The sequence below is a fragment of the Lissotriton vulgaris genome, chromosome 4_1 (genome assembly GCF_964263255.1).
Source record: "Lissotriton vulgaris chromosome 4_1, aLisVul1.2, whole genome shotgun sequence".
Taxonomy (NCBI): domain Eukaryota; kingdom Metazoa; phylum Chordata; class Amphibia; order Caudata; family Salamandridae; genus Lissotriton; species Lissotriton vulgaris.
The window spans coordinates 412,011,130-413,164,562 of record NC_141691.1 but is presented as its reverse complement, the minus strand read 5'-3'; the positions used below and the strand labels follow the sequence as shown (position 1 = coordinate 413,164,562).

At 46.1% G+C, this 1,153,433-nt stretch overlaps 1 protein-coding gene and 3 pseudogenes across 2 annotated transcripts; 2 read left to right on the top strand and 2 right to left on the bottom strand.

Moving 5' to 3' along the window:
- Window positions 1–334,004: 334,004 nt before the first annotated feature.
- LOC147718818 (protein NDRG1 pseudogene) lies at window positions 334,005–335,309 on the bottom strand (annotated as a pseudogene).
- A 50,386-nt stretch (window positions 335,310–385,695) lies between these two features.
- OCRL (OCRL inositol polyphosphate-5-phosphatase) lies at window positions 385,696–997,047 on the top strand. 2 transcript variants are annotated; one of them, XM_086918813.1, is made up of 24 exons: window positions 385,696–385,913; window positions 387,067–387,147; window positions 392,497–392,576; window positions 454,748–454,786; window positions 513,853–513,966; window positions 542,531–542,635; window positions 557,164–557,290; window positions 557,378–557,518; window positions 568,880–568,981; window positions 576,519–576,633; window positions 596,163–596,279; window positions 596,757–596,944; window positions 670,077–670,188; window positions 696,717–696,826; window positions 746,754–746,889; window positions 747,614–747,724; window positions 762,842–763,007; window positions 775,551–775,786; window positions 782,482–782,505; window positions 849,465–849,584; window positions 896,053–896,137; window positions 958,738–958,865; window positions 963,959–964,070; window positions 995,981–997,047. In XM_086918813.1, the coding sequence occupies exons 1-24, from the start codon at window positions 385,879–385,881 to the stop codon at window positions 996,100–996,102; spliced, it is 2,706 nt and encodes a 901-aa protein (XP_086774939.1). In that variant the 5' UTR covers window positions 385,696–385,878; the 3' UTR covers window positions 996,103–997,047. The 2 variants fall into 2 exon arrangements, with proteins under 2 accessions (XP_086774939.1, XP_086774940.1); XM_086918814.1 differs by lacking the exon at window positions 782,482–782,505 and having other exon boundaries at window positions 385,697–385,913.
- Window positions 547,480–556,886, top strand: LOC147718817 (uncharacterized; annotated as a pseudogene).
- A 135,583-nt stretch (window positions 997,048–1,132,630) lies between the features above and the next one.
- LOC147718815 (uncharacterized) lies at window positions 1,132,631–1,135,319 on the bottom strand (annotated as a pseudogene).
- Between the last annotated feature and the right edge of the window lie 18,114 nt (window positions 1,135,320–1,153,433).

Genomic DNA, 1,153,433 nt, shown 5'->3' with positions numbered 1-1,153,433 from the left:
CTTATTGCAAACAAAGCGGAACCAAAGGTGGTGGTGATGGACGGAGCATCTGAACCAATCAAACACTCACACCCAATCAACAGATCTGGGTTTAATCCATCACTGTTCTTTAGCCCACTCTGCCACACCAAAACAGACTTGGCCATTAGCAAATCAGTCTGGCCCTGTGCCTCATGGGAACAGTCCAGCACGAACTGCAAAGCTATGCCTTCCCTGGACCAGAAACAAGCTTTCGAGGAACGGTTTCTGGCATTTCAGCCATCTTCAGCCCGACCTGCTTGAACCCAGTGGCAAAGTGAGCTAGGGACTCACGTCTGAGCATACCCTGCCAACTTATGGCGAACAAAGCGGTACAAAAGGAGATGGTGATGGACGGAGCATCTGAACCAATCAAGCACTCACACCCAGTCAATAGATCTGGGTTTAATCCATCACCATTCTTTAGCCCACTCTGCTACCCCAGTTCAGACATGGCCATATGCAAATGAGTCTGACCCTGTGCCTCATGAAAATAGTCCAGCCCGAACTGCCAATCCATGCCTTCTCTGGACTGGAAACAAGCCTCCAAAGACCGGTTTCTGGCATTTCAGCCGTCTTCAGCCTGGCTTGCTTGAATCTAGTGGCAAAGTGAGCAAGGGGCTCACGTCTGAGCATACCCTGCCAACTTATGGCGAACAAAGCGGTACAAAAGGGGGTGGTGATGGACGGAGCATCTGAACCAGTCAAACACTCACATCCAGTCAACAGATCTGGGTTTAATCCATCACCGTTCTTTAGCCCACTCTGCCACCCAAGTTCAGACATGGCCATATGCAAATCAGTCTGACCCTGTGCCTCATGGGAACAGTCCAGCCCGAACTGCCAAGCCAGGCCTTCCCTGGACTGGAAACAAGCTTCCGAGGACCGGTTTCTGGCATTTCAGCCGTCTTCAGCCCGGCTTGCTTGAATCCAGTGGCAAAGTAAGCAAGGGACTCACGTCTGAGCATACCCTGCCAACTTATTGCAAACAAAGCGGTAAAAAAGGGGGTGGTGATGGACGGAGCATCTGAACCAATCAAACACTCACACCCAGTCAACACATCTGGGTTTAATCCATCACCGTTCTTTAGCCCACTCTGCCACCCAAGTTCAGACATGGCCATATGTGAATCAGTCTGACCTTGTGCCTCATGGGAACAGTCCAGCCCTAAGTGCCAAGCCATGCCTTCCCTGGACCGGAAACAAGCTTCAGAGGACCGGTTTCTGGCATTTCAGCCGTCTTCAGCCCGGCTTGCTTGAATCCAGTGGCAAAGTGAGCAAGGGACTCACATCTGAGCACCCTGCCAATTTATGGCGACAAAGCGGTACAAAAGGGGGTGGTGATGGACGGAGCATCTGAACCAATCAAACACTCACACCCAGTCAACAGATCTGGGTTTAATCCATCACCGTTCTTTAGCCCACTCTGCCACCCCAGTTCAGACATTGCCATATGCAAATCAGTCCGACCCTGTGCCTCATGGGAACAGTCCAGCCCTAACTGCCAATCCATGCCTTCTCTGGACCGGAAACAAGCCTCCGAGGACCAGTTTCTGGCATTTCAGCCGTCTTCAGCCCGGCTTGCTTGAATCCAGTGGCAAAGTGAGCAAGGGGCTCACGTCTGAGCATACCCTGCCAACTTATGCCAAACAAAGCGGTACAAAAGGGGGTGGTGATGGATGGAGCATCTGAACCAATCAAACACTCACACTCAGTCAACAGATCTGGGTTTAATCCATCACCGTTCTTTAGCCCACTCAGCCTCCCCAGTTCAGACATGGCCATATGCAAATCAGTCTGACCCTGTGCCTCATGGGAACGGTCCACCCCAAACTGCCAAGCCATGCCTTCCCTGGACCGGAAACAAGCTTCCGAGGACCGGTTTCTGGGATTTCAGCCGTCTTCAGCCCGGCTTGCTTGAATCCAGTGGCAAAGTGAGCAAGGGACTCACATCTGAGCACACCCTGCCAATTTATGGCGACAAAGCGGTACAAAAGGGGGTGGTGATGGATGGAGCATCTAAACAAATCAAACACTCACACCCAGTCAACAGATCTGGATTTAATCCATCACTGTTCTTTAGCCCACTCTGCCAGCCCAGTTCAGACATGGCCATATGCATATCAGTCTGACCCTGTGCCACATGGGAACAGTCCAGGCCGAGCTGCCAAGCTATGCCTTCCCTGGACCGGAAACAAGCTTCCGAGGACCGGTTTCTGGCATTTCAGCCGTCTTCAGCCCGGCTTGCTTGAATCCAGTGGCAAAGTGAGCAAGGGACTCACGTCTGAGCATACCCTGCCAACTTATGGCAAACAAAGCGGTACAAAAGGGGGTGGTGATGGACGGAGCATCTGAACCAATCAAACACTCACACCCAGTCAACAGATCTGGGTTTAATCCATCACTGTTATTTAGCTCACTCTGCCACCCCAGTTCAGACATGGCCATATGCAAATCAGTCTGACCATGTGCCTCATGGGAACAGTCCAGCCCGAACTGCCAAGCTATGCCTTCCCTGGACCGGAAACAAGCTTCCGAGGACCGGTTTCTGGCATTTCAGTCGTCTTCAGCCCAGCTTGCTTGAATCCAGTGGCAAAGTGAGCAAGGGACTCACGTCTGAGTATACCCTGCCAACTTATGGCAAACAAAGCGGAACCAAAGGTGGTGGTGATGGACGGAGCATCTGAACCAATCAAACACTCACATCCAGTCAACAGATCTGGGTTTAATCCATCACTGTTCTTTAGCCCACTCTGCCACCCCAAAACAGACTTGGCCATAAGCAAATCAGTCTGGCCCTGTGCCTCATGGGAACAGTCCAGCACGAACTGCCAAGCTATGCCTTCCCTGGACCAGAAACAAGCTTCCGAGGACCGGTTTCTGGCATTTCAGCCATCTTCGGCCCGGCTTGCTTGAACCCAGTGGCAAAGTGAGCAAGGGACTCACGTCTGAGCATACCCTGCCAACTTATGGCGAACAAAGCGGTACAAAAGGAGGTGGTGATGGACGGAGCATCTGAACCAATCAAGCACTCACACCCAGTCAATAGATCTGGGTTTAATCCATCACCATTCTTTAGCCCACTCTGCTACCCCAGTTCAGACATGGCCATATGCAAATGAGTCCGACCCTGTGCCTCATGGGAATAGTCCAGCCCGAACTGCAAATCCATGCCTTCTCTGGACTGGAAACAAGCCTCCAAAGACCGGTTTCTGGCATTTCAGCCATCTTCAGCCCGGCTTGCTTGAATCTAGTGGCAAAGTGAGCAAGGGGCTCACGTCTGAGCATACCCTGCCAACTTATGGCGAACAAAGCGGTACAAAAGGGGGTGGTGATGGACGGAGCATCTGAACCAATCAAACACTCACACCCAGTCAACAGATCTGGGTTTAATCCATCACCGTTCTTTAGCCCACTCTGCCACCCTAGTTCAGACATGGCCATATGCAAATCAGTCTGACCCTGTGCCTCATGGGAACAGTCCAGCCCGAACTGCCAAGCCACGCCTTCCCTGGACTGGAAACAAGCTTCCGAGGACCGGTTTCTGGCATTTCAGCCGTCTTCAGCCCGGCTTGCTTGAATCCAGTGGCAAAGTGAGCAAGGGACTCACATCTGAGCATATCCTGCCAACTTATGGCGAACAAAGCGGTACAAAAGGGGGTGGTGATGGACGGAGCATCTGAACCAATCAAACACTCACACCCAGTCAACAGATGTGGGTTTAATCCATCACCGTTCTTTAGCCCACTCTGCCACCCCAGTTCAGACATGGCCATATGCAAATCAGTCTGACCCTGTGCCTCATGGGAACAGTCCAGCCCGAACTGCCAAGCCATACCTTCCCTGGACCCGAAACAAGCTTCCGAGGACCGATTTCTGGCATTTCAGCCGTCTTCAGCCCGGCTTGCTTGAATCCAGTTGCAAAGTGAGCAAGGGATTCACGTCTGAGCATACCCTGCCAACTTATGACGAAGAAAGCGGTACAAAAGGGGGTGGTGATGGACAAAGCATCTGAACCAAACAAACACTCACACCCAGTCAACAGATCTGGGTTTAATCCATCACCGTTCTTTAGCCCACTCTGCCACCCCAGTTCAGACATGGCCATATGCAAATCAGTCTAACCCTGTGCCTCATGGGAACAGTCCAGCCCGAACTGCCAAGCTATGCCTTCCCTGGACCGGAAAAAAGCCTCAGAGGACCGGTTTCTGGCATTTCAGCCGTCTTCAGCCCAGCTTGCTTGAATCCAGTGGCAAAGTGAGCAAGGGACTCACATCTGAGCATACCCTGCCAACTTATGACGAACAAAGCGGTACAAAAGGGGGTGGTGATGGACGGAGCATCTGAACCAATCAAACACTCACACCCGGTCAACAGATCTGGGTTTAATCCATCACTGTTCTTTAGTCCACTCTGCCACCCCAGTTCAGACATGGCCTTATGCAATTCAGTCTGACCCTGTGCCTCATGGAAACAGTCCAGCCCGAAATGCCAAGTTATGCCTTCCCTGGACCAGAAACAAGCTTCCGAGAACCGGTTTCTGGCATTTCAGCCGTCTTCAGCCCGGCTTGCTTGAATCCAGTGGCAAAGTGAGCAAGGGACTCACGTCTGAGTATAGCCTGCCAACTTATGGCAAACAAGGCGGTACAAAAGGGGGTGGTCATGGACGGAGCATCTGAACCAATCAAACACTCACACCCAGTCTACAGATCTGGGTTTAATCCATCACTGTTCTTTAGCCCACTCTGCCACCCCAGTTCAGACATGGCCATATGCAAATCAGTCTGACCCTGTGCCTCATGGGAACAGTCCAGCCCGAACTGCCAAGCCATGCCTCCCCTGGACGGGAAACAAGCTTCCGAGGACCGGTTTCTGGCATTCAAACCGTCTTCAGCCCAGCTTGCTTGAATCCAGTGGCAAAGGGAGCAAGGGACTCACATCTGAGCATACCCTGCCAACTTATGACGGACAAAGCGGTACAAAAGGGGGTGGTGATGGACGGAGCATCTGAACCAATCAAACACTCACACCCAGTCAACAGATCTGGGTTTAATCCATCACTGTTCTTTAGCCCACTCTGACATCCCAGTTCAGACATGGCCATATGCAAATCAGTCTGACGCTGTGCCTCATGGGAACAGTCCAGCCCGAACTGCCAAGCTATGCCTTCCCTGGACCCGAAGCAAGCTTCCGAGGACTGGTTTCTGGTATTTCAGCCGTCTTCAGCCCGGCTTGCTTGAATCCAGGGGCAAAGTGAGCAAGGGACTCACGTCTGAGAATACCCTGCCAACTTATGGCAAACAAAGCGGTACAAAAGGAGGTGGTGATGGACGGAGCATCTGAACCAATCAAACACTCACACCCAGTCAACAGATCTGGGTTTAATCAATCACTGTTCTTTAGCCCACTCAGACACCCCAAAACAGACATGGCCATATGCAAATCAGTCTGGCCCTGTACCTCATGGGAACAGTCCAGCACGAACTGCCAAGCTATGCCTTCCCTGGACCGGAAACAAGCTTCAGAGGACCGATTTCTGGCATTTCAGCCGTCTTCAGCCCGGCTTGCTTGAACCCAGTGGCAAAGTGAGCAAGGGACTCACGTCTGAGCATACCCTGCCAATTTATGGCGAAGAAAGCGGTACAAAAGGGGGTGGTGATCGACAGAGCATCTGAACCAATCAAACACCTACACCCAGTCAACAGATCTGGGTTTAATCTATCACCGTTCTTCAGCCCTCTCTGCCACCCCAGTTCAGACATGGCCATATGCAAATCAGTCCGACCCTGTGCCTCATTGGAACAATCCAGCCCGAACTGCCAATCCATGCCTTCTCTGGACCGGAAACAAGCCTCCGAGGACCGGTTTCTGGCATTTCAGCCGTCTTCAGCCCGGCTTGCTTGAATCCAGTGGCAAAGTGAGCAAGGGACTCACATCTGAGAACACCCTGCCAACTTATGGCGACAAAGCGGTACAAAAGGGGGTGGTGATGGATGGAGCATCTGAACAAATCAAACACTCACAACCAGTCAACAGATCTGGGTTTAATCCATCACCGTTCTTTAGCCCACTCTGCCACCCCAGTTCAGATATGGCCATATGCAAATCAGTCTGACCGTGTGCCTCATGGGAACAGTCCAGCCCGAACTGCCAAGCTATGCCTTCCTTGGACCGGAAACAAGCTTCCGAGGACCGGTTTCTGGCATTTCAGCCATCTTCAGCCCGGCGTGCTTGAATCCAGTGGCAAAGTGAGCAAGGGACTCATGTCTGAGCATACCATGCCAACTTATGGCGAACAAAGCGGTACAAAAGGGGGTGGTGATGGACAGAGCATCTGAACCAAACAAACACTCACACCCAGTCAACAGATCTGGGTTTAATCCATCACCGTTCTTTAGCCCACTCTGCCACCCCAGTTCAGACATGGCCATATGCAAATCAGTCTAACCCTGTGCCTCATGGGAACAGTCCAGCCCGAACTGCCAAGTTATGCCTTCCCTGGACCAGAAACAAGCTTCCGAGAACCGGTTTCTGGCATTTCAGCCATCTTCAGCCCGGCTTGCTTGAATCCAGTGGCAAAGCGAGCAACGGACTCACATCTGAGTATACCCTGCCAACTTATGGCAAACAAGGCGGTACAAAAGGGGGTGGTGATGGACGGAGCATCTGAACCAACCAAACACTCACACATAGTCAACATATCTGGGTTTAATCCATCACTGTTCTTTAGCCCACTCTGCCACCCCAAAACAGAGATGGCCATATGCAAATCAGTCTGGCCCTGTACCTCATGGGAACAGTCCAGCACGAACTGCCAAGCTATGCCTTCCCTGGACTGGAAACAAGCTTCCGAGGACCGGTTTCCTGCATTTTAGCCGTCTTCAGCCCGGCTTGCTTTAATCCAGTGGCAAAGTGAGCAAGGGACTCACGTCTGAGCATACCCTGCCAACTTATGGCAAACAAAGCATTACAAAAGGGGGTGGTCATGGACGGAGCATCTGAACCAAACAAACACTCACACCCAGTCAACAGATCTGGGTTTAATCCATCACCGTTCTTTAGCCCACTCTGCCACCCCAGTTCAGACATGGCCATATGCAAATCAGTCTAACCCTGTGCCTCATGGGAACAGTCCAGCCCGAACTGCCAAGCTATGCCTTCCCTGGACCGGAAACAAGCCTCAGAGGACCGGTTTCAGGCATTTCAGCCGTCTTCAGCCCGGCTTGCTTGAACCCAGTGGCAAAGTGAGCAAGGGACTCACGTCTGAGCATACCCTGCCAACTTATGGCGAACAAATCGGTACAAAAGGGGGTGGTGATGGACGCAGCATCTGAACCAATGAAACACTCACACCCAGTCATAAGATCTGGGTTTAATCCATCACCGTTCTTTAGCACACTCTGCCACCCCAGTTCAGACAAGGCCATATGCAAATCAGTCGGACCCTGTGCCTCATGGGATCAGTCCAGCCCGAACTGCTAAAGCCTTGCCTTCCCTGGACAGGAAACAAGCTTCCGAGGACCGGTTTTTGGCATTTCAGTCGTCTTCAGCCCGGCTTGCTTGAATCCAGTGGCAAAGTGAGCAAGGGACTCACGTCTGAGCATAACCTGCCAACTTATGGCAAACAAAGCGGTACAAAAGGGGGTGGTGATGGACAGAGCATCTGAACCAATCAAACCCTACACCCATTAAATGGATCTGGGGTTAATCCATCACCGTTCTTTAGCCCACTCTGCCACCCCAGTTCAGACATGGCCATATGTAAATCAGTCTGACCCTGTGCCTCATAGGAACTGTCCAGCCCGAACTGCCAAGCGATGCCTTCCCTGGACCGGAAACAAGCTTCCGAGGACCGGTTTCCTGCATTTTAGCCGTCTTCAGCCCGACTTGCTTTAATCCAGTGGCAAAGTGAGCAATGGACTCACGTCTGAGCATACCCTGCCAACTTATGGCAAACAAAGCAGTACGAAAGGGGGTGGTCATGGACGGAGCATCTGAACCAATCAAACACTCACACCCAGTCAACAGATCTAGGTTTAATCCATCACCGTTCTTTAGCCCACTCTGCCACCCCAGTTCAGACATGGCCATATGCAAATCAGTCTGACCCTGTGCATCATGGGAACAGTTCAGCCCGAACTGCCAAGCCATGCCTTCCCTGAACCGGAAACAAGCTTCCGAGGATCGGTTTCTGGCATTTCAGCCATCTTCAGCCCGGCTTGCTTGAATCCAGTGGCAAAGTGAGCAAGGGACTCACGTCTGAGCATACCCTGCCAACTTATGGCGAACAAAGCGGTACAAAAGGGCGTGGTGATGGACGGAGCATCTGAACCAATCAAACACTCACACCCAGTCAACAGATCTGGGTTTAATCCATCACTGTTCTTTGGCCCACTCTGCCACCCCAGTTCAGATATGGCCATATGCAAATCAGTCTGACCATGTGCCTCATGGGAACAGTCCAGCACGAACTGCCAAGCTATGCCTTCCCTGGACCAGAAACAAGCTTCCGAGGACCGGTTTCTGGCATTTCAGCCATCTTCAGCCCGGCTTGCTTGAACCCAGTGGCAAAGTGAGCAAGGGACTCACGTCTGAGCATACCCTGCCAACTTATGGCGAACAAAGCGGTACAAAAGGGGGTGGTGATGGACGGAGCATCTGAACCAATCAAACACTCACACCCAGTCAATAGATCTGGGTTTAATCCATCACCATTCTTTAGCCCACGCTGCTACCCCAGTTCAGACATGGCCATATGCAAATGAGTCCGACCCTGTGCCTCATGGGAATAGTCCAGCCCGAACTGCCAATCCATGCCTTCTCTGGACTGGAAACAAGCCTCCAAAGACCGGTTTCTGGCATTTCAGCCGTCTTCAGCCCAGCTTGCTTGAATCTAGTGGCAAAGTGAGCAAGGGGCTCACGTCTGAGCATACCCTGCCAACTTATGGCGAACAAAGTGGTACAAAAGGGGGTGGTGATGGACGGAGCATCTGAACCAATCAAACACTCACACCCAGTCAACAGATCTGCGTTTAATCTATCACCGTTCTTTAGCCCACTCGGCCACCCCAGTTCAGACATGGCCATATGCAAATCAGTCTGACCCTGTGCCTCATGGGAACAGTCCAGCCCGAACTGCCAAGCCACGCCTTCCCTGGACTGGAAACAAGCTTCCGAGGACCGGTTTCTGGCATTTCAGCCGTCTTCAGCCCGGCTTGCTTGAATCCAGTGGCAAAGTGAGCAAGGGACTCACGTCTGAGCATACCCTGCCAACTTATTGCAAACAAAGCAGTACAAAAGGGGGTGGTGATGGACGGAGCATCTGAACCAATCGAACACTCACACCCAGTCAACAGATCTGGGTTTAATCCATCACTGTTCTTTAGCCCACTCTGCCACCCCAGTTCAGACATGGCCATATGCAAATCAGTCTGACCATGTGCCTCATGGGAACAGTCCAGCCCGAACTGCCAAGCTATGCCTTCCCTGGACCGGAAACAAGCTTGCGAGGACCGGTTTCTGGCATTTCAGCCGTCTTCAGCCCAGCTTGCTTGAATCCAGTGGCAAAGTGAGCAAGGGACTCACGTCTGAGTATTCCCTGCCAACTTATGGCAAACAAAGCGGAACCAAAGGTGGTGGTGATGGACGGAGCATCTGAACCAATCAAACACTCACACCCAATCAACAGATCTGGGTTTAATCCATCACTGTTCTTTAGCCCACTCTGCCACACCAAAACAGACTTGGCCATTAGCAAATCAGTCTGGCCCTGTGCCTCATGGGAACAGTCCAGCACGAACTGCAAAGCTATGCCTTCCCTGGACCAGAAACAAGCTTTCGAGGAACGGTTTCTGGCATTTCAGCCATCTTCAGCCCGACTTGCTTGAACCCAGTGGCAAAGTGAGCTAGGGACTCACGTCTGAGCATACCCTGCCAACTTATGGCGAACAAAGCGGTACAAAAGGAGATGGTGATGGACGGAGCATCTGAACCAATCAAGCACTCACACCCAGTCAATAGATCTGGGTTTAATCCATCACCATTCTTTAGCCCACTCTGCTACCCCAGTTCAGACATGGCCATATGCAAATGAGTCTGACCCTGTGCCTCATGAAAATAGTCCAGCCCGAACTGCCAATCCATGCCTTCTCTGGACTGGAAACAAGCCTCCAAAGACCGGTTTCTGGCATTTCAGCCGTCTTCAGCCTGGCTTGCTTGAATCTAGTGGCAAAGTGAGCAAGGGGCTCACGTCTGAGCATACCCTGCCAACTTATGGCGAACAAAGCGGTACAAAAGGGGGTGGTGATGGACGGAGCATCTGAACCAGTCAAACACTCACATCCAGTCAACAGATCTGGGTTTAATCCATCACCGTTCTTTAGCCCACTCTGCCACCCCAGTTCAGACATGGCCATATGCAAATCAGTCTGACCCTGTGCCTCATGGGAACAGTCCAGCCCGAACTGCCAAGCCAGGCCTTCCCTGGACTGGAAACAAGCTTCCGAGGACCGGTTTCTGGCATTTCAGCCGTCTTCAGCCCGGCTTGCTTGAATCCAGTGGCAAAGTAAGCAAGGGACTCACGTCTGAGCATACCCTGCCAACTTATTGCAAACAAAGCGGTAAAAAAGGGGGTGGTGATGGACGGAGCATCTGAACCAATCAAACACTCACACCCAGTCAACACATCTGGGTTTAATCCACCACCGTTCTTTAGCCCACTCTGCCACCCAAGTTCAGACATGGCCATATGTGAATCAGTCTGACCTTGTGCCTCATGGGAACAGTCCAGCCCTAAGTGCCAAGCCATGCCTTCCCTGGACCGGAATCAAGCTTCAGAGGACCGGTTTCTGGCATTTCAGCCGTCTTCAGCCCGGCTTGCTTGAATCCAGTGGCAAAGTGAGCAAGGGACTCACATCTGAGCACCCTGCCAATTTATGGCGACAAAGCGGTACAAAAGGGGGTGGTGATGGACGGAGCATCTGAACCAATCAAACACTCACACCCAGTCAACAGATCTGGGTTTAATCCATCACCGTTCTTTAGCCCACTCTGCCACCCCAGTTCAGACATTGCCATATGCAAATCAGTCCGACCCTGTGCCTCATGGGAACAGTCCAGCCCTAACTGCCAATCCATGCCTTCTCTGGACCGGAAACAAGCCTCCGAGGACCAGTTTCTGGCATTTCAGCCGTCTTCAGCCCGGCTTGCTTGAATCCAGTGGCAAAGTGAGCAAGGGGCTCACGTCTGAGCATACCCTGCCAACTTATGCCAAACAAAGCGGTACAAAAGGGGGTGGTGATGGATGGAGCATCTGAACCAATCAAACACTCACACTCAGTCAACAGATCTGGGTTTAATCCATCACCGTTCTTTAGCCCACTCAGCCTCCCCAGTTCAGACATGGCCATATGCAAATCAGTCTGACCCTGTGCCTCATGGGAACGGTCCACCCCAAACTGCCAAGCCATGCCTTCCCTGGACCGGAAAAAAGCTTCCGAGGACCGGTTTCTGGGATTTCAGCCGTCTTCAGCCCGGCTTGCTTGAATCCAGTGGCAAAGTGAGCAAGGGACTCACATCTGAGCACACCCTGCCAATTTATGGCGACAAAGCGGTACAAAAGGGGGTGGTGATGGATGGAGCATCTAAACAAATCAAACACTCACACCCAGTCAACAGATCTGGATTTAATCCATCACTGTTCTTTAGCCCACTCTGCCAGCCCAGTTCAGACATGGCCATATGCATATCAGTCTGACCCTGTGCCACATGGGAACAGTCCAGGCCGAGCTGCCAAGCTATGCCTTCCCTGGACCGGAAACAAGCTTCCGAGGACCGGTTTCTGGCATTTCAGCCGTCTTCAGCCCGGCTTGCTTGAATCCAGTGGCAAAGTGAGCAAGGGACTCACGTCTGAGCATACCCTGCCAACTTATGGCAAACAAAGCGGTACAAAAGGGGGTGGTGATGGACGGAGCATCTGAACCAATCAAACACTCACACCCAGTCAACAGATCTGGGTTTAATCCATCACTGTTATTTAGCTCACTCTGCCACCCCAGTTCAGACATGGCCATATGCAAATCAGTCTGACCATGTGCCTCATGGGAACAGTCCAGCCCGAACTGCCAAGCTATGCCTTCCCTGGACCGGAAACAAGCTTCCGAGGACCGGTTTCTGGCATTTCAGTCGTCTTCAGCCCAGCTTGCTTGAATCCAGTGGCAAAGTGAGCAAGGGACTCACGTCTGAGTATACCCTGCCAACTTATGGCAAACAAAGCGGAACCAAAGGTGGTGGTGATGGACGGAGCATCTGAACCAATCAAACACTCACATCCAGTCAACAGATCTGGGTTTAATCCATCACTGTTCTTTAGCCCACTCTGCCACCCCAAAACAGACTTGGCCATAAGCAAATCAGTCTGGCCCTGTGCCTCATGGGAACAGTCCAGCACGAACTGCCAAGCTATGCCTTCCCTGGACCAGAAACAAGCTTCCGAGGACCGGTTTCTGGCATTTCAGCCATCTTCGGCCCGGCTTGCTTGAACCCAGTGGCAAAGTGAGCAAGGGACTCACGTCTGAGCATACCCTGCCAACTTATGGCGAACAAAGCGGTACAAAAGGAGGTGGTGATGGACGGAGCATCTGAACCAATCAAGCACTCACACCCAGTCAATAGATCTGGGTTTAATCCATCACCATTCTTTAGCCCACTCTGCTACCCCAGTTCAGACATGGCCATATGCAAATGAGTCCGACCATGTGCCTCATGGGAATAGTCCAGCCCGAACTGCCAATCCATGCCTTCTCTGGACTGGAAACAAGCCTCCAAAGACCGGTTTCTGGCATTTCAGCCATCTTCAGCCCGGCTTGCTTGAATCTAGTGGCAAAGTGAGCAAGGGGCTCACGTCTGAGCATACCCTGCCAACTTATGGCGAACAAAGCGGTACAAAAGGGGGTGGTGATGGACGGAGCATCTGAACCAATCAAACACTCACACCCAGTCAACAGATCTGGGTTTAATCCATCACCGTTCTTTAGCCCACTCTGCCACCCTAGTTCAGACATGGCCATATGCAAATCAGTCTGACCCTGTGCCTCATGGGAACAGTCCAGCCCGAACTGCCAAGCCACGCCTTCCCTGGACTGGAAACAAGCTTCCGAGGACCGGTTTCTGGCATTTCAGCCGTCTTCAGCCCGGCTTGCTTGAATCCAGTGGCAAAGTGAGCAAGGGACTCACATCTGAGCATATCCTGCCAACTTATGGCGAACAAAGCGGTACAAAAGGGGGTGGTGATGGACGGAGCATCTGAACCAATCAAACACTCACACCCAGTCAACAGATGTGGGTTTAATCCATCACCGTTCTTTAGCCCACTCTGCCACCCCAGTTCAGACATGGCCATATGCAAATCAGTCTGACCCTGTGCCTCATGGGAACAGTCCAGCCCGAACTGCCAAGCCATACCTTCCCTGGACCCGAAACAAGCTTCCGAGGACCGATTTCTGGCATTTCAGCCGTCTTCAGCCCGGCTTGCTTGAATCCAGTGGCAAAGTGAGCAAGGGATTCACGTCTGAGCATACCCTGCCAACTTATGACGAAGAAAGCGGTACAAAAGGGGGTGGTGATGGACAAAGCATCTGAACCAAACAAACACTCACACCCAGTCAACAGATCTGGGTTTAATCCATCACCGTTCTTTAGCCCACTCTGCCACCCCAGTTCAGACATGGCCATATGCAAATCAGTCTAACCCTGTGCCTCATGGGAACAGTCCAGCCCGAACTGCCAAGCTATGCCTTCCCTGGACCGGAAAAAAGCCTCAGAGGACCGGTTTCTGGCATTTCAGCCGTCTTCAGCCCAGCTTGCTTGAATCCAGTGGCAAAGTGAGCAAGGGACTCACATCTGAGCATACCCTGCCAACTTATGACGAACAAAGCGGTACAAAAGGGGGTGGTGATGGACGGAGCATCTGAACCAATCAAACACTCACACCCGGTCAACAGATCTGGGTTTAATCCATCACTGTTCTTTAGTCCACTCTGCCACCCCAGTTCAGACATGGCCTTATGCAATTCAGTCTGACCCTGTGCCTCATGGAAACAGTCCAGCCCGAAATGCCAAGTTATGCCTTCCCTGGACCAGAAACAAGCTTCCGAGAACCGGTTTCTGGCATTTCAGCCGTCTTCAGCCCGGCTTGCTTGAATCCAGTGGCAAAGTGAGCAAGGGACTCACGTCTGAGTATAGCCTGCCAACTTATGGCAAACAAGGCGGTACAAAAGGGGGTGGTCATGGACGGAGCATCTGAACCAATCAAACACTCACACCCAGTCTACAGATCTGGGTTTAATCCATCACTGTTCTTTAGCCCACTCTGCCACCCCAGTTCAGACATGGCCATATGCAAATCAGTCTGACCCTGTGCCTCATGGGAACAGTCCAGCCCGAACTGCCAAGCCATGCCTCCCCTGGACGGGAAACAAGCTTCCGAGGACCGGTTTCTGGCATTCAAACCGTCTTCAGCCCAGCTTGCTTGAATCCAGTGGCAAAGGGAGCAAGGGACTCACATCTGAGCATACCCTGCCAACTTATGACGGACAAAGCGGTACAAAAGGGGGTGGTGATGGACGGAGCATCTGAACCAATCAAACACTCACACCCAGTCAACAGATCTGGGTTTAATCCATCACTGTTCTTTAGCCCACTCTGACATCCCAGTTCAGACATGGCCATATGCAAATCAGTCTGACGCTGTGCCTCATGGGAACAGTCCAGCCCGAACTGCCAAGCTATGCCTTCCCTGGACCCGAAGCAAGCTTCCGAGGACTGGTTTCTGGTATTTCAGCCGTCTTCAGCCCGGCTTGCTTGAATCCAGGGGCAAAGTGAGCAAGGGACTCACGTCTGAGAATACCCTGCCAACTTATGGCAAACAAAGCGGTACAAAAGGAGGTGGTGATGGACGGAGCATCTGAACCAATCAAACACTCACACCCAGTCAACAGATCTGGGTTTAATCAATCACTGTTCTTTAGCCCACTCAGACACCCCAAAACAGACATGGCCATATGCAAATCAGTCTGGCCCTGTACCTCATGGGAACAGTCCAGCACGAACTGCCAAGCTATGCCTTCCCTGGACCGGAAACAAGCTTCAGAGGACCGGTTTCTGGCATTTCAGCCGTCTTCAGCCCGGCTTGCTTGAACCCAGTGGCAAAGTGAGCAAGGGACTCACGTCTGAGCATACCCTGCCAATTTATGGCGAAGAAAGCGGTACAAAAGGGGGTGGTGATCGACAGAGCATCTGAACCAATCAAACACCTACACCCAGTCAACAGATCTGGGTTTAATCTATCACCGTTCTTCAGCCCTCTCTGCCACCCCAGTTCAGACATGGCCATATGCAAATCAGTCCGACCCTGTGCCTCATTGGAACAATCCAGCCCGAACTGCCAATCCATGCCTTCTCTGGACCGGAAACAAGCCTCCGAGGACCGGTTTCTGGCATTTCAGCCGTCTTCAGCCCGGCTTGCTTGAATCCAGTGGCAAAGTGAGCAAGGGGCTCACGTCTGAGCATACCTTGCCAACTTATCGCGAACAAAGCAGTACAAAAGGGGGTGGTGATGGACGGAGCATCTGAACCAAACAAACACTCACACCCAGTCAAAAGATCTGGGTTTAATCCATCACCGTTCTTTAGCCCACTCTGCCACCCTAGTTCAGATATGGCCATATGCAAATCAGTCTAACCCTGTGCCTCATGGGAACAGTCCAGCCCGAACTGCCAAGCCATGCCTTCCTTGGACCGGACACAAGCTTCCGAGGACCGGTTTCTGGCATTTCAGCCGTCTTCAGCCCGGCTTGCTTGAATCCTGTGGCAAAGTGAGCAAGGGACTCACATCTGAGAACACCCTGCCAACTTATGGCGACAAAGCGGTACAAAAGGGGGTGGTGATGGATGGAGCATCTGAACAAATCAAACACTCACAACCAGTCAACAGATCTGGGTTTAATCCATCACCGTTCTTTAGCCCACTCTGCCACCCCAGTTCAGATATGGCCATATGCAAATCAGTCTGACCGTGTGCCTCATGGGAACAGTCCAGCCCGAACTGCCAAGCTATGCCTTCCTTGGACCGGAAACAAGCTTCCGAGGACCGGTTTCTGCCATTTCAGCCATCTTCAGCCCGGCGTGCTTGAATCCAGTGGCAAAGTGAGCAAGGGACTCATGTCTGAGCATACCATGCCAACTTATGGCGAACAAAGCGGTACAAAAGGGGGTGGTGATGGACAGAGCATCTGAACCAAACAAACACTCACACCCAGTCAACAGATCTGGGTTTAATCCATCACCGTTCTTTAGCCCACTCTGCCACCCCAGTTCAGACATGGCCATATGCAAATCAGTCTAACCCTGTGCCTCATGGGAACAGTCCAGCCCGAACTGCCAAGTTATGCCTTCCCTGGACCAGAAACAAGCTTCCGAGAACCGGTTTCTGGCATTTCAGCCATCTTCAGCCCGGCTTGCTTGAATCCAGTGGCAAAGCGAGCAACGGACTCACATCTGAGTATACCCTGCCAACTTATGGCAAACAAGGCGGTACAAAAGGGGGTGGTGATGGACGGAGCATCTGAACCAACCAAACACTCACACATAGTCAACATATCTGGGTTTAATCCATCACTGTTCTTTAGCCCACTCTGCCACCCCAAAACAGAGATGGCCATATGCAAATCAGTCTGGCCCTGTACCTCATGGGAACAGTCCAGCACGAACTGCCAAGCTATGCCTTCCCTGGACTGGAAACAAGCTTCCGAGGACCGGTTTCCTGCATTTTAGCCGTCTTCAGCCCGGCTTGCTTTAATCCAGTGGCAAAGTGAGCAAGGGACTCACGTCTGAGCATACCCTGCCAACTTATGGCAAACAAAGCAGTACAAAAGGGGGTGGTCATGGACGGAGCATCTGAACCAAACAAACACTCACACCCAGTCAACAGATCTGGGTTTAATCCATCACCGTTCTTTAGCCCACTCTGCCACCCCAGTTCAGACATGGCCATATGCAAATCAGTCTAACCCTGTGCCTCATGGGAACAGTCCAGCCCGAACTGCCAAGCTATGCCTTCCCTGGACCGGAAACAAGCCTCAGAGGACCGGTTTCAGGCATTTCAGCCGTCTTCAGCCCGGCTTGCTTGAACCCAGTGGCAAAGTGAGCAAGGGACTCACGTCTGAGCATACCCTGCCAACTTATGGCGAACAAATCGGTACAAAAGGGGGTGGTGATGGACGCAGCATCTGAACCAATGAAACACTCACACCCAGTCATAAGATCTGGGTTTAATCCATCACCGTTCTTTAGCACACTCTGCCACCCCAGTTCAGACAAGGCCATATGCAAATCAGTCGGACCCTGTGCCTCATGGGATCAGTCCAGCCCGAACTGCTAAAGCCTTGCCTTCCCTGGACAGGAAACAAGCTTCCGAGGACCGGTTTTTGGCATTTCAGTCGTCTTCAGCCCGGCTTGCTTGAATCCAGTGGCAAAGTGAGCAAGGGACTCACGTCTGAGCATAACCTGCCAACTTATGGCAAACAAAGCGGTACAAAAGGGGGTGGTGATGGACAGAGCATCTGAACCAATCAAACCCTACACCCATTAAATGGATCTGGGGTTAATCCATCACTGTTCTTTAGCCCACTCTGCCACCCCAGTTCAGACATGGCCATATGTAAATCAGTCTGACCCTGTGCCTCATGGGAACTGTCCAGCCCGAACTGCCAAGCGATGCCTTCCCTGGACCGGAAACAAGCTTCCGAGGACCGGTTTCCTGCATTTTAGCCGTCTTCAGCCCGACTTGCTTTAATCCAGTGGCAAAGTGAGCAATGGACTCACGTCTGAGCATACCCTGCCAACTTATGGCAAACAAAGCAGTACGAAAGGGGGTGGTCATGGACGGAGCATCTGAACCAATCAAACACTCACACCCAGTCAACAGATCTAGGTTTAATCCATCACCGTTCTTTAGCCCACTCTGCCACCCCAGTTCAGACATGGCCATATGCAAATCAGTCTGACCCTGTGCATCATGGGAACAGTTCAGCCCGAACTGCCAAGCCATGCCTTCCCTGAACCGGAAACAAGCTTCCGAGGATCGGTTTCTGGCATTTCAGCCATCTTCAGCCCGGCTTGCTTGAATCCAGTGGCAAAGTGAGCAAGGGACTCACGTCTGAGCATACCCTGCCAACTTATGGCGAACAAAGCGGTACAAAAGGGCGTGGTGATGGACGGAGCATCTGAACCAATCAAACACTCACACCCAGTCAACAGATCTGGGTTTAATCCATCACTGTTCTTTGGCCCACTCTGCCACCCCAGTTCAGATATGGCCATATGCAAATCAGTCTGACCATGTGCCTCATGGGAACAGCCCAGCCCGAACTGCAAAGCCATGCCTTTCCTGGACCGGAAACAAGCTTCCGAGGATCGGTTTCTGACATTTCAGCCGTCTTCAGCCAGGCTTGCTTGAATCCAGTGGCAAAGTGAGCAAGGGACTCACGTCTGAGCATACCCTGCCAACTTATGACGAACAAAGCCGTACAAAAGGGGTGGTGATGGATGGGGCATCTGAACCAATCAATCACTCACACCCAGTCAACAGATCTGTGCCCAGGCGGGGACATCTCACAGGGAAAGCCAGGAAGGGTTCCACAGTGGTATACAGCGCCAGGATGCCCTGAGATGGGGCGGCAGTGCGCTTTACAAGTATACATATACACACACACAGAGCCACACACACAAACACACACAGAGTGCCACACACACACACAGACATCCCTCAGTCTAGGTCAGCCACACGCCCATCTCTACCCAGTAATGCCCCAGGGAACAGAGGCAAGAAAAAAACGATGACAAGCAGGGAACGAACAGAAGCAGGGAACAGAAGCAGTGAACAAAAGCAGGGAACAGCAGTAGGGAACAGAGGCAAGAAAAAAACTATGACAAGCAGGGAACGATCAGAAGCAGGGAACAGCAGCAGGGAACAGAGGCAAGAAAAAAAACGAACAGCAGCAGGGAACAGAGGCAAAAAAAAAAAAAACAGCACCAGGGAATAGAGGCAAGAAAAAAAACGAACAGCAGCAGGGAAAAAAGGCAAGAAAAACAAGGGTACTGTAGAGGCAGCTCTACTGGAATTATCGGATTCTATAGCCATGGAATTCTAGTGGTTTACTTTCTGGCTCCCTGGGCAGCAGCTTAAACAACCCTCCCCGTGTCCCACCCCTTTTCTAGCACTTAACACTGTGCGGATGAAGGCACAAAGGACAAACCTCTTGTGTACAAGGCCCTCTCTCACCTAAATCTTCCATCTTGGGAGAGTCCCTCTGAGAGACCCTCTGTGGAGGCTTTCACTGGTGGCAGTTAGTATGCCTCTGGCAGAGATCGGACAACAATGTCTTTTTAGGATTACTTACATTTAAATAAACTTTACAGGAATCTACAAAGTACCGTGTTTTGTTGTGCATCACAACAAAGTTCAATCCAGCAACCTACCCCATCATTTTACCCACCGTACAAGCACTTTGGCATTTAATACAAGTCTAATGAAAAGCTCTCATATAATGAACATATGTTGTAAATCACTTTTTTCGTCAAATATTATAAATTAGTTAATTGTAATGCTTCATAGTTATACAGCACCTTAGAGCATGCCCTTTATGGCTAACTGTTATTGTAGATTCGTAAAAGTTGCAGAGAACCCTCATGCATTGTGTATTAAACATGTCTAGCAAAGATTATGCACTTCATGGTAAATTGTGATTCCAAGTCTGCAGCTGATATAGAGAACCCCTCATGGTCAAAGCTTATGTATATGTTAATTTTAACATCACTTCGCTATAATGGACTTTATAACAAACGCTTTACGGTGTGCTGTAATTTTATAAATGTAAACGTTGCAGAGAACCCTCATGCACTGTTAAGGGGGTCCGCAAACGGAGATTAACCGCCGGGAAGAGCGAGCGCTTCCAGCAACTCGCTCCCTGCTCCTGACTTACCAGCCCGTACCGGCAGACTGAACTCGGGATTCCCGCTCCCGCCATTGCCCGAGTTGGATGGCCGCCGGCTTCGTCCCCTGCATGTTTGCGCTGAGGAGAGTCGCTGAAAAGACGGACGGAGACTCCCAAGCGGCGCCCTGCTCCTGACGTACCAGCCCGTACCGACAGACTGAATGCGGGATTCCCGCTCCCGCCATTGCCTGAGTTGGATGGCCGCCGGCTTCGTCCCCTGCATGTTTGCGCTGAGGAGAGTCGATGAAAAGACGGACAGAGACTCCCAAGCGGCGCCCTGCTCCTGACGTACCAGCCCTTACCGGCAGACTGAACACGGGATTCCCGCTCCCACTATTGGCCGAGTTGGATGACCGCCGGCTTCGTCTCCTGGACGTTTGCGCTGATGAGAGTCGCTGAAAAGATGGACGGAGACTCCCAAGCACCGACAGCAGGGTGGAGATTGACGCAGACTTTTCTGGATTCCACCGCTAACCCGGCTCTACCGCTTCGAGGGCAATGCACGAGATACTATGGCTGAAACTGAGTAAGCTGAGAGGCTTGGCTTGGTGAGCATATTACGGTGTGGTGTAGTGGCTGGACAGTTGTGCGGATTTAGACAGCCCTGGCATTCTGTGGACCACTATTGGATAAGCGTGATGTGCATGGAGCAAGCAGTAGCACGAACCTCCCCACTTTTTTGAGCTAAGCAAGAAACTATAAAAGTCTTATAACAAGCAAGCTCCGGCTGATCACCACCATCTTTCTCCGGGGTGAAGCAGAAATGCCTCGTAGAAACCACCGTCATTTTTGGGATTGAGGGGCGTGTTTTTCGTTCTCTCCTCTTCCCATCGGCTGGAATGTAAAATTCCAGCCAATGGGAACAGGAGAGAAAGAACCTAAAGAAACACGCCCCTCAATCCCAAAAACACAGGGCTTAAACGGACAGACGCCCCTCTCCTCCAATGGCTGGTCTCCGTTTAGGAAGCCTGCCAATGGAGAAGAGGGGCGGGTTCAAGCCCCCTACTCATAAGATAAGACATAAGATCTCGCCGGCGAGACTGCGTAAGCGCAGCCTACACAGGCCGAGACCCAAAAAGAGCCAAAACTGAGTCATTGGGGCACCTGAGCTTGAATTATTACTCTTTATCGCACGCCGTTGTTAATACTCCCATCATCCTCTGAGAAACAAAGAAATCCATGAACACCTTTGACTCAGAGCATTTTTGCGCACCTCAAGTCAATGCAGTTGTCATGCGCACCAATTTCCATCGCCCTTTATCTTCTTTTTCTGCAAAATCCTACACATGCTCATAACCGAACACCAGCTTGAGATTACAAGAGCTTTGTTCATCTATAATGGTCTCCCCATGAAAGCTGCTACATTCTGCTGAAAGCCCTGCAAGCAAGACCAGATCAAACCTGCACTGAAAGCACTCCACTAGCTCCCAGATTATGCTAGAATCAAATGTATGGTTCTCTAAACACTCCTAAGAGCATGCCATGGCAGAAATATTCATTCTGCGTCTGTACATTTGATCAATGAACCAACACGAGGATGACAGATACAGCCAATCCTCTGTGGTGCAAAGACCAATATATGCAAAGCCTTCAATCCTAACCTTAGATCTGAAGTAGGCCTGGGTAAACTTGTTATTACGCTGGTTTAATTAGTGTAATTTTGGTCATTTTGTGCAACGCAATTCATTTGGAGTTCCCTAAATTACACCCTTAGGCACATTGCGTAATTTCAGAGAGAAGGTAAAATTGTAACATTAAGGGGTCTAGTCCGATTCGGTGAAATCCCCTACGAATAGCCGTACGGAGCCTTTTTCCCGTACAAATCGTACACCTTCAACGTCCCCATACGTACGATGAAGTACAATCCAAACCCAAAGCAGATCTCCGTACAAATCGTACGAAAGACCATATGACTCAAAAATGTGTACAAATCGTATTCGGAACACGCAGTACACGATGTCCGTACGGATCGAAGCAGCTTTTTCCGACCCAGCAAGGACGATTTGTTACGACAACACTCCGTATGACTCTTTTTCTACGGGAGTATAAAACGTCCATAAAAGCAGATTTCGACTCAAACCGTTTGCGAATCTGACCCCCCCGGGTATGCGAGTACACCCCATGATTGCAGGGGTACGGTGCATCGGGGTACCGTGCATCGGGGTACGGTGCGTAGGTGTACGGTGCGTAGCTGTATGTTGCATAGGTGTACGCTGCGTAGTGGTAAAGAACATAGGGGTACGATGCGTACCCCCATGATTGCAGGGGTACGGTGCGTATGTGAATGTGTGGCTCTCCGTACGAATTGCTCATACGACGTTTTCCGTATGAATCGCGATCTCGGTCCCCGGTCCGGATTGTACTTGTCGGGTCGTACAGCATGTTTACGATTTGTGCAGTTCACCATGAGGGTCCTATGTCGTACAGATTTTCCCTTGCTTTTCGAACGGTTCGCAAAGATTTGAACGTATTTTTTTCCTATGGATCTTACTACGCAATTCGGACGCATTTGTACGATTCGTACGGAAACGGCGACGACTTTGAATCGTCGTAAGGATCAGTTTCCCAAATCGGAATCGACCCCTAAATGTACAGTTTGGCAGAATTTCAGGTTGATTTTTTACTCGAGCAGACCATTCAGGTAACTGTTGCTCAGGTCAGCGTTTGGGTTGACCCTCATGCCCAGCTTTGTACAGACATTATTTTGGACTGTCTCGACCTGTACAGTGGATGCGCGGTACCGTGGCTGAGTTATATATCAAGTTCATTAAAGGCTTTGAGATTATCCTCTCTCTTCTCCTCTCCTTATAATATAAAGAAAGAGGATAAATTGTGGGCTAGGGAATTATTTTAGCAGTTCTGTGAAGACAAGAGACTTGCAGGTGACACCACGGAAGGCACAGTGTTATTTTACTAAAGGCTGTTATCCTTTCACTTGAATTAACGCATTGGGAGAGATCTTTGCTCTTCCGATTTAGATCCAATACTATATGGTGTCTTTTGTGTTGTGCTAGCTCGTATGCCACCACGAGGAGCTCTATTAAACTCTGTCCTTGGGATGGCACTTTGGAACAGTCCTCGTTGCACTATATGGCTTTTTGTACTTATTTCAACCATGCACATAAGCATTTTCTTAAAACCAATGTTAAGACAACAATGTACTAATATTCTCAGCCAGCTGCGGTTAACCAAGCAACTGCATATGTGATTATATTTTACTATAAAAATATAAATAAAATAAAAAAATAAAAACTCTTGGTTACTGTAGATGTAAGAAAGAACTACATCACCTGCAACTGTTGAACACTTAGCATATTTGCTATAGTGAATGCTCCTTTTTAAAAGCTGCTATCAGAGCCAGGAGAACCATGGAGGATGAATATTTTGATCAGGGTTGGATTGGGGCTTTCTTCCTCTATTATTGATACATTATATTTATTTGGTTGTAATCTTTTACTGTCATGTAATTTTGAATTTCTGAGAAATCTTCATGATCACCTGTAAACTTAATGTCTGTACCAATATTATATGCGTCTGTCTCTAGTGGATGTTGTTATCTGCTGATTGAGGCCTTGTTGTCCTGTATGATTGTCTCTGACTTTATTCCAACTGTGGATTATCAAAAACGATGGATTATTGATTTATGACCTTTTCTTACCTTTTATGACCGGATCGGCCCAATAAAGATCTTTTGAATTGAATCAAACTGTAGTGTTATCAATGTAAGCGATTGGAAATCAACTCAAAATGACATTTTTACCCGAAGGCTCTGTCGGGTGATTTCTTAATGTGAAGTGTATTTTGCTTAATTACACATAATTTTGCAGTAGTGTTGAGTTTTTACCAATTAAGCAATTGGAACATACGAGAGTTTCACAAGCCCATTCTGAACCCAATCACATGCAGTTCAGAACATTTTTTAACACAATTTTTTAAAGTGGATTTCATCTGAGCACTGCAATGGGCTGCAACAAGACATTTGACATGAACACCATCGAACTTATCAGACTCCATCGCTCTATACCATTTATTATGTACCTGTTTAACCAACTTGAGCACTGGAAAACTGTCTACTGGCTATTTACAGCGCAGTACAAAATACACAAATAAAGAAATACATCACATAGCAGACAATGAGCCATATGTATAGTTAGGAGACTTCACCATCAGGCTTTTTAAGGCATCACGTGTTAAAGGAGTTTCCTATTTGTGACTGATCAGACACAACTGTAATACAAATCTTGTAACATGTGAAACTTTTATCTTATCCCTTCTGCTATCCAACTGCGGATTGCAGTGCTAAGTAACTTTTCAATTTAACAAGTAACATTCAGGGAGGAGCCAAAGCGGCGACTAAGATGGCCTCCTAAGCGCTCGGCTCCGCCGCTTGCCCTCGCCTTCCCTAACATCCTGACGCCCATCCTGCATTTCAACCACACCCCCACACAGCTAAGATGGTGCAGTGCCTGGCCGTGTAACTCCGGGCTGGCGGCCGCCCCGGATGGCTGAGAAACGTCGTCGCGAAGATCGCGGCCTGAGCCGGTGATAAGCCGGGACCTCGAGTGGTAGCGCGACCGGTGAGGAGGTGATCAACAGCGGCCCCGGCCGGGCAAAGAGGACCGGTGAATCTGGACGAAAATCACAGCTCGCCGATTTGAAGGGCGGACACAGGCTGTGCACGGCGCAATAACACAGATCCTCGCCGTATTCATTCTGCTGACTCCCTCTGAAGTGGCTGTCCCGGGGATCGAAGATAGGCCCTCCGCCCGTAACGGACTTTCTTTGTGGGCTGTCCGGGGGTGACCTGGGCCTCGGAGTGATCGCTCTTCAGCTGTAGCAGACGTCGAGATGTGTTCCTTCTCCTGGACACGGCCCGTAAGGGGTGGGCGTTAAAACACGATTGAAAGCATTTGGTGTGCTCCGCCGTAACCCACCCGTACGCCACTAGCAAACAATAATATCCTGTCTACCTGATGCGATGTGCTCTATCTCGTCCGAGGGGTCCCCAGGGACAATGAGCTCGGCTTACACCGGCAGCGCAGAAACGGAGCTCACACTGAGAGATGTCCTTTTGGCTATCCACGACTTTCACTCCTTCTTGAACCACCGAGGGCTGACTATCCATGAATCATTGGCGGCCATTGCTCCTGAGATGAGAACTGGAGGAGCAGATGAGGACATTCTAGACCTGGCACAAGGCTATGCCCACTCCTTAGACACCGGAGATTCCCAGGGGTGCACAGTATTGGATGATGGGACTAATGAACTCACCGGCTGGATTTGCGCGATTGCTGACTTTTCTACTCTCACGAATATTGTGCCATTTTTCACACAACAATGCCGTATACTTTCGATGATGGAAAGCGTAACCTGAAGTAGAGGAGACGACACTGTGTTGCTGCCTTTGCTGAGCGCCTGGGTGGCTCTCACAAGGCAGATTTGTTCGCCAGGCTTATCTGCTTACGGAACTATCGGGTTGGGGAGTTTGTTTACTTCTGTTTGAACTGGCCAGGGATGAGCGCTGACTGATTATTGTACTATGTGGATGGTCCCGGTGGAGTTGCAGGGCTCGGCTCGCTATTGTGATTTTGGGGTGGTTGAAATGGACGTAAAATGATGCCCGCTTCCCATCTTGGTGGACTTATATATTTTTCTGGGAGTGGGGGGGGGGAGGGGGGTGGGATTAGGGGGCGGCGCGAGGGCCTTCCTCCTTTTCCCATATTCGGGGTTTCTTTGTTGGGGCGACAGGCATGCCTATGGGGGGGGGGGGTAGGCCGTAGCCTTCCGCTGGTATGCAGGGTGGGGGGCTGGGGCTTGGTTTTCGTTTCTTTTTGTTTCTATTGCCCTTTTCTTCTTTTTTCTTTTGTAGCTCTTTCTTTATTCCTTATATATCTTAGATCAGACGGGGGGTCAGGTATTGTTCTTTTTGGGAAGAATTTTGCACTTTGTGCTCATGTTTTTTCGCACTGTTTATCGATTCTATGGATACGGCATCGATGTTAGTACATAACCACTGAATGCTTACATGTCCTGGGGGTTTTTTTTTTTTTACTTCCCAATTATACTTCTATTGAGGGCGAATCTCCTGTTGTATGACCTGTTCCATGTAAGACTTTGCTTTATTGTATGTCACTGGATCCTTCTATTTATATTATAAGACTGAACCCTCTCCAATCCTGCTATATCGTGAACAAGCTTGAATATAAATCCTGAGGTGATATACCGATTGGGCGGGCACTGTCTGGTACGAAATGTAATTCCGCACTTGCGTATCCTGCTTGCAATATCTCACGCCAGTATCCCGATTATTGCCGTTCCACTAGTGGATATCCTGTTGTATGGCTCGCCCTTTCGAATATCTGGTCTGAATGTATGACACTTCATCAAAATTACAAAATGAAACCTAAGTTATCCTTTTCCTGATGTTTGATGCCAATACACCGTAGTGTTGTTATTTCTGGCTTTTTCCGCAGCGCAAGGTGGCCTGGAATTTTGTTGATTATCATAGCGGCCGGCCCGCAGTGGTTGTAGGCAGATGCTGTGTACTGTGCATACGATAAATAAAGGTTTAAAAAAAAAAAAAAAACAAGTAACATTCAAGTCGATTTTATTAAACTCAAGTACAATATGCAATCTAAATAAATAAATTAAGGAGACAAGAGAAATAGGCAATAGTCCCAGCACCTACGGTGGACGCTTTGTGGTGAAGATGCAGAGAAGAGCGAGTGGCGGACCTTTTGCATTTGAATGGGAGGACGGCAACATACTGTTTTGTTTCTGAGTCATTCACTGCAAAATATGCAAATGACTTTGAAGGATGTTCGAATTGTGTTTTTTTACAAGATTCAGGTATCCACAATGTTCATATAGCCTTGCCCCATAGCCTTTCCTTTCCTTCGTTCTTATATTCATTTATTCATTCTGACTTTAAAGATGTGGGAAACATTGTTAATATTGTTGGGAGCACAGTGAACTAGGTTGAGTTTTATACATTTACTGCTGGGATTTAATGAGATGCAGGTGGAATAATAATAAATGGGGAGTCCTGAAATGATGAATGTAAGTGTTGGCATATGTCTGATTTATTTGACTCTTACCTACAGCTGACACATGCTCCAAAAAGAATTATATCAATTAGGTATATTCAGAATGTGACACTTTACATCTAACTAGACACCCAGGTTCAGCTGAACAAGAGATTGTGATGGATTTCTTACGGGCATTGGAACCGTCAAATGAGAGACAAATCAAATGGCTGTCAAATACAATTGAGCAAGGCATGCTTGGCAGGAAATTGATGTGCGTTAAATACACCGAAGAAAGCAGAGGAAAAGGAAGGCCGCGGTATTATTCTGAATATAAACGCTTTTTCACCTGCCCTGAAGACCCTCCCAGCCGGAAGCCTAGGCTGGACCTACGGGAGAAAACGTCACAACCCCACCGGTTGAATCCCTCGGTAATGAACGTGCAGAACTTCCCGTATATTATGTTACTGTTGTACAAGCATAAGCATGCAAATATAGCATGTACGTGTGGGGGCAGGAAAGGATTGCCAGCAAAGCCCCCAAAAAACCCTGATCACTCCGATGACGAGATTATACTCCAATATGTTCTCTTTCCACCCATCATCCCCTTTCTCAGGCCGGAAAGTTAAACAGTGATTGTCCATTTTTGGCCACGTATAAAACACCAGTAAAGATGGTGCGCCCATGACATCAAAACAAGAGACCCCGGGAGAAGAGTGAGTGAGTGAGTGAGCGAGTGAGTGAGTGAGCGAGTGAGAGAGTGAGTCTGTCTGTCAATCAGTCAGTGGCTTTCTGGGCAGACTGGGATACAACTAGTAGAAATGTCTGTAATAGTTTCAGTGCTCCACTCCACCTAGAGCACTGTAGCCAGATGGCATGGCAGCATATGTCATGATAATCCGACCTCTGTCGTAGTTATTTATAAGGATGGGACACACTCTGTCCTGTTAAGCAGTCCTGAATCATAAAGCTTTCAGATCTGGAGCCTTAAGTTGCCCGGGCCCTGTCATTGCTCAGCACCGGCAGCTCTCAGAACCAGGTGCTGAGGTGGGTCCCTATCTGGTTTTCCATTTTTGCCCCCGCCCTCAGCAGGATAAAATGTGTAAACTCAGAGAAGTACCACAAATCCCCAGTCTTTGATGGATCTTCAAAGAGACACCTTCGTGATGTATGTAGCAATGATCAAGCCCTAATCCAAAGATATGATCACCTGAGAGTGATCTGAAGCCCACGTCGCGGAATCTGCAGAGGGTCAGAGGGGTGGATCTAAGGGCTCTAAATGTACCACACAGGCAGTGATTAGCTGCTGAACTTGAAGGCTAATAAAGCTGATGCTGCCCAGTTAGTAGCAGCTTCTAGATATTGCACAAGAAATACAAAGTCAATATTTTCCAACGGGTTGAATTTACATTTACTAATGGAGCATTGCAGTCATTTTCCAAATGGTCAGGTCAAACATACCGGTCTGTCCAGCAAATTGAAGACCGAGGACTCGCTGAATATAGGCACATCCTCAGCTTTTCAGAATAAAAGAATAAACGGAGAATGATCCTTCCGTGAAGACCCTTCTTTCTCTGCCGTTACTGCGTCAGAGCGTTTGCTGCATTTGATGTAAAGTTCTATTGAGTTGATTTTTTTATTTCTAGTTCATGGCAGGCTGCCACAGTGGTAAACTCTTGGCTCTAATGCCCTGCTTTACTGCAACACAGAGCAACAGGACTTTGTCAGTACAAACACATCAACCTTCCTAGATTCTCTCACTCTGCAATCACGAAGTTGCCTTTGCCTCTCTGGCGGCTGTGCACCCTGGGGCGTCATCTCCAATATATGTTAGGCTTTTGGATGCAGAGTTTGAAAATAGGCAACCTGTAGTAACTTGCTCATAAAATGGTATGGTATGGGTTGTGATGGTATGTTAGGTTAATTGGTATGTTGCAACTTACCACCTGTGTGGGTATCCAGGCGCTGGCGCAGGAGCGTAATGCAGGCGGAGCTCCTAGTGGAACAGCCAGGCCTTCAGTTTCTTACAGCAGTTGAGTAGTCAGGGAGCTGTACTGATATGTCAATTGTTTACAACTGCCAGTATTTCCCCTAGAAAAACATCTGTGTCATTCTTACTATTAATAATGGCACTAAAAAATGCTTCTGTATCAATCTTATCTTATCTTATCTTAAGTGAAATTTATAGAGCGCACTGACACCATAAGTTTCCTGGTGCTGAAAGAAAGAGTGCGGAGATTGCGGGGGGGGGGCGGACTAACCAGTTAAGGTGAAAAGCCGAGTTTTCAGAAGTTTCCTAAAGTTCAATAAAGAGCAACTTGACTTGACTGACAAGGGAAAAGGGTTCCTCAGTTTATGGGCCAGGTAAGCAAACCTAGTGTGCTTAAGATTTTGTGAAGGAACTCTCTATGAATTTGTGCACCACAGGATTCTAGTCCCCTCTATTTGGCCACACTGCTCATAGCAGAGGCCATACCCCTTTTAAGGAATCTGAGTTATGTTTGATGGCCATGCCCCTTTTGAAACACACCCACTTAACCATCCCATTTGAAGCGTTGGCTTTGATGCAGCCCGGCTCTTGCGTAAAAATCCACAAGAACATCTCTGTTCTGGCCCACCTTAAGGAGTTGCATTGGCTATATATGTGGGCGAGAGTGAAGTTCAAGAGACTTGTGATAGCACACAGAGCTGTCTATGGCCAAGGTCCCAAATATCTGAGGAGCATATCAGCAAGGAACGGCGATGAATAACACAAAGCGTGCTTAGCACTTTGTTATTCATCGCCGTCTATCCCTGGAATTCATCACCCTGGTAGCGGGTTATCAACAACGCATTGCTCCAGGGCGATAAAAATTCCAGAGATAGTGGGGGAAATCGCAGTTTTTCAGGGAACATCGCTGTTTTTCCAGCGATGTTCCCTGCAAAAGGGAGATGACCTTGCTGATATGACCTGGTGGTCGTAGCAGCATAATCCACCCCCTATGTTAGGGATGGGTAAGTCTTCATTTTAGCAGGCGTTAGTTTATGGAGAAAACAGCAGTTTTCTCCAAAAACTATTGTGTGTTAAAATGCTGGGGCAGCCTAGCAAATATCGCGATGTGCACATCAGCGATATTTGCAAGGCTGTACTGCCCAGTGACGCCCACTTTGCATCTCATTAGAGATGCAAAGGGAGGCGTCAGAAAAAGGATTCTAACATGCGATTATGCATGTTAGCCCCCTCTTGTAAATAGGGCAATAGTTTTATCTCCACTTTTTTGGCTTTTAAAGCCAAAAAAGCAGAGATAAAGCCCTTGCTGATATGCCCCTTTTTAAGAGACTTCCCCACTATCATCCATTCAGAACTTTACATTCTGCTGACGCACTGCTGGCAGTGGTGCTTAAGACGAGATGGGGAGACACCTCTTTCTCTGCATTGGCTGCTGCGGGCTGGAGTACTCTTTCCCTGCACGCGTGTGCCATCAAGGATGCTGGTTCCTTTAAAAGCAGCTTGAAATCTTGCCTATTTACCTATGCCTTTTAGCTTTTGCTCCTCTCTTGTGAGATCAGTGATAAAGAACCTGTAGCGCTGGGACACTCTCTCGAGTAGCAATGCGCTTTATAAGTTTCATTTGATTTGATGCAGCTGGGCACGCCGGCTTTTTAGGTATAGTCTCATCACATCGCTTTGTTTTCCCTTTCAGCCATCCTGCACGCTAACTGTGCTGCTGTACGTTGCTGAAAACATTGACATAGCCAATAGCTCTTGTAGATGAGACCTTCTGTCATAGCCAATGCTTCTCATTAAAGTGCTACACAACAGCGTGCAGCTGCACAACATGGCTCAACATTTACAAAGTCAATAACTCAGTCTCGTAGACAAAACCTATTGGCTTTGACAATGTTTGTTCCTTATAAGGGTATCGGCCAGCCAGCCCCTGTGCCTTTATGTGATTACACAAAATTACACTGTGTGCATTGCACACCTAGGGCCAGATGTAGAAGGCCAAATTGCGATCGCAAACGCAGGAATTCTGCGAATCACAGCTTTGTCAAATGTAGAAAGGCAAATATCTACTCGCAAAATAAGGAATTGCTAAAATTCCTATTCCTTATTTTGCACAAGCAGTTTGCGATTCCCTAAATGCTATGCTAGTAGGCATAGCAAATTGCGATATTGCCTTAAGGAATCGCAAATTACCACCAACTTCAAGTTGTTGGTAATTTGCGATTTCCTTTTAAAAAAATGTGATGTGTTTTAAATTTTTTGCTTTTTTCAAAGTGCCACATGGCACACATTCATACCCTTAGAGCATGTATTTCCACCACATGTGCACACATGCACATTTCAGGGGTGCAACAGGGTGTCCCTCTGGAACCCTTGTACCCTTGAAATTGCGCACACAATTTGCGAGTACCTATTGGGTACTTGCAAATGTCGTGCGCAATTCCCATTCATTCTTAATTGCCTCTAGGCCCATAGGAATGAATGGGAAGGAATTCCTTGATTGCAAATCGCAATTTGCAATTCGCAATTAAGGAATAATAAGAAATCGCAAAAAATATTGCGATTCCTACCTACATGGCATTTTGCAAGTCCTTAATAGCGAGTCCTTAAAAATCGCTATTAAGGACTCGCAAAACTACTTTTACCTACATCTGGCCCCTAGTTCCTTCTTGGCCCTGACAAGCTAAACTGAATGTGACGTCGGCCATCTATATGTGAATGTATGGTTTCTAAACATGACAATGTTTTTTTGCTTTCTTATATTGTAAGTAACTGTGTTAAATTGTAGGCTCCCTCGTCTTGGGAGCAAGGGTTAGTGAGAAGGTGAACAGAAGATGGATAATAATCGGGGGGCGCTAGAGGGCGCACTGCGCAATGGCTGGCTAACTAGACAGCTCCGCCGGACGGCTCCTTTCTTGGCCAAAACAATGTATATACAGTCACCGATTCTGATGCCACAACAGAAATTAAGGTAGCGGAAGGTATCCGGCACACGATGGTCTAATTATTGACTCCATAAAAGCTGCTGTGCGGAAGAATATTGGCTCGTGAGGACTGCTGAGGATCGCGATCGGAGCAGGCAAGATGGCGACTGCCCGGGAACTATAGGTGTAATGGGCGAGCCTCTCTCCCGGACAGCACACTGCAGAGACGCGCCGCTACCTAGACGCAAACCAGTGAGTAAATGCGGCAAAACAATGTGCTGATAGACGCCAAATTAGGAAGAACGGGTTGGGACACGCCGAAAACAATGCTCGCACTTCCGCTATAATTCAATAACAACTTTCAGACGATTTATTGGCGTATGTATAGTATCTGAACGAGCGCACCGACACTCGGGAAAATTACACTGTACAGCAACGTGTGGAACCACAACGATTGATGGGCACTGTTCTGTTGGCGACAATACAGGCGCAGGTTGCTCCTGACTTAACGAGGCAGTGTATATGTAAAGGCGCAAAAAAGGAGCGCTAAGATGGCGGCGCCCAGATCTGTGAAGAACTTTGCTGACACCATCTCGGCGCTCGTGGGATCTGGCTGTGGGCAAGACATGCAAACATGTGCAAACACGCCACAGAAGCCTATCCTAGCCATGCATGTGGTGCTGTGAGATATGTGTGCACGGACTCGCATCGAGGATCACTCGCTTGCCGTGTGTGAATGCTGACTGAGCGCTAAGAGGTGCTGGAACGCCGGACTGCGCATTGACAGTGTTGCTGCCGATTCAGGGTATATCCTGCAAAACCAGAGGTAATATTGGCTTCTCAACCCCTTTCGCCATTGTGACAATACCAGATTATAGAAGCGACGCACAACGCACATCTCGCAATTGCAAGGGAACGCAGGGGTATCCACTGCTTAACACCGCAAACGCAGGAGACGCTCTGCCACATGCGAAACACATAATATGCCTAGAACATTACTGCAGGATGGAAGTGTGAACTAATTAGTGTTATCAGATACCGCCACTATACCACACGGCGCTGTTGTGACTCACACTATGCACGACTAGCAGAGAGTGGCGGCCATTTCGGTGAGTGCGAACCAGGCATGTAGAGGAGGGTATAACACTGCATCGGCGGCTGACACCATATATCGAAAACGCATCTGTCTCAATATAGCAAAGTACGTGGTAGTATTAACCAGCGAGTTGTACACCAAATCATCATCGCGACATATACAGGCTCTACGCGGCGCTGTCTAACGGACACATCTACCCAGTGCCTTCCAGAAATAGGCCGAAGAGATCGGTCACAGCTACAGACACCACAAGCGGTATAGAGGTCGCGGCGCCGACCACTGACCTACGTACCAGTGCAGCACCATAGGACAAGATATTTAAGCCGGATCTGCAATCAGACAGCAATAGTGGTTACCACTGCCACAGTGCTGCAAGAGGGGTAGGCCTCACAACATGGGGAAACCTGACAAGCAACAACCAAAACTTAACTTTGAGCAACGACGACCAACTAGAGGATTGCACCCACATTCGTATACGGAGGCTGAATCAGAGCGCACACCACCGAAGGGCATGGAGGCTATGCTGAAGGCAATACAAGGCAGTCTACAGGATATGCATGGCAAAATGGACCATTTAACGACGCGAATGGACACCATGGCAGCCAAAGTAGATCGACATGGCGAGCGACTGGATGAAGCAGAGACCAGGATATCTGCAGTAGAAGATGAATCGCGCGCCAGCACCTCTAAATGCACGGGTTTCGAGAAGATTCTAGAAGTTATTAAGTCTAAGTCAGAAGATTTGGAAGCGAGGTCACGCCGAAACAGCATACGCATAGGGGGCGTACCGGAATCGACGAACATAGGTAACATGGAAACGTATGTGGAGGAAATGTGCCTTTCCATGTTTGGCAAAGACAAACTATCCCATGTCTTCATTGTGGAACGGGCACATAGGACGCTGGCGCCACGACAACCTCCGGGAACGCCACCGAGACCGATAGTGGCCCGCATACTAAACTACCGTGACAGAGATGCAATCTTACGCATGGCACGGGAGAAGAAGGATCTTCAATACCAGTCCAACAAGCTTGAATTCTACACTGATTGCACGCAAGCAGTCCAGCAAGCTCGTCGGGAATTCAACGGAGCAAAGACAAAATTACGAGAACTTCAAGTGGAATATGCAATGCTCTACCCAGCAAGACTAAAAGTGACCTGGGAGGGTAAATCAACACTTCTCACCTCTCCCAAGGCGGCGAACGACTTCATAAAGCAAATCACAAACCTCCGCAAAGACCGTCAACGTCAACAACAGGAGCAAGATGAAGACCAATGAGAGGTGGTGTGTTCCATTCTACCTCTCGCATCTATTGGGATGAGAAAGACACGACTTGTTAACATAAACACCGCTTCATAATATCAACGAGAAGGCGCAGACACACCACCGATGGGTAAGGCTTAAATGTATCTCATTATCTCAAGTATCTCAAACTTATACCAGAAGAATGGGCAGTCAAACTCAGGGAATCCATCCCCCCTCCCACTCAGAACCCTATAACTGCCGATATTGAATTTAACGCTTGGCTCACCCATTCATTGGATTGCCTTCTACCCCGTTCCAACACCCTCAAACGCACCAAGAGAGTAAACCCTTCCCCTTGGTACACCCCCGAACTGAATGTCCTACGAAAGGAATGCAAGAGAACGGAACGCGCATGGAGGAAAGACAAGTCAGCAGACAAGAAAGACATGTTCCGGTCCTCCTTAAGAACTTACAAACTTGCGCTTCATAAAACCAAGAGCTCATTTTTTGAGGAAAAAATTAAAAACTCATCCTGCTCCGCCCAGGAAACTTTTGCTATCCTAAAAGAACTTCTTCATGTCCCAGACCCCCCAGTAAAACCCATGGACCCGAAATCCGCGGAAAACAAATGCATCAAGCTGGCAACATTCTTCGATGAGAAAATTCAAAAAATTATTGCCTCCCTACCACCTATTGACAGCGGTGGCACAGGCAAAGACTGCCTCAGCCCCCTTCCTTGTCACGGTCTGCCCTCCGACCCCTCGGCACCCTCTCTCGACACCTTCGGTCCAGTCACCACAGAAGAGGTAGCCACGACGTTTGCCACAATCAAAAGTGGCTCTCCCTGCGACCCGGCCCCCCTACGCTTCCTCAAAAAAGTGGCCCCCACTATTATCCCTCCACTCACGGCCCTCATCAATGCCTCTCTACTGCAGGGAGAGGTCCCTCCTAGCTGGAAAGCAGCTGTTGTCAAAGGTCTCCTGAAAAAACCTTCATTGGACCCTCAGGATTTAGCCAACTACAGGCCAATCTCCCTCCTCCCAGGAAACAGCAAAATCACAGAGAAACTTGTGAATAAAAAGCTATCTCTACTCCTAGAAACAAACAACCTGCTCAGGAACTCCCAGACAGGCTTCCGCCCAGGCCAGGGCACCGACACCGCCCTCCTGGCGGCAGTGGAGAAGGCCAGAAGCATTTTAGACTCAGGAGGGTCAGTGGCAGTGATCCTCCTGGACCTCAGTGCGGCCTTCGACACTGTCAATCACCAGGTCTTAATCCAGCGTCTGAGAGACACGGGAGTGAAGGGCACGGCCTTGAAGTGGCTTGCCTCTTTCCTTGACGGCCGTTCCTTCCAAGTCTGGGAGAACGACAGCCACTCCCCTGCGGTCCCCCTCCGTGTGGAGTACCGCAGGGTTCATCACTAAGCCCAACGTTATTCAACGTTTATATGTCCCCGTTGGAGGAGCTGGTCACCCCGTTCGGAGTGACGATTATCAGTTACGCTGATGACACCCAGCTGGTGGTGACCCTCTCCCACCCCAACCAAGAACCCTCCAATCTCCACAGCTGTCTTACGGAAATCCATGGTTGGATGAACACCTCCGCACTCAAGCTCAATGGGTCCAAGACCGAAATCTTGCTGCCTGGACAAAAAGGACCCTCCCTGCCACCTAACATCTGGCCCGCCTGCCTAGGCGATCCCCCCTCTCCCAAAAACGAGGTAAAGAGCCTCGGTGTATGGCTCGAGAAAGATCTGACCTTCAGAATCCAGGCAAAAAAAAAGGCAGGAATATGCTTTGGACTTCTCAGGGCATGCAGGAAGGTGCTCCCCTTGCTACCCCCTACCTCCCGGAAACTGCTGATCCAGGGCCTTATTTTGTCCAGGCTGGATTACAGCAACGCAATCTACTTGGCAGCCCCGGAAGCCACATTCAACACCTTACAGAGAATGCAGAACGCTGCTGCCCGGCTTCTAACTAACACCCCAGCAAGATCCTCAGCAAAACCAGCCTTGAAGCAACTTCACTGGCTTCCAGTCAGAGAGAGGGTGGTTTTCAAGGCCCTCTGCCTGGCCCATAAACTCCTTCATAACAAAGGTCCACCAATTCTCAAAAAATGTTATTATTCCATACACAGATACCAAGTCCCTCCGGTCAAACCAAGAGAACTTCATCACAGTCCATAGAGTGAAAAAAGCCAGGTCAGGTGGCCGGCGCTTCTCGGTAAACACAGCAAAACACTGGAACAGTCTCCCTCGCAAACTAAGAACTGAACCAAACATTCTCCATTTTAGAAAAGCCTTAAAAACACTCCTTTTTCCCTGACTTCCCTTCTCTTCCGCTGCTGTTCCCTCCTGATTCTCTAGGTTCTAGCGCTGGGATGCTCACGGGTTACTACGCGCTCTACAAAAACCTTAAATTAAATTAATTAAATTATTGACTATTGCTGAGTGGACAGACCTCCCCACTGGGTACAATGGGTTGTTTGTACTGCTTTATACATATGTCACAATATGGAGAGAGCACAGGGTAAGATGCAGCTGTAATGTCAGGTCCCTATCAAAGTAAAGTTATGCTGACCACATACTCTAATAAGGACTTATCTGATGTTTGCTGCGGACAATCAATATCCAGAACAAGGATGCTTATCTACATCATAAAGAATTGCTAAGAACTAAGACTTACTACTTACTGATGGGGAGAGGGAGACAAGCGGTGACTGCTTGTGATGCACATCTACAAAAGCTACTAACTGTTTCTAAACCATGTACGCAGGGGGTGGTTCATAGTGCAGTACGGTGTCCTCCTCCCTTTCCTGTAACTGGGATACGGCGGGATGGCCGCCACAACTCTCTACATACTGTAAGAGCACACTCCTCTTATTTCTGCAAATGGGTTTACTTCGCAAAATACATGTTAAACGCACGGTGCGGAAGTAAACGCACCACACTTTATCATTGACTAGGATTTGCTGACCGCACACGGACATACAGGTGGTATTTAAGTTGTGTTTATGCACTTGCCCACACTAGAAAGCGGAATATATACAACTGATCCTATAATAGTTTTAACTTCCCGATGTTGGGCGATCAATATACGCTAATGGTATACACATGGCAGGAATCTAGGGTCTGTATGAGATAATATAACCGTCCACATCCGCTAGTTCGGATGGTGTTGTGCAGTCCGGGCGGACCCCCGATTGGGTGTTCCCCGACACAGTTTAAATGCAAATGGGATGTTCATTGAGGGTATGGCATCAGCAGAATTGGGCTGCTGTTGTGGGGTGGGGGGAGGGTGGGGGGATGGTGGGGGGATTGTTACTGTTATTTATAGATTAGACTACTTGAGATGCATTGCCTACATCCAGCCGAACTACTCCCATCAATATATAAACAGAAATCATCTGCACTGGTATTACAATGTACTGTGGCTCCTCTTCTGTCAGAGTGGGGAGAAAGTTATACCTGCTTACAACACTTGCTATGGCTAGTCCTGTACCTCCAATCAGAGCATTGAATGTCCTGTCATGGAATGTTAGAGGCTATACTAACCCCAAGAAAATTTGTCACATATTTGCTTGTCTAGACAGGTGGCACATTGGCATTGTCATGTTTCAGGAAATGCATGAATCTCCACACTCACATGCACAGGTGGGGAGACGGTGGGCTGAATCGATGTACTGTTCCAAATACTCATCATATGCTAGGGGTGTTTCTATTTTGGTTAAAAAAGGCACAAATTTCAAAGTGAACGCAACAACACTAGACGCCAATGGCAGGTATGTGATAGTGAAAGGCAAAATACGTGGCAGGCAGATAACACTGGTGAACACATACAGTCCAAATACAGATACACCTGAGTTCTTCCGGGAAATTTAGCAACACCTAAGCACTGATGCTGATCAACTACTGTTATGGGGCGGTGATTTTAATATTGCACTAGAGGATACAGTTGACAGATCAGGGAGCATGACAGAACATCACACACGTGCCAGGACCGAATTACTAGACATTATGCTCGACTTGTCCCTGAAAGATATCTGGAGAGTGCGACACCCCGGGATCAGAGAAGCGACACATATGTCTGTGCCCCACGCCAGCTGGTCGAGAATAGATTACTGGTTGGGATCGGACGACATCTTCTTATGGACACAAGCCATAACACACATGCCCAAAACAATATCAGATCACAACCCCGTCAAAATATCGTTAAACATCCCAAATGATATACCTCCGCCGTACAGTTGGCGTTTCAATACCAGCGCACTCACCGACCCCCTATATGTAGACACCATTGGAAAAGCGATCAAAGAGTACTTACAACTTAATGCAGAAACCACAGAAGACACTGGACTTTTATGGGAAGCGTTTAAGGCAACAATACGGGGGGTCTGTATAAGCACGTCCGCTGGTATTTAAGCATGGGCGGAAAATCCGTTCCGCTCGCGGATTTCACGGATTTTCAGTAAATTCGCAATCCACGAGATTCGCAAATTTCCCGCAAAATCCGGCAAGCTGCCAGAGCCATTCTAAAATAGTTACAAAAGTCAGCTTCAACAGGAAGCTCTAATAGATAAAGTAAAGCAGGTGCTGCTCAAATTCAGTTGCACAATCATTAATCACCCCAAACTTGGGGTGATTAATGATTGTGTAACTTAATTTGACCTTCAACTGGAGCACCGGCTTTACTTTATCTATTAGTGCTTCCTGTTGAAGCTATTTCTAGTTATTTTAGAATGGCGCTGGCAGCTTGCCGGCGCCATTCTAAGTGGGGCTGAGGGCAGAAGGGCACAAAAGTGGGACAGAGGGCAGAAGGGGACAAAAACATGAGTGGGGCAGAGGGCAGAAGGGCACAGAAACGAGTGGTAAAGAGGGCAGATGGGCATAAAAAACGAGAGGGTGGCAGTGATTAAGCAGGCAAAACAAAAAACCCGCGAAATTGCAAAGCGCCTCGCGAACACCCGCGAACACGCAAAGCGCCTCGCGAACACCCGCGAACACGCAAAAATAGAAAAATCCGCGAATTCACACGAATTCGCGAATTTTGCGGATTGCCAATTCGCAAATCTGCAAATTCGCGAAGTGCGAATTCGCAAAATTCGCCCATGCTTACTGGCATTCTAAAAGACATCAGAGTACAAATTTCACGTTGCGAAGCTTCACTCCGTGCTCTAGAACGTCAATATGAAATAACCCCAAATCCAAACATACTGGGAGTCATTAGAAATACATTCACAGAACATCAAAAATTTGCCTCAGACGAAATCAAGTATTTAAGCAAAAGAAGTGTGGCTAGATCATACGGGGAAGGCGGTAGACCAGGTAGAGCTCTAGCTACTAAAATATGCACTGGACACAAACAACACATAATCACAAAGACTGTTGGGACTGACGGAATAACACACACTGATCAAGCGGGTATCCTACAGAGCTTCGTGCACACCTACCGGGACTTATATACATCACGCCCAGTGGCCACACAACGTGAAACATTACAATACCTTGATGATATTGCTATAGCTTGGCTGTCTGATAATCAGAGGCAATATCTAGCCCAACCATTGACGAGAGAGGAAATAACCGAAGTCATAACATCACTACCAAACGGAAAAGCACCAGGGCCAGGTGGATTCACGTGTGAATTCTACAAAACATACAGTGACTTATTAGCACCATATCTAGTGGATATGTTCGGAGAGGCACTCGAAGCGCAGATTCTTCCAGCCACGCTGCAAGAGGCAATGATAATAGCATTACTAAAACCAGGTAAAGACCCTGAAGCTTGCAACTCCTACCATCCCCTATCACTGATAAATGTAGATTCAAAAATATTAGCTAAAGTTCTTGCCACCCGATTACAACCACTTATGTCATCACTATTTCTCCCAGATCAATCCGGATTCATCCCATCTAGGAACACCACGCAGAACACCAGAACGCTTTTTGCCACAGCACATTATCTTACACCATCCGCTAAAGCAGCAGCGATTATGTTGGATGCTGCTAAAGCATTTGACTCCATTGAATGGTCATATCTGATAACGATACTACATAGGATGGGCTTTCCTCGGATATTCATTCAATGGGTACAGTTACTTTACACCAAGCCATCGGCTAGGATTAAAATAAATGGCTACGTATCAGAGGCCATTAACATAGAAAGAGGGACGAGACAGGGCTGCCCCCTGCCCCCTCTACTGTTCGCACTGGCGCTGGAACCTCTAGCCTGCATAGTGAGACAGAAGCATCACCACTTGGCACTTCAATTCCCAAATAGACCACTGCACATCTCCCTATATGCAGACGACATGTTATTGTACGTCAAAGACCCAGCTGTTAACCTAGACCCACTCCTATGAGTATACATTAGATTTGGGAGATTTTCGGGCCTGCAAATCAATTGGGATAAATCCTCCATATTTCCAATGACTGACTCCACACAACAACATACGACAGAATACCCGCTGGAGTGGCAGACAGACCCTATAAGATATCTGGGCATATGGTTTCACCGAGATCCTGAGGTGGTTATCAGAACCAATTATGGCAGAGCGATTGACACGCTCGAAGACAAAGTCATACGATGGATCCGGCTCCCACTGTTGCTGGCCGATAGGATGGCGATCGAGAAGATGGTAGTACTCCCTAAACTACTCTACCTTTTCAATAACATTCCGATCCAACCCCCAAAAGAGGTGTTCAAGCGCATTACATCACTGGTACTGAAGCTAAAATGGGCGAGCAAAAAGGCGCGCATAAAACTAGACACGTTAACACTACCAATTCACAAGGGAGGTTGGGGAGTACCAGACTTTTGGTTATATTATCTATGCGCTCAGGCCCAATTCGCCACACACTGGTACCACACAACACCATATCTAACCCATGTAGCGGTAGAGGAAGGTGTTGCAGCTCCAATCCCATTAGATGCAATAATAACACATGCCAGACCTCAACTTTATAATAACAATATAAACACAATCGACACTACGAACGCAGCTTGGAGAACTCTAGGCCAAATGATGCGTAAACTGCCGCTCTATGCTCCAGCACTACCTCTTCATCACCACCCAAATCTATCTGTCACTGGTGAGGAAATGGGCATGAACCTATTAAAACAGGTGGGGCTATGCACCATGGGAGACGTCTATAAAAACTGTACCTTTATTACAGAACAAGACTTAACCTTTATTCAGAACCCGACAATGCTATTTCGTTTCACATTCCACAGACTCAAAGGGGCGTTAAAACAGCAATTTCCGACCTTCCCGAACGAACCACCAACAATGTGATGTTATGTTATTTTTGTTATTTTTACTTATACCGCGCACAGCTGCCCCAGCAAAGGGGCGTCCTGGCGCTCAATGGACACCCTGCAACTGCTGATTACCTCCACGAACACATCACACTTGGTCTCACGACTCTATACTCAAGCGCAGGCGGAATTAGACCGCAGGGCAACCAAGGCACAAGACAAATGGAATGTAATACTAGACACACATCTTACAAAAAAAGAATGGGAAACAACATGCACACTCACGAAAATGCTCACGCCAAATGGCAATTTGCGAATAATCCACTTCAAATACCTACACCAGGTATATTACACTCCAGCCCAACTACATAGATACGGATTACGTGAGGAAGCAAGGTGTAAAAGATGTGGGCATGACCAGGCAGATTTTATACATTTGGCCTGGTACTGTGCGAAGATACAGGCTTATTGGGCAGAAGTAGTGAAAAAGCTGACCGAAATGGTAGGAGTACCGATCGCATGCACGGTTACATGCTGTCTATTGGGATTATTATATAACGTAAAAGCGACGAAACGTAAATTTTGCGTTATAGCCTTATTATTAGCCAAACGCAGACTTTCTATGTGCTGGGACAGCCCGAACACACCCTTGATAAAGCATATTGTCAGGATACTCTTCGAACGTATGAGGAGTCCCTTCCCCCAAGATCTAGACCCAGAGATTACTGGTCATACCTCACGGCATACTTAAACGCACAAGCAGAGGATTAAGGGACACACGGTACAGATAACCTAAACTGACAACTTAGAACTTACTGGACAGAGGTTTCACCTACATCGTAACACTGATTAGTGGGGCTGGAGTTGGAATGCGGTAGTGGTCTGATCTGGTTACGTTATAAGTATGTTATTTAAATAAAACTGTAAAAACGGAGACCAACTGATCTTGTAAACGCGGCCGGCCTACAGTGGTTGTAGGCGACTTGCTGTGTATTTCACCAACTGTTGTTTATAATATTTGATCACTTTTCCTCGATGCAACAGCACGCTGCCGGCCTATACAGGGTTGTGGGCATTAAGCTGTGTATACTATGAGCATACCAACAATAAAGGTCTTGAAACAAAAAAAAAAACACAAAAAAAAAGATGGATAATAATCCAACGTAATTGCAGATGCCAGGCAGCTCGACATTAGGGTCCACCCTTCACTGGTAACATTCTGGCCTGCTCGCCATACTCTGTGCAGCTGCTCTCAGCACGTGTGCCTCGCACTCGACTCTCAGTGGAGGCGGGACACCTTGAACCCACTCCCTGTACAAAGGCCAAAGGCCCAATGCTCCCCCTTCACGGACGCTGAGATGTTCCTTTTCAGCTTCAGAAACAAGGAACATGGTAAAAGACGGTTGAGATAAACACACTAATTAACCTTTAATCTCTTCCTTAAGTCAATGCCTGTGGGTTCCCTCCACCCAGGTGGTCTCAACAGCTAACTGCTGAACATGGATCAAATAAGAGCGCTCATCATCATTTCCTTGACTGTATGTCACATGCCGTCTGTTCAGCTGGGAATTCTCTATATCACCTTTTGTACATCTTTGCAAATGAACACAGGAAAGTAGCATAATTATCCAGGCACAGATATGACTCAGTCTGTAACCAATGGAGTGGCCCATACCAAGGCTGTCCCACAGAGACTGCCAATACGGTGTTCCACCCTGGAGAAGTCAGAAACACATTGAGCTGGGCGAAAGACAAAGAGACCAGAAGAGAAACAAAACATTTCTGTAGTTTAATTGGATTTTCAGAAAAACGAAGAGTACCTGGACTAACCACAGGATGATCACAAGCAGCTAGAGTCTGTCCCAGCATCAGTTATCAGTTTCTCTCTTCTCAACTGTTGCAGCTCTTGAGCATACTATTGTAAGGTTGCTGCAAGAGTCTGTGCAGGATGCATATCAGTATCCTGCTCTAGAAAGTGTTGGTGTCGCAATCTGTCAACACCTGAATGCAATGACTGCACCCTTTTCTCTTGTTGAATCTGCCAGAACGAAGGGTGACTACTTCCTATAGCCACTGCGTCACTTAACACTTGGAAATAACAACAGTTGTCTCGTCGAAGGCGGCAGGTAGACAGGATATTCAAAGAAGAGAATTGCTGGTGAACCTGGCACCTAAATCAAATCAAATCAAATCAAATAAACTTTATTCGATTTTCGGTTTAAAAATTATAAAAAGTCACACATTAAACATTTACAGTCTGAAGTTTAAAAGAGTAATAACCGAAATAGTTACAACTTTATATACCACCGAAGTCGTAAAATCTCATCTTCCGTTAATTATTAAAACAAGTGTTCAATAAATTAGTCAGCCTCATGATGGGTTTCTCATGTAATACTTTTCCTTTTTATCAGTATGGACTTCAGGAGTCCAGTCATAGCTCCCACACAAAAAACATTGTCCAATCTTTGTAGATAAAGGTAGGCAGGGCGGCATTGCCTCCAGCCCCCACCTTCAGCATTGGCAAAATCCACTCTAGAACTTTCCACGCTATAAAATTTGCAAAATAAAATCATATGTATTGTCGTCTGAAGACACATTTCATCACAGGGGCACGTACAAAGCTCACTGGTCCAGTCATTTTGTGTAGGGAAGCTGACTAGTGGATGAAAACTATCAAATCTAGACCTTGTGAGAACAAACCTGTCATAACCTCCTGTACACCATTCCAAATATGGTTGAATAGTAGGGGATACAAGGGTTAGCTGATGTGGGATAACGGTGCTTTTCTGCATTTCTGAGGCCGCTCCTAGGGACTCTAAATGATCTTGCCAAAAAACTTGAAAATCCTTCCTAGATATTGTAGTAAGTGTTCCGTAGTTACTATAAATGTCAGGCATACCCACGTCTATTAAAAATCTTTTAATGTACTTTAACCAAGTAATCTTGTTTGCGTGGGTTAAACTCATGGCATCTCTAATAATATCTCTGTTTAACTCTGTAATATTAGATGTCCAAACTCTATGCCATAACAACAGGAGCTGCATCTTAATCAAATCGGAGACATAAGAAATCCCCAATTCGTTGTGGCAGTTATAAACGGATGTTCTCTGTGGTACTGCTAATAAAAACCGTAAAAACGTATTTTCCCTTTTTTTTGTAGTAGGGCTACATCCTGGTATCCCCAGACACCTGCCTCATACATCGCTACACTCAAGCATTTTGCTTTATAAATTTTAAGGAGTATCCCCGGGAGTCTTTTGCCCAATTTTTTAGAAAAATTCACCAATGCCCCAGTTGACCTCTTAAAAAGAAGAGTTCTACTCTTAACCGCTGGGATCCATGACCCAGAACGATCAAGCATGACACCCAGATAGGAGAATGTGTTGGTCGCATCAATGCTAACCTTCCCTAGGGGCAAACCTTTGAAGTTATTTCTCCCCTTCCCACATGTCATCACATATGTGTTTTTGACATTGAGTTTTATGCCCCGGCCTCTCCATGAAAGTCAATATATGTTTTAAGGGCACTCTGAAGGCCTAGCGGAGTCCTGGCCATAAGCACTGCGCCCTCTGCATAGAGAAGTGATACTATAGGCCTATTGTTGTAGTAAGGAGGGTCTTTTGTCCTGGCGGTTAATTCTTCTTCTAACACGTTGGTACCCCTGCCTTACACCCTTCTCCACCGCGAACGACACAGTGCATCCGCCACCTATTCCATATCTCACTTTTGCTGAAGCCCCAGTATGCAATTGCCTCAAAACCTGGACTAAAATGGGGTCTATTTTTAGGTCCCGCAAAATATCCCAAAGTCTATTATGATTAACGCAGTCGAAAGCGGACGTAAGGTCCACAAACGCTATGTACATTTTCCCTTATTTAGCTTGGGTATATTTCCCTGATATCATTATAAAATTCAACAGTAACTAGACATAATATCGAAAAAATATATAGAATGGATGTAATATCGAAGTAAAAATGTAGAATATACAAAATATCTAATGGATACAATATAGTGGTGAAAAATATCGAATTGAAGGTAAGTAATATAATATTGATTGTCAAAATATAGAAGTCAAAATATCGAGTATATAATATAGGCATTAAAATATATTGAATTTTTAATAAAATCGATTTTTTTTAAAGTGTTATGTGTGTTAGTATATGTGTGAAAAGGGTATATTATTTTTGTAATGTATGTTTAATTTATTTTAAGTAGTACATTTTATGTTGTTTAATTTTTGCGTAATTTAATTCTGTAGCGGGTTGTAGGTTTATAGGGATTAGGGTGGGAAGTAATTTAATTATATTAAATTAAATATTATTTTTAGGAATTATTAATTATTTTTAATTTCATTTTGCTTTTTAGTTCTGTAGCGGGTTGTGAGTTTATAGGGGAATAGAGAGGGAAGTAATTTAATTGTAATTAATTAAATATTTTTATTTATTTATTGGTATTCATTTTGAATTTATTTGTAATTAATTTTTAATTGGTGATTATTTTTATTAATTGGTAATTAATTGTTATTAATTGAATATTTGATAATTATGTTAATTTTATGAATTTATTTTCCATAGCGGCTTCTGGGATTATAAGGGAATAGGGTGGGAAGTAATTTAATTGTAATTAAGTAAATACGTTTTTTTTTATTTATTGGTATTGATTTTTAATTTGTTGTTAATTAATTTTTAAATGGTAATTAATTTTTAATAATTGAGATTACTTTTTATTAATAAATTTTTTGATAATTATGATAATTTTATTAATTTATTTTCTGTTGGGGTTGTGGGTTTATAGGGGAATAGGGTGGGAAGTAATGTAATTGCGTAATTAATTACATAAATTCTTTTTGAGTATTGATAATTAATTTACTGTTAATTATTCATTGGTATTAATTTTTATTATTAATTAGTTTTTGTTAGTGAAAATTAATTCGTTGGTAATTAATTATGAATAGGTAATTATTTTTTATTAACTAATATGTATTCGTATTTCTAATTAATTAATTATTACATAATATTAAATTGGTAATTCATTTTAATTAATGTGTTATTGGTATTTATTTATTTTTATTAATATATTACATCATTACTTTTCCTACTGTTAAACTCACTGGAGTGGGACTAGTAATTTTTACCCTGACGCTATCCAAAGGTCTCGCTACTGTTGCACTCTCTGGAGTGGGAATAGTAATTTTTACCGTCCCGCTATCCAATGCTTGCCCTACTGTTGCACTTTCTGGAGTGGGAATAGTCATTTTTACCCTCCCGCTATCCAACGCTTTCCCTACTGTTGCACTCTCTGGACTGGGAATAGTTATTTTTACCCTCCTGCTATCCAACGCTTTCCCTACTGTTGCACTCTCTGGAGTGGGAATAGTATGTTTTACCCCTATGCTATTGAACGCTTTCCCTGCTGTTGCACTCTCTGGAGTGGGAATAGTAATTCTTACCCCTACGCTATTCAACGGTTTCCCTACTGTTGCACTCTCTGGACTGGGAATAGTTATTTTTACCCTCCTGCTATCCAACGCTTTCCCTACTGTTGCACTCACTGGAGTGGGAATAGTAGTTTTTACCCCAACGCTATCCAACTCTTTCCTTACTGTTGCACTCACTGGAGTGGTAATAGTAAATGTTACCCTCTCGCTATCCTACGGTAAAAATATGGTATATTTTTTGTTAATATTACGTTAATATATATATATATATATATATATATATATATAGATATATCTATATATATATAGATATATCTATATATATATATATATATATATATATATATATATATACACACATATAAATATGTGATCAAGTCCGGGTTACCCGGACGAAACACATCATGCTGCTACCCATCTGTGGAATAAAGGCACCTTAATTCTTCACTATCCCTCATTGTGGTCTGTACCTGTTTCGTGTTTGCCTTTGGTTTATCGTACCTCAGGACTGTGGAGTTCGATATATATATATATATATATGTATTAAAAAATAAAATTGTATGTTTATTTTTTTGTAACTTAAATTAATTGTTTTTTAATTTTAAGGTTTTTTAAGTATGTTTTAGTTAATTATATTTATTATTTCATTATTTTAAATTACTTTTAAGACATTTAAAAAATTGATATTTTGTCTAACTATAATTTTTTACAACAATATTTTTGATTCAATATTTTTGTACTTTCCTGTTTGTAGATAGGAATTCGATATTTTTGCATTCTATATTTTGTCAACGATAGTTTGGTAAGTCTATATTTTGGTATTTTATATTATGTCAGTGATCCAAATTCAACACCTATCTAAAACCATACTGCACTTTACATAAAGGGGTCAATTCCTATCCCGGAAAAAAAACGTTCGTACGATTCGTATCTGGAGCCCTCTCCGTATGAATCATAAACATGCTGTACGACACGACGAGTACGATCCAGACCGGGGTATGAGGACGCGATTTGTAGGGTCCACGTCAGATAGGGGCGATTCGTATGGAAAAGCACACAATCACATACACACCGTACGGTCCGTACACCCCATGATCGCAGGGGTATGGTGCGTACCCCTGCGATCATGGGGTGTATGCACCGTACCCCACGATCGCAGGGTGTAAGCACCGTACACCCAGCGAACATGGGGTACGGTGCGTACACCCCATGATCGCAAGGGTACGCACCGTACCCCTGCGATCATGGTGTGTATGCACCTTACCCGGGGGGGGGGGGGCGTTCCGTACCTGTTTCGAGGCAAACTCTGCTTCTCCGAATGTTTTCAATGAATGTGTGTGGGTGCTGCACACTGTAATCTTAGTTTGATTCGTTTATACGGTATGTGTGCTACCTTTGATTGGTGCCTGCTAACACCTTCAACACTTGAACAATTATTCCATTTTAGGCATTTCAATTTGTATTTCAACCATTGGTATTCAGTTCTTTACATATTCAGCTAGCATATTCATCATAACAAAATCATCAATCAAACAAATTCAATGATGTGGTGACATAAATCAAAACATATTAAATACATTAAATACATCAACCCAATGCATTTCGGGGCTAGGTGGCTCCTTCGTCAGGGGTCTGTTAGTATCCTAGGGTTATTCTTATGTATGGATATTCTCCCTGCGAGCCTGAGCATGTAGCGTCGGTCTCGCTTCTGAAACCAGATCGAAATATGCTTATAAAAAGCGCTTCGGAGCCTTTTTACTCGTCAGCCTCGTGCTGCCTACAGTGCCCTGCGGTCCTATGCTGTGAAGCTTCGGTTCCGCAGTGCTTGTGGGGACTAAAAATATAGACGCGAAACCAAACACCGTAAAGGAACTCTGTTTGACAGGCTGAAACCAGAACACTCATCAGCGGCTAAACACAAGCACTGAGGAACCAAAGCTTCACAGCATAGGACCGCAGGGCACTGTTTTGATTTATGTCACCACATCATTGAATTTGTTTGATTGATGATTTTGTTATGATGAATATGCTAGCTGAATATGTAAAGAACTGAATACCAATGGTTGAAATACAAATTGAAATGCCTAAAATGGAATAATTGTTCATTTTTGAGTAGTGCACTTTTGAGTCCTGGCAGCCAATAGGGGCCAGGCCTTATACATATCACCGAATGTTTTCGGCACCCGTAGAAAAAGCGTTATACGGTGCTTACCCGACACAAATTGTACTTGCTGGGTCGGAGAAACCAGCCGCGACCCGTAAGGATGTCGCGTACAGAGAGTTCCGAGGGAGATTCGTACAGGGATTTGATTCGTACAGTCTCTGTACGATTTGTACGGAGTCCAGTTCCTAGTACGAATTGTACTTCGTCGTAAGTACGGGGGACGTTGCAGGGTATGATTTGTACGGGAAAAATGCTCCGTACGGCTGTGGGCAAAGTTACACCCCCCGGTATCACTCTCTAGTATAATCACACTCGATTTTGGGGGGGGGCTACTTTATCAACACAGTTATGCTCATTACCATTAACTGTTAGTCAATCATTTTCATCCATGAATTGAAGCAGCATAAAACTATTGGAGACCTCTATATTATATGCCTGCTTGCTTATGGTCTGTACGTTGGAATACCTATCCGCATTCCATTTAGAAGAACCTGGTTAATAGAAATAACTCAAAGGTAAAACCTTTATGCCTATTTCCAAGTTACATCTGTTATTACCCGTCCTTCGGAAAATATCCTGGATCAAAGTTGGGCTTCCTAGGGATAGAACTACGCAGTCCCCTTGCGCACATTTTCCAATTGTACCCACCCAGGGGACCCGCCTAACCATTTTAAAGGCTAAGAGCATATCCGTGGTTAGACCTGCTCTAGTTCCCAAGCAATGAATTGTCCTATTCCTTAGTGTGTCCCATGTTTCCTTTTCTCCTTCGAGTAGCGGGGGAACATTTGTCAGCACCAGTGTATAAGGTAGCGCCGCGGGGGTAAGTTTAAGATTTGACGTTTCTCTAACTGCTCAGGTATTTTAGTCTCATCTTTCCCCGTGTTAGGCCCATTTCTCTCTGATATCTATTATCCTGTCGTTTAACCATCCTATCGGTGCTCTTTTCTGTCGATTCACTAATATTTCCCAAACCTCTGGTATGCTCGATATTAGATGATTTTTGGGGGCCGATAGCTATTGTAATGTGGTCCCTTTTTTCCATGTTTCTCTGGAGACACAGTGTTATCTTATGTATTCAGGCGACGTGACTTAAAAGTGTCCCCCTTTTTCTCTACTTCTTTTATATTACCCTTCTTGTCCACTGTAAGGAGCCTATATCGATTCTCTGCCAAGGATGCCAAGCCCAGCTCTATCTTAACTAATCTTGATTCTATGGTGGCAAACAAATATTTAATATATTTACTTGAATCAGCTAGTTCGTCCCCTGCACTATTTGTTTCTGAGTCATGATTCCCTTGCCCCCTTCTTTTGGTTTTCCTGGACGCACCTTTATTTTTAGATTGTATCAAATTATCATTCCCCTATTTGTTCTTCACTGCAGATATCTGCAGGGGGGGCTCAGGTGGAGCGTTATGAATCAAGACCTGTGGGCTTCTAGGCTCTTCTTTTGGTTTCGGCATACAACATCTTTTGGGTGGGAGAACAACGCTGCATCCAGATTGCTGGCGATGATCTCTTCACCAGTAACCTGGATGCAACCATTTATGGGCTCCCCGTTACGGTTTCCTAAAAGCCCCTTATCCCTAACCTCTTCGATCTCCGTCTGTTGTAAAATAATAGTCATATTCGTAATTACTACGTCCTGTGGGTCCCTTTTTAATGACTCCTAGACCGTAGATATTTGCTTGTCTAGTGATCCAACCGCCCCTTTGAGATAGTTCAGAAATGCGCCTGCCCGAGGCCACGCAGTGGCCATTGAGAGGGCGTGCTCCTAGTCTCGGAGGGCTGTCCCGCCCCCAGCAGGATGGTCAGCTTTCCTCCTCACTGGTTGGAGGAGGCGACTGGCGGTGAATCTCGTCCGGGGTGGCGGGGAGGGTCTTCCATGGGTACTTAAGCTCCTGTACCCCGTTGGAAGGCCTCTTTGCCGCTTCGGACGCCGTCGCGAGCTCTTCGGGACACTCTTTTTACGATCGAGGTGAGCGAGGCCTCGGGCCTAATCTCCCCCCCCTTTTCTCCGCCTGCTCCCTCCTCCGGAGTCGTGAGTCTGGCGAGGCGGCCCATTAGCGTGGGCTGCTGTGGGGGGGACGTCTGGTTCCCCAATGTGGTCTCCTTTTCTTTGCCCCCTCCCTCCTCTTCTGTGGGGGGGTTTAGCGGGTCCGGCCTGTAATTCGTCGAGCCCCGCCGCGGCAATCGAACGGCCGTGTCCCCATGCCGCGTTCTATGGATTACTTCTCTGACCTGGGTCCTGGCGGCAATACTCATTCCTCCCTTCGGCTTGGACCACGTGGTGGCGCAGCGGCGGCGCTTGCTTCCTCAAACTCTTGGTGGAGGGGTAGGGGGGACATGTGCCGGTTTCTAAACTTTGGGTCGTTTTCCCTTAGCCCCGGCAGCCGCGAGTAATTCTCATCGCCCCCTCCCCCCCCCCTGCTTTCGGCAGTTACGGCGCCCATCTTAGGCGGGGATAATCGGGCGGCCATTTTAGCAGATATGTGGTTGGTTTAGGCATGTGCGCTCGCGCCTTTCCTTGAAAAGTGAATGTTAAATCACGACCATGGGCTCCGGTAACCGGAGCGTGTATAATTTCATTTTTAGGGAAACGTGGTGCGTGTCGGTGTTCGGTCCATGTGGGCTCGGGACCCGACGAGCGCTTCAGGCTGTGTTTACCTGTTCTGCTGTTGCGCATATTTCTGCTGTTGCCTGTATTTTCCTGTTGCTGTTCATATCGAAGTAATAAGTTGTTACTATAGGCTCTGCTAGTGATTGCGGTGCGCGTTGGGGGAGCTGGCAATTATTGTGTATGCCCGGACTGCAATGTTTGCTAAGCGGTCATCATTGCCATCCAACCCGACTGATCCACCCCCCCCCCCGCCCGCCGCGCGCATTCTCTGTAAACTACAGCGATGTATCTCTGGCTGATCCGCGTGCAGGGTAAGCGGCGGAGGCCATCAGGGCACCCGGCCAGTGTTGAGGGGAAGCGCGGCGCGCGGCGCGAGGTGTCCTGGGGGGGGGGGGCGAGCACGATGCAGGTGGTACGGGCCTGGGGGGGCAGGGGGTCCCAGCTTTCAGGCACCGTGGGTGCGCACATGGGTTTTCCGTGCATTACATAGTGCAACGTCAAAGGTTTGTACCCCTTGGGGCGAGTGGCCTTTATCTCGAGGAGAGACCGCCCCACCTTGGCCACCACCGGGGTTCCTCGCATCCTGCCACCGCCTGCTCCCGCGCAGTGCCAGTGGCGCATGTGTTTATGATGTTTCTTTTACGTTTCGTCTTTTCTTTAGGAGCCGCTCCTGTGTGTTGTTGATCGTCTGTGTAAGGCACTGACTCTACCCATGCCATCGGTAGCTTGGCACATTAAAAGCTCTGCACACCCCAATGACAGTGAGTGGGGTCCATGCGCAGGCTAGACTATAATTTGTTCTCCAGTGTGAGGAGATGTTTTTCTTCCAGGTTGTGCACAGCGCTGCCCTAACGATCGTTCCTCTGTTCTAGGGGCGCACGGCCATTGATGTATAGGGCGCTGGCATCTTTTAACTTTGTCGTACTTTGTTTTGCAGATTCAGTTCGGTCTTTCAATCGCTTACCGCTTCTCGGCCTTTTCAGTGCTCCTGCCATCACCACCACCCCCCCCCCCACTCGCCAGTGCTAGCACAAGGTATGTACGTCAGGGAGAGTGGGGAAAATTGTGGTTTCATTAAGGGGTAATGCCCGCTCCCTGCTTCACACGGGTATGGGCGGGGGGACGCCTTTCGACAAATTTGGCATTGTGTTGGGGGTTTGCTTGCCGGTTACGGCCGGTAGAATGTCGTTTCAGGTGCGGTGGCTTACTCTCCTTTGTTTTACACAGTGCACTCAGTCTCTGGAGCAGCATCGGGGGGCGCCCCTTAGTCAAGGATCTCGTTAGCTTTCTCAGGAATAGTAAAGGAGGTATGTACGAATTAAGAGTGGGCCTGTACTAGAGGGAGGACTGGTCTCGGTCTGACTACCCCCCCATTTGCAGTATCTGTTCTCTTTTTCTCTACAGGTCCTAAGCGTGCATTTCCCCCCCCCTCTCCTTACATGCCTTGGCAGGAGAGTACCTCGTGGGGGTGGTGGAGGGAGTGGGGGGCGGCCAGTCATGTGGGTGGGGCGTGCGTGCTTTCTTGGCAAAGTTGTTGGACATGGTGGCTCATGGTTATCTCTTTTTCAGGATACATACGAAGGCACCATGGAAAGTCAGGGGTCCCCCTCGCTTTTTACGCAGACGTCCCAAGTTGATGATTCGGGTCTAGGACCTTCCCAGGACCCACAGATGAAAGCTTTGTTGGATATGATAAAGGCAAAATGGGTGGCGTGGGCCAGTGAACTGTTGTTGGCCAACCCCCCTAAAGCCCCCGGGCCGGCCCCTGCCCCCCAGGTAACTGAAATAGAAGTGGCAGAGGACCCGGCCACAGTGAGGCCTAAGCGCACTAGGAAGCCGACAGTGTAGGACTTCCCAGCAGAACCCCCCACTAAGACCAGGGCGGCGGACCCGGTCAGGAACGTCATTGTGCACGCCCTGGCATCCCCCCCGGCGGTGATTCGGATGTGCCCTCCCTCGCCCCCTCGCCCGGCAGTGCCTAGTGTGGAATTTGCTATTCGGGAAGATCTGGGTAAGATTACAGACTCGCTGGCTTTGTTCATGTCGGAAATCAGAGCCGGTCTGCGCGCTGCCCCTGTGCAGTCCCCTGATTTAGTGCATTCTCAGACTGTGGCACCGTTAGTAGCGGCGCCACTCCATGCCGCAGGGGAGGTGGACGTGGCTCGAGTGTGGGGGGGATTTTCTGTTCAAGGTGGGGATAATGCTAGTCCCCTGACTGGTGTGGTTGCACTGCCTGTCAGCACGGCTCAAAGTTCTGTTTCCTCAGCGCCTCTTACCCAAGTGTTGTCGTCGGCCCCGAGTAAGTCCCAGGAGGCCCTTTCACCCGCTGCGGCCACAGCTCTGCCACAGGCTGTTACCCCGGCCGCTCCTCCCCCCCTGCCAGCTACCGCTTCAGCGGCCTCCCCCTCTTCTGAGGTGGCCATACCTGCACCCACAGTATTGATGACTATGGCGCCTCTCTTGTCAGGCAAATGTTCCCTAGCCTGGCAGGTCCCGCAGGCAGCGAAGGAGGGCATCTGGCGTAGAGAATTTATAGACATTTTTTCCCTCCTCATGTTGGGGGCAGATGGGGTGGATGTGAGAAGAATGGGTTCCAAGGATGAGGAGAAGAAGGCGCGCTTTCAGTCTTGGCCTGAAAAGACAATAAAAAACTGGCGTCAGGCATTCGCCATCCTGGCAGCGGAAATCACGGAGCGTTTCCCAGATCAGGCGCAAGGTCTATTCCAGTATAACAGTGTCATAATCAATGAAGCTGAAGCCTCAGCCGGGATGGGGTGGTACTTATACGATTGTGAGTTCCGCAAAAAAATGTCTGTCTGTCCAGAATTGGAGTGGGACCAGGTTGAAGTTAGACTGTGGATGGTACACATGGGTAGAGGAAAAGCTGAGAGTGGTGTCAACAGTGTTGTCCAGGTTAAGAAGACAGAAAATGATAAGTGGTTCACTCAGAAGAAAAGTAATTTCAGGCAGTCCTTTCGAGGGGGGCGCGGGGGGCAGTTTCAACAGGCAGTACGCCAAGAAGAATGTCTTTTTCCACTTGCAGGTTGTATAATGCAGGTAATTACACCTGGGGGAAAGCATGTAGATTCTCCCATGCTTGCAACAAATGCGGAGGTTCCCATCCAGAGTCTTCCTGTGAGAAGCGGTCTTCCTCTGCAGGCGCTGCCAATAAGGATAAACAGTGACCCCAAGATCCCACCCCCCCTTTCTCCCCCCCTGCGGCGCCCCCCCCCCCTCCAACTGTGCTTTCTGCTCCTTCTGCCCTAGAGGGGGGTTCATTCCCTGCGCTGCCCTATGCGGACCCCCAACCCCTGAGTTCAAAAGGCCCGTCTCCATTCATCATCCCCAGCCTGTTGTCCCTTCTTCGTGCTTATCCCAATGAAAAAGATAGGGATGTCCTGACCTTAGGTTTCCTGGAAGGTTTCAAGATCCCATATCAGGGTCCTAGGGTCAGCAGGGATGCTGAGAACCAAAAATCTGTCAGGGAGCTCCCTGAGGTGGTTGACAAGAAGATTAGCAAGGAGGTGGCCTTGGGGAGGGTGGCAGGCCCTTTTCCTTCCCCCCCTTCCTGACTTTGTGGTGTCCCCTTTGGGCGTAGTCCCCAAGAAAGAACCTGGGGCTTTCAGGCTGATTCATAACTTGTCTTTCCCAGAGGGGAACTCCGTCAACTCCTGGCTGCCAGAAGCGGCCTGTTCTGTTTCTTACTGTTCCCTAGACATGGCCATCGACTTAGTAAGAGAGCAGGGGAGGGGGCCTGGCTAGCTAAGGCAGACATTGAGGCAGCCTTCCGCTTGTTACCTGTACACCCTGACAGCCAGCATCTGCTGGGCTTCAAGTGGAATGGGGGGTACTACTTTGACAAGTGTATGCCAATGGGTTGTGCTGTCTCGTGTGCCTTCTTCGAGGCTTTCAGCACCTTCTTTCAGTGGGCCCTCACAGAAGAATACAAAGTGGCAGCAGTGTCACATTACCTGCACGACTTCCTCTTTATTGGAAGGGAGGGTACGCAGGAGTGTCAGGAGGGCCTGGACTGTTTCATTGAACTAGCCAGTCGCTTAGGTGTGCCGCTGGCGCCAGGTAGGACTGAGGGCCCTGCTCAGGTGCTGACCTTCCTGGGGATCGAGCTCGACACGCTCCAGGGCGTGTCTCGTCTCCCGGCAGAGAAGGTGGTTGGCTTGAAGAAAGACATTCATGCATTGCTAGGCAGGGATAAGGCACCCCTGGGGGTCATTCAGAGTCTTCTAGGCAAGCTGAACTTTGCTGCTAGGGTCATTCCGGTGGGGAGAGTTTTTGCGAGACGCTTAGCCAGGGCTACTGCCAAGGTCCACAAGCACTATCACTTTGTTAGATTGACCTCTGGACTCAAGAAGGATTTGCAAATGTGGGATGACTTCTTATCTGACTTTAATGGTATAGTGATCTGGAGGTCCCCGTGGGTGGAGAGTCCTGAGTTGAATATGTTCACGGACGCCTCTGGCCGTGAGGGCTTTGGTGCTATTCTGGGAGAGCTGTGGTGCGCGCAGGGATGGCCCAATGCTTGGCGCAAGCGTGGTATTACTGCTAACATTACTGTCCTGGAACTCTTTCCCATTGTGATTTCTCTACACCTTTGGCCTGAGACTCTGTCCAACAGGAAGGTTTTGTTTTGGTCGGACAATATGGCGGTCGTGCAGGCAATCAATGGTCTATCTGCCAGCTGTCCGCTAGTGCTGTCTCTACTCCGGGAATTGGCTAGCAGGTGCCTGCGCTGCAATGTTGAATTTAGAGCTAGACACATTGCAGGGGTCACTAATGTCGCAGCTGACGCTCTTTCTCGTTTGCAGCTGGATCGTTTCCGGGCAGCTTGCCCCCAGGCGAGAGAGGAGATGACCCCCTTTGCACCAGGGCTTTGGCACATCTTGGAGTGGAGCAGCAATTGAGAGAACTAGGAGAGAAATCTTTAGCGCTGGGCACTAGGAAACGCTATGCGAGTCACCGTGCTACTTTCATTAAAGTCATCTCGGACCTGGGCTTGCAGGCTCTGTCCATGGAGAGTAGAGTTCAGGCATTCATTGTGTGGGCTAAGAAGCAGAAAAAGTCCCATTCCTGGGTTTGCGGCCACTTAGCGGCCATTAGCCATGAGGCAAGGTTGTGTGGGGGGACTGATCCTGCCAAATCCTTTGTGATTAGGGCCGCTTTGAAGGGTTGGGCTCGGGAGGATCCCAGGGTCCCAGATGACAGGTCCCCTATTGATTTTCCCTCGCTACAGGCTATGTTACACGTGTTGCGTGCAGTTGTGCACTCGCAGTATGAAGCGGTCCTGTTTTCTGCAGCCTTTATCCTAGCATTCTTTGGGGCCTTCAGGAGTAGTGAGCTGGTGGCCCGCTCTAAGACAGATGTCTCTGGGGATGCGCTGGGACTGGAGGATATCGCTTTTGTGAGTGGGTTGTCCATTACGCTGAGGCGGTCCAAGACAGATCAAGCTGGAAAAGGGTCTGTTATCAGGCTCTCCCCCCTTGGGGATCCTCACGTTTTGTAGCTTTCTCTTCCCCATTATGCTGCCTCTTATAAATATATCGCAAATATACACTTTCCGCTACTCAGCGCACAGTGTCAGTCTATTATTAACAGGATTAATCTAATCTACAGCAGCAGATATTGTTTCCCTTCCGTTTTTGATTACTAAAAGGGGACAAAGACAAACAGAATCAAACAATTAAACATTCATTGTTCTCTCTAGAAATTTCGAGGGCTCGAAAGCGTACACACAGTTCGAGCCAAGGGACCTGGCCCAGCCCAGCCTCCTCCGGACTCTGACGGGCTAAGACGGGCCCATCTTGGCCCGGTCTTCCCCCGTACTGAGCCTGCACGCATCCCGCGTTGCTTGACCTGCTCTGTTTCTAAGTAGCGCCCTCCAGGGAGCGGGCAAAAAGTGCAGGAGTGCGATAAAGTGCTAGGTGCAGTTCATTGCAGAGCGGTCTCCCAAGCTGAGGGGCCGGCTCTGTTCCTATGTAGCGTCCTCCAAGGAGCGGGTCAAAAGTGTAGGAGTGTTTGTGAGGGGTCAGGGACAGCGATAAAGTGCCAGGTGCAGTTCTATGCAGAGAGGTCTCCCAAGTTGAGGGACCGGTTCTGTTCCTATGTAGCATCCTCCACGGAGCGGGCCAAAAGTGCAGGAGTGCTTGTCAGGGGTCAAGGACTGCTATAAAGTGCCAGGTGCAGTTCGTTGCTGAGCGGTCTCCTGCGCTGCGGGATCGGCTCTGTTCCTATGTAGCGCCCTCCAGGGAGCGGGCCAAAAGTGCAGGAGTGCTTGTCTGGGGTCAGGGACTGCAATAAAGTGCCAGGTGCAGTTCGTTGCAGAGCAGTCTCCTGCGCTGCGGGACAGGTTTTGTTCCTATGGAGCGTCCTCCAGGGAGCGGGCCAAAAGTGCAGGAGTGTTTGTCAGGGGTCAGGGACAGCGATAAAATGCCAGGTGCAGTTCATTGCAGAGCATCCTCTCGCACTGGGGGACCGGCTCTGTTCCTAAGTAGCGTCCTCCAGGGAGCGGGCCAAAAGTGCAGGAGTGCTTGTCAGGTGTCAGGGACTGTGATAAAGTGCCAGGTGCAGTTTGTTGCAGAGCGTTCTCCCCGGACCAGAGTAGATGAGGAAAATATAAAGAAAGGATTCTAGGAAATGAAGAAGGATTCAGGGAAATCAGAAGCGAGTAACCAGGAGGGAAATACACCACCACAGTTACTGGGGCGTTTGTAATGCTTGGTACTGAGATTTCCCGCTCCTTTTATGATGTGAAAAAGGAAGTATGTAAAAGAGAAAGCAGGAAGTGACATACAGAAAGTAGTGCCAACATGATAGGTTGGGATGCGACAAAACTACAGAACACAGAGATGACAATGACGGTTTGGGAGGTACCAAACACGTCACTTCTTGACAGACTTGGGCTGAAAAGAAAATTCAGAGAAGATGTTGGACACTGGATATGAGATAAGGGAACAGTGAATGGGTGCGTTCCACTCTAAGAAATGGAAGAAAGTATAGAGAGTGTCAAGAGTGTCTTCTAGATGGAGTGGCGTGCACGTGCTGGGAAATCATAGGAGTCTGCCTTATGTACAGAACCAAGGACAGGGAGACAAAAGCAAAAGGAAGAAAATGATGGAGGGAATGCTGAACAATGAAACATTCACCCCAGTCACAAGGATCTGGATTTAAACCATTGTTCTTCTGCTCAAGACGACACCCCAGTTTGGACCCAGCCATATGAAAATCATCCAGCCCGAACTTCCAACTAAGGACCGTAAACAAGCACCCTAGGACCGGTTTCGGGGAATCACCCCAAATCAGCCAGGCTAGCAATATTTCAGTTGTGCAGTGAGCATGGGACCCACGTCTGGGCATACCCTTCTCACTTAGGGCGACAAAAGCAAAAGGAACAAATGATGGAAAGAATGTTGAACAATGCAAACATTCACCTCAGTCACAAGGATCTGGGTTTAAATTGTTTCTTTGCTCACCACGCCATGCCAGTTTGATCGCAGCCATATGCAAATCAGTCTTGACCCCGTTCCTCATGGGAACAGTTCAGCCTTATCTGCCAAGCCAGGTCCTTCCTGGACCAGAAACAAGCCTCCTGGGACCGGTTTCGGAGCATCCACCCCCAGCAGCCAGGCTAGCATGAATCCACTGGCCTGGCAGTTTGGGCTGGACTGCTCCCATGGGGAGCAGGGCCAAGACTGATTCGCATATGGCTGGGTTTAAACTGGAAGGGCATGGGGAGAAAAAAAAATGATGTATTTAGGCCCAGATCTCAGTAATGGGGTGAATGTTTGACATTGTTCAACATTCTGTCCATCAACTTTGCTTTTTTCATTTGTCACCTGGAGAGGGACGGGTATGCCCAGACATGGATCTCATTCTCTCCATACCACTGGAGTCATGCTAGCATGGATAATGATGGGTGAAACCCTAAAACCGGTTCCAGGATGCTTGTTTCCATTCTAGGGAAGACCTCCCCTGGCAGTTCGGGCTGGACTGTTCCCATGGGGAACAGTCAAGACTGATTTGCATATGGCTGGGATTAAACTTGAATGGCATGGGGAGCAAAACAACTATGGATTCAGACCCATATCTCTGTCCTCTGGTGAATTTTTGACATTGTTCAACATTCTGTCCATCAACTGTGCTTTTTCCATTTGTCACCCCGAGTGGGATGGGTATGCCCAGACGTGGGTCCCACACTTTGGATGCCACTGGATTCAAGCTAGCCTGGCTGATGAGGGGTGAAACCCCAAAACTGGTTCCAGGATGCTTGTTTCATGTCTAGGGAGGACCTGGCCTGGCAGTTCGGGCTGGACTGTTCCCATGGGAAACAGGGTCAAGACTGATTTTCATATGGCTGGGTTTAAACTGGAATGGCATGTTGAGGAAAAAACGATGGATTTAAGCCCAGATCTCTGCACTGGGGGGAATGGTTGACATTGCTTAACATTCTGTCCACCAATTGTGCTTTCTCCAAAGGACAGGGAGACGGCTATCATCTAAAGGCCACAGCCATAGCAATATTTACATTTAGGGTGCGGCGTAACACTGGTTCAGCTTAAGTCTTATTCCTGATACCGAGTTTCCTTTCAAGGCAACCGTGTCATGAGAGGTGTCAGAAAACTGACCCTGTGGCTCCATAAAGACTTTAGGTTTTCTTCAAGATGGGATCCTCTTCGATTGTGTTGCACGATGGTATCCTCTTCGGTTGTGTTGAACCTCTGAGGGCTCAGATGGCTCTGAAAAGGGTTTTCCATTTTCCCACAGGAAGACAGTGCCTTCTATGTAACCAAGCTGTTGAGCTAACTGTCCTTGGTTTCATCTCATCTCCTACCAGGGGCCTCTCTTTAATTGTAAGGACCCCGCAAACCGCTGGGGGAGAGTCCCATTCAGATTCCATATGTGAATATGGTGCTTTTGTCAGTGTCATAATGACCCCTCTGGGAAATAAGGGGGCTTTCCAGGCGGAGAGCAGTGTTCTTGGCTTTTCTTCAGCCTTTCTCTTGTGCCCCCTATTTAGAATATGAATAAGGACATTTTTGTTTGCTAGTCTCTTTCCTTTACCTTCCTCTTTCCAAATTGTTTTGGTGGTACAAAGAAAGTTACCTGTATGAACAATACAACGGCCCAAATGTTCCGCTCCATTTCTGTCACCTGTTTTATTTTCAGGATCCGCAGTATTCCATGAAACAGATTTATCACTGCGTCAGTGTGCGTCCTTTCTTACCCCTTGAGAAAGGCAGAGGGGCAGATTTACAAGCCCCTTGCGCTTCTTTTATGCCGCCATTGCGTCACTTTTGTGACGCAGCGGCAACGCAAAAGATGCTGCATGCTGCGGGGTATTTACAACGTGACGCATCTGGGAGATGCATCACGTTGTAAAGCCCTGTGCCAGAAGTAGGCGTTCCTGTGCAGGGCGGGGCGTTCCAGCGGAGAACCGCCTCCTAAAAGTGGCTGAGTGAAATCTACAAGATTTCACTCAGTTACTTTTGAGCCCATGCTGCGTCAAAACCCTGCGCCTGCTTGAAGCAGGCATAAGGATTGACGTAGCATTGTGAAGATAGGGCCCCCCAGAGCATTGCTGGAGCTGCGTCACGCTTGCGACGCAACTCCAGCAATGTGCCGCCTTCACGGCACAGATGCACCCCGCATCTGTGCCGTTTTTGCCCCATGGTGCGCCGCATTGTAAATGAGGCGCATCCATTGTGGCGGAGCCGTGGCGCACAACAACTGCTGCATCCCTGCTGATATGCAGGAATGCGCCAGTTATTGTAAATCTGCCCCAGAGTATCTCATGGTGGGACAGGTGCTGCATTTAATGCCTTTACCAACTGAGCTATTTCACAGGTATGCTAATAAAAATCTTATCAGTTCCTATTCTAGTACGCAGACTGTATGCCCCCTCCTGCAAGTCATTTGTGCCCTTCCTTCAATGTACAGCTTATGGAGAACCTGAGAGCGAAATGCACGAACACCTCTCACTTTTAGAAAAAAAGATGCTGTCGTATTCTCCAGGTAAGGGTTCCTTAGTTACAAACTTGTAGAACGGTGGCATGATTACAAATGAAACATCACTTCGTTAATGAAACTACATGTTGTCAATTAAATATCTATCTCCCAGTTGTGCAGCTCGGCTAATGCAGCTGAGCATTAACTGCGTTTCCCAGCTCAGGTACAACACATTAGCTTTCCTGTCGTGTAATTTTACAGGAATTGGTACAGGAGAATACAGCGTAACTCATTACCTTGAGCAATCATGACACCTGGTGGTTATTCAGAAAACTTGCTACAGAAATAGAAATCAAACGAGAACAGAAGCAAAAACCCACTGATGACACAGAAACTACACATCTTTACATTACTAAGTTTGGGTTCACAGTACAGTTGCCTGTTATGTTATCTCATGTCATGTCTGTCATGTTATGTTATGTTAATTATAGCTGTTCGACCTGGCATTCTTGACGTGGTTTCCTTCACCTTGTTGCCTCTACCTTCCTGTATTTTTGATGTTACGCTGGGCTTCGTTTTCTCTAGTTCATGTACTCTGGGCACTTTACCACTGCTGATCAGTGATGCACTGCAAGTACTCTTTGTGTAAATTGGGATTCTGATTGGTTCTCCATGACTGGCATATTTAATTTACGGCATATTTAATTTACTGGTAAATCCCTAGTACAGTTGTAACAGCTGCCGTCTTCAGGATCTGCACGACTAGATTGAGGCCCACCTCGAAGCCAGACGTTGGGGGTTTGAAGGGAACTGTGGGGTAGGAGATCTGAAAAGTAAAAATCAGTTAACACACATTAATCAACAATAAGCTTATTAGCCTTCACGATTTGTTTCTGTCTCTTATCTTAAAAATCTCTTGGACATATTCTATGATCTGCTATGATCCTTCTCACACAGAAACAGATAAGATTTCTGCAGTAACATCTTGCAGAACAATAAGAGCCCCAAATGTTCTGCAATGACTACTTGCAGCATGGGGATACACGAGCACTATACATAGCAGGTGTAGTCCAGCACTCTGTTCAATGGTCATAGGCACTGACGAACGTAATAAGACGTGAATCTTGTTGAGCCCCAGACACACACATACATCAAAGCACTCTCCGAGAATATTGCCCTAGGGCGTGCTTGTAATGCAGAAATGAAAGCGTTCCCCACCAGGGAGTCTTGAGGGCGGCCTGCTCCGACTATGGCTACCGGAGCATTGCCGAAAATGGAACTACAGCAAGCCGAGGAACCTCTCAGCTCTCGATGTAGTACACACACCAGTGGAGGACCAAGGGCTGAACAATGACTGGAGCACCGTCAACTAACAACGGGACCTCATCGGAGACGGAATCCAAGATGCGCTCCAGAAATCCACCGGGGGCAGTCCGCCATCACTGGAACCTGAAGGAGGAAGAAACCCAGAGCTCCGGCTCCGCCCAAGTTCGAAGAATAGTGAGCAGCACCCCAACGGCGGTGTAGAGAGCCACTCGGGCTCTCCACTACAATGTTTCTTTTCCCCCACGCACGCACGCACAACCCCGGGGCGGGCTCGCGCCGGGGTATAAATAAACTGGCGGAAGACCGCTCGTGGTCTTTCCGGCTAACTCTCACCTTGTGTCCGTGTGCCCTTATTGTCAGCATTATAGCAGCACGTGGTAGGCCTCACCTACCACATTACACTGGCGACGAGGCGGTCGTTTGCCACGCGTGCCCACCGTCTCCTGCACGTCCTGCTGTGAGTGCTCTGGCTGCGGTGCCCAGCCGCTCCTGCACGCTGTGCCCCGAGACCGAGACCCGCCCACGCGTCACCCGTGAGGGTGCGCCTTCAGCTGGCGGGACTCGCGGTGCCGGAGCTCGACCTTCGCTTCCTACGGGTGAGTGTTCACTCTGCCCCGCCTGCGCGCGCTCACCGCGCCCCCTCATATCGCCGGCCGGCGAGAAGACGAGGCACCAGCAGGACCACGTGACTACGGCCCGGAGCAGGCCCGCCTCTCCTCCGCCCCAGGCAGCCTTCGAGAGACGCCTCTGCTGCGTGTGTGCGCGAGGCTCCGCGCTGCTCTTTCCTCTCGTCCCTCTGGCCCACGCCGCGCACTCAGCGCAAACAAGCATTGGCAGCTGCTATTCGGGCCACGCTCCTGCCCGTGTTATTTATGGTAGTTCAGCGGCCAACAAGCATTGGCTAATGCAATTCGAGCCCCACTCCTACCTATATAGAGTGACACTTGAGAGGCCTGAAGCCCTGTGGACACGGCGAAGTTTGAGGCAAGGGGAACACACAAAAGACAGTCACTGCAACAAGGGGTACCAGCAGGCAACAGACCCCTGGCGCCCTACTTTGAGCACAGCTACGACCCCGGAAAGCACCAATCCTCCTCACACAGTGCCTCATCATGAGTCTCGACGCCGGTGCGGCTCAAGACGGCGTTGTCCAGCCACCGCCACCTGCAGTCCTCCCACAGGCCAACGCCCAGGCAGGAATCCAGGCCCCTGCTGGGCCCACTACTCCTGCACAGCCTGCCCACCTGCATGCCGGCGCAGCGCCCATCCCGCCGTTCAGCGAAACGTTGGATCCAGCAACGGCCGCGCTCCGATGGAGGGCGTGGGTCGGACGCCTCAATCTATACTTCAAGGGAACCAGAGAAACTGATGGAACGGTGAAGAGATCGCTGCTCATCCTCTATGGGGGACAAGAAATCTACGACCTGTTCGAATCGCTCCCAAACACCGGATCCGATGATGACTACGACGCCCTAAACGCCCACTTTGACCCACAGCTAAACAACGACTTCGAGAAATTCAAGTTCAAGCGCGCCTGGCAAACTGAATCTGAATCCGTCGACATGTACTATGCTCGACTCCGTCGACTTGAGAGCACGTGCCCGTTCACAGACCCCAAGGAAGAAATCAGGGATCAAATAATTGTCGGATGCAAGTCGAAGCTGCTAAGAAAGTTAATCCTCAGGTAGCCAGGGATATCGCTCGACGAGATACTCGTCCTGGCCAGATCACATGAACTGTCGGATGCCAGGGCGGAAGAGATGGAGGTGGCGTTGCGCACTCCAGTCATTGCTCCAACGACGGCGCGAACCCCGACCATCAAGGAAGAGCGGGTGGACGCCATTCACAGGCGATTCCCGCCGGTAAGGCAGCGACAAGGCCCTCCACGGACCAACCGCTGTGGGTACTGCGGAGAAGATCACCCGGCTGCCGCCACGTGCAGCGCCAGAGGCAAGACATGCCTCAAGTGTGGGCGCCTCAACCATTTTGCCGCCGTCTGCAGGGGAGGCAAATTCAAATCAGCAGGCCCACGTGCCCGCGCGGTGACGCAGCGGATCCACCAGCTATCACTCGATCAAGAACGACCCCCGCCGGACACTGAAGCACAAGACCGACGGCCCAGGTATGAGGACGATGAAGATGACGAGGTATACATCGTCTCCTATGTCAGCCGAGCATCTACGAAACGACGGCCGCCGCCCATGTGCTCCATCACCGTCGACGGGACGAACGTCACGCGCTGATAGACACCGGAGCATCCGTCAACGTCATGGACTCGGAGCAGTACGACAGCATGTCCCCGAAGCCGATGCTGGCACCGTCCACGGCAAGAATATACACTTATGGAAGTACGGAACCGCTCCCACTCCAGGGGTAATCCAAACCACAGTTGTCAACGGAGACTACTCCACAGAGACCAAGTTCCACATCACAGAAGGCAAGAAAGGCACCCTCCTGAGCTGCCATACCGTGGAAGATCTTGGCCTGGTATTCTTTGCCAACCAGGTGCACCAGGCACATGCGGACTTTATGCTAAAAGACTTCCCCGAGTTGTTCAAAGGCCTCGGCAAACTCAAGGGGCGGAAGTTCAAACTTCACATAGACCCTACCGTGAGGCCCGTCGCACTCAGGCATAGGCGGGTACCTTTCAATCTCCGGCCACAAGTAGAAGAGGAGCTACGGAAGCTCGAGGAGCTGGGGGTAATTGAGAAAGTGTCGGGACCGACGCCCTGGGTCTCCCCGTTGGTCGTCGCCCCCAAACCGAAGCAGCCAGGAGCCATTCGCCTATGTGTGGATATGAGACTCCCAAACACCGCCGTCAAGCGCGAGAGGCATATCACCCCCACCATGGAGGACATCATAGCGGACCTCAACGGGGCAAAGTGGTTTTCGAAGCTGGACCTTAACTCAGGATACCACCAGCTAGAGTTAGAGCCAGCCAGCAGATACATTACCACCTTTTCGACGCACGTAGGGCTGCGTCGCTACACCCGGCTCAGCTTCGGCATGTCATCGGCAGCCGAGGTTTTTCAAAACGCCATTCGTGAGGTGCTGTCAGGACTGACGGGTGTCATCAATCTGAGCGATGACATCCTTGTATATTCTTCAACCCTAGAGGAGCATCACACCAACCTGAGAGCGACCCTACAGAGGCTTGCCGACAGCGGGCTGACCTTGCATCGGGCCAAATGTGCCTTCTACCAGGAAGCAGTGGACTTCTTCGGATACACATTCACCAGGGAAGGCCTCAAAGTGGACCCAAAGAAAGCGGAGGCGATCAAAGCGGCCAGCACACCTCGGAACCCAACGGAAGTGCGCAGTTTCCTGGGCATGGCCACGTACTGCGGCCGGTTCATCCCGAACCTGGCTGCCATCGCGGAACCCCTCCGAGCTCTCACCCGCACAGATCAGAAGTGGGACTGGACCGCGGCCGCAAACAAAGCGTTCCAAAACGTCAAAGCCGGTCTTCTGGATAATACCACCATGGCCTACTTTCAGCCAAGAAGGAGAACCAAACTGATTGTGGATGCCAGTCCCGTGGGACTAGGAGCCGTTCTTTTGCAAGAATATGGTCCACAAGAATGGAGACCAGTCGCCTATGCCAGCAAGGCACTGACAGACACGGAAACCAGATACGCGCAGATAGAGAGGGAGGCCCTGGCAATCAAATGGGCCTGCCAGCATTTTCATCTCTACCTCTGTGGACAAGAATTCACCGTGGTCACGGACCACAAGCCTCTCCTACCCCTCTTCGCTGGAACCTCAAGACTAGCTCCTCCACGGATCGAGCGGTGGGCCGTCCAGCTACAGGGCTATCGCTTCAAAGTGGTGTTCCGGCCTGGCGCTCATAATCCCGCCGACTACCTGTCACGGCACCCGGACGTCGCCTCACAACTGCCACCCACCGAGGACGGAGAGGAAGTGGAGGAGATCGTGCACATGGTCACGCAAGCCGCGTGTCCCGACAACATGACCCTCAAGGAGATTGGGGAAGCCACGGCGGAAGATGAAACCCTCACGAAAGTCCGCCGAGCCCTCGAGGAAAATCAATGGGCCCGCTTCCTCGATGGCGCCGCTAGCCTCCGTCCAGAAGTCAGCCATGTGAGACAGCAGCTCTGGCACATTCGCAGTGAACTCAGTGTGGGAGAAGAAGGAGTGATCCTGCGAGGACACCTCCTCGTCATGCCAGAAAGCCTTCAACAACGCGCGTTAAGCCTAGCACACGTGGGACACCAAGGCATGGCGAAGACGAAGGCGCGTCTACGAAGCAAGGTGTGGTTCCCAGCGATGGACAGCCAGGTGGAGGCAATGATACGGTCCTGCCATGCATGCACGATCACCGGGGGCGAACCCCTTCCAGCACCAGTGATCACGGAAGATGCGCCCCGGGCTCCCTGGACCCAACTCAGTATTGACTTTGGCAGCTTCCCGGACGGAAGGCAGATGTTGGTGCTGGTGGATTCCTTCTCGAAGTTCCCCATCGTGGAAGTCATTGCGTCCACCGCTTTCCCACACGTCAGAAAGGTGCTAAACCGAGTGTTCGCAACCATGGGACTTCCCGAGGAAATTAAGTCAGACAACGGACCTCCCTTTCAAGGGCGAGAGTTCCAATCATACCTGGAGTCTCTCCGAATCAATCATAGAAAGATCACTCCGCTGTGGCCTCAAGCCAACGGAGAAGTGGAGAGGCTGATGCGGACAATAAACAGAGCCCTTCGGATAGCGGTGGACAATGGGGAGGATCTGGAGGTAGCACTGGATCAGTTTCTAGGAGCCTATCGGCAAACGCCGCACTCGACGACAAAGTGCGCCCCGGCTCACGTACTGTTCAAGCGGGCCCCCAGAGACGGCATTCCCACGGTGAGCGCGTGGATGCCAGCAGAGAGAGATGCAGAGGCCACGCAGGCAAGGAGACTGGCCACCAATGCCAAAGCAAGCCTGCATCGCCACGCCAAAGAGCGGGGCATCCAAGAAGGGGACGCAGTGGTCGTCAAGGATCGCTACCCAGGATGGAAGTTTCGAACACCGTTTGAGCCAGAGGTGTGGAGAGTTGAAAGGGTTCAGGGGACAATGATCACGGCCAGGAGAAACGGGCAGACCGTCACACGAAACGTATCATGCTTCAGAAAGGCAACCGAAGCAGCCGTTGGACACCAGCGAGCGGAGGAAGCGGAAGAGGAAGAGCTGGTGCTGGAAGAGGCAAGCTGCCCCAGGTCCCCGAGTCCTCTGCCAGGACCGACACGCGGAGAGAGTCAACCGAGGCCAATGCTACCCGGCCTCGGCGCCGAGCGGAGTCAGCCAAGGGCCTCTGAATCGAGCGAAGATCCGAGGGCAACCCCGGCCGGGGCTGCCGAACCATCAGGGATCCGGAGTCGTCGCTACAGCCTGAGGCCCAATCCGGTGCCCAGCCAACGGCTGAGGGACTTTGCATGGACATCTCCGTGAACTGCCGTTCGAATGTCCGGGGGCAGAAAGAACTAAAACAAAGGAGGGATGTAGAGAGCCACTCGGGCTCTCCACTACAATGTTTCTTTTCCCCCACGCACGCACGCACAACCCCGGGGCGGGCTCGCGCCGGGGTATAAATAAACTGGCGGAAGACCGCTCGTGGTCTTTCCGGCTAACTCTCACCTTGTGTCCGTGTGCCCTTATTGTCAGCATTATAGCAGCACGTGGTAGGCCTCACCTACCACATTACAGGCGGGGCTGCCTTTAGAGATCTGGGCCACGCCCTAGATGACTGCCTTCGGCAGCAGGGAAAACCTCAGCAGGGAAAACCCAGCAGCTGCAGAAGGAAAACAAATTTAAACAACACCTTAAACAAGCAGTGTAACCTGTAACAAAAAGGTTACATTGAAGCAGGACATTCTAACCACCAACGTGCAGAACTGGACAACTCCCTTTTCCCACAGCATACAACTCCCTTACGAGGGCAAGGGGGACCCAAAAAACTGTGTATGCTGTGATCAAAGCGGGCCCTAGAACGTGTGCCGCTGCTGCACTGACAGTACTCCCCCCCCCCCCACCCCCTCCCAAGCGCATTCTAGGCCCAGCTTGGCAGGATGGAGGAGATGAAAGCGCCACACAAGAAGAGCATGTACATGCTGCACCTGAACCCAAAAATTGTTCTCTGGGCCGTACACTTTCGAGGCAATAAAGTACCATAGGCCATTCCTGCATGCTTTGGCATCCTAAACTGCACGCACCTCATGTAGTAGTAGCGTAGTTAATAATTGCGTTCCAATAGGTAGAGTAGGTCCCATAACTTCGAAAAAGGTGTCTTACGTTTTTAAAGTGAAATGCTTTATAGTACATCATAAGATCTGGGCTAGCTATTCCTCCTCGGTTTTTCTTCTGTCGAAGCTTACTCCAAGCTATCCTAACACCTTTAGAGGCCCAAATAAAGGTATTAATTTCACTCTGAGTCTTTTTATGCATGATAAATTAAATTCCAGGGGAATTGCATTAAAGACAAAAGTAAACTTTGGAAGGAGGCTCATTTTTATCACATTAGCTCGCCCCAAAAAAGAGAGAGACACACAGTTCCATGATTTTAATAGTTTTCTCATCTCTTTGATCTTGAGCTCTATATTGACTTGAGCGATATCATCAATATTTTTTAGAACATGGATCCCAAGATATTTGATTCTGTTTCTAGATTCTATCAGTGGCCTATACATATTCCAGTGCATAACCTCGGTTTTTTGATGATTAATTTGATAACCCGAGATTTTCGCAAACTCTGTTAATATATGTGTTATGCAGCTAGAAAACTTATTTAGATTGCTTGTATAAATCATTAAGTCGTCAGCATACAATGCCACTTTTAGATTCCAGCCATTAAAACTAAAAGGGGAAATTTCTCTGGAATACCTGATCATGTTGGCTAGGGGTTCTATGTATAAATTAAAGGACTGGGGAGAAGCGGGCACCCCTGTCTGGTGCCTCTTTTAATAAGAAACCCTTGTGATACGCATCCATTGACAAGTATTTTGGCTATAGGAGTTGAGTATATATTCGCAATAATCCTAGAGAAATTATAGCCTAAATTGTTATGTTGAATGACTTTTTGCAGGTATGCCCAGTTTACGCGGTCGAAACCTTTGGCCGCGTCAAAAGAAAAGACTGCTAGAGGGACCTTTTCATGAGCAGCAATATCTATTGCTCCAATCAGTTGGTGGGTAAGGTCATGTAAGTTTCTCCCCCTTCCTTATAAAGCCCTTCTGATCTTCATGAATCAATTTAACAGAAATTGCATCCAATATTTTTGCCAACAGCTGTGTAGTTCAGTTCAGTTAAGTTCTTTTATTTATTTCGAAGGTTAAAAGCCATCATAAAAATACATAGTATTGTGTAAAAATGTTATACTCTGTATTGAGAAGCAAAATGGGCCTATATGACTCACAGTGTAGGGGATCTTTACCTGGTTTTAAAATCAGGCTAAGTACTGCTTCATTCCAGGATTTAGGAATTGGGGGGTCATCTTGAAAAATGGTATTAAAAAGGTCCACTGAATTAGGGGCCAGGAGTTCCTTTAGAGTTAAGTAAAGCTCATTTGGAAGTGCATCAGGGCCAGCGGCGTTTCCTCTTTTCAAGCCATTAAGTACCTCTAGAACCTCCTTCAAGGTAAAAGCTGAATTTAATACATTACAGGAGTCAGCATCAATCTTGGGGAGTTGAAGATTTTTTAAGAAAGAATTTATGACTATAGGTGAAGGCAAGAGGTCTTCTTCTTATAGTGTTTGGAAAAAATTTACAAAGGCTTCTTCAATGTCCGCTCTTTCTTCAGCTTTTTCTGTACCATTACCCTTATAAATAGCTGAAATTTTGTTTCTGTTACACTCAGTTTTGAGCGTCCAAGCTAAGAGTTTTCCTCTATTTTCACCAAATTCATAATTTGCAAGGGAACTAGCTTTCCACCTCTTCATTACTCTTTCCTCCAAATATAAAGCTAACTCCAATTTTATTTTTAATGTTTCCTCCTTCAAGTTGTTTTGCTCTTCCTCAGAAACTCCAGCTTCTAATCTCTCTTGTTTTTAGTAATATTTCAGCCTCCAACTGCGTTACTTTAATTCTTTTCTCTTTATTTTTGCCTGCGGCTATACCTATTATTGCTCCTCTAAGAATAGCCTTATAGGCATCCCACATGGTCATATTAGTGACTTCTCCCCCAATATTATCTAATAAATAGTTTACTGTTGTTTCTCTTAGTCTGTCAATAACCTGTTGATCCAGCAGAAGGGTGCGATCAACTGTCCATCTTCTATCCCCCAGCACTTGTTTAAGATCTATATCTAATAAAACTGAAGAGTGATCTGAGAGATGAGCAGGCATATGCAGAACTTTTTTAACACTGTTAGTTAGCAGTTTATCAATCAAAAAGTAATCTATTCTTGAGGCGTGACCATATTTATGATTCCTATATGTGAATTTATTCAAGTGGTCTGCTCTTAGCTTCCAAGTATCAATTAGACTCAAATCATCTTTAACTCTATTCAAACACTCTCGCATTCTAGGGAGATTTAAGGCTCGACCAGGAGGGTGCTATCTTTTTTGGGATCTAAAAAGATGTTAATAAATCGCTGCCTAGTATAATAGGAGTGTAAGACATTATTAATTGCTCTTCAAGGAACTGAAGTGGAACAGGGTCATCAACATTGGGGCCATAGTATCCTACCACTGAGAGGGAGAACATGGCGGCCGGCTGACGCTACGGTCGCGAGCTCCGCAATCGTGGGAGAAAATGGCTCAAAAATTTGGATTTAACTTAATGTAATTGTAGCTTGATGGAAATTTAGACTCTCGGAAGGCTTTTTCCACTTACCGGGAGCTTGTTTTTTTTTTTTGCGGCGTGAGCGGTGGCGGTGTGGGAAGAGCAGGCAGTGGCTCAGCACGGAACGGCTGGGCGGCGGCTCTGCTCAGGGCTGCCGAGTAAGTCAGCACGGAGGTGATGTGGAGACAGAACCAGTCGGGCTGCCCCGTGCTAGAAGAGTGCTCTGCTTGGGGGCGGCTATCCAGCGCTTCAAGTCTTCACAAAAAAGACGGCTTTTGGGCTGAGGCAGCAGCACTGTTTCAACACCTCCGAGGAGCTTCAAACAGAGTAAGTTTTAGGATGCCCTTCCCTAAATCTCCATATGTTATCCCGATATCTTTAGGGGGTTTAAGGTTGATTTTTAACCATGTGTAGCCCCCCGGTGGTGAAAGGGAGAATTGTTTAAACCTGACTTTTGGAACAAAATATGATTTTGAATGGGACCACAAGATCAACTCCCAATTTGATGATAATCGAGGAATAAAAAACTGCCTGCATGAATTCAAACAAGAAAAAAGGTCATGGAAAAAAAGGCTCTCTCTATTTCTAATTCAGTCTCTAGAACACAGCGACAAGGGGCTGAATTGTCTCCTTTACAGAATGCCTCGGTCCCAGCCGAGCCGGTGTTCATTCCTGAGGAGGGGTGAAAATCAGAATTGTGAGAAGTTGGCCTGATATATGATGTTTCCAATTCTGGAACAGTATCAGTCCAAACAATCTCTTATGGTGTCTGGTTGTAAGTCAACCTTATTAGACAAGCTATCCTAGGGGTAGCATGGACTAAGCAGCCTTAAAGGCTTAACTTAAGAGGTCGTGTTAAGCGAGCTGTTTTACCAATCACAGTCCTGTAATAGCAAATGAAAGGACACCACACAAGTATATATTATAAAAATATATGTATTTATTTCTAAAATAATCCCCAGTACTCTTTATAAGCAAAGGGGCACAAGCGTTAAATCAAAAGCACAGTATAACATATAAAGTTGCACAGTTATGGATGAGGGCGGGTGGCCACTCAAACCATATATTAAAAAAGTGGTATAAGAGATACCAATCGAACAGTGGTTAGGCCTAGGGCCTAGGGAATCGCTGGGAGCAGTCGGGACAAGCAATGCTGAAGTCGGGAAAAGCCAGCGGGATTCGGGTGCAGCGCGTAAAGCGCGGCTTGCACCAATGCAATGTCAATGGTGCGTAAAAGTTACACAAATAGAGTTTAAGGACACTTCCGCTGAACCTAGAACAACCAAACTTTAAACACAGACCCTAGAGGTGTGTACCAGTGTGGGAACACCGGCGTTGCAATGTTACCTCACCCACAGGTAGCGGGTGCATAGGGTTGAAGTGGCGTTGGGTTTTGACACGCAGGCTCTTGGTGCTTGAAGCTGAAGATGCTGCAGGCAATGTGAAGGAGAAGTGTCCTGTGTGATCCAAGGGTGGATCAGAGTAGAAGAGTACCTGAAAGCAGAGGGGACAGAGTCTGGGTCACTCAGCAGTGACCAGGGTGGAACCAGGACGGAACCAGGCAATGTCGGGCGCAATCAGGTGGTTGTTGAGGAGCTTCTCTCTGCTGTCACGTGGGCTCTGGGGCATCTGCGACATCCAGGAGCAGGTCACGATCTGTCCCACGCAGGCTCTCACCGTCGGCGTAGTCGGCTTCAAGATTGGAGCAAAAAACACTTGGCAAGAGCAATCCACGCAGGACCGGGAGATTGCTTCTCACTCGGACCAGGAGGGTCAGAGCGGGTGCTCCTTTTCAGAGGAGCTGGTGCAAGTCTTGAGCAACCAGAATCGCAAGTCCGTTTTAGGTTTTCGTCGGCACAGGGGCCAGAATCCAGCTGGCAAGTGACCAGGCCAACTCGTCGAGCCAAAGCAGGCAGAAGGGTCCCACGCAGCACTCATCGAGTGTAGAGGGGTGAGCTTCGGTGCAAAAGTGGCTCAGGTTTAAGGCTTCTCAAACCCCGGTGTACAGCTTCGAGGGTCACTCGTGGGCTGCACGGTCAGCGTCTCGTGGTCTTTTCAAGATGGCGTTCCCCACTCTTCCGGTCACCTCCACGGGTCTCAACTCTGCAGGGACTGTGGATCGGGCTGTAAGAAAGCAGGCAAGCTTGATCTCGTTGATCTCTGTTGCTCGAGTTCCAGCGAGAACTGCAATAAATCAGATGTCGAGTTGCTGGATGGTGCCTGTTTGCACAGGGTGGTCACTCCTTGACCACAAGGGAGATTCTTCAGTCTTCTACATTGAGTAGGATGTCGAAGTGTCCAGAGTTTCATTTCAAATGTTTCATCAGGATAATCTGAGTGCGTTGGCACTGCTCCCATTCTTATACCAATCTAGGGGGCTGGATTACCTGCTAGGTCCCCTCCTATGGGTGGGACCCAGGAAGGGGGTGGATACACCCCTTTCCCTTTGATCCAGGCCGCGCTGGGACTGGGGCTGGTGTGCCCCAGAACCGGTTTGGCCGGATTATGCAAGGGGCAGCCTTGTGCTCCTCCGGCAGTGTCTGGTTTCTTTCAAACCTCCCTGCTACAATCCACTATCTCCTGTCTGGGGTGGTGTGACACCTCCCTGTGACAGGAAACCCTTTGTCCAGGCCTCCTTGGATGAGTTTTGGTCAGCTGCAGGAGATCAGACTTGTGTCTGTGGCAGAAGCATCCATTTTGTGGATCTGAGGCTCTTTTAAAATCAACCGCGTTTTAGCAAAGTAACATGTCGTCTCCCTCTAGAGGGGTGGAATGCTACCCCCGTCGCCAGGACTGGCGAGGGGGTAGTATTCCAAATTGTATGACACCTTACACGACATGTTTTGATAAAGCCAAACCAAAGTTACTATATAACCGCGAGGATTATAAGGCACTTAAGAGTATATGGTATGGCATTATCCCGGAACAGCTTAGGGAATTGGTCCCGACAGCTGCAGACAGGCTCAACTCATGCTAGAGCACCATCTCACATAAAACCAATCACTCTGCCTCCAGGATTGTTAAGGCCTGCCATAGGAGTGACTGATAGGTATATATATGTCCAGATAGGTTTAGATATAGGCATACTATATCTAAGCAAGTCGTGATTACACCACCTTGTCCCAGCTGAGTGATCAACCAGTTGTGTCGATTTTAGATAGCCAGCCAGGGGTGGCAAAAGATAGGCTGCAGCCCCTGGTAGGCCTTGGATGCACCTATGCCCTGAGCACCTATAGTGCTCTGTACAGGGGCTGATAAGGTGACCCGAGCCAATCTAGTTATGCACCTAGGGTACATGGAATCCATTTTACAGAGAGAGCAGATAGCCTGGGGCCCTGATTAGCAGGGAACCAGGCCAACTAAATCGAAAACCAGCTAAACACAAGGCAAAAAATCTGGGGTAACCATAGTCAGGTAGCCACCTTCCTACAAGAATTAACAGACATTGATCTTAATGAAAGCGTAAGCACGTTAAAGAGCAATCCCCTTAATCCGGGAAAGAGTCCTCCCCCAGAAAACGTAACCCCATTCTTAGATAAAGCTTCTGATACACAACAGGAACAAGAGGAAGAAATCTACACATCGCAGGATAGCCCAAAGAAACATAACAATAGGGGACAAAGGGTTCAGAAGGGTAAAGAAGCATTGGCTGCGGTGATCTCAACTAGAGCTGCCAAAACAGCAAAAAAAAGAGCAATTGAAGAAGGGATCAAACTTGAAAGTGACCCCATCATTGCACTCTTTTTTTAAAGTACAAGAAAAGTCAATTCCAATATACAGGCCTCTCATACTAGAGAACGGAACCGGACAGGATCAATCAAAAATGGTTTTGTCACCTATGATAACGGAGTCCCCAAATAGATTCCAAGTTCTAATGATAAAAGATGCGGATAATGATGATGGGAATTCTGTTGATGACTCTGATGGCAAGGAGACATCAGAACAAGATGACAATACACCGCAAGCCTTGGAAATCTCCCCGAAGGATATTGGTGACTTGGTGGCCTCTCTCTTGAAGGAGATGAAAATTGGTTTTGCAAAATCTGAGAAAAACCAAGAGAAAATTCAGGCCACCTGTGAAGCTCTAGAAGTCAAGGTTAACACATTAGTGGACAGAGTGGCTGTGGTTGAAACTGCCTTGGAGCAAGTAAGCAAAGAAGGGAGGTCATGTCAGAGCGAAATTGACAAGTTAATACTGCCAGAAAAAGAACTTAGGGATAAAGTTGAGACTTTGGAAAATAATTTTAGAAGAAATTATTTACGACTGCTAAACATACCGGAAGGCCAAGAAGGGCAGAATTTAAGATTTTTTATAGTAAAGCTCTTAAAAGACTTTATCCCCGAAATGGATGAAAATCTTCTGTAAAAGAAACCATTCTGAGCAAGGTGCTCAATTCTGGCACCCTCACGAAGGACCGATATAACTTCAAAATTCGCTCTGACATCTCGAAGGCAACAGCTGACAGGCAATAGGCCTTAGGAAAATTCATACCAGAGCTAAGGGCCGAAAGGGCTACTGTCCAAATGAAATTTCCAGCCCTTTGTCTCTTTTTCTTTTTTGCACTTTAAACATTCTTTTGGGTGGGGAGCATCTGGGAAAAAATAAAAAATATATATTTGTCTGATATGTAGGACTATTAGCAAACAAGGTCATTTTACAATAAAAGGCAAAAAAAACCTAACTGTAATGGGTGAGTTAAAACTTGTGACATGGAATGTGAATGGTTTAAGAACTAGGGGAAGGCGGAGAAAGATTTTTGAATACCTAAAATTAATGAAGTGTGATATAATTATTTTGCAAGAGACTCATCTTCTCAAGAAAGAGTGGCTTGAAGCTATAAAATATGAGAAATGGGTGGGAGAGAGTGTGTGCACTAACCAATCCTGTAACATCAAAGGCGTATCAATAATTATAGAAAAAATCACCTACTCTGACATTAATAGGGGAAGTTATGGACTCTAGAGGGAGATGGGCAATAGCGAACTTAAAAGTGTGGGACATCTCCCACAAAGGGTTGTTATACATTAGGATGAGCTAGGATTGGAGCAGTGGTAAAGGCCTTTTTTATTGTGCAAAAGGCTGCTTCTGCCTCAATTGTCCAGTCAAAGTGTTCTTTTTTGCGTAACAGTCTGGAACCACTGTTTGTGAGAAACTATTGATGAAGCTGCGGTAGAAATTAGCAAAGCTAAGGAAAAACTGCACATCTTTAACCATGGTTGACATAGGTCATTTAAGCACGGCCTTGACTAAACTGCTATTTTTATTCCTAAAGGAGAGAGCATTACTCCCAAGATTTCTACAGTAGTGACGTGGAACTCACATTTGCTGAGTTTACAAAACAGGTCATGTTCATGGAGCACAGCAAAATGGTCTTGACATGTGTTTCATGATCTTTTTCATTATCTGAGTAGATGGGAATATTGTCGATATATAGACAATTACAAACAAGTCCAAAAATTCTCTTAAGAAATCGGTTAGAAAATGCTGAAATGCCACAGGCATATTGCAAAGTCCAAAGGGCATCACTGTGTATTCCAATAATATATAACGGGTCTTAAAGGCGGTCTTCCATTCGTCCCTGTCCCGCATTCAAACCAGATGATATGCCCCATGTAAGTCCAATTTAGTAAAGATGACAGCAGATTTTACCTGATTGAGGAGGACGGGAAATAAAAGTAAAAGATATCTGTTCTTCACTGTGATCTTATTCAGTGCTCTGTAATCTATACAAGTTTCTAGGTCCCCGTTGGCTTTGGGGGACGAAGAAGAGTGGAAATGCGACCGGCGGATGATCCCATTAGCTAGATATTGATAAAGCATAGTTGTGACAGTTGGGACTGGCTGCTCCTGGTAACAAATCAATCTGGCAGTCATAAGGCCGGTGGTGTGGTAGTTCTTCTGCCCCTTTTCCACTGAATACATCTAAAAAGCTGGTATATTGGGATGGTAAAAAGGTTTCTTTTTCCTCGGTAGCTGCGATGTGCAGAGTGGACTGTTGCTTGGAGAGTACAAGTGTGCAGGCAGAAAGAGAAGTACACAGTTCTTTTTTTGCAGTCTTTGAGAGGTTTATGTAAGGCTAACCAGGGTATTCCCAAGATGAATCCATACTGAGGGTCTTTAATAATGTCTAGGGTCAAATGTTCAGTGTGATTTTCATGATTTTTTTACCCTGACCTACAAAAAGGAGTTTTTCCGTTTGTAATGTTAATGGGCCTCCTTCTAATGTTTCGCAAACTACCGCTAAAACCACTTCAGGAGTTGGCTTTTCTACACAGGGAATCTTGAAGCGTTGTGGTATCAGGTCATCAATAAAATTCCCTGTTGCACCTGAATTAATGAGAAACCCCTACTTCATGGATTTCACCAGCAACATGAAAATCCAAAGTAACACAAAAATGCATGCTGTTAACCCACTACTGAGGATCTTTGGCCTGGGAAGGGATGGTGACTACCCCCAAGTGTAACCCTTCACTACTACTTGGGTTTTTTAGTTTTCTCCCGACATCCGTACTTGCTACTGCCTTTTTAGGTGGTGGATTTTTATTTCAGGGGTTTCACTGACCACAGTGTATACATTGACTATTTTTATGGTGCAGTTCCTTTTAATCTTTAGTCAGTGGTTGGCGGATTGTCCCAATTTCCATGGGTTCGACTCTACTCTCAGGAGACCCAGTGGGACATTCGTAATTATCCAAACGCCACACGGTTTTGTCTGGTGTTTTTTCACCTTATCTTTCCACGAGGCCATGGTCTAAGCGTAGGGTAAGATTTATGAGATCCATACATGTAGTAGTCTGAGGATCAGTTTCCGCTAAAATATCTTTTAAATCATCTTTCATGGGGGGTGTGGTCAAGATGGTGGTGAGGTAGGACGCTCGACTTTCGGCTCCTACCTGTCGTCTGCCCGCGACAGCCGAGCACTGCCCTGTTGAGGCCTGTTTAGCCTGGGACCGGACCGGTGTGCTCAAGGGGTGACGTCTGGCCCAATTTGAGCCTACACCGGGAGATCTAGCGGCAGCAGCGGAGGTGGGAAGGAGGAGCTGCCCCGGCGGCCCATGTCTGTGCGGCTCTGACAACGCGGGGGTCTGTAAGCGGATCCCCGAGGCAGGCTTCTTTCCCCTCTGACCACCCCGCTGCCCCCTCTGCCTCCTAATTTTACCAGCGGAGGGACGTCGGCTGGCAACGGTGTCTGCCGGCACTGCGGGGGGCTCCGGACCCACCCGACGCCCCGAGACGGACTCGTTCCCGGGCCCTGGTGACCATGGCGCCGCCGGGGGAACTATAGCAACGGCGGCGGACTGCGCGACCTCCGGGCCTGTAGTGGGGCCTACCGACACTCCAGGTCGCATACCAGCACCGGACTGGGTCTCCATCAGTTTCCTGGGAGCAGCGAGGCACGCACATACACCCAACGCGCTTAACCACCTCACAGCTGCGAAGCGGACTATCAAGGACATGCCTAACAGCCAACTGGACCCGGGGGGCAGCCCCATGGGCCCTTCTCGTGAGCAAGTTGGGCAGCGCTGGTGGCCCAGCTCTCGGGACCGCGTGACTAGACCGCGCCGATTCCCATGGTGAGAGGAGCCACGCTGACCCTACACGACCTTGACGGTGAGGCTTTGCGGCGCACCCCATCTGGTACGGGTAGAGTGCTGCTTGCGACCCGGGCCCCGGTGCCTATAGGCCGGGCCACGCCGATCCCCGGCTAGCGGTGGGGGTTGGACTTGCTGCCCGACTGCCAGTGCAACAACACCTTGGTTGGGGCCCCGGCGGTCCACACCCCCCTCCCCCCCCGAGGTCCGGAACACTAATCCCGCTACCTGCGACGCTACAGCTCTGCACTCAACTGCGGGACCGACTGGGGACTACGGCCTGGCGGGAAGGGAGTGGTGCAGTGCCAACACAGTAGAGGCTTCATCGCCTCAGCTTAGCAGCCTGCTTCATGGAGTGGACCCTGCAGATGATTAACACTGACGCGATTGCCCTCTTCCCTGCATCACCTGGCAACGTGTGGGGCTGCCACTGTCGGCGTTCTGCCCTGGTGACGGGGCATTTCGAAGAGGTATCCTGAGCTGCAATTTAATGCCCACAGGGCTCCATCACAAGATTTTGGCCCGTGAGTCGGCGGAGTGCTCGGGGCACCGGGACGCCAATCGGTTCTGGCTGCTGAGTATTAGCCACTGTGCCCACCGCGCCCGACATCTATACGAACAGGGTGCCTCCAGGACTGGTGCATGCGGGTGGCCAGGGACACCAACTGCGCACCTGGGAAATCTGGCTCTCATAACAACAGGCGCTTGAGGGGCAGAGGAGCATGTCCAAAGTTAGGAACGTCAAGGCGAAACCTCCAAAAGACTTCTTTGGTCGGCCCCAACCTACCCCCACCATGGATACCATGACACCAGTGGCCGAGACCCCTCAGCGGCCCGCGGTGCCCGGGGACGAACCCATCACAAAGGCCTTTTTTGAGTCACTGAGAGCAGATATCCAGTCGGTAAAAACAGAATTCGCCGCGGAACTGAAGGAAGTGCGCCAAGAAGTCGACAGCATCGGGGAGCGTGTGGCCTCCCTTGAAGAGAAGAGCGACACTGCTGCGACGGACCTGACGGCGCTGCAGCAAGAAGTCATCCGGCTACATCTGGAGGATATAGAAAACAGGTCCCGCAGACACAATATCCGAATCCGAATCCGAGGTGTGAGAGTCACTGACAACACTCGGGACCTGTTTGCTTTCACCACGGGCCTCTTCCGGTACATCTTGGGAGACCCTAACACCACAGAAACCGTCTTGGACAGAGCGCACAGGGTGGGGCCCCCTCGCGGACCCAAAGCCCCCCCCCTGCAGACATCTTAGTTTGCGTGCAGGACTTTAAGACCAAAGAAACTATTTTGTCCAAAGCACGGGCTCTTCATCCAATCTCGTGGGTCAGTCCCCCGTTTTGTACCAAGACTTGGCACTGATTACACTCCAAAGACGTAGACAATTTCGCCTGGTCACTTACCATCTACGGCAACGGGAGATCTCGTACTCTTGAGGGCATCCCATCCGTCTTATTTTCCGCTTTAATGGCACGCTACACCAGATTTGCTCTCTCACTGAGGCTTGCCACCTGCTGGGCCTGACCCCACCGAGTGAAAAGGAGGACGATGGTGGCCTGAGCGTGGGTCCTGAGATCTCTCAATTGGGCTGGCAGCGGCAGACAATGAGGAGACGCCCTCGGAGGCCGCCTGCTTCTGAAATTGCCCAGAGTCAGCGGGATGTACTGGCTACAGCCATGGGGGCTCTAGCAGGGGAGGGCACAGAGAGCAAATAGTGGCCTGCACAACTGCTGCACTCCGGATCCCATTAGTCGCCTCTTTGCTGTTTTTGGGTGGGCGGCGGGAGGGGGGTAGTTATTTTCCCGTTGCTAATACCATAGACCCTCTGCATTTGCAAATCCGGTTGTCTTGGGACAACAGACTTCTTTCAGGGACTGTTGTGGTTTGCACTGTCTTAAAGTTAGGGAGGGTTAGGGAGGCTTTCTGGGAGGAGGTTGGGGTTTTTCACTTTGGTATTTCTTTGTTTTAGTTGGTTGGGTGTGTCCCCCTGTCCACATTTTCCTCTCTGGTTAGGGTACAGTGTCCTTGGGACGCTACCTCCATCCCCCACTTGCCCTACATACATGCACACGTGTGAGACTCCCAAGCTAGCTTCCCCATGTCTCTGTCACTAGATGGCGCAACACAGGCTTAAGATCCTGACCCTTAACGTCCGGGGTCTAAATAATCCTATCAAAAGGCGGGCAATCCTGTCCCTTTTGGAGCATTCCGCTGCAGACATTTGCCTCCTACAAGAGACCCATCTGTTATGCAAGGACCACCATAGGATGAAATCCCACGTGTTAGAATTGGGGGTCTCTGGTTGGCACAGGTAGGCACTTGTGACAGGCAGGGACCCTCTCCTCTAGTCAGGGCAAGGGAATTACCCTCTTAAAATAACCCCTGCTCACCCTCTAGGCGGCATGGTGCGAGCAGTTAAGGCTAATTCAGAGTAACCCAGTGACAACACTACAAATGGACACAACACAAGGTTTTATCAATAATAGTGAGTTTTTATATAAAGGCTTAGCACAAGACCAAATACTGACAAGAATTATCCACAATACTGTCAGCAATCAAGAGTTCTTATTAAAAATGGTTAATTTATAGTTCCGTGCGCTTTGCACTCTCTGTCCGGCTCTCCCGGTGATGAAAATGCCCAAAAGAGTCAAACCGGCACAGCGGACGCTCTTGTCTGATGCGTACACAAATGCAGTGCGAGTCGTTCACAGTACCTTGGTTTGAAGTGTCTGGCACAGACAGGGCGATGAAAAAGAAAGTTTTGAATGCGGCGATGTCCTCCTGTCACGGTGCGAGCTACGACTCGTAGACGTCCTCGGTGCAGGTTCGTGAGCTCAAAGTCCCGTTGCTTGAGGGGATGGTGCCTTTGCGGTGTGGTCTATTTACGTTGCAGCGTACGAGCCGTACCTTGGGAGCTGGCACCTTTAAGCGCGGTGTGAGGCTGGGGGTACGATGCGGATGTGCGAAGCGTACCCCAGCCTCTCAATGCGGTTGCAGTTTGACATTAGATGCAAGGTGCACGCTGATCAGTGCGGCTCGAAGGGGCGGTGTGGGGTCCTCCTGTCACGGTGCAAGCTACGGCTCGTTGGGGGCACAGAGATGCGTTGTTTGAGGTGGACGGCTTGACACGGGGCTTCCCAGTGTACGAGTTGATCCTACGAGGTACACACAGCTCCCGGCTTCGGCGCTATGGGGAAAACAGCGTTCCCAGCAGCTCTCTTCAAGGCACGTGAAGTCCACTGGTCCTGGGACTTCGTTCAGGGGGCAAGCTCACTCACAAGCCCTTGGAGATCTTTGGCACAAGTTAAAAGTAAAGTCTTTGAGTCTTTCTCCTCTCCTTCAGCAGCAAGGCAACCACTGCAGGCCAATCCCCCAGGTCAGGGACAGTATTCCTCCTTACAGATAACCAGTTCCGTCTCCTCAGGCAGAGGTTTCTTCTTGGCAATTCTGGATCTAATTTCTTGGGAACAGGGTCCCAATACTTGTACCCCTAAATCCTTTGTTCCTCTGGGGTAGAGGGGCCTGTGCCCAGCCAAAACCAGTTCTTGAGCACTTAGTGGACATGACTCTAACTTTTCATTCAGGGAGCAGGCTAGAGACATCAGACGCTCCACAGGGGGTGGAGCCAGCATTGAGGTGGAAAGGCACAGTCCTATTCAGATCCCAGGTGCACTCCTCCCACCCATCTGGATGTAAATCTCTCCATTCATCACCGGGCTGTCCCAGCTTGTCTCCTGGAATACCCCAGCCCTGTCACTCATAGAAACCAGACAGCAGATACACATCCTAGCAGAGGTGGGCTGAAATGGTTAGGCAAGCAAATACCTACTTTCTAAAAGTGGTATTTGCAAATACACAATATTAAAATAAACTTTACTAAAAGATGTATTTTATTATTCTGAGTTCAGGCATACTAAACTCAAATTTCTACCATGTTCCCTGAGTCTGTTAGGATTATAGAATGTAACAATTCTAACAGCGCATTCTGGCCTATGAGAACAGGTAGCCTTGCAACAGTGAAAAACGAAAATGGCTGTAATTCACTATTAGGACATGCCACACACATCAGGGCTTGTCCTACCTTATACTTACAATGCACCCTGCCCTTGGGCCTACCATAGGTGGAGAAGTGTGGCTCACTGGTTAGAGGAGGCAGACCCTGAAGCAGAGGTCAGCCCGGGACCAGGGTTCAATTCCCGACTTGGCAGGGTCTTGAGTCCATACGTCCATGGACTCGATAATTCTCGCTTCGGTGCCTACTTGAATCACGAGTTCACACTCTGCAACTCTGGGCAATAGCTTGCTTAATCTCCACGACCGCCCCTCGCGGCGGGATGCCTGGCTTTCACCTTGCGGATGCCCTGATGGGGGTTATCTCACAGGGGAATACCAGGACGGGTTCCCTAAGCAAGCGCTGAGATGCCTACGGGTAGTCGTGCGCTATACAAGAGCGTAATCATTTCATTTCATTTCATTTCATAGGGGTGACTAACATGAAGGTAAGGGAAGGTTTAGGGACTGGCAAGTGGGTGAACTTGCCCAGTCAGCATGACAGTACTAGACTGCACACAGGTTCTGCAATGGCAGACGTTAGACACATTTTACTAGGCCGCTTCTGTGGGTGGCACAACCAGTGCTGCAAACCCAATAGCAGCATTTGGAGTTACAAGCCCTGGGCACTCCTGGTGCACTGTACTAGAGTCTGACAGTAAACCAAAGAAGCCAATCATGGAATCCAATCAATACATCAATTTACACAGGGAGCACTTGCACTGTGGCACTGGTTGGCAGTGGCACAGTGCTCTGAGCAGCTAACACCAGCAAAAACATATGAGGGACAGCAACAAAAAGTGGAAGGGAGACCCACACCAAGGTGCCAGGTCTAACACCGCGCCTTCCCTATTCAACTATTCTCCTCGCTCTCTTCTAAGTCAGCAGGGGTTGTGATACCAGTTTCCCGATCATTTCATGGCAGGGTGGCCCAGAGGGAGGCGGAGATCAAGGGCCGCTTACTTACGTATCGATTCCTGGTGGCAGGTCAGTCTCTTATCATAGGCTCAGTGTACGCTCCTAACGAAGGTCATGATAGCTTCTTACACAATGCACTCACTGATGCCACAGCTAACTCGGAGAGACACATACTGTTAGGGGGCGACCTGAACCTTGTCTTTCACAATCTAAATGACCGCTCCTGCCAACGCACAGGTCAGGTTGGGGACCTCTCTAAGTCGGGCCTAGCACACCTTCAAGAGTTAGGTCTAGTTGACCTATGGCGGCATTTCCACCCCCATAGTCGGTCTTATAACTATTAGTCAGGGGCCCACAAGACTTACGCTAGACTAGACTATTTCCTGTGCTCCTCCTCGCTGCTAGCGATAGCTACAGAAGCGGATATCCTCCCTGCGTCTCTATCAGACCACTCTCCGGTCACGATCTCCTTCTTACTTCCACCTACCCTAACGCCACAACGGCACTGGCGCCTGCGAGACTCGCTGTTACACCAGAACATGGTTGTAGACCAAAATCAAGACCTCTATAGCGCACTACGTTGCTCTTAATGCCAATTCCGAAACCTCCCTGGCGACACAGTGGACGGCCCTTAAAGCTGTCCTGCCGGGAGAATTAATCGCCATATCCATTGCCAATAACAGGGAGCAGGCTCAGAAGCGGTCTGTACTCGCACATCGGGTAGCGGAGCTGGAGTAGATGCACCAGCGCACAGGGGCAGAAAGGCCATTGCGTCAACTTTGTACGGAGCGGAAATAGCTGGCCGCGCTAGATCAAGACAAAGCAGAATATGCGGCCCTTTGCCTATGCCATTCTTATTACACGGGGGGCAACAGGTGCAGCTGTCTGTTGGCCCATTACCTTCGTGAACAAATACAGAGACATGGGGTGCAATCCGTTCGTACTCCTGACGGCAACCTAGTGTCCCAGGACGGGCTATAGGGGAAGCCTTTCGAGACTACTATGCTAAGCTTTATGCGGGTGACTCCCTTGATGCGTGACATGGTCAGCAGTACCTGGACAGGGCGTAGCTTTCTCCCTTGAACCCCGCACAAGCTGCGCACTTGGATAGGGATGTTGGGCTAGAGCTAGGGCTAGATCTCTTTAATTCATTTGCCCAACCCGGGGCTATTCCAGAAGAAATGCTGGAGGCCTTGGTCACTGTCCGTACATGTGCGCAACCTGGGGGTCACTATTGACAACAGTCTCACCATGCAGTGTCAAGTAAACAAGGTGGCAGCCACTTGTTTTACCATTTTGCGTTGGTTAAAAAAGATTATAAGGATGCTGCCGCCCGACACTCAAAAATCCGTTGTCAATGCACTGATAACCTCGAGGTTGGATTACGGTAGCGTCCTCTACCTACGGGCCACCAAGGCAGTCATTAGATGCCTGCAACTTGTCCAAAATGCCGCAGCAAGACTACTTTGCAACAGCCACAGATTCGACCACATCACTGGGCACCTACGTGATCTTCACTGGCTGAAAGTAGAGAGCTGGGTTAAGTTCAAAACCCTGAGCTACATGCATAAAATAAAGTGGGGGACGGCTCCCCTTTACCTTCACTCTTTGGTACACCCTTACATCCCTGCACGCTGTCTCCGATCTTCATCTCAAGGACTTTTTCACGTGCCCAAGTACAGACATGCCAGAATGGGCGGAAGGTCCTTTTACTTCTTAGGCCCTAAGCTATGGAACTTCCTCCCTACCAATATTCGTTTGGAGACTAGCTACCTCCGTTTCCGAAGGGCCATCAAGACCTGGCTCTTTAACCAATAAGCCTAGTACAAGGTACTTTTGAGTCATTTGCATACTGTCTTTCAGCGCCGGGAAACCCTTTTTGGGTAGCTGCTGCGCTCTACAAATTGAATAAATAAATAAAATAATAAATAAATTATTCCGAAGCCCTGGAAAGACGTGGCCAGCTGTAGTGCATATAGGCCAATCTCCCTTCTTAATATCGGCATCAAATTGTACACAAGTATTCTGGCGATGCGGTTAGGTCCTTATATGCCGCAGCTGGTGGAGCCGGATCAGGCCGGCTTCATCTCGCAGCGACAAACCAGTGATACCACAGAAAAGGTGCTACACCCTATAGAAGCGGTGTCACGCGTTCGGACAGACTGTATGTTGTGGGCCATAGATGCAGAAAAGGCCTTCGACAGGGTCCATTGGCCTTATTTGGAGCCGAACCTTTAACCTTTAACCTTTAACGGTTCTGCCTGGGGACGGTCTTGTGTACCCGCATTCTTAATTTTTACCGCACGCCATGGTGTGAGTCAACGGACAGACGTCATCTCGCTTCACTATCGGTAGGGGTACCCGACAGGGGTGCCCCTTTCTCCCATCCTATTTGCGCTTTATATGGAGCCACTTGCCCAGAGAATTAGACACCACGCCCTCATTGCTGGGATTAAATTCGGGGGAAATGTCCATAAGATCAGCCTATATGCAGATGATATTTTACTCTCCCTCACTGATCCCATTCGCATCCTTCGGGCCCTCTTCATGGAATTACATAACTTCGCACGGGCCTCCGGGTTTAAGATCAACGAGGGCAAACCAGTCGCCCTAAACATCTCTCTATCTGAATCGACTCTTGCCCACGTTCAGGAGAAGCACACTGTTCAGTGGTCCGACACCACAGTTCCCTATTTGGGAGTGCTTCTGGGCCCTACTATTCCTGCCACTGTTGCCGCAAACTATGCCAACCTTCGCACTCAAATTCACGGGGAATTGTGGAAATGGAGACATCACCCCCTCTCATGGTTGGGCAGAATATCTGGAATTAAAATGACAGTCCTCCCCCAAGTTCTTTACCTGTTCTAGACCTTACACTTGCGCACTCCGGTAGGCTGGATCCAACAGACCCAGTCCGACTGTGCTCACTTCATCTGGCAGGGTCGCAGACCGTGTTTTAAGCAGGCCATTGCAATCCTCCCCTGGAACAGGGTGGAGTTGGAGTGCCGTATCTGCAGCTTTACTTCAACACAGCACAGCTCCACTATTTAGTGGAATGGCACCGCTTGGAGTCTGAAAAGCACTGGCTGTTCCCGGACCAAGCGGTTGCGGGCGTGCCTTTGCAGGGAATCCACTTTCTTTCGAAAGAACACAGACCACCCGATCTGTATGCATCCTACATCATAGGTACCACCCTGGAGGCCTGGGATCGCACTGCCTTTAAGCACGAACTGAGGTCCTTCCCTTCCCCATTGACCCCCCTATTTTCCAGCCCTGATTTCACTCCAGGATTGAATCTCAAAGCGTTCACAAACTGACGCCTCTCCTCTTGTCAGGCCCTGGGGCCCTTTTTTAACCTCAAGGATATCAACCCGTTCCCACAACTTAGAGTGGACTATGGCATTTTGGAGGCGGATAGGATGCCGTACCTACAACTTAGACACTGGGCACTCCAACCCAAGGTTAGTCCTGGAGAACAACGATACCTAACTCCACACAAGAAATGGTTGGTTACCCGATCCTCTGACAAAAAGCTGATCTCCGATCTGTATAAACATCTCCTTGCAACTACCATCCACACCTATAACACAGGCAGGGATCGCTGGGAACGGGAATTGGGGAGAGTTCTCTCTCACAAAGATTGGAGCGGTATATATTATAGGGCCTGGCATTCAGCCTACCATGAGGACTCACAGAGACATTGACCAAAGTTGCTACGTATTGGTACCATACGCCTCCACAGGTTTGATCCTCGCATTAGTGACCGCTGCTGGAGGGAATGCGGGGAACTTCTTATTTCCTTCAATATCATTTGTAGACAGGGGAGGGAGGTTTCTGTTGTTTGACTTATCATGTGCTCTATGTGAGTTGTTCATTGTTGACCAGCTCCTAGCAATTACTTGGTAAGATTACAACCACTGACTTGAGAAGTCTGTATAGCTCTGTCTTGAAGGAGCAGGAGGTCCTGCTTCCCCTTTTGTTATGATTAACATGCTGATAAAGAGATTTAAACCATAAATCATCTATCAAAGCCTTGTTAAACAATTTGGCTCACTTTTCCTCAGGCCAAGACCATTTCTGCCACAATACTATTGAATTGGGTTAAATACGTTACCAGATCCTTACTCCCTTGCCTTAACTCCAACAACTCACGATTGCCAGACAGAATGGCTTCCCGGCGGTCAAACAACTTTTCAAATTCCTTGATGATCCTTTTCCAGATGTATAATTGTGGACTATCTTGTCGTACCATTGGCACAGCCCAAGACGCTGCGTCCCCTGAAAAATGGGAGATCAGAAAGGCTATGCGAGATTGAGGGTCTTGGAAGGCAGACGGCTGACATGTAAAGTGTAATTCCACCTGGGTCTTGAAAATTTGTACTTTGGCTGAATCCCCAGAAAAACGCTCAGTGGCAGTTAGGGGTATTGGAGTTGGATCAGTTAAGGAAATGTTTGTGGGCTGAGAGAGAACCCAGAGTGGTAGATGTTGTGTGCCATGCAGCGGATCCAGTGTCACTACTCCTATCTTGGTCTACAGCTGTGCTACCTTATCCATTGCCATTGTGGCTGTGGCGTTCTTGGATTCCACCAAGTCCCTTTGTAACTGTGTGATCACCTTCAGGAGATCATCAATGGTGGCCATAGTGTCTATCCTTTGTGCACACTGGGGAGAATTGCAATTAGTGTGTTCACTATTCTGTAACAGCTGCTGTCTTCCTCAGGATATGCAAGACAAGATTGTGGCCCACCTCCAGGCAGCTCCAACTCAGTATGCTGTTATAGCACTGAGGCTTAGAGAGGCCAGGGGAAGGTTTTGAGAAGGGAAATGCAGGGAAAGAGATCTGAAAAGTAAAAATCAGCTAACACACATAAATCAACAATAAGCTTAATAGCCTTCAAGAATAATTTATGTCTCTTATCTTAAATATCTCTTGGATATATTCTATGATCACTATGATCCTTCTCATACAGAAACAGGTATGATTTCTGCAATAACATCTACCAAGTGTTCTGCAATGACTACTTGCAGCATGGCAATATACGAGCACTACACATAGCAGGTGTATTCCAGCACTCTGTTCAATGGTGACAGGCACTGACTTATGTAATAAGATGTGAATTTCGAGCCCGAGACACACGCATACATCAAAACACTCTCAGAGAATACTCCCCTGCGGAGATTCAAGAGAGGGTGTGACTGTAATGCAGAAATGAATGCGTTCCCCACCAAGGGGTCTTACCGCTCAGAGCACGGCCTGCTCTGACTATTGTTACCGGAGCATAGCTGAAAATGGAACTGCAGCAAGCTGAGGAACCTCCCAGCTCGCGACGGAAGACACGCACCAGCGCAGGACCCAGGGCTGAACAATGACTGGAGCACTGTCGAGCAACAACGGGAAACAACCTTTACAATGCAGTCATTACATTGAACTACCTTTACAACGCAGTCATTACAACACAACATCCTTTACATCGCATGCCATTACATTGCATGTCACTACAACGCATGTCATTACAACACATGTCACTACAACACATGCCATTACAACGCAATATAAGGTAAGTAATGGGGAATAGTAATTTTTACCCCTACACCAGAGGTCTCCAAACTGGTCCTGGAGGGCCGGATCCGTGCTAGATTTTTAAAATTACTACATGTATCTCAATGGGGATATCCCAAAAATCTGGCATGGATCCGGCCCTCCAGGACCGGTTTGTAGGCCCCTGCCCTACACTATACAACACTTACCCTGCTGTTGCACTCACTAGAGTGGGAATAGTAATTTGTACTCCTACACTATCCAACACTTACCCTACTTTTGCACTCACTGGAGTGAGAATAGTAATTTGTACCCCTACACTATCCAACAATTACCCTACTGTTGCCCTAAAAATAATATGCATTCTAATGGTATGGTTTCACACCGGCAACGGAATCCAAGATGTGCTACAGAAATCCCCCAGGGCTGGCTGCCATCACTGGTACCTGAAGGAGGAAGAAACCCGGAGCCCCTGCTCTGCCCAAGATCAAAGATTAGTGAGCAGTACCCCAAGGGCGGACTGCTTATATAGATCTGGACCACGCCCTAGATGACTGTCTTAAGCAGCAAGGAAAACCCCAGTGGGAAAAACCAGCAGCTGCAGAAGGAAAACAAATTGAAGCAACACCCTAAACAAGCATTTCAACCTGCAACATAAAGGTTACATTAGGCAGGACATTGTAACCACCAACTTGCAGAGTGTGACAGATGCCTTTTCCCACAGCATACCACTCCCTTATGAGGGGTAAGGGGGACTCACAAAACTGTGTGCGCTGTGATCGGGGCGGGCCCTAGAAAGCACACCACTGCTGCACTGACAAAAGTGCGCTGTATGTTCCCCGGGCCTGTAAATCAAATGATACTAGTGGGCCTGCAGCACTGGTTGTGCCACCCACATGAATACTCCTGTAAACTTGTTTCAGGTCTGCCATCTGTGAGTTCAGTTTTAAACAGCCATGTCAACCTATCAAGTTACCTACTTGCCTGGCACTAACCTTCTCTTTTCCTACATATATGGCACCCCTAAGGTAGGCACAAGGTACCCCCAGGGGGCAGGGTGCAGTGTACGTGAAAGGTAGGACATGTATTGGATTTTACATTTCCTGATAGTGAAATAGTACTAATTTTCTTTTTCACTATTGCAAGGACTAGCTCTCCCATAGGTTACCATTGGATCTGCCTTGTAGCATTTTACAAGTAGAATCTTCAATTGGGAACTGATAGAGATTTGGAGTTTGGGCTCTCCAAGCTCAGAATTAAAAAACACATATTTTAGTGAACATTATTTTTAGATTGTGTGTTTGAAAATGCCACTGCCAGCCTGTGAATTCAATGGCTGGTTTATACTGACAGGGGAAAGTTCATCCTTTCACTCTGGACAGTCACACAAAGAGAGTTGAGGTGTGCCCTGCATACCCTGATGTCCCATCACCAGGCTGATGGACCTTCCTGAACTAGATATGTGGGAGAAGTTGGAAGTTGTCACATATACCTGAATAGGGCTGTGCCCGGCCTCTCACAATGCTGCCTTTACCCCCCCCCCTCTGGAGTGTGTCTGGAGCCAAGACCAGGCAGAACAAGAACTTGTGCACTACAAAGATAATCCTTTGAAGAATGCCTACTTCAAAGGCCAAAAGGGGTATAAGTATTGGACCTTAATACCCGACTGTTAGACCACTTCTGGATAAAGAGGAGACTGCCAAGGAAAAGAGTTGTAGTGCTGTAAGGAGGAGTACTGCCACTTTGCTGTGTGTTAGTTTGCTGAGTTGGCCTGCAATTGCTGCTTCCACTTTGGAGAGGAAAAGGACTCGATATTTCTGTGTATCTTGCTTGAAAAGGTTTTCCAAGCGCTTGTGTGTGCTTACCTCCTTCTAAGAAGTCTCGGGCCATCAAAAACTTCACCTGCAGCAACCCTGAACTCCACTGCTGGCAGTTCTGACCTGCCAACTGGTGCCAATCCAGTGCTGAGTCCTTGTAGGTGTTCAACTGCAAAAAGCTACAAAAGACTTGAAAATCGATACTTCGCCTTTCCAGCGCCTGTTTTTCTGACGCAGCACTGCCATGGGGGAAAGGGTTCCGTGCACTGCTGCTGTACAGCCGAAGTAATTGATGCAGTACCTGCCCGTGGGCACATAAACCACCACATCTCGAGTTCAAAGCACCATGTATCTGAAGTCCGAGACTAACGCACTGACTCCAATGCAGGCTCTGCTGTGCAGCTGAATCGACGTATCATTGGCCCATGGCTGAAGAAATCGATGCAGCACCTGTTTACTGCTGCCTCATCGACCTCCTTATGCAAAAGAAACAATTGATTGACAGAATGCTGGACAATGCAAACATTCACCCCCAGTCACAAGGATCTGGGGTTAATCCATCATTCCTTTGCTCACCACACCACTCCAGTTTGGACCCAGCCATATGAAAATCAGTCTTGATCCTGTTCCTTGTGGGAACAGTCCAGCCAGAACTGCCAAACAAGGTTCTCCCTGGAACAGAAACGAGCATTCTGGGACTGGTTTCAGGGCATCACCCTTCATCAGCCAGGCTAGCTTGAATCCAGTGGTGTATTGAGCATGGGACCCACGTCTTGGTATACCCTTCCCACTTAGGGCGACATATGCAAAAGAAACAATTGATGGACGGAATGCTGAACAGTGAAAACATTCACAACCAGTCACAAGGATCTGAGTTACATCCATCATTCTTTTGCTCACCACCCCACCCCAGTTTGGACCCAGCCATATGCAAACCAGTCTTGACCCTGTTTCTTGTGGGAACAGTCCAGCCCGAACTGCAATGCCAAGTGTGTTTGGACCCAAGATAAGACAGGACAAGAACCTGAGCACTAGAAAGCCAATTCTTTGAACAATGCCTTCTTTAAAGGGCGAAAGGGGTATAAGTCTTGGACCTGAAACCCCAGACCGATGGAAAACTTCTTGATCAAGAGGAGACATTGCCAAGGAGAAGAGTTGAAGAGCTGTAAGGAGGAGTACTTCCCCTTTGTTTTGTGGCTTTGCTAGGTTGACTGATTCTGTCTTTGAGAGAAAAAGGACTGGACTTTTCTGTGTATCCTGCTTGAGAAGTTTCTCCAAGAGCTTGTGTTTGCTTGCCTCCTGCTAAGAAATCTCAAGACCATCAAAGACTTCACCAGCTGCATCCCTGAACTCCACTGCTGGGAATTCCAACCTGCCAACTGGCTCTTGGAGGTGGCTCCTTCTGCAAAAAGATTCAAAAGACTTGAAAATCCGCAATTTGACCTTCCAGCATTTGTTTTTCCGATGCGGCACCGCCGTGCTGGAAAAGTTTCAAAGCGCCGCCACCTTGTGGATGAAGAAATCAACGCATCGCCTACTCATTGAAAATCAATGCAGTGCATGTTTGCAGCCGTGGGATTGACCTCCAGCATGTCCGTATTTCCACCCATCACATCTGTGTGCCAATTTTTGCACTGCATCACCCACAGACCAGACCCGTCTTGCATCTCTTCCACTCACAGTGTGTATTCAACGCAACACTTCTCCTGTGTGCAGCAGAACTGACACATCGCCTCCCCAGTAACTCAGGAATTGATGCATTGCTGTGTTTTCCAATGATTCCCTCCTCTGTGGCTGGTTTTCTTTGTAGATTTTGATGCTTCTAAGGTAATTTGTGTAAAATACCGCATCCATAAAGTTGTATGGACAGAATTGCTGGAAACTTTAAAAAGTCATATTTTGAGTTCTGTATTTTGGGCCTTTCTTGTTTTGGTCTTGTTTGGTTTAGATAATACGTTATTAATCTAAACTGTTGTGGTGTGCATTTGTAGTTTTTTCACTGTGTTACTGTGTTACTGTGTGTATTATGTACATATACTTTACATATTGCCTCTGAGATAGGATTGACTACTCATGCTATGCTACCAAGGGGGTGAGCAGGGGTTATCTTGGGTGTGTAACGCCCTGATCCTGATAGAAGGAAGGTTCCCTACTTGAACTGGGTGCATGCCACTGCCAACTAGAGATCCCCATTTATAACAATAGCTTATAGAGTGTTCATTCAACAATGGTTTCTTGGTGCTAGAAAAGATAAACTAAACAACCCAGAAAAGGTTACTCAATGTCATAAACCTGCTTAAATAGCCAGAGGTCAATGGAAGGTCACAAGATCTTTCTCCAGTCTGGTTGTATCGGGGAAAGCATTCCAGGTGGATTGGGGGAATACTGAGAAGCCGCAACCCCATGCCTAGTCGTTGCTTCCGGAATCTTGAAATGACAAACCGATTGACCTTGTTAGATCTCAAATTTCGAGATGGTCTATTTTCCTTAATTCTAGCTGCCAGGAAGCTGTGACCTTTTCCATTCAGGCAACTAAACGACATGCAGCGTACTTTGAAGCGGATATGATCCTGTATTGGGAGTTAGTGAAGCTCTCTCTGGAGGTCAGTGACATGTGAGAGGCGAGCAGAAGAAAAAACAGTCTCGCAGCTTTGTTCTGAATGGTTTTCCGTCTGTGTAGGTCAGTACAAGGGAGCCCTGTATAAACTGAATTAGTATAATTAGTAACCTCTGTAACAATACTTAAATAATAACAAAGGGATGATTTTCCATTGCTTTTTTAGTAGAAAGGATTTTTTTTTAGAAACTTCTGATCCTATCTGAGATTTAAGAGACTGATCACCTTCCATCTCTACCTCAAGACTCTTAGCAGCAGAAGGTGATGGAGTAGGTGTTGGGCAGAGATCATTGGGACAGAAGCTAATGCTCAATTGATTAATCCAATTTTTAAGTAGAACAATTTCAGCTGCCTATTTACAAAACCCATTGCTTATTAGGTCTTGTTTGACTGTGCATCCATCGAAAAGACCCATTGCTTACCAAACACAATAAGTGTGGCGTTGGGTCACCCCTCCTTTAATGATAAGATTGTTTGGATCAGTCTCTATAAACCGTTGGCTTCAGATGTAGCCTATCAGATTTTGGATCAACCCATAGGAGTAGATTTCCCTTTCCCCGTCCTGTTACAATCTCAGTCTAATAAGGATAGTTTGCATATCAATGCATGAAAGACTATCTTAAATCTAAAAATAACATTAAACCTCAGTTTTTTCATCACCTTCAATTATTTAGCTCACACAGGTATTGTTTTGACTGTAGCTGAATTTTTAAAATGTCTGTCATGACTTGTAGGTCAGGTAAATAGCACCAATTACACACTACCAACAACACACCACACATCACTTAGTACCGTTATCACAATAGTAAATATCACTCCACCACCAATGTCAATACCACTAATTCCACACCACCCAAATCATGACATCACTGATGCCATCATCAGCATTAATACCAACACCACCACCAATGTTACTGTTAGAGTGGGTAAGTTTAGATTAAAATATATCTTAACTTGTGAAAATATTAACATGAGAATGCCTAAAGAATGGAACAAATTGAAAATGTGTCTTTTCTTAAATGTGCAAATCGACATGTAGCAATATTTTTTGTATTTTTTTTAGTAAGCACCCATTTCCATCATAATTACACTGTCAGGCTAGATTAGGCCTCATTTATTTATCGATGTTCTGCATTGCCTTTATTTCAACTTTCACAAATAAATAAATGCTTTTAGCAAGATACTGTACGGTGCAGTATTAAATAAATAATTCATGCTCAATTTCATTAGACATGGCAACTTTGTAGAATGTGCTGACTTTGAAAATGTATTTCTTTCTTTCCTAAGCTACATGTTCTCATTGTATTTGGATAGATTATAGCTGCCACATATTCACAATGATGAATACCAATAATATATTAAAACAATAGAGTATGCAGGAAAATATGAAGCTTGTGATTTAATTCTGTGGAAGTTACAACTAAAATGTTTCTGTTATGACAAGTTCATTGTCATGCAGTGGAGTTCTGAATAGCTAATAGTGTGAACTGCAGGGTTCTCATGGGAAGAGTGAATCTAACGCATATGTACATTTGCAACTAAGTAGACTGTTTGCAGGTAATGCTTTGCCGACTTCGTACTTTTAGAGTGGTAATGAAGAAAGTTGTAGCAGATCATTGGACGATCCTTTTTCATTGGACTGAGGTGACCTAACTCCAGTGAGGATAAATGCATGCGTTTTGTGTTTTATATACGTTTTCCTAGCTAAGATTTAAAGAGACCTCTTACACCACCCTTTCCTTTGAGCACGTTCTGAGAGCTTTATTCTTGTGTAGACTGGTCCAAGCTGTTTGTTGTGTGACTGACAGTTTTCCTGGCTTTCTGCCTTTTTCACTGTGAGCTATAGCTTATGGTGATTATTAAATTCCTTTAGGATAGCAACTACTGTTGTGACTAACTTCCGAATCAAGAGAGTAGACTAGGACAAGTTTCCAGAACTACATGAGTAGTTCAACTAAATTCTAAACCTATATTAGTTGGTACCTAAAATCTTTCTTTTCTGAAAAGGACTCTTTATGGGTTCTGGTAGGTCCTAATAAGTGGTGTTTATATTTTGAAGACTGACTTAATGCTCCATGCAAAAACCGTGGCAAAGATCTAATCGACCTGAAGAAGAAATAGGTGTGGAGTTGGAGACCACGTTTGTAAGTCAAGGGTTGAACGGATTTAAAAGGAAGATATTTCCACGCCTCCAGTTTCTGGTAGCAGGGATATGGTTCACACCCTGAAGAGCTATAAAATAATTTCCCAAATCAGAAGTAAGGATTCCTGATTCCCAAATCCAGTGTCCAGAACTTAAAGATCTGACAAAGGGGTACTAGAAGGTGTTTGCGGTTTTGAAGGTGTGAGTATTAATAGGACAATCTGACAAGGCAGTACTAGAAGGCAGTTGCAGCTTTGATGATGTGAGTATTAATAGGGCAATATTTTGTTTATTGTAGTATGTTTTTGGTTTAGAGAGTGGTATTAAAGAGTATGAACAAGTGAGTGAAAAGAAGTAGTGACAAGCTTTTGAAGATAAGTGGTTGAAGAGTTCACGCTCAATTGTACTCGGAAGACCCTGGCATACACATACATTATTCGAATAAGAATTATTTTTTGCTGGAAAATGTGTAGTGTGTGATGTACCAACACCTATACCATTGGCATAGGGAGACTAAGCATTGTTGTGTTTGATTAACATTGATCTGTGTTAGTGGAATCTAATTGCGCAAATGGGGTAGATGCATGGATTTGGGTGATTTCGTGTTGTTTGAGATTTCACTTGCAGTTATGAAAAATATTCTTGAGTGATTGTGATACTGTTATTTCTTTAGTAGATGTAAAAAAAAGATGTTTAGAGTTTTATTGTGGAAGCTGTGTGACTGCGAGGAAAATTGTAAAGGAGGGTGCACTGCTGCAAAGAGTGAGATAGAATGTCATATTGTTTCTTACTGGGATTGGTTGGTTGATGTGCTTTGGTACTGGGATTGTTGGTAATGTCAGAGAGTTGTACTGGAATTTGATTGCTAGTAGTCAATTACGTATTTGGATTTGATAATGAAAATCTGTAAACTATTAGCCTAAATTGGATTCGTTTATTGAGAAATAGATGAATATGGAACAAAACAATAATATTGTGATTGACATTTTTTGTCTCTCTTTGTATTGCAGAAATTAAATGCTTTAAAAAATGTAAGAATTTAGTAAGAAGAGATGTTATAATTCCGGTGTGGAAAGGTGAAAAGGCGCATCCCAAGGGTAAGCCTGCACATTTTATGACAACTGAGCATGGGTTACACACTTGTTCTTGGCTTTGCCTATGAAGCAGAATTACTGAGAAGGAAGGTGCATTGAGCTTTCCTAGACATGGGATATTTAATACTAATATACCTGAAAACTTGAAATTGCATGAGATCAGACCACCTCCTAGACCTACTCAATATAAAGCTTTTAATTCATGGGAGAAGGTTGCGAGGAAAAAGGAGAGGAGAAAAACCCAGTGATGGACATAGTAAGCAGTGTGAAATTATGCAGATGCTCGATGGAATAAAGGACAGTGAAGATGGATAAAGGCTGTGATAGAGGGAACCAGATTATATCCAGCTATTACCTCCAAACCAGCTAAACAGGGAAGCGAAAAGGATCACCACAAAAAAACAGGGATGAATCAGATACATATACTAAGGATGAGATTTTAGAACAGATGTTGGCTTCAAGACATCTACCATGTACAACTCTTGCTGCTCACTGAGGCTCTAGTGCTGATGCAAGTGCCCTAATGGCAAGTGCACCTGTAGATCTGAGTGTAGCCCTGATTGAAAGACCTGAACAGATACTTCAAATTATGCCACCAGCAGTAGTTCAACAACAGGTTGCAGCTCCGACTATGAACAATATGACTGGGACGCATACTACAGCCCACATAACACCAATAGTGCCCAGAGTTGATGCAACTGCTCCTCCAAATGTGGAATTAAGGCCAGAAGCTCCTCAAGCCATTGTGGTATGCCTACTAGAGGGTTTGTTCCGACCTCACAAAATTCTCAGATTGTTGTGTGGAGACCCCTACAGGCAGTACAAGCACTTCACAGCTCCTGTTATCCGATGCAACATAAATGTTTCTGCAGAGGGGAATGTGCCAATATGGAATGAAGAAGCAGTAGGGAGTAGAACATGGACAGCACTGAGGTAGTGGGAAAGCAAGACACAGAAAGGGAAAAACAATTAAATGTAGCCCAGTTGAAGATGGAATTGGGAGAAATAATAGGGGGATGCTTAGAATTCGAACATATTGAGCAATACCGTAGCAAAGAATCAATTTATCTGTGAAAAGAGATCCCACGCAGAACAGCTTTACTGTGTGATGAACTGAGAGAAGTGGCCCAGAAATATAAGATTGATCTTGCGAAGAATTTTCACTTGTGAAGAAGCTATAGAGTTCAATTAGATGGCCTAGGATTAAAAAACATGAGAGTTTCAGGAATGCATTTACACATTTCAGAATTGATCAAATGCATTCGAAATGGAGCGAGACTGAGGAATTAGAAATGAAAGGGCAAAGAAGCACGAAAAGAAAAAAGGGAAGAAGCCCTAATATGGAAACAAGATGAAAAAAGTGGGGGAGAGACAACAGCATTTCCACTCCAAGAAATAGCAGGTGTGATGTATGTACATGTTCACTGGAGTAGAGGTGACTTGGCTGCATTTATGAGCAATTTTCCCAAATTAAGAGACAAACTGATGCAATGAGTTGCACAAGTTGAGTGGTTTATTAAGATTTCGAAGGTGTTGTGAACAGATTTGAATACGTTTTTCGACATACTAGTACATGTTGATTAATTAGATGAATGTAAAATTGCAGTACAGTGGGCAAAGGTAAAACCAGTGAGAGAGACTAGAACAAATGCACTATCTCCTGTAGTGATGGAGAAATATGAGGCTATGATTACTTTCCTGAAAGGCAGAGTGCCACCAAGAGATGGGCTTAAAATTAACAGAACTAATCAAGAGCCGAAAGAGACAGTACATGAATATTAAGAACAGTTGGTACTGGTGTTTCAGCAGCACAGAGGACAAGAGTTTTCCTGAGGAAAAGAATCTGGGGATTTTTCTATTTTAATTTGTTTCAGGACTAAAGCCAGATATTTGTAAGCATGCAGAGGCAGCGCACCCACCAACAGATACAGCACTGCTCCTCCAAGCAGTACAAAGCTCCAGAGAAGCCATAGAAGGCAAGATTGGAGAGGTTTGCTCAGATGTATCGTTGCTTCGATAAGACCTCCGTAAGGTGTATGAGAGAGTAACGAAGGCCGAGACTTGAGTATCAGAAGTGGAGGATGCTGTAAAAGACCTACAAAATGGGATGAGAGACATGCATAGCGCTGCAGCAGACATGTTATGGAGAATAGACGACACGGAAAACCAAGCTCAGAGCAATGCTCCAGACAACCTGGCTGACAGATCTCATCCCGGCAGACCAGTTCTCTCAATGCTTTGTCATACAATACATGCACCGCGCTCTGAGTGCCAAACCTCCCCCAGAGGTAACACCAAGGCTGATATTTGCGAAAGTATGGAATTTTAGGGATAGAGACATGATACTGTGCAAAATGCGTCGCAAGGGGGTAGTCTCCTACGAAAACTCGAAGATCATGACATTCCCAGATTACAGCTGCGAAGTGCAGAAACAACGCCGAACTTTTGACTCAGTCAAAATCAAGTTGAGGGCCCTCCAACTTCAATACATGCTCCTGTTCCTGGCAAAATTGAAGGTCAACTTCCAGGGAAATCCTTCTTCTTCCAAACACCAGAGGAGGCCTGGGCATGGGTGGAGAAAAGACCATGACTTCGCCCCCTAGGAGGATCACAGATGGATAACCAAACAAACCGGAACAGAACTGCTGGTCTGCCGAGGAAAGAAGGCAAAGGAACCCCATATGCCTTACAAAAACTCACACAAGATAAGAGGCGCAAAGAACAGCCAAAAGGCGATCAATCCCAATCTGAAACCAAAACGGCCCAAAGGACTGAATCCCCAAACCTACAGACGTATTCAGATGACAACCATATGTCCTCAGGCCCAGAATCAATGCATCCACTAGTAGAGGCAATCCAGGCTCTAGAGAAAAGTGAAGAGACCGAGAGGCCCACAGAGGGAACTCTACCTGCGGATATCGACCCGAACGAACTGGGTACTGCTACTAGAACATCGGCGGGAAGGTAACGTGAACCATTATTGAGCCGCTTCCGAAGCGTCCAAAGCTTCGAACTAAGAATACTTTGAAAAACTGAGCTACAAACTGTAAGAGTTGGGGTTTTGGGGTATATAGTTGGGAGGGGGGATGACAGACCGACCTACTCTCTCCGCATGAGAGTCACTCCCTGCGATGGGGAGACAGAAGACTAAGGGGGGGTGGAGGGGGATGAGGTTGGGGCGGGGGATAATTGGGAGACTACACAGTTGGGGTTTATTTGTTTGCACATTGGTTCATTGATTGCAGGGTCCGCCACAACGAGAAACTCCTATAGACCAGGGGACACCAAGGAGTACCAATTTCCTCCTCCCCTGAACCCCGTACTACACGCAAACTGCCACCAGCCATAACTTAACAGTTATGACATGGAACATTAATGGGTTAGGGGATGAAATTAAAAAGGGCTAGTGTCACAACTCCTTAAAAGGCTTCACCCAGATATCGCACTGCTCCAAGAAACGCACCTTAAAGGTAGGCAGTGTGTTTTTTTAGGCCGCGGGCCTATAAGGTACTGGCGCATTCAGGATTCACTTCTAGGGCAAGGGATGTGGCCATCTTGATTAAGAACAGCATTCCCTTTCAGACCTCTCGCCTCTGGCAGGACCCCCTAGGTCGGTACGTGGGAGTTTTGGGGCTATGGGGAAGGGGAGAGGTCACATTGATATGCGTTTATGCACCACCTAGACTGCAAGCATCCACTATGAATACGTTTATTGACATCTTGATCGAGACTTCAATGATGTCATGGACCCAGTAATGGACCGCACTGGGGTGAGACAGATCCACACAAACCACCCCCTTGAGACGACTCTCCACAACAATGAGATTAATAGATGCATGGAGAGAGAAACACCCCCAGACTAGGCAGTTCTCTTATCACTCATGGGCTCATGACACGCACTCCAGACTGGACTATATATTTATCCCCAAGGGAGAACTACACAACGTAGGTCATGCAGAATACACAGCTAGAGGTCTCTCTGACCACCCCCAGCTGAGGCGGGCCTGAGGGAACGGGACAGAGACCGCGAATGGAGACTAAACCCATGGGACCTGAGCAACGCCAAAATACCTAGTGGGATTAGGGTGGATACAGAGGTTTACTACTTAGAAAACAAATACTCCGTCATCTCCCGGGTGATGGTGTAGGAAGCATTTAGGACCGTGCTGCAAGATAGAGCCCAAAACTGTATAGCCTGGGAGAAAAGAGAGAAAGACAAGTGCCTAGTTACGTTGGGACACAAGATAACGGAGCTTGACAAACAAGTAGCCCAGGGAAAGGAACCTGAATTGACTCATTGACTGACTACTTGGAAACACACAGAATGCAGGAGATACCCATAAGGGGGCCAGAGAGTGGACTGCCATAGAGAAACTATCTGGTGGCCAATTACCATTGTTCCATAGATCCAAATGGTACTGTGTAACGGACATGTGAAGACACTGGTGGTGAACATAATCCAGCAGGTATTAAAGGAAGGGGGTTGCTATGTTGATGACGACTACGTTTCTTTTTGTATGCGATCAATTATTACAGTTGAACTGTTTAAAGACGTGTACATTGCTATTTGTTCAATCAGAAAATAAAAATACATTTGAAAAAAAAGCATCTGGAACACTGCCCAGAAGCCTGCGCTAGCCACCTGATTCTATACCCCGCAGTTGCCTTCTCTCACTGGGGGTACCATGGGCAAGAAAAAAATAGCATGGCCAGCAGCCTCTCAGATGCGCAGCAACACCATCGGCACCTCATCCAGCAAGATTGCACCGTCTGAGGCGACCTCACCACTATTCTTCAGGCTATTCACTCCTATCAGGCCTCAGCTGAAACCAAACTAGGGGAGGTGCAAGTGGACATGGCAGTGATAGACCTTAGAAACAGCAACTGCTAGGATCACTGAGTCAGAATCATGCATATCCACTGAGGAAGATGACTTCACCAAGATGCAGGTCTTCTGCCTGCTCTCACACACAGCTGTACTCCACCGGCGAGCATAGGATGCTGAAAACGGATTCAGCTGTAATAATCTGCGCGTCATAGGTATCCCAGAAGGAACGAAACCACCCCAGGTAAACACCTTCCTAGAGGACTGGATTTGATCATGGATGCCCTTGGATCAGCTGTCCCCATAGGTTGTAGTAGAGCAGCCCCACCGTGCTTTAGCACCAAAACTACCGCCTGGTGCCACTCAGAAGCCCATGATAGCACAAAGTCTCAACTTTAGGGACTGGGACACCATGCTGCAGGAAGCTCATACTCACCGGATTTATCCTATCAAGGCTACAAGGTTTTAGTGTTCCCGGACTACACAATCGAGGTGCAATCTCAGAGGTGATCGTATGCAGTGGTCAAGCAGAATTTCCCAAATCTGAACTTGTCATATCTACTACTGTTCCCGGCCTGCCTGGACTTGGCCTACTGAGGAAAGGCCTCTACGACCCTTGCACAACTCCCCAGCTCCCAACAGGCAAGCGGCCGGCACGACCAGGAAAGACACAGGCCCCAAACTAAGAAGGCACCATACTCGATCACAGAGAGGGCTCTCGCTGTCACCTTCCTCGACAGCAGACATTCAAGATGTCTCTCCAGCAGCAGCCTCTTTGCCCGATAGCCACCTTGACACAACCTTGGGCCAACATTGCCCTTCACACCCATGTTACTATTCCACCGGCTACTCAGGTGGAAGACACTGACCTCTTCAGGAGCCCTACAATCAGCTGATGTGCAGTATCCTTACAACTGCTGACAAGATGAGACTGTAAACACCAGATTGGTGGTCCATAGTGCTGCTGTACCAAAAGTGATTGTTCATCATGGAGGGGTCCGCCACTCTGTTCCAGAGTTCAGTCTGAGTTCTTGTTCTGTTTTCATTTATGGGGTGACAGATGCTTCAGGGGCTGAAGTATGGGGAGAGAGCCTGGTTTGGTAGGGAGATGGGGCTATGTTTTGTTGAGGATGTTTTTTTCTTGCTTTAGCCACAGGATGAGATCCTTACCAATGCGTTCTTCTCACACACTTATTCCCACACTGGAAGTGCACCACTGCTTTTCTTATATAACACAACGCTCCCACATTGCAGCCCGCCCAGACTGGATCGCTCCCTACAACCTACCCTTATGGCCTCAGGTTCCTATAACCTAGAGCCCGTCCGGGTACCCTCCTGGAACGTCAATAAACTGCTGGACCAAGTAGAGCGCATAGCAGTTCTGAAATACTCCCATCATTTTCTCCCTGCGGTCCTTACGTTGCAGGAGACACATCTGATGTGGAATTACTGTCACTTTTTAGCGAGACAGAGATACAACAGTGTCTTCCATGTGAGCTTCTCATGGGGTCCTCGTGCCTTGGCACTCATTCTGCACCGGTTCTTTCCTCGGTCAGTCACATTGGCCAAGACTATGGAAGGAAGAATACTGAATCTCATTTCATCTTCTGAGCCCTTAGCAGTCGTAGATGCATTCCTTTGTGAACTTTCTGATACAACCTCTACCTTCCAAGGGCCTTACTGTTATTGTCGGTGACTTCAATGCAGAAATGGCTCCTCAACATTATGCCACTGGGACCCCTTGAGCAGGTCGCGACTAGGGTGGCTGACCTCTTTCTGACTAGACCCCCCCTCTCGGTGTATTTGATGTATGAAGAATATGAAATCTGCGGCAATGCCAGTACATCCACATGGCAGCAGCACACCACAGTAAATTCTGCATAGACTACATCTTTATGCTTGCCCAGGACTGCAGAGCAGTCTCCCAAATTCAAATCCTTTCTCGAGGCATCTCGGATCATGCCCCTCTGTTTCTTTGCCTGGGTATCACCACAGGGGCACCACGACCTGTGTGGCATGTAAATGCCTTGTTTCTCCGAAATAAGAATTATAAACAGGTACTGGAGAGAGATCTATGTTTTTTCGCAAACAAAAACAATACAATAGCGAAATATTGACCAGTTTAACTAGACATAACAGACAGTTACAATTACTTGGACTTTCTGTGTACTCCAGCACTAATGCCACCTCATATGTCTTCATCTGGTGCCCCCATTCCACCACTCGCCCCTTCTGCATTTATTCCCGAGACATGAGGAGGACTACAGATGTTCCCTCTAAATGAGTTCCATTTTTCTCAGATCTTTTCCCACTTCTGAGGGCACCCTCTGTTTTAATAGACCTCGACTTCAGCAACCATGCACTAGTCCATGTCTCTATACTGGAGAGAGATCTAGGCACACTTTCAACTTAACAATGGCACAGTTCAATCACCACACATGCTTTGGGCAACAGGTAAAGCCACCATTAATGGTCATGTCAAAGGATACTTCAGGAAGCAGCAACAAACCCAGTATCAGAACCTTTCCCAATTAGAGGCTTAGACCCTCGGCTTGGAGGTGGAACTAGCCTCTCAAAACAGTGAGGGACAGGTATCCCGCCAGCTCAACCTTATACAGGAAGAAATGTGTCACCTATCCCAACAGACAGCAAATCAAATGTGGAGAGCTTCAGCAGCTAGAGTCTATAGGTGGGGGGTACAACAATTGTATACTTCTCTATTGGCTTAGATCCTGGCCCCTTGCCAACCAGATTATTCTGGAGGTCACCAACAACCAGAGGTGCACCCAGCGTACCCTTATTGGTATTGTACCGACTTTTGCAGAATACTATCGCAACCTCTATACAGAAGTTCCATGTGCTAAAACTGAGCTGCTGCCCCACCTCCTACAAGAGATACCTCTTGCACTACTTTTGTCCACGGAAACTCTTCTGCTGGATCAGCTGCTGTCCATTAAAGAGGTGGGTGCAGCCATCTCAGTACTGGTGTCCAGGAAAAGCCTGGGTCCCGACGGGTTTCCTGCAGAGTAATACTCTGCATACCGCGAGGATCTGACACCTCATCTCCAAGCCCTGTACGAAGAGGCAACGCAGAAGGGCTCCTCAGCTACAGATATTGACATGGCCACCTTTGCAGTAATCCCCAAGATGCAAACACCATTGACCTCCTGTTCAGATTTTCGACCTATTTCACTTAATAATACTGACATGAAAATCTACACAACAATACTGGCTGCCCGACTAAGACCTGTGCTTAATACCCTCATCCACCCTGACCAGTGAGGCTTTTTGCCTCATAGAAGCACAAGGCATTGCCTTCGATGTCTCCACGTCGCTCTGGCTCATTGGCACCCCCATTCATTGAGCCTAGCCCTGCTCCTTATCGATTTTGAAAAGGCGTTCAATACTGTGGACTGGAGTACTTGGAGGAGGTGCTGCTGAGGGCGGTAGTGGGCGCAGCGGTTTCATGGACTTGTCTGTGTGCTTTATTCCAATCCCACCGCCCAAGTTCATGTGAACTGTGTCATCGGAGACCCCTTTCCTATTCTTAGGGGAGTGTGTCAAGGCTGCCCCTTGTCTCTGCTCCTCTATGCCTTGGCAATCAAGCCCTTGGTTCATCTGATAAGATGTGATGCCTAGATTAGGGGCTGGCAATGAGTAGATGTCCGGGAAGACCACATCCGGCTATATGCGAACGACGTTCTACTCTTTATGGCAGATCCCAATGTGACGGACCTTCATTGTCTGTGACTACTCCACCTTTTTGTCGAGGCGTCTAGGCTGAGGGTTAACCCGACTAAATCCACTCTGGTCCCCCTGGCCCATTCCCATGACTGCATTGCATGGCAATCCATTATCGCAATTCGCTGTTTCCGGGATCTGGGTGGCACTCCTCCCGGAGCTCACTTGGGCACTGAACCTTACACCAGTGATTAAGAAAGCACAGGATGACCTGTAATATGGAAGAAGTTACCAATAAATCCAATGGGCAGAATAGCAGTATATAAAATGAAGGTCCTTCCCTGATTTCTTCATGTCTTTTAGAATCTCCTGCTCTGTCTGCCGCGTTATTGGTTCTTAGTCCTAGATAGATTAGCTACCTCTTTCCTGTGAAGTGGCTCCAGACATCAACTAACTCTTTTCCATTGCCAATGGGCCCCATATGATGGTGGCCTGGAAATGTCCAATCTTTATTTTTACTACTTAGATACCAAAATATTGGTGATTAATGATTGGTTTTCAGGAGGGTGGTATGACCCAGCGTACCAACTAGAGCTTTCCTTCCTGTGGTTTTCCAAGATCCAGGTGATGCTGTATTGGTCCCCACTGCCAAGTTCCATCCCAGCGGTGACCCAAGTAGTTATCCTGGCGTGGAGACATGCACTTTGGTTGACACACTGGGACACTAAGCTGACAATACAGACCCCTCTCTGGCCTGGTTAAAGGAAGTGGCCATGATGAAAGGTTTCGGAAAATGGGTCCTTATAGGTATTTCACAACTGGAAGATATTTGGTCAGGAGCCCATATTCGCACATTCCAGAAATTGCAGGATACTTATAGGAATCACACTAAACAATTTTACAAATAATTTCAACTTAGACATGCGCTCACTATGCATCTTTTCACTGATACTCCCAACCAGGAATGTAGCCCTTTGGGGGCCAAGATCCTGATGAGGGCACTGGGGAAAGGAGGTGTTCCCAAATATACAGCAAACTTGTTTTGTTTTTAATGAGTCGCTTATGCTAGACTACTTAGGACATGCTGAGAGCATTAGCTGTGCCCCCTAGAGGACGATGACTGGCGGGATGCCTTCAGGGTCCCCCGGGTCCTTACCACCTCTTCCCGACTGAGACTAATCCAGACATATTGTTATGTAGTTCCTACAGATCTATACAGGATCTACGCGTTTAGACCACATAAAATAAGGTATTGGTGTCCAGACTGATTCCAGACACCCCAAAGGATATCTCAGTTTGTAGGCCAGCTAGCCCACAGTGCCACCATAAGCCCCACAACCTTATCACGGAGTGAATTGTTTCTGGCAACTAGCGAACATGGCAAACCTGCCCCCTCAGGGATTGCGGAAACAGTACAGCACTTTTCGCTCAGTCACTCATGCTCATTCAGTCTCAGAGAGATACACAGAATAAACTGTGGGGACATTTTCAATAAGCATTTATTAAACTAGCATCATTCTAGTATAAAATATTTGTGCTGAAACAACCAATAGACAGAAACAGATGTTTATAGTTATAAGCACCGCCAGAGTAAATAGAAGATAGCTATCTACCATGGTGCTAAAACAATAAATATATGCAGTCATATAGATACATGCAGTGATCATGAGTACTCCTAAGATGCAAACCCTAACTAGATGTACCTAAATGTACCTAGCATGTTTATAGCCAAGAATCCCCCTTGGAAAGAGCCGACCCCATTACCTAATGGGAAAGAACGAAGGAACACGTCTTGGTCCCGAGTTTGACACCCCACATGGGATGTCAGACAACTGCGATCTGGATTGTCTGTGGGCAGGGACTTCAGCATCTTGTGTCAGCTTCTCCTCTGGTTTGTCCAGCACAGATATGGGACTTCTATACCTGAAAGGTACCCTCAGGGGTTCTACCTAAATGTGTCATGGTACCGTGGGCCTGTCAGCTAAGGATGACAATAGTGGTGCCTCTTGTACAGAGTTAGTATGCAGAAGATGGTAATCCTTCTGTGGTACTAAGAATACTCATGCATAATAAATGAGGCTAGTTTTCAAAGAAAACCACACATTTATTTGGCACCTAACTAGGTAAAAGGTCAGCACCAGAGCTGTTATGTAGGGCAGGGTAGGACAAATTTAAGTAGAAGGTTGTGCAACTACCTAGGCCTATATTGTGGAACATTGGGGCTCATAACACTCACTCCTCATCCGACTGGACGACAACATTATCTAAAGCTAAAATATGCATGTTTAAAAACATAAAAGACATTACTAAAATATGAGTTTAAAAATTGATGCAAATGTTAAAAATCTCTATAAGTCCTCTAAATAGTCAACAAACAACTGAGCATGCCGAAAGCCATGGTGCTCAGTGAAAGCAAGAGAGAAAAATAAAACAAAAACGATGTTTTTGAATTCCAATTTGGGTTATTTTGGTAAAAGGCTGAATTGTTCCCATCACACAGAAAGCCAAATGCTTATGTGTCCTGTGTGGGAGACGCAACATCAGGTCAATAGAGCAAAGGTGGTCTTCTCCAGTTCTTATTCACAAAAGAGAGTGAGAGAAGCAGATCAGTTGCACTCTCCCAGGTAAAATCACATCACAAAAGGCAACCGCTGGTGTCTGTATATCCGTTATGGATATTCAGGCAGACAAAAAAGAGGACATACGAAGAAGACAGGAGAAAGAAAAGTGCAGAGGGGTCCCACTGAGGTTGAATATTAAGCCTCCGACTATCTTTGGGTGATGGGATATCCAAAGATATTGGAGAAGATGCCTCACCCACTTTTCGTGACATGCTTCATCATATGCGTCTTTCCACACCCAGGTAGAATGGTACTACCTGGGCGGACTCAACCAAAAGATGTTATGGGTGTTCTTATATAAAATGATAACTGGCCAGGCAGGGAACCAGATGAGTGATGTTAAAAATAGCTACAGGTATACCCAAACAATATGTTTATTCATAGGGTACCTGGGGTACTGGATAACAACGTGATACAAAGAAAGGGGGTTTTTGCTATTAATTTAGTTTTACCCATATCAGAATGCCAACATGTTTTGGCCCACAACTTGAGCCCTCACGGGTCTGGGGCCTTCTTCAGGGCTAGAATCTCTACTCCTAGGTGTTCCTGCTCTAAAATCATCACGTATTACATGCAAAAATTAGGCCTAATGCGCTCACCTGTTTTTGTTTTCCCACAGTTTTTCTAAAAGAAAAGGAAACAAGAAAGAATATATATAGTGGGACAAATTGCCTCGGTTCAACTCTGGATAAATTACTTCCACCTTGAAATTGTCTATCTCACGTATTCAATTGAAGTGTTCTAATAATTTACAGTTATGCTCTACTGTGTGATAACATGAGTGACAGTCCCTCAATATCATACCTCTAAAGAAAGGATCTCTATGCATATTTACATATCAAAATGAAATGTTTATCTGACCTCAAACCAGTATCTTGTGGGCTATAGTTATCAGTGTCTAATCACAGACATCTACTCATTGATGTACAGAAACATTGTATTCTATATTGTGGAGACCACCCGGTATCACTATGTCTCTAATGTGATCACATTCATACTGCTGTAACCTTATATTTTCTCTGGAAGCTTACCTACTGGGTATCGCTATTTAGCACCATCTGGGTCAGGAGTTTAGGTTCTGTCTTTTAGTCAAACACTGTGGAAGTGAATGAAACTCATCACATATGGTGTGTCATTACAATGATCTCTCTTGCGTTGGGTCAGAAAACCACTGTTTCCCTATTACAACAAAACCCTTTTTCCCAAAAACCCTTGTTGTTGTTACTTATCCGGAGATATTCAGGTTTTGCAGCCATATCCCCACACTCATTCATTCTCTTGGTTGGTTACACCGTGAACAAGCGAGTGTGATATTTATTCTTGATATTACGTGGAAGGTGCCTTTACACATATGTAGCAAAGGAGGGGTAAAGGAATTGGATCAAATGTTGATCCTAAGGCTCAAATTACCATTCCAGAAAAGTAGAAATGGAAGGTCCAACCTGAGTCAGAGCCCCAAGTAGCAATGACTGACAAAAAGGGGACTCAGTTGTTCCTAAGTGAAGGGTAATGAGGTCAAGGAGGGAAGAAGGTTAATAGGAGGGTAGTGCTCAGTGGAGGGCTACCCTGGGCATCCCATTAGTTGGAATGAATGGCCTCACACACTCTTGCAAGTGTCATGCTTCATCATCGGCCGTTGCTCCTCGTTGGACAGGCGGTGCAATGTCCAACGGGCTCACCTCTAGGAGGGGCTCTTTATTGGAGATCTTTTTTTCCAACTGCCTGTGGGTGAAGTGCAAGTGAGGGGCCAGGTGAGGGGTGGATAGTGTAGGTGGATGAGTTAAAATATAGCACGGGATACCGGAGATCAATTTATTCTGGTGGTTCCCATACTATATGTTAAAACCAGTGGGTAGCCTATGATCGCCAGAAATAAGGTTCCGTATCAAGATCTAGGACTACAAAGCGTTCTGTGAGGTCAACAGAACGCCATTCATTCCAACTAATGGGATGCCCAGGGTAGCCCTCCACTGAGCACTACCCTCCTATTAACCTTCTTCCCTCCTTGACCTCATTACCCTTCACTTAGGAACAACTGAGTCCCCTTTTTGTCAGCCTTTACACATATCACACATCCGCTCAGGATTCAACAGAGTTTATAATGCCTGAGTTTTTCGTTTTTCAAAGAAAAAAAACAAGATTGGCCCAAAACACTTGCATCTTTTGCTGCAATCAGAGCCCGCAACCAAAGCCATCACATGCAGTCTATATCTATATGCTGGTATCGGGTAGTTTGTAAATCCATCCTCAAGGACGTTACGAATCACCATTCGCAACCCAGTCAAACGACTTACTTCATCAAAGTACAGACACTGCCGGAGTACCTATATCTTCCGTCCTGCCTGACGCTGTGTGTTAGTGGCGGTGGAGCGGGACCCAAAGAACACATCAGTGTCTGTAGTTGATGTCACTGCGTACTGCGGGCACCAAAAAGCTGTAATGCCACATGGGATTTGTAGTCCCAGAACGTCCAATCTATGTTGCCACAAAAGGGGTCTTTTCCAGTTCCCACAGCCGATGCTGAAGAAGTACTCGAAACCTGTGAGCATGTGGTAGAGCAGGTGTCTATTCCAACAGGAGCTGAAGCATCCCATGGAGGCTCTAAGAATGTTGATATTAACATTGGAATACGCTGAGGACACTGCAATATGTGGGCCTTTAATCGGTCCAGTAGTGCATCCACGTCCAGGGGCGCAACCGATGGAAGCGTTAGACATCTTTCCAACACGCATTTGTATCCGCAGAATAGGCAGCAGGGCACAGGTAAAACACAGTCAACCCAGACTGATCTGAATGATAGGAACCAATGCTCGCTTACCTCCCGGAGCCAAGGTTTGCCCATATGGAGTACCATGCGTTCATGGCAACGTCACACAAGGAGTGCTATTTCCATCTCTTTGGAAAGTGGGACTTCCATTGCGTAGCAGGAAAATTAAAACCAAGACTCCCACTGGTCCAGCAGAAGCACTCCAAAAACGCTTCCTAATACAGAGTGTATAAATGATGGAATAACTCCGAAGATAATATGAAAAGTGCCAAATAGTCCAGAACCTATTCTCTTAAATAGGTGTACTATCCCACTCAGATCAGACCTGTTAAAGATACGATGTACCATTTCTCCGAAATGGAGCAGGAAGTTAGTTCGGACTAATGCCTGTATCTCAGATGAAGACCTTGCAACCTGGAGATCAAAAGTCGCTCGGGCTGAGATTAAAGCCACATCCTTCTGTAAAAGTATGGCTTTTAGTCTGCTCAGAGAGTCAAACCGTATAAGGCATGGGTACCCACAAACTTTCTCATTGGGGGCCAAATTTACAGTGTGGTTTGTGTCCGAGGGCCGCACCAGTGGGGGCGGGGGCAGGGCTAGAGCAACAAAAAAAACTGTGACCATGAGGTTGAACACAGGTCCCTGCAGCGGACGCCTTCATTCCCTTAGCCACCAGACCCGGCATACGCACATATCTCTCTCTCTCTCTCTCTCCCTCTCTCTCTCTCTCTCTCTCTCTCTCTCCTTCTATCTCCCTCTCTCTCCCTCTCTCAACCTCTATCTCCCTCTCTCCCTCCATCTCTCCCTATTTCTCCCTCTGTCTCACTCAGACTGTCTCACTCCCTCTCGCTCCCTCTCTCTCCCTCTCTCTCCCTGACTCCCTCTGTCTAACTCACTCTGACTGTCTCACTCCCTCTCTCTCTCTCTCTGTCTCACTCTCTCTCTCTCTCTCTGTCTCCCTCTCTCTCTGTCTCCCTCTCTATCTGTCTCCCTCTCTCTCCTTCCCTCTCCCTCTCCCTCACTCTGTCTCCCTCCTCACTCTGTCGCTCTCCTCACTCTGCTGCCCTCCTCCCTCTGTCGTCCCTCCTCCCTCCCTGTCTGTCACCCACCTCCCTCCCTCCTCGCTCCGTCTGTCATCCTCCTCCCTCCCTCCTCCCTCCCTCTGTCTGTCACCCTCCTCCCTCCCTCCGTCTGTCACCCTCCTCCCTTCCTCTGTCTGTCACCCTCCTCCCTCCCTCCTCCCTCTGTCTGTCACCCTCCTCCCTCCCTCTGTCTGTCACCCTCTGGCTCCCTCCCTCTCTCTTTCTCTGTCTCCCTCCTTCTCCTTTCTCTGTCTCCCTCCCTCTCCCTCTCTTTGTCTCCCTCCCTCTCCCTTTTCTGTCTCCCTCCCCCTTTCTCTGTCCCCCTCCCTCTCCCTCTCTTTGTCTCCCTCTGTCTGTCTCCCTCTGTTTCCCTCCCTCTCCCTCTCTTTGTCTCCCTCTGTCTGTCTCCCTCTGTGTCCTCCTTCTCCCTCTCTTTGTCTCCCTCTGTCTGTCTCCCTCTCTTTGTCTCCCTTCCTCTATCTCCCTCCTCCCTCTGTCTCCCTCTTCCCTCTGTCTCCCTTCTCCCTCTGTCTCCCTCCTCCCTCTGCCTCCCTCCTTCCTCTGTCTGTCGCCCTCTCTCTGTCTCCATCTGTCTGTCTCCCTCACTCTGTTTGTCTCCCTCCCTCTGTCTGTGTCCTCCCTCTGTCTCCCTCCCTCCCTCTGTCTGTCTCCCTCCCTGTCTCCCTCTGTCACCCTCCCCCTCCCTCTTTCTGTCTCCCTCCCTCTCTCTGTCACCCTCCCTCTGTCTGTCTCTCTCCCTCTGTCTATCTCCCTCCCTCTGTCTGTCTCCGTCTGTCTCCCTCCCTCTGTCTCCCTCCCTTTCTCTGTCTCCCTTTCCCTCTCTCCCTAGCTCTCCCTGCCTTTCCCTCCCTCCCTCTCTCTCCCTGTCTGCCACCTTTTCCCTCCCTCCTTTCCTTCCCTCCCTCGCTCTCCCTCTGTTTGCCTCCCTTTCCCTCCCTCCTTTCCCTCCATCCCTCGCTCTCCCTCTGTCTGCCTCCCTTTTCCTACCTCCCTCGCTCTTCCTCCCTTTCCCTCCCTCGCTCTCCCTCCCCCTCCCGTCCCCTCCCTCCCTTGCTCTCCCTCTGTCTGCCTCCCTTTCCCTCCCTCCTTTCCTTCCCCCCTCACTCTCCCTCTGTCTGCCTCCCTTCCCTCCTTTCCCTCCTTTCCCTCCCTCCCTCGCTCTCCCTGTCTGCCTCCCTTTCCCTCCATCCCTCGCTCTCCCTCGTTCTCCCTCCTTTCCCTCCCTCGCTCTCCCTCTCCCTCCCTCACGCTCCCTCTGTCTGCCTCCCTTTCCCTCCCTCCATCGCTCTCCCTCTCCTCCCTGTCTCCCTCCCTCCACCTCCCTTCCTCGCTCTCCCTCTGTCTGCCTTCCTTTCCCTTCCTCCCACACTCTCCCTCTGTCTGCCTCCCTTTCCCTCCCTCGCTCTCCCTTTTCCTCCCGCCCTCACTCTCCCTCTGTCTGCCTCCCTTTCCCTCTCTCCCTCGCTCTCCCGCCCTTTCCCTCCCTCCCTCGCTCTCCCTGTGTCTGCCTCCCTTTACCTCCCTCCCTCGCTCTCCCTCCCTTTCCCTCCCTCCCTCACTCTCCTGCCCTTTCCCTCCCCCATTCGCTCTCCCGGTGTCTGCCTCCCTTTCCCTCCCTCCATCGCTCTCCCTTGCTGTCCTTCCCTTTCCCTCCCTCCCTCGCTCTCCCTCCCTCCCTCTGTCTCCCTCCCTTTCCCTCCCTCCCTCTACCTCCCTCTGTCACCGTCTTCATCTCATTCTGCCTGTGTGTGCCGGGGCTGAGACAGCTTCTGGGCACACACGCACACAGCCGCACCCGAGCACTTCACAGGTCTTTAAAATACCATTTGTATGTTAGTGAGGCTTTTGTATTTAACCTCTGAGCACCCCTGCAGCTCCACTCTGACTATCACTGGAGTGCGGGCCCCCACAGAGCAGCAGAGTCTTGGCACGCAGTGTTTGCAGACACTCTTTAATTTTTTTTTTTTTTTAACTCTTGTAAATTGTCTGAAAGGTCCGCGGGCCGCCAAGGAAGGCTTGCCGGGCCGCTGGCGGCCTGTGGGCCTACTATGAGTACCCGTGGTATAAGGGAAACATTTAATAAAGGCCATAGTGGCGCCTCCCTGACTGTGTGGGTCGGTGGAAACAATACTTGAATGTAACAAGTAACCCTGGAACTTACTGTGACAAGATTGGGATGCCTGGTAGCATCCCACAACAACCTTGATCATTCAGCATCAAATAACTCCCAATCGAGAGTAGTTTGAACACCAGATGAATCACGGCCGCTGGTGACCTTTTCAAGTGACATGATAGGTTTGGTTTGCAACTGAAGCATTACAAGTTCCATGAAGCATAATATCCTGACAAATTAGAGACTCACTTAATGAATTCCCATAGTCTGAACCGCTAAGAAAGACTTCAGTGTCCCCATTCCTGCATCTAAATCTGTACAGCAATTCCCAAGATTCATGTATGTATTCCATAACCAACGCTTCATACCTGCCTAACTTCAGCACTCCTAAACTGAGAAAAATCCTAACTTTAAGACTTTCGGTATTCACAGAAGGCATTTAGGAGTCCTAAAGTTAGGAGTCCTAACTTTACTACACCTAAACTGAGAAAAATCCTACCTTTAAGACTTTCGATATTCAAAGAAGGCATTTAGGAGTTCTAAAGTTAGGACTCCTAACTTCTGTGAATACTGAAATGAGTAAGTACCTTCTGTGAATACCAAAATGAGTAAGTGCCTTCTGTGAATATCAAAATGGTAGTAAGTTTAGGATTCCGTCTTAAGTTAGTTCTGTGAATCGGGTCCATTAAGGTTTACAAGCACATGTAAGGAATCATTTAGGTATAAAGTCACAAATCCCATTGTCTCAAGGCCAGCACAACATTATTAGTATCGCCCAGGTCTGGCAGGTTGCAGCCAAGTTAGCATTGGCCCAGTTTACACAGATTGTGAGGCCCGAGGTCATCCCCATACACAGGACCCACTAGTGCCCCCTGAATCACCCAGCACTGACACCTCACCTATGTCTCTGTATTTCTCCTAGGGGACCATATTTGTTTGCCTTTTTTCTTACATCCCCTACTATCATATATAACCTTTTCAGCATGGTAACACCAGTCGAGATTGATCTCCCACTCAGCCACAGTTGGAGGGATGGGTGACCCCCACCTACGCGCTATGTTGCGCTTTGCCACTCCGGCAGCCAAGGTAAGCCAGGTTCTTGTATGTCTACGTTAATATTCCTCTTTCTTAACCATCAGTAGGAGAGCCTTGGCATCCAGAGGTATCTCTTCTCCTGTGACCGCGGACATTATCACCACCACTCCCTGCTAAAAGCGAGCGATCACCTGGCATTCCCATATTATATGGAAAAACGATCCCTCTGTCTGGCAGCCTCCTATGCAATGAGACAATTGTACTTTACCCCAATTGTATAACAGTGTGAGAGGGTAGTTTGATAGATACAGAATTCTAAGTTGTATCAGCCTAAATCTAGACCTAATCGCTATCTCTCTTGGCCCCTGCAGCGTATCGGTCCACTCTTCATCCTCGAGGTTGCCTAAGATTCAAAGACATTTTAAACAAATGTGATATTTTCAAATGTTTAGTGGGACCAAATACATCATATGAAACTCTATCCCAAACTATTCCTTCAGGAGCTGGAACTGCTGTAATGTTCACAAAGGGCAGGTCTCCTTGTTCATGATGAATTGATGAATGTAGTTTCAGGACCAAGTTCACATGTGGTACTGCAGAGCATTCTGGGAGATAGTGTCTGTTTAGGAGCAGGAAAAAGACAGTGACTACACCTATCCAAAGAACTAGGAAAAGTAGACCAATTGCAATCCAGAGCTGTAGCCAGGGAGAAGCAAAATATGTTTTTTTAAGCCAAAGGTAAATATGATATATTTTTTTCTTTGTGGGAAACAGAAGCTGGAGGTGACTCAGGTTTACTTGGATCCAGAAAAAAGCTATCAAAATTTATGAAGTAACCAGATGCAGTTCGATCTATCTTTGGTAGCTCAGCAGGTTTTGTTGAACTGGCAAATGATTTGTTTTGATACATATTCACATAGATGTCGGCATTAGGTCGATTTGAGATCTGTGTTTCATTTGTATTTTTTTGCTGTTCAGTTTCAATAGGCATGAGTTTCATTGCATTGTTGGTAACTCCATTACTTCGTATAGTAGAATCTTCAAAGGTGATTAGTCATTCTGTCTGAACCTCATGTATGGTGGTGAGAGGAGATCGACAGCTACCCAGGAGCCCACACAGCTTGCTATTCAGTATCAGCCACATAGTGTTGTTTGATGAGATCAATGGAGCCAAATCTCTTTTCTTTCTTGTTTACCGGCAGGAGGCAGAAGAGGTACAGTTCTTGTTCCTTCGACAGCCTGGACAGGTACAGTTGTTCTGTAAAATGGCCCAAATTATTTTCAGTCCACCATTATTTCTGATCTTTGGGACCAAGGTAGGTCTTGCCGGAACAGCTTTCACTTACCTAGTGGACATAGCTTTGTAATGCCCGGAAATGTATTGAGTTCCTGTAAAATAGCCAAACGCTCATTGATGTCAATGCTTTTCATCCGCCACTGTGCTGCCACAATTGAGGTGGGCTACCCACTTCTAGTCCCATAACAGGACGTCATATGGAATACGGCCTCTTAGGGAACTTCTTGGCATGTTATTAAGTGCCCTCTGGACCCCATAAAAGTGAGTGAGCCAACTGCCACCTGAACCGAATACTTTCGCTGTTCAGAATTGCTTTAAGTCCAGGGTTTTCCGCTCCGCAATCGAACTTTCCATGGGATGATACAGAGAGGAGTCCCGCAAGACCACACCCAAACTTTCCATAGCTTCTTTGTAAGCCCGAGTGCTAAATGCAGTGCCGCGATCAGAGTGTAATGTGGTAATTGTGTATGTCCCTATAAAGACTCGCAAATCCTATATATATGTTTGAGCATCAGCCAAGCGCTGGGGCCAAACCCACAGGCATCTAGAGCATGAATCCACTGCCACCAAGATGTACTTGTAAGCCCCGACACATTGTAAGGGCCGCACTGGTACAAATAGACATAATAAGTACAACAAAAGGGGAGTGGAGGGAGAAAGTGGATTTAGTCTCCCCAGACACAATTTATTAAACAAGAGAAATCCACAGAAGTGTCGTATAGTGTGGTCCCTACAGTGGTGGGAGCACACAGTGTTCTTTAAATACCCCTCACACACCAAAAGGGCCCTTGGTGCCATGCTTCATCATTGGGGTCTTCGCATCCCTCTATGGAACGCGGCGTGCTACTGACCAATGATTAAGTGGGAGCACTGATTTTAAATCTATGTGTGGTGTGTGAGGGTATTTAATGTTAAGTGAGTGGTGGGGTCAAAAGTGAATAAATGTGTGAATGTTAAAAAATACCTGGCTTGTCAGGTCTAATACATTTTAATGGGCCTCTGTGCTGGTATTGTTAAAAGGGGTGTGGTGGAGGTATTTTGTATTTAATGTACAGTACCTCTCGTATGCGTCGACATGTTTCAAAGCAAAGGCTTCTTCTTCAGGACGGGGTGCACAGATCCCCACCTTACTCACTTCAGGGTGTCGATTGGGTGTTACTTTTCAACAATGTATGTCTAATAAAAGTAAGAATGAGACTAAATGTGCCTACGTGTTTTATTCTTACTCACAAGTACCTACAATGAGGACCTGGAAAAAAGGGGGAAGAAGAACACAGAAAAAAACATACATGTGGTATTTTAGTTGAAATATCCAGCATGATAGTACAGTGACCTAGAAAAAAGTGATACCGGCACTCTCTAGACATAATATGTCATCCTATTTCAGTGTAGTGCCTGTAAAAAGGAAAGGACAAATAAAAGACAGACACACACATAACATAAAACACACGCTCTATTTGGATTTTCACTGGTTGGTGATGTAGTCTGGGATTTATGAGAAAAAGGTTCAATTATTGAGGTGCAAAGGGAGTTAAATAATGCATACTTGCTGCCATTCAGTTGATTGGCATCATGAGCCTTCAAACGGAGGGATCAAGTGCTTAATAGCAACCTGTAAAACGTGGAGTAAAACAATATACCGTCAAGGCTTTGCCCTTCAGTGGTTTACTCACTTGAAATGCCTGTAGTCTTGTTGTCTCATCTCGGCTATGCCGGACTTACGAAAGCAGGAGGTTCCCAGTGCCCCACTATCCCGTCCGCGGCTCCGTGGATTGTGTGTGGAGCGCGGCGGGACAAGGTTAAATACCTCATCTATTTTGGCTTAATTGGTAAAACACGGAGTAGACCGGAAATGCCACCCAAGCCATTTATGGTGATTCCGGTTGAAAGTGTCTAGCGCGATTGCTCCGTTAAGAGACAGTGTCTCGTTTCCCATTCTTGAGTGAACATTGTCCACTGTCAGGACGCGATTGGAGACAGAGCCTGAACTTCCATGCGCAATAGGGTAGTGTTCTATCTACTCTTCGCAGAGTCAAGACTGGGCTTTTACGCGCATGCGTGAGGGGCGACTGGCTCGCGCATGCACGTTGTACTTAAAGCGTGAAACTGACACACGGTGCCTTATTCCGATTGAGGCATAGGGGAACTGGATATTGAAGGATAGTGGCAGTACTCAAAAGCAATATGCCATGGCACATGGTCGTCACGGTTGGCACATGTATGCATATGATAATTAGCAATGACAGGTAGTAAAAAATCGTTTTCAGACACTATATACATGAAGGAAAAAGGTGAAGGGAACTGAGTATTAAACAATGGTGGCAGTACCCAAGCCAATAGGCCATGGCACATGGTCATCACGGCTGACACGCGCATGATAATTAACAATGCCAGGTGGTAAAAAATCATGTATGTCTAAACAGCGATAGTTCTTGCACACCTGTTCTTATCAGTAGACCTCAGTCTTTCATCTAGTTCTATCAACACAAGTGAAGTCAGGACTGGCTTCACTATCCGTAGCGATAGCGTGTGCACATTTGTCTTTCACGAGTATATCATAGTCTCTCCTCGCGTTCCATGATACTAATTACGTCGGGATTAGCCTCATTAGCTGCAGTGGTGGTCGCATAAATACGCGCGAACTGAACCACTCTTTCACTCTATCCCGGGACCACGCCCGAAGCAGACGTTCGCCTCCACGCTACTGCAACTTCAAATTCAAAAGGTATGCTATCCGTGGATAGAGATTGATACGCGTTAAACTATATAGTCGAGCGCGGTAGAAATAGCTATAGAAATTACCTAGCCTTTTATATGTTACCCTGCAGGAATCTGGAACGTTGTATTAATTATATCAACACGCTCGAACTTCATCTCGCCATACTGCGGAGAAGTTACAAGTATACAAGCTAGCAACAAAGGTACGTTCTGTGTACTTGTTAGTTTTACTGTTAGACCACACACCATCAAAGATATATTCCTGTCCAAATCTATCATAGGCATTGTTTTTGTCTTTTAAGGAATCAGACGTGTTTGTATGTATGGCTATTAAATATACAGCAAGCACCAATCGGCCTCTGACCCCCTACCAGTGACGTCAACCATTTGTCAATAAGCTCGGTAAGCATGCAATAGGGCAGTTTAAAGAATACCTGTCGTTTGAAGTAACATGACAGATTTACCGTACTGACTTTCCCGTTATTTAATTGTTTCAGTCATCAGACATCGCTGCCATCTTAGTTTTCCAGACCTAATTAGCATACAATTATAGTGTGGAGGCGACACTATTTAAAGCTCACATCTGGGTAAGAAGAGCAATTAAGTTTATTTATCTTTGGCATAGTCCTTAAAATTATCAGACATAGCCTAAATCATAGAATTTCTTAAAAGATGTATCTCTCATTACCATCTAGGCAGTTTTTATCCAAGCAAAACAGACTGAAATATCTATCCATTAGCAGCAAATCACAAGACCTGACAAGTCTACAAAATAGGTTAGTTGCCCTCTTTACAATTATATTAGCCACTTTCAGACAGGATTTCATCTATGATATTTATGTATACCTGCAATATTAATTGTGTTTTCTATTTTTAGTCATCAACATTACAGAATTAATTTTGAAACACATGTGTTCCGGTTTAGAATATTAGATGAAACCGCTCTAGCGTCAAAATCATCACTTATATGTGAAGTTCATTCTTACCTGTGGTAAGTGCAAATTAGATATATGAACGTAGCGACATCTGTTAGCGATAATCCTATCGTAAATATAAGTAGATTATCTATATAGATATAGACATTCATAAATAGGAAAACTATTCTACGTATCGATCCAATAATAATTAGTGGAAAATACAAAAGCGTCTTAATGAAGAATAAGGAACTATTAGAGTTCGTTTTTTTCCTTTCTTTCTATCTACATTCAATCCTTTATCTGCTCTTTTCTGAATTATATCCTTAGCTTCATTCTTACTATTTAGGATTAATGTTAGCTTTGAGCATCTCTTTTTAAACACTGTGATATAATGCTGACTGTATATTGGACAATGAAACATCATAAGGTAATCAGACCTGTTCTTATTTTAACGATCAGAAATTTAATTACATCTGGTATACTGTGCATTATGTTCTATAATTCATATAGGATTGATTACTGATGTAATTGGTGAACACTCCCCTCATCTGACACGTAGGCCGATGCATTTTCTGTTACAGATTAGTATGTGTCAGAAATGATCTATTGTAAAATAATGTTGATTAAAACCTGAAGAATACTACAATGAGATTACTAACCCACAAGTCATCACATTAAGAGACTGTGGCTACTAACTATACGAAAGAGTAGCAGGCTATAAGAGAGGTCATGATATATGAATTTATGCTTCATTATTTTTATTAATTATCAACTGTGTTATGGATTAACTTAGGACCTGAGTTTTTGAACAGTGTTTCCGTTATTTTTATAAAATATGTAAAGAATAAAATATTATTGTAATAACTAAAATTAATACTATACATTATTTTATTTTCAGAAAGTTGTAAATTTGTCTTGAGAAAGGCGCTGGCCGCCGAAACGCGTCGACACACAACTCACTCTTCTATGTTCAAGAATTTTAATGTTATGATTGAGTGTAAATTCAACTTTTTATGAAATGTATTTTTTAGTTATTGTTAATGTGACTGTAATAAACTTATGTTTTTAATCGGAAGCTGTTCATTCTCAGTGTTGGTCCTTTTCGTATTGTGTGTTTAAATTTAGAATTACTGCCTAGGTAGTTTCCTCCATTGATTTATTCCCTGACCTAGGGGTTGATTGTTTAATTTTTATACAGGGAACCCTTGTTGTCTTCAAAGAGAAAAAATCATTTTAGGCCATTAGATACATGACGGAGGGAACAAGATATTTTATTTATTAGCGTGGTGGCTGTCCCCCCAAAAAATCATTTAGGCCATTATATACATGAAGGAGGGGATAAGAAACTTTCATTTATTGGCGTGGTGGCTGTCCCCAAACCAAGGGGTGTTACCAGGTTCAAGTACGCTGTCCCATACCTAATCGTCATAGTGTAAAGAGCACATGAGTTGGGTGATGGTGTATATGTACACCAAATCTTAGGGGTGTATTATTGTATTATGCAAAAATAGTGTACCGTTTGGAGAAGTGTTTTTTTGGGGGGGGGGGGGGAACAGCCACCTGTCTACATCTGTTGCAGTGAGAGAATTAGCCCACTGTATATATCTACTGGAGTCACAGCGATTATTCGTTTCCCCTGAGCGAGTGCTCTTTCTCTCACTATAGCAGTCTCTACTGCTGTCAGTATTTTTTCAGTTGATGCAAAACGCATTACAGCGTTTGCGTACAAATGAGATTTGTATGCAATTGGTTCTGTTTCGCCTTCATTAAAGGTTCGGTAAGTGTATCCGGATTGTCCAGCGATTACACTGATCACCAAATTTGTAGTGTTTACACATGTGTGTAAGTGTTTTGAAGCTATCATGTCAGCTTGCAAGGATCGGAGTATTTCTTTGTGTTCCTGTGTCCGAAGGTGAACTGAAAAATCAGGTCTGATTAAGTCGTAGAATGGTTTCACTATTTCTGCATAATCCAAAATGCATGTTCCACCAAAATTAGCTTAGGAATCCTAAAATGGATTGGAGGTTGGAGCAGTGCGTACTTTTCTAAAAATGTAGCTGCTAGGCTTTTCCCTTCACTTGAGAGCTCATATCCGAAAAATAGGAAATTGAGGTAGGCATTTTTTTTTAAGGTTACGTTTGTAGCCCTCAGAGGCGAATCCCATAATTGTGTTGTTCACCCTGTTCAAATGATCCAATAATTCATCGTCCGTCAGATAAATATCATCAACATAGGACAATGCCTCCTCATCAAAATGTTGTACTAACTCTGATACTCCTGCTGAAAACAGCCCGGGGCTATTCTTATATCCTTGGGGCAATTTATAGAATTGGGTTGACAACCTAGAGCTGAAAATGCTGTCAAATATATGCTTTCAGGCGCTCTATTTTCGTAAAAGAATCCATTTGAGATGTATAGTGTGTTTTGTATTTTTTCTGCACAATATTATTCATTAAAGCGGCACTGTGTGCATTTGTACTGCAAATATATTTGTTTATGTGTTCAAATGCCTGTAGTTGAAACTATACAGTATGAATCATCTGGTTTATTTATGGGAAACAAAGGATTGTTCATGGAAGAGTTGCAATTCTCAATCACACCTTGATATTCAAGTTGATCTAAGATCTCCCTGACTTGCTTTTTCGCGTCATGTTTTATTGGGTATGGCCTCTGTGGTGTAGGAGTCGTTTTTACTGGGATTTCATAGTGAGGTGACTAAGCATCGCATCCTACATGACTGCGGTATAAAGCAGGAGCTAGTGCTAGTGCCCACTCCTGCGCGTATGAATATTTTAGTGATTCTGGAACAAGGTCGGAAAAAGCAGGTCAAATTACTGTTTTCTGTTTTGGGCAGTCCATGACGAACTCATGCAGCCAATCTTTTTCAGCCAAAAGGATATTGTATCCAAAAGTCAAGTTCTCCCATAAGAGACCTTCCACTTCCCTGGATATGTCCCACTCCATTTGGACTGTTATCTCATATATCTGATGCAGGACACTTACCCTAGTATCAGAGGTTTCCACCGTGATATGCTCATTTAATGCTGCTGTTGCCAGAAATTCCATCAGGTTCTGGCGTGTTACTGTTTCTTCTGCTGCACTGTCTAGCATCGTCAGAGCCAATTCTCCGTTCGCAAGTTGAGTCCTCAGTAGCCTGGGTATTTCTTATTTTAGGGCCAGCTACGTCCTCCTTTTTAAATTGAGGTTTACATTTCTGTTTATCTTCTTTTTTGATAAAGTAGTCTGAAGTGTGATGTATGTCTCTTGGCTTTGCTCGCTCTTCTGATCTGCGTTCTGACCGTCCCTCCCTATCTGAGTTTTTAGATGAACCCTGAAAGGAACGAGAGGAACGTGTATCAGTATCCCGATACCTGTCAGGTTTTTTAATATTATCACGATTTCTCAGGATATATTTCCTGTCAGACAGGGCCAGACTGGTCGTAGCGGGCACTGTGTGTTTCCCCGGTGGGCCGCCAGGGTGGGGGCTGGTTTTGAGACCCCTGGGGGGCCGTTTTGTGACTGGGGGCTGGCAATATCAGCCCCCTGTATCAAAATCAGCCTAACCGGCCCTACCAAACAGCTCAGCTGTACACCTCCTGCCCCCTGGATGGCAGAAAAGCAGTTTGCCAGGGCCAGTTTTGGTTCCCAGTCCGTCCCAGCTGTCAGAGGGCTCCTGTTGAGGAGACCCACCTCGTGATTGTGATGTATTCTGTTTGTTTTTTGATTGTTTATTATCCAATTACTATCAAAATAAATTGGGTGCTTGTTTCGATATATTTCTTTTCTGGATTATCCATCAACTGTGGTTTCACAGGTCTATCTCCCAAATTATCTCTTCTCTTCTCATCGAAGCATAGGTCTCTTCAATAATGTTAGGTAATTTCCACTCCTGTTGTGCAGGAGTGCATTCCCTCCACAGGCGTTGGTGTATAGCCACCGCAGCTGACTCCCCTTTTATGTTTGCTAACATAATTGTCGAATTGCCAATTAATTTAATCCCTAAATCCAGGGCAGGTTCTGCCCCATATTCATTCTGTATTTGTTTTAATACTTCTGGTATGACTGCTATTGATGGGGTACCATGAGCCCTGGTATAGATGGCAGTGAAAACTGTACCCCAAGTGGTACAATCCTATATCTGGGGAGCTATCCCCATAGGCAAACAGATCATCAGTATTCTGTGTTTTTCTTGCGGGCCTGTGTGTCGAAACACTGCTTCAAGCTGTGCCATTTTCTGTGCTATCCTGAATGGCATTTGCTCACGTCTAGTGGACATTCTTCCCATAAATGCGTTTAGCGTTTGTGGGGTGATTTTAGTGAGTTATTCGGCACCTAACTAGATAAAAGGTTGGCACAAGAGCCGTTATGTAGAGCAAGGTAAGAAAAATTAAGGTAAAGGGTTGTGCAACTACCTAGGCCTATATTGGAGTATTATTTGTACTGTGCTTACCTCACACTGGCTAAACTATAACGGGCGGGCCTTTTACCAAGCCCTGACTGTCCCCACTGTGCGATGACCCCTGCAGATTTCTACCACATGGTGTGGCCATGCCCCGCAATAGACAGATGCTGGACCATTATAGCCCCAGAACTTACTGAGGTGCTGGGTTGGAAGGTCCCTTGCACACCTGTGGCCTTTCTCCTCTGGGTTCTGGATAGTGTGCTAGGATCTTAAGCAGATAAAACATTCCTAGGCATTGCCCATATGGTGGCAAAAAGAGATATAGCCACTAAATGGAAACAGACCCTTCCCCACAGTGTCACAGTGGCTCGGAGGCATGGGCTGGTGTGCGATTCAAGAGAAGCAGGTGTTCATAGCATGGGGCTGTCCACAGAACCATGAAAGGGCGTGGGGTAAATGGTTGGGTCAAGAGGAATAGGACAGGAGACCAGATGTCACTAGTGTGTTCAGATGAAGGAGAATGTGCGCTTCTTAGTGTTATTTTGGTTGAGATGATAGGAATAGCACAAGCCACACAGTGGATTGAAAAGTACTTGTATTGTTTGCATTAAAATAAATTACATTGATTATCAAGAAAAAGAACCTCACAGAGCAAGGCATTTAGAAAAATGAAAATGCAAAATGGAGAAGACGTGCAATCATCTGCTGATATAATGCTGGGTCCACGAGTTTAGATCATGCAGATTGCAGCAGGAAATCACTGGCCTCCATGTTCCTGGCACCTGGTGGACACCAGTTAGTGGAGAAAGGTGCTGCTCCATTAGGGTGCTCTGCCAAGGGCCCAGCTTGGGCTGCTGCATGTGGTGGGGCAAAGCTAGGTTTTGGCAGACAGAGAAGGTGCAATATTCTCCTAGTCTTCATTGCACCAGCAGAAGAGGAGGAACCTTAGCAACTCGGGCCTCATACACTGTCATCTTTTTAAGATTAGGTGTTAGTAAGACTAGCCATTACTTAGGAAAGGAAGGGAAGGCTTTTCAGCCTAATACTGGTTTGAGCGCAACACCATTTAGTGAAATGTAGGTAATTGATTTATAGGACAATCGGATGCATACTTTTATGCAGGGCTTTAGATGGGATGAAAAAAGTAACGATCTCTAAAGAGGGTGTGACCTGTATAGTTAGAGGTGTAGCTTAATCTTGTAAACTTGAATTTTGCGATTCTCATCGAGTGCCACCAGACCGGTACTTTGGCTCCTCTGAGCTGTCTCTTATTGCATTCAGATATACAACAGAACAACTGACATACACCTTAAACCTGCCATAACTATTGGCTTTGTCAATGGGTGTTGCCTGGTGAAAATACTATAGTGAGCAGCAACAATAACTTTGTTGTAAATAATACTGAAAATATTTTGATTCTGAAATTGTGAGACTGTGAGGCCTGTGTAGGAAGTATCGGTCTTCGGTGTGTTTCCATCACTCCTGCTATGTTCACTCTGTGTAACACATTAACGTTATTTCTTTCTCCCTTTCTTGCCCGTCTGCTTTTTTTTTCAACCCTATCTCTTTCCTCTTCAGCACCCTCTTATCACTCTCTCCTGAATGGACTTTCGAGCATCTACTTCACTTCACCACCCCCAAACGCACAATGAACCACTCACCTGTAAGCAGTACATTTTACTTTAGCCTTGTCAATATTTTGACTACTCTGTAGTCCTTCACACTTTCATTGAATCACCATTGCAAATGGAATATGCGACCATTGCCTTCTGTGATCTGCAGAGAGACAAAGAGTTCGATGACCATGTATTCTGAGCACCTTTTTGCACAACTGACAGGAACTGTGGGAAACTGGCACAGCCTTCAGCCTGAACTCCAGAGCTCTCAAACATGGCCGAGGCGATTCAGTTCCAGGTATGCAGTATACAAGAGGAATATGCTGTACGAAAAAAATACAGAAACACAACACCCTGGAAACAGCTAACACTTTTAGCAATATGCAAGATTAAATACATCGTAAAAAAATAAACATTAACTAAATAGCTAACACAGGGGCGTTGCGGGGGCCCCCAGGGTCCCCTTGACTCTAAGAGCCAGCAAGCCTAAATGGTGCACAGGGGCCCTCCTCATTTATTAAAATGTGCGCGCACGCCACGGCATCTTCATTAATTAAGGTGCAATGCGCACGCCCAGGCCCCAGCCTCTTAATTAGTCATTGGTGCGCAGGCCTCACCCGGCAGGGTGTCCGGTGTAATTGTTGCTGTTACAATATGTGGGTAGACGGTGTGTGGGTCTTTAAGCTCAGCAACTTTCCCTCTTGTGTCATCAAATTTAATTCCTTGCAATGTAAGGTGCAGAACATTCCTAGCAGCAGGACGGGTCGGTTTGGAATTGGGATATATGTGGGGGAGTCGACTCACTACCCGCCTAATGAAAGTTTACCTTCCATTGGCTGCTATCTGGTGGGATTACAAGCTCAAAATGTAAATGGAGGTAATGATAGTCCTCTCTATATATACACTGTTTTGAAGTCTTTTTTTCTTACCCATATTGCTGTAAAGGACCAAACTCGGACCAGCTGGGTGAACCTCACTCCATTTGTCACCCCCAAGCCACTAATTGCCCTTGTTTGTCTGATGATCAGTCAAGTTACTGAAAGGGCCAGACTGCAGATTCGATTTGTGATCTTAGTGTCAGTCCCCGTTTTTATTACTTATAATTTTTTTAACCATCAGACAAATTGTTTTTAATAACACATCCAGCGTTTGGGTGGTTATTGCATACTAGCCGAAAATAATCGAGTATCACTCTCATCTAACAGTCTGATAGCTTTTTGTCTCTGTCTATACCAGTTGTTAAAAGCCTTTGCCTTCGGCCTGAGTGTATTACACGTGTTCAGGCCTCTTAATAAGGTTGCCTCACCCATACTGGCTATAGTGCTTGAAGGATTTGCACGTTTACAGCTCCTCTGATAGTTCCATAGCGCCAGAGCGTATCTGTTTATTTTTCCTGAACTTGAATTTTGTGATCGTATTACTGAAATATTTTCACTTTTTAAAACTTGTTAACACTGTCAGAGCATTGGTTGTACCTCATTAGTACTAGTAAAACACCCAAATATAGCAATTAGCAACAGAAAGGTGACCAGTCAACCTCTGCAAAGGGCCGCCCAATCCGTTGTAAACAAGTATTGCTGGGTTTTAGTAACTTTTGAACTGTGAGCTAGGAGCACATTTTGTTTGTTAAAATCTGCAGATTATGTGGCAGATGATGGATTGTGTGGCAAATGCAACAAATGTATAAGTATGCAAAAATCGCTGCAGCCGCACGATCACATATTTCCAGTGGCCTTGGCAACTGTTTGTTAATGGCCCTGAACCCGAACTGTAGGTCCGAGCTGTAGGCAGGGGTCTTTAACGACTGGTATTGCCATCTGCAGAAGGGCTATCAGACTATTGGAACATTCCAATGACTGAGGGTAGAATGTTTTAAGTGAAAAAAGGGAGAAACAGAAAGACAAACTATGGAATGTTGAAGCAGAAGGCCTGTACCAGACATTATTGGCCCTAAGAGGCTCTAATGTCTTCTGCGGCGCTCTCAACGTTCCAAAGTTTCGATATAGGTTACAGAACTGGTTAAGTGATTCTGTCGAATGTATGGCTGCAAGATGGTATTTATTGTTTTAGACCAGAAAGTATTTATCACCCATCACAGACCTCAAGTACTATGAGTTTGAGGGCTGTGAGGGCACTTTAGTAATTTAAGGTCCACTGTATTTTATATAGATACCTATCCACTTTCAGACATTTTTCACAGGGTTCCATAGTTTGCAGCAACCCAGCATGAATCCAAGGGTCTTTTGAATAAAAAACCTAGAAGCGGATCCTGAAGATCTAAATAATTTGTCATCTTCATTTCCTTGGGAAAATACTGGAAAGGAACCTCTAGGCTTCACTAAAGGTTTTTGGAACTGAAAATCACTCACGGGTTCTGCAGTCAAGATTTAGGACAGAATTTTAAAAAAGCCAATAATGCACCTTGCGTTATAGACAAAGGTGCTCCTGCCGTACAGAAATGACTCTTCAATGGACAGCCTACATAAAAACGGCAACTCTTCTATAGGGCAAATATTTGACCAAAGATGACTAAAACACAACATAGATACTGCAGAAGACGTAGCCATCTCACTGCTTGCAAACCATAAACAGCAAAGCACCCATCAAGAATAAAATCCTGACTGAAAACAACATGTAGCCATCCTGACAGCACTCATCCTCAAATCAAAGTGCTCGCACACCAATGCCTTCTAAAGTTCCCTACCCTGAATCTCTATCTCCCAATATTAAATGTGACCCCATCCGCAATTGTCTGCTTGCCACGCCCCCTCAGCCCCCTTAACTGTCAATCATGAAATCCCCACTGTGCCCTGGGAGTACCTTCCCTCCGCCTACTTTCCTGGCAGCACTGAAAAATCAGACTCAGCATAATTGCAGTGTAAGCGTCCCTTACTCATTGATCAGGTATTGTGCCAGCATCTTCAGAGCTTTGGAGGCACATGGCAAAACGCTACTGTCCAGGAAGGGAATGACTAGCTTGGCCTGTGATGTGTTTATTTTTTTGTTTAAATCAGTTTTTATTGGTTTCATGTTTCATTTTTACAAATGCAACCATTAACTGATGTAAGAGACGACATTACAAAGTAAAATATGTTGCTTTTTGTTAGACATGCTCTCACTTTTCATGCATCCTCATAACCACCTAAGAACTTTTCAAACATTGTATCCATTTAACTGCTTTAGTGGTGAGGAACAAGCAAGGGGTAGTGTATGGAAGGTTGACTGGTGTAGAGCATGGTGGTGGACAGTGAGGAGAAGTCTCTTGTTGGTAAGTTACCAAGGGCTGCCCATTTGTATTAACAGTAACTTGTCATTCCTACTTAACCCTTTGCATATCTGGGGGCTGGAGGGTAAGGTAATGGGGCAAATTAATAATAACAGAAACAACATAGCCCAACATAGCCCAACAACACTCACCCCCTGACGCCTGTGGAAAGCGGAAAAGCGCTGCTGTTACCTGGCGTAGAACGCTCACTCGCGCCTCGCTCTGCCCGCAGGCCACGCCCCCTTCGAAGGCCACGCCCCCCGCCCTCACTACATAGGGACGCTGAACCACGAGCGCCGCCATTTGTAGTAACACTCCTGAGGCGGAAAGCCGGGAGATAGCTTCTTTTGAAAACTGTTGTGATTATTGTGTATTTTAACTGGCCACTCACCCCCTGACGCCTGTGGAAAGCGGAAAAGCGCTGCTGTTACCTGGCGTAGAACGCTTCACTCGCGCCTCGCTCTGCCCGCAGGCCACGCCCCCTTCAGAGGCCACGCCCCCGCCCTTCCGTTCACACTCCCAGAAATCATGTGTTTCCCTTGGAAGCGCAGCGGACGTGCGCAGCGGGCGCGACGATTGCGCGCCAAAGGTGCGCCTAAGGAAAGCCCGTCTGCGCCCGTCCGCGACCGACCGGGACTAGGGGCACCTCATAATACCCAAACTATTCAGTACTCCAGGGCCGATCTTATTGAGTGTAATACAAACAACGCTCATCTACTTCCATCAAAGGATACATACCATCAGCTTTGTAAGCATGGTATCCTGAGCCAAGGCTGCCACCCTTCCACTCGGGCAGCATGTCTGGCCTCGCCCAATTTATCCCCTAATGAGCTCGCTATCTTGTATCTTAACACTCGTTCCCTTGTCAAGCATCAGATGGACATCTTCCTTTTATTAGACACCGAGAAGCCAGACATCCTCCTGCTGGCAGAAACTTGGCTTACCCCTACTTCAGCACCCAATATTATAGCAGCACTGCCACCTGACTATTACATTATTCAGGCAGACCGCGCCACCGGGAAAGGAGGAGTTGGAGTCGCGGCGATTATCCGTTCCAGCTTGGATGTCACCACTCTTACCAGCTTGACGCTAGCCAACACAGATAACCTTGTTCTAAAAATTGCTACTCCCCACATGACTATAGCATGTGTTATCCTGTATAGACCACCCACTTCAATGCCACTGTTCCCCATGGCTTTTAGTGAGCAAGTAGCTAACCTGGCTTTGGATCACACCAGGGTCATGTTAGTAGGTGATTTTAGCTACTGGTATAAAGACCCAGCAGAGGGCTCTCAATCGGCAGAACTGACTGACCTTCTGTCTAACCTTAACTTCAAGCAACTGGTGCTTTCCCCCACCCACGATAAAGGACACATACTAGACCAAGTGTGGTCTAACACCACATGTGTGTCCTCTCCGCTAACCCTGCCCTGCCTTTGGTCAGATCATCTTATTCTTAAATTTAAGATCTGTGTTAAGCATATCAGAACCACTGTGCCAATCGCTGGCAGATTAGCCAGAAACTGGAACGCAATGGATAAGACTGCTTTCCTACAGTCACTAGCCAATGATGTTCCTCCCTTGGACAACGACATAAACCGGTCAGTTTCCACTCTAACCAACTGGCTACAAGCGGCCAGCAATCGTCATGCCCCTTATAAAAGAATCAAATTAGCACGGCGCACGGACGCCAATGGATGGTTCTCAGCCGACCTGAAGAGTAGGAAATTGGCCCTCCGGCATCTTGAACGCATGTGGCGGCGTGATTATGATACTGAGGGAAAAATCAAATATACTAGGGCGAGGAAGGAATACATGAATGCCATCTCTGCAGCAGAGACAGAGTATTTCTCTTCTTGTATCCTAGATTCAACAAACAAATCTAAAGATATCTTTTCTGTTTTTAATGAACTGACCAACTTGGAGAACGTCCGTCCTAAAGTAATCCCCACTCAGTGCCTGTGTGACTCACTGAACACCTACTTCAGTGACAAAATCACAGATATAAAATCTAGCATTCCCCAACCAAAGATCCCAATCACGACCGGCATGGCAATCAAGACCGGTTCTGCTACTTTTACCTGCTTTCAACCTATAACTCATGGTCAGCTTTCGGAACTACTGATAAGAGTTAAATCCGGCTCCCCACTGGATATTTGCCCCCCCCGCATTTTGAAAGAATGCTTTTCCGCCCACCCTACCCCTGTTCTTGCCCTCCTTAATGACTCCCTCTTGTCAGGCATAGTCCCGTCTGCTTTCAAAGAAGCCACGGTCATACCTCTACTAAAAAAAAACGGGGCTGATCCTGCATGCAAAGCAAACTACAGGCCCATCTCCTTTATTTGGCAAAAATTCTAGAGGCACACGTGGCGAAAACCCTCTCTAACTTTTTGGAGGAGTCCTCCTGCTTTGACCCCCATCAGGCTGGATTTCGGCCTGCGCATTCAACAGAGGCAGTGGTCACTGCAGTGTTGGACACACTCCGAGACTGCGCAGACAGACGGTCTCCTCAGGCCCTGGTGCTCCTGGACTTGTCGGCTGCGTTCGACACGGTCGACCACAACATCTTGGTCGACCGAGTCGAGCAGGCCGGCATACGGGGCACGGCGGCCTGCTGGTTGAGGTCTTTCTTGGAGGACCGCTCTCAAGCGGTGCGCCTGGGGGAACTAACTGGTATTAAACAGCCTATCCCATGCAGAGTGCCACAGGGTTCCTCCTTGTCACCTCATCTCTTTAATATATACATACTCCCCCTTATTCAAACCTTGAGGGACAAACAGGTGAGAGTATTTAATTATGCAGATGATCTGCAGTTACTCTTCACCGTTGACAACTCTGAGAAATCCGTCAGTCACTTCCAGTCAACCATGAGGTTTATTAAATCCTGGATGGATCAAAATCAACTAAAACTAAATCCAGGTAAAACCGAATTGGTACTGACTGGGGATAGCGCTAAGTACTGGGGTCCTCAATACTGGCCCTCAGATCTTGGTCAAGCTCCGCAACCATCACCATCGGCTAAAACGCTTGGAGTCATCGTGGACAGTGACCTTTCATTAAAGGCACAAGTGGGCCAGGTGGTCTCCAAGTGTTTCCACCAGCTAAAAAAAATCAGGAAGGTCCGGCGACTACTAACGCTAGAAGCTATTACACAGGTTGTGATCGCTACTGTTCTGTCCCATCTGGACTACACGAATGCCATCTACTTGGGTCTCCCAAGCTATCTACTCAAGCGTCTCCAGATGGTACAGAACTATGCTGCTAGGATGATCCTGAAGCAACCAAGGTGGCAGCCAGCGACCCCCCTTCTCACTAAACTACACTGGCTTCCGATCACTCAACGCTGTGCCTTCAAAGCAGGCTGTATGATTTTCAAATCATTACATGGCAGAAGCCCTAAATTCATTAATCAATTAATCACCAGATATGTTCCCTCCCGCAACCTTCGCTCACTCCATCTAGGCCTTCTTCAGACCCCCCCTTTCAAACTTAAACGCTCTGGTGGACGTAGGTTTGCAACACTTGCACCCTGCTTATGGAACACTTTTCCTCTGGAAATCCGGTTCTGCCAAGATCTTCTATCTTTTCGGAAAGCACTGAAGACCTGGCTCTTCAGACAAGCTTTTTAATCTACCTTCTTTTTACCTTCGTTGTGTTACTGTCTCAACTTAGCGCCAAGAAACTAATCAGTGTTAGTGCGCTCAAAAAATTATTTAATAACATAACATAACTATACCGGCATCTGCCCACCCAGTCCATGGATGTAAAGGGGTCATGTCTCATGCCCACTGGAAGCCATTTGTATCTTTTGACATGTGGAATGCACAAGGTCCGCATCTGGTTCTGGATGTAACCCATAAGTCATGCGGGTGGGGGCTCTAGAGGGTCTCATCTCCCCGCTTCCAGTACCTCACCTCCCACAGGCCGACTCTCTTGGAAACTCGCTCTGGACTTCATGCATTATAGTGCCCAAGTTAGCTGCAATAAGGATTTTGCAGAGGCTGAGAGTTTCAGCTCTATGTAGGGTAATACTTTCAGCCGTAGCCCACAGCAGTAGTGAGCATCTCCAGGCTAGTGAAGGAGGGGTTCAGGAGACTTCCACCACCTTGTGATTAAGAGTTTAGGCACCAGTAAACCCAAGTCCAGGAAACCTGGTTACCTTCAGTCACTTACTCCTAGGAAAAAGGTGTAATATGCTTCTCTCCCAGGTGTGGGTCATGGTGGTTCCAGTGCCAGGGGCGTAACACAGCCCCCCGCATCCACCTCGGTGTGGGGGGCCCCGAGCTGCAGGGTGCCCACTCAGCACAGTACTCGGGCCTGAGACCTCCGGATTAAATCCGGAGTGGGCCCTGAGGTACTGGGTTTTCTCGGAACCAATACTATTACAATAACCCAGCGGTGTCAGGGCAACACCCAAAGACCCCGGATTCCCCTGTCTTGGCAAACAGAGACACGGGATACTTCTCGATGACGTCAAAGACCAAAGTTTATTGGTTGCAACCAGGGACAGAGGTCTACGAAGTACACACGGGTAGTTCGGCAGAGACTGCACCATTTCAATGAACGAAACTCGGTCTTTTATGCCGAAAATTACGCCTCTGGCAACATCACAATTTACATTCGTGCATACAAACTAACCAATGAACAAGTAGCATTTCAAAAAGTAAAGAATCACGACAGTCAAAGTTAATCCCACTTTCCGTTGTCCAGCCCACCAAAACGATCGCACATATGCAAGTTTCCTGTTCGATCAGGCCGGACAAACCTACCATAAAACCTTCCACCCAGATCGATGAACATATCGTAAAGGAAAGGCAGAAACAGATGGAAAGGAGATAGAGGATTGGGAACGGTGTGCCATAAAGTCAGGGCACGTCCTGCTCTTTGATCTTTATCAGGCCAGCTGCTGAACAAGGAACTGGCTCAGCGGGATTCGCCCCAGGCGAGGAGTCAGTTCGGCCAGGTCAACCAGAAGTCAACTAAGGCGTACGTGTCAAGGACTCGTTCGGCCACGATCATAGGGCCTATTTTAGGGCAACCACACAAGATGGCTGCTACATACAAAATGGAACCCGAGGGTTCAAACTAAATCCTCAAATGCAGAGTGTTCCCCTATATCGATTCATACGAAAACACTCAGACACGTTACACTCGCCTTTTGCGGTCTGTTGACACCAAAATCGTCCATTTCCGACGATCTTTATAAATCGGGTTTCGGAACTATAAAACCCAATTCGGGACCACGGAACCACATCCCCTCCTTTTGCCCTATCATAGGCAATAAACCCAGACCCATTTTAATCTGAATCCGGATCTATATTCATCAAGTCATCGATATGCTGTTGTAGCATCATCTTATTACTATGCATTTCTCTCAGTGCAGGTTTCCGTACGCACAAAGTAGCACAAAGGCCACAAATAGCCGGGGCACACTGTACACAGAGACAAAACATGAACAGAATCGCTAAGACCATACCAATGACCATCAGAATCTTCCAACCCCAAGTGGATATCAATCCCCATAACCATCCCATCAAAGACCAATCCCCTTTGTCCAGATGGACAGAATCGGAGATCTTGTGCAATTTGGAAATGGCCTGGAGGACTGACGGAGCATTGTCAGGAATAAAAACGCAACAGCTCGATTGAATCAATCTACAAACTCCCCCTCGATCTGCCAAAATAACGTCTAGGGCAACTCTATTCAGAAGTGTCATAAGTCTATCCGACTAGAGCTCAGCAGTCAGGTTACCAAGGGCACTGGCGGTCTCCACTATGGTGGACTCAACCACTCTCGTAAGCTGACGAATGTTCCTACTGTTAGCCATAGGTCCCCAGAACGGCAGAAAACCCTTGAAAAAATTACCCAATTCTTGTCCTGCAGTGTCTTCTTGGCTAAAGACACCTCTAGCAATTCTCGTCTTGTGGTAATCTGCCACAGCTGTAAAAGTGGGGGGTAACAGAAAGGAAACAAAACATGTGCCCGAGAAGTCGGCGGGCAACCATGTATACGCTTTGTCATAGCAAACAAAGTAAGTAGCCTTAGCAGCTAAGAACGCCGGAGAAGACTGAGACGGAAACACATAAGTCTCAGCGCAAACGCTCTTCCCTAACTGAGCCTTCGGATTCTTACCGTTGCCCTGCAGACAATAGTAGCCCTTATGGGGCACTATCCAGATTGGTAGAGGACTTTTCGCTCGCTGGTTAATACTCAGACTAACTCCATATCCAGTTAAGTTCCAACCACTATATGGTTGCCTCTCATCTTTTGGAATAATCTCTACTGCATTAGTCCCTTTAATCATGTCGACTATGCCTCTAGCTATAGGACTATTCTTCGGATTATCTCTCGGTGAACGCAAGGGGTCAACACTGTGGGCATATATGAACATGGTTCTATAAGCTCGAATCGAACCATTCAAACTAAAGGGCAAGACCAAATAAGGAATTCCTTTATTTGTTGTATGAGGCATCAAACCACAAATCCAGCAGTTTGTTGTATTGATCACTAACTGATGCTGGTGCAAAAGCTGTATGAAGGAATTATTGGAGAGTTCCTTACGTCTGACTACCTCATATTCGGGCAAAGGGTGGAAAGAATGAGAGGAAACAGTAGGTGAAGGTGTAGATTGCACAGTGGAATTAGACGTCATTTTAAAAACGAATGCTACATAACCAACTATGAAAATTACGAAACTCAGTAGTAAAAGTATGCATGGTATCAAAAAGCATTTCTTCAACATTATTTTGCAAATGCGTTTTCTAAAAGTCAGTGTCTGCACAGGTCTCTCCAACTCAAAGAAATCCATCCTAAACTAAAGTTGCTGCCCGCGGTGGTTGGTTGATTCTGCATGAGAGTGCCTCTGCTGCACCCAGAAAGACTGCCTCGGACCAGCAGAACCCAGGACCTAGTGTCTCAGGCTTACACTCCCAAGACTGGTAGCAACCGCGACCCTAGCAGCAAGAACCGGATGGCAGTTCAGAAAAACAAAAATACGTGGATCCTTGGTGGAGAGTTAACCTGCAAACAGTAAAAAAAAATCAAGTTTATTAATTTTTATTTGTCCTTAGTTCTCGATCTCAAATTATATCTATTTCTTCCAGGTAACTCTTGATCAGCAAACAAAAGATGAGGCTCAGTAGTGTCTAATCGATCTGCAGGAGGTATTGATGCTTGCAAAAGACGATGGCTCTCCAGTTCTGAGCTAGTCCCAATCAAACGAGCATCACTGAACGTTACAAATTTCAGGATTGTCTCAGTTTCAGAATCTGCAAGACAATCCTGAACCCACTTATCATACGGCAAAGGTAAGGGTGCTTTCTTCGTGTGGGAGCCGTGTATCCAGTGGCGTTTCCCACGTACTCGCACCGCAGATCTCGTAGATAACAGGACCTGGTAGGGCCCAGTCCAGCGGGGTTGCTCGTTCTTCGTTCGCTGAAAATTTCTGACAAAGACCCACGAGCCAGGTTCTAAAGCGTGGCCTGGATCTTCTGTAGCTTGTGGAAGAGAGGCATATACCTGTTGGCGTAAAACACTCATTTTAGTTGTCAATTCACGCAAGTAATCAAGCAAAACAGGATATTCGAGGTCACTAAACCTCGTCGGTCTTGGTACGCCCCAAACATTTGCCGGGCGACCAAACACAACTTCATACGGACTCAAACCCATTCGTGAATGCACAGTCATTCGGGTGGACAAAAGTGCTAATGGCAAAGCATCTGCCCATTGTAAACCAGTGCTCTCTTGAATTTTGGCCAACTTAAGTTTCAGAGTGCCATTATAGCACTCAACTAAACCAGCTGATTGGGGATGATTTGCAGCGTGGAATTTCTGCCTAATTCCGAGACCATCACACACTCTCTTCATCACTTGACCCACAAACTCACTTCAGTTATCACTCCAAATGATTCTCAGCAAACCAAACCTCGGAAAAAACTCTTTGATCAAAGCTTTCGCAGTGGACAGAGCAGTGTTGTCCTTAAGGAGGTAAGCTTCTACCCATCTAGAAAAAGAGCAAACAACCACTAACACATACTTTAAGTTGTTGCATCTTTCCATATGAATAAAATCTAGCTGCAAAGCCTCAAACGGATACGTAGGAGGAGCAAAATGACCAGCTGGTGTTGGAGTTCCCTTACCAGAATTATGCATCAAACACACCATACAGTTCTTGACCAAATTCTCTGCACATCTGGGTATTCCCACATTCTGTATCAACAATTAATAACTGTGGGTCTATGTGAAACTAAGGTCTCTGTACGCAATCAGTGTCAGTCTTGTTTTAATAAAGCATAGGGACTAATCACTTTGTGAAATATGTACCCATCAGTTACTCACTCTGAACCGCCCTGTTGTCATCATTTGGGCGATCTCACAAGGTGGTATGTCCACACTGTACACACCACTAGTTGACACACAGTGGTAACTGGAAGCAGTGCTCAAAATAATAAGTGTAAGTGAAAATGTGAAGATAAAACTGGATAGTGGATACACAATTAATTTTAATGAGAAGTAGCCACTTCCAGGATTAAGACAAAATAGGTGCAAAGTATCAGTAGTTTTAACAAATATCTACTGCATGATGTTAAAGGTCAACATGTTTCTGCAGTAAATTGACCCAACCGGGGTCACCTGCTTCCTCAGGACCAAAAGTTTTACTTTGCGACTGCTTCTAAAGTGAAATAAGTGTAACAAAAAGTATTTAAATAAATTGGATATCACCTGAAAAAGTCCTCTCACTGTTCTGTTAAGGTGATGCACAGATGTTGAAGACACATATATAGGAAAACAGAGATAATAGAATAACATATTAATCACAAAGTTATCTCTCCTTAGTTTCAAAATAAAGTCAATTGACTAATACATTTGTGCTATGGGAATAGCACGCTACCCAACCATACATTAATTGGATACTCCTCTCACTCACCTGGAGAATGAGGGACCAGCGCCACTCCTCACCTGGCTACAGCTCAGGGAAAGGGAACACCGCTCTGTTTAGAATCATAGAAATGAAAGTGAGAACACCCCACTGGAAAGCCGCTGTTCCTAATATGAGCAAAGTGATCACTCATATAACAATATTACAACAGGGTCAGGGTCTGGAACCAGCCCGATATTATTCACGCTGAGTCCAAAGCTGTTTTCACGTTTTTAAGGGGCTTGTTAGTAAGTCAAATGCTATTAAGCGTTTTTTAGCGTTTTTTACGGGGCTTATTAGTGAGGGTCTAGAATTGCAGACCCTGTTGAAAAACTAAAGAAAACGTCCCATGCTCGGTGAGTGGACTGTGCATATTATCCACCGTTGTTGTATAGAAGAGAGAGCATGGGTGGGCAGGCTAAAAGGTCGTGAGCCAACAATCCCCAGTTGTTAGTCGGCGGGGATTAGTGTAGTAATTAGCTCAGACCCAGAGCGGAACACCGGTACTATGTTATTTGCCTGACGTGCCACAGAAAGTTAACAAAAGCTTGACCCTTCATTCGTCAGGATTACTAATAAACCCGAAGATTTAAGGCCGCTGTGCTAGGCTACAAGCCTCTGTCACTGCGCTCGCCGGCAATGTGCCGGGAGCTCGTTTGCAGACCCGCCTTACATCCACCAAAGCCGTATAACCCCACCAGATCCCATACTGCTAATATGCGTACCTGTCGGTCGGTGCACCGATCAGGCATCTGCGCTGTTCGGGGAGGCATTTCGTTGTTTTGTTACGAACGGGCCAACAGAGTTACACGTCATAGCCCGGCGTGTCATTCCATTGGTTCTTGCACGCGAGTCATCAAGCTGCGCCCCCAAGGCCATGGGAGTTGTAGTTTCAGTAGTATATTGGATCGTTTTTTTAAAATTAATACCACCGCCACTTATCCAACACGTCTATGACCATCATGTTGGAGTCAAACTAGAGAAACACCGGATCTCTTCTAGAGGAAGGCCTCGTACGTAAGAGCAATCATTTGCATCAAAAGATAGTGTTGGGCACTGAGGATTCTAGTGCCAAATGAGGTAGCGGATTTAAAAGAAAACAAATGTATCCTCTCTAATGGTATCGGCAGGACACAAGATATACCTAAATGGTAGGGGAAACGTAAGACAATCCCAGTGCTACCGGAATATGTTACATGCACTGTATACCAGCGATGGTTTAGGCTTCCTGAATGGAATATAATGTTGTAATTAGTCATACCCCTACTGGCTTAAGTAGTGACATAGTTGCAGCCTGATCGGCGCTCACGTCACTGGGTCATGGTATAGTCCATGTGTACCTTGCAAGTGCAATCCTTTTCATTCTCCTGCTAGATAGTGGCAGACTTAGGAATATCATTAAGGAGCATGTAGTCTCTATAGGCTAGAGGTTTCTATGAAAGCCAACTATTGGGTCGCTGACAAATAACCACTTGTAAGGAAACAAACCCAGAGACAAAAAAAGAGACAAAAAGGGAGACAAGACAATGGACCAAGGATCTTATAGTGCTGTCCAGGGGATATCTTCGTTAAGGCCATTCTTGTCAGTGTTCAAGCGATACACCCATTTCGAATAGATGTTTATTGACGTCGGTAATGTGAGGTGGAATACGTGGTTGCTCAAGGACAGTCCATGTAAAATCAGTTGGCTTGTGTCCTACCTCTAAGAAGTGGTTTGTGAGGCGAGTTGCCTGCTTCTTACATCTGATTGTGCTCTTATGTTCGGAAATTCACACTTTGATCTTCCGCGTAGTCATACCGACATACTGAAGACGGCATGGACATGTGATCAGGTAGATGAGATTAGCACTGTTACAATTAGTAAACTGTTTCTGTTCCCACCGCCTGGACTTTCCAATGTCTAAGTTCGTCGAACGGCTCGTTTGTGGGCAGGCCGCACAGTGTCCGCAAGGATGGTGCCCCACAAAGGGAGGGAGATCCCACAAGGTACCCATTTGATGGATTTTTTGGGGCGCCGGTCGTGTGTGTACCAACCGATCTTTTATACTGGTACCTCTTTTGTACGCAAAGAGTGGTTGCGGGAGGGTGTCTGGGCCAGTGTTAAGGATTTTCCAATGCTGACGCACAATTTTTTGGACGGCGTTTGATCTTATGGTGAAGGTGTTCACAAAGGCTATCCTCTCATTTTTGGATTTTGGAGGTGTAGGTTCTAGTAACGATTCTCGATTGTTGTTGGAGGCTCGTTTCATGGAGTCCTTGACCAGCTTTTTCGGATATTTTTTCTCTCTGAGACAGACCTCTAGTTCCTTCGCATGTTTCTGGAAGTCTTCCTTTCTGGTGCAATTACGTTGAATGTGTAGAAATTGCCCGAAGGGCAAATTATCCCGCAGTGCTTTGGGATGGCAGCTATCGTACTGAAGCAGCGAATTTCGTGCCATTGGCTTCTTGTATAGTTCCGATGTCAGACCTGCGGGAGATGCATTGATTCGTAAGTCTAAAAAGGCCAGTGTGGAGGTTGAATGTTCACATGTAAAGCGCAGAAAAGGGTTTTGTGTATTCAGCCATGAATGAAAGGACTTCAGTTCGTTTACTGATCCACGCCACACAATCAGAATATCATCTATGTACCGTTTCCAAACCCTTATTGATTGTAAATAAGGGTTCATAGATGACAACACACAGTCCTGTTCAAATTTATGAACGTATAGGTTCGCCAGACTGGGGCGAAAACGCTCCCCATGCTGGTACCAGACGTTTGCAGGAACAATGTGTCTTCATAGCGAAAGAAGTTCTCTTTCATTGCGATGGTTGCCAATTCCATGATAAAGGAAACTGGGGTGATAGAGTTGCATTCTTTTTCTCATAAGAGCATCTCGATAGCCGCTAGTGTGTCGTCTTGCGGTATCGAGGTGTAAAGGGACTCTACATCATATGATGCCAGGATATCCAAGGTGTTATCAAATTCAATATCAGGAAGCATTCTCAGAAGGTCTTTCGTATCCTGAATGTATGTATGCATAAGTTTGACCAATGGTCGCAAAAAGGTATCGGCAAAGGTCGATAAGGGCTCCAAAAGTGATCCGATGCCTGAGATGATCAGGCGTCCTGGTGGAGGGCGTTTCTCTTTGTGGACCATCGGGAGCACATAAAAGTATGGCATCACCGGCTTTGAAGTACAGAGAAAAGAAGCCTCATTGGCAGTAATCCATTCTTCTGATAATGCTTCTTCAGTGAGACATTTGATCACAGTGGAAAGTCTCTCAGTTGGATCTATGGATAGTGGAATATAGGAGTTCAAGTCACTTACTTGTCTCAGACATTCTTGTCTGTAAGTATCTGTATCCAAAAGTACTGTAGCACCCCCCTTATCTGCGGGCTTTATAGTGACTGTATCATCCTTAGCTAAGTTGGATAGAGCTTCTTGTTCTTTTTTAGAAAGGTTCATGTATGATTTTACAGTGCCCTTGAAGAGGTGCTGAATGTCATGTCGCACTGCTTCTTCAAAAGTAATCACTTTAGCCGGTACAGTGTGGGGGAGAGGCAAGAAAGTGGAAGGTTTCCTTAATCCTGTGTTATGTTCATCATTGGGAACATTCTCAGATTTCGAAAAGAAAAAGTGCAATCTGATTTTCCTAAAAAATTGAGCTAGTTCGACTTGAGTCTGGGGGGATGGAGCACCATCAGGGTTGATTGTCACCAATGCCCCAAGACTCTTCCTGGATGACAAGGACTTCCTGCGCGACTGGCCACTAATAGCATGGAAATGCACTCGTGACTGGCTTGTTTTAATTATCAAGACTGCAAAAAGGGTTGCTGACAAGATCTTTGTGGAGATACAGATCCTGGAAGGGCAAATTAAGACCACAATCACAGCTAAGTTGTTCACTAAACAACAGGAGGAGAGCAACAAAACCAACAAGGAGTTCAAAGACTCAATCTTGTTTGCCAAACTAGAGAAGTGCAAAAAAGATCTGGACAAATTTGCCAGGGATAAGGTTTATCCTTACACAAGTATCAATTATGTACCCACCCCATATAATAGAAATGGAAGAAAGGGTGGGTCGACATATGGTACCTCTACCTTGGAGGAGGGTTCCAGTGATTCAGACACCAGTAACCGAGACAACTCTGCTAATCAACAGCGAGGAAGAGGAAATAAGAGAACCTGGAGAGGCCAAAATATTGGCGCAAACCAATTCAACCCTTGGTGGTCACCTAACCCTTGGATGTCTGGAGGCCCCTTTCCACCTCAACACGCGGGCCCGTTTGGCCCTATGCCTTTTCTGCAAAATCAAAATATGCAGCCTTTTTTAGGCTTTGGCCAAGGCAGATCACGAGGCAGAAGACGAACCTCAAGAGGCCAGGTCCAGTGGGCAACCCCACTACAACCAATGGGTCTACGGAGCGGGAGACAAGTACAACAGGAACAAGCAGGAACGAGCACAGAGAGAATTTGATCATTAATCTCAGTTCCAAGGCACTGTCTCCCATTGAAACACAGGTATTGAACCGTGGTCTTGGTTTTGTGCAGACCTCTACTGGTGACGCCTTCCAGACTCAAGTCGAACTAGCTCAATTTTTTATGAAAATCAGATTGCACTTTTTCTTTTCGAAATCTGAGAATGTTCCCAATGATGAACAGAACACAGGATTAAGGAAACCTTCCACTTTCTTGCCTCTCCCCCACACTGTACCGGCTAAAGTGATTACTTTCGAAGAAGCAGTGCGACATGGCATTCAGCACCTCTTCAAGGGTACTGTAAAATCATACATGAACGTTTCTAAAAAAGAACAAGAAGCTCTATCCAACTTAGCTAAGGATGATACAGTCACTATAAAGCCCGCAGATAAGGGGGGTGCTACAGTACTTTTGGATACAGATACTTACAGACAAGAATGTCTGAGACAACTAAGTGACTTGAACTCCTATAGTCCACTATCCATAGATCCAACTGAGAGACTTTCCACTGTGATCAAATGTCTCACTGAAGAAGCATTATCAGAAGAATGGATTACTGCCAATGAGGCTTCTTTTCTCTGTACTTCAAAGCCGGTGATGCCATACTTTTATGTGCTCCCGAAGGTTCACAAAGAGAAACGCCCTCCACCAGGACGCCCGATCATCTCAGGCATCGGATCACTTTTGGAGCCCTTATCGACCTTTGTCGATACCTTTTTGCGACCATTGGTCAAACTTATGCCTACTTACATTCAGGATACGAAAGACCTTCTGAGAATGCTTCCTGATATTGAATTTGATAACACCTTGGATATCCTGGCATCATTTGATGTAGAGTCCCTTTACACCTCGATACAGCAAGACGACACACTAGCGACTATCGAGATGCTCTTACGAGAAAAAGAATGGGACTCTATCACCCCGGTTTCCTTTATCATGGAATTGGCAACCATCGCAATGAAAGAGAACTTCTTTCGCTATGAAGATACATTGTTCCTGCAGACGTCTGGTACCAGCATGGGGAGCGTTTTCGCCCCCAGTCTGGCGAACCTATACATTCATAAATTTGAACAGGACTGTGTGTTGTCATCTATGAACCCTTATTTACAATCAATAAGGGTTTGGAAACGCTACATAGATGATATTCTGATTGTGTGGCGTGGATCAGTAAACAAACTGAAGTCCTTTCATTCATGGCTGAATACACAAAACCCTTTTCTGCGCTTTACATGTAAACATTCAACCTCCACACTGGCCTTTTTAGACTTGCGAATCAATGCATCTCCCGCAGGTCTGACATCGGAACTATACAAGAAGCCAATGGCACGAAATTCGCTGCTTCAGTACGATAGCTGCCATCCAAAAGCACTGCGGGATAATTTGCCCTTCGGGCAATTTCTACGCATTCAGCGTAATTGCACCAGAAAGGAAGACTTCCAGAAACATGCGAAGGAACTAGAGGTCTGTCTCAGAGAGAAAATATATCCGAAAAAGCTGTTCAAGGACTCCATGAAACGAGCCTCCAACAACAATCGAGAATCGTTACTAGAACCTACACCTCCAAAATCCAAAAATGAGAGGATAGCCTTTGTGAACACCTTCACCATAAGATCAAACGCCGTCCAAAAAATTTTGCGTCAGCATTGGAAAATCCTTAACACTGGCCCAGACACCCTCCCGCAACCACTCTTTGCGTACAAAAGAGGTACCAGTATAAAAGATCGGTTGGTACACACACGACCGGCGCCCCAAAAAATCCATCAAGTGGGTACCTTGTGGGATCTCCCTCCCATTGTGGGGCACCATCCTTGCGGACACTGTGCGGCCTGCCCACAAACGAGCCGTTCGACGAACTTAGACATTGGAACGTCCAGGCGGTGGGAACAGAAACAGTTTACTAATTGTAACAGTGCTAATCTCTTCTACCTGATCACATGTCCATGCCGTCTTCAGTATGTCGGTATGACTACGCGGAAGATCAAAGTGCGAATTTCCGAACATAAGAGCACAATCAGATGTAAGAAGCAGGCAACTCGCCTCACAAACCACTTCTTAGAGGTAGGACACAAGCCAACTGATTTTACATGGACTGTCCTTGAGCAACCACGTATTCCACCTCACATTACCGACGTCAATAAACATCTATTCAAAATAGAGCAGAAATGGGTGTATCGCTTGAACACTGACAAGAATGGCCTTAACGAAGATATCCCCTGGACAGCACTATAAGATCCTTGGTCCATTGTCTTGTCTCCCTTTTTGTCTCTTTTTTTGTCTCTGGGTTTGTTTCCTTACAAGTGGTTATTTGTCAGAGGCCCAATAGTTGGCTTTCATAGAAACCTCTAGCCTATAGAGACTACATGCTCCTTAATGATATTCCTAAGTCTGCCACTATCTAGCAGGAGAATGAAAAGGATTGCACTTGCAAGGTACACATGGACTATACCATGACCCAGTGACGTGAGCGCCGATCAGGCTGCAACTATGTCACTACTTAAGCCAGTAGGGGTATGACTAATTACAACATTATATTCCATTCAGGAAGCCTAAACCATCGCTGGTATACAGTGCATGGAACATATTCCGGTAGCACTGGGATTGTCTTACGTTTCCCCTACCATTTAGGTATATCTTGTGTCCTGCCGATACCATTAGAGAGGATACATGCGTTTTCTTTTAAATCCGCTACCTCATTTGGCACTAGAATCCTCAGTGCCCAACACTAACTTTTGATGCAAATGATTGCTCTTACGTACGAGGCCTTCCTCTAGAAGAGATCCGGTGCTTCTCTTCTCCCCCGCTCCTCCCCCCTTCCCCAGAAAATGCACTGTGTCTCATCGGATCATATTCATTAATTAAGAAGATCGTATCTCTACAATCAGGATTTGTTCACAACAACTATTTGGGTCAACTGCAATCATTGTAGAATTAAATTTTGACCATCATAGTTTGACTCCATCATGATGGTCATAGACGTGTTGGATAAGTGGCGGTGGTATTAATTTTAAAAAAACGATCCAATATACTACTGAAACTACAACTCCCATGGCCTTGGGGGCGCAGCTTGATGACTCGCGTGCAAGAACCAATGGAATGACACGCCGGGTTATGACGTGTAACTCTGTTGGCCCGTTCGTAACAAAACAACGAAATGCCTGTCCCTCGGTGCCTCCCCGAACAGCGCAGATGCCTGATCGGTGCACCGCCGGACAGGTACGCATATTAGCAGTATGGGATCTGGTGGGGTTATACGGCTTTGGTGGATGTAAGGCGGGTCTGCAAACGAGCTCCCGGCACATTGCCGGCGAGCGCAGTGACAGAGGCTTGTAGCCTAGCACAGCGGCCTTAAATCTTCGGGTTTATTAGTAATCCTGATGAATGAAGGGTCAAGCTTTTGTTAACTTTCTGTGGCACGTCGGGCAAATAACATAGTACCGGTGTTCCGCTCTGGGTCTGAGCTAATTACTACACTAATCCCAGCCGACTAACAACTGGGGATTTTTGGCTCACGACCTTTTAGCCTGATGAATTAGCCTGCCCACCCATGCTCTCTCTTCTATACAACTACGGTGGATAATATGCACAGTCCACACACCGAGCATGGGACGTTTTCTTTAGTTTTTCAACAGGGTCTGCAATTCTAGACCCTCACTAATAAGCCCCGTAAAAAACGCTAAAAAACGCTTAATAGCATTTGACTTACTAACAAGCCCCTTAAAAACGTGAAAACAGCTTTGGACTCAGCGTGAATAATATCGGGCTGGTTCCAGACCCTGACCCTGTTGTAATATTGTTATATGAGTGATCACTTTGCTCATATTAGGAACAGCGGCTTTCCAGTGGGGTGTTCTCACTTTCATTTCTATGATTCTAAACAGAGCGGTGTTCCCTTTCCCTGAGCTGTAGCCAGGTGAGGAGTGGCGCTGGTCCCTCATTCTCCAGGTGAGTGACAGGAGTATCCAATTAATGTATGGTTGGGTAGCGTGCTATTCCCATAGCACAAATGTATTAGTCAATTGACTTTATTTTGAAACTAAGGAGAGATAACTTTGTGATTAATATGTTATTCTATTATCTCTGTTTTCCTATATATGTGTCTTCAACATCTGTGCATCACCTTAACAGAACAGTGAGAGGACTTTTTCAGGTGAAATCCAATTTATTTAAATACTTTTTGTTACACTTATTTCACTTTAGAAGCAGTCGCAAAGTAAAACTTTTGGTCCTGAGGAAGCAGGTGACCCCGGTTGGGTCAATTTACTGCAGAAACATGTCGACCTTTAACATCATGCAGTAGATATTTGTTAAAACTACTGATACTTTGCACCTATTTGGTCTTAATACTGGAAGTGGCTACTTCTCATTAAAATTAATTGTGTATCCACTATCCAGTTTTATCTTCACATTTTCACTTACACTTATTATTTTGAGCACTGCTTCCAGTTACCACTGTGTGTCAACTAGTGGTGTGTACAGTGTGGACATACCACCTTGTGAGATCGCCCAAATGATGACAACAGGGCGGTTCAGAGTGAGTAACTGATGGGTACATATTTCACAAAGTGATTAGTCCCTATGCTTTATTAAAACAAGACTGACACTGATTTCGTACAGAGACCTTAGTTTCACATAGACCCACAGTTATTATTTGTTGATACAGGATGTTATATGGGGTTATAACTGTGTACTTTGGTCTTTAAATATTCCAGTGGACCCTACCCCCTCCGTGTTTGATATTATTCCCACATTCTGCCAAACCGGAGCCAACAACTTGCAAATCCCTTTCACACTAATGTGTGCCAATCCATGTGCCATTGTAACAACTGGAAGCACATACGCGTTTAGCAGCAACCATCTTTGATGTTCCGACAAATCAGTCCAACAACCATTCGAATCCAACCTACCCTTACTCTCTCCCCATTCATCCAACTCATTCTCAGTGGCCTCACTCTGGATAATCTTCACGCTCTCAATAGTGTCTTCGCACATACTCTTCTCTGGAACCCTATGGCCGGGATACCCGTCACCCCCTCCCAACACAACCCCCAAGAATGGGAAGACGGAAACGGTTCTTGAACTTTTGGAAGGCGGGAGGGAGTTACCCTCCCGGCCGTATTTATTAAAATATGAAACAAAATTAAAACATTAAAATAACAGTTTCATATCATGTACAATTTCATTTACACATTACGATGTTTATTGGCTAACCTTAACATATCTCTAATACAAAGGTTCTCCTAGCCGATTCTAAAACATCCTGTAAATGCATTTCTCAAAATTCAAATTGTACATCCTAACGTTACGGGCCAACGGCAAGGTCGTAACCGGTGTCAGATCCCTAATACCAGAACTCCCCCCCTTACTTGTGAGGGGCGGGCGCACAGAGGACTGTACCTCTGTGCCAACTTCCAATTTCCCTTGTCTTAGCGGGGGCCCCATATTTACTCGACGCCATCTTGGTGGCCGTCCAAGGACTCGTGTGAGGTGTCTAGAAGGTAGCGTAGACCCCCCTCCCACCCCACACTGCTTACCACATCCGCCGTCGCGGATGTCCTGGCCCCGGGAAATTCCCAGGAGGGGCCTGTAACCCCTCCTCCCCAGGGAGGGGTCTATGACCGCCTTCCCTTTCGGCGGCCCCATCCTTAGAGGGTACCGCCTCCCCGTGTGAGGGGCCAATGGCCGCCTCCCCCCGGGCGCTCCCATCCATAATGGGTGGCACCCCACCTCTAGGGATCTTCCAATTACTGCTCACCGATCATGACCTTACCGCCCGACCCAAAAATAAATACGAAATTTTTTAACCTAATGAGGACGGAATAAACAGTTATACTGGGCATGTCAAGTATAAACTTCCAACTATGCAATAACACCTCTTTCAACTCGGCTGTGATACTTCGCCTTAGTACATGCTAAAGAAGCAACCATTTTATTGTTACATCAAACACTCCAAACTTTATTAGAAACAACCTGAAAAAGAGATAATATCCTCGTTAATCAACTTTATTGCAATACAAATCGCTGTCATCAGGGGTTGGTGGGTGGGTCAAAATTGGCTCCTTGTTCCGTCTCGGGCTCACGTGCAACGAGGAGGTGCAGCTTCCAAGCACAGGAACAAGAGGATGCTTCCTTGGATTGTTGCTCCTTTTATTCTTCTTCGGGAGGGCGTGGACCCTCCTCCAACCGCCTACGGGGCGTGTCCACCGGTGTAGGTGTCTAGGACAACCCCTCTTGGGCGGGAAAAGGCGCGCCCCGGCTACGCCACTTCGGGCATACCAGCCGAGACACGCCTCCCGCCCAAAATGGTTTCCCGGGGGGATCGGGGCACCCAACCATACGTTCGGGGGGACCGAGTGGTCGCCCCTTTCCATATGGCCGGGATACCCGTCACCCCCTCCCAACACAATCCCCAAGAATGGGAAGACAGAAACGGTTCTTGAACTTTTGGAAGGCGGGAGGGAGTTACCCTCCCGGCCGTATTTATTAAAATATGAAACAAAATTAAAACATTAAAATAACAGTTTCATATCATGTACAATTTCATTTACACATTACGATGTTTATTGGCTAACCTTAACATATCTCCAATACAAAGGTTCTCCTAGCCGATTCTAAAACATCCTGTAAATGCATTTCTCAAAATTAAAATTGTACATCCTAACGTTACGGGCCAACGGCAAGGTCGTAACCGGTGTCAGATCCCTAATACCAGAACTCCCCCCCTTACTTGTGAGGGGCGGGCACACAGAGGACTGTACCTCTGTGCCAACTTCCAATTTCCCTTGTCTTAGCGGGGGCCCCATATTTACTCGACGCCATCTTGGTGGTCGTCCGAGGACTCGTGTGAGGTGTCTAGAAGGTAGCGTAGAAACCCCTCCCACCCCACACTGCTTACCACATCCGCCATCGCGGATGTCCTGGCCCCGGGAAATTCCCAGGAGGGGCCCGTAGCCCCTCCTCCCCAGGGAAGGGCCTATGACCGCCTTCCCTTTCGGCGGCCCCATCCTTAGAGGGTACCGCCTCCCCGTGTGAGGGGCCATGGCCGCCTCCCCCGGGCGCTCCCATCCATAATGGGTGGCGCCCCACCTCTAGGGATCTTCCAATTACTGCTCACCGATCATGACCTTACCGCCACAGGCCGGATAGTTGACCGGCTATCCGGACCCCCCACAAAACTCCTACTAAAGGTCATGGCTACACAAACTCTTTAACCAAGCTATGAAGTCTCCTATGAGTAAGACATTCCCCACCCGGGACAAATGGACCCCATCCTCCAGATACATATGGTCCCCCCGGATACAGCCATGTGGAATACAATGCAATTTTTCTGTACGAGACAACCTACCCAGTTTGTTATTAACCTTCTTTACTGACTGATTCAAAGCTGACACAGAGAGGGCCCCCGCCACACCTTCCGAGGAATCATGTGTGACCATGCAATAGTGCACCCCGGAACCCTTCTCGCCAACCAACTTACTTACTGTGGTTAAAATTGACTCGAGAAGTACTCGTCGACCAATGGTCACCAAATCATTGCCCCCAAGATGCACTATGATTACAGATGGCGGTGACCTCGTCCGCCCTAACAGTCCCTCCATAAAACTTTGAAACTGGTCAATACAGAGCCCGCCCCTTCCGTGGAAGGTCACCCTGTACCCGTATTCCCCAGCCACGTGAATCATGTCACCTGCTTTGAATACGTCTGCGGCACGCCTCACGTATGAGTGGCCAACGACCCACACCACTCTTCCCTCAGCCGGTGATCTTTGACCGCTGGTCCCCAGGTGTCGGGTCAACTGCACAGTCCGCCCCGCAAAGCCTGCTCGCGAAACTGTAAACCAAACAGAAAACAAGAAGCGTGAGTGCATGACATTAGCTTCACAACATGTGCAACCACACATACCTTTTATAACAATTCGAGGACCAACGCCCCAACTGTTTCACCTTTTCAACACTCAGACCCCTGGCTGTAGCCTCTGTAGCAGCCCCTATCCGAAATCGCTCGGGTTCAAGCCCGCTGCCGCGATTGCCATTGTTAACACCCGCTGAAACTGAAACCTAGTCAGTGGGGTGGCGTCGGTGTGCCTCAGCAAGCTTCCCCCCCATGATGCCGCCCTCTGCGCTAAATACTCCTCCACGCATTTTACGGGGCACATGGGAGACCCCGGAAGTCGCTGGACTACCACACTGTCCCCGATCGCTCCCTGATCGGTCTTGGACCTGACTATTGATACTACCATCGTCTCCCCCTTAATTTGAATGTGTTCTCGACACAGACCTCCCCTCGTATCCTGCTTATTCCTCGCCACCAGTTCGCTTACCCGCATAGCCCCATGGAATGCTACTGCAAAAGCCGTCCGGAACAGCACCGTCTCTGCTTGAGATGAACATGTCGCAGGGAGTACAGACATTAACAGGGACAACCTTGCTAGACCTATCGGGTGCCTCTCATCCACTCTACGACCCTCCAGGCGTTGCCACCCACGCAGTGCCTTCTGTACGAGGAAGGACGATGTGGGGTCCTGGATACCATGAGCCCGCGCCATGAAGGAAATGGCGGCCCGGTGTCTATTGGCCGTAGCCACTGATCTGCCTGTCTGATGTAATGATACCAGAAATTTCAGTACATACTCCTCCTGCCCCCAATGCTCCCCACTAGCTGAACCCAAAAATGACAAATAGGAACGGAACGCTCCTTCATATGCCTTCCTCGTCCTGGGTGCTAGACTCTCTCCCACGAGGTTTTGTAATCCGGGGCACCGAGAGACCAGAGAGCTTCGGGAAATGGTGCCGCCACCAAGTCCACTGAGGGCAGAAAACCCCGGAAGGCCTGCATATGGGAACGAGAGAGTGCATCAGCTGCCTGGTTCAGTACCCCCGGCACGTGTCTTGCCCTAAAGTGGACGTTTAGTCTCATACATAGCAGGACAATTTCTTTCAGCAATCTCAAAATCCATTTGCAGCGTGCTGCCTGATTATTGATACATTCAACCACGGTCATATTATCAGACCAAAATACCACAGAGCGATCACAAAACCTCTCGGGCCATGTTTTCAAGGCCACCAGAATGGGGAACAGCTCAAGAAACCCAATGTTACCTGTGAGCCCACCATCGTGCCACCACGCCGGCCATGTTCGTGCCGACCATTGATTACCGAATATGGCGCCAAAACCCACACTCCCTGCCGAGTCGGTCCACAACCCCAGCTCCTCGGAGGAAGCTGGCGGTTTGTTCCACACGACGCGACCGTTGAAATCCGCCAGAAATGCCAGCCATATGCGCATATCCTGGCGGACCTCTGCCGACAGTCTTGTGCGGTGGTGCCCCTCCTTGAGGCCAACCATGGCTTGTGCGATAGAGCGGGAAAAGGGGCGAGCCATCGGTATTTCTCTAAGGGCAAAGTTAAGCTGACCCACAGCTTGTTGCAACTGATGGAGAGTTACTTTTCTCTCGCCGAGGCACATCTCAAGCGAGGCCCTAAATTTCATTACCTTCTCTTTGGGCAAACGGAAGCACCCCTCTACCGAATCGAGCTCAATTCCCAGAAACTCGAGTGAAGTAGATGGTCCCACCGTTTTGCCTGGTGCCAGTGGCACACCAAATCGTTTCATGAGATCACAGAATTCCCTCAAAGCCTGTGCACATTCCGTGTCACCGGCTGCCCCCAGAAACAGAAAATCATCAAGGTAATGCATAACCTGCGTAAAGCCCGTGGCTCTGGTGAATGCCCATTGCAAAAAAGTACTGAACTTCTCAAAATACGCACAAGAAATGGAGCAACCCATCGGCATACATTTATCCATGAAGTAGCGTCCTTGAAACACAAAACCTAAGAGACGCTGATCCTGTGGGTGTACCGGGACCAACCGGAACGCTGACTCGATATCTGATTTAGCCATCAGCGCTCCGGGCCCCAGGCGATTCAACATTGCGACGGCCTCATCAAAGGATGCATATCGCACCGAACAAACTCCCGGGTCAATCGCATCGTTCACCGAAAGACCCCTAGGAGCGGACAAATTATGGATTAACCTAAACTCACCTGGGTCCTTCTTGGGGACAACTCCCAATGGTGAACAAACAAAGTTAACAACAGGTGGGTTTACATATGGTCCTGCCACCCGACCTCGGGCCACCTCCTTTTCAAACTTTGCCTGTACCACCGCCGTATTTTGTTGAACCGATAGTTGGTTTCTACACTGTGCTTCCCCCCGAAAATCCCCCGCCGGGATGTGGAAACCATATGTAAAACCGTCTCTCAACACCCCGGCGGAGACATGATCAGGGTATTCGTTCAGCCAAGGGATCATTGCCATGATGTCAACGGGAGTAGGTAACGGTGCCCCTCGGTCGATATTAGACCTGTTTGGCTCCTCCTCTACCTCCTGTATCACCATTCTTGGCTCTGCATGAACTCTCGGGGTGTGAGGCCTGTCCGCACCCTGCACACTCATGCCTGAACTTGCATGCCCCTTGTGGCCTAGTGCACTTGCCCCTGTTAAAACTCCAACAGACCCCTTTTCGCCCCGAGTTCCCGTTACTCTTTGCGTGTTGATCATTGTTGGTGCCCGCCCGAAAGGGCGCCGCCGAAGAATGGCGGGAAGGCTCCGGCCCGTTCCCGCCAAAAGATGGTGACTTTGCCGTGTTCGTCATAACCTGTTTCTACCAGGAAATGGAGTCGAAACAATCCCACGTCAGGGATGAGTCGTGCTCCTTGGCCTTACGAAATTTGTTATCATAACCCATCCATTGATTGCCTTCATATGATTCATAAAATTCCATAATACGTGTCTGGTAACAAGCTAATTCGGCCAATACTTCAGGCCTACGTTCCCCCATGATTGCCGTGAACATTCCAAATGCCCTGGCCCAATTAGAGATTGTTTCATCAACCCTGAAACCCGCCATTTTTGCACGCCATACACTAGGATGCAACAACTCCTTCTGCTGTTTAACGTGCTCTATCTCATAGTGATCGGTCAATAGAGAAAACATGTTCACATATTTATCAGACCAAATCCTTTCTTTCACATCCATAGGAATATGTTGGACCACCTTTTCCCTCCTTGAGGGTAACAATCCCTCCCCCGCCATTGGCAATGGCTGCTTACCCGAACCAGTAGCTGGGTCCGTTGTCGATGCTGTTCCCACGCTCGACGCCGCTTGTTCCGCGGGAACCTGTGGGGAAACAAGAGGACAAGGTGCCTTCGCAGCAACTCTTGATTGCCGCAACTGCTTCATTATTAACTTGGCCTCCTCGGCCGCGTCTCCCGGTGCCTCCGCACCCTCGTTGTTCCTGCCTAACCATGCCGCCAACTGTGCGGCCAGCTCGGGAGGCATATCCCCCTCGTTAACAGGTGTAACTACCACAGGGATCGGCTGTCCCGCGTTCGGGATCGGAACTGGGGCCTCTACCGGACTGACCGGGCTCGCCGGAGGTGACTCAGGGACTGGAGCCTCCCCTCCTGCCGCCCTATTCCTGGCCCTTTTACCTCTCCCGGCAGGGACTACTCCCGGCAATGCTGGTCCGATGACTTTCTTCGGTCTACCTGCCCCATTCATTGCCGCCATCTGCTTCTTCATGTTCGCCATGTCCTTCACCAGCATGCAAAGCATTTGTTCGGTCCCAACCTTCTTTCCGACTTTCTTGCCAGGCATCGTCACGGATATTCGACTCGAGGTCCTGGATCCAAAGCTTCGGAATCACTGAAAGGAGAAACACAAAAATTACAAGTTCTCAAAATTGGCTCCTTGTTCCGTCTCGGGCTCACGTGCAACGAGGAGGTGCAGCTTCCAAGCACAAGAACAAGAGGATGCTTCCTTGGATTGTTGCTCCTTTTATTCTTCTTCGGGAGGGCGTGGACCCTCCTCCAACCGCCTACGGGGCGTGTCCACCGGTGTAGGTGTCTAGGACAACCCCTCTTGGGCGGGAAAAGGCGCGCCCCGGCTACGCCACTTCGGGCATACCAGCCGAGACACGCCTCCCGCCCAAAATGGTTTCCCGGGGGGATCGGGGCACCCAACCATACGTTCGGGGGGACCGAGTGGTCGCCCCTTTCCAATCTCGCTGGACCCGCAACATACATTCGACTCGTCACATTCCTAGCAGTTTCTTTCGCAACTTCATCCGCAAACGCATTACCACGACCAACATCATCCGTAATCTTTCTCTGGGCACTGTATTTCACAATCGCTATTTGCAAAGGTAACATAAGAGATTCAAGAAGTTCATTCACCAGCTGCCCATGCTGGATCTTCGTCCCATGCGATGTCAAAAATCCACGTTCACGCCACAATCGTCCAAAGCTATGAGTCACTCCAAATGCATACTGACTATCAGTATACACATTCACTCGTTTCCCTTTCGCCAACACACATGCTCTCGTAAGTGCAATTAATTCCGCTGCTTGCGCAGAATTATGTGGGATACGTGCAGCTTCGACAACTCTATGTAAAGTCGTCACGGCATATGCTGCAGTGGTATCGCCATTTGGTAATTTAAAACACGAGCCGTCAACCCACAAAGCATCATTACAATCAGGAAGAGGAGTATCTCTTAAATCTATCCTCCCTTTCGTTTCTTCTTCTGTTCTCAAGAAACAATTGTGTTGCTCTTCGCTATCATCGTCTGTCTCAAGCGAAATCGGCAACAACGTAGCCAGATTTAGGGTATTGCACCTCTTGATGTGCACATGGCTTGCTAACAACGTAAGCTCATACCCTGACAACCGAGCACTAGTCAAGTGCTGTGTCTTCGTCCGATTTAACAAGGTATCCACTGCATGTGGAACCATAACCACTAGCGTATTGTCCATAACTAAACCAGCAGACTGTCGAATCGAAACAGCCGCTGCTGCAGTTGCTCTCAAACAACTCGGCAATGCTCTAGCCACAGGATCTAATGTTGACAAAAAGTATGCACATGGGCGTTGCTTCCCGCCAAATTGTTGAGTCAAAACCGATAATGCACATCCCTCTCTCTCATGGACATACAATGTGAAAGGCTTGCTGTAGTCGGGAGTACCCAACACAGGAGCCGAACACAACGCATTACGAAGTTCAGAGAAACTCTTTTGGCATTCCTCAGTCCAAGGAATCGGATTTGGAGTATCCTTAACCGTAAGAGCTATCAAAGGTTTCGCTAGAAGGGAAAAATTTGGGATCCACTGTCTGCAGTAAGACGTAATACCCAAAAATGCACGTGCTTCTCTCTGTGTCGTAGGGACACTCATTCTCGCAATAGTCTGAATTCTTTCTGGGGTCAGTTTCCTTCCCTCCTTCGATAAGAGGTGACCTAGATAGGTAACTTCTTGGCGACAGAATTGCAATTTCGAGAGAGAAACTTTATGATGGCATTCAGACAAATGAGACAACAAAGACTCGGTGGCATCCTTACATATGTCTTCTGTATCGGCAGCGACCAACAAATCATCAACATACTGGATAAGGGCTGCACCTTCGGGCAAAGCCAACAAGTCAAGATGCGTCTTCAGAGCTTGACTATAGATAGATGGACTCTCGCAATAACCTTGAGGAGCGCGCTTAAAGCGGAAACTTTGTCCTCTTAAAGAGAATCCAAAAATATCTCTACTCTCTATGGCAATCGGGATGCTGAAGAAAGCATTCTTCAAATCAATCACCGAAAACCAGGTAGCAGAAGCTGGAATCAATGTCAATAATGCAGTATTGTCGGGTACAACAGGAAACTGTGGAACAACAATTGTATTCACTTCACGAAGATCGATAACAAACCTACATACAGGAGGCTGTGAAGAATCAGTTCTTTTCAAGACAGGCAAAACCGGACTATTACACACATTACTTCGAGTCTCTTCAATAACACCCTTGTTGATCAGATCATAAATGATCGCCAAAAGCGCTCGTTCACCATCGCTTGAAATACGATATTGCGGAATGCGCGGTAACTGAGCATTCGCCTTCAACGTCACAACATATGAGGGAATATCTAACAGGCCGACATCATTTGGACCCGTAGCCCATAACGAATCCGGTAACGAAGACAACTCAGGTAAAAGACAATCTTTCGAAACATATATCGGAGAGATCACATTCTCACCCAAAGTGAGATGTACTCCTGACGGAGGACAGTACAAAGTTGCATACAATCTCTTCAACAGGTCAAGGCCTAGCAAGTTCTCATTACAACCTGTAGTCAAAAGAAGGGGTGCTTCAAACCTACGGGGACCAAAAGAAAGAGGCAATGGAACGGAAATCGGATTCATAACGGGGGCGCCAGAAAAACCTATAGAAACATTATTAAAGCCAGACAAAGGTGTGCCAGGGAGTTTAGAATGCATAATAGAACTCTTCGTAGCACGAGTGTCTAGCAGAAAAGGCTCTGACACACCTGATGCAATCACTTCCACGTAAGGTCCACTTTGATCTACTGGAACTGAAACAACTCCCTCTCTTTGTCCATGGCTGTCCTAACAATCATTACCTTGCTCCTCATCACCTTCAGCATAGTAATCATCTATGTAGTACTGTGTAGACCTACCAGAAGAATTCTGCTGTTGATCAAAACTGTTCATTGAATTCTGCGGAGGCAAAGGGCGCGCGTTTTGTCCGCGACCTCTACCTCTAGGCGCTTGTTGAGCACCTCTACCTCTAACACCAGGAGCACTATTAGCACGTTGCAACAAAACCGGACAACTGTTCTTATAATGACCCTCTTCTCTACAATACGCACACTGATTAGGCCCATACTGAATACGCTGTTGTTGAGGAGTCTCGTCTCTTTGCGAGTTCCTCGAATACTGTTGAGGCGGCTGATAATCGCGCTGATTATTAACACGGGGTGGATAAGCTTGTTGTAGAAGAACTTTAGTCTTCAATTCTTTAGTCTTCTTATCCGCTCTCTCTAACTCATCCTTACGCCTATTCTCGTAGTATTGAGCCATAGCAAGAATTTGCGCCGACGTAGAAACAGGCCAAGCACTCTCGGAATCCTTCAACTTAGTGCAAAACTCAGGAAGAAGATTGTGCACGAATTTATCAACGAACAATCTCTGGCCACCTTCAGTAGCCATGTCCTGACCACTTTGATCAATGAAAGTTTCCTCGAAACGCGAGAAAAAGTCTGAAACAGGCTTGTCTTTCTTCTGCTTACAGGCTGACAATTTGTCCCAATTAACATGAACTTCGGGCATTAAAGTCTTCATGAAAGTGATAATTCTACCAGGAAGTTCAGCAATAACATCTTCAGGCTTAGCACCTCCAACTTGTCTATCGTTTGCTGCAACAAGATTCACCCACGAATCGCCCAATTCATTATCATGATCTGTATGCCGAATGACATTCCAGATAGACTGTGGGACAACATTCCCAAACAACATATCTATATCCGCCAAATTCATAACGCACGAACTCACAGTTTGCGTAAGTTCTTTATAATATCCTGCCGGATTCTTCCGCGGATCTGGTAAAGTCTGCTTAAGCGCTAAAACTTCTGCACGCTTCCATGGTACATGGACCCACACTCGCTGAAAGTGCGCTAAAACAGGTGGATGAGCAGTAGCATCAGCAGGTCTCCATACCGGAGGAACCTCTCGCATAGGATATTGACGCGCATGTCTCCTAACTGATGGATCTGGCTCAAACAGCCGTTCACTAGGGACATCGCTACGAAGTGACAATAACGTCGATACTGCTTTCTCAACATCGAGCAGACTCACAATCGTTCCTTTAGCGAATTCTGAACGTAATCGAGACAATTCTACAGGAACTCTACCCAATCCGTCCATCCATTGTTCATGGAGGAACGCACACATAAGCTCAAAAACATAGCGCTGCTTTGGTGCTTCCCATTGTCGGAAAACATCCATAATACCTTCTAGATCATACTGGGACTTATACGTCACCCATCTACGTACCATATGGTCCAAAACCACTCGCTCATCTGTATCAGGCAATTGGCTACGCGATTGTCTACGCTCACTCACAGGAGACATACCCATTTGTCCCAACAAAGGAGTTAGAAAATTAGAAAAGGCAGCGGTCACCCGGTGTCTAGGAGAAGGAACAGTCGGAAGGACAAGAGGAGACGAAACAGTAGCAGTAGTAGGATCCATAGTCGGAACAGGCATAGAGGCAGTAGTAGCAGGAAAAGGCAAAGTTGGCAACCCTTGAGAAGGCTGCGCATAAGGAACAACAGCCAACGAAGAAGCTGGCTGTGGAGGAATAACAGGAGGCAAAGCAATAGGTGCTTGCGCGGCTACAACCGGTGGTGGTGCCGTAGCATTCTGCACATAAGGTGGTGGTGAATTTAGCAAATGCGACATCAAAGGGTCTTTCACAAGCTCCTTATCGTCTTTCTGCTCTTTAGCCGGCAAGACTGGGTAGCATCTGTCTACCGCTAACTTCCTCACTCTAAGCATCTGCTCACTGTTTTTCTCTTCTTCGTCATCTCGGTATGCAACGGCAGCTTGCACCATTGACATACCCTTTCTATTCTTCTTTGCTAACTTAATTTCTTTCTGTTTGGCTTCCTTGCGACATATGCCGAAAGAGTCAAACATTGCCGGCCGGGCTTTCTTCTTGAACAACCTCACTTCAAGGTTATCTAAAACTTCTGACTCAAAACTACCATAACGGGGCCACTGTAGGACACCGTCATTCTTCGTATATTTTACCCAAATCTCATTGTAGCTAATAGGACCGACTCCATGTTTCACATACAACTCGTATGTAGGAGTTCCAGGCATCTTGCTCACTAGTCTAGCTTCAAACAACAAAGGTAATCTAAAATCGATAAGCTCGCGAATACACGAATCCCTTGGCTTTGGGGCCTGCAGGTACCAAATCAAAGCTATCCACTAAAGGATACAAAACAAACTAAGAACTAGGAGACGCTCCCTTTATACTTAACTGAATTGTCGATGGCGTCACCAGAAGACCCGATAATCGTCTCGCTCTACAAACGTCTAAGGCTCCAAAACAGGGCGACAGTCAGGGCAGCAGTCCTTCGTAGCCGTCGGGACGCGGGAAACCTCGCAGCAAAGACCTTCGGAACCACGTCGACATACAGGGGTCGCTGAAGTGGCTGGCCAACCTCTGGAATTTTCTCACGAAGTTCCTCACGAACCTCTGGCTTGGACCGGTACCGCTGAAGTCGCCCCCCAGTTGGGCGCCAATTGAGGTACTGGGTTTTCTCAGAACCAATACTATTACAATAACCCAGCGGTGTCAGGGCAACACCCAAAGACCCCGGATTCCCCTGTCTTGGCAAACAGAGACACGGGATACTTCTCGATGACGTCAAAGACCAAAGTTTATTGGTTGTAACCAGGGACAGAGGTCTACGAGGTACACACGGGTAGTTCGGCAGAGACTGCACCATTTCAATGAACGAAACTCGGTCTTTTATGCCGAAAATTACGCCTCTGGCAACATCACAATTTACATTTGGTGCATACAAACAAACCAATGAACAAGTAGCATTTCAAAAAGTAACGAATCACGACAGTCAAAGTTAATCCCACTTTCCGTTGTCCAGCCCACCAAAACGATCGCACATATGCTAAGTTTCCTGTTCGATCAGGCCGGACAAACCTAGCATAAAACCTTCAACCCAGATCGATGAACATGTCGTAAAGGAAAGGCAGAAACAGATGGAAAGGAGATAGAGGAGTGGGAACGGTATGCCATAAAGTCAGGGCACGCCCTGCTCTTTGATCTTTATTAGGCCAGCTGCTGAACAAGGACCTGGCTCAGCGGGATTCGCCCCAGGCGAGGAGTCAGTTCGGCCAGGTCAACCAGAAGTCGACTAAGACGTGTCAAGGACTCGTTCGGCCACGATCATAGGGCCTATGTTAGGGCAACCACACAAGATGGCTGCCACATACAAAATGAAACCCGAGGTTTCAAACTAAATCCTCAAATGCAGAGTGTTCCCCTGTATCGATTCATACGAAAACACTCTGACACGTTACACTCGCCTTTTGCGGTCTGTTGACACCAAAATCGTCCATTTCTGACGATCTTTATGAATCGGGTTTCGGAACTATCGAACCCAATTCGGGACCACGGAACCACAGCCCCCTCCGTGCACCTTGCAGAGGGCCCCATCAACTTTCGTTACACCACTGCGCTAACATGAATCACCTTAATGTTTTTTACATGTATTTGTTCTTTATCTTTCATTGTTTTGCCAGTAGAGTTAAGGAACCGAGTGCCCGACAGGTACCTGTTTCAATCTCTGCTTATAAGACCCGGAGGGACACAAGCCAACTTAAAGCCTTGCTTTTATGACCACCATCAGTACTGTGTCCTTTACAACTTTATTGACAGAAATGCATTTAAGCTAAATGCATCTTAGGCTTTCCTGTCCAGTAACAAACAAACTACTGGTTGTTCCTTGAAAACATGTTCCTGTTTCCTTCAATTGTATTCATCTCATCATATAATCCTTATCAGCCACTTATGACCTTCTCTTTTGCCCAACCATGGTGTGCTTGATTTCCTACTTGCTCTGAATGAAACATCCTGCATATTTAGGACATCCTTGTGATGGTCTGGAGTGGGAAAATGACAGGTAATCGAGTTTAAAACAATTTTCTCGTCTCCAGAGCAATACAAATATTTCTAGAAATTGCAAACAGATGTGAAGGTAAAATTGCTTATTCGTTTGAGAACCTTTTGGACTCTTCGGTGCTGAGGGACACACGCACTTATGACTGGCGAAAATAAGCTTCGTGAATAATCAAATTGGCTTTCGGTTATGTCCTTCCTGCACTAGACAGTTCAGCATTATTTGATAGGATACTCGGCATCAGTGTTAAGACTGTGCTCATCTTGTGCTAATGTAGTCCTGCGTATAAATACACACTAATTGGATAGTACTTATAACACATTTCCTAAATTGCAATTGGAGCCATTTTAATGAGATGTTCATGCTCAAGTGCTTCTATTATGTATTACAAACCACAGTAGAACATGTGCTCTTCCTATATGAAGCATTAGGTCAGAGGTGAATTGTAAATAACAAAAGCGAAGCCAGTGATGGAACTGTGGTTCTACGCAGCTGCCTCTACTCCTGCATGGTGATTCAGCCCCTTTAAGCTCGACGACCGGGTCACTGGCCTACTGAAATCTTCTAGTTAACAGTTTCCCCAAAAACATCAAAAATGGCCACTCAGATCGCACCTCTGTCTGGAAAGACTTCTCCAAACCATGAAACAACTCATTTAAGATTACTTGCCCTCCGTATCTTTGCAATTTTTTTATTGAGAAATTGAGAAACTTTAAACACTTTCACAGTTTTGACAGAATTCCCGAAACCCCTTTTCGCTGACCAGTACCAGAATCTGGAAGGGGACCTTAAAACTGATTTTCTCCTTTTCATTCACACCAATGATTATACCATTTGGAAAAGCTTGAACACCAGCTCAGCAACCAATTCCCCCTCCGGACGTAAGCTTAAGCGCACAGCCTGGGCACACTTTAACAATGGCAAAATCATGTTTTAAACCAATAAAACCCTGCTAGGCTGTTTCATTCTTTGTCTGTGTCCAGTGTCTGCTAATCCATAGTCCCCTTAGGCAGTTCACCACTGCCCAAGCTCCTACAATAGAATGCCATTCATACTTCTCACGGAGCCGTACTCTTCATAAAACGCCCTGCAATGCACAGCAGGCTTATTAGGACCCGCCCTGCAATGCACTGTACTCTTATTAGGCCCCCTTGCCCGCAGACAAGCTAATCGGAAAATATACTTTGACTTGTCATGAGATTTGAGAATGCTCCTCGGAATCGCTCACATCGCTGTCCCGCAGCCGAATCTTGGGGAGCGGGTCACAGCACTGCAGCAGGGGGAGGAGTGATGGGCACTGCTGTTAGTGCGCATGACAGTTTGGCCGCCTGTCTTAGGACGGCCAAACAGTCATGCGCACAGACATCTTTTTTTTATTTCAACATGTTTTATAAAAAAATTTACAAGAACACATTCGCAATTCTGTTACAGGGTTTGCATCAATGAATCCACTCGCTTTTAGACTATGCAATTCTTTGCATGCCCTACCGGTCTTAACAGTGAAGGAGGGAAAGGAAACCTGAAAGGAGCATGAAAGCAAGTGGTGAAAGAAGAGCTAGAGGGTAGTCATCTAAGATTTACATTGCTTCTGAATTACGTCTGACATTGGATAGGACCATTAGGACCCAATTACATTCTGAGTTGCTGGGTGGAGAGAGCAGCAGGCACAGGCTCCTTGCTCCAGATGGAGTACAAGACAAGTCTGCTCTGCCCAATCCTGACACTGCTTTCATGGGTATGAGAGCAGCGTCTGGAATGTACATAGGGGACTCTAGGAGTTTCAGCCAGTGCCCAGAGGAGCAGGAGGAGCCGAAGAGCGGCAAGCAGAGCAGCAACCAGAAGACTGGCAGGTATGTATTTTTTAATTGTTTGTTTTGTAATAGTCCTCTCTCCCCCCGCTGTCCCACCACATTTCCTTGACACCAGCCGCTGCTGCCACTAATACCACTCCTACTCCCCCTAAAACCTTCCCCCATCAAACACCGTCTCACATTGTTACACTTACTAATCGTTTCCTTCCAACCAAGCATACTTCACAACCAGCCCCGTTCCCCTGGGACTATGTGCCGTAATCCTCGTACTCTGGTCCACTCCCACTGACCACAAATACCCATCCATTATTCCTTGCAGCCCTTCCTTCCTGTCACAGATCTGCCTACTTGTGAAAATTATTGATTGTGTGAGGAGGTGGGGCCTTGAAGGGGGGGCATAAGTGCCCAAGGCACTTTTAAATGCACCTCTAACAACGCCGCTCCAGAACTCCCACCCAGTCAAAACGAAAAATAAAGCTTTTGAGGTTGCCGTCAATGTCCAGGGAAGGTTTCACACCTCGTAATAGACATCGGCTGAGCAGAACCTCTGAACAATCAACTGGAAACCTGCTCCCTCTAGCTTTTTCCAGCTAATTGTTTGCTCGCCGTGTGATGTCGGTTCCTCTCCGGGTGACCATGTGATGGGAGCAGATATCATGCAGTACACTGTGGCCCCGCAAGTTTGAAGGTCTGCTGCCATCTCCCCCACCACCCACTACCACTCACAAACTGCCCAAGCGCAGGTGACTCCTCATCATCTCCTCCTGGTCGACCTACATCAAATCTCTCTCTTATTGCTCCCATCTTACGGCCACTCTCTTTGTTTCCTTCATAGACCTGCATTTCTCTCTCCTGCATTTATTAGCCAGTCGTTTCTCTCTCCTACCGACCATTCTCCTACACACACACCCTCCTTTTACTGCCTCTACCCAGCTTTTGAGGAAGGGGGTTGTTAGTTGAGAGGGGTGTGAACCTTTCAAAAACCACAATACTTGTCACAGTGAACCACAAAAGATCACTAAACCCTCTGGTAGCTTGGCACAAAAGCAGTCAGGCTTAACTTAGAGGCAATGTGTAAAATATTTATGCAACACTTAACCAGAAATAATGAAGTATTGGATAAAAAAAGAACAAAAATCAAATCAGACGAACCGGAGTGAGGGAATTAAAAAAAATGATATTGAAAAATAGCACCAAAAAGATCAAAGCGCCAGCCACACAATCTAGTTGAGGAAGATGGGGGAAAAGTCAAAAGTTACATGAAGTGCATTGGGCTTGGAAAACAAATTGCTGAGTAGATAAAGATCAGTTGGGCAAAGCAGCCTGCGCTGTCGGAGGAGGAGGCCTCATAGTTGGGGAGCTACTGGATTAAGTGGCAGTGAAGATTTCTGCGCTTGAACATAGTCTCTTCTTTGGAAGTCAAAAATCTCCATCGGGACAAAGCTGCAGGATAGAGAAAATGAGGGCTCCACGAGGCCTGGTTCTCCTTCCGCGATGAGCCACTGAACAGGCTTTGCTGCTGCGGAGAAGAACGTAGTGAGAGCTACTACGAGTTCAGGTCGACCAACGATGCAGATAGGTCCTAGTTTCCTTTCAGTACTCAGGGCACTTTTTGGCTGAAATTTGAGGGCCAAGACTTACTCAGACTGGGTCCTCATGCGGTTCATGATAGCTGGTGCATTTTCAGCCCCTGAGGCTCTGATCAGGAGTCCAGCCAACTACTTCTTGCTGTCACTCTGGAAGTCCTGGGTTCAAGCTGAACAGCTGGTCTCAAGCAGCAGGGCAGGCCAATGAGGGCATATGGCAGGCTTCAGTGAGCAGGAAAAGTCATCGTCGGGCAGCACAGCAGTCCTCTGAAGTACACAACAGGCCACTGGCAACAGCGTTGTCCTCTAAGAGTCTTCTGCAGGTCCAAAGTGAACTGAATAGTGGGTCTGAGGTCCTATTTTAATACCTGGTGCCAGCTTTGAAGTGAAAGACACTTCTAGATTTTTCCCCCACAGATAGTGTTGGAATTTTCCATCTACCTGCCCAGGGGTCACTCGTGTTGGGGTCACAAAGGCTAGTGTGAAGTTCTTTGTGTTTGTGTGGATGCAGTTGCTTTGAATCATAAGCACAGCTGTGCACAGCTATGCCCCCCAATCTTCCCAGGATGGCCCATCCTGCCCACACCCATTCTGCTATTATGTTGTTGTCTGGGAGGAATTTACAAAGGCCAGCTGACAAACACACATAGTCATATGACCCAGGAAACAGGATGCAGGTGCCTAATGGTTTGGACAAGACAATACCTGATTTCTAAAAGAGACTTTTTCAGAATTGTCTGACTTTACAATTAATGAGAGTTTTATATTACAATTCCTTAGACACCACACATGACATTTCTTCCTGCTACTAAACAAACATTATCACTTATTAAATGTACTAAGGTAACCCAGTTTTATCCTTAGGGAGGAGTAGGCCTCACAACAATGAAAAACAAATTTGTGAGTTTTTCATTACCAGGACATGAAAATCTTAAAAGTACATATTCTCCTTTGTAAATACAATGCACCCTACACTATGGGCTGCTTACGTCCGACCTTAGGGGCAATTTATATTTACTAAAAAGAATATTTTAGGCCTGGCAAAGGGTACTATTCTGGCAAGTCAAATTGGCAATTTAAAACTGCACATTGGCTGCACTGGCAGGCCCGAGATGCTGTAGGGGGCTATTTAAGTGGGTGAAACAATAAGTGCTACAGGCCACAAGTATTATTTAATTTACCGGGCCTAGGTATATGGTATACCACTTTACTAAGGACTTATAAGTAAATGAAATATGCCACTCAGGTGTAAGCCAATTGTACCATGTTTTAGGGAGTGTGTACCAGGAAATGTGTAAAGTGTTTATGCAGCTCTTCAAACAGTAATAAAGTGAAAACAGGTTGGCTATTTGGATTGACGTTAGCCTCCACGCAGCGTCTCGATTTGAAGAAAGATTATGTTCTACTGGTGACTGGAAGATTGCTCTTCTCTCCCCGAAACTGATGCCACTAATTAGGATGGCATTTTTAAACTGTTCACCATCAACTTGAATCGTTCTTGATTTATTGATCAGTGACAATCCGCCATTAATTAAAGCGGATTTGAACACACTTCCACAAAAAGGATTAATCGTGCTGAGAATGACTATAGAAGGGTCCTCTTTCATATGCAATATCTACTGTCCTGAAGATGGTCTGACGGACTGATGCCACAGGGACCCTCGCTCCTTCTTGCTGCCCTTATTGGTGTACCTGAGCACTGATTGCCCTGCTGGGTCTCTGCTGATTCAGTCCAAGGTGAGACTGCAAATGACTCTCACAACCGCCACCACCGCGCCAGCCGAGGACGGGGACTACATCCCCCAGCATCCTCTTGCGTCACAGCATAACGCATCAGAACTCAGCGCCAGGAGGCGCTTAAAAACACCTGAGGCCTCCCGCAGCGTGGGACCCTCGCTCCTTCTTGCTGCCCTTATTGGTGTACCTGAGCACTGGTTGCCCTGCTGGTTCTTTGCTGAGTCAGTCCAAGGTGGGACTGCAACGGACTCTCACGTCCGCCACCACCGCGCCAGCCGAGGACGGGGACTTCATCCCCTAGCATCCTCTTGCGGCGCAGCATAACACGTCAGAACTCAGCGCCAGGAGGAGCTTAAAAACACCTGAGGCCTCCCGCAGCGCGGGACGTGCTTGGGCGTGCCCGGGCACTGCCTGGGCGAAGCCGGGGCCAAGGGCGGGCTCGTCCATGCCCTTCAGAGCCCAGAGGAGGCCAGGCTGGGACACGCTATTGACAATTTCTCACAGAATTGTAAGCATTGCATGACTCTATCCTCTTGGAATATAGCAGGAATTGCATCAAAAACAAAGTCCACGATTGGTCAACATATATAGAGTCAACTGATGTGTGGATATTCCAGGAGGCGTTTTCTGTAGTAGGAGTTTACCATCTAGGCTATCTAAATTTTTTTAAGGCTGCGACTAGGGGACCGAGGGGTAGACCAGTTGGTGGGCCGACTTGTTGGGTGAGACAATTCGAAGGGATAAGGGTGGATGAGTTATCTATTGAGTGCCCGGACATTATGGCCATATGAGTTAGCTCACCAAAAGGTCTAGACATAATAATATATAATGTCTACTCACGGCATCAGCCTGATGGCAGGGGTTCAAATGTCATCACAATTCTGGAAAGTCATTTGGTACAAGAAGTAGACACTAGTAACTTGATTATTGCCGGTGACTTTAATTCTTGCTTGGAACCCCTGGATTTTGAAGATGGTAGGCTTAGTGAAGTTCCACATGCGCTATGGGGCGTCCCTCAATTAGACCTACAACCCATAAGGAAATGGTCTGAGGCCGCCCTACAATTGAAGGGGCTCCTCTTGGAAAGGGGCTTGAGGGCAGTCAATAGAGGACACAGTCAGACAGGCAGGGCGCAAAGAATTTCGATAATGGTAGAACCAGTAGCCGTATAGACTACATTCTTGTTAATGTGGAATTCTGGCCTTCAGTTCTAGATATGGAGGTTCAGAGGAGGCTGGAAAGTGATCACAACCCCCTGGTTTTAAAAATTAATGATAGAAGTTTTTGTAATTTTATACAGAGGGAAGGAGCACCAATCACTGAAACCGTTACTGTTACTAATGATTTAAGAAGGGTTCGGTGGGCAAGGATTGCTAACAATGATAGTGATGTTGCGCAGATGAGGGTCATGGTCTTGGGTTCTTTGTCAAAACTCCTTGATTGCAAGTCCCAAGAGGCGTTAAACGTTATCCTACCAGGTGTTCAGGATGAACTTATCAAGGGAATGAAAACGTTTTTCGTTAAAGAAAGCTTCAGTAAAAAGACTAGACCCCTGAAGCCAAGCTCATGGTACAATAACACTTGTAGGAAGGCTTACAAAGTCCTTGTGGAAGCTATTAGATCAAGGTCACAGGGTATCATCAAACAGCCTAGAGCTAACTAAAAAGCTGTACAGAGACAAGCAAAGAGAGAATGGGATGTAGAAAGATGGAAGGACTTTTTACAGGCATGCAATGGGAGAAACATGACCCAATTTTGGCACCTAGTTAAATGGGGTATCAGCCCTCATTCTCAGATTCCGAGCAATCATGTTGTACCAGAACTATGGGTGATGCATTTTGAAGCACAGTTTAAGGCAACGCATTGCAGTGAGTTCACCCAGCATATTTTATCTAACAAACCACTGAATTTCATTTGCAGAGAGGTTGAGTCTGTTTTAAAAATTGTCCAGAGTGGCAGGGTCCCGGAGCCTGACTTTATTCCTGCAGACCTGCTTAGACAAGATAAAGATCTATGGGTCCCTTACATAAAGGTTTTAGCAAATGCTATAGCAAGCGGAGCCCCACTTCCGGAATCCTGGTCTGGTGCAGAGATCATACCGATCTATAAGAAGGGGGATCGTTCTGTACTAGCAAATTATAGACCTATCACTCTTCTTGACGCTGTACAGAAGATCGTAGCCAGACTAGTGCTTGAGCGGATACAGGGATGGATGACCGAAACCAATATCCTAACTCCTCTACAGGCAGGGTTTCCGTCACACACAGGTACTCTTGATCAGGCCTTCGGGTTTGTATTAATTTATTGGAAGGAGGTGGTTTTAGGTGGGGTTATGCTCTTTGTGGATTTAAAATCCGCATTTGATCTCGTTCCCCAGGGGAAACTGTGCAGGGCAACATTGAAAATGGGGATGCCCCAATGTTTGGTTGCTATCTTTGTCAAATTTCACGAATATACCTATGCGCAGGTTCATTGGGGCAAACCAGGAGAAACCACTGAAAGGTTCATGGTCTGCAAAGGGGTTCAACAAGGGGTGTGTGCTGGCTCCCACCTTGTTTTCTTTATTTATAAATGGGGTAGTCCAGTACTTCACAAATCACCCAACCCATGTGCCAATGTTAGCTGGAATGAAAGTACCACTGCTCATGTTCGGGGATGACACCTTGCTTATATCCAAAACGAGACAGGGGCTACAGTTGGCACTGTTTTGTTTTGAGGTGTTTTGCCGCAAACATGAGCTAGTGGTCAATGTAGGGAAGACAACATTCATGGTGCTCCACAGGACTGAGCCAAATAAAGCAAGTGTCCATATTGATGGTGCTTTATTGGAGCAAACAGACGTGTTTACCTAATTGGGTGTTACATTCAATGATAAACTAAGCTACAAGTCGAAATGCTGGCATTAAAGCACGCTCAGCCGGCCGGTGCCCTGATTAAGGTGCACAGGTTGTCCCAAACCAAACCTGTTGCCCCCATATTAAAGATATATACAACCAAAATCAGCCCAGCCATCTTATATGATGCAGAAATGTGGGTTTTTGTAATTTATCTCCACTCTCTATAGCCCAAAATAAGTTCATGAGATCTATAGTTGGCTTACCGCAATCGTCCCCCCTATTACCCTTGCTCCTTGACCTGGCTGTTATGCTTTCGAAGATGTAGCACGTTATAGACCGTTGGCATTTTGGAGGCATCTCTGGATCACTCCTGAACTCTCCGTGTATGCCAAGGCCTTACTGGAAGTGAGGAGGTTGAGCCGATCGTACAAGATCCCATGGTTGACTACAATTAGGTCCCTGTGGACTGAAATGGGGATGAGTAATCTATGGGAACATCCAGAGGCTGCGGAATTTCCGTCGAAAAAGTCCACACAAGCCAGTCATTGTTGAGGGATTTCCTCGACATTAAGGAAGAACCCTTTTTGGAAGATTACTGGGATCTTATTACCAAGCCTCATGATAGAAAGCTCTATCATCAGTTCAGAATAGGCACACTACCTCTACAATGGTTTACAAGTAAATGGAACCCCGCTAGTAATGATAAGTGTGCATTCTGTCAAGATCATAGTGAGAATATAGATCACTTCCTATTTGTATGCCCTGCTTACCATCAGCCTAGGAGAACCTTGCTTAAACCGGTATGCCTATCCATGAACTCAAGATAGGCGATGGTTGCAAGGAGAATTTTAAAATCAGACACTTCCAACCTCGTTGTAATTGGTGTTTCAAAGTTCTTGAGTTGGGCATGGGCAATACGTAACAAAAAGGGCGGGGGGGCACAGCAGTTGTATAATGAGCAAAGATGCGTCCTATAAAGAAGGTGTTTGAGTTGTGTACTGTAATACCCCATTATGGTTTGGAGATGACTCCCCCCTTCATAAAATAATAGATGTTGAATTAAGTCTGTATGCTGGTTTATATATGTGGAGAAGTGTGGCTCACTGGTTAGAGCAGGCAGACCCTGAAGCAGAGGTCAGACCCGGGACCAGGGTTCAATTCCCGACGCGGCAGGGTCTTGAGCTCAAATGTCCATGGACTTGATAATTCTCGCTTCGGTGCCTGACCTAATCATGGGTTCACACTCTGCAACTCTGGGCAATAAGCTTGCTTAATCTCCACAACGGCCCCCCCGCGGCGGGATACCTGGCTTTCACCTTGGGGATGCCCTGTAGGGGCTATCTCACAGGGAAAAGCCAGGACGGGTTCCCAAGGCAAGCGCGGAGATACCCCTTCGGGGGTCGATTCAGGCGCTATATAAGAAACATAATAATAATAATAATAATAATCCTTTTTTAAGAAACAGTTTTAACATGTGTATGTATATATATTTATGTATTAACTCATGATGATGTGGAATAGTATTAAGATTCATATTTTTGATTGTAATGGTGTATTTTAGTGAAGGAATGTTTGTATTAATTTTAGATATCGTTGTCTTTGATGATGAATAATCGCAAAAAAGACTTAATGAATTGAATTTAATTGAAAACACAAAAGAAGACAAATCCCTCTTCAATTTCGAAAAATAGAGCACAATGTAATAAACTATTTGAGCCTATATATCCATTCAGTAGAACTAGAGACATGTCATTTGAAATATTTAAACGAAAACAATGGCTAGAAGCACAAATACCCAACTGTGATTATATAGTCACACCGGACCAGGACAAAGTCACAAGCTCAGGTTGAACACGATGGAGCGCAGGCCAGATACAGGGACCAGTGAGGCCAGCTGAGCGAAGTACCTTAAATCCTGGTTAAGGAGCATTTCGAGGTTCCATGTCGAAGATGCGCAGCACAGCAGTGGACTTTAGGAGCTGTGTGGCGGCGATGCAGAGTCCTGTGTCGTCATTGAGGTTGCTGTCAATAAGGAGCTTTAGATGCAAAGATCTGTGCTAAGCACCACTTTGGGAAGACTGCGGGTTGCGATGCAAGGTTTGTGTGGGGATGTGTCGCGTAGTGGCTGTTCCGAAGTGGGGGTGAAAGGTGATGCACTGCACTGTGTCGGTTTCGACTACAGTACAACAACCAGGCTGGCAGACTACCTTGAGGCCCACTTCCAGGGATGCAGGACTGAGGTGACATTCAGGCCCACGTCCAGGGGATCAGGACTGGGTTCACACATTTGGGGGAGGTAGGACTCACATCAGACAGAGTCCACGTGCTGGGTTCAGGATGGTAGAAGCCTTTTCTGTCCTTGTGGGTCTGATCAGGGATTAGCCAACGAGCCCTTGGAGTCACTCTGCTAGTCCTGGTTCAAGATGCAGGTCCAGTCCTTTCACTCAGGCAGCAGGGAAGCATTGCAACAGAGAACCTGTCCTTCTTGCAGAGCAGGACAGTTGTGCATCTGAGTCTTCCACAGACGTGACCTGAAGAATCTATGATTTATACCTGCTGCCCATTTTGAAGTAGAAGAAGGTTCTGGAGGTTTCCATGCCCCAGAGGTGCTTGGAATTTCCTTCCTCCCAGCTCTGGTCCCACCTTGTCTATTGTCACAAAAGACTAGTTTCAAACCCTTTGTGAGTGCGCTCAGGGAGTGTCTTTGTAATGTGCGAGTGTGGTAGGTGACAGCTCCTCCCGCTCATCAAGTTAGAGCTGGCCCATCCAGCCAACATCTTGTCTCCTTTGTCTCACTATCTAGGAGCAACTCATAAAGATGAACTGCGAGTTACACCTAGTCATGAGACCCAGGATGCATGCTGAAGTCACCAAATGGTTAGGCAAGAAAATGCCAACTGGCATTTGCAGAGTTGTGGCTTTAACATTAAAGAGAGTTTTAAATTACAATTCTTTTTACACTAAACTCAACATTCCTGCTTGCTCCCTATTGAAATTTAGCACTTATTAAATGTAATAAGGTTAGGCTATAGGAGAGGTAGGCCTTGCAGTAGTGAAAAATACTGTCTGACAAAAGAATTGGTGAAAAAGATTCATTATAAAAATATTGCATCTTTGAAGTTGTTAACAGCTCCAATGCAACAATAATTTTAAAATAATATTTATGTCATAATATTTATATGAATAATATTTTTGTCATCAATTTTCTGACATACACAATTTTGAAAAGTCTTCTACTGCCTCAGTTATTTGTTGGGGCAAAGCTGTTTCGGAATCAGCTGAATATCTGCACAAAGAAATATGCCTTCAGCATCCTGAATACACATCTTATCAGAGAAGTCTGGCTGAATTACATGAGGGGTTAGTCTTTTTAGAGACAGGGAACATAACTGATTGGTTAAGGCAGTGATACTAAAAGTATGGCCCGGGTGCCAATTGTGGCCCTCTTGACCTTTTCCTGCCGCCCCGCTGGTGAACAGCAGCACAAACTGCTGTTTAGTTGGGAAGCACTAATATGCAAATGTTAAATAAACCGGCAAACATTGATCAACCTCGAATGCTTGCCCATGTATTTAATATTTTTTTTAGACCTCCCTACACAATCCCTGACCCACACAGACCCTGACCGCAACCCTGCTGGCATCAGTGAGGCCCTCGGTCACACCACAAACCGTACTTTGTGGCCCCTTGGCAAATGCTTACGAGTACCCATGGGTTAAGGAATCAGCAGAGGGCGGTAGATTTTTTTAAATTATCCAACAGTCTAGTTCAATAGGAAAATCTTTTTCATCTCAGAAATCATGAAGCCAATACATTGCATTGCAGAATTCCATGCATCCATTTCACATAATTGCCCTCTTGCCGGAGGCTTTTATCTATGAAAAATCTTTGCTCATTTGGAAGGCTTTCTGGTCTTCAAATATTCAAATATTCCATGGATGTTTCAGCTCCTGAATATGATTCTGGCTGGGCTTACCTTGGGATTGGGCCGCTGTAAGGTCAGCCTTGCCACATTGCAACTTCCCTCAGACACTGGAGGCATGGGTGCCCCACATTGTAAGGCTTATTGTCTGGCAGGGCAGCAGCAATTGCGGCCTGTTGGTTAGCTGGAGGCAGTTTGACCGAAATATGATTTATGGCAGCACAAGTAGATCAGGGCGAACTACAAAAATGATTCTGCCCTGGAGCGGCTGGAACACCAACTACTTCACTTCGACTACAAGTGACCCTCGCTTATTGGAAACTTGCGGTGAGATACACTGCTCCCATTCTGCCATACCAACAAGCATCCCACTCCGTGGTATCCCGACACTCTCAGGTACCCTGCCGGCAATTTAGTTGAGCACTCTCGAAGAAAATGGAGAGACAACAGTGGGCTAGCTGTTTCAAGATGAAATGCTTATGGCCCACACTGTCTTTACTCATACACATAGCCTTCCTGGAACCCTGTTTCTAACCTATGCCAATTTGACTCACTATGCCCGCCAATATTGATCCCCGATGGGGTGGAACTGACCCCACACAAATTATTACAAGCATTACATCCCATGGGACATGGCAGACATCTGGTGTGCTGGGTTTTCCGCAGAAACAGGGCGGTTCTCAAAGTCTTCCTTACCACCCACACTCCCTTAAATGTATATAGTAATCAGACCCAATTTGTGAATTCTCGGACAAGGATTGGTCCCACATAGTAGAATATCTAAAATAGGTATCCACAATGCAAGATTTAAGCTCCTACAATTCTCCATTTTACTTAGGGCATATTTAACACTCCACAGAATCCACATTGTCTTTCCTGCCACTTCCCCTGAGTTCCAAGATGTAAGGCTTTGGATGCTGATCTCCTCCATATGTTTTAGTCAAGCACTGTCATATAACCATACTAGGTGGGAATAGCCTTTGCCCTGACAGCAGTCTCTGGTCTTTATCAATGAAACACACCTACACAATGTATACTTGGTTTACATCCTAGGCCCAGGGGTTCCCCGATCACAGTCAGGTATGCTATCTTAGCCTTATTGTTGGCTAAACGGGTTATGACACAACAATGGAAATCCCCACTGGCCCCTAGAATCTAACACTGGCCAACAGAAGCGGAGCACTGGGGATTGGAAGAGTGAGGCTACTCATAAAGAAGAATACAGAGGATTACACAGAAAGACCATCTCGCACGAATGGGATATCATGTTGGATGTATTTAAGGTATTATAGACACTCTCCGCTGCAGAAGTATAATATGTAGTCCCCTGTCTCATGAGCCCACTGACATCCCTGTTGCCCCCATCCCTATATTTCCTACCCACTTCCATACTCGCTACACCCGATACCAATACCCACCTAGTAATAAGTGACATAGTTGCTTTGTTGTGGGAGGTTTAGCGGGAACAGGCTTCGCAGTACACAGTGTATAAAAATGGACAATGCGAGAAATTATGTTTCCTTCTACATGCTATGTTTATGTCGATATTCCACTTCATGCTTCGTACTGTCTATTTACTACACTAATATTTGGATGATCTGTCACCATTTACTGAAAATGCAATAAAGTTTGTGTTTAAAAAACCAAAAAACATGGAAGTGATCCTCTATACTGTAATACTGCCTTCTTTAGAACATTTAGTAGCCATTTTTTTTAGCTCTATTGGGAGTTTGTTAGATAACGTAGTTTCCATAACTTGGCTGCAGCTGTCTAAAACACCCAAACACATTTCATTGGTTTTAGGGATACTCAGTAGCTGGGAAAGCATACATGTCACCCTCTGAGTATGACTGGATATTTTACATTTCTTGGTGGAAAAAGCTAGAGAAGCAGAATATATCACCTTGTGTACCAGCAGACGGATTTTAAGGAGACCTGCTCTGCTGCTAGATTTATTACCTATTCATAAAATGGGTATAAAACCTCCTGGTTTGGGGGATGAGCCAGTGACTTTTCCTTCTCCTGTTCATTTGTACAGAGCCTTTCCTTTTCACTTACAGATGCTTTCTATTTGTTTTTGCTGCTTAATAGGACTTACATTATTTCCGATTTCTGACTATGTACTCTGTGCCTGAGCCGTCATGGCCTTTATTGTGCATTTCTATGAACTGTCTATTTTAAGATTTTAGAAATTGGGTTGTTTGTTGACTAGGGTCTGAGCCTAAGTCAGGCTGCAACCACAATCCTAGTCAGGGCAAGAAGCAGGGAAACACTATATTAACCTTTGCTCATCCTCTGGTAGCTTGGTACAGAGCAGTCAGGCTCAACTTAGAGGGAACATGTACATTATTTGTGAAACACTTCAGACAAAAAAAAAACTGTGAAAACACCACACAAAAAGACTCCATACCAGGTTAGCAAAATAGAACTCAATGAAATAAATAAAACAAGACCAAAACAACAAAAATCCAAAAGTAGAACTTGAAATATACATTTTGAAGAAAAAACTATTAAATTGTGCTTATGAGCAATCAGCACTTACTTGGAATATCTGGTTGCGCTGGCCCAGGACAAAGCTGGCCCTGGACTGCTGACATACTCACCCCCTTCTCCCCCCGCCCCATGTACGGAGAGGAGCCTGTGCATGCTGCCTTTCCTCAGACAGTTGTCTTTGCCACAAAAGAAACAAGCGTTGGCATAGCAAATAGGTCTTGCTTTTGGGACCTTATTAGTATTTAGTTATGCAGCACAATATCCTCTGTGCAACAACATTAACTGTTGCATGGCTGAACAGTTATAAGGGCCAAAAGGCGAGACCTATTGGCTATGCCAATGCTTGTTGATGGTGTGCTATTTTTCCTGGTTAAGTACACTGGGTACTGCTGATCAGTTCTAAAGTGCAAGTTCTCCCTTTGTAAATTGTGATTCTGATTGGTTATCCATGATTGACATATTTGATTTACTCGTAAGTCTCCAGTAAAGTGCACTGTGTTTGCCCAGGACCTGTAAATGAAATAATACTTATGGGTCTGCAGCACTGGTTATGCCACCCACATGAGTAACCCTGCAAACTTGTCTCAGGGCTGCCATTGCGGTGCCTGTGAGTGCAATTTTAAACTGCCATGTCGACCTGGCAAGCAAGTCCCACTTGCAAAGCCCTAACCTTCTCTTTTTTGATATGTAAGGGAACACCTAAGGAAAGCCCAAGTCTAGCTTCATGGGCAGGGTGCAGTTTATGTGAAAAGTAGGACATGTACTGGTTCGTTTTACTTGCTGTGGTAGTGAAAGTTTGTTTTTCACTATTGCAAGGCCAGTCTATCCCATCATCGGAACTGCCTTGTAACATTTTACAAGTGTAACGTTCAATTGGGAAAAGATAGAGATTTAAACTTTAAACTTCCTGAACTCAGAATTTAAAAATACATCTTATAGTGAAGTCTTTTTTTGAATTGTGTGTTTGAAAATGACACTTTTAGAAAGTGGACATTTTCTTATTTAACCATCCTGTGCCTCTGTCTGTATGTGGAATCAACATCTGGTATAGGCCGACAGGGCCCTGTTTGTGCATTCACTCTAGACCAGAGGTCTTCAAACTTTTTGATGCCGAGACCCAATTGTAAAACCTTTTTAGGCATAAGGACCCCATTCTGACAAAAGTTTCTAGAAACTGGTACTCCTCACCATCAACTTTTGACAACCATAAATGCGCCTGTTAGACCTCATCACATCCCTCCATCATTCATCCACCCACACTTTCACACATCCATCCATCCACCCTTTCATCCTTCCATCCGTACATCCATCCTTCATCCATCCACCATTTCATCCTTCCATCCATACATCCATCCTTTACCCATCCACCCTTCCTTCCATCCACCCATCATTCATCCACCCACCTTTTCACACATCCATCCATCATTCATCCATGCAACCTTTCATCCATTCATACATCCATCCACCCTTTCATCTTCCCATCCATACACCCATCCTTCATCCATCCACCCTTTCATCCTCCCATCCATATATCCATCCTTCACCTATTCACCCTTTCCTCCATCCTTCCATCCACCCACCCTTTCATCCATCCATCTACCCATCATTCATCCCCCCACCTTTTCACACATTCATCCATCCATCATTCATCCATCCTTTCATCCGTCCACCCTTTCATTCTTCCATCCATACATCTATCCTTCACCAATCTATCCTTCATCCATCCACCCTTTCATCCTTCCATCCTTCCATCCATACATCCATCCTTCATCCATCCACCCTTTCATTCATCCATCCACTCATCATTACCATCTGCAGAGACCTTTTTTTCCCTCCTGAGGCGGAAGCCGGGAGGTCTCGCTCTCTCCTTTCTATTTCAAAATTGTGCGTAGAACGCTCTCTTCTGTCTATTTTAGAATTGTGTGTAGGACATTTTAACGCTGTGTTCAATGCTGGGTGTCTCTGCGCTTGACTAATAAGCGCCAGAGACTTGTAACTTTGAGACTCAGAGACTTCCTAGCGCTCCTTAGCGCTTCGTTGCTCCTTCACCCCTCCCCTACCCCCGGACCGCCCTCGGCCGAGCATCGACGCCGAGGGCTGGGATCTGGCCTTGGGGGCCATATTGGGTGTGGGCCAGGCCGTTCACGCCCACTAGCAGCGCTATAAAAAGGGAATTGAATCCTCGCCCAGAGATTACTATCTGCAGTGACCTTTTTTTCCCTCCTGAGGCGTAAGCCGGGAGGTCTCGCTCTCTCCTTTCTATTTCAAAATTGTGTGCAGAACACTTTCTTCTGTCTATTTTAAAATTGTGTGTAAAGCTTTTTAACGCTGTGTCCAATGCTGGGTGTCTCTGCGCTTGACTAATAAGCTCCAGAGACTTGTAACTTCGAGACTCAGAGACTTCCTAGCGCTCCTTAGCGCTTCGTTGCTCCTTCACCCCTCCCATACCCCCGGACCGCCCTCGGCCGAGCATCGACGCCGAGGGCTGGTATCTGGCTTTGGCGGCCATATTGGGTGTGGGCCAGGCCATTCACGCGCTCTAGCAGCGCTATAAAAAGAACGTACACGTCTCTGCGCAGCGGACGCGTGCAGCGGGCGCGCCGGACCTGCGCCGGAGTCGTGCCAGAGTCCTGCCCGTCTGTGCCCGTCAGCGTCCCGGAAGCGTAGGGAGCGGCGGGCAGGCTCTGCCTTTTCGGGGTATTCTTCTTTTGGCGCTATTACGATGTGCTACTCGTCCCTGGAGCTTCGCTCACTCCAAAAGACCTCCTGCGCCTGTCATATAGTTTTCCCTAGTCGATTTAGGGGCAAGAGGAAATGTCCAGGCTGCGGCTGGTCTCTGGTCAGTGTCCCGCCCTCCACATCAACTAGGGAGGTGGTTAATGTGAAACATCTCTGCCTTCTTCTAAATACTAGATCTGTGCGCAGACATGCCCAGGAGATCTTTGATCTCCTTGTCACCGAAAAACCGGTATGCCTGATGTTGACAGAGACCTGGTTAGGTGAGTCATCCAACCCCGATATTGCTACAGCCATCCCACCAGAATATAACATTTTCAGGCAAGACAGATTGGAAGGGAGAGGTGGGGGCATGGCACTTGTGGTGAACAAAGCCTTTGCATGTTCTATCATCCCTATGGAGGCCATCACGGGTTCGGAATCCCTTGCCTTTTCCATATCACTGACACCCCAACAATCTCTTAAAGGGCTCCTAGTTTATAGGCCCCCAGGCCCGGCAGGGTCCTTCTTTGACGAGCTGCAGTTGATAATTTTGTCGCTGACCCTAAGAACGGAGCACTGCGTACTGGCCAGAGATTTTAATTTTCATACGGATGAGAGTTCTGACTCGGACACAACTAAATTGATTGACATTACGGCACCCTTAGGCCTGACTCCCTACCTCTCCGGACCGACCCTTGACAAGGGCCACACTCTAGCTCAGGTCTTCTCTACGTCCCCTATTGAGGTGACGGCATTGCTGCCGGTGCTCTGGTCAGACCACCGGCTGGCCTATTTTTACATACGGGGCATTAAGAAACCATCAAGCACTGCTATGAGACATCAGGGGTCAGCATCCAGGGCGTATCATCGGGTGACTCCGGAGATGTTGGCCCAGGCCTCTCTGGACCATCCTCTCCCTTTCACGGGTGATCTGGACACAGACCTGGAATCTATTCAGATGTGGCTAACGGACAGGCTGAACGATCTAGCACCTGTGATCCCCCCCCGACCAACATCCAAACGGGTCTCTGCCCCTTGGTTAACCGAAGCGCTGGCGCACTCCCGTAGGCAGTGCAAAGTCGCCGAAAGGGCTTGGCGGTCCCAGTATGATGCTGAGGCGAGGCTTGCCTACAGGTCAATGGTCAAAGCCTATCACCGAGAAATTCTCCAGGAGAAAAAAGGATATTTCGCCAGGAGAATTGAGGCCGCAGACAACTCCTGTAAGGAGATTTTTTAAATCGTGAGAGAATTCACGACCCCGCAATCTAATGCGACCCAGGCCGCCCCTTCTGAGTCCTGGGTCTCCACCCTCGCCAACTTATTCACTACGAAGATAAAGCTGATTCAGGACTCCTTTCCTACAAGGCTGGTTGATGTACATCCCAGCCTCGCAGATGGGCCAGTTCTCTCAACCCCCCCCAGGTCCAATTTTGGCAGCCTTTCCGCCACTTCCGGCACCCTCGTCATTGGCCCTCATGGCTAATCTTAAATCTGGGTCACCTCTTGACCCATGCCCGGCCAAATTTCTGGCGAAAATGGCGGCTATTGTAAATCCTCTGGCTAATCCGCTCATGAATCTCTCCCTGACCCAGGGGGTGGTCCCGCAGGCGTGGAAGCAGGCAATGGTCATCCCCCTCCTTAAGAAGCCGATCCTTGACCCGGAGGCTCCCGCCAATTATAGGCCCATTAGCTAAGATCCTGGAGAAACATGTACATATCGTGCTCTCCAATTTTTTGGAGTCTCACGATCTGTTACATTCCTCCCAATCTGGCTTCCGTCCCAATCTAAGCACAGAGACAGCGCTGTTGGAAGTGTCTGAGGCCATTAAAGAGTCGCTGGATTCAAGAGGCAAAGTGATGCTGTGCTGGTCATGCTTGATTTGTCGGCAGCTTTTGACACCGTCCCCCATGAGGGTCTCCTCACCAGACTTTATGAGATCGGTCTGAGGGGGACGGTGTTCAGCTGGTTTAGATCTTTCTTTGCTGACCATCGACAAACGGTCTGGGCCTCTTCCAGCTCTGCCGAGATGCCCCCATTGGGAGTCGGAGTCCCTCAGGGCTCCGTGTTGAGCCCAAATCTCTTTAACATCTTTAGGACTCCTTTGGCGACATTGGTGGAGTCCTTTGGGGCCCAGATCGTATCCTATGCCGATGATACACAGCTCCTCTTTACCTGCCGTAAGGGTGAAGATTTTGATGGAGAGAGTATCCGAGAGTGCCTTGGGGCTGTTTTCAAATGGTTCCAGCTAAACAGTCTCAAGTGCAACTCAGATAAATCTGAGGTACTCTTCTTCGGCTGCCCTTCTGATCCAGATTGGCATGGATGGTGGCCTGCCGACATGTTCCCTCCAGCGCACTCGTCCCAGCTAGCAAAGAACCTGGGTATCAAGATTGACAATGGCTGACGCTTAGATCCCAGGTCCTGGCTCTCATGGGGACCTGCTTTGGCGTCCTTAGGATGCTCCGGAAGTTCTTCCCTCTGATCTCTGAAGAACATAGGAGGACGACGGTACAGGCTTTATTCCGCTCAAGATTAGATTACTCCAACATACTATATCTTGGCCTGCCGGAGTATCTCCTGCAACGCTTGCAGGTGGTCCAGAACATAGCCGCACGGGCCATCTTTGGCCTCCACAGGCGGGCCAAAGTCTCTAGCCTATTGCAGTCGCTTCATTGGCTGCCGATCCGGAAGCGGATAGTGTTTAAGGCTCTGACACTAGCCCACAAGGTGTTATACGCCTCGGGAGCTCAATATCTCCAAAGGAGGCTCGCCTTCTATCATCCGGCCCGATCTTTGAGATATGAGTCCCTTTTCCTGGCTGTGGTTCCTCGAGTCAAAAAGGCTCGCATTGGAGGCCGCTCCTTTAGGCTGCGAGCTCCGCAACTCTGGAACTCCCTCCCTCTGACTCTCCGCAGTACATCTAATCTACTGACTTTTAGGAAGGGCCTTAAGACTTGGCTTTTTACCCGCTAGGGCACTCTCTGCATTAGTGCTGGACCCCCTTAGTCCTCTGTAAAGCACCTTTTTTAGCTGTGTTGTCTGTCTTTTCTGGTCACTAATAAAAAGCGCCGGGACACTCCTTTGGAGTAGCCGCGCGCTATAGAAGACCATTTTAACATTAACAACATTAACATTCATCCACCCACCTTTTCACACATCCATCCATCCATACATCCATCATCCATCCATCCATCCTTTACCCATCCACCCTTCCTTTCATCCACCCATCATTCATCCACCCACCTTTTCACACATCCATCCATCATTCATCCATGCAACCTTTTATCCATTCATACATCCATTAATCCTTTTATCCTCCCATCCATACATCCATCCTTCATCCATCCACCCTTTCATCCTCCCATCCATACATCCATCCTTCATCCATCCACCCTTTCATCCTCCCATCCATACATCCATCCACCCTTTCATTCATACATCCATCCACCCATCATTCATCCCCCCACCTTTTCACACATCCATCCATGCATCGTTCATCCAGGTAACCTTTTATCCATCCATACATCCTTCCACCCTTTCATCCTCCCATCCATACATACATACATCCTTCATCCATCCACCCTTTCATCCTCCCATCCATACATACATCCATCATCCATCCACCCTTTCATCCTTCCCTCCATACATCCATCATACATCCTTCCACCCTTTCATCCTCCCATCCATACATACATCCATCCTTCATCCATCCACCCTTTCATCCTCCCATCCATACATCCATCCTTCGTCCATCCACCCTTTCATCCTTCCAGCCATACATCCATCATTCATCCATCCACCCTTCCTTCCATCCACCCATCATTCATCCACCCACCTTTTCACACATCCATCCATCATTCATCCATGCAACCTTTCATCCATTCATACATCCACCCACCCTTTCATCTTCCCATCCATACATCCATCCTTCATCCATCCACCCTTTCATCCTCCCATCCATACATCCATCCTTCACCTATCCAGCCTTTCATCCATCCTTCCATCCACCCACCCTTTCATCCATCCATCTACCCATCATTCATCCCCCCACCTTTTCACACATCCATCCATTCATCATTCATCCATCCACCCTTTCATCCATCCATCCTTCATCCGTCCACCCTTTCATTCTTCCATCCATACATCTATCCTTCACCAATCTATCCTTCATCCATCCACCCTTTCATCCTTCCATCCATACATTCATCCTTCATCCATCCACCCTTTCATTCATCCATCCACTCATCATTCATCCACCCACCTTTTCACACATCCATCCATCCGTACATCCATCATCCATCCATCCATCCTTTACCCATCCACCCTTCCTTCCATCCACCCATCATTCATCCACCTACCTTTTCACACATCCATCCATCATTCATCCATGCAACCTTTTATCCATTCATACATCCATCCACCCTGTCATCCTCCCATCCATACATCCATCCTTCATCCATCCACCCTTTCATCCTCCCATCCATACATCCACCCTTCACCTATCCAGCCTTTCATCCATCCATCCATCTACCCATCATTCATCCCCCCACCTTTTCACACATCCATCCATTCATCATTCATCCATCCACCCTTTCATCCGTCCATCCTTCATCCATCCACCCTTTCATCCTCCCATCCATACATCCATCCTTCACCTATCCAGCCTTTCATCCATCCTTCTATCCACCCACCCTTTCATCCATCCATCTACCCATCATTCATCCCCCCACCTTTTCACACATCCATCCATTCATCATTCATCCATCCACCCTTTCATCCATCCATCCTTCATCCGTCCACCCTTTCATTCTTCCATCCATACATCTATCCTTCACCAATCTATCCTTCATCCATCCACCCTTTCATCCTTCCATCCATACATTCATCCTTCATCCATCCACCCTTTCATTCATCCATCCACTCATCATTCATCCACCCACCTTTTCAGACATCCATCCATCCGTACATCCATCATCCATCCATCCATCCTTTACCCATCCACCCTTTCTTCCATCCACCCATCATTCATCCACCTACCTTTTCACACATCCATCCATCATTCATCCATGCAACATTTTATCCATTCATACATCCATCCACCCTTTCATCCTCCCATCCATACATCCATCCTTCATCCATCCACCCTTTCATCCTCCCATCCATACATCCATCTTTCACCTATCCAGCCTTTCATCCATCCTTCTATCCACCCACCATTTCATCCATCCATCTACCCATCATTCATCCCCCCACCTTTTCACACATCCATCCATCCATCATTCATCCATCCACCCTTTCATCCATCCATCCTTCATCCGTACACCCTTTTATTCTTCCATCCATACATCTATCCTTCACCAATCTATCCTTCATCCATCCACCCTTTCATCCTTCCATCCATACATCCATCATTCATCCATCCACCCTTTCATCCATCCATTCACCCTTCATTCATCCACCCATCTTTTTACACATGCATCCATCATTCATCCATCCACCCTTTCATCCATCCATCCTTCCGTCCATCCTTTCATTCTTCCATCCATACATCTATCCTTCACCAATCTATCCTTCATCCATCCACCCTTTCATCCTTCCATCCATACATCCATCATTCATCCATCCACCCTTTCATTCATCCATCCACTCATCATTCATCCACCCACCTTTTCACACATCCATCCATCCTTCAGCCTTTCATCCATCCATCCACCCATCATTCATCCACCCACCTTTTCTGTGCCTCTCTCATGGGGGGGGGGGGGAATCAGTATCTCTCTGCGTCGTCTTCCTTCTTCTTTCCCGCTCATGGGAGGGCATCTCTGTGCCTCCCTGCTGGGGGCGGGGGACGTGTCACGGGACCCACAGCTCCAGGTGCGCAACATCCATTGAACTCAAAGGGCTACACTACAGCCACTCCCCCCCACCTCCCCCCAGCTTCTGTATGTGAGCCCAGCTGTAACAGCTTGAGGGACACACACATAGTCACACCCAAGTACTTGATAGGTCTTTAACCCCTTCGCTGCTAGGCCTTTTCCCCTCCTGTGCTAAGCCCTTTTTTGGCGATTTGGGGTAATGCGCGCTTAGGCCCTTGTAACTTTTTGACCACTTAAGGTATCCACGCCAAATTTGCGTCCTTTTCTTCCAACATCATGTGAATTCTAAAGGCGCCCAGGGTTTGTGGATTCCCTTGGAGGGGTCCCGGAAATTAACCAAAATATAGTGTTTTTTTTGTTTTTTTCAGAAAAATGGGAAAAACGGGCTGCAAATGAAAGCCTCTGAGGTTTTCCCTGAAAAAGTTATCAAAAAAGGGTTTGTGGGGCTGAAATCTCCATTTTCTCAGCTGTTAGGGAATGACAGTCTTTTGTCAGAGAACCGACATTTTTCACACAGTTTTGGCATTTTTCTTGGACATAGATTTTTTTTGCTATTTTTAGAGATTTCAACCTCCTTCCAGTTAATGGTAGAAATGAGTTTGAAAGCAATAATGGATCCTGAAAATCTGTACATTTTCAAAAAGTAGACAAAATTATGAATTCAGAAAGGTGTCATTTGTCTAAATCCATGAAGGTTTCTTTATAGAAACTAACAGTTAAATATTGGAATATTTGAAAAATTTTTGAAAAAAACATCCTTTTATCTCAACATTTTCACCTATAACTTTTTCTAATTTTGACAGCTCTTGGAAAGCAATATACCATTACATCCGATAGACCTTCCTGGTTGTGGGGATATATAGGACTTGTAGTTTCACCAAGAACCTGACGAACCCAGATCCAAAAACTGAGCAGCAACTTGCAATGGTATTTTTTTATTTACTGGGTATAGAGCACTTTGTCTTGGAAAATGTATACATGGAAAAATCTGTATGAAAGACACCTATGTATTTCTGAATTGGGTACAAATTGTAGAGTTCAGAAACAGTATATAATTGCTAATTTTCAAAATTGGGAATACTCATACTAGCATGAGAATTATTGGTCATTTTTCAAAGATATTTTTTTTTACACAATGTCTTTCATTGAAAGGGAGAAATGCATGAAAGCTCAATTGGTAATAACAGTTGATTTACAAATCTGAATTACCCCAAGTCTCCCGATAAAAACGGTGCTTCACTTGTGTGGGTCGGCCTTGTGCCTGCGACAGGAAACGGCGCAAAATGCAACGTGGTCACACCTAAATTTTGCAGTTACAAATTTACCCTTTTTTGGCAAAGTGCCTACCTGTAGTTTTTGCACCCTAGCTCTGCCGGCACCTAGGGAAACCTAGCAAACCTATACATTTTTGAAAAGTAGACACCCAGGGAAATTCAGGATGGGGTGACTCGACTGCCTACCACCAGGTTTTGTTACCCAGAATCCCTTGCAAATCTAAGAATTTGACAAAATAAAACACATTTTCCTCACATTTCTGTGGAGGAAAGTTCTGGAATCTGCGTGGATCAACAAATTTCCACCCACCCAGTGTTCCCCCAGGTCTCCCAAAAACAATGCTACCTGACTTGCGTGGGTAGGCATAGTGGCTGCGACACGAAACAGCGCAAAACGCAATGTGGTCGCGCCTCAATTTCCCAGTGAAATCTTGCCCTCTTTGGACAAAGAGACAACCTTTTGTTTTTGAGCCCTAGCTCTGCCAGCACCTAGGGAAACCTAGCAAACCTATATATTCTTGAAAAGGAGACACCCAGGGAAATTCAGGATGGGGTGACTTGACTGCCTACCACCAGGTTTTGTTACCCAGAATCCCTCGGAAAGCTAAGAATTTGACAAAAAAACCACATTTTCCTCACATTTCTGTGGAGGAAAGTTCTGGAATCTGCGTGGATCAACGAATTTCCACCCACCCAGTGTTCCCCCAGGTCTCCCGAAAAAAATGGTACCTCACTTGCGTGGGTAGGCATAGTGGCTGCGACATGAAACAGCCCAAAACGCAACGTGGACGTACCTCAATTTCCAAGTGAAATATTGTGCGTTTTGGACAAAGAGACTACCTTTTGTTTTTGAGCCCTAGCTCTGCCAGCACCTAGGGAAACCTAGCAAACCTATATATTCTTGAAAAGGAGACACCCAGGGAAATTCAGGATGGGGTGACTCGTCTGCCTACCCCCAGGTTTTGTTACCCAGAATCCCCTGCAAACCTAAAAATTTGACAAGAAAAACACATTTTCCTCACATTTCTGTGTTGGAAAGTTCTGGAATCTGCGTGGATCAACAAATTTCTACCCACCCAGCGTTCCCCCAGGTCTCCCGAAAAAAATGGTACCTCACTTGCATGGGTAGGCATAGTGGCTGGGACATGAAACAGCGCAAAACGCAACGTGGTTGCACCTCAATTTCCCAGTGAAATTTTGCGCTTTTTGGACAAAGAGACTACCTTATGTTTTTACGCCCTAGCTCTGCCAGCACCTAGAGAAACCTAGGAAACCTATACATTTTTGAAAACTAGACACCCAGAGGAATTCAGGATGGGGTGACTCGTCTGCCTACCCCCAGGTTTTGTTACCCAGAATCCCTTGCAAAGCTACGATTTTGACAAAACAAAAACACATTTTCCTCACATTTCTGTGGTGGAAAGTTCTGGAGTCTGCGTGGATCAACAAATTTCCACCCACCCAGTGTTTCCCCAAGTCTCCCGAAAAAAATGGTACCTCACTTGCGTGGGTAGGCATAGTGGCTGCGACATGAAACAGCGCAAAACGCAACATGGTTGCGCCTCAATTTCCCAGTGAAATTTTGCACATTTTAGACAAAAAGACTACCTTTTGTTTTTGCGCCCTAGCTCTGCCAGCACCTAAGTAAACCTAGCAAACCTATACATTTTTGAAAAGTAGACACCAAGGGAAATTCATGATGGGGTGACTCCTCTGCCTACCCTCAGGTTTTGTTACCCAGAATCCCTTGCAAAGCTAAGATTTTGACAAAAAAAAACATTTTCCTGACATTTCTGTGGTGGAAAGTTCTGGAATCTGCGTGGATCAACAAATTTCCACCCACCCAGCATTCCCCCAGGTCTCCCAAAAAAATGGTACCTCACTTGCGTGGGTAGGCATAGTGGCTGCGACATGAAACAGCGCAAAACGCAACATGGTCGCACCACAATTTCCCACTGGAATTTTGCACTTTTTGGACAAAAATACTACCTTTTGTTTTTGCGCCCTAGCTCTGCTAGCACCTAAGGAAACCTAGCAAACCTATACATTTTTGAAAACTAGACACCCAGGGGAATTCAGGATGGGGTGACTCCTCTGCCTACCCTCAGGTTTTGTTACCCAGAATCCCTTGCAAAGCTAAGATTTTGACAAAAAAACACATTTTCCTCACATTTCTGTGGTGGAAAGTTCTGGAATCTGCGTGGATCAACAAATTTCCACCCAACCAGCATTTCTCCAGGTCTCCCAAAAAAAATGGTACCTCACTTGCGTGGGTAGGCATAGTGGCTGCGACATGAAACAGTGCAAAACGCAACATGGTCGCACCACAATTTCCCAGTGAAATTTTGCACTTTTTGGACAAAAAGACTACCTTTTGTTTTTGCGCCCTAGCTCTGCCAGCACCTAAGGAAACCTAGCAAACCTATACATTTTTGAAAACTAGACATCCAGGGGAATTCAGGATGGGGTGACTCCTCTGCCTACCCTCAGGTTTTGTTACCCAGAATCCCTTGCAAAACTAAGATTTTGACAAACAAAACACATTTTCCTCACATTTCTGTGGTGGAAAGTTCTGGAATCTGCGTGGATCAACAAATTTCCACCCACCCAGCGTTCCCCCAGGTCTCTCGAAAAAAATGGTACCTCACTTGCGTGGGTCGGCATAGTGGCTGCGACTGGAAACGGTTCAAATCATACAATGGTGAATTTACAATACCCAACTGCAAAACGACCTTGATTTTGGGGGGGGGGCACCTGAGTTTTTGGCCCGGGGATTGGTGGTATTCTTTGGAAAGTACCAATCCCAAACAGTTCTGAAAAGTAGACACCTGGGGGAGTCTAGGGAGGTATGGCATACGTGGCTCCCCCAATGTTTTCCTACCCAGAACTCCTTGCAAACCTTAAAATTAGGTAAAAATATCACTTTTCCAAACTTTTTTGCGTGGGATCTCCGTGCTGGCAAAAATGTCCTACCACCCAGCGTTCCCCTTGTTCTCCCGAGTAAAAGGATACCTCACTTGTGTGGGTGCCCTAAAGCAGAACAGGCCAAAAATGAATTTTGAAAAAAGTAGTATTTAAGTTTTACAAGTTTTACAAATAAAGCCCCCCTGCCTTAGTCACAGGCCTTTGACCCACCCACACAAGTTAGGTATCATTTTACTCGGGAGAACAAGATCCCACGCAAAAATGTATGGAAAACTGTTTTTTTTACCTAAATTTATGGTTTGCAGGGATTTCTGGGTAGGAAAACATTGGGGGACCCATGCATGCCATACCTCCCTGGACTCCCCCGGGTGTCTAGTTTTCAGAACTGTTTGGGTTTGGTAGTTTCCAAAGATGCCTGCCGAGCCCCGGTCCAAAAACTCAGTCCCACCCCCCAAAAAAAGAAGGTAATGTTGCTATTGGTTATTGTAATTTCTCCACCGTACGATTTGGACCTTTTCCTGTTGCAGCCACTATGCCTACCCACGCAAGTGAGGTACCATTTTTATCGGGAGACCTGGGGGAATGCTGGGTGGGAGGAAATTTGTGGGAGCCAAGTGATGCCACGCTTTCCCACACAAAAAAAGTGTGAAAAAACTGATTTTTTCAGCAAAAATTGAGGAGAAGAGCTGAAGAGCTCTAAGCAGGAGTACTCTCCCTTGCTCTGTGTTTCTTTGCTAGGTTGTCCTGAAGTTGCTGCTTATGCTTTAGAGAGGAAAAGGACCGGACGTTGCTGTGTATCCATCTTGAGAAGTTTCTCCAAGGGCTTGTGTGTGCTTTTCCCCTTTTAAGAAGTATCAGGGCCATCAAAGACTTCCCTTACATCATCCCTGAACTCCACTAATGGGAGTTCTGAGCTGCTAAGAGGTACCAATCCCAGTTCTGGAGGAGGAGGTTCCTACTGTAAAAAGCTACAAAAGACTTGGAAATAAACGCATCGTTCAGCGCACTGTGTCTCTGTAGCCCAAAACCACTGCAGTGACTCCGACGCAGGCCGTGCTGTGCAGCTGAAAGAATCGATGCAACATTGGACCGCGGCTGAAGAAATCAACGCAGCATCTGTTTGCCACCAGTGCATCGTCCTCCGGCATGTCCGGATTTCCATGAATCTCACCTTTGCGCCATAGTTTCCAGCTCATCACCCGCAGAACAGAACCGTCTTTGATTTCAAAGCATTGGTCTCCCTTACAGTCTGGATTCAATGCAACACTCCTCCTGTGTGCAGCAGAACTGACACACCGCCTCCGCAGGGACTCAGGAACTGACACATCACTGTGTTTTCCAATGCTTCCCTCCTCTGCAGCTGTTTTTCCTTGTGGATTTTGAGGCATATAAAGGTACTTTGTGTAAAATCACCGCATCCATAGAGTTCTAAGAAAAGAACTGTTAAAAGCTTCTACAAGGGATATTTTGAGTTGTGTATGTTGGATTTTGGTTTTGTTTGCTTTAGATAAAGACTGTTCATTTTTCTAAACTGGTGTGTCGTCCATTTGTAGTGTTTTCACGGTGTTACTATGTGTGATATGTACACATACTTTACACTTTGCATCTGAGATAGGTCTGACTGCTTGTGCCAAGCTACCAAGAGGTTGAGCAAAAGAAAGGGTCCCTATCTGGACAGGGTGCAGGCCACAGACAACTAGAGACTCCCATTTCTAACACTCTGCTAAACTGCTTTTTGGACTCAGGCTGAGAAGGGTGGTGATTCTTAAATCAAGATCAAAGGGGCAGGAGCTGAGCCATCAAAGGTAAATTTTAGGGTGATCAAAATATTGGGCAGCCGCAACATGTTGGGGCTCGGCTCCCACACTTTCATGACACACCATGAAAGAGATGAATTGTGTTGTAATCTGTTGTGTTACAATGCATCTGCTCCGCAGTTTCCCAGTTCCTTGCTGCTCAGCCAGTGTGTGTGAAGTAATGGAATGTTGATGAGTGCCTGGTTGGAAAGAATTGGAGAGAGTGGCCTGAGCAGTGAGGATGCTGCCTCTGGTGGGGCTATTTAGACTTAACCTGTAACCTGTAACTAAGAGTCTATCTTCAATAAATCTACATCAAACCTGACATCTTATAATTACAACAGATTGTTTCCTAAGTGTCTTTTTCTGAGTGTATGGCTTTTTATCAAATTTATGTTAAACGTGTTTTAAAATGCACCTTTTGTCACCATTTCCATTGACCCAAGGGAACCTGAACCCTTGTGAAGCCAGTAGTGATAGGTCGCTTTGCTCACTTATTCCCTGCAATTTAGGAGAAGTTAAGCTCTCCACTTTGAAAATGCAACCATTTGTAGGAAGACCCAGTTTATTGAGTAGGTAAGAAACAATGTAAATGGTTAATAAAGGAACCACTTTCAACTCCTCATCCTCAAAGATCAGCTCCGACTATAAAGATTACTCTCATTGGGACTGCGCACCTAATAAAAAGGCTAAAACCTCTTCTCGGCTTTATTTATTCTCAAATGTAAAGTCTCACAGGAAAAATATATGAAAACAATTAAATATAACTATTGTCTGGTGGTTTGTTGTGAATACAGGGCCTGCTTCAAACTGGATTTTAGTGTTTGATGTGGAAGGACACGTGTAATCACCACAGAGCACTCCTTTCATACCCACAACCCTTAGAGCTCAAGTTTAGTATGGCCAAAGATCTTTGGCGTCTTGAAGATGCCCTAGCACAAGGCACTTTGGCACTGTTCACAGTAAGGCACACAGGAACTGCTTAATAAGTGGGTAAGATTGACCCGGGGACTTTTATCCCATTGTTTAAGGCGTGTCCCTGGGCACCCCAACCCAGGTACCAAGCATAAATGGGGGCATCTCGATGGAGTCCTACTCAAAACACTTTCTTAACCTCCTGAAGGTCAAAAGAGGACTGGACCCGCTTCCGTGAACTGAGAGGAGGGCTGAAGGACTAGACCTGCTCCCTCTTGTACCCAGGACAAAGTGGTAGACTACGAGGGTCAGTTGGTTGACCACCTGTGGGGCTACAAGGACACAACAATGTGCAAGAGGCCTTTTCCTGGAAGTACCTGGCTGCCCAGTGGCAACTGGACCTGGACTGGACTTAGCTGTGGGCCTCTGTCTGACACTCTGAGAGTCTGTAAATGACTTCTCACAAGTTCCTAGGGGCCTGAGGTCCTGGTTGTTTGGGCACCAGCAGAAAGCTTGGAAACTCTGAAAATCTTTTCCTCCACAGCGCCAGAATTTCCAGGATATCTGTGGGGAAAAAGTACACAAACTGGCTAAAAACCCATTACTACCCTTCAATGCTACCATTACTGAACCCTAAAAAACCCTTACTACCCATAACACTACCCATCCCTGAAAAACCCTTTTACTATCCCTTAATACTACCCTCCTAAGGGTACCCCTAACCCCACTCATCCCTGAATCATAGAAACCCCTTATGAGCACTACTCATCCTTAAATCCTAAAGAGCTTCATCACCCCTTACCTTAAACTCATACAATGAGTTGCAAATGCAACACATTGTAACTTACTATGGTATTGAATAAAAGTACACACGTAACGTTTCAAGCTTAAGTGAGTTTAATTCTCAGAGACATAAGACACTCAACTCTCCCAAAGCCAGGCGCAGCTTACATGATCTGTCGCCTGTTCAAACTGTGGAATGTTCACACCACTGATGGAATGCTCCTAAGTCATAGCAATGATAGCCTAGCTGAGACTGGCGAATCATAATATAAGACGTCTCCTTTCTTTACAATTTGTAAATTACAAAACAATAAGAAGTTTAACATCATAGTAAATAGAAAGAAATTAAGTCAAATTCCCAACCGACTATAAAGACATGTACACAAACAGACACACTCCACATGGAAAGGATGTAGACAAATAGACCATGGAAACAAAGCGCCAACATGCACACAAGCACGAAAACACCAACCCAGACACACACAATGCGTTACCCTGGAATGTCAGATTCAAGAACAACAATTTAGTAATGACACCAAAGCAAGGCAAGATATGCAACTCTACTCATTTCCTGAAAGAGCATAAATAAGATGCACTGATCACAAATATAATCCCCCAAATAAATAGGAGTTCTTTTTGTTCTTACTTCCCTTTCACTTTGCGCTGAGTTCTTTGGTTCGCATTCTCTTCTCTCCCTATTTGAAACCTATGTGTTTAATTCTCAGAGACATGAGACACCCAACTCTCCTACAGCCAGGCGCAGATTACATACACTGTCGCCTGTTCAAACTGTGAAATCTTCACACCATTGAGGGAATGCATCCATGACAGCAGCGATAACCTAGCTGAGACGATCTAATCATAATATAACACTCGCCCATGCAGATGTGCTATAAGAATGCGTTGTGTCATGAGAGGTGGTTGATATGTTGTACAGGTGTATTAACCCCAGAAGAGGTGGCAGAGGAGGTGCTAGAACTGAGCTCGCACAAGCGGTGGATTTGAAACGTGTTTTTTCTGCTATATATAATGTATGAGAAGTGATAGGTTAACCTCATTAGTGCAGTGAATTCCGAGGTCTATGGAAGCCATGTTCAAACATATTTCCTCAATTTAAGAGGCGTGTGTCAGCAAACAGCTTCCATGTTAATTTAGGGCCTTCCTGATAAAGGCAGTTAATATGATCGTACGGATAGATTTCCCACAAATACTCAAGAAGTCCAAATAAAGGGAACAACTAAATCAAGACCAGAAATGAACAGGTTTCTAAAATAGGAGTAACACAAAGGGTTGCAAATACAAAAAGGAAAGGGGGGGAGGGGGAGTTTCAACATATTTGGAAGTATTATACGGGGATGGGGAGAACAATACAGCACAAGAAAAAAGAAAATGCACATCGGATTAAAGCCATGTTATTAATCGATGTAAACACAGAACACTTTGTTACATCCTGAGTTTGAGTAAAAGGGAAGAACTCCTAATGATGCCAGGCATTATTACCTTGTGAAAGAATATTATGCTACAAATGCACACTGAAAGCAGTTGGATGGGATGCTGTTTATGGCTAGCCACACTGGGGAGCTTATGCTGAATAAATCTTACTTTCGTCATTTCAATATTTTAGACCGCAGCATTCTAAAAAGAGATTACAACATTTTTGGCGACAATCTTTGAAACTCCCCAAGAAGAAACCCAGGATTACGAATTCATCGCATGCCATATATTGATTACATAAAGATGAATCTCAAAGTACTGGCCAGGGAGGGGATAGCCACAGGGAACCATTAGCATAACTGTGAGAGGGTGAAGCAAAATCTGGTACTTAGCGAATGTATGCACGTGACCTTTCCAAACCACTGATGCAGACCAGAATCGACTCGTTATCTTTATTCGGTCAAGAAGATATCAGACCATAAAAGCACAATACAACGAATATAAAAAAATAAGACAATACCTTTGAAACAGGGTTCCAAATACATACAGATCATCCCATAATTATAAAACGACAGACCTTTCCATATGCCCATTTAACAGTCAATTAAAAAAGACATGTATAACTTATATCTTTAAAAATATTTATGGTGTACTATCATGGAGCAGCAGGAAGGTAAGAGCCTCAGTAATACTGGGCCGCCATACCTGCCTGTCATGCTTACCTGAAGCAATCACCAATCTGTAAAAATGTCATGTAGATCATCATACAGTTCATCAAACAGACATCCTTGCGTATATTATGCTCCACAGAAAGGATGACATTCTTAGGCAGATATCAATTGGCGAAAGGGACTGCAAAAATAAATAAGCTGGACGACAATGATGAAAATCTTGATGCTTTGGGTAACTTAATATATAATGCCTCCTCCATTTGTTATAAAATTTGCAGAAGAGAACAACGTGCATTGTTGTCTGTGCCGCAACATTGTCGCATGGACACATGGATAAAGTGGAGGACCAATTGTTTACATCTGATGCAGACCCTAAAACACCATACTCAGTGGAAAAGCATGCACCCTCCTTTGTGGGGACTCTCAAGTCACTATTTTAGGGTCAGGAGGGGAGTTTGCGTGACAGTGTCTGCGGGTCTGAGCCCTAGCTCACATTTTTGCACAACCTCATAAGAAGTCCTCAGTGTTGTCCTGGTCACAGCAAAGAAATTTCGTTGTAGGCAAAGTCTCCATGAAATTGAGGGAAGAACACCTTAGCATGTGTACCTGCTACATGATAGGGAGCACAGTAGTTTAACAGAAGGAATGTAGTTGGTCGCCTTCTGAAATACACATCTGTGACTTTTGAAGGGCAAATAGTCCATGAGGACCTTTGCACATGGGACATAGCTTCAAATATCTGAATCCAGGAGTCAAAGGTAAATTCTAGCACCATTTAAGCCAGCAATATTCTCTTCCGAAACCATGATCAACTCTCTGATAGACCTGTCTAGATTATTCCTTTGGGTTTCCCTTCCTCAATGCAGCAAAATTGGGTAATATTAAAACCCATGCATTGCACAATTATGTCTGCACTTATTGTCCCTTCTAATGTTTCCGCACAGCAGTGGGCATAAGTTATGCTACATAATAAAACAATCCTAATCGTAATTACGCCAATAAAGTCTCATTGAGTTGCTGCAAGCAACATGAAAAGAGAACAAGCATTTGCAATGCAATAGGTCTCGCAATAGGTAAGTTTGAGCTATTGGTCTTGTAAAAGAGCAAAACTTTTGTTATGTTTTGGATTTGAAATTAGTTAAAGTAATAATTTTCTCATTTACAATGTTAATAGTTCTACCAATTTCAAGTGTGACACCTATAACCTGTGTTCCGTTGAGTGATGTTGTGGTGTTGGTGAGTGGTGCTGTGGTGGTGTAGAGTGATGCTGTGGTGGTGCTGAGGGGTGCTGTGGTGGTGTAGAGTGATGTTGTGGTGGCGACGAGTGATGCTGTGGTTTTCAGTGATGCTGTGGTAGCGCATAGTGATGTTGTGGTGCCCCTGAGTGATGCTGTGGTGGTGCTGAGTGATGCTGTGGTGATGCGATAGATAGATAGAGTGAGTGTGATAGATAGACAGAGGTTGGGCGATAGATAGAGTGAGGGGGATAGATAGATGGAGTGAGGGTGATAGGGATATAGACAGATAGAAGGGTGATATATAGATACACAGATAGATAAAGTGTATTTATGTTGCATTGAGTAGAGTGTAATTATGAGGTGTGTAATTATATGGCAATGAGTGGTATTATTTTGAGTGTATTTATGTTGCATTGAGAAGACTGTAATTATGTGGCATGTGATAGTCTGGCACTGATTTTTAAAAAGGGCTGTGTATATTGTATTCAGTAGAGTGTAATTTTGTTGCGTGTAATTATGTGACAATGAGTGGAATTTGGAGTGTATGTTGCATTATTTGCAGTGTAAATATGTAGCGTGTAATGATGTTGTACTGAGTGGTAATATGAGAGTGTGTGTTGCACTCAGTATAGTATAATTATGTGGTGTGTAATTATCTGGCACTGAGTGGTATTTGGAGTGTATGTTGCATTGAGTGCAGTAGAATTATGTTGCATATAACTATGTGGCACTGAGTGGTCATTTGGGGAGTTTATGTTGTATTCTTTAGAGTGTAATTGTGTGGTGTGTAATTATGTGGTATTGAGTGGTATTGTTTGGAGTGTATGTTGCATGGAGTGCAGTGTAATTATGTAGCAGATAAATATGTGGCACTGAGTGGTATTGCGTGGAGTGTGTGTTGCATCAAGTAGAGTTTACTTACGTGGTGTGTAATTATGTGGCACTGAGTTGTATTTGTAGTGTATGTTGCATATAAGTATGTGGCACAGAGTTGCATTTGGAGTGTATGTTGCATTGAGTGCATTGTAATTATGTGGCATGTAATTATGTGGCACTGAGTGGTATTTGGAGTGTATGTTGCATTGAGTGCTGTGTAAATATGTGGCGTTTATTTATGTGGCACTGAGCGGTATTTGTAATGTATATTGCATTGTTCGGAGTGTAATTATGTGGCACTGAGTGGTATTTGGAGTGTATGTGGCATTGAGTGCATTGTAATTATGTGGTGTGTAATTTTTTGGCACTGAGTGGTAATTGTAGTGTCTGTTGCATTGAGTGTATTGTAATTATGTGGTGTTTTATTATGTGACACAGAGTGGTATTTGGATTGTATGTTGCATTGAGTGCTGTGTACTTATGTGGCACTGAGTGGTATTTGGAGTGTATGTTGCATTGAGTGCAGTGTAATTCTGTGGTGTTTAATTATGTGGCACTGAGCAGTATTTCTAATGTATGTTGCATTGATTGCATTTTAATTATGTGGCACTGAGTGTTATTTGGAGTGTATGTGGCATTGAGTGCAGTGTAATTATTTTGCATGTAAATATGTGGCACTGAGTTTTATTTTGAGTGTATGTAGCATTGAGTGCTGTGTAATTATGTGGCACTGAGTTGGATTTTGAGTGTATGTTGCATAGAGTGCAGTGTAATTATGTGATATTTAATTATGTGGCACTGAGTGTTATTGTGTGGAGTGTGTGTTGCATTCAATAGAGTGCAATTATGTGGTTTTTAATTATGTGGTGGTGCTGAGTGGTGCTGAGTGATAATGTGGTGGTGCTGAGTGCTAATGTGGTGGTGCTGAGTGATTATGTGGTGGTGCTGAGTGCTGCTGTGGTGGTGCAGAGTGATGCTGTGGTGGTGCTGAGTGATGCTGTTGTTGTGCTGAGTGATGATGTGGTTGCGCTGAGTGATGCTGTGGTTGCGCTGTAGCGATGCTGTATTCTTGTTGAGTGGTATTGTGGTGGTGTTGAGTTGTGTTGTGGTGTTTGAGATTCATGCATTGCTGGTGTCGTATGAGTGTATTGTAGTGTTGCTATTGTTAGTGTGTGATGTGTATATGTGTAGAATTGAAGGTGTGTAAGTGTTTTCTTGTAGTATGAAATAAATGTAATGTCTATGTAGCTTTGTATGCGTATGTGTGTGTGTGTTGTAATATTTAGTGTGTGGTGTGTGTCTAATTGGTGGTTTATGTGCCGTAATAGTGATGTTTTTTTTTTTTAAATGGCGGACGCAATGGGTCTTCTTGACGCTGCTTACGTTAAGTAGGTCAGCGTTTTTTTGTTGTTGTTTTTTTTCCCTTCCGTGTTCAATTTTTGATTGACGTTTGTTTCCAGCCAATCGTAGCGCTACGTTTTTGACGTAGCGTTGCGATTGGCGTGCGTCACCGGGGAATTCCCCAGAAGTTCGAGAATCGTGGGGCGCCGAAGGCATGTTGTTGTTCCTGTCCTGTTGCCGCGTCGTTTGACAGGTAAGAGTGTATTTTTATGTTTTTTTTTAAGTTGATTGAATGTACTATTGATAGTGTGAATAAATTTACTAATGTTTATTACTGAATGTCGATATTTTTTTAGTTTTTCGTTCGCGACTGTCTTAGTAATAGCGTATTTACTTAATTTAAATGTAATTTAATGGTTTGAAATGTGATATAGTATGTATATGTTGCTGAGAACTGTAATTTAAAAAATGTATTGGTTTTATTGGACGAATTCTGTACAAAAAATGTATTTTCCCTTTGAAGGGGTATGTACTTTGAGTTTATTCATGTATTAATTGGATGTGCTATGTTTTAATGAATATTTTCATAGTGTATTACATTATTGTATATATTTGCATTGTATGTAATCTATCTTGTGTCAATTTTTTTTATTGCGCGTATGTAATTAATTTTTTATTGTGCTGTCATTACCTGAAAATGTTCGATTTTTATTCGATGCACATAGTTTATATGAAGGTGCTTAAATGTATATTTTTGTCAAAGTCTTTTATTGTTTTTTTCGTTGTAAATGAAATATGCGAATAATGTTAGTCAACACATTTTAAAACTGCAAATGTGGATGTTCCTTTGAGTTAGCAGTTCCGTTTTATCTAAATGTTCACTTTATTCCCATTTATCCTGCGATGTTCTTTTTAAAACATTTTTTTTATTTTATTTGGTGAGTGATAATTCAAGGTGATATAAATGAACGTATTATTGGTTAGTGTGGTGATTGTTAAAGGAGCACTTGCACCCCAAATATATGAAAGGAAAGTTTACTTTAGCCCTAGCACTAATTTCTGTCTCCTATACATATTTTGTTTGGGAAAACAACTGCATTGTATTTCTGGCATTCAGACGTAATCATGTACTGACGGCTGGTGTTATGTGTGGCTGGTGGGTAACTGCACTAACAATTTGCAGATAAACAAATAACATTTAACCATATATGTAATAGTTTGTAGAGGGTCAGTTGTGTTGTAGCCATTGTTTTTAGAGTTTGTTCACTTGTTAGAGTTTGTTCACTTGTTTGGGAAGGCAAGTTTTGTTTCCTTTAGTCTACATTTGCATTTCACAGAGCATGGCCGCCAACAGATTACAATCTTTACGGCTAAGCTTAAAGGCTTCCAGTATCGTGGTGTGGTTTCGTCCCTAGACGGCTTTCACCCCCCTCCCCCACCCCCCAAAATACATGATCTCCAACACAATTGCAGAGTTTTGGAGAGCGAAGAGCGTGCATGAGATGGAGAGGGGGTTTTGAGGAAAGTGCAGCTGACTGAGAGAGAGGCTGTGGTTTGCGTGTTTGCGCGTTGTAAAGGAAAACAAATGTAAATTAAAGTTATGAAACTGAATTGACTCTTCTGCCATAGTGTGTTGTCCTCCTTTAAGTGCAAATTGTGAGTGTAGCTTCAACTGATGCAGATGTAATGGACAAACGGACAGGCTGGGGTGCAGCTGGAGTACACAGACAGGCTGGGGTGAAGCAGGAGTACACATACAGGCTGGTGTGAAGCAGGAGTACACGTACAGGCTGGTGTGTAGCTGGAGTACACGGACAGCACACGGACAGGCTGGATTAGAAGCGAGGGAAAATGGAGAGGCTGGTTGTGAAGGTAGGCATACGGGCAAGTTGGATGAGGATGTGGTACACACGGACATGCTGGTTGAGAAAGTGAAGCACACGGACAGGTTTTGTGAGGAGTGACACGTGGACATTTAAATGTGTGTCACACGGACAGGCTGGGGTGGAGCTGGAGTAGACGGACTGTAGAAAAAGGTAGGGCTAGGACCTTTCTCAAGATTTGCCCGGCGCTAACCGCCCTTGTACCATTCGAGTTTACCAAGCAATGAGGCAGGCGCCGGAGACCAGAAGGCAGGAAACAGAAGTTTATTCCGACGGAGCAGAACACATCAGATCAGACAACAAGGTATCATGTCGAGGTGCTCTAACAGCCTCTCGGAGGCCTGGCCTCTTATACACTGGTCTATGGCATGTGACCTTCTTTTAATACAATCAGATCTTTGTGAGGCAAGAGAAGACATCCCCGTAATCCTAGTGTCAATCCCACCCCCATATACCTTCACAATAGAGGTTCTCAACCTGCTGATAAGAGGAGGGGACCATCACGCAGCTGAGTGTTCCGTCGAGTCTTAGGATGTGTGCGCCTGATCATATCACAGGGGGTGGGGAGGCCTGGATCAATAGAGGGCCCTTTGAAGGAGAGCGACCTCATACAATAAAGGGCAGTAAATGATATCTCCCGGCTTAGGCAATGGCCTCGGACCTGTGTGGACAGTCGGACACGGGGTGAGGGGCTATCAATGGAGTGGTATTCATGCCGCGTGGACAATCCAGCGCAGGAGGGAGGTTTGTCAACAGAGGGGCATTCATGGGAGGAGAGGAGGTGTTGGTCAGGCGCTAGCGTGACTCCCAAGGACAGGGTCATGCAGAAGGGTCCTGCTCGTAAGGAGGAGGAGGGAGGGGGAGCCAGGGTGCGCGGAGGATGCTTGCTGGGTCAGAGGGACGTGCTGGCGATCGATCGTGGACAGGGAGACCATGATACCTAAAATGGCTGCCATGCACGTAATACATAGGTGACCTAGAATAGCTGCAGTGCATGTAGTACATAGGTGACAAGCTGGCGCAGATGATGTTCAGATCGCAAATCAAAATTCCACAGTCCTCCCTTTTAACATATCTCGCCAACTTGTCAGTTTGAATTTATCCCCATAAGGCCACGTATTTCTACTTCATAGAGGGGACTCATGTGCTCGTTTCGGAAGTCCAAAGTCTTTGGGCACATACAGTTAGAAACAAGGCCGCACAAAGGTGGCAGACATTGGATACCTAAACAACACCCACATAAGATCACAACAGGTATCAACACAAAGGAAAACAACTTCCAACCCCAATTCTTCAAAGTGTCCCAAAACCAGTTCCCAAGCGACCATCCTTCTTGTTCTTGGTGAACCTCGGAGGAAAGTCTGTGGAGGTGTTCAATGGCTTTGTAGACTGAAGGCGAGTTGTCAGGCACGTATGTGCAGCAGCTGGATCCGATGATGCGGCATGCTCCTCCTCGGTCGGCTAGGACCACGTCTAGGACAAGCCTATTTTGGAGGGTCACGAGACGGACCGCCTGAAGTTCCGCAGTGTTGTTGGCGAGGATACCGGCAGTGATGTTGATCGTTGTTTCTACTGCCTGGGTCAGGTGCCGGATAGCACGGCTGTTTGCCATTGGGCCCCACAGAGGAACAAGTCCCTTTGCTGCATCTAGGAACTGTGCTCCGGTGGAGTCGGCTTGTCCAAGGTCGTCTGCACGCCTCTGCCGGTGATGGTTGGCAGGGGCTACATATGTGGGCGGGAGAACAAAGGCAATGTAACAGGTACCCTTCCAACCCTTCGGGAGCCAGGTGTAAGCCTTGGTGCCACACACAAAGTACATGTTTGGAGAAGCAACAAAGGAAGGGGGGTCAGCTGAGTCCAATGTTCTGGTGATCTGGCAAGCGCTGTGACCCACCAGCTGCGTTCCATGGCCTTCGAGACACACGAGACCTGTGACATTGATGACAGACAGAGCCACAGTCAGTGTAGCGGTGGTTTGTTTTTGCAGATGAGAGAAGGTGGTCCTGGCTGGATTGTGGAGCACCTGTACTTCGACTCGTTCTTTGGCTGGAATGTCTTTGATGAAGGTGGCGCCTGCGAGCGCAGGGCACAAAGCAGCAGGAGTCTTTCCGGTTCTGTTCAGCCAGAACCCAGAGTAGAAGTGTGACACTGTCCGGCCAGAGGTGGCGTTATCCTTGTGGCTCTCTTGCATGAGGATCAGCCAGGCGAGGCAAGAGCCGTGAACTGAGAAGGGTGAAGGGATGAAGGGAATAGAGTGTCCAGTGGCATGCGGGAGCAACCCGCAGATCCAACAGTTCGTAGCATTGGCAGCAATGTTGTGTTGGTGCAACAGTTGCACAAAGGAATTGTTCCAGAATTCCCTGCGCCTTTCTCGGAGCTGAGGCGACAGAGAGATTAGGTGATGCTCTTTCAGGGGGGTCGGCTGCACAGTAGGTAGCAATGCCTCATGAGCCGGTGTGCTTTCCTCCAGAATCCAGAAGGAGGTCATGAGGAGGAGGCAGAAGAGGAAGACAATGAAGAGTGCGATTGTCTTTGATTTGTGCAAGTTGTCAGTCTTTGGATTTCTATACTGGGTATTTCCTGTTGCTTCCATCATCTTCTTATCTGGCGCTTGCATCATCTTCTTATCTGGCGCTTCCATCACCTTCAAGGGAGCTCGGTAGCGGGCAGAACCACAGACTTCGTTTAGCTTCTCTCCCGGCAACCTTTGATTGTGTTTAGGTCACCGTTCTGAGATTTAACTTAGTCCGTGGCCTACTTAGCCGAAACTCCCCCCTTTCGACGCAGGAAATACCCTTCTCTGGACGGCACAGTGGGATCGGAGAATTTTGCAAGTTCGAGTGCCCCAGTATCGGGATAACAGTCCAATATCGGTCGGTCTTTGCTCAGGAGCTCTTCTTGGGTGCTGACGTTTTCTGTCGTGGCCAGGTTTGCAGAGACTTTTCGGCAATGATGCGCGTGCAGCCAGTGCCTCTTCCCCTCCACTCGGAGTGCCGTTCGGGTGGTGATCAGCACTTGCCAGGGGCCCGTCCACCGAGGTTCCAGACTCTTGGTTCGCTGGAAATTTCGTATCAGCACGAAATCTCCCGGTTGGATGTCATGGCCGGGGCCCCTGGAAGCATCGGGGATAGCCTGCTGCACCTGTTGATGGATGACAGACAACGTTTTAGTTAACTTGCACAAATAATCAGATAGTAGGACGTCCGGGACGTCATGAATGGAGGTCGGTTTGGGAGCAGTCCAGAGATTCATCGGACGCCCAAACACGACCTCGTAGGGGGTCAAATGGTGCTTGGTGGGAGTGGAGCGCATCGATAACAAGGCCAGTGGGAGGGCATCCGGCCAGTTAAGTCCAGTGGTGGCCACTATTTTTGCCAGTTTCAGCTTCAGGGTGGCATTATGGCGTTCCACTAGACCAGCGGATTGGGGGTGGAAGACCGCATGAAATCGTTGCTTCACCCCCAACCCTTTTAGGATTAATTGGATAACCTCAGCTATGAAATGGGGGCCATTGTCGCTCCATAAAATCCGACAAAGGCCATAGCGAGGGAAGAATTCCTTCAGTAGTACTTTGGCAGTAGTCATGGCAGTGTTGTCACGGGTTGGATAGGCTTCCACCCATTTGCTGAAGGCACACACAATGACTAGTACATACTTCAGGTTTTGGCATCTCTCTAGTTGGATGTAATCCATCTGAAGGACCTCAAAGGGGTGATTGGGGGTCCCGAACCCTCCCCGGGGTACTACAGTCCCTTTCCCGGGGTTGTGTTGCAGACAGATGAGGCACTGCTGAACTAGGCGTCTGGCTGAGTCGGGGATTTTGTCGTTATGCCAGACTTTGGAAATGAGTTCGATCATGGGTGCAGATCCTATGTGTGCGGGGGAGTGAGCCATTGTCAGTGTGGGAATCAGATATGAGTCGGGCAGCAACCATTTGTTTGCATCTTTTGTTCGCCAGCAACCCTCTTCGTCCTTCAAACCCACCCTTGCCCATTTAGTCAATTCGTGAGGGGTGCTGGCCGACTGTATGTCTCTGATCATTTCCCTTGTGTCACTCCATTTTTCTGCTTGCGACCTAGTCACATATATGCGTGTCACTGTCCTATTTTCAGCTGTGGTTCGTGCAGTGATGTCGGCTAATGCATTCCCTTGTCCGACTAAGTCTGTCACTCTTTTGTGTGCCTGACATTTGATCACCGCTAATCGTTTGGGGAGGAGAACTGCCTCAATCAGAGCGGACACTAAATCTCCGTGGAGGATTGGGGTACCGTGGGACGTCAGGAATCCCCTCTCCCTCCACAGGAGCCCAAAATGGTGGACCACTCCGAAGGCATACTGGCTGTCCGTATATACGTTCGCGGTGGTCCCTGCGGCTATGATGCATGCTCGGGTGAGGGCTATCAGCTCTGCTGCCTGGGCAGATCGTTGTGTGATGCAAGCTGTCTCAACTATTGTTCGGGCTGTCGTGACTGCATAGGCAGCTGAAGTGGTGCCATCTGGGAGTTTGATGCATGAGCCGTCTACCCATAGCTCTCCATCGGGGTCAGGAAAAGCAGTGTCTCGGAGGTCAACCCTACTCCTAGTCTGTTCGTCTGTGAGGGTCACACAGTCGTGTATGGGAGGAACGTCGGGGTCGTTTTCAGGCAGGGGTAACAATGTGGCAGGATTCAAAGTCGTGCATCTCTTAAGTGTGATGTGGGGCGCAAGCAGAGTCAACTCGTACCCTGTCAGTCGTGCGCTAGTCAGGTGTTGGGTCTTTGTTTGGTTCAAAAGGGTGTCTACTGCATGGGGCACTAATACAGTGAGGGAGTTGGAAAGTACAATTCCCTCGCTCTGACGGATGGAGACAGCAGCGGCAGCTACCGCTCGGAGGCAGGCAGGTAAGGCTCTGGCTACAGGATCAAGAGTGGCGGAGAAGTAGGCACAAGGGCGCTGCTTAGGGCCAATTGATTGAGTCAGGACAGACAATGCGCATCCCTCCCTTTCGTGGGTGAAGAGGGAGAAGGGTTTGGAGTAATCCGGCGTTCCGAGGACGGGTGCTGAGCAGAGTGCATCCCGTAATTCCTTAAAGGAGGCTTGACACTCAGTGGTCCAAGGAAGCGGGGAGGGGACATCTTTGGTTAGCAGGGCAAGTAATGGTTTCACAATGAGGCTGTAATTAGGCAACCACTGTCTGCAAAAAGAGGTTAGGCCAACCAAAGAGCGGACCTGCTTTTGCGTTTTTGGGATGGGGGTGTCTAGGATAGTTTGGATTCGGTCAGGGGTAAGTTTCCTCCCTTCCTTGGACAGAAGATGGCCTAGGTAAGTTACTTGTGGCTGGCAGAACTGTAGTTTCTTTTTGGAGACTTTATGGCCATTTTCTGCAAGGAAGTGTAGGAGTTGGACGGTGGCTGTCGTTGCAAGCGGGGTGGTGTCGGCCGCCAAAAGGATATCATCGACATATTGGATCAACACCACTCCCTCTGGTAGCTGGAAGGCATCCAGCTGTCTTTTGAGAGCCTGGCTGTAAATGCTGGGACTTTCAGTGTACCCCTGGGGAGCTCTACAAAATCGGTACGAGCGAGATTTTAAAGTGAAGCCGAAAAGATAACGGCTGTCTGGATGGATGGGGATAGAGAAAAATGCGTTTTTAAGGTCGACAACAGAGAAGGTGGTGGCAGTGGACGGGATGAGGGTCAGAATGGTGGTGATATCAGAGACCACAGGATATTGGGGTACAACCACTTTGTTAATCTCTCGTAAGTCGATGATGAAGCGGTACGCTTTCTCATCTCCTTCACCTTGTTTCTTAACAATAGGTAGGATTGGGCTGTTGCAGACGTTGCTAACCACTTCTTCAACCACTCCTGCATCTACCAGAGACTGAATGATCGCTACCAGTGCCTTCTCACCCTCTGGGGATATCCGATATTGCGGGAGTTTCGGGAGCATAGCGTCCTGTCGTACAGTTATGTGAATAGGGTCAATCATCATTCGCCCCACATCAGAGTCATTTTTGGCCCACAAGTACGGAGGCAGGGTGTCAAGCAGGGACAGGTCAGCGTTAGTTATGCAGCACATGTGTCGTGGGGGACGGGATCTGGGCATGTCTGGGTTGTCGTACAGAATGACTCGTATTCCATCTGGGGAACACCTAATGGTAGCTCGAAAATGTTTCAGTAAGTCAATGCCCATAATGGCGTCAGGGGAGTTGGAGGAGAGTAGAAATGTCGCGTCAGCAGTATTGCTTTCTAGGTCAAAGGTAATAGGTACGGACAGGGGGTTAGTGGAGGGCGTCCCATCGAAACCTATCGACGTTATGTGTGAGCCAGACAAGGGTGCCCTTGGAATCAGTCGTTTTGATAACACACTACGTGTCGCCCCAGTGTCTACCAAGAATGGAGACTCTGTACCCAAGACCTTAGCGGTGACATAAGGACCTTGCTGGTCAACACAGAGCTCGACTGGATCCCTCCCTTGCCCCTGGCAGTCCTATGCAAAATCGGGGGCATTTTCACCTTCGGATAGCTGATATTGATTCTGTCGGGGACGGTCAAATGTATTCAGTCTTCCTGATCTGTCATTGTTAGTGTCGTTGGAGTTCCCTTGTCCCTGTACTCTATTCCTCGGACCACCTGCCACATCCCTGGAATCCCTATTTCTATTCATCTCTAGCAAAACCGGACACTGGGTTTTCCAATGGCCGAACCCTTTGCAGAAGGCGCATTGGTCATTGCTAATATCTCTCCGTCCAGTGTGAGATGTCGGGGTGTGATCCTTAGGAGGTAGATCTCTGGGGGCGTTTGATTGGTAGTTCCCCCTTTGATGTTCCCGTCCTAGCGCTATACCCTGTATCTGGGCTATCATTACCCTTTCCTTCAAATCTTTCTTCTTTTTCTCGGACGCCCTATCATTCTCATTCTTTTGGTGCTCGTAATACTGAGCCATCTGAAGGATAGCTGCGGGTTTGGAGGCCCCCCAACTACTCTCACTTGTCTGTAGTTTTTGGGAGACTTCTTGAGTTAGTCCTTTTACATAATTTTGCACAAACAGGTGCTGTCCGGTTGCGGTGGTCATGTCCTGGCCACTGTAGTCGGAGAACACTGTCTCAAATCGGGAGAAGTATTCTGACACATCTTCCTGGGGTTTCTGTCGACAGGCCGTGACTATCGACCAGTCTACTTTTCTTTCCGGGACCAGTGTTTTTAATTTCGGAACTATTTTATCTGGGAGTTCCAGTATGTCCTTCACTGGTTTACTCCCTGGCTCTCGCTGTCTGTCTAGTTTATCGAGTTGGTCCCAGGTATGTCCAAACAGATCCGTGTGGTCAGCCTTCCGGATTTGCTTCCACACGTCAGCTGGCAGACATAGCCCAAAGAACAAGTCAATATCTGCTATAGTCATTATTGTCGAACCCAAGGCTGTACCCAATTCGGTATAAAATGCTGTCGGGTTCTTTCTTAAGTCGGGCAGGGTTTGCTTGAAGGTTAGGATATCTTGTCGGTCCCATGGTTGGTAAACCCAATTGTACACAACCCTTCCTTTTGCATTTTCATTATTAATATCATCGCTCGTTCCCTGGCCCCGTGGCGGGATCCAGTAAGGAGCCGCTTCTCTAATAGGCATCATAGTATTGGCTACTTCTGCCGAGGTTGTTTCAGGGACCGTAACCTTGGCTTCTGGTTTCTGTTCTGTGAGGTGGCGGAAGACCTCAAGCATTTGCATGAAGAGCTCCGTCGCCTCACGTTCAGTCCCATCTCCAACATCAATTTTCCTATACAGCGTTGTTAATTTAGCGGGACCCTTGCTCTGATACCTATCTTCATACGCGTTCAGGGTGTGGTAGCTGAATCGCAAAATAAAATGCCGTCTGTGGCTTTCGGCATGTGAATTATATATGTTCATTGTGTACTCTTCGCTCTCCCTTCGTTCTACCAAGGTCTTTGCTATTTTGTCGATCCCGTCCCGCTCATCTTTGCTTAATCTATTTAATCTGGCCGATGATTGTTTGCTAGACTCGGGGTCGTCTGATGAGGTTGTTAATGTGGCTGGTGCAAAGGCCGTGAGGGCTGGTGCACTAGCGCTGAGATCGCTTTCGCTCACACTCGGAGCGTGGAAGCTTTGTCGGCAGGGGGCATATGGAGGGGGCATGTAGATGGTTGGGGGACCTAGTAGTAGCTCGTCGTTCGCTCGTTGTTTGGAGGGCAATTCAGGGTAGAGCGCAGAGGGGGTCCTAACAGGACATTGGCCTGTCGACCCTGATTCTTGGTTTTGCATAGTTTCCTTTCTTTCTTTTATTTCTTCTTCTAGTTGCTTTGCGGCTAGGTGGGCTGCCTTTCGTAATTCTTTCCCTATTTTTGCTTCTTCTCTTTTCTTTCGTTGTTCCGTTTCTTTGCACCACATGCCGATACTGTCGAGCATAGTGGGCGTGGTCTTATTCTTCTGGAGCGCTATTTCTAATGTTTTTATTTTATTTTCGTCAAAGGAACCTATCAGTGGCCACTGACTTTCAAGGTTCTTTTTCGTATATTTATGCCATAGTTTAGTGTAAGCTATAGCGACTAGTCCATACTTAGTGAACATGTCCTTATTAGGGGTGCCCTCCAGTGGAGCTGGATGGTTCATCTCTAATAAGCGGTCCGGGCTAAACAGGCTACCAACCAGTGGGGAGAAGACAGGCATGACGGATTACAACGGGGACAAAAAGTCTGCACTACCTATCTTATCACGGCGGACAAAGACTAGACAGAATATTTCTATTCTACGTTGTTTGGAGGCCGTGAATACCTCAAAAGAACCAATACCGAATAATCGGCCAATCAAACAATCCAGTGGGGAGAATAAGTGGGCACGAAAAATTATCGTTACCCACTCTTTCTCTACCTGCAAAGAGAGGCCTTGTTCTTCCCTGTTTGCAGACAAAGAATCTCCAGACAATAATCCACGAACGATAGTTCGGGAAACAGTGGGGGAGGAAGATAGGTACGACGGATTACAATGGGGACAAAAGTCTGCGTTACCTATCCTTCACTGCTTGCAAAGAGAGAGCCTGTTTGTTTTTCCCCGTTTGCAGACAGTGAATCTCCAGAGGGTTTCAACAAAGCGTAATACTAGTATTATCCAAACAAAAACAATTTCCTCAATTCGTCGTGTTTACACGACCTTACCCGGACCGCATGGACGGTTTCCTGTCCTCTGGATCCAGCGCCCGATCGTCCTCTCTCCTTCGTGTTGTTCGCGGCACTCCTGATGGTTCCCAGTCAGAACCGTAGATCACTCGAGAGAGGTCTGTTCAGAACTAGTGAAGGTCGGATGATCGGCTGTCAGACGAGGGTCTATCGGACATGAGCTCTTCCCGATCGTTGCAGTCGTTCACTCTGTCATCGGGACCTCTCCCACTGGATCCACGTGTCGCTGATGGGCCCCACGCTTTGGGACGCCAATTTGTAGAAAAAGGTAGGGCTAGGACCTTTCTCAAGATTTGCCCGGCGCTAACCGCCCTTGTACCATTCGAGTTTACCAAGCAATGAGGCAGGCGCCGGAGACCAGAAGGCAGGAAACAGAAGTTTATTCCGACGGAGCAGAACACATCAGATCAGACAACAAGGTATCATGTCGAGGTGCTCTAACAGCCTCTCGGAGGCCTGGCCTCTTATACACTGGTCTATGGCATGTGACCTTCTTTTAATACAATCAGATCTTTGTGAGGCAAGAGAAGACATCCCCGTAATCCTAGTGTCAATCCCACCCCCATATACCTTCACAATAGAGGTTCTCAACCTGCTGATAAGAGGAGGGGACCATCACGCAGCTGAGTGTTCCGTCGAGTCTTAGGATGTGTGCGCCTGATCATATCAAAGGGGGTGGGGAGGCCTGGATCAATAGAGGGCCCTTTGAAGGAGAGCGACCTCATACAATAAAGGGCAGTAAATGATATCTCCCGGCTTAGGCAATGGCCTCGGACCTGTGTGGACAGTCGGACACGGGGTGAGGGGCTATCAATGGAGTGGTATTCATGCCGCGTGGACAATCCAGCGCAGGAGGGAGGTTTGTCAACAGAGGGGCATTCATGGGAGGAGAGGAGGTGTTGGTCAGGCGCTAGCGTGACTCCCAAGGACAGGGTCATGCAGAAGGGTCCTGCTCGTAAGGAGGAGGAGGGAGGGGGAGCCAGGGTGCGCGGAGGATGCTTGCTGGGTCAGAGGGACGTGCTGGCGATCGATCGTGGACAGGGAGACCATGATACCTAAAATGGCTGCCATGCACGTAATACATAGGTGACCTAGAATAGCTGCCGTGCATGTAGTACATAGGTGACAAGCTGGCGCAGATGATGTTCAGATCGCAAATCAAAATTCCACAGGACAGGCTGGGGTGGTGCTGGAGTACACAGACAGGCTAAGGTGGAGCTGGAGTACACGGACAGGCTGAGGTGGAGCTGGCACTGAGGTTGGATGAGGAGCTATATCACACGGACAGGCTGGATTAAAAGCGAGGGCAAATGGACAGGCTTGTTGAGAAGGTGGGGACACGGGCAAGCTGGATGAGGATGTGGGACAAAGGGGCACTGAGGTTGGATGAGGAGCTATAGCACACAGACAGGCTGGTGTGGAGCTGGAGTAGACGGACAAGCTGAGGTGGAGCTGGAGTACACGGACAGGCTAAGTTGGAGCTGGAGTACATGGACAGGCCTGGGGTGGAGCTGGAGTACACAGACAGGCTAAGGTGGAGCTGGAGTACACGGACAGGCTGAGGTGGAGCTGGAGTACACAGACAGGCTGGTGTGGAGCTGGAGTAGACGGACAAGCTGAGGTGGAGCTGGAGTACACGGACAGGCTAAGTTGGAGCTGGAGTACACGGACAGGCCTGGGGTGGAGCTGGAGTACACAGACAGGCTAAGGTGGAGCTGGAGTACACGGACAGGCTGAGGTGGAGCTGGGGTACACGGACAGGCTGAGGTGGAGCAGGAGTATACGGACAGGCTGAGGTGGAGCTGGAGTACACGGACAGGCCTGGGGTGGAGCTGGAGTACACGGACAGGCTAAGGTGGAGCTGGAGTACATGGACAGGCTGAGTTGGAGCTGGAGTAGACGGACAGGCTGAGGTGGAGCTGGAGTATACGGACAGGCTGGGGTGGAGCTGGAGTACAGTGAGAGGCTGGGGTTGAGCTGGAGTACATGGACAGGCTAAGATGGAGCTGGAGTACACGGACAGGCTGAGGTGGAGCAGGAGTAGACGGACAGGCTGAGGTGGAGCAGGAGTAGACGGACAGGCTGAGGTGGAGCTGGAGTACACGGACAGGCTGGGGTGGAGCTGGTGTACACTGAGAGTCTGGGGTGGAGCTGGAATACACGGACAGGCTAAGATGGAGCTGGAGTACACGGACAGGCTGAGGTGGAGCAGGAGTAGACGGACAGGCTGAGTTGGAGCAGGAGTATACGGACAGGCTGGGGTGGAGCTGGAGTTCACGGACAGGCTAAGTTGGAGCTGGAGTACACGGACAGGCCTGGGGTGGAGCTGGAGTACACGGACAGGCTAAGTTGGAGCTGGAGTACACAGACAGGCTAAGTTGGAGCTGGAGCACACAGACAGGCCTGGGTTGGTGCTGGAGTACACAGACAGGCAAAGGTGGAGCTGGAGTACACAGACAGGCTGAGGTGGAGCTGGAGTAGACAGACAGGCTGAGGTGGAGCAGGAGTATACAGACAGGCTGGGGTGGAGCTGGAGTACACAGACAGGCTAAGGTGGAGCTGGAGTACACGGACAGACTGAGGTGGAGCTGGAGTAGACGGACAGGCTAAGATGGAACTGGAGTACACAGACAGGCTGTGGTGGAGCTGGAGTACACGGACAGGCTAAGGTGGAGCTGGAGTACACGGACAGGCTGAGGTGGAGCTGGAGTAGACGGACAGACTGAGGTGGAGCTGGAGTACACGGACAGGCTGGGGTGGAGCTGGAGTACACGGACAGCCTGAGGTGGAGCTGGCACTGAGGTTGGATGAGGAGCTATATCACACGGACAGGCTGGATTAAAAGCGAGGGCAAATGGACAAGCTTGTTGAGAAGGTGGGGACACGGGCAAGCTGGATGAGGATGTGGGACAAAGGGGCACTGTGGTTGGATGAGGAGCTATAGCACACAGACAGGCTGGTGTGGAGCTGGAGTAGACGGACAAGCTGAGGTGGAGCTGGAGTACACGGACAGGCTAAGTTGGAGCTGGAGTACATGGACAGGCCTGGGGTGGAGCTGGAGTACACAGACAGGCTAAGGTGGAGCTGGAGTACACGGACAGGCTGAGGTGGAGCTGGAGTACACAGACAGGCTGGTGTGGAGCTGGAGTAGACGGACAAGCTGAGGTGGAGCTGGAGTACACGGACAGGCTAAGTTGGAGCTGGAGTACACGGACAGGCCTGGGGTGGAGCTGGAGTACACGGACAGGCTAAGGTGGAGCTGGAGTACACGGACAGGCTGAGGTGGAGCTGGGGTACACGGACAGGCTGAGGTGGAGCAGGAGTATACGGACAGGCTGAGGTGGAGCTGGAGTACACGGACAGGCCTGGGGTGGAGCTGGAGTACACGGACAGGCTAAGGTGGAGCTGGAGTACACGGACAGGCTGAGTTGGAGCTGGAGTAGACGGACAGGCTGAGGTGGAGCTGGAGTATACGGACAGGCTGGGGTGGAGCTGGAGTACACTGAGAGGCTGGGGTGGAGCTGGAGTACATGGACAGGCTAAGATGGAGCTGGAGTACACAGACAGGCTGAGGTGGAGCAGGAGTAGACGGACAGGCTGAGGTGGAGCAGGAGTAGACGGACAGGCTGAGGTGGAGCTGGAGTACACGGACAGGCTGGGGTGGAGCTGGTGTACACTGAGAGTCTGGGGTGGAGCTGGAATACACGGACAGGCTAAGATGGAGCTGGAGTACACGGACAGGCTGAGGTGGAGCAGGAGTAGACGGACAGGCTGAGTTGGAGCAGGAGTATACGGACAGGCTGGGGTGGAGCTGGAGTTCACGGACAGGCTAAGTTGGAGCTGGAGTACACGGACAGGCCTGGGGTGGAGCTGGAGTACACGGACAGGCTAAGTTGGAGCTGGAGTACACAGACAGGCTAAGTTGGAGCTGGAGTACACAGACAGGCCTGGGTTGGTGCTGGAGTACACGGACAGGCAAAGGTGGAGCTGGAGTACACAGACAGGCTGAGGTGGAGCTGGAGTAGACAGACAGGCTGAGGTGGAGCAGGAGTATACAGACAGGCTGGGGTGGAGCTGGAGTACACAGACAGGCTAAGGTGGAGCTGGAGTACACGGACAGGCTGAGGTGGAGCTGGAGTAGACGGACAGGCTAAGATGGAACTGGAGTACACAGACAGGCTGTGGTGGAGCTGGAGTACACGGACAGGCTAAGGTGGAGCTGGAGTACACGGACAGGCTGAGGTGGAGCTGGAGTAGACGGACAGACTGAGGTGGAGCTGGAGTACACGGACAGGCTGGGGTGGAGCTGGAGTACACGGACAGCCTGAGGTGGAGCTGGCACTGAGGTTGGATGAAGAGCTATAGCACACGGACAGGCTGGATTAGAAGTGAGGGCAAATGGACAGGCTGGTAGAGAAGGTGTACACACGGGCAAGCAGGGTGAGGAGGTGGGACACATGTACATGCTGGGTGAGAAAGTGGGGCACACGGACAGCTTGTATTATATTAAAATAATAGCACGCAAGTAATGGAATCAGTGTCATGAGTAATGTGTTTTGAGACCAAATAGCGTGCATGAGAGGGAGTGAGGGGGTGGAATGGACGAACGTGCAGCTGAGTGAGAGAGAGGCTGTGCTCTGTGTGTTTGCGCGCACAAAAAGAAAATAAAGACATTTATCCAAAAGCATGCCAAAAGCATGAAACTTGTAGGCTATATTTAGATGCAATGACGGAAACATCTATGACAACTTTTATTATATTAAAAGAATAGCATGCAAGTCGTGACTTATGATGTGACTGGAGATGTGCCTTTGTTTCGTAGTGTCATGAGTAATGTGTTTTGAGACCGAATAGCGTGCATGAGAAGGAGTGGGTGGGGTGGAATGGACGAACGTGCAGCTGAGTGAGAGAGAGGCTGTGCTCTGCGTGTTTACGCGCGCAAAAAGAAAATAAAGACATTTATCCAAAAGCATGCCAAAAGCATGAAACTTGTAGGATATATTTAGATGCAATGACTGAAACATCAATGACAACTTGTATTATATTAAAAGAATAGCATGCAAGTCGTGACTTATGATGTGACTGGAGATGTGCCTTTGTTTCGTCCCCTTAAGGTCAGATTTGCATTTCACAGGGGATGTCTGCCAACAGATAAGAATCTTTATGGCTCAGCTTAAAGCACTCCAGTATCCTGGTGTGCTTTAAGCTGAGTGTGACTGGAGATGTGCCTTTGATTCGTAGTGTCATGGGTAATGTGTTTTGAGACCGAATAGCGTGCATGAGAGGGAGTGGGGGGGGTGGAATGGACAAACGTGCAGCTGAGTGAGAGAGAGGCTGTGCTCTGCGTGTTTGCGCGCACAAAAAGAAAATAAAGACATTTATCCAAAAGCATGCCAAAAGCATGAAACTTGTAGGATATATTTAGATGCAATGACGGAAACATCAATGAGAACTTGTATTATATTAAAAGAATAGCATGCAAGTCGTGACTTATGATGTGACTGGAGATGTGCCTTTGTTTCGTCCCCTTAAGGTCAGATTTGCATTTCACAGTGGATGTCTGCCAACAGATAAGAATCTTTATGGCTCAGCTTAAAGCTCTCCAGTATCCTGGTGTGCTTTAAGCTGAGTGAAGCAATGGTGTCTACATGGGCTGGAGGGAGTAGAAATGCGAGTCACGGCCTGCGGTCGTGAAATCAGAGTCACGGCCTGCGGCCGTGAAAAGTGAAGTGAATAATTAGGGGAGGAGAACTGGCAGAGGCCGGCCGAGTGAAGCAATGGGGTCTACAAGGGCTAGGGGGAGTAGAAATGCGAGTCACGGCCTGTGGCCGTGACATGGGAGTCACGGCCTGCGGCCGTGAAAAGTGAAGTGAATAATTAGGGGAGGAGAACTGGCAGAGGCCGGCCAAGAGCACACTGGGGAAGCCTGTGGGAGGGAGGCTGATGCCTTTCATGTGGGGAAATGCGCGTGCTTGTGGTCACGTGATTCTCGTGAACTGGTGGAATCCGCTTTTTGAGAGCCTTTTGAGAGCCTTGGGTTTAAGTCGTGGTTTAGCGGTGGTTTAGCGGCATTAGAATCGCATATTCATTCCTGCGGAATGGAGTAGGCGAGACCTAAAAATATCCATGAGCTAAGTGTCCTAAAAGGAAGATTCATAAACCAAGTGTACACACAAGGTTACTTTATTCAGGCTTTGTTCCAGGTAGAAGAGTAGAAGAAGATAAGTAGCTAAAGCGTAGTCCCACAAGGAGCAGCCTCCCTGCTGCTCAGCCTGCATTCACCAAATGACGCCCCACACACATAGAGGCACCCAAGCATTCTATGCGGTCATCACACATCCAGCTGAGCAGTATTGAAGAGACAAGAAGTAGTTTGTGGCACTAAGCTTAGCTGAAACCGTCTGTTATCTGAGCGAAGAACAAAACCTCTAGCATTTTCAAAAAAACTGTGGCGTTGATCCTATCCTCAACAAGTTCTTGATGGGAGTTCCACAGTTTTGGACCCTGGACTCTGAAAGCTCTACCACCAGTTTTCTTATGACAGGAGATGTGGATTTTAGCACCAGTCCAATGACAAGCACTGTGGCTTTTGAGTTTTGTCTTCTATAGGCAGGATGGTTATTTCTGAAAATCCAGATAAATAATGTAAGGATATTGAATGTGGATATATATTCCCTCCGAGAATCAACGGTGAGAGAATACAATGAGGCTGATAGATGGTTTTAGGAAATCTGCCTTTTCTTTGTAGTCTTCCCATATTTGTCTTCTTTTGCTGCATCATATACATTTGCTGGTGTGGGACCTCAGTGCCTTATACCCTTGCTTACCAGTAGTAAAGGGCCTGTACTCCAATTTTAACATGGTCAAATTACCACAGTGCCTAATTAGTATATTTATTTACCAATAAGTCTCTAGAATATGGTACAAAGTGTACACAGGACCTGTAAATTGAATGAACCTAGTGGACTGTAGCACTTCTTGTGCCACCCACTACAGTAAGTACATTTTACTCTATTTTTCTAATTCGGTTTGGGAATTATGTTGGGTTGCATTTCCACTTAAATACTCTTTTGCCACTACAAAAATATCTAATACATGACAGTAAGATAACCCTGTCTGCTCTGTGCCATAGCTACCAGGAGGTAGAGCTCATGGTTAATGTAGTGACTTGAGTTCACACTGACAGCGATTGTGTTAGAAATTACCATGTTTTGCGTGGTGTACCCCCAGATTTTTGCCTTGATTGATTTTGCTGCCTGAAGAACTCTGTGTGCTTTACGTCTGCTAACCAGTGTTAAGCGACTTTGCTCCCCCTTTCCATTTGATAAATTTGGCATATTAGCTTACCTATAAGTGCCTATTAGATGGTACAAAGGTGTACCCAGCACCTGCATGTTAAAGTTCACCATTGTACTGCAGCACCCATTGTGCCATCCACTACAGTGACAGTGTAAACCTGACTGAAGGACTGCCATGTGTATCCTGGCTGTGTAGTTATGGACTGAATTCGACCTGTCAAAATAACCCCTTTCAACAGACTTAAACCCTTCCTTTAAATATTAATGTCACCCCTAAGTAAGCTTCACTAATCATAAGGCAGGGTGCATAATATTAGAATATGTAGTAGGACATGTAAAAGTTTAATACTAACCATGTCCTTACAGTGAAAAGGCCCTAAAGGCGATGTTGGTTGTACACAGTTGGAAGTCCAATAGGAAAGCAATGGAAAGCATTGGGATACACTATTAAATGTACTAATGCTATTTCCGAGTAGGAAACAACTAAACATCTAATTTCTGGACTTTCAAAATATATATTACAACCCAAAGCGCTGGTCTAGTTGGATTTATAATACATATTTAGGAAAATGCAGTTTTATACAATTTCCTTTTCAATATGGATGGAGCTTCTTCATACACACCAGGTATCTGAGCCACTGAAGGTATTTCTGGAAGCAGGGCGTGGTCACCAGCTGATATCTAGGAATTGAAGGACAGAGTAAAAATTCCTTTGGGAGTGAAATTGAAATGGGAAGAGGATCTGCTAGGGTCTCTGACAGGGAATGGAAGGCTACCTGAGTACTAGCCCAAACGATAGCTAGTAATGCTAGATTTAAACTATTGCATTTTTACATCCTGCTTTGTACTTACCTGATGCTGCATAGACTCCAAAAAATATTTGCATATAGATGCCTAGACTGCCTAAAATGTGGTAATGTCAATGCCAAATTTCTTCATATGGCCTGGGATTGTAGTCCTATTAGGAATTACCTAAGAGAGTGACATGAATCAATATAGGTTTAGAAGTAAAGCAATGCGTTTTGGGGTTTGTCCCTGAGCTGACAAAATGTAAAATGTTGCAAACATTTGCAACCTTAGGGCTGGTATTGGGAAAACAGCATTCAGCTACAGATTGGTTGATGAGAGTGCTTAGAAGAGTTGGCTGGTTGAAAGACATGGCTGAATGGGCATTAGCAGAGGAGCAACGTCTAAAAGAGGTCAGAACTGATGAGAAAGCGCTTGAAGAAATTGTAGAATGAGCAGATATGATTAACCATCCCAGCTCAGGGCCCAAAATGTCGAGCAATGGTGAGGAGGGGGATTCTGAGGACTCCGGACAAAAGGTTTAGCCAAACGCCAGAGCTTTGCTAACTATAGAAAATGGTTGGTCCTTGGGACGTAAATAATACTTGAGGGACATTTGAGGGATATACCTGTTGCTGTTAATATTAGTGGCTATAATACAACTGTTATGTATGAGGTGGTGTGCTTTAATGTATATTTATTGGACCCCTATTTGAGTATGTATATTGGATGATGTCACTCTCAACCCACTGCTGAAAAGACAATGTCACTTATCAGGTTGTATAGTTTTGGGTTATTTTGTTTCATTAAACAAAAGATACAAAATATGAAAATTAACATTCCTTGCCTAAAGCCCCTGGAGGCTTCTTTGCACGAGCTGCAACTGTTACCTGGAAACTACTTGATGAGGCGTGAACTTGCTCCCTGAGCTGAGACAAAGGCCTTGATTGTGGGCAGGTGTTCTTTTCCTCTGGAAGGATGACTATCTTGGCTTTATTCAGGTACTTAACTAACTTCATAGAGACCTACCCAGTCACAGGCAAATGTTAGATGACAGCTGGACATGGCCCTTCTTTTGTCCCACTGATCATGCAGGTTCCAATCCCAGTTGGAGAATAGCTTTGCCCAGAACTGGTTTAGAGTCACCACAGAAGAGAGGTTGCTCATTTCCCTGGCCGCAACTCTGGGATGGCCACACAGGCTCTGCACAACAAAAGAAGGGGTTCACCATCTAGGATTTATTCAGAGAGGGGCAATGTGGGACTGCATAAAGGAGAGTGCACAGAAAGTGCTCAAAAAATGTGTAAGGATGTTGATGGGAACTTTAACCGTATTGGTTAGGGAGGGCTATGAGTCACCCCCCTTACACAGGCTGGTACCAGGCATAAATGTGGCACCCACAGTACTGTCTTCAGAGCACTTTCTGAACAAGTGAAAGAACAGAAGAGAACTCGACCTGCTGTTGGTGATGTCAGAATATCATAGAAGACTGAACCTGCTCACCCTCTTGTACCCAGGACAAAGACGTGGACTTCAAGGGTCACAAGCATGACCCCCTATGCAAGCTAAAGGGATACAACAAGTGACAAGAAGCCTTTCCTACAAAGTCTCATATGAGCAGTTCCAACTGGACCTGCCCTGGATCCTGTTTTTGGCCTCTTCTGCAGTGAGTGCTGACCTCAAATTGCTGTCCCCAAGGTCCTGAAACTTTGGGCGGTGTCAACATGTACTCCTACGTTTTCTTGAAAAGGTTTGGTTCCAAGAGCAACCTGATGACCACGGTTGGTGCTTAACTCTTTTGGGTGCTATTTTCACATTTAAAATTTTAAAAGTCATAACTCCAGTTTCCCATATTGGATAATTGCCATTTTGGTGTCATTTATTTATGAAGATGTACTCTATTTCTCGAAATTTGTTTGTAACTTTTCTTGTGTTGTTTTCTTTACTTTATTACTGTTATAATACTGCATACATTTTTTATACATAGCAGCCAACATTTGTCTCTGACAAGCAGAAATTGGATACTATAGGGAAGAGAAGGTAAACCTCTGATTTGGGGTAAAGTTTTTCAACTTATAGACAAGGGCAGATATCAAACTGCTGAGAAAGTTGAACGTGTGTTGGCTTGTATTATATTGGCAAATTATGCACACTAAAAATGAGCTGTTTCTTAGAAGAACATTTAAAAGTATACTCTATAGGACTGGAATATGGCTTCAAGAGGAGAAAGACAGTAATTAAAAAAGAACAACGGGCGTGGCCTGGCCAGGAATTGAGTATGACATGCATCACATTGGACCCTATCTGTCAAAGGGCAAAAACCTTTAGCAGGAGCCCTTTTGAGGTCCTTGAACCCCCTACCTGCTTCTGGATGAGAGGGACTAGCGGGACTGGGGTTCCTTCAAGGTGAGGCGTCTAGGGACAGGACCTCTTGGTGTGCTGCAATTTAGCAGGCTTCTTGGCCACGCAGTTCCCAAAGACAGGAAGATACCATTGTACCATCGGCGACCGACTGCTGACTCAGTTTAGCACCGTACCGCGGCCCTTGCTTTCCGTCACACTTTCCCACTATGAGAAGCCGGAGACCCCGGGTGGGGGATCCAACTTGGACACCAGGTTCCGACAGGATGAGCCAGAAGCTGGTCGGGACTCACAGTGATGTGTCCTGATCGATGATCCTACAGGGTGGCTCCCAGGATCCAGGAGCCGCTGGATGGACTTTGATGTTGGCGGTCACCTCAGCAGACACTGCGCTCCAGAAGCAGTGTAGAGTTGAAGGAATGTATCAGCATTGGGCCCTTCAAGGCCAGGCCTCCTGATGGCCAGAGCTTGCGACGTCCTGTGTTTTGGCCTGAAGATTGGGAGTAGCCATCTGGGATTGGGCATTTGCGGCCAACTTGGCCCGACATCACAGAGACACCGTCCACCATGCTGCCATTGCCTACTACACAGTGCAGAAGTCTCTGGGGTGACGTACCAGACTTTTTATCCAGGCTAGGGAGGCTGACTTGGGTGCTTTTCCGGGCAGCAAGTGACTATGGGGTGCCCTGAGCTTTTTACACATCCCAGGCAGATGCCCCCTGGTGAGTTGAAAGTAATTTAAAGGCTATTTCTAGCTAAGAGAATAATGGAAAGGGAAAATAGGGAACATTAAAAACCCACAGTATGACAACACTTAATTTTTAGTTCTGGGATACTAGAACAAACTTACTAGTCATATATTAAAAATGTCATTTGGTAGGGACAAGACAAATAAATGGGCCTCATTGGCGGAATTAATTTTGAATTTGATGTCTGATGGTCTTAGAAAAATATGCCTAGCTTTTTGGAACTCCAGACACACAAATAACCCATGATTAAAATCCTGAACTTGCAGGCGACAACATTTGCTAATTCTGTCATCTTTCGGTGTTTTATCCCAAATGCCGGCATTTTCTCCTGAGGCCAACAAATAGACTCTCAACAAGAGCATCAGCCTTCTAAACCCACAAGATAGGTTCCAAGTAAAATAAGGTTGTGGTTTGTTCCCCAATGCGCTCCCACCAACCACCTCATTGCGCAACTTGGGCTAGCTTAAAGCAATGTCTCTGGCCAAGCTAATGGAGGTCACAGACTTTTTTATAATCAGCTTCAATACAGACTTTTGCATAAAGGAGTTAGTATTCCAGCTAAGCCCAAATAATTCATTTGCTCACTCGAAGGACCTTAAAAGTGTTGATTGTTCTTTCAGCCTAACAAAAATTTCGAATCTTAAGGCGGCCCTAAGTGTACCCTCTTCCCCCCAAACAAGGGCATTGCCCCTCCTCAAAACCGCTGCCAAGAATAAAATATATGAGGAGGGTAAACCAAATTCAAGACATAAGGTATGGGGGGCATCTAGCGAGTTTAGGTTACAGATTTGATGCAGGATTCACCCTTCGACCTTATCAAAAGAAATCCAATGGTTCATATCCAACACTTTAGCAGCATAGGACAGAGAAGGGGGAATTTTAACCCTGAACACTAATAAAACTTAGCCAAAGTGGCATCTCCCACAGATTCTGTAGAATCAGTGCTTAATTTGAGCCAGTGGTTTCCGGTGCTCGGCACCGTCACTTAATCATGTACACTGGTGCGTACAGCATGAACTCGATATAAAGGTATTGGAGCATGGACGCATTCATTTTTGGTAGGCACAGGAGTTCTGTTCTCGGTGGCGCATATTGGAGAAATGGGCTGATGCAATTGGCCTCCTGAGGATAGCCACAGCACTTTTATTTTACAAATTACCCACTATGTTGAATCTATTCAGTGCACTAGGCTGGGAAGCAGCCCTGCTCACACAGAGAATAATATGCTCTATATCTTGCCCGGATTCTTAAAAGACCTTTCCGAGATATGAATAGGAATCAACCCAACATCCAATGGTAACACCTCTTTATTCTGAGCCCTTTCTTACGGAAAACCAAAATCTTACTTTTGGCAATGTTAATTTTCAAGAAATGGCCTCTGCATATTTGGTCAAGGCTTCCAAGTAACGTTGCAGGCCAATAGGCGTTAAATCAAAGAAGGCCAAGTCATCTGCATTTAATAAAGAACCAACAGACATTGTAACAATTCTGGGGGCGTCCCCCCTCGCCAAATATAAGGCGCTGGGAAGATCATATATATATATAAAGAACACAAGAGAGAGGCCAGCAGGCAACCCTGCTTTAGCCCTTTTTGTGCTCTAATCCTACTGGATAATTTCAATGATCCTCCCATCAAAACTTGGCAGCAGGCATCTGAGTGTAATTCCACAATGAGACCAAGAAGATGATGTTGGATACCCAGCCGATGGAGCTTTCGCCAAAGCATTTGGCGGTCCACTTAATCAAACACCGTGGAGGAATCAATAAATGCAGTAAAGACCCGTAAAAAACATATTTTTCTACAATGGTCTAAAGGACCGCAATGTTATCCAGAGTACTATGTTTCTTTCTGAAACTGGCTTGTTCTGAAGGTATAACATTCTGGTCCACAGCCCACAGTTGCAGATGACATAGGATTATTTTAGCAAATAATGTGCCTAAAGTATCCAGCAAAATAATCTGCCTGAAACTGGATGGAGAAGTTATGGGACCCTTTTTGTACAAATGGACTATGACACTACCCTTTCAAGAAAGGGGAATCTTCCCAGTTTGAAAGCAAAAATTAAACAGCGTGGCAAGAAAAGCTCCACAGGCAACAGCCTCCTTTTTAATTAAAGCAATCGGGATACCGTCCAGGTCTTGCATGCTAGATGTTCTAGGGTTCTTTATAAACCCCACTAATTCCTCCCCAGAGGGAGGACAAAATTGCAAAAAAGAGGACGCATCCACTCCAATCATCACAGGAACGACTGGACTGTTGTTCCTATATAATATGGAAATATAGGGAAATACAATCTACCCAATCTTTCTCTGGATTCAAAATAGGCAAAGCCTTCTGCTTTGAGTCGCAATTTTCCACTATCAGGCACCAGTACTTTCTAGAATCTCTGGCCCTTACAGCTTCTCTTAATCCAATCCATTTAAAATTGTGGTCCCTTCTCCTTTCTCTGAGTTTATGACGACTCATATTTCTTGATTTAGTATTTTCAAAGGGAATGTGCCCTGTTTAGAGTAGCGAGGGTCAACAGAGCTAGAGCTGAATTACGAATCTCTTCCATTTGAGTCTCAAAACACTGAATTGTTTTGTTGGGCACACACCGACTGCTCTGCATAAGCCCTCTTAATTATCAAACTGACCTCAGCCATAATTGTTAATGTCCAAAATAAACGCCCATTTACTTTATTAAAAACGGCCATACCCAGACCAGAGTTCCCCGATCCAATGCGGGTAAATCAAAAGGCACTGTCATACCCACCAAACTATGGTCACTCAATGCCGACGGGAGAACAAAGAAATTTTCACAAGCCCCGAACATTTGATAAGAGAGAACAACATAGTCTAAAAGACTCTGGGCCATATTATCAAGATTGGCGATAACATTATCGCCCCTTTAGCGGCAGGAAACTGCAGCTAAGGCGGCGATAAGACGCTTGATAATATGCCCTTGTGAATTCCCATAGAAGCCCAGGTTTGATGTCCTTCACATCAGAACCTGGGCTTCTATGGGAATTCTCAAGGGCATATTATCAAGCCCATTATCACCGCTTTAGCGGCAGTTTCCTGCCACGAAAGCGGAATAATGTTATCGCGGTTCTTGATAATATGGCCCTCTGAGTGTGCGGAGAATGAATGAAACGTAAAAAGAACTGCTTTATCTGCAGGCACTCTCCAATTTAAAATAATCAGATCTATACTTCTGAGGGTCTTGAGTAAGGAGAACTATAATGTATCCTTTTTTATATTTTTCAGTAATAAAATCTCGGCTATATGCCAAGCTTCCTTGTTATCAGAGTTGGCATAGATCTCAGAAGCAGAGTTAGAGACTTTGGCATTTAAATCTTCCATGATTAGGGGACATTCTTCCCTAAGAGCTATATCATGAACGAATATAAAAGTACACTCCGCAAGTGGTCAAATTGTCTTCCAGGAGGGAGGAATATACAAATTTGCCAAGAGGAAGAAAAAAGAACTACCATTATCTCCCAAGGATGCAACTTCAAGCAAATACAAAGATTTCACATTGCCTTATCGTACCATCATGGTACGAGGCAAGTCCCCCAAGAAGAGCTTGGTGGCAGAAATGTGGAACTATTCTATGGTGGGGCAGGATCTAAGAAACAGGGCAACCCTACCTAATGAGCTGATGGGCCTTTTACAACGCCCAGGAACATATATGTCACAACTATTGATACTAATATACCTGAATTCCACTGCATGAATATAAGGAGCTACTGAAGAATATTCACACCTCACTTCACTGAATCTCAGCCTCAATTAACTATGTTAAAGCACAGACACCCATTGGGGAAAGGGAAAGGGATAGAAAGACAGCAGCCAATGATGGAGCCAAGGATCAATATCTAAACGAGTAGATAAACACTCATTACTACTTCTGTATTTCTTCAGTAGCCATACGCACCTAGAATGAAACCCACCTATGAGTAACACACCCTTCATTGGCTGTCTATCTCTCCGTAGAGATGTGGATTTATATATCTAGAAAACAAAAATGCATCAGGAATCAAACTTAGAATATAAGAGTGACATTATTATACCCTTTCAAAGTATATGTACAATAGTTCTTGAGTATGATTATCTGGGGATTAGAATATATTTATTTATGTCAATAACATTTCTTTTATGTCAACAAAAATGGCAGAACTATTACTCCACACTTTGCTAGTATTTTCTTACTTCAAAGAAATAAGACTGAATACTGAATTTTAAGTTAATTGAAATTAGTCCTAGAACAGTTCTGCTTTAGGACACTAGATGGCAATGTTGATCCTCATGAATACAAACAGAATCACTTATGATAACTTGTTTCTGAATTCAATTTTCTTTAAACTGGAGCAATCCTTAAAGACAGTGTTTCCCAAACTGTGGTCCGCGGACCCCCAGGGGTCCGTGACACATTCCCAGGGGGTCCGTAGGCAACAGTTTTAAAAGCACAGAAACATTTCTTGTATAATTAGCAGCTTTCCAGCAACAATAAAAGTGTCAAGAGAATGCCAGTGATTAATGTACCTGCTGGAGAGCGAGGAGAATTTTGTTCAGTGGCAGCTTTGATTTAACTAATGTAGCACAGAGGGTTAATGTGCCTACTGCAAAGAACGTGTAACATGCATCTTAAAAAGCAGCATTTTATGTGCCTAGGTTCGTGGTTACTGATTTTGTCACAGAGATTCCTTTATTACTGTGCACTTCATAAGTGACAATCGTAATCTAGCAGAGGGACCTATAAACTGTCAAAGAGCTGCTTGCAAACTGCATGGTACCAGTTAGTAACGTATATTTTGTCCCAGTTATTCATTATCCTGATGCTGCTAAAAATATATATTTGGGTGGAAATACATTTTTAATGTTAAAGTCAATGCTAGCCACTGTGTTATGCTCGGAATCCTTAGTTTGTGCTTTTCCAGACCAAGCACTCTTTAAACATTTTATATACACAATGATTTACATGTATGATTCAATGTCTCTATATGTGTGTGATGTAAAGAGCTCTGACATCCTACAATGGTATGAGAGATGCTACAAAACAAATGAAATACATGTGACAGAGGGGCTATTACTTCAATATAAAATACTAAGAGCCAGATGTACGATCTGTTTTTATATATGCGCGAACGGGTTCGGGAACCCGTTTGCGCATGCAAAAACCTATTGGGCCATGTACATAGCCTATTTCGCGAGTCGCAATTTGTTTGGGACTCTCTAAATAGGTTTTGCAACTTGCTATTTGGAAGGGGCATTCCCTTCCAAATAGCGAGTCTCAAAACCATGTACAAATGTTTTGCGGTCGCAAAACAGTCACAACTACCACCTACTTCAAGTAGATGGTAATGCATTCACAAATGGGAAGGGGTCCCCAGGGGACCCATTCCCCTTTGCAAATGCATGCACAATTATTTTTTAAGGTCAGGCAGTGGTCCCAGGGACCTCTGCCTGCCCTTAGAAAACGTTTCATTTTCTTTTTTTTTCTTAAATGCTTGGTAAACAGGCCGCATTTTTTTTTTAACTGCTTTATTTAAAAGCAGTCCGAGACATGGTGGCCTGCAGAGGCCAGCAGGCCACCATCGCTGGGAGGGCTGGCATTCCCAATGGGCTAGTAAATTGCGAGAGGCTCATTAATATTAATGAACCTCGCAATTTGCGACCCCATTGGGAATCCCAAACAGTGTTAAACACACTGTTGTACATTTCATTTAGCGACTCGCAATTTGCCACTCGCAATGTGTCGTCAATTGCGAGGCGCTAAATGAAATGGTTGTACATCTGGCAGCAAAATCCTTAGTACTTTGAGTATTTGTTTTGTGTGCACACGTGTGTATTTTTTTCGAATTACTGTTTTAATGTTTGAACTTAACTCCTACAAATTGCTTGGGGGTCCCCGGCTTCCAGTGGTGACTCAATGGGGGTCCTCAGGAGTCAAAAGTTTGGGAATTACTGCTTAAAGAAATTACCAGAAAAACACAATCTGTTTCCTTCCAGATGTCAATCAAGAATCCTTGAAACAGAATATCAGGAAAGGCAGAGATTACAGCTTTCTCCTTATACAGCTGGCACAGCAACAGCAGTTGGGAAGCACAGATTTCTGTTCCTACTCTGTTTAAATTGTGACCACAACGTAGCACATGACTGCAGACTGGGCCACGAGATCACAGATCCAAAGGAACACCCACACACAAAATGTCTGCCATGCATGTGCTGAAGTTCAGTTATACTGAGTCTTTTCTTGTTTCCTGAATGTATAATGCAGGAGGAACTGAATGCTGAGAAACATACGTTAGGGCAACAACCATTTGTGATGTAAGCAGTATCGGCTGGTAGGGAATGGGCGGTGGGGTGGGGGGACAAAATATAAATCTAAAAAAAACACAAGTTCTCAGGGCTGCCGTCTCTCCTCAGCTTTGCTTCCTGATGAGTCCCGGGAGCAGGAAGCACACAGGCTCCCCTAAGCCTATCGCAACGCGGATATGCAGATTTTTGATTGGTCTGAGCGCCTGTATTTGGTGCTCAGACGGGAATAGGCAGCCTGTGCATATTCCCACCCATGCTGTGCATTACAGACTGGTGGGGAAATATGCAAAGTGCGCATAACTGTTAGGCCGGTCCAAGATGGCCGGCCAAACCGCCATGCACACTTAAGTGCATGAACTACTCCTGCCCCTGTGGCCCAGCCCCACCGTCTCCCAGCCCTGTAGCTCTGAAAAATAAAATGAAAATAACGTCATTATCATTTTATTTTTCCTTTTCCTGCTCTGAGAGCAGTGAGGTGACACTTCTCCACCTTAGTGGAGGATCCGTCCCATGAATTAAGCAAGTACGAGTGTATTTCACATACAACCACACATATTACTTCGGTGTCCTGACTTAATGAGACACTTCCTTACTGGCATACGCACAAAACTAGGGCCCATCAAGACAGAATTCAAAATATGTATTCAGGGTCTCCGCATAGACATCTCAGAAATAGGCAACAGGGTAAATAAGCTCGACCGCTTGACAGTAGCTCTCAAGGTGGAACGACATGTTGAACTCCAAACCAAGTAGGAGGCAAAGTGAACTGGGATAAAAGTGAGGCTCTTCCACTTTCTCCCGGTACCACAAAAGCTTCAATAGATTGCTATCCTTTTTGTTGGAAATCATCAAAATTGAAATATCTCGGAGTTCTAGCAAATAGAGGCCTATCCAATATGGTCTCAGACAATCTTAATCCTCTTATAACACAAATGGAAACTGATTTTGCTAAATGGTCTCTTGTAGGCTTCTCTTTGTGGGGAAGGGTACAGGCTGTTAGGATGGTCACCTTACCTCGTTTTACTTACATACTGGGATTCCTGCTGATAGTTATCCCCTTATCTATATTGCGTCAAGTGGATTCTCGTATTCGTCTTTTGTTTGGGGGTTCTATCCATCCATACTTGGCTGCTACTAAATTAATGGCTCGCACCCTTATGGCGGTTTGGGCTTACCATCTCTGGATCATTATTCCTTAGCCCTACACATTTCACAATTACTTTATTTACTCCCAAACTCCACCAACCCTCCAAAATGGGTTCAAATAGAACTTTCATTATGATATTCGACATCCACGTACTTCTTCTCCACATCCGGTGATGCAAGCTACTTATCAAGCATGGCATCGAGCACATAAGCTTGTACAAACTTCTTACCGCTTGCATAATAAAGCTGCACTTTGGAACAATGAAAGTATTCAAATAAATAGTAAATCACTTCAACGGCCTGCTTGGATATTATGTGGCATTCATAAAGATTTTAATCTCCCATCACATCAAATACCACAATACTCACAGCTACAGTACTGTCTAAGATGTTTAGGCTCTCCCCCCTGGATATTAAACCCTTCACCAATTTAAGACGTTATGTCTTTCTTTTAAGATACTGAAGCTCGCTATGCCTAATTTGCTTTGTAATTTGCTGACCCCGTATGTTCCACCTCGCGCTTTGTGTTCTTTAGGGCAGCATTTGGTCATTGTTCCCCGTGTGAAGCACTGTCGAGCAGGAGGACGTTCCTTCCGTTGCTTGGCGGCCAAACTATGGAACTCCTTGCCGGTTCAGATACGTGGTTTGGAGGGTCTGTCGGATATTAGGAAAGCTGTCAAAACCTATCTCTTTCCACTACAACAGCTTTTTGGCCTCTGTTTTATATTGAAGCTTTCCCGCTGTAGTAACCAGGCTCGTTCTCTGTTGTTGGAAGCGCCGGGACGCCCCTTTGCTGGGGCAGCCGTGCGCTATATAAGCTCGGATAACATAACATAACATAACAAACTGGATTATCTCTGTATATGGGGACGCCACAAAGGAGTGATATCAGGCTTGTATGGTGTTTTAACTCTTCACTTATTCTCACAACCATTTGCTAAAACTCTTCAAATGAAATGGCAAGAATGTCTACACAGTCGAATGAAGATAATGTATGGTTGGATATATTGGAAGATCTCGATAAAGGTACTCGAGAAGCTCGCTTGAAATTCTGTCTTTTTAAAATCTTACATGACTGATATTGGACATCTTTGAAATTACAAAAAGCAGGATTGTTGTTGCATTCTAAATGTTGGAGATGCTCTGAAGTTAATTGTGATCTTCCCCATTTACTTCATGATTGGACTTTCATAGGGACTACTCTACAGAAAACTATTTTATCCCTTCGTCTTCCACTTACCCTCTCCATTACTTTATTGCATGATTTTAGAACTCTTCCTTTCATTACGCGTCCGCAACATCACCTTTTACACACTGCACTCTCTACTCCTAAAATATGTATGTTAAGACATTGGCAATCATCTAACCCTCCCTCGAATGAAGAATGGCTTGTGGCGATGGTTCAAACAGCATCTCATTACATTGTATTATATTCCAACTTCAAGACGAACAGGAAATTTTCCAACAAGTATGGAACCCCTTTCTTCAAGATCCCTAAGCACCCTTTTCCTCATTTCATATCTTATCTTTAATCTCTACCTCTTTACATTTGGACAAGGGGTCTATATCTATATGCATACTTGTCTCTATTGTTATAACTGTACATATATATGTATATATTTTTCAGTATAAATGTATGTCTATTTAAATTCTAAGTCTTTGTATACCTATAATTACGTAAATACCCATTTATGTATTCCTCTCTTTCGTTATACTTACTTATTTATTTATTTTTACCCTCATTTTTCCTTTCCTTACTTATCTCTATGTACATATTCCCTTATTCACTTTTTACTCCATTTATTTACATTTCATTCTCTATCAATCTCCCTCATATCTTTCAATTATTCTTTTTCTTTTTTTATCTTCCTCACTTTATTCCTTTTCCATATCTTTCTATTTATAATTATTTCAATAATATTTATAAATTGGAATATGTATATTTATTAACTTATTATATCTTATTCTCTTTCTTGGCATTTTCTTTATACCATATAAGATGTCTACTGTACCTTTTAATTCTTTCTGCCTTCTGTGATGATAATTATATATTATATATTTAAAATGTTAACTGATAATCCTGTATCTTCATGTGTATGTATCCATTATAAATGTTATTAATAAAACATTATGACACAATAAACAAACCAAGTAGGAGGTCCGAGTAAACAGAGAAAGACAGAAAAATACATGTATTCGAGGGTCCCTAATAGTGCAGAAGGAGACAACATCATGCACTTTACAAGGGACCTTCTTCAGGCACTCAGGTGAGATTTAGAAGCTCCTTCAATTCAGCTAAACTGCAGCCACATGACTACTTACGAAACAAATCACTCAGATAACCCACCGGATATCTTAATTCGAGTGCACTTCTTTGCCAACAAAGGGTCTATTATGAAAGTGGTTAGAGACAAAGCAAACCTCATATTCAGAGGTTCCACAGTGCAACTCTTTCAAGACTTGTCACCTACCTCCATGAAAAAGAGTAGAGATTTTCGTCCAATAATGGATGTCCATAGGGAACCTAAGATCAAATACCAATGGGGCTCTCTTGCAGCATATCCTTTTCATGGAACAGAGGGCCCTATATTATCTGGTGGAAGCAAAAACACTACTAGGCCTTACGATGGAATAGGAGAAAGATGTCTCACATTGTGGCTACTGGCCAGACCAGGAAGGGGTGTGTCGGGAATGGTGAACTGCAGGCCATCACCAATACCCCCTAAGGACCTAGATTAATCCTCTAAAGAGGCCTAAACTGACGTAATTCACAATCTCCAAACAATGAAGCAAGAAGCTGCCCAGCAGGATACCAGTCCAACTGAAGATTGGCTGGGGAGATGGACTAGCCTCAGTTGACCTATCAGCACTACAAAAGTTCTCGCTGACCCTGACTTTCCATCCCCCCTGCACCTAATGGACAACTACAGCAGCTGCAAACCATATTATTACATTGTATCCTTATCCTTTGAAGGTCGCACCTCTAGTTTGGACACAAATTTGTGCTCTCCCATCTCCACTGGATGGGGAAATTTGGTCTGGCTCAGTTAGACTATTTATTTGCTTGTTTATTATTTTTATTTCGTGGAGGTGGAGAGTCATTTGGTGGTCAACAATATATGTGAGGAAGACGGGTTTCCGAGAAAGTCTAAGCAATTTACAGAAGCTGCTTGTTGTAAGTGTCATTATGGATAATAGGCTTTTCTTTTCTTTATGATAATGAGGGACAGTAAACTTCATCAAATTATTATCTCTAAATGTAAGGGGACTTAACTCCCCTAATAAGTGCAGGCAGATATGGAAGTATCTCCTATAGCAGAATGCAGATATTATTTTTCTTCAAGAATCCTACTTTCAGAAACCATATCAGTTATGGATTAATTACCATGTAATGTAATGTAATGTAAAAATTACTTATAAAGCGCGGCATTCACCGGACGGTTTCTTGGCGCTGATCACTTGTTTGGTAGAGGCAGAGGGCGGGAGGGGGAAGGCTTATGTGTAGATGCTACGGAAGAGATGAGTTTTTAGGAGAGACCTAAAGTGAAGGTAGGAAGGAGAGAGTCTCAGTTCCAGCGGGAGAGAGTTCCAGAATGAGGGTGCCAGAAAGGAGAATCTGAGGCCTCCGTGTTTTTTGCGTCTAAAACGGGGAGTCTGGAGGAGCGCAAGATGAGAAGAGCGGAGGAGCCTAGAGGGAGCATAAGGATGCAGGAGAGAGGAAATAAAGGAGGGACCAATGCCGGCCAAAGATTTATGAGTCAGGCAGCCCAGTTTGAACTTACAGCGCTCTGAGACTGGAAGCCAGTGTAGGGCTATGAGGAGGGGACGGACGTGGTGGTGTTTAGGTTGGTGATAAATCAGGCGAGCTGCCTGATTCTGTATCAGTTGTAGTCTATTAATTTGATATTGTGGGATGCCAGCGTACAGGGCATTCGCGTAGTCAATCCGAGAGATGACTAATGCCAACAGTGCTAGGGTGAGGGCCTCAGAAGTCAGAAAGTGGGCACCCTTATCAATTATGGGCCACCAAAATGGGGGACTCACCATACTATGCAAAGCAAATTTAGGCCAAGCACAAGTGGGGGTGAATATAGAGCCTGAAGATAGAGACTTACAACTGAAAACACAAAGGGGTAACTCAAAGCTCACAATGTTAAACATTTATGTCCCAAACAAAGTGCAAGATTCGAACATTAGCTCCCTACTTAAGGAGCAAATACGTGACACCCACAGGGATATAATAGGGGAAAGGAGATTTCAATCTCGCATGCGATCCTTCCACGGATATGTAATCAAACTCTTATCAAGGGACAGGCGATATGTCAGCCCTTCTTAAAAAAGAAATTACTGGACTTGGGCAAGTCAATGCATGGCGCAAGTTACACACAGGCATGAAGGATTACTCATATGACTCTTATGTTCATGCCTCATATTCCAGAATTGGCTGTCCATTGCTCACACACTCCCTCTTAGCATCGTTGGCCTCTTCTTATATATCTGGGTTATGCACATATAGAACTGCCTCAGGGGGACAGTACTAGGCAGGCTCATAGGACACCCAAGTGGGCATCAAAACCACAGACTCCTAGGGAGCCAGAAGACAAGATGCAATCAAGGAATATTTCACCCATAATGCACTCCATGATGTACTACGTATCATTCTATGAGACGGGTCCAAAGCCACAATTAAGGGTACCATCATCACTATAGGACTAGAAAGAGAAAAGGAAGCACACCCATTCGGTCAAAACATCATTGCTGAAATTTGGCATCTCGAATAGGTAGATTAGCAAACCCCATCAAAATGCACCCAAAGGAAGCTAACTAAACAGAGGGGGCAAGTAAATATACATAAGGCAAACAAAGCAGAACACTATTTGCTCTCACTAAAAGAACTGACAAATTAAATAAAGTTGGTGTGTAAAATTAGGTTTGTAAAGCAAAATTATCTACAGATTGAGCCCAAACACATGTAAGTGAAAATGAAAAAATATTTTTTTTTCAGGATTTACCAAGTGCTCTATTCAGGGGTGCCGAAAAACAAGCAGATATTCAGGCTTATTCACAAAATGGGCCTTTATTACACCTTCTCAAAAGGAACTGGTTGAAGCTCCAATAGACATTGCTGAATTATGTGGTGCCTTCAGTTCCATGCACTTGGGTAAAGCACAGGGACCAGACAGATTCCTGATCAACTTCTATAAAAATGTTTCCCTCTTCTGCAAGAGGACTTAATAACATTTTCAATTACCGTGCATATGATAGGAGTCTTATGCACACAATGTATGAGAACAAAATAAAATTAATCCCCAAACTTGCAAGGACCCAACACAGAAGCAAAGGTTTACCCCAAAATCTTTACACAATGAACCCTAGTACATAGTTTTGTATCACCAGATAAGGGGGGGTTATTTAATAGCGTCTGAGGGCAGGTAATATCAGATGTATCGGTCACTTAAATGAAAAAGTGCACAAACATAACATACAGGCCTTGATCCAATCCCTAGACACTAAGAACGCCCTCTTGGAGAAAATACAACTTGGTCCTATAATGATAGCTAAGATCAAGTCTGTGATAAAAAAAGACTACAAGTTGTCAAGAACGCAGAAGCCCGGATCCTTTTAAAAATTGCTTATCACCATTCGGCAGCTCTGGCTTTAGCAGCCCTGCACTGGCTGCCTGTACGGAAAATAATCCACTTCAAGGCACTGTGTTTTGTCCATCAGGCTATGCATGGGAGAGGCCCACAGCTCATACAGCAACAACTCAAACTTACATTTCGAATGGGTCTTTGTAGTCTGGGAATCTAAGGTTGCTGACAGTCCCTAGGATAAACCAGGCAAGGAGCGTAGTCGCTCCTTTGTCCACCTAGCTCCAAACTTTGGAACGGCCTCCCTGTTGTCCTTAGAAAGAACCACACATCAAATCACAATAACCCTGCAGAATATCCATGCTAGGGAACCAGAGGCTATGGGGCCTAAAGGATGAGCTGTCCTCAAGACAGAACCTCTTATACATTAAAAAAAAGCCATTCAAGTGATTAATTATATTGTCTAATCTATCACATTATGCAATATATTCATGTTATACAAGGTTGCTGCTAGACATATACAAAAAAGTGTTGGGATGTCCTCTCACACCACCAGTGGTCATTCTTCATCATAGGACTCCCCAAGGTCTTCAGAAACCCTGATTAATCAAGAGATTGATTGATTGATTGATTGAGTGGGCCTACGCCCTGAAATCAGGGAGGCACTTATTACTAAATATGGATCGGTGAGAAATATATAAATGAAAAAACCAATGTGGCAATCCAATCTGACCTTTATACTATATGGAATGCCACTTGGTATTAAAAACTAAACATGGGAATAGAGGAGCTAGTACCTCAGTCCCTCTAAACCGTCAACATGTTTTGCTAAGAGGCTCAACAGAGTCAATGGTATTTGTCAGGACGGACATCGGATCCTCTGGTAGCATATATACACATACCATTTATATGCCAATGTATATGTGATCTAACCCTTGTTGTACCCTCAATCAAGGTCATCTGGACCCCATGGAGGGAGGGCTCAGGAACCCCTAAAGTCCCACATACACCAAGGTGCGTTTCTCATCGGCCACCTATTTGTACGGGCTCCTTCCTCCCAATGATCCGAGGACCAATTGGCAGTCCATAAAGTTTAAAGGTCAGACTGGATTATTATATCGGTTTTTAAATGTATATATTTTTCACGGATCCGTATTGAGTAATACGTGCCTCCCTGATTTCAGGGAGTAGGCCTGCTCTTCATCAAACTGGCTTTTTGAATAGCATGGGGAGTCCTATGATGAAGCATGACACCTGGTGGTGGGTGAGAACATCCTGTCGTATTTGTGTGTATGTCTAGAAGCAGGCTGGTATACATGAATATATTGTATAATGTGATAGATTAGAAAATATAATAAATCACTCGGGTGGCTTTTTTGAGTATAACAACTTAGAATGAACCAGTATGAATCCAGCTTTAGAAAACACCTAAAAACTCATCTATTTTAGACATTGTTACCTACCTTCAATTGCATTTGAGCTATCTTGCAGATGTGTTGGCTACATACTGTGCTCCCACAGCAACTCAATCGGCAAAGCTATAACCCAATCAAACTGGCAATAGGTACCAGGCTGTGATGCCCTCTATCCCCTCTGCTCTTTGCCCTGGTCGTAGAATGCCTAGACAAAAAGATATGACAAAACCCATGAAGTATCAGAAATCCCCTTTGGAGGCAGGTCACACAAAGTCAATTTATTTGTGAATGATTTACTGCTTATGCTCACTAACCAAGCAGAATCATGCACTGTTTAACCACAAATTAGAAGCCTTCAAGTCGGTTTCAGGACTTAAATAAATAAAGAGAAATTGCACATGCTCAATCTGACAATGCCCTCCTGAGACATTTCACACTTACAATCACTAACAAGTCCCTCTTAGATGGGCCTCCAAATCCATCTGACATTTAAATCTCAACATCATCCACCAAAGCAAATTGGTTCGACTACCGCAAAAACATACTTGAACATATTAGCAGAGGCGTCCCCAATATGTCTCCTAGCTAGGATGGGGAAATGAAAATCCCTCCAAGAATCTTCTATCCATTCCAATTTCTTCCCACCTCTATCCCCACAGAAGACATCACTGCCCTCCAGAGTAAATCTTGTGTGTTTATCTAGGGGGTAAGAAGCCCTGTATCTCTTTTTTTATGTTTGAAAAGCTTTATTAGCAGTTAATAACACATAAGCATAACAGCAATATATAGAAAAATTCAATTGCAGAGATATAACATAGGAATTAGCTGATACTTGAAAGAGAAGACTAAAAGCAATTTTGGGGATTTTTAAACAAGGTAAAAGAGGAGAAGGAAGAGAGGGAGAGGGGGAGGAGAGGGAGTATCAATATTTTGATGAATAAGAAATGAAATTTCAAAAAACAGAGAAAAGCATTCTAGATTACATACCGTAAATAAATAAGTATGAGTTGTCGAGCGCATAAATCCAAATATTATAACAACAGGATAAAAAACAAAAAAAAACAAAGAGCAGAAATAATATCATTCAAGGAGGTTTGAATTTATCAGCGGTTAGATGTGAAGTTCTTTGTAAAACAATAAGGTCTAAATAGGAAGTAAGGGGTAACCAGAATAGTTCTCTATTGATTATCGGTTCACATGAGGAGGCGAAAGCAACATCAAATCTATGAAAATGACAGAGGGTATTCCACCAATGTTGAATGGAAAGTTTTGTGAGAATTTTCCAGTTGAAGGAAATGTGTTGAAAGGCTATAGCAAGCATAAGATCATAAAGACCGTGGCTATGTGAGGGAAGATCTAAAGAGTCAAAAAGGCTGCCAGCAAAGAGAAGGGGTATAGAATAAGGAATGGCAATTGTAAACAGATGAGAAATGTATGAGCAGACCGTCTCCCAAAGGTCGGAAACTGTAGGACAAAGAAAGAGAAGATGAAGGAGGTCAGCATTGGAAGAGCCACAAGTCCAACAGTTAGAGACAGCAGAGGAAGAAGAGAAGCGTGCCAAAGAAGCAGGGGAAAGATGGAGTCTGGGGTAAAGGAAGAACATAGATTGGGTAAGAGAGGCAGAACGAGAGATTTTTAAAGATCTGGACCAAAGTTTATCACATAAGGTGGAAGACCAATCGCATCCCAGATCTGATTCTCAAGAAAGTTCTACATTTAGATTTAGCACAATCTGGATTGGGGGCTAAAAAGAATTTGTATATAAGTGAGGCTTTGGGAAGAGTAAGAAGTATTTTGAGAAGAGAATTTTGGGTGTCAGATGAAGGTGAAGGGGAGAGGGAAAAATATATGTCAAGAATAATCGTCATAAGAGTAATACACTTCTGCAACAAGGAACGAGGGCAATGGAATAAGGATTGGAAGTGGGGAAAGGTACAAGGTGAAGCTCCATTGAAAAGGTGTCTAACCCATATAATACCGTTCAATCTCCACTTTTTCCTAAAAATGGGCCTGTTATTGAGAAGGATAAGCGAGTTATGCCAAATAGGGGAATCTAAGAAAGATTCATGGGAAATAGTAGTAGGGTGAAACAAAGGTTTTAGGAGGGAACAGGTATGTCTAAATAAGGGAAGGAAAGTGAGAGAAGTTTTGGCAGAAAAACCTATAACTTCCTTGAAAGAAAAGGGTAATAATAAGATTTGTTCAATGGAGAGCCAAAGAGGAGTAAAGTGGGAGGGATCTGATATGAGCCATTTTGAGGCATGGCGAAGGGAGAAGTACTTATGATAAAGACGAAAGTCCGGAAAGTTCACTCCATCATTAGATTTTGGTTTTCGAAAAGAGGCTAAAGCAATTCTGGATTTTTTATTTTTCCAGAGAAAACTAGAAAGGCACGAATCAATATGTTTAAAATAGATAGCCGGGATATCGAACGGGGAGCATGGAAAGTAAATAAATTAAAATTGGGGCAAATTTTAATTGAATCTAACCGACCCCACCAACAAAGAAAAAGAGGATTCCAAAGAAGAGAGTAATTTCTCAATTCGAGATAAGACTGAGGCACTTATCCAATTTAACAGAAGGGGCGATGGAATTGGAAAACCATATGCCTAGGTATTTAATTTTTTTACTGTTCCAAGCAAAGCCAGTAATAGAGAAGGAATGGGGGAGACAAAATTTTGTGAGAGGAAGAATTTCAGTCTTGTCTGAGTTAATTTTGTAACTGGATACCAGCGAAAAGGATCCGAATTCAAGTAATAATGGAGGAATAGAGGTTTCAGGAGCAGAAATAAATAGAAGAATATCGTCTGCATATGCAGAGAGTTTCTATTGATGATCACCATAAGGAAAACCAGGAATGGAATCATTGTTACGGATAGAAGTCAAAACGGGTTCAAGGGCTAGAACGAAAAGAAGGGGGGATAAAGGACAGCCTTGACTAACGCCACGTTGGAGAGAGAAATAAGAGGAGGCCCAGCCATTAACTCAATCAATCAATCAATCATTGACACTTATAAAGCGCGCTACATACCCGTAGGGTCTCAAGGCGCTGGGGGGGGGGGGGTGCCGCTACTGCTCGAACAGCCAGGTCTTCAGCTTCTTCCTGAAGGAGAGGTGGTCTTGGGTCAGGCGCAGGTCGGTCGGGAGGGAGTTCCAGGTCTTGGCGGCCAGGTAGGAGAAGGACCTTCCTCCTGTAGTCGCTCTTCGGATGCGGGGGACGGCGGCGAGGGCGTGGTTGGCTGATCGGAGGTGGCGTTTGGGAGCGTAGAAGTTGACTCGGCTGTTGAGGTAGCTCGGGCCTTGGTCGTGTAGGGCTTTGTGTGCGTGGGTGAGGAGGCGGAAGGTGATTCTTTTGTTGACGGGGAGCCAGTGAAGGTCTCTCAGATGTTCGGAGATGTGACTGGTTCGTGGGATATCGAGGATGAGTCTGGCTGAGGCGTTCTGGATCCGCTGGAGTCTCTTCTGGAGCTTGGCGGTGGTACCGGCGTAGAGGGCGTTGCCGTAGTCCAGTCTGCTGGTGACGAGGGCCTGGGTGACGGTCTTTCTGGTCTCGGTGGGGATCCACCAGAAGATCTTCCTTAGCATGCGTAGGATGTTGAAGCACGCCGAGGAGACGTTGTTGACCTGCCTGGTCATGGAGAGGGAGGAGTCCAGGATGACGCCCAGGTTTCGTGCATGGTCTGTCGGTTTGGGTGCGGTGCCCAGGGCGGGAGGCCACCAGGAGTCGTCCCAGGCGGAGGGTGAGGAGCCCAGGATGAGGACCTCCGTCTTGTCCGAGTTCAGTTTCAGGCGGCTGGTCGTCATCCACTCGGCTACCTCTTTCATCCCTTCGTGCAGGTTGGCTCTGGCGGCGGCGGGGTCGTTGGTCAGGGAGAGGATCAGCTGGGTGTCGTCGGCGTAGGAGATTATGCTGAGGTTGTGTTTGCGTACGATGGCCGCGAGGGGGCTCATGTAGACGTTGAAGAGGGTGGGGCTCAGAGATGATCCTTGGGGGACGCCGCAGATGACTTCGGAGGCCTCTGACTTGTACGGTGGTAGGCGGACTCTCTGTGTTCTTCCGTTGAGGAAGGAGACGATCCATTCCAGCGCCTTGTCCTGGATGCCGATGTTGCTGAGGCGCCGTACTAGGGTGCGGTGGCAGACCGTGTCGAATGCCGCGGAGAGGTCTAGGAGGATGAGGGCCGCTGTTTCTCCATTGTCCATCAGGGCTCGGATGTCATCGGTGGCGGCGATGAGGGCGGTCTCTGTGCTGTGGTTGGCTCGGAAGCCGGACTGTGAGGGGTCGAGGGATCCGTTCGTCTCGAGGAAGGCGGCCATCTGCTTGTTGACGGTCTTCTCGATGACTTTGGCTGGAAACGGGAGGAGCGAGATGGGGCGGTAATTCTTGAGTTCGGTGGGGTCCGCTGTGGGTTTTTTGAGAAGAGCGCTGAGTTCGGCGTGCTTCCAGCTCTCGGGGAAGGTGGCGGTGTCGAAGGATGTGTTGATGATGTCTCGCAGGTGGGGTGCGATGACAGCGTCGGCCTTGTTGAAGACGTGGTGAGGGCAGGGGTCGGTCGGTGATCCGGAGTGGATGGAGTTCATCGTGCGGATGGTGTCTTCGGTGCTGATCGGGGTCCAGGCGTGGAGGGTGGTGGTGGGGGATGGTTGTTCGGTCATGGTGTGCGTTGGTTGGTTGTTGAAGCTGTTGTGTATGTCCGCGATCTTGTTGTGGAAGTATGAAGCGAGGGAGTCGCAGAGGTCTTGCGATGGGGTGATGTCGTTGTTTCCTGCGCTGGGGTTGGAAAGCTCTTTCACGATGTTGAAGAGTTCCTTGCAGTTGTGTGCGTTGTTGTCCAACCGGTCCTTGAAAGCTGTTTTCTTGGCGGCGCGGATCAGCTGGTGGTGTTTCCGGGTGGCAAGTTTGAAGGAGGTCCTGTTGTCCGGTGTCGGTTCTAAAACTGAAGCTTTAGGAGCCAAGTATAGTAAAGAAATAAGTGATATGAATTTAGGTCCAAAACCATGCCAGGGTAACGATGCAAAAAAAAAAGACCAGTCTACTCTAGCTAAATCTTTCTCTGCATCGACAGATAAGCAGCCAGAGAAATAGAAAGGGAGGGAACTTTATTTAAAACATTGAGAAAAAGACATGAATTATCGGAAGTGAGCCTGCCCTTAACAAAACGACTCTGCTCCTTACCAATAAGATGAGGCATGAGGGGGTCTAAATGTAAAGCAAGCAAATTAGCAAATAAATTATAATCAACATTAACTAGAGAGATCGGTCTATATTTTTACAAAATTGGGGATCACGACCTTCTTTAGGAATGAGGCAGATAGTAGCTTCCGGAAAAGTGCCTTCTGTCTTACCAGTTGAATAAAATGGTTGAAAGAGCTTTAAAAGTTTAGGGAGTAACAAATCAGAGAAATGCAAATAAAATTCCACAGAAAACCCATCTGGGCCAGGTGTTTTCCCTTTAGTAATGGTCCGTAACGCATTGGAAAGTTCATTAAGAGAAATATCATTTTCAAGATTGAGGAAGTAAAGATGAGAAGTAGAGGGAGAAGGAAGTTTATAAAAATAAGCCTGAATGAGAGCAGGGGAGGGAGGAGATTCTGGTGTATAGAGATTTTGATCAATTCATTAAGTATATCCTGATCTGTATGTAGAAGGGAGTTATTGGAAGAGTAAATGGAATCTATAAGAGTCCGCTCTCTGCGTGTTTTTAGGTAATTTGCTAAGAGTTTTTCTGCCTTATTACGACCAACATAGAAACGAGCGCTACTACGAAGGAGCACAGATGACACATTGTCCGTAGTTGCTTTGTTAAACTCAAGCTTAGCTCGTATCAATTCAGGTGAAAGGGAATTTTTGGAGGATATATAAAATTCATGCTTCAAAAGCTTAATATGTGCTAGGGTGGTTTACCGCTTCTGAAGAAAGCGCTTCTTTTTCTTGGAAACATAGTCTATGATGTAATTAGAGCGGGGGAGAATGGGTTTGGATATGTGCAAGGAAGTGATGGCGCTCTGCGTGTTCCTTTGGTTTTGGTAGTTGCTATGACAGTGAAAAGTCAGGTGCATGCAGGTCAGGGAAACAAACCCAACGGAAAACCATCCCCTGCAACGGTAAAGCGATGCCCTTCCTGTACCGAATAACATGAACAAAGTCCTGTGCACACGAAAATTCGAGTTGTCTCCAGGTGGAGACTTCAATTGAGCAGTGTTAACGAAAAGATTAAAACGATTTGTTTGGTAAAAATATAGAATTTAATCGTGGAATGAATGTTCAGTACATCCTAGTAGCAAGTTGGAAACAAAATTAAATGAAGCCGACACGTGTTTCGTCACAGCGTGCAGCGGCTGTGACTCATCAGGGATAGGGGAAGGAGAGACGGTAAGTGTGTTAAAAACTGAAAACCAAAATTAAACATTGAATATAAGATGTGACGATGTGTATCAGTGGTTTAAGAATGAAAACAGGAAACCGGGAACAGTAACAATTGTAGCGCACCTAAAAGTGACATATGTGAAAATTGCGTGGGAACAATCAACACAGGTACACATGAAAAAAAAAATGAGTCAAGAATACAATACACAGGCGGTCATGAAATGCTGACTGAAAAATAGGGGGGAATCAAAGTAACGGAGGGCATTGGTAGTGGACCAGCCACCATTATTACATGGCAAGAGCCACGGCGTGTAAGCATAGGCAAATTACAAATAGTAGCCCACTGATTGTGAAGGGGACTATTTGAGAAAGCGGTATAAGTACAGTATCGATATGGGTCATGGTACTTAGTAGTAAACTGTATCTAAGAGAAGACAAAATTGAAATAAGTGGAAATAGGGAGCCGGTGGTACCCCCGTTGATATCTAAGAGAAGACAAAAGTACATTCATGGTGGGTAACGGAGTGTACTAGTAAAATAATCCAAGAATCTGCCAGGGAGGGTGCAACATAGAAATGAAAATTGAAATAGGAAGAACTATCGGTCCTAACGGTCATTGCATCGCTAACTGTATGTTAAACACATAGAAGTAAAAGATAACACGCTATCAGAAGGACGAATAACAATAAAATACAATCAACTAAAAGGCGATTATTGTGGGTGAGATAAAAAAGTGCATCCCGATCAGAAACAGACAGGTGGTGTCCCAACGTAGCAACATGCTTGAGGTATGAAGTACTTTCGGTCCTAACGGTCTATGTATTGCTAACTGTATGTTAAATACATGAAAGTAAAAAGTCGCGCTAGCTGAAGGACGAATAACATTATAGTACAATAAACTAAAATGCGATTAATGTGGATGAGATAAAAGGTGCATCCGGATCAGAGACAGATAGGAGGTGTCATAACGTAGAAAAAGCGAAGAGATCGAGATAACGTGTGGAAGGTGTCACCGACGTGCTGAATAGTGAAACCTCAAAGCGGGGACTTAACATGCGCGAGCAGTGGGTGCCCGTATGTAGGGAGTGGCGAGGGTCACAAGCAACAGGCCGGCGCACATAAGGAAATAAAAAGGGTGCACTGGAAAACGGAGATCCCAGTTCAAGGTGTAACCGGGGACTGGACCGTGCTGCGTGCAAAAGAGCCCTTTATATGAGTGGAAAAAGGGCGGGGGTTTTGGGAGCTGGCTCTGGTCAGCAGAAGAAAGAAGGGGCGGAAAAAAATAAATAAAATAAAATGACAAAAAAATAAAAATAACACGTACCTGAAATGCAGGGTGTGCGAAAAAAGGGGGTCAGTGGCATGCGTGGTTAGCGCAGGCACCTCGAGGGTCAAAGTAGAGACGGGTAGATCTCCAACTGTAAAGGTTGCGGGAAAAGGTCAATTACATGTATGCCCGGCATGGGAAGAACAGGCAGGTGGGGGGACTAGTAGAGTAAAAGATTGGGCCTCTTACCTTAGAGATATAAACGGATTGCACGGGTCCGGGCAGGCGTTACCATCGGCATCCGGGTTGTGGATGTAGGTACAGGATAAGGGAGTGACTTAAATAGGGGAAACGCGAGCTCCATTGGCCAATATTTTAATTGGGGCATGCATTTTCAGAAAGACTAGACTGGAACAGCCTGTACGAGTGTGAGAAAGCAGAAAGTAACGCATGCGCTTGTTTATGAACCAAAATAGGCGCGCACGCGCATAAGTAACAGGTTGGTATGGGAACAGGGTAGCGTGGAACAAAAGGGGGGCGGACATGTAATCGGTGGAGGGAGCATAGTCACACAGCTAGATAACAGGGAAAGCGTGGGACAAACTGTGCAGGTGACATCCTGAAAAATAGAAATAGAAATAGTGCAAATACGGTACTGTGTGAGGCATAAGAGTAACATGAAAGCGGGTTTGGAGACTCCTCGAAGGGACCTGTAAAACACAGTATGCAAATGACATCTTGACTATCTGGATAAAGTACTCAAGGCTGTACACTGATGTCACAAAGGGCAATATTATGCTCATAAGAGAGAAAATAAGGCAACAAATATTTTTAAAGGCATAAGTGTGACATGGAAAAACGATAAGTGATTGTAGACATGAGTACTTAAGGCAAATCAGTATAAATCTTACGGCACTGGGTCGCTAAGGAGCTCATGTGCCCAGGAAATAATGAAGCTCATGATCAATGTTCAGTCCCTCTTTCACAGCATGCAAGCGCATGATCCAGGTTGCTTCCATTCTTCTTAGATTGAGTTCTCTGTTTCCCCCTCTCGGGCTGGGGTCGGTCACGTTGATTCCAAAGAAAGTGATGTTCTTGTGTAGGGCATGCATGGATCTGGCAAGCGACCGGTGATCTGGCGTCATAGTTCATCATTGCTCTGATGTGTTCCATGATTCGTTCTTTGAGTGCACGTATGGTGCTCCCTACGTAGATCTTCTTGCAGGTGCATTGTAGAATGTACACCGTGTATTTGGTGTTACAGTTTATGTTCCTTTTGATTCTGTAGGTCTGGTTTGTATTGAACTTGAATTCCTTAATGCCGCTGTGTGCCCACTTGCAAGCACCACAACAGCCGCATTTGTGGAAACCATGGGATGGGTTGAACATCCAGTTGGTATTGGGTCGTTTGGTAGGAACAGTCGGGCTCAATCTATTCTTAAGTGTGCGTCCTCTTCTGAACCTCATCTGTGGTCTGGGCGGTAGGATATCTCTCATGATGCTGTCCTTTTGTAGTGTTTTCCAGTGTCTGTTTAGGTTCTGTCGCATTATGGTGCTGATCTCGTTGTATTCTGTTATTAGTCTGGTAACAGGTCTCGTGGTTGTAGGTCTCTTGTTGTTGCTCAAGGTGGTGTTCCTTTCAAGATTCTTAACTCTTGTTGTTGCTTTATCAATGGTGTATGGTCTGTAGCCGCGTCTATGAAATCTGTGTCTCATGTTTTCCAGTTCCTTTTCGAATTAAGGTTGGTCGCTACAGTTGCGCCTGGCCCTAGTGAATTCACCGAAAGGGATGGATTGTATTTGGTGAAGCGGATGAGAGCTTGAGGCGTGGAGAAGGGCGTTGCAGGATGTCACCTTTCTGTAAAGTCTGCTGTGCAGGATATTGTTGCTTAGGTATAATTTAATGTCTAAGAAGGCGATTTTAGAGGTATTTGACAGGCAAGTGAATTGTATTTCCATGTCGTTGGAGTTTAGGTGATTGCAGAAGTCGTCGAGCTGAGTTTGTGTGCCTGACCAGAGGAGGAGACAATCATCTATGTACCTCCCCCAGTAGATGATATATTCTATCCACGGAGAACCTTTGGTACTCCAGATCCATTCCCTCTCCAGGTACCCCATAAACAAGTTGGCAAAGGATGGTGAAAATTTCGAGCCCATGGCTACTACTTTAGTCTGTCTGTACCATCTTTGCTCGTAGGTAAAGCAGTTATTGTTCAAAATTATGTCCATCATTGCCACAAGCATATTAGTATGGGCCCATAGTGTCGCTGGTCTCTCATGAAGGACCTTGGTTACTGTTTGTAATCCTAACACGGGATAGATTGATGTGCATAGGGAGATCACATCTAAGGTTGCCATTATCATGTTGGGCTGCCACTATATGTCGCTCAGGATCCCCAATATATGTTTGGTGTCCTGTATGTGAGATGCTAAGTTTTTTACCATGGGGTTTAGAAACATATCCACATACTCAGCCAGTTTCACCGTTGGCCCGCCGATACCTGAAATGATAGGCCTTACAGGTGGAAAGGGTGCCTGTTTGTGCACCTTAGGGAGTATGTACAGACATGGGTATGTAGGTCTTGTAACTCTCAGGTATAGAGCTTCATCTTCATCCAACAGGCCTTGGGTATGCCAGGTCTGGAGATTGCTGTTAATAAGAATGGTCAGTTTGCCGGTGGGGTTGTTGTCTAGTCTGATGTAGCAAGTAGTGTCCTGTAGCTGTCTCATTACTTCGCTGTCGTAGTCCATTTTGTTCATGATCACTATGTTACCCCCTTTGTCGGCCTCCTTTATAATGATCTCATCCATTTTGCTCAGGGTGTGGAGGGTTAATCTTTCTCCTTTACTCAGATTGTCTTTGATGTGTTGAGCTTTGTCTATAGTTTTAGCTTCATATTTGTTGAGATCCTCTAAAATCAGATTGTGGAAATTGTCAATTTGGTTGCAACTCGCCAGATTAGGTATCCATTTTGATTTAGTCTTCAAACCACTTGAGATAGTGTTGTTAGGATCAATGTCTAGTGCTTGTAGGAGTAGATCCATATTCTGTGGAGGATCGTCTGTGTTAGTTATGGACAGTAGGACATGGGTGGTCAGCTACTATTTGTAATTTGCCTATGCTTACACGCCGTGGCTCTCGCCATGTAATACTGGTGGCTGGTCCACTACCAATGCCCTCTTTTACTTTGATTCCCCCCTTTTTTTTAGTCAGAATTTCATGACCTCCTGTGTATTGTATCCTTGACTCATTTTGTTTTTTCATGTATACCTGTGTTGATTGTTCCCACGCAATTTTCACATATGTCACTTTTAGTTGCGCTACACTTGTTACTGTTCCCGGTTTCCTGTTTTCATTTAGGGTCTCCACTCTTAAACCACTGATACACATCGTCACATCTTATATTCAATGTTTAATTTTGGTTTTCAGTTTTTAACACACTTACCGTCTCTCCTTCCCCTAGCCCTGATGAGTCACAGCCGCTACACGCTGTGACAAAACACGTGTCGGCTTCATTTAATTTTGTTTACAACTTGCTACTTGGATGTACTGAACATTCATTCCACGATTAAATTCTATATTGTTACCAGACGAATCGTTTGAATCTTTTCGTTCACACTGCTCAATTGAAGTCTCCACCTGGAGACAACTCGAATTTTCGTGTGCACAGGACTAGTCTATGATGTAACCCCATGCTGTAGCTTTAAAAGAGTCTCAAATAATATGTGGGGAAGAGCTGGTGTCACAATTGAGTTCAAAGAATTCATTAACAAAAGAGCGAAAGTTAGAGGAAAAAAGAGGATCGGTAAGGAGGGAGTTATTAAAACACCATCGAGAGGATTTTGGATGTGGAGGGAGTAAATCAAGGTCTGTGACAATTAGGGCATGGTCAGAAATAATTATGGGTTCAATAGAAGAGGACAGAAGATTTTGAGATAAAGATTGAGAAAGAAAGATATAGTCTAAACGAGAGAGAGATGCGTGAGGAGGGGAGAAAAAAGAGTAGTTGAGAGTGTCAGGATGAGAGAGTCTCCCAGAGTCAATGAGATGTGTTTGAGAAATAGTGTCAAGGAATTGTTTGTGAGTCTTATGTGGAATAGAACGGACTGTAGACTAGAATGAAGAAATGGGTCAACAATTTGGTTGCAGTCGCCACCTAAAAGAAATAAATCATCTCGAAATTGAATAAATTTTTTGCATAATCAAAAGCCAAAAAGAACAATCAGGTTGTGTAGGACCATAAATATTAAAAACAGTTAAAGGGACATAATTAATTAACAGTTTGGCTAGTATCCATCTACCTTCCGTGTCATTTTCTTGTAATAAAACTTTACATTTCAATTTCTTATGACATAGAATGACAACACCATTATTTTATTAGTAGAAGGAGAGAATAAAACCGTACCCACCCAGCTTCTTTTTACATAAGTGATTCAATTTCCGTAAGATGGGTCTCTTTTAAAATAACTATGTCAGGGTTATATGAGGCCAGGTGGGAAAGGATTATCTGTCTTTTAATAGGATTGATAAAACCTTTTACATTCCAGGAGATAACTCTGAATGTTAAAATATACAAAATGTAAAAGAAATGGGGTCTGGGAGAACCAAATCAAGATTATAAGAGGTAGGGAGATGAAAAATACTCTGTCTTTTAATAGGGCAAATAAAGCCTTCACGTTCCAAAAGATAACTCTGATTGCAAAAACATTGAAGAACCATGGAGAACCAAACACATCATAACAGAATTATAAAAGATAGAACAGGAGGAATAAGGGGGTAAGAAAACAAGAGAAGGAAAGAAGGAAGTTAGAGGAGAGAGAGGAAAGGCAAAGAGAGACAGTACATATCCAAATAGGGCGACTGAAAAAACATACCTGAGAGGAACAACAATGTGAGAACACTAGGGCAATGACAACGAATGAAAAGACGGAATGCTTGAATCTGGGAACCTCACAACACACCGGAAGAAGTAAGAACAAGGAGACGGACTGTACAAATTATAGGAATAGACAAAACCTGTGAGAGATAAGAAGAAGATTTTAGACAAACATCGCAATAAATAGAAGAGAAATTACCTAATATAACTGACAAGCCTAAAAAGGAAAAACTTGAAAAAGCTAAACATTTGGAAAGAACAACAAAGAAGAAGAACTTCAGTTCTCAGGGGTAGAAGGTTAGGCACTGTACGGAATGGCACCCAAAGTTGGACATTGATGGGAGGGAATGGGTACTGCCAGGCCAGGTTGGGGGTGGTCGGCTGTGGGTGGGGGGGGGGCTATGTTGGGGATTGTAATTGTTGTATTGACAGTGGGGTTTTAAACGTAGTGCCAAGCAACGTGTTGCCTGATTTCAAGTGTAAGAGAATGTACGGCATAGTAGTACAGCTGTCTGAACACTATTGTTATCACTGTTGGAGTGACTGATACTAATGATGGAAATGCTTCACTTAATTTACAGGAATTGAAAGTGTTGACATGGAACGTGAGAGGGCTAAATGATTACCGTAAACTTCGGAAGGTACTCAGTTACTTGCACAGACACCATATTGACATCGCTCTCCTCCAGGAGACCCATCTTCCACTCACTAGTAGGATGCTGCTGGCCAGGGGGCTTGGGGGACGCAGTGTGGCTGCGGGGTTCACGACACACTCCAGAGGTGTACTTACTTGGGTTAACCCTAACTCACAGATAAAACTGGTACCACTGATGTCAAACCCGGAGGGTCGGTTTGTTATAACTAGATGTGTGGGCAGGGGGCATGATTTGGTAGTGGTCAATGTGTACGGGCCGAATTTTGATTGTCCTGAATTTTACTCGACACTGGCGGCACACTGCAGAACACACGTTCACTCTAGAATGTTGTGGGGGGGTGATTTCAACTTTGTATTTGACCCTGATCTGGACAGGTCGGCGGGGCCGACCCGGAGGCCAGTGGCCTCGGCTCCGCACATGAAGTCAGAGCTGCTTAAATTGGACCTGGTGGACGTATGGAGAAGTAAGCACCCCACGAAAGGTGGTTTCACTCACTACTCAGCATTCCACAATATCCACACTAGAATAGATTACTGGCTAGCGTCCCAGGCCCTACTAGATAGTATTAGGTGCTGTTTGGTGCTGCCCCACACCTTCTCTGATCACTCCCCTGTTCTGCTGCACCTAGTGGTCCCAAAGAAAACAATTCCCCCCTTTACCTGGAGGTTCCCCCCCTACTCTCTCCTGGATGATGTGTTTCGGGGTGAACTCGCGGATGACATAGATACGTTTTTTGAGACAAACCTGGGGTCTGTGGACAGTTTCCAGACAGTGTGGGACGCTTTTAAGGTTTATATCAGGGGTATGGCAATGTCCAATCACTCGAGTGTGCTTAAAACTATAAGACGCGACTTGAAACAACTTGAATCCCGACTGTCCGATTTGGAGAGACGTCTACAGAGTGGCTCTGATACCAACGCTGAGTCCCAAATCAAACTCCTGCTGACTGAATACCACGATCTGGCAGACAGGGAAGTGCAGCACACGGGCAAATACGCTACCGCGCGAACCTATGGGGAGAGGGAAAGACCGGGTGCACTACTGGCTAGAATGATACGTAGTACCAGGAGACCCCTGGTGGTGGATGAGCTGCTCATGTCGGATGGTGACATCATATCTGACGAGGAGGAGATCCTCCAAACGTTTAGGCAGTACTATGCTGAGCTGTATAAATCCAGATCATTGCGGGTCGAGGAGGAGTTTGACGATTACCTCGATCATATAGCCATGCCATTTTTGCCTGATTCGGACAGGGAATTCTTGATGTCTCCCATACAAGAAGAGGAGATTTTGGAGGCACTGGCGAGCATGCGATCTGGTAGTGCCCCGGGAGCGGACGGATTGACAGTAGGCTTCTATAAGTCATTTAAGGACAAGCTGGTCCCACACCTGATCACCCTATTTGACGACATATGCGAGGAGGGTAGTATGCCCCACTCCATGAGGGAAGCCCTACTCATCACCGTTTTGAAGCCTGGGAAACCCCTGGAGTTTTGCAGCTCCTACAGACCACTTTCCCTGATAAATGTGGACACTAAAATATTCGCTAAAGTGCTGGCCACACGGTTGGCGCTCCTGGTACCGGACCTGGTAGCGCCTGAACAGGCCGGCTTCGTCCCCAATAGGAACCTGACGTATAATATCCGTACTGTGTTGGGGACAATGCAGCACGTGCGTCAGGAAAACACTGCCTTAACAATTTTCCTGGACATGGAAAAGGCCTTTGACTCTGTGGAGTGGCCTTTCATGCTCAGAGTTCTGAGAAAGCTGGGGTTGGGTGAGCCATTTTTGCAGATGCTGGGGGCCTTGTACTACAAGCCCACAGCGAGGCTGAAGATAGGAGACAGAGTCACGGACCCATTTGATATAAGTAAAGGAACTAGACAGGGATGCCCCCTTTCGCCCCTCCTGTATGCGCTGGTGGCGGAACCGTTGGCGTGTGCAATCAGGGAATACCACAGCTTGGAAGGTATTAGTTTTCCAACATATAAAATCGGTATATCAACGTATGCAGACGATACACTCCTCTATGTCCGCGACCCGGAAACAAATCTTTAAGCTGTTCTGAGAGAAGTGGTGCGATTTGGCGCCCTTTCGGGGTTGAAAGTGAACTGGGATAAATCAATTGCTTTCCCACTGACGCCCGCGACGCAGCCCTTTGAGATGGAATAGGTGGAGATGAGTTCAGCCGGTGGCAGTGGCTGACTCGATCCGCTACGCTGGTGTTTAATAGCATGCACTGGGAGCGCTGAATCATTAGCGTTTTTAATTTTGGCGACTACTGCTAATTTTACGTATCAGTGTATTGCTGTATTTTATTTTAAAACTGTGCCTCACCTGTAGGCTGACATTGCTTGTTTTTGGGCACTTTGACTTCGAACTCCCGCCCCGGTCCGCCGCGTCCATCTTGGGCGTTTGTTTGCGGAGGGTGGAGGAGGAGCCCAACACATCCGGGCTCAGGGCTGCTTGCTCAGCACTCTAGTCGCGCTGTACTCTACAGTTAATAAAATCCCTGCTTCAAGCGCACTCGCGTTGTGGAGATGAGTTCAGCCGGTGGCAGTGGCTGACTCGATCCGCTACGCTGGTGTTTAATAGCATGCACTGGGAGCGCTGAATCATTAGCGTTTTTAATTTTGGCGACTACTGCTAATTTTACGTATCAGTGTAATGCTGTATTTTATTTTAAAACTGTGCCTCACCTGTAGGCTGACATTGCTTGTTTTTGGGCACTTTGACTTCGAACTCCCGCCCCGGTCCGCCGCGTCCATCTTGGGCGTTTGTTTGCGGAGGGTGGAGGAGGAGCCCAACACATCCGGGCTCAGGGCTGCTTGCTCAGCGCTCTAGTCGCCCCTACCTCTCCCATAAATGTGCAGAGGACCGCGACCGCGCAGCGGACGCGTGCAGCGGGCGCGCCGGATGCGAGCCGAAGTCGGGCCAAAGTCCAGCCCGTCTGCGCCCGTCCGCGGCCGGACGGGGCACGGGGCTACGACTCTTGGCCATTCAACATCCCACAGAATACGATACGCTAGACAGGAGCTGTTAGATCTCCGTCCCGGAGTCACCCTATCTTGTTTTCATACTATGGAGGCGCTGTCTTTGCATAGCTGCCCCTTATGCTCTTTCACGCCGGACGAGCCATCCACTAGGGCAGGCTCTATAATGCAGACTAAGGCGGGTTTGATTAACTGCCGCTCTCTCGGCAAACATGGTATACAAATACATCAACTATTGGAGGATGATGGCTTTGATATTATGTTTTTTACGGAGACCTGGCTAGGGGAATTTTCAGACCCTGACATCATCGAAGCCATGCCTTCTGGCTACTCCTTGTCCAGACTGGATAGGAAGGATGGCAGGGGAGGAGGAATTGCTATTGCCACTAAAACTCCCATGCAATGTTCCCTATCGCCTCTGATCATCGATCACTGTGAAGCAGGATTTTTTACCATCATGATAAACCCCCAACTCTCCATTTCAGGCATTCTTGTGTACAGACCTCCTGGGAGACTGTATGATTTCACATCTAGCCTGTTAGAAACCACCGCTCACCTAGCTATAAGGAAAAGCAATTTCCTGGTGCTCGGTGATATGAACGCTCATTTTGAAGACCCCCTCGACTCCGGAGCGAAGGACATTAGGTCTGCTCTCCAGTCTCTGCAGCTAGACCTAATAAATCTTGATCCTACTCACAGACTTGGTCACCTCCTTGACCCTATCTTTGGGAACATTTCCAGAGTGCACGCTTCTCCTCCTATTCCGGTACCCTGGTCAGATCACTCAATTGTTCCATTCTACTTGCAGAGATCTGAGTCCGATCCTAAAAATGATACGGACCACCGGTACCAGCGCCGGAAATGGAAAAGCTTCTCTCAGGATACGTTCAACAAATTGATTGTAACAGGAGGCTCTCTTGAAAGCACTGACTGTGAAACAGCATACAGTCAGCTGCAGGATCGAATCTTAAGGGCCCTAGATAAAACTGCTCCCACTCGCAGCATGAAAAATTTCAAAAACGCCAGAAAATCCACTCCCTGGTACACTCCAGAACTCCAGGCAAGCAAATCCGCTTGCAAAAAACTAGAACGCGAATGGCGCATTAACTTCTGCCCAGCCATCAAATTACAATATAAAAAAGCGCAAAAGGAATACAATAAAAAAATCCGTACTTCCAAAGCCATGCACTACAAGACGCGCATTGGGGAGGCAGAGAACTCCTCTAAAGAGCTTTTTAAAATTTTTAAAGAAATTTCAGTGCTCACAAATGATAATGTGCCTTGCAACAACTCAGTGGAAACTTGCAATAAGATTGCACTTTATTTTTCAGAAAAAATCATCAACATCTATGCCAGCTTCTCTGACAACCTGCCATCCGGCCGTGATTTTATGGAAAGTGCAGTTGTTAATTCTACTGAGTCCTGCCTTCAATACTTTTCGGCTCCCCCTCCTGACATACTTATAAACATCTGTAAGAGCGTCAAATCGGGTTCCCCTCGTGACCCTGCCCCCCCGAAAGTACTCAGAGAGAGCTTACAGGTACTAGAACCTTACTTTAGGCACATAATCCAACTATCTTTCTCTTCAGCGTACCTACCGCTAGATTGGAAGAAAGCAATTGTATTGCCAATCAAAAAGAAACCTAATGTAAGTCAGGATATCTTGGAAAACCTGAGACCGATCTCTCTCCTGCCATACCTTGCAAAAGTGACCGAAAAAATTGCCAATAAACAACTCATGGCTCACTTAGAAGTTAATAAATCCCTGCATAGCTCCCAGTCTGGTGTCCGGACTAATTACTCCACTGAGACAGCCCTCCTGAGAGCAACTGAAACTCTACGGGCAGGAGCTGACGAGGGTCATACGATGGCGCTCATAATGCTGGACCTCAGTGCTGCGTTTGACACTGTAGCTCACTCCATCTTGCTACAGTGTCTAAACCAGGCTGGGGTCACCAAGGCGGCATTGGGATGGCTTAAATCTTTCCTCATAGATCGCAGTTTCCAGGTTCAGAGAGGTAATTCCCTCTCAGACAGCATTGCCCTAGAACACTGGGTGCCTCAGGGCTCTGCCCTGAGCCCCACCCTGTTTAACCTTTATATGGCCCCGCTGGCGGAGGTGGTCCAATCGTACAGCATAAAATTAGTATCTTATGCCGACGATACCCAACTCCTCATCTCCCTATCCCAGGCACCCACCTTGGCTGCTGCTAATTTTAAAACTTGCATGCAGGAGCTTGCAGGCTGGATGAACCAACACTGCCTGAAGCTCAATGGCTCTAAAACAGAGGTTCTTGTGATAGGGGGAAACATGGCTAGTTGGACCCTGGACTGGTGGCCTCCTTGTTTAGGCCCTATACCTTCTCCTTGCAAGGAAGCAAAGAACTTGGGTGTATGGGTCGATCCCAGACTCTCCTTTGATAGCCACGTCCAGAAGCTAGCAGGGAAATGCTTTGGTGTACTGAAGACCTTAAACCGTACCCTGGACCTTCTTCCTTTAGAGGCCAGACGCACGATGACCCAAGCTCTAGTCACCTCCCGTATCGATTACGGTAATGTTCTACTCTTAGGGACTACCGAGAAGAACATCAGAAAGCTGCAGGTTCTCCAGAACACGGCAGCCCGGTTGGTCCTCAGGCTACCCAAAAGAGCTGCCTCTAAGCCCGCCCTGGATGCCCTTCACTGGCTCCCTATAAAAAAGAGGATCCTGTTCAAAGCGCTCCTAATATGTTACAGGATAACCTCTCAGGTAGCCCCTGAATACCTGAAGGATCTTGCGATCCCCTATGTGCCCAACAGAGAATTGCGCTCCAAGGGTACCGGTCTTCTGAAAGCCCCCCGGATAAACAAAGCCAGAATGGGAGGGCGCTCCTTTCGTGCGCTGGCGGCCAAAAATTGGAACTCTCTTCCTCTGAACATCAGACTGGCAGAGACAGAGACCTTATTTAGGAAACTTTTAAAAACCCACCTCTTTACCCTATAGGTCTCTCACTTTCTCCTGCTACTCTCTCCACAGCGTGGGGACACGCCGGGATGGCGTCACCAGGCGCTTTATAAAATCCTTTATTATTATTATTATTTAATACCCTCTGAAGTGGACCACTGACACAGTTAGATACCTAGGTATACAACTCCACACTGACCCGGACGTACTAGTCAGAGAAAACTTTGGCGAGGCATACGCAAAACTAGTTGAGGATGTGGACGCATGGTGTAAACTCCCGCTGTCCCTAGTGGGCAGAATAGCTATTATGAAAATGGTGGTACTGCCTAGGTTCCTCTTCCTCTTCAACAATATCCCAGTGGTCCTGTCAAAGGCGTTCTTCAAACAGCTAACACAGGTGCTTATCAGACTAGCTTGGGGGGCAAACAGCCTAGAGTTAAGTGGCAGACCCTACTGCTTCCTTGTGAAATGGGGGGGCTGGGGGCGCATGACATGGAAAGGTACTACCGCATTGCGCAGGCAGCCCACTTACACTCATGGATCCATGGGGACCCACGCATACCACATGTGACTTTGGAGCGCTTGTTTGAGTAGCCTCTCCCCCTACCGGCCACTGTCTGTTTTCCGGTAGACCGAGCTATTGGACAGCTAGACTCTCTCAAATCTACCAATCACGCGTGGCACGCGTTGACCCGAGCGCGAGACTGTAGATTCCTGTATTCGCCACATATGCCGATAGACTGGGCCCTCTGGCTGAGCCCGCTGAGGGAAAAAGGAGTAACAGAGGCGCTGCGTGCGCTGGGACTTGCGAAAATGGAGGACCTTTTTGTCGACGGGGTGTCCAAGACCTGGGAGCAGCTCTCCATCACACAGCTGGAGCCTACGCTTTTACAGCGCTTCCAGTTTCATAGAGTTCGGAGTGCGTTCAAGGAGATACTGGGCCCTGAGATGGATGAACCTCCGGAGGTCCCTGAACTCACTTATGTAATTAACTCCACGTCATCCCGCAAATTAATCTCCAACCTAAACAAACTGGGGGTCGCACACCATCAACTCCAGCACTCCAAGGCCAGGTTAGAATGGCAGAGAGATCTGCAACAGGAAATTGACGACGACATGTGGAAATACTGCTGCACCAGCACGGGAAAAGTCTCCCTTAATGGAAGGCATAGACTGGTGCACTTTAAGTTTCTACAACGGGTATACTATACCCCGGAGAGGTTGCATCGCTACGGGCTTAGGCAGACAGCGGAGTGCGAGAGGTGCCATGCACAGGTTGCTGATTTTATCCACATGGCGTGGTACTGCCCAGGAGTTCAGAAATTTTGGGTGGAGGTTTTCTCAGTGCGATTTTGGGCTCGGAGCTGACTGTTAGTCAGGAATTGGCGCTCCTGGGATACTCTAAGCCACTTTCGTTATCACAGCGACAAATTGTTGATATGGCCCTACTGATGGCCAGAAGAGTGGTTTCCGTGTGTTGGATGAGGGGTCCGCTTCCCACCAACAAGAGATGGGCGGCTGACCTACTTTACTGTTGTACACAGTCGGAACATTACAGCGAGCTACTCCCACCCAGAAGTAGGCCCAAGAATCTCTGGGGTTTATACCAGGCATACATGCATCAGAGTGAGGAGGAGAACCCTGACAAGGACGAGACGCTGGACCCCCCGGAATCCCCAGAGGGACAGGTGGAACGGTAGACGTAGTGTCTCGGGAGACGGAGGGGGGTGGGGCTTGATGTTAGTGCACGTAGCGTTCCCCCCAGCGGGTCTAGCTCTAGGTGTAGGGACTTCAACGTAGTGCTAGAATTCAATGGGGAATGGACTAGCCGGTAGCATACTCACAGGTACATCACTTAGGAACATGGTTGATGGCACACGGGGGGGAGGAGGGTAGTTGGGGTAGCTTGATTCTTTCTTTTGTTTCTTTATATATACTTAAGGCTTTAGACTAATACGAAGATACGACCGCTGATGCGTGACTCACAGACACAGTCAAGTCATGTGTATGTTGGAGGCGCAACTAGAGTGCAAACACCTATGGAGTTATACACACTGATGCTTTGTCATAACTAAGAACTGCTAACTTTACACATATGATGTACTGAACGCCACCGGGCCCCTGGGATGCCGGCTAAATAGCTGTGTCCAACATGCATACACTATGGCGATTAGCAGTGCCGCTTTGACTACTTGTGTAAGAAACTGTGAGATACGTAATGTACACTATGCTTTCTGAAGAATAAAGGTCTTTAATAAAAAAAATTAAAAAAAACTAAGAAGAACTTCTAAAGCGCGAAATAACCAAAAAATGAAAATATGTAGAAGGCAAAAAACATATATCTTAAAAGCATGAATCACACATTAACAAAGTGAAAATACGAGAACAAATGCAAAAGAATAAATGCAGATTAATGTCAACCAACAGAAGGACTGGCAGTGTCCATACTACTTGAGGTGTGAGAGTGGATGAATTTCTTGAGTTCCCCAGGATATTCAAAGGACAAAGTACGATTTTGGTAGGTCACCTTAAGGATGCAGGGATGAAAGAGGCCATAGCGAGCTCCAAGACAACGAAGTGGGGGACGAAGATTGAAAAATTATTTTCGCCTGGCAGCTGTGGCGTTGGAAGTTGTATTGAGATAAGAAGACTTTTTGACCAAGCCATAAAACCTGACACTTAGCTCTAGCTGCAGAAAGAACTGAAAGTAAATCCGTAAACTTCAAAAAAAGGATGATGACTCCTCTGGGTCTGGCCGAAGATGCAGAAATTGAAGGGCGAGGGCCAAGTCTATGAGCTCTCTGAATATTAAGGACCGTAGATGGGGGCATATCCAATAGTTTTGATATGAAAGAGGAGAAAAAGGAAACAGGAGCATCTCCTTCCAAAGCTTCAGGTAGATTATAAATTTGTAGATTATTCCTCCTATTTCTGTTTTCCAAATTCTCAGTATGCTGTTGAAGTCAGCGCACCTCCTTCTCCAAAGAAGAAAGTTTTGAGGGACACCTTGGATAATAGAAAACTGTTGTTCCATCGTAGACACTCTATCCTCCATTGAAAACCATTTGTCATCCAAAAATTGCATCTTACTATTTGTTTCCTCCACAAACGGACGTAAAGCGCAAAGTTCCTCCAGAAGAAGCTCCATGTAGATGGGGGATGACCCTTGTCAGGAGAGGGAGGATCTTGCTTCAGACGCTTTGAGGTCATGGTGGGCGGAGAAGATTCATGGGGTGTAGACTGCAATGAAGGAGTACGAGTGGAAGATGTACCAGCCATGTCTTCAGCGGGGGTGAAGCTGTTGCTGGTAAAGCAGAAGACGCAGATGCAGGTTTATGCCCTTTTGGAACAAATATAAATTGAGGTTTCCGTATTATACCCATAACATGGGCTAAACAAATGAAATAATGGAAAGGGCGTTCGTAATAGTGGTATTTCACAAAAAATAGTACTGGTCAACCTTCAGTGCTTAGTCAATGGAGCCAAGGACATTCACAAGTACGTAGTTTGAAATAAATAACATAGGAATGTCAAAAAAATATAGTAAATTTTATGGCAGGTATAACATTGTGGTGAGGATGAAAGAAAGAGGCATCCATAAACAATGCGTCAGTTGGTGAACCCATTAGTTGAGAAAACACTTAAAATGAAGTCAAAACCATTCATGAAGGTCAGGTTTTTAAAAAAATGAGGAGAATAGAACAAAGGTAGTAATTGAGCTGCCTAGAAGGTCCTTCAGTTAGAAGAAGCGCAATGAAATTGGTCAAGGATGAAGCTCCATTCTTTAGCCATCACAGGGAAATGCAAGTGAGCTAAGATGGCGAGTGTTCTGAGGAGAACGCATTCGCACTCATAACAGAAGAAGCGCGACGTGTTACCTCATACAAACTGGCTCACCATGCTCCAGCGACGTTCTCACCACAGGAATGTGGTTTCCGAATTCCGTGTCCTTAAAAATGCTGGAAACGCATTGAAGAAGAAGAAGCTTTCCCGGTGTTACGGAGCCTCTTGGTCAAGCGGCCATTGTAGGCGGCGCCAAGACCATGCCCCCAGAAGCCCTGTATTTCTAATAAGCTTCTCATAAAATCAAGAGTTAAGGGAGGTTTAGCATGCTCAAACCTGCTGGACTACTATTAGGAGACACATTTGTGATATTTCTCTGGATGGGTAGTCCGCGAAAGTGAGACTCATCGGTTTTACCACAATCATGCTATATCCTGTTGTTCTTTATGGGATTTAGCTAGGCTCCCTTCTTGCCATTTTTCCAAAAGCACCTACAAAGCCACTCCCAGCAGAACAGTGCTAGATATATGGGAAAGGGTGGCAACTAGAAGAAGACTCACTACCTTTCCATCCCTGAAAGTATCCATAGCAAGTAATTCTTGTTTTAACACGGCAGCAGCGCCAGCCTCATTTCTGGAATCGGAGAAGGGTGATTGTAAGATAGTAAGAGATCTCTTTACAAACAGGGGGAATACTTCGTTTGGACATTGCAAAAAAGACTTCCCAAGCCGTTCAACTACAATATTATCAACTCAGACATTAGGCACTCTATCCAGCAAATGCTCATGAGGCTACTTGGCCCCTCCCACACTTTGATAAAATGATCTGTTCAAGGGCACGATTGATTCATTTAAAAATATATCACACTCTACAAGATTCAAGCCAGCCATTTACACAACCATTCCAAACCCATTGGGTGACAGACTTAGACAGAGACCTCTATCTCTTGAAAAGAATGGAAAACATATGGGGCGATATCCTGAAAATATGTAGGAGCATCTCTCATTGAGGATCGGCTTACAAGATCATGTGCCAAAGGTATCTCCCCCCTAAAATATCATGTGTCAATGATATCTTACCCCTAAAAGACTAACCAATATATATCCCAAGGCAGCCTCACGTTGCTGGTGATGTGTTCAGCCACTGGTGATTTTATGTGCATATGGTGCACATGCACAGTTATATAAATATTCTGGAAAGAGATACTAGGTCACATTAAGGGAACCATAGGATACCCTATTCCAGCCTTATGCAGGTATTATGCTCTTGGGGCTGCGATGACAATATGGGAAGGCATAATACGGGCTGACTGGAAGCTGGAGTATCATATGTCTGGGGCAGCTGAGCACTTATTGCCTTTTATTGGATGAAAACAGAGTACGCATCCTCTTCACAGTGGTCTAATCACCCGTGACATACTTTGGCAATGGAACAAATATCACACAAACTTTCTCTAACAGAAAAGAAACTCCTAGCATGTTGGCAACCTCCTATCGATTACATGTCGAGAATATAATTTCTCTGCCTTGTTCCCAACAGATTTAGAGCTTTCCAGCTGTTTGACTGACCCCATGATACCCAAAAACAGTGCAGGGAACTGCTTGGATGAAGATGCTATTTACCTAGCAGAGATAATAACAGTGTAACAAATGCACAGCTCCTGGACCATCCTTCGGAGGGAAACATCTCCACCAGAATACTAGAAAACCTCACCAACCCATTTTCCATGCAGGCACCCTGTAGCTCTTTTCCCTTGGCTAACACCTCCATATGGAGCTAGAACCAGCTTCTCTTCAATAGTCTCCCTTTTTCTGTTACTTTAATGGCATGTTTGTTCGAGTAAGAATAGGAGGCAGGGCTTTGGGAGGATAACAAAAGTGAGTGTCTCTAAAGAGGCTATGGCCTATGTAATTAGGGATGTGTCTAAAACATGTAAACTCGATTTTTCTGATTCTCATTGTGTGCCAAATGAATTTTGGTTCAGCTGAGTTGCCCATTATGGCATTCAGATATATACCACAACAACTGAGATACACTTGAAAGCAGCCAGACTGTTGGCTTTGCCAATGTGTTTTGGCTGTTAAAAATAAAAAGTAAGCAACAAAAATAATTTTATTGTAACTAATACTGCAAATATTTCGATTCTGAAACTGTGAGAATGTGAACTTAACCTTACTGAGGTTCGTGTAAGGTGTAGCAGTCTTCGGTGTGTCTCAATCACTCCTGCTGTTTACTCTACACAGTACACATTAGCCCCATTTTTCTCCATATCTGGCCCATCTGCCTATTTTACACCCCATCTCTTTCCTCTTTAGCACCCTCATATCATTCTCTCCTGACTGCAATTGCGTGCATCTCCTTCACATCACCACCCCAAGCCCACAATGAACCCTATCAGTGTTTTGCCAGTAAAGTTAAGCAATAAAGGGCCTGATAGGCACCCGTTTCAATCTCTACTTTTCATTAATACCATGTCTAAGACCTGAAGGGACCTGGCCCACTTAAAGCCTTGATGGAAGTTTAGGGTGTTATCCGGGTACTGTTACTAAACTTTTTGTTAGCAGTGTTGTTAACCACTGACTAGGTACTCGGAGTCTTGGCTGCAATTACTAAGTGTATGTGGATGCAATATGTGTTTCTTTCTTGTCTAGTGCTTACGTGTATAACAAAGCATACTGTACCCACATGTTTTAATAAAAAAGATTTGAACGTAAAAAAAGAATTAGGGAGAGGATTGAGCCCTGGGGAATACCCTTATGCAAGGGTTTTGAATGTGGCTCCAAAGGACCACGAGCAGCTGACACAGCGCAGAAAGAGAGGAAAGACTACAACCAAATCACTGTTTCATCTCAGATACCAGTCTGACAAGACAGCATAGGACCACTGAGTAGTCAACAGTCTTGCCACCTTATGGATCTTGTAAGGTCAGGGCCCCGATACCACAATTATCCACCCCTATCAGAATGTTTGTTCGCACTGACAGCTATACTTCCAGGGCATCATGTACATCTGCCAGAATTTGCGACTTCCTAATTGCGACTTTTTTCAACTCGCAATTGGGAAGTCGTAAAATTGTATGTACGGTCCCATGTAAGCCCGATTTAGAGACTCGGTAACGAGTCGCATCGCAAAATAGAACATCGCAAATTGCGAGTTCCTATTCCACTTGCGAATGTGATCGCAATTAGCGACTGCAAAGTTTAAAAAAATGCCTTTCTGCTTCCTAGGGCAGGGGAAGTACCCCAAAAACAAGAAGAGTTGCCCAGGAGAAGCCAGTAGAGCAGGCAGAGTGAGGAGAGGAGAACTGCTGCTGCACACCCACAGTGAGATGAGAGCCAAAAAAGCTGTCAAAACACCACCAGAAATGGCCAGCCAATAGGAAGAGCAGGAAAGAGGGCAGAGATGAAGAAAATTAAAGTTCTCAGAAAGAGAACTAGACATTCTGAAAGAAGAGTGCTGCAACAATCATGACCAGCTTTTTGTTTTTGCCTCCATGACTGTGCCAGAGTCACAGAAAACACAAATATGGAAGGACATGCAGCAGAGGATTAAAGCTGTTGGAGTGGCAGATCGCTCATTTGAGGGAACAAAAAACAGTGGTAGGACCTGCAGTCATGTGTTAAGGAAAGAGTGATAAAAACATCTGTGGGACTCTCAGGCAACAAGCGGTGGTCCCTCAAGCGCAACCCCACCCTCAACAGCAAAGGCAATGGTGAAGGCAAACCCTTGAGCCACATCAGTAGCAGTATTTGGGTCCTAGAAATGTCTGCTCCTCAACTATCACCAAGTAAGTGCAATACCTTTACTATGCAACCTTTTCTGCCCTTAAACCTAGCGACTACATGCATGGAACACAACCTTGCACAAACAAGTCTGGATGGTCCATGTACATGTAGAAAAAAACACACATGGTGAATTATGGGAAATGTAGTAATAGACATAAACAGTGTAGTCAGTGTCAGATATTTGCAGAATAATATTGTGTGACCAATGAGATAGTGTGTCACACATAACATTTTATTGATATTTCCATTATCCAATTAGATGCACCTGTTGAGGTACTTGAAGGGTTGGCAGATGAGGGAGCAGACCAGGGCCAGATGCGGAAGACCCAGGTGGAGTGCCTGAGTGTGGCTGCCACATCACATAGCCAGTCCAGCACTGTGTCCATCTCCCCACAACCAGCAGCAGTAGAGGGACAGGATTCAAGACAGCCACCCGCTCCTAGCTGCCATCCAGTCAGCAGGTGTGACAGCAGCGCTTCACTCTACATGGATGTAGGCACCATCAGACAAGGCAGGCATCTGGGTCCCAGGCGGCGTCCAACCAACAGGTAGTGTATGGCGGGCTGGAGGAGGCGATGCTGCAGGTTTATTGCCTACAGCAAAAACAAATGTGGTTGATTAATCGGAAATGGGCACTGGGCTACAACAACTTGACTAGAAACACAAAAGGGGGTCTTACTGGAGCTTTAACACACCCAACAATGTACTGCTCCTATATCAATACTAACATACAATATCTACGTCTAGGGGGTCCGCGGCGTAAAAGAAAAAGTGACCTAAAAGGAGAGCATTTTGCTTTTAGGATGAGAACGCTTACTCACCCAAAGGTGACATGCTTCATCATTGGGTTCCCTCCTCACACTGGGACCACAAGGTAGCCAGTGTGGGCTACAACTCCCCAAAAAGCAAAGGGGAGGAGTGGAGGGGTTTTGTTTTTAGGTCTCGATTGGGCGGATCAGCGAAGCTGCCATGCCCCTGCGAAAGATATTGTTAGAAAAAGGGTACTGTAAGCCCCGCCCCTCCTTTCCATTGGGTAACGTCAGCATTTATGATAAACGCTGGCTTCCCAATGGAAAGGAGTGTTTTTGGGTGCCACCCTGTCCGTTTTTCGGACTGTCCTTCCGAACACCATGGCCTGTTGTCCGGCTTGTCGTGAAGACGTTTTTTATCTACTTGTTTATTTAACAAGCAGATAAAAAAATTCTTCACCACAGCTGTGAAGCAGGCACGGAGAGCGGAGGCGCAGGGGGCACAGGGAGTGCAGCTCTCCCAAGTTAGGGCTCTCCCTCTCAGCATCTGCTGCCAGACACTGTAGCAGGGGAGAGTTATCTTCCCCGCCCCCCCACCTTCATTCTCTTCCTGGTCTTTGCTGCAAAAGCACACTTTTTATTACACTGTAGGAACCTCATCAGAGCCCCCTGTCTGGGCTCCCCGGAGACTCGCATTCCATAGCTGGTTCCCTCATGCCACCGTTTGAGTGGGAGTCTGTCTTTAGTCTAGAGTCTAGACTGACATCACATTTTCCCTCAGAAGCCTGGCCACAGAGGGAGTAGAATATACGTATTTGAAAACATGAATAGGAAAAAGCAATGCAGAAAGAACTTAAAATAGAGTAAAACTATATGCTGCATGAAATAATGCAGAGGACGGAGCCAAAAGCCAGGTTACCCTGACAGACTGCCACACTGGAGAAAGCATTCGAGAACTGACGCTCAGAGTAAGCGTGTAGAATGAGACTCTTGGCCCTTATTCTGCATAGAATCCATCGGAATTGTGTGTTCATTTTTTATTTATTTATTTTAGCCCTAGGCAAGTCTTACTTGAGATATTTTTTGGCGCAGGCGCTCATTTATTACTGTCCCCATGCTGCAAAGCCCTACAGTGCTACATATTAATAGTATATGCGCACCCCCTTCTTGTGCCTACCTTATCCCTACATCTATTTCTCTCTTAAACCCTACATATGCTTCCTCGGCCATGCATCTGCGTTCTAAGTTAACCCCGCATCCATGCCTCTGCTTCCCTGCCAAACCCTGCATCGCTGCACCTGCCTTCTTGCTAAAACCTGCATTCATGCATATGCTTCCTCCTTTAACCCAGCAACTCTACCTCTGTTTATCTCCTTTACCCTGTATGCGTTCACCTTCTCCCCTCCTTAGCCCTGCATCTCTACCTCTGTTTCTCTTCTTTACCCGGTATGCGTTCATCTGCTCCCCTCCTTAGCCCTACATCTCTACCTCTGTTTCTCTACTTTACCCTGTATGCCTTCATCTGCTCCCCTCCTTAGCCATGCATCTCTACCTCTGTTTCTCTCCTTTGCCCTGTATGCGTTCACCTTCTCCCCTCCTTAACCATGCAACTCTACCTCTGTTTCTCTACTTTACCCTGTATTCGTTCACCTTCTCCCGTCCTTAGCCCTACATCTCTACCTCTGTTTCTCTACTTTACCCTGTATGCGTTCATCTGCTCCCCTCCTTAGCCCTACATCTCTACCTCTGTTTCTCTACTTTACCCTGTATGCCTTCATCTGCTCCCCTCCTTAGCCCTGCATCTCTACCTCTGTTTCTCTCCTTTGCCCTGTATGCGTTCATCTTCTCCCCTCCTTTGTCCTGCATCTCTACCTCTATTTTTCTACTTTACCCTGTATGCGTTCATCAGCTCCCCTCCTTAACCTTGCATCTCTTCCTCTGTTTCTCTCCTTTACCCTGTATACATTTCCTGATTGATCTCTCAGTTCTCTGCATAAGCTGGGCTTGTAACCTAAGCCCAGGTTACAAGCTGGGCTTGTAACCTGTGATTAACTTGGGATGGTAGGGGTTCGCCTCCAGGTGTCTTGACAAATTCAGTCTGTGGGCAAGTATTCACGACCGGGCACAGTTGAAATATCTGAAGCTGAGGCCCAAAGGAGCATGGTTTTTCACAGTGGGGCATAAGGTGTCTTATTTGCAGACTACTTGCACATTCAATCCTTGGCCTCTCTGCAGAGCAATGCTCGTAGATGTGCTAGTTTTAATTGTGTGACAGAGGTACACAGCTGTCAAAATCTGGGAGCAGCATAGGAAACGACAATGCAGTGGGGGAGTTGTATGCGTGGGGGCAGGGCTTTAAGTGGGCCCGGGTCTCACCGGTGCTGAGCACTGGCAGTGTAACTTCATCCTTTTAGCATTACAAATACATTATATTTATTTTGCTTAACAAAACTCACATTGACACAAGCCTTTAACATTTACAAAGTCAATAGCTCGCATTCATATAAATGCAATTAATAACTTTTCCATTTACAAATTTTAACACTATTTGCATTTTACATTACAAGCATTTTAATACATTTTTACAAAACATAAACAGTATAAAAAATGTCATTTACAAGGCCATTTACTCAAAACATTGTCACTGCGAGACCTATAAATGCTTGTTTAAGATGAGCAATGTGAATGTACTAAAGTGAGGAGAACAGTGCAAAGTTAGTGAAAAGTGTAGATAAAACTATCTCATAGAGGGCGAAAATTGTTCTTTATCAGCAATACAGGTGAAATGAGTGAGCAGTAATAGCTCTGGAACTCAAACTGCACCCCGTCATGTAAGTGTTGTGTCGGGTGCTGGGGACAGGATCGCCCTAGGGAGATCGATCTGGGACCTGCACTCAGGGGCATCTAATCCTAACTAGGCCTGACACGTGGCCCTAGAATAAACTCAGCCGGACACTGGGAATAAGTTTGCTTGCTCGGTCTGTGCGTCTCTCTCTCTGAACGCCCGCGCACGTGCTAGACCTCTTTTTATTATAGGGAGTCACATGACCAACACGTCCTGCCCTCGGGGCGCCGGGGGCGGACCTTCAGGAACATAACAGTAAGGCAATATTCAGAGTGTATTTTTTAAGTTTGACAGAAGCCTATTCATATGAGTTTATTTGCATAACATTCTTTTATAGCACGAGTACTCAATCCCAGTTTATTAAGTTTGCCGCTTAATTGCATAATTTTATTTGGGGGAATTATTGGATTACTACAAATTCTTGGCCTCGTCTTGGCACATGAAATACGTGACGCTCATTTGCCCTTTACGCTAAATTTGTGTTCCTTTGATGCTCTGTTTACTAATATTGGCCAGTTGATTTGAACTGCTCATTGCACGAGCATAGATGAAACTTGTATTTACTTTTAAAATGTCCTTTATGCTAATTTTCTGTTAGTTTATTATTGCCGCTAGCGTAGTCGAAAATAAGGTATCTTAGATCGTTGAATGATTGAGTACTTATCACGAGATGATTTGATAAAATGTATAATGTCAACTGTAATCTTAAATGTTGGGAGAATATATGTGTTATTGCATGGCTTACATTTGTAAAGCTGAAACAATAATGGAACTGACCTGAAACTGCGTGGACGAAAGGAGAGAATTCTAGCATTGTTTGCTCTTTTTGGGCAGGATGTGGCGATTAAATTTATCCTTACGGTTTAGTTTCATAGTTGCCTTCTTTCATATTTACATCGACCTGTGGATGCTGCATTTGCCCTATTACCCTGTCTAAGGAACAGGAATTCTATTCAGTTAATCGTCAAAAAGGAAGCGGTCCAATTGTTCTGTTTTGAACCTGAAAAATATTTTCTTGTTCTTAATCCTAGTCAGACCTTGCGAATCAATCACCGGTAGATGGCAGTGTTAGTTCATACATCTGAATACTAGTACCATAAGAAAGAACAATTTGCTACTCAGGATGAGTTTGAACAAGCATTGGCAAAGTCAGAAGGTCTGTCCAAAAACATGAAAGTGTTGATGGGGGGTTATTGTGGCCGGATAAATGCACAAATGAGTCACTGAGTGGATGAATAAATGCACACGTGTAAGGTTGCGCGACAGAGTGCATACATGCTGACTGCATAAACCCCACCAAGGTATGAGCCAGACTTACAGACATCTATGCATGCTAAAGTAATGCATCGACTGCCTAAACTGTATCTTACAAACGTTTCAGTATTTTGTTTTCCTTGCGCTAGAAACATTGCTTAAAACTAAACGCAATATTGTAAAGATGCAACAAGAACGGTGGATAATAAGTTAGTCTGCTTTGTTTATATGTAACGATTAATAAAATGTGTCAGGAATAGGATTTGTGGCAAAAGAATGACTACCGGGCTGTCACTAAGTACAATTGCCCATTGCTGTGACACGATCCAGAAAATAAAATGCCTCCTTGAGCTTTAAAGCATTACTTTTATCTAACTCAATGGACTTGTTTTATCAACCTTAAAATGATGAAAGTCTTCGTTACCCTGATCGAATTTGCACTTGTAGGATGCAGATCTCACACACAGGACAGCTCTGCTGCCTGCCCTCAGCCTCCTGAACTGGGGAATCGAGGGGCATATTATCAAGAACTGCGATAAATTTATCGCCGCTTTAGCGGCAGGAAACTGCCGCTAAAAAGGCGATAATGGGCTTGATAATATGCCCTTGTGAATTCCCATAGCAGCCCAGGTTAACACCAGAACCTGGGCTGCTATGGGAATTCACAAGGACATATTATCAAGCTCATTATCGCAGTTTCAGCGGCAGTTTCCTGCCGCTAAAGCGGCGATAATTTTATGGCCGTTCTTGATAATGTGCCCCTGAAACCCTCTCCTGTTCCTTGTGATGCGGGAGAGAAATAAATCAGTGTTTGCCCAGTAAGAGCACGTAACTATACAGAAACGGGCAGCAGAGACAGAGCACTTCTCAGCATCTGAACCAAGACGCCACCACAAAAAACCATGGGGCATATTATCAAGACAGGTGATAAAATTAACTGCCACTAAAACGGCGATAATTGGCTTGATAATATGCTCTATGGAATTCCAATTGAAGCCCATGTTAGATGTCCTTCACATCTAACATGGGTTTCATTTGGAATTCCATAGCGCATATTATCAAGCCAATTATCGCCATTTTAGCTGCAGCTTTCTGCTGCTAAAGCGGCAATAATTTTATCGCCTGTCTTGATAATATGCCCCCATATTCCCAGGACCCCCTGAGTGGAAAGAGAAAGCCTTCATACCCAGACGGTTACATTATGATGCCACACAAAGAGAGAGCACAGGAGGGCAGAAGTGTACTCCTGTTTGTAATGTAATCGTTGCTGGTTGTAAAGTACAGCGTAATAAACTTAGAGGCATATTATCAAGGACGGCGTAAATAAATTACTGCCGCTTTCAATGGGCTTGATAATATGCCCTTGAGAATTCCAATAGAAGTCCATGTTCTGGTGTGAACATGGGGTTCTATTGGAATTCTCCAGGGCATATTATCAAGCCCATTATCGCCGCTATAGCAGCAGTTTTCTGCCGCTAAAGCGGCGATAATTTTAGCGCCGTTCTTGATAATATGCCCCTGAGTTTTTACTGGGTTTGTGTAAGGCAGAGTGTATGAAATTGTTTTTTTTAGTTAAGGGGATAACTATCCATTTTAACTAATAATCACAATCCTTGTCAGGGTGAATCCTTGAAGTTACTAAATTAACCTGAGCTGAACCCACTGTAGCTATGGAACAGAGCAGACAGGTTTAATCTAGAGACAATGAGTTAGGTATCTATTCATTCTAAAGTAATACATTTGAAACGCCAAAATGCAGAACAATAAAAATCACAAAACAAATGAGAAAGTAATGTAATAAACAAAATAACATAAAAGTGACAGATATCCAATATGAGGAACGAGAGAAATAACACCTAGAAGCACAAATAGCTAATGATAGTCGCTGTAGAACATTTGATGCGGATGGGGATAGAGAAACATTCAGATGCACCATTTTTCGTCTAGTTGTTACCTTCTGACTTTAATTATTTAAATCCCAATCCACCGCAGAAGTACACTTCTAAAGCCCCTCAGCAACCCGGGAGACGCACTTAGGGACTCTCAGGGTAGCAGGTTGAGGTCATAAGGAGAGTCCAGTCTAGGTCCAGTAGCCACTGGTCAGCTACAGGAAAAGGCCTGTTATAGCTTGTTATGTCTCTATAGGTTTAGTAGGTCAGCCCTATGACCCCTGAAGTTTTTTTCTTGGCTGCAAGAGCAACAGCAGGTCCAGTCTTCTAGGTTTCATCTCAGGCCAAAGACAGCAGCTTCAGCCCTCTTCTGATCTTCCACAGGTTAAAGAGTGCTCTAAAGTGGGTGCCTGGAGGAGCCAAATGTAAGCCTGGAACAACTTAGTGGGTGGGAATAACTCATGGTGACCCCCCCTAACCAATGGGGTAGAGGCTCCAGGGGTTAACCCTACCAACATAGGGCATTTTCAAGAGGGCTGCAGTCTTCAGCCACACTAAACCTGAGCTTTGAGGGCTGGGTGAGTGTGTGGGTGTGTTTGAAGAACACTATGGTAATCCAACATCTTCCTACATCTAACACCAAAATCCAGTTTGATGCAGGAACCCTACCCATGAAAACCTCAGAGTCAGAAGTGTTATGTTAACTGTTCTTATTGAGCGCTACGTCTCACTTCCAGAGATGTATCCCGGCGATAATGCTACAGTTTCAGAGAATGGCAGATGTTGGATCTTTACTGAAATGGGTGCAGAGAAAACTCCGTACTCTATCGTAGTGCACAGCTAATAGCCCCAAAGGTTTCATCACAATGATTAATCACATAAACATAAGTTCAACAAAAAATCTATAACAAGAGTCATATTAGTAATTGAATTCTTCCTTTATATTTTCAAATAAATCTTAGTCAAAACAAAACAGTACAATACAATACATGACTGACAAATCAAATCAAATTGTACAATTAATCAATATCTTGTCAGTTGCGCAGTTGGATTTCTACTTTCAACCTCTAGTACAATCATGGAGTACGTATGTTAGAGACACGACACATTGAATTGTAAAGTTGGAAAATGTTCGCAAAGAGATCACCAAGGATCCGTTGCTTTGGACCATAGACGTAGTGGTGTTGTATACATCCATCCCCCAGGATGAAGGCATTGAGGCAGTGGAATGGATGCTCCTTAACACCGAACAAGAAGGCACAGACAAAGTTTTTCTATAGGAACTACTGCCATTTTGTTTGTACCACAGTTATTTCACATGGAAAGGAAACTTCTTTTTAGAGAGGACAGGAACATTGATGGGTTTTCCGGGGGCACCCTCGTATACTAATATGTTCATGGCCCATTTCGAACACATGCACATTCTCAACAAAAAAATTGGATGAGACATCTTCTCATTTATATGAGATACATAGATGACATTCTGTTCATCTGGAGCGCAGACCGTCAGACACTAGACAACAACATCCAAACATTAAATCAACAAACCCCACGCATCCAATTCACACTTCAAATCGATCAACATACCATCAACTTCTTGGACATTCTCATCAGCAATACTGACAAGGGCCTACAAACGTCTGTTTACAAAAAACCTACAGACAGAAACAATGCCTTACTCTTCTTGAGTTTCTGCCCTCCATCTTTGAAAAAACATCTACCGGTATCTCAGTTTATTCGCATCAAAAGAATCTCTTTGACTCAACAACAAACTGATCAATTGATTAATGAGCAGTATGAGAGATATATGAAACGCGGATATCCTCAGGAAATATTGGATTTCGCTACACACTGTGTAATTCAGAAAGCCCGTAAAGATTTACTAGCACCAACGCCACGATCCAAAAGCAAAAGAGAGGTTTTTGTGTTAAAGTTTTTTCACCAGCCTGCAAAAATCGAAAAAATCATCACACGTAGATTGGAAGTCTTGGAAGAAGAACCACATTTCAAGACTGTTTTCACTCACAAAACCTTTATTTGCGCATACACAGTCTAAAAACATTAGAGAAATTTTTAAGACAAAAGTTTCTCAGGAATCATGCAGTTGCACTGGCATGAAAAAATGCTGGAATTGTAGTCAATTTGGGAATGTGATACTGGGAACACATTTTTACATTCTTATACAGGCAAGAAAATCGCCCTAAAACATTCCTCTGATTGCAATACAGATGCAGTAATCTACGCAATTAAATGTCAGGGTGGACTCACTTATGTGGGACGCACATCTCGAAGAGTGAGAATTAGGATTACTAAACATAAAAGTCTGATCATAACCAAAAATACCAACTAATGTCTCACAGCACACTGGGTAAACCTGCAACACCCAATCCCACAACTGCGCTTCACAATATTAGAGAAGATCACCTACCAGAAAGGTACAGACATGCACATCCAGCATGGACAGCATGGCACCAGTTAGTGTAATGGACATCACTTTTAGATATATTGGTGTTGGGTTGGTTCAACATTCCTGCGGACAGTGATAAGTAACTTTTGTAATGCGGGGTGAGTACTAAAATATGAGGTATTTAGTTTGTTCTTTTGTGTTCCAGCAGGAGGGCATTGAAGATTTGTTTTGCATTAAATGTCATGGCCCTGAAGAAGGGTGTAACCCGAAATGCATTGGGGTCGCTGAAAATGGCCAACTGACAAGATATTGAATAATTTTCCAATTTGATTTGATAATCATGTATTGTACAGTTTTGTTATTACTAAGATTTATTTGAAAATGTAATGGAAGAATTCAATTACTAATCTGACTCTTGTTATAGATTCTTTGTTGAACCTATGTTTATTTGATTAATCATTGTGATGAAACCTTAGGGGCTATTGGCTGTGCGCTTCGATAGAGAACAGAGTTTTCTCCACACCCATTTCAGTGACTTTTTCTCGAGGGACAGTGGCAGATCCCATACACGAAGCAGCAGACACTGTTTCATTTTTAACTTCAGAGGGATAGAAATAAAAACACATTAGCAAGGTGTGCAAGTTGAGACCATCTATTGCAGATGTTGGATCTTAACATGATCAGGTATTCACCATTTTCTTAAATATTTCAAAATTCTGGCAGGAGCAAATCTAAAGTGGCAGCCTATTCCAATGATGTGGAGCCAGATATGAGAACGAATGACCACCATTTCGAGTGCAATGGATTCGGTGTGGGGTTAACAATGCCTTATCTGAAGACCTCAAGTTTCTGCTTGGGAAATACTTCAAAAGCCTCATAAGGAGTTAGGTCAAAACATTTCCATATAATGCTCTTTGAGCGTGGCAATGGAGATTGACCAAACTGTGCTTTCTGATCGGGTAAGCAATGCAAAGCTCTGAATATAGGTTCAGAAGGAGAGCCCATGGGGGAGTTTACTAACTAGGCGGACTGCAGTGTTTTGTACCACCTGTAGTTTTGAAAGGAGGGTCTCATTAACCACCATCAGGAATGCGTGTATGTGGTCCAGGTGACTTGTTATGAGTGCCTGTACTATCGTTTTCCTAGAGCTAACGGGAAGACACATGAGCACTCTCTTGAGCAGTTGAAGAATACCAGAACGAGTGCCACAGATGGATTAAGTTATTCCCTGATACCTTGTCATCCATCAAAATGTCCAGCTTTTCACCATCTTCTTTTAGCAAGAGGAAGTACCAAGCTCAGGTGGCCACCAATCCTCTGACCAGAATTTCTGTGCCTTATCAAACAAAATAAGGTACGTCTTCCCTCCATTTCACTACAATCAGCTCTGTTTCATCCAAGTAGCCACTTTTCTCATGCAGTTAGTGAACCTAGCCTTGGTGACTTCAGGATCCTGCCCCATTAAAATCACCAACTGAGTGTCATCCGCAAAGGCCAGCATTTAAAAACCCACAGGATTCCATGATCTTAGCTAGCGGGAATACATATAAATTAAAGAGTGTGGGGCTCATTGAAGACCCTTGAAGGATCCAGCAGGTATTAATGACCATCCTGATTTAAATGGATAGATAGAAACAACATGGTTTCTGTCTCCTAGAAAATCCCAGCCCCTAGCTAGTGCCTTCGCATGCACGCTAATATCATACAGTCTCTGAATGAGGCCTGTGTAGGAGACAGTGCTGAAGGCAGCCGAAAAATCTAATACGACCAGCATGGCTGGTTTGTCTTCATCTAACGTCATTCTGATAGAATTAGAGGCAACCATAGGAGCTGTCTCGGTACTGTGCGCTGTTCTGAATCTTGACTGCAAAGGGTTGCTTATGTGATTGTCCTCAAGATATCAGGAGAGTTGTTTATTTATCAACATCTCAAGGACCTTGCCAAGGAAAGGAAGGAGTGAAATAGGCCACAATTTGCATATTGAGATCAGTCTGCGCTGTATTTTTAAAAGTAGGATAGACAAATACTGTCTTCCAGACCTTTGGCACCTTGGAGAAATCCAAAGACAAGTTAAACATTTCCGTCATGTCTAGAATTAATAAAGAAGACAATGACATAAGTATGTGTACGTGGCAAGGATCCTGTGGAGACCATGACGTTCCCTTCATTAGTGTTTCCAATAAGTCTTCCTGAGTAATTGCGTCAAACCCACCTAAACAACCAATGGTGCTTGAAGGTGGCGGATTATATTTTACCATCCTGTCGATCGACTCTAATTGAGGAGGGAATTCTCTATATTTTACAGATCTACACCTCAAAGTAGCTAGCAAGAGACTCACATCGATCTTAAGATATAGGAACTACCAGCCTACAGGCATCTGGCTTAGTAAATTAATTCACAAAAATGACCTGATTGCTCAATTCCTAGAGTGTCAAAGATTCTACGTGCCTCTCTTAGGTGGCCATGGTAACTTATAAGAGCTGTTTTGTAGCTTCCCTGTCCTGTGAGGATTGTGTCCTGCATCATCTCCATTCCAGTCTCCTACAGTTCACTTGTTCCCATCTGAGCTCCTCCTTATACAAGGCGGCTTGCTTTTTGGGGTGGATAATCTTAGGAACTGTAAAAGGGGCCAGCTGATCAAAGTCCTTAATAAGAGAGTCATGATAGCGTGAGATTGCCTCATTAATGTCATCGGTGGGGTATGTGGCCAGCTGAACATGGCGTCCGATATAAGCTGTTGAAGCTCTGTGGCAGTGGCACTCATGGCCAAGATGATCCTTGCGCCCGAGGGGAAATAGTGACAGCCCGACACTGCCACCGGCTCCCAGGTGCGGTTAGGGGTCGTGAATAGGCTAGAATGGCTCTGGTGAGGGCCCCAGAGGAGACAGTAAGGCCGTGAGTGACGAAAGAAGGAGCCAAGGTGGCGCAGGCCCGGTGAAGGCTCGAGCGCAGGCTACAGCAGGACTTACACCTGGATGGGGAAGCCTGTAAGTGGGCCAGTGAGTATCCCCAACAACAGCGGAGGCCCAAAGCGAGGAGGGGAAGAGCCCTCCGCACTGGCAGAGGGTAAATGCCAGAGCAGCCTCGGTGTGCCAACCAGCACTGTAGAGCCGGAAGGTCAGGGAGACTACTACGGGAAACCGAGGGAGGCACAGCAGCACTTTCTCGATAGGAAGCAGCCATTTTGGACACAGGGTGGGGACCAACAGGTGGCTGCTTCACAAGCCGTATGAGTGAGATGTCCCTGAGTCTGCAGGGCGACAGAGTTGTGTGCCATGGACCCCCCCCCCTGCCTTCCATAAATTGTGTCTGCCGTCTGAGTGATGACACTGAAAGGCCAATCTGAAGTCGGGGTCAAAACTGTACTGGTGGTCTGTGTTGCCCCCTGTGGCCTAGACAACAAATGGCAGCCTATGGCACAGGGCTGCCTAATGCATGGGGCGCCCAGGAGATGCTGCTGGAGGAGCTATACCAGGTGGAGTAAGGTCAGAGCTGAGGGACTTGTGCCTACCGGACACCGAGGAGGCCTGAGGTGAACTAGAGGTGCTCGTGCCAGCAGGGGAATGGTGCTGCCTCGTTGGGGCCAGCTTTCGCTGTGGCCCGCTGTTGGAAATGGCCCTTTTTGCAGGGTTATCTCTAAACTTTTTGCTTCTTCCTCCTATTTTTTTCCTGACTTGTTTGTGTTGTTTTTAGGACTCTGGGCCCTTTACCACTGCTAATCAGTGCTAAAGTGCTCATGCTGTCTGTGTAAATTGTGCTATGGATTGGTGGTTCCAAGATTAGATATTTGATTTTCTTGTTAGTTCCTAGTAAAGTGCACTGAGTGTGCCAGGACCTGTGAATCAAATGCTACTCGTAGGCCTGCAGCACGGATTGTGCCACCCACGTGAGTAGCCCGGAAAAGGTACCTCATACCTGCCATTACAGAGTCTGCGGGCAGTTTGTAACTGTCATTTCGACTTGGCCCGTGCACACACTGGCTAGTCCCTAACCTTCCCTTTTCTTACATGTCAGACACCCCTATGGTAGGCCCAAAGTACCCCTGTGAGCAGGGTGCAGTGTATGTGAAAGTAGGACATGCCCTGGTGTGTGTGGCATGTCCTGATAGTGAATTACAGCCCATTTTGTTTTTCACTATTGCAAGGCTACCTGTTCCACATAGAACACAATGGGAAGTTTGTTTATAACATCTTATAAACATAACTGGCCCTGGGAACTAGGTGGGAAAATAAAATTTAGTATGCTTGAACTCAGAATCTAACAATGCATCTTTTAGGAAAGGTGATTTTTACATTCTGTGTTTGAAAATACCACTTTTAGGAAGTAGGTATTTTCTTGCTCAGTCGTCCTGTGTGCCCCTGCTGGAATGTTGATTGCCTGCCTGGGTTTTGGATGACAGATGGCTAGGAAGCAAGGTAGGTCAGGCAAGGGCTGAATAGACCTGTTCTGCGATGGGGGAAGAGGGAGGAGATTTTCTTGCAACTCAAAGGGCCTGCTCTGCCTTTGAGAAGGCAGTCTCCACCCCCTGCCAGGGAATTATACCAGAGAAGGCAGAACTGGTTCTGGCTGGGCACAGACACCCTCTACCTGGAGGATCAAAGGATTTTTGGATACAAATACTGGTGCCCAGACCCCTGAACTTAAGAAAGCTTTTGGATCAAGAAGAAGAGCTGGAGAAGCTGTGAGGAGGGACTACCACTTTGCTGTGTGCTTTGTTGTGTTGACCTGCAGTGGCAGTGAAAGGACTGGACAGAATTTTCTGCAATCTACTTTGTGAGTTTCTCCAAGGGCTTGAGGTAGAGCTTGCCCCCTGTTCAAGAAGTCTCAGGAACAACAAAAACTTCAATCTCTTATGCCCTCAGCACAAGGGACTTTGAGTTTTGTTCTGCAACAGAAGAAAAGCAACCCGACGACGTCTACGACACCACTGCCGACTTCGTGTCCTGAAGGCACCGCAGAGGGCACCGCGACCCTGGTCTCACCGATGACGCCTGCTGACGCCGCCACCGAGGCACTGCTCGCACCGCGACTTGTGGGCACCGCACTCCGCACCACTTCGAGGATGACAACGCCTTGGCACCACAGAGGGTACCGCCGCAACGCCACACCGTGACCCAGGTCTCACCGACAACACCTGTTGATGCCACCACAGAGCCGCTGCTTGCTCCGCGACCTGTGGGCACCGCACTCCGCACCGCCTTGCTTCACGACGACCCCTTGGTATCCCCAACGATACCACTCCATGCCAAAATTGACGCCACTGCTTGCACCGTGGTTTGAGGGCACAGCTCATAAAGTTACATGACACACCGCCCTCATCCCGCAACACAGCCTTGGCCTACTGACGCCGGCGCCATCAACTCCAGTTTATCCGCCAACACTGCTTGCACCGTGACCTGCCAGCACCGTGACGAGCACCGCCTTCATCTTGCACCATGACCCTGGTCTCACCGATGATGCCATCTGACACCGCCACCGAGCCCCTGCTCACATCGTGACCTGAGGGCACCGCAGGCCGCACCGCTGCACTTCGCACCGCAGCATACGACGCCGCCGAAGCCAGCGCTCCTGACTCCATCAGACAAGAGATCGACCTGCAACACGTTTGACTTCGAGGGCCCCGACGACTCCTGCACCAACCTACAGAACCGATGTCTGTGGACGCCGTGTTTTCGGAAGCCCAACCAGAGGTCATCAACACCCTGCATTTCTAAAAGGTACTGTTTGCAGGTCTTCCCGACACCGTAGCTGGCTCGCGACGCCGCAGTCAGCCAGAACTGTTTGGATTTGTTTGCTCATGACCCCGTGATAGCTAGGGAAGGTGCTATTGACCTCAAGGAACTGTTTTCAAAGTGTATTTTGATATCCAGGTAGCCTTGCAATATTTTTTAAGTACTGTATTGTGGATTTTTATTGTTTTTGGTCTTGTCTTAAGTATATAAAAATATTGCATATTTTTCTAAACTGTTGTGGTGTCCTGTTGTAGTGCTTACACTGTATTACCGTTGGTTATGTGCAAATGCTTTACACACTGCCACTAAGATAAGCCTGACTGCTCGTGCCAAGCTACCAAGGGGGTGAGCAGGAGTTATTTTAGGAGTTTAACTCCCTTATCCTGACTAGAGTGGTGGTTTCTGCCTGGCTTTGGCGCATGCACTAGGCTGCCAAAAATCCAACTTCTAACACCCGAGTTCTCTCTTCAGGAGGTCTGAGGATTTGGCTTGCTGGAAGTGGTGAGCCGGGGTAATGGGAGACTGGGCCCAGTGGGGGGCGTCAGCAGACCTTGAGAGTGGCAGCATCTGTGCTCTGGAACGAAGGATGGAGGACACCGAAGGCGCCTGTTTGAATGTCCTCTGACAATATGGTGCCCTCTAAACTGACATGGCTGTCACTGACTGAGACGCAGCAGGGCCAGGGCACTACGCAAAATACTGACCAGCCTACCCCAGTTGCAGGACTGGAGGTGTACACAGCAGAAATACTGGTTGCATTTGGGCAAACCAAGGAGGCGAGAAAGTAAAATAGATTCAGTGGCAGTGGATCTGGGGTTCCTTTGGGCGGATCACAGAAAATTGGGGATCAGAGGGGGCGAGGCCAAATCAGCTGTGGCCTATCTGCAGCCCACTGCTGCAGAACACAAGAAGTAGTAACAGTCTCTGCAACAAACAGTAATGAGACTGCAGGAGAGGGTGGAGGATGCAGAGGGACACTCCAGATGCAACATCGTGAGCTTGGTTGGTGTCCTTGAATGAGTTGGGGGCCCATGAACTTTTATTATGGTGTCCCATTGAATTCTGTTAGCTAGACTGGAGGCATTGGGTCTGGATGATACTGCACTGGGATGGGTTGCATCCTTTTTAAAAGACCATTTGTTTCAGGTCTTTTCAGCCAATGTGTGCTCCAAGCCACAAACCAATTGGCAGACTAAGCTAAGAGTTGCGCACTTACACTTTTTCATGGGTGGAGAAGTGAGGCTCACTGGTTAGAGGAGGCAGACCTGGAAGCAGAGGTCAGCCCGGGACCAGGGTTCAATTCCTGGCTCGGCGGGTCTTGAGTCCGAAAATGTCCACGGACTCGACAATTCTCACTCCGGTGCCTACTGAATTCATGGGTTCACACTCTGCGACTCTGGGCAATAGCTTGCTTAATCTCCACAACGGCCCCTTGCGGTGGGATGCCTGGCTTTCACCTTGTGGATGCCCTGCTGGGGTTATCTCACAGGGGAATACCAGGACGGGTTCCCTAAGCAAGCGCTTAGATACCGGGTCGGAGATTTGCGCTATATAAATACATGTACATTTACATTTACATATGCCTATGATACTCAAATTATTTTCTCTTTATCATCAGCACAGAATCATGACTATTTGTTTTTGAACTTGGGCTTCAGTAAAATTTTGAAATGGATGAATAAGAACTCCTCCAAGCTTAGTGGGGACAAGACAATGTCATGATTGCGGGTAAGAACACCTCTTCGTGGTGTTCCAGGAACTGGGCAGAGTCCCTTGGGACCCTGCCCACCCCGTCTCCTCTGGTGAAATACCTGGATGTGCTCATGAATAATAAACTCTTGATGAAACCACAAGTGGCTAGAGTCACTGCTACTTGTTTTGCATTTCTCAAATGGCTGAAAAAGATTGAACGGTCATTCAGGATTTAATCTTATCTAGACTGGAGTATGGTAAAGTGCTGCACCTAGGTTCAGCACCTTCAGGTTGTGCAATACACTGCTGCTAGGCTGATTTTTCATTTACTGAGCACATTAGGCGCATTGAGTTTAAAGCACTGTGCTTCATGTTTAAAGCGGCACAGGGCTTAAGACCTCGTTACATTCAGGAACTGGTGGTTCCTTACCAGCCGACTCGCACCCTAAGATATTCAAATCATACCCTGTTCTTGTACAAATGTTTCGTTTAACCCTCCTGAAAGGCCCTTCATTTGCATATCTTGGCCCTAAACTGTGGAACTCTCTTCCCTCAGCTTTAAGGAATTGTAATTCACTCCTGACCTTACGCAAGGTTCTGAAACATTGTTATTTTAGCCTACTGGCTGCATCAAACATGTACGCTCACTGTGTCGGGAAACCCTTTGTAGTATCTGTGCTCGTTACAAATTGCATAATAATGATAATAAACTTAACAATTCTTGGAGGACTGGTTACTGAAGGTGGTCATGGAAGGCAAGGCGTCCAAGTTGTACATAGTGGAGAGGGCTGATTGATGGTAAGGTTGTCCGCTGAAGACGGGGGCACCACCCAGAGCAGTGAAAGGAAGACTCCTTAACTTCCAAGACAGGGATGATAGTCTGCAATGTGCCAGCTCACATGGCCTCTGGCAAATAGAGTCAGTGAATATTTATCCTGACTTTACTCAAGCTGTCGCCAGAGGGAAAAGTTTCCGACTGTCAAACAGCAATTGCAGAAGCTAAACTTAAAATATGCACTCCTATTCCCAGCCAGACTCTGAATGGTGGAACAGGATTATTCAAATTTCCTCCACACAACGACCGAGGCATGGTTGGAGGGCAAGGGTTGTACACCCCTGGCCAAATGCCAGAATGGGGAGACTGGCAGAAACCTAGACCGAAAGGCAGGCTGTGATGACAATCGAACGCAGCCCCAACAAAGGATCAGGTTAAAACTGAAGAGACAAAGGTGGTCGTAGAGCTACAGGGAAATTGTTCTCTACCCACCAGTAATCAATGGGCGGATTTGGTGCAGACTTCTGATGGCTCGGAGGCAGACTCAAAACACTCTCTATGGACCGGAGTGGGAGGAGACATCCCGGTGGTGATTTGCATGACGGCTGATATGCCTGGATGATGGTGCGGGCCCCCATGGGGCTGGTTCCAGTGGCTCACTGAAAATACCATGGCATCCCGAGTGCCTATGGAAGTAGAACAATGATACTCAGGACTGCACCGTCCCACCCTCCTCCCCATGACAGAAACCGGCTACTGCCCTTAATCAGAGATGAGTTTTCTACTTAGTTGAAGTTATGATGTTGGGGCTACCGACATCTCCAGCATTAGTCAGGTGGGTAGTTCTACACCTGAGCACAAGGTGGTTGGGCAGAGGGAGTTGGTTGGAGGGAGGGGTGGTTGAAGGCATGTGGGGGATATAGCATGTTACAACGCATGCTAAAACATTGCATATTAATACAACAAGGTTGTTACAACGACCGCATTGTTAGTACGCCATACCTTTACATCGCAAGTCATTACAGCGACTTGCTGTAGGTGGCGCGCTGGACTAAGGAATAGTATTATTTACTATTCCTACTCCAGTATGTACAACAGCAGGGAAGGTGTTGGATTTTATATCCATTACCTTTGCACACCCTACAGCAAGTTGTAATGATGTAAAGGTATTGCGTAGTAACAATGTGGTCGTTATAACAACCGCGTTCTAATAGCATCACATTGTTTTAACAGCTTTATAAATGCTGTTTCCACATGTGGGTTATGGCACAGGATCTGGATGGGGGACTGAAGACCAACAAAGTGTGACATGGCCCAGATGGAGAGTACAACACACTGGGGCTTGACTAGGGCCAGACCCTGAAAATCTTCTCCTGGAACATCAACGGCCTTGGTAATAAGCTCCAAAGGGGAATAGTGAGGAGGTACCTGCTTCGACATGACCCCAACATAGTTCTGCTGTAGGAGACTCTCCTCCTTGCAGTTGTAAATTCCTGGGCGGCGTGGGTATGTGCAGTTGGCACGTGCAGGGTTTTCTGCGGGTTCTAGGGGAGTGGGAATCCTGGCCCATAGATCCCTACCTTTCGAAGTCGCCAATACCTGGTTCAGTGAGACTGGATGCAGACTGCAATACAGGGGCAATGTTATGGTGAAGACCTGGTGGTGGGCTTCTGGTATTTCCATCCGGAGCGCATGGGGTCCTGGGAAACCTGCAGGGGGACCTTGATAGGGTGACGAGGTCAGGAGAGAGGCAAAGGGCAGATACATGACTGTTCGCCTTTCTAGAGGCCATGGGGCTGGCAGAGGGTTGGTGAGAAACCCACCCGGGACAAAGCCAGTACTCCTATGCAGCCAATTGCCTGTGCACTTTGTTCATATTTGCCTATTTCCTGATGCCTAAACACCATACGGGCAGGTTTGCCCACACTGACTTTCTCCCGCGAGGGATATCATACCACTCACCTCTAACCACAGTGGTTCGGATGGATTTATTGGGGCAGAGGGTGACGTGGCAGCTTGATAAATAGGTATTGACAGTCAGAGATACTAAGCAAATGATAGTTATTGCCACTGGCTGGTTTTATGTGGAAAATAGTGGGTCTGTCCAGTCTGAGGTCGACTTCTGGGAAGCGTACAAAGCTACACTTAGAGGAAAGGTCATCACACACTTGGCTGGCAAGAGATGCAGAATGAAGGGAGCTTGAAGACAAGCTACTTTGGTGGGAGATAGACAATGTTGCCTCCCCGAGAGAGAGAGAGAGAGAGAGAGAGAGAGAGAAGTGGCCCATAGAATAGAAGGGATGAGGCAGGAGTATACAGCTTGGTACACAAAGAAGCGAGAGCCCAGTTTTTAACAACCCAGGGTAGATTGTATGAGATTGGTAACAAAGCAGGCAAGCTATTGGCCTGGTGGGCCAAAAAAGAAGAGGGACAGAGGTGGTTAAAACGAGGAAGCCAGGTGTAAGAGAGACCCTCTAGAAATTCTAAAGGTGTTCTTTACCTACATAGAGGACCTCTATAAAGACTGCATAGCGGCTGGACAGGGGGGCCTGGATAACTTTGTCAGAAATCTCCTGACTTGAAATAGACCAGCGGGATCTGCTGGAGAAGGAGATTACTAAGGTGGAGGTGGCTGAGGCTATATCCTAACTACACAGCCCCAATGGATTCCCTGCTTAATTGTTTATGTGTGTGTAGTCCAAACTTGTGGGGCTGTTGCTTAAAATGTTCACCTCTGTTGGATTGCCACCAGATCTCAGCGAGGCAACGATTATTCTGTTACACAAAGAAGCAAAGCCACCAGACCAGTATGCCTCCTATCAGCCAATCTTACTGATATACATGAAAACAAAGGTCCTGGCAAAAATTCTGGTGAATTGCCTGATACAGTAAGTGGACTCCTTAGTGGCACCTGATCAATCTGGTTTTATGCCCTACAGTACCACAAGATACAACCGGAGGCAATTGTTGTGTTGCCGAGTCGAAGTATTGGGCTGGGTGAGCGGGAATCCTCTCTGTTTTAGATGCTGAAAAGGCTTTTGATTTCCTGCAATGGCCATTTATGATGACGGTGCTCGGCAAGATGGACTTTGGTCCATGTTTACCATCCTGGATTGGGTTGTTATACAGAAACCCAGTGGCTAGAGTCCTAGGGGTACTCTTGGGGACATTTGGGTTATCCAGAGGCCCCAGGCACGGGTGTCTGCTGTCACCCCTATTCTTTGCGGTGGCACTGGAGCCACTGGTGGACTGGTTCATTAGGGACACGCTGCTAGGTGGCCTCTGCTGGGACTGGATTGGAAGAATGTCATCTCACTATATGCAGATGGCGTCCACTTATATTTGGTGGACCCTCATCACTCTCTCATGAGACTCCTACACATCCTGGAAATCTTTGGAACCTATGCAGGGATGAGTATTAACTGGCACAAATCGGCGGCATTCCCCATAAGGAAGGGAGGCCTGGATGACAACCCGGGCTCCCCTTCAGGTGGGAGCCTCAGGCCTTTAGATACCTCAGTGTTTTTGGAATGCCTGATTAAGACACATTCCAGGTGCTCGAGGCATATCAAGGTGATGTGGAAAGAGGGAGGAAACTCATGCTCTCCTTGGTGGGTCGCACGGCCCTCTATAAGATTAATTATTTGCCTAAATTCCTGTATGTTTTGCAAAATACCCCCTTCCTAGTCCTTGATATATTCTTTCAAACTGTGGACGAGATCAAAAGGGTAATGTTATAGGAGGGGGGGGTGTCTAAGATTGCCTTGTCCCTCCTGACTAAACATTCAGCAGAGGGGGTTAACTCCCTTCCAAATCTCCGGATTCATTACTGGGCCTCACAGCTGGTGGTTGTAAATGACTGGGCCTTCTTGATGCAGCAGGAACCTTCCCAGAGGGCGGACAGAGCAGCAATGTCCCTGGTGTGCTATCTGCAAAGATTATATGGGGGTACAGTGATGCCCCGCTGCCCTAACCTGCCCGACGGAGGTCGTAGTGAAGGTTCTGGAAGAGAGCGACCCCGAAACTGGGGTGGCGGGGCAGGTTGACGCTGGAGACCCCTCTATGGGACTCGAAACTCCTAAGTGGTCTGCCAGAAGTGGAGGGCTACAGAAAATGGGACCTGCTGGGTATTTCCAAGCTCGGAGATGCTTGGAAGGAGGGGGCGGTGATTTTCTTTTCAGACCTACAGGCGGAATACAAGTTTACAGGAAGCCAATTATTTAGGTATCATCAGATGGGGTTCAATCCTAGGAAAGCATGGCTCACTCCTTGGGGAAATAGAGGAGAAAACCCTGTTAGACGAGTCATGCAGTGTCCCAAATCTACTCCACACTGTTAAATAACAGTCTCACCCCAACTAAATACTTACTGCTATTTTTCTTTCTCCTAGATTCCAGGTCCCCATAACTCTCCGAAGACGTAAGAAGGAAACACAAGAAGGTTAACCAATGAGCAGCTCCTGGAGAAGCCTTTTCCACCTTATTTTATATTTCTACATGCAATAAATGAAAAAAAAGACACCTTTGCTAAACAAACCAAGTCTCCTCGCTTATACACGCGCCCAAGTGTCTTAAAGGCTCCTTCTATGTGTGGAACTGCCGACCACCTATACATTCTTTACTCTAGGTAATGTTTGGCATTAAGCTTTTCCCTGTGCATTATGTTATAACATGGCCTGTACCATGAGTTGAATGCTTGTGTCCTGGCTTGGCGCAGAGGTGTTATTGTCTTACTACTGGTGGCGCCAATAACTCTCTGTTGGGCTTTGTGCGTGCAGAAAGTCCTTTGGTTTGACCTGGTTGTTCTGCTTGGGGTTAGCTTCTCCCTTCATTGCTTGGTTTGCATCTGCCTTCTTGCTATGGCTTTAGCCCACCCTACTTAGGCTTGGAGCCTTGGAGGTGGTCTTTCCTACTCCTCCTCCTTACTTTGTGGCTCATGAGAAGGAGTTTGCTTTTTTACTCCAGACTGGCACCTATGCCTTTTGTTTGGGTTCTTTGTGCTTGTTGGTTTCCAAGGAGTGTGCTTCTCTTCTTTCCCCATGGTTTTCGAGTTTGCTGTTGCAGTCCATTTGTTCCTTAGAAACAACTTCCTACACCTCAGCCTGGGTTTTGTGTGGCTTTTTCAGTGCTGGGGGAGTCAGGGCAGTGTGCCTACTGTTTGGGAAAACTTACCACACAGATACGATGCGTGGAAATCCGGGATGCGTCGGTGATTGATTCAGCAGCGTTGAGCGGCGCTGCGTCGGTTTCGTCAGCCGTGATCCCTTGATGCGTCGGTTTTTGCAGCGGTGAAAGGCGATGCATCGGTTTCAGCAGCGGCATGGCAATGCCTGGAAATTCTTCTCGCACAGCGGTGCTCCGTCAGGAAAACAGCCGCAAGAAAAGCGATGAGTCAAATTTCTTGTAGTTGTATTGCTTTTCAAGCTCCCAACAGCAGAAACATCTCCAGAGGCCCAAGACAGTCACAGGCACCTCCTGGCAGGTCAGAATTCCTAGCAAGGAAGTTCAGCCGAACTGGATGTTAAGTCTTTGTGTCCCCGAGACTTCAACACAGGAGGCAAGTTCTACTCAAGCCCTTAGAGATCTTCTTCAAGCAGAGGACACAGCAACATTCTTCTCCTTTCCTTGGCAGAAACAACTACTGGAGGCGAACCTCAGACGAACAGTAAAGGGGCAGCACTTCTCCTCAGATTCTCCAGCTCTTCTCCTTGGCAAAGGTTCTTCTTGATTCCAGAAGTAGTGTAAAATTCAGGGGTTTTAGGTCTAATACGTATACCCCAAAATGTCTTTGTTCTCTTTGTGCAAGGGTCTCTGAGCACAGTCCAAACCAGTTCTGTCCTTACTGGTGCAGTATGACAACGGGGGTGGAGATAGCATTGGGCAATGGAGACAGGCCCTATTGAGGTGCAAGAAAATCTCCTGCCACCACTCTAAATTCAGCCAAGCCCCATTCAGCTCAGGTCTAAGTCATCCAGGAAAGGCCAGGCACACAGAATGGTTAAACAAAAAAAAGCCTACTTTCTAAAAGTGGCATTTTCAAACATGCAATTTAAAAACCATACTTACTAAATGTGTGTTATTAAATTCTGTGTTCAGAAGGCTTAAACTGTATTTCTCTATCTTGTTCCCATGGGAAGTTATATTTATAAGATGTTATAAATAAAGTCACATTCTGTCCTATGGGGCAAGATAGCCTTTCAATAGTGCAAAACAAAATTGGCAGTATTTCACTATCAGGACAAGTCACACACACCAGTACATATCCTACCTTTCACATACACTGCACCCTGCCCGGGGAGAGGGTGGGGGTACCTTGGACCTACCATAGGGGTGCCTTACATGTAATAAAAGGGAAGGTTAGGGCATAACAAATGGGTGCACTTACCAAGTCGACATGGCACTTAACAACTGCACACAGGCACTGCAGTGGCAGGACTGATTTACCCTTTCAGAGCTACTCTGTGGGTGGCACAATCAGTGCTGCAGGCCCACTAGTAGCATTTGATTTACAGGCCCTGGCATGCTCAGTGCACTTTACTAGGGACTTACCAGTAAATCAAATATGCCAATCAGGGAGGACCAATTGTAACAACAATTTACACAGGGAGCACTTGCACTTTACACTGATCAGCAGTGGCAAAGTACCCAAAGCATCTAAGCCAGCAAAAACAAAATCCAGAACAGCATAAAAAATGCAGGAGGTAGAGGCAAACAGTCAGGGGAAACTACGCCAAAGATGCCAAGTCTAACAGGAATTAATACATATTCATGTAGTGGGATAGTGATTAAGTGTCAAGGCTTTATAACACTCTTTAGTACTAGGTACTCAAATGTTTTCTTTTGGTCACACCATAATCAATATGCAGTTTTGATCAAGTTCAATGATAAGATTTCCTATATAAACCTGCAAATTTGGGAGTGTATCAGAAGACTTTCCCATGCTACTAGAGATTCTATCCGAATTTTTTCTGATTTCGCTGCTCATTTTTAATTTTGCTTATTATACTGTATTTCTCTATTACTGAGAGCCTTCATGGCAATGGTGTTTTATGTATTGCACATTTCTTTATTATACCTTTTGAATTTGTGTAATATATCTTTCTAAGAGATTCCAATTCCACCCTAGAACTCACTTATTGAGACTGTCCTTAATTAACTGCATTTTAATTTTCTGATATACACCCTATCTTGGGACACATTCCCACATGAAATTGAGGTTCAACACTGCTCCTGATTTATCCGCCTGTGGGCGTGTTATTGATGTGTTTTTTGGGGTGTAATAATTTAGTGGTAGCCAGTGCCCACATAAGCCAATACTTTTGTTTGGCGAATGTGATAGCATTTTGGTGGAGTGACTTAATCATCAAGAAGTCATCATGAGCTCTGTTTTTCTTCCAATTTATTTTCTGTTTGTGAATGGATCATTTATTATATGGGAGGTTTTTAGAGTACCAGGATGCTGAAGGCCTTTGAATTGCACTTGCATGGTTTAATTGGGACCAAGATGCTCACATAGAGTTCCAAAAAAGTGATTACGTTTTTCAGAATGGTTATTGAGTCGAAAGTGACGTTGATATGGTGAGAGATAAGTTCAAGCATTGGACTGTGTATTGAGAAGTCTATGAAATAGTTGAAGGGTTGGTCCTGTCATTTGTGTTGAAGGTGGTTTGTTGGTAGGACACTGAGCAGGGAGATAAGGAGGCAAAGTGGTCAGTTCCAGTCCAGGGATGTGGGCGGCTTGCATTGCATTGTTGGTGACGTTGAAAAGACGAGGTTGAAGATGTGGCCTTGGAAAGGCCACATCTCACTATTCCCAGAAAGCAAAAAATAACCCTGGACTGGATGAGCTACTCACCCAAGGTAATGGGAAACTTGAGGGCTCTGACATTGAACGGCAAGGAATTATATCATTTACAAAGAGAAAATATTGTATTGTATTAGCGCTTAACATAAGAAAAACATGTGCAATGCAATGTTCAAATTACCTGGCATTAAAGAGTAGAACGTTTTATGAGGGAGAAAGGTAAAATCAAGATATGTTTGGGGTTAAATAATCAGGAGTCTCCCATCTCAACTGAAAGTGTTGTATGTTTCGAACATATCTTTATCTTAAACACCCTCCTGTATCCACCATGTACGTCACAAGTTGCAATTTCCAATGTGCTTCCACTTGGCAATAGGGTGGCCACCTATCTGTATTTTTCACAGACTCCCCAATGTTCTCGTGTCATGTCTGTAAATGGTTGACTTGTCTATTAAGGATGCCGGGGCATATTAACAAGGGCTTTATCTCCGCTTTTTGGCTTTAAAAGCCAAAAAAGCGGAGATAAAAATATCGTCCTATCAACAACAGGGTACTAACATGCAAAATCGCGACATTTCTCCTATTATCAAGCTTCACCCTAACCCTGTTAGAGACAAAAAAAGCAGCCCTAACCACTGTTAATGCTGCTTTTTTACGTCTGCTAATTTTCAAATTTAGCCATGTAATCCAATGGGAGGTGGATTACATGGCTAAGTCCACCATGGGCTATCAACAAGGATATTCCTATCCTTGTAGTTTTATCGCTGCATTACCATTGATAACCTCCCAAAATACCGCTATCGCTGGATTTTTTATTGCCTGGGCGGTTAGCGTTGTTAATATCGCGATAACCAGGCGATATTATCCAGGTTTAGCGGGCGTTAAAAAAATTAACACTAAGTACCTTTAGCGTTAATTTTCCTGTTCCTTGTTAATATGCCCCGCAGTTCATTAGTGAATATATCCTTTCTTTTACAAGAAAAAGAGGTGTACTCCCCCAAAGATAGATGTGAATACTAGTAGGCCAAATGACAGAGCTGAAATAATAAAGACGTCCTTGTTGAGACCTCTGTTCAAGCACACACTCTGATTATGTTGCTGCACCTTGCAGTGGTGCATGAGGCCCCATTGCTGGAGAAACCCACTCCTCGAACGGTCTTCACTTGACGCTGTCTTTCTTTCTATATTTTCTTTTACCTTTGAGCTTAATGTGGGAACCTCACGTGGACACTTGATGCACACTTATTCCAAGTCATAGGCACTCTCACTGCAGCTCGATGTGCTGTACATTCTATGTGTAATAACTTTGTATAGAAAATAATGGTTTCCAGGTTCATCCTGTTTGATTTTGGTGCACAGTCACTCCGATGTAAATTCTTACGTGTTATATTTTGAGCAGCATGGCTTCACATAATTAGTTTTGCTTAGGGAGCTAATGACTGGGTTTTACATTCAGTTCATGAAAAACTTTTCAGCACATAGTTTAAGTAAAGTTCTTGCTAGAAAAAGCTTATTTTGATACATTATTTACTTGGCAAAGCAGAAATATTCTAGTTGTTCAATGCCTAACTATTCCCAAATTATCTATTTACAAATAGATAATTGTGGCATGGGGCAAAATCTACCTTTGACGACAGCCAGCATAATTTAGCAAAAGAAAACCAACACAGATGTATCAATTTTATATTTATCCATATAACAACATATCTTTCTTTATCAAGGCCATGTGATTACATTAATATATGAATTTGCCTCATGATGCATGAAATTAAGGATTTATGGTATAAACCATCAACTTCAACTGCTGGCCTTCCTGCACTAACAGTCCTGCAGAAGTTGGATAATCCCTTTTATGGTGGACGACGTAATAGCCAGTTCAGGGTTCTTAATTAACAAATCAAAAATTAAATGAATGCACAGAACATGAATAGTTGTGGTGGTGTGGCTGTGCTAATGCTTGTGTAGCAAATGTATGTGAGCATTTAGCTTTAAAATGCACTATTTAATCCCATGTTCTTCACTTCACGTACTCACTGCAACTCGATGCAGTGCAAGCATTGCACCTCACCCCTTTTAAAGATCTTCAGCCGCCACTGCACTAAGGCACCTGCAGGGAGACCAATGTTGTTTGGGGAATTTGGGGAAAGAGAAGGAACACCATTCAAGTCCCATAGAGCATATAACAATGTGTCAAATAAATCACAGAATTAAGTATGCTCTGGATTTTTCAATCAAATGTGTCTGCCTTCTGGGGCGCTTTTCTTTTCCAGCAAATTGCGGATACCAGGGGGTGTGACTAACATTTCTGCCTACAACTGTTGTTAGGCAATGGAGAAAGTGAGAGTGGAGAAAATCATTTGCACAACTAATCACTTAACCTTCACAATTGTCCAAAGAAGCACCTACACATTATGAAATGCTCGTAATTACCAAATATTTCTATCATAAAAGCTACAAAGTCTGTCTTGTGTTAGCAAATATCCATCTTTATATCTTTAATAATATAGTACAGAATGCAAGGAATGCACTGCTGAAGTTCAGTGGCTTCAACTTCAAAATGGATTGAGCATTTCTAGTTAATTTGCCAAAATACTACGCTCAGATGATGCGCTTTCTTGTATCAATTTACACATAGAAAACGAATGTGTCCTCAAACGAACTTCTGTCCGAAAACAACATTGTTTTGCGATAAAATTACCTAAAACCTATGGTGAGAGTCCTTCACAGACTGTCAAGGGGAGCCTTCCCTATAGACTAGAGGAATTCCGAGCCTATATTCAGTTTATAGAATTATTTGAAACCCCCTCCTGCAGGTACATTGTTTTGGCAAGCTGTGTGTCAAAGGTGGATAATTGACTTACCTAGGAACTTTCTCTTTTCAAATAAAAGGTAAATGATTATTAGTTCCGCTCTGAGCACCGCCTTCATCTTGCACCATGACCCTGGTCTCACCGATGATGCCATCTGACACCGCCACCGAGCCCCTGCTCACATCGTGACCTGAGGGCACCGCAGGCCGCACCGCTGCACTTCGCACCGCAGCATACGACGCCGCCGAAGCCAGCGCTCCTGACTCCATCAGACAAGAGATCGACCTGCAACACGTTTGACTTCGAGGGCCCCGACGACTCCTGCACCAACCTACAGAACCGATGTCTGTGGACGCCGTGTTTTCGGAAGCCCAACCAGAGGTCATCAACACCCTGCATTTCTAAAAGGTACTGTTTGCAGGTCTTCCCGACACCGTAGCTGGCTCGCGACGCCGCAGTCAGCCAGAACTGTTTGGATTTGTTTGCCCATGACCCCGTGATAGCTAGGGAAGGTGCTATTGACCTCAAGGAACTGTTTTCAAAGTGTATTTTGATATCCAGGTAGCCTTGCAATATTTTTTAAGTACTGTATTGTGGATTTTTATTGTTTTTGGTCTTGTCTTAAGTATATAAAAATATTGCATATTTTTCTAAACTGTTGTGGTGTCCTGTTGTAGTGCTTACACTGTATTACCGTTGGTTATGTGCAAATGCTTTACACACTGCCACTAAGATAAGCCTGACTGCTCGTGCCAAGCTACCAAGGGGGTGAGCAGGAGTTATTTTAGGAGTTTAACTCCCTTATCCTGACTAGAGTGGTGGTTTCTGCCTGGCTTTGGCGCATGCACTAGGCTGCCAAAAATCCAACTTCTAACACCCGAGTTCTCTCTTCAGGAGGTCTGAGGATTTGGCTTGCTGGAAGTGGTGAGCCGGGGTAATGGGAGACTGGGCCCAGTGGGGGGCGTCAGCAGACCTTGAGAGTGGCAGCATCTGTGCTCTGGAACGAAGGATGGAGGACACCGAAGGCGCCTGTTTGAATGTCCTCTGACAATATGGTGCCCTCTAAACTGACATGGCTGTCACTGACTGAGACGCAGCAGGGCCAGGGCACTACGCAAAATACTGACCAGCCTACCCCAGTTGCAGGACTGGAGGTGTACACAGCAGAAATACTGGTTGCATTTGGGCAAACCAAGGAGGCGAGAAAGTAAAATAGATTCAGTGGCAGTGGATCTGGGGTTCCTTTGGGCGGATCACAGAAAATTGGGGATCAGAGGGGGCGAGGCCAAATCAGCTGTGGCCTATCTGCAGCCCACTGCTGCAGAACACAAGAAGTAGTAACAGTCTCTGCAACAAACAGTAATGAGACTGCAGGAGAGGGTGGAGGATGCAGAGGGACACTCCAGATGCAACATCGTGAGCTTGGTTGGTGTCCTTGAATGAGTTGGGGGCCCATGAACTTTTATTATGGTGTCCCATTGAATTCTGTTAGCTAGACTGGAGGCATTGGGTCTGGATGATACTGCACTGGGATGGGTTGCATCCTTTTTAAAAGACCATTTGTTTCAGGTCTTTTCAGCCAATGTGTGCTCCAAGCCACAAACCAATTGGCAGACTAAGCTAAGAGTTGCGCACTTACACTTTTTCATGGGTGGAGAAGTGAGGCTCACTGGTTAGAGGAGGCAGACCTGGAAGCAGAGGTCAGCCCGGGACCAGGGTTCAATTCCTGGCTCGGCGGGTCTTGAGTCCGAAAATGTCCACGGACTCGACAATTCTCACTCCGGTGCCTACTGAATTCATGGGTTCACACTCTGCGACTCTGGGCAATAGCTTGCTTAATCTCCACAACGGCCCCTTGCGGTGGGATGCCTGGCTTTCACCTTGTGGATGCCCTGCTGGGGTTATCTCACAGGGGAATACCAGGACGGGTTCCCTAAGCAAGCGCTTAGATACCGGGTCGGAGATTTGCGCTATATAAATACATGTACATTTACATTTACATATGCCTATGATACTCAAATTATTTTCTCTTTATCATCAGCACAGAATCATGACTATTTGTTTTTGAACTTGGGCTTCAGTAAAATTTTGAAATGGATGAATAAGAACTCCTCCAAGCTTAGTGGGGACAAGACAATGTCATGATTGCGGGTAAGAACACCTCTTCGTGGTGTTCCAGGAACTGGGCAGAGTCCCTTGGGACCCTGCCCACCCCGTCTCCTCTGGTGAAATACCTGGATGTGCTCATGAATAATAAACTCTTGATGAAACCACAAGTGGCTAGAGTCACTGCTACTTGTTTTGCATTTCTCAAATGGCTGAAAAAGATTGAACGGTCATTCAGGATTTAATCTTATCTAGACTGGAGTATGGTAAAGTGCTGCACCTAGGTTCAGCACCTTCAGGTTGTGCAATACACTGCTGCTAGGCTGATTTTTCATTTACTGAGCACATTAGGCGCATTGAGTTTAAAGCACTGTGCTTCATGTTTAAAGCGGCACAGGGCTTAAGACCTCGTTACATTCAGGAACTGGTGGTTCCTTACCAGCCGACTCGCACCCTAAGATATTCAAATCATACCCTGTTCTTGTACAAATGTTTCGTTTAACCCTCCTGAAAGGCCCTTCATTTGCATATCTTGGCCCTAAACTGTGGAACTCTCTTCCCTCAGCTTTAAGGAATTGTAATTCACTCCTGACCTTACGCAAGGTTCTGAAACATTGTTATTTTAGCCTACTGGCTGCATCAAACATGTACGCTCACTGTGTCGGGAAACCCTTTGTAGTATCTGTGCTCGTTACAAATTGCATAATAATGATAATAAACTTAACAATTCTTGGAGGACTGGTTACTGAAGGTGGTCATGGAAGGCAAGGCGTCCAAGTTGTACATAGTGGAGAGGGCTGATTGATGGTAAGGTTGTCCGCTGAAGACGGGGGCACCACCCAGAGCAGTGAAAGGAAGACTCCTTAACTTCCAAGACAGGGATGATAGTCTGCAATGTGCCAGCTCACATGGCCTCTGGCAAATAGAGTCAGTGAATATTTATCCTGACTTTACTCAAGCTGTCGCCAGAGGGAAAAGTTTCCGACTGTCAAACAGCAATTGCAGAAGCTAAACTTAAAATATGCACTCCTATTCCCAGCCAGACTCTGAATGGTGGAACAGGATTATTCAAATTTCCTCCACACAACGACCGAGGCATGGTTGGAGGGCAAGGGTTGTACACCCCTGGCCAAATGCCAGAATGGGGAGACTGGCAGAAACCTAGACCGAAAGGCAGGCTGTGATGACAATCGAACGCAGCCCCAACAAAGGATCAGGTTAAAACTGAAGAGACAAAGGTGGTCGTAGAGCTACAGGGAAATTGTTCTCTACCCACCAGTAATCAATGGGCGGATTTGGTGCAGACTTCTGATGGCTCGGAGGCAGACTCAAAACACTCTCTATGGACCGGAGTGGGAGGAGACATCCCGGTGGTGATTTGCATGACGGCTGATATGCCTGGATGATGGTGCGGGCCCCCATGGGGCTGGTTCCAGTGGCTCACTGAAAATACCATGGCATCCCGAGTGCCTATGGAAGTAGAACAATGATACTCAGGACTGCACCGTCCCACCCTCCTCCCCATGACAGAAACCGGCTACTGCCCTTAATCAGAGATGAGTTTTCTACTTAGTTGAAGTTATGATGTTGGGGCTACCGACATCTCCAGCATTAGTCAGGTGGGTAGTTCTACACCTGAGCACAAGGTGGTTGGGCAGAGGGAGTTGGTTGGAGGGAGGGGTGGTTGAAGGCATGTGGGGGATATAGCATGTTACAACGCATGCTAAAACATTGCATATTAATACAACAAGGTTGTTACAACGACCGCATTGTTAGTACGCCATACCTTTACATCGCAAGTCATTACAGCGACTTGCTGTAGGTGGCGCGCTGGACTAAGGAATAGTATTATTTACTATTCCTACTCCAGTATGTACAACAGCAGGGAAGGTGTTGGATTTTATATCCATTACCTTTGCACACCCTACAGCAAGTTGTAATGATGTAAAGGTATTGCGTAGTAACAATGTGGTCGTTATAACAACCGCGTTCTAATAGCATCACATTGTTTTAACAGCTTTATAAATGCTGTTTCCACATGTGGGTTATGGCACAGGATCTGGATGGGGGACTGAAGACCAACAAAGTGTGACATGGCCCAGATGGAGAGTACAACACACTGGGGCTTGACTAGGGCCAGACCCTGAAAATCTTCTCCTGGAACATCAACGGCCTTGGTAATAAGCTCCAAAGGGGAATAGTGAGGAGGTACCTGCTTCGACATGACCCCAACATAGTTCTGCTGTAGGAGACTCTCCTCCTTGCAGTTGTAAATTCCTGGGCGGCGTGGGTATGTGCAGTTGGCACGTGCAGGGTTTTCTGCGGGTTCTAGGGGAGTGGGAATCCTGGCCCATAGATCCCTACCTTTCGAAGTCGCCAATACCTGGTTCAGTGAGACTGGATGCAGACTGCAATACAGGGGCAATGTTATGGTGAAGACCTGGTGGTGGGCTTCTGGTATTTCCATCCGGAGCGCATGGGGTCCTGGGAAACCTGCAGGGGGACCTTGATAGGGTGACGAGGTCAGGAGAGAGGCAAAGGGCAGATACATGACTGTTCGCCTTTCTAGAGGCCATGGGGCTGGCAGAGGGTTGGTGAGAAACCCACCCGGGACAAAGCCAGTACTCCTATGCAGCCAATTGCCTGTGCACTTTGTTCATATTTGCCTATTTCCTGATGCCTAAACACCATACGGGCAGGTTTGCCCACACTGACTTTCTCCCGCGAGGGATATCATACCACTCACCTCTAACCACAGTGGTTCGGATGGATTTATTGGGGCAGAGGGTGACGTGGCAGCTTGATAAATAGGTATTGACAGTCAGAGATACTAAGCAAATGATAGTTATTGCCACTGGCTGGTTTTATGTGGAAAATAGTGGGTCTGTCCAGTCTGAGGTCGACTTCTGGGAAGCGTACAAAGCTACACTTAGAGGAAAGGTCATCACACACTTGGCTGGCAAGAGATGCAGAATGAAGGGAGCTTGAAGACAAGCTACTTTGGTGGGAGATAGACAATGTTGCCTCCCCGAGAGAGAGAGAGAGAGAGAGAGAGAGAGAGAAGTGGCCCATAGAATAGAAGGGATGAGGCAGGAGTATACAGCTTGGTACACAAAGAAGCGAGAGCCCAGTTTTTAACAACCCAGGGTAGATTGTATGAGATTGGTAACAAAGCAGGCAAGCTATTGGCCTGGTGGGCCAAAAAAGAAGAGGGACAGAGGTGGTTAAAACGAGGAAGCCAGGTGTAAGAGAGACCCTCTAGAAATTCTAAAGGTGTTCTTTACCTACATAGAGGACCTCTATAAAGACTGCATAGCGGCTGGACAGGGGGGCCTGGATAACTTTGTCAGAAATCTCCTGACTTGAAATAGACCAGCGGGATCTGCTGGAGAAGGAGATTACTAAGGTGGAGGTGGCTGAGGCTATATCCTAACTACACAGCCCCAATGGATTCCCTGCTTAATTGTTTATGTGTGTGTAGTCCAAACTTGTGGGGCTGTTGCTTAAAATGTTCACCTCTGTTGGATTGCCACCAGATCTCAGCGAGGCAACGATTATTCTGTTACACAAAGAAGCAAAGCCACCAGACCAGTATGCCTCCTATCAGCCAATCTTACTGATATACATGAAAACAAAGGTCCTGGCAAAAATTCTGGTGAATTGCCTGATACAGTAAGTGGACTCCTTAGTGGCACCTGATCAATCTGGTTTTATGCCCTACAGTACCACAAGATACAACCGGAGGCAATTGTTGTGTTGCCGAGTCGAAGTATTGGGCTGGGTGAGCGGGAATCCTCTCTGTTTTAGATGCTGAAAAGGCTTTTGATTTCCTGCAATGGCCATTTATGATGACGGTGCTCGGCAAGATGGACTTTGGTCCATGTTTACCATCCTGGATTGGGTTGTTATACAGAAACCCAGTGGCTAGAGTCCTAGGGGTACTCTTGGGGACATTTGGGTTATCCAGAGGCCCCAGGCACGGGTGTCTGCTGTCACCCCTATTCTTTGCGGTGGCACTGGAGCCACTGGTGGACTGGTTCATTAGGGACACGCTGCTAGGTGGCCTCTGCTGGGACTGGATTGGAAGAATGTCATCTCACTATATGCAGATGGCGTCCACTTATATTTGGTGGACCCTCATCACTCTCTCATGAGACTCCTACACATCCTGGAAATCTTTGGAACCTATGCAGGGATGAGTATTAACTGGCACAAATCGGCGGCATTCCCCATAAGGAAGGGAGGCCTGGATGACAACCCGGGCTCCCCTTCAGGTGGGAGCCTCAGGCCTTTAGATACCTCAGTGTTTTTGGAATGCCTGATTAAGACACATTCCAGGTGCTCGAGGCATATCAAGGTGATGTGGAAAGAGGGAGGAAACTCATGCTCTCCTTGGTGGGTCGCACGGCCCTCTATAAGATTAATTATTTGCCTAAATTCCTGTATGTTTTGCAAAATACCCCCTTCCTAGTCCTTGATATATTCTTTCAAACTGTGGACGAGATCAAAAGGGTAATGTTATAGGAGGGGGGGGTGTCTAAGATTGCCTTGTCCCTCCTGACTAAACATTCAGCAGAGGGGGTTAACTCCCTTCCAAATCTCCGGATTCATTACTGGGCCTCACAGCTGGTGGTTGTAAATGACTGGGCCTTCTTGATGCAGCAGGAACCTTCCCAGAGGGCGGACAGAGCAGCAATGTCCCTGGTGTGCTATCTGCAAAGATTATATGGGGGTACAGTGATGCCCCGCTGCCCTAACCTGCCCGACGGAGGTCGTAGTGAAGGTTCTGGAAGAGAGCGACCCCGAAACTGGGGTGGCGGGGCAGGTTGACGCTGGAGACCCCTCTATGGGACTCGAAACTCCTAAGTGGTCTGCCAGAAGTGGAGGGCTACAGAAAATGGGACCTGCTGGGTATTTCCAAGCTCGGAGATGCTTGGAAGGAGGGGGCGGTGATTTTCTTTTCAGACCTACAGGCGGAATACAAGTTTACAGGAAGCCAATTATTTAGGTATCATCAGATGGGGTTCAATCCTAGGAAAGCATGGCTCACTCCTTGGGGAAATAGAGGAGAAAACCCTGTTAGACGAGTCATGCAGTGTCCCAAATCTACTCCACACTGTTAAATAACAGTCTCACCCCATGTAAATACTTACTGCTATTTTTCTTTCTCCTAGATTCCAGGTCCCCATAACTCTCCGAAGACGTAAGAAGGAAACACAAGAAGGTTAACCAATGAGCAGCTCCTGGAGAAGCCTTTTCCACCTTATTTTATATTTCTACATGCAATAAATGAAAAAAAAGACACCTTTGCTAAACAAACCAAGTCTCCTCGCTTATACACGCGCCCAAGTGTCTTAAAGGCTCCTTCTATGTGTGGAACTGCCGACCACCTATACATTCTTTACTCTAGGTAATGTTTGGCATTAAGCTTTTCCCTGTGCATTATGTTATAACATGGCCTGTACCATGAGTTGAATGCTTGTGTCCTGGCTTGGCGCAGAGGTGTTATTGTCTTACTACTGGTGGCGCCAATAACTCTCTGTTGGGCTTTGTGCGTGCAGAAAGTCCTTTGGTTTGACCTGGTTGTTCTGCTTGGGGTTAGCTTCTCCCTTCATTGCTTGGTTTGCATCTGCCTTCTTGCTATGGCTTTAGCCCACCCTACTTAGGCTTGGAGCCTTGGAGGTGGTCTTTCCTACTCCTCCTCCTTACTTTGTGGCTCATGAGAAGGAGTTTGCTTTTTTACTCCAGACTGGCACCTATGCCTTTTGTTTGGGTTCTTTGTGCTTGTTGGTTTCCAAGGAGTGTGCTTCTCTTCTTTCCCCCATGGTTTTCGAGTTTGCTGTTGCAGTCCATTTGTTCCTTAGAAACAACTTCCTACACCTCAGCCTGGGTTTTGTGTGGCTTTTTCAGTGCTGGGGGAGTCAGGGCAGTGTGCCTACTGTTTGGGAAAACTTACCACACAGATACGATGCGTGGAAATCCGGGATGCGTCGGTGATTGATTCAGCAGCGTTGAGCGGCGCTGCGTCGGTTTCGTCAGCCGTGATCCCTTGATGCGTCGGTTTTTGCAGCGGTGAAAGGCGATGCATCGGTTTCAGCAGCGGCATGGCAATGCCTGGAAATTCTTCTCGCACAGCGGTGCTCCGTCAGGAAAACAGCCGCAAGAAAAGCGATGAGTCAAATTTCTTGTAGTTGTATTGCTTTTCAAGCTCCCAACAGCAGAAACATCTCCAGAGGCCCAAGACAGTCACAGGCACCTCCTGGCAGGTCAGAATTCCTAGCAAGGAAGTTCAGCCGAACTGGATGTTAAGTCTTTGTGTCCCCGAGACTTCAACACAGGAGGCAAGTTCTACTCAAGCCCTTAGAGATCTTCTTCAAGCAGAGGACACAGCAACATTCTTCTCCTTTCCTTGGCAGAAACAACTACTGGAGGCGAACCTCAGACGAACAGTAAAGGGGCAGCACTTCTCCTCAGATTCTCCAGCTCTTCTCCTTGGCAAAGGTTCTTCTTGATTCCAGAAGTAGTGTAAAATTCAGGGGTTTTAGGTCTAATACGTATACCCCAAAATGTCTTTGTTCTCTTTGTGCAAGGGTCTCTGAGCACAGTCCAAACCAGTTCTGTCCTCACTGGTGCAGTATGACAACGGGGGTGGAGATAGCATTGGGCAATGGAGACAGGCCCTATTGAGGTGCAAGAAAATCTCCTGCCACCACTCTAAATTCAGCCAAGCCCCATTCAGCTCAGGTCTAAGTCATCCAGGAAAGGCCAGGCACACAGAATGGTTAAACAAAAAAAAGCCTACTTTCTAAAAGTGGCATTTTCAAACATGCAATTTAAAAACCATACTTACTAAATGTGTGTTATTAAATTCTGTGTTCAGAAGGCTTAAACTGTATTTCTCTATCTTGTTCCCATGGGAAGTTATATTTATAAGATGTTATAAATAAAGTCACATTCTGTCCTATGGGGCAAGATAGCCTTTCAATAGTGCAAAACAAAATTGGCAGTATTTCACTATCAGGACAAGTCACACACACCAGTACATATCCTACCTTTCACATACACTGCACCCTGCCCGGGGAGAGGGTGGGGGTACCTTGGACCTACCATAGGGGTGCCTTACATGTAATAAAAGGGAAGGTTAGGGCATAACAAATGGGTGCACTTACCAAGTCGACATGGCACTTAACAACTGCACACAGGCACTGCAGTGGCAGGACTGATTTACCCTTTCAGAGCTACTCTGTGGGTGGCACAATCAGTGCTGCAGGCCCACTAGTAGCATTTGATTTACAGGCCCTGGCATGCTCAGTGCACTTTACTAGGGACTTACCAGTAAATCAAATATGCCAATCAGGGAGGACCAATTGTAACAACAATTTACACAGGGAGCACTTGCACTTTACACTGATCAGCAGTGGCAAAGTACCCAAAGCATCTAAGCCAGCAAAAACAAAATCCAGAACAGCATAAAAAATGCAGGAGGTAGAGGCAAACAGTCAGGGGAAACTACGCCAAAGATGCCAAGTCTAACAGGAATTAATACATATTCATGTAGTGGGATAGTGATTAAGTGTCAAGGCTTTATAACACTCTTTAGTACTAGGTACTCAAATGTTTTCTTTTGGTCACACCATAATCAATATGCAGTTTTGATCAAGTTCAATGATAAGATTTCCTATATAAACCTGCAAATTTGGGAGTGTATCAGAAGACTTTCCCATGCTACTAGAGATTCTATCCGAATTTTTTCTGATTTCGCTGCTCATTTTTAATTTTGCTTATTATACTGTATTTCTCTATTACTGAGAGCCTTCATGGCAATGGTGTTTTATGTATTGCACATTTCTTTATTATACCTTTTGAATTTGTGTAATATATCTTTCTAAGAGATTCCAATTCCACCCTAGAACTCACTTATTGAGACTGTCCTTAATTAACTGCATTTTAATTTTCTGATATACACCCTATCTTGGGACACATTCCCACATGAAATTGAGGTTCAACACTGCTCCTGATTTATCCGCCTGTGGGCGTGTTATTGATGTGTTTTTTGGGGTGTAATAATTTAGTGGTAGCCAGTGCCCACATAAGCCAATACTTTTGTTTGGCGAATGTGATAGCATTTTGGTGGAGTGACTTAATCATCAAGAAGTCATCATGAGCTCTGTTTTTCTTCCAATTTATTTTCTGTTTGTGAATGGATCATTTATTATATGGGAGGTTTTTAGAGTACCAGGATGCTGAAGGCCTTTGAATTGCACTTGCATGGTTTAATTGGGACCAAGATGCTCACATAGAGTTCCAAAAAAGTGATTACGTTTTTCAGAATGGTTATTGAGTCGAAAGTGACGTTGATATGGTGAGAGATAAGTTCAAGCATTGGACTGTGTATTGAGAAGTCTATGAAATAGTTGAAGGGTTGGTCCTGTCATTTGTGTTGAAGGTGGTTTGTTGGTAGGACACTGAGCAGGGAGATAAGGAGGCAAAGTGGTCAGTTCCAGTCCAGGGATGTGGGCGGCTTGCATTGCATTGTTGGTGACGTTGAAAAGACGAGGTTGAAGATGTGGCCTTGGAAAGGCCACATCTCACTATTCCCAGAAAGCAAAAAATAACCCTGGACTGGATGAGCTACTCACCCAAGGTAATGGGAAACTTGAGGGCTCTGACATTGAACGGCAAGGAATTATATCATTTACAAAGAGAAAATATTGTATTGTATTAGCGCTTAACATAAGAAAAACATGTGCAATGCAATGTTCAAATTACCTGGCATTAAAGAGTAGAACGTTTTATGAGGGAGAAAGGTAAAATCAAGATATGTTTGGGGTTAAATAATCAGGAGTCTCCCATCTCAACTGAAAGTGTTGTATGTTTCGAACATATCTTTATCTTAAACACCCTCCTGTATCCACCATGTACGTCACAAGTTGCAATTTCCAATGTGCTTCCACTTGGCAATAGGGTGGCCACCTATCTGTATTTTTCACAGACTCCCCAATGTTCTCGTGTCATGTCTGTAAATGGTTGACTTGTCTATTAAGGATGCCGGGGCATATTAACAAGGGCTTTATCTCCGCTTTTTGGCTTTAAAAGCCAAAAAAGCGGAGATAAAAATATCGTCCTATCAACAACAGGGTACTAACATGCAAAATCGCGACATTTCTCCTATTATCAAGCTTCACCCTAACCCTGTTAGAGACAAAAAAAGCAGCCCTAACCACTGTTAATGCTGCTTTTTTACGTCTGCTAATTTTCAAATTTAGCCATGTAATCCAATGGGAGGTGGATTACATGGCTAAGTCCACCATGGGCTATCAACAAGGATATTCCTATCCTTGTAGTTTTATCGCTGCATTACCATTGATAACCTCCCAAAATACCGCTATCGCTGGATTTTTTATTGCCTGGGCGGTTAGCGTTGTTAATATCGCGATAACCAGGCGATATTATCCAGGTTTAGCGGGCGTTAAAAAAATTAACACTAAGTACCTTTAGCGTTAATTTTCCTGTTCCTTGTTAATATGCCCCGCAGTTCATTAGTGAATATATCCTTTCTTTTACAAGAAAAAGAGGTGTACTCCCCCAAAGATAGATGTGAATACTAGTAGGCCAAATGACAGAGCTGAAATAATAAAGACGTCCTTGTTGAGACCTCTGTTCAAGCACACACTCTGATTATGTTGCTGCACCTTGCAGTGGTGCATGAGGCCCCATTGCTGGAGAAACCCACTCCTCGAACGGTCTTCACTTGACGCTGTCTTTCTTTCTATATTTTCTTTTACCTTTGAGCTTAATGTGGGAACCTCACGTGGACACTTGATGCACACTTATTCCAAGTCATAGGCACTCTCACTGCAGCTCGATGTGCTGTACATTCTATGTGTAATAACTTTGTATAGAAAATAATGGTTTCCAGGTTCATCCTGTTTGATTTTGGTGCACAGTCACTCCGATGTAAATTCTTACGTGTTATATTTTGAGCAGCATGGCTTCACATAATTAGTTTTGCTTAGGGAGCTAATGACTGGGTTTTACATTCAGTTCATGAAAAACTTTTCAGCACATAGTTTAAGTAAAGTTCTTGCTAGAAAAAGCTTATTTTGATACATTATTTACTTGGCAAAGCAGAAATATTCTAGTTGTTCAATGCCTAACTATTCCCAAATTATCTATTTACAAATAGATAATTGTGGCATGGGGCAAAATCTACCTTTGACGACAGCCAGCATAATTTAGCAAAAGAAAACCAACACAGATGTATCAATTTTATATTTATCCATATAACAACATATCTTTCTTTATCAAGGCCATGTGATTACATTAATATATGAATTTGCCTCATGATGCATGAAATTAAGGATTTATGGTATAAACCATCAACTTCAACTGCTGGCCTTCCTGCACTAACAGTCCTGCAGAAGTTGGATAATCCCTTTTATGGTGGACGACGTAATAGCCAGTTCAGGGTTCTTAATTAACAAATCAAAAATTAAATGAATGCACAGAACATGAATAGTTGTGGTGGTGTGGCTGTGCTAATGCTTGTGTAGCAAATGTATGTGAGCATTTAGCTTTAAAATGCACTATTTAATCCCATGTTCTTCACTTCACGTACTCACTGCAACTCGATGCAGTGCAAGCATTGCACCTCACCCCTTTTAAAGATCTTCAGCCGCCACTGCACTAAGGCACCTGCAGGGAGACCAATGTTGTTTGGGGAATTTGGGGAAAGAGAAGGAACACCATTCAAGTCCCATAGAGCATATAACAATGTGTCAAATAAATCACAGAATTAAGTATGCTCTGGATTTTTCAATCAAATGTGTCTGCCTTCTGGGGCGCTTTTCTTTTCCAGCAAATTGCGGATACCAGGGGGTGTGACTAACATTTCTGCCTACAACTGTTGTTAGGCAATGGAGAAAGTGAGAGTGGAGAAAATCATTTGCACAACTAATCACTTAACCTTCACAATTGTCCAAAGAAGCACCTACACATTATGAAATGCTCGTAATTACCAAATATTTCTATCATAAAAGCTACAAAGTCTGTCTTGTGTTAGCAAATATCCATCTTTATATCTTTAATAATATAGTACAGAATGCAAGGAATGCACTGCTGAAGTTCAGTGGCTTCAACTTCAAAATGGATTGAGCATTTCTAGTTAATTTGCCAAAATACTACGCTCAGATGATGCGCTTTCTTGTATCAATTTACACATAGAAAACGAATGTGTCCTCAAACGAACTTCTGTCCGAAAACAACATTGTTTTGCGATAAAATTACCTAAAACCTATGGTGAGAGTCCTTCACAGACTGTCAAGGGGAGCCTTCCCTATAGACTAGAGGAATTCCGAGCCTATATTCAGTTTATAGAATTATTTGAAACCCCCTCCTGCAGGTACATTGTTTTGGCAAGCTGTGTGTCAAAGGTGGATAATTGACTTACCTAGGAACTTTCTCTTTTCAAATAAAAGGTAAATGATTATTAGTTCCGCTCTGAGCCTAATAAGCAAACAGCGATAAAGCCAAGAGGTCTAACTTTTACCATGTACATGGAGAACTTTATTTAAATGCTTAAGGGAGAAGGGAGCAACATATATGGGCTTATGCATGTTGACATTGTTATAGCTGAAGCACTGGGTTCATCTTTAAGTATGATTTTATTGTAACCTGTAATGCGATACCTGTGAAAATGAACAGACATACATATAAACTCAGTAAAAATAAAACATAAATATGTACAAATACGTATGGTGGTGGCAAATGGTGGGCAGCCATTCAGGAACCACACCAGGGCTCGTCTCTAAGATGCCCTCTGAGTGCATTTTACATTAAATCCAACACTGGCATCAGTGTGGGTTTAATATGCTGAGAAATTTACTACCAAACTTTCCAGTTTTTGGTAAAGCCATTATGGAGCTGAGGAGTTCGTAACGACCAACTCCTAGACAAAAATACTCTCTATGGCTTTACAACACTTACAATATCTAAGAATGGGATTAGACACTGTATTAGTACAGGGCGCATGCCACTGTAACCTCACCTTAGGGATAGTGCACCCTGCTAGACGGGTGACTTCCCTGGGCCTCAGGCAGTGGTTTGGAGGCGTGGCACACAGGGATGTGTGTGTAAGTGGCCAAGTCCCTGATGGCAACTTGGACTCAAATGTGCACAGCGTTGTGGGTTAATACAACATATGTAATCTGTTCTCACCCCAATTGATTATGTTCAAGACTGCTTTTAGCTTTATACATCCATCTTGATACTTTCTTCAAGAGCAATAATACAATTTGACATTGAACTTGTATTACAATATACTACATTCCAGACTTAATACAATGTTCAAAAACGTATATTCAAAAGGTTAAAGCATAAGTGAAATGACAAAAAAAGGTAGCACCCAATGCATTTCGGGACTGCCTGTCCCTTGGTCAGGGGCAAACCTGTTGAAAAAACACACTGATGTATCATTCACTTCATAGTACCTTATACACAACATTCTGTCATAGTGATGATAAATATTACATCCGGTGTGCGCATGCTTGTTAAATGTCATGTGTATGCAGATTATGAGCAACTGAGAAAGAAAAAAAACCACTGTGCCGCTATGAAAGATGCAGTACTTCTTGTAGATCCCCTCAACGTGTTCTCATGAAAATACACTTGTGCTGGTGATGGAGTTCCAACAAACATTCTCTATAGTACCACCTCATGCCATAACACGTGCAAAAAAACACGCAGTTACTTGAATAACAAGACTATAGCAAGCGTCTTAACAATGAATTTACCACAGTCGCCAACTTTTGAAAAAAATGAGGCTGAGATTTACAAAACTGGCCACTCAACGGTTGGATTGCTAATTCTCAATGGCATTTCAGCGTACCTGTAACAATGACCTCCAGAGTATTTTCTAAATGAGGCAGCAACTTCACCCGCAATCCCGCAACAATCTATTGAAATAGAAAAAAAACAACGAAATGTCTGAGACTGCGTGTTCCCAGTGATAGTGCTATCAAAGGTTCGCAGGCAAAGTTACGAGTCTCGGCCAAAGTTGATTCACGTCTTTCGTAATCTACATCAATCTCCTCTTACCTCTTCTCTCGACGCAGAACCTCCACCATGGAAGCAACAAATCGCGATCACTGTCTACCCGGCGTTCTCCATATGAATTAATTGAAACTCTTGCGAGATTCGCGGTACCTCCTCAACATGTTTGCCACCTTAGAGTGGGTTCACTCTGAGGATTATTTCAATAAACATGAACTCTCTAATGCCCTAGACCAATGCTCAAAACCGAACAAGTTCCGGCTGTCAACTTATGTATCTTTCCAGAAAAACACAGTTAGTTCCATGGTTCAACGACCGCGGTTCCTGCTATGTGAGCGCCATGTTAGTGAAGGCTCAACAGCCAAATAAACGTACTGCTATGTGTGCTATTCAGAGTACTGATAGACAATGCAGGTTCCAAGGCTCTCACATCTGTATGAATCTCACCAAAGCCTAAAAACTGCTTCCCCCTGCTGGTCTGCCTGACCTGTTCTACATTCCTTATCCCTTTTCTTTCCCCCCCTTACCTTCTATGCCCATATGACATATGGCTTGTTATTCTTTTTATTTTATTTAATATTTTTATTGAAATCTTCTGAGTAGAACATTAGAGCTCAAAGACAACGATCCGTGACAACAGAGTATGTAGCATGATAATCCGAGATACACAGATAACATTGCTTTCAACACATAGCAGACTTCCACTTCAGAGAGTTTCATCACAGGAGCAAATGTACATTCAGTTGAGAAACCTTACAATATACCATATTGCGTACTACGAGACTGAAAAGTCTTCGTAGTCAACTGTAACAGCCAGACTATTTCCAACATGGCCTATTAGAGTTGTACATCTATGGAGCCCCAAGTGCAGCCCCGGGCAACCTCCACAGCTGACGTTAAACAACCAGTCATCTACATGAACATTATGTCGAAGCGGGGGGAGCCCTACTGCCTTCCTCACTGTCTTTCACTGGAGTCAAGTAATCCTGGCTGATGAGGGCTGAAAGCCCGAAACCGGTCCTAGGAGCTTGTTTCCAGTCCAGGGAGGACTTGACCTGGCAGTTCGGGCTGGACTGTTTCCATTGGGCGCAGGGTCAAGACTGATTTGCATATGGTTGGGTCCAAACCGGAATGGCATGGTGAGCAATAAAACAATGGATTTAGGCCCAGATCTCTGTACTGGGGTGAATATATGACATTGTTCTGCATTCTGTCCATCAATTGTTGTTTTTGCATTTGTCACCCTGAGTGGGACGGGTATGCTCAGACGTGAGTCCCGTGCTCTTCATGCCACTGGAGTCAAGCTATCTTATCTGATGAGGGCTGAAATCCTGAAACCGGTCCTAGGATGCTTGTTTCCAGTCCAGGGAGGACCTGACCTGGCAGTTCGGACTGGACTGTTCTCATTGGGCGCAGGTTTAAGACTGATTAGCATATGGTTGGGTCCAAACTGGATTGACGCGGTGAGCAAAAAAACGATGGATTTAGGCCCAGATCTATGTACTGGGGTGAATGTATGACATTGTTCTGCATTCTGTCCATCAATTGTTGTTTTTGCATTCCTCACTGTCTTTAGCAGCCCTATAAATTGTATTGCGTGGTGGTACGAGTTCACTATAATTTTCCGTCTGCATGAATATCACTTACTTTCATGGCTGTCGAGGAGCGCTTATTAATATGCGTTCCCTTCCATGCCATAGCTTATATATTAGTGAGTTTATCATTGCTCACGATCTTGACTTCCTTTTTGCCACTGAAACCTGGGGAGATGCGGGCTCCGGACCGGACTTTTGCCAGGCAACCCCTGATGGTTACAGTGTTGCGAGATATGACAGACACATAGGAAGAGGTGGAGGACTCGCTATTATTTATAAGAATCAGTACCGCACTACGCTTGATCCCATTCAATCCTCCAACTGTGAAGCAGCCACCTTTGCTATCAACATTAATTGTAAACAAACCCTTAAAGGTATTTTGTTATATCGACCTCCTGGACCTCGGAACTCCTTTCTTGCTTCTCTCTCTGAGCTAAATGACCATATTATAGGCTCGATGGATTACATGATACTGGGAGATTTTAACTTCCCTTTGGAGGAACAGGGCAACCACGACACCATTCAACTCACTGCTGATTTCCTAACCCTAGGACTTCAACAATTGGTAAAGGGAATTACTCACCAGGCGGGACACACATTAGATGGTTTGTTCACTAACAACCCACTCATCTCTGTATTAGATATCCTGCCCCTCACGTGGACTGATCACAGGGCCATTATCTTTGGTATACATACTCGGCCGGCTAACCTTCCCCCCTCCAGGCCACCCACTAGGGTAAGAACCCGTGCCTGGAAGAATGCTGATATTCCTCAGATGGTAGATATCTTGACACTATCCTTCCCTATAAGAGGACCCAACCCTGTCCCCTCAGCCTCCGATTTCCAAGATTGGATCAGGAATGCTGCTGATCAGGTAGCCCCGGAGAAGTCTATACGACCTAACAGAAGATCCCCGTCGGCGGTGTGGTACACAGAAGAGCTTAGGCTTCACCGACAACATTGTAGGAACCTAGAAAGGCGTTGGAGGAAATCCTACTGCCCCATAGCTAAGCAATCCTACAAAGATGCCTTGATAATATATAAAAAGGCTATCACTGCTCGAAAAATTACCTTTTTCTCGACCCAAATAGATAATGCCAGGAACTCTGCCAGAGAACTGTTCTCAGTGGTCACCTCCCAGTCCACTCCTTCCTCGGGTCTTGGAGCTGAACCTTCCCAGCCCTTCTGCAATGCTTTGTCCACCTTTTTCATCACTAAGGTGGCAGATATTTACGCATCTTTTGCTGGGGATGTAGGGACAAGATCTAGAGTCAGCAGTAAGGAAGAACCTGTCACTGACCATGATCCCTTCTCTTCGTTTGTCCCCACCACACAAGACCAAATTAGCAGACTTATTTCCACCACCAAGTCTGGCTCCCCCTTGGACCCTTGTCCCCCCTCAATGATGGCCAATTTAAGTGAGGTGATCTCTCGCCCACTTATGGAAATTTGTAACACCGCATTTCAAACTGGCCACTATCCTGCCCCGTGGAAGAAGGCAGTGATTAAACCTCTTTTGAAAAAACCCTCCCTGGATCCCACGGCTCTGGCCAGTTACAGACCCATTCTGTGTCTCCCCTTTCCTGCCAAAATATGCGAAGCACTGATGAATAAACAACTCTCAGAGTTCGTCGATACTCACCAACTTCTAGACGAAACGCAGTTTGGCTTCAGGAAAGGGCATGGAACCGAGACCGCTTTAATAAAAGCCTCAGATGAGATCAGAGCCATTATGGACCAGGGAGGTGTGGCCATTCTGATTCTTCTGGACCTGTCCGCAGCATTTGACACGGTCGACCATGCTATTTTGGTCGACCGTGTCACAGCTCTGGGGATAAACGGCACGGCCAGAGATCTTATTTCATCCTTTCTGGCCGACCGTACCCAGACAGTCAAGTTGGGTAATTTCTACTCTCCCGTCTCTGCACTACCTTGTGGAGTTCCACAGGGCTCCTCGCTAAGTCCTACGCTATTTAACATCTACGTAGCGGACTTAGCGAGGGTAATAAAGGCCCATGGGGTGCGATTGACATCTTATGCAGACGACACCCAACTGGTGCTGGCGATCCACAAGGACGGCCCAGTGGTGGCAGCCAATTTCCAAGGGGCCATGCTCGCTGTCAGTACTTGGATGTCCTCCAATTGTCTGAGGCTTAACTCAGACAAAACCGAGGTTATGACCTTTGGCAAACTCTCCCCAGAATGGTCCTCAATTTGGTGGCCCAACCAGCTGGGCTCTCCACCTGTCCCAGTTGAAAAGGCGAGAAACCTGGGAGTTATTTTCGACAGCAAGCTGACATTCAACCTTCACGTCAACAAGGTTGTGTCATCTGCCTTCTTTATTCTAAAGAAAATTAAGAAATTGCTGCCTTACCTCCCTATCTCAGCTGGGAAGACCCTAGTTACCACCCTAGTGTTTTCCAAAATTGATTACGGAAATGCCCTATTTCTTAACTCTCAGAAACTCGTTCTGTCTAAGCTGCAGTCTATACAGAACGCGGCTGCTAGAATTCTTTTAGACATTCCTCGCCGCCAGCCTACTACTCTCGCCATTCGCCAGCTTCATTGGCTCAGAGTAGAGGGCCGAATTAAATTCAAGGCCCTCTGCATTGCCTATAAGGCAGTGCATGGCGTCGGACCCAAGTTTCTGACTGATGCATTTCAGTTGTACACCCCAAAAAGGCTGCTGAGATCTGCCAACACCTGCCTCATATCGGTACCGCGCACAAGAACAGCAACTTGGGGAGACAGACGTTTTCTGGTTGCTACGCCAAAGCTTTGGAATCTTCCGCCACTTACTATCAAAAACGCCCCCAATTTGATTAGCTTCCGTAGGCTCTTAAAGACATGGTTGTTTAACCAGTGAGTTCTGCTGTTTCGGTCCTGCTAGCCCCCACATGCGCCGAGACACCTTCGGGTATTTGTATGCGCAATAAAAATTCCATAAATAAATAAAATAAATAAATGCAGCAGTACGCCATGTCTCTCGACCAACTGGCCATGGTTTGGAGTCGGGCCATGTGACCAGCATATAGCCACCCTACGCCTTGCCATGAGCAACCCCATATCTGTTAAACGTCAAATTGATTTGGACAGATGTATCCCAGTAGCGCCAGTGCAGGGTCTGGAGAGAGTTGTTCATTTACAATTTCCCTCAAAGTCTTAAATATTGCAGCCCAGAAAACAGCAATCCCCGGGCACAGCCATGCCAAGTGATAGAAATCCACTGTAGTGGCACCATACTGTTCGCAGTCCGCAGACTCCCTCGGTCCATACCTACATAGTCTTTCAGGGGTTTAGTATACCCTGTTCAGGAACTTAAAATGAATTAATCGGTGCCTGACATTTAGCGATATGTGTTTTGTACTTTCGCATCAGTACCTCCACATTTCGTCATCAATACCCCTCCCCAAGTCTGTTTGCCAGGCCATACGAGCTTTAGTATAATGGTCCGCACGGTATTCTTGTGCCGATATTTATAACCTGTTTACAACAAGGGGTGGTGAGGGACAGAGTCTCTGAATTAAACAGAATACTCTCACCCAGTCAAGAGATCAGGGCTAGATCCAACACCGTTTTTTAGCTCACTGCACCATCCCAGTTTCAGAACCTGGCTGTATGCAAATTAGTCTGTTCCTGTCCCAGTGCATGATGGGAACAGGGCAAACCAAACTACAAAAGCCAATTCTTACACTGGGAAGGAAACAAGCTACCGGGGACCGGTTTCTGGCATTTCAGCCTCTTCGGCCCGGCTTGCTTGAATCCTGATGGTGCAATGAGCAAGGGACTCACATCTGAGTATACCCTTCCACGCTTAGGGTGGACAAAAATATTTACAACAAGGGGTGGTGAGGGACAGAGTCTCTGAATTAAACAGAATACTCTCACCCAGTCAAGAGATCAGGGCTAGATCCAACACCGTTTTTTAGCTCACTGCACCATCCCAGTTTCAGAACCTGGCTGTATGCAAATTAGTCTGTTCCTGTCCCAGTGCATGATGGGAACAGGGCAAACCAAACTACAAAAGCCAATTCTTACACTGGGAAGGAAACAAGCTACCGGGGACCGGTTTCTGGCATTTCAGCCTCTTCGGCCCGGCTTGCTTGAATCCTGATGGTGCAATGAGCAAGGGACTCACATCTGAGTATACCCTTCCACGCTTAGGGTGGACAAAAATATTTACAACAAGGGGTGGTGAGGGACAGAGTCTCTGAATTAAACAGAATACTCTCACCCAGTCAAGAGATCAGGGCTAGATCCAACACCGTTTTTTAGCTCACTGCACCATCCCAGTTTCAGAACCTGGCTGTATGCAAATTAGTCTGTTCCTGTCCCAGTGCATGATGGGAACAGGGCAAACCAAACTACAAAAGCCAATTCTTACACTGGGAAGGAAACAAGCTACCGGGGACCGGTTTCTGGCATTTCAGCCTCTTCGGCCCGGCTTGCTTGAATCCTGATGGTGCAATGAGCAAGGGACTCACATCTGAGTATACCCTTCCACGCTTAGGGTGGACAAAAATATTTACAACAAGGGGTGGTGAGGGACAGAGTCTCTGAATTAAACAGAATACTCTCACCCAGTCAAGAGATCAGGGCTAGATCCAACACCGTTTTTTAGCTCACTGCACCATCCCAGTTTCAGAACCTGGCTGTATGCAAATTAGTCTGTTCCTGTCCCAGTGCATGATGGGAACAGGGCAAACCAAACTACAAAAGCCAATTCTTACACTGGGAAGGAAACAAGCTACCGGGGACCGGTTTCTGGCATTTCAGCCTCTTCGGCCCGGCTTGCTTGAATCCTGATGGTGCAATGAGCAAGGGACTCACATCTGAGTATACCCTTCCACGCTTAGGGTGGACAAAACTATTTACAACAAGGGGTGGTGAGGGACAGAGTCTCTGAATTAAACAGAATACTCTCACCCAGTCAAGAGATCAGGGCTAGATCCAACACCGTTTTTTAGCTCACTGCACCATCCCAGTTTCAGAACCTGGCTGTATGCAAATTAGTCTGTTCCTGTCCCAGTGCATGATGGGAACAGGGCAAACCAAACTACAAAAGCCAATTCTTACACTGGGAAGGAAACAAGCTACCGGGGACCGGTTTCTGGCATTTCAGCCTCTTCGGCCCGGCTTGCTTGAATCCTGATGGTGCAATGAGCAAGGGACTCACATCTGAGTATACCCTTCCACGCTTAGGGTGGACAAAAATATTTACAACAAGGGGTGGTGAGGGACAGAGTCTCTGAATTAAACAGAATACTCTCACCCAGTCAAGAGATCAGGGCTAGATCCAACACCGTTTTTAGCTCACTGCACCATCCCAGTTTCAGAACCTGGCTGTATGCAAATTAGTCTGTTCCTGTCCCAGTGCATGATGGGAACAGGGCAAACCAAACTACAAAAGCCAATTCTTACACTGGGAAGGAAACAAGCTACCGGGGACCGGTTTCTGGCATTTCAGCCTCTTCGGCCCGGCTTGCTTGAATCCTGATGGTGCAATGAGCAAGGGACTCACATCTGAGTATACCCTTCCACGCTTAGGGTGGACAAAAATATTTACAACAAGGGGTGGTGAGGGACAGAGTCTCTGAATTAAACAGAATACTCTCACCCAGTCAAGAGATCAGGGCTAGATCCAACACCGTTTTTTAGCTCACTGCACCATCCCAGTTTCAGAACCTGGCTGTATGCAAATTAGTCTGTTCCTGTCCCAGTGCATGATGGGAACAGGGCAAACCAAACTACAAAAGCCAATTCTTACACTGGGAAGGAAACAAGCTACCGGGGACCGGTTTCTGGCATTTCAGCCTCTTCAGCCCGGCTTGCTTGAATCCTGATGGTGCAATGAGCAAGGGACTCACATCTGAGTATACCCTTCCACGCTTAGGGTGGACAAAAATATTTACAACAAGGGGTGGTGAGGGACAGAGTCTCTGAATTAAACAGAATACTCTCACCCAGTCAAGAGATCAGGGCTAGATCCAACACCGTTTTTTAGCTCAGTGCACCATCCCAGTTTCAGAACCTGGCTGTATGCAAATTAGTCTGTTCCTGTCCCAGTGCATGATGGGAACAGGGCAAACCAAACTACAAAAGCCAATTCTTACACTGGGAAGGAAACAAGCTACCGGGGACCGGTTTCTGGCATTTCAGCCTCTTCGGCCCGGCTTGCTTGAATCCTGATGGTGCAATGAGCAAGGGACTCACATCTGAGTATACCCTTCCACGCTTAGGGTGGACAAAAATATTTACAACAAGGGGTGGTGAGGGACAGAGTCTCTGAATTAAACAGAATACTCTCACCCAGTCAAGAGATCAGGGCTAGATCCAACACCGTTTTTTAGCTCACTGCACCATCCCAGTTTCAGAACCTGGCTGTATGCAAATTAGTCTATTCCTGTCCCAGTGCATGATGGGAACAGGGCAAACCAAACTACAAAAGCCAATTCTTACACTGGGAAGGAAACAAGCTACCGGGGACCGGTTTCTGGCATTTCAGCCTCTTCGGCCCGGCTTGCTTGAATCCTGATGGTGCAATGAGCAAGGGACTCACATCTGAGTATACCCTTCCACGCTTAGGGTGGACAAAAATATTTACAACAAGGGGTGGTGAGGGACAGAGTCTCTGAATTAAACAGAATACTCTCACCCAGTCAAGAGATCAGGGCTAGATCCAACACCGTTTTTTAGCTCACTGCACCATCCCAGTTTCAGAACCTGGCTGTATGCAAATTAGTCTGTTCCTGTCCCAGTGCATGATGGGAACAGGGCAAACCAAACTACAAAAGCCAATTCTTACACTGGGAAGGAAACAAGCTACCGGGGACCGGTTTCTGGCATTTCAGCCTCTTCGGCCCGGCTTGCTTGAATCCTGATGGTGCAATGAGCAAGGGACTCACATCTGAGTATACCCTTCCACGCTTAGGGTGGACAAAAATATTTACAACAAGGGGTGGTGAGGGACAGAGTCTCTGAATTAAACAGAATACTCTCACCCAGTCAAGAGATCAGGGCTAGATCCAACACCGTTTTTTAGCTCACTGCACCATCCCAGTTTCAGAACCTGGCTGTATGCAAATTAGTCTGTTCCTGTCCCAGTGCATGATGGGAACAGGGCAAACCAAACTACAAAAGCCAATTCTTACACTGGGAAGGAAACAAGCTACCGGGGACCGGTTTCTGGCATTTCAGCCTCTTCGGCCCGGCTTGCTTGAATCCTGATGGTGCAATGAGCAAGGGACTCACATCTGAGTATACCCTTCCACGCTTAGGGTGGACAAAAATATTTACAACAAGGGGTGGTGAGGGACAGAGTCTCTGAATTAAACAGAATACTCTCACCCAGTCAAGAGATCAGGGCTAGATCCAACACCGTTTTTTAGCTCACTGCACCATCCCAGTTTCAGAACCTGGCTGTATGCAAATTAGTCTGTTCCTGTCCCAGTGCATGATGGGAACAGGGCAAACCAAACTACAAAAGCCAATTCTTACACTGGGAAGGAAACAAGCTACCGGGGACCGGTTTCTGGCATTTCAGCCTCTTCGGCCCGGCTTGCTTGAATCCTGATGGTGCAATGAGCAAGGGACTCACATCTGAGTATACCCTTCCACGCTTAGGGTGGACAAAAATATTTACAACAAGGGGTGGTGAGGGACAGAGTCTCTGAATTAAACAGAATACTCTCACCCAGTCAAGAGATCAGGGCTAGATCCAACACCGTTTTTTAGCTCACTGCACCATCCCAGTTTCAGAACCTGGCTGTATGCAAATTAGTCTGTTCCTGTCCCAGTGCATGATGGGAACAGGGCAAACCAAACTACAAAAGCCAATTCTTACACTGGGAAGGAAACAAGCTACCGAGGACCGGTTTCTGGCATTTCAGCCTCTTCGGCCCGGCTTGCTTGAATCCTGATGGTGCAATGAGCAAGGGACTCACATCTGAGTATACCCTTCCACGCTTAGGGTGGACAAAAATATTTACAACAAGGGGTGGTGAGGGACAGAGTCTCTGAATTAAACAGAATACTCTCACCCAGTCAAGAGATCAGGGCTAGATCCAACACCGTTTTTTAGCTCACTGCACCATCCCAGTTTCAGAACCTGGCTGTATGCAAATTAGTCTGTTCCTGTCCCAGTGCATGATGGGAACAGGGCAAACCAAACTACAAAAGCCAATTCTTACACTGGGAAGGAAACAAGCTACCGGGGACCGGTTTCTGGCATTTCAGCCTCTTCGGCCCGGCTTGCTTGAATCCTGATGGTGCAATGAGCAAGGGACTCACATCTGAGTATACCCTTCCACGCTTAGGGTGGACAAAAATATTTACAACAAGGGGTGGTGAGGGACAGAGTCTCTGAATTAAACAGAATACTCTCACCCAGTCAAGAGATCAGGGCTAGATCCAACACCGTTTTTTAGCTCACTGCACCATCCCAGTTTCAGAACCTGGCTGTATGCAAATTAGTCTGTTCCTGTCCCAGTGCATGATGGGAACAGGGCAAACCAAACTACAAAAGCCAATTCTTACACTGGGAAGGAAACAAGCTACCGGGGACCGGTTTCTGGCATTTCAGCCTTTTCGGCCCGGCTTGCTTGAATCCTGATGGTGCAATGAGCAAGGGACTCACATCTGAGTATACCCTTCCACGCTTAGGGTGGACAAAAATATTTACAACAAGGGGTGGTGAGGGACAGAGTCTCTGAATTAAACAGAATACTCTCACCCAGTCAAGAGATCAGGGCTAGATCCAACACCGTTTTTTAGCTCACTGCACCATCCCAGTTTCAGAACCTGGCTGTATGCAAATTAGTCTGTTCCTGTCCCAGTGCATGATGGGAACAGGGCAAACCAAACTACAAAAGCCAATTCTTACACTGGGAAGGAAACAAGCTACCGGGGACCGGTTTCTGGCATTTCAGCCTCTTCGGCCCGGCTTGCTTGAATCCTGATGGTGCAATGAGCAAGGGACTCACATCTGAGTATACCCTTCCACGCTTAGGGTGGACAAAAATATTTACAACAAGGGGTGGTGAGGGACAGAGTCTCTGAATTAAACAGAATACTCTCACCCAGTCAAGAGATCAGGGCTAGATCCAACACCGTTTTTTAGCTCACTGCACCATCCCAGTTTCAGAACCTGGCTGTATGCAAATTAGTCTGTTCCTGTCCCAGTGCATGATGGGAACAGGGCAAACCAAACTACAAAAGCCAATTCTTACACTGGGAAGGAAACAAGCTACCGGGGACCGGTTTCTGGCATTTCAGCCTCTTCGGCCCGGCTTGCTTGAATCCTGATGGTGCAATGAGCAAGGGACTCACATCTGAGTATACCCTTCCACGCTTAGGGTGGACAAAAATATTTACAACAAGGGGTGGTGAGGGACAGAGTCTCTGAATTAAACAGAATACTCTCACCCAGTCAAGAGATCAGGGCTAGATCCAACACCGTTTTTTAGCTCACTGCACCATCCCAGTTTCAGAACCTGGCTGTATGCAAATTAGTCTGTTCCTGTCCCAGTGCATGATGGGAACAGGGCAAACCAAACTACAAAAACCAATTCTTACACTGGGAAGGAAACAAGCTACCGGGGACCGGTTTCTGGCATTTCAGCCTCTTTGGCCCGGCTTGCTTGAATCCTGATGGTGCAATGAGCAAGGGACTCACATCTGAGTATACCCTTCCACGCTTAGGGTGGACAAAAATATTTACAACAAGGGGTGGTGAGGGACAGAGTCTCTGAATTAAACAGAATACTCTCACCCAGTCAAGAGATCAGGGCTAGATCCAACACCGTTTTTTAGCTCACTGCACCATCCCAGTTTCAGAACCTGGCTGTATGCAAATTAGTCTGTTCCTGTCCCAGTGCATGATGGGAACAGGGCAAACCAAACTACAAAAGCCAATTCTTACACTGGGAAGGAAACAAGCTACCGGGGACCGGTTTCTGGCATTTCAGCCTCTTCGGCCCGGCTTGCTTGAATCCTGATGGTGCAATGAGCAAGGGACTCACATCTGAGTATACCCTTCCACGCTTAGGGTGGACAAAAATATTTACAACAAGGGGTGGTGAGGGACAGAGTCTCTGAATTAAACAGAATACTCTCACCCAGTCAAGAGATCAGGGCTAGATCCAACACCGTTTTTTAGCTCACTGCACCATCCCAGTTTCAGAACCTGGCTGTATGCAAATTAGTCTGTTCCTGTCCCAGTGCATGATGGGAACAGGGCAAACCAAACTACAAAAGCCAATTCTTACACTGGGAAGGAAACAAGCTACCGGGGACCGGTTTCTGGCATTTCAGCCTCTTCGGCCCGGCTTGCTTGAATCCTGATGGTGCAATGAGCAAGGGACTCACATCTGAGTATACCCTTCCACGCTTAGGGTGGACAAAAATATTTACAACAAGGGGTGGTGAGGGCCAGGGACAGACTGATTTGCATATAGCCAGGTTCTGAGCTGGGATGGGGCAGTGAGATAAATAACGGTGATGGATCAAGCCCTGATCTTTGGACTGGGTAAGAGTGGTCTGTTTAACTCAGACACTCTGTTCATCACCACCCCCTTTTCTAAATCGTTTTTGGCCACTATAGGTGTGGCAGGGTATACTCAGACATGAGTCCCTTTCTCACTGCTCCATCAGGATTCAAGCAAGCCGGGCCGAAGAAGGCTGAAATGCCAGAAACCGGTCCCCGGTAGCTTGTCTCCTTTCTGGTGAAGAATTGGCTTGGTAGTTTAGTCTGCCCTGTTCCCATGATGCACTGGGCCAGGGACAGACTGATTTGCATATAGCCAGGTTCTGAGCTGGGATGGGGCAGTGAGATAAATAACGGTGATGGATCAAGCCCTGATCTTTGGACTGGGTAAGAGTGGTCTGTTTAACTCAGACACTCTGTTCATCACCACCCCCTTTTCTAAATCGTTTTTGGCCACTATAGGTGTGGCAGGGTATACTCAGACATGAGTCCCTTTCTCACTGCTCCATCAGGATTCAAGCAAGCCGGGCCGAAGAAGGCTGAAATGCCAGAAACCGGTCCCCGGTAGCTTGTCTCCTTTCTGGTGAAGAATTGGCTTGGTAGTTTAGTCTGCCCTGTTCCCATGATGCACTGGGCCAGGGACAGACTGATTTGCATATAGCCAGGTTCTGAGCTGGGATGGGGCAGTGAGATAAATAACGGTGATGGATCAAGCCCTGATCTTTGGACTGGGTAAGAGTGGTCTGTTTAACTCAGACACTCTGTTCATCACCACCCCCTTTTCTAAATCGTTTTTGGCCACTATAGGTGTGGCAGGGTATACTCAGACATGAGTCCCTTTCTCACTGCTCCATCAGGATTCAAGCAAGCCGGGCCGAAGAAGGCTGAAATGCCAGAAACCGGTCCCCGGTAGCTTGTCTCCTTTCTGGTGAAGAATTGGCTTGGTAGTTTAGTCTGCCCTGTTCCCATGATGCACTGGGCCAGGGACAGACTGATTTTCATATAGCCAGGTTCTGAGCTGGGATGGGGCAGTGAGATAAATAACGGTGATGGATCAAGCCCTGATCTTTGGACTGGGTAAGAGTGGTCTGTTTAACTCAGACACTCTGTTCATCACCACCCCCTTTTCTAAATCGTTTTTGGCCACTATAGGTGTGGCAGGGTATACTCAGACATGAGTCCCTTTCTCACTGCTCCATCAGGATTCAAGCAAGCCGGGCCGAAGAAGGCTGAAATGCCAGAAACCGGTCCCCGGTAGCTTGTCTCCTTTCTGGTGAAGAATTGGCTTGGTAGTTTAGTCTGCCCTGTTCCCATGATGCACTGGGCCAGGGACAGACTGATTTGCATATAGCCAGGTTCTGAGCTGGGATGGGGCAGTGAGATAAATAACGGTGATGGATCAAGCCCTGATCTTTGGACTGGGTAAGAGTGGTCTGTTTAACTCAGACACTCTGTTCATCACCACCCCCTTTTCTAAATCGTTTTTGGCCACTATAGGTGTGGCAGGGTATACTCAGACATGAGTCCCTTTCTCACTGCTCCATCAGGATTCAAGCAAGCCGGGCCGAAGAAGGCTGAAATGCCAGAAACCGGTCCCCGGTAGCTTGTCTCCTTTCTGGTGAAGAATTGGCTTGGTAGTTTAGTCTGCCCTGTTCCCATGATGCACTGGGCCAGGGACAGACTGATTTGCATATAGCCAGGTTCTGAGCTGGGATGGGGCAGTGAGATAAATAACGGTGATGGATCAAGCCCTGATCTTTGGACTGGGTAAGAGTGGTCTGTTTAACTCAGACACTCTGTTCATCACCACCCCCTTTTCTAAATCGTTTTTGGCCACTATAGGTGTGGCAGGGTATACTCAGACATGAGTCCCTTTCTCACTGCTCCATCAGGATTCAAGCAAGCCGGGCCGAAGAAGGCTGAAATGCCAGAAACCGGTCCCCGGTAGCTTGTCTCCTTTCTGGTGAAGAATTGGCTTGGTAGTTTAGTCTGCCCTGTTCCCATGATGCACTGGGCCAGGGACAGACTGATTTGCATATAGCCAGGTTCTGAGCTGGGATGGGGCAGTGAGATAAATAACGGTGATGGATCAAGCCCTGATCTTTGGACTGGGTAAGAGTGGTCTGTTTAACTCAGACACTCTGTTCATCACCACCCCCTTTTCTAAATCGTTTTTGGCCACTATAGGTGTGGCAGGGTATACTCAGACATGAGTCCCTTTCTCACTGCTCCATCAGGATTCAAGCAAGCCGGGCCGAAGAAGGCTGAAATGCCAGAAACCGGTCCCCGGTAGCTTGTCTCCTTTCTGGTGAAGAATTGGCTTGGTAGTTTAGTCTGCCCTGTTCCCATGATGCACTGGGCCAGGGACAGACTGATTTGCATATAGCCAGGTTCTGAGCTGGGATGGGGCAGTGAGATAAATAACGGTGATGGATCAAGCCCTGATCTTTGGACTGGGTAAGAGTGGTCTGTTTAACTCAGACACTCTGTTCATCACCACCCCCTTTTCTAAATCGTTTTTGGCCACTATAGGTGTGGCAGGGTATACTCAGACATGAGTCCCTTTCTCACTGCTCCATCAGGATTCAAGCAAGCCGGGCCGAAGAAGGCTGAAATGCCAGAAACCGGTCCCCGGTAGCTTGTCTCCTTTCTGGTGAAGAATTGGCTTGGTAGTTTAGTCTGCCCTGTTCCCATGATGCACTGGGCCAGGGACAGACTGATTTGCATATAGCCAGGTTCTGAGCTGGGATGGGGCAGTGAGATAAATAACGGTGATGGATCAAGCCCTGATCTTTGGACTGGGTAAGAGTGGTCTGTTTAACTCAGACACTCTGTTCATCACCACCCCCTTTTCTAAATCGTTTTTGGCCACTATAGGTGTGGCAGGGTATACTCAGACATGAGTCCCTTTCTCACTGCTCCATCAGGATTCAAGCAAGCCGGGCCGAAGAAGGCTGAAATGCCAGAAACCGGTCCCCGGTAGCTTGTCTCCTTTCTGGTGAAGAATTGGCTTGGTAGTTTAGTCTGCCCTGTTCCCATGATGCACTGGGCCAGGGACAGACTGATTTGCATATAGCCAGGTTCTGAGCTGGGATGGGGCAGTGAGATAAATAACGGTGATGGATCAAGCCCTGATCTTTGGACTGGGTAAGAGTGGTCTGTTTAACTCAGACACTCTGTTCATCACCACCCCCTTTTCTAAATCGTTTTTGGCCACTATAGGTGTGGCAGGGTATACTCAGACATGAGTCCCTTTCTCACTGCTCCATCAGGATTCAAGCAAGCCGGGCCGAAGAAGGCTGAAATGCCAGAAACCGGTCCCCGGTAGCTTGTCTCCTTTCTGGTGAAGAATTGGCTTGGTAGTTTAGTCTGCCCTGTTCCCATGATGCACTGGGCCAGGGACAGACTGATTTGCATATAGCCAGGTTCTGAGCTGGGATGGGGCAGTGAGATAAATAACGGTGATGGATCAAGCCCTGATCTTTGGACTGGGTAAGAGTGGTCTGTTTAACTCAGACACTCTGTTCATCACCACCCCCTTTTCTAAATCGTTTTTGGCCACTATAGGTGTGGCAGGGTATACTCAGACATGAGTCCCTTTCTCACTGCTCCATCAGGATTCAAGCAAGCCGGGCCGAAGAAGGCTGAAATGCCAGAAACCGGTCCCCGGTAGCTTGTCTCCTTTCTGGTGAAGAATTGGCTTGGTAGTTTAGTCTGCCCTGTTCCCATGATGCACTGGGCCAGGGACAGACTGATTTGCATATAGCCAGGTTCTGAGCTGGGATGGGGCAGTGAGATAAATAACGGTGATGGATCAAGCCCTGATCTTTGGACTGGGTAAGAGTGGTCTGTTTAACTCAGACACTCTGTTCATCACCACCCCCTTTTCTAAATCGTTTTTGGCCACTATAGGTGTGGCAGGGTATACTCAGACATGAGTCCCTTTCTCACTGCTCCATCAGGATTCAAGCAAGCCGGGCCGAAGAAGGCTGAAATGCCAGAAACCGGTCCCCGGTAGCTTGTCTCCTTTCTGGTGAAGAATTGGCTTGGTAGTTTAGTCTGCCCTGTTCCCATGATGCACTGGGCCAGGGACAGACTGATTTTCATATAGCCAGGTTCTGAGCTGGGATGGGGCAGTGAGATAAATAACGGTGATGGATCAAGCCCTGATCTTTGGACTGGGTAAGAGTGGTCTGTTTAACTCAGACACTCTGTTCATCACCACCCCCTTTTCTAAATCGTTTTTGGCCACTATAGGTGTGGCAGGGTATACTCAGACATGAGTCCCTTTCTCACTGCTCCATCAGGATTCAAGCAAGCCGGGCCGAAGAAGGCTGAAATGCCAGAAACCGGTCCCCGGTAGCTTGTCTCCTTTCTGGTGAAGAATTGGCTTGGTAGTTTAGTCTGCCCTGTTCCCATGATGCACTGGGCCAGGGACAGACTGATTTGCATATAGCCAGGTTCTGAGCTGGGATGGGGCAGTGAGATAAATAACGGTGATGGATCAAGCCCTGATCTTTGGACTGGGTAAGAGTGGTCTGTTTAACTCAGACACTCTGTTCATCACCACCCCCTTTTCTAAATCGTTTTTGGCCACTATAGGTGTGGCAGGGTATACTCAGACATGAGTCCCTTTCTCACTGCTCCATCAGGATTCAAGCAAGCCGGGCCGAAGAAGGCTGAAATGCCAGAAACCGGTCCCCGGTAGCTTGCTCCTTTCTGGTGAAGAATTGGCTTGGTAGTTTAGTCTGCCCTGTTCCCATGATGCACTGGGCCAGGGACAGACTGATTTGCATATAGCCAGGTTCTGAGCTGGGATGGGGCAGTGAGATAAATAACGGTGATGGATCAAGCCCTGATCTTTGGACTGGGTAAGGGTGGTCTGTTTAACTCAGACACTCTGTTCATCACCACCCCTTTTCTAAATCGTTTTTGGCCACTATAGGTGTGGCAGGGTATACTCAGACATGAGTCCCTTTCTCACTGCTCCATCAGGATTCAAGCAAGCCGGGCCGAAGAAGGCTGAAATGCCAGAAACCGGTCCCCGGTAGCTTGTCTCCTTTCTGGTGAAGAATTGGCTTGGTAGTTTAGTCTGCCCTGTTCCCATGATGCACTGGGCCAGGGACAGACTGATTTGCATATAGCCAGGTTCTGAGCTGGGATGGGGCAGTGAGATAAATAACGGTGATGGATCAAGCCCTGATCTTTGGACTGGGTAAGAGTGGTCTGTTTAACTCAGACACTCTGTTCATCACCACCCCCTTTTCTAAATCGTTTTTGGCCACTATAGGTGTGGCAGGGTATACTCAGACATGAGTCCCTTTCTCACTGCTCCATCAGGATTCAAGCAAGCCGGGCCGAAGAAGGCTGAAATGCCAGAAACCGGTCCCCGGTAGCTTGTCTCCTTTCTGGTGAAGAATTGGCTTGGTAGTTTAGTCTGCCCTGTTCCCATGATGCACTGGGCCAGGGACAGACTGATTTGCATATAGCCAGGTTCTGAGCTGGGATGGGGCAGTGAGATAAATAACGGTGATGGATCAAGCCCTGATCTTTGGACTGGGTAAGAGTGGTCTGTTTAACTCAGACACTCTGTTCATCACCACCCCCTTTTCTAAATCGTTTTTGGCCACTATAGGTGTGGCAGGGTATACTCAGACATGAGTCCCTTTCTCACTGCTCCATCAGGATTCAAGCAAGCCGGGCCGAAGAAGGCTGAAATGCCAGAAACCGGTCCCCGGTAGCTTGTCTCCTTTCTGGTGAAGAATTGGCTTGGTAGTTTAGTCTGCCCTGTTCCCATGATGCACTGGGCCAGGGACAGACTGATTTGCATATAGCCAGGTTCTGAGCTGGGATGGGGCAGTGAGATAAATAACGGTGATGGATCAAGCCCTGATCTTTGGACTGGGTAAGAGTGGTCTGTTTAACTCAGACACTCTGTTCATCACCACCCCCTTTTCTAAATCGTTTTTGGCCACTATAGGTGTGGCAGGGTATACTCAGACATGAGTCCCTTTCTCACTGCTCCATCAGGATTCAAGCAAGCCGGGCCGAAGAAGGCTGAAATGCCAGAAACCGGTCCCCGGTAGCTTGTCTCCTTTCTGGTGAAGAATTGGCTTGGTAGTTTAGTCTGCCCTGTTCCCATGATGCACTGGGCCAGGGACAGACTGATTTGCATATAGCCAGGTTCTGAGCTGGGATGGGGCAGTGAGATAAATAACGGTGATGGATCAAGCCCTGATCTTTGGACTGGGTAAGAGTGGTCTGTTTAACTCAGACACTCTGTTCATCACCACCCCCTTTTCTAAATCGTTTTTGGCCACTATAGGTGTGGCAGGGTATACTCAGACATGAGTCCCTTTCTCACTGCTCCATCAGGATTCAAGCAAGCCGGGCCGAAGAAGGCTGAAATGCCAGAAACCGGTCCCCGGTAGCTTGTCTCCTTTCTGGTGAAGAATTGGCTTGGTAGTTTAGTCTGCCCTGTTCCCATGATGCACTGGGCCAGGGACAGACTGATTTGCATATAGCCAGGTTCTGAGCTGGGATGGGGCAGTGAGATAAATAACGGTGATGGATCAAGCCCTGATCTTTGGACTGGGTAAGAGTGGTCTGTTTAACTCAGACACTCTGTTCATCACCACCCCCTTTTCTAAATCGTTTTTGGCCACTATAGGTGTGGCAGGGTATACTCAGACATGAGTCCCTTTCTCACTGCTCCATCAGGATTCAAGCAAGCCGGGCCGAAGAAGGCTGAAATGCCAGAAACCGGTCCCCGGTAGCTTGTCTCCTTTCTGGTGAAGAATTGGCTTGGTAGTTTAGTCTGCCCTGTTCCCATGATGCACTGGGCCAGGGACAGACTGATTTGCATATAGCCAGGTTCTGAGCTGGGATGGGGCAGTGAGATAAATAATGGTGATGGATCAAGCCCTGATCTTTGGACTGGGTAAGAGTGGTCTGTTTAACTCAGACACTCTGTTCATCACCACCCCCTTTTCTAAATCGTTTTTGGCCACTATAGGTGTGGCAGGGTATACTCAGACATGAGTCCCTTTCTCACTGCTCCATCAGGATTCAAGCAAGCCGGGCCGAAGAAGGCTGAAATGCCAGAAACCGGTCCCCGGTAGCTTGTCTCCTTTCTGGTGAAGAATTGGCTTGGTAGTTTAGTCTGCCCTGTTCCCATGATGCACTGGGCCAGGGACAGACTGATTTGCATATAGCCAGGTTCTGAGCTGGGATGGGGCAGTGAGATAAATAACGGTGATGGATCAAGCCCTGATCTTTGGACTGGGTAAGAGTGGTCTGTTTAACTCAGACACTCTGTTCATCACCACCCCCTTTTCTAAATCGATATTTATAACCTGGTTACCAGACGCTCTGCAGTTCTGTTTTTATTATGGTAGTGAGTGGAGCAACCTCGGGTGGCTCGGCGAAGTCCTCCCTCAGTATTTCCCGTAGCGAGTGCCTCAATCTATGAAAATTAAACCTGTGCAGTAAAGTAACTTGTTGACCCTGTGTGATCACGTCTTCCCACTTCTTGGCTACACCCTCCCCAAACAAGTCTCCAATCTTCGTGACATTGATGGCATCCAGTGCTCAGGTCACCCCCCTGTCTGTGCATGCCGGAAGCCAGCGACACCACTCCAGAGCAACCAATGGAGAATATAATATGGTTCCAGCCTGTAGCCAGCCTGTAGCTTAAGATGGAAGTGCCAAGCATGCACAGTCGAGTTAATCGAATCGAGAGACCCAGTTCTATGATTTGGGAGCTGGAATAAAAGCGTTGGCATTGGAAGCGGCGCTGCGACAACTTTTTCAATCTGGAGGTAAGGTGCATCTACTGGGCCACGTATCCAAAAATGAGCGTGTGCACACTGAGCAACCCTATAGTATAAATTCCGGTCCAGTGCCCCAAGGCCGCCCATCTGGTAGGGCAACGTTAAGACGTCCCATCGTACCCTGGCCTGATTGCCAGCCCAGGCCAACCGAAGCAGGAGCGCTGTGAGAGTTCGGAAAAAAGACCCAGGGAGGACCATTGGGATGTTAGTAAACAGAAATAAATACCGAGGTAACACCACCATCTTCATAACGGAGATCCTACCCTATATTGAGAGCGGCAGCCTGAGCCAATGCTCCACGTCATCCTCCAACTTACTGATTGCAACTCCATAGTTATCGCAGAACTCAACTTCTGAGTCCGTGTGTACTCGAATTCCCAGGTACCGAACCGGGTCTGTGGTCCACTGCAAAGGGAACTCTGAGGTAAACTGCTCTGTGGAACTGGTGAGTGTGAATATAATAGATTTGGACCAGTTGACCTTAATGCCCAACAATGCACCAAACTGAACCACCTCACGTAGGACGGGAGACAGATTCTGTTTGGGGTCCTGCGCACAGAGCAGTGTATCGTCTGCATATGTCGATATCACTAATTCATACCCCGGGAAGCGGTGACCTTTGTATCTATGGTATTCTCTCATTGCGCAGGCCATCAGTTCTGCAGTCAGCACATAAAGGAGTGGGGAAAGCGGGCATCCCTGCCTTGTCCCCCTAGTTATGTGTATAGTGTATGTGACCATATCTCCTATTTTTATTCTAGCTACCAGGTTTTTATACAATATCCCCAGCATTTGCAGAAATATGCCCCCCAAGCCTATGCGCGTTAAGACTTGTCCCATGAAGGCCCATTCAACGGAGTTGAATGCCTTCTCCATATCCAGGAACACAGCCACTCCTTGCACCTCTGGTTTAATGTGCTGGATTGCCCCAAGTACCGTTTGGAGATTGTATGTCAAATTCCTGCAAGGAACGAAGCCATAACAAACAAGGGAGGGAAGAGGGTCCAAGGGACATACAAATATTTAAAGACCACTCCTGGTGCAGGTCCCCAGCTTACTACCTGATACACAAAGAGAACACAGGAGGTCTAACGCTACACTATGTGTTTTGCTCGATAACCTGGACTCAAGTAAATACTCTAAAGTCGGTGCCCTGATCACCCTAGGTAGCCAAAAAATGGAGTGCAAAACTACAACGGGTCTGAGTGCATGAATTCACGTGCATACAGTGCCAATTTACTCCATCCCGAAAGATCGTAGGTGGATAACCATCAAAGTAAACTTTGTGATTAGTCACATCATATGGCTCACTAATATCACATGAAAGGTCCCTTGATCATCGAGACCATTCAGACACGGAGTTGATCGTGCTGCAAAGATGAGTCCATAAGCACTTATGGACGATCATACAGTGGCTGATCATTGATGGTACTAGAATAAGTGAATATGCAGTGAAAACAAAAAATGTGGTGAATGTAAAATAGAGTGGAATGTCCTAAAAAATCTTTATTAAGCAAAAGACACGCCCCCTAATTAAAAACAGAACAGTGCAGGCGACAGCAAAAACAAATATCTGTCGTTAAACAAGACCAACATGGGCGTAAAATCCGTTTCGCGGGCGAATTTGCGGATTTTCCGCGATTTCGAGATTCGCGAATCTCGCGTAATCACGGTAAAATCCGCGAATCAGCGGGGGCGAATTTTCAGCCAAGCAAGGGTTACAGCAGCAGGTGCAAAAGTTTAACCTAATTTCTTTGTAACCTTTTACAAAAGGGTTACAAACAAATTAACTTCAACTTGGACACCTGCTGCTAATTGCTTCCTGGCGCCTCGTTGCCTACTTGCAACTATTCTCTGACCCTGCTCTGACCCTTGAAGCAGGGTCAGAGAATAGTTACAAGTAGGCAACGAGGCACCTGTCCAAGGAATTAAACCTCATCAGGAAGCACTTACAGATATAAAAAAAACAGGAAGAAGGGAGAGGATGGCAAATACACCCATTTTGAGTTGTCAGGAGGGGTTAAACTAAAAGAGACCTTTACAGCACAATTTTCATATGCATTTTGCTAAAAAATAAAAAACTGTATGTTCTGTAGGGGCAACTCAGGAATCTGGCCCTTCAGAGATCCGGCCTCTCTTTCTTTCTCTTGTTCTCTCTCTCCCTCTCTCTTTCCCTCTATTTCTCTATTTATTTATCTATCTATCTATCTATCTATCTATCTATCTATCTATCTATCTATCTATCTATCTATCTATCTATATATCTATCTATCTCTCTCTCCCTCTCACATAAACGACTGCATGGGTAACTTCGCTATGCAAGCGGCTCGCGAAGACGCAAAAATCCCCGCGAACACGCAAAAAACCCGGCGAACACGCAAAAAAAACCTGCGAACACGCAAAAAACAAAAATCCGCAAATTCGCGAATTTTGCGGATCGCGAATTCGCAAATCCGCAAATTCGCAGATCGCGAATTCGCAAAATTCGCCCATGCTTAGTTTCTACCAAGCGGGGCAAAAAGTCCCCCGGCTTTCATCATGGCCTCTGCTCTTAGTATAATGCTACTGCTTTTAAACGTGCTATAAATCATATCAAACACAATTGTCGTAGGTTGGAACGAATACAACCTGTTGAATAACTAATCCTCCTGATCAATAGATGCAGAAGCAAATCTAGAAAAAGATGCAAAAAACCAAATTAAAATCAGTGTGATAGACATACTGTATGTAAATGCATAACAAGCACCATTACCATTGCGAAATTAAATGCACAGTCATACTGAATTAAAATATTGTTCTCACCCAGCTTGACCGGGGACTGGACCTCACCTCACCTGGACCGTGCTCAGGTATCAAGAGGCCCCACTCTGGTGGACAACAGACAAAGAACCCAGGGTAAACAGCGATAATTGAACTCTCAAATTTATCAAAATACCACTAGGTTACCAAACTAGTCTCTTGTCCACATATAGGTACGTCCAAAATGGCAACTCTCTCTCATCTAAACAAGTTCCAATAGCGCATGTGGGTTACATCATGTTTGAGGGTAAAAGAACACTTCAGATGGGATCAGCACCTTTCAACAATACTGTTCTAACTAATGGAGACCCACTCGCATTTAAAATTATCAGCTAAAATGAATGATTGAACTCAGTTGAGGTAAAGCCTTTCATAATGAAAATTCTCGTATTATTAACACATAAGTACAAACTGCCCACATAAATGTTCAAAAGGCATTCCTAAGCTCAATCAACAATACATCATAGACTATGCCCAGAATGTCTTGTCACTGAAAGGAGTGTTATAAAAGCCAGTAGACAGGAAAGACACTTATATCCCTACGTGTGCTAGTGCAAAACCAATCGTTTCCATAAATGCAATACCCAGCTCTAAACTATACAAAATGGGCAAACGGTGGTGTGCATACTATAGCGCCTTATCTTACCTGTCCGTCGGTGCCTCAAAGCTCACGCCTGAGTCTTTGGGGGAGGCACCGAATGGCAGTTTCAGGCGTTTTTTAAGTGCACAGCCAAGGGCACTCTTTAGTGTTAATGCGCACCGTTCGTCATTCATATTAGAACTAATGTGCACCAGGCACTGCCAAATCGCATACCTGGTGATCGCTGGCCTGGAAAATGATCCCTGATCTGAAAATAGGCTAGTAAATGCTCATTGTTCCACAAATAACTACAGCGGAATGATATTTGAAAAACGATGCCATGTCGAACTACAGGATGACGTCAGCGCGAATTCAGGAAACTGTTCCAGCTCTCATTACCAGACAATGCAGCTAAGATTTAATCTTTTACTAATGGATGCATAAGATATTCCCTATGTAAATTCGTTAGCCAAGGGAGTTTAATATGCGCCAAATAGTCTAAGATCTGCGCATCCATATCACCAGTTCTAGAGGCATACAAGGAGTAGTATTGTCGAAATCTGTCTGCGATGTATAGTGATGTTGTAATGGGTTTCCCCTGTTCATCATTAATTAACGTCACCTCCGCTTTCTCCTTATGCTTTCTAAGCAGTGAGGCCAAAACCGAGCTTAGATGCTTGCTCTCTCCATATGTTTGGGCCGTGGCATATTTGCCTAGGTTTTTGAGTTCTGAGTCTGCGGTATCATGAAACTCACTGAGCAACTCCCGAAGCTCCCCCTGTGCCTGAGCATCAGCGGCCGATTGCTGTCTGCTTTCTAGAACTTAAATTCTTTTTTCCAGGTCCGCAAGCCGGTTTTCCAATGCTTGGAGGACACCAGAATGTTTGGTCATAGCAATGACCCTTATGTACACTTTGAAAGCTTCCCACACAACAGCGCCGGTGTCCATAGTCCCTATATTATGCTCAAAAAAGCTTTCCATCGCCTCCGCCATATCAGCCTTGCAGGCAGAGTCTAGTAGTGAGTAAGGAGGGAATCTCCATGTGAAGGGAGGGATGCGTTTACATGGGCACTCCAAGACCAAGAGCATAGGTGAGTGCGGGGCAGCACCTCTCAGGCCCAGACCCATGCATACAGATCTTCAGAAACCAACCAGTAGTCTATGCGGGTGCGCAAGTTGTGGTATGAAGAATAATGAGTATATCCGCACCCTCCCCAAGATCTCGTTCACCACAAAACCAATAGAGCCAATTGTGCCATTGCCCCTGTATATGCTCGGGCCGTCGAGGTCAAACGTCTCTCCGGGCCTCCTGATCTGTCTAATTGTGGGTTTAATACACAGTTAAAGTCCCCTTCCCACAATTGGTGCGTCCGCTCATACCGTCCCATCTTTCTAGCGATCCCTTAAAAAAAGTCTGGGTTATCGTAGTTCGGCCCGTATATGTTAACCACAATTATGTCTATGCCCTTCCCACTACATCTCGTGATCACATACCTCCCATCAGTGTCCATTTCCAATGGACAAAGTTGCAGCCAAGATTTCGGGTTCAGCCAAGTGATTACTCCTCGAGCATTAGATGTAAACCCCGCTGCATGGATGTTCCCAGGAAGCCCCCTGCAACTCAGCATTTAACTGGTAAGCGGGAGATGGGATTCCTCTAATAATGCTATGTCTATCTTTTGTCTAGTGAGATATGCCATAACTTTCCTCAACCCCCTGTAGTCATTCAGACCTCGAGCATTCCAGGTCATTATATTAAGCATATTGGGTAGTTCCTGCGTCATGTGTTTAGACATTGTGGCTTGGCGGAGAAGAAACGAGAGACTCACATTAAGGTTCTTACTAGTGATTTTATTGACTACAAAGATGCGGGGGCATTAACGTTATGGATACTCCCTCTGTTGTCCATTATGTCCGGTTCAGGACGGCCGTTCAGTACTTTCTCTTTTCTCAGAGAGGATATCCTGCTGGAAGTTCCCTCGATATTTCAGCTCCAGCCCGGTACCTTTGTTTATCTGGGAAGCACTCCAAACAAAACAAAAGGACAAAACAAAAAAAAGGATGTCAGGAGGGATTTTATGTCTCTTTGGTTTAGTCTGGGGTAGGGAGTGAGGGGGAGGTATTACCCACTACCAGCACCCTTGCTTTTCGGGGTCTACACACTTTGATAGTGATTATGTGCGGTTCCACCAAACACAACTCCGTGCTCCTCAGTGCCCCCTGCTGCCCCCACCCGTCATCTCCCTAGAATCTCAAGCCCCTTTTCCCCACAAGGTTCCTAGGCGGCCCCATACTTTGCAAATTCACGTCCCTCCGGGAATGTGGTTGGTGTCTGCGTGATGCTGGGTAGGGTTCGGCTCCCGCTTTTTCTCCAACTCGGTACCAGGTCGTCTCCCGGGATCTGGTTCGTCTTTCACCTTGGCTCGACCACTCACCGCATCTTGGGTCCCAGGTGCAATGAAGAAAGTCTTCACAGCTCCTCTTCTCTCTGGGTCTCCTTCTTCCACCACGGGAGCTTGCGAAGTCTGCCATCAGTGTCCCGCCTCTTCCTCCTTCAAAGACGCGATGATCATGTGATCCGGTCACGTGATCGGTCGGTTGTTCCCCGAGAGAGAGTCTCTTAAAGGGAAAGCTTAGTTCTTCTTCCATGGGGGGGTGTCTGTGAACAAAGGAGAGGACACAGAGAAATGTAAGGGGGGAAGCGGTCTGCAGTAATGTCCTCAGTCTCTGCTGTATGCTGCATCACCCTGTTACAGACATGCAGACCTTCTAACCCATCTCTCTTTTGTCTGTGTGGCTCTCTCCGCCACCATGCTAAGCTGTGCTCTATGCGTGATCCAAGTGTTGTTCTCTGAGTCGCTGCCAACATGTGCCTCATGTCTTTTCGTCCCCACACCCCCTCCCACGACTCGCATACCCCAACTCTGCAATGGCAGAATCCCACTAACCAACCCAATATGTCTAACAATTGTTCTGCATAAACTGTCTGAAACAATGAACAGAAAAGAAAACTGAAAAGTTTAAAGTTGTGATGCACACACTGGGGCAGATGTTGCCTGGGTCCTGCACCTGCACCTGGGCTGCCCACAGTGGTAGTCTCCGGTAAGCCTATGATTTGGATGTTGCTTCTCTCAGAGCGAGCTTCCAAGTCTTCTGCCTTATCTTGAAGGGTGGTCAGCAATTTCCCCATCTGTTTTTGCTCTGTGCTGAGTTCTGTTTGGGCCTCCTCAACTTCCGTGACTCTGCATTCCGTCAAATCCTGGCATTCCGCTTGTTTATCCATACGATCAGTGAGACGGTCCATGCGACGTGCTAGAGAGTCTATCTTACTATCTATTTAGTACAAACTTTTTTGTAGACTTTTTTGCATTGAAGCCAATAAAGCAAGGATGTCCCCCCTCCCCTACAACTGGATCTGTATCTTGTGCCTCCGACCCTCATCAGGATCCTGCTCCCAATGTCTGGATTTCCGTTGAACAAACTTAAACTTAGGCTGGGTTTAGGCCACTTTTCCCATGGCGTCTCCCCTCCAGTGTCGCCGAGGCCTACTGTGTCAGAGCACCGCTCCTCACCCCAATCTTTTGTAGCAAAGCACAGACAAGGTCGGAGCACTACCAGGTGTCCGGCGTTGAAGTAAAGCACCAGCACTTTCCAGAACAAGGGCGCAGGAACTAGGGGGGGAATGCGGAAACACAGCTAGAGGGACTCCTCTTCTGCAGCCGGCCCTTGGGTGTCATCCGCTCTACCAACTCTCCCCGTCTTAACTGCCACTCGCAAGATAGTTTGCGCAAATCAAAACCAGCGCACTCCCCTGCAGCCGTGGGTGGGTTAGCTGTGTTTGTATTATATTGGGTCCACACCTGCAAATAGACTCAACACAGTTCGGGTCTGTTCAACCACAAATCACTGTCACCATCCCTCGCATAAAGGCATGGAGTAGGGCTGCGGCCTTCACCCTATCCGGCCACTTGCAGCAATCCAACAGCCACTGTCCCAGGGCTATCATGTACATTAGTCCAGGAGTGCAGGGGGCTTCCGCCCCACAGCCGCTATGCCGTCTGTCGCTGTGTGAGGCCTTGGGGAGCACCCACCAAAGATCCCAGAAGTGCAGAACGTCGCACTGCATTGTAAATTGGTGCACTCAGTCGGTCCCTGTGCCTGCTCACCAGCCCGGCACCCTCCGATCGCACTGCAGCTCTGCTACCCCAGACCTCCTCACCTTCAGAGTGCGGCCTGGAATGCCGCTCGAGCAGCCAGGCTCTCAGCGCTTAAAATGGCTGCGGCCGGACCTTCCGCAGCAGTGCCTCCCGCGGCGAGAATCACCTCCGCCGCCCAGGGTTGATGCGAGGCGCAAGGATTTAGGAAGGCGGGGAGGGGGGGGGGCAATAATACTAGGACCTCCGGCATGGGCGTAGGAAGTGTGGGGGACGCGGGGGACATATCCCCCCCAGATTTTGTAGTGGGGGGGACGCGGGGGACAAGGGTGGTGGGGACGAGGGGACAAAAGAATTTCCCCTCTCTCTCCTGTCTCTGGCAGAGCCATTGGTATGTCAAAGTGCGAGTGCTTTGACGTGCTAATGGCCCTGTACTTGACCACCTGTGACCTTCCCTTTTGTTACGCAGCAAAAGCTACAGGAATGTTTTCACACCTCTCCCACGCCGCCACCACTGCCTGCCATCTGCACTTCCAGCACAAAGGAAGAGAGGTAGTTTGTTGATTGATGACTGCAGGGCCGGATTTAGAGTTGGTTGCGCCCAGTGCGACCATCTCTGTGGGTGCCCCAAAAAACTTTTTTATTTCGAGTTATGCGGGAAAACAATGCTGGTGTTATTTCTTGAATAAATACAAGTTTCTCATCAACAGCATTTCCCTCACTCCCATTTATATCTGCCGTAAACAAATCTAAAATGATCCTGCTGAATTGGAACTGTCATACTGGAAGTCAGACAGGGCTTGCGTAATCCTAACATTGAAATACTAAGGCTCTCATTATAATGTGAGACAAAGCTCGGTATTTACAGATATATCCAACCCCAGCATTTTAGAAAAATATGGCTTAGTAACAAAAAACAAACAAAAAAAAATTATGGCCATTGCCTAAGAAGTGAGCATTTGCGGTATGTGTAAATAGGTTTCTCTACAAAACGAGCGTTTTAGAATCATCCTATCTGCAGGTTACTGGCTGTCAACTAAAATGTAAACCTTGCATCTAACCATTTAGAAACATACTGGCATGCACAAGTCATACTGTAGTAGTGATAAGTTGCTTAATTTCATCTTTCGCTGTCATGAGATGGAATGCGGCAGAATATATAATCTTATTGGCTATAAACATTCCGCACAATATTAGAAAGAACTGTATGGCGTGCCACCTACTGTAGTAGGAATGATTCGCTAAACATACACATAAGTTCAAATGTTAGTAGTAATGCCATGGAGATCATAGTGCTTTAATACATTTTAAATTCCAGATGGCTAAAAATAAAAACAGATTTAAAGACGTCACCTTATGATACATTCAAATGCATTGGAGCGTTTAGTTTTGCGTTAGGAATTTGCACACTGTGTGCAAAGATTTGATTTTTCAAAAAATAAATCAACGTTAATTATCAATATTATAATAATGTACATATATATATATATATTCAGTATAGAAAATAGGTATACTATTTAATTAGAAAAGGAACAACTTTTTAAACAGTGTAGTATGTGTAATTAATTATGTACATGAGAGTCTGAAACTCAAGGTTTAGGTGTTCCATAACTTAAATAAGTAACCGTCATGCATTGCTGTTCGGGGACAAAAAGCTCACACGAGCAGGCGACTAACTTTAAACAGGAAGACAAGTGAATGGGTCATGCAAAATTGGTTTCCATATCATCTGTACAACATTTGGCAAATGTTTTAAGCTTTGGCATCGGTTACTGAGTGATAAACTCCAGGTATTTACGATGACTTATAACAGTGTTCTGACTAGCTAGCCAAACAATTATTTTACTCGGTCCCTGCAAACCTCTGGCCAGTCACGATCTTCGTAAAAAAAAAAACAATCCGAGATGCAATGCACAGTGGTCAGTCATTTAGTAGTAGAGCTGAAATATTAGTACGCTGAAGACTGACTTAGCAAGAGGCTTCCATGGGTGTAGCGTTACTACCAGAGTTGGGAGTGAGATTGGAGTTTGTGTGACTTCTGTTGCCATCAGAATTTTGAGTTCTGCTTCGGTTGCCTTCGCTGGTGTGAGAACGGCTTCTTGAACCCTCTCCAGTATGGGATCGGCTTCTATTGCCTTCCATTGACGTTACACTGGACCCAGAAGCTGTGCGGGACCTCATAAGCCGGGTCATACTTGCTGAAGGCATGTAACCCATGCCTTGAACGAAGTATTTAAATGCTTCTGCAAGTTTTGCTGGCTGAACAACTTGTGGGAATCCTCCACAGTCTGACATCTTTAAGAGTGTGGTCTATGTAGGATCCAGTTTTGAGGTGCACTCCACCACTGCATCAACAGCAGGGGAATTATCACCAACAACGAGCAACGATGGGCACTTAGGAGTATTATTAGGTCCTCCAGGAAACGGGCGCTCAATTTCTAGATCTCTTCGGCTGTTATAGGACTTGAAAAAAATTTGAATATTGTCTCGGTTTATGCCATTCAAAATATGTTGGCGATAAGTCACGATCAGATCGTGGTTGTTGTGGATTTCCTCCTTTGAAAATAAATGTGATATGACCATATCCGGAAGTGCATGAGTCCACCAGAAATTTTAGCTGCTGCCCAGTCCATCCAACCCTCAGCGTAGGGGTTGATGTTAATAAGAACAAGTCCTTCCACTATTGACGGATGATTGAGAGCAAATCTGGTTAGGACATAGGCGCCTGCTCCAATTCCCATTCCAATAATGCTCTTTAAACCAAGTTGTTGAACAACTCCTGGAAGCATCTCAGCAAGCTGATCCATAGAAGGATAGACATATCCAGCTGGGAAAGATGGCGCACCCTCTTGTTGACCCGGAGCATCCACGTGACAAACTGAAAAATGCTGTGATATTTCCTGCATGTCTTCAAAATTGAAGAGCGGATTGAAACAGGTTTTATGATTGAGTCCTATATCGTGGTAGGTCAAGATGACAGGTCTGTTAACCTTTGGGGTCCCACACATTGTAACATGGAGGATTCCATGTGCTGTTTCAATGCTTTGCTCCTGAATTTCGAGCTCTGGAAAGATAACCGAGATTCCCTCTTCTGTTATCAGAGGTCTAACCTCGGTCACATCCTCAAGTACGATCAAAATTGTGGATCGTGTGATTCTCTCAGACCGCTACTGTGGAAACTGCCCTGTCCGTAGTACACTTTCCCAGGACGACTGTACAAATGCTGGTGTAATGCTAATTAAGGGACTCAGATTTATGGTGCTCTGAGCATATGAGATGTAAACTGTGCCATTTACTTCATTCCTGAACACAAGAAAGGTATTTGAGCTAGAGGCATACAAAGTAAAGGAATAGAAAGAGGTGCCCAGAATGCATTAGGCACACACTGCTGAAAGGCATTGTGCGGCACACACAGTGACAGGTGCAAGTCTACGTGAAGCACAGCTAGTGCATGGTACTTAAATCAATGAGACTTCTAGAATGAAATGCAAAAAATGACATCTGATGCTCTATAATATAAGACACAAAGACAAGGAATTAGCAGGTTAGGCCTGATGTATCAGACCTTCACGAAGCAAAGGAGCACAGATGCCCAGTGGTGAAATGAATGGAGAGTGGTTCTTGAGTGGGAGGATATGTTCGGTTGCTATGATTTCCTAGCAGTAACATTTTGCCTAATAGCCTAACAGTCTGCCTGCTTAGACGATGCTGGGTGGAAGGCCTGGTACTGGTGGCTAGAAAGCCTAGATTGTATGACAGAGGTCCTGGCTTGCGAGGGGAAGTCTGGGCACCCAGACATGTCCCAGGGTGTTCACCCACCATTTTATCCACTTTTGTAGTTTTCATATTGCGCAAACCTGGCCGAAGGGGATCACAGTACTTCATGTGAACACTAGATTATAGTACACAAGTCAAATTCATGTTTTTTCCAGGGATGGGGAAATTAAATGCTTTGCCCAGAGTCCTAGCATAGTGAGCCAACGCCGGGACTTTAACCGGAGTGCTTAGTTGGAAAGTCAGAAGCTCTATGCGTTAGGCCACATCTGGTATCCTGACCACTTGAATTTGTTGCATGGCAGACTGTATATGCATGGAAAGCGGTGTAAAATAAAGTCCATACCAGACTGTACACACCATGACAGAAGCGGAAAACTGGTACCGGGTATACTGTACACACCAGAATAGCAGTCTAAATGAAGACAAGCCACAGCATAATAACTGATGTCGACTCTATACGTTAAAATGGCTGATCGCTCTTTTAAAGCCTGGAGAATCAACTCCGGGCCTGTAGGGGTGTCTTTCTCATGTAGGGGCACCCTCACATTTGGAACCAAGCATTCTGCCTACCATAGGCGTGACATCGTTTTTAAGTGCAGTGACCTCAGACATAAGGAACTTATAGCTGTTGTGAGAGGTGCAAGTACTATCTCACACAAGCTATAAGGGCAGGCCTGTAGTCCAGTTTAAGTGGACTACCACAGGTGATAAAATACATGCTGCAGCCCATCGAGCCTCTGGTGTACCTATGCCCTGGGTACCTTAGTGGCATATACTAGCGACGTATAATGTTACACCAGTAACCAATTGTGGATGTACCAAAGTACTTACCAGAGCCAATTTAGGGCAGAGAGCACAGTTGCTGGCGTCCTGATTAGTAGGATCCCAGCAGACTACAGTCAAAACACACTGACCCCAGGAAAAAAGTGGTGGTAACAATGAAAGCAGATCCTACTTTCCAATACCCCCTGCCCCAAACATAAGGATGAGGCTAATCTTTCCCATTTGAAGCTTCATAGTCCTAGTGGAAATATCTGGAAAGTCCATCTTTGTTGGCATTGTTAGTCCCAAGTCTATGTTCCACTGAAAAGTCCATCCCCTGTAGGGAAATGGACCACCTCAAAAGTTTTAGTTTTTCACCCTTCATCTGTTTCAGCCATATAAGGGGCGTATGGTCTTTCTGAACAATGAAGTGAGTGCCAAACAGGTATAGCCTCAACTTCTTCAAGGTCCAGACCACAACAAAGGCCTCCCTCTCAATAGCTGACCAACGTTTCTCCCTGGTGGTCAACTTTCTGCTTATAAAAGCTGGGGTTGACCCTAGCCCTCTGCATTAAGTAGTGTCAATACTGCACCGATCCCTATCTCAGAAGCATCTATATGGACAATGAATGGTTTGGAGTAGTCTAGACTTTGCAGAATTGAAGCAGAGCACATTTCTTGCTTCAGGTTATCAAATGCCTTCTGACAGCTAAATGCTAGATATGCTGCGCTGTAAGCTTCCAGACATGTTAAGACTTTATTCACCACCAGCCTCTGAAATGTGGTAGGTGCATTTTTGAAACCGAAAGTCATCACAATAAATTGATAATGTCCATTTGGGGTTGAAAATGCTGTTTTAGGTTTGGCATCCTCATTGAGTCTGATTTGCAAATAACCAGCAGTCAGGTCAAATGTACTGAGATATTTGGCAGGGGCCAAAGTATCAATCTGTTCATTTGCCCTTGGAATTGGATAGGCATTCGCCCTAGTGACTGCATTGAGGCCTCTATAGTCATCACAAAAACTCATCTCTTTCTTACCATCCTGCTGTGAGATTTTGGTACAAGGACTACAAGACTAGCCCAAGGGCTATCTGAAGCCTCAATGACTCCCAACTCTGGAATCATTTGGACCTCTGTCCTGATGCAGTCTCTGACATGGTCAGGCTGTCTGTATATTTTACTCTTCACAGGCATGCTGTCACCTGTGTCCACTTCATGGGTACACCAGGTGGTTTGACTGGGAAACAGGGAAAAGAGACCAGAAAACTGAGAACCTGTCTACAATCAGTTTGCTATTGATCAGTGAGGCTGTCTGCCAAGGCTACTCCTTCAACTGATCCGTCAACAGGGTCCTGAGCGAGGAGATTAGGGAGAAGATCACTCTCTTCCTCCTGTTCCTCATCAGTGGCCATGAGCAAGCTCAAGTCAGCCCTGTTAACAAAAGGTTTCAGGCGAATCACATGAAGTACCCTGTGGGGATTTCTTGGAGTACCTAGGTCAACTTGGGGCCAATCCACTTGTCTTAGAGAGCTGCTGGCGCCACAGGCCACAACACCCACACTTTCTGTCCTGGCGGGTAAACAGTAAGTACAGCCTTTTGGTCATGTCAAGCTTTCTGAAGCTCCTGGCTGGCCTCAAATTTTTTTTTGCTGGTCACCTTCATATGCTCAGCCATGTGAGAACGCAGGCCCAGAACATAGTCTACTATGCCCTGTTTAGGAGGCTTGAGAGGTTGCTACCATCCTTCTTTGACCATACATAATGGACCCCTAACTGGATGTCCAAACAGAAGTTCAAATGGGTTGTAGCCCACCCCTTCTGAGGAACCTCTCTGTAGGGAAAGAGAAGGCAGGTAGTAAGACATCCCATTTTCACTTCAGCTTTTCTGGGAGTTCCATGGTCATACCTTTGAGGGTCTTGTTGAACCTTTCAACAACCCCATTGTCCTGTGGATGGTAGGGTGTGGAAAAGGTATAGTTTACACCGCACTCTTTTACTTTTATCTGACAAGACCTCCTTAGGGAACACAACTCTGAAAAAAATTGCCAGGAGAGCCCTGGCCACTGCAGGAGCTGTAGTGGTCCTAAGGGGAATAGCCTCTGAATATCTCGTGGCATGGTCTACCACCACTAAGATAAAACTATCTCCAGGTGCTGTTGGAGGATTTAAGGGACCTGCAATGTCTATCCCTACCCTCTCATAGAGAACCCTAACCACTGGCAGTGGGATTAAGGGGGCCTTTGTAGTGTCACCTGACTTACCACTGGCTTGGCAGGTGACACAGGACTGGCAAAACTCCCTGGTGCCTCAGACATGTGGGGCCAATGAAAGTAAGAGCAAACCTGCACCAAGTCTTGCTTTGCCCAAGATGTTCTGCAAGGGGAAGGTTGTGTGCCAGGGTCAATAAGAACCCCCTGAACGTCATAGGTATGACCAACTTCCTGGTAGCACCAGGCTTGGGGTCTCTACTTACAGAAAACAGGAGCCCTTCTTCCTGATAAGTCCTGTGGGACCTACTGAAATGTCCTGCTTCCTCAACAGCAGCTTGATGTCTGAGATGTTCAAGAGAGGGACAGGCCTTCTGCTCCAGACTGAAGTCTTCCCTTGAAGGACCCCTGACCCTAGTTGCTCTGCCTTGTCAGGCCCAAGCTCCTCTAGTACAGCTCCCTCACAAGTACTGAGAACATCTCCCTGAGGAGGCTGATTATCATTGTAAGTCTGAGAGGAGGATACATCTTTATCCTTCTTGATCCATCTCTTGGGAGCTGGCGGGTCCATTTCTTCAGGATCCAGGGCCCCCACAGTGCCTAACTTCTTGGCCGCAGCCCTAGTGACAGCAAATACACTGGCTGAAATTCCCATAATTTCTACATGAGTCATGAACTCCACTTTAGACCAGGCTGAAGTTTCCAAATGATTGCCCAGTAGACAGTCCACAGGTTGGTCAGTGGATGCCACAACTCTCTTTGGGCCAGTTACCCCTCCCCAGCTGAGATTGACATCTGCCATGGAATGATCTGTTCTGCAAGTTTTTCTGTCACCATAGTGACACTGGCCCAATGTGTCCCTGTATGCCACAGCTTCCTGACCATTGATGAGAGGCTGTTGTCTGTATTTGCCCAAGTTAGTGGAACTTTACAATAAGGGTGGCAAGTTCAGTGCCACCATCACAGACTAAAACAGCCTGAGTGGGTGTACTGACTAGGCCAGAACCCACTTTAGTACACAAGGTTAACCCAGCTAAACTCTTGGGGGCCCTACTACTACCAGTGCTATTGCTAGGGGCACTAGGAGGTTTAGGAGTAGTAGTAGCAGTATTGGTGCTAGACCTAGAGCAATCAGCATCCTATGCCCTTTTACCTTTTTCCTTACACAAATAGCACCAAGGTTTCTTGTTAGAGTAGGAAGAGGAATGGGACCCACCCCCATTGAAAGATTTCGGAGGACCTTCAGAAGACTCTTTTATTTAGATTTCTCCCCACCTTTCTCGTGGGCCTTAGAATAATCTTGCTTCTTCTGGTCAGCACTACCATGAGACATTTGTTGCACTCTGGTACAGACCCACTAGTTTGCCTTCTTTACCAATACTTGGGGGGAGGTAAGACCCGAGCCCACCATGTACTGGTGCAGTTGCTGATTTTGACAGTTGTTAAAGATGTGCTTCCTCACAAGTAAATTGTACAGTACCTCACAATCATGCACATGTCGTAAGAGCATTCAGTTTATTCTTCCTTTTTTGTCCCATCTTTGTTTGGTGTGTGCATGAAGATGTGAGATTCAAAAACATGTTTTTTCACATTTGGTCTAATATGTGAATCGAAGCTTACTTGCAAACTGTGACTACATGCCTGCCTTTATCAATGTTCCACTACAAAACTATGAGATTGCATTCTTTTAACGGAGTATACGGTTCCCAGACAATGGTCGATTTGAATCGGGGCACTGGAAAGTCCAAAAGGTTGTCCCTGTCCCCCCCAGAAATTTAGTGTCTCCTACGCCCCTGACCTCCGGCACCCGCCGGTCACACCCCAGCTGGAAGAGCATCCCTGGGCCAGGCGCACGAATTCCCCGTCGCACCCTCTCTCATCACTGGCTCCGCTCGCAGCCGCATAGGCACTTTGCGCCCCCTCTGATCAGCAGGAGTGGATACAGGCTGCACAAGGCTCACAGCCAGCGAGCTGACCCGTGAACGCAGCCGGACGATGTCCTCCATCTCGGCCGCAGGCTCCGTACGCCAAAGTCAGGGGTCCGTGGCAGACAACAGCAGCATCAGTCGCGGGTCACCAAATCCAACTCCTGGTGGCTTAGGTTTGTGACGGCAATCTCCCACAGCCAGGACAGGTCAAATTCAGGTAAGAAGCGAGCACATTTGATGAGGATAATAGCAAACATTGCAATGGATACTGCCATCTTTCTCCATGCATGCTCTGCCCCCCGTGGCTTGTTATCCTGTGCTCTATTTACTGTGACAATTGTAACATTGTTTTTCATGTTTTGTTGTCATTCTATGGTCTAGTAACACACCTTTACTGTGTAACACTGTTCCCCCCCTATAATTTAACTGATGTAACTGAGTAACTGATGTAATTTATAACTTGTAACTCACTGGTCCTTATGTAAAAACACGACAATCTATTAAATGTTCCGTCAGCTAGACTGTACATCTTTCTCAGTCAGCTTGGTGTTCCCAAACATAAGTGTGTTTATTATGTGATAATGAATATGCATCCCTCGTTGGTTATCTATGCAAAACATAGTCGAGCAATGGAGCTCAATTTATGCTCTTGGATTCCATTGCTGTAATAAGTGTCTGGTTGACACTCTTGGCATGTTTAAAAACATATTACACAGTATACACATCTAATGTTAACATGATCAAATACATGTTCATGACAAGAAAACATTCTGGTATTTTACATAATTTCCAATTAATGACAATATTGGACTCATTGTACCCATGGTGTATCCTATTCATGTATACGTATGTGTTATTGATGTGTTATGAAATATTTTCTAGGAGCACGACATTTCAGGATTGTTTTTAAGTCCTGATGACATGTGTGTTGGAAAACAGTATGATAATAGATGTTTATAAAAAGCATGACATTTCAAATTTGTCATTAAGACCTGATGGCATGAGGGTGTTTATTCGCTTTATACAAAAAGCTTCTCACTGAAATAATAGTTTAGAATTGTCAATTCCTTCATGTGTGGATATCTGTTGAATGATTTGAAATTTCAGTTGTGCGATGGTATGGCGGCTTTCCTTCCAATGAATTGCTAAGCTGGAGTTGGTGTTCTTGTTTTTCCACAAGTCAGATGTGGAAAAAATGGTACATTGTCATCCAGATTTCCCATTGGCAGGGGGGTAAGGCAGGGTCGCATACTTGCAACTACCCTGTTCTGCCTCTATGTCAACGGGGTAATCTTGCACCTGAATGGAGTGCAGAATAACGATGCTCCAAAGCTGGCTGGTAACAGGGTCCCTGCGACTATGTTCGCCGACGACACCCTCTTGTTGTCTAAGTCCCCAAGGGGGATACAGCGTATATTAGACAGCTTTGAGGAATTCTGTAGAGGTCAGGATTTGGAGATAAATTCTCTTAAAACCAAATTCATGATCTTCAACCCCCCTGCAACTACTCGGCCAAATCCCAGTCTAGGTACAACAAGACTGGAAAGGGTATCGACCTTTGATTATCTGGGGGTCACTATTAATGAGAGTTTGACGTGGGGCCCCCAGCAAATCAAGTCAAAACTAAAATTGGCCCAAATCGCAGGCGGAATCCTCAAGCTATCCAATAAGACTACTATTAAACCTACTGGCCCACCGTTGGAGATATATAAAACGCAAGCTAGGGGCGCGATCATGTACGGCGGCGAACTATGGGGATACTCTTGTAGGGCCGAAATCACCAAGATAGAAAATAAATTTCTAAGACAGCTGCTAGCACTACCATCTAGCACTCCACTTTTTCCTCTAAGGCTTGATTTGGGGGTTAGACCCATTGATGAGGAGCTAGCGCTCAAACCTCTCAGGTTCTGGCGCAGGCTCTGGGTTACACCGGAGCTGTTAAATTATAGGCTGGAACTCAAAGAAATACTAACCTTTTCCAGTGCAGGGAAAATTCCTTAGCTTATATTTATAAAGAATGAACGTGTAAGGATAGGAGTACCTACCCTATGGTCTGACACTGAGAAGGGCTGCAAAATGGTTACACCAAGTTACTCACGAGGACGTTTTGTGATAATAAACTTACTGCTGCTCTGTCCAATCCACATGTTGGCACTTTAACTGCTTCTTTTTTAATGACTAAAGATTTTTATCACTTTGAGTATTTCATGGATGACTAATATCCTATTTTAGCAAGGAAACAGTATATACAGTGGAGATATGGTACTCTACCCTTGCGAGCCTTTACTAGTAGATGGTCTTCCGCTGACCCGAAAAATTGTCCTGGGTGTAACTGTGACATGGAAAATGATCTGCACGTTCTCTTCTTTTTTCCAGCATATTGTAAGCCCAGGAGGTACTGGCTCATACCCTTGTGCAAGAACTTGTGTTTCATACAGTGCATGCATGTTTTTAGAGTACTAAAAACAGATATAACCAGGCCCATTTTATTTGCTGTCTCGCAATTCCTGGCAGCTATGTGGCACAAGCGGAGGCATTTAATTGCCAGTACATGATTATGGACTCATGGCTAATTGAAAGATACTGTTTTCTCTTGTAAATCTTGTAATTTTTCTTTTTTACTGTTTTTTACCAAATTATTTATTGTTCTTTCGTCCAAAGTGGTGCATACTAACGGTATTAACTGTAAAACATTTTTTTTTAACTGTTTGTATTTGGAAACTGCTGGGGAATTAATTCTGTCTTGCTATAATTAATTGAATTGTCATCCATGTATATTGTCTTTTTTATCCGTTTTTGCATTCTTTTATGGCATAATGCCGAAATAAAGATTTCTTAAATGAGTTTCTGATTTTGCTTTTGTGTTCTGTTAGACGGGTCTTCGTTTTTCTTTCAGTCTTCCCCACATACAGTAATCCGCAGGGGCATTTTATGGTATAAACCACTTGACCTAAATTACAATCAAAAGCTTGTGTAAGTTTAATGCGTTCCCCAGTTCTGGGATGTAGTAGTTTATGGTTTTTCGGGTTCTGCTCTTCTTCCGTGACAGAATTACTTTTAAATTCCGTGCTCTGGTGAATGCGAACAGTGGCCTCTCTTTAAATAAACCAGTAAAGTCTGATTTTTCCTCTAACAGTTCCCATAGTTTTTGGATTATTTTCCTTATTTCAGTGGATGCTGTGGAATATTTCGAAACAAAGACAGACCTCTAGGAAAAAAAATTGGGTTGCTTTTGTAGTAGATCTTCTCTGGTGCATAACATGGCTCGTTCTTGGTGTGTCTCTAATTGTTTCTCAGGGTATACTCTATCAATGTAATTCACCTTTTGGTTGACATAGTTTCAATGCAGGTACTTGTTTCTGAAGAGATGCAATGGGTTCTCAAAAACTGTGAGTATGTTAAGTTCCTAACCAAGGATGGCTGAGGAAAACTCTGAAATTGGAGCACATTATTCCTACCAGTATTTTTTTGTACATCCGTGTGGTGATCTGAATGGATTTTATTTCAATCCATACATCCAGAAAAGCGATCCTGCTTTTCTAGATTGAGTGTGTGAATTTGTGAGAAAGTGCCATCTTTCTTGCATTGGTATGCCCCCACTTTTTTCTGGACTGCTGATGTGCTTTGACTGAATGTGCCCTGGGTTCCTGCCAACCAGGTACCCAGGGCCTGTGTTCCTTCCCTAAATCTGTGTTGAAACTAAACCCCAATTGGCATCTCTGACCACCTATCAGCCCCTAGTAAATGGTACCCACTAGGTACCCAGGGCATGGTGACCAGAGAAGACCCCTGATGACTGCAGCACTATTGTGCCACCCTCAGGGGCCCTGTACTCTGACACCCTCACGCTGCCTTTGCAGGCTGAGTGTCTAAGTAACAGAACTAAAACAGAGAGTCGACATGGCACATATCCCTGTGTGCCATGCCCACAGAACCCACTGCCCTGACATACTTCAGTCACCCCTCTAGCTGGGTGTCCTATGCCAGAGGTGTGGGCACAGGTGCATGAGCCCTGTGCCCCTACAGTACCCAGGGCCATTCCTGGGCACTGTAAGTACAGTGATGCATTTAAGCGTATATGGTGCTGGGAGGTTGTCCTTACGAACTCCACAGCACCATAATAGCTACACTGAAGACTGACAAGTTTGGTTCCAAACTTCTCAGCCCATTAAACCCGCACTGATGCCAGTGTGGAATTTAATGTAAAGTGCACCAGAGGGCATCTTAAAGATGCCCTCTGAAAACCTAACCTACAATCCACATCTGGACTGAGTGGCTGCAGAGGCTGCCACACAGCAGACATATTACTGGACCCCTGGGTGGAGAGCCCCCCGCTCTCCTGGGTCTGCCACAATGAACATCCTGGGCGAGGAGCTAGGTCTCCTCCCCCAGGATGGCAGGGGAAGCTTCAAAGGCATGCCGGTTCTGTGAGCTTTTCCAGACCATTTGCTGTACCCAGCAACTGGCCCCCACCAGTTCTGACCCCCACTCTGACGGGAAGACTGGCGGGAAAAACTATGTCAGGAAGGGGGGTGTGCCAGCCTGTCCCAACCCCTCCCCTCAGGTGGGGAAGACGAGGTGAAGCACGACCCGGGCTCCGGCCATCTTGAAGATGGGGAGCCCTGCCCAATCCCAGCCAGGCTCCTGCCCCCCTCCCACAGGAGAAGAGCAGACTAGGGGGTGTACCCACCCCAGGACAGGGACATATTGGTCCCTACCCTTGCCCTACCTGTATCGCCTCTAAATTCAGTATTTTGGGGCTCCCTGAACCTTCCTTCCTCACATCCCGATACCACAAGAAGAAAGAAGATCAAGAAGAAGAAAACCTGCCGCGCAGCAGCTAATAACAGGACGACAACAACTGACTTGGCCCCAGCCCTACCGGCCTGTCGATCCTGGGACCTGCTCCTGCCTAAATCTCGGCGATTCCTGCGGAGAGCAACCTTGGGACACCAGGAGAACTTGCCTGTCTTGACCATCTTAAAGACTGGGACTCCCATCAACAGAGGCTCCGCTGCAACAACCTCCCTGGTGCCAGCCAGGAAGCTCCGGACCAGCCCACTCTGCACCTGCCGAGCCCGGCCCATGCCTGAGTGATCCAAGACCACTAGGACGTCCCCCCGGCGACTGGGACCTGAAGTCCAGTGCCCAAAGACCCTCCTTGAGGAACCACACGATGCCTGCAGACTTAGAACCAGGGCCCCCCCAACCGCGATCAGCTGAGGGTAAGCTTTTCCGACACCCAAAGACACCCCTGCACCCGGCGCCCGACAGACCCTGTACCTCCCTTTGGGGTACCTACCCGTGCTCCAAGATCCTAACTTACCTCTCGACGTGCTGGTCGCCCCTGGAGAGTCTCCACCCTCGAGCCTGCAGCCTTTGTTCCCTTTTGACCTTTTTTTATTGAATAACATTGAGTGCACAACGGCTCACAAGCACCCTGCACCCAGTCGCCTGAGCACAGCTGGCTGTGCCACCTTTGTCCTATCCTGCTTCCCCCTTTGCCCTGAGCAAGTGTCCAGGAGCCCAGCTCCCAAAGCTGCGTGGCCTGCTAGCCAGCAGCCACCAACCGGAGGCCCCCCGTCCCCACTGGATAACATTGGGCCTAACTACCTCTGCACCCGGCCGCCCCAGCGCCGCTAAGGGTGAACCAACTGTACCTACCTGACCCTGGGGGACCCCTGAGTTTAAGCCCAGAACCACAACTTCACCAGTCAAGGACTCACCAGGAAACCGGTAACCCACTTACCCTCCATTGAATAACATTGACTGGTTTGACTCGAAAAATCTTCTGTCTACTTTTGAAAACTTGAAATAGTCCTATAAAATCATCCGACTTCCGAATTCCAAAATACTCACCTGTGATCAGGAGAGGAGCCAGTACTGTACCTTATAGCCCAGTGCTGAAATGCAAAAGTAATCCCTAGCGGGTTTACTAGTAACTTGTATTTTCTCCCTAGGAATCCATTGTCTTCTATTCTATGAAATTTCTTCTGTGTCTACTTTTAAAAACTAGAAATATTCTTTAAAATACTGCAGCACGAAATACTGAAACGTAATTACTTACCTGTTTTGAGTTGAGACCCCAGTGCTGGCCCCAGGAGATCAATACTGGATTACAAAAGTAATGAGATCGTACTTTACCTGCAACCTGAATTTTTTATCATTGGATAACATTGACAGATTTCTGTGGAAAAGTTTCTAAGTGACAACTTTTAAAATAGCTTTTTATTCCTGAAAAATCACTACAATACCTAAAACGTTTTTGCTGAACTGGTTTCAGCTTAGACCCCAGGACTGAACCTAGGAGCCAGCACTGGAATTACCAAAGTAATCTACAAAGTAATCAACTGTGTTTATATAAGGAAATCCATTGAGCTCAATGCTAAATTGTGTGTGGAATTGTGTTGCCTACTGCAACCCCTGTACCTATTGTCTTTCCAAAGTTTATTGCCTTTCTCCAAAGTACTCATCTGAGGTCTCTCATATTGAGAGCAGTATATTTTTGATGCCTGTTGGTTCTAGAAATAAAATAACTATATCTTTTGATATAAAAACAATTGGCCTGGAGTTCAGTCTTTGAGTGTGTGAAACCTTTTGCTGACTGAGTGTGTTCAACCAATGCTTTACACTGTCCTAAGGTACTGCCTTACTGTTCAACCAAGCTACCACTTTTAGAGAGTAAGGTCACACCTGACGTTAACCTCTGTTATACCTCTGAGGTTTGTGGACTCTATACACACTGTACCTTATTCTGGTCCAGTATATATAGAGCCACTTTCTCACAGAAATCCTCGGATCTTTTGAATTCAATATTCTTTTTTATTTTTTTGTAAACCTTTATTGAGAAACATGAAGATACAATAGCAATCATACAGCCAGGTCGGCTGGCAACATTTCCAATAATCATATCAGGATGAATAAATACACAGCCCTTCAGCCGACAACCCTAGGGCCCGGCGGCAGTTGGATAATCATGTCGTGTCATACATTACATCGCAGGAGAAATCAGGTTTTTGTTTTGTGTTTTTTAGAAAAACCCAACCAACCAAAAAGTAAGAAAATAACTACAGAGGCTAAACTCAAGGCAGAGACATAAATGATCCTTCTGGGGAGAGAGTACCACATCCACAACCGTTTCATAGTCTATAGGAAGAGCAGACGGGAGGGGGGGGAGGGGGAAAGAGAGATAGCCAGCGATATATAGACAAATCCAAACCAGAAGGAACATCACGCTAGGGGGAGTGCAGCACTTCCGGTGGAGGCACAAATGGGGGGGTACAAATTTCGCCACGATATTGGTTCCACTGATTCCATATCCTCCCCCATTTCTTGGGCCTGCCCCGAGTGATGTAAACTGTTTTCTCACGAAACATGCACCAGTCCATGTTCCTAGACCAGGCCGACAGGCTGGGTGCCCTAGACGATCCCCACAGTTGCGCAATGTCACACATAGCGATCATGTTACCCAAGGAGGCCCACTGCGTCTGTGCCACATTATAATCATTGGACTCCCACACATTCAATAGACACCTTCGGGCCTCAGGCAAAAGCGAAACACCCGTCACCTCAGTCATAACACCATGCACCCGATTCCAAAAGGAAGCTACCGCCGGACATTCCCACAAAATATGAAGGAATGTACCCACCATGCCACACCCACGCTTACACAAATCATCTGAGACATACCCCATACGCAACAAGCGAGGACCCGTCATATACACTCGGTGCAGGATTTTTAACTGCACCAATCTCAGACGGGCCGAGATTGCTACCTCCTTCGGGGAGGATATCGCCGCCTGCCAGTCCTCATCATCAAGTTCCAGTCCATCGCCGGTCCAAGCCGTACGGAGCTGTACAAGAAGGTCCGCTCGGTCGTTTATCAGCTTTTTGTATATAAGAGAGATTGTACTGTCCGGGACGTGTCCATCGAGTACTCTGTCCTCCGGGGGAGAGGATTCTGGAACAGGCGTGCCAGCCGGAAAAACAGAGGAAAGGGCGTGTCGGACCAGTAGGTACCGAAAGTATTCTCGATGACTAAGTTTGAATTCTAGTTGCAACTCTTCAAAATACTTTATCTTGTCTTTCCGCCAAAGGTCCCCCACCCTACTAATTCAAATTAGGTCCCATTTATCAAAACCCTTGGCAGTCCACAAATTGCCGAACCTCTCAGCAGCGTAAAGTGCGGCCATTGCACGCCAACACAACCTCAACATCATCTCCTACGCTGACGACACCCAGCTGATCCTCTCCCTCACCAACGACCCCGCCACCGCCAGAGCCAACCTACACGAAGGGATGAAAGACGTAGCCGAGTGGATGAGGAACAGCCGCCTTAAACTGAACTCGGACAAGATGGAAGTCCTCATCCTGGGATCGTCGCCCTCCGCCTGGGACGGCTCCTGGTGGCCCCCCGCCCTGGGCAGCGCACCCAAACCAACAGACCACGCACGCAACCTGGGCTTCATCCTGGACTCCTCCCTCTCCATGACCAGACAAGTCAACGCCGTCTCCTCGTCATGCTTCAACATCCTGCGCATGCTACGGAAGATCTTCCGGTGGATCCCCACCGAGACCAGGAAGACGGTCACCCAGGCCCTCGTCACCAGCCGACTGGACTACGGCAACTCCCTCTACGCCGGAACCACTGCTAAACTCCAGAAGAGACTCCAGCGGATCCAGAACGCCTCAGCAAGACTCATCCTGGACATCCCTCGACACAGCCACATCTCCGGACACCTGAGAGACCAGCACTGGCTCCCGGTCAACAAGAGAATCACGTTCCGACTCCTCACCCATGCACACAAAGCCCTACACAACCAAGGCCCAAGATACCTCAACGACCGCCTCAACTTCTACACTCCCACACGCCAGCTTCGATCGACCAACCACGCCCTCGCCGCCAACCCCCGCATCCGCAAAGCCACCGCAGGAGGAAAGTGCTTCTCCTTCCTGGCCGCCAAGACATGGAACTCCCTCCCCACCCACCTCCGCCTGACCCAAAACCATCTCGCCTTCAGGAAGCAGCTCAAGGCCTGGCTGTTCGAGCAGTAGCGGACCCCCCCTTCCCAAGCGCCTTGAGACCCGCCGGGTGAGTAGCGGCAATATAAATGCATTGATTGATTGATTGATTGGGTAGCTTGAGTGAGAGTATCCGACCAGCCCATAGCGACATTAGCGTTGTACCAGACCCGCACCGCGACTCTGGTAGGCCCGGTCAAAGTCACATCGGACCGTTTGGAATAAAGCGCCCTGTTATAGTCTCCGCCCGGCAGCAGCTATTTATCCATAGCACAAGCCGGGTTAGGAGCTGGACCATACATCGCATGATTAACCGAGCTCAGTTGTGAGGCCCAGTAATATCGTCGTATATCTGGCAACGCAATACCGCCATCATACCAAGGCAGCGTAAGCTTAGCCAAGGCAATCCGAGGACGTCCGGCCCACAGCAGCTTCCTTTGTAGGCACTCGATCTCATGGAAGTAGGCACTAGATCCAATGTATTCTGAAGTGCATGCAAAAATCTGGGAAGGGACATCATTTTGAATAAGGCTGCTCTGCCCACCAGGGACAGCGGCAGCCTGCTCCAGGCTTTCACGTCTGCTTTTAAGCGAGTAAGCGGGGGGAGTAGGTTGCGCTGATACCTGACAGGCGAATCACGCGAAACATAGATACCTAAATATTTAAACCCGGTGGAAGAAATTTGTATTGGACAGTTGCGTGGTACGAGTGGAGTATCGTCTGTAAGCGAATACACAAAAGATTTGCCCCAATTGATGACCAGTCCAGAGTTCTTCCCAAAGGAATTAAGGACGTCGAACAATACCCCCAGTGACTTCCGTGGGGAGGTAAGGTAAAGAAGAATATCGTCCGCATAAACTGAGATGCGATCTTCAAAACCGGGGGCCCACCTGATACCCTTGAGGGACGGCTCCCATCTCAACCAAGCGGCCAAGGACTCTAGAGCCAAGGCAAAAAGCAACAGGGAGAGAGGGCATCCTTGCCGCGTACCCCTCCCCTGAACAAAGGGAGCTGACACTCGACCGTTAACTACAACCTGGGCCAGGGGCTTCTCATAAAGTAAGCGGACCCACCCGATGAACACCGGTCCGAAGCCAAACTTCGCCAAAGCCGCCCATAGATATGGCCATTACACTGTGTCAAATGCCATAGTGGCATCTAAGGAAACTAAAATGGCCGGTTCACGTAGCATTTCCGCCCTCGCCAGCATGCCATGAAGACGCCGCAAATTCAGCGCGGTATTACGGGCTGGAATAAAGCCAGACTGATCTGGATGCACCAAATCTCCAATCACTTTAATCAGACAGTTAGCCAATATTTTCGCCAAAACTTTAGGTTCCACATTCAGAAGTGAAATAGGCCTATAGGAGGTACAGAATTCACAGGGTTTTCCCTCTTTAGGGATCACCACGATAGTTGCTAAGCGCTGGTCATGGGGAAGCGAACCCCTCTCCCTGGATTCCAAGAACATCGAGTGGAGATATGACACCATTTTGTTCGGACACATCTTGTACAGCTCGATGGGAATGCCGTTTGGGCCTGTGGCTTTTCCAGAGCGAATGGAACAAATAGCGAGCGCTACTTCATCAGTGGAGAAGTCCGCCTCCATTAGGTCTCTATCAGAGTCGGACAGGCAAGGCAAAGCGATATCCCTGAGCAAAAGATTGGAGTCTTCCTCCGGCCGATCTGAGACCGGAGCGTACACCTTACGAAAGTGGCAAGCAAACTCCTCCACAATCTCCAACGGATCAGTCACACGTACACCATCCACTCGCTCAACCACAGGCACCACACGATTCAATCTCTCCCTCTTGTCCAACCAAGCTATCAACTTCCCCGCCTTATCGCCCACATCATAAAAACGGCCCTGTTGTTCACGACTCATAGCTTTTACGGCATTCATAACCAATGCTCTATATTCAGACTGTTTCAGTTGCAAAACATGCACTTTTTCACGCGTTACTTCACACTCAAGATCCTTCTCCAAAGCCACAATATCAGACTCCAGTTGTTCAACCTCCCCATTGTGGGGCGCTTCTTAGAGCTGGCGATCAGCGACAGTGTCTGACCCCGTATCACAGTTTTAAAGGGCCCCCATAGGGACACAGACGAGGACACCGATTCCACATTGTCAGCGAAGTAGTGGTCTATAGCTTTAAGCACCCCAGCCCTAGTCTCAGGAACACGGAGATGCCAGGGATTAATTGGGGCGACCCGGCCTCCTGCGTGTAAATGGAGATCTATATGGATCCATAGCGGGGAGTGATCCGAGATGCCTCTGGGCAAATGTCGGGCCTCTTGCACCGTCGTGGCTTGGGCTGCGGGAGCACAAGAATATAGTCAAGTCTGGCTAAGCTCCCATGGGCCCTGGAGTGGAAAGTATATTGGGCCTGACCTGGTTGAAACAGCCGCCAACAATCCACCATACCAAACGTTTCCAAGAAACCACTTAGGCAGGACTGCGACGGTGTAAGAGCCCTGGGAGGATGTTGATCTTCCAGACCATCAACCACCGAGTTGAAATCCCCTCCAACCACCAGGAGCCCCTCCGGAAGCCTCAGTACCAATTTCCCCAGGTCGACAAACGTAGTGGCCTGCAAGCCCGGGGGGGACATATATCGAGAGGATGGCAACCGTTCTCCCCTCCCACCTACCAACAATAGCCGCATACCTTCCCCTGTCATCCAGTATCGTTTCATCAATCTCCAAGGGAAGGGAACTACGGATCATAACACCAGCCCCTCTAGAGCCCGAAGTGAATCCCGAGTGTGCCACTAGCCGGTAGCCCCTCCGGTTCATTGCATGGAACGTGTTCCCCACCAGATGCGTTTCTTGCAATAGGACAATGTCGGAAGAATGGCGCTTCACATATTGGAGTACAATTCCCCGTTTTATTTTGTCCCCCAAGCCGTTGACATTCCAACTCAAGACTCTCAACCCCCTACCCCCCACCCCAAAAATGAGCAGTCGGGTCCCCCAAACACCACGAAGGAAACACAGAATAAGCCATACAACAATACGTAGCCTCATGAACAGTACAAACAAGGAAAGGAAATCCCCTCCCCCCTCCCCCAGGATACCAAAACAACAACCCCCCACCCTGCACCCCTGCGATGAAACCAAAAAACCACCCCATTCAGCAGTGTGCCTGTCGCTCTTCCCCAGAAAACTAAACTACGAGTAGAAAAGGAAACTCCCCCGGAGGAGGAAAAGTCCCAAACTCCCCGCCACCCCAGGGCTTTTCTTTAAGAAAGTCATCGACCCAAAAAAGGATAATAATCCACCGTAACACAATACGATGGTGGCACACACCGGTGCCCTTACTCCTCCTGGTCCCGTTGACTGCCTTCAGCACCTCTGGATTGGTCCGCATTGTCCCGTGGCATAGATAACGTGTCCAACCTTTCACTGACCACCTCTGGCATGTCAAAGAAGAGCACCCGCTCATTATGTTCGATGCGCAGTCGGGTGGGGAAAAGCATGGCATATTTCATGCCCAGGTCTCTTAATCTCCGCTTCACCCCAGAAAATCGCAGTCTCTGCTTCTGCACCAAAGGGGTAAAATCCGGGTAAAAGTTAATGGACGCATTCTCGAACTTAGTGGGGCCGCTAGTCCTCGAAGCCTGCAAAATGGCATCCCTGTCCCTGAACTTAAAGATCCGCGCAATGATGGGTTGCGGGGCAGTCCCCTGCTTGCGTCTGCCGCCGGGGATTCTGTGGGCACGCTCCACCGCAAATAGGTTACTCAGGCCCTTAGGGGCGAGGTGGTTGATGATCAGATCTTCAACGAGTAAGTCAGTCGATTGATAGGCTGAGGACTCTGGAACACCGACTATGCGGACATTATTGCGTCTAGCGCGACTTTCAAAGTCCTCAAGCCGGCGGGCAAACTGGTCACTCGAGGTCCGAAGAGTCCGGATCTCAGTCTGGAGTTCGGAGACATCTGTGATGAGGCTGGCTGTCTTGACATCCAACGATTTGACTCTTTCGTTGGTCTTGGCCAAGTCCGCCCTGATCAGGCCCACATCCACAACCTCAACATAATCTCCTACGCCGACGACACCCAGCTGATCCTGTCCCTGACCAACGACCCCGCCGCCGCCAGAGCCAATCTGCACGAAGGGATGAAAGATGTAGCCGAGTGGATGACGACCAGCCGCCTGAAACTGAACTCAGACAAGACGGAGGTCCTCATCCTGGGCTCCTCGCCCTCCGCCTGGGACGACTCCTGGTGGCCCCCCGCCCTGGGCACCGCACCCAAACCGACAGACCACGCACGCAACCTGGGCTTCATCCTGGACTCCTCCCTCTCCATGACCAGACAAGTCAACGCCGTCTCCTCGTCGTGCTTCAACATCCTGCGCATGCTACGGAAGATCTTCTGGTGGATCCCCACCGAGACCAGGAAGACCGTCACCCAAGCCCTCGTCACCAGCCGACTGGACTACGGCAACGCCCTCTACGCAGGAACCACCGCCAAGCTCCAGAAGAGACTCCAGCGGATCCAGAACGCCTCAGCCAGACTCATCCTCGACATCCCACGAAACAGCCACATCTCCGGATATCTGAGAGACCTGCACTGGCTCCCCGTCAACAAAAGAATCACCTTCCGTCTCCTCACCCACGCACACAAAGCCCTACACGATCAAGGCCCGAGCTACCTCAACAACCGCATCAACTTCTACGCTCCCAAACGGCATCTCCGATCAGCCAGTCACGCCCTCGCCGCCGTCCCCTGCATCCGAAGAACGACAACAGGAGGAAGGTCCTTCTCCTACCTGGCCGCCAAGACCTGGAACTCCCTCCCTCCCGACCTGCGCCTGACCCAAGACCACCTCTCCTTCAGGAAGAAGCTCAAGACCTGGCTGTTCGAGCAGTAACGGCACAAACCCCCCCCCCCAAGCGCCTTGAGACCCTACGGGTAAGTAGTGCGCTCTATAAATGTCTTTGATTGATTGATTGATCCACCGCCACTGTGTCGATCTTGGCTGCCAAGGTTTCGTACTGTTGGCCCATCGACGATTGTATGCTAGCGATGGCGCCCATCACATCCCGAAGAGTTGGGTCCTCCGACTCGGGGGGCCACCACCCAGGTCCTCCGGGGTTTTCACTTTCAGACTTGGCCGCCATGGTGGGTTGCGCGCCCCTCAGGGGCTTTTGGGACCTGGTGTAAATGGCTCCCCTCAAGGAAGAACCACGAGAGACTGAAATGCAGGGCGTCAAGAAGGATATGTCAAGCGACCGTGTTCACAGGCCAGCTTGGTCACTAGGTAGCCACCTCCAGTCCTCGTAGCCAGAGAAAACAAAACCGAAAGTAGACCCTGGGTAGCCGTCCCCTACCACAGGCCGCTGTTGTTCAATTTTGCTCCAGGATAGACGGTGGAGGCGGCGAGGGTCTCGGGAGCTCACAGCTCACTCGACCATCTTGGATGCGCGCTAAGCTCCTCCTCCTGAATTCAATATTCTGATGTTTTCTAGTAGGTCCGCTTCCGTGTCCTTCCAGATTTAGAAGATATCATCGATGAATAGTCGAAAAAAGTCCATCCATCGAGGCTGCGTTATTCAAACTGTGGTCATGTTCAAATTTATCCATAAACATATTAGCATAGGCTGGGGCTCCTGGAAAGCTCATTGATGTCCCATCGAGCTGTATATAGAATTCCTTATCCCATTCAAAGTAACTATGTTGCAGGCAGAATTCCTAAAGTTCAATCACTAACCAGTTCTGAGTATCTTTGTTTGAATGTGGGAGAGGAGTTGGCCTAACAGCTAGGGCAGCCGACCTTGAATCTGGGGAACTGGGTTCGAGTCTCGGCAATGACGCTGAACATCCTGTGATTCTGGGCAAATCACTTAATCTCCCTGTGCCTAACAAAAATGAATGTGTGTTCTCATGTAACGTAACTGGTGCTATGTAAGGAGCTCTGATACCCGATTCGGGTCAAGTTCACGCTATGTAATACTCTGAAAAAAAAAACCCTGAGTAGGTCCCATTCAACACTGCAGCTTCAATACCATGTGCATCTGGGATCGATGTATACAATGCAACCACGTCGATGGTGTAAAGATACCATTTGTCTCTCACTCGCCCTGGTAGTGATTCAATTCTATGCAAAAAGTCAGTTGTGTCCTTAATGTATGTATCCCAATTTTTGACTATTGGTTGGAGATGATGTGAGAAAGTTCCTACTTTCTGAATGGTATGCCCCCACTTTTTGCTAAATTTGATTGAGTGTGCCCTGGGCTCCTGCAAATCAGGGACCCAGGGCCTATGTTCCTTCCCTAAAATTGCATTGAAGCCTAAACCCAATTGGCATCTCTGGCCACAGGTCAGCCCCTGGTAAATGGTGCCACAGGTACCCAGGGCACTGTGACTAGAGAAGGCCTCTTAAAGCTGCAGCACTTATTGTGTCACCCTTAGAGGCCCTGTACCCTGACCCTCACACACTGCCTTTGCAGGCTGTGTGTCTTGATGCAGAAAAAAGTGAAGAGTCGACATGGCCCACATCCGTGTGTGCCATGCCTACAAACCTCTGCCCTGGCATAGATCAGTCACCCCTCTAGCTGGGTGCACTATGCCAGTGGTGAGGGTACAGGTGCATGAGCCCTTTACCACAACAGTGCCCATGTCCATTCCTGGGCATTGTAAGTGCAGTGCTGCCATTAAGAGTATATGGTTCTGGGAGTTTGTCATTACGAACTCCACAGCACCATAATGGCTCCACTGAAAACTGAGAAGTTTGGTATCAAACTTTTCAGCACATTAAACCCACACTAATGCCAGTGTGGGGTTTAATGTAAAATGCACAACAGAGGGTATCTTAGAGATGCCCCCTGACATTCGACCAACTTCTAGTAACCTGACTGAGTGGCTGCTTAGGCTGCCACCAACAGACATGTTTCTGGACCCCTGGATCGAGATCCTGAAACAATGCACATCCTGGGCCGAGGTGCTAAGCCTCCTCCCCCAGGATGGGCATGGTGCACAAAGTGGAAGCTTCAAAGGCATGCTACCTTTATGAGCCTCCCCAGACCATTTTCTGCTTGTAGCAACTGGTCCCCACTGGTTCTACCCCCACTTTGGGCAGGAGAACTGGTGGGAAAAAACAAGTGATGGAAAAAGGTGTGCCCACCTCTGCCAACTGTACCCCTCAGGTGGGGGAGGCGAGGTGAAGCACAACTCGGAGTACCCGCCATCTTGAGAATGGGGGACCCAACCAACGAGGGACAGGCTCCTTCCCCCCTCCCACTGAAGGGTGGCATGATAGGGGGTCTACCCACCCCAGGGAAGGGACCCATTGGTCCCTGCCCTTACCTACCTGTAACGCCCCTGAATCTAGTATTTAGGGGGCACCCTGAACCTTGCTTCCTCAGGTCCAGAAATGACAAGAAGAAAAGAAGAAGAAGGACCGAACAGCCGTGCAGCCAGCTAACAAGAGGAAGACGCTAACTGACTTGGCCCCAGCCCTACAGGCCTGTCTCCCCTCGAACCTGCTCCCGTAAAATCCCGGTGTGTCCTGAAGCCAGTAACCTCAAACACCACTGAGGACCTGCCTGCCTTCACTTCCAAAGACTGCTTCTCCTGTGAACACCGGATTTGTTCAACTGCAACCTCTGGCAGCAGCCGTAAACTGCGAATCCAGCACACTCTGCACCCGCTGGACTTGGCCCGAGCTCGAGTGGAAAAACACCACAAGGAGGTCACCCTGTGATCCTGAACCGAGACCTGGCGACCCCTGACTTGCCTCAAGCTTCCAGCCGACGCCTGTAGTCTAAATCCAGAAGCCCCCCCCCTAACCGCGACCATGAGCTGGTAAGAAAATCCAACCACAAAAGACACCCCTGCACCCGACTCCCCACAGCCCTGTGTGCTCAAACCAATGGTGCCTAACCAACCCTTAACTTCCCAACTTACCTCTCGAAGTGGTGCTCACACCCAGTAGTCCTTCGTCTCCCTGCCTGCAGTGCTTGTGCAAACCGGAGTTTCTCCATTGAAAACAACGGGGCGCCCGACATCGAAACAGCACTCTACACCCGGCCGCCTCAGTGCCGCGGAAAGTGCACCTTTTGTGCTACTTTGTTTCCCCATTTGCCCTGACCTAAACCATAGGAGCTTTGCTCCCACAACCCAGTGGCATGCTTGCCAGCAGCCACCAACCGGAGGTCCCCTAGCCCCCGTTGGATAACATTGGGCCTCAACACTCTCCACCCGGCTGCCCTAGTGCCGCTGAGGGTGTAACAAGAGTGCATCACTGACCGTGGGAGACCCCTGAGTGTAACCCCAGAACCTTAACTCCTACAGTCGATAACTTACCTGTGAACCGATAACCTGTTTTTCCTAGGATAGTATTGACAATTTTCTTCCAAAAAGTTTTTAAGTTTGGAGTTTTGAAATCAAAAAATATTCTTTAAAAAATCGCACAAATAATCAAAACATATTTACTTACATGTTTGCAGGAAATGTCCCAGTGCTGAATCTAGGTATCCAGCACTGAGTTAGAAAAGTAATGTAAAAAGTAATTTACCTGTAATTTACTGAAAAAGCCTATTCATTTCAACGGACTACATTTGCTAAGTATTGCAACCTACTGCATCCCCTGTAAATCAAACAAAGTACAATTCCTATTGCATTTTCAAACTGCTCTAAAATCAGCAACGTATTACTGTAAAGTATTTAATGCTTACCTGTGCCAGGCTTGCTTGGTTCTAAAAATAAAACAACAGTATATTTTTTATACAAAAACAATTGGTCTAGAGTTCAGCCCTTGAGTGTGTGAATTCATTTGCTGACTGACGGTGTACATCAAATGCTTAACACTGTCCTCTGATACTGCTCGATCACACTATCCACAAATAGAGAGTAAGGTTCAATCTAACTTTAACCTCTGCCTACCTCTGGGGTCACCTGGACTTTATACACACTATACCTCATTTTGGTGTTTTAATATATAGAGCCAGTTTCCTACAGATGAGCATCTATGTAGCGTCCCGGTGATTCAAAAAGTGATCCGCATCCTGATACTATAGGTCTGCAGGGAGGATCTGTCATACTCTTATGTATTTTTGGTACCATTTAAAATTGTGGTCGTCTGGGAAACCGAGTAGTCAGAAATTGTTTGGTGATTTCTTCAATCCGAATGAGTTTACTGCTTTGGTTAAGATTTTGTTCAGGAGATTGGCTATGTCAGTTGCAGGATCCATCTCTAATTTTGCATAGATGTTACTGTTATTGACGTGTATTCACTTTGGTCTCATAGAAGCTGTGGTCCATCATAACAAGATTGAAGAACAATCAAATCATTGTTTTCCAGATTACGTAATGTCCTGAGTTCTGCGCGATGGAAGTTTTTCCAGTTTTACTCACTTTCGCATAATTGATTTTATTTAAATCCTTTTTCACTAGTATTTTGAAGGTATCTAGTGTCTTGTGAGAGATCGGAGTCATGAATGTGCTCTTAGGTTTAAATGGTGTATCCTTGAGTTCTTTGGTAGAAGGTGCTATGTTAGTGAAGAAGTTGGGTAATCTGAGGACACGCATAAATTTAAAGAATGCCACCTCATTCTCAAGAGCCATACTAATATAAGTCGGTGCAAATGACGTGCCTTTGTTTAGGGTCATTTCCTGTGTCTTGGTGAGACTGACTGATGAAATGTTAATTAGGAGGCTTTGTTTTAACTCATTTAAAAAAAAAAAATCTGGGGGACATTAGTACAGGTTTGTCGAAACGCCATTGATAATTAACAATCCAACCGTTGAGTGGCCAGTTTTGTAAATCTCAGCCTAATATTTTTCAGAAGTCGGCGACTGTGGTAAATTCATGGTTGATACGCTTGTTATAGTCTCGTTATTCAAGTAAGTGCGTTGTTTTTTGCACGTGTTATGGCATGACACAAGGTGGTACTTTAGAGAATGTGTTTTGTAACTCCATCACCAGCACACGTGTATTTTCATGAGAACACATTGAGGGGATCTTCAGGAAGTATTGCATCTTTCATAGCGACACAGTGGTTTCTTTTTCTTTCTCAATTGCTTATAATCTGCATACACATGACATTTAATAAGCATGTGTACACAGGATGTAATATTTATTATCACTATGACAGAATGTTGTGAATAAGGTACCATGAACTGCATGATACATCATTGTGTTTTTTAACAGGTTTGCCCCTGACGAAGGGATTGGCAGTCCCGAAATGCATTCGGGGCTACCTTTTTCCGTCATTTTGCTTATGCTTTACCCTTTTGAATATATGTTTTTAACATTGTACTAAGTCTAGAAATGTTGAATATTGTAATACAAGTTCAATGTGGAATTGTATTAATTGCTCTTGAAGAAAGTATAAATATGGATCTATGAAAATAAATACAGTCTTGAACATAATTAATTGGGGTGAGAACAGATTACATATGTTGTAGTAACCCACAACGCTGTGCACGTGTGAGTCCAAGGTGACGTCTGAAACTTTGCCACTCACACATTCAACCACATGTCAGGCAGACATCTGTTATACGTGGCACGTAATTACGTTTGATCAATTTTTTTTTAGAATATAATATATTCTTAGGTATGCACATGGCAGTATATAGGTGTAGGTGTTAAGATACAGGGCTGCTAAGGGTGGCACAATAGGTGCTGCAGCCCTTAGAGGCCTTACCTGGTCACAGTGCCTTTGGTATTCATGGTACCTTTCACAAGGGGCTTACCCGTGGCCACAATTGTGGGTACAAAGGTGCAGTCTTGGGAAAGAACACAGTTCCTGGAAACCTGATTGGCTCGGACCCAGGGCACATCCAGCCAGGATGCATCAGATGTCAGGCAAAAAGTGGGAGGTAACCATGCAAAAAAGACACTTTCCTACAAATGGTGACCAGCACATTGTGTTGGTTACACCGTAATTGCTGTTCCCACAACAGGTAGTAAATTCCAACCATCTTGAAATTGGATATTTAACCTTGTCAAACAGCGAGATTTCGAAACAGTACCAGGCATTCGAGTAGATCAGAGCATAGAATTCTACCCCCATAACAGGAAGTAGATTCCAAACATCATGGTACTCGATGTTTAACTCATGTCAACAGAACGAGAGCCCGTAACCGTACCACATACTCATACGTACATGCTGTATACAACGACAAGATTTAGTGAAATAGTTTGTTCATTTAATCCCATAGTGGTTTCACTGCATATAATATGTTGCAGGCATTTTCCAAAAAAACATTGTTACCGTTCCTTCATATCCACCACTGCAATGTAACAAAACTCTTTTGTGTTTCCCAAATAGTATAATTACTTTTTTTTTAAACTCTTACCAAAGTAGGATTAGCTCGGAAATGGAGTGCCAGTAAAGCAATTGCACACTGCATAGGTTCACCTAGACTTACCGATATACGGCGCCACAGAATCATATCCTGTCACCTGCAATATTGGACGCTCGAAAGGAAAGTTTGCTTTTTCTTATTTTAAATCCGTAAAGCCCCACCTCTAACAACACAAGATCAGTCGTGAAGTGTATTGCTGTCCGTAGGACTGACCCAGATACAGGAAGTATACGCCCAAATGTCTAGTGTCATGCCTTCCCTCTCATCAACACTAGACCACAAACTACCAGAAGTGTGGTTAGATGATGGTTTTGTTCTTTCATGCATCTAAGCACAAGCATAGAAATTGAAGGAAATGATATCTAGCATCATAACTTCCCCCTATCAAACACTGGACCGTATAAACAATGGTGTTGTCATACGCCGCAACTAAGTACGGGCGTAGTAGATGAGAGAAATGATCGAATACGTTCAGTCATGCAACGTATTTCGATAAATAAACTTCAGTGAGGTAAAGACCAATCACAGCCAACCGCATCAAGTTCGAGGTTCTCAAAAAAATATGTATATAATAAAACAGATGGTCTGCATGGATAATATGGAACCAATGGAGGAGCATCTGCAAGATATTAAAAGGTGCAATAGAAGACATAAAACAGGCATCTCTATGTCAGTTGACATCAGTGTATTAAGACATGTTAACTCTTACGAACTGTATACACCATTCCTTAAATGTTGGTCCATATATGTCACTCCTTATTTGGTCACTCCACAGGCAAAAAGTGTTATTACAAAATATAGTGTTATTTATTAACCGAGTTTAAAGCCCTTTGAACCACTCTAAGTCTGCAGATCCATTTAGTTTCACACTGTTGCAATCATAGTTCCCCATCGCCTCCTCGTGGGTTAGAACAGACTGATTCAATACCATGGAAGTGCAAATTAGCTCTATTTGCCCCCAATTCACAATCATGTGATACTTATGAGTAAATCAGATCTTGTTTGATGCACGCTCTATGGTGTTCTTGAATAAATGATCTCAATTGTTATGTTGTGCTCCCTACATAAATTTTAGAAAAACACAGACAGTAACATATACCACAAAGGTTGACTGACAATGGAGATTCTTCAAGTTTCTGAAGAGAAAAATGCGGATTTCATTAAAGACACAGAGGCTAGCATTATGCGTATTAATATTATTGCCACGTCCTTGCAGCATTTCAAAGTATTACATCATTTAAAATCTAAACTCTAGAATTTAGAATGTCCAACAATATATAAACCCCAACACAGCAGCCATCTTCCTCTTTTAAGATGCTCTGGATGCAAACTTCAACACTTCAGCATGAACAAAAACATCTTCAAGACCTCCTTTACTGGACATCTAAAAAATACAAAAACCCAACAATAAACCAAACTTTCCGTTAAATTTCCAAAATGTATATACATTTCTCCAAAAATTCCTAATCACTCCACATCCCCTCCAATAGCCAAAACCGGAGGGTGGGAGGGATAATGCTTGCCTCCGTGTCTTTAATGAAATCCAGATTCTCTCTTCACAAACTTGGAGAATCTACATTTTATGACAAGACCGGAGGCTATCATTATGCATATTCAAAGCTGTGATAAAACCACAGACAAAACATGACCCATAGGTCTTAAATACAATTTAGCAAAAACATCAGCATTTGACCAATCTGCTGCATGCAAAATTTCCTCCAAACGTCCACCAGACAAGAAAACCTTACTTGCCATCGCAGCCCTCACTGAATGTGCACCATGTTCCAAACTCACACCAGCTTCAAGCATACAAATTCTCACCCATCTAGCAATAGTTGCTGTAGATACCAGCCTGAAAGGTCTCACATAAGAAATCAACAACTGGCCATCCCATGCCTCCTGAACTCACTCAACTTACCCTCATACGCTCGTAAGCATCTAACCACACACAACTTAGGATGCTCCTCAAATCTAGGATAACAAATTGAAGATGACATGCATTCAGTCCTTTTGGTAATTGTAAACATCACCCTGTCTGGATTAAAACACCTGTTATTAATATCCAATGCTCTTACATCAGAAACTCTCCTGAAAGAAATAAGACACAAAAGACTCACCAGTTTCCCAGATAACTGTTTTAGAGTCAAATAATTATTTCCTGGTCATTCTTCAAGCAAACTCAAAAGCTTGTTAACATCCCACAAACCACTATATCTTGGCTAAGGGGGTCTCCTAAACTTAATGCCTTTCAACAGCTCTCTACCAATAGAACAATCCCCTACCAAACAATGTCCTGAAGCAACCACAGACCTATAACAATTGATAGTCCTGTAACTCAAACCCTTTTCAAACAAAGAAGATACAAAATTAGCCAACTCTATGGCAGATGCCTCCACAGGATCCAAACTCCTTTCCAAGCACCAAACAACCCATGTCCTCCATGCTCCCAAATATCTTTTCCTTGATCCTGGAGCCCAAGACTCCCTGAGCTACTCCTGAGCCTGCTCCGAAAGACCTCTGAACTGTTCTCCTCTCCTGAAATTCTCCATACAAGAAGGCTCAAAGCCCCTTCTAAAACCAAAGGATGAAAACTTCCTTCCTTCTCTAGAAGCCCGTCCTCCGTATCTGGAATCAAAAATGGCTCCTCTATTGCCATCTCCAAAAGACCTGGAAACCAGGCCTGGCCTGCCCAAAACGGCGTCACCAACACCAGTTGACATCTCTGCATCCTCACCATCAACAACACTCTCCGAATCAATGCACATGGGGGAAAAGCATACCCCAAGCTTTCCTCCAATTTTGCTGGAAAGCATCCACCTTTCTGCCAATGGATCCGGCCTCCAACTGTAATAACGCTTCACCTGGAAAGTCAACCTTGAAGCAAACAGATCCACCTCTAGTGGACCCCAAACTCTCAAAATTTTGAAGTAAAGAACATTCAGTTTCCAATCACTGTACTTCATGAGATACTTTGAATTCCAGTCCACTACAAGATTATTCTGACCTGGCAAATACTCTGCTTGCAATCCAATCTCCTCTTCTAAACAAAAATTCCAAATCTCCTTGACCAACTGAGTCAAATTCTTCGATCTGCTTCCACCCAAGCGGTTTACGTAACGCACCACCGAAACATTGTCCATCTTCAAAAAAACATTGACATTTCCAAAACTCCTCAAGGCAAAAAGACCTGCCCTCATTTCAAACCACTGATATGATCCGACCTCTCCTCCAAGGAACATTTACCACCTGTCTCCTGATTCTCCAAACATGCTCCCCAGCCAAAATGGCTTGCATCTGTCTACAACACATAATCTGAGCATATCCCAAATATTGCCCTTCCATTCCAAGCCACCAGATTCTCCTCACACAAAACCAACTCCTCTCGAGCCTCCGCTGAAATAACGACCTGATCTCCATACCAGAATCCCTTCCTGAGAGCCTTTGCCTTCACTCTCTGCAAAACTCTGGAATGAAGAGGCCCCAGAAACACAGCTTGAATGGATGAGGAAAACAAACCAGTCACTCTTGCCAAAGATCTCAGAATGACCTTTTCCTTTCTCAACAACCCTTTCACTTGCGTTCTTATTTTCTTAACCTTTTTCTCTGGCAAACTCAAAGTTTTCTCCACAATATTTACCACAAAGCCTAAAAACTCCAAACACTGACTTGGAACTAAAACTGACTTCTCTGTTTACTATAAATCCCAAACCTTCTAATATGTTCAAAATCAGATCCAGTTGCTTCTTCAACTCTTCTTGACACTGAGACATCACCAAAAAGTAGTCTAAATACATAATTAGCCACACTCCTCTTTCTCTTAGGAACTTTGCTACAGGCCTCAATGCCTTTGTGAAACACCAAGGTGCAGAAGCCAGACCAAATGGAAGGGACGTAAACTGATACAGCTGTCCCATCCATCTGAACTGAAGAAACCGGTGACTTCCTTCAGCAATCGCAATAGAGAAATATGCATCTTTTAGATCTAACTTCACAAACCAATCTTCTGCTTGTATGATATCCCTTAAAAGATAGATTCCCTCCATCTTGAAATGCCTGTAAACCACATATTGATTTAACCCTATCAAATGTATCACCGGCCTACAAACTTTCCCTTTCATTTCCACCCAAAAAATAGTAGTCACAAAACCCCGATCTTCCTCTGAAACCTTCTATATTGCCCCTTTTTGCAACATCTCCAAAACTTCTAACCCACCTTTTTCCTGTAGCTCTTTCTTGAAAACCAATTGACTTGGCTCATTCAATTGACTTGGCATTTCGCTGGACTCCAAGACATAACCTCTCACAGTGTGAATAACCCAACTGTCTCTTGTTATTTTCTCTCAATTTTCCACAAACCATCTCATTCTTCTCCCTACCTCGCCTGGGGAAGAACCACAAACAGTCTTCATACTTACCCTGGGACCCTTGTGCAAACTGCGCTCAACCCCTCGATTGTTGCATCCTTCCTGCTCTTCCTCTTTGGGGATAAAATTCAGTTGTGGACTGGAAACCCCTGAAGGTGACACGCCCATAAGATTGGTACTGAGCCCTTGTGTGGTACTGTCCAGGGAAACAGGTCCTTGCCCCGGCCCGGTCAAAAATACCTCTTCCAAAGACACTCTTCAATGATATTTGTGCCTTATCCAAGCTGGTGAAAGTAGACACATACTTCCCTACCCCTTTCACCAGTCCTTCTCCGAATAGATATTCTTTTGGGCCCTCTGTTGGTTCCTTTTTCGCAAAGTCCACCAACTTTGAACTAATCCTCATCAGGATAGCATTGCGCCTCTCCAATGACAAAGCCGCGTTTGCATTACCTAGCAAACAAACAGCCCTTTGAGACCAGCCTCTCAAAAGATCATTGTCCACGTGCACACCCTTCATCTTTGCCTCTTCTGCCATATCTAGAATTCTGGCCAAAGGCCCCAAAACATCCAATAACCTATCCTGACACTGTTTGAGTGCTCTGTCTAAACCCTTCCTTGGGTCACTTTCCATTTTAAATAAAAACATATTAAATCTGGGTCAAGATCTGGAGTCATGCAACATTTACCCTCAACTACAGGTCTAGAACATTCTGCTCTCATGACTGCTCTTGCCTCTTTCTCCAAAGGCCTTCTTATCCATAGTTTTAAAAACTCTGCAACGTGTGGCAACGGCCACCGGTCTGTGCTCCTTGGGTGTCTTATCAACTCTGGACTAAACGTGTCCTCACCCTGTGGATCTTCAATCAAACCCTTCTCTTTTCTTTCCTTTTCCAACCTATCCATGTCCATATCCCATTCATCATCATAATAATCCTCTAAAATGAATTCATCATCTTCAATTTCACTTTCTTGGGCCATGAATTCATCTTGTGCACCATCAAGATCTCTTGTGCCGCTTGGGACACCTTCTTTTGTGCCGCGTTTCACACCTTCTCCTTTTGTGGCTCTAGGCTCACCTTTTCCTCTTTTTAAAAATGTAACACCTACTTCTATATTTTTTTACTTTCTCGTTCTCTTTCTATAACCTCTATCTTTATTACTTTCCTCATCCACCATAGACCAATATTCATCATGAGAGCATTCTTCCACTCTCCTATTTCTCTTCAATACACTCTGCAAAAACCTCCTTCATTGAACTCTTTACCTCTTCTTGCACTATTTGCCTTATATTCGCATTCCCTGCGCCTGACGTTTGAGCACCCTCATTCACCTCTATGGTTTCTCTCACCACTACCCACTACTTATTCAAAACAATACTCCAATAAATTCTCTTCCTTTTTCCTTCTCTTTCTCTGCCCTACTAAATACTTCCTCAATTGCCCTTTACACTCGACCGTGTCAACCTCAAACTGCCAGCTGACTCGTTACAGCTGAATCGGCAGTTGAAACTGACACCGCCCGAGCGCTTCATGACCCGGTGTCTGTGAGGAGCTACAGTGCATCAGTTAGCGTTCTGGCCATCCTTCAAGATGGCCACAATGCGTCCGCACGCATGTACGTGTGATGACGCACCTTAGCCTTTCGACTCACTTTTACGGGTACCTTGAAGCCACTCCTGACAACGTGGCTCAGTTAGAACGTTCCAACACACCGTGATCTGTTTAAACAACACGAGTTTGTGGCGCAACGACATACTTATCTTGCAATGAGCAGCAAATAAAAGAGGAAGATGGCTGCTGTGTTGGGTTTATATATTGTTGGACATTCTAAGTTCTTGAGTTTAGATTTTAAGTGATGTAATACTTTGAAGTGCTACAAGGAGGTGGCAATAAAAGTAATATGCATAATGCTAGCCTCCGGTCTTGTCATGAAATTCATAAACTGACGAATGTCATAATTATGACAGCTGTTGTATTTAAACCCTTTTTTCTTGTTCAAATGTACATGTATAAAAACCTATCTGCCGTTTTAGCCAAGTTCCCGGGTCCTGTGTTCCAGGTAGCGTGTAACTCGGACAGAGAAGTTGCCTAATGGTCTTGCTCTTTTTGTATGTTATGGAGGGCTTGTTCTCAATCAAGGCCTCTACACCTGGGACTCCCTTCAAGATTTGCCAGCGTTTGTGTAGGATTTTGAACACGTTATGGTTAATTCTATGTCAGGACGGAGGCGAGGATTATGCAGTCCTTTCTTCTCTTTATTTTGACAGCACATTCAAAGTAGAAACCAAAACAAAACTTCAAACTACATCTCCCATGAACACATGGGGCACAGTGTCCATAGTAACAGCCGGCCAATGGAGATGGTGCTCGCTGTATAACCAGTGCTGACGTCCCTTCCGCTTCCTCTTCTTCTCTGTGAGGAAAACTCCCGGAGACGCTCCTTAATCCTTTTGATCTTGTCCTAAATCAATACAAAACAAACCGTTATCTCGTTCTTCTTCCTTTCCAGGAAGCATCAGGATACGGTGTACAACAATTCCTAGCAAAGAGCAGTGTTGAAAAACATTTTACCAAGAGAAAACTTTGTACTTGTACCAAATCATTCTACAAACTATGAATACCACACAGCAGCAGAAAAAACCCATAAGTAAACATAAGGTGGTACTTACTGGATGTACGTAGATCCGGGTGGGTGAGACCAGCAAGTCTCGGGTGGGAAAATCCTCGCCTCCTTGTCCTTAATAGAATTGAAACTTTCCGTTACGTTAGCTAGGAAATTTTTCATTCTATGTCAGGACGGAGGCGAGGATTATGCATGTTTAAAGCTTATCCACCACCAGTTCTGCTGCGCCATAGATGGGCTTGAAGTAATATTTTTTGAACGTAGACTCCGAGGACCAATCCGCTGCCGCCATGATGTCCTCCAGCCGACCGCCCACCTGCACCGCCTTAGAGGCCATTGCCCCTCTTGTGGAGTGGGCTCCAAATCTGGTCACGTCCACGCCCGCCTCAGTCATGATCCAACGGACCCACCTGGCGATGGTTGGAGAGGAAACCGGTTTAAAAGGTTTCTGCAAGGCAATAAGGAGTTGTCGCTCTCCAGGAGGGCGATATTCCAACGTCATGTCCTCGTAAGTTTTGAGACATCGTACCACGCAGGGCTTGGGCTGGTCCGGAAAAAAGGGATACGACACAGATCTGATATCGGTCTTGGTCCTTCTTGTCACCGTAAACGTGACCCCTTCCGGAGTAAACATTCGAGATGTGATATCCAGCGCCCTCACATCCGAAACACGCTTGCACGAGACCAGACACAAAAGGATCGCCAGTTTGGCTGACAGTTCTTTCCTAGAAAGATACTGATTATCCCCCCAGGAGGAGAGGAAATGCAGAACAATGTTAACGTCCCAGAGACCTTCATACCTGGGTTCCGGGGGCTTAGCAAGTCTAACACCTCTCATCAGTTTGCAGACCCAGGGATGCTCGCCCGCCGGTTTCCCATCGAAGTGGGCATGCCCCGCCGAAATGGCGGATCTGAAAGAGTTAATAGACCGGTAGGCCAAACCCGACCTATGCAATTCAGCCAAGAAATTTAGGATGTGGCTAACGTCCGCCCCCACGGGATCTGCGTGTCTTCCCAGACACCAACGACGCCACCGCTGCCAAGCCGAGCGGTACCTCTTGACAGTTCCTGGAGCCCAGGCTCCAAGGATGAGGTCCTCAGCGTCCGCCGAAAGGCGTCCGTCCTGCCAACGTCCCCTGAAATCCTCCATGCCATGAGATGCAAGGTCTCTCGAATCACCAGGGGGTGAGGCTCCCCCTGAGGGTCCGAGAGCAACGAAGGGAACAAGGGTAGTCGAATCGGACAGTCCCATGACAGTTCCAATAGAGAGGGAAACCACGCCTGGGCTCGCCAGAAGGGAGTCACCAGGACCATGGAAGCCCGTTGTCTGCGGACTTGAGCTGCCACACGTGGAATCATGAGAAAGGGGGGAAATGCATACGCCAGTTCCCGTGTCCAGTCCTGTAAGAAGGCATCGATCGCCAAGGCCTCCGGGTCCCGCCTCCAGCTCACGAACCTCGGGAGCTGTCGATTGAGTCGAGATGCGAACAGGTCTATCGAGCATGGACCCCACCTGGCCATCAACGCCTGGAAGATTGAACGTTCCAGTCGCCAGTCGCTGAAGTCCTGGAAGTTCCTGGAGTGCCAGTCCGCAATCGAATTCTGAGTGCCCGGAAGGTATTCCGCTGACACCGATATCTGTCTCTCTAGGCAATAGTGCCAGAAGTCCTTCGCCAGATTTGCTAGCGCACGCGACCGAGGACCGCCCAGGCGATTGATATACTGCACTGCTGACACATTGTCCATGCGTAACAGAATACAGCACGAAACTCGATGTTGAGTCAGGGATCTCACTGCAAACGAGCCCGCTAGTAGCTCCAAGCAGTTGATGTGGAGTAGCAACTCCTCCTGCGTCCAACGACCCCCCATGGTAACGTCGCCACAGCGTGCGCCCCAACCCGACCTGCTGGCATCCGATTCGATGATCAGGTCCGGGCTGGATCCGAAAATCGCTCTCCCATTCCACGCACTCATGTGCTCGATCTACCACCGAATCTCCGTCCTTGTCTCCTCGGTGAGAGAGATGAGTTCGGAGTACGTCAGCCCCTTCCTGAGGTGCTGTGCTTTCAGCCGCTGGAGGGCTCGGTAGTGCAGGGGACCCGGAAAGATCGCCTGGATCGATGAGGAGAGCAGTCCCACGATGCGGGCCAACTGCCGAAGGGATATCCTGTCCTTCTTCAGAACTTGGGAAAGCTCCTTGCGGATCTTGGACACCTTCTGTTGAGGAAGGCTGAGAGATGCCGTCTCCGAGTCTATCAGGAAACCTAGAAAAGTGATCTGTCTGGTCGGGAGGAATTCCGATTTCTGGGTGTTCAGCACAAAACCCAGGTCTTGCAAGAGAGCAATAGTCATGTTCAAGTTGGACCTGAGCCGGACCGGTGACTGATCCAACAGCAGTATATCGTCCAGATATATGATAAGTCGGACTCCCCGTTCGCGGAGGGTCTCCACCACCGGCCGAAGGAGTTTCGTAAAACACCAAGGGGCCGATGATAGGCCAAAAGGGAGAGCCTGAAACTCGAAGACCTCCCCGTCCCAAAGGAACTGAAGGAATCGTCGGTGTGGTGCAAAGATGGGAACCGTGAGATAAGCGTCCTTCAAATCCAGGCGCGCCATCCAGTCCCCTTGGAGGAGAATATCTCGTAAGAGATGAATCCCCTCCATTTTGAAGTGGCGGTAGACCAGCCACTCGTTGAATTCCCGCAAATTTATCACTGGGCGAAAACCCTTGTCCTTCTTCTGGACCAAGAAGATATTGCTTAGGAATCCTGCAGGATGAAGATGGGATTTGCAGATCGCCCCTTTCCTGAGGAGGTTCGCAACCTCGTCGGAGATCAGAAGGCTTTCCTCCTGTGAGAAAACTAGAGGGCGAGGGCGAAGCCTTTGGTGGGGAAGACCGTAGAACTCGATCTGAAAACCTTGAACTGTTTGTAAGACCCAAGGGTCCAAAGTAATCTTACGCCAGTTGCAAAGGTGCTTCCGAAGCCTCCCCCCCAGAACGTGTGGGAAAAAAAGGGTAACACTCACCGGATGGACCTCCTGGGGCGTTGACGCCCCCTCGGTAGCCTCTGCCGCGCCCCTTGCCTCCACTGGGGTAGAAGTTTCCTTGGCGACCGTCGTTCCAGCCGTTGTTTCGGCGCTGGTTCTTGTTATGGGGGCCTTGCTGGGGCTGATGACCGGAGGAGCGGCCCCGTCCTCGTCCGGCCCCGGCAAAAACCCGCCCCGGGAAAATCTTTTTGACCGTCGTCTGAGCTCTGTCCAGTGCCGAGAAAGTGGTGACAAATTTATTAAGTTCCTTAATGAAAGGTTCGCCAAAAAGCTTGCCTTGTGCAATGATCCCTGCTTCTGAGGTGGCCAAGTCTCCCAACTTGGGATCTATTTTGATGAGGAGGGATCGTCTACGCTCAGCCGCTAACGCACAGTTCGCGTTTCCTAGGAAGCACAGGGCTCGCTGTGCCCAGCCCGCCACGACCTCCGTGGACATCGGAGTTCCCGATTCCTTGGCTCGCTCAGCTAGTTGAATAATTTGCGTCACGGGTCCTACCGCGTCCAGGAGTTTGTCCTGGCAGGCTCGCCAGGAGCGATCTATGCCTTTCTTCGGGTCCCGCATGAACTTTGCGAAGAACGCACAAAGCTTCTCGTCAATATCCGGCGTGGTGGCCACCCTGCCCTCTAATTTCGGGCGAGGACATTCACCTCGCATGCGTGTCCTAACTTCCCTTTCCAGGGGTTGGCGCACTTTGCTTGCAGCGTAAGCCGCCACCTTGGGATCCGGTACCCACTCCGACGACCTAGGGTGGTAAATGCTCGTCGGGTCAAACATGTCCGAGGGAGTGTCTTCTCCCTCTAGGGATCCCGAGGAATGAGGCGTCGGGCGCCAAGGTCTAACCGAGTAACCATCATCCTCATCCGAGGAACCTTCGTCTCCCGAGACACCCTCTCCCTCCAAGGGGAAACCATCCTCCTGGTCCGTGTCTTGTGCGACCTCGTCGCCATCATCTCCGGGCAAAAGCCCCTCCCGGCAGGGTATATGCTTCAGTGTCCGCGCACTTTTGCGGAAAGAGTCTCGCAAACGCTCGAACTCTTCCAAGTGCCCCGCAGGACGCTTAGTTGATTTTTTACCCCCCCCCAGCGAGCTTTTGGACCCACGGTCCGCAGGGCCTGCAGCGCCAAACACCCCGGGAATACTTTGGGCGAGAGCGTCCACTCTATCCCGCAGAGGCGCAAGCACCGAGTCCAGGGCTTGCGACAACGCGTGGCCCACCGCAGGCGGGAAGGGTTGGGCGAGGTGGAATTCCTCTGCCTCTTGGTTGTTATTAGTATCTTGGTCCGAAGACTGCATTATGGAGGGTGTAGGCACCAAACACCTTAATTAATTCCAAAGGTAGCCCCCTCGCCGGTGCCCAGACAGCAATCTGTCAGAAAATTAGAGGTGCAATACCTCAACTCGCCACTAGAGGGTGTTGCACACTAGCGCGTGTGGAATCACCGAGAGCCGGTGTCAGGGCGAGGGTTGGTGAGGGCAGAAGAACCTGCCTCAGTGCGCCGTGTCAAAACGGAGATAGGCCGCCGAGCAGCGTCTCCGTGAGAAGCGGCGCCCCACAGAGCCGGGAAAGAGCGCGAAGCGCTCCTGTCACGGTCCGCGATATGCGTGAGGACGCGCAGGCAGAGCCTGTCGCGTGTCAAATCGGCCGCGCGAAGAAGCGCGCGTACAGAGCAGGGAAAAGCACACGCAAAAGCAGGCTATCAATCAATAAGTCACAGTAACATAAACACGTCAGAAAATAAATGTCACTTATCTGACGAGCAGAGAAGAAAGAGGAAGCGGAAGGGACGTCAGCACTGGTTATACAGCGAGCACCATCTCCATTGGCCGGCTGTTACTATGGACACTGTGCCCCATGTGTTCATGGGAGATGTAGTTTGAAGTTTTGTTTTGGTTTCTACTTTGAATGTGCTGTCAAAATAAAGAGAAGAAAGGACTGCATAATCCTCGCCTCCTTGTCCTTAATAGAATTGAAACTTTCCGTTACGTTAGCTAGGAAATTTTTCATTCTAGAGTAGGTAGTGATGAAGGAAAGGCGGTCCCTTTTCTTTGGTTTAGATTGGACCTTTAGTGTGCTGGCTCTTGCTGTGTTTCTTGCCCTATTTGCTGCTTTCAAGAGATCCCCCCTAATGAATTTGTTTGATATAACTTGTTTAAGTTTTTCAAGAGTTTCTTAGAGTTATTTTAAAGAAAAAGTTCACAATTCTAATAGTTTTAACTGTTGTATGTTGTTCGTGGGGACCACAAACTATTATTACTTGTCTCTTCTTATAAAGAGTTTTTTTAATGCTTTTTAATAACATAATCTAATACATTCTATTGTATGTATTTGTTGACCTCAGTTGAGTTCCGAATCAAATCAAATTATCTTGTCCTGTCTCCTGTAACCCCTTCTCTCTAATCTGTCTATTTTGTGACTCACATGCTGTTCAAACTGATGATCCTCACTGTAATTTCTGCGCATCCTGATAATTTCCCCAACAGGAATTACACATTTAGTGCATGGAGGATGTTCAATGTCATGATGTAGAATACTGTTGACAGCTATATCCTTCCCAAAGAGTGCACTGTGTAGTGTATGCCCTACGTTATAGAATTCTACATCTAGGAACTTAATTCCGTATTTTGACATATTATGGGTGTTAGACCTGACACCATTGGAGTGGTTTTCCCCCATCTTTTTGCCTCTGCCTCCTGTATCTTTTGATACTGTGCTGGATTTCGTTTTTGCTGGTTTAGATGCTTTGGACACTCTGCCACTGCTGATCAGTGCCAGAGTGTAAGTGCTCCCTATGTAAATTGTCATATTGATTGGGTATACCTGATTGGCATATTTGTATCACCATGAAGTCCCTAGTAAAGTGCACTGTGTGTGCCAGGGCTGGTGATGACAGATGCTACTAGTGGACCTGCAGCACTGATTGCGCCACCCACATAAGTAACCCTAAAATGGTGTCTCAGGCCTGCCACCGCAGTGCCTGTGTGCAGTCAGTGGACTGCCATGTCCGCCTGGCCAGTGTCCCCACTGGCTGGGCCTAACCCTTCCCTGTCCGTGCACATCAGTCACCCCTGTGGAAGGCTCAAGGTATCCCCCTGGGCAGGGTGCAGTGTATGGGTAAGGTAGAGCATGTACTAGTGCAGGTAACATGCTCTGGTAGTGAGCAGAAGCCATTTTGTGTGCTCACTGCTGCAAGGTTATCTTGCTCCATAGACTAACATGGGGGAGGCTGGTCCCAATGGATACCAGCCTATCTTCCCATAGGAACAAGATGGGACATAAGTGATTGATATCTCTGAACTCAGAATTTAATAACACATCTTTTAGGAAAGGTTGTTTTTAAATTCTGTGTTTGAGAACAGTACTTTTAGAAAGTGGCTGTTCTCTTGTCTAACCTTTCTGTGTGCCTGGGCCTGCTTGTGGATTGACTGTCTGGTTTGAGGGTGACAGGGGCTGGGGAGCCCCCAGGAGGTTGTCTGAGTCAGCCCGGGGTTGAAAGACTGCATCTGCAACTAGAGTGGTGGGAGGAGATAGCACCTGGGAGTGAACAGGGCTGTGCCTGCCTGCCACAATGCTGGGTCCACCTCCTACTGGGCGACTGCCACCTCTGCCCCTCACACTGAAAAGAAGAAGGAAGCCAGGAAGCCCAAGAGCTCCAGCAACACCCAGAACTGGTTTAAACCGGGCTCAGGGCCCACTTGCACAAAGACTTCAAAGACTTTTAGGGGTATAAGAGAAGGACCCCTGACAACAGAACATTAGATTATACAATCAAGAGGAACCTCTGCTGGAAGAAGGACCACTGAAGAACTGAAGGAAGATTGCCTTGCTGTGTGTTTTAAGGGCTGACCTGTTCTGCTGTTCAACTGAAGCTGAGAAGAAGAGGGGTTTGCTGTGTGCTGTGACCCTGCCTGCTTGACCTACAAAGACTTTGCTGTGTGCTGTGTCTTCTGCCTGAATCTCCAAGGGCCTGAGAGGAGCTGGCCTCCTGTCCTGGAACCCAGGGTTAAAAGGTTCCCAAGCATTGCCAAACTGATGTAAGAGATCGTGTGGTGCCCTGCCTCCAGCGTGTGTTTCTAATAGCTGGCCGTGGGAGAAGATCGCTGTGCTCATCGGCACATATTCAAGGGTGGCAGGAGGCTCGTGGTGCCTCCCTGCGTAGAGAATCACCCCCGACGATCTGGTGGCTTTGTAAGCGGTCCAGCCACGACCTGTGCCCTTAAAGATCGTTTGCCGCCTTTCCACCGCCACTGCCCGGGGCCAGTAACACCCCCCGAAGCTCGCCGTACATTGCCGGCACGACCGCAGCGAAGATCGAGCCCGCTCTCATTAGTTGAGAGAGTCGAGCCCCCTCACTGACGCCTCGCTGCGATTGGCCCCAGCGCCGACGCGTTATCACCAGAACTGCGCATCGATTGGCTGCCGGCTCTCGCGTCTTCAGGGGCCTGTCCCGGGAGCCGCATTGCCGTTGGCTGACTCCCGGGTGAGTGTGGAGGCTCGCCGCAAGGGCCGCGACCGGTTTGGCCCACGTCATCAGAGCCACTGAGAGCCGCGACCAGCGAGGGATCCGAAGCCGAGTCCTCTCCGGGACCCGGTCTCGCCGAGGGAGCCGCGTGTGTGTCCACAGCCCCTGGCCTGTTGTCCCCGAAGAAGAGTGCTGCTCGATCTCCCCGCCGCTCGTTGGATTGCCGAGAGCAGGCGGGACATCACTCGGGACCGGCCGGGGCTGTTCTTGGAGGCTCCGCCCACGCTGAGGCTTCTAGAGTAGCGCAACGGTGAGGGGAACGGGGTAGCAACCCGCTAGAGTCAGCGAAGAGCTGATTTGGGTTGATTATACTGTGGCATTGTTTTTAGTACCAATTTAAAGAGACTTGAGACTATTTTTACTTTAAGAACATCCGGATAATTTAAGCAACCATCAAGGTAACGTGCAACATTTGGTGAAAAGAGCAATCACCTTCTAACTGGTTATTTTTACTGCATAAACTAGATAAAGCTATATTTTTACATATACCTACCTGTGTGGTTTCAGTTTGTGGTGTGTTTTGAGATTACTGTGTGTGTTTAGTGCAAATATCGTATACCTTACCTTGGGGATAAGCCTGTCTGCTCGTGCCAAGCTACCTAGGGGGTGAGCAGGGGTTATCTACCGTGTGGATTCCTTCACCCTATCTAGAAGCAAGGGTCCCTACTTGGTCAAAGGTACTTACCTCTGCCAATTAGAGACCCCCAGATCTAACAATGGGTGAATTTGACATTGAAGGGATTCTCATTTTAGTCAAAATAAGCCCTCATTTGCATCTCAATGCATGTCCAGATTATGATCACATCATCGATGTATCGGCCCAATAGTGCATCTCTTTAGTCCATTCAGCAGCCACATAGGCCCATGCATATGTTTGTTCCACCCAACCCATGAAAAGGTTTGCATAGGATGGTGAACATTTGGAACCCATGGCAGTGCACTGGAGTTGTGGAAACCAGTCATTGTTTTAGAGAAAGAAATTATTTGTTAAGATCAGATCGATCATTTCCAATAGTATTTTGTTATGCTCCAACTAGTTGGACCTTCTAGTGGACAGAAAATGGTCCATAGCCATGTGACTAAAGTAATTTTTTATACAAGTATACAAAGATTCAACATCTAGGGTTACAAACCCCATTGTATCTTCGAATGCAAGGTCTTCAAATGTATTTAGAATGTCCATTGTGTCTCGAATCAATGAAGGAAGGTTCACCACTAGGGGCTTGAGGAAAGAGTCCACAAATTGTAACAGGTGCTCTGCTAAGGAACCAATTCCCAATATTATAGGGTGTCAAGGGGGAAATTGATCTTTTTTATGTACTTTGGGTAATTAGTACAAACAGTGGAATCTTGGATGGGTGATTTTTTTTATCTAATTCAGAATCGGATAGTAACCCAATCTCCCTCCTATGTGTTAACCTCTCTTTTATTGTGGGTATAGCAATTTTTTATGGGTTCCTGTGTAACCTCTTCTAACATGTCGAGTTATATATTTTTCTGTAAACCTCCTACTCATAATCCAATCAATTAATTAAGACAACCCTCTCTCACTTGTCTGCCTCACGAACAGTCATAGATGTGTAATTTCTAAGGCCCATTAGGGCAGCTCTTTCTTCTTTTGATAGATTACCTGGATGATATTTGTCAACATTGGTATTTGTTTTGTCCTCTAGATAAAACAGATCATCTGTGACTTGTTTTCAGAATACATCTATGCTGTTCAGATATTTGGGTAAGAGACCCAGAATATATTTGGTTGTTTCCTTCTTCTTAGCTCACATTGCATTGACAATAGCCTGGGGACCTGTCTAGGTGTTTTTCAAACTCACTGATTCTCTCCAAACATCTTTTAACATTAAAACCACTAAACTGGATTTGGGTGTGTACATGGTCTAATACTGAACTACTTCACAAGTTCCTCTGTCTTATCTATAATCACGATTTTATGCGTTATGGTGTTTTGAAGAAATTGAACTTACACTTGCATATGTTTGAGTTGCTTGTCTCTCAAAAGAGAAACAATGGTATTAGGATGGTATAGAAAGAGATTTTTTAACTCTCTGACTCTTCCAATGATAAAGATTGAGTACTTCTTGTTTATTACTTATGTCTCTTTGGTTTGTGTAAATAGGACACAGCATTTTGGAATGCTGCTCTACTATGCAACTGTAGAGTTGTGTATAGTTAACATGTTTTTTTAATAAAATATCAGCATTTTAACTATTAGCTTGTTTAAATTGTTGACACGCATGCTTCGTATTTGCAGCCCTGATGAAGCCTTTGTAAGGAGAAACATGTTGGCTGCGACTATTTTGGAAATATATAATTTAAATATCTTCATCAAAATTCAAGACTTACTTTCATCTTTCTATTTTATCTGCTGTTGCTGGTGTCTGTCTCTGTCTGTTAGCGTGCCTTTGTTGTAGTATGTACAACTTTGTGATGTGCCCCGTACTAGAGGCGGACAGAAGAGATCAGGAAATGAATCATTTAATTTGCAGTGTTGTGGAGATTATAATATATATCAGTACTGTTTGAGATTATAAATATGATGCATCAGAGTTTGATTGCCAATAATCCCATTAAAGTCAATGGAAGCAACATGCTTCTCAGGTCAGTGAAAATGGTTCCCAGACAGGTGACACCATCTAAGTAATGGGAAGTTGATAGGTATCTAATGAGAATACAGCTGCCTGCTATCTGCTGCACCAATGTGTTAATCTCAGTTTACATGTGACTCTGGCATGTAAACATGAACCTAACTGTGGCATGTGATACTAGCAGGCAAATCCATTCACAACTGTGACAAACAAGATTTAGGCATGGCAATGTAAACACACGTAAAATCTGTAAAACTTACATCAAAATATGTGCCAACTTGGCATAGTCATTTTGGTATAATAATGTGTATCAAAGTGACTTATTGTGATACCGGCACAAAAATGTGTAATCAACAAGGTTATTGTGAAATAAGCATGGAAATGTGTATGTAATTGGACATTTGTGTTACTGACTTGGCAATATGTGCCCAACTAGGGAAAATATGAACCTGGTAGGTTTGATCAACGTAGCTGGTTGAATATGGCTTAAAATGCTACTTTTCTTGCAATTTCCTAGGGGCAGACTGCTAAAACCTCAGTGGGATTATTAATGTATTTTCTAGACAATTCTGAATTATGCTACCTGCCTTATGTGCTTTACAATACACATTCTTTCTTAATGATTGTTGCCACAGAGAAATGATAACACCCCCATTTGATCAGTGTTTCAGAAGCAGTGTGCTCTGAAATAGATCTTTAGCCACAATCTGTAAACAGATTGCTGGTCAAAGCTACATCAGAATGTCCCACTTGCCATAACTGTCCCTTAACATAAGTTAGGTCAAAATGTCCAAACTATAAATCATATAAAGTGTTAGCCAATAGTTCCGGTACAGTGTGTCACATGTTCCAACTAAAATTACTGGGGTAATACGCCAAGTACCCTTGTGTTCATTGTCAGTCATAACACCTTCTGTCATCATCAATCACTTTAGAATTTCTGGAAGTATGCATCTGTGATGTATGTGCACATTGGAATAAGAGTGGTGTATTGGTATTCTTTTACAAATAGCATTTTGTAGTACGTTAAAATAGTACTGTGCTTCTAAGGTTCTACTCACATACTACAAAACGCTATTCACAATGCTACATGCGGAGACGCCTGGCAATCCTACCCAGATGAGCCTGTAAAATAGACCTATTTATTGTCTTGAATTTTTGTACCACATTTTCACTCTTTGCCCTGAATTTTTACAGTGTACAGAATTCTATGGCAGGACAGAGGCGAGGATTATGCATATCTTCCTCCACTTTATTATGCATAGCAGTTTTAAACAACATTTTAAAACACAGTAAAAATACAGTAAAGCACAAAAAAAACTAAACCACCCAAGAACACAGGGGGTAGTCTCTATGATCATCAAAGTCCCAAACAGTCCACAGTATATCACTTGATGACGTCCCTTCCTTTTCCTCTTTCTTCACTGCTCGTCAGTTAAGTGGCTTCATTTCATTACCTCACTTTCTGACGTGTGTTTATTGTTGTTATTGCATAGTGGTTTGCCTAGTATTGAAGGTGTTTATTGCCCTCGTGTCTATTTCGCGCATCAGGCTTTTTCAAGGGCATTGGTCTCCTGCTTCGCGGACCTTGTGGTGTGCGCTGTGCGCGCTCCAGGGTTTCCGTCAGGCGCTCCCTCGCCGCGTGTGGCAGCTTCGTGCTAGCGCTGCCGCGGACTTCGGAACGCAATTGGGAACGCTGGCGCTGAGCTTCTTGCCGGCCCGCTTCCCAACCAATCCCATCCCCGACACTGTTTGACGGTGAGTTTTTCCCTTTATACATGGCAGCAGCGGCACCTGGTGGTGTTTGATGTTTTTCTCCTGTCAAGGGATTTTGACAGCTGGGGATCACCCTTGCTGTGCTGAGCTCTGGAGAGGAGGCTGCCTGATAGATTGTTAAGGCGTTTTTTGTGCTTTCACCCTCTTAAATTAATATGTCTTCAGAAGGACATTTTTATTCCTCTACACAAGAGGCAGAAGTTGAATGGCCACCCCAGAGTCTCCCTCCTGCAGTGGACCAGGCCCTCTCACAGGCCATTTCTAGGGTGCTGGTCTCCCTGCAGGATAGGGTGGATCAGGTAGCCAAGAGTATCCCGGGGGTGTTCAGTGACCCTAGTTTGGCGATGGTTGGTCCCAGTGGCTCTCAAGGGGAAGGCAAAAAGGCCAAGAAGCGTCACGCGGGGCACTTGGAAGGGTCTGACAGACTGCGCGAATCCTTCCTGAAGAGTGCACGAACAGGCACCCTGCCGGGAGGAGGATGAACCCGGAGAATCTGGCCACGCAGTCGCCCCAAATTTGGACCCCGATGGTGGTCTGTCCCTAGATGGAGAGGGTGTGTTAGAGGAAGATGTCTCCACTGACAAGGACAAGGATTCGGTCGTCCTTGGCGCCAGGTTCCCATTCCTCTGAGTCCCAGGATGGGGGCGGGGGACATTCGGACATGTTTGAGCCTACGCAGATCTACCATCCTAGGTCATCCGAGTGGTTTCCTGATACCAAGGTAGCAGATTGCGTGGCATCTAAGATTCTCCAACCTCTGGAGAGGGATGTTAGAACTAGGATGAAGGGAGAATGCCCCCGGCCTTCGCTTAAAGGGAAAGTGGCTCACATCCCAGACATTGATGACCAGCTCTGTATTTTTTTCACAAAATATATGCGAGATCCTAAGAAAGGGATAGATAGATCATGGAAAAATTGTCAGGATAAGGTCCTTGATGTGGTAGGTCCACTGACTCAGATCATTCAGCTGGTGGAACATTCAAAAGAATCTGGCACTCCTTTGTCTACGGACATAGTCGCAGGTTGGGTGCAACATGCGATAAGCCTGCTCGGTAGCCCGAATTGTGCCCTAGCGGTGGAGTGGCTGAGATCCCTCCTTATCAAGGTCGACCCTAAATTGGGGGACTTGGCTACTTCGGAAGCGGGTCCCGTGGGTCAGGGAAAGCTTTTTGGTGAACCGTTTGTTAAGGAACTGATTACATTTGTCATCACCTTTTCTGCCCTGGAGAAGGCTCAGGCCTCTGTAAAAAAGATTTTTCGAGGGCGTGCTTTTGCTAGGGCCGGAAGAGGTAGGGGTTGCTCCCCCAACCGTTCCCAGCAGCAAGGACCTTCTAATAGAGGTCAGCAACGTCGCAACAATGGTCGGAACGACGGTCGCCAAGGAACCTTCTTCCCCAGTCGAGGTTCAGGAAGAGGGAAAGGTGGGAACAACAGAGGAGGCGCGAATGCCCCTGGAGGTCCCTCTGGTAAGGGTTACCCTTTTGTCCCCTCGAGATCTGGGGGCGAGGCTTTCTCTGTTCACAATTGGTGAAGCATAACCTCAGACCCTTGGGTATTGCAGACAGTAAGGGGCTTTCAGATAGAGTTTTACGGCACCCCTGTTCAATCAGTGCGCCCAAGGCCCTTACACTTCTCAGCAGAGGAGGAGAGTTTGATAGAGACCAAGATTTTGGATCTATTACGGAAGGGGACTGTTTGCAGGTCAGTACTTCATCCGAATGGTATTCTCAGCAACCTGTTCCTAGTAGAGAAAAAGGACAATGGCTTCAGACCGGTTATCAACTTAAGGGAGTTCAACAAGTGGCTGGTTTACCGCCACTTCAAAATGGAGGGGATACACTTACTCTGAGATCCCCTCCTTCCGGGGGATTGGATGGTACGGATCGACCTGAAGGATGCGTATCTGACAGTTCCCATATTTCTTCCTCATAGGCAATTTCTCCAGTTCGCTTGGAAGGGACAGATTTTCACATTTTGAGCACTTGCCTTTGGCCTTTCATCCGCATCGTGGTGCTTCACAAAGCTGTTGCGCCCGGTGGTGTAGGTTCTCCGTCAAAGAGGGGTGAGAATGATTATTTACCTGGACGATATCCTAATTATGGATCAATCCCTGGTACATATCACCCGCAATGTGATCATGACTATTGCTTTACTCCAGGACCTGGGTTTTGTAATCAAAGTGCAAAAGTCGGATCTACGTCCAGCGCAGCAGATGGTCTTTCTGGGCTTTCTCATAGACTCGGTCTCAGCGTCCTTGAGTTTACCAGAACCAAAGGTCAACAAGATATGGAAGGAACTCTCTCAGGTTCTACGGAAGGACAGGATCTCGCTGTGCAAGCTTGCCAGAATAGTGGGACTACTCTCATCGTCTATCCAGGCCATTTTTCCCGGCCTGTTGCATTACTGGGCATTTCAGAGATTGAAGGCTCAGCATCTTCGGAGAGGTCTGACTTATTCGGAGACCGTCTCGTTATCAGAGGAGGCCAGGACCGAATTTCAGTGGTGGATGGACCACATGTAGGCCTGGAACGGTCGGGCGATCTTTGGGACGGCCCCAGTTATAGTGATCGAGTCGGATGCCAGCAGATCGGGCAGGGGAGCCCGGTGCGGAGACATCTCAATGGGAGGCTAATGGTCGGAGCAGGAGCTCCGCCTGCACATCAACTGCCTGGAGCTACTGGCGGGCTCCTTTGCGGTGAAGTCGCTGACCAAGGACAGGATCTTTTGTTGCATCCTCTTGAAGATGGACAATGTTTCGGCGGTGCAGTATATCAATCGCCTAGTAGGTCCTCGATCACAGGCCTTATCCAACCTGGCGAAGGATTTCTGGCAGTATTGTCTTCAGAAGCAGATCTTGGTCACGGCAGAGTACCTTCCTAGTCTGTAGAAGTTGGTGGCGGATTGGTACTCCAGAAATTTCTCCGATTCCAGCGATTGGAGGCTTGACCGTGCGGTCTTCCTGGCTTTGATGGCCAGATGGGGCCCTTGCAGTCTGGATCTGTTTGCCTCGCGGTTGAACCATCAACTCCCACGCTTCGTCAGCTGGAGACCGGATCCGGAGGCCATAGCAGTGGATGCTTTTCTTCAGGACTGGCCAACAGAATACCCTTATATGTTTCCTCCCTTCATGATGATACCCGGAGTGGCAGCTCAGGTTTGTCGTCAGGCAGCGTCGGTGGTGTTGGTCACTCCAGTCTGGAGGGCACAGGCATGGTTCTCGACTCTGTTGGAACTGTTGTGGGTTTGCCCAGTTCTTCTGCCTTCCTTCTCTTCTATTCTAAAGGATCCCCAAGGAGGTCTTCATCCTCTGGTGCTTCCGGGCCTTCTGCAACTCATGGCCTGGAAGATTTCAGGGGATGTTGGAAGGAAGATCAACTTTCTTCGGACGCTGCACAACTCATCCAGCAAGCATGGGCATCAGGAACGATCAAGAAGTATCGCTCGGCTTGGTGACGATGGCATCGCTGGTGTCTGGAGAGACACGTGGATCCCATGGGGGCACGAGTTACCCATATTTTAAATTTTTGGGCAGAGCTGTCCCATGAGGGACTGGCCTACGGGATGGTTACCTCCTTCCGCTCAGTCATCTTCGCAGTGCATAGTGAGATTGATGGCAGGCCAGCGGGGGAACATCCCTTGGTCTGTAAACTGATGCGTGGCATTCAGTAGTCCAAATCTCCTGAGCCTAGATACTCGGGCCTCTGGGATGTCAACCGGGTCCGGAGGCTCTTGTTGGATTGGCGGGATAATCAATATCTCTTCCGCAAGGAATTGTCAGCTAAGTTAGCCCTTCTACTCTGTCTCATTTCATGTAAACGAGGGTCGGATGTCAGAACTCTGGACGTTACAGCTCGGGTTTTAACTCCGGAAGGAGTTACATTTACCTTTGCTCGGAGGACAAAACTAATACCAGGTCGGTATCTTATCCTTCTTTTCCGTATCAACCTAAGTTATGTGTGGTGAGGTGCATTAAGGCTTACGAGGAAATGACCTTGGAACTCCGGCCCCCGGGGGAGGGGCAGTTGCTTATTGCCCTTCAGTTACCTTTCAAAACGGTCTCATCCCCTTCCATCACCAGGTGGGTACGATGGGTTATGTCTGAGGCAGGAGTGGATGTGAATAGGTTTGGTGCACATTCCACGAGGGGGGCCATGGCATCTAAGACTATTCAGGTGGGTCGTAGGTTGGAAGACATTATGAATGCAGCAGACTGGTCTTCTGACTCTACCTTCATGAGGTTTTATTTCAAACCTATCTCGGAGGCAGCGTCTCTGGTAGTAAGTAAGCTTTGAACTTGCATAGTCCTCGCCTCCTTCCTGCCATAGAACGAAAAATGTCCTAGCTTACGAGAAGGAAAGTTTCATTTCAATTAAGGACGAGGCGGAGATTATCCCTCCCTGGGATTAATTTCATTATCCTCCCTCCCTGGGGATTGGTCGTTATTAGTAAGTAATGAAAAGAAAATGAGATTGGTGCACAGCCTGATGTTCAATTAAGTTCAAAAAAGTTTTCAAAAAATTATTTTCATGCAGTTACGGGTGCTCCCTGGGTGACGTCTCTTGTCAAGGACGCCTGTCATGTAATGAAAATGAAGTGCTTCCGATGATGACATCAGTCGCATCCCCCGGTGCACACCTTTGTCTCCTTGATGACTAGTCAGGGATTCCTTCCCAAAAAATACAAATACACAATATTCGTGACATAAAGTCTTCAAGAATATTTTGTATTTGTATTTTTTGGGAAGGAATCCTTGACTAGTCATCAAGGAGACAAAAGTGTGCACCGGGGATGCGACTGATGTCATCATCGGAAGCACTTCATTTTCGTTATTAGTAAGTAGTCATTTAAGTTTATGGTTAATCAAAGTATTACATGTGTTGTTATCACTCCGCTGCCTATGTCATTGCATTTGATTCTTTGCCATGTTATTTTGCATTGATTCTGTTGCCAGGCATTTTGATGATGTTTCGGTATGCAAGTGCTGGATAACGAAATTGTTTCTTTATTACAGGGAATGACCAAAGGTTCGAATGACGCAGTAATACCAGCTTAATATACTCCAGTGAAAAAGAGGAAAAGGAAGGGACGTCATCTGGTGATATACTGTGGACTCTTTGGGACTGTGTTGATCATAGAGGCTACCCCCTGTGTTCATGAGTGGTGTAGTTTTTTGTGCTTTACTGTATTCTTACTGTTTTAGGATGTTCTTTAAACTGCTAAGCATAATAAAGTGGAGGAAGATATGCATAATCCTCACCTCCTAGTCATTAACAGAATTGAAAATTTCCTTCTCGTAAGCTAGGACATTTTTCATTTGGCTCCAGGTGGTCGCCCTACTTGGCAGTTAAAGAATAGGTAAATACACAAAGAGCAATGTTATATATATTGTAGACTATCCACCTTTCAAGTTTACCTAGGAATTTTGAGGAATTTGCCACCCCATAACTCAAAAGCACAACAGCTGCTACCGAGTACAGAGGCTACGATGATGTCATAAAGCTCTATCTTCCTCTTTCCGGGTTAGTTTGAGTTTTTGTGACATGTCCGCGTCTTTTGGTGGGCGGGATTTTTTTCGGACTTCTTTTTAAGAGTTACGGTACTGCCTTTTGCTTTAAACTACCAGGCGGCTAGTCCTCCTCCGGCCAGCAGAGGGCAACCTGAGCTGGGTGGCCTTGTGTAAGGGTCCTCTCTCTCCTCTCCGCTCTTCGGCGCTGCCGGAGCCGGACTGGAGAAGAGTCCTCCCTGGGCTGGGTCTGATGCAGGGACTCTGTTGGCGGAGGCAGCACGGGCACGTCTGTCAAACAGGGAAGGACTGAGCAGCAATGCAGGAGCCGAGGCCCAGCAGCGCCGTCTCCATATATCCTAAGCTTGGCGCGTGAATTGCAGGAGAGAGAGGCAGCTCGGTGCTTGGGAAGGGTAGACCCTTTCAGATGCGTTTTATAAAACGTACTGGGGGTGGGACTGGCTGGAAGATCACACTAGAGCAGAGGGAAAGAATGAAGGGCAGTTGTTGACAACCAGAAGAGTGTGTATGTTGACAGCAGCGATAGACTGTGATGCGAGACCGAGTTATGATTGCAGGGGGAGTTTTATGACTCCATGTATAGTGTATCTCTGTGATGAGACTTTCTAACAGCGGATGTGCACTGGGGTGGTGGATTGGTTGTAATGAGAGACTGCAGGGAGGGAAAGGATAGGGACAATGAGTAGAGCGACCACTGGAAAAATTGAATGGCAGAGGCCAGAGGATAGAAAATATGGGGATGGGTTAGTTATGACGTGGTAAGGACAACGGGCTGGGTTGATAAGAGCTGCTCTTGCTTTGAGTAGTAGTAACTTGGGAGGAGTGTGCGAGGTGACTGCAGGGGGACTAGTGCATCGGGCAAAGGGTATGAGGATGCAGTGGATGCTTGGGCTGCACTTGCAGCAAGGAGTGGGCACCGACTGCTGGGATTGGATACTTGCTGTTGTGGATCGCTATACAAGAGTGCTCCTATGCGCAAACAGGGGACCAAAAGCTTGCCAATGTCAGTTTGCCGAAGCATGTCTTTATTGACGGTAAACATTTAAATTATGAATTTGCGTAAAAAAGTCTGAGACTTTAAAATCCCTTTTTTGTAGAAATTTAACATGCTTACTGAATACTGACAGAACAGGAAATCTGTTGGAACTCGTGTGGGGTGCGTACCTGTATCCTTGTAGGCACACGCTTCAGTGACATCACAGCGTGATCTATGTTGGAAACATGAATACATGTTACATGATACAAATAGACTGCATGACTTATTGACAACCAGTGGCCGAAAATCTCTCGGAATACGAGAGTTTTGAGTAAAGAGTCACACACTGGTCTGTATGTGCGCTTTTAGCATAACTACTAGAGTTGGTTGTGATTACGTGGTGCATGTTGACTTACGTGTGTGGACGCCTAAGCCGCTTCCACGCTTTTTAGATACGTTCCCTAATATTCTATGCATAAAAAATGTTAACATTCTTTAACTGGCTGCTACTGCTGTTAAGGGCCTCGAAGTAAAGCTTGGCCACCAAGAGCCATGTTCTCTGTTGCTAGCCAAAGAGAATGGAAAACACGTGTAAGTACTTTAAAAGCATTTCTGCTTTCTTTCATAATTCTTGTTCTGTGGTCTTGAAGGGTGATGTGGTTAGCCTAAATTAGATACGCAGAACTTGATTATTGTATCGCAAATCGTCACCGTTTTTACTACGTGTATGTAAAATGTGCATGGATGTGTTGTGTGTGTATGCACAGCAGAGGCACCCCCCACCTGGTCGCACCGCCCGAATCCCAATAAATTCAGACCACACCAGTTTGTTTTATGGAAGAATTAAGGCCGCAGTTTATTAGGCATTATCACTTACAAGCGATCCTTTACACGCCATTATTTCTGTCTGGCGACTGTGCGTTCTTACACAACCAGCTCTGCACTGTGCCCTACATTCAGTGCGGCTCTCTTTTCCAAAGTGACTTGTCCCCGTCCTTAACCACCAATGCCTCTGCACTGTGCCCTACATTCAGTGCAGCTATCCTTGCCAAGGTAACCCCCTCCCTGGGACACACCTTTTCCTTTCTCTCCGGGCAAGCTTCTGCTTCCGGCCCGACCGGGTAAACTTTTACCTCCGGTTTCCACACACTCCTTGGGTAAGCGTCTGCTTTAACCCAACCGGATGGCCCCTTTTGCATCCGGTGTCCACTCACTCCCGGGTAACCAGCCGGTTCCCACCCGGCCGGGTGACCTTTTCACTTCCGGGGCCCACACATTCCCTTCCGGGTTGGCGTTTGTCCCCGCCCCCGCCCGAGTTGCGCAATTAATTGTTTACTTCCGGTTCACCTGAACACAGGGAGCTCGGGGAGCTTGCCAGTGACCCCCTGGGTCCTGCCTGCCCCATTTGTAGTCTGAGCCCGCTGCGCCACCTGCTTTTTGTATTCTTCTTGGATCGCTTTGTAAGTACCGCCTGTTGTCCCTTCTTCCGAAACCACAGGATCTCTTATAAGCCCCATATGCCTCTGCGACAAATCTCACCCCCTTTGTCTATCCCCCCCTTCAATTCCTGTCCCTCCAAGGGTGGGTGGGCGGGTCTTCTCCTGCCAAAATTCCCCGGAGAAAGAGGGCCTTGTGCCCGGTGCCCACCCTTAAATAGCCCTTATCTCCCTAACAAATTCCTACCTTAAATTTATGGCTGAGCTGGCCCAGCCCCAATGCTTGGTGGGCCCGCTCTTTCTCTTTCCCTGCCTTTGCTCACCTTATCTCCCGCCAATCATTGGGTGCTCGGGCTCTGCCTCCCGGGGGTGGCCTCCACTGAGACCCCCGGTCCAGCCACTGTCCCCCTCCCCCTGGGGAGTGGGGGGGCCGAACCAAGGGGCATATATGTGGATATATATGTGTGTGTGTATATATATGTATATATATAGTTTGAACTGTGCATACATTTTTTTAATTGATTTCCCCCCACCCCCCCTCCCTTTTGCACTATAAGTAAAACGTTGCATCTGCAGCAGAAATGGATGCATACGCTCTAGATCCGTGGTACTCAAAGTATGGCCTGGGGGCCGTATGCGGACCTCCTGATCTTCACATGCGGCCCCCAGCTGAATGACTGCAACGGCCTGCTGTAAACTTCAGAAACCACCAAACATTTCAAATATGTTAAATAAAAGGGAACACATTTATTTACAGGCTTAATAAATGAAAAGCAAGCAAGGTGTCCTGTAAAACTTAATTTAGTAGCATTCATTTTTCAATAAATTTGCAACAAACGTGTAAAAATGTGAAAGTCTCTTCAATGTTCAAATTGAATATTTCATTAATATGCGAAGCGTTACTCCTTAGTACATCAGAATAGATAATTGCATTCATAAGTATTTTATTTAAAACTGATTGTTTATAAAAAAAAATGTGTTGAAACGTTCATGCTTCCACATACCCTGACAACAATGCCAGTTACGAATTAAGAGACAAGTCAGTTGCTGCGTGAAGCACTCTGGGTGGTCAGTATTATTGTACATGGACAACATTATAGTTTATTAAATCAAACGCAAGAGGTTTGCGCAGCATATATGCTGAGCTCATGTATTTCAAGGTCTCTTATTTGTCATAATGATGAATATGGAGGCAAGGTGAAATTAGGCAACTGCCAGCGATCAAATAATTGGTTCAAGGCTGGGATTGATCCTAGGTTGTCTGGTTTCACGTTGTAAAATTCTGTTAAATTTCAATGTATTAATCTAGTGACTTCTTTTTTACACTTGCCTCTCCCCCAAGGTAACAATAGCAAACAGAAAGGCTTACCCCAAGGTGCGATAGAGGTATAGAAATTCAGATGCAGAATAACTCGGTATTGCCAAATCTATCACTCCTCTAGAGACTAGGGGCTAATTTAGAGGGTATTAGTGGTATTAGAAGTGTGGCTCATGGTTAGAGCGGCAGACCCTGATGCAGACGTCTGGCCCGGGACCAGGGTTCAATTCCCCGCCTCGGCGGGTCTTGGGCTCAAAATTCCACGGACCTGATAATTCTCGCCTCGGTGCCTATTCCAATCATGGAGTCCCACTCTGCAACTCTGGGCAATAGCTTGCTTAATCTCCACAACGGCCCCCACAACGCTAAGGATGCCTGGCCTCCACCTTGGGGGTGCCCAGGAGTAGACGCCTCACAGGGAAAGCCAGGATGGGTACCACAGCGGTATTCGTACAAGCGCCTTGAGACCCTTGCGGGTGAGTAGTGCGCTACACAAGTATCAATTTACATTACATATACATTTACATTATGGAAAGAAACCCTTAAAATAACGAAATGACTAGCTGTTGACCCCATGTATGGGATTCACTTCCCCATCTCCCACCTTAACCCCCCCCCCACCTCACTCCCACCATGCTGCTATTAATGTTGCCCTTGGGCACTCTACATACCCTAGTTTGTGGCCCTTGGGAAAATGTTTGCGAGTACCCATGGTCTAGATCTTGATATTTCTGCTGGCGCAGACAGTTTATACTGTGGTGGAAAGTCCACTAATTGTACAGATTTTCCCACAGTCATAAGTGTGCGTTTGGAACCAAATGGGTGTTTGCTTTGTAGAACCTTGGGATGTCACTACCAACTCTGTGGTAATTCCGAAATATTTTTTTCTGAATTTTGTGCTATTCTAAATCTACGCTACTTGTAGTATGCACAATTGTTGCAAAAATAATGGAAGAGTTCAGCGTAAAATTCCTATTTAGGGTATATGAAGAATTTGTTCTCCTGGAATAAAATTTTCAATGTAAAGACACATTTTCAAAACATGTCCAGTGGTACATTTTCAATTTCAATTTTCAATCTTTATTTCGTTGCGTTGCAACATAAAAGATAACATTTAGTTTTGCCTAACAACTGACATTTTTTCAGTGAGAGTAAGCTGCAGTCTGCCTCTCAAATACTTGGGTCTTCAACATCCCTACCTCAACCAGCCTTTTGCAATTTTTTTGTTTTTTTTTTGCGTTTCTCTGTCCTCTGCCAGCCAATGACCTCCAGATTGCAACAGGACCACCTAGAGAGCAACTCCTGTTCACATTCGAATCCTGGCATGATAAAATGGGTTTGGTTGTACATAGTTTCCAAAAAGGCATTTTAATCACATTTGAAAATTATTCAACCATCAGGCTATTCAATTATTAGGCTATTAAATTATTAGGCTAGATTAAATTCTTCAACCATTAGGCTAGATTTAAATTATGATTAGGTGGTTCATAAAACTATATAGAAATTCGCTAGGTTAATTGACTTAATACACATAAAATACACATTCATGGAAACTGGAAGGTAGATCAAATAAATTGGAAGCCATTCGCAGTGGACATAATGCACAGAAAACCACACCGAGACATAATAATCTGTGCCTACACCCCCACCTCTGTGCAGTGGCTTAAGAAAATTTCACTTCGGGGTAATTGATGTCATGAAAACTGCTGGAGAATTGAATTATGGCTCTAATTGGTTGAAAGAAAAACGTTTTTCGATGGTGTCATTTAGAATCTCCTCATACTTCAAGGCAATCCATGACACTCCTTCATTTTGTTTCCACAATATGTAAATACTTTCATGTAGCAGATTCTAAAACAATTTGTATGTGCAGGTTTCTCCGATGAACATATGAAAGTTGATCTCCAGTCATAAATTGACATCCTCATTCCCAAAATCTGGATTTCCAAGCAAATATGTTGTGACTCAATGAGAAAAGCCTGCCTGCTTTCCAGTCTTTTACTTCTTTGAGTATGTGTGAGAAAGAACTGTCAGTCAATCAGTCAAACAAATGTTTATTTGGACTAGTTAGTCCTTAAACATTTCAAATCTCCATAAATACAGACTCTTAATCTCATATCTTGAATAAAATCTGTCAAAAAAATTCATATATTTAGTCTTTCCATCATACCGTTTAAAGTACTATCTGTTAATATTTTAAAACAAGTATTTCAGTTCTATTCATATTTAAGATTTTTTTTTTCTTTTTGGATGACTTCCCCATAGCGCAAGTACTGCTTCTACCCTATTTTTAATACCATACTTTTGGAAAATTGGGCTTAAAAACACTTTCCGTATACCCAACATCTTCTGACACTCCAATAAAATATGTATTATATCGCACATAATTCCCAGAGTGCAAACAATTGCTGTCAATCATTGATTTTTTTTTTTTTTGTTTTTTTTACCATGTGGTTTGCATAGCAAGGGTTAACACCAGTTCTTAACCTTAGCAATTCACTTCTTATCTGCTGACACGGTAGTCTGTCAATACAAGGGAAATGTTTCTAATTTTGCCGCGAGTTGGCCATAAAATGTACAGATTTTTTCCCCTTGAAATAAAATGTAAAAAGTTTTGTAGGGTGCAACAGAAATCTGTCGAGCTCATGATCAATTTTAACTACCAAATGTTGGTGTAAGTAAAATGCCTTAGGTGCAAAAGGAAATGAATCACTGCCAAACGTGTGGATGATTAGATTTAACTACATTGAAAATCCTTAACCTCCTCCCCCCACCCCAACACCCTTGTGAGAAAGGGAGAACTAATGCAGTGCCATCACTGATCGACCGAATCCTAAACAGACGGATTTTCCATAAAGCATAATCCCCATGGCAAAGGTTTAGGGTTTCCACTCATGCTCCTCAAACTCGACAAGAGACCTGTACTTCCTGGACCTCTCTAGTTTCATGATTCACACTAGCATCCTTAATCCCGGGCAAGAATTGACCTATTTGTACTTACTTAAATGTACTATTGTCTTTGTTAATCTGGTATCTGATTGGCAGCTGGTTATCCTGTAGAGTTTCACGATCTCCTCAACGGGGTGTTTGTCTTACTTTTTAAATTCGGGTTGGAGTACAGTCTCACAGAACATACACAGATAGACTCACCGTCTCGGTCTAATTAATATTCGATTTGTTTTGTAGATTGATTATCCGCCCTGATGGAAGGCCCTCCAAAGGCGATGACATCATCCCTATCACCAATAGCTTTCAATGTGTACAAGGTACAGTGCCCTTTTATTTATGGATTCAGTGTTTAGTATTGTTGTGGAATAGGAGAGCACATAGAAGGAACGGAGAACTAGTTGGCATTTGTTTCATCTGAAATTGAAAACTGATGCAGTGGGGAGTAACTAATCTAAGGCTGCTTGCACTGGCTGCTCGCACTTTGATGGTCATGTTATCTTTAGAGAGATTATCTCCCCCCTTCCTCCCCTCCCCCCCCCATGCGTGGGGGATATTGAAACAGTTTCTGGGGTCACAACTGTATCCACAGTGTTTGATCGAAGCAATTGTACATATTTCTATCTAAAAGAAAAAGGAAAACCTGGGTCACAATAACTGTTGGCAGCTCCCCTGTACTGTGCATGAGCTTGAAAGAAGTTTTACTCTTTATATATTTTGCACTGTGAAACCCTATTGAAGGGATTTCTGACAATCTTTGAGTTTTCTACTGTTCTATAGCATGATCCCTGTGGCACATGCTTTCACATTTTAAAGTGATTTTTGCCTGTGTTTTCCAAATGCTGTCTCTAGAATTAATATATCATAGGATAGCAAATGGAGAAACACAACTTTATTTGAAACACAATAGATCTCAGACAAAAGCGGAATCAATGCCTTTTGTATTGAAAGGTATAATTACTTTTTTATTGCTGACTTAAGACTCCTTCAGATTTTGTGCATTGTTTGTGCTAAAGTTGCGTGGTCTTCCAAATAGAAAAGCCATGGCTTGGTCTTACTGTTGTACAGCATTGCTGTTGAACAGTGAATCTGGTAATTTATTTCACAGCTATTACATTTGTCAGCGGAGTAAGCCAGCATAATATTAGTATTGGTATTTCATCTTAGAAAACAATGGAGAGCCAGTACAATGTAAGAGTGGTTACATAAACTAGCAAATATGTGAAAGAGCTGGCACAATGCTATCGTAGTTAAGTTCACTTCTAAAGCTGTGTAATTTCAAATTTCGATTTGTATGCAGAAGTGGTCACCAAATATGCTTCCAAAACTGACAGATAAATTAAGATATTAAGATCCTGGATACCTGCTCAAGAGCTCTATGTAAGAACTGGCAAGCGAAAAAATCATTCCATCGCGATGCAGACTCTTCTTTACAAATGATGGCTGGTGGAGCATTTGTTTATCATTTACACATTGTTTTACAATTATGCACTTAAACATTTCAACAGTTCTTCATTTTGGATTTTGCAAACTTGGGAATAATCATTTAAGAATTCAGATTTTTGTTGCAGAAGGCATGGCGGGGCTTGGATGTAAAGGTGGTTGTTATGGAAAGTATAGGGCTCAGAAGGTGAAATGAAATTAGTCCCTGAAAGTTCAGTTCATTTATTTGCAAGTATTAAAGATTGATAAACCTCTGTAAATAGGGCGTACCACTCCGTTGCTGTTTAGATGATTGATAGTGAAGCAGGTTTAATACCCTTTTCATGCTATTCAGCTGCCTCAAAAGTGTGATAACTTTGTGTTTTGGGCACTTGTTGTGGACCATTGCAAAAGTAAGTAGAGCAGGCTTAATAGGTGGTTTTATTTGTGATGATGGCCTTGGTAGTGTTTGGCCTAAGCCCATTTATGAAGACATTGGAGCGTATGTGTGAGAGATGTTCAATGGTCCGAGAGGAATGGAAACTGCTGTGGCTTTGGCCATAGAAGAGTTTGGTGCTGTGGTTGGCAATAATAGTGCAGTGGGGCTGTTAGACCTCTCTATCACATTTGATACTTAGGACTATTCTGTTCTACTACGCCATTTGTGGGATGTTTAGATTAGTGGCACAGTCCTCCAGTGGTTAGTATCTTTTGGATTGTGAGTAGCACTTCAAGGAAATTCTGTCCCACTTCAAATTTAAAAGCACCCCAATATCTCTTGGGATACTGCAGGGAATCTCACTATATCCTATTTTTTCATTATGTATGTGCATCTGCTGTTCAACATCATAAGATTGTTTGGGGAAAAAGCTCTGCCATGAGGAAACGCGTAAGTCCTTCTTCATTTATATGCTCAATCTACCAGGTCCTCCTCAACCTTCATTATTACATGGTAGCAGTAGGTCAGTGGAGGCGCATAACTCCCTTAAACCATTGGCATGAGAGATCCTCCAACACTACTTTGTAAGGTCAAATCTCTGGCTGTACACAGATGGTCTTTGAACATGCAGGATAATGCTGTATGGAATGACCATCTTTGTTCTGCACATCTTTAGATTAGCCTTGCCCAAAAACGATCAAGGTTTCTGTTGTCTCCTCTTACATATTGTTTAGGCAAGACTATAGAAGAGCATTTATGGGATTCACCTGTCCGCCTCAGCTAAATTACAGTGGCTATATTATACAGTGGTCGCTTCTTTTATCATCTTAAGAGAAATATTTAGTACTGGCTGGCAGTGGATCAGCAAATCCATTTTAAATGTTTATTCCGGATGCTCAAATTCTTCTGCAAGCCTGAATGCTCTCCCATTGTTTGCTGGTGCTGCACCTATTTTCCAGCCACCTCACTTCACTGTGAAAACATGCTTCTGAAGTCCCTAGATGAAGGTAAACGGTTCAAGGCAAGGACAGTAAGACTGTTGAGCCTCAGTCTGTGGAACAACCTGCTGATACAGAAGGTGTTGGTTGCGTCCCACGTGGTCTTTAGGAAGGCCTAATAACTTTATATTTTATTGTATTGTATAGCAGCATTTATATAGCTTTTACTATCCCTATTTGAGGAGCTGAATCGCTTGCCTACATAAGTAGCACGCTACATCTTCTAGTGTGTGGTTGGAAATATCTCTTTGATTTGATCCTATGTTGTAAGTGTTTCCATGTTGTGTGTCTAGACCTCTGAGCTGTGGGTATCGTGTTATGAAACGCTGCATCTGGCAGTGTGTTGGATAATGAATTATGAGAAAGAAACGTACAGTTTTAATTGTGCTGGTAGATTTTAGCAGCTCTGCAAGTGTCTTTATGGTATATTTTATATAAGAAATAGTCTACTTAGCCATCTACTGTACTGGGGTTGTCCAGTCTGAGGGTTTGTGTATAGTTGTAGTTCTGTGTTGGCATGGTTGGAGGGATAACACATCAAATTGTTATATTATGTTGTAGGGTGCACAAAATGGTTTTCAATATTCTTTATATTTCATGTGACACGAGTTTTTGGTACATGTTGATGCGAGAAGTCTATGTACATTGTGTTATGTATGTGCTGTATATGATTTTATGATTATGAGAATTTGATGCATAGATTGAGAAATGCTGTAATTTGAATTTGTTTTTTAAAGAAAAGCTAGAAAATAAAAGGTGATCATATTAATTTGGTTGTGCGATCAGATTAAACCAGATTTTGTCAGTTTTGGCACCTGTGACATTGAGTCTATAGATTTGTGGCCCAGCCTTACTGACCAGGGCCCAACCCCAAGCAGGTTATTGTAACTTTCCTAAAGTGGCATTTTAAAAATTGTGTAATTCAAAACCTAACTTTACCATGCGAGAGGATTTTATGATGTTAGAATTCATAAACTACCAAACATGAGCTGGTTACCTTCTCCCATTTTGAGATTAGTCAGTAAAGAATTACAGAGCAACCTAAATATCCATGTGAACAAGGGTATCCAGTATTGAAATTGGAACATGTGTTCACCTTAAAATGTTGTTTAGGAAAAATGTATGTACGGCAGAAGATAATGGTCTAGAATCAATCTTAAGACACAATTTTAATAAGACAGAAGATACCTATAGCGAATCAATTGCTTTCTAAGGCAAAGAAGCCAGTATAACATTATTGAGTTCAATCCATCCAGCTGAAGATTTCATCAAAGGTTTAAGCAATAACAAAAATGCATGAGCAAATAATATAGGGCCTGATTACAATGGCGGTGAACCCGCCACCGACAGCCTGTCAGTGGCAAGTTCATCGCCGTCCTGAGGCCATTTTCCACCCGCCAGATTGTGATTGTGGGCGGTGTGCTGGCAGGCAGTAAAACCGACCACCACAGGTCTGACAGTAGCAATCATTTAAATTTCCTGTTGGATCGCCTGCATCCCCATAATGGTGGCAGTGCCAAGCAGGCACAGCCCACCTGATAAGGATGCTGGATCCCCACCAGCCTTTCCATGGCGGTTCACCCCCCATGGAAAGGCTGGCAGGGATGGACTTTGGGGGCCCGTAGAGGGCCCTCTTGGGCACTTTGGTTTTCCACTTCCTGCATTTTACTGCACCGCCACATAGTGCAGGAAATGTAATATGTACCATTTTTACGTTGCTGCTGGTGCTGCTGCTAGAGGCACCCACCGCTATGTAAAATATGGGGAGTGCGACCGCAGTGGTGGCGGTCGCATCGTAATTCCCCCTGTGGGACCACAACCTTGTAGGTAGGTGGTTCTATTTCCTGATACGATGGCGGACGGACTGTAATCCGTCCGCCATCGTAAACACCCCCATAGTGTAGTGAGCCATCAAAGCTTTTTAAGAGCAGCTCTAAGTGGAAAACCATAATAGAAGAAATAGATGATTCAAATAGTGAGGATCAATGATACATTGGTATTTACAAGACAGCCCTATTAGCATATAATGTAACGCATCACTGGGCAATTCCCACAGTGTGAGGATTTGGGTGCAAGGCCTGTCTGTGTTGGTTTTGACGGTGTTTCAACCTGCTGCCAGATGGGAGGGTTTCTTCAGGACTGATTATAACATGGGAGACTACTATGAGCAGGATTAGCTACTGTAAGTAGTAATAATCCTAGGTGGATGTGTGTGAACAACTAAAAATACATAATGGCAGTCTTCCTTGAAGAAGCCTGGGTGGTAGATGTAGCTCCAGGACTCCACGAGACCGCAAGTGGCCAACTGATAGATTAGCCTGTGTGGGAATTGTACATGATGCCAGGCTCACTACAGGATTGCATTAGTAATGTGTGTTTTATAAAGGGATGTAGTTGCTTAATTCTAGACCGTTCTCTTCTACCGAATATGCATTTTTCCTAAACATGAGTTTCATGTGAATGCCCATTTGGAAACTAACACTTATTAAATGTTATAATACAACTCCAATTTATCATATTGGAGAGGCATGCCTTGCAGTAGTGAAACACGAATTTGAGAATTTTTCACTACCTGGACTTGTAAAACTTAAAATACATATCCAACTTTTTAAGTACACTACACCCTGCCTTCTGGGCTGTCCAGGGCCTACCATGTGGATGTCTAACATGTATTAACAAGCATTGGCATAGTCAATAGGTCTCGCCTTTGGGACCTTGTAAAAAAAAAAAAACTGAAGTGTAAGACTTCACGTTTACATTTACTGCATCCTAAATACAAAGTAAATGTTGTCGTTTAGTCTTATACTTATACTTAAACTGACCTTATAACTTTTCATTTCACACCCACTTACTCATCTATGATTGGCATTTTCACTTTAAAAAAAAATGCCCTAACTTTGCAGTCAGAGTTAAAAAGTAACCATCAACCTCCAGAATAAAATATTTGTAAGAAGACATGCTGACGTTTGACTTCTGTCATAAAAACAAGATTTAAAAGCATCTTTACGGTTCATTCCCTTTCTGAATGAACAGAACACCTTTTTGCCAGCTCCAAATCTCAGCAGAATGTGTCAGTAGGCTCTAAAATAGCTTGCTCTGATAAAATCTGACTCGACATAGCGAGTGGGTGAGTAGATTTTCGAGGCCTGTTTTCATTGTGTAAAATGCACTCTTAGTGATGTTGTTAGCATGCATTATAGAGTATAGTTTTGAATCCATGGTTACTCTTAGGTTTCAAACTTCTCTTGTTGTTGGGGAGAGTGCTCTTGTTGTTGGGGAGAGTGCCTCAAAGTTCCTTAGGACATATGGCGGTTGGCTGGTAGTTTTGCCATTGTCTGCATCTCATCATAATCTCTGTCCTTGTAGTATTTAGCTTTAGATGGTTTTTCATCATCCTTGTGCTTATTGACATTGAGTTGGGAATTGTAGAGGTCTTCGAGGCTCCCTATTTTCAGAATGATTTGTGTGACATCTACATAGTTGCAAGAGGTGAAGTTGTTTGATTTAATCAGGTTTGGTAAGGGGGGGTTAAGTCGATATTGAATAATTGAGGGAATACGACGGACCCGTGGGAAATACTATTGTGTTGTTTGTGAGGCGGTGATGTGAAAGGGGTTAGATTTACTACATTTGTCTGTCTGGTAGTTAACAAGGGATATATTTTAAAGCGTTTTCATGGATTCCAATGTTGTGATGTCTTTGCGGTAGCGTGTGATGGTGGACAGTGTCAAATTCAGCTGATCAATCTAAAAGTAATAAGGAAGCTACTCCGTGTTTCTCGACTGTATGTTTAGGATCATCCCAGATGGATATGATTGCTGACTCTTTTCCTCTGCCTGATCTGGGCTGTTAGTCTGACAGTAGGGTATAATGTTCAGCAAAGTTAGGAAGTTGAGTAAATACTGCTTTCTCAAACATTTGTCCTAAGAATGGCGCATTTGATATGGGCCTGTTGTTTGCGGGGTCAGTTGTTGTGAGGTTTTTCTTTTTGAGGAGAGGTCTGATACAGGAGGTTTTGAACTCGGATGGGAATAAACCTAGTTTCATAGACTTTCTAAGTAGCCATCTGGCTATCTCCCCTGCATAGGATGGGTTAATGGAGAATAGCTTTAAAAATGTTTGGTGGTGCTGGGTCTGAAAGTGATCCTGCTGGTCTGGCTGCAATAATATTGAGGAAATCTTTTTTTGACAGGGTATTGAAGGTATATTTTCATGGATGATTTTTAGTGTCTTTCTGTGTATTAGGTCATGTTGTGGTGTTGTCTCAATTCTGTATTATATTATTGTCAATCTTTGTAATTTTTTAGATCAAGTTATTGGAGATTGTGTCACATAATTCTTGTGAAAGGGGTGTTTCTGTGTTTAGGCACTCTGGATTGAGAAATTCTGATAGTTTTATGGTGTTCCTTAGAAAGGCAGACTGCCTCATTTACCTGTGTGGAGTAGAGTTGTAATTTTTTCGTTCAGATGGCTCTTTTGTAGACTTTTTTTTTTATAATTCCATAGCGTTCTTTTGTCTGTTTCGTCTCCTGATTTATTTGCATTTGCTGTGTAGTATGTTGAGTTGCGTTTTCATTCTTTTGATCTTGTCATTAAACCATGTGGTGTTAGTTTGATGGTCAACCTTGGATGTGTTTTTTGTTGGCATCCGTTTAACCCCTTCATGCTCAGCTCGTCATGAGGCACAGTGGAGCTGTGCTGATGACGAGCTGAGCTCGTCATGAACAATGGGAGTCATAAAATCACAGCACAGTAGAAAAATCTCCCTAGCAGCCAAGGTGTTATCCAGAGCAGTGGAGAGCCAGTTACAGAAGGTGTGTATGAAAGTTGGCTGTATGTTTATTGGATGTTATTCAAGGTGGGTGTTGAGTTGCTGGATGTCTGTTTTTTCCATTGCCTGTACGAATGTTTGTTTTGTTGTTTTTTGTTGTCTTCAAAGTGTTCTTTAAAAAAATATATAAAAAAAAATAATAATTTTTATTTATATATATATATATATATATATATATATATATATATAATTTTTATTAGTTTCATCATAAAAAACAGAAACCCCCTACAAAACCATACACAGAGACATTGCTTTAACTCCTCCCATGCTCATGACGAGCTCAGCTCATCATCAGCCATGGTGGGCGTGTGCTCATGTTGCGCTGCGCCCATGCAGGATAATTCCCCTGCTGTGCTGGGCGTTCCATTGGAACAGGCCTGTTCATGACCAGCTCAGCTCGTCATAAGCACACGGCCACCGTGGCTCATGACAAGCTGAGCTCGTCATGAGCACTGGGGCGCTGTGGGCGCTCCCTCCCCCCAGCACAGCGGGGGAATTAGCCCCGCAGTTAAGGGGTTAAAGCAGCTTGCTGTGTATCGACAATTATTGTTCGTGAACAGCAATTGAACATTTAGAAAACATCATCTGTATAATAATGCAACCACCCAAGACACAGCCACCGCCGACAAAATACACAACGTAGTCTGCCAGTGTTCCTCAGCAGTTGCTGTTCCTATCCGGTGGCTCTGCCCACGCGGTCGTGTCCACACCCATGGCCTCCCCTGTCCATAATAACACTACTACCTGCCTACATGTTTAAATAGGGGTGTTTGCGAGTCTGAGTTTGTTTCAGCAGCTGTACTTGTTAGGTATGTTTAGTAAGGTCCCCAGTAGTTAAGAGGGTGACGCCTGAGGGATAGTAACTCATTATATGCATCCTCCTGAGTGTTGCAATGTAACATGTCTGCATGCCACTCTTTTACTAACGGAAATGGAACCCCCATCCACCGCAGTGCAACGCAGTTTTGCCAGGAGTAGGCCGATTAGCTATCAATGGTCTCACTGTCTTACTAACTGTGACATCCCATCCCAGGAGAGCCATTTTGGTGTTGGGTTCTCGGTCTGCGCTGATAATTGTTCCCAACTCCTGAAACACCGTATCCCATAATACCCTAATGCCCAGGCATTGCCAGGCTAGGTGGCAAAATCGAGCATCCTCCACCCCACATCTCGCACAGTGTGAGTCATCCGGTAGCCCACACCTGAGCTGACATGCGGGAGTGCAGTACGCTCTATGAAGGAATTTATAATGTATTAGTCTGTGCCTCCCATTAAGGTAGACTGAATGAGTAGGAGAGCAACAGTACTGCCATTCTTTGTCACTCAATAGGGTGCCCTGATTTTGTTGCCGCTCCAATCTAACTCTGAGAACCTCAGGCCCTCGAGTAGCTTGTAGACTAGTATAACATTTAGTGATCAGTTTAAGGGGTTCTTCAGTCTTAATGAGTTTGGTAAACGACTTCATGACTTGCGACTCCTGCAGTCCGATACCCAGAAGAGGCCACCAAGTAAGTCTAGCCCAAAAGTACTGGAACAAAGCAATACCCGTTGGTGTTACCTCCGGCCGCTGTAAGTCCTCCCAGGATGCTAGCGTGCCGTCACGAAAAAAGTCACCCATTTTTGTAATTCCAATGGAATGTAATGCTTACAGTGCTCCCACAGCTGTACTCCGTGAGAACCATAAACCCCATTCAGGTGGCATTTCCGGAGAGTACAGAAAGGGTCCAGCCTGCATATGTAATTATTTCTGCCATGCTTGTACCGTGACTGCTAGCGAGTCAAAGAGGCGCAATCTCCTAGAAGGACGGGTGAGCACCTGAGACAGGGAAAGCGGGTCCACCACGTTCCTTTCCAGTTATAAAAAGGGAGCGTCCCGTGGACCATGAATCCAGTAGTAAGCAAATATATTGTTAGCTGCATTGTAATATTTTTCCAAGTCTGGGGCATCATAAGGACGAGTGAGTGAGTCCCACCATGTACAGGGTTGTTTGCCAGCCCAAGCGAGCCGTATCAATTGTGTACCCCATATTTTTAAAAGCTGCTTGGGTAGGAAAATATGTATATTTTAAAAGAGGAAATGGAACCGGGATAGGACCACCATTTTCATAGTGGCAATTCGTCCCATTAACGAGAGAGGAAGCTTTATCCATTTGTCTACATTTTCTATCAGCCATTGTGTTGCCCTGCCGTAGTTTTCCTGAATCGCCCACATTGGGTCGGCATGGAACTGAATCTCCAAATATCTTACAGCTTTGTCCGTCCAACATAGGGGGAAGTCCATGTAAGGCTCTGTTGTGACAGGGGTGAGGGGAAATATAATGGACTTGGTCCAGTTCACTCCAAGTCCCGAATGCCCACTGAATTGAATGACCACCTGCAGTAAGAGGGACAGATTAGCTTCTGGGTTATGGACATATAGTAATGTGTCATCCACATAAGCGGAAATATTAAGGGTGTACCTGGGAAATCCCAGCCCTCTATGCACATGGTATTCGTGGATGGTGCAAGCCAAGGGTTCTGCAACTATGGCGTACAAGAGAGGGGACAAAGGGCACAACTGTTGCATACCACGCGTTATGTAGAATGACTGAGACTACATCACCAATTCTCACCCGAGCCATGGCGAAGAATACAGCACGGCTACCAGACCCAAGAAAATATTTCTGACCCCTATGTCCTGCAGCACTGCAAACATGAACCCCCACTCGACTGAGTCGAACACCGCTGCAGCTTTGACTTCTGGACTCAGTCTCTGTACCGCTCCAAACAAGGCTCTTAGATTATGTGAAAGATTGCGAGTGGGGACGAATCCCGCCTGCTCAGATCGTATAATGCCCGGTAACAGGAGGGCCAATATGTTGGCGAGGATCTTGGCGTAAATCTTTGCATCTATGTTTAGTAGAGACAGGGGTCTATACGAGGAACAAGTACTCAGTGACTTACCTGGTTTTAACAAAGTAACTATGATGGCCTCGCGCATGGAAGGCGGCATGATGCCTCACTCTGCCATTTCTTCATATAACATTTGAAGTTGAAGGCATAGCATGTCCAAAAATTCTTTATAGAAATACACTGGAAGCCCATTCTCCCCCGGAGCTTTCCCAGACGCCATACCGCTCAATGGCCCCCAGATCTCGTCGCCTGTCAGCAGTGCCATTAAATATTCTCTGTGTTTGGTCACTAACCAGGTAATTTTTATGTATGAGAGGCATTCCTCGAAGGCGGTGCTGTCAGTTGGGATTTGCGAGGTGTATAAATTCTGATAATTCTCCCAAAAGTGTGTTGCAATGTCTTCAGTATTATTAAGTGGTGTTCCACTGTCGTCTAACATGCCCACCATCGTCTCTAACTCCCTCTTAGTAATCCAGCCAGTATGTCACCTGGTCGATCCCTTTCCCCATATCCATGTGCAGTCTCATATTTCCCCATATGTGTAGTTCGTCATTGGCTATTTCCTGGAGCTCCTTTAACTTTAGTTTTAGTTGTGCAGCACTTTGTGCATTCCCGGTCACAGACATGGAACTTTCTAAATGGCGAATGTCTTTTTCCAGGAGATTCAGCCTACCTCGAATAGAGCGTAGCACTCCTCCATGCTTTGAAATCTCAACCCCCCTGAAGTAAACTTTGAATGTTTCCCAGACTAAAGCAAATTACTGGACAGAACCAATATTATTAGAAAAGAATTCTTAGATCGCGGTCGCCAGTTCTTTCCGAAATACTGTGTCCAATAGCGAGTAAGGCGGAAAGCGCCACGTGAATGGCTTGATACGAGGAGCACGGTAGCTAAGTGTTAAATGTGCCGGTGAGTGATCAGAATATGTACGCGGAAAATTGTCACAATGAAGGACTCTGGACTCCAGTCTCCCAGATATTAACTTAAAGTCTATTCGGGTATGAGTGTCGTAAACTAAGGAGTAGTGAGTGTAACCGAACACAGCAGGGAATCTATGTCTCCAAATGTCCAGGAGGCCCTCTGTACTCATGATGCTTTGTAAGGCTATGGCTGCAGCCGCTGAGCATCTAGGCAGACACTTTGACCTATCCATATGTGGGTCTTAAATGCAGTTAAAGTCCCCCCCCCCCCCCCCCCGACTTGTGGGATACCTTTCCATTGCACAGTTAAGCTGCTAAGGAGTCATAAAAGTGGTGGTCCTCATAATTGGGTCATATACTCCCAACAATACAAATCCTAATTCCCCTTTCGTACACAGTGCATCTGCGAATCTACCCTGTGGATCACTCAATAGGACTGTCATCTCAACCCGTGCTTTTCTATCAATCCATAGCAGTACCCCTCTGGCATGAGACATAAATACTGAAGAAAAACAATTCCCCTGTAATTTACATTGTACATTCTGACTGCGTTCTGAGGTAAGATGAGTCTCTTGTACGATTTCAATAGATATTGAATGTCTTCATAGGTAGGTGCCTATTTGTCTATTTAGTCCTCGATCATTCCAGGTGAGGAGCTGAAGAGCACATAGTGCCACACCATCAGCGGTCATGTGTCGGGGTGACAACTGTAGAGAACGGATCTCTCTGTTGAAAGTAGATGCGGCACGAAGATCACAAAACAAAAGAATACCTGTGTGTGTGTGTGTGTGTATATATATATATATATATATATATATATATATATATATATATGTATGTTTGTGTGTATATGTATATATATATCTACCACTCCTGGTGCATAGCCTCACCAAACAACGAGAAACTGACACATTCCATAAAGAATCACTGCAGGATGCAATATTCGTTCAAGGTATTTATTTTCCTTCTATCAGCGCAAAATGACGGGCGAGAAGACTCGTTTCGGCCAGCAGGGTGGCCTTGCTCACATAAATGCGATGTTGGAGTAACAAAATTATATACACCTGAGTGCTGATCACGTGTTAGTGCAAAAACTACTGTTGTAATAAAAAGTGAAAACACACTACTCAATAGAGAACTACTGATATCGTCTAGATATTGTATAGACCCTTAAGCAACGAAAATAATCCTAATGCTAAACACATTTCACACTTATTTAAACAAAAACCAATGTTTGCATCGGGGTTACATGTAATAACAGAGAAAATCTGTAATAATATCTAATGATACATGTGTTGGTCTGTTCCATTTGTGGCAAGTATACAGGAGATATAATCCTTTAAAAATGAATTAAAGCAATATAAATGTTCAAATACTGAAATCTATACAGTGCTTAAACACATCGAGGTACTTATCTGTCTTGCCCATGTTGCAATGTTAAAAGCCAATATGGATGAGGGGTGCCAAATTAAGTGCTTGTTGGGGACTCAGCAATATCAGACGTCCTGCCTGGGAAGTCCCAGATAACCTACATGTGAGGGGGACAGTTTGAGTCTCCTTATCCTAGCGTGTCCGCTTGTCAGTTTATAAAGATTCCCTTCAACGATGGGAGCAGCTGTCTTAGTCTGAACTGTAGATAAGTGGTGAAGACTTCTGTGGCTGAAACTGCCCAGGCAGAGCCCCGGCGCTGCAGCGCTGATTGCTCCCTGCGAGGGGTCACCCAAAAGTCAGCAGGCCCACAGCACCATGTCTTATAGATGGCGCACGCTCTCTGGTACTGGAGGATTGTACTGCGTCCAGTGGCGTCTCTAGTAGGAATCCCGCTCGGTGTGTGGCACTCGCATGCAGGGTCTCGGTACAGCAAGGCGGGCCAGCGGGATCAACCTCACTGGAAAGTCTGTGCCAAGCGTATACAGGCCTACTCAAACGTGCACTAACTCACTCCGACCGCTCCACACCTCCGATCCGGATCGTGCCTACTACACGGCCGTCTATTCTGCGCAGTGCGTCGGGTACCTGCACTTCTTGGGGGGGCAGCAGACCGCGTTGCATGCAGCCGTGACATCTCGTCTCCCTTCTCTCGGGCCGGTCGCTCCGTAGCTCTGCCGGTATAGACACCATGGCCGCTGCGATGGATCACGGAGGTCAGCGCCTGAGTGCGTAGCTTTCGGCAGCTTCCGCAAAATCGTGCTATTTGTCCTCCAGCCGGGATAGTTTTGTAGATCCTGAATGTGATGATGATGTGATCGCTCCAGCTTATGGGCAAGTTATCTGTAACCAAAACTTGTCCTAAGGGTGCAAATATTACATCTCATTTGTGTCCTGTGCAATGAGTTGGGGCTGAAACGATTTGTTGTAGGTTGAAGGCTTCAAGGTTGATTGAGGTAGCTGAGGTTGTGGTTAGATTCTTTGTCAAACCATATGTTGAGTTGACAATGTATACATTTGTGTGGTCCAAATGGGTGCTGTGTACAGTATCAAGTAACACATCTTTAAAATAGGAATGGCTCTGTGTTGGTCTATGTATTAAGAGGAAGGAATAGGTAATAATTGGAGTGAGGTGTCATCTTACCATCAAGGATTCACAGCCGTCCATGGTGAAGTTTTCAATTGTTTTTATTTCTATTGATTATTTAATGAATGACTGCCAGTCTTCCAATTTTCCAATAACATTTTTGTTAATGATGTGAAAACCAGTAGGGATGGTTTTATGGCGTGTGGGTTCAAAATCTTCGCTGAGCCATGTTTCTATAATGGAGAGGTCTGGTGCTTCTGGAAGTAGGTCAAAGATTTTAAAGCAATTTTTGTGTATTAAACTTGCATTGAGTATGCATTTTATGTGGATTTCTTTCTTCATGTCCTGTAGTCAGGGTGGAGGTGGAAGGGCATAGGGTTTTTGGATGTGGCTAGTTTGGGGGTGTATAGAGCTTGTGGATTTTGGTGGAGCTGGAAGGGTAGTTATTTTTGGTTGGAGAAATGAGGCCTTTGAGATGCGTGTGTGGTTTTCTTTGGTGGTAGATTGGTGTAGAGATTCGGAAGTCGTAGTGGGAAGGAAAAATTGGGAAACCTTGTGATTATACTTTCGCATATCCACTTGACATTTTTTTAACAATGTTTTTTTACTTACCTTCTGACAAGTGACGTATTTGTAGGTGGTTCTTGTGCTAGTGTGAGCTAATGCTGCTCCCTCCAGTTTTAAGGTTTTGCTATTAAGCACCAATAAACTTTGTTGGTACTCACTGTGCTCTTAAGTAATTACATTAATCAATGGTCAAGATTTCTAGCACCTGATTGCAGACTGTTTTGAAACTGCAAGTAAATTGTGAAGCATTTGGGTTAATTTCCTATTGCTGAATTCTTATGCAAGTCTCGAAGATAGTTTGCAAATGTCTGTAGAGATGAAAATTTAGTGCAGCTTTGTAAGTAAAAGTAATCCAACACTAACCACAGATTTTAACCTTCCATTCTTAGCACGCAGTTCTTTTTCTAATACAATGAAACATATTCTTCACTGGTTTGCTGTGTTTTGTTTTTTCTTTTTACTGTAAGAACACTAATTCCTTATTGTGCATCAGTGCTATAAAAAATCTGTTAAGTAAATAAAATGAGCTTGGTGAGCCTGTGCAGTATAATTAATTCAGTGCCAGGGAAATATCCAGAAGAAGCAGTAAAGTTAAATCCCATTTGTTCCACAAGTAGCTGCTTAAATTTCCCCACACATTATTTCGACATAGCATTTCGTTGTTTATTTTTCTTCATCCTTTGTCTTACTAAAACTTTTACTCAATACAAGGTTATAGTTTTAGGGTTAAGGTAAATAACAGGTTAAGCTTTAGGGACCATTTTGAAACTAGCGTTAATTTTAATGCATGGAAGAGTCTTTGGGTAATAGTAAAGGCTCAGTTCAGCACTAGAGTATAAGAATACACCTTTAACTGTTGACGCTTAGGTGCTAAGTCTCTTGTTTTCAAATAGCCAACTTGTAGCATTTTTTTATTTTCTTTTTTGGCGGGGGGGGGGGGAACAATGATAAAGAAGTACTGCACAGGAAAGTGTAGTTTTTATTCTTTTGAAAATAACATCAATAAAAGGTTTGCTATATTAACAAAAACTTCTCTCAGCTTGCTGGAGCAGGCAAAGTTTAAAGGAAAGAAACATTCATGTAACACAGTCTTTGCATTTTTCCAAGTGGTTGTCCGTTCATCCTGTTTTTTGTGGTTTTACCTGCTTTTAAGTTTGTTGTGTAAGCAGGTGTGAAGCCCCTGGATGAACCGGGAAGCTATACATTTCTAAAGTACTCAATTTTCAACAAGGGGTCGTTTGTTTAAAATAAACATGGTTTTCCTAAAGAAACTAATTATTAAAACAAGAAATCAAAATAACAAAATTAAGTAGGAAAAAGTAGAAATAGGTGACAACTGTAATTTTCATCGGAATCGGTTTTCATCTGTCATTTGTTTTGCCCCAATAACTGATTTACAAAAGTAATATACCATTGCGTCTGTCCAACCTCTCTGGTTGTAGGACAATCTAGTGTTGGTTTGAGAAATACGTGATACCCTGAGCCAACAGCTGAGCTGCAGCTTATGACGTTTCATTACATACCGATCAGGCATTGATATCAGTGTTAAAATCTAATGATTGGAAAATTAGTATGAATAGTAGAACTATTATTATCACTTTTAATTTCTCTCAGTTGTGACTTTCAAATGTAAGCCAGTGTTCACTGAAGAACACATTTTGCAAAATGGCCTCTGTATAACAAGATAGGTAATCCAAAATTCTCAGTTGTACAAAGAAATACTATCCCTAAACTCAGTATCTGTAGTACATTAAAAAAAAATGCGCAGGTTTCCTTCAGAGTTTATGAATAGTTTTGATGAATGGCAGCGTTTAATTGGGTGTAGTGTGGGAGCCCAGAGTCGTAAGACATTGGTTTGAGGCACCCCAAACACCAGGAAACTAATTGAGAAATAGAATAGGGTGGGGGGCTTACCCATTCTGGTACAGCACTGCATTCCCCCTTCCCCTGAACCATTGGCACCAGACAATCCTTGTACCTCCCAGGGATGCTGGATTGGTGGGTTAACATCATCACTTTTGGCCCATATGTCAAAACTATGCCCAACGGAATCAAAATTTCCTCTCACTTGCCTTGGGGATTGGAATGCTTTAGGTCTCAGGGGGTCAGAATGCCTTATCCTCCTTTAAGCAGTGAATGTGTGCCCTGGTGCCTGGAAAGGGGCTGTCTCCAACCCATTTTTGCAAAAATCTGTTCCTGGCAGCCAGTGGGCTTTCTGCCAAAGCTTACTGGGGGAATATCTCCCAATCTGGCACCCTGGAGGGCCAGAAAGATTCTTGTGGCCTTTGGGTTGATATTCAGCCAGAGGCCCCTCCCCATTATTTATTTGTTTACTTATTTATTTTAATATATCTGGTTTGCGAGTGGCCTTTCTCTCACTCCTGCCCAAAATGGATAACTGGGGTGAATTTTCCAAATGTCCCCCCCCCCTGGGTGCAGAAAGACTGTGGGGGCTGTTGGGCACTTAAGCAGATGGGGGGAGGGTCATCTCAATTCCAGGGTCTTTAAAGACAACCCCCGCCACAAACGGCAGAAAGGCTTATGTTTCTGGGTGCAGAGTAGTGCTTGAGCACTTGCTCATGGCTGCAGAGGGATCTCCTGCTCCCTAATGTCTAAAATGCAACAATTTATGCTGGTGATTGCTAGAGATGAACCGAGTTTGCTCACATCAATAAGTCCACTTCTGCTCTGGTAGGGGGTAGCCTAGATCCCTCACTCATGCTGCCTGGGCCCCCACCCCAACCGCTGGTTGAAGTGATAGAGAAAAATGATGGAGTTGGGAGATCAGACTGGCCCCACTAGTTGATGTTATAACTAATGTAAGTGGGGAAATTCTGCCGGTTAATATGGGGCACTTATGGAGTTTTGTTATCTATGTTGAATGAACCTGTCCATGTAGGACACATCATGCCCTTCTGTTAGAGCTGCAACAGAGTGCAATTGGTTGTCGTGAAAACGATCACCCAATGTATGTAGTCCACATAAGGCCAGGGTTCGCTTGGTGAGTGTTCCTGTGGTCGGAGGCAGCCAAGGATTATCTAGAAGCAGTATGTGCAAGGAGTAGAGGAGGCCAGCGTTCAGATATTGTTCTGATGTACGTTTTTAAAAAGCTTCCTGAAGGGTATCTTGCCGTGCCACGGTACTGGCATTTAATTGAAAATACTCCACTATCGCTTCTCTGACCTCGCTGTGAAACACATATCAAGCACCACATCAGCAGGGAAACACCAGGGTGCATGGAGGGGCGCAATATTGGGAATGCGAAGGGTTAGTAATACTGGTGAGTGGTCCGATATCGTAAGCCTGAAGTGTTCAACTGCAGTAACATCTAGCATAAGCTTGGGAGAAAGATACCAAAGGTCTATGTGCGACCAGGACCTGGGAGGAGCTGAATAAAAAGAATATTCCTGATTGATGGGAATACAGACTCGCTAAGCATCTCCAAGGAGAAAGGTCTGCAAAAGGGAAGTAAGTGCCTGAATGGGGCTTAGTAATCTGTCCAGTACCTGTTTTGTTGAACGATGGATCAAGTCTAAGGTTAAAACCAGCCCTGCTTCCCCCCCCCCCCCCCCCACCCCCACCATTAGTATAGTATCTGCTGATAGCTGAGCTGGGAGAAGTGTGTAGATATGCTAGGGAACAAATTAGGTTAGTCTGCATTTGGGGCATACATATTGACCAGTAGAACTGTTTCATCCCCCATCGCGCCAGCAGCCAAGAGGTAAAAACCATCCTGATCAGTGACCATCTCCCACAACCTCAAAGGAATTAATTTGTGGATCAGGATAAATACCCCTCTAAAGAAGTTACTATAATGTACGAAAAAACAATTGTCACCCCAGTACGATGTAAAGCGATTGGTAGAGTGTGGCACGTAATGGGTTTCCTGTAAACATGCCACTTGGACAGAGTGCCTGGAAAGGTAGGACCAGACCTGTCACCCCATTTGTGCGTTGGAGAGTCCTCTAACATTCCACATAATACATTTCAACAGTAGTGCCCAGGATCCCTCAACTTGGGGCGTCTGCTAAACATCAGATAGATAAGCATACGTGCCGGATGTGTAGGATATGCACATGCAAGGCCAACAGCGTGATCAATGCCCTGTTTAAAATAACCTCAAAATACACAACACAAAATAATCCAAAGACCCAAGGACCCCCTCCCCTCCTCCACATCGAATAACAAACAACCAATATCCGGCGAATCCAATAATTTCCTAAATAACAAAGTGCTGGTTCAAACTGGCAACACCCAATAGAGACCGCCAAAAAGTCCATTACCTTGATGAAATCAAGTCCAGCCAGTAAGAGCGTAGTGCTAGGCGCCTATGTCTAAAGTTACGGCCTGCTGCAGCTGGAGCCCAAGACCAGGTTGATTAAGGTTAGCAGGAATAATGGGCATACAGCTGATTGTCTAAAGGGGATAATAGCCCAAGAAAATCTTCACGAGTCCGCTGAGTCTAATTGAGAGGCTGCGACCGTTCCACCATTCCAATGAGAGTCCGGTACTACTCGATATTGCTTCCAGAAACTGTAGGCCTCAGCTGGCAATTTAAAGGGGTGGGATTTACCTTTCATCTGAATGCAAAGCTGCGCCGGGTATAGCATAGCATATCGTACGTTCCCTTTCTGAAGTGTGCGTTTAATGTCTGTGAATTTACAGTGTGCCTCCTGAACTAGGGGAGTAAAGTCTGGAAAGAATGTAAGAGTCCTCCCTTGATGCTGGACAGTTCCCTTGTCATGGGCAAGTCGAAGAGCCGTGTCTTGGTCATGGTAGTTGAGGCACTTGGCAATTATCAATCGCGGAGGTGTGCCAGGTGCCGGTCTCGGGCCAAGTGTTCTGTGGGCTTGCTCCATCGCGAAAGTCGAAGAAAAAGCCTGTCTGCCAAATAGATCCGCAAGGAGCCGCTTAACATAGGTATTCAAGGGGCCTGTATTGGTAGATTCTACCACAACGGCTATACGAAAATTATTCTGGCATGACCGTGCCTCCGAATCTCCTGCCATGGAGGTAACCGCCATAAGGAGATGTTCAGCACGTTCAAGCATCTTAATGGTTGCAGGCTGGGAATCCTCCAGCTCTGACAGCCGTTGCTCAGCAGCATCAATGTGGGTCTCATGTCGTTCAATAAGGCCTTGCATGCCAACCAAGCGAGCTGTCAGCATGTCGAAACATGCCCCTGCCTGTTGTTTGAGTAGATCCCCATTTGGAGATTGTCCTCATTAAGCAATCCTGAAATATGGAGCCACAATGGAGAAGTAGTGCTGGAAAGGGAATGCTGTCTCCTTTGCAACCTCCCCTGCTTTAATCGGAGCTTGGGGGTGTTGAGATATGGCCCCAGGCACTGATCCGAGTGTAACTTGCCAATACCAAATTGCGCTGAATGAGTTCACTTTCACAATGTGACGTTAGTATACGGATTGTAACAGTGTGTGAAAAAACAAATCTCTGGAAGGGAGGAGAAACTCTTCCCACACATTCCAAAATTATTTTAAAAAGATAAAAGCATATGCAGAAAACTAAATGTTTGCGTCCTCTTAACTGAAGGAGGTAATGCGAAGGGTGTGAACATCTCATTCTGCTCATCCAACAGGTAAATGTTTGGATTTATGGTGAAGAATAGGGTCAGGTAAAGGTTACTATGAAGAGGAATGGAAGAAATGAAGAATACGGTGCTGTTGAGGTAATGCGAACACTTGTTAATGATAGGCAGAATAAGTAGATGCAGTAATTTTGGTTTGATTAACACTGACCAGTAGTGGGTAAGTTAGTGACATTGGTCCCTTCAAGCAATTCTTGTCCCTGACTGATTTGCTGCTGCAAGGTTATCTGAAGTCTAATTGTTATGGGCACCTGAAATTACATGCCAGTTCGTATTTGGAGAGCGATTTTGTGATCTTTTTCCATAATTTTACCATATAAGGTAACTGTAAAGTATAGCATTAAGTTTGTGGTGTACAGGTAGTGAGTGGGCAAGTGACACCAAGATTAGATCATTGATGCTATGATGTAAACTATTGGTTTAGGGATGTAGTAAGGTGCGCTTTCTTTCTTTTTAATGGTTAATGATTCTCTTAGACTACCTTATGGTGTCTTTGGCCTTCTGTGCTTTACGAGTTGTGGTTATGGCATTTAGTGATAAAACGTGCATAAAACACATGGAGAGTACAGGGTGATTGACTTATGGCCTATAATGCGGAAGTCTATACACGATACAGTTTTGAGAGAACAAGCAATATTTTTTATCGTCCTGTACATTGCTGATATACTGAGGAAGGTGGATAAAGAGAAGAAGACTAAAGTTCAGCTGAATTCTGGTCACATGGGAGTGGTCAGGAGGATCAGCTGTTTGTCACTGTATTTCTATAGTGATGCTCTGCTCACCAATACTGGGCAGGTTTGGGCAGTATTGTGAACCAAGAATGAATCCTCGTACAATGACTAACTGGAGTTATTGCTATCTTCATCCAATATCTTTAGAAAGAACTTGTGATTTAAAAAAAATATTTTCATTCTCTGGTAACTACATTTAATTGAAAGACAAGGACGTTGTAAATGAATGCTTCTTTAACTCTGTCCATATTGTGTTCCTGAAGAATATGCATATTTTGCTGTGGTCTAGTTCGAGCATCCTCAGGCTACTAAAAAGTATTATGTTATTCGTTTGAGAGTGCTAATGGAAAGGTCCTAGTCGGAACAAATACAATATCCTAGTCTGAATTTGAATACCTAATGCCGGGGTTTCCAGCCTTTTTTTATGTGGAAGGTCAGGTTAAAATGTATTTGTCTGTATCTGGCTAGTAAGAACATCACAGATAGTTATCCCATCGGGGAGTGACTTTTGCCACCAAGGACATCACACGAAGTGAGAAGACAGGAAGTTTCAGTGAATTAGGTTTTAAAGTCAAAATAATGAAAAGAACGTACAATAGAAATAATAATGTCTAAATGAACACGGATCAATCATGTTGTCATGCCTACAAAGTACTGGATCAGTGTTATTATGCAATGAACATACAAGTTGTCATTTATGAAAGGAATGGAATACTAAATAAATGTGTACGGATAAATGGAGAAAGTGTGTTCTGTTGGTCATGGTGTTTTTCTTGGTACCTAGTGACTGACTTCTGTAGATATATCTTCAGCATTAGTTTAGACAAGCACTGGATAAGCCAATAGGTTTGACATTTTTTTACTGTGAATAGGAGAGGCGGAAGCAAAGAACGTAAGAAGGCAAACTGGAAACACCAGACACCAATGAAGCTTGAAAACTAATTTACTGACAAACCTAAAAAGGATTCCTTATCTCTAATTACAGTTTTGAAATCTTAGGTACTCTATTATCACTTTTAAGGGAAATCTTCAAACTAGTATTTTCATCAAGCACTCACATGTTCTTCTGCCGTATGTGGGGAGACTCTGCATTGCATGCCCATATAGTACCAGCACGCAGATAAATGAGATTCCACCTCAGCTGTCCTCCGTGCTCTTGTGCTGTAAAGGAAATGTTTGAGTTGCCAAAGGAGATGATGCATTCGGATAGAGTCCCTTCTTTTAAACCATATTAATTATATCCATTGGCCTGTCCCAACCATACTACTTATGCTTTCTTTCCCCTAACCATTGATTCTTCGAACCACCTTGAAATTCTGAGATTAAAGTAGTCTTGTAAACGCTATACCAAAAGTTAAAATGATTTTATACTGCAGCTTTTTTGCCATGTATGTCTAACCAATTTAAGTTAAAACAAACCATGCTTAATTTATCAGCTTATGAACGATTGAATCCACCCCTGGTATTAAACCTTTGTTGATAACTTGAGGCATCATAGTTCATACACTTGCATCTCGGATATCTTCTTATTAACTTTGCCCTTGTTTACTCCTAGATTTCGGGAATCCCTAATGCAACAGTGTTAGGAAGAAGGGGCCCTACTTGGACTGTGGCCAGCCACTGCCAACTAGAGACCCCCATTTCTAAGTCAGAGTAAGGAGGCTACACCCTTAGATAACCCCTGCTCAACCCTGTGGTAATGTAGCACGAGCAGCTAGGCTTATCTCATAGGCAGTTTGTAAAGCATTTATGATCATACACAGTAACACAGTGAAGGACACTACAAAGGGACACCACACAAGTACTTATAAAAAAATAAGTATCCTTATACATAGACTTAAAACAAGACCAATAACGGTAAAAAGCCCCAATACTGAAAAAGGGGGGTACTCTTGAAAAGCTGGAAAAAGAGTTCAAGGGGTTCAAATCGGGGTTCAGTTCAAGGCAGGGTCTCTGCGACCCTTTTACTTACAAGGTCCCTGGATTTCGTAGCAAAACAAGCAAAATGTCGCAAACGAGCTGTAGCGATTATTTTCCCCACGCTAGGCCGGCGATGCGTTGAATCCTTGCCGCAAGGGAGGATGATGCGCCGGTCTTCTGGTGCGTGCGGGACAAAGCGACAGACTTCTTCACGCTAGGCCAGCGATGCGTTGAATCATTTACACGAGGGAGGATGACACGCTGATCCTGTTGCAGGTACGATCTTGTTGCGATGAAAGAAAATGGCGCCCCACGAAGGCTCGCGATCCGGGTGCGATGCCAGGAAAATGGCGGATGCACGGCGCCCGCTCTGCGATGATCTCGATTCGATGATTTGGGGTTAGTGAGCCTTCCACGAGCCCGCAAACGTGCGATGCGATGATCTCTGGGGTTAGCGAGCACTTTGTGGCCCGCAAGCGCGCAATGCGATCTTCGGTGTGCGAGTGCTCGGCGGCAGCAGCGCGATGATTTTTCTTACGCTCTTCAGCTGCGGCGGCTCGCAAACGGGGTTTCAGCATTCTCTTCTCTGTAGTAGAACTAGAGGCCCTGGAACTCACAGGAGCCTCACCTGCAGATAGAAATCCCAGCTGGGAGGAATCAGGAGGCTGGTGGGGGAGTCAGATGGGCCTGTGACTCCAGCAGGAGGCTAGCTCTTCTTGCCCTTGGGTGATTTGCTTAGCAAAATAAGTCTCTCAAAAGCCCTTTTCCCTCTTCTTCCAAGTCCAAGGGGAACTACTGCTGGCCAATCCAAGAAACAGCACACAAGCACAAGGACAGTCCTCTCCTGCAGATTCCTTCAGTAACACGGAAAGAGGTTCCTCTAGTCACTGAACCTGGCCAGAACCAGTTCTGCTCAGGCCTGGAGCAAGCACTTTGTTTACCAGACTGCATCCTTCCATTCAGAAAGAGGGGGTCTGCCATCAGACGCACAGTAGGAGGTGGAGCCAGCATTCACCTTGCCAGGCACAGCCCTATTTAGGTCAAGGAGCTACCCCTCCCCAGTACTCCATGCAGATCTCTCTATTCAACCCAGCTCTGACTCAGTCTACCTTGCCTTTCTAAATCCAGACAGCCAGTACACATAACAGCAGAGCACACTGGAAGGCTTAGGTAAGAAAATACCTACTTTCTAAAAGTGGTATTTTCAAACACAGAATGTTAAAACCAACTTCACTAAAAGATGTATTTTATCATTTCGAGTTCAGGCATACTGAACTCGAATTTCTACCATGTTCCCTGAGTCAGATAGCACTATAAGATGTAATAGCCAGTCTGCCCATTCTAGCCTATGGAGAACCGGTAGCCTTGCAGCAGTGAAAAACAAAATGGAGGGCAATTCACTACCAGGACATGCTACACATATCAAGCCATGTCCTACCTTACACACACACAATGCACCTACCATAGGGGTGACTGACCTGATGCTAAGGGAAGGTTCAGGGGCTAGGAAGCGTGGGCATTTCACAGCCAAGATGGCAGTTCTGGACTGCACGCATACACTGCAGTGGCAGGTCTGAGGAATACTTAAGCTGGTTCTGTGGGTGGCGCAAACCAGCGCTGCAGGCCCACCAGCAGCATTTGGGTTACCAGCCCTGGTTACACACAGGCCACACTTCTAGGGACTAACAGGTAAACGAAATAGCCAATCCGGCAGATACCAATTCACAGTCATATTTACACAGGGAGCATTTGCGCTGTGGCACTAAATGGCAGTGGCAAAAACAACAGTTGATGGACAGAATGCAGAACAATGTCTTACATTCACCCCAATACACAGCACCCAGAGCATCCAATACCAGCAAAAACAGAGGAGACAACAGCGAAAAATGGAAGGGAGACCCACGCCAATGGTGCCAGGTCTAACACCATCTCCTAGGGGGTTCTCTTCACTAAGGCGGAATTCTGGACAGACCATCTGCATTGGCGTGTTCTGTGCCAGGGCGGTGTTCCACCGTTAAATCCATACCCTGTAGGGAAATGGACCACCTCAACAACTAGGGATTCTCACCCTTCTTCTGCATCGTCCATCTGAGGGGCCTGTCGTCTGTCTGAACCCGGAAGTGAGATTCAAACAGATATGGTCTCAGCTTCTTCAGTGCCCAGACAACAGCAAATGCCTCACGCTCAATTGCACTCCCCCTCTGTTCCCGGGGAAGTCACCTCCTACTGATGAATGCTACAGGTTGGTCTAGTCCCTCCTCATTGATCTGCGACACAACAGCCCCCACCCATGCTCTGAAGCGTCTGTCTAGACATCAAATTCTTTAGCAAAATTGTGCGCCTGGAGGACGGGTGCTGTACACATGGCAGTCTTGAGGGCATCAAAAGCTTGCTGACAGGTGTCAGTCCAATTCACAATCTTTGGCTGCTTCTTGAAAGTCAGCTCAGTCAAGGGGGCAACAATGTTGCCATAACCCTTGAGAAACCTCCTGTAATAACCTGTGAGACCTAGGAAGGCTCTCACCTGGGTCTGAGTCCTGGGGGGCTCCCATGCCAGGATGGTTTCAATCTTGAGCTGTAGGGGTGCCACCTGGCCACTCCCAACCTGGTGTCCCAAATTCACCACCTTGGTTGTGAGGCCTGCTCCGCGCAGCACCATCAACACTTAGAGGTGGCGCAAGTGGTCCTCCCAGGAGGAACTAAACACTACAATGTCATCCAGGTAGGCGGCACTGAAATCCTCCAGCCCAGCCAACACCTGGTTGACCAACCTCTGAAAGGTGGCGGGGGCATTCTTCATTCCAAAGGGCATCACATGGAACTGGTAGTGCCCATCTGGTGTGGAGAATGCGGACCTTTCTTTGGCCCCATCAGTTAAGGCGATCTGCCAGTACCCAGACGTTAGATCAAACGTGCTGAGATACCGGGCAGCCCCCAACCGATCGATGAGCTCATCAGCTCTGGGGATGGGGTGCGCGTCGGTCTTCGTGACTGAACTGAGGCCTCGGCGTCCACACAGAATCTGAATTCAGGAGTGGCACCAGGTGCTGCAGCTTTTGGTACCAAGACCACAGGGCTGGACCATGGGCTGCTAGAGGACTCAATCACCCCTAGGGCAAACATTTTGGAGGGCAAATCCTAATGTAGGCCCTGACCCAGTCAGTCACTCGGTAAGCCTTGTGCTTGACAGGAGGATTGTCTCCGGTGTCCACATCTTGGACGCACCACTCAGTGACACCAGGCACCAGGGAAAACAAATCCGAAAATTGCCCCAAGAACTGGTGACAATCTCTCTGCTGCTCAGGGGTCAGTGTGGTGGAGAGGACCACACCCTCCACTGACCCATCCTTCTTTCCTGCACTCAGGTCGTCAGGAAGAGGCTCACTCTCCTCCTACATCTCAGCGTCTGTGGCAAGACGCATGCCCACTTCAGACCTCGCAAAGTGGGGCTTCAGGAGATTCACATGCAGGACCCGCAAGGGGTTCCGGGGAGACTGAAAGTCCACCAAGTAGGTAACTGGACTTTTGTGTTCCACCACCTCAAAGGGACCGGTCCACTTATCTTGAAGCACACCAGGCTCCCCTGGGGCCAGTACCCAAACCTTCTGACCAGGTTGAAACTCAACCAGAGTGGTGTTCTGGTCGTGCCAGTGTTTCATTTCCTCCTGGCTGGCTTCCAGATTTGCCGCTGCAATTTTTCTGAAATGCAGAGTCTGGTTCCTGAAGGCCAAGATGTAGTTGCATACATCTTGGGGAGGTTTCCTGGGAGATTGCTCCCAGCCTTCCTTGACCAGACTTAGAGGCCCTCTTACCGGATGACCATAGAGCAGTTCAAAGGGACGAAACCCTAAGGACTTCTGTGGCGCCTCACGGTAGGCAAACAACAAGCATGGCAAGAAGACGTCCCTCTTACGCCTCAGGGGCTCCTCTAGGCCCATAATCATGCCCTGCAAGGTCCAGTTGAACCTTTCAACCAGACCATTTCCTTGGGGGTGGTAAGGAGTGGTGAACTTATAAGTTACTCCACACTCCCTCCACAGAGACTTCATGTACTGGGAGATGAAATTGGGTCCCCTGTCAGACACCACCTCTCTGGGGAACCCCACGCGGGAGAAAATCCCCATCAGTGCACGTCTCACCACGGGGGCCAACACCGTCCTGAGTGGGATGGCTTCAGGGTACCGCGTGGCATGGCCACCAGCACCAGGATAAACCTGTTGCCCATGGCTGTCCTGGGATCTAGAGGCCCCACAATGTTAGTGCCCACTCGCTCGAATGGGTACTTACAACTGGAAAGGGTTGGAGTGGGGCCTTGATCTACCCACACTCTTCCCACTTGCCTAGCAAGTCTCACATGTCCTGCAATGAATGTCTGAACTCTTGCGCATCTGGGGCCAGTGAAACTGGGTGACCAGCCTTTCAAAGGTCTTGGTCTGCCCCAGATGTCCTGCCAATGAAATGTCATGAGCCAACCCCAGTAGGAAGGCTCTAAAGCATGCGGGCACCACCAGAATACAGGCTGACCCCAGCTCAGCCGCCTTAGGCTTGCTATACAGGAGTCCGTTCTCCCAATAAATTAGATGTGAACCAGACTGGTCACCTGCTGCCTGGGCTGCAGCCTGTTGCCGCATGCCCTAAAGAGAAGGGCAAACTCTTTGCTGCTCACAAAACTCCTCCCTGGTGGGTCCTCCTTCCTGCTGAAAATGGGTCAGCTCAGGCAGGTCCCCCACTCTGCTCCCGGTAGGCTCCAGGGCATCCCCCTCGGGTCTGCTCTTCCTGGGCTGTGGGAACCAAGGGGGGACGGCTTCCCGCGCCCCTTGTCCTTTCAATCAATCAATCAGAGTACTTGTAAATCGCGCTACTTACCCGTGAGGGTCTCAAGGCGCTGAGGGGAGGGGGTGCCGCTACTGCTCGAAGAGCCAGGTCTTGAGGAGTCTTCTGAAGGCGAGTAGGTCTTGGGTTTGCTGTAGGTGGGTAGGGAGGGTGTTCCAGGTCTTGGCGGTGAGGTAGAAGGATCTGCCCTTGGAGGTTGTCCGTTGGATGCGGGGAACAGCGGCGAGGGCAAGGTGAGCGGAGCTGGCGGGTGGGGGTGTAGAAGCTGAGTCTGTTGTCCAGGTAGGCTGGTCCGGATTTGTGGAGTGCTTTGTGTGCATGGGTGAGGAGCTTGAAGGTGATCCTCTTGTCGACGGGGAGCCAGTGTAGGACTCTCAGGTGGGGGGTGATGTGGCTGCGGTGGGGGACGTTGACGATGAGTCGGGCGGAGGCGGCTCTTTTCTGGGCGCTTTCCCTGTTGTTGGCTGTGGCGATGGAGATTAACTCTCCCCGTAATACTGCTTTAAGCGCAGCCCATTGCATGGCCATAGTGGTATCAGTGTTGGCATTGTGAGTTAAGAATTGGGTGATGGCGTCCTTAATCGTCTCCACCACTGTAGGGCTTTGGAGCAAGGTATCCCGCAGGGGCCAATGTCTGGGCGGGGCAGGCACACCCGGGAGGAGGAAAGTGGCCATCACCGGGGAGTGATCCGACAGGGAGGTCGGGAGTATATCAACATCTTGCTCTCTGGGCACCAACTGTGAGGAGCAGAGGAAATAGTCAAGCCTAGCATATGATTTATGGGCTGCCGAGTAGTAGGTGTATGCCGTGGAGTGTGGGTGAAAGTGTCTCCACAGGTCGACCAGGCCAAGGTCCGAGAGATGAGCGTGGCCCTCTGTGGAGAGAGATCTCAACTGCCCCGAGCGTTGGCATGAACGATCCGCTGTATTATGGAATACTAAATTGATGTCGCCCCCTAGTAGCAGGTGTGGTTGAGTGTTTGCTGTGGCTGTCTCTAAGGCATATGTTGGAATTTTTCCTGACCCTCATTGGGCGCGTAAATGGTGCCCGCTAAGAGTGTCCGCCCAGCGATCAGAAAGCGATGTATCAGCAACCTGCCCTTGATCTCCGCCTCCCTCTGCAGAACTTGACCCCTAAAGGACTTGGACACCAGAATCGCCACCCCTGCTACCTTCTTAGGTGCGGACGAAAAAAACTGCAGATGTCATAAGTTGGCCAGACATGGTTGAGACACAAAGTAAAATAGTTTAGACATCAGAGACATAAAATTTAATTCTCTGCTTTGTTCATGGGCAGCGAGGTTCACGTTGCGTTTGGGTCTTTTTAAAAAAGAAAAAAATTATTTGGGAAACCAGTCAACCCGTATTATTTTGGACTGTGCAAATTTACCTGTCTACAGTTGGATAAACCAAGTCAAAGTCAGTTACAATAATAACGTTTAGCTGGGATCCAGAAACAAGTGTCAACCCCTGAAGCAAGTTGTTCTTTAGGGAGAAAATATCATAACCAAGTATTTTCAGTAACAGAACATTTCCGTTTCTGGGTGAGAAAGGCGTTCTCGGATTCCAGCTGCTGTCTTGTGACCTCTCAACCAGGCGGCGCGAGGAGCTTGTAAATAAACCCCGGAATCTGTGCACTGTTTTACCACTTGGTTCAAAAGTAGCCACAGGAGTCTAGGTGCTGCTGTGACCTCCCCAGCTCATACCTGCAGTGTCAAAACATTTATCGGTCCAGGCACTGCCACTTTTGAAGAGTTTACCCACTCGGCGCAATGAAAACATTTCTCTTGCGTTTATACCAATAGCTGCTATATTACCCAGCTCGTCTGGCCTCGTTATTCACCATTTGAAGATAAAAAGCAGTATCAGCCAAGTGCTTTGCTGGAATCGAAATCCGACTACAGTGCACAGAAGACCCGTTAGAAGTGGCATCATTCGCTAAATTCCCCCTCCAGAATGCAACTGGCCTTCCTACTACACAGTAGATTGTAACGAGCTCAACACTTTTCTAGTGAATCCCTTCCCCAAACACGGTTTGTGAGCACAGCGGCCCCTCCCCACACCTGTATGGAGGCAGCAGTGGGGTTTTGTTACAAGTGATAGCTGAAAAGGACAAGCATTTGCAATACAATAGGTCTCGCATTTATGCGAGTTTGAGCTATTAGCATTTCTAAATGTCAATGCCTTTAAATTATGTGTTGTTTTTAAATAAATAAGTCATTGTCATTTACAATGCCAATAGCTCACTCGCGTAAATGCAAGACCTATTGCATTGCAAATGCTTGTTTATTTTATTTGAAGTACATGCATTATTCAATGCCTCTGAGCATCTGCTTCAAGACGGTTTTTCTGCTAAACAATAAATTAAGGAGCTGAGCTAAATGTTTGGTTATCACACACAGACTATCCTACTATATGGTGAGCCTTTTTGAAGTTTGATAGCTTATTTATTCTGTGGGCCTGATTTACAAGAAAAGGTGTTATTTATCAGACCTGGTAAATAACAATACCCTGGGGTTCGTTATTTATTGGGGGAGCTAAATAGCACCTATTATGAGTAATTGGGGAATAACCTGCAGATGTTTGTGTTTAATACACTAAAATCCGCAAGGTATGGTAAATTCTATAAACATTTCCCTAGTTAAATTTCGGCAGGTCAAACCTACTGAAATGTAACGAATGTTGGGTAGCTTTTGGGTACGTTGAGTTAAAGCTAACTCGTAATTCAGTGCTGTGCAAAAAACGGGGTTTTATGCACCGGACAGACTTTACCACCCCAACTTTTAATCACGGCCTGAATTGGTATTGAATGCATGCAGTTCACATTTTTTTTGCTGTTTTAATAGCATTGGTTTTCAGCATTGTTATAAAACAAATATACTATTTTTTTTTTCTTTTTTTTGTGTGTATTAAGTTCTTGTTGCTCCCTTTGAGCTTCATGATGCTGCTATTGGCAGCAAATGCATTTAAATTAAAATGATTGGCACTAGCCTTTCTCTGGGGATTCTGGTCTCACTGGTGATTCTGGTTTCACTGGTGAGTGAAAGAATTGGAAAAGCAGGTGACTTGCTTTACCTTGTTGGTTTTTTTCTGGTATATATTTGACTTTAAGAACTGTTCTGATCATGATACCTTTGACTTTTCTTTTCCCAATTAAGCTTGCCATATTGTCTTTGGAGGAAGGGAGATAATCAGCATCTTTCGATTTAAGTTTCTGGCCAGGTTTCATTCCTCACTCCGCTTCAGTCAATGGTAGACCTTACTGAATGGATCTGCTTTGTCTTGAATTAAGACTGGTCCATATTTTTAAGACCGTTGTGCCCCGCCTGCTGTATCCTGTACTCTCTTGCAATAGTGTTATTGGTTATTTCATGTTCTTGTTCAAGGTTTTGAACGTAATTATTGTTTTAACTTTGAAAAAAAATGACTGAAGTACTTTATCCTTAGTCTCGAATCACAATACACCGTCTTATTTTATTTTTATATATTTTATTTAAAAAGTTTTATATAGCTCTGGCTAGACCCAGAGTTATCAAAGCGCTTTACATAAGGTTCCACAGAAATTATAAAATTACTTCAGTTACATGTTACATCAGTTACTAGAAAAACATTTCAAGATTGTAGAAGACGAAATAAATGGAGTTTAGAAGGGTAAGGGGGTGGGGTAAAGTGGTAGGAGTTAGATCGAATGGAGAGACGAAGGAGGGTCTGCCCAAAGTCCGGCTGGGTAGGTGACAACCGATGGAGAAGTCCACAGTCCATCTCTTCTTTAGCTATCAGGTAGCTCCACCGGGCATTAGCCAAACAGCTAGGTTTCAATGGGAGAACAATTGTAGAGCAAAAGCAGCGGCGGGGAAGAAACAAGACAGATGTCAGAAGTCCGACTGGGTAGGTGACGGCAATGGCGGTGTGATGGGAGTCCATCTCCCCTATAGCTGTCGGTGCAGCTCCACTGGGAATCGGCCATGTATGCGTTTCGGGTTCCACCAGAATAGAGAGAGGAACAGGAGGTGATCCGAAGTCCAGATTCGAGAGGGGTAGGGGTAGGGGTAGGGAGGAGGGAAGTAAGGTCAGGAGAGACATCGATCCTGGTGGTACTGGGGAGAGCCTTCCGCAACGTTCTCCAGCTGGCCACTGGGACAAAGATGGTGAGAGGAGAGGAGAGGTGAGGAAGGGACAGACTCTAGGTTCAGAGCTCCTCGTGGTGAAAAGTCTCCCCTGGCGGCCATCTTAAAGTCAGCCAAGGAGGGCAAACCACTGTGGGTCCCCACATCCGGGTCCTTTTCAAGGATTGCAAAGACCCTTCCTGGGGCCCTGCTATTACTGCTTTCCCTCTTCAATGTCTCTGGGGTGCCCCCGCGCCATACCTGAAAATGGGAGGGACGGCTTTCATTTTGGAGTCAGGCGGGTCTCCTTCCCTCTCTCTCTCTCTACCTTCAGATCTTGGGCCCCTCATTGCACCAGTACCATTGCTATCAGGCATCGTATTCACGGTGGACGTGGTGGCCGCCCCAGACACAGAAAACACCTTGGGTACCAGGAGGAAGAAGGCGGGGGCAGCACAGCGCACCTACAGGACTTCACACAGTGGGAGCCGGTCAGAAGAGCAGCAGTGCACCGGGTCCAAACCTGCGCACGGATTTAAATGCAGCCAATGTGCAGGGGCTCTCTTCACCATTGGTGCCCACTGATGCAACCACTGCCGACGGCCGCACCCTTCCCCAGGCAGTCCAGCCACTCCTCCCTTTCCACATGATTCCCAGCTCGCTGCCCTACCAGCACAGTGTCAGGGCGGTTGCTCTTCTGCGCTCTCTAGCTCCCTGCGGCGGCAGCGCTGCCATCAGTCCGCTTCACTCCTCTCGTCTGCTAGTCTTAACAAGGAGGAACTAGTTCTCAGCTTTGTAAAAGTCCCTGGGTGTGTGTATTTACAGAAGCTGCCCACAGAATCGGCACATTTTTTATTTTCAGTTCTGGTTCAGAAGGCTTTATTCACTGCACGGTTGGTGGTGGCTATGGTGCTGCAAAATACTCTTCCACTTTCACCGATATGCCTTCCAGAAAAGTGCACATAACCTCACCCTGATAAAACTGGCCCAAAAAAATGCTCCAATTAATTTGTGAAAGAAATGTAGTCTGTATTGTCAAAAAATGATTACACCCCTTGGCTGGACGGACCACTCTTTGGTTGCCATCTGTACCCCCTTGCCGGGAATGATTACTACTCCCCCTGCTAAGTTGGTCGCGAGGCGGCATTGGAGTAAATTACGGCTAGAGGACTTACATCGTGTCCTCGCCGTGGAGCCTTTAGAACCTTTGGTAGCTGTTGACACAGGCTACGATAGGTTCTGCTCCTGGATCTCCAAGGCGCTTGACGCCCTTATTCCTATCACTGCTCGTAAGATCAGCTCCAGGGACTCAAGTCCGTGGTACGATGGCGCCTTACGTACACTCAAGGGTAGTTGTAGGCGAGCGGAGAGGGCTTGGCGGAAGGCGTACGATAACGGGGAAAAAAGCTATTTATCTCGCCTCCGTCAAAACTTACCATCGGGCTGTTTGCCGAGTGCGGGCAGCTTACTACGCTGCTGAATTCGGTAACCGCTCCAACCCCTCCAAAACCATCTTCAAAGTGATGAAGGATCTTCTAGCAAAGCGAGCCTGTGCCCCGACGACTGGCTCTACCACTCACTGTGAGGCTCTTGCTCTGTTTCTTTGGGAAAAGGTCCAAAACATCTATAAGACGTTCCCCTATACAGGGCCTCCAGCTGAGTCTCCGATTAACATCTATGGAGACACCACTTTGCTCGTGCTGCCCCCATTGACATCTGTGGGGTTTGACCTCTTGGCTCAGCAGGTTAAATCGGGGTCCCCCGCTGATCCGCTCAGACCAACTCTTTTTAGAGATCAGTCGTTCCTGGGCCGGGCCGTGGTACACTCCTTGATTAATATCTCGTTGGAGTCAGGCACGGTACCCGCTAGCTGGAAGCGGGCGGTGGTCTCTCCCATCTTAAAGAAACCTTCTCTGGATCCAGAGAAACCTGAAAACTATCGGCCTATCTCCTTGCTCCCGTGGCCGACCAAAGTGTTGGAGGCCCATGTCAACAAAGTTCTCTCGGCCCACCTCATCCATGCTAACATCTTGGATCCCACCCAGAACGGGTTCCGTGCTGGTCACAGCACGGCGACGGCCCTTCTCTCCATGGCTGAACATCTTCGCACGGTGATGGATGCGGGGCAGACAGCGGCGCTCGTTTTATTAGATCGGAGCGCCGCGTTTGATACTGTCTCGCATCCCATCCTGTTGCATCGCCTGGAGGAGATTGGGCTGAGTGGTCCGGCCCTCCAGTGGTTCCGGTCTTTCCTAGACGATCGTTTCTTTAGCGTTGCCATCCCACCATTCCTGTCCCAATTCCATCCTTTGAAACAGGGGGTGCCGCAAGGCTCCTCGCTGAGTCCCACGTTGTTTAATCTTTACGTGAGACCGCTGGCTGAGGTCGTCAACAATGAGGCATGACCATGGTCTCATATGCCGACGACACTCAGCTAGCGGTTACGATCAGCGGGGATGCGGACCGGGATGCCCCCAGGTTTCAGAGTGGACTTAGGGCGGTGGCGAGCTGGATGAAGAACAACTGTCTCCAGCTCAACGCAAAGAAAACGGAGATCATGATCGTCGGTAGGAGGTCGGAACTATGGGGTGACAGGTGGTGGCCTGCGGAGCTGGGGCCGGCCCCCATTCCGGTCACAGAATTAAAGAACCTAGGAGTATGGATGGATCCCTCCCTCAGTTTTGTGGCCCATACGAAGAGAACCGCGGCCTGTTGCTTTGGTATCCTACGGTCGCTGAGTCCCGTCTTGAAGTTCTTTGACCATCGCACCAGGCAGCTGATAGTCCAGGCTACAGTGTTATCTCGCCTGGACTATGCCAGCTCGCTTCTGGTAGGGACCAATGTGGCGGAGGTTACCCGCCTCCAACGCGTTCAGAATGCCGCGGCGAGAGCCATTGTTGGCTTACCCCGAATATGTTCCGTCTCCGGCACATTGAGATCACTGCATTGGTTGCCTATTAGGGCAAGAATCCAGTTTAAAGTGCTGTGTTTGGCGTTCAAGATTTTGAGGGGTGGGAGTCCTCAAATTCTTGTGGACCATTTGTCCTGGTATGTGCCTACCTGGTCCCTGGTCCCTGAGATCTTTGGGTCAAGCTCTTACGGTGATCCCCCGATACAGGTTGTGTCGGGTCGGTGGCCGTTCTTTCCGGGTCAGAGCGGCTGAGCTCTGGAACTCTCTTCCCGTTGAGATGCGGTTGCTTGACGATCTTTTAGCCTTCCGTAAAGCGTTAAAAACTTTTCTGTTCGAATAATTTGCCTTTGTCTCCTCTTCTGTTATGTTCCCTGTCGGTGTTGCTTATTACCTGCCATGCGCCAGGACGCCCCTTAGCTGGGGCAGCTGTGCGCAATACAAAAGTTCGTAACATAACATAACATAACATACAGTGCTAAATTTGGAGGACACATGAATGTAACATGTTACACCTGTAGACCCCCTCCCACCCCCCCCCCCCCCCCTTCAAAAATCTGGTAATTTTTTTATCATATTGTCACAAACACTTCAAAACACATTTTTAATCAGGGCAGATCTCCGTTCTTCTTCTGTCTTCCCCATACAAAATTGCAAGACATCCATCCACGGGAGTAACCTAATGCTCCTCATTCCTAGAAATAACTTCAGACCCCTTAAATTCAGGAGGCATCTTGGACAGCGTGTCAGCTTTTCTATTCAACTACAGAAATCTGTAATTTGGAGATTCATTGTACTAGACATGCGTAGGACCTGTATGAGCCATGTTCTTCCATCCTGCATATAAGAGGTTTATGGTCTGTGCAAAAATTTAAAATGTGTAACTCACAAATATGCCTAAACGAAGCAAACTTCTCAAATGCCCAGGAACATGCTAATGTCTCCCTGTCAACAGTGTTGTGGGAAATCAGCATCGTTTGGATGATGCCTCTCCAGATTTTTGTCTACTTTACTGGCTTTACAACTCTGTGCCCTTCACCCCTTCTGACCAGAGGTGAAGTGCCTGTGCTCCCCCTTTAAACATTGTTGAATTGGCTTGTTCCTAATTGGCACTTTTATCTTGCATATGCAACTGTTATACACGATTTAGAATGTTCACCCGGTGCCTGTTAGTTAAATGCCACTTGTGGACTGCAATACCTATTGTACCATGCACTACAGTGGCAGGGCGAAAATGACTTTAGGCTCACCTTGTGTAGCCTGACTACTGCAGTTTAAAAACTGCAATGCACCCTATCAAGATTAATATTTCTGACAGGAGAAGGGGGCGTGGCCAGCAGCATGGCCGACTAGACGTGCCACTCCGGAGCTCCGGCCGAGCTGCCCCGTAATCCGCCTGAAATCCGTCCAAACTGAGCTTGAAACGCTGCCAGAGTGAAGGTAGCGCACTCTGGGATCGAGAGCGAGCAGCCTGGGCAGTGTCAGCCTTCCGCAGCGAGTGGTTCGCGTCCGAGGCAGAAGTTGGTGAAGGGACGGCGGCCATGATGGCGGCCGCGAGTGAAAGGGGTCCGCTGGCTGCCTAACAGACGCGACCGGCAGTGCTCTCCGCCCTGCAATCCGGAGTTCTCCAATCAGCCGGGGGAAGCCGCGAGCCTGCGGGGAGCTGAAGAAGGTGAAGAGACCCGGGGGCGCTGGGAGCAAGAGCGAAAGGGCGGAGACGGCTCCCGGGAGGCAGCGGGAATACGACCCACAGGAGAGGGGGCTGACCTGTAACCGGCAACATACGGGCGTAACAAGGGGAGAGACCCAGTGCCTCAGGGACTGTCTGGCGAGGGGGAGGCACAGAGGCAGTGACCCACGCTCCCGCCATCCGGCGGTTCACACACTGGCTGGCGCCCCACTGCGGAAGCAGGAATCCCGGCGTATTCTCTTGGGCGGCTATACGGTGCAGAGATGGGAAAGAAAGACCCGGTGCCCAAACCCCCACGCCAGGGACCCATGGACAATTTCGCGGCGCCACGGCACATGGCAGACCATCCAGGCTCCCACACCGACACGGCCATGCTACTGGAGGCCATCCAAGCGTCCAGAACGGATATCCAGGCATCGCGATCCGCCCTAGAGACCAAGATTGGCGAGGTTGGGGTCGAGGTGACGCTGCTGCGCCAGGACTTTCGGAGCCTGACCGAAAGAGTGACGGCAGCGGAGGACAAATTGAAAGAGGACGGGGAGGCGATCACTACGCTCAAGAAAGACATGGCGGAGCTACAGGTTGCGCACCGTCACCTCCAATGGAAGGTGGACGATGCAGAAAACAGGTCCAGGCGCAACAACCTCCGCTTTGTAGGTTTTAGGGAGGGGATTGAGGAAAAGGACATGGCCGCCTTCCTCCTAACATGGCTGAAATCTGCATTCCCAACGGCGCCATTTTCCACATGCTTTATTATTGAAAGAGCACATAGGGCGCTTCTGGCCAAGCCACCTGAGGGCGCGAGACCAAGGCCGGTTATAGCGCGCTTCCTAAACTTTGCCGATCGGGACCTGATCCTGAGGGAGGCTAGGGCCCTGGGAGAGATCCGCCTGGAGAACACTACAATAATGATCTTCCCGGACTACAGCCAGGAGGTCTCGAAACAGCGCCGCTCCTTTGACACTGTGAAGGCGAAACTGAGATCCCTGAACATTAAATACATGCTCCTCTTCCCGGCCAAGCTGAAGGTGATATATAAAGACAAGTCTATCTTTTTTGCCCACCCGGAAGACGCGTGGCAGTGGTTGGAGGAGCGCCCTATCTTGAACAGTAGGGAGACAGCCAGTCGAGACGCAATGGACAGAACAGTGAGGGAAAGATCGAGCTGGGAGCGGCCGAAGCCGCAGCGACGGAGGCTACGGAAGACCCAACACACAGTCTCGGCGACGCCATATAGGACTCGAGGTTCGGCGAACAACAGGGGAGGCAGATCGGACTCCCCAGGCAAAGACTCAGTGGCGGGCTCGAGGTTCAGCAGTCTGAGGAAAGGGATACGCTCCGAGGGAGATGACGTGGAGGGATCGGAAGGCCCCTCATCCGGTGAGGAAGATATGGACCTTGTGGGCGAATCACTACACCCCTTGGTTAAGGAGATCCGTCAGCTGGAACAAGACTCCTCGGGTCCAGACCCGATCATAGACACTCAGGACTCACATTCTTGAAGGCAGGACCATGCAGCTCGGATGAGATGGCAGCTCGGCATAACGGAGCACGCAAGTTGGCACACCCCCTGCAGTTTGTTTCTTCTGTGTGTTTGACCTGAACACAGTTTAGACTGGGGAGGGATGTGCGGGAGGGTGACTGACCAACTCCCATGGATGGTTTGGTCCCATGTTGGGGCGCAGCTGGAAGGGGAGGGAGGTGGGGAGGGGGATGGTAGGGAATGTTGGTACTGTTTTTGTCCCACGTTGGGGTGTTGGGGAGTTGGGGGGGGGAAAGGAGAAGGTCCCAAAAGATGGTCAGGCGTTACAGATCGATGAGGCGTTAACCTCATTAGATCTGGTTCAACAAGTAAGAGGCCCAACACATGCGAAGGGACACACCCTAGACTTGGTGTGGACGACAGTTCCTGTCCAGGACATGGCTGCGGCTCAGCCATGCGTATGGTCTGACCACCACTTGGTGAGAGGCAAGGTTTTGGCGGACAGACAGAAAACAACAACCAAAGGAGGATGGAAGGCAGTTAGGAAGTGGAATAAGATTGATGGGGACAAAATGATAAATTTACTTCGCACCAACCCCCCTGCCAACAATTGCCCCCTCAACCCAGAGGCCCTCTGTGGGGCACTCATGGACAAACTTCAGAATGCCACAGACAAAGTTGCACCAATCTGTAGGGTGAACCGTACGGATAGGAAACGAGGGGCCCGTGGTATAACGACTTACTCAGAGCTCAGAAACGTGGGCTACGCAAACTGGAAAGAACCTGGCGGAAAAACTACAGTCCTGACTCTCGTAGTAACTATCTACGGGCTCTCGCTGGTTATAAGCAAGCGATTATAGCCAGGAAGTCCGAGTTCTATGAGGAGAGGATTTCTACGGCCACGAACCCTCAGAAAGAAGTCTTCCGAGTCCTTACGGAGCTCAGGAAGAACAAGGAACAGCCCCCGGACTTTAGTCAGGAGGACTGTCAGAAGTTCCAGGATTTCTTCACCAACAAAGTCATTGATTTGGTCACTGAAATTACGGCAACCTCGCAAATTGACTGTCCACCGGTGGATATCCCAGCCATACTGCCAATTACAATCCCGCTCTCTAATCTACCCTTGATTACAAAGGAGAGTTTAGTCTCCCTCACGGGACGGGTCAAGTCCGGCTCTAGGGCGGATCCATGCCCACCTGAAGTCTTCAAACTCGCACTCCCGGGCATTGAGGATGACGTGCTGAGTCTCCTGAACCTCTCTCTACAAACTGGTCAAGTGCCATCTGCCTTCAAGGAAGCCCGTCTGATTCCCTTGCTAAAAAGACCGGGGGCAGACGCAAAATGTCTGAAGAACTTCAGACCAATTTCCCAGTTACCATTCTTGGCGAAGGTCCTGGAGCAGCATGTCCTTATCACCCTTTCAGAACATCTGGAAAGCAACACGCTGCTAGAGCCGAATCAAGCAGGCTTCCGTGCGAATCACAGCACGGAGCTGGTTATGTTGTCAATCGTAGACGAACTTAGGAACAGAGCAGACAAGAAAATCCCGGGGGCCCTGGTGCTGTTGGACCTCTCCGCGGCATTTGATACCGTGTGTCATGAACAACTACTGTCGCGGATGAGGGACTTCGGCATTCAGGGCATAGCACTGGCATGGTTCACATCCTTCCTTCAAGGGAGGACGCAGAAAGTGCAATTAGGTGACATGCTTTCTACCGCAACCTCGATCACTTGCGGAGTCCCACAAGGGTCTGCTCTGTCACCCCTATTGTTCAACATATACCTACAGCCTTTGATTCGAATGCTTAATCAAATGGACTGTCAGGTATATAACTACGCAGACGACACCCAGATCATCATCCAGCTGGAGGATAGCCAGAATGCCTTTACCAGACTGCAAAACATTCTGAGAAGTACAGCTAACTGGATGTCCGGCAACTCCCTAAAAATCAACCCGGACAAAACCGAGGTGTTGCCGATTACCATCGCTGGCAACCCTTGGTGTGACCGTTTCTGGCCTGGGGAGTTGGACACGCCTCCAGAACCGGCTGAGGTGGTTAAGAGCCTGGGCATCCAGGTGGACAGCAAGCTGTCCATGAAAAAGCAAGTCACAGCTGTGGTGGGCTGCTGCGTCGGCCTCCTTCGCCAACTCAGGAAAGTTTCCCTGCTGCTCTCTTTTTCCACCCTAAGGAGCGCGGTTTCTGCAATGATTTTGGCCAGGCTGGACTATGGCAATTCATTGTATATAGGACTCCCACAGGGCCTCTTAAACAGAATGCAGACGGTCATGAACGATGCTGCCAGGCTCATTTTCAAGAAACCAAGGAGTACCCAGGCATCCCCCCTCCTGCGGGAACTCCATTGGTTGCCAGTTAGGCAGAGGCTAATGTTCAAGGGGCTCTGCATTGTACACAAAGCGCTTCATGGCAGAGCACCCACCTATCTGAAATCTCGCCTGTCCCTTTACAAACCAGGGAGGGTGCTTAGATCTGCTGATTCCATATATCTGGTTCAGCCACGCTGTAGACTGACCACTGTGGGTGGGCGTGCTTTCTCACATACTTTGCCAGCTATGTGGAATAAACTACCGCTGAAACTCCGCAATGAAAAGAAACTAATGCCCTTCCGCAAGCAATTAAAAACTGTGCTTTTCCAGCAAGCGTGGGGTGGCCGCTAAATTTAATCTGATGCATCTTTTTATTGTATAGCTGATCCTAACAAAGCGCTTAGAGACCCCTGGGTTATAGTGCGCTATACAAGTCACAAGAAATAAATAAATAAATAAATAAGGGGGGTGGTATCAGTGAGGCAGCAGAGTTCACCCTTGCTACTACCCTGGGCCCAGGGTCCGGTATTCAGTGGTCAGTGTGAAGTGCAATGGCAGGTACACTAACTGAAACAACCCGAGAAGGCGCTGGGGTGAAGGCGCTAACCTGGAATGCGAATGGCTTGGGTTCCAAAATTAAGAGGGGCTTGGTCAATGCCTATATTAAACGCATGGCACCAGACATCATATTCCTCCAGGAAACACATTTGAGGGGGAACCATTGTGCTTTCTTAGCACGTGGGCCTTACATAGTCTTAGCGCACGCTGGATACACTAAGGACTCACGGGGCACAGCCATACTCATTAGGAAAACGACACCCTTCACAGTGACACGCACATGGTTGGACCCGCAGGGCACGTTTGCTGGGGTACAGGGGACATGGAAGAGGCGCAGGTACACGTTACTGTCGGTGTATGCTCCACCCAAACTACAAAACCGGACGATGCAGGAGATTACGAACATACTGCTTGACACGGCAGACACGGTGCAGATTATGGGTGGGGATTTTAACGATGTGATGTGTACGACTAGAGATAGATCTGGGAACTCCCAGGCAGTGGCTGCAGTGACTGCCTTGGCGCGCAGAATGGACACGATTGGCCTCACTGGTGTGTGGCGGTGGCTTCATCCTGTGCAGGAAGCCTACTCCTTCTACTCTGGGGCCCACAAGGTTTTTTCTAGACTGGACTATATATTCACTACACGTCAGGAACTCTCGACGGGGGACTCGGCCGACTATAAGGCGAGGGGTATCTCGGATCATTCCCCGCTGTTTGTACACATAGGACATGGCAGGGGGAGTGGACAGGCACAGTGGCGTATGTCGCCGTGGGACCTACAGACTCCTGGGATTCTAGGGGGCATTAGAGCGGACATCAAAGTCTTTGTGGCCGAAAACGAGGGGTCGGTGCAATCGGGAGTTATGCTATGGGAAGCCATGAAAACTGTGTTGAGGGACCGTTTCAACTCAAGGGTGGGGGAGGCCAGAAGGAAACGCACTGAGGAGGTAGCGCGGGTGGAGGCGAACATCTTGACTCAAGAAGCTGATTACCTCAAAACGAAAAGGGAGGGGCATCTGAGACTTCTGCTGGACACTCAACGGCTATACAGGGAACTAACCACGGACGAAGCGCGCACACAGGCGCTGGCCACCCTCCATCGCCTGTATGATGTAGGCGACAAATCCGGGAAACTCATGGCATGGCTGAGCAGGCGGGAGCAGGCAGCCAGATGGGTTGACGGGATTGGGATACCGGGCCCGGCACGAGCGACGTCAGATGTCGCGATAGCAGAGGCCTTCGCGACCTATTTCGAAGAATTCTATAGGGCCAGGGACCTCGGAGACTGCGGGGTGGTGAAGTCGTTCGTGGGTAGCATGGAAGTGCCGCAGTTAACCCCCGAAGATAGCGAGGCGCTGGAAGCCGACCTGTCCATGGATGAAATCGCGGAGGCAGTGGCTGTCCTGAAACCGGGGAAATCCCCGGGACCTAATGGCTTCCCGGCGGAGTTCTTTAAACGGACGGGGGACCTCCTGGCACGTCACTTGAAATCACTATATGCGGGTGTGTTTGACTCCGGTAGTCTCCCGCCAGACCTGGCCCTAGCCACCATAGTCCCGATCCACAAAGAGGGCAAGCCCAGGGAGGACTGTTCTTCCTACCGCCCAATCTCCCTTCTGAACATTGAGAACAAAATTCTCGCCACCATTCTGGCAAGGCGACTCCGACAGGTCATAACGGACCTAGTACACCCAGACCAGTCCGGGTTCCTGCCGGACAGGGCCACTAAACTTAACCTGCGGCGCACACACAACTGGCTCCAGGAAGTCGGTGACAAAAGTGAGCCACACTGGTTCCTCTCATTGGATGCAGAGAAGGCATTCGATGCGGTCCACTGGCCCTTCCTAATGGGCACTCTCGAACGTTTTGGGTTCGGGCCCAAGTTCCGACATTGGGTGAGTCTTCTATACTCGAGCCCTAGGGCGAGAGTGCGAGTTAATGGGCGACTGTCGAGAGAGTTCGCGAAAGAACGGGGGACCCGCCAGGGGTGCCCGCTGTCCCCACTCCTCTTTACCCTCACGATTGAGATCCTGGCGATCCGCATCCGGCTCAATCAAGAAGTGACTGGCTTTCACTGGGGGGACTCGGCAGCTGACCAGGAGAAGATCTCCCTGTACGCCGATGACGTGCTGCTATATGTGACGAACCCGGCTAGGACAATACCGGCCCTCTTCAGGGAACTAGGCGACTTTGGGGCAGTGGCCGGACACACTATAAATTGGCATAAGTCGATCCTCTACGACCCGCAAGGTGAGCCGCGGGGGGAGTGCCTGCCTGAGTTGCTCATTCATACAACGGAAGGCTTCCGGTATTTGGGGGTCTTTATCACCCGGGACAGGAGGCGCTCCTACGCAGACAATGTACTTAGGGTGTTAGGGGCAGCGAAGACGGAGATGGATAGATGGAGACCGCTACCGCTCACCATGTTAGGCAGAGCCGCCCTGTATAAAATGATCCTGTTACCGAAGTTTTTATACGCCCTGCAAAATGAGTACTATCCCTTACCAGATGCGACACTGCGGACAATCCATGCTGATCTCCGCTCTTTCCTGTGGTTGGGGAAGCAATCCCGGGTGGCACTCACGACCCTGCAACGCCACCAATATAGTGGGGGAATCTCGCTCCCTAATCTGGAGGCCTATTACTGGGCAGAACATCTTGCCCCGATCAATGAGTGGCTACACGCCCCGGCTGACCATCCCACCTATGCTCTAGAGAGATCCAAATGGGGCAATACGGTACTACACTTCTTGTATGGCGGGAAAGGAGGCCGCCAGCTCCTACCTGCGACGAAGATTACCTTGATGGCGTGGCGCAGAGCGACAATTAGGATGGGCTGGCATGAAAGGCTCACTAGACAGACACCCCTATGGTCGTGTAGGTGGTTGACGGAGCTGCACAAACTGAAGGGGTTCCACAGGTGGGACGACATCGGCATCTCCACGGTGGGAGATGTCATAGCAAAGGGGGAACTTAAAACCTTCCAGACGCTGCAACAGGACTTTGGCCTCCATAACACCCAATACTATAAATACTTGCAGTTAAGACACGCGTGGGGAGCACAGCACATATCGCTTACCGACATACCCCAGTTTGCACCACTTGAGGGCCGATTACTCCAGGAGCGGATACAGAGGGGGGCAATATCCATGACATACAAAACACTGACGAATAATATGTTGGGAGACTTGCAGGCACTCAGGGTGAGGTGGGAGGCAGATGTGGGCACGATGGAGGACCTGGATTGGGAACTCGCACTCATGCACCCGAGGAAAGTGGCCAAAAAATCGAGGCTCCGCCTAATACAGTTTAAGGTCCTTCACCGGGCTTACTTTGACAGAGTGAGGCTCTCCAGGATGGGGTGGGTGACCGACACCTCATGCATACGATGCCAGCACCAAACAGGCGACTTCTACCACATCATTTGGGGCTGCGCTGTGATACAGGAATATTGGGGCGAGGTACTTAGGGAATTGAGTATTGTATTGGAGATGGAGATTCCTAGAGATCCAAAACTGGCGCTTCCGGGAATGTCAACGGAGGTGGACATTACAAGGTACCTACTCATTTTCCTGCAGCTGGCTTTGGTAGTAGCAAAAAGAGATATAGCACGAATGTGGGGGGCGCCTGGGAAACCCGACCTGGAGGAATGGAGGAGGGGTCTAGATATGTATATGGCGGCTGAAAGAGTGACCTACAAAGCTAGAGGGTGCCCACGAAAATTTCGAAAAATATGGACTAAGTGGAGGCACTACCATGGACTGGAGTAGGACTGTCCGGAGAGGAAGGTGGGTGGAAGGGAGGATAGCTGGGACACACGCTCGACGCTGACTCCAGCATAGTTGTCTACGGAGGATCCGGGTTGCTGGATTGTATATATTCTATGTCATGACTTAGAGGGAGGCTCGGGGGTCGGGGGGGGTGGCGGGGAAGGATGATATGCTGCAGAGGGGGAGGGGGGGAGAAAGGGAGGGCGGGAAGGGGGGCTTTCGATAGAGGCCTCTCAGTTGATGACGTTTTCAGGAGTTCAGGGGGGCGGGTGGGAGTTTGGGGTGAAAATGAAAAACAAGTTCGTCATGCTGAAAGATATGTAACTGACTATTAAAAAGTTGCAGATTATCGGGAAGAGCGGAATGTTGACGCTCCCCCGAGTTGTTTTGTCTCCTGTACCCATGATCCGCCTGATGCAACAATAAAAACAAATTTAAAAAAAAAATATATATTTCTGACAGGAGAAAACCTTCCTTTTAAATATTAATGTTATCTCTATGTATGTTTGTAGCCTGCAAAGCAGGGTATATGGTACTTAACAGTTGGGTGTGAAGAAATTGAAAGATAAAATGTCCTTATAGTGTTTAGCGCCTAAATGCTATTTTCACTGTAAAATCTTTTGCTAGCCAATAGAAAACAATGTGAAGCAGGATTAAAAAATCATTCTGCTATTCCTGCATTGGGGCCAGCTGGAAATTTGATTATACCACTTAAAATATATATATATATTTATTAAAAACCCAACTTAATGGTGAAATATGATTTTTAATGCATTTTGAGGAAAAATAACTTTTTTAGAAAGTTACCTTTCTCAGCCTGAGGCTCCTGAAGGTTAATCTGCATTAGCTTTCCAGCAGTAGCCCAGTGGCGGATTAGAACTGATGAGTTGTAAAAACTGCTCCCAGAGCACAGTCAACGGTATGGGTGTGAGGTTTTTTTTCCTGTTCCTTTGACAGGAAGACTAGTTTGGTGTAGTCAGAAAAGTGAATTTACTTCAAAGGGGCCTCCCCTGTTACGAGACACAGGGAAAGGTCTTAGCTTTTGTTCTATTAGTCCGATAGGCACCAGACCTAGTTGGAAGAAATGCCCCAGAAGTTGTTTAAACTGATCGCAGATCGCAGAATAGGGGCTGCTCATTTCCCTGGCCAATCCTCTGGGCGGGCTTTTCCTGACATTTCAAGCCGGCCAGTACCAAGTGGATATTATCTGGACCCTGCTGGCAGCCTCTATTGAATTTTTCAACTTCTAAGTTCCTGAGAACTGGAACAAAGCACCTCTGCCTATACAACCAAGGCACAACCTTGCTGGGCTATGACATTTAGTTTCTCCTGTTCTGAGCTTCTCTGCTGCAGTAGATATGATTCATCCGACCCTGGTCTTGTGGAACTCAACATTGGATACATCCGCATTGTTTACCCGCTGAAGGATTCTAATCTCCCTAAAAAAAGAGACTAACTTGGAACTTAAAAATCTTCACTGGGTGACGGCACCAACATTATCTGACAGCACGTTAGCTGACCACTGAGATCTCTCTATTCATTTCTCTATGCTAAGTGTTTTGCATCCAACCTTGCATTTCTACCACACAATAAATTGTCATGCTCTTTGGGTAAATAACAATTATTGACAATTTAGTCCATTAAATATTGATCAATGGAGCTCTGAAAGTCACACGATTCTGCTTATATTCTCGATTTGCCACATATTCTTCAGAAGTCTTCTGTGGACCTTGTTTTCGTAAGTGAAAATTATGATGTTCCACAACTACACTCTGTTCCTCATGAAACTGTGATTCTAGTCTCATAATGGCTTCCTTATATATGTCCACCAAACGTTGTAGGTACTGTTTCAACTTCGGAAAACCTTTCTGCCCCATGGCACCCAATACTTTGAAAAGCTGTCCGATGTTTCCTCATTTTCCTTATAAAGGTGGCCCTTGTCATTATAGTATTGCAGTTTCTCATAATGGTGACCCCTTGATATTGTGTACATTCTTGTGTACAATGCTGGTTATCTCTTGCATAACTATTTGGCCTAATGGTGGCACTGGACTATATTGTTGGACTTCTTGTTATTCTGTATATTTACGTAGCACCATGGTGATCGTCCTACATCATAGTGGTGCTTAGCCTTGAAATAATCCTGGTTATAGCGTAAAGACATTCATCATTGTCTTAAGATGGCTATTGTTGCTTTATGAACATCGTTTCTGAAATATAGTGGACATCCCTGACAAAATGTCCTTTTTTACTCAAAAGGATGAATTTTCACCTTATTTCAATAAAAGTGCTTCATCATAAAATGAGCTATGCTTTTAAGAAAAAAAGACATTCAACAAAAATGGAAAAAATAGTATTTATAAAAATTATATAAAGAAAATGGCAAGCAAAAATTGATAACTTGTGACACAAACAGTACATTTCCAGAATGGGTTTACTTTTGTTTGAATGACCAATTCTGTTTCGTTTGATGCACTTATTTATGATTTACCGTGATGCTGGCGTTGGCATATCATGACTCGCATGGAAGCTTTTCTTAATGTCCATTAGCAGCTATGGCCAGTTGGATTGATTGAACCTAAAGGAAAAGTACGTTGTGTGTAAGGTCTCTAAATAAAACGTTGGGCTGGAATGCTACCCCAAGCCAGTGGTTAGTCTTATTGTAAGCACCCTCCCATCACCTTTTGTTTGTTTGATGTACCACCCTAAGTGGCTAAGGGTATTCCCAGACATGAGTAGCTTGTTCACTGTGTCTCTGGAACCAAGCTAACCCCGCTGAAGAGCCCATTAAGGGTGAAAATGGTTTTCGGTTGCTTGTGTTCCATTTCGGAGAGGACCTGGATCAGCAGTTCTGGCTGGACTGCTTCCATTGGAGCAGAGTTAAGAATGATTTGCATATGGCTGGGTTTAATCTGAGGTGGTATGGTGTTCATAAGATAGAAACATTGGGTGGAATGCTAACCTGTGCAATTGTCAGTGGTTAGACTTATTGCAAGCATCCTCTCATCATCATTTGTGTGTTTAATGTAATGTCTCTGTCACCAGAGTTGCAAATTTAGTGTCTGACCTTATGAGATCTCTCTATTCGGAGATAATGTGATTGTTGTAAACTTTGATTTGCCCATCATGTCCCTTCCTATTACATTTTCACTTCTAATGCACAACTAAAAATCTGATTGGAAGAGTTAGAATGTAAAAATTAAGTGAATGAAAAGGTTATGTACATCTTGAAATCTTGATCGAATACTTGCCAATTTAAGTGAAAATTTTAACTTCTTGCAAAATATGGCTTATCCAATATTTAATTAAATTTTGTGATCCATTCACCATATTTCTGGCTTGTTTTCTTGGCAGGCAGGCCCCTGCTTAACTAATATGAGGGGAATGTCCTGGCATTAGAGTATTGGGATATTTCATGACTGCCCCTTTAGCACCGCTTTTAGCCACTGCGTCCTGTAAAATTGCCTGGTAAATATGCAGGGTCTGGTGGCTTAATGGACTTATGCTTCCGCTGTAGGGACCTGTGTTCGACCTCATTCACAGGTTCAAATCCTGGCTGGTCCACTCTACCTTTCATCCTTCTGAAGTCGATAAAATGAGTGCCGTTGGGTAACAATAAATTCAGCACCAATATACCCTTCTGGGTTAATGTACGCTTTACAAAATACAGATGTTATGTTAAAATTATCTGTCTGTTTGAATTAATTTGATGCATTCTCGCCTGCCCCCCCCCAGCCCCTATTTGTAAAGCTGACTTAGTGTGATTCAAGAATCTTTTTCTGCACCATCACTTTCAAACTTCACCAGCCACCACATATACAGTTAGCTGGATGGAATAAAATCTCCAGTGAGTCAGCAGTGAAGTGCTTTTCCCAGCTTTTTTTGCAGATGTTGCTTCTCTGATACATTTTTCCCACCGTCTCAGCCATTCTTTTAGCAGTGTGGTTACTGGGAACTATTAGTTTTTAGTCCGTCCCTTGTCCACATCAACAACAATTGACTGCAACAATACATTGCATGCAGGTCCTCTTTTATGTAGGGCAAGGACACTCTGACCAGTACGGTGTGGTTATGCTCGGGTATTCAGATGAAATTCAGGCTTAGAGCACTTTAGTAATCCCCACTTTGTTAGTTTCACGGGGAGTGCAAAATAGAAGGTATAGTTGGAAGTGGAGGGGTGTTGCTGGCATCAGATGTCATGGACGGCGTAAGTGTCTGTAATGTCATGCAGGACCCGTAGAGCTTGTGGCCTGTTACTCGCCTGCATGCTAGTGGAGCCCACAGAAGGGTCCTACACTATGTTAATGTCCCCGATCATAATGGTTAGATCATCCTCAGCTCAACCCATAAAGGAATTATTGTAGAATTCGGGGACATCTACGGTCAGAGCATACATATTTATCAGTACAACCAGTTTGTCTGCCTGCACACCTGTTAGTATGACATATCGGCCATTGCAATCTATGAAACTGGTTGTGAGTGCAAAGGGGATAATTTAGTGCAGGAGTATGCACACCACCTGTGAATAGGATCTGTAACAGGAAAAATGTCCCCCTTTCCCCCGAGTATTCCGTCGTATGCTATTTGCAAAGGTCTGCAGCTTTTGCTGGAGTGTCACAGAAGCGAATATTCATGTTAATCTCAACCCACAGCAGAGTAGGATACAAAATGGCTTACTTGAAGCCCAATTTGCAGAGGGAGTTCTTCACATCTGAGTATTTGCTCTGCTCCGCTTGAATAGCCATGATAAAGCCAAGGAATAGAGAGATAGTGGAACCCTGGAATTGTAATTGTACTTTTTTTAGGGGCAGTCTTTCTATCCCTGTAATTAAGCAGGCATGCGATGATTGGGCATAGGGGGGGAGGGGACAGTACCTGCCGGTGGTCTGGGGCCCAGAGATCTGTAGGCTCCCTCCACTACGAAGGTTGATGTAATTCCACGGTGATCAAATAAGAATTCGAGGTACCGCTCAATGAGCACATCTGGGCGCATCATATCCTTGGATTCCACAATTACCTTGATGTGAACATTAGTGCGGCGGGAGCTCGCTTTGAGATCTTCGTTTCTAGCAGCTACAGTCTTGAGTATGCACTCCAGTTTTTGCAAGCATTTTACTTTATTCATCTGTCCCTCTTCCAGCCTGGAGGTATGCTATTTGGCACCGTCCATTATAGTGGCCTAACAGTCGAGGTATTCCACCATACAATCGTGTCGACTGGTAAGGTCTTCAAATTGGGCGTTTGTTAAACTGCACCCAGCACAGAGTTCAGACATAATAGCAACAGCAGCACTTGCAGGCTCAGGACTAACATCCTTGTCTGGGCGTCAACTGTATTGTAATGTGGTCCCTGATGCCGGGTGAGCTTGGATTGCTTGAAGAGTAATTTACTTTGTTTGCGATCACCACGACCCATAATGAGGGCTAAGGACCACTCACTAGGATGCACCTAGGTATGTAGGAAGGCAGCACGTGGGGTGCAGCACCAATCTATAGTGAAGCCAACTGTCTTTCATCCCCTGCCTGGTATGTGGTATGTGATCAGTGATCCAACAAGGGGTAGCACAATAGGCTTTCAGAGGTCCCAACAAGGTAGCTCTGTGTCGTTCCAAATGCAGAGGCTAGCAACGTGCTTTCGAACCCTTCCACCAGTTACTATTAATGGGGTGAGGGGTGGACGGACCAGTAGTGTTCCTCAGCAGAGGGCGTTGGCCTATGTATGTGCTGTGGTTAGTAGATGAAATGTATGAGGCTTATCGTCCCACACTTTGCCATTGAGACAACTGATACAGCTGGTGGAAAAACTACCTGGAACCCAGGAAGGAGGAGTATGCTGCACACGGAGGGACGGCCAATGGAAGCAGTTCGTTATGGCAGTCGAGTTGTGAGAGGTCTAACGTCCCAGGCTGCACCGTGCTTCATGGAGAAGTGGCCGGTGTATGATAATGCGTGAAGCCCAGCAAAGTCATAGTGCTGTTTATGCAGTGTAGTGTGGCAGCCCAGCTGTCACCAGTCAGGGCTCGAAAAATCCCCAAAATGATACTAGTCCTGCAGGACTAGTACCTTAAAAAAATGTCCTCGACCTAACTGCAACCTACTTGACCTCCATCTCTGAAAGCGGAGCAAATGTGACAAGATAACAAGATTTAAAGGCATCTTTATTGCTCATTAACTTTGTGATCAATAAAAATGCCTTTAAATCTTGTTATCTTGTCACATTTGCTCCGTTTTCACAGACAGAGGACAAAAGTTGGTTTGTTTTCCTACTTGCCAGAAATGAGTAGGACCTAAAAACAGCTCGCCCTTGTTAAATTTAGCTCGACTATGCGAGCGGTCGAGTGGAATTTTCGAGACCTGCCAGTGTAGAAATGTAGCCCACTCACTGGAGAAGTAATTAGTGCTGCAGCATGAGCTCGCGTGAAGGCACTGCGTTGTGGCATTTTATTCTTGTAATGCCTAACGGCCTAGGCTGTGCATGCTTTATAGGGGTGCAGCTGGTGCACAATATTGCGTGCTACCCAGCAAGGTTTTTGTGCTGCTTATATGGCATAGCGCGGTAGTCTAGACGTCCCCAGTGTAGAAACGGCAGCCCATGCACTGGAGAATCAAATTGTGCCACATCAGCAAGTCGCAGCAGCAAGGCGTGGCCCCTTGGCCGTGTCGGGCTTTCGTGAGTGGCGTCCATAGTGATTTCCGCTGATCATGGTTGGGGAGGGTTGCAGACTCTGCAAAGGCACACAGTATTCTATTTGCTGTGCAGGGGTAGAGGCGTGCTGCATCATCGAGGCTCGATGGCATCTGGCTCACCTGAGGCCCCTACGGCCACGGAGCCTCCGAGGCAGTGGTAGGCCAGCAGCGACCGCCCCCAAGTTTCCAGTTTAGCATGCCATCCCGGTGCGGTGCAAGGCCACAATCTGCATCGCCCCTTCTTCAGAAATGTAATCTCGCCAGCTGGATTGTGCTGGATTTGTAGAACTGCTGTAAGCCTAGTGATGAAGTGGGCGCAGTTGCCGGAGCTTCACATCCATGTGACCATCTTAGTCGCCGGCATGGCCATGCCCTTAGGTAATTATACTTAGGCATTATAAGGATTTAAAAGAAATAGTGGTGTGTTGATTTTGGTTAACCTATCTGTCAGTACCACATTAACAGATATTTACATGTTAACATTTAAAGGGCAGTTTTTTTTCATGTTAAGCTGTTTTGTACAAGATGTTTCTTTTTCCATTCGGATGCTGTAACTTTCCATATGCCGTCTGTTAGTTAGTGAATAGGCATTTGTTATGTTTTAGACAACTGATAATGAGGTTCTAATTGGGAGGATAGGAGACAACCGGAAGGATGATTCATGGGAAGAACTGTCTGGTCCGCAAAATGTGGATAAAGTATCTTTTCAAGGACTGTGAAGACGTGAGAAACTGTGAAGTTTACCTATTCCCAGGAGTTTATTGAAATCCTATTGGATTCTGTGAGCAGAGAATGTGATACTTGTTTTGATTCATAATTCACTATGTTTATATTATTGTGTGTTCCTACAGCAGGTCGTCTCATTCTGGAGATGCTTAACCGTTTCTTTTTTGACTATGCCTTTCTTTTGAGCCTATTACTTTTACTAGATGTCTGCTGATTTATAGCTGTGATTACTTTCCGACCTAACCGTTTTCTTTTATTTTTAATTTTTTTTTATTTGTAGTGCAAAGGCTTCGTGCTTATGCTTTTATTCTCTCATCAGAACTCTTTATTGGATTTCTGAACTGACACCTTATTCCATATTTAATCTAATTTAGATCAGAGAAATTCCTTTATGTAACCCGTTTGTTACATTATCTCTATTTTGGCTTAAAGCTTTACTAATATTGTGTTTTATCTTGTTTTGAAATATGAACTACTGGATTAGTTAAACATTATAATAACAATGACTGCAGGTTTTTATCTTCTGAATAAAAAAAAAATTACATTATCAGAATTATTAATACAACTCTTTAACTCGAAAAAAACTAATTATTAACTTTACAAATGTCAAAAGAATTGTTGATACGGAAGTATTGATTTAAATGATAGCCCCTTTTAAACTCTGTTCGTTGAAAGAACAAAGATCTATATCACCGTTGGCGGGGCTTATTTCATTTCTACACCCAGAGGCTAAGATATAACATTCCCATCCCCCTTCAAGTGGTAGCAAGAGAAAGGTTTGTGTCACAGGAGAGAAAGGAGCAGATTTAACGTGCCAAAACTTGGAATTCCCCATGTCCCTTACATCCAATGCCCAAACTTGAAGACTGAAGGCGGTAAGTTTTCTTTCACATCACAAATCTGCTGCTTTGCTTTAACTGCAATGTCAGCCTAGTCTTAAAGTTAAGGAAAAGCAAGTTATTTTTTCCTGGTAAATGCCGGTGGCAATCCGGTTTCTGGCTGCTAGTTAAATTGTTCACTGCAGAGCTAAATCCTGTCAATCTTTCAGGAAATTTACAGTGTGTTAGAAATCACCGTACTCCCCCGCAGTGCATTGTAATGTATTTTAAAAAGGCTTTGGTTGTCCCTGCTGTCTGTGATAACCCAATGGGCATTGGGGTCAATAAGAGGGATGTGTTGCTTTCTTCACTTTTCTTCTTGGACTTTGGTTGCCCCTCTTGACTGAAATGAATCCTTAACAAGCATCTAAGTTACCTAGAATGCACTCTCCTCCGCTGAACATCTCTCCAGTCGGAGTGGCAGTGCATTCAGTAAAGGTGAGAAGGCTGGGAATTAACTCTTATTGGTATATGGTGCAGAATCCAGTGGTCAGTTTCCAGCTGTGGTCTCCAACACCACCCTTCCCCCACCTCGTCAGAGAATGTGGTAGGGGTCAGTGAGGTGTACTAACCCCATGCCCCATTCCCTCTTTGTGGCTCCAGTCTTTCATTGGTGCTGCAGTGCTTCAGGCAGAAGCGCCGGGTTTTAGCTCTTTATCAAAAGGTGGATTTGACCCTGGGAGGCTATTATTTTGTTGGGTTGGCGACATTCCAGGCCTCTGGGCTGTGAAATCGCCAGCCTGGAAATTGATGGCTGTAGAGGGAATAGTATGTGAATGCCTATCAGCATATCATTACAAGCTGTGTGCTGTGCTGTGCAAAGACAAAGCAATCATTCCACTTCTTCAGAGTGGCTGAACGTGTAGTCTAAGTTTTGTGCATGTGTATATCTTTTTTAATTCATTCGTTACACTTTAAATTTAAAGCAACGTTTGGGGCAGGAAAGTAAAGCGAGGTGAACCCTGATGCCCACATAGAGGAGCCGCCCTTGGTTTACTTCTCAAAATCTCACATGTATGTATTTGAACTTAAATACCTTGAACGTGAGTAGAAACTAATAGGCTGGGTATGGACAGCAAAACTATCCCACATCCATGCTAAGCTCTATTTAGCTGAGCTATCCGTGCATAGGTGGCTACCTGCGTGATTTTGTGGCGGTCATGAGAAGGCCTTGATGAAATAGCACTTCAGACCTGACTAGTGTGGAAATGGAGATCCCTGAAGAACTCTCTGGGGCAGGGCGAAAGAGAAGGCACTGGAAGACATGGAACTAGCAGCAGAGGGGTTCTGACACCTGAGCTGCACTGTCAGTGAAGAACAGAATCAATGCAAGATTGGCTTAGGGTGGATCCATCTACTATGAAACATAGAAAGAAGAACATGAGGTGTCATGTTTCCTTTTGATCTTGGTCAGGAACAGTTCAACCCAGATGAGAAATAGATGGTCCACAAACATTGTGCTGTAAATACTGTGATGACCATCCACCTAGGTCTTTAGGAAGGGTACAACATCCATTGCACCTGGCCAATAACACTGTAGTATTTGATAGGTTTTAGGTGGAGGGCCTGAAAGCCTGAGTCGCCATACAGAGGTGACTTGCTGCACGATAAACAGTGCGATGGCTTAGCCTAAAAGGTCACAAGACTTTCCCCTTTGTGGAACAGCTCTTTGAGGATCATCCTTACCCTCCTACCTCCTACCCACAACGGTGTGTAGTCCGAAAACCATACCCCTTCATGGAGACCCTCCATTGAAGGAATATTCTACCACAGACTTGATGTAAGCCAAAAGAGCTTTGGACTCCGATAGATTTGACTTAACTCTTAGAGCATTGTAGCTATGCTGAGTACCTGCAGCATGGGTAAAATAGACTTGGTTCTCACCAACCCCACTGGGCATAGGTCAAGAGGTTTGTATAGGTTCGTATAGTATAGAGACTATGTCGCACTTCCCAGGAGCTCTGCATAGTAAATTTACACATGTAGATGGGACATCCCACATCAACCAGCAAGTTCAGCTACAGTTACATTTTACAGGTTTTAATTTAACACCAGCTTGGACCTTAAATGATACAAGACTACTCTCTGAAAACTGTGTAGAATAAAAGCAGGGGCAACTATTAGAAATGTGAATGGATAGTAAATACCTTACATTTTAAGATCTATAAGGGGTTGCATGTGATTTTTGCTCATCAGCTAGTAATGCAAACCATCCAATCCCCTTATAACAGTTCATATGGCCATGATGGTCAGTGAAGCCTTAGTAAAATGGATATTCAGGGGCAGGGCACCCAGGTCGCTAGAATAGTGACCCTAGAATCAGAAATGTCCTCTGATGAACGACGGAAACTCTGGTTTTATACACGGTTTCCCTTTAGAAATGTGTCCGTGAACCTTGTCGCCTCCCCCACACAACATATGTCATGCAAGTACAGTAAATATGATACAAGAAAATTGATGCACGAATTGTATACATGACAAAAGTAAGCATTTACATTATATACAGGCAATAACAGGTTACTGAGACGCTTATATTTTTCTCCTCTATGCAGGCGGTTCAAAAGCTATATGCCCAGTAAAAGTGTACACCCACAGTTCATTTTCATTTGTATACAGCCATTTTATGCTACTTCAAGATAGTTCCGGGCTCACAAGCCATGGATCCTAAATGGTGGCAAATCATGGACGAATGCCGTCTTCTCCGAGTGCCAAGAGGTCAACTAATTATGACATGCTTTGCTAATAAATTTTTTTAAAGTAAATCTTCCATTTTATCAAGAAAAACAGTGCTATTAAAAAAATATAATACCCCATTGGATTCCCTTTGCCAGTAATAATGCCAAAATACCAGGAAATTAGCCACGTATTCAGTTGATTGATTCTGACTTGTGCACACTGGACAACACCCATTATGACTATTCTTGAGATGCTTACCCCATAAGCAGGACATAGTTTAAAGTTTGAGTTGTGATAGCCAGGCATTGCAGAGGAATGGTGCAAGCACATGTATGTTCACATTCTAATTACTTAATGGCTATACTGCCGCTGCTGGTAAGGTCTCCGGTCCAAGTCCAAAAACTATTTTATCAATAGGATAGTATATTTGGTCAAAAAAGAAGGTACTTCTAAAACAAACCACAAGCATGTAATGCATCATCCATGTTAATTGGTCAATTCCAACGCTTCTCTAGTACAGCCTTTTGACCTTCGGAGTGGTATACGGCCAGGTATGAATGCATTTCCAAACAATACTTCAGCAAATGAACTGTCTCGTTGAAAATCAAAATCTCAAAGGGGCAAGTCACTGTACACATGCAAAGTGATTGATTTGATTACAGTAGTGGTCCTGTATTGTGAAGGTAGCATGTCAAGATAAAGACATCAGAAATATTGGGGGCCAATCCTCAAAGGCATTTTGGAGTATGTAAAGTAGTGTTACTGTGGAACTCTATTACATAATCTTACATGCCTTACATTATTAAAAAGATATAATACCCCATTGGAATGCCTTTGCCAGTAATGATGACAAAATAACAGGAAATTAGCCACTGATTCAGTTGATTGATTCTGACTTGTGCACACTGGACAGCACCCATTATGACTATTCTTGAGATGCTAACCCCATAAGCAGGACATAGTTTAAAGTTTGAGTTGTGATAGCCAGGCATTGCAGAGGAATGGTGCAAGCACATGTATGTTCACATTCTAATTACTTAATGGCTATACTGCCGCTGCTGGTAAGGTCTCCGGTCCAAGTCCAAAAACTATTTTATCAATAGGATAGTATATTTGGTCAAAAAAGAAGGTACTTCTAAAACAAACCACAAGCATGTAATGCATCATCCATGATAACTGGTCAATTCCAACCCTTCTCTAGTACAGCCTTTTGACCTTCGGAGTGGTATACAGCCAGGTATGAATGCATTTACAAACAATACTTCAGCAAATGATAATTGGTCAATTCCAAAGCTTCTCTAGTACAGCCTTTTGACCTTCAGAGTGGTATACAGCCAGGTATGAATGCATTTCCAAACCATACTTCAGCAAATGAACTGTCTCGTTGAAAATCAAAATCTCAAAGGGGCAAGTCACTGTACACATGCAAAGTGATTGATTTGATTACAGTAGTGGTCCTGTATTGTGAAGGTAGCATGTCAAGATAAAGACATCAGAAATATTGGGGCCAATTTTCAAAGGCATTTTGGAGTATGTAAAGTAGTGTTACTGTGGAACTCTATTACATAATCTTACATGCCTTTGTACTCTGCAGTACTAGTTCTTGTATAAATAAATTGGTTTTTGAATCGGCTTGCTTGATTAGAAAAATAAACACAAATAAAAAATGAACAAGCATTTACAATGCAATATGTCTCACATTATTAAAGTTTGGGCTATTGGTGTTGCATTCTTTAGCAATGCCAGTAGCTCAGACGTTAATAATGCGAGACCTATTGATTGTAAATGCTTGTCGCAACTTGGTGCGGCTCAGTAGTGTGGCCACAGCAGCACCTTTTGGGAGCATAGGCGTAAACAGCGCTTATCACACGATTACACATTTTAGATGAGTGAGAAAACAGACATTCTGGACAAGTCTACCTCTGTTTTAATAGATCGCCTCTCATTTGGTTATTTGAGCCCCGGATAGCAAGGATTGCAATGTTATTGTAGCAGAAGAGTCACGGACATGAGACACTGAATAGTACAGCAACCCCTCAGGTCTGCCGTTAGCAGAGCTTCGAGGGGGCACGTGCATTGGCAAGGCGCAATAGGTCACGGCCACCCTTCACACACTCTTCTAAGTACCTCGGAGTTCGGGTGGTCTGTGGCTTTTGCTCTTACAAGAACGGGATGTGGTGGTGTGTCGTAAGGAGGTGATTGGGACTGGTCACTGTACAGTTATTTTTACAAGCTTACAATTGCACATGTTTATAGTTGCATTCGCAGGAGGAAAAGTGTTGCGCCCAGGTTCACACAATGTGTCGATCAAGTGCCGGGATGAAAGGCCAAGTCTCCTGTGGGCAGGGTCAAGAGTTTATCCTGTAGTCTTGCTTCAGAGTGCCGGGGTAAAAACACAGGTCCTTATCACTGCCTTGAGTTTCTTGTCTTAGTTGCACCCTCAGGGCAGCAGATGTTTTGCGAATGCTGGGACACACGAAGGTGTGAACATTTCCTCTGTAAATTGGTGCATGGTGGCCCTGGGGTCTTTGGTGGAAAACACTGATATATCTCCGTCTGCAGGCGCTTGGCAGTGCACGCGTTTAGTGGCCTCCGTCAACCCCTAGAGGAGAAGCGGCGCAGTGCAGTGTGTGCGGGCGCTGGAGGCTGGCAGCACAGTACTGCACTCCGCGCCAGTCCAGGTGGTGCTGTCGGAGCCCGGTGTCTCAGCTGCTGCTGCACCCTGGACACAGCGAGGCTGCTAGCGGCATCTGGACCCCCAGGGCACCGCGGAGCAGGTAAGAAACACGGCATTTACACCAGAGCATACTAAGAGGCAGTCAGAGGGAGAACAAAATTTCTAATGTGGCAAAGGGGCAATGTTCTGAAAATCTGGAGCAGAAGTTACAGCAAGCTGTGATTTTAGGGTTCATTGTTACAAAAACTAGTGTTGAGACGATGGCAAGTGAAATATTGCTAGGATAGAGTTTTGCGTTCTTTGCTGCAGCGCCTAGAAGCGGGGGAGTTTGTCACGCCTTGAATGGAAACAGAGAAGATAAAGTGACGTTCCGCATCGGCATAGCGGCATGAGGCGCTTTAAAGCAGGCTCTGTAAGGACAGGTTATGACACCTGAATCACAAATCTACCTGATGGACGTAGTAGATGACAGCGGATGTAAGAACTGTCTGGGAGGCGAACAAGTGTCCTTGACGCGCACTGGTGCTATGATAAGGTGGAGCCTCTGTTTTGGTGTATCCACCTTTGAAGCTTTTCTTTCTTCTTTAAAATGTCCTGGGTGTAACTTTTTTCTCAATTCGTTGTTGTGTAAATAATCACCATTGTAACTGTCAATTGTATTTATATAGCGCTACCTATACCCTGACAAGGCTTTGAAGACTTCGCTTATCTTCAAATCATCTTTCAGTTTAGAAGTATAATCCAAATAAAAAACGTATCAGGAGATGAAATCGAATCACTGAGAGCTGGGCATCAGTGCGCCTTACGGGAAGATTGCACGCTTAAGCGCTTTAGTGTGCAAAAGAGGAGCTTTGCTCGTCTACTTTGGGGAGTTTAAAACAGCCTCTCGAGACCATCAGCTGCACCATTCGGGTGATATCGGTTACATATACGCAGGACAGCAGAGCTGTCTCTCACTGTCCACATGCCACAGACGGTGTGTGGAGAGCGCCTAATGGTAACACACACAAGTGTATATAGCAGCAGGGCGTTCCCTGGCAGCACATAGATGGTGCAGGCTGAAGATTTGCTCATCCGAGAGCCCTTAAAATTCCCACAGATGCCCATACAGCTGAGCAGTCCCTCGCCTGTACATAGATGGTGCCCGCTAGCTCCTTCGGGAGGAAAGTTAGCTTTAAAATTCACCCAGATGGCATCCACTCTTATTATATATTTAACAAGAAAGCTATAAGCTATCCCCTTAAAGTGAAACGTGCGTAGATCGAGCAGGCGGGTGTCTTAGATTGCAGAGCGACCCTAGCCCACCTACCCTCCCCATCAACACCACCTATTTCGCTCACTGACACCCGAGGCAGAAGCACTGTCCTGTACATAGATTGTATATGGTGTTGCTTTAAGACTGCAGAGCTATACCCGGCAGTGGTGTGACCCGTGTGTCATGAACACTAGTGCAAGGAAGAGAATGCCCCCTCCCCCCAGCTGCTATAGTTGAATTGTACAATAGAGCAATAATCTGGCCCGTTGCCACTACTCCTGCCGCACCCGGGGGTACACTCAGTTGCTGCACGCGCCTGCCTCAGACGGCACACCCGGAGCAGGGAACAAGCTCTCGGTTGGTCAGGCTGCACGTGCCGCTGATGACGGTCATGCGTGTGAACGCCGAACGTGCTGCGGAAACCCTCGCCGTGTGTATGAAGTGTGTGCAAGCAGATGCAGTAGCAAAAGTAAACCCTGTATTCAAGCAGGCTGGGGAGGCAGGTGGATTAGAAAACGGAAGTGTAACCCAAACACACGAATTAAACCTGCAGATCAATTGTGAAGCTGGCCGCTACCTCTTTGCACAGATTGTGCTAGCAGCTTGAATCTGGAGAATGCTCAGCTCTCCCCAAGTGTGCAAAGTGGGCCACTTGATGAAGTATGACGTTCAACTCTTGTGCACTTGGTGGTGAAATGTGATGCACAGCCCTTCCCCGGTGTGGAAATTGTCATTGCCTGAGAAGCACAAACCTTCCTAAGTGTGGAGATTGTGTCTGCATGACAAACATGAAGGCGGCGAGGTTCCATATCGGGTATTTTCATTTCACAAGACCGCATCACCATCTAAATACAAGCGGCACTGAAAGCGATCGCTTTCGGGATCGCTATTGTAAAAAAAAACAGGCCCGCGAACGGTGTGAGTGGTGCGCGCGCGCCACTGCGACACACGTGACGGCCTATTGGTGTCTATTACGCGCACCAAGCGCGTTATAGACACCAATAGGACATGGGCGGAGCAATGCGCCCGCCTGTGGCCTATTGCGTGTAGTCTTTCATTAAAAGACGCACGCAAAGGCCAATAGCTGCCCACAGAATGAAAAAGACACGCACAAACGCGTGTGATTTCTAGGGCAGCTTATAAACCCCGTTTTTCGATTACAAAATGCGCTCGTGCTGCGAGGCACTGCTACGCAGTGCAATGCAGGGCGCAAGCCCTAAAAAGGCTATACAAAAATATTTTCACCCAGTGGATCCCACCAATCAAGTCTTTTCCTCAAGTATGCTAGCTTTGGATTTAACAAACAAAACAGGTGATGGACAGAATGTGGATCAATGTCACACATTCACCCCAGTCCAAAAATCTGGGCCTAAATCCATCGTTTTTTTGCACTCCACACCACCCTGGGTTAGACAATGGCGATATGCAAATCAGCTCTGACCCTGAGCCTCATGGGAACAGTCCAGTCCGAACTACAAAAGCCATGTCCTTCCCAGAACGGAATCAAGCATCCGAGGACCGGACCGGTTTTGAGGTAACACCTCTCCAGCCCGGCTAGCTTGACTCCAGTGGTGTGGAGTGCCTGGGACCCACGTCTGAGCATCCCCAGCGCACTTAGGGCGGAATTTGCAAACAAAACAGGTGATGGACAGAATGTGGATCAATGTCACACATTCACCCCAGTCCAAAAATCTGGGCCTAAATCCATCGTTTTTTTGCACTCCACACCACCCTGGGTTAGACAATGGCGATATGCAAATCAGCTCTGACCCTGAGCCTCATGGGAACAGTCCAGTCCGAACTACAAAAGCCATGTCCTTCCCAGAACGGAATCAAGCATCTGAGGCCCGACCGGTTTCGAGATAACACCTCTCATCAGCCCGGCTAGCTTGACTCCAGATTGTAGAAAGTTTGAAAGCAATTATGAAAAGCTGATGCAAAGCCATCTTCTGAACTTAGTTTATACTGGGCATGGCCATCGTAAAAGTTATGCTACATCTTACGGTATGTTATTTGCAGCTTCAATTGGACCGTCACAGGGCTGCAAGATAGAAACTTAGATACTCCATGGGTAAAGTCATTCTGTATCCAGCTCTGATTGAAATTATTTTCTTCTGCATATGCTGTCTATTACATTTATATCCTGCTTTTCCTTGTTAATTTGTTTTGAGGTGCAGTGTTTTATGCAGCATTACTAGTTTCTACGTATTGATTATTTACTTAGGTATGCAGTTAACTTCTCTGTCTGTGGCTTGGTATTCTCTTAATGTTAAAAATGCTGCTGCTGCCATTTAACCTTCAGTAATTTCCACTGAAGATAATTGAGAAACGTTAAATTCGATTTTAAGTGAACATCTACCATATCCAGACTTATTGTGGACTTATTTGTTTCAGTAATACATAGGGAATCATTTAACATAAAAGGTTGTGACACACAGTAGGGCATAACTAGTGTCATTAGAAAGGTGTTGTTTAAAAATGGATTTACTAGCTATTATGTATTTGACTGGTTAAATTACTGTATTGTGAGGTGGCTGTAATTATTAATTTAATATTTAAATAACTTTTCAGTGATCTTTCTCTTTTATGCAAAGTTTCTTACCTGGTTAATCATTTTTTCATTAAATGCAATTTCCTTTAAAACTCACTGAATATGCACTTTAGAGGCACATTTTTTTGAACTTGCACTATTTTGTATGCGTTGATAATTATTTAATAATTCTTTCTTACCAAGGCAAGGCACATTACTTAGAATATACTAATTTGAAGCTTCCTATTTGTTTGTGTGGGAATTAATATTGTGTGATGAAGGAATGGAGTGAAAATTACATTTTTTGAACCTGTGACATTAAACTGAATTGGTAAATTTAGACCTCTCTTGCTCCTTGTTTACAAAGTAAGCAGGGGTTTCTATATAGCCGATGCTGAATATAGAAGATGACTGATGTTTCGTAGTTCACTAGACGGTAGAGTGGTTTGATATAACGTATACCTATCTGCTATTAAACTCACTCTAAATATTTGGGGCTTACAGTAGATGTGAAAGTGTTATTTATATATATTTTTTTATTGCAGAAGCAGAGGAAACCCTTCTTATAGACATATCGACAAACAGTGAGTATGGGCGGTTCTTTTGATTTCTTCTTTGGGTGAACAGTATTTCCATCCTCTTATTCTTTTTGACACATTTCTACCTTAACCCTGCTTATTGCATGCTTTCTTGTTACTGTTTCAAGACAGCAGCTGTTTCCCTTCCTATTAAAAGTCCAAAAGTCTCTGCTCTCGATCTTGTTTCTCTTTTCCCTACTGTTTTTACTTCACCTTCCACCCGCGCCGGCTTGTTCGCCTTCAACAATTTCTCCACCCACGACAGCTTGTTGTAGCTCAGCTCCCTTCTTACAGTATGGTGACTGGGCTTAGTTATTGTTTAAGGAAATTACTTGTTTGCTTACACTGTTTGCTACTGTCATACTGCATTGGTTTAGTGTGCCCTGCATCTTTCCGTTTAGGACTGTTTTGAGATACACAAACAAACACTTTGCAATGGTAGGCATTTGTTTTATAACTGTTTTTATTGATAGCCTTGCACCACATCACATCATGTACATTTGTCATATACCTGTTTACATTGCGGCATCCACATGTCAATGTACCGCTTTCTCCGTTCACATAGTGGGTCACAATATTTTTGCAATGTCCTTAAAAAAAAAAAAAAACATTCTGATCATAAAACATAAACAGATAAAACATGAGAAATATGGAACCTCATCATCCCCACACAGCAATCAGCAGCACTATTTTCTTATATGGGTGTTAAGATCGGCTGGCGTGACGAATTTAAGGTGTGTGTGAGGGTCATTATTATTTGGTGTGGGTGGGTGGCTGTGTTGCTGCACCTTCATCATTGCACTTGATTTTTATCATGGACACTTCTGTTAGCTTTTGTCTCCATTCTATCAAATCACCCTCGGCGTTCTAGTCCACTCTTACTGCCCTAAGGAGACATTCTTCCGCCACACCCCACTCAGGCACGTCATCTTTCCATTTGTCCAACATAGGTTGGGGGGCATGGAAGATCCAATGTATCGCAATCCTCCTTTTTGCTAAAACCAGACCCATCATCAAGAACCTGTGCCGTATCCATGTTTTCTTTTCCGGTGCTGGGAGAATGCCCAGTAAACACTCACTGTTTTATGGAAACTTCTATGTGCACTGATGTTGCAGTGCAGAGCGTCTGTACAACCTGGTTTTAGTGCAATTGAAAGCGTATACAGTTCTAGGTCATATGCAGAAAAGTGTCAGGGTCAATGCTGCAACGTGGGCAGGAGGATACAGCCCCCGGAGTAAACTGCGCTCGAAACAGTGGGGTTACATATGTGCGATGTAAGTAATGGAATTGGATGAGCTTAAACCTAGCGTTACTTGCCGCTTCAGCCACTTGTGCTAGGTCTCTTTTCCACTCCCCATCGGTCAATGGGATAGTTAAGTCCTCATCCCATTTCCTCCTGACAGCAGAAAAGTTGGCAACCCGGTCTTCTTTAGTGCTTTGTGTATGCGCAAAATAAGGCCTCTACTAGAGTCCAGATCCAGCAGCGTCACTAGTGTGTGTGACTCCTGCGGCTCCTCCGGAAATGTGGTCCTTTTCTCCTGGACCGTACGTGAGATCTTTGCATACTGCAGGAAATTCCCTGATGGAACCTAGAACCAGTTTTGTGCCTTCTCAAAGGTCAGGAAGGCTCCATTCTGATACAAATCCCCCGCCATTTCGTACCCTCCCTCATACCACCTTGATGTCCATAGTCGGTTGTATACTCTTAAATCCCTGTAACCACTGGAGAGGCAATGCTCCAGCATACGTTGCCTTGTGAAGGAACAGTGTAACTGCCTGCTCCCGCAATTTGCTGCACTATGTGCGGACAGTTTTTCGGGACCCTCGATCCTGTCATAAGAAACCTCTGCAGTTGTGGCCCCTGATTCCAGTCTCCCAATAACTCTTTGTCCACTGTGCGTTCTTCCATGCACCACTGTGCTGCTTATTGCAGTAAACCTGCTCTGTAGTATAATCTGAGATCGGGCAATCCAAGGCCTCCAGCCTTCATATCAAGGTTGAGCATTTCTAGCTTGACTCTACTCCGACCCCCAGCCCACACCAGCGAAATCAGGAGGCTGTTTAGCACATCAAACGTGGATTTGGGATTCGACAGAAAGAGTTCTGCAAGATATATAGACAGCGGGGCAACTCCACTATTTTTAACGTAGCCACTCTCCCCATTACCGAGAGTGGAAGCTTGTTCCAAAATTGAATTTACGCTTTCAGTCCTATGAGAACCTTACCCATATTGAGGTCGAACTGAGGGGGGAATCGTATTGTTTTCTGGTGATTAATTCAAAGGCCAGAAACTGCACTAAAAAAGTCCAATACCCTCAAACGTGCTGGAATCGCCTCTTCTGGCTGTCTAGTATACATGAGTGCATCATCAGCATACAGGGAGACCATGTGCGTGCAGCTGTCTACTACTATACCCCATGGCGCCATATCCCTCTGCAGTCTCCCCACTAATGGTTCCATTACTAGTGCGAAAAGAAGTGGGGATAGCGGGTATCCCTGATGCGCGCCCCTTTCAATCAGTATAGTCTCCGACACTTTAACCCCTTCGATGCTGATGACGATTTCAGCTCGTCATCAGCCTCGGGTGGCGTGTGCTGATGACGAGCTGAGCTCGTCATGTAACGCGGTAATTAGAAAATAGCCGCACAGCGCAAAAATAACCGCAGCAGCGATGCGGTTAATCCTATTCCGCTCTCGAGCTTTCTGTTGGTGGTAGAGCAATTTAATCCACCCGACGTGTTCCCCGCCAAAGCCTATTCTTTGTAATACGTCCCATAGATATTCCCACTGCAGCCCATCGGAGGCCTTTTCGATGTCCAAGACGACGACCCCTTTGTGGAGCTCGCGGTCAGTCACCGAATGGAGGACATGAGACAGCCACAGTGTTTATATGCGTTCCTCTCCCAGATGTGAATCCGTACTGATTTTCATGGACCAATCAAGTCACTACTTTTCTCAATCTAGTGGTCATAACCGTAGCCATTAATTTGGCATCCACTCCCAACATGGACAAGGTTATGTATGCAACCGGATCCTCCGTATTTCTCCTGGGCTTGGGTGCATTATTATCTGCGACTCCCTCATAGATTGCAGCAAGCATCCAGCCTTTTACTCCTCCTGTAGGGTTTCCAGCAGGCTTGGGAGCAAAATATGCTTTACATATATTTGGTAGAATTCCACTGGGACCCCATCCGGGCCCGGGGATTCGAACCGAGCAATACCCTGTAGTGCCTTCTCCAATTCCCCCAGTTGGAGTGCCGCCTCTAATTTCTCCTTCTTCTGTGAGGCGTGGGAGGGGAAAATTAGAGAGGTACCCCCTCTACTGGGACCTCCGCACCCGGGACCACATAGTATTATTTAATCATCTAACTGAAATTTACCGTGTTAACACCACTCTGTGTGTTGGCCATGACTCCATCAGTGCTATGCAATGGTAATATCAACCGGGATGGGTGTTCTCGCTTTAGCAACCACGCCAATAGCCGTCCAGATCTATCACCCTCACTGTGTATTATTTGTCGCTATCCTCGCTGGACCAGGCAGTCCAATCTGTCACAGACCTCCCCAACCCCACGCTGTGCCTGCAGGAGTGAGTCTTTGGGGCTTGCTGACACCCGCTCTTGATGCCAAATCCTGGCCAACCCATCCTCTGCCTCTGTCAGTTCCAACTCTAGCCGCCTTATGGTGCCTCCCACTCTGGACAAGCAGTCCCCTCTGGTAACCACTTTGAAAGTTTCCCTTTCTGTCCTCCTTGTCGAAGTAGTTGACTAGTTTGTGACGAAGTAACCTGAGACGACCTTTCTAAGTCCTTTTCTAAATACCATGGCGCGTAGTGTTACTGGTTGTAGTTGCCACAGTAGAACCCTTGGTGTAATTCTCTCAGGTCCCCACTCAAACAGTACCAGAGCATAGTCAGACAGAAAACAGCCCTACACTTCAGTCTTCGTTACCACACCACACGTCTCCTGAGAGAGCAGAAAAGGATTGAGTCTACTATATGCCTCGCGGGCAGGAGTGTAACAAGTGTAACCTTGTTTGCCCACATGTGTTGCGCCAAATATCCAGACAGTTGAGCCTGCTCATCACCTCACCCAAGGCATTTGTCATATGCGGTTTAGTGTGTTGTTTTGGCAGGTGCCTATCCAATAGGCCATCAAGCACGCAATTGAAATCGCCTGCTCATGTCAAGGGTGCCCTATATATGGGAGAAGTGGACTGAAAAAATCACCGTCATCTGTGTTAGCGGCATAGATTTATCACCAGGCACACCTCAACACCATCAAGCTCACCATGCATTCTACATCTGCCTCATATTTACGTAGTTTGAACGGGACGTGTGGGCTACCCATATGACCACCCCCTCTGACATAGGTAGAGTAGGTAGATGCGAACAGCGCCCTCTCAATTTTCTTTGGAGTTTGTGTCTCGTGTTAATCGGGTGTGTCTCCTGTAGCGTGGCAACCTGAATGCCATGTCGCCACAGATATGTTTGTACTCTAACGCTCTGTTAGCTTTTGTCTCCATTCTATCAAATCACCCTTGGCGTTCTAGTCCACTCTTACTGCCCTAAGGAGGCATTCTTCCGCCACACCCCACTCACTCACGACATCTTTCCATTTGTCCAACATGGGTTGGGGGGCATGGAGGATCCAATGTATCGCAATCCTCCTTTTTGCTAAAACCAGACCCATCATCAAGAATCTGTGCTGTATCCATGTTTCCTTTTCCGGTGCAGGGAGAATGCCCAGTAAACACTCAACTGTTTTATGGAAACTTCTATGTGCACTGATGTTGCAGAGCGTCTGTACAACCTGGTTCCAGTGCAATTAAAAGCTTATACAGTTCCAGGTCCTATGCAGAAAAGTGTCAGGGTCTGTGCCGCAACGTGGGCAGGAGGATGCAGCCCCAGGAGTAAACTGCGCTCGAAGCAGTGGAGTTACATATGTGCGATGTAAGTAATGGAATTGGATAAGCTTAAACCTAGTGTTACTTGTCTCTTTTTCACTCCCCATCGGTCAATGGGATAGTTAAGTCCTCATCCCATACTGGAACAAAAAAGCAATATAAGAACCAAAAATGTTAGGTCCACTGTTGCAACCCACTTAAACGAGAGATCTCATAACATAGTATAACTCAAGTTTACGATCTTAGAGGTAATAAAGAAAATTGAAGATAAAGACAATAACAAAATCATTCTGCAGAGGGAGAACAGCTGGATATATAAGATGGACTCTGTGAAACCAAAAGGACTTAATGACCGCTTGGAATTTGCCTGCTATTTATAATTCAATATCATTTTACGTTTAAATATGCTTGTTTGAAACCATGCCCCATCATATTGGTACATGTGTAACTCCGTCTGTTTTGTTCATTGTTTAACCACTTAATACAACTATGATGCATCATATATACTGCAGTTGCACAAATCATAGTCATATTACACACGAGTACATTACAAAGACAATGCTCGGGTTATAAACTTTCTGACCAGAAGACACAATTGTGGAAATACTTCATGACTAATATACACCGTAAGCACATTCAAAGATGGCCCAGCGATCTATACACGATCACATGATCTTTTAGTCTGTTTTCTGTGTTAACTCGGCACCAATAATTTACCCGACAAACACGCGATAGCGTTCGAGAAATCCTCTGCAACACTGCTGAAAATACGATTAACTGAGCGTGAGGTAAGCATTAACCGGGAATTAAGCCCGTTAAGAGAGACAAAAAGCTTAGAACAATAACTTTTGAATGTGTGTTGTTAACAATCCGCTCTACGCAATAGTAACCACTAACTAAAGATAATCGCATTGGTTACATCACGTTTAAACTCAGCTGTTAGAATATGGATCAAGAGCATGAAACATTGCGTCTTGACCGTATAGCGTTTTTGTCACAATCCGAAAGACCATCAGGAAATTTTAACCACGGATACAAACTTGGAGATAAGTAGTGTCACCATATTAACATGGACAGACACACTGATTTTTTAATCACATAGGACAGAATTGAGCCAGTTCACGCTTGCTATTTATATACAACCAACATCAACTCAGGATCTTTATTGACATAACAAACATGACGCTCAACACGTTTTCTCCTCACCGCTTTACACATGATTTAAACACACAAGCATACAATTTTGATTACAAATTCATGCACCATTCATTTATTTAACTTGTTTAACAAACAATGATTGATTTGCTTACATATAGTTTTGGTAATGTGAAAAACAACGATATTTTGCATAATAATAATCCCTGAAGAAGTGCACAAAATGCATTGGGAACTTGATCTCAAATCAGTTTGAAATATTTTGGAACATGTTTAAAAAAGCGACGTTGGATAACAATGCAATATGAATGAATTCATGAACCTATGAGTTAAATAAAAGTATAATTCAATGATGAACATTGTCTTACAATACTTGAAGGAATAACGGATCAAATTGTTTTCACAATCGCATATAGCGAATTTAACTGTTGTGCTCAGAGGGTCGATCCCTAAGATAGAGATCGCCTATAGATATTTAATAATTAACACTCTAGAAGTCCGAGTGATACCTCTAAAGCACATGACAAACTATTAAACTTCTACATTTGAGTCAGCTTGTGCGCAGCCAAAACCACTATTTTCCTAATTTTTTATTGACCCATATCCTCCAACCCATGCCTGCCTTATCTAGTTTGCGCATGTGCTGCACAATGGCCCCATCACTGACGGCGAGGCCCTCGAACTGAACAATTCGAACACCCCACCCCCGTATAGATACTGTAATAACAAAACGTGTTACCCCATGTAATCCCCATTCCCAACCCTCCAATCCCTACCCTTAAACATAATCAACAAGTATACATGATCTTTTCTGACGTGGAAACTCCATAGCAAAAGCAACAACACACTTACACTCTATATACACTTCATACCTCTCGATCTACCTACACGCGCTCCTCGTTCAGTCATCTACTATGTATCTTCTTTGATAGCGCACTTCCCAGACTCGCTTTGTCAATCAACAACACCACCCTGACCAAGGACTCCACACACACACACACACACCCACACCCACACCCATTCTTCACGCTATCAATGCTACCAACTCACACCTGCTACTATTCCGAAAAACAGGATATGCTAGTTAAGAAAGAAGACTAGAAAGGAGTAGAAGCCAGCAGACAAAGTGAAAAACAGCATTGTAGAAGGCAATTGAAAATGGGAAGAAGGGGCGGGGGCATTGTTGTCCACCCATCGGATACTGATGCCCATCCGAGTCCATACATCCAACTGTAGGGTGGTGGAGGTTAACACCATTAAACCCAGTTAATTGTTCAGCAAGGGTGCCATCATCTATGGCATGGCTCCTGCAAACCATTTTGTTAAATCTGTTCTTTCATTTCTGCAGCCTCTGCCCACCAATCTCTCAGGAGCCTCCCAACTGTGGAGTGTCCTCGACCATATCTTCTGCGCTCGCCTCTGAGCCTGTGGCCATCACCTCCTTCACCAGCGTCCTGGCGGCCTCTCGTTCCGCCTGTTGTGTCGCATAATTAAGCTGTCCGGTTTTAGGTTTAAACCTACAAAAACTGATAAAATCCCACCGGAAGGGAAATAGCCTTAATAAGTGTGAACATATAAACACTGAAAAAACACCTGCACAACCACTAATTAAATGCCATTCAAAGAAAGGAAAAGGATTGTGAAAGTATTTTTTATTTCTTCTTGAAGGGGCCAATACAATATAACTTTTATATAAGGTAGCAGTAAGAAAGACTGGGCTAATATTATTCTGCTTGAGTTTTGCTTGTGAAGTAGTGTGGCTCACCGGTTAGAGGCGGCAGACCCGAGAGCAGAGGACGGCCTGGGACCAGGGTTCGATTCCCGGCGCGGCAGGTTTCTGGACCAGGGTCATCGGACTCGATAATTCTCTCGCCTCAGTGCCCACTCTGATCAGCGATCACACTCGGCAACTCTGGGCATTAGCTTGCCTCATCTTCACTAACGGCCCCACCAGACCGCCGGGGATGCCTGGTCTCACCCTGGAGATACCCATTAAGGGACCATCTCTCAGGGAAGCCAGGAAGGGTTTCGCAGCGGTCGAAGCGCCTTGGGACCCTCCGGGTAAGTAGTGCGCTATATAAATGCCTATACATTTGTTGTTTAGGGATGTCACTAAAATATTGTTTCTTCCTTTTTTCAGTATTGTAGTTTTTGGTCTAAAGATAGAGGGGTTAGAAGCATGTTTTAGGTGTTGTTTAATTATTTTATAAACTGTAGAGAATTGGGAAATATCAAAATCATCTTTGATTTTTTTTGGCTACATTTAAGTCTTTCACTGATAGGAAAAATGTAGGTTTCATAAGAATCTTTCCCTACATGTACCATCACATTTACTCACACAGAATTGTTAAAAACCATTGATACATCAGCCCCCTTTTCTAGTGAGTCAGTAATGATAGTAGGGGAATTGCCAAACACCCCAGACTTTAAACATACAATGCAAGGAATATTGACAGTTATATTTGAAGAGTGCAGTCACCAATCATCTAGGATAATGGTGAAAACATGACACCAGACATTTGGAAAACATGGAATGCTGATGCAAAACATTCTTACCAAGTTTAACAAAGATTGGAGTGATATTGTTTGTATTTGCAGTGATTCAGCTATGTATATGAAAAAGTTGCGTGATGACCTGTCAAAATCGATACCGGAGCTCAAGTGCTTCCACGTAAGAGATCCTTGCCACTTGTTAGATGGTATGCTGAAAGCATCTTTTCAATCTTCAGAGTTAATGAAGAATGCTATTAACTTTCGAGTCCATTCTGGTGCACTGTTTTGTTATGTGCAGAAACTAAAAGGCAAATATTTCTCCTTTTGTGCTTTGTGTGACATCAAAGAGAGAGTCATCCCAACTGTGTCGTTTACGCTTGTGGTTCTCAGTCCTAGGTGCCATGAATGCTATATCATCCATGTTCAAGTTCAAGTTCGGGCATTTATATAGCGCACTACTCACCCAGAGGGTCTCAAGGTGCTTGGGGAAGGGGTTCATTATTTGTCGAATAGCCAGGTTTTAAGTTCTTTTCTGAAGGAGAGGTGGTTTTGAGTGAGGCGGAGGTGAGTGGGGAGTGAGTTCCAGGTCTTGGCAGCCAGGAAGGAGAAGGATCTGCCACCCATGGTGGATTTTCGGATGCGCGGGACTGCGGCGAGGGCTTGATTGGACGATCTTAGTTGGCGGATGGGTTTGTAGAAGGACAGTCGAGTGTTGAGGCATTCGGGTCCTAGATTGTAGAGGGCCTTGTGTGCGTGGGTGAGAAGACGAAACGTAATTCTTTTGTTGACTGGAAGCCAGTGGAGGTCTTTTAGGTGTCCGGTGATCTTATCTTGGCGAGGGATGTCCAATATGAGTCTCGCTGATGCGTTTTGGATGCGTTGGAGTTTTTTCTGTAATTTTGCTGTGATTCCGGCGTATAGTGTGTTACCATAATCCAGTCGACTCGTGACCAGTGCGTGGGTGACAGTCTTTCTTGTCTCGAGGGGGATCCAGCGGAAGATCTTTTTGAGAATGCGAAGTACTTTGAAGCAGGAGGCTGAGACTGCGTTGACTTGTCTGGACATCGAGAGAGAGAGGAGTCTAGGATGAAGCCAAGGTTACGTGCTTGGTCTGTGGGTGTGGGTGCTGTGCCCAGAGTGGAAGGCCACCAAGAGTCGTCCCAGGCAGAGGAGGAAGATCCTAGGATGAGCACCTCCGTTTTGTCTGAGTTGAGTTTTAGGCGGCTATGTTTCATCCATTCGGCTACTTGTTTCATGCCTTCGTGAAGATTTGTTTTGGCGGTGTTAGTCTTTGGTGAGGGAAAGGATTAATTGGGTGTCGTCGGCGTAAGAGATGATGTTGAGGTTGTGTTGGCGCGCAATGGATGCGAGTGGGCTCATGTAAACGTTGAAGAGGGTTGGACTGAGTGATGATCCTTGTGGTACTCCACAGATGACTTCAGTGGCCTCTGAGTTGAATGGGGGAAGTCGGACTCTTTGAGTTCTCCCGGCGAGGAACGAGATGATCCAACCCAAGGCTTTTCCTTGTATGCCGATGTTGCTGAGGCGTTGTGTAAGGGTGCTGTGGCATACAGTGTCGAAAGCGGCGGAGAGGTCGAGTAGAATGAGGGCCGCTGTTTCTCCGTTATCCAGTAGTGTTCGGATGTCGTCTGTCGCTGCAATGAGGGCGGTTTCGGTGCTGTGTTTGGCTCGAAACCCGGATTGAGATGGATCGAGGGAGTTGTTGGATTCAAGGAAAGGCGGCGAGCTGGCTGTTGACGGCTTTCTCAATGACTTTGGCGGGGAAAGGGAGGAGGGATATGGGTTGGTAGTTTTTAAGTTCAAAGGGGTCTGCTGTGGGTTTCTTCAAGAGGGCGCTGAGTTCGGCGTGTTTCCAGCTTTCTGGGAAGGTGGCAGAGTTGAACTAGCAGTTGATGACATCACGGAGATGGGGTGCGATGATGGAGTCAGCTTTGTTGAAGATGTGGTGGGGGCAGGGGTCGGTTGGCGAGCCAGAGTGGATTGAGTTCATTAGGCGGATGGTGTCTTCAGTGGTGATTGGGTTCCAGGCCCTAAGGTTGTTAGTTGGCGGAGTCGGATCTGGGGGGGGTGGGGAGGGTTGATCGCTGGGAGTATTCTCGAAGCTGTTGTGGATGTCGGCTATTTTGTTGTAGAAGGAGGAGGATTACGCATCGCAGAGGGAGTGATGTCGTTAGATGCTGCGGTGGGGTTGGTGAATTCTTTGACGATGTTGAAAAGTTCCTTGCTGTTGTGGGTGTTGTTGTCAATGTGGCAACCGTTTTAAGAACTTTTGCTGAGTGATGATGCGAAAAGCAAAAAATGTGAGGATCTTTGGTCACATATTGATAGTGATATGAAAAAAGTACACTCTGCTGCATTCTTACAGGAAAGCATGACTGCTGTATTGGACATAATAGAAAAACTAGAGTCTGAAAACTCCCTTGTCTTCCAAGTGTTCAGCATAATTGGTGTAGATGTGAAATATCTCCTTGAGAGTAGGCTGGGCGACACTTTTAGTGACTTTGGTACTGTAACATGTTCCATGTAACAGTGCTTGCCACTTGATGAGCAAAGAAATGTTGAGAAGCAATGCAGGAATTTTTATTTTACAATGTTTGAGAAATAGCCCTTCACCAACCATAGCATTTGAAGTCAATGAACCCTCACTGTGGTACTCTGCACAAGTTATAGATTTCTTCCGTAAAGAGACATTTTCTCCACGGTTTCAAAAGTGCTGCTTTATTTTTGACTGCTTCACTGAGGGCATATGTGCCCAGTTAGCGCATATGTCGCAGAACCGGTCACAGAAAATCACAATCTTCAGGTGCACCAGTATTCGCATGGAAAGCTATGTTAGTGGCCAGAATTAGCAAATTGAGTACTGGCTATTTTGGCATTGCCTGTCTCAAGTCAAATGTTGAGAGGGCCTTTTCACAGATAAAAGTTTACTTGGGAAGGAAGGAGCGAGCATGCATGACCAAAGAATCACTGAAGAAGTATTGTATGGTGTACTACAATAAGTTTGATTTGTAAAAAAGTATTTGGACCTCATATACACTATATGTACACTGCCTATATACCATGCGCTATCAGTGCAAAAAGCAAGCAATAATAAAAGCAAAAAGTCCCATTAACACTGTTTCTGTTGTTGTTTTTAAGGGCGCGAAAATGTGTAACCACTGATAACCGCAGTTTTCTTTTTTTAAGGTATTGAAATCACTTGAAAACACAGAAAAAAACCCCACCAGAATTTACGAGAAATTGAGATTGAAAACAGGAAAGCCTGTGCATGATCTATTCTGGGAGTTCTTCTGCCCTTGCCACCACCATCAGTTTGTTCCAAATCCAGGGATTCATCCCTTCGAACCACCACTTTTTGCGTCGATCTGGAGGTCTACCTGGATTTTCTATGTCGGCTGTTGCTCTTTCCCCTTTTGGAGTTACTTGCAAGTCTCCCTTCCTCTCTCCCCCTAGGCAGTGTCCTTTTACCTCCATTGACCTCCAACCAGTCCCAGACCTCCTTCGGGGTTGTAAAGAAGTGGGCCAGATCATCGGGGAGAACCTTCACCTTTGCTGGGTACAGGAGCATGTATTGGAGGTTCATGGCCCTCAACTTTTGTTTCACCCCAATAAAAGACTCTCTCTGCTTTTGAACCAGGCGAGTGTAATCTGGGAATATGCCGATTTTTTTTTTTTTTTTGGTTCCCAAAAGCAGGGTCTTCATCACGCCTTGCTGCTTTAAGAATACAATCCCGGTGTCTGAAATGTAAGATCTTGGATATTAGTGTCCTGGGTTGAGCACCCGGTGGCGGGGGCGCCACAAGTTCCCTGTGTGCCCGCTACACAGCAAAGATGGAGGAGATTTCTGCTGTGGGGAATACTTTCTTGATTCACCTTTCCAGGAAACGTTCCCGCTCTTTCTCTTTGACTGCCTCTGGAAGTCCTACAAAGTGCTATTTACACCTGCGAGAGCACCCCTCTGCATTCTCTGCACGGCGTTCCGGGACCATCGTCTTGTGTGAGAATTCAGATATTGTTGCCTTTAATGTGATGACAACCTTCTGCAGCTCACCAAGAGTCTGTTCTTTCGCTAGTAAGCGATCCGCGACAGTGCGGAGGTCCGCACTCAACAGCCCAACGTCCAGCAAGACCACATATATCTTTGCCTGGACTGTTACGCTAGAAGACTCGATCGCTGCGAGTATCTGGGCCCCCATAGGTTCCGACAGCGCCGCTCTGCCCTTGCCAAATCCACCTGCGGTGGGTCTGGTTTTGGGGGCTCACCCTTTGCCATGTAGTGATCCATTTTCATCTGTTGTGCTGTTCTTTGAGGTCTGTCGTTGCTCAAGGCACAGCCCTCCACCCGATCATGTGGGCCCCTGATCAATTTCACCCCACTTATTTGCACCGTGGTCAGGAACTCGTGTCGCAACTCCCACAGGGGGACAAGCAGGACCAGGGGTTGCCTCCTCATCACCGCTTTTTCCGCAACCATAGTCTACCATTGCTACTTATTCTAGAATTCCTGGGTGCCTTTCTAGTTGGACACCGAGGGTGTTCATGCTGCCCACATCTGTGAGCCTCCGCACTATGGAGAAGGAGAAAGCGGATCCTTCTATTGTGGCTCGCCCAGTCCTCAAACGCTGCCTCTAATTAATCTTTTTGCTTTTTGCGTCAGCTCCCTGGTCCGCCACAGCTTTGGCTGATTGAGTGGAGGGAGCACTGGCGCAACATTTCTCCCCTACTTCCGGTTGGACATTTATGGGCGCCATCTTGCGAAGGAGACTGTTTAGTCTCTCGCTAGATCGCCCGCACCATTCTATAAATGGAGGTAATGGCGCTGACGCTCACTTCATAACGCTGTTAGCTGTTATTAGAAGACAGCTTTACTGCTCTTATATTTGTTTTATAACCCACCTCCTTTGTTTGCTTTGTGCACTGCACCATATGTTTTAACTGCTTATAGCTCTGCAATCGCTCCACACGCTCAAACTTGCATGCAATTGTATTCGGTAACTTTCAGGAAAGGATGACATAGGGGCATTTTTAACTCTCTCACCTTTGTTTTAAACCTCGTGCTTTTTGCATCTGCTCCCCGGTCCACCACAGCTTTGGCCGATTGAGTGGAGGGAGCGCTGACGCAACATTTCTCCCCTACTTCCGGTTGGACAGTAACAGGCGACATCTTGCGAACGAGACGGTCTAGTGTCTCCCGAGATCACCCGCACCATTCTATAATGGAGGGAATGGCGCTGACGCACAGCGGACGCGAACAGCGGGCGCGCCAAAGGCAAGTTATTCTGCGCCCGTCCGTGGCTGATACGCGGCCAGCGCCAGCATAGCTGCCGGTTCCCAACTAGGAAAAGTATTCACATTGAATCACCTGAGGGATCTGAACACTAATAAGCAGTGTGAACATTACTTGGAGGTTAATATAAATCAGAGGCCCGGTCATGTGTTGGAAATGTCAGGTACAGATGCCTTTTAACGAACCCTTTCAGACAAGGGAGGAAGCTAAAGGAGCTTGCCATCAGGCGACCATTAGAGGGGATTAATTAATGTACGCTCCCTAGTGAGACATGCCTTAGACATCAAAGCGCTAATCATGGATAATGATTTGGACTTCTTATCTATCACTGAAACATGGCTAAAGGAGCACTGTAATCCAGATATTGCAGTCGCCCAGCCCCCTAACTCCACCAGACAGAGAGGATGGCGGGGGGGGGGGTAGACTTTATACACAGAGAAACCTTACAATGGAAGACCTTTATTTACATGGCCTAAAGGGAGCAGAAAATAAGTGCTTTGGCTGTGCCATAAATGACTCTTTCTCCGGGGTTTCAATATTTCGCCCCCCCAGGAAACAGTAATACTTTCCTTGATTCCTTAGGGGACTCTCTCAGCCAAGCGCTGCTCAGATATTCAAATTTCTCACTGCTCGGAGATATCAATTTACATCTAGAATGTAGTAATAGCCTGGGGGTCACTTCCTGTTTAGAAACTGTTACCCCACTGGGCATGAAACAAGTTGTTCAAGGATCTACACATAGAGCAGGGCACACGTTGGCTGCTGTTTGCACCAACCTTACCTCACCTCAGATAGAAGCCTCAATCCCACAGGCCTAGTCTGACCACTGCTTTATTCCTCTAGCTATTCCAATACCCAACATGGACCGTGCAGCCACGAATAGTAACACGGGGCACCAAGGCGGAAATGGTATCTGTTAGCCACCAATCCCTCCTATAATTGCCCAAGACATGGTTCCAAAATTAACTGATGAACCTGGAGAGGATTCTCACTGGTTTCACAGCTGGGTAATATCCATAGGTGAGGAATCGGCTCCCTCAAGGCGCTCTGCCAGAAGGAGCAAAAGAAAAATTCATAATGATCCATGGTTTTCGAAAGAGTTAGAAGGACTTCATTTATACTGTAAACAACTTGAACGTAGATGGAGAATGGGATATGAAGCATCCAACTTGAAGATTTTCAAAACTTTCAGAAAGCAATATCACTCAGCTATTGAATTAGCCAAAAAGGAGAACTTCAACAATAGAATAACTATGGCAAAGCATAACCAAAAAGAAATCTTTGAAATTGTAAAATTCTTCACAGATCCTAAAGCCTTACATTCAGAAATTCCCCCTTCCCAAAAGCTTAGCATTATACTTCGAAGATAAGATTAAGAACATCCAAAAGGATTTTGGGACCCATAGCCCTCTGGAACATACTAGTGAAAATGAGCCAGATTATAGGGAGGGCAGACCTGTCCTTCAAGATTTCCAAACCGCTACGCTATCTCAGACTCAGGAGGCCACACTGGCCTGTAAATCTGGCTCTCCATTGGACGCATGCCACTGATATTATTACATCATATTATTGACATAGTGAATCCTGTGATCAATAATATTGTGAATTCGTCTTTTCCCACCGGCTTACTGCTGGATGAATGGAAATTGGCCATTGTGAAGCTACTCAAGAAAAAACAAAATGTAGACTACAGACCCATATCCCTGTTACCGATCTTATGTAAGATCACAGAGAGAATGGTTTATACAGAACTTTTACAGCTTCTCAGAGTCAGCTCTGATCTTTCACCCCCGCCAATCTGGGTTTTCCCAAAACATTCTACGGAATCTGCTTTATTTGAGATATCGGACACCCTGAAATTTATAACTGACAACAGCAAGAAGGCAGTCCTGATCCTCTTGGATCTGTCTGGCACATTTGATACCATCTCGCACAACATCTTGCTAGCCAAATTGAGATCTTGTGGCATTTCTAATTCTGCCCTGGCATGGATTACATCCTTCCTGTCGAATAGGAAGCAGGTTGTCTCTCTGGGATCCTTTCTCTAGTCTGAACGCACCGTCACCACAGGTGTCCCACAGGGGGCCTCTCTCAGTCCACTCCTCTTTAATATATATATGGCCCCACTTATCTCGCTGATCTTGGCTTTTTGGGATCGAAACTACGTCTTACGCTGATCTTGTCGCTGGAAAAGAACTTTGCGGAAGCCGAAGAAAACTTCAAAGCCTGTCTTATGGCAGTCATAAAATGGATGAAAAATAACCATCTCCGCCGTAATACTGATAAGACGAAAATTTTAGTGATTGGAAAAAATAATCCTTTCCAACCAAAGAATTGGTGTCCAGAGTAGACTGTAGCCTTCCCATCAACGGTGGAGGTTGCAAAAAATCCGGGAGTGTGGTTTGACCCTTCCCTCTCTTTTAAACCCCATGTTTTAAAGGTAACCGGGACATGTTTTGGCCTCATTAAAACTCATAAAAAATTCTTTGACCTGATTCCGCTTGCTGCAAGGAAAACAGTGGCAGTGGCTCTTATACTCTCGCAATTAGCCTTCTGGCAGGGACTAACAAAGCTACCATGAGGAGACTACAGGTAATACATCATGCAGAAGCCAAATTGGTCCTAGGGCTCCCTCGTAGAGCGTCTGCCTCTGCCGCTCTGAAGACCCTCCACTGGCTTCCGGTTCATAAAAGAATTTTGTTTAAACTATTGTTGACAACTTCAGAGCAATTCGCCGGCAGAGCCCTGTATACCTATCGACAAGATTTAAGTCATACACGATAATGAGGGCACTTGGATCCAGCTCTGCAAACCTGCTTAAACGGCCAGGTTTCAAACTGAAAACCAGAGGAGGGAAATCTGCCACGGACTTAGGGGCAAAGGCGTGGAATTGCATGCCAAATGAACTCTGAGCAATGGAACAGGAAGAGCAGTTTAGAAAGGCACTAAAGACATGGATCTTTGGAACATGGGATGCCTTTTGCCTGGCACTTATCTAGGCCCTAGTCTGCTACAGCTGATCTTCGTTATTTGATAGCGCCAGGAGACTCACTTTGGAGTGGCAGCTGCGCTCTATAAGCAACACATTTAATTTCATCTTCTTTATTTTTAAAACTTTTTTTTTTTGTTGTTTGGATTTTTCTGGGCTATTTTCATCACCAACCAGTCGGTTCACGGGGGCCACATCAACAAAAAACCACAGGGTCACCAGGAGGGTGGGAACCTCTATAGCCAATGGGACAGCCGCCACAGTCCTCCCCTCCATATTTTTTGGGGCCACTTGGGTCGTCCTGCTCCGTCAGGGAGTCCGGTGCCGGGTGCTTGCCTGAGTCTCGAACCGCCTGGTTGCGGTCAGGGTGGAGACCCAGCGCTTTGTTCCCAGCTGCTTCTCTTCTGCCCGATCCCACCGCTGCTGCCTGCTGCCACCAGTCCAAACTCGTCACTCCTCACCTAGGGCATCCAGAAGTGGATGGCTAGACCGGGCGCAGTCCTCCATGTAATGGAGCTCCCGCCCCATGCTGCAACTCAGTTATCCGCAGGAGGGGCTGACCTCTTGCACTCTGCACACTCTTGGATCGCAGGGCACTTCGACCCGGCTCCTCAGCCTCCATGCCCGCACAGAGTCCGCGTCGCAGGCACAATCGTAATCTCCCTTAAGGCTCGTCCCTGTGAGGCATCATCACTTAGTCCATAAGATCCAGCCCCTCCTCACCTCTCACCACTAGCAGTCACCAGTAGCCACTGGCTGTCGAAGCGGGCAGGGCGACGCTTTCTGTCAGCTTCCTCTTCTCTTGCGGACCAGGTCAGTCCCTGGCTTCATCCACCAGATCAGGGCTGTTGCAGCAGCGTCCCCGCTCCTCACCAGAGCAGACTCCAGATCGTAGGGTGGCACCACGCAGGTCTCCCAGCCTCTGTTTCTGCAGGTCCTCAACGAGCTGGATGTCGACAGCTGCCTCAGCATCCTGGGAGGCACCCCGGTTATCTCAGGGCCCTCCCTGCTCACTCCGCCATGAGGCAGTGCAGTCCCAGGGCGCGCAATCCGACCTCCGGGCAAAGAGGATGTTAACAGCACCTTGTTTTCTGAACCCCAGCCTCCCCAGCAATGGGGGCTATTAATTCAGTGTCTTAAGTGCTCAGATGGGCAGGATTATTAAGAATAATTGTCAGCACCACACGGAACCCACAAGAGGACGGTGCAGACGGCGAACCTCTCTCTTGGCCGGCTGGTCCATGCTTGGGAGTTGTAGTATCGGCGAGCAGCTTGCACCATTGACCGGTGCCTCCGTGAGACAAAACACAGATGCAGAGCAACCAATCTGAGCACTAAGGGGGAGGATAGCTGCGTGGCATGCCTAGAGGCAAATAGTAAATGTGCAATCCTGCTGACCCAACAGCACCGCTAACTGTCCCTAAATCGTGCTACATGGACCTGAGGCCCAAAAAGTGCACAATGAAATGGGAGCCTAAACCCACCACAAGATAGACTCACTATGCATGGAAATAGGCCTGATGTGTGAAGATCATGAGCATCTGAAAGACAGGGTCGTAAACTCTGAATCCACTCCAGCGGTACTGAGAGCTACAGTAAAGGTGACAGACTAACACCTTAAGTCCTTGCAAAAAGAAGTGAAATACCTTGGGGACCAAGTTGAAGATCCCGCAGAAATAATGTATGCATAGTAGGTCTACCTGAACATACAGAAGGCCACAGTATGGAGCTATCTAAACCTGGTTTGTCGACACAATCCTTCAGGGCAAACAATCTAAATTCTTCTCAGTGGGGAGGGCCCACAGAATGCCTGGCCACCCCCCCCCCCCCCTCCCCCTGCCCAGGAACCACGCCAATGCCCATGGTGGTTAGACTGCTCAACTACTGTGACCGGGATCATATTCTGCAAGTCAATAGAACTAGCGTCCCATTGCCAATCGAAAACGCTATGGTGCTCATATACCCAGACTACACTCTAGCAGTAGAATGACACAGGTCCTCCTTCCTAGAGGTAAAGTAACATCTAAGAGACCACAACGTGCAGTATGCCCGTGCAATTTCCAGCCACCCTGAGGATACAGCACAAAAACACTACCACTTTCTGCACTACACCAGTAGATGCATGGACATGTTGGAGCCGACTGGGCTAGCCCCCAACAGGGGAACCACGACTGAACCTTGGCAGCGATGGCAAACACAAGAGCACTGTGGACTGCGGAACAGAAATTGTTGGCAGGAGACCACTAAAGACCAAGCAGTGAGGTAAAGAGCGCAAGCAGTGCAGAATGCTGTACAATACGCGGTGCACCGCCCCCATCTACATCAGGATCGGAGGCTGAAAATTTGGAGGCAGGTGCCACATCACAGACTGACTCTTAGAATGCAGTGGTGACTAGCGGGCCCCACAGTCACTCCACAAACGTCGCACGACCCCATGTGATGAACATTATAGAGATCTATTGTATAACTTTAAACCTGAGTGAGTACTAGCATGATTTACCATGATTCCCCCTCACAAACCTTAATACATAAGACTAATACGGGCTTTGACACTTAATTCACACACAAGCAGGCATTTTGAGCCCCCCCCCCCCAAACTGCACTCGCTCCCAAATCATTCGGAGTGTTGGATATAGAATAAAAGTACTATAATTTTCTTGCTTAACCAATCCTTTTTTTTTTCTTTCTCTATTAATTTGTATTCTTTGTAGTATTGCAGATAAGTGCTAATAGCTGTCTGCCCGTTGGCATATGGGCTAGGGAATGGGAGTTGGGTTTCTTTGTTTGTTTATATTGGGCTGTCAGTACCACAGAAGAGTAGCTATCACTTGGGACGCACATACTGCACAGCACATTGGGTGGGACGCAGACACTTGGATACAGGCGGGGAACAAGGCCTGGAAAAACTGGGACCGGACCCTCCTGTCCCCTTTGGACAGGTTAGATGGATACACATGAATCTTCAATACTATTATTGACATGGAATGTCTGTGGCTTAGCGGGTTATGCTAAATGACATAGGGTTTACCAGTATCTACCGAGACGCAGGTTTTCGGTCTTCCTTCTCCAAGAAACCCAAATGACCGCACAGACCCTTACCTCAATGCATAAACGATGGTAGGGCCTGATAATAGTTAGCACGTGCTTTGGCAACGCAAGAGAGGCCTTGATATGGGTGGCACTCTGGACTCTATTAGAGGTACTCCACTCTCGCTTTGACCCAGACAGGCTGTAGGCAATATTGGAGGGGGTATTGGATGGCTTGCCAATCTTACTGATCTCTATTTATGTCCCCAATTCTGGCCAATCTCTATTTCTGCAGATGACATCACCAGCATTGCTACACGATCCATTAGCACCGGCCTATTGGCGTGGAGACTACAACTGTACCGCAGACATAGCTATGGACCGCTCACGTTCCCCCCCACTCCCGGTGCTCCATCCATCACCCAGTAACATTTACAGACCTCTCCCACCAATCTACACCTATGGCATGCATGGCGAGGCATGCACCCTACCCACAGCAAGTGCTCTTATTATTCAGGATTACATGGCTTGCACACAAGAATAGACCTAATGTATTGCTCACACAAAGTTCTTCCCAGTGTGTCCCGCACGGAATGCCTTATTTGCACACTATCTGATCACAACCCCTTACAACTGCAATTGACATGGGAATAACCAAATGCAAAATCCCCATTTAGCGTTTGCCCGTATAGGCACTCCACCATGCTCCCTTGCGTGCCTCCCTGTCGCAAACTACTCTAACATAATTCCAAGAAAATGGAGGCACTGCCTCCAGCACAGGGGTGGAATTGGACACATTCAGTGCAGTTTTACGTGGACACACAACAAAAGAAGTGTAGGGGGCCCGAATGTCCCTTACTAGGGAATTGGATGACTTTGATATAGAAATGTAACTTTTCGAGCGCTTGGCGCCCACCGACCCTTACATAGCTCCTAAACTAGCTCAAGCCAGACTGTTTTACAATATGACACTGGTTAGGCTGTGCGCTCTAGATTATATAAAAATACTTAGCCAGAAGACCTGCAGAGTGGGACAAGGCAGGCAAGGCACTAGCACGGCTACTGAAAACCGACTAGTGTCAGACACCCATTACAGCTATTTACAATCAGGAGGGTCATCTTTCTAATACACAGGCCGAGATCAACAAGACCTTTTGCCAATATTACACTTCTCTATACAGCACTCCTCCATCAAATGACACAGCGGATCAGCAGCTCTTCTTAGAACAAATAACACTCCGCCAGATCACACAAAATAATTGTGGCTCTAGTATTCCCCTCCTCGGAAACAGAGATAACAGAAGCCATACAGCAAACGCCAAGAGGAAAAACTCTGGGGTCCAATGGTTCCCAACTTAACTCCTATGCGTCATTCAATACGCAACTGGTCCCAACCTTCACCTGATGTATATGGAAGCCTATGAACGGGGAATGTTACTGTACTCACGCTGCGAGGCTATACTGGTGGTGCTATTATTGCCGGACAAGGACCCGCTTCAAATGGGGTCATTCTGTCCCCTGACCCTCCTAAATACTGACTACAAAATACCTGGTAAGATACTAGCTAACAGAGTACTGGAAATAGCACAACTCCAGATGCACAATGACCAAAACAGCTTCATTTGTGGCGGGAACACCAGCCTCAATCTAAGACTGCTCTTTCTGCAGTTGAACTGGGCACGCACGGCAGATGAACCAACATGTGTCCCTTCCCTACACAAAGAAAAATCGTTTGATACCCTGGGATGAGAATTATTAGACAGCGGCATTAGAGGGCTATGGAATAGGCCCCCAGTTCCGGCAATGGATCATGCTGTTATATAACGTGCCGCAGGTGCTTGTCAAGACTGGCTGTCTTGACGATATCAGACCCCTTCAACAGTGAACGTGGGACGAGACAAGGGTGCCCTTTATCACTGATTTTTTTGTTGTTGCTGGCAATGGCATTCCTGGCCGGCACATTACGTAACTGGATGCTTGACTGGGGCATCAAAGAGCACGACCAATGGCACTGTTGGACTTGGCCCTCTTGGCAGGGTCATCCCTGAACTTTTTGCCTTCCTCCAATATTCTCTCTGGCCTGTTTTTGTTGGTTTAATGACTCTGGGCACTTTACCACTACTGACCAGTGCTAAAGTGCATATGCTCTCCCTGAGCAAAATGTATATGTGATTGATGTCCATGATTAGTGCATTGGATTTGCTGTCAGTCCCCAGTAAAGTACACCAGGAGTGCCAGGGCTTGTGAATGCCAATACTGCTAGTGGGCCTGCAGCGCCACCCACAGAAGCAGCCTTTTAAAATGTGTCTAGATCTGCCATTGCAGAACCTGCGTGCAGTCTGGTACTGTTATGCTGGCTGGGCAAGTGCACACACTTGCCAGCCTCTAAACCTTCCCTTTGCTTCATATCAGTCACCCCTATGGTAAGCCTAGGGCAGGGTGCATTGTAAGTGTAAGTGTAAGTGTAAGGTAGGACATGCCCTGATGTGTGTGGCATGTCCTAATAGTGAATTACAGCCAATTTCGTTTTTCACTATTGTAAGGCTACCTGCTCTCTTAGGCCAAGATGGGCTGATGGAATTATTACACTCTATAATACCAGCAGGCTCAGGGAACATGGTAGAAAATAAAGTTTAGTATGCCTGAACTCAGAATAATAAAAAACGTATTTTAGTGAAGTATAGTTAAGTTAAGTTTATTTTAATATCCTGTGTTTGCAAATGCTACTTTTAGAAAGCATTTGATTGCCTAACCATTTCATCCCGCCTCTGCTAGGATGTGTATCTGACTGTCTGGGTTGTGTGAGTGACTGGGCTGTGGGATGACAGGTGGTGAATGCAAGGATTACACCTTGGTGGGAGGTGGGAGTGCCCCTGGACTCTGAATAGGGCTGTGCTCTGCCACCACAATGCTGGCTCCACCTCCTGTGGAGCGTCTGATGTGCCACCCCTGCTCCCTGAAAGGAGAGACCCAAGTTTCTCCAACACAGTGCTCAAGGACTGAAATAAGTTATACAGAGGCCCCCTTGGCCTGCCAGAACAAAAGAAAAGCTTTATAAATGTAGGAGCCCTGCTCCTAACAAACTAGATCCTGTTTCCAAAATCGAACCTCTGCCCAACTAGAAGGAAGAAGAAGAAGCTGGAAGGACTGGCCTGCTGTCTGTCTTGCTGAGGAAGGAGAGGAAGAGACCTAAAGAGGACTTTGCTGACTTGTGCTGAAACTTTTCCAAGGGCTTGATTGAACTTGCCCCCTGACCTGAACCCCAGGACTAGTGGGTTCTTTGTGCCTTGGCTCGTCTGGAATTGAGCCGTGTGTTCCTCCCGCCGGAGGCAAGCCTGCACCCCCTCGCCCCCCTCCTAGAGATGTGGCACTTTTACCCGTTGAGTGCCTCGCTCTCTTACAGAGTCGCTCTCTGCCCCTCAGGTCAGGCCGCCTGCTCCTCTGCCCCTGTTCATTATTGGAGGTGCTTGGAGTGCTTGTCCGCCCCCTCCCGCCGGAATCCTGGTCTCTTGAGCGCACTCCTGAAGCCTGGACGGCCGCCCGTGCGTTGAGAACGCACCCGGCAGCCCCGCTGTGCCCCCTGACCTGTGGAGAAGCCGCACTGCACAACAGAGGACTTCGCCCCAGCACGGACCGTGCTGGAGGCCCCCGTGCCGCGCCGCGCCTTCAGAACCCTGCCGCTGCTTCCTAGACCCCGAGGTACGTCTGCGCTATGAAGCGCATCAAGAGCCTGACACGTCCCCCTGCGACGAGGGACAATCCTTGATTTACTGTGTCAGCACGCCTAACAACAATCTGCACACCACAGGCTCTGGGCCCGCAACATTTTATTTCCCCGTGATTTTCTGTGCGCCTCCACCTTGCTCCGTACGCCCCTATCTGTGTCCCGTACACCCCTATCTGCCGCCTGGACCGCTGGTAGAGTTCGGCGCGTACCCGGCCTGGAAAGCTCCCCCTTCGCATCGGAGTGCGAGTCGCACCAGCTCAGTGGGACTCGTACCCTTGGTTCGCTTGTAGCGTATGCTTCTCACGCGAGATGCATGAGCATTGGTAGGGCCTGAGGTTTTCTCCCGTGCTGAGCGTAGAAGAGCGCTACGAAGCGCACAAAGGCGCTTGGGAGCGCCGTACCTTCAAGGAACTGGGCAGAAGGCCCCACAAATTACATATCAAGAACTGTGGCATCATCATTTTGTTAAGAGTAACTGGAACTGTTGCAAGATCCTAAAAACCTCAAGAAGAAGTATTTTTTTAAACAATCTCCAAAGAACCCTGGCATATTTAAAGTATTGTGGCCTTGCCTTGTGTTATTGAAGGAACCTTGGTAATTTGAACTGTCACAAAAAGAACATTTGCCTATTTAAAGATCTTGTGGCCACAAACTGTTATAAAGGTCTTGTGATAAGTCAATGCTGCATATACCTATATTTTTACATAAAGGAACCGTATTATTACATAACCTAAGCCTGGTGTCCATTTGTGGGGGGAATCAGTGTGTTTTACTGTGAAAGGTCATAAATGCTTAGCGCCCCGAAGTTTAGCCTTGTCTGCTCGCGCCACGCAACCTAAAGGGTGAGCAGGGGTCATTCTGAGGAGTAGTTCCCTTGCCCTGATTAGAGTGGTGGTTTCTGCCTGGCTTTTGTGCTAACCTCAGCCAGCCAGGAATCCCATTTCTAACAGGCACATAGTCTCGCTCTATGCTGATGATGCGCTGATATATCACTGATGTCGGTAGACCGTGCTACACAAACTCATGAAGCTGCTGGAGTGCTATGGCCGCATTTCTGGCTTGAAAATTAACTGGGGAAAATCCTATTCCCAATTGTTCCCCAGACCCCTACCACAAGCCCCACTCAGCTAGTCTTACGACTCCTTTAAATATTTAGGAGTACAAATATATCCCTCTCAGACTGACTTAATAAACAGAAATTTGGGACGGGTGATCCCGAACGCCTGATCCTCCTCGACGTACTGGGCGGATTTGCCACTCTCCCCATGGGACGTCTAGCTATATCTAAAATGCTACTACTCCCCAGGCTAATCTAATTCTTTGCAACTCTACTCTTCCTACTCCCAGCTAAACTGTTCTGTGACCTAAAATCGCTTTTGATGTCTTTAATCTGGGGTTTGCCCTAACAAAACTATATGCTCCAGTTATGGAGGGCGGCTTGGAAGCCCCTAACCACGAGCACTACTATGCAGCAGCACAGCTACAGTGGCCAATGAGGTGGCTAGCGTGACACAATATTACTGAACTGGGAGGCTGGGCATCTAAACTATGCCAATCTAAGAAGGTAGAGTGGCTAAATGGCTCTTCCATAATGTTCCAGAAGAAGTAAGGAAATATACTAATGTCCATGGCTCGTAGCTGTAGGACCCGCTATCTACGGACAAAGCACTCCTCCCCACCGTATGCTACGAGCTTGCCACTCTGGATACTTCCCAGCTCCAATACATGAATTACACAACCCGAACTGACAATCTGAAATGTGGTTGGACTGATGACAATGGGGAGATCTGTTTGCTGATTCAAACCTCAGCGAACTTGAAAAACTGCTTGATGACTATGGCATTCTCCCAAATGTATTCTTATTATACTCATTGCTTACACAACAGATGTTTAAGACCTGGGGTAACGCGCACAAAACCACAATCTCCAACCATTTCCTAACACTATTAACATACGGAACAGGCAGGAAGGCAATCACCATGATATATAATTCATTTAGGTCAGACACTAAACCCCTACTAGCACCACTTGGGAATACTGGTATACGGTACTGTCAACTTCAGTTACTGATAAACAGTGGGTACAATGCTTAGGATTCCGGAAAGTAAGATCTAAAAATGTCAGGATTAAATATACCCTATTCAATTGTCTTCACTACACATATGTCACACCGAAAAGACTGGCATGAATGTACGCGATGACGTATGCCCACAATGTCATAATCCTCATGCCTCATTTATACACCTTGTATGGACATGCCCACAACTGACAACATACTTGGACGAGGTAGCCACTACTGAGGCCACAGGCACAATGATTATGGCACAGGGCCTTCATTTCTTTGCTGGGCATAACCAAGTGACATGTATGCCGCAAAACTGTCAATAAAGTCACAGATTTAGCACTAGGCCTAGCCAAAGGAAAACTGGTCATGTCCTGAACACCGCACCAACCATAAAGCAAGGATCGTGGACTACTGGTGGCTGAACAGGAGCTGAAACAGGGCAACACTATTAATCATCCCCCTGCTACTGGCCCCCAAGACTGGCAAAGTACCTAACGTTCATGGAAACTAAATTGACCCGTGCTCCTTCTAACCCGAAGACATTGTGAACTTAATTCAATACTCCCCGGCAACCGCTCTTCCTGTGTTGATCACATTCACGTCATCGTCAGATTTCCCTCCTCTCCTTCCCTCAACCGCCTCCCTGCCCACCCAAGATACATATGTGATCCAACAGCGCACAGAAACACACAAAAATAGTTTGGTCACTAATTCCCCCCCCCCCCCCCCCTCCCCTTGTGCGCAAGAATGCTCAACTTGACACCTACCACAATGCTCTATCTATATATATAAAAACGAAAGTATGTCTGTTTGACCTTTATGCATTACTACACCATTCATCCGATGGGCATGAAACTTTGGGAAGTTGTTGAGTACACTCTCGCGAAGGGCCCTCATAATCTTTCCAATACTGAATGTTTACAGTTTCCGGTGCGACTCGCTTTTGCAATGACCATCAACAAAGCACAAGGACAATCGCTGCGAGTGTGTGGTCTAGATTTGGAGAATTCATGCCTCTCCCATGGACAACTGTATGTGGCCAGCTCACTCGTCGGGAAACATGATTTATTCGTGTACGCACCAGACTGAAAAACAAAAAATACTGTGTATCCACAAGCACTTGAATAAATAAACAGAATTAAAACACTTTAAAATGTTTTCCATATTAAAATGAATAAGTTTCAATAAAAATGACACAATGTAAATTAAATGTTATCATAACAAGTTTCCTCAAATTTCCTTTCTTCTGAGATCGCAGCAACGCGCAACGGGGAAGCTAGTTGCCAATATAATTCTATCTAATCTCTATCTGAGCAACTAAGCGCTCTCTCTGATGCACGACAGACAGTTGTATGCCAGAACAACGAGTTCCTTTACAACACCTACCTTAACAACGTGGTCTCTACTACGACCGCGTCTTAACCATGAATTGCTTTACTACCATTCCTTTACAGCTTATTTTTGTGGTAAAGACATGCATAGTAAATAGCTATCTGTGGCTAAGTTTACCACTCCCTCTCTCACCCCCCTGAGCCCCAAATACACTCCCAACTTCTTTAAAACTACTCCGAAACCATGCATCCCCTAAATACTACCCCAACCCCCTAAAAACGACCCCAAACCCGCATTCCCTAATAACTAACCTGAACCCCCTCTCACCCCTTAAAAGCTACCCCTAAAAACGAGCCGAATCCTCCACCCCCAAAAGATACCCCGAACCACTCTTCTGTTTTTTTTTTCACGCCCATCCTGAACACTAGACCGACTTTGCCTTTACCACACACATGGAACAAAGTCGCTGTTCAGGCAAGTCGTTGTTAGGCGAGCGGGCGTCCGGAACTAGTGGCTCTTGCCTCATTGTTCCGGATGTTCCCCACTACAGACACTCAATATGTTATAAGTTATGTTAATAGTGTCATGTAAAACTGCTGGAGACTATTACGACTCTGTTAATAATTATATGGCCTTAACAAATACATCAACTGTTATATTGTATTATTTCTTCATATAACATTATGTATAACTCCATTATTCTTGGGATTGTGTGTATTAAACAGAAAACTAAAACACTATAAAAAAGAAACGTTTAACAAGCTCTGAGATACATGGAGTTATAAATGTGCATCTCTGAATACATGGGTGGCTTACGAATAGAACTTGGAAAACACTTAAATTCATCGAGCCTGGCAATTCAGTAAGCATTTTGTAATGTTTTGTTTCCACCCCTTTATCCAAACTGGCTCTCACAGATTCTCCTTGAGGTTTTTTTTTCAGTTTGTGTATCGCACCAGACCTCCGTCTTTGAAGGCATCAGGTTGTTCTTCTGAGGAGTTATCTGTAGTAGTCTTATAGTTTTGTTTACAAACGTTTTGATGAAGCTGCTGTCCAGCAGAATAGCAGGGCACCTCCCGTGTCCAAATCTGCAACTTGACCTAAGATGTATGCTGGTAGGAATGAGCCTGGTCGGACACAAGTTTGAATGCCTTCATAGAGTGCAGTGTTTAAAGTGACTTTATTGAGTTGAAAGTAAATGTTCCATGCGAGTATTCATATGTGCCATAATGATCCCTGTGCAGGAGAATGGACCTTGCTGCTAAGACCACTCAGTTCTTGATACCAGCTTTTGGTACTCTACCCAGTATTATGAAGCTAGAACCTTCAATCTAATTGATATTGTTTCGTCAACTAAAGCATATTTTGAGGTGCTCGAGAAATGAAGGACTGATAACCACTGACAAGCCTCCTATGCACATATATTAAACTAAAAGCCTCTAACTCCAAATCTTAAACAAGTTACTTACAAATGCTCTGGTGTATGACATTGTCATGTGTTAATGAGCTTTATCTGGATCACCTATAGTAGTGACTTTTGGTCTCGTTGCCGCCAAATGTGTGCCATGGAACTGACTCCACAATATTCCCTCAAACACATATATGGGGTTGTTGAGTATATTAACAGAAGCCTTTTTTATAAATACATATTTATATTATTTACCTGGTACTTACTGTACAAAATAAAAATTCTTATTTAGCAGAAAATAGTGTAGCTACACAAAAAAATAAAATCAGCCTCTATAAATACCACAGAGTCCTGTAGGAGCAGCTTAGAATTCCTGTGGCGTAGCAACAGTGGCAAATCACTTTTGTTTCCCACTGTTGCTACATCATAGACTTTGAATCCGGTATTCACGCTACTGGCTCTCAGTGAGAGCTACACATGTAATTTCCTATTCTTGATAGATACTCTTACAGATTATCATATTCTTCTAGTTGTTTATGAGTGGTAGATCATAGGATATTGTCTATAATGTTTGTCAACCAAGATATCTGTAACCAGTTCATCGTGCTTGGAATGTTTTTCTACTTCCAGTAGTCTGCTTTTTTAATTTTTTCCTCTCGGAATGTGTCGTTGTAACACCCTATTTGCTTTGGATTTAACATTGGGAACTTAAGCACGCTTCTTTCATTGTCCCTTCTTTCCCACACCTCCAGCACTTCCTATCTACATTAAAGTACATCTATTTAATGCAGTGTTGTGTAAGGAACCATTATGGCTTCTGTTTAGTTCCTGCTCATTCTGTCAAGTGTCTTCTTAGCATCAGGCCTCACCTGGGGAGCTGGGACACACTGATTGGGTATGTTTTTTATTCGAAACAGGCTACACATACGGAGTTGTCCTGAGGTTTTCTACTTCTGGTGAATCTCGTATTGTCATGATCTTTCAAGACCAACATGACCTTTTCCATTCTGTTGGACATCACTTTGGTGAATATCTTTATCTGTACAAATTAGGGCTAAAGGTCCGTAGGACGTCCCCCCCCCCCCCCCCCTGCCGAAATTTCGTGTGTGTTTAGCTTTTAGTGAAGAATGTGCTTCCTGCACTGTTTCGCTCCCCATTCTTGTATAAAGGAATATTTTGACTAACAGTCTTAAAATTCGATTTTTAATTGTCCTGTTGAAGAGTGCTGAGCATACATCCGGGTTGTGGTTTTAGTGGGTGGGTTTTAGGGCATTTTCTTTAGCAATTTGACTTAAACAATTTCAATTGGCTTATAAAGTATGTTGCTGTTGATGCAGGCGGTTTCAGTATTTGGATATGTTGGAAGTAGTATTCACTTATTTTTTTTTCAGGCTATTTCCTTGAATAGACTACTCTTCCTCCTAGTTGTCCTTGACAGTGTTACGTGAGCTTTGTGTGGTGCCCTTAACCTTAAGACCAACATTTATGGTAATGAATTCTTAAAGAGCTCTGTTACCTATATGGGTATGCTGGTGCTGAACCATTGTAAGATCTCAAATTATGACAAGAGGCATAATAGAATTTCCTTTTAAGATAGATATACCCTGTGCCATAAAGTGCTCTGTGCCCAAAGCTCAAGGATATAAAGTGAATCCGTTTAATCACTGACAGCAAATGTAAGGAATCCAGAGCTACTAATGAAGAGGCAAAGCGTAGCAAACCCAAAGCAGCATTAAAATCTGCTGGAGTCTTGCCAACACTTCAGTGGGGGCACCCCAGTAAATAACAATATAATGGTTTTGGTAACTCAAAGGGGTCCAGCTTTGGCCCTAGCTTTTGGGCGGGCAGGGGGTATTGTTTTGGTAACTCAGACTAAGACCGCCTGTATCAAAACAAGGCACACCAAACAAGGAAGAAGCAGGAGAATTTTTCTCAACACCCGTATCAAGAAGAACCAGATGGAAGAGAGATGGTTAACTGTTGTAAAGTAAATAGGCAGGATAACAGCAAATCTGTAGAAGTCAGCGTAGAGGTTTATTAGAGCAGATAACAGAAGTAATCCCCTTCTCAGCTGACCCAACTCGTAACTGACACAAGATAGAATGATTGGGAAAGGCAAGAGCATAGAACAACCTAACACTCTGGAACACTAAATGGGAAAGGACACAAAGGAAGGGCTAATAGCAATAAGGGTGAAGTACAGATAAGATAAATTACAACACATCTTATCCCCTTAAGTAACCCAACAAATGAATAACTCAACAAATAAATGAATAAGAATAAAAATTAAAAATAGACAGTAAAGCAAATGAAAATAAAAGGAAGTCAGCTCAACACAAATAATCATTCAAATAAAAAGGAGGTCGACTAGTCCTAGGAACCCTAATAACAGAAGAAACTCCAACAGCTAAATGTTGTAAAGTAAATAGGCAGGATAACAGCAAATATGTAGAAGTCAGCGTAGAGGTTTATTAGAGCAGATAACAGAAGTAATCCTCTTCCCAGCTGACCCAACTCGTAACTGACACAAGATAGAATGATTGGGAAAGGCAAGAGCATAGAACTACCTAACACTCTGGAACACTAAATGGGAAAGGACACAAAGGAAGGGCTAATAGCAAGAAGGGTGAAGTACTGATAAGATAAATTACAACATTAACCCATGTCACAAGACAGATTAGCATCCAAAAGGAATCCACGATCTTTAACTGTTTCAGATGGGCAAGGCAGATTTGAATTGAACAAGAGCCAGAAACCCAGAGGCAATGGACAGGGGGAACAATTGTTCATAAGCCACATATAAATTATATAAGAAGTCCATGTGTGCATTACAAACTTATGGTACTAAATTTGACAAATGTCCAACCAGCCACATTATGTACAAGTACAGTACAGTTACGGTAAACCATAAGCAAAGGCGGATTTATTGGAACTTAACGACACTTAATAAGATAACTACACTAATAGACACTAACCAGCTTCTTCAAACAATGCATTCTACAAACCCAATAATACATTTTGAAATGATTATTAATAAACTAACGCAAAAATTGCAGTAAAAGTTAAAGCACCCGAGATCTACAAAGTCCCGAAATAAAAATCCAAAGCTAATTACCAGTACAAAGCTTCTAAATAAACTGATAAGAGCACAGTTCCTAGAAGGTTCATCGTCTAGACATGTAGAAATTAACAAATTAAAGAACCAACGCAGGAGGGAAAAACAAAAACACAAGAGAATAGTCCAAGATAAAAACTGGGTGGATTTGCAGATAGTAGCAAAGCAGCACAACCAACGTGCCTATTGGTCCATAATCACCAAAGAAATAGGAACAAAAAAAGCACTACAAGATATCTCGGTTCCCCCAAAAGAATGGGAAATCTATATCGCTAATCTATACAAATCAAATACCACCTCAGAAATGGCATACACGATCTCTAGTAATCCAGAAATTAAATCTTTAAATAGTGAAACATCTACCCCCTTTTCTATCGAGATGCACATAAGAAAGGCGAGATCAACAGGAGCTACTGGCCCCGACCAAATTCCAATCAAGGTCCTCCAGTCCGACCCCAAAGGATGGAGTAGGACGCTTCCCCCCTTTTTAACTTAGTCTTAGCACTGGGGAAATCCCGAAGTCTTGGAAGGGGAGCATCATTATACCTATACACAAAAAGGGATCTAGACTTCAACTTGGTAACTATAGACCAATAGCTCTTCTGGATGCCACAGGAAAGATCTTTACGGCAGAGGTCCTGGACCGACTTAAAAACTGGGCCTTTTCGTCTGGACTGATTCCTCTATACCAGGCAGGCTTTAGGCCAAAGCATTCAGTCATGGACAATATCGCGGTGCTGCAAACCATCTTAGACAAATAAGTCAATTAAATATCAGATTGTCTACGCAGCTTTTATCGATTTTTCGACCGCGTTTGATAGAGTGGACAGAGGAATACTTTGGAAAAAACTTAGCAAAATGGGTATCCCTGATCAGCTATTACGAATATTAATCTCTCTGCACACAGACACCAGGTGCCAGGTTCAAATGGGGCGGGATAAGGGCTTAACTAGCCCTATCCCGATCCCTAATGGCCTCAAACAAGGATGCCTTCTCGCCCCCCTATTGTTTTCACTTTATCTTAGTGACATGCCTCAATGTTTCCAGCAAGTACGTAATTTTCCACCAAAGGTAGCCTCCCATAAAATACATACACTGTTATATGCAGATGATATTATCATATTAGATCTCACTCCATTTGGTCTACAAAACAATCTCCAGGCACTGCATAAATACACGGAGGAAAACTATTTAATCCCTAACATCACTAAAACAAAAATAGTCTCGTTCTCGGGGAGGAAAAAGAGTCTAAAGTATTGCTGGACCCTCGGGAGAAGAGGTGGAAGAGGTAAAGGAATATACCTATTTAGGCAGAATTTTTTCTAATACTCTACAAAATAGGCCACAGATTGTGAATTTGACCAGGAAATCCGATGTACATGCGGGAGCTCTCTCAAGGTTATATGCAGCCTCGGGACACAGGCATTTCTCTTCCCTGCTTAAGGTGTACAGCGTCAAAATACCACCAGTACTATCATATGCCCTGGAATATATTCCTAAGGAGCTTCCTAGACCTAAAAGAAGGGAAAATACTACGGAGATTAATGAAGGTGTCTCAAGCTGTTCCAGTACAAGCTCTCCGCCTCGAGTTCTCACTAACCAGTTCTTATTCTCGAGGAATCGCTTATATTATCAGGTGGGCGTACAATCTCCTACACGCGGAGGAAGGAACTCTCCGATCCCTGCTCAAAACAGTGACCTTTGATCGAGACTAGTCTAAACGCGAATTTTTTAGGAACATGTCAATAGCTTTAAAGCTAGCAGAGACTAACATCAATTTGCTGCTAGCTTGGACACCAACCCAGTTGAAGCTCTTTTTTTAAAACATTACACTCCAAGATTTAGTTTTGAACTTGACTCTTTGCATTGCTCTAAACTAACTGTATATAAGAATTTTATTGAATCAATAACATATAAGAAACCTCAGTAGTATATAGCTTTTAACCTAACTCATGGTGTAAGGAGAGCGATTGTTCTGCTCCAGTTCGGCATATTACCTGTCAAAGCTGTAACATCTAAATGGCATTTAAAGGAAAGCTCGATATGTAACTTGTCTAATGGCGGAGAGCAGGACTTAGAGCATTTAATGTTTGTATGCCCAAATCCAAAAGTGGTAATGGCAAGGAAAAAGTTTTTGCAATCTATATACGTCAAATGTAGAATTAACTCAGCAAAGGAACTGATCATTTTATGCAAATTTCCCCCAAATGAATTTGTCATAAATTTTACAAATTTTTAAAACCATTTTTAACTTTGTATTGACATAAGAAATTTTAAATGGTGTAAAAACTGAATTTTATGCTTAAAATATTTGTGGTCCTCTGATGAGTACCAAAGCTAAGAAAAAAATAAAAAAATAATAATAATTAAATAAAATGAATAAAAATAAATAAAAGACAAATTTAATTTTGAGGACTCATTATTGCTCTAAAAAGTTGAATTTCCAGCATATTTGAGCTTGAGTGGAAGTGTTGTCGCTAGAGAAACGCCATATTGAGCCTTCATTTCTAAGCCCAACAATACTTAATCATTTTGAGATTGTGCAGAGTCTTTATCTCTTTCTCTTGGTTTGGAAGTCAGCACAGGGTTGCCCATTGGAAGCAGACTGGGGGCTGCCTTCCTCATGATTCACGCCCTCCCATACTTGTCTAATCTTTGTTCCCTCAGCAACTACCTCTGTTTATGTGCATACCTCCCTAGGGGCAGTTGTCATCCAGGGCTTCTCTTGCCCCATCGAGTTCCTGCAGTGATGCCCTGCTGCCTGGGCCAAGTGAAAGTGTGCGTCTGCATGTTCATCTCTGACGCAATCTGTCAGTTGGACTATCTGGGGTACCAATAGCAGCTAGGAAGATTTACCAGAGATTCATTTTGATCAGCCATTTTTTCCCAGTGCTCCACCACACACCAGCATTGTGACCATTTAATTTAGCTAGGTCTTTACTAATGTTCACTCTGCTGGGCTAGGTTATCAGTTGGTGATTAATCAGAATTTGTTTTTAGCTTACCTAGACAGGCCGTGAATATCTTTTGTCAGCATTTCATAAAGTTTTGCTTTTATCTTTACTTCACTATCCTGTATTATCTGCCAGATATTTACTGATTAATTGTTTTGTACCAACTGGTCGATGTCGCTGCACAAAGTGTTTGTTTGAGGCTGGGACCTGTAAATTAAAGTAAGAGTACCCTGGTCACCTCCTTCAGGTAGCTTCTTTTACACATCCCTTGTATCTTAGCTAAGTGCCTGGGTATATATACTGTGAATGCGTTTCAGTGGGCTAAAGTGCCTACAAGTAAAGTAGTATTTTCATCTATTTATATAATAATCCCACCTAGTGAGAGCTTGCCATGACGATCTCTTTAAGCCCTTGGAAGTAATATATTTTATTATAATGTAATTGTATTGTTTAACGCATACTACCCCTGACGACGTGTTGAAGCGCATTGCAGCTGGCTGCACAGTACTTTAGGGCCCAAGATGAGTGGTTATTTATTCGTTTTTGGAATTAGTCCTTTGCTCCCAAGGAAACAATTGCATGCATGTGTTTCAGTTTTTTTGCAGTAAATTATATTAATAGGAGTTAGGTGTTATCGTTAGTGGGATATATGCGAATGTATGTGTGGTCTGTGGGTTGCTGCGGGCCGGAATAACAGGCGTGGAGGCCGTATATATTGGGCTATGGTAGCTCTTTTATTGTTCTGTCTGACAAAAGTACGTGAGCATATATATATAGAGTTCAGGGGTGAAGCTGTGTTCGGCTCCCAGGTGTATACGGGCCAGTGGATCTTCCAGAGGTCTTCACGTCTTCCAGGCGTTGGGATGACCTCGGAGGGAAAACAGAGAAGCAGGGGTTAGTCCTTTTAGTATAGACTTCTCCGGTACCGGTACCAACACCAAGGCCGTGCGGGACAAGAGAGAACCGTGAGGAGGGGAACGGATAGGGATACAGATGGGGGGGGGACAAAGAGGTGTGGGGAGGGTAGAAGAGAGGTGCTCTCGTGATGGGGTGGGTGTGTAGGGAATATGATACAAGATTTACAAGTGCAGTGTCTCTAAAGTCTATTATATACAGTGCAAAGGTGCTCTAACAGTGTGGTCTAGCTCTATACAAATATTTACAGGTTTCTACAAAGTGGGGACACGGAGACGGTAACACGGTACTCACGTGCCCCGCCGTAACTCTCCCGCGAGTTACGGCCGCTCTCCAGCCACCTCCTGAGGACTCCACCACTCCTCGGTCCAGACGTCCTCCAACTCTCCGCCTTCGATCCTCGCACTCCTTTCGCTCTCCCTCGATGGTTCTCTGCGCGCTGTCTCCTGCCACGAGTCGGCTATCGGGAACGCTCTCCTCTCTTCGTCGTCGTCTTTTGTAGTTCCGGGTCCTAGGATGGGGTTGGGACTTCCGGTTTCCCGGTAGGCTGCTTCCGGTTCGGGACTTCCGGGGTCAGGGTGCTCGTGAGGTTCCGTTCCCGGGACGGGTCTGGGTCCGATCCGCTGGTTGCATGCCTGCAGGGGAAACAAAGGAGAAGGACTCCTGGTCGTCAGAGACGCAGGAGGATTAGAACCCGAGGAACCCTCACTCGGGTGTCTCTCAGTTGAGGTATGTGTCGTTCCCCTTCCACATCCCCTTTCCCTAGCTATCCTTCTTGTGGGGGTGGATGGTGGGGGATATCTGGACAGGTAGTCGGCATTGCCCTGCTCGGCCCCTTTTCTATGCAATGTCTGGAATCTGTAGGGCTGTAAGGATAGAAACCAGCGTAGCACTCTGTCATTATGTCCCCTATTGCGTGCCATCCACTCTAGGGGTGCGTGGTCCGTGTACAGAATGAACTCTCGCCCTTCCAGGTAATAACGCAGGCTCTCAATGGCCCATTTAATGGCTAGGGCTGCTTTCTCGACTACCGCGTAGTTCATCTCCGGGGGGAAGAGTTTCCTACTGAGGTAGAGGATAGGCCTCTCTATGCCTGCCTGGTCTTTTTGGGAGGGGACTGCTCCCAGTCCCTGTTCTGAGGCGTCAGTCTGGAGAATGAAGGGTTGTGTGTAATCAGGACTGATGAGAACTGGCTCAGACAACAGTGCATTTTTCAGATCCTGAAAAGCTGTCAACATCTGAGGGGAGGGTTGTCGTAGTAGGGTTTCTGTTCCAGGGCTTTTCTTTAGGAGATCGGTCAGGGGTACTGCAATCTGAGAAAAGTTTGGGATGAACCTCCGATAACATCCTAAAAGTCCAAGGAAGGCCCGGAGGTCCTTTTTGGTTTGGGGGAAGGGTATTGACTGGATGGCTTTTATTTTGTTATCTTGAGGTCGTATGACCCCCTTCCCGAGGAGGTAACCCAGGTACTTCACTGTTTGTGCCGCAAGAGTGGTTTTACCAGGGTTAATGGTGAACCCATATTCACCCAGAGAGGTGATCACTCGTTCCAGGTGGGACAGGTGTTCAGGCCAGTCATTGCTATAAATGACTATATCGTCAAGGTAAGCTCCTGCGTATTGGGCATGTGGTTGCAGGACAATGTTCATAGCCCGTTGAAAGGTTGCTGGGGCCCCGTGAAGCCCGAAGGGCATAACTCTAAACTGGAATAGTCCGTCCGGCGTAGAGAACGCCGTTTTCTTTTTATCCTCACTCTTCATGGGGATTTGCCAGTATCCCTTACAGAGATCCAGCGTGCTGATCTAGCGAGCCCGTCCAATCATTTCATCTACTCGGGGTAGCGGATACGTGTCAAAACTTGATACCTTATTGACTTCCCGGAAGTCAATACAAAATCTTGTGGAGCCATCGGGTTTAGGAACAAGAACGATGGGTGAGTTCCAGCAACTAACTGATGGCTCGATAATGCCCATTTTCATCATCTCTTGTGTTTCCTCTTGGATGACTTTACGGCGGGCTTCTGGGACGCGATAGGGACGTTGTCTCACGACTTTTCCAGGTTCTGTATGTATCGCATGTTCGATAACTGTGGTGTGTCCCGGAGAAGTGGAAAACACCTTTTGTATGGGTGACAGGATATTCCTGAGGTCTTGCCTTTTGTTTGGCGGTAGCTCCGGGTCAACACAACTTATGAAGAGTGGATCCCCTGGGTTGGGCATGCTGGAGAGCACGGGTTGGGGCCCCTCCCATTTCTTGAGCAAATTTATGTGGTAGATTTGTCTCTGTTTACGGATAGGGTCTAGTTCAATTTCATAGGTAACAGGGGTTACCTGTTTCGTTACCGGATAAGGGCCCTGCCATTGTCCCAGTAGTTTGTGATCGGATGAGGGTAGGAGGAGTAGCACTAGGTCTCCGGGAACGAAGGTTCTGGGTTTGGCTCCCCTGTCGTATTGCCGTTTATGTGTGGCCTGGGCGGTCAATAGGTTCTGCCTCACTATTTCCCTAATCTGGCCCAGATGAGTCTTAAGGTTGGCAACATATTCAGGCAGAGGTCGGGTACGGTCAGGCTCGGCTTCCCAAGCTTCCCGAGCCATATCTAGGAGGGTTCTCGGGGGTCTTCCGTAGAGGAGTTCATAGGGAGAGTACCCTGTGCTGCTCTGGACCTTGCAGCGGATAGCGAAGAGGGCCAAAGGAAGCATTTCCTCCCAGCGACGGCTTTCCAGTCCCAGCAATGTCTTGAGAGTGGTCTTTAGGGTCGCATTGTACCGTTCTACAAGTCCGTCGGTCTGGGGGTGATAGGCAGAGGTTCTTATTTGTCTTATACCCAGTTGCGAACACACCGGACGCATGAGAGACGAAACAAACGGGGTACCCTGGTCCGTTAATATCTCTCGGGGGAAAACCCACTCGGGTAAAGATGGTTACCAGGGCTCTCGCAATGTTCTGAGTGGTGGGATGTTTTAATGGGACGGCCTCCGGAAACCGAGTGGCGTAGTCCACTAGAACGAGAGCATACCGACATCCACTTTTTGAGGGTAACATGGGGCCTATCAGGTCCATCCCCACCCTAGTGAAAGGGACATCAATGAGGGGGAGCGGCTGAAGGGGTACTCTTGGAGGCCGGTATCGACTGTTCTTTTGACAGACCGGACACTCTTTGTAGTATTGGCTCACTTGTTTGTGTACGCCCGGCCAATAGAACTTTTCCAGTATCGTTTGTCCTGTTTTGTCGTCCCCGAAATGCCCTCCTAACAAATGACTATGTGCTAAGAACAGTACTTTCTCGCGAAAGGGACCGGGAACGAGCAGCTGTGGTTCTTGTTGGGGTCCACCTTTCCTATACAATAGACCGTTTCGTTTAAAGAAATAGGGACATACGTGCAAGGGATCCTCATTTTCAAGGGCTCGTCCCCAGGCGTCCTGTAATACTGGGTCTTCGTGTTGCGCTGCACGGAACTCTCGGTCATTTTCCCAAGGATGCGGGTCCACCTGAACAGGATAGGCAGTGGCGTATGTCCTTTTCTCTTTCTTCTTTTGCCCTTTTGTCTTCGGGACCTTGGTTGCGGGCTCTACAGGAGGAGGGTTTCGGGAAAAAGGAGCCTCGGACCACCATTTCTCCAAGGAGTTTGTGGCGTCGTATAACAGTCGGGGTAGTCCGCTGTAATCACTGCCCAAGATTACCTGTTCCGGCAGGTTGGGTACTAGGCCCACATTAAGGGGACTACGTTCTCCAGAGTACTGTTGTACCTGTACCCGGGTGGTGGGATATCTCCGGGTATCACCGTGTACGCATTGGATATCTACGGTGCCAGTCATCGGCCCCACAGGATTGGGCATTTCTTGCGGCCGTAACACGCTTTGCCGACAACCTGAATCAGCTAAAGCCATCATTGGATGTCCGTCGATCCTTACCGGACACCGGAAGGGAGGTGGACTAGCCTCCTGGGTGAGACACACATAGTTCCGAGTTAGGCCGACCTCCATCGGTTCTTCCTTTTGTGGACAGAACCGTGCTATATGTCCATAACCCCCACAATGGTAGCATTGAGGGCCAGGAAGGTTTGGTCTTGGGGTCACCGGAAAGGGAACAAAAGGAATAGGCTCCGGTTTTCGGGGTACTAACGGCCTCGGGGGTCGAGGATGGCTTCCATGGATTGTTCGTGCAGGAGGTTCGTCCTTCTTCTGAAAGTCCTGTGCCCGGCTGAAGGCACTTGCAATCTCAACAGCGGTGTCTAAAGTGAGTCTCGAGTGCTGACGGACCCACTTCTGCGTAGCTGGGTGTAGGGAGGCCAAAAATTGTTCCAGGTAAATTTTGGCAAGTATTTCGTCTTTGGTGGATGTGGCGGGCTTCAGCCAGCGGTTGGTGAGGTCTTGGATGCGGAACGACAAGGCCCTGGGGGTTTCCTGCGGTCCTTCACGTGCCTGCCGCAGTCTTGTCCTGTAGGTCTCATCGTCAATCCCAAGTCGCTCAAGGATGCACGTTTTAATGTCCTGGTACGGGGTCTGCCCTTGAATATTGGCCTGTTGGAACGCCGCCTGGAGTTCGCCCGTCAGAAGTGGCCCAAGGTAGTGGCTCCAGCGGTCAACGGGCCAAGCAGCGGCCTCAGCCAAGCGCTCAAAGTTCATAAAAAAGAAGTCCGGATCCTCTCCTGGAACGTACTTCTGTAATACCACCGAGGGTAATGCAGTCGCGGGTCTCGATTGCCCCATGACGTCAACTAGCTTCCCAAGGGCTCGGTCTTGAGCGGTGCCCTGGTCTTTCAGGACATCGTGCAGCTGGCCTCGATCATCCTCGGCGGTTTTAAGAAACCGCTCCATCATCTTCCCAAGGAGTTCCTGGCTTTCTGCGAGTTGCTTCACGGCGGCCTCCATGCTTCCGGATCCCACTTCTGACACCAGGTGTGGTCTGTGGGTTGCTGCGGGCCGGAATAACAGGCGTGGAGGCCGTATATATTGGGCTATGGTAGCTCTTTTATTGTTCTGTCTGACAAAAGTACGTGAGCATATATATATATATATATAGAGTTCAGGGGTGAAGCTGTGTTCGGCTCCTAGGTGTATACGGGCCAGTGGATCTTCCAGAGGTCTTCACGTCTTCCGGGCGTTGGGATGACCTCGGAGGGAAAACAGAGAAGCAGGGGTTAGTCCTTTTAGTATAGACTTCTCCGGTACCGGTACCAACACCAAGGCCGCGCGGGACAAGAGAGAACCGTGAGGAGGGGAACGGATAGGGATACAGATGGGGGGGGGGACAAAGAGGTGTGGGGAGGGTAGAAGAGAGGTGCTCTCGTGATGGGGTGGGTGTGTAGGGAATATGATACAAGATTTACAAGTGCAGTGTCTCTAAAGTCTATTATATACAGTGCAAAGGTGCTCTAACAGTGTGGTCTAGCTCTATACAAATATTTACAGGTTTCTACAAAGTGGGGACACGGAGACGGTAACACGGTACTCACGTGCCCCGCCGTAACTCTCCCGCGAGTTACGGCCGCTCTCCAGCCACCTCCTGAGGACTCCACTACTCCTCGGTCCAGACGTCCTCCAACTCTCCGCCTTCGATCCTCGCACTCCTTTCGCTCTCCCTCGATGGTTCTCTGCGCGCTGTCTCCTGCCACGAGTCGGCTATCGGGAACGCTCTCCTCTCTTCGTCGTCGTCTTTTGTAGTTCCGGGTCCTAGGATGGGGGTGGGACTTCCGGTTTCCCGGTAGGCTGCTTCCGGTTCGGGACTTCCGGGGTCAGGGTGCTCGTGAGGTTCCGTTCCCGGGACGGGTCTGGGTCCGATCCGCTGGTTGCATGCCTGCAGGGGAAACAAAGGAGAAGGACTCCTGGTCGTCAGAGACGCAGGAGGATTAGAACCCGAGGAACCCTCACTCGGGTGTCTCTCAGTTGAGGTATGTGTCGTTCCCCTTCCACAGTATGCAAACGGTTGGTGTGAACATGATTCCTTGGCAGAGTCTTCTAGCTCTTTTTAGAGCGAGCGAAGTGAAAAGCCCTCTTGCAGGAATTTGAAATCTGGACCTGCAAATTCCTCACATTCCTCAGGCTCGTGCGTGTGAGTGTCCATTTGCGGCCTGCTATTGGCCTTTCAGTGCTTGCTGTTTTGTCAGGTAGAAACCAATAGGCCAGAGGCGGGCGCATAGCTCCGCCCCTAGCCAATTGGTGTCTATTACGCGCATTTCCTGACATATGCTTTCAATTAATTCAAAGCATATGGCAGGAAAGGCGCCCGTGCGCAGCACCACACTCACGAGCTTCTTTTTTTTTTTTATCCATTTATTCAGGCTGTGCTGGTTCGTAAGGCCTGCGCCTTCCCTTGAACCGATCCCCTTCAAGGCCACTCCACGACTCGAAAAGAAGGGTTTAAAACATCTCTGCAGACCCCGTCCCTCCACTCATGTCAAAATGTAAACATATTTTTACCGCTGCGGGGCCTTTGTTACACCGCCTTCTCCTTCTGATAGCACGGCAGTGTGCTCGCAGAAAGCAGCAGAAGCCTTAGCGAGTCTTCAACGTCTTCTCAGGGAGCTGAGAGTTTTACATCACGCAGTCTTTGACCGTCTGAGGTTGGCATTATGACCCCTCTCCCCCCAGGTTCCTTTTCAGTCAGTTACCCGACGCAGTTTAGAATTTTGTATTCCGAGGCGCAGTTTGTTTTAAGTGTATGCATGTTTGGGGAGAATTATCAGCATATGCAGCCCGGCATTTAAGTCCAAGATTATTCATGCTTCAAGAATGCGAGAGCAATTTCTTTCCTTTTATGTTGAGGGTCAGTGTGCCTAACTGCGTGCTAATACCTGGGTGCAGTGGTGCATGCCTGGAAACCAAATGGATGCGCCCTTCAACCGAGCATGGAGATTTAACATTTCATGTAATTTGCTGCCATGTGCCTACTTTTTATTATACTATTGCTCTGATTAGCCAAACCAGAAAGTACCAAACATTGACAAAGGCAGTAGGTCTGGGCTGTATTAGGTCTACTGTTTCTCTTCTGCAATTACTGTACTGGGTGCTGTGTGTTTGCTTCAGTTGTGTGTGTGTGTGTAGCTGAGTTGAGAATTCAGGTTGCAGGGACTTGTGTTTGCCTAGAGTGATGCATGGCAACCCAAGCTTTGCTTGCCATTGACTGCCCAAGGCAAAGGACAGGAAACCAGGCTGTTAGACTGGAGGCTTCAAACTCTAGGCCCCATAGTCTCCATCCCTATCTCATCGAGATGGCACGTTGGCATACAGAGGGTTAAGGAGAGTAACAACATTAAAGGCCATCGGAATAAGGAGCATGCTGTGATCCACCTTTGTGTCACTGTGCCAGGGCTATTGCTCTGTGGATTAGTAATATATTATCAATTTCAGCTTGGCACACACCACAAAGAGCTTTCTGACCCACCTTAACCTACCAGCAAGAGCGGGCCAGGCGACAGAGGCAGCTAGAGCTCACTGATGTCTGAACATGACCCAGACCCGTCAGGGCTTTTGGGGAGCTGGGACACACGTGAGACGGGGCCCCTCTCTGGTAGCATGAGTACCTGTTTGAAATACGACTAATGTCCTGGGGTATACTTGCAGGTAGGCCTAGTGGAGGCTCACACTACCTGCCTCATAATTGATATATCAAACAAGCATTAGACAACAGAGACAAGATGGCTTACCTGAGACCCGCAAACAGCCGCATGCATACCGGGCAAAACACGCCTTGCACGACGCTGCACGGAACGGCCACGGACCGTGGGAGACCTGTAAATGGAACAAAAACAAGCATTAGACAACAAACGGAGACAAGATGGCTTACCTGAGACCTGCAAACAGCTGCATGCATACCGGGCAAAACACGCCTTGCACGACGCTGCACGGAACGGCCACGGGCTGGGGGAGACCTGTAAAAGGAACAAAAAACAAGCATAAGACAACAAACAGAGAAAAGATGGCTTACCTGAGACCCGCAAACAGCCGCATGCATATCGGGCAAAACACTCCTTGCACGACGCTGCACGGAACGGCCACGGGCCGGGGGAGACCTGTAAAAGGAACAAAAACAAGAAAAAAAAAGGCGGCCGCAAACATCCTAAAATTTTCGGATTCGGGGGCGTGTTCTTGGTTTCTGAGTGACGGATGACGTCACAGGTGGAAAGAACGCCAAAAACACGCCCCCGAATCCGAAAGAGACGGGGCTTGATTGGAGTGATGCCCCTCTCCTCCAATGGCTGGCCTCCGTTTAGGAAGCCAGCCAATGGAGGAGAGAGGGGGGTTCAAGCCCCGTACTCAAAAACATTAAATCTCCGACCGGAGACTGCGCAAGCGCAGCCTTTAGGTCCTCGACCTAAAAAGCACAATAGGGGTCCTGAAAGAACAGAGTCTAGAGTTAAAAACTCTGACTGCTCCCCCTAGTGACGGTCCTGAAGCACCAACGGCTACTAAGTATTTCATCACTGTATTCTAACCCGTGGAGGTGAGAAACTGCTTGGCGAGTGCAATTTGATTAAACTGAGAAATACCTGCTGGAACGTTATGATGGAGAGATTGACTCAGTCTTGGAAACATTTGGAAAGTTATACCACATGCTACCGAAATGTGCTGCCATGTCATACTAATAGCAGTTTGTATGCAAAACAAATGCTACTTAGCTGTATTAATTTTGCATTTTATAGAGCATGTTCTATGTAATTACTAGGCAATAAAACCTTTAACTCATTTCATTGACTTTGCAACCTTGAATGTTCGATGTGAGCATGCTGGGCACTGAAACTTTTCAGATTTCAGCACTGCTGAACTTTATTAGAAAATTCATGTAGGTTGTCAGTGCTAAAATCTACAGTAAAGGCATGCAAGGAGCTGTGTTTGGTAGATGCCAAAGGTACAGGCATCAACCGCCAAGGCCAAGGCCCATCGACTTGCATAAACTGAGTGCAAGTGGCTCTTGTAACGGGCTTGTTTGCCACCATGTCTCCGGCACACCCCATCAATGGCAGAGTGGCCTCAGAACGTGGACTTGCTGCTGCTGTTGTGATGTAACCGCTCTGCGCATGAGGAAAAATCAAACTGCTGCTGCCTCTCGGTTAACATACTGTGGACCTCATTACTACATCCCAAGGATGGGGCTGGTAATTCTGGCTCCCGTAGTTACCATTAATGGTCAGTATGGGAAACCCTTGGGCCAAGGGAACAGCACCATTACAAGTTGGACCCTGAGGGTCTACTAAGAAAAGGAGCTAACCAGGGGAAATGGATACATCACTTTTCACCCTCCCTTCCCCTGGTTATTCCCCATTTATGCCAGCATTTTCACCCAGAGTTTTCGGCTGCCTTGAGAAGCCATGATTCCCTGGGGGGGAACTGTGAAGGTTTGTGGGGTTTAGACATTTTTTTTTTTTAACAGATTTTATTGGGTTTTAAAACAGTCATTCAATAATAATAGACTTCTGATTACAAATCTAATGAATCAAAAATTCTTGGGCATAAGAGTCAATTGCTTTCTGTTGTGGAGTGGAAATTTTCCGGGTGCTCTAATGCCATCTCCAGTAACCCCTTACTTATTGGTGAAACCATATAATACTTTAACTCGGTGTGCTCGTGTCGACATTTGGAAATCAGCTGAATTTTAGGGTGTGAGGTTCAATCTGCATTGTCAGGGGCCTCCACTATTAAGCTGTCATCCCTTTCCTCCTCTGGGTGCTTTAGAAGCTCCACCAATGCTACCCATGCCCTGGCTGTTTCCAATGTTCTCACTCCCCGTCCTTTTTTTAGGTCTCGCCTGCCAATGCGCATGCGCATTGCTGTTGAGACATATAGAGGGCCACCAGCAATCCTACCAAGAGGGATTTGGGGTGCGGATTCTCCCCAATGCATGTGAGGCATTAAAGCGCGAAGCTTCGGCAGCACGCGCTTGGACTCACTTCTCGCTCACACCCCATATGCTCGTTGGCTCCCACCCTTTCGACTTCAAAGGAACGCCGCTCACCTGCTCCCCCACCCCACTGCCACGCAATGCAGAGAGCTTGTTAAGCTAATGTTATTTTCCCCCAACACAACATCGGTATGTCATGTTTTATCCTTCTCCCATTGTGATTTTAATTCATTAATTCTTTCAATTTACTGTACGTAACTCAGTGGCGTTGAATTTTTTATTCCATTTGTCGCAACATATTTTGTCTGTCTTCTCCGTCTTTGCTCATCTTATTTATTTTTCTCTTTAATTTTTTTCTTTTTCATTCTCTCATTGATGTTTTTTTCTATATCAACCCACCATTGATAGACTCTGCTGAATTTCTGGCTTCGGACTCCGAGGTTAGGTCACGCAGTTGGTACCTTAGCGTTAACCAATTGCAACAACACCGTAATTGGCGGGTCGTGGGGGTAGCAGTGTGGTATAATTCGGTTCACTGGTGCAGTTGTTAGTATAGTAGAATGTCATTACTCTGCTTTCATGCAGACCGCTGTTTGAAGACTTCACACCAGCTCGGAGTCTGCTCATTCACTACTTTCAGGAGAGGAGTGCCAGTCATTTTGGAGAAAAGGGCTGACTATTTCGTACTAAAATGTGTACAGTTATGTTTTGTAAGCAGCGTTCGTATAGCGCATATCTTCCAGTGCCATCTGTTCAGCTTACTGTCGTGATGTTTCTAGAACTGCTGGTGGGAGCAAATGCAATTATGTGCCCATTCTCATTTTTATGGTAACCACATTGTTCACAATGATTTCTCTAGCAGGTGTATAATGGTAAAAACGGTCTGGGTTGTCAGAGTGCCATGTAGTTAGCTGTACGGCATGTATCAAATTCACAGGACTAATTACATATATTATATCAGAAGGGCCAGTGCAAGAAATTGAAAATTCTCGTGGATGCCATAAATAGGGAGGCAAGGGAATGACGAGAAGCGGAGTCTGCAAGTCTATTGGTACTTTTATATGTTAAATCTGACCCAGAGAAATTGTAAACAAGGAAAAGTATATATGTTCTGGCTTACTATGTTGATCACGAACACCTCAGAGCTTGAAATATCATACGGGGCTCAGGGTCTTCCTTCAGACATAATTGTGTACCCAGCAAAATCCAGTATATCATAGTAGCAACATAAATCTTGTTGATTATGCAGGTGCTGGCGCGCTCTGTGTCCCGTCTAATCACACTTTTTCCCACCATTGAATAACGTAGAGCTTGCACAGCTGCTCTCTTCCACCCCACCTCATTCTTTAACTCCCTGTTCTCTTCTCCTGTGCCGATCATCTTTTCTCTTCCACCGCCTCCTTTTTAACTCCCTGTTCTCTTCTCCCGAGCTGATCTGCTGCTCTCTTCCACCCGCCTTCTTCTCTAGCTCCCTGTTCTCGTCTCTTCTCCCGAGCTGATCTGCTGCTCTCTTCCATGCCGCCTCCAACTCCCTGTTCTCTTTCACCCGCCTCTTTCTCGAACTCCCTGTTCTCTTCTCCCATGCTGATCTGCTGTTCTCTTCCTCCCGCCTCATTCTCTAACTCCCTGTTCTATTCTCCTGTGCTGATCTGCTGTTCTTTCACCCGCCTCCTTCTGTGACTCTGTTCTCTTCTCCTGTGCTGATCTGCTGTTCTCTTCCACCCACCTCCTTCTTTAACTCCCTGTTCTCTTCTCCTGTGCTGAACTACTGCTCTCTTCCACCCCACCTCCTTCTGTTCTCCCGTGCTGATCTGCTGCTCTCTTCTACCCGCCCCCTTCTCTAACTCCCTTTTCTCTTCTCCGGTGCTGATCTGCTGTTCTCTTTTACCCCGCCTCCTTCTCTAACTTCCTGTTCTCTTCTCCTGTACTGATCTGATGTTCTTTTCCACTGCCTCCTTCTGTGACTCCTGGTTCTCTTCTCCTGCGCCGATCTGCTGTTCTCTACCACCCGCCTCCTTCTTTAACTACCTGTTCTCTTCTCTCGTGCTGATCTGCTGTTCTCTTCCACCACACCTCCTTCTCTACTTCCCTGTTCTCTTCTCCCGTGCTGTTCTGCTGCTCTCTTCCACCCCGCCTCCTTCTTTAACTCCCTTTTCTCTTCTGCTCTGCAAATATGCTGCTCTCTTCCACCTCACCTCCTTCTATAACTCCCTGTTAACTTCTGCTGATCTGCTGCTCTCTTCCACCCACCTCCTTCTCTAATTCCCTGTTCTCTTCTCTTCTCCCGTTCTGATCTGCTGTTCTCTTCCACCCCGCCCCCTTCTCCAACTCCCTGTTCACTTCTCTGGTGCTGATCTGCTGTTTCCTTCCGCCGCCTCCTTCTCTAACTCCATGTTTTCTTCTCCCCTGCTGATCTGCTGCTCTCTTCCACCCACCTCTTTCTCTAACTCCCTGTTCTCTTCTCCTGTGCTGATCTGCTGCTCTCTTCCACATACATCCTTCTCTAACCGCACACACACATACAACCACACACCCACACAAACACACACAACCACACCACACCACACGCACAATTGCACACACGACCACACACACAGCCACACCCAACTACACACACACACGACCACACACACAACCACACACACAACCACACACACAACCTCCCACACAACCTCCCACACAACCTCCCACACAACCACACACATAACCACACACATCTATTGCACTCCCTCTATCTGTCGCCCTCACTCTCTATCTATTTACCAATCTATCTATCTGCCTCATTCTATCTATCACCCTCACTTTATCTATCACCCTCACTTTATCTATCACCCTCACTTTATCTATCGCCCTCCATTTATCTATCGCCCTCCATTTATCTATCGCCCTCCATTTATCTATCGCCCTCCATTTATCTATCGCCCTCCATTTATCTATCGCCCTCCATTTATCTATCGCCCTCCATTTATCTATCGCCCTCCATTTATCTATCGCCCTCCATTTATCTATCGCCCTCCATTTATCTATCGCCCTCCATTTATCTATCGCCCTCCATTTATCTATCGCCCTCCATTTATCTATCGCCCTCCATTTATCTATCGCCCTCCATTTATCTATCGCCCTCCATTTATCTATCGCCCTCCATTTATCTATCGCCCTCCATTTATCTATCGCCCTCCATTTATCTATCGCCCTCCATTTATCTATCGCCCTCCATTTATCTATCGCCCTCCATCTATCCATCTATCGCCCTCTATCTATCCATCTATCGCCCTCTATCTATCCATCTATCGCCCTCTATCTATCCATCTATCGCCCTCTATCTATCCATCTATCGCCCTCTATCTATCCATCTATCGCCCTCTATCTATCCATCTATCGCCCTCTATCTATCCATCTATCGCCCTCTATCTATCCATCTATCGCCCTCTATCTATCCATCTATCGCCCTCTATCTATCCATCTATCGCCCTCTATCTATCCATCTATCGCCCTCTCTGTCTCTCTCTGTCTCTCTCTCTGTCTCTCTCTCTGTCTCTCTCTCTGTCTCTCTCTCTGTCTCTCTCTCTGTCTCTCTCTCTGTGTCTCTCTCTCTGTGTCTCTCTCTCTGTGTCTCTCTCTCTGTGTCTCTCTCTCTGTGTCTCTCTCTCTGTGTCTCTCTCTCTGTGTCTCTCTCTCTGTGTCTCTCTCTCTGTGTCTCTCTCTCTGTGTCCCTCTCTCTCTGTGTCCCTCTCTCTCTGTGTCCCTCTCTCTCTGTGTCCCTCTCTCTCTGTGTCCCTCTCTCTCTGTGTCCCTCTCTCTCTGTGTCCCTCTCTCTCTGTGTCCCTCTCTCTCTGTGTCTCTCTCTCTCTGTGTCTCTCTCTCTCTGTGTCTCTCTCTCTCTGTGTCTCTCTCTCTCTGTGTCTCTCTCTCTCTGTGTCTCTCTCTCTCTGTGTCTCTCTCTCTCTCTGTGTCTCTCTCTCTCTGTGTCTCTCTCTCTCTCTGTGTCTCTCTCTCTCTGTGTCTCTCTCTCTCTGTGTCTCTCTCTCTCTCTGTGTCTCTCTCTCTCTCTCTCTCTGTGTCTCTCTCTGTGTCTCTCTCTCTCTGTGTCTCTCTCTCTGTGTCTCTCTCTCTCTGTGTCTCTCTCTCTGTGTCTCTCTCTCTCTGTGTCTCTCTCTCTGTGTCTCTCTCTCTGTGTCTCTCTCTCTGTGTCTCTCTGTCTCCAAACCAAATGACAAGAACAACAATAAAACATTTTTTTTAAAGCAGCATACGGTCAATGCAACAGACAGTGTTTCTGATGCAAGGACTGCACTATAATCCAGGAAGCTAGAGCTTCCTTTACAGCTGTTTTGGGCAGGGCCAAAAGAGATCATGTAATGGCTAGATGCTGACTCCGGATGGCAGGCCAAATGAGAGTGTGACCTTGGCCACACATGCAGAAGGGCCAGCCACCCCAGGGGATTGGACAAAGGAATGTCAATAATTTTGTGCCTCTTGCAGCGGCTTCGTCCACCATATCGATTATGGACCCAGCCCTATCTCCGCAAGTGAAGTTGCTGTTAAAATTTATTGGATCACACTGTGCAAAGTGCTGGGGCTTGTTTAGGTGCCTGGGGACTTGTTTAAAGCTGAGCAGGAGACTTGGTGCCCTTATTTTGCGCTTCTCTTCAATAACAGCATGATTGGGTTCATTATACCACAGACCCGAGTAGGGGCTGAAATTGTCCCAATTTATAAAAAGGGTCCTATGTCTGTCCTGTCAAATTACCCCCCTATTAGCCTTATTGACCGCTCACAGCAGCTCTTTAGCTGCATTCTGTTGAGCAAGTTACACGCTTGAATTGAGGATTGACTCCTCTCCGAGCTTCTTTCAGGGCTGAAACAAGCCTTGACCAAGCACTCCAATTTCAACTAATCTACTGGAAGAATGTCCCGCTGGTGGTGGGCGCCTCTTTGTTGACCTTCGGTCAGCCTTTAATCTAGTTCCCAGGGAGAGCTTGTGGGCATCTTTAACTAACATGGGGGTTACGAAATATCTGATTGATGTGTTCAGGAGGCTCCATCTAGACAACTATGCGTGGGTTAGGTGTGGCCCTGCTGGAGAGTTGACAGACCCCATTCCAGTGTCCTGGGGGTGAGACAGGGGTGTGTCTCTTTCTCCACTTTCTTTCTATTATACATTAATGTCCCGGTAACAACTCTAGAGCAGTACAAGCATAATACCCTGTTTATGGCAAACAGGAAGGTCCAGACACTCCTGTTCGCAGACTACTCCTTACTGGTCTCAAGATCGCCAATGGGTCTCCAAAATGTGTTGAACCAGTTCTGTAGTAGGGGATCTCTGTGTATAGTCATAATCTAGTGAATAGTCCCGCCCATGTGCGTGGACCCCGGCAATCAAAAATAATCTCTTAAGTTGTCAAAATAATGCAGAAACTGCAAAGACACTTAAGAGAGAATTTAAAGACAAATAATGCAGCCTACATCCACAGGCTACACTGTCCAGTACTTCAACTAGAAATTCCACCAAAAAATACCACACATAAAACAGCCTGCAGTTTCTACCATAGAGAAACCTGCCTCCCCCAGTCAAAGACTCTGGAATGATAGAGAGGAAGGTAGGGACAGACAAGCCCCATAGGCTGCCATTATGTGGCTTAAATAGGATACTGTGCCTTTAAGAGAACTTTCCAGAACTTCTCCCAGTATCCCAGAATGCATAGCAGGTCCCTCTACTTTCAGTTCTTTTTTCCGGCTCCTGCTTACAGGACCCTGGCATTGAGCTCTCCCTTTTTCAAGGGTTTATTGGAATTGTTTTTGCACTTTTGATTTCTAAAAGTGTTGCAGTTTACTTCTTGGTGTTCTCTTCTCCTTTTTGTGCTGTTTTAGGCGTTTTGGGGCTCCAAAATGCCTGGCCTTTTTGTTAAGTGCCCAGCATGTGAGAGGAAGAAGGCCAAGAGTGACCCCCATGATGTCTGCATCGTGTGCCTTCCAGAAGATCATGTCCCTGAGGATTGTGTCATCTGCCAGCAGCTTTCTGCTCGGACCCTGAGGGACAGATTGAAGATCAGGCTGGCTGGCCTGGAGGATAGGCGTCTGCGGGCTGCAGGTGGGTCTGGGCAGCCTGGGAAGGTTCCCTCTGCCTCTGCTGAGGCCCCTGGGGGGCTCCCCGGGGGCAGGAAGTCCAGCAAACGGTCCCATTCTCCGTCGACGTCGATGGCATCGACGACGGCGTCGAGAGGGATGACGGCGTGCTCCCCTTCTCCCCGGGGCTCTGGGTCGAGACGCCGTGGCGGCTCGCCGTCAAAGGAGAAGCCGACGTCGAAGCCACCGTCGACGTCATCGTCTTCGTCGACGTCGAGATCTTCCTACCGACGCCGAAGGCAAAGTGACGTGTATCGGCGCTCGCCGTCGAAGCGGCACCGACGCTCGCCGTCGGGGCGACACCGTCGGTCGCCGTCGAGGCGACACCTTCGATCGCCGTCGAGGCGACACAGTCGATCGCCGTCGAGGCGACACCGCCGATCGACGTCGAGGGGCTCAAGACGACGGCGGCGTTCGTCGTCGAAGACGGAACGCCCGACGTCGAGAGGGCGACGTGAGTCGTCGAGGAAGAGGAGGTCAACGTCGAGGAGTCGACGGTCGACGCCGAGGAGAAGAGGGTCGACGCCGAGGAGACGGCGATCGATGCCGGAGTCCAGGAAGCGTCGTTCGACGCCGGAGAAGCGTCGCTCTGCATCCAGCAGACAGCGGTCAGCGTCGAGGAGTCGGTCACCCTCTCCAAAACGGCGCAAAAGGGATTCTAGTCCCAGGAGTCACGCTGCTTCCAGTGGGGGACGCAAGAGGAAGCGGTCGTCTGCTGATGGGGCTGGCTCTCCGCGCCCTTCGCCTAAGGAGTCACCGGGCTCGGTGTACTCGGAAGTGTACACGCCTTCTCGGCCCAGGACTCCGACTCCTCCCCCTGTTCCTAAGGAGGACCCTCCACCCAAACCGCCACTGCCTTCAGGAGATCCTCCTCCACCTCCGGTCCCTCCGCATGGGCCCACCCCGCAGCCGAAGGTTCCTCCTCCGAGGTCCACTTCCCTGCCGTCCCTGCCTGTTCCTCCTAAGGGGACTCCAAAACCGAAACCCCGGGAGGAACCGACGAAACCCCGTGAGGAACCAAGGAAGACCCCTCCACGTAAACCGAAGGAGCGCCCACGAGCTGGCAGGTCTCGCTCTCGCTCTGGGAGGAAGGAGAGATCGCGGCGCAGATCATCCACGAGATCGAGACACCGCCGTAGGAGGCGCGAATCTCGCTCACACACGAGGTCCTCTGGGACCAGGGATTATTCCCCTACCCTATCGGGGTCACCGGACACCAGAGTGTCCCCGATAGATGACCTGGTGGCGTTTCAGGACGTCCTGTTGAGGGGCACTGCGAAGCTAGGCATATCCCTGACGGTGCCTACTCCGAAGACGTCGGTCATTTTCGAGACTCTTCATCAAAAGCACCTGTCTCGTCCTCCCCTGCCTCTGGTGCCGGGCCTGGAAGAACCGGCTATGGCTCTGTTTCTCACCCCGGCGGTGACGAGGGCGGCTCCATCAAGATTACTAAAGAAGTACCGGGCTCCCGACTCGGATCCGGCCTTTTTGAGAACGGAGCCTCCGCCTGACTCTGTCATCGTCACGGCGGCCCGCAAGCAGCATGCCACCACTCCGTCCTCCACGGTTCCCCCGGACAAGGAGTCAAGGTGGATGGATTCGGCGGGGAGAAAAGTCTGTGGAACTTCCGCCACCTCCATGAAAGCGGCGAGTGCCATGGCTCTGTTGGGCCGATACGACCGCGCCCTCTGGGACTCCCTCGAGCGCTTTGCGGAGCATTTACCTCGGGAGCAGCGTGAAGACTTCATGGAAGTCCTGAGTGAGGGGATGCTGGTGGCCAACCAGATAATCAGCGCGGCAGCGGACTCTTCCCTGTTGGCGGCTCACGGATTTTGCCACGGAATCAACCAACGGCGCCACGCATGGCTCCGGCTTACGTCCCTGAAACCGGACGCACAGCAGAGGGTGGCCAATCTGCCGTTCTCCGGTGAGACCCTCTTCGGGAAGCATGCGGATGATGAAATGGCCCGCATGAAGGCGGAGGCCGAAACGCTGACGGCTGTGGGCCTGGAGAAGCCCAAAGAGACCAAGAAGCAGTACCGCCCCTTCCAACGGCGGTTCGGCGGACAAGGCCGAGGGCGAGGACAGGCTTCGGGGCACTCGCAACAGCAACAGCAGTTCCGTAAGCCGTTCCAGAAGCGCCAGAAGGGCAGGGGAGGCCAGCAGTCGGCTCCGGCGCCCAAGGGCCAGGCTGGGTCTAGGCCCTAGGAACTTACTTCCCCCGGATCCGTTACCCACTCCGGTAGGGGGAAGCATCCAATTTTTTCTGGCAGAGTGGAGAAAAATTACTCAGGACAAGTGGGTGGTGAATATTGTTTGCAATGAATACAGTCTTCGGTTCACCAGCCCTCCTCCAGCTATTCCCCCGGTCAGCTCGCAGTTTCAACTGCGCGAGCTTCAGGCGGAAGCGGATGTCCTGTTGAGGAAAAGGGCGATAGAAGACGTACCTCGGGCTCAGAGAGGAAGAGGTCTGTACTCCCGGTTCTTTCTGGTTCGCACGAAGGACAAGAACGAGTTCAGGCCCATTCTGGATTTGCGACAGGCAAACAAATGGATTCGCAGAGAAAAGTTCAGCATGCTGTCGTTGCATCAGATTTACCCTCAGTTGCAACAGGGAGACTGGCTATGCGCTATAGACCTACAGGATGCTTACTTCCATGTGCCCATTGCACACAAACACAGGAAGTTCCTGCGGTTCCAAGTCGGCACCAATCACTATCAATACACAGTACTCCCATTCGGACTGAAGTCTGCGCCGAGAACGTTCTCGGAGTGCATGGCGGTGGTAGCAGCGCACCTGAGGAAGCACAAGGTGTTCGTCTACCTGTACTTGGACGATTGGTTGATCAAGGCATCCTCCTTCTCGGAAGCGCGAGCACACTTCCAGAAGACGTGCGTTCTCTTGAACAAGCTGGGACTGCACATCAACATGGCCAAGTCTGTCCCGACTCCGGTCCAATGCATACAGTACTTGGGAGCCTCCATCAATACGCTGTCAGCAAGCGTGTCTCCTTCGGAAGAGCGACGATTATCACTCCTTCGGAAGGCTCAGGGTCTTATGACGACTCCATCTACGACAGTGAGGACGGTGTCTTCTCTACTGGGATCGATGGCCTCTTGTATCTTCCTGACGCCACACGCACGGCTGCACATGAGACCGCTGCAGGAGTGCTTGGAGGACCAGAGGGATCAGAGGAAAGGATCTTGGGACGACAAGATTCGACTGTCGCTGCATGCTCTTCAGTCTCTGAAGTGGTGGTGTTCGGCGGAGAATCTCCTCAGAGGGGTACCCTTTCACAAGGACATTCCCACACAGACTGTCGTGACGGATGCGTCTCTTCTGGGATGGGGAGCGCACTCCGGGACTCTACAGATTCAAGGCACGTGGTCACCGATGGAGGCCACGTATCACATCAATTTCCTGGAACTCAGGGCTGTTCACTTGGCGCTGAAGGCCTTTCTTCCGTCCTTCCGGACCAACTCTCTGCTTGTACAGACGGACAATACCACCACGATGTATTACCTCAACAAGCAGGGGGGCTCGAGATCGCGCACTCTGTCACAGGAGGCGCAGACGATCTGGCACTGGCTCCTGGCCAGAGGATTGACGATAACGGCCACCCATCTACCAGGTGTGCAGAATGTTCAGGCAGACGCACTGAGCAGACTGCTCCAGGAAAACCACGAATGGGTCATAAACGACTAAGTACTAGGAGAAGTCTTCGCAAGGTGGGGAACTCCAGACGTAGATTTGTTCGCCACCGCCAAAAACAGCAAGTGCAGAGACTTCGCCTCCAGGTACTTCCAGCAAGGGACGCTGGGGAATGCGTTATGGATCAACTGGACGAACAGTTTTCTGTACGCTTTTCCCCCCATTCCCCTGATTCCGGCGGTGCTCATCAAGCTGGCCCGGTCTAGAGCTCGGAGGATTCTCATCGCCCCGGAGTGGCCCAGGCAGTGGTGGTTCACGGACCTACTTCACCGGTCTCTCCTTCCTCACATTCGGTTGCCGTGCAGGCCGGACCTTCTCACGAAGTTCGGGGGACGGATGTTGCACCCCAACCTCTCGTCTTTGAGTTTGGCGGCATGGCTCCTGAGATAGTGCAATATGGCCATCTGAATCTGCCCGATGATTGCATGGACATACTGAAGGAGTCTAAGAGACCTTCCACTCGGACGTCGTATGCCTATAAGTGGAAGAGGTTTTGTATCTGGTGCCAGTCTAAGAACCATGATCCTACGACCTGCAAGGAAGATGTCATCCTTCCTTACCTTTTACATTTGGCGCAGTCTGGCCTTAATGTCCATTCCATTAAGGTGCATCTTGCTGCGTTGACTGCCTACAGGAAATGCCCTTCACAGACTTCCTTTTTCCAGATCCCTGTGATCAAAGATTTTCTGGAAGGTTTGAAGAAAGTATTCCCTCCTGTCAGGCTTCCCTCGCCTTCATGGGAATTGAATGTGGTGCTGTCCAGATTGATGAAGGAGCCTTTTGAACCTATTCATAAGGCTTCGTTGCAGCACCTGTCCTGGAAGGCGGCGTTCCTCGTGGCCATTACATCGGCCCGCAGGGTGAGTGAAATTCAGGCGTTGTGTTGTAATGAACCTTACACTGTATTTCATGCTGCTAAGGTTGTTATGCGTACTCACCCTAAATTTCTTCCCAAGGTTATTTCTGATTTTCATGTCAACCAGACTATAACTTTGCCTACGTTTTTTCAGAACCCTTCATCCCCAGCGGAGAGGTCTCTCCATTCCCTGGATGTGAGGAGGGTGTTGAAATTTTATCTGGATAAAACCAAAGATATTCGTAGGTCTGACCAGTTGTTTATCAATTATGGATCGGTCAGGACGGGTCTTGCGACCTCTTAGCAGTCCATTTCTAGGTGGATTGTGTCCTGCATACAATTGTGTTATCAGAAAGCTAATAAGACCTTAGGAGGTAAGCCTAAGGCTCATTCCACCAGGGGCAAAGCTGCCACGACGGCTCTGCTCCGTAACGTGCCGATTGCTGAAATATGCAAGGCAGCCACTTGGAAGTCGGTTCATACCTTTGCTAAGCATTACTGCCTGGACACGGACGCCAGAGCAGACGCTCAGGTTGGGCAGGCTTCGCTGCGGAATTTGTTCGCACAGTAGTGGCGTTATGTATTATTCTCCACCGCCGCTTTGGTGTGGGGATGGGCTTGCCATTCTATTCACTAGATTATGACTATACACAGAGATCCCCTACTACAGAAGGAGTAGTTTCTGTCCTGTAACTCCAGTTCTGTAGTAGGGGTATCTGTTCTAGTCATAAGCGCCCGCCCTCCTCCCCGGTGGAGATTTTTCATCATGTAAAGAATGCGACAGGTCTGGCGTGCTTTGCCTTCAAAAAGAACTGAAAGTAGAGGGACCTGCTATGCATTCTGGGATACTGGGAGAAGTTCTGGAAAGTTCTCTTAAAGGCACAGTATCCTATTTAAGCCACATAATGGCAGCCTATGGGGCTTGTCTGTCCCTACCTTCCTCTCTATCATTCCAGAGTCTTTGACTGGGGGAGGCAGGTTTCTCTATGGTAGAAACTGCAGGCTGTTTTATGTGTGGTGTTTTTTGGTGGAATTTCTAGTTGAAGTACTGGACAGTGTAGCCTGTGGATGTAGGCTGCATTATTTGTCTTTAAATTCTCTCTTAAGTGTCTTTGCAGTTTCTGCATTATTTTGACAACTTAAGAGATTATTTTTGATTGCCGGGGTCCACGCACATGGGCGGGACAATTCACTAGATTATGACTATAACAGAGATACCCCTACTACAGAACTGGAGTTACAGGACAGAAACTACTCCTTCAGTGTCTTCTGCAGCAGAGAGGGCTGCAAATGAGCCTTAAGGAAACTAAATATATGGTAATTAATCCCTGCCAGATGGCTAGGTCGCACTCAGTCGTTAATTGTTCTTAACTGGAGAGGGTCTGCACATTTGAATACTTGGGCTCACCCTCAGTGAGCATTTTGGATGGAAGCCGCAGATCCAAAACTGTAAACCCAGACGATAATATTATACTGGTGGTATCCTGAGAGACTCTACTGGGTTGAGCTTTCGCCAGAGCTCTTCGGGGGACAGAGAGTTTAAGGGGATTCTCTATACGGTGTGGGACTCTGGGGGCACGACATTGTCAGTAATATGGAACTGCCTGGAAATCGTTTTCACCGACTCCCCACCAATCTTACTGCCAGCACTCCACTAGTGCCACTTAGATTAGACCTTGACATTCGACCTTTGTCCCTCAGACCCCTGCTGTAATAGAGGAGGAACTGGTCCTCCGCAGACTTATTGTCCTTTCAGCTGGGCTTGGAAGAAATTTCAAAACTTCCTGGAGCTATCAGGATCCCATGGCTGAGGCATATTAGGCGCAGTCTTGAAGAGATAGGGTGCAAAAATATGTGGGCCCATTCGGAAACATTGTCTGGCGTTTCCAAGTTCATGCTTAAGGAAACATCCAGATGGTAGATTTCACATGAGTGGGACGGTGGGCAGGTAACCTGACCCCACTTTTATGGAATTTAAAGACACCTATTGTCTGGAAGAGTACAAAGAAACAATTGAGCACCCGGCTGCTAGATCTCTGTATATCCAGTTCCGCTACGGTACCTTGCTGCTTCGATCATTTACTGGGCAGTGACAACGTTCCTAGAACAATGCTGAATCTGACCTGCAGCAGTCCGTTTTGTCCTGAGGCTAAGATAACTGTAGACTATGTCCTGTAGTTTTTGTCTGCAATATCATGTACATTGGAGGAAGTGGATCTTGCTGCTGTCCTGCAAGCTGAGCATTAGTAACCACAAAATTGCACCTAGGATACTTACGGTAGATACTGCTCAACTAATTGTATTTGCTATTTCTCGCTTTCTCACATATATGTGGAGACTGTCAGGAAAGGGTCGTCCTTTTGCTGCTCAATGCCTTTCGTCCAGAACCTGTGTGTTTTATTTTGCAGTTTCCGGTGATTTTACAAATTGTATGCTGTTTTTTAATATTGTCTTCCAGCCCGCTTGTTGCAGTGCAATTATGTCTAGGTGTTCTGAAATAAACTTTGTCTCCTACTTAAAATTGTTGTGACGTTGTCCTGATACGCTGCTAGTTCTTATGTCCCTTTTTTTTAAAACAATTGTATAACTCCAGATTTTAATTTTTTACTGATGTTATTGTTTTAACTTATTATTATATCTGCTTTTATAGCAATTGCCGAAAAAAAGTCAAATAAAGGTTAAAGGAAAATAGTCTATTTTTCCGATTGTTTTATATAAAGAAATATCATTATTGTTGGTTAAAGTCATTTTGAATATAATCCACTGAAAGTTTTTGGGCGTGCATTTTTTTATCAGTGTATTTGAAAATGTAAATGTGTCCAAATATTACGCATAATTTGCCTTAATATAAAAACGACTTAACTTGCAAAGCCTTTTCTGTATTACCCCAGATTTACTCATGACTTTCTCTTGAATTTGCCGGCGTTTGGCCCTCATAGAGTTTAAAACAGGCTTCCTAATCAAAACAAATAAAAGTTGTATAATTTATTGTTCGATATGCTTAATTAAGACTAATATGCCATATAATTTTAGCCACTGTTACAGCATATTTGCAGTTCACATTCTTAAAAGTTAGTTTACTTTAGCTGCAGTGAAGAGTGCCATCCTCATGCTGGTTTTAAACAAAAAAAATGTTTTCAACGCAGGTGTCTGCAAAATCCGGATACAAGCAGATCCCCGGACCATGGAACGTCTATTTGAAATCCCTGATGAGGAGAAGTGCACAGAATTTCTTACAGCTGTCCAGCATGTGCAGAAAGGTAATTGACAGGAGCAGCAGTGGGGTGGGGAGGAGGGATTTAAAAAATAAAAGTTACCAGCCAACGCCTCTCCTCCTTCCTCGCTTCTGGGCAAGCAGTAAGCTCCCAAGCTTCCCATAGCCAATCACAGTGCTGCAATGCAGCATTGTGATTGCTCTGAGCATCATGGTTCGGTGCCTAGCCAGGGACTAGGAACCTATGCCTGTTCTCCACCCAGGCTGCAATGCAGACTGAGCGGAGAACATGCAAAGTGCGCATGACTGTTTGGCTGACCACTGAGGGCTGGTCAAACAGTCATTGCACACCTTACAGAGTGCGCACCACTCCTTCTTTCTACTCTGAGATCAGAGCAGGCCGGCCCGCAAAGCTGCCAAGCAGCAGGAACAAATAAATGATTATAACGACAAGTTATTATCATTTTATTTTTCTTTCTTTGCGTTGCTAAAAGTAGTGGAGCGACGCTCCTCCCCCTAGTGGAGGGCCACTAGTAGCAAGCAATTCCAAATTTTAGTATGTTTATAAATATGTTGAATTCCATCTTTTCTTATTCTCTATGAATATACCAGTTCGAGTTTATTTTTTTAAGTGCACAGTTAATTAAAACTGTTGCACTAGCCAGTGGAATGTGAACAGTAGTTAAAAATAATTATAAACAAAAGTTCAACTTGCGCCGCATAGTAAACACTGTGGGTTGTAAATTACAGCAATACAGTTACTACAGTCTCTAAAAAGGGTGTTTGTGGTTATGTCCGTGAACTCCTGATCAGCAGAGCTCAGTACTGATATTGTAGAGCATGGAGATTCTGTTCAGGGATTGCTGTGGCATCGTTACTTGAAATCCTTTGAGGCGAGTACCCCCGGTTTCCGTTATAAGATGCCTATTTGGTTTAAGGTGTGTGAAGTGACTGTGCTCAACTGTGCAAGAAGATGCACTAAAGTGGCAGTACTTGCTGATCTTGAGCTCAAAGAAAGCAGAATTCCGTGCTTGGCCTGGGTTTGTCATTTTTTTCAGCTGCCAGAGTCCTAAGTTTCTGCTAAACTCTAGCCAAGTATTTCACCAGTCTGCAATTTAGCTGTATATCTGAAGGACTAAAACAGGCTATAACTGCCTGTTTGCAGTGGCGTATCTTCCTGATGTTGAACGTTGCTTTTAGTGTGGCTTTTCGATCCTCCAGGGTAGAAATGTATATGCAGATTTGGTGTACCATGGATTTTGGGCATTGGCTGCATAATCTGCATGCCTCTCTGCTGTTGGTGCGTTGCCAAGGTGGCACGTCTAAGGACGAAGGCAGGTAGACAAGGTGATATTTCAATGAGCTTCTTTTGGTATGAGCCCTGATGCCTGCACCCAAGTATGGTTCAGGTACTAGGGTTTTGTAAGCAGCTATTGTTAGCCAAGTGTGCGTTCATATTGAGAATACCTTCTTATTGGCCAGCAGGAAGGCCCACTTGACTGTTTTATTTCCTACAGTACTCTTAACTTGAGAGTAGCTGCAGGTTGAGTCCCATAGCTGATTCTGGCCGAGGGATGCTAAGGCCGAGAGATGGTTCAGGCTTGCTGCAGGGGGCAAGGGATGTTCCAGCTGACTAGATGTTTCCAGGGCTCTTTCCGATCAACTCTGTTGAATTCTGCTTTATATTATATAAAGCAGGGAAACCGAGAATAGTGATGATTCTTGCATTGGTCAAGCAGTAACAGTAAGGCTAGTATCTTGGATGTTATCATCATGCCCTTTGAAAACCCTGTTTGATTTAAAGGGATTGTATGCCGTTTGGTAGCCCAAGATGTTAAGGCTACGAGGAGACAAGCAAAGTATTTTGACTCCATGCCAAGAAACACTATAAGCTGGTAGTTGATGGGGTCAGAATTCTCTCCACTCTTGTAGATTGGGGAGATAATTGAGCCCTTCCTGGAGGCGGGTATGCACTTCATAGTTACCGTACTGTGAAAGACTGGCTCCAGCTTCTTTGCCCAGTATGCTTTGTCCTCTTTGAAGATGACCATAGGGAAGCTGTTTGGTCCAGGCGCCCCGTCGCAGTGAGCTTTCGAGATTTGGTTTTTGAATGTTGTTGCCCGCAGCTTCAGGAGACTAGATGCCCTTTCGTTTCTTTAACTTTACAGTGCTTCCATTGAGCCTCTTATGGTGCCATATATAAATGTTCTGGGTGGAATCTCTATTGTTGCTAGAGCAAGGCATGCCATCAGATTGTCCGCATTTAGAAATATTCTGAGAAAAGTGTGTTTAGAGTTACTCGTGATCGCGTTCTTCCTGAATATTCATCGTTCAGTTTTTGAGAGTTCATTTAGGTTATTCACCGTTTACCAGAATCTTTCATGTTTTTTGGTTTTCAAGTCGTACAAAAGTCTGGCCTAGAGTTTATTTGCCACTCTTTTTGGGTCACACCCATATTTTCTGTAGGCAGTTCTAGATTTTACCACAGCAGCTTTCAGGAGATGATTGTTTGGTTCCTTTAGAAGAGCTCTTAACGTTTTAGTTTTTATATTGTTTCATAAACAGTCATCCTTATGGTACCACTTTGCTTCTGAGGGCCCTGTGTAAGCGTGGTGTTTTGGACAGCAAATGACTAGTGAATTGGTCACAAACGGGACTCCGCCTCGATTATATGCACCAAAAATGACCTTTTTGCTAATTCAGTATGATTGTAAGCTGTACTGAGTTTGCTTGGTATGAAGGCTGTCGATACGATGAACGAGGGGGACTGATAACACTGTGAAATCTATAAAAGAGCTGCTATGTGGTTGTGAAAAGTTGCAGCAAGTGGATTAACCGCAGGAAAGCGGGCATAGTCTGTCCTCAGGTTGAGAAACTATAATTAGTTGATGAGCTCTCTGCCCTTTTTTTGAAACTTAAAGGAGCGACTTTGAGTCCGAGTTGGAATTGCCCATTGCACATTCTGAGCAGTTGTCATCTTGCTGTGATCCTAACAAATTCATGTTAAAGCCCCTGAAAATATGGCCCTTCCTGCAGTTAACTGATCTCGGTTTTTGGATGTTCAAAAGCTCTTTGTTTGGCCTTTGCTTTTGGTGGTATATAAAAATTCAGAAAAGCCAGTGCGAGCTTGCTGATCTCTCAGCGAAAGATGGTTTGAACACTTTGCATGCATGCCCAAATTATTATCTTTGATTTATAAACTCAGTTTGGTGCAGCTGAGATTTACATTACCAGGTCCCTAATGTGGCGACTGTAAGGCGATTCTTTTGTTTAGGCTTTAAGAAACTAATGTAGCCTTGTAATGTTGGTGGGCCACTTCCCAGGTTTCTTGTAGCAAAATCACCTGAAGCAAAGTAAGGTATGCTAGTGTGTCACAATCATTGAGTTAGTTTTGCAGGCCTTTGATGTCCTGTGAGCAGATCCGGAAATTCCATGTTTGATCTTAAGCTGTTTTGCTGCAGTCGTTGTTGCGATGTAGATTTATTCAATTTACCCGAAGCCCAGCTTCTGTTGTGGACCTTTACCAATAGTCTTTTGTCTTTCTGATCGTATGGTGGAACTGCCACGTAAGTTTTCCTAGGACACTTGCTTAGGGAATTTCTTAGGACTGAATGTGTGCTTTTTGTGGGTTTGAAAGTGACCTCTCCCTTTGTGCCCATTGCCAGGGGTATTAGTAAGCTGGTTCGCTGGGGAGGGTCACCTGTATCCTCAAAAGCTTAAGTGTATTAGCTATTTTTAATACCTTGTTGGCTGCTTCGATTGTTATCCAGGAGACCTCCTAGACAACAATGCGCACAACAGCAAAGAGCTGTTCGACATCGTGAAGGAATTCTCCAACCCCAGCTCCAACACGAACGACGTCCCACCCTCGCAAGACCTGTGCGACTCGCTGGCCACCATTTTCCACCGCAAGATCGCAGACATCCACGACAGCTTCAACGCCCCGACAACCACTGAGACCTCCGCCTCCATGACCACCATCCGCACCAACCGGCTGCTCTCCTGGACCAACATCAATGACGACGACACCATCAAGATCATGAACACCATCCACTACGGATCTCTGTCAGATCCATGCCCACACCACATCTTCAACAAAGCCAGCACAGCCATCGCACCCCATCTCTGGATAGTCATCAACACCTCCTTTGAGACAGCAACCTTGCCGGAGAGCTGGAAGCATGCCGAAATCAACGCCTTACTCAAGAAACCCAAGGCAGACCCCAAGGACCTCAAGAACTTTTGGCCCATCTCCCTGCTCCCCTTCCCTGCAAAGGTCATCAATAAGACAGTCAACGAACAACTGATCCGCTACCTCGAGGAGAACAACATCCTGGACCCTTCCCAGTATGGGTTCCGCAGCAACCACAGCACCAAGACTGCCCTCATCGCCGCCACCGATGACATCATGTTCCTGCTGGACAACGGAGAAACGGCTCTCCTCATCCTCCTGCATCTGTCAGCCGCCTTCGACACGGTCTGCCACCACGCCTCCTCAACGCCGGGATCCAAGAGAAGGCCCTGGACTGGACCCCCTCCTTCCTCTCCGGCAGAACACAGAGCGTCCGCCTCCCCCCCCCCCCCCCCCCCTTCCACTCCGAAGCCACCGAGATCTGCGGTGTACCCCAGGGCTGATCCCTCAGCCCAACTCTGTTTAACATCTACATGGCACCGCTCGCCCATGTCGCCTGTCGGCACAACCTCAACATAATCTCCTACGCCGATGACACCCAGCTGATCCTCTCCCTCACCAAGGACACCCACACCGCCAAAACCAACCTTCATTAAGGAATGAAGGCCGTCGCTGAATGAATGAGGAACAGCCGACTGAAGCTGAACTCGGACAAGACAGAGGTCCTTATCCTCTGATCCACCCCTTCGGCCTGGGATGACTCCTGGTGGCCGACTGCACTGGTAACCGCCCCACCGACCACTCACGCAACCTAGGGGTCATCCTCGACTCCACCCTCACCATGACTAAACAGGTCAACACCGTCTCCTCCTCCTGCTTCAACACCCTCTGCATGCTCCGCAGGATCTACAAGTGGATCCCCACCGAAACTAGAAGAACAGTCAGCCAGGCCCTCGTCAGCAGCAGGTTGGACAACGGAAACGCCCTCTACACAGGAGCCTTGGCCAAACTCCCGAGACTGCTCCAACGCATCCAGAGAGCCTCTGAACGCCTGATCCTCGACATCCCTCGATGCAGCCGCATCACACCCCACCTGAGAGACCTGCATTGGCTCCCGGTCAACAAGAGGATTACCTTCAAGCTCTTCACCCACGCACACAAGGCACTGCACAACACCGGACCAGCATATCTCTACAGACGACTCAGCTTCTACACCCCCACCCGCCAGCTCCGCTTCGTCGACCTCACCCTCTCCACAGTCCCCCGCTTCCGTAGAACGACCTCCGGTGGCAGATCGTTCTCACACCTCGCCGCCAAGACCTGGAACACCCTCCCCATCCACCTAAGGCAGACCCAAGACCTGCTGACCTTCAGAAAACACCTCAAGACCTGGCTTTTCGAGCAGTAGCAGCATTCCCCATACCAGCGCCTTGAGACCCTCGCGGATGAGTAGTGCGCTTTGCAAATGATATGATTGATTAGATGTCAGTATGTCAAAATTTCCTCTTGAATGATAGGCAAGGTACATGAAGGTTACTAGGCAGATGTTTGTTCCCAGAGGTGGTGCCTGGGAAACGAAGCTTGCGTTCTGTACTTCTGTACCAGTGGTGAGTCAGACCTGGCGGTAGAGGAGCAAACGACATACTGTTTATGTGCTATGGCTGAAGTAATTGAAATACAGGATTGTTATCTTCTATTTGAACAAGAAAAGATGACAGATTGTCTAGTAAATGGTAATCCGACATATCCTTTTACAGCACCTTGGTACGGTTGAGCAGAGCTTGATTGACTACCTTGGTATGACTTCCTTATTAGCTGTGATTGCTTATGGATGATATACATTACCAATTGTGGTTTCAGATAAATTGGCCTTGGTCCAGATGGAGTCTTTTGTATCCATTGAATTTGATCAGTGAGGGAAGGGCGCCATTTATATCTGCTGTTGGATCTTTGAGGTAAAGAAACCTAGTTTAAATTTTGGGTTGATGTTTTAACTGCTTTTTGTACGTTGTGAGGAGAGAAATGCCATCCTCACTTAAGTGCATTGACAATTATTGCGATGTTGTCACTGCGATGTCCGATTCTGACCCTAAAGCTGCCAAAATTGCTGGTGGTTTTGCAACAAATTCTGCTGCCCCAGTGTGAGAGAGATGTTCATCTTTCTTTGGTCTCTGGGAGAGGTCCTCTTTTGCAGCTCTCATGTTCCTTGTGCTATGGTTCTAGCTCTTGTATAACTTGGTTTTGGCTTATACAGCCTTGTTCGTTACTCCTTGTTCCCTTACTCCTTAGGTACCTGTGTTTGGGCCTGCTGGGTGTGAACACCGGATTCTTGGGCCAAGGAACACGGCACATAAGGTTGGGTGCGTGAACTTGCTAACCAGTTTTGCCGAGTGGGGTGCAGGAGGTGCTCTGTGTTCCAAAGGTAGCCCGGATTGCAGTAACAGTAGTCCAGGCTGCAGTTAAAGTAGCAGAGTGCTATGTACAATGAGCAGAGGTGGGGCGGGCCAGCTGTCGAGGGCTGCAGGTTTATATAAGCTGTTGCGCTTATGATTGGAGGATCAGTGTGGAGCGGATGAAAATTGTCGGAGACCAGTGAGCGGCCCTCACTACGAGGCATAAGCTGCTCTGCTGGCTGTCTCTGTGCCTATTGCCCTACCTGCTTATCTGCTGACACACTGCACTGATCAGCCGACACCACTGTAATCTCCACCCGAATTGCACTGGAACTCTTTGCTGCACCACACGCAGATTGTGGTCTCCTGTTGACTTCCGCCCGCCATATTTTAAACACCCCAATCTCGAATGGATGGGAGGGAGCTGGGCCAGGGAGGTGCAAAAGATGGAAGTTATTGGAGGGGGAGACCTCTGCAGCAGCCAGCATGGGCCTCGTGACCCTCTTCGCATCTCTTCCTCGCCTCACCACAACACAAACACTTTAGATCCGTTAGAGGAAGAAAATGCTATATTCCTACCATTCCATTCTCTATAGATGTAAGAAATTCTACTTTAAAGTTGGTGCCAAATGGAATTGGTTAAGAACTTTACGGCCTTCTGATGAAAGACTGTCTTTTTAAAGTGAAAATCTGAAGTTGATGCCTAAAATATATTCGATTTATGAAAGTTTACGACTGCTTGAAATGAATCAATTGTTTTTTTTATTGTTGGAAATTAAGAACAATTATAATCTGCAAATAATGTAATTTGTGTTTGTAATCAGCTGCATGAAATTTCAGGCTTTTAGATTTAAAAGCTAGAGTGTACCACAATAGACTACGTAAAAGAGGAAAAAAGGGTGCTCCCCTCCCTAGTTTATTTCAAATGGAAAGGGTTCTCCCAACTTACATACTTGCTTTTCTGGAATGCAAAAGAAGGCTGTTCCCATTGGTCAAATCCTTGTGGATTTACCAAACGATTCTCTTCTGAGTTCTTGTACTTGCTAGGAGATTTCCAGCACAACACAGTAAGAGGAGTTTGGATACTGTCAGAATGGAGACTGTATTTTCAGGACATCTACAAACTCTTTACACCTGGTTCATGTCATGGGTAATGTAAAGGAAGATTTTTGTCTTTTGGCAGATTGTGACATCAACAGCGAAGGACAATGACAGTTTGGGAGGGTAACCACCATGTACTTCTATATAACGCCATTCCACCTGCACACATTCTCTTCCACTAAGCTTATAACATGCTGCATACCATAGGCAAAAGCAGGTACTCCAAATAGGAGAGAGGATGTGCATTCCCATGGGTCGAAAATGGAGAGGAAAAAATACTCCTGGTTGTGCATCAACAAGGATCGTTTCCTCATCGGACAATTCTGCAGTCTGAGCCCCTGTATTCAATGCAGTTTAAGGGACACAGACAGTGAGCCAACCCAGATTCCTCCTGGCCTTAGCTTCGTAACTTTTAAAGATTAATTCTTGTTGTCTATCATTTATCGTTACTTTGCGAAACTAGGTTTTTGACACACATTTCGAGATTGAGTCCTTGAAATTGGCAAAACTATTTATTGCAGCTGCTGTCATGCTGTGTTTAGTTAAGGAGAAAGTTGATCCACTTAAGTAATCCTGACAAACTGTTTGTTTTGGGACTTACACTTTGTTTGGTTTTGCTCTGCACAATTTGAAAGGTTACCTTTCCTTTGCTTGCTGGATCAGCCTGGATCAGCCTTTATTGTGCCAATCAAGGGTTTGACCCATATGCTCTCCCTTCTCTATTTATCATGTCCATTAGGACGTTAATTTGGTTCTCACTTTTTGATAGGTATGACATATGAACCCATGCTGATATGCTTTCCAAGGATGCTTATTCTCAAACTGATCTTTGTTCATGTTGTTCCAACACGCTGGTGTGTTGGGAAGGGGAGCTTTTATTGCTGTTGCCTACGCTCAGCTTGTTGGGAAGCTGCTAGGCCTTTGGTTTCCTTATTCCCACGCTTCATATTTTGCAGATGGTTTGGTGCTCTGGAAAAAAGTTTCCTTTCTTCCTCATGTTTTCCCCCTTTTATGTTGGGCAGTCATTACTCTGTCCGTTTTTTCTCTCCTCTTCACTCTTCAAATGAGGAAAAAGAGGCTGCGTCTCTTGCAGCCCCGCCTGGTTTGGAAATGTTGGACATTTACTTTAACATCTTGAGGATATTGTTTTAAGATTGGTCAGATTCTTTCTCTGCTAAAGATACCAATCTCACCATCATCTGACTTCTTACCCATCTTCCATTCATACGGAAAAACATTGAGAAGGCAGTCTCCACCTAGCTTCAAAGAAACATCTTGTATCAGACTTCTGTTCAGACTTCAGGCAATGCTGCTGGACTTAAACAGTCACCCTCCAAGCCATTTATGCCATCCTTAATAAGAGGTAGCACGTCTCTGGTCTTTCTTAAGCCTTTTGCCCCCCTTCAGCACAGATCACCATCTAGCTGTGATCAATACCCTGTAAATATGCATCTTATTGTTAGGCACAATCTTGAAATGGTTCGCACTCTACCTCATCAACCAGCTCAACTCTACTTTTACAACTAGTCCCACAAGATCACAAAGCTTGCCTGTCCTGTGCGGAGTATACCAGGGCTCATCCTCTCGGAGGATGAGCTTTAACTTCTGCATGGAATCCCTTGCACCTTGTATTGCAGACTGAAACTTCAAGCTCCCACAATGTGTAAAGAATACCCAATTCTTTCTAAAAAATATCCTCAACCTATAGAGATTCAAAATCTGCCTCATCTAATCTTGGATGCCAATACAATTTTGAAACCTAAGCGCACAAAGAATTAATTTCTAGTTTGCTAATGGCACGAAACAACCTTAGTCACGCCTGGCTCTCCATTTAAGCCTACCAGTCTTCACTTCTCAGCTGATGGACTATGCAATATGATGTTTGAGACAGACCTCTCATCACCAGGAAGACCAACCTGTCCTGTGTCAGGTCATTGCCCCTATCATATCCATAGCTCACAGAAGTAACTCATGCAGTGTCTCTGGACTGGGGTGTGACCTAGCACAGGTGGAGCTCTTGGGCCCTTGGTGATAAGTGGAGCAGAGACACCACATAAAACAACTGGAATTGCGCGACATTTAGTTGGTTCAGAAAGCCCTTCTCCCATCCAGCAACGAGAACCTTGTTGAAGTCTTGATGGACAACACGCACATCATATAAAACTGCAGCAAGCGAAGGAGAAGCCACGCTAGCAACCAAGATGGCCGCGTAAGCTCCCGGCTCCGCCGACCTCGACCTCCCGCCGGAATATCCTGCCAATTATCCTGTCTTTGCGCCCGCCACAAGGCGTATGAACCTGCCGGGAGATTAATGGCGCTATCCAGAGATCTCTACTTGCTCGGCTGACGAAGATATGTCGAGTGGTAGTTTGCGGCCTAGATCTGCCCAGAAGCCGGGGTCTCGAGTACTGGCCCATCCGGGTTTCAGTTCAACAACATCGGCTGTGGTGGAGGGATTGGGTCCGGTCTACCGGTGTGGGCAAAGAAATTTTTCTTTCAGTTTTTCAAATTGATGTGACGACGGCGGGCTGCCTCGGTGAAGGTCGGAGGAAGGGTGACAGCCTAACGCTAGCAGTTGTGGACGGGGGCCCTGCCCGGTGACCCGGTAACCGGCCCGCTGGTGTTCGCGGGGTTTGGTTCTCTGCCTGCGGTGGCAGCCCCAGGATACCATCGAAACAATACATAAGTCTCTCTCTGCAGTCGACCGTTTCCTATCCGCCCGTTCCCCTCTGAGAGATCGAGCTGCGGGTGGAAGCGATCATGAGCGACACCGATCAAAGAGTGGCTGAACAGACCGCGAGTGGCCCGTCGTTGCGAACGGTGTTGGCGGCCATTGAGTCACTTCAGGTGTACGTTGATGACCGCATTCAGGCGACAATGGAGCGCCTGGTTGAGATGCTTCGAATTGGACCGGACCCTACCCCACTACAAGACACAGCGACAACCGAGACACCCAATATGGCCACTCTGATGAAGGAAGTAGACCCCCTGTTGTGTGAGGTATCGGAGCCTTTGTCCAGTGTTTTGGAAGACAAAGTTCAATGCCACCAATGGATTGTTAAACCTACGATCGTTGCCGACCATGGAAGGACTAATTGATATTCCCGCTCCAGAAACGTCTGATGAGAACTGTTATCGGAATGACGCTGCGTCACTTCCCCATGTATCGGAGCTGCTAAAATGGCAGACAAATCAACGCTGGGAGTTCGTAACGGGGAATGGAGTCTCTGGACCTGACTATGTTCACGGCACTTTCGTTCTACTACTTTGTTTTGCATTGAGTTCTATTATAGTTTCTTCGCACTCGGACTGTCTTGTGGAAGAGGTGGTCTATCAGGTGGGGACTCATGTGTCTGATCGGAAGGGGCAAGGATGAGATCGAGAGACTGGGTTTGACTTAAGTATCGATGGGCACGGGATCTGCTAAACTAATGCTATATTACGGCTGGGCGGTGTTTGAAGACTCCCTTGTTAAGACACATATTTGCTGTCCGATTGATTTCTTGACTTCAACTTGGGGGTCCTTGGTTCTGGCGGGGGCGGGGACGACCGGGAGCCTGTACGACTATGTCCTCCTCCACTTCTCTTCTCTACTTCGGTAGATTTCTTCTTTTAGTACCTAGTTAGTCGGGGCGACAGGTACACTGCAACTGGGCGTTAGGCGATAGCCGTTTGCAGGGGTGCAGGGTGGGGGGATGGGTTTATTGTTTTCTTTCTGTTATCGCCCATATGGTTTTCTCCTTTTTCAATTTTTTCTCAGTCTTTCCTTTACTCGTAATATTGCCGATATATCCTGATGTTGATCCTTAACTTCTAGTACCTGGTTGCCATGATTTTCCTGCTGTTTCGATTTTATGGGTGGGAAGGTTTTGAGGATTCGCAACTGAACTGTTAACCGGTTATACTGATGCAATTTTATCTTGTGCTTAATCGTGCGAGCCTCTCGAATATTTTTGCTGTTCCACGACTATCCTGTTTTTGTACCAATTCACCCTGTCATTAGTGGATGTATGTATGGCACCAGATATGTCTGTTTATTTTTTTGCTTTAAACAATAAAAAGATTTATAAAAAAAAACTGCAGCAAGCAGAGTAGTCTGGGGTCATATGTCCTGTGCCAGGAAACATTGGTTCTCTTCCAGGGGATCCTCATCAATAGTCATAAGCATTAGAATATTCCCGCCCATGCGCGGGACCCCGGAAACAATATATTATATGTGCCCCACATATACATATACATATATATATATATATATAAAAATAAGCAATTGCAGCCAAATAAAACAGTAGAGCTGAAATATGCTGTGAAGAATTTCCACCATACATTTGTATTAGCATTAGAAACATGAGAAACAACACCAATGCTTGTTTAGAAACTGTTTTAATGCTTAGAAAGCAGTAGAAATTCTTATAACACACTGTAAGCATATACAGCTCCCAGGCTGCATTGCAAATACCCAGTTTAAAAAGACTGAAAAGCTAACCTGTAGCTGCATGTACTAGAACTGACGCTGTGCCTTTAAGGCACCTCTGCCCCTAGCTTCCCATCATGCCTCAGGGGTTACAGTTAGGTCAGTTGTTCTTTCCGGCTCCTTCAGGAAGGACCCTGGATACACAGCTCCACATTTTTTCTGCCTTTTTCAGTCAGAAAATCCTCAAAAGAACAATTTTTTGATTTACTTTGACTTTTAACATCAGGGTCAAGTAAATAACTGCTTTGCAGTCGATTTTTTGTGAGGTTTTCCTGTCAGGATGCCCTCATTATTTGATGATTGCCCTTCCTGTGGCCACAAGAAGGCAAAAACGGACTCTCATAAGGTCTGTATTTTATGCTTGCAAGAGGATCATGATCCTAAAGACTGTTCACATTGTCAAAATCTGTCTGACAGAACTCTTAAAGACAGAGAGAGGAACAGGCTCTATGGTCTGGCCCAGAGATCCATGAGGGGAAGATCTACAGAGAGGAAGAGTTCAAAGAGACCCAGAACTCCCTCCAAAGGCAAGTCAGAGCGTCCATCAACCTCAGCACCGGGCTCGGCGCTGAAAAAACAGCATCTGATGGACAGTTCGAAAGAAAAAGCTCCGTCGACGTCGGGACCGGCGTCGATGAGGAAATCGTTGTCGAAAAGAAGTTCACCGACGTCGAAGAAAGCTCCGCAGTCGTCAACTAGGCGACGATCGGCGTCGAGAGAAGCCACGAGATCTCCGTCGACGAGAAGATCGGCGTCAAGACGTAAGTCAACTCCGCCGCCGTCAACCAGGCGACGGTCGGTGTCGAGAGACAGAACACACTCGCCGTCGTCTCAACGTCGACAGGCTTCGAGGAGTGTGACACCTCCGCCGACGTCTCCACGGAGGCGCTCGGCGTCGAGGAGCAAGAGCCCCCTCGGACGATCGTCGTCGAGGAGGGATCATCGTCAAAGGCGTGTCGGCGCTCGACGTCGAGGATGTCCGATCCTCCGCCGTCGCCACATGCCAGGTCGACATCAAGGGCATCGTCGACGACAGGACACCGTCGATTGCCATCTCCGTCGCCGACAGACCAACGTCGGTCGACGTCGAAAGCTCCGTCGACGGCAGGGCAACGCCGTTCGGCGTCGAGACCTCCGTCGACGGCAGGGCAACGCCGTTCGACGTCGAGACCTCCGTCGACGGCAGGGCAACGCCGTTCGACGTCGAGACCTCCGTCGAAGGTAGGGCAACGCCGTTCGACGTCGAGGGAGAAGACTCAGTCATCGGCTCGGGTCGTCGTCGAGGCGTTCGACGTCGAAGGTTATCACTCCGTCGATGCCGCGGAGGCGTTCAACGTCAAGGGAAAGGCTTTTGAGACGTCTTCCAACACCGGTGAGACGAAAATCCCCGTCAGTGCCTTCAACTATTTTGGTGACGCAATCGGCTTCTCACCATTCCTCCTCAAGTACCTCTAGCTCATCGAGGTCCTCTTCCAGGAGTAGAAGTCCGTTGCCCCAGCGAAAGACAACACTCTCGCCAAGATGGAATGCTCCGTTGAGCAAGTGGAAGGATTCTGGAGCGACGGAGAGGCTGCAAAGATATGTAAGCCCACTCCACAGGTCACCTCTTCAAAGACTGATAGAAGAGGCAGACAGACAGAGTCCTATCAGGCACCGATCACGCTCTCGGGAGAGGAGAGCGGAAAGGTCGCATACCCCCAGGGTCTCCCGATCACCACGGAGGGAGCATCCCAGGTCTCGAACACCGAGAAGGGAGGTACGAACTGAGAGATCGAGATCTCCACGAAGGGAGCATCGGAGAGCATCACGTTCTCCTCGAAGGGAAGATCGACCGAGAAGATCGCCAGTGAGGAAGGAAAAATCTCACCACAGGAGAAGGAGAACGCCATCATCCTCCTCCTCATCTTCTTCGAGATCTTCTAAAGGGGATTACTCCCCAACGCTGGCAGACAGCCCTCGCTCCAGAGCTTCCCCGCTTGACGACGTCAACACATACCTGGACGTTTTACAAAGGGGCGCTCACAAACTTCAAATAGAAATGGCTGTTCCAGAAGTTTCCACTACTGTGATTTTTGAGACCCTTCGTCACAAATCATATTCACGGCCTTTGCTCCCATTGGTTCCAGGGATAATGGACCCAATCAAAGAGGTTTTCCTCACGCCAGCAGCGATCAGGGCGGTACCGGCACGTATCCAGAAAAAGTATAGGCCGGCCGACTCAGATCCAATCTTTGTTAAAGGAGAGCCTGCGGCGGACTCAGTTATAGTAGCCTCAGCTAAGAAGAATCACACAGTCGCTCCTTCTTCTTCAGTTCCTCCTAGCAAGGACAGCAAGACCCAAGATTCTTGGGGACGCAGAGTGTGCAGCACAGCAGCTTCATCCCTGAAAGTCTCTAGTGCATCAGCTCTTCTCGGCAGGTACGATAGAGCTCTATGGGACTCCATGGAACGATTCAAAGAGAAATTGCCCAAGGAGGACCAGAAGGACTTTGAGGAAACAGTGACGGAGGGCTGTTTGGTGGCGAACCAAATGATTAGTTCTTCTGCAGATAACGCCCTTCTAGCAGGACATGCCTACTCACATGGGGTATGTGCGAGGAGATCTTCTTGGTTGCATTTAACTGGTCTCAAACCAGATGCCCAGCAACGCATCCTCAATCTGCCCTTCTCAGGATCTTCACTCTTCGGGGAACATGCCGATCAGGAAATGACCCGCATGAAAACAGAATTGGACACAGTGAAGGCGGTTGGTCTGGAGAAGAAGAAAGAGCCGTTCAAGCGACGCTTCAAGACCAACAAGAACCGGGGAGGCCAACAGAGGGTTCAAACCCCTCAATGGTCTCAGAACAAGCCACAAGGGAAGACACAATACAGAGGAGGAAAATCGGGCAGAGGCAGAGGCGGACATCATCAGTCCTCTACCACGCCTAGAGGAGGCAAAGCCTGAGCAGTGGCTTCCTCTGGCGCCGTTACCCACTCCAGTGGGAGGAAGTGCTTCGCAACACCTGGCAGAGTGGGTCAGCATCACAAAAGATCAGTGGGTGCTGAATATACTGCGCAATGGATATGCGCTACGTTTCCGGAAGAGACCACAACCGATTCCTCCAAAAAAGACTCGCTCGTACCATCTAAACCTCCTCAAAAGGGAGGTGAGCGTCCTCTTAAAGAAAAACGCAATCCAAGAGGTACCCCCATCCCAAAGGGGGAGAGGAGTGTACTCAAGGTATTTTCTAGTCCCCAAAAGAGACCAAGAGGACAAGTTCAGACCGATTTTGGATCTTCGAACCCTCAACAAGGTGGTGGTCAAAGAGAAGTTTTGCATGCTGGCACTTCATCAGATATGTCCTCATCTACAAATTGGAGATTGGATGTGTTCGGTGGATTTACAGGACGCGTACTTCCACATTCCTATAACACCAGGTCATCGGAAGTACTTGAGGTTTCTGGTAGGGAACAAGCATTACCAGTACAAAGTGCTTCCCTTCGGACTAAAATCCGCACCAAGGGTGTTCACCAAGTGCAAGGCAGTGGTAGCGGCATGTCTGCACAAAAAAGGTCTCTTTGTGTACCCATATCTAGACGACTGGCTCCTGAAGAGTCCGTCCCCTCGTCAAGCCACCAAAGACTGTCATCTGTGTCTTCAACAACTACATAGGCTTGGTCTCCACGTGAACACAGAAAAGTCGGTCCTGCATCCCACACAAACTATCCACTATCTGGGAGCAGTTCTAGACCCAAATCTAGGAAGAGCGTTTCCTTCGCAGGAGAGACTATCTTCCATGGGGCAGAAATGCAGAAAGTTACTTCAGTTTCCTCGTCCAAAGGTGCGAGAAGTAGCGTCTCTACTGGGCTCCATGGCGTCCTGCATCTTCCTAATTCCAAACGCCAGGTTGAGGATGCGACCTCTACAAGAGTCTGTGGAAGATCAGTGGGACCAAGCGACTGGAGATTGGGAGGATCGAATCATCCTATCTCAAGCAGCACTGACCTCAATACAGTGGTGGACTCGCCCTCGGAATGTCTTGCAGGGAGTCCCTTTTCAGCAACCTCTTCCTTCACTGTCTGTGGTAACGGACGCATCTCTGGAAGGTTGGGCTGCTCACATGGGTCATCTTCAGATTCAGGGTCGCTGGTCGACCAACCTTCAGACATACCACGTCAACATGCTGGAACTTCGAGCAGTTCATCTGGCGCTCAAAGCGTTCCTTCCAGCAATCACAACGGACAAAATCCTGGTTCAGACGGACAACACTACAACTATGTTCTATCTGAACAAGCAGGGAAGAACTCGATCTCGCCCTCTGTCTCAGGAGGCCCAGACAATCTGGCACTGGCTTCTGGCTCGGGGACTGTCGGTGGTGGCAGTACACCTTCCAGGCGAGCTAAACACAAAAGCGGACGCACTCAGCAGGCACTTCGAAGATCAGCCAGACTGGGTGCTAAACGACGAAGTAGTCGAAGAACTCTTCCGTTGCTGGGGTCGTCCAGACATAGATTTATTCGCGGACGACGAAAACGCCAAATGCCACGCCTTCGCGTCCAGGTTCCACCGGCCAGGGACACAAGGGAACGCTCTCCTGCTGGAGTGGACAGGAATGTTCGCCTATGCGTTTCCCCCTCTGGCACTGATTCCGAAGGTGGTGGCCAAGCTCATCAGATCGAGCATGGACATGATCCTAGTTGCTCCGGATTGGCCGCGACAATGGTGGTATCCAGACCTGTTACATCTGTCGCTGTGTCCACACAGACGTCTGCCGTGCAGGCCAGACCTGTTGAGCAAAATGAACGGGAGGATCCTGTATCCCAACCTCCCGTCGCTGAACCTGACTGCATGACTCCTGAGGTCTTGCAATACGGACACTTAACCCCTTAAGCTCTGCGCCAGTCCAGCGGCCGACGCCACCACTACCTCGGGAGTGCTGCCGTCGGCCGTTGGACGTTCCAACTGCACCTGCGCAATGGAACGTTCAGCACTGGAGCTGGACGTTCCAAAGCAGCTAAGGTGTTAAATCTGCCTCCAGAATGTATGAATATTTTAAGAGAGGCAAAGAGACCTTCCACAAGGGCGTCTTATGCGTTCAAGTGGAAAAGATTTTTCATTTGGTGTAAGGACCATGGCTTTGATCCCACCAAAGGACAAGAGGTAGTCCTCCCATACCTCCTTTACTTAGCGACATCAGGGTTGAAATACGCTTCTATTGGGGTTCACCTATCTGCCATAGTAGCGTACAGAAAATCACCCACACAAACATCGTTTTTTCAGGTCCCAGTGGTTAAGGATTTCCTTCAGGGATTGAAGAAGGTCTATCCCCCTGTGAGAAATCCTTCTCCTCCCTGGGAGTTGAACCTGGTTCTCTCCAGGCTGATGTCTACACCGTTTGAGCCTATACACAAGGCCTCCTTGCAGCATCTCACGTGGAAGGCGGCCTTCTTGGTGGCAATAACCTCTGCGCGCAGGGTTAGTGAGATTCAAGCACTCTGCACCAAGGAACCTTACACTGTGTTTCACCACAACAGAGTGGTAATGAGGGCTCACCCATCTTTCCTTCCAAAAGTGGTATCGGATTTTCATATAAACCAAACGATTACCCTTCCTTCGTTCTTTCCTAACCCATCGACTCCAGCTGAGAGGTCGTTGCACTCGTTGGATCTTAAACGGGTGCTAAAGTTTTACCTAGAAAGAACGAAGAGCACCAGAAAGACAGACCAACTCTTTGTCAATTATGGTTCAATGAGGACCGGGTTTGCAGCAGCCAAAAGGTCCATCTCCAGATGGATTGTCTCATGTATCAAACTAGCATACCAGCTGGCTGGCAAACCTTTGTTACAATCACCCAAAGCTCATTCCACTAGAGGGAAGGCAGCCACAATAGCATTTTTACATGACATTCCTATGTCAGAAATATGCAGGGCTGCGACTTGGAAATCAGTCCATACCTTTACAAGGCATTATTGCCTAGAGTCTGATTCCAGAGCGGATTCTCAAGTAGGGCAAGCCTCCTTGAGAAACCTATTTGGGTAGAATATGGCCTGCTTTTGGGCCTATGACTATGAATGTTATCTGTTGATTCCTTTGCCCGCAGGGATGAGGTGAGGCTCGCTACTCTATTCTAATGCTTATGACTATTGATGAGGATCCCCTGGAAGAGAAGGATTAGGTACTTACCTGTAATCCTAGTTCTCTTCCAGGGGTATCCTCATCAAAGTCATAAGCAACCCTCCCGCCTCCCCGGGCAAAGGACTTTGTTTATTAAGTAGGAGATGTTTTAACCTGTTATTACCATGGTTTGGTTTTCAGTCTCCGAAAAGAACAACTGACCTAACTGTAACCCCTGAGGCATGATGGGAAGCTAGGGGCAGAGGTGCCTTAAAGGCACAGCGTCAGTTCTAGTACATGCAGCTACAGGTTAGCTTTTCAGTCTTTTTAGACTGGGTATTTGCAATGCAGCCTGGGAGCTGTATATGCTTACAGTGTGTTATGAGAATTTCTACTGCTTTCTAAGCATTAAAACAGTTTCTAAACAAGCATTGGTGTTGTTTCTCATGTTTCTAATGCTAATACAAATGTATGGTGGAAATTCTTCACAGCATATTTCAGCTCTACTGTTTTATTTGGCTGCAATTGCTTATTTTTATATATTTATATATGTATATGTATATGTGGGGCACATATAATATATTGTTTCCGGGGTCCCGCGCATGGGCGGGAATATTCTAATGCTTATGACTTTGATGAGGATACCCCTGGAAGAGAACTAGGATTACAGATAAGTAACTAATCCTACTCCTGGATGGGCTTGACCTCTAAGGGATCTCTCTGATGGCCATTCATTTGGTGTGCTCCCTAAATGCTGGCCCAGACAAGATCACTCATCAGTCTTCACCTTGCAGACCATATATAGCAACTCCATCCAGAGACGATTCAGGGCATCTTCGTCCACTGGGGAATGTCTTGGATACATCTGTATGCTTTCCCATCTTTACTGCTTTTACCCCAAGTTTTGTAGAGGTTTAGGAGAGGCAGTAAATAAATCATTCAAATATCCCAAAATTGGACCAGGTGAGTGTGATATTTTGACTTACTGAACCTGCGCATTTACCTTCCAGTAAGTCTACCTCTTCAGAAAGATCTCCTGTCTCCGCAGTAGATCACGGTTCTGTCTCCAAATGTGCTAGGCCTCTGTGGTTTGAGGTTGAGAACACTGAGTGGGTTGATCTCCCTGCAGAAGTAGCGGATATTAGCCTTGCAGTTTGACTACCCTCTACCAAATACATTGTGGGCTGGTGCAGAGCCTGTCATTTTGACAATCTTACAGTCAAACTGTCTGATGTTCTTTTTGTTACTAGCCAGACACGGCGTTGTTGTAGACACTTTGTTGACTCTTTGTGAGATTGCCTGACCAAATTTGTTATTCAAATCACCACTTGTGACACACTTATAAAAAGGGACCACATATATGCTCCCTCTTGCTCACTATATTGTGCCCTAATGTTAAGTTGGTCCAACCAGCAAATGTAATAATGTTGTTTTCTACTTGGGCACTCAGGCTTAACAATAAGGTCTTCTGTTTATACTGATGAGGACTTTCCTGAATTGGTTCTTTTACAGCAATAACTTTATACAAAGTGTCCTCTCGGTGCAATTAGATTCACAAACTCTCACTTACATGTATTTGTTACACACTCCTTTATATCCTCCTCACACAGATATTGCACTCAAAATCACCCAAGTATTGGCACAAAATATCTTAAAGCTTATAAAAATCAGTTCGAGGCATGTGGGCTGCTAAATTCATATCTTAGCATTAGATCGCCACCTAGTGTTGGGTCCGGATGATCGCACATTGTTGTCCTGGAAGAGTCTTCGAAGTATCCTGAGATGGGTGGCTCCTCCCCTGGACTACAGTGCGCATGGGCATCGGCTCCATCCCCAGATTGTTTTTTTCCGCCATTGGGTTCGGATGCGGTCTCGACGTCTCTCCGTCGGAACCGAAAAAACATAATTTCTAAAGGCCAAAAGGCTTTGGGTTCTTTACGTCGGTATTGTTTGCGTACGGTCTCGAATTCTTCCGTCTCTCGGAGCCGGAATCAGCGGAGTTTTTCCAACTCTTTGGACATCGAGGCCTTCTCATCGCGACTCGACACCAAGTTCCCAACATGGAGCGGAGTCCGTTTAAGCTGTGTCCGCTCTGTGGGTCCAAATACCCACATATAGACGTGCACCCGGTCTGTAATAAATGCCTTTCGCCAGACCATGACGAAGGAAGTTGCAGGGCCTGTGCGAGTTTCAGGTCGAAGAAGACTCTCACGATTCGGCGCGCGGTGCGCTTGGTGGCCAAGCAGACGGCCCCGGATCCGGAAAACATCTTCGACGACCAAGAAGAGGACCAGAGCCATCATCTTCAAATCTCCCCGCCTGAGACGGAGGTCGAGGCTGATCCGGAATATGACGACGACGGGGTCGTGGATCAAGGCCTTGAATACGTCGACGAGGTAGGGGACGACAATATGGTTTATGGGGCCGCGGAAGATAGCTCAGGGGACGAGCTATGCCCCGAAGTTGACGAACATCAGGAAAGGGTCGCGGGATCGCCTGTCGGCCTTACCCAAGACCCTGTAGCGCAAGCCTCGGCCCCGCCTGCTGGCCCGGCCACGGACATACTTGCTGCGCCGAGGGAATCGAAACCGAAACTGAAAGAAGCGGTCTCGACTACACCTAAAATGGCCGACCCGAAACTGAAAGCGAAAGTTAAGGACTCAATCGTCCATAAGATGGCGGTCGTTACAGCAAAGTCGAGTAAACCGGCAGCCTCATCGACTCCATCGACCTCCGGTCCGCGGAAGTCGAAGAAACACGGCGATTCCACAGGGTCGAAATCGGCGCCGGAGGAGAGATCCTCTACAAAGGGTGGCACGCACAAGACCAGCGCGCCGGCGCCGGCAAAGCCAGCCAAAGCAAGCGACGCAGCCCCGGCTCCAACTGGAACATCGGCGCATCGCTCCAAGGACTCGAGGTCGGCGCCGTCCATCCCTCCAAAAGACCAACGGAACGTCGCATCCGAAGGCAAGGCCACCTCGTCGGTGCCAAAGACGTCGGTTACCGACACATCTCTCGTTGCTCCTTCACTGCAAAGAATTAGGGAGAAGGCTTTTTCATCGTCGGCGCCAACGCCATCGACGCAAAAGGAGGCAGACGTCCCGGTCAAGCCCGCAAGTAAACTCCTCTTCCTTCTACCACCAAAAGTGGCGCCGAAGGTTTTTTCATCGAAATCGACGCCAAAGAAGTCGGAATCTTCTTCGGCAGGGGCATCTTCAGGTCATGTGCACGACCAAGAAGAGGATTCGGAGTGCTTCATAGATGCGGACACGGGGAAGTTAACCCTTTACAAAAGGAAAATCACTTCGCAGCCGGTGGAATCCTATGTCATCCCCCTAAAGAAGAAGAAGTACCAACATGACGCCTCAGGCCTCATGGAACCTATCCAGCCTCCTCCAAGAAGGAGCCCGACACCGTCTCCATACCACTCTGAAAGTGAGGGCTATGCTGAAGATGAACAATATACATTCCCAGTCAATGAACCTGAGGCACAGCCAGATTCATATGATGTCATTGGGGACCAAGGCACCCAAGATATGGGACAAGACCCACAGACTTTCGGTACACGTGCTTCCCCTACAGAGGATTCTGCAGGTTTTCATGCACTCATTGAGAGGGCAGCTGCTAACCATGATGTGGACATGCATGCTGACCCAGTGGAGGAAGACTTTCTGTTCGACACTTTTTCGGTTTCGGAAAAAACTGTCAAGACACTGCCCATGCTTAAAGGGGTCCTCAAGCATGCGGCGGACATCTTTAAGGAACCTACCAGGGCAAGGGTGGTCAACCCACGTATTGAAAAAAAGTACAGACCAGCGCCTGCGGACCCTGCGTACATTCGAGGACAGTTGCCGCTTGACTCCCTGGTGGTCGCAAACGCAAGAAAAAGGGCCAACTCCCAATCAACGGGTGAAGCTCCTCCCCCGGATAAGGAGTCCAAAGTGCTAGAGGCAGGAGGCAAAAGAGTGGCTGCGCAGGCTGCCAATTTCTGGCGTATTGCAAATACACAGGCACTACTGGCACGTTATGATAGATCACATTACGACACACTAGAGCAGATTGTCGAACACCTGCCTCCACAGTTTCAAGAGGGCACCAAAATGATTATTCGAGAAGGACAACTGATTTCCAACGCGGCCATAAAGTGTGCACTTGATGTCGCGGACACGGCCGCTAGGGCCATTAATACCAGTGTGATGCTCAGAAGACAGGCATGGCTCCGCATATCGGGGTTCAAACCTGACATTCAAACAACCATACTTAATCAACCAGTCAATCCGGAGAGACTGTTTGGTCCAGATGTTGACACCACCCTGGAAAAAATTAAAAAAGATACTGAAACTGCTAAATCTATGGGGGCCCTGCAATCACAGCAGTTTCGTGGCAATAATTTTCGTCGCTCAGGTGCCCGTGGAATCACCAGAGGACAGATGGGTCACCAATCACAGTTCCCTAGAGGTGGAGCACAATCCTCGTACCCCAAACAAAACAAGAGGGGCTACAGGGGAAACAGCAACAAGGGACGCGGCAAAGGAGGCAACAATTCACGCTCCTCTGCCCCAAGCAGCCAGTGACTCGCTGTCACTGCCCCCCGACCACTTAACACCCGTCGGGGGGAGAATACAGCAGTTCCTGCCCGTCTGGATCAACATCACCACAGACAGGTGGGTGCGACAGCTCATCCAGTACGGTTATTGTCTAGAGTTAAAATCCACTCCACCCAACATTCCGCCAAGGCAAAGACCTATGTCCGCAGAGCACTTGCACTTATTGCAGCAGGAAGTGTTGGTGATGCTGCAAAAAGGGGCAATCGAGCTCGTGCCAGTGGGAGAGGAGGGCACAGGGGTATATTCCCTGTACTTCCTCATTCCAAAGAAGGACGGATCTCTCAGACCAATTCTGGATCTCCGTCCCCTCAATCTGTACATACTGTCAGAGCATTTCCATATGCTTACACTGCAACAAATTCTTCCTATGTTAAACAAAGGAGACTTCTTAGCAACCTTAGATCTCAAGGATGCTTATTTCCACATTCCACTACATCCGTCCCACAGGAAGTACCTCAGGTTCACTATCCAGGGCACGCATTATCAGTTCAAAGTCCTACCCTTCGGAGTCACAACTGCCCCAAGGGTGTTTACCAAGTATCTGGCGACAGTAGCAGCGCACCTCAGGAGGCAGAACATCCATGTCTACCCCTACCTCGACGATTGGCTCGTTCAAGCCAGGTCGGAACAGCAGTGCGCCGCGGACATGTCAACTACCATTCACCTCCTTCACGACCTAGGTTTCTCGCTAAATTACCCAAAGTCACACCTTCAGCCGGCACATGTCCGACAGTTTCTGGGTGCGACAATCAATACCCTGACGGCCAAGGCGCAACCAAACCAGGTCAGGATAGACGGCATGCAGTCTTTAATCCACAAGTTCAGACCGGGACACTCACTTCCAGCAAGAGTGTTCATGCAGCTGATAGGCATGATGGCCTCCTGCATCTTCATAGTCCCTCACGCACGGTTGCATATGCGCCCGCTCCAGGAGTGTTTAGCAAATCAGTGGACACAGGCTCAGGGACAATTAACAGACCTAGTGTTGGTTACCAGTCGGGCATACAACTCTCTGCATTGGTGGACTCCACACAACCTTTGCAAGGGCCGACTGTTCCAGGAGCCAGTGCCACAGGTTATCCTGACAACGGACGCATCCCTCCAGGGATGGGGAGCTCATCTGCTCACTTACACGGTGCAGGGGCTATGGACGACGCAGCAACAGAAGATGCACATCAACTATCTAGAACTGATGGCGATCTTCATGGCACTCAAGTCCTTCATTGTACATCTGTGCAACAAGGTGGTGTTAGTCCGGACGGACAACATGACCGCGATGTACTACATCCAAAAACAGGGGGGCACCCACTCGCCACAGCTGTCTCATCTGGCTCAGAGCATGTGGAAGTGGGCCATTCAGAGGAACATCTTCCTCATGGCAGAACACCTCCCAGGGAAGGACAATCAGATGGCGGATCTGCTCAGCAGATACAGCCATCAAATGCACGAGTGGGAGATACATCCATCGGTACTCCAGCCGTACTTCCAAAGGTGGGGTCGTCCAGACATAGATCTGTTCGCCACAAGGGAAAACGCAAAATGCCAAAGCTTCGCCGCCAGGTTCCCACACCCCCAATCGCAGGGCAATGCGATATGGATGAACTGGTCAGGCAAATTTGCTTACGCTTTTCCCCCGACACCTCTGATACCACTGGTGGCGAGAAAACTAAGGCAACACTCGATGACACTCATCCTAGTTGCTCCAACGTGGGCGCGCCAGGCCTGGTACACCACGTTCCTCGAACTCTCAGTGGTGCCGCATCAAAGACTGCGCCTCACGCCCAGACTTCTGACGCAGAACCATGGAGAAATTCAGCATCCAGATCCGCAACAGCTCAACCTAGCGATCTGGCTCCTGAAATCTTAGAGTTTGGATACCTCAACCTACCTCCTGAATGCATGAACATCATCAAGGAGGCGAGGAAGCCCTCAACACGAGCATGCTATGCCGCAAAATGGAAGCGTTTTGTCATTTACTGTGCGGACAATGACATAAACCCGCTAGATGCATCTATCCCTAACATCATTTGCTATCTGTTACACCTTTATAAGTGCAAACTAGCGTTCACTTCTATTCGAATACATCTATCCGCCATCGCAGCTTACCTTCAAAATAGGCAGCATCTCTCGGTCTTCAGGGTGCCTGCCATTAAAGCGTTTCTTGAGGGTCTGAAGCGAGTCATTCCCCCAAGAACACCGCCAGCTCCGGTTTGGAACCTCAATGTGGTCCTCACCAGACTGATGGGACCACCATTTGAGCCACTGCACTCGTGTGAACTGCAATTCCTAACGTGGAAAGTTGCTTTCCTAATTGCTATTACGTCACTAAGGCGTGTTAGTGAGCTGCAAGCACTCACAATACAAGAGCCTTTCATTCAAATTCATCCAAATAGGGTAGTGCTACGTACTAACCCCAAATTCCTTCCAAAGGTGGTGTCACACTTTCATCTCAACCAAACTATCGATCTGCCAGCATTCTTCCAGAACCCACAAACAGTGGCGGAAAGAATGCTCCATACGTTAGACGTACGGAGGGCGTTGATGTACTACATGGACAGGACACAACACTTTAGGAAGACGAAACAACTCTTTGTTGCCTTCTCACCACAACACAAAGGCAACCCGATCTCCAAAGCTGGAATAGCCAGATGGATTGTTAAGTGCATTCAAATCTGTTATCAAAAGGCCAAGCGCACTTTAACAATACCCCCAAAGGCACACTCCACACGCAAGTTGGGGGCATCCATGGCTTTCCTAGGTAACATTCCTCTAGAGGACATTTGCAGAGCAGCCACGTGGATTACACCACATACCTTTACAAAACATTACTGTGTTGATGTACATTCCAAACAGCAAGCGGCTGTAGGACAGGCTGTTCTCAAAACACTTTTTCAGGTTTCTGCAGCTGGCACAGGCAACCGCCGCTAAAGGAGGGACTGCTATGTATTCTATGCTAAGATATGAATTTAGCAGCCCACATGCCTCGAACTGAATATGCTACTTACCAGTATGCATCTGTTCTTGGCATGTAGGGCTGCTAACATTCATATCGCCCACCCTCCTCCCCGGTGCCTGTCGCAGCTGCAGATATACTATTGTATTCAATCATTAGCATGGACATCCTTTACACTTTTCACTCCATCCTCTGCCACAATGGCGAAAAACAATCTGGGGATGGAGCCGATGCCCATGCGCACTGTAGTCCAGGGGAGGAGCCACCCATCTCAGGATACTTCGAAGACTCTTCCAGGACAACAATGTGCGATCATCCGGACCCAACACTAGGTGGCGATCTAATGCTAAGATATGAATGTTAGCAGCCCTACATGCCAAGAACAGATGCATACTGGTAAGTAGCATATTCATTATGACATTTATTATCACAAGAATTCATAAAAACATTCCTAGTTCCAAACATCATAGTCACTTTTCACTATATCTGTATCCTAAAAACACATTAAAAAATCACATATTGGTAAACAAAATAACATTAGACATAAACCAAATATCCTACGAGAGTTAGTGCAGACGGTAATCTTTGTCATTAGATGAACATTGCCAAACGAGTACGCGAGGACGCCATATCCACTTGAGAACCTGGAAGTGGAAAAGGGTGCCACTAAAAAGATTTGTGCCTAATAGCCACTACTAGAGAAAGATTTAACACTACGAAGCATTTGTGGGTCAACCTTGAGTCAAGCTTTTTTAGTAAAGTCAGATGTCAGCTGCCTAATAGATACGATTGCCATGGTAGAAGAACAGGATTTTTCAAACCTGTGAGACACGTTGCCACTAAATCTAATTAAACTTAAGAAGAAGTACACCTCTACAAGTGGGACAGAGGGGGTCACACAAATAGAAACAGAAAATTATACAAAGACGGGAGTAAGATTTACAGTCTTGAAAAAGGTGTCCTATGATTAAACCTTCAAAACTCGTCGAAGCCACCAGTTTTGCCACAAATTTAATTGCTGTACTATCACCTTAGATGGTCACAAAAATGTGGCAACTGATGAGGTGTTTAGGTGTAACAGCATCCAATTGTGGCATCTAATGAGAAAGATTACTGTCTGCACAAACTCTCGTAGGATATTTGGTTTGTCTAATGTCATTTTGTTTACCCATATGTGTTTTTTTTAATGTGTTTTTATGATGCAGATATAGTGAAAAGTGACTGATGTTTGGAACTCGTAGAATGTTTTTATGAATTCTTGTGATAATAAATGTCATAATGATTTTTATAAGCTTTTAGATATTTTGTGCCAAAACTTGGGTGATTTTGAATGCAATATCTGTGTGTGGAGGATATAAAGGAGTGTGTAACATATATATGTAAGTGAGAGTTTGAGAATCTAATTGCACCCAGAGGACACTATATAAAGTTCTTGTTTGAACCCTAGTCTTTGGGGAAACCAAGGGTCCCTCTCTTTTTTTTTTTTTTATAAAGTCTTTCACAGCAATGTTAACCAATTTTGCTGTGTGGGTACAAACATATTTTAGAGCTAGTCCTCCCCACCAGTGGTGTAGCAATAGTGACTAGGAAAATATAAACCCTTTTCACCCAGGGGTCGGTAGTTAAAAAAAAAAAAAAAAAAAAAAAAAAAAAAAATAGCCATAATGTGGGTGCCTGTGGGCCTTCACACCCCGGGGCCCAACTGCCATTACGCCTGCTGTACTAATGATGTTTGCACTTCTGGCACAACTCAATGATTTTACCTGCCATCTGGCCAGACCTTCTGTGGAAAAAGTATGGGCATCATTTATTTTTGACTAATGCTTCTACCTGTTACGAGCACCTGTGGACTAGACATCTCTCCTCTCATCCTGCCCCATTTCCCTAGAGATAATAAATAGGTGGGCTAGTCTGATGCCAAGTTTCAAACTCGTGACCTTTAACGCAATGCCAGTCACATCCTCAACAATTAATCTGTTTTAGGGCAGAGTGTTGTTTGTGTCCAACTGGGTGTGTTTTTCCGCTGGGTGCTCTCAGTACCTGATTTGTAGTCTATCACTGCATTAGTTGATAACTTTAATTTAGCAAGCCGCTTCTACCTCAGCTCTGTAATATTCTGCAGGACACAAAATAGACGATGCTCTCAGAAACGCAACAGGAAAACATTTTATATGTTAGTATGATCTGTTCAGTCGAGCTACGATCTACGATGAAGGGGAGTAAACAGTGACGCATTGTTTTTGCCAGATTTTTCTATTTGATATTTTCCGTCAGAGCACAGTTATATTCTACAGATATTTAATTTTCTACCATTTTTTCGCCGAGGTACGGCTGGTTGTAGAGATTGATTCAATTATTGCGGTCAATTTTTTTGAAAACTTACTGGTTCTTGATCGTGTGAGGATACAGATAACCAGAATTCACCGGAAGGTTCATGGGACGAAAGTTACAGATGCTATCCAGTTAAAGTCACTCTAATAAAATATTAATTAAAAATATTGATCGATCTCTGCTTTTACTTGTCTGTGTTTTTGCAAAATGTAATATAATTCTGTGGACGAATGCTAAACTGGCAAAGTACGGTCATGAGGGTGATGAGTAGTGTGTCAAAAATACAAAATCTTGAATAAAGGAGGGGTATGCCTTTATTTGATTTGATTTGATATTGTTTTGTTTCAAGAACCTGTGCTTTCCAGTCATGCCTGTTTACCGGTTTTTCTCAAGGCTCTTCCTTGATGCATAGGGAACATTGTTGCGTCATGCAAAACAAATCTGTAAATGTTATAGAAAGTGTTCTAATAATTTCATAGTAACGGATTGCGAGCTACCATGTCACAAATGTGTATTTCTATACAGCATACATTAAACCTGCTCTGCCTGAAAAAGATCAGTCAAGTTGGTACTCGGCCACGGAAAGAGAGGAGAGAATTCCTGGAACTTCTTCCAATCCCACGAGACCAGGTATTATTGCATTAAAAATGTGATTGGATGTTGTATGCGTGTTTTTTTTTTAAATAAACATGCCGTTTGTTTCTTAGCAAGGTGACAATAGAACATAGTCCTAACGTGGTGGTTCTTTTGCCTGTGACTCATGAATAAGATGTCAACTAATTTTCTACATTACTTTGAAACGTTCACCATCAAAATAATGCAAGCATGCTTATGTGATATGGGATCATGTTCACTTTCTTTGTGCAGGTGCACCGCCCCACCATTTTTTAAATTTTTTTTTTTACTGGTGCTCATAGTGAATTAGAACCTTTTTGATATTCCTGCATTGCAGGGCTTCCAAGCTTATATTTGTTTCGGTTTCGTTCAGATGTCTTATACTTTACGCATACCCCCAGTTATTTTTGTAAGCACATGCAGCTCATAATGCTGCGCTGCTGCTCCAAAACAACCACATTGTGGCTCATAGTTTGCGGGAGCTAAACCACTGAAGTACTGCAAATCCTTTTTCAGCACTACTTATCCAAATCCATGATTTACCTGTGTTACCATCAAGATTAGATCTCAGAAAAACTGCTTAAATTGAGGTTGTTTCTTGTAGGAGACATTGAGCCAAAGAATATGGGAGTGAGTACAGTGTCTTAGTGACTGGGCATAGTACGCCGTTCCTTCAGCTCTGTGCAAGACATACACACCCTCTTTAGTGCTCATTCTGCGTGTGCCTCACATCTCAGTATTCATGCGAAGTGAAAGAATTACTGTTTTTCCTGTGTTTTTTCCTTTCTTTTTTCCCGAATCAAGTCAGAATGGATGCATGACATAAACCAGAGCGGCCGATTGAAATATTGTAAAGGTCCTGTTGTGTGCTTGGTAAACCGCAGACACAAAGAGTTACATAAGATGTACCTTCCAGTTTTACAAAGTTCATATTTACAATTTGGGTTCATGGATGTGGAATTGTTTATTAATTTTCTTATCGCGGTAGGTAGCTGTTAGGAGTAGTTTTAAACCTCTTGGGTGTAACTTACAGCGGTAAACGTACACTTTTTGTAGAAGTTTTTTTGGTATTCACAAACTAAAAGTTTAAGTTTACTAATAGTAGTTGTACAGCTGCAGAGACATCACTCCTAAATGAAATAGGCCTGTCCTATCTTTTTATGTGCGTAGTCCCCACCCACTACTGCGGACTCTCCACAGTAGTAAAATTACTGCTAGTAAAAATTGTGTAGTTTGTGATTACGAAGAAACTAGGTAGCTTAAACAAAAGGGTATGTTTTCCTTTGTGAATCGGGCCCACTACGTGCGCAGCTAGTCCGATATCCAGATACATTGAGATCCAAAGGAGAAAGTCTAGATTTTTGCAATATCTGAACATGGATGCTGTACTACGTGGTATTTGTGTGCATAGAAATGCCATGGACCATTTCCTTTGAAGATTTTAATTCTAACTGCTGACTCTGAATGTCCACATACAAGACCTTGTATGAAGACAAAGGCCTACTTCCGTAGTACTGCACCCAGCTAAAGGCATGCATAAAGGACTTCAAACCGGACGAGTTGTTTACTAACTTTTAAATATGATATGAAAATGATCACCATTATTCTAACCGAATGACGTCGAAGGGAAGCAGAGCAGTTAATGTTTTATTTCAATAGCACGTCTTCTGGTTGACGCTTTCAAAATTGAGCCTAAAAGAAAACAAAATCTATTTATTCATTGCTAGATTCTTGGACAGATTAAGTGTTCCACTCTAGAATTAAACTTTCGTTATAATTATCCAGTGAGGCTTTTATAAATCTTCCGGCCACGACATTTTAAAAACAAATATTTTCGATTAGTTTATTTGACTTGCGTTTACAAAAGTTCAGTTGAGAACATGTGTGTCTGTTTCTTTCTATGTGGCAGTAATAGTTGTTTGCCATTTCATTGTTGGATCAAAGTAAAAGTATACAGTCGCTGCATTTACTGTAAGAACAAGATATATATAGTTCTCCAGTATTGGGGTGTCTTTCATAGATTCACATGCCTGAATCATTCCCAGTCGTCGGAGTGGGAGTCCCACGGTACATAAAAAAGCAATAAAATGCCATAAGATAGAAAACCTTGGTAATAACCAACCAGGAAGTAAAATAGCCCAAGCTACAGGAGAAAAAAACTTCCACACTCATGACTATCCTAGTAATTTTGTACAGCCCAAACTGCAGCCAATCAGGCGTCAGCACCCACCAGAAGGTTCTCCTCAGAGGCTCAGGCTCTCAGATTTTCTACTGCATGTCGTGTGAAGGGAGTCTCCCTGAGCTTTGCTCAGTACTTCTCTATTTTCCTTCTGGAATTTTGCTTTGAGGATGTCTACTTCCACGAAATCTTTGTTCAGGCCTTGTGACTCTTGTGGTAAGCTCCGGCTTTTTAAGGAAGATCCCCACAAGAAGTGCATTTATTGCCTATCCCCTGACCATCAGGTGAAGGACTGCAAGATTTGTAGGACCTTCCCTCAGAAGATTCTCAGGGACAGAGAAGGTCGCCTGCTTTCGTGGCTACAAAAGCTGAAAGATCAAGACTATTCTGTTTCTGAGGTAGGCAGTATTGCCTCTGGATCTGCAACACCATCTAGAAAGAGAGCTGCTGAGGAGGTGTTATCTTTTCCTGGGGCTAAGATTGTAAAGAGGCAACAATCTTCTAAGGGGTCTGAGAGGCCTTCTACTTTTAAGGCTACTCCCCCTGCTAAGGCCAACTTGGGCCATCTATGTCCCCGAGAAGAGCAACCAAAAAGTTACCTCAAAAGACGACTTCTGAGAAGACTTTACCTCAGAAACCGCCTCCGTCGTCGACTCCGTCGCCAACGAAGATCCCCGTCGATGCAACGTTTAAGTCTACAGTAACTTTTACTTCACCTAAGCCTGAAATGTTAATGTCGACAGCGTCTTCCCCGTCGACGATGGTCTGTTACTGGTAGACCTATGTCGTCGACGAAGGAATCTTCATCTGCCATAGTCAGCGCCTCGTCGATGGCCAAGCTGAAGAAGATCCCGTTGACGATAGCTTCGTCGACGCCACTGTCGACGGCTGCTCCATCACCGTCGTTGATCATCCCATCGTCGACGAGCTTGTTGACGAATCCGACACCGCCGGCGGCAAAATCTTTCTCGTCGGAGAAGATAACTCAATCGTCGACGATGACTTCTTCATCATCTGGAGCCAAACCTCCGTCGACGAGCCTGTCGATGGGGCCTCCGTCGACCCCGCAACTGTCCACATGTACCACCATGCAGGTTTGGTCACAGTCTACGGCTTTTGCGTCCACGCCAAAGCCATCTTTGCTCCAGAGACGTGGTTCTGGCCTAGAACCTTTGTCTCCTCTACGCCGATCACCTCAAAAGGTACCACTTCAAGTCACTGACAAGTTACTGGACTCTGATGACAGTGAGGAGGAATCTGATATGGATGAAAGGTTTGGTACGGCTACAAGTCCTTCTGAATTGAACATCAAATACCAGGAGGACGACCAAGACGACCATCATTCGCCTGAGCCTGTGACATCTCCTGTCACAACTGTTCCCTCAGCTCAGATGCCAGTAGCATTGCTAACAAATCTTCAGCATATGCTCAACGATTATTACAAGTGTTTTCCACCTTCGGAGTCAGTGGATTCTTTGCCTCCCACACCTGTGGTGCAAACAGCATTATCAGATTTTAGACCTCCGAAGTCTCCCCCACCTGTAGTATCCGATCAGCCTGAAGAGCCACATTCTTCTGAGGAAGAAGAGAGAGAAGAAGGGGAAGTTGATGAAGGTTCCATAATGTCGGAGTGGGATGATTATCAAGTTCAGACACCTTCTCCTTCACCTCCGGCTACTGCTGATTCACCTCCGGTTGACGTAGGAGGGTTTCATCTTCTCATGGAGAGAGCTACAAAATGCTTTCATATCAACATGGAAGCTACTCAACAAGAATGCTTCCTTTATGATTTCAAGGATCAGCCAAGGAGACAAGTTAAATAGATACCTAGATTCAGTAATCATACAAGCTGCACAGAAGCGGTCCAGAAACCCTTTCTCTCCAATCGCAGCCCCACCGGATAGAGACGGCAGGCATCTGGATGCAATTGGTAAGCGTGTGTCAACAACGGCAGCAACCATAGTCCGGTCTGCTAACTCATTGGCCATACTGGGCAGATATGACCGGCAAATGTGGTCTGACATCTCGCCATATATCAACATGCTTCCAGAGCCCTCCAAATATGAGGCTTTGAAAATCCTGCAGGAAGGTGAAAGGATCTTGGTGGAGATGATCGACTCTGCAGTTGATTTTGCCTCAACTAGATTTAGACAATTGACAATTGGCAGGAGCTGCTGTTTTACGCAGACAAGGCTGGCTAAGAGCGACTTCGTTCCGCCAGGAGGTCCAAGCAAAGGTATTAGACATACCTTACGACTGAGTTTTTGTTTGGCCCACATATTGAAGAAGCCCTGCAAACAATCAAGAAGGACACGGAAACAGCTAGATTCCTGGACACCTTATAATTTTCGAAAGCCGCCCTTTCAAGGTGCGAGAGGACGTGGATCGTCCTCTAATAGAGGAGGTTATAGTCAGCAGTCCTCCCACAGGCAAGGGAATCAACGTTACCAAGGCCATCGGACAAGTGGGTCCTGGACAATGTGGCCAGGGGCCATGCCCTCGAATTCGAACATTTCCCTCCAAACGTTACCCCAAAGGGCCCACCTCCAGCTCATCTCAAGGAGTTGTTTTCCCAGATCAATATGATGTTAAAGAACGGAGCAATAGAAAAGGTTCCTCCAGCTCAAAGAGGAGCAGGTTTCTACTCCAGATTCTTTCTCATAAAGAAGAAGAATGGAGAATGGCGTCCAATTCTGGATCTCCGTGTTCTAAACAAGTACCTGAAAAAGTACCTGAAAAAGTTGACGTTCCGGATGCGGTCACTTCAAGAAATACTGCATCTTCTTTTGGACGGAGAATACATGGCCACCTTAGATCTCCAAGATGCATATTTCCACCTCCTCATTTTGCCTCGGCACCGGAAATTCCTGCGATTCAGAGTGGCTGGCAGGGATTATCAGTTCAAGGTCCTTCCCTTAGGACTATGCTCGGCACCCAGGGTGTTCACGAAGGTCCTGGCTCCAGTAGCAGCACACCTCCGGCTGGAGGGAATACAAATATTTCCATACTTAAATGACTGCCATATCAAGGCGAATTCTTACGCAAACAACCATATTCAGCGGTGTCTGTGCCCTTTCCAATCACTAGGTCTCTCCGTCAATTACAACAAATCACAACTGGAGCCATCCCAAAGACAAGCTTTCTTGGGAGCAACCCTGGACACACAATTAGTCCAAGCTTTCGTGTCAGACGAGAGACAAGACAAGATACAGGACATGGCTTGAAGTTTACTTTCAAAAAGTCAGTTTCAGCCCGACAATTCAAATCTTTTCTGGGGATGGTCTCTTCTTGCATTCCTTTGATACCGAATTGCCGTCTCAGGATGAGACCTCTTCAAGAAGAGCTCAGCCTGCAATGGCTGCAGATCTCCTGCTCATGCGAGGACCTCATTCGGATCACCCCTCGTATCCGAGAAAATCTTCTCTGTTGGATTCAGAGAAAGAATTTGCAACAGGGTTGCACCTTCCTCCAAGACGCACCAAACCTTACAATCACCACGGATGCATCCCTTGAAGGTTGGGGAGCTCATCTTCAGGAGTTAACAATCAGCGGGAAATGGAGTCCTCAACAGAAACTCTGGCACTGCAATCTGTTGGAGCTGAGAGCCATCTTCCTAGCCCTCAAGTCCTTTCGCGCAATCGTTCAAGGAGCCACAATATTGGTGTGCACAGACAATACTACAAGCATGCACTATTTGAACAAACAGGGAGGAACAAGATCGACTCTTCTGTCTCAGGAAGCCCAAGAAATTTGGGCATGTGCAATACGACACAAAATCAATCTACTGGCGGTCCATGTACCGGGAACGGCAAACGTTCTTGCGGACCCTCTCAGCAGGACAAAGGTGTCCAGCCACGAATGGGAACTTCACCAACCCACAGTGGATCGGATCTTTCAGCAGTGGGGTCATCCAGATCTAGACCTTTTTGCGACCAAGGAGAACAGCAAATGCTGGTTCTTTTGCAAGCTGGCATCCCCACAAAGACTCTCAGGGGAATGCGTTTTTGATCAACTGGTATCAAATATATGCTTACGCGTTTCCTCCGATACCTTTGGTTCCCAGGGTTCTTCGGAAGATGAAGAAAGAACCGTGTCGCCTAATCCTGATTGCCCCCAGATGGCCTTGCCAATACTGGTTCACCAAGCTCCTTCTCCTATCAGAGTGCGAACCTATACAGTTTCGACCGATTCCGGACCTCCTCTCTATCCAGGATGGTCAGATTTACCACCCAGACCCGACATCTCTGAAATTAGCACCTTGGCGCCTGAGTACCTTGAATTCGCCCACCTAAATTTGCCTCCAGATTGCAAGGAGGTGCTAGCCAAAGCTAGAGCACCTGCTACAATTAAATCATACAGACTTAAATGGAAGAGATTCTGTGTCTGGTGTCACTCAGCTGGAATTCATCCTTTTCTAGCCAAGCCAGAGCAGATATTACCGTTTTTCCTACATCTGGCAAGGTCGGGATTATCGCACGCGACTCTAAAGGTTTTCCTAGCAGCCATTTTAAGGTACCGCCAGGATGGGTCCACTTCACTCTATTCTTCCAGAATAATACAACAGTTCTTCAAGGGACTTTTGAGAAAGTTCCCTCCTGTTTGTCGTACACCGCCATTGTGGCATCTGAATGTAGTGTTAGCGCTACTCATGCGCCATCCTTTTGAACCAATTCACAGAGTGGATTTGAAATTTCTAACATGGAAGGTGTCACTTTTGTTGGCTTTAACTTCATCTAGAAGAGTCAGTGATGTTCAAGCTTTCACGGTCCAGCCACCTTTTCTGCAGTTCATGTCGGATTCAGTAGTGCTCCTCACAAATCCAAAATTCATGCCTAAGGGGCCTTTGGACTTTCACCTGAATGAGCCAGTCGTCTTAACCCCTTCGAGGCTGATGACGAGCTGGGCTCGTCATGGTGTAGCCTCCTCAAACACTGATGACGAGCCCAGCTCGTCATGAACAATGGGTTTTTTAAAAAGTCAGCATAGAAGGAAAATCAAAGCAGCGCGCATGTGGTTAAAAACATTCTTTCTTAACCCGCAATCCCCTGCAGAAAGGGCATTGCATACACTAGACATCAAGAGGTGTTTGAAGTTTTACTTACAAAGGACTTTTGCAATGCAGAAATCAGATCAATTGTTCGTTGCCTAGGGAACAATTCGTCAAGGTCATGCAGTGTCTAAACAAACAATAGCAAGATGGATCTCTGCAACTATTGACTTTTGTCATACACAAGCAGGACGACCTTTGCAGGCAACACCAAGGTCTCATTCAACGAGAGCCATGTCTTCCTCGACTGCTCTTTTCGCTGGAGTACCTCTTCAGCACATCTGCAGAGCGGCAACCTGGGCCAGCAGGCACACTTTCACCAAACACTATTGTTTGGACGCAGCTAGCGAGACTGAGGCTTCAGTGGGTCAAGCAGTTCTGCGTAATCTTTTCAGATAAGGTGAGCCTCGGATTCCCTCCTCCTCTTACTGCTTTACAGACGCTTTTTCATGCTTATTATTATGTACATGCTCATGCTACTGGCTTCTTTCATGTTTTTAGGAATGTGATATATTTATATTATATGGTCATGGGATATATTGTAGCATAATCATATACTTATGCTACAATTAGCGTCTTCCAAGCACGGATAAGTACTGCTATCTACTCTGATTCAGGCATGTGAATCTATGAAAGACATCCCAATACTGGAGAACAACAATAGTTACTTGTAGGAAGGTACATCCTGACTATGGTTGCCCCCAACTTTTTGCCCTGTGTTTTAGCTGGTTTTTGACATAGTCGACCTGGGGCCCTGCCAATCAGGACCCCAGGCCTACTGCTCTCTCTGTAAAATGGATTCCATGTACCCTAGGTGCATTTCCAATTGGTACTGGGCCACCCTATCAGACCCTGTAACTCAGGGCATGGGTGTACCCAGGGCTGCCAGGGGCTGCAGCATGTATTATGCCACCCCTGGCTGGCCTCCTAAATTTGACACAACTGGCTGCATGACAGCTGGGGCAAAGTCGTGTAATCACCCTTTGCTGTAGATATAGTATACCTATATCTAACCCTAAAATGGACACACAGATTCCTATCAGTCACTCCTATGGCAGGCCTTGACAATCCTGAAGGCAGAGTGCTTGGAATCGTGTGAGATGGTGCTCTGGCATGAGCTGAGCATGTCTGCAGCTTGCGGAACCAAGTCCTAATAGCTGTTCCATGATATCGCATACCATATACTCTTAAGTGCATTATAATCCTCGCGGTTAAATGCTATCTTTGGTATTGCTTTATCAAAACATGTCGAGTAAGGTGTCATACGAATTGGAATACTAACCCCTCGCCAATTCTGGCGACGGGGTTAGCATTCCACCCTTCTAGAGGGACACGACATGTATGTAACTGTGAACCCCGGTTAAAGTTAACTGAAGCCTCAGCTCCACAAAATGGATGCTGCCACCACAGACACGAGTCTGACCCCCTGCAGCTGGGAGTCCTTCCAGCGAGGGGAGCCTGGACAAAGGGTTTCCTGTCAGGGGCGGTGCTAGCACAGTCCCAGACATGGTTTTGTGTATCCTGGGTAGGCAGGGCTTTTCAGGAAGGTGACTGCTGAGTGGCACCCCGGTGCTCACTACGCATAGGCCAGTCTGAACCAGTTTCAGGGGCACACCAGCCCCTGGCCTGGGGAAGTCCGGCATGGGAGAGGGGTGTAACCACCCCCCTCCTAGTCCCACCCATAGGCAGGACCTAGTCACCGGGTCAGCCCCCTTTTTTAGTATAAAGATGGGAGCGGGCCCCCTGTTCAAATTAGATCATCTTTGGAATCAAGACACGACTTTCTGCGAAAGGACATCAAGATTTCTTCTTCAAGATTCTCCCTTGTGGCTAAGGAGTAGTCACCCTGCATCAAGCGGGCACCATCCTAAGAACACTGCGGTCTGCTGCAAGTCCTTCTTCACGAATCCGACGACCCAGCTCGACGAGACCCGGCTTCCCTGGCACCTCTGACCTCTACTCACCTCTACAGCAAAGCTGAGAACTGTGAGTGCGACGAGACCTCGAGGGACCGACGATCGCCAAGACTGCATGACTTCTTTGCAACAAGCCCACCGTGTGCTCCACTGGTGAGTGCTTTGGGGTCCGAGAAGCCCCAACCCTGAGCAGCTCCAGCACCGAAGATCATCCCTCCAGCATCTCCACGATCTGCGTGGGGCCCTTCTGCTTTTGCGTGCTCACCGCGCTGTGTGGCTACTAGCCGGCTGGCTTGTGGCCTTCTACACGACGCCCGACGACATCACTGCTGCTGGTCTGGTTGCTCCAGACTGGCCCTTGCTTCCTTCTTCAAGAGAGGCACCCCGGACCCTCCTGGTCCACTCCAGACGCCATTTTGAGTCCACCGCGTGGGCTTGAATTTGCCAAGGCTTTGTTGCCCAATCCTGGGTCCAGCGACGCCGACAGCTTCATCCATCGTGGGACAGCTCGCTCCTCCATCCTGGTCGCCGACAACGCCTCCTGGTCCGTGAGATCTGCGAGCACAGCGTCACCCACTCACCTAGTCGAGGTGACTACCATCCGGTTCCCTCCTGGTGCCACCTGACTACTGGCTAGTAGTCACGAACTTGGTCCCCTCTGCTTTCAGGTGTCATCTTCCTTCGATCCAGGCTTGGATCCATCGAACTTTCTTCACTGGTCGCCTGCCAGCAACTTCTTTCTTCCAGGCTCCTGGTCCGTCTACGAGGATTCCCGACGTCCTTTGAGTCCTATGCAGCTGCAGCCCCTGGGCTAGGTATCTTCGGCATTTCGGTGCCCCAGCATAGCCTCACTATCCAAGGGTCAGAATCCACTTTCGTTTTCCTCCTACCAGGTCGGGTTCGCCCGAGAACACTAACTTTGTCTTTACTAGCTACCATAGACTTTGTCCCGCATCACGCGTGAGAGTGCACACTCTGCACCAGAGTCCCCTGGGTCTCCTAGAAGTAATCTAACGATTCTATAGTCAAGTCCTAGCGATTCCAAAGCCTATTAGTACTGTACTTACCTGCTAGTAATTTCGCATTCCACTTTTCAAGTATATGGTTTTCCGTGCCCCTCGGGCATTTGTATATACTGTGCTAACTTAAGTATTTTTGTAAGAGTTTTGGTTTGTGCTTAGTACCCTGTCCTCATAAAGAGTACAGGGCTGTTGTGATTTGAATAAATACACTGTTTATTTTCATAACACTTGTGTGGTGTCCTTTCACTTGGTGTTCAAGGGGTATATGTGTGGTATAACAGCTGGCTTAACACGCCCTCTCGAGTCTTTAGCCTTAGACTGCTCGTATCCACGCTACTAGGATAGCTGGTCTATAAGGTTGACTTACAACCAATCATCAATAAGGGTTGCTGGACTGATACATAGTGTTCACTAGAATAGTGAGCACTGCATATCAGGCCACCTTCTCACATTACTTACCTGTAATCTGTGGTTCTCCAGTATTGGTGTCTTTCATAGATTCACATGCAACCCACCCACCTCCCCGCAGAGGCTGATAGGCTAGTTTGCTTACCATCACTCCTGTGCGAGAAAATCTGAGAGCCTGAGCCTCTGAGGAGAACCTTCTGGTGGGTGCTGACACCTGACTGGTGGGTGTTGACACCTGATTGGCTGCAGTTTGGGCTGTACAAAATGACTAGGATAGTCATGAGTGTGGAAGTTTTTTCTCCTGTAGCTTGGGCTACTTTACTCCTACGTTGGTTATTACCAAGGTTTTCTATATTATTATGGCATTTTATTGCTTTTTTATGTACCGTGGGACTCCCACTCCGACGACGGGGAATGATTCAGGCAAGTGAATCTATGAAAGACACCAATACCGGAGAACCACAGATTACAGGTAAGTAACTATTGTTCTACATTTTTATGGTACAAGGCCGATGCAACGGAATATAACTTCATTTAGAACACTACTTTTAGACTAATTCTATCACACCAATAAAAGGGTGACCATTGCTAGTAGTTAATAGTGAAAGATGTGTTATATTAGATATTTCATTACTCTTTTGCATTTATTTAGCAATATTCTTATTATTTACTCGAATTAAAATTAAGAAAAAGGATTGAACACAAAAAAGATTTTTAAAAAGATAGGTATTGCAGTTTTGTAAATTCTGAGTGGAGGGGTTTTCCCCACTGGTACTATATATCTTTTCTTAAGACAATAGCGCTCTCCTCTCTTGGAGAGTGTAAATGTGACCAGTATCTACATAAATACTATTCTTCATAACATAACGCACTGATACTTGCCTTTGCACAATATGCTACCTCTAAAATCACTTCCTATTTTTTTTAAATTTTAATTTATCCCATAACATCCACCTTCAGCAGTAAAATGCATTTTCCTCTTCACGAAAGACAGGGCAATAGTGTCTTACAAATATGCACAGTCTTTGCAATATTACTTCTTTATGATTTCATTGTTTGCACAAAAACTAATGTATACTACAATACATTGCTTTCTAGCCTAAATACAATTCTCATAAATTATCTTTATTTTATACAGTGCTTTTGATCATTTATACATATAGCTACTACCAGAATGATAACCTTTAATAATTGGAGTGTAATATGTAGTATGGATTACTTAATAAAGGAGTTATTATAAACATGCACCTAGGTTTATTGAGTTATGATCTAAATCTAAACACACACTACATAGTATAATGGTTGTAAGTATTAACTTGCTGTGGCCGTTCTTCCCATGAGGTCTCCCTAGCATAAGGTTTGCACTTCCTATATGGGTCTAAATCCTGGCATAATGGTAACATTGCCATCGGGTTGCCCACAACCGGAGTTTCATTTGCACGAACATGATGGTTAGAATAATTATATGGTACAGGGATTCTTTGTAGACTGGTGTCAAATCCAAGTTTAATACTTGTACAGTATTGGTCATATTTTGCTATTTTATAACATTATTAATCTCAGTACGGTTTACATAACCTGTCTCCTTTAAAGTACACATTCATTTACCCTTTAAGACACTTACGTCTTCAGTTATGGTCCACTACTCTTACACACTCATACATGGATACACTGACTCATCCATCCAGCCTTTGACTTTCTCACATTTCTTCAATTCACACACACACACACACACATCTGGTCAAGCAAAACCAGTTTTTCATATTAAATTGTTAGACAGATTAACTTTCCTAGTTCTTGTTAATGCAATGTGTGTGTTCTAAAAGTTAAAAAAGTAGGGTGAAAAAAGTTGCCTTTATGCAAGCACTGCAAGCTCATGGATACATAGTTACTTCTATTGACCAACTATTCAGGATCCCGCACATGTATAAAAATATCCGAAAGTTAATGGTTTCCCTGATGAACTGCTATTACTGTTAATTTTTGTATACTCTTCATCTTTGCCCTAACTCCGTATCTCAAAATTCATGTGAGGAGTAGGGAGTACTGGTGAGGTTATTCACATCCTGTAATTTTGCTTGTCCAATTTCTATTCTTCAGATTGTATTTATTGTACTACGATTGAATATTTATTGAGCATCAGTGTTGTTCAGAATAAAAGTACCATGCTACCCAAAGAGAACAAAAGTGCAGAATCGCATTCATATAGCTCTGCATGTACCAAGAAACATCTGGAAGAATTTTCCTTCCTACAACCAAGTTGCATTGCTTTGAGATTTGTACACACAGCTCATGCATGTAAAAATGCACCATCCAAGTGGTAGGAATATTACCGCAAGTCAAAAACTTGTCAAGGACAACTAGTTTTCAAGCTTATTTGCCAACTTAACAAGTAGGCCAAATCCCCTGCAACAGAAACCTTTTCACTGCCAGTTTCCTACACCCTATTTAATTCCAGCCAACCTTGGAAAACCTTTTACTCTTCCCCTTGTCAGAATTTACTATCCAACCTTTTCCAGTGTGTGTGTACCCAGCGTATCCAACCCTGGAACCAATGTGTCCTGCATACTTCCAGCCCTGTATGTAGAATTGTGGAAAGGTGGGGAAAATCACAGCCTTGCTAGAATACACACCCTGTTATAATATGACACCTGGCACGATCAGTGAGACTGTTTTCAAAGCTCTGATATAATAACGCTGCCATAATTTTTTAACTCGCTGCTTGCCACTAAAAGGGGCAAGTTAAAATTTTATTTTTTACAGAACAAGTACATGTCTGAAGCATCCCTCCCCTAGCACATGGATATATTTGATAAGACACTGTACCCCTGCTGCTGTTCCTACCATCAAGAAGGTTACATTCAGAGACTGCTCACTGTGCTACTGTGGGGCAATTCAGTACAATAACCTACCACAAACTCAAGAAAACGGATAATTTCAAAGTATTCAATAACTTAAAAATGCTGGTCGCTAGAAAATGTTGTAGCCGTTATCTCCTTGTCTACAACCGTGTCTGTTCCACGAGCTCTGAAGTGGGCACCAGTGCTGTAAGATTGTATTGCAATCTGGTCCTCGGAAGCTTGTTTCCGGTCCAGGGAAGACATGGCTTGGCAGTTCGGGCTGGACTGTTCCCATGAGGCACAGGGTCAGACTGATTTGCATATAGCCATGTCTGAACTGGGGTGGCAGAGTGGGCTAAAGAACGGTGATGGATTAAACCCAGATCTTTTGACTGGGTGTGAGTGTTTGATTGATTCAGATGCTCCGTCCATCACCACCCCCCTTTGTACCGTAAGATTGTATTGCGGCATTTGTACAGCGCTTACTACTACTATGTGGGTGCTGAATGGCTTACACAAATGGATAACAAGCTGTGACTGTAGTTTATGTGGTTATGAGGTTATTGTTTTTGCTTTGAGGCTATATGGGTAGTGTTGCCTTGTTGTACGGGATGATCAGTGAGGTGCGGGTATTATGTTATGGGATGCAGCGCCTAACAGTGTGATGTGTGTGGGTATGTGAGAGATGGACGCGAAAACTAGAACAGTGAATACAATTTTTTAAAAACTGAACAGCAAAATAGCCATATCTGAATATAACTGATTATAATTTGCATTACTTTCATCAAAATGCCCTCTTGATAATTTAATATCCATTTTAATACCTTCAGATTACCATTGGCAGTGTCCTCTAATCACTATATTAGCAGGATTTTAATGTATAGGTCACATTTACCGCAATTCTGTGCCTTGACACCAAGTATCCATCCACCATAGAGCATCAGTTTAATAGGGGCCAGAATCTATATATTTTTGGGGTGCATATGTCCAAATTGTCAGTGGGATGTCACATTTATCAATTTCTCATTGTGGCTGTGGGCCCTAACCCCACAACAAATTTATCAGTTATGCATGGTCTTTATGAGCTTTTGTAACCCACTTGAATCAATTGGTTTGTCTTTTCACATGCAGGGTTTGTAGGGTTTGAAGATCATTTTAGCAGTATGAACATGGAAACTAAAAGAAACTTAAAAAATCAGCAGATTGGCTTTCACAGGGAACCCCCGCCACCACCACCACCTCCACCTGTACAGCGCCCGTAAGTAAAGCTACTCATAACAACTTGCTAGCATTGCTCCTTCCTTAATTTTTCAATCTGTGGTCACTATTCTTTTTCCCCCCCAAGGTTAACCAGAGAAAGAGAACAGCCAACAGGCACAATGAAGAAGCTTTTTGTACCCACCACACAGTCTGGGCAGAGAGAGGGTTTAATCAAACACGTCATGGCAAAGAGAGAAAGTGAATATGTCGATATTCACGGTTATAGGTGAGCAATAGAGTTTTTCCCTTTACTTGATTTAATTTTTACTGAATTGACGTTTTGCTGCTTAGTGCAATGTCTGTCCATGCATATGAGTTAGATTTATCTATTGGGGATACCTGTAATAAATTCTTGCCTGAAATTTTGCATTGTAGTTCTGTTGTAGTAGGATGTGGGCTAATATCGTACACCTCTAGCTAGAGGGGCCATTGTGTTTAATACTTCATCTGTAGTAGAGTAGTTCTATGGTTAAAGTTTGCCACTTCATATGATCCATATTTGGCCTGCTTTAATCATAAATCAAACAAAACAAAGGCTATCTTCTGTGTGGGTATTTTATTTCAAAATTTTTACCTCTGTAAACTAGTTAGGGTGTCCGGACTCCCTCCACAGGATTAAACAGCCTTTACAACAAGGTTTTTACCTCGTCGTGCCTTTACCACGCATTTTCATGCACGCATAGTTTTACCGCAAATATGCATTTACAAGGCATCCCAATACCACACATTTAAAGTGATTTATTTAAGGTAAATACAATGTTTTTAAATCTAAAAACAATAGGTGGTATTGCCATTCGTTGAAAATGTATATTTGCAGTAAAAACATGTGTGTTAAAAAAGGTGTGGCAAAGGCATGTGAAGTATTTACCTGCATTGTACCATCGTACAACCCCTCCACAGTGTACCTTGTTTTGACACGCTATATAGAGCCAGCTTCCTACAATCTGGATCTAGTGTTTATCCACCTTCAAGATGAGTTTGTTATTACAGCGCAACAAGTTTTGCAGTAAGCTTCTTACTTACTCACGTCAACATCCCAGGTAATGTAACTATCTTTCACCTAGAAGGAAGTCTTCTGTTACTTAGTAGACAACTCTAACATCAAATTGGCAGACTCCTCTGTCTACACATGCTGCCAGATGGACCTCTTTTCTGGTCTCTTGATAGGCGCTTCACCTAGTGATGTTAGCTTGATCCAGGTGCTGAGATATCTAATGTCTCAGATCTTTGTCCGTGGAACAGCAGCTTCAAAGTCAGTGAACCTTTAAATGAACAAATATTTGTTTGTAGAAACCTGTTTTAGCTAACCCCTTGAGTTGGGCTGTGTGAAATATTTAAAGATTTGATGAACTGCCCTAGAACCTGTGCCTTCTTTCAGTGACACTCTGGTGCCTCCCCATCTCCCCCTCCCCCAAACGGTCGAGTATACTAGAGATCGTACAGTCTAAGAATCCTATTCCCATCCAAATAATTCTTTATTTTATTTATCTGATGGAGACTTCTAGCTGAGGATTCCTTACCTTTGAATATCCCAGGCATCAGGCTGGAACTGGAAACTTTTGCTGAGCAATAATTCCTCTTGCATCATCGGTTGGCTCCATTCAGCTCCACTTGACGTCTGCCTCGGTAGCGTTGGTTTTCCACGTTGCAGTACCTATATAGACGCCACGCAGGTGTGCAGAAGTGGGTTCTTTTCGTGTCAGTTAAGTGCCGATCCGGGAAGACCTACCCCTCCTTTGCTTTTTGACACATTCTGACTTTTTTCTATCTTTGTGTTCAGGGATGTCTTCGAGGAAGACTGGGTTCAAGCTGTGCAATGCCTGCCACTGCATGATGCCAGTTACCTACCCCCACCTAGTCTGTCTGTGATGTCTTGAGTGTGACCACGATTCAAAGTACTGCTCTGACTGTTGGGCTATGGATCCATAGGCCTTGCAGGAGCAGGCTATGAAGATCCTTGCAGGCCGGCAGTATGCACCGTCCAGCGAGCCTCTGCGGAGGTCCCAGTCGCGATCGAAGAAGAGGTCACAAGACCGCTCCCGGGGCCCAACATCCTCCTCGTCCCACTCAAGGTATTCGGTACACTTGGGGAAGAGGCCGAAGAAGTCTTCCAAGCGGACTTCATCTTCACCTCGGCTGTCGTCTGTCGACAAAAGAGGTAAGGAGCACAGACTATCTAGGCACAGTCCTGCAGAGCCGGAGCCAGGGTAGACTTTGTGCCGCCCTCCCTTTTCCGGAGCCGGAGCGACCCACGCCCATATTAAAGAATTTTACGAGGCATGCACCACATATTTGAGTGGGCTTACCGCTCTGGTGAGCCGTTGGGCCCAGTGGGGTCAGAAGGGGCCCCATCGGGTTCAACACTTTCTGCTCCGGCCACAGCACCATGGCGCTTCAAGGATCCGATCCCGAAACCGTGTTGACGCCAGTCGTGCCATCGCGACCTATGGCGTCGGACCCAAAGTCAGTGCCTGCAGCGCAAGCCCCATCCTTATCCCCGACACAGAGTCGGAACGACGTCGCACTACACTAATGCCGGTGTAGATTGAACCCAGGTGTTTGGTTGTCGCATGAACACTTTGAGGATCTGTTAGGCTCAGGAGATGAATGGAAGGGATCTATCGACCCTGTGGAACACCAGGATGACTCTGCAGAACAGTTGGGCTGGTATGGGGAACTTGGGGAAGCCAGTGGATTGGACACTTCTCCAGATACTGGCATTCTCTCTCTGCCAATTGTGGGTACCGAGAAGGGGGCATCCTATGCCATGGTGGAGGTTCTCGTACTAGAGCTGCCTTCTTTGCAGATCAGGACTAATCTCCAAAGTGTTTCAACCTGGGGCGTCCACCTTCAAACCCCTTTTGCTCTTTAATGAAGCACTAACTGATATCCTTCTAGGCACATGGTCCAAACCTAGCACAGATGCTCCTGTGAAAAGGACAATTGCACGCCGCGATCGCCCAGCTCCGGGCGACCCAAAGTTTCTCAGCCATCACCCCACCCCCGAAAGTTTGGTGGTGCAGGCTTCCACATACCAGGGCATGTTCCCTTCCGCCCCTCTGGATAGGGAATCCAAGAGGCTGAATTCTTTTGGTAAGAAGATGGTTTCTTCTGCCAGCCTGGTATTGTGGTCAGTGAATACTGCATACCTAATGGGCCGTTTTCTCACTCCCTTTGGGAGACTGTTGCGCAAGTGCTGCCATAAGTTCCGAAGGGGGCCCTAGCTGTGCTCTCTCAAGCAGTTAGGGACGGAAGAGAGGAAGAAAAATTCACCATAAGGTATGGCCACGATACAACTGATTCCTTTGGCTGATCAATTTCCACAACAGTGGCCTTGAGGTGCCTTACCTGGCTTAGGACAACTGGCTTCTCAGGTGATATCCAGGCAAATTTGAAGGACATGTGTTTTGATGGAACCCGTCTGTAGGAGGCTGGCTTAGTTCATGGTGCACACCTATTTAAGGGAAGCACCCTCCCTGCACTAATCCAGACAACCCTTATGGTGATTTTAGTGGTCTTAGACAACCAAAGAAAGCTCTCTAAATGGAAGCTGTGGGGAGCAGCCTTCAGGCTTAGTCAAGAAGGAGTGTAACGCAACTTGTTTCACCAGTAGTAATCATATAATGTAGGGTTAGGGAAAAAGAACCACACAGTGTAGTTATAAAAATATGTATTTAATATAAACACTTTCTAACACATTGCAATATCTCCTTCCCGGAGCTATAATCACAATACAATCAATACTTAAACAAAAGAACAGGTAAGTAGCACATATACAGCGTTTTCCGGGGGAGACCAAACAATATACTAATAAAGTGGAATGCAAACCGTGACCGAAGTCGTAACAGGACCCAGAAGACTTAGAAGAACCGGGGACCCATGGTCCCACCAAAGGTATGTACCCAGGAATCTAAATGAGGCCGTGTGCAGAGTGGTAACACAGCCTCATGCGTCACCCCACCCGTGGATACCCCAGGAACCAGGATACCTACACCAGGGAATCCGGGTGCATAGGTGTGAAGGGACATTGCAAACTGCTGTAGATAGAGTGGAGGACTTCAGTGAAGATGCAGCTGGTCGATGACGGTGACGGAGACCAGTGGAATCCAAGGGATTCTTGACGAGGAGTACCTACAAGCAGAGGGGTCCGAGTCTATGCCACTCGGGAATGACCAGGGGGCACGGAAGACCAATGACCACCAATTATGGAAAATGCAGGAGAATTGGCGGTGTCAGAAGTCAGGAGCCAGCGGGTCGGTTTCCGGCGGGAGCACCAACAAGCCTTGTCTGCTCCAACAGGCCTGGAAAGCGAAGAAGGTGTAGTGTTGGGACCAGCAAGGTCCCAGGGACTCACCAAGTGCAGACGAGTCCGAGCAAGCCCCAAGCAAGCAGGGGAGCCCACTCGAGCCAAAGAAGACCCTCAAGAGGACCCATAGGCCGAAGGCACAGGAGTCGTAAGAGGACCTCCAGCAGCCCACCAAGAATGCTAGCTGACGGAGATCTTGGTAGCAAGAGAATGCTGGAGGCTGGAGCTTCTTGGAGTCCGAAGATCTCTGAAGAAGAGTCAACCAGCCTTGGCAACGGCAAGTCAACGTGGTGCACAGGGGTACTGCTCCAGGGGTTCCGACGAGGGATACTGACTTCAAACTTGCTAATAAGACAGTGCAGGCCTTGCGGGGGTTGCAGAAACATCACCTGTGTCGCTGAGCTTTTCGGAGTCCGTGGGATGTCAGGAGCAGCAGACCTGTCAGCTTGTTTGTAGTACCTGCAGATGCAGGGAAGTGACTCCAGGGAGATTCCTTTAGATGTCCACAGGCCTGAAGAAGATTTTTTATGGAGCACAGGCACAGACGACGCAGAAGAGTGGCAGGACGACGATACCAGGACCAGCAGGGTCCTTCCCAGATGCAGTCTTGGTTTCCAAAGCGAAGTCCAACAATGTCCACAGTGTCCAGACGGTTGAAAATGAAGTGGTTTCGGATCTGACTGTTGTCCCACGACGAATCTGAAGAGCCATCCAAAGGTAAGCCTTTAAGTAACTTAGGGAAAGGGTTGGGACAATTCGGGGATCCCTCCCAGAGGAGGGGCTGGACAGAGGGGAGGATTGTCCCATGTCCTTTGTCCAGTTTCTTGCCAGAGCGGTAGCCAATGGCTCCCTGAAATGGTTTCAACTATAGTATGTAAGGAGGGCACCAAATGTGCCCTTCAAAGGAGTCTAGTGGCGCTGGCAAGCGCCCCAACCCCAGCCCAATACATTAAGTCCTGTCATGGAAGTGGTTACACCTCCCTGTGACAGGAAACCTATTGTTCTACCTTCCCCTGCTCAAGCCTGGCTTTGCAGCAGGAGAGCAGATTTGTGTCCGTGCTCCGCAGCATCACTAGCTTGCTGTTAGACCCTGAAAGGCTGGCACTGTGAATACAGGCGTGCTTCCTAGGGGAGCCCCTCAGTACATGGGATCCCATATCCAACACTGGAATTGGTATTGAGGTAGTATTTCAACATGTTTGATACCAAATATGACCGGTTTCGGTGCTGCCAGTATGTAGTTAGTCATCTTGTAATTTACATGATGTCCACTATATGTCTAAAATGGCTGATCACACTTAGAAAGTTGGGAGAATCGACTCCTAGATTTGTAGGAGGTGTCCTGCTCATGCAGGCACCCTCACACATATAACCAAGCACCCTGCCTTCCGGATTTAAAGCCCTGCCGTAGGGGTGACTAATAGGTTTTAAGTGCAGTAACCTCCGATATAAGGAAATTAATATCTGTTGTGAGTGGTGCTAGCACCATCTCACATCGACAGCAGTGGCAGAACTGTAGTCACAGTTTGAGTGGTCTCTAATGGGTGGCACAATTATGCTGCAGCTTGTGGGAGAACCCTGGTGTATCTATGCCTTGGGTACCTTAGTACCACATACTAGGGTTTTAGAAGGATACACTAGTAGCCAATTAGGAAGGTACTAAAAGTATTTGCCAAGTCTAACGGGGAGAGAGAACAGTGACTGGGGTCCTGACTAGCAGGATCCCAGTCAGACTAGTCAGAAAAACAAAAGGACACCAGCAAAAATTGAGGGTGACCTTGAAAGCAGATCCTACTTTCCCTACACCGTCTTTTTGGGGAACAGGCAGATTTAGTCTGTGATGTTTAAGGACTCTCGAGCTACTACCAGATCCTCTGGCCTTTCTTCTACTCCTCGTGGTCAGTCTACCTTTCTCTCCTTTTGTGGCAATGGAAGGGGATTCCAGCCGCATCAGCCCTATCCCAGCCACAGTCCCGCAAAGGCTTCCCAAGCCATGTGGGTACATGGGCGCGGTTCATTCCGACCTAGAAATGGAAGCCAGAATATGTCGGCCACCCTGCCCTCCGCAGCCACAGCCTCCAAGCACTCCTAGTCTGACCCTGCAGGACCACAGCACTCCGGTTGGTGGGAGAATCCATCATCTCCCCCACTGGAGGTCCATAACATCGGACAAGTGGGTATTGCAGATCATTCAGGAGGGCTATTCTCTACCTTTCCTTTCCACCTCCCATTCTGCCGAATCCAGAACGGCTGGCAGAGGGTCATTTGAAATTACTCCAGGAGGAAGTTACAGCTCTCTTGGCCAAGGGAGAAAGGATCCCGGTTTCAGAAGTAGGCAGTGGCTATTATTCCTGCTACTTTCTGATTCAGAAGAAGAACAAAGGGTTGCAGCCTATTTTAGATCTTTGGACCGTCAATCTTTTCCTCAAGAAGGAGAAGTTCAATATTCTTACTCTAGCTCAAGTCTTGTTTGCCCTAGACCAAGAAGACTAGATGGTCGCATTGGATTTGCAGAATGTGTACTTTCACATCCCCATGCTACCGGACCACAGGCGTTACCTGCGGTTCAAGGTTGGCTGCGAGTACTTTCAGTTTACCATGCTCCCCTTTGGCCTCACCTGTGCCCCTCGGGTGTTCACCAATGTGATGGCAGTGGTCGTACCCCACCTGCGCAGGTTAGGGGTTTGAGTCTTCCCCCTACCTCGACGACTGGTTGAAGGCGTCCTTGCCCCAGGCTGTTTTTCCCCACCTTCAGACTACGGCGGACCTCCTGCATTCTCTATAAATGTGCGGGAGTCACACCTGGCACCTTCTCAGACACTCCGTTTCATCGGAGCTGTTCAGGACACAGTGCAGTTTAGAACCTATCCCCCCCAAGAAGCGATTCCAGGATGTTCAGGTTATGATTCCGATGTTTCAGCCTCTATTCTGGATTTCGGTGAGCATGCCAGGTGGCGTATGAGGGCTTTGCAGTGGAACCTGAAGTTCCAGTGGGCACAGCATTTAGGAAATCTCACCGACATGGTCCAGATCTGGAAAGGAACTGATAGAGATCTGCAGTGGAGGTTAACGATCCCCGATTGGGTCAACAGCAGACCCCTCTCCCTTCTTCAACTCCTGGGATGGGGTGGAAATCTTGGAGAGGTGGAGATCAGGAGACCGTGGTCTCTGGCAGTCCGGCCTCATCATAAATCTGTTGGTGCTCAAAAGATTTGTTTGGCTTTGAAAGCATTTCTTCCCTCTGTCAACGGGAAGATAGTGCAGGTGTTTATGGACAACATCACCGCCATGTGGTACTGCATTAAGCAGGGTGGGGTGGGGTTGTGGACCCTCTGCCGAGAGGCCCTGCGTCACTGTACATGGCTGGAACAGTAGAACATAATCCTGGTGGTTCAGCACCTGGCAGGTTCTCTAAACGCCCGGGCCGACTAACTGAACCGTCGATGACTAGCGGGTCACGAATAGATTCTCTAGTCGGAGGTGGTGCAAGGTCTCATCAGTGGGGAGAACCTTGGTTAGATTTATTCGCCTCCAAAGAGAACGCGAGTGTCAACAATACTGTGTGCTGGAGTTTCCAAGGTGGCTATCTCCGGCAAAACTTTTTGTCTTGAGTGGAGTTCAGGCCTGCTGTATGTCTTTCCGCACATACCACTCCTGCTCAGGTTTCTGAAGAAGATCAGGAGCGACCGGGCTCGAGTTATCATTGTGGCTCCGCACTGGGTGAGGAGAGTCTGGTATCTCGAGCTTCTGAAGATGAGCATCAGGCCTCTGATCAGGCTGCCCCTTTGGGAGGATCTTCTGTCGCCGCAGCAGGGGATGGTTCTCCACCTGAACCCGTCATTTCAACGCCTCCATACGTGGAGAATGAGCAGTGGCCGCTGATGGCTTTTGACCTTCCTCCTGAAGTATGTAATGTTATTTTTGCGCCCAGGTGTCCCTCCACTAAGACTGTATAAGCCTGCAAATGGCAGAAATTTGTATTATACTGTACAGAAAGGTCTATTGACCCTCTTTCGGCTTCTCTTTCCACTGTTCTTCTATTCATTCTAACCCATGCCTAACTGGGCTCTGCTTTGGGAACTCTCAAGGGTTATCTTTCTGCTCTGTCTGCTTTTTTTGTGGCTGCCAGACCAACCCTCTGTCTTTAGGTCTCCGATTGTAAATAGGTTTCTAAAAGGGCTGGCATACTTGTTTCCACCTACACCCTTTGTTATGCCGCAGTGGGACCTTAATTTGTCCTCACTTACCCTGTGTGCTTACTTTGAGCTGCTTACCATCAAGACAGCCTTTTTAGTAGCGATTACATCTGCCCAGAGGGCGAGTGAGTTGCAGGCCTTATCTTGCACACCTTCCTACATGATGTCTTTTCCAGACAAAGTGGTGTTTCACACCAGTACTCCATTCTTGCCAAAGGTTGACCCCATTACATCTGGGTCAATCCATCATGCTGCCCACCTTCTTTGCTCCCTCACATCCCTCTAAGTAAGAGAAGCAGCTCCACTGACGGGACCCAAAAAGAGCACTGACTGCTCAAAATAGTTCCGGTGGAAAAGCTGCCACTATTGCCTTGGCTCCGGGTGTCCCCAATCCTTGACATCGGTCAGGCGGCAAAGTAGGAATCCCTAAACACCTTTTGGCTACCACTACTTCCTGGACAGTCCAGTCCTTCAGGAATTCCTAGTATAAGGTATTGATCCACAACCCTCCACTAGGATGGTATGGCTTGGGTATCTAATTCAATGGTCAGGAATCCCGCGGCTTGCGCTGGACAGAGGGATGGGAAGATCGGATCTCCCTCTATGCAGACGATGTTCTGTTATATATAGCCTCCCCCACGCTATCCAATCATGGAAAACTAAATATATGTGAAATATATGAGGAGATCTCGGATATAAAATCAACTTGAAAAGTCAGTACTGTATATTCTGTATGGGCCCTATCCCAAGTTACCAAAGAATTGCCCAGTTAGGGTAGTAACAGATAGCTTTAAATACTTAGGGATTCATGTTACGTCTGACCCGGATGACTTCCAGGCGCTGAACCTCCAAGAACCACTACAGAGGCTGAGACGTTATATTACACACTGGAGAGCACTACCGCTCACCCTACTGGGCAGAGCGGCTCTTTTTAAAATGATAGCATTACCCAGTTTTCTATATGCCCTGCAGAACACACCGTACCGTGTCCCGGAGTCATATTTAAAGGTCATTGATTCAGAAGTTAATCATCGCCCAAGGTGGTGGCGGTGTCCTCCAGACTACGCCTGATACAACTCAAGACACTACATAGGATATACTTCACGAGAATGACGTTATCCAAAATAGGAAATGTCACGGACCAGTGCTGCATGCGTCAATGCAACAACATAGGCATCTTCTACCATATCTTGTGGGACTGCCCACTATACTATACTGTACAGCCGTAATGAACACTGTCACGGAGGTCTGCGCCAGCCCAGTCCCACGTGAACCCAAATGTGGTCTTTTGAATATATGGGAACCAACGGACTTAAATCACGCTGACCAAAACTGGGCACCGATAGGAATGATAGTAGCTAAACGGAATATAGCCCAGAAATGGGGGGCAGTACAAGCACCGGTTCACAAGGATTGGTGCAGGGACATGGATATGATTATGGTAGCAGAAAAAGCTACGTATATCCATAGAGGATGCCCCAAGAAGTGGGGTAGGGGTGTGGGGTAAGTGGAATATTTTTAGAGAATAGCCCAGAAATGGGGGGCAGTACAAGCACCGGTTCCGGTTCACAAGGATTGGTGCAGGGACATGGATATGATTATGGTAGTTACACGTATTGTCGCTCGCTATGAGACTGTCACTGTACTATCCTGTCACTTGTTAAGATGTATGCAGATCTTCTGCTTACTATTTAATTAAAAAAATGTTTTTTTTTTTTTTAAATTAAGAAATCTGCAGTTGGAAGTCTCTACCGGATGAACAAGTTACTTACTTTCGGTAACGCATTATCTGGTAGAGTCTATATCTAGCTGCAGATTCCTTACCGCCCAACCCACGCCTCCCTGCTTTGCAGTCTAATGTTGTAGTGCTAGGGTTACTCCCCTTTTCAGGGGCCTAGTTTTGGACATGACAGCCGAAAACCTGGGTGGCGCCTATATAGGTAGCGCAACGTCATAACGGATGCTGTCACGCGGAGCCGAATGAAGCCACCTGACGTCTCGCGCAAGGGGTATGCTCTGCAAATGTTTCCGAATCAAGCCTGAGGCCTAGGGAATTTAAAGGTAAGGAATCTGCAGCTAGATAGTCTCTACCAGATAATGCGTTACCGAAAGTAAGTAACTTGTTCATTTTGCTGCGCAGGATTTTTAAAGCAGGGGGCTGGCAGTCCACCTTACAATGAGGTTGATGCTACGTGCAGATGCATACTGCACATGTTTACAAAAATTAAGAACAGGAAGGCAACATTTTTAAAATGTTGCATGTTGGTTCCTGCAAGGAATTTGTATGATCTGAGCCATTGTAGAGACCCACCCCCTTGGCAAGTACTGCTTTGGTATCAATTCACAAGGTGAGGAATCTGTATTTAGCAGCATTTATCAGAATTAAAAGTTGCTTTCCTTCAATAATATTACTTCTGGTCGATGCTGTATGTAACCGTAGATTAATCCCCTCCCTTCCACCTCCCCATTCTGAGGAAAGGTCTCCTTTTTCCAACTAGAAAGGTACACATTTAGGAATTAACACTCTAGTCATTCCAGTTCGCTGATGGGTGCAGCATCTAAAGGTGCAGACAAGCTTGGTGGTGCGTATATGGGCCTCAGATCAACATTTCTGAAGTGGAATGATGCGCAGAGCCACACAGGAGCACCTCTTTTTGATTTTCGAAATCCTGTGTGGCTCCTGAGGATATTCATAAGGTGAGCAATCCCCAGTCAAATAGAGTATTGAACAGGTAGTGTTACTGAACATATGATAGTGTTAACAGATGTACATTACTTTTCTTTATTATCAGTTTAAAAAACATACATCCTGTACGATATTTCCAACCTCAAGCTCAAATGTTAGTTCCCCTAACCCTTTCCTATTTTGGTCTTAATTTGGTTCCCATGTATTGCTTTTATATCCCCCCTTTCTCTCACCCTAATTAATCCCACTAAACCGTACAAGTTCTATTTTTTGCTATGGTGTGTATGGTGCAAGAAAGATTTTTTGGAAGGAAACAGAAAATGGATACAGCTAACCAAATTAAGATTGCTCTTAAATACAATTGAATCTGTCAATATTCTGCTTTTCTTTTTGCTGCAGGTTTTTTGCAGGAACGTGGAATGTGAATGGTCAGTCTCCAGACAGTGGGTTGGAGCCCTGGCTCACCTGTGATCCAGATCCACCTGACATCTATTGCGTTGGGTAAGAAGCATGTTAACTGGGTGCATTGATTTCCACATCATTGATAAATCAATACATAGGCATCAATCATAAACATAAAATTGTGGGTACTAGAAGCCCATTCAATCTTTATTTAAAGGTAGTGTTGAAAGAAATGTAGTTCTCTATAAGGATGTGTGACTTTTAGCAATTAAAGTAATCTCTTTATGTGAACGTTTATGTTCACTTTGAGTTTTTGGTTGCATATAATATGCATGTGTGGCAGGAGATGCACATGCTTTGCATACTCCTGAAATCTAGTGCTGGGTCCGGAAGTTTGCAAGTTGGTTTTCTTTCCAGATAAGTCTTCTTAATAGTGCACATGGAAATAGACTCCATTGGTAGATTGTTTTCTTTCTGCCATCAGGTTTGGCTGTGTATTGCGCTCCTCCGGTTTAATACAGTTTTCAGGATACTTTTGGTGCGCAATCCACTCTAACCTAGTTAGTTTTGTTTGGAATGTGTTTCCCACGACTTTTACAAATTCGTCTGGGTTAAATTACATTCAATAATCATCAGGGGCTATTGCCCCATCTGCCTCCTGTGGGGGGATGAAAGTATTATGCCTTCTATGGAGGGGTTGGGTGGGAGCATTGGCATGCCCACGCTGGACAGCCTCCACCCCTGGCGTATAAAAAAGAATCCCTGGCGCCTAGGGTGCTTTCTGTGGGGCAGAAAGGCTGTGTGGCAAAAATGAATGGGGGGAAGCAAAGGTCCTTGCCCAAGGGGCCGCTCCCCTCCTCCCTGGTGGCTAGTGGGTGGATCCCTGCTTGGGGTTAGCCCTCCTGGGGCGATCCACAAGTAGGGATCCACTAGGGAAAGGGTACCATTGGAATGGGGAGATTCTCTCCTTTCCAATGATACCTCTACCATGTTTTTCGGTGCTCTGGGGGTCTGAGATAGCCCCACAAGCACTGAAACTGTGAAACTGTTTGTTTCGTTTTCATTGTAATGACGACAGATGCGCACAAGTGTCATTACAGTGGAAACCCTAACTTTGCTTTGGGAAAGCTCCTACCCACCTCCCAAAGCAAAAAAAGGGGGAAATCCCTCTGCTGTTTACCGAAGAGGGATTTGTTTAAAGTGTGCTCATGACGGAATAGTTCCGTCATGACGACACTTGCGCTCATGCTCACGACTGAACCGTTCCGTCATGAGAATGGAAGGGGTTAACAGTTCTCCGTAAGGTATACTCTTAATCAGTAGTTTTGGATGGAAGTTAGTCCCATGTAGGATGCTATTTATAGCCGAATCTTTCATGTACCGTGAAATTTTTATTTGTTCATCCTGTATATAACATCAATACACCCAGAAAGTTTACACAAGTTTTGCTAGCTGAGCATGTGAGTTTTAGACCGAAAAAATTCCTGCCAACACCATCAAATAAGTGCATGAATTCTTCAGTTGTACCATTTCAAATCAATAAGTCGCTGATGTAACTCACGCAAAGAAATTCTTTCTTCAAGGCTCCCTGATTATTCTGTTCCCAGGCATACTCCTTTTCCCACAGCCCCTCTCTCTAGACATTAAAAGCATGTGAATGCTATTTGAAACAACTTAATGTTGTAGAATTGCAGCATATGAAAATGTTAGTAACCATGATTTAAACATGCTTGACCAACAATGTGATTTTGTTCAATCTTATTGCTCTGAAGTAGGCATTTCCTTTTCTCTAAACTATGCGAACCAAAAATGGGGTGGTGGTGAATGCAGTATTATGAAACCTGTGTGTGGACATCTGTGGGAGTAGTCCATATATTTATGAATATAGTCAATCTCCCCTCCTGCCGCCAAAGACTTCTAGGACACGGACCAATTCAGTGCTCAAAATTTATTTATTGAAGCAGAGTATGCCGCATGACGTTTCGGCTCCGTAGAGCCTTGCTCACAGCACAGCGTCCCTCATACAAATGCTCATTTTTAAAGTGCTAGTGACCAATTACATCAACGCCACGTGATGCTTTCACCTAATGGACATGGAAGAAAGGTTCATTGCATAAATCTTTTGACGTCCGAACATACCAATGCAAATCATTAGACATCATGTTCCAGTGGTTGTAGTTTTTTGTATAATTTTTTGTAATGCCGGTAAAATACCTAGACCATATGCTATAAGTCATATATTCGTAGATATCGAATTCATATATGTCTAACTAATGGAGTTATACATTTCCGCTCACAATTTGATTATATGTCCAATAAATACAATGTTCATGTTATAATATTCTAAAACAAATAAATACATATATCCAAATGATAATACCACATTTGCCTTGATATAATATTCAACATGTACACACTGTTAAGTCAGTCTATTAATGTGCAAAATACCGCAATTAGTGCAAATATGCAATGTAAACGATCTGATACAACTGCTATTTTAGTTGTATAGATAAAGTGCAAGTGCATATGAAGTTGTGCAAAATCGCAAATAGTGCAAAATCACAACATAAAGAAATTATCTATATGTGCAAATATTGCCAAGAGTAAGCATACACTCATCTTCTTATGGACCAGTCTTGGTCCACTGTAAAGGTGCAGTATTGCAGACTTATACATACAGTGCAAAGAATATTAGTTATGATGGACATATATCAAAAAATCTGATAACGGATGATCACTAATGGGTCTTAACCCTACTCTTCCAGTTCCTCTCACAGACTGGATTGAATAAAGTTTGCAGCAGATATAGACCACAACCAATAACCTCCCATAAAGACAACATGTACCACAAACCAGAAAGTGAAAAATTTGATAAAAGTAGCATTTAACCGTGTTTACAATTCTAAATTTGTGATGTTAAAACCAGTATGTTAATCAATATTCTCAAGTTGTTGTTGACGAAAGCAGCAGCAAAATGTCAAATTTGTATAGAATAAATGTTGGTAATATACTAAACAATTGTATATAGTAAAATTTAATGTGCAAGCAAAATGGGGTAAGTAGTCAGAACCATCCTTAATATTTCGTTCAGGTAATCCCCAGCCGGGGAAACCTATAATCAATTTCAGAAAACAATGGAGCTGTACTTGTATATAAAGCATACTAATAAGTGTACCAATATCTCTCCAATGGCTGGTGATAAATGCCGGCTCCCTAATAGACCCGAAGCTGGGTATAGACTCCTATCCCCCATCAAAGTAGACTAAGGTATCCTGGAGCTATGGCAGACATATGTACATGTCCTCAGTTATATTGAGGCCCCCGGGTGCCTTGGTATCTAGCTGAAGTATATACCGGGTCTCCGGTTTTCAAGGTTTGGCCTCCCTATCGCCCCCGCGTCTACTGGCCTTGACTGCATCAGTGACAAAGTATTATAAGCTGGTGTTATCGCTTTGATGGTACTCACGGAAATGCTGCGCCACCGGATATGTGTTATCCTGGTTGGCTATTGCTCGTAAATGCTGAAGTATGCGCTTATGTAAAGCTAATTTGGTACTTCCAACATACTACAGTGAGCATGGACACTGTAATACATAAATGGCAAATTCCGTTTTGCATGTCAAAACCTGCATGATAGGGTGTTCTAATTCACTGAATCCGTCCCTATACGTTTTTTTGTTAATCCTGTGTGTACAGGATTTGCAGGTTTTACACCTGAAAAATCCACTGTTGTTTTGTAGCCAAGTTGTTCTCTCCAAGGTCTCCGGACTAGTGTCTACCAACTGATCTTTGAGGGAGGGTGCTCTGCTAAAAGTTAATGAGGCTCTACTTGGTAAGGTGGACCAAATTACTGGATTATTTACAACAATTGGCCAGTTTCTATTGATAATGTTGTAAATGGCCTTGTGTTGCTTACTGTATCCTGTAATTCTGAAGATCTTACTTTCACTAACAGTTAGTTCTGCCTCATTGGTCAAAGCCACCTCCTTACGGTTAGTACCCTTGCCGTAATTAACAAGAAGATCCCGTCTTTTGAGTCCCATTGATTTAACCCGGGCTCTCTCAATAAGCTGTTCAGAATATCCTCGCTCCAGGAAATCTTCCCTTGCTGGCTAGTTAGGCCGCCTCTAAGTCAATTGGGTTGCTGCACACCCTCCTCATGCGCAGCATTTCCCCATAGGGTATGCAGGCAATGAGATGAACCGGGTGAGCGCTACTCGCATGCAGGATACTATTCCCTGCTGTGCTTTTGCAGTAGAGTTTGGTCTCTAACTTGACATTCTTGACATACACCTACGTGTCTAGAAAGGTGACAGTTTCTTGACTCAGTGTGGCTGTAAACGCAAGGTTGAGGTCGTTGGTATTGATATCACTAATGAATTTATTGGCCTGTTGTTCACTGCTCCTCCAAATGACAAACAAATCATCGATAAATCGATACCATCCAATTATATTGGCATCAAAGACCTCCTTATATGTGGTTTTGAGGACCAGCTCCTCCCAAGCTCCCATGTGCAAGCATGCGAAGCTCGGAGAGAAGCTGGCCCCCATTGCCACCCCTTGAAATTGCAGGTAAAGGAGATTGTTGTACATAAATACATTGTTAGACAGGCAGAATTCAAACATTTGCAGAAGCATATCATTGTGATCCCTGAACGGATGAAAATGTCGGGATAGATAGTATTTGACAGCTGTCAGTCCATCCGTGTGAATTATGCTTGTGTAGAGAGCGGTGACATCAAGTGCCATCAGCCAGTCGCCCTCTACCCACTTGATATGCTGGATTTTCTGCAAGAAATATCCTGTGTCTTGTACATATGATTCCGCTGAACGCACATAACCTTGAAGAAAATAATCAATGTACATGGATGTGCGTTCTAACAGGCCCCCCCTGGCTGAGATGATAGGCCTGCCAGGGGGGTTCTAAATGTTTTTATGTACCTTGGGAATAAAGTAGATAAGGGAGTCACAGGGTTCTTAATTTTCAAGTATTTAAATTCAGTGTCCAAGATCATTTTGCTTGTTTTCCATCTCACCAATTTACGATGAAATTCTGCCTTGATAGTATTGAGTGTCAAAATATTGATCCGTTCATAACACTGCCGGTCATTGAGTTGGAGGGACGCCTCCTTGTCCTAATTGCCCCTGGTCATAAGGACAATATTGCCCCCCTTGTCACTTCCGCGGATGACAATGTTCTTTTCTTTGGTAAGGCGGGAAACAAGGGCTACGTATTGCTGTGTTTGTTTGTCATATTTTTTTTTTTTTGCAAGCAGTTATTTTTTTGCAGGTCTTTAAGTTGTTTGACCGTGTTTTCATGAAAGATGTCTATTGCGTCACGTGGCAGAATAGGATTAAAAACTGATGGAGGTTTGAACGGTGTAAGGGCAGATATACGATTTCCATCTCCGTCAATCTCTCCGATGTAACTAGATCTAGTCTGATGTTGATCATACCCCACCCCTTCAGTGTCCCATAGTTCAACAATGCCATCTGAAATGGGAGTACCTGTAATATCAGTTGTAGTAGTCATATTGGACTGTTGAGTCAAGCCTCTGATTTTTGATTTGAGGGCATAGAACTTACGTAATTTGAGCTTTCTTACTGCCTTATAAAGGTCGCATCTGGTGGCAGGATAGTTAAAGTTACACGGGGCGCATAGGAGAGTCCCAAATTGAGATTTTCCTCCTTGGTGGTTCGTTTGAGGGGTGTCAGATTAATTATTGTCATGTTTCGTATATACATATATATTTTTTTTTTCACTGAAAAAAACAGAGGTTACAGGGTTGTTGAAGTTAGGCTCAGAGTTTACAGGCACAAACTCCAAGAAAGTAAGCAGTTCTAGTTACCTGTGCTACCTATAACTTACACCCCCACAGTGCACTGCTTATTACCTCACATAATACATCACTCATAAAATGGCAGAATTGGGCTGTTAGCTACTGGAAAAAATGCTATTTCAGATGTACAAAATGTGATTTTTTTAACGTGTTACTAAATCGCAATTTGTATTTGCGATTTGTTATTTTGAAGGGATGTATTTTGGGTGTCCATGCCAAATACCTAATTGGTATGGTATGCATTACTGTTGTGTAACCAAATTCAGGTCACAAAACAGTAATACTTTACCACTATTTGAAAAGTGGTGGTAACCCATTTGCAAATGAGAAGGAGTCCCCTTGGGACTCCTTCCCCTTTGAGAATGTTTTACAGCAGGCAGTGGTCCCACGGACTGCTTGCTACTCTTAAAAGATTAAACTTCAAAGTTTCATTTGTTGTTTCTAAATTCATCTAGTTTTCCTGTACGAAAAACGGACTGCATTAATGAAAAAAAGGAAAAGGAGAAAAAAAAAGGTTGCTTTTATTAAAAAGACATCAAAGACCTGGTGGTCTGCTTACCTCATGAGACCAACATTCCTGTGATAGCTGCAATTACTAATGAGTCGCAAATTGCCAGCTACCTCATTAATATTCACAGTGTAGGTTAATTTGCACCCTACTAGGAATTGCTATTTTGGAGACAAAACATGTCATACATTAGGAATACCAGTTTCCTAATTGTGATAGAGTTAATCACAATTAGGAAAACTGTATTCTTATTGTTTGTACATCAGACCCTAACCTTTTAAGGAATCCACACATTTCACAGGTTATTCTGTGGGACCAGATCATAAGAAAAAGATGTCATCAAAATATCCAATACATAGATTCTTGGATTAAATGTGCCTCTTCATAAACTTCCATACATTTCAAACTGACTGTGATGTCTCACTGCATCGTATTGAAATTCCAGTGACTTGAGACAAAACAAAGAAAAAGATCACTTTCCCCCTGAAACTTGTTGTATTGTCAGAAGAAAAAATGCTTGATCAACTCCTTGAGCATCCATTTTCAAAAGAGTGTAGTCCCATCACTTCCAATGCATACTTTTGTGGTATATTACTATATAAAAGTAAAATATCTACTGTGCCCAAAAGACATTTTTTGTTTTTTTCCACAAGATTTAAATTCAGTTGTATCTGAACTAAGGATTTTATTTGTTTTACTTTTGTTCCAAGGAAGAGTCTCGGGTTATCATCCTCCCTGACCTACCTTACCTAATGCATTCTAGAAGTTAATAAACTGTTGTGCTGAAATAGCTTTCCAGGAAGTTCAGATTGTCAAATGATGAAGTGGCCCCGGTCTCTTCTGTGCTGCGTCAGGCTGGCGGAGATCCATCCACTTCAGCGATGTTCATCCCCAACAGTGTTCTTTTACAGAAGACCGTTAACCGTAACTAAATGCCCTCATGCATACAATCATATTCAAGTATGTCTGCAACATTGCCTTTGCAGTTCAAGTGTAGGTTGTCCAGGAGTGCTCTTCTGTATTTGCCCATTGTTTCCAAAAACAATTATCAATTTGTCCAAAACAAATCTATATATTCCACACAGAACCGGTGTAAGGGACCACTTCTTCATATTTAACTGCTTCGGGTGAGTAACATTTTCCACTTCTGTCAGGAACATTCCCGAGCTCAACAGTAAACCGAGGAAAAGGTCTTTGCCTGTCCAGTGTGTGTATTGGGGCATTTGCAATTAATGTAGCTATATGTTGAGTAAAGAATGCAGAGCACTAACGCAAGCATATTATTCAGGTTCCAGGAGCTGGATCTAAGTAAGGAGGCATTTTTCTACTTCGACTCAGGGAAAGAACAAGAGTGGCTGGAGGCTGTGGAAAAGAACTTGCACCCTAAAGCAAAATATCTCAAAGTAGGTTGCAATTTTTAATTTTTCACTGTGCATGTTTTTGTATGTTGCCGTATGAACAAGAAAAAACAGAAAATAATAAAAAAGCTAATAATTATCCATATTAATATTGTGACTTAATTGAGCTGTATTTCAACCAAAGTTTACAGGAAACCCCAAATTGTACTATGTTGTATACAATTCTGGCTGTTGGGCGTTATTGGAACTCCATTTCCTAGCCAAGAGATTAAGTAAAACTAGTTAGACTAATCTAGGTGAATTTGTTACAATTGTTGAACTCGATACAGCTGATTTGCCTTAATGCAACTGAAATAAATATACCCGTATGTGTGGGATATATTCCGTAGCATGTGTGGCTGCATACTCCTAACATTGAGTGTGGGTTCAAGACATTATAAGTTGTTTTTCGTCAGACGTTTCAAGGCACAGAATGTAGTGACTCCTCCTTTAGTCCACAGTGCACCTGGTTGGACATAAATGCCCTCTTAGGTTTTTTTTTCTTTTATTGGGTTTGCACGTGGTAAGCAACAGCTATGAAAATGACCACGGATACTTGTGGTTCGACGGTTCGGGAAAATTATTGCAATGCCCTTTATTTGGACTTGCTCTGTCTGCCTCAGAGATGACACTCAATCCTTTTTCCAGTAACCTCTGAGGTACTGGTTGCTAAACGCACCCCCAGAGATGTAAACTTTCTTAGAGGAACACCACTATCCTAATGAGTCATAGCAGCTGGGACAGCCTACAAAGAAGATGCTTAGGTCTCTTAGGTCGCCCACTCTCTGCCCATATTTTTAAAAGGCTTTGTGTTATTGTCCTTTGTAAATGCTGGCTTCTGACTCCTTAAAAGGCTTGTTAGTCTCTTCTTAGTACGGCCTTGTCTTTATTTGTAACCTCCCATGAGGTCTGGTCCTTTTACTTCACTTGTTACACAGTACGCCTTCTTTAGTCCATGAGCACTATCTTCTTTATTGAGATAGCACATATGCATCTGCTTTCAATAACAGGGAGCCGTCTTTCACTTTAAGCAGGGTGCCAGGCATAATGTCAGCACCCCCACCCTGTCCCTGGTTAATTTCGACCTTGTCTGTTTCTCCCGCCTCCCACCAACCAGACCTAAAGCCCACCTTCTCCACGAGACAGTCTGCGTTGCCCATATCCTAGTTTCAGTTTTCCAGTGTGTTGGCTCAACCTCTTCAGCTGGGGCGTGGGTGGGTGTTACTTTTTACAGGTTGGTGTTTCCCTGCTGTGAACATTGAGATCAGCTGCTTTCCCTCATGTAGATGGGATGGGAGGGAGGGGGAAGGGCACTCTGCTGCCCTTCACAGATCCAGGGCAGGCACTGGCTGCGAGGGCCATGAGATAGTACGACCCAGCCCTCTATCTCAGCTCCAGAGATTGAAGCATGGCGGGCTGGGGAGGAGGTCCGGTTTCAGAGGCATCATGTCGATGTGGCTCCTCGGTATTTCTTCAGGCCTGTTCTGGGAGCAGAATTGAGGGTCAGGCCAGTGGTAAAGGCTAAACTTGTGTGGGAAGCCAGCACCTGGGCGTGGACCAGCCTGGGAAGGAAGGGGACAGCCTCAGGGGGCAGGCTAATAGGAAGGGGAAGGAACGCGAAGGAGAGTGTTTGGGCAGTCAGAGTAATCTTTAGGGATGTTGGGAAAGGAGGGGCCCCAGGGGACCCTCGTCCGCCCACTCAGAGTGCACCAGTCCTGAAGTCCTTTGTGCCATTGGTCATGGGAATGTGAGCTTGATACTATTGGGCCGGGGAATCTTGGATGTTCCCGTAACGCAACATGTACATTTCACAATAACTTTGCGCTGCCACCGTGCCTCCATATACCACTCCTCCCGCGTTGTGCTTGGCTGCGTTCTAGGAACCAGGAAGGAGCTGTGGAGAGAAGTGTTTGAACATATTTGAGAGGGGAGGGGAAACCGGAGGGATCTGCAGGGGCTTGTGGTACAGCAGCAGCATCAACAGTCGCCTACCCGTTTCCCTTGACAGCCCTCGGCTGCAGCGTGGATTAGTGTGAACACTAGCATGGTGGCACAGGAGTGAGACCCCTGAGTTTCTCATGTCTTGAGTGTTGTAGCGAGTAGTTTGTGCACAGAGGGCATGGGGCACCTTGGGCGAGAAGCTTCTGCTTTTTTACCTGTGACTGCTTTTTTGTAACTACCTTAATGTCTCTTAAGGGGTGTTAGTAGCGAAACTTGGGATGGTCTGTCATTGACACGTTAATTTGGGCTTTAGGGATGAGGTGAAGGAAAAATAGAAAACACTGAGAAGCTTCCTTCCTCTCCTCAGACAATCTTGCTCTACTTGACGAAGAGTTGATAATTGTGATTGAGGCAAGTCTGGAAAATGTCAGTTAGAGAAATTGTGGTAGGGAGTGGCCACTCTCTGATTAAAAAGTGTTGGTCATATAGCTAGCCCTGTTTATTTTCCATTAAACTGCCCTCCGTTATCCATTATGATCCTGTGCTGATGGGAAGGCTGGGTTTGTGTTAAACCTAAAGTGAAAACAATCTTACACGTTTATAACATGTCCAGTGCCGTGAAGATTTATCACCAATGATAAAAGGAACCATCCAAGCGAACTGTTGCCCTATAACCAGTGATGGCTCTTCAGTTGGGATTTCTTTTAAGTTGCCCCGCCCTGCCTCCCTCCAAGAGGGAAGCAGAAGAAGATAGATATCGCTATTTTAAAGCATTTTACTTCCAGGTACCTTCAGGCCTGCTTATCTCTGGAGGAAGAGGAGATTAGCCTACCCAGACGGCTCTATGCTCACACCTGGATGGGCCGGATAAGCTTTAGAACACAGCTTGAAATGGAAAACTGTATGTTCAAGTCTGCTGAATGCAACCAGGCTCTGGAACCCTGCAGCGAGTGCCACTCATGCAAATGTGTCCTACTCCTGCAAATGTGTCCTGGTGTTCATTGGAGACTCTTCTGGATCTCACATTCTACAGTTTGTTTTTGCACTCTTGGTGTGTTCAGGGAATATGCTGCCATGATTCTGCGAATGTTGTCATACTCGACAGTGGCATGTTTTGACACGTGTAGCACTTGTGGTGGGTGCATAGCCTGTCTGTGCAGGCAGTGGTGATACAATGTCATTTCAATGCCATGAGGAGTTAGTGACTGAAGCACCATCTGTTTTGTCACCATGCTAGTTCCGGGTATGCTCAGGTACTCCTTGGGCTGTATGCTACTATTCTGACCCGGGGCTATTCCGTGGATACCCCTGCACTTTTATGGCTACACCATGCACTCATTGGTGTATGTCAAAGCTCTTCCTCTACGTGTCCTGGCACTCTTCAGGTTATGTACTGACACTAGTTTGCAGTGGCATGCTTTACACTTGGAAATTGGCTCAAAGCTTTGTCCATTAAAACAAATTATATTATTGTCCTATGTTGGCATTCAGCGAGTATAATATTCCTCAAACCTAGAAAAACGACCCATCTTGCGTATTGTGGACATCATTACATTGGGTCATGCTCTGACAATTTTCTGGTTATTTTCTGTCTACTTGCTAACACAATTTCAAGTTTTTATAGCCCCTATATTTTTTTGGTTGTAAACTTTTTATTGGTATTTTGTTGTCAATACAAAGTGAATCAGGTAGCAATATAGTTGTGCACAGAAAGTTATCATAACTTTGAGGCACCAGCAATGAGAATGGTGTGAGAATTCAAACAATCAGACACAGACTATACAATAAAAACTTGTGGACAATCATAGCAGCATAACGGTTATGGAACATCTGAGTAGGGCATGGGGAGGCATTGCTTCACGCCAGGAGGAGTGGAGTAGCATATGAATACAAAGGTGGGGTGGGGTGTACGTTGAGCCGGGGGGGGGGGGGGTTGGGGGGGGGGGAATCATGCATTGGCGGGGGAGCGTGCAGTAGTGGGTGATTGGTGAGTTGGCACTGGGTTAGTGAGGAGATGTGCCTTAAGCAGGCTCCAAATGTCTTACGGCTGTGAGGGAAGTGGGATAAGTTCAGTATAGGTATTGGTTTGGTCGTCAAACAAATCCTTGAATTTAGGAGCACGGCCACGCCCCCAGCGAAAGGCTACCCGGCGTTTAGCAAGGACTAGACCGAAGAAAGACAAATGTTCGGTGTGAGGCGGGTATTTGCTTGGTGTATCCCAGAAGAGCTGTGATAGGAGAACGAGGGAGGGTATCTGTGGTCGTGCTGTCAAGTGCCTCGAAGAATAAATGCCAATATGCGCGTGTACCTTGGCACAATCCCAAGCCAGATGAAGAAAATCTGCAGCTTCCATTTTACATCTGTCACATCTGCTTGTTTCCCGTAGGCCAAATCTCTGATGTTTCACAGGGCTGTAGTAGCACTGCTGGAGGAATTTATAATGAAGGATACGAAGCCTACTATTGGAAGAGATCTGGGCTGTTTGAGTGCAGCAAAAGGACCATTGCTCATCTGTAATGTCGTACCCCAGGTCAGCAGCCCATTTAAGTTCAGCTGTGCAGATAGGGTACTCCGTGTCAACATAGAGGCTATGGTAAAGCAGAGAGACTAGGTGCGGAGCAGTGGAGGCGCGGAGGACATGATGCAGGGGAGCTAGCACTGCAGGCTCTAGGGGATACACTGGAGTGCACTCTGATCCTATGTTGGAGTCTGGCATATAGAAAGGTTTCCATAGTGGTGGGCCTGGGAATAGTTATTGGAGAGTTCGAAACTTACCATTGAGGTACAGGTCCCCCCAACATTTAAGACGACGAGTAGTGGCATTTTTCCAAAATAATCCCTCTTGCAATAAGGAAAGGTCTGGGTGGTATACGAGAAGTGGGGAGGTGAGGCAGGGCATCTGTACCCGCTCTGTGATCTGGGCCCAAGCCTTAATTGTGCAGTCCACAGAAGAGGGCTGGGGCCCCAACGTGCCTTCTTTGGATAGTATAATCCCTTCCCGTGGTAAAGGGTCTGCCAGCGACCTGGGGCGTATATCAGGCCGGGTGATACCAAAAATGAGCATAATGCGCCTTGGTGCATGTGTAATACAGGTCAAAGTTGGGGATGTCGAAACCACCCTGCAAGTATGTTCTCATGAGGGTAGTCCACAATATGCGATGTTGCTTGCCGCCCCACACTAAGTGAATTAATTTGGAGCGTAGGGATGCAAAGAAATGACAGCCGGGGTCATAGGGAATATTTAGTAAAAGGTACAAGAATTTGGGGAGTATGACCATTTTTATGAGCGAGATTCGGACCGCCATCGTCAGGGGAAGCGCGATCCATCTGGTGATGCAGCCTGAGATATGGTCGATCGCATAACCATAGATAAGTCTCATTAACTCCTCATGGTCTACCGAGATTTGTATTCCCAGATACTTCACATCCCCAGAACGCCACTGTATGGGGTAGTCTAGTGCAAATGTTGTGACCTTGGGGGTAAGGGGGAATACCTGGCATTTGGCCCAATTGATGTGTATGCCAGAGTGCCCGCCAAATTTGACAAATTCATGGAGCAATGGATTCAAGTTGTGCTGAGGATCTTTGACATAGAGGGTGACGTCCTCTGCGTACAGCGAAATGAGGACAGGGCGGAGAAGACAGCGAAGACCTTTATCATGATGATGCTGTCTAATTTCTGATAGATACATCTGCCGTGTGGATTCCTCACCTTGTGAATATCCCCCTTGCGTCAGCAACGTTCGGAAATTTTCTTCGTAGCACGCCGACGTGGGCGACGTCACAGGAGCACGGCATCGCGCGCGACTCCGTCTGACGTCACCGACCCCATATCAGGCCCACGCTGGCGTGATGACGTCAGTTCCCTTTTTTCCGCGTCTCCGACGCTAACGGTTTTCGGAATCTTCAGCGATACCTAGTATCTCTCTGTTTAATAATTGTCACTGTTTCTCTCTTACGACTTGGTTCTCCTCCGGAGATGTCGTCGAGGAAAACAGGCTTTAAGCCATGTAGGTCTTGTGCCCGCATGATGTCCATATCGGCGTCGAGGTCCAGAGCTGGTTCGAGGTCTGGAGAGGAGTCGAGATCTAAAGCAAAGTCTAAGTCCAGAGAAAGGTCTAGGTCTAGATCTAAGTCGGCTTCCGGTCATGCTTCGAGCTCCTCGAGGAGAAAGCATAAGAGGAGGAAGCACAGTTCGAAACCTCATTCGGAGAAGGAATCCTCTGACTCGAAGAGAAGGTCTCACAAACATCGTAAAGACTTTGTCTCTCCTTCGCCTGCTTTGTCAAGAGAAGGTTCTCCGGCGCCGGAGCCGGAGCCGGACCCGGAGCCGGTATCCTCGGAGCATGAAGAGGAAGAAGAAGTGACTCCTCAAGAACCGGCTTCAGCGGAGACTCCTGTGAACCCAGAAGGTCAGGGTGAGGATGTGTCGGGGCGGCCTCCATTACAACATCCGGTAGGTCCGTACCCTTCCTTTCCTGGTCCTGGACAGGATCCCTCGCATTTTCTCAATGCGATGTTTGGAGTATATTCTAGGGCAATGTACCCCACTGGAGCGCCTGGTGGCCCCATGGGTCCATTATCGTACAGTCTGGGTATTCCTCAGTCGTACGCCCCAGCTCCATTTATGCCTTTCATGCCGGCGCCTCTTTCACCATGGCTCGGTACGGCTCCACCGAGGTCTTCGACTCCGCATGCGGCTTCGCCGACTCCGGATAGACCTCGCAGTCGAGATCGAGGTACCACACCTGTTCATGACTCTCGTCCTCCTGCTCCGGCTCCTCGATCGACGTCAGAACCGGCTCCGTCTGAGTCGATACCGGATCCGTCGACTTCGATTCGTTTGGAGTGGTCGAGGCGAAGAGCTCAGCGTCTTCTCGAACAAAAGGATGATGAAAGTTCTGATGTGGAAGAAGGCGAGCTTCCTGATCATGATGATGATTTCGAGGGGCTTCGGGATGCTAGTGGTCTGGAACTCTCTCCCGAGTGGGGTCTGCCTTCGACTTCAGATGCACCATCAAGGGACGTGGCACCCTATCACGTGGTTATTAGGAAGGCTGCTGACCTTCTTAGCTTAAAGCTGCCCACAGTGGAATACAAGCCCAACATCCTCACTGAAGTCTTGCATTCTCCTTCTTCGATTGTGGAGCCAACACTGCCATTTACTGATGCCTTGACGGATCCAATTAAGTAGATTTGGAAGAGGCCGTTGTCTGCTCCTGCAGTTTCAAGGGTTATTGCAAGGCGCTATAGGGTGGCTCCAGATGACCCTGCATTTCTTTCTACGCATCCATCTCCGGAAAGTCTTGTGGTTCAGGCGGCTTGCTCTAATAGGGCTGCAGGCTCTTTCCCTCAAGTGCCAGCTGACAAAGAGTCTAAGAAATTAGATCAGTCTGCGAAGAAGACTTTCTCTTCTGGGAGCATGGCTCTTAAGTCGTCAAATGCTACTTGCCTTTTAGGTAGATATGTGCACGCGCTAATGGACTCAGTGAAGCAATTGTCATCAAAACTTCCTGAGGAGGATAAGAAAAACTTTAATGAAGTGGTCTCTGACACTCAGGCTGCGGCCCGCATGGTCATTCAAAGCGGCATGGACACTGTGGATTCTGTTGCTAGAATTATGGGCTCATCCATTGCGACCAGGAGAGCCGCTTGGTTGAAGTCTTCTGATTTCTCAGCGGATGTGCAGTCTACATTGCTGGACTTACCCTTTGAAGGAACTGGCCTTTTTGGTAAAAAGGCTGATGTGGCCTTGGAGAGGTTTAAGGACAGCCGTGCCACTGCAAGATCTTTGGGTCTGCAGATGAGAGGGTCGACGACTAGAAAATTCAAGGGATTTGGTAAATCTTCTTTTCGTCCCTTCAAGCAGGGCCAACAACAACAGCAGCAGCAGCAGAACCCTCTATATAGGTCCTATAGAGGTAGACAGAGGGGTCGTGGACGTGGACGTCAAGTCTCCTCTTCCTCCACTTCCTCCAATAATGCCCAACCCCCACCCGCATCAGCAAAGCAGCCCTAGATCCTCCATTCTGGATCATGTAGGGCCAGTAGGGGGTCGGCTTACTCACTTTCTACGAGATTGGGAATCGGTTACATCAGATCTTTGGGTTCTCAATCTCGTAGAGAATGGGTATGCACTTCCTTTTCAGGAGTTCCCTCCCAATTACCCTCCTTGCCAGGGTTTTTGTTCGGAGGACCACCTGCTTCTCCTGCAGGAGGAAGTCCTGGCTCTGTTTCGAAAGGGTGCAATAGAGGTGGTTCCAGAGCAGGAGAGGGGTCAAGGGTGCTACTCCCGGTATTTCTTGATTCCCAAGAAGGATGGCAGGCTTCGGCCGATCCTGGATCTCAGGATTTTGAACCTCTATCTCAAACAAAAGAAGTTCAAAATGCTCACCCTTGCTCAGGTTCTTCTGGCGCTGATGGAAGAAGACTGGATGGTGTCGATCGACTTGCAGGATGCGTATTTTCACATCCCAATCCTGAAGTCGCACAGCAAGTATCTCCGTTTTACGGTGGGATCGCAGCACTACCAGTTTGCGGTCCTCCCGTTTGGACTTACTACTGCGCCTCGAGTTTTCACCAAGGTGATGGCAGTGGTGGCTGCGCATCTCAGAAGGTCAGGGATACCTGTATTCCCTTATCTAGACGACTGGCTGATCAAAGCAGAGTCGCCGGAGATGGTGCTCCATCATCTGCAGGAGACAACTCAGTTGTTACACAGGTTGGGTTTTTCGATAAACGTACCCAAATCTCACCTGGTGCCCGCCCAGCGCAACCTGTTCATAGGTGCGGTACTGGACACTTCTGTATGTCGTGCATTCCCTCCACCTCAAAGGATTCACGACATTCAGGAAATGATTCCTTTATTCTTCAATGGAGCGGTTGTTCCAGTCCTGAAGGTCCTTCGCCTGCTCGGTCTGATGGCTTCTTGCATTCTGTTGGTCAGTCATGCACGCTGGCACATGAGGGCGCTCCAGTGGTGCCTCCGCAGGCAGTGGTATCAGCACAACGGAGATCTCGGGGAGTCAGTGAAGATCTCCAGGGAAGCTGCAGCGGATCTGTCTTGGTGGGGCGTGGAAGGCAATCTGTCGCAAGGAAAGCCTTTTCAACTGCCTCCATCAGTGGCCACAGTGATAACGGATGCATCCACTCTCGGGTGGGGTGCTCATCTGGGAGACCTGGAGGTCAAAGGTCTTTGGTCTCCGGAAGAAAGGTTGTTTCACATCAACCTTCTGGAATTGAGGGCGATACGTTTGGCGCTCAAGGCCTTCCTCCCTTCCCTTCGCGGTCAGTCTGTTCAGGTCCTGACGGACAACACGACCGCGATGTGGTACATCAACAAGCAGGGAGGAGTAGGGTCGCAGTGTCTCTGCAGAGAGGCTCTGCGTCTCTGGTCCTGGGTTCAGGACCATCAGATTTGTCTGGTGGCAAATCATCTGGCCGGAGTACTGAACGTGCGTGCAGACAGTCTCAGTCGGCAGTTCTCTGCCGACCACGAGTGGAGGCTTCACCCGGAGGTTGTTCACGACATCTTTCAGATGTGGGGGACTCCTCGGGTGGATCTATTTGCCACTCGCGAGAATGTTCACTGCCTTTCATTCTGCAGTTTCCAGTATCCGATGCAAGGAGCATTGGGGGACGCGTTTCAGTTGGGTTGGGAAGATCAACTCCTTTACGCGTTTCCTCCCATACCTTTGATTCCTCGGGTTCTGAGGAAGATTCGTCAAGACCGGGCCCAAGTCATATTGGTTGCTCCGGATTGGCCAAGAAGGGTGTGGTATTCAGACCTACTCCGCCTCTCCTCTCACCCGCCGCTCCGTCTCCCTCACAGGGCAGACCTCCTCTCTCAGATGGAGGGGCAGGTTCTACACCCCCACCTCCAGACATTACACCTTCATGCCTGGAGATTGAACGGGGCAACTTGAGTTCTTTTTCTCTCCCTCACGAGGTGGTGGATGTCATTCTCTCTGCCAGGCGTGACACCACTAAGTCCATTTACTCCTATAGGTGGTCAAAATTTGTTTCTTGTTGCAGGGAGAGGGATATTGACCCTTTGAAGGCTCATTTGTCTAATATTTTACAATTTGCCCTTTATCTGGCACAGCAAGGTTTGGCTGTGGCCACGGTAAAGGGTTATCTTTCGGCCTTATCGGCGTTTCTTTGTTTGCCGGATCAGCCTTCTCTCTTTAAATCTCCGGTGGTTTTGAGATTCTTGCGGGGTCTCATGAATATGTTTCCTCCTACTCCTTTTATTGTTCCTCTTTGGGATTTGAATCTTGTGCTGACCTTTTTAATGGGTTCTCCCTTCGAACCCTTGCACAAGTGTCCATTGAGGCTTCTCTCTTTTAAAGCTATCTTCCTCGTTGCAATCACCTCGGCAAGGAGGGTAAGTGAGCTTCAGGCTCTAAGTTCCAAACCCCCATTCCTGACCATTCATGCTGAAAGGATGGTTCTTAGGACCAGGGCTGCTTTTCTGCCTAAGGTGGTGACTCCTTTCCATCTTGGACAGTCCATTACCCTTCCTACCTTCTATCCTCCCCCTCACCCGTCTAAGGAGGAAGAGAGGCTGCATCGCCTGGACCCTAAGAGGGCGGTGTCTTTCTATCTGGACAGGACTAAGGACTTCCGGATGGACGACCAGCTGTTTGTTGGCTTTGCTGGCTGCAAGAAGGGCAGAGCGGTGCACAAGCGCACTCTTTCCAGGTGGATAATCCTGTGCATCAAGATCTGCTACTCCCTTGCGGGTAAGGACCCTCCTGAGGGTATTAGAGCTCATTCAACTAGAGCAAAGTCTGCTACATCTGCTTTGTCTAGGGGTGTACCTGTTGAGGATATTTGCAGGGCCGCGACCTGGGCCTCCCTCCACACTTTCGCGAAGCATTACTGCTTGGATACCGAGGTGAGGAGGGATGGCCACTTCGCGCGCTCTGTCCTCCAAGACTTCCTGGTGTAGCAGAGTGGACACCCTCCTCCGGGAGTGGGGACTGCTGTGGGAATCTATTCACAAGGTGAGGAATCCACACGGCAGATGTATCTATCAGAAGAACAAGTTACTTACCTTCGGTAACGCTTTTTCTGGTAGATACTATATCTGCCTGTGGATTCCTCACTGACCCACCCGCCTCCCCGTTGTCCACTCTGCTATACCTGGTCTTTCTGTATATATGGTTTATACTATTGTATTGATTTAGTTCTATATGTACTGTGTACATTGTATATTTGCATGTTTGCTATCGTTGGTCCGTCCGTGTGCCTCGAAGGCACGGAAAAAAGGGCGGAACTGACGTCATCACGCCGGCGTGGGCCTGATATGGGGTCGGTGACGTCAGACGGAGTTGCGCGCGATGCCGTGCTCCTGTGACGTCACCCACGTCGGTGTGCTACGAAGAAAATTTCCGAACGTTGCTGACGCAAGGGGGATATTCACAAGGTGAGGAATCCACAGGCAGATATAGTATCTACCAGAAAAAGCGTTACCGAAGGTAAGTAACTTGTTCTTTAGTGTCTAGAGACTCCATAGCAAAGGCGAAGAGAAAGGATGATAATGGACACCCCTGATGGGTACCGCGAGAGAGAGAGATCGAGTGGGAGGTATGACCATTAAGGAGTACCTATGCTGTCGGGGATGTGTAGAGAAGGCTAATCCTCCACACCATAAAGCTCACTGGTAGACCCCATGCACTGCAGAATGGTAAAAAGGTAGTCCCATTCGACCGAGTCGAATGCCTTCGTGGCATCTAGGAAAACCGCAGCCAATGGGAGGTTCAGGTCTACAGCCTGTAGGATCGAGAACAGTGTCCTGAGGTAATGGGATGTCACCCGACCCGGGATGAAGCCTGCTTGGTCTGGCAAGACCAGTTTATCCATTAGTAAGGCAAGGTGATTGGCAAGCTGATTTGCAAGAATTTTTCCATCAGTGTTTATTAGAGAGAGGTCGATAAGATTTGCACTGATCTGCGGGCTTACCAGGTTTGAGCAGCGATTTTATTATTGCTTCCCTCATAGTGGCCGGCAGCAGCTGTAGTTCATGGGCCTCCATGAACACCTCTATGAGCTGACCAATATAGGTTTTGTAAAACTCTATGGGAAGGCCATCCGATCCTGGTGCCTTACCCGATTGCAATTGCATCATGGATGCACGGAATTCATCGTCCTCAAAGGGCGCCGACAAAGTCACGGTGATGGTCACCCAGCCACCCAGGGCGATATCCTGTAGGTATGGGGAAACGTCGGGGGAGGAGGTGCGGCGGGTGCTCTAAAGCTCTGCATAGAATGTGGTGAAAGCATTTAAAATCTCAAGGCTGCCTCTGTGTCTCACCCCGTGTACATCAACCACATCAAGAAACTGGAGAAGCGTGGTTGTTTAATCTCCTGTGCCAGTGCTCGGCCGGGCCGTTCGCCTTAGCGGCGAGCTATAAAGTATTGACCTCTAAATTTGACTTCCCTATCTGCAGTGTCAGTGAAGTCTAAGTTTTTCCTGCAGCGTGGCCTGCTTTATTCCAGTCCCCCCACTCAGCATGGCGCTCTCAAGCTGTTTTATCTAGTCTTCTAGGCGTTGTAGACTCCTATGGATGTTTTTGAGGAACCTAAAGCTTTTCGCCATGCAGGAGCCTCTTATTGTGGCTTTGAAAGCTTCCCATATGGTGCCAACATGCACCCCGCAGGAGCAAATCCAGTAGTCCAGTCTTCGTCATGTGGGTGCGTGTGTCTCCACGCGTCCACCAGGACATGGTCAAGGAATAGCCCAGAGAGGGTATCCTGGGTGTTAGTGTAGTGATGGGGGAAGGGGGTTAGAGCAGTCCATAGCGGGGCTCAGTGCTGTGTTGAAGTCCCCACCCCAGATGACATGTGTAGACCCGACCTTTAATATTTGTCCCAAAAGGGTTGTAAAAAAAATGGGGCTCGTCCGTATTAGGACCGTAGCAGCAGGCTAGGGTGACGGATTGTGTGCCCAACGTGCCCCCGAGCAGGCAGCATCTACCCGTGGGATTGCTATATGTGCCACTTTGGATGAAGGGTGTGTTCTTTTTGAAGAGTATGATTGTGAATATGACGAGTATGAGGATTGCACTCTGGCGGATGCCCATTTGCTTCCAAAGCAAGTGGCGTGGCGGGGATCGGTGTGTGTGTTTTGCAGAATTGCTACCTGTATGTGGTGGCGATCGAGGTATGCAAGTATTTGCCGCTTTTTCCGAGGTTCCCGTAATCCCCTGACGCTCCATGTCGGCATCTTAATGCGTAGTTGTTTATCGTGAACTGCCATTAGTCGCATTGTGTCAGTAAAGTAGGAAATACCATGGGCGTAGTCTGTGTGCTTGTAGCTATTAGTATTAGTGCCTAAGTGAGTGTCTGTGCATTGAACGCTGCAAACAAAAAAGAGAATTTCCATTGCAGGTCCTTTCAACTACAATTCGCTAACAGTGCTATTGGTACAGTAACCAATGAACTCCCTCACCACCCCCACCCACAACAGCACCCCAAACGTGCCGGCATATAGTCTCCCACCCAGTCCCATTAAACTTTGTAACCCATTTTGCAGGACCAGAGGGGTCCATTGGAGCAATAGGAAAAGAAAAAACATGACCAGCATAGAAATTGTCCATTTTGGGGGATCTCCCATAGTGGGGAGCGCTGGTGGGCCACGGCCCTTCCCAAACCAGAGCCTCAGCCTACTATATAGCCCCAAATGTCACGATGTGACAAGTGGTGGATCGCAGTGGAGGGGAAGGGTGCCTGTCGACATAGGGTATACATCTGCCTAATAAAGAAATGCAAACAGTTACAATTACATGTGCGACCACTGTTGGTATCACAAAGGCTGAGCCGGGCACTTATCTGTCTGTGTCACTCTTAAGCGTCGGAAAGCCCCACATATGGGTTGGTTAAGGCATTGTCCAGTCTGAAGAAAGTGTTGTGTTCGTGAGCAGAGCATGTCTCCAATCCGCCGGGCCCCGCAGGCAGAGGCAGCAAATTCCAGGCCCCTCAAGAGCAGCAGCATGTAGATTGTGGGCCATCACGGAGGCGGGGTAGAAGATCGAGACGAATGGTCTTGTCTCGGTGACCGGCGTTGTGGTTCTCAGGAAGTCTTCAGCCTGCTGTGGGGTTGTGCAGAAGATGTGCTTACCATGGCTCGAGATCCGCAGACGTGCAGGATACATGAGGGCGTATTCAATTTGTGCGTTGCGTAGCTTCTGCTTGAAGGGAATGAATTTCCGGCGCACCTCCTGGACCGCCACAGTGAAATCTGGGTAGATACTGAAAGCAACGCCATCAAATTGCAGCGGTTTCCGTTCGCGGGCGTCTCAGTGCTGCATCGCTATCCCGATTGTTCAGGAGTCTGGCTACGATGGGTCGGGGGGGGGTCGGGGGTGGTCTCCCGCGGCGGTGGACGAGGACCGAGTACGTGCGCTCCAACACAATTTGCGGCTAGAAGGATTCTGCATCAAAGGAAGTTGTGAGGAGATGCTCCACATAGTCCTCTATGCGTCCCGTGTTGGTGTTTTCGGGGATTCCAATAATGCGAATATTGTTAGGGCGACTGCGCGCTTCAATGTCCTCGTTTTTGGCTGCCATGACTTTGAGCAGTTTATCCATTTGCGTAAGCTGTTGCTGCATCTGTGCAGTGACATTTCCTTTAGTTGGCCATCGTGCTTGTCTACTTTTTGAACGAGGAAATCTAGGCGGTTGTTCATTGTCTATTTTTCCGGAGAGGTCGTTGAGACTGTGCTGGACTGCCAGGAGCAGGGTCTTTACTTCATTTGCGGAGGACGGGCCGAGGCCTGAGCCATTTCCGCCTGGTCGGGATCTACTGATATGGATCTGGTGGTGGCTTTTTTTATTGTCGAATGTGAGGCGGGGTTGCTTTCCCTCTGGCTTCCCCATGTTACGTGGAAGTCGTGTTGTAGGTTACTCCCACAGTCAACGCAATTGTCACAGTTCTGCATGCAGTAAGGGTGCAGCAGGAGTAATATGTACCTCGCGGGGTGTAGCACTTCAGTTCCGGGATACCTTGTACAGGAGTGGAGAAATGATAGTGTGGCTACATATGTCCATATATTGCTTGCCAGCGAGTGTTGGCTCGACCCACAGCACCACGGGCGGTAGGGGCGTGAGGGGGACGCACTCCAGGCCCCAGGAAGTAGTCTTGCAAAGGCCAGACAGCAAGGCTGCAGTCAGCTAGGCCGCCCACAGTGGCTCTATATAGGGTGTAGGAAATACAACTGGGATATATCTCCTCTTGGGCGCAGATTTTACAGGGCACTAAAACTGAAGCCTCAGTCCACAAGTGGAAGGAAGGGAAGGGAGGCTGGCGATCGCCTCCCTCGTAACAACCCCAGCCCCTAGGCCACAGGCTATCACCCTGCGCCCCTCTGCACGCTCCGGCACGAAGATCGCACTCACCCACAAGTGTCCCAGCAGTCCGGGCAGGTCACGGAGAGGCCAATATTGACAGCGAAAGGTCGCCGCTGTTAATCGTGGCCAAGTCCTGGCCTCCGGTGCGCCCCATCCACCTCCCGCCAGCTACCCCAGCTGCCGGCCGCAAGGTAGGTAAGGGGCTCCGGATGTGTAGTCGTCGAAGCGCCACTCACAGCAGGCACAGCAGGGGTACATGCAGTGTGACCCTCAGTGCGGGATGTGGCAGATATAGATTGAGCGCTCACCAGTCTTTCCGCGGCAGTCAAGTCTTCGGCCATGGTAGGAGGTACTCACTGGGCGCTGAGTGCCGCCCCGATGTACACAGGAGCGGTAGGGCACAGGAGAGTCTAGGGAGGCGCCGCACAGGGTTACACCCAGAGCGAGCCCAGTATAAATTCCACAGCAGGGCTTTCAGTCACGTGCGGATCCGCAGGGCTCCAGTGATGCGGGCGTCTCACTCCTGCAGCATGGCTGTGCTCTGGCAGATGAGGAGGGCGGCCTTCGAGACCAGGAAGAGACACAATGTTTTCACTCTGTGGTAGCGAAGGGGATGAGGAAACAGTAGGCAGTGGTTCAGCACAGTTTGGATGGCAGAAAAGCAGGATAATTGACGGATAGGGTCGTCACTCTTCCCGAGCCTCACAGGTGTGCGACCGTCTTGGATGTGCACTCTCTAATGTCCCCTACAGTCACTATTTTTACATATACACAAACTATCCCAAATACTATTAAACAACTTACTTTCCACTATGTTTGTCCATTAATGCTTTGGAATGTGTCACTTGTAGACATTTGTTGCACACTGCCAGGGATGAAAATATTTTATGTCTGCTCACCAAGGCAATGCGTGATTTGTAAGAACTGTAAGTCTTATTCAGTTTGTGTGTGTATCCCACCGACTTAATTATGTAGGGAACTTTTTGGGACACCTAGGGGTTAAGATGCATCATTTAAATAAAAAGTTCTTTTGATATCAATTTTAAAAATGGATATTTTTAGAGACTATAGTTTGAAATTTTGTGGTAAAAAAATCTACTTACATTTTTTTCCCGGTTGGGTCTGTGGGGCTTCTGCAATACCATATGAAATGTTAAAATAGGTATTTGTTTGTACAAACCATGAGACTGATTCACAAAAGTTTTCATTGTCCTCGTTATGGCGTGCACCAAAACCAACCGTTAGTAAAGTCAATCGGTCTGGGTTTAATATGCTAATGCATAATGCATTAGCACACTAGAACAAGACACATAGGAGGAAGTCAGCAAAGAGAAGAAAGTGCTCTAGTTGTAAAATAGTCCCTTATGTAGTTCACTTCTAGCATTCAAGAGGAGGCAGGGTACATCCAAACAACCTGTGCCATTAGGTCAGTGATGAATGTTCCACTGGGCTGGTCCAACACATGATTGACAATGTCTCAGACCAATGATTGTAAGAAGCTGGTTGAATAAAGCAAACTGTTGAAATGGGGAGATCCAAAGTCCACTCCACTTGTATGGTTAGCAATAGGTTTAAATGATAGCTATGCTGTCAGAACCTAGACCTAAAAATCAGCAAATTTCGCAATTTGCAACACCCCAAAATTTAAGCTGGATCTGACTTAAATTACCCTGCATGTCTAATTTATATGCGTAATTTACTCTACTTGTATGTAACCTGTTCAAGTTGCAAGCCACCAGTAAAGAAGCGTGACAAAATAGTTGTATCTGCAAAATCACCTAATTTGTAAAATATAAGTGTTCAACGAGTGGCCAAGGATGCACAATGCGAACATGGTATATGTTATGATCTACTGTTGCCTTTGCCTATGTATCTCTTCCTTACTGCTCAGCCAGAATGAGTGTTGGTGTACTTGGAGATGTCTGGAATGTTGGATGACTGATGATGCTGTGGAATGTATGGGTGCCTGGTGAGGTTGAGTCAGTTGGTGTGCAGGTTGAGCAACAGCGAGGCTGCTCCTAGTTGGGCATCACCTGGACTTGACATCTTCCAGTAACTTATCTGAAGCGGTCTTCTTATCAATAAATCTACAACATACTTATATACCATTTGGCTACAGAAAATCTTTTATTTACAACAGTATACACCCAAAAGAGCAAAGAATAGAGGTTTACAACTTTGTAGTAAAAACATTGCTTCTGTTTATTTTGTTTACAATTTGCACCTGTTCAAACGGGCTTAAATTTGAACGGGAGAAAGCTGAAAATACTTTACTTCCCCCAAATTTTCCAGACTCATGAAGACTTTCTCCTGAGGTTTTACATACTCTTGTTACAACATTAATTGGTTATACACATTATACGTTTTACAGTGAGTAGTTAAAGTTAAGTGATGGTGGAGAGGGAACATGCAACATCAAAAGGCAGGGTTTGCATTGGATGGAGGAAGGGCATATTGTGATGCTTGCAGGGAGGGTGGGGTGAGGGGCAGAAGCTATGGTTAAAGGGTGGTGGTTAAACATGCACAATTTTACTTTCGTGGAAGTTTCGGGAGTGTTTTAGGTTATCTGCTTTGTGTATTATGTAGATAGAGAGAAAAGAAGGTCTTGATTAAAAATGAGCTGGGGACTGTTTTCAAGTCACAGTTCGTGCTCTAGCTTTGAGGAATTCTTGCTGAAATATCATCTGTAAGAATGATGTGATATAGAAATGTTAAATCAATATATTGTATCGTTGTCCTTTGTAAACGCTGGCTTCTGAATAGCTATTAGACTTGTTAGTCTCTCCTTAGCACCGCTTTGTCTTCATTTGTAACATCCCATGAGGACTCGCCCTTTTACTTCGGTTGTTGCACCATACCTCTTCTTTAGTCTGTAAACACTATTTTATTTAATGAGTTTCTCTTATTGCAGGAGGGTCTCTCGTGCACAGTTGTGACCACCGGCTTGTTTATTTAACTGGTAGCAAACGGGGAGCTCTTCAGGGGTCATGGGAGACAGAAGGGGGCAACTCTGCGAAGCCTTAAAGCATTTGGAATGCAATAGGTCTCGCATTTGTGAGAATTTAAGCTATTGGCATTGTAAGTGACACAGACATATACCCTACCTTATTTTATCAATCTCTTTTTTTATATGCAGTGGTATATCTTTCAATGCTAATGTTTAAGTGGAACTGTGTAGGCATAAGTACTTAATATAAAGTCCTTAAATCAGCATTGCTATAACAGTACAGCTTTAACCGAACATTTACCAGAATTTACATTTCTTAATATGTGAGCGAGGCCTTGTTGCCGTAAAATGCGATAATGTGCTGCTTGGCGAAATACTTATAAGGTCCCAAAGACGAGACCGATTGCATTGCAAATGCTTGTTCTTTACAAATGACTAACCATGTGCAGGTTGATAAAATGTTCCTCGTTGCAAAAGCGACAATCTGAAAGGGATTTCACAGTATTTATTATCCTACACCAGATCCTTAATGAGGATTACCTGTGTGTAAAAGATTTATCTCCAGTTGAATTGTGGTGTATTTTCAGAGCTGTATTTTTGTTTGACTTAGGTGTCTGCTTCCAGAGTCATATATTTGGGTGCCTAAGTATCTCAGTCGCACTGTAGAGTTCACAAAACAATTAACAGGTTGCTAGCAGCAGCATAAGTTTTGCATCGTTTTTAGAGGTCTCTTAGTGTTGCATTTGCATCCTATAGTAGCCTTGCAGTAAAGTAGTACACATAATTTCCGTAATGCAACTTAAATCCCTTGGTATCTTGTAGTTACTTAAACCATGTTGATCTTTCTGACTCTTCTTCTTCTTTAATATGTCATTAGACCGTGCTTTTAATTTGTGAATGGAACAAATGTTTGTGGTGCAATACTCATATGTTTGCATTTTTTGTAATGATGAAGGATTTTTCGTGCAAGGGAAGGGGTTTCAGTTACTTTATTTTCTATCTTATGTTTAGCAGTAAGTCCCCAAAAAATTGCAGCTTAATTCACTCAGACATTTTAAAGGATATTGGCGCTATGGGGTTTGGAATAAAAATAAAATGGAACCTGTAATTGGGGACCATTTGTATATACATTCTAAACTAAATTCCATATTTGAAACAAACATTCCCATTTGGAACAGTAAATGTGTTAAATACTGCAGATGTAAGCAACACTGTTGAGCTAATAGCCACTGTTCTATGCTGATTATTTGCATTTGTCTGTTTTGAAATATTTCTTATGAGATTACTGTTGCAGGTACGCTTGGTTCGACTGGTTGGAATGATGCTTCTTGTGTTTGCCAAAAAAGAACATTGTCAACATATTAAAGAGGTGGAGGCAGAGACTGTTGGGACAGGGATCATGGGTAAAATGGTAAGTCAATATTTGAAATTCACATTATGGCCTACATCTCAGTAGTTTCTCTTCTGTGCCTCCTGTCTAAAGGTGAAGCTGAACAGAAAGCTTGGTGGTTGTAAATTTCCCACCTTCACATATCGTTCATTGATGATTTGTGCAGTTTATTTTATATTGTATGTTATTAAATTTGTTAAGCAAGTATTTAGGCACCATTGGTATTTTGGGTAAAATCACAGAAGAGCCTGCGTCTGAACTCCACACTTATACATGTCTCAATTTTAAGAATCATTTGATGGAGTTTCTTTTCACTTGCTCATACTTTGCAGATAATTTTGTTAAAAGCAGAAAGGTTTTGTGTTGTGAATTTCTAACAATTATAGGATTTATTTGTATAACATTTTGCATGAACACATCCGTCTAGGGCAAGTTGTTCAGTATAGTTCATCAGTGTTTTCAGTTTTTGGTTGATTAATGTTTTTGTGTCTCTTTCAGGGCAATAAAGGAGGTGTTGCTGTGAGGTTTGTTTTTCATAACACTACATTCTGCATTGTTAATTCACACCTCGCTGCACACGTGGAGGATTTTGAACGTCGGAATCAAGATTATAAGGATATTTGTGCACGAATGAGTTTTATGGTACCCGACCAGAATGTACCCCTGCTCAATATTATGAAACATGAGTGAGTATGATGTACTGGCTAAGCAAGCCTTGTTATATGTCTAAAGACTACTCCTACTGTGTTCTTTTATATAAATGTAACAGTTTTTGCTTTCTCCCATCAGAGTGATAGCTTCTTTAACATAGCACTGTAGTGGGACTGAAAAAGATTCTAAAAATTATAATCACACATAATTGTCCCATAATTATAAAGATTCTTTGGGGATGTCAAAGCTCTAAGTCTGTGGTCTTCAAACTTTTCCTTGAATGCCACAACTTCCTTCCTCCATCTCAAGTGTAAAAAGAATAAAAAAAAGTGCCATCAGGGCCCACCAGAATGGCAAACATGTTTCCTTTTTACAGTTATTCTGTACAATTGGCGGCACTAAACCTGGTTAACAAATGAAATATTGCAGTAATGTTTGTTCTTTCATTGACAATGCAACCAAACACATGATTGCTAATATAATAATGGCAACCTGGTTTCTCTGAAATTGAATATTTTCCACAGAATGATTGATCCTTTATCAGAAATAAGGATAAGGATTTTGAGGGTTCTTTGAATCCCCCTCCCTCACCTCCTCCACCTCCCTCACCTCCTCCACCTTCAGACAACTCCTTGCTAGGACATGAGTTACAAAAGATGATCCTAAAGATTCATTACAGAGTAGCTCACTACCATCCTGTATTTTTCACTAAAACCACAGCACTGTTGTCAGTGTGATTCTTTTCTTGGCTAGTGTCTGGCAATCTATTCAGTACTGAGGGATTCTGAGTAGCATCCATCAAATAAACAGCATGTGTGAAGCTGGAGTTGTCTCTGATGTCACGTATAACCCCAAGGTGAAAATGTTTTTCTTTAGTCACCCATCTTTAACTTTATGTAGTGTTTTGCTCCTCCATTTTATCTTCCACTGCTGTTATCCGCTCTGCAGGAGTAGAGGAATCATGATGGCGCCTTACAGAACATGGCCTCACCTGTATCCCTTCTCTGTAGGAAACCAGGTGCTCTCCCTCGAACACTATTAACCTCTTTTTATTCTTCTCCTCTACCACCTACATTTTGAAACTGATACCAGGTATCCTGCCATCTTCCCACACTGCCTTTAACATTGTCATCCTCTCCACTCATTTTTTTTTTGTAAATATATTTTTATTGCAGATGTTCTTTTACACTTATACATCGGTCAGCAACTGTATAATCATAGTTTATCGACGAGTCCACGGAATTCAAGTTACACAGCCATTTAGCCCACAACCCTGAGGTCGGGCGGCAAAAATCAAAACTGTGTTGTGCATGTGCACTATATATAGTGGAGAAGTGTGGCTCAATGGTTAGAGCGGCAGACCTTGATGCAGAACGCTGGCCAGGGACCAGGGTTCGATTCCGGCCTCGGCAGGATCGGGCTTAAATTCCTCTGACTGGATATTCTCGCCTCCGTGCCGAATCTAGGCATGGGCCCCACGCTGCAACTCTGGGCAATAGCTTGCTTAGTCTCCACAACGGCCCCCGATGCACAAGGGATGCCTGGTTTCACCATGGGATGCCCAGGAGTGGACACCTCACAAGGAAAAGCCAGGAGGGGTTCCCTTGTGGTAGGAGTACAAGCGCCGGGATGCCTCCGGGTTACTGTTCGCGCTATACAAATACAACACATTTACATATTACAAGCCATGACCGGTCATCGAAGGAGTCTTGTAGCTGCTTTTCTTTTACACCCTATACCCCAACAGACTAACTAAAACTACCCCTGGGGACTACCACTAAGTTAATAACCTTGGGACTTGTAGAAGTTTATGTTAAGCTTGAAAGTCCCCCCAAATCCCCCCCCCCCCTCCCAGCCCCCGCCATCGGTGCGTTGTTGATAGGACACTCATTGTGGATCAGGAGTCTCGTAGTCAGCCGTTGGGGAATTTATGTAATGTACCTGTCGTGTTACGGGGATGTAGTCCGATCGTTGCATCTGTCGTCAGAGTCACTTTGTGTATCGTGGTCGCGTAAAGCCTGCACCAAAGTCTCCCATGCATGCGCAGATTCTAGAGCCCTGTCATTCTGCTGCCGCCACGCTAGCTGGAATCTCAAGGTGCTCTCTCCCCCAGCCCATTTGAGGAACTCGTTGCGCATTTAGCACCAGTTGGACCCGTTCGTGCCTTCCATTGTCGCGTAATTTCCCGTTTCGCTAGGATAAGTCCCATATCTCTAAATTTGCTGGTGATTTTCGTTTTAGGGGTATGCGGAAACCAATGAAGGACCCCCACCGCCATGTCAAACTGCAGTGTTCGCTCTGTCACCTCATTAAGAGTATCCCACACCGATTTCCAGTAAGAGGTCAAGCCAGGACAAGTCCACAACATGTGGCCCAGTTCCGCACCACTTGCCTGACATCTGGGGCAGGCCACGGAGTCTAGAACAAAGTATTTTTGTATCTTTCCTGGGGTCAGGTACGCCCGGTGTAGGATGTAGAAGTGGACTAGTTGAAACTGCGCATTGCGCGTGCTCTTCCAGGCCCGGCGCCTCAGCTGAGCCCATGTGGTCTCCGGAATTTCCTTCCCTATGTCCGCTTTCCATTTGCCCCTGAGCGCCTCCAGCGGAGGCAGCCTCTCATTAATCATCCTAGTGTCACTGCCTTGACTGTTCCAGCTGCCATCATGATATATTGGCATGCCATTGTCGTCTTTTTGTTCCTCCAGTCCCCCCTTCCAGTGCGCCTGTATTGCCCTCGTAATCGCCGTATGCAGTAGAAAGTCGCCTCCAGGTATGTCGAAGCGATCTAAAAGCGCCGGAAACGGCAACAACGTCCCGTCCTCATACAGATCACCCATTACCTGGATCCCGCCTCCTCCCAGATTTGTAGTTGCGACCAATCCCCACCATGCGGCAATGCAGTGAGCATTCCCAGCGGTATTTCAGGGTCATAGGGGTGGTTTACTCCTGCTCTACGCTGTGTTCAGTTCCAACGTAACCTGAGTGTACATTCTTCTTGTGTAAGGTCTCTAAGGGCTAGTCTCTGTTGCATTGCTATTTAGGAGAGTACGTGTCTGGGTATTCCTAGGCCTCGTACATCCTCAGGTCCCCGGAACTCACATGCTATTTCCTGGGTGTAGACCTGTAATTGGGCTGCTAAGTAATACACTTTGAAGTCTGGTACAGCCAGCCCCCCCCTCCGCCTTGGGTCTCATCAAAGTCGTAAGCGCCACTCTGCGTCAGCCCGTTCCCCAGAGGAAGGACACGATCAGTGATTTCAAGTTTCGAAATACAGCAGGAGGAATCCAAATCGGGAGCGTCCTGAAATAGTACAGGAGTCTAGGAAGCGCTACCATCTTGTGCAGTGCTATTCGTCCCGCCACCGACAGTGGGAGGGTGGCCCAAAAGGACATACTGCCCTTCTGTGCTCTAATACTGCGGGAAATATTACCTTCCAATACATCAGCTGGAGTGTGATAGATATAGACCCCTAAATACTTCAGGCAATTGGGTTCCCATCTAAGTGCCCTGGGCGTGGTGGGTTGGGTTTCTCCTTTGCGTGCTGGGAATAGGAATGTCTTGGACCAGTTTACTCTGAGGCCTGATATTTCACCAAAGGTAGTCACTATGGCATCGGCCCCAGACAGGGCTCCATCAGCATCCTCAAGGAAGAGCAACAGGTTGACTGCGTATAGGGAGATGAATTGTTGCACCAATCGGGTCCCCAGACCTCTATAATAGGCCCTCGTACGGATCGACAGTGCGAGGGGTTCAACCGCTAACGCAAAAAGCAATGGGGACAGCGAACATCCCTGCCTCGTTCCTCTCTCCACCGGATATTGTGGGGAAATTTGTGCGCCCGACTTCACTCTTGCCGACGCTGAAGCGTATAGCACGGAAGTCCATTGCAGATATCCCTCTCCTACCCCGTAGCAGCTGAGCTACCCTATGGAGGTACTCCCATTCCAAACTATCAAACGCCTTTTCCAAGTCGATCGATAATATCATGGGGTGAGGGACCTCCTCATTGTCCTCCTCTAAAAGACTGACCAGTCGGTGTATGTTCATGGTGGTGTTGCGCTTGGGTATGAAACCCGCTTGATCCACATGAACTAGAGTGCCCATGTGTTCCAGCAGTCTGGACGCCAGAATGCTACTTAAGATTTTATAATCAGTTGTGAGCATCAACAATGGTCTGTACGACGCCGGGTCGCTGCTCTCTTAATCAGGTTTAAGCAGGGGGGATCACCAGCGCCTCGCGCGTGGTAGATACCCTAGTTGTTTCGCCTCTTTATACACTATTAATAGCCGTGGAGCTAACAGGTCAATGTAATTAGCGTAAAATTAGATGGGTAGTCCGTCCAGTCCTGGAGTTTTATTGCGTGCCATTCGTTTTATGGCGCAACAAATTTCCCCTATTTCAATGTCTTTGCCCAAGTCCTGCGCCTGTTCGGGTTCTAGCTTCGGAATGGGTAGTCATCTATGGCAGAAGTACCCACTAATAGTCTACTCTGGTGAAGAGTTTTCTAGTAGCGTGAAAAACTGTGGAGAATTTCAGGCTGAGTATATACTTCCACACCCTCAGTAATACGCATAGAGACTGTGGGGGAGCTGCGTCTCGTGGGGTTGGCCAGCAAGGCCAGCAATGCTCCCGATTTGTCACCCTCTGCGAGGGACCTGGTTATGTAAGTCTTGTGGTCGAAGCTACGCAGTCTTTCCACTTCGACTGCCACCGCTTCCTTCGCCGCTGCACTCTGTTGTTGCAGCTCAGGGCGTCCGGGCCGCAGGAGCTCTATTTCACGTAGTTTCCGATCTGCTTTATCGAGGTCATTTAGGAGTACCCTACGCATTCCCACCTTTTTAGCTATACAACAGCCTCTTACAACTACCTTAAAGGCATCCCATTCCGTCGCTCTCTCCCTAGCCGTGCCTTCATTTTCCGTGAAATAATTAGTGATCCTCTCCACCAATTCCCTGCGGAATAGTGGATCTTCAAACATTTCAGGGTGCAATCTCCAGGTTGGAACACAGGAGGCGCCCGGAAACCATCTCATGTCGGCCAGTAGAGGATTGTGATCGGAGATCGTCCTCGCTAAATATTCAGTTTTTGTGATCGCGTTTACCAACGCTATGGAGCACAAGAGCACATCCAGCCTCACATGTAGCTCGTGCATGCCTGAAAAATAGGAGTAATCTCGGGTGTGCGGGTGCTGGGCTCACCAAATGTCGGTCAATCCCCACTTTGTTTGCCATTCCAATCTACCCTTGGCTATTCGGCGTGTTGGGGAATCCGTCAGCGGGGGGTGCGATCTATCAAGGGCCACATCTACCACCGAATGGAAGTCGCCTCCCATCAGTAGTGGCCCCACTAAGTAGTGGGCCAGGGAGCCCGACATTGTCGCGAGGAAGGCTAACTGGTCCACATTAGATGCGTAAACGCTGCAAATGTTTGTCCTTACCTCCCAGTTTTCCCGCTATAGCCACAAACCGCCCTACAGGGTCTATCATGTGTTTGGTCACCTGGAAAGGGACCCCAGCTGTTAGACGGGACCTGGAGGGTCGGCCGAGGACAAGGGGAGAGGTCTCCGGGGAGAGCCGTCTCCAGCGATCGTACAGACGAGTAACTTCCCCCCCACAGATGGACAAGATAAGGTTTAACGTTCTTTATAAGCAATCTTGAAGTACGGTAGAATGGTACAAGGAGGTCTGGACTCAGGGGTCCCCTCGATTCTAGTCTCTTGGTTGGGAAAGGGGGTAGCGGGACAGTCTTGTTACCAATCTGGTAGATGCGACGAAAAGATGGGTAGCTCACAATCCTCGAACTCGGCGTTCTAGGAGGACGGGCCGCGGCAGCGCCAGCAGGTCCCGAGATGATCGTAGGTAGCAACGGTCCGCGGCAGCGCCAGCAGGTCCCGACGAAGGTGGTAGTTACAACGGTCCGCGGCAGCGCCAGCAGGTCCCGACGAGGATGGAGGTTGCAGAAGGTTGCGGCAGCGCCAGCAGGCAGGACGATAGTTCACAAGGCAGGGCTGCGGCCGCGCCAGCAGTCCGTCAAGGATGAGTTCTTCACGGTGTCTCTCGACTCCAGGATACAACTGCCTTCCTGCTCTGGAGCTGCCCCAGTTATAGGTCTGGCGCCCTTTGATGTCCGGGCCCTCGCACTTGGAGGTCGGGAGGTCCGGGATGAGGGAGTCCAGACACCCAGCAGGGGGGTGGAGCCAGTGCCCGGGGAGGCTGGGGGCGATCGGCACCTGGCGGGGGAGAGCCATCGACACTGCTTTCTCCCATTGACCTGCCAAGTGGTCCGTTCACCTCCTGGGTGGATGGTGGTGCCGGGATGTCGGGGCCTGGCCAGGCCCAGGGTTAGGGTCGAGCTGAGGCCACGCGGCCTCGTGGTGCAGCGTCCAAGATGGCGGCCGGGCCGGTCAATGGAACCGACAGTGGCCCGGCCCAATGATACAGAGATGTCCGGGGGCAGGAGTCCCGTAGGGGACAGGGTGCGGGTTGCTTCTGGAGGGCCGGTGTCCGTGCCCTGTCATGTGGGGAGGGAGCGAGCCCTTCATGTGGCCTGTCCAACACCAGCTCTTATTCAAATCAGCGCGCCCCTAGCATAAGCTGAATATGTAGTATTGTATAACTGCCCCCTCCATCTGTGCTGCAATGCCGACCCTTCTGTCTTTGTTAGATGCGTTTCCTGTAGTAGCGCTATTTGTACCCCTCTGCGCACTAAGTAAGCATGTACTTTGTGTCGTCTCGTCATAGTATGTAGACCCCGTACATTCCAGGTAATTAATTTCAAGTTAGATAATTCACCCATTGTCCCACAATGCTCTACTCCCTCTCCTCCACCCAATTGTTACTTGGTTCAAATATAGTAAATGCCCTGCACCGATGGCTGCCCTCCCCCAACAAAATAACATCCCCAAATCCCTCCGCCTCCCCCACCCCCCCAGAACAGGACCCAAAGACCGTAATCTAGTTCCCATCCAAACTCTCCCCAAGGAACAGTTAGAGAATCCTGACGGTAGTCACCGCAGGCTTGCCTTAAGGGCAAAGTGGGGGGTCTAGTACCGGCGGGAAGTCTCCCTCTGCCCGAGCTTCCTGTATGCGATCGAGCTCTAATAACTTATGGTCAGGTTAGGGCTTTGCCCCCAACCCATCTTAGTAGGCTATCAATCCCCTCCTGTTGAACACAGCAAGTATTTCCCCAAAGTACATTCCATTTTCGGAACAGCTCACCCAGAGTCGTCATTGTCCATCCAACAGTCCTTCAGCTTTCTCTGGAGTGATCGTGGGCAGGGGCACACTGTCCGCCTCGGATTCCTCCGTGTCCGTATGATCTTCCCCTCTGCCAGACTCTGTGCCCTCCGTTATGGGCGTCTCTTGCGAGCCCGACATGCTGGACACCACCCTCCAAGACCCCTCGCTGCTCCGCCGTCGTCTCCAGTACTGAAGGACGTCCAAGTCTACTTCGGTCATTGCGAATCCGCCTAGACTTCCGCCGCGGCCTCTCCTCTGATACCGTTGGAAAAAATGAACCAGGGCCAACCTTGCTGGCTCTATACAGTTCCAGCCAGCTACACGTGTCGTTGGAGTATAGAAAAATTTGGTAGTACCATCCATTATTATTCGGAGCCTGGCCGGGAACAGTAAGGAGTACTGTATACTCTCGCTCCTCAGCTCTCGTTTTATCGCTAGGAAAGAGGCTCTTTTGCGCTGTGTGTCATAAGTATAATCAGGGAAGATGTTGACCTTACTGTTCTCCACCTGGAAGGGACCGTTCAACCAGGCATTGTGAAGTAGCAAATCCCTGTCCCGGTAGTGCAACACCGCGCAACCACTGGGCGCGGGGGTAAGCCCTGCTGCAGCGGCCTAGATGGAACCATATGTGCTCGTTCCAGTGTGTAGAATGTGGACAATCCCTCGGGCGCCACCACCGTCCGGAGCCACTCTTCCAGGTAACAAACCATGTCTCCCCCTTCGATTTTTTTTTCCGGCAGCCCTACTATCAGGATGTTCCGTCTATTGCGCCCTTCAGCGTCCTCTGCCCTCTTCTCCAGTGCGTCAATCCGGGCCAAGACATCCGTCATGGCAGCAGAGAGTGACTTTTGTGTCGGCTCCAGGGTGCTGACCGAGCTCTCCACCTCCTTGACCCTGTCCGAGAGCTTACCATGATCAGCCCTGAGCAGTCCGAGGCCCGTTGCAACCTGTGCTATGTCTTGTTGAAGCGCCGCTCGTGTGTCCATTATCGCCATCAGGAACTTGTCTAGTTGGTGTTGGAGGTGCGGGTCTCGCGGCGTCTCTAGGTCCAGCTGGTCACCTCTGTCCGGCATCTCCGCGTTTGATGTAGCTTGTGTGTTGCCCTTGGCTCTCCTCGGTTTCCCCATGGTGTTCGTAATGTCCAACACTGATCTGGGCAAGCGGAGGGTAAACTGCCTAACGGAAACCGTGCCTTAACAAGTCCCACTTCAGGTCACTTGCCTAACTGAAACCATGCCTTAACAAGTCCCACTTCAGGTCACTAGCCTCTGCTCCTCAAGTATCTTCCTCGGCCGATCTCCGTTCAAGTTCAAATGGGGTGGTCGACCGTGAAGCGGTCGATCCCGTGAATCAGGAACGCCAGGTCAAGGCAACACCAACCAAAGACTCACCAGCATCAGATGGCCTCCGCGGCTCGTGCACCGGGTCTGCAGAATCCCCACCGGGAACGACGGTCCAGTCAGCGGCGACACCCGCCTCAACCACACGCCCCAGGTCTTGTGTAGGTCGTCCCCGTAACGGACCGCACCGCCAGTAGTCCAGGCGCAGGTCGGCCCCAACCTCTTGTAGAGTAGACACGATCAGGGTCCGCCCCACGCCTCCAGCAACGCTTAACAATGTCCCTCAGTGCAGCCCTGGGGTCGACGCCACCTCTCCACCACCTCTCCACCACGTCCAGTGCTCCAGGCACGCTCCGTCCTCCACGCGGGCCTCAACCAGCCTCAAGGTGCAGGCCGACCGCCCTCGTCGCCTCGTTCCGCCACCGGCCCACTGTGCAGGCCCTAGGGGGTAGGTAGTGCTTCCCCAGCAGCCCCCGCGCACCTCACGGGTCCCGCCACCAAAGCGGGCCGCTATTAGGCGCCTGTAGGCCGAATTTGGCAAGCCCCGCACTCAGTTTCACAGCGGCGGCTCCGCCACGCGGCCGCTATAATGTCCGTCCCCCTGGGGGACCAAAAGTCGAATCCTCAGGCCCTCGTTCCTCCTGCAATGCCAAGGATGGCGGATCGTCTCGTCCAGGCCTCTGCTAGGAGGGGGTCCTGCTCACCTGGGGTCCGCCGGGGCACTGGTCGGTTCCACCAGCCCCCCACGTCTCACCAACTCTCTCCTCCACGGAGGCCAATCCAATCCGGAGCTTCCGATAGTAGCCGCGCGGCGGGTGTGCACGGGAGCCGCCGCGCGCCACCAATGACCTCAATGAAGACAGACAAGCCATGCGAATGGCAGAGCGCTCCTGGAGATCAGCCCCTTCGGCACTGCACCTTAAAAATCTGAAGAAAAAGAGAAACGCCTACTTCAAGAAAATCAAACGCACCAAATTAGATTTTTTTAGCCTTCAGCTCGATCAAGCAACAACCCCAACATTCACATATCACAATAGGTGATATACCATCATGTGAAGACTTCGCTGCTTTCTTCAAGCTAAAGACTGATAACGTAAGGAGTGATCTGTGCAATGACGTAATCCTTCACTCCAACCCCCACAGCATAACACCCACTGAACCAAAAAACTATGCTGCATGGTCCTACTTTGACACCTACTCGGAAGAAACAATTGCCAAACTGCTCAGCACATTGAAACCCTCTAATCACCTCACAGACCCTCTTCCTGCCAACGCTGTAAAAGACTTCATCCCATTACTCCTCCCACTCTGGACCAAAAAATATTAACAGTTCACTTCAACAAGGACTCATCCAAAATTGGACAAGATTACACCCATACTCAAGAAACCAACAGCGGACCCTACCGACCTAAACAATTACCGTTCTATAACCAATATTCCCACACTTGCAAAACTGTTGGAAAAATGCGTACAACTTCAATTGACAAAACACATTGATCAACTTGACCTCCTCAACCCTCATCAATCTGGCTTCCGAGCAGGGCTCGGTACTGAAACTGCTATGACACACATAATTGATGACGCACTCCAAATCCAAGATCAAAACGATACCTGCCTCCTCATCCTTCTTGATCTCTCCTCAGCATTTGACACTGTCAAACACGAGAACTTACTCGAGCTGTTAAACACCAGAATGGGTCTATCGGGGACTGTTCTCAAATGGTTCACCTCCTTTCTGCATTACAGGGCTCAGAAATTCAAGAGCAACAACTTGATGTCCCCACCATTGCCTGTAACTTTAGGGTCCCACAAGGATCTTCTTTATCCCCAGCATTGTTCAATCTGGTCATGGAACCTCTCACCACCTTGCTACAAGCATCTAATGTACATTTTCACATACGCCGACACCTAACTATATCTCAAATTACAATCTCCCAACGACATCAAACTTCTGAACTCAACGCTCAAACACCCAATCATGGCTTGCCGATAATCACCTCAAACTCAATGCTCTGAAATCTGAGTTCCTACTGATCTTACCTCCAGCGAAAATCTCCACCACTTAAACTTGGCTTAAGCACCTAACTGCACTCAATGTCCAACCTACCATCGTGGACTAAGCGAAATCCTTAGGTATTACACTTGACACCAACCTCAACATGCAGCAGCACATCAGCAAGGCAACTAAGGGAGCTAATTACCAAATCAATACCCTGAGGAAACTTAAACCCTTCCTCCCTGCCAAGGACTTCCAAACTGCAGTACAAGCCCTAGTCATTCCTCGCTTAGACTACGGTAGCGTCGCCCATTGCGGACTCCCTCTATCTACAACTGCACCCCTGAGAGCCTCTTTGAACGCTGCAGCAAGACTCATCACTGGATCAAAAAAACACTCTCATATTTCCCCTGACTTAAAATCTCTAAACTGGTTGCCTTTTGAAACCAGAATACATTTGAAAATTGCCTGCATGACGCACAGAGCTGTACACCACAACTCACCCGGCTACCTCACTCAGAAACTGACAATATCTGGCGGCGCAAGAACCACTAGTAGCACAAAGAATCTTCTCCTGAAACCTCGTAGATTCCGGAAGGAAAAAACATATAAACGCTCTTTTTCAGGAATGGCTCCCAGGATCTGGAACTCACTCCCTCCTGAAACCAGACTTATCTTCTCCTCTGCACTCTTTAAAAAAGAAGTAAAAGCTATCCTCATGACTAAATTCACCTGAACTTGTACTTTTGATCTATTTGAGACTCTACACCTATCTGCACTATTGTTTTGTCTGATTGTCGATATGTATCACTGGTTTTAGGCAATCATTATGCTCCCCCGTGTACCCAACCTATTTTGCTTTTCACTTTTTACCTACACTATTCTTTGCTCAAAAGTTAGTTTCCTGTTTCCTTACCCCCTGTATATGTAAAGCGCTCTGATATCTGCAAAGATCTTGTTCGCGCTATATAAAACTTTCAAAATAAAATAAAATAATGGCCCAGACAGTCGGCACTTCCTCTATTCAGCGAGGGGGGGGGGGGTTCCGCTCAAGCCCCCGTCACCGCGAGTCCGCTGGCCGCTCCAGAGCTATCTTCGTGCGGGCGCCATTTTGATCGCGGCGCCGTCCGATCCGACGGATCTCGTCTAGCTCTTCTCGTTGCCCTCAGGCTCCGCCGGGAGCTTCCGATGCTGTCTTCCATCCAAGCGTCCCTTCCCACTCAATATCTTGTGGGTTGGGGAACCGCAATCACCTGTTTTCCAGGATTAATGGCGGCTCGATCGCGGAGCCGAGCTCTCAGGCAACCTCCACCATATGCGCCCTAGCCACGCCCCCATCCTCTCCACTCTCATATATTTAAAAACATTAATAAAATACCTGGCCTCTTTCTACCAAACCTTCAGTTTTTACATGCTACTTAGATTGAGATATAAAAAATCTGACCATCTACCACACACCCACACTTACTCTTTTCAATGTGCCTTCCTGCGCCCACGCAAATATAAAAATATACCTGAGCTCTTTTTACTCACACTTCTCAACCCCTGTGCCTTTTTTCTCTTCTGTCATAGGGCAGAGAGCAGCACAGGTGCCAGTCTGAAAGGATCTCTGAAAGCTGTGTCTTCATAGCTTATAAATTAGTCTTTAATTACCTATAATGGACAGACTGGCTCTGAAAGGGGTTGCAGTTCACTCAAGCCAAGTGAGTGTTTCCCCTTATGACATAATTGCAGTGAATAACCAGATTCTGAATGCTGTATTCACACTAATGCTGAACCTCTGGGGGTGCCATACAAATAGGTCCAGTTGTGAGTACTCTATTTGTCTGAATAGTCCCAACCTGCCACCTTGTCTGGTTTCCAATATCTTATCTCGCTTAATTGTATGTGAAGAAATCTTGATCATGATAACCTGCTATCCAAATAGTCGTGGATTGTGTTAATGAAGCCCATATCTCTCCCCACCCTGTTCTTAGCAAGTGAAATTCAGAGTGCACAGTATGCATATATCAGGAAGAACGTTATTGATGCCTTTGAGCCTTGCAGAAATAGAATCCCTTTGCCTGTGTTTTTTAACTGGTATAAAGCGTTCCATTCACTTGCATAATTCACAGTCTTACATAGTGCAGGAGAGTTATTCAATATTTTCTTGTATGATAGTACATTTCTTGTTCTGTAATATGAGTTCCCCAAATATATGTATGCACACCACAGATCATAAGTATTCGAGATGGAAAACACTGTTGCCCTAAGCTAAAAAATACCATAATCATTCAAAAGGCATCTGTGGGAAGCTGGCATTTTATGTGGTATTGCCAATGTAATAGCACACCAGGGAAAAAGTGCAGATGCCCCTTATTAGTTTACAGGGCTTAAATTAATAATCCCAAATGCTGTATTTGTGGTAGTGTGTTTGAGCTGCGGGTAGTGTTTAGCATTTGTTGTACACACCGTCAATAAATGAGATTCACTCTCAAGAACAAATTTGAGACCAATTTAGAAAAGTAACCCCCATTCTTATATACTTTTTGACACCAATGTCATTGGAATCAGTTAAGTACTTTTGGAACTATAGATGTTTGTAGAAATGGAAAAATACAGTCAAATTACAGTTTTGAAGTATGAGCCTTGAACACGGTAATGTTATCCTATGGGAGAAACATACACTGTATGCATATACTTGCGAGCAGTTCTGGAGGGTGCCTTTGGAACTTAATGTGCTGAAGGGCCAAGATTCAAGAAACCACCAGCCGTTCGTTTTTATCTGCCCTAGTGAGCCTAGGTGTAGAGTTGCTGGTCACGTTGGTTACCTCGAGCGCTGCATGCTAAAGTCAGTTGCAAAAGTACTTGAAAAAGAGAGGCTGGAAGTGGGGACTTAGGGGCAAGTCTGTCAAAACCAAAAGGGGGGCTCGGCTCTTGATTGTCTCTGGAGCACAGGGACACAGCTGGTGTATGTAAAACCGGACTAGGGGACTTTGGTGCAGAGGTGTTTTGTCTGGAGGGTCGCTGTAGGTGGAGGCTCCCACTTGACTATGGTGACCTGGAGATGGAGAGAAAACAGGACAACAGGGCCACTCTTGATGGAGATCATGTGGATCCTGAAGTTCCTCGACAGTGGGTTGTGGTGTCTGGACTGGACACCCAACAAGCCTTGGTAGTTGCAGAGGCTCTAGTACCCTGTGTAATGGTGCTGAGAATACGGGAGGGGTCAGCGGCTTGAGACTTGGTGAGAGCAAGAGGGCTTGCCTCCTGGGTTCACGAGAACCTCTTCCTGGTGAGGTGGTCCCTGTGGCCATCAAGACGATGTACCGGGTCAATGCAGTCTGTGCCTGCAGAGGCAGGGGGTTGACTTGTCTTTCCCAAGTGATCTGCTGCTTAATTGTTGAAGGTAAGAACAGTGCTCCAAGTGTTTGGGGAGGCTGTTCAGCTTCTGGACTAGTCGGTCTTTGTGATTGTCGGGATGCAAGAAGCCAGGAAGGGATTCGCACAGATTCGCAGTGCAGGACCTTTGTTCTCCCAACTTTGGCTCTTCTTTGTCCTTCCTTAGGTTCCCAGTAGATAAATCGGAGTTCCTGGTATCATGGGGACACCTAAATACTGATTTTTGGGGTGTTTAGGGGAGTGTAGGATAGTAGACAATGTGCTACTTACCCCTGGGGTTACTATACCCCATATGACCACTTCCTGAGGAGAGTGGGCATAAACCTGACCTATAGTTGCTAGTTTCACCAATTTTAACCCCTTTCATGCTCATGACGAGCTCAGCTCGTCATGCAGCACAGTGCTCGTGTGCTCATGACGAGCTGAGCTCGTCATGACCACACCGTTTTAATTGTGGTCCAGCACAGGAGGGGAAACTTGTAAGCAGCGATGTGGCAAAAATGGTGAAATCCTTCCTTGGCTGTCCGCTTCAGGCGGACCACGTTAGGGATTGGCCTATCTTGAAAGTATGACATGCCTTCTGACTAACTCATTTTGTGCCTGCTCTGGTGCCTAACGGGCCCCAGGGCAGTGGGTGGTGTTACCAGGGTCTGGGAGGAAGCCGTTGTTGTCTATATAAGGCGGCAGAGGCTTTGAAGCTTCTGACCTTGACATGCTAATTCACTAGCCACTTTGCTGGAGGAGGTGTGAACACCTTCCTCTGGAGTAGGCATTGTTTATGGCCTCTGGGAGTACGGGCTCTCGCCTACAGGGGTCAGAAACTAGCCTGTAGTGGCAGGCTGGGTGACACCAGTCAGCTAGCACACTAGAGGGACTAGTAGGTTTTCAGTGGGCACCTCTAATGTGCCCTCTGGTTGCATAACATAATAAATATAGTACTGGCATCAGTGCAAATTTATTAAGACAAGGTGTTTTCTACTAAGCACCATTAGTTTTAGTGCAACTGTCATGTAGCTAGGTAACTTTTATTGACCAGTACCCAGTACATGTCCTTAAGCTGGCTGCCTCATGACTTGCAATATCTAGTAATGGAACCAGACATAACCGGGCCCATTTGCCTATGTAGGTGTGCCCTTGCAATTAATATAATGCACCCTGCCTTAGGGCTCCAAGGACTGCTGTTGGTGTGACTGATATGTAGTACATGCAGTGTATTTGAGTATTGCACAGTGTCTGTCATGTTTTCAAAATGGTTTGCACCACTTCACATATTCTACAATTACAGGCTGCATGCTGTTTATTGTGTGGTTCCCTTTGGTTTGCATAAATCATGCTGCAGCCTATAGGGACCCTCTTTAGTAACCAGAGTTACAATTTGCTAGAGACTTACAGGGGAGCTAATGTCTTTGCCAATGGTGTTTATAATGAGACAGTTACTTGGTATCTGAAAGCGACAGTTATCGACTCATTACCTTAGAATTACCTCCAGGCATCAGAATGGATCCGGAGAATTTTTTCTTAGGCGCACCCCTTGCACGTTGGTAGGTTGTGTTGGTCGCCTCTGTGTCCATCGTCGTGGTTGCCCGGATGGCATTGCACTGCCTACTTAGATTCTGCCTCTGCGCGCTTATGCGCAGATACGGAGAGATCTACCCCTTTAGTCATTTTTAATTTTTTTAATTTTTTTAATTTTATTTTAATTCAATTATGACAAATCTACTGATGTTACCGATTGACAATATTGCCTAGTTGCTCACAGTGAAGCAATTACATGAAATTAGTCCCATCTCTGTCCATATTTCTCACGTATTTCCAACTCCACCACAGGGGATATACATAGGACTCCCCGGTAAGCATTCCATTTGGCCCATTTTCTGTCCAATTTTTTAAGACACCCCTGGGTTATGAAGACTTCTTTCTCTGCAATCATGCATCTGCCAAGTTCCGTTGTCCATTGGGATGTGGAAAACGGTGCACCCCCAGCCCCCCCCCCCCCTATCCCCCACACCCCCACCCCCACCCCCCTATCCCCCACCCCTTGTCAATTCCCTTTTCACCAGCGTGTATCCCAACGTCACTGGCTGTTATTCGATTTCAGAAAGGTCTGAGGCCTCCCGGAAATTTAATACGCCCATTCCCTGTGTCAGTCCCACTGTCTTCCCCAGTGCAATTTGCATGTGGTTTGTGGCTGCCTCCCAGAAGTAATGGACCGCCGGGCACTCCCAGAGAGCGTGGTAGAAGGTGGCCTGCTGCCCGCAGCCCTTCAGGCAGAGGTCATCCTGTTGTGTGCCTATCTTAGCCAAGGTTATCCCGGTCATCCCTGTCATATACTACCTATGTAAAATCCTAAGCTGTATTAGTCTAAATCGAAGTGTGATGGCCGCTTCCCTAGGTGACATAACGGCTGACTGCCAATCCTCCTCATAAATCGACCCCAGGTCTCTCTCCCATTGTTCCTTAAGTTTGCCAAAGCTATCGGGTAGTTTGTTAGTTAGTTTCTTAAATGTCAAAAATATGGTCTTAGAGTGCAGTGGCCCATCAAGCAAGCGTTCTTCAAATGCCGATTAGTGTAGTATGTCATTGAAACTTGGAAAGGCCACCTGTAAGGCATGCCTTATTTGTAGGTATCGGAACACCTCCCCCGGAGCCATCTTGTACTGCCTCTGGAGTATTGAACCTTTGTTAACCATATCTTTCACTCCTGAGATTACAATCATGTCTCACCTGTCAAACCCTTGTTGGTAGCACAACATGCCCAATTTTTGGGTATAACACAGTGAAGTCACCTTAGTTAGGGTGTTAGCCCAGCCCAACCGAATATTTGGCTGTCGCCAAATTCCTATTGTGTGCATCATTGAACCAATGTACCTCTTCTTCCTGACGTGAGAGTATAGGGCCCACAAGTAGTCCGAGCGGTCTGTCTGGTACCTATCCAGGGCATAGGCCGGGTCAGTAGGTGGGAAGTATGTCCAGTTGTTCACAGCCTCCAGTTGCGAAGCCCAATAGTAAAGCTTGAAGTTCGGCAGCGCTATACCTCCATCGTACCAACTTTTCGTTAGCTTTTTCAATGCCATCCTAGGGGCCCTGCCATCCCACAGCAGCGTACTGGGCTCCCCCTTCACCACTGTGAAATATGTGTCTGGGACCTGGTTGGGACAGTTCTGGAGGATATACAGAAAGTGTGGAAGTGCCAGCATTTTAAATAGCGGCCCGGCCCACCGGGGATAGTGGCAGTGACCTCCAGTGCTTCACGTATGCCTGCAGCCTAGCTAGCGGGGGTGCCCAATTAGAACTGTAGAATAAAGCCCGATCTAATGTGACAAAGATCCCCAAATATCTAAAGCCATATATGGCTTCTTCTATTTTGCAGTTTACTGGAAGATGGGGAATCTGTCCCTGAAGCACAAACAGCACTGACTTACACCAGTCAATTGTGTACCCCAAGTATTTCACGAAGTTTGTAAATATATTCAGAACCGCATGGATAGATTTATAGGGGGAGGCAAGATATAGTAGTATGTCATCAGCAAACAGGGTCCTCCGTCCACTGCAGGCCTCGCACCATCACGTCCCGGTGTATCCACTCTTTCAAGGGTTCCAACATAAGGAAGAACAGCAGCGGGGGCAAAGGGCACCCCTGTCTGGTGCCCCTCCGCAATGTAAAAACATGAGACGTATAGTTATTTACCCTCACCTGTTCCTTATGTCAGTATATAACAGTTTTACCCAGCCTATAAATTTGGGGCCCAGCCCTACTTTATTGAGGACTTCAAATAAACACGGCCATTCTATGGAGTCAAATGCCATAGAGGCATCTAAGGACAGTATAACTGCGTCTACTTCCAGAAATTCTTTACACGCCAGCACGTTGTGGAGACGGCGTATGTTAAGAGCCGTGTTTCTCCTTGGCATAAAGCCAGATTTATCTGGGTGTATTAAGGAGGAAATAACTGTCCCAAGCCGTATAACGAGAACCTTCGCCAAAATATTTGCTTCCTTCTCAACGAGCTAGGCCTATACTAGCCACAGCTGTCAACTGGTTTGCCGATCTTGTGGAAAACTGAAAACGGCGATAGTGGCTAGACGTTGATCTGCTGGCAAATGTCCCCTCTCATAGCTTTCTTCGTACATGGCACATAAATGCGAGACCACCTGAGAAGACACAACCTTTATGAACTCTATAGGGGCACCATTTGGCCCCATCGCCCTCCCTGACTTAATTTGACCAATGGCCTTCTTGATCTCCTCCCATGTCAGGTCCTCGTCCAGTGCGTCTGTCTGATTCTGAGAGGGTTGGCATGTCACTGTCTAATAGCAGCTGCCGTGAATCTTCTGCCGTGTGTGTGGTAGAAGGGAAATATACTCTTTCTAGGTGATCTGTGAATGCCTCTACGATGTCCCTGGGGTGAGTAATCAATACTCCATTTGGTAGCGTCAATCGAGGCACCCATCTTTCACCCTGTTCCCGCCTCTCTATCCACGCTAGGGTCTTGCCTGCCCTGTCTCCCAGTTCATATAACCTGTGTCGGGTGTCACGGTGTTTGGTCATCGCGTGTTCTCGAACCTTAATTCTATATTCATCTTGTTTCAGGGTCAGCCAATGGTGTTGCTTGAGGGGTTATTTCCTTTATCAGCCTCCAGCCTTTGGTGTTACTCTTCCATCTGTCCCAGCAACTGACGCCTCTTTTGAACATACCCCGTTTTTAAGGACAAGGCTTGTCCCTTCAAAACCACCTTATACGCTTCCCATATGGGTTGTGCAGAGTCGACCAAACCTAGGTTTTCTTTAAAGTAATTCCCCGTTTGCGCACATAGTTCTTCTTTAATGTCTGGTATTGTCAACAGCCACAGGTTAAGGACAATAGTGGTACGTGCCTGTCGTTCCCAGTGCGTAAACTCGATCTTTACTGGGGAGTGGTCAGAGATACCACTGGGTAGGACCTGTGGGTGTTTAAAACAGCCAATCGAGGCTGTGCACATTAGAAAATAGTCTATATGAGAAAAACTGTTGTGGACGCTGGAAAAACAAGTGTACTGGGTATCTGCCGGTTGTAGTGCTCGCCCAACGTCTGCGAGCCCGAGTGCTGTGGTGAAGTCTGCCATATATTTGTTCGGTCTAGCTCCCGGCCACTGTGGGTGCCTGTCAATCTTGTCATCCATAGTCATGTTATAGTCTCCGCCCATAATTAAGGCACCGTCAGGAAGACCGGTGAGCACATTACCGAGGTCTGCCAAGGCAGTCTTACCTAATGCCGGTGGCAGATAGAAAGAGACAACATTAAGTGCTCTACCCTCCCACTGGGCTTCTAATACGGCAAATCGCCCCATTGGATCTGTCCACGTCTTTCCCACAAGAAGGGGTGTACTTCTTTTAACCAGGATACCTGTTCCCTTCGAACTAGTAGTGTAGTCTGCATGGACTAGTAGCTTGTAACCCCATCTAGTGAGGGCCCCTCTTTTATTGCCCACCACGTGGGTTTCCTGTAGCAGCATTAAGTCCGGGGAGTGCCTCTTCAGATACTGTTGTACGATTCCCTGTTTTATTTTATCCCACATTCCGTTGACATTCCAAGACAAGACAGAGAACGCTAGATCCCCGTCAACGCCAATCCCACAACACATTAAAATCTGCAATACAGTAGATCAGCGATGGTGAATACATGTCATGGAGTGTGAGCAACTCCTCTTTGTGTGTGTCTTTCGCTGCTAGGATCAACGTGAAAATAGACATATAACAAAATACAGTAGCTGCAATTTAAGTCAATACAACTCTGCATAGATGAACACCACCCCTCCTCCGGTCCCCCAACCCCCCTCCCTGGCCATGGATGTAAAACTACCCACTCCCAACTAGGCAGAGTGCTTCTCTCCCCCCCCAACCCCCTAGAATTCTGAAATAACTTCGGCTTAGGCAGCCCCTATCCCCGCTAGTGTCATGTTACATCGTGCCTATTGTAATTTATCTCCTGTCCATACCTTGAGTGTCTCAGGAGGTTCACCTACAATACTGTACAAACCAGCTAAGCAGTTACTAAACAGAACCTCAATCAGGCACCTTCACGTATCAACTTTAGAACAGTCTATCACTCCCAGCGGTACTTGCACTTCTGTTGATCAGCCGAACGACGCCCCGTACTCTGGGTGCTACACAGACTCCGTCGTCCTCTCAGCCCCGCCCGTGGAGTGATCCATAGGCAGTCCGTCCACGCTTCCCATCTGCTTTCTGGGTCCGCCAGTACGGTCTCTCCTCTGGCCCCCCACTCGTTGCCAACCCTCCAGCCACTTCTTCTGGCGATGTGAAGAACAACGTTTTCCCATCTGACTACACTTTAAGTTTTGCTGGGAAGAGCATGGCGTATTTTACTTCTCGGTCTCTGAGCTCCTTCTTGACTGCCTGGAAGCTCCGGCGTTGAGCCTGGACTTTGGCTGTGAAGTCCAGAAAAAATGTAATGTCACTGTTGTCAATCTTTAGCGGCGGGCCAGTTCTTGCCGTCTGCAGTATGACGTCCCTGTCGCGATAATTAAAGACGCTAGCAATTAGTGGTCTCGGTGGATGGGGGGCCCGGGCTTTGGCCTGTCCCCTGGTCCCTGATGCGCCCTCTCTATTGAGAAATAGCTTGACAGAGTCTTGGGTCACAAGTGGGAAGTGACCAGCTCTTCCACATAAAGATCCGCTGCTGGCCCTTCGGCACGCTCTGGAACACCTAAAATTCGTATGTTATTTCTGTGTGCCCGACCTTGATTGATTGATTGATTGATAAAAATTTATATTGCGCAGGACAATAACCCGAAGGTATCAAGGCGCCTATCAATAACATCAAAAAGTCTGAATCAATCATCCTTACACATAGGCCTGTAGGAAGAGGCGGGTTTTTAAAGCGCCGCGAAAGGTCTGCAGGGAGGGCAGGGACCTAAGATCCAAAGGAAGATCATTCCACCACTTAGGAGCTAAAGTGGAGAAGGCCCTACCACCCCATTTAGCCTTTCGCACGCGAGGGGCTGAGAGAAGCAATTTCCCGGAGGAACGCAGATTCCTTCCGGGGATGTAGTGGGAGATGATTGAACCCACTCCAGAGTCACTGTTCCTTGCGATGGCTCTGTATGTCATGCACAGGACCTTAAACCGTACTCGGTACTCCACAGGAAGCCAGTGCAGCGATTTTCTGGCCAAAGTGGCCGAGGAGCGTCTAGGAACATCCAGAACAAATCTGGCCGCGGCATTCTGGACAACCTGCAAGCGCTGCAGGAGGGTCTTATTTAGCCCCGCATACAGCGCATTGCAGTAGTCCAGGCGTGAGCCGATGAGCGCGACCGCTATTTGCTTTCTGGACTGCACAGAAAGATATTTCCTGATCCTTCGCAGGGTGTGGATAAGGCCCCAACAGGTGGAGATGGTCCTACTCACCTGTCTACCCATATCCAGGGCAGGATCTATCATCACCCCAAGATTTTTTGCAGATGTAGTGGGGGAAGGGCACACACCTAGCGAGTCAGGCCACCAACTGGAGGACCAGATATTTTCGTTCCCACCAAACACCATCACCTCAGTCTTCTCCCCATTCAGTTTGAGGGAGTTCTGAATCATCCAGTGACCAACCGCCTCCATACAAGATCTAAATTTGGAGACGGTCTGCACATCTGAATGGGAGAGAGAGACGAGTATTTGGGTGTCGTCAGCATAGGATACTACCTCCATCCCGAAAGTTCTTATTAGTCTGGCCAGTGGGGTCACATAGATGTTGAATAGGGTCGGGCTAAGAGCCGACCCTTGTGGGACCCCACATAGCACAGGCCGGGATGGAGATAGAAACTCACCCATCTTGACTCTTTGTTCCCTCCCAGTCAGGAAGGAAGTCAGGAGATCTAGAGCTGCGCCCTTCACCCCCACATCCCCCAGACGAGATGAAAGAACTGAGGGAGAGAGGGTATCAAAGGCCGCAGTTAGGTCTAACAGGACCAGGAGGGTAGTCTGGCCTCTGTCCACTGTCGTGCGGATGTTATCGAGCACGACAGTGAGGGCCGACTCGGTGCTATGTTCCCTCCTGAATCCATGCTGAGAAGAGTCAAGACAACCCGAGCTTTCTACAAAAGCGGCGAGATGCTTATTTAGATGAGCCTCAAGCATCTTCGCAGGGGCGGGAAGCAGCGAATTGCCTTCATAGCCATCAAGTTGTTGCGCCATCCCCTCCTGTTTAGTCTGTAAGCCCGACACTTGCTGTTGAAGCTGAGATGTGTCCGTCTGCAATGCTGTAGTCTCAAGTTTGAGTTCCTTAACTCGTTCATCCATTTTACGAAAGTCTGCTCTGATTAGTGAGACTTCCATGGTGACGGAATCCAGCGAGGTGTGTACTCTGTTAATCGCTGCCATGACATTGTGAAGCGTCAGCTCTGACCCCACTTTGGGGCTGTTTTGCGCCTCAGCCTTCTCCGTTTGGTGCATATCTCTGTCGTCCGCCGCTTAACCCCAGGCGTATTTCTCAAGTTTTTTTCTGCGCGATGGCCTTCGGGCCTCTGCTCGTCACCATGCGTGCACTGCTGGGTCGCACGAGTCAGTGATGAGGTATCCCAGGGTAGTATCTGCCGCCTACCCAGCGAGTCCGAGGGCCCCACAGGCGGCCTGTCTGGGTTCCCCTAGGGCCAAGTCTACGAACTCCGCCAATGCTAGATTACCCTCTGTCAGAAAGTTTGTGATGCACGAGGACAGCTAACTGGTACAAAGGTTGTGAGGTGCCTCAGTATTGTGCGTGATATGCACCAGCCTCAGCCACAGGTCTCCACTAAACAGGGTCTTCCACCTTGGCCACCGCTACCCTCACATTTACTACATGTGCGGTGTACCCCTCCTCAAATGATTGCCCTGGCGACAGCATTGGGCAAAGAGAAGCCCCACTCAACTCCACATAGGCGCTACGACAGGTGCTTGTGTTTTCCACACGGCCTCTTTTCCACAAACCCCTGTGCACCAATGTTCACCGCCTCATCACCTGCGGGGCGCCCATGCATGCACTGACACAGCCAGAAACATCACTTTTTGGACTCGTAGCGCTTCAATTGCAGCATCTTCTTGTAAACCAGATGGCTCCCAAGCAATGCGCTGGCACCATTCAGTCTCTGCCCAATTGTACAATGGCCCTCTCTCATCCCACGTAGGGGCCAGGGCTGTAAATCCGGCAAGGGGTCAAAGAGAGGAAGGGGCACAGCACAGGCGGGGAGGGGGCAGAGGGTTGAAGAACCGGTCCCCACACCCTGATGGCCCCCAATCGTGTCTCTCAGCATGCACTCTGAGACCCAACAGTCATGCAGCCCTCTTTAATATCGGCGCTCCACCCAGTCCTTGCCACCGCTTAAACTCAATTTGGCCCGACCGTCACCCAGAAGCGGGGGCCTCAGTTAAGAAACGTAGTCCTCAATTTTCGCACCTCCGCCACTGTACTTGTAAAGTGGGTTTGGGCCCAGCTGCAAGCGATCACTGGCCTGGGTATGGTGTTGCAGCAGAGTGTTGGCCTTGTCGCTTCCGTCCGCCGCCCGGGCCTTGTGTTTACCTGACCTCCGGCGGGGCCCACTCCGTCTCTAGAAGCGGGGCCTCTAGTTCCTGGCGCCTCCCTGGGACGTTCGCCTCCGTATCGCCAGCCTGCCGCTCCTTCCACTCGGACCACTCCGGCTGCGCCCGCCAGGTCCGCTGATTCTCTGCCAATCCTTGTTAAGCTCCGCACCTCGTATCTGCTGGGAGGTGCGCCGGCAGCTTCACCGGGCGCCGAACTTCGCCTACAGGCCTCCGATAGCAGCCATGTTAGAAGCCGCCGTCTGTTGCCGGTTTCTCGCTCAGGAGCTGCCGTCACCGCTCCTTCTGCAGTCGATCACCCTCCAGTCTGGTTGTGGACTCTGTCTCACTCCCGAACTGGGCGTAGAAGAGGCAGATGACAGAGGATTATTCAGGATAGCCGGCGGGGATGAGGAAGCTCTCCCAGGCTGCTGCCATCTTCGTCAGCTGCAAGCCACGCTCCCACCCCCACCCCGTAGTCACTTTTTGACTACACTTTTGTTTTAACATTTTGTTAACTTCTGTTGAGTTTTCGACTTCTGCTGCATGAGAGATGTACTATCGTCAGACCTGCTTCAAACCCTGCGAGGCCTGTCACAAACTGATGTCTGTGACAGACCCACACCTCTTGTGCCTGTGGTGTCTAGAGTGCGATCATGACCTGAAGTCGTACTCAGACTGCCGGGCCATGAATTCTAAGTCTTTGCGGGAGCAGTCCCGAAAGCTCTTGGAAGCCCGACAGTTGTCTACACGTCGCTACCGATCTCGCTCAAGGGGAAGGTCTCGAGGCCTCTTGTGGAGCCCTCACACCTCGTCCCATTCCAAGTCTTTGAAGTCCAGCAAGAAGGTGAAAAAGCACTGGAGCTCTTCCCCGTCTCCCAGTCGGTCGGCTGACACGACGCGTAACCAGGAGCGTCGTCACTCTAAGGCTCCGTCTGAGGTGCCTCCTTCAGGGACGACTTCGTCCTGCCCCCTCCCCCCCCCCCCTTTCTGGGAGCCGGGGCATCCTCTGCCCAGCTTTGTGCATTTCATGAAGCCCTCTACTCTATCTTTGGGCAGCCCGACTCCCCAGGAGTGCCTTCTGGCCTGCAGAGCCGGTTGGAGCCCTGGGACTTCAATACTGGCATGTCCGGAACCGGCAGGCACCCGTGGATACAGGCCTGGATTCAGATAGCCAATGAAGTACCCAACTAGTCTTTCCCAGCGCCGATACCGGTGACGTGCCCTCAACCTTGCCCCCGATATGGACCCCGACTGACTTCAATCAACATCGATTCTGACGTCTGAGGGTACTTTTGTGCCCCTGTTAATCCCTAGTGTTTCCTATTTCCCAGAAAGTGGTGATGAGGATTGGGAGGCGTCGCTGGACCCTTTGGGAGCCCAGCTAGAAGAACCGGACTGGAGAGAGAACCTGGGTTATGCCAGTGGTCTGGACACTTTTCCAGACCTTGGCATGGTTTCTCCCCCTACCCTAGCTACGTAGGAGGGAGCATCTTAGGCTGTGGTGATGTGAAGGACAACTGAGGCCTTGGGCCTGGAGCTCCCTTCAGTGTCAGTCAGGAATAGCCTCCAGAGGTGCTTCAGCCTGCAGTAACCTCTTCTGAACCCCTTCTGCCATTCAATAAAGCCTTCACTGATGTCTTTCTGGGCACCTGGTCCAAGCTCTGCACAGGGGCTCCTGTGGAAAGGACGATTACCTGCTGCCACCACCCCGCTCGGGGCGACCCAGTTTTCTGCCCCCAACACCCTTCTCCAGAGAACTTGGTGGTCCAAGCCTCTTCTTTCAAGGGCCCATTCCCCTCTGCTTCCTCAGACAGGGAATCCAAGAAGTTGGATCACCTTGTGAAGCACATGTTCTTTCCTCCAGCTTGGCACTAGTGATACGGTCACCTCAGAGCCCAGAGGAGGCCCTGGCCATTCTCTCTCAAGCCGCGGTAGATGGGAGAGCTGCAGCAAAATTCACGTTTCGCTGTGGACAGGATACCACTGACTCACTAGGAAGAACAATTGCCACATCGTTAGCCCTTAGGCGCAACACCTGATTGAGGACGTCTGGCTTTTTGGGGGAGGTCCAGTCAACCTTGCTGAGCATGCCCTTAGATGGCCTTGCCTTTTTTGGCGAAAAAGCAGACTCTGTGCTGTAGCGCTTCAAGGATGCTCGAGCTACGGCCAGATCCCTGGGCCTCTCAGCATTTCCTGTTCACCTCAATGTGCTTTACACCCCTTTTGTGGCCACGGAAGGGGTGCCCAGCCACATTCGACCCAGACCAGCCATCAGTTTATGCAAGCTGCCCAGCATCTGCATGACCGCAAACATTGGACCCAGTGACTTTGCGGGTCCGGGATCCAGCTGCCTGGCCAGTCCACCCTTTAACCCCCTGCAGCAACCTCCAAGTCTTCCTAGTCCGACCTTTCAGGGACACCAACGGCCAGTAGGTGGCAGGATTCGCTATCACCACCCCCACTGGCAAACCTTCATGTCTGACAGGTGAGTTTTGCAAATTTTTGAAGGGGGTACTCCCTCCCCTTCAAGACTACGATCAGCATGTCAGAGGATCATTTGGTACTTCTCCGCTAGGAAGTTTCAGCTCTCCTGACCAAGGGAGCATTCAAGAAGGTTCCTACGGCAGAAGTCAGTCGTGGTTGCTATTCCAGCTACTTTCTGATGCCCAAGAAGGACAAAGGCTTGTATCCTACCTCAGGGGCCTCAACCACTTTCAACGGAAGGAGAAGTTCAAAATATTAACCATCGCTCGGGTCCTGTCTGTCTTCGACCATGGAGACTGGATGGTGGCACGAGACTGGATGGTGATATTAGACTTGCAGGATGCCTATTTCCACATCCCCGGCCTGCCAGATCAGACACGGTAGGCCGCACACATTTTCAGTTCACCGTGCTCCACTTTGGCCTTACCAGTGCCCCTTGGGTGTTGATGAAAGTGTTACCGGTGGTCACAGCTCATCTGCGCTGGTCAGGTGTGCCAGTCTTCCCTTATCTCGACGACTGGCTGATGAAGGCGGGCTCGCCCAGGCTGTCGTCTCCCACCTCTCGAATATTGCGGACCTCCTGCTTTCGCTGGGGTTCACTATCAATGGGCCAAAGTCACACCTGATTCCCTCTCAGAGGCTCCCTTTCATTGGGGCGGTTCTAGATACAGTGCAGTTTCGGATCTATACTCCCGAGCAGTGAGGCCAGCATACTCTGGTTATGATACTGATGTTTCAGCCTCCATCCTGGATTTCAGTGACAATGACCCTCAGGCTGTTGAGCCTTATGGCCTTTGGGCTCTGCAGTTGGACCTAAAATTCCAATGGGCGCAGCATCAATGGAACCTTTACGACCACGTCCAGATCTCGTAGGGAACTGCGCAACAACTGCAGTGGTGGTTGATGAGCCAAGCTTGGGTCTGAGGCAGATCCCTATCCTTTGCCATGTGGTTTTGCAACAAACAGAGTGATGTGGGCTTGTGGACGCTATGTCAGGAGACCCTTCGCTTCTGATCATAGTTGAAACATCAGGGAATTTCCCTGGTGGTTCAACACCTGGTGGGTTCTTTGAATGCCCGGGTGGACGAGCTCAGCCGACGGCGTCTGCTAGGTCATGAATGGAGTCTTGACCCGGAGGTGGTGCAAGGTCTCTTTCAGCGGTGGGAAGAGCCTTGGTTCGATCTATTTGCCCCGGAAGAGAACACGAAATGTCAGCATTATTGTGTGTTGGAGTTTCATAGGCGGCATTTGCTCTGTAACGCTTTTAATCGCGAGTGGAATTGCAGCATTCTGTATGCGTTTCTGCCTGTACCACTTCTACCCAGAGTGCTGAAGAAGATCAAGCGCGACTAGGCACAAGCTATTAGTGTGGCTCCGGACTAGGCTCGAAGAGTCTACTACCAAAAGCTCCTGAGCATGGCCATCGATCCTTCACTCATATTGTCTCTTCGGGAGGATCTTCTGTCACAGCAACAGGAGTGTTCTTCACCCGAACCTGTCCAGCCTCCACCTCCTTGGGTGAAGATTGAGCAGTGACAGTTGACCGCTTTTGACCTTCCACCTGAAGTCTGTAATGCCTTATTGGCAGGCAGGTGTACCTCCACTAAAACTGCATACACCTGCAGATGAAACAAGTTTGTGGCATGGTAAAGGCTGTTGATCCCCTTTCTGCCACTCTGCTCTGGGCACTCTTAAAGACGATATGGAGGCAATCTCTGCCTTCCTTCTGCTGCCCGATCAGCCTTCCTTGCTGAAGTCCCCAATTTAAATAGATTTTTTAAGGGCATTACTCATCTCTTTCCTCTATCTCCTTTCATAATTCCCCAGTGGGACTTGAATCTTGTTCTTACTTCACTCCCTTCGAGACAATTCATAACTGTACTCTCAGGCTCCTCACTTCGAAAACTTCCTTCCTTGTTGCCATCACTTCTGCTCGCAGGGTGAGTAAGCTTCGGGCTCTTTCTTCCAAGCCCTCTTTCTTCTCTGTGCATCCTGACCAAGTGGTGTCCCTTGTTCCTTTCAAAAGTGGTTACACCTTTTCACATTAGGACAATCCATTACTTTGCTTACCTTTCTCCCAACTCTGCACCAGTCCAAGGAGGAGGAGAGACTCCACCATGTGGAACCCAAACGTGCGCTGTCCTTCGACCTTGATGGCACAAGAGATTTCCGGGTGGATGATCAACTCTTCGTTGGCTATGTTGGTGACAAGAAAGGTCAGGCTGTTCAAAAGCGTACCATCTCTAGATGGGTTGTCCTTTGTATCAAAATCTGTTGTGCTTTGGCGAAAAAGGAACATTCATTGGGGCTGCAGACTCACTCTATTGGCCACCACTGCACTGGCACGTAGAGTTCCACTTCTCAACATCTGTCCTGCAACCATTTGGGCATCCTTGCACACATTTATCAGACATTGCTGCCTGAACAGTCAAGTCCTGAGGGACGGCCATTATGCCTGTTCCGTCCTCCTGGACTTTCTGATGTGAGCTTAGTTCGCAACCCTCCTAAGGGGTTGTTATTGCTAAGGTAAGGAATCTATATGTAACTGTGACTGTCTCTTTAAGATTAATAGGTTACTTACCTTTGGTAACGATGTATCTGTAAGGTATATAGGCTAGTTATAGATTTGTTACCGCCCCACCCGTCCTCCCCGCTCTCCGAACTGACTTCTAGATATAGGGACTCCCTCACAGGGCCCTAGTTGTGGTGCACCAGTGGTCAGTGTCTTGCATGGCTCTGCACTTCTGGCATGGAAAGTCATGTCAGAACATACGTCAGCACGTAGGGGCAGTATCTAAGTAGGCACCGCAACGTCATCCCAGTGACCACGACGATGGACGCAGAGTCGACTGACTCAACCTACCAACTCCTAGGGGTACTGCTAAGAAAAAAATCGCCAGATACAATCTGACACATGGGGGTAGCCTATGTCTCCTACAGATACATTGTTACCGAAGGTAAGAAACTGTTTCTTTAAGGGAAAGAGTACTGGCACTGGGGACCTAGTTGGCAGGGGCCCAGTGCCCTTTCATTTGAAAAGCATCAGTACTAGGGCACAATGTGAGGGTTACCATGTCAGAAAGGGGCTCATTTCTATAACAGTAACATCAGGGTATGCATGAGTACCTAACAATGAAACGTTTTTTCTCCTAGCTTGATTCTCCTTCCTCTCAGAAGCAGACTTGAGCATCCACCACCCACAGCTGGATTTTGAAATTTGAATTCTTGTGCTCATTCACAATAATCTAATCTAGTTGTGATTCCACTTTTTCAGCTGTGTCTGTACTAGAGGTGAACTTATTCTGCTGTTGCAGTATCGCAGCTTGTAGTACCCACACGCTGGTGTGGCAATGAGAGAAATCTGGTAGGAGTTGTGACAGCACTGTTTAAAAGTTTGAACTTTTTTGTAAAACTTAAAATATTTTGTCCAGTGTGATAGAGGAGAGAAGCTCCCTATTACTGTTATAAGCACCTTTCATCTTGTGTTTCTAGAATCACCTCTCAGGCCTTGAAGTCTGAAAGTCCCCAAAGCCTGTAGCATTTTCATCTATTCTGCCATTCATGGTTCCCTGATTCTCTTTACCTCTGGCCTTCCACCTGGACCTTAAATAAATGAAGGACAGGTGATCTTGGGCCATCTTTAAGATTACTCCCCTCAGGTCTATTTTTCTTGTTTATGCATTTGCAGGTTTTTCAGCCCCTCTGAAAACTTTCTAGCTATTCCTACTACCTATTAGAAGCTTTATCTACTTGTAAACCTGTTATGAATAAACCTGGCTGTCAGCCAATGCTAAACGCTCTTTCCCATTCCCAGTGCAGCTCCCATCTGATAGAGATTGTTTTGCCACAGATGCCATGCCTGAGAATATTCCTCAGGAATCAGACTGGATTCTGAAGTTTTCGAGAAGTTCCCCTTGTGTGAGGCAAAGGAGCATATTACATGGTGTGGATGTATGACCTCCCCGTGTAATACGCTTACCAACCCCTTCTAGGACCAGTAGATTTTGCCTGACTAACTATCAGCTCGATCCAGGGTATACGTGACACTGAGCAGCAGCGCTTGCATAGAGGAGCTAGTGTAAAGCATTTAAAGTGCCCCAAGTCAAAGAAGAAATTGACAAGACACCAAAGAAATCCCACACTAATTTATTCAAATTGACTGTATTTTTATATGAATTTATAAGCCACAACGGAAGAGATCCACCAAATTGTTCCGGAGTTAGAAAAGTTTACAAGTAGTAATAAATCAAAGCATTTTACTCAAACAAGTATTGTCAAATTTAACAAATTTGACACTTGGAGACATTTTCAAGGAAACCTTGTGCAATTGCCAATGTGGTCAGGCACAGTTTCTTGGAGGGACCAACTCCAGCAGGGAGCTAGTGTGGGGGACCATCAACTGTTGCTTCCACAATAGAAGCAGTCTTCAAAGAGTTCCAGTTATCCGCTTTGCACTCAATTCCTATCTGTTGGTCCCGATGTAAGGGATGAAGGATGCTGAAGATATTCCAAGAATGTTGTGGATGTGGCACAGTCAGTGGAGGTATTCCTGCTTCCACTCCTCGGTCAACGGAAATGGTGTGGGGGTTTTGGTTGCAGGTTCAATGCTTCACATGGTCCTCTCCAGTCTAGCCAAAGTCCAGTCACCAATGAACTACCAGTTGCCTGATGGTGTAGTTACAGGCCAATCCTTCTTGTGTCGATGGCTCATTCTCTTAGGGACCTAGCAGCTCTCCGTCAGCGCTCCCTGACTCAGCGACTCTGTTCGTCAGTTCTTGGTTCGTAGTCCGGGACAGCCTGGCAAGAGCAAACACCACACGCGAAACGGAGACAGAATCTTTGAGAACAATGTTTGAATTACCTCCAATAAAAGGACACCATAAATGTGAGAATTGCAGTTCATGTGACTACCATTGAAGGTTAGCAATTTTTATACAAAAGAGTAAAAATTAAGCATTTTGAATTTAGTTATTTAGTCAGAGTACATTTGACTCCTGGTGGCCTTCGCTATTCATTCACCATTTTCATACAGAAAATGTCCCTAACGATAACACACGACGATGTTACCACTCTGAAATCAGACAATGTATTGTGTGACTTCTCTTGCCACACATTTCCACCTGCCTGCATACAGGGTAACCAACTTCCAACTTCCCGGAAGCTTCAAAATTAAGACAACATATAACGTAATACAACTCAACATGTAGTGTTAAACATAAAATATCAATAATCTCCAAACTGATCCATAGCAACCAGACCTCTTCTACCAAGAAATCTGATCCAGCGGAGCTCTCGAACAACCCTCAATAATCATCCCACTTAACCCAGGAGTAACTTATTAATACTCATCGGTGGGGCCCATAGCATCGCGAGTCACACATACACTCCACACAACTCCTGAATCAGTAGTCAGAGGGTGAGTCGCAGGTTAGCGGGGTACCTAGAATATACACTTTTTTATAAAGTTTGATATCATACTAACTTGTTTAATAGGAACACAATACATCAAGGTACTCCGCTAATTGGTCGATGGAGCAGCTAGTAGGAGTCAGTTGATGGTGATTAAGACCAGCTCAATCGCAGTAATCCTTTACTTTTAACATTTTATTCTGTCATGACATTTATCTAAAATAAAATAAACTGACTCGAGTTTAAATTTAAAATATTTTTATCTACTTCATTTGAGAAAGAAAATGTTAGCAATTTATTTAGACAAGTAAAGTTTAAACATTTTATTTTGTACATATTAAAGGAAATAAAATCAGAAAGAAAATATTACCCATCTATCATAAGCAAATGATAGAGTTGCATAGGTTCCCAAAGCTGTCCTCCTATTTTCCTCAACGCCTCCCTTCCAAAATATAAACTCTGCAATTGATCATCTTCTTTGCTCCATCAAAAGTTAAAGTCCAAAAATATTTCAAAATCTCTAGCACCATAAATTTTTCCAAACCAACAGCATGTCAGGGTGCAAAATAAAATCCGTGGAGCAAGACCCTTTGCTCTTTCGAACAGAATCTTTTATACCCCTTTTTTCTATCTAACTTAAAATTGAAACTTTTGAGGTCCAAAGTTCTTTCGGATTGGTCCATTAGAGGGATGGTGATGATCACCTCATGCATTTCCTTGTCCAAACAAGTTTGAATTTTAGCAAAGTCATCCTCTTTGCATTCTCATAGCATCATACAAAAGTTTATTTGTCGCTCGAATCGTGTATCTCTTTTCAAAATTAAGCTTCCTTTCCCACGTTACTAGAAGCAAGCATCCTTTGGCATACTTCCTCACACCAGGCCACGCTGACCTTGATATCGTTCACTCCATGTACAGGCCATTCGATTCGCACAGTTTATGGAACGCGCATGCGTGGAGGCCTCTTTTCTCAAAGGAATGTCAATGCTTTACTCAGCAGCCATTTTCCACAGCCAGGCCACATAGGCCTTAATGAGAACTAATGCGAAAACAAACCGAACAGAAATTAGATTTAGTATTTTAGCCCTTCTGTTTACCCCCGCCATTCTAATCTCCCAATTAGTTTACCTAGTAGAAGCAAACATGTAGCGTCATTTTACTTACCAAAGGCATTTTCTATTGCCACTAAATAATTTTTACTACTTTTAAGCACAACTACACACTTATTTTAATTAAATATATATTATTACCACTCTATATTAATATAACTCGTTTACAATTATTAGTATATTATTTTTGCAAATAGCAATTAGTTTCCCACGTTCAATGTAAAATGTTTTAATGCATTTTGTTGGTCAGTTTGCATGCTTCATTCCATTAGCATCATTATGGTTATGAGAGATTGAAGAGGTACACAAACATTTTTGTCACTCCCCTGCTCCATCACCCTGTAGGTCCTAAATAGGATCACTCTCCTTTTAAATAAGCACAGTGGCAGTAGTAGCAGCCTCAGGACTTTGGGCTACCAGCTTGCCCCAGCAGGCTTCCGCAGCAGTTTGTCCTCTTTCCCAGGGACACGTCTGCTGGCCCTAGGAGTCTCTTGGCTTTACTGGCACCAGATACAAGTTGTCTTTGAGTAGGGCACAGCAGGCACAGTCCCTCTCTTTGCTATCTGCCATTGCAGTCCTTGATGGTTTAGCCTCTCTTTACTGCTCCCTCTGTGCAGCAGGGTAGTCTTTCTTTTGCTCGCCTTCCAAGTCAGTTGAGATCTGAGGTCTGAGTGCACTATGTATGCTTGGAAAATTGCTCCCAGGGCATGATACGGTTGGTAGCCCATGAACTACTAGGTTTCTACACACATGGTGAGAACTTCCTGTAGAGTGTGGCACCTGGCCATACCAGCTAGCCCTATTCTGAACATTCTCAATACGGAGAGACCCCTCTCTCTTATTTGTGTGGACTGCACTAGCCCACCCCTGGACTGAGCTACCTATGGAGTACACGCCTCTGGGGAAAAGTGCTTGGCATCTGTTTTCTCCTCTCTGCTTCCCTTACCAGCCGGTCTGTCTAAACAGTGGGGCAACCCTAAACCCTAGTGTTACACATTTGCCCGTAGAAGGCAGTTTCCCCTTTGATGTCTGCCTTTTGGGGCCAACACCCTGCAGGAGACAGGTAAAACTTCCCTGGTGGGCAAGCCCTCATTGTTTCCCTTCTTGAGAGTCATTAACACATCTCACCAGGAGGAGAGAAAGCGGTCTCATGGAACACACTTCACCTGTGCCCAGGAAGGCACAGGAGTTTGAAAGGCAACAAAGTGGGAGCTTTGTAAAGCTGCACACACCAATAAGTTATTTTAATTTCGGCCTGAGATTCAAGTCAAGCTTCATGTAACGAGCTGTTCGAGATTTTTGTTTTTCTTTTTCAAAAACCTTTATTGAGGAAAATCATGGCAGACACAATACACCGTGCAATACTGCAGCTCAAATCGACAAAATACAGTTCAGGTCAAGCGTTTAGTAACAGGTAGATTACATCTTGCAGCAAATTAGGAAAACATGAAAATTGAAATCACAGCCCCACTACACCGTGGTCCCTCCCACCCCCCTCCTCCCCCCTCCTCCCCCCCCCCCCCCCCCAGGGGGAATACACGCAAAATAGCAACATCAGTGGGGGTACTAAAAAACGGGGTGCTTATGGAAAGGGAGAGAGCAGTCACTGACCAGCGCCGGCGGCCGCCGCGGACAAAGAGCGGGCTGGGAGTGCGGCAGAGGCAGTGCCACTGGGATGGGAACGGGAAAGGAGATAGGTAATCAGAGGGCCCCAAATGTCAACAGGTCGAGACCTTGCATGCATTAAATCCCAGAACGCCAATAGGAGAATCTGACACAGAGAGGCATCCTCCAGCAAATTCTCGGCTTTGGGGGCAGGCCGACAACCCCAACACATGGCCACCCTGTGCCTAGCAAGGATCAACAGCATCGAGATCAGACGTCGAGAAGCATCAGGACAGAATTTAACGAAGCTGAGAAGGCACAGGGGTGAATCGGGGTGCACTGCAGAGCCGGTGATGTCAGAGATGGTGGAACACACCACCCGCCAGAACTCCGCGACATTAGGGCATAGCTACGCTAAATGGGCAAAGTCTGCGGTAGGAGCAGCACAACACACGCAATTGTCCCCAGGAATTAGCCCAAGCCTGTGGAGCCGCACTGGGGTGTGGTACAGCCTGTGCAAATACTTGAAATGGATCGGACGGAGCCGGTAGTCCGGGGACAGCTTTTTCGTCTGATTACAGCAATATATCCAGTCAGCCTGCGAAATGTCGATACCGAGATCCTCACTCCATGCCTCCCGCGCATGATCTGAGGAAACTTGGTCGGACACTAGGGTGAGAGCGTATAGTTTGGTGACTAATTTGTGCGGCGACAGGGAAGAATATATGAAATCCAGAGCCGGCATGGTGGGCAGGGGCTGAGGGAATGTGGGGTGCAGTTTCCGGCAAGTGGCACGCAGCTGATAGAATTAAAGCGTGTCCAGATGCCCTGAGGAATCAGGAAGAGAGTAGAAGATGTTCTCTGTGTATAGATCCGCCACCGTCCTCAAACCCAACCGCGTCGCTTGTCTAGATATGCTGAAAGACTAAAGTGAGGGGAAATCTGGGTGGTTCTCTATTGGCACGGAGTCGGCAGAGAGTCGAGGATGCTAGAAAGCTGACGCAGGCCAGACCAGGCCCATCGCAGAGTCTCAACCGTGTCGACCTCTGTCCGAGGGCGCACCGCGGGCGCGAACAAAGCTGTGGAAAAAGGCCAGGGAGAAGCTACATCCCTCTCGACTGCTATGTGAGGCTGATAAGAGGTAGGGTGAATCCAAAAATGCAGGAAGGTGGCCTGGGCACACAAAGCATAGATCCTGAAGTCAGGCGCGCCAATCCCACCGGCAGAAATGGGGAGAGTAAGGATATCATAAGCTACTCTTGCCTGTTTACCCGTCCAAACGAGCGAAATGATTAGGGAGCGTAATTTGCAAAAGAAATGAGAAGTGAGAGAGATAGGGATGTTTAAAAACAGATAGAGAAATTTAGGAAGGACCACCATTTTGACGATTGCGATTCGGCCCACCAAAGATAACGGAAGTCGGCTCCATGATGGAATCCTGGATTCCAGCCAGTCTACCGCACACCCGAAGTTAGAACTCCACAGTTCATCCAGATCCGTACTCAGCCAGATGCCCAATTAGCGCGTGGGGCCAGAAGCTCACACGAACGGATAGTTAAGTGGGAATGGCGCGGTGGGATCTGTCAAGGGGAATAGAACATACTTGCTCCAGTTCACCTGGATGCCCAAAAGCCCGCCAAAGCGTACAATTTCCCGGACAAAGGGGCTGAGGTCCTCCCGTGGCAGAGGAGTAGCGGCAGAATAGAGTTGTGAAAAAAAATCGAGAGAGTGGGTTTTGATGTCCTCCTTGGAGGTAGTCCTGTCTGGGCCACCATCACTGAGGGCTGTTATATAGGAGGCAACTTAGCGGTGAATGAAGGTTGGGAAGAGTACGCCCCAGGCGGTCCCCCTCACAAAAGCGACGCGCCCGACCCTCTCTGCCCAAAAAAGACAGTTCACGGCCAGCTTCATCTGAAAATTGAGTGTGTTTTTTGCGTAGTAGCGCCAGCGTCTCAGGACTGGGGTGTGCCGCCTAGGCAGCATCCAGGTCTTTAATTTCCTCCTCGAGCTTAGCCAGAGTGGTATGAATAGAGCGGAAGACGCCGGCCTGTTTGGAGATGCATTCGCCCCGAATGACGGCCTTAAACCCTTCCCATAAGGTGGAGGCGGAGTCAACGGAACCCGTGTTTAAATCGAAATAGTTGGTTATCGCGGTTTGGATGTCCGCACAAAAAGCAGAGTCCCAGAGGACGTTAGGGGGGGAGACGCCAAGTGAAGGCCCGTTGCGGGGAATGAGGAGGCCTGCGATGCATCTGGACCAGCGCATGTTCGGAGAAGGTGCGAGCCATGTGCACTGCATCTTGGCTCACCCCAAGACAAAATGTCCGGCGAGGTCAGCCAAAAATCAATTTGCGCCCAACAGCCCCTCGCGCCAGTGAAGCAGCCAGAAGGGGGCGGTTCAAAGTGCAGCACAACGCAGCGCAGACGTCAAGCTACGCAGACAAGCACAGCAGAAACAGGAAAGTCAGAGGGCGGCAGGAAGGAGCGCAGGTAGGAGGCAGCGCAAGCAAATAGAAACGGCCCTCGGGGGATTTCCACAAACAGGGCAGTGCAGGAGAGATTTGTAGCTGAAGGCAGGACCAGATAAGGAATACCTTTATCTGTAGTATGGGGCATAAGACCACACACCCAACAATTAGTCGTGTTCACTACTAGCTGGTGTTGGTGCAAAAGTTGAACAAAGGAATTGTTAACAAATTCCATTCTTCTAATAGTTTCATGTTCAGGCAGAGGGTGAAAAGAATGAGAAGAAACAGTAGGAGGAGGTATAGGTTACGTAGTGGGCATGAACGTCACTTGAAAAGAGAATGTCACATATCCAATTAAAAACATCATTAAACTAAGCAACATAAACAAACACAATATTAAAAATCTTTTCCGGGTCATCAGTTTACAAATTTTGCTCTTAAAGCTTATTCTCTCAACAGGTCTCTCCATCTCGAAAAACTCCATCCTCTCTAATTGCTGCTCACGGTGGTAGGGCGTTCTATGCTAAGGAATGCTTCTGTAAACCCAGGGCAACTCCCTTAGGCCAACCAGAACCGTCGACCTAACGTCTTCGGCTTGCACTCCAAAGACTTCGGCAACCGTGACCCTACAGCTGAACCCGGATGGCAGTTCGAAAAACAAAAATCAAAGTAGTTCCTTGGAGGAGAGTTAACCTGCAATATCAAAAAAAATCTCAATTCTTTATTAGTCCAGCGACTCTCGGTCGCAAATTATAACGGTCTTTACCAGTCTGTTCTCGGAAAAGTAAATCAGGTTGAACAGTGTTCAAACGATTTGACGGAGGCACAGCTTCTTAGAGAAGATCATCACTTTCTTGTTCAGTGTTCGTTCCAATCAAATGTGCATCGCTAAAAGGCAGAAAACGAGGCACAGTCTCAGTCTCTGAATCAGGAAGTCCTTTCTGGACCCACTGGTCGTACGACAGAGGCAAAGGAACCCTCTTGCAATGTACGCCGTGGATCCAGTTCTTTTTACCATGCACTCGTACTGCGGAACGGGTAGCCAATAAAACTAGGTAGGGGCCGGTCCAGCGGGGCTGATCGTTCTTGGTCCGCTGGAAATTTTTCACGAGCACCCAGGATCCAGGTTCAATAGCGTGTCCTGGATCTTCAGAAGCCTGTGGCAGTGAATCGTGAACCTGTTGATGCAAAACATGCAATTTAGCCGTCAATTCGTACAGGTAGTCAAGCAACACAGGGTGTTCTATCTCACTGAATTTTGTCGGCCGCGGCACTCCCCAAATATTTGCCGGGCGACCATATACGTACTCAAACACATTCGCGAATGCACAGTCATTCTAGTGGACAAAAGAGCTAGTGGCAAGGCATCTGGCCATTGTAAACCAGAGCTCGCTTGAATTTTGGCTAACTTTAGCTTTAGAGTGCCATTATAGCACTCAACTAGACCAGCTGATTGGGGGTGATTTGCAGCGTGAAACTTCTGCCCTATTCCTAATCCATCACATACTTTCATCATCACTTGACCCACAAATTCGCTCCCATTGTCACTCCAGATCATTCTCGGCAAACCAAACCTAGGGAAAAATTCCCTAATAAGGGCTTTCGCTGTGGACAAGGTAGTATTGTCGTTTTCAAGATGGGTGGAAGCCTACCCGTTAAAAGAGCAAACAACCACTAACACACATTTCAGGTTGTTGCACCTCTCCATGTGGATGAAATCTAGCTGCAAAGCCTCGAACGGGTACGTTGGAGGGGCAAAATGACCAGCTGGAGTTGGAGTTCCCTTACCAGGATTGTACATCAAACACACCATGCAGTTCTTAACCAGATTCTCTGCACACTTATGAATACCAGCATTCTGCCATACTGGAGCCAACAACTTGCAAATCCCTTTCACACTGATATGTGCCAATCCATGAGCCATCGTAACCACTGGAAGTACATCCGCATCAGGTAACAACCATCTCTGATGCTCTGACAACTCAACCCAACAACCATTCGAATCCAATTTACCCTTACTTTCTCTCCATTCATTCATCTCTTTCTCTGTAGCTTAAGCTTGGATGGATTTCACACTCTCAATCGTATCTTCACACATACTTTCATCTGGAACCCATCTCGCCGGACCCACAACATACATTCGACTCATCACATCTCTTGCAGTTTCTTTGCGACTTCATCTGCAAACGCATTACCACGACCAACGTCATCAGTAACTTTCTTATGCGCACTGCATTTCACAATCTCAACTTGCAAAGGCAAAGTAAGAGATGCAAGAAGTTCAGTCACCAACTGACCATGCTGTATCTTGGTTCCATGCAAAGTCAGGAACCCACGCTCTCTCCACAAACGTCCAAAACTATGAAGCACACCAAACGCATACTGGCTGTGGTTATACACAGTCACTCGTTTTCCTTTCGACAGCACACACGCTCTTGTTAATGCAATCAACTCTGCTGCTTGCGCTGAATTATATGGGATACGTGCAGCTTCAACTATCGTATGCAAAGTCGTAACAGCATATGCCGCAGTCGTATCACCATTCGGAAGCTTGAAGCACGAACCATCAACCCACAAGGTACCATCACATTCTGGAAAAGGAGTATCCCGAAGGTCTATCCTACCTTTCGTTTCTTCCTCTGTCCTAAGGAAGCAATCATGTTGTTCAGAAACATCTATCTCAACTGAAATCGGCAACAACGTAGCTGGATTCGACGTGTTGCATCTCTTTATACGCACATGACTCGCTAACAGTGTCAATTCGTAACCTGACAACCGAACACTTGTTAAGTGCTGTGTCTTAGTGCGATCCAACAAGGTGTCCACTGCATGTTGAACCATTACAATCAATGTATTGTCCATTACTAAACCAGCAGACTGTCTAATAGAAACAGCCGCTGCTGCTGTAGCTCTCAAACAACTTGGCACCGCTCTAGCTACCGGATCTAAAGTCGACGAAAAATAAACACATGGACGTTGCTTATCGCCAAACTGTTGAGTCAAGACTGATAATTCACATCCCTCACTCTCGTGGATATACAACGTAAAAGGCTTACTGTAGTCGGTAGTACCCAACACAGGAGCCGAACACAACGCATCGCGCAATTCTGAAGAACATTAGTCAGTCCAAGTAATAGGATTTGGAGTATCCTTGACAGTAAGAGCTATCAAAGGCTTCGCAAGCAACGAAAAATTAGGGATCCACTATCTACAGTACGATGTAATACCCAAGAAAGCACGTACTTCTCTCTGTGTCGTAGGCACACTCATTTTCGCAATCGCTTGAATTCTTTCTGGGGTCAGTTTCCTTCCCTCCTTCGACAAGAGGTGACCTAAGTAGGTAACTTCTTGTTGACAATATTGCAACTTCAAAAGAGAAACCTTATGATGGAGATCAGACAAGTGACGTAACAACAACAAAGTAGCCTCTTTACAAATCTCTTCATTGTCAGCGGCAACTAACAGATCGTTGACATACTGAATAAGAGCAGCGCCATCAGGTAAAACAAGCAAATCAAGTTGTGTCTTCAAAGCCTGACTATAGATTGATGGACTCTCGCAATAGCCTTGTGGAGCGCGCTTAAACCGGAAACTTCGTCCTCCTAAAGAGAAGCCAAAAATATCTTTACTTTCCACGGCAATCAGGATGCTGAAGAAAGCATTCTTCAAGTCAATCACCGAAAACCAAGTAGCGGAAGCTGGAATCAAAGTCAGTAAAGCAGTGATACCCGGCACAACTGGGAAATGCGGAATTACAATCTTATTCACCTCGCGAAGATCAATCACAAACCTATATACAGGAGGTTGTGAAGAATCAGTTCATTTTTAGAACAGGCAAAACCGGACTATTGCACACATTACCTCTCGTTTCTTCAATCATACCTTTCTCAATCAAATCATAGATGATTGTCAAAAGTGCTCTTTCACCATCGCTGGAAATCGGATATTGCGGAATACGAGGCAATCTAGCATTCGCTTTCAAGGTTACAACATATGGCGGAATCTCTAAGGCCTACATCGTTCGGACCAGTAGCCCAAAGAGTATCGGGGAGAGAAGACAATTCAGGTGGAAGTCTATCTTTAGATAAATACATCGGAGAGATCACACTCTTACCTAATGTAAGCTGTACTCCCGAAGGAGAACAATATAGCGTTGCATACAATCTTTTCAATAAGTCCAATCCCAACAAGTTCTCACCACAACCAGTCGTCAGAATGAGGGGTGCTTCGAATTCACAAGGTCCAACAGAAATAGACAACGGATTAGAAATCGGATTCGTAACCGGGGCGCCAGAAAAACCTACTAAAACATTCTTTAAGCCAGACAAAGGTGCGCCAGGGAGTTTAGAGTGCATGATAGAACTCTTCGCAGCACCAGTATCCAACAGATAAGGCTCCGACACACCTGATGCAATCACTTCAACATAGGGTCCACTCTGATCTACTGGAACTGGCACAACTCCCTCTTTGTCTACGGCTATCCTAGCAATCATTACCATCCATATTTTCACCATCAACATAGTAATCGTCCGCATAGTACCGAGCCGTCCTACCAGACGCACCATTCTGCTGATCAAAAATATTCATAGTTCTGTGGAGGCAAAGAACGAGTATTCTGAGGAAACGCACAACGTCCTCTACCTCTAGGAACTTGTTGATCACCTCGACCTCACACCAGAAGCACCATTCGTGCGCTGCAACAGAACCGGACAACTATTTTTGAAATTGCCCTCTTCTTTGCAATACGCACACTGATTAGGACCTATGGGAAAACGCTGTTGAGAAGACTCGTACCTTTGTGAGTTTCTCTGATATTGCTGAGGTTGCTGATAATCGCGCTGATTACTACGGGGCGGATAAGCTTGCTGTAAAAGAACTTTAGTCTTCAATTCCTTAGTCTTCCTATCCGCTTTCTCTATCTCATCCTTGTTCCTATCCTCATAATACTGGGCAGTAGCCAAGATCTGCGCTGACGAAGAAACAGCCCAAGCACTCTCAGAATCTTTCAACTTGGTGCACAATTCCGGAAGCAAATTATGGACAAACTTGTCAACGAACAACCTTTGACCACCTTCGGTACTCATGTCCTGACCACTATGGTCAATAAACGTCTCTTCAAACCTAGTGAAGTCAGATACAGTTTCATTTTTCTTCTGCTTGCACGCAGACAACTTATCCCCATTAACACGCACAGCAGGCATCAAAGTCTTCATATAATCGATAATCCTAGCAGGGAGTTCAGTAATGACATCTTCGGGCTGAGCGCCACCTACTTGTCTAGCATCTGCAGCTCTAAGATTATTCCATGTATCACCTAATTCCTGCGCATGATCCGTATGACAAATCTTTCCCCAAATAGGCTGTGGAACAACATTCCCAAACAACATGTCTATATCGGCTAGATTCATATTACACGATTCTGCAGTTTGAGATAGCTCCTTATAATATCCTGCAGGATTTTTACAAGGATCAGGCAAAGTCTGCTTCAGGGCTAAAACTTCAGCACGCTTCCATGGAACATGTACCCAGACACGCTGAAAATGTGGCAGAATAGGTGGAACAACTTGGGCATCACCAGGTCTCCAAACTGGAGGAACCTCGCGCATCGGATATTGACGCGCCTTCCTCCTAACTGACGGATCAGGCTCAAACAGTTGCTGGGAAGGAGATTCACTCCTAAACGACAACAACGTCGCAACTGCTTTCTCAACCTCGAGACCCACAACAGTCCCTTTCACAAACTCAGACCGTATACGGAACAACTCGGGCGGAGCTTGTCCTAAATCTCCATTTCCCCATTCTTCACGAAGGAAAGAACACATCATATCGAAAACATATCTTTGTTTCGGTGCTTCCCATTGAAGGAAAACATCCATAACACCCTCAAGATCATAAAGCAAAGGATACTTAACCCATTTACGCGCTAAGTGATCTAACACTGTCCGTTCAGTAGCATCAGGCAACAGACTACGCGATTGCCTACTCTCGACAACAGGAGACATACCCAATGAACCCAACAGAGGAGAAAAGAGACTAGCAACAGCGTCAGTCATTCTCTGTCGAGCAGAAGGAAAAGTTGACGAAATAACAGGAGACGGAGCAGAATGAGAGGAAACCAAAGGCGGAACAGTAACAGGAGGAGTAAACAAAACAGGCGTAGGAGTAGCAGACGAAGGAGGTAGCAAAGTCGGCGGCCCTTGAAAAGGCTGCGCTAAAGGAATAGGAACCAACTGAAGAGGAGTTGGCTGTTGAGGAACCACAAGTGGGAAAACAACCGGAGGTTGTACAACTAAAGATTTTTGAGGTGCTGTAGCACTCTGCACATAAGGGGGTGGCGAACTCAGTAAATGGGACATTAAAGGATCTTTTTCAAGATCTTTCTTTTCTTCTTGTTGTTGAGGTGGCAAAGCTGGGTAGCACTTGTCTACTGCTAGTTTACGTTGCCTAAGCAACTGTTCGCTCTCTTGTTATTCTTAGTTGTCCCTAAACTGTATAGCAGCTTGCACCATTGACATATCTCGTTCTCGTTTATTTCGCTTCTCTAACTTAATTTATTTCTGTTTGGCTTCCTTTCGCCATAGGCGGAAAGAGTCAAACATTGCCGGCCGGGCTTTCTTCTTGAACAGTTTAACTTCGAGATTATCTAAAATCTCTGTGTCAAAGCTACCATAACGGGGCCTCTGTAGGACACCGTCTTTCCTGGTATATTTAACCCATATTTCATTATACGCGATGAGGCCCACTCCACGTTTTACGTAGAGCTCATAGGTCGGAGTTCCAATCGGAGGAACGGGACACGAGTCCTCCAATCGGGAATCCCTATTACAACCAAAACCAAATATCTTTCCAAGTCTGCTAAGACCAGGCATCTTCGCTCACTAGTCTAGCTTCAAACTTCAAGGGAAATCTCAAAACTATAGTCTCGTGAATACACGAGTCCCTCAGCTTTGGGGCCTGCAGGTACCAAATCAAAGCGATCCTTGAAGGGATACCAAAATAAACAAATAACTGGGAGACGCTCCACTCATACTTAACTGAAATGTCGATGGCGTCACCAGAAGACCCGTCTATTGTCTCGCTTTACAAATGATCAAAAGCACCAAGACAGGGCGACAGTCAGGGCAGCAGTCCTTCGTAGCCGTCGGAAAGCGGGGAACCTCGCAGCAAAGACTTTCGGACCACGACGGCATACAGGGGTCGATGAAGTGGCAGGCCTTCCTCCAGAATTTTCACACGAAGCTCCTCACGATCTTCAGGCTTGGGCCGGTACCGCTGAAATCGCCCCACGTTGGGCGCCAACTGAAGAACCGGGTTTTAGAACCCAGCGGTGCCAGGGGCAAACGCCCGATGTCTTCGAGTTCACCTGTCTTAGATTACAGAGACACGGGATACTTCTTGGTGATGTCAAAGATCAATTTTATTGGCTGCAACCAGGAACAGAGGTCTACGAAGCACAACACGGGTGGCTCGCTAGAGACTGCACAAATTCATGGAGCAGAGCATCGTCTTTTATGCAAAAAATCACATTCCTGGCTAGCATCAATTACATACAAACTGACCAATGAAACAGTGACATTTCAAACATATCGCATGATGACAATCCCACTTTCCATTGTCCAGCCCACCAGAAATGACCAAGCAAATTCCAATATTCCTGTTCGATCAGGCCGGACAAACCCATCATAAAAGACCTCAACCCAAATCAATGATTAAGCCATAAAGGAAGGAACAGAAGCAGATGAGAAACACGATAGAAGGGTGTGTGCATGTTCTATAAGCTCAGCAATGTCCTGTCCTTTGATCTTTATCTGACCAGCTGCTTAACAAGGAACTGGCTCAGCAAGTTTAGCCTCGTGCAAGGGAGTCAGTTCGGCCAGGTCACACAAAAGTCAGTTACGGTGTACGTGTCCCAAGGACTCGTTTGGCCATAGTCGTCGGCCTATGTGAGGGCAACCACACAAAATGGCTGCCGCACACAAAATGGAACCCAAGGGTTCAAACGAAATCCCTGAATACATAGTGTTCTCATTGATCGATTATGACGAAAACACTCGTACATACCGCACTCGTGATTTGCGGTCCGCTGATACCAAAATCGTCTATATCCTACGACCTTCATTGCACGTGTTCAGAATCTCCGAACCTCAGACCCTCGAACCACGGAACCACAGCCGGCTGCCACCCAGTAGCTGATATTACAAGGCAGGATGTAGTTCAGCTGAGCCCTCGTAGTGAGAGTGGCCTTGATCAAAGAATAGACTCCCGGGGCGATGTGAAAGGTCAGAGCCGCCAAGCTGCAGGCACCCGCAGACCCCACTAGCAATAAGAGTAAGTTAGCAGCCCAAAATGGTGGCCCCAGGCCCCCGCAAGGTGCCAAGGACACAGGAGATCCGGTTCAGGAAGAGATAATCGGTAAGTGGGCAGCTGGGAAGGGGCACCGCTCGTAGCACAACACTGTCAGAATGTACAGGAGATCCTCCCAGATAGGGAGACAAGGCACAGGCGGGTCACCCCAGGCAGGCAACGACTGGCGGCGCCCACAACACCCCGCACCAGGAGAAGGAGAGTCACGCGCCGGAGGGCCCCAGCGACGGCCGCAACATGCAACAGAAGTCGGGAGGAGTCTGATGTAGGCCCCAACACAAGGACTGCACTGGGTCTCAACAAGGGAAAGGCCCCCTCAAGGTGCGCGCCCGGGGCTAGTTTCAACAGTCGTAGAAGCCAGGCGATGAGGCGCTGAAGCAGAACCAGCTCGAGCCCAAATAGCAGGGTAGCTGACGGGAGAGTCCGGGGAAAAGTTGCGGCTCAGCAGTGAAGGCACAGTGGGTCCCAGGTCTGGCCAGTCCCCAGCGGAAGACAAGTAGGGGGGGGGGGCACGCAGCACCCCGGGGCAATGCAGGCGAGGAGGCACAGGGAACCGCCGCCACCGCCATCGGGTTCCGGAGGTGATTGCACAGAAGGTGGTAGCTGAAAGTGGGCACCGCCAGGCACCCGACACTCCGGGCACGCACAGGGAGCCCCCCCAGTTCTCCCCAAGCAGGAGGAGTCTGGGGTCACCCGCTACAGCACGCATCTGACACCAAGAGAAGGAGGGGCCCACGCCAGAGGGTCACTGCGAAGGTCGCGATGTCCAGCAGAAGACAGAGGTAGGTCCTAACACAAGGCTGGTACCAGAATTCCAGGAGGCTCCACTCCAGGTACACGCAAGGCTACAGTCGCCCTTCACAGGAGCCAGGCGATGGGGCTCTGAAGCAGAGAAGATTCAGGCCCAGATGGCATGTGGGCTGAAGACAGGGTCCAGACTGGTAGCCAGGGAGACGTTACGTCATAGCAGCAAGGGCAAGGAGGGTCCCAGGCCGGGCCCTAACAGCAGACGAGCGGGGGTCGCATAGCAAACAGGTGGGCAAGGTAGGCAGGGAGGCACTGGGGGGCCGCAGCCCCCGTCACCGGACATGAGCCTGCCGTTCAAGACGTCCAGAGGGGGGCGGAGCAAAGCAGCGGCAAGGCAGCGGCTTACCAGACCCGGGGGTACGGCCCGCGGGCTCCTAACTATGCCAGCAAAAGCCCTAACCCCCCCCGAGGGGGCACCACACACCGGGGACTTGGTACATGGATCTCCCATCCTGGGGCTGCAGCGGGAGGCTCCAGTAGATTTCGTGCTCTCAGGGGGAAGTCGTCGCAGCCCACACGGGAGCCAGAGCACAGGCCCGGAAACTCCTCACAACGACGTTACTCAGCCGCCCGGCCTAGCAGTAGGACAGGAGCAGCACCTATCAACCTCCCCCCTCGTCGTGGGGATTCAGGAATCCGTGTCATTTTGCAGCCGGCCAAGCCACGCCCCCCAATGAGTTGTTTGAGACATTGGAGTGCCCACTCTGGTCACACTGTTTAGTTGTTAGTGCGGCTGAGGTGTCTGCATGTAATTCTGCACTCCCCAATTGGATGACCAAGCCTTTCCACTGTAAAAGTGGCATTTTTTCATTTTTACAGTCAAAACGTTTTAACTACCTGTGTTCTGCTGATTTCATATGCTGAACCCTGCCTTAGGACTCGGTAGGCCATTAGTCTTTATTAGACTATCTGAAGATATCATTAAAAGAACAGTTATTATAAAATAAAACCAATACAATCATATTATGAAAACCATTACAACTTATACATATGTGTTGACCATAACGTTCATACTTTTACATCATTGAGGTAATTTATAATTATTACACATAAAATGATAATTTATAAAACCAATCATATTCAAAACCCTAACAAATAATTACTCCTATGTTCTTGTACTTTCCTCTTATTAATTGCTTTCATAATGAACAAGGCCACACTAAAACAAGTCAGGGGGTCACCTAATCGTACCAAGAATTTCATAGCCTCTGTGTGATCTGATGTTATATGATATAAATAGTGGCTTTAAAGAAAAACATCTAGAAACCTTATAAAGTTTACAAAACAGCATAAAGTACAACGTGCTCTCTTTACTTCTATTTATATCAAAAAACAACGGCTCATGTGGACTAGTACTACAAATATATCTTTAACTATGGCTAAATAGCAAATCAAATGGACAAGGGCTAGCAGGGATGTCAAAAAAGGCCGCACCATCAATTTGAGAGAGTACTCAAAAACTGTTTATAAACCAGATCACAAGATTGTACAATTATATGCAGCTTGTCACATAATCATGTGAACACAAAGAGAAAAATTGTGCACAGTGTCCCAAGTGTACATGTGAAACCAAAAACATTAAATACATGGACAGCATATATAAATTACATACAAAAAGGTTTCTCATACAATAACAAGGAAGAAGGAAAATGACCAAAATATTAATAGTGAATGGATATTAGTGTCTATAAATGATCGTAGGCACTAGTTGGTTCAATTCCTTATGGCGTTGATGGCGTTTCGACCCTTAGGAATATGGGTCTCATCAGGACAGGACAGTGGGGGACATCTACAATTAAAGAAGGCGAAGTGGGAGTGAGTATGATGTGTGACATAGATTATACATATATATAATTTATGTGGACCATTGAATGAGGTACCTGAATGGTTGCTTGTATTCTCACCAAATGTAGAAAGCAGGTTTACTCATTGCTACACTAGTATTCGCTCCGGAGGGTAGGCACCGTACTCACCACTGTAGTGGTCAAGAATTATCCTAGGACTTGATGTTTTCAATACGTGGAGGGCGTGGACTGTGACAAATAAGTATCAAGGTGGTACATTAATACTGGTGCATAAAGACGAAGTCTAGTAAAGTGGTTTTACCTTATAATGTAGAGAGAGCGCCTGATAGCGCACGATACGTCCACATCTTTAAAATGGATGTATAAGAAAATTACGGACAGGACGATGCCTGTAGATAGAAAGAAATACAAGATTGCGGGGAGTCTTTAGTAGCGCAGCCTTCGTCCAAGGATTTGAAATAGGGCCTATTTTCAGCTAGAGGACATACCTGAATCGGTAAATGTGCCCCTCAGTGGCGTTTCCGTAACCACGCGTTGTTGGTCTGATCACGGGTGTCTGCCTACATTTCCGGATATGAGTGTGAGCAGGCCCGGCGAGGAGAGTCTGGAAAACTCTATCCTCATCAGGGCCGTGAATCAATTGCCGACAGATTAAAAACCGTGTCGATTCTGTTGTGTTCTCAGAATAGAAACATCGATGTCTGGCCACAGTGAAACATGTGAGTGCTGCATATGAGATTGAGTTATGCAGTAACCACGGTGCGAGATTATCTAAACATACATAGTAATAACTCAAATTCTATGTTGAATTTGTGATGGACAGGAATATAGAGTGAACATAACGCTTTATAATTAACGCAACTAAATTTAAATTTAAATAATGCTGTCTTTTCCAATTATGCATTTAGTAGCCACATTAAACTGGTTTCCCCATGGTAATTGAAAGTAATACATAATCGTGGCATATTTAGAACAATTTTGTGTTAAACAGGTTAACATTTGCATTCTACGTCATGAACTTTGATATATACAAAAAGATTTTTACACACAGTGACTATACCATATAGCTCTATGCTGCCTAAAACTACAGAAGTAATCCTAGTAAGAGCAGTTTGTGTGTGGTAGCAATGTGAACCCATTTCAAGGTGTTGTACCCACAATGTCTTGAGCTCCACCTCAACTTGGGGAACCTAATTCATTATGTTGGACACATATCCTCTCCATTCATCTGCTAAGTTCAGCCCGTGGCTAATAAAATCTAGTTTGTCAATCCAATGGCATTCTCTGCGTTGTAAAATCTGAGAAATGTCTCCTCCTCTTTCTGGTATGGTTATGTTGTCAATAACTTGCCACTTTAATTGGTCTGCAGTGTTATTGTGGTCTTTGTAGTGTATGACTAGTGGTGCTGTCAAAACCAGTTTTCTAATAAGACTACGATGTTGGCCTATTCTTGCTTTTACTGGCTGTTGCCTTTGGCCAATGTAGGGCAACCCGCATGGACCCCAAATGCAGTACACAACATTTCGTGTGTTGCAATTTGAGAAAGCTCTCAATGTGTGTGTGATTTCCCCATGTTGAAATGTAGTAGTCTTGAACGTAAAAGGGCATACCACACAATTGCCACATGGGTGATGCCCTGTTACTGGTGGCAAGCCCCATGCTGACTCCAATGTCCCTGCTACATCTTTAGTCTTTTCATGAGAGGATTTCACCAAATGATCTTTCAAATTCTTGGCTCTTTTGTAGGCAAACAGTGGGACCTCGAGAGACGAATCAATGCTCTTGATAATGTGCCAGTTTTTTGTTATTAGGCTACTGATCTTATTGGTATGGATGCCGAAGGTGGTGACACACACAATTTTCTGCATTTCTTTTTTTGGTTGCGTCACTAGGAGTTCTTCCCGTGGACAACACCATGCCCGTTTTAGTGATCTCTTTATTAGTTTATTGGGATATCCTCTGCTGAGTAGTTTTGATTTCAGAATCCCTGCTTCAATCTGCAGTATACAATAACGAAACCTTGTGATCTGTGATTTGGTTTATAAACAGTTTTTGAGTACTCTCTCAAATTGATGGTGCGGCTTTTTTTGACATCCCTGCTAGCCCTTGCCAATTTGATTTGCTATTTAGCCTTAGTTAAAGATATATTTGTAGTACTAGTCCACAGGAGCCGTTGTTTTTTTATATAAATTCATGCCCTGGTTCCTATGTGAGTAGGGTTCTCCTTGTTCTCTTCTGAGACTCTTTACTTCTATTGTCACATGGACATAAAAAAATCTGCAGGCGGATGAAACTGCATAGTAGGGAAAGCTACAAGAAAATGAGCAAATCCACATCTAAATCTAGTTAATACAAAGCAATGCTGTGCATAAGTCACACATGACAAATCGTTGTTAGTAATCACATCGCTGCTGTATGACATATACTGAGCCACAATAGGTTTGTTCTGTTCAGTCAAAAGCCTTGGATCTATCCTGTTTTGTAGAAAGGAGTCTCTATTTTCTCCTTTAGAGTAGATCAAGGTTTTAGATGTTTCAGTCCATATTGATGTTTTATATATGTTATTTTCATTTATTGAGCGCACGTATACCCGTGGGTGTCTTGGCGCTGTAGACGGCGAGGGGGTCTGTGCTGGCAGCTAGTTCTGGAACAGCCAGGTCTTCAGGCCCTTCCTAAAGATGAGAGAGGGGGCGTTTCTAAGCTCAAAAGGAAGAGAGTTCCAGAGTTTGGAGGTGTAGAAATGAAAACTGGGCTCACCCCATTGCGTGGTGCGAATTTTTGGTACCTGGAGCAGTTTTGTGCCAGAGGAACGGCGGTTTCTGGGGGGGATCATACCAGGAAAGCAAGTTCTGAAGAAAGATCAACCCTTTGTTATTCAGGGCTTTATAGGCTATGGACGGGGCCTTAAATTTGATCCGTTGCTCCACTGGGAGCCAATGTAGCTTGCAAATTTCAGAGGTAACAGTTATTTCTGGGGATGTTAAGGAGTCGGGCCGCTGAGTTTTGCACACTTGGGAGTTTTTTAGGCATTGTTTTTGTGTGTTTCCCAGTAATCCATTGCAATAGTCCAGTTTAGACTGTACCAAAGCTGTTATTACAGTTTTTCTAGAATCAGCCGGAATGTAGGGGAGAATCTTCCTGATTTTTTTTAAATAAGTGACTTGCTGACACAGTGGCATTAGTGTAGTGAATGAGAGAAAGTGTAGGATCAAGCCACACCCTCAGATTCTTGACTTTGGCAGCAGGTTTTGGGGGTTCTCCCATCTCGGTTGGCCACCAGAGGTTGCCCCAGCTAGGAAGTAAGTTGCCGAAGGTCAGGATCTCTGTTTTATCAGAGTTTAAATTAAGGCAATGAGTGTGCATCCAATGGTTGATCGTCCGCATGCAAGTAAGAAATTGTGCAGCTGGAAATGTCTCTTTTTTTATGTACTGTTATGGCAATCTGGGTGTCGTCGGCATAGGACTTGAGGCAGAAACCAAAACTCTGAATCAGTGGGGCCAGCTCTGAGACATTCACATTAAAAAGTGAAGGGCTTCGGGATGAGCCCTGGGTGTACGCATCCGAACGGAAGGCATCCAGCTCCACCGTGAGTCTTCTGTCTTTACGGAAGTGGGATAGCAGGGCCAATGCTACACCCCCGATCCCTATTCTCTCGAGCCGCTCTAGCAGGAGTGAATTGTCAACCGTATCAAACGCGGCTGACAGATCGAGGAGTATGAGCACAGCTGTGCCACCCCGATCCATCGCCATCCTGATCTCTTTTGTAGCTTTGATCAGGGCCGTTTCTATGCTATGATCACGGCCAAAGCCAAACTGAGAGGAGTCCAGCAGATCATGGTCATTAATAAATTGAGTTAATTGGGCGTTCACGATTTTATCAATGATTTTGGCTGGAAGTGGTAGCCGGGCGATGGGACGATAATTGCTGGGGTCTGTTAGCTCAAGGGAGGTTTTTTTTAGTAATGGTAGGATAGAAGTATCTTTCCAGATTGAAGGAAGGCATCCAGACCTGAACATAGAGTTGAAGATATCCGCGAGACCCGGACTAACTAAATCAGCAGTTTCTTTAAGTATTTTTGGCGGGCAGGGGTCCGTGAGGGATCCTGATTTGGAGTCTTGTATGTGTCTGGCTACAGTCTCAGAAGAGATTAAGAATAAAGGCCATGAGTGCATTGGTGTTATGCTCTCTAATGGTAGATTCTGTCGGGGGTGCAGGAGTAGAATCCTGAAAATTATTAAAGATATTCAGTACTTTGGTCTTAAAAGCTGCTGCAATGTTGTCGCATAACTCTTGGTCATACTTAATTCACGGACTTTTTGCTGAGGTGAGTATGTTCACGACCCGGTAAAGTTCCTTTGAAGAGCTTTTTGCTTCCTTGATTTGTGTAGTGTAGAACTCATTTTTGCTGGCTATAAGGTGGACTTTATATTGAGAAAGTGCTATTTTGTAGATGGTTTTCTGGATAGGGCAATAGTTGGCTCGCCAATGTCTTTCTAGTTGTCGGCAGAGCTGTTTTTCTTTCCGAAGATCTTCAGAAAACCAGGGTGCAGAAGGGTTACGCCTATTGCCCGAGGTTTCCTATAAGGGAGCGACAGTGTTAAAAGCGTTGTTAAGCCATTTGAGGTATTTTGGGGCCGAGACTTCAGGGGGCCCTAGCAAGGAGCGGAGGGATTGCTTCTACATAAATTCCCATTTTCATTTGGTTGTGGCTAGGGCATTTGATGCCTCAGATGGTCCCAGAAGGGTGAAAGGAAATGCGAATGTAACCAGTGCGTGATCGGACCAAGTTAGAACCAAGGTTTCAATAGTCGCAAGATTGTTAACAGAGGAGAAAAAGCCATCTAACGTATGGCCGGCCTCATGGGTGGGGGTCTGAACTTTTTGTTTGAGACCTACTGCTTCTAAGGTCTCCAATAATGCTTCCGTCTCCTTATTGGCTCCATCTTCGAGATAGAAGTTGAAATCTCCTAGGATAGTGAATTCGTCGTTATGTAAACTGGTTTCTAGGAGACTGTCAATGTTAGAGATGAAATAGCTTCTAAATCCGGGAGGCCGATATAAAAGAATAGCCTTGAAAGTTTGTTTTGTGTTTAACTCAATGATAAAGAATAAGGACTCCTAAAAGGGTGTGGAGGTCGGGTAAAACCTAACCGGGAAGTGGTCCCTCAGTATAATAGCCAACCCTCCCCCGCGTTTGAGGGGTCAATCTACCCTAATTGCCTGGTAGCCTGCCGGAGTTGCAGTTACAAAGTCTGGGTCGGATGCTGCATCTTCCCAGGTTTCAGTCAGGCACAGTAAATCCAGATCATGGTCAGTGATGAGTTGAGAAATTTCGTACTTGTGTTTGGCCAGAGATCTAACATTCACTAGGCCTCCTTTTAAGGTGTTATTCTTACTAGAGGGGGAGGCTTGTTATTACCGGGGGGCTGGACTGTCTGAAAAGCTCTGGTATTCTGAGGTTCCAGGAGAGGAAAACCACAAGTGCAGGCTGTTTTTTTTTGTTTACATGGTGTAAGCTTATAGCAGTTAGTATCGGTACTGTTAAAGCGACGGAGAGCTGTGCTATCATAATGCAGTGTGCGTGTTATGACCCGGGCAGGGATTCTAGCCCTAGGCACGGACCCAGCGCGGATGGGCGCAGACGGGCTTGCCTTTAGTACGCCTTTGGCGTGGAACTCCCATTGCAGGTATTTATGTGGCCCGTCCCCCCTCTAGCGCGGAAGCAAAACACGCCTGGCACTTCCTCCACATCAATCTGGTAAAACCCGTGGTGGACCGGGGAGCGCGAGGCAAAAAATGGGCGTCCGAGGAGAGGATGTATGCAAGTACAAGAAGACAAGTGGGGGAATTAGTAGCAATAAGTGTTTAAAAGTTTAAAACAGCACGAAATAAAAAGGCAGGAGGCAGCATATACCGAATGTGAGCAGCCCTGACTTGCTGTTACCCCTCGCGTTGGCTGCGCCGAACTCCCATTGCCGGTATTTATGTGACCCATCCCCCCTCTATCCCGGAAGCAAAACACGCCAGGTTCTCCCTCCTCATCAATCGCGTAAAACCTGTGGTGGACCGGGAAGCGCGAGGCAAACCATGGGCATCAGAGGAGAGGAAGTATGCAAGTACAAGTGGGGGAATTAGCAGCAATAAGTATTTAAAAGTTTAAAACCGCACTAAATAAAAATGCAGGAGGCAGCGTAAACAGAATGTGAGCAGAACTGACTTGCTCTTACCCCTCGTGTCCCAGCAACCATGCAATTTTAGGTGCATTTTGCAATTTAATCCCATAATCCTAGAGGTCGGGCCAATAGGAAATCTTCTAAAAACTGGAGGCCTGTCTCATAACGAGGAATGGTATTTGATGCAGATAAAGGTAAATAAAGTAACTGTTTCAAGAACAGGTTTTCTTGGGATTGCAGGACTTTGGTATTTGAATGACTCCATACCCCTGCCCCACACAGGGCTATGCTTGTTCCTTTAGCTTTATATAAGGCTTACACCTCATTAACTGGCTGACTCTCCAGTTTGGAAGAAAATTTAAAAATACCTTGAGTTGCCCTGCTCATTTTGGCTCTGGTATATGAAATATGTTGAGACCAAAAGCCACTGTCCCCACAAACAATAGCTAAATAACAAAAGGAATTTACAGTCTTAATAGGAGTTTGTTCAATATAAAAGGTTGTATGGGGTTTGGGTTTGAGCCCACAAATCATAGTATATGTTTTAGACATAAAATCAGAAAATGCATCCATTAATCTCTGCAGGCCTATTGGGGTTCTTGCAACAAGTAGTGCGTCGTCTGCATATAATAAGACGGGTGTCGGACGACCTGCCACCATAGGAACATCCTCCTGTTTTGCCTGTAGGTGATTATTGGCCCATTTAAAAATAAGGACAATAAAATTGGTGCTAATACGCACCCTTGCCGAATCCCCCGTCCCGCCTTAAAATTTGGTGTACATTCTCCTTGGGGACCAAATCGGACCTGGGTGGATAGTTTTTCGTACAGGCGGGAGAGGAACATAATAATAGCCCTGGGAGTTCCCATCTCTGTTAGGGTTGACCACAACAAATGGTGGTCCACTAAGTCAATAGGAACATCCTCCTGTTTTGCCTGTAGGTGATTATTGGCCCATTTAAAAATAAGGACAATAAAATTGGTGCTAATACGCACCCTTGCCGAATCCCCCGTCCCGCCTTAAAATTTGGTGTACATTCTCCTTGGGGACCAAATCGGACCTGGGTGGATAGTTTTTCGTACAGGCGGGAGAGGAACATAATAATAGCCCTGGGAGTTCCCATCTCTGTTAGGGTTGACCACAACAAATGGTGGTCCACTAAGTCAAATGCACTGATTAGGTCGGCAAAGCAAAGGTATAGGGATCCTGGCTTTGCCCTAGTATATTTACCAATAAGCAGTACTAGGTTAGTACATTTATCGACAGTCCCTAAGTGTTTTCTAAACCCGTATTTAACTGGTGTCAAAACAGAGTATTCAGTGCCCATTCTTCAAGTCTTAAAAGAAGGACCCTACTCATTACTTTCATTGCGGTGTCTGAGTGAAATCGGGCGATAATTTGTAGGATCTTCTTTGTTCCCCTTTTTACATATGGGAATTATAATTGATTCACCCTAGGTCTTAGGAATTATATCTGTTACAGCTATATTGAAGACTCTGGTTAGGATGGGTCCCCATAGAGTAGGCGCAGTTTTAAAAACATCAATCGGGACACTGTCGTCACTGGGGCCCGTTCCCCTGTACTCGCTTAGATTGCCTGAATGACTCATTTGTAATGTTCAGGGGGAGGTTACTTCCCAAGTCTAACGGTCCATCTTACCACATGATCGTCTCCCTATTACTGTTAAAAATTTCTGAGAAGTGTTCCACCCATTTGTGCACTGGGACAAAAGAGCAGAATTCTAGAATGTTATCATTCTTCAAAAAAGGAGCATTTACCATCTCCCAGAAAAGTTTTTCGGGGTTTTGCTGCAATAGCCACATTTTCCCAAGCCTCTTCCTTAAGTGTCCTTTTCCGGGTCACTATAGCTGCCTTATATTCATGCCTTAAGGATTGGATATTGGAGAGGTCACGTGGAGATTAAGACAGGGCATGCTTCAAACCCCTTAGGGCTTTAGAGTAGGAGCCGTCAAACCACCCCTTCTTACCGCCAAATGGCCCAGGAGTCTTTGTTAAAGTAGATTTGATCAATTTAGTTATATTAAAAAACTTCTCAGTCAGTACTAAAGGAGTCATTTCCTCCTTAAGATAATATGTAATTTCACTTTGGTTGGAAGTTACTATTTTCCTCATTGCCCTGGAGGGATCAACATCTGTCCATTTAATAGTAACCCCATTTGATACCGACCGGTTTTATATGGTTAGCTAGGTTTAAAACATCCATCTTTTTACTGCAGAACAAAAAGTTTTAGAAGGTTATGGTCACTAAGCAATGAGGGCACCATAGTAAGATTACCACACAAGTGGCTTACAGAGGCAGAAACCAATACATGATCAATTATAGAATTAGAGTTTCTGCCCATAAAAGTTGGATTGGAGGTCTCATTTACGCCACTGGCTCCTCTGAGGTAAAAATCATATTTGACCATCCTCTAATTAAGTGCTTCGCCGTTAGCATTGTGGCACCAATGATCAGATTATTCATCTATAGTTATGAGGCCAGATGGCTTTGTGTTGGGAGCTCCACACAACTGCAAGTTAAAATCTCCTGCCCAGATTAAAGCATACTCCGTATTAACTGTGGATAGGAACATATCCAGACTCTTATCAATAGCTGTACCACTCTATCTCGTAAAGTGTTGAAGACATTATTTTAGAAGTTTACTATTATCACCCCTTTTTGGCGAGACTATTGTTGTCGGTTTGGTGCGCGAAGGGAGACAAAGCATATGCGCGCATAGACAGGCGATGTGCATGGCGTCTCCTCTCTGCCTCACACGCTCCCACCGCGCGCTTGTGTTTTTTTAGCCAGCATGTGTATCCCATCTTTAGACAACAGGTCTTTTCGTGCCCAGCTGGAGGCGCTTCTCCTTTCCATACTCAAAGCTTGAAAATTGTATCCAAAGCTTTATCCTGGGAAAGACTGCCATCCTGACTTGCTGATGCAGTTTCAGTTTCACAATCAGACGTCCCTAGTCTGAAGAGAAACTTGCCAACAGCAGCCAGGGCATTTCGGTTGAGAGGCGTGTTGACCCTGAGCCCCTGGAGGAAGCCTGCCCCTGGATCCCACACCAGTCCACTCCCCTCCTCCATCTCTGCACAGTAGGCGCCTTGGCCTGGGACCAGTGCGCTGCTATGTCTCTCTTGGCCACCGCCGCAGCTGTCCCCAAAAGGTGCTTGTCCATCCTGGAGCCATCCAAGCCATCAAACACCCCTAACAACATACGCATTGGATCATGGGGAACCTCCCATCCCAGGGCCTGTGTAAGCTCAAGCTCCACCCCCTTCCAAAACGGCGCCAGCGCTGGACAGCACCATACCATGTGATTAAAATCGGCAGGGACGACGGCCCATCATGTGCATGCTGGAGAATGTTTCAACCGGGCCTGAAATAGACGTGCCGGGGTGAGGTATACCACATGGAGGTAGTACAATTGGACCAGGCTCAGCTTGGAGGATGTGGTCAGGGTTTTGGGGGCCATGAGGGCATCACTCCAGTCCGCCTCTTCTAGGGGGCCCAGCCAACCCTCCCATCGAGCTCTGAGCCGATCTAGGGAAGCGGGACCATTGTTTACCAGGAACCGGTATTTGCGGGACACTCCACCTCCTGACCGCCCCCCACCATCCCTGTCCTCTGTTCCCCATCATCACCTGAGCCTCCAGCGGGCTGAACTCTGGAAGGGAGACAGGAGGTGAGACATGCGTATAGTGTCTAAGTTGCAGGTATCTATAGAGTTGGGAGTGAGGAAGGGCGTGGTGTTGCTGCAGGTCTGCAAAGGAGCGGATGTGGTCTCCCACCCAAACATTTCCGAGCACTGAAACTCCAATGAGGTCCCATTGTCGGAACCCCTGCAGGGACGAGACTTCCTGTATCCAGGACCCATGCCAAAGTGGCGCCTGTCGTGTGAGTTTCCGGTCCCAACGTAGAGCAGTGCGCCAGGCCAGAAACACCGTCCTGGTGACCGGGGGCATAGCCTGTGGCACTGGGCTACCGTATAAAAGCGCCTGGACCTGCGTGAAGTCCGACATGCTGAGTTCTGTAGTAGGGGATCTCTGTGTATAGTCATAATCTAGTGAATAGTCCCGCCCATGTGCGTGGACCCCGGCAATCAAAAATAATCTCTTAAATTGTCAAAAAATGCAGAACTGCAAAAACACTTAAGAGAGAATTTAAAGACAAATAAAGCAGCCTATATCCACAGGCTACACTGTCCAGTACTTAAACTAGAAAGTCCACCAAAAAAACCACACACACATCACAGCCTGCCCAGTTTCTTCCATAGAGAAACTTGCCTCTACCAGTAAAAGCCTCTTGAATGATATAGAGGAAGGCATGGACAGACAAGCCCCATTGGCTGCCATTATGTGGCTTAAATAGGATACTGTGCCTTTTAAGAGAACTTTCCAGAACTTCTCCCAGTATCCCAGAGTGCACAGCAGGTCCCTCTTACTTTCAGTTCCTTTTTCCGGCTCCTGCTAACAGGACCCTGGTGCATTGAGCTCTCCCTTTTTCAAGGGTTTATTTGATTTGTGTGCACTTTTGGTTAAAAGTGTTTTCAGTTGCTGTTCTTGGTGTTTCCCTTCACTCCTGTGTATTTGTTCAGGCTTTTTAGGGCTCTAAAATGCCTGCTCTTTTCGACAAGTGCCCAGCATGTGGAAGGAAGAAGTCCAAGACTGATCCACACGACGTCTGCATAATCTGTCTCCCTGAAGCACATGTCCCTGAAGAACGTGACATCTGCCAGAACCTTTCAGCAAGGACCCTGAGGGAAAGGCTGAAGATTAGGCTTCAAGGCCTAGAGGAGAGACGACTACAGGTGGGTCTGGGCAGGCTGGGAAGGCTCCCTCTGCTGTGGCCTATGGGGGGCTCCCTAGAGGCAGGAAGCACAGCAAACGGTCCTGGTCTCTGTCGGCGTCGATTGCATCGACGACGACGTCGCGAGGGATGACGACGGTGTGTTCCCCATCTCCCCGGGGCTCCGGGTCGAGACGGCGTGAAGGATCGACGTCGAAGGGCCTGGGTAGACCGCCGTCGAGACCACTGTCGACGGCTTCTTCGTCGTTGACGTCAGCGTCAAGCTATCGGAGTCGAAGAAGGAGCGACAGGCGTCGGCGCTCGCCGTCGAGGCGACACCGCTGGTCGCCGTCAAGAAGATGGTCGGCGTCGAGGGGACCCTCGACGCCGAAGACCTCAAAGCGGTCGGCTTCGCGGAGGCGGCGTTCGGCGCCGGAGTCGCGGAGGCGACGTTCGGAGCCAGAAAAGGGTCGCTCAGCGTCGAGAAAAAAGATATTGGCGTCTCGGAGTTTTTCCAACTCTCCTAAGTGGCGCAGAAGAAGTTCTGGTGCCAGAAGTCACGCTGGGTCTAGTGGAGGGCGCCGGAGACGGCGATCACCTACTGGAGGGGCTTGTTCGCAGTCCCCTCCCCCGAAGAAGTCACCGGGCTCGGTGTATTCGGTGGTTTATACACCGCCTCGGCCGAAGTTGCCCCCGCCTCATGGGCCCGCTCCTCGGTCGGAGATACCTCATGTTCCTACGCCAAGGTCGGTGTCACTGCCTCCACTTCCTACACCACCTAAGGGGACGCCTAAACCAAAACCCCAGGATAGGCCATGAAAGACGCCTCCACGGAAACCTGCGGAGCGCCCACGCACTGGGAGATCGCGTTCTCGTTTCAGGATGAGGGAACGATTGCGCAACATGTCATCCACGCGGTCGAGACGACGCCACAGGAGGCGCAGGTCTCGCTCCCATACGAGGTCCTCAGGGACCAGGGACTACTCTCCGACTTTGTCGGAGTCACCGGAGACAAGGGTGTCACCGGTTGACGATCTGGTGTCCTTTCACAATGTCCTGTTAAGAGGTGCAGCAAAATTGAGCATCTCGTTGACGGTGCCCACACCCAAGACATTGGTAATCTTTGAGACGCTGCACCAGAAACATCTGTCTCGCCCATTTATTGCCACTGGTACCAAGCCTGGAGGATCCGGCCATAGACCTTTATCTCACCCCGGCGGTGACTAAGGCGGCCTCCTTGAGCCTACAGAAAAAATACTGGGCTCCCGATTCTGATCCGGCTTTTCTAAGAGTGGAACCCCCTCCAGACTCTGTGATAGTGACGGCGGCTCGAAAACAGCATGCCACCACTCTGTCATCCACAGTCCAACCAGATAAAGAATCTAGATCGCTGGATTTGGCTGGGAGGAAGGTTTGTGGGACGTCGGCGACTTCCATGAAGGCTGCGAGTGCCACGGCCTTGTTGGGGCGTAATCCCTCCAGCAGTTTGTAGAACACCTGCCTCGTGACAAGAGCGAAGATTTCCAGGTGGTGTTAAATGAGGGGATGTTGGTGGCGAATCAGGTCATCAGTGCTGCAGCCGATTCTTCCCTCCTGGCGGCGCATGGCTTCTGCCATGGGATTAACCAGCGACGACACGCTTGGCTCTGCCTCACGTCGCCGAAACCTGACGCACAACAAAGGGTTGCCAATCTACCATTCTCTGGCAAAACCCTGTTTGGAAAACATGTGGATGACGAAATGGCCCGCATGAAGGCGGAGGCTGAAACACTCACGGCTGTGGGTCTGGAAAAGCCCAAGGAGACAAAGAAATCGTACCGCCCGTTCCAGAGACGGTTCGGTGGACAGGGCAGAGGGCGTGGCCAAGCTTCGGGACAGCAGCAGCAACAACAGCAGCAGTTCCGAAGGCCGTTCCAGAAGCGCCAGAAAGGCAGAGGCGGCCAACAGTCGGCACCAAAGACCAAAGGCCCGGCCGGGTCTAGGCCCTGAGCGCTTACTTCCCCTGCATCCGTTACCCACTCCGGTTGGGGGGAAGCGTTCAATTTTTTTCTGGCAGGGTGTAGAAAAATTACTCAGGACAAGTGGGTGCTGAATATTGTTTGCAATGGATACAGTCTTCGGTTCACCAGCCCGCCTCCAGCAATTCCAGCGGTCAGCTCGCAGTTTCAGCTGCGCGAGCTCCAGGCGGGGGTCGATATCCTGTTAAGGAAAAGGGCGATAGAAGACGTACCTCTGTCTCAAAGAGGAAGAGGTCTGTACTCCAGGTTCTTCCTGGTTCGCAAGGACGACAAGAACGAGTTAAGGCCCATTCTGGACTTGCGACAGGCAAACAAGTGGATTCGCAGAGAGAAGTTTTGCATGCTGTAGTTGCATCAGATATATCCTCAGTTGCAACAGGGAGACAGGCTATGTGCTATAGACCTACAGGATGCGCACTTCCATGTGCCCATTTCACACAAACACAGGAAGTTCCCGCGATTCCAAGTCGGCGCCAATCATGATCAATACACAGTACTCCCATTCGGACTGAAGTCTGTGCCGAGAACATTCTCGAAGTGCATGGCGGTGGTAGCAGCAAACCTGAGGAAGAACAAGGTGTTAGTCTACCCGTACCTGGACGATTGGTTGATCAAGGCCTCCTCCTTCTCGGAAGCTCAAGCACACTTCCAGAAGACGTTTGTTCTCTTGAACAAGCTGGGGTTGCACATCAACATGTCCAAGTCTGTCCCGACTCCGGTCCAATGCATACAGTACTTGGGAGCCTCCATCAATATGCTATCAGCAAGCGTGTCTTCTTCGGAGCGACGATTATCACTCCTTCGGAAGGCTCAGGCTCTTATGACCACTCCATCTACAACAGTGAGGACGGTGTCTTCTCTACTGGGATCAATGGCCTCTTGTATATTCCTAACGCCACACGCACGACTGCACATGAGACCGTTGCAAGAGTGCTTGGAGGACCAGTGGGATCAGAGGAAAGGATCTTGGGACGACAAGGTTCGACTGTCTCTGCATGCTCTTCAGTCTCTGAAGTGTTGGTGTTCAGCGGAGAATCTCCTCAGAGGGGTTCTTCCACAAGGACATTCCCACGCAGACTGTCGTGACGGATGCTTCTCTCCACGGTTGGGGGGCGCACTCCGGAGACTTACAGATTCAAGGAACGTGGTCCACGATGGAGGCCACGTATCACATCAATTTCCTGGAACTCAGAGCTGTTCACTTGGCACTGAAGGCCTTTCATCCATCCTTTCAGACCAACTCTCTGCTTGTACAGACAGACAATACGACCACGATGTATTACCTCAACAAGCAGCGGGGTTCGAGATCGCGCACTCTGTAGCAGGAGGCGCAGGCGATCTGGCACTGGCTTCCGGCCAGAGGACTGACGATAACGGCTACCCATCTGCCAGGTGTGCAGAATGTTCAGGCGGACGCACTGAGCAGACTGATTCAGGAAAACCACAAATGGGTCATAAACAACGAAGTAGTAGGAGAAGTCTTCGCAAGGTGGGGGACTCCAGACGTAGATCTGTTTGTCACCGCCGAAAACAGCAAATGCCGAGACTTCGCCTCCAGGTACTACCAGCAGGGGACGCTGGGGAATGCGCTATGGATCAACTGGTCGAACAGCTTTCTGTACGCTTTTCCACCCATTCCCCTGATTCCGGCGGTACTCATCAAGCTGGCCCGGTCCAGGGTGCGGATGATACTCATTGCCCCGGAATGGCCCAGGCAGTGGTGGTTCACGGACCTGTGGAGAAGTGTAGCTCACTGGTTAGAGGAGGCAGACCTGGAAGCAGAGGTCAGCCCGGGACCAGGGTTCAATTCCCGGCTCGGCGGGTCTTGAGTCCTAAAATGTCCACGGACTCGACAATTCGCTCCGGTGCCTACTCGATTCATGGGTTCACACTCTGCGACTCTGGGCAATAGCTTGCTTAATCCCCACAACGGCCCCTCGCGGTGGGATGCCTGGGTTTCACCTTTTGGATACCCTGCCGGGGTATTTCACAGGGGAATACCAGGACGGGTTCTCGAAGCCAGCGCTTAGATACCGGGCCGGTGATTTGCGCTATATAAATACATGTACATTTACATTTACATTTACATTTACCTGCTTCACCGGTCTCTCCTTCCTCACATACGGCTGCTGTGCAGGCCGGACCTTCTCACGAAGTTCGGGGGGCAGATGTTGCACCCCAACCTCTTGTCTTTGAGTTTGGCGGCATGGCTCCTGACATAGTGCAATATGGCCATTTGAGTCTGCCCGAAGATTGTATGGACATACTGAAGGAGTCTAAGAGACCTTCCACTCGGACTTCCTATGCTTACAAGTGGAAAAGGTTCTGTATCTGGTGCAAGTCCAAGAACTATGACCCGACGACGTGCAAGGAAGATGTCATCCTTCCTTACCTTCTACATTTGCGCAGTCATGACTTAATGTTGATTCCATTAAGGTTCATCTCGCTGCATTGACTGCCTACAGGAAATGCCCTTCACAGACTTCCTTCTTCCAGATCCCTGTGATCAAAGATTTTCTGGAAGGCTTGAAGAAAGTATTCCCTCCTGTCCGGCTCCCTTCGCCTTCATGGGAATTGAATGTGGTGCTGTCCAGGTTGATGAAGGAGCCTTTTGAACCTATTCATAAGGCTTCGTTGCAGCACCTATCCTGGAAGGCGGCGTTCCTCGTGGCCATTACATCAACCCGCAGGGTGAGTGAAATTTAGGCGTTGTGTTGCCAAGAACCTTATACTGTATTTCATGCTGCTAAGGTTGTTATGCGTACTCACCCTAAATATCTTCCTAAGGTTATTTCTTATTTTCATGTCAACCAGACCATAACTTTGCCTCCGATTTTTCAGAACCCTTCATCTCCTGCGGGAAGGTCTCTACATTCCCTGGATGTTAGGAGGTTGCTGAAATGTTATCTGGATAAAACAAAAGATATTCGTAGGTCGGACCAATTGTTTTTCAATTATGGATCGGTCAGGACAGGTCTTGCTACCTCTAAGCAGTCCATCTCTAGGTGGATTGTGTCCTGCATACAGTTGTGTTACCTAAAAGCTAATAAGACCTTAGGGGGTAAACCCAAGGCTCATTCCACCAGGGGCAAAGCTGCCACGACAGCTTAGCTCCGTAACGTTCCAATTGCAGAAATCTGCAAGGCGGCCACTTGGAAGTCGGTCCATACCTTTGTTAAGCATTACTGTCTGGACACTGATGCCAGGGCAGACGCTCAGGTTAGGCAGGCATCGCTGTGAAATCTGTTTGCACAGTAGTGGTGTTAATTTTCCTCTCTCCACCGCCGCTTTGGTGTGGGGATGGGCTTGCCATTCTATTCACTAGATTATGACTATACACAGAGATCCCCTACTACAGAAGGAGTAGTTTCTGTCCTCTAACTCCAGTTCTGTAGTAGGGGTATCTCTGTTATAGTCTTAAGCGCCCGCCCTCCTCCCCGGTGGAGAAAGATATTCATGTAAGGAATGCTACAGGTCTGTCGTGTTGCGCCTTCAAAAAGAACTGAAAGTAAGAGGGACCTGCTGTACATTCTGGGATACTGGGAGAAGTTCTGGAAAGTTCTCTTAAAGGCACAGTATCCTATTTAAGCCAGATAATGGCAGCCTATGGGGCTTGTCTGTCCATGCCTTCCTCTCTATCATTCCAGAGGATTTTACTGGTAGAGGCAAGTTTCTCTATGGAAGAAACTGGGCAGGCTGTGATGTGTGTGTGGTTTTTTTGGTGGTATTTCTAGTTTAAGTACTGGACAGTGTAGCATGTGGATATAGGCTGCATTATTTGTCTTTAAATTCTCTCTTAAGTGTCTTTGCAGTTCTGCATTTTTTGACAACTTAAGCGATTATATTTGATTGCCGGGGTCCACGCACATTGGCGGGACTATTCACTAGATTATGACTATAACAGAGATACCCCTACTACAGAACTGGAGTTACAGGACAGAAACTACTCCTTCCACGCGATAAGCAGGGTCGACCCAGCTGCCCGCTTACCAGTCGTGGATGACTAGTTTTGTGGCCAGGTAGTAGAGGTGCGAATTGGTCACCCCCATAACCCCGTCAAAGGGGGGGTTACAACAGTGTGCCAGGGATAAGTGTGGTCTCTCGCCTCCCCAGAGAAACTGGGTGAGGACGCAGTCAAGCTTGCGAAACAAACTACCCGGGAGATGGATAGTAATGTTATACAATATGAAAAGGAAACTGGGGACGGCCATCATTTTAAAGAGTGCACTTCTGCCCAGGGGATTTAGGGGGAGCGTCTGCCATCCCTTGAGATCCGCCTTCATCCTGACGACCAAAGGCGTAACATTCAAGACCCACTCAAGCTCCGGTAGAAGAGCTACCCAGACGCCAAGGTATTTGACCGAATGTCTCCTAAGGGGGATATCCGACAGCCAATCGTAGCACTCTCTGGAGGGACTCGTGCCCCTCTGGATCGGGAAGGCCTCAGAGAGCTCTCCGTTAATGAGTACACGGGCTCTGGGATTAGTGTAGAGAACTTTGATCAGATGGCGGAACGAGGGGCGAAACCCATCCTGTCCAGCACATCCTGCAGATAATCCCAATTCACCATATCGAATGCCTTCTCGAAATCTATAAAAAGCAGTGCTAGTTATGGAGTTAGCCGACCCCGGTAGGCCAGAGCCAGGTGGTGACGATAAATGCAGTGGAGAGTGCCCCTAGCAGGCATGAACCCACACTGGTCGGGGTGGACCAGGTCTTGCAGGAGGGGTCAGAGTCTCTGAGCTAAGACAATGGCGAAGAGCTTGATCTCAGTGTTGATCAGTGAGATCGGTCGGTAGTCCGCACAGCTCAAGGAGGGCGGCTGCGTCTTGGGAATAACCACTATCGTGGCCACATCCGACTCAGGTGGGAATGTTCCTGTCTCCTAGTATCAGGAATGTGGTATTGCACTCGTATTTCAACTGGTTTGTTTGTTTCACAATGTTTTCGTATTTGTCGTTGGTGCAAAGGCCGGTACCCTACTGAGCAGTTAAGATATTGCGTAGACAAAATTGACATGTGTGCTCTGCGTACACAGGACCCACTCCTTCCTTGCACTCCTTTGACTTTCATTCAATGTTTACTCCATACGTTTAAATGCTTGTTTGTAAATTTTATTTTCATTTCCAAACATGATTCTGTAGCGAGTTTTTTCAGTCAATGTAATTCATGTTTCATTCACAGTTTTTACATAATCGTATTAATTCCCAATGCATTTCAAGCATTACGCTCTTCGCCAGGGGATTATTAATCTGAAAATATAATACACATAGTTAAGTACTAAGGTCTGTATTTACCATACGCTCTACCTTGAGCTAAATCATGTGTGCTATCATTGGTATATATTTCCCAACACTGCGGAGTATGTCTGCCTCACAACCTATGTGTAATATCCATTGATCGATAAACCGTACACTATTTACACCTTATAGCCTATGGCCACATATTAACGTAAGTCGCACTAACCTTGACTGCTTCATGGAAGGTTTCAACACTGCAAACAAAAGACGAGAAAAAGGGGCTTCTCAGTAACTTTGATCTCTATATTGTGCGATTGAACGCTCGGTATTACAAAGCCGTGCTCTTACCCGGTATACGATCATACTCGTCTTCCCTCGCTACCTCGGCGTGCGTCGCTCTATCCCTGCATTAGTCTACAACTCTATATTCTTGTTCCGATCACATGATTATGCGCGAGTCTAAGGAAATTTAAAGTGGCATACTCTTAAACAAGAGTTTACGTATTTACATATATGTACGCTAAGTTTAAACCTGGGTTAAGGATTTAAGGTGACCTATGCTTAACACTCTTATGCTTAATTTTTTCTACCGCTATTGTTGCATACCCACACATTAATTTATGCTTATCAAAATTATTACACGAAAGTGCATATGTACATATCAGAACAAAATGTAAATCTAAATGATACAAGTGTCTTTATAGAAACCAATTAAGGTCCATCCATCGATAAACATCTGCAGAATATAGTTAAAAAAACTAGTACCTACTTAAATTATACAACCCACTTTCTAAATATTTTGGAAAAAGAGCAAGAGAATTTTACTAAAGATATGATCATGGCAAGTACAGACGTTAAGTCGCTATACACTTCAATTCCTCACGACCTGGGTATATCCGCAGAAGCCCCTTTTTCTCGTCTTTTGTTTACAGTGTTGAAACCTTACGTGAAGCAGTCAAGGTTAGTGCGACTTACGTTAATATGTGGCCATGGGCTATAAGGTGTAAATAGTGTACGGTTTATCGATCAATGGATATTACACATAGGTTGTGAGGCAGACATACTCCGCAGTGTTGGGAAATATATAACAATGATAGCACACATGATTTAGCTCAAGGTAGAGCGTATGGTAAATACAGACCTTAGTACTTAACTATGTGTATTATATTTTCAGATTAATATTACCCTGACGAAGAGCGTAATGCTTGAAATGCATTGGGAATGAATACGATTATGTAAAAACTGTGAATGAAACATGAATTACATTGACTGAAAAAACTCGCTACAGAATCATGTTTGGAAATGAAAATAAAATTTACAAACAAGCATTTAAACGTATGGAGTAAACATTGAATGAAAGTGAAAGGAGTGCAAGGAAGGAGTGGGTCCTGTGTACGCAGAGCACACATGTCAATTTAATTTAATGTTCCTGTCTCCGCCACATGACGGAAGAGGTCCAGCAAATGGGGGGCCAAGATATCCCGAAAGGCCGCATAGTACTCCTGAGGGTACCCATCGGTACCAGGCGTTTTACCGGGGTGTAAGAGTGAGATGGCCTCTAGGATTTCCTCCACGGTAAAGGGGCTGTCCAGAGCTTCTGCAGTCTCCTGAGAGAGACAAGGCAATCTGGTACCAGTCCCGTTCAGCAAATCAGCCAGAGGAGCGCCCGGGGTACGAGCAGTTTAGAGGTTCGCGTTGAAGGTAGCAAACGTTTGCACGATGGCCGCGGACGTCACTTGGAGGGCCCCAGTGCTCGAACGGACCTCTGGAATAATACGGTTGACTTTGGGATAGGACACAAGGTTGTGGAGGAGCTTACCGCTCTTATCCCCCCACCCATAAACGCGAGCAACAGACGAGCGCCAGAGCATCTTAGCTGATTCCAGCGAGATCCAGCGGATCTCCTCTCAAACTGCTGCCAGTTGCCGAGAGGAATCGCCTTGATCGCCAAGGAGTTGAGCAGCTTCTAGCTGTGCCTCCCGGGATTTCAGCTGTGCAAGCTGGGTCGTCTGCTCCGATCGCTTTGCGTGGACCAACCCTCTGGCCACTCCTCGGACAACGGCCTTGCCAGCCTACATCAGGCCTCAAGAGGGGTGGAGTGGAGGTAGGCAACCCGCAAAATGAATCACCCACCCCTCCTCCCACCAGAGCCACGGATCACGGGGCTTTCAGACGGGTCCGAGTCCGACATGGCCCTCTGTCGAGTGACGTCTGATCGTGGGACGCTACCCATGTCGATAGGTGAAGACACCAGGGCAGGGGAAGAGGCCCTCTGGCTCGAAGTCTGAATCGGTGAGTGTCGGGACCATGCCCCCGGCGACTGAGAGTATACCCCCCCCCCCCCCCACCCCTCCCGGGCGGTTGCCTCATCTTCTGGATCTGGTTTTGCGCCACTGTGCCTTGGATGTCTTCTGGCTGGGTTGGATCGTTGTTTTCCGGACAGGGGAGGGGGCCCTACGAGGTAGGAGGGGCCGCTCCTCCGAAAGCCAGGTCCATGCCGCCTGTGGGGTGCCAAAGAAGGTCTAGTCCTGGAAAAACACCTTAAGGCAAGCCGGGAAAAGGAGTCCATAGCGGAGGCCCATGGCCCTGGGTTTCTGTTTGACCTCTTTGTAAGACCGGCGTTGAGTTTGCGCCTCTCTAGAGTAATCAGAGACCATAATTTTGGAGTTTTGGAAGTGCAGTGGACCTAGCGCCCTGTCAGCCTCCAGAATCGCGTCCCTGTCACGGAAGTTAAAGATACAGAGGATAATGGGGCAAACGGGAGCCCCAGGAGGGGGTTTGGTGCAAGGGAGCGGTGAGCTAGTTTCACCGCAAACCAGGGGGAAAGTTTCTCTTTGGGGATCCAAGATCGGACCCTCGCCTCGATGAAGGTGTCAGTACGTCCCTTCTCCACTCCCTCCGGAAAACCCAGGAGGCACAGGTTGTTTCTCCGGGCCCTATTTTCTGCGTCCTTGGCCCTTCAATGCAGCTCTGCGGTCTCTGCCTGCAGGCGGGCCACTTGGGATTTGAGAGTGCCCCCGTCGTCCTCCACCGTGGAAAGAAGAGACTCTGCCTCTGTAATGCAGGCCGTGGCTTTACGATGGTCTTGTAGAATCAGTGCCACATCGACCCTCACCTCTCCAATCTTGGTTTCCACCGAGGTCTGTGAGGCACGATCGCCTGCAGGATAGTGGAGAGGTCGCCTCCGGCCGCCCCAGGCGCGGCCGTGGACCCGATCGCTGGATCGCGATCAGGCTTGGAGATGAGGGGGGGAGAGAAGGGGGCGCACCGGCGCCTCCATCGCAGCCACCCGGTATGGCGGCCGATCCTCCTCTCACTCCCCTATGGTGAAGTGGGACGGCTGCTCTCCAAGGCAACACCACTTCTCGTGGCAATGGCGGCACTCAGGGCGGTCTCGGTGGGCTCACAGCCCCAGGGCCTTCCACAGGCCCCAACCGCAAGGTCCTGGGCCTCCAAGGGAGAGGAAGGGGGGGACAGTCACATACGTTCGGAACCCGACACAGCAGCCGATCTGCCCCTTCCCCAGTCATATTGCACCTCACGGCCCGCGGCTACTGGATGAAGAAAGGCCTCTCAGACCACGAGTTCAAGGCGGACCAGGGAGCCTGCCGGCCCCCAGAGTCGGGCACTCCGGCTCCCCAGCCCCAAGGCAGACCAGGAAGATGGCCCACGGCTCTACAGGCCCTGCCGCCAGCGCAGTATGAAGTAAAGTCTTGGGCCAGCCACCCTTCCCTCGTCGCAGGCCTTCCATCACCCATCTTCCCCGCACCCCGAAGGCAACGGGGGACGCGAAGAGTCACTGCAGGCCAATGGGGGGAGAAGGGCGCTCCAACGGGGGCATATACTGAGGCCCGATGGGGGCCCACGCAAGGTCCCAGAGCAAAGCCAGGCCTCAGTAGCGGCCCAACCAGCCCTCCAGCTCCGCCACACACAGTCCCGCCTTAGGCCGCGGCCTCAATCCCACCAGCCCGCGTCACCGCGGCCCGACACGGCCGCCGAAGGGTTCAGGGGAATGGAGGCCCACTCAACAAAACCCCCGCCTCCTCACCTCCTTCAACTGCAGCACCGGACGTCTCCGGTTCCAGGCCCCTCCGCAGCGGCGCCCTCGGCCACGCCACCCGGGGCTCGGCGACCACTCCTGTGCCCCAAGGCCCAGACGTGGCTCGGCGAGCAGAAAAAGCCACCCCTGGCGCCGCCCAAGTTCAATCTCCTCCGGATGTCTCCGTCGCTGGGGGGGGGGCCGTGAGTGCCGCTCCGCTCCCCAAACACCGCCACCGCACTCCAGAGCCGACCCACACTCCTCCGCAGGCCCCGGAGTAGATGGGCAAGTCCGCACATCCAGTATGCCGCCGAGAGGGCTTCAGGGGGCAGAGCAGATGATATCAGTCTGGGCTCCCGGCCACGAGATCAGGCATAGGAAGCCGCCATTTTGGGGGATGAAGGCCGCCCAGAGCAGAGGGCCGGCGAGGACGGCACAGGCATCAGGCAGGTCACCAGAAGGATCGAGGCGATGCAGGTAGGGTCCAGGATGCGTCCCGAGACTCTGGGCTATCGATAGCTGGAGAAAGTGGGCCGATGCGAGGCGGTTGACGGAGGGGGTCCAGAGCACTCTTAGAGTGCGACCGCTTTCTTGACGCCTCATGCCATGCCCCGCGCTTACTCATTATTAAAAACCAATATAAGCCACTCCACGAGCACAGATAATGGTATAGAAACAGTGTCGGAATGCCACAGTGCCTGGGAATAGTTGATAATGTGTTCAGATATCCTGTCAATCCGTTGTTAAATGGGGTGGCCCAGCCCAGCCTCTTCCGGGCGAGGACAGGCCCGCCCTTGGCCCAGGCTTGGCCCAGGCTTGGCCCAGGCTTGGCCCAGGCTTGGCCCAGGCGTGCCAGTGCTCATCCCGCCAAGTGGTAGCCGCAAGCTGTTTAAATGCGCCTCCGAGAGCGACGAGAGGGTGACGGTGCCTCCTGGCGCGAACAGCAAGGCAGTCTGGGGGCTGTACTCCTCCCTACAGACCCCTGCGGTGCCGGTTTGCGTGTGTGCGCGATTCTCCATTCTCTATTCAGTGTGTGTATATGAGCTAACAAGAGTGTTGGAGACCCCCAATTTCCATTTTGGAAGCTGTTGTCCTGTTTCTGTTCACTAAATGGAGGTATGGTTCTTTCTATAGACAGTGGAAGTGTATTGCTGACATTCCTGAAGCTGAAGGGGGCGAGACCTAGCCACTGAGGTGGTAAAGAGTTGACATGGCTCCTTTAGAAATTGGCTTAGTTCTTTTTGCTGAGGAGGGCTGCTGATTAGCCTTTTTGTAGCACTGCCATTTATTAGATATTGGAGGATGGGACTGAAGTGTGTGTAATTCAGGATGAGAAGGATCTTTTAGGTGAGGCCAGCCCTTTGTCTTTTACCTGATCACTATTTGTGTGGCTGTTGAGCTTGGTGCCGATGGACACTACAGACTGTAGGCTACCCTGCTGTGAGTAGCACCAGTCTGCACAAACAGTGTTTCTGGAGAACAGTTTGAAAAGGTCAGATGGAAAGAAAGTCAAACGAACACAGTTCTGAAAGTGCAGATAGCGAGTGCACAACGTTTTGATCTAGCAATATAAAATGGGTGCCAATGCCTCACCTGTTATTCCAGGTTTTTTCCAATCAAGGAAAGTAGTGCCCCAGAGTACTTGAAGGTATACTGTGCAACCAGAGCTGTTGTCTTCCTGACAGCCATCATACCCCTGGTGAGTGGGCGCCACCTGGAGTCTGACCTTGTTGGAAGGGGCAGATTGTCTGCATAACAGCGGATTGTCAGCATAACAGCCAGCTTTCCAGGGGTCTGGACTTGCTGAAAAAAATGACTCTGTGGCCTCAAGTATCATGAAGCCAACCTGCTGCTTAGAAATGGATGAAGTCTGCCAATCGGTATGACTGTCTTAAAGCACTGATGCTGTGTGCTGTATAGGTCCACCGGCTACAGGAAGACTGGGGGGGAGTAAACTTTATGCCCGATGCCTGTGGGAAGCAGTCTCTCAGTTAAAGCAGTTGTAGGAAGGAAACACTATTATCAGTAGTCACAGCTTCCAAAGAAAAGTTGGTGCCTGAGATGGAACAGGCCCCTGTCAGTAAGCTTGTGCCTGAGGCATAGTGTTCTACACCTTCGAGAATTGTGCCTAGCTAGCCTGTGCCAACATTCTCCTGTGCCCAAAGTGTGCCATGCCACCGCAACCAATACCACACTTCAGCTGCCCCATGTGTTGCTGTGACCTTTGACCTCAGCTACCTGCTTAGTAGCCTCACTGGCGACCCAGAGGAGAGTCCACTGTTGTCAGAGTTGCCTCCTGATGTGAAGATGTCGAAAAACTGCTCCCACTGTTTTCTTTCTGCTGTTGTCTCTAAGAGTGCAGGTCAAGCCTCCAGTTGGCTTCTACCTGAAGCAGGAGTGAAGACCTACCAACTGCTGTGTCTCGGAGCTATCTTGTTAAGCTTCAGAACGTGTCTAAATTATATAGTGATGGAGGGAGAAGAAATTAAGAGTTAGTGTAAAGACTGCTATCACCCAATGAAGGAAGGCTGCCTATACTGCACCTTCTATCCTACTATCTCTGCCAAACATGTGGCAGTGGTCAAGAGTTGTATATGAATGTCATGACACTTTCAAACCGTGCAATGGCAGTTGTTTCAATATGTGATTTGCTATGGGTGAGGAAAGAGGATGGGGCCTGGACGACTTAAAGCTCTGCCTATCTAGTTACTTAGCTTTGAATCTTCTCGACATTTAGCAATCTCGAAAAGGCATAGCCATTTGCCCTTTCCCTTACAGGGAACAGTCTTATTTCAGATGGTGTTGGGCCAGGTTCCTCAGTCTGTCAGAGCTGTAACGATTTGCTGCGCATGAAGCTGCACAGGAGGCAGGGTGTTAAGAGCAGAAAGTAGAATAAAAGGGAAAAAAAACTCTTCATAATGAATGCTGTTTGTAGTCATACTTCCTTGTCGCCAAGCATCTTCTCCGCTGCAGCATCACATGTTGATCTGAAACAGCTTCTTTCGTCCATGCACAGTGCGGTGCTCAAAGTTTCCAGAACTTCTAGGAGCTTGCAGCCTTTACCCAGCTCCTTATTCCTACTTATTTAGTTATATTAGTGATGAGGGCGAATACCCCTTACATACTTTTTAGATTGATGAAAGCTCTAGTTATTCAGAATTGGAAGAAGTGCAGGTAGGCTTTACACTGATCTGTATCATTGCTTTTGGTCAAACTTTTGCAATTGTTTATTGGAAAATCTTCAATCTTGATTTAGCCCCAACATTGAATGTTGGCCAAGCTTTTAAGTCTACAGCACCTGAAAAAACGAACTTTCTGCTCCTCTAACTTACTACTCGTTTGTTTCACAGTGTTGTCGTCTGGCTGGGAGACCTGAACTACAGATTATGCAAATATGATGCAAGTGAGGTGAAAGCACTTATATTGAAGAATGACATTCAAACTCTTTTGAAATATGACCAGGTGGGTAAACTTATTTTACATTTTGTTGTGAAGCCTGCCTCAGTCATTGAATTTAATCTGGGGTTTATGTGGTTGTAAAGTTTGCTTAACTGCTAGTTAAGTCAGTTTTTTACATATTAATTTAGCCTATCTCTTTTTGTTAATTTCATCAAGACACAATAACCATTCAGTTTTATACACATTGGCCATTGCTAGATCTCAAATCCTCATGCTCTCTCAATTTGTGAAATGTATATCACTTTCGTATTTAAGGTCGATCATTGGCAACTTTCCCATATTTTCCAGCCACTGTGTATAGTCCACCTCATCTCTTTTATCCCACTGGTCAAATTAACTGGCATTGGTGGTTCATGGTGGAATTGAATTAGGGGAAAACGAGAGTGTCTGGCAGATGCCCCAGTTAGTTGCCTAGTTTGTAGACCTCATCTATTCAGTTCCATAAATGCCAATGCATCAGCCATCCATTTGCTTAGTTCCAGTAACCATTTCTTATATTGGGCCTAGTGGAGGAATTTCATGGGGGTGGAACTGTCTCATTTTGCATACTTGACAACTAAAACTATGAGTTTGCTTTTTCTTGAGAGGACCATCATGCTAATTTTGTGTGTCTGTATTTACCCGGTTGTTTGCAAAGTTTTGAACACAGCGAAGTGCCTAAAGGCTTGTATCAAAACACACTTGAACACCTAGGAAAGGTATCCGGCAATACAGGTTCATTTTGTGTAATGGAGTTGAATTCAGCTATACCCCGGTCTTATAGTTGGAGCTAACCCCAGCCTGCCATTCTTTGATTCTGGTTTTGTTTAACTGCGTATTTTTCCTTATAGATTTTAATTCCTGGGTTCTACTTCCATTTCTCCTAAATCTGCCCAAAACGACATCCGTTGAGCCCAACAACACTCAGTGTAGCCTGGATATGTATTTCTCTCAAGCTACATCCAGTACAGTTTTCAGGTTCTACCAGAACGAATCCCCACCAGTTTTTTACTGCACTATAAAACCTCCCATATGGCAGGAGTTTTCAGGTTTAAATATTACATTTCTTGCATATATCTGAAGGATTTACAATTCTTATTTTAAAAGTGATCACTCATGTTGTCACAGCCAAATGTGTGCATTTATCACCTTGGCTTCTTTGAAAAAATGACCCAGTGCCCACAAACCATCTCATAATAGGCATGCATCAGATGCCTTATTTCATAATATTTCCTAAACCTACCTCCATTAGCACCAGTTTTGAAGCATCACTTAAACTGACACTTCTATCATCAAAACGCACATCTTCCATAGGTCGTCTTAACAGCAAATTGCTGTTTTCCTAGTTATTCTCTGTGGAGGGCACTACTGTGCTGTATAATGCACTCACTTTTCATATGGTTATTTCAGCTTACACAGGAATATGCTACCTTTTCTATGTCCTAACATTGAAAAACTCCTGAACACCCATGTACTACTTTTTAAATGCCATGCACCCTACCCTATGAGCTTTTAGAATGGAGAGCAGTTGGTTCTGTAGGGTATTTCTTTATAATACACTTAGTTCCACGTTTAACTGGGAGGCGCCACCGCTATGGCTGACTTCAAAACTGATTAATGAATCCACAGATATATGTCTATATTGAGTCATTGACACCAGAGATCATTAAAAAATAATGATGTATATTAATATTCATATACCATGAGGGATCACAGTAGCCCACAGGACCATTGATTTGATATATAATACGAATGCACAAGAAAAATGGGTACAAGAAACACAATGGGTGCAGTATGTTACAGATACAAACATTTATCTCCACAACACATTTTTACACACAAAATACAAAAATTATTCAATGATTGTGTCCAGGAATAGTTCTAAAAGATTCAAGCATATGTCCTTATTGTTAGGATGTAGGGTATGCTTGATTGCGATATGGAACACCTGTAGTAATCGTCAACGTTTCAACCCAATTATGTTATATGCTCAGATCTAGCATCACCACTGGGTCTTCATCAGGGCAAGAGAAATGAAAGTATGGCCTTATGTAAATGGCATCTGATTTGGTTAAAATCAGAAGTATAGCCTCCCCAGGGTGAGCGCCCCACGATTATGGACCTGGATACCAGGACGGTTGTCCAGAATTAAGTTATTCAAGGGAAGGGGCAGAGTGCCATGTGTGAGAAGTTGGTCTGATATATGATGCTCACTAGTTCTAGTGATCACCTTGTATCAGTCCAAACAACCCTTATGGTGATTGGTTGTAAGTCAACCTTATAGACCACGTCAAAAAGGCAGGGAGGTCTCCTTAGAAATCCAATTGGGGACAAGGAGCAATGAAAGTAAAATGAAAAAACTCCCTATTCTTCTAGAATTTAGGAAAAATCTAGGAAAAAAGTACACTTGACATTTACAAACCCATTAGTGTCATAACCACATATCCAATAGATCACCACAATAGACACAAACTTAAAAAATAATATGCAATGAGTTCGAGGCATGTGGGCTGCTGAATTCATATCTGTGCATAGATCGCCGCCTAGTGTTGGGTCTGGATGATTGCACATTGTTGTCCTGGAAGAGTCTTCGAAGTATCACGAGATAGGTGGCTCCTCCCCTGGACTACAGTGCGCATGGGCATCGCCTCCATCCCTAGATTGTTTTTTTCCGCCATTGGGTTCGAATGTGTTTCGGTTCCCTCTGTCGGAATCGATAGTTGTTTAACTTTCTAACTTGAGACCAAAAGGTCTTTAGGCTTGGCGTCGGTATCGTTTTCGTTCGGGTTTGTCTTTTTTCTCAGCTCCGAACGCTTCCTGCCCCTCCGCGTGCTGTCGGCGCGGACGGGCCTACTCGACGCTCCAGACTACTGAACATGGAACGTACTCCGTTCAAGAGGTGCCCGGTGTGCACCTCCAAGTATTCACACCTCGACGTGCACCCTGTGTGCAACAAATGTTTGTCACCGGACCATGATGAGGCCAGGTGTATGGCCTGCTCAAAGTTCCGGTGTAAGAAGACTCTCCAGCTTCGTCGGGCCGCTCGACTCCAGGCCCAGTTGTCGGCACCCCCGGCGCCCCCGCCGGACAACATCTTCGAAGAATTTGTTGAAGACGATGATGTCTTTCAGGTTTCGGACTCTAGCCTTGCGTCGGAGGGAGATGACTACGACGCGGGAGACGAAGAGTTTGATGAAGCCGGCGACGAGGTAGGGGACGACGATGGGGCCATCGCCACCGTGGGGGATAGCTCAGAGGAAGAGCATCCTCAAACTGACTCAGGGGTCAACCCCCAACATACGGCCCAGGCCTCGTTACTAGTCCAGCAGCCCCGCCCCCTGGCCTGGCCACGGACATTTCTGATGCGCCACTCCCGTTGAAGAAAACGAAAGTGAAGCCATCGGGATCCACACCAACGGTTTCGAAACCGAAAGTGAAAGCTCCACTGGTGGGACAGAAGGCTATTGAGGCGTCAACGTCTACAGAATTCAAATTGGCCGACTTAAAGAGCCGCGCCAAGATGGCCGACCCGAGGGCCTCGGGGTCGACGCCGAAGATGGTCGAGGTCGATGACCCGAAGAAAGCTTCGAAGAAGCGTCAAGGCGATTCCAAAGCTCTGGCTGCGCCGGCTCCGGCCGTCGGAGCCAAGGATGGCACTGTCGGCTCCGAAAACGGTGCCTCTAGCCGACCCGATTCCCAACTCGGGGAAATCGCTCGAGCCGGTCAAGCCCTCTCCAGCCTTAACGAAGAAGGTCGCGGAGTCCCTGCAACGGATTCGGAAGGACGCTGTGGTTCCCGAACCGGAGGTCGTGGTGCCGAAGCCCGCATCGAAGCCGGCAAAGGCGCAAACGCCTATCCGCTTCACCCTGCCGCCAAAGTAGACGCCGAAGGCTTTCGCTCTGAAGCAGGGGGCGGACGTGCCCTCGAAGGGGGTGTCGACGCCCAAAGCGTCATCGGTGGTGTCGAAGCCTCGGCTTCAGCCACTCGCGGAGGAAGAGCGTCGAGAGGTCATCATCGACGCCAATACTGGGAAACTGTCTCTCCTCAAGAGGAAAATCACCACGGAGCCGGTGTTGGAACATTTTCAGATTCCTCTCAAACACAAGAAGGACTCTGCGGGTACTTCGGCCCCTATGGAGCCTTCGTCTCCCAAAGACTTTGAACGTTCACCAACGCGTTCCAACGCGGGGGATGGTGACGATGAGGAGGGGGTCGAGTACAACTATCCGGCGTACTCGGATCCGGAGGAAGAACATGAGCCTTGGTCGGCCGGAGGCGACCCACAGGAACCGCAGCTCTTTGCGGCTAAAACCTCACAGACGGAGGACTCTGCAGCCTTCAACGCTTTGATTGAGAGGGCTGCAGCTAATCATGATGTTGAGCTACATTCAGATCCTGTGGATGTGGATTTTTTGTTTGACACTTTCTCGGTGGCCGAAAAGTCAGTCAAGACATTGCCAATGCTCAAGGGAGTGCTAAAGCGCGCGCCGGAGGTCTTCAAGGAGCCCACTCGGGCACGTGTTATCAATCCTCGAATTGACAAAAAATATAAGGCAGCGCCCTCGGATCCAACATACATCAAGGGACACTTGCCACTGGACTCTTTGGTTGTATCCAACGCACGCAAGAGGGCGAATTCACAGACCACTGGTGACGCTCCTCCCCCAGACAAAGAGTCGAAAATATTTGAGGCCTCAGGGAAACGGAATGCTGCGCAGGCAGCTAATATTTGGCGCATTTCAAACACGCAGGCCCCACTTGCACGCTACGATAGGGCTCATTACGACACCCTAGAAACACTGTTGCAGCACTTACCTGACCAGTACAAGGAGGCTGGGGAGATGTTAATTCAGGAGGGAAAGCTAATCACTAACGCTTCCATCAAATGTGCGCTGGATGTGGCTGATACAGCCTCCAGGGCAATCAACACTAGTGTGTTGCTAAGAAGACATGCATGGCTTAGGATATCAGGCTTTAAACCAGATATACAGACAACCTTCCTGAACCAAACAGTTAATCCTGACCACCTGTTTGGCCCCGAGGTGGATGCGACACTTGAAAAAATGAAGAAAGACACAGACACTGCTAAGTCTATGCGGGCCCTCCAATCTCAGCAGTTTCGGGGTGGTTCCTTTCGCCGCTCCAATACCAGAGGCACCTCAAGGGGTCAGGCATCGCAATCCACACAGTACTATAAGAGCAATACCCAAACCTCATACACCAACAAGGGTAGAGGTGGCTACAGAGGCAACAACGTCAAGGGCAGGGGACGTGGAAACAACAGCTCCAGGTCCACCACCGCCAACAAGCAGTGACGTCTTGTCACTGCCCCCCGACCACACAACACCGGTCGGGGGAGACTCCAGCAGTTCCTGCCCGCGTGGAAATCCATCACCACGGACAGGTGGGTCAAATCTCTTATCCAGTACGGTTACTGTCTGGAACTTACTTCCACTCCACCAAACATACCTCCAAGAAACCGTCCTATGTCCGGCGAGCACTTGCACTTGTTGCAGCAGGAAGTTCAAGTCATGCTGCAAAAAGGGGCAATAGAGCTCGTCCCACTGCAAGAAAGGGGAACAGGGGTTTACTCCCTGTATTTTCTAATCCCCAAAAAGAACGGATCCCTCAGGCCCATCCTGGACCTCAGGCCCCTCAACTGGTATATTCTCTCGGAGCACTTCCATATGCTCACGTTGCAGCAGGTTCTCCCTCTGCTTCAACAGGGGGACTTCCTGGCTACGTTGGATCTAAAGGATGCATACTTTCATATCCCCTGCATCCTTCCCACAGGAAGTATCTCAGATTCACGATTCAAGACCAGCACTACCAGTTCAGGGTTCTGCCGTTCGGGGTCACCACAGCGCCAAGAGTCTTTACAAAGTGCCTGGCGACTGTGGCGGCGCATCTACGACGCCAGAACGTCCACGTCTATCCTTATCTAGACGACTGGCTCATTCAGGCAAAAACAGAACAGCAGTGCGCCGACCACGTGTCCCGCACCATTCATCTCCTGCACGATCTGGGATTCTCTCTGAATTACCCGAAATCCCATCTCCAACCCGCCCATATACGGCAGTATCTGGGCGCGACAATAGACACTCTGGCAGCCATTGCGCAGCCAAATTCAGTGAGAGTCGCCAGTATCCAAACGCTGATCCAGCGATTCAGACCTCAGCACTCACTTCCAGCGAAGGTGTTCATGCAGTTGATAGGCATGATGGCCTCCTGCATCTCCATAGTCCTGCACGCGAGACTACATATGCGTCCGCTTCAGGAATGCCTAGCACGTCAGTGGACTCAGGCTCATGGGCAACTGACAGACCTAGTGTTGGTAAGCGGTCGGGCATACAACTCTCTGCATTGGTGGAATCCACAAAACCTTTGCAAGGGCCGACCGTTCCAGGAGCCTGTGCCACAGATTATCCTGACAACGGACGCTTCTCTCCAAGGATGGGGAGCGCATGTACTCCACTACACAGTGCAGGGACTATGGACACTACAGCAAAGGAAGATGCACATCAACGTTTTGGAACTGATGGCAATCTTCATGGCCTTGAAGGCATTCAAAGTACATCTGTGCAACAAGGTCGTGTTGATCCGGACGGACAACATGACGGCCATGTACTACATTCAAAAGCAGGGGGGCACACACTCTCCGCAGCTGTCTCATCTGGCTCAGAGCATGTGGAAGTGGGCCATTCAGAGGAACATCTTCCTCATGGCGGAGCATCTCCCGGGCAAAGACAACCAGATGGCGGACCTGCTCAGCAGGCACAGCCACCAAATGCACGAGTGGGAGATGCATCCATCAGTACTCCAACCGTACTTCCAAAAGTGGGGTCATCCAGAGATAGACCTGTTCGCCACAAAGGAGAACGCAAAATGCCAAAGCTTCGCCGCCAGGTTCCCACACCCGCAATCACAGGGCAATGCGATGTGGATGAACTGGTCAGGCAGATTTGCATATGCTTTTCCCCCAGCACCTCTGATACCGCTGGTGGCGCGCAAACTCAGGCAGCACTCGATGACTCTCATCCTAGTTGCCCCAACGTGGGCTCGCCAACCATGGTACACCACGTTTCTGGAACTCTCCGTGGTACCGCATCAAAGGCTTCATCTCACTCCCAGCCTTCTGACGCAGAGCCATGGCGACATTCAGCACCCAGATCCGCAACAGCTCAACCTGGCGATCTGGCTCCTGAAGTCCTAGAGTTTGGCTACCGAAATCTTCCCCCGATTGCATGGACATCATTCGGGAGGCAAGGAAGCCCACTACTAGAGCTTGTTATGCAGCTAAATGGAAGCGGTTTGTCGTTTACTGTGTAAACCACGATATTGACCCGGTAGATGCTTCCATTCAGAACATCATTTGTTACCTGTTCCACCTGTACCAATGTAATTTGGCGTATTCTTCCATACGCATTCACTTGTCTGCAATGGCAGCATACCTCCAGAATAGGCAACACCTATCACTTTTTAAGGTCCCTGCTATTAAGGCTTTTCTGGAAGGACTCAAAAGGGTCATTCCACCATGGACACCACCAGCTCCGGAATGGAACCTCAATGTGGTTCTTACTAGGCTGATGGGTCCTCCCTTTGAGCCACTGCACTCTTGTGAGCTTCAGTTTCTGACTTGGAAGGTCGCTTTCTTAGTAGCAATTACATCGCTACGGAGGGTTAGCGAATTGCAGGCGCTCACCATCCAAGAACCTTTCTTCCAAGTACACGCTAACAGGGTGGTGCTCCGCACTAACCCCAAATTCTTACCCAAGGTTGTATCTCAATTCCATCTGAACCAGACAATTAAGTTGCCAGTGTTTTTTCAAAACCCAGAGTCGCTGGCGGAGCGGATGCTCCACACCCTTGACGTTAAAAGAGCCTTAATGTACTACGTTGACAGGACCAAAGATTTTCGTAAGACCAAGCAACTTTTCGTTGCATTTGCCTCACACCACAAGGGAAACGCTATCTCCAAAGCTGGGATCGCTAGGTGGATTGTAAAATGCATTCAGATCTGTTACGCTAAGGCTAAGCGCACACTCACAATTCCACCAAGAGCCCACTCCACCAGAAAGTTGGGGGCCTCTATGGCTTTCTTAGGTAATATTCCCTTAGAAGATATTTGTAGAGCAGCCACATGGTCTACCACACATACTTTCACTAAACATTACTGTGTAGACGTGCACTCCAAACAGCAGGCAGCTGTTGGTCAGGCTGTTCTCAAGACACTTTTTCAGACTGCTGCAGCTGGCACGGGCGGCCGCCGATAATAGGAGGACTGCTATGTATTCTATGCACAGATATGAATTTAGCAGCCCACATGCCTCAAACTGCAAATGCTACTTACCAGTATGCATCTGTTCTTGGCATGTAGGGCTGCTGACATTCATATCGCCCACCCTCCTCCCCGGCGCCTGTAGCAGCTGCAGTCTTCATACATATATATATATATAAATATATATATATATATATATATATATATATATCTGCTCGTAGCATAGGCATCACTCACATACTTCACTCCATCTCTGCCAATGGCTAAAAACAATCTGGGGATGGAGGCGATGCCCATGCGCACTGTAGTCCAGGGGAGGAGCCACCTATCTCGTGATACTTCGAAGACTCTTCCAGGACAACAATGTGCAATCATCCGGACCCAACACTAGGCTGCGATCTATGCACAGATATGAATGTCAGCAGCCCTACATGCCAAGAACAGATGCATACTGGTAAGTAGCATTTGCATATTTGGACAATTGTACAATTTATTAGGTAGAATTAATACATTCATAGTGCCATAAAAAAGTTAAGAATTAAATAAAATCACAGATATTTATTATCTTTGTTAAAACCTACAAAATTATCTGGATACATTCACAGAAATTTGTTGTGCTTGTTAAAAACGACAGAGTTGTCGACGCAGCTTTTCGGTTTTATGATAGCACCTTCATCAGGGCAATGTTCTCTATAAAGAACAGTATCAATCCCTGTATTCAATTTAGGGAAATTTGACCCACTCTTTCACCAGATATATGTCCATAAAATAGTTGGGGACGTTTGAGTTCTGCACCGTCCTTATTAGGTTTCAAATCACTTGAGGTCAAGGGAGCCACCGTTGTGTAGTCAATATAAGACTTTCCCCCCGGAAGTCTGGGAATAACACAAGGATCCGGTGCGTAACTGGATGCTCTGAGAATTACACTCGCAACACTTTATCGGAGACGTTTTGACCCTTTGGTTCTTTTTTTATGCAAGAGCTGATTTAATCAATTATCAGGCTCTTATATTAAAATAGCGGCCTCCCTGCTCCCCTTGTACCTCTGTGTATCGTCATTCATGACGATACGCAGAGGTACAAGAGGAGCAGGGTGGCCGCTATTTTAATACAAGAACCAAAGGGTCAACACGTCTCCGATAAAGTGTTGCGGCGCAGAGTCGTATAGCGTCTTCAATTCGCTGTGTGCTCCGTTCGGGTCCCGTCTTCCCGAACGGAGCACACAGCGAATTGAAGACGCTATACGACTCTGCGCCCGATCAGACACAGATCCCGGATTGCATTAACCGACGCCCTGTGACCACCAATCCGACTCATCACAGAGCAAATAATTCCGGCGTTTACCACCCAACTACCCGAACTAAGGAGAAAGATATCACGCCAGAAGTGGTCCCGCTCCGCGATAGATGATGAATACATGAGGCACATCTTGCTACACTTAGAGAGCTATTGGTCCTGACGAGAACTCCAAAACTAAGGAGTTTGAAACGCGTAGACCCCTCTATATCACGTTTCTCACGTGGAAACCATAAGAGAACTGAACAAATCTTTTGATCAAAGTGATTCATATCTAAAAACGCATATCTATGGTTTCTCTCTCATGAATTGTATATAATTGTACAAAAAATGTATTGTCTTTTACATTGTTAGTAGTTTGAATGTGTTTACAGTATGATTGCAATGTCTTTTGGTATGAATGGTGTATATAGGTAAGTTGTGACATGGTTATCTTTTGTATTGTTCATTTGTAATGTGCTTCAAAAAGTATCGTTGAAACAAAAAAATGTTTTGAAAAAATACAAAAAAGAATTGTGCAAATAAAATGCAGATTTGAATTGATTAATTCTGAGAGATAAATTCCTTCTTGCATATAGTTTTGCCCATATGCATGGTATCAAATAAGTGCAGTGAAATTACTTGGCAGTATTGGCATTCAGTTTTGGAACAGTAGTTAAGGCAGGGTTTGGCCTTACTGCCTGGAAACCCATACCCAGTTTTGGTTTATCAATAGTGCAGAATGGGCAGTGCTCCTACTCCGTAGGGTGAAAATGAAATCCATTCACCTCGAGTTCCATGAAAATCTGCCAGTTATGTGCAATGTGCCCACTAGATGACAGTAAACGACTGGTTAAATGTGCCAGTACGAAACAAGCTACAAGAGAAGAATGTTTTTCGTGGTACATCAGTCAGGTGAACTGAAACCAATTAATGACAGTGATTCCATGTATCTGCTTAAAGACACATTAAGCAAGACCATTTTCTCTGAAACTTGCCAGCGCTATCACTCATAGCAAGAAGTCCATTTACCGGTGCATTTGAAGGATTACAGTGAGAAGGGAATGCCTGTTAGAACCTCATTTTCAAGTGGGCCGTTATTTGGAATGCAATATTCCACCCGGTAAATACGATACTGTTTGGTGCGGTATTCAACAGGTGTGGAATTACCGTCAAATTCTAAGTTCAGCATGCATTGGAGCATAATGGAATAATCATAAGATTGATGAGAGTGAAAATAACTCTAAGGATTGATGGTGAGATGAATTCAAAATGAACTTTAAATAAACCATACACTGATGAAATAATAAGGAGTCTTGGTTTCAAGAACACAAAGGTGTGCCCAATGTCAGGGCTGTTACCATCATTTGATGACAACACTTTCTCGTTATGTTCTAACTGACGTGTTATGGACGGACACGCCACCTGAAGGAGCACCCAACCTATAAATTTGAATATTAAACTTCCACAAACTAGACAAAATAATAGGGAGTGCACCACCTGCAACAATTTTGTGTCTGTTGTATCCAGCCCACACCGGATGGAATAACGCGCTGCATCTCGGCCCTCCGCAAGGGTTTGGGCGAGTTTAGCCCAGACCTCCTCCGGACATTGTGGCAGCACGTCCGCAACCGCGTCCCACAGAGTGTGGGTGTAGCGGCCCAAGAGACAGGCGGTATTGACAGACCGCCGCCCTAAGCTTACAGACTAGAACACCTTCTTCCCGAACTGTTCGTATCTCTTGGATTCCCGGTCGGACGGGGCCGACGGGAATGCGGTCTGGGAATTGGAGGCCTGGATGACCAGGCTCTCGGGGTGGGATTTGTGGACAAAAAGCACGGGTCGCCCGGGCCGGGCGGTAGCGTCTGGCCACGTTCCAATCCACAGGCGGGCCTGGACCAAGTGCCCACAAGAACGTCACATAAGGCCTCATTGAATGGCAGCAGAGGCTCGCTGGAGCTTGACTGCGGTTTGAGGACCTCAGTGAGGAGGTTAGTCTTCACAGCCGCGACGGGGAGCTCAAGGTGTAAGGCCTTGGCTGCCTTCATCAACACCACACTATATGTAGACCCCTCCTCCGAAGCCACAGTCGGGGGGGGGGGGGGGGGGGGGGGCAAATCCAGTGTCTGGCGATGTGTCAAGACCACTGGCCTCCCCAAGCTCATATGTCCAGTCCTGTTGAGACTGACACTCCAGTGCCAGAGTGTCCTCAGACCCCTCCCAATCCTCCTCGTCACCCGTTACCTGTAAAACAGGATTAGTAGACGGGCCTCCTCATGGAAATAAAAATCTCCAAAGGCCGTCGGAAGCGGCACTCAGCGGCACCGTACCGTACATTGGGGACGGCGTCCACAGGATGCTCCGCGATAGATGATGAATACATGAGGCACATCTTGCTACACTTAGAGAGCTATTGGTCCTGACGAGAACTCCAAAACTAAGGAGTTTGAAACGCGTAGACCCCTCTATATCACGTTTCTCACGTGGAAACCATAAGAGAACTGAACAAATCTTTTGATCAAAGTGATTCATATCTAAAAACGCATATCTATGGTTTCTCTCTCATAAATTGTATATAATTGTACAAAAAATGTATTGTCTTTTATATTGTTAGTAGTTTGAATGTGTTTACAGTATGATTGCAATGTCTTTTGGTATGAATGGTGTATATAGGTAAGTTGTGACATGGTTATCTTTTGTATTGTTCATTTGTAATGTGCTTCAAAAAGTATCGTTGAAACAAAAAATGTTTTGAAAAAATACAAAAAAGAATTGTGCAAATAAAATGCAGATTTGAATTGATTAATTCTGAGAGATAAATTACTTCTTGCATATAGTTTTGCCCATATGCATGGTATCAAATAAGTGCAGTGAAATTACTTGGCAGTATTGGCATTCTGCACTATTAGCTGGATGGAAGGACGCATTAGCGAGGCAAAATGGTGGCAAAATGTGTCAGTCTAATTATCTCAAGCGCCTTGCACGTTACCGCTCCAACCCCCCCCCCGCGCGCCATGTCCGCCGCTCCTCCCCTGCTCCTGACGTGACGACGCACGTCGGTGCCGGCGCTGCTTTGGGGAACTACTTTTTTTTTTAAATGAACTTTTTATATAAGGTTTTTGTTTTACATTTTTAACCCCTATGACCATCTACACACCCTGCCGACTTTAACGGTGTATCGGGTGTATAGATAGGCACTGTGGTTCCCGAGTTTACCTGGCTCAAAGGTGAGAGTTCTCTCTTTATAATAGTAATATAGATTTAAAGCATAGTAGCCAAGTGTACATAGACATCCTTTAAAACGACAGTAGCATGAATACTAAAATCCTGAGGGTATCTGGTGTGTAGGAGCGAGTGATAAAGGTGTAGGTGAAAATATGGAAAGCATACACGAGTCATACATTCGTGTGTACATTTTATTCGTGCTAACGCAGTAATTTGCTAGGGTGCCGTGAACGTTATTCCGTGTCCGATAGTAAAACAAAATTAATTAAAAAGTGATTTGTCCGTGAAAAGTAGAAAATATGAGCTTACGATTAAGTCGATCTTTGCTTGTGCCTGATCTGGAAAGAAAGCACGGGAAAATATTAATGCCCGCCGTTTGGTATGGGCTTAAAAAAGTATCTCGTTCTCAATGGAGTCGCTGAATCGGTCGGTAACTTACCGAAAAGGGTGGGGGCCGGTTGCCTGGGATTTTGACAATCGCGTTCGGCTGGTGTGGGTAGTCGAGTGTTGCCGGCGTTTAGTAACCGGCGTGTTCGAACTCTTAAGGGGTACCTTTCTGCTCTTTCCGCCTTCTTATGGCTACCTGATCAGCCTTCCTTATTCAAGTCCCCCATTATAAATAGATTTCTGGAGGGCATCACACACATGTTCCCTCCTGTTCCCTTCGTGATGCCCCAGTGGGACTTGAATCTTGTACCCACTTATCTAATGTGTGCTCCCTTTGAGCCGCTCCATAACTGTCCTCTCAGTCTTCTTACCCTGAAGACTGCTTTCCTGGTTGCCATTACCATCCACCACAGATATTCTGTTAAATCTGTATCTGCACTTTTTTAGCCGTGGGAGACTAGGTGACACAATTAAAATTCATATTTTCATCTAGTGTATCCAATTTTATATTCACCACGTTCACTCTTTCCTTTGACACTGCTAATTTTTCAGTAGCCACAGAACCTCTGAGTTAATTTACTTTTGCACCCCCTCATTAACACACCATCATTTACATCACAACAGGTCACAATAACATTTACTGACCTTTCCTTTACATCTCCTGGGCAAGGAGGACCCAAATGATGTAAACGAGGGCGGTACAGAGTGGCTATCTGATGGGAATTTTTTCCAGCCTTTGGAGTGTTTAAAATTGTGATTTCACGTTTAATTTCACTCCTTGTCGTTTTCCACTAATCTTTTATGTATGGTGTAAGTTCTTGCTGCCGCAGTAGAGTTTCATGTTTTGTCTGTTGACCTCTAGGTACTCTATGTCTAAATGCCATTACCTCTGCCAGGAGAGTGAGTGAGCTCCAGGCTCTTTCTTCTACTCCACCTTTCCTCTCTGTTCATCCGGACAAGGTGGTGTTGCGTACGAGACCTTCCTTTCTGCCCAAGGTTGTCACAGCCTTCCACATTGGGCAGTCCATTACCTTGCCCACCTTCTTTCCGCCTCCGCATCCCTCGAAAGTGGAAGAGAGGCTCCACCGTCTGGACCCAAAACGTGCGCTCTCTTATTACCTAGATCGCACACGCCAGTTTCGGGTGGATGACCAACTCTTTTGTTGGTTACGTGGGCGCGAAGAAGGGAAAGGCGATACACAAGAGGACCATTCCGCGGTGGATCATCTTGTGTATTCAGGCATGCTACTCCATGGCCAAAAAGGAGCCCCCTGCTGGATTGCGGGCTCATTCCACTCGAGCCACGGCAACAAGAACTGCCTTGGGCCGAGGAGTCTCCTTACAGGACATTTGCCAGGCAGCTACGTGGGCCTCGCTGAACACGTTTGCAAGACACTACTGCCTGGACAGCCAAGTCCGGAGGGATGGCTTCTTTGGCCGTTCCGTCCTCCAGGACTTTCTGGTGTGATTATTGGTTCGCAGACCCACCACCGGGGTTGGTATTGCTGGGGTATCTATTCTAAGGTAAGGAATCTATCACTAACGTGTCTCTTTCAGATGCACAAGTAACTACTTGTGTAACGATATATCTGTAAGAGACATTAGTTAGTGATAGATTCCGTACCGACTCACCCATCCTCACCGTTCTGTGAACCGATATCTAGGGTTAAGGTCATCCCCTTCCAGGGCCCTAGTTTCATGGCACCAGTGTTGGTTCTATCATTGCTCTGTGTATCAGAACTGACGTCAGCGCGCATGGGTGGCATCTAAGTACTCCGACGTCATTCCGGAGCCACCGACGCCGACGACGGACGCGGAGCCGCAGACGACGCCTACCGACGCGCAGGGGTATTGCTACGCAAAAATTTCCGGATCCAGTCTGACGCCTGGGGATATTCTAAGGTAAGGAATCTATCACTAACTAATGTCTCTTACAGATATATCGTTACACAAGTAGTAACTTGTGCTTCACGCTTTAATGGTCTCATGGGAAGATCCAGGGCGCTTCGTCATGACAGAGTGAGAAAGTTGCCCAAAAATGTTGGTGCCCCCGGTTAAATGGAGTAGAACTTCTGAAATTACAAGAGTCCAGAAACAAAGATAGAGTTTACCATTAGGGTATTTATACCAATGGAAGTTTTGCCATGGTCTGGTTTTGTGTTCACTAGGTACTCCGCTATGTTCTTGGTGATCCAACCATTCGATAGTGCTTCCATCACTGAGATGCTGATTCTTTTCGTGAGCGATTCCGTGGAGTCTGTGTCTATTTTGTGGTAGTATTTTGTGTCGGCTAGTTGTCTAATGTATTCATTGCTATAGTCGGTGTTCAGGATGACGATAGCTCCACCTTTTTCTGCAAGTTTTATGGTGATTGCCGGATCATCGTTGAGGTCTTGAAGGGCTTTCCTTTCTTATGTAGGGAAATTGTCATATGTTCTCTTGGGTTATGTGTCTGTCACTTAGCTATAACTTCCCTTTTAACAATTTCTAAAATGACCACAGCACTTTTAGCTCATGTGTATATATAAAGCGACCGTTCACAGTAAAGATCACGCTACAAACTACAAGCACCTGGCCCTCCAATGGAGAACCCAGACCTTAGCAAAACTTTCTTTGGTATAGATACACTAATGGTAAACTGTATCTTTGTTTCTTGACTTTTTTTTTTTTAATGTTTTTATTGCAGGTAATATATGTCACATGTTATCACATCGTACAGTTCTATATCTAGTGGACACAACGTGCCAATCTTCCAGCAGTTCTTTACACAGCCCATTAGCCCACATCCCGGAGGCCGGGCGGCGTGTTTCAGGATAAATTAAAGGGCGTAAAGTAATAGTCCATCGTAGCCATCTACCAGGAGGAACTCGTGCCTGCTTTTCCTTTCATGAACAACCCTTCCAACATAAAGCCCCCCCCCCCCCCCCCCAACAACCAACATCGCAGCGTTAACTTAACGAACGATCGTGATGTACTAAATACTCCTTAGTGTAGCTCGTAATACCCATTCTCTCCATAATCTTTTGGAGCTCTTACCGGATGTTTATGCCTAATAGGAACCCCCCATCTCGGTGTCAGGTGTCTCTACTTGTTATTCTCCAGGAGTTCCTCACTAATCTAGTGGTGTTGTATAATATGTCGTGGAGGGTGAACCTATAACGTATCCTAGGGGCGCTGATGCGCAATCTAGAGCCCTTTGTGTTCTTGATGTGGTCTCCCCCCCCCCCCCCCCCTCCCCTCCCTATAGTTCCACCACTTCCACATGTTTTCTCAGTTTGCTTTCTAGTGCTATGTACCAGGAGTGTCAAGTGTTTCGGGGTGTAATGTATCCTCGGTGCGTTGTTGGGGCTCCCTTTCAATATCTTGCTCCTCTTCCTCGGCTTGTGTCTCCAGATCTCTTAGGGCCTGTACTAACACCTCCCATGCCGTCGCTGCAGCTAATGCTTTATCATCCTGTCGCCTGTGCGCCATCTGATATCTGAGGGAGCTTTCGCAAGCAGCCCATTTCAGGAATTCACTCATCCATCGTCTATACGAGGGACCAGCTCTTGCCTTCCAATGTCGAGTGATTTCGCGTTTGGCTAATATAAGATCCATGTCAATGAATTTGCTAGTGTTCTTGTTCTTGGGGGGGTGAGGGAACCAGTGCAGGACTCGGATAGCCATTTCAAACTGCAGCTGCCTCCCCGTCACCTCGTTTAACACATCCCCTATCGTCTTCCAATAATCTTCCAGCATTGGACAAGTCCATAGCATATGGTCTAATTCTACTGCTTCTCTAGTACATCTCGGGCATGCTGCTTCAGGCACTCCAAAATATTCACGGATTTTCCCCGGTGTGAAGTACGCCCTATGCAATATAAAAAAGTGTACTAGTTGGAAGCGCGCGTTCCTAGTGCTCTTGCGGGCTCGTCCCATTATCTGCGCCCAGGCTGTCTCCGGGATCTCTTTACATATGTCGGCTTCCCATTTGTTTTTCAATACAGTCAAAGGTGGTAGGTTTTCACGGAGCATTCTGCCGTAGAGGCACTTGACCGCTTTGTAGGTGCCCACTGCCATCATGGTATACTGGCAGGCCATAGTTGTTGTGGGCTCCATCAATCCCTCCTAACAGTGTGCCTGCACAGCCCTGGTGATCGCGGCATGCAATAAGAAATCTCCTCTTGGTAGGTCAAATCTTTCCTGGAGCGTCTGGTAAGGCAGTAGCGCTACATCCTCATACAAATCTCCTACAACTTGCAGTCCCGCCTCTTCCCAAACCTGCAGATGTGACCAGTCCACTCCATGCGGCAGCGCCGTCACCATTCCAATTGGAATTTCCGGCGCGTATGGGTGGCGTACTCCCGCCAGGCGTTGGGATCTGTTCCAACAAAGTCGGAACGTTCGTTCCTCTATGGTTAGGTCTCGCAAGCTCAGTTTCTGTTGTAACGTTATATAAGCCAGGACGTGCCGATGTATGCCTCTCTCTCTCTCTCCTGTTCTGGGCCTCTGAACACTCTCGCCACCTCTTGCGTAAAGAGCGGCAACTGTGCTGCTAGATAATGTAGTTCAAAGTTCGAGACTACAAGTCCCCCCCTCATCCTTCGGTCTAAGGCGTGTATTCTGGGCGACTCTGCACCTCCCGTGCCCCAAAGATATGAAGAGAGCTGCGATTTCAGCGCTTTGAAAATGGAGCTGGGTATCCACACATGTAGCGTTCGGAAGTAGTACAAGAGTCTCTGCAGGGCTACCACTTTCAATAGGGAGATCCGGCCCATCAATGAGAGGCAGGGTCATCCAGAAGGCCATACTACTATTCAATGCTCGTATACAGCGACCCACATTACCCTCCAGCATATCCGCCGGTGTGTGGTATGTGTACACCCCAAGGTACTTCAAGCAGGTGGGTTCCCATTTTATCAACGGGTGTATATCTGGTCTAGGCTCTCCCTGCCGAACAGGAAACATACACGTCTTAGACCAATTGACTTTTAGGCCTGAAAGCTCCCCAAAGCGTTGCAACAGCCTTTCAGCTCCAGTCGGGGCCTCTTCCGCCTTTTCAAGAAATAGCAATAGGTCATCCGCGTAGAGGGATGTAAGGTGTCTCCCATCTCTGCCGTCTAATCCTCTATAATGTCTACCCGTCCTGATCTCACTGGCTAAAGGTTCTATCGCGAGTGCAAACAAGAGGGGGGACAGCGAGCATCCCTGTCTTGTCCCACGTGTTACCTGGTATTGGGGCGATAACAATCTCCCCACTCGTACCCTTGCCATCGCTGAGGTATATAATACTTTTGTCCTTTGATAAATTCTTCGCCCAGCCCAAAGCATTTCAATACATTATATAAGTAGTCCCACTCCAGGCTATCAAAGGCTTTCTCTATGTCTACAGAGAGGATCAATGGCACTTGTGCTTCGGAGTTGTCAGCGCACATGAGGCGTATGAGTCTCCGAATATTCGAGGTGGTGTTGCGCTTAGGGATGAAGCCCGATTGGTATTCGTGGACCAGCGAGGTCATGCATGGCAGCAATCGGGCCGCTAATATACTACTGAGAATTTTATAATCCATTGTTAACATGGATAATGGTCTATATGAAGCCTTGTCACTACTCTCCCTCCCCGGCTTCAGCAATGGGATCACCAGCGCTTGCCTCTCCCCCTTCAATTTTTTCCGGTAGGCCGACCAAACGGATATTACACCTGCTCCTGTTTTCGACGTCCTCAGCTCTCCTCTCCAGCGTTTGTAGTCGGGCCAGGGCATTTTCCATTTTTCTTTCCAGGACTGAGTGAGCGGGGGCCAACTCCTGCAGTGCCACTTCGTTTTGCTTAACTCTGTCCGTTAACTTGGCATGATCTGCACGGAGTAGCCCCAATCCAGATGCCACCTGTGCGATGTCCTGTTGCAAGGCATCTTTTGTTGCCGTTATGGCCTCTAGTATGCGGTCTTGCAGTTGTTGGAGATCCGCGGGTCCCGACATGGTAGGGTCTTGCGTCTCTGCTGTCGCAGTACCATCCGTTTTCCCCTTGGGTTTCCCCATGTCTCGAATCTTCTCTCGATTCCAGTATACCTCCTATGCCGCCAGGGGAAGCTCAGGCCTGACTGGGTTGGGGGGAGGGGGGCCCCACATGTTGGGTTCACGCCACTTCGGGCACCCTCGGGAGCCGGCCGTTCGCACAGCCCTGACCACGGCAATCTCTAGGCACAAGTGAGTTGTTCTCCCCAGGTGTCGGCCACCGCCAGCTTCGCAGTCCTACCTGCAGCTCCTAACGCAGGATGTCTTTGTATTGAGCCAGTGCCTCTACCCCTTCTTTACATCAATGTGGTGACACTCAGCAGTGATAAGGTTGGTCGGTCAACCAGCCATGCACATCACTGTCCTCATCTGCGGGCCTAGTCTCCAGATAAGAGACTTCTCAAGGTCAGCGTATTTGAGGCTTTCCAGTGTCTCCAGTCCCTCTTCTTTGTGACCTTGCTCTTCTGATTATTCAGGGGCCTCTTCCGTGCCTTTATAGCACCCCACTGGCACCTGTCGGCGTCACAGTCCTGTGTCCAGCACTCGCCGATATGTGTTCCCCAGTTTAGATCTCGGGTGTACTTCTAACCAGAGGGGGGGGTCAGCGGATCGTGTTCCAGCCCCCAAGTTCAGTGGTTTACCGTGCGAGTAATGCAGGTCGGGGCCTAGCACATGTCCTCCTGTCTCTTGGTGTGGTGCCTCAATGGGTTTCCGGCTGGCAATCCTCTCCACCCAGTTCTAGCGGCCTCTGTGCAAAGCCGGATCCCCCTCCAACGGTTCTGTTCACCTGTGAGGACTCCCTCCTACCACTTAGCGGTTCGGTGTGTCCCGGTTTCATCCCCCGTTCGGCTGTGCTGCCCTGTATCCCCCGCTCAGCACAGGGCTCCGTCCTCCAGCTCCCCGCAGGCCTCCTCTCCACTTACCCCGTCTCACCGCTCGCCACTAGTTGCCTTCCGGTTCTCCCGTTCACTGGTTCGGCGCCGAGTGGGTCGCTCCACTCTCTCGCCTCCATGTGCCGCTCGCCCTCCTGCTCTACGTGGCGTATGCGCTCACCCCCGCCAAGTCTTGTTGGAGCTTTGCTCACTCGCGCGAGTTGCCGCCCTTCAGGGTTCGATCAAATCCTGGGCGCCATTTTGTCTCTGTGCCGGCTAGAAGACCTCTCCGTCCTTACTCCTTTGTTCGGCAGTATTCAGGTTATTTCAAACGCGCCAGACAGCGCCGCTACAGTCCTGGTCGTCGCCCTTGGATCGGTGACCTTTTCCTCGCGGTTCGCCGCACTTTAATCCGGATAATTGCGGGATCCGGTGCGGAGCTCCGAGCTCACGCCGCCATTCCCGTCGGCGATCAAGCCACGCCCCCTTTGTTTCTTGACTCTTGTCGTTTCAGAAGTTCTACTCCCTTCATTTATCCGGGGGCACCGACATTTTTGGGCCACTGTAGATACAACTTTCTCACTCTGTCATGACGAAGTGCCCTGGATCTCCCCCTGAGACCACAAAGTGTGAAACCTGTTGACCAGAACATATGCCCACTAGGGACATATAGGTGCCCAGCTACCAAGGGACATAATGCTCCCTAAAGCAGTACCATACACTTTGTTTTAATAATGACATAGGAAACACCTTAATAAAACTTAATTACTCTCCCTCCAGCCATTTTTTAATGCACCTTCTAGGACGTCACTGCCACTTACACCGACGCACCCATACGGCTTCATCAAAAGATCTCTGAAAAAGAGACCCTTCGGGGGACCCATAGGGCATTGGAGCGCTGGCCCGACAAGGAGCAAAAGCCCAATGATGACGCATGACATCCTTCAGGGTGTGTGAGGGCATTAAGATGAGGACACACTGCCCCCACAAATAGAGTAGCACACAACGAAAGTACCTCTTACTTTCCTTCTTTTTCTCTCTCTACTAGGGAACAGTGACTCCCTTTTGATATGAGTATACCGAGAACACTGGTAACACCTTCTTAAAAGCTCACTGGAATACAATGTAAAGCTCACTGGAATACAATGTAAAGCTCTTGCTCCTTCTACAACAGTTTTTTTTATGATCCTCACCTCCAATTCTGATTCCTCACTCCTCCCTTGCCAATATTACTCTGCCACCAAAAATGACCATTTCATGTCCTACTGAAACCTACTATCCTCCATAGACCTTAAGCTGACTGATCCACGGCCACTTGAACTCTGAGTCACACGTTCCATACCTTTGGGATATGTCCAAGCCGGGCCATGAGGTAACTGCTATTTTTGGAGGCTTTAGCTGGGTACCAATCCACCAGGCAGCAAGCTCATAAACAAGTAATGGAGGCAACTGCTCACTCTGCTGTATTAGCAGAGGTAAAAGCCATTACACTTTCCATAACATCCTTGGCTCCGCAACATAGGACGCTGCGGGGAATTCAAATGATGCTTACGGACCTGAATGCCTTTCAATCACTGCTCACACAATGGAGAGGATATTTGAACTTTTCTAACAGTTTGGCTGCTCACCTTATTACACATCAACCATAACACAGAACCCCAGCATTATACCCAATACAGATTATGGCCTGTCTGCTGCGCCACGATAAAGTCCAGTCAATCCTCTAGTGTTTCTGGCAGCATTGCCCATATCACATATGGGTCATAAAATTACCATGGCAGTCAACTATTCGATGAAGACTAACCTCATCAGGGAATCCTTTCTGGCATTGCATCCAACTCTGAAAAGAAAAGGAATAGGACATGGCGTACAAGTCCCAGCGACCATGATAATTGCAATAAATGAGATTTCCCAAAAATATAAGAACTTGCTGGGAAATCTTTTGAATGCAACCGCTGACATAAGGATGGGTACAGAAGAACCTTCCCTCCATCGAATACTCTCATAAATACTCCTGAGGGAGATAAGCTAAGAATTCACCACTCATCAAAAGAGAGATACAAATGATCTTCCTTAAAACACACTAGGAGTGACTCATAAATTGGGCTTAAATTTTTGCCCACTCATCAAGACATTTAACTAAATGGCTGACCAAAATGTGCATAACTGCAAGGCAAGTTTAGAGTCCACAGACCATTAGCAGCTGCGAGTACCAAACCTCATGCTGCTCTCCAAGACTCGCTCTACTGAAGATGTTAACCTAATATTGCAACTGGACATTTTTTTACACCACTGAAGAATGGCTAAAAAAAGAATGACATTGGTCTCACTTTATGTAAATGTTTAATTATCTACATCGTAAGCAAATCTGTTTTGTCATATCGGTCTACCAAAAAGCCATAAATATCATTATTACGGGAGGCACACCCCTTCTACCACCAAATCTTCAAAACAACGCAGAGATTGGTGGGGACAGTCCTTTAAGTAGTAAGGCTGCAGCATAAGAAGAGCATGCAAATTCTGTTTAAAAATCCAATTATTGCAGGAGATAGCCCTTCAATGGAAGAGATTCTTAGAGGAGAATCGATACCATTCAGCGACTAAATTGACAGTTCCTCGCAACCCCCCCATGAGCCAACTTTAAACATCTTGAAGAAGCCTAAATGGGTCTTAACTCCATGTTCGAGGCATGTGGGCTGCTGAATTCATATCTGTGCATAGATCGCCGCCTAGTGTTGTGCCGGGATGATTGCACATTGTTGTCCTGGAAGAGTCTTCAAGTATCACGAGATAGGTGGCTCCTCCCCTGGACTACAGTGCGCATTGGCATCCTCTCCATCTTCAGATAGTTTTTTTCCGCCATTGGGTTCGGATGTACTTTCTTGACTCAAGTTCGGAATCGATATAAAACACTTTTCGCAAGGCCAAAAGGCCTTCGGGGCGTCGGTATTGTCTCTCGTTCGGTACCTATACTTGATCCAGTTCTTCGAACAGGACGTCGAAGGCCGTTTGCCTTTTTCGACACTAAAGGCCCCAACAACGATCGACGATGGAACGGAGCCCCTTCAAGAGATGCCCCGTCAGCAACTCCAAATACCCTCAAATTGACGTGCACCCAGTGTGCAATAAATGTTTATCTCTGGACCACGACGAGGCCAGCTGTATGGCCTGTTCCAAGTTCCGGTCTAAGAAGACGCTTCGACTTCGACGCGCCGCACGACAGCCGGTGCAGAAAACGGCGCCTGACCCGGAGAACATCTTCGAGGCCGATGACGATGAAGGCGTTGATGTACTTCTTAATCCCAAAGAAGGACGGGTCTCTCCGGCCCATTCTAGACCTCCGACCTCAGACCCCTGAACCAGTACATCTTGTCAGAACATTTTCACATGCTGACTTTACAACAAGTTCTGCCATTGCTCAGTCAGGGGGACTTCCTAGCAACCCTAGACCTAAAGGATGCATATTTCCACATTCCCATTCACCCAAGTCACAGGAAATATCTCAATTTCACCGTCAACAACCAGTATTACCAGTTCAAGGTCCTGCCTTTCGGCGTCACTACTGCCCCCATGGTGTTCACCAAGTGCTTGGCGACAGTGGCTGCGCACCTTCGAAGACAACACATCCATGTCTATCCTTATCTGGACAACTGGCTTGTCCAAGCGAAGTCAGCCCAGTAGTGTGCCAGCCACATGTCCCGCACAATTCATCTCCTACACAGTCTAGGATTTTAACTAAACTACCCAAAATCACACCTTCAACCCGCACATGTGCAGCAGTACCTAGGTGCGACAATAAACACTCTGACAGCGCAGGCCAACGCTGCCAGAGTCAACAGCATGCAATTGCTGATTCAAAAGTTCAGGCCCCAGCACTCACTCCCAGCGCAGGTATTTATGCAGCTGATAGGTATGATGGCCTCCTGCATCTTCATAGTCCCGCACGCGAGGCTACACATGCGCCCCCTTCAAGAGTGCTTAGCACAACAGTGGAACCAGGCTCATGGACATCAAAAAGACCTAGTGTTGGTGACCGGTCGTCCATACAACTCTGCATTGGTGGAACACACAAAACCTTTGCAGGGGACGACCGTTCCTAGAGCCTGTCCCACAAATAGTGCTGACAACAGACTCATCTCTCCAGGGCCGGGGAGCGCATGTCCTCCATTATACCGTGCAGGGACTAAGGACGACTCGGCAGCAAAAGATGCATATCAACCTGTTGGAGCTGATGGCAATCTTCATGGCAATGAAGGCATTCATGTTGCATTTGTGCAACAAAGTCGTGCTAATCCGGACGGACAACATGACTGTCATGTATTACATCCAGAAGCAGGGAGGCACACACTCACCACAATTGTCTCATCTAGCCCAGAGCATGTGGAAGTGGGCCATTCAGAGGAACATGTTCCTCATGGCGGAACATCTCCCGGGCAAGGACAACCAGATGGCGGACCTGCTCAGCAGGCACAGCCATCAGATGCACAAGTGGGAGATACACCCTTCGGTGCTCCAACCATATTTCCAGCAGTGGGGTCATCCAGAGATAGACCTATTCGCCACACAGGAAAACGCAAAATGCCAAACCTTCGCCGCCAGGTTCCCACACCCGCAGTCTCAGGGCAATGCGATATGGATGAACTGGTCAGGCAGATTTGTGTACGCTTTTCCTCCAGCACCGCTTATCCCGCTAGTGGCACGCAAACTGCGACAACACCATGACGCTCATCCTGGTTGCTCCAACGTGGGCAAGGCATGCGTGGTACACCACGTTCCTAGAACTTTCAGTGGTGCCTCACCAACGACTGCGCTTCACTCCCAGTCTCCTCACTCAGAGCCATGGAGACATTCAGCACTCAGATCCGCAACAGTTGAGCCTTGCAATATGGCTCCTGAGGTCATAGTTTGGCTACCTCAACTTACCCCCTGACTGTATGAACATCATCAAGGAGGCAAGGCGACCTACTACCAGGGCATGCTATGCGGCCAAATGGAAGCGATTTGTCATTTACTGTTCCAATAATGACATAAATCCGCTGGATGCGTCCACGCAAAACATTATCTGTTATTTGCTACATCTATACAGATGCAATCTGGCATACAGTTCCATCAGGATACATTTGGCTGCGATGGCAGCTTATCTTCAGAACAGACAGCCTCTTTCTCTTTTCAGGGTGCCAGCCATAAAGCTTTTATGGAGGGACTCAAAAGATTCCTCCCAGACACCCTCCTTCTGTCTGGAATCTGAACGTGGTTCTCACCAGATTAATGGGACCACCCTTTGAACCTCTTCACTCTTGTGAGATACAGTTTCCAACATGGAAAGTGGCCTTTCTAGTGGCAATCACATCGCTAAGAAGAGTTAGTGAGCTTCAAGCACTAACTATTCAAGAGCCTTTCATGCAGGTTCATGCTAATAGGGTAGTGCTGCGTACCAACCCTACATTCATGCCTAAGGTGGTGTCGCAGTTCCACATTAACAAAACCATAGAGCTACCTGTTTTCTTCCCAAATCCTGATTCAGTGGCAGAACGAGCACTGCACACTTTAGATGTTAAAAGAGCTCTCCTGTATTACGTTGACGGGACAAAGGATTTCAGGAAAACTAAGCAACTGTTTGTTGCCTTCTCCCCTCAACACAAATGCAACCCCATTTCCTAATCCGGTATAGCCAGATGGATTGTTAAGTGCATACAGATCTGTTATCAAAAAGCTAAACGCACATTAATGGTTCCCCCAAGAGCGCATTCCACACGCAAGTTAGGGGCATCCATGGCTTTCCTAGGTAACATTCCCCTAGAGGATATATGTAGAGCAGCCACATGGACCACCATACATACATTTACCAAACACTACTGCGTAGATGTACACTCCAAACAGCAAGCTGCTGTAGGACAGGCTGTTCTCAAAACTCTTTTTCAGACTGCTGCAGCTGGCACGGGCAACCACCGCTAAGGAGGTAACTGCTATTTATTCTATGCACAGATATGAATTCAGCAGCCCACATGCCTCGAACGAAATATGCGACTTACCAGTATACATCTGTTCTTGGCATGTAGGGCTGCTGACATTCGTATCGCCCGCCCTCCTCCCCGCTGCCTGTCGCAGCTGTAGCATTAGAATCATTCTTGCGCATGGTCATCACTTACTGTATTACACTCCATCTCTGCCACAATGGCGAAAAACAATCTGAAGATGGAGAGGATGCCCATGGGCACTGTAGTCCAGGGGAGGAGCCACCTATCTCGTGATACTTCGAAGACTCTTCCAGAACAACAATGTGCAATCATCCGGACCCAACACTAGGCGGTGATCTATGCACAGATATGAATGTCAGCAGCCCTACATGCCAAGAACAGATGCATACTGGTAAGTAGCATATTCCATTCATGTCGCTGGCAGAAAGGGCACTTGGATAAAAAAAAAAAATAGCAAAACAGATTTGATGAGAAGGCAAGTCACGTGCAAACTCAACAGTTGAGAAGAGATTCGCTCATGTTATGTTATTTTGTATTTTTTAGTTGAATATTCAACGTGATTTGAAGAATGTTTTCTCGGATTTCATTGAAGGACACATTGGCTTCATCCCTACCTACAAATTTGATCCGAAAACTGACCGCTGGGATTCTAGGTAACCGTAACCATGTTTTCTAAAAGTATTTATTTGCACCCATTTTCTAGGATTTAGAAGGCAGCAGTTTAAGAGAAAATGTACCAACCACTTTTATTCCGTCGAAAGTAATTACCTGCTTGACACTTTACTGCTCCTGCAAACAAAAGATGAATAGTTTCAAATTCAAGGGGAGGTTGATTATTACAATATTATTGTTGAGCCAAAATATGTTGCTATGTTGTGGCTAGATCCAGAAATAGAAGAGTTCTCTGTTTGACCACTTTCTGTGATTATTTGTTGTAAATGTGGTGCACCTCAGTTTTTTAATACCGTTTTTAGAAGAAAAATAAAGGACACCTAACAGGCAATTTTTCCCCATTCCTCGCTCCCACACCCAAAAAAATATATTATAATAATTGAATATATTTTAGATTCCCTCGAGTAGAATCCGTAAACACTGGAGACTTTGAAAATCCTCTAGATTGGTGGGGGGGAGAGGGAAGGGGGGGTAAATAGGACGCAATTTGGCAAGTAAACTTTATGTGGAAAAAAGATTGTGAAGGCTTAAAGATGAAGTGAACCAAACATCAATAAAAATGCTTAGTACTGGATAGGGAAAAGGCGAAAAGACTTACCGGCCAGCTGCTAAAAATATTGCAATCCTTTGCTTCCTGTTTGCTTAATTGACTTCCATGGTGTACTGTAAAGGGAACTCTCTTCCAGAAACGAACTCAATGTTAAGAGTGCACCTCTGCAACAAACACACACGTCAAAAAGAATATCTCCAAGGGGCATTTTCTCCAAGTGAGGAGTAAGTGCTCTGAATTGAAAGATTATATATGAAGGAATCACTATTCGGGCAGAGCAAAATGTAAGTTATGCCAGGGTAATTTTGTGTTATGCTTGTTTCGCAACATTCCAAATTACTGCTTTAAGCCACTTTGCTTGATTCTGTGCCATTTGCTGTAAACATGTGCTGAAAACGCACAGAAATAGAGCGTGGGCTTCTCTGCAAAGTGATTTGTGTTTTTTGCACTTTTAGCGAGAAATCCGTGCTTGAGTGAAAGCTTTGTGAGGATGCATTTTGCTCAAAAAATAGCACACAGTGACTGATTTGCATTTCGCATAATTTTACCGAAAGTTAATACACCGCAAAAGCAATCTATGCGAATTTCGCAAACCCATAATCAAAACTAGCTACTAGTAGGAGATCGTAAATAACCTAAATTGCCATTTTCATAGACCAACTGCACTTGCCCTGAACAGGAAAATGTTTGGAATCAGAAAAACAGTGACCCTACGACATAGCAGAGTGTATCGATTATAACATAATAAATGCACTCTAAAAAACCTATAGTTCACATTCAGAACAGGTCATTAAAAATGACAAAACTCTTGCCATTTCATGAAGCAAGACATTGAGATTAGCATTTTAATAACTACGTCAATGATGACCTAAATAGAAATTCAAAAAACGTAGCGATAGATTTTACTTTGAAATTTTTTTTTTTTTAAAGACAATAGACCACAGCAGAGTATGTTGTTGCAATTGCTTTGGAAAATGAAAATAATGTTCTCTTACCTAACATGGCGAGGTATATTATGCAAATTACAAGCGGGCGGTGATAGCAAAATCAACGTAGACAGAAATAATCTGTGATACATTAAGACAATTCCTCAATTTAAGAGTAATGGAGTATGTTTGTTTTAGGCCAAGTAAAAGTATTGGGGAGAGCAGGGAAACCTACTTGCGCAGTTGGAATCTTTCGGTTAGATAAAATGAATAACCTTGTTTATAATCAAACAGATTTTGCATTCAAAGTAAAGTTAGTTTTCTTGTTGGTTAAATTAATTATTCGCCCCAAATGTCCAGTAGGTGGAGCTTGAGATTTATGTATTTTCTTGCATTTGACGGCGTCCGGATGACATGGTCAAATCGAGAATGGTGTAAAATGGAATGCCTACCAAGAGTGACGAGATAAACGAGTGCAATTCTGTATAAATATGTATTCAGTAAGTTCTCTGGGGAATGCAAGTTACTAAATGTTCAAAAGCAACACGTGGTATTTACGTATATTTAATTACCTATTTTTAAGATAATAGCACCTTGATTTTGGTTTTGCGTTTATTCGTTTTTTTGGGGAGAATCAGTGTGTATACTCTACAGGTTTGTAGATCAAATGTGAAATCCGGAGTAAGAATATACTTTCCATTAACTTGATAATACAAAAACATAACTATCTAGTATCCCTGGCAAGATAATGGGGTTAACAGGTGATGCTCCTCCGCCAGACAAAGACTCAAAGCTCCTAGACTCATCAGGTAAAAGGGTTGCATCCCAGGCAGCAAACTTCTGGCGCATTGCTAACTCGCAAGCTTTACTTGCAAGGTACGACAGGGCTCACTATGATAAACTTGAAAAACTTATGCAACACCTTCCAGATGAGTACAAGACCAAAGCAAATGATCTCATACAAGAGGAAAGGTTAATCCCAAACACCTCAATAAAATATGCCCTCGATGCTGCAGATACAGCATCCCGCGCAGTTAATACAAGCGTGTTATTACGTAGACCTGCATGGTTGCGCATATCTGGCTTCAAGCAAGAGGTGCAGTCTACCATCCTCAATCAACCCTTAGATCAGGAACACTTGCTTGGACCCACTGTGGACACATCTTTAGAAAAGATGAAAAGACACAGATACAGCCAAATCCATGGGGGCTTTACAAGTAACAACTTGTAGAGGTTCCTCGCTCCTCTTAAGAGTCGCCTCCAAGACCTCTGGTAAAGACACTTCTTTCACTTACAAAATCCCCACTCAAACTTCCCCAAACAGAGGATATTGTAGAGGGACTTACAGAGGCATTAACAGGGGCAGTGGAAGTGGTTCTAACACCCGCAACTTCCCCACCACAAAACAGTGACTTTCCTTCACTCCCCCAGACCACTCCACTCCAATTGGGGGAAGACTATCACAGTTCCTACCTGTCTGGAATTACATCACCACGGACAAGAGGGTCAGACAAAGTATCCAGTATGGTTACTGCCTGGAACTGACTTCTGCCCCCCCCCCCCCCCCCCCCCCCCAACATACTTTCTAAACAACGTCCAATGTCCACAGAACATCTAACACTTCTCAGGCAAGAGTTTCTCTCTTTCTTGCAAAAACGTGCAATAGGACTGGTTCCCCTACACCAGCAAGGCACAGGGGTTTACTCCCTTTATTTCCTCTTTCCCAAATAGACCGCTCTCTCAGGCCAATATTAGACCTCAGAGTGCTAAACCTATACATACAATCCGACCATTTCCACATGGTCATGCTACAGCAGGTCCACCCACTGCTCCAACAAGGCAATTTCCTTGCCACTTTAGATCTCAAGGACGTCTACTTCCACATCCTATTCACTCTGCTCTCAAGAAATACCTACGATTCATAGTGGACGGACAACATTACCAATTCAAAGTCCTTCCATTCGGGGTCACAACAGCACCCAGAGTCTTCACAAAATGTCTTGCAGTGGTAGCAGCCCATTTAAGAAGCCATCACATTCATGTGTTTCCTTACCTAGACGACTGGCTCATAAAAGCCAAGTCATGCAGCAGTTGTGTACAACAAGCACACAACACAATCCAGCTGCTGCACAACTTAGGATTCACAATAAACTTCACCACGTCATATCTCCAACCGTCTCACACCCAACAGTATTTAGGCGCAACAATAGATACTTCCAAAGCCCTAGCACACCCCAATCAAGCCAGGATAGCCAGTATGCAAACTTTCATAACAAAAATGTCAACCACAACACTCACTACTAGCTCAAATGTTCATGCAGTTAATAGGGGTGATGTCCTCTTTCATCTTAATTGTCCCTTACAGAAGACTCCAAATGCGTCCGTTACAAGAATGTCTAGCACAACAGTGGAACCAAGCTCAAGGTCATCTTAAAGATCTGTTGTTGGTAGACAGCCGCACATTTCGCTCTCTGCAATGGCGGAACACACAAAATCTTTCCAAAGGGTGGCATTTTTTAGACCCGGTTCCACAAATAGTACTAACAGCGGACGCATCGCTCACCGGCTGGGGAGCTCATCTCTTGAACCACACCATTCAAGGTATGTGGATCCCTCAACCAAACTCCTCCACATCAATCACCTGGAGTTACTAGCCATATTTCTCGCCCTAAAGTCATTTCAGAAACCTCTCGTAGGCAAAGCTGTCCCCGTCCGGATGGACAACATGATAGCAATGTACTATACACAAAAACAAGGGGGGGGACACACACTCTATGCAGCTATCATGCCTAGCACAGATCATTTGGACATGGGCCATTCCTCAAAAGATATACCTCTTATCAGTGCATCTACCTGGGATACATAATCAAATTGCGGATCTTCTCAGTCATTAACAACAGCAGATTCACAAATGGAAACTTCATCCTCAAGTTCTTTTTCATTTTTTTCAAATGTGGGGCCACCCAGACATAGATTTGTATGCCACAGATTTATACACAAAATGCCCAAACTTCGCCTCCAGTTATCCAGACCCATTGTCAAAAGGCAATGCGATATGGATGAACTGGTCAGGCACATTTGCATGCGCTTTTCCGCCTCTCCCACTCATTCCGTTACTGGTGCGCAAACTCAAGCAACAGTCTCCCAGAATGATCCCGGTTTCTCCAAGATGGACCCAACAACCATGGTTCACGACACTGCTAGAACTCTCTGTAGTACCGCACCAAAAAACTGCACCTCTTCCCAAAACTTCTCCCACAGAACCATGGAGAGATAAGACATCAAGAACCAGCTCAACTAAACCTAGCAATCTGGCTCCTGACGTTTTAGAGTTTGGTTACCTCAATCTCTCACCAGACTATGAACGTCATTAAAGAAGCTAGAGGTCCTACCACTAGAGCATGCTATGCAGCTAAATGGAAAAGATTTGTTATTTACTGCAATAACACAATCAATTCTCTAGATGCTTCAACTCAAAACATTATCTGTTATCTCCTGCATCTACAAAGATGTAATCTGGCATACAAATCTATACGATTAGATCTTGCTGCTATAGCAGCTTACTTACAGCAGACAACACCTATCATTGTTTAGAGTACCTCGCATCAAAGCATTCATGGAAGGCCTTAAAAGAATAAGTCCTCCTAGAATTCCACCCTCTTCAGTATGGAATTTAAACGTTGTCCTCACTAGGCTTATGGGTCCCTCATTTGAACAATTACATAATTGTGAATTGCAATTCTTCACATGGAAACTGTCTTTCCTTGTGGCCATCACATCTCACAGAAGAGTAGGTGAACTCCAGGCATTACCATACAAGAACAATGTTTGCAAATACATCACAACAAGGTGGTTCTTAGGACAGACCACAAATTCTTGCCTAAGTAGTTTCAGCTTTTCACCTTAACCATTCTGTTGAGCTCCCAGTTTTTGCCCCTCAGCCAGACCCAGTAGCTGAACGAGCTCTTCATACGCTTGATGTCAAAAGAGCTATTCTTTACTACATTGAAAAGACAAAAAGTTTCAGAAAAACTAAACAACTTTTCGTAGCTTTCTCACCACCACATAAGAGCAATCATATATCAAAATCTGGAATTGCCAGGTGGATCGTTAAATGCATTCAAAAATGTTACCAAAAGCAAAACGTACCCATCCATTCCCCCTAAAGCGCATTCCACACACAAAATAGGGGCATCCATGGCATTCTTGGGAAACATCCCCATGAATGACATTTGCAAAGCCGCAACATGGTCTACACGGCACACTTTCACAAAGCACTACTGTGTAGATGTGCAGGCAAAACAACAAGCTAAAGTGGGCCAGGCTGTACTAAGAACACTTTTTCAAACGACTGCAATGAATACAGGTAACCACCGGTAACAGCGGAACTGCTGTATAGACTATGCAAAAGTATGTGATCTACATTTCATATGCCTCAAACTGAAAATGCTACTTACCAGTATGCATCTGTTCTTGGCATGTAGAGCTGTTGATCCGCATACGCCCACCCACCTCCCCGGACACCTATATGTGTTGCAGTACTATCTTACCTAGATACAGTACACATGGACATCTTTCTATTTCTACCTAACTCCATCATCACCCTTCATGGCAAAACAATCTTAAGGATGGAGTTGATGCCCCTGCACACTGCTAACCAAAAGAGGAGTCGCCTTTCTCGTGACTACCAAGACTTCTACAATAAAAAAGTGCAAACATCCGAGCCCAACCCCAGATGGCGATCTATGCAAAAGTATTCGGATCTACAGCCCTACATGCCAAGAACAGATGCATACTGGTAAGTAGTAATATATATATGGTCACAATATTAATTAAATACGCTGCAATCGATCGTGAGGATACTAACTCTCGATACTGGTAGGACACGAACAGGGTTTTATTTAAAAAAAGAAGTAGAGTGGAAATAGATTTACGCCTCCAAAAACACGAAGAGATAATTAAGGCCTGCAAAATATTCAAATTTGCAAGGGCCAAAAAAGACAGTCAGGGAGAACATTCTCCTTTGCACGTACATTTGACATAGCTAAAAGACAGGCAATGGGGGCTAAAAATCCACCAGTCATTACTACTACCTTGCGCAATATCGACATAAGCAAGACTGATCTTAGTTCAGCAGCAAGTAGTACTGGGTCAGAAGAGGGTGGACTCAGTCGCATACCAGCATTCATACTAAACAGTTTCTCTCCATCAGAAGAATTTAGTTTTTTAGTAGAGGATCGCCGCTAAACATTGCGGCAGAGCACGCAGGCGAAGAGCGGCGCAGACGGAGGAACAAATGCAGAAAGCAAAGGCGCCAATGCAAAATCAGGAAATTACAGGGGAAGATGGCGGAAGACAAAGAAGAAAAACTAAACAATGAGCGACAAACATATGTGGACAATACTGTCATCAATCTATCTAATCGTAATCTGACAAAAACAGAAATTTGATTACTGTCTTTAGGTCTGTCATTCTGTCCACCTAACCGATTCAAATATCTGCAGATCAGAATCAATATTTTCAAATTTATTCATAAGCTAATACTGTTAAAACACTTCAAATTAAGTAGCGCTATGACTACAGCTTACTATCATCATGGAAACTGGTAAAGCTAGCAGTAAACTACAAGTAGGTGACATTGCTAACCTTAAAAACATTCATGCTCTTGTGGATAACTCAGACAACGCCATTTAGAGTACACAGGAACAACTAGTAAATCTTGTTACCTCTGGTAATTTACCTGACTCAAGCCCATTCCATCCACCATACACCTTTATCCCGCTCATGCCTAAAGATGCCATCGATACATTCAACAAGTGTGTCATCAATGATCTAAAAACCCTCAACCGTAAAGTACTGGCATAAAGGAAAACGTGTTCTTACAGGGATATGCAGTATGCTGCATTAATGAAGAAGCTCAAAGACAATCCGGACATAATTGTAACCAAGGCTGACAAAGGGGGCAACACAGTGCTTTGGCCCAAAAGTGAATATTTACGAGAGGCAAACAGTCATCTCAACGATGTCTCATGCTATGGTAGAGCCACAACTAATGATATGAAACAACTAAAGGAGTTAAGCCACAAGCAACTATAACAATGGAAAAGGGATGGTCAGCTGAATTAAAATGAAAATTGCTTTTAAAAAGTTGATTTTCCGATCACAGCAGTATTATATTTCATCTCAAAGGTACACAAACAAACGTTGCCCACTCCAGGTAGACCCATTATATCAGCGCAGAGGAGTCTGTTTGAAGCCATGTCCACATACGTGGTGGACTTTTCCTGCATGAATTTGTTGACGAGTTGCCTTCCTTCAATAAGGATGCCGGACATTTTTTATCTACTGTACAATTGGTGCCCTGGCAGGATGATTATTTGTTTATTGTTATGGACATTTTCTCCCTGTATTTAAGTATACGTCACACTGATGGGCTAAATGCAGGTAAATTCTACTTGGAGAAAAGAAGTATTGTTTTTTACCAGCATAATACTATGTTATTGCACATGATTAAATTGTGTTTAGAGAACAACTATTTCTTGTTTAACAACGAGGTCTTCCAGCAGCTGCAGGGTGTGGCCATGAGGGCTTGTTTCTCCCCTAGCTACGCGTGTTTACAAGTGGGCTGGTGGAAGGAGCATGTCCTCACGCAGGCCCACGGCCAGATATATGAAGCCCATGTTAATCGATGGTGGCGATTCATTGATGACATTTGTATTATCTGGAAGGGATCATCTGAATCTGCCAATGAATTTGTTAAATGTGTTAATAACAGGCTAAATCTTGAATTTACTGCTCAGATTAGTTCAGAAAGAGTTCAATTCTTGGATGTAGAATTGTACTTTGAGAACTACATGTTACAAACCAAGCTCCACAGAAAGGTTACAGCGGGTAATGCAATATTGCATGCTTAGAGCTCTCGCCCCGTCCTCTTTTGAAAAGTATCCCCTATGGGGAACTTTTACGGATAAGACTCCTTTGTAGTTCCAATTATGATCAGGTGAGGTGTCGGAAAGAATCCTTTGACAGATTTTTAGCCTGTGGATATAAAAGTAAACATTTGAATCATGTCCTGTCTAAAGCCAATAACATGAACCGCAGTGAACACTTGGGAACAATTTCTAACAAAGCTACTCGTAAAACCTTCATGAACAGTAACACTACATCCTCTGAATCAGCCCCTGTTCGTCTCATTACCACTTTTTGTAATCAGGACAAAGAAATCAAAAAGGTCATTTATAAGAACTGGCCAGTTATCCAAACTGACCTAACTCTGTCACAGTTGGTCCCTAACTTACCTCAGATTACGTTCAGGAGGGCTCCCCCCGATGAAGGATGCCCTGGTAAGAACGAGCCCAGAGACCACTAAGACTGGTAACTGGCTATCCAAATGCACAGGTTTTTTTAAAAAGTGCAGCACGTGTAGGGCCTGCAAATTTGCAACCACCACGTCACTAATGCTTTTTGAATCTAATTCCATCAAAATATCAGGTTTTTTCACTTGCAGAACGAACCACGCGGTATACGTACTTGAGTGTTCGTGTAATTTGAAATACGATGGTAGCATGAAATTATAGTTATTCACCCGTATTTTACAACATCTTCGTGCTATTGTGAACTCAGACGTCAGCTACCCTGTGGCACGCCATTTTAAGTCAGTTCACCATAACAACCTGAATGAGTTAAGGTATTTTGTTGTAGATGCGGTACCTAAGCTATTAAGAGGTGGTAATAGAGAAAAAAGGTTAAGGCAACTGGAATCCCACTACATTTTACTACTTGATACCAAGATGCCCAACGGGCTTAACACTGGAGAGGATTTACATAATTTGTTATAATCATTGTTTTTTCTTATCCTGGTCCTGTGTAGAAGGTGACTTTATATGTGGGCATTATTTTTACCGATCTTTTAGCCAATTCATGCTCTTGTTTTGTCCTAAATTTCAACCTTTAGGGGTTTTATTTTGGTGTTATGAGTTTGATTGTGGATTTTTAGACCATTTTTATGATGCAGCACAGTGCTTTTATTCTATATTATAGGAAGTACACCTTGGTATCAGTTGTATTATGATCTATATGTTGGAAAATCGGTAATAAGATACCCTATACTGTTTCTTTGCTGCTATTTCTTTTGCTGCTAGTTCATTGTTAGTAGTTTGCACACAATTTTTTTGTACATGCTATAAGGAATAACTCTGGGAGCTGAATGTTTATTACGGCTATAGTACATGCATTTTATACAAAATTTGAAGTATGCATAATGCCATACCATGCCAAAGTTTTTGTTAATGCTGCTATTTGACTGCCCTTTGGCCACAATGCTTATTTTGCACATATAGTATCACTTGATACTTACTTGGAATTTATCTGCTGCTAGTAGTGACAATTATAAATTCACTTGCACTTTACAAAACTAGTACCTCATTGGCGGGATCAATTTGGATTGGTTCTTTACATTTTGCACATGTTATATGTTTTATACATTGTTTTTAAAGACTTGCATCTATTTATACAATGTATGATATTCTATTGCACTCGCGCTTTAATATCGACTGTTGACAGTGATATTTCCAGTTCAATGACTATAGATACTATCTTGATTTTGTAACCAGCAGTAACCACAGCGAAGGTGTGCTTTTGAACTTTCCGACTGAGCAGCTATTTACAGCAAACTATGAGATCTAGGTATCATGTAGAAAGGGTGATAAAATGTACCAGTTTATTACTGCTGGCACTGATGAGCCTGTGCCCTCACTTAGACATACAATTATCCGTTGTCTATCTAACTGAACCCGCTACAATTTCTTTCTTTCTTTTTTTAATTATACTTTTTTTGTACCTCAGGGCTCAACTATGAAATTAATAACGGCCGGGATATTAGGGGATAGACCCTGTCTCTCAGATTCACGCACACATTTTTAAAATATATTTTTAGCGCTTTGCACAGTGTTAGAAATTGTAATTTTGTTTGAGTGTTTGGTAATACTCAACCTCCCATGTAGTTAGCCATAGGCCTACACTATGTTTTTATGATCAGGAGCATTTTCGAGTACTGCTATAAACGGAGGAATGTTATTGCAATATACGTGTATCACATGTGTTTAATGGGAGAAGTATTTCTTTTACCACAGAATGATGCTCTTTGTTCCTGATCACAGTAGTATGTTTATATTCATTGTGTACTGCTATTGGCTGATTGGGGAGGAGGGTACTTAATGAGTTATTTATTGAAACATTGGATCTTGGCGTGGCATGTGAACAAGGTTGTGAAAACATGACAAACGGGTCCTGTCAAGATGCACGGAATAAAGTTACACTGAAACTGGATATAGCACGCTGTGGTCTGTACCTGTGTGTCTCCTGGCGAATTTGGAGAGTGGGACGGTGATTATCTATATATATATATTGTTTTGTTTTAAACTTGCATATATTATCTGTCCATTGAAAATGTCTAAATGTATTCATACAGTTACAATGGTTAAATTGCTTTATAATGGATGATTGTGTTGCAATACTTGCTGCTAAAAATATTCAAAAAAATATTCTATGAATTATTTTTATTATTCTTCTAGCACTTATTTTTTGCACTTTTTTGCACATTTGTACACTTTATTGAGACATTGGTTTTAAACGGCGACGTTCTCAAAGATTGACCATAATTGAGGTCTTTACACAAATTCAAATAATTGATGCAAATGTATTTTGTTTTTATGCATTAACTGATTTTCATTGCAACTACTTATTTTATATATCTCAAATTAATTTTGCATATGTGGCAACATTGAAGTCAGACTTGTAGTTTTAAATGTATGAAACTGTTGTCTGTCTATCATTTTGGTATGCTTATCTACATCACTGTTAAACGTCAGCAAATTGTAAACTATTTAAATCAATGCCGAACCTTTCACTTTGTCATGTGATCAAGGCCTGTGGGAAGGGCCGACTTGTGGCACTGAATAAATAAACCAGCACTCATCTGTAGTCCGTGTCTGCTTCTTTGCCTGCGAGAAACTGCGCTAGGAAATCGGAGCTTCTTGGATATATATATATATGTATGTTTGTATATGTATATATATGTATGCATGTGTGTATATATATATATATATATATATATATATTCACTGAAAAAACCATAGGTTATAGACCATATATAGTTAGGAATTCGCATTTACAAAACCTTATTTTACTCACACAAAACCATTGAAATTCCATATATAGTTAGTTGCACTAACTATATATCGCGCACCCGCAATCCACTGCTGATGATGTCACATATTACATCATTCATGACATGGTCAGTGACATCACTGATGACATCACTGATGACATCTCAAATGACATCACTGATGACATCTCAAATGACATCACTGATGACATCACTGATGACATCTCATTTGACATTACTGATCACATCACTGATGATATCATTCATGTGATAATACGATGAACCTCTTCAGACTCTAATATAACCTTAGATACAATCAGTGTAAACAGACACTCACAGACTGTCACTCATCCATGGAGTTACTCACACACCTAGTCAGTCATGCAAAGAATCAATCACACCTCCATTTCCTCAACTATACAGTTATACAAACTTTACTTATTCAAACATATAATAACACATATTTACTATCTTATACAATCCCTGATACAAGTTCACAATGATCCATACAGCCACTCACACATTCACTGGCTCTTATGCACAGTTATTTATATATGTCAACTCTCACATGTACTGTGTTTTACATATGTACTTACTTTGACATGTAGCACTGAGATATCCATTCACTCACCAATACACTCCTGCACACAGTCAACCGCCCATACAGCTGTTTCCACATGCACTTTTGAAACCATACATCTAGTGAATCAACTGCTCACACATCTATGCACAGAGTCATACACCTCCCAGCCACCCACACACACACTCAGTCTCCCATACAAATACTTGGGCAACCAATCAATAACCCATATAGTTACTCATATAGCTACTTATCAACACATGCAACAGTTTACAGAACAACAGACATAATGATGCACAAATTAAGACAGTTTAGTCACTAACCCATGCACTCAGTGAGACACATTTAATCACTCACTCATACAGTCAGTCATGCACCTACTAAATCCTTCATCCAGACACTTATACATCCACTCATTCTTCAATATGTAAGACATATTTTAACTTTACAGAAACATACAGTCACTGGATGTTGTCATCAGTGATGTCATCAGTGATGTCATTTGAGATGTCATCAGTGATGTCATCAGTGATGTCACTGACCATGTCATGAATGATGTAATATGTGACATCATCAGCAGTGGATTGCGGGTGCGCGATATATAGTTAGTGCAACTAACTATATATGGAATTTCAATGGTTTTGTGTGAGTAAAATAAGGTTTTGTAAATGCGAATTCCTAACTATATATGGTCTATAACCTATGGTTTTTTCAGTGAATTTTCAAGGTTTTGTAAATGCTAATTCCTAACTATATATGGTCTATAACCTATGGTTTTTTCAGTGAATTTTCAAGGTTTTGTAAATGCTAATTCCTAACTATATATGGTCTATAGCCTATGGTTTTTTCAGTGAATATATATATATATATACATACATATATAAACATATATCATCTATATCTATATAAATACAAACATAAATGCATGCATACATATACTTATATGCATACAGATGCATGTTATTTACATGAAAGTTGAAAAAACACTAATAAAAGCAAAGCTAAAAAGCCACCTCATTACAAACAGAATGGCTTTAACTTAAACGAGGGCGAGATCTATTGCATTTTCAATGCTTGTTTACTTTGGTTCCATCAAGAAGGCATTCAGATGTGTCACACATTTGCCATGAATTCTGAATGTTAGCACTCTAGTTGCACATTAGATCACTGTAGTAAAGCTACTGCTCACCAGGGACGTCTGCTGCTGGTATTCAAAGTGCATGTTCCAGTCTGCATGTCACAATTTTTTTAATGAAATAGAAGAGGATTTGAGAAGTCACTCAAAATGATCCCTAATTTTTCATTCTGCAGCACTAATCATAATTCATATGGCAAAATATACCCCCTCATTTTGTTCCTTTTTAAATTAAATGTTTTAAGAGTTACCACTTTATTCCAATCAAGAATGCTTCAGGTGTGCCATACCTTTGTAATAAGTAGGACTGTTAGCGCTCTAGTTGTTCTTTAGAACACTCTGGGACATTCTGTCATTGGGCTATACTTGGGCTACATCTGGGTGATATTTGGGCTACATTTGGGCTCTTTTGTCTCTGGTGGCCATTTTGGGAGACTGCATGTCAGAATTTTTTAATGAAATAGAAGAGGATTTGAAAAGTCACTCAAAATGTGCCCTAATTTTTCTTTCTGCAGCACTAATAATACCTTCTATTGCATAATATACCCCCTCATTTTGTTCCTTTTTAAATTAAATGTTTTAAGAGTTACCACTTTATTCCCATCACGATGGCTCCAGGTGTGCTATACCTTTGTAATAAGTAGGACTATTAGCGCTCTAGTTGTTCTTTAGAACACTCTGGGACATTCTGTCATTGGGCTATTTCTTGGGCTACATCTGGGTGATATTTGGGCTACATTTGGGCTCTTTTGTCTCTGGTGGCCATTTTGGGAGACTGCATGTCAGAATGTTTTAATGAAATAGAAAAAGATTTGAGAAGTCACTCAAAATGTGCCCTAATTTTTCATTCTGCAGCACTAATCATACTTTCTATGGCAAAATATACCCCCTCATGTTGTTTCTTTTTAAATTAAATGTTTTAAGAGTTACCACTTTATTCCAATCAAGATGGCTTCAGGTGTGCCATACCTTTGTAATAAGTAGGACTGTTTGCGCTCTAGTTGTTCTTTAGAACACTCTAGGAGGCTGCAGTGGAACACAAAGGAATCAACTGACAGTTTCTGTCCTTGTTGGATGTACATGTTTTACTGAGAATGTCAGACTTCATTTTCACATGACTGAGAAAGATAATGTGAATTTACAGAAAATATGCTTTCAGTTTAGCTTATAGATCCCCTTCCAAACCACTGTGGGAAAATCATGAGATATTAGTTTTCTTTCAAACAATATTCATGATATCACAGCAGAAGGTTTTTTCACATGGTAAAATCACCTTAGAACCCACCACAATTCCTAAAACGAGTATGGTACCATCAACAAATGATTTATAATGTAACTAAAGTCCTAAAACCCTCTATTAACTACAATGCTTTTTAATGAGGTGCTATCATGTATATTGGTCCCAAGATGGCTGCCAACACTTCTTGGATGAAGTGCTGACAGCCAATCAGATCAGATGTGTGGTTAGGCCCCGCCCAGATATATATCTTTTTTTGAACCTAAATTACTCAAAATCCACTGGAGCACATATATTGAGACCTAGCAAAGGCACATCGGGCTAACAGTCCCTACAATTTTGCCAAGTTTCGTGCAAATCCATTCAGCCGTTCGAGCTAAAAGTGAGGCCAACCGCCCTATGGAAATTAACATGGGAAAAACGCGTTTTGGGACCCCCCTTTTTTCTCGGCCCCCCCTTGATGAAACCCCCCCAAATTGTCAGGGGCTGCTCAGAAACAAAATGTTCCATTTTCCTGAAAATATCAGCCAATTCCGTCCACAAACTCCAAAGTTATTAGACATAGAATTTTCAAAAATCCCATAGAGAAAAAATCCTAACTATATATACCTACTGGCGACCGCCAGTAGGTAATATATATATATATATATATATATATATATATATGTATATATGTATATGTATATGTATATGTATATATATATATATATGTATATATATATATATATCTCCTGGCGGTCGCCAGTAGGTATATATAGTTAGGATTTTTTTCCTATGGGACTTTTGAAAATTCTATGTCTAATAACTTTGGCGTTTGTGGACGGAATCGGCTGAAATTTTCAGGAAAATGGCACATTTTGTTTCTGAGCAGCCCTTGAAAATTTGGGGGGGTTTCATCAAGGGGGTCCGAGAAAAAAGGGGGGTCCCAAAACGCGTTTTTCCCATGTTAATTTCCATAGGGCGTTTGGCCTCACTTTTAGCTCGAACGGCTGAATGGATTTGCACTAAACTTGGCAAAATTGTAGGGACTGTTAGCCCGATGTGCCTTTGCTGGGTCTCAATATATGTGCTCCAGTGGATTTTGAGAAATTAACGTTTTTAAAAATTTATATATCTGTGACAGCGTCCTGGATAGCACACCAGTTCGCGTACTTTTCGCGTAACGGAGCTTTGCGAAGCGAAGCTGATTGGCTCTCCGGTGTCTGTCAACATTCTAAACAGTCCGTAGCGGCCGCCATTTTGTCTCTCGGTAGGATCGAGAGACAAGAGGAGGCCAAAACGAAGGGGGAAATAAAGGAAAGGGGGCAAGGTAGACCCCTTCTGACCCCCTAGGATTGATGAGGGGGATATTAAAGTGCCCCGCGGGTCCCCAAAAAAAAAAAAAATTGTTTTTTTCGTGGGGTGCGCCCGGTTTGCGTACCGGAAAGCGGTCTGGGGAGCGTACTATAAGGAAACAAGAATGATCGACTTTTAACTTATTGTATGTTTATTGATTGATCGTTTTTGGTTTTTTTTGTTTTTTTTATTTACGTAGCTACATGTAGGTACCAATGCAGAGTCTATAATTTAATAAAGGCCGTCTCCTTTGTAAATATCTTGCCTGTTATAGAAGTTATTGTGGTATATGGAATTCATACCATAGTCTGTCTGGAAAGCCGAAACAACATGGTGGCAGGAGATGATAAAGAGATGTTAAATACACATTGGGGATTATATAGTGGGAGAAAGGAAGTAACTATGAACAAAGCTAGTATGTAACACCAAAAAGTTGCACAGATTATTTTTAAGTCTGACTTGACGTTATAATACATTTGCTACTAGTTTTCAATATACATATACAAATAAATAATGTGTCAAACAATTTTTGAATTAAGAAATTAAAATTTATTTTTCATTTTGTTTTTCAAAATTTAAAAGAAAATCTAAAAAATCGTGATCATTTTTTTCTTCATTTTTTAGTAGAAAATCTACTGCATCTACGCATTGCACAAGTTCATTATTTATTGTGTCGTCGTAGAAATCCATGTCAACTTGTGTCTCAATTTTTTTTCTGTTTCAGTTTTCATGTTTTGTTGTTCTTCCATTTTCAATTCTAAAAAATGAATTTTTAAAAAATATATCGGTACAGAAAGGGTATTGTTGGGTTTCAGTACAGATTGGCAGTTTGGTTATTTATATAGTGTTTTTTTCTTTGGGCAGTGTATGGTATCAAATTAGAAGTAGAAATATGAAGAAAATTATCAAATAAACTCTGTCAATTCTGAATTATACTATAGAAGTCTAACTCTATCCTTAATTCAGGGCTGGCGCTAGGCATGGGCAGCGTGGGTTGCCGCTCATGGTCTCGCACTCAGCACACCAGCATTGGGCCACGCACTGGTGATGTGTCCTTTTGTTTTCCTGGAGATCTATCACAAAGAAAGGTGTCGCCTGCAATTAAGGTCTATTGCAGGGGGCCCCCTCCTTGGGCCTCCCATGGATGGTGTTAGGAGGTATAGGGGAGGGAGAAGGAGACGCTCCCTCAATTGCAAGGAGACCATTCACAGACACTGTGGGGGGCCCATTGTCCAGCATTTTTGCGCCCCCACAGTTTTAACTTTTAGACCACAATCAATTCTCACACCTATGAAGGTGTGAGATATGCGTGTGGATTTAAAGTTAAAACTGTGGGGGCGTCAAAATGCTGGACAATGGGGCCCCCTCAGTATCTGTGAATGTTCTCCTTGCAAGGGGCCACTTATGTAAATTGGAGGGGGCCTCGCGCACGTTCCTTTTTAGCCCATGGTCTTGCAAATCCTTGGACTGGCCCTGCCATAACTAAAACAGAGAAGTCTATTTTTTTCTATAAGTATTACAGAGTGATAGAATATAATTGTCAGAAAATGTTTTTCTAATTAGCTTTCAGTACAGAACATACTTCAGTTTTATAAATAATATCTTACCTTTTAAATATAAGTTGAAGTTATCAGTTGATTTTTTGTTATGCACTTCACGAAGTAGTAGTCAAAATAGGTGTGTTTCTCTCATTTTGTATATATATATTCAGGTACATAACCAATGAAATGTCATGATATAATAGTAGAAATTGAAAGTAATCTTTTAATTGGTTGTCATTTCCAACACTTCCGATATGTTTTGTGAAGTAATTTACCTCAGGGATTTTAGAGAGTTCTACATGCTAAATGGCTAAATGGTATTCCAACAATATTTGTGAAAATGGTAGGAATTGGTATGTAGTATGAGCTAATGTTTAATTGGTGAAAGTGTCTCCAGTTGTTTTTCTGTAAATTACTTTCCCACCTTTTTTGAGCGAGTGCTTGTCAGTGTGTTTCCCGGTATGCGAACTTGCAGCGTTACGGGAGTCCTCCATTTTGTGTTTCGGTAGAATTGAGATACAAGATGGAGGGTAAATAATGTTCAGAATGGGTAGATTGGGGTAGTTTAGACGTATCCTGTCTCCCTAAGTTTTCTGAGGGTGGCTCAGGAGGCTCATATTTGTCGTTAAAAAAAATTGTTTTTTTTCGCGTGGTTAGCTGCCGGTACGCGAACTAGTTAGCGTTCCGGGAAGCGAATATAGGTGAAAATAAGTGAAAAAAGGAACATTCGAAATTTCAAAAGAGTGTACTAAGTTAAGGTAGCTCTGAAAAGAGCTTTTGGGTTTTGTGTATGTTCTAGAAACTTATAAGTAGGAACCAATACACATTCTTAAATTTAGTATGAAAACTTTGTTCCCCTCATCTGAGAAATGCACGCCATCTCCTCTGTAGATATCTTGCATGTAGTAACGCAAGTTATTGTTGTAGATGCAGCCCATTCCATGGTCCCTCATGTAAGCTGAAACAGACTTATTTACATGCTTCCTCGATTTTTCTATTTGTGGACAAAATTGATTGGACCATCTCCATTTTTGTCTTTGGCATATATTGGAATATACCAAGGCAGTTTGAGGAAAAAGTGTCATCAAATGCTCAAAGGTGTCCTTTAGGAGCATTTCCAGACCTACCCCAGTCAAAGTGCCCAAATCGTTTCCGCCACAGTGCACTATTATGAGGTCAGGGTTTGGCAAATGTAAAAAGGTTTTCACCAATGGTATCAATTGGTGACTTTTCAATCCTCTTCGGCCAATCCATTTAATTTCCACATTTTGTAAATTGAGGTTGTGTAAATTTCTGTTATCAGCATACCTGTGAGCCCAGTGGATGTAGCTATGTCCAAGAATCCAGACTGAAAACATGGCTAGGGGAGTTTTTGCTGCAGTCAGATGAAGTGTGGGAATGAAATGGCAGTTGAAATAGTGAAGTTTGTAATGAAAAAAAACTGTGGAGTTTAAGTGCAAATGATTCATTGGCAGTGATTGGTGTATTTCTATTGCTGAAAACAGAAAGTTAGGGTGCATGGATGTGTTCTATGAAAGATGTAATTTGAATGGTTAATAAAAAATGATGTTATGAAAGATTGCAGTGGATTAGCAGGTGTACTGAGAGTTCAGAGTTCATTTGAAACATTGTTGTGTGAACTTGTAAACCTGAGAGGTCTGGCAGGCGGTAGTTGCTATGGAAAAGAGGTAGAAAGGGCAGAGGGGGGAAGGGTGTTGATTTGAAAATAGTGAGGAAAGAGTTTTGATTGGCTGACATGAGTTATGTGTGATGAATATCAGCGTTTCAGTGCCTTTGTTGGTTCCAGCCTCTGGAGTGCATACCTCTAATTCTGCTAAAGAATAATTGGTGTGTTTCTGAGTCTGTTTTGAATTTCAAAAAGAATTTGTAAAGGTGAGTTATCGTTTATATATTTTAGATAAAGACTAGTATGCTTTTTTGCGTAAATAAGAAAGTTAGCTGTGTATTTAAAATGATGTTTTGCGTCAAGTGTTTTGCATTCTGCTTTCAAAGGATTTTGGATTCTTTTACCAATTGTAATTGTAGATAATGTAAATTATTAGTACTGACAAGGTGTGTATGTACATAGGAGCTGTGCTGTGTTTTCAAATTATGATCGGAAAATCGTTTTTAAGGATAAGGCATGCTTTAAAAAATTATGAGAAACTATGTACTTGTGATGTGACTCCTGCAATGCGTCGCTTTTGCGGAACAGATATATGATGCTTTTGTTTTGGTATTGTTACTGTGTATATGTAAAAAATGATGCATAAGTGTTGTACGGGCATTGTAAATACTCTCCTATGTGTGCTTAGCAATTTCAAGTCACTTCCCCCGGGTTCAAGGGCCTTGTGAATACGTCCCCATGTGTGTCTGGTCATTTGAAGTCACTTTCCTCGTAGTGCAAGGTTTCTTGTAAATACGTCCCCATGTGTGCCTGAAAAATTTTCATTTTGATTGTTTGAGTTACATAGCCATGTTAAAAGTTATTGAAAAAAAGGTGCAAGTTCCTTAAAAAAACTTTTTGATGTGTATTAGGGCATCTTAAGTCTGTTCCGCATGAATGTAGGTGTATTATTGTTTTACATAAAAGGTTTAAAAATGTTGTTTGAAATCAAATGCATGCATACTTAGGGCCCGATGTAGGTGGTTGTTTCAGGCCATTTACCGACCGGTTACGGCCGATTTCGGCCGTTTCCGACCGGTAAATGGCCAATCGGTATGTAGGGGCCTAAATCCAAGGCCACATGTATATTTTAAATGATGTTTTGCGTCAAGTGTTTGCATTATGCTTTGAAAGGCAATTTTGCATTTTTTTACCAATTGTAATTGTAGTTAATGTAAAGTATTAGTACTGATAAGGTGTGTATGTATATAGGAGCTGTGCTGTGTTTTCAAATTATGACCAGAAGAGTCCTACCTACATATGGGTGGCTTTAAATCGGTATATTTATCGATGTTTTATTTTTCCGAATCGGTAAAATTACCGATTCGGTAATTTTACCGATTCGGTAATATATTGCCCCTTACATGACAAATTTTGTTATCTGGTCGGTAACGGCCGAAAATACCGTTTTTCGTCGTTACCGACCGACCTACATCTGGCCCTTAAAGTCTTAGAGACAGATTTATGATGGTTGTGCGCCTCTTTTGTGCTGTTGGTGCGTCACTTTTGTAATGCAGGAGAGATTTACAAGAAGCACCATGTTGCAAAACAGCAGCCGCTGGTCGTGGAGGGAGTTACGGTGGGGCAGGCATGCGGGGAGGGTGAGGGGCAGGGTGGAGGGACGTAAACACTGGCATATTGATTATTGCAGGTAAGTACACACTTTAATGTGTGAAGTTTCATGTGGGCTTTTTTTTGCAGGGTGGGTAGTCATTTGCATGAAAGCCCTGTAATACTATCACTATCACAGTAAAATTTAAAAAAAATTAATGAATCATCTTTATAGCGTTGCTGAATCAAATTCTTAATGTTGATTTACTGTTTGGTATTAGTGGTTAATAGCATTTTTTATTATATTTTACCACAGATTCAACTGCAGATTATTGAGAAATTAGACAATGCCATCTAAAGATAGAATCCGAAAGTCTACGAAACGTCAAAGACAGCAGATTACTACATTTTTGCAGCAGTCCTCTACATTTAAATCATCTCAATGCACGAAGAAAACTTAGGGTAGGCGAACAAAATCATTTCTTAGAAACATTTGTAGAAACAAAAGTATAACTACAGAACATGTTTTAGTGCCGAAAAAGAGAGCCAATTTAAATGGAAAGGAAAGGCCCGTCAAAAAAGTTTCTGCTACAGCTGGAGATAACTCTGTGCATGGCAGTAGAAGGGAAAATGTATTCAGGGACATTCGTAGGCGAATGTTTCGCAACAGGGTAATTGTTAATTTGCTAAAACAATTCAAGAAAGGCCAACAGAAAGCGGCATTTTATAAGAAAAAGAAAAATGTTGAGAAAATTATTGATCAGGCTTTCGAAATTAAGCGAAAGTTATTTATTTTGGTAATTAATAGAATTAGGAAACTGAACAAGGTAATCTATGTTTTCAAATCTAATAGTAGATGGAAGAGAGAAGTAAATCAAACTAATTTTTGTGATGTTTTCTCAGGAGAATGGATGCATAGTTCAAATAGTGAGGCATTTTTTAATGAGGAGAGTTATTTTCAGGACAATGATTTGGTGCATGCAGTTGACACCAGTGGTCGAGCTTATGAGGTGAAAGACGGTCAACCGGTTGAAAAAGAAATACTTGTGTCTGTAGATGCAGAAGAGGCGTTAAGTGAGGAGACGTCCTAAGGGACCAGTGTACATCTGGAAGTGTAGTTCTATTTGCAGTGTGCGACAGGATTCCATCAATTTGCTTTGTGATTTTATACGGACATTTCATGAGAAAAGTGTAAAGCAAAAAATAAAGATGTTGCAAGAATTAGATCCTTGCAGAGTGAGACACGTGACAGGTTTGCGTGGTCATTCACTGGCTTGTCTTTCCAGGAGAGTATGCCAGAGTGTATTTCATCATTTCAGGATGCTAGCAGTGCATCATAATAAAGTGAGGAAATTAGTGAGAATGTTGTATTATGCTAAGAGTCCAGCAATTATGCTTAAACAATTAAGCAGTGCTCTTTTGCATGGTTCTGAAGTAGATGTGAAGAATATTTGTCAAGAAATTGAGTTCTGTTACTTTGCTGGTAAAGAGAACAATGTTGATATTGAACCACTAGAAGAAGGTAATGTGGAAGACAGTGTACAGATTTTCAGTACAGATAAGTTTCATAAGGAAATTTCCACGTTTATGGTGAAATCAAGTGAGAGGCCTAATTTCACTTGTGTGTGTTGTCGACGGACTTATTATAAGAATCAGACTAAGTTAGTGGATATATATGCAAAAAGTGATATGGAAAACAATAGTGAATGGAAGGATTTTGCCACATACTTGATGGTAGAAAATTGTTTTGATTTGGGAGCGGACCAACGTATGTGTATTTATTGTTTTAACAAATTAAACCAAAACCAGATGCCTGCTAGAGCGGTTCATAATAATCTGGAATTAGATGACATTCCTTCTGAATTGAAGGATTTAAATACTTATGAATCTATTTTGATTCAAAGTGTTCATCCCTTCCAGGCTATTGTACGAATGGAGCCAAAGACAGGGAAGTTGCCTCCATCAGATTTACAGAGAGGATTAAAGGGAAGGGTTGTTTATTTGCCTTTGGATTTGAAGAAAAACATTAATACAATGGGAGTAGAGAAAGTGGAAGAGGAACCTCTGGTTATCATAGTCAATGGTGTTCCGACAAAGAGTAAGAAAATCTGGCAAGATTTAGTGGATGTTAGGAAAGTCAAAAAGGCAACATTGTATTTGATAAAAAACAATAAGTACTACAAGAATGTATGTGTTGCAGAAGAGGAAGTTACCAGCCAAATTGATCATGGATTAAGTCATGAGAAGGAAGAGTGCTCATATATGTCGTTGAAGCCTGTCCGACTGTACGTGAGTGGAGAAGCAGGAACTGGAAAAAGTTTCCTCATTAAAGCAATTTCATGTTATCTGCAGAAAAGGACTGAATCATCGCTGTCTTGCGTTGTGACCGCTCCAACTGGACTGGCAGCTCATAACATTAAAGGGATTACTATGCATCGGTTACTGATGCTGCCAGTGGAGCATGATAACAAATTACAATACCACAAGTTATCTGGAGATGCTTGTTGTGAAGTATCTAGAGTCCTGAAGAAGATGAAACTTCTTATCATTGACGAAGTAAGCATGGTTTCAAATGTCATGCTTGCTTTTGTGCATTTGAGAATGCAGGAAGTTCTTAAAACAGAGTATGATGTGTTATTCGGTGGCAAACACATCATTGTTTTTGGTGATCTTCTGCAGCTGACACCAGTGAAAGGACAACCAGTGTTTAAACTGCTTACACATGAAGATACCAAGAAGTGCCTAGGGAGCATTGGCAACGTTAACATATGGTTAAACTTCAGTTATGCTGAGCTGCGTGAAAATATGCGTCAGGCGAAGGACGAAGATTACAAGAATATTCTGCAAGATGTTAGAATCGGGAAAGTGACTGAGCGTGGTAAAGAAGCTTTACATGCACGCTTACTGTCAAATTTATATCCAGAAAAAGACGTTTTGCCAGAGGATATTTTTCAGAAAATTACTGAGAAGAAATCTGGAATATGTTTGATGCCAACTCTTGCAGAATGTTCCATCTTCAACAACAAAATGTTGAATTTAGAAAAACAAGACATTGTAAAACTTGAAGCTATTGACAAAATAGAGCATATGGGAGCAACAATTATTTTGTCAGAGAATTTGAAATCTAAATTGGATTAATTAGAGAAGACTATATCTAAAACTGCGGGTTTTGAAAAGACTTTGAATGTATGCTTAAATTGCCGAATCATTTTGAGAAGGAATTTACATGTTGAAAGAGGTCTGGTAAATGGATCAATGGGTAATGTTGTTGATTTTGAGAGATACAGAAGTAGAGATGGAATTGAATTTTTAAAAATTAAATTTGATGGCATTGAGGAAGTACAGCTAATTGGTCGTTGCTCTGCTAGGTTTTTGCTTGTTAAAGACTTATATGTTCGCCGTAAGCAGTTTCCTGTTTGCTTGGCATATGCGGTCACAATCCATAAATCGCAAGGTTTAAGTGTTGACACTGCTTTGGTGAATATTGGCAGTTCTGTGTTCAAGGAGGGTATGGCTTATGTAGCATTGTCACGAGTCAGAACTTTATCGGGATTGTACTTGATTGACTGTGATGTCACAAACATTTGTGCGGATCTAGATTGTGTTAAGGAATACAATAGGTTAAGAAGAGAGTATGCGCCACATTTGCCTCAATATCCTTTGTTTGAGAAACGTGTGGTAGGCCGGAAACTAAGAAATATCAGTAATAGTAGGGAGGTTGATGCAAAAAGACCAAAAGTCGATGAACCCAAAAGTGGAAGCAGCAATAAAATGAATTCTGTTGAAAATGTTGTTGGTTTTAAATTTGAAAATAGTTCTGGTGTCAACTGCTATGCTAATGTAGTTGTTAATGTTCTATTTTCACTAGAGACTTTCAAAGAACAGATTGTGATGAATTCGGAACAAAGTTTATGCTGTTTGTTGAATTCTGTGTTAGAGAAATGTAGTGCTGATAAAACGAGAGTAGAAAGTGTGTCTGAAATTCGTTTTCTGTTAGACGAATGTTCAGGTCAAACAGAATTCTCTGAAAATATTCAGCAGGATTGTCAGGAGTTTTTAATGTATATGCTTGATGTATTGCAAGATGAAGGTGTAGATGTAGATTATCTGTTTGGCCTTTCTTATCAATGGCAACATGACTGTGAGAACTGTAGGCTATCAAGTACTAATAGTGTAGACTCAGAAAGATTTATATATTTAACTTTGCCTGACAGTAAATCAGTATCCTTCAATAAGCTAGTAAAGGCAGCCGATCAAAATATGGAGTGCAGCCAATGTAAGTCTGGAATGCTGTCCACGTTAATTTTACGAAGTTATGGCCAGTATGTCATTTTAATGTTCCAACGATGTAGGCCTGATGGAACTAAATTGACAACTTTAATTAATAATTTTGTAGCTTCGAAGTTGTCAATATCAGGAAGGACTTTTAAAACTACTGCAATTATATATCATAACGGTCCTTCAACTAATTCAGGACATTATACAGCCTATTTGAAATCTGGAAACAGCTGGTCATTCTGCAATGATTCTGTTTTAACTTTCCAAAAAAGATTGCCTTTCCACCTTCAAAATTCTTACCTGGTGTTCTTACAACCAAAATTTTAGGAAAAAAAGCTTGGGATTTGTTCAGTGGATTTTCAAGATGTTCTAATGGCTCCTACTCTATATGGCCTTGTGGATAATTGTAGTACAGAGCGAAAACTGTTTGTTTTTATAAGCAAAGTCAAGTAACAGATCAAAATAAGGAGTAGAGGAAATGTAAGTCTGCAATGCTGTCCACTTTATTCATGGAAACTTATGGATGAAATGTCATTTTACAATTTCAACTACATAAACTGGAAGAAAATAAGTTATCCAGTCTAATTAAAAATGTTTTGGCTACATAATCATCGATTTCAGGAAGAACATTTGCAACTGCAGCTATTATATAATATACTGATCCTTTGACAACATCTGGATATTACACAACTTATTTAAAATTTATAAAATGGCTAGTCTTTCAGCAAACATTACTAATTGACTATGAAGCAATGTTGCCTTTTGACTTGTTTTTTGAAGTCAGAATTTAGGGTAGGTAATTGGACTATAATGACTCTAGGTGTTGCTGTAACTTAGTCTGCTGTTTCAAATTGCTTTGTATGTCTCAGTTTTCTTAAAACAATTGAGTTTATCTTTCTGAAAGTGGCGGGCAGAAAATAGTAACAGCATAACAGAGTATAAGCTGTTCATAGGATATCCTTTGACGTCATAGAAAGTAAGTTACTTTGGAGGAGTTTTTATTTCTGCTTAGTTATATTATTTGGGTTTTTTAAACACAATCATTTTGATTGTGTTTATTTTTCCCCGCTGTTATATGATGAATACCTTCAACTCACTGTTTTCAGTGAAATTTGATATTTTCTGATAACAGCAAAAATAAACCATTAAATATGTTTAATTAATTTTCTACTTTGAATTGTGATTTCTAATATATATATGGATTGGTGTGGCTCACTGGTTAGAGGTGGCAGACCCGGAAGCAGAGGTCAACCCGGGACCAGGGTTCGATTCCTGACGTGGCAGGGTCTTGGGCCATGGTCAGCGGTCTCGATAATTCTCGCCTCTGTGCCTACTCCAACCATGGGTCCCACTCAGCAACTCTGGGCAATAGCTTGCTTAATCTCTACTAACGGCTCCATCAGCGCCGGGGATGCCTGGCTTCACCTTGGGGATGCCCAGTAGGGATCATCTCTCAGGGAAAGCCAGGATGGGTTCTCCAGCGGTATACAGCCTCTTTGCTGGGGCAGCTGTTCGCTTTACAAGTATACCACATTTAACATTCATTTTGTCTCATGCTCACACTTTTTCTACCACCTTCTATTAATTTAATTTTTTTTGTTCTTTCTTACACAGATTAAAAGTATAAAAAAGATAATTTAGTACGGTAATGACAATTAAAAGGTAAGTGTTTAGTACTCTTTGCGTTACATGTCTATCAGATTTAACTTTTATTAGTTCCACTGCTTCTTTTCTTTAACCCTTAGTTTACTGTCTTTGCTACTTCCTTCATTTTTTCTTTTACTTACTTATACTACTCTTTTCACTTCTTCTATCAGTCCCTCTTTCAACAGTAACTGTGTATTACTCCCTCTATTTGTCTTTCTTTGCACATTACTCTGTTTATTTCTTTGTCTTTTTTTTTAAAATATTTTTTTTAGTTCGCTCCCGGTTCGCGTACCGGAACGCTAACCGGGAAGCGAATCAAAAGAAATAGAGGATGCTAGAGTGCTAAACATTCTAGCAATTTTTAAAAAAAGGGAAGGTAGTTCTGAAAAGAACTTTTTTTTATTCTTTTTGATGTTTTATATTATTTTTTTGTGTTTTTTTGGAGGAAGGGGAAACAAACATGATTCACTTCAAAGGGCTCAACAGGAGCAACAAAAAAAAAATTACTTTCTTGGACGGTTTGGACATTGATGATTTTCAAATTATGTATTTAATAAAGTAATACTCATCTCTCCGCATGAAATTAATTTTCCACATGCTAGACATGTAAATCTCATCTGCCCAAAGTTCTTTTGGAGATTTGGGACCGTTTCTCTTGCCGCTGACTCACTTATTGCTAAGTCATGGGTGGATATTTTAGCCGGTCGGGGGTTATCCATCAGATCTCGAAGTTGTGCTTTAGAATAATTAAGAGGGTGCCACCTCTCCATGTGCCGATGCATGGTATGATTACCATAGCTATATTTTTTCTCGGTCCCTCTGGAGAGTTTCTTTTTGCAGATGAGGCAGGTAACGTATCTGGCATTAACTTTCTTTTCATGAGAAGGATGAGAAAAAAATTGCCAGATAAAATTCACTTTGATATGGGACGTTCTTGGCATTTCTTTTAGAAAGCCACTTGTCCCTTGCTCCTGTTCCTCGTCTTCCTCTTCTTCTTCCTGGTCGAAGATGACCTGGCTAGTCGGTCCTGTCTTCTTTGGTGGTGGTGGAGGTGGTGGAGATCCACCAGCTGCAGCTAATACAAATGCCATGTCTTAGCAAACAAAAACAGGTCTTTCTCTCATTAAAATGAAAGTCGGAGTGAGGAAAAAAGGTGGGACTTTCATCATTTGAGAAAAGAAAATGTTCTAAACCAATGAAAAGTGTTTATTTTACGTCATATGCTCAAGTGTTCCATCATTAGGAAACTAAAAGTAAAATGAACCAATGAAAAGTTTTATAAACAAGTCACATGACCTGTTATGCTTACGTTACGCGCTGCGCGCCGCGCCCCGGATCGATTCCGAGCCTTTACGTTTCGCGCCTTGGTTCGCGTTCTAGAACGCTTCCGGGTGCGCTAATGCAGAACGTCTTAAGGGACATTACGTAGTAAAGCGATATGTTGGCGTTTACGGGACGCATCGCGATGTGCCTTTCTAACGCGGTATTTGCACTAACGGAACGTTTACCGTTTCGCGGATCGGCAGCGAAACAAGAAAAAATAATTTAAACTATAATATAAATTGAATTTAAAAAATATAATACAAATATATATAAAATATATTTATGAATTAGAATAAGAACATATGTTACAGCTATAGATATTAGCTTTTAAAAAACCAATGAAATTCACTGAAAAAACCATAGGTTATAGACCATATATAGTTAGGGATTAGCATTTACAAAACCTTATTTTACTCGCATAAAACCATTGAAATTCGCATATATAGTTAGATGCGCTAACTATATATCGCGCACCCGCAATCCACTGCTGATGATGTCACATATTACATCATTCATGACATGCTCAGTGACATCACTGATGACATCACTGATGACATCTCAAATGACATCACTGATGACATCACTGATGACAACATCCAGTGACTGTATGTTTCTGTAAAGTAAAAATATGTCTTACATATTGAAGAATGAGTGGATGTATAAGTGTCTGGATGAAGGATTTAGTAGGTGCATGACTGACTGTATGAGAGAGTAATTAAATGTGTCTCACTGAGTGCATGGGTTAGTGACTAAACTGTCTTAATTTGTGCATCATTATATCTGTTGTTCTATGAACTGCTGCATGTGTTGATCAGTAGCTAAATGAGTAACTATATGGGTTATTGATTGGTTGCCGAAGTATTTGTATGGGAGACTGAGTGTGTGTGTGTGGGTGGCTGGAAGGTGTATGACTGTGTATAGATGTGTGAGCAGTCGATTCACTAGATGTATGGGTTCAAAATTGCATGTGGAAATAGCTGTATGGGTGGTTGACTGTGTGCATGAGTGTATTGGTGAGTGAATGGATATCTCAGTGCTACATGTCAAAGTAAGTACATATGTAAAACACAGTACATGTGAGAGTTGACATATATAAATAACTGTGCATAAGAGCCAGTGAATGTGTGAGTGGCTGTATGGATCATTGTGAACTTGTATCAGGGATTGTATACGAGAGTAAATATGTGTTAGTATATGTTTGAATAAGTAAGGTGTGTATAACTGTATAGTAGAGGAAATGGAGGTGTGATTGATTCTTTGCATGACTGACTAGGTGTGTGAGTAACTCCATTAATGAGTGACAGTCTGTGAGTTTTTGTTTACACTGAGTGTATCTAAGGTTATATTAGAGTCTGAAGAGGTTCATCGTATTATCACATGAATTATGTCATTAGTGATGTGCTCAGTAATGTCAAATGAGATGTCAAATGAGATGTCATCAGTGATGTCATTTGAGATGTCATCAGTGATGTCATCAGTGATGTCATTTGAGATGTCATCAGTGATGTCATCAGTGATGTCACTGAGCATGTCATGAATGATGTAATATGTGACATCATCAGCAGTGGATTGCGGGTGCGCGATATATAGTTAGCGCATCTAACTATATATGCGAATTTCAATGGTTTTATGCGAGTAAAATAAGGTTTTGTAAATGCTAATCCCTAACTATATATGGTCTATAACCTATGGTTTTTTCAGTGAATATATATATATATATATATATATATATATATCCATCAAAAACGGCGTTCCTGTACAAGCACTCCGGTATCCAGGAAAAAACACAGTCCACACCAAGGACCAAATAAGTAAGGTTTATTCTATCATAAACCGAACGTGATGCGTTTCGCGCTCCACGGAGCGCTTAATCACACAAATTGCCACAGTGATTACACGTATTTCAAACATCCTGACATAAACATAGAAAGGAGACTACGCTCTCTGTTGTTCAGCCATGTTGCGCTAGTCAATATTCCAAGTATTACTGTGTAAAGCGTATGGTTGGAACTTATTGCCATGCAGGGTTTTACTGTGGTCATCTTTATCCGTAAAAGTAAAAAGTGAACATTTAAACATGAGAATTAATCGCGTTTCGAACGGTATTCAAATTAATAGCATTTCTTAAATTGTGCCCCACAAATGTGTAAATATTTAAATCGCGTTGGAGTTACAACGCGTTAAAGTTTAAAATACACCCTTGTGATCTCGCTACCCTGTAGGTATCGAGGAAACCTGGATTGCAACGTGATGACGTTCTAATGTGAAGGGGCCGGGTTACGGTCTCCGTGTTACCAGCGTGTCATGGTAACTATGTGCTTCGATAAACAAAATTAACAAATCGGTGTATCTACCAAAGTTTGGCGTGCTTTTAATGTTTAGGGCCCCGTAGTAAAGGAGTATCATGTCCCCTCCCATTCCAGGGATGACCGGGACGTTCCCTTGCAGGGATGGGGAAGCGGGGAAGCATTTTTAGTTCTGAGTTACCAAGGTAACATATACAACTTTATTGTCCGGGTTCGTGAACAATAGTTCTATAGTGACCCAGTCGGTTCCTGGTTAGTGGAAATAATCCAAGAAGGGTGCAGATCTTGGCGGCTACACGACCTGGGGATCGGCGGCGTGACCGGGACAGAGGTGGTGGCCTAGCGGACCCCCGCGAAGCACTGCGACAATCCCAAACCAAACTACAGGGGTGAGCCCTGGCCCTGGTGAACACCTATTACCTGCCGCGGAAAGCTGTGGTGTGACACCGCTGGTGCTGCTTACTGCCACCGGGTGGGTCGCTGGGAAGAAACCCACTACATACCCGCCATTCACTAAGCCGTTTATGACTGCGGGGGCACAGGACATTCGGCCTGAGACCGAGAGGAGCAGAAGGGTAGCGGAGGCCGTGGGTTGAGAGGTGAGGATGGTGCAGCAAGCTACGACATCCAACACGTGGATGCCATCTTGCCCCGGGTGCCATTTTGGTCATTCCTGCACTGAGCGGCCTCCACTCCTGAGTCGTATTGATCGCTCCCCCCTCCACTGACACTGCAGGGCGCCGGGGCCACGCCAGAAGAGAGGAGCCGGGAGAGGGCCCCATGTGCTGCTGGAGCTGGGGTGCACCTAGGAGAGGGTCGCTGTCAGTATCCACAAGTCCGAGAGGGAAGGTGCGGCTTGGAGCCGATTTGGGAAACGAGTCCCCTTGAGCTTCTTGGCAGCGACACCTGGGAGCGGAGGCCGGACCAGGCTGTTTTTCCCCCATAGCCAGGGCACAACCTTGTCTGCCTGGGCGGAAGGTCCCCCCTACAGTCGCTACTAGGCATACAGCTAGATGCCTTGATGCCCACGGCGCAGCGGCTTGCAATTGGCAGACTTCGAGACAAATCGCAGGCGAAACAGCAGGAAGCGAGCGGCCCTGATCCCAACGCAAGAACAGAAGCGAGCAACCATGAAACCCACAGCTACCCTGGCGGCCAAAATGGACACGGTTCTGGCGGCGGTGGAACGCATTGGAACTACCCTGGCACAAACCAAGACCTCTCTGGAAGCACGGATTGATAAAGTTACATCTGACTTCATGCTACTACATGCGGACCACTGTAAATTGTCGGAGTCAGTTGTCGCACAGCGCCAAACGGTCCAAGAACTGCAGCCTGTGGTGCACAGCCATGCCTCGGCCCTACAAGACCTGATTGACAGAGTCCACGCACTAGAAGACCGAGCAGAAGGTGCGTAAGGGCGTTCTCGCCGCAACAATGTCCGGGTGGTAGGCCGGCCAGAGGGAGAAGAAGGGAAAGACCCCGAGCAATACACTGAGACCTGGCTGCGGGCACTCCTGCCGGCTGGAACATTGTCCCCACACTTTGTGGTGGAGAGGGCGCACAGGGTGCCGCGCAGGCTCAGAGGCCCGGAACCCGGCCTTGCCCGTTTCTTTTCAAACTCCTTAACTATCGGGACTGGGACACCGTGCTCCGGGAAACTCAGAAGATGAGTGACCTCAAAATAGGTAACAGCCACGTGATGTTTTTTCCGGACTACACGGCAACAGTGCAGAAGAGACGTGGCTCATATCTGGCAGTGAAGAAGCAACTGCGGGAACTGGAACTGCCATACTCTCTGTTGTTCCCCTCCCTTCTGCGGGTGGTCACTAAGGAGGGCACTCGCCTTTTCGAGGCTCCATCGGAAGTCTGGGACTGGCTGGAGGAGACAGTGCAGTGGTCGGGGACGCGGCCAGCGCTCCAGGAGGCGGCGGAGGAAGATGGGGACCAGGCGGGGAGCGGGCCTGGGACAAGCTGCGCCCAGTCCAGAGAAGATGCGACAAGAGCGGCAGGAGGCACTCGAGGCGGTTGCGACATTGGGAGTGGTAAACGCTAGCGGCGGCCCCAGCTCCAGACCACAGAGTGAAATAGACGCTAACGGATCGTCCTCACCATCCACGGTGATGTCGGAAGACACTACTCTACCTGTGGTGACGCCCCAGACAGCTGACTCCATAATGTGACTGTGGCAGACTTGAGATGGACTGATGTAACCCCTGTGTTCAGCAAAATGTTAGCTGTATCCTTTATGTGCCTGCTGCGGCGCGCTGTGAAGATTTGCTGCTGGCTCTAGTGCCTCGCGCGGGCTTAGGATTAGGAATTGCTGCCGCGACCCGATACACCGCCGCACCCTAGTTTGGGGGAGGTTTGGCGTCCGACACATGGGTTGGCTTCCGTGGGCGGCCCGCGTCAGCTCGGTGCGTTTCACTGTTGAGTTATTTCAAACGCCTCTCAGAAGCGCTAATGGCCCTAGGTAAGGGAGCACCCTGATGTAACTGCTGGCTGCCCGCTCCACCGCGTACACTGGAGTTGCGAACACGTCACATTAAGAGGTAGACCCACCACATAGTTTGGACGCATGCCCCGTTGGGAACTCGCCCATAATGTTACGCTGTTGGTTCTGGTTCATATTTTTTAGAAGCGACACTTAGAGCCCTTCACCCGAGAGCCCGCCCCTTGGCCCAATATGACACGCCCCCTGGTCCCCCGGGTAGCTACACTACGACTCTATGGCGTGCACCAACATCATGACTTGGAACATCCGCGGCATGCACACCCCGTCGCGCCGGTACTCTGTCTTCGCCTACATGCAGCGCCACAAGGTGGGGATAGCACTTCTACCGGAGACTCACATGTCCCGAGTGGAACTGATCGTCTCCATAGACGCTGGAGAGGGCAGGTTCATGGTACGACTTTTTCAGCACAAGCGCGCAGCACCTTGATTTGGGTAAGGGCAGGCGTCCCATTTCTACACTCAGGTAGACCCAGAGGGGAAGGTACTCCTTTGAAAGGGGGAGGCTTAATGGACAGGAGATACTGTTAGGTTCCGTTTATGCCCCTAATACAGATCAGCCCGCCTTCCTGGCATCCTTAAATCATGTCCTTCAGCGGTTATATGGGCCTCCCTTGGCTGCTGGGCGGAGACTTCAACATGGTGCTTGACACGCAATTAGACCGTTCCTTCCCGCCACTTCGCGCAGTGGCAGCGACATCGATAGCGCAGGCTTGCAAAACTGGTTGTCACACAGGGACATACATGATCTCTGGCGCGCGCAGCACTCTACGGACAAAACATACTCATACTACTCGCCAGTACACGACCTTCACGTCTGCCAGGACCGAATAGTAGGCTCCCAGTCCCTGCTCCCACTTCTGGCTAAGTCGGAATACCTAGGTAGAACGCACTCAGATCACAACCCCCTATGGTTCCAGCTTAGCTGGGAGGCGGACCGACCCCCGGTACCCACGTGGCGGCTACAACCAACAGCGTTGGAGGACGCTGAGTTTAGATCTTCGCTGGACACGGCCATTCTAGCTTACTTTGAGGAGAACGAGGAATCTGCCAGCGATCCCATGGTGTTATGGGATGCCCACAAGGCGACTATCCGTGGGCACTGCATGGGTGCCACGTGGAACATCCGCGCGCATGTGTCCTCTTCCCTGGCCCGCATAGAGTCCGAGCTCCTAAGATACGAAAGGGAAGGGAAGGGGAGGGGACTGGCAGGCACGTGAACAAACTCTGTGTCCTTCGCGGAGAGCATGCGGCCCTATGGAGCAACTGAGATGTCAAAATTATGCAGCGCATACTGCCAAGACATATGCCAAGGCAGAAAGAGCAGGCCGCCTACTGGCCTGGCTGGTGCGGAAGACAGAGCGTTATGTCCCAATTGGTGCCATTCGCACAGGGGAAGAGACAGTGGTGTACACGCAGCGCGAGATCCACCGGGCACTGACAGATCACTATCTAGACCTCTATAGAGCCCGAGGCACTGGTCATGCGCATATGCTGTCTGACTTCCTGGAGTCGGTTGCGCTACCCACAGTCACAGAGAGCCAGAAAGCAGAGCTCGGTGCCCCGCTCACACTGGAAGAAGTAGGAGATGTGATCCAAGCACTGGCGACCGGGAAAACGCCGGGGCCTGACGGCCTGCCAGCTGAATACTATAAGGCGAATAGGGACATTCTAGCGCCCCACCTCCTTCAGGTGTACAGGGCGTCGGTTGACGCAGGTCAACTCCCACCATCTATGTGGGAGGCGTTTCTAGTGTCCCTGCCTAAGCCCGACAGAGACCCCATGTCCTTAGGCTACTATCGCCCACTGGCAATGCTTAACACTGACTACAAGGTGCTCGCCAAAATCCTTGCGGAGCGTCTGGCGCCGGCGGTTCCTCCCGGATCAGAACGGGTTCGTTCCGGCGAGGTCCACATCTCTGAACCTCAGGAGTTATTTCAGGGTAGCGGCGGAAGAGACGAGGGCTTGGCCCAGGGCGGGGTGCCTGGTGCTGGACTTAGAAAAGGCCTTTGATTGCCTTGAGTGGGGCTACTTATCATCAGTGCTGGAGTAGTTCGAGCTGGAGGCAAACTTCCTACAGGTGGTGGGGCTCTTGTACAGGAACCCTGTGGTCCGCGTCCGACTGGGGCCTTATATTTCGGAGGCAGTGGCGGTGGGCAGGGGCACCCGCCAGGGGTGTCCTCTGTATCCACTGCTCTTCGCGCTGGCCATGGAGCCCTTAGCTGCGGCCATGAGGCAAACACTGACCAACGGTATTCCACTGGGCGACTGCTTTCACCAGGTGTCTTTATACGCCGGCGACCTACTGGTCTTCGTCCGAGATGTGAGCTGTATACCGGAACTGCTGGCCCACCTGTTGAGCCACTTTGCCGGCCTTTCGGGGCTCCAAGTAAACGTAGGCAAGTCATGCCTCTACGCGTTTAGCAGCGACGTAACCGATCCGGAATAAAGCCTTCATGGCACACGGGTCCAATGGAGGGCCGACACGTTTAAGTATCTGGGGATCCGGGAAGAGTGGTGATGGCGCTCAAAACTCATATTGGCTTCTGGTCCACGCTCCCCCTAACGCCCACAGGCAGAGTGGCCCTTGACAAAATGGTGATGCTTCCTCGCCTTTTATACTATTTCGCAAATCTGCCCCTATTCATACCTGCGCCCTTTTTCTCCAAACTTAACAATGTCCTGCGTGATTTTATTTGGGGCGAGTCCCGGCACCGCCTGGCTCTTGGGGAGCTGTTCCTGCCCACTGACAAAAGCGGATTAGCCGCCCCCTGCTTTGAGCATTACTACCTAGCGGCGCAACTACAGTGGATCGCCCGCTGGTTAGCGGACAGGGAGGGAGAAGACACTGCCACGAATGAGCCGCCCCTCACCCTGGAGGGGATCACCGCATTATTTCATCCTCTACCAGCGCCGGTGTGCCCCGCCCCATTATTGCTGGCGGTGGCATTCAAATGCTTCCACAGGGCACTGCAGATCATGCGAACGGTGCTCCCATACGCACCTGCGGTGCTGCTGGAGGGTTCACCGGGGGGCGAGGGGGTCCTCACGCGCTACATGCTGGAGCTGTGGCAGGAAGCGGACGTCCAGACGATAGGCGACTTGTATCAAGATGGAGCACTGATACCTTACAAGACGCTGGTCGCGGACATTGGGTACGGGGACGGATTGTAATGTATTTCTGTGACAGTGCGGCAGTTTGTTGTTCCCGTTTTGTTGCAAATGACTTTTTGCAGTTGTTATACACATATAAGAGTTGTCTCTCTGCACAGGACTAGGGCACATTGACTTTTTTCAGCTACGGACATGCCCAGGCGCCCTATGTTGTCGCACCTGCTGTTAGTGTGTGACGTTATACCACCTAATGGCTATGTCACATTGATTGTGTATTGTGAACCGGGCACGGCTGAAGAGTTGTACTTTCTGCATTGGCGCACCTACTGCATTGTTGAAATATAAAAATGCCAATTAACAGATTTGACAAAAAAAAACATTGAAAAAGATCCACAGGAGGGTACCGGAGATATAGAATTTACTTCAATGAACCACGTTTTACCTTTCACACCCAGGGTGGCATAGAAGTGCTGCAATCCCTTGGTGACTCTCTTACTTGCAGGTCCTGGGCTTACATGTAAGTTAACCTATGTAAATTGAAGCCAATGTAACGTGCATGTTTTGGGTGCAAGGCACTGGCAAGGAGGTCCGGTTAGCATGCTTTAGTGCTCTCTCGGATTTGGAAAACCAGCAGCATCAGTCATAAATCCTGGGAGTGAGAACACAAAAAGAGGCATTTCCTTGCATGCGGCTACCGATCGATGGCTGGAAAGTCGATTATCAGTCACATCATGTACCAAGGCAAGGTGGGCGAATGTATCACCAAGATCATTATAAAAAATGGTGCATTGTGGAAAAGGAAGTTGTAGGAGAGTAGGGTCTGCAATCCTATGGTCACCCCAGATTTTTGCTTTTTGCTTCACAGGATTACGACTTTACCTGGCTGTGGGCCTGCTAATCAGACCCACAGCCTAGCTGTTCTCTCTTTAAATTGACATCCATGTACTTTTGGTGCATTTACCAAGTGGTATTGGGTCACTCTTGTAAGTCCTTGTACAGTGTACCATAGGTACCCAGGGCATAAGTGAACCCAAGGCCTACCTGGGGCTGCAGTATGTATTATGCCACCCCTGGCTGGCCATCCAAATCTGACACAACTGGCTGATCAATCAGCTGGGGCAAGGTGGTGTAATCACCCTTTGCTTTAGATATAGTATACCTATATCTAACCCTAAAATGGACACATATACTCCTATAAGTAACTCCTTTTGCAGGCCTTAACAATCCTGGAGGCAGAGTGCTTGGAATTATGTGAGATGGTGCTCTAGCATAAGCTGAGCCTGTCTGCAGCTTTCGGAACCAAGTCCTTTAGCTGTTTCCATGATAACGCTATACCATATACTCTTAAGTGCATTATAATCCTCGCGGTTATTGCTAACTTTGGCATAGTATTATCAAAACATGTCGAGTAAGGTATCATACGAATTGGAATGCTACCCCCTCGCCAATTCTGGCGACGGGGTAGCATTCCACCCTTTTAGAGGGACACGACATGTATGTAACTGTGAACCCCGGTTAAAGTTAACTCGAGCCTCAGCATCACAAAATGGATACTGCCACTACAGACACAAGTCTGACCTCCTGCTGCTGGGAGTCCTTCCAGCGAGGGAGACCTGGACAAAGGGTTTCCTGCCTTGGGAGGTGCTAGCACCACCCCAGACACGATTTTGTGTATTGGGTAGTACAGGCCTGAAAGGAATGAGACATGCCTGGGGCACACAAGGTGACCTGTGCATACACCGGCTCAAACCAGTTGCTGGGGCACTCCAGCCCCAGCGCTAAACCGGACAAAGGATAGGGGGTGTAACCACCCCCTTCCTGTTCCCACCCATAGGAGGGACCTAGTGATAGTACAGCCCCCTTTAGGAGAATAAAGGTAGGAGCTGGTCCCATTCCAAATTAGATTAATCCTGAACAACTTTACAAGAAGAAACTCTGGACTTCGACGTTCTGCTCCACAGAAGACTGAAGAAATCTCCCTTGTTGCCAAGGAGTGACCACCCTGCACAAGCAGGCACCATCAAGCGTTCCAGCGCTTCACTTTGTCGTCTTCCCTAGTGGATCCAGACTTCAGAGCCCGACGAGACCCGGACTCCCAGACCTCTCCGACCTCAACTCACATCTGCAGCACAGCTGAGATCCGTGGGTGCGACGAGACACGTGGGACCGGCCATCTTTAAGAAACTGCACTTCGCTTCCAGCACGACTTCAGAGGCATCCTCTACGAAGTGCTTTGGGGATTTTGAAGCTCCAGCCCCGAGCAGATCCTGCACAGAATATCAGCCCTCCAGCATCCACGAGATCTGTGTGGGGCCCTTTTGCTTGATTGCTGCTCGACGCGTTGTCTGGTCACTTGCCGGCTGGCTAGTGGCCTCCTAGACGACGATCCTTGAAATCTACACCGCTGGTCTGGTTGCTCCAGACTGGCCCTTGCTTCCCTGCAAAGGAGAAGCACCCCGGACCCTCCTGGTCCGCACCAGACGCCATCTCAACTCACTGCGTCGGTTGCCTTTCCCAAGGCTTGTTGACTCCAAATCCGGATCCGACACCGCCGACAGCGAGAGCCTGTGTGGGACAGCTCGTGCCTCCATCCTGGTCGTCGAAGACACATCCTGGTCCACGTGGCTGCAGAGTCAAGCGTCCACTCTTCACCTGATCGCGACGACAGCATCTGGTTCCTTCCTGGTTCCACTCCAGTCACTGGCTAGTGACTTTGAACATTGTCCCCTCTGCTTTCAGGTCTTCATCTTCCTTGATCCACCCTTGGATCACTCCGGACAGCTTCCTCCTCGTCTGCAGCATCTTTCTTCAAGGCTCCATAGACTTCAACGCGGAAACCCGACACACTTTGACCCCTATGCACCCGCAGCCCGTGGGTGCATTTCGGTGCTCAAGGGTAGATCAACTCTCTTAGTGTCCAGATTTCCAGTCGTTTTAGTCCTACCTAGTCGGAACTGTCTAATACTTACCTTTTCGTAATTTGTACTGTCCATTGACTCTGTTACACATCTCGTCCCGCTGAAAATATACAAACCCCGTCAGGCAGTCAAGCAAGAAATTTGGTATTCTGAGGATCTGAGACTGATGAAACAAAAAAACAGAAAGCTAGAAAAAGTATGGAGACAGTCCGGAGGCCGGAGGATAAGTAACATCATATAACCTCACTTAGGTCCTATCACAAGGCCATAAGGACAGCTCGTAAAAACTACATCGCGATGCAACTCACCGAGGCAGGGAAAGACTCTAAAGTTTTATTTAAAATCTTACAAACTTTCACTAAGCCTGCGGCATGTGAGACTGTAAAGGTTGCATCTCAAGATCTATGTGACGGGATCTCTCAATTCTTCATGAAGAAGATAGATGCAATCTACGGAAAGATAATGACCTCAAAGAAAACTGAGGTGGCTGATCCTAATAGCCTTTCCCATTATAACACACAACAGAAGCCACAAGCTAAGTGCCTAAAAAGCTTCCCCCCTATCTCCTTAGAGGAAGTTACTGCTCTAATGACTGAGATTAAGAGTGGTAGCCTTGAGGACCTTATCCCTGCTCGCATCATGCCCATGCTGGCGGAAGTTTTGGGCCTGAAATTAAGCAGCTAATTATAATTAACCTGTCACTAAGTACGGGAGAGGTCCCGAGGGATTGGAAAAGGGCACTCGTGAGACCGCTGAGAAAGAATACCACTATTCCTTGGACGGAACTTACCAACCTGAGACCTCTCCTTCCCTTAATGGGTAAAGTGATAGAGAAATGTGTTAATAGGCATTTGTCTAATTACATTGAGGAGACAAATGGACTGGATCCATCCCAGTCGGGTTTCAGGCCGAGACATAGCACTGCGACTACCTTGTTGTCAGTCGCAGACGATCTACACATGTTCCAGGATAAAGGTCACTCTGATATCCTGGGTCTGTTGGATCTATCTGCGGCGTTTGACACCGTGTCACATGACACCATGACCACCAGGCTTATTAACATCGGCCTGGAAGGTGGGGCTCTAGCGTGGTTGAGGAGTTTCCTGACAGACCGCACCCAAAGAGTCACCTTGGGTGCATATCGGTCAGAGGAGTTGGGGATCTCGAAGGGGGTGCCACAGGGCTCTTGTTTGAGCCCCACTTTGTTCAATATCTACGTGGCCCTTCAGCGAACATCATGAGGTCCCATGGGTTTATCCCTGTGTCATATGCGGATGACACCCAACTCCTCTTTCCTTTTAAACACTTTACGGATGAGGTCAGGACCTCCTTCTCCCAGGGGATGAAGGCAGTGGCACACTGGATGGCATCTAACTTCCTGCAATGCAATGTTGCAAAAACGGAAGTGATGCTGTTCGGTGAGGCCAAACTCCTGTGGTCCCCCGACTGGTGGCCGCAGGATCTGGGCCCAGTCCCGCAGCCGAAGCAGGTGGTTAAAAATCTCGGTGTGCGTCTGGACCAGGAGCTATCCCTGAAGCAACATAGCAACCAAGTGGTGGGGCCATGTTTCCATGTCATCGGAATGTTGAGGAAAGTTTTTCCCTTGCTCCCTGACTCAACCAGGAGGACGCTAGTGCAGGCCTTAGTGTTGAGTCGCTTAGACTACTCTAATGGGTTGCTTCTATCAGCAAACGAGGGAGTAACTGCCAGATTGCAGGTAGTCCAAAATACTGCGGCTCGTCTTGTTCTAAACCAGCCCTCTCGCACCCCCTCCAAACCCCTCTTGAACACCCTGCATTATCTTCCCGTCAAGCAAAGGGTGAAGTACTAGACTCCAGAAGAAAGGCCCTATCTATTTGTCAAATAGATTTTTCCCCTATAAACCTTTGAGATCTAGTGAACAAGCTCTGCTGCAGGTCCCGAGAGCAAAAAAGGCTAGACAGGGTGGTCGAGCCCTCTCAATTGCTGGCCCAACGCCTTGGAACAGCCTCCCACTTTCCCTGAGGCTTTGCAAAGAGTATCTCCCGTTTAGAAAACTATTAAAAATCTTTTAGATGTCAGACAAAGTGCACTCACCCCCCAATGCATTAACAGACCCCCATTCAACAATTAAACTCGGGAGGCTTGTATGATTTTTCGCAGTGTGCATATTTATTAAAAGTTCTTAGGTCAATTTACTTCATTGCCTCCAGTTCTTCATTCTTAAAGTCAAATTATTTACACATCACAGTATTAAGAAACTCACACTTATATACATGTACTCTTTTACCGCCCATTCTCCAATGGGCATGTTTTAAAGTTCGGGTTGCGCCAGCAGGCCACAACCAAAATAGCCTGCTCTCCTTAAGTCAACCCCCTTCCGGTCAACAGAGCCGCAGGTGAATAATCTGCCACCACTTGTGGCAACCAGCGGCTTCCGGGGTAGGGCTAGAGAAGCCAGGGCCACCAGCAGGTCAGCCCCAACTCTCCCGCCAGCCCGGAGCCCATGATGATTTAGAAACCTGTTCAGAGGTAAAAACTGGCACTGCCCAAAGAAGTTCCCGTGATAATCTTGTCCGGGACCCCGCTATTGCCCCTTCCAAATACCTAAGTTTAGGGTGGGTGACTTCTTCCACCTACGTCCGACTCCTGGGCGGTCAGCAGACAAAGAGGGGGTCTCTAAGATGGTCGCGGGCTTTTAAGCCTCGCGCCCTATGGCTGCTTCCGGGGCGTTACTATGACGCACTTCCTTTGGTCCCCCCTTCCTTTCGCTTCCGGGTCGGATGCCCCAGAAGCGACTCCTTGATGGTCGGCCCTTTGGCTGCCACTAACAGCACCACGCCCTTAAGGGGGGTGGCGCCTCGCATAGATGTCAGACAAAGTGCACTCACCCCCAATGCATTAACAGACCCCCATTCAACAATTAAACTCGGGAGGCTTGTATGATTTTTCGCAGTGTGCATATTTATTAAAAGTTCTTAGGTCAATTTACTTCATTGCCTCCAGTTCTTTATTCTTAAAGTCAAATTATTTACACATCACAGTATTAAGAAACTCACACTTATATACATGTACTCTTTTACCGCCCACTCTCCAATGGGCATGTTTTAAAGTTCGTGTTGCGCCAGCAGCCCACAACCAAAATAGCCTGCTCTCCTTAAGTCAACCCCCTTCCGGTCAACAGAGCCGCAGGTGAATAATCTGCCACCACTTGTGGCAACCAGCGGCTTCCGGGGTAGGGCTAGAGAAGTCAGGGCCACCAGCAGGTCAGCCCCAACTCTCCCGCCAGCCCGGAGCCCATGATGATTTAGAAACCTGTTCAGAGGTAAAAACTGGCACTGCCCAAAGAAGTTCCCGTGATATTCTTGTCCGGGACCCCGCCACAGGGCGAGGCGCTTACTGGCGGACTCGACCTCCCCCCCGCACTCCAGGGCTTCAGAAATGGCCCCTAACACCGTCTGTATAAATATCTCGGTGCCCGCCTCTGATAGGTGCACTCCATCCTTCGCATATAGCTCAGGCCTGGACACTTGCAGCAGCTTGTGTCGAACAGTTCTAATGCTCGATTTCTGCAGGATTTCTTCCACTGACTGGTTTAGCCTTTTTACCGATCTATTTACTGCCTTCGGGGGTGCACCCCGTGACCATACCTGTCTCTGGATGACCTCCGACCATATTAAAATATCTTTAGGCAACATATTCTTAACCGCTGCTAAGGTGGTAAACAAAGACTCTTTCACTCCTCTCCTCCCGGCCGGGATCATATTGTTGCCTCCGCAGTGTAACACGAGTACATCGGGGTAAGGCATGCCTCTGGCCAAGGCCGCCCTCAAGTCCTTCCGGACGTCAGCTAAGCGCTGTCCGCCTATCCCCACCCAGTGATGATCCCATCCTTGTGTCATGTGCTCCCATTTCACGAGTGTCTCCTTGAAGAGCACACCCGCCCTGCGAACGAAGGAGTGGCCGCACCAACATATTTGAGGTCTCAGAGGGGGTGTACCTAGGGTAACATTAAAAGAACAGTAAGCACGATCTTTGACATAAGCAGGGGGGAAAAGTAGTAAAAGACTTCTAGACTAATTGCGGGCGTACATAACGTTCATAGCATGACGACTTCCAGCGTCCTAATCTCTTAATCGTATGTTCATGAAGCCCCAGTCCAGCGGCTGTGGTCGCTGCACCGATCCGAAACGAATGGGAAGTGAAATCAGATGGGTCAACACCGATCTTTTCTACGGTCATTTTTACTACCCTTGTGAACTGGAACCCGGTGAGGGGCAAACCATTCTCGTGAACCAACACCCTATCGTCAACCATTCGAGGCCTAGCTTGCATGTACTGTCTCATCAGCCTAACTGGGCAGTAAGACTCTCCCTCCACTCTTCCGAGTTGTAGCCAGGTCCCTTTCCCTAAAGGATCCGTCTTCGACTTCCGAACCCTGAGTCTCAGGACACCTGCAGACTCTATAATGTTCGCGAGCCTTAAACCCCCCCTCCCTATCTGTCTTAGAGGCCGGGAGTAACTCTGAGATCCGTAACGCTCCACAAAAGGCTAATACGTATGCCACTCTAAATAGTTGAGTCTCGTACGGGGAAAAACAAACTAGCGGTAACGTCTCTAAGATCTTTACCAACTTCCCTACATCTATGGGCCTCCTGGAGTCCTTTGCCCCTGGCGTTAAACGTTCCCACCCCTTAACGGCTCTTCTCACCCTCTGGTCTTTCGTTGGGTCTATGACACCTTTTAACCCTGCATAAAATGCCAATGCTGATAGTTGTCTTTTCATAAAGGCCACTGATTTCCCTGACTGCTTCTGCTGTACTATAAATCCTAACACACTCTGAGGTATGAAAGCATCTACAAGGCCCGCACCCCTTAAGTATATCTTATAACATTCCCAAGACTTCTGATACATACACTTAGTCTTGGGGGCCAAGGATGCCGCTATCAACTCGGAGGCTGTGGGGCACCAAGCTTCCATAGCTCCGCTGGGAAAGTTGTCATTGTCTTCTCTGCTTGCGGCCAATGCGCACGGAACTCTGTCAACTTAAAACGAGATAACGCATCAGCCGCCTGATTCTCACCCCCAGGGACATGCCTCGCAGTGAGATGTACATTGTAACGTAAACATTGCAATATTAGCTCCTTTAGAAGACGGAGCACCCATGTGCAGGTTGCTCTCTGGTTATTGATCACCATGACCACCGACATGCTGTCAGACCAGAAAACAATGTGTCTGTTTGCAAGCATATCTCCCCATAAATTCAACGCCACTACTATAGGGAACAGTTCTAGGAAAGTGACGTTACGGGTCGAACCTTGTTGTACCCATTCTTCCGGCCAATCCTGCATGCACCACTTAGGCCCCAAAATTGCTCCAAAACCAATACTCCCTGCTGCATCAGTGAACAGCTCGAAGTCGGTATTTGCGGTGCTGGCTGCCCGCCACAACACCGTGCCATTGAATTCCTGCAAGAAACACTTCCAAATCAACAAGTCCCTCCTCACGTCAGCTGAGAGCCTGACTCTGTGGTGCTTTGCCCGAAGCCCAGACATAGCCCTCGCTATACCCCTGGAGAAAGCCCTGCCCAATCGGTATGACTCTCAAAGCAAAGTTCAACTGACCCAACAGGACCTGCAACTGATGCAAAGTAACCTTCTTTGCTTCTAAGCAGCTATCAATTGCGGCCTTGAAGGCATCTACCTTTGTTCTTGGCAACCTGCACATGCCTGCTCCGGTATCGATTTCAATGCCCAAAAATGTCAGACATGTAGTGGGACCTTCTGTTTTTTCCAGTGCCAAAGGCACCCCCAGCGCTGCAGCCAGATGCTGGAAGCCCAGCAGGGCCTTCCCGCATGACAGAGAACGCTTAGGGCCCATGAAGAGAAAGTCGTCTAAGTAATGCACCACAGCGTGTGATCGGTCTGTGGTCAGGAATTGATCTACCGCCCATTCAAGGAACCTGGCAAAAGTCTCAAACTGCACAAGAAATAGAGCATCCCATGAGCATGCACAGATCTATGAAATAATTGTCATTAAAGGTGAAACCCAAGAGCCTGGTGTCCTCTGGGTGGACTGGGAGTAGCCTAAACGCTGATTCAATATCGGCCTTGGCCATCAAGGCTCCTTCGCCCATGGCCTGTAGTTTTTCAATTGCTGAGTCGAAGGTTGTATAGCGCACCGTGCACAGTTCAGGATCCAGCTTATCATTGACCGATGACCCTGGTGGGCTTGATAGATTATGAATAAGCCGGAATTTACCCCCTTCTTTTTTAGGAACTAAACCCAGAGGTGAGCAGACCAGACCAGATCAGGATTAGGTAGATTTTTAAAAGGACCCGGGACTCGCCCCAAAGCAACTTCTTTCACGATCTTGTTTTGCGCTGCCTCCATATTCTGGAGCACTGAACTTTGATTGCGAGGCGGGACCTTAGTAGGGGAAGCTGTAGACGGGATGCGGAAACCAAGTGTAAAGCCATTGAGCAGGAACTGAGCCTCCTCTAGTTTATCATACTTACTAAGGAGGTGTGTCAATACATGACTTTTAATGGGAGTTGGGAGCCTTGTCAGCTGTTTTAGGTGGCTTCCCTTTTGTAGTGGTATGGACGGTCTGTTCATTAGTGTTTCCTGTTTTCTTGAAACATCTGACTTCTGGGTGAGACGTGCCCCCACAGTACGAACAGCAGTGCTTATACCTACACGACATCTCCCTGTTACTCATTTTTGTTAAACTGCCAGCAGGCCTGTTTCTTATCACCGACCCCTCTGTCGCTCCGAAAGGACTGACTCTGGGCAGGGGGACTAGTCTTAGACGTTGACGGGGAAGAATAAAAAACTGTGTGCCATAGATTGATTTCTCGTTGATCCCATGCTAGCCCTGGGTGGACCGCCTTCATTTGCCTGAACTTATTATCGTATTTCAACCATCCCTGCCCTGGGAACTCAGCTGCCGCCCCATGTATCAAGGATATATAACTCATCATTTGAGGGCCCAGTCCGGGGTATTTTTCCAGCATGACTGCAGCATAAATGGCAAATCCCGTGATCCAATTCTTCATGGACCAATCCACCCACGCCTTTTTCTGATTGTATTCACCTTCTTTCCCACCCCTGGCTTTCCCCGAGGCCACCCCTGCATTGATGAGGTCGAACACATCCACGTATTCACCCCTCAGTATCTTCTCTTTTATATCCGCGGGTACGTGCCAGGTGATCCCCGTAGATGGCGACAATGCCATTGAGGGCGAACCGAACATTAACGGGCTGTATGCTAACATTGGATGACCTGCCGCCTGCACCCCAGCCCCCCCTTGACTCTGGGTATTAGGCAACATAGACAAATCAACTGCGGTGTTAGCTATTGGGGCCTGTGGTGGACCCCCTAAACTCGGGTAGGCGCTCAACATTCCAGGCCCCCCACTTGCCGGGATCATCGTATTCACCGGACCATTACCGATTGCCTGGCCATGAGAACCATATAACTGCATCCCCGGTAATTGCGCCACTCCTCCTGATTGTACCCAGACCTGCGATACTCCGCTACCTGGTTGCTCTATTACCGGCGGTAAAGCAATCTGTGAACAGGGCGCCTCCGCATTAGCGACGAGGACCCCCCCTACTTGTGCTGTCTTAGCAGCAACATTCTGTCCCTCAAGGGCGACCTTGTCTTTATCTGTAACCGTGCTCAAGTCAATTGTCTCTAGCATCTCCTCCTCACCTGGTGATGCTGGTTGGGGCTCGACCATCTTGGGCCGTTTGTCCTTCGCCGCCTCTTTAAGCTTTTCCGGCATACGCCGCGTTCTCTTGCCTCTCCCACTTTCTTCCTGTGGGTTCGCATCGGCTCTAGCTCCTTCTCGCATAGTCTTTAGCGCCCACTCTACGCCTCTCTCTTTTGTGAACTCCAGAAGCTCCGTAAGAGCAAGGTAATCATCTCTCTTGGCTGGGGGCTCCTTGCCCTTCTGTACCCTTTTCGACGGCATTCTGCACTTAAAGAAAAATAGGCATTAGTACCGCTTACCAGCTACATTCGGAGTATCCTCCAATCCCTTATGCTAAAAATTAGCTTCGATGGCGAGAACTCTCTGCTCCTGCGCGCTCTGTTATTACCACTATGCCCTAGAGAAATTGATGCTCTATCGCAAAAAATTCCTTGCACACGCTTGCACTACAAGCAAACCACTCGCACGCACTATCACCTGCTTAATCCTACTAGCAACACGCACACACTGCAAGGCCTGCTAACCATACCCCTGAGTCGGATTGACCTTCGCCAAACCACGATCCAGGCCACGGTTCTATGGTGAATTCTTCCAGCTACGTCCGACTCCTGGGCGGTCAGCAGACAAAGAGGGGGTCTCTAAGATGGTCGCGGGCTTTTAAGCCTCGCGCCCTATGGCTGCTTCCGGGGCGTTACTATGACGCACTTCCTTTGGTCCCCCCTTTCTTTCGCTTCCGGGTCGGATGCCCCAGAAGCGACTCCTTGATGGTCGGCCCTTTGGCTGCCACTAACGGCGCCACGCCCTTAAGGGGGGTGGCGCCTCGCATTATTTCAAAACTAATAGATATGGTATTTACCCTCTTTTACGTGCAGGAAGGTTGCCAAAGGCGCGGAGATACTCCTTTGGGAGGTGATCCTAGCGCGTTATAAACCCGCAAATAAATAAATAAATAAAATAAATCTTGCGTGTGAGTTCACACTCTACACACGCGTTCCGTGGGCCTCCTATTACTTACCTAAGTCAGGGTAGTGTAGTCCCTGCGATCCTACAGCCTCTGGACAGCTCAATTCCTTCTATTGACTGTCTCAACCCACTTACTTAGTATATGGTTTGACGTGCCCCTAGGGCATCATTGTAATTTGTGCAACTTAAACGTATTTTTCCTAAGAGTCTTGTCATGTGCTTAGCCCTCTGATCTCATAAAGAGTTCAGAGGTGTTTGTTATTAATAAATATCTAGTTTATTTTCATAACAACCTGTGTGGTGTCCTTTCACTTGGTATTCAAGGGGTTATATGTGGTAAAACAGCTGGCTTCACATGCCAAAAGAGTTTAGCCTAAGACTGCTTTGTCCATGCTACCATTAGGATAGCTGGTCTATAAGGTTGACTTACAACCAATCACCATAAGGGTTGTTTGGACTGATACAAGGTGATCACTAGAACTAGTGAGCATCATATATCAGGCCAGCTTCTCACATAAGTTAACTCTTGCCATGCGTACTGTACATGTGAAGCTGAAGGGCCAAAAGCATTCTTTTGTCCACTGTTTTTAGCAAGAAAGTATAAACAAAATAAACCTTAAACTTCTGAGATTTTATCTTTCAAAGCAGCACACGATCCACTTCAGGATTCTGAAAATCAGTCAAAAAAATATATTCTGTACATTTTTAAATTTTATAGGCCAGTTAACAAACAAAGCCTTGACTAACAAAAGTGTTGTTGGAGTTATACATACGAGATGCGAGTTCCCACATAAATGCAGACTACTACATGAAGATCAGCAAAAAATGTGTGATGGTTGCTAACTAGTCTGAGGTGCCTAGTGCAATAGATTTGCTCAAATATCTTACTTGGGGCTCTAGCTTTCTGACTCAGTCCATCGGTAGGTTTAGGCGCGGTGGGGGTGCATCCCATTGAGATGTCAGAGTGATCCCGCCGTCTTCGGTTGACAATTGATGTAGCTTATTTTCTGTCCCCTGTCTATATTGGTTTGGTACCAGGGTCACTTTCTCTGGTGCCCAGTTAGTGATATGTGTTGTGTATTGCTCTACTTTGTTTTTACTTTAGAATGCATTCACATATAAATATGTTGATCGTAACGCTTGTGAGTGTTGTGCATTTAGGTGAAAGAACGTGTACTGTGCAAGGTAAAACAAATATATGAAGGAAACCTCTAATATAAATGGCATAATATGGTGCCTGGTCAATGATGTGGACGTTTATACATTCACTGGCATGATGAAGCATATATTAATTTTTACATCATCCTTGGAGGGAATTTTGGAATACCCTCTGCATATTATCAATAATAATGCTGAATGCAAATGTCATATCACCGACAGTTTTTTTTTTTTGTGCCTGCACAAATTATCATTGTCTTAAATATAACATTTTGGAAAGTATGGCAGAATAAATGTATCTGCTCTGTACGCTGCTTTTTTTTGATGGGCTACCACGTGTTATCTACAGAGCTCGGCCTTTGTTATCTACGTACTGTTTCTGATAGATTACATCCATTTAAACTCTATCATTTAATAGCAAGTAAATGGTTGTTTTCAACAACACTTTTGTGTAAAAGCTGGAAATTCTGTGCAGTAATTTTGCCCCTGGTATAACCCATTACTTTCTTTAATTTTTTTCCCATGACTTCATGTTCACACATTTGCCATTTTCCTCGCTTCAATTGTATTTTCTGTGGAATCAAACTTGGTATACTCCATTTTCCCAATCTTCCATTCTGTCTGAACCGTTTTCTTCATGAGCATTCCATCATTATTTTCCTGGTGAAATTTGATTGGAGAATCTAGCTGGTGTGCACACTTACTACATACTTCAGGCTGATGGGATGGCGTGCATATGTTGGTTAACAGGCAAATCGTAGTATATATATGCTAGGATATTTCTTCAGTCTATACCTCCACATCCCAGCGGGAAAGATTTATTATATAGCTCTACACTTATCTACCTCACTCAATATATTAAGTTGTAATGTTATGTTAGGTGAATTAAGCCTCGACACTTCTACCTCACTAAATATATTATGAGGCAATGTCTACGTTATGTAAGTACATTACAACAGAACAGCACTATGTATTCTAGGTTTTTCCTTTTCTATACCTCGACGAACACCTAACCTACCTCATGACAATGGGAAATATTTAACTCGACACTTCTCTACCACTCATAGTATTGTAATGATATGTTATGTGAATTAAGCCACTCGACACTGATCTACCTCACTATGATATTATATGTTAATGTTATGTTATGTGAATCACATATCGACAGAATGTATAGTTGTCTGAGAAGCGCTCTGATACCCAAGGGTCACGTTCGGGCTATATAAAACTCTCTAAATAAATAAATAAATAAATCATTTTATTTTAAGTGTCTCAGTGTAAAGTCTTTCTTTTTTTTTTTTGCAGTGGGAAGTGCCGAGTGCCAGCCTGGTGTGATCGCATATTGTGGCGAGGAAGTGATGTCAAACAGTTGAAGTATAGGAGTCACATGGAACTTAAAACAAGCGACCATAAACCTGTTAGTGCACTGTTCAACATAGGGGTAATATGCTTCTTTTACCAGTCCTTGTCACCAGCAAACTTGATGTTTTCTGTATTACCATTCTGCATTTTCAAATTTAGGTCGAATACATTGTGTATCACCTGTGATTAAACAAAAATCGGAAAAGTAAAGCAGTCTACTAAGATATTGTTAATTTGAGGTTGAAGTCTGGAATTGGTAAAGTTAAAAAAAAAAAAAAGCCAGCATTTGCAAAGCGCACACAGCTACCTCCGACGGAGGTGTCCCGGCGCTGGGGGCCGTCGGGAAGATTAAGCAAGCTATTGCCCAGAGTCACATGGTGCTGGGCTAACCTGCCGCCAGAGCCGAGGATCAAACCTAGAACCCTGTGGTTCGGAGTCAGGCACCATGGGCGCTGCGCCACACCTCTTTGTTGATTTCTAGTTGGTTAATTCATGTCTAATACAGGTTGGTTGTATCTGAAGGCTTGATAATGTTTTTCCAATGGCCTCCTTTCATATTTTACACAGCGCAAAATTTACATTGAACATTCAAAGAATCTGTGCTTTCCAGTATCACTTTTTTGACCAATCTCTTTAAAAAAAAAAAAAAAACATTTTCAAATTCCTTCTTTAAATGTGTTAGGTTCATTAGCATATTTTGTAAGGTATTTTAGAATGGATATTATCTACTATTGTGGCAATGCTGTTTTTGCAATACATTGTTTCAGAAAACTACTTAACACATATAAACCACACTATTATAGGTAAAGGTTGTGGATGAGCGGCGGTATAGGAAGGTGTTTGAAGATATTGTGCGTATGATGGACAGGATGGAGAATGACTTTCTACCTTCTTTATCTTTGAGCAGAAGAGAGGTGAGGCAATTTCACATTCATATTCTGACAATGCATTTATTAAGTTGTAGCTGCAAGTTTTGTCATGCGTATGAACGTTTGAACAGAGTAAGTTAAAATTGCTCTTCAGATATCCTTTGTTCAAATCAATTGTTTTGTATTTTGTATAGTAACAGGTGCAATGTAAGATAACATCATAAGACGGGCCTTTACAGATATTGTTGTTCAGGCATAAGATCTAGGAAACTGGTAAGAAGCCATAGAGTTTAGAGAAAACAATTGTGGACGTTCGTATGAGGGCAAAGGAAAAAGTTAAAGTAAGCAAAATGACAAAGGATGATGCTGTATCATTTTATGGGAAGAACATGCTTTTGACAGAAGTAGAAGCTGACAGATAAGGTAGCACTATGACATTGAGAGTCTAGAGAGAGAACATATTTAAGACTTACAGGTGGAATAGTAAATGTAAGCCCTTAGGATGTGTCTGCTGCTTTATCCTCAGTAGTACATACCTAAAGTCTATTTTAAATGGTGCATTTGTAGATTGTGGAAGAGCGATATGTTTGAGGCATATGGGCTGCAGATCGCACACTAGTACATAGATCGCCATCTGGTGGTGGGCCTGGATGATTACATTTTGTTGTTGTCCTGGAAGAGTCTTTGTATTGTAGATGACTCCTCCTCAGGAGCATAGTGCACATGGGCATCAACTCCATCTTCAGATAGTTTTTTTCCGCCATCGGGCTCAGATGTGTTTGTCACTCGGTCCCGTTACTGATCTCCTTTCGACGCCCAGTCCTTGATTTCCATCGTCTGTGTCTTTTTCGATCGAGATTTCCTTCATACTCGAGTTGAAAAAGCCTGAACTTCTTGATTCCGGCGATCGTTGGGCCCAACTGCGCCATTGGGCCCAACGGCATGGAATGGCATGGCTCATGGAAAGAACACCCTTCAAGAAGTGCCCTCCGTGTGGACACAAATTTCCCCACACTGATTTTACATGAGTTGTGCAATCTGTGCTTGTCCCCAGAGCACGAGAGCCGAGATTGCCAGGCCTGTGCTTCGTTCAGGTCCAAGAAAACTATTGGGGACCTTCAAGCACAAAGAGTCATGGCACAATCCTCTTCATCGGCACCAGACATCATTGTCGAAGAGACTCCAGTGGATCTAGTGTCCAAAGAAAAACAGCAGGAAGAAGTCGTCCTTTCCGGAGCAGAGGATTTGGCTTCCGGAGATGAAGAGCAAGCAGACGATGACGATCCCCTTCCAGCTGGTCAACAGGTTGCGAGTACAAACGTCGACCCTGTTCACACTCCCATACCGGACCAGGCTTCGGTTCCACCTCCGGGTCCAGGTGCACACAGATTACAAACTTTCAACGCCCCTCCTTCTGGCTCGGCAACAAAGACTACCAAAAAACCTCTAGGCGACTCGGGCTCTAGTCAGCCTGTCGGTCCCGAGAAACAAAAAGTCCTTAAACCAAGGGTACAGAATAAATAACAATGTTATAGGAAGGATATTTCAAGAATAACAATCAAAAGAAACCTCTCTATAACAATTTTATACGCTTATCTGCCTATTAACAGTTTGTCTATTAGTTGAGCAGACAAAGCGTGCTCTTGCCCAAACCCTCAAGGGTATATTGGGTTGCTCACTCTTTGGTCACCTTGGTTCAGAAAGCGCCCTTTTTAGGTCTTTCCTTCGCAGCGCGCATGTGCTGCAAGGCAAAAATACAATTTCCCGTCGCTTTGGCTTTTCAGCCAAGCACGTGCACGGATTCCATTGCCTTCAATGGCAACGCGTGCACGTCAGAAGTTTCACTTGCGTGAGCGCGCGGCACCATCTGGCAGCAATTATCGCTCCCGCGAGTGACTCGGGCTCCCCCTCCCCCCAACAGTGCGAGGCGCGCGTGTTTGTGCTTGTTTTCAACTATGTTAGTGGTAGTTGAGACTAGGCTCGTTTTGGGGTTCGTTTATTAGGGCTTACACTTGTTTTGGGCTTCATTTCATGAGGTGATCGTGCTTGCTCTCGGATTTCAGAGGTGGGATCACTGGATCTACAGTTCGGATTTTGACAACCCAGTCTGTCTGATTAGTCTGCACTCAGAGTGGCACTCGGAAGAATTCAGTGACTCGCGTGAATGGGAATGGTCCTGGTAAGTTGCCCTAGGCAGATATGGTTTCACTTGGCTCAGGTAGGGATCACCTTCTCTTGGCGCGATTTGTCACTGGGGAGCCGCCCGTTCTTGTTCATGACCGCGTCATCTCCTGCTCCACTCTCGCTGCCCTGACCTCTGATTCCCCACTTGTACTTAGGGTCTTTCCCATTGCATTTCTCTTACAGTGTGCCGCCAGTTAGTGGAGGTCGCCACTGCACGCAGAAAGACCTTCACAGCTCCCCCCTTGGCTGCTTACTCTCCTCCTCAGTTCCTGCGATCTTAGTCCGCTTTTGGGCCTGTTTCGTTGGCCTGTGTCACAACGAAGGATGTGAGTATTTACATCTTGCATTCTCACCTGGTTCTCAGTCATCACTGCTTGGTGATGGGACTTGGTTGTTACACCATAGTTCGGGATGAGATTTGGCATTCATGATTGAAGTCTGCTCAAGGGAAGGTAGGCAGAGGCGTTTAGGGGCTGGTATTTGGAGAGGGCTTTAATAGTTGGAATGCAATGGCAATAAAGGGACAATAACAATCTGTTGGTGTCTTTTTTGTGTGAAGGTACTCTCATGTTGTGTCGTAGTTACAATTGTATGTGCAAAATATTACCCCCCCTACATTAATATCTTCAAATTATCCAGCAGATGGTGGATTCTGTGTCAAATGTAATGAATCCATAATTATGTAGAAAACATACTTCTATATTTCTTGTGTTAACTCTTATACTGGTTCTTCTAGCTTATTGTTGCAACCATTCACCTGCCTCCGATATAGTAACTCAGATACTCAAGGAGCCCGCCTTCAACAGCCAGCTGTTGAGGTAACCGAAAACTGTTATCGCCAACCTCCGAAGATGTGCGGTGGCCACCGCCATTACTTATTTGAACGCACCCTCCCTGGCTGTAAATCCGAATGCGATCTGTCTGCGCCGCTGCCAGGCCTGATTACTCGAGCTAAACGCAGCCAAAAGGTCTGGCTTGAGTCTTCTCCACTATGGACCCGAATAGAAGCCCCTGTGATTGATAGTCTGTTTTCCTTCATGCTGGCTTTAGTTTGAACACACTGGAAAGTTATACGCCATGAACAAGATAGATACTCGTTGTCTCACGACGCACTGGTTGAAGCAAAGCTTGCGCTAATGTTCTTTGTGGAAATCCATTCTTCCCCACAACTAGCTGAGGAGCTGCAGAGCAGGCCGCCAAACCCCGAGATCAGAGAGCTGCTGAAACTGCGGTCAAAACCCAACCTCAATGTAAGGACACGCCGCACCTGCAAGACATACACACTTTAACTCAATGCGTTCGCCACCATGGCGGCGGGATCCCCTCCTGGCTGGGATGCTGCAGAGCGCAAGGATGTGCTTAAGATTTATGGCTTGTGAAACCCAAGCACCGATTAATCACTGCTTCTATGAGGAGGAGAACTATGTTCAAAATGTTAAAAAGAAGCACGATATGTGATTTTACAGATTTCAGAAGCTTTGCTGTACCACCTAGTGAAATGCATTAAAACGGCTGTGTGGTTACTGGTGAACTGAAAATAATTGACACCAAAACTTGCTTTCCTTTGGGTATAAATTGGTTTTAGGTTAATTGAGCGGAAGTTTCAGTTTACTGACAGATGATCCATGGATAGACAATGGCGAGATGACTAAGCGGACAGTCCACCAAAGGTGATGTTGTCCACCCAGTAAAGGTGTACTCTGGTATTCTTTAAGGTATTGCCTTCACACCTTGGCCCCACAGTACAAGAAGCAGGTTTCTCCAGCACTATGTGACTAAAAGGGCCTAAAGAATTTCCTTCAGCTCTCAGGCCTTTAAAAACTCTCAGTATCCAAGCCCCCTTACCCATACATCCCAACATTTTACAACAGAAATGTGAGGGATTTTGAAAATATTGTGGAATAGATTTTCCCCATTTGATTTCTTTTGAAGCAGAGGCAATTTCAGGTGGCAGGCAGCTAAAATTAAGCCATTTTTGGCTTAAAAAACCGTGAGTCTCCTATCTGTATAAGGTCGTTAGACATGAATGCTCAACAGACCAGGGGGTAACGCCGGCCCCTGTGGGACCACCAGACCTGCAAGCCCCCGCTTCCCCCCCTCCCCATTCAGCCCAAAGCCAATGCATATCTGAGATATCTTCACCATCTGCAGGCCCCCCTCCCCACCCATAATTTTCCATTACGTCACTGCACCAGGCCGAATAAGGAAGTAATTTAGTTGGTGATGTCCATACATAGTCTTTCCTGATTCTCCCTGGATGCTCCTCCTGCACCCTTTGACAGAGCGTCGGAAGCAACTTAGTTGCTTTCCTCAAGGGTCACCCTGCATGCGGTATGGACAGCCTTGTCCAACATATGTTCTAAAAAATGATTTATTCCTGGTAATTTGCATGTTATAGACAAAGCCTTTTGATTTATTTTTCACAAAGTCTTCTGAACAGGCTTAGCTCAGGAAAAAAATCTGTTTTTATTTGGTGTTCAAAGCTGCTTTATTGCATGGTTTATACAGTACACTGCTTTATGCGCCTATAACCCTGAGGGCGGCAGCGTTGCGTGCGAATCAATAAGGAAGTTGTAATTGGTAGAACACAGCCTTTTAACCGGCATCCCGGAGGCCCGGTGGCGCACAATAGCATCAGTCAGTAAATGTACTGTATCTAGTGCAAACATAAATGCCTGAGAATACATTTCAGTAGAACAAGTTTTTCATTTTTATCAGTTTCCAACATTAAACAAAACTGTGAGGTCACTCAGACACACTTGGGAGTCAAATTCCGGGTCAACAGAGTGTCTTATGTTTCGATGGACTTTCATTGTTATGCATTGGTATAGTAGTAGTCAAGGTGGCATGTATTCGTCTGGTGGATAAGGGTTATGTGCATCCCTGCGGGAGATCGTCAAGTATGGTGATGAGGGTGTATGGAATCAGCAAGGCGGCAGGACCTGCATAGTGAGCGAGGGCCTGGCGGTAATGTCTGCGTATACAGTGTCTATTGATAGCATGTGGGGGAGTACTGTGCAAGGTAGTGACCGATAATGTAACCTGTGGGGTAGCATACCGGGACAGTCAGAAGTAAGTTGTGTATGAGTCAGCTGGCATTGGTGCACGTTTCTAAGTGTCATCAGGTGAGCTAATTACTAACATGTCCTCCCTCTAGAACATCACTATCATCTGCCTGGGCTATCAGATAGCCGACCAACGGGCCCCAAATATCCTTAGGTTGGGTAGGGATCGGTAACAATTCAGTAAAGGTGATGTGGTGTTCCTGACAGTACGTCATGTCAGCCAACCAATCTTTGAATTTAGGTGCTCTGCCTCGGCCCCAACGACATGCAACTCGCTGCCTTGCCAGGAGCAATGCGGTATTTACACATTTTCTGCAGGATTTTGGGATGTGCGGCGTGTGCCTGAGTAGCGGCTCAACAGCTATAGGTTCCTTTGTCATCGCAGTGAGAGCGTCGGTTACCTGCCGCCAGTATAGATGAACAGGAGGGCACTCCCAAGCCAGGTGCAGGAAGCCCGCGTGCTCGGCACGGCAGCGCTCGCATCTGTCGTTGTCAGCCAAACGAAACCTGTGTTTTTTTACCGGGGTATAATACAACCGCTGCAAGAATTTGTAGTGTATTATCTTAAGCCTACTACTGATATACGAGCCGTAAGGGCGCAGCAGTATTGCCATTTTTCGTCAGTGAGTTCAATGGCCAGGTCATTGCTCCAATGCGCTCGAGCTCCCGCCCCAGGCATCGTGGCGGCTGACCTGAGCTGGCGATAAAGACCAGAGACCAAGTGTGCCCCTTCTTGCGAGCATAACAAAGTGGAGTGGAAGAAGGATTTCAGGTTCATCAGGGAACTCTGGCAGGATGTCCTTCATCCCTTGGCGTAGGCGTAGGTAGTAAAAGACATCGAGCGGGGTACGAGCATGGGAGGTAAAGAACAACTCTGCAGATTTAAATTTCCCGTTCGCGAATAGGTCGCCCCAGCAAGCTATCGGCAGTCGTTCACAAAGCATACAAAAGCCTAGTTCCTGCAATAGGGCAAGGTTAGGGTGAAACGCCAGTGGCAATTTAGGAGAGTACGGCAGACAGCAGGCCATTCTCCTGGCTATGCGGCGCCATGCATCCAATGTGCAGGAGACGGAAGTATTCGGCGTTTGAATTAATGATTCCAGGGAATGGAGCAGGCCATTAAGCGGAATGGGATGCACGATCCAGTCTTCTACCGCAAGCTGAGGCATGAAGGGCGTGGGAACCAGCCAGTGATATGCATAATGCGCGCATAGGTAATAAGCCTCGAGGTCAGGGACATCGAAGCCACCTTTATCATAAGGCTGGATCAACGTGGACCACTTCAACCGTGAGTTTCGTGATAATCAACAGAGTTCTGATTTTAAGGTTTTAAAAAAAAAAGCACCCGGATAGTATGGGATATTGAGGAAGAGGTATAGGAAACTGGGTAGAACCACCATTTTCATAAGAGACTCTCTACCCGCCATGGAGAGCGGCAGGGTGATCCAGCGATCCACTGCAGCCGTGAGTTTCGTGATTGCTACTCCATAATTGGAGCGGAGCGTTTCATCTTTGTTGCGCGAGATCTGTATACCGAGGAACCGGAGATCCGTCCCACACCACTCAAGTGGATTGTCAAGGGGGAAGTCAGTGACCGCATCAGTAAGGGGAAAGAATTGCGACTTGGACCAATTTATATGCACCCCCGACATCCTGCCGAAGACTACAAATTCTCTTAGTAGGGGATTGAGGTGCAGGTCAGGGTATTTGACATAGAGCGTGATGTCGTCCGCGTATAAAGACACATCAATTTGGCGCTGAAGACATTGAATCGCACCATCTCGATGCAACTGACGAAGCCTGCAGGCTAGGGGCTCGACCGCAATCGCAAACAATAAAGGGGATAAAGGACACCCCTGACGCGTACCCCTGGTGATGTCAATGGAGTGTGAAAGGCGACCGTTGATGAGGACCTTTGCTGTCGGTTGTGTGTAGAGTAGCTGGACCCAGGAGATGAAGAGTTTTGGGAATCCCATATTCGACAGAACTTAAAATAAATAAGGCCATTCTACAGAGTTGAATGCCTTAGTGGTGTCTAGGAAGACAGCCGCTACTGGTAAGTCGGGGTGAACCGTGCGAAGTAGAGAGAACAGGGTGCGTAGGTAATGAGAGATAGATCGACCCGGAACAAAACCAGATTGATCAGGCAATACAATCCTGGTCATGAGAACTGAAAGCCGAGTGGCCAGGACCTTCGCAAGGATCTTGACGTCGCAATTTAAGAGGGAAAGTGGGTGGTAAGCGCTACAAGAGCTGGGTTCCTTGCCAGGTTTCAAGAGCGAGGTAATGACTACCTCCCGCATAGATCTAGGGAGGATACCATCGCCAAGCGACTCTTCATATACCCCTCGGAGGACAGGGGCCATGATGTCTATATAAGCTTTATAGAACTCGGCGGGGATGCCATCCAGTCCAGGCGCCTTGCCGTTCTTCAGTGACATGATGGCCTCACGGACCTCATCCAGCTCGAAGGGGGCCGCCAGGAAGGCTGTCTCCATCGCTGAGCCAGCAAAGCGCTACATCACCCAGAATTTCAGCGTAAGGTGTATCGGCTGTAGCATCAGTGGTGTAGAGTGTATGGTAGTGAGAAGTAAAGGCATCAAGCAGTGCATCTGAGTCCCTGATTGTGTGCCCCTGATCGTCAGTAAGTTCCAGGATGGTGTTTTGGTCAAGTGGGGCGCGCGTTAGTACCGCAAGCGCCCTCCCTGGTCTGTCTCCCTCGCAATACTTTCTGGCTTGCCAATGTTTACCCCAGAATTTTGCTTCTCTATTAGCCTCCTCCTCATATTTGGACAATTTGTCTCTGAATTCTGCATGTATATCATGACTGTCGTCCTCCACCATTCGAAGTTCCAGTGCTCTCAGTTCCCTGTGCAAAGTATGAATATTCTTCTGTATGTCCCGTAGAACCCCAAAACTTTTAGATATGCAGTACCCTCTTATGGTGACTTTGCAGGCCTCCCAGATTTGTTCGACCGAGTCTACTGACCCTTTGTTCCTGGGAAAGAAAGCAGCAACTTCCTCACCCATCTCTACTCAGAAAAGGTTATCTAATAGTGCAGCTAGTTGTAATCTCCATTGTGGCCTAGGGCTATCCCATCCAGGAATGCATGCATGCAGCAGGACAGGGCTGTGGTCAGAGTATGTTCTTGGCAAGTGTGTAACTCCCAGGACCCCGGAAGTGATCTCTGTGGTGACGAGGAAGTAATCCAGTTGTGCCCATGTGCCCGTCTGCGGGTGAAATGTGTGCCCTCCCTCCCGTTAGGGTTCAGGCGCCGCCATATGTCCACCAGTATGCCCTCAGTGATGACTCCCTCCAATGCCTCTCTGGCCCTGGATTTGTAGTGGCTCGCTCAGTCAGCTCTATCTAAGTGAGGCATCAATGCCAGATTAAGGTCCCCCCACCCCCAGATAGTATGGCGGGATCCTACGTCCATGATCTTTTCTCAGAGTGTATTAAAGAAAGCGGGCATGTCTAGGTTAGGAGCGTAGCAATTAATGAAGGTATATGTGTCGCGGCCCAATCGCCCCCACAGCAGGGCGTAACGTCCTTCACTGTCTTATCGCGTCTCCGTACTTGTGGAATGGTACTGTGCGTTTAAGGAGGATGGTTACTCCCCTCGCGTATGTGGAATAAGAGGAGAATATACGGACACCAGCCCATTTACTTGCAAAGGTGGCCCGCACTTGCGGTGACAAATGAGTTTCCTGTAACATGGCAACAAGGACATGGTGTCTGTTGAGATAAGCAATCACATTTCGACATTCTGTTGCATTGTTAAGCCCTCTAACATTCCATGACATGCAATTCAGTTGTGCATCAGTTCCTAAGACCGCCATGGGTTGCGAAGCATAGATTTATCCCATCCTGTTGTTAGTAATGCAGCGGATACTGCTCCACCCAGACGATACAGTTTAACATAGCATTTTATGACTCGACCATCCACTCCATGTGTAAATCCTCCCTCCCCAAACCGGCCCATCCCCCCTCCCACTACAGCATCCCAATCATGCCAGCAGCCGCTTTTCCCTCCCCTCTGCTCCCTCCTATCCCCCCTGCTCCCTCCTCCCCCCCACCCCCTCCCTTCAACTTAAACATCTGAACATTTAGCATGGGGAGCACCCGTGAGGGAAACAACATCAAGGGCGCACAGCCACTTCTCCCGCCGATGGCCTCCAATACTATGCCGCCCTCGGAGGAGGCCAGGGCTGGGATTGTGGTCCTTGGAGTACGTTACCACTGGAGAGGGCAGGCAATTCTGTTCTGCAGCGTAAAGTCTACGTCCCCCGCGTTCCCCAAGCAAGGGCCAGAATTAAGAGTTCAAAGCGACAAAAAATCTGGTCATGCCAAGTTCATGTGATCAATGCTCATCCGCTGCAGAGGATGGGTCTTCATCTTCCGGGTCCGCCTCAGCATTGCGGCCACCTCTCCGAGCCTGAAACGATGCTTCCCCTGATGTGACTCGTAGCTTCACCCGGTAGAGTAGGGAATATTCCAGCTGGGCTTCCCGCAGTTTCTTCATCACAGGAATGAACTTGCGTCTCCCTTCTTGCACTAGAGGGGTAAAGTCAGGAAATATGGAGAAAGTAAGACCATTGTATTGCAGGGTTTGTTGAGTCCGGGCTGCTTAAAGCGCGACATCTCGGTCGCGGTAGTTCAGTAATTTAGCAATGATTGGCCTAGGCGGTAATTCGGGCTTGGGGACAGGAGCCAATGATCGGTGCGCCCTCTCAATAATGGATTGAGGCGAAAAAGCATCCTCCCTTATCGATCCTTTGAGGAGCTTCTCGACATAGTTCCATTTTGCCTGTGTCTGTGGATTCCGGAATGCCCGTGACGCGTATGTTGTTGCGTCGGCTACGGGCTTCCTAGTCCCCGTTCTTAGCTGCTATGATTCGGAGCAGGTTGTCCATGCGGGCCAATTGTGTGGTGTGGGACGAGGTGATATCGTCATTATCTGAGATTCGCTGCTCAGTGGACGTTATCCTTTCCTCATGCCGGTCGACCTTGTGAACCAGGGCGTCAAGCCTAGATGGCATCCCGTCCACTTTTTCCACTACAGTGGCGAATCCCTGCCTCATTTCATGGAACAGGTGGTGCAAGTCAAGTTCCTTGGTGGGAGAGGCAATGGCATCACTGGGCCCTGGTTCAGCAGGCACCGATTTCGTACCTTTTTTAGCGCCGTCAAAGCTTATTTTTGTCTGGCGGTTTTCGGGGCGCACCATCGTGGTCTCTGATCGTTTTTGTCCCGCCACTCCTTGGTCCACCACTGTGGCCTCGCTAGGCTCCACGTGCGGGGTGGTAGAGCGGTAACAGCTGGCACCTCACAAGGCAGTAGTCCCTCCACCTCTGCACTTAACTGTGTTTGGTGTTGGCAGCAATCCCCACAGGGGAAACATCACTTACAACGCATTTATTACAACGCACTACCATTACAACGCAACCATTACAACGCAAACCTTTACAACGCATTGCGCTGGGGGGCGCTCTAGGATAGGGAATATATTTAATTTACTATCCAACACCTTCCCTACTATCCACGGGGACTGGAGTTGGAATAGTAAATTAAATAAATCACTATCCAGCGCTTAAAAGCACTATGCGTTGTAGTGGTATGCGATGTAAAAACCGCGTTGTAACAGCAGGCGTTGTAATAGCCTGCGTTGTAACGACACCAATCCCCCCACAGCAATCTAGAGCCACACCATGGGGGACATGAATCACCAGCCGTCGCTTGCGTTGCCAAAATTGTGAAGAGGGTGGGCACAGGCCGTCGTTAACAGTGGTTTTTGTCTATGGGCACGCCGCGTGCAGGTGGCTCCGATCCCAACAGTATTATGTTAGAGCATAAGGTACGAGTTCATGGCAATGATACAGGTCAGAGGTAGGCGATGCAAAACAGTCAACACGAGAAAAAGAGAAATTGTAGATCGCATATAAATCGGCTCCAACCCCAGTAGGCTGCAGCACGGGGCCTCGGCAGCGACCACACTTTAGGGTGACCGGCGGATCATCAAATGTCCAAGAGCCGCTGTGTATACATTGAGTCGGATAACACGCAGGTCCGGTATCTTGCCGATGTTACTGGCAGCAAGAGTCCCAGGGAACTGCGTCTCAAATCAACCCCCAACCGCCTGCTAGTCATCGGGAATATAGTGGCTGCTATCGGTTCCAGGCACTCCTCACCTGTTGCAGCGCAGCGGCGGGTGCCGCCGGTGTCCGACACCCCCCAGTGCCAATGAGAGTCGTGGCGGCAGCCGCAGCGTTTTCTCAGAGGGCCGTCCCGCCGGTCCGTGCAGGGATAGAGGCAGCGCCTCACAGGCGCTAGGCACGCCGAGACAGGGCCGGGCACACTGGAATAGCCCTCGCAAGGAGTAGGCAGTTCTCGGCAATGTTCGCAGCCCGTGCCGGCGAAGGGGATCAGAGCCAGGCACGTCTCGGGCGCCGAGACCACGGGCGCGGATTGGGCCCGACGCCTCGTGGCAAGCACCGGTCTCACGTAGTCCTATGCGGCCGGCCTCCCCAACGCGCAGTCTCCGGGGGCACCGCCGGCTAATTTTTCAATGCTGGTACCGCCGGTTTGGATGCCACCAGAGGCCCAAGCTTCGGGTCGAGTGCGAGGGGCGACCTACTGCATCTGAAGTAGGAACTGGGAAATCTTACGGCTTGATGAAACACTGGGAGAAACCTTAATGCCACACCAGAGTATTACTTATCGGAAAACAGCTTCTTTAAGAGACATTTTGACACAGTCACTTACAGATAAAAGAACCAAGAACAACCTCATGGCTAAATACACCAGGATTCTGGAAGTGTGCAAAATGTCGAGCATGTGAACATGGTTCCGACATCACAAATTATCAACTCCAGAATGGAAAATATGAGAAAATTCTCGACCACATTACATGCGAACCTAAATATGTGGTCTACAGGCTAACATGTCCCTGCATAAAATACTATATAGGAAGCTCAATCAGTAAACTTAAGCTACGAATCCTGCAAGCCTACGTGCAATAAAGAACAAGGATTTTAGCTATCCCATAGCAAAACACTTTCACGAATACCATCAGAGTGATTGTAACCAACTGAAATATTCTGGGACTAAAATTGTGAAACCTGCAGAAAGAGGCGGTGACAGAACCCAGAGGTTTTGCAGAATGGAATCTCGACTGATTTTAGCAATGGGTACAGAATATCCTTATGGACACAATGAAGATGCAGAAATATTTGTACACTTGTAAATAGTAATAAACCACCAGCAATTCTAACAAGACTGGCTCAACCCTGCAGGAACCCAATGCTTAGTATATAATTTCTTTTCCTTTTGTTTTGCACCTGGACATTGTATATATAAAGTTGCACAATCGTAGAAACAAGGTTAACACAACAAGGACACAAGCCAACTAGAGAGATCAATCTCTCAATTCTCTAGGAGCAGTCTGGGGAGTAGACCGAATTCAAGCAGAGACTGTTGTAGCATCTCAAGTCCCTAGTAACTGTGAATTGAACTCCTAGATTAATCAATATGTAAATAGTCACCAAAATTGTGTCTTATCGATATTGGTTTATAATTGTACTTTACAATTATCTTGATGAATTCACACATCTTGACAACCTGACATAATCATGAAATGGAGTTAGATGTCAGAATGTGTTTAGAAACTGTGCATAAATATGGAGGCAGAGAACGGAATTGAGAGAGGTTACTGTATCGACTTACTCCCTAGTAATCGCAAATTGAACTCTTAGAATCACCTACATGTACATAGTTATCAGATTTGTGTTTTATTGATTTTCGTTTATATTCGTACTTTGCAATTATCTCAATGAACTCACTCATCTTGATGACCAGATACAATCATGAAACAGAGTAGGATTTTAAAATGAATGTTGAAAACACAGCATAAATACTGAGGATGAAAATGAAAGGTAGGGTATTGTGTCCAACTTATGTGTTAGAAACCGAACCTTAAATCATCCGGATTAGTCATGTAAATAGTCACTAGAGCTGTGCTTTAACTAATCTATATATAAATGTACTTTACAAAATCACCTTTATTAGTTAATGAATAATGTCTTTATCACATGATTAATTCATGAAATAGAGGGGGATGTCAAAATGAAATTTAATATGTACTGTACAATAACTGATTTTGACAGGACCCCAACTGAGAAAAAGTTGGAAGAATTAAGAAACAATTTTGTGATGGAGCTACTAAACCGAGCATACCCCGTATCTGAAAGAAACATGTTGGATTCCTTACCTTAGAATATCCCCAGGTGTCAGACTGGATCCGGAAAGTTTTGTCAGCAGTACCCCTGTGCGTCGCTAGACGTCATCTGCGGGTCCGTCGCTGCGTCGTGATTGCCGGAGTGCTTAGCACCGCCCTCACGCGCTGACGTCAGGTATTCTTTTTTCCACGCCAGCAAGCGCAGATCCGGGAAGAGCAGTACTTCAGTCAATTTTTGACTAACTCTTTGGATCACTTTTGATCTCTGCTCGAGACGACCTTCGACTTGCGGTGCCGGTAGGGATGCCTGGCTTTAAGCCTTGCGAGGACTGTTACCGCTTAATGTCGGTGACCGACCCCCACCATCGGTTCCTTTTATTGTCTCGGGGCTGACCACAATGACAAGTCGTGCCCCGACTGCCGGGCCTTGACCTCGAAGGCTAGACGGGAGCTGTCCCGTAAGCAACTTGAGCTCCGGCAGTCGGCTCCGCGCCTCTCGAGGTCCCGGTCGAGGAGGAAGTCGAGGGACCGGTCGCTGTGCCGCGGTAATCACCGCTCGACGAGTCAACACCACTCGTCGGCCTCAAAGTACTCCGGTAAGTCGAGGCACTTGAAAAAGTCAATATTTGCACACATTTGAAAACTTTTCCTGCACTAACACTTTATTCAATATATGAATGTACTTTACAATGATGGTAAAAATGGGGAATGAACAAAACCATGTTTGTGTGCTGAGGTTAGCAGTCTAGTTTTTAATGAATAGTAAAAACAAACAAGGGTCAAACGCAGAGCACTTTAAATACAGTCTAGACGCTGGGGACTTTATGGTCCAGTAGAAGGCTCATGGTAGCTGAAACGCTTAGGCCGTCCTAATTTCTGCACAATTTGCACAATGGTGTAAAAAATAAATTAATTTAGAACATACTCTGCTGTGGTGCCGTGACTTTCTCCGAGAACAAGGATCATCAGATGGAGGCGAGGGAATCCGAGAAATATATATATAGATATAGATCTATGTATGTATGTATTCTTTAAAAAAAAAAACACAGTTCGAGTGGGTGCAGTTAACGTTCCCAATTAAAACCGGAAAACCGATGACCTTCATAATTTATAGTTGGGAGCTCACCCGTAACTTGCACAGCAGCTGTGGAAGTCTTAACATGCACACCAAATGTAATGCTAAGGACTTCACCCGCAATGAAACGGATTCAGTTACAAATGTTGTATATCATCTTACAGTTGAGAACACATATCACATTATCCATGCCATTTTGAGAGAGACATCTATGAATTTAGTACTACTGATTGATTTGATTGTGTTATAGTTGAATTATGTATTGCATTTAAGGTATTGTGTTAGTATAAATTTTGTGAGGTCCAAATGTAATTAGAAATTGTTTCCTGTGATTAAGTGGAAGTGCACATTTAGCCTCACATTGGATGTTCTTAATAATGTTAGGCTAGATTCGTAAAGAGATTTATGTGAGCAAATGTGTGTTTCTCCTGACTTGTGTGTGATGTACTTCTAATTGGACTCACAAAAAATATTTCAGCTGTGTCCTGTGTTCCATAGCATTCTTTAGTTGTTAAACCCAGCATTGCTCGTCTACACAGCACCAATTGTTTCATAATTTATCACATCTGGTTTACATCTGCTTTAATTATATCTTCTTGTTCACAGTTTGTATTTCAAAATGTGAAATTCAGACAGCTTCAGAAGGAGAAATTCCAGATAAAAAATGATGGCCAGGTCACCTGCCACTTCTCCTTTATTCCTAAACTGAACGACAGTCAATACTGCAAACCTTGGTTGCGAGCAGAACCTGGTGAGGGCTATTTGGAACCAAGTGAGTACTTCACCTTTGTCGCCAAAGTCTTTTTTTCCATTCCGTTTAATAGCCTAGTATAAATATCAAGTTCTTAAACTCTGGTAATACCTATGAGAGTATGGCAATTTTATTAACCAAAAGTGCAACCCTAAATAAGTCAATGAAATTCCGTAGGGTTATTACACAGTAAATGATACTGCATTTGTGTCTAAATTCTAGGCTTGACTTATATGGTACTTATAGTATTCAAAGCGAGTATATTGTTTTCTTACTTGCATTTCATGCCTTTGTGTCAGCCTCCTTCAGTCACTGGTTTATTTTTCTCCACAACCTCCAGCAGTTGACATGAGACATTGTCGGTCACATCTTGGATCATCCCACGCAAATATTTTAGTGGCACTGTTTTCTATTGGCTTGGTTGGAATGCATGAGGCTCTATTTTACATCTGAAATCAGGTGGACTGGTGGCTTGGTAGGACTAGAGAGCTAACACTGACAAAAGCTTTTGATAAATGATTGCTACAAAGTATGAGCCTTGGCAAAGCCAGTAGGTCCGATTTTAAAGTGCTTTCACATTAAAGCAAGACACATTTAAGAAACAAAGGGTTCTCTAGAATAAACGTTTTCTTTGTTTTTGTATCATTTTATTTCTGTTTCTGTGTCTTAGAAATGATGTAAGACAAGAGGGGCCTTCATTATAGTCCTCCTCTAGTTTGTATAATGTGGTAAGAAAAGAACGACTATAATAAAGGCTCCCTTACCACCTGATCTTTAACATCATTTAAAAAAGAGGTCTGTATCGAAAGAAAGGGACCCTTTCATATATAGATAGTTTTGTTTGTAGGCAAGGCACAGCAGCTTTGATGAGAAGCTGCCGGAAGGGTAAGTAGGTGGGTGGAAAGAAGGATAGTCATTGGAAAGGAAAGAAGTTGCAGGGAGGAGCCAAGAGGGGGAGACTTGCGGGTGAAAGGGAAAAGCGACACATAGTAAATAGTGAAGCGAACCAGAAGGACAGATCCAGTGCGATTGGGCACAAGATGGGAAGTGGAAGGGGCAGCATTGAACATGGCCTATAGTTGTAAAATAGTTCCCCATGGAGTTCAATTCAAACATCCCATTGAAGGTGGAAGGAGAGAAGTAACTCCTGTGGGCTGAGCCAAGATGTGAATCACAAAGTCTTAAGCAAGTGGCTAAAATGGGATAGTCAAAAAAGCCAAAGGTTGACAAGAGCGGATACAGAGTGTTCACTGGTTGTGAGAGACAATGCCTTTGATACAGCTGTGATGTCAAAACCCAAATTTATAAAAGGGTTGTTTTCTTTTCTGTAGAATCTGACGATCAAATGCTTTTGTCAGAGCTCCTACAGAGTGTTTTTGTAATATTTACCCATTGAATAAAAATGGCATCCATCTTCCACATACCCCATGATTACTTTACCATTCCAACATTCCTGCTACGTTTAATATCTGAAGGCAAGCCACCTGGTAGCTCTGTGGAAAACATTGAAAAAAATAAATCGGATCTCAAAGTTCAGGAAGAAAAGGCAAGATGGTGCCCGCTGCAGACGCATAGGTTGATCGTTCTTGCTCTTACACGCGGCTGTTGGAAATTTCAGCTACAATGTTGCCGATCTAGCCAGGAATTATACTACTAATTGTTTGTGGAATTCGCTAAGCTCGAAAAAAGTGATTCTTCTGCCTCTCGGCCGTCCCGGATCCAGCTTTGTGTGCTTGCCATTCCACCGTCGAAGCAGCGGGTCTGAGCCACCTACCAGTGCAGCAGGAGGTGTGTGGGCGGTCTCAGTTAGCCGGCGGTTGGCGTAGTGCGGGTCGGTTACCTGGAGGATAACGCTGGGGCTCCTGTTCGTGTGTGCTGAAGGGGTGGAAAACGCGGCTGCAGTTTCCTCATGCCTCCAAAAGAAACTCTGGACAGACCACGCGCACCAGGTACAGCAAACATGTACGACACTATGACTGTTGCTGAGGTGAACGAGGCTACGGTAGCACAGGCTGCTAAATCAGTAAAGGGCGCTCGCTATGGTGCTGCCCCTCATGCTGTATTGGATGCCGCGGCCACCAGAAGCAAGGATGGCGCTAAGGGGGAAAAAAATACTGGCAATCTTTTGTGCAAACAAAGATAAACGTAAGGGTAAGCAGCCTGTTCCCCCAACAATTGACTGTGCTCAATAGATTCTAAAGGCAGGTTCTACGCTTTATAACGAGGCTAGTTCCCCCACGCAGAATGTTGAGCTACCCATTGCTGTGACTGTTGTTACTGGAGAGGGAAACGTTGAAGAGGATTCTGAAGCTGGTATTCTCACTCGGTCATTACTACTCCCCTAATACATGCTGGAGACACCGTCGGAGTAGAGGGCCTTACCTCTACCCCGACTCAGGGCTCAGGGGGCCTTACCATTGGTGGGTAATGCGGGTAATTAATATTTTAGTGGGCTTCCCCATCTATCAACAGACAATCAAACGCATGTGCCTGACACAGAATCAGGTGATTTTTACTCATTGTCTGATCATTCAAACTCATCATGCGAAGACCTGGCACTGCAGTATACAACGCATATGAGTGTTGATGAGGGTAGTGAGCATAGTAGCTCGTTTTTGGAGGAAGCAGGGATCTCAATGAAGGGCAACCTCTTACTGTTTACAAAAAATTAGAGTTAACCCTCTGCAATGGTGGTAGACTGCAGAACATTCCATTTATGAGCAAGCACACCCTCCTGAAGAAGATGAGATATCCCTCTCACTTATTTCAGTCAATCATGTCTCATCGTGCCGAAACACGAGAAGAGAGTCAAAGAGTGCAAAATATATGCAGGAAGTTGCAAAATTCAGTTCGACGGATGTCAAAAGCACATGCAGATTTTGCTTCTAGGTTTAATGAAGCTGGAGTACGGATCTCCAATTTGGAATTTGAGCTGGCTCAACAAAAGATAAAGACTGCTTCTATACAATCGGTTAAGGATGATACGCAGTGGAAGATGACGGATATTGAAAATTGTGCTAGTCTGAATAATCTAAGTGTGATTCAGATTCCTGAAGGGAAGGAAGGGCAGGACTCACAGCGTTATATTGTTGAACTATTTACAAAAGCCTTCCCGGAGTTGACTAAATAGGACTGGGATCCGGAAATTGAGAGAGCGCACCGTTTTCCATTTAATAGGCGTGCTTATACTGGTACTGGTAAGGAGTAGTCAGATGAAAGGCCTAGAGCCTCTTTATTTCACTTAATAGCTTTCTGGCATGTGAAGATGTATTTAGTTTAGCACGGCCTAATAAAAAAAGATTCTAGGAAAACTAAGTTACTCAAGCACTCTCTAAGTTGTTCTTTTTAAGGAAAATGTCCGCTATATTTATGTAAAGTATTAGTTTTGATGGTTTTTACACCACTGTCAATAATAAGTTCATTTGCAGTTCAAAGGCTTCAAAGTATGGATCCAAAACAGTCGTTGTACTTCAAAATCTTTATTTTCAAACACATTAAACGTTTTCCAGCTTTGCACCTCCGACACGTGTTTCGCCTACTCTGAGGCTTTTTCAAGGCAATAAAATTTCTTGTCAGGTGTAATAGGTCAAGTTCACCTTTCAAACTTCGTAGTCTAGCAGTGGAGATTCTCCTTCGATGCCGACAGATATGAGACTTATCAAGGTCCATGAATATGACTATGAGAAAATTTGATTAATCTCCACGCAGCAAGTCGCACAATTTAACAAAGACCCATGTCTATGACTGTCCATTGTACAAGAAAATACAACTTGGGACACTATACTACGAAGTTTGAAAGGTGAACTTGACCCTAGAATCATTCCGTCTTGATTATCATACTTGATAGGATTCCAATTTTCAGCACCATAAATTTCATCCTAAACATCTGATGAATAAGACCCTCCCGACTATTACACCTGACAAGAAATTTTATTGCCTTGAAAAAGCCTCAGAGTAGGCGAAACACGTGTCGGCGGTGCAAAGCTGGAAAACTTTTAATGTGTTTGAAAATAAAGATTTTGAAGTACAACGACTATTTTGGATCCATACTTTGAAGCCTTTGAACTGCAAATGAACTTATTATTGACAGTGGTGTAAAAACCATCAAAACTAATACTTTACATAAATATAGCGGAAATTTTCCTTAAAAAGAACAATTTAGAGAGTGCTTGAGCAACTTGGTTTTCCTAGATTCTTGATACTAGCATTTGTTGCTTTGTTTAACACCCCTGGTGGTGGGTGTTTTATCAGGTTTTCAGTGCACCTCCTCAAATATTTCACGTACAACTTTTCCAGTGAGAATCGGTATTGACAGCAGGTGCGGACGCTTTCTCTTCTTGAGAAACACTACCACCAATATCTCTGTATAATAAAAAAAGATCTGGGGGGGATTTTGATTTTTTTGTGCAGATTGACTTTTGTCTATATACGGTTGAGCTCCTATGGCAGTTGCTTGAATTGATTTCCCGATTTCAGGCCAAAGGCGCTTAAGCGTATTTGCTGAATCCAGCAAAGCTGAAGGTGATCTTCAAGGATCGCACTCACTTTTTTTCTAGTGAAGGCCCTGCTATTGAGTTTTTTAATTCAGTTCAGTGAGTGCAGGGGCTATATAAAATAACAGTGCTGCAGCAGAGTAGCTAGTGTGGTTACATACTTTGGTGCTGGTACAGTTTGGTATAGTTTTCTTTTTTCTTTTGATTTCCTAGAGTTGAGTAGAGTCGTGAGTAGAAGCAAGGGGGAGTACGATCACCTGATTCTACAGGACCATGTGTCCTAAAGCCTTGTTACAGGGGGGTTGGGGGAGATGGGTTTGGGGGGTGGGGTCGTTTTGGGGGGTCACTAAGGTGGGGTAAAAAGGGTCAAAACATCACAGTAGCTCAAGGAGGAAATACAATTAGAGTTGTTTTTCTGGCTTATTTTGTAATTTGTGTTGTTATTCGGTTTAATCTGATGTTGCGGATAGATGTGTTTTCCAACTTTCACCATGATAGCTAAGGGGGTAAAGATTTGTTCACTAAATGTCTCCGGCCTTGACAACTGGCATAAGAGAAACAGAGTCACGGCTGAATTGTGCAGTATGCCGCCAGATCTTGTATGTCTTCTAGAGACACATATACCTTGGTCACAACGGGCAATTTTAGAAACACTGGGCTTTTCTTTAGTGGTGGCCTCAAATCAATCTTCTAATATTAGCCAAACATAATATGGTTTTTGTGGGACGCAGCTTAGCGGACAAAGCAGGCAGATGGGCCATTGCTGAATGTATGATTGGGGGCATTAAATATACAGTCTGTACAATATATGGCTCCAATTTAGACAATGCTTCTATTTTTGAAGAATTGAATTTAGAACTTGCTACTTGGGGGACACCCTTGATAGTATGTGGGGATATAAATATCAATTTATCTACTGCAGATTTGCAAAAGGGGCCCCGGAACTATAATGGTCGGAAACCAAGAGTGTTTAAAGCTTTATACAATTTTTTAAAAAGACCATGTTTTGATTGATGTGTGGGGGTAAATTAAATCTGACATATCCTGGGTTTACCTATTATTCTTTTCCCCACAAAAAGTTTGTACGGTTGGATTACTTTTTTTTTATCTGCTTTGACATTAGGTAGGGCTTCAATTCAAACTTTGCCAAGGGTTTCATCCGATCATTCTCCAATTTTACTCATCATTACCACTCTTGCCCACTATCTGCCGCTAAAACATTTTCATTTGACCGGAAACTCTGCTTGAATGAAGCATTCCGGGGACATATGTCTAAGTGAATAATGAGTTTTTTTCAATCCATAGATATTCTGCCCACTATGCAATAGTATGGGAGTCATTTAAGGCATGTTTCAGGGAGTGCTGTCACAAGCAGGCAACATTCAAGAGCTAGAGGAAGCTATTGAGTTAGCAAGGGTTACATTCCAAGGAGTATGGAAAATGCTAGAAACTATTTGGCCCTTAGAAAACCAATTTATGAATTTGGCTAAGCCGTGGGCTACGTATGAAAGAATCTTGGGAGCCGTATTGGTGCTTTGAAAGGTAATGCCGGCATAGTCTGTCAGGATCCTAAAGGGATACTAGCAATTTTCCATCAGTTTTTTCAGAGCTATATACCCTACAGGTAAAGCATAGTGTGCATACTTTGCATTTTTAAGAGGGGGTCGTAGCACAGCTGGATTCTAGCGAGAGGGCAATGTTGGACGGCCCAATTAGTATGAAAGAGTTAGAAGCAGTGGTTAAGGGGTTAGCTCTGTGTAAGGCTGATGGACCAGACAAACTTCCGGCCGAGATATACAAGCTTATTTTTAGTTTAATAAAAGACGACATGCTGTGCACATTCAGGGCGGCACAGGAGGGATCTGCCCCTAAATTTTGGGCAGAAGCCACTATCCTGGTTTTTAGTCGAGAGTAAAGACCCGGAATTGGTGGGCTCTTATAGGCCGATCTCATTAATGAATTGTGATGGTTAAATTTATTCAAAGATCTTGGCCACCCAATTGTCTAAAATTATTATTCCTTTAGTGTTGAAAGCTCAACATGGTTTTATCCCTGAACGTAGCACAGTTACGTATGTCAACAAGTTAGTGACGCTGTTTGATGTTGCCCAGACAGAAAAGCGGGAAGTAGGCCTAATTTTTTTTAGACGCGGAAAAGGCGTTCGACAGTGTGGTGTGGACATACCTGTGGGAGCTGACGTCCTGCTTGGGTTTTGGTAAACGGTTTATTACCGCCGTTCAGGTTTTGTACACTTCACCGGTCGCTAAGATTGCTTCGATGGGCCTATTATCTGAGACAGTTAAGATTACTAGGGGTACAAGGCTGGGTTGCCCCTGCTCACCACTGCTTTTTGCGCTATACATAAATCCATTTATTGAACAGCTAAGCAACAACGCTTTGATTAAGCCCTTCATGGTACATAATGTTCCCTACTCTGTGTTTGCATATGCAGACGACATCGCAGTAACCACTCGGATCCTCGCTCAGCATTCCAAGAGATTGAGTGGCTTGCTTCTTTATTTGGCCAGGCATCCGGCTATAAAATAAATGTCACTAAAACGCAAGTTTTAATCACTGAAAAGGTGATTTTGGATGATATTAGAGTTGTAAAAGAAGTAACTTATTTGGGTATCAGAATTAGATCATCTTTATATGAATTAGTCTATGCAAATTGGACTACGTTACTGCGTAATATTCAGGAGTCATTGGAAAAGTGGTCCAGATTGCACCTCACAGTGATTGGCAGAACTAACATTATTAAGATGAATGTTTTACCTAAGGCTTTATATGTGTTTAGAGCTATACCGTTAGAAATTTCTGTTGTTCAACTGCAACATCTACAGTCCATTTGTTCTAAGTTTCTCTGGGCATCCGGCAAACCTAGACGGACTATGAGATTCTTGACTCTACCAATTGAACGTGGGGGGTTAGCTATTCCGGATTTTGTTTTATATTTTTGCTAAAAATGCGGATTTTATTGACTGGGAAAGATATTGGCAATATAGCAGAGGCCCCCTCAATTTTTCCGATTTTGTTGGGACCAGAGGCACTGCAATGTTTTTTCAAACAAAGGTTTAAGGTGCTGATATCTGCTTTCAATGTTTGGAAAAGAATTAGGAAGCTGTGTGTAGTTGAGAAATTGTCCCGGTATACCCCTACAAATGCCGTAAAGCTTCTTCCCCCTATTTTCTGGGATAGTGTTGCTTTTGGTTGGAGGGCAAAGGGCATTGTTTAACTAGGGGACTTTTTTGATATTGGGGGTTATCTTATGTCTTTTGAAGAGCTGTCTAGACAGCATAATATGTCTAAATCTCATTTTTTTAAGTTTCTTCAAATCCGAGACTTTATTTATCGAAAAAAAAATTACGTGTGTTCCAAATACAGTAGTTAGGGCCATTCAACGCCATGTTAAAATTGGGGAGGTGTATCAGCTATTACTGTCGTTGAGAAAGGATGTTTAGACAAACATAATGCCAAATCGACTTTGATTTTGGGAGTTCATACTATATGTTTAAAAGATGTCATTATCAGATCTAGGGAAGCCCTGTTGTCTGCCAACTTGAAAGTGCAAGGTTTCAAAACTTTTTAAAATGTATATTATACGCAGACATGTATGCTCAAATGGGGGTCAGGACAAGATGGCAAATGTTTCCGGTGTGGATGGGACAATGCGGATATGTTGCATATTTTTTTTTTTAGCTGTGGACACTTGACAAATTATATTACTGGTATAGAGAACTTTTTGTCTAGAGTTATGGGGGCTCCGATTGTCATAACACCTGCAACTATGCTTTTGGGTATGGGGCCCGAACTTGGGAAGGTTACCCCCCTATACAAACACTGCTACTGGATTTTAATAGCCATGACTGTTGCCCGGCTTTGTATTTCGGCGGAATGGCTACAAGTTGAACCTCCCTCCTGTGCAATTTATTTCATTTAGAGTTTAGTTTGTATTCTGTTAAAAGGGTGAAGAAACGTAAGATTGGTTTAGGCATTTGGGGATTGTTTTCCGATCATATGCATATATGATGTCATGATTAATGTATGCAATCGTCTTTTGAGTTACCGTGGAAAATAAAAAATAAATAAATAAATCATAAAATAAAACAGTCTCATTTTCTGTAGCATACTCCTTTCTAATACATTTTTCTGTGCCTGCTTCCACATGCTTCTTGACAAACCAGCATTGGTTAAACTAATTGGTTCAGACATTTATGTGATGGGCTCATTCCCGATCCACACAATACTTGCATGAAACTGATCAGCTTTACTAATGCTTATTCTTCCTTTTGAGTAAGACTTCATTTCTGTTGTTAAGTGTTATTGTTAGTAGAGTTGTTGATCAAGGTGCAGCGGGGTGCTCCTTTTAGCAGAAGGAAATAGGTGGGGATGTTCAAACTAGTGAGCGAGTGAAAACTATTGTGGAAATGCTGGTAGCTGTAGTGAAAAAAAAACTTGTAAGGATGAATAACTGAAGAATCTAATACGTTTTTATTGCTATACTTGATCTCATATGTAGTTAGTGAAGCTATTTGAGCACCAACAATGTAGATGTTCATATATAAAAGTTTGTGTGTTACTAAATGATGGATGAAAAATGTGAAATGCGGACTTGGGTGTGCTGGCATCATTTGTCTGGCTACAAGTCTGATAGAAGAGCAATCCTAGACTATGAATTGATGGAATATGGAAAGAAAAAAAATGATACATCTAACTGGTTGTTTTAGTAGATAAATGACATTCAAAACAATTGGGTGTTTTCATTTCTCCTAATCTCAAAATGTGAAACTTAATGACAAGAATATTTTCTTGTCTTACTTCTATATGTGAGGATACTATTCCCATTCATTTGGTTCAATAATGTCAGTGTCTGTATTGTACATCTGTAATTTGTGAGCACGTCTGCAAAACTACTTGTTGATGAAGCATCATAGGCAGCCACTAAAAAAAACTCCACCCTCCCCTTCCCCCCCACCCCCCCCCCATATCAACACATCTCAACATACTACAGTGTGGAATCGGTCCTGGCTAAGGATTGGCAACTGCCCACTGAAAGTCTGGAAAGGCAACAATTGAAGGAGTTTCCTTTATCCTAGTAAAGCTCAACAGAGCAGATCTCAGGACTTTGCTCTGCTGTTCTGGTAATCCGAGTGGTAAACTCATCTTTCTTGGTTTGCCTCTTTTATGGTTCACATGTTTGTAGACCTGGACTCCTTCTATTGTACACCATCGAGATTAGATGCAGAGGCTTGCAAGGATTGCCCTTGCCACCAGCACTCCTCCACATCTGGTCTGAAAAGCATTGGCAACCATGGCTTGCTATAAAACTCATATAGAGATGAGGCACAGCTCTGCCTATGCATTGCCAACAAATTAAAACATTACCCCACTCCTTGAAACCTTTCTAAGCTTTTTTATAATGTGAGTGACCATAAGCTTCTTCAAATTCTGGGTCTCCTCAGCATAACTACTTTTCATTAAATCAACCTGCAACACCAACACTTTTATCAGCCTCACTTCCCCGTACATCCTAGAATAACTTGTCACAACACCTACAAAAATAAAAGCCTGGAGGCTAACCTTAACTCTGTGACAACAGTGTCCATTGATCAGTACAGATTTTGACATTTTCCAACTTATTCTCTGTTACCCATCTGTAAAAAAAAATTCTGGACTGCGAAGTTAGTAGAAGTTGGAACTTCCATACTCCTGACTTGGTTGTTTTGACTTACACTACTTAAATCTCCAGAAATACACAGTATGCCACCTGTAAGTTCTCTACTTAGCAAGACAAGTGGCAGTAGAATCCCTGAACTAAAAACTGCCATGCCACGAGTGCTCTCACTTTACATAAATGCAAGAGTAACCTTCTTACAGTTTGCCCTACCCCTGTGATTTCATTAAAAGAAAAGGCCCTATACTCCACAACTGTTGAAAAAGATACTACATCCACAATACTCTCTGATTTAATATCAGAGGTGTCCTAACTATAACACTTCAGTGATACCAAGTGCCCTGCAATTGGATAATCCATATCCCTCAAGTCTACTAATACTATTTCCAAGTCATACATGTCTTAAAAAGATTGTTTGCTCATCAAATATAGATATTCTGAAATAAATGATGCATCAAATACAATAGGCCAAACTTCACATTAAACTACATTTAGTATCACTTATAAAGTGATTGAATGCATTCTACGAAATAAAATAAAAATCATTAAACCCTGGCCTTCATTCAGTGCCAAGAGTGTCAATCTCAAGATATTGCCAATGTCGCAAAAGTTTAAAAACTATACTTCCTTCAAAATAATAGGAGAAATATTGTTGCGAACACCTAAATTACCAATCATTCTTGTATATTCCACTAGCAGCCCGTCCCAACCTTGTCCGGGAGCAATCAGGCTTCAGGGCCCCCGCCCTCTCAGCCCCCCCCCCCCCCGCCCCTACATTGTCCGTGGTTCCCCCGGAGTAGCAGCCCGTCCCAACCTTTGCTTCAGGGCCCCCGCCCGCCCCTACATTGTCCGTGGGTCCCCCAGAGCCTTACCTCATCCGCCGCACCTCCCTGCGCTCCTGAGTTCATCGGTTCGCCGCTCCTCCCAGCCTGTCCACTGCTCCTCCCCGCCTGTCCGCCGCTCCTCCTTGCGCTCATGTCCACCGCTCCTCCTCGCGCTCCTGGACGCCGCTCCCCCCGCGCTCCTGATGTCAGCACACACGTCGCGGCCGGCGCTACTTCCATGGGACTACTTTTTTTTCTCGTAATTTTTTTTAAATAACTTATATTTTTTCAATTTATATAGCCTATGTCCATCTGCACACCCTGAAAATTACAACAATGTATCGGGTGTGTGGATTGGCGCTGTGGTTCCCGAGTGTACCTGCCTCAAAGGTTCAAAGATCTTCCTTTATAATTGTAGTATAGATTTGCGTAAACCTTACAAAGCTGCACAATAAGTGGAAGTCTGTAGAATTAAAGCAGATTTGTAAAGCTTTTTGGCAACAAAGGAAGCAAAGTCTTCTAATGGAGGGCAGAAGAAAAAATGTATGTGATTCTGTGCAAGAGAAACCACAACAAACAATATGAATAAGACAGACTTCTAAGTCATCACAAATTGACATCCCCTTTCTTTCATTTCTTTCCAACAGACCGCTTTAGCAAGGTCTGAAGTTAATAGATGTGTTTGGAATCTTCCTCCTATGAAGTTGAGGTTATTGAAACTTCTTGCAAGATTAATCTATAATGTGGCTGCTCAAACGAGGGTTGTATAGGAATACATCATGAAATGGCATAGACCACAAATTGACACGTTAGACACCTCTGCAGTATTAAGTTTAGAAAGCAGCAATAAACAGATAGAGCTGCATACAAAGGAGAGTATTGGATGGGAAATATTTTATGCAGGAGTACAACAAATAGAAATACTATAGAATAGTCACGAAAGTTTACCTTTTAGATTTTGCACATTCTATGATGCATATGTTGTATAGAATTTTTCATTATCTTTGCATTTCACCCGCTTAAACCTATAAAGTTTTTTTTTATTTTTCATGCATATCTTATGATCAAATGATAGCTTAGTAACAGATTCTATTTCTGGAGTCTGTAGTCTTTTCTTAGGCTGGTTTACAAAGACAAAATATACTCCTGGCAGTTGAGTGTTTTTTGCATACTCACAAAAGTGACATGGTTTTTAAAAACCCATGAGGTAGAAGGATCAAAGTGCCTGATACGCAAAGGTAAAAAGTGAATAATTTTGCTTGCCATGAGCAAAAGAAGGAACAATACAGTCAAACAAGTCCTGTTTGCATTCAAGAAATATAATTAACCAGGAATTTCAGGCCAAATTAAAGTAATTCCTTCCAGGAGTTCCAAGTCTACAGTTACTTTTTTATTCACAGAACTGAAAAAAATTATTTGGTTATATCGTTACATAGATAAAATATTCGAATCCTTAACAAAGCCGTCCGTTTCCAGTTGCAATGTCTCTGTGGTTGTTGGCACTCCTTTCTCAAGTCTCAGCCCTCCGTTTATATTAATGTGTTTATTTATGTTTACTGTCTCACTTTTCCAGATGAAACAGTCGAGATTTCCCTAGATGTGTATGTAAGTAAAGATTCTCTTGCAATCCTCAACTCTGGGGAGGATAACATTGAAGATATTCTAGTTCTTCACCTGGACAGAGGCAAGGATTATTTCCTCACAATCAGTGGAAATTACCTTCCAAGCTGCTTTGGAACCTCATTGGAAGCTCTTTGCCGAATGAAGAGACCTATCCGAGAAGTTCCAATCACAAAACTTATAGACTTGGTAAGAAAATGTTTTTTAATACTGTCTACAGACCAGGAATTGTGATTGTTTTGCAAAGCCAAATAGGCACGTTACATTTTAAAATGCAACTACTGTATTCTGGTGGTACCACTCCTCTACGGTTTGCCAGCTTCGTATCCTCTAGCATTTATCTGACAAAACTAGTCCCACTCGGAGTTGAAACATCTACTTGATTTTGCCCATGTTTTTCTGTGTTTGGCATGGTTTGCTATTTTTGTAAGTTTAATGGAATCCCAGTATTTGCAGCCATCTTCTCTTGTTCGGCCTTTTTCATTATCAGTAAATAAGACGCGCATAACTTGCTTGAATTACTACTTAGCCATTTGGAGAGTATCTGATACCTAGTATTGTGATCATTCCATATGTAAATGCTAGAGTAATAATTTAAGTTGTACAATAGACCTAAAATATATCTAAGAAAGGCATTGATTTTATTTATTTAAATGCACACTAGCGTCAGAAAGCTCCATCTTCCTCATAACAGATATTTATTCAAAACATGGAATGCCTATTACGTTATCCAGTTAAAACATGTTAGCAATAAATGATCCATCCAAGTAATTATAAAAATAATTATTTTAGGCCAACTAAATGTGTATCCAGAGTTTGTAGCTTTAAAAAACAGTGGTATAAAATAATGGAATTTAAATTGTGAGTTCACTATAACTCGCCTTTTAATCTTGGACCATGGCTACTCATTTAATTGTCTTAAAAACATATCTGTAGTTTGGTCTCGTTATCACTTGCTAGACCACTTGTTTCAGATGTCTACAATAGCCCTTGATCTCCGGCAAACATTCCAAGGGAGTCACATTGTTTATTCACTAGCTTTTGCAGTTAGCCTTTTGACATGTTTTTATGAGGATCTTAAATAGAATGTATGTGTATAGGTTACACTACAAGAGTACTTTGGAAATCAGTGTTGGATGGTAATCACAATACCATTCTGGGGAATACGGTGGGTGGGAGTAAACCGTAAACTCTATGCTAGTCTCTGGAGTGTTCTTAATATAATCTATGTAAGGCCTGTTGACCCTTGAATGTTTAAAAGCAAAGGAAGTCTTAAAGATTTTCTTCCACTATCAGACCAAATAATATGTTAAATTTGTTGTTTTGTGCTCGCCCCCTTTTCTTTTTGTTTATTTCTTGCAAAGGCCGTCTTGTCAAACATCAAGGAGTGCGTGTTTTTTAGTAACAGATGCCTCTATTGATATTACTCCAACGTATCCCATTGCCTAGGGGCGGTTACTCTAATTTGCTGTTGTCTTCTCTCTTTGAGCATTATTAAACATTATTTGCATTAAATGAAAGTTCATGTGGTGCCATTAGAAACCATGGCAGGTGTTCTTAAAGTATTAGCACTTGCTAACAAGAAAAATGCCTTAATCTCAGGTACTGAGTTAATCTTATTAAATTTAAGGAATTCTCATCACCCCCATGAATGAGTGCCTTTGTTGAAAGAAAGTACAAGGTTTCCGCATCCTTCCCTCTGCTACATTACGTGTATTCTCGCAAAATGTTCTGGAGACTTAAATATCCAAAAAGTCTTGAGCAGTACCTCTGGATGACTGTAGGAGGCGCTGATTGGGTCGTCATTGGCCAACCGCTGAATGTGACGTGCCCAGTGCCTAAATAGGTATCACTCCAGTGCAGTATCATCAGTTCCTTCTTTTCTGTGCCTGCAGCGCGGATCTGGAGAGCTACCATAGTTCTTTTTTTGGCTACCTTTTTGACTATTTGTTAATGCTTGTATTTATTTATTTAGCTTTGTTCCCAGTGTTTTCTGGGATGTGACAGACCCCCACTTGGTTTGTTTATGGTTCCTGGAGCTGAACTACGACTCCAAGACCTGTTAAGATTTCCCGACAATGCATCTGAAGGTGATTAGGGAGCATGCCATGAAACTCCAGGCCACTCGACATCTAACAGCAATGCTCCAGTTCCCAGTCACATAAAAGGCCCCCATTTGGAGTTGCTCCTGTTGGCCATTGTCAAGGTACCCGACTTCTCGGGTAAGTCCCACAAAACGAAATTCAAGAATTTGAAAGTCTCTTCGACTTTCCCTTGCTGGTCCAAATCTTTGGAAGAGGTGTTGGAATTATGCTAAAAGTCATGGTGCCCTACCTCGTCTTCCAGGCAGAACTTGAACCTGGGTCTGATCCGCGCCTCCTCAAGTTTCCTAGAGTCGGATCAACACCTCTCCAACTAAAGGAATTCTATAAGGCCATGTTTCTATCTTTGGACGACTGGACCTCACTGGAGCACCTTCAGGACTCGCCAGTCCAGGAGGTATCCCAACTGGATTTCTGACTGCTGGTCTGTCCTCTGTGTCTGTTCGGCCCTTCAGATCTGTTTCTGGATATGGAGCAATCTTGTGGCACTGGTTCTGGTGCTGAACCCATCACAATTCCTTACAAACTGTTAATAGATCAGAGGCAGACCCTTCTCTCTTCCCCATCCAGAAATAACTGTGGGGACAGATCTGTCACTTCTGGGTTGCAGGAGCCATCAGGGATAGTTGGAGATTAAAGCACTACGGCCTACAGTGGAGTCTCAGCTGCACATCAACCTCTCGGAGCTAAAAGCATTTGGCTTGGCTGTGAAAGCCTTCATTCTCATCGTCTCTCTCCGGGCCCCTCTTTTCCCTCCCCACAGGCGGCTGTCTCGACGGAGGGCGAGTCAGAGTTAGTTTAGACGTTCACGAACAATACTACCACCCTGTGGTACTGCAACAAACAGGGTGGGGTAGAGGCCCTATGCCTCTAGACATGCTGATACATCCGAACATTTTCAGGATCCCTTAACTGCAGAATGGACGAGCTCAACTGGTGACCTCTCGCGAATGATGTCTACATCAATCGGTAGTTCAAGGTCTCTTCTGTGTCTGGGAAGATTTGCTTCTGTCAAGAACATGCAATGTCAGCACTTAGGCGTTTTAAATTTTCCAAAGCCGATTTAGCTGGATCTCAGGACTTTTGTACGCGTTCCCGCTGATACCAATCCTGCCTCGAGTTCTGAAGAAGATCAGGACAGATTGGACTCAAGTCATCTTAGTGGCTCTGTATTTGGTGCAGATAGTTTGGTGGCCCAAACTCCTGAGTATGAGCATCTGTCCTCAAATTAGGCTTCCCCTTTGAGAGGATCTTCTGTTGCAGAAACAGGGCATGTGGTATGCACCTAAACCTGCACACGCAACGCCTTCATGTGTGGAAATTGAACGTCAGTAGTTGAGAATCTTCGATCTCCCTCCCGAAGTCTGTGAGGACATCTTGGGGCCATAGAAAGACCATATATATATATATGCTGTTGAGATTAGTTTGTGGCTTGGTGCATCGATAAACATGTTTACACTCTTTCTGGCACCTGACTGAAGCATTGCTGTTTTGTGTTGTCTCTAGCCCGGTAAGGCCTAGCACTGAGCACAGTTCAGGGGTAATTGTCGACCATTGTGGCTTTTTTGCGGTTGCAGTATCAACCCTCCTTGTTTAAGTCGCTCATTGTGCCATGTTTTTTAAAGGGTTTCCAGCATATATCCACCACTCGCCCTGTCATCATGCCCAATGGGACCTGCACTCATTGCATTCGCTCGCTGAGTTCCAGACTTGGACATCTGTCAGGCTGCTCTTGGGCATCCCTGCACATGTTTACCTAAAACTACTTGATGGTCCTGTCCAAGAGGATGTGCACTTTACCAATTTGGTCCTCAGTACTTCTTGGTCTGAGACAGTTTGTGAACTCATTTCTGTGGGGATCTATTCTAAGGTAAGGAGTCTGCGGCTAGAAGTCTCTATCAGATAAACAAGTTGCTTATCTTCGATAACGCCTTGTCTGGTTGGTAGATACTCTATTTAGCTGCAGGTTCCTTACCAAGCCTCCTGCTCTGCGATCCCGTATGCTTATCTACAATGTTTCTGTAGGCCCTCAGTTTTGGCATGCTAGTCCAATGACCATTCAGGCGTGGCTCCATGCTTCTAGCACGGAATTAGTCACGGAGGCAATGCAAATGTCGCATCCAACGCGGAGCTGATTGATGACCCTACCGGCGCCCAGTTACTGCTCAAAATCTTCCGGATCCAGTCTGACACCTCAGTAATTGATCGTCTCTACCAGATAAGCCGACCAGATAAGTCATTACTGAAATACCTTATGACCAAACTCAGTTCTTCTAAACTCCAACCTCTTCTATAACATATACAGCAACCATAAGAGATAGAGATTGTGTATATATAATGAAATATCATCTTAATAAGACCTACTCTCCCATGCAATGATAAAAACAATGTGGCGGGCAAATGTTAATAAATGCATTTTTGTGAAATCTAAGCTTTCTTCAACCATGCCTTTAATGTCATTAGTGAACCTTAAACGAAGTTATTTACTGTATCCTTTTTCTCTAATAAGCCAAAATTGTCACACATCTTTCATGCTGAATTCTTTTTAAGATAATTTGATTTGTCCTTATTCAATTTACAATTTGATATTTTGGAAAACCTCTTGACTTCTTTAAAATAATAGGTTAAGGAATTTCTTGGATTATGAAACTAAAGTAAAACATATCTTCAAGTTTTTTATTTGTTCATCTCTGTATCAAAACCCTGAGAGAAAAAGTTGTGCTGGGGCTTGAAGGTTTGAATGTTAATTCTTTGGAATAATTCCAATAAATTCCCATAAGTTAGCAAGTTGCTATCCGACTTGATTCAGGAAGAACTTAGCATTGTGCCATGACTACTAGAATAAACATTTTTTGACGAACATACTAAAAGCCGAAAAATTGAACCAAAACAATATCGCCCTGAAGAAGCCCCAGGCCTGCTGGCCGCTTTGGGGTGAAACACGTGTTGGCTGTTCACTCTGATGTGTCAATAAATACGTTCTGCACTAACTTATGGGAATTTATTGGAATTATTCCAAAGAACTAACATTCAAACCTTCAAGCCCCAGCACAACTTTTTCTCTACGTTAACAAGGGGGTAAGGGGTGTCCCCCTTGCTGAGGGCTGAAACGCAAACAGATTGGAAGCTCATTTAATTGGTCAGTAAGGGTTGGTGACCTTGTTACCCCTTCAACTTGTGCTACTGTATCAAAACCCTGTATTGGAGACATCCTGATTTACCTTGGCCGCAAATGGTTTGACTACCAAAACAAAAAGTAAGGGTTAACTGGTGTGGTACCTCTTTGTAATATAACCAAAAAGAGATGCACTGCTATTTGTACAAAAAACAGCCTTGTGGTTAGACTAAAGTCTATACATATTATTTTATTAAATGTACCCGGTTGTAAGTCATTGAAGGGTTTTAAACTTGGACGTCCAGCTTAAATTATCAAAAGCTTTCCCTGCGTCCAAAATGAGTGCGGCATAAGCAGTTTTAGGTTTCAATACCGGATATCTAGATGAACACTAACACTATCTGAGGATAATCTTCCCTTGATAATACCTGTCTGTTCGTATTTAATAAGTTGAGGGATAATGGTTTCTAATCGTAATGTTTTCATACATTTTAGAATCCGTGTTGACCAGCTATATAGCTCTAAAATGTTTGCACAGGGTGGTACCTTTACGATAGTAGACCAATATCAGCTTTACGGAAGGAACCCAAAAACCTTTTAGGAAAAGGCAGTTTCCAAAGGAATCTGCCTTTCAGAGTTCAAATCTAGTTAGCACTTAAACCTACGGAGTCCTAAGGCATAACTGATGTTCCCATATCTGGAGTATTTAAGGTTCAAAACAAATGTTCTCAAAGTACCAGATCTACTAGTGGTCAGTATTGTTTGTTTTTTAAGTCTTATGACGTCAAAGACTGCTTTACAATCCACCAGCAATCTGCATTGTTTAGAATATTGTGCAGTAGATTGTGAATTTAAATTGCTTGCATGACAGCAATAACCAGCAGTTATTTCCATGCAGTATTTATCTTGCTGTCTGTGAATGGAGTTAAGTTTCTGGTGCACCTTCAGTGAAGAATTATAGACTTATTGATAGATTTATTTTTTGTTTTAAGTGTAGCACTTGAGTGTGACTTTGTTCCTCACATGGGAAATAAATTCACTTGAATTGTTGTAGCCTATTTTGACATGAGAGTTGCTGGTAAGGAACACTTTTTTGGATTTGTTTGGTGTGAATGGCCATGAAATGTAAGTAAGGATGAAGTAAACCGTACTAAGTGTGCGCATACATGTTGGTTTGTAAGCATTCTTTGGAAGAACTTTCATTTTAAATAGTAAATGTTTTGAGGACAAGTATCCCAAAAGATTATCTTCTGCAAAAGAGCACTGAAAACTCAGCTTCACATATTTTTAGAATTTGTTATTGCTTCACAGGCTACCTTTTCGCCAAACAGTTGATTGTTGTAGAAACGCTTTGCTAACTATCAATCTTTTTATCATATAACCAAACACATTGTAAGAGTAAGCACTTAAAATTGATCTTCTTCCTTATTGTCTAAATGGCTGTTTTGTCTTTTTTTTTCTTTATATATTTTCTGCAGATTCTTCATTATTTTGCATGCTCTCTTAAATATTGAACCCAATTCACGCTTCACCTCTGATTTAAGGTGTAGTGATATCACACTTGTAAAGCATGAATAACAGATTTCAAAAGCATCAACATTATTGAAAATCAGTTTAGCAGTGACTTTCTCTTCTCTCTCTCTTTTTCTGCTTGCAATTGCTCTCAGGGAGAAGACAGCTTGTCAGAAAAGGTAATTGGAACTATGTGCTTGAATTTAAGTCTATACTTTTACTCACCGCTACATGACTGTTTTCCTTCTCCCCCGCCAAACTGTATGCCTAGTAGATTTTACAGCTAATGGTTTTATGAATTATTGCACTATTCTGATATAGGGGGAACTGGTGCAGGCATTGCTTTAAAACTAGCACCAGTTAGATTCATTCTGGCACTAACATTTCTTTCTTATGGTAGTCGCCAACCTCAGATGAACCTTTGTACATTCCTAACAGGGCATATTCCCTCCATTTCCGTTGTGTTTCTCAGTTGAGTAGTTCCTTTATTTAGATCTGATCGAGACTACCAGCCGCAGATTCCTTGTAGAATTATACGCAGACGTGAGACTGGATTCGGAAACTTTTTTGCCACAGCATCCCTGCGCGCCGGGGGCAGGGCGACACCATACGACTCTGCCCAGGCGTCGTCCGCGTGTGTGACGTCAGCGAGGTCACATAAGACCCGCCCCGGCACGCCTGTGTCAGTTTTTTCCGTTGTCAGCGTGCCACGCGGATCCGGTCCTTGCTACGGGCATGTTTCGGCCCCTTTTTTTCTCCATTCTTTTGGTGGAACAGTGTGCGAATGCCATCTGGCTTCAAAACTTGTACGTTTTGTGTGCGTCTTATTTCGGCGATGGACCCACACCTCATTTGTATGTGGTGTTTGGGGGAGGATCACAGCACCACCGACTGCAAGGCCTGTTAGCAGTTGAAGCTGAAGTCACGGCGGGAGCGCCACATGAAACTTCTCTCTGCGTGTCTCTCCAGGTCGACGTCCTCCCCTCGGTCTGCTTCGGCGGACGGCTTCAGGTTCGGCCGTGCCGTCGTCCGCGCCCTTCTCCGAGGTCACGTGAGCGTCAGTCCCCGGTGGGTAAGTTTCGCCGTTTGTCCCTGGGGGCTGGGTTCCGGCCTTCCGGGGGCATGGACTCTCAGCGGGTGATGCGGCCCGCTTGTCGTCCTATCCACCGTTTCCCGGTGTTTGGGCGTCGAGAGTCCAAATAGAGACATACGCGCTGGCTTTGCAGGCCTCGCGGCGCCGCCGCTGGCTCCGGCCTCTGCACGACTGGTACGGATCCAGGCTTGGAGGATGTGGTGCGGCTCCTCTGGGTCACCTCCTTCAGGCCACGACGTCTCTGCCTCGCCGCAAACTCCTGCAGGAGTCCCTGTGGTGTCGTGGGAGGTCGCCGGGGCTCGGGTCGCATCCCCTAGTCCCGCTCGGTCCTTTGACAAGGTGGTCCTGTCTAAGGCCGAGGTGCCGCCGCTACGGTGCCGGCAGCAGCTTGACCGTGCGGAGCTACAGGGGTCGGGGCACCCTCCTCGTCGTGCTCTGAGTCAGTCCCTCTCCGGGCCCCTTTTGTCCCTCCCCACAGGCGGCTGCCTCGACAGAGGGCGAGTGGGGGGTTTAATCTTCCCTGGCATCGCCTCACGGGTTGTCGAGCGATCTACGCCTCATTCTGGGCCGCGGCTGGAGGAGGGCTTCGGCCACTCCCCAGTCCCGTCTTGTTCCCCCGTGCTGGTGGCTACCTCAACAGAGATCGGGTCGGTGCCGGTCTGGCACCTCCCCGGGGCCTTTTCGACTGCAGCTCCGCTCCGGTCTCCGATGCGGAGTGACTTGGAGGAACCTTGTCCGGCGACGTGGATGGTGCCGACAACCTTCCTCAGGCTGCGGACTCTGTGGCTCCGCGCAGGGATCGTACTGCCGATTCATCTTCGGACGCTCCTTCTTGTCCGTTGGCGGCCTGCATTTTGGTGTCGTCCTCCCCGGAGACAGGTCGCAGTGTGGTGTCTTTTTCCCCAGCGTCGAAGGGCGGCTCCCCGCCCATCCTGAGGCAGAGGTGTTCGTCGCAAGAGCGGCAGGTCCCTCATTCTTCGACTCCTTCTGACTTTCAGTTCTGGCCCTTGCCCATTCCGCTTGGCCTTGGGGATGGCCGCCATAGTTTGCAGCTGTCGCCCACGAAGGAGGTGCTTTACCCATCGCGGGGCCCTACGGAGGCAGGTGCGGTCTTCGCTCATGCAGTGTCCATGGCAGCCTGCGGTGGCTCACTTCCCGGCTGAGCATCTATTGAAGGTCATCCATCAGCTACCCATAGCTAAAAGATGTGTTTTCAAGGCCATGACACTGGCCTTCCGAGCATCAAAAGGCAGTGGGTTGGCACATTTGAAAAACACCCTGCGAACGTATGTCAACTCCAGGATATTACGCTCCAATTCCCTACATATCCTGGAAACCCCCCGTTTTTAAACGCTCTGGTGCAGGTGGAAAAACCGTTGAGGTTTGTACTTCTCAGCGTTGGAACAAGCTCCCACTAGCCTTACGCACCTGCCAGACAGAATCCGTATTGCGTAAATCCCTGAAGACCCATCTCTTCTCCTCTTAAACTGGATATCTGACCCCATGGCCTCTATTTTTAGAGTTCTCAGCGCCGGGACGCCCCGTTGGGGCCACTGTGCGCTCTACAAAACACACAAAATAAAATAAATAAAATCAGGGCTCTGGTGGGAGGCAAATCTTGCTTCCCTTTTCAGGTTCCCTCCTTTCTTCCTTGACAGGGGCTTGGAGGCTTCCTGCCTCAGGGGACCCTGTGCCTCAACATCTTCTGCACCGGCATCTCCCGGCGCCTCGTGATCGCTGTGCCTTTCCCTCTACCCCTCTGCCTACAGTCCTCTTTTGCAGACTGCTTTTCCCTTCCTGCTGTCGCTGTTGACTCCGCCATCTTGTGAGGCTCGCTGGTTGGACTCTTGGGGACGTAACATGTTCGCCTCGACCAGCGCCGCCCTGCGGACCCTGAACACCTTGTGTGTGCTGGCTCGGGCCTCATATTGTTTATGGGATTTGACTGAGTGTCTGGGATCTGTCGCGTCCCAGGAGGGTGGTCAGGTGGACTTGAGGCATCATGCGTTGGATGGCCAGGAGCTTGCGGCGTTTATTTTAACCTCCACTCTGGACATCTCAGAGGTGCTGGGCCGGGCCATGGCTTCTTCAGTCACTCTTCGTCGCCATGCTTGGCTTCGGGATGGAGTTTTCCCTGAGACTATTCGGGAGCGACTCATCGACCTTCCATTTGATGGCAGCATGATGTTCCATGCCCGACCGACTCCGCCATCCAGAGGCTATTGGCAGGGCTCCGTCCTCCTCCTCCTCCGTCCCCGCCTCAGTGACTCCTGAGTCTGGTTGATTCTGTCCCTTCTTAGGCCGGTTGTTCTGGCTTTGGAGTGTGTTTCTGGCCATTTGTGTCCTTCCTTGGGCCTTTGGCATTGTTGGCTGTTGGATGGCCCTTTTGTTGATTATGTGTGTTGGAATTGTTACACAGACTTGGCCCTGAGATTAGGCCTTCTACTTGCTTGGGCTGCTTGTAAAGCCTTTCGCGGGGTGTTTTTTTTCCCCTGCCTCTTTTGTTTTTCTCTGCTGTGGAAGTTTTTTCCAAAGAGGGTTCACATATCGTACCCTAGGTTTTGCTCTGTTGAAGGGTTCTACTCGCCTTCGGGTGCCTGCTCTTCTTGGCGTTGTGTAGGTTTCTTTTCCTCCTTGAGGTCCTGTGCGCCGCCACTCGTAGTGGTGTGCCTTGGCATCTCCTCCTCTCCCTGCCCTGAGATCTGGGATGATCCTATGTTCTCCCTTGCCAGGCGCTGCCTACTCTGCCTTTTTGCGGTCTCAGGCTGTTCTTCTTGCTTCTGGCGAATTCAACTGCCTGCGCTGTTCTGGCTGGCAGGTTGTTCTCAACCTAGAGTCGGTTTTCCTTCTTTTCCCTCACTTCCTTGGGTCTTCTAGGCTTCTTCTTCCTACCTTCCTGTTTTGGCACTGGGCTTAAGCTGCGTTGCCTTGTGGAGCTGTGGGGCGCTTCGGCCTCTCCGCCCTTGCCTCCTCTTCAGCCTTCTCTCCCACAGATCTGGTTCCCTGTGGGGCCCTCTATTCTGTATTGGCTGGTGGTGTCCTTTCGCAGACCCTCCTTCCCAGGGGGTATTGCTAGGTTATCTATTCTACGTGACGGAATCTGCGGCTAGTAGTCTCTATCAGATGTACGAGTTACTTACCTTCGGTAAGGATGTCTGGTAGAGATGATTCTAGCCGCAGATTCCTTCACGGCCTGCCCTTCCTTCCCTAATCGGCGAGGACCCTTAGGTTGGTCATCTGTATTTGCCTCCCGTGGGGGGCTGTATCTCCTGTGAGTGCCTTCTTTGTTCTTGAAGGGTGGCTCCCTCTGGGTGCGGTTCATTCCTCCTTTGGTCTTCAGAGGCTGGAGTTCCGATGTTATGGTGCTCTACTGCTCTGGCTACTCCAGGTTTTGGGGGGGTTGCCTTCTTCCCTGTCCTCCCTCACCTCCCTTCTTTCCATTGCTATCCTCTGATTAAGGGTCATTGGGCCATGTCTCGCCCTTATCCCTTGTGGGTAGTTGCCCTTTCTGTTGGGGTCGCTTGGTAGTTTGTTGTCCCCGTCTGTATTGGGACTGGTCCCCTTCCTTGCTCAGGATGGGGAGGAGTGTTCCTACGTGTGTCATATCCTTACGCATGTTCCTTGCCTCCGGGGCACAGGTGTGGGAGGCTGTCTATGTGTTGGCAGGGTGGTTGCGCAGGGCTCTGCGGGATTCTTCTTCTTATTTCCCTGCCTTGGGTTCTGTGGTGTTCTTAGTCAGTTTCTTTCCAAATTTTCTGCTTTTCGCACACTGTTCCCACGCTTCAACAGTTTTTTATCTGGTGGTTTGTTTCCACGTTGTGGTGTGGAAAATTGCTCCGAAGAAAAGTGACATAGGCACGCCGGGGCGTGTCTTATGTGACCTCGGTGACGACACGTACGCGGACGACGCCTGGGTAGAGTCGCCTGGTGTCGTCCTGCCCCCGGTAAGCAGGGATGCTGTGGCAAAAAAGTTTCCGGATCCAGTCTCACGCCTGGGGATAATTCTACATGAAGGAATCAGCGGCTAGAATCATCTCTACCTGATACATCGTTACCGAAGGTAAGTAACTTGTACATTTGGAGCCCTGTGTGGGCAACGATTGCCCAGATATTCACCAGCCTCATGCATGTGCTGCTATTAGACACATACGCCTCTTTCCTTTGTATCCCTACCCAACTTCATGATTGACTGTACAGTTTACTTTTTCCCTCTCTTCGATAGTAAAACTAGATCGGAATTGCTTGAATCTCCATCACTATAAGACAACTTGGTTCACTATTGGGATTTTGACACACTATCTAATATGGTGCCACTGCAGAGTGAAATTATAGGGGATGATACAGAAGTTTGTTATATTAGCATGAGGATCTTAGACTCTAATTTTACTAGTGCATGTGAATGAATAAAGGTGTGTACTTTTTGTATACACAGAGGAGAGATGATTGCAGTGATACATTTTACAAGGAATACTTGGACTATGAGCACAATTACCTAATCTGTGATAAAGATTTAAAATGTAATCATTCTTATTTGCAGAGACCATGCCAATGTATTAATATTGAGTGACAAGAGTGAGGAGTTAACTTCACTCATATGTCAAAGGAGTGATTAGGTAACTGGGTGATTTGAATTAAAGCATGCAACCAAAAGAGAATCCTGAAAGAGCATATCTGAAAGAGACACGTTAGTGATCGATTCCTTAACTTAGAATATCCCCAGGCGTCAGACTGGATCCGGAAAGTTTTGCGTAGCAGTACCCATGCGCGTCGGTAGGCGTCGTCTGCGGCTCCGCGTCCGTCGTGGGCGCCGTGATGACGTCGTCGGAGTACTTAGATGCCGCCTCCGCGTGCTGACGTCAGTTCTTCTTTTTTCCGCGCCAGCCAGCGCAGATCTGGAAAGAGCAGTTCCTAGTCACTTTTTGACTAAACTTTTGTGATCTTTTTTGATCCATTTCGAAGTCTTTACAACTCCGACGGTGCCGTTAGGGATGCCCGGCTTCAAGCACTGCGACGACTGCGACCGTACCATGTCGGTCACGGACCCCACCGCTTGTGCCTGATGCCCCCTCCCCCGACGCTCGCGCGATGCGGCCGAGGGTTCGGGTGACACCGCCCACGCGGCTCCTCGTGAGTCGCGGGCGCCGCGTCCGGCCCCATACCCCCGGTCCCTGGGCTGAACGCGACGCCGGAGGAGATCGAGCGCTTCCTCATGGCCATGAGGTCCCTTTCTCCTCCGACGGGTTCCGCGGCGCCTTCGGGCCCAGTGAACCCGTCCGGGGGCCCTAGCGGGTCGGGGGCTACGACCCCGACGCTGTCGGGTGCTTCGGCCTCGTCGCCGCCGGTGCCTTCGGGCCCGGCGCCGCAGGGCCCCACGATCCCGAGGCCGGCGGTGCCCTCGGGCTCGGCGCCGCAGGGTACAGCGGCCCCGGCGACGTCGGTGCCTTCGGGCCCGGCGCCGCTGGGCCCTCGTCGGGCGATGGACCGTCCCCGGTGGACCTTACGACCCCCCCCCCCCCGGGGTCGGTCCGTGTAGTGTCCCCTCCGGCGCTGTCCTCTGGCGGCGCTGTCCCCGATGCCTCCTCTCACTGGGTTCCGACGTCGGGACGATGCCTATCGGCGCCGCTCTCTACGCCGTTCGGAGAATTTCAATTCTATGAACCCACCCCATTTGTTTATGACCCTGAATCTCAGGAGATGGGGGAAGAGGAGAATTGGGAGGGGTCTGAGGACCCTCTGACCAGGGAGTTTCAGTCTAACATGGACTGGACAGGGGACCTTGGGGAGGCCAGTGGTCTGGACACTCTCCAGACACTGGATTTGTCTCTCCTCCTACCGTGGCTTCGGAGGAGGGCGCTACATATAGTGTGGTGTTGATGAGGGCTGCTAAGGCCTTGGGCCTTGAGCTCCCCGTCGCGGCCGTGAGGACTAACCTCCTCACTGAGGTCCTTAAGCCGCAGTCATGCTCCATGGAGCCTCTGCTGCCGTTTAATGAGGCCTTGACGGACGTTCTTTTGGGCACTTGGTCCAGGCCCGCTACAGGTTCGCCTGTAGATAGAAACGTGGCCAGACGCCACCGCCCGGCCCCGGGCGACCCATGTTTCCTGTCCACCCACACCACCCCCGAGAGTCTGGTTATCCAGGCCTCTAACTCCCAGACCGCCTTCCCGACGGCTCCTCCCGATCGGGAATCCAAGAGGTACGACGCCTATGGCAAAAAGGTGTTCTCGTCCCTTAGCTTGGGACTGCGGTCTTCCAACACCGCATGCCTCTTGGGCCGTTACACCCACTCTTTGTGGGAAACGGTGGCGGAAGTGCTGCCAGAGTGTCCGTTGGAGATATGGGCCAAACTCGGCCAAGCCCTACTGGAGGGCCGGGACGCAGCGAAGTATAATATCAGGTGCGGACTGGATACTACTGACTCGCTGGGCAGAGCGATGGCTACGACGGTGGCGATACGACGCCACGCCTGGCTGAGATCCGCCAACTTCTCGGCAGACGTCCAAAATACACTCATGGACATGCCGTTCGATGGCTGTCGCCTCTTTGGCGACAAGGCAAACCACGCGCTTGAGCGCTTTAAGGACTCCAGGGCTACGGCCAAGTCCTTGGGCCTCTCGGCCCCGCGCCAGCAAATGGGTGCCTTTCGCTCCTTTCGTGGCCAAGGAAGGGGCGCCCCCACACGTGCCGCCAGCCACTCGCCGCAGTCTGTCGTCCAGCGCGGCGGCGGCCGTGGAAACCGCCGTGCGGGCGGTCGGGGAAACAAGCGGAGCCAGTCCGCACCTGCCCCGGCAGCATCCGCCTCTAAACCCTCCTAGTCCGTGCTTTTCGGGCCATGTGACGCCAGTGGGGGGCAGGGTTCGCCATCACCACTCTCACTGGCGCACAGTCACTTCGGACAGGTGGGTGCTGCAGATTGTCCGAAGGGGCTACTCCCTCCCCTTCGAGACAACCCCTCAAGCCATGCCACCGCAACACCACCGCGTATCGGGGGATCACTTGCGGCTCCTGCAGGAAGAAGTGTCGACCCTCTTGGCCAAGGGGGCCATCGAGCGCGTTCCTGGGCCAGAAGTAGGACGTGGTTGCTACTCCCTCTACTTCCTGGTACCCAAGAAGGGCAAAGGGGGCCTACGCCCTATCTTGGATCTGAGGAACTTCAACGGCTTCCTCCGGAAGGAGAAGTTCAAAATGCTGACACTAGCTCAGGTCTTGGCTGCCCTAGACCCAGGAGACTGGATGGTAGCGTTTCAGTTTACCGTGCTCCCCTTCGGCCTTACAAGCGCCCCACGGGTGTTCACGAAGGTGATGGCGGTGGTCGCAGCTCACCTGCGGATGTTAGGGGTTTCAGTCTTCCCCTACCTAGACGACTGGTTGTTGAAGGCGGGCTCGCCCCAGGCAGTCGTCAGCCACCTCCAGACTACGGCGGATCTCCTGCACCGGCTGGGATTTTCCATCAATGTGCCGAAGTCACATCTGTGCCCCTCTCAGAAGCTCCTTTTCATCGGAGCGGTTCTCGACTCGGCGCAGTTTCGGGTATACCCGCCCGAACAGCGGGTTCGGGATATACAGGCCCTGGTTCCGATCTTCGGGCCGTTATCCCGGGTTTCGGTCAGGTTGACGCTGCAGCTTCTGGGGCTGATGGCCTCCTGCATCCTTTTGGTGCATCACGAGAGGTGGCGGATGCGGGCTCTGCAGTGGGACCTGAAGTTTCAGTAGGCCCAGCACCGGGGCAACCTGTCCGACCATGTCCTGATCTCGGAGGGCACTGCGAGACAGCTGCAGTGGTGGCTCACGAACCGCGATAGGGTCAACGGCAGATCCCTCTCCCTTCCCCAACGGGAGCACGTGGTTGTGACGGACGCGTCCCTCCAGGGCTGGGGAGGCCACTTGGGAGAGGCGGAGATCAGAGGACTCTGGTCTCCGGCGGAGTCCCAGCTCCATATCAATCTGTTGGAGTTGCGGGCGATTCGTCTGGCACTGAAAGCATTCCTCCCGTCTGTCCGAGGGAGTGCAGTGCAGGTGTTCACGGACAACACCACCGCCATGTGGTACTGCAACAAACAGGGCGGGGTGGGGTCGTGGACCCTATGCCAGGAGGCTCTGCGCCTCTGGCAATGGCTGGAACATCAGGGCGTGACTCTGGTGGTTCAACACCTGGCAGGTTCTCTGAACTGATAACAAAAGAATGTACAAAGTTCCCCGAGGAAAAAGGAATAACAGAGTATCTCTCTCACTGAAGGAAGTGTTCAGATGTACCGGGGAATACAATGAATTCCTTAACGGAACTTAGGATGCCTCACACAACTAGAAAGCTGGACGACTGTTGTCATCCTACCTGATGGTTGTTTCGTCTCATCATTGGCCTCCTGCTCCAACGTTCCACTGGCGGTGCAATGCCTGACGGGTAGCATGAAGTGCTACACTTTGGTGGAGTTCTTTTGTTCCTAGCCAGTGGATGAGTGCGTGTGAGAGGCCTAGGGGGTGAAGTAGTGAGCGTGAAGGAGTGGTTTCTAAAAAAAGTCAGTATAGTCCACTCAGACAACTTTATTCGTGTGGCTAACTGCCTTATTAAAAGAGTGAAGGGAGGGGTACCGAAGCTCAAAGAGAAGTAGTTGGGCTTCGTTCAACCCTCACCTATGGTGTGGTCAACATGTTTCATGCCGTGTAGGCAATTCTTCAGGACCTTAATGTGCTCATAAACTTGAAAAACGTATCCGGGCTGTCAGATGTACCATATGCAACCTGCGTGGTCGAGAGTACCAAGGCAGGATGGAGGCCTGCGTGGATGCCCGCTCTAAGAGAAGAAAAAATAAATAATCGTAGAAATCAGAATGAAAACCTAATCATTCTTTGTAGCCTCATATCGCATATGTAGATCAGGTCATAACTTCTAGAGAAGGGAAGGGCCATTTTCCCAGTGTGTGTTGTGGCTTAATGGGGTCACAACTATGAACAGTGAGAGAGAGGGAGAGTAGATCGTGCGTGACAGTGGAGGTCATGCTTCAGTGAAACATTTTAACATATTAAAATAATTCTCTTAATATACAGTGTACTGAATCCATTGCCTATTAGCCAATTTATGTGCCAAAAAATGCAAAGGGTTCTCTAGTCGCTATGACGGTAGCCATATGTGCCTAAAGAGGGAAAGGGTTAAAGGGAGCCTCAGTATTTGTTGATATAAAATGGTTCTTACCCACAATCCCTGGAGGAAGGTCCCCACAGACTGTCCTTGTGGGGCCTGAGCTGTACGGTAATTACCTGGGAGTAGAAGGAAAATAGGTCGATAAAGGTACAATATTCTGGGTACAGCGTGGTGTTGGTACAAGTGGACCATGCCAACCACAGGGCAGTCTCTCACCCAGTCACAGGCCAAGCGGAACAGGAGAACAACAGAACAACAGTCGGGGTCAGAAACCGCGTGGGCGGTGGCACTGTGGGCACCGAGTAGGCCCCAGCAACATCGCTGCCCAGGGCCAATCGCAGTAAAAGGTGCTCGGCGGAAAGGTCAGTCGTTGCCAGGTGTCTGCTTCGTTTTTAAAGGAGGATTTTTTAATCAAAGGAGTGCTCGTTATCTGGAGGCGCCTCGCGGTGGGGAACCCCCGGCAGATCCAAAAAACAACAGAGTGATCCCGCTAAGGGCAGCCACAGGCAACGGGAACAGAGCAACAGGGGGCTAACCCGAACGAACCGGAGTGCGGAAATGATCGCACACCGGCTCCAGTGACCCCGGCACCCCTCCTTACCTGCTCCGCTCGAGGCGACCGCTTGTCTGAACGCCAGGGCTGACGAAATCCGCCGTCGGTGCTCGATGGATCATGAATGGCGTCTGAACTCGGACGTGGCGCAAGGCCTCTTTCTGCGATGGGGAGAGCCTTGGTTAGATCTATTCGCCACCGAAGAGAACGCGCAATGTCATCAGTTCTGCGCGTTGGAATTTCCAAGGCGGCACTCGCTCGGAGACGCTTTTCGTCGCGAGTGGAGCTGCGGTCTGTTATACGCCTTTCCGCCTATACCTCTTCTGCCCAGAGTGCTGAAGAAGATCAAGCGCGACCGGGCACAAGTCATCATTGTGGCTCCGGACTGGGCACGAAGGTACTGGTATCCCGAGCTACTCAGTATGTCAGTCGATCCCCCGGTTCGTCTGCCTCTTCAGGAGGACCTTCTGTCGCAGCAGCAGGGGACGGTCCTCCACCCGAACCTGTCCAGTCTCCACCTCCATGCATGGAGATTGAGCGGCGACCGTTGAGGCCATTTGACTTGCCTTCTGAGGTTTGCAACATCATTCTGGCAGCCAGGCGTCCCTCCACAAAGACGGTATACGCCTGCAGGTGGAACAGATTTGTGGCATGGTGCACAGCAAAGGCTGTGGATCCCCTCAATGCCCCTCTCTCTGAGGTTCTTCTCTTCCTTCTTTCTCTTGCCCAGCAGGGCTCTGCTCTGGGCACTATCAAGAGCTATCTTTCGGCTCTTTCAGCCTTTCTGAGGCTGCCTGACCAACCTTCTTTGTTCAAGTCCCCTATCGTAAATCGATTCCTGAAGGGCATCACTCATACTTTTCCTCCTGTTCCCTTCGTGATGCCTCAGTGGGACTTGAACCTGGTTCTCACATTTCTGATGTGCGCTCCCTTTGAGCCGCTTCACAACTGTCCTCTTCGCCTTCTTTCTTTAAAGACTGCCTTCCTAGTAGCCATCACCTCTGCCAGGAGAGTGAGTGAGCTCCAGGCTCTTTCTTGTAAGCCTCCTTTCCTTTCAGTCCATCCGGACAAGGTTGTTTTGAGGACTAGGCCCTCCTTCTTGCCTAAGGTGATCACGGCCTTCCACATTGGGCAGTCCATCACATTGCCCACCTTCTTTCCGCCTCCGCACCCCTCGAGAGAGGAGGAGAGGCTCCACCGTCTGGACCCAAAACGTGCGCTCTCGTTCTATCTGGATCGCACACGTCAGTTCCAGGTGAATGATCCACTCTTTGTTGGGTACACGGGCGCTAAGAAAGGGAAAGCGGTGCACAAACGGACCATCTCTAGATGGATTATCATGTGCATCCAGGCGTGTTGCTCCTTGGCTAAGAAGGAACCCCCTGTTGGGCTGAGGGCTCATTCCACTCGAGCCACGGCCACTACGACTGCCTTGGGCCGAGGTGTGCCCTTGCAGGACATTTGCCAGGCAGCTACGTGGGCCTCGTTGCACACGTTCGCGCGGCACTACTGCCTGGACAGCCAAGTCCGGAGGTATGGCTTCTTTGGCCGTTCCGTTCTCCGGGACTTTCTGGTGTGATTGATTCGCAGACCCACCACCACGGGGATGGTATTGCTGGGGTATCTATTCTAAGGTAAGGAATCTATCACTAACGTGCCTCTTTCAGATGCACAAGTTACTACTTGTGTAACGATATATCTGTAAGAGACATTAGTTAGTGATAGATTCCTTACCGACCCACCCATCCTCCCCGTTCTGCGAACCGATATCTAGGGTTACGGTCATCCCCTTTCAGGGCCCTACTTTCTTGGCACCAGTGTCGGTTTTTGTCATGGCTCTGCGCTTCTGGCGCGGAAAAGCTGTGGCTAAGAACTGACGTCAGCACGCGGAGGCGGCGTCTAAGTACTCCGACGTCATCACGGCGCCCACGACGCCCACGACTGACGCGGAGCCGCAGACGACTCCTACCGACGCGCAAGGGTACTGCTACGCAAAACTTTCCGGATCCAGTCTGACGCCTGGGGATATTCTAAGGTAAGGAATCTATCACTAACTAATGTCTCTTACAGATATATCGTTACACAAGTAGTAACTTGTGCATCAGGCAGCATATTTTAAATTTGGCTCTTTGTTGATTTGAGAGCCAGTGCAGCTGCTCAAGGAGGGGTTTTGAGGCAGTTCTCGGGGGGCGGGGGGGGGTTGAGAACAAGGCGAGCTGCTGTGTTCTGAATGACCTGTAACTTAGCCAACATCCCTTCGTTGGCAGAAAGCAACAGGCCATTGCAGTAGTCGATCCGACTAAGGATTAGTGCCTGAACAAGGGTTTTCCCTGCAGAGTCCGGTAACAACGGGAAGACTTTGCGTAGTAGGCTGATGGTATGGAAGCATATTCCTGTAATGTAGTTTGTGTGTTGTTTGACTGACAGATCTTGGTCAAACCGAATTCCAATATTCTTCACGACCTGTTTGGGTTCAGGAGCTGCTCCTAGGTCTAATGGCCACCACTCCGGAGTCCATAGCATTTTAGCCTCCCCAAACATGACCTCCGTTTTGCTGACATTACATTGAAGGTAGTTGGAGGACATCCATTTTGCCACTGCCTTCATTCCTGAAGAGAAAGAGTTTCTGACCTCAGCAGAGAGAGTCTTAAAAGGGAAGAGGAGCTGCGTATCATCTGCGTATGATACGGGTATGAAGCCGTACCTACGCATCACTCCTGCCAGGGGTGCCACGTAGATATTGAAAAGGGTAGGGCTCAGACAGGAGCCCTGTGGCACCCCCTTAGAGATCTCTACTTCCGCTGAGCGAAACGCACCCATGGTGACTCTCTGGGTGCGATCAGATAGGAAGCTCTTCAACCAGTCAAGAGCTTTGTTCTTAATGCCAGCGTTCGACAACCGTTCGGTCAAGATGGTGTGAGACATGGTGTCGAACGCTGCCGACAGATCTAATAGAACCAAGATGACTGAGAAGCCCTTGTCCTGGTACATGTGTAAGTCATCAGTGACAGACAGGAGGGTGGACTCCGTGCTTTATTTAGGGCGGAACCCTGACTGGGAGTAGTCCAGGGCGCTAGCAAGTTCAAGGTGTCCGGATAGGTGACGATTTACATGTTTTTCAATCAGTTTCCCCAAAAATGGTAGTAAGGAGATGGGTCTTAGGTTGGTTAAGTCAGTCCATGGGGTGGCAGTGTTTTTCCTGATAGGTCTGACAAGGGCTCGTTTCCATTCCTTGGGTACCTGAACTGAGTGAGCGATTCACCAGTTTTACAATCGTTGGACAGAGTTGTTCAGCTAGTGCGGGCATTATCCTCGCAGGGATGGTGTCCTCTGGACTCCCACTCTTAATCTGTTGTATTAGTGAGGAGGTTTCTTGTAAAGAGATGGGAGGGAAGATATCTAGGGAGTATATGTCCAGTTTAGGTTCCGTGTCTATCTGGGAAGACACCGGATCTGAGGAGATAGCCCGGTTGGCGCAAACTATTTTGTCATAAATGTTATCAATTTTGTTGGTGAAAAAGCAGGAGATTTCGTCGCACAGCTGTTGAGATGCCATCTCAGGGGATTCACATGCAATAGGCTTGACGAACGTTTGCAGAATTTGGAAGAGCACCTTAGGGGAGTTCCCTGCATCTTTTATTTGTGAAGCAATATAGGATTTTCGTGCTATGCGAATCGCTTTGTGGTAAAAGGATAATGCATCCCAATACTTTTTTTTGTCCTCTTGAAGGTGGGAGGTTCTCCATCTTTTTTCTAGTTTTCTTGCACTTAGTTTAAGTCTTCTTAGATGGTCAGAAAACCAGATTTCTTGTTTTTTGGCCGGTCTAGATTTGAACTGCTTCAAAGGGGCAATTTTGTCTATGACTTCCTTAGTTTCTCCTTCGAATTTATTGAGGGCAGTTTCAATGTTATCCTGAGGTAAGAAGAGCGGGGGATTACATTTATCCCTGAAGGTGGTGTTGGTGACTTTGTGCCACTGCCTACGGACACTAGGTAGTGAGGTTGGGCATGGAGGGGTGGGTACATAGTGGGGGGTGGTGAATTCTACAGTAAAATGGTCAGTCCAGCTCACCTGAGTTGCAGGTGGGCAGGAGACAAGCGGGATGTTGGAAAGTATCAGGTCTAAGGTGTGACCTGCCTGATGTGTGGGTCCACAATTCCTTAGTATTAGTCCTAAGGAGGATAGGTCAGTTAATAGGGATTGTGCTTCGCTACAGTCTGATCTCTCACTATGTACGCTAAAGTCTCCGACTAATATGAAATCTGTTGTTGTTGACATGTGGGGCTAGTAGCTCTACCAGCGTGTTGGAGAAATTATTGCAAGGGCCAGGCGGGCGATAAACTAGGGCACCTTTCTGGCTTTCTTTGGGGGACATATGTATTTTAAAAACTAGAAGTTCAATTTCGGAGGAGCTGAGTTCTTCTAGGACCGAAATGGTCAACTCTTCTTTGTGTACAATAGCAATCCCACCGCCAATTTTTGAGGGACGGTCTAGTCTGACTATTTTATAGTTACTCGGGATTCCTAGAGTTATGGCGGGGGTACAGTGTGGTTTGAGCCATGTTTCCGTAAGATAGCATATGTCTGGCTGTTTAGACGAAATTAATTCCCAAACCTCCGTGTTTCGAGAGTGATCTAATATTACAGAGGATATTTTTCCTCCCTAAGGGAAGGTTCTCTGCAACTTTAGTAGTAGTAGGATTCAAAGGTTTGGGACAACTTCTATAGTAGGTCTCCCTCACATGCGTGGAAAATTGGGTGGGGCAATGGTGGCAAGAAAAAGGGCCTTCGACCTCCGGCAGATCGCCGCATCTGACGCCCAAAGTCGGGTATATATTAAGTCCCAATAGTACCTGCGGAGTGTAGGTTGTCCTTTCCGGGAAGGGTGTGTGAGTTAATGCTATATCAGCCTCTATGGCCCCTAGCCCCATCCTGGCGCGGACGGCGCAGACGGGCTGGTCTTTGGCTTGTCTTCGGCGTTTACTTAGGCGCCCCTCTGCGCGCAACCGCAGCGCGCTTGAGCCGACGAGGGGCTAAATAGCCCTTCCAAGTGATAGGCTAGAGCGCTAACCGCTCGACTGACCCGGGGTGCCTGGGCGTGTCTGGCTCGTACCTGTCCCGCCCTCCGCTCAACGGTATTGGATACCGAGTCAAACCAGGGCGGGCAGGCTGAAACACTGAGCACAGACTACTACGAAGAGCCCTGAAGCCCTTGACAGTTCCGGGTGAATGGGGGATGCGTGGTGAGTGTTGGATTTAGATGTAGCAGTCAATTCTATTCCCAATTGTGAGAGCGTAGGTGGTTTAAAATTAGTAGAAATCAATTTTAAACGGCGCAGTGCTTTTAAAATTATTAATCAATTTCAAACAGTCTCAATGTCTGCAACGTGCTCTACAATGTTAAAAAATAATTTCCGCTTTCACAAGCATTACCTGGCACCAAGCGGGGTCGGGAGACACTGCCACTGTCCTTCCCTTACCGCGATGAGCCAAGCCTCCTCACCGCCTAAATAGCCCTTCCAAGTGATAGGCTAGAGTGCTAACCGCTCGACTGACCCGGGGTGCCTGGGCGTGTCTGGCTCGTACCTGTCCCGCCCTCCGCTCAACGGTATTGGATACCGAGTCGGACCAGGGCGGGCAGGCAGGCGTTGTGGCGGGAAACGTTTTCCGGATCCAGTCTCAAGCCTGGGGATAATTCTAGGTTAAGGAATCTGCGGCTAGAATCGTCTCTACCAGATACTTCGTTATCGAAGGTAAGCAACTCGTACATTGGGCACTAAAAAACAAGCAGATTTTCAACATAAACGTCAAAGATTCAAACTCTAAATCACATTGTGTCTGGAAAATGTACTATGAGAAGCATGAAACTCCAAAAAGTGTAATCTTCCACGCAGCAATATGTGCTGTGTGAGGAGGGAAAGCTCTGCATGACTTCTGCCTTTTATCAGGACTCGGGGACAAGACCTGCAAGTCTCTCTGTAGGGTGAGAGTACATCACCCAGGGAATCCAAGACCACCTGTCCTGGATCCTGGAGCATCAGCGCTTGCCAAGACCAGTGTGTTCTGTGAAGGAGAGAAGAGCGTTGGAGGGAGTAAGATTCAGTGGTGAGCCCTGTCGATTTGACTCCCTTTGTGTAGTGATGGGTGCTGAGCGATCAATTCAATGCTTGTGTGCCAGAGGAAGGCTCGTGAATTGAACCGTGTGCATTGTTGTGCCTATTGGGGCAGAGCCTGTGGGGCGTGGCAACCCCATATGACCGGATGGACCGTGGTGAGAAGATTACCCAGCGGTAAGGGCCTCAGCCCATGTGGGTTAGTGGGTTAAGACCCTTTATGGCAGGAGGGACCGCTGCCAAGCACTTCTGATTCTGACAGCTGATTGGACTGGAGCCCGGGTACCTTGAGGATTTGATACACATGTATGCTAGAGGGGGTAAAGAGAACAATCTTAGAGGAGTGAGGCCACTGTGGGACGCTGTGCACTTTCCCTGGGACAGGATTTGCACCAGAGACACACCCTGCAAAGAGGAGCTGCCAGCAAACTCTCTTAACTGCGGAATTGCCACTGCAAGAGGGCTGTCCGACCATTTAGTGTAACCCATTTGGACTGCATGCAGCGAACTCACCTGAATCGGCTGCTGCTATTCCAGCACTTATATAATAATAATATAATAATAATAATCAACATTCGTAAAGCGCACAATCACCCGTAAAGGTCTCTTGGCACTGGGGGCCGTCGGGAGGATTAGGCAAGCTATTGCCCAGAGTCACATGGTGCTGGGCTAATCTGCCGCCGGTACTGGGGATCAAACCGTGATCGCCAGAAACCGGAGTCAGCCGCCCTAGCCGCGGCGCCACACCTCTTCCCATGGGAGGGACATGCTCAGGAATTCCAGTTGCTCTGATTCTTTGAGGTGCGGGCAAGAATGATTTCGGGCCAGTTGACCTCGGAGGGAACTTTCTGCTAATTAGTGCTGTGGCGCTGGAACACTGCTGACTTAAAAAATATTCATAGTGAGCTCTTAAGACTACTACTTTTGGGGCTTACCATGGTTTTTGGCTAAAGTGGATGACGAATAACCTTTACAGCTCGAAGCCACGAGGGAGAGGGACCAGGGGAGCCATCTAACGAAAGATTAGAGTCCTGACCTCAGGGAGACAGTGTAGTTGGTTGTGAATTTCATATTTTTCCTTTGTGGATAGCCCTAGCAATGAGATACTTCTCGTATTTTAAAAAAAGTGAATATTTGGCTGTACAATGATTTATTGCTGCTGTGCATGTTTTCAGTTATGAGCCTACTTTCACTCCCCCCTTTACCAAGAAGCTGCAGCTGATCTCTAACAGTCATATCTCACCTTGACAGAACAATATTTGGTGAACAGAGTGTTTGATTTGCTAACTGTGTTGTTAGCTGGAGTATGACCTATCTGAAAGAGACACGTTAGTGATCGATTTTTTACCTTAGAATAGCCCCAGGCTTCAGACTGGATCCAGATAGTTTTCGTCAGCACTACCCCTGCGAGTTGATAGACGTCGTCATACGGCTCTGCCTGCATCGTCTGAGTCATATTCGCCGAGATGACGTCACTGGAGCTACTTAAACATGCCCATGCCCGCTGATGTCAGTTCTTTATTTTTCCGCGCCAGCAAGCGCAGATCCGGAGAGAGCTGTACCCCGTCAACTTGTTGACTAAAGTGCTTGTTTGATTAAATTGTAAATAAATCTTTCTCCTGGTGGGTAGGGATCCCCGGTTTCAGGCTTTGCAAGGCCAGTCCGGGCACGATGTCGCTGAATGGCCCACACCATGAGTGTCTCTTCTGCCTGGGGCGTGACCATGTCACTGAGCCGTTTTCCCACTGCCGAGCCGTAGCCCGAAAACTTTGAGGGAGCGGTCCCGAAAGTGACTGGAGGCCCAGGAGTCGACCCCACATCGTTCCAGGTCCCGGTCTCGTGAGAGGTCGGGGGCCCGGTCGCGGAGCAAGCACTATCATTCGAAGTCTTCACACTCGAAGTCAGGTTAGGTGAATCTTAAAAAGTCAAAGAAGTTTCATCGCTCTTCGTCATCCCCTCGCTGGATACGGCTGAGTGGGCATGTAGCCCCGCCCCTGCGGCTCCGACGGAGCCTGAGCAGTTAACATTGGCTTACCCACCCTTCCCGTGTCCATCGGCGACTCCAGCTGAATTGCAAGAGTTTGTGTCTGCAATGGCACGTATCTTCGGCCCATGCGGCCCCGTCTGATCGCCTTCGGGCCCCACTGTTCCGCGTTCCTCAACGTGGCCGGTTCCAGCCCTGACGTCGTCGATGCCCAGATGCCTCCATGGCTCTGGCCAGGGCTCCCCGTTCTTGCCGGTGGACCCCGTACGGCCCCCACTGGCATCGACTGCGCTGGTGCTGGCACCGGCGGAGCCGACGCTGGTGTCGTCTTCTTTTCAGACATCGGCATGGTGCCGGAGGGATGTCTTCCGGCACCGATCCCTACGCCAATGGGGGACTGTCAGGACCAGAAGTGCTTAGGCCCGCTTATTCTTCTACAGAACCACTCTTGCTGTTTAATGAGGCACTTTCTGTTGTGCTTTTGGGCACGTGGTCCTGGCCCAACACAGGGCCTCCTATGGATAAGGGTGTGGGTCGACGTCATCGCCCGGCTCCAGGCGACCCTGCCTTCCTCACCCAGCACCCCACACCTGAAAGTTTGGTGGTTCAGGCCTCCGCGTCCCCAAGTGCGTTTCCTTCTGCTCCACCAGACAAGGAATCCAAGAAATTGGAGCAGTTTGGCAAGAAGATGCATTCTTCCGCAAGTACTGGACTGCAGTCTGTGAACACTGCCTGTCTCTTGGGCTGCTATTTCGCTGGGTAGGGCGATTTCCACATCTGTGGCGTTACGTCGTCATGCCTGGTTGAGGACGACTGGCTTTTCTGCAAATGTCCAGACAACTTTAATGGACATGCACTTCGATGGCACCCTCCTCTTTGGTGATAAGGCAGATTCCACATTGGAGCGTTTTAAGGACTCCTGAGCCACGGCCAAGTCGTTAGGCCTTTCGGCTGCACGTACTCCTTCCACTTCTAGCTTTCGTTCCTTTCGAAGCTCCGGATGAGGCATGCAGACATGTTCATTTCAGACTAAACCTGCACAGCAACAGTCCCAGCGCAGCCGTGGACGTGGGGCTCGCAGAGGTGGGTCACTGTGCCAGCGTGCGTGTCAGTCCACCAAAAACCCTGCTGCCAGTGCCTCCACACCTTCCTAGTCCGGTGTTTCATGCCCACCAGACGCCAGTGGGAGTCAGGATTCATCATCACATCCACCACTGGCGCACAATTACATCAGATAGGTGGGTTCTGGAGATTGTTTGAAGGGGCTACCCCCTCCCTTTGAGTCTACCCCCCCCCCCCAGCCATACCACTGCAGTTCCACCGCATGTTGGGGGATCATTTGGCACTTATCCAATAGGAAGTGCGCCCTCTTGGCCAAGGGAACCATCGAGCGAGTTCTGATGCCAGAAGTAGCTGGTGGTTAATACTCCCACTACTTCTTGGTTCTAAAGAAGGATAAAGGTCTACGTCCTATCTTAGACCTTCGGAACATCAATTGCTTCCTCTGAAAGGAGAAGTTCAAGATGCTCACTCTGGCTCAGGTCTTGTCTGCCCTCGACCCACAAGACTATATTGTGGCATTGGACCTGCAGGATGCTTATTTTCATATTCCCGTCCTGCCGGCCCATCGGCGTTACCTACGATTCACGGTGGGCCAGGATCATTTTCAGTTCACTGTGCTCCCCTTGGCCTTACCAGCGCCCCTCGGGTGTTCACGAAGGTGATGGCGGTGGTCGCAGCTCATCTGCTCGCCTCAGACAGTAGTCTCCAACCTCCAGACTACAGCCGACCTCCTGCATTTGCTGGGATGTTCCATCAACGTGCCGAAGTCGCACCTGATTCCCACTCAGAAGCTTCTCTTCATCAGAGTGGTTCTGGATATGGCGCAGTTTCAAGATTATCCTCCCGAACAACGAGTCCAGAACATTCAGGCTATGATTCTGATCTTTCAGCCCTTGTCCTGGGTTTCGGTCAGGAAGACCTTGAGGCTGCTGGGACTCAAGGCCTCCTGCAACCTGCAGACCACCCATACCAGGTGGCATATGCAGGCTCTGCAGTGGGACCTGAAGTTCCAGTGGGCGCAGCATCAGGGAAACCTGTCCGATTACGTCCAGATCTCGGATGGCGCTGGACAACAATTGCAGCGCTGGCCCACGAATCAGCATTGGGTCAGCGGCAGATCACTCTCCCTTCCCCAACTGGAGAACACAGTGGTGACTGGTGCGTCCCTCCAATGTTGGGGCAGCCACATGGGTGAGGCAGAGATCAGAGGCCTCTGGTCTCTAGCGGAGTCCCGGCTCCATATCAACCTTCTGGAGCTTCGGGCGATTCTTCTTGCACTGAAGGCATTCCTCCCCTCTGTCAGGGGGAAGGTATTGCAGGTGTTCATGGACAACACCATCGCCATGTGGTATTGCAACAAACCGGGAGGGGTGGAGTCGTGGACCCTAAGTCAGGAGGCTCTTGAACGTCATGGCATTTCTTTGACGGTTCAACACCTGGCAGGTTCTTTGTATGCCAGGGCAGACTCACTCAGCCGCCGGTGTCTGATGGATCACTAAAGGCTTTTTTACTCGGAGGTGTTGCAAGGTCTCTTTCAACAGTTGTGAGAGCCTTGGTTAGATCTATTCGCCACAGAAGAGAATGCATAATGTCTTCCGTACTGCGTGTTAGAATTTCCAAGGCGGCACTCGCTCGGCGGCGCTTTTGGTCACGAGTGGAGTTGCGGTTTGTTGTACGACATTCTGCCTATATCACTTCTGCCCAGAGTTCTGAAGAAGTTTAGATGCTACCGGGCCCAAGTCATCCTGTGGCTCTGGGCTGGGCTCGAAGAGTTTGTTATCACGAGCTACTCATTATCCCCGATCCGACTGCCTCTGCGGGAGGATCTTCTGTCGCAGCAGCAGGGGACGGTTCTCCACCCGAACCTGCCCAGCCTCCACCTACATGCGTGGAGATTGAGCGGCGACAGTTGATTCCATTGGACTTGCCTCCTGAAGTCTGTGATGTCATTCTGGCAGCCAGGCGTCCCCCCCACTAAATCAGTATACGCCTGCAGGTGGAACAAATTTGTGGCATGGTGCACAGCCAAGACTGTGGATCCCCTTTCTGTACCTCTTTCTGAGCTCCTTTTGTTCCTTCTTTCTCTGGCCCGGCAGGGCTCTGCTCTGGCCACTATCAAGGGCTACCTTTCGGCCATTTCAGCCTTTCTGAGGCTTCTTGATCAGCCTTCTCTTTTCAAGTCCCCTATTGTACAGAGATTCTTAAATGGCATTACACATATGTTCCCTCCTGTTCCTCTCATTATGCCTCAGTGGGACTTGAATCTTGTTTTGACATACCCCATGTGCGCTCCCTTTGAGCCGCTTCACAATTGTCCCTTATGTCTTCTGACTTTGAAAACTGCCTTCCTGGTGGCTATCAACTAGGCCAGGAGAGTGAGTGAGCTTCAGGCTCTTTCTTGTAAACCTCCTTTTCTGTCAGTTCATCCGGACAAGGTTGTGCTTCGCACTCGTACTTCCTTCTTGCCATAGGTTGTAACTGCCATCCACATTGGGCAGACTATCACTTTGCCCACTTACTTCCCGCCTTTCATCCTTCCAGAGAGGAAGAGAGGCTCCACCGTCTGGACCCAAAACGTATACTCTCCTTTTACCTGAATCGCACACAAGCATTCTGGGTGGATGACCAGCTCTTTGTTGGCTACACAGGCGCCAAGAAAGGCCGGGCTGTTCACAAGAGGGCTATCTCCCGCTGGGTCGTCTTGTGTATCAAGACCTGTTATTCTATGGCTAAAAAAGAACCTCCGGTTGGGCTGCGCTCCCATTCTACCAGGGCAACAGCAGCCACTACGGCATTGGGACGTGGTGTCCCCCTGCAGGACATCTGTCAGGCGTCACGTGGGCTTCATTGCACACCTTTACGAAGCATTATTGCTTTGACAGTCAGTTCCGGAGGGACGGTTTCTTTGGCCGTTCTGGTCTTCGTGACTTTCTGGTGTAATCTTATTCGCAGACCCACCACCGGGGTTGGTATTGCGGGAGTATTTATTCTAAGGTAAGAAATCTATCACTAACGTGTCTCTTTCAGATGCACAAGTTACTTCTTGTGTAACTATATATCTGTAAGAGACATTAGTTAGTGCTAGATTCCTTACCGCCCACCCATCCTCCCCGTTCTGCGAACTGATTACTGCGGTTAAAGTCATCCTTTCGGGCCCTAGTTTCTATGCACCAGTGGTCAGTATCTTACATGGCTCTGCGTTCCTGTCGCGGAAAGTTGTGTACAGAACTGACACCAGCATGTGTGGGTGTGTCTAAGTAGCTCCAGTGACATCATCTCTGCGAATACGACGCCAACGACTCATGCCTATCGACGCGCAGTGGTACTGCTGATGAAAGCTTACCGGATCCAGTCTGACGCCCGGAGATATTCTAAGGTAAGGAATCTATCGCTAACTAATGTCTCTTACAGATCTATAGTTACACAAGTAATAACTTGTGCGTCAGCGCGCCGGGAGGGACTTGTATACCCTCGCTGATGTAACGTACATGGACGACGTCCGGGCGGGGTCGTGTGACGCCGTCCCCCGGTGCGCATAGGTGCTGCTGCAAAACAAATTCCGGATCCAGTCTGACTCCTAGGGATATTCTAAGTTAAAGAATCTGTGGCTAGTCAACATCTCTACCAGATACATAGTTCCTGACTGTAAGTAACTCGTACTTCAAGACATTTCTCAGTCTGCAATTGATATACTGGAGACAAATCCAAGAAATTGGCTGACATTTAAATACAGGTGTACCATAACCTATTCCTATGACTTTCACAAGATGGATGTTTGTCAGACCCATACAGCCTTCTTTTCTGTCTCACAAACTCTGCTCCTTTTCTTTCGAGGCGGTCATTTCCACCTTATTCAGAAAGCCAGATCAAGAGGCCAGACTTTCTTCCATCTCTCTGCAAAAATACTCCCTGCCTCTGGGCATTAAAACCACCTCTAACCAGTCTGGCCTCTGCAAGAGACTCAAAACCTGAAGTTTCTAATCTTCTTCCCCCACTGGTCTGTGGTACTGCTTGGATTAGCGTAGCATTTAACAAACGTGGGGGTAATTACATTTAAAAATAGCAGACAATGAGCAAACCTAATGGGTGGGGAACAGTAAATAAGGTTGTCAATCGGAAGAAAATGTTGTAGGGAGAAGTTGGGATTCTCCTTGTTTAATTAATTAGGCTTAAGTGATATACAGGTATATATTTTTCAAATTCTCTCTGTACTCCTGGGGGAAGGATTGCACAAGACATGTCATCTAAACAAAGGAATTTTTTCCGCTGTGCAGGTAGACCCTGCAGGTGATTGGCAAAAGAAAATCACATATCATTCACACATCCTTGCTTGGGGCTATATATGGATGGTTATAATTAATGAAGGAAAAATAAGTGTTCGAGGCATGTGGGCTGCTGAATTCATATCTTGTGCATAGATCGCCGCCTAGTGTTGGGTCCAAATAATTGCACTTGTTGTCTTGGAAGAGTCTTCGAAGTATCACGAGATAGGTGACTCCTCCCCTGGACTATAGTGCGCATGGACATCCTCTCCATCCTCAGATTGTTTTTTTCCGCCATTGGGTTCGGATTCAAACTCTTATACTCCAACTTTAGAATCAAAAACAAAACTTTTCTAAAGCCCAAAAGGCCTTCGATTCAACGGCATTGTTCTCGATCGGTACCTCTCTACTCGATCCAGCCTTCCATCTCCAAGCGGTCGTCGACGCGGGCCGTTGGGCCTTCTCGACGCCACGTGAGCCGACCGTCGAAGGAAAGAAGCCCGTTTAAAAGTGCCTGCAATGCCACGCCAAGTTCCCACATACTGAAAAACACTCAGTATGCAACAAGTGCCTTTCCCCAGACCATAAAGAGGAAAGCTGTCCAGCCTGTGCACAGTTTTGATCCAAGAAAACTATTCGGAACCGACGTGCAGCCAGGCAAGAAATGCAACGACAGGCACCAGACACGGACAACCTCTTCGATGACGACCAAGAACTACAAGAGGCGCCAGACTCTGACCTAGAGATCGTCACCATAGAGGACTACTCTGACTCTGATGACGAGATCCCGCTCGGGCAAATCGTGAGTACCCTGCCCCGGACACCATCTACCCCAATAACAACGACTCCGGTCAAGGCATCGCCGAAAGGCCTTAGCCAAGATCATAAAAAAGTTTTGATTGCCCCGCCATCCGGGTCGGCTCCGAAACCAAAACCTTCGGAAACCCCAGGGCCCAGTAACATCGTCCCAAAGAAGGTTCCAGAGCCAAAGAAGGTCGCTGACCCGAAGGGCGTCTATCCGAAAGCGGCCGTACCGCCAAAGAGCGTCGAGCCGAAAAAGACTGTCGACCCCAAGAACGCCGTGCAGCCCAAACTTGTCGACCCAAAAGCGGCTGTCTACCCGAACAAGGCCACACAACCCAAGGGCGCCGAACCAAAGAAGGTCGCCGACCCAAACAAGCCTTCGGCACCGAAAAACGTCGACCCGACAAAAGGCGCCGTACCTAAGCCCGCGTCCAAGCCAGAACGTCCTCTCGGACCGAAAACACCGGATCCGAAGACACCAGTCGATCCAAAAATGACAATTGACTCCGGAAAGGACACTCAGCCGAAAAAACAAAAGACTCCAGTCGATCCCAACAAAAACATCGACTGTGGAGACAACACTTCTCCGAAGAAGCCTACGGAGCACAAAAAAACGCGTTGACCCGAAGAAAAAGTCCCCGAGCCGAGAAAGTCGGTTCCTAAACCTAAAGTAGTCTACAAACCAAAGCCTAAGACTCAACCCAGGACTGTTGAGGAAGAACTCTTCCACCCAGATCCCTCTGACGACCAAGCAAAATTTTTTATCGACCCAGAGACTGGTAAAGTCACCATCCTACATAGGAAAAAGATGCCTTTGGACTTTGAACCTCAGTCCCCTATTCCACTAAAGAAAAAGGACTTTGGAACTTCTCCTTCGAGACCCTTTGTTCCTTTTCAACCTATCATGCCTACTACTCCTTTCAATCCTTATATTCCTTACTCTCCCTCATCACGGGGACGACTAGGGTAACACAGGGGGTGAGCCACAGCCTTAATATGACTTCCCACAGGACCCTGAACCATGGGGAGAGCCAACTGACCCTTACAACACCCATCCCATCCCTGATATGCCCTCTTATCCTACTAAGCCGTCACCTACTGATGACACCGTGGTTTTTAATCAGCTCATAGACAAAGCTGCACAGTTCCACAACGTGGATATGCAGAACGACCCCGTAGAGGAAGACTTCTTGTTTGACACCTTCCCCACATCAGAAAAAAGTGGCAAAACACTTCCCATGTTAAAAGGAGTCCTAAAACATGCACCTGACATATTTAAGGATATAGCCAGGGCACGGGTCATCAACCCAGAATAGAAAAAAAGTATAGGGCAGCCCTACAGACCCTACTTACATCCAAGGGCATTTACCACTTGAATCACTGGTAATGGCCAACGCACGTAAACGAGCCAACTCCCAAACAACCGGGGAGGCACCTCCCCCAGACAAAGAATTAAAAATACTAGAGGCATCGGGGAAAAGAGTAGCAGCACAAGCCTCCAACTCGTGGAGGATCGCTAATAAACAAGCCCTACTGGCTCGTTACGACAGGGCGCATTACCACCAGCTAAAGACCCTAATGCAACACCTACCTGAGCCTTCCCAAGCACCATCCCAAGATCTCATACAGGAGGAGAAATTCATAACTAACGCCTCCATCAAATGCGCGCTTGACGCAGCAGACACTGCAGCTAGGTCAATCAACACTAGCGTTATACTCCACAGACATGCATGGCTGCGTATTTCTGGTTTTAAAAATGAGGTACAGTCCACTATCCTTAACCAGCCTATTAATCAGGACTTTTTATTTAGCCCTGCTGTCGACACCTTTTTGGATAAAATGAAAAAGGACACAGACAGCAAAATCAATGGGGGCAGTGCAATTTCAGCAACAAAGGGGCTCCTTTCGTCGCTCCTCATACAGGGCAAATACACGGGGACATCCCTAACAAACAACGGCCTCATATGAAGGTAACACACAAAGTTCCTTTTCCAAAAACACAACAAGAGGAGGCTACACAGGTAACAATACCAAGAGAAGAGGACGTGGAGGCAATAACACCAGAGCCTCCACTACCTCCAAACAGTGACTCTATTACACTACCTCCAAACCATTTAACACCGGTCGGAGGCAGACTCCAACAGTTCCTACCCGTCTGGAACACAATTACCACAGACAGGTGGGTGAGAGAAATTATCCAGTCTGGCTACTGCCTAGAACTGACACCACCAAACATACCGCCCAGACATTGTCCAATGTCCAAAGAACACATCACCCTGTTACAACAAGAGGTGAACTGCATGCTAGAGAAAGGGGCCATAGAGCAAGTCCCTTTCCAACAGCAAGGGACAGGGGTATACTCCCTATATTTCCTTATTCCCAAGAAGGACAGCTCTCTCAGACCAAAATTGGACCTCAAAACCCTAAATCAATACATACTGTCGGAGCACTTTCATATGATAACATTACAACAAGTGCTCCGGTTGCTACAACAGGGGGATTCCCTAGCAACACTGGACCTCAAAGATGCGTATTTCCACATACCCATCCATCCAGCCCACAGAAAATACCTCAGGTTCACAACAGAAGGTCAACACTACTAATTCAAGGTTTTGCCCTTCCGGGTATCACGGCTCCAAGAGTGTTTACAAAATGCTTAGCGACCGTAGCAGCACCTCTCAGGAGGCAGCACGTCCATGTGTACCCTTACCTGGACGATTGGCTTATACAAGCAAAATCGTACCACCAATGTGCAGCACACACGTCTCAAACAATCCAGCTGTTACACAGCCTAGGATTCTCAATCAAGTACACTGAATCACATCTGCAACTATCCCACATACAGCAGTATCTGAGAGCCAACATAAACACCTCAGTGGCAAAGGCGTATGCAAACTCAGCAAGGATAGCCAGTATGCAGACACTCATTCAAAAATTCGTGCCACAACACTCTTTGCCAGCCCAAATCTTCATGCAACTCATAGGCATGATGGCCTCCTGCATATTCATTGTCCCCCATGCCAGACTTCAGATGCGCCCATTGCAGGAATGCCTAGCACGGCAATGGAACCAGGCTCACCAACAACTGAAAGACCTAGTGTTGGTAGACAGTCGCACTCACAACTCTCTGCAGTGGTGGAACCCACCAAACCTTTCCAAGGGTCGACTGTTCCAAGAGCCGGTTCCACAACTAGTAATAACAGGGGACGCATCACTGACAGGCTGGGGAGCCCATCTCCTTCAATACACAGTACAGGGGCTCTGGACAAACAAGCAGAGAAGGCTGCATATCAACCAACTAGAGTTGCTAGCGATATTCCTAGCCCTGAAAGCATTTCAGAAATACTTGTACAGCAAGACGGTGTTGCTCCCGACGGACAACATGACCGGAATGTACTATATCCAGAAACGGGGAGGAACGCACTCTCCACAGCTGTCCCATCTGGCACAGAGCATTTGGAGTGGGCGATTCCCCAAAAATATTTTTCTCCTAGCAGAAGACCTTCCAGGGAAGGACAATCAAGTTACTGACCTGCTAAGCAGGCACAGCGAGAAATTACACGAATGGGAGATTCACCCCCAGGTCCTCCAACCATTCTTTGAGGAGTGGGGTCACCCAGAAACAGACCTGTTCGCCACAAAAAAAACTCGAAATACCAATTCTTTGCCGCCAGATTCCCACATCCATTGTCACAGGGCAATGCGATATGGATGAACTGGTCAGGCAGATTTGCGTACACTTTCCCCCAGCACCACTGATCCCGCTGGTGGCATGCAAGCTACGGCAACACTCCCTCACACTAATCCTAGTTGCTCCCACATGGGCGAGACAACCGTGGTACACAACGTTCCTAGAACTCTCAGTAGTTCCCCATCAAAGACTGCACCTTGCACCTCATCTTCTAACTCAGAACCATGGAGAAATCAGACACCCAGATCCCAACCAAATGAACCTAGCAATCTGGCTCCTGAGGTCTTAGAGTTTAGATATCTTAACTTGCCCCCAGATTGCATGAATATCATTAAAGAGGCAAGAAGACCAACCACACGAGCGTGCTATGCAGCTAAAAGGAAAAGATTTATTATTTACTGCACCAATAACTAAATCAATCCATTAGACGCATCAATACAAAACATTATATGTTACCTGCTGCACCTACAAAGATGTAACTTAGCATACTCTTCAATACGGCTACACCTTGCTGCCATAGCAGCATACCTTCAAAACAGACAACACCTTTCACTGTTTAGAATACCAGCAATCAAAGCTTTCATGTCAGGAATCTCAATATAGTGCTTACCAGACTCATGGGCCCTCCTTTCGAACCTTTACATTCATGCGAACTACAATTCCTAACGTGGAAAGTTGCATTCTTAGTGGCCATCACCTCACTCAGAAGAGTGAGTGAATTACAAGCGCTTGCAATTCAAGAACCTTTCATGCAGGTACATGCCAACAGGGTGGTTCTTAGAACAAACCCTAAATTCATGCCTAAGGTTGTATCCAATTTCCATATCAACCAATCAATAGAACTGCCAGTGTTCTTTCAAAATCCAGTCAGTAGCTGAAAGAGCCCTGCACACACTAGATGTAAAGAGAGCTCTACTTTACTTTGTGGACAGAACTAAATCCTTTCAGAAAACAAAGCAACTGTTTGTTGCCTTTGCACCACAACACAAGGGGAATCCAATTTCAAAATCAGGAATAGCCAGATGGATAGTTAAATGCATTCAGATATGCTATCAAAAGGCAAAACGCACTTTAACCGTCCCCCCAAGAGCACTCTCCACTAGAAAAATGGGAGCATCCATGGCTTTCCTAGGAAATATTCCTCTTGAAGACATCTGTGAGGCAGCCACATGGACCACCATACACACTTTCACAAAACACTACTGTGTAGATGTACAAACAAAACAGCAAGCTGCTGTAGGCCAGGCTGTCCTCAAAACTCTTTCAAACTGCTGCAGCTGCCACAGGTAGCCACCGCTAGAGGAGATACTGCTATACAGTCTATGCACAAGATATGAATTCAGCAGCCCACATTCCTCGAACGGAATATGCTACTTACCAGTATGCATCTGTTCTTGGCATGTAGGGCTGCTGACATTCATATCGCCCGCCCTCCTCCCCGGTGCCTGTAGCAGCTGCAGCATTCTCTCTGGCATGGCCATCTCTTACTTTACTATCTCCATCTCTGCCACAATGGCGAAAACCAATCTGAGGATGGAGAGGATGCCCATGCGCTCTGTAGTCCAGGGGTGGAGTCACCTATCTCGTGTTACTTCGAAGACTCTTCCAAGACAACAAGTGCAATCATCTGGACCCAACACTAGGCGGCGATCTATGCGCAAGATATGAATGTCAGCAGCCCTACGTGCCAAGAACAGATGCATACTGGTAAGTAGCATATTCCTTGTAGATTAAGAAAAACTGGACATTGATTGTGTAATCCTTTATAGATGGTACATAGAGACTTGCAAGTGATTTTGCCTTACTTGCAGCCAGTGCAACTTCCTGATCGCTTTAGTCACTAAAATGTTGGTATTTTCAACAATAGTCGTGAGGCAGCGTTTTGGAGAATTTGCAATCTGTTTAGTAGGTACTGATGCAGATTTAGATATTGTCTATTACAGTAGTATAAGTACTAGCTGCGGACTACTGTTTCAGGGCGATCTAAAGGGATAAAAGGTAGGATCATTTTCATGGTCCTTAACAAATAAAATGATGAAGATGTCACTTCATTAACTTGATCAGTAAAATTTAGTTCATTATTACTACCCCTAAATTCTGGGCCTTAGTAATCGGTGCTGGCGGTACACCTAAATTCTGCGGCCACCAGTTAGCGGTCCGAATGGATGGATGAGAGCCAAGTAGCAAAACCTCCGTTTTTCAGAGTTGAGGTTCAAACAGTTCTTACAGCCACCATACAATCCTAAAATCTGGATCCTGTGTCATTTTTGGCCCTGGCCAGAGAAACGATGATTTTGGTGGTGTTGGCATAAGTTGTTAGAGAAAGCCATGTGATCTAATTACTTCTGCTAAAGGGGGGGGGGTCTAGATATTGAACAGAGTAGGGCTTAGCGAGGACCACTAGGTGACTCTGCAGGGAAGTGAAAAAGGCTTGGACACAAATTCAGCTACGGCCACTAACTGTTCTCTCACCTAGGAAAATGAGCTTAGCAAATCCTGGGCTGACCCGGTAACACCAATCGCAGCCAGCTGATCTATCAGCAGCCCATGATAAACCGTATTGAAGGTTGCAAAAAGATCTAAGAAGATGAGAGGTGCTCTGCCTCCTTGATTAATGATTAATGGACCATCTAATCTCCTTTGTGGCCTTGATCAGTGCTGACTGTGAAGCAGCATTCATTCATCAAAAGGAGGGAATGGTAGCTTCATGCAGACCAAACACACAACCTCCCTAAACGACATCATATATCAGGAAATGTGATGTTCCAAAAAGATTCCTGACCTACAATGGGGGTAGAGAACTAAGAACTGAAATTTCTGCTGGTATTTTTTTTACAGTGTTCACAAAGAGTAAGTAACCTTTTCAGGATATAAGGACCCACACGTACCTATGTGCCAAGCCTCATCATTTGGTCCTGCTCCGGGCTAGAGGGGCAGTACAGCGTGCTTGGGCCTTGCCAGTGGGGGCCCTTTGGCGCTATCATTTTCCTGCCATTGGTGAGTGATTGTCGATCAGTGATGATAGTGGGCAGCAGGTGCAGTGGAAAATAGAATAAAAATGCCTTGAAAAAAACCAAGAAAGCACACCTTTATTTTCTATTTGTGATCTATGGCAAGATTAAGAACTGGTGTGGACCAATTGAACATTAGTCGCTGTTCGGTTCTGGTGGTTGGTTTACATGCATCATGTATTGCTGCCTGAAAAGGTCAAATGCCATTTCTTCAGGACCTACATAGAAGTACCCTCCTATGTATGTGGGGTAACCTATCCTATGTTATCAGTATCTTATGAAAGTGTGGGTGCAAGACTCCCCAGTGGGTGTCTCGCACATCTGGGTACTCACTTGATCAGGTACCCATGAACCATTCTTGTAATTTTTCAGTGCTCCCATGGGAAACAGAAACTAGACACCCGTACAGTGTGTTAACTGGGCCCGCGTGGTGTGTCTCACTTTAAACCTGCTCTTGTTTGCTGCTCGTGAATCTGCCAAGGCCTTCTCCATGTGTGGGGTCGCCGACTCCAGTCATATCCCCGCACCTGCTTCAGAGCCATCTACTTCGTGGTTTTAGCCTCTGCCACCAGTTCATAGTTACAGAAGGTGAGACACAATACCTGATTGAAGAGAGACCAGTCCACGCACAAACTTTTCTTTATTATTTATTTTGCAAAGACTCCGAACAGGAAGATACTCAATAGCCTTTGAGAATTCCAGAGCCTTGTTGAGGCAAGTGGAATTGAAACTTCCTTAAAGCTAGAATTTTTCGACCCATTCCCCCAGGAGCATTACCATATCACGCCATCATTAGAAAGGCAGCCGGTGGTATGGGTATATTCACCCATACCCACTTTAGAAATTTAGGCTGTCTGGAGGCATGCCTGGCAGTGAACATCCTGATTCTCGTCAGATGTTCAATCTGCACTAACGGATCTCACATGAAGGCGCCAAAACATTCAGGAAGTAGGTCGACTCAGCCTTGAAAAATTCAGAAGCAAGTTCTGAAACAGCCAGTTCATAGGTCTGCAGACCCAAAGAAAGGATCTTCAATTTTCAGAAGTTTTGTGGGTTTGGGAGAGGCCTCCACTTCCAATAATGGCAAGCAGGCCTTGCTCAACAACGGTCCTAGAACACCATTCTGTGACAATTCAGGGGTCGCAGAAAGAATAGAGGCTTCTCTTCGATTCCTCCTCCTACCTAGACACCACAGGGAATCCGGTCTATTGTTGGCCCATTTGAAAGAGGTGGTTGGCCAGTTGTTTTTTTCCACAGACCTGGAAGACATCATTTTGGACCAGTGTGTCTTACAAAATATACCCTACGTTCCAGCAGTCTTCTTTCCTGGATCCCCCTCTCACTGGTCAGACCTTGTGCATGAGCACCTCTTACTGCAGTAACAAATGTCAACTCTGGTTCACAAAGGATCTATGGATTTGATGCTAGAGCAAGAGATTTATTTGAGTCCGCTATTCCCAGTACTTCCTTGGTCCAAAGATTTATCTTCCAGTCCGGACCTCAGGGTTTTGAACCTCTTCCTCTGCAAAAAGAAGTTTAAGTTGCTGTCCTTTTTACAGTTTCTTTTGGTGCTCTAGCTTGGAGACTGAACGGTATCACTCTACTTACCTGACGTATATTTCCACATACTAATCCTACAGGAAGTATCTGCTTAACATAGTGTGCTCTACTCACTACCAGCCTGTGGTCCTGCCTTTTGGTCCGACATCTCAGTCGTGTTTTCACAAAGGTGATGACGGTTGCAGCAGTTCATCTCAAGAGGTTTGGAATCCCTTTTTCCCTACTTAAACAACAAGCGTATGAAGGCTAGGACTCCTGAGCTGGTGCATTCACATCTGCAGTCGACAACATACTTGTTGCACAACTTTGTTTTTTTTATCAATATGCCCATATCTCACCTGAAGCCATCTCAGTAACTTCTTTTCATTGGGGCAGTTCTGGATTACAATGTCGAGCCAAGCCTGTCCACCCAAACGGGAAATGCAAGATATTAATGTGCTACTGCCAATAATCCAAGGAGGGGCTTAGATTTTAGTCCTGAGTGTCCTTCACCTAATAGGTCAATTTATCAATCCTCATTTGAAAAGCATAGCAATGTCACCCCAGGGTTATCTGAGTGTGATGTTCCATTTGAAGAATCCGGTCTTGAGTTGCTTTTTGCAGTCCGCTAGGGAGGGTGCTGTTTGAAGATAAAGGGGCAGGTCGTTCCAGGTCTTGACGGTCATGTTGGAGAAGGAGCAGCCACTGCTGCGTCAGCGCTGGATGCAGGGAGTGTGAGCAAGAGCTAGTGAGGAGGAGCGAATGTGTCTTGTGAGTAGATGGAAAATCAGTTGATAGTTGGTATAGGCCAGTCTATGATTGTGAAGAGCTTTTTAGGGGAGCTTGAGGATCTTGAGCTGGCTACTCTTCTGGATTGGGAGCCAGTGGAGGTTTCTGAGGTGGGGGTTATGTGGGTACATGGATGGGGGCTGGGGGGCTCAAGGATGAGTCGAGCTGCAGAGTTTTGTATGGTGTGGAGTCTTCGGAGCAGTTGAAAGGAGATGCCAGAGTAGAGGGCTTTGCCGTAGTCACTGTGACTGGTGGTGAGAGTCTGCATGACTGTTTTCCTGGTGTTGACTGGGATCCATCTAATGATTTTGCAGTGTGTGTGCAGGGTGTTGAATCACATTTAGGCAACTCAGTTGACTTGTCGTTTCATGGACCGTTCACTGTCGAATGATGCATCGGTTGCATGCATGGTCTGTGGGCATGGGTTTTGGTCAGAGTTCTTTTAGCCACCAGCTATGGCCCCATGCGGACGTTTTCAAGGCAGTTGTCTCTCACCCAGTTGGCTACGTTATTCATGGTGTTGCAGAATTTATTTCTGGCGGTGAGGGGGTCTTCTGAGAGCGAAAGGATGAGTTGAGTGTTGTCTGCATAAGAAATAATGTCTGCTAGGGGGGGGTTATTTAGCTGTTGAACAAGGTGGGGCTGAGGGACTATCTTTAGAGTACACCACACAGGAAGTATTTGGGTTCAAATAGGAAAGGAGGCAGATCGATTAAGTGCGTCCATCCTACGATTCACTATAAGGCGTCTGTTGTATGCTGATGTGCTGGAGTCTGTTGATGAGAGTGAGGTGGGAAACAGTGTGTTGTAACTTCCCCTGCTGTACCCTCCCGCATCCACCCCTCTCCCTCCCCTCTCCTTGGTATGGTCCGCACTGCTCCTTAGAGTGCGAGATAGAACGTTCGTGTTGTATGATAACGCCAAGCTGGAAGCACCTGTTCACTTATAACTAATAAAAAGAATTCACAGAACCTACTTGGAGTGGTGACTCTTTACTACATTCTTGGCGACGAGGACGTGGAGCTGAGCCAGGGTCAGTAAGGTGCATTCCCCCTGGATGAATCTGATGCTTGTGCGGAGAACTGAAGTAGAAAAGGAGGCTCGCCCAGATGATAAAAGAAGATCAAGGGTCTATGGACAGGAATCGGAGCTGAGCCGGCGTCAGTGTGGGTGTTAGAAAAGAAATCAGGACACGGCAATCTGGAATTCACGCTGTCTACAACCCGATGCGTCGCTGTTAAGGAACGTGAGGCTAAGAGTGAAGCTGTTGTGAGTAATTGACGCACGACTAAAGGAGGCACTGTTCCGTTCCTGGCATCGATGAGGTGAATTCCCGAACAGCGCTGTATCCCTTCCGTGTTTCAAAGGGATTTGTGTGCAGGCTGTGAGAAGCAGGGAACATTTTCAGGGAGAAGACGTTGCAGATCTGGCTCAGAGGAACTGCTGAGTCGACGACAGGAAGTTCCTGTTACTTGATCAAGGAAAACGAAAGAGGACTTCGCAGCCTACTTCCCTTCCTGGTGGTCTGAGGGAGAAAAGGAAGAAAGGACAAAGTTAACGCTTTTCCCCTCTGGTGCCTCCGGGAAACGGTCACGGAGTGGGGAAGCAAGACTCAGAAGAGTAACAGAGGGATTCATTCAAGACATGAGGTGAGCTTAAGAATCTTCGTGTAAATACAGGAGCCAAAGAGATACTGATCTGAGGCGGAGCGCTTGGTGTTCGTTACAGGAGTGAATGACAGCACGGGGAAGTGGAGAGCTTCAACTCGCAGTATTATCCCAGGAGAGTGAATTATAACCTCAGAGCATTGGGGAGTTCTCATGTAACATTTGGGAGGAAGATCATCCGAAGGGGACCCCAGAAGAATAACGCTGAAGCGAAGGGAGTTTTTTAAAACACGGTGAGGAGCGTTAAGTGGAACACAGTGTACTAGTAAACTTAAGAGACGGGACGGTGGCAGAACGTAACGACAGTGTGAAGAGATTAATGAGGAACATAGAGCGTAGCGAACCTTTGTTCCCATGTTTGAAATCGAAATTAAATTGAGGCAGCGCTTGGAGACAGCGTGCAGCAGGTGTATGAAGAGATAAGTGAGGAACAAAGAGTGGGGCGAACCTTTGTTTCCGCGTTTGAAAATTAAACTGAGGCAGCACTGGGAGCTGCGTGAAGTATCTGAGAAGATCAGGGGAGGCAGTCGATCCCCGTGGCAAAGCGCGAAAAGGAACTGTGGCAGCGCTGGGAGACAGCGTGCAGCAGCTGTGTGAGGAGTTAAGTGAGGAACAAAGAGTGTGGCGAACCTTTGTTTCCGCGTTTGAAATTAAACGGAGGCAGCACTGTGAGCTGTGTGAAGTATCTGTGAAGATCAGGGGAGGCAGTCGATCCCTGTGGCAACGCGCGAAAAGGAACTGTGGCAGCGCTGGGAGACAGCGTGCAGCAGCTGTGTGAGGAGTTAAGTGAGGAACAAAGAGTGTGGCGAACCTTTGTTTCCGCGTTTGAAATTAAACGGAGGCAGCACTGTGAGCTGTGTGAAGTATCTGTGAAGATCAGGGGAGGCAGTCGATCCCTGTGGCAAAGCGCGAAAAGGAACTTAGGCAGCGCTTGGAGCCAGCGTGCAGCAGCTGCGTGAGGAGATATATGAGGAACAAAGTCTGTGGTGAACCTTGGTTTCCGTGTTGGAAATTAAACTGAAGCAACATAGTGAGAGACATGAAGTATCTGTGAAGATCAGGGAAGGCAAGTAACCCAAGGTGCCACTCGTGAAACGGAGCTGAGGCAGCGCTTTTAAGCTGGGTGTGGAGAATTCAGAGGAACAAAGGGAGTGTCGCATACCTCATGTCCTATGCCGGAAACCGAACTGAGGCAGCGTGGTGGAGCTACGTGAGGAAATCTCTGAAGGGCAAGGTGCGCAGTGAACCATAAAGGTGGTGTCTGACTCAGATCTGAGGCAGAGCAATTTTTTTTTTTTTTTGAGATACGATATCTTTTGAGGATCATTAACTTGAGATGGACAAGGATCAGTAAGCTACCAGAAGTCGGGAGCAAAGCATTTTAAGGGATCTCAGTGAAGTGCATGAAACTAGACCTTACCATTGGAACCCCAAAAGAGTAGTACGAAACAAAAGGAGAGTATTAGAAGTAAAGCAAAGAGAAGTCATCAGAAAAGGCTAAATGGGAAAACTATCGCATCCTAAGCTATTAATGGAAAAAAAAACAGATTGGTACCGCGGATAAGGAGGAGAGGAAGATGGGATGAGAAAAAACGCATAGCATTCGTCATAACCATTTCTGAGGAGAAGGAGGAACCCGCGGATAAAGAGAAAGTGGAAGAAGAATGGACAAACAGTTGGGAAAGTGCAGAAGGGATAGCTAATATTAACAGTGAAGGGAGAGATGGTAAGGGCACAGAAAGAAAAGGTCGGCAAAAGGACTTGAATGATGTAAATGCACAAAATAAGCGAGGAAGAAGTTCCAAAGTACAAAGGAGAAATATATGCCGAGAGAGGGGAGATATCGAAGCGGTAAGGAACAAAAGCGAAGCTAGACTGATGCATACCATCAATAGAGGTGGAGTATTTAAGGGATCTATCGCAGATTCAGAGTCACAAAGTACAGCAATGGACAAATACCGGAGGAAGAGTGAGTGGTCTTTGAAAATAGGAAATGAAGTGGAAGCAGCAGACGTAGGTGAAAACTTAATATTGAAAGGAAAAGAAGAGACAGAGTGGTATTACACGAAGAGAAGTAGGAAAGTTAAGGTGAATAATGCAGAAGAGGTGGTGGCAGTACCGGAAGGGATGGAACGTGGGAAATTAAGTGGAATTAAAAATCCCAAAGGTTCTGAGTCCAGGATAAGGTTGGCTGTAAATAAAAGTATCCCATTTACCAGGTTGGTGAATTTGAAGGTAAACACGTATCCATCCTTAGACATTGAAGTAAGAAGAATAAAAGTCTGGAGGAACAAAAGGAAAACAGAAACAGCTATGGTCAAGCGCAAAATAAAGCAGAATATGTCTGAGGTAAAGGATGTTGGAAACAAGATGAGAAAAAACTTTGGGAGAAGGATCAGGGAACTCGATAGTTTGGAAGTAAAAGAGGGGGTTAAGAGGGAAACGTACAGAGTAACACTTTCCACGATAATAGTGGACGAACATTCCAAACCAATCCGCCTCAGGATTAAGAAAACATGGAGCTTTGCTGCTAGGGTTGAATTCAAACTCAGACTGTATAAGAGATCTGATCTTCCCACGAACCTGGGAAGAGGAAATCGTCAAGGAGGGCGTGAGAATTCACTCAAAAACGTACCAAACCAGTACCCTAAAAGTCCGGTTGGAAGAGTCTGGTGGCTCCCAGAAGTCTGGGAAGAAGTTGTGTTAGGGTTTACAAGGGACAAGGCTAGTTTCACAAGGTTGATCCTGGAGGCGAAGTCGGAGGGAAGTCTAGTCCCCGAGGAGGCTGGTACAGGTGAAAGTACGAGAAGCACTAGCATGGCGTACCACAAGAGAAACTATGCGGGACTTAACGCCAAGGAGACCAATGAGAAGGAAACCAGACACAGAAGCAGGGTCAGAAGCAGTGAAATATGGTCCAGGAAGCTACCGAAGAAAATAAATAAATAAATAAATAAATAATATTAATAAATAAATAAATTTACTAATGAATAAGCTGTTCAAAGGGATCTATGCTTGCCAGCAGGGTGAGGTGGTACGTGGAACTGAGGATTTGAGCATGTCAACAGAGTACCGTCAGGCATCAGTTCCCTCCCTAATCCCTCAACTTAAACCAAACATGGACGTGACCAAAGTTAAAGGGAACAGAAGGAAGGGCAAAGTTTTGCTCTCATTTCGTTCAAAAGTATCTTAGTGTACTGAACAGTCACCCATTCCGTGTAGGTGATAAAGCGTGGCTATGACCACGCGGAACCATCAACCCTATCTCTCAGCAACTCCACCGCCGGAAGCGGTGGTGGTCCTCACCACGACGGCGGAGTTAACCATATGCAGAAGAGAATGGGGTAGTTGTCACCGTCTCCCGGGACAACTGAGTAACTAACTTATTAGGTGCTTGCTTCACCTATCTTACTAGACAGACGCTTAGTTGGACCTTCTCTCTGTTTTTTTTTCCTTCAGGGAAATGTGTAAGGAGCCACTTGTCTCCTGTTTTGGGGGGTTCAGGCCTCAGCGTCAAGGTTGTTCTTCGTTTGCAAGTTTAGGGGGTCGCCTCATCCTGACTCCTTCTTTCACCTTTCAGTCCTTCCTGCTCTGGTCTCTGGCCCAGCCTTTCCTTCCCCTGTGTTCTCTTTTCTTGTCTCTCCTTATCTTTCCTTTCTGGTCTTTCCCTCCGATCTCCCTATCTTTCTTCCCTCTTTCCCGGGGCCCCGGGATCTTACTCCCTCAGTTCTCCTTAGGGGGGAAGGTGTGTTGTAACTTCCCCTGCTGTACCCTCCCGCATCCACCCCTCTCCCTCCCCTCTCCTTGGTATGGTCCGCACTGCTCCTTAGAGTGCGAGATAGAACGTTCGTGTTGTATGATAACCGCCAAGCTGGAAGCACCTGTTCACTTATAACTAATAAAAAGAATTCACAGAACCTACTTGGAGTGGTGACTCTTTACTACACAGTGTCAAATGCAGCAGAGAGGTTGAGGAGGACCGGGGCCACAGTCTGGCTGTGGTTGAGGAGGATTCTGATGTAGTCTGTGGTAGTGATCAGCACTGTCTCCGTGCTGTGGTTGGGGTGGAATTTTGATTTGATGCCTCAATCAAAATTCCACCCCAACCACAGCTACTTGATGTAGGTGGCTTTGTTCCAGGTAATGGGTAAGCTATTGGTTGATGGTATTCTTAAGTAACTTGGCTGGGTAGGGGAGCAGGCAGGCCGATCAATAATTCTTTACTTTGTTGGTGTCAGCAGATTGTTTCTGAAGGAGGGGTGTGACCTTTGCGTGTTTCCCGCTGTCTGGGAAGATGGCTGTGGAGATGGAGTATTTATGATGCTGGTGAGTTCCATTCTGATGAGGTTGGTTCCGAGGTTGAAGGGATGGTGGGGCGACCAGAGATCTGTGGGCGCCCTGGAGTGAATGGGAGACATGATGGGTGTGGTTATCTGTGTGGTCAGCGGAGACCAAGTGGTGATAGTTTGTCCGTGGTGCATTGGTTTGTTGATGCTGTTGAGGTTGAGAACACTGGTATGAGGGTCAAAGTTGTTGTATATGGTGAAGATTTTGCTGTAGAAGTAGTCCAAGAGAATGTTGTAGAGTTCTTGGGAAGGGTGGATAGTGTTCTTGGTGGCTGCTGGGTTGGAGAATTTGTTGACTAATTTGAAGAGTACTTTCATATGGTTGGCCACTACTTCTAAGTGAGTAGTGAAGGCAGCTCTCTTGGCTTCCTTGATGCATAGGTGATAGTTGCTGAGGGCTGTTTTGTGGGCAGTTCTGTGGGAGGGGTTTCTCGAGGCTCTCCATTGTTTCTCGAGTCGTTGGCAGTTGCGCTTGGTGGTTCTAAGCTTTTGGGTTTACCAGCTGGCTTCTTTGGAGGTTTTGTTGGTTTTTGCAGGATTCATAAAGGCGACTCTGCCCGCGCATTTGGTGAGCCAGGCGGAGAAGATTGGGACAGCCTGGTCGAGGTCTGATGAGGTTTCATTTTGGGTGGTGTGCGAGGGCCTGTGTCCACTGTGTTTCCATTACCTTGCCCCAGCTGCAATGGGCGGGCTGTGGTGTTTGGTGATGATGGACTGAGCCTTGAAGATGGTGTAGTGAAAGATTGCATTGTTGGTCCCTGTAAGTTCTGTGACGTGACTGAGTTTGATTCTGTTGCTGGAGGTAAAAATGGAGTAGAGTACATGGGTTCAGTGGCCAGGTGGGTGAGGCCGATGTTGTTCATGTTTTCCAGTAGGGAGGTGGAATTGGCATCATTGGGGTCGTCGACATGGTAATTGAGGAAATAAAGTAGAACAAAGTAATTTGAGTCGATTGCTAGTTGTGGATGGCATCACAGAAAGCCAGATGTGGTCTTGGGGGTCTGTATAAGAGAGTGCTTCTGATTGTGGTCTTGGCGTCAGTCTGAAGGAAGTTGGAAGGTGAGGTGTTCCTTTAGCGGTATGGCATCATCGTTGGTGGCTATGTATCGGATGGTTTCCTTGAAGATGATGGTGATGCCCCAGCTGAGTTTGTTGCTGTGGTCTCTGTGTATCGTTTTGTATTCTCTAGGTGTCATGAGTGCGATGTCGGGGTACCAGGAGGGGTTTTGGTGATGAAGACAGCATCAGGGGAGAGGGTGGTGAGTCCCAGCTCTCTGTGGCATGTTTGCGGAGGGACCTGGCGTTGGGCAAGATGCAATGGAGTGGTGCTGGGTCGTTGGGGGCAGAACAGCACTTGTTCTGATGCGGGAAGGCGATCCAGGAGAATTGGCGAGGACTGCAGGTGAAAAGTCTTTTGGTAGATCTTGGGGAGGGTGTGCAGCTACTGTTTCGGTGTCCAAGGTCCAGGGCCTGGATCTCCTTGGCAGGGTATCTGTGAATAGCCGAAGGGCCAAAGGTCCTGGTGCTGGGCACTGTCCAGGCGCGGGCGGGCTTGCCCTTGAAGCGGCTGCTCTGTGGCCTCCATTAGGTCGACAAACAAGTTGAAGTAGGGACTCCATCTCATTCTAGAAGCCCCAAGGATAGTGTTGTGGCTGGCGGTGAATCATCTGGTGGGCTCGCTAAACACCAGAGGAGATGACTTGAGTTGGTGCCAACTTGCAGGCCCATGAGTGACGTCCCCACCCGGAGAATGTGAGGAGCATCTTCAATCAGTGAGTTGTACCCCACATGGATCTCTTTGCTACTTTTTCCAGTTCAAATGGACCAAAGGTCTGCGCCCTTCAGAATCCAATGAAAGGAGCATTAGGACTCATTTTAGTTGAAGTGGAGCTTACCTCCACTTCAACTAAAATGCTGTTCCGTTGTCTCTTCATGTTGTGTGGATGATCTGCAGTGCAGGACCCAAGTCATCTTCTGCAGCACTCCCTGTGTACCTCGCTCAGTCTTTCCCTTGTGGTGGATCTCCTCTCTGTCAAATCTCCATAGTCTGCACTTTGAGATTGAGCGGGGACAATTGACTGGATTACAGCTGCCTGATGAGGTGATCTTATCTACCCATTGTTCCTCACCCAAATCGGTTTACTCTGGAAGGTGGCATTCGTTTGTCGTTTGGTGGGCAGATCTTCAGATTTTCTCCTTGAAAGAGAAGGTATCACATCTTCAAGTTTGCATTTTCTTTGGCACTGGACAGCTGTGCTGCATGTACAGGATGGGCTGTCCAACAACCCCTGTAGCTTCTTCACCCTACCACAGAGGCTGCAGAGGCTGAATCGAAATCCAACTGTGAGATTTTATATCGACCTTGCAAATGACTGATGTGAAGATGAACATCTTTTTGGAGGTTATGTAGGCAACAGGAGATAGAAAGCACTGCAGAAAATGACATTATACAGGTGGCTCATTGTATACTTCCAAATCTGCTATGCCATGGCCTATAAGGATCCACCAGAGGGCATTAGGGCACATTCCCCAAGAGCAAGATATTCAATGTCTGCCTTGCTTATGGTGCTTCTTGTAGCTGACCTATGCTAAGCGGCCTCTTGGTCATCCCTTCATACCTTTGTTAAACATTATTCCTCGGAGTTGGAGGCGAGGATGGATCAGCTCTTCTTTAGGTTTGTGTTGCAGGATTTCCTGGTATAACCCTCCACGAGGCCCTTCTTCCCATAGGTGAATATTGTATGGAAATCTATTCAAGATGTGTGGAATCTGCAGGTAGAAATATCCATCAGAAGGAAAAGTTACTTAACTTTGATAATGATCGTTTTGGTTGAGCCTAACCCCAGATTCCTCACCTATCGCTCCCATCTCCCTTTTTGATAAATGGTTAAGGACCAGCATAATAAGTTTCCACTTCTTTCTTGGTGCACTACATATCTTGTCTGATGTCATTCTCCTACTACTGCTGGATGAGCAAATGATATTGGTATGGAGTGTCACTTCTGGTGCAAATGGAGCCAGTGCACCCTACCATCTTGGAAGAGCTATGGAGACATTTTTTCTGCACCAGTTTGATTCCTGGGAGAATATTCAAGAGGGCAGGAATCTGCAGGTGAAGTGTCTACATGTAACTTTATTTTGTAGACCTGATCATGGCTACATAGGAGAAACAGTTTATAGGCCCAGAAATATATAGAAATATCATCAGGAGTGGAAGTCCTACTTTGAGTGACATACATTTTTCTGTCTGTCCACTATCATTGGAGAGTCTGGTAGAACAAATGTCTACCGTAAGCAAATCTGAAATGCTTTTCCTGTGACTCCTGTGTACAGAGTCCAAGAAACGTGATGCTTAGGGGCACACATTGCAGGCAGCTCGGCTTTACACATAGCTAATGCTGCTTGCCTTTCTGGCCACTATGTCCATGTTTTATGGGAACTAGCAAATCTCATGTTCATTAGCTTGCAGAGCGCAAGAAGCCATTCTCAGACCTGGTGAGTGATAGACTGGATGCATTTAAGCAGATAGTGAAATATGACGTTGACATAATGCATGAAATAGCTCATGCATTGTCTCTAACCTTCCCTACACAGTAGCTCCACCTACAATATCAGAGCTCTGCACTCCTGACAACTATCTTAACTTGTTAAAAATACCTCAACCTATGTATTGCTCCTTTTTAAATTTGTTTTATTTTATTATTTTCAAAAACATAACTAGATTCAGTTAGTCATACAGTATCTAATGTTATTAGTCCTTCCCAGTGTAAGAATTGGCTTTTGTAGTTTGGTTTGCCCTGTTCCCATCATGCACTGGGACAGGAACAGACTAATTTGCATACAGCCAGGTTTTGAAACTGGGATGGTGCAGTGACCTAAAAAACGGTGTTGGATCTAGCCCTGATCTCTTGACTGGGTGAGAGTTTTCTGCTTAATTCAGAGACTCTGTCCCTCACCACCCCTTGTTGTAAATAATGTTATTAGTCAGCATATAAAACAGCGGATCTTCATAGCATTTACATACTCCCTACAGCATAGCCATGCATCAACCAAAGATTTAAAACATCTCAATATGCCTTCCCCCCCTGAATAGCAAGGTACCCTCAGTTTATTCTTGAATCTGGAAGAGCTATTCCATCAGGGTCCAGTTGAGTGTCCCCCACTATTACATCTAAACCATAATATTTCCTCCATTTGACCTATACCTTGTGAAATTTCTTCGGGCAGCCCCTCACTTTGTAGGTGACCCTTCCGGCTGCCATATACATATCCTTCCCTGTTCTCCATTCTCGGAGCAGTGGTTTGTCTATGGCTCCCCATTTCCTTGCTACGTCTCTTTTCGCCACTACCAGCACCAGTGTGGGAAAGATTAATTGGTAGAAACAGTACTCCTGAGGCGGAAGCCGGGAGCAGAACTATTTTAAAATAAAAGTAGTCCCTGGTAATCTGCTTATGGCTTACTGTTTAATTTTAGCGCCGTGATATCCTGTTGGATGAGTGTCGCGCTTTAGAAGTACATATAACAATAACAATAACAACAATTAATTGTGGTCTGCCAATATCAACGTCAATCTAGGGGGACAGTAACTTCTAGTTTTTTGCTTAGTTCCTGTTATCGTTTCCGAATAGGCTTGTATATGGACTCATTTCCAAATACTATGGTAAAAGTCACCTTCCCTTTGTCCACACCTCTGGCATTCGGGGTTATTCGCTTGTCCTAACTTATAGTCTAACATGGTCATAATAAGCCCTGTGTAGTATTTTGTATTGAATGAGGCGATGTTTTGATTTAATCACCACCTCCCTAGGGTTCATCAAGGCTGCCTCCCAGTCTGTGTTCTAGCGTGCTCAGATTTCCTTCCCATGTAGACCGCAACTTGCCCAGTCTATCTGGTGCATTATTGTTCATGGTCTTGTATGTTAGTGATACAGCCTTAGTAGTGATATACACCTGAAGCTGCCTCCCCTCTAGTGGCGTATATTCTGGCAATGGGGAGTCATCTGTATTTTCTGCTTGCCAAGCGTGTCTAAGCTATGGGTATTTGAGGAACTGGGATGGTTGTAGTGTAAATTCAGACTTGAGGGCATCAAATATTTTGAGCTTACCATTGTGTAAAATGTTCCCTAACGTGGAAATAACTGTCATCCCACCCTCCAAATCCCTTTAGTTTGCATTTCTTTAAGCCAGGTTCAGTCCCAAAGAGGAGTCTCTTTGGTGAGTTTATGTTCCCATCCCATTACCTTTGTAGCTCTTCCCCATGACTCTCTGGTAGCCTGGGTGGCAGGGAGGAGCTTTCCCTTGCATTTACCACCATATAGATAATACAGGAATGTGCGGCCACTCATGGTTGCCCTCTCCAGCCTGTAGGTATGGTAGGACCCTGTTGAATGTATCCAATCCTTGATTGGGGTTAGGTGTTCTGCCCAGTAATAGGCTTCTATATCCGGTAGTGATATCCCCATTGTACTGATTACCCTGTATTTGTATTTGTGTTTATATAGCGCATAAATCACCCATAGGTCTTGGAGCGCTTGCAGATGTTTAGGAAGGAGTTACTGGTATCCAGAAGGCTAGAAAAGCCATGTTTTTAAGAATCTTCGAAATTTCAGGTGGTTGGGCTCGGTCCTAATGTGGCGGGGGAGAGCATTCCAGGCGTCGGGGTTTAATTTGGAGAAAGACCTATCGCCATTTCTGCCAGTGCGAACTTTGGGAACAGATAGGAGAGACTTGTTAGTGACCGAAGGGTTCTGAGCGGACAGTGGTTTACAAGTTTCTTCTCTAGGTATTTAGGACCTTGTCCATTGATGGTTTTATGGACTAAGCAGCAGACTTTGAATGTAATGCGCTTTTTTATCGGGAGCCAGTGAATTGCTCTAAGACTAGGCCCAGAAGGTGTGTGGGGTGGGGAGATCAAGCACCATTCTGGCTGGGGTGTTTTGCAGGACTTGGACTTTAGCCAGGAGACTCTCATTAATGGATGCAAGTAGTGTGTTGCCATAGTCCAACCTGCTCATTATTAGTCCAGGGACTAAGGGCATGCGCGAGGGAAGGGGGATCCATTTAAACATTTTCTTGAGATTGCGCATCAGTCCGAAGCTTGTATGCACTATCTTGTTAACATGGTTGGCCATAGACCGTTTGGCATCAATTGTCACTCCCAAGTTTCGGACCGATGACTTGGGAGGGGTACAGGGTCCCAGTGATGGTGGCCACCATTCATCAGTTCAATTATTGTGGGCATTTCCAAAAAGCACGATCTCGGTTTTACCGGCATTAAGCATTAAGAAGTTGTTTGTCATCCAGCCCTTAATTGAGATCATGCACTTTTGGAATCTGAGTTTGGTGTTACTAGGGTTGGGGGCCAGGGTGATCAGTAACTGTGTGTCGTCAGCATAGGACACAGTATCAAAGCAGTGTGCCCTGATCACTTGCACTAGGGGGGTACATATAAGTTGAATAATGTGGTGCTCAGGATTGATCCCTGGGGCACCCCCTTATCATTCTCCTGGCAATATGAGGTAAAAGACCCGATTTGCACCATTGAGCGTCGTTCAGTTAGGTAGCTTTTGACCCAGAGAAGGGCTGGACCTTCGACACACATCTCTGACAGACGTCCTAAAAGGACGCTGTGAGAGATGGTGTCGAAGGCCGCCAACAGGTCGAGCAGGATCAGTATGGCAGATTGGCCTGCGTCGAGGGTCAGCCTAATATTGTCCACAATCTCTAGCAGTGCCGTGTCAGTGCAGTGGTGTGCCCTGAATCCTGACTGAGATGGGTCAAGCAGCTGGTTAGCCTCTAGATGGTTCCATAGTTGCTTGTTAATTAAGGATTCCATAACTTTAACGAACATTGGTAAAAGAGAAATAGGGTGGTAGTTAGAGAGTTGCTTAGGGTCGGCAGAGGTTTTTTTTAAAATAGGTCTTATGGGTGAGGCTTGCAGGTACGACATCTAGCAGGGTAGCGCTGATACCGGTAAGCAGAGAATACATTGTGTGTGTTAATACTGAGTCACGTATTGAGTTTTTTGTTTTACATAAAATGCAAGTTATTACTATGTCCGTACACAACTTGTTCCTAGTATTCCAACAACATATCAGATCCATTGCATACCAACGACCAGAGAAGGCCCGAACGCCTGCATGTATTTCATTCGTATGACACCCTTTATGCCGGCCTCAGGGTTGTAGGCACAAATATGTACTGTTGTTGGAAATGTCTATAAAATCTTGCAATAAAAAAAAATAGGTCTTATGATGGCTTCCTTCCAGTGAGAGGGGACAGAGGGGTGGGATAATGAGAGATTAGGGGTTTTCGTGAGATCGGGAATCAGCGCTGGTGCTATTTTCGCAAGAAAGTGAGAGGAGGCAGGGTCAGTTGGGGATCCATTATTCAGAGAGTAAGCTACCTCTGTTTCTGAGATTGGTAGGAATTCTCTAAGGAGCGCGGCACACAGCTGTGGTGGCGAACCAGCCTGACTGGGGGGCAGGTTGGTGGTGTTAGCTATCTGGGGAAAGGTTTTGTGGATACTATTGATTTGGTACTGAAAGTAGGAAGAAAGGGAGTTGACCCATTCCAGGGATTCAACAGGTGGGGGATGACAAGCCGGAGGGTTCGTAAAGTATTTGACTATTTTGTATAACTCTTTGTGTGAGTTGGCTGCCAAATTTATCTTGTTCCCCAAATAGGTTCTTTTAGCTGTGGCTGTCTCGTTCATAGAGTGTCTGTGAGCTATGTTGTATTGTAGTTTGTCTATTGAATTTTTTGTTTGTCCCCATTTACGTTCCGCTGCCCTTGCCGACCGTTTGATTTTGTCTAGGTCGGGGTGAACCATGGCGATAGTTTGTTAGAGCCTCTGGATACCTTTTGGGGGCAATTAGGTCTAATGAGGAAATGATGGCATATTCAAGGGCGGTAGCCGCCTTGTTTGGGTCGTTTTACTTAGTAATGGGCGGGGGAGAGAAGTGAGTGGTGAAAGATTCAATGTTGACCTTGTGCCATGGCCTGCTCCATTTCTCATGGTTTTTGACCAAGGGTTGTGTTGCATTTATGGAGTTGCTGAACCTAATGACATAGTGGTCTGACCATAGGACGGGAAGTATTTGGTCATTCACAACTTTAAGTGAGTTGGTGAATAGGAGATCTAAAGCGTGACCTGCCTTGTGGGTGGGGCCGGTGGCTAACAAGTTTAAGCCTAACGAGTTACTGGTGATAAGGTCACAGGTGTGGGGATCTAGCGTTCGTTCCGCATGATAATTAAAGTCCCCTGCTAAGATGAACTTCTCGGAGACTAGGGCGTGTAGGGCAATTGACTCCATGAGTTTGTTGACAAAGTTGGTTTTGGTGCCCGGAGGCCTGTAGAGGAGGGGAACTTTACATTGCTCGTTATTTCCTGTCACCCGAAAGACGATACACATTTCGCCCCAGTTAATTAGGAAGGTATCAATAACATGCAGTGTAATATTTGTCTTGTAAACAATTGCAGTGCCCCCTCCTCTCTTCCTGACTCGGTCCAATCTGAATATCCTGTAGTCTGGAGGCATGGCTACAGCGATGTCTGGAGAGAACGAGTCTTGGAGCCAGGTTTTAGTCACGAGAAATAGGTCTTGCTTTTCGCTATCTAGCAGTGACCATATTTCTAGTGCATGCTTTGGGAAGGACTGTGCGTTGCAGTACAGACATATTAGTTAAGATTGGGGTTGCGATAAGGGTTTGCTTTGGTTGTTATTAGATTTGTTGGATATCGTTAAGTATTGCTGTCTGGATAGGGGGAGTTCCTGATCTAAGGCATATCTTTGCCTGGGACGGGATGCGATGTTTAGAGAGTGTAGCTCCTGACTTGTATATTGTAGTATGGCCATCAGAGGCGGGGGAGAAGCAGCTGAAAAATCACAGAAACAGGCAGGGTGCCTGGCGACGGTCAGACGCGGACGGGCGCAGACGGGCTTGCCTTTGGCGCGCTGATGCGCGCGTCAGCTTGGCGCAATCCCTTTTGACAGGGAGTGGATTCCACACAGGAAGTGAGTGCTGCCTCGGTGTCCCAAATGGTGTATAGGCCCTCCGTTCAAACGGCACAAGCCGTGACGGACCAGGGGGACACCAGGACACTAGATGTATGGGGGTGAGGGAGCGAGAATACGGAAGTGCAAGCTGCAATTTTATAGTAACATCTCTGTTAGTATAAAAAAAAACAAGGCCAGTCAGAGCCTGGCGGTATCAATTAAAAGAAACAATTTTCACTGGGGATCTATAAAGGACATTTCTCACTAGCTCCTGGCGATTAGGGTTTACCTTTCAGTGCTTTGTTGTAATGATCTGCGCATGGCCGCTCAGCGCAATCCCTTTTGAGAGGGAGTGGGCGGGACCGTGCAGCAGTGTGTGGAACGCTGACCTTGCGTTCCACACAGGAAGTGAGTGCTGCCTCGGTGTCCAAAATGGCGTATAGCCCCTCCGTTCAATCGGCACAAGGCGCGACGGACCAGGGGGACACCAGGACACTAGAGGTATGGGGGTGAGGAAGCGAGAATACGGTAGTGCAAGCTGCAATTTTATAGTTTTAAAAAACAGACAGAATCGTTGTTAGTATAAAAACAAGGCCAGTCAGAGCCTTGCGGTATCAATTAAAAGAAACAATTTTCACTGAAGATCTATAAAGGACATTTCTCACTAGCTCCTGGCGATTAGGGTTTACCTTTCAGTGCTTTGTTGTAATGATCTGCCTGTAGATTATGAAGCGCAATCTTGGGCTGTTTCCCCAGCCACAAGAATGAGCGTAATTCGGCCACTATCTGTTGGTAAATTGTTTGTGATAGAAGAAAATATATGTTTTGTAGGGCATATCAAAATTGTGGTAGAGGTCTAAAGATAACCGCAGATGTGGGGTATCTCTATCTTTGACCTCCATTATCCAATTGTGGGTCCTACACGGGTTCAGCCTGATCGCCTGACCAGGTAAAAAAACGGAATCGTCATGGTATTACTTGGCGCAATCTTGAGGCCAGGATAGTTCACAGTATCTTCACCTCTGTGTTTAGTAAGGATATTGGGCAATAGGAGTCTCATTTATCTTTTGGTTTCCCTTGTTTGTGCATTGGTATTATTGTGGCCATACTTAAGTCTAACAGGAGGACTCCCTCTTCACATTCTTCCTTAAAAAGATTTAGGAGGTGTGGGCCAAAGAGATCCATACATCCTATAGAGTTTTGCTGGAAGGCTGTTTGGTCCCAGGGTCCTACCTGGGCATAGCTGGATTATAGCTGCCTTGATTTCTTCAATTGTGATGTCAGATTCCAACCCCTCTCTATCAGCCTCTTCCAGTATGAGTGTATCTACCTCTGCTAAGTATTCAATAATGTCAGTGGGGGGGAACGTAGATGGGCGGGCATCATAGAAGGCTGTTTAGTAGGACGTGAACCTCTGCAATATCTGCTCATCTTTGTCCTGTGGTATCCCTAGTGGGTCTACAATACTCTCAACCCAGCGGGCTTCTATTTCTTTTCGACTGAGCCAGGCTAGGAGCTTTCCGGATTTGTCTCCTACGTCATAAAGTTTGTGCAGGGTCACTTGGGCCTGTGCTTTAGCCGCCTGGGTTGCTAATTCTTTATATTGGTGTTGTGCATCAATCCGTTGCCCTAGTATCTGGTGATCTGTTTGCGTTATGTTCCTTTCCTCGAGGTTTAAGATCTGGGCTTCTAGTCCTGCTAGTTCTTCCTGTTTGTTGGACCCGGCCTCGTGGCGTGGTCCTCGCTGACCTCCGCAGCCCCGGATCTACGGGTGGAACTGGTTCCCGTCCACTCATAACTGTACCTAATCCTCCTACACTGGACCTGAGACGATCCCCAGACAGCGTGCCCGCACCCGTGCACGTGACCATCGGACTCCATGTTTGGCCACCCCGGCCGGCCGGCCGCCTTCTTTCCTTTCGGCAGCCCTGGCCGCTCCTGACGGCCACTGAGCCTGCGCGTCCGGCGCGCCCAGATCCACCCGGGGGGGCGAACGACTCCTCAAGTACCCGAAACCAAGACTTCCATCACACCTCCGGCCCCCTTCCGAGGAACTGGTTTCCCTCACACCTCTGAACGATCCCTGGGGGCTGGTTTCGATTGCACCTTGGGCCTCCTAGTGAGCTGGCTCCAGGTTTTGATGGGCTTCTGGGATTCCATGGGCGCATGGTCCAAAGCATCAAAGAACTAGCCACCCAGACGATCAGGCGCCTGGCCCTCGGACCTCCGGCCTCCTGCCTATGAGGGTCCGGACATCAAAGAGCTTAACGACTATAAGACAGCCTGCCTTCCACCTAGTCGGCAGTTGTATCTTGGACAAGAAAGCCCTGCTGATCTGATCGCGGCTGACTTTGAGGAGAACAGACTCTGACCCACCGAGCCCTGCTGACTACGTCGCGGCTCATCCTAGAACCTACGGAACTGAACCATCGGGGCCCTGCTGACGCTGTCGCGGCTCCCTCTTGAAGCACAAGACTTGAACATCGGAGCCCTGCTGCCGCTGTCGCGGCCCCATCTACTTCCGAGTACGACTGAGTACTCCTGCCCAAGCCCTGCTGACGTCGTCGCGGCTTGACGAACTCTCTGGTCCGGCTGGACCATCGACGCTACCTTCACGAATAGCTTGAACCCGAAGTGAGTAGGACAGCAAGTCCCATCACCAGCCCCGTACCCCCCAGTTCGAGGATTGAGAACTTAGCGCCGGGTACGTGGCGTGCCAGCTGGCCCTCTAAGACTGTCCCGCTTCCCCGTTCCCCTGTTACGAGACTTTCGCGATCCCTCGATAGCTGTGCATTGCTCTTTAATTGATCTTGATAAAGTCTTTCTTGATAAAGAATCACGGTGTGGTGTCTGCTCATAAGTGTGGTGTGTCGACAGTGTGTACGATCAGTCCTCCCCGGTGGGGACTCCCCCCTCGATAAGACTCTGCAGTAATTGTGGGAGAGGAGGTCCCGGGTGGTTAGGAGAATCATCTTGACCCCTGGGGTCACCGCCTTCCAACACTGTTCTTTTTTCATTTCCCATGCTATACGATGTTGTGCTCTGTCACGCAGGACTGTTTTATAGGTTTCCCATAATTTGACCCCGATTGCACCAATCCCAAGTTTTCTTCGCAGAAAACTGTAGTATCCCATCTAATGCCCTTCAATATTGTCTCGTTTTGGAGGTCCCACACATTTAATCGCCAGTATGTGTTTCTGTCTCGTAGTCAGTCACCTATCCGCACAGATAAAGGGGAATAATCTGACAGGCCCCTAGCCAAGTATGCTGCCTCATATATCGCTCGTATTTCACCTTTCAGGAGAAACACATAGTCCAGTCGGGAGTGGACCTTATGTGCACCTAAATATTATGCCACACCTCCGGATTCCGATATCTCCAGACGTCCACCAAACCCAGCGTCTCCGTAAGACTCGTTAACAATGACGTCTGGGGTGACTGAGCATGGTCCCCTGTTCGATCTATGGATGTGTGCATCACTTCTTTAAAGTCACCCCTATAACATGCAGCGAACCCGGTGTCTCCAGCAATATTTCTGTCAGTTTATCTAATGTTTGTGCTTGTAGCTTCGGTGGTGCGTAGATCGAGACAAGAATAACGTTACTTCTGCCCTATCTCCCAGTCACTCCGACGTATGTGCCTTTGGGATCTAACCATGTCCGCTTCACACAGAAGTGGGGCGACTTCTTAATAAGGATCGCCACTCCTCTGGAACTGGAGGTGTACCCCGCTTGAGCCAGGACTGTGTAGGCCCCTCTCGCTAGGAACCCTCATTTGGTGCCCCTTGGGTGAGTTTCCTGTAACATCACCACGTCAGGATACCTACGCCTGATAAAGTATGATACCAGCCCCCTCTTGATTTTATACCCGAGGCCGCTAACATTCCATGTCAATATGGTAAAGGGTGTATTTTCAGATCCTGTAATTTTTATCTATAATGAATGTGTAACGGGCGTCTGCTGTTACATGGGGTTGAAGCCTGGCTAGTTAACTGTATCTGGACGCTGATTGTATGTAGGTCCAGTGACTGAACTGAGATCGATACCTCAACAACAACAACTTTACAAGTAAGCTGAACCCATCCCAAGCCACCCCCTCCCTTCTCCCCCGCATCACAATTTCCCCCACAGTTTTCCTCTTGTTGTTGTGAATAGGGGTGAGAAAGGTCCATTTACGTTCCGCTGCCCTTGCCGACCGTTTGATTTTGTCTAGGTCGGGGTGAACCATGGCGATAGTTTGTTAGAGCCTCTGGATACCTTTTGGGGGCAATTAGGTCTAATGAGGAAATGATGGCATATTCAAGGGCGGTAGCCGCCTTGTTTGGGTCGTTTTACTTAGTAATGGGCAGGGGAGAGAAGTGAGTGGTGAAAGATTCAATGTTGACCTTGTGCCATGGCCTGCTCCATTTCTCATGGTTTTTGACCAAGGGTTGTGTTGCATTTATGGAGTTGCTGAACCTAATGACATAGTGGTCTGACCATAGGACGGGAAGTATTTGGTCATTCACAACTTTAAGTGAGTTGGTGAATAGGAGATCTAAAGCGTGACCTGCCTTGTGGGTGGGGCCGGTGGCTAACAAGTTTAAGCCTAACGAGTTACTGGTGATAAGGTCACAGGTGTGGGGATCTAGCGTTCGTTCCGCATGATAATTAAAGTCCCCTGCTAAGATGAACTTCTCGGAGACTAGGGCGTGTAGGGCAATTGACTCCATGAGTTTGTTGACAAAGTTGGTTTTGGTGCCCGGAGGCCTGTAGAGGAGGGGAACTTTACATTGCTCGTTATTTCCTGTCACCCGAAAGACGATACACATTTCGCCCCAGTTAATTAGGAAGGTATCAATAACATGCAGTGTAATATTTGTCTTGTAAACAATTGCAGTGCCCCCTCCTCTCTTCCTGACTCGGTCCAATCTGAATATCCTGTAGTCTGGAGGCATGGCTACAGCGATGTCTGGAGAGAACGAGTCTTGGAGCCAGGTTTTAGTCACGAGAAATAGGTCTTGCTTTTCGCTATCTAGCAGTGACCATATTTCTAGTGCATGCTTTGGGAAGGACTGTGCGTTGCAGTACAGACATATTAGTTAAGATTGGGGTTGCGATAAGGGTTTGCTTTGGTTGTTATTAGATTTGTTGGATATCGTTAAGTATTGCTGTCTGGATAGGGGGAGTTCCTGATCTAAGGCATATCTTTGCCTGGGACGGGATGCGATGTTTAGAGAGTGTAGCTCCTGACTTGTATATTGTAGTATGGCCATCAGAGGCGGGGGAGAAGCAGCTGAAAAATCACAGAAACAGGCAGGGTGCCTGGCGACGGTCAGACGCGGACGGGCGCAGACGGGCTTGCCTTTGGCGCGCTGATGCGCGCGTCAGCTTGGCGCAATCCCTTTTGACAGGGAGTGGATTCCACACAGGAAGTGAGTGCTGCCTCGGTGTCCCAAATGGTGTATAGGCCCTCCGTTCAAACGGCACAAGCCGTGACGGACCAGGGGGACACCAGGACACTAGATGTATGGGGGTGAGGGAGCGAGAATACGGAAGTGCAAGCTGCAATTTTATAGTAACATCTCTGTTAGTATAAAAAAAAACAAGGCCAGTCAGAGCCTGGCGGTATCAATTAAAAGAAACAATTTTCACTGGGGATCTATAAAGGACATTTCTCACTAGCTCCTGGCGATTAGGGTTTACCTTTCAGTGCTTTGTTGTAATGATCTGCGCATGGCCGCTCAGCGCAATCCCTTTTGAGAGGGAGTGGGCGGGACCGTGCAGCAGTGTGTGGAACGCTGACCTTGCGTTCCACACAGGAAGTGAGTGCTGCCTCGGTGTCCAAAATGGCGTATAGCCCCTCCGTTCAATCGGCACAAGGCGCGACGGACCAGGGGGACACCAGGACACTAGAGGTATGGGGGTGAGGAAGCGAGAATACGGTAGTGCAAGCTGCAATTTTATAGTTTTAAAAAACAGACAGAATCGTTGTTAGTATAAAAACAAGGCCAGTCAGAGCCTTGCGGTATCAATTAAAAGAAACAATTTTCACTGAAGATCTATAAAGGACATTTCTCACTAGCTCCTGGCGATTAGGGTTTACCTTTCAGTGCTTTGTTGTAATGATCTGCCTGTAGATTATGAAGCGCAATCTTGGGCTGTTTCCCCAGCCACAAGAATGAGCGTAATTCGGCCACTATCTGTTGGTAAATTGTTTGTGATAGAAGAAAATATATGTTTTGTAGGGCATATCAAAATTGTGGTAGAGGTCTAAAGATAACCGCAGATGTGGGGTATCTCTATCTTTGACCTCCATTATCCAATTGTGGGTCCTACACGGGTTCAGCCTGATCGCCTGACCAGGTAAAAAAACGGAATCGTCATGGTATTACTTGGCGCAATCTTGAGGCCAGGATAGTTCACAGTATCTTCACCTCTGTGTTTAGTAAGGATATTGGGCAATAGGAGTCTCATTTATCTTTTGGTTTCCCTTGTTTGTGCATTGGTATTATTGTGGCCATACTTAAGTCTAACAGGAGGACTCCCTCTTCACATTCTTCCTTAAAAAGATTTAGGAGGTGTGGGCCAAAGAGATCCATACATCCTATAGAGTTTTGCTGGAAGGCTGTTTGGTCCCAGGGTCCTACCTGGGCATAGCTGGATTATAGCTGCCTTGATTTCTTCAATTGTGATGTCAGATTCCAACCCCTCTCTATCAGCCTCTTCCAGTATGAGTGTATCTACCTCTGCTAAGTATTCAATAATGTCAGTGGGGGGGAACGTAGATGGGCGGGCATCATAGAAGGCTGTTTAGTAGGACGTGAACCTCTGCAATATCTGCTCATCTTTGTCCTGTGGTATCCCTAGTGGGTCTACAATACTCTCAACCCAGCGGGCTTCTATTTCTTTTCGACTGAGCCAGGCTAGGAGCTTTCCGGATTTGTCTCCTACGTCATAAAGTTTGTGCAGGGTCACTTGGGCCTGTGCTTTAGCCGCCTGGGTTGCTAATTCTTTATATTGGTGTTGTGCATCAATCCGTTGCCCTAGTATCTGGTGATCTGTTTGCGTTATGTTCCTTTCCTCGAGGTTTAAGATCTGGGCTTCTAGTCCTGCTAGTTCTTCCTGTTTGTTGGACCCGGCCTCGTGGCGTGGTCCTCGCTGACCTCCGCAGCCCCGGATCTACGGGTGGAACTGGTTCCCGTCCACTCATAACTGTACCTAATCCTCCTACACTGGACCTGAGACGATCCCCAGACAGCGTGCCCGCACCCGTGCACGTGACCATCGGACTCCATGTTTGGCCACCCCGGCCGGCCGGCCGCCTTCTTTCCTTTCGGCAGCCCTGGCCGCTCCTGACGGCCACTGAGCCTGCGCGTCCGGCGCGCCCAGATCCACCCGGGGGGGCGAACGACTCCTCAAGTACCCGAAACCAAGACTTCCATCACACCTCCGGCCCCCTTCCGAGGAACTGGTTTCCCTCACACCTCTGAACGATCCCTGGGGGCTGGTTTCGATTGCACCTTGGGCCTCCTAGTGAGCTGGCTCCAGGTTTTGATGGGCTTCTGGGATTCCATGGGCGCATGGTCCAAAGCATCAAAGAACTAGCCACCCAGACGATCAGGCGCCTGGCCCTCGGACCTCCGGCCTCCTGCCTATGAGGGTCCGGACATCAAAGAGCTTGACGACTATAAGACAGCCTGCCTTCCACCTAGTCGGCAGTTGTATCTTGGACAAGAAAGCCCTGCTGATCTGATCGCGGCTGACTTTGAGGAGAACAGACTCTGACCCACCGAGCCCTGCTGACTACGTCGCGGCTCATCCTAGAACCTACGGAACTGAACCATCGGGGCCCTGCTGACGCTGTCGCGGCTCCCTCTTGAAGCACAAGACTTGAACATCGGAGCCCTGCTGCCGCTGTCGCGGCCCCATCTACTTCCGAGTACGACTGAGTACTCCTGCCCAAGCCCTGCTGACGTCGTCGCGGCTTGACGAACTCTCTGGTCCGGCTGGACCATCGACGCTACCTTCACGAATAGCTTGAACCCGAAGTGAGTAGGACAGCAAGTCCCATCACCAGCCCCGTACCCCCCAGTTCGAGGATTGAGAACTGTGCGCCGGGTACGTGGCGTGCCAGCTGGCCCTCTAAGACTGTCCCGCTTCCCCGTTCCCCTGTTACGAGACTTTCGCGATCCCTCGATAGCTGTGCATTGCTCTTTAATTGATCTTGATAAAGTCTTTCTTGATAAAGAATCACGGTGTGGTGTCTGCTCATAAGTGTGGTGTGTCGACAGTGTGTACGATCAGTCCTCCCCGGTGGGGACTCCCCCCTCGATAAGACTCTGCAGTAATTGTGGGAGAGGAGGTCCCGGGTGGTTAGGAGAATCATCTTGACCCCTGGGGTCACCGCCTTCCAACACTGTTCTTTTTTCATTTCCCATGCTATACGATGTTGTGCTCTGTCACGCAGGACTGTTTTATAGGTTTCCCATAATTTGACCCCGATTGCACCAATCCCAAGTTTTCTTCGCAGAAAACTGTAGTATCCCATCTAATGCCCTTCAATATTGTCTCGTTTTGGAGGTCCCACACATTTAATCGCCAGTATGTGTTTCTGTCTCGTAGTCAGTCACCTATCCGCACAGATAAAGGGGAATAATCTGACAGGCCCCTAGCCAAGTATGCTGCCTCATATATCGCTCGTATTTCACCTTTCAGGAGAAACACATAGTCCAGTCGGGAGTGGACCTTATGTGCACCTAAATATTATGCCACACCTCCGGATTCCGATATCTCCAGACGTCCACCAAACCCAGCGTCTCCGTAAGACTCGTTAACAATGACGTCTGGGGTGACTGAGCATGGTCCCCTGTTCGATCTATGGATGTGTGCATCACTTCTTTAAAGTCACCCCTATAACATGCAGCGAACCCGGTGTCTCCAGCAATATTTCTGTCAGTTTATCTAATGTTTGTGCTTGTAGCTTCGGTGGTGCGTAGATCGAGACAAGAATAACGTTACTTCTGCCCTATCTCCCAGTCACTCCGACGTATGTGCCTTTGGGATCTAACCATGTCCGCTTCACACAGAAGTGGGGCGACTTCTTAATAAGGATCGCCACTCCTCTGGAACTGGAGGTGTACCCCGCTTGAGCCAGGACTGTGTAGGCCCCTCTCGCTAGGAACCCTCATTTGGTGCCCCTTGGGTGAGTTTCCTGTAACATCACCACGTCAGGATACCTACGCCTGATAAAGTATGATACCAGCCCCCTCTTGATTTTATACCCGAGGCCGCTAACATTCCATGTCAATATGGTAAAGGGTGTATTTTCAGATCCTGTAATTTTTATCTATAATGAATGTGTAACGGGCGTCTGCTGTTACATGGGGTTGAAGCCTGGCTAGTTAACTGTATCTGGACGCTGATTGTATGTAGGTCCAGTGACTGAACTGAGATCGATACCTCAACAACAACAACTTTACAAGTAAGCTGAACCCATCCCAAGCCACCCCCTCCCTTCTCCCCCGCATCACAATTTCCCCCACAGTTTTCCTCTTGTTGTTGTGAATAGGGGTGAGAAAGGTCTGTCGCCCACCCTACCCAGAAATTTACTGTATAGGCCTCTACTCCTGCAACACAATAAGGAACTGTAGAACAATCAAAAGAAAACTAGCACAAAGGGAAGGAAGAGGGGAAGGGGTAAGCTGGAAAGGGAAAGAGAAGTAGGAACACAGAGATCAATGTCTCAGGGCTAGTCTGGCCTTTCACCTGCTCTTGGTTTCGAGGTGTCTGTCACTGTGCAGATCCAAGAGGGGTTGTGGGAGGGTGCATCGAGCTCGTGGTCTAAAAGCTGCAGCAAGTCCTTTAAGTCCTTGGTTATGAATTCGAGTCAGGCGCCTCTTCTTGTGTAACAGATTTCCCCACCTGAGAGACCTGTTCCATTTCTATTATTTCCGCTATCATGGGGTGCATTGCTCCTTTTTGAGATAGGGGTGGATCAACAGAGATCCAATACCGCCCCCAGTCGTTTCTTGACACTGTCACATATGAACCCCTCTGAATCCCCCTCCAACCAGCCACCTTCTTCGGGTGGTGGGGAGAGTCTGTCTCTCATTTTAGTCACCAGTTGAGAGGCGATAATGAGGAACCACTGGGTCACTCCGCTGATCGGCTAGGTGTATGTCCTCTCTTTCCTATCACTACTGCTGGACCAACATCCCTGATCCCAACCTTAAGAGCATGTCCGCTGACTCACGCCTCGCTCTTGGAGGCTTTATTTCAAATGGGTAAAATATAAGTGGTGCCACTAGCCGATTCTGGATCCACAGACTTCTGAACCTGATTATCTAGAAAGGCAAGTTTAAAATGCTTTACTGGTTTCCGGTTTTGTCTGGTTTGAACACAGGCGACTGGTTGATGTCCCTGAATGTCCACAATGGTGATCTTCCAACTCTACCTACGCAAAGATGCTGCTTTAGATTCACACTGGGTTCTCAACATGTTCAGTTTGCGGTCCTCCATTTTGGACTGTTAATGGCCCATGTGTCTAGGAAGGTGCCAGCCATCGCTGCAGAGATCAAGGGTCCTTGCATTTCTGTACTCGGATGACTGTTTTGTAAAAGCTGTCTTTGGAGCTGGTCTAGGAGTATCTCTAGCGGACAATGAGTCTCCATGATCTAGGATTTGCCATTAGCATCCATAATTCCCACCTGACTGCCATATAAATGCTAACGTTTATTGGGGTAATGCTTGACACAAGCCTTATGAAGGCCTCCCCTCCTCCCGAGGATAGCAGATATTTGTGTGATGATTTCTGCCTGTCTGACAGAAGGTCAGATACCAAGCTTTAGGTATTGCTCCTGCTAGGTTTCATGCCCTCTTGCTTTAGGTTGCAGCGTCATGTGAGATGGGTGGGTGAGGTTCCTATGGTGGAGTGTGACGAAGCAGTTATTACAACAGGATGGGCGCCTCCTGGCTCAGGTGTGGAACACCAAGAGTGGAAGCTGCAGCCGGATATGGTCGAAGCAAACCTCTCTAGAATGAGGGTTTCCTTTTGTGTAGCTGTTCACCACTGTTCAGAACTAACTGAAAGTGTCCTCATTTTTGTGCCCATCAAGATGGTCAAAACAAGATTTAACTTTCACTAAAGAGGAAAAATCCAAGATGGAGGTAACTGGTAAAGCAAATCTTTCAGAAAATGTGACACAAGAAGGTTGATCAGGAAGGCAAAAAACCAGACACAGCTACTTTGGATTTTTTAATTATGCAAAGGACAATTCAATCCCCAAGACATTAGACAATCAAGATTTGAAAGAGTCAATGCCTTCTGAATCTCATCATTGCACAAATCTGTCTGTTCCTACGGCCTATTGTTAGGATCTCAGCGGTACAAAAGGGGGTGGTGATGGACGGAGCATCTGAACCAATCAAACACTCACACCCAGTCAACAGACGATTGTAATGTCAGAAACCGGTCCTAGGAAGCTTGTTTCCAGTCCAGGGAAGGCATGGCTTGGCAGATCGGGCTGGACTTTTCCCATGAGGCACAGGGACAGACTGATTTGCATATGGCCATGTCTGAAAAGGGGTGGCAGAGTGGGCTAAAGAACGGTGATGGATTAAACCCAGATCTGTTGTCTAGGTGCGAGTGTTTGATTGGTTCAGATGCTCCGTCCATCACCACCCCCTTTTGTACCGCACAAATGAAAGTTGGCAACGTTTAAGTTTAAAAAAAATCTCAGTGAAATTAAAACAGCAAAAGTTAAGTGATCGCATGCACTTGAGAGCATCTTTGCAGCTAGTCTGACAGCCCAGTTGGTTACTGAGTTTAGTGTATGAATCATGAATGATTATGTTCATCATCGAAAGGTCACAGCTTCAATCCCGCATACTGCCATGATTATAACCAATGTTGACTGCAGTTGCAAGCGCCAGGTCATATGTGCAGTGGATGGATAAACCAAAGCTTTTGGGGCATATTGTTTTCCTGCTGGGACTTTGAAGCTGCATCAGAAGGGTTGCAAAAGGTGACAATTGTTTCCGATTCGTTTATGGCTTCCCTACTTGATACTTTTTATCTTGGTTTTCTGCTCATCTATGTAACCTGGTAATATTGCCTGGATGCATGCCTGGATGCAATAAAAAGACTCTCATATAGATTACAAGTCAGGTACATAAATATAGTACGCATGTTTTAAACCACATCTTTAACTTAACAGACAATGCTTCCTGGTAATGATTCAATTGGTTTTTTTTTGGTTATGCCTCTTTTAGGGGACCCCCTCCACATTTTCATACCAGATACAACATTAGTGTTTTGCGATAAGACGCAGTTTGCAAACGTGGGTGACTTTTTCTAGGGTGCCCGAGACTAGTTTTCAAACCTAGTTACTCACCCTTTCATCCCTTTGAGGTCTATCAAATGACTACATTTATTCGGGGGTCAGGCATGAGACGGGAGGTACCAACACATTGCATTGACTCTGCCACAGAACAAGAAGCACAACAAAACGAGTGCTAACTAGAATTTCAGCCGTTAATTCACAAACTAAGATATTCTTAGCCATGTCATTAAACTTTAGAATCAAACACAGTATATGACTGCCTGTACTTTTAATATTAGTGGGCGTTTTTTCACAGTGCCTGCCACAGGTGCATTGTTTGCATTTGCTTATTAAAAACAGCTGTTATTACTCAACACTACTTTCTCTGTACGCCTCAGAATGACGAATTAAAGGTGATTCTGTTAAGATTCCCAACCAATGAGCTGCAGGGTGTGCAACACCCTCTGCAGTAATCATCCTACCCACCGAGTTATCCCCAGAGTTAACAATGAACTTGCTCCAAGTATTTAAAATATGGGGCGTAAAGCAGCCCCCTGCAGCGCTTGGGACGGGGCATTCAGCCCAAGTTCTAGTATCTGTCTGAGCAATATGCAAAACTTGGGTCCCCTCCACTTTCTGCGGGGCCACCATCATTTTGTGTTGCACCACTGTTCAGAATCAGTGACATGTCACCCAGCTCCAAAATCTCGAATAGAAAGTGTGCTTTGCAAATAGCTGATGCGAATTGGATGGAAAACAGGTTTTGACCAATTCGTGTTTCTCTTGTACCACGAGGGATGAACAGTATCTCTGCTATAGTTAAGATTGGCCCCAGGTAGGGCATGCGAACCCTTGGCAAGTAGGACTCGAAAGTAATGCTTTTAGCCCGAAGACATTTAATATGTTTACCATTGCTGCGTGGGTGACGATACAATATGATCTCTGTTTATAATAGGCACAGCGATGGGGGTACCAGTTTCACAATGCTGAACTCTACCAGCCACAGCGTAACTACCCCACATCCCTGTTTCAGTTCCCTAGATGGCTTGGTGTCAAGAGGCGCAGACATGTTTCCTTGATCGCGGTGGCTGGATCCACCCCCTCACACTGTCTGCTAATCTGACAGCATGCTCGGTGGCTGCTTCTGTGCTATCTGGTACCCAGGCCCCAGAACTATGCACGCAGCCCCAGGATTACTTTCTTGCATGAATATAAACGAGCCCCTTAAGAGTCGGATATGTTTGCAAAGGACTGCCAATCTTCAGTTGTCTTGTCGCCCAGACAGACCCACACCCTCCCCTTGCCACCAGTCCTCCAGACACCGCACAGCCAGGACTGTGATCGCGATAGCACCAGGGCATAACATTAAACAAGCATTTGCAATGGTATAGGTCTCGCATTTACGCAAGTTTGAGCTATTGGCATTGTAATTGACAATGCCTTTCATTTATGTTTTAATCCTGCTTAAATAAAATAATATATTGTTTAAAGGTCTTTTCATAAACCTCTTTGTTTTTTTTTATTTCCTTATGTATGTTTATAAGTAATTTTTTGCCTTTTTGTTATCCTCACCATAGAGTACCCATAGTGGAACCAAAGTTCCAATTTATTTTCTTAAATGTGGTGATCTACACACAGTACCTGTGGAGATGTCATAATGTAAATCATGGGTACTCTCAAACATTTTACCAGGGGCTAAAAAGTTTGATCTGTGATGGAGCCGAGGGCCTCATTGGTGCCAATAGGTTGGTGGTTGGAAGTTTATGGCAGTATTGATGGTAAGGTGAGTGTAGGGGAAGCAAAGCATATACTTCTAGTGGCTGTGAATGTGAAACCAGAAAACCTAGGATGAATCCCAGCTTCCTCACTTAACCAAATTGTGTGATCTTAGGCAATTATTTTATTTAATTTTCCACCTTTTTCTCTCAACTATCACATGCAAGAGGACCCAAAAATATAGGATTTCATGAAATGTGCTTTACAAAACTTTCTTTGTGTTTGATTTAATAAACTATAATGTTGTTCATGTATAATATGAACCTAGGCTACCAAAAGAGTGCACATAACAGATTTGCCTCTCAGTTCATTCTTAGCATTGTTGTCCGGGTAGGGGAAAGCATGAATGTTTCTAAATTCATGGTTAAAACGACCACTTTAAAAAAAAAAAAGAGGTCTTTAAAAATTAAGGTGCTCCTAAAGTTAACCAGTGGAGGACACATTAGATACTTCCCTTCTTTAGCTTGAATTAACATTTAAATAAATGTTTGCTTGTTCATATAACATCTTTTAAATATTAGTGCTGAGTGAGTTATCAGCAGCCGAGTGCTGCTGTTGACCAGGGGGCCACCTGTAAAGGTCAGGCGGGCCATATGCGGTTCTAGGGCTGTACTTTCAGTATTACTGATGTAAGTGTTCAGGAGCATTTTGTACCACAATATTAGATGAACATTTACTGACCCAGTATCCAATGGGAATTCTGCAACACTCATTCATATAATTTTTTTTGCCCCAATGTTTGATGCTCCATCACCCAATATTCATTAAACCAGCTTTGAAACATTTGAAGAAGTAAGCTGCAAATTACGGCTTTAAGCTATAAATAGAGGGTCTCGCAAGACATTTTTTTACTTCTCTGGTGAATACAGCTAAATTAAAAGCTACAGACTAACTTGGGCTCAAGCAATTTTACAGATGAACTGTTTGGTAAATAAACATGTTATAGTTGGGCAAAGCCACACATCATAATACTGGGTCTTTAACTAATGTTTTTTAAAATCTTAACATCTGTAAGAAATTGAAGAGATTTTCAGATGGTTTAAAGATTAGGATCATGCACCAACGATTACATTTAAATTATTTTGTTTTCTGGAAAGATTCATGAACTTGCATTAATTAAATCTAGTCTGTGTTGGAACTGTAGCATAAAAGAAACTCCATGTCGATCCATTGTAAGTCTGAATTAAGTCCCTCCAAAGATACATAGATAAATAGATTGCAGAAGGTTTTCATGAAGCAAAATATCTCAATATGTGTAATGATGTTTAACTCGGTTCGATTGAATTGTATGACAACGTATGGTATTGTAGTATTGTACGTAGGCTTTTAAAAAAATATATATATATGTGCATATATATATATTTTTTATTCTTTACATCAACAAAAACTACCATCATTACTTACATCAAAGTAAAAGTCCTGTAAGTTGGCCATCTCTTGCGCAATCAGTGTCTCTCTTCAGCAGCAATAGCTACTAGGCTGTGCAGCTGGAGCCTCTGTCCCTCGGATTCCCTTTCAGCCTGTAGCATCTAAGTGCACCCCTGCCCCTTGGCGGTTTTGGATGTCCTACTGTGTCTGTCTGGTGACTGAGTATGTCGGGTAAAATAGGCTCTCATTCTAAGCCGTAATAAGGCTCTATTGTCCTCACATCCTCTGGAACTTTCCAGGCAGCCTCTTGCTTTATAGACCACTCTTTCTGCCTTCTGCCTAGAATGTCTTGTGCCTATTGGATGTAGGTTTATGCACTCCCAGACTATCCCTAACCTGTGTCTTACTTCACTTAACACCTTGGCTGCAGCGGGAATTCGGCCGCGGTGCTGGACATTCCAATCACGGGCGTGGCTCGGGCGGCCCCCGGCCGTTGTACGCACACTCTCACTGTGACTCATGACGAGCACGAAAGGGGTTAAGCGCTGTCCTATATGTAAATGTAAATGTACAAGTATTTATATAGCGCAAATCACCGACCCAGTATCTAAGAGCTTGCTTAGGGAACCCGTCCTGGTATTTCCCTGTGAGATAACCCCGGCAGGGTATCCACAAGGTGAAAGCCAGGCATCCCTCCGTGAGGGGCCGTTGTGGAGATTAAGCAAGCTATTGCCCAGAGTCGCAGAGTGTGAACCCATGAATCGAGTAGGCACCGGAGCGAGAATTGTCGAGTCCGTGGACATTTTCGGACTCAAGACCCGACTATATACCACCTTGTGTTGTTTCTCTTCTCAATTTCACACTTACAAATAGATTTTGATAGAATACATGTACTGGAGGGACAATTGTATTAATCAGAGTAATGTTGATCCAGAGGATATAAGAATTATATCTACATTATGGAAGAGATATTTGCGAGTTTCTATTCTCATTGTGGGTGTTGGGTGGATTTGCTGCTGTGAAAGGTTGGATAGCTATGTTTCGCCTTGTTCATTAGTAAGTGAATTCTATTTGTGAGGGCCTGCGAAACCTGATGGGTTTGCATCAGAGTTTGAGCTTTTGAAATGTGGCCAGAGAGCACAGTTATTTGAACTTGACCCTGTGTTCCTCTGCGAACTAATGTAAATTGAAATTGTAGTTAATGGTGCAGTATCAGATGGATATTTTATGGCTTTATCCCTTCTTTTATTAGGTAGAATGATTCTAAGAGATAACAGTATGGATGATCATTCATTTTAGATACTTTAGAGCATGTAAGAAGTATGTTTTTATCTCTTTCTTACCAATGGTTATTCTAAAGCTAAGACAGTTTCTATCATATTTAATTTTCCACCAACATTGTCTTTCCATGTAATTATCCAGGCACATTATTCTTTTTTTAATCAAGGATTGTAATTTAAAAGCACATATTCTGTCACATTTTTCCATGGGCGCTAATTCCGACAAATTTTGATAATGGCACATAATGCGTCATGTGCATTTGTTACCTTGGCTTAGTAATGCAAAAAGTATTTGTTATCTTAATATATTATACTACACTATCTTATTATTCACGGAACTTTATTCAGATTATACTAATTGTATTTCCTGATACAATTGTTAGATTTTCCCTATCTGTTCACCATACAGTGTCTTCATTATATCACTGTGCTGCCACTTCAGATTTGGAGCTCTGTGCTACAGAGTTCATACAGTAGTCAATTAAAATATTCATATTATGCCAATGTAGCGATGTAATCAATGGGACAAGATGGATGCCTGTCTCTTTACAGCCAGTACGATCTCCAGTCTGGGCCAATGTCCATCACTAAATACTCTAAAACAGATTTCACTTTGTCAAATAAGCAACTTTCATAAAATTAGTAAAAAATAAATACAAGGTGACGGACCAATAGGTTAGCACTTAACTATCTCACTCCAGCCTTATCAGGATTGTCGTGCACAGAATTCCGGCACCTTTTGGTGCCTCTGGTTACAGATTCTCACAGCGTTTTGAACAAATGGAGTTCCGAAAACTTGTTTTTGAGGAACGAAACGGGTTGGCTGTCTTTGTGCACCATTGTTGATTTTAAAATTAAAGACGAAAAGAAAGAAAATAAATTTGGACTTTTTGTATTATGTTCAGTGCACCTCCACTTGTTCATAACTTTCATAAAATGTTTAACATAGAAGTAAGGTGGCGGTTCAGTTATAAAGTGAGCAAGGTTACATTGGCCCTCTCGTGTAAACGAAACTGCTCAGCATTTTTCCAAGTATGTGACAAGATTCTGATTAGCAAGGGCAATGTTTAAGATACTCTCAAAGTAGGGATCAGTTGTGAAACACATTGTTGCAGTTTTCTTGTAGTGTGACTTAATTTTAATGCTATATGTTACCTAAAAGGATGTGTGATGTTTTGTATGAAGTCTGCTTGCTTGTTGGAGGAGATGAATATTAGAAATCAAGGCACTTGGTTTTTTCTATATACAGGTCATGGCCTTCTTTTTGATCCCTTTTATTGGTGTGTAAAGTACACAATAACATTGCAGGCATACATTTCATCCTGTGATTTGACCCATAGCTATGTCTCTGAATTTCAGGAGAAATTGGTTCTTCAGATGTCCTCGCAAGAAGCTGATGCGACTGGTGAGAGGCCGCTGAAAATCCCTAAAGAGATCTGGCTTCTGGTTGATCATCTTTTTACGTATGCCTGTCACCAGGTGAGGGTGAACCATGGGATTTTTGTTATACCAGGTGAAAAAAATATTCTGTTGGGGTAAACAAAAATAGTGCTGTTCTCTATTCTGCAAAGGGTGCCTGGGCAAGTACAACTCCGGGAAAACATAGGCTCTTTCATGGTCATTATTTCTTTTTAGGAGATTACATTATCAGACATTTAGAAGTGTATAATATGATATCAGCCAATATTAGAAGTATAACAATATGTTCTTATGTCCGGACCATTGAACATCAGAATACAATTATTTCCAGTGCTTTATTGTAAGCTACAAGATGTTAGAACGAGAGATCCAGTGTTGCAGAACTCAAATACTGCCAGCTACGACCGTTGGCTCTTAGCAGCTGTTGCTCGTCACAACCTGGCCCGGGTGCTAAGGCGCCAGGCTCAGAGGTAATATTCCCCAGATACAATAGCAAATCCAAAGGTTATAGTGCTGTCTCTATTGGAAGTCCCAAATTGTGCTTTTATCAGCTTTAAGGCAGTGTTAAAAAAATATATATATCTGTTCTAAACTCTTGAGATGACAAATGCCAAGAGACTTGCAAGGTGGTGTGCAATGTATGAAAATGTTTTTATTCATTATTATTCATTCAGGTACTCAATAGTCTTTCACAAAGTGTTATAAAATGTGGTGCAATTAAGGTTCCTTTAACACTAAATGGTTGTTAGGAGTTCAAAACGGGTCATTTCAATCAGGTACCGTTGACATTTTTAACAAAGTAGTAGTAGTAAGCGAGTCTTCATTAAGACAAAGTAGTTTCGCGAGTACCCAAGAGATTTTAAAAATGTGAACACATATAACACTGCCTCTCTCTCCTCACCTAAAATTCACAAAGAAAGTTGGAAAATTATAGGTGCATTTCTTGGCCTCCACCTGGTTGTAATTTTCGCAATCCTGGAATTCACAAATGCTCACAGTGGTACACCTCAAAAGCTGTGCCAGGCTCAGTTTTATGGCGTACATATTGGAAGGTGATGTGACATTCAGGATTCCATTCCTACTTTGTGGTGCTCTCCATTGCGGGGACACCTTTTTTGTTTCTCCTCAGGAAAGCCCTTTTACCTACAATTCAATATTTCTGATGGTGCTACATTACCCTTCCCAATGTGAGAAGGGAATAATGGTAGGCTTTGGATGGAGTACAAATCTTGCCATTTCTCGGTTTGAAACTGAAATGAGAGAAGTTTTGAAATGCCCACAAACATACATGTTTATGGAGTTTCACAAGTGTAACAGGATTAACCGTTTTTTGGACCATCTATTTTCCACACTTTTATAGCATTTACTGTTTCTGAGACCAGCGCCAAAGTAAATGGGTTTATTCCTTCCAGTTAATTAATTCCAAATTATTTGCAAACATACATTTGATTTTAAACCTGTGTTTATGACTGATTTTATCTTTGTGAATAGTATCCATTAATGATTTGAACAATGATAGACGATTACTGTTCGATGCAGTACATGGAAGAGTTTTGTATGACTTGCAAAAGTCCATTCGAACAAGGATATGTATGTAAATAAATTAAATGGGCTTAGATGCTGCTTGCCCTGGCTGCAAAACTTCTATCAAAACATTGATTTTAGTCTCAACAGAAAGCAAATGTAACTTTAGCCTCTCAGCTGGCCCCGAACCATTATTGTGAATGAGGAATTCCGTTGGTGACACATGCTGCAAGTCAATCTGGGTCTTGAGAGGGGAGTGGTCAGGACCATTGGTGTTCTGTAAAGCAATGTATAAGCCATAATCAGTGTAATGAGGTGGAAGCTAGCCACCCCCTCACTATCATCATCAACATGCTGGGGTGCACCCTGCTCCAGCACAGGGCCAGAATCTGAACCCGAAATACAATGAAGCCCCTGCTGATAACTAGGACTATGTAGAGGCACAAAGTTATAGTCTGATGCGCCTTTGTATTTTCGTAGGTCAGCATCCGTTCAGGGTCCAAGATGGGCATCTGCACCTGAACATCTTTTGATGCCGGTGGAGTGGGATGGATTGAACTGGCGTGGACCGAGGGGTCAAAGAAGAAGTCTGCACTGGGATTTACTTAGTCAGGGCTGTACCTCCTGGTGGTAACATGACCGAGGCTCTCTGCAGTTCCATTGGGCTCAAAGATGCATCAGAGGGAACAAGAAGTGCACTAAAATTTTGCAGCATGACCTCTTTGAAGGCCTTGGTTTGCTGCAGGGTTGACAGCGGTCTCAAAAACGTGGGCACAGCTGAGGAATTGACTCAGTGACCAATGATATCAACAAACTGTGACTTAATAACGCTGCTGGGCTTTCTCCTTGGAGTAGGAGTGGTGAAATGGAGTCTAGTTTTGTTTGGCTTTGTTATGCTTGTATTTGGACTTGGACTTACTGGAAGACTTTGAGCAGGAAGTGCAGTGGTTGCTGGACTGCGTCTGAACCCATGATATGGAGCAGGATCTATGCGAAAGCAGTGACTTCTTGTGCTCGGTGACCTACAGCTTCACCACCTTGTCTTAAATCACTTTTGTGTGCATGAGGGCATGGTTATCATACACCTTAGTATTGTCCAAAGACCAGGCACCAAAGACACATCTCATGCAGATACGTGAACAACATAAGCTTCTAGAATCACAGCACCGTTTGAATCTTGTTGTTTTTTAGTGAGGTCGTTGTTCCCCAGCACCCTGTGAAAAGTTCGGAAGTTGACATAAAATGCAACAATTCTGGAGCGGAGCTCCGGATTTGCATCGAAAAATGCATAGAGAAAGGAACTGACAGCGTGCAGGGTTGGCACTTACATGCTTCTCCGCTCTTTCACTTCCCGGGTGTTATAGAGCCAGTGTGGACCTCTACTACGTCACCTAGCTGCATGCAGGATTTCTGCTACATAAAATCTGTAGACCCAGTCTGGTGCCTGGGGGATATTCTAAACAAGGAATCTGAAGTTAAAATTATTCATCAGAAATAGCACAAAATGCAAATGGATGTGCTCTACTGAACTTGATAATAAGTCTTGCTACAACAAACTCAAATGACATTATTTTATCAACCTCTAAAGAATAAAAGATTCAGTAAAACTGTGCAGTGACTCAAATGTATGGCTTGTAGCTTGGATGCAGATCTTTGCACTGGGTGTATCACCTGAGCAAACAAATGACCAGGAATGGTATTTGTGAACAGCGCTTCCCCTAGGACCTGTGCCCCAAATGCCTTGACAGAGTGAATTATCTTACAAAGAAAACAAACCTACAACATGAATTCATTAATACTCCGCATCATATTAACCCTCAAAGCCATTTTACGTTTATACAAATATATATCCAGCGATCTTTGATTCTTCTGTGGTAAGTGAGTTAACCACCTCAGTAGTCTTAACAGCAAAGTATCTGGAAGCTTTTAGGATAGCTATAGCAGGTGCATTAATGGCCCTATATATTTTAAAATCTGTCTCACCTGTGACCAATAAGGTTAACAGTTCTACTAAAGCATTTTCCTTGTTGATTTAGTTGGGAACCAACACTGTAACAAATATATATATATATTTATTCAGTAACAAAACTATACGTTAAAGTGACGTTCTAGTTAGGCGTTGAAATGATATAACAATGTTTTAAACCGAAAAACAACTGACGTTTTCCAGTTATAGTATTGTGAACGAACTAGAGCTTGTTCTGCGTATAGTACTGTTTATTATCTCACATATTGCATGGCTCAAAACATGTTAAATGACCAAATTGATTTGTTTTTTTACAAGTGGGTCTTTATTGAATTTACTGCATATTGTCAAAGGAGAAAGCAAGAATAGTTTAAAGCAAGAATATTTTATGGAATACAGGCATAAAACATCTCCCTCCCAAAGTACATACAAATAAAATTATGACCTGTAACATAACCCCAAACAGGGCCAAAAGAGCTCAAACCTGTGTATGTAACAATATGTGGTAACGTCAGGAAAATAAACTATCATTGATCTTACACTGATCAGGCACGTCCATTTCGGTTCTCCAGCGTTATTCAGGGTCCCTCCCAATCGGGCCATGGACTGTCAGTGCGCCTCTGTCCATGGCTTAATGCTGCAGTGAGCATTAACCCTATGTGCGATGAGTAGTGCCCACATTGGGAGACTCTGCAAAAAGGGCGGGGTGTTTTCATAGTCCTAGGTTGTACTGTTTTGTGGCTTATTTGTGCCAGCAAGGTTTGACCACTGTAGTAAGGCTCACAAGGGTCTAGCAACCACTTTACACTCATTCATCTCTGGTGTTTCCCTCAGTATGCTTGCCCTCTGGGTTAGGGTCAGATGAGAGCCACTGTCAGCCACTGCAACTGCCCTACTACATAATGTTTGTCATTTGAAGGACCCAGCCTTCCCTGCTCGGGGCGGGGGGGGGTGGGGGGAGTATATAGTTTTTGTAAGGCCAATCTTTACTAGTCCCATAGTGGGTCAGATAAGAGACTGTTTAAGTCTGTGAAAAAGCTCTCTCTCTTGGCAACATCAGCATCTTAGCAACAGCTACCCTTCCTGTTGGACAGGCCACATGAAGGGCTCGCTCCCCCCCGCATGACAGAGCCCGGAACATCGGCTCTCCAGGTGCTACCTCCAGACGCAACCCGCAACCCGTCCCCTACGGGACGCCTGCCCCCGAACATCTCTGTATCCCTGGCCCGGGCCACCGTCAGCACCATTGCCCGGGCCCAGCCGCCATCTTGGACACTGCACCACGAGGCCGCATGGCCTCAGCTCGACCTTAACCCTGGGCCTGGCCAGGCCCCGACATCCCGGCACCACCATCCACCCAGGAGGTGAACGGACCACTTGGCAGGTCAATGGGAGAAAGAAGTGTCGATGGCTCTCCCCCGCCAGGTGCCGATCGCCCCAGCCTCCCCGGGCGCTGGCTCCACCCCCCTGCTGGGTGTCTGGACTCCCTCATCCCGGACCTCCCGACCTCCAAGTGCGAAGGTCCGGACATCAAAGGGCGCCAGACCTATAACTGGGGCTGCTCCAGAGCAGGAAGGCAGTTGTATCCTGGAGTCGAGAGACCCCGTGAAGAACTCATCCTTGACGGACTACTGGCGCTGCCGTAGCCCTGCCTTGTGAACTATCGTCCTGCCTGCTGGCGCTGCCGCAACCTTCTGCATCCTTCATCCTCGTCGGGACCTGCTGGCGCTGCCGCGGACCATTGTAACTACCACCTTCTCCGGGACCTGCTGGCGCTGCCGCGGACCGTCGCTACCTACGATCATCTCGGGACCTGCCGGCGCTGCCGCGGCCCGTCCACCTAGAACGCCAAGCTCGAGGATTGTGAGCTATCCATCTTATCATCGCATCTACCAGATTGGTAACAAGACTGTCCCGCTACCCCCTTTCCCATCCAAGAGACTAGAATCGAGGGGACCCCTGAGTCCTGACCTCCTTGTACCATTCTATCGTACTTCAAGATTGCTTATAAAGAACGTTAAACCTTATCTTTGTGTGGTGTACATCTGTGGGGGGGGGAAGTTACTCGTCTGTACGATCGCTGGAGATGGCTCTCCCCGGAGACCTCTCCCCTTGTCCTCGGCCGACCCTCCAGGTCCGTCTAACACTTCCCTTCCCATTCTTAAGCGAGGAAGGGATTTCCTGAAAGCTGTGTAGTGGTGCACACAAATCACTATTAAGCCTAAGTTCCCTCTCAAATATCGGCATGTATCTAGTTGTCATTCAAGGCCTTTATTTAGCAGAGCCTCTCATTTCCCTCCAAAAGCCGTCGAAGGCAGAACAGACAGGATTTAGCCCTGTTGAACTAAAGTCATAACATCTTTACAAATTCATTCAGCAGCTCCACCTGTGGGAGATCTTTCTGCACATCACACATGTACACTAGTGCATTGTCCACATAGAGTAATACTATCTCTTAGGAGTCTCCACGCAGCAATCAGTTTGCTGTCCTCCTACTGCCGAAAAAGGTGGTGCCTGGTGCTCCTGCCTACAGTGAAGACGTACAAAATCCCATGCACAGTGCAGACCGGGGCCTTCAGGTTAGTGTAAATTAGACGTATCCATTACAAGATTTCCAGGCCTAACCCTATATTCTCTAGGTAGGACCACCCCTGGGAATTGAAGGATTATCAATGTCTGGTGTCAATGTAGCATAAAGGTTGCCTACCTTCATGGGTTTTGCCAGTCATTTGGCAATAATTCCCAAGAATTTTACAGTCTATATTGAGGAGGTGAGAGGAGTTAGTAGGATTGTATGTCAAGAGGATCCTGATCGGATTTGAGAAGGACCATGAGCAGTGCCTCGTTTAATGTCGCAGAAAGGTCTCACAACTCCCTGGTGGCTCAATACTGTTGGAGGAGTTTTGGGGCCAGCTCCACTTTATACGAGGTGTAAAACTTCACCTGAGGTCCAGCCATCTGGGAGTTTTGTTGGGTGCCGTATGATCTAGAGTGAACTTAGTATATAGTGAGTGGCTCATCTAAGGTGAGCTGCTGGAAGGGGTCCAAACATTTGATTAGTGCCCTGTCCATGTAGTCCTACAGGAGATGGCCTCAGGCCCCTCCACGGGGGCGTACAGGGACTTCTAATAGTCCAGAAAGATCTTAATTATTTCTGCCTGCAAATAGAGGTGGTCACCATTTGGGGCTCTTATCGCCCCCACCCGGGGCTGGTGCCTGGCTTTGTCTTCCTCTGTATTGTTTTGCTATGTATTCCTTATTGTCCAGTTCCCCATGTCTTATCAGTCAACGCTCTGTGCTCCCTTCTAATGTCTGCTATGCTGTGTTTACTGATAGCAGCCGCTCCTGCTGGCACCTCTCGTTCCCAGATTGTGCGCTCCAGTTACAGCAACTGGTTGCAAATCATGGTCTTCACCCCATATACGGTCATACATGCCCGTATTACCGCCTTAAACACATCACAGTCCACCCCCTGTTGGTCGCAGTGCCTTCGTTATCCTCAGAGAAGTTGACAATATGTGTGCCTATTGTGTTCATAAATATGGGGTCATGTAGTGGCCCGAAATGTAGTGTTCGAGGCATGTGGGCTGCTGAATTCATATCTGTGCATAGATCGCCGCCTAGTGTTGGGTCCGGATGATCGCACATTGTTGTCCTGGAAGAGTCTTCGAAGTATCACGAGATAGGTGGCTCCTCCCCTGGACTACAGTGCGCATGGGCATCAACTCCATCCTGAGATTGTTTTTTTCCGCCATTGGGTTCGGATGCATATTGGTTCACTCAAGTCGGAATCGATATAAAAGTTTCTTAAGGCCAAAAGGCCTTTTGTTTTTTCGTCGGTATAGTCTTGCGTTCGGTGCCCAGTTCTGTTCCAGCTCAGTTCCCGAGCCGGATATCCAGAAGAGCCGCGTGCTTTTCGACGCTGAAGGCCCGGTCGACGTCAGAGGCCTTATCGACGACCCATCATGGAACGGAGCCCGTTCAAGAGATGTCCCGTGTGCAACTCGCAATATCCCCACATCGACGTCCACCCGGTGTACAACAAGTGTCTGTCGCCGGATCATGATGAAGCTAGCTGCATGGCTTGTTCCCGTTTTCGATCCAAGAAGACGCTTCTGCATCGACGCGCTGCGCGCAAGGAAGCCCAGCAGACTGCTCCGGAGCCGGTGGACATCTTTGATGCCGGGGAGGATGAAGGAGCAGACCGGGAGGTTCGAGACAACCTGTGGAATTCCGCGTCGGAGGTCGACTACAACTATGACGCTGATGTTGAGATGGTCGAGGCAGAAGAAATCGTCGACGACGTAGGAGACGACGATGGGGCCTTTGGGGCCATGGAAGAAAGCTTGAGCGAGGAGCTAGGCCCACAAACTGACACTGGGGCCGAAACGCTTCATAAGGCTCAGGTCGAGGGATCGCCACTAGGCCTTACCCAAGATCTTCCAATAAGTTCTACGGCCCCGCCTTTAGGCTTGGCTTCGGACATGTCTAAGGAGCCGCAAACAGCGAAACCGAAAGTGAAAGCTCCGGTATCGACGCAACCAAAAGCACTGGTGACTGCATCGAAACCGAAAGTGCGTATTGCTTTGGTCGGGTCGAAGTCCTCGGACCTGTCCGCACCGACGAAGCAGAAGAGCGTTCTCGACCCGAAGAAGCCGCTGAAGGGCTTCGAGACGAAAACTACCACGCTGAAGGCAAAGGTCAAGGCAGTCGACCCGAACAAATCGGCGCCGAAGACAGTCGACACTGACAAAGGACTCGGTGATCCAAAGATTCTCGAGCCTCCGCATCAGCCGGACAAGGCCAAGAGCGGAACAACCCCCGAGTCCACGCCTGCTGGTGCCTCGAAGGATTCCGTCGAGTCGACGCAGCCGTCCGCCTCCTTCTCGAAGCAGGTGGCAGACTCCCTGAAGCGCATCAAGGACAAGGCTTCGGTGGTCGGGCCTAAGAATCCTCCACCTTCAAAGCCTGCAGAAAAACCTCAGAAGACGTTGACGCCCATCCACTTAACCCTGCCACCAAAAGTGGTGCCGAAGGCTTTCGTCCCATAAGTGGCCGTCGACGTGCCCAGGAAGGTGTCCACGGTGCCGAAGCTGACAACTGTGGTCCCGGCCACAAAGCAGCGACAATCCTCGTTGGAAGAGCAACAGGAACAGTTTATCGATGCCGAGACAGGCAGACTTTTTCTTTATAAAAGAAAAATCGCCCCGGAACAGCCAATGGAGTCCTCTAAAATACCACTAAAGAAGAAGAAGGATTCTACTTCAACACCTGTTCTTGTAGAACCTGTATCTCCAAGTGGCCATGATGTCTCACCCACTTATTCAGATGTGGACACTGGGGAAGGTGATAATGACGAATACAGCTATCCTGTGGACACTGATCCTGATGATACAAATGAAGCCTGGGCAGATGCTGCTGACCCAGGTGATCCACACTCTGCTCCAGACACTCAAGTGTATGCTGTAAAAACGTCGCCTACTGAGGATTCTGCAGCGTTTAATGCCCTCATTGAAAGGGCGGCTAAAAATCATGACGTCCAGCTCCATGCTGACCCCATTCAAGTAGACTTTCTTTTCGACACCTTTTCCACCTCAGAGAGGACTGTCAAGACCCTGCCTATGTTGAAGGGTGTCTTGAAGCATGCTGGGGAAATCTTTAAGGAGCCTACAAGAGCCAGGGTGATAAACCCAGGATTGAAAAGAAGTACAAACTGGCGCCTGGAGGCCCTACTTACATTAAGGGACAGTTGCCGTTGGACTCTCTTGTTGTTTCTAATGCCCGGAAGAGGGCTAATTCACAAACAACGGGTGATGCTCCTCCCCCAGATAAGGAATCTAAGGTGTTCGAGGCATCAGGAAAAAGGGTAGCTGCTCAAGCGGCCAATATCTGGCGCATTTCAAACACTCTGGCACTCTTAGCCAGGTATGACAGGGCCCATTACGACACACTTGAAGCCCAAGAGGTCCAGAGCTTCGAGTGTGTCTCCATTCACCTATAAAAGCAGCTTATTAAAGCACTGTCTAAGCCTTGGAATCCTTGGACCTTGCCTGCACAACACACTTGAGACCCTGTTACAGCACCTGCCAGATGAATATAAAGAGGCAGCTGAGATGCTCATCCAGGAAGGAAAGCTCATATCAAATGCTTCTATCAAATGTGCACTGGACGCAGCAGACCCCGCGGCCAGAGCTGTTAACACTAGTGTCATGTTGAGGCGACATACCTGGCTCAGAATCTCCGGGTTCAAGCCAGAGATACAGACCACCATTCTAAATCACAGTAAACCCTGATCATCTATTTGGCCCAGAGTCGGACACCACATTGGAGAAGATCAAGAAAGACACTGAGACTGCAAAGTCTATGGGGGCTCTACAGTCGCAGCAGTTCAGGGGTGGTTCTTTTCATTGCTCAAGCAATAGAGGTGTTTCCAGAGGCCAGCTGTCCCAGAACACACTACTATAAAGGTGGCGCGCAAACCACATAACCAAACAAAGTAGAGGTGGATATCGTGGAAAGAGCGCCAAGGGCAGAGGTTGTGGAAACAACAACTCCAGGTCCTCCGCCACTAACAAACAGTGACGCCTTGTCACTGCCCCCCGACCACGCAACACCTGTCGGGGGGAGACTTCAACAGTTCCTGCCAGTCTGGAAGTCCATCACCACAGACAGGTGGATTACACAGCTTATCCAGTACAGTTATTGTCTGGAGTTAACATCCACTCCACCCAACATACCCCCAAGACACTGTCCTATGTCCGCTGAGCATTTACACTTATTGAGCAGGAGGTACTCGTCATGCTGCAAAAAGGGGCAATCGAGCTCGTGCCTGCCGAAGAAAGAGGTACAGGAGTGTACTCACTGTACATCTTAATCCCAAAAAAGGATGGGTCCCTCAGACCCATACTGGACCTCAGACCCCTCAATCAGTACATTCTGTCTGAGCACTTTCACATGCTAAAAAATTTGGAGTCAGCGGACAATCCCGCTGGCTAGGTGGTAATGTTGTGCACACATTTACTAGAACCACCTTGGTTCTCTTCTGGTATATTTATAAGCAATAATACTCCATTCAATGTGTTGTTCTTGTTTCAATCTTTAGTATTTATTTCATCTTCTTAATCAATACGAATCCTTTTATTTCAGGACACTTCATATTAACATATCCCATTTACCCAATGCATTTCGGGTCATATGGTGACCCTTCCTCAGGGGTCTCTGTGAGAAAAATCAAGGAAAATACTATCAGCCTCATAACCATCTCTGTACATATATAACAACGTTATTTACGGCATCAAGTGCCCGTGTGGAAAATTGTATATAGGTCAGACTTAACGGAAAATAAAAATAAGAATAACAGAGCACAAGAGCAACATTCGGTTAAAAAATCTGAAATCCACATTGACTGTACATTGGTTGGAAGCAGGACACAATGTTGCACAATTACGCTTCACCATACTGGAAGTCATCAAACATCACCCTGAGAGAGACTCTCACAAACAAAGACTGAGATCCGAATACTTTTGGATAAAAAAGATGGGTAGCTTACAACCGAATGGTTTGAATGACAGGATAGAATTATCCTGCTTTTTATAAACAGACTTTGGGAGAGCTGATAATATTTCCTTGCATGACTTTAAGTGTTGAGAATTCCCCTACCCAAAATGGCCGACACATTTGTCTTGAGTGTTTTCCCCAGCAATTTTGAATGTTTATGTTTCTGTTCTGTTTTATTTACTGTTGACCAACTTTATTCTGGGTCACTGATCTATATGAACTAAGGTAACAGAGTTGTGTGTAAAATGAGGAATCATTTCTGATGTTCGAACCTTTTCAAAAATTTTGTCAAATTTTTTTTTCAGACATTCAATGAAAATTACTTATGATTTTCGGTACTAGGTTTTAAGATATTAGGAATGTTTCACAATATTTACCGATTCTGCATCGTTAGTTATCAGTTAGATGAGTGTTTAACATTGCGATCACGTGATCGCAAGCACAGCCAATCCCAGCGCGCATAGTTTAAAATAGACGCACACCAAGAGGTTGGGAGTAGCGGATTGGAAGAGAGCTTGAATCGCGGGACGTTCGCATTTCCCAGTAAGTTAAGCACGAACGAGGAGCAGGGTTCTTTACATGCTCGAGAAGCTTCTTTAGGTTAACGGTCATTTTGTTATTATTTGTTTTCACGGAGCACGCAGTGAGAATACTGAGAGTTTGCTTTAGAAGCTTTTTTAGTTCAACGGTCAATTTGTTTTCACGGAGCGCGCAGCGAGAGCACTGAGAGTTTGGCTATGTAGGGATCACCAGGTTAACTTGAGAAGGTTCATGTGATCACAAGATATTATTTTTGTTTGCTTAATGGTTACAGAGTGTACATAAGAAATGCAATTGGATGTTGTTATATATGTACAGAGATGGTTATGAGGCTGATAGTATTTTCCTTGATTTTTCTCACAGAGACCCCTGAGGAAGGGTCACCATATGACCCGAAATGCATTGGGTAAATGGGATATGTTAATATGAAGTGTCCTGAAATAAAAGGATTCGTATTGATTAAGAAGATGAAATAAATACTAAAGATTGAAACAAGAACAACACATTGAATGGAGTATTATTGCTTATAAATATACCAGAAGAGAACCAAGGTGGTTCTAGTAAAAGTGTGCACAACATTACCACCTAGCCAGCGGGATTGTCCGCTGACTCCAAATTTTTTACATGTTTTCAAAGTGTTTCCAGACTAAACACTGGGTTAATGCTGCACAATAACGAACTGAATAAATAAGAAAAGAACATTAAAAACCGAGTGCTAGATGGACTCTTTAAGGATTTAGTCACTTTCACATGCTAACACTGCACAAAGTCCTGCCGTTGCTCAGTCAGGGAGATTTTCTCGCAACATTAGATCTGAAGGATGCGTATTTTCATATTCCGCTGCACCCGTCACACAGAAAATACCTCAGGTTCACCATCCAAAATCAACATTACCAGTTCAAAGTTCTACCTTTCGAAGTCACCACGGCACCCAGGGTGTTTACAAAGTGCCTGGCGACAGTGGCGGCACACCTACGGAGACAGAACATTCACGTCTACCCTTATCTGGACGACGGGCTAATCCAAGCAAAGTCGGCCCAGCAGTGTGCCGCCCACATGTCCCACACCATTCACCTTCTTCACGATCTGGGATTCTCACTGAATTACCCAAAGTCCCACCTTCAACCCGCCCACATACGGCAGTATCTGGGTGCGACGATAAACACTCTGGCAGCCAAAGTACAGCCAAATTCAGTGAGGGTCAGCAGCATTCAATCGCTGATACAAAAATTCAGACCTCAACGCTCGCTTCCGGCACGAGTGTTCATGCAGTTGATAGGCATGATGGCCTCCTGCATCTTCATAGTTCCGCACGCGAGACTACATATGCGTCCGCATCAGGAGTGCTTAGCACGTCAGTGGACTCAGGCTCATGGACAGTTGAAAACCTAGTGTTGGTAACCGGTCGTGCATACAGCTCTCTGCATTGGTGGAATCCACAAAATCTTTGCAAGGGACGACCGTTCCAAGAGCCTGTGCCACATATCATTCTGACGACAGACGCATCTCTCCAGGGTTGGGGAGCTCATGTACTCCACTACACTGTGCAGGGACTATGGACGGCACAGCAGAGGAAGATGCACATCAACGTTCTAGAACTGATGGCTATCTTCATGGCGATGAAAGTATTCAAAGTACATCTGTGCAACAAGGTCGTGTTGATCCGGACGGACAACATGACTGCCATGTACTACATCCAGAAGCAGGGAGGTACACACTCTCCACGGTTGTCTCATCTGGCTCAGAGCATGTGGAAGTGGGCCATTCAAAGGAATATCTTCCTCATGGCGGAACACTTCCCGGGCAAGGACAATCAGATGGCGGACCTGCTCAGCAGGTACAGCCACCAAATGCACGAGTGGGAGATTTATCCATCAGTACTCCACCCGTACTTCCAAAGGTGGGGTCATCCAGAGATAGACCTGTTCGCCACAAACAAACGCCAAATGCCGAAGCTTTGCCGCCAGGTTCCCACACCCACAGTCGCAGGGCAATGCGATATGGATGAACTGGTCAGGCAAATTTGCGTACGCTTTTCCCCCAGCACCTCTAATACCGCTGGTGGCACGCAAGCTGAAGCAACACTCGATGACTCTCATCCTAGTTGCTCCAACGTGGGCACGCCAACCATGGTACACCACGTTTCTGGAACTATCCGTGGTACCGCATCAAAGGCTGTGCCTCACACCCAAGCTTTTGACGCAGAGCCATGGCGACATTCAGCATCCAGATCCGCAACAGCTCAACCTGGCGCTCTGGCTCCTGAGGTCTTAGAGTTTGGCTACCTCAACTTGCCTCCTGACTGTATGGACATAATCAGGGAGGCAAGGAAGCCCACCACCAGAGCATGCTATGCGGCGAAATGGAAGCGGTATGTCATTTATTGTGCAGACCACAACATCAACCCGCTAGACGTATTTGTTATCTCTTACATCTATACAAATGTAATCTGGCCTATGCTTCCATTCGTATACATTTATCCGCAATGGCGGCTTATCTCCAAAACAGGCAGCACCTCTCCCTTTTCAGAGTGCCTGCCATCAAAGCCTTTCTGGAAGGACTCAAACGAGTCATTCCTCCACGGACCCCACCAGCTCCCGAATGGAACCTAAATGTGGTCCTCACAAGACTGATGGGTCCCCCTTTCGAGCCACTGCATTCATGCGAGATTCAGTTCTTGACATGGAAAGTGGCTTTCCTGATAGCGATTACGTCACTACGACGAGTTAGTGAACTCCAGGCACTAACTATCCAAGAGCCATTTATACAGATTCATTCCAACAGGGTGGTGCTTCGCACTAACCCTAAGTTCCTTCCTAAAGTGGTTTCTCAGTTCCATATCAACCAGACTATAGAACTACCTGTGTTCTTCCAAAATCCTGAGCCGGTTGCAGAGAGAATGCTCCACACGCTTGACGTTAAAAGAGCCTTGATGTACTACATTGATAGGACCAAAGATTTTCGGAAGACGAAGCAACTATTTGTTGCCTTTTCGCCACAATACAAAGGCAACCCCATTTCCAAGGCTTGTATAGCCAGGTGGATCGTTAAGTGTATTCAGATCTGCTATCAGAAAGCCAAGCGCACTCTAATGAGTCCCCCGCAGGCCCACTCCACTCGGAAGTTGGGGGCCTCCATGGCTTTCCTTGGAAATATTCCTTTAGAAGACATATGTAGAGCAGCCACATGGTCTACCACACACACATTTACAAAACACTACTGTGTGGATGTGCACTCCAAACAGCAGGCAGCTGTAGGGCAGGCTGTTCTTAAAACACTTTTCCAAACTGCTGCAGCTGGCACAGGCGGCCGCCGCTAATGGAGGGACTGCTATGTATTCTATGCACAGATATGAAATCTGCAGCCCACATGCCTCGAACCGAATATGCTACTTACCAGTATGCATCTGTTCTTGGCATGTAGGGCTGCTGACATTCATATCGCCCGCCCTCCTCCCCGGCGCCTGTAGCGGCTGCAGCACTCACAAATACTTCTAGCATGGTCATCATTCAGAGTTTCACTCCATCTTTGCCACAATGGCTAAAAACAATCTGAGGATGGAGTCGATTCCCATGCACACTGTAGTCCAGGGGAGGAGCCACCTATCTCGTGATACTTCGAAGACTCTTCCAGGACAACAATGTGCGTTCATCCGGACCCAACACTAGGCGGCGTTCTATGCACATATATGAATGTCAGCAGCCCTACATGCCAGGAACAGATGCATACTGGTAAGTAGCATATTCGTTCCAAATAATGTATCTGTGTGCGCTGTCTGCCCCACACCACCACTTTCCTGAGTGGACTGTGATCAGAATGGGTGCAGCCTAGATATTTAATGTCTAGGATGTGAGGACCATCTCTGAGTTATAAAGTAGGAGATCAATTCTGTTATGTAGCAAGTGTACCACTGAGTAGTAAGAGTATTCTGCTGTTTGGAGGTGCATGGTGCACCACATTTCATGTAACTGTCTGGCATCGAAATGTCAAAGGAGCATGCTACCTTCATGCTCGATGTGCCTGGCAGAATTGGTGGCGAGGGGGGAGAGAATGTTGACCTGTCCAGCTCAGCATTGTGCACACAATTGAAGTCTCTAACCCAGATAATTGGCGCAAACCGATCCTTTACTAGCATGTGTGGTGGGCCATCCAGGAACTGTAAGTGATTATTGTTGGGTGCGTAGAACACCACCAATTATATTGGGGAGCTGTCTAGTCTACCTTCTATCATTACAAACTTACATTTGGGAGTCTACCTGTCTCTGGCTGATCCCTCACCGGTTCAGCAGGCAATCTCCAGGTCAGGTCCCCTTTCACATAGGCCGAATAAGGGGGTGCCAACAACATGCCCCACAGCCCCATCTTTTGGACAATTTGAGGAGCTTTAATGTGGCCATGTCTGTTTCCTGCAGGTACGCAGCATGCCTTTGTTTGCTCGTCACATAGGTGTAGATCTGGTTCCGCTCCTTGGGTGTGGAAACCCCATGCGCTTTCCAGGTTATCATGTTATACCTCAGTAATGATCCATTGGGGTTAACTGCCATAATATACAGAGGCGTAAACCCCTAGACCCCCATTGGAGTATCCTGGATGAAGGTGCAGGCCTCATGTGTCCATGGTATACTGTCTGCTGTTGCGCCACATAAACAATCAAAACATTCCCCTCAACTCTCACTCCCAGGTCCTTGCACAAAATAGGCACTGACCAAGTAAGAATTAAATTGACCTATATTAGAACGTGGTCCGTCCTGGAGGTAGGGGGTTCCATCAGGCAACGGCCTTGCAGGTTCTAGGTTCGGCTTGTCCCCCCCCCCCCCCCCCCCCCTCCAAGCCGAGGGGATGTCCCCCACTTTCCCCTTCCACATGGCCCCCTGCTCTCGCCACATCCAACAAAACAGAGTAGCACAGAATGTGAAAGGCTACGTCCCCACCAAATCATGAGATCAATTCAGTTTGGTCTTGTACACAGTCCCAGCTCCACATCTACCATCGCAGAAGCCAAATCTCTCCCCTGTGAGTCTGTTGAACTGAAAGATCCTGTTTCTGGACTGCTCTAGGGCGCCAATTCATTCATCACCCTGGCACGTTTTCTTGCCGCCTATTCCTGGGAGGGCCTGCCGGTGGTGCCTCTGCCCTTGGCTTCCGGGTTTTGTGCATTTTCCATTCACTGTCTGGTAGTGAGTGACACCCCCTTGGCCTCCAGCTACTCTCACGCTTCCCAGGAGGCATGAAGAATAGAGCTTCCTCTGACTCCAGCATGCACAGTTTGGTCGGAAACCCGATTTTTTTTATTTTTTTTTATTTTTATTTTTTTATTGCTGCTGCACCTCTTCAGTGTCATCTGGGAATTTGTTCACCTTTCCATTTAGATTGTGCAGTAAGCTCAAACTGTGCGCAGCCTGCACCACATGGCCTCTGTCATGCTAATTAAATAAGTGAGCTACAACTAGCTTTGGTGGGGCCCCGGGCAGGGAAATCTTTTTGGTACTCTATGGGCTGTGTGTACAGATAAAAAGGTAGAGCATTTACCTTTCAGCACCGATTGTTAGCATCCAGTCCTCAATCAAGAGTTTGATGCTGGGTCCCTCTGCTTCCTCCAGGAGGCTGACGATGTGTACTTTCTTGCACTAGGAGCGGCCCTGCGCTTCCTCAACCCTCTCTCAAAAGAAGATCCTTGAGGTGCCCCTGCATTAAGTCTTCCTGGGGCACTGTGTATATCCTTTAAGATAGTGAAATGTGCTAGTCCTGACCTATTGAGCAACCTGCTCACTCCTTATGTTACTTCCCGCCGGCTTCGTTCTGGTTGTCATCCCACGGGTAAAGCTCTGCCGTGCGGGTGGGCGTTCTTTCCGCTGCATTGCTGCTAGGCTGTGGAACTCTTTGCCTGAACACATTCGTGGCATAAACTGCCTGTTTGCCTTTAGGAAAGCTATTAAAACTTTTCTCTTTCCTTTAGTGTAGTTTCTGGTTGCTAGACGGCTGTTGTGTGTGTCATTCCTCTGAGCTGCAAGCACCGGGACACCCCTTTGCTGGGGCAGCTGTGCGCTATATAAAACTCAATAACCTAACATAACATTTAATTTCTTCTCCTCAGGCATGTTCATCTCGTCGATAAACAGCAAAATAGATAATGCCCTAAGGTCCTGGGCAGGCGTTGGTTTCTTCCCTAACTCTGAGACAAATAATCACTAAAAGACTACCCCCCTTTGTAGTCATTCTTTAACCACCCAGGACAGTGGCTCAAACAGTCTCTTTCTGTGATGAAGTGTCTTTCTTCCTGGATCAAAGCAGATATCTAGATGCACCTGGATCGTGTGGTCTGGGCAAACTTCCTCCGGTCCTTCAGGTGACGCAGCTCGTTCTCTCTCGGTGACCAGAATGTTGCGGTGATCTGTCAGCACAGCAGGGCTCACACCTGCATCTGCTGATAAATAGAAGACAAGCTGTCCCTTAACTGGAACAAATAGTCACTCATCTTGTGACTCAACCACATACATAGATGTGGTGCTTCGCTGCATTGGTGTCTCACGGGCTGTGTGATCTGCAAAGGCATTACCTGCTCTTATTTTATCAGTGACCTTCTTGTGTGCACTACACTTAACAATTGCCACTTACTTAGGATAGGTTAGAGCAGTAAGGAGACTATGTACTAATTCTCCATGCACTATCTGTGTCCCATGTGAGATGAGAAAGCCCCTTTCTTTCAACAAACGACCAAAATTGTGTGCCACCCCAAAAGCGTACTGGCTGTTAGTAAAAGGTTAACAAGTAAGTCTGTACTAAGCTCACATGCTCTTGTCAGTGCAATCAGTTTGGCTGCTTGGGCCGACTTTTGTGGGATGGGAGCTGTTTCAACTACTGTCTGAAGTGTTGGCACTACATCTGCTGCCCATGCGATTACATCAGGCAATTTTAGACACGAGCCGTCAACTCATAGCTCCCCCTCAACACTAGGTAGAGGTACTTCTTGTAGGTCAGCTCGGCCCTTTGTTTGCTCTTCAGTAAGGAATATACAATCATGTAACTCTTGCGACTGAGACGGAGTAGCTGGAAATGGCAACAGTGTAGCAGGGTTTATGGTCAAACATCTTTTCAATGTGATATGAGGGGCCAAAAGTGTCAATTCATATCCTGTCAAGCGAGCACTAGTCAAATGCTGTGTTTTCATTTGATTTAGCAAAGCATCAAATCAATGGGGTACCAACACAAGCAGTTTGTGTGATAAAACTATTCCTTCACTCTGACGTATAAATACAGCCATTGCTGCCACAGAGTGGAAACATCAAGGTAGCGCGCAAGCGACTGGGTCAAGGACAGCTAAGAAATATGCACAAGGACGTTGTTTATCACCGTACATCTGTGTTAAAACCGAGAGGGTACAACATTCCCTCTCATGTACATAGTGTGAAAGTCCTAGTGTAGTCTGGAGTCCCTAATACTGGTGCTGAACAAAGGGCTTGGCGAAACTGTTGGAAGGCATTCTGACATTCAGTTGTCCATGGGAGGGGCATCGGAGTGTCTTTAGTCAAAAGGGCCAACAAAGGTTTAATAATGTGTAAAAAATTGGGGATCCCCTGCCTACAAAAGGAAGTAAGGCCAATCAGTGCACGGACATCCTTCTGAGTACGGGGCACAGGAGTATCTAAAATGGTCTGAATGCGATCTGGCGTGAGTGCAAGTCCCTCCTTAGACAGGAGGTGACCTACATAGGTAACCTGCTCTCTACAAAATTGCAGTTTCTTTCGCAAGACTTTGTGATTGTGGGAGGCAAGAAATGCCAATATAAGTGTTTCTTCTTCACACTGCTGAGGGGTATCTGCAGCCAACAAGATATCATCAACATATTGGATAAGGGCCACCTCTGTATGTACAGGAAAAGAATCCAGCTGCCTTTATAATGCCCGATTGTAAATGCTAGGTCTCTCTGTATAGCCCTGTGGAGCTCTACAGAACCGAAATGATCTATTTTTCACGGTGAACTCCAACAAATAACGGCTGTCGGGGTGAATGGTATCGAAAAGAAAGCATTCTTCAAATGGATCACTGTTAGACCCGGCTTCCTGGACACCAGGGCACTCGGGGGTAACTGCGCTCCAATCGCATCAACTGGAGTGTTCCCTCACTGGTGTCCTGGGGCCTCAATACTAAGGGACCCAAAACTGGATAACCAAGTACTCCTCTCCAGCACTTGACTCTCTCAGGGTAGCGAGACAGAGCAGTCCAAGGCTTACTCAAGGGGGTGAGATGGGGTTAGACATTCAGAATACAGTGTAAACTGTACCACCAGCTGATAAACTCAATGTCCAGTCAGTGCTTTACTTTTTATAAAAGAAAAGTACTTTAATACACATAAGATAATTATACTACACATAAAACTAGGATAAACAGTGAAAACCAGAAGTCTCTACAACCCTCTGGGACAGAGTTCTGACCCCAAACAGTATTATAGCGCCTAGACGCCAAGCACTATAAAAACAGTTAACATGAAAACACACAGTAAGCATTGCATATTACAGATCATGTTACACAGGGCTGCTCTCATTCACTAGAGCCTTGATACCAATCTTTGGATTGAAAGGATATAGTTTCAGCATATGATGTGAAGTCAAATATTCTTGATCAGCCCCTTAACCCCCCACCCAAAGCAACAGAAGTGCCCTCCCATTGTGAGTGAGGACCCCGCTCTAGTGGTGTCAGGGATCTGATCATAGGTGCCTGATATCTTGGCACAGTTTACTGGAGTCCCACTAGTCCAGTAGCCACTGGCTAGCTGTAGTTGGGTAGTGGCTGGGCAGAGTGCCAGTTCACCCTGTGTAGTGTAGTTCCTATATTCCTGCGCATTGGAATAACATTATCAGCAGTGTAGACGTAGGACTGAGGTCATCTAGGTCTCTAATGACTATGTTAGACTTAATTAGTTTTTGCCAGCTAGCTAAGGTCACTAGAAACTTTCTCGAATGTTCAGGAAAGGGTTAACCGTCCTGATTTAGACAAGAAGGGGTTCGTTTCTGACAACCGCATAAACATGACAACTTTGCTCCCTCAGAATAAAGAGTGTATCTCTAGAGTCGTGTGAAAACAACAGACAGCTATTTCACTCAGTCAATCGTGCATGCTTAATTTCACCAGAGTGCAGAGAAATAGAGAGACAGGCGTTTTCAATAAAAGGTGTGATTTTATTGAGCAGTCTTCTTTCTCATGCAAGAGAAATGAATTGCCACAATTGCAATACTTATCATAAAGTAAAGTGCGTACAGTAAGTAGTATTATGAAATAATACTGTAAAAGCATTGATATGGTTTCTTAGCCATATGATACTTTAAAATGGATAAAATATATACATACATAAAAACATTGACTAACGAACTCAACTGATGCTTCTAAGATACGCCTACCTCGGTGTACCTGACCTAAGCCTAATACGTGGGAAGGAGTAAGTAAGTTGCAGTTTTAAGTTAAGTTAGGTTTTTGCCAAGTATCGGAATCAAGAATTCTCTCTAAGGTTTTAATCAGCTCCGTACCTTGGTTATAGAATGAAGAAGGTCTTGTATCTCGCTTCTCAGGACTCGATCTCCCAGCAACCCGCAAGGGTGACTTTGGAACACCGGAGCTAGATTTCTCGGCGTGAGAAAAGGCAGCTTCTCCACTGCATCAAAAAAGGGAGGGGCGGCTTCCTTAGGCTCTGGCAACAGCTGGGCTCTCGGACAAGTAGAACGTCGCTCTGCTCCCCACCACCGTGTGTTTGCTTAAGGCAACGTTGGTATGTTTATACCTGAAAGGTGCCAGGTTTGACGTAAGGTTAGACATAAGACGTCACTAAGAACTAACAGTTCTTTCTGGACTCCAGGAGTTCTTGGGAAATCAAAACAAAAGCAGGGGGAATTCCCGGGCTGCTGGAGGCTTGGTTTGTTTAAAGAACGCGTTGTGCTTTCTAGGAGTCTATGGGAGTAGCCTTGCCGTGCTTTGGACTGCATGGGCTATTACTAAATATGGATATGATTCTTATGCCTTTATAAGGATACTATTTGTTATAACCACATAAGGGCATGAATTGGGAATATCGAATTAGGGTCCTAGATAGAAAGACAACACCCACTCCACATATTAATGTCCATCATTACTAAAAATAAGCAATATTAAACATACAATGCATGTGTGTTTTCCAACCCACCCCAAAGTACATAATTGCATTTGAAATGGTGTATGGTTTATACACAAAAATGAGTATTGGTACTGTACGTTTTTCAAGCAAGGTTATCATTCAGTTAAATGCATATACATATATATATATATATATATCAGCTGAATGAATTGCGAAAATTACACATGAAATGGCTCTGTATACAGAAAAGAAGGTTGAGACCATTCCATCACATATTTACACAATCCTGTACATGTGCTAGAAGATGAGGTAAAATATTGTCTCTAAAAATAGAAGCTCTGTTCTCTTTGAATAGTTCTACTTTAAGCAAAGGACCATGTGCCAGAAAAAAAATGGTAAATATTTTTGATTTGAAAGAAAAATAATTTCGCTTTTAGGGGGGAAATAAATTACTTCCAAATGTTTTCAGTTCCTTTGTTTAACAGAACTGAAGGCCAAATTCAGAGTTCAGGGAACGCTGTGTGCTTGTTTTTTTTAAAAAGTTATTCTTGTTGTTCAGGGGAGAACATCATATCAAACAGGCTTGCAAAAAATTGGTCTACAACATTAGGTGAAAGTTCGACCAAGTTTGAAAATACTGAAACTGTGCAGTTCTGTGCGTGATTGATATCGTCGATGTTTGGATCAGCAATGCTCACAGAAGGTTGTACCTGTTTGGTGCTGCTTTCCTCTCGTACTTCACCGCCACCTACTCGTAATGGTGAAGTCTCAACGAATGCCGTCATCAGAATAGGTAGCCGCTGAGGACAACATGTTGCATGAGTCGTTACTGAACAAAGAAAAGTATCGATATCAATTTCTACTGCTGATGGTAGTGTAAGACAGACGTCCAACACGCATTCTTCTCCGCATAGCAGACATCGAAGCACAGGTAAGATGCAATCCTGCCAGATTGGTCTGAATGAAAGAAACCAAGTTGTACTCGGATCTCTTAGCAGGGCTAATCCGAGGACCTTAGTGATACGGTCTCAGTAGCGTATTGCTAGGATCGTTTCTTCTATCATTGCTTGAGTCTTGTCTGTGGCTTGGCTTGCCATATCGGAGCAGAAGGAACAAAAATTAAATTCCTGCTAAGAGTCCCAAAATTAAAGGTAGGCCGCCAAAGACAGAATGGACAAAATTCGGGAAGATGCCCAGAACTGTTTCAAATGGTGTTAACAGTCCCGAAAAAATTGTCTTAAATACATGTGCGATGCCACTAGTATCAGACATGTTTAAAATTTGACTTAACATTTCTACGAAATGCACAGGCAATTTGTCGATAAAAGGGTATGTATCTCTGATGTTGACCTTGCAACTTGCAGATCATATGTTTCTGTGGACGGGGTCAGCGGCACAGTTGTCTGTAAAAAAATAGACTTCATTCTGTTTAAGTATCAATTTGAATAGAAGAGATATTCACATAAGGCCATATTGCCGCCTCCATGTCTGGATTGCTGTTTGGATACAATACTTGCATACAGCAAACGACCCTGGAAGAACAGTTACGAGATAGCATTCTCCTGGCACCATTCCACTACAGCTGTGGTCAGTTATCATAACGTAGCTACCGTTGGAAAGTTGTCTGAAGAATGGTTCTATCTGTGTTGCAGGAGTGCCTTGCAGGTGACATGAAAGGTTATTTGAAGAACCTTCGCAGGCTCCATGCAAGTTAATACCTTGACACAGAAGTGTACCGCTTAGTGATTTTTTTACAATTATTGCCACTAAGGAATACCTCCTTTTTCCCTTCACTATAACATTTGTGTGTGTAAGGTAAATCCCAGGTTGATTTGATGTATCCTTTACCCAACCTTTCATACTGGCCTGCTGGTATATATTCTTGGCAATATTTAAACTGGAAAGTTTTTATCGGAATTGTAATTGTTCCGTCTATTATCCATTCAATGACAGGTCTCTCTGACATTGTCAATGGTAATCTCTCAAGTTTTTCAATGCTCAGAATCGTAAAGCCTGCTCCTTTTTGTGCCAAACGGATTTGTTTATCAGTAAGGGTAAAGATAGAAAATAATGACGTTATGTTGATTAGACGCCACAGCACGTAGCCTGAACGTAGGTTTTGCAACGTCCAGCCTAGCTGTACAATAGAACGCAATTGGGACTGACCATGTTGTAACATTAACAAGTCTTGCTCTATTATATCAAAGGCAGATGATACAATGCTGTCCAGTGAATATATTCTGGAAGACAGCCGTTAACTCATTGTCCACTACAGAAAGTGATTTTTCCAAATTTATACGATCAATTTCTCATATTTTTTCTGCGGTTTCAATTTGCATTGCTTACCAAGCTTCATTGTATGCAGCGCATATACCGGCCGCTATGAAATGTTGTTGACGCTGTTTGCGAGGTCAGAGTATGAAATCTCGCAAGTCAGCACCTTCTTTAAGTAAAGTCAAGTGTTGCTTAATTTCAGCCAGTGTGGATTTCTGTAGCCACTCAAGGCATAATTTCCCTACACTGTATGTTGTAACTATCCCTAGATGTTGTCTCTGGGAATATCTTGGGCCTGGCCTGGTCAGTTTGAACCCCTGTCTTTTGTTCAGGAATCTATCTTGACAGTTATTTGTGTCTGTGGGCCAGATCAACCATTTTTTCCAATCAGGATTTGTTCTGTTTTGGTGAAAAATATGGGATACGTCTATCTCCACATCCGTAGTACTATTACTATCAGGTATGGGCTTCGGACTAGACTGTTTATTTAAGTCTTTTATCTTAGCTAAACCAAGACAAGTAGTTGGTTGAAGAGTATCATTCAGGAATATTACTTGTTCTGGGATCATGCAGGCTCTAAATAATGATTCTAGACCTTGTACCTGCCAGTCTTTTGTTCCCCAGATGGTTTTTGTTTCAATGTTATTTTTCCAAAATTCAAAACCAAATGTAGGCATTTTGTCATTGATTTTTCAGAATAAATCAGTTTAGTATTTGTCAACATTGTTTTCATCCCTGTCTTTAACATTTTCAAATAAAACGTTTCTGGATCGCTTTTGTTAAACCCTGAGAAGTATGGAAATTTCTCAAAAAATGTCTTCGAACTTCCTTTTGGAGGAGTTGGACAATGTTCCCATCGATTATAAGTAAAAACATTTCTATGTTGTGCGGATTTATGCAAATAGTGATGACCATAGTGATTGTAACAGTATAATTCTTCATAATTTGATGAACCCTGTAAATAATCATGTTCTGTAAATTTAGCTGACATTACTAGATCGGACATCATATTATTAATATTTTCAAAGTCCTAATCATCAGAAAAAGAACTTGGTATCACAAAATCACTTACGGAAACCTTAAACTGGTGTGGATACTTCAAGAGCTCAATCGGGCCATGAATTTCATTTTCAGTTCTGTCCCATGCTATACCCCCAGGTATTGGATTGGCTGTGATGTTCACTGATGATAGTTCTCTTTTCTCGATGTGAGAGGATCTGTGAGACTTTAGGACCAAGTTGATGTTCTGACTTGCAGTGTCCATTGTACTATATTTTCCATCAATGAATTTACCCAAGCATAAAACCATGATGAGCCAAAGCAGGAGGAAAATTACACCTAACAGTCCAAAATTCAATCCATGGTGAAATCAGATATGTCTCTTTTAGTTGGTGAAAAAGCTCGGTTATTTTTTCTTTGAAAGTTTTTGTTGCTGGCTTCTCTCCATGTTCACTTGGATCATCGGAAAAGTCATCAAAGTTGATAAAATTGGCAGATGCCGTTCTGTCAATTGGTGGGATTGCTTCCGGATTTTCATTGATCTTTGCATTTTCTTTTGTTACATTTGTACAGTCTGAGGCTTAGGAATTGTAGCAATTTGGGTTTCAAGAGGCACAAGTTCCATGGCTCTGTTGCATAGTCCTTTTTTATTTACTGCAGTTTTATTGAATGTGATTAGTCTCTCAGTTTGAACCTCTTGGATTGTAGCAAAGTTTGGTCTTCTGCTATTTCTTGGTAATCCACTGGGCCTGCTATTTATTATCGGCCACATGTTTGTGGTTTCACCAGGTCGATGGAAACAATTCTGTTTTCCTTTTTACCAGCAAGTGGCGGTAGTACTACTGATCGTGTTCCGCTGACAGCTAAGACAGGTACTGCTTTTCTGTAAGAAGGCCCAAATTCCTTCTTCACCGCGATTTTTTCTCTGACCAGATCCCCAATCTTTGGAATCCAGACAGGTCTTGCTAGGACAGGTGGTTCTACAGTGGTTGTTGGCTTACACTTTGTTACTTAGACTTTTTCTTGTTTCATTCAAGTCCTGTAAAACAGCCAAATGATCTTTGATATCAAAAGTTTTTTCTTCTACCACTGAAGTTTGACGATCCAGATCCTGGATAATCATTCTAGTACCAAACAAAAGTTTGTACGGACTGATACCTCCTAGAGAATTAATTGGCATGTTAATAAGACTACGTTGGACACTTATTAAATGTTTGACCCGCCCATCACCTGAGCCTAATACCCTCGCTGTTATAGATTGCATTATGTCACACTTTTTTTCTTTCCACTACCGTATTTCCCTCAGGATGGAAGGATTAAGAGTACCGCAATGCAATGCCCATGCTGGTCATGGCCTCTTTGTAAGCTCGAGAGCTAAACGCAGGACCCTGGTCAGAATGTAGCCTGCCAATTGCGTATGTGCCGATAAAGACTTGCAAGTCTTTTATAACAGTTCTGGTGTCAGCCGAGTGCTGGGGCCACATCCAAATGAATCTCGTGCAGGAATCCACTGCGACCATGATATATTTATAGTTGCCATCCCTTTGTAAGGGACCACAGTGGTCCAAGTAAACACACGCTAATGGTGTATCTGAGATTAGAAGGGGCGTCTGCGCTGGTTGTTTTAACGTTGATACTTTCATTCTTTGGCATATTTCACATTCTAGAACATAGTTCTTAGTATGTTTTCTCATGTGTGGCCACCAATATCTCTGTTTTAATTACGCTGTTGTAGCGGAAATACCAGCATGTGCAGAAGCTAGCCCTTCGTGTGCCGCGAAAATAAGTCCTAATCTGTGTTCCATGTTTGGAATTGCCCTATCCCCCACTACAGGGATTAGAGCAAATGGAACATTATTTGCATCTGTTATGTATGAATATTTTAATGGAAAGCCTTTCGGGAGTGTTTTTTTATCATCATTTACTGAAGCACTGACAGCTTTCATTATATCGCTGTCTATTTTTGTTTTTGACCGGGTGATAGATGCTACGGAAGCCGTTTGCACAGCTGCCTTCGCTGCTTCATCAGCCAATGAATTCCCCGCAACGTGAACGCCATCACATTGATGACTCAGTGTGTGTATCACGTGAGCCTTTTGTAGTTCTTTCTGTAAAAGAACTACTTGTTCCCAAAGCGTTTTATGCTCGATTGTGCCACCTTTTGCATCTTTGAAGCCGTTTTGAACCCAGTTCTGCAAGTATTCATTGTAAGATTGAATGCAGTAATATGAATCACACACTACTAGTGTGGGGAATTCGTGATCGGTATTTTCAAGTGCCATCTTAAATGCCAGAAGTTCAGCTCGCTGAGCTGTACAATCTCCTAGAGATTGGGTTTTAGTGACCAGTGGTCTAAATTTTCCTTCGTGCCAATGACCTTTAACGATCGCGCACGCAGCACTATAAGCATGTTTACCCCCAACTGCGGGTTTTGCTGATCCGTCTGTATATATTATACAGTATTATACAGCCGTAATGTTCCAGAGGCAGGATTTCGGTCGGCAGAGGACATTCGTATTCATATTGGAGAAATTCTTGTGTTTTTAAATTAGGATCAAATTCGTATACTACGTCTGTTGCAGCAAGAGAATTAACCCATTGTATCCAACTTGGATGTAGAGCTTTAGCATTTGGAATGCTTGCCTTGTTACTGCTTCAAGAGCAGTTATTGGTGTAATGATTATTATTCGTTTACCTTGTGCCAGGGCTCTTTCTTTTGCTACAGCAGTTTGAACCGCTGTCAGAATTTTCTCTGTAGAGCTGAATTTAATTTCAGCTTGTGTGTACAGGTGTGATTTGTAAGCTATAGGTACCGTTTCTCCCTCATTAGAGGTCAGGTACGTGAATCCGCATCTTCCTGGGATGACGCGGATTACAAGGTTGCGTACGTTTTCGCGTGTTTTCAGTTTTGTTTTAGCTAACATGTCTGTCTGTAATGATCTCAAAATTTGTATGTTTTTGAGTCCAATGTATTGGTTTGAAATCAGGTTTTATTAATTCATAGAGAGGTTTAACCCTCTCTGCATAATTTAGAATGTATGTTCTACCGAAATTCAGGAAGCCTAGTATTGATTGTAAATTTTTCTGCGTTTCTGGGGCTTGGAGTACTGCACACTTCTCTAAGAAGTTGTCTGCCAGGCTTTTGCCTTCACTTGATAATTCATATCCTTAAAGTAGGACTATTAGATGGGCAATTCTTTACGTTTTAAAGTTGAATTTGTAACCCTCTGATGCGAACCCAAGAATTATGGTGTTCCCTCTTTTTAAGTGAGTCTCCAGGTCATCGTCTGTAAGATAGATGTCATCGACATATGATAATGCCTCATCGTCATATATTTGTAGTAATTCTGTTACCCTTGCTAAGAATAATCCTGGGCTATTCTTGAATCCCTGTGGGAGTCTGCAAAATTGTTTTTGTGGCCCTATTATTGAGAAAGCGGTCAAATACCTGCTTTCAGGTGCAATGTTTTGACTGAAGAATCCATTAGAGATATCTAATGTCGTTTTATATTTTTTTGAGCACGATGTTGTTCATTAGTGCTGCACTGTGTGAATTTTGTACTGCAAAAGTTTTGCAGCAGGAATTTAAGTGCCTGTAGTCCAAAACTAGACAATATAAATCGTCTGGCTTGGAGAAAGGAAACAAAGGATTGTTCATTTGTGAGGTGCATGTTTCAATCACCCCTTGATATTCAAGTTGATCTAAGATCTCCCTGACTTGCTTTTTAGCTTCTTGTTTAACTGGGTACTGCCTTTGTGCAGTGGGTTGATTTTGTTTAACTGGATTTTATGGTGAGGAGAGGCCTCATCCCATCCTACATGATTTTTGTATAATGCAGGGGCTTGGGCCACTGCCCATTTTCTTGCGAATGTGTATTTTTTATGAATTGGAATATGATTTGAGAAGGCAGGCATAATCATTTCTTTGCCATGAGGGCACTCCCTGACAAACTCTTGTGGCCAGTCTTTTTCAGCTAACAGGATGTCATAGCCTTTAGAAAGATTCTCCCAAAAGAGACCTTTTATTTTCCTAGTTTTATCTCCCTCTATATGTAATGGTATTTCATTTAGTTTATGGGGCACGCTAACTCGTGTCTGCAGTTTCCACCTGAATGTATGTATTCGTGTCCACTGTCTCCAGAAGATTCTTCAGGATCTTACGAGCTATGGTCACTTACGCTGCGCTGTCTAGCATTGTCTGGGCCCACTTTCCGTTTTTCAATTTTGTCCTCGGAATCCTCAGCATGGTTAATTTTAATACTTGCTACCTTCTTTCTGGGAAATTGTGATTTTTTTAGTTGATGAGCAGGTTCTTTGTCTTTCGGCTTGACGTGCTCTTCCTTGTGTTCTGACCGTCCTCTTCTTTCCGATTTCTGTGAGGAGACCTTCCTCTGGACTGGAATCGTTTTTCCTTGGGAGAACATTGTTTATTACCATCCCAACTCTTTTTTTGGAGTTTTTAGATTATTTTTAATAAATGTTTTTTTCAGGATTTTCAGTTAGTTGGGGTTTTATTGGTTTCCCACCCAAACTATCTCTTCCTAATTCTTCATAGGATTTTTCTCTGATTCTGGCAAGTTCAAATGGTTGGTTTGTTATATCTGTCTCCTTCAATTTCTGGAGGTACTTTATATCGTCCCTTGCCAATTGAACTAATTCTCTATATGCCTTTGTTAATTCTTTTAGTTTAACCAGAAGTTCTTCGCTCGACATTGTTTCAATGTCTGGGTGTTGTGTGTAGCTGGCTAGAACTGGCCACGTGGCTCCTGGTCTACCTAGTGGACCGTGCCTGGTGATGTGATTTTGATATTTTAGGGCGCCTTTAAACCAGAGCAGATGCTCTTGGTATGTTAGTGGGATTTCAACGTCCTCGAAAGGAGTGTATATATCCGGAGGTTCCTCTATTTTTTAATAGTGGAAATCTTTTGTCACAGCGTGTGCTGCTGGAAAATGTATCCATGAATAGAATACCTCTGTCTGCCGATACTCATGTGCCTCTATCACAAATATGACTGGACCACCTCCTTTTTTTTTATTTTATTTTTTAAATATTTTTATTGGGAAAGTGGTACAAGGAAGGACATAATTCCTCACATATTATATACATGGTCAAAGCACAAAACAGCAATTGATATATTTACACAAATTCTGCGATAAAACCTTAACGGAAGGAATAATAGATTAATAGTAAAAGACATTTCATTAAAAGACCTATCAAGCCATAAGGCAGCAATTACTTTAAAAACAGATCATACTCTGGCAGCCCTCCAGTTTGTTACCGGGGCCCAAAGGCGCTCACCCTTTTCACGCTTTCTATTACCTTTAAATTTGTACAGGTTTAGCTCGATATTCTGAATTCCCAAAAATCTGGATAGCCACATCTGGAAGGATGGGGCAGTCACATCCTTCCAAGCTGCAGAAATTAAAATTCGGAGTACTGCAACAGATAAAAACACTAAGGCCCTTTCATCATCTCCCAGGCCCAGCTTAGAGTCATTACCAAGCAACATTAGTGTAGGGGATAGGTCGATGTCATGACCTAGCAGCCCCTGCCAAAATTTCATTATCTCACTTTTAACAGAATCCAACCGATTGCAGAAAAAGAACATGTGTGTTATATCAGCATGACTTTCATTACATCTGGGGCAACTGTTGTTTTCCCTTATACCCCAGGCGTATAGTTTAGCAGGTGTGTGATACAGATTAAAAATAGTCTTGTAATGTTGGGCTCGAAGGTTAGAAGCCCAAAATATCTTTTTGTTCAGTGAGAGGGAAAGATCCACATCCACATCTGGATCCCCCAGTTTTAAAGCCCAATTAGACTCTACCTTATCTATATCATCCTGAATTTGTTCTACTAAGCAGTCATAAATAGTCTTGATCTTCTTGCATCCGCTACGTAATACCTCGATCACTGGAAAGTCAACTATCGATGAGACCTTAGGCCTAACTGCCCCAATCATACGAGCAACTTGACCATACAACAGCCAGTGGCTACCTGGAATACCAAATCTTTCCTGCAATATCTCAAATCCCAAAATCTTATCTCCTTCCAATATGTCTCCCAAAGACATAATCCCCATTTGCTTCCACACCTGCAAATTTCTATCGGTTTTTCAAATGGGGCAAGATGGAAGAGTTACACAATTGTACGTATGGATTAACTTTTGGAACACTAAAGAATTTCATAATTGCTTTCCACGCCTGCCATGCCCCATAGAGTGTCTTCAGTCGTGTTTTTTTTATAAAAGCATCGCTCTAACTCACAGTGCAGTAACCCTGATGCCTTGCCACCTAAAAGCATCCTAAAAATCTGGGGAGGCTCCCGTCCATCAATAATCTCGGGCCCTGTGACAATTGCAGATTCGGCCTGAACTAAGGTAGCCATTTGGATCAAGAGGCAGGCCAATGGTACAATCTTAAATTCGGGAGAGCCATCCCACCCCTTTCTCTAGGTAACCACATTAAATTAGTAGAGCGCCGTACCCTTTCATATTGCCATACAAATCTAATAAAAACGGCTTCCAGATGTTTCATAATTTTATCCTCTATTAGCAATGGAATAGCACGAAACCGGTACAGCACTCTAGGAAACATAGACATCTTCAAAGCGTTCACCCTTCCTACCAGAGAAAGATGAAGCACGTCTATTCTCTTTAATTCAGTTTCAATGTTTTTAATAAGCGGCAGGTAGTTCTCAGCGACAATTTTTCCCACAGTGGAATTGATTTTAACCTCTAAATATGTTGCAGAATCGACAAATCTGTAATCAGTTTTAATATTATTCTTGGAACATATAACCTGAGTTTTCGTTTGATTTAATAAGTACCCAGACTCACTACCAAACATTTTAGCCATTTCCCCCAAAATAGGGAGAGACTGTTGTGGATTTGTTGTTAACACAGCAAGGTCATCGGCACACGCCAAGATTTTATTTGGGTAGCCCTTGCAAACCACTGCAGTTATTTTGGGACAGGCTAGAATGCCCTGGATGAGAGGGTCAATGTACATGGTAAAGAGATTGGGAGAACAGGGGCACCCCTGACGAGTCCCCCTCTTAATGTTAATTACCCCAGATTTCTCGCCCATGGCCGTCACCCTGGCTACAGGCTCTACGTACATTGCCTTAAGGGCTCCAATAATGTTAGGACCAAATCCTCTCGCCTCCACAAAACCCCAAAGAAAGCTCCAATCAACGCGATCGAACGCTTTCTCTGCGTCGAGCAGGATCATGGCCATCTCTCCCCCCGTGGCAGCCAGGGCGTCGAATAGTGTTATTGCCCTACATGTGTGATCAGTTGTGCCCCGACTGGGGACAAAACCATGCTGCCACGGGGATAAGAGATTGCCAATGATCCTGCTCAACCTTTTTGCCAGAATTTTTTAATAGAGTTTGTTGTCAAAATTAATCAATGATATGGGGCGATATGATCCTGCCATTTCCACCGGTTTCCCCTTTTTGTGAAAGATTACTATATTTGTCTCTTTCCAAGAGTCCGGTATCGAGCCAGAATACATAACTCCATTAAAGAAATCTAATAAGAGTGGGGCAATTTCTGCTTCAAAAACTTTATATACTTCGAGGGGAATCCCATCGGGACCTGAGGCCTTCCCAGAAGCTAATTCCCGCAGTGCTGTCGTGATCTCAACTAATGTGATATCCTCATCAAGTTCCTTTCTGATTAATTCATCCAGTTGCGGGCCAGAGTCTCGAAGTCCCTCGCCAGGTTTCTTACTAGGTGCTTCATACTCATAGAGCCGCTGATAAAAATTCTCAAATACCCTGAGGATATCCTTGACTTCCGTATATTCTACCCCATCCTCTTCAATACGAACAATAGTGTTCCTAGCCTTTTCCTGCTTTAACCGGAGGGCAAGCACTCTCCCTGCTTGCTCCCCGGTCTTGTATCTTTTGACCCGATTGATCTGATACTCCCCTACAGCCTTCAAGGTTACCTCTTTTTGGAGTGCTGCTTTTACTGCTAAAAGCACATTCTGACTTACAGAGCCTTTCACCCCGGAAGCTATATCCTTTACATGTTGTTCTTCAGCTTTCACTAATTCCTTCATTAAAACCTCAACCTTTCCCCTGTCTTCCCTTCTCAACCTGGCAGAGCAGCTAATAGTCTCGCCCCTCAAAGCCGCCTTGAAAGATTCCCAGACCATAAACCTAGAAGTGCTGTATCTGTTTGCCGCAAAAAACTGTGTTACCCATTTTTTCAAATGATCCGTGAATCTAACATCAGCAAGTAGTTTTTTCTCGAAGGTCCAGGAGTTTCTTTTTCTTTCCATATGACCTAAATCATATGTTAAAATTAAGGGATTGTAGTCTGAAACCAATCTGGGGAGTGTGCTAATATCAACTTTGGGTAATTCTGACAAGGAGATCAGAAAATAGTCCAACTTTGTATACCTCTGAGCTGGGTTAGAAAAAGGAAATTTAGCCCCCCCAGACATCCTGCAACCCATGAGAGCCCAGCAGGGACTGTTCAGATTGGAAAACCTTAGGCTTACGACCAGCATATGGTGTAGAGCCGGCCCAGTCAGCCGAGATATTAAAATCCCCTGTTCTTATCAGAGGGGTATACCATCCAACTAATTCAACTTCGAAAAAGTCAAACATTTCGGGCTCATCTAATTTTGAGCCATAGGTTACACATAACGTAAAACCCAGTTCTAATTTGGCTATTGCCCATCTCCCGTTACTATCTGCTTTTACTTTCTTTACTTTACCCAAGGACTCTCGAATTAAAATAGCAACACCCACGTATTGTAGAAGTCTGAGTTGAGCATACAGCTAATTCAAAACCACTCAAACAGAGTTGCCTGCGTTTGGCCCATGGGAGATGGGTCTCCTGTACGCAAAGAATATCTATTCTTTCGTGCTTTACCAGGTAGGCCAACCTCTGTCTCTTCTTCCAGTCGTTCAGGCCTCCCGCATTTATAGTGCATATTCTAATGTTTGCCATTACATTGTGCTTTAAACTCGGCAATCAAATCCTTCCACATGTTATTATCCATCACTTCATAACTTTGCCCTGGACTGTACCACTTCCCTTTTTCCCACCCAGCCACCCCCCAAACCCCACCCTTACCCCACCCCCTCCCATTCTACCCCCTTCTACCCCACCCCTCCGATCCCCTCTACTCAGGGAGGCGCCCAGATCTAGTCTATGCAGTTGATGGAGCGCAGTGAAAGCAGTGAGGATGAATACAAGCTAATACAGTTATCTACTAACATTAAGGAGCCCACCACCAAAGTAACCTCAAAACAACAACAAAGAACCCAAAAACTATTACCGATACGTGAAAATAGAGAAAATCATACATTGCCCAGGCCCATACCCCTGCCGCTTGATTCAACTGAACCCTACCACATGGCTTAAGCAGCGACCTCCTACAAGCATAGAGAGTCAAGGTATTCTTTCATCTCAGAAGAGAAAAATAGAGTCTTTATTAATTATTATATTATTATAATATATTATTAATAATCTTTAGCTGTGCTGGGTTTACCAGGAAAGCCTGCAAGTTCTTGTCCTGGCAGGGCTTGATCATTCCTCTCAGCCGCCAGCGCCTTTCTACCGTGGAGTGGCAGAAATCCGGCCTTACGAAGAATGAAATCCCTTCAGCGCTCCGTTTCGCATTTCGCCTTGCGAGATCTGAAATAGCTTGCCGCAAAATGAAGTTCCCAAAGAATATCAAAACAGCCTTTGATAATCCCCATCCTTAGTATTCCTTCTCATCTTGAAAGGGGTGTGGTGAACTCTTTGGACCTCGGTGGACCAGTCCCATCCATTTAGCTCGGGGAAAGCCTGACTAAATAACTTAATTATATATGCCCTAATGTCAGACCCTTCGGCTCCCTCTGGAATTCCCAGCACCCGCAAATTGTTCCTGCGTAGCCTGTTTTCCATTTCCTCGAGCTTCCAGTGAACGTCGGTCATTTGAGAACCATATGCGCTAACTTTAGAGACTGCTTCAGCCACTTCAGTTTCTGTCGAGACAATCCTATCCTCTAAGTTTGCTACTCTATCACCGGTGGTGGCGCAAACCTTTGACAGTTTTCGAACTACACCCTGCATTTTTTTCATGGAAGTATGGACTTTCTGGTTATCTTTGCGGGTTTCCGCTCTGAGCGATGATCTCCTGGTGTATTGTCTCTAATAGTGTCATCTGGGCGGACTCCAGGCCAGGCTATCCTGCAAGGGCTTATCCGTGAGGTGATCCCAGCTTAACTCGTGTTGGGCAGTAGAGGTCGCACCTTTACTTGTAGCCCCTGAAACCTTTAGGGCAGTGGCAGGTTGATTTGGTTCAGGATAGCTCTCAGAGTCTAAATCAGAGGAGCCTAATTCTTCATCCTCAGACCATTCCTGGCCGTCTGAAGCAGAAAAGAAAGCCTCACTTGGGACACTCTCCTTCCCATCGTTGATCATGACTCCACCACTTGGCACATCCCCGCCCCGCATTTCATCTTTGGCGTGGGTCGACTGGATTACTGTCTCGTACGTGGCGCCCAAACATGTATCAGACACTGGAGGCACAGAGCTCTGAGTGCTACCCTGTGAAAGCTCCAAGTCCGCCTGATTCGCCTTGCCCTCCTTAAAAGTTATGTCCTTAGACATGTTCTTATTCATCCCATCTGCCACTATTAATATTTCACCCTCCTTTACCTTAATTTCCAAATCTAGAGGAAGCATGTCAGGGTTATTGAATTCTGCAGGCGCTAAGCAGTCTTTGGGGAGCACGGCATCAACTCCATTCGCAACATCAGTCCCGCTTAATGTGAGCCCGTCCGCCTTCCCGGCCTCTTCAGCCCCCTTCTCCTTACCGGCTTTGGCAAAAAGCTCAGCTATTGACGGGGTGGCTAGTCTGGTCCGTGCGCCTGTAGGCTGCTGTAGCTGCTTCTTCTTACAACGCTCATCAGCCAGGGGTGTGTGTGCTCCTCCGGACTCCGCTATTTCTTCCTCCCGAAGTGCCTGCTGTTTCTTTCTGGCACCCGGGGGTTTAGCTGTGGGATTAACTTTCGGGGCCATAACTTTTAGGGAAATGGATCTCTTCTCAGGTATGTAACAATCACCGTACTTCTCGGGTGACTGCTGTTTAACATACGCCTCAGCTCCGTCCTTGAACTCAATTCTCATTGTGATTACAGCTGCGGCGTTCCTCAGCTGTGGATGCTTACGGCACTTGCTCCGCCTCCCAGCCGTATCATGCCGTTTCCATTTTGGCAGTAGAGTCTCAAGAATGCTCGCCAAATCCTGCAAGAGCTGTTTTGTCGAACCATGGCACGAAAGCACAGATTGCATCCCTTTTTACAAACAGCCGCGCTTTTTAGGTTTAATTCAGCAGTAGCCAGTGCGATGGGTCCAGAGCCATGCCTAAACCATCAGAGCTCCGGTCCGCTACGTCCTCACTGCACTCCTGCTGCAGCGGCTAGTGAGCAGCCACCATCTTGCCTCGCTGTACCTCCTCTTGGTGATAGTCCATTTTCTATAAGTTTAAGAGTTATAGTTTTTCTTATATTGACAGGAATGATTATAGCATTTGGGTCACCTTGCTGGAGACTTGTGTCTTCCTCTAAGAGTCGAGTTGCTAAGGCTTCTCTTTCTCTCTCTTCTTAGCTATCCGTCATTTTATTGAAAGAACGTTTTTTTTGTTGCAGATCAAGTTTCAAGGAAACAAAGATTAGGTGCATAATATTTTGGAACACTGTATCCTTGAACGTTGACTATACCAAAAACTAATACATAGGATTCTCATCCTACTAAGTTCCGGCGGATATTAATCTTTCACCCACTCCACACGTCTATTGGAGTTTTTACGGGAGAAAGGGGTGTGTGTGAAAAGCACGACTGAGTTACTCTAGTGTCTTGCGTTAGATTATCGCCTTACCAAACGTTGGGCGCCATGCAGTGTAGTTCCTATATTCCCAATAGGCTCTGCGTATTGGAATAACAAACAGCAGTGTAGACGTAGGACTGAGGCCATCTAGGTCTCTACTAACTGTTAGACTTAATTAGTTTTTGCCAGCTAGCTCAGAGGTCACTAGAAACTTTCTCGAATGTTCAGGAAAGGGTTAACCGTCCTGATTTAGACAAGAAGGGATTCGTTTCTGACAATTTTGATTGTCTGTGCGCGCAGTTTGTTCTACTTATGCTGTTAACTCGGCGAAAACGCGCTTTTTAAATAAGACAAATTGACTTAATAATTTGTATATATTTTTAAAATTGTTTGCTCACTCACTCCGAATCGCGATTCTCTTCCTAACACCCCCCTGCTCACTTCCCGGAGGCCTCAGCCAATCGGCCTTCAAGGGGTGGAGCCTGGAGGCGGGCTGTTAGTTGATAAGCCATCCCTGAGCAGCAGGCGGACAATTTTGATTGTCGGTGCGCGCAGTTTGTTCTACTTGTGCTGTTAACTCTGCGAAAACGCGCTTTTTAAATAAGACAAATTGACTTAATAATTTGTATGTATTTTTAAAATTGTGTGCCCACTCACTCCGAATTGTGACTCCCTTCCTAACACCCCCCTGCTCACTTCCCGGAGGCCTCAGCCAATCGGCCTTCACGGGGTGGAGCCTGGAGGCGGGTTGTTCCGCCTAAATGCAGCACCTCGCACTGGATCGCAGCGGACGGGCGCAGCTGGTGCGCCGGCAGCGCGCCGAAGCCAAGCCCGTCTGCGCCCGTCCGCGCCAGTCCGGGCCCAGGGGCCAGGAATTCTGGCCAACTCATCACTTACCCAGCGTAGGTGCTCAGAGTTAGTCATCGGACATTTTTTTTTATCTCCAGGTACGCATGAGCGTATCACACCCCTGGCCATTACTCAGAATGCGCAGAGTCCATGTATCAAGAGTGACTATGGAGCTACCCGCTTCCCTCCGAAAACATAATTACAGGCATTAAGCAATGACACACCGCTTCGGGTGCTCTATCTCAACACACGTTCTATGGTGAAACACCAGCTAGACTTATTTATCTTACTTACTACGGATAAACCACGCCTGACTCCCATCCGGACGTCTTGGCGGCCCACCCTCCGGATTATTACATCCTTAATGCGAACAGACCATCTAGTCGCCCCGGAGGAGGGGTAGCGGCCATTATACATAAAAATGTAAAATTTATTGCCACTGCTTCGCAGACGTTGCCTAAGGTAGGCAATATAGTCATCAATTTGGAAAGCGATGCCTGTGTCCTCGCTCTCGTATTGCTCTATCGCCCCCCCAGTCGATGCCTTTGTTCCCCATTTCTCTGAGTGAACAGGTAGCTGACCTGCTGACTCACCATACTAGAATCGCTATATTTGGCGATTTCAACTATTGGTTCGATAATGACCAAGCCGGAACACATGCCATGGAATTATTTGAAACTCTGACTAGTCTCAATTTGACATAGCATATCACTGTACCCACACTAAGGGTCATATTCTCGACCATATTTGGACTCATAATCTAGTTTTATCCTGTCCATTTATTTCCCCTTGTCTCTGGTCGTACCACCACCTGATAGAGGTCACTATCACAATGGAAGGTAGGGCCAAGGCCCCTATTTTAGCTGGTGGATTGTCCCGTAAATGGATCTCCGACTCCCAAGGGTTCCTTGATTTTGTGACCAACACTTGCCCCATTATTGACCTTGAATCAGGCGTTGACTCTATGGAGGGTGGGATTGCTAGCTGGCTGCAAACAGCTAGTGACAGGTTTGCCCCTCTCACTAAATTTGCACATACCAGTCACGGCAATTCCCACCGATGGTTCTCTGATGAACTCAAAGCATTAAAGCTGAAGCTATGCCAATGAGAACGTAACTGGAGGCGTGGTTACTCCAATTCAGACCGATTGTTGTTCGTGATGGCCCGTAAAGAATATAAAAATGCAATCGTTGGAGCAAAGGCCTCGCATGTCTCTGAAAGAATTCTTTAAGCCTGTAATAAATCTAAAGAAGTCTTCAAAATTATGAATGACTTCTCATCGAATCACAGAGTTCTCCCCACCCAGGCCCCGACCCAAGAAACTTGTAATGCGCTTAATATCTTTTTTTATTCAGAAAATTGTGGCCATTAAGAACATAATTTTTTCCCCCATCTCTGATAATCTGTTAGACTCTCTCCCGCTTTATCCTTGCTCCCTTACCCAATTCTCAGTTATAACCCCCAGCATTCTTTCGGAGCTCACAACCCGTATCAAATCTGGGTCTCCCAAGGATTGCTGCCCCCCCTTCAGTTCTTAGAGCGGTCTTTTCCTCCCTACCTGACAGCATTCTCCCCCACCTGAACGCCTCTCTGAGTACTGGTACGGTCCCCAGTGCGTTCAAGGAGGCCATATTAGTTCCCCTTTTGAAAAAAACCGGGAGCCGACCCCGCTAACCCTGCTAACTACTGGCCTATCTCCCTCCTGCCCTATATGTCTAAAGTTCTGGAGGCTCATGTAACTTCATGCCTGTCGACATTCATAGAGAACTCCGGCTTTCTGGAACCTAACCAAGCTGGCTTTAGGCCAGCGCATTCCACTGAAGCAGTTATCCTGAAAGTCTTGGATGTTCTTCGGGGAAATGCTGACAGGGGGTCCCCACAGGCACTAGTACTCCTGGATTTGTCGGCCGCGTTCGAAACTGTGGATCATGACATTCTTCTCCACTGTGTCGGACAGGCTGCCATCCAGGGCCCTGCCCGTGAGTGGATTAAGTCCTTCCTGTCGGGCAGAGGGCAAAGAGTCCATCTAGGCCCCTTTACAGCAACTCAGGTGTCCACGACATGTGGAGTCCCGCAGGGATCCTCCCTCTCACCTTTATTGTTTAATTTGTACCTTCGGCCACTGATCCACTCATTGAGAAATTGGAAATGCACTGTCCTCAACTATGCTGATGACATGCAGATCATCTTCCCCTTGGACTCCCCTGATGCCGCATCTGATTTTCAGGCAGTGATGCTCCACACTCAGCAATTGATGATCCATAATCAGCTCAAATTAAATCCGGAAAAAACAGAACTTATCCTGCCTGGCAACAGCGCGGCTCACTGGGGCCCACAGTTCTGGCCAATAGAGCTACGTACATCTCCTAGCCCCTCTGACTCGGTCAAGAGCCTGGGTGTTACCTTTGACTCCGACCTCTCTCTTAAAACCCATGTAGGAGCTGTTATTTCGGCCAGTATGTTTCAGCTACGGAAAATTCGTAAAATCTCTCATCTGCTCTTGCATGATGCCCTATGCAAGTCGTCATTTCCCTTGTTCTCTCCTGTCTTGATTTTTCTAACTCCCTCTACACAGGCCTTTCCAAGTCCCTACTCCATCGTCTACAGATTGTGCAAAACCAGGCAGCAAGGCTCATTCACAAAACCCCAAAATGGCAATCAGCAAGACCCTTATTGCACAAACTGCACTGGCTGCCAATTGAACAGAGGGACGCTTTTAAGATTGGCTGTCTAATATAAAAGGCCCTTCAGTGCAAGTGTCCAGATTTTCTGAAGTCACTCATTGTCACGTACAGCCCGGTCCGCAACCTTCGCTCAGCCCATCTTCACCTTCTGGTCACCCCTGTGGTTAAACTTAAAAAGCTGGGAGGCCGTAGATTCAGTTACTTGGCACCGAAGTTGTGGAATTCCCTCCCCCTGGCAATTAAGACCTCTGCCACCCTGTTGAGTTTCAGAAAGAGTCTGAAAACCTGGCTCTTTTCTAAGTCCAACTAGTCTTTCTGTCGCCACCTTACAATCATCATTTTAGCGCCAGGAAACTTATGGTAAACACAACAGGTGATGGACCGAATGTGGATCAATGTCACACACTCACCCCAGTCCAAAGATCTGGGCCCAAATCCATCGTTTTTTTGCACTCCACACCACCCTGGGTTAGACAATGGCGATATGCAAATCAGCTCTGACCCTGTGCCCCATGGGAACAGTCCAGTCCGAACTTCAAAAGCCATGTCCTTCCCAGAACGGAATCAAGCATCCGAGGACCGGATCGGTTTCGAGGTAACACCTCATCAGCCCGGCTAGCTTGACTCCAGTGGTGTGGAGTGCCTGGGACCCACGTCTGGGCATCCCCAGCGCACTTAGGGCGGAATATGCAAACACAACAGGTGATGGACCGAATGTGGATCAATGTCACACACTCACCCCAGTCCAAAGATCTGGGCCCAAATCCATCGTTTTTTTGCACTCCACACCACCCTGGGTTAGACAATGGCGATATGCAAATCAGCTCTGACCCTGTGCCCCATGGGAACAGTCCAGTCCGAACTACAAAAGCCATGTCCTTCCCAGAACGGAATCAAGCATCCGAGGACCGGACCGGTTTCGAGGTAACACCTCATCAGCCCGGCTAGCTTGACTCCAGTGGTGTGGAGTGCCTGGGACCCACGTCTGGGCATCCCCAGCGCACTTAGGGCGGAATATGCAAACACAACAGGTGATGGACCGAAACCGGTCCGGTCCTCGGATGCTTGATTCCGGTCTGGGAAGGACATGGCTTTTGTAGTTCGGACTGGACTGTTCCCATGGGGCACAGGGTCAGAGCTGATTTGCATATTGCCATTGTCTAACCCGGGGTGGTGTGGAGTGCAAAAAAACGATGGATTTGGGCCCAGATCTTTGGACTGGGATGAATGTGTGACATTGATCCACATTCGGTCCATCACCTGTTTTGTTAGGAAACTTATGGTGTCAGTGCGCTTTATAAGTTTAGCTTAACATTAACATAACCGCATAAACATGACAACTTTGCTCCCTCAGAATAAAGAGTGTATCTCTAGAGTCGTGTGAAAACAATAGACAGCCATTTCACTCAGTCAATCGTGCATGCTTAATTTCACCAGAGTGCAGAGAAATAAAAGGTGTTATTTTATTGTGTTATTTTATTGAGCAGTCTTCTTTCTCATGCAAGAGAAATGAATTGCCACAATTGCAATACTTATCATAAAGTAAAGTGCGTACAGTAAAAGTAGTATTATGAAATAATACTGTAAAAGCATTGATATGGTTTATTAGCCATATGATGCTTTAAAATGGATAAAATATATACATACATAAAAACATTGACTAACGAACTCAACTGGTGCTTCTAAGATACGCCTACCCCGGTGTACCTGACCTAAGCCTAATACATGGGAAGGAGTAAGTAAGTTGCAGTTTTAAGTTAAGTTAGATTTTTGCCAAGTATCGAAATCAAGAATTCTCTCTAAGGTTTTAATCAGCGAGGGTGACTTGGGAACACTGGAGCTAGATTTCTCGGCGTGAGAAAAGGCAGCTTCTCCAGCGCGTCAAAAAAGGGAGGGACGGCTTCCTTCGGCTCTGGCAACAGCTGGGCTCTTGGACAAGTAGAACGTCGCTCTGCTCCCCACCACCGTGTGTTTGCTTAAGGTAACGTTGGTATATTTATACCTGAAAGTTCCCGGGTTTGACGTAAGGTTGGACATAAGACGTCACTAAGAACTAACAGTTCTTTCTGGATTCCAGGAGTTCTTGTGCAAATCAAAACAAAAGCAGGGGGAATTCCCGGGCTGCTGGAGGCTTGGTTTGTTTAAAGAACGAGTTGTGCTTTCTAGGAGTCTATGGGAGTAGCCTTGCGGTGCTTTGGACTGCATGGGCTATTACTAAATATGGATATGATTCTTATGCCTTTATAAGGATACTATTTGTTATAACCACATAAGGGCATGAATCGGGAATATCGAATTAGGGTCCTAGATAGAAATACAACACCTGATACCCTCAGAGATTACAAAAAGAAAGGTGGGGGCCTGCTTCACTGGCCTCTATTCCCAGTTACTGCTTGTGCAGGCTACCACAGCGCAAAGGAGGGGCCTATAGGGGATTTGATGTCACCTTCAAAGACTAGAATCAAGCTTCCTCCTCTCTGGCTCTCGTCATGTGCTGCAAGCTTCTTTGCACCAGCTTTTCTTGATGTGCCGCAAGCTTCTTTCCATACCTTGGGTGATGTGCCGCGAGCTTCCTTTCCACAACTTGGGCAGCTGTCTGTAATTTCCTTAGTCCAAAGTGCAGGCTCCCCCAAGCCTCACAAAACAGCTGGTCCTTAATGTTGCTGATGCCTTCCTTCCAGACCGCAGTGAACAGAGTCTTATCTCCTGCCTTCACACCGCGGGGTCGCGGCTGGCTAGCGTCAGAGGGCTCTGGTGTGGCTCCCTCGTCAGTCATAGACCAGTCTTGAACAACAGCTGACCACTCGGGCCAGACTTTTATCACCTCTGATTGATAGGCTCATCCAATCAGAGGGTCTGCTACTTTTGCATCCTGAATGCACCTCCAATCACAAACCATTCACCGCGTGTTCAATGCATGGGTAAAGCATGTACCAGGTCCCTTCCTGGTGTCAGGCTGTGCAACTCCCTAGAGAGGAATTTTAATTAACTCCAGCCCAGGAGGTCCTGACCGGTGGGGGAGGGTCCTCTCCACAAAGTTAGTGCAGCTAAACCCAGATAAGAGCAGAGTGTCTACTCCAGCACACCAGGCCTTTCCAAGGAAATAGGGAGGGGCACGGGGAGCTGGGATGTCCAGTAGAACAGCTCGCATTCCTCACACTGGCTCAAATCCCCATTCTTTCCCTGTACACCCACAGGCTCTCAAACACTCATCAGTGAGACAAAGGCAACAGGCACACAGGCATGGCAAACTGCACAGACTTGGTCAGGAGGGTGCCTAGGGACTCACCCCTCCTGACTATAGATTTATTTCTGCCACCACTATCAGTCTACCACAGCCTTAATATAGAGGGCAGTAGCCACTCTCTGAAAAATACGGGTGCACTAGGCATGCCCCCTCGACCTCAGAGCCAAGCTCTAAGGTCTCAATCCATGTAAACAGGGAGACCCTCAGTTGACATGTATGATTGTCATGCTCACTGAGGTAGGGATCTAGGAACTATACAGTAGCTTTTGAGTGACTTGCCTGGAGTTTAGCATAAGGCAGGGGAAGCACTCTCCCCAGAGACATGCAGGAGACTTCCCGTCCCAACATATGCCCTCCCCAGATCAGAATGGCCTGTATTTACTTTCCAGTGGTGGAAGACCGATCATCTGATTGGATAAACTGGAGGGAAAGTCCATCTACATTACCGTGCTGTAAGCCTCCTTTATGTTCCACAGTAAAATCTAGTCCCTGCAGAGATATGGACCACCTGAGCAACTTTGGGTTCTCCCCCTTCATTGCCATAAGCCACTTGAGGGGCTTGTGATCTGTCTGAACCATAAACCTTGCACCAAACATGTAAGGCCTGAATCTTCGACGGGCCCACACTATGGCAAAGCATTCTTTTTCAACTACAGACAAGTTCTGCTCCCTGGGGAGTAGTCGGTGGCTGATAAAGGCCACTGGATGCTCCCTTCCCTTTTCAGTGAGCTTAGCAAGAACTGCCCCAACTCCCTTGTCTGAAGCATCTGTCTGCACAATGAAGGTCTGACTGTAATCAGGGACCTTCAATACAGGTGCATTGCTTAGTACAGTCTTCAATTCATCAAATGCCTTCTGACACTCTTGAACCTGATCTGAAATCCTATATGTCTTGCTCTTAACAGGCAGGGTGTCCCCTGTGTCCAGAGGCTTTGCTGTTTAAAGGGGAAGTTTTTCTCTATGAAGAAAACTTGGCAGGCTGTGCTGTGTGTGGTTTTGGTGGAATGTCTAGTTGAAGTACTGGACAGTGTAGCCTGTGGATATAGGCTGCATTATATGTCTTTTAATTCTCTCTTAAGTGTCTGTGCAGGACTGCTTTTTAGACAGCTTAAGAGATTATTTTTGATTGCTCCGGGGTCCACGCTCATGAGCGGGACTTTTCACTAGATTATGACTATAACAGAGATACCCCTACTACAGAACTGGAGTTACAGGAGAGAAACTACTCCTTCCTACAAATCTATATAGGATCTGCGCTTTTAGGAAACATAAACTAATGGATTGGTGTCCCGACTTACTCCAGACACCCCTATAGGATATGTTCGAGTGTAGACCAGCTAACTCAGAGTGCCACCATAAGCCCCACAACCTTACCAAGGAGCGAATAGTAACTGGCGACTATAAAACATGACAACCCTGACCCCTCAGGCACTGTGGAAACAGTACAGTACTTTTCGCTCAGTCACTCAAGCTTACTTTGTCTCTGAGACATATATACAGAATAAACAAAGGGTTCGTTTTTCATATGCATTTATTGAACCAGCGTCATTCTAGTATGAAACGGATATATACGATTACAAGCCCCAACAAAGTAAATAAAAGGTAGAATTCTACCATGGTGCTAAAAACAGTAAATATATGCAGGCATAAAGATACATGGCAGTAAGCATACCTACTCTTAAGATGCTAACCCTAGCTAAGTGTACCTAGCATGTGTGTAGGTAGAAAGCCAAGAATACCCCTTGCAAAGAGCCTGATCTGAGAGGATGAAGGGCCCCATCTTGGTCTCGAGTTGGACACCACGCTAAGATGTCAGCGGACTGTTTGCTGGAGTGTCTGCGTGCAGGGTCTTCAACATCTTGTGTCAACATGGAAGCTTCTCCTCTGGTTTTCCCAAGGAAGATGTGGTGCTTTTATATCCGAAAAGTACCCTCAGTGGTTCTACCTAGATGTGTCATGTTACTGTGGGCCTGTTCAAGGATGAAGATAGCAGTATTATACAGGAGATGGTAATCCTGCTGTGATACTGAAAATCCTCATGCATAATAGATAAGGCTAGTTTTCGAAGAAAACCACACAACATTTATCTGGCACCTAACTAGGCAAAAGGTCAGCGCCAAAGCTGTTATGTAGAACAAGGTAGGATAAATGTAGGTAAAAGGTTGTGCAGCTATCTAGGCCTATATTGGGGTACATTGTGGCTCATCACACCTTCAAGCCATATTTATTGGCTACGAAGATAACTTTGCTGCTAAGTACGTATACCACTTCGATATTAGCAAGGATCACTAGTTGTCAAGAGCAGTACTCAATTCTTAAATCTGCAGTTATAGGGTAAGCATTGTCTGAAATACCTACAGGGAAGGACATGCCTTCTGGGTATAGATAAGTCCAAAGGCCATGCTTTGTGCTTATAGTCCACTGAGTTCAGATGAAAGTGGGACTCTGCTGGAAAGAGGGCTGGGCGTGTCCATCGCTGAAGGCCATGCACTGCACCCCGATGCCTCTGGTTACAAAAGAGTCATGCAAGCTCTGGTAGTGGGACTGTTGAGACTAGGACCAGGCTGACGGGCTTCTCTGCATAGTTGAGCCCAGTAGACTATGAAGGCTCGTTAAAAGAAGTTAATGAATTCATACATGGTGTGAATGACGGTGTGATGTCACATAAGTAATGATCAGTGCTACTGTAAACATAGCTATCTTTTCATAAATAATGGGACATGGGGGATTTATGTATGATGCTATTGCTCACATTTGCAATGTCTTCCGTGATGTGTCTACCGTGATATCCTTTGAGATGTCATTTGTGAAAACATGAGTGAAGTTATGAGCAGTACATTGAAAGGATTGTAGAGCTCATTCATGAATCTCAATTATTTGTTTTTCTTTTATGCCTCACCCTATACGCTGTGTCTTTTTAATTGTCTTTGTGTTTTGTTTTACAGGAGGATCTGTTCCAAACACCAGGTTTGCAAGATGAGCTTCAGAAGATCATTGACTGCCTCGACACCAGCATTCCAGATACAATCCGTATCCTTTCAAATATTTTGACTACCAAAAATATGAGAAATCAATAACATTTTACTGGCACAGAAACCTTTGCTCTCCATTTAAAAATGTCATATTTTTTGTTGTGTCCATACAAACCTGGCATTGAGCCAACCTCGGCCCAACAAGAAGTTGCAAGGTCTATATTTGTCTATTCTGATGTGTGTTTTAGAATGCAATATTTTACAGCATAACTAGGAGTGTAAAGCTAACAGTCTGATAGAGTATACCATAGGATGACATATTTTTTTAAAAGCCCGACTGGCTAACCGGATCTCTTTCCTCATTTTTTTTCTGTTCAAAATTGTTAAGTTGACATTAAGTCTAATCAAATCATTTTTAATTACAATCATAAAAGCAAAAATACTTGTATACACATTGTAAACAAAATCAGCTAAGCATGTTTTGACTATGTATTAATCATAACAATGCATCAAATATTTTATACAAAGATAAGAACATATCACACTTACATAAATAAGTTAAAATCAGTCTAAAAGTTTGTATGTATATTATTGCACATAATTAAAGCTTTTTCTCACAAGTCACCACCCACAAAAAACTTTACATCGTGTGGAATATGTCCCAAAAAGGTAATGTTTGTAAAAATAAATATGCAGGACGCCATTGCTTAAATCGCAAGGCTTTAACAGTGGGACTGTTGAACTTCGCCCTTCTGGCAGGTTCACCCCTAAACTGCTTTTAATTGTGGCCTGGTGTTAGTGATTTTTGGCTTCTGCGCACTTTACCACTGTGTCCCAGTGTAAAGTGCGTGCGTGTGGTTAGGTTGGCCTGCCCTCCCATAGGAATGTATGTGGAATGTATGTGTTCCTGGTAGTTCCTGATGCGTGGGGAGTGCAAGGTCGAGTTTGGTATGTGCGAACTCGGAAGAGTGAATGCTGCGCGATGATGTGTGCGGCGTTAATGTGCCTAGTGTGGAAGTGCCACTTTTAGAAGTTGGCATGTCTGTGTAATAAATGTGAATTGACTTTCTGGCTTGTCTTGGTTGAAGCTGGCTGGTGAGCCTGGCTCCAGGAGTCGGGATGGGTCTGCCCCGGTGGTGAATAGGGAGATATACATCCAGATGGGTGGGAGGAGTGCACCTGGGACCTGAATAGGGCTGGGCCTTCCGTACACAATGCTGGCTCCGCCCCCTGTGGTGCGACTGATGTCCCTAGGCTGGCCAGTGAATGGGGAGAGGGGCTGAGCACAACCGAGTGCTCCAGAACCAGCTGTGTCTGGTTTTTCCCCTACCATGCATCCTGAGACAAAGGATTTATGTGTATAAAAAGGGGCTGTGACCCCATGTAAAATGTTCTCTTCCTGATCCTACCTTGAGGGGGGGCCTGCTGCTGCTGGGCGCCAGGACGACCGCCACTGGGGACTGCCTCCCTGCCTGGAGGGCCTTTCCTGGACTTCCTTTTGCCTATAGCGTCTGGGAGCCCTTTGCTTTTCATCCTAGGAGGACCGCTTTTTTCTTAATTTCAGAGCGCAGGTGCCCACTCTGCGTTTGCGTTATTTAAAATACACGGGTGCTTACCCCATACTTTGCCGAGTTTTGCGGCGCGGGCGGTTGGCGACTTATTATATATTGCGGGTGCCACCCCGCGATTTTGCCGAGTTTATTATACCCCTGGCGGGTGCCCACCCTGCCAGTTACTCTATTTTTCCTTGTACCAGGAGCCTACCCCAAGAGATCCCTGCCGTAACACCCCGAGCGAGTTGGGAAGGGGAGCCGCTGACGTCATCCGGGGCCGCGCTGGGATTGGTCCCAGCCGGCCTGGACTCCCGCAGCGTCACCGGTGTCCAGCGTGGGGATTGGCCCATCCTTGAGTGCTTCCCCACGCTTTGAGGCTCGGCCGCCGAGAGAAGCTGTCCCTCGCCTTGCTGGTCTCCGGAGTGACGAGGGAGATCAGGCGAAGCTTGTATCTAGGCTCCTAGGCCTGAGAGGAGAGCCTCGGAGTACTGCGGCAAAAGTGCGTAGAGACCTGCCCGCCACCAGAAGAAGCCAGCGGAGTCCAGACGCGCCAGAAACCTCCGGTGAGTGGGGCCCATTGTGTTCCTTTGGGGAGAGGGGGGCGTCGAGGCACATTGCCTGTGCCCGTCCCCCCGCCCCAGTAGCGCTATCTTCGTTTCGGAGGCAGTCTCTGTAGGGGTAGAGCGGCCCCGGCTGGCAGCGGGCCGCTCCCCCCAGTTGGCAGCAGTGTTATTTCGAGCCTACGAGGCTCCAGGAGGGCATTTTTGTTTCTCGAGCCGACTAGGCTCCCACGAATGGCCGCTTTGTGTTAATTAGAGCATGCGAGGCTCCCACGTGTTTGGGGGCACAGCTGAGCCAGAGCCCACAAGGCTCCCACGTTGTTCTTGGGCACTGATGGTTATTTGAGAGCCCAGAGGAGAGCTAGGAGGCACGCTGGTGCCAGGCTCAGTTCCCCAGCTGCCCAGCACTTAGTGGGCAGCTGCTTCGTTTAGGCCCCAAGAACCCTTGCGCATTTTTCTTTGGCTGCCTGCGCAGCCCAGCCCTGACATTGTGGACAAAGGGCGTATGAGCCCCTGATAAGCCAAGTTGGCCTGGGGTCAGTTATGTGATTTTTTGCGCAAATGGGATTACCTACCTAATGTGATTTCTGCATCACGTGTAATGCTTTTATGCCTATACCTCTAAACGTGTGTTTATGCTTAGGAGGTTGTTTTTCCTAGTATAGGTTATGCTAGTGAGTTCATGGTTCCCTGCGTGATATACACCTAAGGTGGTTAGGATTGCATAGGGTGTACTTACCTCTTATAGAGAAGACAAAACCTCTGTGGAGACCTATATTTCTTTTTGCATTGAATATATTCAAGTAGTAAGTGAGAAAAGATGCCAAAGAGAGATACTTTGAAATATTATTCAAACATGAGCAATTTTATTGAGCTATTTTTTCATTTTTTAAAAAGTTTTTTAGAGACATGTATACAAAAATATATTTCATTGTTACTGTGCAAATCAGCATTTTTACACACAGTTTATAGTCATCCTATCATTCAAAGTGCCCTCTAATAACAGTTGATCCTAATGATCTAAAACACAGACTCACACATCACTCACACATTTTCAAAGGAGACACAAGGACATATCTAACAACATGAGCACATAAGAAAAATTATACAGGACATTAGACTAGTACAGGTAATAGCTCTAAGGTGTACTTAGAAGGGTACGTATAGGAACCTAGGTGGAATGGTTCTATTGGTTAAGATGGAATAAACCAAATCGTATCCAAGGCAGTGGATGTTGGGCCGACGTACGTTTCGATGAAGATCACCTTCCTCGGGGCCGAAGACAACATACAATATAAATGAGTAATATAAAGTATTAAAAATATGAGGGCATAATACACGATTCTGAAAAACAGAGAATAAAAATATTCTTTAAATGTCATGATTTCTTTTACATTTTTACATCATGGTTTTAACCTATGGCATCATATATATGCACATCTATTTTTAAATTCTTGAAATTAAATGAAAGCGCATAGCTAACTACACATCTTACTCAGTGGAGATTAGATAGACCAAAGGTGTTGTGAGTCCACATAGTGGGAAGATGAAAAGAAAGAGCAAAGGCTTATACCCAGTAGATCTGATTCACCCTCAGTGTTGATGCCCAAATTGCCAAGAGCATGCAGTGCTTTTAAGGTGTTATTATCTGGGATTGATGGGGCAAAAAGGCTTTACCTATAATATGGAGAGTCAAGGCATGTGATAGATAGTTATCTGGCCGGGTTCTCTAGGGCATATGCTGAAACAATATAGAAAAGATCTTTAGTATTTTAAGGGATGGAAAGTCATGTCTTTGATGCTGAAGAGGGTGGTAGAAAATTACCTCAGTATACGTAGCACTCGTCCATAAATGTTCTTATTGTTAGATCCACCCGGGGGGAATTACTTTGAGCAGGAAAGTAATAACTGTATAGATACAGGTATCATAATTAGTTAATGCGCTTGGGCAAAGCTAGAAGTTAGTTTTTACCATATGATAGATTATATACCTGATTGTGCGTGTAACGCGTTATTTTTAAGAGAGAGGCAGGAGTTATTTGATGTTGGGCGCCATAATCTGTACAGTGAGAAAACCAAAGGAAAATATATAACTGTCTGGGTTTGTGATACATACAAGCGCTGTTTTGTTATTTAAACTACTTTGGTGCCAAAAGATCTAAAATTGTAAAGCGCTACAAGATTTTAGGGCGATTTTACTGCAAGTGGAGAGGCTGAATGTTAGTTTGCATTTAGCGGGAGGCACCTTTAAGACGTAGCTGAAAATAATTGAACTAATGCGGCAGTTTTTAGCATACTGCAGGGTAGGATGGGTTGAAGGGTTTAGGGTGATTCGGCGTACCTTTGTTTTCGCGTGCTTATATGAGGAACGGCGCTCCCGAGGATACAGCTCTGCGCCGCTTGGTGAAATGAGAACGCTGTATCTGAAAAAGATGGTACGGCATATCTGTCAGGTTAAAATTATTCTGACTGGGCCGGAAACTGTTACGGAGGGCGTCTCGTGCGTTGCAAGTGAACTGGCATGGTCTAAAGTTACACAGGGCTCTTAATGAAAATGGTGCAGGTCGGCGCTTAAGCGGGACGCGGAAAAAGGCATCTCTTACCTTGCTCTCAGGATACTGCTGCCACGACCGGGGGTCCTGGGGGAAAGTTTCCTCCGTAGAGGAAGTGCTGATGTAAGGAGCACTTAAATGTGATCCAATGAATGGAACCAGGTGGGAGGTCATTAACAGAGAGATAGGACTCGTGCTGTGTAATGGCGGGAAACATAGTTGAAGGACTTGGGCTAAACTGGTGTGCACAGTGGCAGCCATTTTGAAATGAAGAGGAGTGATAAGGACAAAGGTGCAAAGTACCGAATATTATCAAAAAACGGCAGCAATTGATTACGGTGGGGACATGCAGTGACACATTTTCATGGGGATAACTTATAAACTAAGATGGATCATGTATGATTTAAGAAAAAGGCGTGTGGAGCCGGAATGTGGCAAATTGTCACAATGATTGATTGTAGTGTGAATGAGAAGAGTCGCATATTTGTGGAAGCTGACAGTCTCCCATGGGCTGGGGCAGGATAAAGATGGCAAGATGATTCCATTTCAGACATAGCTATATTATTGAAGTGTGACTATCCACGAGATTTCTTCATTGTGGCCAAAGCGGACTGTGTCCAGATAATGGATCCAGACGGTTTCACGTTTTTTGCGGAATCTTGATGGATCTTTGCCTGGCGGCGTATGTACTCGTTCTAGGATTTGCCACCGTAGATCTTTTTCTTTGTGGTCATACTGGATGAAATGGGACACCATGGGGGCATTGTTTTTTTGAGTTCTAATTGCAGATTTGTGTTCCGAGAGTCTAATACGGAACTCTCTTGATGTTTCTCCTATATATCCTATCTCACACGGGCATGTGATCAGATATATAACATTTTTGGTTCTGCAGTTAGTCATTTCTTTCAAATTTCCTTGCTTGTGTCCATAAGTCCATTTTTCGCCGGGAATTACTTGGTCACATGCGTGGCTGTTACCACATCTATGATTGCCTTTTGGCATAGGGTTTCCATCTATAGTGTTCTGTTTGTTTCCTTCTTTGCTTTTCCACCTGCTGTGTACCAGCTTGTCACGGAGATTTTTGTTTCTTCTGAATGCTAAGATAGGTTTATTTAATCTACTTTCTTGATCATTTGTGTTCAGTATCTTCCAGTTGTTATGGATAACCTTCCTTATTTTGTTGTTAATGGTGGAGTGATTCAGAACACACACCAGTTTTTGGTCCTGGAGTTTCGGAGTTGGATTTAAAAGGACATCTCTGTTGTAGTATTTCGCTCTTTTCATGGAGCTGCGTATGAGACGTTTGGGGTACCCTCTTGCTGATAACCGTTGCGTTAGTTGGTTGGCATGGATCATGAAGTCTTTCATAGATGTGCAATTCCTTTTGATTCGCAAGAATTCGCCAAACGGGATAGAGTCTTTTTGGCAGTTAGGGTGGTAACTGCCATGTTCCAGTATGGTGTTTTTTGCTGTGGGCTTGCGATATAGGTCGACTGTAAGTGCCTATACCTCTAAACGTGTGTTTATGCTTAGGAGGTTGTTTTTCCTAGTATAGGTTATGCTAGTGAGTTCATGGTTCCCTGCGTGATATACACCTAAGGTGGTTAGGATTGCATAGGGTGTACTTACCTCTTACCAGTGGTTACCGGTTGTGTTCTACATTTGCTATTTGGTGCTACAAATATTTTATGTTCTAAGTGCTATTCCTACAAAGTGCTATTCCTACAAGTTGCTAGTTCTACCAAGTGCTTTTTCCTGACAGTGGTCCATGTGGCCCTGTCCTGTGTATATAATCCCCTATAAATTCCGCCTGTGCCAGTGGCACAGTGTAAAGTGTGTGTTTATTATCTAATGTGTTTGGTATAATACAAAGGCTATTTTTATATATAACCTTATGTGGAGTTTCTTTTGTGGTGGGCTTTGGGTGTTGTTGCTGGGTGCGCGCGCAAGCGCTTTACACATTGCCTTCGGGATAAGATTGACTGCTCGTGCCAAGCTACCAAGGGGGTGAGCAGGGGTTATCTTTGGCGGGTGACTTCCTTGCCCTGACTAGAGTGGTGGTTTCTGCCTGGCTTTGGCGCAAGCCTTAGCCAACCGGAAATCCCCATTTCTAACATTGGTGATCAGCGGTTAGAAAAGGACTTACGTTTGCGCTGTACCACAGTGGCAACTGGCTGCACTACAAAATTCTACATTTTAGATAATTACATTTTGGGGATTATTGTTTTTTGAATTTTCATTATTTCTTCTCCTAAAGGTGTCCTTTGTGAATTGTGTACTCCTGTTTTAGATCAGACACCTAGGTTCCTTGTGTTAAACTTTTCTCGAACGTCTTCCAAAATGGAGCCTGCTTTTGATTTCTGTGGTCTGTTTAGATACAGTATGTTAGAGTTGGTAAGGTTCTGTGAAGAGAGAGACATAGAGGTGGGTGAGTCAGACACCCAGTCCAAAGTTACGGGCAACCTACTCCAATGGCAAAAGGATCAATGGGATCTTGAGCGCAGTGAGGAGGAAAGGGCCCGGGCCACACCCCAAGAGGGTGGTGGGTCTGTGGGGAGCCCTGAAGAGGAGGAAGAAGATGGCAGTGCATTGACGCCAGTAGATAGTGACGACCCCATAGATAGGGAGTCCCTTGCTGGGTCCAGTAGCGGATGCAGTGCCTCATCCCTTTCCCTGTCCCCGGAGAAGTGAGTAGATAGGAGGGAAGAAATGGAGCATCAGCTGGCTTTAGAGAAACTCCAGAAGGAGAGCTATGAGCATATAGAGAATAGGAAGTTAGCCTTAGAAGAGAAAAAGGCATTATGGGCTCAGGAGTTGTCTTAAGGCATTGGGCCTTGAACAGCAAAAGCTAGAGACTGAGAGGGTCTTAGCACAGGAGAGGATGGAGGAGGCTGAGAGGGCCTTCACCAGAGAGAAATTGGCTCTGGAGGGTAGATTGTCCCCTGAGCGCAGTTATAATTTTCTGGATTCCCCAGGGAGGGTTGAGTCCAGTGGTGGCAGCGATACAGACTTCTGTGCAGGAAGTCCCATCCCCAGTTCCCAGAGTATGGTACCTGTTTCCCAAGAAGAGGAGTATAGGTTGAAATTCAGGGGCAGTAGGAAATTGTATAACCAGGATTGGGGGGATTTTGTGGATGACTGTTCAGATGCACTGGATGTTTGGCTGGCAACTAACCTGGACCAGAAGAGGTATGGAGTAGTGAAGATGTTTCTCAAAGAGCAGTTGCTCAGTATTTGTTGTCCAGGGTTGCGCCTGCACCTGTTAAGGTATAACTCCTTTTGTCCTTGGGCGCTTGCATAGGAAGCAGAGCGCTGGGAAAGGGCCAGAGGTTCTGAAAAGTAATTGGTGAGTGATTCCAAAGGAAGTGGTTCAGGTATCTTCCAGCCCAGCGTGGTGGAAGAGGTTCAAAGTAGCCCAGCTAGGTCCCAGAGTAGTGAGAGGGGTGTAGGGGCTTACGACCTGTCTCAGTGGAGCGGTAGTGAGTCTGTGACCGAGAGTCCCCAGACGCCCGAAACCCTGCCTCAGAGCCTGGATGGTTTCTTCAGGGAGCACCAGGTTGGGGACCTAGGCTGTCGTGTTAGTCCATTTGAGGAAGATCACCTAGTGTATAGAGGACCTGGAGCGTCTGTAAATAGAGCTCCAGTGGTTCTAGTGTCCGGCAGTGCCACTCCAGTTGGGAGGGCACAGAAGTCCGAAGTGAGGAGTGAATGGGGGATAAGTTCCCCTGTGGAAGAACCAGTGGACCAGGGACTAGCCAGTTGGGCTACGTTCCCTTGGAGGGATCCGGGTAACACAACTTCTGTTCTGGGGGATCTTTGTGCACTGTCAGATGGACAGGGAGATCTGTGCCACACAGTCACACAACATGTGAGTCATGTGTTAGCCTCAGGGGGATGGTTTGTAAGTCCCCAGAAGACCTGGAGTGCCAGGCAAGTATTCCGCCAAAGGTTTTAGACCAGAGGTTGGGAGGCCAGGTTCAGGATCCGCCTGACCTGGAGGGAAGGACATCTGTAACTATTGTCCTGACCGGTTCATCTTCCAGGGGTACCACTCCAGTTGGGAGGGTGCAGAACTCTGGAAGGGGGTGCAGAGGGAGGGAGTCCTCGCCTCTGACCTCGGTGCAACCTGAGGGGTTAATCCCTAGGTTGTGAGAGTGGTGTTCTAAGGGTACCTCTCAAAGGAGGAGAGGGCAGAACCCTAGAATGAGAGGTAGGGGGAGGAGAGCCTCACCCGTGACTTCTGGTCCGCCTGAGGGTGTAGACCCTAGGCTGGAGAACCAGTGGCAGTCTAGCCCTGTCCTGAGGAGAGGAAGAGTGGAGAATGGCTACTATGTACCAGGGTTAGTACACCCCACTCTGTGCATAGGCAAGGACCAGTGACACCTGGCTGGCCTAGGGCCTGGTCCTGGCTGCAGACAGCTTGGGAGTACCAGTGGGTTAGCCCAGTTGTTCCAAGATGGCATTTTTAGAAGGAACCCCATGGGTTCACCGTGGCGTGGAACAGGAGGGTGTCCCTGCAGTTGTGGGCCCGTGTCGTGTTCTATCGCCCAAAGCAGGGAAACCCATCACGGTAGTGATTGGTCTACCCTGCGTTTTGGCTGAAAGGGGGTTGTGTTGGACTTGGCCCTTCTGGCAGGTTCACTCCTAAACTTTATGCTTTTAATTGTGTTGTGACCACCTGTGTCCCAGTGTAAAGTGCATGCGTGTGGTGAGGTTGGCCTGCCCTCCCATAGGAATGTATGGGGAATGTATGTGTCCCTGGTAGTTCCTGATGCATGGGGAATGCAAGGTTGAGTTTGGTTTGTGCAAACTCGTGAGAGTGAATGCTGCGCAATGATGTGTGCGGCGTTAATGTGCCTAGTGTGAAAGTGCCACTTCTAGAAGTTGGCATGTCTCTGTAATAAATGTGAATTGACTGTCTGGCTTGTGATTGGCTGGAGATGGCTGGTGAGCATGGCTCTAGGAGTCAGGATGGGTCTTCCCCGGTGGTGAATAGGGAGATTTACATCCAGATGGGTGGGAGGAGTGCACCTGGGACCTGAAAAGGACTGGACCTTCCCTACACAATGCTGGCTCCGCCCCCTGTGGTGCGACTGATGTCCCTAGCCTGGCCAGTTAATGGGGAGAGGGGCTGAGCACAACAGAGTGCTCCGGAACCAGCTGCGTCTGGTTTTCCCCCCTACCCTGCAGCCTGAGACAGGATTTATGTGTATAAAAAGGGGCTGTGACTCCATGTAAAATGTTCTCTTCCTGATCCTACCTTGAGGGGGGGCCTGCTGCTTCTGGGCGCCAGGAAGACTGCCACTGGGGACTGCCTCCCTGCCTGGAGGGCCCTGTGAGCTGGCTCTTGGTCCCAGCCTTTGCCCCCACCTCCTACAAGAATTTCCTGGACTTCCTTTTGCCTATAGCGCCTGGGAGCTCTTTGCTTTTCATCCTAGGAGGACCCCTGGGGGCCTACAGCGCAGAGAGGCTGCCTGGGGATCCCCCCCCTTGTTTCTTCATTTCAGAGCACAGGTGCCCACCCTGCGTCTGCGTTATTTAACACGGGTGCCTACCCCGTATTTTGCCGACTTTTGCGGCGCGGGTGCCCACCTCGCAAATTGCTGACTTCTTATTATCTATTGCGGGTGCCACCCAGCGATTTTGCAGAGTTTATTATACCCCTGGCGGGTGCCCAACCCGCCTTGGACTCTATATTTCCTTGTACCAGGAGCCTATCCCGAGAGATCCCCGCCGCAACACCCCGACCGAGCTGAGGAGGGGAGCCGCTGACGTCATCCGGGGCCGCGCTGGGATTGGTCCCAGCCGCCCGGGAATCCCGCAGCGTCACCGGTATCCAGCGCGGGGATTTGCCCATCCTTGAGGGATTCCCCATGCTTTGAGGCACGGCCGCCGAGAGAAGCTGTCCCGTGCCATGCTGGTCTCCCGAGTGACGAGGGAGACCAGTCGAAGCTGGTACCTAGGCACCCAGGCCTGAGAGGAGAGCCTCGTAGTACAGCGGGGAAAGTGCGTAGAGCCCGGCCAGTCACCAGAGGAAGCCACCGGAGTCCGGACGCGCCAGCAACCTCCGGTGAGTGGGGCCCGTTGTGTTTAGTTTAGTTTAGTTTAAAGGAGTTTGTAAAGCGCCTGGTGACGCCTCCCGGCGTGTCCCCGCGCTGTGGAGAGAGCATTTTTATGAGGAGAAAGAGGAGTACCATTATGAAGAAAATAGAAAGGTTTTCAGCTTCTTTCTAAAAGAGGCCTCATTGGTCTCTAGCCTAGCCTAGCCTAGCTCTAGCCTTTGGGGAGAGAGGTGTGTCTGAGCACATTGCCGGTCCCCTCCCCCCACCCCCCCCAGTTGCGCTATCTTCGTTTCGGGGCGAGTCTCTGGGGTGGAGCGGCCCTGGCTGGCAGCACGCCGCTCCCCCCAGTTGGCAGCCGTGTTATTTCGAGCCCACGAGGTTCCAGGTGGGCATTTTGTTTCTCGAGCCGACGAAGCTCCCGCAGATGGCCGCATTGTGTTAATTAGAGCCTGCGAGGCGCTGATGGTTATTTGAGAGTCCAGAGGAGAGCCAGGAGGTACGCTGGTGCCAGGCTCAGTTCCCCAGCTGCCCAGCACTTAGTGTGCAGCTGCTTCGTTTAGGACCTGAGAACCCTTGCCCATTTTTCTTTGGCTGCCTGCGCAGCCCAGCCTTGACATTGTGGACAAAGGGCGTTTGAGCCCCTGATAACACAAGTTGGCCTGGGGTCAGTTATGTGATTTTTGGCGCAAATGGGATTACCTACCTAATGTGATTTCTGCATCATGTGTAATGATTTTATGCCTATACCTCTAAACGTGTGTTTATGCTTAGGAGGTTGTTTTTCCTAGTATAGGTTATGCTAGTGAGTTCATGGTTCCCTGCGTGATATACGCCTACGGTGGTTAGGATTGCATAGGGTGTACTTACCTCTTACCAGTGGTTACTGGTTGTGTTCTACATTTGCTATTTGGTGCTACAATTATTCTATGTTCTAAGTGCTATTCCTACAAAGTGCTATTCCTACAAGGTGCTAGTTCTACCAAGTGCTTATTCCTGACAGTGGTCCATGTGGCCCTGTCCTGTGTATATAATCCCCTGTAAATTCCGCCTGTGCCAGTGGCACAGTGTAAAGTGTGTGTTTATTATCTAATGTGTTTGGTATAATACAAAGGCTATTTTTATATATAACCTTATGTGGAGTTTCCTTTGTGGTGGGCTTTGGGTGTTGTTGCTGGGTGTGCGCACAAACGCTTTACACATTGCCTCCCGGATAAGCCTGACTGCTCGTGCCAAGCTACCAAGGGGGTGAGCAGGGTTTTCTTTGGTGGGTGACTTCCTTGCCCTGACTGGAGTGGTGGTTTCTGCCTGGCTTTGGCGCAAGCCTTAGCCAACCGGAAATCCCCATTTCTAACAGGGACAATATAATGTTTCATCTGTTTGGTATATAGTTTGCAAAAATACACCATGTGCAAAGTACTCTCTTTTGACACTTGGTCGTAAGGGCAGTTATCTAATGTTTCGGGCCAGTCCTTCATTTCGAGAAAGCTGTGAAAGGTGTCCATTCTGAAGTGCGTAATACTAACCTATTGGGGTTCATAATTTACTTAAGATAAAGTTGCATATCAAATGTAGTCAGAATGGATACAGTAGGTTTTGACAGTTCTGCAGACATCTTCTGCGCCCGGCACATAGCTTTCAAGTCTTTCCTGCTTAGCTCTATCAAAGAATCACGCTGCTCGAAATATAATGGGTGTCCCATATCAGAGAAGAACTGTTTAATGTAAAGTAGCCATGGGAAACGAAGTGCAAGACTTACGTTAAGACCATCTATAATAATACTTGGGTAAAAAAAACAGTAAATTCCGAAGTAAAAATTTTGTGTCATAACAGAATGGGTTGTATCTTAATTATATCAACAAGAAACGATAGTCCCAATACTGTGTGTCAAACAAAAGAACAACATTTATGTACGGCAAGCAGGTTCCTAAAAAAAATACTTTGAAGCATCTTACAGATAGCATGTCCCCTCACACCCATCCTGAAAGTAACAATGTATAGGTATTGTGCTTTATGTATCTTCAACATTTCATAAGGCAAGTTTGTACCAAGCTTTCTCGCAAAATTTAAAAGGGCTTAAACCGATTTTCCAAACAGAAGATTCTTAAGCTTTAAAACTTGCATCCAATTGCCCTCCTTGTCAAACTAGATACCCAAATAAAAAAGGTAACTGTATTGCTAATCTTTACATCAGATAATTTAATATTGACTTTTGCTGTCCTATTTCCATGATGTATGTTTTACTTTCATAAACGAAGAGGCTCTGGTCCTGAATATAGGTAACCAAGTTAGAGCACAGTCTTCGTAAGCCCAAAGGTGTTTGAGCCATGAGGACCGCATCCTCCACATCGTCCACATAAAGGAAGGGCCAGAATGGGCTGATGGCCAGTTTGTGGAAGGTCCTTACATTTGCTGGCCAATTCCCTCCCTAGACTATTGATCTATATAAGGTAAGTAAGAAAGGAGCTCTATGCGGAAGGGGTGTGTGCACTCACCATTGATATAGCAAACTCTGGCCCTACTACCACTGTATAGCTCCCTTCAAAAAATGGATACTAGATGTCTCTACCTCTAAAAATGTTAATATGTTCCAAAATTTACCATGGCTTACTCAATCAAAAGCAAATGAAAGGTCTACAAAAATGTTATTCTTTTTAATTATAGTATATTACCCAATAATTCAACTTAAATTTTGTTCCAGTTTTATAGTCCCTACTCCAGGGTAGAAACCGTGCTGTAAATCAGAGGATTTTGATTCGATTCCGCCATTCCTGAAGTCTATTCAAGATAATCCGGCAGGCTATTTTTACTGTAGCACGCAGGATTAATGCGATCACATTTTTTATAATTGGGACTATGATTGACTGCCCAAATTGGTGGGAGATCTATTCTACAATAATCGCCCCATACCAAAGTTACTAAGGGTCCCTATAATAAAGTATTACTTTCAAACATGTCCACCAGGATGCCATTGAGGAATGGACCTTTACCCCCTTTGCTGGTGTTGATTCCCCCAATAACTTCTGGTAGGTTAAATGAAAGGTCAATATTGCTGTGATTTAAATATTTAGGTGCATTAAGTACTGGTGTCACCATCTCACTAGAAGAAATAAAATATATTCCAGAGAAATAGTCAGTCCAGACCTTTTCAATGATTGCTATCTCTAGCCTAGGACTCCCCTCCTCCATTAATTTTGGAGAATTAGCCACTCACCAGAATGCAGTATTATCCTTGTTCAGGCGTGCTTCGTGCACTGATTCCCAAGCTTTATCTCTTGAGGCTTTTTTTCTCTGCTTCACAGCTCTCTTTAACCGCAACGCTGCTGCGGTGATTTTTGCGCTGTGCGGCTGTTTTCCGTTTTCCGCGTTACATGACGAGCTCAGCTCGTCATCAGCACACGCCACCCGTGGCTGATGACGAGCTGAGCTCGTCATCAGCAGCGAAGGGGTTAATATTCAGCTTCACAGAACTATACCTCAACTTGGTACCTATGCAACCCCATCTTTAGTCTTTTGTGGGATTCAGAGTCAAGTACTCTTAAACTAGAGCGGCCTTCCTTAACCCCCTTCTGTTCTCCATAAAAGCCTCAGTACGGGTGTGTGGATCAGCTGTCTCATTAAGACCTAGCTCAAAAGCGTCTCTATGTAAGCATACTAACTGCTTTAGGAAATGTTCAGGTTCAAGCTGTGTACAACGCAAGATATAACCATTCCTGGAAGCTAACTTAATATTGTCAACCGTGGCTAAGGTTTAACTCAAAGGTTGGTTGTTAGGTAGAGTTGAAGGTAAGTTGGATACTCTGAGGATAATGGTCGCTTAATGAGCGGTCATGAGTTTCAAATTTATTAGGACAAACCGGTATCGGTGAGAAATAAAATCTATAACACTATGCTGGCTTCTGCCATTAAAAGTGAGTTTAAATAAAACGGGGGTGTGGGGAGACCTCATTAAAGAATGTCAAGTCATATTTAAATAGTACTTTGGTTTATTTCTCCCCGTTACAATTATGCAAAAAAATAGTTTGCACTCAGTTCTTAGTATTAGTTATCCAACCGGCCCTTTCGAGGGCAGATCACATAACTATATTTTGAAATACAATGGTAATGTCAGACATCGTGGTATGATCAGAAAAATGTATAATTGCTAATAATATAGTGTTGGAGGGAACATCCTTGCTGCAGGGGAACTGCCTAGAACGCGCACACACCTTGCCGCCGCAATTATTGGCTCCCGGAGGGACGCCACAACTGTCGGGGACTGCATCAGAGACGCCGTCACTCCTAAGAGCCCAGAGGCGCTTAAATCACTGCTGCACCTCCCGCTGCACGGGGAACATCCTTGCTGCCTGAAACTCGCTGCAGGGGAACTGCCTAGAACGCGCACACACCTTGCCGCCGCAATTATTGGCTCCCTGAGGAACGCCACAACTGTCGGGGATGTCATCATCAGCACCCCCTGGGCGCGCACAGAGACGCCGTCACTCCTAAGCGCCCAGAGGCGCTAAAATCACTGCTGCACCTCCCAGGCAAAGGGTGGGCTGTCTGTGGCCGTCCGGGGCTGGCAGATGCTGGGCTGGGCCCACCCCCCTTTTGAGAAACATGTCTTTGATCACTGAGGGAACGTGGGACGCCATTGGTACTGACTCTGGATCGACGAGAAGAGAGAGAAGAGTTGGCACTTTTGACTGTGAGTGACTAGGTGGAGTTCCACCCCAAAACATTTGTCACAAGTGTAAATAGAGGGGTGGAGTCGGGGGGGGGCTTGAGAAACTGGTTAGCAGGGGTGGCTTTGATCCAATTTACAGATTGACTCTGGTGCTTGGAGCTGCATTTCGGTTGTGTCTGTTAACTAGTCATTCAATTCTGTGGACCTGTGTTAGATTCGTAACATAATGGCCAGTACTGTGCAAACAAGATCAGCCAAACTGTGTCATAGTATCCCATCTAACTCCAGCGCTGCGACTAAACAAAAGAAAACACTCCACCCTACAACTGCACAGCCCACTGCAATTGATCGAATGTTGCGAAAAGCGATTGGGGTGGTATCCATTGGAATAGAGCAAACTGAAAGGCGCTTATCATTAACCCTGCAAATTGACATGACTTCTATGACTCAAGAGTATGAGTCTGATGTTATGGTCAACTCCCAACTTAGTCTATTAGCGTCACCAGTTTTGGAGATTCCGTGTGCTCAGAGGGCGAAATAAGTTGATCTTGTGAAACCCAAAGCCGGGAGAACAGCATCTATCACTAGGAAAAAGGGGGTTAGCCTCAGGAAAACTAAGCACAAGAAGGGCAAAACAATCCCTGTCCCTAATGAAGCAATAAATATTGCAGGGGAGTATGTGGGGCATGTGCCAGAACTGCAAGAACCCCCCAGCTGGGTGTCCCAACTCATAACTGATCTACAGAGTCATTTGGAACAAATTGTTAACACACAGATTAAACTAATCATGAGTCGATTAGACAAAATAGTAACCCTAGTGAAAACAGGGGGGGGGCAAGGGTGGCATTATGTCTTCTACTATAATAGCTAACCCCATTGTCCCTGAGATTATCTCAGGGAATTTGCCTAGCCCCCAGCATAGGTCCAATATTACCCTTAATTCCCCAGCAGCCAAGCACTAGCCCCTAATAGAAGGTCCCCGAGCACAGGAAAGGTATCTACTGTCCCTTCAACTTCTATTGCGCAAGTTCTAACTCACAAGCGGACCACCCCGGAACCTCCATTATCTGTTCAACCAAGAGGGTCACCCCTTAAGACTACTACTAACCAACCACTCAGCATAAATTTTCCCCCAGAGGCATCCTCATATGTAGTCATACTCTTGGGGTGCCAGAATTGAAGCCAGAACACACAGAATCTTACGCAGAACTAAGGAATAAGACTATGTTCTGGCTAAATAAGAACAGGCCGCTTCCCGGGAACTAACAGGGGGAAATCTTGCATGTGCGGAGAGTAAGCTGGTTGGGGAATTAGAACAAGGACATCACTGGTAACTGTGTGGTAGTGAATTTTAGGGACTGCAGAGTAGTTATCTACATATTAAGAGGGGGACCTGTAAACCAATCGAGCAATATAAGGCCAGTGCCTTTGGGTTACTTCTATCCGAGGGGAACCTTGAGTTATAATCAAGGCCCTGCACATCTTGGAAGAAGGGATAGTTTTGATGATAGGATGGGACCGTGTTATCCAATGCTAGGTGCCTTTCTAGGAAATCAGGGTGTATTGAGTCTGAGGAATAGGTTCGACCCCTTGATGTCATTAGAGGAGCTGGATTGACTAATGAGCAATAGAGCTTCTTCTAAGACGGTCTCATGGGAAGAGGGAGGTCTTTTTATCACCCACCAGGTTGCACATCCATCCTTCCATCCTTCCATCCCGTACTGAACGTGACCACTACCTATGAAGACGATCTAAGTTGGGGTTTTCAGCTGAAGCATAAGAACGCTGGATGGAATTTTTACAAATGTGGAAGGACTGTGTATCACCTCAGTTCTCCCTATGACCTGGACAGACCATTCAGTCATCTTCAGCAAACTTACAATTAAAGGTTCACAGAGAAAAAAAGTGGTCCCAGCGAAAAAGGGTACGTTTAAAGCTTGGAAGGACATCAACCCCAATGACTTAACGCTGCTTCTTAATTCCACAATCCCAGAACTATCCACTGATCCTAACATCGCTACTAATCAATTTCAAAAGTGGTTGGGTGAAGCCACGACCCAGCTGGCACCCACTAAATCACTTTCTAAGAACAGAAATGCGCCTAAAGCTCAGTGGTATACAACAGAACTAAAAATTCAAAAACAGTTAACCAGGAACAGGGAAAGACACTGGCGAAGAACGTATGACAGTGATAACAAGGAAAATTATAAAAAAGCCCTTGCCACTTACAAAGCTATGATAATAGCAGCTAAGAAAGACTTTTTCACACGCCAGATAGAAACTGCGAAAAATTCCAGTAAACAGTTATTTGACATTGCTAAAACCCTCGCTGGAGACTCCCCGGATCTTAATCCTCTCCCTTCACAAGCTTTATGTGATGCATTATCGGAGTTCTTTTATGCAAAGGTTAATGACATCTACCAAGCCTTTAGCTCAGACCAGACCAGCAGTCATGCCATAACCTCTACAACTATTCCCAAAAATTCCATGACTTGTTTTAGTCCCCTCACCACTGACCAAATTAAGAGTATAGTTAAAACGATCAAAGCTGGCTCTGCTTTGGACCCATGCCCCACTTCTGTGCTCGCTACTGTACCGGACACAGTCATTCCCATTATCACTGCTGTCTGCAATACAGTATTGACATCTGGAATCTACCCTGATCGATTAAAAAACACGTTGATTAAACCCCTGCTCAAAAAACCTGGCTCAGATAAAGGCGAATTAAAAAACTATCGCCCTATAGCAAGCCTCCCTTTCTTAGCCAAGGTTCTGGAAAAGGCTATGAATCAGCAGCTATCATCCTACATAGAAAAACATAACTTACTGGATGATACACAGTTCGGTTTCCGTAAAAACCATGGCACAGAAACCGCTCTTATAAAAGCAGCTGATGACATTAGAGTCATCCGCGATCAAGGAGGAACTGCTTTGTTAGTTCTCTTGGATCTCTCAGCAGCTTTCGACACGGTTGACCACAAGGTCTTGGTCGACCGTGTCGAGAGGATGGGCATTCAGTTTACTGCTAGGGACTTACTCGCCTCCTTTCTAGCAAATAGAACCCAGGCGGTTACACTGGGTCCCTTCCAGTCAGCTGAGTTGTCGTTACCGTGTGGGGTTCCCCAAGGCTCATCCCTAAGTCCGACACTATTTAATATATATGTGTCGGACCTTGCTAATGTCATCAAAGCACATGGGATGAGCCTAACCTCATACGCTGACGACACCCAGCTGGTGCTGGCAATAAAGGGTGATGGACAGAGGGTTGCAGAGAGATTTAAAACCGGGATGATCACTATCGGTGAGTGGATGGCAAGGAATTGCCTGAAGCTTAATTCCGATAAAACGGAGGTGGTTATCTTTGGCAATCTCTCACCAGCCTGGTCTGCAGATTGGTGGCCATCGGCCTTAGGTACACCTCCCTCCCCTACTGTCAAAGTCAGAAACCTAGGTGTTACTTTTGATGACCAGCTGAACTTCATGGCCCATGCAAATAAGGTGGCAGCCAACGCCCATTTCAAACTTAGAACGGTAAGAAAAATCATACCGTATCTCCCAGACTCAGCAGCCAAAACGCTAGTCACCTCTCTAGTCTTGACATCACTAGATTATTGCAACGGTCTGCTGCTCAATGCTCAGAGCAGAGTTATTAAAAAACTACAGACCGTGCAGAATGCGGCCGCTCGCGTACTATCAAAAAAACCCAAATTTGCACCTATCTCAGATACTTTGAAAAATTACCATTGGCTATCCATTCACAACAGGGTGAAATTCAAAGCTCTATGCACAGTTTACAAGACATTACAGGATCAAGGACCTTGTTTCCTTAAAAACCAATTGATCCCCTACAACCCATCGAGAACCCTCCGATCCACCTCACTCAACCAACTAGTGGTGCAACGTAGCCGAACAGCTTCTTGGGGTGATCGCCGCTTCTCAATTGCGGCCCCTAGACTCTGGAACACCCTTCCAATCCACATAAAAACATGCCCTTCGCTCCTTCAGTTTAGAAAAAAACTAAAAACGTGGCTATTTAACCAGTAATTTACATCTCCGTACCTCCTGATCAGGGTGAGACAACATTTGCATTTCTAGCGCCGAGACGCCTACGGGTATTTGCAAGCGCTCTATAAATATCATTAATAAATAAATAAATAAATAAACGACATCCTGAATTTACCAACAACAGAGTAATGGCCCCAATAATGGATTACCCCATTGAGTGTCCTCTCGATTCCACCACTGTTTTAGGACATCCCTTTAGGCTTCTGCCCATAGCATTAGGGAGCGAGTGTGTACTGCGATTAGCTCAATCCTCTTTACCTTCCCAGGGACAAATGATGCAATTCGGGCTTACAAGATTCAATGATGAGTCAAATTGTGTAGGACCTATCAATAAATCCCCTGGTACACCTCAGCCTATAAAAAGACATACGTATGGGGGACTCAAACTAGTATCGTGGAACATAGCCGGTTTATCAGCTAAATTTGATAACCACGAATGGAGGCAGTACATTAAAAGGTTTCAGATAATTTGTTTGCAGGAGACCTGGGTGGTAGACTGTAGTCCCTTTCATTTAGCGGGGTACAAGTGTTTCTCGGTGCCCGCCCAGAAATCAGTGTCGGGGAGAGCCAGGGAGGGCTATTTATATTTGTGGATCTGTACATGAAGGGATTGTGGACTAATTTAAACTGGACCTAAAACAATATGCAGGCTCTTGGGTTCTCTAGAAATGGGTTAAATGTGATATTGATTACCCTGTATAATGCCGTTGTAACCAAGAGGAACGAATCTATAATATATGAACTAGATAACCGACTAAGTGCAGAGACAGCTCGGAGGAAGGGGGCGGTGGCTCCGTTTGTGGTATTAGCTGGCGATTTTAATTGCCATCTATGCCCTAATCTATTACCCCCCCAACGAAGAGTGGTCTTGTTGCCTGGTGGAGTTAGGTCCGCATTTCGAGCATACAAGTGAGGGGACTGAAATAGGCAAGATATTGAAAAGACATACCCTGGAACATACTATCGATTTGGTTACTATCGGAAGGGAAGGTGCTGTTACTCCAACCTTTAAGGGTAGAGGATCTAGACATTCTGTTCTGGTGTCTAGTTTGTTTAAGGACTGGATAAGAGGGGCTGAGATTGAATAGAATATATTTAGCGACCATAACCATTTAGTTATCGAGATAATACACCTGCCCCCCAGGAGAGATAGGAGAGGGGAGATGGCAGGCAGTAACAAGAAGGTAACGGACCAGGGAAGACGTCTGAGATGGTCTAAAGTTGATGGGGACGCCTTTCATGGATCATTAATGGTAAGAGGGAAAGAACCAATCTGGGAGTGTTTAGACTTCTCTGTAGAGGGGCCGTTTGTGGTTAGAGCATTTGAGGCAGTGGCCCACCTGAATAACGGTCTATTAAAATCCACCACGCCTGTGAGGGCAAACACTGCTCCGAGATGGTTTGACAAAGACAGCTCCTGAGCACAGAGGGATCTAAAAATTAGCCTGAAAAGCCATCCACGAGATAAGTCCAGAATTGCGCAGTGTAGGAGTACATATAAAAAGGCGATTAAATGTAGGAAGACCTCCCTTCAATCCCAAGCCTGGGAAGATTTAAGGGACGCAGCAGAGAGAAGGGACATGACTGCGTTCTGGAAAATAATAAACAACCTGTGCTTCCAGGACACTAATACCCCAGAAATTGGCACAACTATCTTGCCTGAACTATGGTACGACCATTTCAAAGGCCTGTATAATCACACGGAGAACAATTATGACGTAGGGAGGGGTTGTTAGTGGGTTTCCTTGGTAGAATTTTCTCCAAGAGGAAATTTTAGTGGCCATCCAGGGTTTAACACGAAATAAAGCCCTGGGTCCAGATGGTATCCCACCAGACCTTTTTCTAAGCAACGTTGAGTTATGGGCTCCTATCCTCACAAGGGTGATAAACGCGACTGTCGCAACTGGCCTTCCGCTTTCATGGTCATCGGCAACAATAGTCCCAATTTTCAAAAAAGGGAAGAGGGACAACCCCCTGAGTTACCGACCTATCACACTGATAGACGTAACAGCTAAAGTTCTAGGTAGAGTGGTCCTAATGTGCCTTATGGATTGGGCTGAGGAACACCAAATTGTTACCGATGTCCAGTATGGATTCAGGGCAGGGAGATCGACGACGGATCAGTGTCTGAACCTTTATTGGTGGCTAAGTATACCATAGCCAGCAATGAAGCGGTATATTTAGGGTTCATGGATCTTACCGCAGCCTTTGATCATGTAAACAGAGAGAAGTTGTGGCCCCTGATGACCAGTCTAGGAGTGGATCAGGGTTTGGTAAATATTTTGAGAGCACTGCACTGGAACACCTCTGCCAAAGTGCGCTTCAATTTGGAGGGGGGCACTACAGGACCTTTTCCCTGCACTAGCGGGGCCAGACAGGGATGTATCCTGGCCCCCTTTTTGTTCTCTCTGTACATAAATAATCTAGATCAGGCGTTAGGTAAGTTAAAGGTGGATTCCCCAAGAGTAGGTACTTGACCCTTTCCAGTGCTGTTGTACGTGGATGACGCAGTACTTTTAGCCCACACTCCCAAGGGGCTTCAGTGTCTGACAGATGGGTTTGTTAGTTTCTTGGATACCCTAGATCTATCAGCTAATCTGACCAAGTCCTTTGGCATGTTGGCTGGTACTAAACCGTGCAAGAAGTTTTCCTATAAAATAGGTGCACATAAATTAGGACAGGTACAAACCTTTTCCTACCTTGGCCTGCTATTCGATGGGATTATAAAACATTATTTGAAGAGCGGTGTACCACGCTAGTGGCCTCGACCGGTGCTATAATGAATTATGGCCGTAGGCTGGGTAGGTGGTCACCGGAGCAAATAATGAATTTGTATAGCTCAATATGCTGCTCAAAAGTGACTTATGGGTCAGAAGTTTGGGATTTTGTAAATACCCGGCAATTACAGCTGGAGGAGAACAAATATTTGAGGAAGGTGCTCAAAACACCACAAAGTGCACCGGCCCTGAATGCTCATGAGGACCTGGGCAGGCCCCATATTGAGGATTTGATAAAGGTTAGACCCCTTCTGGCCTGGCTAAAGATTTGGACCAACACGGAGGCAGACCTGAGTAGACAAATTATCAGGGATTGTCTGGATAGGGATAAAGGAATGAGAATCCCATGGTTAAAATATGTGAAGACTTCCCTTGAAGGAATTGGCTGTAAGGATCTCTTCACAAAACCAGCAGAAATGACCCCCTAAAGATAATCTCAGAGTCAAGAGAATCTTTCTGGAGCAGGTAGCCTCACATAGAGGAAGGAGGTAAACCCACAGTCTGCGCCTACAGTACGGTCAAGACGGGGGAGGGCATGGAACCTTATCTCGCTCTGATGTCTAATGCGCAGGACAGATTTTTAATCACTCGTTTTAGGCTCAACCTTTTGCACCATTTACTGGCCGATCCGCCAGGTTTACTTTAAGTGTTGAGCAGAAGGGTGCCTGCTGCTGCGACAACCAGTCTCCGCAGGACACCCTTCATTTTGTATTATGTCCATTTTATGTATTACCGAGGCGCAGTTTTTTAGTAGGTATTTTAAAACAGGCCAAGTTTAGACATGCTAAGGTTGCCCTATTATTCTTGCAAAGGACCAATGATCCTGTAACGCTGTTTTGTATTATAAATGTTATTAAGGTTGCTTTAAGGCTAAGGAATACAAGAGGGTTGTGCTGAATGAATTTCTTGTCAATCATCTTAAATTTAACTCTGTAGTGGGCAGGTGATGTTTATGAATTATATTTTAATTGTTTTTTAAAAATGTATAAATATGTACTTTTATGGTGTTTTTTAAATACCGAATGAAGGATTATTGATTGATTGATAGTGTTGGAGACTTAACAAACAACTATCTGAAAGAACAAATTATGCACCACCATTCTAATCTTTGTAAAGGGCAGATGATTAGATACATAAGTACAAATACCACCCTTTGGTATACCATGAATAGATGGAACCGCAGGAACATGGTATGATCTGTACCCGTTGATATGTACCGGGTCCAGTAACAAAGTTTCCTGGAAACATAAGATATGGAACCCAGCAATAAAATCGAGCCATTCTGTATTTATTTTGTTACGCAGAACTGCCCATTGAATTGGTGACAGGGTTATCTGTAAGATGGTTGTTAGATTCAACTGAAGTGGCTATAGGAGTATTTTGTAGTGACCCTGGCTCGTTAATAATCTGTAAGCTAGTGTTTATCTCAAACACCTCTAAAATAGATGTATTATGTGGTGGTGCTAATTTGTGAGTTGACTTTGGCCTCCATCTCCTCTGAAATACAAAAGCTAATGCCCTTACCCTTAGTGTCCTCATAGAGGTCCTTTATAAGTCAGACATGGCCTTCCAGGACTGGCAAATTATCATAACATTGATATGTTGGGTTGCAATATTGAAAGTCACTCAACATCCTGGGTTTGAGCTGTGTCAAGGGTCTGGGTTCCATATATTTTTGCACAGGTTGATAGAAATAGCCTAAAGGAAGACCAGTATAACCCTATATAGGCACTGAGTAATGAAATCGTTCCAACTGCCCCCTGGTCGCCTCACTAAGGCTCTTAATCCGCACACATGGCACTTTATACCCCTCCCAACGTCCCCTGAAGTAAAAAAAAGGCTCTGATAGTGGAATTTTTGGGCTGGCCTTAATGTATATTTGAGGCTTATAAATTATTAACCGCATGCTTTATAGTTTTTATCTTGAAAGAATAGACTTTTAGCGTTGAACTATTAATGTAATTTGTTGTCCTCTTTTTTTTTTTTTTTAGCTTGTAACTGTGTAAAACTGAGATTTTTTTGTAATGGTTTTACCTTGCCTTACCTTAACCCCTTCGATGCTCATGACGAGCTCAGCTCGTCATAAGGCACGGTTGAGCTGTGCTGATGACGAGCTGAGCTCGTCATGAACAATGGGATTTACACATCAATCAGCACAGGAGGGGAAAACCGTTAGCAGCGATGGTGTTAAAGGAAGAACTGAAATATTATGAGGTATAACACTCATAGGCCCTAATCTATGCGGTTTAGTTTCCATTACGCGAGGAGTTTTGAAAGATACCACACAATCACATGGTAAAGATGTTTAACCTTTGCCTACCCAATTTACTTCTGACCAGTTCTATATCATCAGACATCCCATGTCAAGTCAGTTCTGGTGCCTTCCCAATGTAAGGCATTATTCTTCAATGAAATCCAAGTTTTTTTTGTTTCTTGTGGAATATAGCCATCACTCTTACATATGATGTTGCATCAAGGAGGAGGTCCAAAAATGTGCTGGGCTTAATTAAGGGGCTACTAAAAGAAGTTCCCTGACTGCTGGCTGGCTGCTCTTAACTTAAAGCGGGGCTCCTCTATGGGGCTCTATTTATAGAGGGTTGGAACAAAATCCAAAGTGCAATGTTGGAGCCTCCAACAAATATCTTCATATGAGGAGAAAAGCAACTTCCTACATACCAAAATCAGAAGGATTCAATGCAGTGGATTAGAGTACGAAGGAAGCCATGATCCTTAGCTCGGGGGACTATGAATTTTTTTAGCTTGAAATCTGAGCGATGATGGGTTATTAAATTGCTGACCCAAAATTGTTGGAAGAAGCGCTATCCATACATGTATCCTTTCTTCAGCATTAGCGAACGGCTGCCTCTGCACATAATCCTTCTGATTTTGGTATTGCTGGACGTTGCTTTCCTTATTATGATCTGCGTCCACATGGACTATCAGAAATGAGTAACATACAATGCACAGGAATTACTTTCCAACATTTTGTCATCTCCTCATATTATAAACAGTTGTGTAAGTAGCACCCATGCCCGTGCCATCAAGGGCTACATTTGGCTCTGTGTGACATAGACGTTGGTTATGATATCGCGGTCACTTATATAGGTGTCACCCAGGTGCGCAGACGTCACTTCTTCTCTTTCCGAGCCAGTTAAGTGCTGGTCCGGAGAATAGCTACGTGGCTCTTCTTGACAGGCTTTTTCTTCCTTGTGTTGAGCAAAAAATGATTGTGTCAAGGAATGTCTTCTAGAAAGACCAGGTTTAAATCATGTGGCACCTGTCACTGTGCCCTGTTGGTAACTGACCCCCACTTTGTCGGTCTTTGATGTCTCAATCGCTACGCGACTCTAAGCAGTGCTCCGACTGTCTGGCCATGGCTCCGAAGGCCTTGTGAGAATGGGCTGTGAAGCTCCTTGCGGCCAGGCAATCGACACCCGCCAGCGAGACTCCGTGGAGATCTCTGATCAAATAAGAAGAGGTCACGGGACCGCTCCTGGAGCCCTAAGTCCTTTTCCTCCCACTTGAGGTCTTCGGGTCACTGCTAAGAGACACACAAAGTCAAATCTGATTTGATCTGCACCACGACTGTCATCTGTCCTCGAACAAGGTAAGGAACATAGACACTCTAAGCAGTCTGCTCCAGCCATGGCTGCTGTGGTGAGACCTTTGGATCCGATTCGGGATCTGGGATGACACCGGTTGTGCCAAGGTGACCTGCCCTGGCCGCGGACCTGAAATCGGCACTCCCGGCCCCATCCTTTTTCCCACCGACTCTGAATCAGATAGCCATCGCTAGACACCGGCGCCGGCAAAATCCAGAGGTTCTGTGTTGTCCCTTGGACATTGAGTATGTTTCAGGCACGGGAGAGGATTGAGAGGGGGTTTTGGCCCCTTGAGTACATCAGGATGTTTCAGTGGAACAAATGGACTGGTGTGAGGAACTTGGGGAAGCCAGTAGACTGGACACATCCCCAGATTATGGCATGCTCTCTCCACCAACTGTTGCTTTAGAGGAGGGTTTTTTCTTATGCCATTGTGGTGAGGAGGGCAGCAGTGGTCCTTGGACTGGAGTTGCCCTCCGTGCAGGTCTGGACTAATCTTAATACCAAAGTTCTTCAGTCCTTTAATAAAGTACTGAGTGATGTCCTTCTAGGCACGTGGTCCAAGCCTAGCACAGGGGCTCCTCTGAACAGGGCAATTGCACACCGTCATCGCCCGGCTCAGTGGCCCAGGATTCCTCCGCCAAAACCCCCACCCCTGAGAGCCTGGTGGGGCATGCTTCGACATCTCATAGCGCATTCCCTTCCGCACCTCTGGACAGGAAACCCAAGAGGGTGGACACACTTGGGAAGAAGATGTTTTCCTCTACCAGCCTGGCATTGCTGTTAGTAAAAACCACATGCCTTATGGCCAGTTTCTCCCACTCAATTTGGGAGACTGTTGGGCAAGTGCTCCACAGGTTGGGAAGGAGGCCTGGGCCGCTCTCACCCAAGCAGCGGAGGATGCGAGAAATGCAGCAAAGTTTACCATTAGGTGTGGCCTAGATACAAATGACACGCTGAACAGAGTGGTTTTGTGGACGGTAGCCTTGCCTGCCATGCCTGGCTGACAACATCTGGTCTTTCGGGCAATGTCCAGGCTGGTTTGATGGACATGCCCTTCGAAGGATTAAGTTTCTTTGGAGAAAAGTGGATTTGGCTTTGGGGAGCTTTTTGTGGACTGTGGTGCCACAGCCAGATCCGTGGGCCTCTCAGTAACACCCAGTGGCCAGTCTGTCTTTCACAAATTTCATGGTAACAGAAGGGGTTTTCAGCCGCGTCAACCGTACCCCAGTCACTGTCCTGCGCAGCCTTCCGAATTTTTGCAATGACGTGGAAGCAGCTCATTCCGACCTTGGAATGGAAGTCAGAAGTAGTCTGCCACCCAGCCCTCTGCAGCCGCAGCCTCCTAACACTTCTAGTTTTAGGCTGCAAGACCATGCTACTCCAGTTGAGGGAGAATCCATCATCATTTCCTCCACTGGAGGTCCATAACCTCAGACAAGTGGGTCTTGCAGATCCTTCAAGAGGGCTATTCTCTGCATTTCCTTTCTTATCCTCTTTCAAGTCCGCCACTTCAAGCAAGGCTGGCAGAGGATCTGCTAACTTTACTCCTAGAGGAAGTTACAGCTCTTCTGGCCAAGGTGGCTATAGAAAGGGGTACTATTTCATAAGTAGGCAGTGTTTGCTATTCCTGCTACTTTCTGATTCCGTGGAAGAACAAAGGGTTACTACTCATTTTAGAACTTTGGACCGTCCATCTCTTCCTTCAAAAAGGAGAATTTCAAGATGCCAATGTTGACTTTGGTCACGTATGCCCTTGACCAAGGAGAATGGCTGGTAGCGTTGAACTTGCATGATGCATTACCTGTGGTTCAAGGTAGGCCGAAAGCACTTTCAGTTTACCATGCTACCTTATAAGCGCCCCTCTGGTGTTCACCAAGTTGATGGCAGTGGTTGCAGTTAATCTGCACAGGTTAGGTGTTTTAGCCTTCCCCCTACCTCAGTGACTAGCTGAAGGTGCCCTCGCCCCAGGATATCGTCTCCCACCTTCAGACTGAGGCAGGCCTCATGTATTTGCTGGGGTTCTCTATAAACATGCCAAAGTCACACCTGGGATTGGACGACCATCTGGGAGAGGTGGAGAACAGGGGACACTGGTCTCGGGTAGAGTTGGAGCTCCACATCAGTTTGTTGGAACTTTGAGTGATCCTGTTGGCAATTAAAGCATTTCTTCCCTCTGTCAATGGTAAGTTAGTGCGGGTGTGGTACTGCAACAAGCAGGTCTGGTGGGGTCGTGGACCCTTTGTAAAGAGGCACTGTGTCTCTGGATGTGGCTGTAACAGCAGGGTATAACCTTGGTGGTTCAACACCTGGCAGGTTCTCTGAATGCCATGGCAGACTAACTCACCAGACTATGCCTAGCCAATCACAAATGGAGTCTCCACTCAGAGGTGGCGCGAGGTCTCTTTCAGCAGTGGGTAGAGCCTTGGTTAAATCTGTTCGCCTCTGAAGAGAACATGCAATGTCATACTGTAGGAAGGGGGAGGCTCTAGTTGGCGCAGTGCAACACTGGCGACAAGCAGGGACTCTCTCTTCCTCGTCAGGGCTGAGGGTTACCTTCCAGACAACCTCTGCTTACCCTCTAGGTAGTGTGGCTTAAGCAGTCGTAGGCTAATCTTTGGGGCACATAGGGTTAAACACCTGCAATATTACACCGTCACAACCAACCCACCACACAATGAGACCAAACTGTATTCTTTGAAAATATATCTCTTTATATAAACTTCAAGCAGGCAAGTGAATACAGTTATCAGGCTTTAAAATAGCGGTTCCAAGTTACTTAGTTCAAGTTGCCACAGTTCTTTCTAGCAATAAGCGTTCTTTAGGGCCTTCTGGCCGGTTCAAACAAAGTTCTTGTGGAGCGGGCGGCTTCCAGGGGAGCTGTCCCACGTCGCGTTGCCTTCCCGGGGTCGCTGGTCGTTGCGGCTCTCAGCCGAGCAGGTCACGGGTCATCCGGGGCAGCGGTGTTCTGTGGCGGCAGGGTCCTTTCCTCGTCGTCCGCTCCAACCCTGGAGGCGGCGGCTGTGTGGTGGCGGCAAGTGGCAGTACGGTCCTCAAGTGCAGGACGTACCCAGCCAAGTGCTGGTGGTAGCTGTGCGCTCACAGCTGAGCTGTCGGGCAGGATACCGACCAGGAGGACTCTCACAGGGCGACTGTCCGTCTTTGCAAGTGGATTGGCTGCTCGTGGCGCAGTCAACTCGGGAGCTCGGACCGGACAGGTCCTCCTTCACTTTGCTCTCGGGCTCCCGGTGCAGTTGCGGTCACGGTGTTCGGGCCAGCGGCGGCTGGACCTCACGTTGCTCTCGCTGTTGCTTTGGGCCCCGGTCACGGTGGTCAGGGGGATGTCGTTGCCTTGGAGGAGATTCCTCCGTCGGTACTGCAGCGATAAGCAGCACCCACAGTCTCTTTCTTCAGGATGTAGCGCCCACTGGTCCTGGGGCGCTGGTCAGGGGGCAAGTTCACAGCAAGCCCTTGTAGATCGTTTCAGCAGAGTTTGGCACAAAGTCTTGTCAAGCAAAAGTCTTCTCGTAGTCTTTCCTTTTTCCTCTCCTTCGGCAGCAAGGCACCAGACACAGGCAAGAGTCCGTACCCTTCCTTGTCCTTCACGGTCCTTCTCGTCGGGCAGAGTTCCTTCTGTAGCCCAAACTGGATCTAACTTTCAAGGAGCAGGGCTCCTTCTTTTATACGGTATTTATTTTGTTCTCGCAGGCCAGGGGGGCCTTTGCATAGCCACTTTCAGTCCTTGAGTACTCGGGTGGCGTAATCCGGCTTCTGCTTTCAGTGTGAGGGGCAGGCGCATCAGACGCCCCACAGGAGGTGGAGCCAGCATTGTGCGGACAGGGGCAGCCAGAGTACCTTGTTGATGGGGCTTCGCCCTTCCTGGGCCAGGTGTCGGCTGAGTCATCAGTCGCTCCCCAGGAGGGTGGAGCCAGCATGGTGGTGGCAGGGCACAGCAAGATCCAGAGTCAAGAGCCACTCCTACCTCCCACTAAGGTGTAATCTGCGCATTCACCACCTGTCACCCCCCCAGCCCTGTCACTCACACATCCCAGACAGTCAGATACACATACCAGCAGAGGCGGGCTGAAATGGTTAGGCAAGCAAATGCTAACTTTCTAAAAGTAGCATTTGCAAACCCAGGATACTAAAATAAACTTGACTACAAGAAATATTTTATCATCCTGAGTTCAGGCATACTAAACACGACTCGCTACCATGCTCCTTGAGCCTGCTGGGATTATAGGGTGTAATAATTCCAGCAGCTCAGTCTGGCCTAACGGGAGCAGGTAGCCTTCAATAGTGAAATACGATTGTGGTTGTAAGTCACTACTAGGACATGCCACACACATCAGGGCTTGTCCTACCTTGCACCTACAACGCACCCTGCCCGCAGGCCTACCATAGGGGTGACTAATATGTAGTCAAGGGAAGGTTCGGGCTGGCAAGTGGGTGCACTTGCCCAGCTAGCGTGACAGTACGAGACCGCACGCGGGTTCTGCGGTCGCAGTCCCTAGACACATCTTTACGGCTGCTTCGGTGGGTGGCGCAACCAGCGCTGCAGGCCCACTAGCAGTATTGGCATCTACAAGCCCCGGCACTCCTAGTGCACTTTACTAAGGACTGACAGTAAATCCAATGAACCAATCAGGGATACCAATCGCATGTACAATTTACAGTAGGGAGCACTTGCACTGCGGCACGGGTCGGCCGTGGCGCAGTGCCCTGAGTATCGGAAAACCAGCAAAACATCGGAGGCACATCAGCAAAAAGTGGAAGGGAAACTCACGCCAAGGTGCCAGGTCTAACACATACGTTTTGTGTGCTGGAGTTTCCAAGGCTGCTATTGCTCAGCAATGCTTTTCAGCACGAGTGGTGCTCAGGCATACTCTGCCTTTTTGCCCATACCTCTTCTGCCCAGGGTTCTCAAGACGATCAAGAATAACGGGCCCAAGTCATTATTGTGGCTATGGACTGGACAAGGATAGGCTGGTATCTACAACTCCTGAAAATGATCATTGATCCTTCGATCAGGCTGTCGCTTTGGGAGGATCTTTGTCGCAGCAGCAGGGGATGATCCTCCACCCGAACCCGTCAACTCTCCACCTCCATGCATGGACATGTAGCAGCCACAGTTGATGGCCTTTAGCCTTCCTTCTGAAGCGTGTGAGGTTATTTTGGCACCCAGGCGGCCCTCCACTAGGACGGTGTATGCCTGCCGTTAGCAACATTTTGAAACATATTATACAGATGGGTCTAATGACCCACTTTCTGCCTTTTTATCTACTATCCTTCTTTTCATCTAATATCCTTCTTTTCATTCTTACCCTTGCCCAACAGGGCTCTGCGTTTGTACTCTCAAGGGTTATCTGTCTGCTCTGCCTGTTTTCTTCTTTATTTAAATCTACTGTTAATGAATTCCATAAAGGGCGTGTACATATCTTTCCACCAATGCTCTGTCATGCCACATTGGGACATTAATTTGGTTCACACTTTTCTTATCTATGCTCCTTTCGAGCCTTTGCATAATAGTACCCTTCAGATGTTTACTATCAAGAGAGCCTTTCTAATGGCAATAACATCTGCCCAGAGGGTGAGTGAGTTGTAGGCATTGTCATCCAAGCTTCCCTATTTGATGATCTTTGAGATAAAGTGGTGCTTTGCTCCCGGCCTTCGATCTTTCCAAAGGTGGTAACCTCTTTCAATCTGTGTCACAGAGGGGCGTCTCCATCATTTGGACCCAAAGGGCCGACAAGAATCCTGACAGCAGCAAGGAGCAAATGAAGTAGAGTGGTGCAAAGTGCCCCTCCCCCCACCAGTTGGCACAGTAATGCACTTTTACACCACTGCCTGTTTCCTTTGTGAAGCAGTTGATTTACTGAAAATCATACGCTTTTGCTTTTATTGTCCTGAACTTTTTACACAGTTGATTTTTGGGTGGTGTTATGGGAACATATGCAGCATTGGGGATCAGAATTATTGTTTGAATTTGTTCACATTTTGCATAGACTGTGTTCGTTTCTGTTGGTTATATTTCTACAATGAAAGTTTGCCATGGGGGGCCCTGTACGCCTGAAGTGAGATGGGCCATTGTATTTACAAACTTTGTGTGCCATGCCAGGAGTTCAGCCCTCTTTCTTCTTGGTGCAAATAACTTTTGCATATTTTTAAGTCCCTAGATTGAGAGATGGTTGAACGTAGGACATGTGAAAAGGTACCTGGCAGCTATTCCAGAAGCATTTATTCCACTAGGGTTCACTGTTGAATTTGCCAATTATTTCCAAATTCCTTAAATGGCAGAAAAACAAGTACCATGCAATATTTTTGAAGATGCCTCTGGGGTGTAGTGTAGTTCCTATTTTCCCTATAGGCGCTGCACATTGGAATAACATAAACAGCAGTGGAGACGTAGGACTGAGGTCTTCTAGGTCTCTACTGACTATGTTAGACTTAATTTAGGTTTGCACCAGCTAGCTCAGAGGTCACTGGAAACATTCTTGACTGAATAGGAAGTGATCAGCTTCCCTGGCTCAGACAAGAAGGGATTCAGCTTCCGACAACGCATAAATATGACAACTTTGCTCCCTCAAAATAAGAGTCAATCTCTAGAGTCGTGTGAAACAATAGACAGCTATTTCACTCAGTCAGATGTGCATATTTAATTTCACCGGGGTGCAGAGAATAGAGAGACGGGCGTTTTCAATAAAAGGTATTATTTAATGAGCAGTCTTCCTTCTCATGCAAGAGAAATGAATTGCCACAATTGCAATACTTAATGTAAACTAAAGTACGTACAGTAAAAGGAGTATTATGAAATAATACTGTAAAAGCATTGATATGGTTTCTTAGCCATAAGACACTTTAAAATGGATAAAATATATATATATACATATGCTAACGTGCTCAACTGGTGCTTCTGACCTAAGCCTAATACGTGGGAAGGAGTAAGTAAGTAGCAGTTTAAGTTAAGTAGGTTTGTTGCCAAGGATCTGTTCAAGAATTCTCTCTAAGGGTTTAGTCAGCACTGTACCTTGGGAATAGAATGTAGAAGGTCTGGTATCTCTCTCTCAGGACTCGATATCCCAGTCACCCGCAAGGGTTGGCTGGAAACGCCGGAGCTGGATTTTCTCGGCAGGAGAAAAGGCAACGTCTTTTTCAGCGCGTCAAAGAGGAGGGGCAGCGTCCGTGGGCTTCTCGCTTCTGCTGGGCTCTCGGAAAGTAGATTAGCTGCTCTGCTCCAGAATCACCACCGTGTGTTTGCTTAAGGCAACGTTGGTATATTTATAACTAAAAGGTGCCGAGTTTGACGTAAGGTTTGGACATAAGACGTCAATAAAGATGTCACTAAGAACTGGCCGTTCTTACAGTGCTCGCAGGAGTTCCATTACAAATCAAAACAAAGCAAGCGGGGCTTTCCCATGTTGCTGGCGGTTTGGTGTGTCGAAAGAACTCGTTGTGCTTTCTAGGAATCCAAGGAAGTAGCTTTTGCCGTGCCTTGGACTGCAAGGGCGATTTACTGAAAAATGGATTTGATTATTATGCTATTATAGGGATATTATTGATTATAGCCATATAGGGGCATAAAGTCACAATATTGAATCGGGTTCCTAGATAAAACGCATCACCCACTCCACGGTTTTATTTCCATCAATTACTAAAAACTAAGCAATAAAGATGCATGTGTATTCCAACCCACTCCAAAATACATTTTGCATTTGAAATGGTGTATGCGAAATACACGGAACGTTATAGGTACTGTATGTTTTTAAGCAGTGTCATCATTCAAAAAAATTGCATATCTTTAGCTGAACGATTTGCGAAAATTACACATGAAATGTCTCTTAATTACAGAAAAGAAGGTCGAGACTATTTTGTCACATATAAATGAAATTGCTTGTGAGAGTGCTAGAGGCTGCGGTAACATATTGTCTCTAGATTTGCTAAAAATAGAAGCTCTGTTCTTTATGAATAGTTCTACTGTAAGCAGAGTACGTGTGCCAAAAAAAAGTAAATATTTTGGAATTTGGAAAAAATAATTTCTTTTTCAGGGGAAAAAATAGTTCCAAATTTTTTCAGTAGCTTTTGTTTTTCAAAGCTGAAGGCCGAATTCAGAGTTCATGGGAACGCTGCGTGCCGGTTGGCTTAAAAGTTATTCTTTTGATTCAGGGGAGAATATGACTTCAGATAGATGCGCAAAAAAACAGTCCACAGCTTCAGGTGAAAGTTCGACCATGGTTGAAAATGCTGTAACTGGGCAGTCGTGAGAATGATTGCTATCATCAATTTCGGGATCAGCAATGCTCACAGAGGGTCGTACCTGGGTGATGTTGCTCTCATTTCTTGCTTCACTGCCACCACCTAATCGTAGTGCAGAAGTCTCCACGAATGCCGTCATCAGGATTGGTAACCGCTGGGGACAGCACGATGCATGAGCCGTTACTGGACTTAGCAAAGTATCGACATCCATTGGCACTGCTGATTGTAGTGTAAGGCAGGTGTCTAACACGCATTCTTCTCCGCATAGCATACATCGAAGCACAGGTAAGATGCAGTTCTGCCATATAGGTCTGAATGAAAGAAACCAGGTCATATTCAGATCTCTTAGCCGGGCTAATCCAAGGACTTTAGTTATGTGGTCCCGGTAGCGTATTGCTAGGATTGTTTCTTCCATTGTTGCCGGAGTCATGTCTGTGTTTTTGCTTGCCATATCGGAGCAGAAGGGTCAAAAGTAAGATTCCTGCTACGAGTCCCAAAAGTAGTGGTAGGCCGCCAAAGACCGAATGGACAAAATTGGGAAAGATGCCCAGGACTGCTTCGAAGGGTGTTAACAGTCCCGAAAAAATTGTCTTAAATACATTTGCGATACCACTGGCATCTGACATATTTAGGATTTGGCTTAGCATTTCCACGAAATGCACCGGGCAATTAGTTGATAAAAGTGTATGTATCTCTGCCGTTGTCCTTGCAACTTGAAGATCATACGTTTCTTTTGATCATGTGATGGGCACTGTTGTCTGTAAAAGCACAGACTTCATTCTGCTTAAAGCATCAATTCGTATAGAAGAGATATTCAACGGAGGCCAAATCGTCGCCTCTGAGTCTCCAGGGCCGTTTGGATACAATGCTTGCATACAGCAAGTGACCATGGAACTAACGCTTATGAGATATGCTTTCCCTGGCACCATGCCACAACAGCTGTGGTCCGTTATTAGAACGTAACTCCCGTTAGAAAGTTGTCTAAAGAATGACTCTATCTGTGTTGCAGGTGTGCCGTGCTGGTGGCATGAAAGGTTATTTGAAGTCCCCTCACAGGCCCCATGTAAATTAATACCTTGGCACAGAAGTATGCCGCTTAGTGATTTTTTACAATTATTACCACTAAGAAATACATTCTGGTTTTTTTCACTATAACATGTGTGTGTGTATAAGGTAATTTCCATGATGACTTAATGTACCCTTTACCCAACCTTTCATACTGACCTGCTGGTATATACTCTTGGCATTTTTTAAATTGGAAAGTTGTTATCGGAATTGTGATCATTCCTTGTATTATCCATTCAATGACAGGTCTTTCCGACATTGTCAATGGTAATCTCTCAAGTTTTTCAATGCTCAGAATCGTATAGTCTGCTCCTTTCTGTGCCAAACTGATTTGTTTATACGTAAGGTTAAAGATAGAGAACAATGACGTTGTGTTGATTAAACGCCAAGGCACATAGCCTGAACGCAGGTTTTGCAACGTCCAGCCTAGCTGTACAATAGAACGTAATCGGGACTGATCATGTTGTAACATTAGCAAGTCCTGATCTATTATATCTATAGCAGATGATACAATACTGTCCAGTGAATATATTCTGGAAGACAGTCATTAACCCATTGTCCTCAACAGAATGTGATTTTTCCAAATTAATACGATCAATTTTATCGTATTTTCTCTGCTGTCTCAATTTGAGTCACTTTCTATGCCTCGTTGTAAGCAGCGTATACACTGGTCGCTATGAAACGTTTTTGACGCTGTTTGCGTGGTCCCATTATGAAATCGCCAAGTCAGCACCATCTTTAAGTAAAGACAAGTGTTGCTTAATTTCTGCCAGTGTGGATGTTAGTAGCCATTCAAGGCATAGTTTCCCTACACTGTATGTTGTTACTATCCCTGGATGTTTTCTCTGGGAGTATCTAGGGTCTGGTCTGGTCATTTTTAACCCCTGCGTTTTGTTCAGGAATCTACATTGACATTTATTTGTGTCTGTTGGCCAGATTAACCACTTTTTCCAATCAGGATGTGTTCTATTTTGATGTAAAATGTGGGATACGTCTATCTCAATATCTGTGGTTGTGTTATCAGGTATTGGCTTTGGAATAGACGGTTTGTTTAAGTCTTTGATTTTGGCTAGGCCAAAACAGGTAGTTTGTTGAATGGTGTCATTCAAGAACATTATTTGTTCTGGGATCATGCAGGCTCGAAATAATGCTTCTAGGCCTTGTACCTGCCATTCTTTTGTACCCCAGATGGTTTTTGTTTCAATGTTGTTTTTCCAGAAATCAAAACCAAATGTAATCATTTTTTCATAAAATGTTTCCGAATAGATCAATTTAGTATTTGTCAGCATGGGTTTTGTCCCTGTTTCATCTAACAGTTTATAATAAAATGCTTCTGCATCACTTGTGTTAAACCCTGAGAAGTATTGGAATTTCTCATAGGATGTTTTTGAACTGCTTTTAGGTGGAGTTGCACAATGTTCCCATTGATTATATTTAAAAACATTTCTAGGTTGAGCAGATGTATGCAAATAGTGGTCTGCATAGTGGGTATAGAAAGACATCTGTTCATAATTCAATGAACCTTGCAAATAATCATGTTCTGTAAATTTTGCTGACATTACTAAATCTGACATCATATTATTTATGCTTTCAAAGTCCCAATCATCATAGAATGTACTTGGTTTTACAAAGTCACTTAATGAAACCTTAAACTGATGAGGATATTTCAAGAGTTCGACCGGTCCATAAATTGCGTAATCTGTTTTGTCCCAAACTACCCCGCCGGGTATTGGAATGGCTGTGACATTCACTGATGACAGTTCTCTTTTCTCGATGTGAGATGACTTGTGTGGCGTCAGGACTAAGTTGATGTTTTGACTTGCTGTGTCCATTGTACTGTAATAAATTTTCCTAAAATTAGAACTAAAATTAGGCAGAGTAGGAGTGTGAGTACCCCTAATACAATCCAATATTCAATCAATGGTGTATTTAGATATGCTTTTTGGAGTTGATGAAAGAGTTCTGTTGCTTTGTCTTTAAAATTCTTTGTTGCTGGCGTTACTTCAGGCTCGCTTTAACCTTCAGAAAAGTTATCGAAATTGATGAAGTAGCCAGATGTAGTTCTGTCAATTGTTGGAATAGTTTTTTCAATTTGCCTTTCATTAGCACATTCTGATGCTACATCATTGTAGACTGGTGTTTCTTGATGAACTGTTTCAATTTGGGTTTCAAGAAGCACAAGTTCCATGACATTGTTGTTGCATAGTCCTTTTTTATTCACTGCAGGTTTATTGAATGTGATTAGTCTCTCAGTTTGAACCTCTTGGATTGTAGCAAATTTTGGTATTCTGCTATTTCTTGGGAGTCCACTGGGCCTACTACCTATTATCGGCCACATGATTGTGGTTTTACCAGGTCGATGGATACAACTCGGTTCTTCTTTTTACCAGCAAGGGGCGGTAGTACAACTGATCTTGTTCCGTTGATTGCTAAGACAGGTACTGCTTTTCTGTAAGAAGGCCCAAATTCCTTCTTCACCGCAATCTTCTCTCTGACCAGATCCCCAATCTTTGGAATCCAGACAGGTCTTGCTGGGACAGATGGTGTGTCTTAAGTGGTTGTTGGCTGCTGTTTTAACTTTATGTTGCTCAGGGCTTTTCTTGTTTCATTTAAGTCCTGTAAAACAGCCACACGATCTTTGATGTTAAGGCATTTTTTCTGATCTTCTACCACTGAAGCATGACTATCTAAGTCCTGAACATACATTCTAGTTCCGAACAATAGTTCGTACTGGCTGAAACCTTTTAGAGAATTTCTTGGCAGATTATTAAGACTACGTTGGACACTTGTTAAATGCTGGACCCACCCATCACCTAACCTAATACCTTTGCCGTTATAAATTGCTTTATGTCTCATTTTTTTCTTTCCACAACCCCGTTTCCCTCAGGATGGAAGGGACAAGAGTACCGCAATCCAATGCCCATGCTGGTCATGGCCTCCTTATAAGCTCGAGAGCTAAAAGCAGGACCCTGGTCAGAATGAAGCATGGCAATTGCGTATGTGCCGATAAAGACTCGCAAATCTTTTATAACAGTTCTGGCGTCAGCCGAGCGCTGTGGTTACATTCTTAAGTGAATTTAGTCTTAAAAGGAATTAATAGGACAGTGGATTTTATGTATAGATAGCCTTATGCTAACTACAGAAATGGCCATGGCAATACTCCGGTTGGCTCGTTACTGCGGTCTCTGTTGCAGTCTGGACAGCTCTTCGCAAATTTATAATGTTGCAAGCTCATCCCCGGCCACCAGTATTTTGATTATAATTCTGTCAGAGATTCCTTCATCTGTTTGTGCCGTGGACCTTCACCCATGTGTGCGTCTGCTATTAATAAGACTCTCCGGTTCGTGTTTGGAATCACTCTATCCCCCACTCCAGGGATTTGAGCAAAAGGAACGGAGTTTGCGTCTATTACGTATGTATAATTGAGTGGGTAGTTCACGGGTAGTGCTGCGCAGTTGCCTTTTGAAGACGTTTTTACCGCCAGCATGGTTTCCCCGCCTATGTATTTTTCTGAACGCTTTTTTGTGGCTACGGAAGCCCGTTGAGGTGCTTCCGCTGTGGCTGTATTAGCCAATGAATTTCCTGCAACGTGAACGCCATCACGTTGATGACTCCGAGTGTGTATAACGTGAGTCTTTTGTAGTTCTTTCTGTAAAAGAACTTCCTGTTTCCAAAGCATTTTATGCTTGATTGTGGCACCTGTGTCGTCTTTGTAATCATTTTGAGCCCAGTTCTGCAAATCATTTTGTAAGATTTGACGCAGAAATGCGAATCGCACACTATTAGTGTCGGGAATTCATGTTCGGCATTTTCAAGCGCCATCTTTATAGATCTGATTTCAGCTCGCTGAGCCGAACAGTTTTTCAGTGATTCAGTTTTTGTTATTTTCAGTCTGAATTTACCGCAGAGCCAGCGACCTTTAACAATCGCCAGGCTGCATTTTAGGATTTATCAACTACATTGTAATGCTGTACAAATCTGTCTGTATAGATTATACAAGAGTACTGTTGGAGAGGCAGATTTCGATTGGCAGAGGATATTCTTCTTCATATTTTAAATCATTCAGTTTTTTCATGTTCTGGACATAATAGTATGTCACTTTTTCTGTATCAAGAGAATTTTCCCACTGTATCCATTTTGGATCTAGTGCCACTGTTTTTAGATTTACTGGGCTGAATAGCACCTCAAAGGCTGATTCTGCTGTGAAAACAGTTATTCTTTTGCCTTGGGCTCGTTCTCTTGCTACAGTAGTTTGAACTGCCTTTACAGTATTTTCTGTAAGTCTGAATGTTTTTTCTGCTTGTGTGTACAAATGTGATTTGTATGCTATCGGTACCGTTTCTCCCTCAGAGGTCAGGTCCGCATCTTCCTGGGATGACTCGGATTACAAGGTTGCGTGTATTGTCACGTGTTTCTAATTTTGTTTTAGCTAACCTAACATGTCTGTTTGCTGTGATCTCAAAATTTCTGTGTGTTTTTGAGTCCAGTTGATTGGTTTAAAATCAGGTTTTATTAATTCGTTGAGAGGTTTAACCCTCTCTGCATAATTTAGAATGTAAGTTCTTCCGAAATTCAGGAAGCCTAGAATCGATTGTAAGTTCTTCAGCGTTTTTGGTGCTTGGAGTACAGCGCACTTCTCTAAGAAGTTGTCTGCTAGGCTTTTGCCTTCACTTGATAATTCGTATCCTAAAAACAGGACCGTTAGATGGGCAATTCGTGACTTTTTAAAGTTGAATTTGTAACCCTCTGCTGCGAACCCAAGTATTATGGTGTTCACTCTTTTCAAGTGAGTATCCAAGTCGTCATCTGTGAGATAGATGTCATCGACATAAGATAATGCCTCATCGTCATACATTTGTAGTAACTCTGTTACTCTGGCTGAGAATAATCCTGGGCTATTCTTGAATCCCTGTGGGAGTCTACAGAAATTTTTCTGTGACCCCATTATTGAGAAAGCGGTCAAGTATCTGCCTTCCGGTGCAATATTTTGACAAAAGAATCCATTAGAAATGTCTAATGTTGTTTTGTATTTTTTGCGAACTCTGTTATTCATTAGGGCCGCACTGTGCGAATTTTGTACCGCAAACGTTTTGCAACATGAGTTAAGGTGTCTGTAGTCCAAGATTAGACAATATGAATCGTCTGGTTTGGAGACAGGAAACAAAGGATCGTTCATTTGAGAGGTCCATGTTTCAATCACCCCTTGGTATTCAAGTTGATCTAAAATCTCCCTGACCTGTCTTTTAGCGTCTTGCTTAATTGGGTACTGTCTTTGTGCAGTAGGTTGACATTTTAACTGGATTTTGTGAGGAGAGTCCTTATCCCATCCTACATGATTCTTATATAAAGCAGGTGCTTGAGCTACTGCCCATTTTCTTGCATATATATATTTTCTGTGAATTGGAATATCATTTGAGAAGGCAGGCATAATCATTTCTTCGCCATGAGGGCACTCCCTTACAAACTCTTGTGGCCAGTCTTTCTCGGCTAACAGGATGTCATAGCCTTTTGAGAGGTTATCCCAAAATAGACCCCTTATTTTCCTAGTCTTATCTCCCTCTATACGCAATGTTATTTTGTATATTTTATGAGGTTCGCTAACTCTGGTATCTGCAGTTTCCACTTGAATGTATTCATTTGTGTCCACTGTCTCCAGATGATTCATCAGGATCTTGCGAGCTATGCTGATTTCTGCTGCGCTGTCTAGCATTGTCTGTGCCCACTCTCTGTTTTTCAGCTGTGTCCTCAGTATCCTCGGCATGTTTGATTACTTTAATACTGGCTACCTTCTTTCTTGGAAATTGTAATTTTTTAGCCAGGTTCCTTGTCTTTGGACTTGGCGTGCTCTTTCCTTTGTTCCGACCGTCCTCTTCTTTCCGATTTCTGCAAAAAAGATCGAGAGGGACGTGTATCAATATCTTTATCAGGCTTTTTCAAATTATCCCTATTTCTAAGATTGTATATTTTTTCAGAGGGCTCCCTTTGGGGAGATTGGTGTTCTCGGCTCGGAGCTCTTTCTTTCCGCTGAGGAGATCTTCCTCTGGACTGGAAACCTTTTTCTTTGGGAGTGGATTGTTTATTTCCATCCCAGCTCTTTTTTGGAGTGTTTAGATTATTTTTAATAAATAATTTTTCAGGATTTTCAAGTCGTTGGGGTTTTACTGGTTTCCCACCCAAACTATCTCTACCTAGTTCTTCATAGCATTTTTCTATGATTTTGGCAAGCTCAATAGGTTGATCTGTTATATCGGTTTCTTTCAATTTTTGGCGGATCGCCACAGATGCTGCTTCTCCTTTTATGTTGACTAATAATATAGCAGAGACCTGCTTGAAGTCTTTCAGTAATTTCATACCGAGAGTTAAAGCAGGTTCTGGACCGTATTCATTCTGAATTTGTTTTAGCACATCTGGTATTACCGCCAGAGACGGAACACCATGTGTTTTTGTGTAAATGGAAGCAAAGACTGTGCCCCAAGTGTTGTGCGACCCCCATTGGAAGGCATATAGTCAGAATTCTGTGTTTCTCAATAGGGGTAGTATTCGGGAATACTGCCTCTATTTGAGTTATTTTCTGTGCCAGCCAGAATGGAATTTGTTCCCGTTTTGCGGGTGTTTTTCGTAGACATGATTGTATGTTCTGTGGTGTAATTTTATTTGTGTTCCCCTGATGAGGGGTCAGCTGTGGAATATTAACAGCTGGTTGGACTGTTGCAGTCCGCATTACATATTGGACTAACTGTCTGTGAATTTTAATTAGTAATTTTAGCTGTGCTAAAAGTTCTTCTCTTGACATTTTATCATGACTTATACGGCGCAGAGGGGTTTTTAAGCTTCCACATCCTTCAAACTCTTTATAACATAACGGAAACTATGAGATTTCAATATGTACAAATACACGATTTTTTTAGTAAGAAAGAAACAACTATTCAATATCTTAGACAGTGACATTTGGAATTGTCTATATTCTACTAAAACCAATTCATTGATAAGCGAAGCTTACAAATCCTTCTGCGCTGTAAAAACTGATGACTGCACAAAATTAGCAGAAAAATGGAGCCATAAGACTGGTTTACACATAACTTCTAACCAAATCACACGCTCTTTTTCCAATATTAACAACGTTGTGCGATCATCCAGCTTAAGACTACAGCAGTTTCGCACAACATGCATGTTGTACTGCACACCAGAAAGGATATCCAATTGGTCCCGCGATAACACACATGGGGATCGTACCAAATGCCCTAAATGCTCAGCCAACGCGGCAGATCTAGGACATATGTTGTTCTCTTGCCCAATTTTAAAGGACTTTTGGGGAGGCTTACTCAAAATCTTGGAAATCAAAAACACGGTTTTACCCACTCTCACTGTATTATCTGTACTGTTGGACATATACCCTGTTTCTCACCCCCAATCGTCTCTGATCACGATTCTTATGTCTTGTGCTAAACTCGTGTTGGCTAGAGCATGGATAAGCCCTAAACCTCCTGATATTTGGGAATGGTGGTTATTAGTTAATGAAATTTACTCTATGGAGCAAGGATTAGCCAAATTAAGAGGGGTTCGCTCATTACAAAAATTTCAGAAAATATGGGGAAACTTTATTGATGGTCCTGCGACCAACCAGGAATAGAAAGAAAATTTCTTTTCTGTATCTATTTATTTATTTATTTATTTATTTATTTATTTATTTTTTCTTCTCTGTCTTTTTTGACTATTTCATGTATGTATGAAATTAATTATTTTGTAATTTTTTTTCTATTCTCTGTATACCAAGTGGAAAAAATGAAATTAGCTCCTTTTGGGGAGCAGGTTAATTATATTTTGTAAGCAAGGATTTTGTATAATATGTACCATGATATGCCTCCTCTAAAGTTTGTCAATAAAAAAAAAAATAAAAAAAAATAAAAAAGACATTTTATCATGTCTGGCTGTGGTGTGTAGCTGGCTAGAACTTGCCACGTTGCTCCTGGTCTACCTAGTGGACCGAGCCTGGTGATGTGATCAGTATATTTTAGGGCGCCTTTAAATCAGAGCAGGTGCTCTTGATAATTTAGTGGCATTTCAATATCCTCGAAAGGTGTGTATTCTTCCGGTGGTTCCTCTATTTTGTAATAGTGGAATTTGTGTGTTGTAGGGTTTGCCGCTGGAAAGTTTATCCATGAATAGAATACCTCTGTCTGCCCATATTCGTGTGCCTCTATCACGAAAATGACTGTACCACCTTGTGATGTAAAATGACTGTACCACCTCGTGATGTCAGTCTGTTTTCTATAAGTTTTAAAGTTATAGTTTTTCTTATGTTGACCGGGATGATAATTGCACCCGGTTCATTAAACCCTGTAACATCGAAACCCTGTTGATTCGCATCTACTGCGGTTTCCTCGGTTTCGTTGTTATCGCCGTTTTCTGACATTGTTTTAATGAAAGTTTGCAGAGCAGGTTTCCAAGGAAACAAAAGATTAGGTGCACAATATTTTGGAACACTGTATCCTTCAACGTTGACTATACCAAAAACTCGATATAAAGAAGGGTGGTCCTTGACATTAATTTAAACAAAACTTACATGAATATCACTTATGTCTTGATGATACGATTAAATCAGCATACATTGATTCAAGCAACGTAGGGAGATATATTGAAATTGGTATTATTTTTAAGCACATTAAATGCAATGAAAAAACAGTACCCAAAAATAGCAGTTTTAAACTGAAACAAGAATGATAGATTGTAACCACACTCGGGGTTCTTGTTATACCAAAATTTACACATTTATTTACATCTTCATAAAACAATTATGATTATAAACGGCGCAAAAGACTATCACAGTATAGTCAGTGAAAGGAAAAAAGGGGTGCTCTCGTGATATGGAGAAGAAAGAAGGAAGGATAGCAATTATAGTATACGGAGTTAATATTTACACAACAAAAGTGGGAAAAAATTCCGCTGTCATTTTATGCCTGTCCGCAACATTTGAAGAGGGGGGAATGAAATTAGACTGGGAGCGGTACAGGCAAACAAAAAGAAAACTGTTGACGTTTCGACCCTGGTGCTCCTGGGGTATTTAGGACCTCGGCTGCGGGTCTTCTTCAGGACGATGATGGTTGGGTAGGGGGGGGGGGAGGGACTTGGCCGTGATCCAACTGGTGGTCTGGATCAAACACCTAAGGTGCAAGGACGAGGTAGGTGTTAGATGCTACTTAGGGTAAAATTCACAAGAGTATGGTTCATTGTAAATAGAAGGGTACATTACCAATGATGTGGATCAGGTTACACCTTTGTCCGTGCTTCTAAGAGGCAGGTCACCTGACTGATAGAAAAAGATACTGGGTCAGAGCCCATCTCCCAAGGGCAACTAACTCCAGATATCCAATCTACTCCAGATCATTATTGAATCCAAACTCACCTACTGTATTGGCAGTGGTCTGGCGTCTGGCTGTTCAGGTTTACCCCCAGTTTGGTACTTGGCCTATTCGTTTAGGTAAAGCCTGTAAATGGAGGAAAGAACTAATCAAAAATCCCATCAATGTGTGTGTCGCCCACTTGACCTACTGTGTAAGTGCATGGGAGGACTTACCACTAGTACAAGCGGATGAAGAATCCTACCGGTGCCCCCACGGTCAATCCGGTGGTAATAGCCCTTTGAGACGCCTGTAGAGGGGACGTTGCCTGGTGTAGGAGAAAAGGGAAAAATCATGTGTCTCTCTGCACCTATTCAGTTATCTGCCCTCTGTGGGGGATGATATGGGCTGAATATAAATCTTACCTCTAGAGTATGTTTTGAGGTCAGATAGCGGGCCAATGTTCGTGACTGGGATCTCACTTCTGATTTCCGTGTGTGATCGCGTTATAAGGTACCGAAGTTACCTGATATTGGGAAGACAACAAGGAGGTGTTATAATACACTCCATCTGTCCGCTTTGGTGAATGTCTAAAATTTCACTCACTCAAAGATGGAAAAGGGTTACTTCCACGGTCTTACCTCGGAAATGTATTGCGAAGCGCTCAGTACCGCGAAGAGTTTCAAACGGCGTGTAGTCAGTTCGGGGCCGCGCACGGGCTGAATAGTTACTTCCGTAAATGAAGATAACTTCACGTGTTACCGCCTTGGCCAATCAAGGAGGGCTACGTCCAACTTGTGGACATTGAAGACAGACTTACGTGTCGGGTTTGTCATGGGAATCAACAAGGGACTAATAGTCCCGAAAATGAGCTATTCCCAGCCCACTAGTAGTTGTATGGGTTGCTTAATTCATACGTAGTGGAAAGATTAATTAAAGAGGGCATGAAAATTGCCATTTACTTAAAAGGTTCATGGATCATTGTAATATCGATGTATCATGATTGAATATATGTAATCGTATTTAAGGGTGAGTCGATCCTTTCTTGATCATATATTGATCGATTTATCGAACATCATTTTTAAAAAACATTTAATGTACATGAACACAAATGCAAAAAAATGATAGTGATTACACATCAAACATTGGACACTGTTATATATAACATCACTATACTGTGATTACACATCAAACATTGGACACTGTTATATATAACATTACTACATTTAACACTCTATGACATACGGTGGAGATCATGATAATGTCATCACATTATTGTCACTAACTGAGGAATAAGGCAACAATTGCAGGTGTGTGGGCTAGAAAACATCTACGTGTGGCCCACAGAGTAAGAAACTATCAGCTTGGTCTGGTGAGTTAGATATCAACCATTCCGAATTGCCACCATTTGTCTAAGGACCTCTTCGCGATCATTCAGACCGCGATTGACAGTGTCCAATAGATGCATCCAGCAACATTCTCGGGTGCTTAAAAGTTTGGCATAGTCGCCACCCCGCAGGTTTTTTGTGACCTTCTCTATTATCCACCATGTGAAGCTTTCTGGTTGGTGGTTAAATTTCAAAAAATGGTCAACTAGTGGGGCCACTTGTACCTTGCAGCGTATTTTGCTGCAATGCTGCAGAATACGGGTCTTGGTCTTTTGGGTGGTTTGACCAATATACATGAAACCACATGGGCACATTATGGCATAGATGGCCCCCATCGTATTGCAGTTAGTGTGTTGTTGCATCGTATGGGTGTGGTTGTTGTAGGTACATGTTTTCAATTCTAATGCCATTGCACAGGCCTTGCAGCTACCACATTTGAAATGGCCCAGCACAGGGGGAATATTCCATAATGTAGTTTGACTTTCAGTCTTCTGTTGGTTTAGCATAGAGTGCACTACGAAGTCTTTCACACTCCTACCTTTGCGAAAGGCGTGCATCGGGGGATCGGTTACACCTATCTCTTCTGCTATTAGGTGCCACTGTGTGTTGATGGTTTGTTTGATCTCTGTACTCCGTGTATTAAAAGTGGTGACACATGTAAGTCTACTTTCCGTGGAGTCTGATTTTTGTCTTGGTTCTAATAGGGACTCTCTATTACTGAACCATGCTCTTTTGTGTGCTTTCCTAGCCAAACTCCTGGGGTATCCTCGATCCATAAGTCTTTTAACTAGAACATCGGATTCCTTGAATTAATAGTCTTTCTTGGTACAATTTCGTCGCAACCTCAGGAACTGACCATATGGCAGGTTGTCCCTGAGGTTGCGCGGGTGATGGCTGGAATATCTGAGGAGTTTGTTTTTTTCGGTGGGTTTTCTGAAAAGTGTGGTGTATAAACCACCACTTTCTTCTTTAATGGTCAGGTCTACGAAATTTAAGGAATTATTACTACTCTCAATTGAGAATTGAATGTTAATATCCCTTTCATTTAACCAAACATGGAAAGCCATTAGCTCATCATGTGTGCCCCTCCAAATGAGGAGCACATCGTCGATATATCAACTCCATTCTACAATTTTTGTCCTGTGGGGGTTGATGTAATTTAAAATCCAATTATGCTCGAAACCATCCATATAGATGATGGCAAGGTTTGGAGCAAAGCTCGCCCCCATTGCTACACCACTCGTTTGTTCATAGAAGTTTACATCAAAAATGAAGTAGTTTCTTTTCATTGCTACTTCCAAGAGTGATAGGATGAAGTCAGTTGGGACCCTGTGTGGGCGTGTTCTGCTATCTAAGGCCATTTCAATCACATCCATTGCTACTTGTTGGGGAATGCTGGTGTATAGGGACGAAATGTCCATAGTCACCAGCAATTCCTGTGTGGGGTCAAATCTTTGTACATCTATGAGTTCTTTCCTCCATTTACAGGCTTTACCTAAACGAATAGGCCAAGTACCAAACTGGGGTTAAACCTGAACAGCCAGACCCCAGACCACCGCCAATACAGTAGGTGAGTTTGGATTCAATAATGATTGGGAGTAGATTGGATATCTGGAGTTAGTTGCCCTTGGGAGATGGGCTCTGACCCAGTATCTTTTTCTATCAGTCAGGTGACCTGCCTCTTAGACGCACGGACAAAGGTCTAACCTGATCCACATCATTAGTAATGTACCCTTCTATTTACAATGAACCACACTCTTGTGAATTTTACCCTAAGTAGCATCTAACACCTACCTCGTCCTTGCACCTTAGGTGTTTGATCCAGACCACCAGTTGGATCACGGCCAAGTCCCTTCCCTCACCCCCTACCCAACCATCATCGTCCTGAAGAAGACCCGCAGCTGAGGTCCTAAATATCCCAGGAGCACCAGGGTCGAAACGTCAACGGTTTTCCTTTTGTTTGCCTGTACCACCCCCAGTCTAATTTCATTCCCCCCCTCTTCAAATGTTGCGGACAGGCATAAAATGACAACGGAATTTTTTCCCACTTTTGTTGTGTAAATATTAACTTTGTATACTATAATTGTTATCCTTCCTTCTTTCTTCTCCATATCACGAGAGCACCCCGTTTTTCCTTTCACTGACTATACTGTGATAGTCTTTTGCGCCACCTATAATCATAATTGTTTCATGAAGATGTAAATTAATGTGTAAATTTTGGTATAACAAGAACCCCGAGTGTGGTTACAATCTATCATTCTTGTTTCAGTTTAAAACTGCTATTTTTGGGTACTGTTTTTTCATTGCATTTAATGTGCTTATAAATAATACCAATTTCAATATATCTCCCCACGTTGCTTGAATCAATGTATGCTGATTTAATCGCATCATCAAGACATAAGTGATATTCATGTAAGTTTTGTTTAAATTAATGTCAAGGACCACCCTTCTTTATATCATTTATACCCAGGTCCTTTGATTCTGTGGGTGATACCCCATTGATTTAATGGTATACCAAAAACTCTACATAGGAATCTCTTCCTACTAAGTTCCGGCGGATTTTAACCTTTCACCCAATCAAGACGTCTATTGGAGTATTAACGGGAGAAAGGGTCTGTGTGAAAAAGCACGACTGAGTTACTCTAACGTCTTGCGTTAATTTTATCGCCTTACCAACCGTTGGGCGCCATGTAGTGTAGTTCCTATTTTCCCTATAGGCCCTGCGCATTGGAATAACAAACAGTAGTGTAGACGTAGGACTGAGGTCTTCTAGGTCTCTACTGACTATGTTAGACTTAATTTAGGTTTGCGCCAGCTAGTTCAAAGGTCACTGGAAACTTTCTTGACTGAATAGGAAGTGATCAGCTTCCCTGGCTCAGACAAGAAGGGATTCAGCTTCCGACAACCGCATAAACATGACAACTTTGCTCCCTCAGAATAAGAGTCAATCTCTAGAGTCGTGTTAAACAATAGACAGCTATTTCACTCAGTCAGATGTGCATATTTAATTTCACCAGGGTGCAGAGAATAGAGAGACGGGCGTTTTCAATAAAAGGTATTATTGATTGAGCAGTCTTCCTTCTCATGCAAGAGAAATGAATTGCCACAATTGCAATACTTAACACCTTGGCTACTATGGCTTTTCCCCTCCTGTGCTGGAAAAACTTGAAAGGCATTATTTCATGACGAGCTCACCTTGTCATAAGCACAGCTCCAGTGTGCCTCATGACGAGCTGAGCTAGTTATGAGCATGGAAGGGGTTAATGTAAAGTAAAGTACGTACAGTAAAAGGAGTATTATGAAATAATAATGTAAAAGCATTGATATGGTTTCTTAGCCATAAGACACTTTAAAATGGATAAAATATATATACATAGGCTAACGTGCTCAACTGGTGCTTCTAAACTAAGCCTACCCCGGTGCACCTGACCTAAGCCTAATACGTGGGAAGGAGTAAGTAAGTAGCAGTTTAAGTTAAGTAGGTTTGTTGCCAAGGATCTGTTCAAGAATTCTCTCTAAGGGCTTAGTCAGCACTGTACCTTGAGAATAGAATGTAGAAGGTCTGGTATTTCTCTCTCAGGACTCGATATCCCAGTCACCCGCAAGGGTAGGCTGGAAACGCCGGAACTGGATTTTCTCAGCAGGAGAAAAGGCAGCGTCTTTCTCAGCCCGTCAAAGAGGAGGGGCAGCATCCGTGGGCTTCTCGCTTCTGCTGGGCTCTCGGAAAGTAGATTAGCTGCTCTGCTCCAGAATCACCACCGTGTGCTTGCTGAAGGCAACGTTGGTATATTTAATACCTAAAAGGTGCCGAGTTTGACGTAAGGTTTGGACATAAGACGTCAAAGATGTTACTAAGAACTGGCCGTTCTTACAGTGCTCGCAGGAGTTCTATTACAAATCAAAACAAAGCCAGCGGGGCTTTCCCAGGTTGCTGGAGGTTTGGTGTGTCGAAAGAACTCTGTGTGCTCTCTAGGAATCCAAGGAAGTAGCTTTTGCCGTGCCTTGGACTGCAAGGGCGATTTACTGAAATATGGATTTGATTATTATGCCATTCTAGGGATATTATTGATTATAGCCGTATAGGGTCATAAAGTCACAATATTGAATCGGGTTCCTAGATAAAACACATCAGGGGACCTTGATTATAATGTTTGCTTGCCTGGTAGACCTCACTTCTCACCCGTGAGGGTCTCAAAGCGCTTGGGCAAGGAGAATTTCGGCCAGCTTGGGTCATTCGAAAAGCCAGGTCTTGAGGCTCTGCCTGAATGTTTGCAGTGTAGGGCTTCGTCTGATGTTGAGGGGGAGTTTGTTACAGATCTTGTCCGTGATGTAGGAGAAGGATCTGCCTCCCGTTCTGGCTCTGGGGATTTCAGCCAGGGCTATGTCAGCGGAGCTGAGGTTTCCGTTGGGGATTTGTCCGTTGAGGTTTTGGGGTCCGGTTTTGTGGAGGACTTTGTAGAAATGTGTCAGCAGTTTGAAGGTTATTCTTTTTTCAACAGGGAGCCAGTGGAGACCTTGTAGGTGCTGGGTGATGTGGTCTTGTCGTGGGATGCTGGGGACGAGTCTGGCTGTGGCATTCTGGACAGTCTGGAGTTTGTGAAGTTGAGATTTTTTGATTTCGGGGCAGAGGGCGTTTCCATAGTCCAGCTTTCTGGAAATAAGTGCATGGGAGACGGTCTTCCTGGATTCAGGGGATTCATTTGGAGGTCGTGCTGAGTATGCGTAGGGTGTTGAAGCATGTGGAGGATACAACGTTGATCTGTCGGTTCATAGTGAGGTAAGAGTCGAGTATGATGCTGAGGTTTTGGGCTTGGTCCGTGGGTGTCGGAGGGTGGCAGAGGGCAGGCTGCCGCCAGGTATCGTCCCATGCAGAGGGTGGTGGATCCGAGGATGAGGACTTCCGTTTTCTCTGAATTGAGCTTCAGGCAGCTGCTGCTTATCTAGGATGCGTCTTCCTTCATTCCTTCCTGGAAGTTGTTTCTGGTGATGTTGGGCTCCTTGCTGAAGGAGTAGTTGAGCTGGGTGTCTTCGGCGTAGGATACTATGCGCAGTCCGTGTTTTCTGGAGATATGATTGCAAGGGAGACAATGTAGATGTTAAAGAGAGTGGGGCTGAGCAAGGATCCTTGGGGTACTCTGCATCTGATTTCTGTGTGTTCAGATAGAAAGGGTGTAGGAAGGTGGTTATCGGACTATGGTTGCCCCCAACTTTTTACCTGGTGTTTAGCTGGTTTTTCGACTTAGCTATTCAGGACCCCAGGCCCACTGCTCTCTCTGTAAAATGGATTCCATGTACTATAGGTACATATCTAATTGGATACTGAGTCACCTTATCAGCCCCTGTACAGTGTACTTTAGGTACCCAGGGCATAGGTGCACCCAGGGCCTACCAGGGGCTGCAGCATGTATTATGCCGCCCCTGGCTGGCCCTCCAAATCTGACACAACTGGCTGATCATCTGGGGCAAGGTGGTGTAAACACCCTTTGCTTTAGATATAGTATACCTATATCTAAACCTAAAATGGACACATATACTCCTATAAGTCACTCCTATGGCAGGCCTTAACAATCATGGAGGCAGAGTGCTTGGAATTATGTGAGATAGTGCTCTGGCATGAGCTGAGCCTGTCTACAGCTTTCGGACCAAGTCCTTTAGCTGTTTCCATGATAACGCTATACCATATACTCTTAAGTGCATTATAATCCTCACGGTTATTGCTAACTTTGAAATAGCATTATCAAAATATGTCGAGTAAGGTGTCATACGAATTGGAATACTACCCTCTCGCCAATTCTAGCGACGGGGGTAGCATTCCACCCTTCTAGAGGGACACGACATGTCATGTACCTAACTGTGAACCCCGGTTAAAGTTAACCCGAGCCTCAGCATCACAAAATGGATGCTGCCACCACAGACACAAGTCTGACCTCCTGCTGCTGGCAGTCCTTCCAGCGAGGGAGGCTTGGACAAAGGGTTTCCTGCCTTGGGAGGTGCTAGCACCACCCCAGACAGGATATTGGGTAGGACAGGGCTGAAAGGAATGAGACATGCCTGGGGCACACAAGGAGTCCCTGTGCATACACCGGTCTAAACCAGTTCCTGGGGCTCTCCAGCCCTGGCGCAAGACCGGACAAAGGATAGGGGGTGTAACCACCCCCCTTCCTGGTCCCACCCAAAGGAGGGACCTAGTCGTAGTACAGCCCCCTTTAGCAGGATAAAGGTAGGAGCTGGTCCCATTCCAAGTTAGATTATCCTGAACAACTTTACAAGAAGAAACTCTGGACTTCGACGTTCTGCTCCACAGAAGACTGAAGAAATCTCCCTTGTGGGCAAGGAGTGTCCACCCTGCACAATCAGGCACCATCAGCGTCCAGCGGATTCCCTTTGTCGTCTTCCCTCGAGGATCCAGACTTCAGAGCCCGACGAGACCCGGATTCCCAGACCTCTCCGACCTCTACCTACATCTGCAGCACAGCTGAGATCTGTGGGTGCGACGAGACACGTGGGACCGGCCATCTTGAAAGAAGCAGCACTTCACTCTAGCACCTCGTCCAAGTGCTTTGGGGACTGAGAAGCCCCGACGCCCCCGAGCAGCTCCTGCACCTAAGACCAGCCCTCCAGCATTCACGAGATCTGCGTGGGGCCCTTCTGCCTGTTTGCTGCTCGACGCGTTGTCTGGTCACTTGCCGGCTGGCTAGTGACCTCCTAGACGACGAACCTTGAAATCTTCACTGCTGGTCTGGTTGCTCCAGACTGGCCCTTGCTTCCCTGTGAAGGAGAAGCACCCCGGACCCCCCTGGTCCACTCTAGACGCCGTTTCCACTCACCGCGTGGGTTTGCATTTGCCAAGGCCTGTTGACTCCAAATCCGGATCCGACACCGCCGACAGCGGAAGCCTGCGTGGGACAGCTCGTGCCTCCATCCTGGTCGTCGAAGACACCACCTGGTTCACGTGGCTGCAGAGACAAGCGTCCACTCTTCACCTGATCGCAACAACGACATCTGGTTCCACTCCTGGTTCCACTCCAGTCACTGGCTAGTAACTTTGAACATTGTCCCCTCTGCTTTCAGGTTCTCCTCTTCACTGATCCACCCTTGGATCACACCGGACATCTTCCTCCTGGTTGCCTGCAGCATCTTTTCTTCCAGGCTCCATAGACTTCTACTCCGGAACCCGACACGACTTCGCACCTATGCACCCGCGAGGTAACACGCACCTATGCACCCGCGAGGTAACACGAGCATTTCGGTGCTCAAGGGTAGCTGGACTCCTAGTGTCCAGTTTCACAGTCGTTTTAGTCCTACATAGTCAGGATTGGCCGTACTCACCTTTTACTTGAACTGTACTGTTCATAGACACTTACGCATCTCGTGTGTGAGTTCACACTCTGCACACGCATTCCGTGGGCCTCCTATTACTTACCTAGGGTTAGGGTAGTGTGGTCCCAGCGATCCTACAGCCTCTGTACAGCGCCATTCCTTCTATCGACTTTCACATTCCACTTACTTAGTGTTCGAGGCATGTGGGCTGCTGAATTCATATCTGTGCATAGATCGCAGCCTAGTGTTGGGTCCGGATGATTGCACATTGTTGTCCTGGCAGAGTCTTCGAAGTATCACGAGATAGGTGGCTCCTCCCCTGGACTACAGTGCGCATGGGCATCGACTCCATCCCCAGATTGTTTTTTTCCGCCATTGGGTTCGGATGTGTTTCGGTTCCCTCTGTCGGAATCGATAGTTGTTTAACTTATTTTATTCAAGACCAAAAGGTCTTTAGGACTCGCGTCGGTATTGTATATCGATCGGGTTCGTTTGTTTAATTGACTCCGAACCAACACTGCCCTTCCGCGTGCTTTCGGCGCGGACGGGCCTACACGACACTCCAAACTACTTTCATCATGGAACGAAGTCCATTTAAGAGGTGCCCGGTGTGTGCCTCGAAGTACCCACATATCGAGGTGCACCCAGTGTGCAATAAGTGCTTGTCGCCGGACCACGACGAGGCCAAGTGTATGGCCTGCTCCAAGTTCCGGTCGAAAAAGACACTCAAGCTCCGCCGAGCTGCGAGACTGCAGGCCCAGCGATCGGCACCCCCTCCGACGGACATCTTCGACACGGAGGATGTCGGCGACGACACTATCCAGGATATCACAGAATCTAACCCAGCGTCGGAGGTCGAGGAAGACTACGACGCGGAAGACGAGGATTTCGAGGAAGTCGTCGAGGAGGTAGGGGACGACGACGGGGCCATTGCCACCGTAGAGGATAGCTCGGAAGAGGAGCTTCCTCACACTGACTCCGGGGCCAGCCACCATTCTAAGGCCCAGGCCGAGGGATCGCCTTCGGGCCTTACCCAAAGCCTTGATTCCCGTTCCACGGCTCCGCCTTCCGGCCCGGCCACGGACATTGATACGGCACCACTCACGGTACAGAAACCGAAAGTGAAACCATCGGTCTCGACGCCAGACGTATCGAAACCGAAAGCGCAAGTCGCACTGGTCGGGTCGAAGACTTCGGAGGCCTCGGCGCCGAAGAAATCCAAGATGGCCGTGGAGCTCAAGAGCCACGCCAAAATGGCCGACCCGAAGACTACGGTGTCGAAGCCGAAGGTGAAAACGGCTGACGCGGCTGCGTCGGCGCCGAAGTTGGTCGACGCACTTAAGAGTCGCATCGATGCCAAGAAGGTCGACGACCATAAGAAGGCCACGAAGAAGCGGCAGGACGACCCCAAGTCTCTCACTGCCCCGCTTCCACTCGACAAGGCCAAAGGAACAGCTGCGTCGGCTCCGAAGACTGCGTCATTGGTCGCCGTCCAGAAGCCAGCTTCAGAAGACTCTCTGAGCCGGGGCGTCCCTCCGCCTCCTTCACTAAAAAGGTCACGGAGTCCCTTCAGCGTATTAGGGAGGGGGACGCAACAGTCGAGCCGAAGGACACTGTGCCGCCCAAGCCTCTCCAAAAACCGGTGAAGACGCCAACGCTGATTCTGTTCACGTTGCCGCCAAAGATGGCGCCGAAGGCTTTCACAGCAAAACCTGGGGCCGGAGTGCCCTTGAAGTTATCTTCGACGCCGAAGGCATCGTTGGTGGTTCCAAGCCCGCGCCACCAACCGCTGGCAGAAGAAGAGCGTCGAGAAGTGATCATCAACGCCAACACAGGCAAGCTCTCTCCCCTTAAAAGGAAGATCACCCCTGAACCGGCATTGGAGCATTTCCAGATCCCACTTAAGAAAAAGATGGACTCTGCTGGTGCCTCTGCCCCTATGGAGCCTGCATCACCACAAGGCCATGAACTTTCACCCACTCATTCCAATGTTGAGGAGGGTGATGGACACGACGAGGATGAGTATTCCTATCCAGTCTACTCAGACCCAGAGGATGTGACTGAGCCTTGGTCTGCTGGTGGCGACCCTGGGGACCCGCATTCAGGGCAGGAGCCTCAGCTTTTTTCAGCAAAGACTTCCCCAACAGAGGACTCTGCAGCTTTCAATGCTCTGATTGAAAGGGCGGCAGCCAATCATGACGTCGATCTCCATTCTGACCCAGTAGACGTCGATTTTCTTTTTGACACCTTTTCAGTCGCTGAAAAAACTGTAAAAACTTTGCCAATGCTAAAAGGGGTGTTGAAACATGCGCCTGAAGTTTTCAAGGAGCCCACCCGAGCAAGAGTCATCAACCCACGTATCGACAAGAAGTATAAGGCGGCGCCCACTGATCCAAGATACATCAAAGGACAGTTGCCGCTGGACTCCTTGGTTGTCTCCAATGCACGCAAAAGAGCCAACTCACAAACTACGGGTGATGCTCTTCCCCCAGACAAGGAATCAAAAGTATTTGAGGCTTCGGGGAAACGTGTTGCTGCGCAGGCAGCCAACATATGGCGCATATCCAACACACAGGCGCTACTTGCGCGTTACGACAGGGCACACTACGACACTCTAGAGACCCTTCTACAGCACTTACCAGATCAATATAAGGAAGGAGCAGAAATGTTGATACAGGAGGGGAAGCTTATCGCCAATGCTTCGATTAAGTGCGCTCTGGATGTGGCTGACACCGCCTCAAGAGCAATAAACACTAGCGTTCAACTGCGTAGACATGCATGGCTCAGAATATCCGGTTTCAAACCAGACATTCAAACTACCATCCTGAACCAAACTGTCAACCCAGACCACCTGTTTGGCCCAGAAGTTGATACCACCCTCGAGAAAATGAAAAAGGACACTGCTAAGTCTATGGGTGCCTTGCAGTCCCAGCAGTTTCGGGGTGGTTCCTTTTGTCGCTCCAATAATAGAGGCACCTCGAGGGGTCAACAGTCACAGTCAACGCAATTCTATAAGAGTAACACCCAACCCTCCTATACCAACAAGGGTCGGGGTGGATACCGTGGCAACAACGTCAAAGGCAGAGGACGTGGTAATAACAGCTCTAGGTCCTCCACCGCCAACAAACAGTGACGCCTTGTCACTGCCCCCCGATCACGCAACACCGGTCGGGGGGAGACTCCAGCAGTTCCTGCCCGTGTGGAAGTCCATCACCACGGACAGGTGGGTCAGATCTCTTATCCAATACGGTTATTGTCTGGAGCTCACATCCACTCCACCCAACATACCCCCAAAGAGCCGTCCTATGTCCGGCGAGCACTTGCACTTGTTGCAGCAGGAAGTCAACGTCATGCTGCAAAAAGGAGCAATAGAGCTCGTGCCCCTGCAGGAAAGAGGTACAGGAGTTTACTCCCTGTACTTTCTGATTCCAAAGAAGGACGGATCCCTCAGGCCCATCCCAGACCTCAGACCTCTCAACTTTTACATTCTGTCAGAACATTTCCATATGCTCACGCTGCAGCAGGTTCTCCCACTGCTTCAGCAAGGGGACTTCCTGGCAACTCTGGACCTCAAGGATGCGTACTTTCACATTCCACTGCATCCTTCACACAGAAAGTACCTCAGGTTCACCATTCAAAACCAGCACTACCAGTTCAAGGTTTTGCCTTTTGGGGTCACCACAGCGCCCAGGGTCTTCACAAAGTGCCTAGCGACGGTGGCGGCGCATCTCAGACGTCAGAACATCCACGTCTACCCCTATCTGGATGACTGGCTCATTCAAGCGAAGTCGGCCCAGCAGTGCGCCGACCACGTGTCCCACACCATTCACCTTCTGCACGATCTGGGGTTCTCACTGAATTACCCAAAGTCCCATCTCCATCCCGCCCACATACGGCAGTATCTGGGTGCAACCATAAACACTCTGGCGGCCACTGCGCAGCCGAATTCAGTAAGAGTCAACAGCATTCAGTCGCTGATCCAACGATTCAGACCTCAACACTCGCTTCCAGCAAGAGTGTTCATGCAGTTGATAGGCATGATGGCCTCCTGCATCTCCATAGTACAACACGCGAGACTACATATGCGTCTGCTTCAGGAGTGCTTAGCACATCAGTGGACTCAGGCTCACGGGCAATTGAAAGACCTAGTGTTGGTGAGCGGTCGGGCATACAACTCTCTGCATTGGTGGAATCCACAAAACCTTTGCAAGGGCCGACCGTTTCAAGAGCCTGTGCCGTAGATTGTCCTGACAACGGACGCTTCTCTCCAGGGATGGGGAGCGCATGCACTCCAATACACGGTGCAGGGACTATGGACGCTACAGCAAAGGAAGATGCACATCAATGTACTGGAATTGATGGCGATCTTCATGGCCTTAAAGGCATTCAAAGTACATCTGTGCAACAAGGTCGTGTTGATCTGGACGGACAACATGACGGCCATGTACTACATTCAGAAGCAGGGGGGCACACACTCTCCGCAGCTGTCTCATCTGGCTCAGAGCATGTGGAAGTGGGCCATTCAGAGGAACATTTTCCTCATGGCAGAACATCTCCCAGGCAAGGACAATCAGATGGCGGACCTGCTCAGCAGGCACAGCCACCAGATGCACGAGTGGAAGATACATCCATCAGTACTCCAACCGTACTTCCAAAGGTGGGGTCATCCAGAGATCGACCTGTTCGCCACAAGGGAGAACGCAAAATGCCAAAGCTTCGCCGCCAGGTTCCCACACCCACAGTCGCAGGGCAATGCGATATGGATGAACTGGTCAGGCAGATTTGCGTATGCTTTTCCCCCAGCACCTCTGATACCGCTGGTGGCGCGCAAGCTCAGGCAGCACTCGATGACTCTCATCCTAGTTGCTCCAACGTGGGCTCGCCAACCATGGTACACCACGTTTCTGGAACTTTCCGTGGTACCGCATCAAAGGCTTCATCTCACGTCCAGCCTTCTGACGCAGAGCCATGGCGACATTCAGCACCCAGATCCGCAACAGCTCAACCTGGCGATCTGGCTCCTGAAGTCCTAGAGTTTGGCTACCTCAACCTTCCTCCCAATTGCATGGACATCATTCGGGAGGCTAGGAAGCCTACTACTAGAGCATGTTATGCGGCAAAATGGTAGCGGTTTGTCATCTATTGCGCAAACCACAACATTGATCCACTAGATGCTTCTATTCAGAACATCATCTGTTACCTGTTCCATCTATACAAGTTTAATTTGGCATATACTTCCATTCGCATTCACCTGTCTGCGATGGCCGCATACCTCCAAAATAGACAGCACCTTTCACTTTTCAAGGTGCCTGCCATCAAAGCATTTCTGGAAGGCCTCAAGAGAGTCATTCCGCCACGGACTCCACCAGCTCCTGAATGGAACCTCAATGTGGTTCTTACAAGACTGATGGGTCCTCCCTTTGAGCCACTACATTCCTGCGAGATCCAGTTCTTAACGTGGAAAGGGGCTTTCCTGGTAGCAATTACATCGCTACGGAGGGTTAGTGAACTGCAGGCCCTCGCAATCCAAGAGCCTTTCTTCCAAGTTCATTCAAACAGGGTAGTGCTCCGGACTAACCCTAATTTCTACCCAAGGTTGTGTCTCAATTCCACATCAACCAAACCATTGAGTTGCCGGTGTTCTTTCAAAATCCAGAGTCACTGGCGGAGCGGATGCTCCATACCCTTGACGTTAAACGGGCCCTAATGTATTACATTGATAGGACCAAGGGTTTTAGGAAGACTAAGCAGCTTTTTGTTGCCTTTGCGCCACATCACAAAGGTAACCCTATTTCAAAGGCTGGTATTGCTAGGTGGATCGTGAAATGTATTCAAATCTGCTATGCGAAGGCAAAACGCACTCTTACCATTCCACCAAGGGCCCACTCCACTAGAAAGTTGGGGTCCTCTATGGCTTTTCTAGGTAACATTCCCTTAGAGGACATATGTAGAGCAGCCACATGGTCTACCACACACACATTTACCAAGCATTACTGTGTAGACCTGCACTCCAAACAGAAGGCAGCTGTAGGGCAGGCTGTTCTCAAGACACTTTTCCAAACTGCTGCAGCTGGCACGGGCGGCCGCCGCTAATGGAGGGACTGCTATGTATTCTATGCACAGATATGAATTCAGCATCCCACATGCCTCGAACTGCAAATGCTACTTACCAGTATGCATCTGTTCTTGGCATGTAGGGCTGCTGACATTCATAACGCCCGCCCTCCTCCCCGGCGCCTGTAGCAGCTGCAGTGTTCACATATCATTTCATGGCATGGTCATCATTCACTGAGTTTCACTCCATCTTGGCCACAATGGCTAAAAACAATCTGGGGATGGAGTCGATGCCCATGCGCACTGTAGTCCAGGGGAGGAGCCACCTATCTCGTGATACTTCGAAGGCTCTTCCAGGACAACAATGTGCAATCATCCGGACCCAACACTAGGCGGCGATCTATGCACAGATATGAATGTCAGCAGCCCTACATGCCAAGAACAGATGCATACTGGTAAGTAGCATTTGCAATATGGTTTGTTGTGCCCCTAGGGCAACATTGTAATTGTGCAACTTAAACGTATTTTTCTTAAAAGTCTTGTCATGTGCTTAGCCCTCTGATCTCATAAAGAGTTCAGAGGTGTTTGTTAGTTAATAAATATCTGTTTATTTTCATAACTACCTGTGTGGCGTCCTTTCATTTGGTATTCAAGGGGTTATATGTGGTAAAACAGCTGGTTTCACATGCCAAAAGAGTTTAGCCTAAGACTGCTTTGTCCATGCTACCATTAGGATAGCTGTCTATAAGGTTGACGTACAACCAATCACCATAAGGGTTGTTTGGACTGATACAAGGTGATCACTAGAACTAGTGAGCATCATATATCAGGCCAACTTCTCACAAAGGGCAGGAATCTTATCCTTTGAGTTAGGCCGGCGAGGAAGGAGCGGATCCATTCTAGGGTAGTTCCCTGTATGCTAGCATTGTGGAGTCTGGTGACTAGTGTGCAATGGAAGACAGTTTTGAAGGCTGCTGAGAGGTCTAGTAGAATGAGGGCTGCAGTGTGGCCTTGGTCGAGGAATGTCCGTGGTGGCTAGTAGGGCAGTCTTGTTGCTGTGGGCGCTCGATTGAGATATGTTGAGGATGTTGTTGCTTTCTATGGAGTTCGTTAGCTGGCTGTTGACTAACTTCTCAGTGACTTTGGCCGTGAAGGGGAGGAGAAAGATGGGCCTGTAGTTTTTGAGGTCCGTTGGGTCTGCAGAGGGCTTCTTGAGGGGGGTTTGACTGCTGCGTATTTCCAGTCATCGGTAAACGTGCCTGTTTCAAGGATGCAGTTGATTGTCTGTCGTTATTCTTGTGGGATGGCGGAGGCGACCCTGTGGAATATGTGGGGCGAGCATGAGTCATTGGGTGCTCCGGAGTTTATGCTCCTCATGGTCTTTGCAGTATCTTCTGTGATGACAGGGATCCAGCCAAGGATGGTTAGCTGAATGGTGTTGCTGGCGGAAGGAGTGAGTTGGTGCCTTGGTCGTGTTTGTTGAAGTTGTCGTAGAGTGCTGATCTTTCGGTGGAAAATGGAGCAGAGTTTGTTGTATAGGTCCTGGGATAGTGGGACGTCAGAGGTTTCACTGGAGGGTCTTGTGAATTATTTTATGATGTTAAAGAATTCCTTGGAGTTACGGGAGTTAAAGAGGATTCTGTCCTGGATGAAGTTCTTCTTCATGGATCTGATGAGTTGGTGGTGTGCTGTAGTGGCAGTCGTGTAGGTGGTGCACGCTTCCGGGGTTTTTTGTTCCTCCATGCTTTCTAGAGGAGTCTGCATGAGAGCTTGGATTCTCGGAGGTCCGTGTTGAACCAGGTAACTTTCGTGTTGTGCTGTCTGTTGGTGTTCTGGAGGGGTGTAAGCATGTTGGCGCAGTCTGCGATTTATTTCTGGAGTTTGTTGGCTGCAGAGTTGGCGTCAGTTGTGGTGGGAGGAGGAGGAGTGCAGCTGAGGCAGGCGGCGAGGTGCTCTTCGGTAATCTTGCTCCAGTTTCTGCACGGGGCGTGGCGTTGGCTTGTGTGCGGTGGGTTTCGAGAAGAAAGTGGTGGTCTATCCAGAGGGGTTGCCTGGTGTGACTGAAGCGGATGTTGAATTCTCCAGTGAAGATGGGGTCGAGGGTGTGTCTCGCATAGTGGGTGGGGGTAGTGACGAGTTGCTGCAGTCCGATGTTGACGAGGTTGTTTGGTAGAGCAGTGGAGTTTGGGTCGCTGAGGTTGTCAAGGTGGAAATTCTGGTCCTATATAACATAACCTTTGGTATTGCCCATGTTTGTTTAGTGACCTCTATCTCCTGTCTTCAATGGAGTGGTGAGATTACAGTGGGTGGACCCTAAGAGGGCTCTTAGTCTATTCCCAGTTCTGATGAGCATCAAAATGACGGCAAACAGTCCTTACTACCCAGTCATAACCATGCATTACCATTATTTTGAATCCTTTACCACGAACATGCCTTTACCCCACTTATTTTTACCAGCAATATACCTTTATCAATCATGCCATTACAATTAAAATGTAAGTTTTACATATATATATATATATATACATTTTAAGCGTTTGACGTTTCGCACAAAGTCACCGCTCTCTAGTCATGGGAGCCGTGACCAATGAGGACGGTCTTGTTACAATAACGCATTTCAGCCTCTTGGCCTTTTTCAATGTTCATTGAAAAAGGAAGAAGCTTTCTACACTCATAACACATGTAGGGGTGTTGCACACGATGTCCTTTGCCACCATTATCTGTATAATCTTTCAAGTCCTTAAACTGACTGCCTTCCATCCTAAACCTAGTTGCTGTTGGGCTACTCCAGAACTGTGGAAGAAGCATCTAGCCCCAGTTAATTTGTCACCAAATTTCTTAGTCATTTCATGCCAAGATAGTTAAATGGGTCTTTGAACCGACTTGATATTAAGAAGTTCTCTAATCAAGATTGATTTAGCTCACCAATAACTTTAGTGCTCAGATCCAGGTTCTTGGCTAATGGATATGCCTCCCTTTGTCTTTTGAATTGGATTTGATGAATTACCTAATGGTATACTGAATTGTCGTCTATAACCAGCTGCCATTTGTTGGAAGTAATCCGGGTCTCTACTTCAGTAGACCTTGTGCATGGTGCTTTGTCAATATGATTATGGCTGCCCCGATGTTGAGCTATTTGATGGTGAGAGCTAATTTTTTCCATTTGTACAAAACAGCTATTAAAGATTTTTTATAATTGATCCTCCACTCAGAGTTTTGGGATTATGAATTCACTTTGCACATCGTAAATTTTCTTCTCAAGGTTCTGATGAAGTCTGCAAACATGTGCTACCTGTTCTGTAAATCTAAGAAAAAATAGCCCAAAATATCAGTGGGAATTTTTTTTCTCATGAACTTTGAGCCAATGCGGTATTTAATGGAAACTCCTTAACTTGCTGTAACACAGCTGGCAGCAACCATTCAGTGGCTGAAGCACTGCTGATTTTCTTGGAGGCTTTGCCAGAGCCAGTAATTTGCTATGAGCAGTACCAACGCTGCCTGGAAGTCTCGTCGGACAGCCAATGCTGCAAACAGGTATTTGTACTACTATAATAAGCAGCTTTAGTTATCAGAACTCTTTTTAGGGGCCTTATGAATTTCTTGCACCATAGTGTCTGTGTGTGGGAATATAATGGAACATTGTGGGTCTCATATAGTAGCAAACACATCACGCTTTCTTGAAAAAACTAAATTAAGTGGATGTTCAAACGTTATTTATTTTGCGATGTACATTCTTACCCTTGTTACATTTTTGTGGACCATTCTTTCAGTAGCATCCCTGGGCTTTGCCTTGATTTTAGTAGTAAGCATTGCCAAGGCCAATGGGTCTTGCTCACTGAATTAGCTTGGCAAATGCTTATAATGGTATTTTCTACAATGTATTACTGTACCTATTCAAGATGCTGTAATGTTGCGACTACACAGAACATTTTGCCAGTTCCAACCACTGGCCAGTATTCCTAGTGCAGAAATGCAAACTGAGCTTCATCCCTTTTTTATGGCAGGCGTTAGCTAAGAAATTTCAGGCTGTTGGTAAAATTATTGCAGATAGTCTTCTAACCACTTATTTCTCATTTTTTAATACTTCTCTGTGTCGGACTAGATCGAGAAAAATGTTAGCGGTATCTCTGCATGCCGTCAGGTGGTGCAGTGCGGCTCCACACTGACGCCCTTCTGCCCTGCAAATAACATGTAGAGCCAATTAGGGTGCCACATCTGCACACTGACATCAGTTCCTTTCTTTCCACACCTCTAGACTCCACTTCGGTACTATCTCTTTCGAGACGCTTTTACCTCAATTTTGCTCCATGTGCAAGGTAAATGTCCCCTCAGAGACGACCGGGTTTATACCTTGCAAGAAATAGCTCAAGCAAATGTCTGACATATTCACATCAGTTTTGCGTATAGTGATTTGGCTCGTGCCACAATTCTAAGGCCTGCTGTGACTGCGTGTCAATGACTCTGTAGACCATTTGGGACAATAAGTCAAAGCTATGCATCATCAAGCTTTGGAAGACTGCGCAAAACCAGTCCAAGTCCAAAAATCGTTCTTGATCCCATTCCTTGTCCAGACATTGGTCCTGAGGTTGATCGTTGTGGTGCTCCAAATCTAAGTGGGGCTTGCCCCTTCCCCTCCATTCTCATACCCCTGAGAAGGCGCAAGTGCAATGGCATGCCTCTCGATCTTGCTCCTGTTTTCAGTCGACATCTGAGTCAATCACACAACTTATTCCAGCGCAACCAGAGTTTCCAGGGCCATCAACGAAACCAGAGTTTCCAGGGCCATCAGCAAAAAAGAGGCAAAACCAAGAGTTCCACATGGTTGTTATCTCTTTAGATCTCTTCTGACTCCATCTGGAACGTCTGCAGGCCCGATCTTTCCTAGAACATTGACGCCAATGCTGACTCAATTGAAGCTGGATCACGAGGCACAGCACATTGTGCTCTGACTCCACTCTGCTTTGAACTCAACCATGGCTTTGCTTCTTGTCCATTGAACCGCAGCGTTTGCCCTCTCCATCTGATATACTCAGCATCCTGGTCTTGCAGGGCAGGTCTCATACATTACATTACATCACTTATTTGGGACGACTCTTCTAATGATTATGATGCTGGAGATGACTTTGAAAACCCTATCATAATGAAAACTGGTATAATAACCTCCAGGATGCCAGTGGCCTTGACATATCTCCTGACGTTGTTCTAGGCTCACCCCAAAACCCTGCCACTGAAGAAAGAGACTCGTTTATGGTGGTTATTCTAAGGGCGCCTTAGTTCTCAACCTTCATCTCTCCATGTTGGAGGTCAAAAACAGTTTTCTAACTGAGGTGTTCCAGCTGGGGCGAGACAATGCTGATCCCCCCCTGTTGCCCTTCAATGCAGCATGATAGCCAATCTTAGGGAGTGAAGACCTTTGGGAAGAATTTTTCCACAAGTTTGGCTCTCTGGTCTGTCAATTTCAGTTGTCTTTTGTGCCACTGTTTCCATGCTCTGATTCCATAGCTCAAGTTTTCCCAGGTATCTCGGAGCCCCTTCATCTTTTACTGGACCTGGCTATAGAAGATGGCCATGATACTGCTAAATTTGCAATCCGTTGTGGTCTGGATACCACAGATTGCATTGGACGACCCATTGGTACTAGTCACTATTTGTTGCCACTCCTGGTTGCGATCTACAGGTGATGTTCAGTCATCTCTTATGGGCATGCTGTTTGAGACTCTCCTTTTTGCTGATAAAGCAGACTCTGTTCTGGAGCAGTCCAAAGGGAGAAGGGTCGAACAGGTGCTTTTTCAGTTCAGTGTATCAGTTCCCTCTGATGTTCACAAAAGTGATGGAGGTGGTGGCATCACATCTTCGGAGATCAGGTGTCCCATTCTTCCCCTAACTCAACGACTAGATGCTGAAGGCGGGCTCAACACGGGTAGTAGTCACCCAGCTCCAGGCTATGGTGAACGTCCTGAAAAATACAATAAGAAAGAAGGCCCCTGTGGAATTCTGATGACAGGCAGCAAAGTCAGGGGCATACGGCACACTACATGCACATGTATTACTCACAAATACAGAAATAAAGAAAACAACATAAAAGTTAGCATTTTTAATTATCAGTATTAAGTACAAAATATATTAAATAATATATAGTCACATCTGTATATGTTCATATATCAATATTTAGAAAACAATTATAGAGGAAACACTCGGCAAGGAAGATCTTCCTGCATTGACCTCAGTGAAGCTGACAGAGGAGCTTACAGAGAAATATACAAAGTGTCACAATATGTAGACTTGTAGAGATAGAGATGAACTATCTGAAAATTAGCATAATGGGGCTTTAGTACAAAAAAGTGTACCTCACATTCGATTGCTTGTGAATATATTAGTGGTGGTTAGCGGGGAGGGCCATCCGCACAATCCAACACATCATGCTGCTGAGCAAAACTCGCTGAGTCTGTATCTTGCATTGTATTGTAGGTATTCTTATATAGCGCACACTGCCGCCCTACGGGTATCCTGGCGCTCAGATATAGGAACACAACCAACAAGTGAAGGACTCAGGAGAAAGAGGAATCATGCTTTCGGTAAGAGCCATGTTTTTAGGCTCTTTCTGAATTCAAGTAAGGAGTCAATCTGTCTGATGTTCTGTGGCAACTCATTCCAGAGGAGAGCAGCAGCCACGCTGGAGGCCCTTCCCCCATCCTGGAACGTTTGAATCTTGGAGTTACCAGCAGGCTGGCACCGGAGGAGCGAAGCTGCTTCGGGGGACGGTATATTTGAGGAATGCGTGTGAATGTAGTTTCATTCATAGTCATTTTTGTTTCTTGTCTTTCTTAGGACTACTAGTGAGCGTTGGTAAGATGGCGAGACATTCCCCCTACTAAAATTAATACAGGCAGTATATTTGTGGAATTTTTGTATGGTAAACCTACTAACCTACTTGTGGTTCACTATTAGCATGCTGAAGTCTAAGCCGACTCTTCGTACACTCCCTTTCATCAATGCCATTCTGGACACCGTCTGGTGTTGTGCCTTAACCCCAAAAATAAGAGTCCAGGACATTCAGGCAGTGATCTCAATCTTATAACCTCGGTCAATGTGAGGAAATGGGATTTAATATATGATGTGGTTGTAAGACCTCACCATGTAATATAGTACAAACCCCTTAAGGACCAGTCCGGTTTAGTTTGCCAAACCTTAGCTCAACCTTGGGTAGCTGTGGCTTTGAGCAGTCCGGCATCAACAAAGAAACAAGGGTAAAGCATTTAAACGACACCAAAACAATTGAAGAAGGAAGAAACTCAACACTCGAGAAATCTGACACCAATTTATAAAATTTAATATATTTTCATGAATTTATGGTCACCAAAAGAAAAAAAGATCCACTGGAGGCACCTGGAAGCAATGAATCAGAACTTTTCAATTAAACCACTATCTTCCGACGTGGGACTTCTTGTGAATGGCTCCTGGTGTTCCTCATCGTTGCCTGGTCCCCACAGTTGCAACTACAACGTCCCCATCATCACTCCTGCATCTTCCGTCATCAGTGGTAATTGCTCTTCCTTGCCTCCTGGTCACCTTCCAGTGGCATTGACTCTTCCCCTCTGTTTACAGGTTCTTCTCTTCGAGAATCCACCCTTGGATTCCACCGGACACTTGCACAGTCTTCACCAGCAGCATCTTTTCAGACGTCCTCCACTGTGGTCTACGGCAGATTCTGAGGTCACTTCACACCTATGCACCATTGGGTTTCTTTAGCGTCCACTGGGAGGGTCCTTCTTCTATAAAACTTCAATAGCGAAATTCCTGTTGACTTCTGTTGAGTACGCGCCTGTGCTCCCACTCTGCACATAGCCTCTGTGGGGTTCCTGGGTTCGTACCTTGGGTGGTTCCTAGCGTCCCCAGTTCTCCTGAGTCTCCTGGTCCAAGTCCCGACTTTGGTGGCAGTTCTCTTTCCACTTGTCAGCCTCCTACAGAAGGCATTTCATGAGGTTAGCAGAAAGGCTTCATAATATCCCCCTCCCCCGAATACTTTCTAATCCTTGAAGATTTTGTAATGTCTATGTTATAGTTACAGTACAATAGCTACTTGGGAAAAGAGAATTGTAATTGTTGGGCTCATTGGGAGAAACTTGACCTGGGGATGAACATATCTGCAACTTTGAAGGAGAAGAGAAGTACATCCCCAGTAAAGTATATTCTGGCCATTGTAGTGACAGACTTAACACCTGTCAAAAATGTGAACATGTGGTTAAAAAATTAAGATGTAATATCCTGAAACCCTTATAGCAATAACATTTAACTGATAGAAGTGGATCAAGAAGTCTCGCAGGCCCAAGAAATAATGAAAAGTGGGGACTATGACAATCCTATAAAGGGCCATTCTCCTAGTTTCCAAAGGGTACTTGATGACTTCCTGCTCTGTTATTTGAATAAAGGTGGACAAGTATAGACCATTATAAAATATTCCTTATATGCACATTGTGATAAATCGTTTACTTGTACTTTGTTAAATGAATTTGCTGATATTATATCTTTGAAGGTGCAAGTAAATATGTTTCTAAATACTCAATCTGGTTGATTTCCATGTGATTGTGACAAATAAGTGTATTTTGCTGCTTTCTGTTTTTCTCCAGGTGATATCACAATTGCCTCGTTGCCACAGAAATGTTTTTAGGTACTTGATGGCTTTCCTGCGGGAACTCCTAAAATACACAGATGATAACAATGTCAATGCCAACATGATAGGTGAGGATTATTTCTACTTCTGTTTCATTGCATATACCTGAAATGCCCTTATTCTTATGAAAAATTGTTTCAATGCCAGGCATAGTTTTCTTCCTCTGACCCATGTCAGTCTCGCTGATTGTAAGAGAGTAGCTTGTTAACCACTTCTACACTTCACTGATTTCTGTCTTTTAAACACTGCAATACAGTAAATGTTTATCACCACATGCCATATGCATTGATTTGGACAATTTATTACTGGAGGCGGTATTCCCCTTGGAGTGTTTACTCAGTGGTAGATAATGCCCCAGTCCGTTCCAAATCGCCGTAGGTCTCCAAGCCTACTAATTCCGTGCTCTGAGATACTCTGACCATTTTCACTAAATGTGGATCCGCTGCCAGTGAAAGCTTTATAAGGAAGGTGACAGGAACAGCTGGACGTAAATTCCTTACCCTAAAATTGCCCCCAGGCGTCAGACTGGATCCGGAGAATTTTTTCTCAGCAGTACCCCTGCGCATCAGTAGGTGGTGACGGTCGACTCTGCGCTTATCGTTGGCGTCGTTATCGCCAGGATGATGTCGCAGTATCTACTTAGACGCAGCCCCTGTACGCTGACGTCAGTTCTTTATTTTTCCGCGCCAGTCAGCGCACATCTGGGGAGAGCGGTACCCTTAGCCACTTTTTGACAAAAACTTTTGAGACATTCAACTCCTGGTGCACGTAGGATGTCCCATCGTCGGATTGGCTTCAAGCCTTGTGACTTCTGTCACAAGCTAATGTCTGTCACGGATCCGCACCTTGTGTGCCTCTGGTGCTTGAAACACGGCCAGTACCTAAAGTCGTGCTCCAACTGTCGGGCCATGAATCCGAAGTCTTTGTGGGAGCTGTCCGACTACTTCTGGAGGGCCTGAAGTCGGCTTCACATGGCTCGAGATCCCGGTCAAGAGGAAAGTCGTGGAACCACCACCATCGTTCCTCGTCAAAGTCTTCATCATCAGGTAAGTCAAAGCACAAGAAGAAGGTAAAGAAGTATAGTTGCTCTTCGCCTTCTCCCCGTCCGTCGACCGACGTGCCTCAGCACACGAAGGGTCGTCGTCGTCCTGCTCTGCCCTCGGAGCCTGCTGGAATGGCTCAGAGCTTCCCTCCCTTCCCGGGAGCCGGCGCGCACCCTGCGCAACTTTGTGCCTTTTAGGAAGCCCTCCATTCTATCTTTGGGCAGACGGACACCGACGGCGAGGCTTCGGGCCCCGTGGACTCAACTGGGGGCTCTAGGCCTTCGATGCTGGTGGTTCCGGCCTTGGCGCCGCAGGGCCTCCGCGCCGCAGGGCCCCATGGATCCAGGCTGGATCTGGAACGGTGCCGGTCGACCTCACAACGCCTCCTCCAGGACCGATTCCTCTGACGCCCCCTCCAATGCCCGTCAACTCCGTCTTGGACTCTGAACCGTACCGGCGTTGACCGACACTGGTACTGGCACTGATCTATAATTTTGTACCACTGTTATCCCCTGGCGTTCCCTATTGCCCTGAGTGGCATTCAGAGAAGGGCGAGGAGTACTGGGTGGGGTCTCTTTTTGGCAGACCAACTGAAGGAGCAGGACTGGAGAGAGGAGTTTAAGGAATTAATCAATCATAGCATTTGTAAAGCGCACTACATACCCGTGAGGGTCTCAAGGCGCTAAGGGGGGGGGGGGGGGGGGGGGTGGCGGGGGGAACGCTGGTCCTGTTCGAAGAGCCAGGTCTTGAGGAGTCTCCTGATGGTTAGCCAAGGAAGCCAGTGATCTAGGTACCTCTCCAGACCTTTTTATGCTTTCTCCCCTTCTGTGGCCACTGAGGAGGGATCCTGCTATGCTGTGGTGTTGCCTAGGGCTGCTGAGGCCTTGGGCCTTGAGCTTCCTACGGTGATACCGGCAGCAGCCTATTCGGAGTCCCTGCTGCCGTTCAGTGAGGCCCTCACAGACCTCCTTCTAGGCCCCTGGTCTAGGCCTAGCACAGCCCTGATGCTCCAGCCATGTCCAAATAGTCCACGACCCCACACACCTTTTTTATTGCAGTACCACATTGCAGTTGTTTTGTCTGTGAACACCGGCACTGCCGTCCCCTTGAGGGAGAGAAGGAATTCCTTCAGTGGCAAGCGAATCACCCGTAGCTCCAACAAGTTGATATGAAGCCCAGACTCTGCCGGAGACCAGACTCCTCTGATCTTCACCTCTCCCAAGTTGCCGCCCCATCCCAGGAGTGATACATCGGTCACCACGGAGAGTTCTGGTTGGAAAAGGGAGAGGGAGAGGGAACTGCTTCTGACCCAATCTTAGTTTGTTAATCACCACTGCAGGTGTTGCGCAGTTACCTCTTGACACCTGGACTTAGTCGGAAAGATTCCCCTGGTGCTGCTCCCATTGGAACTTCAGGTCCCACTGCAGAGCCCGCATATGCTTCAGGGTTATTCTCACTGAAATCCGGGATAGATGCTGAAACATCGGTATCTTAGCCCGAATATCCTGAACTCGTGGCTCGGGAAGATAGACCTGAAACTGCACTGTGTCCAGAACAGCTCCAATAAAAAAGGAGCAACTAAGAGGGAGTCAAGTGTGACTGCGGCACATTGATAGTGAACCCCAGCGAATGCAGGCGGTCCGCAGTAGTCTGGAGGTGGGAAATTACAGCCTTGGGCGATCCTGCCTTAAACAACCATTCATCGAGATAGGGGAAGACTGGAACCCCCGATCAGCGCAGATGAGCTGCGACCACCACCATCACTTTTGTGAACACCCGAGGGGCGCTGGTAAGCCCAAAGGGGAGCATGGTAAACTGAAAATGCTTGTGGCCTACAGTGAACCGTAGATAACGTCTTTCGGCCGGCAGGATGAGAATGTAGAAGTAAGCGACCTGCAAGTCCAGCGCTACCATACCGTCTCCATGGTCAAGGGCAACTTGAAAGAAACACGTAGTGATCGATTCCTTACCTTAGAATTACCCCCAGGCGTGAGACTGGATCCGTAAAGTTTTTCGTCAGCAACACTCCTGTGCGTCGGTAGACGTTGTCGTGCGGGTCCTCGAGCGTCGTTAGCGTCGCTGAGATGACATCGCTGAAGCAACTTAGATGCGCTCACGCGCGCTGACATCAGTTTCTTCTTTTTCCACGCCAGCAAGCTCAGATCCGTAAAGAGCACGTACCCCCAGTCAATTTTTGACTGAGCTTTTTTGAGGCCTTTTACCTAATTTTTTCTGAGTTGATCAACTCCTGGTGTCGTAGGGATGCCCGTTTTCAAGAACTGCGGGGACTGTCACCGTATGATGTCGGTGACGGTCCTGCACCGCGTGTCTCTACTACCTGGGTCGCGACCACGACTACAAGTCGTGCCCCGACTGCGGGCCATGGCGCCGAAAACTTTGTGGGAGCGGTCCTGAAAGTTGCTCGAAGTCTGACAGTTGGCTCTGCGCCACTCAAGGGCCTGGTCCCGTGGGAGGTCGAGTGACAGGTCATGGAGCCGTCACTATCACTCCTCTGGATCTAAGTCTTCGCACTCTTGGTCAGGTAAGTCGAAGCATTAAAAAAAGAAGTAGAAGAAGCGCCGTTGCTCTTCGACTTCCAGTTGCGGCTGAGGGAGCGGGTGGTGCCAACCCTGCCGCTCCAGCGGAGCCTGCAATGTTGCCGCCGACCTACCCACCTTTTTCGGGTCTGTCGGCGACGCCTGCACAGGTGCAAGAGTTTCTTGCTGCCATGGCCCGACTCTTTGGCCCGTCTGGAGGTCCTGCCCTTCCGGCGCCAGTAGCTCTGACCCTGGCGCCGCAGGACCTCCCTGGATCTGGGCTCGGATCCCAGGTGACACCGGTTGACCTGATCACACCTCCACCGGTATCGACCCCACCTCCGGCACCACCTCCGACATCGTCTGATACCACCGCTGAAGTCGTCCCCGGTTTCAGCCCTGAACCAGACGCGGTGCGGGAGCGGTGCCAGAGTGGCGTCGATCTACGCCGATTCCGACTTCGATGGGGCCTTTCTAACCCTACGTCCGTTCTCCTTATTTTCAGCCTTATTATCAGCCTGTTTCGCGGACTTCAGAGGAAGGGGAGGATTGGGAGGGGTTTGAGGACCCTCTCACACAACAGTGCGGTGATGACCTGGACTGGGCAGAGGATTTGGGGGATGCCAGTGGTCTAGACACCTCGCCTGGCCTTGGCATGCTGTATCCTCCTTCCGTGGCTACAGAGGAGGGAGCAAGTTACGCAGTGGTGTTGCGTAGGGCGCCGATGTTATCCACCTCGAACTCCCTACAGTGGCCGTCAGGACTAACCTCATGATTGAAGTGCTTCAACCGGGGCAACCTCTTCGGAGCCCTTGCTGCCTTTTGATAACACTTTTACTGAAGATCTGTACCAGTTAGCTCAGCACAGAGGACTTCATTTATTTTAAAATTGTAGCGCTCACCATTCACGCTCTGTCACATTCGTTCAGTGTCATTCTTGTGACTTCGGCGTTTTTTAAAGTGTATTGCAAAATTGTGTTTTTATGCTTACTATCTGCTGACACTTGCACTCACTCTTTCCCCTATTCCCTATCCGCCGCGGGATGCTCCGTTAGTGCAGAGGGAAACAGGGTACTCTAGCCGCCCACCAGCTGCAGCCGCCATCTTAGGGCTGGTTGGGGACGCGCTCTAGCTCTCCCCGACTTCCGGGTTAGAGGCTATTTAGGCAGAACGAGCCCTCGGCTCTGGGATAACACTTTTACTGAAGATCTGTACCAGTTAGCTCAGCACAGAGGACTTCATTTATTTTAAAATTGTAGCGCTCACCATTCACGCTCTGTCACATTCGTTCAGTGTCATTCTTGTGACTTCGGCGTTTTTTAAAGTGTATTGCAAAATTGTGTTTTTATGCTTACTATCTGCTGACACTTGCACTCACTCTTTCCCCTATTCCCTATCCGCCGCGGGATGCTCCGTTAGTGCAGAGGGAAACAGGGTACTTTAGCCGCCCACCAGCTGCAGCCGCCATCTTAGGGCTGGTTGGGGACGCGCTCTAGCTCTCCCCGACTTCCGGGTTAGAGGCTATTTAGGCAGAACGAGCCCTCGGCTCTGGGATAACACTTTTACTGAAGATCTGTACCAGTTAGCTCAGCACAGAGGACTTCATTTATTTTAAAATTGTAGCGCTCACCATTCACGCTCTGTCACATTCGTTCAGTGTCATTCTTGTGACTTCGGCGTTTTTTAAAGTGTATTGCAAAATTGTGTTTTTATGCTTACTATCTGCTGACACTTGCACTCACTCTTTCCCCTATTCCCTATCCGCCGCGGGATGCTCCGTTAGTGCAGAGGGAAACAGGGTACTTTAGCCGCCCACCAGCTGCAGCCGCCATCTTAGGGCTGGTTGGGGACGCGCTCTAGCTCTCCCCGACTTCCGGGTTAGAGGCTATTTAGCCTTCACTTGCCAGGATGCGCAGCGGACGCGCGCAGCGGGCGCGCGCCGAAGACGCGCCTAAGACTAGCCCGTCTGCGCCCGTCCGCGCTAGACCGGGCCCAGGGGCCAGTCATGCTGCCCATTCTACCACATATACGCCACAATCACTAAGACAGCTACAATACCCCCCCCCCCTTCCATTATGTCCCATTGCCGTTAGGCGCATAGATTCTCTGGGTCTTAAACGCTCAGCTACCCCCGACCTTAGCATTTGTAATGTGCCTGCTCCCTCCATTACAAGCAACCAGACCATCAGGGTAACATATCTGAACACACGCTCTTTAGTACGGCATCATGATGAGCTTTTTATTCTTCTGTCTACCAATAAACCAGATATACTTCTGTTAACAGAAACTTGGCTCACCTCCGAGTCTCTCCCAGACATTTTGGCGACCCTCCCTCCTGACTATTACATCCTCCACGCTGATCGTCCGGGAGATCGTCCTGGGGGTGGGGTAGCTGCTATCATCTCTAAACGTCTTAACTCTTTTTCTTCATCTTCCCACCCTATACCTGAGGTGGATAACCTGCTCCTCAATCTCGAAACCAACATGGGTGCCCTCACGCTTCTGCTTCTTTATCGTCCACCACACCCTATGACATCATTTTCCACTTGTCTGAGTGAACATTTGTCTGCCCTATTGACACATCATGCCAGTCTCGCCCTTTTCGGTGATTTCAATTACTGGTACAACGACCCTAAGGCCGGTTCCTCGGCTACTGAGCTCTTTGATTCACTCCACAGTTTGAACCTGAGTCAACAGGTATCTCACCCTACCCACATCAAGGGTCATATTCTCGACCAGATCTGGACCTACAACTTAACACTGTCAGAGCCAGTCATCTCCCCTTGTGTCTGGTCGGACCATTTTCTAGTCGACACCATCATCACAGTCGCTGGCATAACCCCAGCCCCTCTTATGGCTGCTGGTCTTGCCCGGAAGTGGAGCGCACTTGACTCCCAGGGGTTCCTTACGGCTTTGGCTGATACCCGTCCACGTACGAACCTCACTGACCTTTCTGACATTAATTCACTGGATAGAGACATCAGCACCTGGTTAAAGTCGGCCAGTGATCAATTCGCTACACTTACGAAATTTCCCTGCACGCGGCATCATTCCTCTCACAGATGGTTCACGAATGATCTTAAGCAACTTAAATTGAAAGTGCGCCAGCAGGAACGGATCTGGAGGCGTACCTACTCCGATTCAGCTAGGCTGCTCTATATCTTGGTGCGGAGAGAATACAAAGCTGCCATCATCTTAGCTAAGTCAGACCACTTTTCCAACAGACTCTCGTCAGCGGTCAATAAATCCAAGGAAGTCTTTAAGGTCATGAATGAACTTACCACGGATGACAGAACCCTCCCAGCCCAGACCCCCTCCCAAGTGACATGCAACGCTCTAAACCACTTTTTTGTTGAAAAGATTATAAAAATTAAAAACTCTATTCCTTCCTGTCCTCGGTCATACATCTTGGAACCCTCCTCCGATAATCCCCTGACCTTCACGACCTTTCCCGCCCTTGATTCTATTTCCTTAGTGGGCCTTGCTATCCGGGTCCAGTCGGGTTCCCCCAACGACTGTTGTCCGCCATCAGTACTGCGGGATATCTGCCTCAAATTACCGGATAACATTCTATCCTTACTGAATGGCTCTCTGGGGAGCGGCATTGTTCCGAACTCCTTTAAAAATGCCATTTTAGTGCCCCTTCTTAAGAAATCCGGAGCTGATCCCGGCGATCTCTCAAATTTTCGCCCTATTTCCCTCCTTCCCTACTTTTCTAAACTAACAGAAGCATATGTCAACCGTTGTCTCTCTAATTTCATTGAGACTTCTGGCTACCTGGAGCCCAACCAGGCTGGTTTTAGACCCGCCCATTCAACTGAGGCTGTTATCCTCGCGGTCCTGGATACACTGAGGAGAAATGCGGATGCGGGTATCCCTCAAGTCCTTGTACTCCTGGATTTGTCTGCCGCATTCGACACGGTGGACCACAACATCCTTCTCCACCGTGTCGGCCAGGCAGGCATACAGGGTACTGCCCTCAAATGGATTGCGTCATTTCTAACTGGACGTACTCAGGCTGTGCGCCTGGGCCCGTACACCGCAGTAAAAACCTCCACGTCTTGTGGAGTACCCCAAGGCTCTTCCATCTCGCCATTATTATTCAATCTTTATCTTCGCCCACTTATCCACTCACTCAAGAACTGGAACATCACGGTATATAATTATGCAGATGATCTGCAGATAATTTTTCCCCTCAACTCTTCCAATGCTGTCAACACCTTTCGCACTGCTATGATTCACATCCTACATTGGATGAATGAGAATCAATTAAAGTTGAATCCAGGAAAAACCGAGCTGCTCCTTCCCGGCTCCAGTTCTGCTCACTGGGGTCCACAGTTCTGGCCCACTGGATTTGGCCCCCTTCCACCTTCGGTCAAATCAGTGAAAAGTCTGGGCGTGATCATTGATGCAGAGCTTTCCTTGAAAGCCCAAGTGGGCGCTGTCATCTCGTTCTGTATGTATCAGCTGAGAAAGATCCGCAAAGTTAGCCATCTCTTACCACCTTCTGCTCTAACTCAGGTTGTCATCTCTTTGGTTCTCTCCCGCCTGGACTTTTCCAATTCCATCTACCATGGCCTCCCTCAGTCCCTGCTGTATCGTCTCCAGGTGGTTCAGAACCAGGCGGCCCGTCTCCTCTATAAAATCCCTAAATGGCAATCGGCAAAACCCCTGCTGCATCAACTTCATTGGTTGCCGATGGGACTAAGGTCAGCCTTTAAGGTAGCCTTTCTCACTTACAAAGCCCAGCACTGCACCAGTCCTGCATTCTTGCAATCTTTAATCACTTCACATCGCCCGTCACGCAACCTCCGCTCTGCTCACCTTCACATGCTTGTTGTTCCCAAAGTCAAAACCAAGAAGCACGGCGGCCGCCGCTTCTCTCATCTGGCCCCTAGCCTTTGGAATTCCCTCCCTCTTTTCATCAAGTCAAGCACTTCCCTTTCTATCTTCAGAAAACTGCTTAAGACATTCCTCTTCCCCTCCCTAGGCTAACCTGGTCAGTGTCAACTCTTCATTTTCCATCCTGTTATAAAGAGCGCCAGGAAACCTTTGGTGACAGTGCGCGTTACAAGAGTTATTTAACATAACATAACATAACATTTGATGATGCACTCTCTGATGTTCTTTTTGGCACTTAGCCCAGGCCCAACACAGGGGCTCTTGTGGACAGGAACGTGGCCCAACGCCACCGCCTGGCTCAGGGTGACCCCCTCCTCCGTTCCCAACACCCCAACCCTGAGAGCTTGGTTGTTCAAGCCTCCACTTCCCAGAGTGCATTCCCTTTCGCACCTCCTGACAGGGAATCAAGAAGCTGGAGCAGCTTGGCAAGAAGCTGTTTTCATCTTCTTAGGGCTGCAGTCGGTGAACACCGCATGCCTCTTGGGCCGTTACTCCCACTCTGTGTAGGACACGGTTGCGCTGGTGCTGTCCAACTGCCCGGAGGAGGCTCAGGCAGTACTCTCCCAAGCTATAGCAGCTGGAAAAGACGCAGCAAAGTTCACCATTCGTTGTGGGCTTGATACCGCCGACTCTCTGGGCAGGGCGATTTCCACCTTGGTGTCGCTTCGGCGCCACGCCTGGCTGAGGACTACTTGCTTCTCTGGGGATGTCCAGAACACCTTGATGGACATGCCCGTCGATGGCATTCGCCTTTTTGGCAACAAAGTGGACAGTAAATTGGAGAGCTTGAAGGACATGCGGGCTACGGCTAAGTCCTTGGGTCTGACGGGCACTCTGCCTCCTCAGACTTCTGCTTTTCGCTCCTTTCGTGGTCACTGAAGGGGTGCCCCAACACGTTCCTTTCAGAGCCACAGGCCGGCATAGCAACAATCTCAGTGTGGCCGTGGACGTGGCCGAGGGGGTTCTGGAGGCCAGCGGGTGGGTCAGTCCACCTCCACCCCCGCAGCATCCACTTTCAAGCCTTCCTAGTCCGATATTTTGTGATATTTGTGAGGTATTTCTAGAGCGCGAACGTTCGCTCCTGAGGGAGCATCTTGGCGCTTGAGAACCTATGTGAACCAGTCCAAGAGTATTAGATGGAAGCTTTGGAGTAGTCGTCCGGGAGGTTGAAGATCCATGTCTTTAGGAGCTTTCGAAAAGGTTTTTCCTGGGTTTGTTGTCTGAGGGTTTTGGGCAGTTTGTTCCACGCTTTAGTTGCAAGGAAACTGAGGGTCTTCTCACCCTTCGTTTTCAGATTGTATTTAGGGAGAAGGATGAGGTTGTCATTGGTTGAACGAAGGTGACGGCTGGTCACGTAGTGGGGAAAGCGCTTGTTGAGGTATTTAGGGCCTGTTTTGTTGTAGGCCCGGAAGGCTGTAATCAGGATTTTAAAGAGGATCCTTTTGTGAAGTGGGAGCCAGTGAAGTGAGCGAAGCGCTGCGGAGATAGAGGATCTGCGGGGAAGGCCCAGGACAAGACGGGCGGCTGTGTGAAGTACGCTCTGCAGTTTTTGGATGGTGCTCTTTTTGACTCCTGCGAGCAAGCCGTTGCAGTAATCTAGTCGCGAGATTATGAGTGCAACTGTCACCGTCTTTCTGGCATCGATGGGGAGAAAGTTAAAGAACTTTCTCAGGGATCTGATCGTTCCGAAGCATTTGCCTGCGACGGTTCTGGCATGCTGATCAAAGGAGAGATCGGAGTCAAAGATAACGCCGAGATTCCTGGCAGACGAAACTGTCTGGGGGGGGGGGCAATATAATTGTCCGGTCCGAACTTTCAGGCCCATTCAAGCCACCTCAGTACCACCTGTCAGTGGTCTATCTTGCGCTTCTTCAGCAGGAAGTCACGGCCCTCTTGGCCCATGGGGGGCATTGGGCGCGTTACTGGGCCAGAAGTAGGTCATAGTTGCTATTCCCACTACTGTGTGGTACCCAATAAGGACAAAGGCCTGTGTCCTATCTTGGGCCTCAGGAACGTAAACCGCTTCTTCCGCAAGTTGAAGTTCAAAATGTTGGCGCTAGCTCAGGTCTTGTCTGCCCTCGACCCTGGAGACTGGATTGTAGCGTTGGACTTGCAGGATGCATATTTTCACATCCCTGTCCTGCCGGCCCACCAGCGTTCCCTGCGGTTCATGGTAGGCGACGGGGACTTAGTTTATTGTGCTCCGCTTTGGCCTTACCAGCGCCCCTCTGGTGTTCACTAAAGTGATGGCGTTAGTCACAGCTCATCTTCGCAGATCAGGGGTTCCAGTCTTCCCCTATCGCGATGACTGGTTGTTGAAGGCGGGCTCGCCCCAGGCAGTCCTCTCCCACCTACAGACTACTGCCGACCTCCTGCATTTGCTGGAGTTTTCCATCAACGTGCCTAAGTCTCACCTAATTACCTCTCAGAAGCTTCTCTTCATCGGAGCGGTTGTGGACTCAGCGCAGTTTCGGGTTTATCCTCCCCAGCAGCGAGTCCGGAATATTCAGGCTATGGTTCTGATCTTTCAGCCTCTATACCGGGTTTCGGTCAGGATGACCCTTTGTCTTCTGGGCCTGATGACCTCCTGCATCCTGCATGTGGATCAAGCCAGATGGCATATGCGGGCTCTGCAGTGGGACCTGAAGTTTCAGTGGGCACAGCATCAGGGCAACCTGTCTGATCACGTCCAGATCTCGGAGGACACTGCACAACAATTGCAGTGATGGCTCACGAATTGCGATTGGGTCAACGGCAGATCCCTCTCCCGTCCCCAACCGGAACACACAGTTGAGATGGACGCATCCCTTCTGGGATGGGGCGGCCACATGGGAGAGGTGGAGATCAGAGGCCTCTGGTCACCGGCGGAGTCCGGGCTCCACATCAACCTTCTGGAGCTTCGGACGATCCGTCTTGCACTGAAGGCATTCCTTCCCTCTGTCCAGAGAAGAGTAGTGCAGGTGTTCACCATGTGGGACTGCAACAAACAGGGCGGGGTGGGGTCTTGGACCCTATGTCAGGAGGCTCTGCGCCTCTGGAAATGGCTGAAGCATCAGGGGGTTTCCCACGCCAGGGTGGACAAACTCAGCCGCCGGTGCATGATGGATCACGAATGGTGTCTGCACTCTGACGTGGCGCAAGGACTTTTTCAGCAGTGGGGAGAGCCTTGGTTAGATCTATTCACCACCGAAGAGAACGCCCAATGTCATCAGTTTTGGACATTGGAATTTCCAAGGTGGCACTCGCTAGGCGACGCTTTTTGTCGCGAGTGGAGTTGCGGTCTACTATATGCCTTTCCGCCTATACCAGTTCTACCCAGAGTGCTGAAGGTCATACGCGGCCGGGCCCAAGTCATCCTAGTGGCTCCAAACTGGGCTCGAAGAGTATGGTATCCCGAGCTACTCAGCATGGCCATCGATCCCCCGATACAACTGCCTCTTCTGGAGGATCTTCTGTCGCAGCAGCAGGGGACGGTCCTCCACCCGAACCTTATCAGCCTACAACTCCTTGCGTGGAGATTGAGCAGTGGCAGTTGACGTCTTTTGACCTGTCTCCCGAAGTTTGTGATGTAATCTTGGCAGCCAGGCGTCCCTCTACTAAAACGGTATACGCCTGCAGGTGGAATAAATTTGTTGCATGGTGCACCGCAAAGGCTGTGGATCCCCTTTCTGCCCCTCTTTCAGAGGTTTTTTATTAATGCTTTCTTTGGCCTAGTAGGGCTTTGTTCTGGGCACTATCAAGGGCTATCTCGCTGCCATTTCAGACTTTTTACTGCTTCCAGATCAGCCTTCCTTTTTTAAGTCCCCTGTTGTAAATATATTCTTAAAGGGCTTTACTAATTTTTTCCCCTCATGTTCCTTTCATAATGCCTCAGTGGGACTTGAACCTGGTTCGAACATATTTGACGTGTGCTCCCTGTGAGCCACTTCACAACTGTCCACTTCATCTTCTTACTTTGAAAACTGCATTCCTGGTGGCCTTCAATTCTGCCAGAAGAGTGAGTGAGATCCATGCTCTTTCTTCTAAACCTCCTTTTTTCTCGGTCCATCTGGATAAGACTATCCTAAGGACTCTGCTTTATTGTATGCTGAAGGTTGTCACTGCCTTTCACATCGGGCAGACCATCACTCTGCCCACCTTCTTTCTGCCTCCGCATCCCTCAAAAGAGGAGGAGAGGCTTCATGGTCTGGACACAAAACGTGCGCTCTCATTCTATCTGAACCGTACACAACAGTTCTGGGTGGATGACCAACTCTTTGTTGACTATGTTGGCGCAAAAAAAGGTCAGGCCGTGCACAAGCAGACCATCTCTCGTTGGGTCGTTCTGTGCATAAAAGCGTATTATTCTTTGGCTAGAAAAGAGCCTCCAGTGGGGCTTCTCGCCCATTCTACCAGGGCGATGGCAGCCACTACTGCCTTAGGACGGGGAGTTCCTTTGCATGACATCTGTCGGGCAGCTATGTGGGCCTCATTGCACACGTTTACCAAGCATTACTGCCTGGACAGCCAAGTCCGGAGAGACGGCTACTTTGGCCGTTCAGTTCTCCAGGACTTTATGGTGTGATCTTGGTTCGCAGACCCACCATTGTAGTTGGTATTGCTGGGGTATCTATTCTAAGGTAAGGAATCGATCACTACGTGTTTTTTTTCAGATGCACAAGTTAAACCCCTTCGCTGCTAGGCCTTTCCTCCCCTGTGCTAAGCCTTTTTTTGGCTATTTTCGCGCTTAGGACCCAGTATCTTTTTGACCACATAAGGTATCCACGCCAAATTAGTGTCCTTTTTTCCATCATCATAGGGATTCTAAAGGTACCCAGGGTTTGTGGATTCCCTTGGAGGGGACCCAGAAGCTAGCCAAAATACAGCTACATTTTATTTTTGGGGGGAAAATGGGGAAAAAGGGCCCCAGATGAGTCTGTTTTTTTCCCCTGCATATTGTTTCAAAAAAGAGGTAGTAGTGCTGAAATGACCATCTTCCCCGCTTTCATGGGACACGCAGACTTTTGTCAGAAAACTAAAAATGTTTACACAGTTTTGGCATTTTTCTGGCAAATAGCCTATTTATGCTATTTTTGTGCTTTCAACCAGCTTCCAGTTAATGGTAGAAACGGGTATGAAAGCAATAATGGATCCTGGAAAGGTAGACATTTTGGAAAAGTAGACAGAATTCTGACTTCAGCAAGGGGTCATTTGTGTAGATCCTTCAAGGTTTCATCATAGAAACTAACAGAAAAATTGAAAATTAGTTGAAAAAACAGCCATTTGTTTCAACGTTTTCACCTGTAACAACTTCTAATTATGACAGCTGTTTGAAAGCAATATACAGTTACATTCGCTGGACCTTTCTGGTTGTGGGAATTTATAGGACTTGTAGGTTCACCAAGTAGTCGACGAACCCAGAGCCAATAACTGAGCAGCGTATGCAATGGTTTTTTATTATGTACTGTGTATAATGCAATTAGTTTGGGAAAATGTGTATATTTTTTTTTGTCCTCATTCACCTCAGAAAGCTGTAATGTCCAATTTTAAGGCCTTTACTCGAAAGAGATACTGACCACTGACAAGCTTACTACAATGGGCATATTCCTTCTCACAGCTATCTCTCTCTTGCGGTGTGAAACCTACACTGGCACTGCTTAAGATTCGGAGTGTTGGGAGGAAACCCTTTAGCAGTCCAGAGTAAATTGCTGGTGTAATCATTGGACATAGTTGCGGTCTTCTATCTCCAGTAGCCTTCGGATCTTACGCCAACCCTTCCTGGGTTCTCGATTCATGCCAACAACAGATTCCAGAAATCTTTCTCCTTAGACTTTTTATCCTAATAAATCCATTTTGGACATATACACAAGGGATTCCAGCCATTCTGAATGCTGTGGCGGTGTACTGCTCACCCATTTACGACAAATCTATCTTCTTGCGAGTAGCATTGAATAGAATAGCAAGTTTCTGATGGAACCCATGAAATCATCCACCACTCCAAAGATAACCAATCAAAGGCTTACCTTTATTTGCTGACCCAAAATACCTGACATTGAAGTTTCCACTTTATCCCCAAATCCTCTTACTGCGGGGCATTGATAAAACATGTGCACATCCGTTGCCTTTTCCAATCCACATTTACCACAGCTAGTTCGACTCCCGTTCCCCATCCTTTTTTTTTAATTTTTTTTAAACCTTTATTGATAAACATGGAAATACAATAGCAGTCATATAGCCACTTCGGGTCGGCTGGCAACAGTTCCAATATCATATCAGAATGAATGAATACACAGCCCTTCAGCCGACAACCCTAGGGCCCGGCGGTAATTAAACAATCATGTTATGTCATACATTACAGTACAGGAGGAATAAGGTTTTTATTTTATATTTTTTGAAAAAAACGCCAACCAAAAAAATAAGAAAAAACTGCAGAGGCTAAACGAAAGGCAGAAACGTAAGTAATCCTTCTGGGGAGGGTGTACCACATCCACAACTGTACATAGTCTACAGGAAGAGCAGCTGGGAGGGGGAAAGGGGGAACAAGAGATAGCCAGCAACACATAGACAAAGTCCAAACTAGAAGGAACATCATGCTAAGGGGACTGTAGCACCTCCGGTGGAGGCTCAAATGGAGGGGTACAAATTTCACCACGATATTGGTTCCACTGATTCCACACCCTCCCCCATTTCTTGGTCCTGCCCGAGCAATGTAAACTTTTTTCACCAGTCCATGTTTTTAGACCAAGCCGACAGACTGGGCGCCCTCGACGATCCCCACAATAGTGCAATGTCACGTTTAGCGATCATATTACCCAAGGTGGCCCACTGCGTCTGTGCCACATTATAATCATTGGGCTCCCACACATTCAAAAGACACCTTCGGGCCTCAGGCAAAAGCGAAACACCCGTCATCTCAGTCATAACACCATGCACACGATTCCAAAAGGACACTACCGCCGGACATTCCCACAAAATATGAAGGAATGTACCCACCATTCCACACCCGCGCTTACACAAATCATCCGAGACATACCCCATACGCAACAAGCGAGGACCCGTGATGTACACTCGGTGTAGGATTTTTAACTGCACCAATCTCAGACGGGTCGAGATTGCTACCTCCTTCGGGGAGGATATCGCCGCCTGCCAGTCCTCATCGTCAAGTTCCAGTCCATCGCCGGTCCAGGCCGTACAAAGGTCCGCTCGGTCGTTTATCAGCTTTTTATATATGAGAGATCGTACTGTCCGGGACGTGGCCGTCGAGTATTCTGTCCTCCAGGGGTGAGGATTCTGTAACGAGCGTGCCAGCCGGAAAAACAGAGGAAAGGGCGTGTCGGACTTGTAGGTACCGAAAGTATTCTTGAGGACTGAGTTTGAATTCAAGTTGCAGCTCTTCAAAAGACTTTATCTTGTCCTTCCGCCAAAGGTCCCCCACCTTACTAATCCCAATAAGGTCCCATTTTTCGAAACCCTTGGTAGTCCACAAATTGCCCAACCTCTCAGCTGCGTAGAGTGGAGTCGCTCGAGTGAGAGTGTCTGACCAGCCCATAGCAGCATTAGCGTTGTACCAGACCCGCACTGCAACTCTGGTAGGCCCAGTCAATGCTACATCCGACCTTTTGGAATAAAGCGCACTGTTATAGTCTCCGCCCGGCAGCATCCATTTGTTCATAGCAAACGCCGGGTTAGAAGCTGGACCATACATCGCATGATTAACCAAGCTCAGTTGAGAGGCCAAGTAATATCGTTGTATGTCCGGCAACGCAATACCGCCATCATACCAAGGCAGCGTAAGCTTGGCCAAGGCAATCTGGGGACGTCCGGCCCACAACAGTTTCCTTTGTAGGCACTCAATCTTGTGGAAGTAGCTGGAAGGCACTAGATCCAAAGTATTCTGAAGCGCATACAATTATCTGGGAAGGGACATCATTTTGAATAAGGTTGCCCTGCCCACCAGGGACAGCGGCAGTCTGCTCCAGGCTTTCACATCTGCTTTTAAGCGAGTAAGATGGGGGAGTAAGTTGAGTCGATATCTGACAGCCGAATCACGCGAAATATGGATTCCTAAATATTTAAACCCGGTGGATGATATTTGTATAGGACAGTTGCGCGGTACGAGTGGTCTATCGTCCGTGAGCGAAATTTCCAAGGGGAGGTGAGGTAAAGGAGAATGTCGTACGCATAAAGTGAAATGCGATCTTCAAAACCAGGGGCCCACCTGATTCCCTTGAGGTATGGCTCCCATCGCAACCAAGCGGCCAAGGCCTCGAGAGCCAAGGCAAAAAGCAGCGGGGAAAGAGGGCACCCTTCCCAGAACAAAGGGAGCCGACACTCGACCGTTGACGACCATCTGGTCAAGGGGCTTCTCATATAGTAATCGGACCCACCCGATGAACACCGGTCCGAAGCCAAACTTCGCCAGAGCCGCCCATAGATATGGCCATTCCACTGTATCAAATGCCATGGTGGCATCTAAAGAAAACAAAATGGCCGGCTCACGTAGCGTCTCCGCCCTCGCCAGCACGCCATGAAGACGGCGTAAATTCAGCGCGGTATTACGGGCTGGAATAAAGCCACATTGGTCCAGGTGTACCAAATCTCCGATCACTTTAATCAGACGGTTAGCTAATATTTTTGCCAAGACTTTAGATTCCACATTCAGAAGTGAAATAGGTCTATAGGATGTACAGAATTCACGGGGTTTACCCTCTGTAGGGATCACCACGATCGACGCTAAGCGCTGATCACGGGGAAGCAAACCCCTCTCACTGGACTCTAAGAACATCGAGCGAAGATACAACGCCATTTTGTTCGGACACAACTTGTACAGCTCGATGGGTATACCGTTTGGGCCCGTAGCTTTTCCAGAGCGGATATAGCGAATAGCGAGCGCTACTTCATCAGTGGAGAAATCCGCCTCCATTAGCTCTCTATCAGAATCGGACAGGCAAGGCAAAGCAATATCCCTAAGCAAAAGATGGGAGTCTTCCTCCGGCCAGTCCGAGACCGGCGCATACACCGTTCGAAAGTGACAAGCGAACTCCTCCACAATCTCCAACGGATCCGTCACACGTACACCATCCACTCGCTCAATCACAGGCACCACACGATTCGATCTCTCCCTTTTGTCCAACCAAGCTATCAACTTCCCCGCCTTGTCGCCCTCATCATACAAACGGCCCTGTTGTTCTCGACTCATAGCTTTCGTGGCATTCGTAACCAAGGCTTTATAATCAGACTGCTTCAGTTGCAAAACATGCACTTTTTCACGCGTGACCCCATTCTCTCCGATGGATGCATTCTCGAACTTAGTGGGGCCGCTAGTCCTCGAAGCTTGCAAAATGGCATCCCTGTCTCTGAAGTTAAATATCCGCGCAATAATGGGTCGCGGGGCCGTCCCCTGCTTGCGTCTGCCGCCCGGAATTCTGTGGGCGCGCTCCACCGCAAAAAGGTTACTCAGGCCCTTAGGGGCGAGGTGGTTGACGATCAGATCCTCAACTAGCAAGTCCATCGATTGATCGGCTGAGGACTCCGGAACTCCGACTATGCGAACATTATTGCGCCTAGCGCGACTTTCGAAATCCTCAAGCCGGCGGGCAAACTGGTCACTCAAGGTCCGAAGAGTCCGGATCTCAGTCTGGAGTTCGGAGACATCAGTGGTGAGACTGGCTGTCTTGACATCCAACGACTTGACTCTCTCATTGGTCTTGACCAAGTCCGCCCTGATCAGGCCCACATCCACCGCCACTGTGTCAATCTTGGCTGCCAAGGTCTCGTATTTTTGGCCCATCGACGATTGTATGCTGGCGATGGCGCCCATCACATCTCGAAGCGTTGGCTCCTCCGACTCCGGGGGGCCACCACAAAGGTCAGTGATTAATACAGTCCTGATGATGATCCCTGTTCATTAGGAGCCAGGGGATCGAAACGTTGACGCTTTAAACAGTGATGCAGGAATTTCATTTATATTATTCTGTAGACACTGCATGTCGATACTTGCTGTAATTGATAATTAATTTGCAAGCGACAGTTGGCTCCACAATTTTCTTTGCCTGTTAAAATCCTTCTCTTGACTTTTCTACTTCTCTTATTCTATGGTTTTTCCTACTCTTGGGTTAGGTACAGGATTGTGCCCTATCTTGAATGTTTTTGACCCTCTCTAGGTCAATAAAAAACACCTCCTTTCCCCCCCACCCCCTCCCCTTTTGTATTCCAAAAATTAAACATTCCTCGCCCGGCTGGGTCTGGAAACTGGACTATAGTACTGATTGTGGTCTATAAGTTTATTTGTTGAATTATCGAACTTCCTGAGGACCGTTGTTCTCTGTAATAGTCAAAATAGGGGAGAGCACTTCTGCCAGAATTTTATAAAGCTCCATGGAAAGGCCATCAGGCCCGGCAGCTTTAGCCCCTTTACTTGAAAGAATGACCCTAATTACTTCCTCCTGAGTTATTTAGAAATTTTTGTTGGTTAAGATCTACGGGTTGAATTTAATCCGCTAGCCAGCCCTCTATCTCGGTATCTAACATATCTTCCTTCTCTTCCGTATATAAAATACGGAAAAACTCTTGAAAGGCTTCTTTAATCTCGGTCTACCTATTTAAAATAGTTTTGGAGCAATCCTCCTTGATCTCCTTAATCCTGTTTTTATTCAAATCTGTCTTAACCTTCCAGGCTAGGAGTTTACATGCTCCCTCCCCATATTCAAATTGGTCTAGTTTGCTAGCATCGCACCTTTTTTACCCTTACTTGGAGAATCTCTGATAGTTGGTTTTTCAGTAACAGCTGCATCTTTTCTTGTACTACTTTTTTCTCCTCTGTGACTGGTCCGTTCAACTCCATATTTAATTGCTCAATTCTTTCCTCTAACCCTGTAATTTCACTTTTATACAACTTATTTCTATGGCATGTTTTACTAGTGATCTATCCTCTAATGAAAGCTTTTAGGGAATCCCAGATTATTGCATTTGTAGCTGAGCCACTATTAATTGTGTTAGACCTGGCATCATTGGCCTGAGTCTCCCTTCCATTTTGATGGATTGCCTCCTCTGTTTTGGTATATTTTTGCTGGTTATATGCTTTGGGCGCTGTGCCACTGCTATTCAGTACCACAGTGCAAGTGCTCCCTATGTTAAATTGATGTACTAATTAGTGACTCCATGATTGGGTTATTTGGTTTACTTGTCAGACCCTAGTACTGTGCACCATGTGTGCCCAGGGCTTGTAAATCAAATGCTGCTGGCGTGCTTACAGCACTGGTTGTGCCACACACAGAAGCAGCTTGTAAAGTGTGTCTCAGGCCTGCCATTGAAAGGCCTGTGTGCAGTCTATGACTGCCATGTCAACTTGGTCAAGTGCACCCACTTGCCAGTCCCTAAACCTTCCCTTTGCTTCATATCAGACACCCCTATGGTAGACCCAAGGGCAGGGTGCATTGTAAGTATAAGGTAAGACATGCTCTGGTGTGTTTAACGTGTCCTAATAGTGAATTACAGCCATTTTTGTTTTTCACTATTGCAAGGCTACCTGTTCTCAATGGGCTAGAATGGGCAGTTAGATTATTACATTCTTATAATCCTAACTGACTCAAGGAACATGGTAGAAATTCAAATTTAGTATGCCTGAACTCAGAATGATAAAATACATATTTTTGTACAGTTGGTTTTAACATTTTGTGTATAAAAAAAATACCACTTTTAGAAAGTAGGTATATTCTTGCCTAACTGTCCAGGCCTGCCTCTGCTAGGATATGTATTCCTTGTCTGGGTTTGTGAGTGACAGGGCTGGGGGATTCCAGGAGACAGGCTGGGGCAGCCCAGTGGTGAATAGAGAGATCTGCATCTAAATGGGAGGGAGGAGTTGCATCTGGGACCTGAATAGGCTGGGCCTTCCCTCTACAATTCTGGCTCCACCTCCTGTGGTGTGTCTGATGTCTCTGCCCTGCACTTTGAAAGGAGAGAAGGAATCATGTCAACAAAGTGCTCCAGAGCTGTACCTTCCTTCCCCTGTACTGGCTCCGCCTGCTGTTGGGCGGCTGATGTCTTTGCCCTGCACAGTGAAAGGAAGGAGCGAGTCATGTAACAAAGTGCTCAGGAACTGGTTTGGACTAGGCAGAGGCCTCTGCCTTCAGAGACCAAAGCATTTTGGGGTATAAATATTGGGATCCAGTCCCAAGTACTTTAGGTCACTTCTGGAATAAGAAACCTTTTGCCAAGGAGAAGAACCAAGGAAGCTGCAGGAGTTTGGCTGCCCCTCTGAAAGTGTGCCATTTGCTGGGTTGACATGCAGTGGTTGCTTCATTGCCAAGGAAAGGAGAAGGAACTTTGTAAGGACTTTCATTGTCTACAGAATATTCTCCAATTGCTTGAACTGTGCTTGCCTTCTGCTGAAGTCTCAGGGATAAAAGACTTCATCTCCAGCTCCCCTCCGAATTTCCGTGCTGGGAATTCTATCAACAGACATTTGCGTATTGCTGGGAGCTGGAAGCGCGACACATCGAGAGGAAGCGTGTCGCCGCCGCAGCTGAAATAATCGCATCGCCGGAAAAGTGAGCCTTCGCCGCATCTCCCTGGAAGTGTGCCTTCCTCAAAGCTGCCTGCTGTCGCATCACCGGAGAAGCGTGACGCCATAGAGTGAGCTGCCATCGCATCACCGGAGAAGCGTGTCGCAGGGCCTGTCGCGGCTCCAAAGTACAAAGATGTCACTCATGATGGAACCATTCCGTCAAAGGAATCCATAAAGAAAGAAACCAGGCTGGTTTCTTTCTTTATGGATTCCTTTGAATAGGAGAACCAATCGCGTAAACAATTAAAAAAGAAATAGAAAGAACATTCGTGTGCGATCTTATCCTTGAAACACTTTACCTTGATTACTCAAATCAGTATACTAGTTGTGTGCGCTTGACTTGGCAGGTAATTTTAATGTCACAAACATTACATACCACACAAGTAAGAAAATAATGCAGCATATTACCAGTCAGGAGTTCACCGAAAGTTCAGATAAAGGCGAAGCCTTTAAGCAGCTTACTGAAGCCTTTTCCACTCTTTTCTAATTTGTCATGAGCAGGAAAGACGATTCCAATGCATGTGAATCCCGCTGATAAATGCCACACCACAAATGCCCAGTATGTAGTAGCATTCAACAACAGGAGGACATGGAGACCAAATAAGTTGTAAAAGACGTGAAAGTTGAAAGACAATTCTAATAATAGGAGTGCAGTTGTAAACTCAGACTGTAGTTATTTGCTGGTATTAATTTCAAATAAGCTGCTAGTTAGAATCAAGTGTTCAGTTCAGGAGAATCAGTTAGTACAACTTAAGCTTGCAAGTTATGTAAGTACACCAGCTGCAATTTCAATCAGCAAATAGAAAGATGATAATCAGCAGGCTCCAAAAATTATCAGAAGTGCCAGTGCCCTTTGTGGATGGCTTCAAAGTAATGCTACTTCATGTGTACCTACTCAAATGCCCAGGGCTGAGGCTGCATGAGGGCAACAGACACAGGTGGGGCTCACAGGCCCATATCCTCTTCACATGTTTCAAACAGTCTCTCAAAACTACTTTTAAAAGTCTCCCATCTCGTGTTGCAGTAAAGATGACTCCTCTTTAACTTTACTAATGTCCCCTTTTCTCATAAGCGAGTCCTTGTCCGCTTGTTACCAGTGTGGAATACAAGAAAGGAATTAAGCTGCGATTAAGTTCTATCCAAATGGTAGATTTATTCTTCAGTTCAGTCCGAACAGGAACATTAGGTTATAAGATGGTTGTAGGATCAGCCCCACCGGTAGCAGCATCCCACATATTGCAACTCACAATTCCACTCACACATACACACAGGAAACATTCTTTGGCATCACTTAAACTGGCTGGGCACCAGAGTACAGAACACAGAGAAAGGACTAGGCATAAATGAGAGCAGAATACCACCCGAACCTGTCTAGCCTCCACCTCCGTACGTGGAGCTTGAGCGGATACAGTTGACAGCTTCGGACCTACTGTGAGAAGCTAGGTTTCTGTTGCAGTACCCCCCTCCCCCCCGACTTTTTGCCAGACTACTGATGCACTTTTGGCTTTATCTGTCCTGGGTCCCTGCCAACAGGTTCCCAGGGCCAGTGTTCTTTCCCCAAAACTGTACCCAAACCCAATTTGCATCTCTAGTCACAGGTATGCCCCTGGTAAATGGTATCACAGGTACATAGGGCACTGTGACCAGGGAAGATCTCCAAGAGCTGCAGCACTTACTGTGCCACCCTTAAAGGCCCTGTACCTTTACACTCACACTCGAGCCGACATAGCACCCATCCCTGTGTGCCATGCCTACAACCCACTGCCCTTGATCTGGGTGCACTATACCAGTGGTGAGGGTGCAGGTGCATGAGCCCCCTACCCCTACAGTGTCGAAGTTCATCCTTAGACATTGTAAGTGCAGTGCTGTCATTAAGAGTATATGGTGCTGGGAGTTTGCCATTATGAATTCCACAGCACCATAATGGCTACACTGAGAAGTTTGGTATCAAACTTCTCAGGACATTAAACCCACACTGATGCGAGTGTGGGATTTAATGAAAAATGCACACAGAGGGCATCTTGGAGATGCTCCCTGAAAAATTACCAGCCTCTGGTAAGTTCCCTGACTGGCACACACACCAGCCTGCCACCATGAGACGTTTCTCGACCCCATGGGCCAATCTTTTTCTGATGAAAGGTAACATATCCAAATGTTAAGTGCTCCTAAATGAGACTTTTCTTGAGATCTCCCCCTCTATTTAGAGTGTAGTTTAGTGCAGTCTATGTGGGACACTAACTGTTGTATCAGGTGTTTGCACTGTGATATGTTCATTCTGCACTGCTGCCACCAGAAAATTATTCTGGTTCTGGCAAGCTATTTATACTTCTGCCGTGCTGTCTAGCATCGTCAGAGCCCATTCCCCATTCAGAAGCTGAGTCCTCAGTAACCTGGGCATGTCTAATTTTCAAGCCAGCTACTTTTTTCTTTTTACATTGAAGCTTTGCTTTAGGTTGTTATTTCTGCTTGATAATGTAATCTGAATTCCGATGTTTCCTTTTTGTCTTTGGTCTATCTTCTGCCTCTTGTTCTGATCGCCCATCCCTTTCACTGAGTTTTTTGAGAAGGAACAAAAGAAATGTGTATCACTGTCCTAATACCTGTCAGGTTTCCATATGTTATCAGGATTCCTAGTGCTATACCTCTTTTCGGAGGACTCCCGTTGTGGAGACCCACCCCTTGATAGTGAATTCTTTTCTATATTGTTGTTTTTGGATTGTTTGTTATCCTATTTCTTTTTAGAGGAAGAGGGTGCTTGCTTCGAGTTATCGTTTTCAGGACAACCCCCATTTGCCCCCCTAACTATCTCTTCCCATAGGTTTCTTCGTTAGTTTTTGCTATCTCTCGCTCCTTATTTATAGGAGCTATTTCCCTTAGGCAGTGGCGTATAGCCACTGCTGCTACCTCCCCTTTTATGTTGCTCAGCATAATTGCAGAGACCTGGGCAAAATTACCCATCGGTTTCATCTCCAAGTCCAGGACAGGTCCTGTCCCAACCTCATTCTGTATCTATTTCAATACCTCTGGAATTACTGCTATGGAAGGGGTACTGTGTATTCTGATGTAAATGGCAGCAAAGATTGTTTCCCAAGTTGTACAATCCTCAATTGAGGGAACCATCCCCATTGGCAAGCAAATGGTTAGCATTCTATGTTTTTCCTGTGGACCCGTATAGTCAACTACTGCTTCCAGCTGTGCAGATTTTTGTGCTATCCAGAATGGAATTTGCTCCCCTTTGGAAGAGATTGTTCCTACTACTGATTTTAGTGTCTGTGGGCCAATTGTAGGTTTAGTCTGATGTGGAGGGACTGGAGCATTTCTCGCAGGTTGGACTGTTAATGTTCGCATGATGAATTGAACAATTTGTCTGTATAGCCAGACTGTCTTTGTATATTGTACAGACTTCATCCACTGGTTGTGTGTCTATCGCAGGATGTGGAGTGTACGTTGCTAAAACCGGTCAGGACACTCCTTCTATGCTGAGGTGACCGAGTCTTAACACAAATCTGTGTGGGAGGGTGCCTTTAAACTAGTTTTTGTGTTGCTGGTAAGTTAACAGGAATAAAATGACTTTGTATGGAATGTATTCTTTCGGTGGTTCACCTATAATGTATGTGTAAAACAATTTAGTCTGTAGACCTGCAGGCGGGAACTGAATCCAAGAAAAGAATACCTCTGAGCCCAATGCCTTGTGTGCCTCAATCACAAAGGTAAAATAGCAACCTGTTGCGGGTATGCCGTGTTCTAACAATTTTATATTTGTTATGTTAGGCGCATATATACAGTACATGGCCCCAGCAACGGGGCGTCCCAGTGCTAGCAGACAAGTGGCCAGAGAAAATAGGGCAAGATAGAAGAAAAAAGCCAGGTTTTAATCAGTTTCCTAAATGCCCAATGATCTTGCGTGCTCCGGGCAGCAAGTGGAATGGAATTCCATGGGGCAGGGGCCAGAATCTTGAAAGAGCGCCCGCCAGCTGTACACCTGCACACATGAGGAGTGCAAGCCAGCTGCAGGTCAGCGGAGCGCAGTTCTTGCGATCGAACGTATGAAGTGCAAAGGCCCTGCAGAATTTTGGGACCCTGGTCATGTAAGATATAATGTGTGATTCAGAGAGTTTTAAACTCAACTCTCTGTTCAATTGGCAGCCATTGAAGACGACAGGAAAGATTGGAGGTGTGACAGTACTTTGTTAGAGCAAAAAGGATGCGTGCCACTGCATTCTGTGCCCGCTGGAGTCTTTTAATTACAGTTTTATTCATGCCAAGTAGGAGCCCATTACAATAGTCTAACCACGACTGAACTACAGATGAAACAATCGCTTGGTGGATAGATGCATCAAACAATCCCAGAATAGGTTTTAGGCCGCGTAAGAGGCCAAAACATGTACCTGCCACATTTTTAGCGTGAGGCTCAAATGAAAGGGCATTATCCATCAGGACCCCTAGGTCTTGACTGCAATTTTCGGTGGGAGTTTGGTACCCAGAGCTGTGGGCCGCCATTGGTAGTCTAATTTATGGATATCACGGCCTACCAAGAGCACCTCAGTCTTGGAGGAGTTGAGTTGTAAATAGTTGTCCGCCATCCAATCCGAGATGGCCAAGACATCTTCATGGAATTTTAGTTGGTCCTGATCTGGATTGTTGGAAAAGGTAAATACTAACTGGGTATCATCAGCGTAAGATATCATATTAATGTTCCGAGCTTGGCCAAGAGGGCCAGTGGCGGACATACACATTAAACAACGAGGGGCTCAAAGCTGGGCCCTCAGGGACACCACACCTGAGGGTAGATGCTGGACAAGTAGGGAGGGGCATAGACATGAAGGGAGCGCTTGGATAGAAAAGATGCAAACCAGGCCAGGGCTTTACCTTTGACCCCGATCTCCCCTAGCTGTTGAAGCAGAATCTTATGGGAGACTGTCAAATGCTACACCGAGATCAAGTAAAATCAGTGCTGAAGTGTTGCCCTCGTCTAACGTGGCCCACAGCTGCTTTGTGACCACCAAAAGAGCAGATTCCATACTATGTCTGGGCCGGAAACCATTTCGTGTTCTGTCTAAACTCTCATTAGCTTGCAAATATTTTGTCAGGGTAGTGTTAACATGGGACTCCATGATCTTAGCCAAATATGGTAGCAGAGAGATGGGCAGAAAATTCTCCCGCAGAGACATATCTAATGTGGGCTTTTTCAGCAATGGAATGACCTTAGCTTGCTTCCATGATTTAGGAATCTCTGCCGACAGGAGCGATCTATTAATCAGCTCCCTGCCCTCAATCATAAGACAGTCATGACATTTCTCAATGATGTCTGGTCTTATAGGATCATCCAGAGAACCTGATTTGACCTTAGCTGCCAGGACCTCCAAGTCTTTAAGAGACATGAGTGGCAGATCTTGTAGAGAGTGAGGGAGGAATGTCTGCACTATTCTGTAATGTTGAGAAAATTTGCAAATTCATCTTAACATGAACCACTTGCGTTGTCAGGCATTTCTAAGAAGGTGAAGAGTCAAAGTTTTAGTAATTAGAACCTTTGCACAATGTGGGAACCTTTTAGCCTTACAAGCTTGTTTAAACCTTCATCCAATACACAGGGTATATCTGCTCAGCTGAGGCGATCTTGTTTCCCACTTCCGACTTCTCTGAAAAGTGAGAGCAGGGCTTTCTGAAAAAACACGACTGAACTACGCAGATTTTAACTGCTAATATAAGAACTGAAACCAACGTTGGTGGCACCATGTCCTGTAGTTGCTATGAATCCTCAGGACCTGCGCGTTTTGGATTACCTAAACTGAGGGCTTTGTGTCCAAACTGATTCCGGACACCACCACAGGATGAATCAGCCGTTAGACCAACTAGCTCTACAATTCCACTACCGCCCCCGTATCGTACAGTGGTGTGGGTTGTTTCTGGCAACCATTGCACATGATGACCCCGATTCCTCAGGGATTGTGAAAAAAAGTACAGTGGTTTTTGCTTAGTTACTTGTGCTTATTCTTAGAAAATACAAAGGGTTGGTGGTTAGGATGTTCGAATCCGTATTTATTGGCCCAGCGTCAGTCTTTTGCAAAACAAAATTTGCTGCGACTATAGGGAGACAGAAGCCTACGAAAGAATTCACAAGTACCAATGTAGTAAACAGTAGATACATTTCTACCATAGTTCTAAGAAGATTAACATATACAGTTCAGATAAGACATTAGCACTTGCATACTCCTACAATAAGAGCACTATGTAATTTGCCTAAATGTACCTAACCTAGATATGTAGGTGTAGCATGTCTATGTGTATAGATATATATGTATATAGCCAAGAATCCTCTAGGGAAGAACGAACCCCCTGACCTGATAGTAGAGCATGAAGGACACCTTCTCTGCTTCGAGGATGACACCCAGTAAGGGATGTTGGACCGTTGTGTGTCGCAGATTCAGCATGCAGGACCCCGTGTCAGCCTGGAAGGAATCCTCCTCTGATTTGCAGGGGGGAATAAGGGCCTTATATACTAGAGTGGTCACTCCAGGGTTTCTTCTAGAATCTCATAAATGTTTTTAAAACAATCATAAATGTTTCTCCAAACATCGTGATCATGCACAGCGGGCCTGTTGGCCAAGGATGAAAAAGTGGTGATCCTTATACAGAATAATTATACAGTATCTGAGGACATGTTTATGTATATCAGATACAGGGATTATGATAAAATACTAAGAGCCTATTCAGAACAGTTATTGTCGTGTGGATGGGACAATGTATGTAAAAACAAGAATTTGCTCTGCAATAGGTCTCGCATTTACCAGTGTTTGAGCTATTGGCATTGAAAATCACAATGCCTTTTATTTATGTGTTGTTTTTAAAATAGATGAACAAAATGCACTGTCATTTACAATGGCAGTAGCTTAAACGCTTTCAAATGGACATATTTTGCATTTCAAATGCATTCGGTGCCCGTGCTAGCCCTCTGAGTGAATAAGACAAGCCCCTCTTAACATAGTTAGGATTAGATAGGAAGATTTATGAGCAACATGGATGGCGCTCATGAAGGTTGTTTGGGTTACTGCATTTCTCACCAGCTGTCTTAGTTAATAGAGTGCCTAAAGCGCTTAACCAGCAATTGCCTCAGTCCACGGAATAAAAAAAATATTGCCGCAACCTTCAGAAGGCTAGAATCATAAGCGCCGGTTGAGTTTTACTATCAGAACATATAGCACCTTACCTAATTGATAACACTGCTCGTATTTAAAAAAAAGTACACCTAAAAGCCAGCGCTGTCACAATATTGAAACAAAGCCGTCAAATAAATCAACTAATAGCCGCTCTAATGACTTACCACAGCTGAACCGTAATTACAATGTTTTCCATTGTTAATGAAAAACCAGCCAGCAACACAATCCTGTCCGCTCACACCCCCACATCATTCTACAGAAAAATGTAAAGAATGCGTGGTAGAGGAACAGAGGGTAGCCCCTTCTTGCAGCCGTGGACACTAAGAAAGAGAATGTTGATGGTGAGTGATTGTTCATATGACGTGGCATGTGCTGCGTGCTACAGCCACAGGTGGTGTTTTTCATGTTGTACATCTGTTATTTAAGGTAACACAAAATTTGAAATGTTGTTTGCGCAATACTGCCTTGTGACGTACCGCCTGCTGCCATTGGTTGTGGGAAACATATACGATCTGAGAAATGGGCTCAATTAAGTAATCACAAGGAGATTTTTTTTCTCACCAATTTTTTTCAGATGTCTGAACTATAACTTTTTTTTTTTACAAATTGCAACGTTTCCCACTATCTACCAGAATAGGGACACTTGGTATTTATGCTGCCGAGTGAGTGTGGGATAACTTGTAACTGGTGGCCATAAGGTAAAATCATGCCTTGAATTGTACACTTAACTTGGAAGTATATGCTACCCTAAACGTCGCCATACAACTAAACTGACCACATTTCCTGCCAAGGCTGAGAACACTAGTAACACAGTGTGCAGTTTTTTCGCTAGTATTATTAAACAAATAAAATACAGCTCCCTGCCTGTTGCTTAAAGCACTTACTCTAAGAGATCTCTGGACTTGCTACTCGCTGGCAATGTAACTCTACGTGTTAATGTGCCTGCTTCACAGATGTGTGTACAGACTGCATATAGAAGGTGTCTGTTTCTAAGGTTCAGACTTTCATCCATTCTGAGGAAGATACAATGCATAGTAGAATCTGTTGACTGGTAATATAGTCACTAGTTACCCAAGTGTGTAAATGGCACAGACTGTCTGGAACAGCTTCAGACGCATCTTTAATGAGTATAAACAGAACCCAGTTCTGAAGGTTCGAGTCTCTAAATATTCTAAATGAGGGGTGATTTCTGGGTCACTAACTTTCTGCTGCTGGTCCAGAGTTATTGTTTACAGTCACACATGCAGGAGTGATTGAATAAAGAGAGACACCACTATAGAGTTGGGACTGGACAATCGGCCTAAGAGTGTAAAAAAAGATGTGTGTTCCGTTGCCGAATGTGATGGATCAGTGGACTAAAGCATTCCATGCAAGCCCAGGACCTGTGTTCGTCCTTTCTCTCCTGTTGCTGTCAGTTCAGATCGGAGTGGTTGACCTGGGCCTTTTATCCTCACGAAGTCAACAAAATGAGCATCTTTGAATAATATCAAACATTTGGTTAGCAGCAAATTAGTAGGCCACAGCCAAACGCGTAGTTTACGAATACACAAAGGCGTTCTGAGGGTTGCGGGTTACACCTATTTAGTGGGACGGTGAGAAAACATGAGGCAACACATGGCTTGAAGTTACAACGGATGGACCCACGCTCCCTGGCGGTGCCTTGACCTGCCGGCCCCGTGGATGGCTGAGGACCCCAGGCACTACCCCAGGGTCCCCTGGTGAAACGCAGACTGTCACCCTCGATGCACGAGCGCTCCCACTCTGATGAGACGGCGGAATGTGCAGACAAAGGTAGGAATGCAGAGCTGTCACTGCTCCGGCCACCAGACCGGATTTACTCTAAACAGCCCTGGGGCTGGAAGGGGGCGCCACAAACCAGACGCGCACACCTATTGTTCAGCTCCTCTCTGTATTGTGGGCAGCAGACCAGACCCCACTTTATCACCCTGTCCAGCACACAGGTGTGTGTCAGGGGGCGGGGAAGGGGTGCAGGCGGTCAGCTGCAGAACTGATAACACGGACACGAATAAATGTAAATGTACAGGAATTTATAGAGTGCAAATCACTAAGCGGTTTCTAAGCGCTTGCTTAGGGAACCCGTCCTGGTATTCCCCTGTGAGATAACCCCAGCAGGGTATCCGCAAGGTGAAAGCCAGGCATCTCGCCGCGAGGGGCCGTTGTGGAGATTGAGCAAGCTATTGCCCAGAGTCGCAGAGTGTGAACCCGTGAATCGAGTAGGCACCTGAGCGAGAATTTTCGAGTCCATGGACATTTTAGGACTCAAGACCCCGCCGAGCCAGGAATTGAACCCTGGTCCCGGGCTGACCTCTGCTTCCAGGTCTGCCTCCTCCAACCAGTGAGCTTTCATTTAACCATCTCCTCCCAACAGCAAGACCGTGATCCCCGTGAGCAATACAGCAATGCAACATTGACAAAAGCAACTAAAACCAGGTACGCACGCACGCACACACACACACACAGATGCGCACACATATACAGGCACACACACATAGGGACGCAAAAATCCCCAGACACAGATGCTTTCACATACACAGGCAAACACACACAGATGCGCACACACGCCCAGGCATGCGCACACACACACTGATGCACACAGTCAGATGCGCACACACACATAGGCACGCACACATACACAGATGCGCACACACAGGCAGGCATGCAAGGAGTAGGAACCGCTGAAACTGGGCGGTTACGGTCACTTGTTATACTGCGTCAGATCGGCTGGTGCATAGCTACTTCATGTGTGTTAATGGCATGCTGGGAAATCTAGCATTGCCGATAGCAGCGATCTAGGAAAGTGTGAAAGCGATCGCTCTTGTTAAAAAAAAAAAAAAAACGCTCCGGATTGGAGAAGGTAAGTGTAACTTTATGCACTGAAAGTGATCGGAGGCAGTCGGCAGTAGTGAAGACTTCCATGGCTGTGAGCAGGGTGTGCGGTTAGGGAAAACAGACAGTTGCTAAGTGGAATGAGGGAGGATAATGGCATGCTGGGGAACATAGCATTGCCTATATCAGCGATTTAGGAAAGTGCGAAAGCGATTGCTCTTGTAAAAACAAAAACAAAAAACACACCTGCGAGTGGTGCGCAAGCGCCACATGTGCTTTCAATTATCGAGCCCGTGTCTGGGCACGATAATTAAAACAACATGTGCTTTGGTGCGCATAACAGACACCAATAGACCGTAGGCGGAGCAATGCACCCGCCTTTGACCTATTGCGGGCTATGTTGAAACAAAACTCGCACGCAAAGCCCAATTACAGGACACAAAACAAAAACACATGCGCAAGCGTGTACAATTCCAGGGTTAATTTCTGAACCCCGGACAAAAGGACTCTCGCTGCGCTAGCATTGCTGCTCAATGCAATGCAGGATACGAGCCCTAAAAAGGGGCATACATGACAGGACTAGCCTTAAGGACATGAAACACTCAGGCACTGGAGCACCTTAAGTTCATCATGGGCATCCGGTTGAATATCAGTGCTTGCTATGTAACTATTGGTAAAAAGCTTTCATATCAGAGTCAACTTAAAATCATCAATTTGAACTGAACTGCCTTTTATATTCCTAACGAGAACCCACTGTAACTTAACATACCTAATTTATAGTCCTAATGCAATGTCTATTTAATGAACTATTGATAGCTACCTCAGTTTTTTGCACTGGTCCATGTTTAATTATTTTTACACCACATAGTGTTGAATTAACTGTAAAATATTGGGCGATTTTGCTGCAAAAAGACATATGTGCCTGACTTTTGTTTTACTTTTGGCCAGCAACTCTCTTCACCAGCCTACTGCTGCGACCATCGCCAAGCAACATTGGAAAGCAGACACCAAGTGACCGCCAGCGAGCCATTAACTTTATCCGTGGTTTCCTGGAGGGTGATGAAGAATAGCTACCACTTTCCAAACGGAGAGACCCACCAAGTGTCAAACTTGTGCCAGCACCACATGCAATCAGCACTGCCAAGGAAGTATGTCGGAGGGCGCAAAGAATGCCGGAAGCATTGTTCTAAGCGAAGCCTCCAGTAAGAACTCTTGTACATTCTCCCTTCAAAGAGCGTGCTCACGACTTGACAAGGATTTAGTTTCTCTTTCTTAGCTCAGCGCCTGTAGCCTTCCGACACATTGATCACACTGTGAACACGGTGAAACTACAGCCCTGGTATCAGTTTGCATCTTTTTACTGAAAAAGAGGACACTACATGGAACCACAGATTTGCTCAGAATCCAGTGACTGTTTCTGCCGATTCTGTTCCGTTTTTAACCGTTTACTGTGTGTTTTTTTGTACAGTTTCATTACCATTTTAAGCAAGGTGTGCTGTTCTTTTTTCCATACCTAGTTCTAAGTTAATTCCAAGGTCTTATCGTGCTGCCGCTCTTCAGAATCTGTGGGATGTGTTTCTCGTCTTGCTCTTCATTGTTTCGCCTCAACTGCAAAGTCTGCTTATCCTCCCCCCACCTCCAGAGCTGACAGAACCCAGTGACTGCTGCTAACAACATAATGCCATTGCTTTCATTTCAAGGACATCAAAGGTTGAGAGCCCCACATGCAGTCTTGGCTTGATTATTCGTTGCACTAGTGCAAATTTGAGGCCATCTCTCATCCACTGTTGTGTTCTGAACTCGCTTACTGTTGTAAGACAACTGTGCCTGTTTACATACATGTGTGTATGTTTGCACCTCTGCACTTTTCCGCAGCCTTTAAAATGCTTTTGCTCACCTTGTCACGTTTGTACGAAGAATTACTTATTTATCTGTACGGTGTGTATTCGTGTTTATAAGGGTAACGTGGACGTCGGCAAACTTTGTTCGATAATTATAAAAAATTCAATGGAAAACAGCCAAGCTTTTACTTTTTGGGAAATTCATGACGTACACAGGCAGAGATTACTATTAGGTTTTATTAAGTCCTTCAAATTTCAGATTTAATGTTTCTGATTTGAGAAATCCTGACTGTGAATGCACAGTTTGAGCATCACTCATGGCCTAGGTAGGTAACTGAACACCTTAGCTAGCTGGAGTACTATTGATTTGTGCTCATCTTTCCAAAATGAGATGTTGAGTTTACACTCTTCAAAGTGTGATAGGCCAGACTACCACTCTTCTCATAGACGTTGAGCACATTGTGTGGTTCACGGTTCACACCATGAAGGGGCACTTACTGTACGTGACGGGGATATCGTCAAAAGAACTTGCATTTTATGTCACTGTTTTTTAAGGATGATGTGCCAGTTGGTCATTAACTGTCTCAAAACATGATATTACCTTAGCATAATAATGATTTCAGAATGATGGAATTTCTCTGTTTTCAATAAGATAGACTTTCACTGCTATACAAATGACAGAGTTCCCAGTGTAATCAGTTTCACAGCATAGAGGTGGCTCAAAGCATTTAATGAAATTCATAGGTTGTTTCAATAGGGCTCTGGTCAAAGAAGGGTTAGACTCCCATATTATAGACTATCCTCCATATAGGCTTTTTTGTGTTGAATCCGGTTTCCTTTCCTCATTTACCTTAGTGGTCAGGTCTAGGATCAGACTATTCGATTCAGATGGAAGAGATCTACATGTCCTTTACTGACAATTTTCAAAGAGGCTAAGCAGAAGTGAACAGCAGCACTTCCAGTCCGTATCCCTGTAATAGGTGCGTAACCTAAAGAGCACCAGCTGCAAAGGTGCTGCTGCTAAAAGCAAAAATAACTATAGAAATCTAATTGGGTAGCATTAAGTATACAGGCCAATCAATCTCACCCAGCAGCATTGATTGGTTAAGTGTTTTTGTTCTTCTTTAGTATGGTATTTCTTAAAACAAGACACAGCTAGGGTGGTTTGTTCTGAAGAGAACTTCAGAGCAAAATTGTTCTAAGTGGTCTGCTTCTATGCAAAGATTCCAAACTAAGACTGCATCCACATTTTTTCATATATGTATTGGTAAGAGTGTGGCCACCAGGATCCGTGGTCAACACAGTGGGATTTGAATGGCATATTTCTGACCTCTATTAATCTCGTAAATTGGAACCATTCAAATAATTTTGCTCTGAAGTTCTCTTTAGAACGAAATGCGTTGGCTGTATTTTGATTGTAACACTCATAGTAAAGAAGAACAGAAGAACCAACCTGTTGTGGTTACTGGATGTCGTTCAGTGACGCGAGTAAGCTCATTGGTGTTAAACTCTCTAATGTTATCTGTGAAAGGCAGTGAATTGTAGATTCTCATTTTGCTGTACGTAATTTTATCTATCAAGATTGATCAACCACTGCTTGAAGAACATGCAAAAATATTAATCGCAAAGTCACTGCAACTTCAGAGCTGCTTTTCTATTGGATCTGATATTTCATTGATTACATGTATGCGACCTGAACTCTTTAAAAATTTAAAAGTCAAGTCAGTGGAATTGTAATCAATTGACTTCAGTGGTTGCAAGGTCAGGTGCGAATGTTCTAAGTTACCCGTTTTAAAAGTACTCGGACCGTAGCAGGCTTGCTTGTGTTGAGTAAATGCAATCCATGTAGTTTGCCTCTTTAAATCAGTCCTAGTTTTCATTCTCACCTAAGTGCCGTAAAGACATGGATCAGACAATGTTAAGGAAGGCTATTTGGAAGAAATCTGTATGCCGAGGTTGTTCATGCCATAAATTCAGAAAGTTTGCTGTGTTGATAGGGGTGTCATTTCTACCCAAAATAACATAGATATGGAAATTACTATTAGGAATTGGAATTTGTTCCCCTCCCTTTACATCTATCTTAAGCGCCTGCTCTGAATAATTATTGGTTTCCAAAAGTAGACCACTGCATGCATGTATTTCAATTGTTGCAGTTTACAGAATATATTTATACATCCCACTGGGAGGCTCATCATTTATGTCCTAGGATTTCATTCTTATGGCGAATCCTTGGATTTGTATCAAGTGTGGTCCTCTTAGAAAGCAGTAAGACTGAAGTTATTGATTTAATATGGAACAACTAATCTGTATCATGTTCGATTCTTCTAATCTTATGTCTGTTTTTATCCAATTCAAGATTTGTTAAAATGTGCGTTCCCGTTCTGGCCTCAGGAGGAATTAGGGATTCACCTAGAACCTTTCAGGGCATGGTGAAGTGGCTAACCCAACAGTGTCACTTCTGTATGTTGGCCGTGTAAGGGTATAATTTGTAATATTTATGAACCATGAATTTCAATTACAGGTTAGGTGAGCTAATTTTGAATGTTTATTTTAAGTTTTCTAGTTTTCTAGCTCGATTTGACACTTTGGTGCAGTTTTGCACTATGTCCCGTAAAGGATAAGGTACTTACATACACAGTACATATATTGGTTTCACAAGAAAAGCCTGCACAATGTCCACAGTTGTGTGCAGTTTTCTGGCTTGACGGAACTGTTGAATGCTATGTTTGGAGTAAAAGTTCTCTTTCCCAGAAAAGAATACGATGGGCTCCAGTTGCCAATAAGGCAGACCTTGGATAAATGTCATAAGTGGTGGTTTCTGCATACATGGACAGCCAGATGTGCCTCTAAATTAAACATATGTAAACCATCGCTGCTAGGTCTTGTTATATTTTTAAACACTAGTGATACAACAAATCTTTCATCCAACTATCTAGTAGTTTTTAGGTCTCGCCTGTCGATGCGCATGCGCATCGAGCAAGGCGAGAGTATTGCGAGTTATCCACTCTTTATCTGCACTGCAAGGAATCGTGGCGATTCCTTGCAGTGCCCGTGACTTTTAAGGTCAATGCGCATGCGCATTAAGCTTATGCGCATGCGCATTGACCTTAAAAGCGCGTGCGCGTGCACGTCCGTCTCCTAACAACACACACCCACCCTCTCCCCCGCTCCGCCCCCTCCCGCCGTGTCGCATTTCTCTTTCTCCTCCCCCTCCCCTCTCTTCCTTCCGTCTAACGCCGTGTCGCACCTCTCCCCTCTCCGCCCCCTCCCCGCTCCGCCCCTTCCCTCCGTGTCGCATTTCTCCTCTCCCCTCTCCGCCCCCTCCCCTGCCCGCCGTGTTATTTGTTTATTTTACCCGCCGTGTCTCTGCTGCTTCCCCCTGTCCTGTCTCTCCTCCTCTCTCTCTCTATACCCTCCCCCTCCTCCCCACCACTCCCATCAAGTCCCTCTGGCCCTTCCCTCCTCCCCGGACCCCTCCTCCCCTGCCCCCTCCACCCTTTCTTGTTCTGTCAGGAAGTGAAACGTATTGTAAAGTCGGCAGCTGCCCAAGAAGCCACGTCCTAAATGCAATGTTGATGTCTTGCACAACGTGCAGTGTGGTTGTGTGAGAACGGTCAGACAAGATGAAATGAGGGTTCAAAGCCAGTAATGTGGGATAACTGAAGGCCTGTCTATCTCTTGACAGTGGCCAGTCTGGTTTCAACCCTCACAGACTTAAGTCCTATCTCTTGACAGAGGCCAGTCTCTCTTTAACCCTCACAGACTGAAGTCCTATCTCTTGACAGAGGCCAGTTTCTCTTTAACCCTCACAGACGGAAGTCCTATCTCTTGACAGAGGCCATTCTCGCTTAAACCCTCACATTAAGTCCTCTCTATCGGCAGAGGTCAGTTTGGTTTTAATCTTAACAAACTGAATTCCTATCAGGAGTGGGGTTTGCTCCGACGCTTCCTCGAGAGTCGTCTCTTTTCTGTCTCTCCCTTAGCCCACAGGGAGTCAGTTGTGTCTCTCGCACTCTTTCAGGGTCCACTCTCCATCGGCCCATGGCGGACGCTCTCGTTCTCCCCCGGGAGTCTCGGTCCCTCCCTCATCAACCTACACCAGTCTCACCCGCAGGGAAGCGGTTGTAGTTTTGTCTCTCTCTGAGAGCTGTTTCGGTCTCTCAGGGAGTGCACGCCTGTCTCCCCGCCGGCAGGCCCTCGCCTCCCGCGCGGTCTCTGCCTGCCTCTCCCTTTTTGCCCCTTCCTGTAATTTCTTTCCGTCCCTCTCCCGCCGCCCGCCCATGTGCCTCTGCCTCCTACAACCCTGTGACGGGGAATGGACATATCAATTGGTTAACCTCACTAATGCATGCCCAGCATGCATGCAAGTGGTGAACGTTTGCGCCTGTGCCAAGGACAGCACATTGCTTGTTTTAAACCACAAGCCTTTCGGTTACGCCATGTATGTTCTTGTTATTTGTTAAGGAGACAAATATAAACCACCACTGAACTTAAGCACTCAAATCACGGCAGCTGTAATGTTACTATGCCACTTAAATACTTTATAACAAACTTCAAGGAGTGCAACCAAAATACGCAACCGGCATTGTAAGTTAATATACAAAATAAAAACAATTGGAAAAACACCCTCAACCCCTCACCCTCACTCACTCACCCTCAACCCCTCACCCTCAACCCCTCACTCACCCTCACTCAACCACCCTCACCCTCACTCACCCTCACTCACCCTCACTCACCCTCACCCACCCTCACCCACCCTCACCCTCACTCACCCTCACTCACCCTCACTCACCCTCACCCTCACTCACCCTCACTCACCCTCACTCACCCTCAACCCCTCACCCTCAACCCCTCACCCTCAACCCCTCACCCTCAACCCCTCACCCTCAACCCCTCACCCTCAACCCCTCACCCTCAACCCCTCACTCACTCACCCTCACTCACTCACCCTCAACCCCTCACCCTCACTCACCCTCACTCACTCACCCTCAACACCTCACCTCACTCACCCTCACTCACCCTCACTCACCCTCACTCACCCTCACTCACCCTCACTCACCCTCACTCACCCTCAACCCCTCACCCTCACTCACCCTCAACCCCTCACCCTCACTCACCCTCAATCCCTCACCCTCACTCACCCTCAATCCCTCACCCTCACTCACCCTCAATCCCTCACCCTCACTCACCCTCAATCCCTCACCCTCACTCACCCTCAACCCCTCACCCTCACTCACCCTCAACCCCTCACTCACCCTCACTCACCCTCACTCACCCTCACTCACCCTCACTCACCCTCACTCACCCTCACTCACCCTCACTCACCCTCACTCACCCTCACTCACCCTCACCCTCACTCACCCTCACTCACCCTCAACCCCTCACTCACCCTCAACCCCTCACTCACCCTCAACCCCTCACCCACCCTCAACCCCTCACCCTCACTCACCCTCAACCCCTCACCCTCAACCCCTCACTCACCCTCACTCACCCTCAACCCCTCAGCCTCACCCTCACCCTCACTCACCCTCAACCCCTCAGCCTCACCCTCACCCTCACTCACCCTCAACCCCTCACCCTCACTCACCCTCACTCACCCTCAACCTCATGCTAAAGATTTACAAAAAAAACCATTAACAATTCTAAAAGCACTAACTCTAATGCTGCGAGACCTATTGCATTTCTAATGCTTGTTATATTAATAATTGAATTAAGTCCTTCTACCTTTGAATGCCCATGTTCTTGCCATTTGAGTGGGAACTAAGTTAGAAGATGTGTTGGCAAGATGCCAATAAATAATCCACTTACTTCGCTGGTTAACTAGAAACAATATGTCCAGCTCTGGTTGTCGAGGGGGCGCAGGCACGTCATATGTCGGAGGAGTTTAAATATTTTTCAGAATTTACATTACTTGCTGCATTTATTGTTCTTTCAGTGGTGCAGCATTTTGCTGCACTAGAGGGAGACTAATTTTTATATTGATAAAGGCAATACCTATACAGTATAATTTTTGGTTTACAATTCTGTAATACATTTCCTGCACGTTGCAGTATGTGTAGCGATTTTTAAATTATAAATATGAGCCCGAATTAACGGTAAAAAATAATTGTGATGTTGAAGCCTTTTGTATCTATTATTTTAATTGAAATAATTTGTATTATTTTGCTCTTCCTAATTGCGACATTTTTAATTTTTGCATCCTTCAGTCTTTCTTTCTGTGTTTAGCTGAAAGTAGTTTTCTAACACAAGAGCACTCTTGAAGACCGAGCTGTGCCAGATAGCAGTTATTTGTTGTCATATTTTTGTGACCTTTGCTCTACAATCCTGTATGTCATTATATATATATATATATAGATATATATTTGTATTTTTTTGCTTTTTCCAAAAATGCAAAACAGATGGAAAACATAGCGACTTAAACATTCACCCATCTTGGACAGATCATACACAGCATGGACAGTAGCATTTTCCATTAGCATCTCATTGTACAAAATGGTCTGAACAGTAGCGTCTTGCAACACCTCGCCACTCCATCAACCCACCAATGTCAATCCCCTGATGACTCCTGATAATTGAGGAGGTATGTTGTGAATGGGGCCCAAATGTCCTTTGGCCGCAATGGCTGAGGCAGCTCTTCTGCATATAGCTCCAACTGGTCCTTGCAGGTATGCCAGGTCATGCAACCATTGTTATTTTTTGTGGGTACAATACGAGCGCCCCAATGGATTGCCACCTGTATCTTTGCCAATAGAAGAGCTACTGCCACAAAGTGTCTTATTGGGCCTAATCAAGAGCTATTAGCTCTTGACTAGACCCAATAAGCACAGTTCCAGGGTTCGGGTTGATACTCCAGCCCGAGGATCTTTCAAAGCGGAAATACTCATGGACGACCAGCACCAAATGTGTGTCTGGGTCCCGAACGTACAGCACCATGTCATCCATATATAGAGATATGCTCTGCGGTGTCAGTGCTAATATTCTGGTCTGTCGCTGTTGTAGAATACCTAGTCTGGTTGACAGCACAGCATTTGTGATGTCAAAACTGGCATTTTGATTGCCAAGGGTCATAGCTCCTAATTAAGATGCACTGTCAAACAATATTCGTTGACCATACAAAAACACTTCTTTAAATGACATTTAGAAAGTACATTTCTGAAACTTGTCAGTTCTGCATTTATTCTCCTCTTGCTGGATTATTGAAAAGTGTTAAGGCTGCGGCTACCAATATTTTAGAATGCCAATATTTAGAATGGCTTGCAGATAAATGGTTAACTTTGTAACAGAGACTTCTAACCACAGATTTCTCACATTTAAAATATTCGTCAGACTGGATCTGGAAAATCCTGAACAGTACCTCCTGTGTAACTGTAAGTGGCATCAAGCAACTCTGTCAGCGTTCTCTGCATTTAACCACCCCTGGTGCACTGCCTATAGTTCTTTTCTTTCTTCTCCAACACCACAGATCCGGAGAGCCACCTTTGTCACTTTTTACAACTTTTTATTAACTCTTTTTTTAACTTTGCTCTCAGTCTGCTAGGGACCTGTCCCCTAGCAGGCCCAGGGGGTTTGAACTGTGTGATTGTCACAGACAGATGTCTGTCTCTGACCCTCACTTGGTTTGCAGGGGGACCACTACCTTAAGGCGTGCACCAACTGTAAGTCCATGCATCCAAAGGCAGTTCATGAGCGGACAATGAAGGTCCTGGTGGCGCAGAAGAAGAAAGCTTTGAGACGTTCCCTATGGAGATTTCGGGCCTGTTCTCTGAGCTAATGCCATGGACGATAGTCATCCTACTCTGAGTAGGATGACTATCGTCCATGGGATCAGCTCAGAGAACAGCTACTCCAAACAGTCTTCATCGAAGTTCGTTAAGTCCAAGAAGTGCAATAAGAAGTAGAAGCATTCTTCAGCTTTCCCTAGCAAGCGTTTTGCTTTTAGGGTCCACTCTGGCATAACACGAGAGGAGCTGGTGGACAGATTCGCTCCACACTTCCTGGAATTCCGCCAGGGCTGGAGCAATCAGTGATGATCTGAAGGAGTTCTGTAACGCCATGCTTTCCATGTTTGGACCCACAGCTCCTTCTGGTATGTCTTCAGGCCCCAAGGAGCAGAGAGGTTCCCCTGATGAGTTCTCAACAGTGGGTTCAACCTGGATGCCAGTCAGGCCTTCTGACACCTACACTGGTGCCTCCGGCCGCCCGGTTCCAGTCCATCCAACGTAGTCTTTGGCTCGGATTGAAGATGAACCTATTCTCTTCTCTGATTTCAAGACAGGGCCACATTGGTGCCGCTCAATGTTGACACTGATCCCGCCCGGATTAGGTAAGCCCACAATAGACTTGCCTGCCCTGGTGGGTCCTCTTTTGCCTGAAGGAGAGGATAATGATGATTAAGAAGGTGATGATGTATTAGGTTTTGACCTCCTGAAGGACAGCTCCTACCAGGACGAAAACTGGTATGTGGAGCTTAGTCGTGCCACTGGCCTGGAAACCTCTCTAGACTCTGGCCTGATTTCTCTTCTAGGCCCTGCCACGGAGGAAGGAGCATCTTTTGCTACAATGATGCAGAGAGCAATTGAAGTCCTTGACCTGTAGCTACCTACCGTCGAGGTACAGTTCGATATCTTGACTGAGTGCTTCAACCATGGGCAAGCTCTGCAGATCCCATGCTCCCTGTTAATGAGGTCGTCACCAGCGCTATGCTGGGGGCCTAGGCCAAACCCTGCATGCTGGCACCTGTGCACTAAATGATTGCCTGCCACCATCATCCTGCCCTGGAGGCCCAGCATTCCTCTTCCAGCACATCAACCGCCAGGATCAAGCCAAGCGCCTTCCCTACCACCCCATCAGATGAGAAATCCAAGAGTCTGGATACCTTAGGGAAAAGGATCTTCTCTACCTCCAGCTTGGCATGTTTCTTTGGCTGATACTCCCATGCCTTGTAGTATTCGGTTGCACAGTTCCTGCTTATGCTTCCCAAGGAGGGTTGAGCTATTCCCAACCAGGTGTTGGTTACTGGCTGGGGTGTAGCGACGTTCAATATTCAGTGTGGTCTGGACACTGCTGAGTCACTTGCCATGGACTCCACTGCCATGCCAGATTACAGTCTGCTGGGCTTTCAGAGGATGTATAATCATCTGATAGGCATGCCCTATGACAGCTCCCTTCTCTTCAGGGACAAGGCTGACATGGTGCTCCAGTCTAAGAAAGCCCGGTCCCTACCTGATCCCTGGGCCTCTCCTTGGGTTCCTGCCAAAAGCAACAGTTCTTTGTCCCCTTATCAGGCTACAGCCGCAACTCCCATGGCCATCCGCAATACTAACCTTACCCCTCAGGCCAGCAAGTTTCATATTCCTTTCATGGCCAGGGGCCATGTTGTATTGCTACAAGCAAGGCAACCTGGGGTTGTGGACACTGTGCCAGGAGGCCTTTTGCCATTGTACATGGCTGGATCAGTAGGAAATTTTTCTGGTTGTGCAGCATGTTGCAGGATCTCTGAAAGTCAGAGTAGACAAATTCAACCATTGATGCCTTGCTGATCACAAAGGACATCTACACCCGGTGGTGGTGCAAGGTCTCTTCCAAAAATGGGGAGAACCTTGGATCAATCTATTTCCCACTGCAGAGAACACATAATGTTGAAGCTTTTGCACGTTGGAGTTTTCAAATCTGATCTTGCTAAGAAACATATTCCATTAGGCTGGAACCCAGACCGCCTGTGAATCTATCTCCAGATACTGCTCCTGCCCTGACTTCTCAAAAAGATCAGGACAGACTGGGCCCACGTCATCTTAGTGGCCCTGAGCTCAGCAAGGAGAGTGTAGTATCATGAACTGAGCCCCTGATCAAGCTTGGCTTGGTCCAACGCTATTGTGACCCCTCCGAGGCAAATACATTCCATCCTTCCCAACCCAAACAGAGACCCTTCATGCAATCTGAGATGCAGCATTCCTGACAACCTCACTAGGGTGAACATCACCCAGACATCTTCCCCCTCGAATCCGCCTCGCATCAAGTGTGTATTACTAAATTGCAGATCAGCCAGTAAACGCTCTGCCGATATCTTTGACCTCATCCAACATAACAATTTAGATATTATCTTCCTCACTGAAAATTTGCTAAATCCCGCTTCAACTCCTATTTTAAACCTACTAGTACCTCCCACTCACGATATAGTCAGGCTTGACAGAAATCTGAAATTGGGTGGTGGTCTTGCTTGTATTTACAGGAATACTCTCTCGATCTCTCAGGTGCAGTCCTCTCTCCCCTCCTCCTGCGAATATCTTTGTCTCAGCATCACTAATAAGAACCTACCAATCTGTAAACTTCACATATTTTATCACCCACCGGGTGATAATCTCTCTTTCATTGAGCACTTAATGTTGACTCCGCAGTACCACAAATCTTCCTTGGGGACTTCAATCTACACTGGTCCAAACACAATGACCAAGCGGTTTCCTGTCTTAAATCTTTTCTAAATGATCTTGATCTGTCACAGCATTGTGATCAACCTACCCACACGAAAGGGGAAATCCTTGATCTCATCATTTCCAAGGAACAGACCATCTCCTTCGAATCCATATCTCCCTGTGATTGGTCTGACTATCACAGCATCCTATTCTATATTAACAGGGAGATGATATTGAAGACGGCTCAACCGCTTAAATCAAAGATTTTGAAAAGAGATCTCCGATCAAGAAATCATGACAAACTAGCTGCTCAATTTAAATCAGTCCTTGCCTCCCAAGCTGAATTGTTTGAGGTTCAATCTCTCACGGACCACTATAATTATAGCATCACCAAGATCATGGACGACATTGCTCCATTCAAGCTGAAAAATACCTCATCAAAAATGTCCAAACCGTGGTACAACGAAAACTTAAATTCCGAACGTCGCAATCTTAGAGCAGCTGAAGGTTCCTTGCACTCCAATCCTTCTTCGGACCAACTAAAACTTCTGAGAGATGTCCGAGACCTCTACAACAAACAGATCAAGAAAGCTAAGGTTGACTACTTCAGATTACAACTAGATCAAGCAGCAAATCGCCCCAAGAAACTCTTCGAACTGGTCAAACAGCAATCTGTTTCCACGCCAATCCTCTCTGATTCGAATGATAATCCTCCCTCCTGCTTTGACTTTGCCACTTTCTTCATGGAGAAATCTCGACTCACCTCCACCAACCTCGCCGCTAAAAAGGCCCTTTTGCCCCCTTCCTTAGCTGCCGCGCTCCCCGACCTGCCTGAAAAGTGTATCCCAACAGTCGCTGGCGCTAAGAACAATGCTTCATGGGGCTCCTTCTCCTCTTTTAGTGAAAAAGACATTGAAAATATTCTCAAGACTATCAACCCGTCTAACCACTTCGGTGACCAGCTGCCTCCGGCCATCTTCAAATAGATCAAGAGTGCTCTCATCCCCACCTGGACCAAGATTGTATATGCCTCCTTATCTCAAAGCTTGATCCCCGATTGCCTAAAAGCAGCTCAGGTTTCACCTATTCCAAAAAAAAACTCCATGCCGACAAATCGGATCTCAATAACTTCTGTCCCATCTCCAACATCTCCACCCTAGCAAAACTTCTCGAAAAATGTGTCCAATCCCAGCTCTGTGCTCACATTGAGAATTACCAACTCTTAGACCATCATCAATCTGGTTTCAGAAAGGGTTACAGCACTGAATCGGCCCTCATACACATTTTTGATGACCTCTTGAAAATGCTTAACAAAAACGAATCCTGTGTCTTGATCCTCCTTGACCTCTGCTCTGCTTTCGATATTGTCTCGTGACATTCTCCTATCCATCCTACAAAACAGAATGGGTTTCTCGGATCTGGTGCTCCGCTGGTTCTCATCCTTCCTTCTCCACAGATCTCACAGATTCAAGTCAAATCACTCTCTCTCTCAGCCCTCCCCAGTACTCATGGGAGTCCCCCAAGGATCCGCCCTCTCTCCTATCCTCTTCAATCTTTTCTTGGAACCTCTTACTAACCTACTTAACTCTATGAACATTCTCTTCCACATGTATGCAGACGACACACAACTTTATCTGAAAATTTCATCCCCGGACAACATCATCTCACTAAATTCTATCCTCACTTTGACCCAAAATTGGTTAACAGAGAATCATCTCCTGCTCAACGCTTCTAAAATGGAATTCTTGGTCATCTCCCCGCCGGACCACACCCCCAAGATCGATCTCTGGTTACCTCACCTCACAACTCTCAACTGCACTCTGATCATCATAGATTCAGCCAAATCGCTTGGAGTCCCAGTGGACAAGCACCGGAGTATGAAGGCTCATATCAGCAACGTCTGTAAGGGAGAAAACCACCTGATGAGGACACTCCGAATGATCAAATCCTTCTTGCCACAAAAGGATTTCAAGCAGGTGGTACAAGCACTTGTCTTATTAAGGTTAGACTATGGCAGTGCAACTCTGTGTCCTTCCTAAATACGTCTTGGCTCCACTTAGGGCCGCGCTGAACTCTGCAGCAAGATTGATTACAGGTTCCAAACGAAACAAGCACATCTCCCCAGTCCTGAAGTCTCTCAACTGGCTATCTTTTGAAGCACGAATCCAGCTAAAGATTGCAATCCTGGCGCACAAAGCCCTGCACTTCAATACTCCCACTTATCTAGCACAAAAATTTGAATTATCCTGCGGGGAGAGTGCTTCCAGAAGTTCCTCTACTTTCCTCCTGAAACCTATCATCCTTAGCAAAAAGAGAACTTGTCACCGAGCCTTCTCTGGTGCTGCCCCTAAAATATGGAACTCTCTTCCTCCGGCTGTACGCAGACTCGCCTCGACGACGGCTTTCAAACTGGAAGCCAAGAAATTCTTAATGAGCAAATTCTATAAAACTTTATAAATAAATAAAATAGGGTCCTGCACCCAAATCTGCACACACTCTACCTTCATGCATGGCGATTGAGCAGCAACAGTTGAATGCCTTTCATCTTCCTCCTGAGATTTGTGATGTCATCTTGGCAGCCAGGTGTCCTTCAACAAAGACTGTATATACCTCACGTTGGGACAAATTGGTGGCTTGGATTTCTTCCGGTCATGTTGACCCACTTTGTGGTTCCTTGTTAGAGGTGTTATTGTTTGTGCTGTCATTATCCCGGCAAGGCCTTGCATTGGGCACTGTTAAAAGTTCTCTTTCTGCTATCTCTGCTTTTTTGCAGTTTCTGGATCAGCCCTGACTTTTTCAGTTACCTGTTGTAACACATTTCCTGAAGGGATTGCAACATTGGTCATCTCCTACCCCTTTCATCATGGCCCAGAGGGACCTTAATTTGGTATTGACGTTTCTTATGAGCTCCCTGCTCAGGCCCCTATACGGCTTTTCTCTGAGACTTGTGACCCTCCATAGTGGCCATTACATCTGTGAGGAGGGTCACTGTACTTCAAGCTCTGTAAGTTCATCCTCCATACACCAGCTTCTACACTGACAAACTGGTTCTTCAGACTCGTGCCGCCTTAATTTTGTAGGTGACTCCTTTGTGCATGTTGGCCAAACCAAGACGTTGCTAACATTTTTCGCTCCTTCCAATGACAAAGAAGAGCTTCACCATCTGGATCCGAAAAGAACTCTTGTCTTTTTACATTGATCGTACCAAAGACCACTGGATCGGCGATCAGCTCTTTATCGGATTCACAGGATAATAAAAAAAAAACGACGGCTATGCAAAACAGAAGCACCTCTCAATGGATTGCTCTTTGCATTACAATGTGTTATGCAGTGGCTAAGAAGCAACCTCCTGAGAGCTTGCAGCCCCAATCCACCAGGGTCACGGCTGCTACTACTACATTTAGCGCTTAGGGTATCTGTCCTAAACATCTTCCAAGCTGCTGCTTGAGTGTCTCTCCACACATTCATGAAACACTACTGCTTGGACAGCCAGGTCCATCAAGACTTCCATTTTGTTCTTTTAGTCTTCTGGGATTATCTGGTTTAAGCCAGTTTGCAGACCCACTTCAGGGGAGTATTGCTAGGGTATCTATTTTAAGGTGAGGGATATGCGATTAAAATTCTCTTTCGGAGGAACAAGTTACTTCCCTTCGGTAATGATTGTTCCGGTAGCGACTCTATCTTACCACAGTTTCTTCACCGACCCTCCTACCCTGTCCTCTGTGCAAAATGGGCTCTGCGCCCTGAAGCTCCTGTTAGTTTCTGCACAGAGCTCCTACATTATTCAACTGTCGCAGTGATGAAGTAGGTGTTCTCAGCATGCCTGAGTGGCACCTATGTAGGCACAGTGCATTACACTTCTGAAGCGCCTGGCGTGGAGCTGCTCATTGCCACCAACCATCGCACAGAGGTATTATCAAGATTTTCTGGATCCAGTCTGATGCCTGGGGAATTTCCTCAAGGAAGGAATCTGCAGTTAGATAGTCTGTACCAGAAATAGTTTTACCAAAGGTAAGTAACTTGTGATCTTGCACCCTGTCAATCTCCAGTTGAATATTATTTCTAAGCGGAGAATCAATTTTCAAATTACCTTAATTCTCTTTATTTTATTAAAGTCATCAATTTTTAAATTAAATAATATTTTGTCCTCGTAGATTTTTGGGCAATTTCTGCCAGAAATTGGCCATTCAACCCATTTTTGTTGGTTCACATTATTCGTGTCTCATGTGCAGAGTGAACAAGCTTGTTCAGTTTCTTATTAGTATTATAGGTTCTGTCTCTTTACCAAACTGAAAAAATAGCACTGGTGCTTCTGTACATATACACACATTAAAGAATGACATTTAAAATTGTTGTTTGTTACCTGGAGCAAAAGCCAAACTTGTCAAAAAAAAAAATGGTGTTATCCAGTAGTTAGTGCAGCCGGTGGGGAATGATCAAATAATGAACAGCCCAGACAGGTACCTTTGCAAGAGATGGATAATTAGTTGCAAGTCTTCTCCTGAAATTCAGTTTCATTTGACCAGTCTAGTCTCTGTGCATCCTGGTTTTACACTGGCCAAAGGACTGATTTATAATCTTGGATGTCTTCAGGTTGTATTTGGATTCAGTGGTGATTGATTACAATTGATAAGTTTCTGAATGTTCCTCTACCTTCTGATTAATATTGAAAATCCATTCAAATCAAAGCACTCCATACACCCAATAATGTTTTAAGCAAATGGGAATCATCCATATAAAGCCGGCAAGGGCAAGAGCTCCCTTCTCTCTGCGCCTGGATGCCCCTTGGGCTAAGTCTGCGCATTACAAGTCCCTTATTATTATTATTACTGTTACTTAAGCACAGTTAAAAAGAACTCAGCAGACCGAAGTGAAAGACATTGTGCTGCCCTGTGTTTGAGGCTGTTTCTTATTGGCACTGGCTGGTTCATGTGTCTTCCTAATTAACTTTTTGGGTCTACCTTAGACTGCCTGTTTCTGCGGCGGACAACACAACAGTTTTTCCAACGTGTACAGAGTCAGTTCACATTGGTTATGTGCTGGATGTTTGGAATATCTATTAGCGGGCAAATTGTTCCTTGTTTTTAGACTTTCAGCCTTTACCATTTTTTTTTACCAGTCAGAGCTCAGTTATAAATTATCCCCGGTTAATCTGTTCCTGCTACCACCAAGTGTTTAATTTTGCAAAAATTATGAGGGAGGGGCAGGTAGCATTTCTCTTTTGACATTGTAATCTATTTTCTTCATCTCAAGAGTCTTCTCTTTTTAAACGTCCTCGCCATACTTTGTCCCAGATGAGCTGTTATTCCTGTTGGCTGCAGTTACAACATTAAAGCATTAATGTTTGTAAAACATTTTAATCTGAACATCGCTTTTTTTTTAAATAAAAAGGTTCATATTGTCTCCATGTAGTGATTGCAGTTGCAGACAATAACCATCCCTCATTTTCAACATTTACTGGGGTGATAAAAACTATATCAAATACTTATTTGATGAGGCTCCCTGTGATAGTTTCAGCCATGCTCTAGCCAGAAGAATGGACTGTCTGTAGATAGAGTAAAGATCTGCAGATCTTTTGCTCCTTATGTCTGATGGGGAGATGCAAAGTTTTGGGTTTGTCTTTTTCTTGAAATCCCAACTGCGTATGATGTAACCTCTTATTAGGTGCTTATGGCAGCTAGCATATTCTTGTTCTTAAAGATGCAGTACGAATATGAACAAACCTTTAAATAGGAAATGAGAAAGGTGGAGCAGTTAAAGGCCCTTCCGTGTTATTTTTCAGAATCCAGTAGCAGAGAACGTACATCCTTTTTAGTATTATAAAGTCGTGGGCTGAAAAATATTAAAGGTGATCTTAACACAGCTTTTTCAGCTAAAACTGTTGTTTGGTTTAGGCTGCGACCACCTTAAAGGTATATCTAATTCAAAGACCAAGCTTTGAGTATGAAATTCTCCAGATTTCTATGTATGTTTGTTTTCTAGTTCCTATTCAAATAATATTGATGTATCACATTGCTGATGCTTGTTTTTTGTCTCCCGATGCAAAAATGTCAGTTATGATCGAGTTTTTGCTGTATCATTGCATTTTCTTGAAAACACCACCATTTTTTAACTACAGTTTTATACCATAAATCCTCTAATGGGGTGTTTGGAAATCCTTATGTAACTAATAGGGTTTTGGGAAATCCTGATGTAATTAATTACTCTAAACCTCTGTGCCGTAAACCACTGCCTCCATTCTCCAAGTTCAGTAGAATTGTGACTGTAGCCTGTCCCCAGTAAGATGAATGTTTGTAGATGATGCTTTAGAGACCTGTATTCATTACTTTTCACAAGGTGCCATCCACTTTCATATGACAAGCTGTGGTCAGACATAACTCTTTCTTTTAGGGATTCTGACCCTTTTCACTTAAATTTATTTCACTTCTTTCAAGTCGACCCACTACCTATTCAGTTTGGAAGGATAGTGGTTGGTGTATATCGGTCACATATAAGGCTTTCCTTTCTTTCTTCTAAATTGCTTCTGTTTGAATGGTGTTTAGCAAGTTTACCAAATTTATTTTGTTTCTTAAGCTGCTGGGTTCGCCTGATAATACTTGGATTTGTAGCAAAGGACCATGCTGACCTAGCTCTGGACATTACCACTTCTGCTTCTTTTATTTGTTTTGGATCTTTCCTACTAGCTGTTTCTTTTTGCTTTATAGCAATAGACAGTTAAAGCTCATCCATTCTGAGAACTTGAGCCCAGTGTATTTTACAGGTTGGGTGCATGAAGAAAGTTCTAAGGATGCCCCAACACGTTCTACTCTTGCGCCCCTTAGCACAGTGCTGGCCTCCTCTTTTGTGTGACCATAGTTCTTTGAAAAAATATTTTCCACTTGTTAAAATACTCGCTTGACGGCCAATCATTTTGCTAAAGCCAAGTAACATTTCCTTCCTTCAATATAATATGTTTTATGTGGACATTGATTGTCAAATAGATAAAAAAAGTAGGGGAAGTGCTGCTTTATATTTGAGCCTGCTCTACAAATTAATGTGACACATTTTTTAAAGGTTTTCTTCCTAAATTATAAAACCCTGATTTCCTCTTTTAAAGCTGGTTAGAGGTAGTAATGCCTTGCAAGCCAGTTCACTTCTCTTGGATACATATCCCACATCCCCTCAGAATCCTCACATTTTGATTTATTCTGCCAGGCTTCATATTGTTCCTGAACGTATTTCCCAAGAAATATTTCTCTATTGCATCATGTTGGTTTCTTGCAGCTTCAGCCGCTACTCCACCTCCAGACATAGTGGTGGTACCTTTTGTATATTGGATGCCAAATGGCAATCTGGCATCTGTTCCTGTTGTTCCTTACATTTTCGTTAGAGGTCCAGAGCTCGCTCACCTCTCTCTAACAAAATTTCTCAGTATATTTATTTATTTATAAAGTTTTATATAGAGCGAACAAGAGCCCGAAGGATATCAGAGCGCTTTACAATAAGTTGGGGGAGAGGACAAAATGATATATACACAGCAATTGTGAGAGAGAAAAAAACACAATGATAAACAGTAAACAATGGTACATATAGAGGGTCCTGCATTAAGCAGACGATATGGACTGTAGCCACCTTATAAGTATCACAACCCCTTATGTTATGAATTTGCTCATTAAGAATCTCTTGGCTTCCAGTTTAAAAGCAGTCGTCGAGGCGAGTCTGCGTACATCCGGAGGTAGAGAGTTTCATATTTTAGGGGCCGCACCAGAGAAGGCTCAGTGACGAGTTCTCTTTTTGCTAAGGATGATAGGTTTCAGGAGGAGAGTAGAGGCACTTCTGGAAGCCCTCTTCCCGCAGGATAATTCAAATGTTTGTGCTAAGACAACGACTAGTTCAAATGACAAAGCTTTAGATTTCTTACGGATACTTCTAGCTGCAGATTCCTCACAGGAAATAATGGAAAATATTTCCCCACACACTATGATGATAATCTGTACATGGATTTACTGGAGGCCAGTTGGTTAGTCACTTCCTTTGGCACGAAGTTGGATTCTTCCTTTGGACCATCAACAGAAGAGATTGCTGCATTTGCTGAGCTCATAAGATGTTCAGTGGAAGTATTGGATTTACAGCTACCATCTATGGAAGTAAAAACTAACATTCTGACAGTCGTTCTACAACCTTGGCAAGCTTCTACTGATTCCTTGTTCCTGCCCTCTGGCGAACAGGCAGGTTGCCAGGTGCTTCAGATGAGACTGACTTGATTCAAATAACCCAAACCAGAACATCTGTTGGCCCAGGCTTTCACCAGCAGGATAATTCCCTATGCATTTCTTACGATCCAGATAATTAATGAGAATTGAGGCATTCAGGAAACTGTTTTCATTCATTGTTAAATGCCAGCTGTTTGCTGAATAGATATTCATATGCTTTATGGAACATGGTCACCGTGGCGGCTGGCAGGGAACAGGGGTGGCAGGGTAGGTGAGTTTGAATTAAATAAAAAAATAACACTTACCTTTTGAATGTCTCCCTGTTGCGTTGCCGCTCTCCTTGGCAAGATCTGAACCAGGAAGCACCCAGGCTCCCCATAGCCTATCATAAGGCTGCAATGCAGCTTTTTGTGTTTTGCTCTTTATAGTTAATCACAACGCTGATTGGTCTGAGCACCATGGTTTGGCACTCGGTGGGAACAGAGAGCTTGTGCGCATGCTCCTGACCAGGCTGTGCATTACAGCCTATTGGGAAAGGTGCAAAGCGCACATGACTTTTTAGCCGGCCCAAGATTGCTGGCTAAGCAGTCATGCGCACTTGGAGTGTGCAAGCCACTACTCCCCCTATGACTCCAGCCCCATCCCACCCTAACCCTGACCTGTAGCTAAGAAAAATCAAATAATACCAATGTTATTATTATTTTTTTTCTGCTCTGCAAGCAGTGGGGCGATGCTCCTCCGCATTAGCGGAAGAGGCGCCCCTGCATGGTCTGAGAGATCCTGTCGACAGTCTCAGAGGAGTTTTGTGCCAACTTGGCTCAAATCATCCAGAATAGTATGGATGCAGTCAAGTACGTATTTTGATCCTACTAAACACTACTGATTACTTGGGCAGAGCAGTGAGCACCTGCATGGTGGTCTGTCGTCCTGCATGGATGAGATCCACAGGCTTCTCGGGTGATGTGCAGGAAGTGAGTGCTTGGTTGGTGAGAAGGTTGACTTTGTACTTGGAGTCACAGTGGATACTGGAGGGGTCTAAGTGACCTCAGAAGCATCCATTCTTCAGAACATGTTATCTGGTCTATGGAGCCTGAAGCTCTTCAGATGGACTTACGAGACATCACTTTTCAAACAGGGTAGTGAATGGGTCAAATAGACATGCACTGTGTGTAGTAATGGTGATAGCTGCAACATGTATATCAACTGTTTTGTTATACGACAGTTGGTGGGTGTTTACAGAAAAAGTTTATATTATATTTGTAGTTTATGTATGGTGGAAATGATTTGTATAAAATGGAAGGATATTTTGTAGAATTTAATATACTGCTGTAGTAGGTACAAATAGGGCTCTTTCTGGGGTTGCAAATATTGCTTGTATTTTCTACAGTGGGGAGGTAGTGGCAGTGTCAAATTGTAATTACAGGTGCTAGGATGTGATTCAATGTTATAAGGGAACAAGGGTTACTTAGCGTATTTGAGATTAAAACTGATGCAGTATAGGAACACAATGGAAGCTATACGAAAAACAAATTTCCAAACCCAGCCGGGAAAGGAGTTTATTTTCTGGAGACAATATCCAATCTTACAATATAAACAGTATAACTTGACACAAGCCTGTGCCGTACAATCCAGAAGGAAAGAAACAAGGATAGCAAAAAAGTGAAAGGGGTGTTTTTCAGGCAAAGGAAGAAGAGCAAGGACAGGGTACTGTAAAGAGTCAACAATTAATCACAGTATCGCCTGAGAGTTGGGTGTACACATTCATAAATGAAAATAATATAGGTGTGACCCCACTCATGGGTGTCGACGTTTCGATCCCTTAGCTCAAATAATTACATGGGATCATCATCAGGACTTTTGTAATAGACAAAAACATGCCTGAATGAAATCAATAACGCCTGTTAGGAGAAAAAGAAACAAAGAAAAAAACAGAGATTTTTCAGAAACTCAAGAGCGTTTTTTGCATATATGCCAACCTTTGTAACACTTTCTAAGTAAGTGACCACGTGCACAGTGTTTGTGTCCTACTTAAAAAACACAGCAACAATATTTACACGTTCCTCGGATTCGCAGTGTCATGCGTGAATTATTACGTCAAAGAACGCTGTGTTGTGAAGGTGCTTAGTCACGAGGAGGAGAAATTATAGTGGAGTGAAAGTCTACTGTGACTAAGGGCGGTGTAGCTTGCAGGTGCATTCCTGACTTAGTGGGAATGGATGGTCATACCTCAATGAGGTCTAGGGCATAATCTGCAACGGTGAAGCGTCCTTTACTTCAAGATGTGGTAATGGCTCTGCAATGGGGGCAAAGCACGCAAACGATTACGGGTCATGGTACCAGGGGGGGGAAAAATTGAGTGGTGTGGGGTAGGATAGGGGTGTACCTACCACGTGGAAAACGCGGTTGAGAGCCTTAATAGGGGATCCAGTGGAAGGTTCTTGCGGTACTAAGTCCCTCGAAATTCGTTTTCAACTGCGGCAGATAGCAGCTCTGAAAACAAAATAAAACTAAGCTTGGTCGTAAGGAGAATGAGGGCGCTTCACACCGTGGGCTAAGAATTTTAAATGTCATACCTTGGTTCACTTGTTGTGTGGACAATAATCCGTTTTTAGTGATGCAGGCTGCGGTGGCCGTGCATATCTGGAGCCAACAATGTGGCGGTAGTGGCGCTGTTGGAGAAAATTGGGAAAAGGGCATCCCATTACTGAAGAGTCGAGCTAGTGAACGAGTCAGCAGCAAAGCCTACGATTGCCACTTACCGCGTCTGAATACGGGCGCGTCTCTCGTGTGCTGCTCGGTCGGTGCCTGATGCTGAGCAAACGTCACAGTGTGAAGGCGGACTAGAAAGAGTCTTGCCGGTCACGTGACGAGGGTTGCAAGCGTCATCCGGGAAGGACAAGGTGGGGGCCATCTTGGAGTGGACGTAATAATTCACGCATGACACTGCGAATCCGAGGAACGTGTAAATATTGTTGCTGTGTTTTTTAAGTAGGACACAAACACTGTGCACGTGGTCACTTACTTAGAAAGTGTTACAAAGGTTGGCATATATGCAAAAAACGCTCTTGAGTTTCTGAAAAATCTCTGTTTTTTTCTTTGTTTCTTTTTCTCCTAACAGGCGTTATTGATTTCATTCAGGCATGTTTTTGTCTATTACAAAAGTCCTGATGATGATCCCATGTAATTATTTGAGCTAAGGGATCGAAACGTCGACACCCATGAGTGGGGTCACACCTATATTATTTTCATTTATGAATGTGTACACCCAACTCTCAGGCGATAGTGTGATTAATTGTTGACTCTTTACAGTACCCTGTCCTTGCTCTTCTTCCTTTGCCTGAAAAACACCCCTTTCACTTTTTTGCTATCCTTGTTTCTTTCCTTCTGGATTGTACGGCACAGGCTTGTGTCAAGTTATACTGTTTATATTGTAAGATTGGATATTGTCTCCAGAAAATAAACTCCTTTCCCGGCTGGGTTTGGAAATTTGTTTTTCGTATAGCTTCCATTGTGTTCCTATACTGCATCAGTTTTAATCTCAAATACGCTAAGTAACCCTTGTTCCCTTATAACGTTGTTATACCCATGGTACTTAGCTACCCTTTGGGTCCCCTTGTACTTTGTAAAGGATGTGATTCAATGTCGCACTGATTGAAGGTCACTTGTAAAGGGTCTCAACAAGCACTAGGCTTGCATTTTGCAGTGAGGCAAGTATCTGCCACCTCTTTTAATGTAAAGTTTCATGAGAAAGACTATAAATCTCATGCCCATCTGTCTTAATCTTTTTTTTTCCAACCATATCCCTGCAAACAATCTCACAATATCTTAAAATTAATTCCAGTAAACATTTGTTTCTCCTTGATCCCCCTCTAAAGTTCACACATAAATCATTAATGTAGTTTAAGGAAACCGGTGTAAGTGCATCAAATGTTTGGCTTTAGCGTGCAAGACTGACGTCAATAACCAATTAACTGACTGCTAATTATGGGCTCCTGAGTGGTGTGCTACTCGCTGTACAGTGCTGCAGTGCCTCTACGGGGTAGTAAGCACTCTATAAACGCAATTTCAATACAGTAGTGGAACAATTGACGAAATCTGGGCCATAGCACGTTCCTTGGCCATCTCTACTCCCAAAAGGCAGTATTCTCAGCAGTATCACCCCTTTTGAAGGCTACTGCTGAGATTTGGCATACTAGTAATGCTAAGGCCCACAGCCTCCACAACAGGGTTCTTTTGGGGTCAGGCTGGGATCAAGCAGATAACGTCCAGGTGACCAGTGGCCGCAAACGTCTCAGCCTCTTCTCTGCAGTATCAGCCTCCAAGCCACTTTAGTTTGGAGTTAATGGCACATAACTATCCTATGGCAGTCCATATCAAACATTTCCTCCAAAAATTGCAAAATATAACTTCCAACAGGTGGCTTCTTTAGATCATTCAAAGGAGCAATGCCACTCAAAAAGATGATGGATGGAATATTGAACATTGTCAAACATTCCCCCCCCCTCCCCCAACCCCCCCCCCCCCCCCCCCCCCCCCAAAGGTCACAGATCTGGGTTTAAACCATCGTTATTTTGCTCACCACGCCACCCCATTTCGGACATAGCCATATTGAAATCAGTCTTGACCCTGTGCCTCATGGGAACATTCTAGACTGAACTGCCAGGCCATGTTTTCCCTGGACAGAAATCAAGTATCCTAGGACCGGTTTCGGGCTTTCACCCCTTATTAGCCAGGATAGCTGGACTCCAGTGGCGTAGTGAGCACGGGACCCACGTCTGGGCATACCCTTCCCACTTAGGGTGATGTGCCCTGCCGTTCCTTTTCAACATGCTGCATCTTTTGTTCTTAGCAAAGTGGCTTTCATTGAAGCCCCCACGAAGGCTCATTTTGGCACAGAAGCCATAAAGAGGGTCCGGGCCTCAGGAATAGGGACTGGCTGCTACTCCTGCTATTTCCTTGTTCCAATAAAGGATGAAGGCCTCATCTTATTTTAGATTTCTGCCCTCTCAACATCTTCCTTCTGAAGGACAAATTCAAGATGCTCACTTTGGCCTCGATTCTATCTTTCCCAGATCCAGGCGAGTGGATGATGACTTTGGACCTGCAGGATGCCGGCTCTCATGTACCCATCCTCCAGTCCCTCCGGCATTACTTGCAGATCAATGTAGGCTAGGGCCATTTTCAGTTTGCCATGCTCTCCTTTGGCCTCACCAGTACCCCTCAGGTGGTCAATAAAGTAATGGAGGAGGTTGCAGCACATTTCCAAAGGTTGGGCATTCCAGTCTTCCCCTATCTCTGCGACTCGCTGTAGATGGTAGGCTCACCACAGTCAGTCATGGATCACATTGAAGATTACAAGCCACCGAACATCATTGCGTGCTGAAGTTTCCAAGAAAGCTGTCTCTTGAGGAGGCTTTCTGACTGGAGTGGAGCACAAGACTCCCTTACTTCTTTCAGCCTCTACCTCTCCTACCGCAAGTTTTTAGAAGATCTGGAATGCCGAGTCCCAAATCATCTTAGTGGGTAAGGATTGGGATAGTAGAGTGTGGTACCCCAGAACCTCTGGGCATGAGCATCGATCCTCCAACCGGGCTAGCACTTTGGGAGGATCTTTTGTCGCTTCAGCAGAAAGTGTACTGCGTCTAGGCCTGTGTAATCTATACCTGCAAGCGTGGACATTGAGCAGCACTAGTTCACTGCATTTGATCTCCCTTCCATAGTTGTGCATGTCATCCCTACTGCCAGGCACCCTTCATCAAAGCTTTCTTTGCTGTAGGTTGGAAATATTTGTGGCCTAGTGTGGTACCCACAGTTACATTTGTTACAATTCAAACTGTTGGATGCTTTGAAGTTTGTTTTATCTCTGGGCCAGCATGGATGTGTAGTGGTTACTAGTACGTTTTGTCCACCCTTTAGGCCTTTCTGCAATTGCCGAACCAACCGTCTTTAAGTCACCTGTTGTGAGGCAGTTTATGGCATAAGTTACTATCAGGCTTTCTGTGCAGCTGCCCTCCACCACCTTTTTTTCAGACAAGCTGTTGTTGAGTATTACAGCTACCTTTTTGCCTGAAACTGTGGTTGTGCTTCACATTGTACAATCCATTGCCCTCCCAATGTTCTTTACTCTGCCTCATCCCTTAAAAGAGAAGAGACTTCATCATCTGGATCCCAAGAAAGCCTTCAAGTTTTTACATTGAGTGTACAAAAGACCTTCAATGGGGCGATCACCTCATTGTGCTGGTGTTTGGGCCAGAGAATGGCAAGCCAGTGCATAATAGGGATTTTTTAAGGCGTATAGACCTCTCCATTAAGATCTGCAATGTATTGGCCAAAAAGCAGCCTCCAGATGGACAGGGGGCCCATTCCACTAGGGCCTTGGTTGCTACCACTGTATTGTAGCGGGGAATGCCTGTTTTTTTAGGTCTGGTTGCAATGTGTTCTTCAGTGTTCATGTTCACAAAGTACTACTTTCTTGACAGCCAGGTCAGACGGGAATAGCATGTTGCCCATTCATTCAGCAGGACTTTTTGTTCTAAAGCATTCCACAGACCCTTGATCTTGGTAGGTATTACTTTGATATCTATTCTAAAGGTGTGGCATCTGCATTTAAAAGTATCCTTCAGGAGAACAAATTATCAACTTTAAAGCTCATTCTGGTGCGAACTTTAACAGCAGATTTCTCACTACGTTTGCATCTTTCTGTTCTGTGGATAGGTCTCTATTTTTTTCTAAAAAAGTCCCAAAGTAGGGATCTGCACACTCTGGTATCTCGGATTATGGTTGAGTTCTGTGTCCAAGGGCGTGGACAGAGTCAAGAAAAAATTGCCAGTTCATAGGGGCTGCAAGGTGGAGGGGTGTGCAGGGAAGTCTTCTAGGCTGCGCCATAATTTCTGGAGTGGAAAAAAGTCCACAAAGAGACGCATGGAGCAATACAGTTTTAAATCTTCTGCATCCAGTCTGGTGCCTGGGGATATTCCAAATGTGAGGAAGTTACAGTTAGAGTATCTACCAGAGAGAGCGTTACCCAAGATAAGTAACTTGTTTTTCATGCCTTGTCAGTAATGCTATAAGATGTCTCTTTGGGATCCACCTGACACCGACATAAGATTTGTAGGGCATGTCCCTGGCTCGTGCCTAGTGGGCTAGTTGAGTGATTTTCCATTTGTCAGAGTGATAGTTTTGTTAGTTTACTGACTAAATATATCTGTATCTGTTCAAGACCTGTTTTTCAGAAGCACGCAGTACATTCAAAGCAGTCCTAATAATTATTTCCAGGTTTGTGCCTTAAGGAGTCCATTTATTTCCCTTTACTTGCACCCATATTAATAGGAATACACACCATGTTTGTGTTTAACCTTGTCTGCCACAGTGCTTTACAGTGCTCTGCCTTGAACCATTATTTCAAGTGGGTTTTTCATCTTGCTAACTGATGACTCCACTCCTGAAATGCCTATTATGCTTTCAGGCCAAACCTGTCACTGGTCTTTGCCAGTGTAATTGTTGACTCTTTGCCTCTCTGGTCCTTAAATTGTATCCGACCATACTCCTAGTCAGGTATCATCCTTTTTCTCTGTCAATGAGAAATGTAGAATTGTATTCCTGCCTAGAGCTATGAGTGCCAGTAAGATGAGTAATGCAAACATCTGTTATCTTAGGAATTTTACACTCCAAAGGTTCTGTCAGTAGTTGCTGCTTAAAAATCTAGTAAATGACGTGTATTTAAACTTCGCCTTAGCCTATGACTTCCATATCACGTCCACCGTACTCTGAATCCCCACTATAACTGTGGGTGTTCTTTGCTGCTGTGCTGCATGTAAGTGTTCTAGTTCTCCTAATGAGATTTGTTTTTTTCTGTTATTTATTCTTCTGATGTTCAACATGATGGAAATGGATGTCTTGATCAAACAAATCTTAGTAATGGTCTATTGAGCCAATTCCTTTAAAACCAAAAATCATGCTTTAACTTAACGCAGAATCATTTCTGCTCCCAGTGTTTTGCTAACGCCTATGTTTTGTTGTTTTCTCCTCCTCTTTGAGTCCTCTTTTCGTTTTTTTTTTCCAGAGTAGGGCTGTTGATGGTGAGTTGACACTCCTAATTTGTGCCTTTGGTACTTTGAGAGTAACTTAGCTTAGTTTCTGAAAGAAAAAGATTTCTGTCTGATCTACCGCACTGTGTACTACCAAATTGTTTGTCTTTTTCTGTATTGGTTATAAAACTGTCAACGTGTTGTCTATATACATTGTATTGTAGCAGTATAGGCGTCTGTAATGCAGTGAAGAGTCCTATAGATTTTCCAGATTTTCAGTTTATTAAATAATTTATTGGGAAACTGTCTATTCATTGTAAGTTACGTTGTACAATCAATAAATATGGTTTATCTCTTTGAAAGGTTTATTACTTCTGAACTTATTTGGAATGTGGGCCTGACTTTTGGAGTGGTGTATTACTCAACCTATCACAATTAGGTGTTGTGAATGGCCAGTTCCCATCTTAAAATTATTGTTAAATGCTAGCAAACGAAAGTAACACATAGTTACACAACTTTTCAATTTGATGCCTCAGTGGTAAGTATCACAGTTATAGTAAATAAATGAATGAGGTGATGTTTGAAGGCTGTTTAACATGGAATCTGTGTGACAGAGAGTATGGTTGTATAAGTTTACCTACTAGCATGCAGGTGTCGTATATCTGATTAGTAGTAAAAACAGATCTATCCTAACCTCCTTTCCTCCCACCACTGAGTTATTGCTGGACAGCAATTTTGGTTCATATTCATAAGCATATACTGTCATCTGATAACTTCCAGCCACAGATTCCGTAACTTAGAATTATCCCCAAACATCATCCTAGATTCAGAATTTTTTTCATGAACAGTAACCCTGCGCATCAGTAGGGGCCTCGCTCGGCTCTGCGTGGCTTATCTGAAAGAAACACGTAGTGATAGATTCCTTACCTTAGAATTACCCCCAGGCGTACGACTGGATCCAGAAAGTTTTCGTCAACAGTACCCCTGCGCATCGGTGGGCGTCTTTGTGCTGCTCCGCGTGCGTCGTTGGCGCCGGGATGACGCCGCTGGACCTGCTTAGACGTGCCCACGCGCGCTGACGTCCGTTCTTTTTCCGTGCCAGCAAGCACAGTTCCAGGAAGAGCAAGTACCCCCAGTCACTTTTTAACTGAGTTTTTTCAAGGCATTTTAGCTCATTTCTCCTGAGTTGTTTGACTCATGTGTCGTAGGGATGCCCGGCTTCAAGAACTGCGGGGTCTGTCACCGCATGATGTCGGTGACTGACCTGACCGCGTGTGTCTCTACTGCCTCTGGCGCGATCACGACTCAAAAGTCGTTCCCCCACTGCTAGGCCATGGCACCGAAGGATTTGCGGCAGCGGTCCCGAAAGTTGCTGAAAGGTCCGTCAGTCAGCTCCGCGCCGCTCAAGGTCCCGGTCCTGTGGGAGGTCGTGTGACCGGTCGCGGAGCCATCGTTCCTCTGGATAGAAGTCTGCGCACTCTGGGTCAGGTTAGTCAAAGCATTCCAAGAAGAAGCACCATCATTCTTCGCCCTCCCCTCGCCCGTCGCGGCTGAGAGCACGGGTGGTGCCACCACAGCGGAGCCTGCGACGTCGCCGCCGGCCTACCCACACTTTCCAGGACCTTCCACGACGCCTGCATAGGCGCAAAAGTTTCTTTTTTTTAAAAATCTTTTTATTGACATTTTTTTTTTTTTTACATTAAAAAAAATTACATTCCCTCCCTCCCCAACCCCCCTTTCCCTGACCAAGAACACGTCAAAAAGAAAAATAAATAGCATATTATATATATATACAACAGAAATTAATCCCAGATGATATACTTTGCCATAAGTGTACAGACAAAATAAAGATGAAGATAATACTATATACACATAATACAATCATGTATGTCTCTGAATCCACGATAACATTGGTGACCAAATCCGCATGCCCATTAATCTTTTCTTAGCCCCTTTGTTTTTATAAATTGCAACTTCCAGGCTACAAGTGGTTAATAGTCTAGCTCTCCATTGTTGAAATGCCGGTGGATCAGGATCTAACCATGCTGAGGCAATAGTAAGTCGAAGTATAGCCATGGCCACGAATATGAAGCCCTGAGTGTTTGTCTGCAATTCACGATTTGCTACCCCCAGCAAGATTTTCTCCGTTGAGATTTCAATTCTTGTTTGACAAACCTCTGATAGAAATTCAGAGATGTCATTAATCAGCTTAGTCAGCGTATTACATGTGGCAAATATATGTATAATATCGGCCCCGTATAGTGCACAACGAGGACATGTTGTTCCCTTCCCTGTTCCCCATTTAGCAATTTTCTTAGGGGTGTAATATAGGAAGAAGAAAGTGTTAGAAAATTGCGCCTGTAGCTTTATTGACATTAGTGAATGTAGTGTAAACTCATATGCTATGCGAGGGATATTGGAATGTACTCCTAGTTGTTCCTGCCCCATTACGCAATGTTTGTCCATATCATCTGGGGCCATTAAGTTCAATGTTTCGTAGATTTCCCCAATCCTGGGAGTTGTTTTTTTACATAAATTATCAATCAATTGATTGTTCCGGAAGTTCTCCCGCCCACCAGTTTTCTTCGTTAGGAAATCTCTAACCTGCAAGAACTTAAAGAAATCCCTATGGCTAATATTATATTCCTCATGCAGATCCTCAAATATCTTAAGACATCCTTGTTTATAGAAGCAACCCAATTGCACCATCCCTGCCGATATCCATCTATTTATGCAAATGTCATGAAATATTAGAGGCAGATCATTATTACTATTCGTCGGTGTGTAAAATGAGAATTGCCCAAGCCCCAACATTTTACGAATACTGCTCCATGCTTTATAAGCCCCTAAGATAGTCTTAAACTTGATTTTCTTAAAATAGTTGTCGTTAGTATGTCGCCAGAAGCAACCAGCACAATCTTCTCCTAATAGCAGTTCTTGAGGGGTCGGAATCTCCTGATTGATACTATATATCAAGATCAAATTGGCGCAGTATTTCAAGACAGTGGCCCAGTAATACAACTTAAAATTTGGTAGGGATAAACCTCCCTTTTCCTTCGGTAATACCAATCGTTTAAGAGCCCGTCTAGGTTTTTTATATCCCCAAATAAAATTTGAAAGCATAGAATAGATACTCCTAAAGATTTTGGGGGAAATTTCAAGGCAGATGGTCCTAAAGAAATATAAAAATCGGGGGAAAAAAAGCATCTTAATCAAATTACAGCGGCCCCCTATAGTTAGATGTAAATTATCCAGTCGGACCATCTCCTTCTTGGTTCTAGAGATCAATGGTTTTGGGTTAATATCAACAATGTTTTGAATTTTGGTAGTTTTTGTAACTCCTAGATATACGGCCTCCTCAGTTACTCTTGCATCCCCCATCACAATCTTGTTATTTAGAACAATCTGGGTTTTATTAGCATTCAGTTTATATCGAGATACTAATCTGAATAAGTGTGCTTCCTCTTCTATCACCGGCATGGCTATATTGGGGTCTGTAGTGACAAGCGCGATATCGTCAGCGTATGCCAAGGTTTTGGAATTGTGACTATGTATTTGAATTGGTGAAATATTTATACAATTGTCCAGCCACCGGATAAATGGATCGATATAAATTGCAAATAAGAGGGGTGAGCAGGGGCATCTCTGCCTGGTTCCTCTCGTGATTGCAAAGTTTTCTGACAGGAGCCCATTAACTAATACTCTAGCGCTTGGTTTATTATATAGGCCTTGTGTGGCCACAATAAATTTGTCGTTGATTCCAATATAAGACATTGCCGTCCATAAAAATCTCCAGGAGACCCTATCAAATGCTTTCCCTGCGTCAAGGAGTATAAGCGCCATAGGGTCTCCTGTGGACTCTGTATAGTCAAACAGTGAGATCACCCGTTAAACATGGTCAGTTGTTGACCTTCCTGGTATAAATCCATGTTGGTGTTTGGATACTATTTTATTTAATATTGGTGCAAATCTGGCCGCCAGAAGTTTCGAGTAGATTTTTGAGTCCCCATTTATTAGAGTAATTGGTCTATATGAACCTAAATCAAGCGGATTTCTTTTTTCCAAGAAGACCACAATCTTAGCTTCTGACCAGGTTGGGGGGGTGTACCTCCCTGAAATATGTGGATGAACAAAGTCATCAGAATTATTTTTAATTGATCAGCAAATTTCAGATAAAACTCAGTTGGTATCCCATCCAGTCCTGTCGCTTTTCCGCTTTTTAATGTTTTTAAAGATAGTAGGATCTCATCCCAGTTGGGTAATTCATCCAACTTGTCCTGGTCCTTCTTCTCAAATCTAGGACCTCGATTTACATCTAAATAAAGATCTGGATCCCCCAATCCACTTATCGGTTCTGTATAGAGATCTTGATAAAATCTCTGGAATGCGGCCCTTACTTCATCTGGTTCTGATTGTATACCTAATCTCGGGTCTTGGATTTCTCTAATAGTGCTTGCTGATGCCTCTTCTCTAACACGCATCGCTAGCTGATGCCCAACCAGTTCGCTCAGCTCATATATCTTTTCCTTATTTACTGATGCTTTAGTGATGGCCTTTTCCACTATTATTTCTGTGATAAGGTTTTTTGCAATGGCTACCTGAGATAATACACTTTCTAACTCCTGGCCTTGTTGAGCTGCAGCAATCAGATCTTCTGTTTTGCCCAAGTTATAGTGTAGTGAGATTTCCCTTCCTTGTTAGACCTGAGAGAGAATTGTAGGGTCTCACCTCTTATGCCCGCATTCAGGGCATCCCATACGATTACTATAGATGTACTTCCCATATTATCTGCAATAAAGCCCGGAATACACCCCTTCATGTGTTCGCAGTACTTTTCATTAATTAATAGAGCCCTTTCGAACATCCAGCTCTTAGTTGGATGATTATTCGGAGTATATGATAGTTTTAAAGTTAATGGGTTATGATCTGATAGTAGGCGTGGTAATTTATCGTACACATACTTTTCAGTGAGTTTGATATAAGCATGTAGTCAAGTCTTGCATGTCGCGAATGTGGATATGAGTAGAATGTGAAACCAGGATCTCCCCAATTATGTTGCCACCCATCTATAAGGCTATGTACCAAACATAAGTCTTTTAGAGCCCGAAAGACTCTAGGTTTCCTGCCATGATATTTAAATTCTGGACCAATAGTCCAGTCCCCGGGGAGATGTAGGTTAAAATCCCCGCACACTACAAGGGGAAGAGGCCAATGAGCGAGCTCGTTGGAGATCTTTATTAGCAAATCTGGTTCTGTAGTAGGGGATCTCTGTGTATAGTCATAATCTAGTGAATAGTCCCGCCCATGTGTGCGCACCCCGGAGCAATCAAAAATAATCTCTTAAGCTGTCAAAACATGCAGACCTGCATAGACACTTAAGAGAGAATTTAAAGACAGATAATGCAGCCTATATCCACAGGCTACACTGTCCAATACTTCAACTAGAAATTCCACCAAAAACCACAACAGCACAGCCTGTCCAGGGTTTTCCACAGAGAACACCTTGCCTTTAACAGCAAAACCCTCTGGAATGATAGGAAGGAGTGGACAGACAAGCCCCATAGGCTGCCATTATGTGGCTCAAAACAGGATACTGTGCTTTTAAGAGAACTTTCCAGAAGCTTCACAGTATCCCAGAATGCAGTGCAGGTCCCTTTCACGTTCAGTTCTTTTTTCCGGCTCCTGCTAGCAGGACCCTGGAGCATTAGCTCTTCTTTTTTGAGTTTTTTCTATACAATTTTTGTGATATTTTTGTAGCTTCACTCGACGTCTTTGGCCTTTATCTGCATTCTGCTGTGTTTTTTTGGCAGAATTTCTGCAGTCTTCTTGTCTTTAGACTATTTCTAGTCTGACAAGTGCTTTGTCTGCAGCTGAACTGAAGGCCAAAGCTGAAGCTCACAGGGTTTGTACTCTGTGCTTGCCTGTGTCTTTTGACACCTGTCTTCTCTGTACCTTCTTTTCTAGGGGGCTTCGGCTTCCAGGTTTCAAACAGAGGAGTTTGAAGGCATCTTCAGCCTCTGGGTGAGGTGAGGGTAGGTCCTCTACCGAGTCCCATGCTGTAATCTCTGGGGTTATCCCCAGTAAGGGCACGTCTGAACTATGACACAGTTCCAGTCTGCGTCGGGCCGTCATGGAGTGCCTGGACGTCATGCAGTGCCTCGACGTCGACGTCATGGAGTGCCTCGACGTCGACGTCATGGAGTGCCTTGACGTCGACGTCATGGAGTGCCTCGACGTCATGGAGTGCCTCGACGTCATGGAGTGCCTCGACGTCGACGTCATGGAGTGCGTTGACGTCATGAAGTGTCTCAACGTCATGGAGTGCCTCACTGTCGACGTCATGGAGTGTCTCGACGTCGACGTCATGGAGTGTCTCGACGTCGACGTCATGGAGTGTCTCGACGTCGACGTCACGGAGTGTCTCTATGTCATGGAGTACCTCGACGTCATGGAGTACCTCGACGTCATGGAGTACCTCGACGTCATGGGGTGCCTCAACGTCATGGAGCAGTGATGCTCGACGTCATGGAGCGGTGATGCTCGACGTCATGGAGCGGTGATGCTCGACGTCATGGAGCGGTGATGCTCGACGTCATGGAACGGTGATGCTCGACGTCATGGAGCGGTGATGCTCGACGTCATGGGGCAGGGATGCTCGACGTCATGGGGCAGTGATGCTCGACGTCATGGGACAGTGAGGCTCGACGTCATGGAGCGGTGAGGCTCGACGTCATGGAGCAGTGATGCTCCTTTTGGGGCATTGGTCGCTTGGGCTCTGCTTTCTTCCGTTGGGTCCGGACGTCACCGTTCGGGATGGCTCGGCGTCTCCGTGTTTGACACCGTAGTGCCATTTTGACGTCTGAGTGTTGGTTGTCGTAGAGACAGTCACTGTCTTAGTGATGGTGACGTCGTAGTGAGGTCGACGTCATGGGTTACAGCCGCAGAGTACTGCCGGCTCTTGACGCCTGGGTCTTGTTCCAGGCCTCGCTCCTTGGTGAGCCTCCCTTCGTAGGAGGGGACTTTGTGTTCCCGGCACCTTCCACTCACGACGCAGAGCAGTTGATCAGCGTCGAGGAACCCTTCTGATGGGGAGTTTGTGGTTACTCACCACGTGTAAGCGAGGGACGTTTGTCCTTTTGCTTAGTTTTGAGTACTTGCATACCTGCACGTCTGCTAGGTCGCCTCCTGCTCAACCACTACTGGTGAGACCACCGGGGATGTTTCAGAATCCTCTCGGTTCCCTCTTCCGCCCACCACCCCAGGGGCCTTTGGCCCCTCAGTCTGGGAACCTCCGTGCCTTGATGGCAGGGATGCGTCTTCCATGAGTACGGGGAGTCTCTCTCCGACTCTTTACTGGTTGGCGGGACTTACCTTTCGTCCACTACCGCCTGACAGGAGGTTCTGGCTCCGACCGTGCTCCTGACTTGGTCGCAGGGGCGGCGGCATGTAGACCTCGTGCTGTGGCCTGCTGTTGTTGGACCGTTGTTGTGAGATCCCTCTGTGGGGGTGTTTTCTTCACCGATTTGTGGTTCCTCTGCCGAGAGACAGGAGGGAAACCTTACAAGAGGTAGTCTAATGGGCCTGATAGTTTCGGATCTAGGCATCGGTGTCGGAGCGGAGTTTTTCTCTCCTGCCGACCCCCAGGTATTGTGGGTTTGTCCTACGTTGCCATACTTTTATTCGCCTGACGTCTCTGCAGCCTGCGGCTCAGCAGTGTGCTTCTACTCTCCCGTTCTTTGGGCAACCCTTGGGCTGCCATGAGAGTAGTGAGTGGCTCGCATGAAGTCTGAATCGGAGACTTTTGGACGGCTGTAGGTTTGGGGCGTGGAGAACGGCCTGAGGCCTTCTGCCCTTTCTAGCAGCGTTTTTCCTCCCAGGATTTGCCGGTGGTCCCGGTCCGCCATTTAATGCTTTACAAGTATATTGTGTGCATACGCGGGAGAGCTTGTTGCTCCTCGGCGAACGAAGGCCGGCTGGGTCTAAGTCAGTCTTCGGTTCATCGGCCCTCCTCCAGCACTTCCTCCGGTCGGCTCGCGGTTTCAGCTGCGCGAGCTCTAAGCAGAGGCCATTATCCTGTTTAGGACAAGGGCGATAGAGGACGTACTCCCGGTTCTTTCTGATTCGCAAGAAGGACAAGAACGAGTTCAGGCCCATTCTGGATTTGCGACAAGCTAACAAGTGGATTCGCGGAAGGGGATTCGCAGAAGAGGAATTTCGCATGCTGTCGTTGCATCAGGTTTATACTCAGCTGCAACAGGGAGATTGGCTTGGTGCCATAGATCTACAGGATGCATACTCCCATGTGCTCATTGCACACAGGAAGTTCCTGCGATTCCAAGTCGGCGCATCATCATTATCAGTACACAGTACTGCCAGTCGGGCTGAAGTCTGTGCCCAGACCATTCTCGAAGTGCATGGCAGTGGTAGCTACACGCCTGAGGAAAAACGAGGTGGTTTCTCTAACCGTACCTGGACGATTGGTTGATCAAGGCCTCCTCCTTCTCGGAAGCTCAGGCACACTTCCAGAGGACGTGCGTTCTCTTGAACGAGCTGGGGTTGCACATCAACATGTCCAAGTCTGTCCCCATTCCGGTCCAGTGCATACAGTACTTGGGAGCCTCCGTCAATACGCTGTCAGCAAGCGTGTCTCCTTCGGAGGAGAGTCGATTATCTCTCCTTAGGAAGGCTCAGGCTCTTGTGACCGCCCCATCTACGACAGTGAAGACGGTGTCTTCTCTACTTGGGTCGATGGCCTCTTGTATATTCCTCACGCCACACGCACGGCTGCTCATGAGACCTTTGCAGGAGTGCTTGGAGGATCAGTGGGATTAGAGGAAAGGGTCTTTGGGTGACAAGATACGACTGTCTCTGCGTGCTCTTCAGTCTCTGAAGTGGTAGTGTTCAGCGGAGAATCTCCTAAGAGGGGGTTCCCTTTCACAAGGACATTTCCACACAGACTGTCGTGACGGATGCGTCTCCCCACGGCTGGGGGGTGCTTTCTGGAGACTTGCAGATACAAGGAACGTGGTCCCCGATGGAGTCCACGTATCACATCATTTTCCGGGAACTCAGAGCTGTTCACTTGGCACTGAAGGCGTTTCTTCCGTCCTTCCAGACCAACTCTCTGCTTGTACAGACGGACAATATGACCACAATGTATTACCTCAACAAGCAGGGGGGTTCGAGATCGCGCACTCTGTCGCAGGAGGCGCGGGCGATCTGGCGCTGGTTTTTATCCAGAGGACTGACTCTAACGGCTACCCATCTGCCAGGTGTGCAGAATGTTCAGGCAGACGTGCTGAGCAGACTGATTCAGGAAAACCACGAATAGGTCATAAACGTCGAAGTACTAGGAGAAGTCTTCGGCAAATGCCGAGACTTCGCCTCCAGGTACTGCCTGTGGGGAAGCTGGGGAATGCGTTCTGGATTAACTGGTCGAACAGCTTTCTGTACGCTTTTTCACCCTTTCCCTTGATTCCGGCGGTGTTCATCAAGCTGTCCCAGTCCAGGGCGTGGTTGATCCTGATTGCCCCGGAATGGCCCAGACAGTGGTGGTTCACGGACCTGCTGCACCGGTCTCTCCGTCCTCTCATACGGTGGCCTTGCAGGCCGGACCTTTTCACAAAGTTCAGGGGGCAGATGTTGCACCCCAACCTCTCGTCTTTGAGTTTGGCTGCATGGCTCCTGAGATAGTGTAATATGGCCATTTGAATCTACCAGAAGTTTGTATGGACATACTGAAGGAGGCTAAGCATCCTTCCACTAGGACTTCTTATGCTTACAAGTGGAAGAGGTTTTTGCATCTGGTGCAAGTCCAAGGACCATGACCTGACAACGTGTAAGGAAGATGTCATCCTTCCGTATCTTCTACACCTGGCGCAGTCGGGCCTTAATGTCCAATCCATTACGGTTCATCTTGCTGCGCTGACTGCCTACAGGAAATGCCCTTCAGACTTCCTTCTTGATCAAAGATTTTTTGGAAGGCTGGAAGAAAGCATTCCCTCCTGTCTGGCTTCCTTCGCCTTCATGGGAATTGAATGTGGTGCTGTCCAGATTGATGAAGGAGCCTTTTGAACCTATTCATAGGGATTTGTTGCAGCATCTGTCCTGGACGGCGGCGTTCCTCGTGGCCATCACATCGGCCCGCAGGGGGAGTGATATTTAGGCGTTGTGTTGCCAAGAACCTTATACTGTATTTCATGCTGCTACGGTTGTTACGCATACTCACCCTAAATTTCTTCCAAAGGTTATTTCTGATTTTCATGTCAACCAGACAATAACTTTGCCTACGTTTGTTCAGAATCCTGCATCTCCAGTGGAAAGGTCCCTACATTCCCTGGATGTTAGGAGGGTGTTGGAATTTTATCTGGCTAAAACCAGAGATATTCGTGGTTCAGATCAATTGTTTGTCAATTATGGATCAGTCTGGACCGGTCTTGCTACCTCAAAACAGTCCATCTCTAGGTGGATTGTGTCCTGTATACAGTTGTGTTACCAAATGACTAATACGACCTTAGGAGGTAAACCTAAGGCTCATTCCACCAGGGGCAAAGCTGCCACGACTGCTTTGCTACTTAATGTTCCGATTGCAGAAATCTGCAAGGCCGCCACTTGGAAGTCGGTCCATACCTTGGCTAAGCATTACTGTCTGGACACTGATACCAGGGCAGATGCTCAGGTTGGGCAGGCTTCGCTGCGAAATCGGTTCGCACAGTAGTGGTGTTATTTCTTGGTTCTCCACCGCCGCTTTGGTGTGGGGATGGGCTTGCCATTCTATTCACTAGATTATGACTATACACAGAGATCCCCTACTACAGAAGGAGTAGTTTCTGTCCTGTAACTCCAGTTCTGTAGTAGGGGTATCTCTGTTATAGTCATAAGCGCCCGCCCTCCTCCCCGGTGGAGAGAGATATTCATGTAAGGAATGCTACAGGTCTGGCGTGTTACGCCTTCAAAAAGAACTGAAGGTGAAAGGGACCTGCTCTGCATTCTGGGATACTGTGAGGCTTCTGGAAAGTTCTCTTAATGGCACAGTATCCTGTTTTAAGCCACATAATGGCAGCCTATGGGGCTTGTCTGTCCACTCCTTCCTCTCTATCATTCCAGAGGGTTTTGCTGTTAAAGGCAAGGTTTTCTCTGTGCAAACCCTGGACAGGCTGTGCTGTTGTGGTTTTTGGTGGAATTTCTAGTTGAAGTATTGGACAGTGTAGCCTGTGGATATAGGCTGCATTATCTGTCTTTAAATTCTCTCTTAAGTGTCTATGCTGGTCTGCATGTTTTGACAGTTTAAGAGATTATTTTTGATTGCTCCGGGGTCCGGGCATATGGGCGGGACTATTCACTAGATTATGACTATAACAGAGATACCCCTACTACAGAACTGGAGTTACAGGACAGAAACTACTCCTTCATCACAAACACTCCCATATATAGTGCAATTTGTTATTTTATTTCGCCCCTTATTGTACTTGCATTCGGCGATTGCCCATCTCCCGAGTTTATCGGACAGTACTCTGTCAAATTGGAGCCCCCCACCTTTTGCTAAGATTGCCACCCCTTTAGTTCGGACTCCCTGTGTAGAAGTTGTGATAAGGTTATATCCCAGCGATTTCAATAAGTAGTGCTGAGAACCTTCAATATGAGTTTCTTGTAAGCAGGCGATATTAGCCTCCATTAGTTGTAGTCCTACCGCCACCTTCTGTCTTTTTTTAATATCGTTGAGTCCGCAGATATTTAAAGAAACCATTTTTAACTTAGCCATATTAATATTAGAATTATAGCCATCAGCCTGGTGTCATACCCATGTCTTTGTTTCCTAATCGTTACACGATTGTCTGTGACAACAGTGATATAGTTTTTTTTAACCTTCATGTGATTGACGTTCCTTGGTCCTACACTCCCACCCCCTACTTCCATGTCCCACCCTTCCCCCCCCCCACCATCCCCGTCCCTTACCATCCTTTTAGGCATCCTAGGTCCCGAGTCCTAGGTGTGGGTGCCCGTATGGTCAGATCGCCAGAGCGCACCCCGCGGCCCTGACAGATTTATACAAATTAAACACAACCTTTAAACTGGTAAAGCTATTTGTTTCCGCATAGTGTTTTTAAGTTTAAACTCATAATATGCTTCACCTTACTTATACATTTTGATACTCCCCCATGCATTATTCAGTTATTTCCCCGAATTTTGGGTCTCCATCTCTGAGATTTCTCTTAAATATTCTTCAGCTTGTATTTCACTCATAAAGCTTCTGATTGAACCTTTAAATAAAATGTTCAGCCTTGCCGGATTCTGTAGGAATACCTTGGCACCAATTTTTTCAAATGGTGCAAATAATTGGCGCATTTTCCACCTTCGCTTTACGGTGGTATGCGCAAAGTCTGGTCTGACAAAAAATGTATACCCTTTATAGTCCCTTTGGCTTGTGGGTCTTGCAAGATCATAGATTGTTTCTCTAAGAAGAAAGTTCCCAAAGTAAATCAGCATAGCCCTGGGATATTGGTGTGTTTTCTGAGAATGTTTCGGTAGAGTCATAGGGAAGCGATGGACACGTTGAATCTCTCTATCCATATCCCATGCCTCTAATTCCGGGAATGCCGTTTTCATTAAAGTGATCATTGTCCCTCTAGCATCATTTCCTTCAAAATTTTCTGGAATACCAAGAAATCTTAGATTGTTCCGTCTGGATCTATTTTCGTGATCCTCAACTTTCGCCATAAGATCTTTGATTATTCCATCGTGTTCTTTTTCTGTCTTTTGTAGTTTGATGACGTCTGTTTCTAAGTTTTCGGTGCGAGTTTCTACTGTGGCCATTCTCTTGGCCAATGGATTCAAGATAGCCTGGCTGATGAGGATTATGAATCCGAAACCGGTCCCAGGATGCTTGTTTCCGGTCCAGGGAAGACATGGCTTGGCAGTTCGGCTGCACTGTTCCCATGAGGCACAGGGTCAGACTGATTTGCATATAGCCATGTCTGAACTGGGGTGGCTGAGTGAACTAAAGAATGGTGATGGATTAAACCCAGATCAGTTGACTGGGGGTGAGTGTTTGATTTGTTCAAACGCTCCGTCCATCAACCCCTTTTGTATCGCTTTGTTCACCCTAAGTGTGGCAGGGTATGCTCAGACGTGAGTCCCTTGTTCACTTGGCCACTGGATTCAAGATAGCCTGGCTGATGAGGATTATGAATCCGAAACCGGTCCCAGGATGCTTGTTTCCGGTCCAGGGAAGACATGGCTTGGCAGTTCGGGCTGCACTGTTCCCATGAGGCACAGGGTCAGACTGATTTGCATATAGCCATGTCTGAACTTGGGTGGCTGAGTGAACTAAAGAATGGTGGTGGATTAAACACAGATCAGTCGACTTTTTATTAAGGAAAGAAAATTAGAACTGACATTTCAAAGTAAGCTCAGAAACATGACGAATTAGTAAATGACAGTTTCCATTCCCTGAACCGATTTCCCTGTCTAAATCCCTCTTTACCTAGAAAAGAATAAATTATTAAAGTCTGCTGTCCTTACATGCGCCAAAAGTCCAACAGCATGTCTCACCATTCAGGAATCGGAAAGTAAGATTTTTCTCAGCTCATGCTGACATAATTTATACCTTTCTTTCTAGCTAAACTTTCTACATTTTACATTCTTTCATAGAAATCCGTGCCTTTCATTAGCTGTCCTGTGTCAGTCCATGATAAGAATTCATTAGATCATTCGACTCTTGACCAAAAATCCGGGTTTTATAGAAGGCCCATTGTCTTTCATTTCCACATCCTCGATTTCCTCAAGAATTATACTTTTATTCGAGCTCACGATGCTTGTTTTCTAACCTTGGCAAACATATCAAATTATTGTCCTTGGCTGGCCTCCCTGAACACGTACAACACGACAAAGAAGTTGCTCCCTGTTTCATAACAAGTTTGCAGCAAAATTCTTCACAGCTGGGCATGTGCAGGAAATCACTCTGGACAAGCTTTCGTGTCTGGAGCTCTGTCAGCCATATTTCTGCATCATCTCTTAGGCCTTACTTCGGAAACTATTATTAAACAAACAAAAGACATCAATTAATTAAAGAATTGAGACCCATTCTATTACCCTCCCCCTTTTGCTAATTAACCCTGTTAATTGTTACCTGGCTTAAGCACGAATATGCAGCATTTTATTTACCTGTCCTTTTCGAATGACAGGAACTCCAAGAGCTTTTATCACAAGAGACATAACATAAGCACATAAAATAACCACATGCCATTAAATTAAACTTCCACATTTAATACTGACAAAGACAATAGACAACGTTAGTTTATTATTTTTCTTTGCGTTTGCAACAAAAAGCACATTAGTCCTGCATATATAATCGTGAATGCATCTTTTAAACTAAGTTGATGAATAATTTCACCACAAGCTTATTAGACTATTTATTTTTATTAGGAGAGATTAACTTCGCAAGTTTGAACAAAAGTTTGTTATTTACCTAGCTCCATCAACTCCCTCATCTGGTGATTTCTTAATCACCAAACAATACCCAAAATGTTATACATTTTCAACCCTTGAACATGTTTTGGACTTTCTTAATATTAGTATTTCTAAACTTTGGATTCATCTGTTTTACTGCATTTCTCATATTGAGTTTTATGAAACTCTTCTAATTATATTTCCTTTTCCTTTTCGTCTCTTAGCTTATAAATCCTTTTCCTTTCTGTTACATATTTTCTTCTTTTGTGTAGCATGCAAATAATTCTTAACAAAAGTATCACTATAGCTATAATTATTAAAGGAAAAACTATTTTACCTATGATTGATCTACCAATCTCTTGAAACCAGTGTTTAATTGCTGTAAATCTTCTGCCTAAGCGCTCCGAAAAACTCATCTTCTAAGGATTCTACCTCCTCATGTAATTCAGTAATATTTTTTATGTACATTTCTATGTTCTGACTTTGTCAGTTATGTTTGTGCAGCAATGTTGAACATGTAAGATTCCACAAACTCCACCTTCTTTTGCTAACCGGATGTCTAGTGCAAGACGGTCCAGCATTACCATGGTTCTCATGGCAACAAGTTCAGTGTTTACTAATTGAAATCCACTTGCAGTGTCTGTTGACAATCTGTCAACAATTGTGGACATTTTTCTCATTTTACCTGCATTCAGGGTAATTCCTACCATAGGTATTGGCGCACCAAATATGTCTCCCAGGATTTCTGAAAAGCTTTCTCTCCTAAATCTGTTCACATGTTTGCTAATTTCAAATGAACCTTCAGCATTTCTATCTACATGAACATTTTTAGGAAAAACTAAACCTACATAACCAGTCCCGTACCAGTGGTCCGGGAGGCTGTAATAAGCTTTATTCCTACAAATAATATAAATTTCAGGAAAAATTGGATCTTTGCCTCCTTTAAATCCCCAAACCCCTATAATACGATAAGTATCTTCACATTGACTTGCACCAACAAAGTAATTATCATATGACGTGTTGTCTCTTCTTGAACAAAATTTTCCACCAACAGGTTTATCTATGTGAATTGCTACATTCTCATTTTTACCATTGAGTTTTTCATCTTCAATCTGCCAAAATCTTGACTTAGTAGTTTTCAACATTTCATTTCGCTTGTAAATTGCTCTTCTCTCCTCAACCATATTTAAGAATGATTTCTCTTGTGTTCTCAATGTACATGTTAAATTATTTCTATAAGCATACTAATAAGTAAGTTCATTAGTCGTTAGGAAAAATTCCCTCATCTGTTTAGCAGGTCTCACTTTATTCAAGTTGTCTACAACCTTTAGATTTGCAAAAATTCAGCATAATCAGAATAATAATATTCCAGATGACCAGTTTTATAAAACAAACTAGCTATTACACTATATGTTATACCATAAGTAAGAGGAAGCATATTATAATTTACTCCTTCACACACACATAACAATCTTTTGCATTCATCACCCTAACATATTCAGAAAAAAGTCTTGAAGGTATTGCTAGAAAAATCTCCAATAGATCTATCTTGATGAATCTCTGGTTTATGTACAATAATTCTACTAGTCTTATCTGATTTCTCAAGTTTAGCCACAACTTTACTTATCATGTTAGCTTTATACATCTCTTTATCTACACCAAAAGGAAAAATAACAGCTAAAATTAACCAAACTAAAATAATCAATCTTATGCATATTGAAGACCGCTTACAACATCTTTTGAGACTTGAGCATCTCAAATTTTCATTAGTATAAGGCCTCTTTACTTTTAAAAATAACAGCTAAAAAGAAAAAGAAAAATTGAAAAATTACTAAATATACTCACCTTTTTTTTAAACAGATAACTTTATTTTCTAACAGTTTTTCTTCGACCTTATGTCATACATCAAATGTATTTTCCAGCGAACACAATTTCTTTGACCTTGTGTCTCCTAACACAGTTTCTTCAACCTTATGTCACCTAATTAATAAGTTCATTCAATCAGTGTCACTTGCACCCTCAAAATCTTCTTGAATTCTATTTACTTCTACTACTGGTGGGATAATAATATATGCCCACTCTGGCGACTTATATTTCTGGTTTGGTTTTAATGTTCTCTTTGCTCTACTGCTTATCACTTCTATTTTCTTTCCTGCCTGATTTTTCTTACTCAAGTCTTCCTCCTTTTGACTTGTGATCTTGTTCACCTGCTCTTTTGCTTTATTCACTAATTTAAATTTTATACTTCCAATTCCTTTTGGCCAATTATCCCCTTTTCTTGTTAGCTTCTTTTTTGGTTCTCTCAAATTATACTCCACTCTCCAAGCTCTTTTTCTTGTTTTCTTCAATTGAGATTCATCTTCACTGTGATCTGTTTCACTTTCTGTGTTTTCAGCTGATTCATTAATGATCAATTTTTCTGAGTCAGATTCTTCATCAGATTCAGGTACTTCTTTACTCAGCAGTTTCACTTTGTTAGGAAAATCATCCTTATAGCTGGTACTTGGAATTTCTTCTTTTTCTTCTTCAATTACTTCCAGTCCACCAGTTTCAGAATTTTCGTTCCTTCTTCCCAAGTTTCCAATCTGCCTTTCAATACTCTCCTGATCTTGATCTTGAATCACTTCTTGATCAGTTTCTTTTTCTGCTTCTTGATCTAGCAGTTCTTGGGCATTTTCTTCCTCAGAATCTTGTTTTACAATTTCTTCATTTTTTTCATTCAAAGCTTCATTTTCATTTGAATCTTCCAGATGTCAACTATCTTGTCGATCTTCAGGATCTGGATTTCTTTCAGGTTCTTCTTCAGAATCCGAATCAGCTGTTGTATCACCTTCTTCGTCAGGACTTTCAGGTTCTGGCACACGTATGGTGTGACTCGCATGAATCCACCTTTTCAATCCCTTACATTTGACTGCATTTGTCGTGACCAAAATCACCTGTCTTGCCTTTTGCCACCTTGGTACTAGGCAATTTCTTCTTCGATGCACTTTTGTCCTTACCCAGTTTACTGGTAACAGATCATGAACTTGTGCTTTCTCTTTTGTGAGCACTTCAGTTCCTACATGATGGAACACAGAAGTCACCACGTCAGATAGATTTTTGCAGTAATCCATAATGATGCTATCATTTATGCTTAACAACTTATCAACTGGAACAAATGCTTGCCTCATGACCCTGCCCATTAAAATTTCATGAGGGCTCAATCCTATCTTCTTATCTGGAATGCTTCTCAGAGTCATCAGAACAAGTGGTAGTGCATCTGTCCACTTCATTCCTGTTGCCAAGCACATTTTACTTATTCTGTTTTTAATTGTTCCATTTACCTGCTCGACAACACCTGATGCTTCTGGTCTGTATGCACAAGGTAATTTCTGTTTAATACCTAATGCTTCTCAAATCAGTTTTAACAACCTGTTTTCAAAATGTGTGCCGCGATCTGTCTCGACCGACATTGGGAATCCGTATCTTGGTATGAACTCTCTCAAAAGCTATTTTGCAACAGTGATTGAATCGTTATGGCGTGTTGGAAATGCTTCCACCCATCTTGAGAACAGACAAACAATCACTAAAACATACCTGAGATTGTTGTGAGGTGGCATGTCAATGAAGTCAAGCTGTATTCTGGTAAAAGGACCTCCCTCCCGTCCTATGGTTCCCATGCTTACAACAGTTTTTCTGTTCGGGTTGATCTGCTGGCAGATCATACATCTTTGACAAAAGGACTCTGCAATTATTCTGAATTTTGGATTGTACCATGTCTGCCTAAACAACCTGATCATGGAATCTCTGCCAATATGTCCTGGACCATGGTACATGTGTGCCATGTCAAATCATACTATCTGGCATTACTGCTCTGTTATCTTTGTAAACCCAAATCTCATCCTCTTCGCCTGCATCCTGCTTTTAACCATGTGTCTTTTTCCTCATCACTTGCTTCATCTTGCAATTGTTTTTCACCTTGCCAAGTTTCAACTACAGATATTAGCATAAGTGAGTTCAAAACTTGTTCATTTTCTTTTTCCCGATTGACTGCTGCATTATGTTTTGCACAAAATGTTGCTATTTCATCAGCATATGAGTTTCCTTTTGTTATGTAGTCTCCTCTCTTGTGCGCTGTGCATTTAACCACAGCAATTTTTTCTGGTAATTGAATTCCGTCAATCAATCTTTTTTATTAACTTAGCATTCCTTATTGGTGATCCCGCAGAAGTTAAATAACCTCTTTGAGACCAGAGCTGGCCATAGTCGTGGACTACACCATAACCATACTGACTATCAGTCACTGTGGTAATTTTTGTCCTTTTCGCAATTCACATGCTCGAATCAAAGCAATTAATTCTGCTACTTGAGCTGAACGAGTTCCTTTGAGACTGGAAGCTTCAATCAAATCTGCAACCGTGCACACTGAATATGCTGCACTCAGAACACCTTCATCTGTTCTTAAGCATGAACCATCAACAAACAAAGTAGTGTGAAGTAGTGTGGCTCACTGGTTAGAGGCGGCAGACCCGAGAGCAGAGGACGGCCCGGGACCAGGGTTCGATTCCCGGCGCGGCAGGTTTCTGGACCAGGGTCAGCTGACTCGATAATTCTCTTGCCTCGGTGCCCACTCTGATCAGCGATCACACTCGGCAACTCTGGGCATTAGCTTGCCTCATCTTCACTAACGGCCCCACCAGACCGCCGGGGATGCCTGGTCTCACCCTGGAGATACCCATTAAGGGACCATCTCTCAGGGAAACCAGGAAGGGTTTCGCAGCGGTCGAAGCGCCTTGGGACCCTACGGGTAAGTAGTGCGCTATATAAATGCCTATACATTTACATTTACATATACATACATACATACATACAAAACATAGTCTGATTCAGGCAGCGGGACATCTTTAATACCCTGCCTTGGCTTTGTGCAGTATTCTAGTACGTCCAGGCATTCATGATCAACAATTTCATCCCTGATTTCTGTTTCAGAAGTATCAGGTAACAATGTCGAAGGATTCAGATTCACACATCTCACAATCAAAACATTGTCTGATCTAAGAATCACTTTTTCATATTTTGTCAATCTATTACTTGTCAAATGCTGTGTTTTGCTTCTAGTAAGCAGAATTTCAACCGAATGTGGCACATATACTTTTCAGGAAATCCCATTATTATTCCTTCACTTTGTTCCAAACTCACACTTGTTGCAGCTACTGCTTTTAAGTAACCTGGTAATGCTTTTGCAACAGGGTCAAGAACAACTGAGAAATATGCTATTGGCTTTCTCATTCTTTCATGTCTTTGAATCAGAACTGATAATGCACATCCTTCTCTTTCACTGCAATACAGCTGAAACTCTTTTTCATAATCAGGCATTCCCAATGCTGGAGCTTCACACAAACTTCTATTTAGCTGCTCAAAAGCTTCCAATTCAGTTTTTGTCAGACTAATCGGGTCTTTTATGTCTGCTTTTGTCAGTCTCTGCAAAGGTTTTGCAATTACTGAAAATCCACTAATCCATTGACGACAATAACCTACCATGCCTAGAAACATTCTAACCTGTCTCTGTGTTTTTGGAGGTTGCATTGCTTGAATCATGTTTATTCTTTCTGTTGTCACTTGTCTGGTACCTTTTGCAATTCTGTGACCGAGATATTTTACTTCATGTTTGCAAAATTGTAATTTCGCAGGTGATGCTTTGTGTCCCTCATCTGCCAGATGATTTAAAAGAGTAATGGTATCTGTTATAAAATTATCTCTTGTTTTTGCAGCAACAAGGAGATTATCAATATACTGCACCAACATAGATTTTCCAGGTAAATCTAGATTCTCCAATGATTTCTTCAACAACTGATTAAAAATAGATGGACTTTCGGTGTACCCCTGAGGTATTCTGCACCATGCTAGAATACGGTCTTGGAACCGGAACGCAAAACTTTGTTGGCTTTCTGGATGCAATGGAACAGTAAAGAATGCATTGCATAAGTCAATAACTGTATACCATTCTGCATCATGCGGAATCTGATATAAAATTACCGCTGGGTTTGGTACGACTGGACAACATGGAACAACAATTTTGTTAACTTTTCTCAAATCCTGAACTATTCTGAAAGTTCCGTTTGGCTTTTTGATTCCCATAATCCGTGAATTACATGGACTGCTTTCTATTTCTTTTAAAACACCTTGTTATATAAATTTTTCAATTACTGGAATAACTCCACCAATCACTTCTGCTTTCATTTTATACTGTGGAATATTTGGATAGTCTGCTCCTTGTTTTACTGTGATTTGTACTGGATCTACACTTTTCGTCAAGCCCATTTCATCTCATGTAAAATCCCAAATTTTTACATTCACTGTGTATTTCAATTCTTCAGGTAAATTGTTTTTTATCAAACACAGGAAATAATCTGCTTTCTTCTGCTTCAACCATTGACATTGTTAATTTGTAAAGGCCATCTTCTTCTGGAGTTTGAAGCTCTATGTCATGACACTGTACTGTACTTCCAAGCCCATGACAAGCTTAGAACACCCTTCAAGGAAGCCCACCCCTATCCCGTGCAACCTGCACTCCTGTACCTAAAAGGGAAAGAAGGGGTTAGTATATAAAGAAAACTGATTACTGTGAACTATGTCACTATGGTCATCGCTATGTCATTAGTAAAGGTTCACTGTTCACTGTTATATGCATGCTTCAAACTAAAGCTCTTATACGTTTTTTATGATTGGTTTGCAAATATTCATGTGGTATTCCGTGTTGTCTATCAAGGGGAAAAAGACGCGCTTTGGCGTTCATCAAGAAAAGAAAAAAAGACGCGCTTTTGAAAACAACACGCATCTTTTTGGTGCGCGATGCAGAATGGTTCGGTGCTCCGTTCTCGGAGTGCGCGGCGGATTTGGGTGTGGCACGCAGCCGTTCCCCGACGTCCCAGGGTGTGGCTAGACTATAAAAGCCACACCCAGGGTTCCAGAAGACGCTTGGTCTTCAGAGCATCGCGGAGGCAACACCTGCATAGAAGAGCTCGCGAACATCGTCGCGAAGACCTGGACTGAGTCAGAGTCGGCCATCCTCTAGAAATCATCGGTCAGAAATCATCGGACAGCTCACCTAGAAAAGCTAAGTACATTTTCTCTTCAAGGCGCCCAACGCTAGGATCCAAGAGACTTTGTTTTGGACATTGGCAGAATAATATTTTATGGTTATTTTCAGGTTATTCTTTTGTGAACCAAAGTCAAAGACTAATTCGAACATGAATGTTATAATGTTTGAAAACCTAGGTGGTACATGTTAGAATGAATGTAAAGAACATTTAATCCTCACAGAATTTTCTGAAGTTTCACCTGGAATCGCAATGGTTTTTCTAGTGAACTAAACTATTGATCTTTACGGAAAAGTCGTGATAAAACCTACAAAGCAGGGAAAGGAAGTGAGTAGTATTTATTCTAGTTGTTTTACAGGGGAAGAGAGGTTTAAGAAAAGTGCAAATAAGTGTTGTTTCTCTTCATAGAATTTACAAACCTAATCTGGGGGCGGACAAGTCAACCACCTTCAACTGAAAGACCTCAATCCTTGCGCACACCACGACGACGACATCCTGGACGCGAAGACTTATCGAGTAGTTCGCAGGTAGGAGACTGCTTCCCAAAATGTCAAGGAAGAGTTAGAGGAGTAGAATAGGAGATTGAAGTAATTAGGACTCTTGTTAAAATATATATTCTTGTATATATTTTCAGGTCGACTACTAAACAACAAGTAGCGTCAGATCCGGCCTCTCTCCCTGACTGCTACCCATCATCCTAGTGTGTGTATAAGAATCACTGGCTGAAAAGGTAGGGTTTTGGGGGATTGGTCCATAGCGTCTCTGCAAAACCGATCAAGCACCTTACAGGTAAGGTTGGTGTTCAGCTAAGGTAAGAGTGCTTGATCATACCTGACAGAAGACCAAGCACACGGCAAAGTTTTGCCCAGGCGCTATGGATGAATCCCAGCAAATCACGTTGCAGGATTTAGCTACAGTACTATTAGAAATCAAGGCAGAAAATGTAGAATTAAGGAAAGATTTAACTGCAATTCAGAATAGAATTACACCAAGTCCTCAGACCTGGACTTTTACTTCAGATAAAAAATCTTATATGAAACCACCAATCTTTCAGCCAACTATGCATACTCTGTATAGTGGGGAAGCTAATTCTAATACGTCAGGTAATCCTCAAATTCAAGTGGTTACTCCAGTTTCTATACCATTAGCACCACCTGAGAGGTTTTATGGGGATTGTAACAAGTTCACCATCTTTTTAAACCAGTGTCAGTTGCATTTTGTGGCGAAACCTACAGCATTTCCCGATGATTCTTCTAAGGTGGCATTCATCTTGTCCTATTTGGGCGGAGACGCGGCCTTATGGTCCGTACCTTATGTAGAAAGGAATGATCCCATGTTAACTGATTTTAGAAGATTCAAAAGAGCAATGAAGAAATTGTTTACCAAACATGTATTTGTGCAATCTGCAGATCATGAACTGCTAAATTTAAAGCAGGGGTCATCTGATCTCCTGCATTATATTTCAATCTTTAACAGGCTGGTTATTGAAGCAGAGTGGCCTGAGGAGAAAAGAGTATCATTGTTTTATCGTGGTTTACGCGATGATTTAAAGGATATGATAACACAAATTTTAGATCCTCCTACAGATTGTGAGGAGTTCATAGATTTGGTGGTAAAATTAAATCACAGGATTTCTGAAAGGAAAGGAGAGAGGGGGAAATCAGACTTTAGAATGATGATCTTCAAAGAAAAAGGGAATGTAAGAACTGAGCCTTCTCCTTCTAAACTCGATCCAGTAGAGCCAATGCAAATAGGCACGATTAGAGGACCCCTCACTAAAGATGAGAGAGAGAAGGGCCGAAAACTGAACCAATGTATGTATTGTGGGAAAACCGGGCATTTTATAAAAGATTGTCCCACACGTCCTGTAAGGCCTAAGACCAAGATTTCTGAAGTTGCAACTATGCAACAGTCGGAAAACTAGCTCTCTCGGTAGATACAGAGGTCGATCTATCGAGTCCATCTATCACTTTGGCCTCCTTAACTCCAACTGCCTCTCATTGTCACCTCAGTATGCGTATTCTTCTTCAGTCTCAACTGAATAAGGAACGGTCCTGGTCCATAGATGCTTTAATTGATTCCGGAGCAACTGGAAATTTCATTGACACTAAATTATTTCAGAAGTTAGGTCTAGAACAAATAGTGAAGGACTCACCAGAAGTAGTTAGGGCAGTGGACGGAAAGGAACTCACGTCTGGACTCATACAGTACCATACAGAAATGTTAAACATGACTTGTGCAGAAAAACACACAGAGGAAATAACTTTTGACATAATTGATGCACCTCAATTCGGTTTGATTCTGGGGATTCCATGGCTAGTTTTACATAATCCTTATATAGATTGGACTAACAGGAGTATTTTATTCAAGTCCGACTATTGTCATGCTAAGTGTTTCAAACAATTCCCAGGTTCGGAATTGTTAATCCAAGGATATGACTTTCCAAAAAGATCCAAGAGTGTTCTAGTGGTTGCTGGGGTACCTGAAGAATATCAGGACTTACTGGATGTATTTGACAAAAAAAAGGCAGAAACATTGCCCCCTCATAGAGACTTTGATTGTCAAATAGATCTGGTCCCCGGGGCTTCATTGCCCTGTAGTCGTATTTACGCCTTAACAGAAAAAGAAAATGAACATCTACGTAATTATCTGGATGAATACTTGGCCAATGGGTTTATCCGACATTCTAAGTCTCCGGTCTCTTCTCCTCTCTTCTTTATCCCAAAGAAGGGAGGAGAATTGCGCCCCTGCATCGACTATCGTGCCATCAACAATGTGACGGTCAAGAATCGATATCCCTTACCTTTGATTCCGACCTTACTTGATCAGATCAAAGATGCCACCATTTATACTAAACTGGATCTGCGAGGCGCATATCATTTGGTGCGAGTCCGAGAGGGCGACGAATGGAAGACAGCCTTCAGAACTAAATTCGGCTTATATGAATACCAGGTAATGCCCTTCGGACTTTGCAATGCACCAGCAGCGTTCCAGTTTTTTATAAATGAGGTGCTGCGAGATTTTTTGGATATTTGCTGTATTGTCTACATTGATGATATCCTAATCTATTCAAAAAACAAATCTGAGCATGTAAAGCAAGTACGAGCCATTCTTCAACAGCTTTTACAAAATTCTTTATTTGTCAAACTCGAGAAAAGTTTGTTCCATGTGACCACAGTGGACTTCCTGGGGTATATCCTTAGTCCGGCTGGTATTGAAATGGACCCAAAGAAAGTCAAGGCAATAATTGAATGGCCCAGTCCCTCTTCAGTAAAACAGATACAGAGTTTTCTGGGTTTTGCAAATTTTTATAGGCGTTTTATTAAGGACTTTTCTCAAAAAGTTACGCTTATCACAAAATTATTACGCAAGAACACAAAATTTGAATGGACTTCGGAAAGTGAACAAGCTTTTCAAGATCTAAAAGACCAATTTGTGACAGCCCCAGTGTTAAAGCACCCTGACCCCTCCCAGCCGTTCATAGTAGAAGCTGATGCTTCACAATTTGCCATAGGAGGGATTTTATCTCAGAGAAGTACTAAAACTGGACAATTGCATCCCATTGCATACTATTCTAGAAAGTTAACCCCTCCTGAACAAAACTATGCAATTGCAGACCGAGAGTTATTGGCTATAAAAGCTGTGTTCAAAGAATGGCGACACTACTTGCTAGGGGCTCGACATCCAGTAACCATATATACGGATCACAGGAATTTACAAACACTTAGATCCGCTAAAGCTTTGACTCCTCGCCAACTGCGTTGGACTTTGTTTTTTAATGATTATGATTTCATCATAACCTATCGACCAGGAAAAGAAAATAACAAAGCCGATGCTTTGTCTAGAATTGGGTTAAGTGATGATCTAAATCTACAAAAGGAAAAGTTACACCCTATAATTTCAGAGGATAGGTTTCAGATTGGTCTTGTTAACTCAGACGTTTTGCCAGATATTGAGAAAGCTTTACAAAATCATACAAAAGCAGAATGGAATAAACTTTATCCTTTGTTGCAATGGAAAGATAATTTGCTGTTTATGAATGACCAAGTTTTTGTTCCCAATACAATTTTGCAAGAAAAAGTGATGCAGAATTATCATGATTCTATGCTGTCAATTCACCCAGGGATTACCAAAATGTATCAACTCATAAAAAGACACTTTTGGTGGCAGAACATGTTAAAGGACATTCAGAAATATATACAAACATGCACTGTCTGTAGCAGGAATAAGGCGGTTCATAAATCTCCATCTGGACTACTTATGCCTTTGCCAGTTCCTCCTCAGCCTTGGCATACGGTGTCTTTAGATTTCATTGTAGAATTGTCTCGTACCACTTCAGGGTTTACCACCATTCTTACAATAGTGGACCACTTTTCTAGATATGCCCATTTCATTCCTTTAAAAAAGCTTCCTTCTGCCTTAGAGTTAGCGCACATTTTTGTCACACAGATTGTTAGGTTACATGGAATTCCATCTGTGGTGTTATCAGATAGGGGTTCACAGTTTGTGTCACATTTCTGGCAAGGTCTAGGGAAAGCACTAAAAATGGAAATGCGCATGTCGTCCAGTTATCATCCGCAAACAGATGGACTAACAGAACGCACAAAACAGACAGTGGAACAGTTTCTACGCTGTTTGCTAACCACCCATGATCAGGAATGGTCAGATATCATTTGGGCCGCTGAATTCGCTTATAATAATTCAAACAATTCTTCAACTGGTATGTCACCCTTTTTCTGTGTCCATGGTTTTCATCCTAAAGATATGCTCGGTATAGATAAAAAGGTTTCTGATATACCAGCAGTCACTGATTTTGTAGATAATCTGGTCTCTATTCAACAAGAAGCTCAACAGCAGCTAGTACATGCAAAAGAGGTTCAAAAGAAATTTGCTGATAAACATCGGTCTAAGCAGCCCGATTATTCAGTGGGTGACGAAGTGTGGCTAGCCACAAAAAACTTAAGACTGAAAAATCATAAGACATTTCGTCCTCGATTCATAGGACCTTTTCCGATAGATAGGATAGTTAATCCAGTCAGCATGAAGTTGAAACTACCTGATTCTTATCGTATCCATCCAGTTTTTCACGTCTCATTACTGAAACCTTATGATCCTGACACTCGGAAGCTTATTCAGCCACCAGCAATCGAGATAGAGGGTGACTTGGAATACGAGGTAAAGGCAGTTTTAGATTCCAAAAGAAGGAAAGGTAAATTGTTTTACTTGGTGGACTGGAAGGGCTATGGTCCTGAGGATCGCTCTTGGGAGCCTCTAGAAAACTTAAAAAACTCTCCCAAAATCCTAAAGACTTTTCATAACCGTTTCCCAGACAAACCAAAGCCAATCCCAATGGTATTAGGGGGGATTCTACGGGGAGGGTACTGTCATGACACTGTACTGTACTTCCAAGCCCATGACAAGCTTAGAACACCCTTCAAGGAAGCCCACCCCTATCCCGTGCAACCTGCACTCCTGTACCTAAAAGGGAAAGAAGGGGTTAGTATGTAAAGAAAACTGATTACTGTGAACTATGTCACTATGGTCATCGCTATGTCATTAGTAAAGGTTCACTGTTCACTGTTATATGCATGCTTCAAACTAAAGCTCTTATACGTTTTTTATGATTGGTTTGCAAATATTCATGTGGTATTCCGTGTTGTCTATCAAGGGGAAAAAGACGCGCTTTGGCGTTCATCAAGAAAAGAAAAAAAGACGCGCTTTTGAAAACAACACGCATCTTTTTGGTGCGCGATGCAGAATGGTTCGGTGCTCCGTTCTCGGAGTGCTCGGCGGATTTGGGTGTGGCACGCAGCCGTTCCCCGACGTCCCAGGGTGTGGCTAGACTATAAAAGCCACACCCAGGGTTCCAGAAGACGCTTGGTCTTCAGAGCATCGCGGAGGCAACACCTGCATGGAAGAGCTCGCGAACATCGTCGCGAAGACCTGGACTGAGTCAGAGTCGGCCATCCTCTAGAAATCATCGGTCAGAAATCATCGGACAGCTCACCTAGAAAAGCTAAGTACATTTTCTCTTCAAGGCGCCCAACGCTAGGATCCAAGAGACTTTGTTTTGGACATTGGCAGAATAATATTTTATGGTTATTTTCAGGTTATTCTTTTGTGAACCAAAGTCAAAGACTAATTCGAACATGAATGTTATAATGTTTGAAAACCTAGGTGGTACATGTTAGAATGAATGTAAAGAACATTTAATCCTCACAGAATTTTCTGAAGTTTCACCTGGAATCGCAATGGTTTTTCTAGTGAACTAAACTATTGATCTTTACGGAAAAGTCGTGATAAAACCTACCAAGCAGGGAAAGGAAGTGAGTAGTATTTATTCTAGTTGTTTTACAGGGGAAGAGAGGTTTAAGAAAAGTGCAAATAAGTGTTGTTTCTCTTCATAGAATTTACAAACCTAATCTGGGGGCGGACAAGTCAACCACCTTCAACTGAAAGACCTCAATCCTTGCGCACACCACGACGACGACATCCTGGACGCGAAGACTTATCGAGTAGTTCGCAGGTAGGAGACTGCTTCCCAAAATGTCAAGGAAGAGTTAGAGGAGTAGAATAGGAGATTGAAGTAATTAGGACTCTTGTTAAAATATATATTCTTGTATATATTTTCAGGTCGACTACTAAACAACAAGTAGCGTCAGATCCGGCCTCTCTCCCTGACTGCTACCCATCATCCTAGTGTGTGTATAAGAATCACTGGCTGAAAAGGTAGGGTTTTGGGGGATTGGTCCATAGCGTCTCTGCAAAACCGATCAAGCACCTTACAGGTAAGGTTGGTGTTCAGCTAAGGTAAGAGTGCTTGATCATACCTGACACTCTATACCATCCGGTGAGCAATATATTGCGCAATTCATTTTACAGAGTATGTCCCTACCTAACAGATTTACAGGACTGCTGTCACAAACTATAAATCTATGCATGTCTTTAAATTTACCTATTTTAACTTCAACTGGTTCAGTTAAATCTCTTTTGATCTGTTGATTAGCTACACCTACTACTTGGATCTTTTCACCAGAGAGAGGAAGGTTTTCTTTTTCTACTGATCTAACAGTTGAACGGGTAGCACCTGTATCCACTAGGAAAGTAATTTTCACATCATTCACTTTACCATTCACAAATGGACCAGATTGATCTACCTCAAGAGTGGCTTCAAGCACGCACTCTTCCTCCTCTCTCAGGCACCGTCAGAAGTGATCCTCAGATTCACTCCCTCCATCTTCTTTCAACCAGAATTGTTGAGAAACATTCGACACATTCACTCTTGGTGATCTGTTTACTTGTTCACCTCCGCTGAATCCTGATTCTGTACTGTATCTCTGCAAATTTACGCAGTTTGGAAGTGGCAGTTGTGGTACTTGTTGTGGTAACTGACTTTGCTGAATCACTACCTGTCGCTGTAGCTGTTGCTGCTGTTTATCTCATTCTGCATCTGTGTATTTAATGAGTGATTTTTAACAACATTTCTGGGTGGATTCTTACATTCACGCTTCCAGTGTCCAATTTCGCCGCAATTAAAACATGGGAGTTTCTGTTTTAACTCTTCTATATTTCCCATCAACTTTGGCTTATTATAATTACCCTTAAATTTTCCTTGATTCTGGTCAGCATTTTTATTTGCTAAAGTTGTTATCTGTTACTCAGCCACTTTCACCTGTGCCCACATTGCTTTTTCTTTCAGCTTCTTTTGTTTAGCATCTATCTCATCACTACAGTATTTTGCCTTTCTCAAAATATCAACTGTATGTGATTGCCAACCAACTATTCCAGTTCTTATCATTTCACTAATTTCAGGTCTCAAGCCATATATAAATCTGTATATAAAATGGCTCATATCCTTTTCACTCAGATGCTCATAACCACTGTATTGTTTAAATACCAGCAGCAATCTTTCATAAAATAAATGTACTGATTCTTAACTTATTGAATTGTTCTATCTATTTTAACCCAAACTACTTCTTTTGGAGGAATTTTATTTTTCAAAAACACAATCACTTATTCGTATTTTCTCATCACTTCTGATGAAGGAGCACCTGTTATTTTATCTCGTAGAGGTTCTTTTCTAGGCTAATTTATAGCAGTTTTACATTCTGTCCAAAGATCTGATGGAACAATTATGTCAAATAATCCATCAAGGTCTACCCACAAAACCTTTGAAACCTTCACAAATCTTTCTACCTGTCGATACCATTCCACAGGTTTTTCTCTCAATCGGGGAAAATCATTTGTCAACAATAAAATGTCCTGTCTTGTCCATGGGACATGCACAAACCCTCCACCTGCTATTTCCCTCATTGGAAATTCATTTGCTACCTTTTCTTTCTCTTTTACAAGAAAATTTAAACTTACTCTGTCTTCATCTCTTTTCTTTGTCCATTTCGCTCTCCATTTACTTAATTCACCCCACTTTCTCAGCATTGCAATTACATCTTTTATATGTGTAATTCTTCCTGAAGCATTCATGTTTTCAATGTCTTTTTCAGAGAAATCCACCCTGTAATTTTTCTGCAAATATTTCTGTTTACTCAAATCAACTTCAAACTCAGCAGCTATTTCTTCCAATTGATCATATCTGTTTTTTGTTTTCCATGTTATGCTTTTACAAATAAACAATAATTCATCATCCTGATATGTCTTTAAACTGTCAGTTTCAATTGTCCCAATTATTAATTCTTCTATATCTGCTTTCAGTTTACCAACATCAAGTAATTTACCTTCTGGGGTTTGCGTTAAATTCATTTTATTTATACTCTTTTCTGGCGATCCAGAGTCCAAATCTGCACCAATTGGGTTTTACATGATAAACTTTGATTAAAGGTTAAGTCAGGCATCCTCATTCTCTCTCGATGTATTTCAGTCAAATCCGAATAAAACATTTCAGTTACTTTTTGTATTTCTGTATTTAATGGAACAGTGAAAGCTGAATGTCTAATTTCTTTTTGATCAAATACTGGAAGAACAGGTCCAATTGTTACAGGCACTGTTACTGCTTTCATGCTTTTGGTTAACTGCTGTATTAATTCATTTGCTGAACGAATATATTCTGAAGTATCTGGTATTAGTGACCCTTCACACCTATCTGCTCTGATTCCGTTTCTTGGGGTTTCAATTCTTGGGGTTTCATTCCTCTGCTCTGGAGTTTCAGTAAAATTACTATTTTCTGGTGATATATTTGAAATACATCCTGTTTCTACTCTTTCTGGAGTTTTACTATTAGTCAAATTTGTTTCAGGAGATTTCTCAACATTAATTTCTCTAGGTGGGGCATTTGGAGGAGTAGTCCATGTACAAACTGGTTGATAAGGTGGCGGTTTCTTAGTATAAATTTCTTCTAGAACCGCATCTTCTGAATCACTCTCTTCTCTAGTATTATTTCTTTTTCGGGAATGCTTTTTTCCAGTTGTCTCATTAACTAGTCTCACTGGGTACAAGCCATCACACATGTCTGCACTTCTCCATCGATGCAATTCTATCCTGATGTGTTTCTGTAACTAATCTTTTTGGTAATCCTCTACTTTCTTGTTCTAATTCATGCATCTCATCTTCCCATTCAACTAGAGCATCTGAAAGAAACAGGTTAGTATTAGATTCCTTACCTTAGAATATCCCCAGGCGTCAGTCTGGATCCGGAAACTTTTGCGTAGCAGTACCCCTGCGCGTCGGTAGGCGTCGTCTGCAGGCGTCCCCTGCGGCTCCGCGTCCGTCGTCGGCGTCGTGCGCCGTGATGACGTCGCTGGAGTATATAGACGCCGCCTCCGCGCGCTGACGTCAGTTCTTCTTCTTTCCGCGCCAGTAAGCGCAGATCCGAAGAGCAGTACTCCGGTCTTTTGACCAAGTTTTGTAAACTTCTTTATACTTTTTGGTGCTGGTAGGATGCCCGGTTTCAAGAATTGTGATGGTTGTGACCGCACGATGTCGGTCACGGACCATCACCGACTCTGCCTCCGGTGCCTGGGCCCCGACCACGACGTGGACGCCTGCGTCGATTGCCGGGCCTTGACAAATAAGGCTAGACGGGAGCGGTCCCGCAAGCTGCTCGAGCTCCGGGTGTCGGCCCCGCGTCGAGAGCGGTCCCGGTCCGGCCGGAGCTCCAGGGAGCGTTCGAGGGAGCGCTCCGGAAGTCGTCACCATTCAGCTGGTTCCTCAGGTAGGAAGCACAAGAAGTCGGGGCGTCGTCATCGTACCTCCGACTCCCCCCGACGCGGCCGGGGGTTCGGGTGACCCCACCCCCGCGGCTCCGCGAGAGTCGCCGACGCGGCCTGCTCCATACCCTCCGGTCCCTGGGCTAGGCGCGACGCCCGAGGAGATTGAGGCGTTCCTCATGGACATGAGGGCGCTCACTCCTCTGACGGGGCCTACGGTGCCTTCGGGCCCAGTGCTACCGTCCGGGGGCCCTAGCGGTTCGGGTGTCCCTGCCTCGACGCCATCGGGTGCTCCGGCCCCGGTGCCGCCGACGGCTCCGGCGCCGCAGGGGCCTTCGGGGTCGACGCCGCCTGGTCTACTGTCCTCTCCGGCGCCGATTCCATCGGGGTTACCCCCGACGCCGTACCCGCGCGGCGCCGGTTGTCCGGTGCCGGCTCCGGACGGCGTCGTCCCCATGCCCTCCCCGAATCCGGACGCGGAGTCGGACCAGCGTCGCTCGACGCCGGGCTCGACGCCGATGGGGCCTGTGAACCCCGAGGAGCCGGTCTACATTGTTGACTCCGAATATGGAGATGATGTAGAGTACAGAGAGGGTTGGGAGGGGTCTGAGGACCCTCTGTCACGTGAGTGCCAGTACGACGTGGACTGGACAGGTGATTTGGGTGATGCCAGTGGTCTGGATGACTCTCCTAACCCTGGCTTTGTCTCGCCTCCTACCGTGGCATCGGAGGAGGGGGGCTGCTTATTCAGTGGTGTTGATGAGGGCTGACAAGGCCTTACACCTTGAGCTCACCGTCGCGGCCGTGAGGCCTAACATCCTCACTGAGGTCTTCAAACCACAGTCATGCCCACAGGAGCCACTGCTGCCGTTTAACGAAGCCTTGTCGGACGTTCTTTTGGGCACGTGGTCCAGGCCCTCTTCAGGTTCGCCTGTTAATAGGAACGTGGCCAGACGCCACCGTCCGTGCCCGGACGACCCCAAGTTCTTGTCCACCCATCCCACCCCTGAGAGTCTGGTGATCCAGGCCTCGACTTCCCAGACCGCATTCCCGTCGGCCCCGCCCGACCGGGAATCTAAGAGGTACGACCAGTATGGCAAGAAGGTCTTCTCGTCCCTGAGTTTGGGACTGCGGTCTTGCAACACCGCTTGCCTCTTGGGCCGCTACACCCACTCTGTGTGGGATACGGTCGCGGAACTGCTGCCAGAATGCCCCATGGAGGTGCGGGCGAAGCTCGGAAAGGCTGTGGCTGAGGGCCGAGACGCAGCAAAATATTCCATACGGTGTGGTCTTGATACGACCGACTCACTGGGCAGAGCGATGTCCACGACGGTGGCGATTCGTCGCCACGCCTGGCTGAGATCCGCCAACTTTTCGGCAGATGTCCAGAATGCCTTGATGGACATGCCGTTTGATGGCTGTCGCCTGTTTGGTGACAAGGCGGACCACGCGCTGGAGCACTTCAAGGACTCCAGGGTCACGGCCAAGTCCTTGGGTCTCTCGACCCAGCGCCAGCAAACGGGTTCGTTTCGCTCCTTTCGTGGCCAAGGAAGGGGCGTCCCCACACGTGCTGCCAGCCACGCGCCGCAACAATCTTATCAACGCGGTGGCGGCCGTGGAAACCGCCGTGGAGGCGGTCGGGGTCAACGGCGGGGTCAGGCCACACCTCCCCCCGCAGCATCAGCCTCCAAATCCTCCTAGTCCGTGCTTTCAGGCCCATGTGACGCCAGTGGGTGGCAGGGTTCGTCATCACCACGCCCGCTGGCGCGCAATCACATCGGACAGGTGGGTGCTGCAACTCGTCCAAGGGGCTACTCCCTCCCCTTCAAGACCAATCCTCCAGCCATGCCACCGCAGAACCACTGTGTGTCGGGGGACCACTTGACACTTCTGCAGGAGGAAGTTACGGCCCTCTTGGCCAAGGGGGCCATCGAGCTCGTTCCTTGGCCAGAAGTAGGGCGTGGTTGCTATTCCCACTACTTTCTGGTGCCCAAGAAGGAAAAAGGGGGCCTACATCCTATCCTCGATCTACTGAACGTCAACGGCTTCCTCCGGAAGGAGAAGTTCAAGATGTTGACATTAGCTCAGGTCTTGGCTGCTCTAGACCCGCAAGACTGGATGGTAGCGTTGGACTTGCAGGATGCGTATTTTCACATCCCCGTCCTGCCGGCCCACCGGTGTTACCTGCGGTTCACGGTAGGCCAGGAGCACTTTCAGTTTATCGTGCTCCCCTTCGGCCTTACCAGCGCCCCACGGGTGTTCACAAAGGTGATGGCGGTGGTCGCAGCCCATCTGCGCAGGTTAGGGGTTTCAGTCTTCCCCTACCTGGACGACTGGTTGTTGAAGGCGGGCTCGCCCCAGACAGTCGTCCACCACCTTCAGATGACGGCAGACCTCTTGCACGAGCTGGGGTTCTCCGTCAATGTGCCGAAATCACACCTGTGTCCCTCTCAAAAGCTCCTTTTCATCGGAGCGGTTCTGGACTCGGCGCAGTTTCGGGTTTATCCTCCGGAATGGCGGGTCCGGGATATACAGGCTTTGATTCCCATCTTTCAGCCGCTATCCCGGGATTCGATCAGGTTGACGCTGCGGCTGCTGGGGCTGATGGCTTCCTGCATCCTTCTGGTGCATCACGCCCGGTGGCGGATGCGGGCTCTGCAGTGGGACCTGAAGTTTCAGTGGGCCCAGCATCAGGGCAACTTGTCCGACCACGTCTTGATCTCGGAGGGCACTGCGAGACAACTGCAGTGGTGGCTTACGGACCGCGATTGGGTCAGAGGCAGATCCCTCTCCCTTCCCCAACCGGAGCACGTTGTCGTGACGGACGCGTCCCTCCAGGGCTGGGGAGGCCACTTGGGAGAGGCGGAGATCAGAGGCATCTGGTCTCCGGCGGAGTCCCGGCTCCATATAAACCTGTTGGAGCTACGGGCGATTCGACTAGCACTGAAGGCATTCCTCCCCTTTGTCAACGGGAGTGTAGTGCAGGTGTTCACGGACAACACCCCCGCCATGTGGTACTGCAGCAAGCAGGGCGGGTGGGGTCGTGGACCCTTTGCCAGGAGGCTCTGCGTCTCTTGCAATGGCTGGAACGTCAGGGCGTGACTCTGACGGTTCAACACCTGGCAGGTTCTCTGAACGCCAGGGTGGACGAACTCAGCCGTCGGTGCTCGATGGATCACGAATGGCGTCTGAACTGGGACGTGGCGGAAGGCCTCTTTCTGCAATGGGGAGAGCCTTGGTTAGATCTATTCGCCACATAAGAGAACGCGCAATGTCATCAGTTCTGTGCGTTGGAGTTTCCAAGACGGCACTCGCACGGCGACGCCTTTCGGTGCGAGTGGAGTTGCGGTCTGTTATACGCCTTTCCGCCTATACCACTTCTGCCCAGAGTGCTGAAGAAGATCAGGCGCGACCGGGCCCAAATTATCCTTGTGGCTCCGGACTGGGCTCGAAGGTACTGGTATCCCGAGCTACTCAGCATGTCAGTCGGTCCCCCGATCCGCCTGCCCCTTCAGGAGGACCTTCTGTCGCAGCAGCAGGGGACGGTCCTCCACCCGAACCTGTCCAGTCTCCACCTCCATGCTTGGAGATTGAGCAGCGACAGTTGAGGACATTTGACTTGCCTCCTGAAGTCTGTGATGTGATTCTGGCAGCCAGGCGTCCCTCCACAAAGTCGGTATATGCCTGTCGGTGGAACAGATTGGTGGCATGGTGCACAGCAAAGACTGTGGACCCTCTTTCTGCCCCTCTTTCCGAGGTTCTTCTTTTTCTTCTCTCTCTTGCCCAGCAGGGCTCTGCTCTGGGCACTATCAAGGGCTACCTTTCGGCCCTTTCAGCCTTTCTAAGGCTTCCTGATCAGCCTTCTTTGTTCAAGTCCCCTGTTGTAATGAGATTCTTGAAGGGCATCACACACATGTATCCGCCTGTTCCGTTTGTGATGCCTCAGTGGGACTTGAACCTAGTTCTGACCTTCTTGATGTGTGCTCCCTTTGAGCCACTTCATTCCTGTCCTCTCCGTCTCCTGACTTTAAAGACGGCTTTCCTGGTTGCCATCACCTCTGCCAGGAGAGTGAGTGAGCTCCAGGCTCTTTCTGTCAAACCTCCCTTCCTGTCCATTCATCCAGACAAGGTGGTTCTGAGAACTAGACCTTCTTTCCTGCCCAAAGTTGTCTCTGCTTTTCACATCGGGCAGTCCATCACCCTCCCTTCCTTCTTCCCGCCTCCGCATCCTTCAAAGGATGAAGAGCGGCTCCATCGTCTGGACCCAAAACGTGCGCTTTCATTTTATATGGATCGCACACGCCAGTTCCGGGTGGATGACCAACTGTTTGTTGGCTACGTGGGTGCGAAGAAGGGACGGTCGGTCCATAAACGGACCATCTCTCGATGGGTCGTTCTCTGCATCAAAGCATGCTACTCTTTGGCTCGGAAGGAACCTCCTGTTGGGCTGAGGGGCCATTCCACTTGGGCCACGGCGGCTACTACTGCCCTGGGCCGGGGCGTCCCCTTGCAGGACATTTGCCAGGCGGCTACGTGGGCCTCGCTGCACACCTTTGCGAGGCACTACTGCCTGGACAGTCAAGTCCGGAGGGATGGCTTCTTTGGCCGTTCGGTCCTCCAGGACTTTCTGGTGTAGGATTGTATTGGTTCGCAGACCCACCACCGGGGTTGGTATTGCTGGGGTATCTATTCTAAGGTAAGGAATCTAATACTAACCTGTTTCTTTCAGATGAACAAGTTACTTAACTTCGGTAACGATATATCTGTAAGAAACAGTAGTTGGTATTAGATTCCTTACCGCCCCACCCGTCCTCCCCGTTCTGCGAACTTATACCTAGGGTTAAGGACATCCCTTTCAGGGCCCTAGTTTCAAAGGGCACCAGTGTTGGTTCTCACATGGCTCTGCGTGTTCTGGCGCGGAAAAGCTGTGTACAAAGAACTGACGTCAGCGCGCGGAGGCGGCGTCTATATACTCGAGCGACGCCATCACGACGCCGACGACTGACGCGGAGCCGCAGGGGACGCCTGCAGACGACGCCTACCGACGCGCAGGGGTACTGCTACGCAAAAGTTTCCGGATCCAGACTGACGCCTGGGGATATTCTAAGGTAAGGAATCTAATACTAACTACTGTTTCTTACAGATATATCGTTACCGAAGGTAAGTAACTTGTTCTTCAAATTGTGTAGGTCTAGGTCTTGGTCCAAGATTTATCATTCTTTCTCTTAAGTTTTTCAAAACCGCTATGTTAAATGATCCGTCTTCTGGCCATGCTAACACACCATCATTCTCAGTGTATTTCATCCAATTCTCAATCCAGAGACAAGTATTGTAACCATATTCACCTAGCATATAAGCTGCAGGTGTTTTGTACTTATGAATTAATTTTCCACCTCGCGTTGAAATTTTCTTGTCAGGTTTAACTTTATTTTTTAATTTCTGAAACCATGAAAGTTTCTTTTTCTCTTTCTGAAAATAATAATCCATGTTTTTAAACGATTTCCTCAACTTCAGAAAAGATCGTAACAAGGAAGTTGTTATTCCGCAACACCAACCAATCCGTGCGCGAAACTCACTAACGAGCCAATCAGGTTAAGCCACGTCACTATTTTTCCCAACCAATAGAATGACTGTTTTTCAGAATGAGCCAATCAGCTGTAAGCTTGGCTTGTCACGTGAACCAATCTGTGTGCGAACACTGTGACGTATGTTAGCGAATCGCAGCGCGACTCTAGTGACGTATGCTGCCGCTGCAGAGAAGCTGCTCTATCTCTCGCTCTTTAATCTGACCCCTCATTCACAAAAAATGTTCACAGCACCATATTTACAAAACTTTCAATGGAATTCAGTTAATAACTTCACAAATAACAAACCATTTGCCTGTTTCGCTAAAATAAAGTGATAGTTTTCCCATACATTCAAGTATTTTTTCCGCGTGAAATAGACGACGCTATTTTCACAGAATATGTAAATTCGTCGATAAAGTAAGTAGCCTTACCCTACCCTTCTAGCAAGTAATAACAAACTTGTTTCTCTCCAAATGCACATACAGAGATTTTTACACCTCGTTAGAGACAATTCAGAGTTTCACTCGATCATATATTACAAAATCATTTACACACATTCATACAGAAAAATCCCTAACCATGCATACTTATTTCTTTAGTAGGACTTTAACCCAGTAATAGAAATCCTCACTCGCTAGTAAGATAGATGATACTTCCTACCCTTCACTCAAGCTTGAATAAATTCTACTACTCTCTTCACAGTGAGTTTTAAAAACAGGACAAAAATAGTCCCTATACTCAAAAGCTACGATTTCATAGACAATCCTCACTATACTTTTAACCTTACACACCTAAAATCCCTAAACTTGTGCTGTACGACCACAACACTAGTGATATATGACAATACCACTATTTTGAAACAGAACAAATGCACTGTGTAACTTCACTTGTCACACTACTCATGCCGGCACAACTAGGAATTTTCACACTGCTGGAAAAAACCTTTCGACTACATGTAACAACTAAACAAACTTAACAAGTTTTAGACATGTAATCCTATGTAATTACCATGTAACATGTCCATTACCATAGTAACCATCCTCTGCTACCAAGTTATTGATCCAGCGCTCCGATTGAAAAACTGTCTCACTAACGCTATTTATCACCTCATTACTCACCATATTCCTTTAAACACTCATACAGACCCATAACACCAATGAGACAATTTTTGAGCAACTGAATCAAGTGGTTTAATTTTAAATCTATTCACATAATATTTACACTAATATATACAACTGCAGTTTTATCATTCATTGTCATAATTTTGAATCCATTATTAACCAGAAATCAAACCACTAATGGTTGATGGATCAACTAATGGAAACTAGACCATGAATAAACAAGACCAGCTTGTCTTTTCAAATCTAATTTTATTTATTTTATTTCATAAAGAAAGAGCATTTTACGTTAAAGTATCTTTATTTCATAAGCAAATAGATTAGCTGCATTTTATTAGGGAAATGAAAATTAGAACTGACATTTCAAAGTAAGCTCAGAAACATGAAGAATTTGTAAATAACAATTTCCATTCCCTGAACCTATTTCCCTGTCTACATCCCTCTTTACCTTGAAAAGAATACATTATTAAAGTCTGCTGTCCTTACATGCGCCAAAAGTCCAGCAGCATGTCTCACCATTTAGGAATCGGAAAGTAAGAGTTTTTTCTCAACTCATGGTGTCATAATTTATACCTTTCTTTCTAGCTAAACTTTCTACATTTTACATTCTTTCATAGAAATCCGTGCCTTTCATTGGCTGTCCTGTGTCAGTCCATGATAAGAATTCATTAGATCATTCGACTCTTGACCAAAAATCCGGGTTTCATATAGGGCCCATTGTCTTTCATTTCCACATCCTCGATTTCCTCAAGAATGATACTTTTATTCGAGCTCAGGACGCTCGTTTTCTAACCTTGGCAAACATATCAAATTATTGTCCTTGGCTGGCCTCCGTAAATACGTACGACACGACAAAGAAATCGCTCCCTGTTTCATGACAAGTTTGCAGCAAAATTCTCCACAGCTGCGCATGTGCAGGAAATCACTCTGGACAAGCTTTCGTGTCTGGAGCTCTGTCAGCCATATTTCTGCATCATCTCTTAGGCCTTACTTCGGAAACTATTATTAAACAAACACAAGACATCAATTAATTAAAGAATTGAGACCCATTCTGTTACCCTCCCCCTTTTGCTAATTAACCCTGTTAAATATGTTACCTGGCTTAAGCACGAATATGCAGCATTTTATTTACCTGTCCTTTTCGAATGACAGAAACTCCAAGAGCTTTTATCACAAGAGACATAACATAAGCACATAAAATAAGCACATGCCATTAAATTAAACTGCTGCATTTAATACTGATAAAGACAATAGAAAAGGTTAGTTTATTATTTTTCTTTGCGTTTGCAACAAAAAGCACATTAGTCCTGCGTATATAATCGTGAATGCATCTTTTAAACTAAGTTGATTAATAATTTCACCACAAGCTTATTAGACTATTTATTTTTATTAGGAGAGATTAACTTCGCAAGTTTGAACAAAATGTTGTTCTTTACCTTGCTCCAACAACTGTCTGACGTTCTTTTGGGCACTTGATCCAGGCCAAACACAGGGGCTCCTGTGGACAGTAACGTGGCTCGATGCCATTGCCCGGCTTCAGACGACCCCCCCCCTCTCTCTATCTCTCTCTCCTAACTTCCCACCTCTGAGAGCTTGGTTGTCCAAGCCTCAGCATCCCAGAGCGCATTCCCTTCCGCACCCCCGGATAGGGAATCCAAGAAGCTGGAGCAGCTTAGCAAGGAGCTGTTTTCATCTGCCAGCTTAGGGCTGCGGTCGGTGAACACCGCAAGCCTCTTGGGCCGTTACTCCCACTCTGTGTGTGACACGGTTGGGCAGGTGCTGCCCAACTGTTCGGAGGAGACCCAGACAATACTCACCCAGGCTATTGCAGCTGGGAAGGACGCAGCTAAGTTCACCATAAGTTGTGGGCTTGATACCGCTGACTCGCTAGGCAGGGCGATTTCCACGACGGTTGCGCTTCGGCGCCATGCCTGACTGAGAACTGGCTTCTCGGGGGATGTCCAGAACACTTTGATGGACATGCCCTTTGATGGCATTTACCTTTTTGGCAACAAAGCGGATAGTACGTTGGGGCGCTTTAAGGACTCACAGGCTATGGCCAAGTCCTTGGGCTTCTCAGCCACTCGGCCTCCTCCACCTTCTGCTTTTTGCTCCTTTCTTGGTCACGGAAGGGGTGCCCCAAAACGTTCATTCCAGAGCCACAGGCCTGCTCAGCAACAACCTCAGCTTGGACGTGGGAACCGCCGAGGCGGTTCTGGGGGCCAGCGGGCTGGTCAGTCCACCTCCACGTAAAGAAAAGCGAACCGGACCGTGGAACCCTCTACTCAACAGCACCTGAGCTGCTATCCCTCTGATATTCTAACCCCTCTATATATCCTGGAGTTTGTGTGCACACTGAATCACAACAACTGTCACAATGCAAGTCCCCATAGGAACCTAACAATTTAAAACATAAGCACAGGTGCACCACACATAATTTCCAAGGTAGCACAATTATATAGTCTGTATCCAACACGGATGTTCTTCCAAATTTTCCTTTTTTATTCCAAGTTCAATAACTTTTAAAACGAGGTCATAAACATCACTTTTCACAACGGTACAGCCGACACGTTTCGTCTTGAGACTGGCTTCTTCAGGGCACTGAAAACTTGAATAAATGAATCTCATCAGGGAGGAAGCCAGTGAATAGCCAGATCCGTAGCCTATGAGTTGTTCCCCATCTAAATTAAGATTATTACATACCAAGTATGCACACCAACTTCCTTTTAGTAATGAGGATAAGATATAGGAATCAAGAATATCGAGTTGGTCCCGTAATAAGATACAGGTTCCCTCAACTCCAGGGCGGCCGAACTCAGCCGCTGGTGCATAATGGATCACAAATGGCATCTGAACTCAGACGTGGCGCAAGGTCTCTTTCAGCTGTGGGGAGAGAGTTGGTTAGATCTATTTGCCACCGAATAGAATGCGCAATGTCCTCAGTTCTGCATGTTGGAATTTCCAAGGTGGTACTCGCTAGGCGACGCTTTTCATTGCAAGTTGAGTTGCAGTTTACTATACGCCTTTCCGTCATTTCTACCCAGAGTGCTGAAGAAGATCAAGCGCGACCAGGCCTGAGTCATTCTTGTGGCTCCAGACTGGGCTCGAAGAGTATGGTATCCCGAGCTACTCAGCATGGCAGTCGATCCCCCGCTCCGACTGCCTCTTTGGGAGGACCTTCTGTCGCAGCAGCAGGGGAGGGTCCTCCACCCGAACCTGTCCAGCCTCCACTTCCTTGCATGGAGTTTGAGCCGCTGCAGTTGACGTCTTTTGACCTGCTTGCCAAAGTTTGTGATGTTATCTTGGCAGCCAGGCATCCCTCCACTAATATACGCCTGTAGGTGGAATACATTTGTGGCATGGTGCACAGGAGAAGGCTCTGGATCCCCTTTCTGCCCCTCTTTCAGATGTCCCTCTCTTTCTCCTGTCTACTCTGGGCACTGTCATGGCTATCTCTTGGCCATTTCAGCCTTTTTACGGCTTCCTAAAAGCCATTACTCATATTTTCCCTCCTGTTCCTTTCAAAATGCCTTAGTGGGACTTGAACCTGGTTCTGACTGCTTTCCTGGTTGCCATCACCTCTGCCAGAAGAGTGAGGGAGCTGCAGGTTCTTTCTTCTAAATCCCCATTTCTAACAGTTCATCCGGACAAAGTTGTTCTATGGACTCGTCCATTGTTTCTGCCACAGGTAGTCACTGCCTTTCACATCAAGGAGAACATCACTTTGCCCACCTTCTTTTCACCTCTGCATCCCTCAAAAGAGGAAGAGAGGCTCCACCGTCTGGACCCAAGACGTGCGTTCTCATTGTACCTCAACCGCACACAAGAGTTCCGGATGGATGACCAGCTCTCCGTTGGCTACGTTGGTGCCAAGTAAGGTCGGGCCATGCACAAGCCGACCATTTCTCGGTGGGTCCTTCTGTGCATTAAGACTTGTTATTCTTTGGCTAAAAAGAAGCCTTCGTGGGGCTACGCACCCATTCTACCAGGGCAACTGCAGCCCCTACTGCTTTGGGATGGGAAGTTCCCTTGCATGACCTCTGTCAGGCAGCTATGTGGGCCTCGCTGCACACGTTTACTAAGCACTACTGCCAAGTCCAGAGAGAGGGCTTCTTTGGCCGTTCTGTTCTCCAGGACTTTCTGGTGTGATCTTGGTTTGCAGACCCACCACCGGGGTTGGTATTGCTGGGGTATCTATTCCAAGGTAAGGAATCTATCACTACGTGTTTCTTTCAGGTGCACAAATTACTTACCTTCGGTAACGATATATCTGCAAGAAACATTAGTAGTGATCGATTCCTAACCACACCACCCATCCTCCCCGTTCTGCGAAATGATTTCTAGGGTAAAGGTCATCCCTTTCAGGGCCCTAGTTTCATGGCACCAGTGGTCAGTTTCTTGCATGGCTCTGCCTTCCTGGTGCAGAAAGTCGTATACAGAACTGACGTCAGCTCGCGTGTGCACATCTAAGTAGCTCCAGCGACGTCATCCCGGCGCCAACGACTCACGCGGAGACGCACGACGATGCCTACCGACGCACAGGGGTACTGCTGACGTAAACTTTCCGGATCCAGTCTGATGCCTGGTGGCAATTTTAAGGTAAGGAGTCTATCACTATTAATGTTTCTTACAGATATATTGTTACCGAAGGCAAGTAACTTGTGCTTTAGGTGGTGTTTGCATCAGAAGTGACTTGCACGGTTTCTATGTACATGCCACCCAGTGCTCTGACGTCAATTCTTTTCTTTCCACGCCATTCTGTGCAGTTCCAGAGAGTGCATTTTTTGACTGTCTTTGTTCGACTTTATGTTGAATTTTTTGTAGATCTTTCTATTGGTGTGGCAGGGATGACCATTAGGAAAGCGGTCTTCAAGGCCCAAGACGCCTCTCACCTACAGATGTCAGTAATTGACCTGCATCTTTGCCTCTAGTGTTTTGAGCTGGACCATGAGGTACAGACGTGTTGACTGCCACGCTATGCACCTCAAAGCCTTGATGGAGCGGTACCTCAAGCTCCTTGCTACTCAGTTCAGTCACGAAGCCATCAATCTTCATCACAGTTTTCTGGGTGTTCAGGTAAGTTCGACAAGAAAAAAAAAAGTAAGAAGTTGCTAAGGTCTTTGACTCATTTGTCTAAGAAATCCGACAGGAGTGTTATTATTCAAAGCCTGGCTCCGCAGTGGAGCCTGTGTGTGGGTTGACTCCACTCTGCCCCAGTTCCTGAAGGGCGGATCGGCCCTTGCCCAACTCTACAAATTTTATAAGTCCATGCACCTCATATTTGGGTGGCTGGCCCCAGTGGTGTGCCTTTTGGCCACTTGGGTTTTGGGAAGGGCCCTACTGGTTTCTGCTGGCGGCTCTGCCTCTGCCTCTGGCACCATGGTTCCACAGATGGATCCGACTAGATCCTGTCGTACCACCTGGACCTTCTCCGATGTCATTCCCAATGCTTCCAGCACCGCAGGCACCCTCCGTCCTCCTTCTCTTCCCTGACTCTGACACGGAGCCGGAGGGGCGTCACCTGAAGACGACTCAGGCACCACCTGGAGCCTTGCTCTCCAGACCAAAGCCTGTTCCTACCCTATTCCTACAGGATGAGACTAGGGGAGGATTAGTGGGGCCACTGGACCCCGAATAATACAAGCCCCTAGAACCCTACATGGGCTGGTGTGAGGAACTGGTGGACGCAGTGTACTGGACATCTCCGCAGACACTGGCATGGTCTCTTCTCCTACTGTGCCTATGGAGGAGGGAGCTTTTTTTGCTATGGGAGTAAGAAGGGTCTTCAGTGGCAGTCAAGACTAACTTCTTGACAGAGTTGCATCAACTGGAAGTGACACCCTCAGAACCGCTTCTCCCATTTAATGAGGCCCTTACGAACATCCTGCTTGGGATCTAGCCAAAGCCCTGCACAGGGGATCCAGTGAACAGGACGACTGTCCATCATCGCCCCGCCCCAGGGGACCCTAATTTCCTCACACAACGGCCTACCCAAGACAGCTTGGTGGTCCAAACCTCCACTTCCCATGTAAATCCTAGTGCATTCCCTACAACCCCACCAGATAGGAAATCCAAGAGGCTGGACACCTCAGGCAAGGAAATGTTTCTGCCACCAGCCTGGCACTGCGGTCTGTGAACACTGCATGACTTTAGGGCCATTACTCCTATGCACTTTGATTCAGTTGCGCGGATGCTGTCCATGATCCCGGAGGAGGCCTGGGGCAAAGTCTCCTGTTCTATTTCATATGGGAGAGATGCAGACAAGTTCAAGATCCGTTGTGGACTGGACATGACCTACTCCCTAGGCAGAGCGGATTCTTCATCTGTGGCCTTACGGCACAATGACTGGCTTTTCAGGGGATGTCCAAGCTTCACTTGTGGATATGCCCTTTAATGGTTCCTATCTCTTGGTGAACCAGACAAACTCAGCGCTTAAAAGATAACAGAGTTATGGTCAGGTCCTTGGCCTCAGCTGCATCTTTAGCCATCTAGCCATCACACCACGCAGGCTCCCCAGCCTCTGCCTCCATGGGTTGCCCAGCCATCGCTCTGGCCTGTCCAGTAACCTTATCACAGCCGCAGCCTTCAAACCTCTTTAGTTCACCCGCCAACCATCATGGGCAACGAGTGGGAGACAGGATATGCCTTCACCTGCACCACTGGAGGTCAAGAACATCAGACCATTGGATTTTCCAGATTGTCCAAAGGGGCTACTTCCTCCCCTTCATGACTATCCCATCACCCATGTCACCCTATTGCAACTGGCTGAGAGAGAACCATCTCTCTTTACTCTGCCAGGAAAGAGGAAAGGCAACTCTCTTGGCCAAATAACCATAGAGTGTGCTGTCACCAGAAGCAGGTAATGTTTGTTATTCCTGCTACTATCTGGTGCCCAAAAATAACAGCACCCTTCATCCTATCCTAGACCTTGGCCCTCTCAATTTCTGAAAAAGAAGAAATTCACCTAGGTTTTCTTTGTTTATCAGTAGATTTGTCTCTGTGATTAGTCTGCCTGCGAAAGCTAGGGATCCACCGCCCTGAAGAATGCCCCAGACCTGTTAAGGCTGATCCAGCGGCCATATAGAAATTCCGTCTCGATACTACACTACACTCTACCTATTACTCACCATCATATAAATCTCAAAAAGGCCCATGAAGCTGAGACAGAAATTGAGCAACTGAATCATGTGGCCTAATTAATCAGACTATCTAAATTTCTATGTACATTATATACAACTGCAGTATAACTTTTTAACCATGGCGGATTTTACATAAACATAAACATTTAAATATGCCACTTTTGGCCAATGAATCAGCTAATGGTAACGACTAAATTAATCAAGACCAGCTTGACGTTTTAAGTCTTTTATTTTAAAATCAAAGCATAGATTTTCAAATCACTTTTATTAGCTCATTTTTATTAATTTCAATCATTTAATTAAATCAATAGCTTTATTTCAAATTAGAATAAGGCACAAAAGTCTGGCATTTCAAGATAGCATCATGAAAGATTTTAAACAAGCATAACCTAAATCCCTATGTTAGCTTTCTGACCTGCAAAGGAAAAGACACTTAGCAAAACATTCTTACGTGTCCTAGGAAAACGGACAGCACTTCGCCCTCAGGAACAGTCAGCCCCGCTCCTCTCAAAGGGCTTAGTTTTTATACCTTTGAAAATCACTTTTCTAACTAAAATGTAATTATTTTAATGTCTTTCAGCAACCTGATTGGTTGCTAGTCGTCAGACCATCCTGAGGCCACTTTCTCAACACACGAGAATGTCATTTGCCATTGTCCTTTCACGTGAAGCGACACCGGCTTCCGAAGATTGAAACATTTTATTATAAACAGTTCACAGTTTCCTCCATAGCTCGGCTGATCCGCCGCTTGTCACTTCCTTAGCCTTGGAAAATAACTTTTCAGAGCACATTTTGCACAGTTGTTCTTGTTTTTTACTTCAGTTTATTCAAAGAAATGTCTTTTGAAAGAGCTTTCCAACATGGCTGTGCTTGGCTCTTCTCTGACAGGCTAACCAACATTCTCCAAAAGTCACAGGCCTCAAACCTTTCACTCGGGCTAGTATTCAAACAAACACAAAAGAATGATTAATTTCAGATCATGAAAGTCGTTCTGTTACCCACCCTCCATTGCTAATGTTACCAATTAATATATATTACCTAGCAAAAGCACAATAAAAGCAGCATTTTATAAAATTGACCTTTCTTCATAATGTCCAGCAGGATTCTTCATATATCTGAAAAAGATAAACAGACACAACATAGACAGAAGCACTTACAAAATAAACACATGCCATTAATTAATCAGCCGCATTAGTGTTTGACAAAGACAATAGGACAAACAGAACAACATTAGTTATAAATTATAAAACTTACTTGCAACTGCGACAAAGAGCACATAACGTTAGTCCCGCGTGTAATAGTGTGTGGAATTTTACTCTTAAGTTGATTTAATAACACAAATCATGCAAAAACTCATTAATAAAATTAGTCAAGTTATGGGAGATTAACATCACGAGCCAGATTAAAATCAATTCTGAAACTCACTCCATCAACTCCCTCATCTGGTGATTTCAAAATCGCCAAACACCCAAAATTTAGAAAATTTTGAACCCAATTTAGAGACATCACATCTTGAGCTCCTTCAGTATTAGTTTCCCTAAACCCCTGTTTCAGCAGTTTGTTAATTTTCTCCATATTGATCCCTCCGCATTTCTTCTAATTCATATTCCTTCTTTTGTTCTTTTCTAAGTTTATAAATCCTCCTCTTTTCCCTCTGATGCTTCTTTCTCTTGTGGATCATGCAACTAATTTTCAACAAACGTATCACCATAATAATGACAATTACTGGACGGAGCACTTTGCCAATGAATGAGCTGCCAATTTCTGAAAACCGTTCTTTAATTGCCTGAATTCTTTTGCCTAAACGTTCAGTAAAATTTTCCTCTTCCAGGGGTTCTATTTCAGCATGAAATTCGGTGATATTTTTAATAAGGGTCTGAATATTCCGACTCTTGTCAGGAATATAAGTACAACAATGCTGGACATGCAGGACCCCACAGACTCCTCCCTCTTTTGCAAGTAGAATGTCTAATGCAAGACGATTCTGCATAACCATGCTTCTAGTAGCAACAAGTTCTGTATTAACTAACTGGAAACCACTGGCAGTATCCGTTGACAACCTGTCTACAATCGTGGAAACCTTTCTTATCTTGACGGAATTCATTGTTATTCCTACCATGGGAATAATCGCACCAAAAATGTCTCCCATGACTTCTGTAAAACTTTCCCTCTTAAACCTGTTCAGGTGTTCTCCGAATTCAAAGGTGCCTTTCTCATTTCTGTCAACATGGAAAATCTTTGGAAAAACTAGTCCAAGGTAGAACGTCCCATACCAATGGTCTGGAAGACTAAAATATGCTTTGTTACCACAGATAAAATAAATTCCAGGAAAAATAGGATCTCTCCCACCTTTAAATCCCCAACCCCCTATGATACGATAAGTATCCTCACATTGACTAGCACCAACAAAGAAGTTATCATAAAGTGTGTTATCTCTTCTAATACAAAATTTACCACTAACTGGTTCATCAATGTGAATTGCTGCATTTGTATTAACACCATTAAGCTTAGCATCCTCCATTTGCCAGAATTTGGACTTAGCATGTTTAAGCACCTCATTTCTTTTATAAATTGCCCTTCTCTCCTCCACCATATTCAGGAAAGTCTTTTGTTCTGCTCTCATCTTGCATGTTAAATTATTTCTATAAGCATATTCATAATTAAGTTCATTAGTTATCAAAAAGAATTCCCTCATCTGCTTCGCAGGCTTAACTTTGTTTAAGCTATTTACAACTTTGAGGTTTGCAAAAACCTCATCAAAGTCTGAGTAATAGTACTCTAGACAACCTGTTTGATAAAACAAACTAGCAATCACACTGCAAGTGATACCATATGTGAAGGGTAACATGGTATAAGTAACCCCCTCTGAGACAGAAGCAGGAAGCTTCAAACAGACATAGCAGTCCTTTACATTCATCACTTTAACATATTCAGACAAAAGCCTAGAAAATGAATTGCTAGAAAAATCTCCAACAGATCTATCTTGATGGATCTCCCGATTATGCTCAATAACTCTGTTAAGCTTACCAGCATGCTTTTCCTGTTTAGTCTCTGCCTTACTTGTCATATTGGCCTTAAATTTCTGCTTATCTATACCAAAAGGGTAAACTACAGCTAAAATTAACCAAACCAGTATTAAAAGAACCACACAAATTAAAGACATTTTACAACGCCTTCTTAAAATGGAACACCTTGAAGTATCAGAACTAGGCATTTTCAAAAACAAAATTTTTTAAAAATGTATTAATAATGTAAGTAATGTAAGTAAACTATATCTCCCCTTTAAAAAAATTTTTTTATATTTTAAAAACCCTACAACAGCTTTTCTTCGACCTTGCGTCACATGAATGTGTTTTCCAGCTAACACAATTTCTTCGACCTTGTGTCACCTAACACATTTTCTTCAGCCTTATGCCAGGAACTAAAACCCTAATCTAAAAGAGAACAACTTCAATCATTATCACTAGCTTCTTCTAAATCCTCCTGACTGCTACTTTCAACTTCAACAATTGGCGGGATTATGACGTATGTCCACCCTGGGGACTTATACTTTTGATTGGGCTTAATCACTCTTTTTGCCTTTCCACTAATTACTTCAATTTTTCTGCCTTTCTCGTTTTTCTTTTCAGAGTCAGCTCCCTGACTTGAGATTTCGTTGACCTGTTCTTTTGACTTCTTTATCAATTTGAATTTCAAATTTTCTTCAGGCCAACTATCTCCTTTCTTCAAGATTTTCTTCTTTGGCACAGTTTCATTGCATTCAGCTTTCCAAGATCTTTTCCTGAATTTTCCTATTTCAGAACCTTCGTCACTCTCGTCTGTATCTGTTTCTGAGACTTCAAATCTGTACCTAGGAACTTCTTTACTCGGCAGCTTCACTCCATTAGGAACATCATCCTTATAACCTGTACTTGGTAATTCTTCCTCTTCTTGAGGGATCACCTTTAGCTTCCCAGTTTCAGAATTTTTGTTCCCGTATACAGAGCTACTCTCCTGCTTTTCAATACTCTCCTGGACTTGATTATTGTCTTGTTCAGAATTTTCTGCTTCCGAATCCTCTTTTTCTGCTTGAGATTCTTTTTCTAACAAATTTTCTCCATTTTCTTGATCTAGAATCACAATCTCCAGATCTTTTTCATTCAATGCCTGATCGTTTTGCTGATCATCAGACTCTGAACCTTCAGGATCTCCTTCTGAATCTGAATCAGTTGTTGTATCACTTTCTTCATCAGAATTATTATCAGGAGGTGGTACACGAATGGTGTGACTTGCATGCACCCACCTTTTCAAACCCCTACACTTTACAGCATTAGTTGTCACAAGAATTACTTGTCTTGCTTTCTGCCATCTAGGCACTAAACAGTTTCTCCTTCGATGCACTTTTGTTCTGACCCAATCTCCGGTTAACACATCATGAGCTTGTTCTTTTTCTTTTGTAATCACATCTGTTCCCACCTGGTGAAACACAGAATTAACTGTATCAGAAAGATTCTGACAGTACTCAATAATTGCACTATCATTTATACTCAAAAGCTTGCCAACTGGAACAAATGCTTGCCTCATAACTCTACCCATTAAAATATCATGGGGACTAAGGCCTGTCTTTTTCTCAGGAGTGCTTCTCAAAGACATCAAAACAAGTGGCAAGGCGTCTGTCCACTTTACTCCTGTAGCTAAGCACATTTTTGAAATCCTGTTTTTGATTGTTCCATTTATCTGCTCTACAACACCTGATGCTTCTGGTCTGTATGCACAATGTAGCTTCTGCTCAATTCCCAAAGTTTCACAAATTAATTTTAACAATCTGTTTTCAAAATGCGTTCCACGATCACTTTCAATAGTCACCGGAAAACCATATCTAGGTATGATTTCCCTCAACAGTAATTTTGCCACAGTGACTGAGTCATTGTGACGAGTTGGGAAAGCTTCCACCCATCTTGAAAACAGACAAACAAACACAAGCACATACTTGAGCTTATTATGTTGTGGCATGTCAATGAAATCCATCTGCAACCTGGTAAAAGGACCACCCAATGGTTCCCAAACTCACAACAGTCTTTCTGTTTGGATTCATTTGTTGGCAGGTCAAGCATCTTTGGCAAAGTGATTCTGCAATAATTCTGAATTTTGGACTAAACCATGTCTCTCTGAATAACCTAATCATGGAGTCCCTTCCTAAATGCCCTGGACCATGGTACATCCGGGCCATGTCAGCAATCATGCAATTCGGCATTACTAGCCTGTCATCTTTGTAGACCCAAACTCCATCTTCCTCTCGCTGTCTGCACTCTGCTTTTAACCATGTGTTTTTCTCTTCTTCATCTGCCTCATCTTGTAATTCTTTTACTCCCTGCCATGTTTCCACTACAGATATTAGCATGAGAGAGTTCAAAATGTGACTTTTGTCTTTTTCCCGATTGATTGAATAATTATTCTTTGCACAATACCTTGCAATTTCATCCGCATAAGCATTTCCTTTGGTGATATAGTCCTCACCTTTTTTATGAGCTGCACATTTCACAACAGCAATTTGTTCTGGTAGTTGAATGCCATCAATCAATCTCTTAATCAATTTTGCATTTCTGCAGAAGTTAAATAACCCCTTTGAGACCAGAGCTGACCATAGTCATGAACTACGCCATACCCATACCGACTATCAGTCACTATGGTAACTTTTTTCCCTCCTGCATTTTCACAGGCTCAAATTAGACCAACCAATTCTGCAATTTGGGCTGAACGGATTCCATCAAGAGGCGAACCCTCTACAACATCTGAGACTGTGCATACCGAATATGCTGCTCTCAAAATGCCTTCATCTGTTCTTAAACAGGAACCATCAACAAAATAAACCAAATCAGATTCAGGCAGAGGAACATCTTTTATATCCTGCCGAGGTTTGGTGCAATAATCTACAACATCCAGGCATTCATGATCAATGTCAATTTCATTATTAACCTCAGTAACAACACCATCCGGCAATAATGTGGAAGGATTTAAATTCACACATCTTGCAATAGAAACATTATCTGATCCCAGAATTGTTTTCTCATATTTTGTCAATCTGTTACTTGTTAAATGCTGAGTCTTGCTTCTGGTAAGAAGAATTTCAACCAAATGAGGTACATATACCTTTACAGGAAATCCCATAATGATTCCTTCACTCTGCTCAAGACTTACACTTGTTGCAGCCACTGCTTTTAAGCAACCTGGCAAAGCCTTTGCAACAGGGTCCAAAACAGCTGAGAGTCCAAAACAGCTGAGAAATAAGCAATTGGCTTTCTCAGTTTTCCATGTCTCTGGATCAAAACTGACAGTGCACAACCTTCCCTTTCACTGCAGTATAATTCAAATTATTTTTCATAGTCTGGCATTCCCAAAGCTGGAGCTTCACACAAACTTCTTTTTAACTCTTCAAAAGCCTCCAATTCAGTTTTTGTCAATCTAATTGGATCTTTCATGTCTGATTTTGCCAGTCTTTGCAGTGGTTTTGCAATTACCGAAAATCCACTAATCCACTGACGACAGTAACCAACCATTCCCAGAAACATTCTGACCTGTCTTTGTGTAGTTGGGGGCTGTATTGCTCGAATCATTGTAATTCTTTCTATAGTCACTTGTCTAGTGCCTTTTGCAATTCTGTGACCAAGATATTTTACCTCTTGCTTACAAAACTGCAATTTTGCAGGTGACACTTTATGTCCTTCATCTGCCAATCGATTTAAAAGGGTAATGGTATCTGTTACACAATTTTCCCCTGTCTTTGCTGCTACAAGCAAGTCATCAATATGTTGGACCAATGTTGAGTTTCCAGGTAAAATCAGATCTTCCAGGGATTTCTTTAATAACAGATTGTAAATAGATGGACTTTCAGTATACCCCTGTGGAATACGACACCATGCTAAAATGCGGTTCTGGAACCTAAATGCAAAAATGTGTTGGCTTTCTGGATGCAGTGGAACTGTAAATAATGCATTACATGGGTCTATGACCGTATACCATTCAGCATCATGCGGAATCTGATAAAGAATTACCGCAGAGTTTAGAACAATTGGAAAATATGGAACAACAATCTGGTTAATTTTTCTTAAATCCTGAACAATTCTGTAAGTTCCCTTTGGCTTTTTGATACCCATAATCGGTGAATTACATGGGCTGCTCTCAATCTCTTTCAGAACACCTTGACTTATGAATTTCTCAATAACTGGAATGACTCCTTCAATTGTTTCAGCCTTCATTTTATACTGAGGAACATTCGGGAAATCTATTCCTTGTTTTACAGTAATTTTTACTTGATCCACACGTTTCATGAGACCCATATCATTTCCAGTTAAGTCCCAAATTTCTGGATTGACTGGCTTTTTAAGCTCTTCAGGCAGATTGTTTTTGTCAAAAGCAGGAAATAATTTACTTTCCTCTTCAACCATCAACATTGTCAATTTGTAAAGACCATCTACTTCTGAAGTTTGTAACTCAATACCATCCGGTGAGCAATAAATTCTACAGTTCATTTTACAAAGAATATCACGTCCTAACAAATTTACAGGACTACTGTCACAAACTAGAAACCTGTGTTTATCTTTGTAATTTCCAATCTCAACTTTTACAGGCTCAGTTAGGCTTGTTTTAATCTGCTGATTTGCTACACCTACAACTTGGATGCACTCAGCAGAGAGAGGAAGGTTTTTAATTTCTGCTGATCTAACAGTAGAACGGGTAGCACCTGTGTCCACAAGAAAAGTGACATCAACATCGTTCACTTTACCATTAACAAATGGACCAGCCTGGTCTACCTCAAGAGTGGGTCCAAGCACACACTCTTCCTCCTCTCTCAGGCACCGTCATGCGTAATCATCTGATGAATCATTCACTTCATTATCTTTCAACCAGAATTGTTGAGAAACATTTGACGCATTCATTTTTGACAAAGGATTTACCTGATTACCTCCACAGAAACCAGTTTCTGGTGTATACCTTTGAGTATTTACACAATTTGGAAATGGTGCTTGTGGAATCTGGCTCTGCTGATTGGCTACCTGTCTCTGTAGCTGTCGCTGCTGACTTAATTCGTTTAACTGCTGCTGTAGCTGTTGCTGCTGATTTACCTCACTCTGCATCTGTGAATTCAATGAGGTATTTTAAAAATTTCTGGGCGGATTTTTACACTCTCGCTTCCAGTGTCCAATTTTACCGGGAGCTTCTGTTTTAGCTCTTCAATATTCACATTAAATTTAGGTTTGTTATTCAAATTATTTTTAAATTTGCCTTGACTTGATACACATTTTTATTATCAAAAGCCATCTGCTGTTGCTCAGCTACCTTCACTTGTGCCCACATAGCCTTTTCCTTAAGGGTTTTCTACTTCGCATCAATCTCGTCACTGCAATATTTTGCTTTTCTTAGGATATCATCAAGAAAGTGATTGCCATCCCACAATTCCATGTTTAATCATTTCACTGATTTCAGGTCTCAGGCCAAAAACAAATCTGTAAATAAAGTGGCTCATGTCTTTTTCACTTAATTTTTCATAGCCACTGTACTGTTTAAAGACTAACAGTAATCCTTCATAAAATGAATGTACTGACTCTTTTGGCTCCTGGTTTGTTCTGTCAATTTTAACCCAATCTACTTCTTTCGGGGGAATCTTCTCTTTCAGCCAATAAATTACTTTATTGTATATTTCCATGACATCCTTTGATGGGGCACCTGTAATTGTGTCTCGTGCAGGTTCTTCTTTGGGCCAACTCACAGACATTTTACATTCTGTCCAAAGATCTGATGGGACAACAATGTCAAAGAATCCATCCAGATCAATCCACAGAACTTTTGACACTTTAATGAATCTGTCTACCTGACGATACCATTCCACAGGCTTTTCTCTCCGCCGAGGAAAACCATTTGTAAATAATAAAATATCCTGTCTTGACCAAGGGACATGCACATAACCTCCACCTGCTATTTCCCTCATTGGAAATTCAGAAGCTGTTTCACTTCTGACTCTTCTGTCCTGTTCTTTAATCTTTGACCATTTTATTCTCCATTTACCTAACTCTCCTAATCTTATGAGAAAAACTATCAATTCTTCAATGTGGGTTATTCTTCCAGATGTATTGAGATTATCAATATCTTTTTCAGAAAAATCCACTCTGTAATGTTTCTGCAAATGTTTGTTTGCTTAAATCAATTTCTAATTCAGCAGCCATTTCTTCCAGTTGTTCATACCTGTTTTTCATTTTCCACTGAATGCTTTTGCAGATAAAAAGAAGTTCATCATCCTGATACAATCTTAAATTGTCAGTACCAATTGTGCCAATAATTAATTCCTCCAAATCAGCTTTTAATTTTGCAACATCAAGCTTTTTAAATTCAGGAGCTTCTGGAGATAATGCACTTTGTGTTAAATCTATTTTATTTAGACTTCTTTCTGAAGTAGCTGAATCAGATTATGCTACAAATGGTGTCTTGACAACCTGTCAAGCTATGATTAAAAGTTAAATTTGGCATCACAGATTTTTCCCTATGAATTTCCGAAAGTTCCAAATAAGATTTCTCAGCCACTTTTTGAATTTCTGCATTCAATGGAATTGTCAAAGCTGAATGTCTATTCTCTCCCTGCTCAAAAACTGGTACAACAGGACTAATCGTTACTGGTACTGTTACTGCTTCCATGCCTTTTGTTAATTGCTGAATTAAATCTTCTTTTGCTCTATTATAATTTGAAATTTCCGGCATATCAGCAAGTCTTTCTCGATTACTCAGAAAATCATTTCTCTGATCAGGAATTCTGTTTTCTCTGTGTGTACTAGAATTATTTATTGACCCTACCCTCTCAGGTAATTTTAAAACTCTCGGTAATCCTTCATCAGTTTCCCTTGCAGGTGCACTTGGAGAATTTCTTGTAGAAACTCTCGGGGTAGACTGTGAATCTGCTTGATAAGGTGGCGGTTTGCGTTTAGTAGAATAAATATCTTCTAAAACTGCATCATCTAATTCCTCATCAAGTCTACTTTTCTTTTGTATTTTCTTTTGACCTGGTTCTTCAGTAATCATTATTCTGACTGGATACAGACCATCATACAGGTCTGCTTTTCTCCAGCGTCTCACTTTGTCCTCATGTGTTTCTCTATTTACAATATATTTTGAGTTTCTAGGTGCTGTACATTTGCTTTCACGTTCTAATTCCATCATCTCAACTTCCCATTCAACCAAAGCTTCAAATTGTGTAGGTCTAGGCTTCGGAATAAGAGCCGTCATTTTTTCTCTCAAATTTCTCAAAATTTTCATATTAAAGGACCCATCCTCCGGCCAGGCTAATACGCTGTCATTTTTTGTATAATGCATCCAATTTTCAAACCAAATTACAGTATGATAACGATATTCACCTTCCATATAGGCTGCGGGTGTTTTATACTTATGAAGTAATTTTCCACCACTTGTTTCAATTTTCTTGTCCGGCGTAAATACATTTTTCATTTTCTGAAACCACGAAGGCTTCGTTTTTTCTTTATCGTACCAATAACTCATGTCTTTAAACAAATTTGCTTATTCTCAAATGGTTGTAATGTTTTTCTTGATGTTCCTCTACTCTAGCCAATCTGTGCGCGAAAGACACCAACAAGCCAATCAGGTTAAGCTACGTCACCACCTTGCTCAACCAATAGAAATGCTAAATTCAGATTAGACCAATCAGCTGTCAGCTCGTCACTGTCACGTGAACCAACCAGTGTACTTGCTGTGACGTATATCAACCAATCACAGCGCGAACCAAATGACGTACACTGTCGCTTCAGCTTCGCTGTGTCACTCCGTAAACTCACCCCTCCTTCTCAAAAACTTTTCACAGCGCCATTTTAAACAATTCTTTTCAATGAATTTCAGTTAGTAACTACAAATAAACAAACCATGTGTCTGTTTCTCTGAAAAAAAATAGTTTTTAACAATCATTCAGAAATCCTCTTACGTGAAATAGACGACGCTATTTTCACAAACTCACGCATTCAAAACAGAAAACCCTAATCACGCGCACACGAAATCTTTGGCAGGACTTTAACCAACCATAGAAATCCGCATACGCTAGTAAGAATAGACGACGCTTCCTTACCCTTCACTCAAGCTCGAATAGTTCTATTACTCTTTTCATAGAAAGTTTTAAAACGGGCTCACCAAGTCCCTATATTTAATGCTACAATTTCATAGACAACCCTCACTATACATTTAACCAGTCACATCTAAGGTCCCTAAACTTGTGTGGTACGTCCGCAACACTTGTGATATATTCTATACCACGATTTTGAAACAGATCAAATGCACTGTGTAACTCTGTCACACTACTCTTGCCGGCAATAACCAGGAATTTTTTCACACTGCAGGAAAAATCCTTTCGACTACATACAACAAGTGTACGAACTTAACATGTTTTAGACATGTATCCTATGTAATTAACATGTAACATGTCAGTTACCATAGCAACCATCCTCTGCTACCAGAAGATTTGATCCAGCGCCCATATAGAAATTCCGTCTCGATACTACACTACACTCTACCTAATGCTCACCATCATATAAATCTCAAAAAGGCCCATTTCTGAGACAGAAATTGAGCAACTGAATCATGTGGCCTAATTATTCAGACTATCTAAATTTATATGTACATTATATACAACTGCAGTATAACTTTTTAACCATGGTGGATTTTACATAAACATAAACATTTAATTATGCCACTTTTGGCCAACGAATCAGCTAATGGTAACGACTAAATTAATCAAGACCAGCTTGACGTTTTAAGTCTTTTATTTTAAAATCAAAGCATAGATTTTCAAATCACTTTTATTAGCTTTATTTCAAATTAGAATAAGGCACAAAAGTCTGGCATTTCAAGATAGCATCATGAAAGATTTTAAACAAACATAACCTAAATCCCTATGTTAGCTTTCTGACCTGCAAAGGAAAAGACACTTAGCAAAACATTCTTACGAGTCCTAGGAAAACGGACAGCACTTCGCCCTCAGGAACAGTCAGCCCCGCTCCTCTCAAAGGGCTTAGTTTTTATACCTTTCAAACTCACTATTCTAACTAAAATGTAATATTTTAATGTCTTTCAGCAACCTGATTGGTTGCTAGTCGTCAGACCATCCTGAGGCCACTTTCTCAACACACGAGAACGTCATTTGCCATTGTCCTTTCACGTGAAGCGACACCGGCTTCCGAAGATTGAAACATTTTATTATAAACAGTTCACAGTTTCCTCCATAGCTCGGCTGATCCGCCGCTTGTCACTTCCTTAGCCTTGGAAAATAACTTTTCTGAGCACATTTTGCACAGTTGTTCTTGTTTTTGACTTCAGTTTATTCAAAGAAATGTCTTTTGAAAGAGCTTTCCAACGTGGCTGTGCTTGGCTCATCTCTGACAGGCTAACCAACATTCTCCAAAAGTCACAGGCCTCAAACCTTTCACTCGGGCTAGTATTCAAACAAACACAAAAGAATGATTAATTTCAGATCATGAAAGTCGTTCTGTTACCCACCCTCCATTGCTAATGTTAACCCATTATTATATATTACCTAGCAAAAGCACAAGAAAAGCAGCATTTTATAAAATTTACCATTCTACATAATGTCCAGCAGGATTCTTCATATATCTGAAAAAGATAAACAGACACAACATAGACAGAAGCACTTACAAAATAAACACATGCCATTAATTAATCGGCTGCATTAGTGTTTGACAAAGACAATAGGACAAACAGAACAACATTAGTTATAAATTATAAAACATACTTGCAAATGCGACAAAGAGCACATAACGTTAGTCTAGTGCGTGGAATTTTACTCTAAGTTGATTTAATAACACAAATCATGCAAAAACTCATTAATAAAATTAGTCAAGTTATGGGAGATTAACATCACGAGCCAGATTAAAATCAATTCTGAAACTCGCTCCATCAAGGCTAACCACTAGGGCAGAAACATGTTGGTTTAGAGAGACCGGTTGAGCCATTGTCCTCAAATTTACCGACTCAACTCTGTTTTTAGGTATTTCTGAGGTCCCCACTGTTAAAGGTGATATATAGCATGGAACCTCAAGGTATTTCTAATGAATCTTGGTCCCACCTTTGTCCAGTAGTTTTCCTCTTAGAACCCCCTGCTGTCAGGGTCCATCAGGCAGTCAAGTCTGTCCTGGAGGAACTATCCTACCAGGGTGGGAATAGGTTGCTGATGATGAAGCATGACCCAAATGTGTGAGGCTTCCTCTTTAATAAGAATGATCTTCACTTAGGCTCTGACTGGAATTCTGTGATCACATTATGGATTTTGTCTTGTACCCTCAAGTCACTTTTTGTGATTAAGTTTTTAATTAGGGAGGACTTACAGTGGCCAGACCTCCCCTCCACTATCTCAGTTTGTTGAAAGTTGTGTCCCACCAGCTGACTCCGATGGACCTCCAGCACTTACTGGGGTTCACTATCAAGATGCCGAAGTCACACGGGACTTCCTCTCAGTCACTCACTTTTGTTGGAGCTTGTTAGAAATGGGATCACCGGCTGGCCAGGGCTTTCGCCAAAGTCAGTCAGAGACCACCACTCCTAAGTCAGGGCAAGGGAGTCACACACCAAGGCAACCCCCACTCGCCCTCTAGGTAACGTGGCGCGAGCAGTCTAGGCTAAACTTGGAGGCGGTATGAGTTAAGTATTTGCGCACGCACCCCAGCAACAACACCCAAGGCCCACCACAAAGAAAGACTCCACACAAGGATATATAAAAAATAGCCTTTGTATTATAATAAACAAAACACATTAGATAACACACGCAAACTGTACAATGTGCCAGGGGCACAGGCAGAATTTACAAGGGGAATTATGTACAGGACAGGGCCACATGGACCACTGTCAGGGGTCAGAAGTAACACTTTCAGAAATAGCACTTTAGAATGTAAAATCACTTTTTAGATCATAGAATTAAAATTACTGTTGGTCAAAAATAACACTTGTAACACACAACCAGTCTCTACTGGTACCAGGTGAGCACCACCTATGCAACCCTCACTACTTTAGGAGATTACACTAGGGACCTGGGCCTGGCTAGTACCACCTGTACTAGCAAGAAGGAAACCACCTAAGTATCGCTATACCTGTAGGGGTCTAAGGAAGGAAACACATGATGCATCACAATACATTCAGCGGTGTAAAAGGACAAAGCACAAGAGAACACATGATGAATAATCTACCCATTCAGAGGTGTAAGCAAAAACACACAGTTGCGCAAAACTCAGATAAGTCACCACCTGTGACAGTCCCTAGGCCAACTGGCCTCTCTAGGGCTAGGACGCCCTGTGTCCCAAAGTCAGGGGGCCTAAACGTGGCAGTTGCCCACAAAGTGCTGGGCAACTGGTGCAGGGAAAGTTAGCGCAACGTTGGAGCCTCGTGGGCTCAAGAACCACCACTGTGGCACTGCAGAGCCTCTCTGGGCTCTGGACAAGAACTGGTGCCCTGAGCCTCTCAGGGCTCGTGAAACAACATCTGGCCGGGAGCCTCTCTGGGCTCTCAAAACAAATGGCACCCCCAGAGCCTCTCTGGGCTCGGTAAACAAATAGCGCCTGGAGCCTTCTGTGGAGTCCCCCCTCTGGGGATTCAAGAGGAACAACTGCCCCCGGAGCCTCGTGGCTCCAACAAACAAATGCCGCCTTGGAAACCTCTCTGGGCTCCAACAATAAAGATGCAGCTTCGCTGAGCTGTGGGGGTCCCTCGCGAGGGACTCTGAATTACCGGAGGTGCCTCGAGCCTCGCCGGGCTCTCAATAAGGGGGGGGGACACTCCAGAGCCTCTCGTGGGCTCACCGGAAATGCCCGGTTTCACGGGAGTCCCTCTCGGGGGACTCAGAGCAGGGGCAACAGCCCCAAGAGCCTCAACCGGCTCTACACAAAGAAATGCTCTCTTGAAGCCCTCGTGGCTTCACTCTGCACTTTAGCGCTATCTCGCGCTACCAGAAAGGGGGGGGGGGGCGGACACCGACAATGTGTCCCGGCGCCCCTCCCTCCAGCACTGCCACACTCACCGACTTCGCGCTGGGTTCCAGCCGAGTCTCTCCTGGGCGGGCCCTGCACGAGAGCTCCCGCTCCTCGGGGGCTCTCTACACACTTCTCCTTGGTTTTCCTGCTCCTCGCTGGGCTCCGGGGTTCTCCCTCGTCCTCGGGAGCCCCAGGGCGGGACGCCGGCTGCAAGGCGGGACTTCCGGTCGTCCCGCCACCTGATTGGCCGGCCGGCCAACCACTTCCGGGTCGCCGCGGGCAGTGCAGCGGCTCGCTTTAGGCAGGCAGGCGGGATCCCATTATCCGAGGAGTGGGCTCCCTCGTGATAAATTACGAAAGCGGGCAAAATAAAGCGGCAATGAGCGGGGTGGCACCCGCGCCGCCAAATCACCACACGGGGCGATCAGATGCCGGGTGGGCACCGGCTGTGCACACCAAGCGCTAGCAGTTCTAGCAACGAAGGACAGGCGCTCCCAAGCGCCACAGGACGAAAATACAGCGCTCACAGCGCTATGGCCAAAATAAAGCGCTTTCAAGCGCTAGGTAGGAGATTTCAGCGCTCCCCCAGCGCTGAAGGGCAGAGACCAGCGCTCTCAGGGCTGCAGGCCAGGAATCCTCAGTGCTCCCCAGCACTGGCGGACAGGACAAGGCTCCAGCAAGGGCTGGAGGCAGGCAGGGGGGCAAGGCTGGGCCAGAGCCAGCACACTGGGTCTCCAGGCAGGGAGACACCCCAAGTGGCGGTCCTCCTGGCCCCAGCAGCAGCAACAGCCCCCTCTGGCAGGATCCAAAAGTAGAACACTTCAGTGGGGACACAGCCCCTTCTTATACAGTAAATCCTTTGTCTAAGGGTGCAGGGTGGGGGAGAAACCAGTCGCAGCTGGTTCTGGAGCACTCTTGATGGCCCAACCACCCATTTCATTCACTGGGGAGGCAAGGGTCGTTAGACACTCCACAGGGGGGCGGAGCCAGCATTGTGTGGGGAAAACCCAGCCCATCCTGGACACAGGTACACTCCTCCCACACATCACTCATGCTAATCTCCCACTCACAACCGGGCAGACCCATCCAGACTTCCTGGAGCCTGGCATGCCAGCCAGCTCCAGCCAATCACGCTCCAACACCCTCACTGCACACATATCTCAATGTCCAGAAGTAGCACTTCTCTTCTAGACACATACATGCCACATACACCATCTTGCAGCATTCACTCTCACGAGTTTACACATACTAAATTCGAGCCTGCACTCCCCACGCATCAGGAACTACCAGGGACACACACATTCCCCATGCATTCCTATGGGAGGGCAGGCCAGCCATACTACACGCACGCACTTTCACTCTGGGACCCAGGGAAAAGTGCGCAGAGACCCAAAAATCACTAACACAGGGTCACAAATAAAAGCAAAAAGATTAGGGGGGAACCAGCCCTAAGGGCCAAGTCCAACAGAGCTGTTGTGGACATGGTGCTGTTTCAGGCTTATCCTCCCGAACGGCGAGTCCAGGAGGTTCAGGCTATGATACAGATCTTTAACCTTTTTCCTAGGTTTCATTGTGACTAATTCTGAGACTGCTGGGTCTCATGGCCTCTTACATCCTTCTTGTGACAGACACCTGCTAGCATATGCGAGCTCTACTGTGGGACCTGAAATTCCAGTTTGTGCACCATCAAGGGAATCTCTGTGACATAGTCCAGCTCTCTGACAGAACTGCAAAATATCTGCATCAGTGGTTAACGAACCACAATTCTGTTAGTGGCGCAACCCACTGTCTTCTCCAACCAGATCTGATAGTAGTGACAAATGGGAATGGCTCTGCTTTGGGCACCTTAAAGGGAAATCTTTCTGCCATTTTAACTAGCCCTGGGCGGAGTTGGCGGAGTGGGGCTTCGCGGAGCTACGCGAAGTGGGCGAGAAACTACGCCCACCTCCGCACTCCGCGTAGCCCCACTCCGCAAAACCACTGGCCGCCAGCCCCGCCACCCGCCTCCCTCCCGCCCTCCCTAAATACTTTAAAATAAAGGAATGCAATAATTTAAAAAGCACTTACCTTGCCGCCGCTGCCCGCCGCGTCCCCGGGGCTCGCTATCTTCCGTCTTCTTCAGTAATGCGCATGCGCGGGCGGCCGCGCATGCGCATTTTCTCGTGACAAAGCGCATGCGCGGCCGCCCGCGCATGCGCATTACTGAAAAAGACGGAAGACGGAAGATAACGAGCCCCGGGGAACACGGCGGCCAGCGGCGGCAAGGTAAGTGCTTTTAAAATTATTGCATTCCTTTATTTTAAAGTATTTAGGGAGGGCGGGAGGGAGGCGGGTGGCGGCCAGCTACGCTCCGTCTGCGGAGCGTGCGTAGTGCCGCCTGGCTCCGCCAGCTCCGCAAAATGCGGAGTAGGCGGCACTACGCACACTCCGTGCACGGAGCGTAGCTGGCCGCCCACCCCTAATTTTAACCTCTCCACAGTTGCCAGATCATACCTGTTCAAATCCCCTGTTGTAAATAGATTTGTGAAAGGACTTCAACATATGTTTCCACCTCCCTCAGTGGGACCTCAATCTAGTACTCACATTTCTGATGTGCTCTCCTTTTGAGCCACTACACAACTCTCCACTCGGGCTCCTTACCATCAAGATGGCCTTCCTAGTGGTAAACATATCTGCCAAGAGGGTCTGTGAGCTCCCACTCTAGACATCTAAGCCTCTGTACCTAACCATCTTCCCAGATAAGCTGAATCTTAACACTAGAGTTTCCTTTCTGCCGAAGTTGTCACTTCCATGTAGGCAAGTCCATCCCCCTGCCTACCCTTTATGCAGTGCTGTCTCTTTTCAAGGAAGAGGAGTGACTCCATCCACTGTACCCAAAAAGAGTGTGGTCATTCTTCATCGCATGAAAGGGTTCCAGGTGGAGGACTAACACTTCATGAGGTATGCTGGAGCAAAGAAGGGGAAGGCTGTGCAGAAACGGACCATTTCCCTATGGATCGTGATGTGCATTAAAACCAGCTACACTCTGTCAAAGAGTCAACTCCCTGAGAGTTTATATGCTCAGTCCACCCAGAGCCAAGGCTGTGACCACTGCATTAGCACACACGTTGAGTTCCAGTCCTAAACAACTGCCAAGCAACATGGCCTTCTCTTCACATGTTCAGCAAGCACTACTGCCTGGACAGTCTGGTCTGTCTGGACGGACTCTTTGCTCTTTCAGTCCTGCAGGAATATATTTTAAGTTAAGGAATCTGCAGCTAGAAGTCTCCACATAAACAAGTTACTTGCCTTCAGTATCAACATATCTGTTAGAGAGACTATCTGGCCGCCCACTCTTTACCGACCCATTCATCCTCTCTGCAAATAGAATTCTACGGTCAAGGCTTTTTCTCTTTCAGGGCATTCATTTTCAACACCAGTGGTTAGTGTTCTTCTCAAAAAGAAACGTATCCACATGCTGTGGTGGTGCTTATATAGGCACTGCTCTTCTGGCGTGGAAAACGCCACACAGAGCGGAATGACGGTACCTACCAATGTGCAAAGTGATCTGCTCACAAAATAATTGTGGGTCTACTCTGGCACATGGGGATAATTCTAAGGTAAGGAATCTGTGGCTAGAGTCTGTAGGAGGCTGGCATAGCATATGGCGTACACTTACATAAGTGATGCATCTTGCTCTAATCCAGGCATCCCTTGTGGTGATTTTAGAGGTCTTTGATAACCGTAGAAAGCTCTGAAAGTGGTAGCTGTGGAGAGCAGCCTTCAGGCTTATCTTGAAGGAGTATAAAGCAGCTTGTTTTACCAAATTTAATTGACAATGTAGGTTAGATGAAAAAGAACTACAGTGTTTTATACAAATTATTTATTACACAACACAATCGCTAACACATTGGTATATCTCCTACCCGGAGATATCAACAAAATACAAGAAAATACTCAAAAGAAAGCATGTAAGCAGCACAACATTAACTATACTAAGAAAGTGGAATGCCAACTGCAAGGAAGAACGGGACTCTGACCAGAAGACTCCAAGGAGCTTCCAGAACCAAGGTAAGTACCTATTTTTCTGACCTTGTTGTGTTGGCTTTGGGACTCTTGGCACTTCATCTCTGCTAAACAGTGATACAGTGCATTTGCACACCTTCAAAACATGGTAGTGTTGAATCATACCCAAATGGCATATCTAATTTACTCAGAAGTCCCTAGTAAAGTGCCCTACATGAGGTCCAGGGCCTTTTAATTAAATGCTACTGTAGTGGGCCTGCAGCACTCCTTGTGCCATCCACAGAAGTAGCTTCTCAACCATGTCTTGAGACTGCCACTGCAGGGACTGTGTGTGCAGTGTACTGCCACTTCGAATTGATTTGGTTTATTATTTATAAAGTGTAAACAAATGCCTGGGGGCATCCTGGTGTTGCTAAAAAACAAATAAAATGATAGACAGGAAAAAACGGGATACTAACCATGCCTGAAAAGCTAAGTCTTTAAATCCTTTCTAAACTTCAGTAAAGAGGGGGCCACATTTAACTCCAACTGTAAATGATTCCAATTCTGGGCTGTGCAACTTACTAGGATCCTGCCTCCCAGTTAGCCAGTCTGTGCGTGGGCTCTACCAGATATCTTGTTAAGCAGCAGCATAGACTCCTTCCTGGAAGGTACCATCTAAATCTAACTTTTGGATAAGCAGGACCAAGGCCATGCAGAGCTTAATAGGTTGTACAAAGTCATTTAATGGCAATCAGTTTCTTTACCAGGAGCCAATGTAGTTTTTTATGGCGTTGGAGGCCGCCAGATATCTAGGGAATTCCAGCATACGAGCCATCGCGTTTTGTAAGACTTGAAGTTTATTCAATGATTTCCTTTGTAGGTTTTGGTTCACTTGGCATTTAAAACTACTTGCCAAATCTCAAACTCCTCTTTTATTACACATAGGTCACCCCAAAGGTAGGCCCTAGGTAGACCTATGGGCAGGGTACTGTGTGAGTAAAAGGTAGGCTATGTACTTATATGATTAACATGACATGGTAATGAAAACAGCCTATTTCATTGTTCACCACTATGAGGCCTACTCCTCTCATAAGCTAGCATGGAGAATTCCCTTATATACGTTTTAGTGGTAATTCCTGACCAGAAAGTAGTAGCTTTGCCATGTTTGATATGTTTAGAATGGTAATGGGAAATTCTTATTACTGGTGAAGTTGGATTTCACATTGCTATTTTAGAAATGCCACTTTTAGAAAGTGTACAGTTCTCTGTGCTTATAAACGTTTGTGCCTGACAGCCTATCCCCAATACACGTCTGGGCTGGGTAACAGTTACACTTTGTGCATTCCCTCTAGGCAGCCACAGCACAGGAAGGGCTTAGTGTGACAGGAGATTCTTCTGCATACTGATAGCCTTCATGGGAAGGAAAGAGGAGAGGTGACTCACACTTCCATCTGAATAGGTTGTGTTCTGCCCTCTCACAAAGGGCTTATTTACCCTCTACTAGTAGTCTGGAGCCAGGGCTAGATTGAAGGGAATTCTTGTGGACTTCAGAACGCTCTTTTGAAGTCACCCCATATATCATAGGCACTTTTCGGTATAAGTACCAGGACTGTGGCCCTATCAATTCAGTACACTACTGGACTTGGGAGGAACTCTACTGGATGAAAGACTGCCATGCTGAAAGGATTGCCACTTTGCTCTACTGACTGTTCTGATGAACTGCCTCTCTGTTTTGGTGAGCTGTCCTGCTGCCTGCTGATCTCTGCCCTGCCGAGGACATGGACTGGTTCCTCTCACTTGAACCCAGAGTGACTCGAAAGGTTTGCTGGCTTGCCTCCTGTGTTCTAAAGTCTCAAGGATACAAATGACTTCCTGCATTCCTGTTGGCCTCTGCCATCTGTGAGTTCTACCCTTGCCTGAGGTGCCCCCTCCAGTCTCTGGCCTCAGAAGTGAGTTCTGCAGCTGATTCTGCTAAAACCGATGCATTGTCTCAACTGAGTGAGAATTTTTGATGCAGTGTCGCTCCGATGCAGAGGCTATTCGATGAAGAATCCACAGCCTGCGTGGGTCAACAGCGACAAAGCTATGCATTCAGTTCATCGGAGCTTGATGACGAGGCAGGACCTTCTATGCGCAGCTCAACAACGATGCAGTAGACTCTCGACATGCACAAAAGTTCTTCAGCGCGACCTGTCTGCCTTCAGCCTGCCCTCCATTTCAGTTGGCCCGAATTTTGACTTTGCACTAGCATTTTCATTGAATTTCTGTAATTTAAGTGTTTAACAAATACTTTACACTTTGCCTCTTAAGTTAAGCCTGACTGCCCTGTGCCAAGCCGCTAGAGGGTGAACACATGTTAATTTGGGTGTGTATCTGACTTGCCCTGACTAGAGTGGTCCCTACTTGGAAAGGGTGAAGACCTCTGCCTGTTAGAGGCCCAATTTCTAACAATTGCATGAAGGTGTGATTGGACAAGCAAGATGGCCACATAAAGGACCTGGAGACCCGAGTAACAGATATTGATGACACCCAATCAACAGCTAATGAGCGCCTACTGCAAATGGAAAAGGTCCTTGAGGTCATAAAGAACTAAACTTTCCTTATGCAACAATCTCAGAATTCTTGGGATACATCAGTGTACTTCTATGGCCAAAAATGGAAACATTTGTGGAGCCTATGCTATGTTCCCTGTTTGGAGACACCCTATCTCCTGTCTTCATCGTGGAGTATGCCCACAGGACATCTGCCCAACAGTCTCCTCCCAGGGCACCAACAAGACCTATTGTGATCCAATCTACTGAACCACAGAGCACCACCATCTCCATCTATCTGGATTTCACCCTTGCTGTCCAGTTGGCTCCCAGAAGCTTCTGCCGATAAAAAGTATCCTACAAAATGTCGGTGTCACATACTCCTTAATCTATCCAGCCACAGCGGCAATTACTACTACTCTACAGATCTGAAGGTGGCGTTTACATTTTTACACACGTTGATAGTACCCTTGCAAATGAGCTCAATGTTGCCTCGCTCTGAATTGATCAGAGACCTCATCAACAATGCTTGGTCACCGATCTACATTCTCTGCCTTGGAAAATTTCAAGGATTATTCCATACTGCACTGCAGAAACTGCTGCGTGCTGTCCTCTTGTCTATACAAGATGGGACAGAGCTGTACGGTGTGCACCATAAAACCTCAGTATATACGGTTTATGTTGACAGGTCGAACAACTACCAAGCTTTCTCACCTTTAATAGTAACATTGCCTAAACTGCAGCCCCTTGTGTAGCTTCATTCTCCAGCTCTCAGCCAACCAGCTTTGCAACATTGGGCTGTATTTTTGCCACTGGTGACCCATCCATGTTTACTGACTATGGTTATAAGAGGTGGGGTGGGGGTGGGTTAAGGGTTCTTCAAGGGGGGTGTGTTAAGTGTGTGGGGAGAGGAACTGGGGCTGTTCAGTATGGGCTGGCATGACACAAACTGAGCTAATTGCATGCTTGCGATGCATCATACTCCACAGGTAAGCGGGAACAGTACCATGCACCAGATCAACAGTGCACACCATGTCCTAATTCCAGCTTGATGAATAGGTGCCGAACTTGGAGCATATGGTGACTCGAGGACCAATGTTAAACAAGTACTTGCCTACTTCTATAGGCACCGCATTGACCTTTTCTTCTTACAAGAGCTTTCTTGACTAATATCACTCACTGCTCTGGGCAGCTGGTTGGCCGAGGCGCACAAGGCCTTTTATTCGAACTATGCCCATGGCGTAGCTATAATAACCCATTAAAGGGCAATGTGGCAGACACACAAGGTTATTTGTGACAGAGGGAGTAGATTGGTGTCCTACATGGCACCCTATGTGGCAACCCTGTCGCACTAGCTTCTATGTATGGGCCCAACACCAACTGCCCTGACTTCTTTACAGATGTGTGGCACCAGATTGTACATGTGGGAATGGGTCATTACTCTGGGGAGATGACTTTAACAGGGCTCGAAAAATCCAAAAAATGGTACTGGTCCTGCAGGACTAGTACCTTAAAAAATGTCCTCGACCTAACTGCAACCTACTTGACCTTCGTCTCTGAAAGCGTAGCAAATGTGACAAAATAACAAGATTTAAAGGCATCTTTATTGCTCATTAACTTTGTGAGCAATAAAAATGCCTTTAAATCTTGTTATCTTATCACATTTGTTTCGATTTCACAGACAGAGGACAAAAGTTGGTTTTGTTTTCCTACTCGCCAGAAAGGGCGAGTGGGACCTAAAAACAGCTCGACCTTGTTAAATTTAGCTCGACTATGCGAGCGGTCGAGTGGAATTTTCGAGCCCTGTTTAATATCATCCTTGACAACCAGGTGGACCGATCGAGTCATAGCAAACGCCCGCACCCTAGCGCCAATGCGCAACTTTATGCCAATATACGGGATAACCATCTGTTAGATGTATGGCGACTGACACACCTACATGGCTCTGAAGGTACATGCATTGCATTGGTGCACAATACAAAGTCAAGGATTGACTACTGGCGGACTTCCAGAAAATCTTTTTGGGCCACCAACAAAGATCGTATCCCAAAGACTCTGTCAAATCACTCTCCAGTCCTCCTGCAGTTTGTCCCTGCCCTTTCGTGGGCATTCACTTGGAGACTCCCTCTAAATACACTCAGAGGTTCTGTCCTTAGAGATGAAATCAGAACGGCTATCATTGACTACTTCACTTACAATTAGCCATCGGTCTCCTTCTCCCTCAACACTATGGGAGGCATTTAAGTTCATTGTACGAGGCAGCAGCATTTCTAAGAAGGCTGGTGTGCTTAGGGCGATGTGCAGTAGCTCACCTGATTGGTGACAGAGTTGGTAAAACGCTGGCTGGGTTTCTAAGTAAGCCCTGCACCTCCAACCACATCATACCACAGATTGACAATCAACAGATTACTCACACAGCCCTAGAAGTTGTAATGTACACCATTACACATTTGTACACAGCTTCTACCATTCAACTACACTTGTGGACCCATCCACTCTGCAAGAATACTTTGAATCTCTACAGCTGATTTGGTTAGAGGATACACACCGACTATTTAAATGTATTTTACATGGTTGATGACATAGTGCAGGTCATCTAAAGCATGCCCGAGGATCAAGTGCTAGGGCTGGATGGATTGACCACAGCCTTTTATAAAGAGTATGCACAGCTGCTGGCCATCACTTACTGGCTATCGCCTAAAGACCACGTATGAGGAAGCTAAACAGACTGGGCATTTGCCTCCCTCACTGTGCGAGGTGGTCACTATCCTTAAACCTGGTAACCCGCCAATTGTGTTTACTATAGACCCCCTCAATAATAAACATAGATAATAAGATCCTAGCTAAACTGATTGCTACCCGACTGCATCTGCTGCTTGCAAACATTGTATGCCCAGACCAATATGGCTTCATCATGGAACACTCCACTGCACACACCCTACGCACAATGCTTGCACTTGTGCACTCCATTGACCCCTCAACTTAGCGCAGCACTTGTCCTCCTTGATGTTACGAAGGCATTCAACTCATTCCATCTCCTGGAGAAGCTTGCGCGTAGTCCCAGGTTCTTTAACTGGATCATACTCCTCCACACACTCATCCACACACCTTTGCATTCATGGTGATATCACCATGTACTTTCCCATTACCAGGTAAGGATGCCCACTTTTGCCTCTCCTATTTGCGCGATTGTGATGGCGCCTCTAACTGCTAGATTACACCATCATCATTTACACAGAGGCCTACCCTTTATAGCCAAGAGGGTGCTGGTCTCTATTTACGCATATGATATCACAATATATATATATATACATATATATATACATATATATATATATATATATATATATATATATATATATATATATATATATATATATATATATATATATATATATTTACTGGAAAAAACCATAGGTTTCACACCAATTATAGTTAGCTGAACATTCTACTCATACAAAACCATTGAAATTCCCACATTATAGTTAGTTGGACTCACTATAACTCGCGTACCCGCAATCCACTGCTGATGATGTCACATATTACATCATCCATGACATGGTCAGTGACATCACTGATGACATCTCAAATGACATCACTGATCTGTGCTTCAGACATATGACCTTAAGTCATATGACCTTAAAATAACACTTTTCATTGGTTGCTAACATTTTTTTTTACAAAGAATGAAATCCCCACCCATTTCCTTCACTTCTTCGTTCACTTTTGTGACTGCAAGACCTGTCTTTTTGCTGCTTAATCTTTGTTTGAATATCATGGCTGCCAGAGAATCCAGCAGCAGTGATGACCCAGATAGATTTTTAGATGAAGAGGTTCCTCAGCCTAGAAAAAAGGAGCATTTTATATGGAATTTTTTTTCCATACCAGCAGACCAAAAAAAAGTAAATGCTCCAAAAGTGGAGTGTCGAATTTGTCAAACTGTCCTATCACGGGGTGACCCTTCCAAAAAATATTCCTTTGGAAATGTAACTATGATCCGGCACGTTGAGATGAGGCACCCTCAGAACTATGCCCGAGAGATTGTCAGGGCTCTGTCACAAGAGGCTCCAGGGGACGGTGCTTCTACCTCCACTGGAGGAGCAACTGCATCATCAGTGAGGGGGCGACCAGACCAGCTGATCCCTAATATTCAGCCTGCTTTTAATGAAGCCACAATTAAATGCAGAAAATGTGATCAGCTACTTTGTTATGGGGAACAAAGTGTTATGCTCATGGTTCGAGCAATAGAGAACCACCGCTGCCATCCCCAGCCCTAATTTTTATTTTTTTATTTTGCTCCTGTGTAGCAGTTTCCCATTCCCTGTTTTTGTTCAAAAAAAGGAAAAAAGAAGAAAAAAAAAGTTCTTTTCAGAACTACCTCCAATTCTCATCAAAGAGCTGTATTCTTAAAAAAATAAAAAAGTTTTTCCCCGTGGTGCGCTCAGGGTGCGCGTACCGAAGAGCGTACCCGGGAACGCACCCAGCGCTTACCCTGCCTTCTAGGCCCCCCTCAGAAAACCTAGGGGGTCAGGGGGTGTCTACTCTGCCCCCTTTTAATTATTTCCCCCTTTCTTTTTCACCTCTTGTGTCTTGATTCTACCGAGACACAAGATGGTGGACTCTCCACTCTGTTTAGAATGTTGAAAGACAACTGACAGCCAATCACCTTTCCGCTCGCGCACTCCCGTAGCGCGCCGGGTGCGCTCCCCGGTATGCGCACCGGTGAGCGCTCGGTGCGCGCTCGGTGCGCGCATATAGATACATATGTGTTTTTGAAGTTAATTTTCAAAAAAACCACTGGAGCAATTTCCACCAAATATAGCAAAGGCACATCTGCGTACCAGTCCCTACAATTTTGCCAAGTTTGGCATAATTCCATTCAGCGGTTCGGGCTGTAGACTTGTCAGACCGTCCTATGGAAATTAACATGGGGAAAACACGTTTTGGGACCCCCCCTTTTTTCTCAGACCCCACTTCACGAATCCCCCCGAAAGTTCCAGGGAAGGAGCGAAGCGGAGCTGGCCAAAAGTTTGGAAAATTACACACAAATTCCTCAACCAGCGCCAGAGTTATTCCCAATAGAATGTTACGGATTTCCTGTGGTAGCCAATCCTAACTATAACTACCTACTGGCGACCGCCAGTAGGTAATATATATATATATATATATATATATTACCTACTGGCGGTCGCCAGTAGGTATATATAGTTAGGATTTTTTTCCTATGGGATTTCTGAAAATTCTATGCCTAATAACTTTGGCGTTTGTGGACGGAATTGGCTGAAATTTTCAGGAAAATGGCACATTTTGTTTCTGAGCAGCCCTTGAAAATTTGGGGGGGTTTTGTGGAGGGGGGGCCGAGAAAAAAGGGGGGTCCCAAAACACGTTTTTCCCATGTTAATTTCCATAGGGCGGTTGGACTCACTTTTAGCCCGAACGGCTGAATGGATTTTCACGAAACTTGGCAAAATTGTAGGGACTGTTAGCCCGATGTGCCTTTGCTAGGTCTCAATATATGTGCTTCAGTGGATTTTGAGAAATTAACGTTTAAATCAAGATATATATCTGTAACAGCGCTCCGGGCAGCTATCCGGTTAGCGAACCTTTCGCGTAACGGAACTTTGCGATGAGAAGCTGATTGGCCCTCCGGTGTCTGTCAACATTCTAAACAGTCCGGAGCGGCCGCCATCTTGTCTCTCGGTAGGATCGAGAGACAAGAGGAGGGCAAAACAAAGGGGGAAATTACCATAAGGGGGCATAGTAGATCCTCGTTGACCCCCTAGGTTTTATGTGGAGGTTTTAAAAGGGCCTAGGAGGGTCCAAAAAAAAAAAAAAAAAAATTTTTTTTTGCGTGATAAGCGCCAAGTTCGCGAACCGGAAAGCGTTCTGGGCAGCGAACTTTATGGATAAAAGAATGAAAGACTTTTCTAATGCTGTATGTTAATTGTTTGTTGTTTTTCTTGTTTTTTTTTGTTTTCTTTTTTTTAAAGTGTTTTTTTTTTTATTTTGATTCTTTTTCATAATTTTTTTAACTTTCTAATATTTCAGTGTCTGAAATGTCATTATTTTCTTGATATATTGTTTGCAATCTGTGAGGTTGCAAAATGTCCTCATTTGCAAGGAGGACATCTACTGCTTGGACACATTGCAGCAGTTCATTATCCAAGCTTTCATCCATAAATTCCATGTCAATTTGTTCAATTAATTCCTGGCTGCTCTCTTGCAGGTCCATCTCAAAAGAAACTTGCTGCTCGCCTTCCATTTTGCCTGAAATTTGGATTAAAAAATATATATTAGTAGAGATAGGGCACTGTTGGGATTAATTTTAGATAGGCAGTTTTTATCAGTGAATTTATCTTTTGGCAGTGTATAGTATGAGAGTGGAAATAGGACTATAATTTTGCCTGAAATTTGGATTAAAAAAATATATATTAGTAGAGATAGGGCACTGTTGGGATTAATTTTAGATAGGCAGTTTTTATCAGTGAATTTATCTTTTGACAGTGTATAGTATGAGAGTGGAAATAGGACTATAAAAAAGTGTATGTGATTTAACCAAGACAAGCCTTACTCCATTGATAACTATAACAGAGAAGTCTATCTAAATACATTACTACTACAGAGGGATAGTGTATATCTAGCAAAAAAAGTCTACTATATTAAGTCATAGTGCATAATATATTAAATTATAACTTACCTTCACAAAGAAGTTGAAGTTTTTTGAAGCTATTGAAATAGGAGGTACAACAAGAAGTAGTAGTCAAAATGGCTGTGTTTCCTTCTCTCCCTTTATATATATACAGGTATATAACCAATCAAATGTCAGGTAATAAAAGTAGAAAATGAAAGTAACATTTTCATTGGTTGTCAATGCCAACAATTCAGATGTGTTTTGTGAAGTAATTTACCTCACGGTACTTGGAGAGGTCTACATGCTAAATGGCTAAATTGAATTTCAATGAAATTTGTGAGAATGGAAGGGATTGTTATGTAGTATGAGCTAATCTATATTTGGTGAGAGTGTCTCTAGTCGTTTTTCTGTAAATTACTTTCCCGCCTTTTTTTAGGACCGCTTTCCGGAAAGCGGCCCGGTTAGCGAACCTTAAGCGTCACGGGAGTCCACCATTTTGTGTTTCGGTCGCATTAAGATACAAGATGGAGGGCAAATAATGTTTAGAATGGGTAGAAGGGGTCATGGTAGACTTATCTTGACCCCCTAGGTTTTCTGAGCGTGGCTGAGGAGGCTTATATGTGCGGAAAAAAACCATTTTTTTTAATAATTCCGCGAGGTTAGCTTTCGGTTAGCGAACCGGGTAGCGCTCCGGGGAGCGAATTTTGTGGAAAATTAGTGAAAAAAGTTAGAGGAAAATAATAATTGTGAGTGATCAGATGTAGGGTAGCTCTGAGAAGAGCTTTTGGGTTTATGGTACATTTAGGTACTTATAAGTAGGTACCAATGCACAGTCTTAAATTCAGAATGAAAATTCTGTTGCCCTCATCTGAGAAGTGAACTCCATCTCCTCTGTAGATATCTTGCATGTAGTAACGCAAGTTATTGTTGTACAGAGAGCCCATTCCATGGTCTCTCATGTAAGCTGAAACAGATTTGTTTACATGCTTCCTCGCTTTCTCAATTTGTGGACAAAATTGGTTGGACCACCTCCATTTCTGTCTTTGGCATATATTGGAATATACCAAGGCAGTTTGAGGAAAAAGTGCCATTAATTGCTCAAAGGTGTCCTTTAAAAGCATTTCCAGACCTACCCCTGTCAAAGTGCCCAAATCATTACCTCCACAGTGCACTATTAACAGGTCAGGTTTTGGCAAATGCATAAAGGTTTTCACCAATGGTATCAATTGGTGACATTTTAATCCTCTTTGGCCCAACCACTTAATTTCCACATCTTGTAAATTGAGGTTAGGTAAATTTCTGCTCTCAGCATACCTTTGAGCCCAGTGGATGTAACTATGTCCAACAATCCAGACCTTAAACATGGTGGGAGAAGGTTGTTCTGCAGTCAGATGAAGTGTGGTAATGAAAGGGCAGTTGAAACAGTAGGAGTTTCTAAAGAAAAAAAACTGTGGATTTACAATGCTAATGATTCATTAGCAGTGATTGGTGCATTTCCATTTCTGAAAACAGAAAGTTAGGGTGCATGGATGTGTTCTTTGAAAGATGTAATTTGAATGGTCAAGGAAGAAACATTTATTGAAAGATTGCTCTGGATACGCAGGTGCACTGAGTGTTCAGAGTTCAATTGAAACATTGTTGTGTGAATTTGCAAACATGAGAGGTCTTCCAGGAGGTGGTTGCTATGGAAACAAGGGAGAGAGGGCAGAGGGGGGAAGGGTTTTGATTTGAAAAAAGTGAGGGAAGAGGTATGATTGGCTAATATGAGAGATATGTGAAATGAATATCTGTATTTCTGTGCTTTCAATAGCTGCAGCCTTTGGAGTGCATCCTTTTTCTTCTGCTGAAGACAATTTGGTGTATTTCTGAGACTGTTTTCAAAACTCAAACAATATTTGCTAAGGTGAGAAAAGATTTATTTAATTTAGATAGAGAATAGTATGATTTAAGGAGAAAATGATGAAGAAAGCTGTGTTTTTAAAATGTGGTTTTGTCTCTAGTGAGATAGTAATAGAATTAGTTTTATATAGAAATTGTAATTGCATATTTGGTGTAACATTCTGGCATGCAGTAACACAAGTTATTGTGGTACATGGAGCCCATTCCATGGTTTGTTATGTAAGCTGAAACAGATATGTTGTTTTTAAAAACGATTTAAGAAATCAATTTATGTGCGATAAAATTCGCCGAAGTGCGGCGATAATTATTGTCTCTAAACAAGTTAGAGACAAAAATTACCGCTAGTTGTTGGAAATATGCCCCCGGGTTTTTCCTTGCAGGAATCGGGAAGCGAAATACTAGCACTGAAATCAGTAGTCTCACGCCTGAATCGGGAGGGTTGGCATGTCTGGATACTCTACAGCTGGAGCCATAAACTACATCCGCAGGGCTAGGTGATAGCCTAGGTCCGGCCTGGACAATCGGACACAGAGGAAGAGAAGTGTCAGAGGGTGCGGTAGTGAATAGGGTGAAAGGGAGGTGTCGAGCGGGCACAGGGTGTGATTCTCAGAGAAGAGCAGCGCAGATGGGGGAAGTATATGGCCCATGCATGAGAGAGAGAGCGCGGGTGACCATTGCGTGGGGGAGATGCGTGCGAGGGTGGGGAGCCATGCTGAGAATCGGCGGCGTGCAGAGAGTGGCCCTGGTCAAGGCATCTAAAATGGCTGCCGTGCACGACAAAATTGTGGCATTGGACAAAAACGCAAGATGGCGCAGACAATGTTTATCAATAAGGATTCATTTATAATAAAATATTTACTCGCAGTGACAAAATGGTGTTCAACACTTCCTGATTTCCATCGAATCGAACGTTAAGAAACGTCACGCAGCAAAAAAAAAAAAAAAAAAAGCTCACGCACAGAGCGGTTTTTAGCCATGTTATCCAATGGAAGGTGGATAACATGGCTAAGAGCATTTGCTGGATAATGCATGAATATCGCTGACTTTTCAGCGATATTCATGCATTGTGGCCGATGTGCGGCGATAATTTTTGTCTCTAAACAATTAAAACGAAGCACAAAATGGGAGGTGGATAACATGGCTAAGAGCATTTGCTTCAAAGGTTGTTTGGGGTTATACACCATTTTTGGGAAATTATTAACATGCCTATCTAACTCCCAAAATCTAAATTTGCCAACCGCAGGTGGGAGCGTATTTACAATAAATTTGCACCATGAACAACGTAAAATAGCATACTACACACTCAAATGCCTTATAAATATGACCCAAAACATCTTATGAAGCACTAGTAGTGCATATTTCCAGAAATTTATTGGTTTTCATTTAATGATTTACTTCATTGGTAGGCCTTCACATGTTTTTTTACCTTGTTTTTTTTCAGTGATAATCTTATCTGCAACCAGGTGTTGGCCTCACCTCAAATAAACAAAACAGGTGATGGACTGAATGTGGATCAATGACACACATTCACCCCAGTCTAAAGATCTGGGCCTAAACAAATCTTTAGATAGGCTACATCTTATCGTCATCCTGAATTAATGATTTAAAATATTAGGGAGTGATTTATGAGTGTTGTATGCCTGTTTTGTACCATTGAGTGTCATTTTTGTGATGCAGTGCTGGTGGAAAATATTTGCTATGTTAAATAATTAGAACGGCATTAAGTTTTAGATGACTGTTATTTATTTACTGTTTGGTAATAGTGGTTAATAACATTTTATATTATATTTTTCCACAGATTCAACTGCAGATTCTTTCATAGTTTGTAAAATGCCTTCCAAAAGTAGAATAAGAAAGGCTAGAAAACGTCAAAGACAGCAGGATGATGTTTTATTGCAGCAGTCCTCTTCCCCAAATACTTGTCAAAACACCAAGAAAGGTCCGGGTAAGAGCACAAAATCATTCTTAAGAAATATTTGTAGTAAAAAAAGTTTTGCTCAAAAAAATGTTTCAGTTCACAAAAAGAAAAGTAATTTAAATGGAAAGGAGAGACCCATCACAAATGTTACTGGTAGAGGAAGAGATAACTCTGTGCATGATAGTAGAAGGAAACAACAGTTTAGGGACATTCGAAATCGAATGTTCCGTAATAGGATATTAGTTAATTTATTGAAAAATATTAAAAAGAAAGGCCAACAGAAAGCGGCATTTTATAAGAAGAAGAAAAATGTAGAGAAAATTATTGATCATGCTTTTGAAATTAAGCGAAAGTTGTTTATTTTGGTAATCAATAGAATTAGGAAACTAAGCAAGGTAATTTCTGATTTCAAAACAAAAAGTAGATGGAAGAGAGTAGTAAATCGTACTAACTTTTGTGAAGTTTTTTCCGGAGAATGGATGCATAGTTCAAGTTCTGAGGCATTTTTTAATGAGGAGACTTATTTTCAGGATAATGATTTGGTGCATGCAGTTGACATCAGTGGTCGAGCTTATGAAGTGAAGGATGGTTGTCCAGTTGAAAAAGAACAACTTGTGACAACAGAGACAGAAGAGGCGCTAAGTGATGAGGTTTTAGGAAGACGTCCTAAGGGTCCTGTGTACATTTGGAAGTGTAGTTCTATTTGCAGTGTGCGACAGGTTTCCATCAATTTGCTTTGTGATTTTATACGGACATTTAATAAGAAAAGTTTGAAGCAGAAAATGAAGTTGTTGCAAGATTTAGATCCTTGCAGAGTGAGACAAATGACAGGTTTGCGTGGTCATTCACTGGCTTGTCTTTCCAGGAGAGTATGCCAGAGTGTTTTTCATCATTTCAGGATGCTAGCAGTGCATCATAATAAAGTGAGAAAATTAGTGAGAATGTTGTATTATGCTAAGAGTCCAGCAATTATGCTTAAACAATTATGTGCTGCTCTTTTGCATGGTTCTGAAATAGATGTGAAGAATATTTGTGAAGAAATTGAGTTTTGTTACTTTGGTAGTAAAGATGAGAATGTTCAAATTGACCCTGAAGTAGAGGGTAATGTGGAAGATAATGTACAGGTTTCTAGTACAGATAATTTTCAGAAGGAAATTGCCACGTTTCAGATGAAATCAAGTGAGAGGCCTAATTTCACTTGTGTATGTTGTCGACGCACTTATTATAAGAATCAGACTAAGTTAGTGGATTTATATGCAAAAAGTGAAAGGGAAAATAATAGTGAATGGAAGGATTTTGCCACATACTTGATGGTAGAAAATTGTTTTGATTTGGGATCGGACCAACGTGTGTGTACTTATTGTTGTAATAAATTAAACCAAAACCAGATGCCTGCTAGGGCAGTTCATAATAATCTGGAATTGGTTGAGATTCCTTCTGAATTGAAGGATTTAAATACTTATGAATCTATTTTGATTCAAAGTATCCATCCCTTTCAGGCTATTGTAAGAATGGAGCCAAAGACAGGGAAGTTGCCTCCAGCAGATTTACAGAGAGGATTAAAGGGAAGAGTTGTTTATTTGCCTCTAGATTTGAACAAAAACATTAACACAATTGGAATAGAAGAAGTGGAAGAGGAACCTCTGGTTATCTTGGTTAATGGGGTTCCGACAAAGAATAAGAAAATATGGCAAGATTTAGTGGATGTTAGGAAAGTCAAAAAGGCAACAGTGTATTTGAAGAAAAATAATAAGTACTATAAGAATGTATATGTTGCAGAAGAGGAAGTAAGTGATGAAGAGGATAGCGATTTGTGTGCTGGCCAAATTGAGAAAGTAGAGGCCTCTAAAAGTGAAGAAATATATGAACATTATAGTGTTCATCCTTTGCATTCCAAGGAAGTCATGGGGAATGCTATTGAGTTGTTTCAAATGAAACAAGCCAAAGGGAGTCCCATTAGTGTTTGGGAGGAAAGTTTGGAAGCTCGGTGTTTCCCACAGCTATTTCCCACAGGTCAAGGAGGAAGATATGATGAGCGACCTCATCAAATTCCTGCGTCTGAATACCGGACTTTACGATTGTATGCAGCAGATCCTAGGTTTTGGCAATGCATTCCCTATTTGTTTCATCTCCTGTTTGAAAGCGATCTGTCTGGACTGTCATATGCAGTGAACCACATCTTAAAAAGTGGTATACAGATGCGAAACATCTCGGCAAGTGACTTTATGCATAAAGTCAATGTCCAAGACAGTATTTTGGATTCTCACTTAATTAATCTCATGGCGTGTCAGCGTGGTACTAATGAGTACTGGTACCGTCGTCATGGTGATTTAAAATGTATGCTGAGGAACTTAGGAACTCCAACATGGTTCCTCACTCTGAGCTGTGCCGAGTATGGCTGGGAAGACTTACTTGAATTTCTACGAGAGGCAAATGGAAATATTGAAAACATTGAATTCAAGACACCTGGAGAACTGTGTTCTTTGGATCCAGTGAATGTATGCAGGTACTTCAATCATAGATTTGAAGCTATGATGTCTTTCATCACAAATAAAAAGAATCCACCTCTTGGAGAGGTGTTGGATTTCTTCTGGAGAAAGGAGTACCAAGCAAGAGGTGCCCCTCATATACATATGTTGTTGTTGATCAAGGATGCACCTAAATTTGGAACAGATCCGGATGACTTAGTGATGAATTTCATCGAACAGTATTCTACGTGTGCTGTTCCAAACGCAACGGAGAAGAAAAGTCTAAGAGAACAAGTTCTACGTTTCCAAAGCCATCGTTGTGGAAAGTACTGTCGTCATAAATTCAGAAACAAGGAGAAGTTCTACACCAAATGTCGTTTCAACTTTCCACGACCGGTGATTTCTAAAGGAAGAGTGAACAGTTTGATGTCTTCGCTGCGACATAATGTGACGAGGAAATCACCCAAGAATACATACAATTTGAAAAGGAACGAAGAGTCCAAGTACATCAATGACTACAACCCAGTGATTTTGTCCATGTGGAATGCTAACATGGATATACAGTTTGTGGCTGACAACTGTATGGCTGTGGCTCGGTATGTGACATCTTACATCACCAAAAAAGAAAAGACCGAACTGAAGGATATGTGGGAGGATATTTCTCATGAAAAGAGCCTCAGCAAGAAGTTGTACAGTTTCAGTCTGAAGATGTTGTCGCATCGAGAAATCGGAGCTTACGAATGTTCTGACCGGTTGTCTTCAGCAAGTCTCTATGCCAAATCCAGGAGTCTAGTTTGGGCGAGTCTTGGTCTTGCTGCAACGCGAAATCGAGTTCTAAAACCTGTCCGGGAAATTGAGTATTTGGCAGAAAAGGAACCAAACAGTACCGACATTTTGAAGACCAACATGTTGGATACATATTATCCAAATCGAAGCAGTCACCTTGAGAATGTTTGTCTATATGAGGTTCTCCAAAATTATATATTCAAGAGGAACATCAAAGAAGATATTGAGAAAGGAGTGTATGCTGTAATTGGAAGTGAGGGATGCCTGGTCAAGCAAAGAAAATGCCAATTAGTAAACCATCGAAAATTGAGTGGTGAATCTCCAGAAAAAAAGGAGTTTTTTTATTTAGCACTTTTGCAACTTTTCAAGCCTTGGCGTGCAGAAGAGGAACTGCTTGGAGATTTCCTCTGTTACGAAGACTCTTTCAATGCAGCCAAGGAGTCCATAGAATGTCCTGCTTTTTCTAAATATCAAGAAATGCTAACTTTGGAAATTGAGCAGGAAGCAACGATTGCAGCCGAGATTGCTAGAGACAGTTCTCAGGACAGTCAGAGTTCTGTTTCATTGAGTCAAGATCCACTTGGAGGACCTATTATCGAAAATGAAGCTGCCACTGCTATGAATGAAGTGGAAAGAGCCATGGCACATGCTCAGGAGGATTCAGTTAACTTAGAAGACTTGGAAAAACAACTCAACGTTGAGCAGAGGAAACTATATGATGAAGTTACCACGGAAATTGAGCACGGATTAAGTCATGAGAAGAACAAATGCTCATGTACATCGTTGAAGCCTGTCCGACTGTACGTGAGTGGAGAAGCGGGAACTGGAAAAAGTTTCCTCATTAAAGCAATCTCTTGTTATTTGAAGGAAAGGACTGAGTCATCGCTGTCTTGTGTTGTCACCGCTCCTACTGGACTGGCAGCACATAACATTAAAGGTATTACTTTGCATCGTCTACTGATGCTGCCGGTGGAGCATGACAACAAATTACAATACAACAAGTTATCTGGAGATGCTTGCTGTGAAGTTTCAAGAGTCTTGAGGAAAATGAAACTACTTATCATTGACGAAGTAAGCATGGTTTCCAATGTCATGCTTGCCTTTGTGCATTTGAGAATGCAAGAAGTACTTAAAACTGAATATGATGTGTTATTTGGTGGGAAACACATCATTGTTTTCGGAGATCTTCTGCAGCTGACACCAGTAAAAGGTCAACCTGTGTTCAAAATACTCACGCATGAAGATACCAGGAAGTGCCTAGGGAGCATTGGCAACGTCAATATATGGTTAAACTTCAATTATGCAGAACTGCATCAAAATATGCGTCAGGCAAAGGATGAAGATTACAAGAATATTCTACAAGATATTAGAATTGGAAAAGTGACTGAGCATGGGAAAGAAGCTTTAAATGCACGATTACTGTCAAATTTATATCCCAAACAAGAGATTGTGCCTGAGAATATTTTTCAGAAAATTACTGAGAAGAAATCCGGGATATGTCTCATGCCAACTCTTGCAGAATGTGCCATCTTCAACAACAAAATGTTGAATTTAGAAAAGCAAGAGATTGTGAAACTTGAAGCTATCGACAAATTAGAGCATATGGGATCAACAATTATTTTGTCAGACAATTTGAAATCAAAATTGGATTCATTAGAGAAGACTATATCTAAAACAGCGGGTTTTGAAAAGACTTTGAATGTGTGTTTAAATTGCCGAATTATTTTGAGAAGGAATTTACATGTAGAAAGAGGTCTGGTAAATGGATCAATGGGTAATGTTGTTGATTTTGAGAAATACAGAAATAGAGATGGAATAGAATTTTTAAGAATTAAATTTGATGGCATTGAGGAAGTACAGCAAATTGGTCGTTGTTCTGCTAGGTTTTTGCTTGTTAAAGATTTATATGTTCGCCGTAAACAGTTTCCTGTTTGCTTGGCATATGCGGTGACAATCCATAAATCGCAAGGTTTAAGTGTAGACTGTGCATTGGTGAATATTGGCAGTTCTGTGTTCAAGGAGGGTATGGCATATGTGGCATTGTCACGAGTTAGAACTTTATCGGGATTGTACTTGATTGACTGTGATGTCACAAACATTTGTGCGGATCTAGATTGTGTTAAGGAATACAATAGGTTAAGAAGAGAGTATGCGCCACATTTGCCTCAATATCCTTTGTTTGAGAAACGTGTGGTAGGCCGCAAACGTAGAAATAGCAGTAATAGTAGGGAGGTTGTTGCAAAAAGACTAAAAGTCAATGAACCGAAAATTGTTAGCAGAAAGAAAGTGGATTCTGTTGAAGATGTTGTCGGTTTTCAATTTGAAAACAGTTCTGGTGTCAACTGCTATGCAAATGTAGTGGTTAATGTTCTCTTTTCACTAGAGAGTTTAAAAGAACAGATTATGTTGAATTCTGAACAAATTTTATGCTGTTTGTTGAATTCTGTTTTCGAGAAATGTAGCACTGATCGAACAAAAGTAGAAAGTGTGTCTGAAGTTCGTTATCTGTTAGATGAATGTTCAGGTCAAACAGACTTCTCTCAAAATAATCAGCAAGATTGTCAGGAGTTTTTAATGTATATGCTTGATATATTGCAAGTTGAGGGTGTAGATGTAGATCACCTGTTTGGGCTTTCTTATCAATGGCAGCATGACTGCGAGAATTGTAGGGTATCAAGTACTACTAGTGTAGACTCAGAAAGATTTATATATTTAACTTTGCCAGACAGTAAATCAGTCTCCTTTAATAAGCTAGTAAATGCAGCGGATCACAACATGGAGTGTAGCCAATGTAAATCTGAAATGATGTCAACATTACTTATACGTAGATATGGACAGTATGTCATTTTAATGATCCAACGATGTAGGCCTGATGGATCAAAATTGTCAACTTTAATAAAAAATGTTGTGGCTTCTCAGCTTTCAATATCAGGAAGGACTTTTGTAACTGTAGCAATTATCTATCACGATGGTCCTTCAACAACTTCAGGACATTATACAGCTTATTTAAAGTCTCGAAACGGCTGGTCATTCTGCAATGATTCCGTTGTAAGTTTCAAAAAAAAATTGCCGTTTGACCTTAAAAATTCTTACCTGGTGTTTTTAAAACCAAAATTTTAAAGAAAGAATCTCGAGATTTCCTGTGAAGAATTGGAAAAGGTTCATCAAGTTGAGGGAATGTAAGTCTGCAATGCTGTCTAGATTATTGGTCCAAAACTTTTAATTATAATGTTATTTTGTAAAATCCGACTATATAAACCTGATGCAAGTAAGTCTGCTTCATAGTAAGCAGTATCAGTGTCATAGGAAAAGGAGAACATGAGTGACAAAGAAGAGTAAGATATTAGTAGTCCAGGATTGTGAAAATAATCTCAAATGTTTTCTTTTTGCAAGTTGCGAAAATAGAAAATGTCGGGATTTGATTGGAAGAATTACAAGACTTGCGAATCGCGGCAACATGATTTGGCCTAGTGGAAACATGTGATAGAATGAGAGAAGTCTTTTTTTCTATGTAACATATTTTTCGTATCGATGGAGGTTTTCTTTCAGAAAGTGGCGGGCTGAAAATATTTATAGCACAACAGAGTGGATGCTGTTCATAGGAGATCCTTCGACGTCATTGAAAGTAAGTTAATTTTAAGGAGTTTTGAAATCAGATTTCTTAGGTTGTATGGGTTTTTTAAACACAGTCATTTTGATTGTGTTTTTTTTTCCCCGCTGTTACATGATGAATATCTTCAAGTCACTGATTTAAGTGAAATTTGATACATTCTGAGAACAGCAAAAATAAACCATTTAACATGTATAATTAATGTTCTTCTGTTTGTACTTATGATATACATTTAGAAATGTGAGGTAGATATGGAAAAACTGAGTCTTTTGTAAGTGTCAATTTTAATGCTTATAGTGCTGTATTTCCGGGTACTGTTTTTTTTAAAAGGAATAGGCCTCACCTCAAAGAAAGCTCTTCAAAGCAGACATCTTATTTGCATCCTGAAACTATCATTTAAAATATTAGAGACAATTTTATGATGGCTTTACATCTTCAACATCAAGATACAGTTTTTTGTAAAATATATATATTTAGGATTGTGTAGGGGACGTAGAGAAGCAGAGACTTCTGTAAATGTCAAAGTTGTTGAAAAACTGTTTGTTTTTGAACCTTTTCCCTTGTCTTTTCTAATTTTTAAATACATGTTTTAATATTTTTGGAAATGTTTGTTCTCTGTTTTACAGATTGAAAGTATGAAAAAATATTTTAAAAAGGTAACAAAAATTATAAGGTAAATGTTTTCTACTCTTTTTACCCGCAATGCACTGCTGATGATGTCACTGACACTATCTCTCATTTACTCTCTATAGCTGTCTTTCTTTTTACATTATTCTCTGTTTACTTCCCTTATACTAACTCTTCTTTTTTTTAAAAAAATATTTTTTTAGTTCGCTTAAAGTTCGCGAACCGGTCAGCGAACTTGAAGCGAACCAAAAGAAATAGAGCTTGCCAGAGTGATAAACATTCTAGCAATTTTATTTGAAAGGGGAGGTAGTTCTGAAAAGAACTTTTTTTTTTTGTTTTTGTTGTTTTATATATATTTTTTTTTTTCTGAACATTTTTTGATTTTTTTGTATTTTTAGAACAGTTTTATGTTTTTTTTGTGTTTTTTATGGAGGGGAAACAACAAAAAAACAGGCATTGAAAACGGCTCAACAGGAGCAAAAAAAAAATTACTTCTTGGGTGCATTAGGGCACTTATGGTTTTCGAACACCATATTAATCAAATTGATGCTCATGTTCCCATACGACAACATTGCACCGCAATATATACAAGTAAACCTCATATGTTGGAAATTTGGTTGAATATTTGGCACAGTTTCCTGTGCCTCTCTTCCTGACAAAGACATTGATGAGGTAGATCTGGCCACAGGAGTTGTCGGGGGATTGTCTTGTAGGTCCCTTAACTCAGCCCGGCTGTAGTTCAAGGGATGCCACCTGGTCATATGTCGATGCATAGTATAGTTGCCCATACTATATTTCTTCTCTGTGCCTCTTGACAATCTGTAATCACAGATGAGGCAGGTGACATATTTCGCATTCACCTTCTTCTCCCCTGGAGGGATGGAAAAAAACTGCCAGATGAAACTAGTTTTTCTCTTTGAAACACGGGGCAACTCTGGGATAAATTGTTGTTGATGTGGATCCTCTTCTTCTTCTTCCTCCTCTTCCTGCTCTCTGTTGGAGGTAAATTGACTTGGTGGTCCTCTCTTCTTATGAGGAGGTGGAGGTGGTGGTGGGGGTCCACCAGCTGCAGCAAGTACAGAAGCCATTGCTCAATTGTAGGTAAATGGTCTTTCTCTCACCAAGATGAAAGTCAGAGTGAGGAAAGAAGGAGGGGTTTACATGATTTGGGAAAAGCAAAAGTTCTGAACCAATGAAAAGTGTTATTTTTAGGTCACATGACCTAGTATTACATCATTAGGAAACCAAAAGTGAAATGAACTAATGAAAAGTGTTATTATCGAGTCACATGACCTGCTGTCTTTACGTTTCGCGCTTTGCGCCACTATCCAATCCGCTTCCGGGTCCGCTAACTTGGCGCGTCGGATAACGTATTACGCGACAACGCAAAACGTCATGATAACGTAACAGTTACGCTTAAGGAACGATTACCGGCTCGCGCACCAAGTCGCGGCTTTGAATTCAGCTAACGGGAAGCTGACCAGTTCGCGGACTAGGAGCGGAACAAATTTTTTTTTAAAAAAAAATGTATAAAAAACATGTACAATATATTTTATGATTTAAAGAATAATACATTTTACAGATACAAATATTAGCTTTCAAAAAACCATTGAAATTCAATGAAAAAACCATAGGTTATTGACCATATATAGTTAGGAATTAGCATTTACAAAACCTTATTTTACTCGCACAAAACCATTGAAATTCCATATATAGTTAGATGCGCTAACTATATATCGCGCACCCGCAATCCACTGCTGATGATGTCACATATTACATCATTCATGACATGGTCAGTGACATCACTGATGACATCACTGATCACAACATCCAGTGACTGTATGTTTCTGTAAAGTTAAAATATGTCTTACATATTGAAGAATGAGTGGATGTATAAATGTCTGGATGAAGGATTTAGTAGGTGCATGACTGATTGTATGAGGGAGTGATTAAATGTGTCTCACTGAGTGCATGGGTTAGTGAATAAACTATATTAGTTTGTGCATCATTATATCTGTTGTTCTGTTAACTGCTGCATGTGTTGATCAGTAGCTATATGAATAACTATATGGGTTATTGATTGGTTGCTCAAGTATTTGTATGGGAGACTGAGTATATGTGTGAGTGGCTGGGAGGTGTGTGACTCTGTGCATAGATGTGTGAGCAGTTGATTCACTAGATGTATGGTTTCAAAAGTGCATGTGGAAACAGCTGTATGGGTGGTTGACTGTGTGCATGAGTGTATTGGTGAGTGAATGGATATCTCAGTGCTACATGTCAAAGTAAGTACATATGTAAAACACAGTACATGTGAGAGTTAACATATATAAATAACTGTGCATTAGAGCCAGTGAATGTGTGAATGGCTGTATGGATCATTGTGAACTTTTATTAGGGATTATATAAGAGAGTAAATATGTGTTAGAATATGCTTCAATAAGTAAGGTGTGTATAACTGTATAGTTGAGGAATTGGAGGTGTGATTGATTCTTTGTATGACTGTCTAGGTGTATGAGTAACTCCATGGATGAGTGACAATCTGTGAGTGTCTGTTTTCACTGAGTGTATCTAAGGATATATCAGAGTCTGTAGAGGTTCATCGTATTAACACATGAGTGATGTGATCAGTGATGACAAATGAGATGTCATCAGTGATGTCATTTGAGTTGTCATCAGTGATGTCATCAGTGATGTCATTTGAGATGTCATCAGTGATGTCATTCTTCATCCAGACACTTATACATCCACTCATTCTTCAATATGTGAAACATATTTAAACTTTACAGACACATACAATCACTGGATGTTGTGATCAGTGATGTCATCAGTGATGTCATTTGAGATGTCATCAGTGATGTCATCAGTGATGTCACTGACCATGTCATGAATGATGTAATATGTGACATCATCAGCAGTGGATTGCGGGTGCGCGATATATAGTTAGCGCATCTAACTATATATGGAATTTCAATGGTTTTGTGCGAGTAAAATAAGGTTTTGTAAATGCTAATTCCTAACTATATATGGTCTATAACCTATGGTTTTTTCATTGAATATATATATATATATATATATATATATATATATATTACGAAAACGCCATTCTTCAACAGATTTTCAAGAATAACGAGAGTGAGCCCAGAATATGTGCAAAATTTCTCGGTGATTTATTTCTTAATCACACCAGCCATCCGCCATAACGCGTTTCACCTCCCAAACGAGGCTTGATCACATGACTTTGGTTGAAATATATATAAATATAGATATTTGAGAACCTCACACAAATGGCCACCTAGAAATTTTAATCAACTGTCCCAAATCTGTCATATTCACCCTTAACCCTAAAACTATTAGATTTGAATACCCACTTCAGTGGGCAACTAAGCAGATCAACTATCTGGGTATATGGGTAGGTGGAGACATTGATAAGCTATAACAAGCAAACTACCTTACTCGCTTGCAGCTGCTAGAGGGGCCGGTTGTCGAGCTGGGCTCACATTCCCGTTTTAATGGAGGGCAGAATTGCAATCACCAAAATGGTGGTCCTACCTAAATTTCTATACCGCTTTCTTAGCTGCTCCATCAAGTCAGCCTTCTTCCGATGGCTGCTCTACAACCTTATTACATTGGATTGGGCTGGTAAAGAGCGTGGAATTGCATTAAAACACTGACGCTTCTCTTTGAACGAGGGGGCCCTCTGTGTTCCTGACATGGACCTATAGTACCACTGTGCACAAGCACAATTGGCTAACTTCTGGTTGCATCCATCTCTATTTCAACCACATACAGCTGTTGAGGCGGGTAGTGTGAGCCCTTACCCCCTGAACGTTGCCCTTTGTCACTCTCATGAAAATTGATACAGTGGCATGTACTGTGCTGGCGTGAGACGGACTACATAGGCGAGCCTGAATGGACAGTCTCTTTACGCCCAGTGACCCGCTTGCTAAGAATACTACACTCCCAGCCCTAGCAGATGAGGGTGCTTGCCATCATTTTTGTTAACTATAACATCCTTACCGTAAGAGACCTTTACCCAGTGGGTCAATTCATGACTGTTGCAGGCTATACATATATACTGACTAACCCAACCCAGGCACCTCTAGACATCTTGTTTTACAGAATAAGTGCAGCAGTGGTTAAATTGCACAATACGTTCCCTGAGGGCCCTCCAACATTGTGTCTACAAATGATTCTCTCATCCTGGCACAAATTGATCTCCGGCCTTTACGCAACTATGCAGGAGAAGACCCCAGTAACGACTCCGAAGTCCTGAATTACCTGAACTCAAAATCTTCAAAAATAAATGTAAAAAAAAAAAAAAAAACAGTGTTAAAAAAAATACAAAGCAGTAGATCTTTTCCATCTACTGCTCCATACACCCAGGATCTTAATCAGCATCTCTGTATTCATAAAGTCCTGCCCAATGCTATTTCAGTTTAGGAAAGAGTTGAAGACCGACCTCTTTAAAGAACACAAAATTATAATGCAATAACAATGCAGTAACCAGACTTGCTGACTCTGTTCTTGCCTTTAACCCTTCCCGGGGCTCTGCCGCCTTTTCAATCTGATAGACGCCTAGCCGCAGATTCCTTAACTTAGAATATCCCCAGACGTCAGACTGGTGCGGAAACGTTTGCGCAGCAGCACCCCTGCGTGCCGTGGGATGGTGCAGCACGGCTCCGCCCTGACGTTGTCCATGGACGTGACGTCAGCAGAGCCATATATACCCACCTCGGTGCGCTAACATCAATTTTCTTCTTTTCCACATCACAACACATATCCTTTAAACCAGCAGTTCCTGGCCTACTTTTGGGCCTTCTCGACACCGTTGGTGTCTTACCTGAACAGTGTGCAAAGCCCTCCGGGTTCAAAGACTGTGAGACCTGTGCGCGTCAGATGTCTGGCACTGATCCGCACCTTATTTGCATGTGGTGTCTTGGTGTGCACCATGATTCCAAGCAATGCGACGACTGCCAACACATGAAGCTGAAGTCCCTTTGGGAACGGCGTATGAAGTTATTGGCCGCACGGCTGTCCAGGCCAGTTTCTTCTAGTCACCGCTCTCTCTCTCCAGAGGGGGCTCGCTCCAGAGGCTGCTCCTGGGACCAGTGCCCTAAGAAAGGTATGCGGAGCCACAAGGGTCCACTGAGGTCCACTCCTCGTAGGCGTGCCACTGACGCCCACTCCTTGCGCCCGGAGGTCACCTCCTCCTTACCCAGGAGTTGGAGCGACGCGTCCCCAAATGGAGTCCTACTCTTGGGCTCTTCAAGCCTACTTAGAGTCTCCGTCTCTCCATGGCGCGCCTTCGGGCCCCACAGATGTGGTGGGTACTCAGGCCGGGCCCTCGTCGGCGGATCCTTCTCCGACCAGGGTGTGTGCACTGACTCTGACTCTGGAGCCAAGGCGATGATGTTGGGCCGTGGCCCAACCTTTCCTGGTCGCTCTAGCACACCCCGTTAGTCAGCGCATAGCCCTGTGCGGCTTCCTGCGCGGACAACGGAGGCGGCATCAGCGACACCTGGGATGCCGGCAACGCCAGGTTCGACGCCAGGCTCTCACTGCCAGTCAATGCATAGCCCTGTGCGGCTTCCTGCGCAGTCAGCGGGAGCAGCTTCGATGATGCCGAGCTTGGAGCTCGGCTCCACGTAGGACCCAAAACCGGGCTCATCGCTCAAGGCCACCCCCAGCTCACTTCCTCGGTCGGCGTCGAGGGTACATCCCTCGGGGAGCCGTCAACGTCCTTTCGACTCCAAAGCGGCGCTCACAGACGCTGTTGCCATATTCATAGTCGCCGTTGCCCATCCTTTCATCAACGCCGGTGCCCATGCCTGGGGTTGCTCCGGATTCCTTGTTGCCTTTTCGGATGCTGTTGCTTCCCCTGGTCTGGAGCCACTGGTGCAGGTTCCTAGTGTGGCATGGCCTTCAGGCCGTTCCCCAGCCCCGTTCTTTATGGCGACATGCAGAATTAGCCTCCAACTGTCTCCTACAGACGGCCTCTTGTCCCCTCCTAGGGTGATTACTGAATTGGTGGCCACCTCCTATGGTACCCCTCATTTCCGATCCCTTAACAGATCTGCTCCATCTCGAGCCCATTACAGTTGAAACCCCTGATACTCCTTGGTGTGCTTTATTGGAAGTCCTGCGTGGCACATGAGCACGGCCCTCTTCTGGAGACCTGGTTGATCGGGCCATTGCTGGTAGGCATCGTCCTACCCGGGGATTCACTCTGTCTGTCCCTCCATCCTGCTGCTCAGGGCCTGGTAATTCTGGCGGCTTTTGATTTACAAGACTCCTCCACTTTGCCTTTGTTTCCTCCCACCCGGGAATCCAGTGGCTGGATGCATGTTGCAGACAGCTTTTTTCTTCTTCTAGCTCGGCCATCCACACTTTAAACACTACATGCGTGTTTGCACATGCGCCCTCCGCACTCTGGGACTCTATGGCTAACTTTCTTCCTTCTTTTCCGAAGGAATTGCGCCCGCAGTTACTCAGTCTTGTCCTTCATGGCAAGGAAATGGCTCGTTTTACTGTACGCTCCACCCTGGATATCACGTACTCTGTGGCCATGCTCTTGCACGGTTGGTAGCTTTGCGCCGTCATGCCTGGATGCGTGACAGCCGCTTCCCTGATAATATCCGGGAGAGCCCCCAGGACATGCCATTTGACGGGATTGATCTTTTTGGGTCCCATGCTGACTCTGCGATCTCCAGGCTTAAGTCAGGGCTTCCGTAATTATGCCATGCCACTGACTGGCTGACTTTTCTTCTCGGTTGCGGTCTTCTTTTAGGGCAAGTTTTTTATCAGAGGCTGGTTGGTGCCTCTATATTGTCTGTATAACCGTACGGCTGCATTGTTTTTGTTTTCCATACGGCTGCATTGTTTTCGGACTGTCTGTTTTGCCAAGACGACCCCCCCTTCTTGCCAGGGGTTTATCCTTGCCCTATGTGAGGTATTGGCTGGTGGCAGGTATCTGCCTTTGCCTTTTCATTGTAGGTATCCCTCTGGGACTTATATGCCTCCTTTTATTGCCCTCCGCAGGGTCGTATTCCCCTATTGTCTGTAATACTTAGACTCCGGTTCTAGATCTATTTTCTTTGGTGCCAGCCCCTTCTGGGTTGTTCACCCCAGTAGGGAGTTGCCGTTGACCTCTCTGTTGTGGGTTGTTGTGGCCCTTGGATTGTTACCCAGCAGTTTTCTCCACATCCCCGCTGCTTTCGCACAGGGATTCCTAAGTTCCACTGGCACTCTTAAATGTGGCAGACTCGTGGAGCCGTTTCTCCTTGTACTCCGATCTTCCTGACGTCTAGGACCTGTGAATTGGTTCTAAGTACTCCCTTGTTAGGCTAGTCTTTTCTTCTAAATTCCGGACTGCTCTCTCTTCCGGACTGACGGCAGATCCTGCTTGGAGCCTGGACTAGTTCCACTTTGTGTAAGCTGCAGGTACTTTCAAGCGAACCCGAGTGCCTGAGTTTGGACGGGTTTCAGCATCTTCTTCCCAAGGATGTTATGTGCCATGTTATTCCCCATGGCTTGTGCGGCCGTTGCTTCTTGTTATTGGGTGCATCTCGGCTGTTCATGCGGTCTTGCTCTCTGGTGTTGCTTCTGGCCGCGTATGAGCGTCTTTCGGGCTGTGTATGGGCATTCTTTAATGCTCTCCACATCTGTCTGGTAAGGGTCTCCGCAGTACTCTTCCTCTGTGGTACACGTGGGGGCACCACACATTTTCTCCACCATACTACTTATCCAGTCTTTTGGATTGGCTTTGTCACTTGCTGCATCTTGCGGTTCTTTCACGCCATAAGGTTCAGTTCTACGCCATGCGAGGTGCTGCACTTTCTTTTCATGTCGGTTTCTTACTAGGTTTGTTCTTCTTCCATGTCGCCCTGTGCTGGGCAGGGGCCAGAGTCCTGCTGCCTTCATATCTTTATGGGAGCAGGTTTAACACCTTTTTACGCTGTTTGAGTGATTAACTGGGCTAGCGATGGCTTCTTGTCGACGCCTTGAATCCTGTGGATCCTTCATGCCTCTTTTGAGGTTCGGCATTTTTTTCACTCAGGTGCAAGTGTTTTGGCTTGGTGTTTTTCTTCTCTCATCCCCTCTACATGTGGGGGTTTTCGTGTTATTCTGGATGGGTTGTGGTGCCCTAGCCTTCCCTTCATTCCTGCTCTCTTCAGGGCAGAGGGGTCTGGTGGTTGGCTGCACTGTCCTTTTGTCGCCACTGTGTTTCGTCATTTAGTAGACGACACTCCTTTGGTCATGTTTTCGACCTCAAGGTTCTTTCTGGACCTTTATGGGGTTTAGTCACAGTCCCGCCTCCTCTATGGGTATGGCTTTGGTATCTATTCTAAGTAAAGGAATCTGTGGCTAGACGTCTTTATCAGATGAACAAGTTACTTACCTCCGGTAATGATGTATCTGGTAGAGACATAGTCTAGCCGCAGATTCCTTAACGCCCGCCCGTCCTCCCCGTCCTGCGGCAACCTTTTCAGGTTGGGCTTCTTGCCTTCGCCTCCCTTTGGGTGGCTTTATTCCTCTGCGGGGTGACGTTTCTTCTTCACTCAGACTTACGATGCTACATTCTGTTTCTTGGCTTTGCTCTGCCCATTCTTGTGATTGGATGGTATGCTCATATGACATGTATCCTTTACAACCCTTACACTGTGTTGTCCGATATGAGTCTAATTTTTTCTTCTATCTTCTTCAACCGCTTGAGGTCTCTTGCCTCCCTGCACTCTACTAGTTGTGGTCTCTGACAAAGCTGCCTTCAGCAGATCCATTATTTGGATCTGACCTCTCCTTTTCGGTGACGCTCTATAGTAGTTTGTCCTTGTCTCTGGATTTTGGACTGGTTGTCCTTCACTGTCATTTCTTGTGGTTGCAGCCTTTCTGCCAGCTGCTGTAATGGTTCACCGAGGAGCTATAGCTTAAGGGTGGGTCTTGTGCCTCTGGTGGCATAGGCTCACACAGGTCAAGGGTCCTATCCTGCCAATGCTCTACATCTTCTTCTGCCTCCGGGGGAGCTTTGGACTGTACACTTGCGGGGGTTTCTCTCAGAGTAGTGCTCTGTTCTTTCCCTCCCTCAGTTTACAGTATACAGTGCTTGACACTGTCTTTCTATGGTGATGTTTATTCACCATACCTTGTTTTTTCATTTTCTGCACACTGTTTCCATATTTTCACAGTTTTTGGTGATGGCTTCGCGTTTTGACGTTGGAAACTTCTGACGAAAACTGATGTCGGCATGCCCTGGCAGGGCATATATGGCTCCGCTGACGTCACGTCCATCGACGACGTCAGGGCCGAGCCATGCAGCGCCGTCCCCACGGGCGCGCAGAGGTGCTGCTGCGCAAAACATTCCAGACCAGTCTGACGCCTGGGGATATTCTAAGTTAAGGAATCTGCGGCTAGACTGTGTCTCTACCAGATACATCGTTACCGGAGGTAAGTAACTTGTTCGCTAGGCTCATGTTATAAAAATATCACATGCATACATAAAAAAATGATTTGCAATGATTTTTTTCTAGTCACTCCTCTAATGATAGTGTCTTCTTTCCTCTAGTTCAGCTGCGTTTTAAAGAAAAATAAACAAAGATTGCAAATGTGGCCAGCAGATTCATTCCCAACATGATTATTTATTTTTATTGTTTAACTTTTCTCCGGTAAAGTTTTTATATATTGATATGTATTTTCAAACGTGTTCAAGGATCCCTTGCGTGGGTGGTACTATTTATTCATAAAGATTTTTATGAAACATTCCTAAGAGAAGTGTGAAAGATCCACTCAAGCATTGTAATATCCAGGATTTATTCAAGAGATTCACATACAAAAACCGCATACATTAGGAGCGTCCAGCCACTGACTCTTTAACCACCACTACAATTTTAAGCCAAACTTTCTAGCTTTCTTAGAGACTGCATATCACAACATTCTGGAACTCCTTCATCCAGAGAACTCAGTGTATCAACAATATAAGATTACAATGCACCTTTCTTTTAATACATTAAATAACAGATTTGCTCTTCAAAGAACTTGCATGTAAACACCCCAAAAAATTATGATAGAAAAACCAACTCAAATAGAGATTCAACCAAAGTCTTCCAGATTACATGGCCTTTTTCTAGCACAGTAGCTCTACCTTGCACCTATGTGCTTGTCCTTGCCTTCTTGCTTGTCCATGGCTCTCTTGGCAGATGGAACTTCACACAGGAACTCCAGACAGCAACCCTTCCCAGGTTCCAAATTTGGTGATCATAAGTTTTGGCAGCATTTTTGAAAAGTGTCATTACTTTCAAGGGCTGGGTGAACTTTTGAACTGACTGACTTTCCTCGAATTCTTTATCTTCACCCAATCATAAACACACACCTTTGTATCCTTGACATCCATGCGCTTGTTATAATACCTCTTAATTTTTCTAGATTTCTCTCTCTTTTCATGCAACCAGTATTTTCTTCGGCCACACCATCCATGCAATGTATTCTCATCTTATTCACCCATAATGGAAATTTGGCTATTAGGGGCTCTTTTCCTTAACAGCTCAAAGGGCAAAACCGCAGTTGTGGAATGCGGAGTCAATCTTTGAACACACACCTTCTTATCTGATAGAGACTACTAGCCGCAGATTCCTTAACGTAGGATTATGCCCAGGCGTGAGACTGGATTGGGAACACTTTTGCCACAGCATCCCTGCGTGCCGGGGGGACGACATTAGCGACTCCGCCCAGGCATTGTCCACGTACGTGACATCAGCGAGGTCACAGAAGTTCCACCCCTGCGTGCCTACGTCAGTTTTTTCCTTTTCCGCGTGCAACGTGGATCCGGATCGTGCTCTGGACCTTGTCATGCCTTTTCCCTTTGGGCTTTAAGACGTGCTCGTCTTGTACGCGCCAGATGACGGCCATGGATCCTCACCTCATGCATGTAGTGTTTGGTGGAACACCACGAATCCACTGATTGTGAGGCATGCCAGCAGATGAACCCGAAGTCCCGGCGCGAGAGCGGGATGAAACTTCTCTCAGCTCGCATGTCCAGGTTGGCGTCATCACCACGCCCAGCCCCTGCGGTCGGTTTTCAGACCGTCGCCTCCGTCTTAGACATTGTCCCTCTCCTAGGTCGCAGGAACATCGCTCACCTGTCGGTAAGTGTCACAGTTTGTCCCTGAGGGCTGGTGCTCGGCCTCTTGGGGGTGCGGACTCTCCGCGGTGGGGGGGGGGTGATCCTGCGCGGCGTCCCCCTATCAGCCGTCTCGCGGTGCAGGGGGTGACGAGCCCAGATGGAGACATATGCCGCGGCTTTGCAAGCCTCACTGGCTTCTCCTTCCCCTCCAGGAACGTCAGTGGATCCCTTGCAGTGTGCTGGGACCTCTGCGGCATTGCCAGAGGCTCCGGCGCCGACAGGTTCAGATCAAGGCTCGGAGGATGTGGCGCCGTTGGGGTGCCGCCCTTCAGGGGTCCCTCCTTTGGCCCATGGTGCCTCTGCTTCACAGCAAACTCCAGCGGTAGTCCCTGTGGTGTCGCTGGAGGTTGCCGGGTCGCATCCCAGAGTCCCACTCGGTCCACGGGGCAGGCTGGGGCCTCGCCTGAGGCCAAGGTGACGCTGCTTCGGCGCCAGCAGCGGGTGGTGCCACAGGGGCTGGCGGTGGGCCCTTCTTGTCCAGTCATGTGCTGAGGTTGGTGGGGGACCCCTCATCCTTCCCCGGGTCCCTCTCGCCCTTCCCCGGGTCCTTCTCCCCCCTCCACGCAGGCGGCTGCCTTGTCGGAGTTCGGGTCGATGCCTTTCCGGCGTCGTTCCCTCGCCTCCCCGGTCTCCTGCGCTGTGGCGGAGTTCGTTCCGGCGTCTCCCCTGGCGTCGGAGGACGATGTCCTGCCTCAGATTGCAGACCCTACGGCGCCAGGCCCAGGCTGGGCCATTGACTCGTTCTCGAACACCTCCTCTCCAGAGGTTCGACGCTTGCTGGTGTCATCCTTGCCGGAGACGGGTCAATGCGTTGTGGCTTTTTCCCCAGCGCGTCTAAGGATGGCTCCTCGCCGTCGCCGCGGTCTTCACCGGAGGTCCCCCACTCCTCGGTTCCTCTTTCTCCTTTCTGGACCTGGCCCTTCCTTCCTCCGGTGGTTCTTGGACGACGGCTGCCTTAGCTTGCAGCCGTCGCCTTCTGAGGAGATGCTTTCCCCACCGCAGGCCCTACAAAGGAGGGAATTTTGCGAATGGATGATCCAGCTGCCCATTTCCCCATGGATCATCTTCTGGAGGTACTCAACCAGGGCTCTGGTGGTAGGGAGCTGTTGCTTCCCTTCGAAGGCTCGCTCCATTGGGGACTTGGGGCCGTCCCGCCACGGGGGACTCAGTGCCCCAACACCTGCTGCACCGCCTTCATCCGGCACCACAGGATCCGGTGTGTCTTTCCCTCTACCACTCTACAAGAGGCCCTCTTTTGCAGAATACCTTTTTTGCTCTTTGCAGCTGCTGTTGTCTCCCCCCGTCATAGGAGGCCTGCTGCTGTGGTGAACAATATATTCGCCTCAACCAGTGCGGCTCTTCGGGCCCTTAACACGCATTGTGTTTTGGCTAGGGCCACTTCTTGCTTATGGGACTCAGCGGAGTCCCTTATGTCTGCCGCTTCTCAGGAGGGTGCCTGTGTTGATTCGAGGCACAATGTCTTGGATGGCCGGGAGCTGGCGGCGTTTATTATTCGCTCTGCTCTGGACATCTCGGAGGTGCTTGGTCGTGCCATGGCTTCTTCTGTTGCACTTTGTCGCCATGCCTGGTTTTGGGACAGTATGTTCCCGGAGAACGTTCGGGAACGGCTTGTGGACCTTCCTTTTGATGCTCTTTTGTTTAATGCCCCTGGGGACTCGGCCATTCAGAGGTTCTTGGCAGGGCTTCGGCCTCCTCCTCCTCCTTAGTGACCTATGAGTTGATCTGGTCTTTGGGAGGTTTTCTTCCGTTGGGGGGGTCGCCCCAGTTGTGTGGTCTGTGTGCTTCATGTGCATTCGAGATATCCGTGTTGGGACTGTGGTTATGTTGACCGCTGGCCGGCCCTTCTAGACTGTGTATTTTTGCTTTGGGTTTCTACACCATGCTGGCCCTGAGACTATGCCTTCTGTTTTTTTCTCTTTGGCTGCTTGACAAGCCTTCTGCTGGTTTTTCCGTGAGTATTTCTGTTGTCCTCTGCTGCGGAAGTTTTTTCTTAAGAGGTTCCCATGTCTTGGGATATAACATGCCCTATGTGGGGCAGTGGTAGCTGTTATATAGCTCTGTCATGCACTGGGGAGCTGTGGTCGGCTTCCGGCCTCTGCTCTCCGTGGCTTTATGGTATGTTGCGGATGCAATCTTCTGGTTGGAATGGCTTGAGTTGCCCCCCTGGGTGTCCTTCTCCGGGTCACTGTGCTGTTCACCTGGTCTGGCCTGCTGTCTGCTTCTTTTTGGGCTGTGTGTGTGGACTCCTCCCTGGAGCATGTCTGGTCTTTCTTCGCCTCTTGCTCTCCGTCTTCGGCTGATGTCTGATTTGCCCTGAGTGCACCCTTCCATGGTGCTCTTGGCGCCTGGCTGCTTGCTGGTGCCGACCTACTGTCTGTCGACACCATTGTGCCTTTTTGGCGCTTTAGTGGGACAGTCATCCTTGCCTTGTCCGCTTCCTCCAGTGGGCCCTGCGTTCAGTTCTGTCTCTCCTCCCTGGGGATGAGATGGCTCTTGTGTTCTTGTCCCCCTTTCGGGCGCAGTCTGTCTCTGTGGAGCATTGGATGGTTCTTCCTGGGTGACCTCGGGTTTCCCTGTCCGCTTCCGCCTGCTTATTGCTGGTGGCGCCGTTCTGTCTGGTCTATTGCATTCTGGCTGTGATAGGCTCGGCTGCCCTCTTCACTGGGTGTGTTCCTGGTGAGGAGGGGGGACTTGCCTATGGTCTTCCTTTTTTCCTTGGCTCCTCTTATTGTCTTGACCTTGGGTGGAGGTCTCTGTTGGCTCGTATGGGCCTCGTATGGGTGTGGGGTGCTTTGGCCTCCTTTCGCCTTGCCCTAGTTTCCTCTGCTGAGTGGGGACAGGCTACCTCTTTCTTGTCTTCTCGCGTCCCCTCTGAGGTCGGTGGTCCTCTAAGTGTAGGGGTTCCCTTTGCCTGGGGGACGGGGCTCGTCGCCCTGTCCGCTTGAACCGTCCCCTGTGGGACTCTGTTACGTCCAGGCGGGTGGGGTCCTCTTGCAGACCATCCTCCCCTCTGGGTATGGCTAGGGTATCTAGTCTATGTTAAGGAATCTGTAGCTATTAGTCTCTATCAGATGCATGAGTTACTTACCTTTGGTAAGGATGTATCTGGAAGAGACGATTCTAGCCACAGATTCCTTCACGGCCCACCCTTCCTGCCCGCCCTTCCTGCCCGTTCTGCAAGCGTTGGCTTGGTCTTCTGCACTTGCCTCCCTGTGGGCAGCTGTGTCTTCTATGAGTACATTCTTTCCTTCTTTCTGACAGGATGTTCGTTTTCCCTTTCCTTCCCTTTTGGCATATTGGAGGATAGCTTTAAAGGTACTTCGGTGCCCTTATGCTCTGGTAGCTCCAGGTTGGGGCCTACCTTCCACCCGCCTCCATCCTGCCCCCTCCTCTAAGTTGGGGTGTTTTCGCTGTCCTCCGCCCTTTGTTCCTTATTAGGGTTGTCACACTCTGTGATGGGGGAGTCTTGGAATTTTGCCATTCCTGGTTTGTCCTGGACTTGTTCCCCTTCATTGTTTGTGGTTGGGGTTATAGTCCTGCTACATGTTTCTCACCATTCCTTTTTACACTTTTACTGTTCTTTCGCACACTGTTCCTATACTCTCACACTTTTGCCTGCTGGCTCTGCGTTGTGGCGTGCAAAAGTTTTACGAAGAAAACTGACGTAGGCGCGCCGGAGTGGTTCTTATTTGACCTCGCTGACATCACGTACGCGGACAACGCCTGGGCGGAGTCGCGTGATGCCGTCCCCCTGGCGCGCAGGGATGCTGTGGCAAAAAGTTTTCCGGATCCAGTTTCACGCCTGGGAATCTGCAGCTAGAACCGTCTCTACCAGATACATTGTTACCGAAGGTAGGTAAAATATCACTGTGGTTTACATGTATGATTCCCCTTTCTTCCAAAAATCCCTCCATGACATTTGAAGTTAATTGTACATCAATTATAGTTCTCCAATGGTAGTCGGTGATCATCAGTCTTGACAGCATTTTTAGGCTATTCGAACTGACATTGGTTCTCATAATTTTCTTTGCTATTGGTTTGAAGCTACTCAGTCTAGAAGCTCCACTCAAATTAATCTCGTTGAACTCCTTTTCCCAATCCTCTGACCACAGAAATTCTGCCCCTTTCTTCAACAATTAGATTTCTTTGCAAATCTTTGGATCAAACTTACTGTAGTATTTCGCAGTCCCAAAGAACTTTAAAAACGTGTTGATCAGGCAAGGCATTTTCTTAATAGCGCTCACTTGATCTTCCTTTAGCCGAATACCTTCTGAGGAAATTGAATGACCTAAGTATTCTATTTGTCAGATTAAACCTACATTTCTCTAATTTGAGTGTCACACCACTTTCACCTAGTTTCTTAATGACATTTTTTATTCTAACATCATGCTCCTGTCAGACTCTTTCTATATACTAATATATCGTCTTGATATATCTTCACTCCTTTGACCCCTTTCAAAAACTTAATGAGGCTGAAATTAATCTAAAAGGCATACGAAAAAAATGTAAAGGTTCCAAACTCTGTAATGAAAGATGTCAACTCCTGAGATTGTGAATGAAATGACATCTAGTAATAAGGTCTAAGGATGAAAAATGTCTTGCGCCATCAAAACAACACAACATTTCTGTTATGTTAGATAGGGGTAGTGATCTAAAACCACTGCATTGTTCATTTACATTAAATCAATACATAACCATTCACTTTGTGGGCCATCACCATGGAAGCCAACTATTCAGTCACTTCCACCTCCTGAATGTGATCCAGCGGCCTATAGGAAATATGCCATAAACTACACTACCCAATGTTACCTATTTACACTAACTATTCACAAGGCCCATGAACTAACATGACATATTTTGACCAACTGTATCATGTGACTTAATTGATCTATTCAGAAATATATACATTTATATACAACCGCAGTAAAATGAATTCATTACTTTTTACAAACCCCCAGATTAATTAGGCCACTGTGGCGAGAAGATCCGCTAATGGTAACCTAAACTCATGAAATAACAAGGCCAGCTTGTTTTTCAAAGTAAAAGTTTTATTCGCTTTTAATTAGAAAATTCATAAGAAATCTTTATTAAATCATTTTATTAAAGTTTAGCAAACAATATTAATAAATAAATATAAGCATTTTTATTCAAAAGGAAAATATCTGTTTGACATGAATAAACCTAAGTCCCTAACTACGCTTGGCTATTTGATGAAAATGAGGAAATTAAGAATAAAAAGTCTTTAGGTCTTAAATGCTCCAAGAAGAGTTCGTCAGCACGACATACCCATCAAAGGTTGGCAAGAAGCAGCAAACTCTCTTCTCCGGGGAAGAATTTTATACCCTTTTCTACGCTAAACTAATCTAAGAAACTTATATTTTTCTGCTCAAGTCGAGTTCTGATTGGCCACCAAATAACAGGCCACCGTGTCATTTCAACTTTTAACATGAGTTCCCTCACTTTCTCAGTGTCCATTGTTTTAGCTTTAGAACTGCGAGGCTTCCTCCAGATCGCAACATTTATTGAACCTCCTCGGATTTTGTCATACTCTTCTGCCGGTTCCTGGCCTTGGCCTCGCTGACCAAAAGAACAGTCAGCTCATCACGTTTCATTTAATATCATGCTGAATAAACTTGGCATGAAGGGAAACTTTCCATGATGGACTCTTTATTTTCTTTGAGCAGAATTTTGCCAAACACGAATGCACTAGGCCCAAACCACTTTTACGAGAACTAATACATAAACAAACACAAGAGAATAATTAATGTAAGAAATGCAGTTTGTTCTGATGCCACCCGCTATTATTAATAATTTACACATTAGACTAAGTTACCTAGCTGAAGCAAACAAATAAAGCAGCATTTATATCTACCATTCTTCATAATGCCAGCTTGATTCTCCGTGTTACTGAAAAATGTAAGAAAAATTAAACAGACACTACATAGACAACAACATAACATAGACAAAAGCACATATAAACTAAGCACATGCCATTAATTAATCAGCCGCATTTAATGTTGACAAATACAAAAAGACAAACAAAACAAAACAGCTTTATTTGTTTTAATAAATCGTACTTGCTGCAACATAATGCACATAATGTTAAATTCCTCATGTTTATGTACGCGATATTTAATCTAGGTTGAATTAATAATTTCATATCACACAATATTAGTAATATTAAATTATGGAAGTATAACTTCACAAGAAGAAATAAATATATTTCTAAAACTCGCTCCATCAACTCCCTCATCTGGTGATTTCCAAATCACCACACCACACCCAAAATTTAGCAAAATGTATTCAGAATATGATTTGATTTCACTGTGTTAGTATTTCTAAAATGTTGTTTCAGCAAGTGTCTCTGCAATTATCATATTGAGCTCTACGAAACTCCTCAAGCTCTATCTCTTTTTTCTGTTCCTTTCTGATTTTGTAAATTCTCCTTTTCTCTTTCATGTACTTCTTTCACTTATATAACATACAACTGATCTTTGTCAAAATTATCATGAAAATTATTACAAACAAAGGTGTTAGAATCTTGCCAAGAACTGAACCACCAATCTCTTGAAACCAGGTTTTGATAGCCTGAAATCTTTTGGAAAGTCGTTCTGAAAAATCATTTTCTTCTAAAGGAACTATTTCTGAATGCATTTCTGTAATGTTTTTAATGTACATCTCAATATTCATACTCTCATCAGAAATATACGTACAGCAGTGCTGGACATGTAAAATGCCACAAACTCCCCCCTCTTTTGCTAGAAGAATGTCCAGGGCAAGACGGTTCTGCATTACCATTGATCTAACCGCAATGACTTCAGTATCCACTAATTGGAAACCAGCAGCTGTGTCAGTTGACAACCGGTCAACTATTGTGGACAAATTTCTGATCCTCCCTGAATTTAAAGTAATACCTACTATAGGAATCACAGCCTCAAAAATGTCTCCTAAAATTTCTGAGAAACTTTCTCTTTTATATCTATTTACAAGATTACTGATTTCAAAAGAGCCGTCTGCATTTCTTTCAACATGAAATATTTTTGGAAACACAAGACCAACAAAACATGTCCCGTACCAATGGTCCGGTAAATTGTAATAGGCTTTGTCTCCACAGATAAAATAAATTCCAGGAAAAATTGGGTCTTTACCACCCTTGAATCCCCAACCCCCCATAATTTGATAAGTGTCTTCACAATTGCTAGCTCCCACAAAATAATTATCAAAAAAGAGTATTATCTCGTCTAATGCAAAGTTTGCCACTAACTGGCTTATCTATGTGAATTGCAACGTTATCAAAAGTTTTACCATTGAGCTTTTCATCTTCCTTTTGCCAGAACTTGGACTTGGTCTGTTTGACCACCTCATTTCTCTTATAGATTGCCCTTCTTTCCTCAACAAGATTCAAGAAAGTCTTTTCCTCAGCTCTCAATTTGCAGGTTAGATTATTTCTGTAAGCATACTCATATGTGAGTTCATTAGTAACCAAAAAGAATTCCCTCATCTGTTTTGCTTGCCTATGTTTATTTAAAGCTTTCTCAACTTTCAGATTAGCAAAGATTTCATCGTAGTTAGAGTAATAATACTCCAAGCGACCAGTCTGATAAAATAAGCTAGCTAACACACTGCAAGTCATGCCATAAGTTAGAGGAAGCATATTGTATGTCACTCCCTCAGAAACAGAAGCTGGCAACTTTACACAAATGTAGCAATCTTTAACACCCATAACCTTAACATATTCCCCTAAAAGTCTTGAAAATGTATTACTAGAGAAATCACCAACAGACCTATCTTGATGAGCTTCTGGTCTGTGATCAATAACTTTGTTAGCTTTGCCTGTTGCACTATGTTTGTCTTGACTAACTGTAGCTTTGCTTGTCATGTTGACTTTGTACATCTCCCTATCGATCCCGAGAGGAAAAATAACAGCTAAAACTAACCAGAGCAGAATTAATATGAGCATACATATCAGAGTCATCTTACAGCAATTTTTAAAAATAGAACATTTCGAAGTACCTTGCTTCGCAACAGAAGGCATCTTTATCACAAAAAACAATTTTTTTAAAATATATATCTAAATATTAAACACCCCCCTTTTAAAATTTTTATTTTTTATTTTTCCCTAACAACTTTTCTTCGACCTTGCGTCACAAGTTATTTCGCAACTAAACACAATTTCTTTGACCTTGTGTCACCTAACACAATTTCTTCAGCCTTATGCCAAAAACAAAACCTAAATTTTAATGTATTAGTACTTCAATCATTGTCACTATTGTCTTCGACTTCTTCCTGACTACTACTATTTACTTCAATCACAGGTGGAATTATTATATAAGCACATTCAGGAGACTTATATTTCTGGTTTGGCTTTAAAACTCTTTTTGTTTTTCTTGAGATAACTTCTATTTTCTTTCCTTTTTCTGCTTTCTTTTCAGGATCTCCTTGACTCGTTATCTCGTTCACTTGTTCTTTAGATCTGTTTATCAATCTGAACCTCAGACCACTATTTTCACTTGGCCAATTATCACCTTTTCTTGATAATTTCTTCTTTGGCTCAGTCACATTTGATTCTGTTCTCCAAGCTCTTTTTCACTGTCAGAAATTTCAATTCTTGACTCAGGTACTTCTCTATTCGGCAGCTTCACTGCATTCGGAACAATATTCTCACAACAGGTACTTGGCAATTTTTCTTCTTCTTCTTCAATTACCTTCAACTTCCCAGTTTCAGATTTCTTGTTCTCGCATACAGAGCTACTTTTCTTCTTTTCGATACTTTCCTGGTCTTGTGTCTGCACTTGATCAGACTCTTCTATTTCTCTTGTTGCTTTTTCAGAATCTTCTGCTGTTTCTTTTTCTAGCAGATCTTCATCATTTTCTGAATCGATAACAATTATTTCTAAATCTTTTCCAGTCAAATCTTTATTCACAGATGAACTTTCCAGATGTCGACTTTCCTGTCGATCTTCAGTATCTGGATTTTCCTCCGCTTCTTCTCCAGAATCTGAATCAGCTGTTGTTTCACTTTCTTCATCAGAGTTTTCCGGCATAGGTTTAGGAATCGTGTGACTGGGATGAATTCACCTTTTTATGCCCCTACACTTTATTGCATTTGTTGTCACAAGTATCACCTGTCTCGGTTTCTGCCACCTTGGCATCAAACAATTCCTTCTTCGTGAACTTTCGTCCTCACCCAGTCTCCAGGTCTCAAATCATGCGATTGCACTTTGTCTTTTGACTGTACTTCTGTTCCCACCTGATTAGACACAGAAGTCACGACGTCCGACAGCTTCTTACAGTAATCCAAAATTGCACTGTCATTAATACTCAACAGTTTTCCCACTGGTATAAATGCTTGTCTCATGACTCTGCCCATCACAATATCATGTGGACTTAGACCTGTCTTTTTATCTGGTGTACTTCTTAAAGTCATCAGAACAAGTGGAAGACACAAAGACACAAAAGACACATCTGTCCATTTTACACCTGTAGCTAGACACATTTTCCCTATCCTGTTTTTTATTGTTCCATTTATTTGCTCCACCACTCCTTATGCCTCTGGTCTGTATGCACAATGCAACTTCTGCTCAATGTGTAAAGCTTCACAGATTAGCTTCAATAGTCTGTTATCAAAATGTCCTCCTCTATCACTTTCAATAGTCACTGGAAATCCATATCTTGGTATTATCTCTCTTAAAAGTAACTTTGCTACAGTGACTGAATCATTGTGACGTGTAGGAAATGCCTCTACCCATCTCGAAAACAAACAGACAATTACCAACACATATTGTAGCCTGTTGTGTTTGGGCATTTCAATGAAATCCATTTGCAACCTGGTGAAAGGACCACCCTCCCGTCCTATGGTTCCCGTTCCCACAACTGTCTTTCTGTTTGGGTTCATTTGTTGACAGATTAAACACCTAAGACATAATGATTCTGCAATTGTTCTGAATTTAGTATTGAACCATGTTTCTTTAAAAAGCCTAATCATTGAATCCCTTCCAATATGACCCTGACCATGATACATTCTGGCCATGTCAGAAATCATACAATTAGGCAAAACTATTCTGCCATCTTTGTATGTCCAAATTCCATCCTCATCTCGCTATCTACATTTTGCTTTCAACCATGTGTCTTTTTCCTCATCATCAGCTTCATCTTGTAAATCTGTTTATTTCCTGCCATGTCTCAACTATTGTTGTTAGCATCAGTGAATTGAAATCATATTCTTTATTTTTCTCCAGATTTAGTGCAAAATTGTTTCTTGCACAATACTTTGCAATTTCATCCGCAAAAGCGTTTCCTTTGGTGATAAAATCTTCACCTTTCTTGTGAGCAGCACATTTTACTACTGCAATTTCTTTTGGCAACTGAATGCCATCAATCAGCCTTTTAATAAATTTTGCATTTCTGATTGGTGAACCTGCTGATGTCATATAGCCTCTCTGAGACCAGAGTTGTCCATAATCATGCACAACCCCATACCCATATTGGCTATCAGTTATTATGGTGATTCTCAAATCTTTTGCCAATTCACAAGCATGAATTAAAGCAATCAATTCAGCTACTTGTGCTGAACGAATTCCTTCAAGACATGATGCCTCTTCAACATCTGCAACTGTGCAAACTGAATAAGCTGCCCTTAGAATACCTTCTTCTGATCTTAGACAAGAACCATCCACAAAGTAAACATGATCTGATTCAGGCAACGGAACATCTTTAATGTCCTTCCTTGGCTTGGTGCAATTTTCCATGACATCCAAGCACTCATGTTGTCCATAATCATGCACAACCCCATACCCATATTGGCTATCTGTTATTATGGTGATTCTCAAATCTTTTGCCAATTCACAAGCACGAATTAAAGCAATCAATTCAGCTACTTGTGCTGAACGAATTCTTTCAAGACATGATGCCTCTTCAACATCTGCAACTGTGCAAACTGAATAAGCTGCCCTTAGAATACCTTCTTCTGATCTTAGACAAGAACCATCCACAAAGTAAACATGATCTGATTCAGGCAACGGAACATCTTTAATGTCCTTCCTTGGCTTGGTGCAATTTTCCATGACATCCAAGCACTCATGTTCTACACCATTTTCATCTTGAATTTCCGTTTCAGGCAACAATGTGGAAGGATTAAGATTCACACACCTTGCTATTGACACATTATCTGATCCCAGAATAATTTTTTCATATTTTGTGAGTCTATTGCTAGTCAGGTGCTGCGTTTTGCTTCTCGTAAGGAGAATCTCAACTGAATGAGGAACATAGACTTTTACAGGAAATCCCATTATGATTCCCTCACTTTGCTCAAGGCTAACACTAGTTGCTGCAACTGCTTTTAAGCAGCCTGGTAAAGCCTTTGCAACAGGATCAAGGACTGCTGAGAAATAAGCAATAGGTTTTCTCAAGTTGCCATGTTTCTGGATTAACACAGACAATGCAAATCCTTCCCTTTCACTGCAATATAGCTCAAAATCCTTCTCGTAGTCTGGCATGCCCAAAGCTGGAGCTTCACACAAGCTTTTCTTTAATTTTTCAAAAGCTTCCAACTCAGTTTCAGTAAGAACAATTGGATCTTTTATGTCTGATTTCGTCAATCTTTGTAGTGGTTTCGCAATTACTGAAAATCCACTAATCCATTGACGACAGTAACCAACCATTCCCAAAAACATTCTGACCTGTCTTTGTGTTTTTGGAGGTTGCATTCCTTGAATCATTTTGATTCTTTCAATTGTCACTTGCCTCATTCCCTTTGCAATTCTATGACCAAGATATTTCACTTCCTGTTTACAAAACTGCAATTTTGCAGGAGACACTTTATGTCCCTCATCTGCTAAATGATTCAAAAGTGTAATGGTGTCAGTAACACAGTTGTCTTTTGTTTTTGCTGCTATCAACAAATCGTCAATGTATTGAACCAATGTTGGTTTGCCAGGTAAATTTAGATCTTCTAAAGATTTCTTTAACAGCTCATTAAAGATAGAAGGACTTTCTGTATACCCTTGAGGAATTCTACACCATGCGAGGGTCCTATTTTGGAACCTAAACGCAAAAATTTCCTGTCTTTCTGGATGCAATGGAACAGTAAAGAACGCATTGCAAAGATCAATGACAGTATACCATTCTACATCATGCGGAATCTGGTAAAGAATGACTGCTGGGTTTGGAACAACTGGACAACAAGTAACAACTATTTTATTAATCTTTCTCAAATCCTGAACAATTCTGTACGTTCCATTTGGCTTTTTAATTCCCATTATCGGTGAGTTACAAGGAATGCTCTCAATTTCTTTTAAAACACCTTGTTGAATGAATTTTTCAATCATAGGAATAACACCCTCAATTGTTTCAGCTTTCATTTTGTACTGAGGAATGTTTGGAAATTCTATTCCCTGCTTCACTGTTATTTTAACTGGATCTACATGTTTCATCAGACCCATTGTATTTCCTGTTAAATTCCAAATTTCAGCTTTTACTGTTTGTTTTAATTCCTCAGGTAAATTTTCTTTATCAAATACAGGAAATAATTTTGCTTTTTCTGCTTCAACCATTGACATTGTTAATTTGTACAGACCATCTTCTTCCATTGTTTGTAATTCAATACCTCCTGGTGAACAATATATTATGTAATTCATTTTGCACAAAAGATCTCTCCCTAATAAGTTTACAGGACTGCTGTTACAAACTACAAACCTGTGTTTGTCTTTAAAATTGCCAATTTCAACTTTCACAGGATCAGTCAAATCTGTTTTAATTTGCTGATTACTTACACCAACTACTTGGATTGTTTCCCCAGAGAGAGGCAGGTTTTCAATTTCCACTGATCTAACAGTATAACGGGTAGCACCAGTGTCCACAAGAAAAGTGATTTCTTTATCATTCACTTTACCATTTACATATGGACCTGACTGGTCAACCTCAAGAGTGGCTCCAACTACACACTCTTCCTCCTCCCTCGGGCACCGTCAGAAACTGTCATCAGAATCACTCCCTTTGTTTCCTGTTATTAAAAATTGTCCTGATGGATTTTGCACATCTGATCTTTGAGCTCTATTTACCTGATCACTTCCGCTGAATCCTGTATTTGTGTTATATCTTTGGCTAGCCCCACAATTTGGAAGAGGAGGCTGTGGAATATGATTCTGCTGATGTACTAACTGTCGCTGTAGCTGTTGCTGTAGATTCAACTCATTAAGTTGTTGCTGTAGCTGTTGCTGCAGATCTACATCATGCTGCATCTGTGGGTTTAATGATGCTTTTTTAAAATTTCTGGGTGGGTTATTACACTCGCGTTTCCAGTGTCCAATCTCGCCGCAATTAAAACATGCTAATTTTTGCTTTAGCTCTCCAATGCTAACATTAAATTTTGGCTTATTAAAATTATTTTAAAATTTTCCCTGACTCTGACTCTGACTCTGGTTCTGATTCTGAACAAAATTTACATTTTTATTCTCCAGGCTTGCAATCTGATGTTCAGCTACCTTTACTTGTGCCCACGTGGCTTTTTCCTTTAATTTCTTTTGCCTTCATTCTAATTCATCACTACAGTATTTTGCCTTTCTCAAAATGTCATCAATTGAAAGTGATTGCCAACCGACAATATTAGTCCTGATCATTTCTCCAATTTCTGGTTTAAGACCATAAACAAATCTGTAAATAAAATGGCTCATATCTTTTTCATCCAATTTTTCATAGCCACTGTACTGCTTGAATACCAGTAATAACCTTTCATAGAATGCATGGACTGACTCCTTCAGCTCTTGATTTGTTCTGTCTATTTTTACCTAACCAACTTCCTTCGGGGCAATTTTCTTTTTTAACCAGTAGATCACTGTCATACAAATCCATGACCTCTAGTGCAGGAGGACCTGTTTCTTTAATTCGCTCAGGCTCTACTTTTGGCCAACTTACAGCAATTTTACATTCTGCCCAAAGATCTGATGGAACAACAATGTCAAAGAATCCATCTAGATCAATCCACAGAACCTTTGAAACTTTAATAAATCTGTCTACCTGTCTGTACCATTCCACAGGCTTTTCTCTTAACCGCGGAAAGTCGTTTGTGAAAAGTAAAATATCCTGTCTTGACCATGGGACATGAACATATCCACCACCTGCAATTTCTCTCATTGGAAACTGTTTTGACATTCTATCCAGACTTTCTTCTTCCTTCTTTTTAGTCCATTTAACTCTCCATTTACTTAATTCACCTAACTTTTTAATGTACACAATCAATTCTTTTATATGCATTCTTCTTCCCATTGTATTAAAGTTCCCAATGTCTTTCTCAGTAAAGTTTAGTCTGTAATGCTTTCCTAAATTTTTCTGTCTGCTCAAATCAATTTCTAATTCTGCAGCCAATTCTTCCAATTGATCATATTTATTTTTAGTTTTCCACTGAATACTTTTACAGATGAATAGAAGTTCATCATCCCGATAATGCTTTAAGCAGTCAGGACCAATTGTGCCAATTATGAACTCCTCTAAATCTGCTTTTAATTTTGCAACATCAAATTTTGAACACGACTCTCTTCTTTCTGAAGTCTCAGCATCTGACTCTGCACCCATTGGTGTTCCATTAAAAGAACCTTCATTAAAAGTCAAATCAGGTATTTTTGTTTTCTCACGATGAATTCCATTTAAATCTGAATAAAACTTTTCAGCTACTTTTTGAATTTCTGTATTTAATGGAATTATTAAACCTGTCTGTTCATTTTCCCCTTGATCGAAAACAGGCTGAACAGGACCAATCGTTACTGGAACTGTCACTGCTTCCATGCTTTTTGTTAACTGGTGAATTAATTTTTCTTTTGATCGTACATATTCTGAAGTATTTACACTTTCCTCACTTCTGATAGCTTCCGTTGGATTTCTAAAAGTTTCAGGAAAATTTCTGCTCTCATCATAAATACTAGAATTAGTTCTTGTTCCCTGCCTTTCAGGAGTTTCAAAAGAATCAGAATTATTTGGGTACAATTTAAATGATTCATTTAATGGAGGTGCACTTGGTGTGGTTCCTGAAGAAACCATCGGAGTGGACCATGAACAAGCTGGTTTTAGTGTGGACTGCTTTTTATTCGAAGTATAAATTTCTTATAAAACTGCATCTTCCGATTCACTTTCTTCAACTAAGTTATTTTTCTTTTGAGTATTTTTCTCTCCTGGATTCCCTGAAACCATTTCTCTTATTACATAGAGACCATCGCACATGCTTGCTCGTCTCCACATACGCATTCTATCTTCATGCGTTTCTCATCTATAACTTGGTGTTTTAGGAGGTCTTTTCATCCCGTTCGCTTCCCTTTGAAGTTGAAACATTTCATCCTCCTATTCAGCTAAAGCTTCAAATTGAGTTGGTCTAGGCTTTGGTACAAGAGCTAACATTTTTTCTCTCACATTTCTTAAAATTCTCATATTAAATGAACCATCATCTGGCCAGGCCAAAACACTGTTGTCCTTAGTGTAATGTTTCCAAACATCAAACCATAAGCAAGTATGATAACCATATTCACCTTCCATATACGCTGCAGGTGTCTTGTATTTATGAAGTAATTTACCACCTCGCGTTTCAATTTTCTTATCGGGTGAAATAAAATTTTTAAACCTTTGAAATAATGTAAGCTTTTTCTCATTTTTCCTGTAAAAATAAGTCATTTTTAAATCAAATCCACTTAATTGGAAATGATCGTATAATTTCCTGATTGTTCCGCAGCTCTAGCCAATCAGTGCGCGAAACACACCAGCAAGCCAATCAGGTTTGAGCTACGTCACCACTTTGCTCAACCAATAGAAATAGTGCTTTCTCAAAGAGCCAATCAGTATACAGTTTGTCTAAGTCACGAGAGCCAATCAGAGCACAGCCTGTGACGTATGTTATCCAATCACTGCGCGGACCGTGTGACGTACACAGTCGCTGCAGTTTCTCAAGTTTCACTCCCAGCGCTCACCCCTCCTTCACAAAATTTTTCAGAGCGCCATTTTAAGAACGCCTTTTAAATGAAATTTAATTATTAACAACAAAAAGAACAAATCATTTGTCTGTTTCTCTAATAAAGTGACAGAATTTTCAGTCATTCAAGAATTCTTCTTCGGAGGAGGAGCCTAGCGACGAACGAAGATGGCCGCATAAGCTCTCGGCTCCGTCGACCTCCTCCTGCCGCTTGTATATCCTGCTACAAATCCTGCTTTTTCGCCTCGCCCCCATGTGGGTGACCCGTTGCTGATACTGGCGGTGTGGTCCCGGGAAAATAACGACCCGGATAGCCGGAGTTACATCGAGTGGAAGTTCTTGGCCTAACGCTGACCGATAGCCGGGACCTCGGGTACTGACCCTGCCGGGTTGCAGCGCAACAACGGCGGCCGGGGGATCCAGACACGACCCGGTTGATAGAAGTGGAGAGCAACCTGCCCTTGTACTGGTGGCGAACCCGCGGTTCTACACGCATTGCGGAGGTGTAATGATCCTGTGAGTGGCTGAGTGGCCGGGGGTCCCCTTCTTGGTGTTCCCTTCCCGCCGGGGTGGGGCCCCCGTCCGAGAGGCCCTATCACTGCTGGACTGTGTGCCTCTTGCCCCCGCCTGCCTTCCTCGCACTTCGGTCCCTGGGGGAATCGGGTGACCCGAAGGTGCACTGATGTCTGGAGTCGATCAGTTCGCAGCAGTGCGGGGTGAAGGAGAGCCATCATTGCGAACCGTGATGGCCGCCATTCAGGGTCTGTGTTCCTACATGGTTGCTTTTTCACATAAGCCGATCGCGGATGCCACCGAAACTGCCCGATCGTACAATGACTCTGATCTGTCTGGTCCCCCTAAGCGAGCTGTTTCCCCGACTTTGATCCCAGATTCTACGACTCGAGGATCATCTAGTGTCAAAACATGGACAGCACTGTCTGTACCGCAGTGTGCGGCTGAATCCGCCGCCATGGTATACCGCCCGCCTAAGTTGAAGAGTCCGCCTGGGGTCATGTTCCCGAGCTCGTCCCCCAATGACTTCTTTGAAACTGAGACCCGACGGAAACAGCGACCATCTATCGATCGTGTGAGCTGTGCAGTGCGGTGGAGTATGGGACGGTCGGGATCTGGTCGTACCACGGCGAGTGTCATGGCGTATGAGGATTGTGGTGGACTGTGGATACCCGTTGGACGCGCCGCACGGATTTGTGGACTAGCTGGACTTTTGCTTTATCCTGTGAATAGGCGGATGCGGTGTGCGGAACTCATGGTGAACAATCGTAGAGGTCAAGGGTGAGACTGGTGTTCGACTCGGATGCTAGGGGTTTGTGAGAGACCCGGGACCCGCCATTTTCTTGTACTGGGGGCGGGGCGGTAGGACGTCTTTCCTGGGTTCTATCGTATCTATTTTGCTTTGTTGTTTATTGTTTAATGACCAGGACTGTACGTCGCAGGAGGGGGGCAGTGTGACCGGGAATGTGTGCTTCTCCTCTTCCCTTCATTTTTCTTTTCTTCTTTCTCTGTGTTTCCTCCCTTTATATATCTCTTTTCTACTATATTTCGGGTTTTTGGTCGCTGGGCGATAGGCACGCTGCTAGGGGGGTAGGCCGTAGCCATCTGCAGGGGTGCAGGGTGGGGGCTAGGGGGTGGGGTATTTTTGTTTTTCCGTTCCTTGTTTCTATGGCCTCTTTCTCTTTTTAATTTGACTGGACTTTTCTTTCTCCTCTCTCCCTGGGTAGGGGGTCAGTGTATCGGGTTACTGTTTGGACTTTGGGGCGGGGCTGGGACTGTGGCCGCCCAGCTGCTCCTGTCATTGGAATCAGCGGGTGGGGTGTTAGTCGAGAGTCTTCGAAAATGTATGTTTGCTTAAACTGTTCGCTTCAAAAAGTGGGTGTCTCTGCAGTTGGACTTGCTTCCCTGCCCACCCGGTGATTGTATCTACTTTAGATCCTGTAGCCGGCCCCCTCCTGTTTACTTTTCTCTCTCTTCTTTTCGTTAATATATGGAACAGTATTAAGTATTTACCGTGAATATCCTGTTTTACTTTAACAGAAAATTGACCTCTCTTATCCTGAGCAGCTCTCCTGGATGTGCCAAAACAGTTCGATGCTCTAATTTTGCTGCCATGCCTCCGGGATGTTTGGCTGAATAGCTGTGTGCACCCTTTTCTAAATAAAGGTCTTCCAAAAATAAAAAAAAATACAATAAAAAAGAATTCTTTTTCGTGGAATAGACGACGCTACTCTCACAGAATATACATTCGCCAATAAAGCAAAATTTACTCTACCCTTCAAACAGGTAAAAACAAATGCGTTTCCCTCTGAATGCACATTTAAAGTAGCAATTCAAAGTTTGACTCGAACGAAATTACATTATCATTTTTGCACTTTCGAACGGAAAATATTCTAAACATACACATGAAATCTTGGCAGGACTTTAACCAGCCACAGATATCCTGAATCGGAAGCAAAATAAACAATTTTACCTTACCCTTCACTCAAGCTCGAATATGTTCTAATACTTTATTCACTGAGAGTTTTAAAACGGGCTTTGTCCCTATACTCAAAGCTGCAATTTTATAGACAATTCTCACTATACATGTATTCTCTCTAACACACCTAGAACCCTAAACTTGTGTTGTACGTCCACAACACGATGATATGCGGCGATATCACCCTTTGAAACGGAAAAAATGCACTGTGTAACTCTTCTAGTCACATTACTCTGTACCGGTACAACTAGGATTTTTCACACTGCAGGAAAAAACCTTTCGACTACACATAACACAAGTGAACAAACTTTAACATATGTTAATTATCGATCCTATGTAACTACCATGTAGCATGTTGGTTACCATAGCAACCATCAGTCTGCTACCAGGAAATTGATCCAGCGGCCTATAGGAAATATGCCATAAACTACACTACCCAATGTTACCTATTTACACTAACTATTCACAAGGCCCATGAACTAACATGACACATTTTGACCAACTGAATCATGTGACTTAATTGATCTATTCACAAATATATACATTTATATACAACCGCGGTAAAATAAATTCATTACTTTTTACAAACCCCCAGATTAATTAATCCACTGTGGCGAGAAGATCCGCTAATGGTAACCTAAACTCATGAAATAACAAGGCCAGCTTGTTTTTCAAAGTAAAAGTTTTATTAGCTTTTAATTAGAAAATTCATAAGAAATCTTTATTAAAGCATTTTATTAAAGTTTAGCAAACAATATTAATAAAGAAATATAAGCATTTTTATTCAAAAGGAAAATAGCTGTTTGACATGAATAAACCTAAGTCCCTAACTACGCTTGGCTATTTGATGAAAATGAGGAAATAAAGAATAAAAAGTCTTTAGGTCTTACATGCTCCAAGAAGAGTTCGTCAGCACGACATACCCATCAAAGGTTGGCAAGAAGCAGCAAACTCTTTTCTCCGGGGAAGAGTTTTTATACCTTTTTCTACACTAAACTAATCTAAGAAACTTATATTTTTCTGCTCAAGTCGAGTTCTGATTGGCCACCAAATAACAGGCCACCGTGCCATTTCAACTTTTAACATGAGTTCCGTCACTTTCTCAGTGTCCATTGTTTTAGCTTTCGAACTGCGAGGCTCGCTGACCAAAAGAACAGTCAGCTCATCACGTTTCATTTAATATCACGCTGAATAAACTTGGCATGAAGGGAAACTTTCCATGATGGACTCTTTATTTTCTTTGAGCAGAATTTTGCCAAACACGAATGCACTAGACCCAAACCACTTTTACGAGAACTAATGTATAAACAAACACAAGAGAATAATTAATGTAAGAAATGCAGTTTGTTCTGATGCCACCCGCTATTATTAATAATTTACCCATTAGACTAAGTTACCTAGCTGAAGCAAACAAATAAAGCAGCATTTATATCTACCATTCTTCATAATGCCAGCTTGATTCTCCGTATTACTGAAAAATATAAGAAAAATTAAACAGACACAACATAGACAACAACATAACACAGACAAAAGCACATATAAACTAAGCACATGCCATTAATTAATCAGCTGCATTTAATGTGGACAAAGACAAAAGACAAACAAAACAAAATAGCATTATTTGTTTTAATAAATCGTACTTGCTGCAACATAATGCACATAATGTTAAAACCCTCATGTTTATGTACGCGATATTTAATCTAGGTTGAATTAATAATTTCATATCACACAATATTAGTAATATTAAATTATGGAAGTATAACTTCACAAGAAGAAATAAATATATTTCTAAAACTCGCTCCATCAAATGATACCATTTTCTTTAAGTTTTTCTGATTCTTTTATCGTTGCTTCTCTGCCCATGATGGGCACCCTTCTCACCTTCTCCACTTTGGGCAAAGAGAACCAGGATTAAGTTTTATAAAAATGAACATAATTACTTAAATGGTCCAGACCTCTTCTGAATACCTCGGGGAATTGCTCCTCATAGTCATGTTGAGCAATAGGATGTTCTACTATATTAGCACCCTTCACACATTCCTTCAGTCCAACAGAGTTTTGTTGGGGACAAGATACCCTACTAAATCTTCCTGGAGGTACCTACTAATTAAGGAATCGCATTTGTTTGAAACATAGACTTTCCCAAGAATAATTTTGTTGGCAAACTCAATGGTGCCTTAAAAGTATCCAATCAATTTGGTTCCCCACTATATCCTGTGGGCCATACATCTGATTTTAAAAGTTTCACTGTTTGCTACAAATTTTTGTAATTTTTTTTGGGGGTGTCAACATTTTTTCACACCAGAATCAAATAACCTATTAACTGCAATTCCATTAATCCGTACCTCCTTAAAGGGACCTTTGTTCGTCTTGCCTTTAATCTGCAAAACTACCTTTTCCCACTCTTGATCATAAACCTTCTAGAACTCAATACTATCAAGAACATAGAAGGACCACAACAAACGTTAGGGTCAAATGTCAGTTTCTACCAAGTAATCAGTGTAAAGTGTTATTACAATTATTCTCTCTTGGAGGCATCTAAAATTCTGTTCAGGAAGTTTCCAGATTTAAAGTTTGGATTACCGAACATGTGGTAACAGAGGACCAATTAGGCCACATCTACCTATGTTCTATAATGATAAGGAGGCATCACTGGTTGTTTCTCGAGGTAGCTGTCAGTAAATGAAGCATTTCTATAGTATGTAGACTAATTTGTATATATTTATAGGAATGTTACCAGTCTATTGTAGAACTTTAAGACAGTAGATGGTATATGGTCAATGGTGTAAGTAACTAAGATTAATCAAGACTACCTTCTTCGCCAAGAACCTCAGAAGAAAATATGTGGATTATGAAACGGAGATGGCAGAGTATATCTTTTAATTGTGTTCTATAAATTAACTGAAAGTTGCCTCCGAATAAACTAAGAAATTACCTTCATCAAATAAATTGCTTAAAGAAGGAAATCATTCTACAATTCTGGGCAGTGGTCCAGACTCTTAGTGGCCTCATGAAGAGAGAAACCGCCTACCATATAGCTGTCTTGAGAAGCTATTGTTATGGCAAAAGCATACCAATTCCAGAGCCTTCCCCTTTGAAAGGCTTGAGGCATCTCCAGTTGCCTTTCAGGAAGTGAAAAGCTCATGAGTCGTATTTACCATGCAGTTTCATTAATTAAAGTCATCGACTTCACAATATCGGTGATACGAAAATCATCCCTTTCAATGAAAGACAGCACAGATTAGAGCAGGCCTGAGCATTTGTAATGGCACTCATCATACAAACTGGTCTTGCCAGGAACGAGCCAGCAAGTAGCACAAAATTGGCACCCTGACTATGTCTAAATATCATGAAGCATGGCCATACAAAACTGACATTGAAATCTCCATATTACCCCTGTAGAATAAAATAATTCTTGGAAACACTGGAAGAAATTCAGCTAGAGAAATGTCCTCCCCTTCCTATTCTCTTCAGCTGCCTAAAATGTGTAGGTTGATGTTGGAAGTTCAAAGATACAAACTCACAAGCGTAATCTTTATCGGGGCAGAAGCCAATTATACATCCACATATTTTTGAACACTGAGCATTCTTCCAGCCCTTTAACTAAGTAGAACTTCAACAGAATAACTGAAGAATAGCAGATAGGCATTGCCCGACTCTCCACAGTACATTCAAACTACTTTGTTCTAGCTTTTCCAGGATTCTACACGTGCTCCAGAGCTTTTGTAAGGTGACGATGTCAGTTCATTATAATCCATTGTAAAGAAGAACTCCCTCATCTGCTTCCTCAAGAAAAAGGCATGATGTTTTTCAGCTGATTTTACGTTTTTATAAAAGGCAACTGTATTCCCTGCTTATGTTGGTGCGCTCTCCTTTATGCTAGGAAAAAATGACAATTTGATTGTGAGTAGATGGTTAAGCAATATGTAGAAAGGGTCCAGAAACCTAAAGAAAACCAGAAACATTTGAGAGTTATATGCATTAATCTTCAGATGTATTTGGGCGGCCTTCCAGGAAATGGGGAAGTACTTCCTGCTTTGGTGGAAAATAGGTATCCTATGTGTAGAATGGTTGATTCCAAATCAAGGGTATGAAGTGCTGTATTAGCAGTAAGAAAGGCAGGGTGTCCCTAAAGAGGCATGATGAGGGAGAGCGATTGTAGTGGAAAAGAGAAGAGGTTCGGTTAGCAGGAAATTTGAGATGAGGTGATTTTAAGGAGAAACGACTCTGGAAGATGTTTAGACAATGGTTTTCAGACAGAATGAAAGGAAAACAGGGCAATCATAAACTGAGGTTTTATCTATTTTTTTAATGTACCAAAGTTTACATGCAGAATCCTTTTTCTCATGAAGATGTTTCAGGAGTAGATGGTTTTTCAGTTTTTTCTAAAGGATGAAAGTTATGGGTCTAATGTGTTGTGTTTTGAATTTGTTGCATTAGCTAAGAGGCGAGCATGATAAACTTCTAATTAGGCTGTAGGACTTAGTTAAAAATGGGTTTCATGCAGAGAGTGTTGGAACGGTGTACCATTCAGCCATCTCCTGTTAAAATAAATGGTAGGACACTTTCTTGTGCATGTATTCAGAGCCTTGAGAATGACTCCTACTTATTGGCATTTAAATCACTCTTTAATTGGAGCCGCTGGGCATGTGAAAGTACTGGGGTATATATTGTCATACTTCCTGGTGTTGGATCATTCTGGCCACTGCGTGTAGGAAAGAGTTGTATGAATTGCACCAAAGCATTTGAGAAGTGTTATCCCTTAGTCTAGTGATATCTGAAAGAGACACGTTAGTGATCGATTCCTTACCTTAGAATATCCCCAGGCGTCGTACTGGATCCGGAAATTTTTGCGTAGCAGTACCCATGCGCGTCGGTAGGCGTCGTCTGTGGCTCCGCGTCCGTCGTCGGCCTCGTGGGCGCCGTGATGACGTCGTCTGAGTACTTAGGCGCCGCTTCCGCGTGCTGACGTCAGTTCTTCTTTTTTCCGCGCCAGCAAGCGCAGATCTGGAAAAAGCAGTACTTCTAGTCACTTTTTGATTAACTTTTTGGATCATTTTGATCATCTTTTCGAAGTCGAACGACTCCGATCGGTGCCATAGGGATGCCTGGATTTAAGCACTGCGAGGATTGCGACCGCACAATGTCGGTCACGGATCCACACCGTCGGTGTCTACTTTGTCTGGGCGTCGACCACGACGACAAGACCTGCCCCGACTGCTGGGCCCTGTCTTCGAAAGCCAGGCGGGAGCGGTCCCGCAGGCGACTCGAACTCCGGCAGTCGGCCCGCGCCGCGAGAGGTCCTGGTCCCACGGAAGGTCGAGGGGTCGGAGCCACCACAGCTCCGAGAGTCGGCACCACTCCTCCGGGTCTAAGTCGTCGTCAGGTAAGAAACACAAGAAGTCAAAGAGACGTCATCGCTCTTCTCACTCCCCCCGACGCTTGCGCGACGCGTCCAGTTCCACACCCTCTGGTCCCTGGGCGAGGCGCGACGCTGGAGGAGATCGCGCGCTTCCTCATGGCCTTGAGGTCCCTCTCTCCTCCGACGGGCTCCGCGGGACCTTCGGGCCTAGCGGACCCCTCTGGGGCCCCTAGCGGGTCGGGGGCTTTGGCCCGACGCCGCCGGCGCCTTCGGTCCCGACGCCGCCGGCGCCTTTGGGCCCGGCACCGCAGGATCCCACTGGACCCGCTTCGGGATCCGGGTCATCGCCGGTGAACCTTACGGCCTCCCCGGCATCGGTCCGTCAGGTGTCACCTCCAGTGCCGTCCTCGGGCAGCGCCGTCCCCGATGCCTCCCTCGCTCCGGTTCCGGCGTCGGAACGGCGCTGCTGGGCGCCGCTTGGGGAGTTTACCTTCTATGAACCGGCCTCATCGTTTGATGACCCTGACTTTCGGGGGATGGGTGACGAGGAGTATTGGGAGGGGTCTGAGGACCCTCTGACCAGAGAGTGTCAGTCTCAAGAGGACTGGACAGGTGGACTTGGGGATGCCAGTGGTCTGGACACCTCACCAGACAGTGGTTTTGTCTCACCTCCTACCGTGGCTTTGGAGGAGGGGGCAACCTACAGTGTGGTGTTGATGAGGGCAGCCAAGGCCTTGGGCCTTGAGCTCCCCGTCGCGGCCTTGAGGACTAACCTCCTCACTGAGGTCCTAAAACCGCAGTCATGCCCCACAGAGCCTCTGCTGCCATTTAATGAGGCCTTGTCCGACGTTCTTTTGGGCACTTGCTCCAGGCCCGCTACGGGTTCGCCCGTAGATAGGAACATGGCCAGACGCCACCGCCCAGCCCCAGGCGACCCAGTTTTCCTGTCCACCCACCCCACCCCCGAGAGCCTGGTCATCCAGGCATCCACTTCCAGACCGCATTCTCGTCGGCTCCGCCGGACAGGGAATCCAAGAGGTACAAGCAGTACGGTAAAAAGATCTTCTCCTCCCTTAGTCTGGGACTGCGGTCTTCGAACACCGCATGCCTCTTGGGCCGCTACACCCACTCTCTGTGAGATACGGTTGCGGAAGTGCTGCCAGAGTGTCCGTTGGAGGTACGGGCCAAACTCGGTCAAGCCCTTGTGGAGGGCCGGGATGGAGCCAAATATTCTATCCGGTGTAGGCTGGATACCACCGACTCACTAGGTAGAGCGATGGCAACGACGGTGGCGATTAGACGCCACCCCTAGTTGAGGTCCGCCAACTTTTCGGCCGATGTCCAAAACACACTGATGGACATGCCGTTTGATGGCCGTCGCCTTTTTGGCGACAAGGCGGACCATGCGCTTGAGCACTTTAAGGACTCCAGGGCTACGGCCAAGTCCTTCGGCCTCTCGGCCCGCGCCAGCAAACGGGTGCCTTTCGCTCCTATCATGACCAAGAAAGGGGCACCCCCACACGTGACGCCAGCCACACACCGCAGGCTAACATCCAGAGCGGTGGCGGCCATGGAAATCGCCGTGGAGGCGGTCGGGGACACCGGCGAGGCTAGTCCACACCCTCCCTGCAGAATCCGCCTCTAAACCATCCTAGTCCGTGCTTTTCGGCCCACGTGATGCCAGGGGGGGCAGGGTTCTCCATCACCACTCTCACTGGCGCACTGTCACTTCGGACAGGTGGGTGCTGCAGATCGTCCGAAGGGGCTACTCCCTCCCCTTCGAGACGACCCCCCAAGCCATGCCACCGCAACACCACCGCGTATCGTTGCGCCTTTTGCAGGAGGAAGTTTAGGCCCTCTTGGCCAAGGGGGCCATCGAGCACGTTCCTGGGCCAGAAGTAGGACGTGGTTCCTACTCCCACTACTTTCTGGTACCCAAGAAGGGCAAAGGGGGCCTACGCCCTATCTTGGACCTACGGAATGTCAACGCCTTCCTCCGGAAGGAGAAGTTCATGATGCTGACTCTGGCTCAGGTCTTAGCTGCCCTGGACCCAGGAGACTGGATGGTAGCGTTGGACTTGCAGGACGCTTATTTCCACATCCCCGGCCCACCGGCGTTACCTGCGGTTCACAGTACGCCATGAGCACTTTCAGCTTACCGTGCTCCCCTTCGGCCTTACCAGTGCCCCACGGGTGTTCACGAAGGTGATGGCGGTGGTCGCAGCTCATCTGCGCAGGTTAGGGGTTTCAGTCTTCCCCTACCTCGACGACTGGTTGTTGAAGGCGGGCTCGCCCCAGACAGTCGTCAGCCACCTCCAGACGACGGCAGACCTCTTGCACCAGCTGGGGTTCTCCATCAATGTGCCGAAGTCACACTTCTCCCCTCTCAGAAGCTCCTTTTCATCGGAGCGGTTCTCGACTCGGCGCAGTTTCGGGTTTACCCACCCGAACAGCGGGTTTGGGATATACAGGCTCTGATTCCAATCTTTCAGCCTTTATCCCGAGTTTCGGTCAGGTTGACGCTGCGGCTCCTGGGGCTGATGGCTTCCTGCATCCTTCTGGTGTATCACGCCCGTTGGCGGATGCGGGCTCTGCAGTGGGATCTGAAGTTTCACTGGGCCCAGCATCAGGGCAACCAGTCCGACCATGTCCTGATCTCGGAGGGCACTGCAAGACCGCTGCAGTGGTGGCTCACGGACCGTGATTGGGTCAGCGGCAGATCACTCTCCCTTCCCCAACCGGAGCATGTAGTTGTGACGGACGCGTCCCTCCAGGGCTGGGGAGGCCACATAGGAGAGGCGGAGATCAGAGGCCTCTGGTCTCTGGTGGAGTCCCAGCTCCATATCGACCTTTTGGAGCTGCGGGCGATTCGTCTAGCACTGAAGGCATTCCTCCCCTCTGTCCGGGGGAGTGTAGTGCAGGTGTTCACGGACAACACCACCCCCATGTGGTACTGCAACAAACCGGGCGGGTGGGGTCTGGCAATGGCTGGAACATTAGGGCGTGACCTAGGTGGTTCAACACCTGGCAGGTTCTCTGAACGTCAGGATGGACGAACTCAGCCGCCGGTGCATGATGGATCACAAATGGCGTCTGAACTCTGACGCGGCACAAGGTCTTTCTGCAGTGGGGAGAGCCTTGGTTAGATATATTCGCCACCGAAGAGAACAAGCAATGCCATCAGTTCTGCACGTTGGAATTTCCAAGGCGGCACTCGCTCTGAGACGCTTTTCGTCGCGAGTGGAGTTGCGGTCTGTTGTACGCCTTTCCGCCTATACCACTTCTGCCCAGAATGCTGAAGAAGATCAGGCGCGACCGGGCACAAGTCATCCTTGTGGCTCCGGGCTGGGCACGAAGGTACTGGTATTCTGAGCTACTCAGTATGTCAGTCGATCCCCTGTTCGTCTGACTCTTCAGGAGGACCTTCTGTCGCAGCAGCAGGGGACGGTCCTCCACCCGAACCTGTCCAGTCTCCACCTCCATGCTTGGAGATTGAGCGGCGACAGTTGAGGCCATTTCACTTGCCTCCTGAAATCTGTAACATCATTCTTGCAGCCAGGGGTCCCTCCACAAAATCGGTATATGCCTGCAGGTAGAACAGATTTGTGGCATGGTGCACAGCAAAGGCTGTGGATCCTCTCTCTGCCCCTCTTTCTGAGGTTCTTCTCTTCCTTCTTTCTCTTGCCCAGCAGGGCTTTGCTCTGGGCACTTTCTGCTCTTTCAGCCTTTTTGAAGCTGCCTGATCAACCTTCTTTGTTCAAGTTCCCTATTGTTAATCGATTCTTGAAAGGCATCACACATATATTGCCTCCTGTTCCCTTTGTGATGCCTCAGTGGGACTTGAACTTGGTTCTTACTTTTCTGATGTGCGCTCCCTTCGAGCCACTTCACAACTGTCCTCTCCGCCTTCTTACTTTGAAGACTGTCTTCCTGGTAGCCATCACCTCTGCCAGGAGAGTGAGTGAGCTCCAGGCTCTATCCTGTAAACCTTCTTTCCTTTCGGTCCATCCGGACAAGGTTGTGTTGCGGACAAGGCCCTCTTTCCTGCCCAAGGTAGTCACAGCCTTCCACATCGGGCAATCCATCACCTTGCCCACCTTCTTTCCGCCTCCGCATCCCGAGAGAGAGGATGAGAGGCTCCACCATCTGGACCCAAAGCGTGCGCTCTCTTACTATCTAGATCGCACACGCCAGTTCCGGGTGGATGACCAACTCTTTGTTGGTTACGTGGGTGCCAAGAAGGGAAAGGCGGTACACAAGCGGACCATCTCGCCGTGGATCATCTTGTGTATCCAGGCGTGCTACTCCTTGGCTAAGAAGGAACCCCATGTTGGACTGAGGGCTTATTCCACTCGGGCCACGGCGACTACCACTGCCCTGGGCCGAGGAGTGCCCTTGCAGGACATTTGCCAGGCGACTACGTGGGCCTCGCTGCACACGTTTGCAAGACATTATTGCCTGGACAGCCAAGTCCGAAGGGATGGCTTCTTTGGCCGTTCAGTCCTCCAGGACTTTCTGGTGTGATTATTGGTTCGCAGACCCACCACCGGGGTTGGTATTGCTGGGGTATCTATTCTAAGGTAAGGAATCGATCACTAACATGTCTCTTTCAGATGCACAAGTTACTACTTGTGTAACGATATATCTGTAAGAGACATTAGTTAGTGATAGATTCCTTACCGACCCACCCATCCTCCCCGTTCTGCGAACTGATATCTAGGGTTAAGGTCATCCCCTTTCAGGGCCCTAGTTTCAAGGCACCAGTGTTGGTTTTTAGCATAGCTCTGCATTTCTGGCGCGGAAAAGCTGTGTCTAAGAACTGACGCCAGCACGAGGAGGCGGCGTCTAAGTACTCCGACGACATCATCACGGCGCAGACGACGGACGCGGAGCCGCAAGGGTACTGCTATGCAAAAATTTCCGGATCCAGTCTGACGCCTATTCTAAGGTAAGGAATCTATCACTTACTAATGTCTCTTACAGATATATCGTTACACAAGTAGTAACTTATGCAATACCAAACATGTGAACTTATCATATGCATCAGGTGGCACGCCAGCATCAATCTAATCAATACGTGAGACTTCAAACTGTATTAAGAATTCCTGTCCTTCCACAGAGTAATGTCAGTGATTTTTACGGAGGGTGATCAGTAGCCTAGGCCATCCAGCCTGGTAACCTTTGAACAGAGCTCTGTGTACAATAGACTCACAAACAAGTACCATCCTAATAATTCTTCTACATTGAGTATGTCAGGGGCTTAGCAAATCAGGCCAATACGTGAAATCCTGGCAGGGTCTATGAAGACTAAGGGCCATAGTGATGTGACTTGTAAACGCTCTGACCTACAGTTTGAGTCTTTTAGGCAGCAATGTATTGTGCGGCTCGGTTTCCTTTTCAACAGCCTCATTACAATGGAGGCCGTCGGAAAGGAAAGCGACCGGTCTTTCCGGCTGACTTCCGACGGGCTTGGAGAGCCCATCCACCAGTCGGAAGCTGAATAGTAATCTCAAGGGTGGGCCTTTTAGCCCTTGAGATTACGATGATGGTTTCCGACATGGCTTCTGTGCTACCTGTCTAACAAGGAAACCGTGCCGGAAATCATGTTTGAGGGCCCTCAGCGGGGCCCCTTTTGGTGAACGACGTCCGGTAGGAGGCCGACGGGATACCTACGGTGCTCCCCTGTTGATCCCTTAACATTGAGACAAGCACCTATAGGTGCCTGCCACAGGGGTGCAGGGATGAACTCCACCCCCCAATTCACTATGGGAGCATACATTAGGGCCGGTTTATGGCCGTAATGCATGCTCCCATAGTGAAATATAATAATGCGACCAAACAATGTTCGATCACATCCTAATGAAGCAGTTGGGACCACCGACCAAATGTCAGTTGGTCCCATGATGGAGTTGCTGTCAGGCTGAAGGGATTCCGCCCAACATTGTTTGAATTGATTTACACCTTTAAAGTTATTAGCCACAACAGTACAAGCTAGTACAAGATCGTGTGGTGCAAGAAGCATGATACTGATTCGGCTTGACTGAACCCACAAAGAAAGATATTGCTGAAATATGGATTTTCTCCCACTGAGTGTTTTGTAAGGTTGTAGCTCAAGTGACATTTTTCAACCAGAACTTATGAGTCTATCAATTGGGAAGTAAAGAGGTACCTCTTGAATGATGCCATTTATGCGAGTCTTCGCATCTTTCAGCTGTGAAGGCTACTTTAAATGACTCAACCCAACTACAAGAGCCAAGTTCCACTGTAATTTTGTAATTGACACAAGGATGCATTTTGTGTTAATATACAACACTAAATGACTGGTTTGCGTTCCAGATAATTTTGCGACCGTGTTTTGAAATTTAACATAATTACACAAATTATGTGCATTTCGCACACCATACTCAATCTATCATTCTAGAACTCTCTCAATCCATATTTATTTAGGTACAAATTATCTTCCAAATGATTTGACTTCATATACTGATAATATTTCATGGTTTTGGATACATTTCATACAGAGCTCCAAGGCTGCCTCCCTTCCACTACCTGAAAAAACTCTGCCTTCACCTTCAAGCTCATTCAGTACTAGCTCCTTAAGCACCACTGCTTGGAACTTTCCTAGGTGTTTGTGAGTGGTAGGACAGTATCTAGGAAGTTTTTCTGAAGACCAGGGATCTCCAACCTTTTCTCTACAGAGAGCTACTTATGTTCAATGAAATGCATTGAGCGCTACTAATATTATCAGCTTTGTATAATCTCAATGTTCTCATATGTATATTAATTCAACCAAGCAAAAGCTTTCTAATTTAATATGCTGCCCTGCTCACAGGTGAGCTACTCCGGGGTAGCTGGAGAGCTACAGTAGCTTCCGAGCCCCTGCTGTAGATGCTCATGTCTGTAAACTAAAACAATTATTTTTTGTAACTGAAGATCACCCAGTTTTCCCTAAAGGTTTTTATTTTTTATTAGGGTTAAGAATAAAAAGACAAAGCAGTTCATTTAGCCTAAGCATAAACACCAATATACAAAAGATTAGCAATAACAATCAATGAATACATACACAGTTTACGGTAAAAGCAAAATGATAAAAAGTGATTTATCGAGGGCCAATCATGCTACGCTTCCTTATAAATAACATTATCATACTGTCTCCTAAATCACAGTCTTGCTTCCCTCCACTTTGCAATTGGAGCCCAGAAACGTCTTCCCATCTCCCGTTTTTTAACACCCTTCATTTCATATGAACTGGAATCAACATTATGTATACCCAATAGTCTAGAGAGACACATCTGGAAGGAGGGAGCAGTGACATCTTTCCAACCTGCCGAAATTAAAATCCTAAGTACAGCCACTGACATAAAAACTAGAGCTTCCTCTTCCTTCCCTAAATTCAGCTTGGAATTAGTGCCCAGTAACATCAGGTTAGGGGATAGATCGATCTTATGACCTAGCAGCCCCTCCCAAAATTTCATTATCTCATCCCTAATTGGGTCCAGCCGAATACAGTTGAAGAACATATGTAAAATGTCTGCTTGGCCAATGTTACATCTAGGGCATCGATTGTCTTCCCTTAAACCCCAAACCAATAGTTTTGCCGGAGTATGATGAAAGGTTAAAGACCATTTTATAGTGCTGGGCCCGTAGGTTAGAGGCCCGGAATATCTTTTTATTCAGGCACAAGGCCAGATCCGAGTCGACATCGGGAATCCCCAATTTTGTAGCACAATTACTTTCTGTCTTCTCAGTATCATCTTGGATCTTTGTTAAGAGGAGATTATACACTACTTTAAACTTCTTACATCTAACTAATATCTCGACTACAGGAATATCCACCGGGGCTGAGAGCTTTGGTCTTAGAGCCTTAAGAGTTCGAACTATCTGGCCATACACGAACCAATGATCGGCTGGAATACCAAACCTACTTTGTAGAACATCAAACCCCACTATCTTATCTCTCTCCAGAATATCCCAGAGGGTTTTAACTCCCAATCCTTTGCAAAGCTGAATGTTCCTATCTCCTCAACTGAGGGAAAAGGCTAGAGTTACCAAGATGCAAGTATGAATTTGATTTTGGGGCATTAACAAATTTCAGAATAGATTTCCAGACCTGCCAGGCACCGTACAGAGTCTTAAATCGAGCCCTTTTATAGAATCTCCTTTCCACTTCACACAACAGCAAACCAGTTGCCTTTTGCCCCAACAGCATCTTATAAATCCGCCCCATAATCCACCTCACAGTGGAAAAAAATAGACATTTGAATCAGCAGGCAAGACCAGTGATACAGTCTAAGATTCGGGAGTGCCATCCCCCCCTTTCCCTGGGTAGTGACATAAGGTTGGTAGATCGCTTGATCTTGCCATACTGCCAAATAAATCTTATAAATATGGACTCCAGACTTTTCATTATTATTTCATCAATAAATAGAGGTATGGCCCGAAACAGATACAACACTCTTGGAAACATTGACATCTTTAATGCATTCCCCCTTCCTACCAACGAAAGATGCAGCACATCTATTCTTTTTAATTCAGCTTCTATAGATTTAATAAGGGGGGAGTAATTTTCTTCAACAATTCGGTCCACTGAAGCAAAAACCTTCACCCCTAAATAAGTAGTAGAATCCACAAATCTAGAATCAGATTTAACTATATTTTTCGAGCAGATTATCTGTGTTTTTGATTCGTTCAGTAGGTACCCAGAGACATAACCAAAAATCTTTGCCATCTGGGCCAAAGCAGGGAGCGCCTGCTGTGGGTTAGTGGTAATAACCGCCAGGTCATCGGCATAAGCCAGAATTTTATTCTCAAAACCATTAAAAATCACAGGGGTTATCCTAGGACATTTTAATACTTCCTGGATAAGAGGATCGATATAAAGGGAGAACAAGATGGGGGAGCAGGGACAACCCTGACGCGTCCCTCTCTTAATATCGATTTTATCCGATTTCTTGCCCATAACCATCACCCTTGCTATCAGATCTGAATACATGGCTTTAAGAGCTCTAATAATTTTCTCTCCAAAACCTCTCTGAGCCAGGATACCCCAGAGAAAGCTCCAAACCGCACGGTCAAAGGCTTTCTCTGAGTCGAGCAGGATCATGCCATCTCCCCCCCCGCGGTAGCCTCGGTGTCAAACAGTGTTATTGCTCTGCTTATGTGGTCTGTTGTGCCCCGACCAGGGACAAATCCATGCTGCCACGGGGATACGAGATCTCCAATGATCCTGCCCAACCTCTTAGCCCATATCTTGGAATACAGCTTAGTATCCAAATTAATTAACGAAATCGGTCGGTAGGATCCTGGTTTTTCACTTGGTTTGTACTTCTTATGGAAAATTATAATGTTGGTTTCCTTCCATGAGTCGGGGACCACCCCTTAATACATAACTCCGTTAAACAGATCAAGCAACAGTGGGGCGATCTCGTATTCAATCACCCTATATACCTTGAGGGGATCCCATCTGGGCCTGAAGCCTTTACAGGGGCTAATTCCCGCAATGCGGCTATGACCTCGCTTTGCGTAATATCTTTATCTAATTCTTCTCTGGCTGCATCACCCATGCGAGGGCCCCTATCCAGATACTCGTCCCCCTGATTCCTGACACAATCCTCCTCATCATAAAGCTTTTTATAAAAGTTCTCAAACACCCTCACTATATCCTTCACTTCAGTATATTCATTCCCATCTTCTATACACGAAATTATATTGTTAGCTTTTTCCTGTCTTAACCGGAGGGCTAGAGCTCTACCAGCTTGTTCCCCTGTTTCGTACGTTTTGGCCCTAGAAGTTTGGAACTCACCGATCGCCTTCTGAGTTACCTCCTTCTGCAGTGCTGCTTTTACCGTCAGCAATGCATTTTGGCGTTCGCTGCTATCCCCTCCTGAGGCTATATCCTTTACATGCTGTTCTTCGGCCTGCGCTATCTTCCTGATTAATTGCTCAACCTCATATCTATCCTCCTTT

What these genes read in the sequence shown, in the direction of transcription:
- OCRL (XM_086918813.1), top strand. Translation starts at nt 385,879, where the DNA reads ATGCAGGAGCCGAGGCCCAGCAGCGCCGTCTCCAT. An exon ending in AAAGAGAATGGAAAACACGT is followed by an intron (nt 387,148 to 392,496) that starts GTAAGTACTTTA and finishes TTTGTTTTGTAG; the next exon opens with ATTGATTATCCGCCCTGATG. An exon ending in TGAGGGCTATTTGGAACCAA is followed by an intron (nt 763,008 to 775,550) that starts GTGAGTACTTCA and finishes TCACTTTTCCAG; the next exon opens with ATGAAACAGTCGAGATTTCC.